This window comes from Papio anubis, chromosome 15, assembly GCF_008728515.1.
Source record: "Papio anubis isolate 15944 chromosome 15, Panubis1.0, whole genome shotgun sequence".
In the NCBI taxonomy this organism is placed as follows: domain Eukaryota; kingdom Metazoa; phylum Chordata; class Mammalia; order Primates; family Cercopithecidae; genus Papio; species Papio anubis.
The window spans coordinates 7,721,684-8,701,055 of record NC_044990.1 but is presented as its reverse complement, the minus strand read 5'-3'; the positions used below and the strand labels follow the sequence as shown (position 1 = coordinate 8,701,055).

The following is a 979,372-nucleotide window of genomic DNA, read 5'->3' as shown; positions in this document are numbered from 1 at the left end:
TAGTTTTCTTCAGACTGTAAAAACCTTGGTGTGTGACAATACTGAACATTGCCTGAGCCCTGTGATCCTGTAAAACAGTGATGGTTAAGACATTCCCCCTCCCCACAACTGCGCCCCCACTTTTACTGCAAGAAGCCCCTTCCCATGTGGCTTAGGCTGACTGGCAGGATGACCATTTACCGAGGACAAGGCCAGACACAGGCCTTCAAACCCCCCTTCTCTGCCTTATAAGTGATTAGCTAAACTGCCTGTTCCCACTGATCAATCACCTCCCACCTTGAAATGGTTCTTCGTGGTGCAGTTGCGCCTAGGGGGGTGGACTTGTCTTTGACTGTCGCCTTCCACAGAGGACAGTTAGGGTGGGCAGGAAAGAATTCTCTGCCACAGGTCTGCATTCCTGGCTGTTTCCAGAAGTGGGAATTCTGGTGCCCTGGAGTGTGGGAATGGATTTCTAGTGTCCCAGCTTCAGGTGGAGTTGAAATTGAGTGAGGCAACCCACCACACCCATCTGGAGCCAGGAACTAGAGCCATTTTTAAAGTGGCAGTTTCTCCATAAGATTACCCAAAAAATGCGCTCAGCACGTTTCTTTCTTTCTCATATGCATTTGGCCATCTAAAATGGGAATGGTGGTTTTTTGAAGCATGGATGTAGTTTTAAATTTTGAGTATTGTAAACCTTAATGTAGCTTCTTAAAATGTTTGCCTGATTATCTGGAGATTTACTAAACCTTTGGAGTAGTAATAATGAGTTGATCTATATGACTTTGCTTTCTATGATGCAATGAAAGTACTCTAATTAAAACCTCTGCAGTTGGGTCAGCAGGCGATTGGCCAAAACAAATTCTGCTTTTTGGGTTTCTTTAACCAAACAAGGGAGTAGAGTGTAGGCTGAAGTGGCAAATTCATTTCAGAGCACGCCAGAGCCCTCAGTGATTGAGCAGCCTTCTCAGGTGAACGTGTAACGTGCCGTGAGTCTTGGCAAGCCTGGCTACTGATGTGTGCACGTGACACCACAGAGCCACACCTAGGAAGATGTGGTTTCTGTAACAAGCTTTGGAAAACCAAAGTTCAACTTAATTATCCAACTTTGTTACAGAAAAAGCTTAGACCAGATGGCCAAAGACCTGATTGTTTCATGGTTGAGACATGGTTATAAAATTGCCCTTACTTGGTGCCAATCAGTGTTGGTCCACAGTGATACTCCTCCAACCTCACTGAATAGTTTGGAGACTGATATGAGACTGTGAAAATCTCCTTAAGGTGAAAAGGGCTCTGGGGCACCCGGGAATATCCGCACACCCGTGGCCATTCCCCTATGAGGTGGAAATGACGGCTGGGTCACGCGGGAGCATCAGCACACCCGTGGCCATCCTCTTTAAGACGGAAAGGGCTGCTGGGGTGCCCCGCAATATCTGCACACCCGCGGCCATTGTGGCTGTCCCCCTTTCTGCTCAGTCACCTCTGTGTTCCCGCATTCAGGCTTTGGGACACTCATGAACAGCTCGTCCCCTGGGCTGGTGAGGAAGGAGTGGGAGGTTGTTCTGAGGCTCTGTCACTGTCTGCCCTGTCATGAGCTGGGCAAGGCAGTGGCAGTGACCCTGGAGGAGTCTGGTCAGTGAGGGCTCCGGCAGGAAGTGCTGAGGCTTGAGGTGGCTCTGCCAGTCGTAACCCAATGTCTTCCCTCTTATTTCCATGATTCCTTCTAGTTCTGCACCTTGCACTGCAGAGTCTCTGTGTATCTATAAATACACATGAGTTACGATACAGGTGTCTCTTTCCCCTCTGTCTGGGGCTGGGCCCAGGGAGTGAAGTGCAAGACCCCCTTACTGCTGGATGCCCACCAGCACGAGGCACTGCCTGCCCTGCTGACGAATGCCTACAGCGAGTCCTGGAAGCCTCCTTCTGAGCACCTGGCCTGTTGACGGTGTATACGGGAGACAACTGAGCTCCCCTTGCCCCACCCTGAGCAGAGACTGGGGAGGCGGCGGCAGCACTGCCCCCATGGTGCATCCTTGGTGCATGGAGGAAAGTCTGTTCATGCTTAAAACACAGCCCATCCTCTCAAAAGCAGGGTGACAACCACATTTACTTCTGGAATCTTAAAAAAGAGCCCGTCTCTTTGAGAGAAGAACATGGCACGTATGTGTGTACCTCCTTTGTTTTTTTTTTTTTTTTTTTTTTTTGAGACAGTTTCCCTCTGTCACCCAGGCTGGAGTGCGGTGGTGCGATCTCAGCTCACTGCAAGCTCTGCCTCCCGGGTTCATGCAATTCTCCAGCCTCAGCCTCCCAAGTAGCTGGGACTACAGGCACCCACCACCATGCCTGGCTAATTGTTTATATTTTTAGTAGAGACGGGGTTTCACCGTGTTAGCCAGGATGGTCTCGGTTTCCTGACCTCGTGATCTGCCCACCTCGGCCTCCCATAGTGCTGGGATTATAGGTGTGAGCCACCGCGTCAGGCTGTATGTGTGTACCTCTTTACAAGTCTTGCCCGACCTTTGCATTTAAAAATTATTGAAAAACTTAAGGATGTAACTGACAAGAACTTTATAGGTTTCTTCAAGTAAAAATTTGGAAAAGTTAAGTGAACCCATAATGTGTTTCATTTCTATGAGTCCCACACTTGGATTTTTAAATGTGGGCAAAACCTCAGCAGGCAGAGCAGGCTGCGTGGGATCTGGGAGATCTGTGAGTGGAGGGCATCATTTCACCACTGTGCAATTGAACGAAGATACGTTGTTTATTTATTTTTGAGCCGGAGTCTCGGTCTGTCACCAGGCTGGGGTGCAGTGGTGCAATCTTGGCTAACTGCAACCTCCGCCTCCTGGGTTCAAGCAATTCTCCTGCCTCAGCCTCCCAAGTAGTTGGGACTACAGGCGTGCACCACCACATCCAGATCATTTTTGTATCTTTAGTAGAGATGGGGTTTCACCATGTTGGCCAGGATGGTGTCAATCTGTTGACCTCATGATCTGTCCGCCTTGCCCTCCCAAAGTCCTGGGATTACAGGTGTGAGCCACCGTGACCAGCCAGATTTGCTGTTTTAAAACAAAGCGTATATGGCGGCTTACTATGTCAAGCACGGTTCAAAGCACATTACAAAGCTGGGCAGGATGGTGCTCGCCTATATTTCCAGCTACTGGGGAGGCTAAAGTGAGGGGATTGTTTGAGCCTAGGAGTTCAAGGCTGCAGTGAGCTATGATGTTGCCACTGCACTCCAACTTGGTGACAGAGTGAGACCCAGTCTCTAAAACAAAAACAAAAACGCATTTTACAACTGCTAAGCCATCTGCATGTGTTCATTACAGTTTTTTCTGGGAACGGGCATGGTGGCTCATCCCTGTAGTCCTAGATGCTAGTGGAGGTTGAGGCAAAATGATCACAAGACAGCTGGTATTTGAGGCCAGCCTATGCAACATATCAAAAACTCTTGTCTATATATAAAAAAAAAATTAACTAGGCGTGATGACACAAGCCTGTAGTTCTATCTACTTGGGAGGCTGAGGCAGGAGGATCACCTGAGCCTGGGAATTTGAAGTTACAGTGAGCTATGATTGTACCACTGCATTCCGGCCTGGGTGACAGAGTGAGACCCCTGTCTCTAAAAAACAAACAAATGACGACAGCAACAACAACAAAACACTTTTTCTGAAGCTAGCACCATGCAATTATGTACTTTATAAATTGCTAGTCTAATTCCAAGGGAATAGTTCAGCAGCTGACATTTGAGAAGCACCTGTAGAAAGGATTCAAAGGCCACGGACACCGTCCACTGTTTTTGTTTTCCTACAAGAAGAAGGATGGCAGTATTAATTTATGCCCTGCTTACCTATCCCAAGTCGTAGATCACTGAATCTTTAAAGATTATGATTCTTGCTTGGTTTTTGGTACCAAAGGAGACAAGGAAGGAGCTTAAGAGGTGAGCACGGTGTGATTCAGGACTGAAGTTTCTGCCACTTCCTGGGAGGTAACTGCAAAAGCGAGCCGTTCTGACTTAGCTGTTTGTGCATTTGCCACCGCCAAGGGGGCACTGGTAGATTCAAGCTTTGGGGCTCTTCTGACAACTGGCAAGGATAAAGTATTAGCAAGGGCAAGGGAATAGCAATAAAATAATCCAATAACAAAGATATGAAGATTTATAGTAATTTTTAGGCCGGTGCAGTGTTTCAGGCCTGTAATCCTAGGGCGCTTTGGGAGGCCCAGGCGGGAGGATCACTTGACCAGGATTTCGAGGTTAAGGTGAACTGCGCTCCAGCCTGGGCAACAGGGCAACACTCTGTCTCTAAAAAGAAAAGACAATTTAAACCCTTTACGTGCATACCAAATCTTATACCAGAAGGAAAACTGGTCTCGAGCTCCGTGTGAGCTCCCTGGGGCCCGCCGGGACGGGGTTGGCACAGCCGGACCTGCGGCACTAGTTCTGGCCGGGCGCTGTGGGATCTGCAGGGGACCATAGGATGCTGTGGCGCGGCGGGCTGAGATTGGCGGAGAAGCGGCCACATGCCTGCCGAGCTACTGAGAAGGCGAGCGGAGGTGCACCCCGCCCGCCCGCCCGCCGCGGGAACCGCAGGTTGAGGCGCCGGGCGCGCGAAGACTCAGCTGCCCCGCCCACCAAGGGCGCGTCGGTACTCGGCCGCCGCCTCTGGGCTGGCAGCCGCCACCGCGCCGCGCTCCCATTGGTGCCCGGCGGTGACGCGGCCGAGCGGGCCGGGGCTGCCTGGTCCGTAGGCGGGCGCGAGGAGCCGGGGCCGGGCGCGCGGCTGATGAAACCTGGCGCCGGATTCCGCCAGTCCTCCGCGCCCATTCAGTCAGCGCGGGCAGGTGTGAGCCCCGGGTCAACCGCGAGCAGCGGGTCCAACCGCCTGGCAGGCGCGCACGCGGCCACCGGCTCCCGCTAACCGCAGCCTCCACTCCTCTCCCCGCGCGCCGCGCCCCCGCCCCGCCCAGTCTCCCCGGCCGAGCGTCCGTTGGTCCTTGAGCGCGTCCGACTGTCTGTCCGTCCACTGTCCTGCCGGAGCCCCGCCGCCGCCGCCGGCTCGGTGAGTGCCCGGCCCCCGCCAACGCAGGGGGCAGCTCCTTGGGCCCGGGTTATCACGAAGGCGGCCCTGGCTCCGCGTGGGGCCGCGGGAGGGCGGCGCGGGAGTGGCGAGGGCCCCCGCGCCGGGAGCGCTGCCATTCTCCGGGAAGGGCCAGGACCTGGACAGGGCGGGCCCTGGGGTGGGCGCGCGGGGCCGGTGCCCATGCGGCTGTCGCCTCCACGGAGTCCATTTTGGCTCCTTGAAGCCGCGGCGTGGTGTATGATGCAACACCGAGTGAGTAAACGTGGGCGACCTGGCGATGCCCGCCCCGCGCGCCTGTCCGGGGACCCGCGCGCCGCTACGCACCGGGTGGTCGGGGTGGGTAGGCGGGCGGCGGGCGCGCTGGCCAGCCCGGGAGGCATCCGGAGCCTGCTGGCAGCGAGGAGACCTTCCCTTACATGGCGCGGTGCAGAGCACCCCGCCCCGCCACGAGGTCCGGGGATGTGTCATCAGCCTTGGGTGGGGACCCTGCCCGGCCGCCCGGAGGGTGGTCCTGCGGCAGGTGGCCCGCCCGGGGACTCTGCCGCCATCCCCGCCTGGTGGTCGCCCTGACCTAGAGCACCTAGCCCTCCGCTGGTCCCTAGAACCCGGGACGCGCCGCCTGCACCTCTCGTCTGGGTCCCCAAGATTGCTTCGAGGAAGTCTCCCCTAGGTGGGCTTCTTTGTGACCCAGTGTGGCCTGAAAAGGCCGGGTTCCTCAGGCCCTCCACATGGTTTGGAGTGAGAGGAAGTTCTTCCGCCTTTGCAGAGACACCGTATTCTCAGGGTGTTCCCTTCTGCGTAGTAGAAAACTTCCCGGGCATGGGCAGGTCACAGTCATTCTAAAACCTGCGTGTACACAGAGCGGCAGCTGCGCGGTAGTACTACAACGGCCTGTTGGTTCAGCTCCTGACCCTTTCCAGGGGATGGGGGACCCAGATAGCAGTTGTGTTTGACTTGTGTGACTGGAAGAGTCAGACATGTGCCTTCAGGAAAAAAAATAAATAACCTGCATTTCCCAATACTCACGTCATCACCGCCATGCCCTCATGTGTTGGGTTTTAGTCCAGACATAGTTACCAGATGGTTGGGATTTCAATCCCAGGTGTATCTCCCTAAAAAATGTGCCTTTTATTTTCCATTCGACTAGTAGAATTGTGTATGTCGGCCTCTGGCTGAATGCCCTAATTGTATTTAATTCGAATTATAATTTATTTGGGATTTTTCTTAATATTTCTTGCCCTTTATGTTTGTTTCAGATAATAGGAAACCATGAAACATTTATTCCTCTGGTATTTTTAGTTGGTGTCAGTGGAAATTATCATGATTTTTATATGAACACACCTTCCTGTTATTAAAACAAAAGGTCTTATTTAAGTCACACGAACAGAATAGAAACTTAGGGGAAAAGTCAACAATAGGTTAAAATGGTTTTAAAAATAAGTTTAGCATATTACGATCACATTTAATTATTATAAAGGTAAAATTCAAAGGATGTCAAAGGAGTTTTGAGTAAAGAGGATAGGGCTTAATAAGTGGATCAGAAATGTACTCCCTTGTCTGGGTCTGGATCCTAGAGCCACGTGCTTCTGTGCATATGATTACTTGCTTTAGGTGAAAAAAAAAAAGGCTTGAAAGACAAGGTTGTTGACTTCAGGGAGTTTCAATTTTCTGTTTGGTAGAAAAACTCATTCTTTGATGGAATTAAATACATGTTGATTGATTACACTGGTCTGTAGTTTATTTTAACCCAAGTCCATACAAATAGGTAATTATGTTGGAGGGCTCAGAATTATGTCCAATTAAATTAATCCTTTCTCATTATCAACCATGTATTTGGAGAGATTGCTGTTATTCCGAGGGACAAATTTGAAATGTGAATAAGTGCATCCTTGTTATGGAGAAAAATATTTTTTTCCCTCTAAACCTTGGAGATACTTGGGTCTCGGAGTTATCTCTTCCAGAGGCATCTTCAGAGATGCCTGTCACTCCACCTGCCTCTTGGTCCTCACTCCAAGCAAGACCTTCCGATGGGTTGTGGTGTTTTTCTGTATAGTTGGGCCCTACAGACCTGGACAGATTTTAAAGCAGATCCAATAAGATTGGCCGGTGGATTCATGGAGGGTGAGAAAGGTCAAATATGACTCCAAGCACATCAGAGTTGCTGTATTAATGAGATGGGAAGGCTGAGCAAAGAACCTGTTGGATGGAAGAGGGACTTTTTGAAAGTCACAACTGCCCTTTTTAGAACTCTCATCCCCAGGGTCAGGGCTAGAAGACGTATCTTCTTGGAGCCCCTCTCAGGTGCCTGCCTGTGTGTTGCAGCCAGCCGTCCAGGGTGCTGGCGTCCTTCCCCTTCACCTAGCCTTACTGGCTCCTCTCGCCAAATCTGGGGGGTCTCTTCAACCTCTGGCTCCTTGCTGCCCATGGCCTCCCTTTGCTCCTCTGCCACCTTCTAGTGGGCCGCCTGGCGGTGGGCTTGTCCTGTGGAATGGGGACCCTCTAAACATGGGGTTCAAAGGTCCTGGGATATTCCTGGATCATCAGGACATCTGCCTCCTCTCGGGTTTCCCAGGCCTTGGGTGGGGAGGCATCAGATCCCTGGCCAACCTGCTGTCCAGCCCAGGGTTTGGACCTCTCTTCCAGTGAGGGAACAGAGTAGTAGCTTCATTTGTGGCAGATTACCTGTCTTGTGATAAACTTTAGTGGCCTCCCTTTCTGTTTTGTCATAATCTGCCTCCTCCCCCACCCCCATACCCAACTGCAAAGCAGCCTGGAAAATAACCACCCCTGTGGTTCAGTGTGGGTCATGATCTGTCAAGCCAGGTTTAGTGCATTTGCCAAATGGAATTACCAGAAGGATGGGCATAAAACTGGGAAAGTGATTTGGTGGCTTGCTAGCCGTGTTCATTTCTCTCCCAAGGCATTCGTTCAGATGTGCAGCATTGGCAGACCCGGGGGATGCCGTTTACCTGGCCCGTTGGTCAGGATTTGGTCATCCCAGGAACATGGACCAGATTCTGGCTGGTCTGCGGTTTGCCCCTCCTGCCACACCCAGTGGTTTTCATTGAGCTTTTTTCATCTAATTATTGTCAGAAACAGTGGGGAATGGCAGGTATTGCATTTGGTGAACGCACTGGATAATGGAGCCAGAGCCGTGTGACTGAGGGAAGAGGCCTTCACAGCTTCAATGCAGAATGGGATGATTATCTGCCTTGAAACGAAGGATGCTGCTTTGAGGAACTGAGGGGAGTCAGGACCAATACTGGGAACAGCACTGCTCCTGGCTTCTGGAATCCTGGCTTTGCTTCTCTCTGAGGTAATTTAGACTTCCTGAACCTTCTACACTGGCTCCGTCTGTGTATTGGGAGAGCCTGTCCCTCTCAGCCTCACAGTGGTGAAGTTAGGAAGCATGGAGTCCATAGTGTTCTTTGAAAGAATAAAGGCACCAAGTCCATGCATTTAAATTTATCTCTTGAGATCAGTCCTTTTGTTAGCAGCCTGCAGTTCTGACCGTGGCAACCGAAAGTCAAGAGCAAGGAAACCTGGGGGTTTATTTGGAGGTGGGAGAGGAGGCCCCTTCTTCTAGTAGGACTGTGTGTGGCTACATTGTCTTTCCAGTTTTTTTCTGATTGTCCCCTTGCCCCTCCCTTTCCTGGGGGCACAGAGGGCATGGCAGTTTTGTTTCCTAGCTTTCCATATTCCTACTGCAGTGCTTTCTTCAGAATATTTGTTCAGATCGGGTTCTTGGCTGTGAGGACAACCAGCTGCTTTCCTGTTTCTTTAGAAGTGGATCCCCGTGTCCTGCACAGTGAGTTCTGTGTTGTAGAGACCACCTAGCAGTGGTGACTCCGGGAGTGGCCTCAGCTCGATGTGGGGCCTCTGCAACATGAGGTTATGGGGCCTCTACGCTGTGGGGTCGAATGAGACGTCATGACCGCTGCTGGCGGAAAGAGCAGAGCCCCAGAGTGGGTTCCACTTCTGCGATAAGTGTTTTTTCTGATAGTCCTTGGAACCACATTTAAATTCTTTTTCATATTGTTTGCATAATAATTGACTTCTAGTGCCTACCTTATAGGACTGAGAGGATTTAAATGAGATAATCCATGCTATGGATTTAACACAGCCTCTGGCACAAGTCTAAATGTTGCATATAAGGGTTAACTATTATACTGGAAAGAAGGCTCAGTTCCTTGATTTTAGGCGTGGGAGAAATATATATATCTATGTGTATATGGATATATATATATTTTTTTGAGAGAGGGTCACGCTCTGTCACTCAGGCTGGAGTGCAGTGGTGCAGTCACAGCTTGTGTAGCCTTTACCTCCTGGGATCAAGTGATCCTCCACCTCAGCCTCTCCGGTACCTGGAACCACAGGTATGTACCACCACACCCGGCTAATTTTTATTTTTTGGTAGAGGAGGGATCTCATTATGTTGCCCAGGCTGGTCTCAAACTCCTGGCCTCAAGTGATCCGCCTGCCTTGCCTCTCTAAAGTGCTAGGTTTACAGTCGTGAGCCACTTAGCCTGGCCCTGAGAAAAATAATTTTTATAACAACTTCATTTCGCTCTCTCATTTTACCAAGGCATTAAAATGTTGTGCTCTTTCCTTGGGTTTGTGTTTGAATTAGAAGGGGCACACATAGTCCCAGGGTGCTGAAGGAGGGATGTGGGCCTCTGAGGCATCTGCTGACAGGTTCACCATCTCATCTGGTCCTAGGTCTGAGGGAAGGAACAATAGTCTCTGGGCTGTTTTGACTCTGACTGCCTGGATGGACTTGAAGCCATCTCTCTTTGGGATCCTGGTGTCCCCCTGGCCATGGGGTGCAGGTTTGCTTAGGTCTCAGACCCACACAGCTTGGGCTTGGTGACTCCTAGGACTCCTGGGAAACAGAGCTCACAGCCCCTTTCTTAGTGTTTGCTGTATGTGTATGTGTGTGTGTTTGGTGGGAGGCAGGACGGGAGTGACTGCCCTAGCTATAGTCATCCTAAACATTTTGTTCAAATTACTCTGAAGACCTTGGGTTTTAGAAAAAGCAAAGCTGAGAAGCTGAAACTCTGGGCCGTGCGTTTCCCACCTCACTCATCCCGTGCTTGTGTCAGTAGGATAGGATGCCTCCACACAGGGCGGGGTGGTGGGGGACACCCACCGGGGGGCAGCAGTGAGAAGGCAGGGGCTCACCTCCCCACAAAGTGGCTGGAGTTGATCTGTTACGGATGTCTTCGGAGTGTCCTTCTCTGCATCTTGTCTGCCTACCAAGTGCCATTAGCTAAAGTCTCTTAGACTAAGTAGGAAGGAAGGGAGGGGCCCCGGGGCTAGGTAAGATCAATCCTTGCAAGCATTTATTTCATGCTCAGCATGTACTCTACGCTTTATCTATGTTTCATTTGAGTCCTCCCAGCCACCCAGTGAGGTCGGCCCTTCTGCTTTGACTGATGGGGGGAGGGAGGCAGGTGGCCCATGGGCACACAGGTAGGCAGTCAGCGGCCGAGTGAAGATTGGAACCTAGATATCTGCCTTTACCTGGACTCCAGCCTGTCTCGGTATAGGCCTGGTCTGGCCTGCCCTGTGTGAGTAGGAGGCAGACAGATCTGAAGCCCATCTGCCTGTGTCCCTCTGTTTCTGGCTGAGTCCAAGTGGTTCTGGCACTGGTCACGCGCCCCAACGCTGGATGGCGCCCTGCCTCCCCTCTCTTTGCCCTGATTTCCCTCTGCTGTCTCTGAACGCAGGTCTTCCCCCTCCCAAGTCCAGGCGTCTGGCACAGCTGGAGCCCTGGGGTCCCTGGGGCAGCTGTGCTGGGACGTGGCCAGTGTCAGGAGCCAGTGTGTATGACAGAGGCTGGGCTGCATTCTTTTTGGGTCAGTAGTTTGGCATTTACATCACCAGCCTTTGGCTGGATGCAATGCCTCCTGCCCAGACCACAAGGTTGCTTTGTCTGATTTATCACCATCCAGCCATGCCCACACTCCACCTCCATCTCCACCTGGGGAGACCCCGTTGCAGGGGGTCTTGTGGGAACCAGAGACTGTTCATAGGGGAAAGTCAGCTTCCTTTTGTGTATTCCATCCTTCTTAAGGCCAGTGGCCTCTGTCGTCCTGCCCTTGGCTTGGCTTTGATGATTTCTACAATATCTTGCAGAGGTGCCGCCTTTCCATAGAGGATGCTTCTTTAACACTCTCAGAGAGCCGGGGGCAGGAGCTGTCCACACCAGGGCCTGCAGCGAGGGCCTGTCTTCCCCAAAGTGACTTGGGAGTGTCTTCCTGGCCCGCAGCTTTTCCACAGTGTCAGGGACACCTCCTGCCCTCCCTTGGGACGAGGCCTGGTCCAGGAGCTGGGGCATTAGGGTGCAGTTTCTGGGACCCCATGGAGGTCCCCTGGGAAAGACTGGCAATTAGAGTTAGGAAAACTCTTCCCTAACCCTTTTTGCCCTTCTCCTTTTCCCCTTTTCTTTTTCAGCAGTTTTTGGATAACATTTCAAAGTTAAAAGTTACAGAGGCCAGGCATGGTGGCTTACACCTGTAATCCCAGCATTTTGGGAGGCTGAGGCAAACAGATCACTTGAGGCCAGGAGTTTGAGACCAGCCCTGGCCAACATGGTGAAACTCATGTCTACTAAAAATACAAGAGTTAGCCAGGTGTTGGTAGCACATGCCTGCAGTCACAGCTACTTGGGAGGCTGAGACACAGGAGTCACTTGAACCTGGGAGGCGGAGGTTTCAGTGAGCTGAGATCACACCACTGCACTCCAGCCTGGGTGACAGAGGAAGATGCTATCTCAAAAAAAAAAAAAAAAAGAAAAGAAAAGTTGCAGGAGTGCAAGGAACCTCCTGAGTACCCTCTTCTCAGATGTGCAAGTGGTTTATGTTTTGCCTCCTCCTATTCTCTCTCCACCCACACACAAACTCACATGCACACAGACATATACATTTTTTCTGAACCATTTGAGAGTAAGCTGAAGATATCATGCCTTTTTATTTGCTCTCTGTACTTCGGTGTATATTTCCTAAGAACAAGGACCTTCTCGCATATAACCATGGTACGATAGCAAAGTCAGATTGCTAGACAGTCCATATTCAACTTGCAGTCGTCCACATAATGTCCTTTATAGCTAGGTATTTTTGGGGAAGGAGTTGTGCAGTGTAGGGGTTCTTTCAAAAAAGCTGTAGTCTAATTTTCTACCTCATGAGCCTTTTTAAGAAAAAATGTTTCTAAAAGTTAGAATGCTTTGTTGTGGAAATTTTGGAAACTGCAGAAAATTAAAAGAAGGAGAAAATAAAAACCATTCATAATTCCAGTTCAGAGGCTGAGTAATCAACCAGAAAGGTGGTGGGAAGACTTTCTCAGCTCCTTCAGCTCTGGTGACCTGGCCACGCAGTCCCGTGGTCCCTCTACCACCCACACACCAGGCAGGAGCCCCGCAGTGGAGTCCTGGGGCTGTGGGAGGAGCCGGCCCTGTCTGGAGCTGACGGGCTTTCATGCTCCTGCCCACCCCTTGGGCAGGTGCCCACCGAGCAGGCGGACTTAACCAGCCTTGGTGGTGCCTTTGTGGTGCATATCCTCCGGGTGGGGAAGGGTGGAGATTGTTAATAAATATCCAGAACTTGTTTGAGACTTGAAAAGAAATGTTGCAGGCCCACTCTTGTCTGGTCTATACCCCTTGCTTCCTGGACTTGGCAGAGGTTAAGGATGGGGCCTGGAGCCCGATTGAGGGAAACAGCACTGGCCCCGTGTCAGTGACCTCTTGGGTGCTTCATGCGGTTGCTAGACTTGCCTTTTAATAAGCCTCTTGGCCCCTACCAGTGGGCTACAGAAGAAATAAAATGTGAAATTTTACCATGTGAAGTTTGCTGTTTGCTGATGACTGTGCGTCTCATAAGTTCCTAGGGAAAGGTTTTAAAACTGGTGCAGAGAGTGAAGTTTGGATCTCACGTCTCTGCTTTGTCTGCTTAGGCGGTCCCTTCGTCATAACAGCTGTAAGAGTGGCTCTCCCATTTCCTCACCCAGGAGGGGTCTTTGCTAAGCGAGTCTGGTGTCTGGAAGGATTTTGTTCTTAGAAGCTACTACGTCATTGTCCTCAGCTCCCCATCGTTTGTATCTCAGTTTCCCTGAGCTGTAGGTCTACATTATGTGTGAAAATGGGCCTCTGAAGGTCATGATCAAAAGCCTTGAGTATTTTTCCATGTGTTTGTTTTTTCTGCTCCGGCCCCAGACCCTCTCCTTGAAGGAGCTGGCCTTGAGAGTGACTTCGGTGGGCAGCCGCCCAGACTCCACACACCCCGCTGAGTCCACGTAACGCCCAACCTGGACAGGCCAGAGCTGAAGGGCTACTCTTCAAAGAAACCCTTTGAAGTGCAAACATTTCCTTTCCTGAAAAGAAGGGAAATTGAAATGAAAACGTATTGTTCTGTGCGGACAATGTTCTCTTCGATCAAAGAGGGAGTGGGGCTTATAAAGGGAGATGCACAAATTAGAGCTTGATGTGGCCAGTGGTGTGGACGTGAATATTCATCCCTGTGGAGGAAAATAGTGGGGTCTCTGACATTCGTAAGACTGTATTTTCCTTTTTTTTCTTCTTTTTCCTTAAGGCTCTGAATCTAGGTCTAACGTTCTATTTCATGATGTCTCTCCTTTGTGTTTTTATCTTGTGGTAAGCATTTGGGAGTGTCTTTCAGTCAATCATGATACCATTTCCATGTTAGAATATTATGTAGCCAGTAAGAATGGTGTTTTCAGAGAACATTTGATTTTATGGGAGAAACTTTAATGTTAAAAGTGAAACCATCTGGGTGCAGTGTTCCATATTCGGTGTTATCTTAATGAGATATTTGTATTTGCACAGAAAGAAAAAATTGGTAAAATTGGACTTTGTTTTTCTCACTCAGTGTTTGTGGCACCTAAAATAGTGCTCAACAAATATTTATTGAATGATTATTTTTATAATGAGTAAAACTGTTTTTAAAGGAGGAATGTCTTTGAGCTAATGTTTTGGCAGGTGGGTGGGACAATACATTATTTTAAGTTTCTGTTGTCATTTTGCCCTGGCAGCTCAGTTCCGGTTGATTTGGTTCTTTGGTACACATATGTACCCCACTTTGCACTTTGGTGCAAATTATACTGTGAATGGGTGACTTTGACATTTATATTTTTGGAAGAATCCGGTTCTACTGAAGTCAGAGTATCAGAAAGTTGCCTTTTTCCTAATGTTCCCAGATGGGGTAAAATTACAGCTTCTTCTTACTTACTCTGTAGTTAAGGAACCTTTGGGCCAGTTTGTCCTGTCCTGTGGTTGAGAATTTTTGCCTGATTTGCCCAAGGTTTCTCATCCTTGAGCATCCAAGGCTACCAACGTGCACTGTTCATATGTTGTCCTGGTTTCTAATGGATAGTTGTCTAAAAATGCAGCTTCCCATTCTTACCTGTACTGTAGGTTAGCTCGGAAGATGTCCATCCGTGGTCTCAGTGATCTTATCCAGGGAGGGTGACTGTCACAGCTGTCCTTTCCTCTCTGGTGAGATTGTTTCATTCCTCCTTCAGGCACTTGGGATTCAGAGCCCTGTTGACTGCCTCTTCTGTACTGTCAGCTTAGCACAGGATTCTGGAAGCCCGGTGCTGGGAAAGCCTTTCTCTGGGCTGTTTGGGATGGGGCTACTGGTTACACGCACACACTGGTACTCACTGGGTGTTCCTGAGGATGGCAGCTTTTAAACTTATTTGACTGCAGTCTACAATAAGACCTAAATTTACATTGTGATCAAGTACACACACAGAGGCACACATATTGATACATAGATTAAAATGACAATTTTTATGAAACAGTACTCAGTTTTGCTATCTGTGATACACTGAGATGATTTTTATTCTTTTCTATTTCATTACAAGAAAAATTCCTGGTGGCAACTTGGAGTTTGCGAAACACACTACGTTTAGACATATGAGCCACACCTCACCTGCAACTTCACCGCACTGTCCTGAATTTCATGTTCACTGCTAGCACCAGGGAATGGGAGTCAATTCTCCATCCAGACCAGTTAGGGCAAAGAAAGTTGAGGAGTCGAGGTTTCTTTCTGTGGTGATTTGAGAGTTTCTGACTGAAGGAGACATTATTCTCTGTGGTGATGCCCAAGAAGGTGAGTAGGTTTTCAGGGCAGATCTGTGTTAATTTCCCTGGTGTGGTTTGCTTATGCAAACTGGGGTATCTGTCCTTAGTTAACCTGACACACTGGTGTCCCAAAGGTGGCCTGGTCAGGCTGTATGTGAGTCTTTAGAAATGGGCCATACGTTTGTTAATTTCGGTGGTCTGATTTTCTTTGAGTTTATTTTATTCGGCGTGATATGACGAAGAACCTATCTGAAAGAGTTAAGGATTTTTGGGAAGAAGAGTGAGAAAACATACTCGTAGAAATGTTATTTTTTGACTAAATCTGATGGATTAAAATCGAATGGTGTTGAAACTATATTAACAATAGCAGCCGTACCATTAAATAGTTCTTCTTGAAAAGGTTGGATGGATTTTTGCTTAAGAAATGCTTGAATGTTTTTTTCTGTTTTTTCTTAGAAATTAAATGTCTTTTAGTCTGTGTGTATAATTCACAAAACAATTGTAAATCAAGGAAATTGACTCTGCCTAACAAGGATATAGTGACATAACAGAACTAGAACAAGATAAATGGCCTCATTTATTGAAACAATGTGCAAAAGTCTGTCCTTGTTCTTTGGAAGTTTCTTTTATTTACTATGCTTCTCAATAAAAATAAATTTGTTGTGAGAATTCAGAGTACTTACTTTACAGTATTCTTAAAAGTTCATATAGAAGTTACAAATATTGGCTGGGTGCGGTGGCTCACGCCTGTAATCCCAGCACTTTGGGAGACTAAGGCAGGCAGATCACCTGAGGTCAGGAGTTAGAGACCAGCCTGGCCAACATGGTGAAACCCCATCTCAACTAAAAATACAAAAAATTAGCTGGGTGTGGTGGTGCAGTACAGCTCCCGAGTAGCTGTAGTCCCAGCTACTCAGGAGGCTGAGGCAGGAGAATCGCTTGAGCCCAGGAGGTGGAGGTTGCAGTGAGACGAGATTGTGCCATTGCACTCCAGCCTGGGCAACAGAGTGAGACTCTGTCTCAAAAAGAAAAAAAAAAAACCGTTACAAATATTACCACCACCATTGTTGGTGTTTGAGAAGAAACCTCATGAACTTGATCTTATGCTGTTATATATGTTAATGTTTGAAATAAGTGATGACTCTGTTATTGCAAGTGTACCACACTTCCCCTGCAAATCTATAACCTCACAGTTTCAGCAGCTGGGTTTGTTTGTTTGTTTGTTTTAGGCATTTCTTTTTCAGATTGCTTTCTTTCCAGAGGGCAATCTTGGGAGAAATTAAGCAAGAGCATTCATTAGTTCTTTGAGTAATTTTATTGAACTGGGAAGAATGTCTGTCTTGCTGGTCTCAGAGTTGGATACAATTAGAGTTTTAGAAAATTATCAGATCTAATTTGTGCTGGGATTCAGGCCTAATTACTGAAAGACTCTGTGGTCTGGTGAGTCAAGGTGAGGGCATTGCTGTCTCATGTTTCTTGGGTGATTTGGTGTAGGGCAGTGCCCAGGGGAGGAGAAAGCTCTCTGCACAAATCCAAATCACTTTCCTGTGGCTCTTGGTTGCCCATGAGTGGTCCGGTGTGGAGCATCTGCAAGGGAGGTCTTGCTGAGTCAGCTTGCTCAGCGTTTGAGTTTCTGGAAGAGTTGCAGTCTACTAAGAGCTGCTGGCCTTGACCCACAGAGGTCCCAGCAAGAGTCTCTTTCCAGCAAAGGGTCCTGCTGTGTGAAGGAAGAAAGCACCATTCCGCCCTGGGGAGGCACTTGGGAGCAGGGACAGAGGGAAAGCATGGGCTTCTCCACACGGATGCTTTGTGGGAGCAAGCAATACTCCCTGTATCCAAACAAGCAGTGCCTCAGACATTTGAATTCTCTTACCTCTTCCTGGAATTGCCCTTGTCGCTAGACTTCCTTGAAGGAACGGAACCGTAGGGCACACTTTACTGTGCATGCGGGCACGGGTATGGGCTCCTTACAGTTCTGGGGTGGGGCCTGAAGGCCACATCGCTGCCAGGTCTAGACCTAACGAAGGGCCTGCACCTGAAGATGCAAGCTGTGTAAAATAAAAAGTCAAATCTGAGGACAAGACTAACTGGAGCGTATTGTTTCTGGAAACGCAGCACACACAGCAGGACACGTTTCCATTGTACTTGTGTACGTTGGGTGCATTTTGTAACGTGCCTGTTCATTATGACTGTTACTCCTTCGTTGCTCTCTGAAGAGCATGTGGGTGGGCCGGGCGCGGTGACTCAAGCCTGTAATCCCAGCACTTTGGGAGGCCGAGGCGGGTGGATCACGAGGTCAGGAGATCGAGACCATCCTGGCTAACATGGTGAAACCCTGCCTCTACTAAAATACAAAACCAGCTGGGCGCGGGTGGCGGGCTCTGTAGTCCCAGCTACCGAGGCTGAGGCGGAGAATGGCATGAACCCTCGGGAGGCGAGCTTGCAGTGAGCCAGATTGCACCTCACTGCACTCCAGCCTGGCGATACAGTGAGAGACTCCGGCTCAAAAAAAAAAAAAAAAAAAAAAAGAGCATGTGGGTGGATAAGATCATATGGGTTGGGCAGAAGTGGCAGTAGGGGCAGGCAGTAAGGATGGGGAAAAGGAACGCATCTCAGCAAGTGTGCAAGTTAAGTACTTGGCATGATGTAATGGTGCCTTTCATATCCTAAAGATCATACTGTGGGTATCTTTGAACTGTCTAGACCAATACATGCATATAGATCCTCCCCCGGGGATCTCCTGAAATGCAAGTTCTGATTTGGTAGCTTAGGGAGTGGGTCTGAGAGATTGCATTTCTAACCAGCTCTCAGGGTCACTTGGAGTAGCAAGCACCTCCAAAGCTGCTGGAACCTGGGACAACTGCAGGGAGACCTGAGCTGCCCATTAGACCACATCTCCCTGAGGGTCTGGGATGCATGTGTCTTTGTGCCTCCTGTACCAAGGGCAGTGCCAGGTATGAAGTAGATGCTCAAACTGATCTCTTCAACTGAACTGAAGAGGCTGCTGTCCCAGAGCCCATTTGCTTTAGTGGCCTTGGGACGGCAGGGGTGTGGTGATCCAGTGATAGCCTGTGCACTCATTTCAGCCCAGCTTGGTTATTGCTTTACAGCCATCTGCAGATAGGTTGTGCGGATTTGGCAGCAGAAGTGGGGCTCCTGGCACCGGCAAGGAGTGATAGCCGAGGGCTTGGCAGTGAGGACAAGGACAGAACACCCACAGAAGAGAGGCAAGAACTCAGTAACCACCACCGTCTGGGATAATTAGCCGAGTGGCAAGCAGCCCTCCTCATTTCAGGAGGTCTGTGTTGTACACCCACATGCAACTCTGTGCCTCAGTTTCCTCATTTGAAAAATGGAGAAACTTACAGTCTCCCGTTGTAGGTTATATTAAGGATTGAAGCTTTTAGCGCCTTGCCAGGCTTAGCATGAGAGTGCAATAAATGTGAGTTGTAATGAGGACTGGTGTGTAAAGGGTTACGCCCCAGCCTTCAGGGAGGTATCTCCCAGAAGAAAAATCCCATTCCTGAGGCTGCACATAAATGTGTTGGTATTTTGCTGCTAAAAGAGTAGGTGTAAATTAACATGCAAAGTGATTCCCCCAGAAGGCTGGGGGTGGCGAAATGGGCGAAGGGGAGGTTGCTACTTGTTCCTCATCCTCAGGAAATTCTTAACAGAAGAGGCGGATGTCAGGAGCTTTCTAATTAACAGGCGGGTGAGAGGGGAGATGAACCTGTCTCTGGGGTGCGCCTCAGGGGCAGGCATGCGCTGCCAGCGCTGGCGCTGGGGCGAAGTTCCAGGGACCCTTGCCCGTAAGACCTTAAACCAGAGTGCCACTTAGAGGGGACAGCGCACACTTGGATGCGTGCTCTGGTGTTTAACCCTCTTTGCAACTTACTTATGTTTGGTTCTTCAAAAGTCTTAGAAGTGGCTGGCTAAAGGTAACGGGGTGCTGAGGCATGGCTCCCACACATGTCTGTCACCCCAAAGGTGCTGGGCACGAGTACTGAGGGAAACCTTGGCTGTGTCTGACTTGTGTTTACTTCAGAGCTTTACGCCTAGCACATGGGTTTGCACAGGGACATTTAAAGTAAGAAAGAAGAGACTAGAGTAGATCGGTCTCTCGGGAGGCTTTGAAGGGGGCCCAAGCTTCTGTGTTTTACCGCAAATGCCTGTGGAAACTCCCAGAACATTCCTTGATCGAAATGGTTTTCTTGTACCTTCTCACAGGGGGAGAAGCAGGGGCGGGGGCGGGATGTCATGGGAATGGAGCGTTCTTAAGCTCAGTTGTATGTGATTTTTATTTCTCTCTGTTGCCTGGTTCATGAATTCATAAACTCCTTTAGAAGGCTGAAGAGTTCATTAGAAATATCCTATTTCTGTTAAACAGCAAGTAGAAACATGGCATTTACATTTTTCTTTAAAACTCAGAACTTGAGATCACTTATGTAAAATGTGAGGCAAGGCTGTCCCTTCTCCGGGAGGCTCTGGTGTTGGTGGGAATGGGGGGTTCAGGGGATCGAGGTTTAACCTGTGACCTTTGGTAGCTTTTGAATTTTTGAGCCATGTGTGTGTTGGCCTTTTGAAAATCCCATCATGGCATGCTTCTTTGGGGAAATCTGATTTTGTTTGTATGGTACGTCTTGCAGGAATGTAGAGGGTAGCTTTTAATCACCTTCTTAACGCTGTTCAGTCTCTAGAAACTGGCATATTATTCATCTGCCTCAGCAGGCGTTAAGATTAACAACATATTCCATGGGTGAAACTTTGCAGTTGGGCCCGGGAATGGTCTCTCTGCTTTATAGCACTCATCGCCTTGCTGGAGAGAGAAAATCAATCAGGTAAGGGGACATGTCTTGATTGTTCAGCACAGCAGCCGTGTGAGGAAATGAAGGCTTGTTTCCAGGTGGGAAAAAGGCCTGTGAAGGAGGAGGCTCTGCCAGCCATTGAAAGTGTGTTCTCCACATGTGTTTTTGTATTTTCTGGGCATGAAGAGGGGTAACATGGAACAGATCTCAAAAAGGGGGAGGCAGTTATGAAGGCACTGAGAAATAAATGTAGAAAAGCAGAGAGGAAACACGGTGTAGGAGTCCTGGACTCTTAACAGAGCTTGAAGTACCTAGGAGCCTGAGAACTCAGACATGTCCCCTCTGCTGTCCCCTCCTGCCTGGCCTCGGAAGTCCTCCTGGGGACTTACCACACTCGCTACATGGCAGTTCCCGGATGCCCTGGCCCCTCAGCAGTCACAGCCTGGAGGTAGAGAGACCTCCACCCCACCGGCTCAGCCATGGACTCATGTGATCCTGGGCCAGAGGCAGGCACTCCAGGCCGCATTTTTTGCCTTGGGGGTCTGAAGAGCTTGCACTAAGATGCTGCCCTCTGTGAGGTTTCCAGCCCTAAACGGGAAGTGAGGGACATTCCATGATTATGGATCCGCCAAAGAGCTCTGAGCGGTTCGGTGGCCATGCTGTGAAAGTGAACGTTGAGTGGGAACCACGCCATCAGATCTAGTAGGAACAAAGGGTCTGGTAGGAGGACGACGACAGAGACCTCTACTGAGAAGTGTCACTTTGCCTGTGTTAGCCCAGAAACATTGAGCAGGGCACCGGTTCGACCAGAAGGAACAGAATGGCTCTTGTAAAAATAAAAAGCACTTGGTACCAGCATCCATGTGGTCCACCAGGCTTGTGCCCCGTCAGAGGAATACTCTGGAGGAAATGGGCCATTCAGAATAGTGTGTTTCCAGTGCAGCTCTGGAAAGAGTGAGCAGTCGTGGACCAAACATTTCATGGTCTGATGAAAAGCTGGTGGATACTGGCCAGGTGCGATGGCACTTTGGAAGGCCAAGGCAGGTGGATCACCTGAGGTCAGGAGTTTGAGACCAGCCTAGCCAACTTGGTGAAACCCTGTCTCTAATAAAAATGTAAAAAAATTAGCCGGGCATGGTGGTATGTGCCTGCAGTTCCAGCTGCTCGGGAGGCTGAGGCAAGAGAATTGCTTGAACCCAGGAGGCGGAGGTTGCAGTGAACCGAGATTGCGCCACTGTGTTCCAGTCTGGGCAACAGAGCGAGACTCCATCTCAAAAAAAAAAAAATGCTAGTGAATGCTTATCCATTCATGACAGGGGCAGCCGTTTCCTGGTGTCAGATCCCTAGCCGCGGTGTCCTGTTGTGCGGGGCGCCTCAGGTGGAGTTTGGAATGTCGGGATAGGCCATGAGAAGTTTTAGTTCCATACTATCTCACCAGGGAGGAAGCCTGAGAGAAGTTATTTTTCAAAAGGATTAGTGAGCCATACACATCAAAATATATACAGGTTTCATCAAAGGAAAGAGACCCAGCTTGAATTGAGGATGAAGCATTTCCACAGCAGAGTCAGGCCGAAGCTCTGCGTCGAGATATCTAGAGAGAGCTGGCTGCTGCCTGAAAGGTTTCTTTCAGAAAACCCTTCGCGGTGGCACCACGTGTACTTGTTTCTCTTCTGCCCTCCTGAGAAACATACTTGTCCCCAGCGGAATGAAGAAAAGGCAAATTAAAAGATGTGTGAGAGAGAGAGTTCTTGCCTGCCGCCAGATCCCGCCTGCGGAGAGACGGGCAGGGCTGTGGAAAGAGGCCTCGGGTCTGAGAACAAGAGGACTCATTCAAGTCTGTGGCTTTTGACAGGCTGTGACAGGGAGCCGGCGTATTGAGGGATCGCTTTTCCAGCATTGGTGGATCCTTAGTGGACTTGGAGCTCTCAGGGTACCCAGTGAAAAGGCACCAGGCCAGAGCTCCCCGGGGTGTCTGGTTGACCCAGTAGCTTGCCGTGTCCTCTCCAGGAAGAAATAGTTGAGAGTGGATTGTGCCAGATTCGCATTCCTCTCCGCAGCCCCTCCAAGGCTTCTCAGCCACGGCTGGACTCTGGGTAGACTCAGCTGGGGACAGACGGTGGACACCTGGCACCTCTCCTGGGCCTCACAACGTTTGTCCAAGGTCCTTTAGGTTTGTCTTAGCAGATGTGATCCTGCCGATGACAGGGTATTCTTATTTACACTTGCAGATGTGTGTGTATTAAAATAACATGCCCTTGGATTGAATAGAGCACATTCAGCTGTGCCACTGAGTTCACGTAAGGTTTGCAGTAGGACAAAGGATGGCAAAGAGTTCGATCTGCAAAAAAAAAACCAAAAAAAAACTTCAGTTGTGCAGCCCAAGTTCAGATGTCTTAAATATATGCTGTCCGGATAGAAATCTGAGAAGGATTGTGCTATAGGAGAGGGGAAATCTCATTTGCCAGCCCCCAAGAAGCCTTGGCTTTTGTTTGGGGACAGCAAGGACTTCCTAAGAGGGTTGACTGAAAGATCCCGAAGATGAGAGTAAGAGATGCCCTCAGCGTCTCCAATGCCACAGGCCACAGCGAGGAGAACCACAGACTTAGTGACCAGCTCTAGAAGTCAGCATGTGTTCCTTGTCAGAACTGGCAAATGTTTTAGAATAAATGAAAAGCAAATAGGGCTTTCCATAGCTGGTGACAAACTGACCCAAGCAGAGGAGTGGAGGAGGAGAGGGTCTTGGGGTCCAGAAGAACGTGGTTCTCTGTGGTTGCCCGGCACGCCAGGGCTAGCAGTGCTTGGGGTGATCACAAATCTTTTGCAAATGCTATCATGGGACGTGCCGGCCCACAAAGCCTGCTTTGTGAGCTCCTCCAAAGACAGGACACTCGGCCAGTGGCGACTAAGGTTGACCAAGATGTTATTTCTTGTGATCTTAGCTCTCCAAATACAGGCTCTGTGGCATTTCAGCGAGGAGCAGGACAACTTGGTGGCCAAGAGGTCCATCAGAGATGCCTGGCATGCATTCTGCACGTCACTGTAAAGCAAGTTGCAGCCCCAGCACGGACACAAACCTCTTGGAGCCAAAGTTCAGATTTCCCTGTTCTCTCCAGTGTGTGTTTCCCACCTGTCCCCCTTTACTTGGGACTTCCCAGAGCCACACGCCCAGGAGACACTGCTACCCTTCAGTTAGTGTCACTTCTCCTGCACTGGGCACCCAGCTTCCTCCACAGCCTCACCAATCCCCGCACCAACGAGGTACTTGGAGCTGACTTGTGCATTTGGCTCCAACTGTGGGAGCCTGCTGAATCTGGCGCCTGGCTCTGGCTCACCCTGACCCAGTTAGGTGGGAGTTCAGAGTCAGAGCTGGATGCCAGCCCGGCCACCAGCATGAGGTGTGGAGAAAAGCCCCAGACACATTCAGCAACAAAGTGGCTGGGAGAGAAGGTGGCTGTCGAGGTGCAGGGAGAGGAAGCCCCTGCCCCATCCAACCATTGAGTTCACTGTACCTTTTGCTCATTCAAGCTACAGTGAAAGACCTTATGCCAAATTTCATTTGAATTTTAGAACCGACCTTGTGTTTCACTGCAGATAAAGCAATTTGTAAACTTCTGTATTGGCATTTAAATTGAGGTGATTAAAAAAAGACAACCAGCGAATGGAGGTGACAGGCTCGGGCCAGGGCCCTTCTCCCGGTCTACCTGAATGGGAAGTGAGAGGAGCAGAGGTGTTGGCACCAGACAGACTTGGGTTCTAGCCTGGTCTCTGGTGCTGACCGGCTGTAGGAACCTGCTCCAGGCCTTCCTCTGCCCACTCGCCAGGTGCCGTGTTCCAGGGTATCTGAGAACTGAGGCAGTGGCTGGCCAGTTCTCAGTACAGAGCTGCACATTTATCAGTTGGGCAGCAGTTACCAGTTTCCTTTTTTTTCCTCCTCATTCTTTCATTTCGTTTTAAATGGCACTAGAGATGGTGCATCTGTTGTCCTGGAAGCCCACAGGGCCCTCGGAACAAAGCTCCTCAGCAAATGAACAGACCAAGTGGACCATTGGGATGGCCCAGACATCCTGTCCTGTCCCCTCCTTCTCTCACTTTCTGCAGCTCCACCAAGTATAGGTTTGATTTGAACTTTGTACTGTTGGTGTCAGCCTTTGGAACGTAGGGAGGGTGTATGACGCTGAGAAACGGTGATATAATGCAAGTAACAGATTCCCAATTTCAACAGCATGTCAGTCGCATTACCTAGTTCTCTGCTGTTAGAAAACTGTTCAGTCTTATCTGAATATAGTTTGTGTGGTTCTTCCTACCTGCGGGAAGCTTTAAATTTCTTTTGTTTTCTTTCCTTTTTTTTTTTTTTTTTTAGAGACAGGACCTCATACTGTTTTTTAATGATTAAGTGAATGACAGGGAACATCACACTTTTACCATCTATCTTCATCCCTTTGTAAACTAAGCTCCTACTCTTCTAAAACCGCTCGCAATTTCAATTTCCTGTCTCTTGAATTAGACAATCTCCTGATCTCTTCTCGGTCCTCCTAGAGGTCTCTCACATGCTGTACGTGAAGAAAGCCTCCTTCAACAGACCCAAAAAATGAGAGGATCTGTAGACAGGAATGGCCAACAGTATTAAATGTTTCACAGACACCGCAGGGGGTGATCGCAGCTGACTGCAGCCTTGACCTCCTGGGCTGAAGCAATCCTCCTGCCTCAGTCTCCTGAATAACTGGGACTACAGGTGCACACCACCACACCTGCTTAATATTTTAGAATAGTTTTTGTAGACACAGAGCCTTGCTATGTTCTCCAAGCTATTCTCAAACTCCTGGCCTCAGGGGATCCTCCCATTTCAGCCTCCTGGAGTGCTGGGATTATAGGCATGAGCTACCACACCTGGCCTAAATTTCTTGGTAACTCCACCAGTGCCGTGAGTTCATGTTCTTGTTCATGTGAGCACTAGGCAACATTAAGCATTGATATTTGGTGAAAATTAATAAAAAATGTACTTTCAGCTCTGAATGGGGAGCTCTGTAGGCCTTTCTGGAAGTCGCAGGGCAGGGGCAGATGACCACAGTGGGCACTCATGTCCCTCAAGCAGGGACAGAAATCTCTTTCTGTGGGCCAACTTTGAAAACGTTTGTACTGTATTGAAAACATAGACTACATTTGGAATCTAAACTTTTTAGACATTGGTATGAAAAACCTTTGGTTTAGTTTGTGCATAAACTTACTTTTAGGCTCACTCTTAACTGCGTCATAAACTACCTAAAAGTAGATATTTTAGGGGATTCAGGGGCACATTTGTTTTATTACAAGTGGTATTTAATAGCATATCCAAGAGCTAAATACACCTTTAGTTTAGACTCTTATTTAAGTTTGTAAATTCTAAAGTTGGGTCCTTTAGCACAATGGAAAGTTTGCAGAAACAAAACAAGTAAAGGTTTCTTTTTAAAAATTCATTGTGTACTGGGGATTTATCATACGTTAGAAGCAGTATACAGTACTTGGCTTTTAAAACTATATGTCTTCTTCTTTTTTTGTTGTTTGTGTTTACTGTTTTAAGAAGATCTCCCTGGGCATTCTTCCAGCACAGATCGAGAGAAATTGGCACTGGGTAGAATCATACTTTTATGTATAAGTAAGAAAATCATGGTGTTCTTAGATATTTGTTTACTTAAACGCTCCTGTAACTAAAGAACAGTTGCAGTGGTTACACAAAGGCCATAGAAAAAGTGCCTTCTGAACAAGATTAGCTTGAGCTTAGGAGGTGGCAGCTTTTCCTCTCTGCTTGATTTGTGTGAATCTTAGCATGTGCCTCATTAGGTGTTTTTGTTCATTTGTTTGACTTGGGCCCAGGACAGATACTTGTGATTTGTGCTGCAAATAATCCTCCACTGACAGACTCTTTAAAAAGTAAAGAATATTAGCTGCTCCAGTGAGTGCTACGAAATGTTAAGGTTTATCCTAGACCTTGGCTTTCCATTTTTGGATAAGATTTCAAATTTCAAAACAGGCTCTTTGAGAAGACAGCCCCCATCCATGTATTCATTTGTTCCACAGGTATCGGGTGAGCTCCTACAGGTGCTGGCACTGACCTTCCCAGGTTCTTGCCCTTGTGGGCCATAACTCCCTGGCATCATACAGGTAGAGTGATAGCACAGGCAGTTGGCCAAGAACCCTGTTTTTTAATGATGAAGTGAATGACAGAGAACGTCACACTTTTACCATCTATCTTCATCCCTTTGTAAACTAAGCTCCTACTCTTCTAAAACCGCTCGCAATTTCAATTTCCTGTCTCTTGAATTAGACGATCTCCTGATCTCTTCTCGGTCCTCACCCCCTGCGGTGTCTGTGAAACGTTTAATACTGTTGGCCATTCCTTTCTACAGATCCTCTCATTTTTTGGGTCTGTTGAACGAGGCTTTCTTCATGTGCAGCATGTGAGAGAGCTTGTCAAAGAACGGAGTCATTGCTTCTTAGCAGCTGGGTATGCAGAAATGCCTGTGGAAGTCAGAGCTCATGGTCTGCAGTTAGAAAGGTGCTGGGCGAAGGCGAGGTGTTCAGGCCTGAGGCCTGAACTGTCAGTACCCAACTAGGGTTACCAGGTTTAGCAATAAAAATACTGGACACCCAGTTAAATTTGAATTATAGACAAACAGTGGATCCTTTTTTTAGTATAACCTTTTTATACTAAAAAATTAGTTGTTGGCAATATTTGGGACATCATTGTGATATATTTGGGGCATACTTACATTAACCAATTATTGGTCATTCACATGAAATTTAGATTTAACTGGGCAGTCCTGTATTTGATCTGACAGCTCTTTGCTGAGCTACCATCGAGTCACATCGTCTTTTGTGGCTCCTGGTGCACTTTGAAAGGGGAGGATGTGGGCCTTAAGGCAGACACTCGGAGTCAGACATTCTGGTTTTAGAGAAGTCCGTCTGCCTTTGGACTCTAGAATTGCACCTCCCTGTCATTTGTGTGCTACTTCCTCCGTCGGCTCCCAGAGTGTGGTGTACCCCGCGATTCTGCTAACAGCTGCCTTCTTTTCTCCCAGGGATTTCACTCCCAGCAACACATGCCTCTGGGTGTGCTCCGCATCCAAGTTCCTCGTTTCAGATTCTCACATCCCCGACTGCTTGCCAGATAGTCCTCTCTGTTCTGCTGGACACAGGACATGTGGCAAGACTGCTTCTTGATCCGAGGATATTTTGACTGTCATTTACGAGTAAAAATATTTTATCAGATACATGTCATCACCGAAGAATTTTTTGATGACAAGATTGTCCTGATTGAACTTCAGTTTAAATCATTGTGTTTTTAGAGCACAGATAAACCATTTAAATTTTTCATGTTTCATGACATTATTCTCTCCAGGATAGATTATTTGCTATCTACATTTTCAAGAAAGGTTTCTTGTATGTACCAGCCACTTGTCTGTGGCAGATCTGATGGCTTTGGCTTCTGTCTCTGTTTCTCCTCGACCACTTATCCCTTCCAAGTTGAGTTTTCCTCCCTCGAATTGTACAGCTTTAGATGTTGGTTACCATGCTGAGTTGACCTTTGCGGTTGTGTGTGTTGGCTGCTTTTGCTTGGTGTGCTGAGAGCAGTCCCATGCAGGTTTCCCAGGGTCACCTTCCCTGCCCAGCGCTGGTCAACTATAGTGCTCGTGCCTGTGTTTTATGAGCTTCTGATCACTTTGTAGATTCCAAACTGGGGCAGAGAGCGACTGGGGGAGCCAGAGGGGTAGGGCTACAGTGTCTTAGTGAGGGCCACCCTTAGCTCACATTCAGTGCTTCCAAGTTTAGGATTTCAGAGTTACCTTGGGCTCATTCCCTTCATATTGATAACTGATGGCATCCGGCCAGTCCTTCCTTCCCTACCCCTCACACGGTCTTCTTCCTTTTCATTCTAGTCCCACGCCCTCATGCCGTGAGTCCTGAGTGTTTCTTCCCACCTCCTCACCCTCTGTCTTTCCAGCATTGTCCTGCGTGGCCTCTGTACTTTTTCTCCCCTGTTAGATTACACTGGCACCTACCCCTTTACACGGTGCCTGCCATTCTTGACAGCGTGTGCGTGGAGTAGAAAACCCAATGAGTGACTCTTGCGTGAAGCATCCTGGCTCTGCCCTGAGGGCTGGGGGAGCCCACACTGGTCCACTGGGCTTCTCTGGTGACAAGTGTGACTTGGTGTGGGACCAGGTGGCCCAGACAGCGTGTCGCACTCGGAGGTGTGCTTGGAACCCACAGGCGGCCTCTGCACCCTCACCACCTGCATTTTGGGGCAGTGTTATGCATGCCACAGGCAGCCTCAGACCTGGGCATTGGTGCCTCCTTGGCCACTGGCCATGAGGCCTCCTTCCCTTGTGACGTTTCACTTTGACCTTTCCTTTGAAGGTTTTTAAAGCAACACTGTACACGCAAAGGTCAACAAAGAAGAGTGGATGATAGGTGGACAGAAATGTAAGTTAAAAGGCAGGAAATGAGGCTGCTTAATACAAGCAGGTTGGAGGGGATGAGCAAAACAAAAAATGCCCTTGAAATGATGCTTTAATCATTTGTCTTTAGAAACGTAAAGCGGGACATGGAAAACAAACATTTCCATTCAATGTATACACAGTTTGCAAAACAAATAACTGGGCTTTGTGAGTGTCCAGACCTCCTGGAAGGAGGAAAGTGGCTCTGGACTGGGCAATCCTTTTCCGCCTGAGTTCAGAGTGGAAGACATTGGGAAAGCTGCCCCTCTGGTGGAATAAGTAAAGCAAAAGCCTTTCATTTCCTTAATGAAATGTAATGCTTCCAAATTTGGCCCAAAAGCCAAACTGAGATGAAAAGGCCTCTGGGTGGAACGGGACCATCCATGAGTGAGGACCCCCCAGCGGATGTCTGGTGGTCACTTCATTGCGATCTAGAAAGGCCACAGCCGTGGCCAACCCTCCACCACCCCGCATTCAGGCACTGCCAAGCGCTTTGGTGGTTGGTGCTATAGAGAACGGGACCTTTACATATGTAAATGTTCTAAAATTAAAATCGACCATAAAGTGTCATTATGTTATGCTTTTACAATTTCCCCATTTTGTTTCTGTTTTAAACAGTTTTAAGTCAATTTTAATATTTCTGGGCAGCAGCCCTCAAGTCTTCCACCATCTGAATCAGGGCAGATGAAAATAAGTCAAACGATAACCTTATTTTATTTTTTAAACTGTATATTTGTATAGTACGTTTTTGATTACAAAATACATTTTTTGCTATTTTAAGGGCAAAAACTGCAATTATTTTTGCATCAAGCTAATACTTTCATATGGTATGGCAAAAACAGGTGTCATTTTGGGTACTTAATGTTCACAGCACTTTATAAGTTGGTTACTAATGAGATGTCTTATACATTAAGAAACTAATAATAGTAATATAGTTGACATATAGCACATACTATGCACCAGGTGCTCTGCAGTGCTTTACATACATAAATTCATTGAAACCTCATCTTGCAAAGGAGAAAAGGGAAACTCATGAAATTAAATAACTTGCCCTTTTTTTTTTTTTGAGACAAAGTCTCTCTTTGTTGCTGAGACCCAAGTACAGTGGCATGACCATGGCTCACTGCTGCCTCTACCTCCCTAGGCTCAAGTGATCCTGCCATGTCAGCCTCCTTGGTTGCTGGGACTATAAGCACAAGCCACCATGCCTGGCTAATTTTTTTTTCCTGTATTTTGTAAAGACATGGTTTTGCTATGTTGCCCAGGCTGGTCCCCAACTCTGAGGCTCAAGCCATCTATCCGCCTGCCTTGGCCTCCCAAAGTGCTGAGATTATAGATGTGAGTCACTATGCCCAGTCCCATCATTTTTTGAATCCAGTTTGGCCTGAGAGTTTAGCTTCTATCTTGTTTCACTGTCTCTTGAGCCTCACAGGAGGAACAAGGTGGAGGTAGGGGGGCGGGTGTGGGTGACACTGTCATTATTCCAGTTTCAGATGGTAACACTGAAACAGCAGCATGGGGTAGCTTGCTCTAGATCACACGGCGAGGGCAGGCCTTCTGATTCCTCATCAGATCAGTGAGCAAATATAAAATGGGACGTGGAAAGAATTTTTCTATTCAATGGCAAGTCAATGACAGTGCTTGATGCAAACCGCTAGGCCTTTGTACCCAGGCACGTGGCAGGCCCTGGCCGCCTCCTCCATGCTGAGCTCGGGGCAGAGGAGGTTCAGCAGAGGGACCACTGCACATAGCATAGCAGCCATTCATTTAACGCCAGAGGAACATGTGAACGAGCTTCCCCAGGATTCCCAGGCGGGTGGGGAGCTGCTAGGTAATTTCACCTGGTGGCCTACCCAGGCAATGTGATTATGTGATTGTGGCATTCAGGGAGCTTCCGCATTATGTTAGAAAACTTTTGTTTCTGGTTCTGTTTTTCTTTTAATTTGTGTAATGTGACCAGGACGTCTGTGGCCCGGCTAGCCGGCAGCCGTGTGCTTTGTTCCCTAGTTGGAGCCTGGCCAGCCGTGGAGGTGGATCCGAGGGGCCTTTGGGGCGACTTCTGCCTCAGCCTCTTCGGGCTCTGATAAGCACCACTGAAACTCTTTGAGGTTCAGTGTTCTCATTTATGAAATGAGGATTGATGGTTGCTTTTCTAGGTGTGTGAAAGACCTAGCACAGTGTCTGCTGCATACCAGCTGCTCAGATGTCATTGCATTACGTTGAAGAATTTTTTTAAAATCTGTCTTGATAGTGCAATGTGTTGTTGTAAGTGATCACTGGACTCACTGTGGGTACTCTTGAGAATGGGGTGGTGGTGATTAGTCTGGTGTCCTTAGGAGCTCGATTTAGAAGGAGGAGGGCTATCATGTGATTATTGCAGCCCCCGCCTCGTGGGGTCAAGCCTTCACACTTGCAGTGGACCTGGTGGCTGCAGACATCCAGAGGTCACTGCCCCTAAGGCTGCTGCCATCAGGGGCCCTGCAGGGAACAGAGTGCTTTCTCAGGTTGGGCAGTTTGAGGTGAGTTTAAATAAAGTGACTTTTTACAAAGGCAGGGCAGGGGGTTCACAGCCTGGAGTAGTGAGGGGGCCCTGACCACCTCTAACACCCTCAACCTGAGGGGAAGGGACGGTTTTGAGGCTGCAGCTGGCTTTGTGAAGGGCCGATCTCCCATGAGACAGCCCGCAGAGAGGGTCCTCCCTCGCCTCACTCCTCCCTGCCAGTGTCCAGAGAGCTCGGGATGCACAGGTGGACCTTGTAGTGGGGAAGGCAGGGAGTGGCTCTGAGGGCAAACAGGATGCAATTTCAGGCATGGGGCACAGAGCCAGGTGCCCTTGGCTGAGCTGAGGACAAAAACAAGTCAGATGAGTTGTGCAGCCCACATTTTTGTTTGCTTTAGATAGGAGTCAGTTCCTAAAATGGAATCAAAGTGACTGGACAGAGACCCGTTTTGATGAATTTAAGCTGGTGGCTTCTTGGGTAATCTTCCTTTACTTGCTTAGAAGCCTGGAGACCTGTCAGGTGCGTCTGAGTCATTCGGTGTATTAGGACTTGAGTTGCCCTGTGGCAAAATAAAGGGATGGAGTTGATCAGGGCTTATCAAGCGGGTGGCCTACAGGGCCAGGTAGTACATATTTTAGGCTTTGCGGCCACACAAGGTCTCAATTGCATGATCATCATCTCCTTTTTCTTCTTTCTCTTTTTTCTCCCTCCAAAATCATTCATAATTCATGGTCAATCCAAAAATGGGTGAAGCGCCATTGTGTGTCAGCTCCTGGACTAGATCGTCAGTCCCCTGTGTGCTTTGTGCACTTCTGTGTGCAAGGTGATTTTAGGGAATGCACGCGCATTTTTATTTTAATGGCATGTGAGTTCTAATGTGTATTAGGAAAAATAGATGACTAGCACCTTAAGAGTTCACTACCCATAGATGTAGCTACGCGGGGCCCTCCAGGAAACAGTTGGCTCTCGCAGGCTGGGTGGTGGATGTGAGTTTTAAGGCCTGATTCCAGGTAGTTTTGGTGGGGTGCTCCATTTATGAGAGTAATACATGGTGGTTTTTAAAAAAATTGCCTACATTATTAAAAGATGGATTCCTTTAAGGAGAAATGATATAAAGGCCAGTGTCCATACCACACAGAGCAGAACCTCACAGAAGAGGTACAGTGTAGACTGTGGGCTGGAGTGGATTAGATCAGCTCACTCCTCCCCAACACCACACTCCTTGATTATCCCATGTTTTAGATGTAGCCTGTTGGACCATTTCACATTGATGAAAATGCTCTCCGCACTTTGAGAAGTTTCGTGTAAGTTTAGAGGAGAAAACAAGAGGGCAGAGCCGTTTTTTCGATGGAGGTGGGCAGCCCGCCCACCCTGCCCCTCTGTGAAGAGCTGTCCCCTGGCTGGGAGCTCTTTAGAGTCAACCCCTCCTCGAAGTTAGAGCCACTTCACCCTCCAGGGCATGCACATTCCAGCAACACAGCTAGTGATTAAGGCCCAGGAGAACAAATTAAGTCCATAAAAAAAGTACAGAAATTCAGAGGCCAAGACTTGCGAGTGCTTGCTTAATTCCCTTTGGTAATTACCGGCTGTCAGTCTCCCTGTCCCTGAGCCTGTGCTCCTCTCACGAGCTCCTGGCCACACCCGAGACTTATTTGTCTCTGTGGGCTTCTTTAGAACTACTGCACTGTCTGGGTTGCATCTGTGGGAGGGATGCCCGCCTGCAGGGAGTTGTACCCAGCAGCTTGTAAACGCCCAGGAGTGTGGCACGAGCTTACCTGTCAGGTGTGCCTTGGCAGAGAAAAAGCTGCGGCCAAGCCCTGTGAGCATTCCGAACATTCAGTGCTGGAAGCATCCCAAAATCTGTGTCCCACTCACTGAGTTGGGCATGTCTTTTCCTATCCTCCCTGATGACTTCTTTGCCCTGGTAGTGAGCCCTGACGGCCTTAGGAAATACTGGCCTGGGCTAAGAGACTGTTGCATTTTGACTGCCTGATGAACTTTTACTCTTCTGATTACCTCTTTAAGCCACCCTTTCTTTTTGAGATCCTGGACCATAGGCACCCACAGTGAGAGGGGTTCCCTCCCCCCACACCCTATTTTGACCTAAAAGCTTAAAAACCATGTGTATGGCACTATGTAAACAAAAAAAATACTGCAACCTTCCCCGTTTTCATTATTCTGTGTCCTGTCAATGTGAAGTATTTAAGCTGTGTATTAAAACAGGAGCTTGTATTTGCAATGTAACAGAACACCAGAAGATGAGGCAGCAGTTGTAGGGAGAGTTTATCAGATAGGAGCTAATTTCACCCTCATGAAACTCTCAAAGCAGAATGACGGTTGCATATAATAAATAGCTTGTGCAAGTAGAGTGGAGAGCCTCTTACCGACGGCAACTGGAGCCATGATGATTGATTTCTGGGGGAGTGGGGTGTAGAGTTTTGACTTGAAGGAGAATCGAAGTATGTGGGAGGAAGTGCTGCCTTAGCAACTGAACTCGAATAGAAGTTCAAGTTCAAATCTGCCTGTTATGGTTAGTGGGAAAACTATACTGGGGTCCCTTTGGATTGGGCTCCTCTCGGCCTTTTTTTTTTTTTTTTTTTTACAAAAAATAGTTTTATAAATCTAATTTACATAGTATAACGCTCACCCATTGAAAGTATAAATTCAGTGGTTTTTAGCAAATTCACAGGGTTATGCAGTCATCGCCCTAATTTTGGAATATTTTTGTCACCCCTAAAAGGAAACTCATACCCATTAACAGTCATTCCGCACCTGTAGCCAAACCCTGCACAACCACCGAACTCCTTTTTATCTCCATCCTGGACATTTCGTATAAACGGAATGACATAGAATGTGACCCTTTGTGCCTGGCTGCTTTCACTCAGCATCGTGTTTTCAAGGTTCATCCGTGTTGCAGCGTGCGTCAGAATGTCATTGCTTTTTATGGCTGGATAATATTCCTTTGTCTGGATGTGCCACATTTTGTGTATCCATTCAGCAGTCGATGGGTGTTTGGGTTGTGTCTGCTTTTTGGCTGTTATGAATAATGCTACTGTGAACATTGGTGTACATTTTCGTGTGGACACTTGCTTTCCTTTGTCTTGAGCATGGACCTTAATGGGATTGCTGTATTGTACCTCCGTGCACTTTCTGAGGAATCTTCCTAGTTGTTTTGTTTTTCCATTTTGAATTGTAAGTATTTTTTAATTGTGGGAGAATACACATAACCAAACTTACCATCTTAGCTGTGTTTAAGTGTGTAGTTCAACCACATTAACTACATTTACGTTGTTACACAACCAGCGCTGCTGCCCTCCTTTACTTGGGTTTTGGTGAAACAGTCCACACCATCTCTTAGGCCCCAAAAAGGATAAATAACTTTGGCTTTGACTCAGCAAAGGGGTGGGTTAACAATGATCGAACGCACCGCCTTTTGAGAGGTGTGAGAGTCTAGACAGGGTGATGGTTCCTTGGCCCAGAACCTCAGGATCCCTTCTCTGTACAGATGCTGCTGTGTTAGGAAGCTTTGGATAAGAGGAGCAGGGTGGGGATAACTTGAAGAGGCTGCCCAAGAACTGGGAGCGGGAAAATGGTAAGGTGGGCTACTGTCTGCATCCTAGAGGAGCCCACCAGGCGTGTTTGAGGGACACTGTCTTTCCCAGGCCTTTCTCCGGGGCATAAGTAGGTGCACAGGGGCTTTTTTTTTTTGTAGTGGTCTGAGATCCACCTGTGCCCTGGCAGATGGCAGAAAGGGATCCTGAGTATAAAGGACTGTGGATTGGATTTACTGAGTCACGGGAGAGTGTACAAGTGTGGGCCAAAGTGTGTAAGCGTGTTTAGGGAAGACCTTCATAGACCTGGAAGAGATCCTGGAGAAGGTGGGCCTAGATCATAGACAGCAGGCCCCCTCTGCCCCACCTCTTGGGAGGCCAATGCCCTGGCGCTCCCTGAACCCTTTGTACTCCTCCAGGCCCTGTTCTGGGAATGCCTGCTGGGTCTGTTGGCTCTGCCCTGAAGTCTCCCCAGGCCTCCTTTCTCTCTCTGCTGGCCACCTTGAGATTACCGCGCTGCGTTTGTACTGTACTCATGCATCTCCATGAGCCGCTGTCTTCCCTTCTCAGTAACATAGTCACCTCCTCACTGGCAAGGTCTGTATTTTGTACTCTTTCGGGTTAAGTCACTGGCAGACAGAAACATCAAATATCCTAATTCAGGATGGATGCCACAGTCTACCCAGGCAGCTCATTAATTAGATAATTCTTTAAAAATATTGACAAACCATTAATTAAGAGCTGATTATTCACACATCAAACAATTCTTCACTTAAACTAGAGAATTTCTTTAAATAGCAGCTCCCCCTGGCTGCGTTTATCTCTTTGTGTAGTTTATTAGCTATTTGGCAGAGAAATTTCAGAATGCCAGCTACAAGCCAGTGCAGTTGAAGAACAGAATGTAATGAAGCGAAAGTATTTCTGGAAGCATGTCATTTATTCAAAGAAATTATCTAAGAATGTATTTATTTTGAAAAGCGCTTAATGTATTTATATACATAATCTCTTTATTTTCTTAAATAATTCTTTGAGCTTAGCAGTCATTTCTGCATTGGAGAAGGCAGGATATTGAGATTCAGAATAATTTGTCCAGGCTTATTCAGCTAGTCCGTGGTTGAGCAGGGATTGATATCAATGTCTTACTCAAGACTTGGGCCTCCTCATCCCATTGCCTCTGACTGCATTTGCTAAGTGGGAGGATCGTCCGTGCTTCTAATTAAACTTGTACTGTAATTTCATTATGGCTGTTGCCCTAGGGGAGCTATTGTAAGTCTGGCATAGAGTTTCAGTAGTACTGAAAATAATGGAGCATCGTGGATTTAGTTAGATGCACACCCTGAGGTTTGAGCTGAGATTCCGCTTCACAGAACCTACTTTATGCAGCTGGTTTTTTCACATGTGAAGCAAGTGTAACAGCTGTATCACCTTCAAAGGCTTGGCTTGAGTATTAAATGAGATGACATACTCATTTAAGAAGACGTGCCTGAGGAGAGGGCACTGGTGCATCGCAGGCACTTAGCAGCAGTGTTAGCCTTTGTTGTTATTCTTGTCGGTGGGCCTGTAACTGACTTCACGAGTGCATTTATTGTTGACTGAGCCAAAGGTGAGCTGTGCAGGATAGTTGGTGAGAGCATGTCAAATGGAAGGCGGGAAATGACCGAGTGGAAAATCAGTGTATTCTTCCAGACCACCCCTTCCTCCAGCCCTTGTCCTCCCTTCCTCTTTCTCCCCACTATTTTCCTGTGTTAGTCATGGTTTTCCTTTTACTGTCTTGAGAGGACTCGTGCATTTGGTGACTGTGTGGTCCTTCCAGCTCTTCCAGCTTAGGACCTGGTGTTTTTAAATTCTCATTGGCCAGCAGAGCATCACTTGTGGAGAAGCTGCCCTCCCCATGGTGAAAACTGCCTCTCACCAGCTAAAGATTGCCTTCCCCCAGGAGCACCAAAACCCTGTCTTTTTCGGGACAGCAGGACTTGTTAATAAATTGGCAGTGGTGCCTTAGTTTCAGAGTTGAGCTGCCTTTCCTGAGCATCAGCATCTCATCCATAAAGCGGGGATGGGTATCCCTGCCCGTGCTGGGAGACCCATGACAGCACAGAGTAGTGCTGGCAGTCCCGTCTCTTCAAGCTGCCTATCTTCTCCATGCTGCCTGCAGGGCGAAGGCATCCCCAGCCATTGTACCAGCTGTCAGATTCACTCTTAGAAACCAGAGCCTGGATTCATTGCAGTGGGAAACTTGTCTTGGTCTCCTGCATCTTCTCATCCTTTACTGCTGTTCTTCCCCTGCTGCTTCTTAGCTATTCACTACCTGGTTCAGGGACATCAAGGGTTTTCCCGGGGTGTGATGACAAAGTTTTGCTTTCCTGTGAATATGTTTGTGCCTATTTTGCAAACAATATTTGTAATTTTTAATATTATAATTTGAATAGTGAAACATTAAAAAACCCACTCAAGTAACTTTGTAGAACACTTTGCCGTCCACCATTGCACACGGTAAGGCGGGCTTTCTCTGCCTTGGCACATTATGGATAATTCTTTGTTGAGGGAACTGCCCTGTGCATGGTAGGATTTAGCTGTATCCTTAGCCTCTGCCTGCTAGTCGACCACCATCCTTCCATTGTGACAATGTAAAATGTCTCCAGACATTGTCAGATGTCCTCCAGGGGACAGAGTCACCCCCGGTTGAGAGCCACTGCACTGCAGCCCCCAAATCTGTCTTCCCGGTCTCTCTCATTGCCCCTTTTGGAGCCATCATTAGATTTACACCAGTAGGTTAGAATGGCTTTCTCTAGCCTTTTGCAGTGCATAGCACAGAAGGCGTTTGTAGCCTTTTCTCAAAGTATTTTGCATTTCATAGGAAGGATGAATCATGCAATTTTGAGCCAAACGGTCTTTTCCTGGGTGCAAAATGAGCTGGAGTAGTTTTAATTATTGAAGGGCTGGAGGTAGGATAAATATCTTGCTGTTTCGTCCTTGACCACATTTCCTTTAGAGCTTGTCATCTCCCATCCCCTAGTAAGTATTGTAGAACCACAAATACTATATAGATTGTGTGGTCTTTCCAACAGCTTTTGCATTTAAATTTTGTTGCTTCCTCAGGGAGTGGACAGAAACTGGTATAGGTTCCAAATAACAGTGGAGCCAGGACAGACATTAGAAATTAGGAGAATGCTACAACAATGATAACTGTGTGAGGTAATGCATATGTTAGTTAGCGAGGTTCAGTCATTTCACAGTGTAAAGGTTGAGGATGCCTTATCTAAAATGCTTGGAACCAGAAGCTTTTCGGATTCGGGATTTTTTTCAGATTGAACTATTTGCATTATACTTACCAACTGGGCGTTCCTAATCCAAAAAAAAAAAAAAAAATCTGAAACTAGAAATGCTCCAGTGAGCATTTCCTTTGACAATCATGTTGGTGCTCAAAGTTTCAGATTTTGGAGCATTTCAGATTTTGGATTTTTGGATTAGAGACACCCAACCTGTGTATACACTTTAAAATATCATGTTGTACATAGTAAATATATACAATTTTGTCTGTCAGTGTGAAATATAAAATGAAATCTTAAAGTAGGGGAAGAACTATTGACATTCTCATGTGGAGACGAATCTATTCTATGAGTTAGCCTGGGGACTGTTGAGTAACAGCTGGAACATTCACTGTCATCAGGTAAAGGACAGGACGTGATCATGGGGAAACTGGCAGGCTGAGACTATGCTATGCTGGGATGGAACTACGGAAGTCAGGAATGCAGGGGAACGTGATACTTGACAGGTTTGGTTGTAGTACCATTCATTTGTGCCCCTTGCCATTACTCTGTATTGCTGCAGTTAACAAGAGTCTGGATAAATCTAAGATTTGGACTTTCAGGACTGGAAGGCTCAAGGACAGAGGGGATGCCCCCGTTTCTGTGTTTCAGAAAACCCTTTGGGAATTGCAGCTCTCAGTGTGTCTGCAGAACAGCTGCTGGGATGGTCACCTGTTGATGCAGTCCAGTGGTGCCATGTGTGGGGCCCATCACAGAAGGGGTGGAAGGGCCTCAGACCACGAGAGCCTCAGAGGGCAGTTCTGGATTCTTCAGTGATGCCTGGGGCCTGCCCTTGTGGTTCCAGGGATGCTGAAGTCTTTACTGTGCACATTAGGTTTTGATTTCTGTCCTCCATCACTCTCTTTGATCAGTAAAGTTATTTCAGTCTCGGCGCAATGCTTTTAACAAAAAACTCATGGAAATTTCAAGACAATATTTATGTCAAAGGAAAAATTGAACTAATTGTAGTTTGCCTTTTCAAACTAGAAACCCCCTCTTTTTCCAAGACTCTGACACCCCCGACCTATCCCCTCGGCAGCTGCCTGGGCTGTTCCACAGGAATCTGGCCATCCAAAGGGCTCGGCTCTCACCAGAGTTATTGGTTGACTTCACAGAGGTCTCCCCACTGCCTTGAACTGTGGTCCCTTGTAGCTTCATTCTTGACACCCCCTCAGCGCGTCACCAATAATGGTGACATCGACCTCCTGCTGGGAATGAGCACCTGCACATATGGTTGGCGCTCATTCTGTTTCTCCTTGTTTCATGCAGTTACTTCAGGAGATGAGAAGTGTGCTGCCTTCATTAGGGTTTGCTCCGTTCTTATTTTTTGAAGAGGCATTCCCATTAATAGAACATTAAGTCCACAAAGATGGGGATTTTGGTCTAGTTAGTTCACTGCTGCATCCCCAGTTTCTGGAACTGTACCTGGCACTCAGTACATAACTGTTGAGTGAAGAATAGAATAAGAACAGGCGAAGCTGCTATGTAAGTTGCCAAAAAGTTGGGCATTATGTTTAATAAATTTAAAGTTTTTTTTAGTGGTTCTTATCGGTGTACTTAGTGGAAAGACCTGACTCCTTTTGATTTATGAATCGTTCAGTGGGATATGTTTTCTGATATTTTGGGGTTATTTTATGCACAGATTTTCTCTTGGCCTGCCGGGTGTCCACTATAAATATACAGCCATGGGCCCTGTAATGATGTTTTGGTTTATTATAGACCTCATCTATGAGAGTAGTTCCATAAGATTATAATAGATCGGAGAAATTCCTGCTGCTTATTGATGTCTTATCCTTTGTGACATTGTCCTGCTACGCGTTACTCACGTGTTTTGGGTGGTGCTGGGGTTAACAGACGTACTGCATTGCCAGCCATCTAAAAGTATAGCACATGCAATTAGGTACAGTAGATAATACTTGATAGTAAATGACTGTGTTACCGGGTTCTGTATTTACTATATTATAATCTTTATCATTATTTTAGAGTGTAGTCCTATTTACAAGAAAAGTTAACTGTAAAGTTGCCTCAGGCAGTTATTTCAGGAAGTATTTCAGAAGAAGGCATTGTTATCACAGGAGATCACGGCTCCCTATGTGTTCCTGCCCCTGAAGACCTTCCAGTGGGACAAGACGCAGAGGTGGAAGATGGTGACGTTGATCATCCTGGCTCTGTGTAGGCCCAGGCTAATGTGTATGTCTGCATCTTGGTTTTTAACAAGACAGTTGAAAAAGTAAAAAAAAAAAAAATTCAAAATAGAAAAAGCTTGTAGAATAAGGACATAAAACTATTTTTGTACTTTTGTGTAATGTTTGTATTTTAAGCTGTGTTATTACGAAAAAGTAAAAGAGTTACAAAAAAGTTCGTGAAGTAAAAATGTTGCAGTAAGCTAAGCTTAATTTATGACTGAAGGAAAAATATTTTTTACACATTTAGTGTAGCTTCATTGTACAGTGTTCCTGAAGTCTCCAGCAGTGTGCAGTCGTGTCCCAGGCCTTCACATTCACTCCCCTGTCACTCACATTCACTCCCCACTGATTCACGTTCACTCCCCCCACTCGCGTTCACTCCCCCCCCACTCATTTTCACCCCCCCACTCGCGTTCACTCCACCCCACTCATTGACACTCAGGACAACCTCCAGTCCTGCAGCCTTTGTTCGTGGTAAGTGCCCTATAAGGAGGTACCGATTTTTATCTTTTGTATCTTATTCTTGCTGTACCTTTTCTATGTTTCCATTCACAGATACTTACCATTGTGTGACTGTTGCCTACAGTATTCAGTACAGAAACATGCTGTACAGGTTTGTAGCCTAGGAGCCAAGGCTATCCCATGCAGCCTAGGTGTGCAGTAGGCTATCTCACCTAGGTTTCTGTCAGTACACTCTAAGTACACTGCAGGATGTTCACACGAGGATGAAATCACCTAAAGACGCATTTCTCAGAACACATCCCTGTCATTAAGTCATGACACATGACTGTATTACAATATAGCCACATGGTGTCACAATCACACTTTTACAGTCCGCATGTACTCCTGGAAGCCCATCAAGGGTAATGTTGGAATGCTGCTTGCTATATTTTTGAAACAAATGGAATTGAACTCTTTACGTCTGAGGCGTAGCATTACATTACTCTGCTTTTAACAAAGGAATTTTCAAATCTCAAAAATTACAATAAATTGGTTGGAACATTTTTGGATTAAAGGGAAGTGATGCTAATGAATTTATTTGCTATGCATTCCAGTCTCATTAATCCTGATGAGTTCATCCTGGCTTAACATATGGCATGCCTTTCTTTAGACTTTTAAGTTTAGCATTAACTGCTTTTATACCACGACAGGAGACTGCGACTGGAGCAAGCGTCACTGCGGCAGGCTGCTGAATTCATGCCTAAGGAGCAGGACAGCAGCATTCCTCCTGTTGAGTGTATATTAAGCTTGGCTGTGTTCATTTCACTGGGCAACCTTTTAAGCACTGGTTCTCAAACTGTAGGGTCTGGAACCCCTCTGACACCCTTAAAGAGTATTGAGGACTCCCAGAAGCTTCGCTTATGTGGGTTGTGTCTATCAACACTTATGAATTGGAAATAAAATGTAGTCTGGGTGCAATGGCGTACCCCTATAATCCCAGCACTTTGGGAGGCTGAGGCAGGTGGATTGCTTGAGCTGAGGAATTTTGAGACCAACCTGGGCAATGTGGCGAAACCCTGTTTCTACAAAAAATACAAAAAATTAGCCAGGCATGGTGGTGCGCACCTGTAGTCCCAGCTACTTGGGAGGCTGACGTGGGAGAATCACTTGAGTCTAGGGAGGTCGAGGCAGCAGTGAGCCAAGATTGTGCCACTGCATTCTGTCACCTGGGTGACAGAGTGAGACCCTGTCTTAAAAACAAACAAACAAAAAAAGAAATTAAAATTTAGAACGACTTGAAATAAATGTCTTAATCTACCTAAAATAACAAGGATTAACCCATTTTGTGTTACTATAAGTAACATTTTTATGAAAAGTAACTATTTGCCAGAACAAAAATAATTCAGTGAGAAGAGTGGCATTGTTTTACATGTTTATAAGCCTCTTTAATGTTTAGCTTATGGCAGCTGGATTCATGTATGTGCTTCTGCATTCAGTCAGTTTGGACGTGTTGTTTTAGTTGAAGTATGTAAGGAAAATATGGCTTCACAGGGATGTACCTAGAAAAGGAGGAACACTTTAGTGGCCTTTTCAGGTAATTGTAGATATTCTTTCTTGATACTACATTAAAACTCCACAGGCAATAGTGGGTTCCACTGTGGAATCTGAAGCCATCTCAGTAAGCTCTTTGTTCTAAAACGATGGGTCTATCTTGCACTTCGAATCAGTCTACACATTTATGATTCTGTTTTACTGAATTAATGTTTTACTGAATCATGTAGATCTTCCAAATGCTGGCACATTTCATCATATATTTTTAAAATATCACATTTGTTAACATCACCCCCAGTGTCATGGAAAAATTCAACTTTTAGGGAGCTGTCCATATCTTGATGACGAATACAAGTTTTCTGAAATTCCCATTTTTTTCTTGAAAGCTCTCAAATTTTATCACTCGAAGCAAATGTTGTCAGTTGTTTCCCTTCTACATTCTGCCCCTTTTCTTCTAGAGTTAACTTTTTAAACTTCGAATCCCAATCATGGCCCCTTGGCACCCACCCTGCAGTGGGGCACCAGTATGCTGTGTCCCTGGTGGGCTGTGAGCCTGACTTTATCAACCTTCATTGTTCTCGGTGCTCTCATGGTACATGATAGAGCATCAAGAAAGAGCAGTAATTGACAATTAGGGACACTTGATTATGGACTGTGTCTTTTTTCTTTTCTTTTTTTTTTTATTATACTTTAAGTTCTAGGCTACACGTGCACAATGTGCAGGTTTGTTACATATGTATACATGAGCCATGTTGGTGTGCTGCACCCGTTAACTCGTCATTTACATTAGGTATATCTCCTAATGCTATCCCTCCCCTCTCCCCCGACCCCACGACAGGCCCCGGTGTGTGATGTTCCCCACCCTGTGTCCAAGTGTTCTCATTGTTCAATTCCCACCTGTGAGTGAGACCATACGGTGTTTGATTTTCTGTCCTTGTGATAGTTTGCTCAAAATGATGGTTTCCAGCTTCATCCATGTCCCTACAAAGGACATGAACTCATCCTTTTTTATGGCTGCATAGTATTCCATGGTGTATATGTACCACATTTTCTTAATCCTGTGGACTGTGTTTTAAATACTATTGAATTAATGTTCAGTTCCACTGGTGTGATCATGGCATTACAGTTTGGTAACACAATGTAATTCTTAGCAATTACTTATTGACATATTTAGAGGTAGTTGTCATGATAGCTATAGCTTGCTTATCATAATGGTCATAAGGAAAGCATATATTTGTCTAAAGAGGGATAAAGCAAATATGGCAAAATGTTAAATATTGGGAAGTGTAGATAAAGAGTAAGCATTCAACTTCTGTAGGTTTGACATTTTCAACATAGAAAGTGAAAAGGAATGAAATATCAATGTAGGATGAAATATCAATGTATGAAAGATGACGCAGGTGGGAATGGAATAAGATTCCAATTGTGGGCAGTCTGGTTTGCTGCTAAGTTATACAACTCTAGCTGTTGATGAGCATGTTTATGTGCATTTTTTGTGTAATGATAATCTTATCTGGGTTCACATTAGGTGCAAATCATATTTCAGACAGCTTAATTAAACCTCTTCAGCTCCCGGGCGAGTGCAAGATTCTGTGCAGAGTGTAAATGGTAAGCTTTAGAAAACAAAGGACTTTATATGCCATGCATCTACGAGGTTCTTCCTAGCGCGTCCTCAGGCTGCGTTCATACCAGGTACTCCCAGTCACTGGCCAGCACGATTCCATTCCAAGGCAACAAGGTTCTGCTTCCCAGATTTAGGATAACCTTCTGCCCATGCTGAGACTCTTGGTGTTATGGGCAGACGTGTGCTCCGTGCTGCCATGGCAGCTGTTAATAGTACCCATAGAACTCCATCACTAAATGCTCGATTGTACGAATTGGAGTCCAAGTGTTTTCAGAAGACACCAGCTAATGTTTTCTGCCCCTGCTGACCTTGCTGGTCAATACCAGTGTCAGGAGCGGACTCGCTCCCCTTCTTGGCCCCTAACCGGGGCCTCAGAGCTTTTGCATGCCTACGACTGTGCCCTAGATTTGTGGAAATTGCCAGTGTGACGCTTTTATATCTTCCTCTTTGAAATATGAGAGTCGATTTCAGAGGTAAAGCAGTGGAATCTCTGGTGTGGAGGGCATCTAGTCTGGCTTCCCATCTTCTCCCTGAATTCTCCTGATGACGCCCCCATGGTGGTCCCCTTTGCCGTCAACCCTGTCTTCAGTTGCTGTTAAGGTGGTATGTGTTTCCCACTGCAGGGCTGAGCTGAATCCGTTTTCACTGTACCAGCCACAGACTTGGAGATTCTGGGGTCGAAACTGAACATATCTGATGGCTCTTCCTTGCCTTTCAGGATTCTGAAACCTTCCTTGTATCCGTCCTGACACTTCTTTGCTGCAAGATCGAGGCTGTCCTCTGGTGAGAAGGTGTTGAGGCTTCACGTCGTATTCCAGGTACAGTCTACCTGTCAGCATGACAGCAGCATGCTAGAATATGTTATTCTGTCTTGTGCTAGAATATGTTATTCATTTAGACTGCTGGTTGTCTGTTGACTTTTTAAGTTAACTGTCAACTAAAACCCCCAGTTGTCTTCTTTTTTAGATTCCCAACTGCTGTAATTTTTCAAACTCATGTGGCTAACTGTCCAGACCCATTAACCCAGCAGAAAACAAGCTTGTCTTTTCACTTGAGTGTGTTCCTTAAATTCCTGCATTTCCTTCCAACAGAACTCTTGATATCCTGTGGCTGGCCAGGCCTTCCGTCCCTGAGGCCTGGTCACCAGGGCAGGCTCTGGGGAAGGATCAGCCTGGAGCTGTCCCACGTCATTCCTGGTGCGGACATTGGGCACTGTGTCTTGTGCTCTGTGCGCCACCCAGCTCCTGGGCACTGGCGTGCAGCACAGCGGCTGTGCTGTGTCCTGCTGTGTTTCTCTGTGTGACTCCTGGAGCCTTTGCAATTCTCAAGGTCAAGGGCTGCTTCCAGTTCTCTTCCTACCCCAGAACTTTTCATGTTGCTCCCATTCTTCTGACTCTTCTCCTTACTTCTCTCCCTTTTACTTAGGAATTCTGCTGTAACTCGTTCCTGGTTCAGGGGCTGTAGCCGTCTGCTCTAGGGCAGTGGTGTTTCAGGCTGTTCCTTGCAGCTTGAGAGTTAATTCCAAGTGGGCATAAGAGCCAAGTGGGGCAGGGGGGCAGTCAAGGCTGGCCACTGAGGCTCTGTGTCCCCTATCTTTCTTTAAATACGAGTAGCTTCATTTTTGTCTGATTTTTCTATTTGGGTTTGGCGTAGGATGTAGTTTGGGTGCTGAGACCAGCTCAGTCGGAGACCCTAACCCAGCAGCGCTAGAGGAATTAAAGAAACACACACGGAAATATAGAGTGTGGAATGGGAAATCGGGGCTGACAGCCTTCAGAGCTGAGAGCCCCAAACAGAGATTTATCCACATATTTATTGACAGCAAGCCAGTGATAAGCATTATTTCTATAGATTATAGATTAACTAAAAGCATTCCTTACGGGAAATACAGGGATGGGTCTGGCTAGTTATCTGCAGCAGGAGCGTGTCCTTAAGGCACAGATCACACATGATAATGTTTGTGGTTTAGGAACACCTTCAAGGGGTTTTCCGTCCTCTGTGGGCCAGGTGTTCCTTGCCGTCATTCCAGTAAACCAACGACCTTCAACGTGGGCATCATGGCCATCACGAACACAACACAGTGCTGCAGAGATTTGGTTTATGGCCAGATTTGGGGGTTCCCAACATTTGGGAAAAGAAGTTCCGCTATAAAATACTTTAAACTAATTGCTCTGGCCATTTCTCCATTAAACTAAAAATGTTTACTGAGTATGGAGGCTTCATCATTATCATTGCTATTTTATTACAAAAAATAGAGCTAAAACTCTTCAGTTGAGGGAAAGAGTGTGTGTGTGTGTGTGTGTGTGTGTGTGTAATGACCCTCACCTGACTTGTCTCCCACTCTCTCACATTCTTACAGTCATTTGAGGCCATTCATATAGTTAATTCTGAGACTATGGCTATATTAGGAATGCAGACATACCCAGGCTCAGCAGCCCACACTGAGATCTTAATCAGAAGGACTTCTGGGGGATATAGCCAGTGACCTTTGCCACATGTAAGCAACTTTGAGCAGGCTGCCTTGAAATAAAAATGAAGGAGGAAGGAGGGGCTGCCCACAAGCTTCAAGCTCCGGGGGAGGATTAGGCTATAAGTAAGCACCTTGTTTATGAGGCTGCTACAGCCTTGTCAATGTGAGAAACAAAGGTGCAGAATTACCAGGTGCACCTTCCCAAAGACAGTGGGTAAAATTAGCTGCCGGCCAGCAGGGAAGTGGGAGGACATTCTGCACAGGCCAGAAGCCACTGTGTGTTGGGGTGTGTGAGCCTTGAGCACCCTTTTCTTTCCTTCCCTGTTTAGCTGCTTAATTAGTAGAATGACTTGAATTAGAGTGAGTTCATTCTGCATTCTTCCCCCCTCCACCGCCCCAGTCAGATGTGTTTCTGCTGTCTTGACAGACTATTTTAGAACACCTTCCGGTGTTACCTGACACTGGGGCTGGGCGTTGACATCTGAGTGAATAGCCTAAGTCAGAGTCTTCCGCTTCTAGGGCTGGGCAGTGCATTATCAAGGTGTGAGGGGAAGCCCTTGGGTGGTGTTGGGGCACAAGTCCTGAACCCTGTCTGAATCGGGGGAATTTATGGCTTACTGGGCACCGCCATGATGTCACCTTTTCCTGTTGAAGAGAATCAGGCCAGGTGGTAACGTAGGTGCCACATCTCCTGGAGGCCTTTCAGTCTTGGCCACGCTTGTTGTTTGGTTTATCACATTCTGTCTTCTCTCCTCTGTTCTGTTCCCTGCGCTTCCTCAGCCTCTGCAAGGAGAGAGGGCACATAGTAGGGGAATAATAGGTAGTTGTTGCATGGGTGGATCATTGTGAACAGTTACTTGCTTGCTTCTTTCTTTCCATAGTGTGCACTCTGAGGGCAGGGACGATGTATGGTCTCATCTTCATAGCTCCCATAACTCCCTACAACCATGGCCCAAGGAAGATCACCCAATTTTTAAAAAACGAAGTAACAGCTATTTAATATATGGCATTTTTCCAGGAGGAGGAAATTACTTTCAAATCATTCAGCCTCCGTTAAATGAAATAGTTTCAGGCAAAGTCATGGTTATCCCCACCGCTGAAGCAATGTATTAAAGAAAGTTGCTGCCCTTGTTCTTAGACCCACAAGGATTCAGTGAGCAAATGAACGCCAGTTCACTCATTATCACATGAGAGTGTTTGGACCATGGTTAGTCATCTATTTCTCTGGCTTAAAACAACACACATCTTATTTTCTCAATGTTTCTGTGGGCCAGGAATCAGAGCAGGAGTCAGGGCTTAGCTGGGGCCTGTGCTTGGGGTCTCACCGGGCTACAGTCTGGATGCTGGCCTGGGCTTGGTGTTCATCTGGAGGCTTGACTAGGGAGGTGTCCTTTTCCACGTTCCCTCAGGTTGTTGGCTGAATTCATGTTCCCTAGTTGTAGGACAGAGTCGTGGCCTCTTTTTGGCTGACGTGGAGGCTGCTGTCAGCTCTGAGAGGCCACTCGCGGTTCCTAGCAGCTGCCTGCATCTCCCAGAAGCCACCTGTAGTTGGTTGTCATGTGAGCTTCCCCAACATGGCTGCTTGCCTCATCAAGCCAGCCCAGCACAGGTCAGCTTTCCTTACTCCTTGGAAGGGGAAGCTGAAAAGTGGTTGTCATCTGCTGTCTATTTTTATAAGAAATTATTTTCTTCCTTGCTTTTTTTCTACATTTGTCCCTGATTTTAAACCTTCTACAGGGTCCCAGCCCAACAGGACCCGTTTACCCTTGCAGCCAGCACGGATGCCCTGAGCCATCACTGGCCCTGCTGGCTGGTGGGTGGCTCCGGAGTGCCCAGTCCTACTTTAGGAGCGAGGTGGGTTAAATGGCTTTTTGTGAGCTGCCTTGGAACTTAACTGCAGCTTTGTCATGTTGTTTGTATAGGAAAATGTGGTCCTGGGTCTCAGATGACTGGCATGTCAGTGAACTTTTAGCAGGCAAGAGGTCCTTATACAGTAGGTTTTCCTGTGGCCATGGGGACTGTAGAGAATATTATTTGGGGCATATGTTAAAATGTCTCTTTTCAGCCTTTAAGAACTCCTTAAAAAACAATAGAAGTGGCTGGGCATGGTCACTCACATCTGTAATCCCAGGACTTTGCGAGGCTGAGGTGGGTGGATCACTTGGGGTCATTCAAGACCAGCTTGACCAACATGGTGAAACCCCATCTCTACTAAAAATACAAAAATTAACTGGATGTGGTGATGCACACCTGTAGTCCCAGCTACTCAGAAGGCTGAGGTGGGAGGATTGCTTGAACCCAGGAGGCGGAGGCTTCAGTGAGCTGAGATGGTGCCCCTGCACACCAGCCTGGGCGACAGAGTGAGACTCTGTCTCAAAAAACAAACAATAGATGTAAGCTGTGCTCTCTTTTTCTCCTGATTCTGTGAAATGTAGAGTCTGACTGTCACAAAGCCATAACCAAAAAAGGAAGAATTTTGAATTATGCATGGTCTGGAACATTTGAGTTGAATGCTGGCATATTGAGGGGCTGGCTCCAGGGTCAAGTTGGGGTGGCACTCCAGAGTGACAGTGTGTGGTCATGGGGTTGGTCTGGCGCCTTTGATGAAAGCAATGCAGGTGGCACTGCCAGTGACGGATGATAAAATACGGACCACGTGGTGTGCTGAAAGGGCCGCTCCACCCTTCACCCCCTCTGGCACTCTCATGCGGTGGGAAGGAATGGAGCTGGCTTCTTCCTGGTCCGTGGGCACTGTTTTCTCCTGGTCTTTGATCGTTCAGGCGAGCATGCGGACAATTGGCCATTTGTTTCCAGATACCTGAAAGGAATTGCAGGTAAATTGAATCACATTCTCCTCTCTGCTAGAGGCTATTCTCTCAGTGCCCACTAGCACGTCCGCTCCACATAAAGAGAAGGCCTCGTCATTAGAAAAGTACGACCAGTACTTGTTGAAGACTGAAGACAGGCAAGGTGGTCAGCCAGGCCAATAGGCTGTGACATTCTTTTGAGATTAGAAGTCAGATTAAAAGTGTGTTCCTTCTGGAGTGTCTGAAATTCTGGTCACCAGTGAAAAAGTGTGGTTGTGAATGCGGCAGGAAGACCTGCCATAAATGTGGCATTTCCTGGTGGGAATTACTGGTGCATGACATGAACTGCATAGATAATCCCCATGGTAACTACGGGCGTGTGTTTTATGTGTGTGTCAGGGCTCTTTGAGAAAAAACAGGGACCGGGGAACAAAGAGATCAATAGGAAAGGTCACAGCATGTGCTTACGCAAAGGTGTTATATGAGATGGATTAAAATATTGGGCTGTAAGGCGAGCATATTGATTTGCTACCGAAAAGGAGAAGGCTGGACCTCGAGAAGTTGGAAGTCCTCGTGCTCTGTTTTCCCCCCTCAATGTTTCTTACACAGACCAGATTAGTCTGCCCAAGATCATGTTTTGTGGATGCTCTTCCTTTGCTTTAAAACTCTGCGTCTAAATAAAGGTGTAAATCCCTTAGCTGACCACTGAAGACCCCTAAAAGGGCCACCCTGCCCTGCCCCAAGTCACAGATCACAGACCAGCGTGCCAGCCTCGCCCAGTGACTGACATGCCACCTGTTGTCCGGCGGGCATGGGTTCCATCTCCCCAGTGAGGTTGTTACCTGTCGAAACGTAAGAAGGAGTGAACCGCAGAATTCACTTGTGGTCCTTCCAGTGTATAGCTTCTAAACGCGTGCGCCTCACGTTTTAGACAGCCACCAGCTTTTGCATAACCTGTGAACCATGCCTAAGTCTGTTCCTTGGTGCTCACATCAGCTTTTCTGGTAGAGGCTATAGTATGAGAGAGGGTTGCTTTTCAATCTGACTTTCTATTGATTCAGACTTAGGCCCAGAGAAGTGTCTCAGGACACCGCCAGGAGAGTTAAGGACAGGTCTGCCTGTTACACATCTTTGACTCTTAGCTGTTTTTCTAGGTCATAATGGTTGAATATTGACAGTTTCATAGGGCTCAACCTAATCCCATATAAAAGACCCTTTAACTAGTTAACATGTGGCTGTCACTTACAGCATTTTGGGGCTGTCCTGGCGCTGGGGTTGGGGAGTGGGGTACTTGGTGCAGGTAGTGGAGTTTCCTCAGTGTTGTTTGGGTCAGCCCCAGACGAAGTCCTTTGTTTTTACATTTAATTTTGGAAATTTCCAAACATGCACAAATATAAAGGGAAAAGCGTAATGAAGCCCCGTGTACCCGCTTATCAGCGTCTCCTAGACAGACTCGAGGTGGGCTTGGCTTGTCCTGGGACCCTCATGCCTTCCTTTGTTCTCCCTCTTTGTTGATTTCATTAAAAGAGATTTTCTTTCCCTTAATTCAGAAGCAGTGCATACTCATTATTTAAAAATCGTTGAAATATGGAAGGAACCATTCATAATCTTCTTCTGTCTAGAGACAAATGCCTCACTTCCTCCTGCACTACCATTCTTTGTATACACTTATTTTTATGTTTTTGTTTTAAGGACTGCTATATGTTATTTTGACACTTTTTCCCTACTTTTATCAGGGACATCATATCTCCAGCGTAATATGTAATCCATCTGCTTTATCTGCCACTTCCTTCCACATCCCCCTTCCAGGCCTCTGCTATCTGTATCCTTTCTACAACTTTCCACCGAAGCCCCAGTTGGGTCCTGCAGCCAAAATTACCCACTTTTCCTCAGTCCCAGATAAAGTTCCTGTTACCTCACAGCCAGCAGGTCTTGGCTAGCAGCTGGCTGGATGGGAAGTGGATGGATTACATTGATTCACTCCACTGCATGAATAATAATGGGCTTCATTTTTACAGGGGTGTCACATTCAAGAAGAAGTTGTCACTTAACTCATGACTCTTTTATGTTTGTAGGATTTCAGACAGGGTAACAAATAAAGTAAGAATTGTCAGGCAGCAGGGAGAATGAGCTTGGTCAAAGTTGAGTCAATTTGGCACCTGGCAGGCCATAGGGTTTCAGGAATTAGGTGACCTGGGTTCAAATCCTGGCTTCACTATTACGAGTTACGTGACGGCAGGCAATATAATCCACCAGCTACCTAGCAATTGTGACTTGATTGCTTCCTTGTGAGGATTTAATGCAGCAGTACATCTATGCATGTGTGTGACGTGGAGCTGGTGTTGTGTGATGTTGGCTGTTTCTAGCCGGCCCCGCTCACTCTGAGGCTGTTCCTGGGCTGTGCCCCATTGTTCATAGCTTTTCTTTGTCTCCTCTTGAACCAGTGAATTTTCTAGGAGTTCCAAGTTTTTTCACAAAAAAAGTTGCTTGTGATGGTGGGGAGACTGGGGGAGAAGTGAACATTTCCAGGAGTTTATGGATTAAGGTGTTCCCAGGCCTGTGTGTGAATTGGTGGACTGCCTGGGTTTATTAAAGGTTTGTTGAGTGAATCAATGAGTGAGGAGGAAAATACCAGTCTGTGAATGTCCAGTGAAAATTCAGTTAAGTTGGCATGGAATCCTCTGCTTTGCTGTCGTTTGCAATGCTGATTCTCCTTGTGCTTTTTGAAACAGGAAATATTTAGAAGGAGGAAAAGAAAACTAATTTAACTCCCAGGATACCTTAGAGGCTCAGAAAATTGAAGTGTCAGTGTTCTAATCTTGGGGGAGCTTTGTTTAAAACATTTCTTTTTAAATAAATGAACAAATTTGTTTAAAGAACAGATTTCTTCTTGAGATGTGAGAGCCGGTTCCATAGCCATTTCCAAGGCCCAAATGCAGTGCACGCAGACGTAAAGCCTGTTGCATGGGAGCTCCTGCTGTGTCGGGCCAGCTCCCTGGTTGGTTCTGGCTCACTGATGCTGCACTTGGGGAGGCAGCGGAGAGTCTCCCTGAGGACCTGCCCACAGGGTGTGCAGACTGATGTTTTCTTTCCATGCTGCCCAAGTGTGATGAAAAGGCACGTGTCAGAGGAGCCCTGGCTCCAGTAGGATAGGCTAGGATACCTGTTTTTGTTGTAACACACTTCTGCATGCAGGGTGTGGGCGTCTCTCCCGATGAAGCACTGCCCTCCCGAGTGATGATGAAAACATGTCGAGAGACACCAACTCTCCACTCATCCTGCTGGCTTCAGGAGGAAACGCTTTTCGGGTGTTCTCTGGATTTTGTGAAGATGTCGTTGATAGCTTTTCTACCGGCTTCTCGTTTTTTTAAGTCAGTCTTTGATTTGGGTAAACAGAATTGGGAGACGTGAGCTGAGTGGAGTGGGTGGTACTCACAGTGCCTGTAGCAAAGCTTCCATGAAGGGAAACCCTGGTGACGGGAACCTTGAGCTGATGGGGATTGTCTGCCCTCTGCTTCTGTGAGGCAGAGACAGTGACCAACAGATTGTAATTGGGATTTAAAAGAAAATATTATTATGAGGCAGTAATAGCTACTAATGGGGTGATGCTGATAGTTCTTTGCATTTGAAGAGCAGCGAGCTCTGTTTTCTGGGTGTTTCCTAGTACGTTGCCTCATGTGAGCCTCACAGCACCTTGCAGTGGGAGGACCATCCCATCCCCATTTTACACAAGTAGAAACAGAGACCCTGACACTGTGCCTTGTTGAACACAATGCATTTGGGCCTATGGAAACCTGGACAGGAAGCGTGGTGGGGACCTGAGCTGGTCCCCACAGTGGCATGGGGGCGATGTCTGATGGGGGTGAAGGGGGTGGGGAGAGGGCACAGACAGAGGTTACCTGTCAGGAGACGGGCTTAGAGAGGGCTTCCTAGACAAGATTATTGCTTTAGATTTTAATCTGTAACTAGCATGTTTTTACATTTATATTCATTTAGAGAAACACATGTATTCCTTGGTGAATGAAACCATTCAGTATTCAGCTAATAAGATCTCCTTTGATAGAAAGACCCTCACAAGTTGTTGATGGTCATAGTCATGATTACCTGAGACAAAAGTGAGTGTCCCGTTAGCTTCCTGAATTTCAGGTCATTGGTAATTACTGAGTGCTGCGCGTGCTGTGGTCCTGTCAATCCTATTTGGTGCCTGCTAGGTGCCAGGGGCATGGAGGGATGATTGGGATGCAGTCCTTGGCCTGGGGGAGCATCATGAGGGGGCTAAGTTGAGTCAGTGGGAAGAGCTTGCCCCCCCTCCGATGAGGCATGTGTGGTGTCGCCTGTGCCCCTTCCGCCAGGCCACGGTGCCATCTGTGCCCTCTTCTGTATTTTATACCCTCTCCCCACGGCCCTCGCCGCCATGCCATTTCCCAGAATTTGTTGATCCAATTCAGAGGGCAGTTCAAGGCTTTGGAAGCAGTGAGGCTTGAGCCCCAGCTGCACCTTTCATTAGTCAAATGCCCTTGGGGACGTTCCTTGGGAGAATGCTATAGAAGTTATTTTATTTGTGGTGGGGCCGGACATCATTACTTAAAAAAAATCTCGCCAGATGATTGTAATGTGCAACCAGCGTTGAGAATTACTGAGTTGTAATCAAGCCTGCAACTTCTTATCTCTAGAATGCAAGGTATTGCCTACCTGATAAGGGGCGAAAAGATGAAGTAAACTATGTAAAGGACTTTCATTTGGCCAGTGCCCCAGGATGTTAGGTGTTTTTAGTCATTACGGTTGTTTTCTCATTGAAAACGTGACATGTCATTCTAGACTACACAGCAAATGATGGAAAAGAAGAAAATAACAACAAAAACATACCTATAATCTGAGTTAATATTTTAGGATTTTACAGCCACATATGTATTCATTGGGATTATATTATGTTCTTTTGGACTTGATGTTTTCTCATGACATTAAAAGTTGAAAACGGTTTACTGACTGCAAACCATTTCAGCAACAGACTCACGCTGTAAAGATCTCACTGGGCTCCTTCCTGGGACAGCATTGTCCACTTTCGGCCTGTGGGCTGTTAGTTTATTTGTTTAGGCCTCTTCACGGTGTGAGTGGTAGGATCCGGCGCTCCTTAGTTGCTTTTACCTGGCTGAAGCCCGATGCTGTGCGTGTGGTCTCTGCCATGCCTGCTTTGGGGCCTCTGTTGGCAGTTGTTCCTTGGCTGGGCAACTTCCCCACTGTGCCTGGAAGCTGTTCTGCAGTTGGTGGCTGCTCAGCCCAGGGAATGGCAATTGCGGTAGAGCCTCGTGTCGTCTCCTCCCCACATGACCCTCACTCACCCACTCCATCCTCCTGTGGAACCTCTGATCCCTGCCTCCTCCCCACCCCTCTCCCTCCTCCTGCGGAACCTCTGATCCCTGCCTCCTCCCCACCTCTCTCCCTCCTCCTGCGGAACCTCTGATCCCTGCCTCCTCCCACACTCCTGTCCGTGTAATATTGCCTTTGCTGTAAGACTTAGAGTGGTGGGCTGTAAACCTTGTCTATGGGACCTCAGAGGTCCCTGGGAACTTCTGCCACCAGCCCTGTTGAGTCAGTAGGCAGAAGCCGTGGCGGGGAGGCGGGGCTCTCAGGCTTTCTGATTGTGAAGTCACCAAGGCCTGAAGGACTGAAACCCCCGGTTCAGCCATCACGCTGGCCCTTGGCCCGCCTTGTGCCAGACTCGAGCAGTCACATTGCCTGCAGCTTGTGGATTTTAGAAGAGTGTAAAGTGTCTACAACCAAGGCCTCCAGCTCGATATACAGAAGTGCCCAAATGGCTCTGTGCCTCTGTACTTCTTGAGGGAAGGCCACCTTTTTTTTTCCCCATGAAATAGTGGCTTTTTGAGACAGACCTTTTCCTTGTCCCACACTCCCCTTCGGGACCCTAGTGCTCCAGGAGTCGCCGTGTATGTTCACAGCCTCCCACCCCACCCCACCACTCTGTGCTTTCCAAGAATAAGGACGAGGTTTGCCCATTTCTCTTAAACCCCAGCTGTCACAGTGCTTTGCACATAACAGGCACGAGATCCGTCACTTTGGGTGGAATTTAGTTATATCCTCAGCATGTCACTAGCTGCCTGGGGTCAGCCAGATGTAGACCCTGGGGCCTTTAAAAGAGTCTCCAAGCTCAGAAGTCATGTTTCATTCTAGGCAGAGCCTCTTCCCAGTGAGACTGGGGCCTTGCACTGTGCCATTTCCTTCTCTGCCGCTCACTGCACAAGTGGACTATTGTTTTTTTTTTTTCTTTTAAGCTGCATAATTTTGAACCACCACTCCCATCCTCATACTTTTGATTCTTTGATTTACTTTCTTCAATTCAGTTTTCTTATGGTCGTGGAGCTCATTTAGTCTTTTTTTTTTTTTCTGAAACAGGGCCTCCCTCTGTCACCGAGGCTGGAGTGCAGTGTGTGATCACAGTTCACTGCAGTCTTGATTTCCTGGGCTCAAGCCATCCTCCTGGCTCAGCCTCCTAAGTAGCTGGGACCACAGATGCATACTACAGTGCCCGGCTAATTTTAAATGTTTTGTAGAGATGATGTCTTGCCACGTGGCCCAGGCTGGTTTCGAATGAGCCCATGTGGTCTTTTTATTGAGACAGATTTCGCTCTTGTCACCCAGGCTGGAGTGCAATGGCGTGATCTCGGCTCCCTGTAACCTCCGCCTTCCAGGTTCAAGCAATTCTCCTGCCTCTGCCTCCTGGGTAGCTGGGATTATAGGCGCCTGCCCCCAGGCCCAGCTAATTTTTGTATTTTTAGTAGAGATGGTGTTTCACAATGTTGACCAGGCTGGTCTAAAACTCCTGACCTCAACTGATCCACCCGCCTCGGCCTCCCGAAGTGCTGGGATTACAGGCATGAGCTACTGCGCTTGGCCGAGCTCATGTAGTCTTTAGTGACACTTTGCACAGTGAAAGGTTTTCTGTGCCTGTACTCCCTGTAGGTGAACATGCCTTCTACAATGCAGAATGACTTTGGAAAGATTGTATGTATTTTTTAATGACAAAAATAAAATAGAATTTTTAAAGAGAATTTTGAAAAGTATTACGATAGTGAATAATAAAATTACTGCTATTAATATTTTCATATACTCTTTATCTGGCATTTAAAGGATACATATGTATTTTGCTTATCCAAAAATATATACTTTTGTAGTATTTTTCTGTGAACCTGTCGTGAACGTTTCTTCATTGTCCATACATAGTCTAGAAAGACATTCTTAATGGCTGCATTATTTTGTCATATGTTATTACAAGTTATTCATAATTTTTCCTACTCTTGGACAGGAAGAGTTTTTCTCATTTTTTCCACTTCTCTTAGTGACATCATGTTAACATCCAGAATGATCTTAAACTATATTCAACATTTGTGAGCATGTCACTCATGATTTTCCCAATTATGCTAGTCTGTATTTGTCAGTCTTCTATACATTGTATGTGAACTGAATTTTTGTGAATAAGGATTTTCCCTTTGATATGTACTAAACTTGTTAAGATCAGTCCTCCTCTCTGCTCCCTGCCCCTCATGCCCAAACTGGCAGTGGCTTCTGATGACAGGAGAAAGACCGTGATATCTACCATTGTAGCAGGCTCAGTTCACCCGGGATTAATGAGTCCATGTTAGGTCAGTTATGACCTGTCCTCTGATGGTCTCAGGCACTGACCACCGTTACTTTCCTTTTCTGTTGTGAGTCTCTTTCTGCCTGTTAAGGGACCTCCATTGCTGCTTCTTAAGACTGTGTTTAGTTCTATCACTTTCGTACCTCTTTTTTTTATAACACCATGCCTACCTCCTTCCGTCTCCATCCTTAGTGTCTGCCAGTCCCATCTGATCTGACTTGTTTTTTAAAATTTGAGTTCTTGCACCTGGGCCTCCTACCATCTGTGGGGAAGTGGATCCTGGTTTGAGATCACTTCCTTCAACACAGGTTTTGCCCTTGTCATTGAGACTCCACATCCTCTCCCACCATGGCCAGTGTCCCCTTCTCCCACCTGTGGCTGCAGCCCACTCAGCTGTGCGAGCCCTGCCCCTCTGTGCACACTCAGTCTAGAGCACTCTGGGACTGCTGGGCAGCTGCCCACATGCCAGCCATGAGGCTGGCCAGCCACTCTTGTTGAGGAAAGCTGAAAAGACGCCATTGACTATGCCCACCCATTCATGGTATCCTATAATAGTGCTACCACCCTAGCAAAGACAGAGATTCCTTAGCCTGGTACAAATGTGGACCACAGTCTTTCTCCTGCAAGGGTGAAAGATTTTCCTCTGGCTGGCTCCTGCCAGGTGCCTGGAGAAAGGGGTCTCCCGGGACCCGGCCATTCTGAAGGCCATTGAAAGGGCAAACTAAAAGTGTTGGCTTCTTAAAGTTCCCAAGATGAAGATTTTCTTGAAAGAAGGGCATTTCCAAGTGTAGTATAACAGCTTGCTTTTGACTCCTCCCGTCCCCCAAGGAGGCCATTAAGCTGGAATGTATCCGTGGTGGAAAGATCCGTTAAAGTCAAGGCTGGAAACATCACACCATCCACCCCTGCTCGCTTGTATCAGAAATCTTTAAAATAGAGCGGAAAAGAGTCTTTACCTCAAATTCTGACCCATTGGGCCAGTAAAACTCCTGGTGTTATGTAGTGGTTACCAGAATAGAATGCAGAGTTAGAATTCCTGTTGTGGGAAACTTGCTTTTCTGAGGATACCCTGCAGGTAAATGTTCTTTGATAATAAATGACAGGGAGCAAGATGGATCCGAGACACTTGGGGTTGCAAGATTTCCATCAAACCCTCAAATAAAAGGAGGCGTTGACTGTTGTATAAATTCCTCCTCACCTAATTTCCACGTAATGCTCTCAAAGTATTCTGGCAACTTTCTGTGTAAACCCCAACAGCAGGCAGTCTCTACCAACCTGACTTTGCTTGCTGGGGTTGGAATGGTTAGGCTAATTCTGTGCAGAGTAGCTTTGTGCAGCCTCACTGTTGGTTGAACACCCAGCTTTGGAGTCCTGGCATGAATGTAAGAACTGGTATAATGTGTACAAAATGCTGACAGATAAAACCACTTGGAGAACAGGTTTTTGCATTACTTCCAAGGAGACAGGATATTTCCTAAAATAAACCCAAGACAGAGTAAGTGTCTCATTTTCTCCTACCCTGGGAAGTAGGAGTGAACACCTAGCCTGAGACATTTATGTTCTCCAGATTATCAGCTCTGGGCTTCTCAGCAGCAGTTGGCAGCATCTTTGTTCCAGTGTCTTCCAAAGGAATTGAGTTTGCCCTCTCCCTAGATAGCAAGCAATACTTCAGAAGCAACCAAGGTAAAAGTAATCTCCTGTAGGGGTCCCAGCTGTCCCCACCCCACCCCGCTGAGACCCAAACACTTCCCTCCAGCACTTCCCTGGGCTTGGTGAGGGGGAAACAGGCCAAGAACTATACCGAAAGCAAACGGGCCACTGCGTACCTATTCAGGGAAAATGAGCTGCATCTGCGCACAGATGTCTCACCAGAAAGGCCCTTTTCACATGATGTTAGAAAACCGTTATCTGTATCTAAGCTTACAGTGATGTAACCACCTGCCCCTTCATTTTGAAGGGTGTACAGAGGTCCCCCCAGCATAAGTTGCTTGGTTCTTTGAGTGGGTTTTCAACTGGTAGCAGTGATCTGTGCTGGTGGTGACACAGGTGCATGTGTAAGGCTTTGCATCTGCGCACCTCCACAGGCGTCATTTGTCCTCTTATGCGAGCAGCTGGCTCACATTAGCCTTCTGTTCTACGGAGGCCCAGAACTATGTAACTGGAGTGTGTCTGGGCTCCGGTGCGCTCCTTGCCAAGAATCCGTTTGGTTACTCTTGTAGCTTTGGTTCTGCCTAGGACAACAGCACATTTTTGAGAAAGTGCAAACAGGGAACAGCCCTCCTGAAAAGCCCAGAACAGAGAAAGGCAGGGCGACCCCTTCTCACCTTCTGGGCATGTAGGTTATGTTATACTATGAGGCCTAGGAAAGAAAATGCTATTGAGTAGCATTGTCTTTCCCTTGCACTTGGCCTTTAGTTTTTTTTTTTTTTTTTTGAGACAGTCTCGCTCTGTCACCCAGGCTGGAGTGCAGTGGCCAGATCTCAGCTCACTGCAAGCTCCGCCTCCCGGGTTTACGCCATTCTCCTGCCTCAGCCTCCTGAGTAGCTGGGACTACAGGCGCCCGCCACCTCGCCTGGCTAGTTTTTTTGTATTTTTTAGTAGAGACGGGGTTTCACCGTGTTAGCCAGGATGGTCTCGATCTCCTGACCTTGTGATCCGCCCGTCTCAGCCTCCCAAAGTGCTGGGATTACAGGCTTGAGCTACCGCGCCCGGCCGGCCTTTAGTATTTTATGGAGAGAATCTGCTTATTCTTGAGCAGAAATGACATCTGGGAGAGGTTAGGAGCAGACAGGCACTGTCTGTGCATCCCCCAGCCACATTTCCCCACCAGATCCCAAACAGTGCAAGTCATAAGGAGTTTTCACACCCTGTTTCTCTTCAAGGCTCATCTACTTAAATTACTCCCCTCCCTGCCAAAAAGGATATTGAGAAGTGACTGCAGTAATGTTTGCACATCTCCCAGCACAGGCTTTTCAGCTGAGGGCTATGTTGCATTTTCCCTTTCAATTTACTATGCAAGCAATTGTTTTGCTTTGTTGTGATTTACAATTTGACTTGAATAAATCTGGCTAATTCCCCAAAAGGAAGAAAAGAAAAAGGCATTTCCAGGAGAAATCACCCCCTGAGCCTGCAGATCCTGGGGTCCCAGCACCACTAGGTCCTTGGTTCCTGCTCCTCCTCCTCCCTGGTGCCACTCAGAGGCTCTCACTTAACTGCCTAGGAAGCCGCAGGCATCCCTGCCTTGCTGAGACAGCTCAGAACTGCTCTGGCTCGAGAGCTTGCAGAAGCAGTCCCGTGTGTTGCTGAAAACAACCTGGGAAGCCATCCGTCTCTTTCGGCTTGCTCTTCTCTTGGCCTCAGGCGCCCTTTCCTGCTCTTCTCAAACTCTGAGGTCTGATTTTCCCTGCTCCATCGCTGTTCCACAAGCAGCGCTCCCTCCTCATTTCCTCCCCACTTTGCCCCACCTGCTACACCATGATATCATTTCCTTCCTACCTGTGATGCCGCCGGAACCCCAGAGGACGGCGCCTGCAGAGCCCGTGACCCTGTTTGACACTTGGCTCTCAGCTGTTTTCCCCATCTATGCAACAAAGGCATAGGATCAGATGATTTTTATTCCCCATTCTAGCTCACATTTTTGAGTCTTGGGATTATTCTCTTCCCTCGGCCTGTCAGATAAAACAGAGCAGGCACCGCTCCCAGTTGCTGCCCGACCTGGAGCTGATCAGTGATGTGACCATTGCCGAGGGGCCCTGAGCTGCAACCTGGGGAGGCCCTGCTGCGCTGTACCTGCCCGGCAGCTGCGGGTGCAAAGGTGTGGGCAGGCAGGGAAGTGTTCAGGTGCTTAGGCACGGACTTTTCTAGACTTACCATCTCAAGTGACTTAATTGCAGCTAAGTTAGGTCAATAAATACCAAGTGATGATCAACATGAATAATTGATGGTTTTTTGTGTGTACCTCAGTAGCCAAAAGTCATGATGATAGCTTCTCTGTGCACATGCTGTTGTTTTGTCTTAGATTTTTAAAATAAACTCTGTTTTAGGATAGTGTTAGATTTACAGAAGAATCGTGAAGCGTACAGAGCTTGCATGTGCCCCTCACCGTTTCATATTAGGAATGTGTATCTTATTTTGGTGGGTACACTGGTTACAATCAATATTGATGTGCTGTCACTAACTGACATCCATATTTGAGTCAGGTTTCCCTCGTTTTTCCCAGGTGTCCTTTTTCTGTCCCAGGATCCCATACAGGATCCCACATTGCATTTAGTCCTCACGTCTCTTTAGCTCCTCTAGGCTCTGCCATTTCTCAGACTTCCTAGTTTTTGATGACCTTGACACACTCAGTCCGGTATTTTGTAGAATGGAATGTGTCTGGTGGTTTTCCCATGGTTAGCCTGGGGCTGTGGGTTTTGGGGGAAAGACCAGGGAGATGAAGTGCCCCTCTCATCACATCACTCTGCCAACGTGACTGTCACTGTCGTTGGCCTCGGTCACCTGCTGCAGGCAGTGGTCCTCGGGTTTCTCCACTGAAGAGTTTATCTGTCTTCCCACCCCCACCTTTCCATCCTGGACTCTGTGGAAGGAAGTCTCTTCCCTTCAGATGTGGGGGGCAAAGCTCCGCCTTTTTGAGGGTGGCTGCTGGCCTGTCCTTGCCAAGGGCTCACCTGTCGCGTCTGGCCAGGCAAGGTGGGCCCGTAGGTTGGAGGAAAGCAATCTCAGAGCCATCCCACAAGGCACAGGGTGTCCTGGGCCCTAATGGGGTATGTCCCATGTGAGGGTGGGATGGATGGATACATGTCCTCTCGTGATAAGTGCCCAAGAGCATATCAGATATGCATATATATCATGTACCACAGAGCACATTGGGCTGACATTTCAGCCCAGAAGAAAAGTGCTTCCTGGAGTAGTAAGTGATGAAAAGCCCTCACTGGTAATAACTCAACATTTTTCTGCTTCCACTTACCTCTGTGTTACCTTAAAAGTGAAAACAACTGGCTTCTTACCCTCAGGGGATCCTAGAAAGATCTAAAAAAACCATTGTTATTGCTATTCAGGGCTTCTGAGTTTTAATAATTTAATAATGTAATTTAATCATGAAATTACGATATGGTTTGGTTTGCCTTCTATTACAGCATACTTAAACTAACACCTTGTTTTTCCTGGTATATTATCTGATGACTGAGTGTAGGAACAATGTCATTAATGTGTGTTTCCTCTACTACATAATTTCCACCCATGGAAGAGTCTCCATTAAGAGGACCTGATACCAATGTGGAAGCTCAGAGACCTCGAAATGAAGTCAGCTGTATCTGTTGGCCTGCTGGGATAATTCTGTATGTGCTGGTGAAACTGGAGAAGGCTGTGTGCTTCTGACAATCAATGGAATTCTACAAATTAAAGCATTTTAGCAGGAAATGATTATGAAGGACCTGATCACTGTTTGTTTCAATAATGTGATAAGATGAGAGTGATGGAATGAAATGAGGAGCAATCAGGAAACATCTTTGTTCTTTTTCAACAGCTCTGAACAGCAACATGGGGTGCAAAGTCCTGCTCAACATTGGCCAGCAGATGCTGCGGCGGAAGGTGGTGGACTGTAGCCGGGAGGAGACGCGGCTGTCTCGCTGCTTGAACACTTTTGACCTGGTGGCCCTCGGGGTGGGCAGCACACTGGGTGCTGGCGTCTATGTCCTGGCTGGAGCTGTGGCCCGTGAGAATGCAGGCCCTGCCATTGTCATCTCCTTCCTGATTGCTGCACTGGCCTCGGTGCTGGCTGGCCTGTGCTACGGCGAGTTTGGTGCTCGGGTCCCCAAGACGGGCTCAGCTTACCTCTACAGCTACGTCACCGTTGGAGAACTCTGGGCCTTCATCACCGGCTGGAACTTAATCCTCTCCTACATCATCGGTAGGTACCAGGGGTCCGGAGCTTGTGCCCTCTACCACTTTTCTGTTTGTTCCCACCTCCAAAGTGTGGGCGGATGCCCCATGGGGAGGTCATTCTTGTTAACACGAGAGGCACAGAATTAATAGGATGTTTCTGATTCATTTAAAAGTATTTAGTTTCTTTTAGTATGTTTTTTAGTTACTAGAGTAAATGCATCACTGATAGAGAAAAACTGGGAAAATAAAGAAAAGCACAAAGAAGAAAGTAGAAATATCCTGCCTGACTATGTGGAGAAACTAATTCTCTTATTCATTCATTCATTCATTCATTCATTCATTCTTTTAATAAATGTTTATTGAGTACCTGCTCTGTGCTGGGCATTGTGCTAGATACTAGGGATCCCACGAAGGCATAAGACACTCTGTTCAGCAGTTTACTGTCTACAGAGAGAACTATTGTTTTAACATTTTTGTGAATTTAAATGTATATTTTTGTACAGTATACCTGTTTATAAAACAACATAGAGTAAACACTTCTCATATCATTAGCTATTTTTCCATGGTAAGGTTTCTAATGCTTGCCTACCCTTGTATAGATTTCTATACACAGCGTGTAACGTATTGGATGTCTTTATGGGTGTTCAGATTGTTTCCATTATGTTGTTGCTGTTATAAACAGTTACTTACTTTATGTTTTTGTGCTTAGCCATGATTCTTTTCCTTAAAACTGTCTAAGGAGCAGAATGGCTCTTGGTGGGTCTGCATGTTTTTAAGGCCTTTGTTGACTGTGATCCTCCACGTAGCCAGGGCCCCCTTACCCTGCAGTGTGGACACTGGACATCGGCCTGTAACACAACCACCCAGCAAATAAAGAAGCAAATGTAGAAAATCTTTCCAGTTTGCCAGGTAAACACGCTTTGCTTCCCTTTATGCTTTTTTGTATTTTGATTACAACTGAAGTTGAACACGTCAACTTAAACAAAAACCTAAGTCTCAGAAGAAGCAAAGGGTGCACACGGCCACTCAACGTGCCATTTATTTTTTTTCTCAAATTTGTTGGTAATAGCGAGAAAACAGTAAGACCTGGTCAGCCGAGCCATGTGGGTCCCGCCTTGCTTCTGTGCCAGCTCCCACTGGACCCTACCACACCCGCCCTGCCACGCATGCTGCCTGCTGGGACCGTCCCAGCCCTGGGCTCCCCGCAGCCCTATCTCTGCATGGGGGGCACCACTCCCCCTTCACCAGGACAGCTGGCAGAGGGCACACACTCACGGTCTCTGAACAGCACCTTCGCTTTCTTTCCAGCAGCTGCAGTATCTGCTGAGAGCCAACCTAGCTTAGTCTTCTGGGCTCTAAAATAAAATTCATAATGTTTTCTTTCAATGCCACATCAAAACTTTACAGCCACACATGGTTCTCACAAGCTGAGGTCTCTCACTGGGAATGTAGCTATTGTAAATGGACCGTTATGTTTCCAGAGGATTTACCTGAGCATAAAATATACATTGAGCATGAACTGCTTGCAGCTTCTAGACCAGCAAATGAAAGGCTCTGCCAGAGTGCCATTTGCTTGTGGGAGAACATTTGCATGCATTATGAAAATATATTTGCAGCCTTAGCTGCTGGGAAGGGCAGTTTTTCCAGCAAACATTTTTTTTTTTTTTAAAAGGCATGATTCAGAAATTGGGAGAGGGTAGGCTGGGAAGAAAGGCTGGGGTAGCCCCTCTCATCGAGCAGGACAGGGTTTGGGAGCCACATTTGCCAAGAGCCAGCCGCTTTGGGGGTGACAGGGAGATGGTGAGACCATGTTTACGGAATTCATAATAGATTGGCTGCTCAGGAGGAAGAAATGTGGTTAAACTTCTGAGTTGTTGGAAAGATACTTACTTATCATAAGACCAAATAGTGAAATTGAATCTCTGCAGATGACTCTGGCAGTATGCGGTGAATAATTGGGACCATGGTCACCGACAAGGCCCCCTTTGAAAACAAAGGAAAATGCTCTATGGAAACACTGGAATTTTAGTGACATTTCCTGAGAAACACCAATGGAAACGCATTCTGACTCTCTCCAGAATTATATGAGAGGAGAGAACGAGAGTGAAAGACAGCAGCCAACTATTGTTGGCATTTTGGGTGCTGCCCTGTTGGTGTTCTTCAGCGCTGGAGGGTGCAGGCTGAGGGGGGAATGAGGAGAGCTGGGGTCTGTCTGCGGTCCTGCACTCTGGGGATGCCATGGCCTCCAAGTCACGTTCAGGCACAAAATGGCAGAGGTGGCTGATGCCTACTCTGAGGTGAGCAAGTGGCTTTGTCCCTGAGCTGGGGTTCAGCCCCTTCAAGGACGTCCTAGGACGCCTCTTCTTGCTGGGAGAAGAATTATGGTGCAGGCGCCATCATCTCTGCTGCCAAGAGTTTCTTAGAAAAGGGCTTCCTGACCGGGGTTCCTGCAGACTGCCAGCTGCACCCCAGGAGTGCTTTATGAAATCAGTTTTTCATGAGTTGTCATCAATGTTTACTTTTTCAATGCAACAAAATAGGTAGCATTGCATACTATCAGAGTGCCTCTCAGGTGGTAAGGGTAACACTTGTTTTGCAAACTTTTTATTCGGATATGTATATTTGATAGAATACACCTGTGCATATTGGGTGGGATGTGAAATGCATTCCTCTGTGGGCCCTAGAAGCCTTCTCGCACTTAGCACTAGTTGACCGTCACTTCTGGCTCAGCATACGCTGTGGTCTGGCTGCTGCCGCCAGATTCCAGTGCACCGTCAGTGACTCCTGCAATGATGTTATGAACATGGAGCTCCACTACAAGTACCTGGCTAACCGTTGTCCTCACATCCCCTCTGTTGTGTGTGCTTTGGGGCAGGTACTTCAAGCGTAGCGAGGGCCTGGAGCGCCACCTTCGACGAGCTGATAGGCAGACCCATCGGGGAGTTCTCACGGACACACATGGCTCTGAACGCCCCCGGCGTGCTGGCCGAAAACCCTGACATATTCGCGGTGATCATAATTCTCATCTTGACAGGTAAAGAAAGCCCACACTGAAAAAGAGATCAGGTCAGAGTGACGGTCAAAGGTTCTGTGAGAGGCTCCTGTTAAGTTCTTTTCTTTACTTATCTCTTAAACCACAACCCCATTTCTTTTTGTTTTGTTTTTGTACTTCATGCAGGCATCTTTATTTGTCCCTGTCTTCATGGCTGCTTGTAGATTCAGATAGGGCTGGCCTGCTTCATAGCTGCTGAGTTGTGTGCCATTTCATTAAAAGAGAATCTTAGGTGTTTAGCCTAGCTGTTTGTGGAATAAGATTTTGTCAGCACTGCAGGCTTTTTGTATGAGTGTCCTGGGAATAAAAATTCTTTTGACTCAGAGGATGACCATTTGGAAAGCAAAGCTGTCATTCATCAGCCAGGAAAATGTGGAGGAATGAGCTCCGTCTGGAACACTAATGTGTGCCTGGGGCGTCTGAAGACGACTTGGATGGTTTTACACCTAACAACCATCAAAACACCCTTTCAATAAATAAGTTTCATGACAGAGTTGTGGTTACAGAATTTGAAAAATCCCAAAGGACTGCCTGAACACAGCTGATGGCAACTTCTTGCTAGTGACATTTGTGCGTGTCTTGGCCAGTGCAATGCGAGTTTTGCTCTGTGGGGCTGTATAAACGTGAAGTTGAAATGCAGATAAATTCTCATTTGGGGTTAGAAAATCTTGGATGAGTTTTAAAAATGACATGCCTTATTTTACACACCACATAATTGAAATAACTTCACTCAGGCTGGTCTCAGCAGTATTTCTGGTCCAGCTGGCAGAAACATGCGTCAGAAAGTAAGTCTGCACTAGTGAGATTAGGAGGAAGAGTAAAGAAGAAATATATTGTTGTGTTGAGGTGTTCTCCCTGTGATTAATCACACAATTCTCTTCTAACATCTGTACTTTATAATTCCATCTCAAAAGTACAGCAGATTTTATTTTATTTTATATTTGAGACAGAGTCTTGTTCTGTCGCCCAGGCTGGAGTGCAGTTGCGTGATCTTGGCTCACTGCAACCGCCGCCTCCTGGGTTCAAGTGATTCTCATACCTCAGCCTCCCAAGTAGCTGGGATTACAGACACGCACCACCACACCCAGATAATCTTTTTATTTTTAGTAGAGATAAGGTTTTGCCATATTGGTCAGGCTGGTCTGGAATGCCTGACCTCAAATTATCTGCCCACCTCCCAGAGTATTGGGATTACAGGTGTGAGCCACTGCACCCAACCAGTTTTTATTTTAAAACTATGAGGAGCGTCCATGGTAGAGCAGTGGTCTCAAATCCTGGCTGTGTTTGAGTGGTACCAGCCCCTTCTGTGCCACTTTTCCTGTGCAGCAAAGACTTCAGCTACGGAAGTACCTGAATGACCTCTTCACCCTAAGGTGGTGCTGGGGCATACGCCTCAAAGGCAACGCTATCAGAGGTTCCTGGGCATCTTTATTACTTAGTTTTCTTAAAAAAAAAAAAAAATGTGAGTTTGCAAGCTAGAGCTAGCCTAGCTCAGATGTTATTTTATATCCACTGAGTCCGATGAGGAACCATGTATGTTAGTGGTTCCAGAACCATAGTTAGTTGTTACTGTTAGTATCACTAACATCCCAAAGTCAACCAGAATAATTTCCTCTTCTGAAAAATGCCCGTTCTCCCAGGAAACTGAGCAAAGTGTTTCTTCCTGGAATCGTTCCTGGAGGCTGTTTCCCAGCAATGCATTCTTTTAGTGAGCGGGAGCGGCTTGGTGTGCGGGTCCAGGCTTTCCCTCCCTATGAGAGGGGCGCATGCTCCCGATCTCTGCAGTCCTCGGGTGCCTCTGCATGGGCTTCTTAGGAGATCTGGAGGTCACCTAGGAGGGCCTGGGAAGCACCCACAACCTTGGTGATTTAGACCCCGATCCCTGCCCCCAGAAAGATCGTTAATCCACCCCAATCCCAGAGGCTCACAGAGGTCTGCAGAAGCTCGATGCACTTGGATTCTTTTTCAGTCGCCTTCTTATCACATCCAGGAAGGACCTTCCCAGTTGGTGGTTAACACTCAGACAAGGTTTTGTGTCTGTGCACTTTTTCAGGACTTTTAACTCTTGGTGTGAAAGAGTCAGCCATGGTCAACAAAATATTCACTTGTGTCAACGTCCTGGTCCTGGGCTTCATTATGGTGTCAGGATTTGTGAAAGGGTCGGTTAAAAACTGGCAGCTCACGGAGGAAGATTTTGGGAACACGTCAGGCCGTCTCTGTTTGAACAAGTGAGTTGCTGCTTCTGACCATTCTTCTTATTTGGTATTTAATGACATAGACTTGTATGGGGGATATAACTGGCTCGGATGGCTTGTGCTTTTAAAAAAACATTATTGGAGTATATGTTGTTAATTGTTTTGTTTTTTTTGCAGTGAAGTAGCTCAGGGTATTTTGTGTGTATCAAGTTTGTGTGAAGGTTTATTCCCCTGAAATGGAAAGACTATGGTATGACAAGAAAGACTGAAGGAAAGAAAATCATCACCCTAATTCCAAATTGTGTATCATTCAAGATTCTTGTCAGACTCATTAAATGATCCCTCTTTCCCCAGATTCTGTTTGATGGCCAACTTTGGAATTTTGTGTTCAGAAAAGATTTTTCTCTGCAGTGCCATGGTGACCTCACTTTACCTTTGAATACCTACCTTCCTGTTACATTAATAATGTAGAGGGAAGATAAATAGATGAAACTGCTTTTGAAGGTTTGCAGAATGACTGAAGTGTCAGAATGTGAGCACAACAGTCTCTTTCGCCGACAATTTGACTTGTGCTGCTCCAGCCCTGGTGACAGTGGCCCCATCACCCTCATGTCTCTGACGCAGACACCCGGAACTGGAGGTGACACCTCCACCCTGTGCCATCTCAGGTCTCTCACCCAGCCCTCACCAACAAGCTCAGATAACCTAGGAAAAAAAGCTCCACAGTGACAGCGTATCTTTTTTATCTTTTCTGTCAGATCTCCACATAATTCTTTAGGTCCCTGGATAGAGAATGGGGGCTTGGATTTTGTGTGTGATTCTTCATTAAGACTAAAGGTTGAAACTGCCTTGATAAAGAGACCGCCCCAGGTGCCACAATGGAGTGCCTTTAAAGAGATGTTTTCAGTCCCGAAATGAGCGTCCAACTTGGCTGGCCAGCTTTACCACAGGCCTCTGTGGACCCAGACATCTTCCGTCTTTCTCCGTCTTGCCCTGGGACATTGTCCTCATCTGCCCGGTCAGAGCTGGCTGTAGGTACAAGCGTGACCCAGCTCTTCCAGAAGGGAGAAGAGAGGGTAGAGGAGAGTGCTCAGGGCTATTCAGGACAGACCAGAAGACACACAGAAATTCCACGGGCAAGAGTCCACTGGGGGCCACATCGAACTGCAAGGGAGGCTGAGAAGCACTATCCCACGTTGGGAATCTTAGCAGTCACGTATGCCCAGTTGGTCACTAGTTCAGGGCCAGGTGCCCAGCCATGTTGTCCAGTGTTGTCACCAGTGGGCAGGCATTGACGTGTGACTACTTGAATGGAAACAGGAAACTATGGCGCTCGTTGCACGAAACTTCACTAACACAAATATTTTGTGGTTAGCCGTTCTAGTAAGAATACCCTTGCTTCCTAAACTCTGTGACAGAGAAGTGAAGACTTTGAATATGTCATCCCAAGCATTTCAGAGTGATGTTTATGCCAAATTTATGGATGCCCATTAGTTTACGGTGGCGTAAAGCCAGTTCCAAATATGCCTTGAAGGAACATAGTAGCCTTTGAAAACTCTGAGAGCGTATTTGAGCGGTTGCTATTTACAGGTCAGGAATGAAATATAAAGGGCACCTCTTGTTAACTGGTTGCCAATCGAGATTTAATTTTATTATTTTTATGAAGAGATTGGTTGTGCCAGCCGATGGTATTTACTTTCACTGGTCAGCCTCACGCTGATGCCCTGGTAATGATGAGCTAGCTGTACCGGCCCCCAGACAAAGCAGCGTTTGTTGCCCCAACCCCCGATCACAGGTGGGGCCCCCTTAGCTACATCTGACGGCCTCACTCCCAGGGCCCAGCGCCCTGACCATGGGGCCAGCAGGGGATCGGCCGTGTGAGGAGGTGGAGTTCTGCAGGACTGGAGTCTCCTTGGCATGCTCTGGCATGTTGTTAAAATCTCTAAGCATCTTTCTGTCTTTTGTTTTTCCAGCCATAGCTTTGTGTTTCTGACAACAGCCATGTAGTCTTGCATGAAATTGCTTGTTCCTCTGAAATAGTAGGGCACGGCCCAACCAATCCATGTAACGTACGGGGGCTTCATCTTGCATGGGAGGCCGTGTGACCGCGTGGGTTTGTGATTTCAGGATGCTGTCTTCTAGCCGTCCGGGAAGGCCCCGGGAACTAGGCCGGTCTGTCTGTTGGTCTGTGAAGAGGAGTGTTACCCTGCAGTCTGGATGGCTCCTCATGCCTTTGACTCAGGCTGCCGCTGGCATTCCCACCCAGTGTTCTGTGGACACAGCAATAGTGAGGCATCAACCCTGCGTGGAAGCCTGTTGAGAAAGTTTTGTTGGATGGTGTCTGCCAGTTAGGATGGAAGCCCCAAAATAACACTGGCTTCAACAAGATAAGGGTTTGGTTGTCTTTGGTCAACCTCTGGGGGTGGTAAGTCCAGCATGTCGCTTCACCCGGCCAGAAATCCAGGCCAGGCGCCCCAGGGCCCAAGGCAGCTCTTCCCGCTCCGGCCAGCAGGATGGAGAAGGGAACAGCAGAGGGCCCCCTGCCTCCCCACTTCATCCCCTGGGGTTTCTCAGCAGACGCAGACACCATGTCTGCTCAAACCTCCTCCATCAGAACTTAGCCAGATGGCTACCCCTTGTAGCTAGCGACTCTGGGAAACATGCAGTCCTGGTTCTTAAGGCTTATATGTCCAGCTGAAACAAGGGTTCTGTTACCACGTAGAAGAACAGGGGAGTGTGGCTTTTGAGCACAGCTAACAGTTGGTGTCAGGGTGGCTGGTGTAAGTGAGGGGGGCGGAGCCCTGCTGCAGGATGTTCACTGCTGATGCGGTGGGAGACCTTCGGGCCTGACCCCTTTCTATGCCAGGCCTTGTCTTTGCTGCTTCTGAGCGGCCAGCTGAGTGGAGCACAGAAGGGCTGGTCAAAGTCTGCAGGGCAGGCAGCGCCGAGCTGAGACCAGGACTCAAGCTCACTTTGTCTTGGGGCAACATTTGCTGGGTGAGGGCTCTTGGCAGCCCTTCTCCTTCACGTGTGAGTTGCTAGATGATGAGTGAACACAATTGCCACACGCATGTAAAAGGTTAGTTATTGATTATATAGAAAGAGACCGTTGAGAAAGACCTCTACATGTTTTGGTTTGCGCCTCTAGAATGGATTCTGTGGTTATTTTGTGTTAATACTCTGCCACTGGCATCAGTAACACCCGATCTTAAAGGTTGAATTTAACTTTTTGAGTAGGTGAAATACTACGTGGTTCATAATGCTTTAAAAAAAAGATTTACAATGCGTTCCTTTCTTCATCCACCTCATCTCCCACCCCCACAGGTAAACTTTCTAATTGTGTGTGTGTGTGTAAGCTTCCAGTTTCTCTCTGTGTAAGCACAAGCAAATGCAGATATGTATATTTTATTCCTTTTTTCTTGAACAAAACGCGGCATTCCGTATATATTGTTCTGCACCTTGCGTTCTTGCTTACTAGCATACCCTGCAAATTTTTTTTTTTTTTAAATCAGGCCCTTGTTCGTTGTTATGGTTGCCCAGGGTCCCGGCACCTGGGTCCTCCTGAGGTCGGGGGTAGGTCCTCCTGAGGTCGGGGGTAGGTCCTCCTGAGGTCAGGGGTAGGTCCTCCTGAGGTCGGGGGTAGATCCTCCTGAGGTCGGGTGTATGTCCTCCTGAGGTCGGGGGTAGGTCCTCCTGAGGTCGGGGGTAGGTCCTCCTGAGGTCGGGGGTAGATCCTCCTGAGGTGAGGTGCAGTACGAGGAGCAGGTGTGGCAGGGTCACAGTCAGCGGGGCCGGTTTTCGGATGCTCACGCGTGCCTTCACCCACGTTCTGTCACCTGGAGGGTTATCCAGTGTCTCCTGCAACTGTCCTGAGGAGCCGGGGAGGATGCCTTTTGTTTTGCCTCCTTCCTTTGCACTCACCCATCCCCCTTGCTTCCTTCTCTCCGCGCTTTTATTGTTGTGCGTGCTTTACCTGTCTGCATGAGGAAGACACATTCCAGCCCTTCTTAGTCCTCTTCTGTGAGTTCACCTGTTTCTGGGATTTAATCCTGTATGCAGTTCCCTACACTTTCCACTTGCCCTGAAATGGGAATTTCAGGACCTTTCTAGGTGCCTCTGCCTCGTGGTGGCCTAAAGCTCATCTATCCATGATAGCATTCATTTATATATATTTTTTAATTTTTAAAATTTATTTTAGAGACAGGATTTTGCTGTGTTGTGCAGGCTGGGGTGCAGTGGCACAGGCTGGGGTGCAGTGGCACAATCATGGATCAAGGCAGCCTCAAACTCCTGGGCTCAAGCAATCCTCCTGCCTCAGTTTCCCAAGTAGCTGGGACTCTAGTCACATACCACCACACCTAGCTAATTAGAAAAAAAAAATTTGCACTAACCCAGTCTCACTATGTTGCCCAGGCTGGTCCCTAACTTATGGCCTCAGGTGATTCTCCCGCCTCGGCCTCCCAAAGTGGGCATGCATTTATTTTAATGCAAGGCCATGTTGCTAGCTCTTGATGTCATAGGAGCTGAGTGGGGATCTGGAGGCTTTTCACTGCCTGTCTGTCACCCTGGCCGCCACAGGGGACCGAAGTGGGGCCCACAGAAGCCATTTTGACTTTTGAGTCCCCTCCTCTTTTGGCCTCCTCCTCCCCCTCTTGAGCCATTTGGTTGTCACCTGTTTTGTCTTCAGCATAGGCCACTGTATAACAGAAGCCGTTAGCCAGGGTGGGAGTGGGCAGCCGGCAGGGCCTGTGGCCTGAGAGGCGAGGGGGTTTGGATGAGGTGGGCACAGCTCCAGCCCTTTGCTGTCCTGTGGCCCTGCTGACTTGTCTGTCCTGGGCTGCTTGGGTTGCTAATTTTAGTCATACTCTAACACAACAAACTAAAATTTTGTTTGGCCACAGTTTTTCCTACATCCATCACTTGTACATTTCTGGGGGTTTCCTCTTGTTACTGTTTATGGAACCACAGTAAACCCCACATGTACATGAGCTTTCTCCTGCATGTACTTGCAGTGTCTTCATGGCAGTTTCTGTAACTGAGAGATGTGAATATCCTCTAGGAATTAGTAAGGCTTAATCCCTATTAGAAAGTTGGGTCCATCCTATCTGTTTGTCTGTTTTATCAGCCAGTCAGTAAATCCCACTGAAAGCAAAGTTCACCAAATGGGCTGCCCAGCCAACCTGAGGAACGTCAGTGTTTATAGGATTGGGAGCATTCTATAGGGTTCCTCTCTTCTTGCTGATGAGGTTTAGGGCAAGTTGTCCTGTGCCGCTGGGCGGCTGTCAGTATGGTTGAGTGGGGGTGACAGGTGGGTGGTGAGCATCCTCTAGGGCTCCAGGCCAGCCAGTGGGACCCTGGCACAGGACAGAAAGCCTGCGGCCCTGCGACTGGCAAAGATGTGGGAGTAGGGGGTGCCCTTCTTGAACCACAAGGAGTGCAGTTGCTTTTTGGGTGGCAGCAGAGGGCCGGATGCAGAAAGCTTAGGGTTACTTGGTGACCAGCAGGGGCTATGTGCCTTCTGACCAGGCGATGGTGGCCAGGGAAGCCACCTGCACTGACGGCGTGGTGCACCCCCAGAATGCGGCATGTGGGGGACTCAGACAGGCCAGGGCTTTGTACATTGCAGAACAGGGGCTTGAAGGACCCTCGACGGGGCCCGGGGAGGGGCCATAGCGCCACACTGAACCTGGGCACCGTGTCTCAGAACGGGTGTCAGATTTATGGGACTGTTTTCTGAATGTTTAAGCAGCCTGCTTCTTCTGGACTCCTGGGTTTGTAAACTGTGCTGATTTTGCCTTTGCATTCATCAGTGTAGCAAAGATGTGCTGAGACCCTCCCGTGGGCCAGAGCCCAGCTGTGCCTGGGACCCACACACCTGGCAAAAGCTGCGCCATCCTGGACTCCACCTTGTGCATACAGGCACTTAAAGAATGCCTTTGCTGACAGAGGCTTTTAGTTTAGCCTTAGCTTCTCTGGAATTATTTGTTTGGAGATTGAGTTCCTGGTAAATATGGGACTGGCTGGCGGCTCTGCATCCTTCCTCTGAGGGTCCTGGGGAGAAGGGTGTGGGGCTGGCCGCGTGGCTGGTTTCTCCCCCATTTCCTGTTGAACTCCTGCCTCATAGTCCCCACGTCTCCCTACCCTAGTCATTGTTTAGAAGGTGCTTCTGGAAAGGGCGATACTCTGCAGCCTTGTGAGCCTGGGCCACGAACATCAGGGAGGCCTGTGCCCACGGAGTCAGCATGCTGTGGCTGGATTCGGCGTCTGAAGCCCAGGGCCTGGCAGCGGTAACAGGGAGGGCTGACTGCCAGGTGCCGCTCGTATCCGGAGATGAGCACAGCTGCTTACGCCAGACTGTGCAGCGAATGACGTGACATTTGTTTGTGGCTCTTTTTTCTAGTGACACAAAAGAAGGGAAGCCCGGTGTTGGTGGATTCATGCCCTTCGGGTTCTCTGGTGTCCTGTCGGGGGCAGCGACTTGCTTCTATGCCTTCGTGGGCTTTGACTGCATCGCCACCACAGGTATGCCCGCCAGCCCACTGCGGTCCCGGGTCCTCCTGCATCCCGGGCAGACAAGCCAGTGCTGCCCATGGCTTGTCATTTTCCTCCTTGCTGGCACGGTCCGGTCGCCACTCTTTCACACATGAGTGACGTGTAGATTTGTACTTTCCTGCCAACCCCTCCCACCCTCAAACCATCATCACATCCCCAAGTGTCAACGCCTGATGGAAGCTGCATCCTGAATGAGGCTGAGGTTCCGCTGTTAGAATGGGATCATAGCTGCGTGGCTGTGGCCTGACTCCTTATCTGAGCATCTTCCGGGAGGAGTGAGGCCATTCACAACATTGTCATCCTGGTGGACTGAATAGGCCAGATTTCCTCTGCCAAAGGAAGCAAGTCTCTTCCTTGGCCGCACTGCCTCATTCAAGCCGAGAGCGCTGCTGCAGGGCCGCGGGCTGTCGGCTGTGTCTTCCTGAGCACCACCCCTCCGCTCCCGGAAGCACAGGAGGCCCCAGTGCCACAGGGCCAAGCGCTGGGGGGAGGTTTCCCGTAGTGTTGCGTGGGTTCCCTGGCACTGAGAGGCCTTGGGTGTCACGTGGGCAGATGCGCTGCCTCTTGCTCTGTGCCCTCCTCTGCTAACCCCTTGGTGCTTCTAGGTGAAGAGGTGAAGAACCCGCAGAAGGCCATCCCTGTGGGGATCGTGGCGTCCCTCCTGATCTGCTTCATCGCCTACTTCGGGGTGTCGGCCGCCCTCACGCTCATGATGCCCTACTTCTGCCTGGACAATAACAGCCCCCTGCCCGATGCCTTTAAGCACGTGGGCTGGGAAGGCGCCAAGTACGCAGTGGCCGTGGGCTCCCTCTGCGCTCTTTCTGCCAGGTGAGAGGCCTTTCTGTGCTGGCTGTTCCTAGGGGTGGAACCACCGCAGGGCTTAGGCTGTAGCAGACCAGGTACAGCCGTGCGAGACACACGTCGGCTGCCAGCATTCTTTACCCTTGAAATAGACCGAGCACCCAACCTCGCCTTGATCATGTGGCTTTCAAACCCTTGTCAATATTCATCATCCCAAGAGTTGTGTTATTGAGATTTTCATCCTGAAGAACCTGAGGCTGGCTTTTCAGCATCATCTGCTTAGCAAGGAACTGGCTCTGTCCCTAAATCTGGTCCCTGGAACAGGCTCCCTGTTTGAACACCATAGTTTGGCCCTCAGTTTGGCTGTCATGCAGAAGCTACTTTGAAGAAGGGAATAAATGCCTTTTAATGAGAAACATTTTCACCAATGTATTTCCTCTTAGCCTGTATAAACAGAGCTATTTGGTAAATATTGATTTACCATGGGGAAATCTTCACGAATGCAGTGATGCTTGTATTTTCTGTTTGATTCAGCTAGAAATAATTGCAGGAATAAATACAGTTTTCCATCTGTAAAGACGGTGCTGGGTCTCATGCTAGTGTATGTTAGATAGATGTTCCCTACTCTTTACCTTAACCCTTACTCACAGTGTGTGCTCTTTCTGGGGTTGATTTATTAAATGCCAAGTCTTTTAGCCACAGGCCTCACCCAGCGTGGAGGGATGGCAGCTCTTGGTGAGCTCAGACTCCCTTTCCTCTGTGGTAAACTGAGCATGGATGGATGTGGTGCCTTTCACTCACGTGGTTTGCCTCTCCCCATCTAGCCTTCTAGGTTCCATGTTTCCCATGCCTCGGGTTATCTATGCCATGGCTGAGGATGGACTGCTATTTAAATTCTTGGCTAAGGTCAATGATAGGACCAAAACACCAATAATCGCCACACTAGCCTCGGGTGCCATTGCTGGTGAGTACTAGAACTCATTTCACATGTCAATATTTTACCAGTGGAGTCATGACTCCCTAGGGAGGCATCTTGCCTTGTTCTGGTCTGTGAGTAGTCTCACCTGGTCTTTTTAACTCCTGGTTTTTATACTTGGAGCCTGGTTCATTGCAAGTTGACTGACCTTTTGACAAAAGGCAGAGGCCAGTTTGACAGAGGATGGGAGAGAATTTTCAAACAGCTTGCACTCTGGTTTTCATCTCATTGGGCAGAGCTTAGAACACACAGTATTCCCCCAAAACCCTTTCCCCCCATTTCTGGACATTTCCCTGAGTAGTCAAGGGCAGGCTGACACCTTCCTGCATGACACAGGCCAAGGGAGACCTCGCCAGCACCTGGAAATTCGGCATCCGTTTCTGAATTCTCTGGAAAATAAGTGTCCCTTATGATCAGTGTTTTATGAAATGTGCTGCCTCTTCCCCAGAGAGTATCAAGGGTGCTGCTGATGAAGCCACTTGCCGCTAAGTTTATATGTAACAGCAGACCCAGTAGAAGCTTCATCTTGTCAGATGAGCATCATTGCTGAGAGGATCATTTTGATGGGTGACTAATCTGAGCCATGTGGGTGTTCCAGGGCCGTAGATGATGGAAAGGAGAACCCAAAAGGAAGCTCACGTGCACACCGTACCTGTGGTTTTATGTCTCCTTCTTTCGCGGTTGCATTTCATAGCCCCGAAAGGCAGACACCAGCCCACTGTACAGATGTAGAAGTGGAGGCCCAGGGAGGTGAAGTGAGGATGTGCACCCAGGACGGTGGAGCGGCCTTGTGATTCCAGGATTGTTTTCATGCCAAAGTAGCCAAGCTCCTTCCAGGGTCTGAGCAGAGCAGTGGGTCTTTTTGGCAAATTGGGGCATGTGATATCAGTCATAGTTTCTAACACAGCAACTTGTCAAGTAGCCATTGGTAAGGCCCTTGACCTTCTTAAATGAATGAATTATTCACTAAGTTTTATTAGCATTCATGCCTTTAGCAAACTGTGCTTAGTTTTGTGGATTAATATTATGTAATAAAACAAACCTATTTTTAAATTATGAAACTTTTTTTTACATGATTCTATGTTCTTGAGAGTGACCACAGTGGTCACATTGAGAGGCACTATACATCAGAATGTGACCAGTATATTTACAGGATTAAGGATTTGGAAATAGTCATTGTTTTCTCAGGCTTTACCCGGAATTTGATCATGTTCAAGACTGGCCTTAATTTCCTTCCCCTGCTGATAGAGGGAGATCAAATCATGCTCTTTGAAGGGACTGTGAAGTACATGCCATTCACAAAATCCAGGATTTACCCTTTTCATTTGGTGGGAGTGGTAAATAAGTATTTGATTTTCTAAAATCACCTCACATGGAAGAAATTAGTCTCAAGTTTCCCATGAGTAGGAACATCGGCATCTGTGGCATGCACAGTTGGGTGCTGTTCTGATTATCCAAAAGGCCCTCCCTCATTGCTCTTTAATTTTATGTTTTATTCTCCATTTAAATTTGTTTTAGTTGCAGTGATCTAGAGGGGCTTGAGAGATATTTGTGGAAAAATAATGGTTTTGTGTTTATATTTTAGCTTGTGTTGATTGCATGTGTTTTGAAAATATCCCAAAGCAGATCTAGCCAAGTTGTTTTTTAATGAGTGCTTGACATACACACCCACATGCATAGACATGCATACTCTCCCAAAACACACAAAAGATGTTCAAATAAGGGTGCAGGTTTTCATTCATTTTAAAGGCCAGGGACACGGTGAAGGGGCTGATACTATATTGTTTGAGAACAGCTCTTCAGATTTCTTCCATGTGAGTGACTTCACATGTGAAGAACTCTGCTCTCCTGGTCACCTGCCTGGGTTAGGACCCCCTGTGAGTCCCCCCAGAGCACCAGACCTGCCCTTCTTTATCACCCAGCACTGTTGCCCACTGATGCCTGTGTCTTGGTGGGGTACACTCAGAAGGCTGGGGACTGTGGTCTGCCCTGTTCAGTAGTGAGTACCTAAAACCCAGTGATGGACACATTCTCACCAGAGCTAGATGGCTGGAAGATGGGTAGATGGATAGATGAATGGATGGACGGTGGATGGGATGGATGGATGAATGGATGGATGGATAGATAGATGGATGAGATGGATGGAAGATGGGTAGATGGATAGATGCTGAATGGATGGACGGTGGATGGGATGGATGAATGGATGGATGGATAGGATGGATGGATGATGGATGGAAGATGGGTAGATGGATAGATGCTGAATGGATGGACGGGTGGATGGGATGGATGAATGGATGGATGGATAGATAGATGGATGAGATGGATGGATGGATAGATGCTGAATGGATGGACGGGGTGGATGGGATGGAATGGATGGATGGATGGATGGATGAGATGGATGGAAGATGGGTAGATGGATAGATGCTGAATGGATGGATGGGTGGATGGGATGGATGAATGGATGGATGGGTGGATGGGATGGATGAATGGATGGATGGATAGATAGATGGATGGAGATGGATGGAAGATGGGTAGATGGATAGATGCCTGAATGGATGGACGGTGGATGGGATGGATGAATGGATGGATGGATAGATGGATGGATGAGATGGATGGAAGATGGGTAGATGGATAGATGCTGAATGGATGGATGGGTGGATGGGATGGATGAATGGATGGATGGATAGATGGATGGATGAGATGGATGGAAGATGGGTAGATGGATGATTGGATGGATGGGTGGATGGATGGATGAATGGATGGATGGATAGATGGATGGATGAGATGGATGGAAGATGGGCAGATGGATGAGATGGATTCATGGATGGTGAGTGGATGAATGAAAGATGGGTGGATGGATTGATGGAGAATGGATGGATCGATGGGATGGATGATGGATGGATGCACGTGAGTCTGTGAATCAGCATGGTCTAGAGGAAGACACACAGGACTCAGAGTCATAAGAACCTAGTTCACATCCTTATACCTATACTTAAGAGCTGTGTGATCTTAGATAAGTCTCCTAACCTGTGTGAATGTTAACATCTGTAATGTAAGGATGGCTTACAAAGTTGCCATTAAAATCACAAGAGCGAAGGTATTCTCTATACAAATGTTAATGATTATTACTGTCTATTGAGGAATGTGTCTGTGATTTAATCACAAGCTTAAAGGGAAGCTTGACTTCCCTTTAAGCTGTGTCTTTCTGTGGGAAGGCCAGGAAGAGGGTGGGAGAAAAAGCAGCCCCCTTTGCTGCCCTGGATGGTAGGTGGTGGTGGTCCTGGTTGTCCGTGCATGCAGACGGCCATCCACAGATCCTGGTGTCTGTCTCTTCCCAGCTGTGATGGCCTTCCTCTTTGATCTGAAGGACTTGGTGGACCTCATGTCCATTGGCACTCTCCTGGCTTACTCGTTGGTGGCTGCCTGTGTGTTGGTCTTACGGTATGTATGGCTTTTTGGGGTTTCATGACAGAAATGCAGATGCACCTGGTAGCCTTTTCACAGTTCCGCTATGGTTTATGTGATGAATGAAACTTTTAGGTTGGTGATGGCTCCAATGGGAGCTGCCAAGGAGAGGGGAGGACCTGGGTTGAGAGCCCAGTTAGGAGGACGTCCTTGGCAAGAGTTGGGTGGCCCCTCACCCCCCTCTATCGTGTGCCCTCATTTTTATGACTAGATGTTGGGTGGATAGAAATAGATTCTCGGCCCAACTATTAGGCCAGGATCCTGGGATCAGAATTTTGAAGACTGATTGCAACTTGGTTCAGATTCTTGGGACAGAGAGGATTGAGGGCTGCCCTGGTAGGAGTTAGGGAAACCCAAGGCCTGTGAAACCCAGGTCAGCGTAATGCTTCTGCAGCTTCGTTGCACTGTGGCTGGAGGAATGAATCCCATTACGTGGCATGGGGTGCCCTAGGTTGATGTTCAGGGACACTGTGGAGTCGGCTTGTTGTGGCCTGGTTGGGGCCAGGCAAGCCTCTCGCAGTCACAGTAAAGCTGCTCTGGGCCTGGGCTTGGTGCCTCGGTGTTCTCACCTGCCCCAGCGCCCACTCCCAAAGCGCATCCCTGGGCAGCTGGCATCCTGAGAACCGGAGCTCATGGAGACACTCAGCACTGGTCTGCCCTCAAGAGCCTGCTCCTTTCTTTTCAGGGATTCCCACCTGCCAGGCCATTGATTGCATCTCCAAGGTGCTCAGCAGCCGATGCACATAAAGCCCAGGCTGAGCCTCAGCAGAAGCTCTGTAGAATCAGCTAAGACTATTGGGGACCCCTTATTCTTCCCAACAGGCCCAACGCTAGAAGATTCTCTGAGGTCCCCCACTTTCTTAATTGACCGAGTGGTGCTGCACAAGCGAATCCGTACAAAAATGGTTAATATCTTTATACTCCCTCTTAGAATTGATCATATGCAAAATAATTCATACAGCACTCTGCTTTTCAAAGCTGGTGGAAAAGATGTGCACTCTGTTCACTTTGGGTGGGAAGATAAGGCACCTCGTTCAGAACGGATGCTCCACTGGCAGGTAACTCATGTCTTGGAAATCATGCTGCAGGCTCGGCCCTCCGACCAGCCGCACCGAATTATTTACTCTGAGGTACTTGGAGTTTTAAAATAAATTGATCCAATTAAGGCACGCAAACAGAATTTCTCAAATCCATCAGCCTGCAGCCGCATTTCTCTGGCTCTCTGTGCCAAACAGGATCCTGGCGTTACTGCTTTCTATTTCTCTCCTTCCTTTTTGCTCCCTACAGCAGTAATTTTGTGGGAAGTGGCCTAATATCTTTAGCATCTGAGGGCCAGTGCCACTTCTCAGAGCAAGAGAGATCCTCTCAGGGTATTCCTCTGGGCTGCTCATGGTGGAGGTCATGTCACCCCGAAGCAGAGACCGTGGGGGATGTTCCCCAGAAGCAACAGTGGGAGGTGGTGTTCCCGGTCTCTCCTCGTCTGTCTACAACGCAGCATCTGACTATATCCTTCCCATTTTATACCTTGTGTCCCGGGCAGCTAACTTTGGAGGCTTATTGAAAACTTGAGTTGGTGCATGTCCTTTTGCTTGAAGTGGATGATGGTGGTCACACAATACCTTTCTTTCCAGGTATCAGCCAGAGCAACCTAACCTGGTATACCAGATGGCCAGTACTTCTGACGAGTTAGATCAAGCAGACCAAAATGAGCTGGCCAGCAGCAATGATTCCCAGCTGGGCTTTTTACCAGAGGCAGAGATGTTCTCTCTGAAAACCATACTCTCGCCCAAAAACATGGAGCCTTCCAAAATCTCCGGGCTCATTGTGAACATTTCAACCAGCCTCATAGGTGAGAGCTAGCCCTTCCCTGGGGCCTTGCTTGTTGGCATTGCATGGTGTCTAGGCAGTGGAGCTGGAGTTGGGGGAAGGTGCCAGAGAAGATGAGCATCTGTCTCGCTCCCGGACTGGGACATAGTTGCTCTATGCTAACTGAAGTTGATGCCTTCGGAAATGGAGCCTCTCTCGCCACAAGTTGAGGGGAGAGCAGCGGATGCCAGTGGGAAATTGAGAAATGGTTGAGTTGCAGCTTGCTCTGTCTTTTCCTTCGCCCTTAGCTGTTCTCATCATCACCTTCTGCATTGTGACGGTGCTTGGAAGGGAGGCTCTCACCAAAGGGGCGCTGTGGGCAGTCTTTATGCTCGCAGGATCTGCCCTCCTCTGTGCCGTGGTCACGGGTGTCATCTGGAGGCAGCCCGAGAGCAAGACCAAGCTCTCATTTAAGGTGAGCAGCTCGGCCTGGGGAAGGAACCCTGGCACACAGACCCTGGCCCTCCTGCTGCCGGGCCAGCCTTGTGTGGGCTCAGCCGGGTCTGGGTGCTCCTGAGGAAGGTTTTTGTCAGCCAGCTTCAGGTAATGTGGGGCAGGGGCACTGAAGGCACACAGAGGACCAGACCCTGGAAGGAGGCAGCAGCCCTCCTCCGCTGGACGTTTCCCTGAGTAGTCAAGGGCAGGCTGACACCTTCCTGCATGACACAGGCCAAGGGAGACCTCGCCAGTACCTGGAGATTCGGCATCCGTTTCTGAATTGTCTGGAAAACAAGCGTTCCTGATGATCAGTGTTTTGTGAAATGTGCCGCCTCTTCCCCAGAGAGGATCAAGGGTGCTGCTGATGAAGCCGCTTGCCCCTAAGTGTATATATAATAGCAGACCCCGTGGAGCAGTCCCTCCGGGGTGGTGCGGCACTTCTCGTAAATGTCTGCTCAGGTTGATCGCATGAGTTTTCCAAGCCTGAGAGATGGGCAAGGCCTCTGCATTTTTAGATTACAGAAATAATAAAAAAGGTTGTTGACCTGAGAGGTAAAGTGGAGGTCTGTCTTCTAGTCCTTTCTTTAGCAGGAGAATCGCAACAGAGGAAAATTAGAATGGAGCTCACTTGGCCATTCAGAGCTTAGAACCAAATCCCCACCTACTAAGATTTACCGTTGGGTGTGTGTGTGTGTGTTTGGGTGCGGGGTGTGTGTTGGGGGGTGGGGGTGGGCACTCCCTCTCTCTTCCCCACGCTCGCCCGACAGTCCCCGTCACTCTCAGGTGTGCTGCCTTTTGCTAGACAGTTTTACTGAACTGTTGGAACCGGCGCCGCTGCTGTGGACTGACACCGCCTCCTGTCTCTGCAGGTTCCCTTCCTGCCAGTGCTCCCCGTCCTGAGCATCTTTGTGAACGTCTATCTCATGATGCAGCTGGACCAGGGCACCTGGGTCCGGTTTGCCGCGTGGATGCTGATAGGTATGTGATGCTGCCGCCAGCATCTCTCGGGAGCCTCCCTTGTTTCAGATTTCATAACAGAATGACACACCTGCAGTCAGCAGCTTTCTCGAAGATGATGCTGAATCTCTGGGAGGCTGTGAGTCCTCTCCTCCCTGTTACATACTTTTTGTTTTCATTGCCTCTTGCCCAAACTATTTATTCCATTGGGCAAGACCTTGGTATTCACAGGAACAAAGTGATGAGTCTGCTGCAGATAAGGTACCAGTTATTTTCACCCCAGACAGGAAAGTCTGGCTTGTGCCTCCCGGCCCCCCACCTGCCCAGCACCAGATTGGCATGGGCACTAGGCCCAGGCAGGGGTGGGTGTCATGGGCTCTCTGTGATGGCATCGTCTCTGTGGAAGGAGAGTGCTTTGGAGCCTATGGGAGATGCCACTGGGCTAAGGGGCTCCCACATGAGATAGATCACTAGGGGTGGGTGCAGCCTGTAGGGCCAGCCGAGTCCCACCCCTCTGGACGTCTCACCCCAGGGGCTGGAGGGGAGGGACCCATTTCCTTCCCTTCAGCATCCGAGTCGTAGTGCTGATAGCCAGGAGAGTGGCCCTGGCCGTTGCCCCTCAGGACCATGTCCGTACAGCCTCGCGGCCCCGAGTTTGCATGCTGCGGGCAGATGGCTGCTGCCTCATCTCCCAGGACCCTCGAGGGGTGCTTTTCCTCCAGGAAGTACTTGGCAGCCTCTTGTCTGCTGGCACCAGGGCGGGTCCTCATTCTCTGCAAATCCAGCCCATATCTAGTTAGACAGACGTCTCCTAGAGCCTTTCTGAGAAAAAACTGCTCACAGCCCACTGGCCAGTTCCTCAAGGCCTGGTGAAGGCAGAGGCTGCCTCTTCCCAGCATCCCTGTCAAAGCCCCTGTGTTTGGGAGCCTGAGCTCCTTTCCTGGGCGCTGGGTGGCTGAGTCCTTGCTTTCAGGCCTCTTTACTGTGTCAGCCACACAAGGTGGCCCCAATTACCTGGGGCCATCTGGCCACGTTCCCTGGGCAGGTGGTTAGAAGCGTAGGTCCTGGACCCACCCCGGAGTCCTGGGCACAGGAACAGACTGTGGACTCCTGTGTGAAGTCCGTTCCCGGGGCTCGGTGGCTCCTGCAGTCTGATGGTCAGTTACGTGGAGGAAATGGGCAGTGGGACCATCCAGGCTGAGAGCCTGGAGACCTCCAGCGCCTGCGGGAAACCCCATCTCCATAGTGCACATTCGCAAAACTCTCGTGGCCTCAGGGGGCATCAGGGGGTTAAGCTGAAGGCTGGACGGCTTCGGGTGGCCCTGGCCCAGCTGCTCTGTCTGCTCAGGAAATGCTGCAGCATGAGGCCGTTCAGAGGAATGTGGGGCTTTGCCAGATGTCACAGTGGCCTTCGTGTGGCAGCTGCTCCAGATGTGGAAAGGTCACAAGGGCTGCTGGCTGCGGGCTCATGCCAGGCAGGGGCAGGCTGCCTGAGCGGGTTTGCTGCGGGGCTGCCCTGGGCTCCCAGCCCTGCCTGCGGTGGTGCAACCAGCGCTCTGTTCACGCCCGTCTCTGCTGTCGGCCCGCAGGCTTCATCATCTACTTCGGCTACGGCCTGTGGCACAGCGAGGAGGCGTCCCTGGATGCTGACCAAGCAAGGACTCCTGATGGCAACTTGGACCAGTGCAAGTGACGCACAGCCCCGCCCCTCGGAAGTGGCAGCAGCTCCGAGGGACGCCCCCAGAGGACCGGGAGGCACCCCCCGCTCCCCACCAGTGCAACAGAAACCACCTGCATCCACACCCTCACTGCAGCTGAAGGTGCAATTACTTGAACTGCAGCCCCAGCCCACCCTCGGCTCTGCAGCCGGCTCTCCAGGTCCTGGTCACCTCCAGACAGCTGCTTGGCTGGGGCCACTAGGCTGCAGCCGGCCACTGTGTCTCCTCACTTCTCTGAACAAACAGTTCCTCCCCTATCAGCTCAGCCCGGATCTGCCACAGCCTCAGGCAGAATGGAGGTCACCTTCTCTCCTTATCTTGGGAACCAGGCCTTCCTCCCCGGGGACTGTTCTGGGATTGAAATTGTGCATACTCCAAACTTTCGCAGCCATCTTCCCGCTCAGCCCCAGACACCCAGCTATCAAGCCAGATGAGTACCACAAAACAGTGTGTCCCCAGCAGCTCCCCACCCTTAGAGCCAAACGACAGTAGTGCGCTTAAAAAGGAAAATCAGGCCTGTTGTCCTTCTCCCGTTGCGTTCAGATGGGTCATTAGGGCTGGACCTCACCTGCCCCTCAGCTTCTCAGGGCTTTGCCCTGACACCATGACTGGCTGGTCAGCGGGGCTGGGGGCAGCTGGTTCCTCTCAAATGAGGAAGAAGGGATCGCTCCCATTAGGGCCTGCTCTGCTTATGCATGTGTGTGCACACGTGTGTAAACCAGGGACCTTCCTCAGCTCGTGGCCTCCAGGCCTGGGCCAGTTCTTGCTGCTCCTGCCGTCTTCTCTGACTGGCTGTGTCCTGAGTAACTGGAACATGAGACTGTATCTGCAGGACTGGCCTCACGGCGGCCGAGTTAGAAGCGTGTTTCCTGTGCGTCGCCGCCGTTCGCTCAGTCTTGCTCTCCCATGCTTTGGAGCCAGTCTGGTGGCTCTTGGAGAGTTCTCAAGGCTGGTGGCAGCTCAGTGCGGGTTTAGGACATGTCGGGGGCATGCGTTTCTGGCCCTGACATGAGCTGTCTGGCCTCTCTGTGACGTGATGAAATTGAAATCAATCCGCAGTCCATGAAATTGTGACTCACTCCCCCAGATTAAGTTAGGGCATAACATGAACGTGGAAATGACCACGTCATCACCCCTGTGGCTGGCGTATTGCTGAGATGTGTGGTTCGTAGGGGAGATGATCTCCAGGCATATTGCTGTCCCTTTTGTGTATCTGTCATCCGGATGCTTCGTACTCCACGCCTCCACAAGTGGGACAGACCCGAGCATCCTCCCCGCCCCCATAGCTACAATGCACTCCACCCCGGCCTGTCTTACCCAGGTCGGGGCCTGCGGCCAACACCATTTCACGCACACTCCTTGTAGATGGAAGCCAGAGGAAACCTGAACGTGGGTGGAGCATTCCATTGAGAGTCGACTTCAGGAGACAGAAGGCCCATGCTGATGGGGCAGGGAAAGGGAGGTAGGCATTTTGGACGCCAGGGGAAATGGAAATGTTGCTTTCAAAACTTAGTTTCCTTTCCATTTCTTCCTAGTCTGGCCTTTGACACAAATCTGGTAGAAGCCTGATAAATTGAGGGCACTTGTGTCCTCCCTGTGCCCCCAGAAGATTCTCGGAGAGAAGTGCAAGAATTTGTGAACACGCCAGTGGAGGGCAGGTGGGCAGCCATGGGCTGGGCCTCCGTATCAGGCCTGCTCACCTTGCTGGGAGCTTTATTCTGATGTCATTTTGAATGGTCCAGAGGGAGCATCAAAAGAGCCCAAAGCTCCGATTTCCAAAGAGAGGTATTGACATTTATATAGATTGGTGCTGTAACATATTTTGATAAATACTAACTTATTTTGTTGGGGTTTTGGTTGTCTCTTGTCTTAGGACCTGGTAGTTATTTGCTTGATTTTTTTTTTTTTTCCGTTATTTTCTACATAAGCAAAGAGAACTCGAGGGATAGACAGTCTCCAAGAAAAGTGAAGTGGTAGGAGAGAATTGCTTTTTTTTGTTTTTTCTTTTTCTCTAGTTTTTCTTTCTGGCTGAAATTTCTGTGAAGACAGCACCCAATAGACTATGTAGAGTTGACATTTGACATTTCAGTGGGCGCCGTGAATCATTCTGTAGATTGAGAAGGTGTGTCTCCCCTGCTCCGAGTGTCATCATGAGGGCTCACTGACAGCTGGGAGTCTGTGGCCTTCCTCACGCGGAGGCCTTAAAGCTCGATGCGGAAGCACGCCTAGGCTCGGCAGGGATGGGACCCCCCCGCGCCCCCTCCTTAGAGGACGGGCTTCCTGGTTAGGAAAGGACACGTGGAGGTGCCTTGCATAATAGTTCACTGGTCACTGTGCTTTTATGAGTAGTTTTTTGTGCAGTTGCCAGGGGGTTCCTCTGCTGTGTGCGAGGGGAGTAATTTGAGCAATGGTGTCTGGAGTAAGCCTCACAATTTTAATAGACTTTTTTCTTATCACATCCCTCAGTTCTTTCCCCGAAATAAAAATACAAGCAAACACATTGATAGTTTCACATCTCTTAGTTCCCTTGCCCAAACAAGAATATTCTTAGTTCCGCTGGCCAGGATTTTCCTACATAGTCAGAACTTACACATTACTAGAGGCACACCCGCCAAGGGAGTATTGTGTCTACTTTTATCTGTGCACCAGCCACAAATAAATACCCTCATTGGAAAGACCCATTTGTGATGGGTAAACATCCCTTCCTGTCTGCCACAACCCCCGTGACTGCCCTGCATGTGTTCATGACCTCTGAAGGCCCAAATTCATGAAGCAGCAAACCTAGCAGATCCCCAGCCCGCCTGCCTCAGGACCTCTGCTGAAGACAGGGATGAAGAGGGTCTCCAGGGAGGCAGCGGGGGCCTTGCTGGCGGCTGGCTCAGGAGCCGGCTTACAGGAGGGCAGTTCTGCAGTGGGGAGGAGCGCCGTCCGGAGGAGACCAGGCCTCTGCATGCCCCCCACTCTGCTTACCATCCCTGCTCACACCCCCTTGGCCAAGGCTTTGTGCAGCAGATTTAATTTTCCAAATGAAGAGGACAGAGTGATAGATGGATTTTCCCCAGGCTGTCTCGGAAAGGTCGCTAAATGTATACTGTTAGAATTGCTGAGGTCTCCCCCCACTTTTGGTTTTTGCAGCAGCAAAAACTCTCCCTCCACTGCAACTTCTTTTATCTCTCTCAGGCAGCCAGCTCCCTGGTCCCTTGTGCTGACTGTAGTACAGTGGCCAAGAGCTGATACGAAGCCAGGGGTGACCGCAGGACGGTGGGCTCAGTGGGCTTCTCCACCTACCCCAGTCGCCAAGGCCCTGACGCACTCCCTCCTGCACCGTCAGCACATCCATGTGCACAGCTGGAAGGGTGCATGGCCCGCCTACCTTTGTCCAGACGGGTGGAAATCTGATGATGCCAGCTCCTCCCTGCCGTGCCCCTGCCGCGAGCAGGCATTGTGAACTGGCTGGTGTTCGCAGTCCCACGTGGTGTGGTCTCCAGCCCAACCCATGGTGGAGACTGGAGACAGAGCAATGAGTCCTGGTGGGGGGCACATGGACATGCCCCACAGGGGCCTCACCCAGGCTTACAGGCAAGGTCCTGGGCACTGCGTGACGCAGCACTCACTGCTAAAGCAAGCCCGCCTGGCTCTGTGCCAGGGCCCCTCTTCTGATTCACACGTCGCATTTTTACGCAGACCCTTCCTTAATAAAAGCTGACAGTTCTGTTGGCACCCAAGAACCCAAACCGTGAAGACAGGGAGTGAGGGGCCTTTGTGCCCAAGCCCAGCATAGCTGTGTTCTGGGGTGCGTGAGAGGCATGTTCGTGTCCGTGCGCTGGTGGTCTCGTGACACAGTTCCGAGGACGGGGAAATTGCTGGGTGGCGGGGCTGTGAGGCTTGTATGTGGAACTGCTGCAGAGTTCGCCGGCAGACGGATCTGGATATATGTTATGTATAATTGTTATGTGTAATTTAAGATATATCTGTTTGCCATCGTCATAAGATTATATGTAAGACTCTTAAGGGAGAGGGAGATGTACATTCTGCCAGGCTCCTGTGGACTTTGTTTGAGTCATGAAATTGATGACTGTTGATCCAGTGGTGCGAGAAGCTACACTCCATGTGTCATCACGCTTATGACTCCTAATGGATTTTTAAGGCAAAAAATGCCAGCCGACTCCATCTTCACCCCTCGATTCCTCGAGTCCAGCTTTTCTGTGCCAGTGCATCCCTGAGCCACAATGCTCTCGCCATCGGGACCCAGCTGGGCCTGGAGTCTCGGGGCACAGTTACCATGGAGCCCTCCTGGGTCATTCTACAAATGTGCTGAGTGCCAGCTGAAAGCCCCACAGGACATGGAGTGCCTTGGCCAAGCTTAAAGAGAAGATTTTCTCAGGGTATTTATTAGTGTCTCCAGCAGGGTCAGGAAGCAGGGATGGAAAGGTGCATTCAGACTGTTAATTTATTAACAAGGCAAATGGTTTTGTGTTTCTTGATGACAAGCTATTAAGTTTGGGACTTATTTTCCCATTTGAGAAGTTATAATATATATTTAAGATAAGTTTCCTGCCTAAGTTGTGCCTTTCAGCTTCAATGAGTTTAAGGAGCACTAAGGGTAATGATACCAGTGAGGGTTGGTTTATTATCAAACCTGAATAGCTGTGGTTTCTCCGGTAAATGTTTTCTTCTACTGAACATGGAGCCATTATTCAGAGTTGTATGTTTTTTATTATGTACATTTGTATATTTTTTTGCTTGTTTGATGTTCTATTTTTCTAATAGTTTTCTTAGAGTTTCTTAAAGTTGTGATACTAGATTTAGATTCCGATGCTAACTGCAAATCAGGTTGGTCTCTGCTGGGTCTCTCCTGCTTTTATTTTCCTTTAAGGACAAGTGTAGTTGTCGTCCACCACCTTTCAAAACGTGAAACTGCCCTGCCTCCCCTTTTTGCTAACAACCCTGTGTACATTGACAACTTCTTTTATGTTGTAAAATCAAACTATTTTGTGGTACATTATCTCGCGCTTCCGCAAATTCTAATAAATTCTGTGGCTTCCATGTGCACGGCGTGATCTCAAGAATCCTGGCTGGTCTCTGCTGGGACCTAGGCGTGGGTCCAGATCCCGCTCTGCTTCCACACAGCCCATGACTTTAGTCCCATCTTCTCTTTCCTGTAGCCATTTGGGGGAAATCCTTATTCCAACAATTTGAGCCTCAACCAGAGAATCCCTTGAGCCCCCATTTTGGATGCTCTGATACTGTCTGCAGATTTATTTGGCTTTGGGGCCACAGATGTCTTCTTTCCAACCAAGCTGTTGGGGTAAAGCAGCTCAGAGGCTGTCAGTTGTCAGGCATTTGCTGAAAGACTTGGTCTCCGGCAACAAACCGCCCTCGCCCATTGCCACCGCAGCCTGTGCTGGCCTGCACACACACACCATCCTGACACACACACCATCCTGACACAAACCATCCTGACACACACCATCCTGACACACACCATCCTGACACACACCCCATCCTGACACACCCCATCCTGTTAGAGGGAGCAGAGTGTATGCAGGGCAGAGGGGCTGTGGGGAGTGTAGCTGTCCTGGTAATTGTTACTCTCTCACTCCCTCAACTCCCTTGAGAAAGGATTCATTTTTTTGCATTGAAGGCAAATGTAGTCAAGTGGGCCTTAATTCCCAGACAGTAAAAGGCAGGGATTCACAGCGGCTCTACCAGAAGATCTGCTGCCCGGAAGATAAGGTTTGACCTTTGAGTTTTGTCAGCTTATGGATGGTGCTGAAAGCAGATACCCAGGGAGCTGTGCAGAGGGGAGGGCAGGCGAGCTGCTCTCCCGGCCCCAGAGTGCCTGTGATCTGGAATGTGTGACGAGCATCTGCACCTGAGAGCATCATGCACATTTCGTGTTCCTTGGCCACACAGAAAGCCAGACCACAGAGCTTGCGCGGTGGGGAAGCAAGACTGCGCAGCGTGCCCCTGGGACACAGGGTGGGTGTGGTCTCTGGCCCAGTGTAATTACTGCGGGAGGTTCTGCTGATGCAGAAGCTGATTCACAAAAGGGGCCAGCTTCGCAAAGCGGCCCAGAGAGCCTGATAGATTCCAGAATTGGGAAATAAGCACGGGACATACCTTGTTCCTGGATTTTTGTATGTGTCCTGTAGGAAGGCAACCTCTGGTCCCTAAGGATGACTTTGAGCCAAGTGCAAGGTGGACCCCAGTTCCTGCAGCGCCACACTGCCACCTAGTGGCTACTGCTTGGTGCCGCACAGGCAGCTTGAAAAGGCCATGCCAAGTCTTTCAGCAGTTTCTTCGAAAACCCTGACCGGTGGCTCCTCAAGGCGCCGTGGGGCGATGCCAGGCTGGAGACTTGAGGGGCACCACCTGGAGAAAGTTTTTCCTTGCACAGTTTGGTTATGAAGCACCTCTGGTCATTCAAAAGCTGCTCCCAAACAGCATTCGCAGCAACATGGAAGCCTGTGGAGCCATGGCCTGGGGTGCTAGCCTGGCTTCCAACCCAGCTTTCAGCCCAGCCCTTACACCACACAGACCTGGGCAGGGTCTGAGGCTGCAGCGGGGAGGGCTGAAACCAACTACAGGTAATCAATCCCATCAAGCCCTGTTCAAAGGGAACACCAATGTTACCAAATGAAGCCTGTCCACTCAGCCATAAATACAGCCATTTAGAAAACACAATGCGAGGAGAAGTCTTCAGGAATGAAACAGGCAATATGTTTGCAGATGAGGAGAACAGCTTTTTGGCTCTTGGTGTGGCCAAGCACTTAATCCCAGTGGATTTGGGACAGTGGGGAAGAAAAAGCTGTGCTGTGTGGGACTTTGCCATGGATGCTTTTAAATTCTACTCCTTAAAACAATGCACCTGAGTGCCAACCGATTCAGAACCGCTGTTCCCACAGTGCAGGAGGAGGGACGAAGCCCAGTGCCTGCTGTGTGAATTTGGTGGTGCAGTCATGTGAGAAGCCGCTATGCAGAGCCAGCAGCTGCGTGGCAGGGACTCTCTTCGTGTCTGTGGTGTGAGTGCCTTAGAGGGAGAAGGCATGGGCACCCAGGAGGTCTGTACACACTCAAGGGGCAGGGCCACCTGAGCTCAGAGCTGCAGGGCATCCCGACCCTGCCTTGCTCTGGCCCTGGAAAAAACTTCCCGATGTAGTGAGCGAGGAAGATTGGCCTGCATCACGCTGCAGTGAGTGACCCACGCCTGGCCGTCAGAAACACCAGACGTCTGTCTTGGTTTTATTTTATGAGGTTTGGGGCAAGAAGTTTGAGAGATGCAGACTGGCTCACAAAAACGTATTTAGCAAATTTAATTTAAGTGAATTAACATGCTCTGTCTTAACCACCAGAATGACTTACCAGCCTTCAGGATTTTGGGGGGGGGGGTGTGTATGTATTTAAGCATTTGACAGACTCACATGGGCAGGATCCTCACTGCTTGGTGGTCATGGATGAGGTGACGATGAAATCCCGGTCATTGCCCGAAGCGTACACACTGGTGCAGCAATGGCTTTGAGACCATCCTTCAACTCCAGTCACAGGTGGAAAGCTGTCCAACCATTTGGTTTCCACCTGTGCTTAACTCCATAACTCTTTTCTTGCTAGGGGGATACAAGTCTCCCACGCAGGGAGAGCCAAGCTCTCAAGGCTCCTTGGCACAGAGGAGGTCAGTGAGTGAGTTGACTTCCAGAGTCTCCTCTGCCTACTGCAAATTGGCCATGGAAGGGGCCACCATTCTCCACGGACAGTGGAAAGCTGGCTCTCATCTCACCTCCTGCTCATGTGGGTGGCTGGCACCCATTTGCTCCTTTGCTATGTGGAGGTACTGCCACCTGCCTTGTTTACCGCATAAGGTGGGTAAAGACAAGGGGAGGGGGTCATTAGGAAAGTGAAGGGTGCTCAAGATGCCCCAGAAGAAACAAACGGGTTAGGACACGTGGCCGGGTAGATTATTAATAACTAGATTGCCATCGATATCCTGGGAGGCCTGGATGACCCAGAGGTGGCCCTGGGATGTTCCCTGTGAGGTCCCGAAGTGAATTGTGTGTCCTCTACAAAGGGTCTGTCATTCAGTACTTGTTCAGGAGGGACTCGCTGATCTCCCTAAAATAGCTGCCACTCCCACACACCCTGCAAAACCACCACAGGGAACCTGCGAGCCCAGCTCTCTCCCTTGTGACCAGTGCCAGGCACCGGTGGGACACTCTGAGGTCCAGCTGGCTAAACCGGCTGCAGCCCAAACTGAAGGCCATCGGGATGGGGGGAGCAAGCACTTTCAGGTCGAAATGAATGAATGACCTTTTGTGTTCTCTTTCCAGCCAACTCCAGCGCACCCCATCCTTGCAGAGCAGAGGCACTGCGCTCCCACGTCCAGGGGAGGGGCTGCTCAAGCCCCCAGGCTGGAAGGGTGGGCGCAGGGACCTGGGACCTGCTGAGTCAGGGGAGAGGGGGTCTCTAGACTTCTCGCATGGACGATCACCCAATCCCGGTACACACAGAAAAGGGGTCCAGCCTGCAAATGCCACCCCCCACCTTGCCTCCCTGCCTGGAATCCCCAGCCTGAGAGGGACAGGACTCCAGTTAAATCAAGTAGGTATCGCAGAAAGTCCCTCAAGTTTATTTTAATAGGCTTTAAACACAAATATGCAACACAAACTGTAGGGGCAGGAAAAGGGATGTTGTGACCCCATTCATTCAACCAATCACTGCCAGGGCTGTCCCCACCCCCATCCGTTCTAACATCCAGCTATGAACCTTGTCCCAGCATGTGACGGGCAGGGGCGGGGGTGGGGGGCAGGCCGCCCATGCATCCCCCAAATGCCACAAAAAGACAGGTGGTATCTGGTGGGTCGGTCTGAGGCAGCTGCAGAGGCTGCAGCATCTGAACATGGAAATGTCGCTCCAGCCTGGAAGGGGACAGAGGCAGACACCACGTGGAGAGAAATCTGAATTCTGATGGTGTGGGGGGTGGAAGAATCGAGGAGGAGGCACAGCAGCTGCTGCCCCATGTGTTTCTGGAGCAGTGATGGCTCAGATGAGGAGCCATACACGATGGGTGTCTGTAACAAAAGAAAAAGCAAAAAAAAAAAAAAAAAAAAAAAAAAAAAACACGAAGCCAGGGCCATGTGGAAATTAGCTCAAGTACCCAAGGTCAGGGTGGGTTAGGGTAAAGCTCTCACCAAAGTCCACCTAATGAGGAATTACTTAGTGCTAACAATGCTACAACTCTGACCACAGCAGCCTAACACACTGTACCACGTTCTAGCATCACACGGAAGTCGGTATTGCTGTGTAACTGCGTTTAGCAGGTGCGGCTATGTAAGCGGTTCCTAATTCGGGCAGCTAAGCTGAACCGAATGTGTGTTTGCAGGTTGTGCCTGCTACAAGAATAAATGATTGTGTACTTAGTCAATGTGGCATGATCTACTCTAATGGAATGCCCAACTCAGTATCACAGTATCATGCAGAGCCACTAAAGCAGAGAAATGGTGGCACTTCCATGTGGATTTACTGTGTATGTCCCCAGAAGGAGCAAGACCCTTGGAGGTTTGCTGGAGATGTACCCGAGGCCCGGAAGCCCAGCTTGGACTCAGGCTAGGGCCAGGGACCATGTCTGCCTTCATGTTGGCCACACGTGTGCCGAGTAGGCGCGCCCTGGGCAAGCCGACTCCGTCCGCTGGCTGTTTCTTCCCTGCTCCATGGCTCCGGCCCCTGCAGGATCCCCTCATGGTTCTTCTCGCCTTGGGCACACTCAAAGACAGGCCTGTGCTCAGGACAATTTTGGGGGGCCTCAGGGAGAAAGTGCAGGGTCTTTGTCGCATACAGGAAACAAGCGCATCATCATCATCGCCATATATGTTAAAACTACTTCTTCCTTTTGTGTATCATGCTCCTAATCTTCCACACCGCTACATGAGTACTGTTCATATCCTAATTCTACCATTTTAGAGACAGATGCCAGTCCAGGAGCTGGTGGCCCCTGGCTGGCTGTTTCACTGGGCTCCTCTGTTCGGGAGAACCTTCTGGGTCTAAGATGGGCGCACGGTCAGCAGCAGCGTTGCCTGATCATCCAGCAGGAGGTGGAAGTGGGTTTCTGGGTGGTCGTGTGATGATCTAGCACAGCTCAGAACTGGTCCCCCGGGGACAGAAACGGTGTATTTTTTCTGGAAGCCCCTGCCAGAACCCCTGAGCCATCTCAGTGTGCAGTGAAGGGGCTGAGTTGTAGAACCAAACTGAAGTGGGGGCTGCTATGAAATGGGGGCCTGAGGGTCCTATTTCAACGAGTTGATCATTTACGGCATCGCGTCAGAGTGAACCACATGGAAAGCTGGAGTGCCGTTCCCCCTCTGTGCCTGGTCAAAATACAGACCCTAGCAGCAAGTTCCTTCATGAGGATGGAGCGCGAACGGGCGCGGTCATCTCCAGGGTCATCCTCACTCTCACTCAAAGGTTTTCCGGAGGGTGCAACCTGTTTTCCGGAGGGTGCAACAATAGCTTAATGACCGAGTCTGAGATGCCATTTAGGAAAAAAGCAAAACTGTGTTTACAAGACTGTTAGAGATGAGTCACTGTCATGAGAAACATCTGCAGAACTGTTAAACCCCCTTCGGGTTTCCCACTGCTCTCCCTCAGCCGCTCATGACACGAGTCTCGATAATGAAAACTTGCAAATGGAATAATAGTGATCTCACATCATGTTGACTAAGAAGCTGATTGTTCCAAAGGCAGTTACCGTTCACAAATAGCTGGTGTTCGTGTTAAAGAGAGTACCACTTGGTGGTGAGTTGAAAGGCGCTTCTTCTCTGTATCTTTTTTATTTTTTTTTCCTTTTTCTATTTTGGGTAGAAATATTCCTGGGAAGCTAGATAGAAATGCATTTTCATTTCCCAATAATTCTTAGGCACAAGTTAGAAAACTGCTGACCTTCACTAAAATATGTCAGCACTTCATACTATAAAAAATGAAATTGAGAACCGCAGCATGTGTATATACGTATATCTAAATATACACACATATCGGTGCAGTACACAATGATTATTCAATGTATATTGAAAACTGAGCTTTTTGTAACTAACCTGAAATTCTGCAGTGAAAGTTCATTGCTCAAGAACAATTGCAAGTGTCTTTCTTTTGGCTCTAACTATGGTAAAACGTTTGCACATCAGACTTTACCATTTACACGTTCCTAAGTGCCGACACCAGGGCAGTCTTACACGGGGATCAGAGGAGGACGCGCCTAGGATGCATTCGCAGCTACTGAGCATGCGCACAGGGCCAGCTCCGGCGGCACCGGCTCGGTGCTCCCTCGGGGTGGAGACTGGAGGACGAGAAGCCGGAGCTCCCGCAGGCCGCGCAGTGGCGTCATCTGGGTGTCGTGCTGACTCTGGCCGGAGAGGACGGCCCCGAGGAGGAGCCGCGGTAAACGGGAGATGTGGGCGAGAGTTTAATCGGGCTGGTTGGGTCCCCAGTTTGGAGCTTCCAAAGCAGCTCTTCGTTGGTTCGGCTCAATCTCTTCTTCTCCTGGGTTTCCTTCTCAACATACTCCTGGAGGTTAGCGTTTTCCTCCGACAGTTGTCTGCACGGGCACAATGACAAAACAAGTAGCAATCATGCTAGTGGACACCGAACCTGAGGTCACGACAATGGGTGCAGGACAAAGGGAGGAGGCCATGATGCCCTCAGGGAGAACAGGGACCAGGGCGACCCAGTGACCAAGAACTTTGGTGGAGTCATGATTTCCATTTAGCCCAATGACACACCTGTTCCCAGAGCCTCTCTGGCCAACAGCCATCATCTCACAGGCCCTCTGCCTGGTCAGCGGGGGCACTGGCTGTCCACTGGACAGAGCAAAGGCCAGCGACTGAAAGGAGGGAAGTGGAGAGCTGGAGTGGGTGTGCTGCCAGGAGGCTCCGAAAGGAGAGACAGCCGCGGAGCTGGCAATTGACAATGACAACAGCACAAGAGCAGCGACGAGCCGCAGGCCTTCCTGAGCCTGCCGGGAAGCTGGGGGTGCCTTCTCCTGGCCTCCCTGCCCTAGGCTTGTGCCTGCACGACAGCAGCGGTCCTCCCCTGATGGACATGCTGCGCTAGGGGTCTGTGTCTGCCTGCTAGACTGGGAGCTCCGGAGGACAGAGGCCAAGGCTCCGTCTGCATGCTGAACCCCCAGCGTCCAGCTGGTGCCAGGCACATAACAGATGCTCAGTTAATATTTGCTGATAAAGACTGGTGGGTGAAAAAATGAATCTAAGTTGCTTGCTTTGTTGCATTTTTGAAGAATGACAGCACCTTTGAGGAACTGACAGGAACAAGTACATATGCATTTTAAAGCTGGACAGACCGAGGTCCAGAAAAATCAGCTCTGTTGGATAAAGTCTGCACTTGCTCTGCTGACAGGGCACCTTTGCAGCTTCGGGAGCAAAGGGAGACTGCTGCCCCCAGCACAGCCTTTCCTATGTGCCTCTGAGCTGAGAACAAAATGCCCGCACTAGGGGCGTAGTTATGGGGGCAATGGCTGTGTGTCCATTCGTGCATGTGTGTAAGAGCATATGTATGTGTGAGAATGTACATGTGAGAATAAGCATGTACATGTGAGGATAAGCGTGCACGAGTGTGCAAATAGGGCATATGAATAGGTGTAAGGATTGTATGAGTGTGTGCGTAAGTGTATGAGAGTGAGTGTGCATGAGTGGGAGTACGCAAGTGTGTGAGCGAGCATGCAGTGCCTGTGTGAGTGCATGTGAGTGTGTGCATATGCACGAGTTATGTGTGCAACGGTAACACACCACAGGTGAATGCTGAGGAGCCTAGTTGAGTGGGCAAGGGTTCGGGCCTGGGTCTTACTGATATGGCTCAGCCCACACCGAAGAGCAGCTGAGGAAGCCAAAACCCTGCTCTATCCACACACTGCGTTGTGTGAGGGAGGAGCCTGAACACCCTTTCTTGAAAGCTGGGGCACCTCAGAGCGGGGCCCCACAGGGACAGGCAAGACCTGGATGGAAATTGTGAATTTCTGGAAGTTGCGGTATCAACCAATGGTGACTCTCTTTTTGGCCTGGGAACACCCAGCTGGCCGCCCTCTCCTAATCTCTTCCATTAATAAACCCCTTCCCCTCCCAGTGCTGCAGGAGGACCCTGCCGCACACTTTTGCTGATTCACTCATGTCTCCCAAGGTGGGGCCCATTGATATGTGGCCAGGAATAGGCAAGATGGCCACAGGGGCACGCTCTTGTTCTTCAGGTCTTGGGGGAAAACAGCAAGAAACGGCGGGGAAAGACTCACAGCCCAGAGTGAAGGAAACTGGGTGCTGCAACAAAAAGAAGCTCAAGAGGAAAGCCACTTTGTAGGTGACACCCAGCCCACCTACCTGGTGACAACCGTGTTTTGGTCAATCCTTGCTCTGAGGTCTTCGTTCTGCTGTTGGAGAACCTGAATCTTTTCTTCTAGGATAATGTTCTTTTCTGCCTATAAAGGAAACAGTGTTTAAGAGGTTCTAGCAAGGCCATCAAATGGGAAGTAAACCGGTGCCGTCAGCTCTGGGCATTGGAGGATTATCAAGAACAGCATTTTGCAAATACCAGTTTGCAATGTATTAGTGGGTTGTAAAATCAGGTCAGAGGAATGTGACTAGCATTTCTTCTTGAAACGAAACAGCATAGAAAACGCCCATGTGCACCGTAGGTAGCAAATTTCAGGTATTTTTATTTTATATATATTATGTGTGAGTGTGTGCGTGTTTCTGATGTAAAATGTATTTCTTATAGTGAGTGTCCCCAGGCCCTGGCCATTGTCAGAGAGAAACCATGAACACCACTAGGACCTCGTTTGACTATTGGGTCTCATGGTTCTACCCAAAGTGTCAACCACACCGTGGCGGCATCCCTGGCCAGCCGTGCGTGCACGACATGACATCCTGAATCAACGGAGGCAGGAAATCTAAATAACGTAAGCACGCTTTTTCCTTTAGAGGCTACGGGCAGCCAGGAATGCAAAGCCGGAGAGCAGCTGGGTACATTCCCCAAATCCCATCATGCCATGGTTGTTACTCCCCAGTAATTGATGCTTTTCCTCTGTTAGCATGTCCTCGAGGGCCTGAGACCTGGCTGAAGTACAGTTCGATTCTAAGACCACTTTAGAAATAAATTCTTTTCCGAAAAGAATGTGACACGTTCACTGTTAATGTAGTTAATCTGTAAAGAAAACGGTCCCTAGTCCATGAACAGGACTTCGGAATCCTGGCCCCACGACTGGCCTCTGGCCCCCTCTTTAGCAAGGCCCCTCACCCAGCCCTCACTTTTGCTCCCAGGAGATGAAGTGATCAAGCAGGTTCCTTTTTGCCTGGAAACGTTTCTGGGATGAGAAGCCATACGGGCAGGCAGAAAGCCTGAAGCAGGGCTAAAATCAGCCAAGTAAACCCAAAGGTTTGCTGGTGACCCAATGCAAGTGGCCAAGCCAGGAGCGGGAGGAAGGGTGGCTGCTCTCAGAGCAGCTGGTCCCCACACTGGCAAGGCTGCAAGGCAGGGTTCGGCTGAGGCAGGCGCTGTCCTGTAGCTCCCTGCCAGCCCTAGGCCTGGCCTGAGCTGGGAAGTCCTGAGCTGCTGGAGGGTGCAGAGTGGTCAGCATCGCCCAGAATCTTGGTGACAATCCAGCATCACCTGGTCTGCCCCCATTAACTGAGAAGCACCCGTGCAGCAAGAGATGTTTGCAAAAAGGGATGCTTCCAGAGAGAGAGGCAACATGGCCACCAAATGTAATGGGTGGCCCTAGATCAGCCCCTGGTTTGGTTGTACAGATGCAAGGGACATTTCACAAATGGGGAGCTTTAAAAATTCGATGTTATGATCAGTTTCTGCCTGACATGGCAAGCTGAGGATATAAAACACATGGTACAGTACGTGTGTGTGCGCACACGTGTGTGTGTGCAGACACTGCCTTACAGAGAAAAAGTTCTGGAAAGTATAAGCATTGGTAGGAATATGATGCTATAATCTGCTTATTTTCTGTTTATCTTATTTCATAATTTTCCACAGTACACATATTTCCTTTTGATAGTATCAGAAGTTTATATTTAAAGTAACAATAATAAAGGGAAAAAATAAGAATCTGAGATCCTGGGGCCAACTTCCAGATCAAGATGGGCTGCCCTTGGAAGGAGGCTTCTCCTCCACTCCCTTTGCACACCTTTCTGGGACTCTAGCCCTGGCCGGGGGCTTGTGTGAAATCCTGGGTGTTCTGTGCTCCCCTTTACTAGCTCTGCAGGAGCCAGGCTGGTGGGCTGAGGTGGACGAGTGTGGGTGAGAGCAAGGACTCTGTTCTGGACTGAATGTTTGTGTCCCCGAAAATTCCTATGCTGAAACCTAACCCCAAAGTGATGGTATTAGGAGGCGGAGCTTTGGGGAGGGGATTAGGTCCTGAGGGTGAGCCCCTGTGAATGGGATTAATACCCTTATAAAAAGGGCCCCAGGGAGATCCCTGGCCCCTTCTGCCTTGTGAGGACCCGAAGCACTGGGCCAGGACTCCTAGCTCCATCTCCGCATCTGTAAAGCGGCTGGGGGCGGCAGCTCCTCCACAGGCAGCTGTAGGAGTTAGGAGCAGGCTCAGGGAAAGTGCTCCGTGCAGTGCCTGGGCACTGGGGATGCTGCATTGTGCTGGGTCACCACACATCCCCAAGAGAGGGCCAGGAGACAGCAGGACTGTGGGAAAACCAGCACAAAGCAGAAAGAGGCCACCCATCAGAAAGGCTCCAGAGTTGGACAAGATAAGGCCACCTCCAAGATTCCTTATGAGAGCTCCTGGCTTCCTGGGAAAGGCCCGCGGTGGGATTTTCTGCATAGGTGTAAGCAATGGGCAGGTAACAGACACACCTGGCTGAACACCTCAGTGTCAACAATGATCTCAGTGATGACAGCAGGAATGTCATGGAGGTTAGTTACTCTCGCGAGCAAACGGACCAACTCACCAGCTTTTCCAGCTCGAGAATCTTCTTTTCCTGCTCATGTATTTGCTGATTCTTCATCTCTAATACCTGCTTCAGACTCTTCATGTCTTCTTCCAAGTGCTGATAAGGAGCCAACGCAATCTACAGGGGCACAGAGCCATGAGCTGTTGACCGGGGCTCCCGACAAAACCCAGTATTAACCAATACCACGAATCCAGCTAAATCCATCCTCCTGGGACAAGTGCCCTGATGGCAACTGCGACACCAAAGAGAGAGGATGCTACAGCCTTCCCTGATAAAGTTTCCCACTGAGAAGCCTCCTAAAATCCAGTTCTGTGGGGGAGCAGGTGAGACACGGCCATCGTCCACTGGAAAGTCTGACTTCAGAACTGCTGGGTGCTGCCAGCCTATGCCCAGCAGGGAGCTCATGGGGTAGAAAGAGTAAACCCAACACTGGCTTTTAACATTCACCTGGAAGACTTGATTCACGAGGTAGCTGGGACTCTTACAGGTCTCACCTATTCCCGTAAAGAGCCCATGCATAGGAAATGAGCCAAGTGGTTTAAGAAGCAGAAAAGCCATTTTAGACAAAAGTCACGTTGGGGTAGTGCTGCTGGATGTAACAAAACACAGTAGGTCCTGTTAAATCCAAATTCAGATAAATGACATTTTAAACAATTCAGTATAAGTATTGCATGGGACAGACTTATACTCAAAAATTTATCTGTAATTCAAATTTAACTGGGTGTCCTGTATTTTATTTGGCAACCCTACATTAGAGGGAAGGAACTTTGCCAGCTTTTCTGGAAAAAATTCCCCTCAACCTGTTAACGCATGCTGCAGCCAAGGCTGCCCCACGTCAGCCTAAAAAGTTGCGGGAGAACGGGCTGGAAGGGGTGGCCGGGCCGGGGGAACGGGCTGGAAGGGGTGGCCGGGCCGGGGGAATGGGCTGGAAGGGGTGGTCGGGCCAGGGTGGGGGTTTCCAGACCATGCTTATCACAGGAGCCCTGGGACTCCAGCTGGGGAATGCTGCGGAATCTGGCAAAAATAACACGTCGCTGGAGAAACCCACAGCTGCTGTCTGTCTCAGGGGAGAGGTGCTGACAGCAATTGTTTAAAAATCCAGGGGAGGCCGTGACCAGCTGTCACTTCAGCAGCGGATTCACAGAGAGGCCTTGTCTTGGGACCGGACTGCTGAGGGAGCCCCGCTGGCCTCGCTGGGGTGGGGTCCCTGCGGGGCTGGAAGCCTGGAATCCAGAAACTACCTCCAGCTGCTCCTCCGTGTTCTTCCTCAAGGCCTCTTCGAAGCGGCGGGCTCTGTCCCGCAGAGATTGGCTCTGGAAGGTCAGCGTGTCCACCTGGTCCTGCAAGTAATGATACAAGGAGTCCAGCTGGGGCCACTACAGACAGCAGCCACCACAGCCTGGGCAGCTGTAATCAGTGGGCCACCACTGTGCCCTGAGCACCCTCAGAGTGTTTCCCTGGGGGCTGGAGAAAGAGGTGCCAAAGGGGAACCCCCACAGCCACACGATGGAGGAGGGTGTCCCCCCGCGTCTGCCCTCGGCTCACTCCTCCTTGGTGCTTTGTCAGGAAGAGACCACAAAAGCACAGTGATCCGGGGGCGTTTCACAACCTCTGATCCCACAGAGGCAGACAATCGTCAGAGAGAATCCTCAGAGGTGCGTCTTGTCCAGGAGGCACCCAGCCCCTGGCTTTGGGAAGGACCACGATGAACGTATTTCAAAGATGTATTCTCATTTAGGAAGCTCAACCCAGAGCCCTTCAAGCCCTCCTTGACTTCCTTCTCTCCCTTGGGACCCCTCCCACATCACCAAACCTTCTCATCACCAAGTCCATAATCAAGTCCTGCCATCCCGAATGTCCCTAGAACCCACAGACTCCCCTGAGCTCCGGCCACTCTGCTGGCTACTTTCTGAGACGATTCCTGTCTTTTTCTGAATGATCACTCCTTTGCCCTCACACCGTAGTGAGGCACTCTTTCTAACGTGCAAACCGGAACCTGTCCTTCCCCTCTCTCCTACCCCACTGCCCTCAAGCTGCAGTGCACACTCCCTAACACAGCGTCCTCCCAGCCTCGCTGCCTCCCTTTCCTCTCGTGCCAGCTCTCCTGCTGCCAGTGCCTTCCTCCAGCCAGCTCCCTCTCACTCCCGCTTCACTCTGGCTCCCACACAGCCTTCCCGGCCTCAGGACTGGGTTGCATGTCCTTGATAGGAGCTGCCACGTAAGCCAACTCCACACAGTCTCCTCCTCCCTGCTCAGACCCGCCCCGTGGCCAGACTGGCGCTCCCAGCCCTCAGCCTTCCCATGCCTGCCAGCTAGGCAGGCCGCTGGCCACTCTCCACCTGCAGGTTGAAGGAATATAAGGGTGTCTATGGAGACACTGCACCCCTTCCCCAGCTCCCAGCGCAGATGCACCTGCACTGACCCTGCCCCACTCAGCTCCGGCCATGACTCTCAGGACCACAGGCTGGCAAAGGACCGCTGATGCCCAAGGAGAGCTTCACCCTTCATGTCTCACTCATGCAGACCAGTCCAAAGCTCTTTGCCCAGCACCATTTCTATAATACCAAAACACAGAAACTAGGGTCTCCCATTAACTCTTCTAAAAAAGTATATAGATACAGATATACAGATACACACACACACACACACACACACACACACACACACACACACAAAGAGAGAGGGAGAGAGAAAGAGAGAGAGACAGACAGAGACAGGGTCTCACTCTGTTGCCCAGGCTGGAGTGCAATGGTACAATCTCGGCTCACTGGAACCTCCACCTCCCAGGCTCAAGGGATCCAAGGGATCCTCCCATCTCAGCCTCCCAAGTAGCTGGGACTACAGGTGCGTACCACCACACCCAGCTAATGTTTGTATTTTTAGTAGAGACAGGGTTTCGCCATGTTGCCCAGGCTGATCTTGAACTCCTGACCTCAAGTGATCCACCCGCCTCGGCCTCCCAGAGTGTTGGGATTACAGGCGTCAGCCACTGTGCCCAGCCTCCCGTGAACTGTTCTGGCAAGAGAAATGGCCTCATCCACCAAATAATGGGAGGTGATATTATGAATGCTAGTAAGTGTACACCGTGACACTAACATGGGAAACACTGGCTTGACTGCTTGCTTTCTTATGGTGGACGACCCTGGTCTGCAAGCTCCCTGAGTAGGTTCCTTTTCCTCTTTTTTTGTTCTCTTTTCCAGTTACTTCTTCTTTTTTTTTTTTTGAGACAGAGACTCACGCTGTCACCCAGGCTGGAGTGCATTAGCTTGATATTGGCTCACTGCAACCTCCGCCTCCCAGATTCAAGGGATTCTCGTACCTCAGCCTCCTGAGTAGCTGGGATTACAGGTGCCCGCCACCATGTCCAACTAATTTTTTTGTATTTTCAGTAGAGACGGGGTTTCACCATGCTGGCCAGGCTGGTCTCAAACTCTGACCTTGTGTGATCCACCCGCCTCGGCCTCCCAAAGTGCTAGGATTACAGGTGTGAGCCACCGCGCCCGGCCCATGTCTGACTAATTTTTTTTGTATTTTTAGTAGAGATGGGGTTTCACCATGTTGGCCAGGCTGGTCGCGAACTCCTGACCTCAGGTGATCTGCCCCCCTCAGCCTCCCAAAGTGCTGGGATTACAGGCATGAGCCACCGCACCCAGCCTACTTCCATTTTATTTTTAATAAATAAAACTTTCCAGGCCGGGCGCGGTGGCTCAAGCCTGTAATCCCAGCAATTTGGGAGGCTGAGACGGGTGGATCACGAGGTCAGGAGATCGAGACCATCCTGGCTAACACGGTGAAACCCCGTCTCTACTAAAAAAATACAAAAAACTAGCCAGGCGAGGTGGCGGGCGCCTGTAGTCCCAGCTACTCAGGAGGCTGAGGCAGGAGAATGGCAGGAACCCGGGAGGCGGAGCTTGCAGTGAGCTGAGATCTGGCCACTGCACTCCAGCCTGGGAGACAGAGTCAGACTCCGTCTCAAAAAAAAAAAAAAAAAGAAATAAAAGTTCCCACAGTGCCATGAAATGCAAATGCCAGTGCACTGGGGCAGTACGCTGCAGGTGGGAGCTTGCAGGCCTATGAGCTGAAATGTTCATCGCAGCCCGGGCAGCCCCTCCAGGCCCGCAGCACAGGTCACCTGCTATACTGACTATAAAAATGGCCATGGCTCCTACACCAAACCTCCTCAGTGTTGCCAGAGAAAGCATTTCTTTTAAGCCTCTTTCCCTCCATTAAAAAATAAAACAACAGCAAACTCTTCAGGCAATTACAACATAGGATGGATCTAAAATACCAAACTGATGTGTCTGCCTTATTCACCATTACTCAAAACAGATCTGCAGGGAGAGCATATGCTGCTGCAGCTAACGTGGGCTAGCTTCTTTATGTCATGCACAAAGACCCGGCTGGTGGCCTGACCCAGTGTGGGTCACTGGGGAGTCAACCGACATCATGACAATAACCACAATAAATGTAACAATGCTTGTTATTATTACAATAGTCACAATAGCTGCCACTTATTAGCACCGACCTAAGCCAACCCAGGGCTAGGCACTTCTGACACGTTATTTTCCATAATCTGTTCACACCTTGAGAAAAGTAGTGTCATCATCCTTATTTTAAAGAGTAAACTAAGGTTTACAGAGGCTACATAACTCTCCAAGATGTGAAAGCTAGTAAGAGCTAGCGCAGCGGGGATTTAAACACAAATTCAAATCTCTAACCACCAAACCTGTTTCTCCAGGTGCCTGTAGACCAAGGAGGTTGGCTTGAGCAATTCCACCCTCCTTGCACCAAATAACCTCCAGCCCAAACGGATTGTGCTGGACGGAGAGTCACAACGAACATATGTCCAGTTCAGGACCATCTGGTGTCAGTGGCAGGGCGCCAATTCCCAGACGAGACAAAAACTCTCATTTCTTTGGGTTTGGGATTGGATGGGGTTTTTGTGACATGGCTGTATGGCTGTCAGTTTCCTGATTTGTGTTCCTTTAAGGATAGCACAACTATTGGTGCAGGATGTGTATACGAGGAAGGCAGTCTGGGTTCACTGGCCAAGGGCAAACCACACGAGCACTGTGCAGGCATAACACATTTTAGTTTTTGCAGAGTACACTGGAGGGTGTGACCCTGGGTCTCTCCACAGTCCTGGACTCTTGGCGGGGCGGGCTCAGTGCCATGTATGTTGCCAGAGGAAAGTGAGCCCTCGAAGAAGCAGAATTCCTGCCTATGTATGAAGCTATGGGGTTCACCTCCCACAATTCCAGATGAGAGTATGCCTAACATTTAAAAAATAATTTTGCTGTGATTGGAATTGCTACACTTGGAAGTGGAAGCAGGGCCCCCAGCGTCCCCCTGGCTTCCCAGGCAGCTCCTCCATGCGGCTGGCGGTTGTCAATGTCTTTTCACACAAGCAGCTGCCTGCGTCTCTGTAAGGCAGGAAGGAAGCAGGAAGGAGACACAGGTGATCCGGGACACCCTGCATTCTCTCCTTAGAGGCCTGCAGGACACAGGCAGCTCCTCTGGCATCTGAGACCAGCATTTCCTAAAGGTGATGGTGAGAGGTGGAGATGGTGTTTTTCATCTCAGCCACCTCCAGGTAACTGCAGCCCCTTTTGTAAGTCTCAGAGCATGTTCTGTAAGTCTCAGAGCATGTTCTGTAAGTCTCACAGCATGTTCTGTAAGTCTCAGAGCATGTGAATTCTGACCTGCAAAACGCTCCTTGCACCATTTCCCCGGCCTAGAACACTCTCTTCCCCAAGTCCTCCTCTGGCTTTGAACATAGCTCAGTTACTCCTCGGATACTCCAGACCACAGCAAGTGCACACTAATCTCTCTGAATGCCGGTGGCATTCACTAACTGTATTATTCATGTGGTGCAAGTATGTGTTACCTGTTGTCTGTTACTATTTGCATCACAGCTCTCCGAGTAGACAGCACATTTCTTCAGGGTAGGCAGTATGACTTATTTACCTTATGTTCCAATGTTTAGTACAGGATTTAGTACACAGTAGGTGCTGAATGAATGTCTGTGGGTGCGAATAACGATGCTGCCATTATCTTGGTATCAGGTAAGAAAATTAAAGAAATACTAACCTGCAATGACAGCCGCAGTTTTTCAAAATTTTCTTCCAATTCTTTCTTTTCAAGCTCATGAGTGGACATCAATTCTGGAAAGAGGGCATGAAACTGTTAAGTTGGTCTTCGTTTTGAAAAGGATGAAACAAGGCTCTTTTGGCAGACTAAGACCCGTGACTTCAGGTAAATCAATGACTCCCGGACAGCAGATCTCAAGCCTATGGGGACTCCTCCACTGGTTTGAAATTGTATGTGATGAACGGGTTAGTATTTAGGAGAGAGAAAGAAAAAAGGGACTGGGGAAAGGGAGGGAAAAAGAGAAGATGGGGGCAGAGAGAGCACATATGAACACAGAGCACACACTACACACACACACACGTCACACACCCATCACATACACACACACCACACACACACCCCTACCACACACACATCACATTACACACCACACGCCACACACACATCTACCACACACATCACATACGCACACACCACAAACTACACACACACACCTATGACACACAATCACATACACGCCACATGCCACACACACACACCTACCACACAACCACATACGCACCACTGCCACACATACACACACACACCTACCACACATATCACATACACACACACCACATGCCACACACACCTACCACACATACATCACATACACACATGCCACACACACATACACACCTACCACACACATCATGCACCACTGCCACACATACACACCTACCACACACACCACACACACACCACATGCCACACACCACATCTACCATACACTTCACATCACACAATCACACACACTACACACACACCTATGACACACAATCACATACACACATGCCACACATACACACCTCCCACACACATCACATATGCACACACCATACACCACACACATATACACACCTACCACACATACCACATACACACCACATACACACCTACCACACATTCACATACACACCACATGGCACACACACACCTACCACACATACCACATACACACCTACCACACACATCCACATACACACCACATGCCACACACACCTACCACACATACCACATAAACACACCACATACACACCCCTACCACATTCACATACAACAACCACACGCCACAATAACAATCCTACCACACACACACATCACATACACACACATCACATACCACACACACACACCCCACCACACATCACATACACAGCACATGCCACACACATACACCTACCACACACACATCACATAAACACACTACCCACAAGAGCACATCCAATACACACCTTCCATGTACATCACATACACATACTACATGCACACACACACCCCACACACACATCACACACATACACCACATGCCACACACACACCACACAATCGCAAACACACACTACATGCCACACACACACACCACCAAGCAATCACATACACTATATGCCACACACATATACACACCTATCACACACACATCCCTGCACACACTCCCCCACATAGACCACACACACATTCCCCCACACATCATGCCCGCCACACCCCCACATACATACACTGCCCACATCCCACATACACATACATACCACATACAAACCTCCAGCACACACCCACTACACACACACCACACATTCCTCCACACCCCCACATACATACACTGCACACATTCCACATACACATACATACTATATACAAACCTCTACCACACACCCACTACACCCACCACACACATTCCTCCACACCCCCACATATATACACTACACATACCACACATATACCACATACACACCTACCACACACACATATACACAACACACACACATAACACCACCTACTACATACCTTCCTTAACTGCTATCTCATAGCCTGCCACGCTCACACGCCTCCAAATCCATACACATTTACACACACACACACGCCCTCCCTCTACATCTCACAGCACTCCACACTTTGTAATGTAACACATACCTACCTCTACACTCATATACACTACATACATATTACCACACTTCTATAAAATATATCACACATACACATACATGCATACTTCATACTGTAATAATACTATAAATACTCTACCTATATACTACATACTACACATCTATCTCTATACCTACTCATACATACATAACTGTGATCCCTCCTGCACTCCACACCACACACACACACACACACCTGCATCCCATATACCTCCCACTCACACACACACATATTACACACTCTATATTCTACCTGCCACACACACACACCTGCATCCCCTGCCTCCTGCACTCATTACCACACACCTGCATCCCCCCCATACCTCCCACTACACACACACACACATCCACATCTTCCCATCTCCTACCACACATATTACACCTTAAAAGATCTCCCTCTATACTTCCTATTACACAACTGTATCCTATACTCCCACTATTACACATATTATTAATTTTAGATCTCTCTTTATATTTTCCTAACTCATACATTCACCCAGATCCCCCCACATACCTCCCACCACACACACACACACACACACCTGCATCCCCCCATACCTCCCACCACACACACACACACATCCACATCTCCCCATACCTCCCACCACACACACACACACACACACACACAAACACTTCTACGTTCAGCTGTACCACCATCCTGCCCAAGTCAGATCCTTTGTTCACGTTATTCATTGATTCTCTAAACTGTCCTCATGGCAAAATAACTAGGTAATTAACATTAAATCCCATCTTCTTCCCCTCCCAGGATCACTCTTCCTTCCCACTGCAAAGCAGCCATCTGCGGCTGAGGAAAGCAGTGGAGCTGCGAGCAGCCATCCTGCCAGCCGGGCTCGCCAGCCAGGCTCAGTGCTGCGTCTACACGGACACCTTGGTAGCCTCTTGGCTGCCCTCTGAGAACCACACATCCCTGGGATTTGCTTCAGCAAAGATTCGGTGTTAAGACAACTCAGATGCAAGGAAGAACTAATTGGACTGATTCCTCTTGGAGGGTCTGAAACAACTCTGTTCCGTGAAAAGTGTCATCCCAGCACTACTTTGTAAGTTAGGCAGAAAGAGTTGTCATGTGAGAGTTATCAAGCAAATGGATTCTATTTTCCTCCAGATGGGAAGAGTCTTATTAGCTGGGTGAAGCCCATCTCATTCTGGCTACACAAGCAATTTGTTTTCATGTTGTAAGGAGAGGGAGGAGGGTCTCATTAATCAGCCGGGATCATATGCTCAGAATGGCAGCATACTGGAGACCGACCATTACCATTCTGTGTGGCGTGAGCTGCAATCAGGAAAGACTTGGTGGTTTTCATTCACTCAAATCTTTTAACTAATGGTGGTAAGGGCCACTAAGAAATCCAGTTGTTACAGCTGACATTTACATTTGGAAAAGAAACGTTTGTGTTGATTCTGAGTGAGACTTCATTGTCAGAAAAATCCACCCGATCTATTTATGTGAAAATCCAGAAAGAAAAGGCAACACCACGGCTCACTGCGCCATTTCCGTTCACGTTCCCTCGCGTGAGACCAGCTTCCTCTAGTGAGAGATTTCAGGGTGTTTTCAAAGGATCGCAATGCCCCAGGGAAAAGAAGAGGCAGTATCCATTCTGAAGATGACATAAACCATTGCTAATATCTGTGTCTTCATCATGTATTTCTTTATTTCAAACTCACGACACTGTCTCATGCTTAATAGGGTGTTTAACACAATGGTTCTCAAGTTTTCCTGCATATTAGAATCACCTAAGGAGTTTGAAAGCCTTCTGATGCCTGGGCTGCACCCCAGAGCAATTAAATGGGAACATCAGAGGTAGGCAGCCACACATCAGTGTATTTTTAAAAACTTCCAGATGGTTCCAATGTGTAGCCAAGGGTAGGGGCCAGTACTCCGAGTGTGAGACACACTACCAGGACCCAGGCAATCCCTTTAACTAGTCCCCAGGAAAATGCCGTCCCTTGCCTCCAGCTTGGTCACCTACTAATAGCTCCCAGAGGCAGCAGGGGTGGTGCTTGAGGGCGACAACAACACAGACCTTGGTGATGGCACACTGGGTCTTGTTCACAGAGAACATTTTTACGATAATACAAACTCTGATGCTAATTCTCAAATTGTAAAATTGTAAAAGTTTATCAATGTATTGTTAACTGTCGTTGCTTTTAATACACACTTTTTTTTTTTGAGGCGGAGTTTCACTCTTGTTGCTGGAGTGCAATGGTGCAATCTCGACTCACTGCAACCTCTGCCTCCCGGGGTTCAAGCGATTCTCCTGCCTCAGCCTCCCGTGTAGCCAGGCCACCGCGCCTGGCTAATTTTTGTATTTTTGGTAGAGACGGGGTTTCGCCATGTTTGCCAGGCTGGTCTTGAACTCCTGACTTCAGGTGATCCACCTGCCTCAGCCTCCCAAAGTGCTGGGATTACAGGTGTGAGCCACTGCTCCCGCCTTTAATACGCACTTTAACAAGCAGCTGACTGGGAGGGAAAAGTAAAGCGAGAGGAGGTTGAAAAATAAATTGTATGTATTAATGTAAATGCATGTGAAAGTATAAAATGCTGCTTCTTTCACAAAGGGAAATCTCACTGGAACTTAGTAATGACGCCGTTACGACCCACATAAAACCCAAAGATAATTCAAAGTTACAAAAATGTAAAAAGAAAGATCTGGAGGCTCAACGCCCACCCACGGTGAATGTGGTCTATGAGTGTCAGCTCTGGATACCCCGATCCAACCAGATGCTGCAGGGGCCCGGAAAGCATCACAAATATGAGGAAAGTGTATCCATGCCGGGGCTTCCATTTGTTTTTATAAGGCCATAAACATCATAAAGCCTAGCCGGGTGTGGTAGCGGGTGCCTGTAACCCCAGCTACTCGGGCTGGAGGCTCCAGCTGAGGAGATTTGCTCAGGACCCAGGAGGCAGAAGTTGCAGTGAGGTGAGATCGCACCACTGCACTCCAGCCTGCAGAGCAAGACTCTTTAAAAAAAAAAAAAAAAAAAAAAAACGGGGAAAAGAAAACATAAAGTGCACTACTTCCATGCCTACTTTAGATAGTGGCCCTCAAGTGTGGCTACACATTAGAATCACCTAAGGAGTCTTAAGAAATCTTGATGCTTACACTGCACTACGGATCAAGGACATCAGAATCCCTGGGGTGGGACTGAGGCTGGCATTGGTCTTTTGTTACAGCTCCCCAGAGGACTGGGAATTCCAGTATTCAGCAAGGCTGAGGATAACTGCACTGGAAGAAAGCAGCAGCTAGCTACCTGCATCCTTAATTCCTATCTCTTCTTTTCCCAGGAGCCAACAGAAAAAAATGCACCAGGAGGGAAAGACAGGAAAGGAGGAACAATAGAGGAAGGGGGGCTCCACACACCTGCAGCAGGAAAGGCTCGGCTTGCACCACCCACCCCTGCCTGCTGCACACGAGGCTGGGAGCTACCTTGGACTTTGTGGTCGTGGTCATCCTGCAGGATTGTGATGGCAACTGTGTGGTTATTCTCCATCTCTAGGAGAGCAGCCTCATGGCTGGCGGTGAGATCTTCCACCTGGAGGAGAGTCGCAGTTACCGGTTAGACAGAGAGCTGCTTGGAGAACAGAAGTGGAATTCCGTGAGTGGAAAAGGTCCATGACCTGAAACATCAATGACAAGTCACAGCCTCGTGCCGAAGCAGGCGAGTTGGACTTTGGTGGTGATGTGGCAGCCCTCAGAGTCAAGAGGAGGTCACTGCCACAACCTGGCTCTTTGCAGGAGGATCCAACTCCAGGCAGGGGATCACTGCCTGAGGTACCTCTTTAGAGTCCTGACTGTGGCTCCTGGACCATCCCCTTCCCACTCCTAGTCCATCCCCTTGCACCGCTATGAGCGATGACGGCAAAGGAAAAGAAATGGGTCCTCCCTACGGGGTGCTCTGTTTCCCAGAGGCAGGGGGAGCTACAGTACACAAGGTCAACGGAGGCGAACGAATACTTATTAGGCTGCCCGAGATACGTTACTCTACTTAACCCTCAGAGCCACCTTCTGAAGTAGATCTTATTATGCCCAATTGACAGATGTGGAAACTGAGGCTCAAAGAAATTTGAAATGTTTTGCCCAAGGGCTAATAAATGGCAGAGCTAGCAGTGAGACCCAGGTCTGTCTGACTTCAAAGGTGAAGCTCTTTCGAATGCACTATTGGTTTGTGTTGACCTCCCCCAAGCAAGACCAGCAACGGACACCTTAGGATTCTCTCGCCAGTACCAGGTGAGGCTGGGAGGTCTGCGTGTCTCTTTTTAAACACAAGGTTGCCCCCTAGATTATAACTTGGACCTTCTGCTCAGGCAACGTGGTGCCCCTGGTAAGGGCTGCTGCTTCCCAGCTGCAGGAACGCTTCTAGCAGTTTAATCACACGTAGTGCAGCCAATCCAGTCCAGGATTCTTCCTTTTCATGTTTCCTGACCCCCTCCCCTACCCCTCACCTTCCTGCCTACCAGGTTTACTGTTTTTGTTATTGTTATTGCGGCTGTTGTTTTAACTTCAAATACATGACTTGCAGGAGTAATGGCCTAAAACGACCTCTCCCTATCATTGCAAATCTCTCCTGGATACACTACAACAGTGTTTATCCAAGTTCTCTGTCAGTGATCCACTGCAAAAATCATCATTGTACACAATACCACAGCGCACACACCCACACACAACCACACCCAAAACCAAAGTTTCACAGACACAAAACTCCGCCTTCCATTTGGAAAAGTCTGGTTTAAAAATGCTTCCTCTGTTTTACTTCGTTTTACAAAAGGCGAGTTAGAAGCCGCTACATTTATTTCACAAGCTACTCATGTGTCAAAACTTGGCATTTGAAAACCACTGAACTAGAAAATGTGCGCTGGTCTTGAAGCCCCTTGGTGGCCCAGTTAAGAAGAAATTGCTTCTAGCTGGTCATATTCGGCCGCGTCTGAGGCTCCCACATTTCTCTGGGGAGGATTCACGGGCTGACCTTTGATCTGAATGGAGAAAGGGTTCTCCCCAAGAAAAGAAGCCTGCCTGTGAAGTTGACACATGGGGATATATCTGATTTAAAAAGGGGTGGATTCCCATTCCGGATACTATTATTTCATCAAAAAATTATCCCGACTTCTCTTTCTTCTGGTAAACGAGAACTTCATCCACTAAAACAAGTATCACTGGGCAAAACCAACAGCGGACCCATGGCATTAGGAAAGCTGCGTCGCAGTGTGAGAACGGACATGGTGCACAATGACTCGCTCGCATTTAAAGGCCATTCTTGATCAAACGGTATTTACTTGAAGCTCAGAGCTATGAACCGACCAGCAGAAAGGCTGATTACAACAGTATTTAATTGTCCAATTCCTGTTTACAGGAGGTTTTCATGGAATCATTGTCCAAAACCTTTCAATCTGTTGGAAAAATAAATCACTAGCTTAAAAAGGAAATATCTCTTCTTTCTGCTCCATTACGGATGCCACTCAGGCCATAGCACACCATAAAAACACAGCACCCCCCCACCCCGCACCCTCCTCCCCCACACACACTGTTTGGAGGGCTGCCACACAGTTCAGGAGAGCAAAAAACCTTTCGTTGGTCCTTGGCGTGATTCTAATTTATTGGGTGCTTACACAAATGATCATGAGTGGTTTCAGAAAAGACAGACAGATGGAAGAACTAAGTTTCAGAAGAGTCCCATGAGTCCCAGGAGGTGGATGTGCCCTGACCAGCAACACTACACTGTGTTTGTGGCATCAACGTATGCCATTCTGGTTTGCTGGAAGGTAAAAAGCCTTTGATTCAGTGGTGATGGAATACCATGCCCATTGTAGTAAGGGTAATGTAATGGCATCATATATTCCTTACAACCTTTCAGAGGTGCTTTTATGAATGAAATCACTGATCTCCTAACTCTAAAAGTTCATATGGAATTAGAGAAATGCCCAGTATGTTAGGAAGGAAACTAAAGGGAGCCCACGAGTCAAAAAATCTGAACACAAGAATCCCTGCTCTTTAGTAATTTAGGTTTCATGCAACTTTATGGTTTTTAAAAAACGCTCTCTCCAAGAGGAAGGCGCTGTCTACTGTTGGCCATCCTCTTTCTTGTCATAGTATTCATCCGTACAACTTCTTCTCCTGTGGTTCTTGGCTTCTTTCTACAGCACAGGTTCACATTTATGAAGCAGCCAGTAAGAACTCCCAGCCTGAGAGGACCTTGAAACCAGAAGGAACTGGAGGAGATTTAAACGAGGTGACCCAAGGAAAGCACAAGATCTTTCTATGCACTGAAGATGACCAAATCAAAGACAAAAGTGCTCGACCATTATGGCCTATGGCAAACTTGGGCTGGCTGAAGCACCCTTCACTTCCATTTAGAACCCTGGTGAGGCCCCTTAGACCACCACTGGGCCGTCCTCCTCCCTCCATAGAGAGAGTTCTGGGCTGTGCCATGGAGGCGTCTGTCAACACAGACATCCGGTAGTCCTCGTTCTATGGAAAAGCAGCTGTTCCCTGTGACATGACTCCATTCCCGCAGCCGCCTGCTATTCAGCTGGGCTGACTGACAGCAGAGCACAGGGTTGGAAGACCACCCTCTCAGACGGGTGAGACTATAGCTGTGGTTTGACTTCATTTAGCCATTTACCAAATGCAACGATCTGGGGCTTTGGCAAGTCACTTGGAGAAGACTTAGATTTCAAATGAAGAAACGTGTGTTTTACATTGTCTCAGCTTCATTCATTAAACCCAAACCAGATTAAACTCCCATTTGTGCCCATCCACATGGGATGAGAGAGAGGGAGCCTGCCCAGGCCCACTCTCTCCCACGCTCTCTTAATGACTTTCCTCTTTAGATAACGAGGGGGCTCTCCTTCACTTGGTCATGGGTTGCAGTATCCTGGACACTGGCTCAGCCATGCCAGAGCTCCCAGTCTGCTGTCATCCCATGCCGGGCTGTGCCTCTGCCCCTCTGCAGCCCTCCACGCAGGCAGGTGTTGACAGAGGCCCCATCTCCACTGCACCGCCTCCTCCAGAGCATGGAACGTCTGGGCTGTGATGGCAGGCTCTGGTGCTGGGAGACAGAGGGCCCTCAGGGATCTCTTTCTATTTGATTAGACAGAATGTGGTTTCCGCTGCCCAGCAGCTGTGAGCCTGCTCTGCAGGAGGGCTAAGGAGGCATAATGCAGATGATGGACAAAGTGGCCTCTGTACGTTTGGATTAATCCTGGGATGCTTTTCCCTGAGTCATTTGGTTTAAAATGATTTCCTTACGAAAGCATAGAAAGTGCATCCTGGATAAGAGACAAAGCAACATTTAAACTCCAAAGGCTGAGCTCTGCCGCTCTCTATGGAGGGGAAATGTGTGCTGAGCCTTGATGGAGCAGAATCGTCATGCATCCAGACAGGCGGTCCCTGAAGCCAGTGGCTTTGGAGCAAGTCGTGGAGTAAGACAAACTTAGGGTCTTGGAGGAATGGGTCAAAGGTCACATGCCAGATACTTGCATGCCAGGCTCTGTGGGGACACTCAAAGGCAGCCCAGAAACCAGAGCTGGAAGCTGGGCTGAACATGTTTGGGGCAAAAAAGGAAAATGCGTGTGTGTTTACAGTGAGTCTGTTTTGCGTGCTTTCATAAAGGGAAGCTGTGGCCATTTGGCATCTGTTGATGTGCAGCTTGCTACAGAAGGAGAGCTGGCTTTCACACACTAAACACCTTTATCCTTGCACTTTGAAAATAAGAGTTACATCTTGTCTTTAATCTCACTTAAGAAAGCCAAGAGGCAAGACCACCTCCACCCCTCCCTCAGGTCCTTCACTCGAGCCAGCAGGGCCCTGCAGCTCCCACGATGCTTGCGGTTCTGGGCCCGGGCTGTACACAGAAACCCCCTGGGACAGTCCAGAAACAACCTGCTGCCAGGTCTCATCAGTGATGCTGATTCAATTGGTGTGAGCGGAGGCTGAGAAGGGGTGTTTGCCAGTTCTCCAAGTGCCCACCTATGTAGCCAGGGCACACACCATGGGCAGAGAGCCAGCCCGTGCCCCGTGAGATGGCGGGGGGACCAAGCAAGAAGCAGCTCTGGCTGGCTTTGTCACGAAGGAGGTGCTGCTGCAAAGCCAGAGGTCAGCCTGCCTCAGCCGGCAAGTCCCAGTTTGAGTAAAGTGATATTTGCAGCCTCAGAAAATCCTCCGTGTCAGAACTGAAGCAGCACCTGCCCCCACTGCCAGCTGTTGGGTGCCACAGGGTCATGAGGAGATGCCAAGTCAGTGAACCTGATTTTTAAGGGTCCAGAAGGACAGAAATGTCGCTATCTGTGGGGTTAGCACTGCCCAGTGCAACCGTCCCTGAGAAGGAGGCCCCCAGAGTGGAGAGTCCACCAAGGACTCTGAAACCATGGATCATCCTCATCTGCATCTCAGTCACACCCTTGAGTCTCCTCTCCCACTAAACAGGAACACTGGTTCTATCTGGTAGTTAGACTATTGGCCTGGGGTGCATTTCATCTTCCTCACTTCCTGCACGTTCTCTGCTAGGGAAACTGAAGCCTGGGGAAACAGCCAAACCATTCTGCAGCAGGAGCAGAATCAGGGGCCTGAATAATTCATAGGCTTGACTCTCTGGTTCCCCCAAACCAATGGGTTTCTGTAGGAAAGATTCAGCTAAATGAAAAGCATTCAGATATGATTTCTGACACTTCCAGCTGTGAGGATAAGATGTGAAACTCTCAATTCCTCCACACGCTGTCTGCATTTCTCACCCACGTGACAGTTCCTTGGGCACTTATCTCGAAGCTTCCTCAATGGATAGATAAGCAAGCCCACATTTTATACATCTTAGTATCTCTTGCAGTATCCTGTCATGGTGCTTTGCGTACATACAATGCACATTCCATAAATATTCTTTGCGCAGGTGAATCAGTAAATAAATAAACGGCTTTTGCTATCATAAAGGATCATGAACAGAGCACAGAGCTCTCATACAACAGGACATGTTTGAATTACGCCCAGGTAGCTTATGTAAGTCATTTTCATGTGGAAACGTCAAGGGTTTCTTTCCTTTCATCACTCCAGCTTGAAATATCTAAAAGGCCGCCATGTCCTGGCTTTAAAAAGACGTGAAGCCCATCTCTAGGCACACACTTCTGCACAGGTGAGGCCTCAGCGAGGCGTCCTGGCCCCCGCGTGGACGTGCCCCCCCTCAGCAGTGCCTCAGCTCCAGGACACCACCACGTGAGCCTTTGTTCAGCGTCTCCTGCCTGCGGACCACCTCTTACCCCTCCTCCTCAACTTCTGGCATCTTCTCAACCAACTCAGACCTTCAGATCAGAGGCCTTTGGTAACTATGGGTATAAACGTGTTCTGTGTAAAACTGGGAATGAATGGCCCATAGACACAGAGGCACAGAACAAGTTGGTATTCATACCAGGCTTGAGATGTATAAAGCGGCCGTAAAATCAGTAAGACTGTAGACGGCAGCCCGTGCAAATGTCTCCTGATAGGAGTTACACGCAGACAGACTGGGAGGCACGACACTGGGGGTTCAGTTTCGCATCTTAACACCAACAGGTAACTTTAGCTGTAACTTATTCTGTTTCCTAGTCTCTATGGTCTAACCCACCTCAAACAGGGAGGTGTGTCTGGTTTTTACAGGCCTCTAGGAAAGGAGAATGACTAACCTGAGATACTGTCTAGAATAAAATGCCATAAAGAGAGGTTTTTTATTACAATGACAGCAATTAGTATTACTCTTAAATTTCTCCCAGGTCCCCTAAGATGCACAAGCCTCTTCTGGGGCAGTGGGAGGGCCGGGTGGGTACTGCCGTCTGGGATGTCCATTTGGAAGCAGCTGAGGAGGGCAGCACAAGGGTTTCTGACAATGAAGAGGCCACTCGACACGAACCTGAATGCCAAGTGAGATTTAAAGGGTGCCCTTCACAAATGTCAACTTACCTTAAGCATATCATAAGCACACTATATAAAGCAACACACCAATTAGAAGGTGGGGGTGAAGGCACCGGAGCTGGAGAACTTAGAAATAAGAGAAAAGAAAGGAGCAGTGCTCGTGGAAGCAGGGTGGGTACATTGAATCGTCCGCCCGTCTCTCATCAGTACTAATGGCAGTCACGGACAGGGTGGCTGCCGTGGGGGTGGCAGCACCTGCCTCCTTCCGGCTTTCATACCGACAAGCGCCCTGGGAATTATCCTCTGGTTAGTCCATGGATGCATTTTCCTCTCCAGTAAGGTTTCTGGGCAAAGGTTAACCATTGGCATTCATTCTTTCATTCAGCAAATGGATATTGTGGGTACTCCGCCAGGCATGGATCCAGGTGCCAGGATCCAGCAGGAGAGCTGGCAGGCAATTCTAACTTAGTGGCTGACAGCAGGGGTGTGGAGCCAGACTGGCTCATCCCTGGCTTCTCCATGACCAGCTCTGTGAATTCTGGCAATTACTGAACCATGGGGGCTTGGCTTTCTCCCGTGTAGAATGGGAATAAGAATGGTACCTTCCTCATTAGGGGAACTGTGAGGACTAAATGAGTCAGTTCATGTAAAGAGCTTAGAGCAGTGTCCGGTGTAGGACGAGTGCTAGATACATGTTTGCTTGTTATTCTTTCTGCCCTCATGGAATAGAAAGATGATAAATAAGTTAGAAAAGCAAAATGTATGTGTTAGTGATAAGTGGTGAAGGAACACTAGTACTGGGAGGGGGACAGAAAGAGTGTGTATGTGGTGGGGGGAGGAATAATACTTTTGGATAAAGATCTCACTGAGAAAGGTGACCCTGGAGAAAAGTCTGGAAGGGAGGGCAAGAGGGAGCCATGCACTGTCTGGAGGGAGAGCATTCCAGGCAGAGGGCACAGCAAGTGTGAAAACCCTGAGGAAGAGTGAAGGAGGCCAGAGTGGCTGGAGGAGAAGAGAGGACGGGGGAGAAAGGAGAAAGCAACTCAGAAAGTGAACTGTTGGAAGAGCTCACCTACTGAAGAGGACTTCTTGCTAATGGGGCACTGGATCCCCTCCGCCTGCCACCTGCATCACCCAACAGCAGAGCTCGAGCGGCACTGCAGACTGACCTGCTCCTGGTGCTGACACCGGATGCTCAGCAGCTGGTCACGGTGCTCCTCCTGCAGGCGCGCCATCTCTGCCTCGAATTGCAGCTGCAGCCGCTCCTCCAGCTCCTGGAGCTCGGCCTGCTGCTGCCAGCCCAGCCTCTTCACCTCGTCCTCGAACCGCCTCTCCAGCTCCTCCTTCTCCTTTTGTAGTTTCTCGCACTTTGCTGTATGGAAGGCTGGGTGCAAAGCACAAGATCTTTCTTTAAAAAATGGCTGTAGCAGGCATGGGAAAGCCTCGGCCTCCACGGTCAGATCATCAAGGCTGGTGTAATAAACAGGGCGAGGTCCTCTGACTTCTGCAGGGCTACACGGTTTGTAAAGTGCTTTCCTTTCTACCCATTAGATCCTCACGACAGACCCTGGATGTTGAGGAGAAGCCGCAGCCTCACGGAGGTCTGGAGACTTGCCCAAGGTCATCCAGTGGCTGCAGAAGGAGCTGGGAACGCAAATTTGGGCTTTCTGATTGCAAGGCCTCTAGGACAAGTTGTCACAAGGTCCGTGGTCCACAGACATAAAAAATATGGGGCATTTGGTAAAAATGTAGGCTCTGAAATACACCCTGGGTGAATCAGAGCCCATGAGGCAGGAATTCAGGATCTCAACTTTTAGCAAAACCCCTGGGTGACTCTTATGTCCCTCAAGACTTGAGAGCTGCACACTATGGAAGCTGGAGATAGGAATAGGGCCTGGCCCCTAAGGCTACTCTATTCTAGCTAAAATGCCAAACAGGATGATCTCAGAGAAGGTGTGGGGGCTTCCTTTCAGGTACCCTGAAGTTTTCTACTCGGTATCTCTTTTGCATAGGCACGTCACCCCTAATCACAGAGTTGTGGTTTGCTTCAAGTGTGCCAGCTGAGAACAGGGCATGAGGCAATGACATCAGCCACCACCGCTCCTGCCTGAGCTCCCCCTCCAAGCCTGCTCTGTCTTAGTGTCTGCGCCTCCCCTGTGCTGTGGGCAAGAGCCGAGTGCTTCCATTCTAAATACCGCTCCCTGAACTGCACACCTGCTTCCAAGACCTTGACAATCTACCACGTCTAGGTCAAATGGAGCTGATTACACACACACCCAAATGCAAATGCCGAGGTACACAGACACATCATTTACGTTCTGCAAAGGTCTACCATGCTCGCCGCGCTGTGCTACGAACTGGGGAGACACTGGCATTTACGCTAAAATCGAATGAGCAGGTATAGGTGCTGATTAACCGTAATCCAGACTCTAGTGGTGGTTACCGATGATGGGAATATACATCCAAGGTTGTTAGATGGCATTTGAAACACCCTAATTAGAAGTCCCATGCTATAGAGGCAGCTAATAAAATAGGGCTTCTTTGCCACATTTGGCTCTGAAAAGTTTAATTAGCATAAGGGATGTTAACGTTTTTTTCTTCTGGTGAAATAAGTGGTGGATTGGCTAGATATTACACAGGCATCTTGCCCTTGTGTGAAGGGTGTGTCCTAACACCCTTCACATAGCCCAGCAGCCTAACACTGTCCCCAGTGGTCTTCCTAGCCTACCTAAGGGCTTCCATTGGGCCAGTGTCCCACATCCCATCATTTAATGGAGAACTCTGATCTCCCAGTGCAATCAGGGTACACTGAGGGCAGGGTAGTGGGAGCTGTTCATTCCATGTGTAGGCAGTAAGGAGATGCACTGTAGGTAGAGAATTTACAAGCGAAAACCAAACTGACTTTAAGAGATCCCTGGCTTTTGATGAGCGCTTTGCACCAATAATTCGAAACAATATGGGTGGAAAAGGACTCCTTCTCAAAAAAGGCTTTTGTTGCTCTAAGTTCTGAACAATTGCTACAGTGACTTACCTTTCAGGTTTTTGAACTCTTGGGGGCTTTTTATTTTTTAAATCACAACCACAGAGAAAACACAGAAGTACAGTACAACGACATTACCGTATAACTGGAACCATCTGAGAGTAAGATGCTGACCTGCGGAACATGAACCCCACATCTCCCCATGTCCATTCCCTACAAATAAGGGCTTTCCCCAATTTAACCACAGCACTGTCATGAAAATCAGGAAAGAAACATTGCTACAATAGTGCCGCCCAGTGCTCAGACCTACTTCAGTTTCACGAGTTGTTACGACGACGTCCTTTCTAGCAAAGGAATCCAGCCCTGAATCCCAAGTTGCTCCAAAGGAGGCTCCTGTCTCCTTAGTCTCCTTCAGGCTGGCACAGTTCCTCAGTCTTTCCTTGACTTTTAGAACCCGGACACTTTTAAAGATAACTGGCCAGGAAACTTGTTGAATGACTCTGAATTTAGTGCGTCTGATGTTTTCTTCTTATTCCATTGAGCTTACTCCTGGTTGGCAGGAAGATGACACAAGTGGCACTGAATTCTTCTCAACTGATAAATTTAAATAATATCGTGAAAATGGAAATTTCTTCCTTTTAAATTATTTATGTAGTGAGTCAGGAAAATGTTGTGTATTACTGATTTTTACATGGTGATGCTGAAAATAATTTTGTGGTATAGAAGACAGGGTGTCAAAAATGGTCCACTTTGGGTATCAAGTTAGGTGTGCCCCTGAATATATTGCCACATCTGTTGCAAGTAGATCTTTTAGGTGAGGTATTTCTAAGGAACAAAGAGCTGGAAGGCACCAAGCTTCGGGGTACAGGAAGGAAGCTGACATTTTGCTTGCCTGCTAATAATTATTAGTATGAAAGGCAGACTTGGTCAGAGACTTTGTGGTTCCTTGTACTGAGGTCGTGGCAGGGGACCCCCAGAGTCCTCCCCTTCCTCTGATCACTGGAGACTACAGTCCCCACACAAGGAACTTAATGAACAACGACTGATAGGCAACGTGGCTCAGGTGTGGTGGCAGGGGTGAGGACACGCCTGTTCCCAGGAGTTCTGAGACCCCAGTTTACTCGAGCTCCAGCTCTCCCTAAAGACCCTCCAATGAAAAAAAATGTAATCAGGATTCCGCCAGGGAGTTGAGCTAGCGAACAAAGCTCTTAGGAATCACAGAAGAGGTAAGAGGTGGATATATAAAGATAGGTTTATCCTGGGATGACTGGGTGTTAAGAAAATAGAACAAAGACCATAGAATGTCAGTTAAAACACAGTGATTGACAGATTGACACAAAGTCAAATTAAGTCAAGTAGAGAAGCAAGAATTTTATCTACATGGAGAGAAAGCATGAAGTCACCCTACAGACAAAAACACAGTCCCCTGCTGCCCACGAGGACAGTCCAGGGAACGAGCTCCCAGTGCACGGGGCCCGTCTGCAAAGTGCTCTTGCCTCTAAAGTTCAGTGTGAAGTAGCTTCATAGTGGCCTTCGCCTCATGTATCATGTACCTGTGGATGGGATAACTAAAGCAGTGACATCGATGTATTTGCTTGTATTTAGGTTTACCAAGAAGCTCACTGAGAGGTAACACAAACAGCCAAGGAACATGAAAAGACGCTCAGTGTCCTTGCAAATGGAAGCAGGAAATCATTTTTCATCTACAAGGCTGATAAAGATGAAATGTTCTGATAATACAGGAAGAGTATGAGGAAACTGTCACTCGATGGACTGCAGGTGAAATATAATTGATACAGCTGCCTTGGAGGGCAAACATATATTTCAAAATTTAAATGACAGGGACAGCAGCATTATGGGTGGGAGATAAAGAATCTGGGTTTCTTTCAGGGGTGATGAAAATGTTCTAAAACGGATTGTGGTGACAGCTTTCCACAACTCGGAATATACTGAAAACCACCAAATTGTATACCTTAAATGGGCGGGTTGTATGGTATGTGAATTATATCTGAATAAAATTTTTACCAAAAGAGAGGAAGAACATTTTTTAAAAACTAACATGACATGGAGTATATCTCAGAGGATAAATTTAGATGTTTTTATAGAAGGAAAGTTCATATTCTGATTTTAAAACTCTATATAATAATGGTGAAGGCAAATGCTGGCAAAATAACAATGAAAACCCTACCACAACACTGTTGAATACACACACACACACACACACGTACATATATACATATATGGATATACAGTCATGCATTGCTTAATGATGGGGATACGTTCTGAGAAATGCTTTATGAGGAAATTTCATCCCTGTGCAAACATCATGGAATGTACTCGCACACACCTAGATGGCACAGCCTACTACCCACCTAGGCCGTATGGTGTAGCCTATTGTTCCTAGGCTGTAAACCTGTACCACATGTTACTGTACTCAATACTGTAGGAAAGTTATAGCACAATACTAAGTATTTGTGAATCTAAACATATCTACACATTAACAAGGTACAGTGAAAATATGGTATAAAAGATAAAAAAAATGGTACAACTGCACGGGGTACTTACCAAGAATGAAGCCTGCAGGACTGGAAGGTGCTCTGGGTGAGTCAGTGAGTGGTGAGTGAAAGTGAGGGCCTGTGACATGATTGTACACTACTGTAGACTTTAGAAACACTGTACACTTAGGCTACACTAAATTTATTTAAAATAATTTTTTCTGTCTTCAAAATAAGTTAACCTCAGCTTACTATAACCTTTTACTTTCCAAACTTCTTAATTTTTTCAAACTTTTTGACTCTTTTGTAATAACACTCAGCCTAAAATGCAAATACTCCGTAAAGCTGTTCAAACATGGTTTTTCTTTATATCATTATTCTAAAAGCTTTTTTCTACTTTTAAATTTTTTATTTTTTATTTTACTTTTTAAGCTTTTTTGTTAAAAACTAACACACAAATGCATATATTAGCGTAAGCCTACGCAGGCTCAGGACCATCAATATCTCCATCTTCCAACTCCACATCTTGTCCCAAGGGAAGGTCCTCAGGGGCAGTAACACCCATGGAGCTGTCATCTCCTAGGAAAACAATGCCTTCTTCCGCAGTACCTCCTGAAGGACCTGCCTGAGGATGTTTTACAGTGAATTTGGTTTTATAATAAATAGAAGAAGTACCCTCTAAAATAATAATACAAATATAGCATAGTAAACACAGAAACCAGTAACAAAGTCATTTATATTATCAAGTATTATACACTGAACATAATTCTATGTGCCAGACTCTTTTAGGATTGGCAGCACATTCAGTGTGTTTATACCAGCATCACCACACAGATGTGAGTAATGCATTGTGCTGTGAGGCTCTGACGTCACTAGGTGATAGACATTTTTCAGCCGCGTTGTAATCTTATGGGACCACCTTTGTACATGAGGTCTGCTGTTGACTGCAGTGTTGTGATGTGGTGCATGGCTGTATGTGGAACCTAGGAATCATTCTTACCACTTCTTAGCTAGAGATACATTGAGCACATAAAACTCAAATGAAAATAATTAAAAAAAAATCTAACCATCTATTTTGTCTTTAGAAAGTACTGTTTTGCATGGGTAAAAATTATTTATCACATGCCAATGTCAGTAGCTTTAACTCCAGAAGATCAAGGCAATATGTTGAACTTGTATAGATGGAATAAAACAGACAAAACGTACATAAAAGAATAAAAACAACTTATTTACACTGGTGAAAAAAATTAAATGACACATATCTTTTAACACAATAATTTCACAAGTGCACAAAAAACTGGGTCAAGGACAACCACTATAGCATAATTCGCCTTAGGGAACTAGTAGGGGGCTAAATTATGATGACAAACCCAGTACACATATAGGTTGAATCCTATGCCAACGGGATTTGGGTAACCAGTAAAAAAATAAGGCAAATCTTTTTGTAGCATCATGGAATGACCTCTGTAATATATTGTTAAACCTAGAAAAGGCAACATGCCAAGCCGTGTAATTGCAAAATTACATTTGTGATAAAACTGTACCTCTATTTTATACTCTTTCTCCTTTGGGAGGTTGGATGCCAAGGTATAGGATTCACTGTATATTGAATTCCTGTAATGATATATATTTCATTAAATCCCTATTTATTGTTTGCATGACTTAGAAGTACAAAGATTTTAAAAATTATTTGTCATAATTAAAGAGAAGTCTGGGTTTTCAAAAGTTCTGGTATCCAGTGGTTGGACTTTTCAGTTTCACTGATGGTTTTACCCAGGTCAGTGGTAGGATGACTCATGGATCAGGCACTCTACCAGGGGCTCAGAAATGATTGGGTTTCATTCGAGGGCTGTCCCTGAACTGCACTGTTGTCTTAAATCCATCACAAACTGGGTAAACCTCAGTTTTGCTGTCTAGAAAGTGGCAAAGTAATCACTTTTTGCACATATAGCTCCAATCCCCAAATTCCCAACTGCTATTACAAAATGAGAGGTGATGCCTACATTCTTCCAGTGGCTCTCTGTTGTAAGCCCTAGGCCTGTAGAAAATATTGGATAATAAGAGCAGCTGGCACCAGGGGAAACAGTTCCAATAATGGAGTCCCTAAAGAAATAAATATCCTGTTGCCTCTAGTAAACCTTCAGAAGTCTATCTATTTGGGCACTTTTCAGCCGGAGATTAATGTAAGCTAATTTAATAGCATTAGACAATACCCGGAGTTTCACTTTCATTATTTCTATTCATGTGAAAACACTTAGTCCTTCAGAGTGAAAGGCAGACACCACTATCATAAACTCCTATAATCTAGGAAGCTGAGAAAATACATTTTCAAATAATCAGATTATGATTGGCCAAGAGCATATAACATTTCTAATTCATAAGCATAAATTTGAAAAGCAAAAGTAGGATTATAATCTGTTGTACAGTTTTAAATAACTGATGTTTATTGACAACGAATAATACACACACATCTGATATAAAAATACCTAAAATAGTATTAAAACTGCATTTGGAATATCCTCAGATATATATAATATAAAGATATCAATCTAACAACTTCTGAGTACAAACCAGTAAGATGTAGTGTGATCCTTGAGACAACAGCAGACTAAAATTGCTGTTGGAACCATTTATAAGACAAGCTTAATTTCAACCACAGTTCATAACTTGAGTAAGAGAATCGAGTAAGATCAATTTGCTCTCAACAACTGTCCCAAGAGTCTTTTGAATAATTGTAACTTCACATTGGTTTTCCAAAGAGGCAGCAAAAATAGGAGTTACAGCACTAGATTGAAACAAAAGAGAACTATTTGGCTCTATAGCTCGTAATAAAATCATAAATAAGAATATTACGTGGCCTTTTATGTCATAGCGAAAGCTTTATATATAATAGCTATAAAAAATGATGAACCAATACTTTGTGTGTATATATAATATATATATGCTACCATTACATATACACACACATATATTTACATGCACATTATATATATTTAGGTCACTATAATAGTCACTATCATCACATACTGATGAAAGACAATACCACAGTTAGATAAAAGATTAAGTTGTTTCTTCAAGAGATTGGGAGTAACTGAAAAGACAAAATAACTGTCAAGGACAAAATTTAATTTAAAAAATTACCCTTAATGTCACTACACAAAGAAAATGAAAATTTAAATTGTGCAATCCCTTCACAGCATTTCAGTGGTGTGAATTCTTAATATCCTGCTAGGAATTTCCCATGTCTTCCTACGTAACATTTTATGGCGACTTTATATTCTCGTGTTCATGTAACACAATTTATATTCTCTCGTTATTGCACAATTAGTTTGTTTCCAAGAGTTGCCATTATAGACAATGCAACAAACATGTTCACCCATATATCATTTTGCTTTTTTTCATTTAGGATACCTTCCTGGGTGTAAAATTACATGGGATTAAATATGATGAGCATCTTTATGCAGTGGAGTTTTTCTTTTTTGGCAGCACAGATCCTTGTAACAAACCTGTGACCACCAGGCGGAGCTATGCTGCCTGAACAATGCCCTCTGGTGGCAACTGTCTTTGTCCAAACCTGTTAGGTCCCAGGAACATCTGCAAGGTGGTCAGGCGGGCTGCATGAAACACAGCTGCCTGGGATCCCGGACGCACTACCCCGTAGAGCCCTACTCTCTCTAATTACTGATTTTTGATGACAATGTTAAGAGGTGAGAAAGGAATGGCTGAAAATGAAGGATGAGAGTTCATGGGCCATGGCTGGGCACGGTGGCTCACGCCTGTAATCCCAGCCCTTTGGGAGGCTGAGGCGGGCGGAACACCTGAGGTCAGGAGTTGGAGACCAGCCTGGCCAATGTGGTGAAACCCCATCTCTACTAAAAATACAAACATTAGCCGGGCTTGGTGGCACGTGCCTGTAATCCCAGCTACTCTGGAGGCTGAGGCAGGAGCATCGCTTGAACTCGGGAGGCGGAGGTTACAGTGAGCCGAGATCACGCCACTGCACCCCAGCATGTGTGACACAGCAAGACTTCATCTCAAAAAAAAAAAAAAAAAAATATATATATATATATATATAAAAACCAACAACAGAAAGTTCACAGACCAAGAGTGAAAGGGCAGGAGTGTCTGGGGCTCTTGTCATCTCTGCAGGTCCCTGCAGCACCTCTAGGGCCTGGTGACCAAAAGGGAGCTGGCGCTGTGAAAATCACAGGTGACAACTGTGAGCGATACCCGGGTGCCAAGCACCTGCCTCATACCGTTCCCCACAGTAAGCCTATGGGGTCCCGTAAGTATCCTAATCCGTTTGCAAAGAGCAGGCAGGGGCTCAAAAGGAGGAACTAAGTGATCTAAGACCAATGTGTGGGAGGGCTAGGCCTGCCTAGCAGAGGCTGTAGCATAAGCTGAGGCCTCTCCTCTTGTCCACCCCTCTGGTGGGGGCTTCCGTGATGCCCCCGTGTGGTAATATTGGGAGGGAGGACAATGCCTCACCATAGCTTCCTGAAAATACCCGCTGTTGTTGTAAACTGCAACACATCTCTTCACCTGTCTGTCTCCCTCAGCAGTGGGCAAGGACAGTGCTATCCTCGTTTTTGCATCTGTGTTCAGATAGGCAGGCCAACAGCCAATAAACTGGCATTGACTTTATGTTACCTCTTGTGTGACAAGCACAGTTCTTGGCATAGCGGAGAACAGACGCTGTCATGGCGGGCAAACAAATGAACAAAAAATGTAGGAAGCAAAATTTCATTTCATTTGATTATTATTGTTATTATTTTTGAGCTGGAGTCTCGCACTGTTGCTGGAGTGCAGTGATGTGATCTCAGCTCACAACCTCTGACTCCCGGGTTTAAGCGATTCTCCTGCCTCAGCCTCCCAAGTAGCTGGGATTACAGGCAATGCACCACCAAGCCCGGCTAATTTTTGTACTTTTAGTAGAGATGGGGTTTCACCATGTTGGCCAGGATGGTCTCGAACTCCTGACCTCAGGTGTTCCGCCCACCTCAGCCTCCTGAAGTGTTGTGATTACAGGTGTGAGACACCGCACCCAGCCAGGAAGCAAAATTTCAGATAGTAAAAACTTTAGATAAGTGCAGTAAAGAGAGTGAAATAGAAGCAAGGCTAGGGAAAGACCGGGGAAAGGGGAAGGCAAGTTCGGCTGGGGTGGATAAAGAAGGCTGTTCGGCGAAGACGCCATTCAAACAGACTTGAATGACAGAGAAGAACATAGAGAGATAGGGAAAGGGAGTCCCAGGTAGAAGGAACTGCAAATGCCAAGGTCTTAAGATGGGAACAATTCTGGCATACTGTGGACAGAAAGACAACCAGCGGGGCCTGAGTGCCCATGGAGGAGAGCAGAAGGAGGTGAAGTCCTAGAGGAAGGTAGGGGCTAATCACACAGGGCCTGTGGGCCCTCAAAAGGGTTAGGGTTATGCTCAGGTAAAAATGGAAAGTCCCCAGAGAGTATCAAACAGGGGATAACAAGAACGAATGAAGCTTTTAAATCCCTCTGGTAGTTGCATGGAGAATAGACCCTAGGATGCAAGGATGGAAGCAAGGCAATCAGTGAGGAGAATGCGTTTGGAGCCCAGGTGGTGAGATTCAATGATGACTTGGACTCAGGTTGTTGCATGGGGAGGAATGGATTGATGGGGGATGCATTTGGGAGGCAAAGACAAATTGGCTTGCTCATGGATGGGATGAGGGAGGTGTGGGACAGACAGGAATCTTACAGCGGAATTCCCCTCTGGGTCACAATGTTCAGGAAAGGCCTTTCTGGATGATGTTGGAGGTTGCCAATTAGTATGAAAAATATAAAATTCAGGACTGCTCAGTTCTGATAAGCCTTTCATGATTAATGATGGTTATCACCTGGTTCACATGCTGTGCTGTATTTTATACAGTACTGAGTTATTAAAAGCACAGAGCCTCAGGATGGACTCTAGCTATTCAACTCCCCCAGGGAGGTGGGGCAGGCTAATAGTTGTGTTTTTCTTCCTGAGGGCCTGCAAACAGTCTGCGAAAGGATATTTGACATTTGGCTGTACTAAGGTGAAGGGCATTTTGGGCATCAGGAGTTGGGGATGGGATGTAACAAATACAGAGAGATTTCTTATCAAGGTGGCGTTTTAAAGGGCACTGATGTTCTCCTTCCCTGTGAGCCAAACTTTGAGAACACAGCCCCCAAACCGGATGACTACAGAGGCCTCCGGATCCCCAAATCCATGTCAGAAGTGCTGCATTGAAGTCTCACCCCATTTTAAAAAAAATTTATTTATTTGTGTTATTATTTTTTAGAGGCAGGGTCTTGCTCTGTCACCCAGGCCGGAGTGCAGTGGTACAATCATGACACTGCAGCCTGGAACTCTCGGGCTCAAATGATCCTCCTGCTTTGGTCTCCCAAGTTTCTGGGATTACAGGTGTGAGCCACTGCACCCAGTCTTCTTTCTTAAATAACTGACTGTACACTGAATCCTGCAGGTCAGAGTTTCCAGAAAAAGAGAGATTAGAAGGGGTGGGTGGAAAAAGTGGAAGTCCAGGAAGGGGAGTGGTCAGAGGAGGGAGAAGGACAAAGCAGAGGCCAGGCACATGAGGCCCAGGCTCTGTCCACACCAGCTGTGGGAGCTTGAGCAAGGCACAGGCCTCTCAGGGTCCGACATTCTCATCGGTCAAATGAGGAGGTTGGGTACCTTCAGTATGCAGCCCCTTTCTGTCCTAGCATCCTAAAATTCTATGGGTATTGTGATGGTGCACGGGTGTATATTACATCCACTCTCTTCTGTTACAGCAAACAGGGAAAGGGGTACCAGTTTTTATTATACTTTCCTTCCAAAATGGGCCCCTAAAGAGATAAGCTTCAATTACAAGAACATGCTTTTGCAGAACCACTTCATGTCCCACTGACGTGAGAAATTCAGAGCAATATCAATGCCTGGCATCTGTATGTTTCATAGTTTATAAAGGTTCTTAACACTCAATATTAATTTGCTCAACCTTCACTGCATATTGCAAAGATGGGTGAAGCAGGCATTTTTCCTCTGATTTAATAGAAGAAATCGTGGCTTGGAGGGGTTCAGTGACTCATCTAAGCTAACACAGCTAGAAAGAGACCAGCTAGGACTCAGTCCAGGTGTTCAAATCTCAGTTTTGTGTGTGTGTGTGTGTGCGTGTGTGTGTGTGTGCGTGTTTGCTTTTTGAGACAGGGTCTCACCCTGCCTCCAGGGCTGGAGTGCAGTGATGCAATCTCAACTCTCTGAAACCTCTGTGCAGCCCAGGTTCAAACAATTCTCCTGCCTCAGCCTCCCGAGTAGCTGGGATGACAGGCGTCCGCCACCATACCTGGCTAATTTTTGTATTCTTAGTAGAGACAACGTTTCACCATGTTGGCCAGGCTGGTCCAGAACTCCTGACCTCAAGTGATCCTTCCACCCTGGCCTCCCAAAGTGCTGGGATTACAGCCATAAGCCACTGTGCCCAGCCGCAGTAATGCTCTTTTGAAGAACAATAATATTGTTATTCTGCCATACGCTTTGGAAGAAGCGAAACAAAGAAACATAAGGAAAAGCAGAACAAAAATCCTGATTAGTTTAAAGCTCTTTTTTAGTAATAAATACTTGGCCATTTTATGTATTCTTTTGGGATGTGTTTGTGTTTTTCTGAGGCAGGGTCTCCCTCTGTCACCCAGGCTGGAGTGCAGTGGTGTGATCACGGCTCACCGTAGCCTCCACCTCCCGGGCTCACACGATCCCTCCACCTCATCCTCCGCCACCGATGCTGGGACTGTGGGTGTGCACCACCACAGCTGGCTAATTTCTGTATTTTCTTGTAGAAACAGGGTTTCTCAATGTTGCCCCAGTTGGTCTTGAATTCCTTGGCTCAAGCTATCCACTTGCCTCAGCCTCCCAAAGTGCTGGGATTACAGGCGTAAGCCACCACGCCCGGCCTCATTTTATATATTCTTAAGCTACAGGATAAGCATTTCAACAAATGGATAATGACTGATCCTGTGTGTGAATATAACTGCAAGGTTATAACCTTCTTGGTCTGAGAAGAGAAAAATACAAGAATGATTTATGGAGGCAAAGGAAGAAAGGGGAAATGGATTTAAGAGGATGGTTATAATTATGAGTTTTTGCAAAGAAAAAAAAAATGCTGTCCAAGTGAGAACTAATAACACTACTGCCCATAAATAGGAAATGGCTTTAATAGGAAATGGTTTTGCAGAGAGCCCATTTCTTCCTCTCCTCCAGGTTAATTTGGGCTTGCAGAGTTTTAAGATCTCCATGGCACCGGTTCATATAATACACTACATGGGGGCCATCCAGAAGGCTCAGGCATTGGAAAGGCAAGATGAGTGGCTCCCTGTGGTTGCAGTGGTCATTTACTAGCTTTATTTATTTATTTTTTCCTGTGCAAAGTGGCATCGAAAAATGATTTTTAATTTGATCTCAAATGAATATTTGTTACATAAATTGTAAGGTACCATCATCTGCATGTTGAATATCCCTTTTAGAAAGAGCTTTTAACAAGTTACTGAAAAATGTTTAAACAGAGGCAAAAGTTTTAAGTTTGTGACCACTCTTCGCTGTGTAGAATTGCCCTGCGGGGTTCTAAAAAATGAACTCCCGTGACCCAATCATTTAATAAGCTTCACTGTTTGGAGGGGCCTCTTTCCACAGCCTGTTGCTGACTTCATTCCTCTATCCCATAGTTTGGGTGACCTTATTTGCTCCTAGGTGAGTAGGAGACTAAATGGCTGCTAGATAAGAAATCTGAATGCATTTGATGGTAATAGGTTCAACATTTTATTCCTTTTTTCAGGTTGTCAAATGCAAAGCATATTTTCCACAGGATGTGGGAGGCACCCTTCTTCCTTTTTTTTTCTTTTTTCTTTGAGATGGGGTCTCACTTTGTCACTGAGGCTGGAGTACAGTGGCGCAATCTCGACTCACTGCAAACTCCGCCTCCCAGGCTCAAGTGATCATCCCACCCCAGCCTCCCTAGTAGCTGGGCCTACAGACATGCACCACCACACCTGGCTAATCTTTTATAGTTTGGTAGACATGGGGTTTCACCATGTTGCCTATGGTGGTCTCGAACTCCTGAGCTCGAGTGACCCACTTGCCTCGGCCTCTCAAAGTGCTGGGATTATAGGTGTGAGCCACCACACCTGGCCATATGATTGTCTTTCTTTATTATTCATCAGTTTACGGCTTTTAATTTTGCACAGGGATGGATTTATGTTTTAAATCTACAGAACCTAACTTTAAACACGGAAAACATGATTTTCCTCATCAACTCATCCCAGCTTCTCCTGATTACAACCAAATACATCAAACAGATTCCTAGGAACAAAAGAGATCGCCTTGAATTGTTTCTGCCCAGGAACTTTTAGGCATAGACACAGAAGCAGCAAGGTTTTCAGGCAGTTATCAATAGCCCAAGAGTGTGTTGATGGCAATGGCTAACAAAAATGCCTGTCCAGTGTCCTGGCTAGACCTCAGCTGGGCTGCCTTCATCTACATATTCCCATCACTTGATGCGATGCCAGGCATATGGCACATTTCCATAAATATGTGCTGACTTGAAACAAAGCAAGGCAATACCTTCCTGCAGAGTCCTCAAAAGGTGGGAGGTGGCCTGTTCCCAAGGGGCAGGCATGTCTGAGACAGCGGCATTGGAGAGCCACACCCTTTCCGGGACAGTGTCCAACCTCCAGATGCCGGATGTCCTGGCCGATGGGTGTGTGTCCCTCTTGCAGGTGTGAATCCCATTTCATTGGTAACTGTCTCCTCCTGGAATGCATCTAGAACAGAACAGCTTTCACGGGAATTGCTGCACCCATGGTTGCGGCTTATCCACGGAGCCCTGGCTTCCTGCCAGCAGGCAGACTGCTCTTAGACAGTCACAAAGACAGAGCTGACATTCAGAGAAGCGACCTTCAACTAGAAAATGAAGGTAAGGCAACCTCATGGAGCAGAGGCCAGGATTAAATGTATTTCTGTTCATGAAGCCCCCAGCACGGCGGCTGGCTGGCTCTGCCCCTCGCCAAGGTCACTGATGCTCAAGTGGAAGGAGCAGGGACTGAGGGGTTTCAGGATGTGAGGCTAGAAAGAATGATGAGTTCGAGGAAAAACAGAAACAAGCTGGGACCAGATGAGGCATCACCCAGACCCCAGGGCAGGAAACAAGGCTGCACACGCAAACCCTCAACGGGGCGGAAATACTGGTGTGCAAAGATTATAATTTTAAGGGTAGCCTACGCGATTACCTGGTGTGAAATGCATTCCCGGGGATGCCTCCAGCTATGGCATTTCTCCCAGTGCTGGGGTAAGTAAAGCACAAGTGTCTAAGAGCATGGGCTTTCGTGTCCAATGCACTGGAGCTTGTGGCCTGCTCACTGCTTACCAGCTGATGCTCCTGTGCAGGGAGTTAAGCCCTCTAAGCCTCACTGTCCTCATCTGTAAAATGGGGATTGCACCAGGACTTCCCTCCTAGGGCTAGCGTGAGGTTTAAATGGGATAATTCATAGTAAGTGCTCAGCACCATGCCTGGTCTCTACTAGTAATTCAATAAATATTAGCTGAGGCATTCACTGTTGATGGCTTCACAGCTAATCGGTACTGAGCCCTGATTCTATGCTGGCTGCTCTACTGCGTCCTCTGTGTAAAGAGGGTTACTGAATGTCACAAAAGTCCTGTGAAGTAGGTGTGATTCCAGCTTAATTTTCTCAAGTTAAAAAACAGGAATCTGGGCAGCAGAACCAAGTCCACCTGAATCTGTGGAATCTCCAATCTATGCTTATCACTGCCACATCATCCTGTCCCAAGCCAGTGCTTCTCAAACTCGAGCATGCATTAGAATTAGCATGGCTGCTTAAAACAGATTTCTAGGCCTCATACCCAGAGTTTCTGATTCAGCAGGGGCTGAGAACCTGCATTTCTAACACGTTCCCAGGTGCTGCTGGTGCTGCTGGTCCAGAGACCACACTTGGAGAACCACTGCTGTAAGCAAAGACGGTGCTTCTTAAACTGCAATACAATTATAGGAGGATCCTGTTAAAATGCAGACGCTAATTCAGGTTGTGAATTAGTTGGGGTGGAATCTGAGAGTCTGCATTTCAAACAAGCCCCCTGGTGACAGTAAAGCTGCTGCTCTAGGGATCGCCCTTGGAATCACAAGGCCCTAGGTCTCCGTACTCAGGACTCAGGACCACAGAGCCCTCCCAGCTCTGGTGTGTGGAAGACCAACAGCCTTTATCACTTGTGCCAGAAGGCTGCTTAGAAACAGAGCAGAGGGCAGATGGTGCCCTATCACTGATTACAGGGACTTGCTCAGGGCTGCCACTCTGATCCTCCTACCTGTCTGAATTCTAGATCTTCCTGTTCTCTCTCCCTGGCTTGAGCCCCCACTCCTGGCCCTAGGACTGTCTGTTCACACTTGGGTCCGAGGCTGTGCCCTCCTGGCTAGTTAAGTCTCAGGTTACTGAATTTCCTTTGAGGCTCCTGCCTTTAGCTTCCCATCCTCTACATCTCTTAGAGTCGCAGAGCAACCCCTTTCTGCTCTCAGGCACCTGCTCACAGCCGTCCTCTCCACGCCTGTTCCCAGCCTCCTTGTAGGCACCTTCCACGTCCGTAAGAATGGCCTGCTCAACACCACAACCTCAAGATCCTGTCCAGAGCCAGCAGCCAAGACATTCAGAGTCTGTAGGAATGCCTCGACCACACCATCTCCACCAGCCAACATCTATCATTTCTTTTCTTTTTATTTTTGAGACACAGTCTCACTCTGTCACCCATGCTGGAGTGCAGGGGTGCGATCTTGGCTTACTGCAACCTCTGCCTCCCAGGTTCAAGTGATTGGCCTTAGCCTCCTGAGTAGCTGGGATTACAGGCACGTGCCACCACACCTGGCTAATTTTTATATTTTTAGTAGAGACAGGGTTTCGCCATGTTGGCCAGGCGAGTCTGGAACTCCTGACCTCAAGTGATCTGCCTGCCTCGGCCTCCCAAAGTGCTGGGATTACAGGCAGGAGCCACAACATCTATCACTTTGAAGGCTCCCTTTTCTTTGCTCAGAAGAGGCTCTGTGGTGAAGTGGTCAAGAGTGTGGGAGCACCTGGGATTGAATCCGCCTCTGGTCTTCAGTGGCTGTGTGACCTAGGGCAAGTCACCTAGCTCTGGCCTCAACTTCCTCAGCTACAAAATGCCCCAATAGGGCATGTGCCCTTGGAGCCTACTTTGCTGGGAAAACTGATGTCAACAGGCACAAAGCTCTCCTGTTCTTCATTCTGAAACTAAAAAAATTCCTCCTTCTAGAAGAAGTGTCTTATTCAAGGTGATATTCCTTGATGACCATTTCTCACACTCTTGGGCCTGTGACCTCTCTAGGAGTCTCCTGTGGCCACTCTAACAAATTCCCGTAAACTTAGGGGCATAAAACAACTCCACTTTATGACTCCACAGTCCTGGAGGTCAGGAGCCTGAACTGGTCTCACTAGGCTCAAATCAAGGTGTCAGCAGGTGTGTGCTCCCTTTGAAGGCTCCCTGGAGAATACATCTCTTCCCCTTTTCCAGCCCCTCGAGGCCATCTGTGTCCCTTGGCTCATGGCCCCTTCCTCCATCAGATGCACCAACAGTGTAGAATCTGCAAATTAGCAAATCTCTCTCTCTGTGACCTCTGCTTCCATCCTCACATCTTTTTCTCCATCTCTGAGCCTATAACTTCCCTCTTACAAGAAACGTTATGATTCCACTGGGCCCCAAAGGATACTCTCCCCATCTCAAGATGCTCAAGTTAATCATACCTGCAAAGTCCATTAACCACAGGAGGTAACACACTCTCAGGCTCTGGGGACTAGAACGAGGACTTCACTGGGGACGTTGTTCAACCTAGTGCATCTTCTGAATTTCTCCTGAGCCTCTCCCTGAGATTCCCTCTGGCTCTAAGGGTTTCACTCGGGCTCCATACACACAGCCTCTACAAATGGTGGTGTCTCTCTCATCTTTCCCAAGCAGAACAAGACCACACAAAAGCACAGCCTTCCCTCCTATGATGTCCTCTAGCTATGTGGTTACCCTCCATTTCTCTCCCTTTTCTCTCCCTCTTTATATAGCCTTCCTTACAAAACAAACACAGGTCTCCTGTCCCTGCCAATTCCCTATCTCCCACTGACTTTCAAATTACTGCGATCACCATGTCAGCTCTGCCTTTTCACTATATCTGGAATTTGGCCACATCTCCCCTTCTCACCACCACCACCCTGGCTGCCACCACTATCTCTCACCTACATAACTGCAATGGCCCCAACTGTTCTCTCTCCACTGTCCCAGTCCTTGTCTCCTGTACCATTTAGTCTCAGCACAGCAGCCAAAGAGACTCTGAAGACTATAGATGGAGCATGTTGATCCTTTGCTTAAAGCTCTCACCTCCCTCAGGGTCACTGCCAAGTCCTGCACCATCTGTACTCCGTAGCCTTCTGACGTCATTTCTCGGTCCTCTCCTCTGTTCACTCTGCTCCAGCCACACTTTGCCACTTCTTGAACACTTTTAAGCCTGTGGTTCTCAAAAGAGGACCCCCAGACCAACAACACTAGTAGCACCTGAAAGCATGTCGAAATGCAAATTCTTGGGTTCCACCCTCTTCCTCTGAATCAGAAACACTGAAGGTGGGACCCAGTAATCTGCATTTTCACAAACCCTCCAAGTGGTTCTGATGCTGAAGAGTCTCAGGGCCTTTGTACTTGTGATTTTCATTGCACGGAAATCCCTTCTCCCAGCTTCCTCAGCAGACACCTGGCTCCTTCTTTTTGGGTCTGGATCTGAGCCCCAGGAATCCCTCCCCCAGGCTCAGAGACATGAGCATCAGCAGACCAGTGGCCCCTTGTCAGTCGGAGATTCACTCCACAGAGCGCCTTAGCCAAGCTTCTACGTTTAATATTAAATAATCCCAACCTCTTTCTGAGTACCCCAGCTGCTTCTTACAGTTGCTACATTCATGATAACCTAAGAGTTCTCTTTTTGATTTTCAAATGCCTAATTAACAATTCTTTATATTAAATTCTTACTGGTAGAATATCTGGTGTGGTTTCTGCCTGCTGATAGTACTCTGCTGATACTCTGGTGAACTCTGGGGTCTACACACAACTCCATGCAAATGTGGCCACAAGCAAATTGTCCTGTTTCCACCAGTGAGAACTGTGAGTGGAATGGAAGAAGATTCCTTGTCGTTCCAACTGTTCTCTGTTGAACGTACTTTGATATGCACTTTGTGTATGTGTGGAGTATCTGTATGTATCTTTGTATACCGTGGGGTTGCTTCCTGGGATGGAGTGATTTGTTATCTCAAATAAAACCCTTTAAATGACCCCCTACTATGGCTTGAATGGATCACCCCAAAAAGCATGTATCAGAAGCTTAATCCCCAATGCAACAGTGTTGAGAGGTGGGACCTTCAAGGGACGACTGAGTCATGAGGGCTCTGCCCTCATGGATAGATTAATATCATTATCATGGGAGTGAGTTTCTGATAAAAGAATGAGTTCACCTCCCCCCTTCCCTTCTCTCTCTCTCTCTCTCTGTCCTGCCCTCACTCTCTCTCTTGCACTTTTCCTTCTGCCACGGTATGATACAGCAAGTTAGCCCTTACCAGAAGCAGCCCCTCAACCTTGGACTTCCCAGCCTCCAAAACTGTAAGAAATAAATCTCTGTACTTTATCAATTACTCAGTCTCAGACATTGTTATAACAGCACAAAATGGACTAAGACACCCCTAAGAAGCTATCTGGTTTAGAAACTCACTAAAGAAAAGAGAAAAATCCCACAGAAAAATACAAAACGCATTTGCCAATTTTTTTTTTTTTTTTTTTTTTTAGATTGTTGACTTTCCTTCAAGGAGTGGAACTATATTGTCTATGAATGTGTCTGTGAATATTTTTTAGTCAGAAAAAAATCAGTCCATCCCCTGATCTCATTAAAAGAAGTTGAGTAAATGTAAAGAAGGACCACACTTGGAGCCTTTCCTGGGCACTCTGTGTCTGCATCTGGCCCCATCTGGTCAAGTCCTCCGTGACTTCACATCATCTCAGAACAGAGGATACATTTCTCAGCATGACAGATGAAGCCCTTCATCAACTCATTGTTGCTGGGAATGATTTAAGAAGGAAAAACAGGGTTTGGGGATAGAAAAGGGAGAGAACATGGATGGCAGAGCAGAAATGGAGGCTTTTGCACTGAAGCTCTGATGGGAAGAAAAAAGTGAAGGAAAGTAAACTTGGACGTAAACATTGAATGCCCAGCCTGTCAGGAGGAGCGAGCTGAAAAGCAGGAGCAAATTGCTGATGCCTGCATTTTAGGACAGTGTCTCTGGGAGTAATGGGTGGGATGGGGGGCGGGGGAAGAACCAACAAATCCAGTAGTAATATTGGGAGCCACTACGATTTGAGTGGAGAAACAGAGTTTAAAACAAAACAAAAACTCTGAGGATGCATGAGAGGCAGAACGCTTATAAGACAAACAGGCATGATTTTGGAGCCTGATAAGCCTCAAGTCAACTCCCTTTCTGTACAACTGCTAGCCTTGGGCAAGTCAATTGATTGTTTCTCTGAGCCTTAATATTCTCATCTGTAAAACAGAGACAACATGACCTAACTTGCAGGGTTATTGTGAAAATTAGAAACCATGCATTTATGCTCCTTGATATTTCACTGGCATTTAGTAAATGGCAGCTTTGATTATGAATGATATACATGTGGTGTGCAAGTATCTGCGGAACGGCCCAGGGAGGGTGTGACAGAGGGGATGGTGGACTTGAGTCTTCTAGGAACCCTGGGGAGGTTGGTGGAGAGAAGGGAGGGACAGAACAGTTTAGGAAGGGGCAGGAGAAGTTGGCAGAACTTCCAAGGGGCATGTGGCTATCTTATGGGAGTAGCAGGAGTTGTGTGTGGGTGGGCAGACAGCAGTCTGAGGACGCTGTGCTAAAAAGCCTGAATTCTAGCTACCCTGTGAATGATAGAAAGTCACGGAAGGATCTCTCTTTATCATAGTGGTTTGATTTTTATTTTTTGCATGCTAAAAAAAATTAAAGCATTATGAAAGTGAATGCAATAAAAAGTAAATTTCTCTCTCACCCAGACCTTCCAGCTAGACAACTGCTGTTCCTGCTGGAGGAAAACATGCTTCTAGTTACTGATCGATTTTAATCAGGGAGGGGAAGTCAGATTTGTTTTTCAAATGTATCCCCAGTGGTAGCAGTCAGGAGGGTAGACTTAGGGGCAAGGGTAGGGGTAAGGACTCGTGAGGAGGCTTTTGCAATAAGAAAGACTAAGTCACTATAATAATGAGGAGGAAGCAGAATTAGAACACACTTCCGAATTATAATCAACAAACTAATGACCTATTGGATGTAAAGTATGAAGGAGAGGAGGGAGAGAGCTGACGATCACTCCCTGATCAGGTATCAGCTTATTCTGTGAATTGTGGCATGTCAATAACGGAGCCACAAATTTGTGGTTGAACTTTTAAATCACCCCGCCATCCCCATCTCCCTTTCCTTATTTTGTGAATAATCAATCGTCTGCAAGTTATAACCGAAATGGCTTTCTCACTAGAGGCTCCATTTTCCAATCTCCTTGGAAGCTGCGTGCAGGCACGTGACTCCGCTTGGGTCTAAGCAATGCGAAGAAGTGACATGTGCAACTTCTAGGTCATACGGGGAAACTTCTGGCCCTTTACTTTCTCTTTCCCTTAGGCTGAAATATGCCCTTTGTGGGCATCACTCTCAGCCATCCACGAAGACAGCAACCTAGGGATGGTGGCGATGAGTCCCTGATGCCCTTCTTGGAGCAGAGAAGCACGGCCACCCCTAGGCCTCTCAGCTTTGGACTATTACATGAGAGTGAAACATCCCTCCGTATCATTTATTTCATTGTGTTTGGGGGTCTCTGTTGTAGAAGCTTAGTTTGCACTTGAACTAACATAGGCATATAGGAGGAAAAGCAGGGATTTGTTTTATTCTGTTTTCCTTTGAGGTGGGGAGCGTGCAGTGGGTGGAAATAAGACTGTTTTGACTATGGAGAGTTGTCCTGCCTGTGGTTCACCAAGAGGTGAGCTCACAAGAGAGAGATTAGGGCTAGAGATTAGGAGACAGCGGTTTATAGGCGGTAGTTAAAGTTGTTAGGGGTAGACGAGATCATCAGAGAGATCATGGAAAGTGAAGGCCCAAGACAGTATCTAGGACAAATATTTTAAGGAAAAAGCACTTACCTCATTTTATGTTTCAAACTTTTGCTGGCATGCATGTTTTCTCACCTGATTATAAATTCTTTGGGTCCCTGAATTAAAACCCCTAGAATACTTTCATGCGGAACAGACATTCAAAATTATCTTAAGAACAGCACTTTTAAAATACTTTATGTCTTGGCAATAGATTTGCTTTCTATTTTTCCATTTCACGACTGTAGACTTAGGCCATTCCGAGTCAGTCTTTAAGTGCTGAGATACAGAAGACAGGTCACAAGCACAAAGGAGTGAGGTGGGCCAGGTGGGACATGTGGCAAGCATGAGACAGCCCAAGGGCTTGGGTGAAGACAGCAGGTGCCATTCAATAAGAAGACACATAGCACTACAGAAAATGGGCCATAGACGCTTCACAAAAGAAGATACACAGATAGCCAGTTGCCACATAAAATGTGCTCAACATCATTAGCGATCCGAGAAATGCAAGTCAAAACCACCATGCGATACTTTTTCACACTTACTAGAATGGCTAAAACAACAACAACAACAACAAAATTACGGACAAATGTTGGCAAGAATGTAGAGGGACTGGAGCCCTCCAAGATTGTTGGGGATGGTGCAAAATGGTGCAACCATTTTTGAAAACTGTTTGGTATTTTCTCCTAATGTTAAACTCACATCTAACCTATGACCAGCAATTCTATACGTAGGGATTTACCTGAGAGAAATGAGAATGTGTATGTCCACAAAAGGCTTGTAATAAGGATATTCATAACAGCCTTATTTATAACAGCAAGACAGTGGCAACAACCCAAATGTCTACCAGCAATGGATAAATGCATTGTGGTAAATAGTTACTCAGGCAAATGGAATGCTAGTCAACAATAAAAAGGAGCAAACCACAGATACACTCAGCACTGTGGATTAATCTCTTATGTGGAGCAAAAGCAGCCAGACACAGAAGAATATACACTATTCATTCTACTCATATGAAATCTAAGAACAGGTAAAACTAATGTATGGCGATAGAAATCAGAAAGGGGTTGCTTTAGAGGAAGGGGGGCTTGGCTGGAAAGAGGCATGAGGGAACTTTCTGGAGCAATGTAAGTATCCTATTTCTTGTTTTGGGTGGTGATTACACAGATGTATTCATAGTCCAAACTTATCAAACTGAACATTTAAAAAATAAACTAAAAACAACAAAAAGAATAGTCTTTTTTTTTTTTTTCTGAGATGGAGTGTTGCTCTGTTGCCCAGGCTGGAGTGTAGTGGCATCATCTTGGCTCACTGCAAGCTCCACCTCTCGGGTTCATGCCATTCTCCTGCCTCAGCCTCCCTAGTAGCTAGGACTACAGGCCCACCACCATGCTTGGCTATTTTTTTTTTTTTTTGTATTTTTAGTAGAGACAGGGTTTCACCGTGTTAGCCAGGATGGTCCCGATCTCCTGACCTCGTGATCTGCCCGCCATGGCCTCCCAAAGTGCTGGGATTACAGGTGTGAGCTACCGCGCCTGGCCTAGTCTTTTATATTTATCCACATGGTTACCATTTTGACCATCTTAATTCTTTCCTATACATCTAAGTTTCCATCAGTTTTAAAGGATATTTTCTCCAGACATAGAATTCTGGCTGACAGTTTTTTTTTCCTTTCAGCACTTAATACAAATGTCATTCCACTGCCTTCTGGGCTCTGTTCATTTCTGACAAGGCTAACTGCCATTTACATCCTTGTTCCCCTAAATGTAATGCATGTCTTCACTAAGCGCTTTTTAATATTTCCTCTTTATGTCTGATTTTCAGCAGTTTGGCTCTGATGTGCTTAGGTGTGGCTTTCTTTGCATTTATCCTGCTTGGTGTTCACTTAGCTTCTCTGGTGTTCAGGTTGCTCTTTTAAAATCAAACTCAGGATATTTCTCCCCATTATTTCTTCCAGTTTTTTCCCTTCAATCTCCTCTCTCTTGTCCTTCTGAAAACTCAATTACACATCTGTTAGACCTTGGTGCTATAGTCCCACAGATCCCTGGGACTGCTCCTTTCTTTTTTTAAAAAATTTTTTCTCTCTTTTCTTCTGATTGGCTAATTATCTGTTGATCTATCTTCAATTCACTGACTCTTTTTTCTGTAGTCTCCAGTCTGCTTAAAAGCCCATCGGTGAATGATTTATTTCAGAGGTTCTGTTTTTGGTTCTAACATTTCCATTTGGTTCTTTTATAATAGTTTTTATTACTCTGTTGTGCTCCTCTACCTGTTTACTTATTACATTCCTCTTTTTGTAGAAGTGCTAGAACGTGTTTATAATAGCTTTTACATTTTCGTATCTGCTAATTCCAACATCTGGGGCATTTCAATATCGATTTCTTTCTTTTTTTTTACACAACTTTATTTTTATTTTTGAGACAGGGTCTTGCTCTGTTGCCCAGACTGGAGTACAGTGGTGTGATCACGGCTCACTGCAACCTCCACTTTCTGGGCTCTGGCAATCCTTCCACCTCAGTCTCCCAAGCAGCTGGGACTACAGGTGTGCAGCACCATGCCCAGTTAATTTTTGTACTTTTAATAGAGATGGGGTTTTGCCGTGTTGCGGAGGTTGGTCTCCAACTCCTGAACTCAAGCGATTCACCTGCCTTGGTCCCTCAAAGTGCTGGGATTTCAGGTGTGAGCTAACATACCTGACCCTCAATACCCATTTCTATTGACTACTTGTTTCCTTGATGATAGGCCTCGCGTCTTTGTATGTCTATTTTTGTTCATGCTCAACACTGTGGATGAGGTAGTGCAGGGACTCTGTACGACACTGTCTTCCTTTAATGGGCATTGAGTGTGTTGTTCTGGCCAGACAGTTCACTTACTGGATCCCTTTGATTCTGTCACACATGGTTTTATTCATCTTTCGTGCTAGAGAGACACTTGTTCTAGATAACGGTCATTCTACAGACCGGCCTTTCTCAGGTCTCAACTGATTGCTCACAGTACTTGGTGAGAATCTTCCCCCCCACTGGGCTGGAATTCCCGTATTTCCCAGCACTGCACAACCGGTGGAACCTCCACTCAGCACTCAGACCTGCCCTCAGCTGCCCTCTGCAGGCCTTCTGAATATGTGCAGCCTACCCTTCACCTAAGATCACATGGGAACCCCCCATGTAATCCCTGGGGCCCTGCTCTGCTCAGCTTACTCCTGTCCAGTGCTCACCCCACTAGTAGCTAGTGGAATTCCTAGTCACTTCAATTGCCCTGTACTCTCGTGTTTACCTCTTCAGCCCAGCAAGATGGCGGCCATAACCTGCACACCTCTGCACCCAGGTTTGGTGAGTGGCCCCAGGCAGTAAGCTGGGGCTAACAGGGGACTGATTCATTTCATGCGCTTCCCTTTTTCCAAGGATTAAGGCTATGGTGTCAACTGTGCAGTGCTTAGAAACAGTTGCCTCATGTTTCGTCTGTTTTATAGCTGCGTACCGGTGGTTATCACAGTCAGTACCAGTTACGCTATTACGGCTAGAAGCAGAAGACAGGGCATGAATAGTTGAGAAAAGCTTCCGGTGATTCTAATAGGATTCTATCTCCTCCTATGGGGATGTCTAAACACTGAGGACCTAGAAAAGAAATCATTATGCAGATAGCTCCTCAGGGATATTGTGGCAAGATGCCATTGGTATTGATACAGCACACGACTGACTTTGATCCACTGAGCAGCCACTGATTACAATTTTGCCTTTCTAAAATTGATCAAGTGTAGGGAAGAATCATTTGTTCACTGACTCCTACGTTTCCTTAAAGCTCAGCAGTTTCCTTGCTACGGCCTTTCCTGGACCCCTGACTGGGTAACAACCCTCCTCTAAACTCCCAGACCACTACCACCTTGCTCCCAGGTAGGTCTGCCTATAAAGAGACGTATTTCTCATTGTAAATTAATACATTGGTAATTTGGTTTTCTAGATCATGCTCCAGTAAACTGAGTTAAAAGTATTTCCCTGAAAGTCAGAACCATTCCTGGTGTACTAACAAGGAAAATTTAAAAAGCTGGACCACAGGGAATCCACTAACATAAGCACCTGCACTTAGCTGCCAGTCTGGGCTCTCCAGATGACACCTCACCTGGAATCATCTTTCTGACTGGCTAAACTCTGACCATGTTCTTCATCAGGACCTTTGTAAATAGAAAACAGCTGTGTTGAAGAGCCCTGGATCTTCATCAGATTCATACTGAAACTTAGGTTTCAGTAGCAGTGACCTAGTTAGGTCTTTACATGATTACTTGCAATGCAGAATTGGTCAAGTTATCATCTTGTTCAACAGAATTAACTTTCTTTGGCTGAAAAAGTGCAATTCTTATCAAAAAGAGACTTGACCACTATATAAACATACACTGCAATTTATATATTTGTTCAAATCATCTGCCAAATTAAGCAAATAGACTGACAGTACATTTAATACCTAACCATGGCCCTGGTGGTATCAGTGGTTCTTTGAGTGAATCAGGCTAATTCATAATGGCTTAGACATGACCAAAAAAACCCCACAAATGTTAAAAAATCTGCCAAGAATCATTTGAGCCTCATATCCCAGACACCAGCCCTGCTTTTTATGCAAGCAATAGTAAGTCTCATAAACACAAACTCATTTGCTCTACTCCTCCTGCTTAGAGATAGCCATATAGAAACAGAACTGTCTTCACTGTTTTTCCTGTTTCCCAGTAGAGAGATTAAGTCAATGTTGTCATTAATGCTGTCTCTGAAACTGATCAAGTGTACAGAATAATCACTTGTTCACCGACTCCTACATTTCCTTGAAGCTGTTTTTCTCCTACCTCCTTTTCTGGACCCCTGACTGGGTTACAAACCCTCCTCTAAACTCCCAGACCACCAGCACCTTGCTCCCTGCACTGGATATGAATGACCTGCTATGTGTCTGTCTCTCCAATACACAGGCATTTCAGGAGTGCAGAGCCCTGGTCACATCTTTCTTTTCCTCCTGGCACAGCAAAGAGTACATCTGTGTTCAATAAAGTTTATAAAATGAAGCAGCTGAATTCCCCACATTCATCGTGCTAATCCCTGGGCCAGAGGCTTAACATACCCTGAAAAATAAGAGGAGGTCCCTGTTCACGAGAAACTCAACTGAGTCGATTATGTTTGCATAATTTGCATGTGATTGTCTGTAATTTACAACATATATTTTGCAAATGCTCTTCAGCCATTTCCAGGTTAAATCTATAACACGTTACGTCTTTTTCTTGCTATTTATTATCTTCTCTCAGACACCAATTTAGATCTTACAAAGCGAAGGCGGCCAGATATGGTTATGGTGGGAAGAGATAAGGATGCAGCTCTGTTCTTCTTAATAGGTATGTGATTTGGGGTTTGCTTCTATTCTGTATAGCCATGATATATTTACTGTGAAATTGATGGTGGTATTATCTCCCTTGCCTATCTCCTGCTGTTGTTGTCAGGATCAAATGCAGTAATGTGTGAAAGAGCTTTGTAAACTATATACCACTATTCAAATATTAGATTTACGGAGGCCTAAACCAGTGGAGGCAGCTGACTCTGTTTCCGGAAGCTGCTTGTCCCCAGGGTGATTTAGGGGTTGCCCTTGGTATTGGAGCTATTCTAGCCAGTCAGTTCAGGTTAGTTAAAGATTAAACTCACAGATTTAAAAATATTAACATTAGCAGGCACAGTGGCTCACATCTGTAATCCCAGCACTTTGGAAGGCCGAGGCAGGAGAATCATTTCAGTCCAGGAGTTCGAGACCAGCCTGGGCAACGCAGTGAGACCCCGTCTCTACAAAATATATATATACACATATATCTACTATATATATACACACACAGTTGGGTGTGGTAGCATACACCTGTAGTCCCAGCTACTCTGGAGGCTGAGGCAGGAGGATCACTTGAGCCCAGGGGTTACAACTGCATGTCTGCACTCCAGCCTAGGTGACAGAGCAAGACTCTGTCTCAAAAACAATAATAACATATATCAGAAAAAAGTTATCTTTATCTTTATTCATAAAAGAGTAAACATTTTAAAGGGTTACAAAACAAACACCTCCACATAAAATAACCAGAAAGTGTTAGGCATATAGATGTAAAATAATTTTATAAATATCAAAAAATATGTTGCTGCCAACTGGAATGAATCATTTTCTCAAAGTGTAGCAGTTTTGTGAAATTGTAGCTGATAATGTATTTTCCATGGCAACCAACCCTAGTCTCTGGTACATTTAAGGGAGTTTGCAGTATTGATATTACTGTGCATGGGTAAGCACCTGTTTGTGATAGAAACTAAAATGACTTTAGAAAATTACATTTACTGGAATAAAATCTAATCATGGCAGTTGACAACACTGGTCTGAAATTTTCCCCGCTTAGAACTGATATTATTTTCCTATAACAGGGGCCTAGTCATGCTGAGTGGTCCATTGTGCAAACAAATCAGTAATTTTATTTGAAGCTATATTGTCACTCGCAAATTTCTGACAGTAGTCCGGGCATGCAGGCTCATGCCTATAATCCCAGCACTTTGTGAGGCTGAGGTGGGCAGATCACCTGAGGTCAGGAGTTTGGGACCAGCTTGGCCAATATGGTGAAACCCCGTCTCTACTAAAAATACAAAAAAAAATAGCTGGGTGTGGTGGCACACACCTCTAATCCCAGCTACTCGGGAGGCTGAGGCAGAAGAATCGCTTGAACCCAGGAGGCAGAGGTTGCAGTGAGCTGAGATTGTGCCACTGCACGCCAGCTTGGGCAACAAGAGCGAAACTCCACTTCAAAAAAAAAACTTTGGACAGTACACTAAACCTACTAAATCTAAACCTTCTTTCAAATAACACTCCTCACCTCACCATCAGCTTACCTAGGAAAGAGCCTGGTATATATTTTGGGTGCCCCCTAAATTTTGCGGGCAAATTGAATGAGAAGATCCAACTCTGCTAATCAGAGAGAATTTTGCATTCCATAGATTTTGATATGTTGTGTTTTTATTTAATTCGAAATATTTCCTAATTTATCTTGTTTCCTCTTTGACCTACGTGTTATTTGGATGTTGTTTAATTTCCAAATGTTTGGAGACTTTTTTCCAGATATTTTTATGTTACTGATTTATAGACTATATTATAGTCCAAAACATTTTGTATACTTTCAGTTCCTTTATATTTGATGAAGTTTGTTTTATGGCTCAGAATATGGTCTGTGTTGCCAAATGTTTCACATGTATTTGAAAAACATGTGTATTCTGTTGTGGAATACACAGAATACACATGTTTGGATGTATAGAATGGATACAGCATTCTAGAATGTCAGTAAGGTCAAGTTGGAAGATAGCGTTGTTCAGGTCTTCTACAGCTGACTGATTTTCTGCCTGCTTGTTCTATTGTTACTCAGAGTGGAGTGCTGGGGTCTCCAATCATAACTGTAGATTTGTCTATTTCTCCTTTCAGTTCTATCCATTTTTGCTTCAGTGTTTTGAAGCTCTATTGTTTGGCATGTAGGTATTTGGTATCATTATGTCTTTTTAGTGAATCAACCTTTTTGTCATTATGTAATGGTCATCTTCATTCCTAGCAATATTCCTGAGTCTGAAGTCTACTTTGTGTGATATGAATACAGACGCTCCAATATTCTTTTGATTGATGTTAGCATAGTATATATATTTTTTTCATCCTTTCACTTTTAACTTATTTGTGTCTTTATGTTTGAAGCGGGTTTCTTTTAGGCAGCATGTAGCCAAGTCTTGCTTTTCTTTTTTTATCTAGTCTGACAAACTCTGTCTTTTAGTCGGTGTGCTTAGAACAGATAGTTTTATGAATCAGAAAACGTACATTCTTTTTGTGATCCCAAGGTTGGTTATTTTTTTCTGCTGGTTTCTTGGTTTCTTAATTTTGAGTCAGCTTCTTTAAAGCTGGGCGAGAGAGGAGACAGCAGAATCTCATCTGAAATGTAAGGGAATTAACACGTACTGAGCACCCACTATTCTTCCAAACATTCTGCTAGATCCTTTGCCCTCACCTACCTCATACCTACTTACGACAGGACTACTATCCCCATCTAACTGTTGAGGCAATTGAGGACCTATGATATAGGGTGCTAGTCACATTCTCCCCTTCTTCCATAGTAATAACATAATATCTGGGCAAGGTCACCAACAGGAAAAAAAGCACATTTCCCCAGCTCCATTGTGGCTAAATTTGACTTGTGACTTAGTTCTGGCCAAAGAGATGTATAGTCAAGGACAGTTCCTGGACACTTTCCCCCAGAGAGAGCAGACCCACTTTCTCTGCTTCTTTGTTTTTTCCTTCTTCCAGCCTGCCACCTGCAATACAGATGTAATGACTGTCACACCAACTGTCACACTGGACCACAGTCGGGGGGGTATCATGGTCCTCCTCCTTGCGGTCATAGGACAGTGGCTGTAAGGAGCCTGGGTCCCCAAGGACGGGGAATAGAACCACAGCTGCTCCTCAGTGCTCACCTTTTGACTCCTATGTAAGAGAGAAATGAACAGCTGCCTTGATTAAGCTACCATTATTTCAGGATTTTGTTACTCATGCCTGAACCCAATCCTAATGGACATAGCCTAGGACCAATTAAATCACACTGTGTTATAATCCATGTTTGGACAGATTTATACTAGCGTCTATCATGGTTTTGCGTAGAAGTCATATGGAGTTAGGAGTAACAACTATTTTATTTTGTTTATCTGATATTTTAATTTACCAAATTAAAAATTGGGAAAAAAAAAAAAAAACCACTTGGTAGTCAGGGTGCAAATGCTGTGGTGAACTTAGATACTGTATGTGGGAAGAATTTAAGACTTCTCTCCGACACCAGCTGTATGCTGTTAGGAAATCACTTACTCTTTCTGACCCTCAGTTTTCTTATGTATAAAATAAGGATACCAACGCCTACTTTACTGTTTGAATAAATAAAACATGTCATATGGAAGGGCTTGGAGGTACCAAGCACTGTGTAACTAAAAGGGATTATAATCATTAAGACCAGAAGATAATTTTTTTTGATAATCATGAATGGTAAATCATCTCACAAATACCTTTCACTGTATGTGTGTGTCTGTGTGGGCTGCTAGTCATAAATGAGAGCATACTGAAAAATGCATGCTAGTCAATAACTTAAGAACATAATAAATAACAATTCAGTGCTCACTGCCACAAACTTAGATTTCTACCACACCTTTATATCAAGCTCTCAAAATTTTTTCTTACATCTTTATTTTATATTATAGAAAACATTCAGGTATTGTTTTGCTATATTTCAATAAACTGACCTTAATCAAAACGTAGATTTAACTATTTGGATTTCTGTACAATACCTGAGAAACTCTGCTAGAAAGAGTGCTTTAGGCCAGGCATGGTGGCTCATGCCTGTAATCCCAACACTTTGGGAGGCCGAGGCAGGCAGATCACTTGAGGGCAGGAGTTCGAGACCAGCCTGACGAACATGGCGAAACCCCGCCTCTACTAAAAATACAAAAACTAGCTGGGCATGGTGGCCCGTGCCTGTAATCCTAGCTACTAGGGAGCCTGAGGCATGAGAATTGCTTGAACTCGGGAGACGGAGGTGGCAGTGAGCTGAGACCACACTGCTGCACTCCAGCTTGGGTGAGAGTGAGACTCTGTGTTAACAAAAAAAAAAAAAAAATAGAGCATTCTGTTTTTCAACTATATTCCATTTTTAGTATTTTTAAAGTGTTCAGAAAAGATAAAAAAGCAAAGTCCATCTTAAATCTGAACCCAGCAGGAAGATGAAAACCTGTGGCCTGGCTTGGGTGCGGACACCGAGAACAGAGGCTGTCACAAGCTCTGAAAAGGGCACAGGAGCAGGAGGCAGCTTTGTCCAGCAGTAATGGGGACTGGGGGTAGCTGCAGGTGAATTGGGCAATATCTGGGCAAGGTCACCAAGGGGAAAAAAACACATGTGTCCATCTCCATTGTGGCTAAATTTGCCTTGTGACTTAGTTCTGGCCAATGAAGACAGCAGCTGGGGTGATTGAGAACTCCAAAGTTAAGAGCCAATTTCACACCACATTCAGATAGTCACAGCTTTGAGCAGCCCCAGGGAAGAGCGTGACGGGAGTTTTGCTGGGGAAGCATCATTGGTTCATGCACATTTCAACAGGCTTTCCAGTCTGGCCGGCAGGGCAGCAGGGTTAGCGAGGGGTGCCAGCCGGAGGGCTCCATTGTATCGCCGCTGCATTGCATGTTTTCTGTCTGGTGGAGTTTGTTTAATTCATGTTGATTTTTAAGACTCAGGTTTTCTAATAAGGCAGTCACAATGTGACTATGATGTCATTTTCTCTCTCAGCTTGGCTAGGGAGAGAACCTTAAACATCCACCTGATGGCAGTAAACAAAACGTGAGGCGTACGATCTCGAAAGGAGATAATCCTTTCTGGGGAACAGCATCTTATAAAACGATTTCAGTGCTTACAAATACATCAGTGCTCTTCAATGATTCAATATTCGACTTTGGAATTTGGAGTGTGGTGTTCCATCAGAAAAATCAAGGGTCATATTTTATTTTCTGGAAAATTTTTAAATGTGATAAAAAATCAAATATTAAATCTATTTCTAGCATCTTTGCTCTTCCTCCCTGGGTGTGGTGCTGGATTCTGGTTTCCTGGGGATCCAAAACGCCCTTTAATCCCCACAACCACCACCACCTGGGGAAGCCTTTTCCAAGGACACACCCAATTCCCCAAAACCCCACAGACAAGAGCCATCACCCATGGAGGGTGAGTTGAGGATGAGATCCTTTATGACCAGCACTTTTAAAAAATAAAAATGGAGGCCACAGTTTGTATACCCCAAGGCCAACTACCTAGAGCCAGGTAACCGAAACTTAAGTCACCCTGATTTCCCCAAACAGGCAATTATCCTATCCCTAAACAAAACACACAAGTAAGCTTTTGGTCTTTATAAGCATGATTGAATGAAATCAAACCAATCAGCTACAGATGAATCAGCTCAAACAGCTCTATTTGCCTGAAAAAAGAATATATGACAGCCAATCATGAAAAAAGTCAAAATCTTTATGCTCTAGAAATTGTGCTGCAACTGCTGTAAAGTTGAGCCTTAGTAGCAGTTTTTGGTTTGAGGTCTCCCAGTTCATGACGTATACTTTCATATGCATCATATATTCCTAAAATTCTAACTTGATCTGATTTCATTTTTGACACCAGAGTGCCCTGTCTCCAGGGAAACATATGTTGAGTATCCCTTATCTGAAATGCTTGGTACCAAAAGCATTTCACATTTCGGATTTTCTTTTTTTTATTTTGGAATATTTGCATTATACTTACTAGTTGAGCATCCCTAATTTAAAAATCTGAAATCCGAAAGCATCCACTCAGCATTTCTTTTGAGCATCAGGTCGGTGCTCAAAAGGTTTTGGATTTTGGAGCATCTCAGATTTTGGATTTTTGAACTATGGATAATAAACATTTACAATGTAACACAAATATGAGCAAATTCAGCCACTCCATAGGGACTGTACTCTTGAACCACAAAAGGCTCCGTTGTAAACTATACCCTGATACATACTTGGATATTATGTGTCTCTTCTCATTTGTGTGTATGTTTGTGTGCATGAGAGGGAGAGAGAGAAGATTTAATTTCCTCTTTATAAGACAACCCTAGCAACACAAGATGAAATCCACCATAATCTTTTATCTTGATTTACAGAATAAATATCCAACACATTTTGCATTATAGATACATTTGGGTCAAACGTAAAATCCTCCCAAAATTATCAGTCAGTGCTTTTGAGAATATATTCCCAAGAAAATAACAAAAGAGGTAAAAAGTAATTTACAAACACTATACTTGTTGCATAACAACAAAAATGGTAAAAATCCAAATGCTCAAAGAAAAGGAATGTATTCTAGTTTATCAGCACTACAGAACATTTTATGGCTATGAAATGACAAGTATGAAGACTCTGATACATAGAAAGAGAAACAGGGAAACACTCGTTCTGTCCTTAGGTGTGCAGAATGGGCAGTGCCTGCAAGTGATCATGGCAACCACTGTTCCAGGGCGGATTTACTGGGGGCAGCAGGTGTTGGTAGGTGCTCCATGGTTGTGCTCTCCTCCCCTGCCCACATGCATCTATTTGCATCTTAGCATATGAGGTCCACAGTAGACAGCACCTCTTTCACAGAATCTCTGGTACTAAGCATCAGGTCAATCCAGCCCACACAGCACCTCTGTGCAATCTGGGGAAAAAGTGTCCCTTCCTCTGAGTGGCAGCAGCCTCATGCCAGGCCACAGGGCTTGGTGGTGGCTGCAGTATGGATGCATTTCAGCCCTGACCCAGAGGGGTGCCCCTTTAAACAGTATAACCTACTGCACCACCCATGGTGACCCTGACCAGCCTGTGTCTGGCAAAAAGTAGGTGCTCAAGAAACAGCTGTTGGATGCATGAATGGACTGAGATTAAGGAGAACGAAGTTTTTCCTTTGGTGCTTTTGGCACATGTCCCAGCTTTAGCCAAGATCTTTGAAACAAGTCTGTAGACTGATCTCTAAAATGCAATGGATAGGGTACTGTCACTCTGGTCTGGACTAGCCCTAAACTCCTATGACTTCCCTGTCTGCTCCACACAAGGTGCTCAGAACCTCGCGAAATGAGTGAATCATTCTCCATGACTGTAGGACCGACCTGGTCTGGATGTGGTATAAAATATATTTGGTCCTTCTTCCCAGTTTCTGGCACAAGTCTCTAAAATGCTTGGAGTTTTTCAAGTGGCAGGATTACCTTTTGTGACTCATAATGATCCCCTTTCAATCACACCTGAGTTTATGCTAATGGTGACTTAGGGTAGGGTCCTTATTTGACTTTAGGATGGGGCTGGTCACCAGAAGGAACAAGTCATTAGAGGATTGGAACTTTCAGTCCCACCCACCAACTTCCAGGGAGAGGAAGGGAGGCTGGGGATAGAATTATATAAACTTTATAATTTTTTTTTTTTTTGAGACAGAGTCTTGCTCTGTCGCCCAGGTTGGAGTACAGTGACACAATCACAGCTTATTGCAACATCCGCCTCCCAGGTTCAAGCAATTCTCCTGCCTTAGCCTCCCGAGTAGCTGGGATTACAGGTGCCTGCCACCACGCCTGGCCAATTTTTTTGTGTGTGTGTTTTTAGTAGAGATGGGGTTTCACCATGGCCAGACTGGCCTCAAACTCCTGGCCTCAAGTGATCCACCTGCCTTGGCCAAAATTATATAAACTCTTGAACGTGATTCAACGGGCTTTGGGGTTGGTGAGTATACCAAGGTACAGGGAAGATGGTGCACCCCGAGGGCATGGAAACTCCCCACCTCTCTCCCTGCCATATACCCTGCTCTATGAATCTTTCTAGTGAATTATCAAATCTAAGGAGGCAGTTGTGGGAACCTCTGAGTTTATAGCAGATTGGACAGAACCTTGGGTGGCCGCTGAGACTTAGGACTGGTTTCTGAGGTGGACATGGTCTTGTGGGACTGAGCTCTCAACCTGGGGGACTATACTAACACTGGGTCCTTGGTGTCAGAACTGAATGGAATCACTGGACACTCAGCTGATGAGGAAGAATTGGCCGTCAGTATGGAAAAACCCTCCATACCCTGGGCATGAGAAAACAGCACTCACTAGGGCATGTTCTCAAGGTTTACTTGTAAATCAATTGCCAGGAAATTCCTACTTAAAGACTACTGGACATTCTCTTCCAGTGTGTGAGGACACACATAAAGTCTCTGGTAGAGGGCACTAGTCCAACTACGGACCTTCTAGAAGATTCAGTCGTGATACCACCAGAGATGTCACAAATGGGAAGGTATAAAAGGGCAGTGTCTGCAAATGTACTGAGGATTGCTTTCCATGCCTTGCTCCCCAAAGTCCATCTAACCAGGAGGGTAGCTGACTTGAGAAGACTGAGTTCCCCAGGCAGACGGGCAAAGGCGAAGGAAGGAGGCGGGAGTGAAGGAAAGGGATATCCTTTGCCATTTCTCAGGAGCCAGGCCAGCCTCGGTATAATCTCCAAACAGGTGCAATTTGTCTTTCGCATCTTCCTTTTCTGCACCTTTGCCCACCCACCTGTGCTGCTCTCCCTTGGCCTGCCTTGCTGCCCAGGGCCCCCCATGATGGGATCCTGCCCTTCCAGGCCTATCCCAATTGATGTACTTCCTGCCTCAACCCTGTCCCTGGCCCAAATCAAACCCCCTGTTCCTTCAGTGTAGTTCATTGAATCTCCAACTTCACTGTACTTAATAAACAGCTGGGGGCTTTAAAAAAAATGGCCTAGGCCTCCTCTTCAAATGTTTTGATTCTGTTGCCTAGGGCATCACTGCAGGTGATTCTAATATGCATCAGGCCTGTGAACACAGACAAAGCTGATTCTGACCAGATGCTAAAGCTTTTTGGTTTTTTTTTTTTTTTTTGAGACAGAATTTTGCTCTTGTCACCCAGGCTGGAGTGCAATGGCACAATCTCGGCTCACTGCCACCTCTGCCTTCTGGGTTCAGGTGATTCTCCTGCCTCAGCCTCCTCAGTAGCAGGGATTACTGGCACCTGCCACCACACCTGGCTAATTTTTTGTATTTATTTTTTTTATTTTTATTTTTATTTTTTAGAGAGATGGGGTTTGACCATGTTGGCCAGGCTGGTCTCAAACTCCTGACCTCAGGTGATCCACCTGCTTTGGCCTCCCAAAGTGCTAGGATTACAGGTGTGAGCCACTGTACTCAGTTCAGATGCTAAAGCTTTTGATTGCATTTATTCACCTCAAAAGTTTGGACAATGGATGGGTACTTATTAACAGATATTGGTGGAATTTAGGGCATCAGTTTAATGGATATGAAACAGTTTAAGCAGCAATTTTTAGATTTGGGAGACAGGGCAGCCCTGTTCTGGAATCTGCAATAAATACACCTAACTATTCTGACTTTCTGCACCTTCTTCCCTTCTTCCTTGTCTGAAATCAGAGCCTTAGAAATTCCATGTCCCCCATGTCCCCCCACATCCCTCCACCTCCAGTTCCCATTAGACTCAGCTGATAAGAGCCTTAACTTAGGACAGGGCTGGTGCTAAGGGGAAGGGACTGACCATACTACTCTCTCTGGGCCACCCGTAAGCCAGGTTTGCATGCTCAATGCTCTTCTCCCAAAAAGAGAATACATTGCACGTCAAGACGCCAGAGCTTATGCACTTTACGGTTGACAGTTGATCCCCACATTCCCCTCTGTCTTTGTTCTCTCAATGCAATCTCAGATGTGAACTGGGTGCTTGCGGCTGAAGTGTGTGCCGGGGATGAAAGCTGGGCCGAAGGAACCAGGCAGTGGTGCTGCCAAGGCCTTCTGCCCTCCCTCCAGTAGCTTTTTCATCTGGCAGATAATTCTGGTTCTATTCTTAGCACTTAGGCAGAAATCAAATAAGACTTAAACCCAAAACCCAATGTAATCCTTGTGCAGTGCCTGCTGCATTTAGAAGCTTCGGGAAAGCACAGAGAGAAGCAGCCTTGCACTTGGCACACCCGGCACCCAACCCAACTGCATCAGAGGACACGGGGCCCTCAGAGCCAAAGCTTGCCCACGGGGAGTGCAGAAGCCTCTCCAGGGAGAAATTCACCCTGGAGTGGAAATTTCCGTCTTTTATCTTTGGGTTCAAGGTGCTACACACCGGAGAGTTAGGAGAGTCACCCTGACGGAGCGCTTCATCAGCACTATCTTCTTTAACTGACTTTCCATGTTATGAAGGGGAACTTGTGGGACACAGAGGTCTACCAGCTCGCCCCACCTGAACCTAAAGCCCATGCTCAGAACTGCTGAGCCTTGGAACCCCCTAGAAACTCATCTATTTCATAGAGAAGCATACTCAGGGATTGGCTTCTAGCATTTCAGGGCTACAAGACTTGAGAGTCCTCATATAATTCAATGCTTTTCTATCACTCCCTTAACTGAGACCAACATATCTTGCTAAAAGAGGAGGAAAGGCGGCAGGAGCTATACATTACAGGGGGTAACACCGCACACTTTTCTAGCTGAACCATAACTTATCAGCATCTTTCTGTTCCTGAGTCTCTGGAGACCCAACCTTCCTCATGCTCAAGTCTCTCGGCCACTGAGGGCAGGGAAGTGTCCCCAAGCCTGTGGTTTGCAAACTGTGTGCTGAGGCACCCTGGGCCACTGTGGCAAATCACAGGGCACTGCAGGGTTTCTTCTATTAATACTCCCAAGGGAAACACACCGATGCTGCCTCCCTGGGGGATACCATGCGAACTCCTGGTTTGGGGGGTTCAGAGTTTTGACATTAGCTCAACATTAGCTCACACTTCATCCCCTTTGATATCATAACTTTGCAAAGCTGAGGTTTTGGCTGCTGCTGTGATAAAAAGTATGCAGTGAAAATCAGTGTGAAACAAGATACAAGGATAGCCTTATCCAATCCGATGCCAAGGTCTGAGAAGTTGTGTGGGGCCCAATCACAAGCAAGGCATTGTGGTTCCTTAAGAATAAAACAAAAATATATTGTTTTCTTTCCATTTATGTTCAGTTTTTCAAATGGCCACAAAGTTGTTAGGACATACACACTTCAGTGGCTTAGACCTAACTCCTTAATAAATAGAGCTGCGAGGTATTTATTTGGCCTTGAGACTGTGAAAAAAAAGTTACTGAGACACTGTGGTCACTGTGAATTGAGAATTTTGGAACCTCTACCCTAGGCCTCTGAGCTGTCCCTGCAGTGTCATCAGGGGCCATCTCCAAGGGTCTCTACCTCTACAAGGTGGAAGGCAGATTCCAGTAGGGGACAAGGCAAGATCTCCCAGCTGTCTCCACCTCCACATTCCCTGGGAACTGACCTGAAGGCCAGCAGAGGTGAAACCTGCTCTTTGGCAGCTTCGCTGAGGAGCAGAGGCCTCAGAGTCACCTCCAACTGAGGGCAGGCCCTAAAGCGGATGGGTGCAGAGGGGGGTCTTTGCAGTTCATCAGGTGAGGAAGGAGGAACTCCTTTTTGATAAAGCAGTTTCCATCAGTGCGGAAGGAGGCGGAAGGTCCTTTTAAAGGAACCACGGGAGTCATCGAGGAGGACAGCTCTCGCGTGTGTGTGTGTGTGTGCATGTGTGTACAATGTGTGCATGCACGGGAGGGCAGCCAATCACATGGGACCCATGGCTCCATGGGTGAACGGTGGTGAGTCCTTCCTTAGAGAAGAACGGAAACAGTCTCTGGACCTGGGCAGGGTCACCAGTGAGTGTACCAGGAGTTTCCCTTCAGGAAAAAGTGGGGGCCACTCTCAACACTGGTCTTTGAGGCCAGATGTGGGCATCTGGATCATGAGGGGTGGCCACACTGGTGAAGAAACTCAGATGGGGGCACAGAGGCTTCACCCACGGCGGCCTTGGCAATGAAGTCATCACTGGAGCTGTCCCTGTGAATGCTGCTTGGGGTGATACCCAACACACAGAAATTAGGCTCAATCTCCATGAAAACAACGACAATGGCAAAAAGGAAGGATGAGACTTTTCCAGCAGGAGTCTGCGGGGCATGGGGCTGCTTTCACCCCTCCCGCTCCTCCTTCCAGCCAGGTCAGACATGGCCCTCATGGACCTCAGCTTCCCAGGGCTCCTCACACCCTGCCTTTCCTAGCTGACTCTGTCGGAAGAAGCTTATATCTGGCGTCAAGCCCTGGGCTTCTCCTGGCCGTGGAGAAGTGGTGTCTGGGTGTAGGTGTCCCTGCAGCAGTAGCAAGGTCCTGCTGCTCCGGATCACACACCAGCGAGGCTGGGAAGGGGCCTGCTATTTGTTGTTTTCCCACAAGCACCTGCTGTCCTTAGAGAGGAGAAGAGACCACTGCAGACCTACTTTAACATTAAAAGAAGTCACAGAACTCACAGAGGAGAAAAAGAAAACATTTTAACGAAAGGAGAGAGGATACAAAGGGTTGGGGAAGGCTATGCTTGGATCTCACTATTCTGTCCACTGCACACCTGAGGGCCTGTGGTCCCTGGGGAAGTCCAGCCTTCTGCCTATCTGCATGGCTGGCTATGTGCCAAGGACACCTGAGATTGCTCCAATCCCCTCACAGAGGAAGCCACACCTGCACACGGTGGCCTGTTCCCAGGACCACACTAGATGGAGGAGAAGTGCTCACTGATAAAGACAATAGTGGGCAATGGGAACAGACCATGTGTATTTCAGCTTTGCTGACTGATTCCTGGGGAAAGAGAATAACAGATGGTCAAGAGGGAAAATGGGATCAAGCAATGAGAACATGGCAAATATCTGGTCCTGTCCTTGACCTACAGTGAAAGCCACATCCCCAGGGTTTGGGGATCATTTTATTTGTAAGGTCTCTATGGTCCAGACTGAACCAAACCATTTCATCAGCCAAAGATTAGAAATTTCAACATGAACTCTCATATTTTTAATCCAACCAGATTTGTGTTTTTGACCTTGTTCTAGATCACAGAGTATTTCACAACGGGGTAGACAGTGGCAGGAAGCCATGGAACCTCTGCGTCTTACAGATAGCACCTCATTTTATCAGAGGGGACCCAGATGGATCAATGCAGACTGGTGTATGAGCTGCCGTCTGCAAACAGCAGAGTCAAGGACTGATGAGTTCCACTGTGAACTGTTAGGAAGCTGTCTTTATAACAGCAGAGACGTGAAAATTATGGTTCCCTGCTAAGGCTGCAGCAGCCCACCACTGCGCTGGGCAAGATACTTCATTCATCTAGGCAGGTTTGCACTGGCTTATTACAGGAGGTGTAATTGCTTTTGTTACACATTCATAGGAATCAGGAAAAGACATTCTTTATGCTCCTCATTTTCAATGCCCTACTTACCAACTTCATCCCTGATGTTTGCAAGTTCGATTGACAGCTCTTTTTCTTTCACAAGGGCACTTTCACTCTGAAAAAACAAAACGGATACCGAGAGTCCCCTAGTTTTATGCTAGATAAGCACTTTCACATGATTAATTAATGAATCGTATTAAGCAAATATTTATAAGTCTAGTCCTTAAGGAGATAATTTTCACATTATACAAGCATATAAAAACTTACAAAGTCAAGTCTGACTCATTCATTTGTATCCCATTCAAATGGCAAAGCTAGCATTATAATATTAATAACACCCGTGGTTGTGCTTTTGTCTGGATTACACTCTTGTATATCATCCTGCAATAATTCTTTGCATATTTATGTCCCATGCATTAATCTATTGCCATATATTATTATACAGTGTTTATTATTATCACTACTATGAGATTTCCAACCATTAAAAAAGTCTGTGCCATATTTCTCTGAGGGCCAAATGCTTGTTTTACCAACTGTTTTTACACTTACCCTTTTGACCATACATGATTAGCTACCTCATCAATAATAAAGATCAGGACAGAAGGCTTAGCATGAAACACTTCTCTTTGTAATATGACCAACAACATTTAAGGTTTCCAAGTTTTTTGTTCCACTGTCAGCATCAATAGATGAAAAAAGAGGAAATCTCAAGCTTGAAATATCATTTAGTGCAAAAAATGCCACGTATAACTAAATGACTGCTAAGTTGTTTTCAAATCAAATACATTCTCTGATATAAAGTAGGGAAGTAGTTGAAGATATGCTGAATTTGTAATCTGCATTATTGAGTCACCATAAACAGTATATTATGATTTTATTACTCACAATTACCAGAAAAGATGTGCTACATAAATTCTCTTCAAGTTTGAGATACCAAAAATACAGGCCTTCAAAGAAAGTATCTGTCATTCTGTAGCATAGACTCTCAAAGCAAACTGATTTCCAGAGAGGGAATTTTGAGTAAAACGTGGACCAAATACCTAGCATGAATATCATCGGGATCCTGAGAATGTTCTTTCTTCCTTAATAACCGTTGCCTTTGGTTTCAGCGCCTCTGAAGGACGTGTGCGGAACGTGACCAGACCGTTCTCACAATATTGTTTCCGGTGTGCTGTTCTGAGACGTGGGTAACAAGTGTGCTGCTTTGGGTTGGTGGGAGGGTCTCAGGTTATCCAGAGGGCATTTGCTAAGCTGTGTCATAATATTCATCATGTCAAAAATAAAACCCTATTTTCTTTTTTTTTTTTTTTTTGAGACGGAGTCTCGCTCTGTCGCCCAGGCTGGAGTGCAGTGGCGCGATCTCGGCTCACTGCAACCTCCGCCTTCCAGCAAAACCCTATTTTCATAATACACTGAGAGCTATTTTCATCACAGGAGTCAAAAATTATTAGCTAATGGTTTCCTTAAGAAAATGTAGCAATAGATTTGTCCCTGAGGGAAATGGGCCCTGCTATAGTCTGAAGGTATGTGTTCCCCTAAATCCCCCTAAAATTCATGTTGAAATCCTCACCTCCAAGCTGATGATATTAGGAGGTGGGGCTTTTGGGAAGTGATCAGGTCATGAGGGTGGAGCCCTCACGAATAAAATTAGAGGGATCCCAGGGAGCTGCCTTGCCCCTTCCTCCATGTAAGGATACAGCCAGAAGGTTCTAATGTTTACGGGAAAGTGGCCAGCACCAGACACTGAATCTTTTGGAGCCTAGATCTTGGGCTTCCCAGCCCCCAGAATTGTAAGAAATAAATTTCTGTTATTTATAAACCACCCGGTTTATGATATTCTGTTATAGCATCCCAAAGAGACTACAACAGACCCAACGGACACCTCCCATCTCATTTCTGAAGTTCTCTCCTTCCATCCCAGTCCACAGCATCCTTGTTTTCCCTGAATTTCAAAGCTAACAGTTACATCTGAGAGCATGTATTTTCTTGCCTAATCCTACCCTGTATCTCAATATTCCTACTCTAACGCCACACCCACTGTGCAGGGTTGTCATGAGGATTACATTAATGTATGTGATGTAGTTAGTGTCCAGCACTTAGCAAGCTCATACAAGTGTAAGTTGTTACTATATTTCTGTTTCCTTGTATTTCATTTGCAACTGGATAACATCCTATATATAACAGGTGCTTTTCCATATTAATTATCTAAATGCATTTAGAATTTCTATATCAGTCTTATCCTCTTTTTTTTTTTTTCCTGAGACAAGATCTCGCTCTGTCACCTAGCCTGAAATGCAGTGGAGTGATCATGGCTCACTGCAACCTCCATCTCCGACGCTCAAGGTATCCTCACACCTCAGCCTCCCAAGTAGCAGGGACTACAGGTGCATGCCACCATGCCTAGCTAATTTTTTGTATTTTTAGTAGAGACGAGGTTTCACCATGTTGCTCAGGCTGGTCGCAAACTCCTGGGCTTAAGCAATCTGCCCAATCTGTAGCTGCCACAGTACTGGGATTACAGGTGTGAGCCACCGTGCCTGGCCTTATGCTCTGTTTTTGTAAGCACCTTCTTGCTCTGCCTTGATTTTGCTTAATTTTTGATGTGATTCAGAGATTGGAGAAGCCAGAACAGGGAACATGTTCTAATCAGACAGATCACAGGGATTATATGCTCATTCTAACAGCAGCATAATATGGCCAGATGACAATCAATGTGTTCCTGTAGGTTAAGCAAATTTGGTATTTTGGAGAGCGCTAATTTTGGTATTGACCCTGAAATAACCTTAACCTAGTGGAAAAACTAACTTGCTTTTACTGTCAAGGATAATTTTGAAAACTCACATTCTCTAATTCCTAAACACAGCCAGATAATTGAAATAGTATGCTTATCAGTCCAGAAATAGCATTACACAGCGTTCACCCTCAGAGCAATGAGAGTTGCAAAGACTTAGACTGGGCCAGGCAGTGAACAATCAGAACATAACAAAAACAACAAATGAACTCTAATTTCTAACTCAAAGCCAACATTTCCCTCAGCTCCCTGTCATGGCCCCTGCTGGACGTTAACAGAGTCATGCCCCAGGGATCTCTCACATCATAACAGATCAGTCCGCACTCCCAGCCGCAGAAGAATCCGGCCTGTGGGGAAGGAGTGGCTGGAAGGCCCTATGAGAGGGACAGGCCTCTTAGGTGTGGTGCTGACTATGAGGGAGCTGCTGATGAAGACCTTCAGACTTGAATCACTTTGCTGAAAAGCTAATGCTGATACTTTGTGGCCAGGCCTTCCCCATCCATCTGTTGCTGTAAGAGGAACACAAATAAGATTGATGGAAACCAAGTGAGAACCGGAAAAAAAAAAAAAAAAAAAAAGCAAGTAAAGAAAGGAAGGGGAGAGATAGGCAAGGAAGTGGAAAGGAAATAGAAGTGAGATTAGAGACCTTGTAGCGTCTCCATTTGGGGAAGCAGAGGCCGTTAAAACAGATCACGAAGACCCAGTGAAAATGACCTCGTCCACCCTTTTGCAAGTTCAGGCTCTAAAACCAGCCAGTTCCAAACTATAGTCATTAGATGGCTTACCAAGGAAGGGTTGGCTGCCAAAGATAAGCAACAAACCTGATGACTAAAATGTCAAGGAAAATAACTTAACTCTGGCAAGTTCTGGCTAAGTATTATTTACTAATTACCACAGGTGATTCATGCTGTTCAGCACTGAATACTCTCTGTAGTCCAGGCACAATGTCAAGTAAGCCCTTTATGTCATTTACTCCTCGAGACACTGTCCAGAGCGTCCCGGGTTTTATTTCCCTTTATGGAGGAGGAAACTGGGGCTCTATGGTGAAGTGGCTGGCCCCTGCACAACCCACTAGGAAATGGCAAAGGCAAGAGTTTCCACCCAATGTCCACACTCTTCATCAAACATGAGCACACCAAGATTTCCCCTCCTAGCCATACTTAGATAGAAGCAACAAGATCCAAATTGCACTGAGCCTTGGCTTGGATCTGAGCACTTATTACCAAGAAGCTTTTCATGTCTGACTGGGAGAGAGGCAGGGTCCGCTCCTGACTACTCTGTCTCAACAGAACAATGCCCTGGCTGAATTCACATCCCACTCCACAGCCTGAACTGCCTGTCTCTGTCCTGGATGTGGATTCGTGAGTTGCACGTTAGTCTGTTTGCAGCGTCTGGACCCATTTCACCATAGCCTACTTGGGTATAACTTCTGAGAGAGTTTAGTTTTCCCCACCAGCTTCTAGAAGGATGCTGTCTCATGACCTCTGAATATGTTGCTGCTGAAGATGCTGGCACAGCTCAGCTCTGGCTCGCTAAGGCCAGCCTGTGCAGTTTGGCGACAGCCCTTCTTCCGTAAGTGCTTGTTTTTGAAAGGATATCAACTCTTCTAATTTATGAATTCTCTGCATAGAGTAAGTTACTTTTTGCTTTCTGCAAGCCAAACCAGAATGACGTAGTGCTACCCTGCAATGAAATGAGTCAATAGCTGTGACTGCAGGAACACTGTTCCTTAGGCAAAAGTGAACTTAAAGGAATCTTCCATTCACTGTTCTTTGCCTCAAAAAGTTATTCCTCCATCTATCATGGTTCAACAGAATCCAGTGTGATCTTGCAAGGCCCATAGGTTCTGTTGAACACCGAGGACTCCCTTGGAAAGGATCTCAAGTCTCTAATCCCCTCTGCTGCCCAAACTATGCCTGGTCTGGGTGATGACACCGTGGGTTGACTGAAATATGAGCAAGGCCTCCTCTGAGGGCCCAGGGTTAGATCAGTGCCTCTCTAAACAGGGGATGAGTGGAAAATTCCCAATGAGTGCCAAGTACATGAGCTCCTGTTTTCACTCAAGAGGGCTAAAAATAGAACTCAGCGTTAATCATCCAAACTGTCCTGGTGATATAGTCCAGAAATTGCAAAGCCTAACAAGGCCATCCCTCTAAAATTTCTGTTTATTCTATGACAGGCTTAACTGGAAGTTGACACTTTAAGAACATTTATCTAAGCCCCAAACCAACAGTTGTGTCTTCTTAGCTACCTCTTTTATTTGGTCATGCAACGCTCTCCTTTGCACGCTGAGTTCTCCATTCATTCTGGCGTCGTCTATCTCTTTATTCATAGATGAAATGCAAGACAAGCTACTCCCATGAAACATCCAACTCACTCCCTCTACATCTTGCCCTAAACATACTCCTGCAAATCTGCTACAGTGAAGCCTCCACTCCTTTTTAGACATGGCTCCCCATCTAAGACTTTTCACAAACTCGTGGGGATACTGCCTTTCACTTTTCCTTGCTAGAGCAGCCTTGCAGAGTAGACAACCCACTCATCATCCCATTAACCTCAAGCAATCAGATGTGTGGCCAAAGCCCAGGCAAGCCTGCCATACTCTGTTATTTTAACATGTGTGCTCAATGGGCATTATCTCTTCCGATGGTTGGTGCTACCCCGTGAAGCTGGTGGTAATGGGAAGTGAAAACGCCTGTCCTTGTTAGCATCATCTGTGTGATTCTATGCTTGCGTATCAGCCACCTGTGCCACTCCTCAAATTAGAAACCAACAGAACAGCTATTTACTGCTAAAACTGAATGCTGGGTAAATCTGAGGTACTTTCACCCCAGTTCATCCAGAAATAGGAAATGTACACCAACTAACACATACTCACTGAGTGCCTACTATGTGCCTGGCAGACATTTCTGCTCTCAGGAAGCTTGACTTCCAGAGAGTCAGTAAATGGATGAACAATTACAGAACACTGTGGTCTAACCCAGCAGGGCAAGGCTGTCTTGGAGATTTAAACTGAGAGCAGCAGGATATGCCGAGAGCACCCCAGGCAAAACAGCATCTGGGACTTTTTGGGAACTTCAGTAAGCCCATCAGACAGGCCCCTTTTCCCTCCAACGTTCTGCCTCTGGTCTATGAAATTCCTGGCAGGAACTCTTGGTTGGCTACAGGCGTACTGAGGACAATTTCATAAAACTCACTGCAGATTTTCATCAGCTCCTTGTTCCCCACCTGATTTTTTTTTTTTTTTTTTTGAGACAGAGTCTCACTTTGTCGCCCAGGCTGGAGTGCAGTGGTGCGATCTCGGCTCACCACAACCTCCGCCTCCCAGGTTCACGCCATTCTCCTGCCTCAGCCTCCCGAGTAGCTGGGACTACAGGCGCCCGCCACCTCACCCGGCTAGTTTTTTTTGTATTTTTTAGTAGAGACGGGGTTTCACCATGTTAGCCAGGATGGTCTCAATCTCCTGACCTCGTGATCCGCCCGTCTCGGCCTCCCAAAGTGCTGGGATTACAGGCTTGAGCCACCGCGCCCGGCCCTTGATTTTTTTTTAAAAAAGAAAATACATATATATGTTAATTTAAAAATATATATGTAAGCCCAAAGACTCCCAGCTAATCTTTCCTATATTTTTAGCCTGCTCTGAAATCCGTGCGGATCAGGAAAATCCAACCCTGTGAGCTGGGCCATTTTTTTTTTCCCAAGCTAAACAATCGAACCACAACAGGAAATTAAATAAGAGATCTATAGAATTCTGGTATTTGAGGAAACATCCAGATCTGTTAAAATTGTGAACTAAAAAAATTCAAATATGACATGCATGCACACTAAATTGCAAAAAGGTTAAAGCTTTTTTCACGCTTCTCAGAAACATCATTGCTTTTTACCCAGGGCTCCATGAGTTTAAATCAGGGTTTAAAATCAACAGGGTAGAACTTCATCTTCAAAGGAAAACACTCTCTTTTGTATTTCAAAATGAACCAGCTGCAAGGTTACAGCAACAAAACACAAGTATCTGACTTGTTTTCATACCACCTTTTGTGGCTATTGCACTCACTTTCAATACTAATATTACGAAGATTGGCCAGATCCATAACATATAATAGCTCTGTGGAAAAATCCCATGGGAGGTGGACTGACCTTTTGTTTTTCATTTCAGTTATTATAGCTTTAAGGCAGCACTGATACTATGCCTTGAGTTAATCAATAAGTATTATTTCTTTCACATATAATTAACACTAGGGCCTCTGTGTTTTTGTATAATGATCTGCTTTTCTGCTGTGAAATGAAATTTCATATAGGCTTGTCAGAAACAAAGTATCCTTCCCATTTAATACTCTTCAATACATTTCAGTGCCTACTCGTATGAAAAACGAGCAGAGTCATACCATATATTAGAAAAAATCAACATGACTACAAATGCATAATTTCAGCCTTTGCCTTTGTGCATGTGGGGAAGAGCCACTGGGTAAAAAGATATCTAGCTTTCCCAAGAGGCTGTAGTTAAAAAGGGAATATCACACCATACCTGGATTACTAATGAACAACGGGAAAGGACAGAGATTAATGGGGCCAAGGAGAAGAAATGCTGATCCAAAGAAGTCATGCTGGGAAATTCTGGTCCCAGAGTAAGTGCAACAGAAAGGAGAATTAGCCAGTTGCCTGCGTTTTAACCCATTTGTGTATCACTTAAGAAGTTTCTTGACCTTTCTGGATTCTATCTTCCTCTAATAACCCTCCCAAATGTATTACTGTCAGAGCACCTGCACATACCTGGGAGGAACAGTGAGGTGCCTCTCCCCACTCCCACCCCTGCCAAGAATTTAGAGACAAGGTAAGTAAGACGAGTCTTTGAGATTAGAATCAACACATAAAAGGCTAGGGTAGAGATATGCAAATGAACCCCTAAAGGGACAGGACCATACCTAAACCAGCAAGTCTTGCTGTTGGACTGAATCTGTAACACGATGTGAGGAATAACAGGTCCATTACAAGAGGAGTCAGACAGTGAAGGGGGCTTAGGAAAGGGAGTCTCCGGGGCCAGGAACATTTCAGGGGAGCAGGAATATGGGAGATGAACCTAGTAGGCTCTGAGGCCACTGGATTCTTATAGAACAACTCGCTGGCTCAGATTCCATTCTCATCAAGGTTTCTTATGAGCTAGACTTTTGACTCTAAAAGGAAATAATATGTTTATCAGGCTTGTTATCGTTTGCTTGCCAGTTATATTTCATATGGTTAAAAAGGACGCTTGTATTTTAGTTTATACGTCTAGTTTATTCCTCTTAATAACTCAACAATTCTAACAACCATCAATTCAGGAAGGCTATGGATAAGGAGTTTCTGTGCACATAGAGCTCCTGGCTTCATCCTGGACCAGGTTGAGTCCGTAGGTGAATGGGCCCTTTGGAATCCATTTGGGTCATACCATTCCTTTCAAATACCTGTATACAAGTCTTTCCACAGACTGCATCTCCGCTCAAAAGCCCAAGATAGATCCCTACTTTTTATTTAGCTCAAGTTTAAAAACCTGAGTCTTTGGCCAGGCATGGTGGCTCACACCTATTATCCCACCATTTTGGGTGACCAAGGTGGGTGGACTGCTTGAGCCCAAAAGTTTGAGACAAGCTTGGGCAATACAGCAAGACCCCAGCTCTGCCAAAAAAAAAAAAAAAAAAATAGCTGAGCGTGGTGGTGCACGCCTGTGGTCCCAGCTACTTGGGAAGCTGAGGTGCGAAGATTGTTTGAGTCTGGGAGTTCAAGTTTATAGTGAACCATGATCACACCACTGTACTCCAGACTGGGTGACAGAGGGAGACCCTGTCTCAAATAAAACAAAAAACAAATCAACCAACAAAAAACCTGGGTCTGGATTTCAGGCTGGAAATTTCCCCACACTCCCTATGCACCGTATCTCCCACTGTGTTCACCATGAGATTGCCCCTCTCAGGTTTCATAAAATGAGGCTAAAAGACCTTTCCTTACGTGCTCCTCGCTTGGAATACATTCTTTCTCTTTAGTTTAATAAAATTCTACCCCATTCTTCAAAGTGTAATTCATGTTCCACTTTTTCCAAGAAACCTCGCCTATGGTTCTAGACTGACTTCTCCTTTCACTAAATTCCAGAAACAGGTATGGTCAGTACCACATAATTTTCACTTAATTATACTCCAGTCTTGTGCTAATGTTTAATTGTTCTGTGTGTGTTATTGTTGCCTACCCACTTGTAAGTTCTCTGCAAAAGGCAGAAATAGAATGAAACCACTTATCGGTAAGCTACATAAGGGCCGGCGATGCCTTTTAAGAATTATTTGATGGTCCTAATAGTAACTAGGCACAGAGTAAACCAGTAATAAATATTTCCAATGGATAGGTCTTTATAAGTTGGCAATACTTAAGCACAAACAGCTTTTAAACGATTTGTTCATTTAACAGTTTTTTCATTATATACTCTAGGCAAGATTCCAGTTTCCCCTAATAAATTCATGCTAAATAAGCATCCTCATATTCACAGTTTTTAGTTGATATTCAGTTTTTAGTCAGATCTCTGAAACTGATTACTTTGAAAGTATCTTTGTCTCGCCATGTTTTTCAGAACAGCTTTAGCTGCACTATGATCAAACTGTTAAATTGTTTTGATTTCTCAAAATGAAGTTTGCTATTTTGATCTATATGAAGTTCTGAGGAAATGGTTATTGTTTTAAGGTTTATGAAGCTAGGTTAAGGTAATCAGAAACAACTCTGTCAACAATTTTACCAGGCCTCTTTTAAATTGTATCAACCTCATTGGGGTTGTTAGAGTTGATTAACAGATTGAAGAACTTTGTTGTGGGATTTGGGAATTCTGATTCCTAGAGTTTGAAGTTGGAATGGAATCCTATCATGCTCCTGGTACACAATACCTGGCCCAATAGGTAACTATCAATTAAATAAATGATTTTGGCCTACTGCCTGTGAAATTATTCTGCAAAATAGGCAACTACATAAAACAATGTGTTTTTTAATTTAAAAAGAAAGTCCTCAATTCATTTAAAGAGCACCTATGAAAATATACGTATAAAACTTCAAATGGGAATACTATTCTGAAATATAGCAAAGAAAAGACAAGAAATGTAGGTGTGAACATAATGAAAAAGCTGGTAAAGGCAGTGTAAGTTTTAAAGTTTTTACCAGTAAAAAATAATTTGTATTGAACTGGAAGTTTCAAAACTAAAACACTGGAAAATTACTCAAACGTCATACTGCTAGAGAGATGAAATAACATTAAATTATCTTCCAAAATCTCTGAATTCAAGAATGACATAGGGATAATCATTTCCAAGAACTTGATTTAAACAAAATAGGGAAACAAGATTCCCTTTGAAACATATTTTCTCAAACCAAAAGGCCTCCATATTACAGCCTCTATTTCTAAAACTTTTGTATTAGGATTTAGAAATATGAAATTTATAATATTGTTTTACATGTAGCAAATCTTTCCCTTTTATTATAACTACTGTTGTAAGGCTTCAATACTCTTTTGTGACCACTTCGCAAAAGGCTTAATCACTTCAATGTTAGATGTGCAGACAATTGAGCGCAAATGCTTTATAGTTCTTTTTGTTAAAAGCACATAAACGTGTATATAAATATTTTAGCTCATACTCACGGTAGCAAAGCCAAATCCACTGAGGTGGTTATTTCTATTGGAGCAAAACTAGTAAGTGACTTTTAAGGTATCAGTTTAATTTTCCTAGGTGGTAAGTAACCCTACTTTAGGTCAAAGTTCATAAGCAGACTGGTAACTAAGATGCTTCCAAGTGACCGCTTTTTGATGAGCGTGTATATTAAGCCACATATTTTCCTTCTCCTGGTCACATACTACATCTCAAGTGATCTAGATAGCTGATGCCCACATGGGTAGGAAGAAGGCAATTTCAACAATTCAATTGTGAAGTCCCATTTCATGCATCTTGGAGAAACCTAAATATGCATGACAATAAAATATCTCACAGAGACGAGAGTTCTTGCCAACAGATTTCTAGTAATGAAATTAAAAGCATATCCTAATCCCTCTGCTAGCTCACAAGAGTAGGCAAATGTCAAAAGCAAAGAAAGACTTTGTGTTGGAATTGCTATATAATTCTCATGCATACTCTATTTTCAGTTCCCTGGCTGTGAATTTTTCTCCAGTGAAGACTTGAACACACCCTCAGCCTCTCTGGCTTTTTAAGTTTTCACCTCTATGTTTATTCATCTCTCTGTGATGCAAAGAAGTACAGAGAGAACAACTATACTGTGCGCTTTCTTCTCTGATGTGAAGAATATAAATTACAAGAATGAGTGCTGTTTTGAAAAAAGAGTGGTAAACTTTCAAAGTTAGCACTTGGCGAAGAAAAACACGCCTAACTAATCTGAATTCCCCAGCGGAACGTCTTAGGTTTCACAGGTACATTAAAATGCATTAAGAATATTCCGAAGATCTCTTGGCAGTTTTGATTTCAAGATGTTGGAGCAGAATCCTAGTATTTCAGGAAAATGCAACAGTTACATTTGAGACTGCAGGAATACAGAATTATGTAAGGCACTGCAGAGTATGTGAGACCAAATGTTTCTGTGAACACCACTCACAATTCAGCATATTGGAACGAGTAAAGAGAGCCTCCTGTTCACCAACAAAGCGCACATGCATGCTAGGGGGACAGGCACAGAGGTGGCTGGCTCACGGCTTTCTCTCTGCCCTTGCAAAGGAGGAGGGGGAAGAAGAGAGAGGGAAGGCAAAGTACCGTCTTGTCCAGGCACTGAAGGCAGTTATAAGGCTTGCAGCAGCAATGGCCCATCCCGGCAGGCTGGCAGGCAAGGGGACCTCCTTCATTCAACGTGTCAGCGGGCAACTCCTAAGCCGAGGTACTGGCACACACGAAAGGGGCGCGCCGCTGGGAGCTGTCACAACTTCCATGTGGTCCCCTCGGCTACCTTATTTCTCCTAAACTTCAGGAATCCAGGAGGCACAGGAATGAGAGGAGGAGGAGGAGAGCAGGGCGGCAGCGATCAGATCTTGCTGCTGCGGGAGGGAGGGCAGGCGGGAGCCAGGAAGGGAGGGGACAGGCAGGAGGGAGGGTCACTTTGCCACTGGAATCCTCAGGGTGAGGCAAATCAATAGTCGCATAACCACAAGGCATTTACCAATGCCGGCTCCCTAAAAGGACAGCCTGGTCTCCGCCGGGTGCGCGGCCGCTCCCAGCCCTCCCCTGGCGGGGATGCGCCTCCGCACCGCGCAGACACGCCTGGAGAGGACGCAGGAAGCACAAAAGGCGAGCCTGGGCTTCAGGGCACTGCCTGGGGACGCCCGAAAGGGCTGCCAGCGCTTGGCTCTGATGTAATCCTAGCTCCTAGTTTTCTGGGAAGTAAAAATATTTATAAACGTGATGTATATGGCCTCTCCTCCCATGAAACTCTTCTCAGAACATTTGTTGCTAATGGGAACCACCAATTTCTCATTTTCTAATTTGCATGCCATGAACAAATTTTTTGCCTTATTTGATGAAATCTTCATATTTAAAATATAACTGTGAAGTCGCTTGCCTAGGCTGACATACACACACCATTCATCTGGCTTGAGTAATTAAAATTGGGGTTTGGGGCAGGTATTTCTCCTAGGCAAATTGGCATAAACGCCTTAAATGACTTGATCTTTCTAGTTTTTCATACAGTTAAAAATCAGAAAGGGAAAGCATCAGGGAGCAAAAGTTTGTTTGTTTTTTTTTTCTCAAAAAAGACTTGGTATTTAAAAATATATTTATGTAATCCTAAAAGTCAAAGAAGCAAATATTTACATGATTGATTTTATATGCCCTGATACCCCTCAGAGGAGAAATCTTGAAATTTCTCATGTTTAGAAATATACAATTACGTTTTTGCCCACTAAACTGCCTAAGGCTGTAAACAGACAATAGTTGTTAAAACTAGATGATTTTACTAACTTAACTGAGATTTTCCAAGCAGATTTTAATTAAGTAGTATAGGCTCGGAAAAAGGCAAGTACTTAGTGATCAAATAGGAACAGACTGGAATGTTTGCCTTAGACTTGAAAGAATAAATGGAAACCTTTCTTTCAAGCTAGCAGGTAAATTAGCATAATCCTTCAGGAAGGCGACTTGGCTGTACCTATCAAAATATTAAATGTACACACGCCTTGACCCAACATTTGCACGTCTATGCTATAATAATACATACATATACAAGCATGTATGCATAAGGATCTTCAATTCGGCATCGCTGGTAACAGCACAAAAATGGGGAATATTCTAGATTTTCAATGCCTTTCTATTATATGGAAAGATGATATACATTGTTGACTGAGAAAGCAAACTTTTATAAAAAACAAAGCAAACATACACATGTGCATATGTTTGGAGTAAAGCTTTGGAAACAGTCACACATTCATGTAACAGCAGCCAACCCTTGAGGAATGGGAACCAGGAGGGAGTGAATGTCCACTTTTTACCCTCTCATGAGCATGTTTTATTTTTACCGTTTTAAAACAGTGTGCCAGGGAAAAGGCAGGGCCCCCCATCTGGGCTCTGTGATGTGAGGTCCAGAGCTGCCTCCCGCTCACTCAGGCTAATGCTCCTTGGCAATGAGCTTGGGCAGACCTCTCAGAGGGAAAGAAGCTCACAGTACCTTGAGCTCGAACCTGTGCTGAAAGCTGTTCCTAGGGCTTTTGAAATCGGTGAGAAAAACTTTATGTTGCAAAAAGTGGTGGCTTAGTATACCCCAACGCTCACAGCAGCATTATTCACAATAGCCAAAAGTTGGAAGCAACCAGAATGTCTACCAACAGATGAATGGCTAAACTTAATGTGATGTATGCATGCAGTGGAACGTTGGCCTTAAAAAGGAAGGAAATTCTGACAGGTGCCACATAACACGCCTACCTAATCTGACAGGTGCTACAAAACATGCCCAACTAATCTAAATTCATCTTAGGATGAATGAAACTTGAGGATATCATGTTAAGTGAAATAAGCCAGTCGCAAAAGTACAAATACTATATGATTCCACTTATATGAAATACCTAGAGTGGTCAAGTTCACAGAGACAGGAAGTGGAATGGTGGTTGCCAGGGGCTGGGGGCAGGGAGAAGTAGGGAATTGCTGAATGAATACAGAGTTTTAGTCTTAGAAGATGAAGAGTTCTGGATTCACACTACAACGCGAATATACAGACTGTTCCCCACTTACGATGGTTCCATTTATGACTTCCACTTTACGATGATGTGACACATTCAGAAGACTCCTTGACTTACGATGGAGCTATAGCAGGATAAATCCCTGGTAAATTGAAAATACCGTTAAGTTGAAAGTGCACTGTCGTAACCCCGTTGTAAGCTGAGGATCATGTGTACTTAACGAGGGAACTGCATAATTCAAAAAATAGTTAAGATGGGGAATTTTGTTATATTTATCACAGTTTTTTGAGATGGGAGTCTCTCACTCTGTCACTCCAGGCTGGAGGCAAGGGCGCTGATTCCCGCTCACTGCAAGCTCCGGTCTTCTCGGTCTACGCTTATTTTCCTGTTTCTGCTAGCTCTCCCGAGTAGCTGGGACTACAGGCACTTCACCACACCTGCCACTTTTTTGTAGTTCTAGGTAGAGACAGGGCTCTCTGACTGGTTAGCCAGGATGGTCTTGATCTCCTGACCTCATGATCTGCCCGCCTCGGCCTCCCAAAGTGCTAGGATTACTGGCGTGAGCCACCGCGCACAGGTTTTCTAAAAGAGAAGTGGTAGCTTGCATTTACCTGGAGGCAACAGCTCCTGAGCTGCAGGTATGGATTAAATCAAGACAGAGCAAAGCCCTATTGTGGACAGAGCCAGGCGGGGTGGGAAGGCCGCAAAGCTAAGCACCCTACATTGATTTAAAGAATGCTTTCTTCCAGCTCAGTTGTCTTCCTGAAGATAGGTCCTCTTAGGAAACAGTTTTATTCTAAATTAGAGGTTAGAGTGCACCATACTAGAAAATTACTTCGTATTCTTAGGAGATGTACGAGAGCTCTTGCTAACCAGTTGCTCCCAGGAGATTAGTGTGAGACTGGAGGATCTACACAGAGGCGGTTTTCAGCTTCTCTTCTAGGGCACAGAGGGCACTGAAGGGCACGGCACTTCCGTAGTCCAGTCCTTCCTACATTGTTGAAATCGTACATGTACTATGACCTCAGTGCATACGACCTAGATTTTGAGAAATGTATTCAAGTTCTCGAATTGTGCCTTGTTTAGTTTACATGTTACAAAAATTTCAAACATATTGAAAAATAGAGCTAAATACCAAAGGTCTTCACATCCCTATTTCCAGGTTCAACAGTCATCAAAGGTGTGAGCACACTTGTTTCATCTATCATTTTTTGTTTTTATTTTTTTACTTTTTCTTCATATACCCATCACCCCAATTCAGCAATTACCAAGACTGTTACCTTATTCTCACTTGTGCCTTGTCTTTCTTTTTTCTTTGTTAAAGTATTTCTTTCCTTTTTTTTTTTTTTTTTCCTGTTTTTTTGTTGAGACAGAGTCTCATTCTGTCACCCAGGCTGGAGTGCAGTGGTGCCATCTCAGCTCAATGCAAACTCCGCCTCCCAGGTTCAAGCAATTCTATGGTTTCAGCCTCCCAAGTAGCTGGGATTACAGGTGCAGGCCATCACACCCAGCTAATTTTTGTACTTTAGTAGAGACGAGGTTTCACTATGTTGGCCAGGCTGGTCTCAAACTCCTGACCTCAAGTGATTTGCCCGCTTTGGCCTCCCAAAGTGCTGGGATTACAGGTGTGAGCCGCTGCTGCACCCGGTCTGTTATAATATTTCTATGGTAAAGTATTTCTAAGCAAAACCCTACATGCTTTAGTATGCATTGCTAAAAATTATGAACATTTTCTTACATAACCACAATGCCATTAAAACAATAAAAGTGACAATAATTCCTTGGTATCCAATACCCAGCTCATAAAAAAAATTTTGCTGGTTTCTAAAAAAAAAAAAATTTTTTTTCTGGTTTCTTTGTTTGAATTGTTTGCTTGAATCAGGATTCAAACTAGGTCCATGTATTACATCATCAGCTTTTAAGTATCTTCGGTCTCCTATGAAGAGCAATCCCCACCCCTCCTCTTCTTTCACTGCCATGCCACTGACTTGCTCAGAAACTGGGTCAGCCACCCTGTCGAATGTCCTACATGCTGGATGTGCCTCTTTGTTTCTTTGTAATGTCACTTCACCTGCTCCTGCATCCCTTTAAGCGAAATTTAGCTCTCAAATCTGGGTTAGATTCAAGTTCAGTTTTGGGGATAACATCTCAGAGGTGATGCTGTGCGCTTCATGTTGCATTCCGTCGGGAAGCACACCACGTCTGGGTGTTCCAATTTTAGTGAGCTACAGTGGATCAGGATGTGATCGCCTCATCTCCATTGTAAAGTTTCCCATCAGCCTTTTATATAATGGATTCATTTGTTAATCATTATTACCTGAATCAATTATTTCACTGGGGACTGCAACATAATGTTCTGGTTATTTTTGTCTTTTTGCATTTATTAGATGGAATTTTTTTTATTTGAGACGGAGTCTCGCTCTGTTGCCCAGGCTGAGTGCAGGTCGGATCTCAGCTCACTGCAAGCTCGGGCCCTGGGTTTACACTCCATTCTCCTGCCCAGCCTCCCGGCAGCTGGGACTACAGGCGCCCGGCCACCTGCTCCAAGCAGTTTTTGTATTTTTAGTAGAGATTGAGTTTTCACTGCAGTTAGTCAGGATGGTCTTGATCTCCTGACTTCATGATCCTCGCCTGCCTCGCCTCCCAAAAGTGCTGGGATTACAGGCCTTGAGCCACCAATGCCCGCCTAGATGGAATTTTTATATAAAAAAAGAATTTTTCTTCAACTGGCGTGACTTTCTTTGATAAATATTTTTTAATTGATACATATTTATATATATTTATGAGGTACATGTTATATTTTCACACATGCATACAATATGGAATAATCAAATCAGGGTACTAGGGACATCCACCACGCCTATTTACTACTTCCCAGGTTAGGAACATTCCAAATCTTATCTTGCAGCTATTTTGAAATATACAATACATTATTGTTAGCCAGGCATGGTGGCTCACACCTATGATCCCAGCACTTATGGGGGCCAAGGCGGGCAGATCACTTTGAGGTCAGGAGTTTGAGACCACCCTAGCCAACATGGTGAAGCCCCATCTCACTGGGTAAAACAAAACAAAAAAAACAAAACAAAAATTCACAAGATGTGGTAGGCACCTGTAATCCCAGCTATTCAGGAGGCTGAGGCAGGAGAAGCCCTTGAACCCGGGAGCCACAGGTTGCAGTGAGCTGAGATTGTATCACTGCATTCTAGCCTGGCGACAAAAGCGAGACTCCATCTCAAAAAAAAATACTGTTAATTATAGTCACCCTACTGTGCTATCGAACACTAGAACTTATTCTAACTAACTATATGTTTGTACAACTAGGGCAATTTTAATTTCCTGCAATACAGTTTGTACAGGAAGGACAGGATAAATGCCTAATCATTACCTTTTAAGTGCCAATTTCCTGAATAAAGACTTGGTGTGGAAATGGTACCCAGTGAGGCTGTTGTTGAGATGTTTCCTCTCACCTTTTAGAAACATCATTATAAATTATAAACACATGTTTTTATTTTGACATACACAATATGTTTTAGTCCATTGCACTAATTACCATTTTTAGATGCTCAGTGTATCCCCCCTTTGGCCTGCAGCCCTTCTTTTTGGCCCCTCTGTCCTTTTTGGAACAACTCACTTGTCTACCTTCCTTGCTTCCTGACACAAGATATCCTAGGCTCATCTTTTGTATTTCCTCCTCCAGTTGTGGAGTCATCTATCCTTGCTAAGAGCCCTAGTTCCATCTAGCTGGGAATGACAATTAGGTACCACAAGCAATGGGTTCTGTTTCTTGTCTTTTGAGAGCCACATGAAGGGAGCGAGATTTCCTTTGAAGGAAGTGAGGCTTCCCACAGACAAAATGTCCTTTGAAGAAGTCACTGAAGAAATTAGCATGGGGCCTTGGGCTGGGATTGAAAAGGAAGCAACTCCTTCTCTTGGAGCTTTCAGAGGCTGAGGCCTAAATTCTAGGTAAAGCAAAAATGCTCAGAGAAATTCATTTTGAGGGAGATAAACTGGTCCTGATAATATGGTGGCCAGCTACAGGCCAGATAGGGAGGTCCCCTCTGAATAAAAATTCTCCAGGGACTCACCCAAATGCTTGGATACCTGAAGAAAGAATAAACTTAAAGGTAAACACAATGAAGGTTTAGACTGTTGTAATTTGCCATAAAAAGAAACCATGGGCCGGGCGCACTGACTCACGCCTGTAATCCCAGCACTTTGGGAGGCTAAGGCAGGTATCACCTGAGGTCAGGAGTTCGAGACCAGCCTGGCCAACGTGGTGAAACCCTGTCTCTACTAAAAATTGTAATCCCAGTTACCCGGGAGGCTGAGGCAGGAGAATCGCTTGAACCCAGGAGTCAGAGATTGCAGTGAGCTGAGATCATGCCACTGCACTCCAGCCCCAGCAACAGAGCGAGACACTGTCTCAAAAAGAAAAGAAAAGAAAAGAAAAGAAACCATGATCTCACAGGCTCATGAAATTTGGGACATTTTGGCTCCCAATATTTAAAAAAGTTTGAGGTGATTTTTACTCCTGGCATATTTTCTTGCATTGAAGTAGCAACAAACATTTAGAAAAGTCATAGGAAAGCCATAGGTGGGTCTCCTTGGAGAAAACTTTATGAACACTGTGTTTTGGAGCAATAACTAATGATAAGCATTACCTGGTCGACAACAGATGCCCGGCCCTGTGCTTACGGCTTGCGCACTGTATCTCACGTAACTCTCACAAAACTGTGAGATAAGCACTATTATCATCTCCATTTTACAGATGAGTAAATGAGGCTCTGAGGTTGCACAACTTGTCAGGTGTACACAAAGCCAGGAAGTGATTATGTGGGATCATGAACTCAGGTCTAACTCTAAAGCTTATGTCTTAAGCCACTGTGCTTTACTAACTGCATTGTAATTTGGAAGCCTTTCATCTACAAGGCCTATAGAACTTCAGGCTTGTCTGATGACCTGGATAAGGAATCCAGGCATAGGAAAATGTAAAAGGAAATTCAAACATATAAATGGAATTGCCCCACATTTCTCTATCTTAGAGCAAGAGCCTCTATTTCAATGCTTTATAAAAAGTACATTTACAAACAAATATACAAACAACTTAAAAACTGACATAGTAGAAACATGCAGGTCAATGTTAAAATGTTCAATTTTATTAGTTCTATTTCTTTGTCTTCCTTAAACTTGGAATTCCTTTCCCTCCCCTGTCCTCCGTCATGCTAGTCAGGCTCAAGTTTCCTTGGCTTAAACTCTGCTCCCCAGTACTCCTTAGCACCACCTCGCCTCCTCCAGGGATCTGCCCAACCCTCCAATTTGGAGTGAATTCCCTCTTTCTCTGGGATTTCATGCATTCCATATGCTCTTGCCCCAGGATTTCCTGCCCGATATCATAATAATTGTTTACCTTTGTCTTCTACAAAGTGTCACAGCCTCCTTGCTATGCCACACTCATGTTTACACCCAGGACACCTGGAATCTGCCTTGAAGATAGGTCTCCATGAACATTTCCTAGGGCAATGCAGGATAGGACCTTGAAGGAGTCAAAGCCAAAGGTAGCTCTGTGGCAGAGGCATTTGGGTGTTCTATGCAGTTTGTGAACCTTGGTACCATTTGCAGGAGGTCAAAGAGTTAAAAACTATATCGCAGTCTCACTATTTATTTCAAGAGAAAACCATGAAAAATGATCATGAAAGAGTCTCTTACAGATTGTCAAGGCAACCATCTGTTTATTTGGGTTCCTCCATCCAGACCCCTCCTTTTTCCATGCATCTAAAGTATGAGCAGGAGCTCTAGGGCTGGATCTTAGCAAAGGGGACTGCCAGGGCCAGGAAAATATGCGTAGCTTTTACCAAACACAATCCATCTAGATTTTAAAGAGGTAAGAATAGGCTGCAGAGGGAAAATAGAAAACAGAAATCTTTAAACTGGGAATGACGGGTGGTTATGATCATCCACACACAGACAATAGATACTCTGAAGCACCTTTGATGTAATAACCAGGATTTAGAAAATTAAGAGAGAAAAAAGAAGAGAGAAATGGCATATGTGTTTTTGTTCTGAGATATGTTCTCAGATACTTGTCAAAAGAGAACTAAAAAAATTTCACTTTTCTATAATACCCAAATAGGAAGGTTGCTACTGATGGAAGATAATCTTTTTTTTTTCTTGTCTGTTAGTCTTTGACAGTACCCTTTTTTTCCCTTTTAAGTCAGTGACTAGGATGATTGCAAGAGAGGCAGCCTCCTTAAGTTTCTGTATATTCAGAGGAGTTGACTACTCTCATAAGAGAAGTGAAATTCAAAATTATCTTTACTAGCTGGATAAATACGTTGGACAATATTGGATAATTGATAGGTAAAATCGGATAGAGGGATGGGAAGCAGCTGGCAGAGCCCCCAAGTGCATCTGTCTATTTGACATATGTTAGCCAGAAAGGATGATCGCAGTGAACCATAAGCTGAAAATCAACAAACAATGTGACTGTTGCTATAAAGAAAGAATGGAGGCTGGGTGCAGTGGCTCACGCTTGTAATCCCAGCACTTTGGGAGGCTGAGGCAGGTGATCACTTGAGGTCAGGAGCTTGAGACCAGCCTGGCCAACATGGTGAAACCCTCTCTCTACTAAAAATACAAAAATTAGCCGGGTGTGGTGGTGGGTGCCTGAAATCCCAGCTACTTGGGAGGCTGAGGCAGGAGAATTGCTTGAACCCAAGAGGCAGAGCTTGCAGTGAGCTGAGATCGCACCATTGCACTCTGGCCTGGGTGACAGAGTGAGACTCTGCCTCAAAAAAAAAAAAAAAAAAAGAAAAGAAAAAAAAAAAAAAGAAAAGAAAAGAAAGAAAGAATGGAAGAAAAAAAGAGCAGTTTCAACATAGATATCAGATAGATTTCAGTTCGATTTTCAGCTGGGTGATTTTGGGTAGGTTACTTAACTCTCTCAGAGCCTCAGTTTTCTTCTCTATAAGATGGAGATAAAACTATCCAGTATATAAGGTTTCTGGAACAGTTCTCTAATTTGATTAAATTTGAAGATGCTAATGATTCTATTTCCAGTAGAAAAGAGAGCATTGATAGTCCACAGCTGAACTGTTTATGGAAAGATGCAAAATATCAGCATTGGATACTCCTTATTAGCCACTTATAAGAAGCAAGGCTGCCTCTGTATATGACAGTTTCAATTTTTTTTTACATTAATGAACATACTGATATTGGCTGGTTGCTCCTAATGTCACTAAACACAGTAGTGCAAGAAAAGGATGAGCTCAGGGATTCAAATTCCCAGCTCAAGTATTGCCTAAAGAACCTAAGCACTTCTACATGTGTCCTGAAGAAGACCCTTATCCTTTTAACTGCAGGGCTGACATTGCTGAAACTCAAACAAAAAATTTCATTCTGCCACTGGCTGAATGACAACACAAGTTGAACCCCAGCTACAGTAGCTATTGTCTACTGTTAAAGTGAAAGCACTGCTTTGGAAAGAATGGGAGCCTGTGAACTGGGATGGAGACATGTGGGAAGGCTCTGATAAAACCGAGGACATGGAGTCCCTACATTCTGTTGAGTGTTCTTTGCCAGTGGAAGAGGTCTCCTCAGCCTTGGCAGAACTGGTCTCCCCATCTCCAATGGAAGTGGCCTCCCTAACCCCAGAGAAAACGACCTTCCCACCGTCAGTGGTATCAACCTCTCCACCTCCAGCCTGTCCACCTCTGTTCTGAGTGAATTAACCCTGCACTACTTGAGGAAACTGTAATGGTCTCTCCTGAGGCAGGTCCTGTGCAAGACAACATCGACTCTCCCCAGGATCCACCCTGCCACTCCTCTTTGCTTCTAGACCTATAATGAGACTCGAGTCCCAGCAGGTGACTAAAGTTGAGGTACAATGTATGACCCATGAGGGGCATGACATTCCAAAGGAACTACTTGATTTTTCTAACTTATACAGGCAGAATTCCAAGGAACATGTATGAAGATGGACACTAAGTGTAAGGAATAATGGTGGAAGAAACATAAAGTTGGGTCAGGCTGAATTTACTGATATGGGCTCACTAAGCAAAGATTCTGCATTTAATGTTGCAGTTTCAGGAGTCCAAAAGGGCTCTAACAGTTTGCCTGGCTGAAACACAGACCAAAAGGTAGCCCATAGTGAGTGAACTGAACGTGCCGGCCATGCCTTGGTTTAATGTAGAGGAAGGGATTCAAAAGCTGAGAGAGACTGGCATGTCAGAATGGATTTGTCACTTGAGACCTACCTACCCACACGGGGAGGGTCTAGAAGGCAGACATTTCACCACGACTGTGAGAAATACATTTGTGAAGGGAGCTCCAACATCTTAGAAGAACTCTGTGATCCTTCTTCTCTGTAAGTCAGACCTCACAGTCACTGGACTGGGAAACCTAAATGCAGCAGGGGTAACTGAACCCCAGGGAAGCAGGGGCCAGGTGGTGGCACTCAACTGCTAAAGGCAAGATAGGTATGGTTACTGTCGTAGACAGCAGAGTCCAAACAGCAATCAGAATAGTCTAACTTATGCAGAACTATGGAAGCTGGCTAGCTGATCATGATATTCCTAGAAGTGAAATAGATAGGAAGCCAATTAAATTCTTAGTTGATCCGTATGAGCAGAAAAGTTCTGAGTCAAGTGAACAAAGTCTAACCTTAACCATAAAAACAGAGTCATGGCCACTCAATTAATTCCCAGACTTGGGCCAGTTTACAGACTCAGAATTCTTTGAATGAAGGGGAAGCTGGATATCCTTGAGGAAATCCCTTCCTCAAGGACCCCAATACACTACTGAAAATTTCAACTGAAAAATGTAATCTTTTTTCCAATCTCTGCCAAAGGGACCTATTCCTTTTTACCGAGGTAATTGTTCACTGGGGGAAAAGAAATAATCATATTTTTCAGGGACTATTGGACACTGGCTCTAAACTGACACTAATTCCAGGAGACCCCAAACATTGCTGTGGCCTACCAGTTAGAGCAGGGGCTTACGGAGGTCAGGTGATCAACAGAGTTTTAGCTCAGGTCAGGAAATGTAGGCAAGACAAAAGAGCACCAAAAAATCGAAAGATACAAATCCCTTGTTCCAGTCACCCCCAACTTCACTAAAAAGTCTGGACTTTGTTCCATGACAAAAGGCACCAAATTAGGAATCTTAAAAAGCAGCCCAATACTACAAAAATAAATGAAAAACACTGAATAAATAGATACAGAGTTATTACAAAGAACTAGAAAATAATATCCAACACATCTCAACTGTTGAAAATTTTTTCCAAGAAAACAGCCATGAAGCAAGAACATTCAAAATGAGTTAAATGTACTAAAACTGGCATTTGGGATATGAAGAAAGATCTTGAATAAAAAATACAAAATGAAGAATAGAAATGGGACAAAGAACAAAAATACACTAAAGAGTTGATTAATTTAGGAAAGCAATGAAAGAAAATAACAAAGTTATCTCAAAAATGAAGATTAAATTACAAGGTGCCCAGAGTAAGATAAACTAACATGAAAATTTACTAAGGGGCATTTTAAAAGGTAGGAAAACCATCAAGAACATAAAAATGAGAAAAATAAAAGAATATCAAAGGTCACAGGGAAAACAGAGAAAATGGAAAAGAGATAAAGAAGGATTAATACATAATTAGACTATCTGAAAAGAAAAAAATAAAACAATGCTGATACAGTTCGGATTTCATCCTCTCTAAATCTCCTGTTGAAATGTGGGCCCCAGTGTTAAAGGTGGGGCCCTGGTAGAAGGCATGTGGGTCATGGGGGCGAATCTCTCATGAATGGCTTGGAGCCCCCCCCACGGTAAGGAGTTCGCATAGAGCTGGTTGTTTAATGAGCCTTCACCTCACCCTTCTCTCTCTTGCCCCCTTTCTCTCCATGTGATGCACTGGCTCCCCCTTCACCTTCTACATGATTGTAAGCTTCCTGAGGTCCTCACCCAAAGCCAAACAGATGCAGGCACCACGTCTGTACAAACTGCAGAACTGTGAGCCATAAACCTCTCAATTAGAAATTATCCAGCCTCAGGCATTCCTTTACAGCAATGCAAAATGGACCAATACAAATGCTTGAGACTATAATATAAGCAAACTTTCCAGATCATTGAAACTTACTATTGAAAGGGTCCACTGGGTACTTGGGAAAGTTAATCCAGAGTTAGCAACTCTAAGACTTATGAAACCTGTTGGAATTCAGAGACTGAAAACAAAACAAAACAAAACCTCTAAGGAAATAGGTCACTTAATTACAAGGGCAAAAGTATTAGATATTCAGAGCAAGACAACAATAGAACAGTATTTTAAAACCAACAGACAAAAACAGCTCAATGAAAGAAAATGTGAATCTTCATTTTATATAAAGTTAAGTTGTCCCAAGTATAGAGGCTATCGAAAAAGTGCGGAACACACAAAACCTTAGGGAATCTTGAAACTGTGAGTTTTTTCTTGAGGAATTGGATAGTGCATGAGTTTTATTCACCTAATAAGTGACTGGAAATTTTTCAGCAAAATGACTGATATAAGCATATGTATATGCTATATATATTATATATATCAGCAAAAGGACTGATATTAGCATATATATATGCTAATATATAGCATATATATGTAAGCTATATATATATAATTATAGATGTAAGACAAAAAGTCAAAATGAAGGTTGAAGACTAATGTACAAATGCTATACGTCTTGACAAATAGAAACAATGCAATTAAAAACTGGCTAAGGGATGGAAGACAGAATAAAGAGAGTAAAATAAGCTTATTGGCTGTTGTAGAGGCAACAGGTGGGAGTTGAAGATATAGTTAAAAACTGATGGCTGGGCATGGTGGCTCACGCCTGTAATTCCAGTACTTTGGGAGGCCAAAGCGAGTGGATCACCTGAGGTCAAGAGTTCAAGACCAGTCTGGACAACATGGTGAAACCCCGTCTCTACTAAAAATACAAAACAAAAAGCAAACAAACAAAAAAATTAGCGGGGTGTGGTGGTGAGTGCCTGTAATCCCGGCTACTTGGGAGGCTGAGGCAGGAGAATTACTTGATGGGAGGCAGAGGTTGCAGTGAGCCGAGATCATGCCACTGCACTCCAGCCTGGGTGACAACAGCAAAACTCTGTCTCACAATAAAATGAAATAAAATCTGGCAAGTAGGTGGTCAAAGGTTAACTAAGAAAATGGGACAATGGACATTAAAAAAAGGTGCAAATATAAAAACCACTAGAACAACAACAATAACAAACTTCTTAAATTTCATTTTTCATAACTGAAGAGTAAAGCATATAAAAGAAACACAAGAAATATGACATTTTTAATATATATATATATATATATATAAAACATTATGATAGACCCAGACCAAACATATCAGCCATATCAATAAATCTAATGAACTAAAATCACCGGAAACACACTTTCAGTTCGGCTCACAATGTAAAAGACTCAGCTATATACAACATCCAACATATATAAAACAAAGTGAATAAGAAGGCAAACTATAAATGGATAGATAAAGAAATTCCAGGAAAATGGAAACAACAAGAAAGCAGAGGTAGCAATCTGATATCCAACAAATAAGGATTCAAGACTAAAAGTGTTAAACACAACAAAAATTAGCACCCTTTAATGCTAATAGCCAAAATCATGATGAAGATATAACACTTACAAATATTCATGCTCCAAAAAACACAGCAGCCAACTTTATGAAGGAGTTTTTCTACTCTTGGTTCAAAATGGATAAAGTGGATTAAGAAACCCTCAACATAATCCATTATGTAAATCTTATAGCTATATATTGAAGTTTATACTTTGATAACAGTGAATATACCTGTTTATCAAGTGCCTTGAAACCATTTATCAAAATTGATCACAAAGAAAATATTAGTAAGTTCCATGAGTTAGAAATATTACAAACAACACACTGAACACAATGCAAAAAGGAAAAAAGAAATTATTAACCAAAACTAAAAACAAAAAGATCTTCCACGTGAAAAATTTAGGAAGCCTCCTATTAAACAACTCTTGAGTGAAAGGGAAAATACAAACTGAAATTAAATAATTTCTTAAAAAACCAAAAAAACCCGAAAAAACTCCCCAAACCAAACATATAGGATGCATTTAAAGCATGTGTCAGAGGAAAATTCATAGAATGAAACACTTTCATAAGTAAAAAATAAAAAAGTAAATAAATGACTTAAAATACCTAGTTGAAAAACTAGAATACAACCAAGTGAACCAAAAGGAAGCAATTAGAAGGAAATAATAAAGATAAAAGCAGAAATTAATAAAGTAGAGAATAGAAAACCAGTGGACTTACTTGAAAAACATTAACAAAATAGCAACTGCTAACCACCCTGAACAGGGAAAAAGAACACAAATAAAAAAATTATAAATGACAAAGGAAAATAGAAAATAATTAACAACCATAAGATATATTTGAAATTCTGTATTAAATAAAGACATAGGTTCCCAAAATTGAGCCCATCAGAGAAAGTTTAAATAAAGCAAATTTCCCATAATATACAAAAACAATTATTAAACAACTATTGCATACAAAAAACATCAGGCCCAAATATTTTCACTACAGTCTTCTACCAAACCTTCAAAGATGAGATAGTTCCAGTGTTCTATAAATTGCCCTTGAGCTTTAAAAATGCAGAAGGCAAAATAATGTTCCCCTTCCCCTAAAAGACACCCACGTCTGAATCTCCAGAACCTATAAGTATGTTATGTTGTACACCAAAGAGGAATTAAAACTGCAGAAAAAATTAAGGTTCTGATTAGCTGATTAGTTGAATTTACCTAGGGAGATTATCCTGGATTATCAAAGTGGGCCCCATGTCATTGTAATAGTCCTTAAATATAGAAGAGGGAAGGAAAAAGTCAGTGTCAGAGACATGTAATATGAGAAAAAGTCAACCGCTGCTGGCTTTGAAGATGGAATTGGATGATTCCAGGAATACGGGTAGCCTGTGAAGCTGGTAAAGATGAGAAAGTGGATTTTCCCTCAGAGCCTTCAGAAATGAATGCAACTTGCCAATACATGACATGATCATAGCTCAGCATAACCTTGAACTCCTGGGCTCAAGCAATCCTCCTGCCTCAGCCTCCAGAGTAGCTAGAACTACAGTCACAAGCCACCATGCCCGGCTATTTTTAAAAAATATTTTGAAGAGACAGGGTCTCGCTGTGTTACCTAGGCTGGTCTCGAACTCCTATGCTCAAGCAATCCTCCTGTCTCAGCCTCCCAAAGCTCTGGGAATTACAGGTATGAGTCACTGTACTTCGCCTTCCTTATTCTTTTAATAATTAAGTATGACCTAATTTTGATACCTAAGCCTGATGAAATTCTACAAAAAGAGTAGAAAAAAGGAAAACTGGAGAAATCTCACTCATGAATACAGATGCAAAGGACTATATCATAGCAAACACAATCTAACACCATAGAATGGAAATCAAACACTGTGACCAGTTGGTACTTATGCCAGTAATTTAAGGTTGGTTCCATATTAGAAAACCAATACCAATAGATCTAAGGGGAAAAATATTATTATCTCCATAGATGCTGACAAAGTCTTCAACAAAAATTTTATATCCATTCCAGTTAACAGCACTCAAGAAAATAGGAATTGAAGTGTTTTCTTAACTTGATAAAACACCTTAACCTGATAAAAATCCTTAGTTCCAAAGCCACTATTTTACTGAATGTGTAAACAATAGAAGAATTTCCATTCAAATCAGGAACAAAGCAAGGATTCCTACTGTCTCCACCACTATTCATGTTATACTAGTAGTATCAGCCAATGAAATTAGAAAAGAGAAATTAATTAGAGGCATAAGACTTGGTAGAAAAGTAAAACAGTCTCTATTTTTACATAATATGATCATGTAACTAGAAAGCCCTACAAATCAACAATGATAAAACTGACTCAAACAGTACAATAATTCCATAAGGTAGCAAAATATAAAAGTAACAAAAATCAATAGTCTTCATATGCACAAACACGAACTATTTAGAGAATGCAATGGAAAAGAAAGTCCAATTTAGAAAAGCAGCAAAGAATATTAAATACACAGGAAGAAGCTCATCAAAAATATGCAAAACCTCTCTCTGAGGAAAACTTTAAATGAGTCTGAAAAGACAAAAAAGTAGACTTAGACAAATGAATGGAAATCATTTCCTGTTCTTGGAAAGATGACTCAGCATCACAAATAAAGATGTCAGTTCTCACCAGGCTAAATAAGTTTCATGTAATCTCTGAGAAAATACCAACAAATCTGTGGTTTATGGAGTCAGACACATTGATACTAAAGTTCATTTGGCAAAAGCAACACACATGCAAGAATATCCAGAAAAATTAAGGAAAATTTGTGCAGGGGGTCTCGACCTAGCAGACATTAAAACATACCACAAGGCCTCTATAATTAAAACACTGTGGTACTGGCTTATGTGTATACCATAGACTGGTGGAACAGAACAGAAAGCTCAGAAATAGACCTAAGGACATATGGAAATTTATTATAAGATAAAGCTGGCACTTTAAATCACTGAGACAAAAATAAACATTTTAATAAGTAGTGCAGGGTAGCCATTTGAATAAAGATAAAATTAGGTCTGCATCACACCCTGTGCCCCGGAACAAACTCCAAATAGATAAGGGATCTAAATTTCAAAATAAAACCATGCAAGTACCAAAAACAAAACAAAACTCCCCAAAACCATGAGTTAATTTCTCTTTTAACAATAGTGTCGGGTTGGGCGCAGTGGCTCATGCCTATGAGCGTGGACCAGCACTTTCGGAAGCCAACGCAGGTGGATCACCTGAGGTCAGGAGTTCCACACCAGCCGGGCCAACATGGAGAAACCCCATCCATACTAAAATTACAAAAATTAGCTGGATGTGGTGGCATGTTCCTGTAGCCCCAGCTACTCTGGAGGCTGAAGCACAAGAATTGCTTGAACCCGGGAGGCAGAGGCTGTAGTAAGCGAGATCGCACCACTGCACTCCAGCCTGGGCAACAGGGTGAGACTCTGTCTCAAAACAAACAAACAAATAAACAAACAAACAAACAAAACCAACAGCGTGGGAACGACTTTCTAACTATGACTAAAAAAACGAATATGCATTATAAAATAAATGTGACTATGTAATTTTTTATAAGTTTGGATGATGAAAATTACCATAGACATAGTCAAAAAATAACTGACTAGGAGAAAATGTTTGCACCATGTATCATAGATAAAGGGGTAATATCTGTAATATATAAAAAACTCTTTCAAAATGACAAAACCAAGGATCAAAAACCCAACAGAAAAATCAACAACTTACAAGAAATATAAAATGGCCCTTAAACATATAAAAATTGTTCTAAGTTTCATATAACTAGAAAAATACAAACTAAAACAACATTGAGATACCATTTCTCACCTATTTGGCTATAATTAAAAACTATAGCCCATGTACAGTAGCTCACACCTGTAATCCCACAACTTTGGGAGGCCGAGGCAGGCGGATCACCTCAGGTCAGGAGTTCAAGACCAGCCTGGCCAACATGGTGAAACTCCATCTCTACTAAAAATACAAAAATATTAGTCAGTCATGGTGGTGGGCACTTGTAATCCCAGCTACTTGGGAGGCTGAGGCATGAGAATCACTGGAACCCGGGAGGCGGAGGTTGCAGTGAGCTGAGACGGTGCCATTGCACTCCAGCTTGGGCAACAAGAATGGAACTCTGTCTCAAAAAATAAAAAAAAAGAAAAGTACAACAGCATATTCAATGGGCAAGGGTTTGAGGAAATAGTCTTATATGTGGTGTGAATGCAAACTGGTTCAAGTTTTTGTAGGTGAATTTGGCAAAATCTAATAAAACTATATATGTACTTTCTTTTTAATCTAGAAATTGCATATCTATGATTTTACCCTGAAGATATATCTTTAACAATGCACAAGGTCATTCATTACAGCATTTATAATTGCAAAATATGAAAAACCAACCTAAATGCCCTTTCCTAGGAGAATGGTTCCACAACTTATGGTATAGTCACTCAATGGAGTACTATGGTTGTTAAAAAAAAAAAAAAAAAAAAAGAAGAATGAAGAAAATGTCCATGAACTTATCTGGCATGATTTCCAGAGTATATTGTAAAGCGAAGAAGGCAGGATGCAAAATAATATTTACACTGTAGTATCCTATCTTTTGTGTAAGAAAGAACATAAGGAAATAAACATGAATCTGCTCCTTTGGATAGCAGGGATAGACCAACTAATCCCACCACAAGGGGGTTGGTGAGAATGAAACAGAAACAATAGGGGAACCAATGTGTCACATACTCATCAAAGTAATCACTAAAAATAAACCCAGATGTGTGGGGAATCCAAAAGGGAATAAAATGCATCTAACTTTTGTTTTTTAAAAACAAATGGAATTACATTAACAACACTGAAGAAAATGGGGAAGAAAAAAATTAACCTAAGTAACTTTGGAAACCAGTATCTTAACTACATAGCATATGAGGCTAAAACAATAAGAACTACACACAAATGGGTGAATAATTTGGTTTTCTGTTTTGTTTTCAGACAGTCTCACGCTGTCCCCCAGGCTGGAGTGCAGTGGCGCGATCTCAGCTCACTGCAACCTCTGCCTCCCGGGTTCAAACGATTCTCTTGCCTCGGCCTCCTGAGTAACCAAGATTATAGGTGCCACCACGCCTGGCTAATTTTTATATTTTTAGTAGAGACAGGGTTTCCCATATTGGCCAGGCTGATCTTGAACTCCTGACCTCAAGTGATCTGCCTGCCTTGGCCTCCCAAAGTTCTGGGATTACAGGCATGAGCCACCATGCCCAGCTACAAGTGGGTGAACAATTGAAACTACTTTGTGCTTAGTTTAGGATAGAGCAAAAAAGTATATTGTGTGTAAAAACAGCCATGTTTTTCATTGTTGGAGAAAGAAATGTTTCTCACTGCTGACAAATTGAGTTAAAAATAAGCAAAGGGGACACTAGAATAAACACTGTGGTGTTGGATTGGAATTCAAGGTCTCAATATGAACTCATGTTTTTAGTATATATACAAGTAGAAAGATACACATGTGTAGAAACTTGCTAAATGACATAGATTGCATTGCACACAAATGAGAAAAGGATGGGCTATTCAATAAATGAGGCGAGGACAATGGTTATCTATATGAAAACAAAAGTAATGATCTACCTCACCCTATAACAAAAACTATTTCCAGTTATATTAAAAACTTAAACATGGGCTGGGTGTGGTGGCTCACACCTGTAATTCCAGCCCTTTGGATGGTCAAGCGGGGAGGATCACCTGAGCTCAGGAGTTCAAGACAAGCCTGGGCAACATAGCAAGACCTCATCTCTACTACAAATAAAAAAAATTTAGCTGAGCATGGTGGCCTGCGCCCATAGTCCCTGCTACTCAGGAGGCTGGGGTGGGAGGATCGCTTGAGCCCAGGAGATGGAGGCCACAGCGAGCTATGATTGCACCATGGCACTCCAGCCTGGGCAACTCAGCAAGACCCTGTGTCAAAAAAATTCTTTTTGGCTGGGTGCAGTGGCTCATGCCTGCAGTCCCAGCACTTTGGGAGGCTGAGGTGGGCAGATCACGAAGTCAGGAGATCGAGACCATCCTGGCTAACACAGTGAAATCCCATCTCTACTAAAAAAAATACAAAAATTTAGCTGGCCGTGGTGGCAGGCACCTGTAGTCCCAGCTACTCGGGAGGCTGAGGCAGGAGAATGGCGTGAACTCAGGAGGCGGAGCTTGCAGTGAGCAGAGACCATGCACCACTGCACTCCAGCCTGGGCGACAGAGCGAGTCTCTGTTTTAAAAAAAAAAAGAAAAGAAAAGAAAAGAAAATTAACATGAAATTAAACACGTTAAAACATTAAAAAATATTATAACAAAATATCATTATGCCCTTTTTAGGGAGGGTGTTTTTTAAATCAAGACACAAAAAAAGCACAAGCAATAAAGAAAAATAATGATACATTTGACACCCCTTAAAATTAGAAGTTTGGTTTAGAAAAGACACTAAAAATGAAGTGATAAGTCACAAACTGGAAGAAAATGATTGTAATATATATAATCCACAAATAAACTAGTATCCAGATTGTAAGAACTATTTCTAATTGGTAAGATAAAGATAACATGATAGAAAAAAGAACAAAGGATATGAAAAAGCAATTCTCAGAAGAAAGGCAAATAATCCATAAACATACAAAAACATAGTCAATTCTTAAATAATAATTAGTTAAATGCAAATAAAAGCCACAATATGACACCAATTCACACCAACAGACTGGCAAAAGTTAGGGTCTGATGATATCTCCATTGGCTAGGATGTGGAGTAAGGGTACATTCATATATAGCTGGTAGAAGTATAAATTAGAACAATCAGGGCTGGGCGTGGTGGCTTATGCCTGTAATCCCAGCACTTTGGGAGGCCGAGGTGGGTGAATCACTTGGGGTCAGGAATTGGAGACCAGCCTGGCCAACATGGTGAAAACTCCAGCTCTACTAAAAAAACAAAAAGTTAGCTGGGTGTGGTGGCAGGTGCCTGTTATCCCAGCTACTTGGGAGGCTGAGGCAGGAGAATCCCTTGAACCTGGGAGGCAGAGGCTGCAGGGAGCCGAGATCGCGTCATTGCACTCCAGCCTGGGCAATAAGAGCGAAACTCCATCTCTAAATAAATAAATAAGTACAATCACTCTGGAGAATAATGTGGTAATGTAAGAAAACTGAAGCTATACGCACACTTTGAATCAGTATTTCCACGTCTAAATACATACTTTAGAAAGAAACTTTTGCATAGGTGCACAATTTGACATGTTTAAAAACGTTCAGGCCAGGCGCGGTGGCTCACCCCTGTAATCCCAGCACTTTGGGAGGCCAAGGCATGCGGATCACGAGGTCAGGAGATCAAGACCATCCTGGCTAACACAGTGAAACCCTGTCTCTACTAAAAAATACAAAAAAATTAGCCAGGCGTTGTGGCGGGCACCTCTAGTCCCAGCTACGCGGGAGGTTGAGGCAGGAGAATGGCGTAAACCCAGGAGGCAGAGCTTGCAGTGAGCTGAGATCGCACCACTGCACTCCAGCACTCCAGTCTGGGTGACAGAGCGAGACTCTGTCTCAAAAACAAAAAACAAAAAACAATTCAGCTCATTTTAAATAGTGAAAACCCAAATAATCTAAATGTCTTTTATTTATTTATTTATTTTTCAGATGGAGTCTCACTCTGTTGCCCAGGCTGGAGTACCATGGCATAATCTCAGCTCACTGCAACCCCTGCCTCCGGTGTTCAAGCAATTCTCCTGCCTCAGCCTCTAGAGTAGCTGGGATTACAGGCGTCCACCATCAGGCCTGGCTAATTTTTGTATTTTTAGTAGACACAAGGTTTCACCATGTTGGCCAGGCTGGTCTCAAACTTCTGACCTCAAGTGATCGCCCGCTTCGGCCTCCCAAAGTGCTGGGATTACAGGCGTCAGCCACTGTGCCTGGCCTAAATGTCTTTCAGTTAAATACTGGACACCTAAATTACGGCATATTGATACAGTGAAACATACAGCAGAGAAAACAGATGAATCAGATCTAAATGTATCAACCTGGAAACATTTCAAAGATATAAGTTTGTATGTAGGATGATGCTTACAGCATGATATTTATATAGAGTAAAAATAGGCAAATACCTATACTTTTCTATGTTACCAATATTTATCTGGTAAAAATACAAAAACATTCTTGGGAATGCAGCAGCTGGCCTTCAAGATGGCCCCAGTGATTCCTACCTTCTGATATTACACCTGGTGTGGTCCTGTCCCACACCATACGAGGTTTGGTCTGTGTCATCAGTAGTATATAGCGGAAGTGATGGTATGTCACTTCCAAGTTAGGTTAGAAGATCTGTGGCTTCCATCCTAAGCATCTCATTCTCATTCTCCCTCTGATCTGTTGCTGGGGGTGCAGTGCGGGTGGGGGAAGCCCTAGGGAAAGTCCATGGGATGAGGAATTGAAGCCTCCAGTCCACAGCCAGCAAGGATCTGACATCTGCCAACAGGTGAGTGAACTTGGAGGAGAATTCTCCAGTCCCAGTCCAGCTTTGACGTGACTGCAGCTTCTGACAATAGCCTGACCTTGTGAGCAATCGTGAGCCAGAACTGCCAGCTTCTCCCGGCTAAGTTTCTCCCAGATACCTGATCCTCAGTAGGGTGATAAATGCTTGTTGTTCTCAGCTGCTCAGCTGGGGGTAATTTGTTATACAACAATAGATAACTAAGACAGGGTAGGTTTCTTCTTGTAAGGGACGGTCACAGGATCACGGAGAGGTGCACAGTGGGCTATACGTCTGTCTGAAATATGTTATTTTAAAAATAAAATATCTAAAGCAAATATGGCAAGATGTTAAGGCTTATTAAACATAGTTAAGGCCAGGCGCGGTGATTCACGCCTGTAATCCCAGCACTGTGGGAGGCTGACGCGGGCGGATCATGTGAGGTCAGGAGTTTGAGACCAGCCTGGCCAACATGGTGCAACCCCCTCTCAACTAAAAATACAAAAATTAGTCAGGCGTGGTGGCGGGCGCCTGTAATCCCAGCTACTCCAGAGGCTGAGGCAGAAGAATCGCTTAAACCCGGGAGGCGGAGGTTGTAGTGAGCTGAGATCGCACCACTGCACTCCAACCAGGACAACACAGCGAGACTCAGTCTCCAAAAAAAAAAAAAAAAAGTAGTTAATTAGCCCATGTTCATCATAATGTAATTCTTTATACTTTTATGCCTGTTTGGAATATGTCAGACACAGAAGATCAGAGCTTCGCAAGTGTTGCATCTCGCTGGTAGCAAGACATTCCCCACTGCCGTGGCAAACGTGCAGTGGGCGACTCCACTCTCTCACTAGCGAACATGCCAAGTCTTTTCTGAAAGGGTTCTTACGTCATTTACACCGAATTAAAATACAGAACTTCAGAAGCTGACTTTTATTGAGTGGGCTGTGCTATGTAATTTGGATTTCCGTTACAATAAATGAGAAACTGTACTTGACTTCATCTTTTTATTTAAAAATTGTGATGCTTATAAACTTTCTAAAAACCATCATATTTGGAGAGTAAAGAAGTCAAAAACAGGCTGTCGACATGATTGAAAGTTGAAAAATGTTGTTTAGTTTCCAGTAAAACGATTTAATTAAGAAGCAAATCAAAATCCTCAAGCCATAGCTATTTAACATGATTATACGTGCTGATTATTCAAATTCGAAATTCGTTACGGGCAAATTCTCCAAGGACATTAAGTTACTCCTCAGTGGCAGAAGAACAGGGGATTCAACTCTTTCATTGAATGCCTGGATTATTTTCTTTTCCAGGGCATAGGAAAGCAGCAGATTAACTGGTCAGTATGTAAAGAAAGATCAGGCATACTTTAGCTCTACAACCAATACAGGAAAGGTGAACAGTAAGAAGGACTTCTTGAGGCTTACTAACTATCCCTAAAATTAAATAAAAAGAACTTGCCATTGCTGCACGTCTCCAGTGTCCCCTCTTTCACAGTGATGTGAGGATCCCAGGAGAATGGTTTTCAAACAGAGCAGAAGGAAACCCAGCTTTCCTGTTTTTCAGTTTAGCTTATTAAGTTTAGCTCAGAACACTACTTGGAGCCTATCTTCTTTTTGGCAACTAAACCACACTTTTGTCTCATTTATTTTATCATGAGGCGAAGCTCTCTAGGGTAAGGGATAAAGCACATCTTTACCCTTTATGCCTCTTCATTCGGTTTATACTTCGTGTTTAAGCTCTAGAGGTAGTTCAGGAAGGCAGGGGCTGACTCAGGTGTGTGTACAAGACTGACCAGTTAGGTGACCTCGGTTTGAGGAAAATAAGCCACAAGTCCACCTGTGGCTCTAAGAGCAATGTTAAAACTGTATCTGTGGAGAGGGATGAGGGTTGGGAGAAGACAGGGGACAAATACTGGTCTTGAATCTCAAGTCAAGGAGCTTGCCCTTTATTTTGTCGACCCTGTGAGGCTGGCAAGCTTCATCCAGCCATTCTCCCGCCTCAGCCCCGCGAGTAGCTGGGATTACAGGCACCCACCACCACGCCCTGTTCACTTTTTGTTTTTGTTTTTTCGAGACAGGGTCTCACTCTATTATTCACACTGGAGTGTGGTGGCACAATCACAGATCACTGCAGCCTCCACCTCTCCAGGCTCAGGTGATCCTCCTACCTCAGCCTCCCGAGTAGCTGGGACTACAGGCATGCACCACCACACTCAGCTAATTTTTGTATAGTTTTTTTTGTAGAGATGGAGTTTTACCAGGCTGGCTAGGCTGGTTGCTGGAAGATCTTTAATAGGGCAGGGACACGGTCAGATTGGTGTTTTAGGCAGTACCTTCTCTGAAGCAACCAAGAATTGAAACCATTGTAGTAGATAGATGCAGTGAATAGAGTATAGATGGAGTGTCCTGGAAGGATAAATGTGTGTGTGTATATATATATACACACACACACACACATATATACACATTTATATATATATATATATACACACACACACACACACAAAGACGGGAATGTATTATATATATACACACAAAGACGGGAAAAATATGAGGAAGAGTAAGGAAGGCAGGAGAAACCAGATAGGTAGGTAGGGAGAGAGAGAGGGGGAGAGAGAGGGAGAGAGAGAGGGAGAGAGAGAGGGGGAGACAGAGAGAGAGAATAAGGAATTGGCTTACATAATTACAGAAGCTGAGAACTTCCAAGATTTGAAGTCAGCAAGCTGAAGACCCAAGAGCACTGATGGTGTAGCTCCAGGCTGCAACTGGTATACTGAAGACTCAGCGAGAACTGACGTTTCATATGAGCCAGCAGGCAGGAAAACCAAAATCAATGTCCCAGCTCACAGGCAGTCAGGTAGCAGCAGTTCTCTCTTCCTCAGCCTTTTTGTTCTCTTAGGGCCTTCGACTAATAGGATGAGGGTCACTCACATTTAGGAGGGAAATCAGCTTTACTCCACCAAATCATATGTTCATCTCATCTGGATACACCCTCATAGACACAACATGAGTAACGTTTGACCAAATGTCTGAGCACCCACAGCCTCATCCAAATGCACAAAATTAGCCATCACAGAGCATTCCTAGTTTCCTAGTTTCAGTGACCATGGTGCCAAATACAAAGATTAACTCAGATGCAGGGTGCACAGGGGCCTGGAGAGGGAAGGGAGACAAGATTGGAGTAGGTTTATAGCGTGGGAAGGAATCAGGAGGGAAAGAGCTGCTAAAGAAACACACAGGAGGAGTGGTAATGGAACAGGGACCCGAAAGTAGTGGCCAGGAATTCTTACCAAGGTACAAGTCTGTGTGCACAGGGCTGGGGGCAGGGGGAAGATATTATACTTAATTTGAATTGGAGGATAGGGCTATCTATCCTTTAAGATGAGTGAGAAGCAAGTGAGATGGGCTGAGGACATGCATCTAACTCCCCTTCTTCCCTCCTGAAGTTCAGTCTTAAGATCGTAAGTATTGGGGCTGGGCACAGTGGCTCACGCCTGTAATCCCAGCACCTTGGGAGGCTGAGGAGGGCAGTTCGTGAGGTCAGGAGATCGAGACCATCCTGGGCAACATGGTGAAAACCCTGTCTCTACTAAAAATACAAAAATTAGCTGGGCGTGGTGGCACGTGCCTGTAATCCCAGCTACTCGGGAGGCTGAGGCAGGAGAATCGCTTGAACCCGGGAGGTGGAGGTTGCAGTGAGCTGAGATCGTGCCACTGCACTCCAGCCTGAGCAACAGAGCAAGACTCTGTCTCAAAAAATAAATACATAAACAAAAAGATCGTAAGTGTGTATTGGAAGAAAATACAGAGAAGTGAAAAAATAGTAGTGCAGACCAACCTCATGGAGAACTGGAATATTATAAGGAGACAAAATAGCTCTGGCAGCTTAATAATATGAATGATTCAAGCAGGGGCCATGGTGAGTTCATCCTCCCCCAGCAACAGGTGTTCCTTGCTTCCCACCCCTGCAACTCTGCCATCGGCATGATTCAGCTTCTTCCTGTATCTTCTATTTGTTTTTCTATGGCTGCTGCCCACTATTATCTCTGTTGTCTTTTATCTCTCATGTTTTATGCTTATCATGAATTTTACTGCCTCTTGGCTTTTGCTTACTGCTTTCTCTTTCTCAGTTTCTGGCTCTACTATCTGCTAACACTCTACATCTGAAAAACAAATTCCCTAAGAGACAGGCTCTGCTTGGTTCAAGCAGGCACTCTCCAGTACAGACCATGTTATCTGGTAGAGTTCCTGTCTCAACTGCGGGTCAAATTTGTAGAGCCTAGGGTGGTGGGGTCTGGGGACTAAGCACAGTGACGTAACCAAAGGGCACTCAAGGATCACAGGTGACTCTCCTATATAGGTAGTTGTGGACAGAGAGTTGAAAAGAGTAACAAATCTGTACACAGACTTCATATCCAGAAATACACAGAATTAATATGAAAAAAGTATGAATATGTATATATACACCCATATATATTATGCATATAAGTGTGTGTACACATACACACACACAATTCAAGTATTGAGTAAATGAGGTAATACCATTTCTTGTTCCTGATTCAATGACCCTATATTTCAAAGCTGCCAATTGTCTCCAAATCAACATACAAATCCAGTGCAATTAAAATTTAAATCTCAATGAGCTTTTCTTTCAAACTTGACAGGTTGTTTTCACACTTCAACTGGAGGAGAAAATGTATGAGAATATTTATGAAAATGTTTCAAAAATAACAATGGCAAGGAGCAAATACTTGACATAGATAACTTTGTTATAAACCATAGTGGATAAAACTATGGGGTTCTAGTACAGATATAAACAAGCTGATCCATGGAACAAAAAAGAGCCAGAAACAGAACCGTTCATATTTTGGAACTTAATGCTATAATAAGAATGGCACTCCAAATCCATGGGGGATGCTGGAGTATTCAATCAGTGGTGTTGAGACAGCAGCCTACTTACGTGGAAAAAAAAGGTAAACCCTCTATCTCAAGTCATGCACCAAAATACATTTCATATGGGGCTAAAATGTAAACATAAAAATGAAAACTTTTGCAATATCAGAGGCAAATATCTAAGAGTATCATAATCTTTGGGAGGACCTAAGTATGAATCAAACCCATAAGACATAAAGGGAACAGTCATAGATTTCACTACATGAAAAGTAAAATCTTATATATGTTAAAAGACAGCATAATCAAAGTAAAAAAATCTATAAAGGAAAGATCTGTGGCTGAGCATGGTGGCTCACAACTGTAATCCCAGCACTTTGAGAGGCTGAGGCGGGTGGATCACCTGAGGCTGGTGGATCACCTGAGGCCAGGAGTTTGAGACCAGCCTGGCCAACATGGTGAGACCCTGTCTCCACTAAAAATGTAAAAATTAGCCAGTCACGCAGTGCGTGCCTGTAGTCCCAGGTATTCAGGAGGCCGAGGCAGGAGAATCGCTAGAACCTGGAAGGTGGACTTTGCAGTGAGCTGAGACTGTGCCACTGCACTCCAGCCTGGGTTGCAGAGCAAGACTCCATCTTAAAAAAAAAAAAAAAAAAAAAAAGGAGCAGGGTGCCCAAGATGGCCGAATAGGAACAGCTCCAGCCTCCAGCTCCCAGCGTGAGTGACACAGAAGACAGGTGATTTCTGCATTTTCAACTGAGGTGCAGACTGACACCTCACACCTCACACGGCTGGGTACACCTCTGAGACAAAGCTTCCAGAGCAAGAATTAGATAGCAACACTTGCTGTTCAGCAATATTCTATCTTCTGCAGCCTCCGCTGCTGATACCCAGGCAAACAGTGTCTGGAGTGGACCTCAAGCAAACTCCAACAGACCTGCAGCTGAGAGTCCTGACTGTAAGAAGGAAAACTAACAAACAGAAAGGACACCCACACCAAAATCCCATCAGTATGTCATGATCATCAAAGACCAAAGGCAGCCAAAACCACAAAGATGGGGAAGAAGCAGTGCAGAAAAGCTGGAAATTCAAAACAGCAGAGTGCATCTCCCCTTCCAAAGGAACGCAGCTCATTGCCAGCAATGGAACAAAGCTGGACGGAGAATGACTTTGACGAACTGAGAGAAGAAGGCTTCAGTTGATCAAACTTCTCAGAGCTAAAGGAGGAACTACATACCCAGCGCAAAGAAACTAAAAACCTTATAAAAAGAATGGAAGAATGGGTAACTAGAATAACCAATGCAGAGAAGTCCATAAACGAACTAATAGAGATGAAACTCATGACATGAGAAATACGTGACAAATGCACAAGCTTCAGTAACCGACTTGATCAAGTGGAAGAAAGAGTATCAGTGATTGAAGATCAAATGAATGAAATGAAGCGAGAAGAGAACATTAGAGAAAAAAGAGTAAAGAAATGAACAAAGCCTACAAGAAATATGGGATTATGTGAAAAGACCAAATCTACATTTGATTGGTGTGCCTGAAAGTGACAGGGAGAATGGAACCAAGTTGGAAAAGACTCTGCAGGATATTATCCAGGAGAACTTCCCCAACCTAGCAAGGCAGGCCAACATTCAAATTCAGGAAATACAAAGAATGCCACAAAGATACTCCTTGAGAAGAGCAACTACAAGACACATAATTGTCAGATTCACCAAAGTTGAAATGAAGGAAAAAATGTTAAGGGCAGCCAGAGAGAAAGGTCGGGTTACCCACAAAGGGAAGCCCATCAGACTAACAGCAGATCTCTCGGCAGAAACTCTACAAGCCAGAAGAGAGTGGGGGCCAATATTCAACATTCTTAAAGAAAAGAATTTTAAACCCAGAATTTCATATCCAGCCAAACTAAGTTTCATAAGTGAAGGAGAAATAAAATTCTTCACAGACAAGCAAATGCTGAGAGATTTTGTCACCACCAGGCCTGCCTTACAAGAGCTCCTGAAGGAAGCACTAAACATGGAAAGGAACAACTGGTACCAGCCACTGCAAAAACATGTCAAAATGTAAAGACCATTGATGCTAGGAAGAAACTGCATCAACTAACGAGCAAAATAACCAGCTAATATCATAATAACAGGATCAAGTTCACACATAATATTAACCTCAAATGTAAAAGGACTAAATGGTCCAATTAAAAGGCACAGACTGGCAAACTGGATAAAGAGTCAAGACCCATCAGTTTGCTGTATTCAGGAGACCCATCTCATATGCAGAGACACACATAGGCTCAAAATAAAGGGATGGAGGAAGATCTACCAAGCAAATGGAAAAACAAAAAAAGCAGGGGTTGCAATCCTAGTCTCTGATAAAACAGACTTTAAACCAACAAAGATCAGAAGAGACAAACAAGGCCATTACATAATGGTAAAGGGATCAATTCAACAAGAAGAGCTAACTATCCTAAATATATATGCACCCAATACAGGAGCACCCAGATTCATAAAGCAAGTCCTTAGAGACTTACAAAGAGACATAAGACTCCCATACAATAATAATGGGAGACTTTAACACTCCACTATCAACATTAGACAGATCAACGAGACAGAAAGCTAACAAGGATATCCAGGAATTGAACTCAACTCTGCACCAAATGGACCTAACAGACATCTACAGAACTCTCCACCCCAAATCAACAGAATATACATTCTTCTCAGCACCACATCACACTTATTCCAAAATTGACCACATAGTTGGAAGTAAAGCACTCCTCAGGAAATGTAAAAGAACAGAAATTATAACAAACTGTCTCTTAGACCACAGTGCAATCAAACTAGAACTCAGGACTAAGAAACTCAATCAAAACCACTCGACTACATGGAAACTGAACAACCTGCTCCTGAATGACTACTGGGTACATAACGAAATGAAGGCAGAAATAAAGATGTTCTTTGAAACCAATGAGAACAAAGATACAACATACCAGAATCTCGGGGACACATTTAAAGCAGTCTATAGAGGGAAATTTATAGCACTAAATGCCCACAAGAGAAAGCAGGAAAGATCTAAAATTGACACCCTAACATCACAATTAAAAGAACTAGAGAAGCAAGAGCAAACACGTTCAAAAGCTAGCAGAAGGCAAGAAATAACTAAGATCAGAGCAGAACTGAAGGAGATAGAGACACAAAAAATCCTCCAAAAAATCAATGAATCCAGGAGCTGGTTTTTTGAAAAGATCAACAAAATTGATAGACTGCTAGTAAGACTAATAAAGAAGAAAAGAGAGAAGAATCAAATAGACACAATAAAAAGTGATAAAGGGGATATCACCACTGACCCCACAGAAATACAAACTACCATCAGAGAATACTATAAACACCTCTATGCAAATAAACTAGAAAACCTAGAAGAAATGGATAAATACCTAGACACATATACTCTCCCAAGACTAAACCAGGAAGAAGCTGATTCCCTGAATAGACCAATAGCAGGTTCTGAAATTGAGGCAATAATTAGTAGCCTACCAACCAAAAAAAGTCCAGGACCAGAGAGATTCACAGCTGAATTCTACCAGAGGTACAAGGAGGAGCTGGTACCATTCCTTCTGAAACTATTCCAATCAACAGAAAAAGAAGGAATCCTCCCTAACTCATTTTATGAGGCCAACATCATCCTGATACCAAAGCCTGGCAGAGACACAACAAAAAAAAAAAGAGAATTTTAAACCAATATCTCTGATGAACGTCGATGCAAAAATCCTCAATGCAATACTGGCAAACCGAATCCAGCAGCACATCAAAAACCGTATCCACCATGATCAAGTGGGCTTCATTCCTGGGATGCAAGGCTGGTTCAACATACGCAAATCAATAAACGTAATCCAGCATATAAACAGAATCAAAGACAAAAACCACATGATTATCTCAATAGATGCAGAAAAGGCCTTTGACAAAATTCAACAGCCCTTCATGCTAAAAACGCTCAATAAATTCGGTATTGATGGAACGAATCTCAAAATAATAAGAGCTATTTGTGACAAACCTACAGCCAATATCATACTGAATGGGCAAAAACTGGAAAAATTCCCTTTGAAAACTGGCACAAGACAGGGATGCCTTCTCTCACCACTCCTATTCAACATAGTGTTGGAAGTTCTGGCTAGGGCAATCAGGCAAGAGAAAGAAATAAAGGGTATTCAATTAGGAAAAGAAGAAGTCAAATTGTCCCTGTTTGCAGACGACATGATTGTATATTTAGAAAACTCCATTGTCTCAGCCCAAAATCTCCTTAAGCTGATAAGCAACTTCAGCAAAGTCTCAGGATACAAAATTAATGTGCAAAAATCACAAGCATTCTTACACACCAGTAACAGACAAACAGAGATCCAAATCATGAATGAACTCCCATCCACAATTGCTTCAAAGAGAATAAAATACCTAGGAATCCAACTTACAAGGGATGTGAAGGACCTCTTCAAGGAGAACTACAAACCACTGCTCAGTGAAATAAAAGAGGACACAAACAAATGGAAGAACATACCATGCTCATGGATAGGAAGAATCAATATCGTGAAAATGGCCATACTGCCCAAGGTAATTTATAGATTCAATGCCATCCCCATCAAGCTACCAATGACTTTCTTCACAGAATTGGAAAAAACTGCTTTAAAGTTCATATGGAACCAAAAAAGACCCCGCATTGCCAAGACAATCCTCAGCCAAAAGAACAAAGCTGGAGGCATCACACTACCTGACTTCAAACTATACTACAAGGCTACAGTAACCAAAACAGCATGATACTTTTACCAAAACAGAGATATAGACCAATAGAACAGAACGGAGTCCTCAGAAATAATACCACACATCTACAGCCATCTGATCTTTGACAAACCTGACAAAAACAAGAAATGGGGAAAGGATTCCCTATTTAATAAATGGTGCTGGGAAAATTGGCTAGCCATAAGTAGAAAGCTGAAACTGGATCCTCTCCTTACTCCTTATACGAAAATTAATTCAAGATGGATTAGAGACTTAAATGTTAGACCTAATACCATAAAAACCCTAGAAGAAAACCTAGGTAATACCATTCAGGACATAGGTATGGGCAAGGACTTCATGTCTAAAACACCAAAAGCTATGGCAACAAAAGCCAAAATTGACAAATGGGATCTAATTAAACTAAAGAGCTTCTGCACAGCAAAAGCAACTACCATCAGAGTGAACAGGTAACCTACAGAATAGGAGAAACTTTTTGCAATCTACTCATCTGACAAAGGAGCTAATATCCAGAACCTACAAAGAACTCAAACAAATTTACAAGAAAAAAACAAACAATACCATCAGAAAGTGGGCAAAGGATATGAACAGATGCTTCTCAAAAGAAGACATTTATACAGCCAACAGACACATGAAAAAATGCTCATCATCACTCGCCATCAGAGAAATGCAAATCAAAACCACAATAAGATACCATCTCACACCAGTTAGAATAGCAATCATTAAAAAGACAGTGTGGCAATTCCTCAAGGATCTCAAACTAGAAATCCCATTTGACCCAGCCATCCCATTACTGGGTACATACCCAAAGGATTATAAATCATGCTGCTATAAAGACACATGCACACATACATTTGTTGCGGCACTATTCACAATAGCAAAGACTTGGAATCAACCCAAATGTCCATCAGTGACAGACTGGATTAAGAAAATGTGGCACATATACACCATGGAATACTATGCAGCCATAAAAAAGGATGAGTTCGTGTCCTTTGTAGGGACATGGATGCAGCTGGAAACCATCATTCTCGGCAAACTATCGCAAGAACAGAAAACCAAACACCGCATGTTCTCAGTCATAGGTGGGAATTGAATAATGAGTTCACTTGGACACAGGAAGGGGAACATCACACACTGGGACCTATTGTGGGGAGGGGGGAGTGGGAGGGATAGCATTAGGAGATATAACTGATGTAAATGACGAGTTAATGGGTGCAGCACACCAACATGACATATGTATACATATGTAACAAATCTGCATGTTGTGCACATGTACCCTAGAACTTAAAGTATAATTAAAAAAAAAAGAAGAAGGAGAAAAGAAAATATTTGTAACACATACGATAGACACAACACTAGGCTCTCTAATATGTGATTTATTACAAATCAATATGGAAAAGACGAACAACTTGAGGAGGAAAGAATAAGCAGGGGATGGGGAAGTGCTTTCTCTCTTTGGAGAATAGCATAGTGCAAAGATTTGACATTCTTAAAAAGTGTAACTTTCACAGGTTCTAATGATTAGGGGAAAAATGTATACCTGTATACACTCTGCCAAATTACCATGTGTATCCTTGAACTCCTAAGCATATTTCCTGGGGAGAGGGTTTGCTAAAAGCACAGGAATGAAGAGCTAATGACACTTTGGTTATTAACCCTGGCTATTGTTGACATAGGGCCATCTGATGACCCTCTATTCAGTACACGAAGGGAACAAAGGCCAGATGTGAGAGATTCCAGAATAGATTATTGTCTTCTTTGATTTGACATTTAGTGTTTTAAATCTGTTGAGCAAATGTCATGGTAAGTGGATACACGATCTCATCTTTTCTAGAACTTCAGGTCTTTATAAATCCACAATTTCTGTGCTGCTTAGAGATGCTCTTAAGATCTCAACTGATTCATAAATTCTGCGAGGGCAAAGTTCCATCTTTATTTCTTCTTTATTGCCTCCCACCATGTCACTGGAGTTCTTCACGCATGCTGTACACACGCTGACCACTTATATAGATACATGTGTAACTAAACATGGAGATACATATTCATTTCCAGATGCAACATTCCTTCTATCTCGGACCTTCTGTCTGAGATTATTTTCCTCATTTTCAAGTTCCTCTAAGGAGAGTGTGTGGGTGGGCAAATCTTTAAATCTTTGTCTAAAAAGTCTCTTGATTTGTGAAAGCTGGTTTCACCGGAAGTCCTGTTACAGACTGGCAGTTACTTTTCCCCACCATCCTCTGCCTTCCATTGTTATTGGTAAGGCATTCATTCACAGCATTCATTCTCAGCCTGTTTCTCCTTTTGTAGATACTCCTTTGCTATGACTGCTATACAAGCCTTCTGTTTGTCTTTCATGTTCTGCAATTTCACCACAGTGGTTAGGTATGAACTTCTCTTTATTCCCCTTGTTTCATTATTCCTTTTTAACTCTGAGGATTCATGCTATTTATGAGTTTCCTATTGATTTGTTTATGGCTTTAATTTTCATTTGTTTGCCATTTGTTCTCCTTTGGGTTTTACTTATTAATTCTGAAAAATTCTTAGTCCCTATTGCTTTTAATAATGCCTCTTCCAATTCTCTCTGTTCTTTTATTTCTGGAAGTTTCATACATTGGCCCACTTCATTCTCTCCTTGGAGTTTCTTAACATCTTCGATATTTTTCCTTTCTTGGTGTTTCTGGGTTACATTTTGGGTAATTTCTTCAAATTTTCGGTTCATGAATTATCTATTCTGTAACTGAGCTCCATTAAGTTTTGATTTCAGTTTTATTTCCAAGTTCTTGAATTTCTGATCCTTTGATAACTTTTGATAATCTTTGAACCATACTTTGGATTCCTTCTGTCAGAGGTGTTTGAACCAGGGCAACCGCATCTTCAACAGGAGATGGATAAATGAGGCTGAGACCTACTGGGCTGCATTCCCAGACGGTTAAAGCATTCTAAGTCACAGGACGAGACAGGAGGTCGGCACAAGATACAGGTAATAAAGACGATGCTGATAAAACAGGTTGCAGTAAAAAAATCTGGCCAAGACCCACCAAAACCAAGATATCGATGAGAGTGTCCTTTGGTCGTCCTTGCTGCTACACGGTCACCAGCACCATGACAGTTTACAAATGCCACAGCAATGTCAGGAAGTTACTCTACACGATCTAAAAAGGGGAAGCATGAATAATCCACCTCTCATTTAGCATAACATCAAGAAATAACCATAAAAATGAGCAACCAGCAGCCCTCGGGGCTGCTCTGTCTATGGAATAGCCATTCTTTCATTCCTCTACTTTCTTAACAAACTTGCTTTCACTTTACTCTATGGACTTGCCTTGAATCCTTTTTTGTGCAAGATCCAAGAATCCTCTCTTGGGTTCTTGGGGATCTGGACCCCTTTCCTATAATACTTCTGTTTGTAAAAACCCATATTATAGATCCTTATTTTGAACACCATTTATGATAATTCCAATCTCAGAAGTCTTCTGCCTGTGGTTCTGTCATTGCCTCTACTGACTCTAATGTTGGGCTGTTTGTGTGTGTTGTGTGTGTGTGTTTTGTGATTTTTTTTTTTTAAAAAGTGTGCTTCTCTTTTCAGCACTTTATGTGTAGGAACCCTTTGAGGTCTGGTTGGAGAATGCATTCCTCTGGGAGCTTTTCCTTTTATTTCTTCTGCAGTAGTACTTCAGGTCCAAGGTCATTTCCAATTTAAATTCTTTGCTTTTCATTTTCAGACCAGGCAAATAGTAGAATGAGAGACATCTGGGCTGGGCAGTGGACACAGATTATCAGGAGAAACTCTTAATTTTTCTTTTTTTTTCGACACAGTCTCACTCTGTTGCCCAGGCTGGAGGGCAGTGGCATGATCTCTGCTCACTGCAACCTCCACCTCCTGGGTTCAAGCAATTCTCCCTGCCTCAGCCTCCCAAGTAGCTGGGATTACAGGTGCCCGCCACCACGCCTGGCTAATTTTTGTATTTTTAGTAGAGATGAGGTTTTGCCATGTTGGCCAGGCTGGTCTCAAACTCCTGACCTCAGGTGGTCCATCCGCCTCAGCTGCCCAAAGTGCTGGGATTACAGGCATAAGCCACCATGCCTGGCCCTTTTTCTTTGCTTCAGCATGATCTTTTAAATTTTATTTTGAAATTATAAGTCATATCAAACACACAGAGAAGTATAGTAAGTAATATAACAGATACGTGTATTTACAATACCAAGATAAAACAGATGGTTTTTGCTCTGTTTGTTTACAATTCTCTTGCTTTCTAATTATTTTATGATTCTCTGTTTTATGGAAAAACATACATGTCAATTCATATTAACAAAATACAACAATCATGTTCAAAGATTGAAATGTAAAAGAATATAATGATTTTACTCTAATATATATTAAACAAATCTGGTTTAATTTATAAAGAGGATTACTGGTTTGAGTCAGGGTGTATAGGAAAAGGTAAGCATTTGGAATACTTGTGGAGAGAAATAGGAAGGAAATGACAAAAATAAATAAAAGGGTTGATAAAGAGCTCTGAGAGCTCAACTGTGATTGGAGGCACAGGTTGGGAATGGCTGACAATGGTGGGTACCCACACTGCAGTGTCCACCTATGAATGGGGTTCTGCTTTGTGGGTCTAGCAGAAGGACAAAAAGTTAGGAAACCTACCAGTACAGTAATTCACAGCAGTGCTTCTCAGATTTAGTGTGGATACAAATCACCTGGGGCTCTTGCTAGAATGCAGATTCTGATTGATTGAGCCTGGGATGGGGCCTGAGACCATGCATTTCCAAAATGTTCCCAGACATCACCAATGCTGCTGGTTTGGAGAGCCCCCCTGGAGTAGCCAAGTGGTACTGGTTATGGGGGGAATGAGATAAGAAGGGTCTTGGCACAGTAGAAGAAAATAGAGGTGCCAAGGAACTGGAAGTAGGTCTGTACACATTGAAGAGGGACTGCAGGAGGAAGGGATGAGAGCTGGGCAAAGAAAAAAGAGTGGTAGAGAGCAAGGCCTGATAGCTTAGAGCGTCTGTTGTAGGGCGGGTCTGGGTTAAGACAGAATCTAGCCCACAACTTCTGGAGTGGCTGGTCAAGTGGAGCTGTAAAGGGATCTGGAGTTAGGAAGGTCCAGGATTGGACGGTCAGTTGTCAGTTGTTGGTTGGGCTGACAATCTAGTAAAACCTACAGTCTTTTTGATATGGTCCAAACAGCCCTGCCATTTCCCTATCCTGCTTCCCTTACTCCCTTATAGGTTTTCCTAGAGCACAACTCCCCAGTAATTCATGTGCTGCAAGATCCTTGTCTCGGCCTCTGCCTCTAAGGAAGTTCATAAGAGGGATGAGGAACCCATAGGCAAGGGAGGAAGGCTGTCTATTATTTGATGGCCAGGGACTGCAGGGATGAAGACCATGTTTCAATGTCACTGGCCTCAAGTATCCTAACTGGATGTTAAAAGCAACAGTAAGGTTGCCCCCATGGTCCTGGCTCACAGTGGGCTGAACAAGGATGAAAACCTTGTTTCGCTCCCTTGTTACTGGCTTATTAGCACCCCCGAAGTATCTGATTTAGGGAACTGCAGACATGCAGTTACATAATCGGAGTAAATATTTTTGACAGGAGGTGCTACAAGTTCCCTAAGCCCCACTACACGCTAAGAATGCAGTGGACTTGGATTCCCTTCTTATATTCCATGCAGGCAGAATAGCAGCTACTCAATAAATCCTAATGGATTTAATTTTATTAAAAATGTAAGTCCCTACCAAGCACTGTGGTAGTCACAATCTTAATTCCTAATATTACATTTTTGGATGTATGTTATAAATCATTCTTTTCAAGGCATGAATTTATTCAACACATATTATTAAATGCTCACTATACGCCAGGCACTAGTCTAGGCTCAGCTGATTGTGACTCTGGGATTTTTTTTCAACACAGCATTTACCTCTATATATTTAAATGCCAGAAAAGTGAAAAAATACATACAAGGAATTATTACATATTAATTATATGTTCAGTATGTTGGTGCTTTTGAATGTTTGCATGTCTTGGGAGGTGGCACTCTTTCCTTCTTTGGATTATAAGATGATTACAAAGATGATGCAGACCATGTGACAATTTTTTGAAAAAGTCTTTTTTTTTTTTTTAATCACATCTGGCCAAATTCTGCCCCCAGTGGGTGTCCAACAAATGTCAGTGACTTAGTGACATCTTAACCACAGTTGAGCACGTGTACATAAAAATACACATTTTTTGGTCCACAAACAACCGTGATTTGTTTCATGAAGCCCAAAATTGTTTCTGTAGAGGAGAACTTGCTGAGTGTTATTTCATTTCAAACCTGACAGCATGAGACTGCAAAAAGGATTCTTTTCCTTCCCTTTCTCAGTGTACTGATAATAAATTTTGCAGAGTACCAGTTTTGTAAAAAGACTAGAAAGACATCATATTCTGAAAGCATAACAGGACAGTGTGCCCCCAGCATAATGAATATATTGATGAATTCTGACAAAAAGAGTTATGTTCTTGTCTTCTCGTAACAGCCATTTAAGCAAAACAAGTCGGATCCCCAGAAGGGTGTGTTGAGTTGCAGTCTAGCAAAGCCTAGTGGACTGATTACAAATATGGATTTCAGGCATTCTGATTCATAATCCTGGCCTCGCCATGCATAACTGCGGCAGATTTGCTTAATACAGCAAACCCTGGCTGTGACTTTGTAGCTACCCTTTGAGCAAGGAGACCCTACCTTCTCAACTGGCATCTCCCTCTTGTTTTCCTCATCTCAATTAACAGCACCACAACTCACTCACTGTGAAGACTGACAATCAAGGAGACATCTCCGATTCCTCTTTCCCTTTACTGCCTCCCTGCAATCTAATCCACCAACACTGAGTGCTCCATCTTCAAAATACATCCCAACTTTATCTTTCACCGCATCCTTCGCCAACACCTTGGTCCAAAGCAGCAGGCCTCTCGCGTGGGTTACACCAACAGCCTCCAGGCTGAACAAGGTAGTCAGACATGACACATTACACCCTCATGCCTTTGGAACTCAGGCACGACTGACCAGCCTTAACATTAAAATAGAGATCTTAAGACTGGAAAAACAGACTCTTTGTAGCAATAACACATCAAATTCCAACCTGACTCTAGTATAGCATCTCATGACAGATAGCAGGCCCTGAAAGAAATCAAAGTATTTTCTCTCAAAATACATTTCTTTGACATATTTTGAAATGGCACTGCAAAGCTGTCTCTTGTGAAACAACCTATATTCCGCAGAGCAGTGGCCCCCAACCTTGTTGGCACCGGGGACTGATTTCGTGGAAGGGGCAATTTTTCCACGGACAGGCGGGTGGGGGGTGTTCCAGGATGAAACTGTTCCACCTTAGATCATCAGGCATTAGATTCTTAAAAAGGAGGGCGCAACCTAGATCCCTCACACGTGCAGTTCGCAACACGGTTTGTTTTCCTATGAGAATCCAGTGCTGCCGCTGACCGGACAGGAGGCGGAGCTCAGGAGGTAATGCTCGCGCTCACCCACTGCTCACCTCCTGCTCACCTCCTGCTCACCTCCTGCTGTACAGCCTGGTTCCTGACAGGCCACAGAACTGGGACGGGTACCAGTTCGTGGACAGGGGATTGGGGACCCCTGCTGGGGAGAATCCTCTTCCCTTTCTAAGTCTTTTCCTGATCCAGGAGAGATTAACTAAGAGTCTGGAACCTTTTTAGGTCTGATAAGAGACATTGACCATCTAGTCTCTCTGAAGCCTGCTTCCTGGAGGTTTCACCTGCATAATAAGAACCTTAGTTGCCACAACCCCTTACCTTAACCCAGACATTACTTTCTATGGATTCCAGGTCTTTAGATAATAACTTAAACTCTTTCAACCAATTGCCAGTCGTCCACCTAAGACCTGGAAGCCTCCCCTCCCCTCCCCTCTGCTTCTAGTTGTCCCACCTTTCTGGACCAAACCAATGATTACCTGTACACCTTACACGTATGAATGGATGTCTGCCTATAACTTTTGTCCCCCTCAAATGTACAAAAATCAAGTTGTAACCCAGTCACCTTGGGCACATGTTCTCAGGACCTTTTGAGAATGTGCCTCGAGCCTTGGTCACACGTATTTGGCTCAGAATACACCTCTTTAAATATTTACACAGTTTGACTTTTTTCTCTGACACTGCGGTATCAACCCTGTGGACAAAATCATATAGGAGCTGTGAAAGGAAAATAAATCTTGGGGCCCCCAAATCACGAAGCTAAAGGGAAAAGTCAAGCTGAAAACCGCTTAGGGCAAACCTGCCTCCCATTCTGTTCAAAGTCACCCCTCTGCTCACTGAGACACATGCATATCTGATTGCCTCCTTTGGAAAAGCTAATCAGAAACTCCAAAGAATGCAACCGCTTGTCTTTTAACTACCTATGACCTGGAAGCCCCCTCCCCACCTCGAGTTGTCCCGCCTTTTCCAGACCGAACCAATGTGCATCGTACATTTATTGATTGATGGCTCGTGTCTCCCTAAAATGTATAAAACCGAGCTGTTCTTGGACTCTCTTGGGCAAATGTCGTCAAGACCTCCTGAGGCTGTGTCACGGGCATGCGTTCTTAACTTTGGCAAAATAAACTTCCTAAATTGACTGAGACCTGTCTCAGATATTCAGGGTTCACAGAACACAGGCTGAGTTTTGTCTTCAGTGTCACTGAGAACTGTGATCTTTTCCCCGTGTGGCTCCTGCGTTGGTGGCTGCCTGACTGCAGGGGAAGGGAAGGACTCAGCATCTTGCTGGGGTTCTGAGCACAGACCCTCCCTGACAAGAGAACAGCCAGCCAGGTGTTATTCATCAGAAAGTTATGGGGTAGCTGCACGTCCATTTCGGGAGAGACGCTAAAGTAAAAGGTTTTAAAGGTAATGGTTCCACTTGGGAGCTGGGAAATGGGGCGACAAGGAGATGGAGTGTCTGGAGACAGTCACTCCAGAAATTACTGTCAGAGGAGGAAAAACAAATGGTATGTGGTGTCTGGACTCACTGTGCTGCTTTTCAGATGAGAGGTTGCCCAGCAGTGCTCTGGCAAACCCTAAGAATCAGTAGAAACTACAACATACAAAAATAATAACAAAGGTCTCTGGAGGCTTTGCTGGACTGCAAGCTGCTTCTTCTGTCTTCGTCATTGCCTTGCTCACAGCTGGCCCTGGCGCGGTACTGAGAGATGCTACCTTCATTCACATGTGCGAGTGCTGAGACAGTCTCATGTATGGATTTCTTTAGTTCAGTTTACTAAATGAAACAGATGTCTTTTCTTCTTTTGGTTAAAATCATTCTGAATACCCAAGTTTCAGATATCATTGCATAGATCCCACTTATCGGTTTTTTAGGTTAATTTTTTATTGTGGTAAAATATATATACGATGATGTTTACCACTGTAACCATTTTTAAGTACGCTTCAGTGGCATTTTTACATCCGCATTGCTGTGTGGTGTCACCACCATCCATCTCCAGAACTTTTTTATTATCCCAGACTGGATCTGGACATTTTTCCCTCCTTGCAGCCCCTGGTAATCACCCTTGTTCTTTCTCTCTCTATAAAGCTGACTACTCTAGGGACCTCCCTATGTCCACTTATCAGTTGTACCAGTTGCCAAGCTAAGAGCATTTAAAAACATCACTGCCTCAAAACTCATATAAATATACACCACAAAGGGTGAATTTTACTGTAGGTAAACAATTCCTCAATATGCCTGACTTTAAACAAATTCATTCTTTGATTGCCCCAGGGCGAGAGCCATCCAGAGAGGGCGTGAGAGGAGACGTCTCCTCTGCTGTGTGTCCCTGTGGCGTCGCGAGTTCAGCTGTTTCGCCTGCACCCTGCACAGATCCCAAAGGCTGAGAGTGCACGTGCTGCAACTGAACAAACCTTAAAGGCATTATGCTGGGTGAAATAAGCCAGTAACAAGCGGACAAACGCTGTGTCATTCCACTTATATGAGGAACCCAGGCACCAGAGAACGTCAAATTCCTAGAGACAGAAAATAGAATGGTGGTGGCCAGGGGCTATGAGAAGAGGGGAATGGGGAGTTATTATTTAATAGGTACAGAGTTTCAGTTTGGAAAGATAACAAGTTTTTTTTGTTTGTTTGTTTCTTTTTTTTTTTTTGAGACGGGGTCTTGCTCTGTCACCCAGGCTGGAGTGCAGTGGCCGGATCTCAGCTCACTGCAAGCTCTGCCTCCCGGGTTCACGCCATTCTCCTGCCTCAGCCTCCCGAGTAGCTGGGACTACAGGCGCCCGCCACCTCGCCCGGCTAGTGTTTTGTATTTTTTAGTAGAGACGGGGTTTCACCGTATTCGCCAGGATGGTCTCGATCTCCTGACCTTGTGATCCGCCCGTCTCAGCCTCCCAAAGTGCTGGGATTACAGGCTTGAGCCACCGCGCCCGGCCTGTTTGTTTCTTTGTTTTTGAGATGGAGTCTTGCTTTGTCGCCCAGGCTGGAGTGCAGTGGCGTGACCTCGGCTCACAGCAACCTCCACCTCCCAGGTTCAAGTGATTCTCCTGCCTCAGCCTCCTGAGTAACTGGGATTACAGGCCATGCCACCCACACCCGGCTAATTTTTTTAGTTTTTGTAGAGACGAGTTTCACCACGTTGGCCAGGCTGCTCTCAAATTCCTGACCTCAGGTGATCTGCCTGCCTCAGCCTCCCAAAGTGCTATTACAGGTGTGAGTTACTGTGCCCGGCCAAAGGTGACAAAGGTCTGAAGACGGATGATGGTGACAACTGTACAATAATATGAATGTCCTAAATGCCACTGAATTGGACACCTAAAATGATTAAAATCGTAACTTTTAATTGCAGTTTTTGTTGTATACTTATGTTTGGTTTTTATTTACTTATTTTATCATTTATTTACTATATTTATATTTTGCCACAATTAAAACTGAAAAAAATACATTTTAAAAAAGCAAACAAAGACCAAAGAAAGACCAAGAGTGTGAGAAAGGAGGATTCCCTAAATCTCTCAAGAGCATCACCATTCTGAGATACTGCCCCTGAAGCCATGTGGAGTAAGGAATCAGACCTACTTGACTTCTCCTTCTGGGCAGCTCCTTACTCCAGTAGAATTCCTGTCATGCGCTGCAATGCCCTGGGGAAGATGGTACCATTTACATGGTGAACATCCACTCCAGTTGTAACCAGAGTCTTCAGGGGTCCACTAAGCCTGAAGCCCACTGTAAATATAAACAGCCCCTCAGATAGTTCTCAAAAGTAATCTGGTGTCCAGTCTGGCCAACATGGTGAAACGCTGTCTCTACTAAAAATACAAAAATTAGCCGAGCGTGGTGGTGTGCACCTGTAATCCCAGCTACTTGGGAGGCTGAGGCATAAGAATCACTTGAACTCGGGACATGGAGGTTGTAGTGAGTCGAGATCACGCCACTGCACTCTGGCCTGGGTGACAGAGCAAGACTCTGTCTCAAAATAATAATAACAATAAAAATAATCTGGGATGGGCACGGTGACTCGTGCCTGTAATCCCAGCACTTTGGGAGGCCAAGGCAGGTGTGCAGGTCAGGAGTTCAAGACCAGCCTGACCAATATGGTGAAACCCCATCTCTACTAAAAATACAAAAATTAGCTGGGCACAGTGGTGTGCACCTGTGGTCCCAACTACTCCAGAGGCTGAGGCAGGAGAATTGCTTGAACCCGGGAGGTGAAGGTTGCAGTGAGCCGAGGTCGTGCCACTGCACTCCAGCCTGGGCGATAGAGCAACACTCCGTCTCAATAATAATAATAATAATCATAATCATCTGGTGGGACTATCTGCAGTTGTTCTGCTCCTAAACCAACACCAATTTCGGCCCAACAGGGACTCTAATACATATTTTTTTTTGAGATGGAGTCTTGCCCTGTCACCCACGCTAGACTGCAGTGGTGCCATCTCGGCTCACTCAGCTTCCGCCTCTTGCGTTCCAGCGATTCTCCTGCCTCAGCCTCCCGGATAGCTGGGATTACAGGTGCGTGCCACCATGCCTGCCTAATTTTTGTATTTTCAGTAGAGACAGGGTTTTACCATGTTGGCCAGGCTGATCTCGAACTCCTGACCTCAAGTGATCCACCTGCCTCAGGCTCCCAAAGTGCTGGGATTACAGGTGTGAGCCACGACGACTCGGCCACATATTTTCAAACTTAATGGAAATGAATCTTACAAATCCACTTTTCTTCCAATATGTAAGTTGATTTGACTCATAAGCCACCCTTGACCTTCTTATACACTCCTGATCCTACAAATAATTTGGGTCTTGTGAATCTTTACTCTTGCTTCCTTCTAGTCCTTTCACTCTGTTAGAAAAAAATATATATTCATACACACACATATACACACACAAGTGTGTCTGTGTGTATATATATATATAGTCAGTATATACATATATAAATGTGTGTGTGTGTGTGTGTGTGTGTGTGTGTATATATATATAGTCAAAACAATCTTTGGTTTCTCCTGTCAGGAAAAAGAAATCCGTGATTAAAACAACGTAGATAATTTCCAATGAGAATAAAGGCACCAAGTATGTAACATTCTCTATGAAATGTTAATTAGCTGAGTTTACAGATTATCACTGCTATGAGGAAAGAAGGGGGTGGATGGATGAGAGTGGTTCCTTATAATGAAAGTTCCATTGGGAAATACTGCTGGGGCCAAGACAACAGCCTGGGGTGAGCTATATACAGTACAATGAGACATAAAATATAAATATGCCTTTTTCAGTTCAAATGGACACAAAAGTTGAGAATGGGCCCATCAAAGATCATGTACCAAGGGAGCCAAACTCAAATTCTACTGAGAGGCGATAATCCAATATAAGTCACTGACAGAACATGAGCCTTGAGACATCTGTCTAAATTTTAGCCCAGCTTACAATGTCTGCTTTGTAAGTTGGCTTAATTATTTTTTATTCTTAAAAGGTGGCTTAATTTTTTTTTAATTTTTAAAATAAAATGATTCCCAGCAGGAAAGTCTAAATTGACTTTGACAATTATAAACAATGTTAACTTTCAGCTGTTTTGATAAGTTGGGAGCCAAAAGAAAACAAGAAATGAATCCAAATTCTTTGTGTGTAAATGGAGCCAGACTTAGGCCCCTAGAGAAGGACGTTTAGCCTCAGTAATCATTCTGCCTGGGTCATTACAAAGGAAGACAACTAGAAGCTATTTTGCTGGATTCCTATGTTTAAAACACTCAAGGTGCTACATTTGATCAAGTGATGACAAAATTAATCAGATAAACGATAAAAAAGTACTTAGAAGAGAACAAAGCCAACCTCCCCGACTCCGTCTTTATTTTCCCACTGGTGATATTAGCAACTTCACGGTACCTGTCACGGTGCTAAACTGAATGTCAACTCTGGTAAAAACATGAGGATTGAGTCAAAGAGACCTGGAATGGTTACAACCTCCCCATCCTGGTCCCAAACACCTGGATTAATTCCATGGAGACTGGAGTTGGGGGACAGTTCTTCTTGGGCTCTGGGGGTAGAGGCCATGCTGGGTCCTCAGAGCCATAGGTGTGCCATCTCACAGGGCAGTGAACAGGCACTTACTGCAGCACAAAGCTCTGTGCTCTGGTAAACGCATGTTCAGAGTGAAGCGGTGGCCCAGTTGTGTATATGTGCTGGATTTCTAGTTGTGAAAAGCGACCAGAGTGTCTAGTCTTCCTCTGAGTAACTCTAAATAGGCCTAACATGATTGTAACATGCTGACTGCCTTTCATGGGACCTCAGATCTCTAGATGGTGGAATGGAGTCTGCCAGTCCCAGTAAGTGGCTTTGCCACGCACGCATTAAGTAATCCAAAGCCAATGTCTCCCTAAACACCTTCCCCAAACACCCCCCCATAACTCATCTTTCACCAAGGCCTACTGGTTTTTACCACACACGTGTCTCCTAATGTCACCTGCCTCGCTCCTGCTCACTTTTGTCCAGGAGGGCATCATCTCTTGTCTCGTTCCTTTAACATCCCCTTGCGGGTCTCCCTCACTTCACTCCAGCCCCTCTCCCCTCCTTTGTTCGTCCTGTACAAGAGGGATCTTCACGGGCTCATGACCTAGACTGTCACATGCTCCTGTCACATGTCCACCCTACAGTTTACTGGCTTTCTTTTGTTCTTAGGGGAAGAGCCTTCATTCATCTGCCCACCTGTCATGCCCCTGCCTAGTCCAGCCTGGTAGTCTCTTCTCTATCCCTCCTTCTTAGGCTCTTAGAGGACTTCTCCCACCACAGGGCTTGGTGCTGAAGCTCCCTCCACTTGCAATCTGCATCATTTTACCTCTGCATCTGCCCAATGGAGTGTTCGGCTCTCGGCTCAATGGTCCCTTTAGAACTGTTTCCTTCATCTCCTCTGCAAGGTCAGCTCTGCCTTCCATGCGCAGTCACTGTGCAGTGGGTCTCTCCCCTGAGCCACTTATGACACATGTCTGTAAAGTTCTGAATGTACGCGTATCTTTCAGGTTATATGTAAACTCGGTCAGGGCAGGGGCTGCTACCCAGTCCCCCAACTCAATCCCCAGTGCCCAGCATCCTGCCTAGCACATAGTAAGCACTCAGTAAATATTTGTGGAATGAACAAATGAAAACTCTGAGATTCTGCGCCTTTATACTTTTAAACCCTTAGTGGTAAATCTACCCAGACACAAACAGCAAGGCTGGAGGAATTGCCTTTTAACCCCTCCCCTCTGTGAGTGGGAAGAGCAGGCCCTATGGGGATCTGTAGTCTGCTTCCAACTCAGCTCTGACTTTTGCAAACCCAGCAGGGGGAGCCATCATGCATTTCCATCTCTAAGATACCTGCTGTTTAGAATGTACGCTTTTTGGAGTTACTCTTACGGGGAGTAACTGGGCAGTTGGACTCACTGCTCTACAACAATGTACATAATGTAAACGGATAAATATAGAAGAAAATTAACTCATTAAAAAAATCTGTTGACAAATAGAAAGTGACAAAGCCTCTCTCCTTGACAAAACTTTGGTTAGACTCCTCTGAGCCTCTTTTCAACCAGGCTTCCTCCTTGAGGCACATCTTCCACCTGTCTAGTCCCGCTGGAGCAAGAATCTGGCTAAGTCATTTTAGCGAGAATCCCCCCTGCCCTTGTTATCTGATCACTCTCCATTGCTGACCAAAGTCCTCAACCCTCACCTAGATCTCTGATCACCCTGTCCTGCCTTCAGCAAGAAACCTGTCAAGTCAGATTAGTGCAAATCCCTTACCCTTGATGTCTCCTCTTAGAAATGTTCCATCCCCTTACCCTTCACCCTGCCCCTGGGCTGTAAGTCACTGGCTGCCTTTGTGGTATTCAGAGTTGAGTCCCATCTCTCTCTCCTATTGCAAAAGTTTTGACGCTGATCACAATAGTTCTGAATAAAGTCTTCCTTAGTCTTAACAAGTGTCAGGATAACTTTTTTTTCTCTAACAAAAGGAAAGACTTTTCCTGATAAGGGTCTTATACCTTGACATTCTGCATGGATTGAGTAATGCATTCTCTCCATGCATTATTCAACATTAAATTTCTTCATTCATTCATTCATTCATTCATTCATTTATTCAGAGCATTCTGTGTAGGTAATTCCTTTATCTTTCCCACATTTACTGAGGGTCCAAGAAGCTGACGGCCCCTGTGCTATTATAGGCTTCATTATAAAATGTGCTGTATGGACTGAAATGGGATTCCCTGTTTGAGACAGAGAGACAGTTCACTGCATCCCATGTGGGACAGCACTAGGAAAGATTTGATCAGAGAAATGAGTCATATCTTTCTTCCAGTGGGTAGGAGTCCTTCCTTTTTGGCAAACAAGAAAATGTCTCACTTTGGCTCGTGCTTGGAAGAGATGACGTTCTGGGTGCAGGTGGTTCTATCCCTGATTGGCTCAGAACACAGCAGCTCTACCCAGACATCCATTCGTCCCTAAGCTGGGGAAAAAGGACAGACAACGACCAGGAAGGGCTCAGCAGCAGCAGCAAGAGGCAAACCTGCATTAGAGACTTCAGCGCTGGGGAATACGAGGCAACTGCCAAGGATGGATGGGATGGGGCGGGGAGGCTAAAGGAATTCCCTGTCCCCATTTCCGCCCTTTCTGAAGGGTAGAGGAAGACACCTAAGAAAAGATTTATGGAGCATTCTGATGGCTTCCTTCCATGGACCTTTTCTTGCGGCCCTGACATCTCTACTTTTTGGCCTCCTCTGTGCCTGGGCATTTGGTCACAAGGAGAGCTTGGGAATCTGCAGGTGTGAAACACCCAGCACCCAGGGCTGCTCTGAGCATCGCTCTGCAGAGAGCAGGGACAGGCCACAGAGCTACCCTAGGGACCACAGGGACAATGAAATCAGACATGATCTTCTGGTTGGACCATAAAAGAACACGTGTTGCGCTAGTATTTTGGTAGCATGGCCTAGTATTTCTCACAAATGTTGGCACATTTTCAGCCAGCCTTATGATGCTTCTGAGACTTTATCTTGTACCAACAACTGGCGCCTGGAAACCCGTGTTGGTCCTGCTCCCTGCTGAACTCTGGAGTCCAGCAGAGTGGCTGGTCCACCGTGGACCCTCAAGACAAATGTAATGAATGGACAAATGTGAACAGGGTTGGGATTAAAACTGCATCCCTACACTAGCATTACCAACTGATATAGCAGTCCTCACAATTGTCCTTTTCAAAGCATAGCTAGGTGTTTTTAGGCCACCAGCATAGCTTGAATAGGAGCTGTGGTCTGTTTTCAGCTAGGAATAACTGTTAAAGGCAAGCAGTTTAAACTAAGACAGGCTAGGGGCATTGTTGGCTGGAGTCCCAAGCTGGGGGCTGCCATGTTTGAATGATATCCAGGCTGGCAGGCAAGCCTATTTCTCGTTGAAGCATTGGATGTCAGCAGTGTGTACCCTGGGGAGATGTCAGCAGCTGTGCAGACAGGTCTCGTGTTCCCAAGCTATTGTCAGAACTGTAGATAAGAGGAACAAACCACACGGATCACAGTCCCTGGTAATCACGAGTAGCAGAGGCCTTTATCTTAATCCTTTAGCTCTTGAGAGACCCAGACTTTGCTAATGGACATGGGAATTCAGAATCCAGCTTGGCCTGAGCTCCTCTCACGGCCTGTTTGGGTTTCCTCTCTATATGCTGAAACAGCATCTAAATCATGAATGCGTGCACCAGGTCAAGTCCCGCTTCCGAGGAGATTTTCTTTGAAACAGAATGTAACATGTCAGACCTTGGACTACAAAAAGCTGGTATTTTTAATTGAGTAAGGGTCATAAATAATTACGATTCTAACAGAAAGTTCAGATGATATCAGAAATCTAAGGGAGACAGGATTTCCCCTGGGCTTGGATAAGTAAATGGAACTCATCATTACTTTGTTGCACTACAGAAAAGTTTCTTCCCATAGAAGACTATTCTTCTGGCTGTAATATTTCCCTTTATTGTCTACCTTTCTTCAGACATAGTCACAGAAAGAGTATTTTATAAATACCTACAGATGTTTTTCTCTCCCTTTGGGGATTTTGCTGGGTGCACTGAAAAAGCATTCATTAGCTTAAAAGTATTTTTCAAAATGCAACCCCACTTCAGGTTTAATTATATACAATATAGGTCAACTTATTTTAAATGGTCCCAAAGTGGCTGTCCCTGAACTACTTTATATGTTTTGCATGAGTAAGTTTTCCTATTACTGAGATAAAGTGGACAGTTAGAAGCTAAAGACACACGTTTCCTCTATGTAAGTGGCCTGTGGATGGTTATCCAGGACAGTAATAAGCAGATGGAACTGGAAGATGCTGCTTCTCCAGGTGCCGCATCTCCTTTTCCAGCAGATTTGAACGGCCTGCCCCTCCGGTGGCACAGTCCGTGCCTTTGGCAGAGAGAGATTCCTTCTCGCCAGGCTTCTGCGTGCACTTTCTGATGGGATCTAACATGTTAGGGGCTGGTTCTGTCCCCCAAAAGGGAGGGAAGGTGGCAAGCCTGGTGTGGCAGGAATGCAAAACTGAAAGCCCCAGGATGAGAAATCTTCCCTACACAGACACACTGTTTCCTCAAATCAGAAGACATTTTCCCATGTGAAACAACATTTGAAAAGAGTCACTTAGTCATCCTCGCCTTAGAAACACGTCCCTGCCTTCGCTAGGCACAGTGACCATTCCCTCTTGCTGCGGGGCCACCAGAGGAGCTCACTGGGTCACCCTGCTACCCCCCATACTTGAGATGACCATGAACTTAAAATAGACCTCACATTTTTCCTTTTCCTTTAGTCTTCACATCTATTTTAAAATATATTTTTTACTAAGATGGCTGGTAGGTATTACACTGCCTAAAGACCTGCATGAGAAAAAAAAGTGTATATATATATAACATACTCAATTTTCATGTCATTTAAACTTGTGTTTGCCATTTGCCATGACTTGTATGTCATTTAACAAGACTAGAAGCAGCCAAGGGAACAGCCAAAAATACAAAGAATATATATCCATCATTAAATACATGTCTGTGTTAAGTGGCTAGACTCTGTGGCCCAATACTATCGAATAGGTGCACCCATCACCTGAGTAGTGTACACTGTACCCAATACGTGGTATTTTATCTCTTGTGCCTTTCCCGCACTCTTCATTTCTGAGTCTCCAACGTCCATTATACCACTCTGCCTGCCTTTGCCATACCCATAGCTTAGCTGTACTTACAAGTGAGAACATATGGTATTTGGTTTCCATTCCTGAGTAACTCCCCTTAGAATAATGGCCTCCAGCTCTGTCCAAGTTGCTGCAAAAGACATTATTTTATTCTTTTTTATAGCCGAGTGGTATTTCAAGGTGTATACATATAGTAGGTTGGTGCAAAAGTAATTGCTGTTTTTGCCATTAAAAGTAAGTAATTGTGGTTTTTGCCATTAAAAGTAAGTAATTGTGGTTTTTGCCATTAAACTGCAAAAGTAATGGCTTTCTTCTCTCTGGAACTCCTATCACAAAAATATTAGACCCTTTTTAAATTGTCGGTTAGGTTCCTGAGGCTCTGTTCTTTAAAAATTATTTTCTTTCTGTTATTCAGATTGGACAGTTTCTACTGCTTTATCTTTAAGTTCACTGACTTTTTTCTCTGTCATTTCCATCCAGTGAGTTTTTTATTTTGGTGGTTGTATTTTTTAGCTCTAAAATTTCCATTTGTTTCTTCTGTGTATCTTCTCTTCCTTTGATACATGTTTCTTTGAAAAATTTCAAGGGTAACTGCTTGTACTTCCTGAAGCACTTTGCAATAGCTAATTTTGACATTTTTTGTCAAATAAATGCAACATCTGTGTCATCCTGGTTTGTTTGTTGATTAGCTTTTCCCATATAAGCTGAGGTTTTCCTGATTCTTTGTATGCTAAATAGTTTTAAATTGCATTCCAAGCATTTTGAATATTACATTATAAGACTCCTCTGGGCCTTGCTTAAATCTAATGAATAATCAGCAGCAGGCAATCAGTGAGGTAGAGTTCAGGTTATCAGTTCCATCCGGCCTTCTATAAGTTGTGCTTCCAAAGTTAGCTCCATTTTCAAAGCTTTTGAAGTGCTAATAGGATCCATACCTCATGTGCCTCCCACAATGGCCAGTCTAGCACTCTGGTGATGGTTTGCCCTGTAGTTCAATTCTCAAAGTCTGTATGTGCTTTTAGGATGAGAGTCACATACAGCTCAGGGGTGAGCCCAGGGGTTCAAAAACAATGTAAGGGGTCACTTGCCCACGTTCCTCCTTTGCCTCAATATCTGCTATCCTTTCCAGTTCCTTGGGTGCCCCCCTTGTTAGTCTTCGAGCCAAAAAGCTGGGCCTTTAGTTACCCTGCTCTGTGCACTTTTCACAACTGTGCTCCTGTTTGTGGACAGATGGTAAGTGTACACAGAGGTAATAAAAACAGGGACCACAGCTCCTGCAAGCAGACGAGAAAGTTCCCTTCCCTTATGGTTTCCCTCTGGCAGGTTCGTGCTACCACCACTGCAAGGCTGCACATAGATTAGGGTATGGGGAAAAGAAGAAAAATGACACAGAGTTCCTTTTCCCACTTCTTGAGTGAGACCTAAAAAGTTTCTCCTGGAGCTCTTTCCATCCAGGTCCCGGTGTCCACTTCTAGGTTTTAAGCTGAACTGACTTCAGGTCAGAGAATATTGGAGAGAAAAACTTGTACGTTCACCACTCATTTTATAATACTTTCAATTCAACTCTTCTTTCTAATCTGCCTGCTCCATATCCTTTTAAGTCCTCAAATAGCTGCTTGATGCACTCGGTCCAGTTGTTTGTAGCTGCATTTAGTGGGAGAAGCAGGGTAGAGTGTGCCTCCTCCATCTTACCCGGAACTGGAACTCAACTGAGATCTTTTGGATCCCTTGCTTGGTTTGTGTGTTGGGTCTTCATAAAAGTTACGGTCATTCTGAGGAGCTGCTATTGCTGATAATATACATATGGATCTGAAGAAGTAAACAAGCCGGTCCATATAAGGAAGAAAAATAATTCTGGTTATCTTAGGTATGAAAACGAGCATTGGCCTTCACTTTTGAGGGAAACATAGCAGCTTGTGGCTCTCACTTAATAGCCACCTGCTATAACACCTGAATCTCTGTCATGGCTTTATCTGGGCATGGTCGGTGGTCTTTTGTGGGTGGTGTTTGTTCCCAGGTGCAGGGTAGAGTGTTGAGCTCCTGGCCAACCTTATAGTGAATCTTAACATATAATAATTGTTACCAAGATCTGGTAATTTAGGGCAGCAAGAAACCAGCAAGGTACTGGTGCTCCCTCACTCATGGTGTCAAACTGTCCGATGGAGCTTGGCTTATCATTGCAGACACTGAATGCTGTTCTTCATTGTCAGAAGTGAGGCATCTCAGCATGAGGTCAAGATGCTATTTTGCATTGATGTTTTGGTCTGTTGGTGCTGCTAGGTGTGATCAATCAATTTCCCATCTTTGTCAATGGAATATCAAAGCTAGAAGAGTGGAAGGTGCACACTAGATTTGGAGGCAGGAGATCCTTGTGAAGTCTTTCGCCTGCCAGCTTTACTGAGGTACAATTGATGAATAAAATTTCTATAAATTTAAGGTGTACAATGTGCTATTTTGATATGCATATAAATTGTGAAATGATTACCACGATCAAGCTAATTAACACATCCATCACCTCACAGTTACCTTTTGTGCTTGTGTGTGTGTGTGTGTGGGGGGGTGCTGAGGACACTTAAGATCTACTCTCTTAGCAAATATCATGTATACAACACAGAATTATTAACTATAATCACCATGCTGAACAGTAGGCCTCCAGCACTTATCTGCACAAAGTCTTGATTCTATGGCTTATTGATCATGAGACCTCTGGCAAGGAACCACTTCTCTTCCTGTGTTTCTTTACCTGGAAAACAGGAATACTAAGAGTTCTCCTGCCTATCTTTTGGCAGTGCTGAGAAGATCAAATGAGGTGTTTTGAAACAATTAGGTGGGATATTTGACTGGAATTTTCTTAAAGGGAAGTCCTATGTCATATCAATTCTATTATTTGGAGAACTGCCAGGTTTTTGAGAAACATTTAATGAATAAAATAATAAACAAAATATTATTTGATCAAGGCAACCTGAGTTATCTATAACATGGGCATCAAAATACCTACATCAAAAGGTTAATGTGAAGAGGCTGGGCACAGTGGCTCACGCCTGTAATCCCAGCACTTTGGGAGGCTGAGGTGGGCAGATCACCTGAGGCCAGGAGTTTGAGACCAGCCTGGCCAACATGGCGAAACCCCATCTCTACTAAAAGTATAAAAATTAGTCAGGCATGGTGGTGGGTGCCTGTAATCCCAGCTACTCGGGAGGCTGAGGCAGGAGAATCACTTGAACCCAGGAGACAGAGGTTGCAGTGAGCTAAGATCACACCACTGCACTCCAGCCTGGGCAACAGAGTGAGACTCCACCTCAGAAAAAAAAAAAAGAGTTAATGTGAAGATATTAAATGAAATAATATGCATTAAAAAATAAGTAACATATCGTGCTCAGAATACATCAGGTGTTTACAATTATTTTTTCTTCTAAATCCTGGAAGCGTTTCAGCTGATTTTTGAGGTTGAAGCAACAGGACTCTCAGAACTGCAATAATTGGACATCACCTGAGCACACAAGTCACTGGAACCCAATAGAATCAGCCTGAAATATCAATAGTTACCTTCATGTTTCTTACGTTTTCTTTAAGAACAGACTCCTTTATCATTATGTGTCCCCCTTTATCTGTGGGAATCTTGTCTGCCTTGTCTGAAATTAGTGGGGCTATTCCAATTTTCCTTTGATTAGTGTTAGCATGGTGTATGTTTCTCCATTCCTGTACTTCTAATTTGAGCTACATATCCAAATTGGGTTTTTTTTTTTTTTGGTGGACAACATATAATTGGGTGTTATCTTAGTCCATTTTCTGATTCTATAACAGAATACCACAGACTGGGTAATCCATAAAGGAAAGAAGTTTATTTCATTCACAGTCTGGAGGCTGGGAAGTCCAAGAGCATGGCACTGACATCTGGTGTAGCTCATTCCATGGCAGAAGGGAGGATGGAAGGCATAAGTGAGTGCATGACACAGAGGGACAAGATAGGAGCCAAATATATCCTTTATCTAGAGTCCACTCCAGGATAATGCCATTAATCCCTTAATGAGGGTGTAGCCTAATCACCTCTTTCTTTTTTTCTAGAGACAGGGTCTCCAGCTATGTTGCCCAGGCTGGAGTGCAGAGGCTATTCACGGGTGCAATCACAAAGCACTATAGCCTTGAACTCCTGGGCTCAAGTGATCTTCCTGCCTCAGCCTCCTGAGTAGCTGTGACTACAGGTGCACACCACCACACCCAGCCTAATCACCTCTTAAAGGCACTACCTCCTAATACTGTTACAATGACGACTAAGATTCCAATACATGAACTTTTCGGGGACACATTCAAACCATATCACATTTAAAAAAAAAAATTTTCTCTCTCCCTTTCAGAGTTAAGCTTTTGCCATGTTGCCCAGGCTGGTCTCAAACTCCTGGGCTCAAGCAGTCCACCCACCTCGGCCTTCCAAAGTGCTGGGATTATAGGCATGAGCCACTATGCCTAGCCAGATCTGTCTTTTAACTGGGGCTGTTTAGACCATTCACATTGAAAGTGATTATGGATATCTCTGAATTACTATTGACCATCTTTGTAATTATTTTCTATTTATTATACTTGTTTCTTTTTTCCTTTCTTTTTCTTCCTCCTTCATGCTTTTAAAATAAATACAGAATTCTGACCCTGAGTTTCAACCTGAAACAAAAATTGGGAAAATATTATTGAAGAAGAATTTGAGAAATAATATCACCTCATATCTATTTTGTCAGCACAATACTTAGGATAAATCTTTGTTCTCAAGAGAATACTGTCATGTAATAGAGTTTCAGTATTTTGGGATTTTAAATGTTTTTCTTTCTTCTCCTGGGAGGGCAGAAGTGATGAGATTTTACTCTCTCCAGGGACTGGATCACAGGTATAGATCACTTTCATTGTTAGGTTTGTGCCATATGTAATTGCTTTTATGAATTATCTCATAGGCAAACTGTCTGCAGTGTACCACATAAATCTCATTCTTGCTGTTTTAGTAATTTGTCAGGAATAAAATGAAAAATGAAAGGAGCTGAGCTGTGTGTTTTTAATTTCAAAACTAGTTTCAGTCAGGTTTGACGAATAGGCAGGACTGTAGCTCACACTTTAGGAAGCAAAAGGGAGGAGAGCAGCATTTGCTTTTTGTAAAACTCTCTGGAATTTAAGGTAATACTTGGCATGAGTTCTTTTCTCTGGGCAGAGATTTTCAGTTCTAGACAATGTCCTGTAGATGGTGCCATTGCCACTCCTCACAGGATAAAAGAATTGGCTTCTCTGTGGGCTGAAACGAGGCAGAACTAAACAAACTAAATAAACCATTTGATAATAGAGGAACCAGGAAAAGCTGGGTGTCCTTGCCTCTTTACAGATACTCTTCCCAAACTGCCCAACTCCAGGGTACTTCCTCATTCTGTAACCTTTTCTCCCGCCGCCTGGTACCTGGTATTGTAAATCACTCTCACCTGTCAGAGATGCCCCTCCATTTGGCTTCTGCGAGATGGGATTCTCCCCTTTCCTGCAACCCCTCCCAGCAGCTCCTCTCTCTCCTTGCCAGGCCTACTGTTCCTCGCCTGGCCCCATGAAGGACGCACAGGCATTTCCCAAGATGCTGTCCCAGGTCAGCTTCCCTCCTCTGCATATGCCCTCCTGTGAATCTCATCCCTTTCATATCACTGTGCGTAAACCACCCCGAGCTTGCTTCTCTAGAGCCTCCCTTTTCTCTCCTGACATCTACACCTCTGCTTAATTCCCTCATGGAGATCTCAGCACTACCAAACAGAAAGAGTCCCGGAAATCAACACAGGGGGCTGTACCAGCTCTGGAGGGATGCAGGATGGTAGGAAGCATAAAGTGCGTTAATTTTTTTGAATTATTTTTTATGGATGCATATGTGTACCTATTTATGGGGTGTATTTGATATTTTGATAAATGTATTGAATGTTTAATGATCAAATCAGGGAATTTAGGATATTCATCACCTCAAACATTTATCATTTCTTGGTGTTGCAAACATTTCAAATCTTCTCTTCTGGCTATTTTGAGATGTAACAATATATTGTTGTTAACTGCAGTCACCCTACTGTGCTATCAAACATTAGAACTTATTCTATCTAACTGTAAGCATTAACTCAATTAATGCAAGAGAAGCAGCAATTCTGAGCCACCTTGCAATTCCTGGAGAGGATGGGTGGGACACAGGATACTCCCAGGAGGTGGGACAGGTGATACATGGGTTAGAAGTAGAATCTGGGAGGAAAAAAAAAGAAAAACTACAGGTTCCTTGGCATTGCTTTATTTTTCCCTGGACTTGAGGACTTGAGGGCTCACTGATGCATAAAATGTACAGTTTCAGAGCAGATTTCTTCAAGGGAACCCATGACCCCTTTAAACATTTCGGAGCTGTATATGCACATAATTCCTAAGTTCTCAGCAGTCTGTGATTTCTGTGTGGGTGTTGTTGGGGCTGGGGTGAAGTGGGTTCATCCTTTATCGTCTGGGTATCTTGAACCCTCTTAGTTGTCAGGTTCACAGCCTGATCCTCAGGCTCTGTATCTGCCCTCTCCTTTCCACTGGGACTCCAGGTCCTCCCGACCCTTCTCACGTCTTGCCTGGATTTTTACTCCACTGGCAGAGGCTCCTACGTGCTTTCCCTACCTGGGGTTTTCTTGCTGCCATCCATCTCAAACCTGGCACAGAGTTAATCTTCCTAAAACACAGCCTAAAACACAGTGCTGCAGCTGTTGTCCAAAACTCAGGGCCTCCTGCCTGCCTCTGTGAGTGCCTCCTCTCTTTTATTTGCAGTTCAAGGCCCTGAACTCCTCAGCCTCATTCCCCACCATCATCAGTCCTGCACCCAAAGCTTTAGGCAAATTAGACTCTTAATCTTCCACAGAGTGGTCCTGCCCTCTCCCCACGCTGCACCGCTCTCTGCCCAAGTTCTTCCTGCTGCCCCGGAAGGCCCGATTCCTCCACCTTTGCCTGCTGAGATCCTATGTGTTCCTTGGCCCACTTCACAAGCCACACTCCTCTCTCAAGGCGCCCCTGCCCCAGGCACCCTGGCTGCTTGACAGGCTTCACAGTCCACTCTGCCCTCCCATGATTTCAGTGAGCATCTCTTCCCTAGAATTGGAACTCAGGGGCTGAGATGTGGTTTTCAAGTCATCCATTTACCAAGTGGATGGACCGTAGACAGAATGACTAGGATGGACCATTCCCTATGTTTGGAATTGGAGATGATTCAGGGTGTGTGTCGATTGAGGAGGAGGCGGAGGGATGCAGACCCAGGGAGGGAGGCTCACGTCATAACCTGCTACAGGCGATGAGGTACCAGTTTTAGTCCCACATAACAGGTACTCCAAAAGCCACCAGGTCTCTCAACTCCTGCTAGAAACCAAATGCCAAAGGAACCAAAGAGAAGGCTCAGCCTCAACAGGCAACTACTAGAGGGCTATCTCTCTCTCCATCTCTCTTTGCACTTGGTGGTGTCTCCAGGGAATAATATGCTAGAAACAGATTCATGATTCAGATGCTCCACAGATGTTTGTTATTTAAATGATTTTTCCCAAAGAGAATAATCTTATATTTTCAAAACTGTGATGGTCCCATACCAGGTATGCTTAGAGCAGGCCACAGGGATCAATAGGCATATCCTACTCCCTGAGGAAGGGCAGAGCACTTTCTGGTGCTTAAGTGTCATGCTCTGCCAACTGAGCAGCAGGCAATGATTTTCTGGTGTTTAAATAGTGCTTGATATGGTTTGGCTGTGTGCCCACCCAAATCTCATCTTCAATTGTAGCTCCCACAATTTCCACGTGTTATGGGAGGGACCTGGTGGGAAGTAACTGAACCATGGGGGCTGGTCTTTCCCATGCCACTCTTGTGACAGTGAGTAAGTCTCACAAGATCTGATGGTTTTATAAAGGGGAGTTTCCCTGCACAAGTTCTCTTCTCTTGTCTGCCACCATGTGAGATGTGCCTTTCACATTCTGCATGATTGTGAGGCCTCCCCAGCCACACGGAACTGTGAGTTCACTAAACCTCCTTCTTTTGTAAATTGCCCAGTCTCAAGTATGTCTTTATCAGCAGTATGAAAACAGACTAATAGAACACCCCACAGAGTCAGAGGCACTGAGTTACATCACAGAGCCTGGGCCTGACAGCCCCTTCATTCTAGTCTTGTCCTTGAAACTGGACCCTTAGTAACTCCATTTTATAGAAACACTGAGGTCTAGGAAAGTTAATAAACTCATCTCTCACGGGAAAGAGGTTCTGGGGCTGAGACAACCATATTTCCTCTCATTAGGGAGTCATTATTTTTGAATATTGTTTTTCCTTTGACTTGTGTTTAGTTGGAGGGGAGTTTACAGCATTTATTTTCAAATAAGTTGCCAGTGACATTTAAGTGAAGACTTTGGTATCTGCCAGAGGCCATGGGGCTAGAAAGGTTGGGTGGGATGGCCAGGTGACACTCCATGCCCCATCTGCTCTGTGGCCTCTCTGGCCTGCAGGATGGCTATGCTGAATTCTGTATCCCAGAATATCTTAAAGGCACACACTTTTACTACAGACCAGGTTTAACCAACTGCCCACCAGGGTCTGGGGAAAGCCTCAGGCCTCTTCTGCAAAGGAGAGGCTGAAATTCACCTTTCTTCTCCCATGGCACCTATCTGCCTTCAAAAGAATGTCATTTCATTACCACCACTACCACCAACAAAACCCAAATAAAAAAGCACATTGATGACAAAGCATAAGTGAGATGAGCTGAATGGGACAATTAGTTTTCACCTTGGTCAGGTATCTATTCTCATCTTATTGCAGCTTATTGTGAAATTTATATTATCATCAATAGACTTGGGTTTTATCAGGCTTCAGTACCAAGGATCTTCCATGAATGTTGAGAAGACTTTGCTATTTTGAATTTCATTTTCCACTGACCATGATGTTTTGCATGACTGACACCACAGGCCAAGGGTTCTTATTACTTCGAAGAGCTGCTTGGCATAGCTGGGGGATTCTATCCCTTGATATCAGGAATATTTTGATGTTTGGTGGTTGTGCTAAAAAATTCCTTTAGCTGAAGTCCTACAAGTGAAACCATACGGACACTCATGGTTCTTTTAGCAAAGCACTGTGGGGGCACTTATTTTTGTGACACATAATATTCTTTCAGAACAGCAACCATAGGAACCATTAATTTACCTTGAATTTACCACTTCACTAGCACTCTCTACTGTGTTATACGCTGAATAACTGTCAGAAATGCCACCCTAAGTGCTCACATCTTCTTTAAGCCTTTGGTTATTCATGATAAAATTAAGGGAAGAGAAGATAATCGCAGAGCATCATTTATAAGTGGGAGAGGCACAAAACACTACGTTTAAATGACCATGTTTTGGATTTAGGAAGCAACAAAGAGCTTACTGTTTTCAATTCTGATCAGGTATAATTACTGCTCCGAGAGCTCCACTCAGTGGGAAAATCTCTGAACTGTGAAGTCCTTTGGCTGGTGGACGTAACAGCTTCTCTACTGCTTTAGGAGCTCAAGAGCAACATTCATTCTGATGAATCCCTGAATTTAAAATCTGAATGCATTTAACAGATAAAGCTAGCGAGCCTTTATTTTCCAAAGGGGTTCTTCTGCTGTCTCTTCTCTCTTCCCCTTTCACATACACCCTGCCCTGACGCACGAACCAACCAGGTGTTATGAAGCACTCAAGGTGAGCTGGGGCCAGCTTCACTATGAGGAGTCTGCAATCCATACTAGAGCAATCACTGCACTTTTAAAAACAGTTCCCCAGTGACTAGATCTCTATTCAGAAGCCGTTAACTAATTTACCAAGGGCTTAAAGATATGCAGGGAGTGGGGGCACTCTGCAGACAGCAGGCGTTGGGTGTTCTCGTCCCAATACGCTTTCCTTCCTCTTTGCTCACCCCACATTCTGCTTCTCTCTCCATCCTGCTCTTCCAAGACTCCTTCCCATCATCAATGATGAGGCTTCCACTTGAGCACATAGCATTTTTTTTTTATGGCAACAGCTTAAACCATTACATCGTTTTCTGTGTGTTTAACTTTTAGTTTATTGTTTCACCTGTTTTGCAGTTGTGCATTTCCCCCCTTAATACATCAAAAGCACCCTGATGATTGTGAGGAGAGGGAGAAATAGCATCATAATATAGTGGAAAAACACGGGTGTTGGGTGTGGCCTGGCCTGGTATTTGTATCTTGGCTCCATCACTTTCTAATTATATTGTCTTCAGAGGACTACACAAACTCCCCGAGCCTCAGTTTCCCCAAGTATCACATGAGGATGATATCTACAACAGCTATGGTTGTTGTGAGGGTTAAAATAATGTCTGTTAAGTGCCCAGGACATAGTAGATGGTTAATAAATAAGAGCTCTATTGTTAAAGTTCTACCTCTTTCTTTTTTGAATCCTCCCTACCTACCCACCCCATAGGGTAGAGGCAGACTTGCTAAAGATTGTCTATTAATATATGTGAACTGAAGGTGAAAGGCTGAAGTTGAAATACACAAAATATATAAAAATTAGACATACCCCTAACTAACAACAAGACACAGAGAAAGCAAATATGGCAGAATATTAAGAAATATTAAATATGAATTATGGGGTATTTGGGTTTTATGCTTTCCACTATTCTTATGAAATTGTTTTTGTGATAAAAGGTCAAATAATAAAAGCCATAAAATATATACACACTTTGAGAAGAAGGAGGTTGGTGCACTATTAATTTTTTGGTAACCTTAGAGAGTCCAAAAATGCTTGACATTCATTTTCAGGTCTTTTATGCCTAAACTATTTAATAACATGTAAAAAAATTCAAAACCGTAATCTACAATCACATGCATAAAGTTAACAAAAGAAGACAAGAATGGATATGAAAAATACTGAGTAAGTATAATAAATCTGATTAAAAGTAACATGAAAATCCATGTACCCTCAAGGTAATGTATATAAAACTCCATGCTGCAGGGTGAGGACCATCCTGTGGATTGTTTCATGGATGAGCCACCAGGGGATGCGAAAGAGTAGCATTCCGGGGAACCACACAGCAAGAGCACCATCACACCATTCAACCTGACCCTGAGAAGCGCGAGTCCCTGGGAGTCACACTCATTACGACACCACTTGGGGGTCTGGGAGCACGGATTTAGCAGATCTGTTTGGCCTTTGGTGAGGAACATGCCTTGCTGCAGGGGCACAGCTGCCTGCAACCAGCGCAAGTGTGAGGCTGCTGTTGGCACCTAAGTGTGGCATCTTAGAATCCCCGGACGCTGGGCTCAGGCTGTGTTAGAGCTGACAGCTTTCACAGCTACTCTGCCAGGAGCTATAAAGCATGGGGTAGAGAAGGGAGATTCTTATCTGGGCTTCTAATTCTTTTTCTCTAGTGGTGAGGCTTACTTCCAACATATATTTAAATTAATGGCATCAGCACATTCAGGTAAAAATATATAGCAGTAACTGAAGAGCTATATTAGAAAATTATTTTCATTTTTATTTTAAAAAAATGTATTTTGAGATGGAGTCTCCCTCTGTCACCAAGGCTGGAGGGCAGTGGTGCAATCTTGGCTCACCTCAACCTCCGCCTCCTGGGTTCCAGTAATACTCCTGCCTCGGTCTCCCAAGTAGTTGGGATCAAAGGCACGTGCCACCACACTCGGCTAATTTTTAAAATTTTTTTTATTTTTGGTAGAGACGGGGTTTCACCATGTTGGCCAGGCTGCTGGGGCCTGGCCACTAAAAATTCTTTTTTAAAATTATTTTTAAAGTACATTCCAGACCAAGCTCTTCAGGGGCTTTGACTGTGTTTTCACCTTCTCCCACTTGAGAGTAAAATCGTTGAGGCAGATCTTGACAGATATCTTTGTACTCAGAAAAGAATGTTTGATTGAATATTTGTTTAAAAAGTGCCTTTGCCAGCTGGGCATGGCGGCTCATGCCTATAATCCCAGGGCTTTAGGAGGCTGAGGCAGGAGGATCCCTTGAGACTAAGAGTTTGAGACCAGCCTAGGAAACATAGTGAAACCCATCTCTATAAAGCATCTTTGCACATTAATTCACTACATTCTCACAATGACTTTGTGAAGAGCTATTATGAATTCTATTTTAAGTGGAGAAAACTGAGATTCAAAGTTAATGAGTCAGCCAGGGGGAAAGAGAGCAAGGACAGGGATGTTATTCCTACAGTGACGACGACGAAGTGCACTGAGGGGCAGGAACTTGCTCAAGGTCTCCCCACTGGATCGGGGCGGAGATGGAACTGACTCTGGGTTAGCACCGTGTTCTCTCTCCACCAGAGCATGCCCTGCAGATGAATATGCTACAGTGTACAAAAGATACACGTGCATTCCTTACAGGACGGAATTCTGGCAGGGCCTTCTAACCAGTAGAGCAAAGAGATCGTGCATTTTCAGGCTGTACAGGTCACGCTTCCTCAAAGCCGGTGTGCTCGACTCAGACCATATCTCATTCACAATAATAGTGCATGGGTTTCCCACAAGTGTGACATGGGGTACCTTGGGTTCTCCTGACCTGGTAACTTCAGAGGGCTCCATTGTTGAAGGTTCCAAGGCTGCTTTGCCTCTATTTTCCCAGATTCTCCACCCCATGTCACACCTCCTGGTCTAATTCGGTATTACTAGCAAATTCTCAAATCCATCGCCTTAAACTACATGGCATGCATGACGGCCTGCATAAAAGATGCTGATTATGTTCAATTAGGACTTTAACTTTTAAAAAAAAAATTTATCTTCCGTTTTATCTTCTGGCATTTATCTGGCGAGAGAGAGAGAGCGTAGAGATCAGAAAGAGAGAGAAAAAAAAATACATTGTGTGGGAGGTGAAATGCCACGGTCATTTTTGAAGCTCATTTGGAGTTACTGGTTGTGATTTACTGAAAAGAAAATGAAATTCATGTCCACCATCCGTCTTGCTGAAATGTCATGCCAAGTGCAGCTGTAGTAGCAGGGAGGTCCAGTGGAGATGCCTGCAAATCACCTGCCAGCCGCTGCTGGTCTCTGGTTTGAGAGCCACGTGCATGCCGCAAAGAAGTAAAACCCATGGTCTGCAGGCCAACAAGCAACTTCCCTGGAACATGGAAATGCTCAACGACAGGGACCCCTAATTTTGGCACAGTTACTCTCTCCCCTGCCATGATCCCAAAAGTGGGGCCTAAAAGCTCCAACTTCTAGAACATGGAACATATTATCAATATGTTATATCAATATCTATTGCTTTGTCCATCCTGACTCTTTGGATGACGTCTGAAAGGTGGAGTCCCACAGCAGGCAGCACGGCGATATAAACGATATCAACAGGATCACGGAACGTCAAGGAACGGCCCTGTTTTCCTCTTTAGGCACAACCTGACAGTTAGTGGGAAATTCGACGAAGCACCTTCCCTAACTGCAAAAATGCTCATCTTGACCATGCCCAGTCAGGCCCCTGGGCTCCTTGAAGACGTGTTTGTAACTTTCTTACAGGGGTGAGTCTTCAGCCACTTTACGCACACTTACCAGATCACGTCACGCATCATGACTAGACCAGAAAGGAAGGCATGAAATTCACATTGGCCATTTTCTGCTGGGGTTAAAATTCTGGTTGGGGAGGAGGCTGAAACTATTGGTAAAATGGAAATTTCAGGGTTGTCTATTCATCTTGTCATTTATTACCACAACAGACTGATAAATGGCTTTTTCTGTTGAAAGCTTTAAAGAAACAAAAATAACAACAAAAAACCAGCAGCTCAGGCTTCCATACTGGAGTAGAGCGGAAGGTGAAGGATGCCATAAAAGGCCAAAAAGGAAGCTGCGGGGGACATGGAGTCACTTCCCATTCTTCTGCTTTTCTTTTGAAATTGGCCGGATATTTCATTAATTCACTCTTATTTGGAGTGCATTTATACAGCACTTTTACATCCCCCCATGTATAGACACCAGGAGGTCCATACATGAATCTCAAAAATGTGCATTTATAATGTTTATGCTTTTTCTCCCCCAAGGACACCTTGGTGACTTCAAGGTGGAGCACGGAGCACAAATGCAGTGGGACACTAGGCTCCCACCTCTGTCCCCCGAGGAAAGGCTGGGAAGTTTAACTGCTCCATGGTTAATAACAGATTCAGTGTACACACACAGATCCAGACATTTGCAGAGGAGAAACCAAACTCCCTACATTTTCAGAAAAATCGAGGGTACAGGGAGAATCCAAACCTCTCCCCATGCCGCTCTGGGAACTGGGGCCATGGCCCTGAGTCCCAGGCCATGCACGTTCCATTGCCCACCAACAGCCGAGGTGGACGGGACTGTGGCCCTGTCTCCCTTTGATGTGATGTGAGCAGAAATGTTGGAAAGTGACCTCTCGCCTTGAAAATGCAAACAACCATATGCTCCATTTGCTGCAAAGATCTCACCTGCAAAAATGTCCCTGTATATCCTTTCCTTTCATTTTTTACATAATTTCCTCTTTCGGAATGAAGATGATTAATGATTCTTCCCAGACATATTTCCTTCACACCTAAGGATAAATGTGGCTCCCCAAAGATGATGGGATGCCTCAGGAGATTCTGCCCGAACTCCCGAAAATCCAAACTCCACTCTGATCCAAACTCAAACCCAAAACAGCAACACACACAAAGAACTGTCACCATCACCACCTTGTCCCCTAACCAAAATGCCCTTGGACCTTCACGAAATGGGGCCTCACCTTTCTAAAGAAATGCTGCGTGGCCACGGCAAGGGCATCAAAGCTGCAGATGGCCCTCCTCAGCTCCCCTTGCACGACGCCCAGCTGTCTGGTCTGCCGCTCACACCGCTCCTTCAGCCGCTGCACCAGCTGCCGCTCAGCCTCACGGGCCTGCGGGTCCGGCTTGGGCGGAAACCCATTTCGAGCTGCCGCAGTCCTCTGCTTTGGGTATCCTGTGAGAAACAAAACCAAACTCCAGTCACCTGTGAAAAAACACGCAGCACACAGGTGACAACGGTTTCTTATTACACAAGGAGTTCTTCAAGTGGTAGAGAAGAAATTGCCCATGGTTTGTCATCTCTAAGGACTGAAAAGAAAAAACAGGGACTAAAATTATTGTTCCATTAATGTGGTTCTAAGTGCAAGGTTTCCTGCTTGGAAAAAGGACAATAGACAAAATTGCCAAATTCCTTCCAGCTTCCGACACTTCTGGGCTTGCTTGGATAGAGAAGCATTTTTTTTTTTTTTTCTTAAAGGAGATTGCTCTTTGAAAATGTCTACTGGGAAATCAATCAGTCAATCCAGATAGAAGTCAGACCTATAATCATCTAGCAACCTTTTAATTGGGCATCAGAGAACAACACCTCGATGCCCCTTTCTTCGCCTTAGAGGCTACTACCCTTTTCTTCAATGTCAAGTCCAAGTCACAGCCCTGGCCACCTCTGCTCTAGCAACTCCCGACTTTAAATTCCTACAGGACCAATGTCCTGTGAGGTCTCCTGCAACACATCCCTCCAATGTGACTTGACGCCACCTCTGTGGCTAAAGGTGCAGTCTGAGCCATCATCCCCTCTCGCTCTCTGATAGGAAGCCCTGCTTCCTCTCTTCCTTCACTACGCCACAGCCAGAATGACCTTTGCACACGTGAGGCAGGTCATGAACTGTGTGGACCCCTCTGTTCACTTTCTCTCGCAGTAAAAAGAAAGTCCATACACCTTACCATGGCCTGCAAAGCCTTCTGTGACTTGGCTCCGGCCAGGTGAGTGTGAGGGGCCGTAGGGCCACAGAAGAAGGGGCAAGGAGCTCTGCCTGGGGTTGAGGACAGGGTTCTGGGGGTAAAGGAGTGGTGATTTTTAGGTTGAAGCTCAAAAAAAGAAAAGGCAAGGTCCCCCAAAATAGCACAGAGGAAAGCACTCCACCATGGCCCAAGACCCGTGTGTGGGCAGGCGCCTTCCTCTGGTCCCTCTGTGGGAGGCGCAGATAGACCCAGGACGCGCAGGCAGTCAGAGAACCCCTGCCATTGACAATGGGCTTACATCTCAAAGGCGCGTTCTTTCCTTCGCTCTAGTAGATCACACTCCTAGAGGACATGACACAGACACTGACCAGCACCATCATAAATTCACTCATATTTCAAATGTTTTCTTCCTCCTCTTTTTTCCTCTCCAAGATACCAGGGAGCAACATATAAAACAAACCAGAAAATGTAGCCCCTTTAGTACCTGGTGTACTGAGACAATGTAGAGTAACGGGTTTGTGAATGTGCAAGTGGCCTCATCTTTTAAGGGGAAAGTGGTTAATTGATCTAAATGCTTCTAGTGGTTAATTTAAGGGTAACCATGCTAGCTGGGTGCGGTGGCTCAAGCCTGTAATCCCAGCACTTTGGGAGGCCGAGACGGGCGGATCACGAGGTCAGGATATCGAGACCATCCTGGCTAACACGGTGAAACCCCGTCTCTACTAAAAAATATTAAAAAACTAGCCGGGCATGGTGGCGGGCGCCTGTAGTCCCAGCTACTCGGGAGGCTGAGGCAGGAGAATGGCGTAAACCCAGGAGGCAGAGCTTGCAGTGAGCTGAGATCCGGCCACTGCACTCCAGCCTGGGCGACAGAGCGAGACTCCGTCTCAAAAAAAAAAAAAAAAAAGGGTAACCATGCTAATTTTAAAATTAATTCCTTCTCCTCTTAAAAAGTCATCAGAGATTGCCATGTAACCTCACATATGGCACATCTTAAATTATTCTGACTTAACAGAATAGCAGAATGTGAAATCACTGCTTCACAGAAACTGTCTTTACGATAGCAGAGTACATAATATTCCAGAAAACTCACTTGCTTGTTGTAGGCAAATCAACCTGAATATGCCCTTTATCTCAACATTCTCAATGCTGAAAACAAAACAAATATGACTACCAACTAAACATCATTAAGAAAAGGTGAGAGATTTTATTGCCTGCATTAAACTCTAAGACACAGCTTAAGACCAAAGATAGATTTTTTTTTTTCCCCACAATTGCTGTTTTCCATTTTATTGCTGTGGCTGGTGATTTTACAAAACACTTCAGTGCTTTAATTAATTTGTTGAGGTACCAGGTGCCTGACACTGTTACAATAGAAGGCACTTCTTTTAGAAATCTAAAGAAAATAATAAAACAATTTCCAGCTCACTGAATTAGAACTAATTGTAACCTATGGTACAGAGAGTCACCTCTGAGCTTGTGGACGTTAGCAGGCGCTCACACTGTCATGTATTTTTGGATGTTAGATTTATTTCTGGGTAGGATAGCTCCTAAGAACGACCACCTTTAATAATATCATCATCATGATGTTAGAAATTATACTCAATGGTAAATGCACAATATAAAAGGATTCAGTGAAATTCTACTCTTGGCACTTACTTTGATATTGGTGTCATTATTATATTGCTTTTACTCACCTATTCAAAACTCCAGTGTTCTACTGAACAACAGTGCAAAAAGCTCACCTCTTCTTCTGGGGCCAGCAAACAACTCGTGTTCTGAGCTAAGACAGAGGCTCCCCTGACAACGTCAACTTTTGGGATCAACACACCAAGCGAAAGTTTGGCGGCTCTGTGACACCAAACTACCTTGTGAAACCAATCCTGGTTCAGGACCGGTGGCACTCAATCACTGTCAGAGCACAGATCAAGGCTCCGGCACCTAAGACTTTAGGAAGGAAAAGCTGAGAAACAAAGTTGATTGTAGAGTTCTCTATTGCTTTAAGGTGAAAAGGGTCCTGCCATTCTCTAAACATATCCAGCGTGACTTTGCCTAGGACTAATAATCATTGTACTGTCACTGGCGTACTGTCACTGGCAGTCTTTTGTCTTTGCTAAAAACAGTATTCTTTCTCATGCTGTCGATCTTTGTTACTACTTCTATAGCTGATTCCCTGACGTACTGTCACCTCCTTTCCTGTCCACCCACATGTCAGACGGTCCCCAGGGTGGTGCATAAAGATCGCAGCTCAGGCTCACTGCCACCTTGGGGATGGACAGCTTATGATGAACGAAGATCACTGACACAGCCAGCTTCAGCTGTTTCAGAACAGGTGTTTGCTTCTCATTTTTCTCTCAAGAGCCAGCACATAGTGAAGCTAGAATGCACATCTGCTTAGGAAGCACCAGGTTTGTGGGATAATTAGATGGCCAACTTCTGGAGGGTGGTGGTCACAGGCAGCTCACAAGGCACATGGTGGGCCTGGGATGAGAAGTGGTGTTGGTGTGGTGGTGACCCACTCCTGACCTCTTCCCCATCATATTTCTCACTAGTGCCACTGTGCAGGCTTTAAAGGAGGGGCATGTCATGTTCCCCCACGACACTTTCAGATGTAGGAGTGTTTTGTTATCGCCTCCTTCCCTGCTCCTTGCAGTACTTCTATTGCTTCTGGGTGGTCTCAGGTTCAAAGCAGAAAAGCAGGCAGGCATGCCACTGACCTCACTGTGCAGGCAGCCAGAACCTACTTAGACACTTTCCAAAGAAGACAGACTCTGGTCTCCTACAATGTCTATCTGATTTCCACCCAGCTGAACTAGGAAATGGATATTAGTGAATAGGGGCCTTCAACACAGGGCTTACCAATGGATTCAGAATCTTTAAATGCAGGGAAAATAGAGTAGCATTGCCAATTTTTTACTCACTGGCCCTAGTACACTACCCAACTGTTAATGAGCCTTATCTCCAATGTACTTCCTTTTCTGTGTGAAATATACAAGCAGAAATACCTAGATTAGTGTTTTGTCCTGACCTACACACAAAGCTGACTTCACACGCATGCTTCATGTCATGTGCTTTTCGGCCGCAAAACCACCTGACACCTTCTCTTCAGCACTGACTCTGTGAATGAGACTGTGCAAGGCACAGCGGGAAATGAAAAGAAGTAAAGCCCAGTCCTTGCCCTCAGGCAATCCGTTGTCCTGTAGGGACCTGGCCAGGCCTGGCTCTTGGTCTTCTGACTGCCTTGCCCAGGGCTCTTACCAATTAAGCACATTGCTGAACCACTCTACAACATCTCTAACAGATCTCCCTGGTTTGGGCGCATACTCTAAATCTAGAACACCCTCCTGCCATCTAAATGTTACCCCAATCATGATTTTTTTGCACCCATCCTACTGGCTACGTAACTCTGGTCAGGAGAAGATAGAATCCATGCTGATCTCAGTGGCAGCTGGTAACTGTGAGGCCTCCAGGGAGAAGCTGGTGACCTTCTACAGCACAAAGGTGGATGCGAACAGTTTGCGTGCAAAGGCTAGGCATTGCGTGCAAACGCTGAGCACGGGAGAGGACACGGCCTTTGAAAATGGAAAGAAAATATTAAAAATTCATCGGCAGTCATCCAGTCCCTATCCAGAGGATTGTAATGGATGAAAAAGCTTGGTTTAATTTTAAAGCTGGAAAGCTTAACTGACACAATAACAAACAGTGCCGCGTGGGAACCTGCATATTTATAACATCAGAGATGGCCCATGACCTTCACACCATAGACAAGAAGGCAAATAATTACAGGACAGAACTTTGATAGCTTCCCACTTGAAGACAAAGCACTTCAGGGGTTTGGTCAGCATCATAACAGACAGCAGGACACCCTAGGGAGTCCATGCACTGATTTCTTTGTGGACTTGGACAGCCTTTATTTTTATTAAACCAATCTAAATTTATTTCAGAAAACGCTGCCCAGTGGCCCACTATTTTCCTACTTAGTACTGGCAATGGCTTGGCTGGGGTGAGCTGGTGGTGGGGAGAGGCTGAGCAGATGGCGTGTGGGTGGGGATTTCCTTCCAGCTGGTCCTAAGTACAGATGGGGGCAGGAATTACAAATTTGGGTAGCACCGGGCCATCCCATAAGTACACCCTGTAGGAGCAAGGTACTCCCAAGGTAGGAGCAGATTCTTTCGTGTTTTGATGTACAGAAGAACCGAAAAAACAGGGAGCTACAATCAGCGTTTCCAGATCCAACAAGAAACACTTTGTTCATATAACCCACTCTCTAGACAAGATAAAACGTGGCATACAGTATTTTCAACTTTAGGAAACTTATTGTTATTTACAAGAAGTACGGGTGCTATTTATCTAGGTAAATCTGAATCCCTTTTTTCTCCAAAGGTAAAAAATAGTGGCTTAATGGTGTTACGACAATTGCCAAATTTTTATATTCAAATATAGCTACTTCTGGCCAAGATGAAGTAAGTGGGATCAGACTTACCCTCTCATTTGAAATCCGAAAAAAAAAAAAAAAAAAAAAAAAAAGCCCCAAATATACAAGACAATAGTTTTCAAGACATTAAACTTTAGGCAATGAAGCACAGTGATCCCTGAGAGTCAGAAAACAAACAAGGTGAACCTACAGTTGCTGAAGCTCATCACCCACATGACTTTTCAAACTCTGGTGCAGGGAATCGGGGGACTCAGGTAGAGCCCGGAGGTCTCTCTGAGTTGAGAAAGTGGATCTGGGGGCTCAGGGAGGTCAGGAGTTAGAGCCTACAAGGTAGAGTACCAGAGAGGACTGAGCTCCACCGAGAGAATTCTGAAGATCTGAGGAGTGACCTCGAATTTTCATCCAGGTTCTGATCAGTGCATGCCTGCCTGTGGAGAGAGGATCTCAGGTTGGGGACAGAACTCTGCCAAGGATTAGTGGGACAATACTTAAGAGTCCACCAAAGGCCACAAATAGTTCCTGTTCCCAGCAGCCAGTTTGGAACACCTCATACTTCATGGGCATCAGGTAAAGCATTCAGACAGCTTTTGCTCAGTAGTGTAGAAAAATTGGCTGGGAAGAACTGCTGATCAGTACCTGCCTAATAAGGCTGAAAAGCAAAACCCAGAATGATCAGACTCCTTCCGAGTGACATAACTTCACTCCAGAAAAAAACTTAAGAATACTATGGGGGCTAGGCATGGTGGCTCATGCCTGTAATCCCAGCACTTTGAGAGGCCAAGGCAGGACAATGGCTTGAGCTCAGGTGTTTAAGACCAGCCTGGGCAACATAGAAAGACCTCATCTCTACAAAAACAAAACAAAACAAAACCAAAATTAGCCAGGTATGGTGGTGCACACCTATAGTCCCAGCTGCTTGGAAGGCTGTGGGGGGATGATTGCTCGAGCCTGGGAGGTCAAGGCTGAAGTGAGCTGACATCATGCACTGCACTCCAGCCTGGGTGACAGAGTGAGACCCTGTCTCAAAAACAAAACAAAACAAAACAAAACACCTTACTAACCAAGAAATCAGTAGTGGCCTTTGTAGTAGAATAGTGGGGTGACTAGATGGTAGCAGGTAGAGTCATTTGTAAGCATGGGGACCGGGATGGGGAACATAAACAATTTTTTCTCAAGACTCGGTGTCCAGATGGGGAGAAAAATGTGTCAGAAATATGAGGGCCAGGGCATGTTTGTTATTCTGGCTTGTTTTGTTTTGGGGAAGGGAGAGATGACAGAAAAGATAGTTCCTGCCATGATTCAATTTACAGTCCAGGAGGGGAGAGGAACTCTCCTTAAATGAGACACCCAGAAAGCTTCTCCTAGGCCAGATGTCATTTGAAGGCCCAAAGGCCTGATGGAGGCACTAACCATTTCAGTTGATTTTCTTTGATATTCAGTAATCTGAAAAAAGAAGCATCATCATCAAAAAGAAATGAAGATCCTGGAAAAAGAAAAACTGTCCCTCCCAGACCTCTCTACTGTGGTTATGTAGCATTTCCAAGTTGCCATTCTTTAGGACTCGAAATCCACCTGTGGTGGCAAGACCCTACACTTGCCCTCAGTGACTGCCCCTTCATGTACATACCCTGCTGCTATGAACTGACTGACTGTGTGCTCTCAAGATTTATATATGGAAGCCCTAATTCCCAATGTGATGACATCTGTAAGTAGGGCCTTTCGGAGGTGATTAGGTCCTGAGAGTGGGGCCCTCATGAATGGGATTAGTGCTCTTATAAGAAGAAATATGAGAGCAATAATCTGTCTCTCCCACATGTAAGGCTATGGCAAAAATGTATTCATCTGCAAACAAAGAAGAGGACCCTCACCAGAAACAAATCAGTCAGCACCTTGCTCTTGGATTTCTCAGCCTCCAGAATCATGAGAAAAAAAATCTGTTGTTTAAGTCACCCAATCTATAGTATTTGTTATAGCAGCCCAAGTGGACTAAAACAACTGCATAACAACCATGAACATGAAGAGACATCACTCTCAAGACTATATTATATTACACATTAAGAGGAAGATTATCTTGGGTGAGCCTGGCCTAATCAAGCAAGTCTACTAAAAGCAGATTTATCTCCAGCTGGTCATAGAGCTGCATGTCAGAGATTTGAAGTCTGAGAAGGATTCAACACACCATTACTGCTTTGAAGATAAAAGGGAGCACATAGCAAGGCATGTGGATGGCCCTATGAGCTGAAGGTGGTCCCTGACTGATAGCCAGCAAAGAAACAAAAACTCTAGTACTACAAGCACATGAGCTAGATTCTACCAACAACCTAAATGACTTTAAAAGCAAATATTTCTCCAGAGCCTCCAGTCAAGAACTCAGCCTGGCTGACATCTTCATATCAGCCTTGTGACCATTTGAGCAGAGAATTCAAGGTAAGCCACATCTGGATGTCTAACATACAGAACTGTGAGTTAATAAATAAATGTTATTTTGCGAAAAAGAAAGGGAAAGGAAAAGTAGTGAGGATATAGCAATCGAAACTATCCAGAATGAAACACAGAGAGAAGAAATACTCAAAGAAATGAACAGAATATCACTTTGAACAGGAGCTGTAGGGCAACTTGAAGAGGACTAATATATGTGTAATTGGAGTCCCTGAAGAGGAAGAATTAGGACTGAAAATATTTGAAGAAACAATGTGCAAAACACCCCAAATTTGATGAAAAGCATATAAAACAGATCAAAAAATCTCAACAAACTTCAAGCACAAAAACACGAAGAAAACAACATCAAGGCATATTGTAATTAAACTGCTCAAAACCCATGAAAAAGAGAACATCTTTAAAGCAGCCAGAAAAAAAGACACATTATGTACAAAGACCCAAAGATAAGAATAACAGCAGATTTTCCACTAGACATCATTCAAGATAGACATAAACAAAACAGCATCTTTAAATATTTAAAGAAAAAAATACCAACTTGGATTCGGAACAAAGCAAAAATATTTATCAAAAGTAAGGGGAACAAAAACCAAAAGAATTCACCACCAGCAAACCTCCACTACAATAAACGTTAAAGGAAGTCCTTCAGACAGAAGAAAAATGATACCAGATAGAAATGTGGATCTACACAAAGAAATAAAAAATACTAAAAATGGCAATTAAATGAGTAACTCAAAAGACTTTTATTATTTAAATTTCTTTAAAAGAAAACTGAGTGTCAATAATCAATAATAACAATGTAGTATAGGTTCATAATATATGTAGAAGTAAAATATCTAATAACAATAGCACAAACGCCAGGAGAGAGATGGAAACATGCTGTTATAACATTCTTACATCATGTACAAAGTGATATAATATCACTTGAAGCTAGAATGTTGAAAGCTAATGACATATATTATGAAACATCCACTGGATAAAACAACCACTGAGAACACAAAAATAAGAGACAGACAGCTAATACATGAACAAAGGAGATAAATGGAATCATAAAAAACTATCCAATGCCAAAAAAAGGCAGTAAAAGAGGGAAAAGAAAAGAAAGAACATATGGGTTAAATAGAAAATATGGCAAGATGGTAGATTTAATCTCAATTACATCAGTAATAACATCAGATGTATATGAAAGGCAGAGATTGCAGATTGGATAAAAACGTAAGATCTAATTACATGAGGCCTATAAGAAACCTACTTAAAAATAAATAGAAAAATAGATGAAAAGGTTAGTACGGAAAGATTATACCACGCTGAAAATAACAGAAAGCTGGAGTGGCTCTATTAACAATGAAAAAAGTAGATTTCAAGGAAAAAATTATTACCAGGGATAAAGAAGTTCATTTCATAATGATAAAGTGGCCAATTCATCAAAGTGATAAACTAAAACTTTATATACCTTATAGAGCTGATTCAGAATATATGGAGGAAAGGCTGATAAAGTTGACAAAGGAAACAGACAAGTCTGCAATTACAGTCTGAGATTTCAAGCCCTCTCTCATCTACTGAAAGAACATGTAGAGAGAAAATCAGTGAGGGTATAGAATACTTGACAATGCTTCAGCCAACCTGACCTATGACATTTGTAGAACACTCCACACAGAAACAGCAGAGTAGAAGCTGTTTTTTTAAGTATGCATGAAATGTTTACCAAGGTAGATCTTGTTGTGGGTCTTAAAACAAGGCTCAATAAATTTAAAAGGATTCGAGTAATCTGTGACATAATAAGAAATATATATTTGGTCTCTGCCCCCAATTTCTGACACAGAGTATCTAAAACCCTTGTACTTTGCTGAGTGATATGAGTGCTAGAAGAATCTTTTGTTCTAATATTTGGTTTTGATCCCAGTTTCTGACACAGAGCTCCTAAATTCCTTGGAATTTCCTGGGTAACAGAAGCATCATTTGCTCTAATGACAGCTTCTCTTGGTGGCTCCTGGATAGTTTCAGGATAGGGACTGGTCACCAGAAAGACCAAGTCATGATTAGAAGCTTGAAACTTCCAGCTCCCTCTCTCCCCTTCCTCCGCGGCTGGAGACTGAGTTAAGAATCAGTCATGTCTGTGTGATGAAGCCTTATCAAAACTCCTGAAGTATAGGATTCAGAGGACTTCTGGGTTGGTGAATGCATCCAGGTATCAACATGGTGGAGCGCCCTCTCCCTGTGGGACACAAGCTCCTGCACTCTGGACCTGACTATGTACCTCCTCATCCAACTCTTCATCTGTATCCTTCATTATATCCTTTATAATAAACTGGTAAATAACTAAGATGTTTCCCTGATTTCTGTGAGTTGTTATAATAAATTATTCAACTTAAGGAGAAGATTGTGAGAACCTCCAATTTGTAGTCAGGTCAGACAGAAGTGTGGGTCACATACACACCTACTATTTGTAGCTGGCACCTAAAGTGAGGGTCAGTCTTGTGAGATTGAGCCCTTAACCTGTGTGGCCTGTGCTAACTCTGGGTAATTAGTGTTATACTTGAATCAAATTGTAGGACACTCGGGTGGTGTCCACAGAGAAGTGGAGAATTGCTTGGTGTGGAAACCTCACATGTGTGGTGTCAGAGGTGCTGTGACGGGAGAAATAGGTTTGTGGTTTTTTTTTTTTTTTTTTTAATCATCCAAAGTATGTTCTCCAACCAAATTAGAATTACAAATTAGAGATCAATAATAGAAAGATCCCTGAGAGGTCTCCAAATATTTGCAAACTAAACAATACACTTCCAAATAATCATAGACCAAAGAGGAAATCCAAAAGGGAAATCTGAAAATATTTTGAACTCAATGAAGATGAAAACCGAATGTGTCAAAATGTGTGGACTATAACTAAAGCAACTTGTACAGAGAGATTTACTGTACTAAACACATACATAATTAACAAAAGACCTCCAACCAATGACATCAGCTAATTAAACCCAGTATAAGCAGAAGAAGAGTAAAAAGAACAGAAATCAGAAAGTGAGGGAAAATGGCAGACGGGAGGCAGGACTAACCTACGGTTCCCACTCAGATGGACAGAGCAGCTTTTGGAGACACACTGGGAACTTCTGCTCCCAGAACTACTGAAGAACACACCAGGAAAGCTGAGAGAATCCACAGACCCTTTGAAAGAGGTGGCTTGTTGCTGCAGGCTGCATGACACAGCTGAAAAACTATAAGTGTCCGAAGTGTGACAGGGGAACGACTGTCCCCAAACACACATCCTCACTGGGGAGCCTGAAGCACCAGATCACAGGAGAAGGATTTGACCTTATCGGGAGCTAAGACAAATTTAGAGAGCTGAGCAAAATATAAGGGTAGGGGAAGCAGTGGAAGAGTCCTGTGGGCAGTCTCGAACCCCAGGGAAGCCATTTCTGCCTTTGTCTCTCAGGGGTTCTTGGGGAAGGGGTACCAGTGGAACTGGGGAAAGATCACAGGGAGAAGGAAACTTCCAGCTGAACTTTGAAACAATTTGCGCAGTTTCCTGGACAGAGTGTGGAGAGGAGGTGATCGGGGAGTACGGCTAGGAGCACAGAAGCCTCTACAGGTTGGGAGGCATGAAACCTGAAAGTCCTGCCTGCTTTCTCAGTAGGGAGGCTTTTAGCCTGGGGCATGTCCCTCTCGTGCTGTTGGGGGGACATGGTGGGAGTAAAACTGGCCTTGTAAGGCCTGTCACTGCCAGCTTTCCCCCTGGTGACCTGCGTGACCCAGCAGAGGCAGCGATAATGCCCCTGGAAACATAATTCCATTGGCCTGAAACCGCACCCCCATCCTGCACAACAGCCCCAGAGAGCCCCCTCTACCAAGGAGAGTCTGAGCCCAGACATGCTTAAATCTGCCCCCACCTGATTGTCTTTCTCTACCCACTCTGGTAGCTGAAGACAAAGAACACAATCTCTTGGGAGCTCTAGGGCCCTGCCCACCACCTAAGAAACCAAATACTTATCATCCAGGTGGCATTAGGGCAAGCTCGTATCCTTCCTACACTACTGCAGCTGAGGCTCTCTTGAAAGTGCCACCTCCTGGCTGGAGGTCAACCAACACTAAGCCAGTGTACTAAACAAAACTACAACCGAGGACCCTCTCAGAGTCCATTTCACTCCCCTGCTACCTCCACTGGAGCAGGGGCTCGTTACTCACAGCTGACAGATCTTAAGACAGATGATATCACAGGACTCTTTGCAGACACTCCCCAGTACCAGCCTGGAGCCTGGTAGCTCAGCTGGGTGGCTAGACCCAGAACAAATATAACAACAGCTACAGTTCGGCTCTCAGGAAGTCCTATCCCTAGAGGAAGGGAGGAGAACACCACATTAAGGGAGCACCCCGTGTGACAAAAGAATCTGAACAATAGCCCTTGAGCCCCAGATCTTCCCTCCAACATAGGCTACCCAAATGATAAGGAACCAGAAAAACAATTCCGGTAATATGACAAAACAAGATTCTTTAACACCCCCAAAAGATCACACTAGCTCACTAGCAATTGAGCCAAACCAAGAAGAAATCTCTGAATTGCCAGAAAAATAATTCAGAAGTTTGAGTATGAAGCTACACATGGAGGCACCAAAGAAAGGTGAATACCAACTTAAAAAAAAAAAAGTTACAGGGCATGGATGAAAAAATCTCCAGAGTAATAGATAGCATAAATAAATAAAAAACAATCACGACTTCTGAAAACGAAGGACACACTTAGATAAATGCAAAATACACTGGAAAGTGTCACCAATAGAATCAAACAAGCAGAAGAAAGGAATTCAGAGCTCAAAAACAAGACTTTTGAATTAACCCAATTCAACAAAGACAAAGAAAAAATAATTTTAAAAAATGAATAAAACCTCCAAGAAGTTTGGGATTATGTTAAATGACCAAATCTAAGAAAAATTGGTGTTTCTGAGAAAGGAAAGAAATCTGAAACTTTGGAAAACAAATTTGAGGGAATAATCAAGGAAAACTTCCCTGGTCTTGCTAGAGATCTATATAGCTGAATACAAGAAGCTCAAAGAACACCCAGGAAATTTATTGCAAAAAGATCATTGCCTAGGCACCTAGTCATCAGGTTATCTAAAGTGAAGACAAAGGAAAGAATCTTAAAAGTTGTCAGGAAAAAGTATCAAGTAATTTATAAAGGAAAATCTATCAGATTAACAGTAAATTTTTCAGCAGAAACACTACAAGCCAGAAGGGATTGGGGTCCTACCTTTAGCCTTCTTAAACAAAACAATTGTTAGCCATGAGTTTTTTATCCAATGAAATTATGCTTCATAAATGAAAGAAAGATACAGTCTTTTTTCAGACAAACATATGTTGAGAGAATTTGCCACTACCAGGCAGCACTACAAGATCTGCTAAAAGGAGTTGTAAATCTTGAAACAAATTCTCAAAATACATCAAAATAGAACCACCTTAAAGCATAAATCTTAAGGGATGTATAAAACAATAACACAATGACAAAAACAACAACAAGGTATTCAGGCAACAACCAGCATGATGAATAGAATAGTACCTCACATCTCAATACTGACATTGAATGTAAATGGCCTAAATGTTCCACTTAAAAGATACAGAATGGAAGAATGGATAAGAATTCACCAACCAAGTACCTGCTGTCTTCAAGAGACTCATCTAACAACACATAAGGACTCACATAAACTTAAGGTAGAGGGGTGGAAAAAGATATTCCACGCAAATGGATACCAAAAGCGAGCAGGAGTAGCTACTGTTATATCAGACAAAACAGACTTTAAAGCAAAATGTTAAAAAAGACAAAGAGGAACATTATATAATGACAAAAGGACTAGTCCAACAGGAAAATATCACAACACTAAATGTATATACACCTAACACTGGAGCTCCCAAATTTATAAACCATTTACTATTAGACCTAAAAAAATGAGATAGACGGCAACACAATAATAGTGGGAGACTTCGGTACCCCACTCACAGCACCAGACAGGTCATCAGGACAGAAACTCAACAAAGTAACAATGGACTTAAACTATATCCTAGATAAAATGTAGTTTGTGGATATTTACAGAACATTCTACCCAACAACTGCAGAATGTACATTCATCAGCACGTGGAACATTCTCCAAGACAGACCACAGGATAGGCCAGAAAAGTAGTCTCAATAAATTTCAGAAAATCGAAATTATATCAAGTACTCTCTCACACTGCAGTGGAATAAAAATGGAAATCAACTGCAAAAGGAACCCTCAAAACCATGCAAATACATGGAAATTAAATAACCTGCTCTTGAATGACCGTTGGGTCAACAATGAAATCAAAATGGAAATGAAAAAATTATTTGAACCGAATGATAACAGTAATACAACTTATTAAAACCTTTGGGATACAACTAAACCAGTTCTAAGAGGAAAGAAAGTTTGGAGCATTAAATGCCTGCATCGAAAAGCTGAAAGAGGACAAACAGACAGTCTAAGGTCACACCTCGAGAAACTAGAGAAACAAAAACTAACCAAACTGAAACCCAGCAGAAGAAAAGAAGTAACAAAGATCAGAGCAGAACTAAAGAAAACTGAAAGACAAAAATAATACAAAAGATAAATGAAATAGAAACCTGGTTCTTTGAAAAGATAAACAAAATTGATAGACCATTAGCAAGATGAATCAAGAAAAGAAGAGGGAAGATCCAAATAAACTTGATTAGAAACAAAACAGGAAATACTATAACTGATACCACAAAAATACAACAGATCATTCCAAGCTACTATGAACACCTTTACATGAAAAACACAGAAAACCTAGAGGAGATAAATAAATTCCTAGAAATATACATCCTTCCTAGATTAAACCAGGAAGAAATTAAAACTCGAAGCAGACCAGTAATAAGAAGATTGAAATGATCATTAAAAAATTGCCAACAAGAAAAAGTCCAGGACCAGACGAGTTCACAGTTCATTTCTATGTGACATTGAAAGAAGAACTGGTACCAATCCTATTGACACGAATTCAAAAGATAGAGAAAGAGGGAATCCTCCCTAAATCATTCTATAAAGCCAGTATCACCCTAATACTAAAACCAGGAAAGAACATCATAAATAAAAAGAAAATTACAGACCAATTTCCCTGACGAACATAGATGCAACAATCCTCAAAAAAATCCTCGGCTTCCCACAGAGCTGGAGCTGCGGTCGGCCAGTCTCCTGCAGGGTGAATTTTCTTTTCCTTCCAAAGTGTTGCCCTTTAGAAATTCCAGATTTATGCAGGGTCCTCAGATCTGATCTCTCACCCAACTACCAGGCTTTGTCTCCTGTCCTTCACATTTACAGCTTTAATCTATTTTCCATAAATGTTTAATTAATCAGCAATTTTAGTAAGTTCTCTATTCTCCATGCTTTTGGGTTAACAGTGTAGCAACTAACAATGCAAGTTTGGAATACAGATTGCTTAGGTTAAAACCAAGGCTCCACTACTTATTACCTGTGACTTTGAGCAAATTAATGAAATGTCTGTGCCTCAGTTTCCTCACATGTAAAGAGAGGGGTGATAACACAACCTGTCTCACAGAGTTATTGTGGACGTTAACATTAACGTCAATTAACATATTTAAAGAGCACAGGACAGTACCTGGCACGCAGTCAGAGCTCAAACATTAGCTGCTATTAAGGCCACCATTTTTGGGCTTAAAGAAAATGTTTTGAGGTTGCATTGCATACTGTTCTACAATGGCAGGAACGTCTTACAATAGGAATATTCTTCTTTTTCTTTTTCTTTTTTTTTTTTGAGATGAAGTCTCGCTCTGTCACTCAGGTTGGAGTGCAGTGGTGTGATCTCGGCTCACTGCAACCTCCACCTCTCGAGTTCAAGTGATTCTCCTGCCTCAGCCTCCCAAGTAGCTGGAACTACAGGCGAAAGCCACCATACCTGGCTAATTTTTGTATTTTTAGTAGAGACAGGGTTTTGCCATATTGGCTAGGCTGGCTGGAACTCCTGACCTCAAGTGATCCGTCCCCCTTGGCCTCCCAAAGCGCTGGGATTACAGGCATGAGCCACCACGCCTGGCCAGGAATATTCATATTAAACAATTTTTGACTTTCAAGTAGCCTTATGTAGTTTGTTCATATCTGAATAAATGCAAATAAATGGTTTCCTCATTGACAGACTAACAAATCATTTGATACCCATTATCTCTGTTCTTCTTCCTTTTAGACAATATTATTTCTTGAGGTTAGATCTTTAAAGTCTATTTTTCAATTGTAAATGATTTCTACATGCTATTGGAATAGCAGATACCCCTACACAGAGAAGATCCTCCCACTTAAACGTAGCATAGCATCTTGTTTTTTTAAGATAAAATGATGTGAACAGTTGATTCATTTCATCTAGCGTCAGAAAACATCAGCATATGTATGTCAAGCTCTGGAACAATCATGTAAATCACATGGGTTGGCATTACTCCATTAATGACATCTGAATAAGATAAATTCCAAGTTCAAGTCATCTCCCCAAGTAACACATCATATTTCCTACATACCTGGTGAATGAAGCTTGGTGGCTGAAGCTGCTACTCTCTTAGGAGATGAAACAGTAGGTTTATTCGTCTCTTGATCTTTCTGAGTGTCTTTCTTTGTTCCTATGTATAGTTGGAGAAGAAAAACAGAAAGAAAGTAACCTAGTTAAAACTGATATGGCAATATAAATTGTGGAAAGGGTGGCTTCACAAAAGTCAAACAGATCAACAAAAGAAATATTTGGGTGATTTGTTGCTATAGTCACCACCCCCTGTGCTTGAGGAATGACACACTTGTTTATAGGAAAAAGAATTTAGTTTTGAGTGGTCAGGGGAGGAGTAAGGACACTGCTGTCTCCGATTTGATGAAAAATATGCCCTTCTCTGAAAGTCACTGCCACCCTAATGACCCTGACCAAACTATCTGGGAATTAAAATTTTACTGTCCTCAGCCACCAACTTAGTCTGCCTGCCTGTCTCTGCCGAAACAAATTTTCAGAAGACGGGGAAGGATGCTGTAGCTGCATATAGCTGCTAATAACTTTGGCATCACCTGGAGCCAAGCCACGGGGGACATGGTCCAACTCTAATTAATTTCCATGCAGCGGGTCCACAGAGGTGACCTAGAGAGCCTTTTGGCTCTCTTGGCTGCAGCTGAGCCTTCGTGGAACTTGCTGCCAGAGCTGGTCCAGCAAAAACATGTGGACGCTCCTCACATTGTGTCCAGCGATACCCGGGGCACAGTGCAGCTTCTCCTTTGTGTTCTAGGCACAGTGCTCACCTTCACATCTCCTTTGTCAGAAAGTCAAAGAGCAGTGGATGGGAGATTAGCGAAATCACACAGACCTAGATTAACCCAAACCTGCCTTGGCTTCAGCGCACTGTTAGGTCATTTCAAAAACAAAGCTTGCTGTGGTTCCTTAGATGCAGACCATGAATGTCACCCCCACGCTCACCCCCAAACCCTGAGACCTCACTCTTCTTTCCAGCGGTAACTGCTGCTAGCAGTTTTGTGTTTATTCTCCCAGATTTTTTTCTAGGTATTTATAAATGTACGCACATATACAAATAGAGCTACTAGTTAAATATATGAACTAAACATTGCAACTTCTTTTAACCTACCCACATTTTTGGAGATCTTTTTCTTATCAGTGTATTTACAGATTTTTAAAAAAGAGCCACATCATACAGATGGGCAAAGACATACTGTAATTCAGTTCCCCGTGGTCTTATGGATGAGCATGTAGATGGTTACGAGTTTAGCTAATGAAATAGCTTCATGTGCTGTAATAAACACCCTTCTACTTGTTTCTTGGTACACACAGACCAGGATCTTCAGAGGACAAATACACAGAATTGCTTTTGCTGGATTGAGTCTGCTCTTTTGCAGTGTTGCTATGCACAGTCCAATCGTCCAACAAAAGGATCCACTAATTCATATTCCCAACAAACAGTGTCTGAGAACAGCTCTTCCAACATGCCCCATGCCCTACTGACACTGAAGTCTCAATCATTTAATCGATTCATTTAATTAAGCAATCATTTAATTATGATATGTGCCACCATATCAGATGGTGCAGCCCCAGATGACCTCACCAGACACTGTCACTGTCCCTGCCCACATCTGCCAGCCACAATGCCAGCCTTGTTGGTCCCCAAACATGCCATTCTTGAGTTCCTCTGCACAGAATATTCTTTCTCTAGCCCTTAAGCATGGCTTATCCATCCATTCAGGAGGTCTCAGCACAGCCACGTCTCCTCACCACGCCTGGTGCTCCAGCTAATGTGGCCCTCTCACCACCTGCCAGTTTCCTCTTCACCCACTTCATTCTTCCTCACAGCATTTGTCACTGCCCAACAATCTATTGTATCCTCACCTGTTTGCTTAGTGTCTGTCTTCCCCACTAGAACACAAACTTTGACCCAGATAGGGTGGCCCCTCAGTGTGTGCCCCTCCAACTTCTGCTCTCCTCTGGGCTTCTTTCCAGGCAGGTTTGCCCAGGCATTTCAGGGCTCACAGAAGGCTGGACCTTCCAAGTCTGGAAAGCCCAGTCACTGCACTCTGCTGAAGTCACAGGGACCCCTCAGGGTACCTACTATATGGCTAAGCTCCCCATTCTCTTCCTTCACTTGGCTTTGGTTTTAGGTATCAACCAATATGGAAAGACACTGAGACTCCTGAAAGCTGAGAAGAGAAATGTTAAAGTGCCCAAATCTGCACTAAACCTAATGTTTTGTGCTGAAAGGGAAACTAAATATGATTATTTATGTAGCCTTTCAGTGTTTTTCATTCAGCTTTCATGGAGTACAAATTGTATTGTATCAAAAATGCAAATATTGATAGTTTGGACCCTGCAATTCCACTTGTATAAATCTCTCTTTGAAACACTTCTAAAAGTATGCAAAAACATAAATTATGATATGTATAACATAAGTTATATGAACTGTGATATATTCAAACCAGGGACTACTATGCAGCCATTAAAAAGGATATCATAGCTCTGTATTGTACTGGCATGGAAAGCTGTCCATGATAAATTAAAAAGTTAGTTGAACAGCATGCATGGAATCATCCCATTTTTATAACACAAAATGTCACCTGTATTATGCTTACAAGTAAGTAAAATATCTGAAAGACAGGCACCAAACTTTTAATAGTGGTTACTTCTAAGCAGTAGGATTTAGGAGTTTTTACTTTTTATTTTAATATGCTTCTACATTAGTTCCATATTTTGTAATCATCACACATTACTTGTATAATAACTAATAAGCAAAAAGAAAAGGAGAGAAACCAAACCAGTAATGAAACGAATTTGTCTGATCCATAAAAGGATGAGGAGAGATAAGTCTTATCCAAGCAATCCTATAGCAATAACTCAAACCGAAAGTTTCACCCTCCCTTTGCTGGCAAACTTCACCACAGGAACACAAGGCCACCTGGAGAACTCTTGTATGGTCCAGGAATTATTGATGGCACAGATAATTACAGCGATGAATCAAGACCTTCTGTTCTTCTTGCCATTTTTTCTTTACAATCTAGACTCAGCATAAATGTCTTCTAAATACACGGTAAGCTTTCATTTCACTCGATGAGATCTCTGAGTGTCTAAAAATGCTAGTGTGGTCTTTGGTCTCATGTTTTCCTACTGCCCCCCGGCCATTGCCTCAGCCTTCTTGGTTACTCTGTCTTCTTTCCTTAGACCTGGAACAAGGTATTCCCAGTGCAGCCTCCGCCTTCTCCTGCCCAATCTTCTGAGTGAGCTTATCCACTCAACAGGCTCACATCACCGACTTACGTACACTGATGACCATATCTGTGATTTCCAATCCAGGTGGGCCCAGGTATCTCTCCTGGGATCCAGACCTGTTTTCAGTTGCCAAATAGACATTACTCCTTATCTATTAGATGACAAAAACCATTGTTCCCCAAATGGAGCTGGTTAGCTTCTTCTTAAACCCATTCTCTGTCCGGTACTTTGTTTCCTAGTCAATTGTCCTCCCAGTCACTGAAACCAGAAACCAGTCAGTCTTCTTCTCCATCCTACCATATCTAGCAGTCACGAGATCTTTCTGACCTTCAGTAGCTCCTAAGTCTGGCCCCTGATTCATTCTCACTTTGTACCTCAGCTCAGTCCTCATCATGTCTTGCTGGTACAACTACAAACTTCTCTTCAGTAATTTCTCTGTCTTGTGCCTTAACCTCTGAATCTTTACCTAACTCACCCTCCTTAGCACTGCCAGAAAAACCTTAAGCCTTTAACAAGATCCCGTGATTTTACTGTTAAAACCTTTCCAAAGCTTACCCTGGGCTTCAGAAGGAAGTCCCAACTCTGTGGTGTGGGGAAAGCACCCACCAGGATCTCCTGTCCTCTGCCAGGTGCCCCTGCTGTTTCCATGTGACCCTGGGTGTCTCAGCCTGTGCTGTTCACGGAGGCCGAGTGCTCAGCCTCTCCCTGGTCTGCCTGGCCCACTCCAGGTCATCTTCAATTTCAGCTCCTTCTGTTTTAGTTTTCCCATTACCACTGTAACAAATTACCACTTAGCAGTTTAAGACAACACAAGTTTATTCTCTTCCAGTTCTGGAGGTCAGAAGTCTGAAATCAGTCTCACTGGGCTGAAGCCAAGGTGTTGGCCAGGCTGGTGGCTTCTAGACTCTCCAGGGGAGAGTCCATTTCCTTGCCTTGTTTGCCTCTCGTGGCTTCCTTCATTCCTTGGCTAGTGGCCCCTTCTTCCATCTTGAAAGCAATCACTCCAATCCCTGCTTCCTGCATCACGTCTTTCTAATTCCTCCTGCCTCTCTCTTACAAGGATGTTTGTGATGACATTGTCTCTATCTGGGTAATCCAGGATAATCTTCCCATCTCAACATTCCGAACTTCATGCAAAGTCCCTTTTGCCCTATAAGGTAACAATGACAAGTTCTGGTGATCCATACATGGACATATTCGGGGGTCAGTACTCAGCATACTACAGCTTCCCTGTCTAACTGAATGGCTCAACGAGGAAACTCATTTTACTCACCAAAAACTCACCAACTGCTTGGTATCTATTAATCCCCAGAGTCCCTGATGCTTATTTATGAAGCTTTTCCTTATTTTTTTTGACCCTTCTTGAATAGCAGTATTTCCTTAGACCCTACTCAGCTTTCCCTGATCTCTTTCCCTGAGTGCAGGCTCTGTGCTGCTAAAGCTAGCGGGCATCTCGTGCTAGGCCTCAGTAGCTCCTTTGAACAGCACCCCTGCTGACCTTTGGGGAATCGACCCTTGCCTCCTCTTGTTTCATGTGGTCAGAGTAGGGGGCTGAGGGACCAGGGCCTGGAGGGGGCGTATGACACAGGCCTGCCAGATAAGAGCTCGCACCGCTCTGGTGTTACACAGTATCCTGGCTTGAGAATGAAACAAGATGTGAGTTGGGACGATGACAGTCCTAACTCGAGAATTTTGCTGGAATTACTAGGAAAAAATTCTCCTTTTGAGAGATGCCCAAGCTGGCAGGATATAGGCCTGGAGCAGCTGCTGACCATCTTTGTTCTCATGTGGGGAGAGCCTTGCTGAGGATGAGGCCACGAGTGGAGAACGAGGGGCCGGGAGATGGACACATGTTCCTGCCGCTGCAGTTGAAGTACCCCCCGGGGACAGTCATGCCTCACGTCAGCATGACCTCCGGAACCTCTCAGTTCTGTGAGCCCCAAATCCCTCTGCCCTTTTGCTTTCTTGTTGCCTAAGGCAATTTGAATTAGGTTTCTCTAACATGACACCAAACAAGACCTGGATAATATAATGCCGGCCAGAGAAAATAGCTCCTTAATCAATAAATGCACATGCTCTTCTCTCATGGGGCCATATGTTGGTCAAAACTGCTCCTCATGTGCCTTCTCTACACTGAGATTCAGAGCTCCATGAAAGAATGTTTGTACACAAACGCCAGAGCACTGGGGCTTCTGCCGGGAAGGAAGAAGGCAGCAGGAGGGAAAGAAATGCCAGCCTCAGTCTGGTCTCAGAAGAGAAGGCTGTAAGTTTAACTTGAAATACTGGCACTGATCATATTCACCCAATGCCAATCACTACAAACCCAGATGGTCCAAGACTGTTTCGTCATAGTGTAGCAAGAAGCACCTCAAAAGCCTACAGGGATGGGTGCTGCCTAGCAATCCACAGAGAGTGTCTCAGAAAAGAGAAGAATAGTGTAAAAGCTCATTTTCTCCCACGGACAAGGACTTTCCACAATGGTATCAGTGGCTTCCACAACAGCTGGCAGAAGCACCATTGTGTAATTTATTCCTGAACCGGACATCATAAAAGTGACTTACAACTTGTTTATTACAAATGCTGAAAACAAAGACAAACTGCACAGGACCCATGAAAACATGACTTGGCCCTAAAGCTGCCCCATCAAGAATGATGGCTTGATGTGTCAATTACAGATTTTTAAAAATGAGGAAACTCTTTTTACTCACCAGAAAGTCACTAACTGCTTGGTCTCTATTAGTCCCCTGAGTCCCTGAACATAAACAAGAATAATGGCTCGCTCTGAGGACGAGGCTGTCATCTCAAAAAGAAAAAAAAAAAAGAAAGAAATAACAAGTGACAACAGCTAATTCAGGATCCTCACTGAGCACATCTAAATGGGAAAAAAAGATTTAAGAGAATAACTATATACTTTTTAAATAAAAAGAAGCACATTTAAAAAAAAAAAAAAAACCTAAAACATTTTTATAGGCTCTTAATCTCACATCCAATAGGCTGCAAATTCCTGAAAGTAAATCTCAATATAAGTAAGAAAAGATAAGAAACAGAAAGGATAAAGAAGTATATACAGCAACAGACTTTATCTCCCAATTATCTAAGGTTCTCCCTCCACATGCCTTTGAAAGCACATGTCACGGGGTTGACCCTGCCCTGGCCCCACAGATCGGCTCCCACGCAGCGAACACGAGGACTGCAGATGCAGATGGAGCAAAGCAAGAAGAGGGAAAAGCAAAGGTGGCCATAATGCAAGTGATGATTATCACTCCAGTGCAACCGGAAGGAGGTGAATAGAAAACATGAATGATGCAATCAGAAAATATAGATTCTGAAGCCATTTGTAAGACGAATTGAATGGCAACATTTCAAGGTAGGATTCATAGGGATTGGATAGAATGAAGAAAGGAAACATATCTAGATAAGAATATACAGAATAAAAGAGAAACCTGGATGAGTTATAAACTAGAGAGAGAGAGAGACACCGAGAGAGAGAGAGCGAGTGAGAGCGAACTCAGGAGAGTTAGATGCAAGGACTAGAGGAAAGGAAATCAGTTTTCAGCTGCTAATAGTAATTTTTTAAATATTAAGAGGAATATCTGATATTGACGCAGGAGAGTTAATAGGAGAAACAATCTGAATATTGGGCTATATTGGGAAGGTGGATTTTAACCTACTTAAGCTTTGTTCCATTTCAACATCCATGCACTGAATGCATGAAGGCAGAAATTGTAGCTGGGAATTTAAGTGAGAATAGGGAGGTTTCTGTACTCAAATAGAGGCCTAGTGAAGCCTAATTATTACCTGGATAAGACTAAGGGATAATACATTCTGAAAATTATTATGAAAAGGTAAGGATAGAAGAGTGAACAAGTGGTTTTTGAAATATATATATATATATGTGTAAAAGCTTTGTAAATTCCCCCCTCCAAGCCCAATACATTCACTGATCGATTCATTATTAAGCACAAAGAATCCATAAGGCACTGTCCTAGTGAAAGACAGAGGTATGAGCTGTAACGGAAGTTACACATTTGGGAGAGATATTTATCATAAGCATTTATAAACACCAGGTACCAGGTTGCAGTTGCTTCTGTGTATGTTACCTCACCTGACACCTGTCCAAACTCTGTGGGTATTATCGTTACTGGTTCACAAATGAAGGAACTGAAAGTATGGAGTTTGTAGCATATCCGCATCTACCAGTACATGGCTGAACCTGCAACTTCCGGCCCTACTTAGACTGTGTTTCACTACACTGCAGTGGCCTCAGTGAGTCCTGAGAGTAATGAGTTCTACTGCCTGCCTGCTCACCTGCCCACAGAAGCACAATGGATCCAGGTAGAGTCTGATTCCATTTGAAGGAAAGAAGCAAGGGGAAGGGGTGAGAAAGCTTACAAGAGAGTAGGGGTGTTGGGGAGACGGCAGGAAGGCTGTGACTAAGAGACCAGGAAATGGCTTAAGCCATTAGTTTTCAAACACTGGGGGCCAGCGAATCCCAACATCCTTTCCATCCCTGGCCCCAACCTTTCTCCCTCCGATGCTTCCTCTGTACTATGTGGAACTCCTTCTTCCTTTGGTAAAAAATCTTCATCCCTTACCTTTGTCCTCAATCTCTCTCAGAGCACTTTTCTCAAATGGTTGCCACTGGTGCTTTTCCTCCACATTCAACTCTATCCTGGTCAGGAGGTCTCCTTTAAACTCTCAAATACCCCACTAGAACATGAGGCCCCACACATGTGTAAAGTGCCTTTCCTTTGAGGTTCCAAGGTTCTTGCTGCCTAATCGAACACTATTCCTACAGCACGGTTACTGCCTCTCACACCCCACAGGTGTGGTCTTCCTCTTTACTCTCAGGTACTGACACCCTAGTAATCCCCAATGCATGCCTCATCTAGCGTCCCAGCTTTCAGTCCTTTGACATCTGCAACCCAAGAGGCACCCTGAATCAAGACCCTGGGCATCACCATGGACCTTGTCATCACCTTAAACTTCGCCTCTGAAATTCACATATCCTTCTTTCTGGTTACAACCCTCTATCCCTCCACCATCTCACTATGCTGTCGCCTATCAATTCATATCTACAACGCAGACAATAATCTCTTTCCCCACACCATCAGTCTCCTTCTGTCTTCAACTCCCTTATTATCCAACCTAAAGTTTACCCCAGAGTTCTTTACTTCTACTACTTTATTAGCCACATGCTTACTCTCATTTCACAGAGACAACAGAAACAACAATGGTCACAACTGTCTGCAGGACCCAACCCTGGCTCAATCCGTTGTCACCCTTTTCTAGCCCAGCTGAGCACACAATGACACAGATGGGGACATCAAATTTATAGTCACCAGGTATCACTGTGGCCACAGCAAAGTCCAGCAATTATTTCTTCCATTTTTTCCTTTTCATCTTTTGCATACCTTTTAAAAAACGATTTTTATTATTCTAATTGGCACACAGTAATTGTACGTATGTATGGGGTACATACTGATATTTTGGAACATGTAAACAATATGCAGTGATCATATTGTGATAACTAGCATACCCATCACCTCACATATAGATCATTTCTTTGTGTTGGGACCATGCCAGATCCTCTCTTCTAGCTACTTGAAAATATGCAATAGCTTATAATTAACTAGAGTCACCCTACAGTTTTATAGAACACTAGAACTGATTCCTTCTAACTGTAATTTTGCATTAATTAACTAATCTCTTACTTTCTCTGCTTCTCCCTACCTTCCCAATTTCTAGTAACCACTATTCTATTCTCTAGTTCTAAGAGATCAACTTTTTTAGATTCCACATATGAGAACATGTGATATCTGGCTTTCCGTGCCTGGCTAATTTCACTTCACATAATCTCCTCCAAGCTCATCCATGTTGCCATAAATGACACAACTCCATTCTTTTTAATGGATGAATGGTATTCTATTATGTATATGTATCACATTTTCTTTATTCATTCATCTGTTGATGGACACAGGTTGATTCTACATCTTGGCTATTGTGAATAGTGCTGCAATAAACACAAGAGTCCAGATACCTCTACAATGTTCCGATCTCCTTTCCTTTGGATATATACCCAGTAGTAGAACTGCTAGATCATATGGTAGAAAATTATTTTTCAAAACAAAGTTCTGTATTGATACCTTTCTGAAAGGTCATTCTGCAAGGCTTTAAACAGCAACAAAAACCACCCAGTAGTATCTTCTCTTATCTCTCCATACACTTTCATATTCATCACTTCCACATTTTGAGTTGTTTTTTCTATGCATCTCCATAGATATAAGTAACATGTTTATAATGCTACTTCTTGATATTTATATTTTACATATATTTTAGTAACTTCTTATTACAGCAAATGACAATTTTTTTTCTCTGCAGGCTCCCTTCCACACTACCTCCCCCATCATTGCAATACAGTTGTACCATTTTTGGTTAGGTCAAAATTCAGTTCACCTTGTTAAAACCATATATGAATATTATTTACAACTGAACCATCTTCTTGTCTGACTTTTGTTTTCCCTGGGTTTAATAGCTGCCTTGGTTTTTGTTTGCTTAGTTTTCTATGTATATATTGCTAATTCTCCCACAAGTTCTCCATCAGCATATAACTTTCCTCTCACAATTATGACATGTAAGGTTATATCTCAGTGTAGTTTTGTTTTCTTGGAGCCATTCTTCCTGGAGCCCTCAATTCTCCATTTCATTCTAGATTGGTCATTTCTAGGGCTGTGGCATGGCTGTCATTTGAGTTGCATCATCATTCTGGGAAATTCCTTTCCTTTTTTCCTACTTCAGGTTCCTATTTTCTGGACCCCCATGCCTTCCTCTTTCTTGATCTACTTCCTTACTTTGGTAGAGCACTTTTTTTTTTTAAGTTTCTGGAGAAAGGTATACATGAGGTAAATTATCTGACAGCTTCCAAAGCTGAAGATTTCTTCATCCAATTGGTTGCTTGGCTCAGTGCAGAATTTTAACATGGCACATGGCAGTCATTTCCCCCAGAAATGCTAAGGTATTTCTCTTTTAGCGTCCAGGGTTGCTACTGATAAGCCTACTGATGTTATTCTAAATCTCAGCCTTTTGTATGTGATCTGTTTGCTCTCTTGGGAGGCTCTTGGTGCCTTCTCCTTTTCCCCAGCGTTGTAAAATTTCATGCTGATGTGTCTTGCTGTGGATCTTTCTACATCCATTATGCTAGACACTTAGTGTACCCTTTTAATTTGTAAACTCTCATTCTGCAGTTCTGGGAAATTTTCTTGATATGTTGCTTCATAATTTCCTCTCCTCTGATTTCTCTGTTGTTTTTATGGAACTCCTAATATTTGTGTTCCATATATGTGTATATACATATACATGTAGATATATATCTTATTACGTATCTTCTCTCTCTGTATAATCTCCAACCTATAGATGAATGTTTCTCTTCGGATATCTCCCATGCACATCACACTCCATATGTCCAAAATTGAACTCATTGTCACCTAACAAAGCCTCTTTTCATTCTTAGCTTCCCTAACTTGGAAAAATGTGATTTTTGCCCAAGCCAGAAATAATGATCTTGTCTTCATCTCCTCCCTCTCTCACTTCTTTATGTTCAAAAAAATGCCAAATCTTTTGAAATATACATCTTGTGTCTCTCTTAAATCTAGTCCACTTTTTTTCATAGTCACTGCAACTTTGTAATTCACACCAGTGCCATGCCTCCTGTAGGGAGAGCTCTGCAGCAGCCCCCTACCTCTTCATCACTCCTGTTAGCTCTGCTCCCTCTACTCCAACACATCCTTCACACCTCAGCCTGCTGCTCTAATCCTCTGGGGCCACAGCTTTACTACACTATGGGTTGAATGCCTTCTCACCTGTCCACATTCCCCATTAGACAACACACTTCATGAGTATCGCCCACTCAGTAAATATCCATAAATAAATGAGTTGGTTATTATTACTAACTAATCACATTCTTCCCCCATGGAAAATAAAGTGAACCTTGAGATTAGGGGAATTCCTGACATTTTAAATAGCTTTTTATTTTATCTTTCTTGTTTCTTTTCTAGTACCTCTCTCTCCCCACATAATAAACAGGCATGTTGTAAATGATTAATGAGAAATCACTGTACATACTGCTTAAAACAAAATGAGTAAAGCTTTGAATACGATGGATTTGTAGGAAGAAAATAATCCACTTCTGGGGAATCAGGACTTTGCATGATCTATTAGGTACTGACAGCATGTGAATAAGTAACTAGTGGTAATAAATACTTTGCATTTTTAAAACTACACAGGTAGATGTTTGAATTTTATCCACAGTGGCACTTTTCATTAAGCCAAAATAAAATAAATGATCTGGATTATTTGTCTCTTTCTACCCAATAATTTACTTTCGCATTAATTCAAAAGCACAATAAAAGTATGCCCTTTTTAAAGCTAACATTCTTCCCATATAAATTTAAAAATCCCTAACATAGTCTATTTAGTATTAAGTGTCCTCATGTTAGATCCTGTAGTTTTACTTGAAAGCCTGCCCCATCCTTTAAAAAAATTTTGGAGCTATCATTTTCTCGTAAGAGCCTAAGCATTCCCTTATTCATTCATTTGTCATATATTTATTGGCTGGCTGCATTGTACTTGATATGGTATTAGCTGTTGGAGGTTTCAAAGTGAAAAGACAGAATCCTCAGCTCTAGGAATTCACCAATTAGTTGGGCGTGTAAATAAGTAATGACAAGATAATGTAGCAAGCACCAGCCCAGAGGTTTGGGCAAAGATTTCTCTCTGGGAGTGTGGAGGAAGAGCCAGGTAAGGCTTCACTGAAGAAGGTTATGTTTGAGATGAGACATGAAGTATGCGAGACTTGTCAGGAGGGCAAGGGCACTGCAGAGCAGTGCGGTTGGAGGGATGGGGGGGCCGTGAGCACGTGCAAAGGAACCAGGGGTGAAGGAATACAGGTCAGGGAGAGTAGGGTGGGGAATGAGGTTGGAGGGTTTGTTTTTGAGCCCAGCCTACGATGTTTCTAGCCCTCTATGATGTCCCATTTCGCTAGACCAAGGCAAATATTCTTACTAAGTTTCCCTCCAGTGAGTCTGAACTCCCCTGAAACTCCAATTGGAGGCTAAATCAGGCTACCTTTGATCGGATAGTAATTGTACAATTTTTTGCCTTCTTTTTTATAAATGGGGAACTTTGTGATTGAAGTTGCCACTGAATGGAAACAATGACTAATAAACAAATAGAAAGTAAACAATAAGTTAAACTGTCTTTGGCTTCTATTGCTTATGGTTTAAACTAAGTTATCTGGTTAAGATGTCAGATCGAGACTCAGCCATCCAAGGTATGTATGTATTAAAATAAGTTATTTCCTTTCTTATAAAAGGACCCATAAGAGAGAGAAGTAAAAAAAAAAAAAAAAAAAAGCTTTTCTTCATTTGCATCATATTCTCAACCAGCCATAACCATTTAAATGCATTATTTCAAACCAAATTATATATATTCATTCATATATTTTTATTAATCAACGACTATGATACAGTTTTAAAACATTTTTATCACAAAATACAATACTTATCTGTGCAGTTTAACACATAATTATAATACAAACATCCATGCAATTGTTACCCAGGTGAGGAGTGGGAATAGTAGAAGATCACTGGCAGCCAGAAGGATGCCAGGTCTCAACCCTGCCTTTCCCATTTGAGGAAATAACCGTCAAGATGTCTGTAGCGATCATGTCTTGCTTTTTCTCATAGTTTCACCACTTCACCTGCGGCCGTAACAATATCCTGAAGTCTATTTACAAACTTGACATCGATGAAACCATACTGTCTGGATTCTGTGGTCTTGCAATTTCTACTACACATTGTACTTGTAATTTGCATCCACACTGCAGCATGTAGCCTCAGTTCACTTGCATTGACAAATAATGATCCATTGTGCGCATACATCACTACAGATTCATTTATTCTACCATCAATGAAAGTTTGAGTTGCCCCCACTTCTAGTTTTTGGCCATTATGAACAATGCTGCTTGAACAGGTTTGTACATGTCTCCAGATACACATGTGTATGAATTTCTCATATACCTATGAGCAGAAACCCTAAATTATGACACACAAGAAAGTTTACTAGATAACACTAAATTATTTCCCAAAGCGGCTCCGTCAATTTCTCCTTTCTGGCCAGCACTGCATGACAGTTCCCCACGTACATCTTCACCAATATTTAAAAAGTCAGATTTTTAAAATGTCGCCATTGTAATGGATACACACCTCACTGTGATTTGAATTGCATTCTTCTGATTACTGATGATGTTCAGCACTATTTAAATATCTTTATTGGCTATTTTATTTTTTTACTTTTGTGGAGTGTTGACCAAATCTTTTTGTTCCTTTTTTGTCTGCCCATTTTTGTGCGCTCACTTGTAAGGGTTGCAATATGTAGCCTTTTTTTAAAGCTTTATCATCTTTCATGATGATATTCGTCTACACTATTTTTTCCAAACGTGAACTAAATACTAACTTAGTTGTCGAAATCATAATTCACAATGGAGACAGTAGCTACTGAAAAGTAGAAGTGGTAATTACAAATATCAATTATTTTCAAGTCGGAGGCGGAATTAGGTAAAAGACACAATGAAGAGGTTGTTGAGCATATGATTAAGGGCCCAGACATTCAGCTTTACTATGTCCTTAGCTGTGTAAACGGCGGCAGGTTACTTGAACTCTCTGCGCGTTTGTTTCCTCCAGTGTAAAATGGGTGATAACAGTAGCTACTCCATAAGGGTACTGTGAGAATAAAATGGGACTGTGGATTAAGAGTGCTTAGCATAAAATTAACACAACTGAACTCATGGAGATAGAGAACAGAATGAAGGTTACTAGAGGCTGGGAAGGGTAATGGGGTTGCAGGAAACTGGGGATGATTAATGGATACAAAAATATAATCAGATAGAATAAATAAGATCTGGTATTTGATAGGACATCAGGGTGACGACTGTCACAATAATTTTTTTGTATATTTAAAAATAATGAAAAGAGGATAACTGAATTGTTTCTAACACAAAGAAAGGATAGATGCTTGAGGTGATGGAGACGTCATTTACCCTGATGTGACTACTGCACATTGTATGCCTGTATCAAAACATGTCATGTAACCCATAAATATATATACCTACTATGTACACACAAAGATTAAAAATAAGTGCTTAGCATAATGCTGGGTCCTGATTAAGCATGCAAAATGGTATTTCTTAGCAATATTATTATAAATATTTATTTAGAACCTACTACGGTCTGAATGTTTGTGTTACTCCAAAATTCACATGTTGAAATCTAAATTTTTTTACATGACAAATGTTCATTTTTATTATTTTATTACTTTGTTCTTTAACTTCAAGTTCAGGAGTACATGCACAGGATGTGCAGGTTTGTTACACAGGTAAACGTGTGCCATGGTGGTTTGCTGCACAGATCATCTTATCACCTAGGTATTAAGCCCAGCATCCATTAGCTATTCTTCCTGATGCTCTCCCTCCCTGCACCCTCCATCCCACAGGCTCCAGTGTGTGTTGTCCCCATCGTGTATCCATGTGTTCTCACCATTCAGCACCTACTTATAAGTGAGAACATGTGGTGTTTGGTTTTCTGTTCTTGCATTAGCTTTCTGAGGATAATGGCTTCCAACTCCATCTGTGTCCCTGTAAAGGACATGATCTTGTTCCTTTTTATGGCTGCATAGTATTCCGTAGTGTACATATATGCACCACATTTTCTTTATCCAGTCTATCATTGATGGGCATTTGGGTTGACTCCATGTCTTTGCTACTGTGAATGGTGCTGCAATAAACATACATGTGCATGTATCTTTATAACAGAATGATTTATATTCCTTTGGGTATATATATATATTAATGGGATTGCTGGGTCAAATGGTATTTCTGCCTCTAGGTCTTTGAGGAATTGCCACACTGTCTTCCACAATGGTTGAACTAATTTACCTTCCCACCCAACCCTCCCATACAACATTTACCTATGTATGTAAAAGTGTTCCTTTGTCTCCACAATCTCACCAGCACCTGTTTTGTTTTAACTTTGTAATAGTAGCCATTTTGACTGGCATGAGATGGTATCTCACTGTGGTTTTGATTTGCATTTCTCTAATGATCAGTGATGTTGAGGTTTTTTTCATGTTTGTTGGCTACATGTATGTCTTCTTTTGAGAAGTGTCTGTTCATGTTCTTTGCTCACTTTTTAATGGGGTTGTTTCTTATAAATGTGTTTAAGTTCCTTGTGGACTCTGGATATTAGACCTTTGTCAGATGGATAGATTGCAAGAATTTTCTCCCTATCTGTAGGTTGTCTGTTCACTCCGATGATGGTTTCTTCTGCTGTGCAGAAGCTCTTTTTAATTAGATCCTATTTGTCAATTTTTGCTTTAGTTGCAATTGCTTTTGGTGTTTTCATCATGAAATCTTTGCCCATGCCTATGTCCTGAATGGTATTGCCTAGATTTTCTTCTAAGGTTTTTATAGTTTTGAGTTTTACATTGAAGTCTTTAATCCATCTTGAGTTAATACTGTATATGGTGAAAGGAAGGGGTCCATTTTCATTTTTCTGCATATGGCTAGCCAGTTTTCCCAGCACCATTTATTAAATAGGGAATCCTTTCCCCATTGCTTATTTTTGTAAAGTTTGTTGAAGATCAGATGGTTGGTGAAGATGCTGGTGGATTCCACAATATACTCAGTGCCAGCATCACCCCATTTGATTTTGGAGGGATCTCGCTCCTGGAAGATGGTGATGAGATTTCCAGTGATGACAAGCTTCCTGTTCTCAGCCTTGATGGTGCCATGGAATTTGCCATGGGTAGAAACATACTGGAACATGTAGACCATGTAGTTGAGGTCAATGAAGGGGTCACTGATGGCCACAATATCCATTTTGCCAGAGTTAAAAGCAGCTCTGGTGACTAGGCTCCCAACACGACCAAATCTGTTGACTCTGGCCTCCACCTTCACCATGGTGTCTCAGGGATGTGGCTCGCAATGCGAGAGAAGATGCAGCTGTCTGTCAAACAGGAGGACCAGAGAGCTGACCATTTTCATGATATTCTTTCTATCCATGAGCCTCGAATGTTTTTCCATTTGTTTGTGCCCTCTGTGATTTCCTTGAGCAGTGGTTTGTAGTTCTCCTTGAAGAGGTCCTTCACTTTCCTTGTTAGCTGTATTTCTAGGCATTTTATTCTTTTTGTAGCAATTGTGAACGGAAGTTCATTCATAATTTGGCTCTCTGCTTTCTTGTTGTTGGTATATAGGAATGCCAGCAATTTTTGTAGATTGATTTTATATCCTGAGACTTTGCTGAAGTTGTTTATCAGCTTAGGAAACTTTTGGGCTGAGATGATGGGGTTTTCTAGATATAGGATCAGGTCACCTGCAAATAAAGATAATTTGACTTCGTTTCTTCCTATTTGAACAACCTTTATTTCTTTCTCTTGCCTGATTGCCCTGGCCAGAACTTCCAATACTATGTTGAATAGGAGTGGTGAGAGAGGGCATCCCTGTCTTGTGCCAGTTTTCAAGGGGAATGCTTCTAGCTTTTGCTCATTCAGCAGGATATTGACTGTGCGTTTGTCATATATGGCTCTTATTATTTTGAGGTACATTCCTTCAATACCTAGTTTATTGAGAGTTTTTTAACATGAAGGAATGTTGAATTTTATTAAAGGTCTTTTCTGAATCTATTAGAGATAATCATGAGGTTTTTGTCTTTAGTTCCATTGACGTGATGAATCACATTTATTGATTTGCATATGTTGAATCAACCTTGCATCCTGGGATGAAGCCAACTCGATCATGGTGGATAAGCTTCTTGATGGGCTGCTGGATTTAGTTTGCCAGTATTTTATTGAGGATTTTTGCATCAATGTTCATTAAGGATACGGGCCTGAAGTTTTCTTTTTTTGTTGTATCTCTGCCAGGTTTTGGTATCAGCATAATGCTGGCCTCATAGAATGAGTTAGGAAGCAGTCCCTCCTCTTCAATTTTTTGAAATAGTTTCAGTAGAAATGGTATCAGTTCTTCTTTGTACCTCTAGTAGAATTTAGCTGTGAATTCATCTGGTCCTGGGCTTTTTTAGGTTGGTAGGCTATTTATTACTGCCTCAATTTCAGAACTTGTTATTGGTCTATTCGGGGATTCAATTTCTTCCTAGTTCAGTCTTGGAAGGGTATATGCGCCCAGGAATTTATTCATTTCTTCTGGATTTTCTAGTTTATGTGCCTAGAAGTATTTATAGTATTCTCTGATAGTTGTTTGTATTTCTGTAGGGTCAGTGGTAATATCCCCCTTATCATTTCTGATTGTGTTTATTTGATTCTTCTCTCTTTTCTTCTTTATTAGTCTAGCCAGTAGTCTATCTTTTTATTACTTTTTTTTTCACAAAACCAACTTCTGGATTTGTTGACTTTTTAATGGGTTTTTCATGTCTGTGTCTCCTTCAGTCTGCTCTGATCTTGGTTAATCCTTGTCTTCTACTAGCTTTGGGGTTTGCTTGCTTTTGGTTCTCTAGTTCTTTTACTTGAGATGTTAGGTTGTTAATTTATGATCTTTCTAGCTTTTTGACATGGACGTTCAGTGCTATAAATTTCCCTCTTAATACTGCTTTAGTTGCAACCCAGAGATTCTGGTACATTGTCTCTTTGTTCTCATTAGTTTCAAAGAATTTCTTGATTTCTGCCTTAATTTCATTTTTACCTAAGAGTCATTAAGAAGCAGATTGTTCTGTTTCCGTGTAGTTTTTTGGTTTTAAGTGAGTTTCTTCATCCTGAATTCTAGTTTGATTGTGCTGTAGTCTGAAAGACTGTTATAATTTTTTTTTTTTTTTACATTTGCCGAGGAGTGTTTTACTTCTGATTATGTGATCAATTTTAGAGTAAGTGCCATGTGATGACAAGAAGAATGTATATTCTGTTGTTTTTCAATGGACAGTTCTGTAGATATTATCAGGTCCATTTGATGCAGAGCGGAGTTCAGAACCTGAATATCTTTGTTAATTTTCTGTTTTGATAATCTGCCTAATATTGTCAGTGGGGTGTTAAAGTCTCCCACTATTATTCTGTGGGAGTTTAAGCCCCTTAGCAGGTCTCTAGGAACTTGCTTTGTGAATCTGTGTGCTCACATATTGGGTGCATATATATTTAGAATAGTTAGCTCTTCTTGTTGAATTAAACCCTTTATCATTATGTAATGCCCTTCACCTTGTTTTCAATATTTGTTGGTTTATAGTCTGCTTTGTCAGAAACTAGGATTACTACCTCTGCTTTTTTTCTGTTTTCCATTAGCGTGGTAAATTTTCCTCCATCCCTTTATTTTGAGCCTATGGGTGTCATTTCATGTGAGATGGGTCTCTCAAAGACAGCATACTGATGTGTTTTGGCTCTTTATCCAGCTTGCCATTATGTGCTTTTTAATCAGGGTAGTTAGCACATATACATTTTAGATTACTATTGTTATGTGTAAATTTGATCCTGTCATCATGATGCTAGTTGGTTATTTTTCAGACTTTTTTTATGTGGTTGCTTCATAGTGTCCCTGCTCTGTGTACTTCAGGGTGTTTTTGTAGTGGCTGGTATTGGTTTTCCCCTTCCATATTTTGTGCTTCCTTCGGGAGCTCTTGCAAGGCAGGTCTGGTGGTGATGAACTCCCTAAGCATTTGCTTGTCTGTAAAGGATCTTAGTTCTTCACTTATGAAACTTAGTTTGGCCAGATCTGAAATTCTGGGTTGGAAATTCTCTTAAGAATGTTTAATATTGGCCTCCAATCTCTTCTGGCTTGTAGATTTTCTTGTAGAAGTCTACTGTTAGTCTGACAGGTTTCCCTTTGTAGGTGACCTGGTCTTTCTCTCTGGTTGCCCTTAACATTTTTCCGTTCATTTCAATCTTGGAGAATCTGACGATTCTGTGTCTTGGGGTTGATCTTCTCATGGAGTATCTTACTGGGATTCTCTGCATTTACTGAATTTGAATGTTGGTCTGTCTTGCTAGGCTGGGGAAGTTCTCCTGGATGACATCCTGCAGTATGTTTGTTCTCCAACTTGGTTCCATTCTCCCCATCTTTTTTCAGGTACCCTAATCAGTCATAGGTTTGGTCTCTTTACATAATCTCATATTTTTCAGAGGCTTTGGTCATTGCTTTTCATTCTTTTTTCTCTATTCTTGTCTGCCTGTCTTATTTCAGAAAGATAGTCTTCAAGCTCTGAGATTCTTTCCTCCTCTTTGTCCATTCTGCTGTGATTGCTCTGTGCCACTCCTAGGTGGGCCGTCAGCACCCCCAGCTTTTCTTCATTCTCTGTGGGTTGTGTTGTTTGCCTCTTCAGTCACATTGTGAGAAACTGGATATTTCAACGGAAGGTGCTGAATTCATTTGCCCCTTTTCATTCCTCTGAGTGCTGGAGACTGCAGCTGCTTCTAATCAGCCATCTTGGATCCATCTCTGAAACCTAATTTCTAATGTGATGGTATGGAAGGTGGGGCCTTTGAGAGGTGATTAAATCATGAGAGTGAAGCTCTCAGGAATGGGATTAGTGCTTTTATAAAATAGGCCCCCAAAAGCTCATTTGCACCTTCTACCAGGTGAGGACACAGCAAGAAGGCACCATCTATGAGGAATGGTCTCTTACCAGATATTAAATCTTCCAGTGCCTTCATCTTGGGATTCCCAGCCATAATTATTGGAAATAAATGTTTATTGTTTATAAGCCACCCAGTTTATGGTATTTCATTAAAGCAGCCTGAACAGACTAAGATAAAAACTACAGATTATAAGCACTGTGCTAGTGTATCCAGTCATTAACAAATGAAGTTGGTGTTATTTTCCTTTTTCCAATGAAGAATTCAAGGATCAGAGAAGTTAAATAATTGAATCAGGGTCACACAGCAATTAGTGGTAATCTCGGTCTAACTTCAGAGTTCATTCCTTGTTTCCCACGCCATACAAATTCTGTGATAGAAACGGACAATTCACACTGTAGATTATTAATAAAGTTGTTCCATTCCTTTGAATGCAAATCGTGTAGAGACAGAAATATGGCCAAGGTGGCTTTTTTTAAACCCAAAAATGTGTAGACAGCTCTTTAAAAAAGTGTCTATAACTTGTCATGTTTTTCCCAGGTTGTAGGCACAAATCAGCACATGCTGGCAGCTGAGGCAGGCTGGGCCTCTGCTGGGTGACTCTGGGCCACAGCAGCTGTGTAAAGAGGGCCACCACCATCAGAATCACACCATTCCAGGCCTACGGAAAAGGTCAATGAGAGCTGCTACAGGGTCCTAGGCAGGAGAATGACAGGCCCAGGCTGGCATCTGAAAGGTGAAAGGCTACCATCAACAGTTGGGGGTGGGGGGCAAGCTGGAGGGCTTTCCCCTCATCCCTCACTTCAGCTAGGCTGGTTGGGTGACTACTGATTAGCCAAGTGTGGGCCCAAAGTGGTTCTCAACACGATTTTGCTGACTGGTGGGTTAAAGATGAAAGATGTGAAGGCTTTGCAATACCAAATAAATATGTCACTCTTCTCCAGTTATCTTCTAGAATGGATGACTGGCATTTGTCTCCTTCCAGTGCCTTGATCTTGGATGTTCCAGCCTCCAGAACTGTGAGAAATAAATGTTTGTTGTTTATAAGCCACTCAGTCTCTATTTTTTTATAGTAGCTTGAATAGACTAAGATAAAACCTATGGATGATAAGCTCTGTGCTAGTGTATCCAGCCATGAATGAATTAGGTTGCATTCATTTCCTTCTTATTGTTTCATCTTTTACTACATCCCATGAAGAACCACTGTCTTCAAACAATACAGCCCATGAAGACTTCACATCAAACACTTCAAATACTACTCTTAGTATCTGGTATTTCTTCAATGTAATATAGCTAGTAGAATATATAAGTCTGAAAAGAAATGGAAAGTTTTAAAACAGTGGCATGTAATTAAAAGTTTCACGCTCCTTATACTAAGAAACTGGGCCATATGATGGTAGCAATTTGCATAAGAATGCATTTATAGTACAGTAGGCAGATTTCTGAAACATACAAATGTTGAAAATCACAATAGAAAATGCAGCTCCAAAAGACCATTTGCATTAATTACTATTGGACAAGCTCCCATAGGCTCCTCAAGGCTGACAAGCAGAGTGGACAAAATACCAGGTATGCAACCTTTTAAATACAATATGTGTAATACTCTTAAATGAAAATTAGAATTTTAGTGTCCTACTTTTGAAGAGCCTCCACAAAAGGTTTCACACCAGCCTACAGGGGGCTTAATATTAAGGTGGGTCACAAGAGTGCTATAAATTCTCTTCTGGCACTATAGGTATGTCCTGTAATGCCTTCCAAATTATCTAAAATTACCTAAAGTACTATTCTTGCTATTGTTTTGATGAAAGCATTTTAAAGGCATAGCAGAGAAAGATAAATGGAACTTTTACTTGGATTCTTCTGTGACATTTCAATGATAATAGCTAAATAGTACCCTGAGCCACTTAATTTGTAAGACAGGATGAGGTTATTAGGGTTTTAAAATCAAGTGCCCCCCCCCAAAATGCAAATTGTTCCACTGAATTTTACTATACTGCCCAGTAAAATTAGAGACTAATTAAACTGCTGTGAATTTTCTGTGCAATTTTTTTTTCATGCTGTCTTTAGACCATTTCACAGCTTGCAAGTTTCTACATAGAGGGGTTGGGAAAAAATGGGGGAGCATATATTTTCAAATTTACAAGGTATCTAATTGTTAGCAGCCCTAGTTCAAGATTTCAAAGGGAGCAAGGTTTGAGAAATCTCTAGCTTTACAAAGAAACAGCTCACATCATTAACCTGAATGGATGCAGTTCCCCATCATCACTGGCCACTTCTATGAAAGCTGTAGGTCTCTGCCAGCATGTTTTCTGTGCACTATGTTATGTCTCTGCACTACATGGCCTTGTTGGACACTCACTTCCCTTTCACAGCGCTTAGCATAAACGTAATTCAATAATTAAGCGTGTAAGTACAAGTTTCATGTTGCTCTTTCCTGTGACCCCCATCAGCTCCACAGAGACAAGGACTGTGTCTTATTCACCATGATTTCCCCAGGTATCTAACAAAGTCTTCAGCTTGAAGAGGGTATGCAATCAATATTTGTTGAACAAACGGAGGCCCATCCAAATGTTCACTGATCCTTAGTCTCTGGAGGTCTGAGAGTTGACTTTGGTGTCGCAGTCTGTGATTCCTAGTGCTTCCTGGCTTTCCTTCTTCTGGCCAGAAAGAACAGCAGACAGACCATCTAAGACATGCACTCATGTGGCTCTCCCAGTGATGAAGTAGACAGCTCCTTTAACCACAAATTGTATACATCATCTCCATTATATTTTCCTGTCTCTGTGATCTCATGCAAAGAAATGGAACTCATATTTATTATATTTAGTATTCTCCCACAAAGATTCTTTTTAAACACTTCTATTCTCCGACAACCTCTTCTATCCCCAAACTAATTGCTGGTTCCCTGTTGGTTTCACAATGCCAAATAAGTTGACACTGTTCAATTAATAAACAAATGAGCTGAATAGACAACCCTCAGAAAAGATATACAAATGGCCACCAGGTATATAAAAAATGTTTATCATCACTAATCATCATGGAAATGCAAATCAAACCACATTGAGATCATCTCACCCCAGTTAAAATGGTCATCATCCAAAAGACAAAAAGTAACAAATGTTGGTGAGAACAGGCTCCGGTGTGTGATGTCCCCCTTGCTGTGTCCAAGTGATCTCACTGTTCAATTCCCACTTATGAGTGAGAACATACGGTGTTTGGTTTTCTGTTCTTGCAACAGTTTGCTGAGAATGATGGTTTCCAATTGCATCCATGTCCCTACAAAGGACATGAACTCATCCCTTTTTATGGCTGCATAGTATTCCATGGTATATATGTGCCACATTTTCTTAATCCAGTCTGTCATTGATAGACATTTGGGTTGGTTCCAAGTCCTTGCTATGTGAATAGTGCCGCAATAAACATACGTGTGCATGTGTCTTTATAGTAGCATGATGTGCTATCCTTTGGGTATATACCCAGTAATGGGATGGCGGGGTCACATGGTATTTCTAGGTCTAGATCCTTGAGGAATCGCCACACTGTTCTCCACAGTGGTTGAACTAGTTTACAGTCCCACCAACAGTGTAAAAGTGTTCCTATTTCTCCACATCCTCTCCAGCACCTGTTGTTTCCTGACTTTTTAATGATTGCCATTCTAACTGGTGTGAGATGGTATCTCATTGTGGTTTTGATTTGCATTTCTCTGATGACCAGTGATGACGAGCATTTTCTCATGTATCTGTTGGCTGTATAAATGAAACTGAATCCCTTCCTTACTCCTCATACAAAAATTAATTCAAGATGGATTAGAGACTTAAATGTTAGACCTAAAACCATAAAAATCCTAGAAGAAAACCTAAGCAATACCATTCAGGACATAGGCAAGGGCAAGGACTTCATGACTAAAACACCAAAAGCAATGGCAACAAAAGCCAAAATTGACAAACGGGATCTAATTAAACTAAAGAGCTTCTGCACAGCAAAAGAAACTACCATCAGAGTGAACAGGCAACCTACAGAATGGGAGAAAATTTTTGCAATCTACTCATCTGACAAAGGGCTAATATCCAGAACCTACAAAGAATTCAAACAAATTTACAAGAAACAAACAAACAACCCCATCAAAAAGTGGGCAAAAGCTGTTCTAATTATCTTTGAATCCAAGTCACCTGTGCCTTAAAGCAAGCACTCAGATGTTTGTTCAATGAGTGAACCAGAAAAGAATCACTCACTAAAAACTCACATCAGAAATCTAGGTTAAAGGAAACAGCCCAAGTACTTCCAGGGTATGTTCTATTGTAGGTACACGTTGAGTGGACAACAGGGGGTGACGCTAATTGAGCAGGTGATGCTGACATGCAAGAGCTCAGCCATCATCAGCTTAGAGCCACCAACGGAAGGAAGCAAAGTATCACAGCTGAGAAATGTTTCCAACAAGGGTTAAAACAACAAGAGTTTGTGTTATCTCAGTAATTAAAATAACTCAAACATCTTGCAGTCCCAAGAAATCCAGTTATTTGGGATTTAACTACAATCTGCATGCCTACCTTCAGCTTTTTAATTAGCTTGATAACAGAACACGGTAATGTGAAAACTGGATCTCATTTTAGAAACTGGACTTTATTTAAAACCAATGGGATACATGCAAAGCTAAAATCTTGGAATAAAATTTACCTTTTAGTAGCAACGATTTTGAAATGCAAGGAGGCCTTAGATGTTAGAGTTGGATGAAACTGAGAAAAAGTCCCGGACACATTTAAAATGAGTTTCTGCTTTGTTTTCCCAACTACGTCCTGCCTTGACAACTCAATTCCATTTTCTCTGGGTTTTTAGGCAATATGTGTGGCCTCCCATCTGAGCTGGGAAACAAAATGAAGGCCTCTTCCTCATGGATCTTAGTCTCCTGATAATGAAAGAAGAAGGACAAGACACATTCTAAACCAGTGAGCCCTACGACCTCAACCATCTCACGAGGTCAGCAGGACTGAGGCTGATGCAGGTGATCACCTGTGAGCTCAGCTCAAAGGCTGGAAAAGGCAGAGCCGCCAGGGGTTGCTGTACACTGTACACCTGCGATGTTCCCAGGGAGCCACAGCGGAGGGTCTGCCCAGTGGTTGGCACGGGGTTCTCTGCTGTGTAAACAAATCTTTGTTCTAAAACACCCTAGTACCTCACCGCTGAGTCAATGATGCAAAAATGTCTACAAAGTTTTACGCCTTTTGAAAATAAAAAACGGAGGCTTAAAACACCATTGAAATTAGTTTCTCGGTAGATTTGGGCCAAGACTCAGGAACTGTCCACGGCGTGTCTCATTGGCTCTCCAGTGGCTGGGGCTGCCCCTCACTGTGGGCCCTGGAGGAGGAGACCACAGGGTAAACAATAGTGGAGAGAGGAAACCAGGAGAGAGGTGCGCTGGGGGCGGCTGTGAGCTGCCTCTACCAGGCGGGCTCTGTGATTTGCTATCAGTGTCTAAGAAGCAACCTTCTCCGAACAGTTCCACAAGAGACTAGGAACCGGTAGGTTCTCGGGGTACCTGCTGGAGCCCATACTAACAGAAGGGCAAAGGGCACGTCTCTCACTTATCTTAAATGTCTGGTTTGTCTTGTTGCTTCATTATGTGACCATGTGCCACAAGACACAGGGACTTTCTGAGTACTCATTGTGGCAAGCGCTCTCAAATCACTAGGGAAATCGCAACTTTCATTCATTCGGCAGGTATTTGTTGAGAGCCTGCTTTGTGCTGGGCAAACCCTAGTACCTCCCCACTGAGTCAATGATGCAAAAATGTATACAAAGTTTTATGCCTTTATATACATTTGTGCTAAGGATTTGGGGATGAGTACAACAGCCACGACTGCACATATGGGGCAGAGAGACGTTAGCCAATCTCAGACATCATTAGACAACTAAACTCGTGAGCAGAGCTACGAGGGGAAGAGCCCTAACAGGCAACATTTAGGTCAAGACCTGAAGGAGAGACAGGTGTCACCAGAGTAAGGAGAGGAAGAGGGAACAGGTTGTGGGGGAGGGAATGGGTGTCAGAGATGTTCCTAGCAGAGGCACTTACAGGAAAGGGAAAGCAAGATGCAGCCTGTTTTCAGGGAACTCCCAACTTAAAGGGAACATGACCTAGGAAAGAGCTACCTTTTAACCGGTAAGTAAATATTACGGGTTTCTGGACAAAGGCAGGAAAAATAATCACTTAGAGAAAGGCGCCGAAAGTATTACAAGGGCTTTTCACTTTGTACTTTTTCTCCCCTAATTTTGGGATTGTACAGGCATCTTTATTGAAGGTATATGGAACCACAGGTAAATTCTTTATTGCAACAGGGTTTGCCTCTGCACTAGTGAATGCAGGTTTCTGAGGGGGAAATTCAGGGGAAAAAGAAATTTTGATCATGGGCAGAGCAGAATGCGGGCTGTGGAGGTGGGGTAAAGCAAAAACATCAATAAATACCAATTCTGGAGAGTACATGGTAGGTTTCATTAAAACACCTCTTCTGCCTATGAGAGACTGGAAGGGGTCTGTACCCTGTAAAATTTCTTCACATTTCAGTTAACCCTCTAAAACTCAAATAGCCTTTATGAAATGCCTACTTTGGGCCAGGCACGATGGCTCACGCCTGTAATCCCAGCACTTTGGGAGGCCAAGGTGGGTGGATCACGAGGTCAGGAGTTCAAGACCAGCCCGGCCAAGATGGTGAAACCCTGTCTCTACTAAAAATAAAAAAAAAATTACGTGGGTGCAGTGGTGAGTGCCTGTAATCCTAGCTACTCAGGAGGCTGAGGCAGGAGAATCACTTGAACTCGGGAGGCAGAGGTTGCAGTGAGCCGAGATCACACCACTGAACTCCAGGCTGGGCGACAGAGCAAGACTCCGTCTCAAAAAGAAAAAAAAAAGAAAAAAGAAATGCCAACTTTGTTCTATGTCCTTTCATTTATGTTAATTCTCAGAACAATCCCATGGAGTAGGAACTATTATCCCCACACGTTTTAACTGACTGAGAAATACGGAAAGACTCCTTAATGTTGATTTGTCTCGAGTCCGGTGGCTGAGACAGGCAGAGCTGGATCCAGCCTCTTTGCAGGAGTGAAGCATCTTTACCATCCCATCCATTAGTCCATACTTGAGCTTTGCTGTTTTTACAGATATAAGGCTGTTTAGTCACATATCTGTAAAAGCTAAAGCAGTTTATACCACATGCTTCAATTACTGCTTAGTCCTGGAGCTCTGATGAGCATCAGCGCTCCTGAACCAAAATCTTCTACAGTTACATGGTAGGAAAAAGGGGTATTTCAATTTGTTACATAAAAATAGGAGAACATGTATTTATTTTTTATAAAGGTTTTTAAAACCCAACTGGATTTGTTTTTGCATAAGCAAAGTCAATCCAGAAAAAGTAGTGGTGTAAAACCACCCCTGGGACAAAGAGTGGATGTGGCTGTTCTGCAGTCTCCGAGTCTGCTTCAAAGGCAGCAGGTGGAATGCTGAGACCAGGTGTAGGTGTTACTCTGTGATAATGGACAGGCATCTGGGGAGTGCCCTGCTGTTCTGACGTTCTCACTAGGGACTCAGTAGTGGAGGGGCAGAATGCGAGTTAACCATTTTGTCAAAACCCCCATAATCCATCTCCCAAGTCAAGTGGAGCCTCCAGCCTCAGACAAAGCCAAGGTGGTGCAGCTCCTTTCCAATGTCAGCCCTCTCATCCCATGCTGCAGGCCGTGGCTTCCTGCCCTAGTGCCACCCCTGCCACCTAATATGTCTGGCTCCAGGACTTCTTTACTTTTCCTACCTCCACTCCCTCCTTTTCTTGACATTTCTATACACAGAGGCAAGTGTCACTCATTCTAAAAAGCAAGAATTTCCTTTGCCCACTTCCCCTTTAAGTTCCCACCCTATTCTCCTTCCTTTCCCTTTCCAGTCCTCAAAGAACAGTCTGAGCTCATGACTTCCATTTCCTCAGCTGCTGCCCCTCTCTGTGCTCTGACAGCTCTTCTTTCTCCAGATGAGCCTTCTTCGTCTGCTGCTTCCATTTTGGTATTAGCAAGGCGGCAATCCCAGTTACCTTTGCCCTTTCCATGTCCTCCCAAGCAAACTCACATCCCCATCGCCTCTATTCCCAGAGCCATGATGATGACCCCATGAATTCCACATGGAAATCTCCAACTCAAAACTTCCCTTAGAGCTCTTGGCTTATTCCAGCTGTCTACTGGACACTGCTAGATGGAGGTTTCCCAGGCACCTCAAACTCATCTCATCTGAAGCTAAATTTACTGTCTTTCCTCTTCACTTGTCCTCCTTTTGCCTTCAGTCTAGTCACTAAGCCATTCAGTTGTATAAGTGAGGGAGCCTGTAGCCTCCTGACCAGGCCTGACACGTGTCAGGGTGTATAACAGCTCATTAAAACATCAGTCAACGTTTTAGTAATTGTTTCTTTGTGCTTCTCCGCCATCAGCCTGTGAACCCTGTGGGGACAGGAATCGTGTCTCACTCATCTGCACATCTCAGAACATCCTATCCCACAGCATAATACCCGGTCACCTCATCACTGAATTGGGAAATGTGGAACAACTATTCAATGTGCTTTGGTCTGAAACAGGAAGAAAAAAGCAATTATTACACTCACAAAAATTTATACCTAGGAAAGCAAGTCTAGCAAATATCAGATGCCCGTAGGGCAGCTTGAAAGAGTGCTTGAGTTTTCAACAAAGAAAGGGAAAGCTCATCATAAGAAGGGACAAGCATGTTTACAGACTTAAAATTTTGCCTCTGGAGAAAATAACACACATGTGTTCAGCGAGGGAGGGCTGGGTGAATGTTTACACGCGCACGCACACACACACACACACAGAGTGATGCCAGCTTTTAAGGAAAGGAGCACACTTCTTAAAAATGCATTATTTTATGGAAAACGCAAATCGTGTGGTGTGTGCTCCGCCACAAGCGAGAGTAGGGAAGGACCATACAGAGGTTAAGGCATCCCCACTGGAACTCCTAACCCGGTAATCTCAAAGAGAGCCGGGCCTGAAGCACAAAGCCCTGGGCATTGCCCTGCTTAACACCATCCCCCGTTCACACACATGCAGTCTGTTGGTAATGGACAAACTGCAGCCCACAGATGGAATTCTGAGAGTCCTTAGCCAGATATTTATGCTATTATTATAAGAAAAGGACAGGGAACATATACCACATCCATTTGTTTCTGGATGCCACTGTGTGACCTTGGACAACTCATTTCACCTGAGTCTCACTTGCTGTTTCTGTAATCATTTCCCTGCCTACCTCTTAGGGTCTTTGTGAGAACCAAATTAGATTCTGTATATTAGTGTTTTATAAAGTAATACAAAGTGGAAGAAAACTGTTATCAAGAGTGCATGGCTTGGTGGCTCATACCTGTCATCCCAGCACTTTGGGAGGCCAAGGTAGGCCGATCACCTGAGATCAGGAGTTCGAGACCAGCCTGGCCAACATGGTGAAACCCCGTCTCTACTAAAAACACAAAAATTAACCAGGCGTGATGGCAGGTGCCTGTAATACCAGCTACTCAGGAGGCTGAGGCAGGAGAATCTCTTGAACCCAGGAGGTGGAGGTTGCAGTGAGCTGAGATCATGCCACTGCACTCCAGCCTGGGTGACAAAGCCAGACTCTGTCTCAAATAAATTAGATAGATGATTGATAGATAGATAGATAGATAGATAGATAGATAGATAGATAGATAGACAGACAGACGGACAGACAGATAGATAGTGCATGGCTTTCAGAAATCCCCTTTGTAGCAGAAATACTTGGAAAAGTAATGAAACTTATGGTCCCACTACCTGCCTTTCCTCTTTTCAACATTTGAAATACCTTATTTCCATTTAACTTCACTTCCATGAAAACAGCCATTCTCTCTACACATTTTACCATGCTATTATATAATTCTTTAAGCAGACACTAAAGTAGAGAGACCAGTCGAGTTAACTTACTGTATTCCATTACCCAGCTTCAACAATGAGCAACGTGTGGCCAGTTTTGTTTCATCTTTTATATCATAGACTCTACTCACCACCATCCTAGGTTATTTTGAAGGAAATATCAGATAGCATTTCACATATGTGAATTTCTAAAACATGACCTTTTTTAAAAACATAGCCACAAATATATCATCAAACTCAAAATATTAACAATAATTCGGGTGCGGTGGCTCACGCCTGTAATCCCAGCACTTTGGGAAGCTGAGGTGGGCAAATCACCTGAGGTCAGAAGTTTGAGACCAGCCTGGCCAACGTGGTGAAACCCTCTCTCTACTAAGAATACAAAAATTAGCCAGGCCTGGTGACACACACCTGTAATTCCAGCTACTTGGGAGACTAAGGCAGGAGAATCGCTTGAATGCAGAAGGTGGAGACTGCAGTGAGCCAAGAGTGTGCCACTGCACTCCAGCCTGGGCAACAGAGAGAGACTTGTCTAAAAACAATTAACAATAATTCCTTAATGTCACCACATAGCCAGTGTTCACATTTTCCCAACATCTTCAGAAGATTCTTTGAATTTCTGTTGGAATTTCAAATTTTTGTTCAAATGTTTGTTTGAATTAGGATCTAAAATTAGTTCCATACTGCAATTGGTTGATATGTTTACAATTTTTTGTAATCTACAGGTTCCCACGCCTTCTTGGTTTTCCCCAAAGATGTTTGGTTTTTATTTGTCACACTTTGTGGTATTGTTGCTCTTGCTGAGTACCTCCGCCTCCTGGGTTCAAGAGCTTCCCAGAGTCTAGGTTTGCTGATTCAGTCCCCCTGGTGTTTTCAACGTGCTTCTCTGCATTCCTTTGTATTCCTAGTAAACCAGTGGTTAACTCCAGAGGCTGCACCAAATCCATTTCTCCCCCTAAGACTAATTCCCAGGTAATTTGTATATATTTCCATCAGGATACTTCGTAATGTCTGGTGATTCCTCATACTGATGAGCATTGCTTTTATCAACTCATTCATCAGAAGCAGCAAATAGGGCTGTGTAATCATGTGTTTTGTATCAGCTGCAATACTTTTATAAAGAGAAATTTCCCCCTCACCAGCTATTTGGTTATCTTGAGATAGACTGAGTAGGAGAAATTACTAAAAGGCTTTTCTTTTCCTTTATTCACCAGATTTTAAAATAATGAGGTCATTTCCTAGCATCTCCAATGTGACTAGTTTTGGAGGGTTTTTTTTGGTTTTGCTTTTTATCATATGCCCCCATGGATGGGTATTAATCCATTGTAAATACTAATCTTATTGATATTCAAAGTCTTTTTCAGTTTTTCTTCTGTTTTTTCTTTTTTACTAGCAGGAGCTTATTCAGGTTGACCCTTAAGTCCTTTCAACAGAATCCTCAGTTTTTATATTCTCCTTAGCCAGCTAGTATGGCAAGATGTTCTAGGATCTGCATTTCCTGTCCTAGACCTGAAACATCTGTTTCTTCAAGGATCCCTGTCTCCCTCTACTGGGAAGTCCATTTAGTCATCACAACCTGGGCTCTAGGGGCGCTCATTATGACTGGTTTAGTCACCACTCACTACTTTCCAGTGGACAGAGCTGAGAATATTGTTTTAAAGATAAATTTCAGATGAGTTCTGACTTTATCCTATAATACCCCATCACATTTATCCCATAATACACACATTCAGAATAACAGCAGATGCAGAATCACGATACTCACACTACCACCAATAATTTCAGATTTTCATTGCAATTATTTCTAAATCTGAGGTATATACCATTGAGAATGTACTTCTCTGTGTGGTTATGCCATCAATGGGCTATGCAATTACTTCCATTTGTTTAATTTCATGTTTGAGTTTTAGATATTACCTTTTAACATTTAGCGTATAATTGTGTAAAATATCTATGTAATTTCAAATCTACAAAACAAGGTGCACTCAAAATGTATCATTAGGCTTTATCTCTATTCTCTCCTTCTATTCCTTCTTTTACCCTGAAGGCCACCTTTTTTTTTTTTTTAATCTTAGCTTATTCTTCTATTGTTTTTTCTTAATATAAGTTCATATATAACATTTTCCTGTTGTTTAGATAAAACATAGTCTACCACATTTTTTTCTCCATCTTTTATTGCTCAATGACCTCCTGGAAATCACTTTCTAGTAATGTTAATACATAGAGCTATTTCCCCACTCATATAACAGCTACTTAGTACTGCATCCTGTGGATATACCACAATCTGTTCAGTAAGCCCCCTATTAACGGACATTTGAGTTGTTTTCAGTCTTTTTCTACTTCAAAGAGTGCTGCAGTGAATCACTCCATGCACTGTATTCTTGTCAGTCTACCTTTGGGAAAGACTGCTCGGGGTGAGACTATTATGTCAAAGAATAAATGCATGTATGATTTTGTTAGATACTGCCAAACTCCTCTTCCTAGTTGTACCATATTATATTCCCACCAAAAAATGTATGAGAATGCCTGTTTGCTTGCAGCCTCACAAATAGAATATGTTGTCAAACTTCTGGATTTTTGCCAGTATAATTGGTAGGGCATTGGAATCTATTGTAGTTTCACTTTGCATTTTTCTTATCAGTGAGGCCGATTATTATCCCTTCATATGGCTAACAGCCCTTTGCCTATCTTTTTCTAAGAAGTGTCTCTTCAAATTCCTAACCCATTTTTCTACAAGTGGCTCACAAAGTGTAATTCCTAGTCTAGGGGCACCGCCTGGGAATTTGTTAGAAATGCAAATTCTCAAGCCCCAAACCAAACCTACTGAACCAATAACCCTGGGGATAGGGCCCAGTAATCTGTGTTTTTACAAGCCCCGCAGGTGACACGGATACACTAAAGCTTGAGAAACACTGGGCTATAGGGTTGATTCAACCACAGTGTTTCAACTTACCATAGGGTTGTCTAATTATTTTATAATTAAACCAAGGCCAAACTGTTAATAAATTGTAGCTGAACAATTCAAATGCCATGTGATATCCATTCATTCATTTGTTGATTCAATAATTAACACATAGATGTTAAACATCTGCTGTAAGTCAGTCACTGTGGCAGGCAATGAGGATGCTGTGTTAAAACAGACACAGTCACCACCCCCAGAAGCTTACCTTCCCCCCAGGAAGAACAAAACTAAATGAGCCAATTTAAGTCTTAACAAAAGGAACTGCAAGGTGCTGCTAGAGCAAGAGGTTCCAGTCAGTCTAGTGGTCAGGGAGATGCAAAGTAAAATAACTTTGCAATAATACTTGACTCCCATCAAGCGGACCAAAATTCTAGAAAGGGATAACACCTCTTCCTAGCAGGGATATGGGTGGAGCCTCTCTGAAAGGCAATCTATCCATATCTATTAATGCATCAAACAAAGCAGTACCACTCCAGGGAACTGATCCCACAGAAACAACGCCACCCACTCAAGGCTGTTTATTGCAGCATTGTTTGTTGTAGCAAATACTGGTTGCAAAATGAACGCCAACTAGTGAAGGAATGATTGAATACACCATGGCATATCCACAGCATGCAGCCATTGAAAAGAATGAGCCCGACCATGGCCAAGGGTATTTCTGTGACCTATACTGAGTAAGGAAAGCAACATGTAGAAAAATTGATATAATGCAGTCTCATTTAAAAATACCTATAAAACTCATATGTTTATATATGTATATACATTGATATGATGATACCTTGATACAAGCATAGGAAAAATACAGAGGAATAAACACTGATATGGATGAGCCATCTATGGTGAATTAGGGCTCAACATTCATTCTACCATCCTGATAAATTTGCCTTCTATAGTGCAGAAAAAGAAAAGCTAGGAACAAGATACACAAACATCCTTGCAGGCAAAGAGATGCACTTGTGGGAGGGATGGGAGGAGAAGCACAGCAGGGGCCACACTGGTGCTGCCTGGGCACTTTCTGCTGACAAGCACCTGTGCTAGTTACACCTTTGAATCAGCTGAATTCTGCAGGTCCAGTCACTAACTTTGTGGGTATGCACAGGTGGGGCACAGGGATCAGTTTTGCTGGACTGAACCCTGCGGTCCAGTCTCGAGCCAACCCTACCATGGGAGCCGTGGATGCATCCCTGGATCCTAGCTTTGGAGATGTAAGCCTAGAGCCAGCAGAGGCATGGAGCTCCCGTACTGTTGCAGAGACAGCGCTTCTCTCGGGGCTGTGGGGCTCGTTCCTGGAGGCGCAGCCTGGAGCTTGCTCCTACAGTCCTTGCAATGATATTGTGAGCACCCGCTTCCCTGAGCCAAATGCCAATTTGCTTAAAATAGTTGGTTCTCGCTTTCTGAAATGGAAACTGTGTGATTCAAAGGGTTACCAGTCATGGGAAGAGTGAGAGGCAGTTAAGAGAATTTAAACATGAATATACGAAAGTGCCTTAAAAGCAGTGATATTATGAACTATCATTTCACCAATCATCCCTTCTAAATAACTGATGTACACAGGGGCTTTCAAAAGACTTTTTATTAATGCAGAAAGGGCACGCCACCAGGGAGCCTCTCCAAGGCACAAAGTCTTACCAGCAGGTGTGGAAGTGGATTTTGGCGCTGGAAGTAAACTCCTGCGGGGTGCTGCCACACTGGAGGATGCTGGAGGGGCCACCCGGCCGGCCCCCTTGGGTGTGTCCTTAGAAGGCAGAGATGCCTTCAGAACCGGCTGTTCTTCATTCCCAAAGGTTGCACCTGTGGGAGGCAGACAGCGTGTTAATTATAACTTCATGAAAAATGGATGGAGCCCTCACCATTTGCACTTGCCAACCAATCCTACTGCCGTCATCTGCTTTAGAACTTGACCTGATTCTTAGTAAGTGACCTTGAAAAGTATTTTTCTGGAACCCTATGTGGAGAAGAACTCCCTTTAGTCACTGCCTAAATATCTGTCACACAAATCCCGTGCACCAAAAGGGGCTCCACAAAAGCGAGGAGCAGCCTGCATGCGCGCACGCACACACACAGACAGACATACACACACACACACACAGAGTTTGCTTATGTGTAAATGTATGTGTATATAATAAACACTTATTTGATAACTCAGAGAATGAAGAGCCTTTCATTTTTGAAATACAGCGTGAGTGACGCAGGAGAAGTGAGTAGGGGAATATACACAGGTACTATGAGCCCAGGAATTTTATTCAGAGCTCCTGAAACCCCGCTCATTTGACCCCCAGAAGAGGAGGCTTGGGATGAAGGTAGACGGGTAGGGAGCGTGAGGACAGAGAATCTCTCTGAAACTCAAGCAAGCTTTCGTTTGAAAAGCGGAGGCCGGCCGGACGCGGTGGCTCAAGCCTGTAATCCCAGCACTTTGGGAGGCCGAGACGGGCGGATCACAAGGTCAGGAGATCAAGACCATCCTGGCTAACACGGTGAAACCCCGTCTCTACTAAAAAAATACAAAAAACTAGCCGGGCGAGGTGGCGGGCGCCTGTGGTCCCAGCTACTCGGGAGGCTGAGGCAGGAGAATGGCGGGAACCCGGGAGGCAGAGCTTGCAGTGAGCGGAGATCCGGCCACTGCACTCCAGCCTGGGCGACAGAGCGACACTCCGTCTCAAAAAAAAAAAGAAAAAAAAAAAAGAAAAGCGGAGGCCTCACCAAACTGGGAGGACCCTGAATTAGAGCCTAGTACTTCCAAGGTAGAAGACATTTATTGATAATTGCAGTTTACTAGTCAATTTAGAAAGAGTCTCTTTATAATCCACTGCTCTGAGACTCCGAGGATATGACATACTGGGACTGTGTTTGTGTCAAATTTAAATATGCAAAGTTGTTTGGCTTAAACTTTTCTTCTATATCTTTCTAAACCTTGTGGTTAATACATTTTCAATCTCTTAAAGACAATGACATCACTATCTATTCTCTGTTAAAGGGTAACTCTTTCTAATAGACTTCTGAGTACAGCTGTGAGGCTAATCTATTAATTTAGAGAGCCTGAATGCACAGAGATTACCGCTTGTTTGGAATAAAACAGTCCAGTGGTAGGAATATGACTATCTACCATGAAAAGTAAGCCATGACAGCTGGAAAAAGTATACGACATTTTAGCAAAGGATTAAATTTTTTGTTTTCATCCTTTTCAAAGGTTAGTCTAAACATTCTATTTAGATAAGGCCTGCATAAAAAAGATAACATTATTAAAATGGCTTTAGTGTTTATAACATCCAGGCATTTTATTCAACCATTTAGAGTAAGAGATTGTTGCTTTTCTCCCTCTTAACACCTGAAATTCTGTTTAAAATTGTGGAGATTTCTGTTGTTTCTAAAGAAAAGCATATTTAGGAAGAAATCAAAGAATGTACTATTTCTTAAAACAAGACCTATGCCCTATAGTTCTTTATGGTGTTGTGCAAGGTTTTTAAAATAGTTCTACATAGGACTAAGAGAATGTATTTAACCTATGCAAAGAAAACAAATGCACTGAAACTCCATTGAAAGGATCTGCACTGTATCCTGGGTGTCAGATAAAAAATAATGCAGATAAAAAGTGTGTTTGATGCAAACCTAGCCAGGAAAAGCAACACCATGAACGTGCAAAAACAGTGAGCCTGAGCTTCTGAATTATCCGGTGGATGCACCAGTCCAGTGCTAGAACTCAGGGAATCTCTCAAGGGTTGAATATTTCACATGGGGCATGGCTCAACCATTAGAAATATTTCACGAGTAATTATCTAATGTCTAGCCTCCTGCTGACATACTGCCAGAATAATCTGTTCACTGAAATGTGTAGCAGAAGCTGAATTGAGCCCAAAACCTCTCACACAGAATCTTTTATTTAACAATTTATGAAAATTTCTTAAGAAGAGAAATATTTTGTATCGTCTGTAGAGTTCAAATGCACTTCTATCAAATCCTCTTGCATCTGGCATCATTCTCTTACATGAAATTTATTATTCTGTGAACACGTCAATTTAGAGATTTGGCTGCTCTCCAGGCTGGGAAGTAATTCATCTGTTTGAAGTACAAGTATCAGGGAACTATGTACTTCCCTCTGAGGGAGGGCTTGAATTACCAAAAAATAAAATAATATAAAACACGATTCTTATCTATTATTGTGGGAGACAGCTGGCAATAAACAGTTCCACTCTTTGAAAACCGGCTTAAGTTGGCTGGTAATTAAAGATGCATTATTCAGTAAAGGAAAAGTACTCTGAATTTGGAAATGGCTGTTGAATTCTATAAATGCTCCAAGTACTTCACAATAATGCTGACAACATTAAACCATTGCCTGGTAAGAGGAAGAAAACAACTGGAAATAAACTGCTTCTGTGAGCCAGAAAAATGTTCTGGAGAATTCAGCCAGTGGAAATGGTTCACGTGGCTAATTCAGTCTTTTCATTCCCAACCAATCTGAACTGACTCCAGCCTGAACAACCCAGGAAATCTACCTACCCTTCCACTTGACCATAGCACAGCAGAAACATCAGCAAGGTGGTTCGTGGTGCAGATCTGGGAGCGAGATGGCTAGGGTTTGAATACCACCTCCTCTACCTATCGGCTCTCTTGCACCACAGTTCCTTCATTCATAAGCAGGGATAATGATAATCTACCTCACAGAGCTGTTGTGAGAATTAAAGAAGCTAATGGCAGGACAGTTTTTTTAAAGTTAATGTAAGAGTAGCTATGAAAAAATACTTAGTATCTGATATATAGTATGCTCTATGTGTTAGTTATTAATGTACACACTAATTTTAAGTTCTAGGGCTAACTCATTACAACAAATCAGTTTTTCATGGGAAAACTATTTGGAAAGTATTCAACGATTAATATGAGATGGGCTGCTCGGCATGAGAAGAAAGAAAAGGATTGAGGTAAATCTGATAATACCTGTAGTATGAAAGACTAAAGAGAAGAGAATATGATTGTCTTAAAAATAGATGATAAACGATTTCAGACGTAGAAAAAGGTGAGGATAATAACACTATTGACCATCAAGCTTAGGAAATATGAAACATCATCAATTCCATTGACAGTGAAAAACTGCTGGGATATAGGGAAGTTTGCTCAAGTTTCCTGGATATTCAAAATTGCTTTCCAAATTGCTTGTTGCAATTCACATTAACCAGAGGTAGTAAATGTAGCATCACTGGATTTTAATTTTGGCAACTGGTTTAATTTTATTAACTGGTTTTAATTTACACGTTTCTGACAGGTGGCGAGATTCGAGATTTTTTTCACATAGTTACTGACTACTCAAGTTTTTCCCTTCCGTAAGATGCCCATTCATAACTTTTGCCCATAATTGAGGTGGTGAGCCTTACTTCTTTAAATAGTCTGGACACAACCTTTATTGGATTCTACATTGGATATCAGTATATTGGATATTGATATATTTCAAATACTCTCCCAGTCTTTGGCTTGTCTTCACACTTATGGTGCCTTTATTCAGAACTTTCTCATTTTAATGCAATTGATTTTCATCAGTCTTTGCCTCCTGATTTGTACTTTGCTTGTCTTAGACTTTCAATCTCTCTCCTGAAATCATAAAGATGTTCTCCTACGTGCTGTTTGAAAAGTTTTAAAGTTCTATTTTCACATTTACAGTATCAATCCACCTAGAATGGTACATGGGGAAGAGACTCAATTTGTTGGTGTTATTTTCTACGTAGCAGCCCGCTGTCCCAGGCCTTTATATTAAATAGTCTAGGCCGGGCGCGGTGGCTCAAGCCTGTAATCCCAGCACTTTGGGAGGCCGAGGCGGGTGGATCACGAGGTCAGGAGATCGAGACTATCCTGGCTAACATGGTGAAACCCCGTCTCTACTGAAAATACAAAAAACTAGCCGGGCGTGGTGGCGGGCGCCTGTAGTCTCAGCTACTTGGGAGGCTGAGGCGGGAGAATGGCGTGAACCCGGGAGGCAGAGCTTGCAGTGAGCCGAGATCAGGCCACTGCACTCCAGCCTGGGAGCACAGCGAGACTCCGTCTCAAAAAAAAAAATAAAATAAAATAAAATAAATAAATAAATAAATAAATAGTCTAACTTCCTTGCATTATCTGCTGAGCCAGCTGTTACATGCCAAGTTTCCATCCAAACATGATTTACTGGGGCAGACCCACAAACAATTCCACAATTTCAGTACTTAACATAGCAAAAGTTTAATTTGTGATCATGAATCATCTTTTGCAGGTGCTCTGGATGGGCTGCCTTGCGTGCTCTCCTTGGGAGAATTCAGGGATCAAAGCTCTCTTCATCTTGAGCTTTTGCCCTACTCTGGATCTCTTGAGAACTTAACATTCAGCTGGTAGACAGAGGAAAATGAACTGTTCACAGGAAGATTTCATGGGCCATGCCTGGAAGTGGCGTGTATCACTTCTGCCTTCAGTCTACTGGCTGGAACTCAGTCACAAGAGCCAGCAAGGGAGGCTGGGGAATGTAGTTTAGTTTATGTCCAGGGGAAAAGAGAGTGGTGTGATGAACAAATATTCACTGTATGCCATGTGAGGCTCTATTTCTGAGTTCTCTGTTCCATTTCATCGGTCTATTTGTCTATTACTGTGCCAATACTATACCGCGTTTATTCACTACAATGTAAGATCAGTCCTGGTATACTAAACCTGTATAAGACAAATATCACAACCTTGAACTTTGACTTTAAAAACTGTCTTAACCATCTTTGGCCCTTTAGCTTTGCATATAGGTTCCAGAATCAGCTTAAGTTTCATGAAAAATGTCAACATTTTCAATGGACACAATTAAGTCTTCTTTTCCCAACTGCAACTTAATTGAAAGAAGAGCAAGCACAGACGTAAAATCAGCAAACATGCTGAGTAATAATTATACCCTAGGACCATGTTACATGATAGAGATACAAAGAAGGCTTAGTATCATGAAAAAATAAACATCAAAACAAGCGGCTCCAAAGAGGGGCAGCACTACTCCACTGGGGATCAATATTTATGAGGATAATTTGGACTGAGGCAATGCTGGCAGTTAGTGGGTGGGGTTGTCAGAAGTTAGTGGTGGGCTCTGTTTAGAAGACATGCAGAAATGTAAGACACCATACAGAACAGAGGTTAATAACTGTCAGTTAAAGGGTATGAAGTAGACAGAAAAGGCATTTCCAGTAAACAATCATATGTCATTGAAAGAATTTCCTTATACTATTCTCTTTTTTTTCTTATTTATTTATTTATTTATTTATTTATTTATTTATTTACTTATTTTGAGATAGAGTCTCCCTCTGTCCACCAGGCTGGAGTGCAGTGGCACAGTCTTGGCTCACTGCAACCTCTACCTCCTGGGTTCCAGTGATTTTCCTGCCTCACCCTCCCGAGTAGCTGGGACTACAGGCACCCACCACCATGGCCTGGCTAATTTTTGTATTTTTAGTAGAGATGAGGTTTCACCATGTTGGCCAGGCTGCTCTTGAACTCCTGACCTCAGGTGATCCACCCGCCTCGGCCCCCCAAAGTGCTGGGATTACAGGCGTGAGCCACCGTGCCCAGCCCCGTATACTATTCTTAAATATTGAGCTGATTGGTGGCCAGCTCATTCTCCTTAATTCCCTTCCTGTGCCCATGTCAGTGGGACCCTCTGCTTCCATCATACCGTTTTCCCCAAAGGATGAAGGTATTCCACTGCTCATGGAAACTAAAGGACTATAGCCTCTTGCTTCACTGCTGAACAGAGATCATCATCTGTAGATATCTGAATCATCACATCATCAACTTACCATTTGGAAAGTAAGATCTCCTTCATTAGAGTAAAATAAAAGGTGTGTGTATATATATATATACACACCTTTATATATATATAAATATATATATATATATAAAACTGAAAAATTGCGAGGTTATATATTCCACATGATTACAGAATCCAGCTGGGTCCAGTTCAATACATAAACCAAATCTCTCTATAATTTTCTCATTAAACTCTTAGGACAAACATGCTCTTTTCAGCATCCAATCCGTGGGGAAGGCGATCTTCTTATTCTCCCTCCAGGGACAGTTCCTACAGTTCATTCCTCACAGTGTGTAGACACCCTGAGCTGATCAATTGCATCTATCAAAATCTCATGGACTTGAACTCCTACCTCACACCATAATTTGTTTTAAATTAGCAAAAACTGATTCAAAATAGATCTTAGATCTAAATGTAAGAGCTAAAAATATAAAACTCTTAGGAGAAAACATAGGTGTAAATGTGAATGATCTTGGATTAGGCAATGGTTTCTTAGAATGTGACATCTAAAGCTCTAACAAGTTGAGAAGAAGACATATATCCCACTCCTAAGTACATACCCAAAAGAAAAGAAATCAGTGTATTGAAGAGATCTCTGCATCCCATGCTTGTTGCAGCACTACTCACAACTGCCAAAATTTGGAAGCAACCTAAGTGTTTATCAGTAGGTGAAGGGATAAAGAAAATGTGGTACATCTATACAATGGAGAACTATTCAGCCATAAAAAAGAATGGGGAGCCCTGTCATTTGCAACAACAGGGATGAAGCTGGAGGTCATTATATTAAGTGAAGTAAACCAGACACAGAAAGACAAATTTCCCATGTTCTCACTTATCTATGGGAGCTAAAAATTAAAACAACTAAACACATACAGATAAGAGTAGAAGAATGGTTATTAGAAGCTGGAAGGGTAGTGGTGGGTGGGAGCAGAGGTAGTAGGGATGGTTAATGGGTACAAAAAATAGAATAAATAAGATCTAGTATATAACAGGGTGACTATACATTTAAAAATAACTAAAAGAGTATAACTGGATTGTTTACAACACAAAGACTAAATGTCCGAGGTAATGGATACCCCATTTACCTGATTTGATTATTATGCATTGCATGCCTGTATCAAAATAGCTCATGTAACCCATAAATACACATACTATGTATCCACAAAAATTAAAAATAAATATATTAAAAAAGAGTTTCTAAATCTATAAAACAAAAAAAAAGAAGTGAATGGACTGCAATCAAATAAAAAATTTGTGCTTCAGAGGACACTATTTAAAAAGTCAAAAGAATTCACAGAATTGGGGAAAATATTTGCAAGTCATATCTGATAAGGGTCTAGTTTACAAAATATATAAAGAATTTTTATCGGCTGAGCATGATGGCTCACACCTGTAATCATAGCACTTTGGGAGTCCAAGGCAGAGGATTGCTTGAGGCCAGAGTTTGAGACTAGCCTGGGCAACATAGTGAGACCCTGTCTCTACAAAAAATAAAAAAAAAAAAAAATTAGCTGGGGCATAGTGGTAAACAACTATAGTCCCAGCTACTTGGCGTTGGAGGATCTCTGGAGCCCAGGAGGTCAAGGGTGCAGTGAGTTGTGATCACGCCACTGCACTCCAGCCTGGGTGGTAAAGTGAGACCCCGTCTCAAAAACAAAAAGAATTTCTATAAATTCAATAAAAAGCCAAATAACCCAATTAAAAATGAGAAAGGGATCTGAATAGACATTTCTCCAAAGAAGATCTATAAAATGTGAAATAAGTACATGAAAAGGTGTGCACTTGTCATTAGGGAAATGCAGATCAAAACTACAATGAGATACCACTTCAAACCCAGTAGAATAGCTATAATTAAAATACAGACAACAAAAAGTATTGATAGGGATGTGAAGAAACTGGAATCTTCATACATTGCTGTGGGAGTATAAAATGGTGCAGCTGCTTTGGAAAAAAGGTTGGTAGTTTCTCAATATGTTAAACATAGAGTTGGCTGGGCACAGTGGCTCACACCTGTAATCTCAGCACTTTGGGAGGCGGAGGCGGGTGGATCACAGGGTCAGGAGATCAAGACCATCTTGACTAACACTGTGAAAACCCATCTCTACTAAAAATACAAAAAATTAGCCGGGCTTGGTGGTAGGCACCTGTAGTCTCAGCTACCCAGGAGGCTGAGGCAGAAGAATGGCATGAACTTGGGAGGTGGAGCTGGCAGTGAGCCGAGACCACGCCACTGCACTCCAACCTGGGTGACAGAGCGAGACTCCACCTCCAAAACAAACAAACAAATAAAAACAAAACAAACAAACAAACAAAACCACAGAGTTACCATGTGATTTAGCAGTTCTGCTCCTAAGTATATGCCCAAGAAAACTGAAAACATATGTTCACATAAGAGCTTGTACATGAATGTTCACAGCAACATTACTCACAAGTCAAAAAGTGAAAATTACCCAAATGGCTCCCCATCAACTGATGAATGAATACCCTAAATATGGCATATCCATACCATGGAACATTATTCAGCCATAAGAAGAAATGAAGTGATGATATATGCCATATAACATGCATGAATCCTGAAAACATTCACAAAAGGACAAATATTATGTAATTACATTTCTACGAAATGTCCAGAATAGACAGAGAGACAGAAAGTTGATCAGTGGCTTTCAGGGGTTGGAGGGAAATGGAGTGACTGCTAATTGATACAGGGTTTCCTTCTGGGGTGATTAATTATGTTCTGGAATTAAATAGGGATGGTATTGCATAACCTTGTGAATATACTGAAAACCACTAACTTATATACTTTAAGGAGGTAAATTTTATGGTACTTGAATTATGTCTCAAAAAAAAGAAAAAAAAAGTCTCGAAGGATTTTTTCTCTAGATCCCCTGCCTGTAACAAGTTCCTTAAATTGTGATTCAGCTCTTCACCTCTCCCCCGAGAGACTCCTAGTGCTCTTTTCTGGTGACGTTTTTATTCCTATTCTCTGTCCCCTATCCCTGAATTGTGACTACAGTGAATTCCAACCAATCTGTCAAAGGGTTCTTCTGTCTTCTGAGAATATATTCTTACATAATACTAAAAAAAAGCATTCCTCAAACCTACTATTGCATCCCATGCATTAAAGCAAAATGTCCAAGCTCCTATGTAAGGAGGGTGATACTCAGCTCCTCCTTAAACCCCTTCACTTTTCTCTTACACTCCTGCAGAATTAGGTGTAAGTCTGAGCTGCTCTGGTCCTACATTACTGTTATGGCTTGAACATGTCTCCTCCAACATTCAGATGTTGCCAGTGTGATGGTATTAAGAGATGGGGGCTTAAAGATGATTGGGCTATGAGGGCTTTTCCCTCATGAACGGGATTAAGGCCCTTATCAAAGAGGCTTCACATCGTATTTGGCACCTGGCCCTTCCTCCCTGCTTCCACATTAATTCTGCCATATGAGGACACGAAGTTCTTCCCCTCGGAGGGTGCAGCCCTCACTAGCCAACCAAACTTGCCAGTCCCTTGATCTTGGACTTCACAGTCTCCAGAACTGTGAGAAAGTAAGCTTCTGTTCTGTATTAATTACCCAGTCTATGGTATTTTGTCATAGCAGCACAAAGAAACTAGGACAGCTGCTGAAAAAGGAAGACACAGGCAAATTCAGGCCAGAGAGGCCTGTGCTAAGGGAAGAAAAGTCTCTTGTAAAATTTTTGGGACTGGGAGGAGGAAGGTAGATTTATAGGTCACTTGACATCCCCCTACAAAGTAATGAGTGATTCCTATTCAACCGCCTCAAAACGATAATTGATCGTGACTGAAGTTTGAGTGAGAATTTAGGATTTCTGACCCATATTCGGTGCACTTTTCACTACTTCATTTATTGAGAATACCAGGAACTCAGCCTAAACTCTCAAAAGAAATAATGGCAACAGGGTATAAACACTAACCAGACCAAAATGAGGTTCTTAAGGAAGAGGAAGGCTGTAGAAGAAAAGCAAAACAGTCATTAAGAAGAAGATGGCATCATAGCCAAACTCTAAGAAACAACTTTCACTGACTTTGAATATCAATATTATAATCAATAAATTACTCTCTTCACTGACTTTTTTTTTTTTTTTAACAATCCCAGGCAATCAAATTGTATAATGCTCTGGCTGCATGATTAGCTAATTGATGCATATTTCACTGACTTAGCAGCATTTATCACTGGGTGATAATATTTAGTTTAATTATTAAAGTATCAACTGAATGTTTTACTTCCCCATTCTGCATATTTTAACCAAAGCGTATATTTTCTTTCTCACATTAAAGGCCTAAAGTAAACCTGAGATCTTGTCATTGCAGCAAAACTATTTATTTCTTTTTCAAAATGAAATATTTGACTAAGAAAAGTTGAGATTCCACAGAGAAAAAGTTAGATATGAAAAGTTTCAAATTCTGGATCTCTTTCAAAGAGGAAGCATTAAGACTAAGAGTGAGGGGGAAGTTTTGAAAGATGGCTTAAGCACAATAAACCCTCACAGCAAGCTTTGGTGCTTATATAAATCCTTATATCATCTATCCATGAAACATTGATTGGTCACCCTTGATGTTTCAGGCACTGTGCTAAACCTCAGGGATAAGGAGATGAGGGATCTGGTCTATAATCCCCAGAAGTTCATATTTCATATGACTGTGTCCATTTGCAGAAATTCAGGCAAGATATAGTCAGCATTGAGCAAATGCTGGCTGATGTTATTGTTATAAACCCACACTTGGCAAATCACTGATGAACACATGAGCTGCTTGGTCCAGCAAACGAATAAGACAGAAACACAAACTCCAATAAACAGGAAGAAAGTGAGCATATCTTAACAGTACCAAGAAAGAACAAGAAGAGCCCAGCCCAAGGGGATATGGGCAGGTACTAGCAGAGACACTCAAGGTGGGTTTTGACAGTCAGGTGGGACTTGGATCTGTAAAGACAGGGGAAATCTGTGAAGGAGAAGGGATGGCATGAGTAAAGACCCAGCATTAGGGAAGTGCATGATTGGCAAGGGGTCTGGTTTGATTGAAAAGTAAAATTCGGGAGGAAAAATGGAAAATTCAGGAAGAAAGACAGATGGAGGAAGATAGTAGCAGACTCCTCTCATAACCTCTCACTTATCAACCTTCACTCAGAAGCTGTTGCAGGGACAGAAAGTACACGTTAGGCTGTTGCAGGGACAGAAAATACAAGTTGCCAACGGTGGATGCTGGCAGAAACCGAGAAAAGAGGAATCTTTTACTAGGAGATCAGGAAGCCAGAATGCATTTCAGAGATTTATTTCCAGTCCTATTTTTAAAGGCACAGACTAGAAGGATGCTTAAGGTTACAGGCCCCAGGAGAATTTGAAATAAAGAAGAGGGTATCTTTAACTTTAAATTTCTTTTTTTTTTTTTTTTTTGAGGCGGGTCACCGCTCTGCCGCCAGGCTGGAGTGCAGTGGCCGGATCTCAGCTCACTGCAAGCTCCGCCCACGGGTTACGCCATTCTCCTGCCTCAGCCTCTCCCGAGTAGCTGGGATTACAGGCGCCCGCCCAGCTCACCCGGCTAGTTTTGTATTTTTTGAAGACGGGGTTTCACCGTGTTAGCCAGGATGGTCTCGATCTCCTGACCTCGTGATCCACCCGTCTCGGCCTCCCAAGTGCTGGGATTACAGGCTTGAGCCACCACGCCCGGCCAACTTTAAATTTCTAACTTTACTTTCAATAGCAGAATGCCTCTGAAACTCTTCAGTTTACAAACTTGGTTGGGTAAAATCAGTAACATTTACAAGGGACAGAGAAGATGCTCTCTGATGGTGACAGGTAACAAGGAAGATTCCTCGGGCTTGCCCTGAGAGTGTGCCACAGCTCCCTGATGCGGCTCGCCTGCCCGCCATCTGCTCAGGTGGCTGTGTGCCTGTCAGAGGGCCGTGCCAGCTTCAACAGCGATCAGATGCCACCAGATGCAGGATAAGGAGCAGCAGATGCTCGACAGAAAGGGCCTTGTGCTGCTGAGAGCTCACAGGGCCAGCCGCATCGGCCTCCGTACACACAGGGAGCGTGTGCTCATGCTCGGGGCATGGTACCAGCCCCACGTGCCTGTCCACACTGTTCCTCTCCATAGGGAGAGATGAAACATCAGAGAACTAGAATCTCAGAGAATGCCAGGGGGAGACCTCAAAGAGGGGGAGTTTCAATTTGTACCTCTCCACCTCCATCCCTTTTCCTAGAGTTTCTCTCTGCTGAACTGCTTAGCCCTTAGGGATTTGCCGTCACTGAACGGTGCTTGGCTCTGACTCGCTTGGCTCTCAGAAGTAGTGCTAGAAGCTTGCTCCACGTTTTGTGACAGGCATGCGGCAGAGGATGCTGTCCACCGCGCCTGAGACCTCCCTTTGGGGCCAGACTCCTCCTGAGAGGGGTGCTTTACCTCAAGGGCACCATGAATCTTTCAACACATGGTTTTTTGCTCTTTGATTAGGCTGTCTCTAGCAGGTCCCTGTGGTATGCAATTTTAAAACAGTGGTAAAAGCACTTAATAACAGATCTGCCCCCTTAAATGGTAAGTATGCAAGCCTGCTTTGTTAACTCTAGGCATACACCTGTACAGCAGCTCTCTAGAATGTATTCATGCTGCATACATGAAACTTTATACCCAATGAATGGCAGCACCCCTACCTCCCCTTCCTGCAGCCCCTTGCAGCCACCATTCCACTCTCTGCTTCTATGAGTTTGGCCTTTTTAGATACCTCATGTAGTTGAGACCACACAGTATCTGTGCTTCTGTGACTGGCTTATTTCACTTACGATAACGTCCTCAAAATTCATCTATGTTGTCAAAAATGGCAGATTTTTCTTCCTTTTCAAAGGCCCTATGGTATTCCATTTTATGTAGATACCACATTTAAAAACAATCCATTCATCCGTTGATATTCATTTCTACATCTTGGCTATTGTGAATAGTGCCACAATGAATGTGAGAGTGTAAATATCTCGAGACCTTGATTTCAATGCTTTTGAGTATATACCCAGAATTGGAATTGCTGGATCATATGGTAGTTCCAGTACTAATTTTTCAAGGAACCAGCGAACTGTTTTCCATAATGGCTGCACTATTTTATGCTCTCACTGACAGTATACAAAGGGTCCTATTTCTCCACATTTTCACCAACATGCGTTATCTTTTGTCCTTTAAATAAGAGTCATTTAACAGGTGTTAAATGTTATCTTTGTGGTGTAGTATTCATTTTGGATGTGCTGATGTTAACTCTGGCTTCATATCATTTTCTTACCTTTGTTATTTCTTTTCATGATTTCCTTATCTATTTTTTTAAGTTTTACTTTATTTTTTTGAAACTTGAGGAATGTAAAACCAATAAAGCTGTCTCTGATTTACATTCTCAATCCCTCCAGTCTCAGTTGTGTTTTAGGAAAGAGCGATGATGGCTTAAGACAAATTAGCAGCCTTGTATCCACTCTCCAGTAGGCAAAGGCAGATTCTTCTCTAGGAAGAGACTAAACTATGAATCTGACCTAAAGACAAAGGGGCACTGGGGAATGAATTTAATTCTGACCTGACTATATTTATTAATTTTATTATATTACACTTGTAACTGAGCATGTTCCTGAGACACTGTTCTGCCCCTGTCCAATTCTGGAGCTCATGTTCTTGTAGTTGGGGATACACAATAAATATAAAACAGCATAAAGAGAGGATGATAAGGCAGGAGGATTGCTTGAAGCCAGGAGTTTGAGACCAGCCTGGGCAACATAGGGAGACCGTGTCTCTACAAAAACAAACAAACAAACAAACAAACAAGTAAAAAGCTGGGCATGGTGATGCACCTGTAGCCCCAGCTATTCAGGAGGCTGAGGTAGGAGGATTGCTGAAGTCTAGGAGTTTAAGGCTGCAGTGAGCTATGGTCGCATAACTGGACTGCTGCCTAGGATCCTGGGCAACAGAAAGAGACCCTGCCTCCAAGAAAGATATAGAATAATTATGGAACAGAATTCCATAGTATGCTACACATTGTGAAATGCCATGAAAAAAAACAGAGCAGAGTGTGGGGTAGAGGTTGTGACCTGGGGAAGGCCTCACCATGGAGCGCTGTGGAAAGATAAGACTGGAAGGAGGTGAACGAGAAGACAAGAGAGGAATGAGGGCAGGGCCAGCAAAGGGATGAGCATGGCTGTCACAGACAGGAGGAGGAGAAAGCAGAGGATTTGATCTGAATGGTGATGAGGAAGACTTGGAGGGACTCAGCAGCACCGTCAAGACTCGACTTTCACACACACAGAGTAAAATGGGAGTCATTGGAGGGACCTGGCTTGACCCTCAGTCACTCCCTGTCCCTTGACTGCTTCCTAAAACTGAGCTGAGCATCCTTTATCTATTTTCTCAAAAGGCCTCTTCCTCAAATATGCTGTCCATGTCAAAAAAAATTCTCTTTTCTATTTCATAAAAACTTTCAAAGAGCTTATTGTCCCTTCCTCATTCTTGCTACTCATTCATTGCTTAAATCTGATGCCTATCACCCACTGGGGCCTGTTGGCGGGTGGGGGGCTGGGGGAGGGAGAACATTAGGAGAAATACCTAATGTAGATGATGAGTTGATGGGTGCAGCAAACCACCATGACATGTGTATACCTATGTAACAAACCTGCATGTTCTGCACATGTACCCCAGAACCTAAAGTGTATTAAAAAAAGCTGATGTCTACCTTCAGATTATTTTCCTTAGGATTCTAAATGATCTCTTAGTTACCAAATACAACAGTCTTTCACCTGTTTTCATTTTCCCAGCTGGTGTGCAGTACCAGAAGCTTCCGAGCACCCCCACTTCCTTTGACTCAGTGTCCCCTTCCTGCCTCCCTCCACTCTTTCTTTCTCATTCACCGGATGTCCTTTCTCCCTGCGATCCTCAGATGTAGGCCTCCCTGCTGGTCCACAGACTTTCTTTTTTTTTTTTTTTCTACGCCCTCTCCTTTGGGGGCTTCATCCCTTGGATCTCATGACATCAACCATGAACCCATGTGATTCCCACAGGGTCGTAGAGAATCCCGGCCCATCTTCAAGGAATCAGTCCTACATTGTAATGTGCCCACTGGAACAACCTGGTGAACTTTCAAACTCCACATGTTTACTTATTCGATTCATGCATTTATTCAATAAACAACTGCTGAGAGCTCTGGGCCAGGCCCTGCCTTAGGCAGGGGACACAGGGAAAATGTGGGCCTGTCTTCACATAACTTACATTGCAGCAGGGGTGACAGGCCACAAACAAGTCCAGACAAAATCACCACACACTGTGATTTGTTATGAAAAAACACAAGGGACAGAACTAGAAAAGGCACTCAAGGGTGGACAAGGGGAAACCCACTTTGGGTGGCATGGCTGGAAGTACCTCTCGGAGGAGTTGGCATTTACAACAAACATTCCTCTCAGCTGCACCCACATCCTTTATTTATTATTGACATCATTGTTATAGAAACCTAGAAATAAAGCATCAGAATCATCCTTGAACGTATCTTTCCCTTGTATATACCAATGCAAGCCAGTATGCTTGTTTCCCTTATGGACTTCACATGTAAATCCCCTCTCTGCTTCTGTGAGGAGCATCAGGTTAGCCCTTGGTGCCTCTTGCTGAGACAATGGCAGCAGCTGTTCTTTTCCTAGCGCTTTCATTCAGTTCATCCTCCTCGCTGTGCCTGTCATTCTGTCTGAAGCATAGATCATTCAATGTAGTCTTCTAAATAAAACCTAAACTGTTCTTTCTGGCATCTGAATCTTTCCCATCCCATTTCCTGCTACCACATAAGGCACAGTGCAAACCCCAGGCAGGTAAGGATTCCATCCCGTGGCTTCCTGTCCTACTTACTTCATACAAGGCTGTGCTTGAGATGTCCGCTGCCCAAGCGAATAAATTACTGGCTGCAAATCTGTCCCATGGGGCCGCTGCTTCCTATCATAGCCACTTCTTTTGCCCAATTCTTGAACCCACAGACTCTCTAAAAGCTTCACACTTTTTGCAACTGCTCTAGGGAGTGCAGTCACAGTGGGCATGACCAAGGTGGGCCATGTATAGTTTAAAAGTTAGGAATCATCTATAATATAGTGTGATCATTTTCTAAAATTTTTGAAAACAATATGCAGAAAGATAAAAATCAGAGCTTATCAAAATTTAGTTGTTTTATTTGGGGAGGAGGGTAATTACTGCCAAAGCACCACTAATCTTTTTCTAAGAGAGGGTGTCATTTACCTAATAATTTTCCTCTGTCATCATTCAGTTTTTACTTTAGTTTCATCATAAGCATTAATCTCTGGGTTTGACAAAGTTTGAAAGGCTAATGGTTAAGTGGTTAGGACTGCTTGGGTTCAGATCTCGGCTCTGTCTCTTACTTGTGTCTGACTTTGGACAAGTTGCTTAATCCCTCTATGCTTCATTTCTTCATCCTTAAAATGGTGGTAAAAGTGGTACCTAATTATTGGAATTGTTGTATGAAAAGAGTTAGTAGAGTAAAGTGCTTAGAATATTGGCTGGAACGTATCACCACTCAGTGGAATTGCCACTGATGTCACCCCCATTAGCACAACATGGAGCCTTAGTCACAGCTCATCCGTCTTTTGACTTCCCTTTTCTTCCTGCCACTTGTCCTCCTATGACTTCATATCTTTCCAAGGCAATAATTACGATCACTCTCGGTGGTCGGGCTCTGAAGAGGCAACCCTAGAGAACGGCCATGCTTTTTCCATCTGTCTTTACTCAGCACCCTAAGTCCGAATGAAAAGGGGAGAAACACATGGGATGCTGATTTGGTTTTGATGTGTGTCCCCACCAAATCTCATGTTGAAATGTAATCCCCAGTGTTGGAGGTGGGCCTGGTGGGAGGTGTCTGAATCATGGCAGTGGATTCCTCATGAATGGCTTAGCCCATCTCCTTGGTGATAAGTTCTGATGAAACCCGGTTTTGTAAAAGTTTGTGGCAGGCCCCCTCCTTGCTCCTGCTTTTGCCATGTAAAGTTCCTCCTCCCGCTTAGCCTTCTGCCATGAGTGAAAGCTCCTTGAAGCCTCTGCAGAAGCTGGGCTGACATCAGTGCCACGCTTCCTGTAAAGCCTGTAGAACCATGAGCCAATTCAGTCTCTTCTTCTAAATGTATAAATTACCCAGTCTCCAGTATTTCTTTATGGTGATACAAGAATAACCTAATATGGAAAACTGGTATTGAGGAGTGGGGTATTGCTATAAAGATACTGAAAATGTGGAAGCAGCTTTGAAACTGGTTGACAGGCAGAGGTCAAAAGAAGGTTCAGAAGAAGACTGGAAGATGAGGGAAAGTTTGCAATTTCTTAAAGACCATTTAAATAGCTGTGCCCAAAATGCTGATGGTGATATGGACAGTGAAATCTAGGCTGACAAGGTCCCAGATGGAAATGAGGAACGTATTGGAATCTGAAGCAAAGGCCATCCAAGTTACAACTTTATAAAGAACTTGGCTGCATTCGTTCATGCCCTAAGGATGTGTGGAAGTTTGAACTAATGAGTGATGATTTATAGTATTTGGTAGAAGAAATTTCTCAACAGCAAAGTGTCTAAGGTGTAGCCTGGCTGCTTCTAACAGCCTATGCCCAGATGTGGGAGCAACTAAATGACTTAAAGTTGAAACTCATATTTAAAAGGGAGGCAGTGCATAAAAGTGGAAAATCTGCAGCCTGGTCCTGTGGCAGAGAAAAAGTAGAGAGGAATTCAATCAGACTATGGAAAACCACTTGCTAGAGATATCTGTATAAATAAAAGGGAGCCGAGTGCTAATAACCAAGGCAATGGGAAAAAGACCTCAAACGCATTTCAGAGACCTTCATGGCAGCCCTCCCATCACAGGCCCAGAGGCCTAGTAGGGAAGAAGGGTTTTGTGGGCCAGGCCTAGGATCCTGCTACCCTATGCAGTCTTGGGATATTGCTCCCTGCATCCCAATCACTGTGGCTCCAACCTTGGTTCAAAGCGTCCCAGGTACAGCTCAGGCTGCTGCTTCAGAGGGTGCAAGCTGTAAGCCTTGGCAGATTCCACATGGTGTTAAGCCTTCAGGTGCACAGAAGAGTGCAAGAGTTGAGGCTTGGGAGCCTCCGTCTAGGTTTCAAAGGATGCATGGAAGAGCCTGGCGGGAGCCTGCTGTAAGGGCAGAGCCCTCACAAAGAACCTCTACTAGGGCAGAGCCAATGGGAAATGTGGGGTTGGAGCTCCCACACAGAGTCCCCAATGGGGCACTGCCTAGGGCAGCTGTGGGAAGGGGGTTGCCATCCTCCAGACTCCAGAATGGTAGATCCACTGGCAGACTGCACGCCTCAGCATGGAAAAGCCACAGGCACTCAACTCCAGCCCATGAGAGCAGCCTTGGGGACTAAATCCTGCAAAGCCACAGTAGGGGAGCTGCCTAAGGTCTTGGGAGCTCACCCCTTGCACTAGTGTGCCCTGGATGTGGGACAAGGAGTCAAAGGATATTATTTTGGAGCTTTAAGATTTAGTGACTGCCCTGCTGGGTTTAGACTCATGTGGGGCCTATTGCCCCTTTCTTTAGGCCAATTTCTCCCTTTTGGAAAGGGAATGTTTACTCAGTGCCTGTAACTACCATTGTATATTGGAAGTCGATAACTTGGGTTTTTTATTTTACAGGCTCATCAGTGGAAGGGACTTGCCTTGTCTGATGAGACTTTGGACTTTTTTAGTGATGTTAAAATGAGACTTTTGGGGGATGACTGGCAGGGGATAATTATATTTTGCAATGTGAGAAGGACATGAGATTTGGAGGCCAGGGGTGGGATGATATGGTTTGGATCTGTGTCCCCACCAAATCTCATGTTGAAACGTAATCCCCAGTGTTGGAGGTAGGGCCTGGTGGGAAGTGTTTACATCATGGGGGCAGATCCCTCGTGAATGGCTTGGGCCATCCCCTTGGTGATGAGTGAGTGAGCTCTCATCAGATCTGGTTTTGCACTCGATTCTCTCTCTTGCTCCTGTTTCTGCCATGTGATGTGCCTGCTATTACTTTGCCTTCTGCCATGAGTAAAAACTCCCTGAGGCCTTCCCAGAAGCTGGGCTGATACCAGTGTCATGCTTTCTGTAAAGCCTGCAGAACTGTGAGTCAATTAAAGCCCCTTTCTTGATTGGTTTTTTAGTCTCAGGTATTTATTTACGGCAATGCAAGAACAGACTAACAGAGATGCATTTCACTACTCCCCATTCATCCAGAGAAAATATTAACTTCTCACTAAGCCAGAAGGTGGCCTTGGGTCTTTCTCAACACAGAACTCCAGGAGCCCAATAAAGAATTCCAGCCCTAGACCAGAGACCACATCCTTGCCTATACCTAATGTCCTGATCAAGAGGAAGACATACTTCTACAGGTCAGGGGCTGGGAAGAAGATGATAACTCTAGGTCCACAGGAACTTACTGGATTCCTGCTACAGGGTCTAGTTTCCTTGAGCTTTTCTGGATAGGCTTTGAAGGCAAAGTATTTAACAGTAATAATAATAAGAGTGCCATATAGTACAGTGAAACACCATAGGCTCTGCCCAAGTCCCATTACAGCTTTGAAACATACTAGTAACATTCTTTTAAGAAAACGAATTAATCTTCTTTTGTTAAATGGCTTTTTGTTTACCTTCTGTCATTAGACTTATCTGAGAATTAAATGACAAAGTGCATATACAGCACTTTATAAAATGCCTGGCACATAATACATGTTAGCTGACACCATCTGTACCAGCACCAGCAGAAGCATCTCTCTTTCATCAGCTGTCATTTCTTCAAGATTCCTATCTGTCTCACAAGACCCCAGATGGCACCACATTTTATGAGATCCTGTCTCATGCAAGCCCCTATAGCAAGCCCTATGGAAATATCTTCAAATCATCCCTAACTTCACCAGATGAATAATTAAAGTGAGTGATTTGTGCAAGTGGCAGGTATTGACACTGACAGTCCTCCCCACCTTCACAAGCTTCTACTGCTCTGGGAGGTAGTTTTCCCGGGGTCTGACTGACTGAGGACCTCAGCATCTCAGTGTCCCAGAGCTAGGCATAATTCCTTCAAACTTACTTTTTTTTTTTTTTTTTTTGACACTAATCACAATTTAATCATTGTAGGGGGGAACAAAAAGTTCTCCTGCTCTTAATCCATCCCCTCAACCACCCAGGCACTCCAGAGAAGATTCTGTATCTCCTCTCGAGTCCATTTTAATATATGACAAAAAGGGTCATCTCTGTTCAGGAAACAGGGGAAATATGGGTGCAGATGAACTGGTTAAATGGGACTCATAGTCCAGGGACACAAGCATAAAAGAGAAAGGAGGCCCAAATCTGAGAGAGCTGTGGCATTCTGCAACCACCGGCAAGTCTAGCAGTTCTTCACAGCACAATTAAATGCCACCTTCTCTACGATTCAGTTTCCCTGTGGATAACAGAACTACTTTAAGAAAGACAGAGCTGGTTAACAAAGAAAGCAAAGGCCAGGAGTGCCAACACTGATGCTCTCAGTTATAGAAGTAATCACAGAAGATCAAAGCCAGCATCACCCAGCCCAGGACTTCTAACTTCTGGCACATACATGGCTTAAAGCTTTCTTTTGATTTGGGAAATTCTCTTTAATATCTGCCCAGTCACATTCACATAGGAGAGAAATCAGTCAAATATTGATGGAGGTTAGTTACTTAAAAGACCAAAGGCTAATATATCAAGAGACCTTTGAGTAATTAAAAGCAACTTTTCACCATTCCTCTTTTATATCAATTAGATCCATTGTAATAAATCCCTTTTCCCTATCTGAAGTACTTAAAAGCTTGAGCCATCATCCATGAACACTCTAACTTTAGTTCATCATTGTCTGAATCTTTTAGTAGTTAATACCTTGGGGAAAATATTTAAACTGGAGCATTTTAATTATATGCTTAGCGTGAAAGTTGTTAAAAGATAAGAGCATCTGATGTGAACCCAATTTAAATTCTGCTGAAGTTATTAATATGGTATAAAATTTTAGAAATGATCAAGGGCTTATATAGTAGCTTTTATTAATAGAGCATTAAGAAAGTTTAGGTGCTCTATTTCTGTAGCTTGGATTTTTTTTTGTTCTAAAATAGTCTACTTTTGTGTCAGAGATCTGATTAGTTATTTTGAGGCATCTGAGGGACTTGTGGATTATTACATGTCAAACACTGCTTTAGTCAGCCACTTTTGAAAGCAAACCACTCTCAAATCCTGAGAAACCAAGTCAAATGTTGAAAAGGGGATCACTGCACCTGAGCCCTAAACCCCTTTCCTGTATACGTATGAACACCTCAGGGACTGCAAGAAGGAGTCAGATTGTACATGTGGTTGAGATTTCTTGCACTCTTAAAAAGAATCCTTTGACTTAGCTTCCGGGGCATATGAAATCTTTAAAGGAGAAGAAATTGAACAGCCTTCTAGGAAATAGACCGCATATTGGGTTAAGGAGGTATGTCAACTTCTAAGTCAAAATAATATTTATTCCTTGAACTTGAAGCTAGTTTCTCTCCCCTCTTGGGAGCTAGAAAACTCCCTCTCTGCTTTCAGGATCCAGGTGGATGATCATCTTCCTTCTTTTCTCTTTCAGCACACTGATTTTATTGCCCGACACAGCTGCAGGACTCTTTCCCTTTAGCCTGGAGTTTTTCAACAACAGCACTACCCACATCTTGGACCAGATAATTCTTTACCAGGGGCAGGAGTGGTGTCCTGTGTATTGTAAGAGGTTGAGCAGCAACCCCGGCCTCTACCCTCTAGATACCAGTAGCAAATTCCCTTTCTTTCCATACCCAAGTTGTAACAACTAAAAAATGTCTCTAGACTTTGTCAAATGTCTTCCAAGGGGAACACTGCCTCGATTAAGAACCACTGCTCTAGCTGAATAAAGGACTGAAAGATTTATCCAAAATACAGTCCTTACTTGTTTCAGTGTAAAATGAGACTGGTAGCATAAAAAATCCTGCTGAGTTAGCTTTCTAGCTAAAAGCATTCACTTATTTTGTAGCTGAGTGGTAATTCTTTAGCTACATGGGGACTATATAGATATGTGTCTTCAATATTCAACCATGTTTTAATCCATTTATGCTAGAGGCTGTAAATTTTTTTGTGTGAAAAATCAGACATTGGCAATGACCTTGAGCGGTAGGATAGAAATAATTCCCACAAGCTTAGTGTTCCAATAATGGAACACTAGGCATAAGTGGGTTCATGACTGTTCAGTGGTAGTGCCTCTTCTGCTTTCCATATTTATTTTCTGCTCAGTCTCAATCAGAAACGGGGGAATGGTACTGAAATTGTCTGATTCTGACAGCCTCAGTCCAAAACCTTAATCTCTAGGAGCTGTACTAAAGTCCAAAGAAAAAATATCTTGAAAACATAAATAGCAACTGATTTCAACTGAAATTGTGTTGTGTTCTATTGGGGAGCCCAGTGGAAAAGAGATGGTGCTGCCTTTTAAGCAACTTAAACCATCATGGTTTAGCGGAGAAGATCGCATTCACTGAAAGCATCCTATGGCTATATAGAGAAATAAACATTTTTAAAAGTGCTAAAATTACTAGACTCATCTATCAAAACAAAGTGAGTTCTCCTTTTCTTTGCTCCGGCTGTTGGCTTTGATGAAAGCAGAGTGTGGTCACTGGGTTCCATGGTCACCGGGCACCATGGTAGGTGCTGCCACAGCACTGGGTGCACAGCAACTCTGGGACCATCACTGACTTGCCTCAACCTGTGTTCTCATTTGTAACATAAGAAAAGCAAGCCCTGTTGGGACTGAAAAATCATGTATAGAGTACGTGATACGTGGTGTGTACTAAAGAAAGGTTAGGCTCCCCTCTCCTGGCCTCTGAAAGTTTATGGTGATCTTTTCCACGAAAGCCTTCTTTAATAGAAAATGTCAAACATCAAAAGACCTATTTTTATTCATTTTTATTGGTAAAGCTTTGATGGGTATCTGCTGTCCCAGCTATCATCCATGCAAAATAAAATCGCAGACATCTTAAAAGCTATCATAAAATCAGGCAGCTGCGTGAAAATGGACTAATAGAAGTAGGGAGAACATTCTTCCAGGGGGAAACCTAGAAAGAGAATTGGATGTTTATACTAAAGGTGTCCCTTTGGGACTTTCCTGTCATTTTACATTTTTGGCCTTTTTTTTTCTTCTCAGGGCTTCATCCTAGGTTCTTTTCTCTTCTCTCTCTATAAATCACATCCCCAGCTGGTCATCGTGGCTCACGCCTGTAATCCTAGCACTTTAGGAAGCCAAGGCAGGCAGATCACTTGAGGTCAGGAGTTCGAAATCAGCCTGGCCAATATGGTGAAAACATGTCTCTACTAGAAATACAAAAATTAGCCAGATGTGGTGGCACGCACCTGTAATCCCAGCTACTTGGGAGGCTGAGACAGGAGAATCGTTTGAACCCAGGAGGCAGAGGTTGCAGTGAGCCAAGATCATGCCATTGCACTCATTCAGGACCCTCCACAACTTGAAGTTCCTCCTCCAAATCAGGGCTCATTAGCATATCTCAACCATTAAAACCTTATCCAAGTAGGTATTCTCAGACCAACAATGACTTGTCAACAGTGGAATCAGGTCCTCTCACCTGCTTCCGGGTACTTCCTCCTGGAGGTTGCCTTCTTCCAACCTGACCTCCATTGTTGCAAAATAAAAGATGGACCTCGGTATTCTTTACTATAAACATATACATATATTTACTGTCGCCATCTCCCTTCCTTTGTCTCATCAACCTACTGGACCAGGTTCTCATTCTCTCCTTGCCCTTGGTCTTACCCTATTCAAATCCTTTTTCCCACTCTACAGCCCTGGTCATCTTTCCAAAATGTACAAGAAAACAACAACCCCATCAAAAAGTGGGCAAAGGACCTGTTCAGACACTTCTCAAAAAAAGACATTTATGCAGCTAACAAACATATTTAAAACATATTTTAAAAAGCTCAACATCACCGATCATTAGAGAAACGCAAATCAAAACCACAATGAGATACCATCTCATGACAGTCAGAATGGCCATTATTAAAATGTCAAGAAACAACAGATGCTGGTGAGGCTCTGGAGAAATAGGAACACTTTTACACTGTTGGTAGGAATGTAAATGAGTTCAACCATTGTGGAAGACAGTATGGCAATTCCCCAAGGATCTAGAACCAAATAACATTTGACCCAGCAATCCTATTACTGAGTATATACCCAAAGAAACAGAAATCATTCTGTTATGGCTGGGCGCGGTGACTCATGCGTGTAATCCCAGCACTCTGGGAGGCTGAGGCGGGTGGATCACGAGGTCGGGAGTTCAAGACCAGCCTGGCCAATATAGTGAAACCCCATCTCTACTAAAAAATGCAAAAATTAGCCAGGCGTGGTGCCACGTGCCTGTAGTCTCAGCTACTTGGAAGGCTGACGCAGGAGAACTGTTGGAACCTGGGAGGTGGAAGTTGCAGTGAGCCGAGATTGCACCACTGCACTCCAGCCTGGGTGACACAGTGAGACTCCATCTCAAAAATAAGAAAAGAAATCATTCTGTTATAAAGGTACATGCACACAATGTTTATTGCAGCACTATTCACAATAACAAAGACATGGAACCAACACAAACGCCCATCAATGCTAGACTGGATAAAGAAAATGTGGTACATATAAACCATGGAATACTATGTAGCCATGAAAAGGAATGAGATCATGTCCTTTACAGGAACATGGATGAAGCTGGAAGTCATCATCCTCAGCAAATGAACACAGGAACAGAAAACCAAACATCACATATTCTCACTCGTAAGTGAAAGATGAATGATGAGAACACATGGAACAACACACACTGGTCATGTGTTGCTGGGGGAGGGGATGGAGAGCATTAGGACAAATAACTAATGCATGTGGGGCTTAAAACCTAGGTGATGAGTTGATAGGTACAGCAAACCACCATGGCACATGTATACCTATATAACAAACCTGTACATTCTGCACATGTATCCTGGAACCTAAAGTAAAATAAAATAAAATAAATTTAAAAATTAAAAAAAAGAAAATTACAGGGTATCGTATACTTTTGATACGATGGATTTTTTTTTTTTTTTTTGTATTTCAATAAGTTTTGGGGGAACAGGTGGTGTTTGGTTACATGGATAAGTTCTTTAGTGTCATTTCCAAGATTTTGGTGCACCCATCAGATAAGGAACGTATACTGTATGCAATGTGTAGTCTTTTATCTATGACCCCCCTCCCACCCTTCCCTGAGTCTCCAAAGTCCATTATATTATTCTTACACCTTTGTATCCTCATAGGTTAGCTCCCACTTATGAGTGAGAACATATGATGTTTGGTTTTGCATTCTTGTGCTACTTCACTTAGGAAAATGGTCTCCAGTTCCATCCAGGTTGTTGCAAATGCCATTATTTCATTCCTTTTTACGGTTAAGTATATTCCATGGCATATATATCACATTTTCTTTATCCACTTGTTGACTGATGGGCATTTGGGCTGGTTCCATATTTTTGCAATTGTGAATTGTGCTGCTATAAAACATACATGTGCAAGTGTCTTTTTCATATAATGACTTCTTTTCCTCTGGGCAGATACCCAGTAATGAGATTGCTAGATGAAATAGTAGATCTGCTTTGAGTTCTTTAAGGAATCTCCACACTGTTTTCCATAAAGGGTGTACTAGTTTACATTCCCACCAGCAGTATACAAGTGTTCCCTTTTCACACATCCATGTTAACATCTATTATTTTTTGATTCTTTGATTATGCATTCTTACAGGAGTACGGGGGTATCACATTGTAGTTTTGATTTGCATTGCCCTGATAATTAGTGATAATAAGCATTTTTTCATATGTTTATTGGCCATTTGTATATCTTTTGAGAACTGTCTATTTATGTCCTTTGCCCACTTCTTGATGGGATTTTTTTTTTCTTGCTAATTTGTTTGAGTCCCTTGTAGATTCTGGTTATTAGTCCTTTGTCAGATGCATAGTTTGTGAAGATTTTCTCCCACTCTGTGGGTTGTTTGTTTACTTTGCTGATTATTTCTTTTGCTGAGCAGAAGCTTTTTAGTTTAATTAAGTCCCAACTATTAATCTTTCTTTTTGTTGCACTTGCTTTTGGGTTCTTGGTCATGAAGTATTTGCCTAAGCCAATATCTAGAAGGGTTTTCTGACGTTATATTCTGGAATTTTTATGGTTTCAGGTCTTAGATTTAAGTATTTGATCCATCTTGAGTTAATTTTTGTATAAGGTGAGAGAAGCCAGTTTCATTCTCCTGCACGCGGCTTGCCAATTATTCCAGCCTCATTTGTTGAATAAGGTGTCCTTTCCCTACTTTATGTTTTTGTTTGCTTTGTTGAAGATCAGCTGGCTGTACGTATTTGGCTTTATTTCTGGGTTTTCTATTCTGTCCAATTGATCTTTTGTGTGTATTTTCACACCAGTACCATGCTGTTTTGGTGACTATATCCTTACAGTATAGTTTGAAATTGGGTATTGTGATGCCTCCAGATTTGTTCTTTTTGCTTAGCCTTGCTTTGGCTATGCAGGCTCTTATTTGGTTCCATATGAATTTTCTAATTGTTTTTTTTAGTTTTGTGAAGAAAGATGGTGCTATTTTGATGAGAATTGCATTGAATTTTGAGACTGCTTTTGGCAGTATGGTCATTTTCAAAATATTGATTCTACCCATACATGAACATGGGATGTGTTTCCATTTCTTTGTGTCGTCTGTGATTTATTTTGACAGTGTCTTGTAGTTTTCCTTGTAGAGGGCAAAAAACCTCTCACTATTGCCTTTGCTTGACTCCATTGCTTTAAAACCCAAGTACCCTCAGCTATATACACTCAGAAACTTGTTCCTAATGAACTACATCTTGGGAGAAAAGAAGCCATAGCAAGGTGCTGTTTGGGTTCAACTTGGTAGGTCTGTGGTTTTCCCTGTGACTCCATTAAGAACTTTCATGAATGAGCACAAAAAAAAGTCCAGGACCAGACAGATTCACAGCTGAATTCTACGAGAGGTACAAGGAGGAGCTGGTACCATTCCTTCTGAAACTATTCCAATCAATAGAAAAAGAGGGAATCATCCCTAACTCATTTTATGAGGCCAGCATCATCCTGATACCAAAGCCTGGCAGAGACACAACAAAAAAAGAGAATTTTAGACCAATATCCCTGATGAACATTGATGCAAAAATCCTCAATAAAATACTGGCAAACCGAATCCAGCAGCACATCAAAAAGCTTATCCACCATGATCAAGTGGGCTTCATCCCTGGGATGCAAGGCTGGTTCAACATTCGCAAATCAATAAACGTAATCCAGCATATAAACAGAACCAAAGACAAAAACCACATGATTATCTCAATAGATGCAGGAAAGGCCTTTGACAAAATTCAACAGCCCTTCATGCTAAAAACTCTCAATAAATTCGGTATTGATGGAACGTATCTCAAAATAATAAGAGCTATTTATGACAAACCCACAGCCAATATCATACTGAATGGGCAAAAACTGGATGCATTCCCTTTGAACACTGGCACAAGACAGGGATGTCCTCTCTTACCACTCCTATTCAACATAGTGTTGGAAGTTCTGGCTAGGGCAATCAGGCAAGAGAAAGAAATAAAGGGTATTCAGTTAGGAAAAGAGGAAGTCAAATTGTCCCTGTTTGCAGATGACATGATTGTATATTTAGAAAACCCCATTGTCTCAGCCCAAAATCTCCTTAAGCTGATAAGCAACTTCAGCAAAGTCTCAGGATACAAAATTAATGTGCAAAAATCACAAGCATTCTTATACACCAGTAATAGACAAACAGACAGCCAAATCAGGAATGAACTTCCATTCACAACTGCTTCAAAGAGAATAAAATACCTAGGAATCCAACTTACAAGGGATGTAAGGAGAACTACAAACCACTGCTCAGTGAAATAAAAGAGCATACAAACAAATGGAGGGACATACCATGCTCATGGATAGGAAGAATCAATATCGTGAAAATGGCCATACTGCCCAAGGTAATTTATAGATTCAATGCCATCCCCATCAAGCTACCAATGACTTTCTTCACAGAATTGGAAAAAACTGCTTTAAAGTTCATATGGAACCAAAAAAGACCCCGCATTGCCAAGACAATCCTAAGTCAAAAGAACAAAGCTGAAGGCATCACGTTACCTGACTTCAAACTATACTACAAGGCTACAGTAACCAAAACAGCATGGTACTGGTACCAAAACAGAGATATAAACTAATGGACCAGAACAGAGTCCTCAGAAATAATACCACACATCTACAGCCATCTGATCTTTGACAAACTTGACAAAAACAAGAAATGGGGAAAGGATTCCCTATTTAATAAACGGTGCTAGGAAAATTGGCTAGCCATAAGTAGAAAGCTGAAACTGGATCCTTTCCTTACTCCTTATGGGAAAATTAATTCAAGACGGATTAGAGACTTAAATGTTAGACCTAATACCATAAAAACCCTAGAAGAAAACCTAGGTAATACCATTCAGGACATAGGCACGGGCAAGGACTTCATGTCTAAAACACCAAAAGCAATGGCAACAAAAGCCAAAATTGACAAATGGGATCTAATTAAACTAAAGAGCTTCTGCACAGCAAAAGAAACTACCATCAGATGAACAGGCAACCTACAGAATGGGAGAAAATTTTTGCAATCTACTCATCTGACAAAGGGCTAATATCCAGAACCTACAAAGAACTCAAACAAATTTAGAAGAAAAAAACAAACAATACCATCAAAAAGTGGGCAAAGGATATGAACAGACGTTTCTCAAAAGAAGACATTCATACAGCCAACAGACACATGAAAAAATGCTCATCATCACTGGCCATCAGAGAAATGCAAATCAAAACCACAATGAGATACCATCTCACACCAGTTAGAATGGCGATCATTAAAAAGTCAGGAAACAACAGGTGCTGGAGAGGATGTGGAGAAATAGGAACACTTTTACACTGTTGGTGGGATTGTAAACTAGTTCAACCATTGTGGAAAACAGTATGGCGATTCCTCAAGGATCTAGAACTAGAAATACCACATGACCCAGCCATCCCATTACTGGGTATATACCCAAAGGATTATAAATCATGCTGCTATAAAGACACATGCACATGTATGTTTACTGCGGCACTATTCACAATAGCAAAGACTTGAAATCAACCCAAATGTCCATCAGTGACAGACTGGATTAAGAAAACGTGGCACATATACACCATGGAATACTATGCAGCCATAAAAATGGATGAGTTTGTGTCCTTTGTAGGGACATGGATGCAGCTGGAAACCATCATTCTCAGCAAACTATCGCAAGAACAGAAAACCAAACACCACATGTTCTCAGTCATAGGTGGGAACTGAATAATGAGATTACTTGGACTCGGGAAGGGGAACATCACACACCGGGGCCTATTATGGGGAGGGGGGAGGGGGGAGGGATGGCACTGGGAGTTATACTTGATGTAAATGACGAGTTGATGGGTGCTGATGAGTTGATGAGTGCAGCACACCAACATGGCACATGTATACATATGTAACAAACCTGCACGCTGTGCACATGTACCCTAGAACTTAAAGTACAATAATAATAATAATAATAAATTCCCACTAACTGCTTGGGAGCACAGCCTTGCAAAGGCTGTCCTGGCTCAGCCGGCTCTCTGGTCTCTGGAGTTCCGTGTTAAGCAGCAGCAAGAGATCTGGGCAGAGGAGCTTCAGGAGCTTCTTCTGTTTCTGGAGACTATCCCAGGGAATCTCAGAAGATCTGAATGGTCTAGGTCTAGTCTCATGGCTGAACATCTACCTCTCCTTATCTCACTAATGCTGATGCCTGCCTATGATTGTCTTCTCTTACTCATCAAAAACATGGGCATCAGGCTCATCTTTTAACAGCTCAAACTGAGCCCTTTATAGGATGTTTTCAATCTCCAGCTGAATGATACATCCAATATCCTAGCCTAATATGTCCTTCACATCTTCCACTCAACTGACTTTTACTTTTAATCTTACCTCATTCAACCTTAACTACAGTCAAGCACCACACCTTGGAGCTGCTACATATTAGCCTAACTTCCAGTAGCGTGCGCCAACCATGAGCTCCCATCCTGCCAGTGTGTTCATGCCACTCACCTTACCAGTCTTTCACCTGGATCTCAGTGGCCCATTCAGTCTCCATGCCCTTCATTTCCTCCTAATCAGCCTCCTCTGCCCTCACTTGCTTCTCTCCTTTTCCTGGGATCCATGGTTGAAAACTCTTGTACTGTTCCATCAGTGGGATCTTCAGAATATACCACCCTGTCCTTACTGAGCCCATTCTTAGCAAAACCCCAGATCTGGATCATGACTATAAGTCTCCCTCTCTGCACCCAGGCTGCTGGAGGAAATGGCCCTTTTAGGTTTTATTTTCACACTGGAACTGCATTAGGACTGTGTGTCCCTAACTACAGGTGGGCCACCTGCACAAGCTGACCACCGTTCGACTCCTCACCCTATTCCCTCCAGCATGTATTCCAAAGTTTTACCTCCTTTCTCAAGCCATGGAGCTCCAACTCCCTTCACCTATTAGCCTCACCCTTCAACTGAGAATGTTGAATAGGCATGTGCTACTTCAAATTCCTACCTTTACATCTGTAAACTTATCTACAAACATACTCACGCTCACCCCTGGTCTCACAAACTCAGACACTTGTTCTCCTGGTCAAGGCCAATGCCTCTGTGTTGCTACTAATCCCATCTACTCCTACCCACCTCTGAAATACCATTCTATCAATTATTCCAGTGCTTTTCAACCCTGGCTATAAATTAGGATCATGTAGGGAGTTGTACAAATTTTATGGATGCCTGAGTTCTTCTACAAGACCAGCTGAATGAGAATTTCTGCTCTTAAACAGCATCCCCCACCCCTGCTGCCTCCCGACTGCTTTCCCCAGCCCAGGTGGTTCTCACATATAGCCAGGGTTGAGAACTACTGAATTGTTGCCTTACTCTCTTATATAAATATTTCCAACACTTCTCCTTTCTGGGCTCCCTGCACCAAGCATATAAGTATTCTCAAGTCTGTCATATTGAAAAGAAAATCTTCCTTTAATGCTCTAAGGCTTCAAGGCTTTAGTTCTTGAATCTCTCAAAAGAGTAGCCCTTACTTGTAATTATGGCCCATTAATTTCTAAATCCACTACCAACTGGCTTCTGACCTTGCCTGTCTTTGAAAGCAAATGTCATCAACAGCCTCCACATTTGCACAGTGAGGAGACACTTTTGGTGTCATCTTCCTGGGTCTTCATGCTGTGTTTGCTGCTTTACCTGCCTCACCTGTCTGCCTGTTGGCTCCTGCGGCCTCGCTGTCTTTGGTGCTCCTCCCATATCCCCGATGTTTCTTCTGGGTGTGGAGTTGCTTTGCTCCAGCTCTCCTGTACACACCAGTGCTCCCCAAGGCTCGGCTTCAGCTTTTGTCATTCTACGCGCTCTCCCTGAGTAGCGTCCTTTCTTGTGACTTTACTCCTCTTATATGCTAATGACAATTTATATTTCTAGCTTTGACTTCATGTCCCAGCTTTAAATGAGTAGATCCAAATACCCATTGAACATTTCTCCTCAAGCATCCCACATTATCTCAGATTCAATCTGTCTCAAACTCTCTTTATATCTTTTCCATTCCTGCCCTTTGAGAACTGTTATTTTTTTCTGAGTTTCCTGTCTCAGTTACCAGCAACACCATCTACCATACATCCAGTCTCCTAAACCAGTGGAAGTTACTTGGGCTAGTTACTTAACCTCTCTGAACCCGTTTAATCTATAAAAGAGGACAATGGTACTATCTTCCTCTTATGCTATTGTGAGGATTTAATGAGATAATACATGTAATGTACTTAGAACCATACCTCGCAATAGTAAGTACTCAAGGATGTTAGCTGTTATTATTAGACTATAAGCTCTTCAAAGGCAGGGATGATGTCTTACTTATTTTTTCATCTTTAGGATCTAGCACAAAGGTGTTCAAGAAATGTTGATATGAACAAAAATCCCAGCCTGGTTTTCTAAGGTTCTCTACACTGGAAATTACCTGTGGACAAGTTATGCTGTAGCCACGGTGCTGATACCATCCAAACAGGTAATTCAGAGGAGACAGGGGACATTAAAATAATGAAAGTATACAGTGTTTTTGAAATATCTGTTACCAAATAATTGGTCTTAAATTATAATATAGTTCTATTAGCTGGATAGATACAAGGCAGTATATCCATAAATTGGAATACTACTCAGCAATAAAGAAGGAATGAACTAATGATACCTGCTACGAGACAGATGAGCCTCAAAAGCATTAGTGAAAGATGCCAGACAAAAGAGACCACATATTGCATGGTTCTATTTAGATGAAATTCCTAGAAAAGGCAAAATGATAGATAGTAGATTACTAGCTGGTGATAGAAACAGGGATTAACCATAAATGGGCATGAGGGTTCTTACTGAGATGATGAAAATATTCTAAAACTAGATATGGTTATGGTTGAACCACTCAGTAAATTGACAAAAAGTCACCGAATTGTACTTCTGAAACTGGTGAATTTTATGATATGTAAAATATATCTAGTTACACATAAAGAAAATGATAATACAGTCCTATGAAATTACTTTTAAAACTCTCTAAACATTTTCTAAATATTAAAGTAACATATGTCTGGGATGAACGCTAAGCTGAATGGGATGCCAGGGTGAGCGCGCAGGAAATGGGAGTGTGGCAGGCAAGGCAGCACACACGGTAACCCCAATTACAGCACACCTCTCAGAACCACAGCTCCCCTGCCCACCCAGAAATGGACAAGGTTCTCAGGTGAACTGGACAGACTGCCAAAGTATAAGTCAATTCACCTAGGGTGCGAGCCCAACCTTCACAACCGTAAAGTTTTTCATTCAGTTAAAATTCAGGCATCTACTATAGACAGCGCCCTATCCTAGATGCTCGGTACACAGAGATAACTAAGACAGGGTTCTTGTCCAAGAAAGGCTTGATGAACTTGCAAGAACAAAAAGACTTAACCAGAAACAAATGCAATCAAATGTAGCATGTGATTTTTGAGAAATTTGTTCTGGGTAGGTGGGGGTTTGAAGAGATACTGAAATGTCAATTCCACCAAGGCGGAGGGCAGCAGCTCTGAAAAAGCTTCCCAGGAGATGTGACTTGAGAAGGATGAGAGAGTCAGTATAGTGTGCTGGCGTTGTGCTAGATGCTGGGAATGTGAGACCCTGTCCCAACAAAGCAAAAAGGTACTGCACAAGTAAATACATGAATACCTCCTTATAAACAATATAATCACTGAGAAAGGGAAAGACCAAGATGTTTGTCGATGGAGGGGTGCTATATTGTGATAGGCATTTTCCCTTAAAGTCTCCATGAAATTGTTCTGTCAATTTTAAAGACAAGAAAAGAGAAATGGACAGAGGTAAGTGGTTTGCTCAAGGCTGCACAGAAAACTAGGCACAAAGCTAGAAATAACCTCTAAGCCCTGCAACCCAGGGCTGGGGCTCTTTCAACTCTGCTGAAGGGTCTTCCCCTTTTCATAATTTCACATTAGGGCAGCCTGCATTTGATACATATTAAATGTAAAATATGTTTTTACTTTTTCCTCTCTTCTTTGTCAATAATAACATAAAAGCAAATATGCAATGTCATTAAAGAAGCTGATGAGGGCAGAGAAAGGAGAAGGGAAGCATCTTTTGTCATTTAAAAGAATTATAATTTTTCTTTTTTATAAGGTTGAATTTTATAAGGTTTTCATAAAACTGTTACACTTACTGACTTTTAACAAAAATAAAAGCAAGTCAAAAGTAAAGGGATAGATTTGAGATAAAAAATCAAATGCAGTTCATTAAAAATACTCTTCATAAATAAAATCGTAAGAAATGTAAAAACTGCATTTGTTTGCTAAGAATATGTATCCCACAATCAGGATTCCACTGTTTGGAAATTTTAATCATATGAGATTACCCAGAACCAAATTACCCACAGATGATAACACACTGAAATTTTTATAGTGCATTGAGAATCCAATTAAAGAAAAAGTAATACTTTATCTTTTATCTTACACTGACAAAAGTAATGTGTTAGTATTGCAACTGTGAATCATACAGGGTGAAGGCAACTAACTGAAATAGCAAAAGTGAGAGTCAACATACTTGACTTTTGTAAACAAGGATCAGATATTCGATTTCACACTGAGTCTTTCCATCATCATTATAACAGCATTAAACTTGCAGATGGCTTCTACAGCATCACATCTGGTAGCTGGGGTTTTATATGCTCGAATTCTTACAGTTGGGAGAGATGGCTGATTAGACCACAGTTGTTGCCATACTCTATTCGTGTGGGGACTGAGTTCATAACATCTCCATAGTTCGTTAGTATTAATGCTGGTAACCATATTTAGACAGTGCTAGGATGGGTAAATCATATCCTGATGAGACAGTGGCCATGTTAACTGATTCTCGTGGCATCTGTGTGTCTGTTTGTTTATTGTGTGGTTGAAATGAAATTATTTCTCCTTCCAGAAGGACTTGCAATCAAAACCTGAACAGGTTTTCTCTCACACTGACTTCAATAGTTCCTCACCCGAGGAGGTCTGCAGAGGGGCTTCAGGAAACCAGACGCCACATACACAAAGAAGTATTTGTCTGAGAATGGGGCATATCAGTGTCTGAGTTGTTGTTGTTGTTGTTGTTTTCAGATTTTCAAAGGATTCTGTGAGGCCCCCAAAACTTGAGAACTTCTTGGACTCATCTGTCCACCCTGGTTTCTACCCCCAGAATCTAACAAGTGGCCTCCCTCCTGGATTACCTCCAGAACAAGAGAAAGTGCATATTCTGTCTGCTCTGCTGGGCCAGGGGAGGAGGGAAAGAACAGGAGACAGTAAGGATAAAATGAGAGCAACATAAATGGGTAGCATAAAATAGAAAAAGCAGCTATTGTATCTCCCTCACTTCAGATTATTTGTCAGATATGCCCTTCCCCACACGTGTGCATATGCATGTTCCTGCATGTCACAGTTCTGTCCATCTGCCCGTCCCACTAGATCAAGAATCCTTGGCAATCAAGACCATAACTCTCATGGCACCCAACACAATAACTGCCCTGTAATACATTCCCAATAAATATTTGCTGAATTTAATTGAAGTGAATTAATAGAAGACATATTGTGCATAGGTCCTATAATTACATACAAACTGAGGCCCAGAACTGAACCATTAGCCATGGTATCGTTATCACTGTCAACCCAGATTCCCAGTCAACAGTGCAAATGGAATTGGAACACAGGGACCCTCTCCTCACCTCTGCCTCTTTGTTTCTCAAATGTACAAATTCTAAATAAAACAGAACAAAATAAATTTCGTTTGGCTTTAGAGAGTATGTATTCTTTTTTCCCCCAGCTTCACTGAGGCATCACTGACAAATAAAAATTGTATATATTTACTGTGTGATGTGAGGTTTTAATATATGTATACATTATGAAATAATGTAATAATCAAGTGAATTAATACATTCACCACCTCATATAGCTACCTTTTTTGTGTGCCTGTGGTGAGAACACTTAGGGATGACTCTCAGCAAGTTTCAAGTGTAGAATATGGCATTGTCAACTATAGTCACCATGCTGTACATTAGATCTCCAGAATTTACTCATCCTGCAAAACTGAAACTTTGTATCCCTGGACCAAGATCTCCCCATTTTCCCCACCCCCCATCCCCTGACAATCACTATTCCACTCTCTGCTTCTATGAGTTTGACTTTTATGGATTTCACATGTAAGTGAGATCATACAGCATTTGTCACGTGTGTCTGGCTTATTTTATCTAGCATAATGTCATCCAGGTTCATCCACTGTGATGGTTAATATTGAGTGTCAACTTGATTGAAGGATGCAAAGTACTGTTCCTGCGTGTGTCTGTGAGGATGTTGCCAAAGGAGATTAACATTTGAGTCAGTGGACCGGGAGAGGCAGACCCACCCTTAATCTGGGTGGGCACTATCCCCTTGGCTGGCAGCAGGGCTAGAAAAAAGCAGGCAAAAGAAGGTGGAATTAGCAGACTTGCTGAGTCTTCCAGCCTTCATCTTTCTCCTATGCTGGATGCTTCCTGCCCTCAAACATCACACTCCAAGTTCTTGAGCTTTTGGACTGTTGGACTGACATCAGTGGTTTGCCAGGGGCTCTTGGGCCTTTGGCCGCAGACTGAAGGCAGCACTGTCAGCTTCCCTACTTTTGAGGTTTTGGGACTCAGACTGGCTTCCTTGCTCCTCAGCTTGCAGACAGCCTACTGTGAGACTTTATCTTGTGATCATGTGAGTCAATATTCTTTAGTAAACTCCCTTTCATATATACATCTATCCTATTAGTTCTATCCCTCTAGAGAACCCTAACACATGTTATCACAAATGATAGGATCTCCTTTTTAAAGGCTGAACAACATTCCATTGTATGCTACATTTTTAAATTCACGTATCTGTCAATGGGCATTAGGCTATCTTCCTGTCTTGGCTGCTGTGAACAATGCTGTGATGAACATGGGAATGCAGATATCCCTTCAACATACGAAGTTCAGTTCCTCTGGATATATATATATACACACCCCATCATGAGATTGCTGGATCATATGGTAATTCTGATTTTTTGAGGAACTTCCATACTGTTTTCCATAATGGCTGAACTAATTCATATCTCAACAAACAGTATACATGTTTCTTTTCTTCCTTTTCTTTTCTTTCTTTCTTTTTTTTTTTTTTTTTTACATTCTTACGAGCACTCATCTTCTGTCCTTTTGATAACAGCCATCCTAATGGGTGTGAGGTGCTATCTAATTCTGGTTTTGATTTGCATTTCCATGATGATTAATGAAGTTGAGCACATTTTCATATAGTTGTTGGCCGTCTGTAAGTCTTCTTTTGATAAATGTCTACTCAGGTCATTTGCCTATTTTTTAGCAAAATAATTTTCAAGCATAAAGTTGTGCTGAAACCAAGAAAGGGAAATCTCCAGGTATACAAAGTCAAGAGAGAATCGATGTCACAGAAGTATTCCCAGAGTAGAAGCTGAAGCCAAAGTGACAACAGACATACCCTTAGTGTCTGGAGTCTTGATAGTCCTGTGGGGCTGGGTCCAGATCACAGATCACAGGGAGCGGGAGAGACTTACCCACCAAAAATCAGGACATGCAGGTCCTGGAGAATTCCACCCTCAGCTTGGAGAAGCAGCAGAGAAGCTTAAAATCTGCTTGGGGGCTGAGTGGTGCAATCAGCTGAAGAAACTAGAGCCCTCTTAGCCTGAGACAAGGAGGATGTTGGGACTCAGGAAATCCGGGCTGAGAAATGACCCAAAAAATCAGACCCAGAACCAGGGAAAGCTCCCTGAGCAGTGGTAGGAAAATAAAATCATCTGTAAAGGATACTCCTCTAGCCTAGGGCACACAGGAGTGTCCTGGAAAGCCACCACAAATGAACATGAGCCCACAGTCAAAAGATTCTAAAATTGTTAAAGAACCCTTTTGAATCACCTCCAGTGATCACATTTCTATAGAACTAGACATAAATACCTAAAATAGAAGTAAGCCAGATCCGCTGGAAATTTTAAAAATGGTCTTCTGAATAACTCTTGGATCAAGGAAGGCATCAAAACCACAACTGTAGAAAATAACAAATATTTAATGGGTACAGATGAAAACAGTTGGCCACTAGGAATAAGTAGACTTTTTTCTCTGTGTTTATTTTCCTATCTTTCTTCTGCTCTTTCCAACAGAGAACAAGAATTGATAGAACTGCTCACATTCCAGGACTCAGATTGGGATACGTCTGTTAGTGATCAATATTAAAAACAGATCCATAGGTCTGAATGTTCTGCATTTCCCTTCCAGAAAGTCGGGATGGTAACAATAGCACCTGTTCCTGCATGGAAGAAGGCAAGAGTATCTCACCTCCTTCCTCTCTCTCTCTTCCCCCACTGGAGACCCTTCCATGGTCTAGACTGGCTGGACACTAGACATTCTGCACTAACGGCTTTTCCTTGCTCAGCAGTACCTTTCTGTTTCCATTTCTCATAGTGTTGGTGGTCATGCACTGTAACTATCCTAACACTGAATTGCATTTGGGCTTGCCCATTAAAATAAGTAAAATAGAAGAGTCTGCATGGTTGCCTTTCATCACAAGCTATTTCAGTCTCTTCTGTCCAGGAAAAATTAGTGTTCTACACAGTTAATTCCAGTTTTCTAGGTTCTTGCCTAGGTTGTACTAGGGCTTGAGTTTTCAGGGAGTTTGTGGGAAAGCTGACTGACTGGGGTCAGAATTATGTGTCCTTATACTCCCCAAAATAATTTGATTAAAAAAAAATCTCACCCTAATTATGTAATAGAACCTATAGAATACAAGATAATATTGGTAAAATAAACCTTCTGTACATAAAATAAATGAAGTAAGTAAAGCAAGTGCTCAACAGAAGAGGCTATAAAGAATCCAAAGAATTGCCCCGGCATTGAATGACCCTGACAAGCCAAAAGATAGATTTAAAGATAAAATATAATAATAAATTAGAGGAAAAAGAGTAGATTAATAGGTTAAAGTTTTCTTTGAGGAAAAAAAGCTTAATATACCATATAAACATTTAGCTAATGAAGAAGAAATGCAAATATATAATATTGGATATAGGAGGGGAAGACAGAGATTCAGATAAAAATTTAAGAACAAATATACTAATAGATTAGAAGACTTGAGTGAAATGGATAATTTTGTAGAAAAATGTTGTATATATTAATTGGAACACCTTAGTAGGCTAAAAAACAAAACAAAAAAAGTCATCAAGAAAGTTGCCAGTTATTGATTTATAATAAGCTCCAGGCCAAAATGGTCATGAGTGAATCATAAAGAATTAATACGCAAATAACTAGTTCAACAGTACAGAGAAAAATAATCCTAGAAAATCTATTCAAATAATTCACTGTGTCAATGAGTCAAGGAGAAAAATCCTAGAAGTCTGTCAATTATTGGTTTAAACAAACCCTTGACAAAATTCAACATTTATTCCTGATTGAAAAAAAGGACTGAATAAAATCTGAATCGGGATAATTCCTTAAAATGAACAAAGCACGCATTTCAGACCACATGTGTAATAGTTTCAAGTGAACCATTAAGATTAACAAATACTAGAAGCATTCCTAATAAAGTCCAAGTGAGATAATCATTTAACATCACTATTTCTGAATATTGTTTAAGAGGTACAGTTAAAACGAGAACTTTTTTAAGGTTTATGTATTAGAAATGATAAAAATTACCATTATTGGCTGGGCGTGGTGACTCAGGCCTATAATCCCAGCACTTTGGGAGGCCGAGGAGGGCAGATCACCTGAGGTCAGGAGACTGAGATTAGCTTGACCAACATGGAGAAACCCCATGTCTACTAAAAATACAAAATCAGGCAGGCATGGTGGCGCATGCCTATAATCCCAGCTACTTGGAAGGCTGAGGCAGAAGAATCACTTGAACCCGGGAGGTGGAGGTTGCAGTGAACCGAGATCGCACTCTAGCCTGGGCAGCAAAAGTGAAACTCCGCCTCAAAAAACTAAATTAATTAATTAATTAACTAAATTAAATTTTTAAAATTACCATTATTTGCAGATGATATTAACATACTAAGTCCAAAAATAATCCACTGAAAATATCATAAACAACATGCATTAAATTAAATGACCAGGTAACAGCTTGATTAGTTTCAGAACATTAAAAATCCCATTTATTTACAAATAAATAAAAACTTCTATATAAACTTAACTGAAAACATAAGGGCCAAAAAAAAAAAAAGTGGTAACTCCTATTTTGTGGGGAAGTGACCTTGAAAAACTGATATCCAAAGGCCATGTTGAAGAATAAATCTGTGAGAATAGCAGCAGGTGTGGGGAATAGAAGGGGAAGCATTAAGGGGTGTGCCACCAGAGGGTAAATGCTCTACTATTACACAGTGGGAAACAGACGAATCCATGAAATGAAGGGTACAGAGGGAGATCTCAGCAGGTGACAGAAACGGCATTATAAATCAGAAAAAAAGGAGTGTTTTTCTAAGTGTTTTTACAATTGGTTAGCCATTTGGCTACAAATCAAGCTTGACCTCATTTTCAGGCTTTCCATCAAAATAATTTTTAAATTAGAAGATAGCCTTACCTAAATAATGGGGGAAACATGCACCTGAATACTATGTAGTCATTTAAGAGTGTGGTGCATGGTTATATTCAACAGTAAAGAATGACCTGTTGGATAGGTCACATTATGCTGCAGAACTGCTTGTGTAAGATAATCTCTTATAAAATTATCCTCAAGTCTATGTGCATTTACCACTATAATGTGTGGAGGAACCTTGGGTGGAATCCTCAGGCATGGTGAGAGAGGGCCCTGAGCATGCCTGTCTGTACACTACTGAAGCCCCAACGCCAGGTCTGCATAGAACACAGTAGGCACTCAATAGATACCTTTGAAGTGAAAAATCGAAACCAATTATTATGTGTAATTATTTACATTTTTTAACTGTTTTATATTATACAACCATATTATCATTATAATGGAAGAGGGACTGGAAGCTATTTTCACTCCAGAAAAGCCAATTTATGTACTGCAGGGCAAAAATCCTGACTGACTCTTGACACTGAAATTCATTGAATGACTGCTGATTTTCCTATTTTTTTCTTACAAATGTAGGTCTAGTCCTACGTAGCTTCTCTTTTGAGAAGCACCTACAAAAATAATTGCCTATTACTTCCCTTTGCCACATGACATATGGCAGTGGCAGTATTTCATTTCAACTTTTCAAATGTCTTTTTCAGATGAGAATAACCTTCTGAAATGGCAATGACTAAAATGGCTCAGGTTTTTTTCTTCCAAAGGCATTCAAAAGAGTTGTTTTCCTCCCTTTCCTGTCAATCTCCAGGTGATATGGTAGATTTACGTCTCCCTTTTCGAAATTATGGCAGAAATATTTCCCTGGAAATAGCAACTTCTTAGACAGAATTAAAAAGCTGAGATTGGATCACCACAAATACAAAATGTCTGTGGGTGAGTGAAAATACAAAATCACGTTTCTCCCAGCACGAGGTTCTGAATTTTAACTTGTCATTGGCATCTCCAGCCGGTTGCTGTTAACTACCAGTGGTAATAAAACTATTCAGCTATGTGCTGCAGATTACCAAACTTATATAAAGAGAAATATAAAACGACATCAATCATGAATGTCGACTATACTTTTACTGTTTTACTTCTGGGTGGATTTCACAGCGGGTACACTTCCCTACTTCGTCCCAAGATGCCTGTGGGGTCAGATCACAAGTCTGTTCTCACAGATTGCCTAAGCAGAGTCCACTTTTTGGTCACCTATCTCCAACTATGCTGGGCTCAGGGTGTTTCTACATTACCCCAAACTTTTTTTTTTTTTTCTTCTTAAAAAAATGTGAAAACCAAAACCCTCAATAAATAACACTAAGCAATCATCCAACTACATCACAGTGGGAAGAATGAAGTGGAAAAAAATGTTAAATCTTATTAACTTAATTTTTAAAAAGGCAACGGCAAGGCCAACACGTGATTGAATAATTTCACATGGTATTTATTAACTCTGCTTTGACATGACCTCAGGTCATTTTGGTGTTCTTTTTGTTAACGTCCAGGCTCAATCCTTTCATTTTCTTTTTGGACAGGAGACTCTGAATGTTTAGGAACATTCACTGTGAAATCCCTCCTAATTCAGTTGAAAAAAAAACAGCCGAATTTTAAATTCAAACACTTTAAATCTTTTGAGGAATGCTTTCACTCCCACTATGTTGAATACAGACATTTCTCCTGTAATAGTTAATGCTACATGTTGTGAAAACAGAATTTTCTACCTACCTGAACTAAAGCAGGAAGCAAACAGTAATTAATTCTGAATCATAGGTAATGTGAGAAAACCCAGACAGTACTGACTCCCCCTTCTCTCCACACAGTCAAATCTATTAAGCTAAAAATGAGCAAAAGGTAGACAGAACTGCCCACTTAATTCAGGTAAAAAAAATAAGCCACTTATAGCAAACTAACCATCATTCTTTTAACTCTTTCTGCTTTGATTTTCAACTGTGAAGATCAAAAATATTTTCTATAAAACAGATTAGAAACCTTTAGTGTCCTGAACTGGGAGTCGGGAGTCCACAGTCTGGTCTTAGTCTTTCCCCTTAGTGGCTATTTATTTTACATATACTCTAAAGTTCCTTCCAGCTCTCACATTCTTGGAGTTTATGATTATATAAAACTGAGGTTTGAAACTGACACAAGCCAATCAGCACAATATATATATGTGTGTATATGTGTGTGTGTGTGTGTGTGTGTGTATGTGTATTCTGTTTGGCCTACACATTGTTTTTGGAAATCATGTTATTAATTAACAACATTCAAACTTGAGGAATTTCCCACAAAAATCTGAATTTCTGGCTTTTATTAATAAAACCAGAAGATCTGGTAATACTAAATGGTAACTAGCTGCAGTGGGGTAGAGACTTTGCACCTTTGGACAGGGCATGTACTCCTTTGCCACAGTCTCCACTACTCCCTAGTGTCTATACAACTCTTAGGCCAAATGTAAATTACCATTAGTTGTCAAACTGTGCTTTTCTTTCTCTTTTATTTGAATATCAGTAAAAAAATTCTTATATCCTCATATTAAAGCAACGAAATCAAGATCCAAAATACTGAATGTGCCATAAAAACGTGAGAAAATAATTTTCTTCACTTCCATGTAAAAATATGTTAGGTGTTTAATACGCAAATAAGCATATCTGTACTGAAGGAATATGACATTTTGAAATAAACCACAATAAACGCTGGCATAGGGCAAGATTTATGATGAAAACTTAATAACATGAGAAAAAAGAACTACAACTTCAATAGGATTTGTTTCTGAATGTGAACAAATAGCTGTTGCAACTGTGAAATAATGAGTTAAGTGAACTGCTGAACATGAAGCCTTTAGGGGTGATAAGTTTATAAAAGTGTTTATTGAATGCAGCTGTAATTATGTATCCTGAACACATGGAAATAATCTTTTGTAAATATAAGTGTAGCCTGAAACACTGCTGTTCAGTGTATTGAAGAATTAGTGCAAAACTTGCAGGACAAGTTGCATGAAAAGATAAATTGTTTGTGACATTTTCTATTGCAGCTAATGAGAGCATTGTAAGCTATATCTACCTGTGATGTGGTAAGAAATGTGATGTGACTGAAGAAATGGTGGACATGGTGCTGACGAAACAGACAGCAGCAGGAAAATATTTAGTTTTGTGTGTTGGAAAAAGTTTTAGAAAACTTTTTTAAAGAAGCTTAATATAATAAGAATATCTAAAATTGTCCTCCTGGGGATGGTAATTTCATACATGCTATAAAATATAACATGTTTATGTGATAACATTCAATAAGAACATTTTATAGAAATTATTTATGTCAGTTCATTGAATCATTCACCAGGAAATTCTTTGTACTAAAACCTTAAAAACAGTCATAATAAAATGATGAGTGAGATGGCCTGAACCACTTGTGGCTTTAATCACAGCAATTCAATGCTTGGCTGGATGGATCAGATGTACAACATGGTATTTGGCTATGCTATACAAAATCAGATTATGATATAAAAGATATTTTCTAAAGTACTGAAAGAAATAATTTTTTTTCTCATAATGCAGGCAAAATCCAATGGTGAAAAAAGGACCAAAGACTCGTCATTCTTGTGTGATGCTGCAACCCACCTAAATACTCTTCTGCATATTCACAAATGGAACACAAATATAGGAACTCACTGGTAAGGTTATCCGGTATGAGTAATGCATCTGACTTTCCTATACTGAAATCAGTCTCCAGAAATGAAAATAAAGGCCTGTACTCTAGTTCCGAAATCATGAAGTTGAAGACTTAATTCTTCCAAAGTTACCTGATTTCAAAGTTTATGAAAATAAATTAAGAATGCTTAATTGGCATTTCTCACTATCACATGTTCAGCCTGCTTCTGACTATGAGGAGGTTGCTCATATCAGACCAACCCTCTCACTGAAAACAGTAAAAATCACAAGGCTACTTGAAAATATTAGAGAGCAAAACAGCAGCCAGGATTTGTACACGTTAATGCCAGCATGAAGCAAAACATATAAAGATTGTAAGCCAGGCCTTCCCTGATGATTTTTCTCCTTGGATCCTGTGCTGACTTGCAGCACAGAACACCAAGACAAAGAAGAAAGCAGCAACCTAGAGCTCCCAGCAGTCTCACAAGGTGATTTTTATCAGTTTCTTCTCTCTTGGTTTTTGGTTATTTCGTCCTTGTTCTTGGAAAGCCTGGTAATTTTTAAAAGTCGAATGCAATACATTGTGTATAAAACTTTTTAGAGGCTCTTGATGATGTCATCTTCATTCAGAAAAAAATATAATTTTTATCTGGCTGCCAGTAAAAGTATGAGCAAATCACTGGCCAGATATAAGTTTAATGTAAATAAGGAAGAAATGTACACAGATGAAAATGGTTCACCTCTGAGGATAGAGAGTTTCCCATAACAACAGGAAAGTGTTCAGAAATTTTGGCCAAGCACTTTGTGGAAGTGTTTCAGAAAAGATTCCTGCATCTGAGGTATAGTTGGATTTTATACTTTTAAGATTTCCTCCTGAAACTGAGATTGTGAGTTTACTTTTAAAGACAAAGAAAGTAAAATGGTAAATTGAGACAGAGTCCAACCCAAACATCCAAATTTAACTACAGGATTCATACTTTTAAAGCAACATGAAACACATTAGAGATCCATGTGAATCTCTGTCGTTAATAATATAACTATTTTGGACTGCTCCATGAAAAAAGTCAATGGGAAAGGAATCTACATTTAATACAGTACATACTAAAAGTGTCCTTGACCCTGAACCATGATAAAGTGGATCAAGAAGACAGGCTGTTCCAAGTAAAGGCCAAGAAAATGAGTGAAAATGTTGAGGACAAAGTACTTCACAATGAAACTAATGGTTCAGATGCAGAAGTTACACGAAAGCTACAGGTCAAGACAAAGTCAGTGACCAAAGGTAGAACACAGAAACAACCAAGAATTACTGCTGAAAACTAGAGGTCAAATCAGGTGATGCATGAAAGACAGGGGAGCCAGCAGAAATCAACCCCAGAATCAAGGTACCAAAGTCTAGAGGACCTTTCAAATGATCACAGTCTGCCTCAGTGAAGAAGCCCCTCTGTGTTAACTTCATGGCAGAATCAACAGGACCTTCGTGGATGCGGGCATTCCAGCAGCCGGAGGCAGTGCGGTGTCTTATCTTCGGTGGATCTTTGTCCTAAGGATGTTGTCTTGCCCACGTTTCTCAAGCCAATGTATAGCTGTTCCCAGAGCTATGGTGTTATGGGACAAGAACGAAAAGCACAAACCTGTGCATTTTTTCAATTTTACAAGAAGAGAGAAAATTTGTTTGTCTAAAATTTGTATTATATCACACATACTTAATTTTACATAATGATATAAAAGGGATGTTTTCTTTCCCCCTTCTCCTTTCTCTTCATTTTTGCTTCCTTCATCCTCTACTCTCCCTGCACCACTTCCAACTCAGATAACCTGGAGAGTTACTTAGTTCCTCAAGCTAATATTAGTTACAAATCATATATGTACAGGTACAGCGCTGGCCTAGTGTCTCATGCCTACAATCCCAATGATTTGGGAGGCTGAGGCAGGAGGATTGCTTGAGCCCAAGAGTTTGGGACCAGCCTGGGCAACACAGTGAGGCTCTACTAAAAATTAAACAAACAAACAAAAATAGCCAGGCGTGGTGGCACACTTCTGACGTTCTAGCCACTTAGGAGGCTGAGATGGGAGGATCGCTTAATCCCAGGAGGTTGAGGCTACAGTGAGCTACGATCACGTCACTGTACTTCAGTCTGGGCAACAGAGCAAGATCTCATATCTAAAAATAGGGGTGAGCTCTTTACACTTTCTTGCATTTTACTTTACTCATGGGAATCCCTTCGAGTCATCTGGCAGATTTCCAATTCATTCTCTTTAATGTCTGTACAATATTCCATGACATGGTGGCTCCACAATTTATCATGTATTTAACCACTCCCCTCCTAAATGCCATTCATTTCATTCCAATTTTTGCCATGACATATAGTCATAAATATTATTATGCATGAATCTTCATGTATTGATGCTTTTATTTCTATGAAACAGATTCTTAGGCATAAGATTGCTGGGTGAAAGCATACATATATAACAGATACTGCCAAACTGCTTTCCAAAAAGGCTGTAATAATTCACAAATGTAAGAAAAAACACTATAATTCTATTAATATAAAACTGGATATACTTTGGAATAGAATACAAAAGTTACATAATTGTTTGGAAGATATATAAGAGTTTAACAAAACATGGGACTTTCAGCCATCCACACCGTAATATTCTCTAGGGCATGTGTTTTCTTTTCACTGCCAAGTTTGAGAGGCCCTAGATTGCATAATAGAAATAGTATGTAACTTCTAGGAGTAGCACATGACTCTCTTGTTTGGTGGAGTGTGCAACAGCAAAGCCTGACGCAGTTTCATTCCAAGGATAAAGTAACTTCCCTCTCAGAGGTTAGAGAGAGAGCATTCTTGTCTGTAATTTTATCTTCCTTTGTTTTCCACAAAAGGAAAGAATGCCAATCCATGTAGAACCCTGAGATTCTCCTCGGTATGATGGTATGGAAGCTTTCTTAGAAGCAACTTCAAGAGATTGTCTTGATTTAATTCTTGGCTTCTTCTCTGGCAGGAAGAGAGGTCAAAGGGCTCAGGTCACTTGGTGCAGCTTCTGACAGTGAGACCCCCTGGGTCACTTGCCCTGGTGCTACAGACACAGTCGTAGCGGCAAGGAGGTATTTAATCAATAGCTGAAACCCCCAACCAGGGGCAAACCTCTCTCAATTTGTCATGACATAATTCCATGGATTTTCCTTTTTAGGATGAAGCTGCTTCTATGCAGTTTCTTTCTTTCTTTCTTTCTTTTTTTTTTTTTTTGAGACGGAGTCTTGCTCTGTTGCCCAGGCTGGAGTGCAGTGGCCCGATCTCAGCTCACTGCAGCCTCTGCCTCCCAGGTTCAAGTGATTCTCCTACCCCAGCCTCCCGAGTAGCTGGGATTACAGGCACACACTACCACACCCAGCTGATTTTTTGTATTTTTAGTAAAGACAGGGTTTCGTCATGTTGGGCAGGCTGGTCTCAGACTCCTGATCTCAAGTGATCTACCTGCCTTGGCCTCCCAAAGTGCTAGGATTAGAGGCGTGACCCACTGAGCCCAGCCCCTATGCAGATTCGAGCCCAGGACACATGTAAGAAAGAAAGAAAAGACTTGAGAATCCTGCTATTGCTCTGAAACCTGTAATTACTCTTCTTGAAACGATTCTGAGATCAAACAACATCTTTACAACGGCTTAATTTTGGCTTTTAAGTAAAGCTTTAAAATTAACAAAGCTTATCTGTATGGTTATTGATTATTTCTATTTATTCAAAATTTTTTCCTTTGGCTATTCAAAGACATAGATTCCTTCTCCTCAGTAAAAATTTTAATATTAAAGAGACTTTAAGTATAAATAAAAGGAATTCAAGTTTTAAAGAATTTACTTCCACATTTTAGAATTCTGATGAACCCTACTGAATTTTATAGTCTTGAAAGCTTTGGAGAAAAAAATTAATATTTATCTAATATTTAAAAATCAAAAATATCAAGACAATAAACATAGGTCCTGTTTTGGGAGTGCACATGAAGTTTCCTTGAAGTATCAAGTGATGGTGGTCTCTGACAGAGGGAAGGTGCCTAGCCCTCTGAATTCTTTATCTGAAAAGCTTTGATATTTCAATATTTTAAGTCAAATGCTGTCGTCCCCTTCTCTTGATAGTATAAATGAGAATATGAAAAGCCACTTAAGTTTAGCAGTTAAATTTCACTATACATGTCAAATATTATTTGGTGAAACCTACAGTGAACTATTTCCAAGTATCTTTATTCCATTTTCATCTTTTAAACATGTATCTTTTAACTTAACCTAAAATTAATGTAAATCTGACAGCCCCATGAAGAATCTATAATGTTATCTTTTTAATCTGGGGGAGGCTGTTTCCCTGGCATGGTTTAAGGTTGGATGGAACAATGATGATGAGATGCAGGCTAATATTAACTCAGCAGAACACTAGAAAGTACGGCCAGCACTAACCAAAATTTAATAGGGCATTTTTGGAGATACCCTAATTCTAAAGGACATATCCATTCCAGGTTGATTATCATTGTTATTTTATAAGCTTGAAGTAATGAACATAGACAGTTTACTAAAGAGAAGCATAATTTCTTATTTACTTAGACTGTTGACAAGTTGTTGAAAAAAATTACACAGAGTATGGTACATCCCAGGACAATACTAATACTGTATTATCATTCTTGTTCCAAAACACACAGTAAATATTCTATTAACAGAAAATGTTCTTTTGGTCAGCACATGAGCACAGCGATAATTTATGATCAGCAAAACCATCAGATTTTCTGACACCACCTTACCTAAACTGGTAAAAACATTTTGATGCTAATTTGTTAAGACAAGGAAACTAAAGAGAATTCATTTGAGCTATTTAAATCCTGTCACTGATGTCCATGCCTTATGGCTCAGATAAACTATTCAGATGTCTCTTTCTAATCATCTTTCTTGAATTAATCTTTCAGCTGGTGGATCATGATATGATTTACTGAAAGAATGTCACCCTCAATTTTATGACTGTGTAAAGAGAGACAGGAGCAGGGGGCTGAAATGTACACAATTGCCCTGTTGTGACAGGAAAATCTTACAATACTGCGTAACTTTGAAAATTATTTTTTTTAAATCAGATTTGATGAGTTGAGATGGCAAAATATGATCACATTATGATGTATATCCTCTGCTCTGACATATGCCAGTAACGGATTAAAATATAAATAGAAGAAACCATGGTCCTCTTGCAAATGAAGAAAGAGTTGTGAATCAGAATTGGAACAGAACACAAAGACAGGGAAGGGCTTGAGCCTTCAACTCACCAGGCTCCCAGGCTGCAGACAGGCTCCTACAGGAGACAGGAACTGGGTGTGCTCTGCTGCCCAGGGCAGGCAGAGAAGGAGCCAGTCTTGTGAAGAAAGCTGAGCAAAGCCTGCTGCTCACTGATGCCTGGGCCCCAGCTTCTGGGAGGCCGCAGCCCTAGGAAAGGTGGACGAGGCAGACACAGCCTGGTGACCAGGAACCACCGCAGCCTCTCAACTCCCATTAAACCCTGGTACAGTGATTGGATCAGTGATAATATCATCATGGGACAGGAGCTCAAGTTGCCTGTGAAGAACTCGTTCTGGATTGGAGGCTCCAGAACTTGCTGGACATAACCACTAAACAGGGAGGGCAAACATTGCGGGAAAAAGAGAAACAGTAGCAACAACAAAATGAGCCTGTGAACAAAAGCTACAAAACTAATTAAGGCACATAGTGCTAAGAAAGACAGCAAAAAGCACTACATGAATTTATTACAAAATAATTTTATGGATCAGGTGGACAAAGATTTTAAAATAAGAATATTTAGGATACTCAGAAAAATAAATTAAGGTACAACTATTTAAAAATATCCCGAAATTATGGAACGAAACAGCTATAAAACAACATATAGATACAGGAGAGATATAATCAGAATTTCTGGAAATAAAAGATTTGGCCATTTAAATAAATAAAAGTCTGGATGAGATTAACTCTAGACTGGACTATGCAATGAAGAACAGTTTAAAAAAAAGATGTTGAAAAAAGAGTAGCTAAGCAACATGGGAAATCAATGAAGAGTAAGAGAAATATTTGAAGGGATAATAGCTGGAAAAATGTAAAGCTCCCAGGACTATATCTTACAGAAGACGTGAAGGGCCTTTTTGAAGTAAATTACAATATATTGCCAAGGTACTACAAGAGCACTTGATTATATGAAAATATCATAGGATCCTTGGGGTGTCACTATTCTGTCCAGAAAACTTTATGGCCAGTGGCACCTTTGCCTGAGTTTTGATTGGGCCCTCTGGGCTCATTCTACCTACTCAACCTGGCAGGCTGTGCTCAGTTTGTGCTACCAGCCTGGATCCCATGCCTGCCAAGGGCAACCAGGTGCGGAGCAGCAAGGAATGTGTGAACGAGCGAGTGTGGGGTCCAGCCACTGCACACAGCCAGGCATGGTGGCTGCAGCTGGGCAGGCAGCTCCAGGTGCCAGTACAGGTACTGGCTCCCTACAAGGCTGTGGCTGGACCAGATGTACCACAAACAGCTTCCATGGCTGGCACAGGGAAAGTGGTGGCTCCTGGAAGCTTGAGGACCACAGGAACTGCAGAACTCCAAAGAGGGTGTCACAGCCCTGGCTCAGGGAGCTCCTAGGTCTGTACTCCCAGGAGGACCACGGATCCTGTCTCCTTCTCATCACCTGCAACATGGTGAGTAAGGGGCATGTTTCAGCCTTGTTTGTGTTACAGACCCACCATTCAGTGGGTCCCAGGTTCTTGTCCCATGTCCAGGAAGAATGAGGTTCATGGAGAAGTGGAGGGTGAGCAAGGCAAAGAGGTGCTTTATTGAGTGACAGAACATCTCAGAGGAGATTTGTGGCGGGTAGCTACTCTCTGCAGACAGGTTGTCCTAAAGTCTATACAGCTCTCAGGAGAGTGGAGACCTGCAGTGAGTAGCTCCTCTCCGCAGGCAGGTTGTCCTCAAGTCTATTCAGCTGTCAGCAGAGGGGAGACCCACAGTGGGTAGCTCTCCACAGGTAGGGCATACATCATCTGTTCAGTTCTCAGCAAAGAGGAGGCCCACAGTGGGTAGCTCCACTCTACAGGCAGGTAATCCTGTCATCTACCCCTGTCTGGTTGAGTCCAGGGATTTTATGGGCTTCAGAGGGGAGAAACTGCATCCTGATCTGTCCATGAGTGGCCGTGGGCAGGCCCAAAGAAAGCACCATAAGTTCTCACTCCAGTCCACAGAACTGGCAGCCTGGGACCCCAGGCCTTGGGCCATCCCTGACCTGAAGGTGGGGTTTCACTTGGGACCCACTCCTTTCTGCCCAGGAGCCTGCCTGCCTCCTGCTGCCATTAACCTGCCATTCATGGTGCTCAGTGTCCAGACTGTTTGTGCCATGGGATGTCTGTAGGCCCACACTGAGCTACCCTCAGTCCTAACTCGGCCTCCGTCCCATGTTTGTTGGTGCCCAAAGTCCAGAGGGGGCCAAGGCAGCTCGGGGCTGGCATGTTGGTGCTGTCCTGAGCATGCACACACCTAGCTGGGTTGTGACAGCACTGGGGATTGGCCACAACTTTGCTCCACAATTGGAGCAGATATCAGGAGAGGGGAGAGGAAAGGCAGTGACAGCAGGCCCTTCTGAGTCTGCAGGAAAGGGGGTCTTCCTGGGCCTGAGAGTACAGAGACGCCTGGGTCCACAGCCACAGCTGGGCAGCTGCAGCTGCACCCAGGAGGGCAGGGCTCCCACCCCTCCAACTTGAGAAGGGGTAGGGTTCTCGCCCGTTCCTGGCTCCTGCTGGCTCTGTGGACCATGCAGCCCCAGCTACGCCTCTCCCACTGCAGCTGGCACCATGGCAGCGACTGCTCCAGATAGGCCACCATCGCCATCACAAAGATAGAGCATATTCCCATGAAAAAGAAAAGATTATAAATATCAGTTCTCCCAAAATTATTCTATTAACTCAAATAATAATTTTAGTATAAATCCTAACAACTGCACAAATTAATCCTAAAATTCATACATAAGAACCAAGGTCTAAAAACAGATAAGATAATAATAAAGAAAAAAGAATGGAAGAAATCTCCCTGCCAGATCTCAAAATTTGTGCTAAAATGATAAAAAGTAAAATGGTACATTACTAGTACAGTGGTAAACAGACAGACTACAATAGAATAGAGAGCTGAGACAAGCCTACACACAAGTAAAATCAATGACGCAGCAGTTAACCACGGACATGTGCAAAGACAAACTTAAATAAATAGTTCCTGGACCGCCAGTTATTTCTGTAAAAAATCAAATAAAATGAAGCTGGGCATGGTGTCATCTGCCAGTAGTCCCACTGCTTGGAAGGCTGAGGCAGGAGGACTGTTGGAGCTAGGAGTTCAAGGCTCTAGTGTGCTATGATGGTGTCTATGAATAGCCACCGCACTCCGGTCCAGGCAACATAGTGAGACTCTATCTCTAAAAAGAAAATAAAATGAGACATCTATCTCATCCTATCCATAAAAATCAGTTGATCAGTTGCAGGAGAAATAAGAACTATAATATGAAAAGTGAAACTTGAAACCTTATAGAAAATACATTGGCAAAAAAAAAAAAAACATAGGTAAGAAAGAATTTCTAAAGAGACAAAAACGGCACAAACAATAATGGAAATGAATAGTAAACTGGACTAAAAATTTAAGAATTTATAAAGAAACAAAGATGATAGATTTAATCTCAATTAAATCAATAATAACATAAAATATATATGAAAGGCAGAGATTTCAGATTGGATAGAAATGTAAGATCTCATTACATGTGGTCTATAAGAAGCCTACTTAAAAATAAACAGACAAATAGATGAAAAGGTTAGTATGGAAATATTATACCATGCTGAAACTAACAGAGAGCTGAAGTGGCTCTATCAACAACGAAGAAAGCAGATTTCAAGGAAAAAAGTATTCCTAGGGATAAAGAAGTTCATTTCATAATCATAAAGTGGCCAATTCATCAAAATGATAAACTAAAATTTTATATACCTTATAGAGCTTCAGAATATATGGAGGAAAGGCTGATAAAGTTGACAAAGGAAACAGACAAATCTGCAATTACAGTCTGAGATTTCAAGCCCTCTCTCATCTACTGAAAGAACATGTAGAGAGAAAATCAGTGAGGGTATAGAATTCTTGACAATGCTTCAGCCAACCTGACCTATGACATTTGTAGAACACTCCACACAGAAACAGCAGAGTAGACGCTGTTTTTTTAAGTATGCATGAAATGTTTACCAAGGTAGACTTTGTTGTGGGTCTTAAAACAAGGCTCAATGAATTTAAAAGGATTCAAGTCATCCGTGACATAACAAGAAATATATATATATATTTGGTCTTTGACCCCAATTTCTGACACAGAGCTCCTAAAACCCTGGTAATTTCCTGAGTGATATGGATGCTAGAAGAATCTTTTGTTCTAACATTTGGTTTTGATCCTAGTTCCTGACACAGAGTTCCTAAATCCCTTGGAATTTCCTGGGTAACAGAAGCATCATTTGCTCTAATGACAGACTCTTTGTGGCTCCCGGATAGTTTCAGGATAGGGGCTGGTTACCAGAAAGACCAAGTCATGATTAGAAGCTTCGAACTTCTGGCTCCCTCTCTCCCCTTCCTCTGGGGCTGGAGACTGAGTTAAGAATCAGTCATGCCTGTGTGATGAAGACTTCTCAAAATCCCTAAAGTATAGGATTCAGAGGGCTTCTGGGTTGGTGAATGCATCCAGGTATCAACACAGTGGAGCGCCCTCTCCCTGTGAGACACAAGCTCCTGCACTCGGGACCCCTCTGCACCTGACTCTATGTACCTCCTCATCCAACTCTTCATCTGTATCCTTCATCATATCCTTTACAATAAACTGGTAAATAAGTAAGATGTTTCCCTGATTTCTGTGAGTTGTTATAATAAATCATTCAACTTAAGGAGAAGATTGTGAGAACCTCCAATTTGTAGTCAGGTCAGACAGAAGTGTGGGTCACATACACACCTACTACTTTTAGTTGGCACCTAAAGTGAGGGCCAGTCTTGTGAGATTGAGCCCTTAACCTGTGTGGCCTGTGCTAACTCTGGGTAATTAGTGTTATACTTGAATCAAATTGTAGGACACTCGGGTAGTGTCCACAGAGAAGTGGAGAATCGCTTGGTGTGGAAACCCCATATGTGTGGTGTCAGAGGGGTTGTGAGGAGAGGAATAGGGTTTGTTTTTTTTTTAAATCATCCAAAATACGTTCTCGAAGCAAATTAGAATTACAAATTAGAGATCAATAACCAGAAAGATCCCCGAGAGGTCCCCAAATATTTGCAAACTAAACAATACACTTCCAAATAATCATGGACTAAAGAAGAAATCCAAAAGGGAAATCTGAAAATATTCTGAACTCAATGAAGATGAAAACCGAATGTGTCAAAATGTGTGGACTATAACTAAAGCAACATATACAGAGAAACTTACCATACTAAACACTTACACAATGAAAGAAAGACCTCCAACCAATGACATCAACTAATTAAACCCAGTATAAGCAGAAGAAGAGTAAAAAGAACAGAAATCAGAAAGTGAGGGAAAATGGCAGACGGGAGGCAGGACTAACTTGTGGCTCCCACTCAGATGGACAGAGCAGCTTGTGGAGACACACTGGGAACTTCTGCTCCCAGAACTACTGAAGAACACACCAGGAAAGCTGAGAGAATCCACAGACCCTTTGAAAGAGGTGGCTTGTTGCTGCGGGCTCCATGACACAGCTGAAACAGTATGAGTGTCCGAAGTGTGAAAGGGGAACGACTGTCCCCAAACACACATCCTCACTGGGGAGCCTGAAGCACCAGATCACGGGAGAAGGATTTGACCTTATCGGGAGCTAAGACAAATTTAGAGAGCTGAGCAAAATATAAGGGTAGGGGAAGCAGTGGGAGTCCTGTAGGCACTCTCGAACCCCAGGGAAGCCATTTCTGCCTTTGTCTCTCAGGGGTTCTTGGGGGAGGGGTGCCAGTGGAATTGGGGAAAGATCACAGGGAGAAGGAAACTTCCAGCTGAACTTTGAAACAATTTGCGCAGTTTCCTGGACAGAGTCTGGAGAGGAGGTGATCTGGGAGTACAGATAAGCCGCTGCAGGTGGGGAGGCAAGAAACCTGAAAGTCCCACTTGCTTTCTCAGCAGGGAGGCTTGTAGCCTGGGGCATGTCCCTCTTGTGCTGTTGGGGGGACATGGTGGGAGTGAGACTGGCCTTGCTGGCTGTATCGGAATTGGGTAAGGCCTCTCACTGCCAGCCTTCGCCTGATCCCCTGGCAACCTGCGTGACCTAGCTAAGGCAGCCATAATGTCCCTGGAATCATAACTCCATTGGCCTGAGAACCACACCCCCATCCTCCATAGCAGGCCCAGGAAGCCCACCCACTAAGGACAGTCTAGCCTCAGACATGCCTAAATCTGCCCCTACCTGATTGTCTTTTTCTATCCACTCTGGTAGCTGAAGACAAATAACACAATCTCTTGGGAGTTCCAGGGCCCTGATCACCACCTAAGAAAAAAGCTGGATGCATCACACTACTGACTTCAAACTATACTACAAGGCTACAGTAACCAAAACAGCATGGTACTGGTACCAAAACAGACATATAGACCAATGGAACAGAACAGAGGCCTCAGAAATAGTGCCACCATCTACAACTATCTGGTCTTTGAAAAACCTGACAAAAACAAGCAATGGGGAAAGGATTCCCTATTTAATAAACAGTGTTGGGAAAACTGGCTAGTCATATGTAGAAAACTGAAACTGGACCCCTTCCTTACACCTTATATAAAAATTAACTCAAGATGGATTACAGACTTAAACCTAAGACCTTAAACCATAAGAGAACCTAGAAGAAAACCTAGGCAATACCATTCAGGACACAGGCATGGGCAAAGACTTCATGACTAAAACACCAAAAGCAAAGGCAACAAAAGCCAAAATTGATGAATGGTATCTAATTAAACTAAAGAGCTTCTGCACAGCAAAAGAACTATCATTCAAATGAACAGGCAACCTACAGAATGGAAGAAAATGTTTGCATGCGACAAAATTTTTGCAATCTATTTATCTGACAAAGAGCTAATATCCAGAACCTACAAGAAACATAAACACATTTACAAGAAAAAACAGCCCCATCAAAAATGGGCAAAGGATATGAAGAAACACTTCTAAAAAGAAGACATTTATGCAGCCAACAAACATATGAAAAAGCACTCACCATCACTGGTCATTAGAGAAATGTAAATCAAAACCACAATGAGATACCATCTCATGCCAGTTAGAATGGCAATCATTAAAATGTCAGGAAACAACAGATGCTGGAGAGGATGTGGAGAAATAGGAACACTTTTACACTGTTGGTGGAAGTGTGAATTAGTTTAACCACTGTGGAAGACAGTGCGGTGATTCCTCAAGGATCTAGAACTAGAAATACCATCTGACCCAGCGATCCCATTACTGGGTATATACCCAAAGGATTATAAATCATTCTACTATAAAGATACATGCACACATAAGTTTATTGCTGCACTATTCACAATAGCAAGGACTTGGAACCAACCCAAATGCCCATCAATGATTGACTGGATAAAGAAAATGTGGCACATATACACCATGGAATACTATGCAGCCATAAAAAGATGAGTTTATGTACTTTGCAGGGACATGGATGAAGCTGGAAACCATGATTCTCAGCAAACTGACACAGGAACAGAAAATTAAACACCACATGTTCTCACTCATAAGTGGGAGTTGAATAATGAGAACACGTGGACACAGGGAGGGGAACATCACACACCAGGGCCTGACCGGGGGATGGGGGACAAGGGGAGGGATATCATTAGGACAAATACCTAATGAATGGGGGGCATAAAACCTAGATGACAGGTTGATGGGTACCGCAAACCATCAGGTACACGTATACCTATGTAACAAACCTGCATATGCTGCACATGTACCCAGAACTTAAAGTATAATAAAAAAAATTGTACACCCACTGTAGAAAATAGTATGGTGATTGCTCAAAAAATTAAAAATAGAACTACCATATAGTCCAGTAATCCCACTTCTTGCTATATACCCCAAAGAACTATTAATACAAGCAGGAACTGAAGCAGATATTTGTAGACTCATGTTAATAGCAGCCTTATTCGAAACAGCCAAGATGTGGAAGCAACTCAAGTGTCCACAGATGAATGGATACGCAAAGTGTGGCATAAACATATGATGGATTATTATTCAATCTTAAAATGGAAAGAAATTCTGGCATATGCTATAGGATGGATAACACTGAAGAGACATGATGCTAAATGAAATAAGCCAGACACACAACAAACAAATACTGTATGTTCCACTCTATGAGTAGTGAAAATCATGAAGACAAAGTAGCACGGCAGTTGCCAGGGAGTGGAGGAGGCGGCAGTGGAGAGTTACCGTTTCATGTGTAAAAGGTTTCAGTTCTGCAAGATGAAAATAGTTCTGGAGATGGATGATGGTGATGGTTGCACAACATTATGAATGTGCTTAATGCTACTGAACTGAACACTTAAAAATGGTTAAGATAGTAAATTGATGTTTGTGCATTTTACCACAGTAAAACAATTGAGGAAAAAATATTAATATTTTTTAAAATCTGAGATTAAAGAAACTAATAAAATATAGGTCTGCACATTTTTATGGACCTGTAGTAGTTGCGGGCGGATCACCTCAGGTCAGGAGTTCGAGATCAGACTGGCCAACGTGGTGAAACCCCGTCTCTACTAAAAATGCAAAAATTAGCTGGGCGTGGTGGCAGGTGACTGTAATCCCAGCTACTCGGGAGGCTGAGGTAGGAGAATTGCTTGAACCTAGCAGACGGAGGTTGCAGTGAGCTGAGATCGTGCCACCGCACTCCAGCCTAGGCGACAGAGTGAGACTCCGTCTCAAAAAAAACATCTGCAGTAATTTAGTCCTGTGTCATTGCGATTTGATTTTTCTGACAGCCTCTGTGATTCTGGGCTTGCACCTCTCAAATCCATCCTCCCCACTGTTGCCAGGGTGATCTCTTTAAAACATAAACTTGATTGCATCAGTCCTCCTTCAAAGCCCCTGCTTCAGGCTCCACAGCCGGCACCCAGGCTTTCTGTGACGAAGCCCAGAAATTCATGAGGCTGAATATAGCCTCATTCTCCAGTTTCCCCCCATCATTTACAGCTCCCAGAAATACCAATTTCTTTTTGTCTCTTACACACATCACATGGGTTTTTACTTCTGTGTTACTGCTGAGATTGTTTCCCTTCATGAAACACTCTTCTAACAACAACCCTGGTCTCAGCTTCACCAGGATGACTTCCTGACTGGCCCAGGTTGCGCGGGGCGCCCTTCCCTTGGTCTCCACGGGGCCTCTGGCTTTCCTTTCTTTTGGTGCTTGACACTCTGTGCATCTTTCAACATGAGCTGGAAGGACTGTGATGTACTGGCTACTGTAGTTCTTAAGAGTCACTGAGCTGAATGGTGTGCTCTGTATTTACTACTATTTTCCCCCTTTCGAGTCCTCCCTCACTGGTTCAGCACTCCAATCTCGCTGTATAAGAAAAAGAGAAGTGTAGTCAGAAAGTGGGAGGTCACTCTCCCACCAGCTCCTGCACTGTGTAGTGACCACAGAGAGAACATCAAGGTATATATTAATAGCATTTCTGCAGTTTGAGGATGGAAATGATCGTCTTTCAACATTTTGCTTATTGACCTAAAATGTAAATGTATGATATTGACTCAGTCTCCCCAGAGTTAATCTTGGATGAAAATACAAAATGCATTCTTTGAGTCTTCCCCTTCAACCCCCCACCCACCCCCCAGGCATCCAACTGTTACTCTCTTACATTATAACTTACCATCCCTGCTTTTCATCCACTCTGGACCTAAATTAAGAAACTTAAACCATAGAGTGCTGTTCCCAGGTACAATGTAGGCAACCTGATCGTGGCCTTGGAAGAGATAATACACAGGTTTGGGTTTAAAAATAAATTACTGAGGCCGGGCGCGGTGGCTCAAGCCTGTAATCCCAGCACTTTGGGAGGCCGAGACGGGCGGATCACAAGGTCAGGAGATCGAGACCATCCTGGCTAACACGGTGAAACCCCGTCTCTATTAAGAAATACAAAAAAAAAACTAGCCGGGCGAGGTGGCGGGCGCCTGTAGTCCCAGCTACTCGGGAGGCTGAGGCCGGAGAATGGCGTGAACCCGGGAGGCGGAGCTTGCAGTGAGCTGAGATCCGGCCACTGCACTCCAGCCTGGGCAACAGAGCGAGACTCCGTCTCAAAAAAAAAAAAAAAATTACTGAAATTTCAAGTGGATTATGAGAAGAGTAGCCTAGATAGCATTTTTAACAAACAGATTTCTTTTTTTAGGCGAATCGTTAAGTTTTTTTTAACTTTAAGAAATATTTTTAATTGATACCTAATGATGACATATTTATGGGGTACATAGTGGTGTTTCATCTTAGGGTAATTAGCATATATATCATCTCAAGCATTTATCGTTTCTTTGTGTTGGGAACATTTACTATCCTCCTCCTAGCTATTTGAAACCGTATGTTATTAACTATATTAATCGTTCAGTGCTATAGAACACTAGAACTTATTCCTCCTCTCTAGTTATAATTTGTGTCCTTTAATAAATCTCTCCCTATCCTCTTTCACCGACTCTTCTCAGCCTCTAGTATCTCCTGTTCTACTTTTCACTTCTAGGAGATCAACTTTTCTTTAGCTTCCACATACGATTGAGAACATTTGGTGAACAAAGACGTTTCATGCTTTGAACAGAGTCACATACCTAGTATTCTGTATACTTAGTAACCCAGACCTTTTCCAAAACATGTCCTCACTAAATTCTAATCAAGAAAAGTCTCAGAAAATCTAACCAAAATATTTAAGACCTGGATGAAGTTTAACAGTATACACACAAATTGGAATTACTTAATTTGAATGATTTACCACTCAATAAATTTTGCCCATGTACCATCAATGCTGTAATAAAATATTTCAGCACAAAGTAAATTTTGAGATTTATGACATCCTTACGGACTTCAATACTGTTCATCTTTTCCAAGGTTCATTTCCCACTTGGGAAATAACTCACTGCCTTGTAGTCACCACATCTCTGACAAATGTCTTTTTACAGGTGCTGTACAAAGTCTGATTTTACACAGTAAATGGAGACTTCACTGTGGTAAAGAAGAAGGTAGAGAAATTGACGATTGTGTAATTTCACAGTTATTACCAACTACTATATAATCTTAGCCATCCAAAATAGTGGGAGAGACACTCAGGGAAATGCCTTGAGTTATTTATTTTTCTTCTTGGGTGGATGACGAAGGCTGTCACGAGCCAGGGAATGGTGGGCTGACAGTCTGTTTCACACCCAAGATCTCCAGGAGTCAGCATCTGGCAGGAGGCCGGGGGGATTCAGTGCTGGCTTGATCTGGCCCCAGATGGTCTCCTGGACACAGAAGCCCAGTCCCCCACGTTCCCCAGCCCATCTTTGCACTTTGGTGGCTCTCCTTCATAAACATGGCAAAAGAGCTCCAAGAACACAGAGCACACAAGGCACACATCCAGTTGCCAGGATGTCAGAATCTCAGTTATGTGGAGCCCAGGGAGACAAGCTCTGGCATCTGCTTTCATTATTGCCTGTCTGACTGCACAACTGCTTCTCATCGTTGTTTTTATAGCAATTGTAATTCTCCTCCTGTATCAGTTTTCCTGCAAACCAATTATGTTAAAAAAAAAAAAAGGTATCTCAGAAATTCTAGTGCCAGTGATCAAATGTTGAAGTCACTAAGAGACTGAAATTCTGCCATTTTCCCATTTCCATTCCTTTCAATGAAGACAGCCTCAAACTCAGACTTGATTTCTGAATCTCCAAGGGCGGCATGGCTAAAACTCAATATAATCTGGGCAAACTGAAGCGTTATGAGGCTCTGGAGAATGAGACTGAGAGGTATATCTGACAATGCCATGGCCAAACCTCCTGGGCTTCCCCCATACAGCTGTGCGGCAGCTGTAAGGGAACGCCACTCGCTTCTCTACACAGGATTCCCAAAAAAGGCTCTCTTATAATGAGCATGCCAATGTGGGCAAGCCATTACATCTTCTCAGGGTAAATCACGTGCTTGGGTTGAAAGGGAAAAACACACAGTTGTCCAAGTTCACTATTATGGTAATGTAGGTCCCAGTGAATGTGAGGCCAACTGGTGGCCGAGGTTCACCGTCTAGTAGACCTGGAAGCAGCCCTCTGTTGACAGAGGACCAGAATACCATCATCCCGCCTGGAAAGTACTGAAAGAGACTAAGTTATATACATGCAATGCTCTAGCTTGAGAATTACAATCCTATAATTAGGAAAAATGCTGAGTACGTCTAGTCTCTATGCAGTTCAGTCAGTACACCACACCTAACTAACACAGTGTTGCTCCCTGCATTCACCTGTGCCTACCACCACAGGCTCCTGAGCTTCCCTGGGCACCACTGCCAAGGCCACACAAGGCCAAACCAATCTGGAGGCGTGCGAGGTTCCCAATCACCTCCATAGCATGGGACTTAGCAGAGGTGACTGAGCATGTGGGCCATCAGTTCCAGAACCAGGCGACCTGGGTGTGCACCCCAGCTCCACCACTTGTCAGCTTTATAAATATGGGCAGGTGTCCTAAGTTTTCTTTGCCTCAGTTTCCCGTCTCAATCATGGGATTAAAACAGTGCTTAACTCAAGGACTGAGTTAATATATGAAAAGCTGTTAGTATTCCAAGTGCCATGTAAGTGTTAGGTATTAGCTATGTTATTTTTATTTTTACTAGAGTACATGGGTATCTTATACATGGGTACAAAATACTACAGACTGGGTAGTTTAAACAATAGACATTTATTTCTCACAGTTCTGGAGGCTGGGAAGTCCAAGATCAAGGTGCTGGCAGATTTGAATTCTAGAGAGGGTCTTCTTGCTGGCAGACAGCCTAGCCACCTTTTCACTATGTCCTCATATGACTGAAGGGAAAAGCACTCACTCTATTATCACTTCTTCTCCTAAGGACACTAATCTCACTGTGGGAGCTCTATCCTCATGACCTCCTAATTTAAACCTAATTATTTCCCAAACACCCCACCTCCGAATATTATCCTATTGGGGGCTAATGCTTCAATGTATACATTTGGGGGTGGAGGGACACATATTCGTCCATAACAATGGAGAAAAACAAAACAGGTGGACCTTCCAAAGGTTTATCATGGAAGAAACTTTGAGGCCATAAGAGTAACTTCTTAAAGTCCACCTTGGCTGTGAGATGGAGTTTCCTAGTTTAATTCAATGGGCAATAAATTGTATTTCAAGTAAATGAAGTAGAAAAAACAAAAAAAATGGCAGAACAGTATAAAAGAGCAAGAGATTAGTCAAGTACATTGGCAAATTGCATAATTAGAGGTGAAAGTGTCTTTTTTTCTGGTTCATTTCTTTTTTTTAAAGTCCCTTTGCCTGAGCTAGAGAACATTATTTTTATATTAGGTGGATATTACCAGTTTTAACAGCTTAACTAAAGCAAAGGTAGCTTTACAGTCCTAATACTGTGAGGATAACACAAAGAGCTGTTATGAGAACGCACGGAAGCACATCACTCCGTGATGTAAGATAAATATTAAACATTATAACTGCCTCTTCCTTAGGAACAAAAAAGATGTCCATAACAAAAGAAATTAATTTTTGTTTTCTACCCCCTGAAGGTACTTTCTAAAAGTTCACAAGTATGAATTCCTGAACCTAATATTTGCGAAAGTCCTGAATATTCTCTTCCCTCTCTTCCTGTGTGCCACACCTTCTAGAGATGAGATCAATACATACTTTACAGAATAGACAAGTAACTCAGGCTTCTGTGAGGGACTCTGGCGATTCGAGGAACCCCAATTCCTGTGCTCTGCCCTGCTGGACACAGAGGTGCTTCCCCAGGGTCACTGCTGATCTACTTCTTATCCCAGCCACTGGTGCTCCCCATTCTCATCGTTTCTGACTTTCAGACTCCACATGTTGTTCATCTACCCTATGGTACCTGTGTAGGAAGTCTGAAGAATTTAGGGATTGATGAAGGAAAAAAGTTACGACCACAAAATGGCAGCAACACACACAAGGCTGTACTGGATAAGGCTCTGACAGGTTTGCGTGTAGGTGGAGTCCCTCACTGCACGTGACTGACCAGAGGCTACTGCAGAGGGGTGGCTACTCAGAAGGGGAGGTAGGCAAGGGAACAGCCGGGAAAGAAAGGACTGGGAGGGGAAGCTTATATACGTATGTTTCTATGTGACGTCAGTGTTACTCAGCAGCAGAGCAAGGAGTCTCTGGTCAGAGATCCCTGAAGCACAGCAGTGGCCCGAGGGTCTTTTAGGCCTGGGGCTTACCTTATGTATGATTATAGATGTTGGATAGAGTTTTGGGTGTATGCAAATCGGTAGGCTCAAAATGGCTAAAACCCTGCTTAAACTATGTTTAAAACGATTTGGATGTGAAAACATTTCAGTATGGTGCTTGCAGGCTTTTGAGCTAATGGATCTCAGTCAGCTACGTAAGAAATAAACAATTCAGGGATTGATATGTGGAGGCCATTTCGGACTCATTCATATAACATGCCTACCAGGCCAAATGAGCTCCAAGATGTGTATCTTCCCGAGTAGTATAATTTATATTTAAATCATTTCACCCAGGGACCGATTTATAATTTCCCACTCATTTGCCACAGAATCACTTCATTTCTATGAACCTCGGTTCCCATGTCTGAAGAGCTGACCACCTTCTTAGTGTTTATTCCACTTCTCCTTGTTGCCGCAACATTAAGTTCATTCCTACAGAAGATACACCTAGGTTATCAAGATGTTTGATAAAATTACAGATTCCTGATCCCTAACAGCCCTACCAGATCTGTATTCCTGGGAGGTAAAAATCAATAATTCATAATTTTTGAAAATTCCCCAGGTGATAGGCAGTCAGGCTAGGAGCCAAGGTCCCGGTAGCTTCCATGGGGAAATGTGGAAGTGAGCTCTGCCGTCAAGACCTTTCCATGTTGTTTCACTGTTGAAACAAGACAGACGTACTTTGGGAACAGATGGGAGAGGTCTGGGTAAGGAACACATTATGAATGAAGACAGGGGACCAGAAATCAACACAGAGTGTTTATGGGACAGTAAGGAAGCTGTCTGGACCTCTGTATTGGGTGTGTGCTCTGAGGCAATGAGGACATCAGGTTGGATAAGAAGGCGTGGCTGAAATTATCCTGGGGAGCGTCTGTTAATGAGAAATAATTTTGACCTCATGTGGTAGGAGATAAGAAAAAATCAAGTGATAAGAGAATGACAAATAAGGAGTCATTCTGGAATGCAAAGTATTTTGCCATGTGCCATACATGTACAGAAATGAAATAAAAGACAAACTATGGGGCAGAACCTAAAATGACAGCTTTATAAACATCTCATTTAATGCTGAAAGCAGTTTTCTTTCTAGTAATTTATCCACTTTACTCACCTAATTTCTTTGTATACAATTGATCAAATTATTCCTTTATAACCCTTCCTATATCTCTAAGGTCAGTAGTAATGTCCCTCTTCACACCTGATTTTAGTCATTTGAGTCTTTAATTTCTCTTGGTCTGCCAAGCTAATAGTTTGTCTATTTTGATTTTTGCTAAGAACCAACTTTTGGTTTTATTTTCTATAATGTTTTTCTATTCTCTATTTCATTTATTTTCTCTCTAATCTTGTTTCCCTCCTTCTACTTGCCTTGGATTTTGTTTGCACTTTTTTTTTCTGATTTCTAAGTGTGAAAAGTTACTGATTTGATTTTTTTTTTTATATTTTAATATTTGCATTCACAGGTATATTTGCATTCACAGGTATATCCCTCTAAGCATGGATTTAGCTGTATCACATAAGCTTTAGTATGTTGTGTTTTCATTTTTAATTCATCTCAAAATATTTTCTAATTTTTCCCTTGTGATTTTTTCTTTGACCCCATGGTTATTTAGAAATGTGTTAAATTTCCATATATTTGTAAATTTCCCAAATTTCTTTCACTTATTGATTCCTAATTTTATTCCAGTCATTGACTAGTACATTTTGCAAAATTTTAATCCCTTTAAATTCATTGAGGCTGACTTTATAATCTAACATTTTCGTCTGCCCTGGAGAATATTCCATGTGCACTTGAGAATAATGTGTGTTCTGTTGCTGTTTAGTGGAATGTTCCATAGACGTCTATGAAGTCTAGTTGATTTATAGTGTTGTTAAAGTTTTCCACATCCTTGTTTGTCTTTGTTCTAGGTGCTTTATTATTGAAAGTGGAGTAAAATCTTCAACTCTTATTGTTGGATTGTATTTCCTCCTTCAATTACGTCAATTTTTGCTTTATGTATTTTGGAGCTTAGTTGGTAAGTGGATTAATGTTCATAATTGTTATATATTCTTGAAAGAATGGTCTTTTATTATTTTATCCTTCTTCATCTCTAATGATAATTGTTGCCTTAAACTCTATTTTGCCTGACATTAATATGACCACATTAATTATCTTTTGGATACTGTTTGCATTTTTCCCAAGTTTTTTGAATTACTTTTTCCATTCTTTACTTTCACCTATTTATGTATACATTAGATCTAAAGTGTATCTTATAGATAGTATATAGTTGGGTCATTTTCAATTCAGTGTTTACTTCCTTTTTAATTGGACTGTTTAATTCATTTACATTTAATGATTATTGATAGGATTATTTATGTTTGCCATTTTGTTATTCTATCTTTAACAATTAAAAAAAATTCTTTGGGAAACAGGGTCTCACTCAGTTGCCCAGGCTGGAGTGCAGTGGTGAGATAATAGCTCACATGCAGCCTTTATCTCCCTGGCTCAGGCAATCTTCCCATCTCAGCCTCCTAAGTAGCTAGGACTACATGCATGTGCCACCATGCCTGAGCTAATTTTTTTTTAACTTTTAGCAGAGATGAGGTCTTTTTATGTTTCCCTGGCTGGTCTCAAACTCCTATGCTCAAGTAATCCTCTCACCTCAGCCTCCCAAAGTACTGGGATTACAGATATGAGCTACCATGCCTAGCCTTAGCCTTCTATGACATCCTTTTTATTCAACTTCTATAATGTCCTTTTTATTCAACACAAACTGCTTTGTGTTAGACATCTTCTACTTAGACATATTAATTCCTTGTCATTTTTTAAAGGATTCTTTTTAATATTTCTTGTAGGAAATATCTGATAGTGACCGATTTACTTTTTGTTAATGTGAAAATACTTAATTTCTCCTTCATTATTAAAGGATGGCTTTGCTGGATATAGAATTCTTGATTGATACGTTTTTATTTGAGCACTCTGAATATGAATATGTCATCCCACTGCCTTCTGGCCTTCATGATTTTTTGCGGGAGAAATCAGCTGTTAACATTGCTGAGGACCCCTTGCACTTGTGATGAATTGCTTCTCTTTTCAACATTCTGTCCTTGTATTCAGATCTCCATGGTTTAATTATGATGTGTCTAAGATGGTTCTCTTTGAGTTTATCCTATGTGGAGTTCGCTGAGCTTCTTCAACAATGTATAGATTAACGCTTTTTAGCAAAATTGGGAAGTTTTCACCCTTATTTCTTCAAGTATTCTTTCTTTCTTTTTCTCCTTTCCTTGTGGGATGCCCATTATGCATACATTGGTATGCTTGATGGTGTCCCATAGACCTCTGAGGCTCTGTTCATCTTTTTTCATTCTTCTTTGTGTTTCTTCAAGTGGATAATCTCAATTGATCTATCTTCAATTTAGGTGATTCTTCTGCTTGCTCAAATCTGCTGCTGAGCTCCTCTAGTAAACTTCTTATTTCAGTCATTGTACTTCTCAACTCTAGAATTTCCATTCTATTCCTTTTTTTAAAAAATAACTTTTATATCTTTTTTGATATTTTACATTTAGTGAGGCATTGTTCTGATACTTTATTTCTCATACAGGGTTTCTTTTAGTTATTTGAACATATTTAAAACATCCGCTTTAAAGTCATTGTTTTGTATGTCCAACTAGTATGGACTTGCTCAAGGAGGTTTCTATTGACTGTCTCCCTACAGCCACCATGATTTTTTTGGCCACACTTTCTTTATTTTTTGCATGCCTCATCAATTTTTTGTTAAAATACTAGACATTTTAAATATATATTTAGATATAATTTGGCATTTTGAAAATCAGATTTTTCTCATTCCCCAAGGTTTGCTGTTGCTGTTTGTTCAGTGACTTTTCTAAACTAACTTTGTAAAATATATATTTTTTGTCATGTGTGCCACTAACGTCTGTGCCCAATTAGCTTACAGGACGGCTAATGATTGGACAGACATTGCCTTAAATATCTGGAACTAATACATCTCCCAATCTGCCAAGTGGCTCTGTGTGTAGTTAGTGCATGTCTTCAACACTCAGCCAAGAAGTCTACAACTTCACGTCCTGCTTTCCAATGCTTCAAGTTTGGCCAGAAGTGAGAACTTGGGGCTTTCTCAGGTCTTCCATGAACATGAATATAGCACTGGGAATGCACACAGCTCTAGTATAAGCATGGCCTTTTAGATTTCTAGGAGCATGATGTTCAAGAACAAGCTATACTAATTTCTGGTGAAACAAATCAGAACAGTGGAACAGTGACTGCCTTTGGAAGGTGAGGAAATAAGGGAGGCATCTGGGCGGTGGGGGGAACAGTAATTTTTATGTATTAATGGAGTTGGGTTATACACTACATGCATTTGTCAAAGGTAGCTGAATGGCATACTTGAAATTTTTACATTTAGCCACCAGTAAATTTTACCTAAAAAAACCAGTAAACAAATATTGAATTGTAGATAATGATATGCATAACACATGTTGAAGTATTTAGAGGTAAAGCCTGCAATTTACTTTAAAATGTGCAAAACATAACATGGCTTGATGGCTTATAAAGCAAATAAGGAACAATGTTCATTGTTGAATCTAGATGGTAAGTAAATAGGCAAAAACTGTACAGTTATTTTAACTTTTTATGTTTACATATTTTTATAACAAACCATTGGGGAAGAAAGAGTAGTAAAAGACACTATCTTCCTCTATACAGACCTGGAAAATTCTTTTTGTAGTAAAATTAGGAGTAAGATAATAAGAATAAAGTAAGGATGCATAACATTATTTTTAAGGCCAATCTAGCAACCTGATTTGATCCAACTGATCACTTTTTAAACAATTTTTTTTTCATTTAGCTTCCAGGACACTATACTCTTCTAGTTTCCCTCCAACTTCAGTGTTTATTCCTTCTTGTAGTCCTTTGCTTTTTCTTCCTCTTTCTCCTCACCTCTTAACACTAGAGTGTCCCCAAGATTCATCTCTTGAACATCCTCTTTTCCTATACACATTCTCTTGTTGATCTTTCCAGTCTTACGGTGTTAAATTCCATCTATTTGCTCACAGCTCTCAATTTTATATCTCTAGCTCCAACTTTCTCCTCTGAACTCCAGATTCCTTATTTGATATTTCCATTTGGAAGTCTAATAATTCCAATTAGCCAAGTCTGAAACAGAACTTCTGATTTCTGACCCTACCTGCAAACGCATCTCCTAACCTGTTCCCCCTGCTGTTTTCCTCATCTCCATTGATGACAACTCCATCCTTTCAGCTGTTCAGATCAAGACTCTGGTCATCATCCTTGACTTCCTTGACTCTCTCTCTCTCACACCCCAACATCCAATCATCAGGACATCCTGTTGGCACTGACTCCAAACTGTAGCCAGAACTTGGCTGCTCCTTACTACCTCCTCTGCACCTTCCCTGGTACAATTCATCCTCACATCTTGCCTGTATTATTGCAATAAACCTACAGAACACAGCAGCGAGATGGATACGATTAAGACATAATGCTGCTTCTGTCATACTCTGCTCAAAACTTTTCCACTGGCTTCCCATTTCACACAGAGTAAGGCCAAAGTGCCTTCTGTGGCTCCCAGATCCTAGATTATTCCTCCTCGTCATCTGCCAAGTCAACTCCTGCTGCTCTCCCCCTGCTCCCTCCCCTTCAGCTGCACTGGCCTCGATGCTACTCTTGGAACTCACTAGGCCTGTTCCTACCTTAGGGCCCTCCACAGTGGTTGTTCCCAGGTATCTGTTATTTAATTCCTTCACCTTTTCCAGTCTTCACTTAATTCAACCTTCTCACCCAATTTAAGTTTCCAACTTATTCTGGTATTCCTGAACTCATACTCTCAGAGTTTTTCCTTCATACTTATCACCACCCACTAGCATGTACTTATTTATTATATTTATTACTATTTGTCATCTTCTGCTAGAAAGTAAACTTGACAAAGGCAAACCTTTTTTTCCTCTTTTCTCTCTGATGTCTCCTAAGAATCTAGCTAAGAACCTAGTACATAGTAGTTTCTCAGGGAATGTTTGCTGAATGAGTAACAGGGATGTATTGTACAAGGTATAAAGGTGACGCAGAGGAGGAAATGATTGATTCTGCCAGGGATGGTCTGAAGGACTTAAGGATGAGTAATGCAACACAGTTTTACTAAACTACGTACATGTTACACATGCAGTTATGAATGCCTTAGATAGACATTAAGCATATTTTACAGACAGTCCCTTGCAAGCACCAGTCATCAGTGGAGACTGTATAGATGAAAATAAAGAAGCCTAAGCAGAGCTGGGGCTGAACAGCCAAGTTTTTGCTATATTTTGAATATAGTTAGTGTCAACATGTCCTCATGGATTGGATACTGGGTGTGAGAAAAAGAGAGAATCAAGGATGACTCCAAGGTTTTTGTCTTAGAACTTAGCCTCAGGCTCAGTCTACTCCAAGCTGTAGACATCTCAACCTTCTTCAGAGATATTGGACTAGGAAGAATATATCTAACAGTAGCCACCAGGGAGGGGCATCCAAGTGAGAAAGAGGTACACATATTTAACTAACTTAAGCAGGGTCTAAAGGAGGCTGAGAAAAATGGAGCAAATCCTATAATCCTTCTCAACTAATTACAGTATAATAAAAACATGTACAATGTGAGAGCACTTTCTTAGGAATATTTAACCATACCAGAAGAATATCTGCTAGTTATTTTCTATTATCAGCAAGAAAAAAATGTTTATCAAAAATGTCCTGATCAAACACTCCAGTAAACACACACAGAGTAGTGTGCAAATTATAATGATTTCTGAAAAAGCTCCACATATAATAGAAATTTCAAAATGCCTTTTCAAATCCTTTATTAGAAAACCTATTAAAATCACTCATATGAATTTATTATTACAGTAAAAAGCCCTGGTAACCGAGTAAGCATTTGTTTTGATCCATTAATCATACATATTAAACAAATCTCTTCAAAACCACTAAATCCTAACCCTGAGGCAAGCAAAGTGAGGAGCTCCTGCCCCAGAACCATTTCTCTGGTGATTAAAAATGGCAATGCTTCGCCTACTACAGCTTCACAGCACTGACATCAGGAAACCAGCTTTCTGCAGTTGCAATCTATTTGCACCCAGGCTGGTGTCCGGTGTGACAATGGGCAGGCTCGGGGTCCCCAGGAACCTTGGTGGGTGGTGACGCAAGCAGCACCTGCCCCCACGTCGGCCCTCATGTCACTGTGGCCAGGCTGTCAGTTCTGTGGGTCCCTGAGGAAGATCATTTGCTCTTGTCACCTATGGAGATGACAGGCACATTGGCAGGACACCTGCTGCCACCAGTGGCTGACAGGGGTACACAGTAGGTACTAAGGAACAGATGTTCCAGCGTAGCACTGTGATCCCCGGGCCCATCAAGAGAATATGGCTGTGGTTTCACAGCATCACCCATTATCAGCTCTCTCCCTGACACTCGGTCGCGAAGGCTTTTGAAATGGCGAAAAGGGAAAGAATTGCCATATTGTTTCTTCTGGAAGATTTTAACACCTTCCAACTCTATGCTATAGAAAGAGTTCAACCACAGGCAAGAGAAATTTTTTTTCAGGATATTCTGCAATAACTTAGAATCAAATGGACATACAGTTGTTTTTCAGTTAGGCTTTAAAATCCTGTTATGAATATTTCTATGTTGAAGAGAATACAATTTGTGGAAAATGATACTTGCTTCAGAAGACGGGGCATGAGTGTACTGATGAGGCCAGAGGCTACCCTGGACAACCCTCTCACAGGCGCTGTCCCACTTGCAAGAGCCAAATCCCATAAGCATGCAACCAACTCTGACTCCCTGTTCATAAATGACTGAACCAGAGGTGGCCACTGGACTCAAGAGAAGCCAGTTCATAGGCTAGCCAGTGACCTGTGACCTGGAGCAAAACAATAAGTTTGGATAAACCTTAACTTGAAGAAAATAGAAAATTAATGAAGCACTGTGTCACATGCTATAGATTTATCTGAGGGTACAGACAGACGTCGACCTATGCCCATAAATGTCCAATTCTACCAAGAAAAAGTGCATGTACTTTTCCAAATTGAGTGACCTTAACATATTAAGATTTGCCTAGGTAAGATTTGCAACTTATTAATTTGCTTTTAATTTGCTTCTATCTTTGCCCTACATTCTACTTTTCTTTATCTTAGGGTTGCTTATATCTTTATGATACTTGTGTTTGGCAATTAAAATTAATATTGTGTATATGTCTGTGTTCATGACCCATTTATGTGCTTTGGAGGTATTAGGGTTAAGTGACCCACTGAATTGCATGTTTCATGCAGGCTTGTTGTTCTGACTAGAGAGGTCAATCAACCATGACAAAGTGCTTATGAACAGCTGGCCTTCAAGGAATAACTTCCCTCTCTAATATTAAAGATGCATAAATTATTCAACCCCTTAGAAGAGGGTTTTGCAGGGAAATATTCAAAGTCATTAAAAATCACTTTTCTTTTCTTAAAGAACATCTTCATTTGAAAACCAGCCAAAGACAAAGTAGTTAACCAAATTTAGCAATGACAAAGCTTTTCCTTCACTTAACACAGTTTATGTTCTGACTTCCGGATAAGTTTTGTCCACCTCAAATGCGTACACAGAATTGGTGCCTAAGAACACAACAACTGTTACTAGTTCTTAAAGAGTTTATTTATAACCTATCCTTAAAATTTCTCCTCTGAGGAAAAAATTCCTTCAGATATTTTAAAATGAAAGAGCTCAACTGTTTTCACAGACCAAGTGAGATAAACCAGAAAATCTGAAAACATATATGAGCTAGTACAAAGTATAAGTATAATTTTAGGCAACAGTGTACCTAATAGAATAATGTTGCACACCAAATGTATTTTCAGATTTTCCGAATAAGAATAAAAATCACCAAATTTTCAAAGTTTGTTTTTAATTTACTTAAAAAATATATTTACTTTCTGTGCTTTTTCCCTAGAAAATTCTATTTGTTAAGGACACATGGCATCATTGTCTAACATTTAGTTGGCTGAGAATAGGAGGTATAAACACCTCCTCAGTCATCCATCCCTTTCTTTCCTTTAGGGAGGAATCTCTTCATATTACCACTGTTGCTGGTATATATTTCCAATGGCATTGCCCCTGAAACCTCTTTTGAAAAAATGTAGGCAAGAAATTGATCTACTAAAATCTTAACTCCCTTTGTATTTGAGTGTGTTCATTTCTTTCCATTTCCATACATTTACTTTGGCTCATACCATATTAACTCAGGTTAAACTGTCCTCTGCATATGGTTAATGCAGAGATATTTTTTGGATGATAATCAGAGATGTGTTTTCTTTTCTTCCCAAACTCTTGGGTGTTAACTTTTCCTTCCAGTGGAATAAAACTGATTCGACTGTCTCTTCATGAATCGGTCATCAATATCCATCTATTATTTTATGTTTTGAGCTTTGGCCTATGTTACATTAAAGCAACGGACACAAATAAGTGCTCTACAGAAACTTCTGAATGTCTGGGTAAAGATTCTCAATCAACAGCACAGTCTTCTGTAACTAAACAGTGGTAGGTAGGAAGCCAAGGCCAGCTTCTACTTGGAGAGTTCACATGTGGCTGTACCACATCTCTCTTAAAACCCACTACTGTGGCTGAGCCCTACTTTATTTAAATTCTGGTGCTCCACTTTAATTTACACAGTCTTACTAAATCTTCTTCTAAAACGCCACCAGATTTTCCCATGTTTCATGTCGAACGTGATTTGGTCAATTAAACCCTCAAGTCCACAATACTCCCACAAAAGACAGGAAAAATGATAAGGTTTTGGAGAGACTTAAAATCTACACATATAAATTAGAATGTCTTAAATATGCTTCTATCGAGAAAAAAAAAGCTTTTTTTTTTACAAAAATTCTGTCCTTTTGGCCATGATTCTTAACTGGGAGTGATTTTGCTCCTCCAAGGGACATCTGGCAGTATCTGGAGATATTTTTGACTGTCACAACTGGGCTGAAGTGCTACTGAGGGTATTGGCCAGGGATGTTGCTAATCATCCTACAGTTAACAGGACAGTCCCCGACAGCGAAGAATTATCTTGCCCAAAGCTCTAGTAGGGCTAAGGTTTAAAAACTCTGCTTTAGAACATAATTCCTAACTCTGCTTTTACAATTCGTAGAATATCTCCTAGAATTTTCAAAGGTTATTCCAAAATGTTTTTAAAAATTCATTACAATTCACTTTAAATCTGGGGAGAAAAAAAAAAAGCAATGTGGTCATTTGGGAAAGTAGGGTATTGCCAAACAAAAATTGACAAAGTAACAAAATTCAACAAATTTGAGTTTTATTAATACAAATGCTTTAGTCAAATTAAACAATTTTAAGCTTTAAATTTTATAGCATTTATGTTGTTTGCATTCAATGTGATCAGACCTATATGCCAAATGCCCAGTAGTTCACTGTAAATTCTACAAATATGAGCCCATCTAAGCAAACCAAGGGGAGTAAAAAGAGCTCTCATGAAGGACCGCAGTCAACCACCGGGGCGCTGCAGACAACAACGCAGCTCTAGGACTTGACATTTTATGTGTTGCCAAGACCCTTGGATCCTAAAAAAGCCATGGTCATCACATTCAAAATTTTCTAACTTCTTTCTTCCTGGAAAAGAAAGCATGCAAGAGTGCACAGGGGAATCTGAGGGATCCTGGGAGATAACAGTGGTGGGTTTCCTTGACTCTAGATTCCTTCATAGAAGGTGTAGCTCAGGGTCCTCATCTGAGCACACACTGGAGCTTCTCCACGATGCTATGGGCAGTCCTGTACCAAGGGATAAACTTATCCAGTCCTTGACTGGAGAAGACCTATTCCAGTCTGTGGGTCATGGCTGAGTGTTTTAAAGAAGTTTCCAGGAAGGAAGGAAGTAGGATTATCTGTTTTTTTGAACCAATTGCTACTTTGCTCACCTTAAAATTTATATCTGTTTGGAAAATAAGTTTCATTACATGTTCCAGTTTGAATCTACTGAGAAAGCATTGTGTAGACTAGTGAAGGATTCCAGGCCTTGGTGAAAAGGGTTCTGAGATCAATTAGGGAAGTCTCGGGATAAGGAGAAATGCCTGCCCATTTGGATCTATTCCCTACAACTTTCACAAGTGAGTAAAACTTGAGTATCCCATCGAGCCTTATGGCCTATGATAATTTTCTTTTTTTTTTTTTTTTTTTGAGACGGAGTCTCGCTCTGTAGCCCAGGCTGGAGTGCAGTGGCCGGATCTCAGCTCACTACAAGCTCGGCCTCCCGGGTTCACGCCATTCTCCGGCCTCAGCCTCCCGAGTAGCTGGGACTACAGGCGCCCGCCACCTCGCCCGGCTAGTTTTTTGTATTTCTTAGTAGAGACAGGGTTTCACCGTGTTAGCCAGGATGGTCTCGATCTCCTGACCTCGTGATCCACCCGTCTCGGCCTCCCAAAGTGCTGGGATTACAGGCTTGAGCCACCGCGCCCGGCCGATAATTTTCTTTAAATTATTATTATTACGTCTAGTAGTTTCTTTTCAGTTTTCTCCAATGAACCCATTTTATCTCCTTAGTTTTCATCTATATTCTCTTCCTTTGTGATCTTATCTAGTCTCATAGCTTTAGGTATGACTTAAAAGGTTACTGACTTCCAAATTATTATCTCCAACCCAGAACTCTCCCCTAAATTCTAGAACGAGGTCTGCAACTGCCTAGTCCACTGCATGCTTATTAGATATCCCAAATGTAAGATCTTAGACTAAAAGTGAACTTCTCATGTTCTCCTGCAACCTGTTTTCTGCCCCAACATGGGTGGCCATCAAGAGAGTGAAAATGATGGCTGAGCAAGTCTAGAAAGAGATGACCCATCTCTCCCCGTCCAGGTATACTGGCATGGAAGAAACCTCAAAATCTCCCTGCAATCTCTCCATGGCAATAGAGATAGTTGAGAGTAAAGAGCCACCATGCCTGCCGGGGACTCCATAGCAGAAGCTCAGGGATGACTGTCCACAGAGAGGAGGGAGGAAGGTTGCAGGGAGGCTACTGTGCCAATGATGGTAGACATGTGGAGATGGCCAAGCCTCATGAAGAGCTGCTATCATGGTCTGAATTTTGGTGTGCCCCCGAATTGATATGTTGAAACCTAATCCCCAATGTGATAGTATTAAGAGCAGTGGTCTGTACGGAAGTGATTTTCATGAGGGTGGAGCCCTCATGAAAGGGATTAGTGAGCTTATAAAAGAGGCCTGAGGGAGCTTGTTTGCCCCTTCCACTATCTGAAGACATGGCTAGAGGTGTTATGAAGCAGACAGTGAGCCTTTGATCTTGGACTTTCCAGCCTTTAGAACTGTGAGAAATAAATGTTTGTTTACAAATTACCCAGTCTAAGGTTAGAGGAGCCCAAGTGGACTAAGACCCTGGACAGGCTCTGTGAGCAGTACCAGCTACCTCCTGCTCCAAGAGAACAGACGATGGACACCACAGTAGGGAGTGCTGGGACAATAAAGACTGATAACCAAACACTAAGCTGGATGAGATCTCTCAGTGCAGTGAGGTCTCGAGGACAGAACATGAACCAGGTCCTCTTGCCCTCCACCATGCTGCTCCATAAGTCCCTCTCCTAACCAAGAGCCAATGGGGAACAAGGAAGAGGAAACCTGAGAAAAAAGAGCAGTACAGTCAGGGAGTTTGAAATCTGCATAGAAATAAAACGAAACAAAAAAAAGAACTCATTGAATATTTACTCAAAAGACAACATTTTTAACCCTGCAGAAATTGAGCTACCTTGAAGTAGCAAAATCATGTTCTCTCTTATCCACAGAAACGGTGACTTAATGACCAAGTTGAATTTATCTATAGAAAAAACGAAAAACAAAATCCTCCTTATGACCAAGTTGGGACTATAAATTTCAAACCCACTAAATACATAAAGAGAACGCATAAATACATATGGCTGTTGAGCTCACTCCAAGGCCAACCTGTCTCTATTACAGTTGTACTTTAATGTTTAAATAAATTATAAATTTAAAATATGTGTGATATTTAAATAAATGCTCAACAGCCACAACAGGATTAAGCAAACCTCTGCTGAGAGTTTCCAGGAAAAAAAAAAAAAAAAAAAAGAAAATCTATTGTTGAGATCCTAAATAACAAAGCCTACATTTCCAGGCAGCATTTGTTGGCCACGTCCACATAAGGCCAAAGGTCTGTTTCTGTTAGCAACACCCTATTGTCTTGCTCAAAAGCAATCATTAGTGAGATCAATATGTCCAGCAATCTAACAAAAAACTGGAAATACTATAGCCCTCAAATGCCACAATGCTTCCCAAAGTCACTGATGGTCAGCACAAAGCAGTAATGACAGATATATACACAGGCTGCTTTCTTTGTTACCACCCTAAAGCAGTTTTTTTAGCCCACATGTAAGTGGAGAACACATGTTGTCTAATGGCTACTGCAATGGAGCACTGTTATTTTTTCCTGTGTTACTGCCTATGAATGCTTCAGATGGAAATGACTGTGACTATGAAGGGACGGACAGCAAATCTCCTTCCCCTGGGAGTAATGAAATCCCATTCCTTTATAATCACCCATAAATATTTATGTTTTATTGTCCATTAGTCTTTGCATTACAAGAGAGGCATATTCTTTTATCTTTCATTATTTAAAGAATAAATTTAGACTTTATATTTATGATGTACAAATAATACTGGATTTTAGGGTGAATTTTTCTGTTTTAAATTACTTTCAGCTTGTAATAAAAAATGCAAATTTTCTAAAAGCAGAATTAAACAATATGTTAAGAGCCTCGAAAATAAGAGTCTCAGATCCTGATTATGTATAAGACTTAAATATCCGCCTTAGATTCAAACTATCCATTTGATTTCTGAACATCTTATTGGCTGAAAATATAATTGAGGTACGAAGAGGCTGAATGGTTGTCAGCGAAGGAAGAGTGAACCACTTCAATTTCTAGACTGGAAAGATGCTGGCCAGGCACAGGTATTTTACATTTACTCTGCCAATAGTTCATCTTTATAAAATGTAAATCTCAAGGAATTTAATTTTTCATGAAATACTGGCCTTAAATAATCACCATTTGCCCTGCTGGGATAAAGGAACAAACCCTTCCATTTATTCCACCCAAGTGTTACAATACTACGCAGAGGGGAAATTCTTGTCCACATGATATGGCCTATGTTGGTGTTGTAAGAAAACCGCAATTGCTACTGTAAGCAGAATTAAACATAAAGCCCCTAATCAATGGAGAAAAACATATTTATTAGGCAAATTGGGGGTAATTTTAGAATGCAAAACAGAACGTAGTTTGGCTAATCTTTTATTTGTATATCACTTGTTCTCACAGTCCAAACCCGACACTGTTTCTGTGGCATAATATACTTTCAAATTCCATGATTCAATATGGACAACCATGACAAACACTAATGAATAGAGCATGCAAGCTACTGTTCTGGTTCTGAGGGCTCACTGGTTTTTTAAATGTTGAGGCTTAAACAGCGTGAAGGATTTCTCAAGGGTAAAACAGTAAATAGAAATGCTCAAACGGCCAGGGGACCCTCCTTCTTTTGTGGTCAGGAAATTGGTTTCTTGATCATCTCAGAGAATACATGAAGAGTGCACCCAAACATGCAAAATGCCACATTACGCAAAATAAATGGTGTAGGCATATCATTGTGTTTCTAGGTAGCAGGGAACCATCTGGGATAAATGAAGCACATTTTCCATGAAAGAAAGGCTGATTTAAGGAGGAAACAGGATGGAACAACTGTTAACTTATAGGTGTGATTTTTTATAATTAATATAAAATCAAATGAAATCAGACTGCCTTTGCAAGTACAATGTCACAATCTACCTTCTGCAGGGTGTAGGAGTCCATATTTCCTGAATAGAATAGAACAGGAAAATGCCACCTAAACATCTAAATATTCATATAGGGAGGAGAGATTTTAAAATATCCATTATAATTTGAATGTAAGTCTACATTAAGTCTAAGTTTAAGCCTAGAAGGTTATTTCATATCAAAGATGTGTTTTTGCAATTTTAATTTCAGGAAACAGATAAGGGGAGGTTTTTTAAAATGCAGGTTTATTTAAGGTACAAAATAAAAGTGAGAAGAGCAATATAATTTCTTTGACTGTAGTACCGACCCACTGATAATCTTCTCAGAAGGGTTCAAAGAATTCATCATCTTAGCCTCCTCCAGGAGAGAATCAATATGCTATTTCCATTCTAATCATTCATCCTGAACTATAATTTTTTCCTAAGGAAATGAAAGACGTTTAACACTGTACTAAAGGTCCTAATATCTTGGATTAGTAAACCCTTCCACTGACATATGACAATTACAGATGGGCAACACACCAAACAACTTGAACTTTATAAGGAAACGCATACATTAAAATGTGAAGATAAACCAATGCTAAAATATTTAGTGTCATATAAACTTCTGAATTGTAGTTTATTTCCTTAAATTCATTAACATTTAGACCTACAGAGAAAACAAAGGACTTCAAAATCAAAACAAGTGATTGGAGAATTCAGGCAGACAAGTACTTTTGGCTTCATGACTTACATATCCTGGGACTTGAAATTGCCAAATAACAGCATCCTTTCTCAATTTCTCATTGCAAACATAAACAAATCATTAGAGTAGAACAGATGACTCAGAAAAGGAAATATTGAGTCCACAGACATACTGATTTTAACATACCAAATATCAATAAGAAAAATAAGTTATTAAATAAAAATTTACAATAAAAAATAAACAGATGCAACTGTTTTACACCCAGCACAAACAAGTCCCAGATAGAAGAATTAGGTGCCTATATAAAGGTGCCTGGCACATACTAGGTACACGAGATATACATTGGATGGAAGAATGAATGAAATAAGAGGAAAAATATATTTTTAGAAAGTAATTTGATGATTAATTTGCTCTTACCTAGGACTACTACATAATTTGCAGGGCCAATATAAAGTAAAAATGCAGGACTCCTTGTTTCAAAGTTTTTAAATTTTCCTTCTCTACTTTGTACACATTTTAGTGACTGCATGATCACACCTTCACGTGGTTTTATGTACTTGTGTGTGATTCCACAGTAGCCTGGTAATGTCTCTTTGTCCCTGATCTAGTTACTGGCCTTTGGTAGATACTCAATTTTTAATTGAGATAAACAATCCCCATTTCTGGGTCTCTCTTTGTAACTTTATCTTCTTGAAGGGTTTCAAGCTTGAGTGTGCAACTGAATTTTATTATAATAAATTATAATGCTAATTTCAGCCAGAGTCAAGAGTCCTAAATTGAAGAAGACATTGAACTGGATATTGCCAACATTTAATTCTCCATGAAATATTAGGTCTGACTAATTCTTTAATTCATTACACCATTTTATTCAGTTTATTAAATGCTTCAATTTGCTGCGTAAGTTTTGTCCTCAGAGGTCAAACTGTACTCACTTGAACAAGAGTCAGTCCTTGATGTACCTAAATCCCAAATAACTAAAATCATGAATCACTTTAGTCTTGTTTTGACAACACACTTTCAGGAGGATAGAAGCCAGCATGTTTGAGGGGAGAGTTATCTTGGACATTGTCAAGTTCTGCATCCATGCTTTAAAAATGATGGGACTGAGGCCCAGTAAACTGGAGAGACCTGTCCAATGTCACATGGGAAGTCAGTAGCAAAGCCATCATGAGATTCCAGACATAGACTCCTACAAATAGTTATTGCTTCCATGATACCACAATCACCGTTTCTCTCCAAGCTTCACGGCAGAGACTGCTGGATGTTTCCCTGTGTGCACTCTCTCCTTTCATCTTAATACAACCCAATTACTTTAGTGGGACACGTGGCCACCTGGTAGAAACAGGACCTTTCCCAGTTTTCCTTGCAGCTAGGTGGGACTACATGGCTAAGTCCTGACTCAGGAGATGTAAGTAGAACTATGGTGTGCATCCTTTGGCAACTGCTATTTGAAAAACGAACTAGCTCTTCTTTGGCTACTTTTCCTTCCTATGAACTGGAATGCTGACTTAATGACTGGATTTCAAGCAGCCATTTTGGACCATGAGGTAGAAGCATTGAACTACAGTTGGTAGAGAAATACAATAGAAGGAGCTTGGGTCCTTAACACCATGCCATATAAGCCCTGGACTACCTATCTCCAGATTTATTTTACACAAGAGAAAAAGAAATTCTACCTCGTGCAAACCATAATTGTTTTGAATTTTGTGTCACATGCAGACAAACCTGACCCTAACTGATGTAACTTACATGCCTTATATTTTCCTCCATTTGACTTCATCTACTTGGAGATCTCACCTCCACCACTACTAATATTAGGTCTACTTTATCTTTCTCATAAATCAGAACAAGTCCCTGTCTGACCTATCTCATCTGCGAGGTTTTATTACTGCTGGCTCAGGAAAGTAAGTTCCCGGACAGATCCTATTTTGGCCTGATCACCTGTGCTTTCTGTGTAACAGCCTACAAAGTCCACTGGTATTCAGGTCCTGCTAGATTCTTATTCACTAATTGGGATTCAATTGTACTCAACATTCTATATTTATCAGGCAATGGAGGACCATGAAACACTGAAGAATGGAATTTCACTAGAACCAGAAAATTGAATTCACCTCCCACCCCCAACACACACACACACACACACACTCACTCACCAAGCCTTCCTGCTAAATGAGATCCTGTGTTTCCAAGTTATCTTTGTAAGAATATGCACAATGATCTGCCGTTAACACAGATAAAAGAAAATTGGAAAAGGTCCAGCAAATTTCTAAAAGTGAGGCCACCAGTCAGTAAACACCTTATTCCCTGATGCAAGGACTCATGGCATAGTAAGCCATACTCCCTCGTCATTCTAGCCCGGGCTGGCTGCCACATTTTTGAAAGATGTTTTATCAATGGTGTCTAAATACAGAAAGCTGTTTCGAAGAACAACATTACTGAATAACAACCACAACAAGAGACACACACTTAATGGGAAATAGAGTATCTGTCACTGTCCAGGGCTGGAGGAAAATTTGGGGTTGGTAGCCTTTCTCCAAGCTGGCTGTTGGCCCTAACACCAGGTGTGAGCCTCATTCAGGCACATGTGCACTTGACAGCAAATGCCCCGCCCCATTTGGGAGAACTTTGGATGGAGGGCAGCAAGGAAACCCAGATGGTCTGGCTCAGTTGGAAACCGGCTTAAATTACTAACATCTGTATTCAGTTTTACAGTTCACTCAGCATTTTTATATAAATCATGTCATCTGATTAAAATATTCATCCCTAGGGTTTCCTTCACCCCACAGCTCTCTTAGAAGCAGACGTGGCCTTTTTATCAGAAGTGCTAATAAAAAGTGAACTGTTACTAGGAGCATAATGTTGATGAACCTCTGAATAGGAGTTAAGCTCTAATTTGTAACTGCTCACACAATTTCATTTCAGGTTGCTAGTTCTCATGAGGGTAAAGTTAATATTCATGGGGGTAATAGAACAATAACAATAAGAACAAAAATAGTAACAGTAATAGCGGCCACTTCCTCTCACTAAGCGAAGCTCCCTTTGCCCTTATCCTAAGTTCTTCCTTTATCAGATGCATTGCATTCTTGTATGTTTTCCTCCACCTTTTCTAAATCAGTTTATCCTCTCACACGTGAGTATCTTCCTTCCCAAGGCTCTCTGTCCCTCCACCATGGTTCTTATGTCTGCAGGCAATTCTTCTCAGGCCTTCACTTCTTTCTCCATGCTCTCATCAACCACTACTGTGATTCTTCTTTGAATCTTTGCTAATATATCAACATTAGCAAGTGACCATTTGCTGACTGTCAGGCAATGACAGGTCCTGGGGTCCCTCAACAGAGAAACAGAGTTGACAGGTTTGGGGGACTTAGCTAGGTGAGGCAATAGGAAAGGCAGATGCAAAATGTCAATTATTGTCCTAGGCCTGTCTGCAACTCGCTTGCCATCACCTTTACCTCCTGTAGGTGTGGCTGCACGGCCCTTGTGCAGTAGGAGAGGACCCTGAAGCTTCACACATGAGAACCGGCTGGAAAAATCCTTAAGGGCTCATCAAAGTTCAGCAGGTAAGAAAAAACTAAATACTTGCACGGCAAAGTGACAGATAAGAGAAGGAGTACCTCTAAATTGAGAATGAAGTATGGCATTATGTTTGTATGTATAAAACATATACACATGTATCATATCTATATCTATCTGTCTGAAATGTTTACCCAGCCCCAGAAGAGTCTCCTGTATATTATGCAAATACTGGATTAATGTCTCTGACACACACATAAATTAAAAGCCAGACTTATTCTTCTGGTAAAAGCTACTGTTGCAAGCACCACCTCTTAAATTCCAATACAAAAAAGAATGAATCACACACTCAGAACCATTTTCTCTTCCAAACAACTATTTTTATTTTACTTTTAAATTCTAAGAAGCTGTCTTACCTACACATAAATCATACTACCAATGTGCTTTTTTTAATTCTATAAAATAGAAGCATTTTTCACTAGAGAACCTATAGAGAGCTCCATTTTTCAGCTAATATTTTGCTTTATTATTAAATCTCACTTTTATAAAATGACAAGCATTACATTTCAGTCTCTTCAACATTTATGCAGTTTATGAAAATTAGTAAGGCCTGATTTTGATTTCATTTGCTTTTATACCCCAGCAAGCCTGGGACACAGAAATCAAGAGTGAAGCAGCCATCCTATCGGAAGATTTTGGGCAGATCATAACCTAAAACGGAAAGTCATCTCATTGGTGGTCACTCCAAACATCTGATCCAGCTGTGACTATCAGGGCAGGGTTGACTTGTACATGACCTAGAAATGATACTGGCATTATAACATATTCTTCTCACACACACACACACGGATTCATAAAGTGAAAGGAGACAAATATGTGTAGTGGTGTCTGCAAAACAGTCGCATTCTCCCCCCGAGGTCAGGCTTAAATTCCTCCTCCTTTGAACGTATATAGTGATCCTGGAATATTGGTACTAAGGGCTTCGGATGGAATAAAGAAGGGGAAAATTGGTTCACAAGGCTAGAAATAAAATATTCCAGTTGTCAGTAGTGTCACGTTTGAACACCTATCCCGTCTTTCTGCCCAAAAATGAGGGCCTCCTTGTTTGTTCTGGAAATTAGGAGACACTTGGTAAAATTAAGCCAGCAAAGCCATGGAGAGAGATTTCTGAATTGTGAATGCTGACCTTTGCTCTGACACAGTAGTTGTTGGTTATTTATCTCTTCAACTCTAAGATGAAGCCAAGGGCAGTTCTCCTCCTTGTGCCAATATGAAGAGATAATTCACAAAAGAACACTGACTGCTAGGTTGTAAAATCCAAAGCATTTTGTAAGTAGAGAGTCATCATCTAACATTATTTATTAAGGGGCTATGGAACAAGGTGCTTTTCTAAGCAGGTGGAGCTCAGCTGAAATCTGAAACATCATCAACATCCATAACAAGCACAAATCATACTCAAAGGCTAATGTGTTTGAAAAGTCAGCAGTTTCTTGTTTAATAACCTAACGTCAAGGGAAGGCATCTGAGTAACATAGAAAACATTCAGCTAATGTTCAGAATATATCCTCCTCTATATTTTCTGAGATTTAGTTAGTTATTGTGGCTCGTTTCAAAATTAATATAAACATTAAATAAATGTGTCAAAAAAGATACATGAAATGTCAGCTGATATAATTTAAAATGATGTCAGTTCAACAAAATTATACATTGTTCCTTTTGTACTTTAGCTAAAAGCACACAAAAACACTGGTTTTGCTTTCCTCTTGTCTGTCATGTACTCCTTCTATGTATTTCAGTATTATGCATACATGAATAATACATACAATATCTGTGTATCCTTTATCTGAAATGTTTGGGAACAGAAGTGTTTCAGATTTTGGAGGATTTGGGAATATTTGCATTATACTTACTGACTGAGCATCCCAAATCTGAAAAACCCCAAATGCTTCACTGAGCATTTTGCTTTGAGCATCATGTTGATGCTCAAAGAGTTTTGAATTTTGGAGCATTTTGGGTTTCAGATTTTCAAATGTGGGATGCTCAACTTGTATTACTTTATGAAGTCGCTTGCTGTGACTTTTTCATGAAATATATTTTGATTTTAACTTTTTTGGTTAAATATTTTTAAAACTGTAAAAATATGATTTTAAAATTTTAAAAATATGATTGTCTTCTAATGGTCACATTTAGAAGCCATCAAGATGTTCTTAGTTTTCAACACTGGAAGTGATTACATTTATTGCAATCTAACTTTACATAAAACCACTATGTGAATGACTTGTGGAAAGTAATTTACCAAGAAAGAAAGAAAGAAAGAGAGAGAGAGAGAGAGAGAGAGAGAGAGACAGAAAGAAAGAAAGAAAGAAAGAAAGAAAAGAAAGAAAGAAAGAAAGAAAAGAAAAAGAAAGAAAGAAAAGAAAAAGTAAGCCGCAATTATTAGAAATCTTTTTTTGAGATCGGAGTTCGGCTTCCATCACCCAGGCTGGAGTGCAGTGCAGATCCCAGCTCACTGCAAGTCTCGGGACCCTGGGTTCACGCCACTCTCCTGCCTCAGCCTCCTGAGTAGCTGGACTACAGGTGCCCGCCACCTCGCCCGGCTAGTTTTTTGTATTTTTTAGTAGAGACGGGGTTTCACTGTGTTAACAAGGATGGTCTCGATCTCCCGACCTCGTGATCCGCCCGTCTTGGCCTCCCAAAGTGCTAGGATTACAGGCCTGAGCCACCGTGCCCCGCCAGAAAGCCTTCATTTTTTAAAAGCCTAATAATCAGTTCTAGAGAATACTCAAGAATTATATTTTAAGAACACAAGAACTCATTTGTGACACTAAGTAAAACACATAGCTTGGTAGATACTTCTGTTCTTCCTATCATACAGCCACAGATACTACATTATTGGAAAAACTGAACTAGGAGGAACATACTGAAAAGCAACTGAAATCCATTTACTTTAAAAAATGATCAGTTGAGCTGGATTTTATTTTAAAACTAATTTTTTTTCAAGACAATAAATCTTTATTTCAAGAACAGATTAAATTTTATGATTAACAATGGTAGGCTACTGACCTGGCAAATATCTAAATGCAAAATTCTCAAACAACTTTTTAAGGAAGCTAAAGTCTAAAAAGATGTCTATATACAATTGTGTTAACTTTGAAAGTCTAAATGTAAATACATATAAAAACTACCAACGCAAACAGCTACTAGTCTGACTTCCCAGGGCAAATAAAAATCTATCCATTTAAATATGTTCTAAACCTAGAAACAAAACTGTATGCAGTTAAAGCCTGAACATCTATTGCTGAGAATTACTGGAGGATTCAGAAAGGCAGAGACAGATAATGGGTCTGGGGTTGACGCCCATCCACAGAAGCAAGAAGCCTCATGGCTCATTCTGTCTAGAGCTGCTGGAACAAGAGCACCCATGTTCTAGTGACTAAGAGCTGGCCCGTTCAAGAAGGTGTGTTGAAGGGTTCTTTTTGTCAGAGGGTTCATATCTGGAATTCTACTCCAGCCTTCTGTCAGTTCCCCACGTTGCCCTGTTTTTCCTCCTCAAGTCTATGGATCAGTAAAACTGTGTTTCAAAGCTCCCACAACTTGTGTTCCCAATCCAGAAGTAAATATTATACATGTGAAATAGTCCTAGAGAAATAGATATTGCAAGGAACTTAATGTCCTGTGTCCTCATTCTACTTAGAATGAGTGGTCAGGCCAGCCTTTCCAAAGTGGAAGCAATAGTTCTGTTTTCACCAGTAGCTGCACCCTGACATGAGTCACCACTACAATCAAGTTACAAAACAATTCCCTTACCACAAGGATCTCTCATACTTCCCTTCTAAAACCACACTCACTCACCTTCCTCCAGCCATCCCACCCAGCCTCATCCATAACCTCTTGAACTACTCATCTATCCTCCATTTCTATAATTTTGTCATTTGGAGTGTTCTGGTGAAAGAGAAGCTTCCTCACTGCATCAATTTTATGGAAATTCAATTTTCATGGCATTTAATTATTCCCCACCATCCACAATAGGGAAAAAAAAACTTCAGAGCAACAAGAGCTGCATCCTGAACATTTCCCTTCCACTCAGAACACAGTGGATGTGTTAATGTTGCATTAACAGCAAAAACTGTAATGATACCCAAATACATACAGAAGATTTCTCTACCACATCGTCTACTGCATCAAAACATAAAACCCTTATTTGAAAACACAGCAAGTGTTTTAAAAGCAATTTCTTTACCTCATATTTAAATTAGCCATTAGAGAAGGACTGGCCTCACAAATTGTTTTCGCTTCCTCCCAAAATTTATATTAAGGTGTCAGGAAAGACAACATACATCATGATAAGCAAAACGGGGCTTAATTAAGTCCCAGCTCTTAAGCAACGATGGGCCACATAGAGGTCAAGAGTTACTGTCGAATGATCTTAAATGCCACTACAAAAATGCAGCTCTGGTAAGAGCTAATGGACAGAGACATGATGAGGGTGTTACGTGTGGTGAGATGGAGGCGTAGGTTAATCTAGTTCAGAAGGTCAGGACAAGCTTCCCTGAAGATGGGTTGCTTTAACCACGATCTGTGAAGAATGGAGGGAAGGACGGCCCTGGGGTGAGAACAGAATATGCAAAGGCCCAGGGGCAGGACAGAACGTTCAGACACAAGAACCTGAAAACTGGTCAAGGCCATTTCAGTGGAGAGAGTGAGGGATTGCTGGTGAGTGACGACACCAGAGAGCAGGGAGGAGGGAGTGCCTACAGTTCCATAGCTCGTGCTATGAGCATGAGCTATGGAACTGTTTCCATTTTAAGGGCCACAGCAAGCCACTGAGATTCCAGCTTTTCCACATTTTCCTGGGTCTACAGAAATACCTATTCTTAGAGTTGAATTTCTAAGAAATTTTTAAAATATTTCAGAATAATACATTTCTACCTTAAATAAGCCCTTTCCCATAATTTCAGTGCTTAAGCAGAAAAAAACTATACAATTATTTCATTTTTTTCATTTATTACTAATAGTAGAGCATCTGATTTTAAAATAGTTTTACTTAGCATGGACAGAAATTATTTCCCACTGGAAATGACTTTATATGGTTAATATATAATTATTCATGGTGTCAGAATTTACCCACCATTTTTTTCCTTGAAAGCACACTCTTTTTAATATTCTATAAGAAGGATCTTATCTTCAGTCATTTTCTCTTTGTGGGCTCCCACCCTAGTGCAAAAGTGCTGTGAATTTAATTCACATATACGTCATCTCTAGATGAAGGATCGGAATACCTCAAATCATATCACATGATAGACTGAAACTAGAAAGGCTTTTCCCCAAGAACCCCGTCAATAACCAATCTTTAAAAAGAAGTAATCTCTGAGGGCCACAGACATTTATAATCATTGAAATCACTAAGATTTAGGTAAGGTACCTACATGTCTTCCCACTGTAGTGCACATTTGCCAAAATCGCTGTCAAAAATCTAAGCCCAATGCACACTGCTGCTGACTTCAGGACAGAAATGATGACACAAACAACATGAGCCGACCGCAGAAGTTGCGCCAGGAGCAAATGGTACTGACTGGAGCCTGGAAAGGCAAAGGGAGAAGGGAGCCCTCCAGCCTGTTGCGGGCCCAGGGCCGCTCCTGGTGTGGGGTTACAGAGCACTGACTGCACACGGTTTGTTTTCTTTTCTAGTCATCTAGCCTAACTGCCCATAAGCAGGTTTGGGTAGGTTTATGGTGTGGAAAAGGGGAAACACTGCACAACAATTCTTTCTGGATCTTCTATTCTCTCGGGAACAATAGGAACAGTACGGACTTGTTCCTACTCTTCTGAGCCACTTTCAAGCCAGTTAATAAAAGGTGTGTACCAAAGTTTTCAGCAACCTTTAGTGAAAGGGCGCTTGAGCTGTGGGCAAGCAAGGTCAAGCAAAGGGGTCTGCACCCTGTTAGGGCATCGGGGCTCCAGATTTCTGGAGTGTAGGAAGACATTGTGGAGGTTAGTTTGAAAGGCTTTTTCTAACATGTATGACTGCATGCACTGTGAACTCCAAAAAGTGTCTCACACATAGGTTGCAATGCCACTTAGGATGAATGAGAGCACTTCGGCTGCACATCCCTACATGGGCTCGCTCAGGAGTGCCCTGGACCACCTGGGAGTCAGCCAGAATAGCCCTGCCCTGCTAGTGGGACTGAAATGAAGTCAAACTGTAGGGTTCATCTTCACGGAATCTGACCAACAACCACCTAACCATTCATAGATGTTCCAGAGCCAACTCCTAGAATGGACAAGTGAACACTCAACACATACATGCACACACGTGAACACATGTGCACTGCTGTGCTGACCCATGACAGAATATAAGGCAAAAGGAAAAAAATGTGTGTTCCTACAGACATTTGTCAGAATATCCTCCCATATTTTGAACCAAGTGGAAAAAGTAAATAAAAGCTGTACAATAAAAACATATGACTACATATAATACCCACATGGCTCATTCTGCTCACACACCACTGTCGGCCCTCAGAAACCCCCTGCTGAGGGGGCGGGAGCCCAGCCACACGGACCAGGACCCACTGGCTGTTCCTGATGACTATAATACAGTGTCATAAAATAAACAGCAGCCCTTTTTCATTTAAACATTTGATAATTTGTTATGAATTTTAATGTAATTTTTAACTTTTAAAAATAGGACATTAAAATATATTTATCTTGATTACTGAGACTTTTGGTGCCCCAGTTGTGAAAGTCTCACTCACCCCACCCTATTCTCCACCCTGTGATATACACTCCCTACAGCACACACATACAATCGAACGCATCACACACATACATGTGTGCATGCCACACGCATGTTAAAACTGAACAAGATCTAACTTTTAGAGACAAGACACAGAGTTAATTTTTTCCTGATCTTCAGAGTGCATTTGAGGCCATTGCCCATTTGCAGCCCACAGCAGATAATGATCAAACTCAGCTGCACCAACGAGCAGCAGCAAGCCTTGGGCACAGCGAGTCTTAGATTCTCAGAGGATGATCTGGCTCCAGTGACTCAGCAGTCCACCAGAAAGCAAGGAATGAAGCAGCAGTCACTGAAAGTGCTTTGTTAGCAAGTGCATGAATGCTCTGAATTAGACTCATGCAGTTCTTTATATCTAGAAACGATCAAACAGCAGCAAAATTTTCATTTAAATATAGCAAGAATATAGCACGATGTTTATTCCAAATGGCTAAAGAAGGTCTCTGTTTTAACTGATCACTTGGTATTTTGTATTTGTCTATCTGTTCAAAAACATGGTCAAAGAAGTTGACATGTCCACATGTACTACCCCCAAAAGGGCGTCATGCATTATATAAGTAAACACACTCTTTAATTTATTGAGATTCTGCTCTTTGCTAGACAAAGCACCAGGAACTTGGGATATGACCAGGACCAAAAAAAAAAAAAGAGTCCTGCCTCTAAGAAAATTACATTCTAGAACCAGGAGTCAAACAATAACAAAACAAATCACTTATATAATTAATAGAGTATGTCTACTGAGTTAACAGTGTCCCCTAAAATTCATGTTCACCCAGACCCTGTGAATATGACCATATTTGAATATAGGGTCTCTGCAGATGTTATCAAGATGAGGCCATATGGGATTAGTATGGGTCCTAAAGCCAGTATGACGGGTGTTCTTATAATAAGGGGACAATTTGTACACAGAGACACACACAGAGAGAAGGGACCTGTGTGAATACAGTGGCAGCGATTGGAGGGATGCTAAATTTTGAAGTGTCCAGCGGATATCTAAATGGAGATGTAGATGTCAAGTGTGCAGCTAGATAAATGAATCCACAGTTGGGGAGAAAGGAGTGAGCTGGAAATATAAGAGTGGGAGTAGCAGACACACAGATGGTGTTAAAGCCACAAGAGCATGTGCAGGCAGACTGGGGCAGAGGAGCAGCCACTGAGCAGGAATTCTGCTGTTAGAGGCAAGGCAGAGAGTGGGAACCAGGAGGCCACACACAGAAAACACGACAAGAAGGACGCTGCCAGCCATGACAGAGGATGCTGCTAGGTGAGGGAGCAGGCGCTGAGAACTGGCGCTGCAGTTAATACTGGTGATGTTGATACCTTTTGGTAAGACTGTGGAGATGAATCCTAATTAAAGTGAATTGAAGAGAGAATGGAAGAAGAGGAATTGGGTGCAATGAATATAAACAATGCTTTCATGGAGTTTCACCGAAAAGGGGAGAAAGTTATTAATAAGAGTCCGAAATTTCAAACTGGTTAAGTCCTTCAGTGATTGTATTACTAATTAATTTATTTCTTATAGATACCAAGCTATAACATATACTATGTATTATATATGTTATAATTATGCATTATATAATTTATACAAATCTAAAAATTATAACTTTAATTTTTTACTTCAATTATATCACTCACATGAAATTCTGAGAAATAATACAGTTCAATCTTCTACACCCTACATTCAGTTCCCCCCAGTAGCAACATCTTGGAAAATTATAATACAATATCACAATCAGGATACAGACATTGATAAAATCTAATGATTTTGTTTAATTTCCGTTTTTACCTAAACTCATTTGTGTGTGTGTGTGTGTGCGCGCACGCATGTTTAGTTCCATGCAATTTTATTACATGTAGTTTCAGGTATCTGCCACCACAATCAAGTTACAAAACAATTCCCTTACCACAAGGGTCCGTCACACTTCCCTTCTAAAACCACACTCACCTTCCTACCAGCTATCCCACCCTACTCTCATCCATAACCCCCACTATTCTCTGTTTCTACAATTTTGTCATTTTGAGAAGGACTTGTAAATGGAGTCATGCAGTATGTAACCTTTGGGATTAGCTTTTTGCACTCAACAAAAATCACTGAAGATTCATCAAGGTTGTTGTGTTTATCATACAGTTGACCCTTGAACCATGCAGGGGTGAGGGATGCCAACCCCAACATGGTTGAAAATCCAGATATAATTTTTGACTCCCTAAAACCTTAACCTCTACTAGCCTACTGTTGACCAGAAGCCTTATTGATAACATAAATCATTATCATGTAATATAAATATAATGTATTTAATGTATAAAATGTAATATATAAAATATAATATATTTTGTATGTTGTGTGTATTATATACTGTATTCTTACAATAAAGTAAACTAGAGAAAAGAAAATATGAAGGAAGTCAAGGAAGTCACAAGTTACGAAAAAGAGATTTACCATTTACTAGAAGAGGGTTGGTATTGTAGTCTCAGGGATGGCAGAGGTGGAAGAAAATCCACATATAAGTGGACCTGTGCAGGTCAAAGCTGTGTTGCTGAAGGGTCAACTGTGGTTTGTTCCTGATGACTGCTGAGTAGCCATCTGCGGTGTGGATGTGCCACAGTTGTTTAATCATGTGCCCACGGAAGGCCTTCTGGATTATTTCCAGTTTGGGATTATTACAAATGAAGCCTCCGTGAGCATTGGTGCATAGGATTTTTTGTGTAAACATAAGTCTTCATTGCTCTGGGATGAATGCCTGGGAATATGATCACTGGATTGCATGGTAATGGAATGTTTAGTTTTATATGAAACTGCTAAACTGCTTTCCAGCGTGGCTGTACCATTTCACATTCTCACCGGGAACAGAGTTGGGGCTTAGTTTCTCCACATTCTCACCTGCATTTGGTGATGTCGCTATTTTCTATTTTAGTCATTCTGATAGGTGTCTACAGTGACATCACATTGTTGTTGTAATCTGCATTTCCCAAATGGCTGATGATGTTGAACATCTGTGTATCTTATTTTCCATCTGTACATCTTCTCCAGTGAGATGGCTGCTCATATCTCTTACCTACATTCTAACTGGATTTTTTGTTTGTTTGTTTTTACTGCTGAGTTTTAAGAGTTCTTTATGTATATTAGTCCTTTGTCAGATACATGCTTTGCGAATATCTTCTATCAGTCCGTGGCTCATATTTTCATCCTCTTAGGGTATTTTGCAAAGCAAAAGTTTTTAATTTTGATGAGATCTAATTTATTACATTTTTTTCTTCTGGATCATGCTTTTGACACCCATCCTAAGAATTCTTTGCTTTGTCCTAGATCCTGAAGATTTTTCTCCTATTCTTTTTCCTAAAAGTTTTATGTTTCACATTGAAGTCCAGAGTATGTATGTGTATGTTTATGTGTATATATAGTATACACACACTTAGACATGCATGCACATAGAGAGAGGATATTAAAGTAAGTCCAAAATTTGTATAAAATTACCTGTTAATTTTAGTATGTGTCTTTCAAGTCCTGGATTTGTGTTGTAAAGTTTGCATTTATAGATGTGTATTTTAAAAGCTTATATGCACACATACATACACGTAAGACATGTATATAAAAACTTTTTTAAAACACAAAATTAGTATTATATCACCTGAATTTTTCAGCATGAATCATGAACATTCTCTACAGTAACTTTGTCAAATCATTTTTAAAGCAGCACAGTATTCCACTGTACAACTAACTCCAATCTGTTCAGGAAATCTGCTCTTAATGGTCATCTAAGCTGTTTCCGAGTCCCAGCTCCATCAAGCTGAGCCCTCATGTTCCTGGGCTCTGCTGGTTTATGCCAGTCTCCCACTGGTGGGCCTTCTCCGGAGGCGGCTGGACATTCCGAAGACTAGACCCTGGTCCCATCCCCACTCCTTCTCATTGCTGCTATCCTTGAACAGTGGGTTCCCTGAGCATCTTAAAAGAATTCAAAACTCCTTCGCTAAAAGCCAGAGGGAAAAATGAAGCAGGTTAGCATGAAGACACGGGCAGATTTCAGAGGCATCCAGCTACAAGGACTTGTTTTTCTCTCATCCCACCTGTCTCCTTTTCTTGAGGGGTGAGCACAGAGGTAGAACAACTGCTGCACTCCCTATTCCTTTCAGTCTCTCTTCTTGGGTGACAGAAGCCAAGAAGGTATTTTTTCTTCCATGCCTTCCTTGCTCTATGAAAAACAGCTCTCTTGAATTGCTGTGGTCTGTTCTTTCTGGTCCAGTTCTCACTCTGGTCCTGATACTGCCAGGCTTTGGGGAGACAGGGTGAGCTCAAGTTTCCCTGATTGGCCTGGGCTAAGCCCTGGCTTTGACATTTCCTGCTAATTAGTAAAAATAATAAATAAAAATAAATAAAAATAAAAATGGGGGAATGACCTATCTCGTGGAATTGTTGCGAGATGTAAATACGAAAGTACATGAAAGTCGCTCAGGGCCTGGACGTGGTAGGTCCTCCAGAACTGGCAATCTTTTCATCTACTCTTAGGGCATTCTTTCCAGAAATCAAAGTGCTCAAAATCCCAGAAGCAAAGACATTTGAGGGAGTCCGGGAGGGGCAGTCCCCTTGGAGTGAAGGGCTTTGATTGTGCCTGCGTGAAGATTATTTGCAGCAGCCAGTAAGGAGATGATACAAAACATACCCCAAGAAGGCACTCAGGCCAGAAGTCGACGTTACGTTTTTAAAAGTCAGAGATATTTCACCTGATTTGCCGTATTTCTTTAGAATTCCTTTCTCCATTTCTATTTTGTCACGTAGACCCACTTAACCAACTTTTTGCATTACTCTTGACTGACAATATGCCCAGCGCTGAGCTTTTCTACCTTGTTTGATGAATCATGATCGAGATATATATATCCCAATCTAGATACAAAGATTTGCCACAGAGTGTGTTGGAAATGCAGATTCTTGGCGCTAGCTTTGGTGATTCTGACTTAGTGGCCACATACCGCGTTTCACTTATTCCTCCTGAGACTTCTGAAAATTCAGTCTCTCCAGGACAGAAACAGATGTTGGAAGCCCATAGCAGCCACAGCCAGGAAAGACAGTGCTGGGGTTTCACCCAGCCTCAGAACTCAAGGTGCTGGGTACTTTCCATTGCTCTATGCTAGGTATTTACTTTGGTTACCACGGGTCAATGTTGACACAAACAGAATTACTGCCACTTGCTAAACTGAATCAAATTCTAATATTTATTCATAGACCCATGAATATTTAGTCATGTTCATTTAGATACTATTAAAATTAAAAAGTCAAAAACACCAAGGGCTGGTGAGTCTGTGGAGAACTGGGAACTCTTATACACTGATGGAGAGAGCAGTGCGAATTGTTAGCACTAATTCGAGGGCATTCTGCTATCTCTGATAGTGGTAGAGATGTGTACATGACCCAGCAATTCCACTTCTAGCCCTAGAGAAACATTTAGACATGTGCACAAAATATATTCCGATATATGTGCAGATATGCTCCTCACAGCTTAGTCTGCAATAGTTCCACATTGGAAACAAAGCGAGATGCCCATGAGCATAGAAGAGGATGCACACGATGGAGTCTCAGCAATAAAAATGAATGAGTAAGAGCTGTGTATATGACCATGGATGAGTCTTATAAATGTTGAATGAGTTACAGGAGAATACAGAGAGTTTTGATATGTTAATCTAATATTTAAAGACTCTAAAGACAAGACTATATATTATTCACAGATGCACATTATCTCTGTGGTAAAAGTTTCACAGCAGGCACAGAAAGAGCATGTATATGACTTGCACATGGCTCTGAGTGGGAGCCGGGAGTGGACTGGGAGGGTAACAAAGCGGGAAAAATTCAGATTTATTCATTTTGAGTGCGGAATATCAGAATATTTGGAAAACTTCAGAATAATTTTAAAAGATATCAATATAGGTATCTTTTCATATACACGAATAACTCTTCCCATTCCAAAAGTGCTTTGGAGTTTATGAGACTCTCCAACTACACCATATCCTCCAAGTAACTCCAAAGTAGGCAGGAGATACGTTGCCACAATTTGACGAAAGAAGCTCAGAGAGTCTAGTGACTTGCTGAAGATCACACAGCAAGTTAAGTGGCAAAGCCAGGATTCAGACCCAGACTCCAGATTTGGCACTGTTTCCTCCCATCATCCAACATCTTTCCAGACATCTTTGCTTGTAATGAACATTTCAGGGCTTTTTACTGCATAACCTTGGGAGCCTTTTGTCAACTATGGGCACGATTTTCCCTTGGCAGACTGGAAAACCAATATAGATGAAGCTATTTTCATAGAAGATACATTCAAGATCACACAGCAAAGCAGTGTTTGAATCTATACTGACACCCATGAACTTTTGACTCATTTGTGACTTATTCTTTTGAAATGCTGTCAACTTTCCAGTTTTTGGAACTAAGAATCAGATTTATAATCACTTATAATTCAGTTCTTACAAACATCTTAACATGACATAATTTGTTCACTGCATGATTATTTATAACACTAGAAAATGGGAGCACCCTAAAGAATTAACAGTAGGGCAAGAGATAGGTAATTGTGTTTAATGTTAAGTCATTAATGCTTTACTCATAGACTCTGCAACAATAGGTAAGAATACTTTCAATCAAGGTCAATATTTAGCCAGTGTGCATGGGCATGGGCACACAGCTGTTTATGGTTAGTGTCCATTCAGACCAGCTACTTACTGCCCATGCCTCCTATGCCAATTTCTGTGCTATACTAGTTGTTAAATATTTTTAAGATTACCCTGGTAATGACAGAACATTAAGCGGGAACAAGCAGAAGTTAATTATATTATAATTAACAATCACAGAGATATGTGTGTATGCACACATGTATAATCTAGATGAGTATATATGTATATATACTTACCTCTATGACTGTAATCATAGTGTAATATAATACATTCTGCTTTTATATATGTATAATGAAAATATACGTAAACACATATAATTTAGTTTGAAATACAGAATTTCTGGTGTTTTCCTCTCTAGATCACACATTTTCCACAATCTTATATGGATGTTGTAATTTACAGACTGAATACTGGGGTATTAGAGCACATCTTAGAGCATATCCATCCTGAGCCTGCCTCTTCATGATTCTGTCCTGCACTTTCTCTCCACTCCGCTCTCCCCATGAGGGCATGGCTTTTGTGCTGAGGCAGTGAAGTGTGATGCATTGTTGAATGAGGAGACACAACAGCTCCACTTTGTCTTCAGTGATAAGATCAAATGCACTGGACTTATTTTATACATTTCTATTTTGCTAAGGGTACAGCAAATTATACAGTGATATGGAAAGATGAAATGCTATCAGCCTCTTTAAATGAAATTCTGATCCTCTGAAATCTCCCAGTTCACTCAAGTCTTATTTCCCCCACTGGGGTGTTACAAACACCCACACATCTCTTCAAGGCTGAGAAAGCATGCTTAGTGCTATCAGAGCAAGTCCAGTTTCATCAAATACAGGTAAACCTTTCAAATCGTATAAACCCTTGTGACAGTACTCTATGTTATCTCTATCAACCATCCTAATCATGAGAATTCATCCTTACAATTCAGAGGAATGAAATTTGAACACTAAAAACTAGTTCTGGATTTCAGGGTATAGATGCCTATGCGCTCAGGATGCTCTCATGGCATTACGCTCTAGCAGCGGAGGCAGCTTCAGTTAAACTTACCTTCTTTTCTACTACCCTGTTAAAAGGGACAATGTTACTGTGACTTATGTCTGTGTGCCAATAGCTACTTTACTCTTTTTAAGTAATTGGTTTCTTAAAAAATTATAGGCTCAAAATATAAGTAAAACTAATGAGGTTATAAACTGTGAAGCAAAACCACCAGGACAACTGAATGTTTCCCTGTGTCATAGCTAACACATGAAATCCAATCTAGCTTAGCCATATGAAATAATTTCAAGAGGTACAAATATGTCAAACAATTATGTAAGCAAAAGATGTAGCACACTGTATGATGACAGGTAATTTGGGTTCTTTTCCTGCATTGCTTCTCCTGGCAAAAGGATCAAGTAATGTCCCAACACTTTGGCTTTTGTCTGGCATTCCAATGTTAGCTGTGCCAAAATCCCATTTTGCACTATCATTGCAGAAGTCTATTATTTATGAAATTGATTCCTGACACATTGTGCTGTGAGAAGGTTAATGGTTCATTGATTTAGCCAGTAGTAGGATTTGTTATGTTTAATAATGTATGAGATGATGGCCTTTTAATTCCTTTATATTTCCAGTAAGACAATAAACTTCTGCAGCAATACAGGAAAGGTATGTAGCATGATTCTTTCATGTGCTTTCAACACTTGAAACGCATTTTCAAACTGAAGAGTGACCAAATACATGAATTCAGATATTTCACAATGACATAGTTCATGATGAAAATCCAAAGTTTAAAAGCTGGTTTTCCTATAAATCTTACATGTTCTCAACTAAGAATTTATCTTCTATTAAGTTAATCTATGAAATGTAGTAACATTTTGCTTTCTCTAATTTTGCTAGTTGGCAACCAGTAAGTAATGAGACAGCAAGGCCAGGGCTGGAACAACACAGTAACAATGAACCGAACTCCAACAGCCAAGTGTGCCTCCATGCACCACCCTCCAACACCTGCTGAACAGGGACAAGTAGATTCTTTTGGGTGCCCCTGACTGTTTTTTCTCTGAACCACCTCGATACTCTTTTGACTCTCAAAACTTCCTGACTGAGCAACAGGGAGTACAGAGGTAGATGTAACAATTACATACTTCTATTACCCTTCCCACCAAATAAAACTTAAAGACTTTAAAATGTTAAAAAATACAGTGTCACCTCATGCTTTTTCAGCTTAAGTGAAACACTGTCAAATGAAACCAAATAGGAAGAATAAAAGAGGAAAATAAAGAGAATCAAAGGAAAAGAAGAAAGCAGGAGGAAGAGAATTGAAGAGGACTGGGGATACTGAAGGTCACTTAGTAAGAGCCAAGGGGAGAACTGGAGGTGGGCAATGTGTAATTGAGCCCACGGCATAGAGGGTACAGACAAGCCCAGTAGGGTTGTCTTACAGCTGGAGGCAGTGCCAGCCATCCTTCTCCTCCTGGAGATGGAAGCACACAATGGGAAAGAATCACAGACTAGGAGGTTCCTGCGTCCTCCTCGCCTAAAGCATTTGCAGCTCTAATATTGTATGAGAAGAGGTTCAGGTAGTGATGCTGAGAAACAGGCAGAGGAGGGGTTGTGCCAGGCAGCCAGGAGAAGGAGAGAGTGGAATTTGCTAATGCATTTATAAGTGGAATATATTACTGTGGATTTGTGGGTGGTTAGTTAAAAATTCTGTTATGTCTGTCACTAGGAATGTGAGGTTCTTTTTTAACTTCTGAGGTCTCTCTAGGCCTGATGGTAGATTAACAGGACCTGCACTGTCGTCTTGCCAGGAAGCTGGGCTTCACTTTGCACTGAAGTGTCAAGAGCCATCAGAAACCACTGTTTTATCAAAACCAGGAGGCTTGCAGACAGAATTCAAGACAATTTAGCTTGAAGGCATCATGGAGTTCATCTGGCACAACTCACGTTTTGTTCATGTAAACCTGAAGTTCAGAGGGGTTAGGGTATTTCTCCAGGGTCACAGGATCTCCTAAGTCCATCAAGTACTTTCCTTTCACACATTAAGCCTCCCAGAAAAGAAAATAGAAAAAACCTTTATCCCACTTTTAGGGAACTCCTTCCTATCTGTGGTAGGCAGTCTCTTGAGATTGCCCCCAAGTATCCCGATCTCCTGATAGACATGTCCTTGTGTAATCCACTCTCCTTGAGTGTGGGCTGGACTCATTGCGGTTTCTGACAAATATGGCAGAATACAACAGAACATATGGGATGTCACTTCTGAGATGAGGGTGTAAAAGCTTATGGTTTCCATCTTTGGGGCCCTCTCTTTCTGATTTCCCTCTCTTGGGGAAGCCATGTCTTGAGGCATCTCTACAGAAGGGTCCATGCAGCTAGAAACTAAGGGAGGTCTCTGTCCAGCAACTGTCAATGAACCAAATCTTGCCAGCAGCCATGTGAGTGAGTTTGAAAGTGGGTCCTCCTTCAGAGGAACCTTCAGATGAGACCACTGCCCTGTCTGACAGCTTACAATCTCACAGAGATCCTGAGCCAGAGGATGCCAGCAAAGCTGCACCAGAATTCAAGACTCTGGAAACTGTGTGAAGCAACAAGTATTTGCTGTTTTATTCCTCCAAGTTTTGGGATAACTTGTTATTCAGCAGTAGATACTAAAACATTTTTCTAAGCCACACACCGATTAGTCTCTTAAATCTAACAGGTATTTTTCCTCCACATATTAAATATTCCAGATTATTTTTAAATAAAAGAACTTTTTAGCATATGTTTAGGGAACTCCTCTCTATCTTAATTCCTCAGAAGACATTTATTATGGTGATTATTTAGTACTATTTTAAAAGGAAAATTGATTGGAAACAAATCATTGCTATTAATTTGGATATATTGTGAATTCTACCAGACACACAAAGAAGAGCTGATACCAATCCTAAAGAAACTATTCCCCCCACTCAAAAAAAAAAATCAAACAGGAAGGACTCCTCCCTACTTCATTCTATGAAGCTGGCATCGTCCTGATGCCAAAATCTATCGAAGACACAATAATAAAAGAAAACCACAGGCCAATTTCCAATTAACGTAGATGCAAAAATCTTCAACAAACTACTAGCAAACCTAATCCAGCAGCACATCAAAAAGGTAATTAACCACCATCAAAAGTCTTTACTCCTGGGATGCAAGGTTCATTCCACATATGCAAATCAATAAATGTGATTCATCACATAAACAGAATTAAAATCAAAAACCATATGATCATCTCAATACATGCATTAAAGCTTTCAATAAAATCCAAAATTCCTTGATGATAAAAACCCTTAACAAACTAGGCATTGAAGGAACATACCTCAAAATAAGAGCTATCTATGGCAAAACCACAGCCAACATCACACTGAATGGACAAAAGCTGGAAGTATTATTCACCTTGAGAACTGGAACAAGATAAGGATGCCTAATCTCATCACTCTTATTCAACATGTACTAGAAGTTCTAGCCAGAGTAGTAAGGCAAGAGAAAGAAATAAAGGCATCCAAACAGGAACAGAGGAAGTCAAATTATCCCTCTTCACTGATACGATCGTATACCTTGAAAACCCTATACAATACCTCCAGAAGGCTCCCAGAACTGATAAACATCTTCAGTAAAGTTTCAGAATGCAAAATTAATAGACAAAAACCAGTAGCATTTTTATACATGAATAACATTTGAGCTGAGAGGCAAATCAATAATACAATCCCACTTACAATTGTCATAAAAAATTAAAACATCTACAAATATATTTAACCAAGGAGATAAAAGATCTCTAAAAGGAGACTACAAAACACTGCTGAAAGAAATCATACATCATAATAACAAATGGAAAAACATTTCATGTTCATGAACTGGAAGAAATAATATCATTAAAATTGTCATACTGCCCAAAGCAATCTGTAGATCCAGTGCTATTCTTATCAAACTGCCAGCATAATTTTTCACAGAATTAGAAAAAACTTCTGAAATTCATATGAAACCAAAAAAGAGCCCAAATAACCAAAGCAATCTTAGGCAAAAAGAACAAAGCCACAGATATCACACTAGCTGACTTCAAACTATACAAGGCTACAGTAACCAAAACAGCATGATTCTGGTACTAAAACAGACACATAAACCAATAGAACACCATAGAGAACTTAGAAATAAAGCTGCACACCTATTAATACAACCAACTGGTGTTTGACAAAGTCAACAAAAATAAACCATGGGGAACAGACTCCCTATAAGTGGTGTTGGAATAGCTGGCCAGCCATACGCACATGAATGAAATTGGACCCCTACCTATCAGTATATATAAACATTAACTTAAGATGGATTAAAGACTCAAATGTAAGATGTACACTATAAAAATCCTAGAATAAAACCTAGGAAATATCCTTCTGGACACCAGCACTGGCAAATAATTTATGACTAAGTCTTCAAAAGCAATGGCAACCAAAACAAAAATTGCTAAGTGGGACCTAATTAAACTAAAGAGCTTCTGCACAGCAAGAAACTATCAACAGTGTGAACAGAAACCTACAGAATGAGAGAAAATATTTGCAAGCTATGCATCTGACAAAGATCGAACGTCCAGAATCCATAAGGAACTTAAGCGAAAGACAAATAACTTTTACATTAAAAGGTAAGCAAAATACATGAACACACACTTCTTAAAAGAAGACATACAAGGAGCCAATAAACATATGAAAAAATGCTCAACCAAATCATGAATGAACTTCCACTCACAATTGCTACAAAAAGAATAAAATAAATAGGAACACAGCTAACAAGGGAAGTGAAGGATCTCTTCAAGGAGAACTACAAACCACTGCTCAAATAAATCAGAAAGGATGCAAACAAATGGAAAAACATCCCATGCTCATGAATAGGAAGAATCAGTATCATGAAAATGGCTACACTGTCCAAAGCAATTTATAGATTCAATGCTGTTTTCATTAAACTACTATTGACATTCTTCACAGAACTAGAAAAAACTATTTTAAAATTAATATGAAATCAAAACAGAGTCCAAATAGCCAAGACAATCCTAATCAAAAAGAACAAAACTGGAGGCATTACACTACCCAGCTTCAAAGTATATACTACAAGGCTACAGCAACCAAAACAGCATGGTACTGCTACAAGAACAGACACACACATCAATGGAACAGAAGAGAGAACCCAGAAATAAGACCCCACACCTACAACCATCTGATCTTTGAAAAAGCTGACAAAAACAAGCAATGGGGAAAGGAGTCCCTTTTTAATGAATGGTGCTGGGAGAACTAGCTAGCCAGAGACTTGAAACTGGGCCTCTTCTTTACACCATATACAAAAATAAATTAAAGATGGATTAAAGACTTAAATGTAAAACCCAAAACTATAAAAACCCTAGAAGAAAATCTAGGGAATACCATTCAGGACATAGGCACGGGCAAAGATTTCATGACGAAGATGCCAAAAGCAATAGCAAGAAAAACTAAAATTGACAAATGGGAACTAATTAAACTAAAGAGCTTCTACACAGCAAAAGAAACTATCATCAGAGTGAACAGGCAACCTATAGAATGGGAGAAAAAATGTGTAATCTATCCATCTGACAAAGGACTAATATCCAGTATCTACAAGGAACTTAAACAAATTTACAAGAAACAAACAACACTTTGGGAGGCCAAGGCAGGTGAATCACAAGGTCAGGAGATGGAGACCATCCTGGCTAACGCGGTGAAACCCCGTCTCTACTAAAAATACAAAAAAATTAGCTGGGCGTGGTGGCAGGCGCCTGTAGTCCCAGCTACTCGGGAGGCTGAGGCAGGAGAATGGCGTGAACCCGGGGGGCAGAGCTTGCAGTGAGTAGAGATCGCGCCACTGCACTCCAGCCTGGGCGACAGAGCGAGACTCCGTCTCAAAAAAAAAAAAAAAAAAAGAAACAACATCCCCATTAAAAAGTGGGTAAAGGACATGAACAGACACATCTCAAAAGAAGACATACATGCGGCCAACAAACATAAGAAGAAAGCTCAATATCAATGATCATTAGAGAAATGCAAATCAAAACCACAATGATATACCATTTCACGCCAGTCAGAATGGCGATTATTAAAAAGTCAAGAAACAACAGATGCTGGCGAGGTTGTGAAGAAATAGGAATGCCTTTATACTGTGGGTGTGAATGTAAGTTAGTTCAACCACTGTGGAAGATGGTGTGGCAATTAAGACCTAGAATTAGAAATACCATTCGATTCAGCAATCTCATTACTGGGTATATGCCCAAAGGAATAGAAATCATTCTATTATAAAGATACAAGCACACATATGTTTACTACAGCATTATTCAAAACAGCAAAGACATGGAATCAACCTAAATGCTTATCAATGATAGACTAGATAAAGAAAATGTGGTACATATACACCATGGAATACTATGCAGCCATAAAAAGGAATGAAATCACGTCCTTTGCAGGGACATGGGTGGAGCTAGAAGCCATTCTCCTCAGCAAACTAAGGCAGGAACAGAAAACCAAACACAGTATGTTCTCACTTACTGGTGGGAGCCGAATGATGAGAACACATGGACACATGGTGGGCAACAACACACGCTGGGGTCTGTCATAGGGTGGAGGTGGGAGGAGGGAGAGCATCAGGAAGAACAGCTAATGGATGCTGGGTTTAATACCTAGGTGCACCAAACCAGCATCACACACATTTACTTATTTAAGAAACCTGCATATCCTACACATGTACCCCTGCACTTAAAATAAACGCTGGAAATGAAAAAAAAGCTCAACATCACTAATCATCAGGAAAAAAAATATCAAAACCACAATAAGATACCATCTCACAACATTCAGAATGGCTATTAAAAAGTAACAAAACAACAGATGCTGGCAAAGCTGTGGAGAAAAGGGAACAGCTTATACACTGTTGGTGGGAATGTAAATTAGTTGAGCTACTGTGAAAAGCAGTTTCAAAATTTCTCAAAGAACTGAAAACAGAACTACCATTTGACTCAGCAATCCCATTACTGGAATATACCCAAAGGAAAATAAATCATTCGGCCAAAAAGATACATGCATGCATATGTTCATAGCAGCAATATTCACAATAGCAAAGACATGGAATCAACCTAGGTGTCCATCAGTGGTGGACTGGACAAAGAAAATGTGGTACATATTCTCCACAGAGTACTATACAGCCATAACAAAGAACAGAATCATGTCCTTTGCAGCAACATAGAGGTAGCAGAAGGCCATTATCCTAAATGGATTAATGCAAGAACAGAAAACCAAATACTGCATGTTCCCACTTGTAAGTGGGAGCTAAACACTGGGTACACATGGACATAAATATGAGAACGATAGACTACTAGGGACTAGTACGGGGGGGAGAGAGAAAAAGAAGGGAAATGGTTGAAAAATTACCTGTTGGGTACTACACTTAGTACCTAGGAGACAGGATCAATCAAACCTCAATCCTCAGCATCACATAATATACCCATGTAACAAACCTGTACATGTACCCCCCTTGATCTAAAAGGAAAGCTAAATTTTTTTAAAATGGGCACAGTGAATTTCAGCATTGCACATACAAAATCCTTTTAAATAATCTATGATCATGAATACAGGAAGTTTCTGATTTCAAATCCTGGGTCTAACAGATACTTATGGCTGCTAAAATCATGTACAACGCACTAGCTGGTGGCTTCCATTGTATCAACCGTTGAAGTTTTCCAAGAAAAGGAGTTGATGTGCGGGTGTTGGGAGCTTCCAACAATGAATGTAACCTCATTTATATCATAGCCTTGGCAACTTATCTCCTTCCCTCAATGATGGTTTAAAAAAAATGTGGCTTAGAATGAACTGAGTAATTGAATTGGCTTTGACATGACTTATAGGCTTTATTTGAATTTCTTTTACGTACAATGGGTATCACAGCCACCTTGCTAAAGTTCACAAGAATATTTGCAACAACTGTTGTTACCCACTAGTCCTTAGTGTGATATCTCATTTTTTTTTCAATCCTGATTGAAAATTGACACTACAACAACAATCATCATCCTTTATTCATTCATGCAACAAACGTGCTGCATACTTAATAAATCCTGTACCATCCTAGGCACTCTAAATAAATTATCTTTCATCCTTAAAACAATCATGCAACATATTCTACTGCCCACGTCACAGGTAGAAGATCGGGTAACTCAGGTCTATGTAGGATTAATATACTCTACTCAACTTTACCAAGAAAATGTGAAGATTACAAGCCAAATATCACAAGTCTTTATATTGGCATTTAGTTGTATTTGCATAGGTAGTAGGTAGCCTTTCTTGTTGGATAATTTATTTATCTTAAGTGCCAAGTAAATAGTTTTCTCCTGACATGTTTACCAAATATTAATAAGGAGGTCTGATGTGGGGTTTAAAAATGACAAATTATTAACTACAAAATTATGATGGCAGCTGCTGAAATTGGATGCCTAACAATCTGTAGTATGAATTGTTCAGACATTGTTGCTCTAAACATCTGCATCAAGAGCTGAAATCTTTGGATTAAGAAACGGGAGTGTAACTCTGTTTTAAATCATAGTTACTGCCTCTCAAATATTTAATTCTCAAATTTGTTCTTAAAGTTACATCATTTTAAATCAAACAACAAGCTGGCCATGTATAGATATCAGTATTAGAAATTAGACACCTAAATTCTCAATTTCTAAAATACGGATAGGTCCAGAATATTTGTATCGTATGTTGTGCCTGCACACTACTCCAGCCAGGGTGAAGGAGAGACTCCCAGAGGTTATGACGTGTTCTTTATGACAAAGGTGTTGGCATTCTTTGGGAAAGGGTAAAGCTTTATTTGACACTTTATTTTAAACATAAATTTTGACAAAGAGCTTTATGTAATGAACCAAGATATATAAAGAATCACCATCATCAATAGCAAAAAAGGTTTACAACAAATACAGAAGCAAAAAGTCATATCACAATAGTAGGCTCACAAGTAAGAGTGTTGGCAGAGTCAGGTGCACCCATGTTGTCCCTTGAAGAAATAACTTTTGTCCAGCTTTCTTTACCATTTGAAGGTATGTTTTATGTGCTTCCATAAATTAGTTGTGCTTGCTTCCAAAACTATTTACATTCATCATACTTGCTATTGTAATTATGCAGTTCTACTAAAATACGCCATAAGCTGAAATACAAGCGTGCAAAGAGAAATATTTCTATGAAGAAGTTGAATGCTTTGAAAAGATAACGGAAACCTGCAGAAAAAAATTTCTGGGAATCTTAGAAGATTTTGGGATGGCAGGGGTGGGTGGGGTAACATTCTAAGAGTATTTTTCAATTGGGCTACCTCACACATGTCTTCAAGAGCTTGACCAGCTAAAAAGAAACCTAAACACTGGAAATGACCTTGGTCTTATAATGTTGACACAGTCATATTTATGAATTTTTTTTGAGGTGGAGTCTTGCTCTGTCACCCAGGCTGGAGTGCAATGGCACGATCTCGGCTCACTGCAACTTCTGCCTCCCGGGTTCAAGCAACTTGCCGAGTAGCTGAGATTACAGGTGCCCGCCACCATGCCTGGCTCATTTTTGTATTTTTAGTAGAGACGGGGTTTCAACCATCCTGGCCAGGCTGGTCTTGAACTTCTGACCTCGTGATCCACCCACCTCAGCCTCCCAAAGTGCTGGGATTACAGGTGTGAGCCACCGTGCCCTTACTCATACTTATGAATTTTAGGTTAAACTGAAATATTTAAGATACATGTAAATTGTGTCCTTTTGTCTTACTTTTTTGACCAATAATTAAACAATAGTAATTTGTTATTGCTATTATATGTGAACTTTGATAAAAGTCAATAGCACAACACTAAAGGGCAATTTAATAAAGGCAGTCCTGGCAGATCCAATTATAAAGTCATCCAGCAACCTTAAATGATTCAAGAATGTAGCCAAAAGTACCAAGAGAAATGGATGAATAACATGTCTGATAATTTCCTAAATTTGTCTCAGATGTGTTCTTCAAGAGGCAGTCTGTAGTATGTGACTGTGACAGACATACTGTAAGGTACGACCCCACACCCATATTACCTACCTCTTATTGTTTATGACCTGTGTAACCCCTTTGTCTGTGACTTACTTATAATCAATAGAATATGGTAAAGATGATGGGCTATCACTCCCAAGATATTTGATATAAATCTCCATTTTAGACTGCTATGAGAGATTCTTCTTGCTACCTTGAGGAACACTAAGGGGTTATGTTGAGCAAGCCCATGTAGCAAGGCATTGTGGGTAGCCTCTAGGAACTGAGGGTGACCTCTAGATGACAGCAAGCAAAAAACTGGGATCTTCAGTTATATAGCACAAGGAAATCACTTCTGCCAACAACTTAAGTGAGCCTAAAAAATGGATTCTTGAGCTGGCCACAGTGGCTCATTCCTGTAATCCAAGTAAACTGGAAGGCTGAGGTGGGAGAATCGCTTGAGCTGAGGACCTCGAGGATGCAGTGAGCCATGACGGCACCACTGCACACTAGCCTAAGAAACACAGCAACACCCTCGACTAAAAAAAAAAAAAATTATTCCCCAGTCAGGCCTCCAGATGAGCATGCAGCCAGCCAACACCCTGACTCCAGTTTTCTGAGACCTGAACAGAGAACCTATGGAAGTCACGCTCAGATTCCTGACCCACAGACACAGAAAATGTGGGTTGTTTTAAGTTACTGAGTTTCAGTGATTTGCTACACCGCAATGGAAAACTAATAGTTATTTATTTGGCAGTTTCACAGCCACATCTGTTTACCTTTATGTCCCTCTTTCTGGATTGTTAGCTTGTTCAAAGGGAGGGATTGCATCTTCATTTACTTTTGTTCCCTACTCACTCTGCTGTTTAGCACAACTGTCTGACATACAGATGGTCAGTGTGTCCTGAATAAAGAGTCCAGCAAATGAATGAATGAATGAATGAATGAATGAATGAATGAATGAATGAATGAATACAGCACTATGGTACTTCTGCATTCCCATAAATGTGTTAAGCGCCATGACATACTGCTTTTCCCTCTAATATCTCTTGGTTAATCAACATGCTGAGAAAATGAAAACTATTTCCTTTTCTAAGAAAGTCATTTATCTTCATTAAAATGGAACTGCTGTCCTATTTTCTGGTCATACTGTTTGATTAGCTCCTTCTGGAATATTTCATACAATTCTCTATGGTTTTTCCTAGCCTACATAATTTTGTGTCATCAGTTACTTCAATGAGCTGGCTACTTTTCTCCGACTAATTATTTCATATACTAGGCACCAATTCCTGAGCCACCCCATCAACTCCATTCTATGAGGAAACTTGCACAAATATCCTTTCTCTGAACCAATTTTTAAATACATATGAGAACCTGATTTCTCATTCTGTCATTAGCGATAATAATCATATTCCTACTTTTGGATGATCAAAGTACTTTACACCAGTTATTTTGTTTACCTGTAGAGGCAGACATGCTATATAACCCCCATGTTCTGGATAAGAAAACTGAGGCAGAAAAATGCTTTTGGAGCAAGGTATTTGTTCTGTGAACAATGTATTAAGCACTGAAAATACGTGGAGCACCATATTTAGAAAAAAAGAAAGGAAAACAGATCTGTCTTGTCTGCCTTATCAAACTGAATGTTTCCTACAGTTTTATCTGTGTTTTTTCCATTTTTATTTTTTTTCTACTGGTATTTCCACATACAAAAGCCAGGCTTAAGCCTTCCCTACGTGACACCTAGGAAAATACAATAGGCTTGTGTGTGCTTTGGGCTCATCCTGGCCCTGTTTATCCAGCACGGGACTTAAGAGAATGCCTTGCTAAGCTTGATTTTATTGCAGCTGAGCATCCTACAGTGAATTCCTGGCGCCCATTGTTCAATATGCAAACATGTTGGCTTTGTTCAAGATCCTGGTAGATACTTCATTCACCTTCCTTCCCAATCCAATATTCTCTGGTTTTTGTTTGTTATTTCATAACCAGAAATTCCCTATGCAAAACCTCTATGCAAAATAACTAGCTTATTGCCCACTGAAGCAAAACTTCACATTTGTGCATGCTGCCTTGCTTTATGCACATGTTGCCCCTTCAAGTCAATATGCCCTCTTGGCTTATGTTTAACAATTCAACTGCTCTACTTGTTTTTCAAAACAAGAACAATATTCACCTCGTGATTAACTCTATCCAGCTCTACCTGGGCCTTCATGCTTTGGCTCCCATAAGCCTGAACTTTTTCTTCTCTTTTTTTGAGACAGAGTCTCACTCTGCCGCCCAGGCTGGAATACAGTGGCATGGTCTTGGCTCACTGAGACCTCTGCATCCCAGGTTCAAGCGATTCTCCTGCCTCAGCCTCCTGAGTAGCTGGGATTACAGGGACCCGCTACCACACCCAGTATTTTTTTAGTAGACACGGGGGCTCACCACGTTGGCTAGGTTGGTCTCAAACTCCTGACCTCAGGTGATCCGCCCACCTCAGTCTCCCAAAGTGCTGGGATTACAGGCATGAGCTACCGCGCCCAGTCTCATGAACTTCTTTAATTTGCTTGCATTCCTATCAATGGTTCTGGACCAGCAGCATCAGCATCACCCAGGAATTTATTAGAAACACAAATTCTTGGGCTTCAACTTCAAATATACTGAATCAGACATATTAAAGGTAGGCCCCTCCAATTGTTTTAACAAACCCATCATGTAATTCTAATGCACTTTAACGAGTAACAACCCCTGATTTATCGGTGTACGTAAATATATAAGTTAAAATATATATACACATATAACTACCTAAATAATACATCACTAAAAAATTACATCCCCATAGCACTTTGGGAGGCCGAGGCGGTGGATCATTAGGTCAGGAGATCAAGACCATCCTGGCTAATACGGTGAAACCCTGTCTCTACTAAAAATACCAAAAAATTAGCCAGGTATGGTGGTGCCTGTAGTCCCAGCTACTCGAGAGGCTGAGGTAGGAGAATGGCGTGAACCTGGGAGGCAGAGCTTGCAGTGAGCCAAGATCACACCACTGCACTCCAACCTGGGTGACAGAGCGAGACTCTGTCTCAAAAAAAATAAAAATAAAAAATAAATAAATTAGACCCCCATTCAGATTGCAAGCTGTTTTGGATAACAGGAAACGTGATAAAATTTAACTAGTATTATTATTGTTTTTCTAAATCCCCTTAGCACATAGAACAGTGTTTTTCACAAATTTTATGCTCATTACACATATTTGGCTGAATGCCACACATTTCTTTATCCCATCTTGACTCATTAATATTTATTTAAGCACCTTTGACCAAAGGGACACAAAGAAAATAAAGTAAGCATAGCACATTATCCTCATTAAGTATGTATTTGCAGCTCTGATTAAGGCTAGGAAGACTAAATTACTTCCGCACACAAAGCTTGTTGTCATGGGGCTCCTCCAGGTTAGACTTCTATGACCCATCTCCTGGGGCTCCTATGTGCTTCTGTAACCACAAGGCTGCAATCAGACTGAATTATCTGCACCTCTCCAACAGCATCTCTAGGCTGTAACTTCTGCCCAAAAATGTCCTCTACTCACTATCTGCCTGGATATTTCCAATGTATCCTACAAGGCTTATCTTCAGGAAGCTTCTTGACCTCCAACATAGTAAGACACTCCTCTCTCGTGCTCCTGGGCTACCCTCTATTTACCCTGATTCTGGCACTTGCCACACTGCATTCTGAAATAATTTCCACCTGTCTGTCTGCTCCACTGCATTGTAAGGTCAGGGTTTTCACTGCTGTATTCCAGTGCTTATCACACGATTGGTGCTCAACATTTGTGGACTGGAAAAATATAAGTGGGTAAAGTTTGGTATCAATGTAATTCAGTTTTCTATGTTTTAATTTCCTCAAATAATCACACATTAATATATTTTATGCTAATGACAAATTTAGTTCAGAATAAGAATGTAAATTTGTCTCTGCTGGTGGAAGGGGTCAGGGACTCCTGAGGCTACTTCTGTACCCCTCCTAATATCTAGTGCACACTGACACCAATTTTTGTAAGCAGGTATACCAGTGATCTAGAAATAGAATGCCAGGCATGGGATGAGCATAAGCATATACTTTGCTGTGTTTTCAAGTATCACCTGCAGACATAGGATCATTTGCATATGCCTGCTTCCCATCAGGGAAGCCTTCTTGAATGTCCACCAGATGAGCTCCCTTGAAAATACAGTTAATGACTAGTCACCATGCTCACCAGAGGAAGAGGTGATTTTCTAGTGATCGGTGTTTTCCTAATCACCTACCAGAGAACTGGGGCAGGCAGAGGTGAAAATGAATGAACAAATACCTTTCGGTGATGATCTTCAGGCCAGTAAGCCCTCTTATCATCACTCAGGATGAGGAACAATTTGTTCAGAACACCACCAAACACTAGCAACTTGGTTTCCTACAAAAGGAAGACGTTCCAGAAATAACTTCAGCATTTAGCACGGATTTCTGTTCTCCTTCACTACTCTGGCATGCTGTCTGACAGGACGTGGGACTGCAGAGAAGCCAACCTCACAGCAAAGTCATGCTTGCATTGGCCACAACTGTTTGTAAGCAGTGCCAGAAAATACGGTGTTGCTTAGCCCCGAGATTCTTCAGGAGCAGGTCACCCCTGTGAGAAGATCACCTTCCCATCCTGTGGGCATCCACCTCTTCATGGCTTATTCCTGAAAGTCTGAAGACTCAAAATTTAATGTTTTTCTTCATTTATTCCTAAATAAAGATGTTCTCCTCATGTAAGAAACTGCTTATTTTGACGAAATCAGGCGATTTTATGCATATATTCATAAATAAATTAAATCTCTCTATGTTGATGAAGAAAAGTTAAAAATTTAAAGTGACATCTGTAGCAGCCCTCAGCACAGTTTCCCATCCGTGAAAACGCAGAGAAAGAAGAAAACTGTCAACGCTGACAACCATGACGTGAAGACAACCTTGTGTTTCGATCAAAGGTTTGCAAAAACGTTGCTGACTACAGGGCAGGTGACGATTAATGGAGGAAAACCAATCCTGGAAACACTGGCTGATGGAGAGCGCACCAAAGGAAGGGGAGGATAGTTATTCCTCTCTGCCCATGCGCCTGCTGTCTCAGAGACCCAGGATCAGTACCAACCAGAAGTCTAAGAGCACAAGAATGAGGAATCATGGCACAAAAGGATGAGTGGTAAGTGTTTAAACCAGTTAAAACAAATATGTCTCTAAATAATCATTGCATATTTTTGCAAAACAGTGCCATTTCTTTATGATGTAAGAAAATGCAATAATTACCTAGATCTGAAATCACGAAGACCAAACAGTAGAGTGAAGATAATGACATAGTAAAAGGGTACAAAATTCTTTGTCTCAAATTGGACTAACTCAATAACGTGAACAAAGTCCATAAACAGATATTAAATTTAGTATTATATTAGATATTAGAATATAGCATCATAATAAACATCTCAAATGGGGGGAAATGAATAGTTTTGCATACTGTTTTAGAACCACTACCGAACCATTTATTATAAGTTAAAATGAAAGTCTTGCCTAACTGTGGCCCTAAGTTAATTTTAGATAGCTTAAAGATTTAAATATGAAGATGTTACTAGAGGAAAACAGAAATGTATGGTGTAAAGAAGAGCTTTCTGAGCATTATCCCAATGCAAAATCCAAGAAAGAAAAAATACAAATATGTAATCATGAGCTTGAGTTAACCGTTTTGTGCTTGCGCTTTCTCACTGTAAGATGGGGTATGATAAAAGAACCTCTCATTAGGGTTGTCTGTGTGTCAGCGCATATGTGAATGCAGCTTATATGCATGAGTGCATGAGATATTACATGCAAAGTACCTAGCATAAGGCTGGGAACGTGGAAAACACTCAATGCATGTTAGTAAAGGAAAAAAAAAGGAGGAAACTGAATTTAACGTATTACCATAAACAGGTACTTACTCCATATCACTGGGGGCAAAGGGGAGAAACCAGCTTCCAAAGCAGTTGGGAGATCCGTTTTCTCTTAAAAAACTAAAATGACTCAGAAATTTACTATAATAATACCTTATTAAATAACTGATAATTTTTCACTCAACTTATTTAAAATATTATTCATATGGTGGTGGCTCATTTTCAGCATAGCTGCCTATGCAGTGGCATTTTAAAATGGCTTTATGTTGGCTCTGGATGAGTTATTTGAAAAAAAAACAGCTTTATTAAGAAATAATTTATCATAAATTTTACCCATATAAAGAATACAATGCAAATGTTTTTAGTACGTTTACAGAGTTGTGCAACCATCGCCATAAATAGTTTAGAACATTTTTGTCATTTCCAAAAGAAACCCTGCACTCATTAGTCTCCCCACTCTCGTCATCCATCTATTAATTTTTAATATAGTCCTCAGTAATATACTTGAGTTACAAAGTTTATATTTATATGACTAAAATATAAATATTAAAATATATAAATATAATTTATATACATCTTTTATTTATATAAATAATATCTAATATTTATATTATAGATTTCGTATTATAAAAGCATATGAGGATTCTGAGCAGATGGCAAAGTAGGAAGTACAGGAAATCTGCCTCCCCACCCAGACAACAATTACACTGGCAGAATCTGTCTGATGCAACTATTTTGGAACTCTGGAATCTACTGAAGGCTTGCAACTTCCAGGGGAAGGTGAGGATAGTAAATTGTAGTTAATTTTGGTCAATTTCACCTCTAAGCACAGTAGCAGGTACCCGTCCCCCACTCCCCAGCCCCACAGCGGGCAGTTGTGCGCATTCCTAGAGTAATCTGAACACAACTTGCAGGAGATGGAGTGAAAGGACCCTGTCTTCCAAATGTCAAGGATCTGTGCTCCACTCCTATTACTTCTTCTTATCACAGAGGCACAGAAAAAGAGGCACTGATGTTCCACCTCCTCCCTATGTTGTTCCCCCTCCAGCTTATGCTAAAGTAAATTCCAAAGGATTGAAAGGCCAATGCCTTTTTCTTTTAACCTCTTTCATTATTTTCTCTTTTGGGAGGTAAACATTGAAGATTAGGACATTCAACTACAACCATATATATGCGTACATTAGAAATTCAGAGCACATGTTCCAGAGAAGGTGCAGGCTCAGAAAAGACCTGAGACGACCTTAAGTTTATACCTCAGGCTGACCCCTGGCACCAAGACAGCCAACAACAGTCAAAAAATCCAAAACCAAAACCAACCAAACCAAAAATAGCAAAACCTAAGGAAGGGAGAGAATCCAACTTACAGAATTACCATATTATTAAATGAAAATGTCCAATTTTCTACAAAAATCACAAGGCATACAAGAAAACAGAAAAGTAGGGCCCATTCAAAGGACAAATTAAAACAAACTGTCCCTGAAAAAGACCTGATGGCAAATCTTCTAGACAAAGACCTTAATTTAAAACAACTGTCTTAAAGATGCTGAGAAAAACTAAACGATGACATGGAAAAGTTAAGAAACAATTTATGAACAAAATGAAAACATCAGAAATAGAAACCGAAAAAGAAATTTAAAAAAAAAAGATATTCTGGAGCTGAAAAGTACAAGAACTGAAATTTTAAAATTTAAAAATTCACTAGAGGGATTCAAAGGCAGATTTGAGCAGGCAAAAAAAAAGAACCAATGAACTCGAAGCCAGGATAATGGAAATTATTAAGTCTGAGGAATAGAAAGAAAAAGACTGGCTGGGCATGGTGGCTCGCACCTGTAATCCCAGCACTTTGGGAAGCTGAGGGGGGTGGAACACAAGGTCAGGAATTTGAGACCAACCTGGCCAACATGGTAAAATCCCATCTCCACTAAAGATACAAAAAAAAAAAAATTAACCAGGCATGGTGGCATGCACCTGTAATCTCAGCTACTTGGGAGGCTGAGGCAGGAGAATCACTTGAACCTGGGAGGTAGAGGTTGTGAGCCAAGATTGTGCCATTGCACTCCAGCCTGGGCAACAGGGCGTCTCAAAAAAAAAAAAAAAAAAAAAGAAGAAGAAGAAGAAGAGAAAAGACTGAAGAAAACTAAAGAGCTCTAAGGAACTTGTGGGATACCATCAAGTCAACCAACAATACATTGTGGTAGTCTTAGGAAAAAAGGGAAAAAGATAGAATATATGAAGAAATAATGGCCAAAAATCCCCCAAATTTGGTGAAAAACATGAATATGAACATCCAAGAAGCATGGAGATAGGATGAGCATGGAAGCAGGATGCACTCAAAGAGGCCCACACCAAGAAACAGTATAATCAAACTGTTAAAAGACAGAGATAATTTTGAAAGCAGTAAGACATAAATAGTTACATACTAGAGATCCTCAATAAGATTATCACCAGATTTCACATCAGGAACTCTGGAGGCCAGAAGGCAGTGGGCTGATACAGTCAATGTGATAAAAGAAAAAAACCCGTCAACCAAAAGTTCTTATAAGGATACAGGAGAAAAAAACAAAATGTTTTTCCTCTGTTTAACCACTCACAATCAACACAACACAGAATACTTCATCTCTGACTACTAAATTGTGTGGAGATTTCTCTCTACCAGCAACCAATCAATTCTTCAGCAGACACTAAATGGGTATCCTTCAATTCCATTCCGATACTATCTACCCAGCAATAACGTCACATCCCACAGGTTGAGGCTTACTTAGTCCCACAAGACTGGCTCCCATATCAGATGCCAGTCGCCAGGTACTAGGTTGCCACATATACTTCTGACCGAGGGTTCATGATATGCTCCTTGGGTTTTGATTAATTTGCTAGAGTGGCCCACAAAACTCGGTACAAAAGATACGTACGAATAGCCAGATGGAAGAGATGTATAGGGTGAGGTAAGGGAGAAGGGGTACAGAACTTCCATGTCCTCTTTGGGCCAGCCAACCTCTAGGCATCTCCATGTGTTCAGCTATCCAGAAACTCCCTGAAACCATTCCTTTTGGACTTTTATGGAGATTTCATTATATAAGCATGACTGATTTAATCACTAGTCACTGGCGATCAACTCAACCTTTGGCCCTTCTCCCCTCCCCAGAGGCTGCAGGGTGGGACTGAAAGTCCCAACCTCCTGATGAAGACTTGGTCATTCAGGTGACCAGCCACCACCTGAAGCTATCTCAGACACCACCAGCAACTTGTCATCTCATTAACAAGCAAAAGACCCTCTTATTGCTCAGGAGATTCCAAGGATTTTAGGAGTTATATGCCAGGAAACAGGGACAATGACCAAATACATATTTCACAATATCACAATTCTATATCTGGCAAAACTGTCCTTTAAAAGTGAGGGAGAAAGTAAGATATTCCCAAATAAACAAAAGCTGAGGGAGTTTGTTCTGAATCAACAGACATGCCCTGCAAGAAATGCTAAAAGGAAAGCAGGTTGAAATGAAAGGACACTAGAGAGTAACTTAAAGCCATATGAAGAAATAAATATCTCATTAAAGGTAGTAACATGGGCAATCATAAAAGCTAGTATTACTGTAACAATGATGCATAACTCAACTTTTTGTTTTCTATGGGACTTAAGAGTCTAATACAATTTTTTAAAAGCAATTATTAGTCTAAAAGCTAGTTTTATCATAACTTTGGTTGGTAACTCATTTTTCCTACATATTTAAGAGACCTCAGGTCAGGAGCCTGGCCAAAATGGTGAAATCCTTTTAGTCTCTACTAAAAATATAAAAATTAGCCAGGCATGGTGGCAGATGCCTGTAATCCCAGCTAGTCGGGAGGCTAAGGCAGGAGAATTGCTTGAACTCTGGAGGCGGAGGCTGCAGTGAGCCAAGACCGTGCCATCGCACTCGAGCCTGGGTGACAACAGTGCAACTCTCAAAAAACAACAAAAAAAAAGTGTAATACAGAAGGAAGATATATATAACAATTATAAACATTTAAGCATCTAGTAACAGACCATCAAATATATGAAGCAAAAATTGATGGAACTGAAGAAAGAAATTGTTCTACAGTAATAGTGGGAGACTTCAATACCCCATTCTCAATAACCTACAGGAAACCCAGAGGGAAGATAAGTAAAGAAATAGAGAACTTGAACAAAACAATAAACCAACTAGACTTATACAGACTACTCTACCCAACAACAGAATTCACATTCTTTTCAAGCGCACATGGGAAAATTTACAACCTAGACATATACTAGACGTCAAAGTAAGCTTCAATAGATTTTAAAAGATAGATTACAAATTTTCTTCTCTTACTACAACCAGATGACACTAGAAATCAATAACAGAAGGAAATTGAAAATTCAAACATTTGTGGAAATTAAACAGCACACTCTTAAACAACCAATGAATCAAAAGAGAAATGACAAGGGCAATTAGAAAATAAATAGAGACAAATAAAAATAAAAATACAACATAACAAAACTTAGGGAATAAGCAAAAGCAGTGCTAAAGGGCAAATCTGTAGCCATATGTGCTTACAATAAACAACATGAAAGACCTTAAATCAACAACCTAATGTTACAATTTAAGGAACTTGAATGAGAAGAAAAATTAAACCCAAAGCTAATACAGGAAGGAAATAATATAGAGTAGAGGTAAATGAAATAAAGAATAAGAAAATAGTAGAGAAAATCAATAAAACCAAAAGCTGTTTCTTTGTAAAGATCAACAAATTGACAAACATTTAGCTGGAGGACATACACTTCCTAATTTCAAGACTTACTACAAATCCCCAGTAATCAAATCAGTGTGGTATTGCAAAATTATAGACATACAGACCCATGAAGTAGAATAAAGAATCCAAAAATAAACCCTCACATTTATGGTCAAATGATTTTAACAAGGTGCCATGACTATTCATTGAGGGGGGAGGGGGGGCAGGGCAGGGGTGGGAAATCATTTCAACAAATGATACTTGGAAAACTGGATATCTCCATGCAAAACAACAAAGTTGGGCCTTTATCTAACATATACAAAAATTAATTCAAAATGGATCAACCATCTAAACATAAAACCTAAAACTATAAAGCTCTTAGAAGAAAACAGGACAAAAGCTTCACCACACTGGATTTGGCAATGATTTCTTGGATATGACACTGAAAGCACAGACAATAAAAGAAAACAATCTGAGCACTTCTGAAAATTTTAAAAATTTGTATATCAAAAACCATTACCAACAGAGTAAAAAGGCAACCCACAGAATAAGAGAAAATATTTGCAAACTGCGTATCTGATAAGGGATTAATATCCAGAATACCCACAAAACTCCTGAAACTCAATAACAAAAAACAAACAATCCAATTCAAAAACAGGCAAAGGACTGGAGGAGACAGTTCTCCAAAGAAGATATACAAATGGCCAATAATCATACGAAAAGGTGCTCAACCTCACTAATCATTACGGAAATTAAATCAAAACTATAATGAGATAGCACCTCACAACCATTAGTATGGCTACTATTAAGAAAAAAACAAAACATAAAATAACAAGTGTTGGCAAGAATGTGGAGAAACTGGAACCCTCGTGCACTTGTGAAGATGTAAAATGGTACAGCTGCTATGGAAAACAGTATGGCAGCTCCTCAAAAAATTAAAAATAGAATTACCACATGATCCAGCAATTCTACTTCTGGATATATACTCAAAAGAACTGAAAGCAGGGTCCTAAAAAGATATTTGTAACCCCATGTTCACAGTGGTATTAATCTCAGTAGCTAAAATGTGGAAGCAACCAAAATGTCCATTCACAAATGAATGGATAAACAAAATATGCTCTATGCATACAATAGAATATTATTCAGACTTAAAAAGAATGGAAATTCTAACAGATGCTACAACATTAATGAACCCTGAGGACATTATATAAGTGAAATAAGTCAATCACAAAAAAACTAATACCGTATGATTCCAATTATATGAGGTATCTAGAGTGGTCAAATTCATTAAGACAGAAAGCAGAATTGTGGTTTCCAGGGGCTGGAGGGTTGGGGGAAATGGGGAGTTATCGTTTAATGGATACAGAGTTTCAGTTCTGTGAGATGAAAAGAGTTCTGTGGATGGGTGGTGGTAATGGTTGCACAACAATGTGAATGTACTTACTGCCACTGAACTGTACACTTAATCGTTAAGATGGCAAATTTTGTCATGTGCATTTTACCACAATAAAAAACATGGGGAAAAAGCTATAGAAAGCTTAATTAGGATTTTGAATGCAATGACAGTAATTTATAGAAGAATTTGAAGAGAACGGGAATCTTCATAACGTTGAGTCACCCAGGATCAGGCTGTATCTCTCCGGGTTAAGTTCTATTCCTTCAATAAAGTTTTTACTTTACCCCATGAAAAAGAAAAGTATATGTATGTGTGTATACACCATGCACATGCACCCACACAGACACACACATATACAAGTATATGAAACGTACTCATTCCTGAGTTCTGGAGTCATGTCAATATTTGGGCTGAAACCTGGATGCACTACTTACCAGCAGTGTCATCTTGGGAGGTCATTTAACTGCTCTGCTTCTCATCAGTAAAATAGAGCAAATAATACCTGCCTCACAGACTTGTGGTCAAGATTTTTAAAATGGGAAATCAGCACTAAATGCTAGTGCAGCTCCACAACACGTAACGATTCAATCAAAATCATGTCATCATCAATGTCTCTGGATGGTAGAATTAGGGATGACTTTTATTCGATACTGGGCACAAACTGGTGCTTTCCAAACTCTCCACAGTGAACATGTGTGCTTTCGTGATGAAATAAGACAACTAAACATTGTTTAAAGCCATCTAGAGGGATGGCTAAGTCAAGTGGAGGTGAGCAGGAAGCCAGGCTTCTTTAGCTAAAGAGTGCAGCCTCTCATCTTTCAGAGCGTTAATCCCTGTAGCTGCCAGCAGGCTTGGACCAGCCCTTGATGCTGACCTACAGATGTCTCAAGCTGTCCTGTTTCCTTGTGGAAAAAGACAATGCCTCGGCCCCACCATTGCCACACCACGTGAAGGCAGCTGTCTGCCCATGTCAAGTCCTCCTGAGCTAGGCCTCAATGGCCCCCGCCTGCTGTCTGGGATCTGGTTGGCAGCACTGGCTGCTGTCTTAGGGGTAACATCATGCCAGCCAGGAGGTAAGCAGGGCATTTCTAAGTCAGCTGTCTCACATCCAGTATGGTCAAGACCATCAGCTTTTGAGTCAGTAAGACCAGGGTTCAAAACCAGGTTCTGTTAATCTCCAAAACCTCTAGGGCTCTGCTTCTCTTAACTATAAACTAAGGATGACAGCTACCTCTATGACTATAAAGAGATTAGCTCAAGGCCTGGCATGTCATAAGAAGGTAAGAGGACTTTAAAACATCATTATGCTTCTTGTTCAAGACATCTCCATGATAGACACAAGGAATATCATTTTAGACCAGTGAAAAACACTGACCCATTGAATCTTCCGTCAATTCCATTCAACACCTATGTGAGGACCTCCTGAGTGCCAGGCACAGCTGAAGGCACTTGGGATACATCAGTGAATAAAAGGGATGAGGACCTCTCCCTTCCTGGAACACAGGGAGATGAATAATACTCAATACACATAGAAATAAATAGGCTGGGTGCAGTGGCTCACGCCTATAATCCCAGCACTTTGGGAAGCTGAGGCAGGTGGATCACGAGGTCAAGAGATCGAGACCATCCTGGCCAACATGGTGAAACCCCGTCTCTACTAAAAATACAAAAATTAGCTGGGTGTGGTGGTGCGTGCCTACAGTCCCAGCTACTCGGGAGGCTGAGGCAGGAGAATCGCTTGAACCCGGGAGGTGGAGGTTGCAGTGAGCCGAGATGGCGCCACTGCACTCCGGCCTGGCGACAGAGCAAGGCTCCGTCTCAAAAATATAAAATAAATAAATGAAGTATGTATAGAAATTGAATACACATAATGAATAAGTGTGCTAGAGGTGAAAAGTGCAAGAAAAAAAAGAAGAAGGCTGAGTGTGCAGAGGCAGAAGGCAAAGGCTGTCATGCCATTAATGTGAGTAGTCGAGCAGGCCTCACTGGGAAGGTGAGATTGGGCAAAGGCCAGAAGGAAGAATTATCTGGGACAAGCATCAGAGGCCTCAAGCAAGGGTGAGCCACTGTGTGGGCTGAAGGAAGAGCAAGGACGCTGGAATGGCTTGAGCAGAGTGAGGAGGGGAAGCAGAGGAAGCGTCAGGGAAGAATGGGACCTTTATTCTGAGTCAAAGAAAGAGCTGGAGATTTCCGAGTGGAGAGAAACTTGATCTGAGTTAAATGTGATAATTAACAACATACTCAAAATCTATACATAGTCTTGCTCCCTTCAGTAAGGGCGTCCAAGGCATGACCAAATCCTCTCTCTTCTTGGACTCACTCCATTCTCTCCTCCATATGACCAAGACAAAACCCTAACCTGGCTCGTTCAACCTGTGGCTAAGCAAAGTTCTTGGCTAGAAAGCACTCTGAAAACACAAAGGGTGAAGGCTCCATGACAGCAATGATTGACAAACAGCAGTAAGGCCTCCCCAGTATCGAGAAAGGTCTTGGGGTTTCTCCTAAGTGTAAAAATAAAACTAATCCTCAATGTTCTGACCTTAATGGACCGAGAACCCTCACCTCACCCCACCTCCACCATTCTTTTCTGAAGAGAGACTATGTTCTGCTTCACAAAGATAGCCCAAGCCCAACACTGCACACCATACTCAAGCACTGAGGCTGCCCCTGAGAACCAGCATTCTGGGCACAGGCAGTTCCTTACCAGCCATGACTCATTTTGTTGTCCTTTCACTCACAATCACATCTCATCACTAAAGTAAAAAGTAATCTTTAGAATTGATTCCTCCTATCATTACGCATTCCATGCATGCAATAAAATATCACACATACCCCATAAATATGAACAAATATGATGTATCAACAAAAAAAACTACAAAGTAAAAATGAGTTTGAAAATGGAAAGGAAACAGTCATCTTTACTAACGAGGCTGAATCTCTTTGTTTAAACAACAATGATACGAAGAAGACGAGGTAGATCTGCGTGGGAAATGTATTTGAAGTGGAAAGGCCGCCATCCAGTCTTTTGCACAGGGAATCCGGCCTTCAGGAAACGTTGCCATCATGAACCCAAATGTTCTGTTTTGTAACTCCAATTATGAAAAACAGACCAGCTTACAGAATCTGGACCCTGGCCCAACGACAGAAATACAGAATTATAGTTCTCTAAAATAACAGAGCTAAATGACAGCCAGTCCTTTCTGAATCTGGAATGTCATTCCGGATGGAAAAGAGAAAAAAAAAAAAAAAAAAAGACTGCCAGGGGAAAGCAGTTCCATTCCAATACCTGAATATATGAGTAATCATGGTACTAAATATTTCTAAACTAGAGAAAGTGCACGGAGTGTCCGCAATTCCACAGAAACGCACTTGCCACCACATTTAGAGAAATCTAAAGAAATGTTCTACAAGGCCCGATATTTAGGGCAATGGTTTGAACTAAACCTCTGTTTTATCATTTACAATTTCCTTTTAAACTAGGGTCATCCTTTGATGCACAATATAAAGGCATCAAAGATGAAGGGTTTCCTTGTTATTTCTGATTTAATCACCAAATACATTTAGACTTCGTTCCGTTGTATATTTATGAGCAAAACACCCAAGCATGGATCAACACTGAAAGTAGGCACAGAGTGAGGAATACAGTTGAAGGCAACCTGGCATTTTTTTTTTAAATGTTTGAATTAACAACATCAGTGACACATGGCCAGCATCAAAAATTTTAAATAATGATTAGAAGATAAAGGAAAAAACTAAAATTACCCCACATGCCACCATTCAGAAATATTTACTGTTGACTTTGGGAAATTATATTTTCCATCTTTGCTCATGTAAAGATTGCCAGTTCTTTTTTTTGTTTTTCCTTGATAGAGAGTCTTGCTCTGACACCCAGGCTGGAGCACAGTGGCGTGATCTCGGCTCCTGCAAGCTCTGCCTCCTGGGTTGAGGCCCTTCTCCTGCCTCAGCCTCCCAAGCAGCTGGGACTACAGGCGCCGACCATCACGTCCGGCTTTTTTTTTTTTTTTTTTTTTTTTGTACTTTTAGTAGAGACGAGGTTTCACAGTGTTAGGCAGGATGGTCTTGATCTCCTGACCTCATGATCCGCCCGCCTCAGCCTCCCAAAGGGCTGGGATTACAGGCGTGAGCCACCGCGCCTGGCAAGATTGCCAGTTCTTTATTTTCTTTTTCATTGAGGTGTATAATTCACCTTCTGTAAGACTTTCAAAATCATGTTATTGACATTTAATATATATGCACTCACATCTGTTTGTATCCTTACATTTTCTGGTATTTATAATGTGAGATAATCCTCAAGACCTCTTTTGTCCATCCTTTCCTCTCCTTCCTGTCACCATCTGAGTCCCGCTGTATCGTCTGTCTCTGGGCAATTCCTAACCAGTCTCCTCTCTTCGAGTTTCACCTTCTCTAACCCGCTCCCTATGCCGCCCATTATGTGGTCTTTCATTCATAAATCTAACTCACTCCTCATTGAACATTATTTCCTGGTCCCGCTGCATGTCTTCAGGCCTGAGGAAGGCCTGCCTGCCCGGCAGTGGCCCAGCAGGTCTAACCCCATCCTGCTGCTGCAATGCGCCATGGCTCTACAAATTCACACGGCTATTCTGTCTATCTGTCCCACCTGCAAACTCAACTGTTCCTTCAAGTTTGTCTCTTCTTCTACTGCCTTCTTTGATGTCCCAAACTCAGACACTTTTGCAATACATTCACTTACTCTGTACGCACCCCCATGACAGCATCACATCAACATTCGCTTCAACACCGATCTCACCAGCCTGCAGCCCTTGAAAAGTAGGGATAGGTTCTTTTCAGGTTTGTATGTATAGCACTTTGCTAGGTATGTGGCATACCCCCAAAATTCAATAAACATCTGTTGAACACATTAATCTTTAAAACCACACTGCTTAGCAGAAAAAATGGAAGTGTTCAATATTAACTAAGCTATGGGACAAGCACACGGAGAAATGTGGCTCCTGTCAGCGAGCAGCTATCGAGCCAGAGGAGAATCGGGGCAAGCGGGGCCCAGTGCAGCCACGTGTGAGCTGGGAGAGGCTGCATCAGTCAGCCCTTTCCAGAGACAGAACCAGGAGAATATGAAATACACACATGCACAGAGATTTCAAAGAATGAGCCTACCCAATTATGGGGGCTGGCAAGGCCAAAATCCACAGCGCGAGCCTGCAGGGTGGAAACCTGGGGGCAGGAGCTGAGGTTGCAGTCTTGAGGCACAATTTCCTTCTTTTCAGGGAAGCCTCAATTTTGCTCTTTAAGGCCTTTGAAATGATTGGATGAGGTTCACCCAAGCTAAAGAGGATAACTTCTTTTTCTTAAAGTCAGCAAATTATAGATGTTAATGACATCTACAACATACCTCCATGGTAACATTTAGATTCACATTCAAGTGAGTAAGTGGGTACTCTGGCCTAAATGAGTGTCCAGTGAATAACTGGGTACTCAGGCCTAGCCACGTTGACACAGAAAACTGACCATCCCGGAGGGGAAATCCAGGGATAGTGGAAGGACAGGACAGAGACCTCTCACTCACACTTGGACAGGCGGAAGAGGTATGATATCAGGTAAGGATCTCTGGAGGAAGTGCTACTAAAGCGAAGGTTTTAAGGCTGAAGAACAAGTTAAGTGGTATGGGAGCAGCTCGATGGCTGGGGCCAGAAGCAGGGGAGCAAGAAGCATGTGGGTACAGAAGAGAAGTCCAGGAGCCCAGACGGAGGGGGCACCCAAGAGAGCAGCTGGGGCAGAGGCTGGTGATCAGAGCACTGAACACTGACTGAGCACTGACCACATGCCCGCCACTGTCCAGTGTGCTTCACGTGTATTTTCTCGTTAATCCTCACAATTGCCCCGTGATATGGATATCATTAACCACATGTGCTGATGAGAAACTGGTGTACAAAGTGGCCAATGAACTTTCCAAGGTCTCCCAGCTCCTAAGCAGAGAGGCAGGACCCCAACATAGGTATTCTAAGGTCTTCAGGCTGTAGGACAAAGTAGAGCAGGGGTGTCCAATATTTTGGCTTCCCTCGGCCACACTGAAAGAAGAATTATCTTGGGCCACACATAAAATACACTAACAACAGCTGATGAGCTAAAATTTTTTTAAAATCACAAAAAAATCTCATCAGGTTTTAAAAAGTTTACAAATTTATGTTGGGTCACATTCAAACCCATCCTGGGCTGCATGGAGCCAGCAGGTTGCAGGCTGGACAAGCTCGAAGTAAAGGGCACAGATGAAGAAATTACTTTAGCTTTGGATACAAACAGGAAAGCAGAGCTAAAGACAGGTAGAGAGAGAGGGGTGGGTGGCAGCAAAATGGGAATTCTACAGTCTGGTGGAGGTTTGGAGTAGCCACTGTGGAAAATGAGGCGAGAAAGGAAAGCATGGGAAATAGGGCCATAGGTTAGCACGGAGAACAAAGATTTCAGAGGCTGACAAGGCACAGGATGTGACTACAGGTATCAGCTCTTCGCGTGGGATTGAAGGTTACTGCAGTCACAGAGGGAAGGAACTGAGAAGACCTCCTCCCCGTGAGTTCTCAGTAGAGGGCAGGAGTTAAGGGAAAGATGAAGTCCAGGTATGAGGATAGCCCACCAACCTCAGTTGTGGTATCTGGAGAAGTTAAATGAGTGTCAAAGTAATTCACATACTTAGCTATACTCCTCTCCTCGCTGGTCTACTCCAGATAGAGTCTGTTAAAGACAGTGAAAGCAGGAGTCTGAGTAGAATATACAGCTCTGGCTTCAGAAGAAAAGAGAAGCCCCAATTATGGCTATCCTTTGGCCAATCCAGTGGAATCGTTTCAATTTTGTACATTTGCTACTGGCTTTATTTCTGCGGATCACAGAATGCAGTGAGGGGATGCCTCCAACAGAAAGCCGTCTCGTTTCTGTCTGTTCTGTGGCTCTGTGCAGCACGTGAACTGAGTCATCTAACTATTGTCTTTGCTGGCTAAGCTTAACCAAAAAGAAGTCCTCTGGATTTCAAAAATCATCATGAAATAAAGAGTTTGCCATTTAACAACTTCATTTTACTGAGTGATTTTTACAACTTCCCAGGTAAAGCTATTAGTCTTCAGAGTATAAATCCTGTGGCAGGTATCGACATGTTGCCTCTCGGCTCTTGAAAGACCTAAGGTGCTTTGGCTAAGAAAACAAAACACCCAGAGTGGCTGCATGAAACACTGTTCTTGTAGAAACAGCATGGCACGTTCTTGACAAAGTGTTTATATTATTCAATAAAATAGCTAGAAATGAAAACATTTAGATTCAATGTTTCTTCTATCATTTTAGGAGATATGAAATTAATGTTAGATTTGCTTCTGTTGACAGCAGTCATGTTGCTTGGCAACCTTAAGTGTTTCTTGGGCTGAATTGCAAACGACTCAAGCAGCTACTCATTTTTTTTTATTATTATACTTTATGTTCTAGGGTAAATGTGCACAACGTGCAGGTTTGTTACATATGTATACATGTGCCATGTTGGTGTGCTGCACCCATTAACTCGTCATTTACATTAGGTATATCTCCTAATGCTATCCCTCTCCCCTCCCCCCATCCCATAACAGGCCCAAAAGCCACAATTGACAAATGGGATCAAATTAAACCAAAGAGCAGCTACTCATTTTAAACCAATGAAGCTGCTCAAGAAGTTCAATGTGATGCCTATCACATACCCCATCACTCACACTGACGCAAGAGATTTATTTGTAAGATGCTACCACTATTGGAGGTAAACACCTACACCCCATTGGCCCTACAAGCTGTCCTATAGTTATCAAAGTGATATTTTGGCCCACTTGATTTAGTTTTCTATTTCTTTATTAACTATGAAATAATTGGCTGACATTGGACTTTTAAAATTTATTTTCTAACTGTGGTAAAATTCACGTAATGTTACTATTTTTAAGCGTAAACTTCAGTGGTATTAAGTACACTTACATTGTTGTGCAACAATTACAACCATCCACCTCCAGAATCTTTCCATCTTCCCAAAGTGACACTCTATACCTGTTAAACAGTAACTTCCCATTCCTCCTTCTCTTTAGCCCCTGACAACCACCATTTTACTTTCTGTCTCTATGAATCTGACTACTCCAGGTACCTCCTATTAGTGGAATCATGCAGTATTTGTCCTTTGTGTTTGGCTTATTTCACTCAGCACAATGTACTCAAGGTTCATCCATGTTGTAGCATGTGTCAGAATTTCTTTTCCTTTGAAGGCTGAATTGTCTTCTGCTGTATGGATAAATGACATTTTGTCTAACCATTCATCCATCAATGGATGCTTGGTCTGTTTCCACCTCTTGACTGTTGCGAATAATACAACTAGGAACATGTATACATAAATATCTCTTCACAAGCCTGCTTTTACATTTCTGGGGTATATATCCAGTAGTGGAATTGCTGGGTGACACAGTTATTCTAGTTTTAATTTTTTGAGGAATTGCCATCTTGTTTTCTATAGCGGGTACACCATTCTAGTCCAATCAGCAATGTATGAGGGTTCCAATGTCTCCACATCCTCACCAACACTTGTTATTTTCTGGGCTTTTAAAAAAAAATAGTAGCCAACTTAATGGCAACCAGATTTTATGTGCTTTATTTTTTCATATCTCTACTTCTTTAGGTATTATACTATATTGTAATAATTTACATTAAATTAAATTACGCTATGTTGTAATGATTTACATTAAATTAGAATATCAGTATCCTCCTCCGCTAATCTATGACCTGCAATGGAAAGAACCAAGTCTTCTTCATCTTAAATAGCCTCTAATTCAAACAGGCAACAACATGCCTAGTCCTAAAATAGAAGTTTCCTGAATATCTGTCCCATTCCTCACTACCAATGGAATAATGAGGCTTTGGGTAAGAGGTTCAGGGTAGACTGAGAAAAATCCTGAATGCCAAGCTAAGGTGTTTACCTTATTGACAAGGGAGAGAATTATTTGTCATTTTTGTAAAAGGATGACACAGTCAAATATTTGGCAGTGGTGTATTGATCTAAGCACCTAGAGTCACAGAGTCCACTTACCCACACAGTACCCCCTGGAATGAGGGCAGTGGGTATCTGCAGGGGGATGGCAGCCTAGGGAATGAGGCGGGAGGCCTGGACACACTACCACCATGTTCTGAGAACACTTGGGTTTTACCCTCTAAGGAGACTCCCAGTTTATCCAGGGCTCTCAATATATCATTCAGAAAAATATGTTTTTCAAGAGTGTGTGTGTGTGTGTGTGCGTGCGTGCATGCATGCATGTGTGTGTTTTGAGACGAGTCTCTCTCTGTTGCCCAGACTGGAGTACAATGGCATGATCTTGGCTCCTCCACTCCCAGGTATAAGCAATTCTCCTGCCTCAGCCTCCTGAGTAGCTGGGATTACAGGCATGCGCCACCACACCCAGCTAATTTTTGTATTTTTAGTAGAGACAAGGTTTCACCATGTTGGCCAGGGTGGTCTCAAACTCCTGACCTCAAGTGATCTGCTCATCTTGCCCTCCCAAAATGCTGGGATTACTGGAGTGAGCGACCGCACCCAGCCAAATGTTTGTGTTTTAAGTATTAAAACAGAAATACCAATGTGGTAAGTTAACAAATGAAGATGAAATATAAATGAAAATTACATTCTCAGAGTGAGAAGAAAAAATTTAAATGAAAATTATAAACACAATGAATCACAGAGTATTTAAACTACCCATGAAAAATGAAAAAAAAAATAAGTAGCTACTATAAACAGAAAACAATAATTTTGAAAAAAGAACAGTGAAAGGAAGCAAAAGGGATAATATTTAGAGCAACTAAAATAAGTGCTGATTGTAAATGAATAAAACTTTCAAGTATTGACAGAATATTAATGCAAAACAGGAAGTTTTAAAAAAATCTGAAGCATAGAAACGTCAGGGATAAAGAAAAAGAAATATGCTAGAAATTTAAATTTTGCTCTTTACCATAGTTTTTACATTATTTCCAATTTTTAAACACTTTCTAGCACCTGGTATAGAACAGGTATGGAATTAGGTACTGGGGACAATATAGATAGTGGCTGATCATTAGAAATTGTCCACAAAAGCTGCATTTTAAAAATTTCCTCCTCGAATGATATATTTTTCTGACAGAGTTTAAAAAGACTGAAGGAGAGAGCCACTGACACGGACAGGGATGTGAATTTATTTAAATAAAGTAGCATCATTTAGTCTTTTTTCTGTTTCTGATCAAGAAGGTAGAAATTTCAATTCCTATAAGAACCTCTAAAAGGTAATCAAATAGTCATAGGTGGTGACAGAACCCAGAGTGAGGGCTGATTTAGACAGACAGTGACTTGGTCCCAGTGGAATGCTCTCCCCATCTGATATGCTTTGGCTGTATTCCCACCCAAATCTCATCTTGAATTGTAGTTCCCCTAATTCCCACATCATGGGAGGGACCCGGAGGGAGGTAACTGAATCATGGGGATGGTTATCCTCATGCTGTTCTCATGATAGTGGGTGAGTTCTCATGAGATCTGATGGTCGTATAAGGGATTTTTCCCCCTTTACTCGGCACTTCTTGCTGCCGCCATGTGAAGGAGGCGATGCTTGCTTTCCCTTCCGCCATAATTGTAAGTCTCCTGAGGCCTCCCCAGCCATGTGGAACTGTGAGTCAATTAAACCTCTTTCCTTTATAAACTACCCAGTCTTGGGTATTTCTTCATAGCAGCATGAGAACAGACTGATACGGCGTCATTTCCACCAACCCAAAGCCTCCTGTCTTTTAGGGCCCAAGTGCAACCTAGCCCCTTCTCCCTCCTCAAAGCCTCAACTGCTTACCTGGGATATCAGACCCCTACTCAGGGGACTCAATCCAGGGGCTGTTTTTGCATCAGTAAAGAGTACAACTTTCTGCTCAAGATTTAGTTATACAACAAGTATACCTACTTGTACTACACTTGATATCCTTTAGCCTACAAGGAACCTCAATTACATGTTTTTATCCTGACAATACAGCAAGAAGTGAGGCTTTTAGAAGTGAAAAAGTGGGCCGGGTGTGGTGGCTCACACCTGTAATCCCAGCACATTGGGAGGCTGAGGCGGGCGGATTACCTGAGGTTGGAAGGTCAAGACCAACCTGACCAACATGGAGAAACCCTGTCTCTACTAAAAAAAAAAAAAAAAAATACAAAATTAGCCAGGTGTGGTGGTGCATGCCTGTAACCCCAGCTACTCGGGAGGCTAAGGCAGGAGAATCGCTTAAAGCCGGGAGGCGGAGGTTGCAGTGAGCCAAGATCGCGCCATTGCACTCCAACAAGGGCAACAAGAGCAAAACTCCATCTCAAAAAAAAAAAGAAGTGAAAAAGTTAGAGTGTGAGTGAACAGCAGAGCAGGGACTTGAACTCAGGCCTTCTCTCTGGAAGTTCTGTAATCTTTCCACAGCCTGGCATTAGCCAGAGAAAGCCTTGCATGGAACTCAATTTCATTATTATTATATCTTTTTTAAATTCCCCATATCTATCTACATGACATTGCCTGTGCTCGCTCACTCTACCTCTTGCGTGTGTGTGTGTTTGTGTGTATTTCGTTATATAAAATGAATTTGATATAGGGAAATAGGGAAGTCTTTTTTCTTAAGCAACATAAAGATAAGCTCTTTAACGCCCACATCTTCAACATCCATATTGGTTTCTGCCTTGTTACTCAAGTATCCAGCACAGAATAAAAGCAATAAAGCAATGGGCTCTTAATCAATATTTCTGTAATTATTTTTAGGATGAGAGCAATCAAAGACATTTTCAGGGATCCATGCCTAATGACATCTGTCGAGCTCATCCTAAGATAGTTTCCTTAGGGATAAATGAGATTTATTTCTTATAGCTGTCCCATAAAATGACTATATTGTTACCTCTTAAAAAGTAATAAGGACTTACAGGGAATTTTATGACCACTGAAATAACACTCCCCTGAGAAATTCAGGAAGATGGCAAAATTTTAAATGCTCTGACACTTTGTTAGGGGAGTGCTGTGGCATTTTGTTCCATGTATTGTCAATTTCAAAACATGACATGACTTATAAAAGTGGCTTTTATCATAATCTTTCCTGAACATAAGCAGGTTCTGCTTTTTCTTGCTGTATCGATGATTTTATACAGCCTTCTTTCATCTTTTAATTTTTGTCAGAATGCTGTAGAGATTGTTTCAGCCCGACTTTGATCTCCACTGCAAGAATGAACTGAATTCAATAATAGAGGGAATTGCAATGCACATCAGACCCCAGGGGGATCAGCCCGTCCTTCAGTGGAGGGTTCCTGCCTCACTTCACACTGAAATTTAACTCCTTCTCCGGCCCCTGGTAACTACAGGTCAATTAGCCTTCAGTCCCTTTCTTTTTATTCTTCTCTTATTTTTAAGTGGTGATACATTTCCAAAAAAATTCTTTTTTCTTTTCTTACTTCATGCTCCATGTTTAGAAAATATAAGCGAATAAACATTTTTTAAAGTCTCCAATAATCCCAACTATTAACATGAAAATAGAAAGTAATCTAGGAATTTATCTTTTATTATATATTTTAATATATAAGTATAAAAATAGTCTCATGCATAATACTGTCTTGATTTTTTCCAATGAAATAATCATGGATATTTGTGAAAATATATTTTACTATTACAACAAGAATGAAGGTGCATTGTTTTAAATACATCTGTTTATTTTCTCAAGGTAATTCCTTATGTGGAATTATTTGAAAGAAAGGTATTCATGATATGAATACCTTTAAGGTTTCTTTTTTAAATATTAGTAAAGTATCTTCCTTAAATATAATATCAATTTGTGATTCTGACCTCAGTGTATGAGACTGCCCAGTTTGCCACAGACTCACCAATACTCTATGTATTACTATCCTTTTGAATCTTCGTCAGTCTAATAATATTGTAGTTAATTTGTTTTATGATATCAATTGTAATGGCAAAAAATGTATCATAAGTTTGTTGGATATTGGTTTCGCTTTTCTTATGAATGTGCATTTATGGCCTATGCCCATTTTGCTAATTGAACATGACGTATTTTTATGTATTCTTTTTACTGATTTGTAAAGGTTCTTTACATATTCTTGTGATTGTTAATTTTGTGTCAAACTCACCGATCCACAGAATGCCCAGCTAGCTGATTAAACATGATTTCTAGGTGTGTCTGTGAGGGTGTTTCTGGAAGATATTAGCATTTAAATTGGTGGACCAAATAAAGCAGATGGCCTCTCCCAATGTGGATGGGCACCATCCAATCCTTTAAGGGCCTGAATGGGATAAAAAGGCTACAGGAGGTTGAATTTGCTCTCTTCCCTGACTACTTGAACTAGAACAGGGATCTTCTCCTGCCCTCAGTACTCCTGGTGCTCAGGTCTTCAGAATCAGACTGGAATCTTTCCCTGCAAATTTTAGTTGACTTTTTACCTGAAGAACATAATCAGATAATTTATATATATATCAAACTTATAATGCTTAACGAACTAAAGTTTTTACGTTACTAAATTTCACAAAAGAGATATTTTCAAAATATCACATAAAATAATATATGAAAACTTTTTGTCATATATGCTTTCAAACTTAAAATTTCTAATAGTAGATCTCTAATTGCTTTCCACTGTTTACTAGGCCATTTATCATTTTTTTTTATGCAGTGCCCACAAGGTCCAGCACCAAAAGAAACTATATGAAAGCAATATAATCTTACCACTATTTAGATTGTTAAAATTAGTTTTGGGGAATTTATTCCTCAGTTAATCTGGCCCGATGTATATCTATGTACTGAGATTCAGGATTTTATCCTATCAGCACTACCATAAGAGTTTAGATTTCCTTAAATGAGAAAAATATATGTGTATGTTTTAGATATATAGCTCTGGAATTATGAATTTCTATTGACAATACTATATACATAGGTAACATATCTTGTATGTCCTCCAACTGTGATCAGAGAAAAATGTACAAGAAATATTAAGAGCCTTTTCTTTAGAGTTTCTGAATAAAAACGTGAGAAGCAGCAAACTTGTGTTCTGGGGTGCTAAAGCATCCTGCAAATCTTCAGCTCTGGAGTCACAGGACCAGACAACTGGGATCCCTGAAAGCATCCCAGGACTCACCGTCCACTCCCTCACTTCACAGGGAGGACACTGTCACCCACAGGGATCAGGTGATTTGCCCAAGGTGACAGCGCAAGTCAGTGTCTAGAAGCCCAGTCTCCTACAGTCCTAGTCACTGTCCTGCCCAGCATGCTGCCTCTCTTGAGTCTTTGGGAAGGAGTGTAAGGCCGTGCCAATTTCTGTGCTCAACACACAAACACTCACACTCTACCCGCACTGCTCTCCAGGGATCGCTCACGCAGAACCTCAGCCAGTACCTACATACTGCTAACAGACTCCCACGAATGTGGGGCAGCTGAACTCAGCTTCCCATGAGCACTCAGCAGAGGGAAGATCATAGGACACTGAGAGTCTAGTTGGCTGCCAATTTATTAATATGTTGCAGGACTTCGACAATGGAATATCATCCTCAGACTCAAGCTACACATGGATGCCTCCTCCAATAAGCCATGGTGCCACATTCAGTGCCTCTCACCCTGGTGTGCATCACGGGATGAGGACATCGGAGCCAGGTTCCAGCCCAGTGTCCATCACTAACCTCACCCTGGGAGGGTGATAAGAGTCATCTCACCTCTCCTGGCATCCGTCTCCTCCTCTGTGGAATGTCTGTGGTCACCTGGATAATATCTAGGGTGCCAGTATCACTATTCTAGGCTTCTGTGATGGTAAACAAGGGCTTGGGAAGAAGGAAGCTAGTGATGACCATGAAGAGAGCCTGAGAGATACACAGGACTCTCTCAAGGCAACGTATATTTCCTGGATGAGTAACCAGGCTCCAGGCAGAGAACACGTCTTTTCCTTAATTGTAATAAAAACCAGGGAGACATGGGCTATTTTTCACGCACCTTCGGAGCCACTGTTGCACACAAAACTAATAGCACCTGCTTGAAACAGTAGCAGCTCTTTGACCTCCAGCCTAATTAGCACGTTTCTCCAGTGAAACCATCGTGACAGGGTCTGCCCTGGCTCATTTCCTTCATTAACAAACCTTCCAAGAGGCAACAGAAGTCTCCTGTGTCAGCACCAACCTTAGAGGCACACCTTGCGGCTGACAGGGCCCGAGGTGTGGTGGCATTTTTCATTTTCTAATCAAAGGGGTCGGAGTAAATGGGTGTTGGCAGTTGACAGCTGCAGCTGTCTGATGTGTCAACTCCTTGCCATACACATTTTCTAATAAATCGTGCTGGAAAAAGAATTCACCCCTCAGCTTTCTGTCACAACAGCTGTGGTGGGAGATCCTTGGGTGGCCACTTTCCTGTCACACTTATCTGTGCAAGAGGTGGGGAGTATGTGCATGTAGACACACTTACATCCATACATTAACACTCATGCACAGGAATGGCATGGAGGAGCCCTGCATTACTGTGGTCGTGTTTTTAATACTCAACCCTGAAAACCGAGGAGAGTGAGTGGGGAGGGGCACCAGCATCTGCTAATAATTAACATGAGCATGGAAGCCACTAAAAGATGTGCAGGAGGGCAGCTCTTGGAGCTGCCGGTGGCCCTCTGTCCTCATGCACAGGTGATAAGAATGACAGGGGTCCAGGGCCTGGTCAGGCCAGGGCAGGGCGTGCTAACTGGAAGTCTGCATGGGTCACAGCAGGCAGGGAGACACAAAATGCTGTGGCTGCAGCATCCAGAGAAACCCATCCATCTTAACCTCACACCCAAGCTGAGGGGGCTATCAAGAGAGGAAAGGATTGTAAAATAGCTCATTCTTTGCTCACAGAACCTCAGTACACAAAAAGAGAACCAAGTACTCAAACTAGAGAAAGTATCATGGACACAGTAAAGAAATACTCCCAGAAAAGGCGAAGGACGTCAGTTAATCTTTCAGAACTTCTTGGAAGAAGTAACTCTACCTAGCAATGCTGGGAAGAAACACTATACTTGCAGTCAACTTGAAATTAGTACAGCAGTCTCCCTTTATCCATGGTTTTAGTTACCCAGAGCCAACTGTAGTCCAAAAATATTCAGTGAAAAATTTAAATAACAATTTATAAGTTTTCAATTGCACGCCATTCTGAGTAGCAAGATGAAATCTCATGCTGCACTGCTCAGTCCCATCCAGGACGGGAATCATCCCTCGGTCTGGGAGATTCACTCTGTAAACCCTGCCTACCCTGAGTCACTTAGTAGCCATCTCAGTGATCAGATGGACTGTGGTGGTGTCTCAGTGCCTGTGTTCAAGGAACACTTATTTTACTTAAGAATGGCCCCAAAGTGCAAGAAAAGTGATGGACTGGCATATTATTACAATTATCTATTATTGTTGTTCTTAATCTCTTACTGTGTCTAATTTACAAATCAAACCTGATCCTAGGTATGTATGTATAGGAAAAAACATGGTATATGTATCCTTTGGTACCATTGAAGGTTTCAGACATCCACTGGGGGTCTTAGAACTCATCCTTAGGAACGGATAAGGAAGAACTGATGTACATAATAGAACTATAGACTAAGGCCCCTGATATAAAAGAGCGAAATTTCAAGGTCTTGGCTACATTGAGAGAAAGTTCTCACCAGTTCCTTAGGAAGGAAGAACTAGACAAAACCCACCACACATAATCTAAACTTATTGCATATATTTAGGGTAAAAATAATACATAGTAAATACATCTAATTCTATCTTATGGATTTAGTTATTCTCAATATATCCCTGTTGTCTTCATAAAGTTCTGACTTGCTTGACAGATATCTGAATGGAACCCCACACAGCCCCTAGCACAACAGAGAAGATGGGGCCTAGGGGCCAGGCATGGAAGTAGATTTATGGAAGCTGGCTCATATTTTATTTACGTCTCAGTGTGCTCCAAGTTAAAACAGCACATTATTCACAGATATCTACATACCAACACAGTAAAGACTCAGCAACAATCCTATAATGCCTGGTTGGTCTGGTTGATATCATGCCTGTTATGGCCCCACCACCATTAAGTAGAATAAACACACGCATTGTATAATTCAGCTTAACATGTATAAGACTTCTTTATAAAGAATCAGTTGGAGTAAACACTGAGTATCACTGAGTTCAAATGCCTCCTTTTACTGATGAAGGACCTGAGGCCCAAACGAGTAAATTAGCCTGCCTAAGGCCACCAGCCAGTTAGTTTTAAGAGCTGAAGGTAGGGCCCAGTGGTCCTGGCTACCAGTCCACCTCTCCTTCCCTAGGTTTCATTACCTTGTGAAGCTAAAGGAAATCAATAAATTACATTTTCATACGTAATTATGAACAATTTATTAGATACAAAGATATGTTATCTTTAATGCTTACAATCTTTACAATATTTAAATCAATTATCTTTTCTTATGAATTTTTGACAAGATGAACTAAGTCTAAAGGAAACAGAGAAAGAACAATGCCTAGTCTTTAGTGACTCTGGTTACTGGTTACTGCGGAATATGTGGCTGGCTGACATGCAGCCTGGTCAAAATCACCCTTACAACTAGCCAGAAAGGAGCCTTCAGATGCCAATGCCAAATTCACACATTCACAGAGGACTCCTTGATATTCAAACTCCAGTTGGGGAAGCTATTTTATTGACATCACCAAAGGAGGTAAAACTGTCTCACAAACGTACGACCTGCACATATTCAACCGTGTAAGAACATTCAACAGAATGCATCAGCTTAGCATCGAAAAGTTACCACATTCACCTAGTCTAGTCTGTTAGCTGACTAGACATATTCATGGCAGTTATTGTATTAATAGGATCTAGACATTCTTAATCACAATGTCTGCAATATTTCATTTTAGTGGTACCTGCTAGCAGATAAAAAAAATCTACATTTCACTTCATTTATCGTGTACATTTCTCTCACATCTTGTAATACTTTCTATTCAGATGGCTCTGGCTCAAGAATGTGCAATGCAGGTGCCTGCAGTAATTTAATAGCTCTGTCATCTGCATGGCAAATTCATGGGGGTAAGATGTGTATGCCACAGAAACAAAGTTACCTTTTTATCTAAGCACCCATTTAAACAAGTTTTCTGTTTAAACAGTATTTCAGAAGTAATCTGGCATTGCCTTTAATTGAAAATACAAATTTCCACAATTTCTACACCTTAAGAGAACCCAAGAACCACCTCAAGCTGAGGTGTTAGCTCTGACTCTCATTGCATCCCTGCCTGGGGAGGGCAGGGCAAGCGAGCAGCTGGACAGGAGGACTTCAAGAAAACCAGGAAGAGGACAATAGAGTACCAATGGCTCCTTGTTCCCTTCTCAGTTATTCCCCACCACGACCATCTTACTATCTGCACCTCAAGCCCCTCACTTCCCTTCCTTACTTCCTCCTGCATCTTTCCTTTCACTTAATGTATTTCTCTCCCCCTCCTACTCTTCTGTCTGTCCAACTTTACCTACCTAGAGTGAAACTATTATATTTATACACTATGAAGGTATCTTGAACAAAATGTCAAATTACGTCTGCTCTGCTGTTCTTATACATAAGGATATGGCTCTGATCACAATAGATGATTTATTCCATCTTCTATGAACTAGTCTTCTGATCAATGGTATGAACTTGTAAAATAAGCAATCAGGGATAAAGACAGCATCTATGGTCTTAGAAAAGTATCCCCAGTCCCAACTCCTATACAAAGCTTTAAAGTGAAAATGTGAGATCTTCATTAGCTCTATGTCACCAACTGTTTATTAGTCTGTTCTCACATTGCTATAAAGAAGTACCTGGGACTGGGTAACTTTTTTTTTTTTTTAAAGTTTAATTAGCTCATGTTTCTGCAAGCTGTATAGGAAGCATAGCAGCTTCTGCTTCTAGGGAGGGCCTCAGGAAGCTTGCAAACATGGCAGAAGTGAAGGGGGAGCAGGTGTCTCACACAGTGCCAACAAGAGCATGAGAGAGATGGGGGGAGGTGTCACACACTTTGAAATGACCAGACTTGGGGGGAACTCACTTGCTATCACAAGGACATAGCAAAGGGGATGGTGCTAAGCCATTCATGAGAAAACCACCCCTGTTATCTAATCACCTCACACCAGGCCCCCACCTCCAACACTGGGGAATACATTTCAATATGAGATTTGGGTAGGGACACAAATCCAACCCATATCACCAACCCAGGACCCTAAAGCTCCAGTCTTTAGGAATTCATGTGGTGTAGCTCCACATGAAGGAAGAAATAACTGCCATTATGAATCTTGAAGATGCTACTGTCAGAAGTCTTGTTATATCCAAACCGACAATCCAATCTAGAACTGTACTATCCAATAAGGGAACTACTAGCCACATATGGCAATATAAAGTCATTAACATTAAATAAGATTTAGAATTCAGCTCCTCAGTTATACCAGCCCCAATTCAATGGCTCATTAGCCCCATGTGACCAGTGGCTACTGTATCAAGAGCAAAGGTGAACACTGCAGAAATTTCGATTGGGCAGAGTTGATCTAAAGACACATGAAGGCCCCACTACAAACCAGCAAGTAAGAAAATGCCTTTCTTGGCAATTTGACTATAGTAGTGAATTCTGTCTCTAGTTCTTGAGGTAAGTGGGCATACTTGCCCTAAAGCCAGCAATTTTCAACTGTGCTGCATGGAGTCCCTTAGTAACTGGTAGAGGTAGAAAGGACAGGGAAGGGAAAGAGGCAGACAGAGCAGGCTCAGGGCTCCATACACCCCTCTTCAACCGGCACCTCTGCCTCCATGGAGTTGTATGTACCACTTGACTCCAAGCTCCAAACATTATATATTCACTTTGGAGGTTTAATTGCTATAAATTATCATGAATGGGGAAAAAATTAGAGACGTGGGATCTACCACCACATCACTGGAGACAGCATTGTTTCCAGTATAAAATCATGTTTTCTAACCTCACATGGGCCTTCTGTGCAACTCTGCAATTTCCCCATGCACCTCTTACTGACTCAGTGTATTACTCAAAGAACCATTACCTGCCTCTTTATGCAATCGCATATCCGATTCCATCATGGCTACTCTCTGCAAAAACTCTATTTCTTAATTACTAGGGACAAAGGAGGTGACCTGATATGACCTCCTTGAAGCCTTTTCTTCTCTGTCCAAAATTTCTCAGCACTCATCCTTTATGCCTTTGTTTCTGTCTTCATGGCTGTACTGGCACTTGTATATTTAATAGCATTCCCTCCTATTTGCCCCAGGAATTGCTCTATCTCCCATCCTCACTTGCTTTCATCTTCAGTTGCTCCCTGGTTACTGGATCTTTCTCCTCAGAGCATAAGCATTCTTATGTGCTTTAAAAAAAAAAAAAGCAAACACAAAACAAACAAACTTCTCCTGCTACGGTTCTTTCCCTTTTCCTCACCACACTTCTCAACAGTAGTAGACACTCTCCACCTTTACCTTCCTTACCCCCTTGTAACCTGATTTCTGCCTTCATACATTTTGTTAAAAACTTACTTCAAAGCTACCAGTAACATCTTTTCTTTTTTCCTTTTTTAGACAGAGTCTCGCTCTGTTGCCAGGCTGGAGTGCAGTGGCATGATCTCAGCTCACTGCAACTTCCGCCTCCCGGGTTCAAGCCATTTTCCTGCCTCAGCCTCCCGAGTAGCTGAGACTACAGGTGAGCGCCACCACGCCCGGCTAATTTTTGTACTTTTAGTAGAGACGGGGTTTCACTGTGTTGGCCAAAATGGTCTCGATCTCTTGACCTTATGATCCGCCCACCTCAGCCTCCCAAAGTGCTGGAATTACAGGTGTGAGCCACCGTGCCCGGCCACCAGTGACATCTTAGTCACAGTCTGCAGATCCATTCTCCTCAATATCGAAACATCTCAGCACCACAGCACAGATGGTTTGACCAGCCATCTCTTTCCAGGAACCTCTCTCCCTCAGCTTTGGTGATGCTGACACGCCTCCTCCTCACTGACCAAGCCTTCTCCAGCTGTCTCCCATCTCCCACCCCCGCAACCTAGATAGATACTCCTGCACAATGTGTCAGCTTCCCTCTTCCCGTTTCATTCTGCATGCACTCCCTCAATGATGTCAGTCACGATTCCAAACATCACTTATTTTCCATGGCTACTCTCCTTATTTTCAGCCCCAATCTGCTGGAGGTAGTTATAGGAATGGATGTATGCTGCTGCGGATGTAGTTACAGGATGGATGTCTGCTGAATGCAGTTACAGGAATGCTTCTCAACATGACCAAACCCAAACTCATCAAAGCCCCATCAATAAAACTCATCAAAGCCCCTGTACAATCCTGTACACAGTGTGAAATTGCACCTTCTGACTCGATCATTCCTATTGTAACCCCCTAGTTCAGGTTTCCATTAACTCTCTCCTGCTAACTGCTGCCTGTTACAGGAGCCCAAATAACCTTCTGATATAACCATATAAATTATTTTCTTTTTCCTTGCAAAAAAAAAAAAAGGAGAAAATTATCAATCTCTTCACTCTGTCTACTGCCTTCAGAAAAATACCACAAGGGTTTTTACGAACCTTCCCAGAAGACGGCCTACACATGTTACAACAATGCAAGAAAGCACGTACTGTTGGCAAAGTTCCCATGAGAAGCAAAATTCATCTAGAAGCTATGTTTGTTTGCTTGTCGATATTCTCACTCTGCCACAGTCTCAAGTGAAATTAGAGTTGTGACAAAATGTGACCTCTGACCTAGAGTTTCTGCTAAGATAAAAGCAGTAAAATGTATGAAAATGTTTCCTCCTCTTCCTTTCCGCCTCCTTGCATCTCCTCATCTTTGTTCTGGTACCGGACTAATAATCCAAGATGCTTGGCATTAGAGAGAGGGCTAGAGCAAGAAAATAACTTCCAAGCATCTCATAGCTCTGCATTTTACAGAAAAAAGCAAGGCAGTAAAACCTTTGCACTGTTCTCTGTTATTGTTCTAAAATTTGTATCTTATTAAGACAATGAAAAAAATAACAAAAGTAAACTCTGGCCCAGAGGGAAAGTATCATTAATTTTGGCAGAACCAAGATGTCTCATGCCCAGTTTCCCTTCTCCAAACTACTTTATTCACCATTATCATATTAATTTTCCTTGAATACAATTCTATTATTCCTTACTTAAGACCATAAATGGTTTCATTTTTTTTTAACAGAATAAAGTCACAGAATGCCAGCTCTTGAGAGCCCAGATTGGTCAATTCATTTAATCCAATCCCTCTGAACTTCATGATAAAAATCTTAGTCCAGTAAGGTTAACTGACTTTCCCAAAGACGATTCCATTATTGAAAATGCTGGGGTTTATGCATATTACACATGCTAATATGTCATATTTCTTATCTAAAATATGATTTCCATAGCTCCCGGTATCTTTTCTTCGTTAAACATATTGAATGGGCTAGAACATCCTAGAATATGGCACTTACAAACTTTATAAACCTCTAGAGAAACAATATGATTTCTAAGTAGATCCAGATATCTGAGTTAAGGTGGACAAACTAGGAGTTACTGAAGCAATAAGAAAATATTTTCACTTATTAAAGGCAATGCTCAAAAATACTCAGAAAAAAGTGTTCTCCTTTGTAAATGTGTGGGAAGGAAGCAAAGAAAACAGGAAAGAGAAAGAACTGAATGTGTGGGAATAATTGGGAAAATTAACAGCAAGATTCAGTAAAAATGATTCTATTTTTTTCTTATAAAGAATACTTTAAATTTCATAATTACAGATTCCAGGGAACTAGATACTGAAATCCATCAGTGACATTTGTTTGACTTCCGCATTTCCAGAGGAAATCAGAAGCTTATTTTAGTTTTTGTTCTCACTCTTCTCTTTTTCACCCACCCAAATTGGGTTGAGATGTTTGACAAAGTAAGCCCTAATACAATGGAGATTAGGCTCTAGCAAAATGAGAAGCTGTGCAAAGCCCTCTAAGTACTGTGAATCAAATGTTCCCATTCTTCCAACAGACACTGAAAAGGCACAGAAATAAAATCAGATCCAACTCTCACTTTCTATTTTGAGCAGAGGTTTTAAATGCCATCAGCTTAGATTAATGTATTAGTCACCTTGCATAAGTATGTTTCATTTACAGGGAAGCCAAGTGAATATATTCACTCAAATGGTAATGTGCTAAAGGCATGGCATAGCCTTTTTAAATAAAGAAATCAAAACATGATTTTCATTGTCTATATTTTGTCAATGTCCAAACCACCACAAGTGTACAACTCAGAAGAAAGAGATTGCCATGAAAATCAAATGATCAACCTCCACTTTCATGTCTCAGAAATGATGCTTTTTAGCTTAACACTCACTCAGAAGGCTATTCACCATACATATGCGAGGTGATTATAAAAATTCAGAACCAGAATATATGTCATGTGCCTGACTCAGATGTCAGCAGAAGCATTTTCTTTCCTCCATGAGAGATACATTAATCTATCATGGTCATCTTCCAACTGAGCTTCTGAATCCTCACGCACATGGCCAATGGATGGAAATGCCCATAGAAACATTATTATTATTGGGCAAAGCCCTTTTCTAAGTACTTTGCAGATATTGATTCCATCTGATGCTCCCATCGACCCTATTGATGGTTTAACTTATTTTAATCATTATTAATATTATTATTTTGCAATGAGGAAACAGAGGCACAGAAAAATTAAGTAACTTGCGCAAAGTCACGAAGCTAGCAAACAGCAGAGGTGAGATGTGAGCCCAGGCAGTGTATCTCCGGAGTCTGCACTCTTCACCACTACTGTATCATCTCTTCAGTATGGGGAGGTATTGGCTAAAGGGTTCAAAGTTTCAGGTATTCAGGAGGAGTAAGTTCTGGAGCTCTAATAAACAGCATAAGGTTGATCATTAATAACACTTTATTATGTACTTGAAATTTGCAAAGAAAGTAGGTCTTAAATGTTCTCACCACACATACACACACATATACACAGAAGAGGTAACTATGTGAGGTGATGGATATGCTAATTAACTTAACTGTAGTAATCATTTCACAATGCATATGTATATCAAAACATCATAATGTCAATATACACAATCTCTGTTATAATTCAAAAAGGTTAGAAGAAAAAAAAAGGTTATCTAAGAGCCTTCTAGGGACTACTAAATGTAAAAATAAAATAAAACAAAAAAGAAATAAAAACGAATACAGAGAGAAGGTGGAGTTTAACCTTCTACGGAAATGTTCAAACATACACAGCAAGTCAAGGAGTACAATGAATCTTCATGGTTCCATCACCCAGCTTCAAATATTTTCAAATATTTGTCAATCTTTTTTCACCTATCTTCTCCCACCTCTAGTTTTTTTTCCCCCCCTTTGGTGGAATATTTATAGCAAATTCAGAAGGTTGTCAATTACCTAAAACCAATGTGGAAGAATTCCATCTGAAGACATAATGGCGCAGTAGTGCTGAGCCAGCCTGGAGAGGACCTGCAGGGCCTGAGATCTTTCTTCACCTCACTCAGGGTGCACAGATACTTCCCCCTTCCTGTGCCTCCCCTGCCCACCACATGCTGTGTGGTCTTCAATCACAGCATTGCTAACATTTCCCTGCATCATGGCTTTATGTGCAAAACCCTGTCTCCCCACTCCCGGCAAGGGTTAGTGAGGACTCACCCTTGTCCAGGTCATGGCAGCCCCGGTGCTGAGCTTATGCTTACCACATAGAATACGCTAAAAGAATGTAGGATCAGGAAAGGGAAAGCAGATAATCTAATCTTCAGAAAACAAGCCAGGCAAGAAAACTGAAGCAGTTCAACTAGACATTATGTGTACTACAAATAAAAATGTTCCCCAAACCTTCAGTTTATCTTACAAACAGAAATGGCCAACAACCTTAAAAATAAAACAAAACATGCTTGCAATCTAATCCTATCTCTGGGTGGAAACCATCATTGTCTGAGTGTTTCTGAAGAGAATGAACAAAGACATCATTAACAGTAATATCAAACAGGCAATGGCTTCTCTGAAGTCTGACCTCACAAGCCACCTTCGGCTGCTTTTTCCATGAATAAAAAATGACTCTCTCTTTGCTGATGAACATGAGATGGGTTAATGGCTGTTTCTGTAAGAGTTATTAATAACATTTCTTGTCAACCCTGATCTTATTTAAAATGCATGTCAGACGTAGAAAATAAAATGTGTGTTATGTATGTAAATATATTTTACAGTATTCATCAGTGTACACCCTAAAGTTAACATTGCAAAAAGCTTTCATATTAACCCTCATTTTCATTGATTAGACTTCCAAAAGGCTAGCAATTTTCCACTTCAGATTATTATCGCCAGAACCCAAATCCTATTCAATAATTAAAAGAACACGTACTTATTTTAAATATTAAAACAAGAAATAAAACTCTAGAATTTAATGAGAATATCTATACTTGATCTTAGCCAAAAGGCCGAGAATTGATTAATGAGAATATCTAACCTCGTCAAATCAAGACATCTAAGTTTGGAAATTTTGAAATTCTCTCAGGAATAGCCTCAAAAGTAGGGTTTTAGCCCAATTATTTAAAAACAATTAAATATATGCAAGGAGATATAAAGGTTACTGGACACTTGTGAGACTACTAATCAGTCTTTATGATGTTTATCTTTGAATATAATTAGAGTTCAAAGAGTTTTCTACTCTTTGACTTAGGTAAATTATCTCTATGTATACCACAGTCAATAAAAATGACATTTTAGAGGTCCTCGAGAACTGTGAGAGCCATAATTATGAGCTTCATCAACTATCAAAATCCAAAAATAAAGTAAAAATATGTTTCCAATACAAAATACTCTCAAAGATACCTAAGTCAAAAATCTCTTTTTCCATGCCCTTACATAAGAGAAAAAGTTTCTATTGGGAGAGAACTTCCCTTAAAATTCTACTATTGTAAAGGACAGTGCCCTTTAGTGTGTGAGATACTAAAATTATTAAGAGGCATAGCCCCTACCCCCTAAGAGCTTATAGTCTGTAGGGGAGAGAGGACATAAAAACAAATAACTACAAGAGCTAGTAGGTAATAAAAGTGATACAAGTCAAGAGCCCTAGGGGTTTCCAGGAACAAAAAAATCACATTGAGGGATTTTTAGAGGAAGTAAAAATTGAAATGTACCTAAAAGTGACAGAATCTGCAGAGAGAGATGGCAGATGGTGGGGTTAGGGATAGAAAGCTGGGGGAGGTGTATTCCAGAGATGAATGGTTTAAATCAAAACCAAAAGGCAGGAAAGCACAAGCCCTCATAAAAAAACGTGAGCAACACATTTTTGTTACTCACATTTGGCTAGTTGGGAGTATATGTCAGGATGGTACGCAGGAAAGGTAGGAGGGCCAGGTCATGGAGGACCTGAAGTCTGACAGGTGAAGCAGGCATAGGGGCACCATGCAGCAATCGAAACGGGGTCAAAGGGAAAATTACCAAGGACCATGTACTTCGTGGATTAGAAAGCCAAGGTATGCCAGGAATAGCTCAGGTGAGCACTACCACAGTTTTAACAGAGATGAGGAGAGAGAAGAATGAGGATGGGGTAAGTGCCAGAGAAAAAGAATTTACCAGAAATGATGAGTGAACAGAAAATAAGGCAAAAAGCAGGCATGACATGGCCAAGTGCAGTGGCTCACACCTGCAATCCCAGCACTTTGGGAGCCCGAGGTGGGTGGATCACGAGGTCAGGAGTTCAAGACCAGCCTGGCCAAGATGGTGAAACCTGTCTCTACTAAAAATACAAAAATTAGCTGGGTGTGGTGGCACACGCCTGTAATCCCAACTACTCGGGAGACTGAGGCAAAGAACTGCTTAAACCCGGGAGGCAGAGGCTGCAGTGAGACAAGATCGTGCCACTGCACTACAGGCAACAGAGCAAGACTCTGTCTCCTCTCCCCCTGCCCCCCCAAAAAAGCAGGCATTACATAATGCTGATTTTGAAATTCCCAGTCTGGGTTGCCAGGAGATCACAGATACCATTAAAAGACAGAGCAACTTCCAGAGAAGGTTTTGGTTTGTACTAAAAAATGAAGAATTTGTTTTCTGAAAAAGTGTTTAGTTTGCGGTGAGTTGGGCCACCCGGTAAGAGATACTTGATGGCTCATTTGAAATGCAGGTGAGTAGTTCTAGAGGGACGTCAGAGCTAGAGATATAGACATGAGCATTGTGTCCAAACTGCTAAGGGCTGAAACTGTGGATCAGATGACAAGGTGAAGACTAGAGAGACCTGAACAGACACATTGTGAGAACAAATCTTGGGGAGCTCAAACATGTGGGCTCAGCACCCAGGAGACAAACAGTGCCACGATGAAGTGGCAGGCTACACCGGGAATGGCAGCTTCTCAGATTCAGGAAGTTTTCTGAATGCTCCAACAGCACCGCTCCCCTACCAAAGATCTCCTAGAGTTCATTCCACCTTCCAAAAGGCGGTGTGGCTTACGATCCCTTCTGAGAAACGACCTGACATCCTCATCAGAAATTAACCCTCCACTTCATGCCACTTTGCAGGCTCTGAAAACATACATCCTTTGCCAGGATTATTTATGCGAACGTCAGCCTCTCTGCCCACCTCCCCAGCTGTATCTCTACTTCCCCATCATCTGAATACTTCTGTACGGCAGAAGAAAAAAAAAAAAAAGGAGAGAAACTTCTAATTTTTATTTTTTACTTGTTTTTTCAAATTCTTTGCCCCATGATTTCTGTTCTTAGGTTATGCCATGGAGAACACACGGCAGTATGGCAGTATTTGAAAAGGGAGGAAGAGAAATGGTAAAGGAAAGCCGCAAATACCACATTCTCCATGTACTTCTCTGATAGATATTTTCTGTTTCTTGGGCACCCAATAAATGAAGTGCTATTCAGAATACATAATGACATAGGATTTTCCACATAAATTATTCTATCCTTGGGTGATATGATCTATTTTCATTAATGATTAATTTATGAAACCTATGCCACCCTATTTTCCCTCCGCACATGTTCCTAAAGGTTTTGACTTTAAATCACATCTGCCTACCCACTGGGAAAATCACGTCTATCCCTAATTACTGATTAATGTGATAACCAAGTACAGGTTGAGTATCCCTTATCCAAAATTCCTGGAACCAGAATTGTTTTGAATTTTGGAATTTTTCAGATCTTGGAATATTTTTATTATACCAGTTGAGCATCTCAAACCCCAAAATCCAAAATCCAAAATGTTCCAATGACTATTTCCCTTGGGCATTGTGTCAACGTTCAAAATAATTTTGGATTTTGAAGCATTTCGAATTTCAGATTTTCTGATTTGGGATGCACAACCTGTATACATTAGGCAATAGTATGTTTCCGACTCTAAATTCTACAGCACAGTCATTATTTTTATCAGTAAGTTTCTATCACCTAAACTATATTTGGGATCTTTTTTTCATCTCTGGACATTATAAAAGAACTAAGGAGCCACATGGATCAGACCTATGATGTTAAGCTTATGCTTAAGTTCTAAGTTAGAAAATTACATTCCCTCCTTCAATGTAAATACTTTTTTGAAAAGCTATGGGTCACTAATTTAATATGTAGTTTTATTCGAGGCTCAAAATGGGCCAACCTCATAATCTTCACATGACGAACTGGTAAGGGAATGAAGGGCATGCTATCCTGGGGCTCTCCTGGGGGCACGATACACATGCAGGTGCTGTGTGAGTCCACAGGAACTGTGGCTACTCGCTGAAGATTACAAGGAGACAACCTGAACTCGTAGCGAGCGCTTCCTAATGAGAGCCTCAGAGGTGGCTTCTGCGTAGAGTGGAACCCTCTCTAGCACTTTAGAGTGTCCCGCAGGGGCTGGCTGACAACCTGGGGAGCCTGAGGGGCCTCTCAAGTCAGCTCTGACTCTATGATTTGCTTTACTAAAAGAAAGAAGGCCGGGCGCGGTGGCTCAAGCCTGTAATCCCAGCACTTTGGGAGGCCGAGACGGGTGGATCACGAGGTCAGGAGATCGGGACCTGATCCTGGCTAACACGAAACCTCTACTAAGAAATACAAAACTAGCCGGGCTGGTGGCGGGCGCTTGTAGTCCCAGCTACTCGGGAGGCTGAGGCCGGAGAATGGCGCGGAACCCGAGGCGGAGCTTGCAGTGAGCTGAGATCCGCCATACTGCACTCCAGCCCAAGGGCAGAGCGAGACTGCCCCCAAAAAAGAAAGAAAATATATTCAAAGCATGCACATATCTTCCCTGTATATGGCAGCTTTCAGAAGGAGACAGAGTAGGAAGAACACCAACCCAGGACCCAGGGCAGGTCAACCTGATCTCAGTTTGCTCAGCTATAAAATGGGTGGTAAACTGGATGGCAAGACACCTTCAAGTTCTGAGGACCTATGCACATAATTCATTTCCCTGTGCCTGTCTCATGTGCCAGAACCTTGTGGAAAAGGTAAAAAGACATAGAAGGGCACCGGTCTTAGAAAGCCTCTGCTCAGTGGGGTTGGGTTAATGGCCTGAAGCCTGAGCCCAGGGTAGATGGGGACTCCATATGGAACAGCTGAGACCCCCAAATGGTCCTGCCATCTCATGTCCAGGGGGATGCATGGGGCTCCGATTTCCACATTCATCATCACTTGCCCCTCAGGACCCAGGGAAACAGCAAGGAAGAGGCCCAGGACAGCCAGGCTAGCCTAGGAAACACTCATGAATTCACAATGAGTCACTTAAAAGTGTCCCAATATAGCATGCCACAGTCAGTGTGGACATTGTTTAGACTGTTAATATGCACAAGCACCTACAAATATGAATTACACATTTGCAAATACCATATGCACCACATAACGATGCTTCAGTCAACAACAGAACACATACACGACAGTAGTCCTGTAAGATTATAAATAAGCTGAAAAGTTCCTATTGCCTAGTGGTGTCTTAGCCATCGTAATGTCACAGCACAGCACATTACTCATGTTTGTGGTGTTGCTGGTATAAACCAGGCCTCCAGGATAGCCCTGGTTTATCATATAAAGGTGTATGATGATGTCCTAGACCTTCATATTCACTCACCACTCCTTCTCTGACTCACCCAGAGCACCTTCCACTCCTGCAAGCTTCATTCATGCTTAAGTGCCCTATACAGGAACACCACGATTTTTAGTTTTTAAACCATAGTTTTACTGTCCTTTTTCTATGTTTAGATGTTGTTACATACACCAATACTCGCTAATGTGTTATAATTGCCTACAGTATTTAGTACAGTAAATGCTCTACAGGTTTGTAGCCTAGGGGCCAAGGCTATACCATATCACCTAGGTGTATAGTAGGCTATCTCATCTAGGTTTGTGGAAGTACATTCTATGATGTTTGCACCATTAGGACACTGCCTAACAACATATTTCTCAGAACATATCCCCATCATTAAGCAATGTGTGACTATAGATCCTCACCATGCTCATGTTTCAGATTTTGAAACATCTACTCTGCATGACATAATCCCTAATTACAGCAGTATTCTTTTAATGAATCCTATGTGAAAATAGTGTCTGCAAAAAGACCAGCTTTCCAAGAAGAAAAAAAGGGACCAATTCTGATACCACATTGGCTGTTTCCATGAGCTGAACCAGCAAAGCTTTGCTCCAGCAAAGCTTTCCACACATCATCTCTGCAAGCATAAGAAAGAACAGAGAATGAACAAGCCTGGAGAAGAAAGCTTTGCTGGAAAGATATATACCATATGAGAAGTTGATCTAAGGACTTTTAGCCCTCTCAAGAGCTTCTTATTTTGTTTATTCCCTGTCATCAAAGCACCATCTCTTCACTAAAGCATAGAAACAAAATGTTTCTTGACATTACACCTAATAACAAGTATAGGTATAATGATTTAGTAGTACTTAAGACAATTCAAATTCATGGGAGGTTTTTCTGTGATTTATTGGTGAAGTAAAAATTACACACATAGTAGGTAGCAGATAATTAAAAATCGATTCTAACATACGTCTCTTAAAATAGAAAACAATTCTGGATAGACATTCATATAAAAATGTCACTTTTAATATGAAGTCTTTAAACTGGGAGTTATTTTCTCTAGCACATACAGCTCTTATCCCCTGGGTGCTCAGGGGTCCCTCTCTAGTATCCTTTGAAGCAGAGGTGAGAAGAAATGCCCTAAGCACACCTGCAATTATTCTGTCCACACCTGTCAGCTCTCGGTCAGCAAAAGCTGCTGTTATGTGGACATGGCTCATCTCCCCCTTGAGGTGAATTTTTTTTAAGACATCAAAATCTAACTCCTTTGTTTGAAAGATATATATCATAGGATAAGTTTTTCCTTCATACTACTTTCTCTAAAAGAGAAACATGTCATCGGGTATTTTATTAATAAAAATCATGATAAATAGTTGCTCCTGTATTTTAAAATCATCAGACTGCTAATATGCACATGCATTTCTAAAAACATGAATTACGCATTTGCAAACAGTTCTTTATTACATTCATGTTTCAGATTTTGAGACCACTTACTATGTAATGATGTAATCACTAATCACAGTGATATTCCTTAAATGTATCCTGTGTGAAAGCAGGCCTGAGCTACAGCACCTTCAGAAAACACCCTTAGAAACTGCTTACAAACACATCAAGACAAAGGGAAATGTAATGTATTACTTTTAGAAATAACTAGGTAGTAGACCAAAATTTAGAACTAAGCAAATGTTCCACACATCATCTCTGTAAACTCAAGAAAGCACAGAGAATAAACAAGCTTGGACAAGAAACTGACAAAATAATAAATCAATTGATCGCTCTCTTTCTCTTTCATACTATTCCAGTTTGATTCAACTTCTACAACTCCTTCAAAACAACTCTCTACGTGGAAACCTCTAAGACTTTCCTGGGCCTCTGGCAAGGTCTTGAAAACAACATCTTAGATGTCATGGTTTCCCATCCAATAACATTGACTTTGAAGTGGAGACTGAGATGGGGTTTGGTCATCAAAGGCACAGTTGAATGGGAAACCTCCAGATCCTCCTCAGGGACAGCGGCTGTTGTAACGTGCTCTGCAGGTTATTAATTCAAACTTTAAAATGCAGTCTACAGTACCAGTCTCAGGAAACGGGCCTCCAACAGCATCATCTCGGCTAATGGGGACCTTCCCGGGCATGGACTTAAAGAAGCTTGGCAGTGCTTTGCTACTTTTAACATTATTTATTTCACTTTCAGAAATCCAGTCAAGTGCTCTGGCAGTGTGAAGGCATTACTGGTAATCACAGGTGACTAAATGATTCTTTCAGCTAATATTAAATATCTAGTATGTTTCATGACAGCACAATGTAGTAACACCTTTCTTGGATCTTTCTGTGATTTCTTACCTAGAATCTGCAAAGCAAAGGGCTGCTGGAATCTGTCTCTGGATAAGTCATTTTCTACATCGTAAGAGGAGGTTACCATCTTTTTTTCCCGGCACACTAATTCCCCATAACTGATGGTGTAAATGGGCTATTTTTCTTCAGTAGATGAATAACACAACAATGGGAAGCTAAGGGAGGTGATCTGAATTCTTAAACAATCATGCAAAGAAAATGACACACAGTTACACAGGCGCACTGGTTTTAATTCAGTGCAGGTACCCCACCCTGCCCCATCCCACTTACGGGTGGCTGGCCGGCCCTGCTCTGGCTGTGCACTGTCCCCGGACTGGGTGCTGGAGACTGAGGAGACGCTGGAGCTCCGGACAAAGCCAAACGCCGCCAGCTTGGCTGCTGGGAGACGTGAGTATCCAGGAGGACGAAGACCAGATTTCAGGAGACTGGATTTTGCAGCATTTGAACTGGAAGCTTTCTTTAAATCTGCTAAAATGAACCCAAATAAAATAAAAAATTTATTTTCAGTTCATAATGAGTTAAAGAATTCCACAGATTGTGAATTCAAACCCAGCTCTATCATAAACAGACTAAAATTAATCTTGCAAGGTTTGATTCAACACATCTAAAATGGACCTTGGAAGAGAAAGACCCCTTATATTGTGGGTCAGGTGCCTCAGAGAACTCAGAGAGGAGGTGGTGCAGCCCGGGCCTGGACAAGTTTACCATCTACTTAGGCAGATGAATTGAGGAAGACAAATAACTCTATCTTAAGGCCATAAGAAAAGGTATCAAGTGCTTAAGACAACGAGTGAAAGTGAATAGTTATTGTTGCAAGTTACCCCAGATTTGTGAAATTGAGATACACCTTAAATTTTGACATACAGTGGGCAAAGAACCACTGTGGTGAATGTTCACTAGTAATTTTAAGCAGTTTGTAATAAGTCTTATGAAAAACATGTACAAAGAATCATCTAACCATCTGTTGGCTGCAGGAATGAGGAGGAGACAGTGTAGACTGTGGAACAAGCCAGGCTGGAATATCAGCTCTCCCAATGATGAGCTATGTAATCTCAAGCCCTTGTCCTAACACTTAGAGCCACAGTTTCCTTTCATGTAAAGATTGGGAATGATAACACTAACTTTGCAAATCTAGTATAAATATGACTGCTTATACCACAAGAACTTGATATGTGCTCAAACTGATGTTAGATTTTTCTCCTTTTCCCACTATCTGTTATGTCAGTCCAAACTTCAGAATTAGTTCCCAGATATGTGCAAAGTCAGCCTGTTTTGAAATAATAAGGCATCAAGTTATAAATCTAGCATCTCAGCATCCCCATACTCTAAGTCTGAGCCAGGCTCCCGCAATAGCAACTCCGATGATTACAACAACACTACGAGAAGGCTCTCAGCACCAGAGAGAATCAGAATATTGTCAATATACACATGCTCCTTAATAGGAAATCTAAAAGGCCCAAGCTTCCTCATGTGCTGTAGTGCTGTATAACTGTCCTCACTGATTCCTTTAACAACTGTCACCAGCAGGGCTATTTACCATGAGTGCCTATATACTGATCATTCAGTAGCATTCTTATGCCAGTCAATTCTTCATTATCCAGTGAAATATTTACCAGGTTTCAGAGTAAACGAGGATTTAGATTAAATGACCCATTTGAAAAAAAAATTCCATGTCTATAAATCCATGAAGAAACCACATATTAGAAAGCATCTATGTGTGGAAATACGGAGAAAGGCAATAGATGATACACTGGGTCGAAATGGCACATAGAAAAGGACCTCTTCCTCTGCCAGCAGCTCCCCCAAAAGTGAGGCTATGGAGAGCCGTGTGTCCAGATAAAGGCAGAAGCTGCACAGCTGTGGGTTCCTGATGCCTGAATCAGGACTAGGATGGGGAGGAACCGAGTGAGCGCAAAAGGAAAAAAAAGCAAGGAGCTGGGGCTGCAAATCTTCCCGACTCAGGCCTGTCCTAGTGCTTGGGACAAGCACAAAAACAAAAAACAAAACCTCAACTATGAAAAAGAAGAAACAACACACTAGCAAGTGGTAACGGCCCAATTGTATCAGCAATTTATGCCGCGTTTAATGACTCCACATTGTTGTTCTCACGTTATTTTGAATACTTTTAGTTCAGGTCCCCAGAACAGTGAAAATATCCCTATATATCAGATATCATGTTCACAGTGAATTTATCGCCAAATTGATTTTGGATGATGTCTGTAGAACAGGAAAAGAGTTGCTAAACAGCAGATGTAATTTCAACAATAAGTGTACTCTAAATCCATTACATTTTGATACTATTTTAAGTCATCTATAACCTCCTTTCTAACCTAGTTAATAATTATGCAAAATCAAATGAAGAGAATATGAACAAAATAATTTTTCTGAAAAACAAACTATATTTTGGAAGAAAAGTTAAACTCAGAATTTTTAAGAGTACCTAGGCATGCAGTAAACATTTAATACTTAGTCAAGAATGAAAACTAAGTTTGTTAAATCATTACATAAGACAAGTCACTGAATATGTTCAAAAAGAAATTTATCTTATTCGACACTTACTTATACTCCATTATTATTGATTTCATCAATAGAAAAGCAGCAGTGGAACACATAGTGAGGGGGAGGACAAGCAGCACAGGATCCCAAGTACACAGGAAGCCAGTCTCTAAATTGTTTTCCAGGTTTCCCTTTCCCATAGTCCAGATCTTTATTTTAATAAAGACCCATATGGGCTGTGTATTTGTGTCTGTGTGTGTGTGTGTGCATGCGCACGCATGCGTGCACGTGCTTGTGTGTGTGTGTGTGTGTGTGTGTGTTTAGATGACTTGCAAAGTATACTCTGCCCCCAACTCTCTGTGAATACAATTTTTGTAAATTTAATGGTACCTGTATCATACACTGAGTTACTCTATAATGGTCTTTCCTTCCAGCAGATTAATCTCATGAATATCATACATGCCTTCAGGCTTTGCAGAAGCAAGTCTTATTCTTTTTATATCACCAGCTCCTAGCACAATGGTTTCCACAATGTATTTGATAAATATTTATTTGAAGTTTACGTTAGCCAAGATTGTACCACATAAATTTAGCCCACAGTTTAAGTCAAATATCTCTACTAGTCTCTGCATGAGAGTTAGTCTGGAGTAGAGCTCAAAAGTCTGCTTTTTAAACAATCACCTCAGTGATTCTGATTCAGGCGGTCCCTGGATCTTTGAAAACTTCAACAGAATATGCCAACTCATCCTGTGAAATAACTGCATTCAGCTGTTCTGACTGAATGTATCTTAATTTAATCTTAGTTTCTCATAAGAGGAACATATTTATAAAAATATATAGTCCTTACTATTTCTCAAACTAGTCCAGTGTTATGGACTGAATGTCTGTCTCCCGCCATCCCCAAAATCACAGGTTTAAATCCTAACTTCCAATGTGATGGTATTTAGAGGTGAGGCCTTTAGGAGATAATTAGGTTATAAGAATGGAGCCCTTGTGGATGGGATTAGTGCCCAAGTGCCCATATGAAAGAAGCTGGAGAGCTAGCTCCTTCTGTTTCCACCATGTGAAGATATAATGAGAAGATGGTGGTCTGCAACCCTGATCTCAGACTTTCAGCCATAAGAACTGTGAGATATACATTCCTGTTTGTATACACTACCCTGTCTATGGTACTTTGTTATAGCAGTGGGAACAGACAAGGACATTTAGCATGTCAGAGGAATATATGTTTCCAAGTATTTAGTGTTCTTGGACTATTCAAGAATATAGACTTTGACAGAAATACAAATGTTACAAGTGCATAATAAGCCTTCAATACACAAATGATAGCTATAAATATTACAGGAAAGCTGAGGCGGCACATAAAAAAGACAACTTCCAGAATGGTGACATGAGGTTTTCCATGGACATGCTTCCCAGTGAAACAAACATAACGGGTAAAATAACATTTAAAATAACAACTACCATTTACAGTTTCCAGAAATTGTTCTATGAACATGTAGCACATAAACAAACATTTGTATAAGAAACTCTACTAAATCCAGTAAGAACAGTGACAGTCAGTGGCACTTGAACCACAATCCACCCTCTTCCTCCCCTACTATCATCACAATATAATGAAAGCTCTACTCTGGATGGGTGTGGCCAAAAGGATGGGTTTCCTCTCCTAGAGTCAAGGACTATAGTATCTCCCTGGGATGGGCAGGCCACCACCATTTCTCACTCCAACCCCACCCCCAGCTCCATGTTGTAGAGGCTGAATTACATCAGAGAGTGGTCAAAATGTCAGGGAACCTTCCTTCACTTGGCCCAAACATTTAAGACAGAGGTACTACCCCAGGCACAGCAGGCCAAACAATACTGGGGCCCCAATCACCATTTCCCTAGAAGTTCAACACTAGAGAGAAAAAGGGAGAAGACTAGAGGCTACTGCCCCTACCTTGCACCTCACTTATAAACCAGGAGTGTCAATCCAAGAGAAGCAGTCCACTGTCCCCAACCCCAGCTTCAGAATGGTGACTGAGAGATTCTGCCCAAGCATAGAGGTAGACCATAGGAACAGAAATCTCCAGAGTCCTCTGCAAAAGAATTAACTTTATTTGGAACAAACTGTGGGGGAAGTTCAGGCCTAACAGCAATCTCAAAAACAATAAAGAATTTTTATGGTAAGCAATTAGGAGGAGGCTGGTAGCTCCATGAAGCAAAATAATAAACTGTAGACAAGGTAGTTTATTAGAGAGAGCCAAGGAAATAACTGAAAAGAGCTATCCAGGGGTCAGAACTAACCTCAAAGAGTGGCTTTAAAAACTACCCTTGAAAAGGAGCTTGAATTTAACTGGATCAGACTATGGAATAATGTATGCCCCAGGACACTGTAGAAAATTATGGAGCAATCAGTCAGTAATTAGTGGAACCTGACAGCTGAATGTGATACCGAAGGGAGGAAGACAATGTAACACAGATCAGGGAAAGACAGCCCTGGTAAAACACTGTCAGTGTGATTGTGTACATGCCCAAGGCTATGCCTTCTGTGGAGTGACATTAGTGAATTCATAATGCAAGGGAAATAAGCTTCACTATAGTAGGTCAACCAAGTTGTTAAACAAATAAATAAGCAAACAACAAGCCCCAGAGAGGAAGAGAGGTAATTAGTAGTCAAGGATGCTACAATAATTATCTAAAAGTTCCATTACAACAAAAATAAAATGAGACACACAAAAGAAAAAAATACAGGAAAGGTTGATTCAGGTACGAGAAAAAAACAGGCAACAGAAACTGCCTATGAAAAGACCCAGCAGTCAAAAACTTCAAAAGAGCTATTATAAATATAACAAAATAACTAAGGAAATTATGCTTAAAGAAGTAAAGGAGCTATGATGACAATATTTCATCAAATAGAAAATAACAATAAAGAGAAATTATAAAAACCAAATGGCAAGTTTGGTGTTAAAAAGCAAAATAAATAAAATGAAAGATTAACTGAAGGGCCTCTACAACAGATTTGAAGTGGCAGAAAAAAAAATCAGCGAACTTGAAGATAGATCAATACATATTACACAATCCAAGGAACACAGCAGAAAGACATGAAGAAAAATAAGCAGAGCCTCAGAGAGATGTGGAACATCATTAAGTGCAACAACATACAGAGAATGGATGTTTCAGAAGGAAAAAAGAGAGATAGGAGCAGAAAAAAGATTTAAATAGTCCAAATCTTTCAAAATTTATTTAAATGATTAATGTTTACATCCAAAGCTCAAGGAAACCCAAATAAGGTAAATGTAAAGAGATCCACACCTAGATACACCATAGTAAGAAGTGTAGAAAGATAAAGAGAAAATCTTGAAAGCAGGAAGAAAAGAATGACTCATCATGTACAAGTAAACCAATCGCTTAACAGTTGATGTCTTATCAGAAACAACAGAGGCTCTAAGGCAGTGAGACAACTAATTGCTGGAGGAGAAAAACAACTGTCAACCCAGAATCTTATTCCCAGCAAAACTATTTTTCAAAACATTAAGTTAAAATAAAGACACTGTCAGATAAACAAAAACTTGGAGATTTGTTGCTTATAGACCCACCTGATGAGAAATACTAAAGGAAGTCCTTCAGGCTGAAAGCGAGTGATATCAGATGATAAATCCACACAAAAAAAGCAAAGGGTACTGGTAAAAATAATTATGTATATTTCTTCTCATAATTGACTTAAAATGCAATTGTATAAAACAATAGGCATATAACTGTATTATTAGGCCTATAATACATTGAAACACACTATTCAACATTAACAGCATAAAGGAGGTGGTGGGGGCAAAGCTGTATTATGGAAATGACACCATATGGAAACTCAAATTCACAGAAAGAAATGAAGAACATCCAAAATGGTAAATAAAAAGGTTAACATAACAAATTACAAAAATATATTTTGCTCTCCTTTATCCTCTGCTTCTTTAAAAGATATAAAATTATATAAAGTAATAACCAAAAAATATCTTTCATTGGGTTTGTAACATACATAGATGTAATACATATAAGAATAACAGCACAAAAAAGGGAGAAGAGGGAATAGAGGTTTACAGGAGTAACATTTCTGTATCTTACTGAAGTTAGTATAAAACTTAAGTAGGACTCCAGTAAGTTGAGATGTATATGGTGAGTCCTACAGCAAACAATAAGAAAATAACACAAAAAATATAGTGGAAAAAAATACCAAAGGAATTAACATGCTATGCTAGAAAATATCCACTTAATGCAAAATAAACACCAATGAGGAGCAGATAATCAAAAAAAAAAAAGACATGAGACATACAGAAAACAAAAAGTCAAATGGCACATGAATATATAACCATATTAATAACAGCATTCAATGAGGACTTATTAAACAATCCAATCATAAAGCAGAGATTGTCAGACTGAATTTTTTTAATGATTCATGCTGTCTATAGGAGACACCTTAGGTTCAAATACACAAATAGGTTAAACATTAAAGGAAGTAAAAACACAGGCCATGCAGAGAGCAACCATCAGAAAGCTTGGGTGATTGTCCTCCTATCAGATAAAGTAGGTCTTAAAAGAAGAGATGAAGAGGGATAGTTCATAATGCTAAAAAGGTCAATGCATTAGGAAGATACAATTATTATAAATGTATATGCACCTAACAACAGATACCCAAATTACCTCAAGCAAAAATGAATAGAATTGGGAGGAGAAATAAACAATTCAAAATAATAGTTGGAGACTTCAATATCTCACTTTTAATAATAGAACAACGAGGCAGAAGATAAGGAAATAGAAGATCTGAACACTATAAAGCAACTAAACCTAACAGACTTCTATAAAACATTCCACCCAAGAGAAGCATAATACATATTTTTCTCAAGTGCACATAGAATATTCTCCAGGATAAACTATATCTTAGGCCATAAAACAAGCATTAATAAATTAAAAAGGATTGAAATGATACAAAGTATGTTCTGTGGTCATAACAGAATGAAATTAAAAATCAATAACAAGGAAATCTGGGGAATTCTCAAATATCTGGGGAATTCACACATAAATAACCACTGGGTCAACGATAAAATTGAAAGGGGAATTAGAAAATACTAAGATGAATAAAAATGAATGACATACCAAGGCTTATGGGAAGCTGCTAAAGCAATGCTTAAAAGGAAAATTATAATTGTAAATGCCTACATTAAAAAACAAAAAAGAGGCTGGGCGCAGTGGCTCATGCCTGTAATCCCAGCACTTTGGGAGGCCGAGGCAAGAGGATCACGAGGTCAGGAGATTGAGACCAGCCTGGCCAACATGGTGAAACCCCATCTCTACTAAAAATACAAAAATTAGCTGGGCATGGTGGCGTGTGCCTGTAATCCCTGCTACTCGGGACGCTGAGGCAAGAGAATCGCTTGAACTAGAGAGCTGGAGGTTGCAGTGAGCTGAGATCCTGCCACTGCACTCCAGCCTGGCAACAGAGTAAGACTCCATCTCAAAAAAAAAAGAAAAGAAAAAGAAAAAAGATGTCAATTCAATATTTTTGACTTTAAAACGCTGAAGAAAGAAGAGCAAACTGAACTTAAACCAAAAAGAAGAAAGGAAATAGTAAAGATTACAAGTGAAAACAAATAAAACAAGAGAAATAAAGCGAGAAAAGCCAATGAAAACAAAATCTTAGTTTTTTGAATTATCAAGAGATTTGACAAACCTTTAGCTGAGCCAGCCAATAAAAACAGAAGGCTCAAATTACTAAAACTATGAATGAAAGAGGGAACATCACCACTTACTTTGCAGGATCCTATGGGAATATTGTACTATGAACAACTGCATCTCAACAAATTAGACAACCTGGTGAAACGGACAAATTCCACAGAAACACAAACTATAAAAGCTGAATCAAGAAGAAACTGAAAATCTGAATGTACTTAAAACAGAGATTGAATTAGAAATTTAAAATAATTCCCACAAAGAAAAACCCAGGCACAGATGTCATTAGCGAATTATATCAAACATTTAAAGAAGAATTAATACCAATTCTTCACAAATTACAACCCCCACCCAAAAAGAGAAGAGAAGAGGAGGGAATATTTCTAAATTTATTCCATGAGTCCAGTATAACCTTGATACTAAAACCAGATAAAGATATCTCAAGAAAACTATACATCAGTAACTCTTATAGATCCAAAATCCTCACCAAAATACTGCACACTGAAGCTGGCAACGTATAAAAAATATTATATACCATGATCAAGTGATATTTATGCTAGGAACGCAAGACTGGTTTTACATATGTAATTAATCCATGTACTATACCATATTAACAGAAGAAAAACCATATGATCGTAATTGATTCAGATAAACCACATGATAAAAACATTTAAACTAGTAATTAAAGAAAATATATTCAATCTTATAAGGGCTTATTGGAAAAACCCACAGCTAATACAGTAAAAGACTGAATTCTTCCCCTCTAAGATCAAAAACAAGAAAAGGATGTCTGCTCTCACAACTTCTATTCAACATTGTATGGAAGGTGCTAGCTAGAGAAATTAGGCAAGAAAATAAAATCAGAGACATGCAGTTTGGAAATAAAAAGGAAAACTTTCTCTTTGCAGATGACATGATCTTGTATATAGAAAATTCCAAGAAATCCACTAAAAAGCTATTATAACTAATAAATGAGTTTAGCAAGTTTACAGAATACAATTCAACATATAAAAATCAACTGTATTTCTATACACTCACAATAAATAATCAAAAAATAAAATTAAGAAAGCAATTTTATTTACAGTAGACCAAAAGGAATAAAATACTTAGAAATTATCATAAACGTTCAGACTCCATAGTTTTCTGTTTTTTGGGTTTTTTTTTGAGATGGAGTCTTGCTCTGTTGCCAGGCTGGAGTGCAGTGGCAAGATCTTGGCTCACTGCAACTTCCACCTCCTAGGTTCAAGTGATTCTCCTACCTCAGCCTCCTGAATAGCTGGGACTGTAGGCACACACCACCACATGCAGCCAATTTTTGTATTATTAGTAGAGATGGGTTTTCACCATGTTGGCCAGGATGGTCTCAATCTCTTGACCTCATGATCTGCTCGCCTCAGCCTTCCAAAGTGCTGGGATTACAGGTGTGGGCCACTGCACCCAGCCCAGACTCCACAGGTTTTTTTGTTTGTTTGTGTTTTATGTTTGACTGCTAACAGCTTTTGGCCTCAAGCCCCACTCCTTTGGCCCCATATCTGGGAAAGCTGATAAGCAAGCCCAATGCTCCCTCTTTTGATGCCGCGAAGTGGGGCAGGAGTGAGGGTGGTAATTTAGATTAAAACTACACAAGCTCCTTCCCACTTGCATGGGAACCCTTACGCTTGCCCCACTCCATAATGATAATAAAAACCCTGAGCCAGTATTCTTTCCTTGCTCTCTCAAGCCATTTCAGACGTATGAGAGGCCAGTCCTCTTTCCCCAGAGACTTCAATTGTGTAAGTCATAAAATTTGTTATACCCTCTTGCTTTGTGTGTGGCATAATTGATACATGATTCTTCTGTCACTCTGCCAGCCAGAGACCTCCACGGCCAATGACGTCTCCGCCCAGGGCCTCACTTGGCCCTGGGCCTGCCGCAGAAGATGCCCCATCCACTCGTCCTGAGGGACCATGCCTGACTTGTGCACCAGCCTGGATCCCATGCTCAGCCTATGACTGGGCCATCTGTGCCCCAGCCCACCTGTGTTACAGCTTGTACCCACATTCAGAGGTTCCCAGGTTCTTGTCCCACATCCAAGAAGAATAAGGTTACTCTGATAATTGAAGGGTGAGGTGGGTGGAGAAGAATTTCATTGAGTGAAGGAATAGCTCTCAGCAGAGAGGGTATGCGGGGGTGGTCTCCCACCCAGTGTGGCTGGGTTTGGGGCTTTTATGGGCTTAGAATGGGTGAGTACATGCTGATTGGTTTGTTAGCATGCAAAAAAGGCTAAAACAAAGGCACCATTCAAAGGTGGGCATGACATAGTAAAAAATCAATTAGGGAAGAGTAGGTATATGTAAAATGGGTGAAGGGTGAAAATCAATCAGAGGAAAGCACACCAAACAGAAAGAGAGGTTCTCAATCTGTTCCATGGATTTGACTTGTAGCTTGGCTTTCAGGCTTTAAACTGTCTTTGGCTTGAAGGCAGGGTTTCACTGGGAACCCAACCCTATCTGCCTAGGCATTTGACTACTTCCTGCTGCTATCATAATCACTCTTGACATCTAAACCAAATTCTGAACGGGGGTTCATCTTACCTCTTCAGGGTGGCTACAAAAACAGGTGCTGGATCAGGATGCTGAGATAACGACCACCTCCACAGGGGCTCTTCCCTAGGGTTCTGGCTTGTTAACAGGCTCTGCTGCCTCCTAGCAAGAATATACTCTGCAGTGTTCCTTCTTGGCTTCTTGTGCTTTGAGCTGTGCTGCTCTGTGCTGCACTGCTGAGTCCTACAGAGCTTTTGTTACAGATAATGCTGAACTAAATTGGAATATTCAATGATTAATTGATTTTTGGAATAAGAATATGAGACTGGGGTAGGACAGAGAAAAATGTATTGAACAAATAGAAAACAAAAAGAACAGGGTTGCTCTTTTTATTTTAGAAAAAAAAAACAGACTATGATTTAATAAACCAACTATTATTAGAAAGGATAAAGAAGGGTATTACATAATCATAAAGGGTTCAATTCAACAAGATGACTTAACTACCCTGAATATATATGCACCCAATACTGGAGCACCCAGATTCATTAAAGACCTCTAAAGAGACTTAGATAACCACACAATAATAGGGTGAGACTTCCACACCTAACTGACAACATTAGACATCAAAGCAGAACACTAACAAAGGTATTTGGGACCTAAACCCAACACTTGAACAAATGGACCTAACAGGCATCTACAGAGTACTCCACACAACAGAAGAATATACCTTATTCTCATCTGCACATGGCCCATACTCTAAGATCAACCACACATTCAGGCAGAAAGCAATTCTCCACAAATTCAAAAATACCAAAATCCTACCAACCAACCACACTCTGAGATCACACAGCACAATAAAATTAGAAATAAACACCAAGATGATCACTCTAAACCATAAAATTACCTGAAAATTAAACAACTTGCTCTTGAATGACTTCGGTAAAAAATAAAAATTAAGGTACAAATAAAAAAGTCTTTGAAACTAATGAAAACAAACATACAATATACCAGAATATCTGGGACACAGCTAAAGCAGCATTAAGGGGAAAGTTTAAAGGACTAAACACCTACACCAAAACGTCAGAAAATCCTTTTTTTTTTTTTTTTTTTTTGAGATGGAGTCTTGCTCTGTCACCCAGGCTGCAGTGCAGTGGCATGATCTTGGCTCACTGCAACTTCCACTTCCCTGGTTCAAGAGATTCTCCTGCCTCAACCTCTCAAGTACCTGGGACTACAGGCACCCACCACCACACCTGGCTAATTTTTTTGTATTTTTAGTAGAGACGAGGTTTCACCATGTTAGCCAGGATGGTCTAGATCTCCGGACCTTGTGATCTGCCCACCTCGGCCTCCCCAAGTGCTGGGATTATAGGTGTGAGCCACCATATCCAGTCAGAAAATTTTTAAACTAACCACCTAACATTATACCCAGAGGAACTGGAGAAACGAGACCAAACCAACCTGGAAGGACTCCTTCCTAACTCATTTGATGAGGCCAGCATTGTTGTGATACCAAAACCTGACAGAGACAGATGAAAAAAAGAAAACTTCAGACAAATACCCCTGATAAACATAGATGCAAAAATCTTCAACAAAATACTAGGAAACTGAATTTAGCAGCACATCAAAAAGCTAATCCATCACAATCAAGTAGGCTTTATTCTTGGGATGTAAGGTTGGTTCAACATATGCAAAACAGTAATTGTGATTGACCACATAAACAAACTAACACTAAAAACCACATAATCATCTCATAGACACAGAAAAGGCTGTCAATAGAAATCAACATTCTTTCATGTTAAAAACCTCTAACAAACTAGGCATTTAAGGAACCTACCTCAAAATAACAAGAGCCATCTATGACAAACCCACAGGCAACATCATATTGAATGGGCAAAAGCTGAAAGCATTCTCATTAAGAACTGCAACAAGATAAGGATGTCCACTCTCACCATTCTTATTCAACATAGTGCTGGAAGTCCTAGCCAGAGTAGTCAGGCAAGAGAAAGAAATAAAGGCATCCAAATAGGAAGAGAGGAAGTCAAATTATCCCACTTCACTGAGGATATGATTCTAGACCTAGAAAATCCTACACACTCCTCCAGCAGGCTCCCAGAAATGATAAATGTCCTCAGTAAAGTTTCAGAATACAAAATTAATATATAAAACCAGTACCATATACACCAATAACATTTGAGCTAAGAACCAAATCAAGAACATGACAGCCACAAAAATAATAAAATACCTAGAACACAGCTAACAAGGGAGGTGAAAGATCTCTACAAGAATTGCTAAACATTGCTGAAAGAAATAATAGAAGACACAAAGAAATGGAAAAAAATCCATGCTCTTGGATAGAAAGAATCAGTATTGTTAAAATGGCCATAGTGCCCAAAGCAATTACAGATTCAATGCTATTCCAATCAAACTATCAATGCCATTTTTCACAGAATTAGGAAAAAAAAAATATTCTAAAATTCATATGGAACCGAAAAAGAGACCCAATAGCCAAAGCAATCCTAAGCAAAAAGAACAAAGCTGGAGGCATTACACTAATCAACTTCAAACTATACTACAAGAATACAGCAACCAAAACAGCATGGTACTGACACAAAAACAAACACATAGACCAGTGGAACAGGCTAAAGAAGCCAGAAATAAAAACCACACACCTATAATCTTAAAGACTTAAATGTAATACCTATAAAAACCCTAGAAGAAATCTTAGGAAATACCATTCTGGACATAGGCCTTAGCAAAGATTTCATGATAGTCTCCAAAAGCAATTGTAACAACAACAACATAAAGAAATATATAAGTAAGATCTAATTAAAGATCTTCTGCACAGCAAAAGAAACTATCAATAGCATAAACAGAAAACCTACAGAATGGGAGAAAATGTTAGCAAATTATGTATGCAACAAATACCTATCTATAAGGTACTTAAATCAACAAGCAAGAAACAAACCTCATTCAAAAATGGGCAAAGAACATGAATAGACACTTCTCAAAAGAAGACATACATGTGGCCAACAAGCATATGAAAAAATGCTCAACATCACTAATCATCAGAGAAATGCAAATCAAAACCTCAATAACATACCATCTCACACCAGTCAAAATGGCTATTTTTTACAAATCAGTAAATAACAGACGGTGGCAAGGCTGAAGAAGAAAGGGAATGCTTATACTCTGCAGGTGGGAATGTAAATTAGTCCGGCTACTATAGAAAGTAGTTTAGAGAATTCTCAAAGAACTTAAAACAGAACAACCATTTGACCTAGCAATCCCATTACTGGGTATATAACCAAAGGAAAAAAAAGTCATTCTACCAAAAAGACATAGGAATGCCTATGTTCATCATAGCACTATTCACAATAGCAAAGACATGAAATCAACCTAGGTGGCCAAACAATGGTGGACTGGATAAAGAAAATGTGGTACATATATATCATGGAATACTACACAGCCACAAAAAAGGACAAGATCACGTCCTTTGCAGGAACATGGATGGAGCTGGAGGCCATTACCCTAAGCAAATTAACACAGGGACAGAAAGTCAAATTTCACATGTTTTCACCTGTAAATAGGAACTAAACTTTGGGTACACATGGACACAAAGGTGGGAACGATAGACAGTGGGATATACTTAAGGAGGGAGGGTGACAGAAGAATGAGTGTCCAAAAACTACCTATTGGGTACTATGCTCACTACCTGGGTGACAAAATTATTTGTACACCAAACTTCAGTGACATACAATTTACTCATGTAACAAACCTGCACATGTACCCCCTGAACCTAAAATAAAAGTTGAAAAATAAAATAAAAATTACTAAATAAAAGAAAAACAAAAGAGGTTTATTTTTGCTCATGGTTCTGTTAGCTGTGTGAGAAACATGGTATCATCCTCTGCTTCTAGCGAGATGTCAGGAAGCTTCCACTCATGGTGGAAAGTAAAGGGAAGCCTGCATGTCACATGGCAAGAAAGGGAGAAAGAGAGAAAGAAGGGAGAGGTCTCAGATTCTTTTAAACAACTGGATCTCCTTGCATGAACGAACTGAGCAAGAACTCACTCATCACCAAGGGGATGGCACTAAGCCATACATGAGGGATCCACCCACACGATCCAACACCATTAGCCCCACCTCCAACACTGGGGATCACATTAACATGAGATCTGGAAGGACACATCCAAACCATATCACTACTTAAACTCAGTGTTCTTAAACCCTATAAAGTAACCATTGAGGCCAGGCACAGTAGCTCATGCCTGTAATCCCAGCACTTTGGGAGGCCAAGGCAGGCAGATCACCTGAGGTCAAGAGTTCAAGACCAGCCTGGCCAACATGGTGAAACCCCATCTCCACTAAAAATACAAAAATTACCTGGGTGTGGTGGCATGTGCCTATAATCCCAGCTACTAGGGGGGCTGAGACAGCAGAATCGCTTGAACCCAGGAGGCGGAGGTTGCAGTGAGCCAAGATTGTGCCACTGCACTCCAGCCTGGGTGACAGAGCAAGGTTCCATTAAAAAGGGAAAGGAGGACAGAAGGAAAGAAGGAAGGGAGGGAGGGGAGGGGGAGGGGAAGGGTAAGGAGAAGGGGAAGGGGAAAGGGAAAGGGAAGCGGAAGTGGAAGGGGAAGGGGAAACGGAAGCGGAAGCGAAGGAAAGGAGAAAGAAAGTAACCATTGCATGGGGAGGCCCCTAACCCCGACAATACTGATTTGAACCTCTCTGGAGGAAGGAACTTATAAATCTATGCAAAGTAGAGAATGCTCAGTAACAATAACAGTTGTTTATTTTTTTAAAAAAGGAGGGTGGAGGGAAGAAGAAAGAGATGGAGAAAGTAACCAGATATGAGACAGGAAACAAAAAAGTGAATCAGACCCATAGTTGGACCCAATTTGAAATCCAAAATTTACTAAAAGAACTTATACAACATAAGATTTAAAAGGGCACTAATTGGCTTTTATACTTCTGCAACATAGGTTCCGAATTAACTTTAACACAATTTGAATGCACCAACTGGCAAACCTTCATGGCCTTAACACTGAGGCTCAAACTACATTTATTCCTGGGATCTCATTAAATTTAAACAAACTACCCCCTATAATTATAATCCATAATATAGATTTAATTTATAAGTATTTCATCTACAGATTAACATGTTATAATCTTAGGGGAGTTACTGGACAAAGAATAGAGGGCACATAAGTATGTTTCACCTTAACTGCAGGAATTACTGTCTCCATTTTCCAGCATCATAGCATTCATTGTCCTAAAATATTCCATAGTGAGCACAGACACTCTGGCCTAATGACCAATACATTTAAATATAATTAAGATTTTGACATATACAAAATTGGCTTGGCAAAATGAGACCCCATAGACCATACCCCTAGTAAAACTAGTTAGTATGGCTCAATGTAAATTTAAACAGAACTTGCAAGTACTGAAATCCATCACATGCCTCCATTGTTCCTTCATATAACAACCCAATTTGGTCTGTTCTTAAAGTTGAAATGAATGACACTACACAGTGGATTATATAACCTTAATGCCATGGTACTACCCAGTAAGGCCCCCAGACACTATATTATTGAATTACTGACTCCATCTAATCAGCAACTGCAACATATTTTGCTATTAAACATTTGGCTAATATGTTCCATTTAGCTCCTATTTCAACCACTTCTTAGTCACAAGTTTCCTTTACCTCTAAAGGAACACAACATATCTTCACCTGGTGGCCATCCACAGGGTACCCCAACAGCCTCGCCATCATACACAAGCCTTTGCAGGGAAGGTCTTAACTGTACCCATCTTTCTCCAAGACTACAGGTATGACATTAGATTGATGACATTATCTTCTGAAGGCATTCATTTGACACACTCATTCAGGACATAGAAATAAAAACTCACCAAGGAGTTCACAGAAAAGAAATGGGCCATTGCCTTGTGCATAGTGCAACGTCTTGCCACTACGCTAAATTCCTGAAAATTACTTAGCAAACTGCAGGGCATTCCATCTCCTGACTCTCTTAAGAAACAGCTAATGATTTCATCAGCACCAAAAATATTAAGGGAAGTTCAGAGTCTTTCAGGCTTTTTTGGGTTCAGGAAGCCAAACATTATTCATTTGTAAATTTTATTGAAGCCCATCTTCAATGGGCTTCCTTCCAACAAACGGCTCTAGAATCTGTTCAGATTGCAATCAACATGCATTTCCTTTAGTTCCCTCAGAGACCCCTCACTATAAAAGCTTTAGTAACCTCCTCTCATGCTTTCTGGAGTCTCTAGACTACCTATAACGGCTATAAGTTTCCCCTGGACTTCTGATACAAGAAACTAAACCCCCTGGGCCCTGCAATATACAATATAATAATACCAAATTCTGGCCACATGCTGATTTCTCCTGAGAAGAGAAACTTCGGTTCCCTGAACCTATGACTCTCCATACCCAGGTCTCCATTATGCCTTGAGTCATGCAAGTGGCACCCTGCAAGCTTGGCATAGCTATTGAGGCCTCGTTGCTACAGAACAGGGCCAAACCTGGGCCCTCTGGCATATTCTATCTGCCAAGTTGTGGGGGGACGGAAGGAGGACCTCCCCTTAGCTCAGACCTCTGCCTATTGCCACAGTGCTGGAGGAGGCCACCCCTTTAAGACTTGGCTACCTATGGAGCCACTTGCGATCAACTAATCAACAGCAATGGGAGTTTACACACTTTACAGATGAAAATGTCACCATCAGACATGATGGAGCTCACTGGAGAGCTGCTACTTTTCATCCCCTAATCAATATGTTGCTGATAAAAGATGGGACCTATCTCAGCTCAGGCTGTCATAACAAAATGCCCCAGACTGGGTGGCTTAAACAACAGACAGGTATTTCTCATAGTGCTGGTGGCTGGAAGTCCAATATCAGGGTGCCAGCATGGTCAGGTTTCAGTAAGGGCCCTCTTTCTAGTTTGCAGATGGCTTTCTTGCTGTGTCCTCACATAGCAGAGAGGAAACTCAAGTGTTTTTTCTTGTACTCCCACCATGGGGGCTTCACTCTCATAACCTCATCTAAAACTAACTACCTCCTGAAGGCTCAACTCCTAATACTACCGCATTGGGGATTAGAACTTCAACATATGAATTTTAGGGAGACACAGTCAGTCCATAACTGAACCCAAGGGTCACCACAGTCGGACAAACTTCAGGCAGTCATGTAACACTGGATACTCCGGCCAAAAGTTGATTCCATCTGCATATTTTTCTATTCTTGGGTCACTGCCAGTGGTCTGACTGTTTGATCTAGACAAAGGTCACAACAATTTCTTGTTCAAGGTTGGCACCCTTGGAGTAAAAACAAAAACAAAACAAAACAAAAACAACCAAACCTCTGGTAATCTCTTGCCCTACAGATACCCAAAATATAAATTAAAGTCACACATGTCTCTACACATGCCCAAGCCACAGTAAAAGGTCTCACCAAGACACTCCTTATCTATTAGGTTGGTGCAAAAGTAATTGCAGTTTTTGCCATTACTTTGAATGGTAAAAACTGCAATTACTTTTGCACCAACCTAATACTTTGGAGTTCCAGACACTACTGATAATACAAGAAACTTTTTGCTTCCCAGAACACACAATGCTGGGCTCTTGAACAAGGAATTCAATGGAATGTTTGCCTTCCTTATTGGCCTCAGGCTGTAAGCCTTGTAGAATACCATAAGGGCTTACTAAACAAGCTCAAATTCAATTAAATAATACATAGTATGTTTTAGTCATCAGTTAGACATCAGGGTGAATTGTAATAGTCAGACTCCCATGTTTGATGTTTGAAGCTGTCATCTTTTTCAGCCTCACTGCTCTCGCTTCCCCTATGGCCCACATCTGGACTCATCACAAAGCCTAGATGCTCCCTCCTCTGGTGCTTGTGGGAAAGTCAAACCAGGCAAGTTTCTGTCTATGTATAGAAACCCTTGCCCCACTCAATACCCTAACCCCAATAAAAATTCCAAGCCAATCTCCTTTCACTGTTCTCTCAAGCCATTTTCAATCTGCTTGAGAGGTCTGCCCTGCTTTATGTATGTCAGTAATAAAGCATTGCCAAAGGAGATTAACATTTGGAGCTGGCACAGTGGCTCATGCCTGCAATCCAGCACTTTGGGAGGCTGAGATGGGTGGATTACATGAGGTCAGGAGTTCGAGACCAGCCTGACCAACATGGTGAAACCCCATCTCTACTAAAAATACAAAAATTAGCTGGGCATAGTGGTGGGCACCTGTAATCTCAGCTACTTGGGAGCCTGAAGCAGGGGAATCACTCAAACCCAGGAGGCAGAGGTTGCAGTGAGCTGAGATTGTGACATTGTACTCCAGCCTGGGTGACAAGAGTGAAACTCTGTCTCCAAAAAAAAAAGAGAGATTAACATTTGGGTCAGTGGACTGAGAAAGGCAGACTCACCCTCAATCATGGTGGGCACAATCTAATCAGCTGCCAGTGCAGCCAGACTAAGAGCAGGCAGAAGAAAAGACCAGACTGGCTTAGCCTCTAAGCCTACATCTTTCTCCCATGCTGTATGCTTCCTGCCCTTGAACATCAGACTCCAAGTTCTTCAGCTTTGAGACATAAACTGGTTTCCTTGCTCCTCAGCTTGCAGACAGCCTATTGTGGGACCTCACCTTCTCACAGCGTGAGTCAATACTCCTTAATAAACTCCCTTTTATATATACATCTATCCTATTAGTTCTGTCCCTCTGGATAACCCTGACTAATACACCGTGCAATCACCTCATTGCTAAAGTTCCAGTTAATGTAAGAACCAAAGTAGACTAGTTTGGGTTTTTTTTCCTTTGTATTCATTTTACTTATACCAAACTACTACTTCACAAAAAGTCCACTCTGTAATATTTCACTTTGCTTTACTATAAATTCAAACTACCTAAATATTTTCCTAATACTAAATGAGAATCCAAACAAAATTGAGGTACAAATCCATCTATGTCTTCAGAGTGGCTACAACAAGTATAAAATTTAACAAAAGAAGTATAAATCTTTTACTCTGAAAACTATACAATATTGTTGAAAAAATTAAAGAATACATAAATAACTAGAAAGCATCCCATGTTCATGGATTGGAAGTCTTAATATTGTTAAGATGGCAATATGGCAATACTCCCCAAATTGATACACAGATTCAACGCAATTCCTATGTAAAATGCCCCGTGGCTTACCTGCAGAAATTAACAAGCTAATCCTAAAATTCATATAGAAATTCAAAAGACAAAGAATAGCCAAAATAATCATGAAAAAAAAGAACAAAGTTGGAGGGCTCATACTCCCCAATTTCAAAGCTTAGTATAAAGCTACAATAATCAGGACAGTGTGGTATTAGCATAAAGATAGACATACAGCCAGGTAGAACAGAACTGACATTCCACAAATAAACCCAATATTTGTGGTGAACTAAATTTCATCAAGGTTGTCAAGATCATTCATTGGATAAAGAAGAGGTTTTTCAACAAATGGTGCTAAATATACTTATGCCAAAGAAAGCTAGACCCCTATTCATACCATATTTTAAGAATTGAAAATGAATTAAAAGCTTCAAGGTATGAGAAAAAAACTACAAAACTCTTGGGGAAATATAAATCCTCATGACATGAGATTAGCCAATGGTTTCTTAGCTATGACATGAAAAACATAAACAACAAAAGAAAAAATTAGATAAGTTGAATCTCATCAAAACTGAAAGTTTTTGTGCTTCAAAGGACACTATCAAAAAACAGAAAAAAACCCTAAGAATGTGATAAAATATTTGCAAATCATGTAAGTGTCTAATATCTGACACACATAAAGAACTATTCCAACACAACAACGAAAAGAAAAATAACCAAATTTTAAAATTAGCAAAGAAACTGAATAGATATCTCTCCAAAGAACATGTACAACTGGCCAGCAACACATGACAAGATGCACAGCATTTTTAGCCATCAGAAAAAATGCAAATCAGTGCCACAATCAGATACCATGATACACTCACTAGGACAGCTATAATTAAAAAGACAGACAATAACAAGTGTTGGTGAGGATATGGAGAAATTGGAGCCCTCACACATTGCTGGTGGGAATGTAAAACGGTGCAGCCACTTTGGAAAACAGCCTGGCTTAGAAGTTTCTCAGAAGGTTAAATACAGAGGTGCCATGTGACCAAGCAATCCTCCTTCTAGGTATATTCCAATGAAAATATATGTCTACATAAAACTTGGACATAAATGTGACATTATTCATAAGAGACAAAAAATGGAAAGAATGCGAACATACTTCAACTGACGAATGGATAAACAAAGTGGATTACCCATATACTGGAATATTTTTCAGCTATAAAAAGGAGTGAAGTACTGATAATGCTGCAATGTGGACGAAGTTTGAAAGGTCACGTGTTATACGATTCCATTATATGAAATGCCCAGAATAGAGACAAAATGGCTTAATAGTTTCCCGGAACTGGGGCTTGAGGGAGTGGCTGCTAATGGCTACAAGATTTCTTTATTTTGGGGATTGTGAAAATGTTATAAAATTGCAGTGATATTTGCATAATTCTGTGAATATACTAAAAACCACTAAATTGTATCCTTTAAATTGTGAATTGCATATAGTACATGAATTATATCTCAACAAAGCTGTTATGATAAATAAAAGTTCTTCAGTCCAGGAACAGGTTTACATTAAGACAGAGCTATGGCTATTTTCCCAACCTATATAAATATCTTCACTTTCAAAGGGCCCGTGTCAGATAGAAAACGTGGTCTGTTATTGTATGTCCTCTACAAAAACACTCGCTTCATGCAGGTGGAATAAATGTTTTGTATGGCCAATCAAAGACTCTTCTAAATGAATAAAATCATAATAGGAAAATTAACTTAATCCAGAAGCTAATGAACATTTTTTTTAAAAAAACCTAAGATTAAATATTCAAATCTCATGCAAAGAAGCTGAAGTGGACTCATTTCTTTCATTTTTATCAAGGCATTATATTCTGACAAGATTTTGCCCAAAAAGAAAAGACAAAAATTTCTATTTGAACAACAAAAAAGATTGTGCTGCTGTTGAACTTTTAATTGCTGCTGTTGAACTTTTAAAAGACGTGTTGCTCTTTCAAAATAGTATTTTTTTTAATATAAATCCTTTGAAAAAAGCAGATCTTCTCGTTTTGATGAAACTTGAAGAATTGTTTGTTTTGCCATTTCCCTTTTTGTATTGATTCTCCTTTTAGTGACTCCGTAATGCTAGAAAAATATCTCGATCAACTAAAATCATAGTGTTTTAAGTTTTAATATTACATTGATAAAGATCCATCCATCATTGTCAAACGTTCTTGACATTCCGGGCAATCCAATGAAGAAGTTAAGAAAGTAAATATATATTAATCCAATTCAATATGCATTCACAGATGCCTACCATTGTCAAGACACTTCACAAGGTGTTCTAGAAAATTCAGAAACAAAGAAGGAGTAGTCCGTACTGGGGCTGACAAGCTGCTGGAGCACTGTGGTTCACTGATAACCACAGCCTAAGATAAAGTGGGTAACGGCCAGAACAGAGGCGAGAGTAAATGCTATGGGAAGACAAACCTAAATGAAAGCAAAACATATCAGGCAGAATGATTCAGTGTTTTTATTCAAGGGCCATGTTTTTCTTATAATTTTATATTTGAAGTTTTTTTCTGGTATATTTATACATGCAGGGCAATATATTGTATGGGCTAATATTTTTTTAATTTTACCATAGTTCTTCCTAGTTGTTTTTACAGTTTCCCCTTTCACAGATATTTTGTTACAGAGGTGGTTTGCTTCGTTCACATGGCTGAGAAGCAATTCTTCCTCTCTCACCTTGCTTGAAAATGTGAACAAACAGCAGCTGTTTTATACCAAGCTTTCTTCACACTGGGACAAACCTCTTTAAACAAAACTCTTTAGTATTAGGGCTACAGCTCTCCCAAAGGGGGAAAAACAGACACAATTAAACAAAGCAAGAGAAGTGGCACATTTCAGAATTGTATTACAGATCTGCCTTTTATATAATTACTACCAAGTGTACAATCTCAAGAAAGACTCAAACTCTGAATTTAAGTTTTCTCACATGAAAAATGAGGAGAAAACCATCTATTCATTATAATGAAAGAGAAATTGCATCTAAAATGTTTATTGTATTGCCTAACATATAATAAACACCCAACAAATGATAGGCATTGCTATTTTTGCTATCACTAATGCCACTCTTATTGTAATTGCAAAGGTACCTTTCCACCAAAAGGAAAAATAGAACATAGATCAAGGTGTACAGTAGCTAACTTCCAAGATGGCGGCTCTCCAGTGACCCTCACACCAGTGAATTCAGGGCTGACCAGTAAAATACTGAGGAAGTAAAGTATGTGACTTCCGAGTCTAGGTCATAAAAGATACTGCAGATTCTTCCTTAGGCTCTTGGATTGCTCATTGAGACGGAAGCCAGCTATGCCAGGAGGACATTTAGGCAGCCCCATCCAGAGGTCTACATGGGGGGCATGCCAACAGCCAGCATCAACTCGTCAGTCATGTGAGTAATCACTTCATCTCAGAAAAGGGTTCTCCATCCTCCATCAAGCCTTCAGATGTGTAGAACTAACCAAATCTGACTACAAACTCATGGAGAGGCTCCAAGCCAGGATCACTCAGCCAAGCTGTTCTCAAATTTCTGACCCACAGAAACCATGAGATCATAAATGATTGTTGTAGTTTTAAGCATCTAAGCTTTAGAGTGATTTGATATTCAGCAACATACAACTAATGCAGATTTCAGTACTTGGAAGAGGGGTGCTATTAATACCATAATAAAAACCTTATCCTGTAAGAGTGGCTTTGAAGCCAGGCAGTGAGTGGAAGCTGTAAGGAACTTGAGGAAAGCATTACTGAAAGCCTAAGGACCTTCAAAGAGACTTCCAGAAGAAGCTTTATGCCTTTTGAAGAAGTTGTCAGTGAAGGCTTAAAGGAAGTTGAGGAAACTATTGGGAAGTGAATTCTTGTTAATGAATAGCAGAAAATTGAGCAACAGTGTTACCTACTATAATACAAAACATATAGACTGTAACTCATGAACTTAAAAATCTAGCTAAGGAGGTTTCCAGGTAGAGTTTAGAAGATGCTACCTATCTTCTTCTCACTCTTCTGGTAAAGCGTAAGAGTAAAAGGATAAGCTAAAAACCAATATAAAGGAATTGTTACCTGGAAAGAAGGTAGGACTTGTTAGAGGTTTGAAAAGTCCAAGCCTCTCCAGATGGTAAATAATACCAAAATTAAGAAATGACTTCTAGGCAATGATCCTATTCAGACACTAACAGGAAAATATGGTCTAATGGTGAAGCTAAAGGTGTGACTAAAATCCTTTGGTAAGACCAGAAAAATCTGAAGCAGTGTCTTAAATGACTGGTAATCAACAGGATTCTAGGAAACATAAAGTTGTTGTCCCTCAGTAACCTCAGCCGAAGCCCGAGGTAGAGAAAGGCTTTATTTTGAAGTGATTTTTTGATGTGGCTTTTGTCTAAAGGAGTGAATACAGTAATATTCATAGCAGACTCACAAACTTTTTAAGAGAATTATATTAGCAGAAACAGTCAGCTTAGACTAAAACAGTCAGAGTAATACTAATTGAAAGGAGGTCTTTAGACAACCAAACTTCTACAGGCAGAAAATAGGCTGAGAGATGGTAGAGGTCAGAGCCATGAAAAATCACTTAGACAGTGGAACAACTTAGCCGTACCAACACGTGTCCTGATGCATTCCAGAACTGTCTGGGATAATGAACCCTGTGTGCCTCCCATTATGCCTCTTTTACAAATGGGAGAGGGCAGTTTGAGTAGATTAACACAGGAATGAAATACTGATATGTGCTGTAAACTGGATGAACCTTGAAAAAATTAAGGCAAGTGAAAGAAGCCAGACACAAAAGGTCACATAGATTGTGTAACTCCATCACATAAGATGTCTAGAATAGGCAAAAGTGTAGAGACAGAAAGTAGATTAGTAGTTGCCAGGGGCTAGGGCTTGAGAAATCTGGAGTGACAGTATATTGATAAGTTTCTTTTTAAGGTGATGAAATGTTCTCAAATTACTGTAGTGATGGTTGCACAACTCTGTGGATAGGATTAAAATATTTGAATTTATGCTTTAAATGGTGGAAATATATGGTGAAATACGTGAATTATGTCTCAATAAAACTGTGGCTTAAGAGAGATAGAAAGTCAGAGACAGACACTAAGAGAGCCCTAGTGCTAGCTAGCTAGTTAACTAGCTCCGGGAAAGGAAAATAAAGCAGTAAGATAGAAGATACAGAAAATTGGGAAGAAGATCAGCCCCTCTCAACCCAGGAGACAGGTGACTAAAATAGAAGCACTCAGAGTGTCAGCATCACAGTCACTTGAGAGGAGCACAGAAGGCTAGAAAATGAAAATTACCTCAGGGAGAGTAAAGCTGAAGAAGTAGAAAGAAGAGAACAGCAAGACATATCCTCTGCCTTCACTCAGTTCAGCTGAGTTTGAGAAATAATCATTGAACGTACACCGTCTGCCATGACAGCTCTTATGAAGTAATTTTTAAAAATGAGGCAAAGTTCCTGCTATCAGACACACATGTGCAGAAAATGACACTAAAGGGTGCTAAGTGGCATGATGGAGGCATGGACCCAGAGCTGTGGGAACACACAGGACAGGGGATCCCTAGTACCACCCGGCACCACCCGGACTAAGCAGGGAATGGGTTACTGGAGGAGGTAAACTTGGCCTGAGTCATAAAGGATGAAAAGGAGCTAGTCAAGTTAGGACTATAGAAGAAAATGCAGAGGTCAGCTGGAAGAGTCTTGCTTGACATTAAGGTGTCTGGTCTTTCTTCTGACAGCAATGTGGAGCCAACAAAGAATTTTAAAGGAGGGAGAGCTGGGTATGATTTGCTCTGTGGAAGATGGGTTGGAGAGAGGCAAGGCTGAAGGCAGGGAAAGCAGTTGGGAGGCAGCCAGTAAAGAGAGAAGTCCTCATGTTCTGAGAGCAGGAATGGGGCTGAGCGGATGGATTAAGTTACAGAATTCGCAGGTCTTGCTGAATGATGAGTTGAGAGGCTTGGGGGTGAGGAAACAGTAATCCTCTTTGTTATACGAATGAGAAAAGGTCTACATACCTGAAAGATCTCCAAGAGAACCACTGTAGTTAAACCATGTCCCACTGAGAGCATGCACACCTGAAAACACAATCATTTGTAGGGACTTTAGGAAACCTGGTCTGAAAAGCTCTATGGGAGGCTCTCCTAAGAGTGGTCAGACAGCCTGCAGGGTTACTCCCTGTGATCAGCAAAGCGACCCCCAGAAAGGTGAATAATGAAGAAGGGCAGGATGTACACATGGTGCCTGCACAGGCAAGGCTGTAAACAGATGGAGGAAGGCTTAGACTCTTAGGCTTTTGATTTTAAAAATCTATCTAGCAAAAGGTAAAGGGTAACCACTCCCTGCACACACAGACAGACATGACTTTCACTAACCTCATTACACATGCGTACATAACCTGGGAATGATGAGCAACAGCAAGACTTACCAGATAGTTGTGGCTCCCTGGCATTATTTAATATCCAGACCAGAAAGAGAAACTAGGCAAAGTTGTTTGTTTTGTTCTATTTTGTTAATGTTTCTGGAGTTGTGAAGAGATTGGTTGAAGGTAAATGCAAAACACTAGGCTAACTGAGCAAGAAACTACAAAACAAAATAAACCTATTCATGCAGTGTGTTTTTAACTGACGTCCAAATCTTGAGTTGACTTTCTTTCAACAACCTAAGACGCTGAGGTTAAGCATTTCGGGGTTACTAGAATAACCCAAAGATCTGAGTGTCTGCATTTGCACTTCTGTTTGGGTCGTGTTATATCATTGAAAATGACTGCATTTAACCCAGATTCACAAATATCTAGTGACATGTTTTCCACCAGATTAGAATAAAATGACCACCAGAGAGAGTTAACCCAATGCCATAGAAGGGAACTGGAAAGTGGAGGATTGCAGAATGAACATGACAAAGTGCTACCAACAAGAGGAAATTAGCAGAAGGTAAAGGTACAAGTCGTATGAATGCTGCAAAAGTCAGGCTTTGTTGCTGGACAGATCTGCTTATAAATAGACACTGTTTGAAAAGATATGTCAAATACTGAGAGACCTTGTACTAATATCTTTCAGAATGAGAAGAGTTGGTCAATGACTTTTACCTGATTCTAAATCTACTAATGCTACTAAACTGTTATGTTATAAATATGGATTGCTAAAGCCCCTGGATCCTTCATAACAGTGATTTTCAGGAGAAACATCAGAGGCCCAAAAGAAAATTAAAATAAACAATATTTTCGTGAGCAAATTTGGTTTAACCATGTTTGCTGATCAATGGCTTTAGCATTTCAAAATGGAAGTAAAATTAAAGCAGGGATTCTATTTGCTAAGGAAACAACTCAGAAAACTATAATATGATGACACAGGAAGTCTTTTCCATGGAGTGCCCTTAAAATGCATTTTCATAATGCTTTTACAATACAGATGAAATGGACTCATTTTACAATACTGCAAAACACCCTCAGAGATGCTGGTCATCAACACTGACTAGATTTAAGAGACCAGGAGACCGCCAGCACAAGGTGAGACAGAACACAGGTATTTTTACCCTCTCTAATCAAAGAGGCTTGAAAATGAGAGTAATTCAATTGTAAGAGGTAGAATTAAAAATAACAACCAACATTTACTGAGTGCTTTCTATTAAGCACTCTGCATATTTAAACCTAGATCAAAAAAGAGAAAAGAGACAAGTACTTACTGAGCTAGATATGTCACAATTTCTGGCAACAGGACACAGATGGAGGCCCTAGACTGATGAACAGAGGAAGAGACGCACAGCCTGCAGCAGACGAGACAGCAATGCTGCAGTAGAGGAAGAACCTGCTGACATACCAGCCTGGAGGCCCAGAAACTCCAAGATGCAGATCCAAGGGAAGATGGAGGAAGAAATGGGCTGAGAAATGAGGCAGGAACTATATACCCCCACCCACCATCTCCTCTGCTGGGCATAGGGTAAGCACCCAGTACCCATACATTTTCCTCTTACCCCCACCCCCTGCCACATCTCGGAGTTGGAGGAAACAGACTTCTAAAGAATTTGAACAAATTAACTCAAGTTCATCCAACTCAATAAGAGTAAAAGATCACAAAGAATTTGAGAAAATCTTCCAGCATAAAACAAATAAAATCAAAGAAAAACTGCCCTGAATAATATAAAGAGAATTCAAGCTGTAATCCCAGCACTTTAGGAGGCCGAGGTGGACGGATCACGAAGTCAGGCGTTCGAGACATGGTGAAACCCCATCTCTACTAAAAATACCAAAAATTAGTCAGGCATGTTGGCGCGTGCCTGTAATCCCAGCTACTCACAAGGCTGAAGCAACAGAATTACTTGAATCCAGCAGCAATTATATTCCAGCCTGGGTGACAGAGGGAGACTCTGTCTCAAAAAAAAAAAAAAAAGAATTCAAGCAACAATAGAGATCTTCTTAAAAATCTAATTAGTATCCTCAGAGAAATTTGGGAAGATATTGCAACAATAAAATAAAGAACAATGTGCTATAAAAACAAGCAAGATGCCGGTCACAGTGGCTCACCCCTGTAATCCCAGCACTTTGGGAGGCCAAGGCGGGCAGATCACGAGCTCAGGAGTTCGAGACCAGCCTGACCAACATGGTGAAACCCTGTCTCTACTGAAAAAAAATTAGCCAGGCGTAGTGGCACATGCCTGTAGTCCCAGCTACTCAGGAGACTGAGACAGGAGAATTGCTTGAACCCAGGAGGCAGAGATTGCAGTGAACCGAGATAGCACCACTGCACTCCAGCCCGGGCAACAGAATGAGACTCCATCTCAAAAAAATAAATCAATAAATAAACAAAAACCAAAAAATAAGCAATCAGAAACCAAGAAAGCATTCTTAGAAATTAAAAATACCAAAACAAAAATTCAACTGAAGGGTTAGAAAATTAAGTCAAGTAAGATTGTCTAAAATGCAGAAGGAAAACACAAGGTAAGAGAAATCAAGCCAGAAAAAGGTAATGATACAGGTAATCACTTTAAGACGTCCAAAAGCAAACAACAGAAATTCCAGAAAGAAAGAGAAAACAGAGAGGTCGAAACTAACAAGAAAGAACACAAGACGACTGTCCAGAGATAAAGGGAGAGCTCAGTTTCAAACAATTCTCTGACATTCACGAGCATATATACACATCCACACACAAATGCCCCTAGAAAGTTTTAAAACACCAGGGATGAGAGAAGATTCTAAAACTTTCAAGGAGAAAAAAAAAATATATCAGATCACCTACAAAAGAATATTTACCCAACTGGTGTTATAGTTTCTCTTGAACAACACTGGAAGTCTCTATATTTGAAAACTCTTTCAACCTAGAAAATGATTTTTAATTTAGTAAATGCAGACTACAGACGATTTCAAAAATATAAACATTCTGTAAGTTTGCTTTCTTAGAACTCTCTCTTAGGAAACTGCCAACGATGTACTCCAGCAAAATAAATAAGTAAACCAGAGAGGAGAAACACATGGATCAACCCCCAAGAGAAAAGTGAGTAGGGGTTCCAGAGGAACATTTGAGAAGGCAAACAAATTGCAGAATTGAAAATTTCAGAGGCAGGCACCAGGAGAAACAGAAAAAGCCATCCAGAGATAGAAAGTCCAGCGCAGCTGGTGTCCAGTAAATATTTATCACACGATTCCACCCCCTCTCTCCAGTGTGAGACTCCACCTACCCAAATCGCTCAGTACCGTCCACCTTCTCAGCCTATGCTTTGAAGTCATGATTCTTATATGGTTTTGGAATAACGAAGGGAAGAGTGTAGAAGATAGGATACATCCCCTTTTTGTTACAAAATCCAGGAGAAAGCTTTGTGCTAGGAGCTCATATATAATGATAAACAGGACAGAAACCTTGACATTTTTATATCAACCAAAGGTCAAAAGTAACAGAACAAAAAAAAATCCAAATTATTCATCCTTACCTTTACTATCCATTTGAAAAAACAAACACAATTACAGACGAATCACGTCATTACAAGGCCCATACGCTTCAGCTAAATGCCTTCGAATTAGTCATGGATTTTTGCCAGTAGAGTTGAGCTAGAGCTGCTTTCCTGGCTTTTTCTTCTTTAATTATTTTCCCTTTCAAACTATTACTATGTGAATGTGGCTCATAGTGTCAGGAGGTGTCACGGTTAATTTTATGTATCACCTTGAGTAGGACATGGGTGACTCAGATATCTGGTTAAACATTATTTCTGGGTGTGTCTGTGAGGGTGTTTTTAGAAGATACTAGCATTTGAACTGGTTGACTGAGGAAAGCAGATGGCCTTCCCCAATGTGGGTGGGTACCATTCAATTTGTTGCCAATCTGAAAAGAGCAAATAGAGGAAGGTTACATTCACACTCTGCCTGATCTGACAGATTGAACTAGGACATCCATCTTTTCCTGCCTTTGATGCTCCCAGTTCTCAGGCTGCAGACTCAGACTGGAATCTATACCATTGGCTCTCAGGCTCCCAGGCCTTCAAACTGAACGACTAGTTTTCCTGGATCTCCACCTTGCAAACAGCAGATCATGAGGACTTCTCAGCCTCCATAACCACATGGGCCAATATTGTACATTAAATCTCTTATTTCATATTGATTCTGCTTCTCTGAAAAACCCTGACTAATAAAGGAATTTAATTAAATCCACCTCCTTAAACCCATCTACTTCTCTCCATGCCCTACTCTCCCACTACCTAGGTTGGGCTGTCCTTTCTGGTATACTGCGACAGCTTCCTAAGGGGTCTCTTTATGTCCAATCCTTCCTACCCCACCCTGCTCCACTCCTGTCCTCCAAACGTCAGTCCAACTAAAATTTCTAAAAAAGAAAGAGGATCATATCAATCCCTTGCTTAAACCCTTCAATGGCACCATCTTGCTCTTAGGATAAAAGGCAAACTCCTCAGCAGCACACAGTGGTGTCAAAATCTTCTCCAGTCCCTTTTCTCATCTTTGCCCCGACACTCTACAATCTACCTGTGCCAATCTTTACACATACCATTCCCTGTCTGAAGCACCCTTTGGCTTTCTTCCTTTCCTGCCATTTCCTCACCCTCACACTTCAAATCCTTTGCCCTTCATACCACACTATACCTAATAAACTTTCTGGACTTCAACTTGGGGTTGGATTCATCTCCGACATTCTGATCTCAGACACTCTGCCATCACAGCAGTCAATTACATGGTATCATAATTGACTGTGGAACCTCTTCTATCTGGTTTATGGTACTATCTTCAGTGCCTCAGGAAATCTGATGCATAGCAGGTGCTCAATACTGATTAAAGATAGAGTGTTTCTCCAAATACATTGAGAAATATTTATTATGCCTGTGCTTCACACTCCAGAGCCACTGAAGCTGACTCTCTGGGTGTAGACGGAGGAAACCTGGATTTTTAATGTCTCTTCAGGACATTACTAGGTATGCTGAGTTGCAATGAAAGTAAGCCAAAGATCGGACAATTTTGTTTGCTGAATGCACAATGAAAATACAGGCATTGCCAATGTCCATTTCAATAATACGTAGAAATGGGTAACATTGTGATATATACTAAACACCGGAACAAATTGAATGGTTCTTTTGCAGCCTCCAAGATAAGTTCCAAGGTCAGTGGTATCATTAAGACCCAAAGGAACTATAATAAGACCATCTTCTCTTTTATACCATCTCAGTAGTTCACTAGTTTGTCTTATGGCGATATTTTCCCATTTGATTTAAACTTCCTTGGTAGATAGTATAGCTATAAAATTAAGTAAAACAGTGGTGAAAAATAGTGAAGTGGCAATGAGGTGATGTCAATCAGTTGTTTTTATTCTTCTCACAGGAATCTTTGCCTACTCTATTTTTCACCTATTCTTTCCCTATTTGGTCTTAGAAGAATCAATGTTCCACTTATATTCCAGGATCCACCCTTCCGCATGTGACCTCAATCCCTCACTTCCTGTTCTTCGGAGGGCCTCGTCTAACAGTTATCACCTCCACACCCTTCACCAACTTCTCTCCACAGGCCGCTGTAGCATTTCTATTTCACATTCCTTCCAAACTCTCCCACCATGCTCTGAAACATAAAACTAAACTCAACCCTTCTTCCCCCTCCAGCCAGCACCCGTGGCTCTTGTCTCCATCAGCACATTTTTAGAAACAGCCGTCTATTCTCATTGCTCCCACTTCCCCACTTTCCATTCACTTCTCAACCTACTAATTAATATGTGACTTCCGCCCCCATGTTTTACTAAAATTGCTCATTCAAAACTAGGTCACCAACTGCTTCCTAATTTCCAATCCTAACAGCCTCTTTGCATTTTTTTTTTTTTTTTTTTTTTTTGAGACAGAGTGTCGCTCTGTCACCCAGGCTGGAGTGCAGTGGCCAGATCTCTGCTCACTGCAAGCTCCGCCTCCCGGGTTCACGCCATTCTCCTGCCTCAGCCTCCCGAGTAGCTGGGACTACAGGCGCCTGCCACCTCGCCCGGCTAGTTTTTTGTATTCTTTAGTAGAGACGGGGTTTCACCGTGTTAGCCAGGATGGTCTCGATCTCCTGACCTCGTGATCCGCCCGCCTCGGCCTCCCAAAGTGCTGGGATTACAGGCTTGAGCCACCGCGCCCGGCCGCCTCTTTGCATTTTTATTGGTCCTCTTATCTATGAGACAATCTGACCACTTTCTACTTTGGAAACTCCCTCTTCCTGAGATTCATACACTACATTTTCCTGATGTCTCCCCACTCCCACCCTACAGTGTTGTGTCTCTTGCTGGCTTCTCTCCTCAGGTACCCCTTCAATATGGATGGAAAGTTCCCTTCTTGATCATCTCCTTACTCTGTCCTCCCCGTTCTCTGAATCTGCTCATCTATTCCCATGGCTTCAACTCACATCCATGGGGTAATGACACCACATTGTATCTTTGGTTCAGACTTCTCCTTAGCTCCGATTTCAGCATTTTGGAAATTTCTACCTAAATGTCCCTTAGGAACCTCAAACTCTGCATGTATCAAACAACTAACTATCTTCCACCATCCCAATCCTACAAGACATCCCCCAGTGTTCCCCTATTGAGTAACTGGCCCCTTTAAGGGATCTTAATAACCCAAATTGACATCCTCTCTCCTTGATAGATCTATATTCTAACTTTGCCCATGCTCAGCCTGGCAAACTTCTATTTATCCTTCAAAATCCAGCACAACTTGCCTTAGAAAACTTTCCAGAGCCCATCTCTGCCCAAGCCTAGTGGGTTCCTCTCCTCCTGTGAATTCTGCGCATGTCTCTATCAAGTGTTCATCTCTTCCTAAGGTAATTGCTGATTTATCTCTTTATATACCCATTATGTTATGGACTACGCATTTAATCTGTGCACTCTAAATACATAGACCAGCATCTGGCCCATAATAGGTCCTCAGAAAATCTCTGAATGAATAAAGGAATGAATCTGATCATCTCGAAGGTTGGTGATTCTCTAAAACAGCGATCATTCAGCAAACTACAGCCCGTGGACTAGCCACCTGTTTTTGTAAAAAGAGTTGTAGTGAAACACAGCCATGTCATTCATTTACACATTGTCTGTAGCTGCCTTTGCACTACAACACTGGAGGTGAGTAGCTACAACAAAGACAACAAAACCCACCCCTGCTTCAAAACATCTCAGGAGCTAATCACTTCTTGATAATGATGGGAAAAACAACACTACTACTACTACTACATTGCTATTATTAACATTTATTCAAGAGATCTTGATGTTTTAAATCCCCCTGTTATCACAGACTATATGCTGCAGCCGGGTGAGAGACAATAAATGTGTAAAAGCAAAATAAGAAAATTATAGATCACAATAAAAAAGTGAAGAAAACACAGGGTGTGTTAGACAGCATCTGGCTGAGAAGAGGTCATTGGAGAGAGGGTGACCAGGGAAGCCTGTCCCTCGGACGCAGAGACATTTACGTTGAGACCCAAAGGAGGAGACAGAGCCAGCCTTGGAGAGTGATGAAGTACATTCTAGAAGGCACGGCAAATGAAAGGCCCTTAGGACAGAAAGAGAGTGGCGTGCCTGAAGAAGTGAATTGAGGCCACTGTGGTTTAGGCGTAGTGAGAAGACAGAAAGAGACACAAACAGGTTCAAGGGAGGAAGCAGGAGGAAACCTGGGGGCTTTGCAGGTCAAGTGGCGGGGGGTGGAGGGAGTTTGAATTTGTTGATTACATTCTGAATACCAGGCACTACTCTAAGAGCTTTCATTCAGTATTTTTAACAATCACGTGCTTTATGTTCTGCTATTTATTATTTTCATTTTTAGAGATAAAGAAAGTAAGGTTAAGAGAGGTATAGATTAAGTAATAAATAGAGAATCTGGGGTGAGACTCAGAGCACCAGGACTGACTAGGAGACCGCCCAGCCTCTCCAATTGCTCCTCCTGGCTTCTACAGTGTCAACTTAAAAATTACTGCAATCCGGCCAGGCGTGGTGGCTCATGCCTGTAATCCCAGCACTTTGGGAGGCCAAGACGGTGGATCACAAGGTCAAGAGATCAAGACCATCCTGACTAACATAGTGAAACCCCGTCTCTACTAAAAATACAAAAAATTAGCCAGGTGTGGTGGTGGGCGCCTGTAGTTCCAGTTACTCAGGAGGCTGAGGCAGGAGAATGGCATGAACCCAGGAGGCAGAGTTTGCAGTGAGCCAAGATTGCACCACTGCACTCCATCCAGCCTGGGTGACAGAGCGAGACTGCGTCTCAAAAAAAAAAAAAAAATTACTGCAATCCCACAAAAGAAACTATCAACAGAATAAACAGACAATGTCTGTTTATTTTCTCCCAGGTAAACAGACAAATTTACAGGAGAAAATATTTGAAAACTATGCCTCTGACAAAGGTCTAATATCCAGCATCTATAAGGAACTGAAACAAATTTATAAGAAAACAACAAACAACCCCATTAAAAAGCATGCAAAGGATATGAACAGACACTTCTCAAAAGAAGGCATACATGAGGTCAACAAGCATATGAAAATAAAGCTTAATATCACTCACAATTAGAGAAATGCAAATCAAAACCACAATGAGATACCATCTTACACCAGTCAGAATGGCGATTACTAACAAGTCAAAAAATAACAGACACTGGCAAGGTTGTGGAGAAAAAGGAACACTTATACACACTGTTGGTGGGAATGTAAATTAGCTCAATCACTGTGGAAAGCGGTGTGGCGATTCCTCAAAGAGCTAAATTCAGAACTACCATTCAACCCAGCAATCTCATTACTGGGTATGTACTCAAAGGAATATACATTGTTCTATCATAAAGACACATGCGTGCATACGTTCACTGTAGCACTATTCACAACAGCAGAGACATGGAATCAATGTAAATGCCCATCAGTGGTAGACAGGATAAAGAAAATGTGGTACATATAAACCATGGAATACCACGCAGCCATAAAAAAAAAATGAGATCATGTCCTTTGCAGGAACATGGATGGAGCCAGAGGTCACTCTCCTTAGCAAACTAACACAGCAACAGAAACCAAATACTACGTGTTCTCACTTACAAGTGACAGCTAAGTGATTAGAACTCATAAACATAAAGAGAGAAGCAGACACTGGAGCCTACCTGTGGGTGAGGGATCGGTGGGGAGGAACAGAAAAAATATCTATTGGGTAGGGTATTAGGCTTAGTACCTGGTTACAAAATAATCTGTACAAGACACCCCTGTGACATGATAAACTATATAACAAACCTGCACATGTACCCTTGAATCTAAAATAAAAGTTTAAAAAATTTATTGTGATCACAAAAGCAAAATATAGTAGTATAAAAATCTGGAAAACATGAAAATGTGTAAAAACATTATTATCTTGTGTTTATACTACAATAGTAGATTCCTCACTGGCCTCCCTACATTACTTATCCACAATGCTGCTCATAACTGTCTCTTCGAAATATAAAATTATGTCAATTCTCTATTTTAAAACCTAAAGACACCCAATTCTGTCAAAAAAAAAAAAAAAAAAAACCTCCAAACTTAGACTGGCGCTGAAATCCCTTCACAATCTGGCCCCAACCCACCCATCTGGCTTTATTTTCAGTGACAACCAACCCACACACTCTGTATCTATCCATAAAACTGGTCCCTGTTTCCTAAAGAGGCTGCAAACTCCATGCCTCCGCCATGTTCCTTCCACGTGGACCTCGCTGTTTCACTTAGTCCATCTAACAAATTATTCCAGGCCCAGTTCCCATGCTACCGCTCTATGAAGCCCTCGTTAATACAGGATAAGCTGCCCCCTAACATAACATTCTGCTCCCTTTAATAACACCTTTCCACAACACATCCCAGTGCTCTGTGCAGAGCCAGCGCTAGGAGCAGGTTAACAGAATGAATCAGTGTGTCTCCAGGCCTCAAGCTTTCTATCACTGAGCTCTGCCAGAATGTGGAGAGGTGGAGAAGCCCCTCCTGCTGTCTGAAGGGCACCCATAGGATCTGATGTTAACATCCATTGCGCCCACTTAAATTTGTTAAAAATTAAAACTAGTCATCTAATACAAATCAGAAGACTAAGAACTATCATATGCTTTGCTACCAAAAAGACAACAGTCATGGAGAAAAAAAAACTGTCATATTTTCAGAATTCTTATACCAGAAATACTGAGCAGATGTGTACATTCTAATAAATTTCTAATATTATCATGGCTGCTCGGACTTGTGCTTGTTTAGATTGTTCCAATCAAGTTGACCCGCTCTTTAAGATTTGTTTATAATTTCACGGTCTATATGCTGTAACTTGGTATGATTCATCATATTTTAAAAAATGACCAAAGAGGAAACTTTATACAGTATGTCAAACTCTAAAATAAAATTTATTTTAATAAGCAGAATTCATAACCAAACTGGATGTATGTTGAGAAAAATTGTCTCAACTTTTCTTATATGATTGAATTTCTCCGGTTATTTATAGAATGCAGTACTCTCATTCATTCCTTTAAAAACTTCTATTCTGACACTTCAACTGCTCCTATCAAAAAATATTACAGTTCTTTCAGGTTGCATTGTCTGACACCAAAATATTATGCTTTCGGCTACAACTGGATATTTTCATTTTAGCTGTATTTACCTTATGCACAAATTACATCCTGACATTCTGTACACTGTACAGGTTAACATTTTCTATATAATGTGTTAGGCCATTGGGGGGGTTTCTGAAGAAAGAACATGAAACACATAAAAACCTACTAAAAAGGCAGTGTAGAAAAGTACTGCCTTTTTATTTCTTAGAAATGAGGGTTCTAACAACAAATGTTTAAAATACACGCTCTTACGTTTCCCTAATAAATATTTTATGCTCACCTAAAGGGAGGTAATAGCTCTGCTGTATTTTAAGCACTCAGATAAGATCTTGTGTTTCATACCCAGGCCTGATGACAGTCCAAACTCAAAGTCTGAAGCATGATTACAAAGTCAAAGAGCATTGGATTCAAAAACATGAAAATGATGTAAGATGTAATGAAGTGCTTAGATTCTTTTATTCTCCAGAAGACACAGTCACATCAAGATATGTAAGACTCAAGGGTCTTTAGAAATATCATTCATTTATGACACAGAAACACTGGGAGGATCGTCATTGTAGACTAGCATGTATTTCTTGCATGTCCAGTTCTTTTAGGTCACTTTAAGACCACAATAAACCTAGTGATACTTGTAGAATCAACATAGGAGGGAAACACCAGAAATTATTCTTGACATCTGAGTCACAGCATACCGGCCTGTTAGTAACCTAAGAGGCTTCCTATCTGAAAACTGAAAAAAAAAAAAAAAAAAAAAACGGAGTGTAATTTAAATATTAAGCCAGGTCTTAGATTTCAGAATAAAGAAAATCACTTGTGGTTGTAAATATGTAAACGCTAAATTTCAGGGCACAGCATTACGGGCTATTTCTGTCTCCAGCTCTTATTTGCCAGTGTGATGGTACTTAGAGCCTTGAGTGACCATGTAAAATAAAGATATGAAAATAGCCAAAGTTATTCTCACTGAAGTGATTCACACCAAAGACCTACACAGAATTCCAGCCTGGTGAGTATGTGACACCTGTTAAACATACAAATACAACCACATACTAACATGTTTTTAAAGCATTCTTAAGGCTGGACATGGTGGCTCATGCCTGTAATCCCAGCACTTTGGGAGGCTGAGGCAGGTGGGTCTCTTGAGTTCAGGAATTCAAGACCAGCCTGCCCAACATGGTGAAACCCTGTCTCTACCAAAAAATACAAAAACTAGCCAGGCATGATGACACGCACCAGAGGTCCCAGCTACATGGGAGGCTGAGGCACGAGAATTGCTTGAACCCTGGAGGCAGAGGTTGCAGTGAGCCAAGATCGTACCATTGCACTCCAATCTCAGCAACAGAGGGAGACCCTATCTCAAAAAAATAAAGCATTCTTAAAACAGTAACAACAAAGTAAAACAATCATAAAAAATAGCCTGCAACTAAAAGTATAAACACAAAAGTTAAAGTTTCTTTCAGCTACAACAAAAATTATCTGATGCTAATAACCTTTGATAAATATGTAAGAGAAAGTTCACACATGAAGAATTAACATATGGAAATAGCCATAAACAGTTAAAAAACAAACAAAAAATATGAAGCTAATGTTTTCAGAAAGTATACAATAGCCAGCAAAGGACTATGATCCTCAGGGAAGGAAAACAAACAAGGTGTATCAAGTCATTGCCCTATCTCTCTGCCTAGAGAAAGTTTCCTGGCCACAGCACAGGATGGAGAAACTCAAACAGAAGCTGTCCATCATGATAAGTTGAAGATACAGATATCAAAGTTTGGAGAAGTCAAGGCAGCTAGAATGTATGGGACAGAGAGAAGAGAGACATGCACACAAAATATCCAAAAACCTACATTAGAGTCCCATTAACCCTTTGGATGAACATCAATCTACATTCATAATTTAACAAAACCCCATAAGACCGAGTAAGAACAACTTTTGAGGAAAGAACAGCTATGAGGCAGCTGTAAGATAAACAATTCCCACAACTCACACAAGCTGATAACTGTTCCACTTCACTATAGCCAAAATGGAGACATCTTGTTGAATACACAGGTAGTCAACGGAGACTTCAGAAACCAGCTCTAGAAGAAAGGTTACTTTATAGATATTCTAAAAGAACTTTAAGCCTTGAAAGAAACAAACTAATTGAAAAGTAACTAAACTACCTGCCAGAATGAGTTCAATAATCTTTAAGGAAACAGAACAATATACAGTATCAAACAAGGTAAAATTCACAATGTCCAGCATCCAATCAAAATTACTAGAAATAAGAAGAAACATGGCTGGGCGCAGTGGCTCATGCCTGTAATCTCAGTACTTTGGGAGGCTGATCGCTTGAGGTCAGGAGTTTGCGACCAGTCTGGCCAACACAGTGAAACTCTGTCCCTACTAAAAATACAAAAATTAGCTGGGTGTGGTGATGGGCACCTGTAGACCCAGCTATTCAGGAGGCTAAGGCAGGAGATTCACTTGAACTCAGGAGGCGGAGCTTGCAGTGAGCCGAGATCACGCCACTGCACTCCAGCCTGGGCAACAGAGCAAGACTTTGTCTCAAAAAAAAAAAAAAAAAAAAAAGTCAACTAATCCAAATGAAACGAGTGAAAGGGGATAAAAAGAATGCAGAAATGGGTCAAATAGAAAATGAATAACAAGATGGCATATCTAAGGCATACGGATAATTTCATTAAATGTAAATAGTCTAATTAAAATTAAAAGGCAGAAATTACAAGATTAGATTTTTAAAGCCCATTTTAAACAGAAAAATACAAACAGATTAAAAGTAAAATAGGCTGGGCACAGTGGCTCACACCTATAATCCCAGCATTTTGGGAGGCCGAGGCAGGTGGATCATGAGGTTAGGAGATCGAGACCATCCTGGCTAACATGGTGAAACCCTGTCTCTACTAAAAATACAAAAAATTAGCCAGGTGTGGTGGCGGGTGCCTGTAGTCCCAGCTACTCGGGAGGCTGAGGCAGGAGAATGGTGTGAACCTGGGAGGCGGAGGTTGCAGTGAGCTGAGATTGCGCCACTGCACTCCAGCCTGGGCGACAGAGCAAGACTCCGACTCAAAAAAAAAAGTAAAAGAATGGAAAGTGATTTACCAGGTAAATAGTAAAAAACAAACAAAAAAGACTAGGAGAAACCACACTGGGATCCATCCATCAAGGCAGCAGGTGGACACAGAGAGCAGAGAGGGGTGAAGCTGGGTACCAGCTTGTCTAGGCTCAACATGGAGCCAAGAGAGCCTCTCCGACTTGCTAAAAACCAGCAACTTGGGAAAGAGTGAGTAAGTGAGAGTCCCCTAGGGATTCACACTCTGCACAGGGAACTGGAGAAAACTGGGAACAGAAGAATCTCCTTGACACCCCGCCCCACCCCCATGCTTCTGAACTGAGGCAGAGAGCCACCTGGACATTTTGTGGGGGCAGTTCCCAAGTCCAAGGGGACCTCTCCACAAGCCTTGGTCCCCAGAGCACACTAGCACCAGCACCATAGCCCCAATAGAGGCCACAGTCATGGTGCTTGGGAGCAGTAAGACTGCTTCACCCCCTTGCCAGACAAAGCTTGGCACCACCTTCCAGCCCAGCAGTCCTGCTTTGGCCGGAACTTGGCTGGCAGTTGCAGCTTTCCTGCCCTGCCACCCAGGAAGCACCCGAATGGCAGGGTAGGTGACCCAACCCACCCCTGCCACTGGGAGCCAGGCAGGCAATGCCTGCTAGAGCTTCTGGCCCAGGAGTGCCACTTCTGTGGAAACGCAGCTGGCAGGCACAGCCCTCCTGTTGTTCCAGGAAGCACCCAGATGGCAAAGCAAGCAACCCCATCCACCCTTGCCAGCGGTAGCTAGGTGGGCAACACATGCTAGAGCTTACAGACCAACGGTCCCACCTCTGTCTGGACTTAGCCAGCAGGCATGGCCTCCTCTTTTCCCAGGAAATGCTAGGAAAGCAGAGTTGGTGACTCCACCCAACCCCAACTCTCATAGCCAGGCAAGTCATGACTGCTAGAGCTTTCAGCCCAACAGTCCTACTTCTACCTGAATTTGCCAAGTGGCACAGCCTCCTATTGCCTTGGAAACACCTGGATGGCATGGCAGGCAACATCACCCACCCTCGTCTCTCATAGCTAGATGGGCCACACCTGCTAGAGCTTCCAGCCAAGCAGTCCCACCTCTGCCTGAACTCTGTGGGCAGATACAACCTTACATTCTACCAGGAAGCACTCAGAGAGTAGATTAGGGCTGATTCGGTAAGGATACGACCTGTCTGCCAACTGCGACTCCTGCATCAGGGAGTCTTGTGGACCAGAAATGTGGTCATGGGGACAGTAATTGGAAGGGGCTCCTGCAAGACCTAGGAGCAAACTAGAATTGAAGCCAGTTGACTAAATCCACCTTATGCCATAATCAAAAACCCAAAGGCATCAAAGAAGATAAAAGGAAAAAAAAATCCAAAGAACAGTAACTTCAAAGACTAAAGGAAAATCAGCCCACACAGATGAGAAAGAACCAGTGCAAGAACTCTGGCAACTCGAAAAGCTAGAGTGTCTTCGTACCTTTAAACAACAGCACTAGTTTCTCTCTAATGATTCTTAACCAGGCTGAAAAGGCTGAAATGACAGGAATAGAATTCAGAATATGGACAGGAACGAAGATTGTCAAGATTTGGGAAAAAGCTGAAACCAATTCCAGGACTCTAAATAATACAATAAATCTACATAGGAGATAAAAGATGAAATAGCCATTTTAAGAAAGAACCAAAGTGAACTGATAAAGCTGAAAAATTCACTTTGAGAATTTCATAATATAACCAGAAGTATTAACAGCAGAATCAATCTGGTTGAGAAAAGAATCTCAGAGTTCGAAGACTGGTTCTCCAAAATAACTGAGTCAGACACAAATAAAAAGAAAACAATAAAGAAGAATGAACAAAACCTCCAAGAAATGTGAAATTGTGTAAAGAGAGCAAACCTATAACTCATTGGTGTCCATGAAAGAAAGGGAAAGTAAATAAGCAATTTGGAAAACATATTTGAGGATATCACCCATGAACATTTCCCCAGACTCAGTAGAGGCCAATATTCAAATTCAGGAAATTCAGAGAACCCTTGTTAAGACACTATACAAGATGACTATCCCTAAGACACACAGTCATCAAATTCTCCAAGGTCAAAATGAAAAGAAAAATGTTAAAGACAGCTAGAGAAAAAAAGGTGGTCACCCCATTAGGCTAACAGCAGAACTTTCAACAGAAACCCTAGAAGCCAGAAGAGACTGGGGGCCTATACTCAAAATGCTGGGTGCGGTGGCTCAAGCCTGTAATCCCAGCACTTCGGGAGGCCGAGACGGGTGGATCACGAGGTCAGGAGATTGAGACCATCCTGGCTAACATGGTGAAACTCCATCTCTACTAAAAAATACAAAAAACTAACCAGGCAAGGTGGTGGGTGCCTGTAGTCTCAGCTACTCGGGAGGCTGAGGCAGGAGAATGGCGTGAACCCGGGAGGCAGAGCTTGCAGTGAGCTGAGATCCAGCCGCTGCACTCCAGCCCAGGTGACAGAGCGAGACACCGTCTCAAAAAAAAAAAAAAAAAAAAAAAAAAAAAAAAAATTCTTAAAGAAAATGAATTCCAACCAAGAATTTTATATCCAGTCAAACTAAGTTTCATAAGCAAAGAAGAAATAAAATCCTTTCCAGGCAAGCAAATGGAAAGAGAATTTGTTATCATTAGGTAAGTGGTCCTTAAGGGAGTGCTACACATGGAAACACCATTGCTGGCCTCCACAAAAACACACTGAAGTACATAGACCATTGACAATATAAAACAACCACACAATCAATTTTGCATAATAATAGTCAACAAACAACACAAATACGGGATCAAACCTGCACATAACAATATTAATCTGGAAGGTAAATGGGCTTAGCCCCAATTAAAATACACAGACTGGCAAGCAAGATAAAGGACCAAAACCTGACTGTATGCTGTCTACAAGAGACCCATTTCAAATGTAATGAAATCCACAGGCTCAAAGTAAAGACAGGAAGAAAAATCTACCAAGCAAACAAAACACAGGAAAAAGCAGATAAAACAGGCAAAACAGACTTTAAGCCAGCAATGATCAAAAACAGAAAAAGAAGGGCATTACATAATGGTAGAGGATTCAATTCAATGAGAAGACCTAACTATCCTAAATACATACACACCAAACACAGGAACACCCAGATTCATAAAGCAAGTTTTTAGAGACCTGTGAAGAGACTTAGGTAACCACAGGATAATAGTGGGAGACTTAAATACCCCACCAATAGCATTAGACAGATCATCAAGGCAGAAAACTAACAAAGATTTTCAGAACCTGAACTCAATTATTCGACCAAATGGGCCTAACATATATCTACCAAACTCTCTAACTAAAAACACAATATATAATCTTCTCTTCCGTACTTGGCACATACTCTAAAATCAACCACACAATCGCCATATAACAATCTTCAGCAAATTTTTAAAAACCAAAATCATAAAAAACACACTCTCAGGCTGCAGCACAATAAAAATAGAAATCAATACTAAGTTCAAAACCATACAATTACATGGAAATTAAACCACCTATCCCTGAATGATTTTTAGGTAAACAATGAAATTAAGGCAGAAATCAAGAAGTTCTTTGAAACTAATGAGAACAAAATACAATATACCAGAATCTCTGGGACATAACTACAGCAGTGTTAGGGAAGTGTACAGTGCTAAAGACCCACATAAAAGTTGGAAAGATCTCAAATTACAACCTAACATCACACCTAGAGGAACTAGAGAAACAAGAGCAAATCAACCCCAAAGCTAGCAGAAGACAAGCAATAACCAAAATCCGAGGTGAACTGAAGGAAAATGAGATGTGTAAAACATTAATACAAAATAGTAATGAATCCAAGAGCTTATTTTTTGAAAGAATAAATGACATGGATAGACCACTAGCTAGACTAATAAAAAAAAAAAAGAGAGAGAGACGATGCAAATAAACACAACAAGAAATGATGAAGGGGACATTTGCACTGGCCCCACAGAAATACAAAAAACCCTTACAAACTAGAAAACCTAAATGAAATGGATAAATCCCTAGAAACACACAACCTCCTGAGACTGAACCAGGAAGAAATTCAATTCCTGAACATATGAATAATAGGTTCTGAAAACGAATCAGTAATAAATAGCTTACCAACCAGAAAAGACCCAGGACCAAATGGATTCATAGCTAAATTCTAACCAATGCATAAAGAATTGGTACCATTTCTACTGAAACTATTCCAAAAAATTGAGGAGGAAAAACAAAGTCGACAAAAGCAAGCAACAGGGAAAAGAGTCCCTATTCAATAAACGGCGCTGGGGTAACTGACTAATCATATGCAGAAGATGGAAACTGAATCCCTTCTTTACACCATATACAAAAATCAACTCAAGATGGATTAAAGACTTAAATATAATACTTAAAACTATAAAAACCCTTGAAGATAGCTGAGAAAATGCCATTCTGGACATAGGAGGAAATGCCATTCTGGACATAGGACCTGGCAAAGATTTCATTCTGAAAACACCAAAAGCAATTGCAACAAAAAGAAAAATTGATAAATGGGACTTAATTAAACTAAAGAACTTCTGCACAGCAAAAGAAACTATCAACAGAGTAAATAGATAATACCAAATAAGAGAAAATATTTGCAAGCTATGCATCTGACAAAGGTCTAATACCCAGCATCAAGGTTAAACAAATTAAAAAGAAAAAAAACAAGCAATCCCATTTAAAAGTAGGCAATGGTCATTAACAGATACTTTTCAAAAGAAGACATACACACAGCCAACACATCTATGAAAAAATGCTCAACATTACTAATCATTAAAGAAATGAAAATGAAAACCACAATGAGATACCATCTCACAGCAGTTAGAATGGCTATTACTAAAAAGTCAAGAAGTAAGAGATGCTGGCGAGGTTGCAGAGAAAAGGGAACACATATGGAATACTACACATCCATAAAAAAAGAACGAGATCATTTCCTTTGCAGGAACAGAAAACCAAATACTGCATGTTCTCATTTATAAGGGAAAGCTAGATATTGAGTACATATTGAAACAAAGAAGAGAACAACAGACACCAGAGCCTACTTGAGGGTAGAAGGTGGGAGGAGGGTGATGATCAAAAAACTACCTATAGGCTACTATGTTTATCACCTGATGAAGTAATCTGTACACCAAACCCCACAACACACAATTTACCTATATAACAAAGCTGCTCATGTACCCCTGAATCTAAAAGTTAGAAAATTAAAATTAAAGGCAAAAAGCTACAGTACTATATTAATATCACAGGAAATTGGGCTTCTGAATAAGGAATATTACCATGAATAAAGATGCATATTTCGTAATGAAAGGGGGTACATTCAGTAAGAAGACATCAAAATCCCAAATGAGTTTATGCACCTAATACCAGAGCTTTAAAGGTGAAGCAAAAATTGGTATTACTGAAATAGCGTTTTAAATGCAAATTTCCATTTAGAAATTTTACCATTCTTCTGTAAGCAACTGATAGAACAAGTTTTTTAAAAAATAGTAAAAACATAAAGGACTGCAATAACACTATCAATCAACTGGACCTAATTGACATTTATCAATCAGTATACCAAACATAAACACAGACCATATCTGGGACTATAAAACAGAAGCCACAATAAGCTTATAAAGATTCATATTAAAGCATGTTCCCTGAACACATGGAATGAAACCAAAAATCAATGGAAGGGTATCTAAAAAAATCCCCAAATTTGGAGGAATTAAGCAACACAATACTAAATAGACTCTGGGCCAAATAAGTCATGAGATAAATTAGAAAATCTTCTCAATTCAAAGATAACAGAAATACATATCCCAGATCCATAAGGTGTAGCTAGAAATTAAAATATTTTAAATATTGGCATTAGCATAGGAAAACATAAAATACCTTGGAATTTTTTTTTTGACTGTGGCAAAATTCAGGTGTCATAAAATTTACCAGCTTAATAGTTTCTAATTATATAGTTCAATGGTGTTAAGTATATTTACACTGTCGTGAAATTAATCTCTAGGAATTTTCCATCTTGCAAAACTGACATTCTGTACTCATAACACAACTCCCCCCGTCTCTCCAGCCATGGCAACTGCTATTCTAATTTCTATCTCTAAATTTGAATTTGACTAGTCAAGGTACCTTATTTAAGTAAGGTACATGAAAACTGGAATTTACCAAAATTAGAAGTCTACTCTTTGAAAGACACTGTTAAAGTAATGAAAAATCAAGACAAACCCCAGATGGAAACATTTTCAAAAGATGGATCTAAACAAAAACTTGTATTTAGAATATATAAATATCCCTTAGAGCTAAATAATACTTGGAAAAAAACACCAGATTTCTTAAGTGATCAAAGGATTTGAACACACACTTCACCAAAGAAGATATATGAATACAAATTAACACATAAAAAGCTGTTCAACATCATTCATTATCAGAGAAATGCAAATTAAAACAAAATGAGATATTGCCACATGCGTACTAGAATGGCTAATATTAAAAAGACTAACAATTTCAGATACTGGCGAGCCTGTAATTCTCATAGATTGCTCGTGGGAATGGAAGATAGGAAAACTGCTTTGAAAAATACTTCGGCAGTTTCACATAAAATTAAACATGCACTTACTGTATAGCCCAGCATTTCCATTCCTGGGTATTTGTCCAAGAGAAGTGAAACCACATGCCCACAGAAAGACTTGTACATGAGCATTTATAGCACCTTCATTTGTTAGAGCCAAAAACTGAAAATAACCCAAATGTCTATCAACAGGTGAATGGATGATTGAATTGTAGTATATGCATCCACACAATACTCGGCAATAAAAGGAATGAACTACAAACGCATGTAATAACATGAGTGGATCTCAAAAACATTATGAGTGACAGGCACCAGATACAAAAACAGTACATACTGTATGATCCCATTTATACGAAAGTCTAAAAAATATGATATAATTTATAGCATCAAAAAGCAGATGAGTATTCACCTGGGGTAAGGTAGTAGGATTGGGGATTGTCTAGTAAGGGGCAAAAGGGAAATTTAGGGGATTATGAAAAGGTCTTAATTAATTCAGCTAGGTTTGACCTTAACTTGCAAACCTCCCCAAACTGAAACCTTCCTATATGCCCAAGGGGACACTGTGAACTGGGCCTTCCAGTTGCACCTACATGGCAATGCTCTGTCATCTTCCTGATAAACAACATGAATTAGTGCCCCCATGGATCTCCACGTGGGTACTACTATTCTGAATTACTAGACTTGTGATCTTGTCAGTGTTACTTAATCACCCTGAGCCTCATCTATAGAGCAACATCCTTATCTGTGAAGAAAACAAAAGAACAATCTCACAGGCTTGTTGGCAGATTATATAAAATACATATAATAATAACTCTGAATAGTCACATTAGTTACCATCTTCATTGTATTTGCAATGATACATTAATATCATTGTCATTGTATCAATTCATTCTCATGCTGCTATGAAGAATAAATTATCCAAGACTGGGTAATTTATATAGAAAAAGGTTTAATTGACTCACAGTTCTGCATGGCTCGGGAGGCCAGGAAACTTACAATCATGACGTAAGGTACCTCTTCACAGAGCAGCAGGACAGAGAATAAGTGCCCAGTGATGGGGGAAGCCCCTTGTAAAACCATCAGATCTCGTGAGAACTGACTATCACAAAAACAGGAAGGGAAAACCATCCCCATAATTCAATTATCTCCACCTGGTCCCTCCCCACAACACATGGGGATTATGGGAACTACAATCAAGGTGAGATTTGGGTGGGGATACAGCACCATATCAATCATCATTATTATACTAAGGTTGTCAAAATAATTCCATATACAAGTTCAGCCTTTTAAAAAGTCATTACTTTCCCTGAGGCGTGTCAGAGTAACTCTTCTCCCCACAGCCTTACAATGGGCATCTTTCATTGTTTGGGACAATAGCTTACTTAACTTCTATTCATCCTCTGAAATTTCTTGCAGTGAGCCATTCAGAGGCTTTGTCCATTTGCTTGGACCATTTTCATTGTCCTTGCTTCTTTAAGATATCCTCCAGCTGCTAGCTGTTTTCATTTTCTTTTCCTTTTTTTTTTTTGAGACAGACTCTCTATCTGTTGCTCGGGCTAGCATGCAGTGTGTGATCTCAGCTCACTGCAACCTCCGCCTCCCAGGTTCAAGTGATTCCTGTGTCTCAGCCTTGTGAGTAGCTGGGATTACAGGTGCCTGCCACTGTGTCTGGCTAATTTTTGTATTTTCAGAGAGATTGGGTTTTGCCATGTTGGCCAGGCTGGTCTCAAACTCCTGACCTCAGGTGATTCACCTGCCTCACCCTCCCAAAGTGCTGAGATTACAGGCGTGAGCCACTATGCCAGGTCTGTTTTGATTTTCTAAGAAAAAAACTGAGCAAGTAGACCTGGGAAAATGACTGCAGATAATATTTTGTAAAATGACAGCAATAAAATTAAAGTATCAATTACCTGTGAAGTTAACAGACTTTTTTGTGACCCAAAACACATTTGGGGATGGCTGACAGTGCTGTGTCTATTTGGGCCGAGGTCAGTAGAGAGGCGACTTTCAAGGAAGTTCTGCATGTAAGTGTCGTCAAATTATTGTTGAGTGGTTTTCAGAAACTCTGACCATAACAGAATCATTCTCGTTTCCCAAATCATGAAAGAGCTGCAAGTCTTGTCTGACCATTTTTGCTATTTGCCCCTTATATTTCATAAGCTTGAATTGGCTACACTTGGGTGTCAACTTCTCTCTCTCTCTGGCTAATGAGGATTGGTCTCCATGACTCCACTTAAAGTGTTCTTGTAAAGAGAATCAACGTATTTATTCCATGTTGCCAAATTCACTGATCCTTTCTCTCCCTTCAACTGCCCAGTGGCATTCAAAATTATTGACCATTTTTTGCTTTTTTGAGGCACTTCCTTCTTGTGGCTTCTGGGACACCACATTCTTCTGGTTTTCCACCCTCTACACTAGCTGTTGCTGCTGAGCCTTCTTTGCCAGATCTTTAAATGTCAGAATGTTGTAGGGGCCCATCTTGGGGCACCTTTTCCCTAGCTGCAGTCCTCTGACTTGGCATCTAGTGAGCCACAGATTTCAATCTCCAGCCCTGACCTCTTCAAGAACCCCTGACTCATAATTACCTCTGAAAACTCCACAAGAATTCCCCAGAGGGAGTTCATATTTCTGCACAGGCCTCGTCCCTCCCCAGTCGAACTGGTTAGTCAACCTACATGAATAAATAACATCACCATCCTCCCAGTGGCTCAAGCCAAAATTCTAGCAGTCATGATTGGTTCCTCTCTTTCCCCATCACCCATGCTCAGAGTCCAGTCCTACTGGCTCTGTCTCCAAAATGTATCCCAACAATTCCATCCCTTTCTCCTTCCATCCTCCCAGCTGTCCTGACAGTAACTCTCATCTGCAAACAGTAACAGCTCACAACTGACCTCTCTGCTTCTGCTATTATCTCTCCTATTCCACAGAGACTACCCAGGATAATCTTTGTAAACACATAAATCAGATGATGTTTAAAACTTTTGTGGGGTTTCCCATCACACTGGAATTAATATCCAAACTTCTAACCCGGGCCTTGAGGACCCATGTGATCTGTACATCAACCACCTCCCTACTTCCTCTCCCACTCTCCTCTCACTTACTCTACCCACACTGGCTTTCTCTCTGTTCTCTGACCACATCAAGCTCATTTCCATCTCAAGGCATTTGTGTGTATTGTTTCTTCTGCCTGGAACATACTACTTGTGCAAACAGCTAGACAGGAAGACCTCGTCCTATGAGAAGATGAGCCGAGAGTCCAGTGGAAAACAACATGGCATATTCTCAAAGTTTTTCAAGACCTGAGGCAGAAAGTCCAGAGTTTCCCTGTCCTCTGCAGGAACACAGGACACGGGTAGAACCAGAGTGAAAGATTAGGCAGTTACCCTATGTTCAGCAGTGGTGAAGCTGGGTGTGAAGAGGGGCTAAGATGATGCTGATGGTCGTGACCGAGGTGGATGCCAAGGGAGAGTGAGAGCTCCCCTGGGGCATATTTGAGAGTCACAGAGAAAGAGAGGGGCTCCAGTAAAGATACAGGATAGGAGACATGAGGAGAGAAAAGGAAAGTGAGAGTTTGGAGCGGTGAGGATGGGGTCACTTGCTTTCTAAGAACCAGGTGTGGATTGGAATATCTTATTTTCTCTTGGTGGCTGGAATAAGCTTCTTAAATGTCTCTGTTGAGATGAGTCCATGTGGGCCCCAGGATTTGCATATGGGGGTGTTCTAGTCTCTGCACTTCATTTTGACCGTAACAGGTAAAACTGATTGGGTATCTAGTTCCATAACATTTTATGGTAATAAAAGTATGTAAGAGAAAGGGAGAGAAACAGAAAAAGAACACACTTTTTGGGTTTCCTAGGGACCCAGGCTCTTGAATCCGGGCCTAGCAGTTGTGTGTAGGTAAGGAGAGAAAGGGGCATGGGAAGATGGAGACTCTGACCCTTCCTCATCTTCTCAGAGGGCAGTTCTTCCTGTCCAGCCGTTTGCATGAGGTTCATGCAGGAAGGGCTAGAGTCAGGTTTCACGTTGGCGGGAAATCTCGCTACTCACGGAGAAGCTCCTTAGGACCTGAGGTATGTGTGAGGGGCAGGCTGTTTTTCAACCTGGGCTTCTCTCCAGACAAATGAAACTGGCAGCTGCAGAGCTGCTTGTATTTTTGAGTCTCCTGACACCACACTCACTGGTTGACTATTGTAAAGATGTGGGTTGTCTCATTCTGCTGCCTCCCTGCTGCTCTGTGGTAGAAAACAAGGGCTGTGGACGCTCCTGCCTCCTATGCATCTACTCGGCCCCATTGCTCTAACATGGGATTCCCAGCCCTGCCCTGCAGGGCGAGTCTCCTGCTCTGTGGGCTCCACTGACCTGTACCGAGACCCACAGCTGAAAGCATCCTTTTTAGGTGTTTTCTGCATTTGACAGACTTCTTAGTTCCACTTTTTTAAAATCACCTCAAGGAGAAAACCTTAAGGGGTTTTGGAACGAGAGAGGAGAACAGTCCTGGAGATTCCTTTAATGGTCAGTCTCCAGCTTCATTGCTAAACCTCTCAGCCAAAGGGCTGAGTTTGTCCAGATGATGTCTGGCATATGACTGACAGCTCCACAGCTGTGATCCTGCCAGCCTTTCAGAGATGGGTAAACTTCAGCCTGCCTAAGCCCCCCGCCATCCTAAGGGCCTCATCAGAGCCTCCCTGGCACTAGTACTCCAGCACGGTCCCCAATGCCTTATGTTGGGACAGCTCTCCAGAAAAATAACAAACAAAAGGATGTCCTTGTGAATAGATTTCAGTAAAATCCATTAATAAACTTTAAATTCACCTTGTCTTCCATCTTAGACTCTCACTGGCCAAAGAGTTGCAAAATTTGCCATTTGCTTTTTCAGTTAAATGGCACTATTCTGAATAGTAACCTGACAATATGCAAAGACAGGGTCAACACTCTTTTTCTTAACGGGCCACACTGTACATATTTTTGGAAGAACTGCTGATCACTACATGCCTAATAAGTCTGAAAAGCAAAACCCAGAATGATCAGACTCTTTCTCAGTGATATGACTTTACTCCAGAAAAAAAGGCAAGAATACTATGGGGGCTAAACATGGTGGCTCATGTCTGTATTCCCAGCACTTTGGGAGGCTGAGGCACGTGGACTGCTTGAGCCCAGGAGTTACAGCAACACAGCAAGACAGTCCGAGCAGCATAGCAAGACCCCACCTCTATAAAAAATACAAAATTTAGCTGTGTGCAGGGGTGTGTGCCTGTAATTCCAGCACTTTGGAAGGCTGAGGCAGAAGGATTGCCTGAGTCCAGGGGTTTGAAATCAGCCTGAGAATATAGTAAGACCTTGTCTCTACAAAAACCTTAAAAAATTAGCCAAGTGTGGTGGTGCCTATAGTCCTAGTTACATGGGAGGCTGATGTGGGAGGATTGTTTGAGTCGGGGAAGTTGAGGCTTCAGTGAGCCATTATCTTGCCACTGCAGTGATGGGCAAGAGAGTGAGACCCTATCTCAAAAAAGTCTATGGCAATAAAAATATATCCAATACTCATAAAGGAAAAATTCACAACGTGCGTCATCTAAAAAAAATCCCCTGGCATGCAAACAAGCAGGGTTATACCACCCATAATGAGAAGATGCAATCAATTGAAACTGACCAAGAAATGACACAGATAATAGAATTACTAGACAGGGACAGTTAAAGAGTTATTGTAAATATATTTCATATGTTTAAGAAGCTAGAGGAATAACTTAACATGTCAAGTAAGACAAGGAAGACAAAAAAGACCTAAATAAGAATCGTAGAGAAAAAAATTCCAATGTATGAGATGAAAAATACACTGAAAGGAATGAAGAGTAGATTAGATACTACAAAAGAAAAGATTAGTGACACAAATTTTCATAGCAGCATTAATGATAGTAGGCAAAAAGTGGAAACGACCAAAATGTCCACCAACTAACACATGGATAAACAAATTGTTTTATATCCATACAACAGAATATTATTCAGCCATCAAAAGAAATAAAACATTGAATCATGGATGAACGTTAAAAACATTATACTGAGTGAAAGAAACAGACACAAACAGGCCCAAAGCCTATGATTCCATTTACATGAAACTTCCAGAGGAGACAAAATCCATAAAACAAACAAAAAAAAGACTAGTGGTTGCCAGGGATCACTGAAATGTACACTTTGAAACGGTAAATTTTGGCCGGGCGCGGTGGCTCATGTCTGTAATCCCAGCACTTTGGGAGGCTGAGGGGGGCTGATCACAAGGTCAGGAGATCGAGACCATCCTGGCGAACACAGTGAAAACCCGTCTCTACTAAAAATACAAAAAACTAGCCGGGCGTGGTGACGGGCGCCTGTAGTCCCAGCTACTTGGGAGGCTGAGGCAGGAGAATGGCGTGAACCCGGGAGGCGGAGCTTGCAGTGAGTTGAGATTGCACCACTGCACTCTAGCCTGGTCGACAGAGCAAGACTCCATCTCAAAAAAAAAAAAGAAAAAAAAGAAAAAAGAAAAAAGAAAGGTTAAATTTTATGGTATGTGAATTATAGCTTAACTAATAAAAAAAACACTCAATAAGGCTTTGAACATGAGCTGTAGGGCAACTTCAAGAGGCCTAATATATGTGTAATTGGAGTCCCTGAAGAGGAAGAACTAGGACTGAAAATATTTGAAGAAACAATGTGCAAAACACCCCAAATTTGATGAAAAGCATATAAAACAGATCCAAAAATCTCAACAAACTTCAAGCATAAAAACATGAAGAAAACAACATCAAGGCATATTGTAATTAAACTGCTCAAAACCCACGAAAAAGAGAGCATCTTTAAAGCAGCCAGAAAAAAACACACATTATGTACAAAGACCCAAAGATAAGAATAACAGCAGATTTTCCACTAGACATCATTCAAGATAGACACAAACAAAACAGCATCTTTAAATATTTAAAGAAAAAAATACCAACCTGGATTCTGAACAAAGCAAAAATATTTATCAGAAGTAAGGGGAACAAAAACCAAAAGAATTCACCACCAGCAAACCTCCACTACAATAAATGTTAAAAGAAGTCCTTAAGGCAGAAGAAAATGGATACCAGATAAAAATGCGGATCTACACAAAGAAACAAAGAATACTAAAAATTGCAATTAAATGAGTAACTCAAAAGACTTTTTCTTATTTAAATTTCTTTAAAAGAAAACTGAATGTTGACCATCAATAAGAACAATGTAGTATAGGTTCATAACATATGTAGAAGTAAAATATCTAATAACAATACCACGAATGCCAGGAGACAGATGGAAATATGCTATTATAACATTCTTACACCATGTACAAAGTGATATAATATAACTTGAAGCTGGAATGTTAAAAGCTAAATACATATATTAATATTATGAACTCTAAAACAACCACTGAGAACACAAAAATAAAAGACAGATATCTAATACATGAACAAAGGGGATAAATGGAATCATAGAAAACTATTCAATGCCAAAAGAAGGAAGTAAAAGAGGGAAAAGAAAGAACATATGTGTTGAATAGAAAATATGGTGAGATGGTAGATTTAATCTCAAACCAGTAATAACATCAAATGTATATGAAATGCAGAGATTTCAGATTGGATAAAAAGGTAAGATCTAATTATATGTGGCCTATAAGAAGCCTACTTAAAAATAAACAGACAAATAGATGAAAAGGTTAGTATGGAAATATTACACCATGCTGAAACTAAGAGAAAGCTGAAGTGGTTCTATTAATAATGAAAAAAGGAGATTTCAAGGAAAAAAATATGACTGGGGAAAAAGAAGTTCATTTCATAATGATAAAGTGGCCAATTCATTAAAATGATAAACTAAAACTTTATATACCTTATGGAGCTTCAGAATATATGGAAGAAAGGCTGATAAAATTGGAAAGGAAACAAACAAGTCTGCAATTACAGTCTGAGATTTCAAGCCCTCTCGCAGCCACTGATAGAACATGTAGAGAGAAAATCAGTGAGGGTATAGAATACCTGACAATGCTTCAGCCAACTTGACCTGTGATATCTGTAGAACACTCCACACAGAAACAGCAGAGTAGACACTGTTTTTAAGTATGCATGAAATGTTTACCAGGGTAGATCTTGTAATGGGTCATAAACAAGGCTCGATAAATTTAAAAGGATTCAAGTCATCTGCGACATAATAAGAAATATATATATTTGGTCTTTGCCCCCAATTTCTGAAACAGAGTTCCTAAAACCCTGGTAATTTCCTGAGTGATATGAGTGCTGGAAGAATCTTTTGTTCTAACATTTGGTTTTGATCCCAGTTCCTGACACAGAGCTCCTAAATCCCTTGGAATTTCCTGGGTAACAGAAGCATCATTTGCTCTAATGACAGACTCTCTTGGTGGCTCCTGGATAGTTTCAGGATAGGACTGGTCACCAGAAAGACCAAGCCATGATTAGAAGCTTGGAACTTTCAGCTCCCTCTCTCCCCATCCTCTGGGGCTGGAGATTGAGTTAATAATCAGTCATGTCTGTGTGATGAAGCCTTATAAAAATCCCTAAAGTATAGGACTCAGAAGTCTTCCGGGTTGGAGAATGCATGCAGGTATCAATAGGTTGGAGCACCCTCTCTCTGTGGGAACACAAGCTTGTTCACTCGGGACCCCCCGGACCTGACTCTACAAAATACACTGGAAAGCATCAACAACAGAATCAAACAAGCAGAAAAAAGAACTTCAGAGCTTGAAGACAAGGCTTTTGAATTAACTCAATCCATCAAAGACAAAGAAAAAAGAATTTATAAAATGAACAAAGCCTCCAAGAAATTTGGGATTATGTCAAATGATCAAACGTAAGAATAATTGGTGTTCCTGAGAAAGAAAAGAAATCTGAAAGTCTGGAAAACATATTAGAGGGAATAATCAAGGAAAACTTCCCTGGCTGTGCTAGAGATCCAGATAGCCACATACAAGAAGCTCAAATAAACCCAGAAAATTTATCACAAAAAGATTATTGCCTAGGCACCCAGTCATCAGGTTTTGTAAAGTGATAACAAGGAAAGAAACTTAAAGCTGTGAGGAAAAAGTATTGAGTGACTTATAAAGGAATACCTATCAGATTAACAGCGGATTTCTTAGCAGAAACCCTACAAGCCAGAAGGGACTGGGGTCCTACCTTTAGCCTCCTTAAACAAAACAATTGTCAGCCAAGAGTCTTGTATCCAATGAAACTAAGCTTCATAAATGAAAGACAGATAGTCTTTTGCAGACAACAAATGTTGAGAGAATTTGCCACTACCAAGCCAGTACTACAAGATCTGCAAAAAAGAGTTGTAAATATTGAAACAAATCTTCAAAATACATCAAAATAGAATGCCCTTAAAAGCATAAATCTCACAGGACCTATAAAACAGTAACATAATGAAAAAAAGGAAAAAAAGGTATTCAGGCAACAACCAGCATGATGAATAGAATAGCACCTCACATCTCAATGCTGACATTGAATGTAAATGGCCTAAATGTTCCACTTAAAAGATACAGAATGGCAGAAAGGAAAAGAATTCATGAACCAAGTATCTGCTCTCTTCAAGAGACTCACCTAACAATATATAAGGACTCACATAAACTTAAGGTAGAGGGGTGGAAAAAGATATTCTATGCAAATGGACACCAAAAGTGAGTAGGAGTAGCTATTGTTATATCAGAGAAAACAGACTTTAAAGCAAAAGCAGTTGAAAAAGACAAAGAGGAAGATTATATAATGATAAAAGGACTAGTCCAACAGGAAAATATCACAATCCTAAATATACATACACCTAAAAATGCAGCTCCCAAATTTATAAAACAATTAGTATCAAACCTAAAAAAATGACATAGACTGCAATACAATAATAGTGGGAGACTTCAGTACCCCACTGACAGCACTAGACAGGTCATCAAGATAGAAAGTCAACAAAATAACAATGGACTTCAACTATACCCTAGAACAAATGGACTTAACAGATATTTACAGAACATTCTACCCAACAACTGCAGAATGTACATTCATCAGCACATGGAACATTCTCCAAGATACAGCATATGATAGGCCACAAAAGAAGTCTCAATAAATTTCAGAAAATTGAAATTATATCAAGTACTCTCTCAAACTACAGTGGAATAAAACTGTAAATCAATTCAAAAAGGAACCTTCAAAAGCATGCAAATACATGGAAATTAAATAACCCACTCTTGAATGATTGTTGCATCAATAATGAAATCAAGATGGAAATTTAAAAATTATTTGAACTGAATGATAATAGTGACACAACATACGAAAACTTTGGGATACAGCAAAAGCAGTGCCTGCATCAAAAAGTTAGAAAGAGGACAAACAGTCAATCTAAGGTCACAGCTCAAGAAACTAGAGAAACAAGAACAAACCAAACCCCAAACCCAGCAGAAGAAAAGAAATAACAAAGATCAGAGCAGAACTAAATACAATTGTAAGACAAAAATAATACAAAAGATAAATGAAAAAAAGCTAGGTCTTTGAAAAGACAGACAAAATTGATAGACCATTAGCAAGATTAACCAAGAAAAGAAGAGGAAAGATCCAAATAAACTCGATTAGAAAAAAAACAGGGGATATTATAACTGCTACTACAGAAATACAAAAGATCATTCCAGGCTACTATGAACACCTTTACATGCACATAGTAGAAAACCTAGAGGAGATAAATAAATTCCTTGAAATACACAAGATTCCTAGATTAAGCCAAGAAGAAATTAAATTCCAAACAGACCGGTAATAAGCAGCAAGACTGAAATGTTAATTTAAAAAATGCCAACAAGAAAAAGTGCAGGATCAGACAAGTTCACAGTTGAATTCTATGAGACACTCAAAAAAGAATTGGTACCAATCCTATTGATGCTATTTCAAGAAATACAGAAAGAAGGAATTGTCCCTAAATCACTCTACGAAGCCAGTATCACCCTAATACTAAAACCAGGAAAGAACATCACAAAAAAGGAACATTACAGATCAATCTCCCTGATAGACATAAATGCAAAAATCCTCAACAAAATATTAGCTAATGGAATCCAACAGCATATAAAAAAGGTAATCCAACATGATCAAGTGGGTTTCATAGTAGCGATGCAGGGGTGGTTTAACATAAGCAAGTTAATAAATGTGATATACGACATAAGCAGAATTAAAAACAAAAATAGCATGATCATCTCAATAGAGACCGAAAAAGAATTTTACAAAATCCACCATCCCTTTATGATTAAAACCCTCAGCAAAATCAGCATAGAAAGGACATACTTTAAGGTAATAAAAGCCATCTATGACAATCCCACAGCCAACATTATACTGAATGGGGAAAAGGTGAAAGCACTCCCGTTAAGAAGTGGAGCAAGTCAAGGATGCCCACTTTCACCACTTCTATTCAACATAGTACTGGAAGTCCAAACCAGAGCAATGAGACAAGTGAAAGAAATAAAGGGCATACAAATCAGTAAAGAGGAAGTCAAACTGTCGCTGTTCACTGATGATATAATGGCGTACCTAGAAAACCCTAAAACCTCATCGTAAAAGTTCCTAGAACTGATAAATGAATTCAGCAATGTTTCAGGATACAAAATCAATGTACACAAATCAGTAGCACTGCTATACACCAACAGCAACCAAGCTGAGAATCAAATCAAGAACTCAACCCCTTTTACAATAGCTGCAAAACAAACAAATAAACACAAAAACCACTTAGGAGTATATTACACCTAAACAAAGAGGTGAAAGACCTCTACCAGGAAAACCACAAAACACTGCTGAAAAAAATCAAAGATGACACAAACAAATGGAAACACATGCCATGCTCATGGATGGATAGAATCAATATTGTGAAAATGACCACACTGCCAAAAGCAATCTACAAATTCAAGGCAATTTCCATCAAAATACCAAACTAGAACAATTCTAAAATTCATACAGAACCAAGAAAGAATCCACATAGCCAAAGTAAGGCTAAACAAAAAGAACAAATCTGGAGGCATCGCATTACCTGACTTCAAACTATACTATAAGACTAAAGTCACCAAAACAGGTGACTATGGAAGCAGGCTCACAGACCAATGGAACAGAATAAAGAACCCAGAAATAAAGCCAAATACCTACAACGAATTGATCTTCAATAACGCAGACAAAAACATAAACTGGAGAAAGCACACCCTATTCAACAAATGGTGCTCGGATAATTGGCAAGAAGAATGAAACTGGATCCTCATCTCTCACCTTATGCAAAAATTAACTCAAGATGGATAAAATACTTAAATCTAAGACCTGAAACCATAAAAATTCTAGAAGATAACATCAGAAAAACCCCTTAGACATTATCTTAGGCAAGGATTTTATGACCACGAACCCAAAAGCAAATGCAATAAAAACAGGGATAAATAGCTGGGACTTAATTCAACTAAAAAGCTTCTGCACAGTAAAAGCAATAATCAGCAGAGTAAACAGACAACCCACAGAATGGGAGAAAATCTTCACAAACAATGCATCTGACAAGGGACTAATATCCAGAATCTATAAGGAACTCAAACAAGTCAGCAATAAAAAAACAAATAATTCCATCAAAAAGTGGACTAAAGACAAAAATAAACAATTCTCAATTCTCAAATATACAAATAGTCAACAAACATGAAAAAATAACCATCATCACTAATTATTAGGGAGATGCAAATCAAAACCGCAATGTGATGCCACCCTACTCCTGAAAGAATGACCATAATAAAAAAATCAAAAACCAATAGATGTTGGTGGGCACGTGGTGAAAAGGGAACACTTGTATACTGCTGGTGGGAATGTAAACTAGTACAAACCACTACAGAACACAGTGTGGAGACTCCTTAAAGAACTAAAAGCAGAACTGCCATTTGATCCAGCAATCCCAGGTGTCTACTCAGAGGAAGAGAAGTCATGCTACAAAAAAGATACTGGCACACATGTTTGTAATAGCAGAATTCACAATTGCAAAAACATGGAATCAGCCCAAATGCCCATCAATTAACGAGTGGATAAAGAAAACGTGGTACAAATGTGCTATGGAATACTAATGAGCCTTACAAAGGAATGAAATGGCGGCATTCGCAGGAACCTGGAAGAATCTGGAGACCACTATTCCAAGTGAAGTAAGAATTGAAATGCAAAAGTAAACATCGTATGTTCTCACTCATAAGTGGGAGCTAAGCTATGAGAATGCAAAGGCTTAAGAATGACACAATGCACTTTGGGGACTTTGGGGAAATGGGTGGGAGGTGAGTGAAGGATGAAAGACTACACATGGGGTGCAGTTTACACTGTTTGGGTAAAGGGTGCACCAAAACCTCAGAAATCACAACTAAATAACTTATACGCATAACCAAACATCACCTTTCCCCAAAAAACTACTGAAATAATATTTTAAAAATAAATAAAAGTTAAATGAGAGAAATGACATTAGTGTTCAGAGACAATCTATTCATGGATGTATGAAGGCTGGAAATTATAGGAAATCCACATAAAATCAACATTGCCTGTGCTAAAACAAAACCTGATGGCTCCATTTTCTTAAGAGCAAAATTGCAAAAAGTGACATTAACATCCATCCTAGAAGAATGAAACACACATCACCTTTACTGATATGAGTAAATGATTTGTTTTTCTTTGAAGGAGTATCCAAGTGTATTGTGTTCATTTTCAGGCTGATCAAAGAGAGCACACTTCTGTCAACAGCCATCTGTAGTTTTCAGGACCAGGCAGAAATTCTATCTTCCTTTAAAGGTCAGGCACAAAAGTAGAGGCAGATGCTAGGCCCCTCTGCCCAGAGCCAAGTGGTTGGGACCATCAGGGGGAAGGATGGAGGCTTGAGCTTCCCTGGTCCCCCAGATCCTCTGGGTGCTGCCCTCCCCCACTGCAGCTGCCCCCTGTGACGTCTCCGATTCCGCGAGGTGCTGCCCTGGCCCGTGCGGGACCCCATGGCCAGAGGGAGCCCAGCGCTCGATGTCTTGTGTGCTTTCCAGAGTCCTGATTCCAAAGGTCACCAAGCTCTGCACACTTGGCCCCAGCCAGAAACTTCTGGAAGCCCAATTTCTAAGGGAAGGTCTCGACCACTGCACTGTTGTCATGGGCAGGTACCTGAGCTGATTCCTGGGCTGGCCCCGGGCCAGGGTGCTGCCCCAAGCCCAGAAGCACCAGGATATGTGGTCCAGGCCCATCCTCTGCTCCCAGGTCAAGGACCACTGCAAAGTCGTCTGTGTCAATGGGAAGCGCTGGGTCTGCACCAGGCCCCTCCCCACAGCCCCTCCCGACTGGGACTACGCCCGCATCTGAGAGAGATGGTCCCCGAGGCCCCGGGAAACCCCGGAGGCACTTTCCCAACAGGCCACCACTCCTGAGTATCACCGGGCTGGACTTTTCCAAGGCTCACCTGGCCTACGTGAAGCGCTGGCTTTGGAAGGCATCTCTGAAAGAAACACAGCAGCCCCAGTAAGGGGCTTATATATCAAACTCTCATCTCCCTGGGACAGAGCACCTGGAGGAAGGGGTGGCTGTGGGCACAGCTTCCACAGACTTAAACATTCCTGCCTGTTGGCTCTGAAGAGAGCAGTGGATCTCCCAGCACAGTGCTGGAGCTCTGCTAAGGGTCAGACTGCCTCCTCAAGTGGGTCCCTGAACCCCATGCCTCCTGACTGGGAGACACCTCCCAGCAGAGGCCGACAGACACCTCATACAGGAGAGCTCCAGCTGGCTCTGGTGGGTGCCCTTCTGGGATGAAGCTTCCAGAGGAAGGAGCAGGCAGTAATCTTTGCTGTTCTGCAGCCTCCACTGGTGATATCCAGGCAAACACGGTCTGGAGTAGACCTCCAGCAAACTCCAGCAGACCTGCAGCAGAGGTGCCTAACTGTTAGAAGGAAAACTAACAAACAGAAAGCAGTAACATCAACATCAACAAAAAGGATGCCCATGCAAAAACAGTAACATCAACATCAACAAAAAAGATGCCCCATCTGAAGATCACCAACATCAAATAACAAAGGTAGATAAAACCATCAAGATGAGGGAAAACCAGCACAAAAAGGCTGAAAATTCCAAACACCAGAGCACCTCTTGTCCTCCAAAGGATCATAACTCCTTGCCAGCAAGGGAGCAAAACTGGATGGAGAATGAGTTTGATGAATTGACAGAAGTAGGCTTCAAAAGGTGGGTAATAACAAACTCCTCTGAGCTAAAGGAGCATGTTCTGACCCAATGCAAGGAAGCTAAGAACCTTGAAAAAAGGTTAGATGAATTGCTAACTAGAATAACCAGTTTAGAGAAGAACATAAATGACCTGATGGAGCTGAAAAATACAGCATGAAAACTTCGTGAAGCATACACAAGTATCAATAGCTGAACTGATCAAGTGGAAGAAGGGATATCAGAGATTAAAGATCAACTCAATGAAATAAAGCATGAAGACAAGATTAGAGAAAAAAGAATGAAAAGGAATGAATAAAGCCACCAAGAAATATGGGACCATGTGAAAAGACCAAACCTACATTTGATTGGTGTACCTGAAAGTGACAAGGAGAATGGAATCAATTTGGAAAACACTCTTCAGGATATTATCCAGGAGAACTTCCCCAACCTAGCAAGACAGGCCAACATTCAATTTCAGGAAATACAGAGAATGCCACAAAGATACTCCTTGAGAAGAGCAACCCCAAGACACAAAATCATCTGATTCACCAAGGTTGAAATGAAGGAAAAAATGTTAAGGGCAGCCACAGAGAAAGGTCGGGTCACCCACAAAGGGAAGTCCATCAGCCTAACAGCAGATCTCTCTGCAGAAACCCTACAAGCCAGAAGAGACTGGGAGGCCAATATTCAACATTCTTAAAGAAAAGAATTTTCAACACAGAATTTCATATCCAGCCAAACTAAGCTTTGTAAGCGAAGGAGAAGTAAAATCCTTGACAGACAAGCAAATGCTGAGAGATTTGGTCACCACCAGGCCTGCCTTACAAGAGCTCCTGAAGGAAGCACTAAATATGGAAAGGAAATATCGGTACCAGCCACTGCAAAAACATACCAAATTGTAATTACCATCGATACCATGAAGAAACTGCATCAACTAACAGGCAAAATAACCAGCTAGCATCATAATGACAGGATCAAATTCATACATAACAATCTTTTTTTTTTTTTTTTTGAGACGGAGTCTCGCTCTGTCACCCAGGCTGGAGTGCAGTGGCGCGATCTCGGCTCACTGCAAGCTCCACCTCCCGGGTTCACGCCATTCTCCTGCCTCAGCCTCCCGAGTAGCTGGGACTACAGGCGCCCGCCGCCACGCCCCAGTTAAAAGACACAGACTGGCAAATTGGATAAAGAATCAAGACCCATCATTGTGCTGTATTCAGGAAACCCGTCTCACGTGTAAAGACACACATAGGCTCAAAACAAAGGGATGGAGGAATATTTACCATGCAAATGGAAAGCAAAAAAAACGAGGGTTGCAATCCTAGTTTCTGATAAAACAGACTTTAAACCAACAAAGATCAAAAAAAATAAAAAAGGGCATTACATAATAGTAAAGGGATCAGTGCAACAAGAAGAGCCAACTATCCTAAATATATATGCACCCAATACAGGAGCACCTAGATTCATAACGCAAGTTCTTGGAGACCTACAAAGAGGTTTAGACTCCCACACAGTAATAGTGGGAGACTTTAACACCCCACTGTCAATATTAGACAGATCAACAAGACAAAATTAACAAGGATATTCAGGACTTGACCTTAGCTCTGGACCAAACTGACTTAATAGACATCTACAGAACTCTCCACCCCAAACTGACAGAATATACATTCTTCTCAGCACCACGTCACACTTATTCTAAAATCGATCACATAATTGTAAGGAGGTTAGTTTTAATGTAAACAAATCTGTCCTTGTTTACCTTGGAGATCTGGGCTAAATCATGGTAAATGTACAATACATAATTATCAAAAAGTACAAGTGTTTCTTCTTCACCACAGCGTTCTGAATTTGAGTCTTAAGTGAACCTCACTCCCTTCTGTCAGAGGACTTTTTGTCATGGAGGAACAAATTGAGAGTGGCCTTGGGAAGGTACTCACAGTGCCTCCACGTGGAATCTTAGCTGTTGGGTCCCCTCCCCTCCCCTCCCCATCTTTCCTTTTTTTTTTTTTTTTTTTTTTGGAGACAGTCTCACCCTGTGGCCCAGGCTGGAGTGCAGTGGTGCGATCTCGGCTCACTGTAGCCTCTGCCTCTTGGGTTCAAGTGATTCTCGTGCCTCAGCCTCCAGAGTAGCTGGGATTACAGACACGCACCACAAAGTCCAGCTAATTTTTGTATTTTAAGTAGAGATGGGGTTTCCCCATGTTGGCCAGGCTGGTCTCAAACTCCTGGCCTCCAGCGATTCATCCACCTCAGCCTCCCAAAGTGCCGGGATTACAGTTGTGAGCCATCATGCCAAGCCTGGTTTTTCTTTGTCTTTGTTATTCCAGAAGTTATTTTTTATTCCAGGTATTTCTCTTCATTTCCTAGGACAGTCTGAAAGTTAAGCCTCCTAGATCTCAAGGGAAACTATCAATAGTGTTTTGTGGATAATGGCTTTGGCTCTGTGTTCAGTGAACCATCTAAGTCTCTTGTGAAATAAAAACAAAACAGGGATTGAGGAGCAAGGGAATATCTCTGAGAACAACATGAAAATGGAAAGCTTTCGGCAGAAAGAAGAGCATTAGTGAGGCATATTGCCAAAACTGAAGATGGAGGCACTAGGGATTCCAGCAAAGCTGTCTGACAAGGGAAAGGGCCTGCTGCCTGCAACTGGCCAAGTGACCAGAGGCCAAGCCAAGAGCTACTGGCCTGGCTCAAGGGCTCAGGGGCCAAGGGAGCTGAGTCCTTGCCCTCTAAAGCTCCCCAGTCTCCAAATTAAGAACCTCTCATTGTCCCAGAGCCTCTGGCAGGTGATCCCCCCAACAGTGCTAAGAAGGGATGTGACATCTTCCATGCCCTGTAGGAGTGATACTCATCTGCATTACTAGTTTTGCTGGGTCTCCAATGATCAACCATGGGAACATACACTGTTCTCTAAATTAAGACACCCACAGACCCAAGGAAAAGGGTTTGAGTCCTGAAGGAGTAGGGATGGAGGCAGCCCCTCATATGTGTACTTTCAGGACCGAATTGAACTTTGAAGAAGTGACACCCTTATTACAAAAATGTGAAAATATGAATCAGCCAGCCTCAGAAGAATTTGATCTGCCTGTCTCTATCACAGCGGTATTTTTATACAGTAGTATAGTCTTAAAACCTTGACTGTTGCAAGAAAAACTCAACTAAGATTATTTTTATAACTTTGAAGTTTTTCCACATTTTGTGCATAAAGTAAAAGTGTGAACATTTGTCACACCATACTATTTCAAAGGTGCATAATTCAAGTTCACATCAAATTTATAACATCCTGATGAAGGTGTAGTCGTGGGGGACAGCAAAGGCAGCTTGGTGAAGGACAGCATCACAGCTCCGAATATCATCTGTCTGCCTACAGATAACGCTTTTATATCTCTAGCCAGGTCCTGTCCTCGAAACTCCAGTCCCATAAATTCCATGCTGTATCCTGCAGGATGACCAAAGACATTTCAACCTTCTCATGTCCTTGCTTGACTCTTACCTGCCTTTCTAAATGCACTTCTCTATGTGCCAACTCCATTCTTCCAGTTGCTCAGGCCAGAAACCCTGGAGTTCTCCATGGCTTTCTCTCTTGCAGCCCATGCCCAGTGAGTCAGGAACTTCTTTGGCTCTACCTTCTCTCTGTCTCATCACCAAATGGACCAAGGCCCTAAACAGTTATGACACTGACTCCTTAGAACCCATATACTCCAAAATATTTACTCTTTGGCCCTTGACAGAAAACAACTTCTGAGCCTTGTTTTATAGGGAGGATTAGAGAAGGAAGAAACTCTGAAAAGCTGGATGGTAGTAACAAGGGCCATCAGTTTAAAGGTGACATGAAGGATGACAGTTGCACGCAGATGAGTTTCACAAATGTCTGCATCTACAGACAGATGGAAGAATAGAAAAAGGCTCTCCTTAAAGGATGAAAGGCATTCATATTTTAGACAATTATCACCATCTTACATGATGACCACCTAAACATACAGCAGGAAAAGGCAGAAATTGTTGGATCGGTTACCTGAAGGATCGGAACTGTAGAGACTGGCGGCTGTTGTTATGGGTCCTGGTGGGTGGATGGCGCTCGCTGAAGACCTCTGACTTGCAATCAGAATCCTGCTCTTTGCAGATGGTAAACGGGACATTGCGCCCAATCCTAGCTGGGGCTTAAGGAGCATGGCTGACCGATAGAAAGTTGGAGGGACTTCGTAATGAGCATAGGGAGGAGAACAGAACTCTTCTTTTCCAGGGTGGTCTGTAACCTATGATAGACAAACAAAAACTCAATCAGAGACCTTCACATCATAGTGTGAGTTCTAAATAGGACCACGAGACCGAGGCTGAACCAATGACCACTCTGGTACCACTGAGCTGCTTGATCGTAAGTCCGCTACCTTCCCTGGGCCACAGTGTCTTCGTCTCCTGATTGACAACACACCTGGATGACCTCTCAGGTCTCTTCCAGTTCTACTACTCTACGAATCTATAGTTTACTGGGGTTAAAAAGAACTCACTGGATAAGATTTTTTTAATTCCATTGTTACAAAATCACTGGAATCTGAGTAAGCAGCCAAACTATAAATGTCAATAAAGCAAAAAAAGCATTTAGCAAATGTTCATAAAATTATGGAAGTTTTATTATACCTGTGGGAAAAAAAGCCATAATCTGTATGATAACCTAGTCTTAGACTGACTAGATAAACTGTATCCATTTATATTAGATCTTTACTGGGCTACTTAGGAAGCAAAAAATTGCATTGTTAACAAGGGAGGAAACATTAGCCAGAAAAATAGGGAAGTTAATGGAAAATGTGTTTTCAGACCTGTACTGTGTGTTTACCTAAAGACCTGAGCCTCAGTTATGTCCTCTGGTCGTCTGCCCTAGTGAGGTGATGCTCCCAGGAAGGTTTGAGCAAGTTTCACCAGAATGCAAGTTCTAGGGCACAATCTCATCAACTGCTGACTTCAAAGCACCAAAAACAATGTCTAGCACATAGCTAAAGTCAATAAATATTTATTAAAGAATCATGTTTCCATTTTTCCCTAAGTTTAATAATAATATAACGTTACTGTTACTTTCTCCTGTAGCTAGCAGTTTGGCCTAGAATACAACCTGTGGGCAGTACCTTTTATATATGCAATTCTGTACTCATTAAGTCTGTTCATATTATCAATGTTTTTTTCATATTAAACATTAAAAAAAGAGAGAACTAAATAATCTATTTCCTTTAAGTTACAACAAAAAATAGTGCTAAGGGCTATAAATGAAAAGATACATCTGTTAATTAACTCTGTTCTAAATCACAGCACATTTTATGTGTCAAACTTGTATCTCAGGAATCATAAGCATTTAATAATATTCTTTAATAAGGGCTATAAAAGCTTTGATCCAAGCTGTTGAAGAGATAAACCCTTAAACTGATACTCATTTAATGTTGAAATAGATACAAAGTCCTCCTTCAAATTGACATTGTAGAAACAAAAGATTAGGCCTTTAAAGTTTTATCATAATCACACTGTAAAATATGCATGATTGTTACAGCAGATAGATTGTACTTGGCTACAGCAAATTATATTCCTATGAAAGAACATTCTACATCTGCACTCTGATAAATTTTTTAACATACTCTACTTACTCTCACTATCAATCTCTGGTTTTTCTCACATACACCCTTTTTTAATTTTAGTTTCTAAATTTTGGGTTCCATTGCACATTGCTTTGAGCAGGTGCTCTTATTAAGAAATTAGTATTATTTCCAAACTACGTCTGTCAGGTTTTAGGACTGCAATATGCTGATCTTAGTAGTTACTCGGTGCCTTGAAACTGAGTAGTATTTAGGGATTAAAATTCACCACAATCTCACTCAACAATGATCTTAACGATTTCAGTAACTTCAATGCCTATCATTTTGTTGGGTAATTTGTTTCTGGTGAGATCGCAAATTCTTTAAAAGTGGGAAAACTACGCCTTTGATGTCTAGTCTGTGCATTTTTAATTAAACAAGGGAATCTACAAAAAGCTTCATACTCTTTTCCTTAATCTTTACTGACAGAATACAGCAGGTGACACGGCCCAGTCATAAACACATACAGAACAATCCCAAACACTGCCATTTCCCTCCTTCCATCCCAATGGAGAGTTTTTAGAGAACTCACTTTGAAAGCAAACAAAAGAATCCTATGATTTCAAACGAACTCGTAAAGTCAAGGCATGCAAACAAATACATTCTTACCAGGCTGTCCCTCTTCCTATTTGCCCTGCACTGTTCTCACTGGGATAGTGTGCCGTGCAGACAGAGGGTACAGGTGGAGGCGTCGTTAACAAGCCACTGGGATGGGGTGAGGGAAGGGTGTCTGGGATGTTTAATTTTATGTGTCAACTTGGCTGGGTCGCAATACCCAGATATTTGGTCAAGCATTCTAGATGCTGCCATGAAAGTATTTCTTATATTAGGTAAACGTTTAAATCGGTAGACCTTGAATAAAGCAGCAGACCCTTCAGCATGTAGGTGAGTCTCAGCTAATCAGTTGCAGGCTTTATTAAAAACAGACTGACTCCCCCTAAAGAAAAGGGGATTCTGCCAGGAGATCACCTTCAGACCCAAGCTGCAGCACCAACTCTACCCTAAGTCTCCAGGCTGCTATCCTGCCCTGCACACTTTTGACTTGCCAGCCTCTACAATGATGAGCCAATTTCTTAAAATCAATCAATCAATTTCTCTCTATATATATATAGATAATGTGATGTAACCTCTCTCTATATACATCTATATCCATGTCTCTCTATATATGATATATATATAGAAATATATATATATAATATATATTGAAAGAGAGAAAGAGACAAAGATGTATACACACCACACACACACACACACACACCTATTAGTTCTATTTGTCTGGGGAACCCCAATTGATGCAGTGCCCCTCAGAGACGAGTGGCAGCAGTGAGGAGGGAGAGCAGCCCTGGATCATACCTCTGTACACTGCACGCACATCGCCCTCCCTCCATTCTCTCAGCCCTGCCCCTTTCTTCCCACCTCCCTTTACCAAAAATAAAAAGGGCTTCCAAGTTGTTGGAGGGAGGGAGTGTCCCTGAGACCTCAGGAGAGCCAGCGGCAGAGGGCACCTGTTTAGGAAAACATATCTAATACCCGGACATGACTAGATCCCAGATGATCTTGGAAGCCACTTGTGGAAGTTTTAAACGCCTGTGCTGCTCCTGCCAACTGGAAAAAGAGTTCCTCTCTCAGAAGAGTGCTTACTCTTGATTTTCCCACTTCTACCCATGCTACGTAACCAGCGGGGATCTGTCGATAATGATGGAAGTGTACGAAGCTGGTTTGGGTTTTTATTTTTAAGAGGTTCTCATTTTATTTTAAAAAATCTGGTTTCTATAACTGAAAAATACTTCTATTGCAACACATTATCACAAATGTGTTCTTGTCCTAGAGACCAGACTGCGGCCGCCCCATGGTGAGCTTGGGGCGCACTGGCAGAAGAAGTCGGCTTTTTTATCTCCCTGCACTGAGCTCAAACACAAGAGGGGGACTCGCTGGGTTAGAGCATGTCAGAGCAGTAGCAGGTGGCCAAGGACCAGCCTGTTCCCCACTTTTTACGAGTAAAGAAGGTTATCATAGAAACGAGCTCAGCACAACACCTGGGTATCCTCCTGCAGCCTGAAAACGGGCCTGGGTCTCTCAGATGCTCTGATGATGGCAGAAAATGGTCCCCAGGTACAGGGAGGGAAGCTGACATTTCAAATGAACTTGTAAAGTCGAGGCACAAAAACAAATAAATCCTTTGGAGACGACTTTGAGATTCTCGAAGTGTGAGGCCATGATGCTCTCTCCACACCAGTGGGGTCTCTCGGAACCCCTCAGAACCGCCAAAGCCACACAAAGTCCATACAATCCCATTTCCTTGAGTCTTGAGGTGGTGTCTAGATAATGAAGTAGAGAAAATAGCTTGGGGACAATATGCATATAATATATAAACTATTCTTGGAGGAAGCAGAAACAACACAGAAAAGAAATATACAGAAAAATACAGAAGGGCACAAAGAAAGAATTACAGACAATGCGGGGTTTGGGCCTACATATCCAAATCAATTTCCCTCATGAGTTTGTTTTTATAGAGAAAAATCTAGGCTCTGGCTATGGTTTGGATATGGTTTGTCTCTGCCAACTCTTATGTTGAAATGTGATCTCCAATGCTGGAGGTGGGGTCTAGGGGGAGGTGTGTGGGCCTTGGGGGCAGATGCCTCATGAATGGCTTGGTGCCCTCCTTTTGGTAATGAGCAAGTTCTTGCTCTATTAGTTCTTGCTCTATTAGTTCCTTGATCCTTAAAGAGCGGCCTGGTACCTCCCCTACTCCCCTCTTGCTCGTCTCTCACCACGTGATCAACGCACACATGGTTCCCCTTCCCCTTCCCCCATGATTGAAGCAGCCTGAAGCCTCACCATAGGCAGATGCTGGTGCCATGCCTCCTGTCCAGCCTGCAGAACCATGAGCCAAATAAACCTCTTTTCCTTATAAATTACCCAGCCTCAGGTAATCTTTCATAGCAACACAAATGGACTAAGACAGGTCTCTTCATGGAAACTCTGCAGTGATTCCCTGCCTTATAGAAGAGCACAGCTTCAGAGCCTGACCCTGAGCCTCAGAGGCCCAGGTGGATGAATGTTTAGAAATTTGAGAATGACTCACTATAACCAAACTCAGAGACTGATGTATAAAACCAGAAGGGCAATTTGTTCACTTTTAATGGGAGACCACTGCCTAAAGCCAGACTCAAGTGTCCTCTAGCCAGAACATGCTCTCATTGCAGGGCACAGAGTAAGAAGTCACTTATAAACAAGATGTCATGCAGCCCTGTACAGCAAGACAAACCCTGCCAAGCTGACTGGACCCCTGAATTGTCCAGTCAGAATCCTCTCCAGAGATGCGAGGTAGGAAGTCAGTTACAACCAGAGGCCTGGTGGCAGGCCCAGAATCAGAACACAGGGGGCAAGCTGTGTGATACGGTTGCTAAGGACTTGCCACAAGGCAGCACAGCTGGTCGGCTTGTTGGACCACCTAGTCAGTGATTGCCTATGTCAGTGTTTGCTGCCAAGAATGGATTCAACTTTGTCTTTGTGCTAGATATGACAACTTCTGCTGTGATTGATACATGCTTTAAATATGCCAATACATCTAACCAAGCTAGAGTCCAAATTTGGACTCAATCATCCTATCTCTAGAAACCCTTGGTACACTTTTTTTTTGGTTCCAACACATACGGAGTTCATGATTCAGTTATCATTCAACATTTTTTGAGCACATAATTATAATAAGCACCATTCTAATTTCTGGGAACACAATGGGGAAGAAAATATTGAAAATAATCCCTTCCCTCATGGAGTTTACATTATAGGCAATGCAGGAAAACTAAAGAAGTGTTTATGGCAGGTGGAGGCAGGTGCTAGGAAGAAATAAATCAGAGAAAGGGGATTCAGAGGCAAGATGGGTGGCCTTCCCAAGGAGATAACGTTGGAGCACAGACCTAAAGGAAGTGAGGGAGAGAGCCACCTGGATAACTGGGAGAACATTCCAAGCAGAGGGAGGTACAAAGGTCCTGAAGCAGCAGAGTGAGAAAGGGAAAGTGGAAGGAGAGGAGCGGGGGTAGCTGACAGAGCCCCAGTAAGCACATCCTAAAGGCTTAGCCATCCTACAGGCCCCAGCTTGTGTTCCAAGCAACCTGGGCAGCTCTGGAGGGGGTTAGAGACAGGATGATCTCATCCTGCCTTTTTTTTTTGTCTGTTTTTTGTTTTGAGACGGAGTCTCATTCTGTCACCAGGCTGAAGTGCAATGGCGCGATCTCAACTCACTGCAACCTCCACATCATGGGTGCAAGCAATTCTCCTGCCCCAGCCTCCCAAGCTGCTGGGACTATAGGCGCCTGCCACCACGCCCAGCTAATTTTTGTATTTTTAGTAGAGACATGGTTTCACCATGTTGGCCAGCACGGTCTCGATCTCCTGACCTCATGATCTGCCCACCTCGGCCTCTCAAAGTGCTGGGATTACAGGTGTGAGCCACCGTCCTCAGCTCCTGCCTTACTTTTAACTGATCACCCGGCTGTCATGAAAAGACTCCTTCAGGAGACAAATCTTTGTTCTGAGGTCTCGAAGGATGACCCACCATAGCTCCCAGGTACTTAACTAGATATACAAAATATACTTCTCCGGGGTGGTTTCTGGGTGTGCTTCCCCACACAGATCCTTTCCCTCCAAGGACAGCACAGTGCAGTCCGAAACTGCACAGGCCTGAGTGAGACACTCAGAGCTCTCCTTCCTTCGTGGTGGGTGACTTAAAGCTCTCTGTCTGTTTCTGTATCTATACGGTGATAAAAACTGCAATACCAACCCTCACGGAATTACTGCAAGGATTAGCAAAGATCAACAAAGATCAAATGCTGTGTTATACAGGCCCAATGCAGAGCTGGCCCTCAATTAAATGTTAGTTGTAATTATTATTTTTATTTTAAAGAAAGAGTCCATGCCTAACACACTGTTTTCTACTCATTTGCTATTCTTCACACGTACGAATAGGAGACACTGCCAGGTAGAAAATACTCCCCATTGAGGAATGAGTCTGATCTATTTGAAGAATACAGTAATTTTGCATTCTTTCTTCCTTTGACCTAGCTTATATTATATTATATTCACTTATTTAAACATGGAAGCCTATTTAATGCATACTCATCTAATTTCATACGAATTATAGCAAGTGAAATTTCAATGGGTCTCCTTAGATACTGGGTGCATCTTATTAAGAGAATCAGACTCTTCTAGTTAAAAATGGTCATTTCTCTAGACAATCTCCTCTAGTCAAAGACTCCATTTCTTCACAAGTGTATCCATGAAAATCTGCAATTCACTTAAAGAGGACATTTTACTGTCATAACTCACTGAAAATATGTCACAGATTTTGGGACAGTCAACTTACAGACCATATCATGATGACATTCTCTTACCTCCTGCAAAAACTTTTCACTCATTTGACTGAAAGGATGTCCTGGGGGCTTGATTCCAGACACCATCAATCCGGAACTGAAGACCCTTGGCTTCTGCAGGTCTGGCTTGAATTTCTCATAGAGGTTGGCAGACGGCTTCAGGTCACCACTCGCAGCCTTCTCTTCATGGGGAAGAGGCATGGTACATGTGGGCGGGGCGTATGGAAGCCCCACTGGAAGCAGCGAGGCGTCCACCTGGCCCAGGGCCTGGGGACTCCTCCTGATGTAGGTGATGATCTTGGGCCTCACATGCTTGGGCTTGGGCATAATGACGGGCTTGGTTTCTGTCCTCTCCTCTGTTTTTTCAACCTGATGGTTCTCCGTTCCCTCCTGCGAGGAAGGTGCATCCTTGGAATGTGTGAAGACAGGCTTGGGGATCCCACTGGGGCAGGTGTTCTTGTCAGGCACTTTGGGGGATGAGTTCGACAAGCGTGCACTATCAGCAGGGGGTGGTACCGCCAAGGGGGACACTGCATCCATACCGAACACGCTAACATCCTGAAAACGGCTACTGGGTGTTGTAGGCTGGTGGGTCATGTTCACAGTTGTCTCTGGGTGGAGGGGTGCTGGAATATTGAGAACTGAATCTACTCTTGCGGAGGTGCGTTCAATCTTATCTGCATTCTCTAGAAGGTTCCTGTTTTCAGCAACAGATGTGGTGATCTCTCTGCTTTCCCGTGCTTCTGAGCTGCCACTTTGAGGTTCCAGGGGCTCAGGCACCTCTGTCTGGCTCTCTCCAACAGAAGGATTGAACACCAGAACTGTAACACTGTCCTTGTCCACTGTGGGTTGCCCACTGCCCAACTGCCTTTCCTCCTCAATGACATCCAAGGGTTTGCTGTCAGTCAGATTAGTAGGAATAAAAGCCACATGACCATCACCTGGTGAAAAGCTGCCGGATGTCCTTTCACCCAACTTCCCACCTGCACATGGTGAAATGTTGCCAGTGGGCTGACTATCAGCCCCTCCTAAGGAAGCAGAGGCCTGTTTGGGGGTGGCGTGGAGAGAATCCGGCTTCCCTGGGTTGACTCCTCTCTTCTCTTCACTGTTGCCTCTTCCCACCCCAAGGTGGTGGAGGTCACTGTTTGGCAGAGAGCCAAGTGCATCGGTGGTTTCTGGGTGCGCCTCCCCACACAGATCCTTTCCCTCCAAGGCTGACAGATTCTCTTCCCTGTGGCATCCCAGATACCCTTCCTGGGCTGCCTTTCCCTCCTGTTCAACCCTCCTGGGTGAAACATATTTCAGCTCCAGCTTGGCCTCTGCCTTTCCCTGACCTAATTGTGCTTCTGGCTTACTCGGGATTTCCTTCGATGCCAAAGTCAGATTCAGAGCAGGCTCTGGATGGGTGGAACGTGGTATGTGCTCACTGCACGCCTGCAGTACATGTGCTCCCACTGTCTGGGTCTCTGAGGGGGTGCTCTGCTTGGTCTCTGAGGTAGATGGTTTAGGATGACGCACACTCTTTCCCTCTGAGGTACTGTCAGTTGGAGGGAACGCTGCCGGGAGAGCGTGGTCTGGCAATGTCTTCTGTGGCCCCTCCCCACCCCCAGGCACCTGACCCCGTGCTTCCTGGGAGTCAAGGGGTGCAGGCTGTGGATGCTGCGGAGTCAGGCTCCCGACTACAGCTACAGAGCTGCTTGCTCTTTCCAAAGAATGCCTCCTCAGTTCCTCATTGTTGAGGGTCTTTGCCAATTTATCCTTGGGAACGTGCCGGGGAATTTCAGCATCCCTTTTAGCCAAAACGTCTAGACTGGCCTCACCCATCACATTTCTCCAACTCGACAGACTTGGTCCCTGGATACTCCGCGGGGTCTGCAGGCTCTCTGTGCCTCTCTCCATTGTGTGCTCCTCATTGAGTTCCCTCTGAATGGTTGAAGAAAGTCTAAAATCTTTCAGGCTGGTGGAGCCAGGCTGAGATCCCTTCTCAAAGCCCTGAAGTTGCTGAAATTCCTTATGGAAATGGGTACGGTTTTCTGGCTCACTTGAATTTGTATTTCCAATTTCATCTTCCAGGTCACATGTCTTGGACTCATCATGAGAGGAGCTGACCTCCAACATGATTTGATTGGCATTTGTATCTCCCAGACTTAGGATGCTCTCATTATTATTTCTTGCTGCATTTCTGTTGTCCCGCAGCTGAGTGTAACATGATTTCTTAGGAGCCACCGGGACACTCATTGTCAACCCTTTGGTGGGGCTGCTTGCCATGCAGTCCTACTTAATGGAAATGGGCTGCCTTCAAGCTGCAATCAGATTAATAGGAAATTCTCAGGCTGCTTGTCCTCCCCTGACAATGTCACCTTGTGACACTGCTTTAATCATTCTCAGAACAGCTTGAAAAGCAAGCATTCTCTTGATATACAGTAGGAAGACTTATCTGTTAGGTTCCTGCTGAATGAGAGCCAATTAGTCCGTGAGACCTAGAGAGAAATAAAAATACATTCACATTAGATGGACAAATAGAACTTCTCAGGAGGAAAAAAGTGGTAAACACAGATGTATTGGTCATTTCTATACTATTATTTCATTCACTCGATAGTTTTCTCAAAAACCTTTCTGATCAGGGCTCCTGCTGACCAAATATGGACAGAAATTAAACATCAGAATGTTTAATGTTAGAAATGGATTATAAATGCATGTGAAATCTTAAATCTAAATTTTAAATATCCACAAGTCTATACTGATACTGATTTAAAAGGGTGGAGGAGAAGTAAAGGCTCTTCTTTACCGAAGAGTATCAATGAATATAGAAAAAAATTACAGAATTTGAAAAATCACTATTTCGCAATCTCTGCATTAATAATTATCTTGCACAAGGGATGCCAAAGGTACAAACATTGGGTAAAAGATTGTTGGGGAACAACATATTTATAGATGCTTAAAGTATCTTCCCCCCAGCTACTTTATTTCTTACAAAAAGAAAATTTGATCTTTACAATGGAGAGATCTGGTAGACGCCACATTAACCACGTGATCAAATTTAACATCACTGGTATCGAAACTGACATGACGGACTCCTGATATTAGTTAGTTCTCAGGGCCACACATCACTTATGCAGTAATGTTCAACCAGAATTTAACCATGAAAAAATAACCTGGCGAATTTAAATTGAGGTATGTATTACAAAATAACTGGCCTAACTGGTCCCCAAAAAAAAGTCAGCAGAGGCTGGATTTTCAAAATATGTTAGCAAAGGATATTATTAGGACAATGAGAGATGTAAATATGGACTGTATATAAGGTACAGGTATGTCATAATTAATTTCCTTGGGTGTATAATCGTGCTATAATTATGCCAGAGATTATCTTTGTTCTTGAAATATCCATGCTTTAGAATTCGGGGGTAATATGTCATGATTTCTCTAACTTATTCTCAAATGATTCAACCAAGAAAAACATGTGTATGTATGTGTGTGTGCATATGAGAAGGAGAAAGAGTAAAAGAGAGAAAGAAACTGGCAAAAGTCAACCATTTGAATATCTAGTTAAGAATTCTACTACATCTGCAGCTTTTCTGTAAGTTTGAAATTTTCCAAAATAAAAACTTGGGGGAAACGCTTCATTCTGGCCTTTGAGGCCTGCATGATCAGGCCCTGAACACCTTTCTGGCCTCGTCCCCACCTCACCATCTGCTCTGCAGGCTGCTGCCACATTGGCCTCATTCCTCACAGTACCATGTTCATTACTCCCTGCCTCAGGGGCCTTTCCACATACTTTTCCATCTGCATGGAATGTGGAACCATCCCCCAGCCTCATCTAACAAGTCCTTTGCATCCTTCAATATGCAACGTAACTACCACTTCCTCCAGGAAGCCTTCCTGACTGACTAGGTCATCCTATAATGATGAATTTGTAATATCCTGTATTTTCACTTTGAAGAATTAAAAAAAAAAGACTTTCTGATTTGCTAGACACTGAAAATAAATATTGTCTAATACCTGGCATACATATTAGGCACTTAGTATGTATTTGTAGCATGGACGAATGAATACATGACCAGATGAATGATGAGGAAGATCAGTGTTACTTCTGCCCCCAAAGAGTTTAAAATCCACACAGGATATGCTTTTCTGTGAAAGTAGACTCACAGATCACCACTAAACCATTCCACTCAAGGCTGACGTTGTTTCATCCACTACTATGAATGTATTTTATTAGGCACTGGGGATAGGGGATTTTAACAGTAACAAGGTTCGGCCCTATCACGAATTCCCCCAATGGAGACTCGAAGCCTTCCACACTCTCCTCCTCATTCATCAAGAATACGCAAGCACACGTGCACACCACATAGGAGGCTACTGTTATGTTTCTCCTGAAATAGGTTACATGGCAACGTGGCCACCCACTTGTTTTCCCTTCATCATTGTTACTATGTTGTTTCATATATTAAAAAGAATATGAGGGCTGGGCACAGTAGCTCCCACCTGTAATCCCAATGCTTTGGGAGCCTGAGGTGGGAGGATCACTTGAGGCCAGGCGTCCAAGGCCAGCCTTGGCAACATAGGAAGACCCTGTCTCTATTTAATAAAATGTTTATGTTATAAATCAAAATCATATAATACGCGACAGTCCATCACCCAACCCAAGGACACCTTGCAGCCATCCTCATGCTCCTCCTCACTGAAGCCCTCTGTGTTTCCAAATTAGAGCTCTCTTTTCTTTCACATCTATATATAAGCAGGTAAACTTTTTTACATACATAAGATCATTTCTTATAAGCTGGTTTTTGTTCCGTTTTTTAAAATTTGCCTCTTCTACCCCATACCCCAAGATACATTAACATCTAGATCTTTCCATTTCTTTCCCCATGTTTGTATGACCATGGGAAAATACACAGTCATACATGTGCATGTGCGCTTGCATTTCCCTACCACACTGCTCTTCTGTGCTTTCCACGACTCCCTCACTGTCTTCATCCTCTGCACTCTCATGCTTTTTCTCCTTCTCCATCTTCTCCTCCCAGCCTTATCTCCAGTAAGCCAGTAGCACCCCCTGGTGCAGCCTGACCCCAATATAGCGCTCAGCCAAGTTGCTGATACCCTGATCCCAGTCTTCGTTTCCTGACACAGAGGGGATTCTCAACAAATCCTCGTTTGTTTATTCAATTTTAAAAGTGTTTCCCTTGAAGATACACATGTTCTCTAAGCACAAATACAAAAAGCATGTAGGCAAATCAGTAAGACTACAGTTTAAAAGAATGCTGTGCTCTCTGGGTGGAGAGACAGGTATCCTGGAAAGTCGAGAAGGGCAAGAACGTTCATAAATATAGACCATCCACAGAAGGGAACTGCCTCTAATTTTCTGCGGGCAGAAGTGTAAATATGCAGCCAAGAGCGCTCTTCGGTTTGAACTGCTGAAGCTGGGAGAAAGTAAGCAACTTTGCTTAGCAGAGACAAACAAAAACAAAGCATCAAAGTCCACGACACGTAACATGACTGCAAGAAAGTCACAGAAAAGTATAAAACCAACGTCATGCTAGAAAGAGTTGTGTTTTAATTTTTAAGGAATTACATCAGAAATGTTCTTTTAAGTTTGTCAGTAAACAATAACCAGTGGTACTCGCTGGTAAGGGGACAGAAAAAAAGCTGGAACCTGCAAGGGGCCCAGTATTTTCTCAGCAGTTACACAAATTTGTTCAAAACATTGCGACAGGATCTCATTCTGTTGCCCAGGCTGGAGTGCAGTAGCATGTTCATAGCTCACTGTAACCATGAACTCCTGGGCTCGAGAGAGCCTCCTGGGTCAGCCTCCCAAGTAGCTGGGACTACACGTGCGCATCATCACACCTGGCTAATTTTTTTATTTTTGTAGAAATAGGGTCTTGATATACTGACTAGACTGGTCTCAAACTCCTGGCCTCCAGTGATCCTCCCACCTTGGCCTCCCAAAGTGCCAAGATTACAGGCATGAGCCACAGCACGTGGCCTAAAATGTAACTTTAAATTAAAATTACACAATTATAAGTCTTTAATATTAAATTTTAATTTAAGTTAGGACACTTAATATTTATAGCAGGCCTCCAGAGACAGGTCTTCACATCCCCTTGCTTTTTTTTTTTTTTTTTTTCCCCACTTCCCGGTATGGAAATGAAAGCACAGAGGGGGTAACATTCCCAAGGTCACACAGCTCATGAGTGGCAGAACTGGGACACAGATAGAAAGCAGAAGCTGTAAAGAAGAAAAGCTGCCCATGCATGGAATCATACACCACACAGGAAGAACAAAAGGAAAACACACTATTGTAAGAACAAGAACAGAAAAAACCGAAAACAACACGTGGAAGTTCACATAAGACAGGAAAAGCAAATTTTAAAACTTTCTTCAATTTTATGAGGCATTGAAAGGAAGGTAAAGATGCAGGCTTATAACCTGCCTGATGCTTAATAGTCTTCTAAGTGGTTTCCCCTGGTTCTAGGGCCAGAAAATTCACCACACATCTGCACAGGGTCTCTGTTGGCAAGCTCTGCCCCCCTAGAGCAGAATGAGGCAATTCTTCCACCAGATGACCTTTCAGGTATTTACAAAGAGCTATATGCTCTCTTCCTCCCAAAACCTATTCTACTCCTTGTCAAAGAACTCAGATTCTCCCAACTGTAGGATTAGCTTTTGAAAACTCCCACCATCCAAACAGCTTTCCTCTAAGTACACGCACCAGGGAACCTGAATTCCCTCCTAAACAAGGTGCCCAGAGCTATGCCAATACTTCAGTTCTAACTGCATCATCTAGAGTCACAAGAAAGCATGTCTTCCATTCTCTTAGTTATACTTCTAACCACTCATTCTAAGAATGACCTCCTCATGGACATATAAATCACCCTCTAGTTCCACATCAATTAAAACATCAAAGTACCATATAAGTTGTCCTAAACTCCACTCACTCAATCCGAGACATTTGTAACTGGCTTTAGCAACCATGCGTGGGATCATAAAAACATACTACTCAAACATCATCTTGCTGATCTCAATGCATCATTCTATCCTTTTAAAACTTGTGGAGCCCATCCTTAACTTTTCATCGAAAATATCTGCATTCCATTCTTGTTTCCATACTATCGTTGAAAAGCTAAGAGTTCCTTCTACACTATCGTTCATTGATAATTCACTGCTAAATCACTCATTGGTGTCATTCATTGACACCAATGTTAGCAGAACACAGCAGGGAACAAAACAGCAGCCCCTGGTGCCAAAAGGATGTGACCCCACAATGCTTCCACAATGCTCATCTAATCACTCCTCAGGCACCCCTCTGCCCACCAGTCCCTGCAGCCACTGTATGTGCCCCCATCTTGTCCACAAGAGCATCATAAGAAACTGTCAATCATGATGCTGAAACGTTAGTAATTATAATGTTGTCTCTCATGAAAAATAAAGAAAATGAAAGTGAAGACAGACAAGAAAATGAGGCTGAAGTACCATGACCAGTCCTACACAGTAACCTGCAATTGCATAAGGGCCACTGTTTATTTTTCATAGTACTCATAACTCACCAACTATCAAGGCTTTAAAAAACCTAACATGGGCTCAGCATCAGGGCTGCTAGCATGAAGCCAGAGCATCACATGCTCTCCTAGCTCAAAAACAAAATTGTCTCTGCCCATCTTTCATAATCAGGAACATGTTCAGCTCTCCTGAGCTCACAATCTCTGGTAATGGTTTGTGAATACACATATATTTCTTTCTTTCTTTCTTTCTTTTTTTTTTTTTTTTTTTTTGGTGCAGGGGCATGGGGCCAGATGTGGTGGGGGGAGGTGGAGACAGAATCTCACTCTATCACCCAGGCTGGAGTGCAGTGGTACGATCTCAGCTCCCTGTAACCTCCGCCTCCCAGGCTCAAGCCTCAGCCTCCTGAGTAGCTGGGATTACAAGCACACGCCACCACGCCCAGCTAATGTTTGCATTTTAGTAGAGACGGGGTTTCACCATGGTGGCCAGGCTGACCTCAGGTCATCCATCCACCTTGGCCTCCCAAAGTGCTGGGATTACAGGCATGAGCCACTGGGCCTGGCCAAATGCACATACATTTCTAAATCATGAAATCGTGAAGTGAAATGATAGCATCTACACACTCATGTAGAATTTCTTCATCCATTTTAGGCTTTGATTTCCAGTGACCCATGTTTTTTTTGTCCAATACAGCATGAAAGGCATTCCTGAATGAAGGGAAACTCACTGGATCCACCACGGTGCCATCCAAGAATATCACCCTGAGTGATCCAGCCAAATGACAGGCTAAAGTGACACTTCTCAGCTTGACATTCAAGGTCCAATGAGCACAGGGCCTATATGTTTCCAGATGTAATCCCCTTTACTCTTCTACTTAAAGTACATTTGCCCTGTAAAATCGTCCTCCTGCCCAACAGCTCCATGCTCTAAGCATCAAAGTCCAGCTCAAAGGCCACTTCCTTCATGAAACCTTTCCTAAATTCTCTCCTCTCCTCCCTTCCCCACCAAAAAGGTAGAGGTGGAACTAGATATTTTCTCTCTGTGTCCTGAATTCACAGATCTTTCCTTTTGGAACGGTCATACCATGCTTTTTCATCACAGCCATGTCCATCTAAAATAGTTAAGTGTGTCTTTTTATTACAGTTATATGTGACTCATTATTGTCATTACATGTGTCTTATTCCCTTTATGAAATTATAAGCTCACTAGGCTGAAGGTTAATAGCATAGGCACTTCTGTTTCCTATGTAATTTCTGGGACAGCACTTTGCACATGGTGGGCACTCCAGATGAGGTAATCTCATCCTAACTTCAGCTCAGAAAGGTGAGATGTTCACTACAATGTGAGTCCCTTTTTTTTTTTTTCAGTCTTTCAAGATGAAAATTGTAAAGCCACCCTTCCCAACTGAGCAACATCCTCCTAAGAGGGCTATATCAGAATATCCAAGTAAGAGTAGACAGAAAAGTATATTCTGATCATCAGTTTGATTTATATTTGTCATAATACTTTACTTTGAAAATAAACTGAAGAAAATTTGAGGGATTTTTGAGTTATTAAAAGGGCGCATGGGTTTTGAAAGATTGAGAAGTATTGTTGTACAGCTCTCCTTGGCTGCCAGGACTGCTGTGTAACGCTTTATCAGTTGTGAATTTTCATATATACATTCAACCACCATGCCTCCGAATGTAAATGCAATTTCATCTGACTTCATAAAACTTTGCCAAAGGAGCTCCAACTACAGATCATGCCATGCAATCAATTATCCTGTAGAACTTTAGGATACAGAAAAATGAAGAGTATGAACCCAAAATTCAAGAGTAAATGTAACAATGCAAAAAAATTCAAAATCCTAGTTTTCAAATTTTAGTTGGCATCTCTACTGGCTATGTATTTGGTGCCTATAGTGTTTTGCCACAGTTAATAGGACAATTGTATATGTCGTTACATATTTATGTACAAGTCAACGTATTCATCTGAAAGTCTCCTGGTAATAAAACCTCCACGTTTTCTGTAGTTGTAATTACTTAGGAATATGCAGGTTCTTGGTCTTATTTCATAATGTTGGTTATGTTTATTCTCAACAGGCACAATTATAATCTAACACTTGATGCTCTGCAGACTAAATGAACCTTACAAGTACAGTGTCCTTACGATATGGTTAAAAATTGAATTATTCTTTGGGAGATGTTAAAATATATATTCAGGGACTCTGCAGCTATCTATGGTGTCACATAACACAAAGTGTAATAGCTCTCTGGAGCCTGCTTTGCTGTCCTTATCTTATGTACATAATATGGGCAGCATATCACATTTTATTCTAATATATAAACAGGATGGTGTTCAGAATATCTTTTTTTATTGAGGTAGCAGAGGCTATTTTATTTTTATTTTACCATGAGTAGAAAGAGTAAAAAGAATATATACATAAATGAAATGCTGCTATTTCCCTCTACAGAGGACCAGGAGAGGGGGTAACGGTTTTTCCTAGTTTAGACCAAGGTGATATTTAAACAAAATATTATGTTCATTGGTATTTAAAATCTCCCCCAATCAAAATGCTGCAAGTTTCTCCAAAACAAGTTTCACTCACATTTGCCAACAAAAAGCATTTCAAGCATACCCTTAAAAAAAAAAAAAAAAAAGTCCTTTCCAGGGGAGAATTTCACCCAGAAAATAAAGGACATTCATTCCTTGCCGATTGTGCTTAATGTTTATTTTGTTTTGTTTTTGTCTTGGATGACTTTTTTCCCAAAGTGGAACTACTCACATTGCCAATTATAAAAGAAATAAATCGGCCGGGCGCAGTGGCTCATACCTGTAATCTCAGCACTTTGGGAGGCTGAGGCGGGTGAATCACGAGGTCAGGAGTTCGAGACCAGCCTGACAAACATGGTGAAACCCCATCTCTACTAAAAATACAAAAATTAGCTGGGCGTGATGGCACTCACCTGTAATCCCAGCTACTCAGGAGGCTGAGGAAGGAGAATTGCTTGAACCCAGGAGGTGGAGGTTGCAGTGAGCTGAGATTGCGCCATTGCACTCCAGCCTGGGTGACAGAGCGAGACTCCATCTAAAATAAATAAATAAATAAATAATAAAAAAATTAAAGAAAAAGAAGAAATGAATCTTCATTAGATATATATAAAAAAAGGTAAAAATGTAGTATTTTCGATTTTTTGTTTTTACACACATGGAATGAGTTCTCTAACCCCAATTTTTCACTGTGCATGTCATATTCTTCCTCCCATATAAATACATGTAGTAAAAACTTTATCATCGAATATTCCCAAGTAATAATCAATTACACTATAATCTATTCACCAGTTCCCCTTATTGTCAAGAGTTTAGGTTGTCTTCAATTTTTATCTTGTTAAATAACTTTTCACAGAAAATCAGTGAATGCACAACTTTATGGCACCCTTTACTTCCTTCAGATAAATTCCTAAAGGCAGAATCCCTGTGTTAACGGGTATGCACATTTGCATCTTCATCCAGAACTCTGAAGCTCCAACAAGGCTTTTTGTTTCATTTGCAAGTACTTCTCCAGTGCCTAGCAGAGCCTGGCACAGAATGAGTACTCTGGAATCATTTGTTGAATAAATACCTACTACCCTCATGAGAAAAACATGCCACTCTTCGTTCTATCCCTCCATTTCCCCCACTTCCTGCTCCATCCCTTTCCTTGAAAAACTCTTCCTAATTGGAATGACCAGAGCACCTAATTTGAATGACCATCATTCAAACTGGAACATCTTTTGCTTGCTCAGGATGTTATTCTGCTTTTTACTAAAGTATAATTGACATGCAGTTACCACCATTTTTACTGTACAGTTTTGTGAGTTTTAGCCTACAGTCTTGCAACTCCCACTGAGAGGTGACAATGTGCTAGCAGCCCTCACTCTCAGTGCCTCCTCGGCCTGTGGCCTCAGTTTCCACTCTGGCGGTGCTTGAGGCGCCCTTCAGCCCGCCACCGCACCGTGGGAGGCCCTCTCTGAGCTGGCTGAGGCCAGAGCCTCCTCCCTCTGCTTGCGAGGAGGTGTGGAGGGAGAGGCGCGGGTGGGAACCGGGGCTGCGCTCGCAGGCCGGTCGAGTTCCGGAGGGCACGGGCACCGGAGCGGGCTGGGCGCGCCCCACACACAGAGCCGCCAGCCGGCACCGCTGGCCCAGGGCAGTGAGGGGCTTAGCACCTAGGTCAACAGCTGATGAGGTTGTGCTGGGTCCCCCAGCAGTGCCGGCCCACTGGCGCCACACTCAAGTTCTCGCAGGGCCTTACCTGCCTTCCCCAGGGGCAGAGCTCTGGACCTGCAGCCCGCCATGTCTGAGCGCCTGCCCTGCAGTGGGCTCCCAGGCAGCCTGAGCCTCCTCAATGGGCGCTGCCCCCGGCTCCCTGGCGCCTGGTCCCCTCCACAGTCCAAGGACTGAGGAGTGCAGGCGCCCACCACTCAGGACTGGCAGGCAGCTCCACCTGCAGCCCTGGTGTAGGATCCACTGGGTGAAGCCAACTGGGCTCCTGAACTGGATGGGGACTTGGAGAACTTTTATATCTAGCGGAGGATCGTATGTGCACCAATCAGCACTCTGTGTCTAGCTCAGGGTTTGTGAATCCACCAATTGGTACGCTGTATCTAGCTAACCTAGTGGAGACTTAGAGGACTAGCACTCTGTGACTCTGTGTCTAGCTCAAGGATTGTAAACGCACCAATCAGCAATCTGTCAAACAGACCAATCAGCTCTCTGTAAAATGGACCAATCAGTAGGATGTGGGTGGGGCCAGATAAGAGAATAAAAGCAGGCTGCCCAAGCCAGCCAGCAGCAACCCACTTGGGTCCCCTTCCACAGTGTGGAAGCTTTGTTCTTTCGCTCTTTGCAATAAATCTTGCTGCTGCTCACTCTTTGGGTCCACGCTATTATTATGAGCTATGACACTCGCCGCGAAGGTCTGTAGCTTCACTCTTGAAGCCAGCGAGACCACGAACCCACCGAGAAGAACGAACAACTCCAGACGCGCTGCCTTTAAGAGCGGTAACACTCACCACGAAGGTCTGCAGCTTCACTCCTGACAGCGAGACCACGAACCCACCAGAAGGAAGAAGCTCCAGACACATCTGAACATCTGAAGGAACAAACTCCGGACACACCATCTTTAAGAACCGTAACACTCACCGCAAGGTCTGCAGCTTCATTCTTGAAGTCAGTGAGACCAAGAACCCACCAATTCCAGACACACCACCACCTCAATTACAGTTCTATCATCTCCAAACATTCCTCCAACCTATGGCAACCAATGATCTGATTTCTGTTCCTCCACAGTTGCTTTTCCAGAATGTCACTTAAATGTAACCACACACAAGTGGGTGGCCACTGGGTCCAGCTTCTTTCCCCCGGCACAGTGCACCTGGGAGTCACCCCAGGCACTGTGTCCATCAGTGGTTTATTCCCTTCTATGGAGGAACAGGAGTCCATGCAGAATGCATCTCCCATGGAAGCCACACGTATCCTACCATGCTCCCGGACTTCACTCTTGCTTCTCTAAAGAGCCATTCTCCCTGTACATGGTAGCCAGGCGAATATCTTGGCAGGTTAATCAGATCAGGTCATTTTTGGCTACAAAATCCCCACTGGCAGCCTTGCCCTGGCCTGCATGGCCCTGTGAAACTTCCCTCACTCTTGGCTCTAGCCACCTCTGCCTTGCTGTTGACACAGCTGTGCATGCTCCATGCCTGACTCTCCCGCTTCTAACATTTCAGGTCTCGGCCTAAAGGGTCTCTCCTCAGAAGGGCTTTCCTGGATGGTCCTCCTCTACCCTCAGTCACAGCCCTTTGTCATTTCTTTCCCAGTCTTTAACAGCTATTTTATGTTTGTTTATTGGTTCATTGTCTTCCTCTCCCAATAGAATGAAAGCTCCATGAAAGTAAGGATGGGTAAGCCCTGCTCACCACAGATCCCAGTGACTAGGCTAGTACTCCATACATTGTAGGCACCCAATAAATTATCTGTTGAATTAATTAGTATGGTGTCATCATAACATCTTTCCTAATTTATTTAGCTTTCTGGGTCATGTCTTGCTAAGAGTATATTAATCACTGAATGTTAGAAGTGAGAAGAAACAGATATTAATTAGTTCAGCCCTCTCATTTTATAAATGAGGAAACGGCAGTCTTGAGTAACTGTGTGAATTACTCAAAGTCGCACAGGTAGGCGCTGTCACAGCAGGGTGGGGCCTGGCTCCTCAGCCTCAGTCTGCTGCTTATTCCCCGTGACAGACTGCAGCCTCCATGGAACAAGGCCTCCTGGGTTAGGGAGGTGAGAAAAGCAAAGCAACGGCTCTAAGATGGACCTGATTTACTGAGCATCTACTGGCTTAAAACACATAGTGCAAGGAGCAATAGGAAACGAAAGATAAAGAAAAGAAGGGTCTTAATCCTTGAAGAAATTGCTCTCTCCTGAGGGAAAAGGATAGAACATACATATAGCTAATCACTAATAAAAGCAAGACAGGGTATAATAAAATATGCTGTTAAACAGAAATACAAAGTACCATGTAATGGCAAGAAAAAGACAGAAATCTCAACTGAAGGGATGGGGAAATGAGATCTTTGAGTCTCTCCACAATGGCAATGTAGGTATGTGTGTGTCTGTGGGCGTATATGCATGTGTGTGTGTGGCTAGTTTAACAAAGTATCAGGCTGACCTCCCTCCACTGGCACACAAGGAAGGGCTGTATCATTCAAGGTCTGAGTACAGGATTTGTAGGTGATGCCAGAGGCATATGTCCCCTCTAACTCCAGCTACCCGTTTCCTTTTTAGTTCCTTGTTATTGCCCCAGTGGTGAAGTTCTAAAGAAAAGAAGCCACTGGGAAACTCAAATCTGTCAAACACTGTTCGCTCTAAAAAATGATTTCATAAGGAAAGAGGGTAAAATAATACCTAAAATAAAGCATGGGACTGATCTATGGATTTCAATTATCTGCAACCCTATCTGCTTACCAGAAAAATTGAGCGTTCTCTCTTCTGGTGAAGGAAGGAAATTTTTTTAAATTTAGTTTAAAACACTGGCAGCTTCAAATGGCAACAAGAACACTGGCTTTGACCATCAAGAGTTGGTGATAAATTCTCTGCCATTACTTCATGAGACAGGTTTGAAAAGCCAACATATTGAAGATTAACATGCCATCTAAAAAATAACAGGTAAGATCCAAACTGCTCCAATCCCAATGTTACGTGCTTGTGTTCATTAACAGAAGACTGAAAAAAGGAGACACGGACTCCAAACGGAGAGAAAAGGAAACACCCTGAATTACAGAAAAGACGATGTACTTTTCCTATAGGCATTTCAACTGGCACCCCAAGAGCTGAATCAGACAAGGTTTTTGTTGTCTTGTCACAGGAGTAGGCAACGGTGCTTTTTAAAATGGAATTCAAGTGTATGTTTGCAGGGCACGCACTTTCCCCTTCTGCAGTGGCTACTTGACCTAGTAACGCACACCTGGTTGCTTCATAGCCTCTGCTACCTGCTGCCTGGCACCTGAATGCAACTGAGGCTGGACATGCACTCTTTTTTTTTTTTTTTTTTTTGAGACGGGGGTCTCGCTCTGTCACCGGGCTGGAGTGCAGTGGTCGCGATCTCCCTCGCGGCTCACCTCCACAGGTTGATCACCTCACGCGCCAGCCTCCCGAGTAGCTGGGACTACAGGCGCCCCTGCCCTTCATTTTTGTGCCCAGGTGGAGACGGGGGTTTCACTGTGTTAGCCAGGATGGTCTCAATCTCCTGACCTTGGCGGAGTCGCCGCTCGGCTCCCAAATGTTGGGATTTCACAGGCGTAGGCACGTGCCTGTAGCCTGGACCCATTCTTGCCCAGCATATATCACTTTCTAAGTAGTCACCTGCCTGAGTATTAATATAGCACTGTAATATTTCACTAATTTATTCCCTTCCTAATTCCTAACCACAAACACCTTATATGAATATTCCCAACAAACCCTCTCCACTTCTTCCTTCGTACCACAAATCCTATGTCCTTATTCTCCTCTGCAATGTGGACAGGCTGGACTGAATAGCTGCCGGAGAATCCCAAAATCCACCTGAGCAGGTGGGGAGCAAAGCTAATTCCAGGGAGGGCAGCTGATTTCCGGGAGTGGGGGTGAGTCGGGTTGGTGAAAACTGAAAGGGCAGCATGGACAGTTACTCAAGCTCTTCTGCTAGGCCACTCGCCACGGAGCTTCTAACCCACTAAACATGGGTTTACTTCAGAGCAGGAGGCACACTTGAGCTGCACACCCTTGACTCTTACATACACCTTAGACTCACGGAATGGATGGAGGTGGCACATGACCCGCCCTTATCTACAGGACTGCAGGCTATAAACCTCAGGGATGGTTTGCTATCTGAAAGGAAGAAATAAATCATTCTAACATCATCAGGAGTGAAGTGAGGTTTACTTACAGCTCAAAAGCCTGTACCAGGTCGCTTTACACAGGGCTCCTTCAAATTCCTTTTTATCCTGAAGGTGAATTTCTTTTATCTTTCATCAGAAGCTCATATCCTTTTTTCTGTCAAATGAACTAGATCTCTAGAAGGATGAAGCTGAATATGTGACACCATGATGCAGCCCAAGCAAAAAAAAAAAAGTTGTAACAACCAGAAAGCAATTATATAACTGCACAGGTGAGTGCAAAACCCTCCAACTAAATGGAAAGGTATACGCTTTCATGTCCCAGGGCCCATCATAAGACTCTATATTTTCATTAGTTAGACTTTGTAATGAACAAAGCATTTTGGATCAGCAAGCTTGGAATATCTTTAAGGAAAAGATAAGGAAATGAAAATAAATTAAAAAGGAAAAACTGTGTTATTCAGTTAGGATTAGGAACCAACTCAGCCCAGAAACATGAAGGAAAAATAAATGATCATATGCTGGGGAGAATGACTGGTTTTTCTGTTCAACTGAGATAAATGAATAAGATTGCTTTGGGTAACTTGTAGTAATCCTCCAACATTTCACCAAAGATCGAAGAAAAATAGTGAAAGATATTTATATTCCCAACAAAATTTAAGAGTGCTTTTTAAAAGAGCAGCATGTTGATGTGTGTTTGAATAGCACCCAATCTATAGTGCAAGGGGGGAAAATTGTCTTGCTGGAATTTGCAGGATGGGGTTGAGGCCTCATATATCTTCATTATCAGAATAGACAATTTCTCGATGCAATAAAAATCAAACATTCTCAAAAGCACAAACCTGAGTAAGTATGAATTTTCATGGGCATGTTTTAAATATTTAAAAATCAGTTTAGAAATTCACTGTTAAACACCCAAACACATCCATTTTAATCAAAGACTCTCAAAGAAATTCCATAGGTCTCAGGCTTCTTATCTCTTAAATAAAATAGTTAAAAAGCTAATTAGTCAATTCGGTTTAGTGATTCAGTCACATCCTTTTACATGTACAACATGTATGCATAAGTGTTAGGCATGGGAAGGGGAGCAACGATGCTAATGCGTCCTCTCTGGCAGGTGGTCCTGACAGCTTCCTGGGAGGCTCCTGACCCCAGGGGCACTTCTCCCAGGGGCAGCTCTCCAGGACTGCAGCAGCAGCCCAGACAGTCCTCCACCATCTGACTGCTAGGACTAGCATAGCTATACACTGACTCCCCTTATCCTGACCAGAGAAATCTGTTTCAAGTCTACTGTTAGGCGGTCTTTCTAACTAAAGTGTGAGGACAGCTCTGATGGGGGAGGAGAAACCAGGAATTCTGATCAATACAGTTTTCAGCTCTCAATGGGAGCACTCTCTGATGTCAAAAGGGATTGTGACAGAGCAAGTAAATAGGAAGAAAACCTCCCCACAGCAGTGGGACAGAACTTCCCAAGCATACAGACAGGCTGAGAGTGCAGTCGGCATGTGGTGGCCTTCTCAACCCCAAAGGAAAGAAGGAAGGGGGTCCTAGCCTAGAAAAGGCCAAAGCTCTGTAGGCCAAGGACGTGTGAGGAAAGTGGCAAGGAAGGGGGACCCTTGAGATGGCAAGTCCTCTGATTAATGTGGAAAGAATAAAGTAATGCTGGACAAATCATCCCTAGACTCCATTCCCCACCAAAAGCCAGATTTTGGTTCCAAGGAGGCTGGAGGAAAAGGAGGAAGAAAAAGAAGAGGAAAACCCAAGAAGCATTCTGTGTGTGACTGTAAGTGTGCAAGTGTGAGTGTGTGTGTCTGTAAGCATTTTATTGCAGTCCCTTCTATTTGAGTGTTGAGATAGAGTCTTGCTCTGTCGCCCAGGCTGGAGTACAATGGTGCGATCTCAGCTCACTGCAGCCTCCAGCTCCTGGGTTCCAGCGATTCTCCTGCCTCAGCCTCTCAAGTAGCCGGGACTACAGGCACGTGCCACCATGCTCAGCTAATTTTTGTATATTTTAGTAGAGATGGGGTTTCACCATATTGGCCAGGCTGGTCTCAAACTCCTGACTTTGTGATCTGTCCGTCTCGGCCTCCCAAAGCGCTGGGGTTACAGGCATGAGCCACCGCGCCTGGCCTTTATAGCTTTTTATCCGCCACACTCTCAACATCTACTAGAGCAAATGCATACAACACATGATATGTGACCCTAGATTTCAATCAGCTTTTTAATGCCTGATTCTTAAATATGAATGAATAGCAAAAAATGACCAAATATGTAAAAAAGACTTGAAATGAAAAAAGGCATTAAAAAATACAGAAAACATAAGAAAATCTTTTTAAAAGATTTTCATTCACAACAATATATTCATTCTTTTCAGTTTATAGTTCTCTAAGGTTTGACATATACACAGAGAAACCATAAACTCAGTTAAGATACAGAACAGTTGATAACCCCAAAAACTTCTCTCATGTTATCGCTTTGTAATCAGCTATTCTCCCTGAGCCACTAGCAAATACAACCTATTCTCCGTCCGTATAGTTTTGTCTTTTCCAGAATGTCATATCAATATAACCAAACAACACGTAGCCTTTCAACTCTGGCTTCTTTCATTTTTAATATGGATAAACCTAGATTATATTATTATACTATTTTATTAATATTATTGATATATCATTAATAAAAGTAGTTGGGTGTTATTTATTATAGTTAATAGTAGTAGTATACAATACATATTGCATTCAAGGTTCATCCATATTGTCACATGTATCAATAGTTTGTTCCCCTTTATTGCTGAGTAGTATTCCATTATATTGCTGTACCACAGATTGTGTATTCCCCACTTGAAAGACAGGAAAAAATATTTTAAAATTCTAATTAATTTTTTCAGAGGGAAGAGTCTCCATAAAACAACTATAGGGTGCTACAGAAAGAGACAGAGAATAAAGAGGTGCTTAGAGAAACAAAAAATATGACAATTAGAATGTAAAAATCAAAGAAGGCATTAAAGTCAAGGAAATGTCTCAGAAATTAGAAACCCCCTCCCCAAAAAAAAAGAAACTAAGAGAGAAAAGATAAAATAATTAGAGAATCAACCTAGGAGCTCTAAATTCTAACAGATATGCAGAAGAAAAAAAAAGAAGAATGGAGAAAACAAAAGGAGCAAATTACCAGGGAAACAAAACAAGAAAATTCTCAACACTGAAAAACACAAGTCTCCCAATTAAAACAGCCCACCAAAAGTCTAGGAAAAAAAAAAAATTGCAATATGCAAAGCACAGCATCAAGTAATTTCAGTGTCCTAGGAATAAATGGAAAGCCCTAAATCCTCAAAAGACTGAAAATAAATCACATATAAAAGGAATCACAATGGCAACAGATTTCTGAACAGCAAAAGCAAGTATGTGGTAACACCACAAGAAAAAATGATTTCCACCTAGAACTCTGTATCTTGCTAAACTATCAAATCAAGGGTGAATACAGAATAAATACATTTGCAAACATGCAAAAATTCAAATATATGTATATTCCCCAAACCTCTAAAGAATATGCTTCTGTGAAATGATTATGTAAATGAAGAAGCCAGGGAAGCCAGGACAGACAAACTGAAAGGAAATGGGTGGCCAGGCCCAGAGATGAACCAGTTCAGACTGGAACAGAAAGGCAGAAGGCGGTGGAAAGCAGATCCAGCGAGAAAAACTGATGGTCCTGACGTGCTTGGATGTTTGCATGTAGTAAGTGATCACAGGGTTTGTAGGGAGGATGTTTCTTCCTTGTCTGTCTCTCTAAGATCAAGAAACCTTCCAGAGGCAAGCCCGGCAAGTTCTTCCCCCCAGGGCAGGAGATGGGGCTCCGGTGACTGGCTTGGCACTATCCGGAGTTACTGAATCAAGGGGCAAAGGGGTGAACATCACAACTAAATCAGCGTTCAGCCAGCAATGAGGAAGATGAAATGGCTATTGGGCAGCAATTGGCAATACCAGCCTCATAAGGCATTTACTAACTGCAGTGGCGGGGAGGTTTCACGACAAAAGAAACCAATCATCATAGTACACTAATAAGAATATCAACAAATTACAAATAACAATCACATATGGTTGACCCTTGAACAATGTGGGAGTTACGGGCATCAACCCCTGTGCCGTTGAAAATCCACAAATAACTTTTGATTCCCCCAAAACTTAACTATTAATAGCCTGCTGCTGACCAGAAGCCTTATGGATAACATAAACGGTTGATTACCATATATTTTGTATGTGTGTTATTACAATAAAGTAAAGCTAGAGGAAAAGAAAATGTTATTAAGAAAACCCCAAGGGAAAAAAATATGTTTACTATTCTTAAATGGAAGTGGTCATCACAAAGGTCTTCATCTTCATTATCTTCATGTTGAGTAGGCTGAGGAGGAGGAGGAGGAGAAAGAAGAGGGGTTGGTCTTGCTGTCTCAGGAGTGGTGGAGGCAGAAGAAAATGCAGATGTTTAAGTGGACCCACACAGTTAAATAGTTACTGCTAATGTCCCAAATTTTGGAAGTCTGAAGAAAGGGATATGTTTAGTAAGAATATGCAGTAAGATAGCTGAATTTTCTACTGCTGTAATGATAAATATCCAAAATTGATGAAAAGAAAAGATAGAAACACAGCATCTTCTTAGAATGGTAGACCTGGTATCATTGATACCATCATAGAATGGTATCAGAAGAATCAGTGAAGTCATTTGAAATCTGTTGTCTCTGGGGAGTAGGAGTTGAAATGGGAGGGGTGGGCAGACCGAGGACTGCAATTTCTTGTAATAAGCCTTTTATCACTATAATAGAAATTTAAAAATTTAAAACCACTGTTTTCTTATGACATAATTAAACTACGGCAAACTGTGAAGGTTTAGATGATTTTAATGAAGGACTAAAGCTACAAACTCATTAAAAAAATTTACCTTGTGATTTTCCCAGTTTAAATGGAAATTTTAAATTTAAGGAATCTAAGAGGATCACTGTACTGGATGCCTAGGAACACAACAGATTGGATGTTCTTGCTGAAATAACAGGACATCTGAACTTGAAGCTGAATCAGTGGGAGGAAAGACGCATATTTCTTGTGTGTTCAGAGACCAGCAGACCCCAGATTCACCAAGGGTTGAGCAGGCAGATGAGACTGCATCCCCTCCTGTCCCTGAGTTCAAAGGACGAAGGATTCCCAAGAAAAGCTGAGTTACTCTAGTGAAAAGGAAGTCACAGCATCAGAAGAGAGTCACAGATTTCGACAGACAAACACACAACAGATTTAAAGATTGTCCAGTTGCCTGTGGAATGGCAACTCAGGATGTTTCTGAATTATCCAGCATGTTCTATCAGGTAGCGTGCTCCCTAGAAGGCATAGCCCTCCTGTCATAAAGAGATTAAAAAAAAGAAATTTTGCATCGATGTTCATCAGGCATATTGGTCTAAAATTCTCTTTTTTTGTTGTGTCTCTGCCAGGCTTTGGTATCAGGATGATGTTGGCCTCATAGAATGAGTTAGGGAGGATTCCCTCTTTTTCTATTGATTGGAATAGTTTCAGAAGGAATGGTACCAGCTCCTCCTTGTACCTCTAGTAGAATTCGGCTGTGAATCCGTCTGGTCGTGGACTTTTTTTGGTTGGTAGGCTATTAATTATTGCCTCAATTTCAGAGCCTGCTATTGGTCTATTCAGGGATTCAACTTCTTCCTGGTTTAGTCAAGGATCTAGAACTAGAAATACCATTTGACCCAGGCATCCCATTACTGGGTATATACCCAAAGGACTATAAATCATGCTTCTATAAAGACACATGCACACATATGTTTATTGTGGCACTATTCACAACAGCAAAGACTTGGAACCAACCCAAACATCCATCAGTGACAGACTGGATTAAGGAAATGTGGCATATATACACCATGGAATACTATGCAGCCATAAAAAAGGATGAGTTCGTGTCCTTTGTAGGGACATGGATGCAGCTGGAAACCATCATTCTCAGCAAACTATCACAAGAACAGAAAACCAAACACCGCATGTTCTCACTCATAGGTGGGAACTGAACAATGAGAACACTTGGACACAGGAAGGGGAACATCACACACTGGGGCCTACTGTGGGGAGAGGTGAGGGGGGAGGGATAGCATTAGGAGATATACCTAATGTAAATGACAAGTTAATGGGTGCAGCACCCCAACATGGCACATGTATACATACGTAACAAACCTGCATATTGTGCACATGTACCCTAGAACTTAAAAGTATAATAAAAATTTTTCAAAACCTGCCTATTGTCAGGCCTCTCAGAATGCCTTTACAATGACCACTATCCATACAAAGCAGAGGCAAAGAAGGTGCTGGAATGTGCCACCTTCTGCTTTGGATCATTGTTCTGTCATCTTATGGCTACATGGTAACTCACTAATCTCATCTGTGTCCTTATCAGCATTCTAATGGACCTAAAAATAGAGGCTTGTAGCTTTGTTGGGAGGACCAAAGATATATATATAAAACATACTTATTCCATGGGGGGTTATTAAATAAATGGAGTATATATTATGTCACTGCATTAAAAAAATATATGTTCAGATTCATTGCTATATACCTGGTTCATTGGGCCACAGAAAGGAGTAATGCCCAGAGACGTAAGAAAGAGTTTTGCTGCTGTTTGCTTTTATGTGTTCCTAACAGCATCTGGTGCAGAGTGCTCTGTGCCTGCAACTTAACTTTTGCAACTGGGAAGATCCTCCACTGGTACCTCACCATTCACCTGCCCACTCTCAACCCCAGCTTACAGCTGCCCCACGTCCACCTACCCTCTGGTTTTGCCCTACTCCCCTCTCCAGGAACTTGCACAGCCCCTCCATACAAGAGAAATATTTAGTCTCTGTTCTAGAAACCAAATCCCTACATAGTAAGGGACTGGTGAAAGTGTCTGAGTCAGAATTGCATCTTTAAAAGAGCTAGCTACAATCAGATAAGAAAAGAATTGTTACAATGGGCCATCTACCAGAACATGGAAATAGTTTCATCTTCAAAACTCGAATGGCAATACTATTGCTTTTCAACATTACCTCCATGGAGCAAATTCCTACAGAGCAGATTCTGTGTTCAACGGAGCCTCACAAGACACAGAAGTACTTTGGTGCAGACTACGTCCTAGGTTAACAATACTAGCTCAATTTTTGTGAGGAAGAAGCATGTTTGCAAGATATCGGTATCATTACTAGAGAAAAACAACAGACGAAAATGTGCCTGGTTCACATGTGCTAAAGTCAGTATGGAGTTCCCTACTTCCTTGTGTCCAAGATCACGGCTGCACTTTCTCTGCCTGTGCCTCGCTTACAGCACTTACCCCTTTCCATCCTTACTGCCCACGGTTATTTCTGTATATGCTTCCTCCTGACTCCTCTCCACCCTACTTTGTTCCCAGGACTTGGCTGCTCTAGAGGGCAGGGTCCTTGTCATTTAGCATCCGCAGATCCCTTTCTGTACCAGAACTTTCATACAACAGACACTCAACAGAACTTTCCCAAGTTCATAGATAAATTCATCATTTCCGATTTGGAGATGGGCAAGCACTGGGATCAAAGCCCTTTTTGTTCTTGCCCCTCTCCAGTTGCTGGGCCAGCACCACTTCCCCAAAGGACTTCCAAGCCCCTCTCTAGCCCACAGAAACCTGTGTGGGGCCCTCGACCATAATGCTGGTGGCTGAGCACTCATCACTGTCCACAGGAGCTCTGCTGCCAAAACTAGGTCCATTCACTCACCCTGTGTACGTTAAGCATTGATATGGTGGCAGACGTGGCTGGGGTTGTAGGAACAAAGAAATGCCAAGACAAGAATCCTACTGCAGCAAAGGGTCTGTGAGCCCACGCTGATCTCCATGGCCTCACTGGCTGCACCATGGCAGGTACGAGGTGTTGGAGAAGTCCCTCTAGAGAGCAGCCTGAGGTCCTCCTTTGCTCTGCAGCACCTGCTCATCAAGAACTGGACACCTGCGCTCCTCTGAATTCCTATACATTTTATTTATTCCCTTCCCATGATCCTGATCACTTTCTACCTTGTACAACTATTCACTACAGGCTTGTCTTTTCTTCTGTACTGGGCTTCCAGCTCCTTCAGACGAGGATCCCAGCCCAGTTCACCTCCATATCCTTCACAACACCCAGCAAAGGACCTCACCCACAGCAGGTTCTCAGTTTGTATTTGCTGAAAGAAACATGCTTGTTTAGTTGGCATCAGAAATTAAAACCCATCACATTCTAGAAAACTATTATTGATTTAAATTTTTCTGGAAAGTTAAACTAACATGCTAAAATATTGTATTGGGCAATTTCTGACGATACAGATAGTCTAGAAACTACAAAGTGTTGCTTTTCAGTACACAAAAGATCCACGTTTTCTTCTCACTTTTGCCTGCTTTGTTATGAAGGTAAGAAATCCCATACTCCAAGGATCTATGTTACAAACATTCATTTGAAGACCAGAATTGTAAAATGGTTTGTCCATTATATAAATAAGCATTTCATGCAAATCAAAACCACAATGAGATACCATCTCACACCAGTTAGAATGGCAAGCATTAAAAAGTCAGGAAACAACAGGTGCTGGAAAGGATGTGGAGAAATAGGAACACTTTTACACTGTTGGTGGGATTGTAAACTAGTTCAACCATTATGGAAAACAGTATGGCGATTCCTCAAGGATCTAGAACTAGATGTACCATATGACCCAGCCATCCCATTACTGGGTATATACCCAAAGGATTATAAATTATGCTGCTATAAAGACACATGCACACGTATGTTTATTGCAGCACTATTCACAATAGCAAAGACTTGGAATCAACCCAAATGTCCATCAGTGACAGATTGGATTAAGAAAATGTGGCACATATACACCATGGAATACTATGCAGCCATAAAAAAGGATGAGTTCGTGTCCTTTGTAGGGACATGGATGCAGCTGGAATCCATCATTCTTAGCAAACTATCACAAGAACAGAAAACCAAACACTGCATGTTCTCACTCATAGGTGGGAACTGAACAATGAGATCACTTGGACTCAGGAAGGGGAACATCACACACCGGGGCCTATCATGGGGAGGAGGGAGGGGGGAGGGATTGCATTGGGAGTTATACCTGATGTAAATGACGAGTTGATGGGTGCAGCACACCAACAAGGCACAAGTATACATATGTAACAAACCTGCACGTTATGCACATGTACCCTACAACTTACAGTATAATAATAATAAATAAATTAAAAATAAAATAAAATAAAATAAATAAATAAGCATTTCATGAATACAACTACTCATTGGGAGTATTTTGAATATATAATACTATACAGAGGATGCTGCAGGACAAGATTTTCAAACCCAAATCAATTTAATAAGTCACGGCTGGCATTTTCTTTTTAATGAGAATATATAAAAACTATCAGTGTATTACACTTTCATGGATGAGAATTATTTTCTGAAATCTTTTTCAGTTAATGCATGTACATGCATGTACGTGTGCACACATACATGTGCGTGCCCATATATCCTTTCTGAGTTGCAGACAGAAAATGTCAAAGCCACATTGTAGAATTATTTGTCATTATTTTGGGCTGGCAGGAACCAAACCAACTTCCTACTTTTGGGTAATTCTGTGTGGTCAGTCCTGGTGGAGGCAAGAAACTATACTCCACAAAAGTAGCAAAATGTGGGAGCTCCTCACCCTTTCTTTCCCCCAGGAAGGTGAGCCAGTGTTGGCTAAATGGGTGCTCTTACTTGGGCCTTTAAATCTGAAACAGATGATACGAAGACCATGATGATGGTGAGACTAGATGAGAGACAGCACCTGTGGGCAGCAGCTGCAACCAAGAATGGCAGCAGAGCCATTCATGGAGGCTGTGCCAGGGCCACAGGAGCACCCTGCCTAGTTTGTTCCCACTGCCCATGCCCAGCGCTCCCTTGCTCTTGTCCATCACCCAGGTATCCCATGGCCTTCCTTTTCTGCACAAAGTAACCACAGAAGACTGCTGCTCACAACCAAAAATATCCTAAGGAGTCTGGCCCCTATTCTGTAGGAAATGGGAAAACACTGCATATTTTTAAACAAGAAGAATGACATCTGGTGAGACAATACTAGGTATGTTGAATTAGAGACCAGAAACAGTTGGGGCAGAATAAATAGCTGGCCCAGACCAGGACTTGAATTAGGACACAAAGTGTTCAACAGGAATCCCACTTATATGCCTGAACTACATTTAAAAGGGGCAGACGTGTATAGGAGACGGAATTCAAGACTGTAAGCTGAAAAGATCCAGTGAGGCTAGCACAGAGCACGGCTAAGCGCATGGACTCCCTGGACTTGAATCCAGACTTACCAGCTGGATGCACTTGAGCTGGTTACTTGATCTATCTGTGCCTCAGTTCTGCCATCTGTAAAATGGGAACAATGATAGTACTTTACTCACAGAGTTGCTTCATGAAAACTAAATCAATTAATTTATGCAAAAGGCTTAGAAGTGTTAGGCACACAGTAAGCAGCATATAACTGTTTCTTAAATTAAAACATAAAAAAAAAAAAAAGTCCCATCCATTCCAATCTCTGTAGCAAAGCTGTTGCTTCTGGTGTAACTTGGGGACTGAACTCCCAGTGTGTTGCTCTTCTTGACCTATTTTAACTGTACTTTTAGTTGTTTATAGTTCTGTAGGGAAAGGCTTTCACAATAGGGTTGGTGCGCAATTGGAGTCTAATATTTGAGTATCTTACATTGGTATTCACGAATATATTCACTGCTAAAGTTCAAAGGTGCTCTATTACCTAGCATCGCTGGGGAACTAAGTGCACCAGATAAACTGATTTTCTAGCAACTGAAGCATATTTAAGAGCCAATTCACTTTAACGTTTGAATTATGTTGAGAGAGAGCTTGTAAAATGTACTGTAGAATTCTCTAGTTTCTGAAAGAGTGCATCAAAAGTAATCTAATATTTTCATGGTGACTTAAGGCGATCATTTTGAACATTGGTCACTGAACTTAGGCTGTAATAGCATGATGATCTAATGGAGGGGTTAACCACTATGATTTAAGGATCTGTTAGCTCCTAAACTATTTGCTCAAATATGACTGTATGAAAGCCCTTGCATCTCACTTTTTACTTTAATTTTCTCTGCATCTGCCCCTGCTATTAACTGTTACATCCTGCAACTATCACTACTTCAGCTTCAAAACAGAACTTTTCCTATTTTCTTATCATCTGGAGCCACTTTGTAATAGATAATCAAATTCTGTAGAAAGCATGTAGTACATAGTATATATGCATATATAGTGTATCAATTGTGGTATAAGCAGGAAACACCAGCCAAGAGCAGAAAACATATACTGTACATTTTGGGAAATCCACTTAGCCTACTGTCTAAAAACTGTTCCCAGATGTTTACTGTTAAGACAGCTGAGGCTGCCAAAAGAACAGGGTCATTTTGCTGAGTGATGAGTGACAGCTGAAGTGAAGGAAGGTAGGCTCTCCCTAAGCCCCAGACATATGTGTAATACAGCCCACTCAATATCTTCATTCATTTCCTATAACTGCTGTAACAAATTACCACAACTTACTGGATCAAGACAACACAAATTTATTATCTTGCAGTTCTGGAAGTCAGAAGTTCAAGATGGGTCTTAAAAAACAAAAGTCACGGCATTGGCAGAGCCACATTCTTTCTGGACACTACAGGAAGAATCCATTTCCACGCCTCTTCCAGCTAGAAGCTGGGGAAACGTATGTCACAAAATGTGAGATACAGAGGCTACCTGCATGCTTAGCTGTGGCCCCTTCCTTCAACTTCAAAGCACGTCATTCCAGCTTCTGTTTTGATCATCACATCTCCTCCTCTGACTGTGACATTCCTGCCTCCCTCTTACAAGGATCCTTATGATTTCATTGGACCTACTCAGATAATCCAGGATAATCTCTCCAACTCAATATCCTTACCTTAATCACATGTGCAAAGTCCCTCTTGCCACATGAGAGAACCTACTCACAGGTTTCAGGGACTGGGATATGGACATTTTGTGGGGGGCCACTGTTCTGCCTGCCACAATGGCATAGATGTTGAACAGATTTCAAGCTTAACTTGCACAAAGCTAAGCTGCTGATATTTCTGCTCACTCCCACCACCTCTGTCCAAACCTGCTCTACCAATATCTGCCTGCATTTCAGTTGATGGCAAGCTCATCCTTCCATTCGCTCAGGGTAAAGAGCCTGGAGTCACCCTTGACTCCTCCTTTTCTCTCACATTCCACATGCAACCTGTCATCACGTTCTGTCAGGTATCTTTTTAAAAACAGATCCAGCATCTGACTACTTCTCCCAACCTCCATAGCCACCACCATCAAAGCTACCATCTTTCCTCAGTGAGATCCCTAGAACGATGTCCCAGATTCCATCCTGTGGTTTATAATGAACCCTATAGCTAGAAGGACCTTTTTAAAAATGGAAATTAGATCATATCACTGCTCTCTTCAAGCCCCTCCAGTGGCTCTTCATCTCACTAAGAATAAAAGCCAAAGTTCTTACGAGAAGGATCCCAGCAAAAAAGGCAAGAAAGAGTGGTTTTCCAGGAACTGAATGCTGCTCAGTGTGGCCTGAATAATCACTGTGAGAGGCAATGACAGATAAGCATGTGCATATGGGCAAGGGCTGGCACCCTCCCTATATTAAATAGCCTGATCCTACCCTAAGGACTGGAGAAAGCTGCTGACAAGTGTTCAGCAGAACCGGGAAACAACCATCTCTGTACTTTGGGAACAAAGCTCTGGCTGCAGCCTGAGGACAGGTTAGAGCGGGCCCAGCAGAAGGAGACTGGGAGGCTATTGGAGGTATGCAGTAGTAAAGAGAAGACAATGGCAGCAGAGGGAAAGGAGAGTGAAAATATTTGTGGCTATTTAGGAGGCAGAAGTGGCAAAACTTGGTGGTGGCTCAGATGTGAGGTCAAGGATGACATCCAGGTCCTGACTTCAGTGAATGGACTTGATATGTTTAAAGTGCTAAAAGAAAAACACTGTCGGCCGGGCACAGTGGCTCATGCTTGTAATCCTAACACTTTGGGAGGCCGAGGCAGGTGGATCACCTGAGATCAGGAGTTCGAGACCAGCCCGGCCAACATGGCAAAGCCCTGCTCTACCAAAAATATAAAAAATTACCCGGGTGTGGTGGCATGCACCTATAATCCCAGCTACTTGGGAGGCCGAGGCAGGAGAATCGCTTGAACCCAAGGGGTAGAGGTTGCAGTGAGCTAAGATCGCACCACTGCACTCCGGCCTGGGCAACAAGAATGAAACTCCATCTCAATAAAAAAGAAAAAAAATAAAAACACGGTCAACCAAGAATCCTATGGCCAGCAAAACTGTCCTTCAAAAGTGAAAAGAAAATTAAGACATTCCCAGATAAACAAAAGTCAAAGATATTCAGAGTAACCAAGGCATGAAATCCACCTAAGTATCCATCAACAGATAAATGGATACAGAAAATGTGGTAGATATGCACAACAGAATACTATTCAGCTATTAAAAAGAATGAAATACTGTCATTCGTAACAACACGAATGAACCTGGAGGACATTATGTTAAGTGAAGTAAGCCACACACATAAAGACAAATACCACATCATGTCATTCATATATGGAATCTAAAAAAGTTGGTCTCATAGCAATAGAGAGTAAAATAGTGGTTACCAGAGGCTTGGGGGGATGGGGCAGAAGAGGATGAGGAGAAGCTAGTCAATGGGTACAAAGTTACAGTTAGGAGGAATAAGTTCTGGTGTCCTATTGTACAGTAGGATGACTATAGTTAACAATAATATAATGTATATTACCAAATAGCTAGAAGAGAGAATTTTGAATCTTCTCACTACAAAGAAATGATGAATGTTTATGACTGATTTGCTAATTGTCCTGATTTGATCATCACACAATTATGCACATACTGAAATATCACATGGTCCCCTAAATATGTATATTTGTCAATTAAAAGTAAAACTTTCAAGAATTAAATAAATAAATGTAAGCCCTGTGGAAACCACAAAAAAATCAACTATAGAATATACATAAATGAAAATGAGAAGGAACGAAACTAAAATATTTCACGACAAAGAAAATCAACCACGCAAAAAGAAGATAGTAACACATGGTACAAAAATAGACACATAAACCAATGGAATAGAATACAGAATCCAGAAATAAAGCCACACATGTACAGCCATCTGATCTTCAACGAAGTCAATGCGATAAGCAAGGGGGAAAGGAATCTTTATTCAATAAATGATGCTGGGATAGCTGGCTAACCATATGCAAAAGAATGAAACTGGACCCCTACCTTTCTCCAGATAAAATTAACTCAAGATGGATTAAAGATTTAAACATAAGACCTCAAACTATAAGAATCATAAAGAAAATCTAGGAAACACCCTTCCCTCAAGAGGGACCTAATTAAACGAAAGAGCTTCTGCACAGTAAAAGAAACTATCAACAGACAATGCACAGGAGAATAACGAAGTAACGGGCATGGGCAAAGATGTAAAGAAACTGAAACACCTGTGCATTGTTGGTAGGATTATAAAATGGTACAGCTGCTAGGGAAAACGGTATGGCAATTCCTCAAAAAATAAAATAAAATTAGAATCACCATATGATCCAGCAATCCTACTTCTAGGTATACACAGAAAGAATTGAAATCAGAATCTCAAAGAGATATTGGTATACTTGTGTTTACAGCAGCATTGGTCACAATAGCTAAAATGTGAAATCAACCAAAATATCTTCCTATGGATAAATGGATAAACAAATATGATATATACATGCAACGTAACATTATTCAGCCCTTAAAAAGAAGAAAATTCTGGCACATCCTGCAACATGGAACTTTGAGGACATGACACTGAGAGAAAAAAAAATCAACAAAAAAGCAAATACTGGTGGTGACAACAAATACTGTATGATTCCACTTACATAAGGTACCTAGAGTCATCAAATTCACTGAAAGTAAAACGGTCATTGCCAGGGGCTGTGGGGAGAGAAGAAAAGTTGTTTAACAGGGACAGTTTCGGTCTTGCAAGATGAAAGAGTTCTGAAGATGGATGTGCTGATGGTTGCTCAACAATGTGAATGGAGTTAATGCCATTAAACTGTACGCTTAAAAATGGGGAAGACAGAAAATTTTATGTTATGTGTATTTTGCCACAATAAAAAGAAAATTTCAAATATGAGCAACTAGGACTGGATTGTCCAAAGGCCCAGGGGAGCTTGCGAGGGATGGCCAAACTGAGTCTTAGAAATGGTCAGGCAAAACCCAAGCTGTTGGAAGTGGCCGTGAACCACTGAAAATACAATTATTAGGGAAACAGTCATTAGTGCCTTCCCGGAAGTATGCAAGTGTGGGATACGTTCACAGTACGCAATACTGTGAAATCTCCCTACTTCTAGTCCGTGTGCAGCCATCAAAAACATCTCTCCTCATCCCCCACCAGCTGGAAAAGGCTGCTCAGACTAGGCCAGTCCTAGTTCCCTCCTTCACCTCCTCCTCCCTCCGGCAGTCCTCATATCTGCTGTCTTTTGGCTCTGAAACCAAACAGTAACATCAACTTGCCACCATGGACAAAATATTTGTTGAAATAGCAATGTCTTTCTTTCTTCTATTTTCCCTTTCTCCACCAACCTCCCCCAAGCAGGCTCCGTGATTCCCAGTCCCTAGGGAGCTTTGTGACTGTAGAGGAGGAACTGCTGGTAAGACACTTCCCTTCCTGGTTTTGGTTTCCAAATGCTTAAGCCCATGGAGGGGAAAAAAAGTTTCAGGCAAGAAGAGGTATCACTGTGGGAACTATAGAGAAGAGAAGGGAGACTGAGAGAGTCCCCCAGAGTAAATTTCCCAGGCCCACAAAGGAGCGGACTGTAGTTCCTAGAGGTAGGCAGGATTTGTGCTGGCTGCTCTCAAAGCCAGCTGAGCCTAGAAAGGGAGGAGTAGCTGCAGCCAAGCCTAGGCTGGGCTCCAGGACTGCACAAGTTCCCAGGTATAGAGACAGAATCACACTGGCTGATCCTAAGAAACCCTTGACATCTCAGAGGTAACTGCTGTAGACCTGAGACACAGGACCAGAGGGATGTCCCTACTGCCTGGGTGCTGCCTCCAACCCAGGACCTTTACACAAAGGGGAAGGAGGGAAAAAGTGATAAAAAGTAGCCAGGTTTAAAGCTCCTGCCAGCCCAGAGCAGGAAAAAAGGCTCACAGTCGAAATTAAATCAATTTTTTTTAAAAACTGAAGAGACAAACCGAAGTTTCATAACTGGTATACAACCTCGATGGAAAGAAAATAAAGAAAACAGCTGGGACAGGGAGGACAAGTCTAACCTACACACATGTGACCCTGTGATGTTTATTCACATTCTATCCCACATGGTCAAGAGCAGCACAGACCCTAACTGCATACCTTAACATAGCAGCAGTCTTAAATGAGCAAAAATTTTTAAAAGTCTAGCCCTCAAGCATGCACTGGGTCACCTGCCTCATCTTGTTCCTCTGCCCAGCAGCAGCAGCTTGTAAATATGTGAATGTGATCATGACAGTTCTCCACTAAGCAGTTCCCTCTTGCTCTTAGAGCAAAACGCACACTCTTGAGCAACCGTAAAAGTCCTTCACTCTCCAACCAGGACTGAACTTGCCAATACCATCCCCCCATCCTCTCACATGGACTCAGTCTCTAATCACATAGAAAAGAGTCACTCCAGGCCGGGTGCAGTGGCTCAGGCCAATAATCCCAGCACTTTGGGAGGCCGAGGCGGGCAGATCACGAGGCCAGGAGATCGAGACCATCCTGGCTAACATGGTGAAACCCCATCTCTACTAAAAATACAAAAAATTAGCCGGGCGTGGTGACGGGCGCCTGTAGTCCCAGCTACTAGGGAGGCTGAGGCAGGAGAATGGCGTGAACCCGGGAGGCGGAGCTTGCAGTGAGCCTAGATCGCGCCACTGCACTCCAGCCTGGGAGACAGAGCAAGACTCGGTCTCAAAAAAAAAAAGAAAAGAGTCAGTTCATAAACATACCAGCTCCTTCCAGAGTCCCAGGCCTCCAACATCTCCCTGGCTTGTCATTCCCCACACCTCCAACCCACCTTGTGCCTGGCACACAGTAGTTCGTAGACACATGTTAAACGAGTGACTCACTCAGTGAAGCCCCAATCCACAAGACATCTTCCTGCCAGTTCACAACACCTCCCAGGCAGCAGAAGATTCCAGTACCTCCTCCCATATAAGCCCTGGTTAGGAAAGTAGAGTAGGGAGCCGAGGGGCCAGGCACACAGGCCAAATCTGACCCCGATAGGCATTTTATTTGACCCTCACAATGTCATGATTTAAACTCATTATCAATATGCACAAATCAGGGAATTCTGCAAAAAAACAGCCCGAGGCCTGACTTAAGTTAGAGAATGAGACAACCTGGCATACGTGGCCCTGCAATCCCACACAGCAGCTGGCTCTCTAGAGGGCTGCATGGGCTTCCCTGTTCACCCCATCCTCACCCCTCATACTGTCTCCCCAGCAGAAGACATGAGGCGGCTGCCATCCACCCTCGTCCTCCCAGCCAGCCTCCTGTGGGCCCTGTGGACACCTGTAGAGAGGACTGCTGGAGCAGAATACCCAACCCTCATCAAACTGTGACCCAGCTTCACAGACTCCTCCATTCCCATCCTCAACAAGTCAAATCTAAGCATCTTCACACCTGTGACCTCCTCCTTCTTAGAGTTTGCTGAGGGACAATTTTCTGGGCTTGGGAAGCTGGCAAGGGACTTTGTTAATGCAGCCAATTTTGTATTCAGTGTCTTAGCTGTATGTCTGAACTATATATGCTCCCCTAAAATTTCCTCATACATGTATCCCTTATCTAAAAAGGGGTCACTATCTTGGCCTCATTTTCACAGCTCCTTTCACTGGGTGAGTCTTGGGCAAGATGAGAATTCATCTGCAAATGCCCAAATTACTAAGCAACCATTTTCCCCAGCCTGCCTGGACTCTGTGGCTCTTTCATATATCAACAGCTGACCCAGTGTGTAGATTCTCAGCTCCCAGCACTCCACCAGCTTCACAAATTTTATAAAGCATGCCCAACAGAGCATCTTAAGTTACCAGGAATCAATAAAAATCTCCCTCGGCAGACAGGTCTAAGCCAATGAAACCGTTAACAAGAAAGCATTTGCATCTCTTGATTAGGAGCTAGTCCAAAACCAATTGACTCAAAGTACAGCCAAGTTGGTTTACAAACAATTGCTTTTGATTACAAGGAAAGCTAAATGAGCAACATCTTCCTGCTGGAAAGAGGCTTATTCTCATATTAAACTAATATTTTAGACATGAGCTTCCATCACTTCAAGCTACATTAAATTCAGGGGGGAAATAGAAATATTTCCCCCCTGAATTATGCAAAACCTTCTGTAATTTTTAGTAGACATAAATATACTCCCCTTTAATAAAAATGCTCCCTCTGAAGAATGCCTCAGGTCTTTGTCTACTCCAAAGGCAACTCTTTGAATATCTGATAATTAATGGACTTCTAACATTTTTGTGTTAAAAGGGATAATGACATTTTTGAAATAACTGTCTATATTCAGTGAACACTTTGTACACTCGGTTTACTAAAAGCTTCGTTAGTGGTGCTATACATTTAGATTTCATTGTTCTTCCTGATCTGTTGGCTCACAAATCCATTTCTCTAGTTTTCTGTTTTCTCCAAAATGAATTAATAACTTCTCTAGTAGTACAGTAGGGGTAGAAATGGAAAGGTAAAGTGATTCCTAAAAGATTATCACTAATGAGTATGACACTTTTGCTTTACAACACATCTGTACAAAATGAATTCCCCGGGAACAAACAGATTTTCAGAAGCACAAAGACGTGATGACATGGCCAGGTAGGTGCATATGTCATTGACACTTTGCAACTAGAAAAGTTAAAAACTAGCTGAGCTCAAGTCTTGGACATCATAAAATTCTCCACTATTCCTGCTGCGGTATCCTCACACCCCTAATGTAACACAATCCATACACATCCTCGCTTTTGTCCCTCCAGTCCCAGAAACAGAAGTTCCCTACACATGGATTCTTAGGCTATTTCTTCCTGTCTCTATCCTAATTGCTAATCATTTCACTTCTCAACACTGGCTGTAAAATGAGATCACTTTTTCATTTTAAACCATTCTGCTACCTGGGTCCCTCCTCCAGACATTCTGACTTCATTGTTCCAAGGTATGGCCTGGGGTTTAGGATTCTCTGTGCACAGCCAAGGTAGAGAGTAATGCAGGATCTATCCCCCTAGCCCAGAAGTCACAAACTCACAGCTTGTGTGCCCAAATGGCCTGGTGATATGTGCTTTTTGTTTTTTGGTAAAAAACACAAAAACTTTACCGTTTTAACCATTCTTAAGTGTACAGTTCTGCAGTATTAAAGACATTCACATTGGTCTGCAATGGGATGTGTGCTTTTTATGGAAGCACATGTTATTTTAAACGTGTTTATAATTTGGCACATTTCACATAAAAATCCAGATGTGTGGACTCTGGCAACAGAAAGCTAATATGGTCTCCCAGCAGCAGTCAGCTGGGACAGGATGGTGGTGGCCCCCTCTAGGCAGGGCATGTGTCTCAGGGTTGGCCCCCACCCCAAAGTTGCTTCCAGCCTGGTTCCCACAATCTTTACCTTGGTCTGTCAGCAGGGCCAAGCTTCCTCAAGCCTCAAAGTGTCCTGTCTTTTCATCTCATGTCTCTTTCTAGCTGCCCAACCCCATCTCCTTCCTCTCCCTCATCTCCTATTTATTCCTCAAAGCCCTGATATCCAGCTTTCTCCCCCTCTACTAGGCTGAAACAGCCCTCGCGAAGATCAAAGACTTCATGCTGCCACTGTGCAATGCGACTCGAACTCTCTGTGCTGCACTGGATGTGCTGCATCCTTCTGGAGCCTCTGTCCACACCCTCTGTGTGTCTCCACTCTTCTCCATCTTTTCACCCAGGGTTGCCTCCTGCCATAGACACGGAAGATTTCCTGCATGCTCAAGGTTCACTACCACCTGCAGGCTGACAAGTCCAGATCCAGTGGACGAGACCAGAGCTCCAGGAGAGTCTGAGGGGTCCAGCTTTGAGTTCCCAGCTCTGTCACTGAAAACTGTGATTTTGGGGCCAATTATTCAGCCTAAGCTCCAATATCTCCATCTACAAACTGAGGATAATAATTCCCACTCCAAAACACCATGGGAGTATGTAACAATGTACACAAAGCTCTAGACTAGAGCATGGCTGTCCAGCCAGCTTTCTGTGAGGATGGATATGTCCCACATCTGTGCTGTCCAATACAGAAGCCACCAGGTATATGCAGCTACTGAGCACCTGCAATGTGGCAAGTGTGACCAAAGAATTAAATTCTTAATTTACATGGGACCAGTGGCTCCCCAGCGGACAGCGCAGCTCTGGAGTGATAAACACTGAACACACATCAGCAGACACAGCTATCAATACTGTCACTATTCACAAAGGGAATAGTAATATCAAGCTGTTGCAGCTCAAGCCTCCATCTAAGACTTGGACTCTGCAGGAACAGATCTCAGCCAAACTTGATGCCTGGTCCTGTTAGAGGAGTCTGTGCTCGGGAGAGTAACCCAAAATGCATCAGGGGACACGGTGAACTTTAAGGAATTGTTTTGTCTTAGTTCATTGCATCTGGTGAGAAAGCAGGCATGCAGCCACAGTCTCCAGGACGCTGGGGGTAGCATCTTTAACACAACCAAGTGGAGGCCCAGCTGCTGGGTTTCCCTGTGGGCTCTGAAGCCAGGAAGCCAGTGCCCACCTAGTGTATGCATCAGGGACTCTGCTCTACACAGCAGGCAAGTTCTTATATCCTGTGTCTGTTAACACCTCTCCATGAATCGCCATCACCCTTAAGACCAACTCTCATCTAGGGGTGTACCGGACACCTCCATATGGATCCCCACAGGCCCCAACAGCTCCCAACTTAGCCTGCCGTCTATGCCCACTCCCAAGGCCCACTCTCCTTCCTGCCCCCATCATCCCAACCCACCAACGCTGGGCCATCCTAGATGCTGCTTTAGACCCAGATAACTTCTTACAATCTTAAGGGAAACTTCGGAAGCCATCATCTCCTATGTTCTGTTTCTATAAATGAAGAAACCAAGTAAGGTCAAGAGAGGTCCATTCATCAGAGTTCTAGAGAGACAGAGATTGAGATTTATTTTAAAGAATTAGCTCACACAATTATGAAAGCTGGCAAGTCCAAAAGCTGCAGGGTGGGCCATCAGGCTGGAAAACAGGGAAGAGCTATGCTGCAGTTGGAGTCCGAAGGCTGTCTGCAGGCAGAATTCCCTCTTGCTCAGGAGAGGGCTATCCAGGCCTTCAACTGATTGGATGAGGCCCACCTACATTATGGAGGATCAATCTGCTTTACTCAAAATCCTTCCATTTAAATGTTAACCTCATCCAAAAATATCCTCACAGAAATATCCACAATAATCTTTGCCCACATATCTGGGCCCAGCCGAGTTGACACAAAAAATTAACCATCACAGAGTTGAAGTGACTTAAACAAGGGCACTGAATTAAAGCCAGGGAAAAACCAAAGATAAAGCTTTAAAAAAAAAAAAAAAAGTATCATTTCTTCCTTCTTCCTTTGCTAAAATATTTTAAAATATAAGGAACAAATTTTGATAAAATGCATTTATATCTGGAATGAGAATAGACAATGGCTACTTATTAACATCCCCAGTTATAATAATATACCAAATTATCATTTATTGAGTTTCTAAAGACCACACTCTGTGCCAACTGCTTTCAGTACAGTATCCCATTTAGTCATGACAATGAACCTATGACATTGTGGTGGATTTTTGCAACTACTTTGTGTTCTGCTTTCAAAGAAATAAAACTTTGTGTAGCATGCATATACAGCCAGTTTCAAAGATGTGTCTGAATTGGGATATTTTTCCGTCTAAAAATCAAAATCAAAACATTAAGCTCCGATATCTGGGAACGTCCATACATATTTCTGGACACTAACATATAGTTCTCTCAGGTGGCTGGCAACAATATCAGCTCCAAAAGGTTGACACATGAATCAGCTCTTAGGAATCTTCTCCTAATCTGGGGCATTCTTCAGCCATTCCAAAACAAACAAAAGCCACACATTTGCTAATCTGGGTTTATTCTGTTATTTTAGACAACACAGGCACTACCAAAGTCCACAATCCCTTATCCATTATCCTGAATGCCAAAAGATCTAAAAGCTGAGAGGTTGTTTTTGTAACTCATTTGACAGAAAAACATAAGCCAAATGTATGAAGCTATTTATAGTCTTTTTGAGAAATCCCATTTAGCGTGAATGCCCATGTTTCACTTCAGAAATAACATACTTGATAGAGGGCACTGCCCTAGCCCTTCTTTAGGAATGTAATGTTATATACAACACAGGCACAATCTAAAAACCTGAAGTGCAAATTCATGCACAGATTTGGCCCAGAGGGTTTTACAGAAAGTATTGAGGACCTCCTTTATCCTCATTTGACAAATCGGGTCATAGGCGTTCAAAAAGAGCCCAAATACAGCTCCATCAGATGTCAGTCCCAGAACGGGTCATAGGCACACTGATCTTCTTCACGCAGTGACGGAGAGTGCGCTGCAAGCTGTGATGCGGCACTGGAAGCCATTAATTCTGTCTTGAGGACCAGGAGTCAGAAGCACTGAGAAGGTGAATGATTTGCTCAAACACACCTGGTCTCATCAAAACCAGATGCAGAAGTCTCATAAAGACCCCTTTTATTGATTCTAGGAAGCAACCAAAACTTCCCCCAGAAGGAAGAAAGGGAAGGAGGGGTAGAGGGAGAGAGGAACAAATTTAGAGTCTCATTTTTCCCAAGAGATTCTCAACTGCATGAGATTTCCAAAACCAATGATAATTTAGCACCCTTCCCCTAATTCTTCACATCCTCCCCTCCCCGCCTGCCTGAGCAGAATGCAGACACCACGCAGAATTCAGCAAAGTTCACATGAGTGCTCGGCAATCGTCCTTAACTCAAGTGCATCAGGTAGCAGAAACTGGCAAGGAGAACTCCCCTTGTCCCAGGGAGCAAAGAGAAGGGAAAGCGGAATCTGTGGTCAAGTCCACTGAACATGGAGCTGGAGGCCGGTAAAGAAACAAAGTGGGTGAGAAGCCACATAAGCAGAGAGTGGAGAGACAGAATCCAGAGCAAAGCAAGAGAGCACCCAAACAACTGCGAGTGCCGTGCTAATTTGCACCTGCAGTCAGTCCTTCCTGCCGTAAGCTGCGATTAAAGGTTAAGGTGCTTGGCAGCAGTGATAAAGCAGCCTTTTAGTCTTAGTAGTTGTTAAACTGATTGAGACAGAGTGCTCTAGAGCCCTGGCTCTCAAATTTGAGCAGATGTTAAAACACAGATTGCTGGCTCCATCCCCAGAGTTTCTGGTTCCAAGGGCCTGGGGTGGGAACCAAGAGTCTGCATTTCTAACACATTTTCAGATGGTGCTGCTGCTCCAGAAAAATGCTAGTCAACAGAAATACAACGAAAGCCATACATGAAATTTTAGATTTTCTAGTAGCCACAATAACAAAATTCCAGTCAAACAAGTGAGATTAATTTTAATAATACATTTCATTGACCCCCAATAAATGTTATTTCAACATACTATCAATATAAAATTATTAATGAGGTATTTTACATTGTTTTTCTCAGATGAAGGCTTCAGAATCCAGCATGCATCTTACAGTTACAGCACATCACCATCTGGATGAGCCACACTGGGAGTGCACAACAGCCGCACATGGCTTCTGGCCACTGTCCTGGACAGAAGTTACAGAAGATCGTCACTGTACGTGAATGACAATGCATGTAGCAGGAAGATTAGCTTGATGGTCACGCAAGTGATGGCATATGAGAGAAGTCGGGCCACTCTGGAGCGATGGAGAGGAGAACCTGCCAGGGACCTCTGTGTGAGGAACCACCCACTACAAGGGTGCCTTCTTCACACCCACCCAAAGGAGATGACAGCCAGCCTGCCTTGGCTTTGCAGGTAAAAATCTGCTGGCTTTAGCTCACTCCCCTTGAATTTTCCTTAAGATTATGTTTTTATGGTAAGATATCCATAACATAAAACTTGCCATTTTAGCCATTTTAAAATGTATTCACTAGTTCAGTGGCAGTAAGTATATTGTTCTGCAGCCATCACCACCATCCATCTCCAGAATTCTTTCCACCTTGCAAAACTAAAACTCTATACCTATTAAACAATTCCCCCACGCCGCTCTCCCGGACCCCTGGCAACCACCCTTCTACTTTCTGTCTATGAATTTCACCACCCTACGTGCTTCATCTGAACGGAATCACATAGTATTTGTCTTTTTATGACTGGCTTATTTCCTTTACCATCATATGCTAATATGCTCAAGGTTCATCCATGTTGTAGCATGTGCAGAATTTCCTTCCCAAGGCTGAGTAATATTCCATTGTATGTACAGACCCCATTTTGTTTATCCATTCATCCAAGTGTCACAGGGCAGTTACGTTGCTTCTATCTCTTGGTTATTGTGAATAATGCTGCTGTGAACAGAGGTCTACAAATATCTGTTTCGGTCCCTGCTTTCAATTCTTTGGGATATAAAGCCAGACGTGAGATTGCAGGATCAGATGGTAATTCTATGTTTAATTTTTTGAGGAACCTCCATACTGTTTTCCATAGCAGCAGCAGCAGCATTTTACATTCCTACCAATGGTGCACAACTGTTTCAATTTCTCCACATCTTGCTATTTTCTTTTTTTTTTTTTTAATAATAACCACCCTCATGGATGTGAAGTAGTAGCTCACTGTGCTTTGATGAGCATTTCCCTAATGACTAGTGATGTTGAGCATTCTTCTGATTTTGACTCTTGACCTCTGCTGACTTTTGCATCCACCTCCCATCCTGGACCCAGAGAATGTGCCGTTTTCCATCTGTCTTCACTGTCTTCCCGACCCTGCACCCTACTTACCTGTGGAACCTTCTGTTCTTGCCCAACTAAACATTCTTTTTACTTGGTCCAGATGCAGCAGACATTTACGCTGGCCATTAACTGGCATCCTCTGTCACAGCCAAGACTGATTCACCATGTAAGAATCCTTTCCCTATGCCACAAAGAAACAAGGGAGAATCCCTCGGGCATGCAAGAAAGGCTGGGGCACTGGGAAGCAATTATCTGGGCTCCCCATTCCCTCCAGGTAAAATGGAACCAGATCAGCTCACACCCACTTGAGCCTTGGGGTGACACAATGGTGGGCCACACTCACCCTGAGCCCCTGACCTTGGCATCTGCAAGATCTCTAAAACAAGCCAGATGAAGCCGTACAGGACCACAGTTTCCTGAAGCGGCACGGCCACCAGTGACAGCTAGAAAAGCGCAAGTGACGCAGGGGTCACTGGGCAGGAGGCCCATCGGCAAGTGCCACTCAGATCACGCTGCCCTTGCCCAGAAGAGAAGCCAGACCAGGCAAGACATCTTTCCCAGAGCTCAAGGGAAACAACACTGGGAACTCTACTTTTTTTCCATCACTTTTTTCATTTCTCTTTTATTGAGCTATAATTTACATATGGTGAAATGTACTCCTTTAAGTGTATAGTTCTACGAGTTCTGAAAAACACATAAAATCCTGTAACCACCACCATAATCAAGATATAGAACAGTCCCATCACCCTCCAAAATTTCCTCCAGCTCCTTTGTAGTTAACCCTCCCTATGCCCTCAGCCCCTGGAAACTACCTACACATTTGTTGTTTCCATAGTTTTACCTTTTCCAGAATATCTTTATGAATAGAATCATACAACATGTAGCATCTGAGACTGTCTTTTTTCTTTCCTCATTTTATCTAAATTTTTTTAGATTAATCCCTGTGGGTTCATATATTAGTAGTATGTTTATTTAACTGTTATGCTTTTTATTGTGGTAAAATATACATAACGAAATTTATCATTTTAATCACACTGAAGTGTACAGTTCCATGACACTACATACATTCATACTGCTGTGCAATCATCAGTGGCTTCACTTTTAAAGACTGGCCTCATTAAAGGATTAATTTTGAATTTTAATTCCATTCAAGGTCTCCTGAGAAAAACTGGAAAGTCTTATACGGCATATTCTGTCAGCAAAGTTAACATTAAGTCAAGACATGTCCCAGATTACCTGGCAAAGTCCCAGCTTACGCCTGTTGCCCTAGTGTGGCTATTAATAGAACCGCTTTCCACTCTCAGAAGTGCCCCGATTAAGACAATACATTACACGGCCGTGCTTGCCACAGGAAAATAGTTTGCTTTGAACATTCCTGGTGAGAAAGCAAAATTCTATTCTAAAAAACAAACAAACGACAACAACAGAAACACTCTGAGGAATAATCTGACATCTATCAAAATTATAAATATCGATCCAACCATCTCATTTCTGAGATTTTATCCTACACATATACCTACACATGCATATAAAATATCACAGCAGTGTCTGTACAAGAAAAACATTAAACATTGGAAACAATCCAAGTAGCCATCCCCATGAGCTAAGAAGCAGCTACCTATTTTCTGATAAGGGCAACTGCTCTAGGATATACCCTTAAGTGAGGAAAATAAACAAAAGCAACATATATACTACACTATTTTTATATAAAAAGGGGAGTAGGGAGAAGCACAATACATATTTTCATAAAGAACCGCCTCCAAAGATCCTGGGAAAATACACAGAAACTAGCATGTTGGCCTATGGGGTGGAAGGGTAGGATGGGGCAAACGAAAATGGGGTTGGCAGTAAAACTTCTTGAAGCATACCTTCTAATGTCTCTCTTAACTTTTTCAACAATGGAAACAAATATATTATCCATTCAAAAACAATTAATTAAAAAGAAAAACTAGGGTGAAACGTTCTTGGGAAAAGAACTGCCAACGTTAATGGCATGGACTCTATTGTAATCAATTTATTTTCAATATTCGCAAAATCAATACATTTACCTTATAAACAATGAATATATTCAAAAGCTCTCAAATATCAGGAAAGTGACTTCCTTTTCAAAATTCATCATCTAATTATTCCTTTTCAAAATGCATCATGTAGTTGGCCTAAGCATGAGAAAGTTCCTTTTGATGATTTGCTTTAAATTTAAACATATCATCTCCAAAGCAAGAGAGTACCTCCTTAATTCTCTTCTGGGTGCTATGCTTACTTTTTTAAGGGAGCACTGGTTCTTGATAAATTGAATCATTGTAAAGTCCCCCTCCCCAAAAAAAGGTTGCTCCAAATTTTAAAACATTATTGTAATATCATTTCAATGTGTACATTAAATGTTAGCATTTAACATTTAATGCTAACATTAAGATACGCTGCAGTATATTTTGGGAAACTGGGCATCTTCTGAGGCACTAAACTCAGAATCTCATCAGAGCCTCTGACTCTCCCAGATTCTCTTTCCATTTTGAACCTGGGAATCACTTCAGACCTCATGGAATTGACTCCAAGATAGCAACAAAAACCGAAACTAATGATGACTACATGTTTTACCATTAAACTCTTCTATTAATCTCAAACTTGTTATTTCTAAATCTTTTCCTCAAGATAATAGAACTAAATATTTTTAGAAAAAAAACAAAGGGTTGTTTTTGGATGAGAAAAGCAAGAGAAAATTATATACTGGATTTCTATACCTTAAAGAAATCTAGTATATTCTTTAATTTTCATATAATTTTATTCTTAAAAATGGAAAGGGCCTGAAAATGGTTTTCAGGATGAAAAGGCACTATTAATTTTAAATGATTTTTGTTTATAACAATGATTTTTGAAAAATGATAGAGCAGCTCTAATTAGGCAGCATTGTGGTAGAATTTACAAGCATAAATAGAATCAGTAACAACTTGGCCATGGAAGTCAGACCTCTCAATGCAGAGTACCTAACAAAGAGTTTTGTTTAATTCTTCAACTGTGGCTGGTCACAATACCTACTTCAAACAAGTCTCTCTCACTTAAGCTTTCTTCCAAACTTCAGCTCCTGAAGGAAACCACTTGGAATCTGGTAGTTATCCTAAAATGTTCACTGGAACTCTTTGCAATGTCTGACTGCAGAGGTTACAGATGCCTCTGGGGAGTATAGACAGGGATTTGCATCTCTTCTGAATGATCCAGGAGACTGATTCCACAACCCTATGCCAAGGCAGTCATTTTGGGAAGGTCATATTGAGTGAAATGGGGTGGTAGATCCCAGGCAAGAGCCTCTCTGGCTGGTTGTCCTCCACCAATCTCAGCTGTCAGAGCCTAACAGCCTTTGATAGCACCACTGGCAAGACCTGGGGCAGATAGTGTAGAGTCTACTGACCCGTCGTCACAAGGCCAGAGCCATGAATGCAGCCTGTTAGATCACTGGGGTCCAGAGATGTTCTGTTGTCTTACAACAAAAGGATATTATCATGAGGAATTACACTCTATAAGACATACATACCTGCAATACATCTAAATCTGTATTTTAAAACAAACTATAATCACAACCATCACATCACAGTAATTTCCAATGAATTAGAGATCACTATCTTGAGTTCTAATATAAGAAAGATGGCCTGCTAAGCAGATAAGAACACTGTAAGAATTTACATAAGGAAAGGTATATTATTTCTACATCTTAAAAATGGAAACCAGTGTATAAATGATATCCCCCTTCTCATTCTTCTTACTGCAAATGATGATGTTTATGCCCTTTGTTTTGTGTTACTTAATCCAATAGTCAAAGTTTACATTCCTGACTGCTTCTCTGGAAATTCTATCCTATCTGCTAATCAAAACTCTACAAAGTGAGGGGTCAAAGCTTAGTCTACTGCATTGAACTGTTTTGTAGAACTAGAAAAATCCTTTTGATGTAAGAAGATCTTAAATCTAGGGGGAAATTTTTCGCCACTAGGTAGCTGAGACACTTGCCTATTTCACCTAACTTTCTATATTCTTAATATATGCTAATGAATGTCAAGTGCGATAAAAGTGATTAAAGGAAGAAAGAACACATGTGGCAAGGTAAATGTAACAGAAAAAAATACAGTTCTTTAATTTGGCAGATACATTCTATCGCAAAAAGCAATGTCATGTACCTTCTGGAGTATTGTAATTTAGAAGTCATTTTTCTGTCTTTGTGACCATGGCATGGCTACAAATCCCTTGGTGGTAGTCTGGGAAAGAGACAGTAAATGTATCACAGCTGGCAAAAAGTGTGATGCTGAGAGAGGTCAGGTTTGTAAACTAGTATTTCAAAACTGAAAACATTAAACAGGCAAAGATGATGATTTTCTAAGTGAGTAAGACTTGAATTTCCCATTACAAATAAATGAATAAACCCTGGACTCCACCAGCTCAAAACCAAATTAGCAGAGTGCTGGCTTTTTAATAATATTTTTTTCTGTCTTCACCTCAGTGAAGGGAAAGTTTTTAAATTTATTATTTTGATTATCACAAAGGCTTTCATCTCCACCTGATAATATAGCAAAGTAACATTATGATGATTGATGTACATGTGAAGCTACTAACAGCCTATAAATGTGTGTTACAAAACTCTATTCTGTTGGATAATTACTTAATAAGAAGCACATAAGAAAACCAATTACCTCGTAGGTTATATTACAGAAAGTTTAGGAGGAAGTTGTTGGGAATTGAGAAAATATTCTCCCATAAAAATATAAAAGGTAGTAAGTTTTCCAGTTTATTTCCCAAAGTCATTTGAACCTGTTAGCAGCTGATTATAACTGCTGAGTTCTGGTCATTGAAAAGATTTCCTATTCCTTCTCCTAAGCTAAAATTCCTGCACTCTTAAAATTGGTCTAAATATAGGCCAATTGGGTTGAAATACCTTAAAATAATGCTTTTAATAATTTTAAATGAAAAAGAAACACCAGGATGTGATTAATCAATCATACTTAAATCCACTGTGAAAAACATACCTACAACAACTGACTCATCATCCCCTCTCCCCCGCAACAACCCCACCACATAAACCTACTCCCTCACCTGCATTTGTGAACCCAGGGCTATGTACACCCAATTCCTCTCCCTCAGTCCCCATATCCAGTTCACACGCAGAGATCTGATAAAAATAGGTCATATATTCCCATGGCATCAAACTCAAAGGGAAGAAGGGTACATCATAAAACCTAAGCCCCTTCTCTCTATCCCTTCCCCCAACCACCTAATTGTCCTCTGCAGAGATAACTCACACATCCTTCCAGAGATAGTCTATGCAAATTTGTTTTGTACAGTCATGATTAGCATAGCATGCAGATTATTTTGTATCTTATTCCTCCCACTCATTTCCAATGTTTCAAATTCATCCATGCCATGTACATAAAGCTGCCTGATGCTTCTTAACAACTGACCATGCACCCTAGTATACATATAATATAATCATTCCCTCACCAATAGCCCAATTAGATATTGCCAATCACGGTTACAAAAAATGTCCTGCTTATTTTAGCTTCTAAATGTTTCTCATATCTACTCTCTCATCTCCTCCTGCTGTACTTCCAACTGGCTTTATTTTGTAGCTCCTCATCCCTCCCTGGACTATCACAACAGCCATGAGGTGTCTCATAATTCATCCATTATCCAGTCCACCTATTCCATCGGCTCTTCCCTGCCACAAACAAAAGCCAGCTCATTACTTTTATTATACATGCCTCCTACAATGTTCCACCCATTGCCGTCACATTAATTTAATAATATCAAACTGTTTGCAGTTCTTGTACAACATTAGGCTGCTTCATACCTCTCTGCCTCAGCTCATGCTGTGCCTTCTTCCTGGAACACCCTCCCATCTTAGTTCATCTAATTCTTTTTTTCTTTTCTTTTCTTTTTTTTTTTTTTTTTTTTTTTTTTGGAACAAGGTCTCATTCTGTCACCTAAACTGGAGTGCAGTGGTGCAATCATGGCTCACTGCTGCCTCGACCTCCCAAGTTCAATCAATCCTCCCACCTCAGCCTCCTGAGTAGCTAGGACTACAAATGCACCACAACACCTGCCTATTTTATATTTTTGCCTCAAAGGCAGTTCTGCCACCACCTCCCGCAGGAAGTGGTCTCCATCCCTCAGAATGGACAACGAGCTTTCATTGCTGCCTGTGCCCACCTCAGTCCTCCCTTGCTTGTGACAGTGGAATTTCTCATCTCCTCCACCGTAAGCTCCACGATGGAAGGAATCCTGCACTGCTCATCTTTGTAACGGAAATACAGGAGGTCATAAATGTTCACTGAAATGAACTGCTATGGAAAGCAAAAAATAAGCTGAATTTCAAAAAGGCAAAGATAATCAACATGTTACTGTGCCTCAGTTTCCTCATCGCAAAAATCAGGGATAATAATATTGTCCTCATGGTTTGTGGCAAAGATTAAATGAGATAGAATGCATCAAATTCTTGCAACAGTGTCTGGCAAATGGAATGCACTCAACAGATGTTATTATAACGTCCAGAAGGAGAGGAAGGATTTAGAAAAGACATTTGGTTGACTGACCGCACTGTCAAGGTGGTCTTCTGATGGGTTTCCCTACAGTGCTGAAGGCTGGGGGCTGCAGAGGAGGGCAATGCTGCCGCAGGCAAGGCTGGAAACTCCCAGTGAGTAAACTGCCTGAAGAAGCCACTATGGAATGTCAGAGCGGGGACCAGGAAAACTCTAACAGGACTTCAGGGCTGGGCAGAGACCCCACTGACCATGCCGCGCTTCTGTGGCCCAGGCCATGCAGAAGCAAGTCAGGAAGCAGGAAGAACTAAGGACAGCTCTGAAGTCATTTTTAGAATCAAGAGACTTAAAATAAGACTCTGATGGCTCTGGCCGCTAGGGATGGAAAGGATCATGATCAAATTCCTAGCCACTCCACATTAATGTTTTCAATAGTATCCTGCTGCCATGGATCCAATCGGGCTGCCTACTGGGTTAAGTGCGGAAGAGTGTTAATTGTTCTAGAATTTCCTCAGCACTGCAATTTCCTGGGCTTGATCAAATGCCCATATGGAACTTCGTTTTCTTCTTTTATAACTGAAGGATTATCACTCGATCCTCACATTTCCCCTAGGGAAGAAAAGGCTCCAGATGGACCAACCCTCATTATATGATTTTCCAAGAGCTAGGCATATTTTCTTTGTATACATAGCTTTGCCATTTATTATTCATTCTACTGACTATGTAATCTATTAATGTGCTGAGCTTTCTTTATAAATCATGAATTAGCTATGTGGCATTTTGGTGCACAGTAAAACTGTCAGGGTTTGACATGTGGAAGAGCCTTGTGCAGCAGAAATTTCCTCTTACTATTAACCCCGAGAAAATAACAATACTGGTAAACAGCAAGCATGTTTTTTAACTCTAAGATTTTCAATTCTAAAGGAACAGGAGCTGTATATTTTCATCATTCATTTATGCATTGATTGGACAACCATTTATTATGAACCTGTTATATAACAAGCCTTGTGTTAGGTGCTGAGGAGCAAAGACAAATGAGTATTATTCAGAATTTCACAGCTCCTTCAGCACTCATTTACACACCCAGGAGGAAACAAGCAAAATGACAAATTAGGTCACAAGGAATCAACATTGGTGTTCACGATTTCTAAAAACTTAGCCATTTCACAGTTCTGTTCCCTTAACAGAGAAATTTCAAATCAGTGGCTCACAGTCTAAATTCAGATATAGTTTGTTTGGCCCAAACTATGTTTTTAAAAACGTGGCTCAGTATTTTAAAAACTAAATCAAGAGACTTCACAGATTAAATTAATTTTTAAAAATATTTCCACTTTCTCTTGGAAAACGCATAAAAATATCTAGCAACATTGGATTCTAATTCCCACAAAACAAAACTCCCCTAGAGCAGAGTTGCAGCTGCCCCTGCAGAGCCCACCACGGAAACTTACCATAAGAAACTACTCACCGTCCAGTTAGCTCTCTGCACCCACACAAGCATCAAAGACAGAAAATAAAAGACAGACTAAGAGGGCAGTAGAACAAGAAAATTGGGAGAGAGAATATATCTCTGAAGGAGTGAAGAACTGTTCCATGCATTAAATGTGCAAACATGTTACACCCAGCACGCTTCACTCACTTACATAAAAACACAGGCTGCTGAAGGCACCTACATTTTCACCCTCTGCTCTAAGTGCAACACATCTCATACCCGACAGCAGAGAACACCATCAATGCTAGTCGTTTTCTAAGGCTGAAGTCTGTAACATCAGGTATCAAAACATTAGCTATTTCTCGCCTGCCTTCTTCCTATCAACCTAGAAAGATCCCAGCCTCTCCTTTCCACGTGCTTTATTTTTCTTGTGACTATCCAATACTGTGCTAAAATTACAAAATGTAAACTTTCAAATAAATGGATTTCTAACATTTAGAACTGACTTGTTCTCAGTCTCATCAGCAATAGGGAAAAGCAAACTAGGATTACAGTTAGAAACCCTTGTCACAAAAGCCTAGTGCTAAAATGTGGTAAAATAGGAAGGAGCCCTGCACGTAAGTTGCAATCACTTTCAAAAACAGTTGGGCAACATTCAGGACAGCTGAAGATGCATATATCCTGTGATCCAGCAGTAGGTCTAAGGTACATGCCCTAGTGTGGCAGCTTCCAGCTTTTCACTGTGACCCTCAGTAAGAAATACGTTTTATGTCACAGCCCAGTGCACCTGCATATATACACGTCTAATGGAAAAAAGTTTAACTAAACAAAACTTACCCTTATAATGTGCAATAATGACAGTTTTCAAAACAGCCTAGAGGATAACTCTCATGTGTCCATGGAGTTACCTGTCGAAGTGTTGTTGCATTCCTCTTGCTAAGAGTGAAAAATTTTAAATAATTTCAGTGTCCACCACAGCAGACAGGAAAAATTAAATTTTACATCCACTTCCTATTCATATCATAGAGCAGGTTAATAAATTTAGAGCAGTTAATAAAAAAAATCCATTTTAATCTCAAAAAATAATGCTAGGGATTTTTTTCTAAAAAAGCAAGCTACATACAGAGTGCATGTACACTTTAAACATACAAAATAGAACTATATTTATATATATATATATATATATACACACACACACACACATATATAGTAAGAAGACAACATCATGCAAGGAAATGTTCATATCTACTCAGACTAGCAGTTTTATTGGGGGAAGGGGCATAGGGAAAGAATTAAGATGGGGCTTAACTATCTGTGTCTGAAACATTTCTCGACTGCAGCAAATGCAAAAAAAAATCAGCATCTCTTAAATGGGGATGTAGATAAAGGTGAATTATTTTCTGTGTTTTTATGTTTAAATAATCCACAAAACAAAAATTCTAAGTGATTTTTAAAGAATTACCTTTTCAAGGTACACCTTCTCCCATAAGACAGGAACTGAGCTTTGAAGAATAGGAAAGTCATTCTCTAACACCCTGCAGCTCTCAGAACTTGGGGCTGTGACGTTAGTATTTAGGTTTTACTGTACCTTTGGCCAAAGGGTAGAACTAACTTAAGTGGCTGTGCTTTCAGTATTATTTACAATTTGACCCTTTGAGAAACTAAGATTGCTTTGGGTTTCTGAACATTAAAAGATCCTAGACCCAAATGCGTACTGTTTATTGTGAAGCTTTGGTGATTGAGAATGCTGCCTGGTGCTGAGCAGGCATGATTTTAGCTGACTCCTCACAGGGCCACCTGCTAACACAGTGCAGAAGGACATCAAGGGGACCAATTATTTCATAGATTAATAATGCCGACTATTTTCTGCAGTCAAGTATCCTGGAAGAACTGGAGGGTCACTTATCAGAGAAGCCATTCATTATTGTACCTGTGACTGCTGGGATCCCAGGGGCTGCATCTTCCCCTACCCAGGGTGTGGACCCTGCCACCTTCCTTACCTTCCAAATGCAGCTTTATTTGTGCAGATCTAAGATGCTGAGAAATATTCAAAATTGCTTTGATCTAGGCAAATATTTCTTTCTCCTCAATAGTTACGCTGCGTGTAGTTTTAACATCCCCAGACTCAATGCCATCTATGTCTTGTGAAATTTGAAAGTTCTCATTAATATTAAAGCCATAAATCATATGTTTGTTTTCACCCTTGGCTATTAGCACTTGAAATCAGTGTTACCATGAATTGTCCAGCATGGCTGTTTGCATGCAGCACATGAATTTCATCCATTACTTTATTTACAAGGCAAGCTTTGGCATGGCAGAAAGAACATGAAAAATGGGACAAGAACATCTCAATTTGTGTCCTGTTTTGGCCACATGGAAGCTTTCTGACCTTGGGTAAGTGCTGTCACCATTTTGAAACTCAGTTTCTTTGTCTACACTTTCTCACATGTTTACATGAGAAGTAAACGAGCTCAAGTGTGTGGGACGCCCTGCATAAAATAGAAAGCATTTTGAAAACACAAAATGGTGCTGTTATTAGTGGTAATAGCAATGAATGTAATGTCTGCACCCCATTATATAATGCAAATAAAATCCATAAATGAGACTGCTATTTCCATACTTGTTCACTGTGGCCCATTCCATTTTTATATAGCTCTTACTGTTAAAGTCCTAATGGGTCTAATATTTCTCTCACCTATTAACTTGAATTCTTCATTATAATTTCTTTTTCAGCTTGAGAGAACAGGTACTTAGATTATATCTCAAAATGAGAGCCCGAGGATTCCTTTGGACATATCCTAAGTACTTGGCTCATCAGACCATGGAGCTCCATATCAAAATCATGCCATTTGTTTTCCTTGTGAAACAGCTCGTTTTGCTGTGTTTCAGTGGCCCTCAACCATATAGCTGGCTTCAAGTCACCAATATCAAGGGAACACTACTACCGGTAATGATTCAGGATATTATGATTATTTTTTAAAATACTCTAAATCCGGAAATTTTTTAAATGTTTTCAAGTGACTGCCGGGCGCGGTGGCTCACGCCTGTAATCCCAGCACTCTGGGAGGTCAAGGTGGGCGGATCACAAGGTCAGGAGATCGAGACCATCCTGGCTAACACGGTGAAACCCCATCTCTACTAAAAATACAAAAGAATTAGCCAGGTGTGGTGGCGGGCGATGTAGTCCCAGCTACTCTGGAGGCTGAGGCAGGAGAATGGTGTGAACCCGGGAGGCGGAGCTTGCAGTGAGCCGAGATCGCGCTACTGCACTCCAACCTGGGGGACAGAGTGAGACTGTCTCAAAAAATAAATAAATAAATAAATAAATAAATAAATAAATAAATAAATAAATAAAATAGAGTAAAACTTCATCTCAAAAATAATAATCATCATCATAATATATTTCATGATTTCAAATAACTAGAAGATACTGAATGTTTCCAACACAAAAATGATAAATGTTTGAGATGGATTTGCCAATTGTCTGATCAGTATATACTGTATATGTTGAGACACTACTGTATATCCCATGAATATATACAATTATTCTTTGTCAATTAAAAAAAATAGTTTGCAACCAGCTTGGACAACACAGTTCCACCATGTCTCTACAAAAAATACAAAAATTAGCCAGGCATGCTCACTTGCACCTGTGGTTCCAGCTATTTGGGAGGCTAACGTGGAAGTTCAAGGATGCAGTGTGCCATGATCATGCCACTGCACTCTAGCCTGGCCAACAGAGCAAGATCCCATCTCTAAAAAAAAAAATTAATAAACTTACACAAAAAAATTGCAGCTTTATAAAAACTTTATTTAAAATTTTGATATCATTAGTTGTAATCTCTATTTTGCCTTTAGGTTTTACTTTATAATTTTTGAATATTTTTGAAGAGAAAATTTTTAATTATTTTAAATTTCACATTTACTTTTATTTACCTTTTTGGTGAAAATATATTTATATTTGGTATACTTTGAATAAAATTTCACTACTTTTTAATCCTTTACATGATGTGTACAAGTGAAGAATGTTTTAGAAATAGAAATCATGAAAATAGAATTCAGAAAAGACAAAGTTTAAAAAGTTAAAAATCTTCAAAAAAGCAATCTCCTTAAAATTTTCAATATTAAAACTTAAAAGTGAGCAGGCTCTGTAAGGCACGAGTCATATAAAATTCATAAATAGGACATGAAAAATATTTTATTTAAGGAAGATTGAATTACTGAGCAAAACACTAAAAACGAACAAGAAAAGTATCTCATCCAGTACAAGTTCTGAACTGGTAAGATGAAATTCCAGGAATTTTAGATTCCTTTTTAAATCAAGATTTAATTACAAAATTGGCCCATTTTTCTGCATGTAATCGTGCTAAATAATAAACTGAATCATTTGACATTTTTCTAACATTCACTGATATAAAAATCATGATTTTTAAAAACTTTGCCATTGCAATGACATATTTGCCAAGGTAGGGAAATAGAACACATTTAACACTTTGCTAACTCAATTAAATACCTAAAAATACAATATGTGGGGCTTTATTTTGTACTCTGCCCAGCCTCATAGTATAAAATATATTTTGGTTCATCCAAATAATTTTTAAAATGCAAACATTAAAAATTAATTTTTTAAAACTAACTTTTATGGAAAAAATGAGATACAATGATACCTCAAAAAAATCAGAATCATTACTGCAGATACTTTCTATACAGTTACGCAGCAAAAGGCAAATTGGAGAGACTTGAAGATATTGCAGTCTAATGTTAGCAGGTATATCTCTGAATGGTGACATCATATTGCATGCTTCAACTGTGTAAACAATATGTCATTAAAGAACTATAAAAATAAATGCTATTGAAATAATAACAGGGTGTAGTTCTGTCCACATCTCCAACATTTTCACATTCATACATGTTTTTATATGATATTTATAACACACAGGAACTATAGCCATATACTCCCTATGAAACAAAATCCTCTCTCTATATACACAGACTCATGGCTCCTGGAACATATGCTGGGCTACTTCTTCCAGGGATGATGAATTTTTGCACAGATCATCATCTGGGTGGCAAGGGCACGTGTGTGTGAGGTGGCTGACTTGAGAAGGGGGAAATGAGAAGGGCCACAGAGCTCTAAATCAACATCCTGCCTCCACTGATACCAGTATCTAATGCTGTGAGCCAACCAGACAGTACTTTTGGTGAATAACATTCAGAATGGCCTCCAATAACTTGATAGAGGCTTTTTCATAACAATGACGATGACAATAATGGCAGAGATGCTTTAGTTCCTCCAGCACGTCCTCTGTTGGGTAAATCAAGAGTCTCTTAAATAGACCAGAGCTTTTTTATTTCTTCTTACTGGCAAGACTACAGGGATATAGGTGGGGTAGAAGACACGCTGTAAGTCTAATATGCAGTAAATTGTAATTACACTTGGTTAATTTTAACCTTCCTGGAAAGTTCCTGATGAGTAGATCATTTCAGAAATGCCTCTCCTCTCCGCAATATGAATAGTAAAATGGTGCACAAGGGATATTAATACAGTAGCCAGGCCCCCAGGGTGTGCTGTATGTTCAAACCAAAAGAAGTTAAATTTAGTTTGTATAATACTCATCTTCAACGATGCTACTGACCATTCCATCATGACTCCTCCCCCTGCTGGAAATGAGGTGTTAAGAACTTATTTGAACTTATTCACACACTGCAAATACAGTGCCTGGTAAGTCTTGTAGGCAGTTTCATGAGGTAGTTAATGATGTCCAGTGTATGAAACTGCTATTGCAGTCCTACTACTGCCAGATCGTGGTAACAGTGGTCAGGATATACTCACATTTACCATACTTAATCAAGGGAAATTGTGATACTATTCTCAATAAATTCAGCTTGTACAAATTTCCTCTGAGGAAGATTATCCCTCAAATCAAGAAACACCGTACAATTGTAAACTTCCTTAATATTTCAAAATGGGTATTATTTTCACGGGGTATAAGCCCAGGTTTGCAATGCTAAACCTTCCAAGTTTGAGAAATGTTCAAAAAATAATAATCAATTCTTTTTTTTTTTTTTTTTTTTGAGACAGGGTCTTACTTGTCTCCCAGGCTCAAGCACAGTAACACCATCACAGCTCACTGCAGCATGGACCTCCTAGGCTCCAGCCATCCTCCTGCCTCAGTCTCCTAAGCAGCTGGGACTACAGGCATGTACCACTATGCTCAGCTAATTGCTTTTTAATTTTCTGTAGAGATGGTTCTCACTATGTTGCCCAGACGGGTCTTGTACTGCTGAGCTCAAGCCATCCTCCCACTTCAGTCCCCACAACGTGCTTGGATTAGAGGTGTCAGCCACTGCACCCAGCCAATAGCCAATTCTTGAATTAGGCATAAACATGAATAGAAAATTATCTAAGAACTTGCACAAAATCTAAGTTATTTCCAAAGCAAAGAATGTGCAAATAAACTGAATATCTTTAAACAAGTCTCTCAAATAAAAGGCTGTGATAATTAGAATCTATTCTTGCAAGCCGCTATAGAATTGCCTAGGAATTAATCATTTTTTTGCAATGTTGGTGCTAATGCAAAAGAGGGGGAGGTCATATCTTTAATTCGCTAAGTATTATTTGGAGGGGATCATAAAATATCCCCATGATTAAAGGCTCTAGCTTTTCATTATTACTTTACTTCACTATTATCATTTGGTTAACAATGGTAGGGAAAATATAAACGTTTCATTTTTACCAGATATTCCAGAAATCTCTTTATGCAATTGCTGCGCTGCTCATCACTTTGAGCACTGTTTAGTCAGCCAGTGTGATGGTTAATTTTTATACGTAAACTTGGCTAGGCCATGGTACCCAGTTGTTTAAGCATATCCATCTAGATGTTGCTGTAAAGGTCATTTTTCAGAAGTTATTAACATTCAAATCAGCATAGTTTGAGAAAAGCTGATTATGCTCCATAATGTGGGTGAGTCACACCTCATCAGTTGACTGTGTTCAGAGAAAAAGACTGAGGTCCTCCGAGGAAGAAGGAACTCTGCTTCCAGACTGACTTGGGACTTGAACTGCAATATCAGCCCTTCCTGGGTCGCTGACCTGCTCGCCTACCCTGCAGGTTTTGAACTTGCTAGTTCCTACAGTTGATGAGCCAATTCCTTAAAATAAACCTCTCTTTATCTCATATATACACACACATATATATACACACACACATATGTATACCTTTATGCATATATACATATATAACATATACATTCTATTTGCTCCATGATTCTTTCTCTGAGGAGCTCTAATACAACCAGTCGCTCAGGCACACACTTCTGAATTGTTAACATGCAATACAAAGAGGCTTCCAGGTAGTTCTCTCTCATAACCAGTGTTACAACCTATTAAAGGAATCACTGCACACCTAAGACTGTGTAGACAGGAATGAGAAATGCCAGAAAGCCCCCTTTAGATTCCAAACGCTGAGATTCAAGATCTAGGCCCACCGATTACAAATGATGGAATCTGAACAAGTGACTTAGAGGCCACTTGTTTCCACGCAGTATCCCCATGCGGTGAATGGGGTACCCGCTACCACTCCTGCCTACCTCGGGAGGCTCGAAATCCCATGGGGCTATTGAAGGAACTTTGTAAACTATGAAGAAATGTGCCATCGGCAGGAAGAGCTAGAAGAGAGATCATAAATCACAACCATCCGTGTGAACTTCATTACGACGACACGGGTTAAAACAAGAGACTCTCCCCACTATGTTACCAAAATGGAAAGTGACACACATATGCCACGGGGTGATTGCAATTACTGTGCTGCTCATCAGCTAAAGGGAGCAATCGCACACAAACCACATGTTTCTAAAATGGGAGCCCTATCAAAACAGGGAGCATATGGGACTATCAGCTATACATGCACAGGAGGAGACCCTGCCAAGATGAGCAGAGTCGAGCTCGGGAACACAGAGATGCTATTCAGAAATGTGCAATCGAGAAAGGCCAACCATCACTACAAGGTATGGGACTTTGGGCATCAGGGTTCTTCTAACCCAAGACGCAGGCATTAAAAACACAGAAAAGCTTCTTGTACAAGACTAAAGCTCAGACAGACTGAAACACTGACCCAGTTCACTTGAGGTCCCCAAAGCAATGCCCAAAAGCAGCAACGGATTTGTTTATCCCCAGTGTCACTTGCAACTCTGCAGACACACCTGCGATCACCATCCTTCATAATTCAGAGTACCTATCAAGTGTCAGGCAGTGTTTAGCTACAGTGGCTATGCCAGTGAACAAGACAAGCCTGGCCGGTTTGACAAACAGAGACGCGCTGCTGCTGGTAGTGTTAAGCAGTCAGGATTTTATTCTAAGCTGTACAAAGAATGACACAATCCAGTTTACACTTTCAAATTTCTCTTAATCACAGAATAAAGACCAGATGAGAGGAACAGGTAGAAGGAACAGTGGCTTGGACTAGAGTAAGAGCAGTGAGGAAAGACAGCAAGGATATTTTGAAAAAAGAGGTCATAGGACTTGCCAAGATTGTTGACTTAGCAGCAGAGTCAGCAGTATTGCCATTTACTAGAATGCGGATGACCAGGTAGGAACAGGTTGGGTAGGAAAGAATTAGGAAAACTACTTTGGCAATGTTAATTTGGAGACCTCTATTAGACATCCAAGTACAGGTATCAATTAAACAATTAGCCAAATAAGTTTGGAGCTCAGTGGAATGGTTAGGGCTAGAGGTTAGAATTTTGGAAATATCACTTTGATAGCAAGGGCCTGGGGAAGACTTATGGGGAAAGTAGAACCGAAGGATGAAGAGTTCACAGCTGAGCTGAGCTGCAGGACACTCCAACATTCAAAGGTCAGGCTAGGGGGAGACTGGGAAGCAGTGAAGCCAGAGGAGTAGCAAGAGATGGGAAACAGCATTTCAAGAAAGAGGGAGCATGCCATTGTGCCAAGGTCTGAAAGGATAAGATGACACCCGACGTGACCACTGCAGCTGCCAAGTGCAAGTTCTGGTAAAGCTGACAAGAGCAGTCCCCATGGAGCGATGGGATGGAAGCCTGACTGGAGTGGAATGAGGAGAAGGTAAGAAAGTGTCCAGACAACTCTTTCAAAAAGTGCTTCTGCAAAGGGGACTGTGAAATGGATGGAAGAAGTGGTGAAGCCAAGGAAGGGGTTTTGGTTTTGTTTTTAAAGAAAGGATATATTCACACACACTCTCATACATATACATAGAGATACACTATATATAGGCATGCATGTGCATATATACATGTTTATGCTGTGTTTAAACAGACCACTTTTTTGTCTTCACAGAAAGAAACTGGGTATCTGGTGTGAAAGGGACATTTACTTTTGACTATAAAATTTTTGCATTATTTACATATATGCAGATACTCTATTTCTTTTTTTGTTTGCTTTGTTTTGTTTTGTTTTGCTTTGTTTGAGATGGAGTTTCACTCTGTCACCCAGGATGGAGTGCAGTGGCGCGATCTCAGCTCACTGCAACCTCCACCTCCCGGATTCAAGCCATTCTCCTGCCTCAGCCTCCTGAGTAGCTGGGACTACAGGCGCCCGCCACAACATCTGGCTAATTTTTTATATTTTTAGTAGAGACGGGGTTTCACCATGTTAGCCAGAATGGTTTCGATCTCCTGAGCTCATGATCCGCCTGCCTTGGCCTCCCAAAATGCTGGGACTACAGGGGTGAGCCACCGCGCCCGGCCGCAGATACTCTATTTCAATTAAAAGAATGAGTTTTGAAATACAAACTTTTACAAAAAAGGAAAGGAAGGCTCAATTATAGTATGTTTATGAGTTGTTTGCAAATGATAGAGTAGAAAGAGGGGACACTGATGGTGCAGGACAGAAGACTCATCAGAATTCTTGGGGCATTCAACCTGCAAGCTTGGCCCACCAGTCCCAAAAGTGACACTGATCAGGGCTGGTCTGATTGCACCACACAGAGACCCGGCGTCCACAAGGCTCTGGAAGTTCTCACACTGCTCTAAATCCAGCGCCTCTGAGACACCCAGAGCAAGTCCTGGGTAGACAGGGCTCTGTAACCTTCCCAAATCTTCATTTACTAAGCCCACAAAATCATCACGAATCTAAGACTGAGGCAAAGGAGACCAAAAAAAGGCCACAAAAATATCTTGAGAGTTTCAGGAGCAAAGATCGCCAATGGCATACACCAGCTGCCAACAGGAAACTGGTTTTTCTGTTTTCTTTTAAAGAAACTTCATTTCCACTAATTCCTCAGAGTGACCTGCCATCTACAAAGCTATGCTAAAGATATACCTAGAGGATATATAAAACAAAAAATGGTTGCAAAAGATTGAAGGCTGCAATTTAAGAGAGAATACAGATAATACATCAGTAAACTTATATCTGTCTAGGTAATTTTATTATTAAAAAAAGTAAGAACTTTCTAAAACCAATATTCCAGAAAATTATAATATGGGAAATATCAAGGAGTTGGGGCCAGGAACAGTGTGGGAGAGGGAAGAGAAGAGAGATGAAAACACATCAAGACTCTTGACTTGACTGGTGGAAGAGTACCTTTGATGTTTTTATAAGAATCATACATGTGCACATACACACTTTTCCCATCATGTAAGCTAGTATAATTTTTCAGGACAACAATTTGTTAAAAATATATGAAAAATGTATATTCTTCATATATTTTTTAAATCTCTTTATTTTATATGTATATATAGAGAGAATATTTTAAAATCTCTTTATATATGTATAAATATATATATAAATATGTATAGAAATAATTTTTCAATATTTATTCTCTGTAATCCAAGAATTCTACTCCCAAAACCCTATCCTAAGAAATAATCAAGAGATATAGCCAAAGACTGATAACCAATGATGGACATGGGAGTGTTATTTAAAATAACAAGAATTTGCAAACCACCAAAATAACCAAACATAAATCATTTTACCCTCAGAGTATTGAATGTTATGCAACCATGAAAAATCATGTCCTTGAAGACTATTTAACGAAGTGGAAAAACTCACATGATCCAAAGTTGAATGAAAAGGTACAAGGCAAAACTACGTATCTTAGATGATCCCAGTTTTGTAAAGCGTACAATAAAAAGACTGGATATAAAACACATGAAAAAGTTGACAAGATTTCCAGGTGGTAGGATTATGAGTGATTTGTAGTTTCTCTATGTTAATCCCAATTTATCAATAATTAAATTTTATTTTCATAATCAGAGGTTTTGTCATTTAAAATTTTAAGTTGTAACCCAATGGTGGGAAGGAAGAGTTGATGGAAATGATTATAATGGAGTAAAATAGAATGTGTCTAGCTTTCACTTTGCTCTGATCTCCACACTTTCTGATGAGATATCCAATATCATTGTAATTGTTTTTCCTCTATAGATAAGGTGTCATTTCTCTAATGCTACTTTCGATATTTTTTCTTTGTCTTTTGTTTTCACAGGTTTGATTAGAATATGTTCTGGGGTGGATTTCTTTGGATTTACCCTGTTCCAGATTCTCTCGGTTTCCTGAATCTTAAAGTTGTTGAAAGTTCCTATCTTGAACAAATTTAGGAAGTTTTCAGCCACTAGTTTAGTACTTTTTTAGTCCATCCTCTTTCTCCTTTTTCCAGGATTCTGACGACATGAATGTCAACAAAAATCTTTTGTTAGAGTTCCCTGGTGGTAATTTATTTTCTCTCTGTTGTTTAGATAATTTCTATTACTCTCTGTTCCAACTCACTGATTTTTTCCTCTGTCTCCGCCATTCTTCTGTTGAGCCCATCCACTGAGTTATTTATTATATTTTTCAGTTCCACAATGTCCATTTGGTTTTTCTTTATATCATCCATTTCTTTGTGAAGACTTTCTTTTATTTGTTTCAAGTGTGCCTGTAGTTTCCTTTTGAAACATTGTATTTACTGAGATATTTCACACACCATAAAATTCATCCTTTTGAAGTATATGATTCAGTGGTTTTCAGTATATTCACAAAGTTGTGCAACCACTACCACTACCTAATGCCAAAACATTTGTATCAAAATACAAAACCCCATACCCATCACTAGTCACTCCTCATCTCCCTTTCTCCCCAGGTCCTAGAAACCATTAATCTATGTTCTGTCTTTATAGATTTGCCTATTCTAGACATTTCATGTTTGAGTGGAATCATACAACACATGACCTTCTGTGTCTGGCTTCTTTTACTCAGCATAATGTTTTCAAAGTTCATCTATGTCATAGTATGAATGAGTACCTCATTTTTTATAGCTGAATAACATTCCACTGTATGAGGATATGACATATTGTGTATGCATTTGTATTGTTTCTACTTTTGAATGTTATGAACAACACTATGAACATCTGTGTACAAGTTTTTGTGTGGATGTATGTTTTCATACTCTTGGATATATACCTAGGAGTAAAATTACTGAGTCATATGGTAACTCTGTATCTAACTTTTTGAAGAACCACCAAATTGCTTTCCAAATTCTTTGTACCATTTTATAATCCCACAAGCAATTTATGGGGGTTCTAACTTTTCCATATCCTTGCCAACATTCTTATTACATGTCTTTTTAATTATAGCCATCCTAGTGGGTGTGATGTGGTATTTAATTGTGGTTTTGATTTACATTTTCCTAATGGCATTGAGCATTTTATTCAAGTGTTATTGAAGCAATTTTATAATGGCTGTTTTAAGATCTTTGTCAGATAGTTCTAACACTTGTCACCTCAATATCAGCATCTATTGATTGTATTTTCTCATTAGCTTTGAGATTTTCCTGGTTCTTGGTATGACAAATGCTTCTTTATTGAAAGCGAACATTTTGCATATTATGTTATTTGTTGTGAGAGGCTGACTCCTTTCAACCTGAAAATGCTCTGGCAGAAGAAAAGGGGAAGGGGGCTGCACCATCACATTACTGACAGGTGGTGTGATATAGTTTGGACGTTTTGTGCCCTCCAAATCCCATGTTGAAATGTACCCTCCAGTGTTGGAGGTGGGCCCAGTGGCAGGTGTTTGAGTCATGGGCACAGATCCCTCATGAATGGCTTGGTCCTGACCTAGTAATAATGAGTGGGTTCTCACTCTACGAGTTCTCTTGGAATCTGGTTGTTAAAAATTGCCTGGCACCTCCTCTTTCTCCCTCGTGCTCCCTCTGTCACCGTGTGACTCACCAGCTCCCCTTCACTTTCTGCCATGAGTGGAAGCTTCCTGAGGCCCCCACCAGAAGCAGATGCTGACACTATACTTTGTGTACGGCCTGCAGACCATGAGCCATACAAACCTCTTTCTTTATAAATTACCCAGTTTATAGCCATGCAAACAGACTAACACAGGGCTAGAAGTCCGGGCTCCCTATGTGGCCCCCACTGAACCATGGAAGGGGTGTGCGACCTTATTGCTATGGGTGATGAAGTCCTGCCTCTCCACTGGGCCTCCTCTGACACCACTGCAGCGGGGACGCTGAGGTGCCCTTGGTGCTGCCAGGCGGGGGTAGAAGTCCAAGCTCCTCACTCAGCCTTCCCTACCACCATCCTGGTGGGGGCAGTTGAAACCACTCATTACAATCTCAGAAGATGGGGAGCCTAGGCTCTCCATGTGACATTCACTGGCACAGGTGGAAGTGGGGGCACACCGTTTCCACGGTGTTCAGCTGGAGTCGAGACGTGATCAGAGAAGTGTCCTGTCTTGCTGAACTGCTCCTTTCCCGGTCTTCTGGCTAGAGAAAGCCGGCTGTTGCTGGGGCTTTGTCCTCTGTGTCCACGGCTGTTCTGGATTACCAGTTGCTTCTGCTCCCACTCTGAGACAGGTAAGGCAAGAAGCAAGCCTAGGGACCCCCACCACTGTGTTCCTCCCCAAGTCCTGAGGTCTCCAGCTGGTCTGCCTAGAAGGAGTATTTACTTGTATTCTCAGAAGCCTAACCTCTTCCCAGAAGCAAAAGTCCAGCTTGTTTTTCTAAACAAAATTTTTTTTAAAATTTGTTGTTAAATATTAAATACAGACATAGCTTTAAAGTGAATTATGCATTGCCTTATCCATCTGAAACACAGGCCACTGAAATGAATTTAACCTTGCTGACAAGCTCAACAATGCAAACACCCACAGCTATAGCTTTGCTGATTCCAAAAGATTCACTTGGAGTCTGCTATGTGATGCGCACGCTTCCATTTGCTGTCATGTTAAATGGGACCTGTTGACCCAATTTTGGAAGTTCCTGTAATTGCCTGTTCCATTTTCTACTTCTCGCTCTTGTCAATGTGGCCGCCTCCAGAGAATTTCCACACCTTTTAATCTGCTTTTACCATCGTGCAGCCTGAGAAACCAGACAGTCAAATCTTTTAGAGATATTTTTAAACAATAGTAAACAGACTAAGAATAACAGACTCTTCGCTTCATATACAAATTTTCCAACATCGATTTAGGCTGCTCCAACATCCTTTAAGCTTACTTAGTTTCCTCACCATCTTCAGTTAGCTGAAGTTGGATATAAATGATCTTAAATAGCATGCAGTGCCACCGTACTTATAGGTTTATTTTACGTTAATAAAGATAAATCAAGCAAGCAGTAGGCTTGTGGGAAAACAGGCAGCCCATGCCAAGTATAGACAGCTGGGAAAACGCCCTCCGCCTGGTGGCTCTAGAAACCCACTATCCAGGGGCAGCCTGAGATCACAGATAGGCTGGGAGCTGAGGATTCCAAACTACTGTGCTAATTAAGCAGGAAGCGCAAGTTAAATTCAGATGCCTAATAAGCACTTGGACATTTTTTCTTACTTTATTACTGTTAGAGCACAGCCAACGCTGACAATTCCGGCACAAAGGGTTGCAGCACCTCTTCATCTCAGAAAAAAAAAAAATGGGCTGTGCTCAGAGACCATGCCCCAGGCGCATGGTTTTTCAAGGTGCCTAGGCTAGTAATTCATTAAAGGTCCACCTTACAGTTTTGTCACGTGTCTCCTATCCCATGCCTATCACAAAATATGGAATGCTACATTCCTGAATTCCATAGCAAATAGAACCAACTCCTGGCATCATATTGCAGGGTTCACGCACATCTATGCTTCTGAGAGAAAAGACGCGGTTCCCAAGAAAAAGTGTGAGTTTAGAATCAGAGAGTTCTAAATTCACCTCTGTGGCCTTGGCTAGTTACCTGAATACAGCCATCCCCCAGTATCCACAGGGCATTGGTTCCAGGACTCCCCACAGATACAAAAATCTGTGGGTGCTCAAGTGCCTGACATAAAATGGCATAGTATTTGCATCTAACCTGAGCACATCTTCCTGTATACTTTAAGTCCTCTCTAGATTACTAGTAATACGCAATACAATGTAAATGCTATGTAAACAGTTGTTATTCTGTATTATTTAAGAGTGACAAGAAAAAAAGTCTGTGCATGTTCAGTAAAGATGCAACCCTCCTTTTTTCTGAATATTTTCAATCCACAGCTGGATGAATCCATTAATGTGGAACCAAGGGATATAGAGGACCAAAATCTAATAGAATAAGGAAAGTATCCCCCACTTTACTGAGTTATGATAAACTCTGGAGAGAACCATGGTGCAAAGGAAGCATGAGTACGCAATGAATGGAAAATGTCATCACTAATTTTTTTATGTGTAAGGAAAAGACCACCTCTTCACAAAGGGAACGGATACCAGACACTACCACCTAGTGATTAGCATCTAGGTTAATGCGTCAAAGTACCAAGTTGTTTTCTATTCTAGTGACAATCCACCCATTATCTCCACGTCCAGAGTTCTTTGTGCACTGTGATACATGTTTGGGCACATGTGGAAAGGCAGGTGCAAGCCCCAGACCATGAAAGCATTGTTGTTTCTCTAGGGCAGCCTTCTTCCCTCTGTCTCCACCGCATTTCCTTCCCACCAGCTCACCCATCTCTAGGGCAGCCTTCTTCCCTCTGTCCCTGCCACATTTCCTTCCCACCAGCTCACCTATCTCTAGGGCAGCCTTCTTCCCTCTGTCCCCACCACACTTCCTTCCCACCAGCCCATCCATCCAGCCTCCCTAGGAATGCCTCCCACGCTCCCTCACTCCCTCTGTCTCCCTTTAATCCTCCAAGTTACAGTGTTTGTTTCGTTGGTATTTTGGTCTCTTCCAGCCATACACACGGCCCTGAAGTCTGGGTCTTTATTCTATATGGTTTTTACCCAGTAACTCCCTCTGCTTTCAATGCAACCCTCCTGACCTCTCGTATCTCCAATTCTACAGGATACTATTCTTTTTGAAAAAGGAGGCTTTGCTGGGGAAACCCACCAAGTTTTGATGGGATGCTTCACACAAAGGTGGGAAGCTAACCTACAGTGGGGGTGGAGCAGGGATACCAGAAGGAGCCCTGGGTTGCTGCCGCCATATGGAACCGATGTGGCACCATCTACAGCCTGTGGCAGGTGAGAACCTTAAGGGAGATTCCTACCCGGTGCTGGGGATGGGAGTGAGGCTGAGGGTGGGGACTGACAAAGGCTAGTGACAACCATGGCGGAAATGATCCTGTGACTGAATCAAGAAAATTTGTTCATGTCTATGAGACTGGAGACTATTATTCTAAGTGAAGTAACTCAGGAATGGAAAACCAAACATCGTATGTTCTCACTGATACGTGGGAGCTACGCTATGAGGACGCAAAGGCATAAGAATGACACAATGGACTTCAGGGACTTGTGGGGAAGAGTGGGAGGGGGGCGAGGGATAAAAGACTACAAATATGGTGCAGTGTATGCTGCTCGGGTGATGGGTGCACCAAGATCTCACAAATCACCATTGAAGAACTTACTCATGTAACCAAATACCACCTGTGTCTCCATAACTTCTGGAAAAATTTACAAAATGAAAATTCATCCATGTCTGGAGCAAAGCAAAGTGTCTAAAGTTCCCATGATGGTCCAAGCAGAAAGGGGCATGCCATGAAGGCCTGCAGTGGCCCCTCTTAGATCAGGACAGGCTCAGGCAGGCACTTCTCCCTGGTACCACATCAAGTGGGTGCTGGAACTCTATCTGGCACGTGAGAGCGATAAAGCGTCAACCTCGACCTCCCCACAGATGACGGCAGAAAGGAACGAGGGAGACAATGGCATCTGAAGGGAGCGGGAGTAAGAAAGGATTGGCTTAGAAATGAAGCTTTCATTTGAGCAGTGAAAATCATCTCAGCTATGGCCATCCATTTTCCCAGACACAGACACCTAGAAAAACATCACATATATGGGTCACACTGAACCCCTCACTTACATCAGAGACTTTTTATAGCAGCATCATTAAGCTATTTATAGTGAGCAATTAAAGGGTACCTAAGTGGGCCACCGCATTCCCATCTGGCTGGCTCTGGCTACTGTGGCAATATGCTGACAACAAGATAAAGGCTTTCCTTAAATGCTGTGCCACACAAAAGCTGCCTCTAGATACCTTAGAAATCTGCTTTTAGTTTGTATTTATATTTTATTTTTTAAAGTCAGTTCAATTATGCTTGGGGTACATTAACCACAATGCAAGCTGCATTATGCAAAACTTTACAGAAATCGTGCAATGCCAGGCTGGTGTTACTGTGGGCAGGTGGCAGGAGTACAGATGTAACGTGGGTAAAAGACAGTGTCATAGGACAGAATGGGCAAAGTCTGTGGATCCTAGCAGACCGGACTCTGAATAGCAGCTCTGCCAATAGACATAACCCTGGGAAAACTGGTCTTGTAACTCAGTTTTCTTACCTGTAAGACCAGGATCTACTGCTGACTCCACAGTGTTCTTGCATGGGAAGTGCCTAATGAACCTTGGCACCTGGAATTGCTCAGTAAATGGTAACTGTCTGGGGGCAGTCAACAGAGCACAGGCCAAATGAGGTCATGGTTATGAAGAGAATTCTGAATGGACTCTACTCCAACCATCCCTCGAAGTGACCTTTCCAAAGCAAACTCAGCCCTATACGTAAGTCTCCCATCTGGCGGCCCCACGCCTGATCATGCAGGGCTGGCCACTCCCAATCTGACCACTCCCCTCTCTCCTCACACATCCGCTTCACCAAACTGTTGCACATGTGTGTGTGCTTATGTCACACACGTTCTTGGAAGGCCACCTTTTCCATCCCACCTGTTAAAATCCTACCTCTGCTTCACAGTTCCACTTCAATGATGTTCGCGCACCACCACCTTCCTCCTCAGAATCTCTTAGCCCTGCCCACACCCACTCCCCATACAGGCCACTGTGAATACATTCCTGAATAAAGGAACACACCCTCCCTCCTAATTCTGCCCAGCTGCATTCAGTCAGGAACTGCCCCAGGTGCATGGACTCATGAGAGAAGAAAGTAATGGAAGGTCACAATTTTGTTTTGTTTTTAGGTAATTAATCTTGCACCATCTGTGTCATCTGTAGTGCCTTGAAATTAAGAAGTGACCCACTGGGATATTCCCTCAGACTTGTCAGCACTTATGGCGTGAGGCCAGGAAATGACTTGACTGTCATTGTTACAGTCACTGAAATACACCCAACGTGAGCCACTGAGAAATCCTTCAGCAAAGACTCTGCATTTTTCTGTGGAATTTATTTGCAAATGCCATGAATATTTGTCTGCCTTGCTGGTAAAAATGAACACACTCTGCAAATTCTTTTTTCCCCCAGAATTTTAAAAATGTAGATACATTTTAAATATACCACTCTTTTTAACAACAGAATTTAAATACCACATTGTCATCTTTTAAAATTTTACTTATACTAAGATCTATTTCTGGAGTCTCCATTCTGTTCCATTGACATATTTGTCTATCATATTGATTTTATTATAGTAGCCCTTATAGTATGTTTTAACATCTGACAAGGGAAGCCTTAACTCCCCCTTCAATATTTTTTTGGACTCAAATAAATGGTGCTGACACCTTTGGCTGTCTATTTGGAACAAAATTAATTTGGTCCTCTTACTTGCCCCATATGTAAAAATTATGCAAAGTAATTTTACTAACATACATAAAAGGAAAGGCTAGATGTCAAAAACAAACCAATAGCTCTTAAAAAGAAAATCTAGGGAGGGGACTACATATACAACCTAGGAATGCATGGAGATCTTACCCCACAAAACATATAAACATAATACTAAAGATACATATTTGTCTATACGGAAATTTAAAAATTTTGCCAAGAGCAAAAGATATCACAAGCAAAGTTTAAAGACAAATAACAGGCTGAAAAATATTTGCAATAAACATTTTTAAATAAAATGTTGATATCAACAGAGCTTTTGAGAAAGAGTTTCACTCTTGTTGCCCAGGCTGGTGTGCAATGGCCTGGTCTCGGCTCACTGCAACCTCCGCCTCCAGAGTTCAAGAAATTATCCTGTCTCAGTCTCCCAAGTAGCTGGGATTACAGGTGCACACCACCATGCCCGGCTAATTTTTGTATTTTTAGTAGATATGGGGTTTCACCATGTTGGCCAGGCTGGTCTTGAACTCCTGACCTCAGGCCGTCCACCCATCTCAGCCTCCCAAAGTGCAGGGATTATAGGCGTGAGCCACTGCACCCAGCCTAGAGCTCTTAGTTGATAGAAAAGCAACTCAGTAGAAAAATGTGCAAAAAAAAAGAAAGAATAGGAAATTCCCAGCAAAGTCAAGAACAAAAAGACCAAGTGTATAGAAAGCTTCTCAAACACAACATTTCCCTCCAGATGCAAAAATCATAAAGATTAGCACTTATTGCTAACAGAGATGTCAAGAAAGGGGCATTCTCACAAACTGCTAATGGCAACTGTTACAAAAATTTTAGAAGCAATCTGGCAATAGCTATTGCTAAAGGTACATTTTAATGAGATCCCAAACACTGTCACACTTTTTAAAGTAAAAATACCAGTACAAAAAGAATGTACAAATATGTTATTAATGTACACTATTCCTAATGGCAAAAAGAAAACAAAGGGTGACAGCTGAATAAATAATAACAGGTCCATACTATGGAACAGTATGTAGCCATAAAAGAACGAATGCGAGCTATGGCCAGTTGAGTTGGAGATGCTTCTATGAAATTCTGTTAAATGAGAAAACTAAGATACAGAAAAGTGTGTTTAATATACCAGTTAATAAAAGTTAATAAATATTCTCAAACCCTTATATGTTTATATGTTCACATATGGTTATCTGGGCGTAGAGGAAAACAGAAAAGGATACACACCAAGTAATTCACATGGGTTACCAAGCATGATGAGAGATAAGATGACAAGAGAGAAAGTAAGGGAAAATAGAAAAAAATCTCAAAGAATACCCAATATGTTTATGATTCCCATGTATAGGATATTAGAAAAAAAGAGATGCAGTTGGATCTGTATCTACTAATTTGCAGGAATGTACTTGATCCATTGTTAAACTGAAAAGGCAAATTGCAGAATAATGAGTAAAAGTATTATTCTGTTCAAATAAAAATAGAATATCAGTGTACATACAAATGAGCTCATATATTTGTCAGAGCAAGAATTTTTTGGAAAGATATGTACCAGGTTGTTAACACTGACTGTCTCAGGGAGTTGTGCTGGATTGGAAAGGGCTTTAGATCACTAATTTTACCTACGTATGATCTTTGTACCAAGCTGCTTCACTTAGTAAAGCAAATATATATGACTTCCATAACTAAAAGTATCAAATAAAGAAATTTTCTTTTTTAGAAAAGGAAAAACAGTAATAACGGTGACAGGAAATAAGATATGCATCACGAATTTTTTTTTCAAAGGTCATCCAGGCATTTGCCACTGATGTACTTCCACACTGCAGATGGGTTATGAGGGCACGCTGCACACAGGCACTCTATCACCAGCCCTACACTTCAACAAACACCACCCTGCCCTGGCCAGTACCAGAAGCTCTGTCACCTGGCATCACCTACTAACAGATACTGTATCAAGTCAGATGCTTCATCTTGGTTTCCTAATCATGGTGCTTGGGAAAATGCAAGACTTTAATTTTTTTTTTTTTTTTTTTTTTTTTTGAGACAGAGTCTCACTCTGTCATCCAGGTTGGAGTTCAGTAGTACAATCTTGGCTCACTGCAACCTCCAACTCCTGGGTTCTGGAAATTCTCATGCCTCAGCCTCCCAGGAAGCTGGGACTACAGGCGTGAACCACCACACCTGGCTAAATTTTATATTTTTAGTAAAGATGGGGTCTCACCATGTTGCCCAGGCTGGTCTCAAATTCCTGGCCTCAAGCGATCCACCCAGTGTGGCCTCCCAAAGTGCTGGGATTACAGGTGTGAGCCACTGTGCCCAGCCTCAAGACTTTATTGTTTTTAATTAAGAGAATGCACTCACAAAACTAGGAGGAGAAGGAAGCTGCCTCAATATGATAAAGATCATATACGAAAAGCCCACAGCAAACACCTTACTCAGTGGTGAAAGACTAGAAAATGCTGCTGAAAGAAACTGTAAAAGACAAATAAATGAAGACATCCCGTGTTCACGGATTGGAAAACTTAATATTATTAAGATGTCAATACTATCCAAAGTAACCTACAGCTTTAATGCAATCTCTATCAAAATGGCTTTCAGTGTGTAAGTCTTCTGCCTCTTTGGTTAATTTCTAAGTTTTTTTTTTTTTTGGTGTTTTGCAAATGGAATTTTCTTACTTTGAAATGTTCATTATTAGTGTAGATAAATGCAGCTGATTTTTTGTGATTATTTTGATCCTAGTACTTTGCTGAAGTTATTAGTTCTAACAATTTTTAGGTGGAGCTTTTAGGGTTTCCTAGATATAAGATCATCGCATCAACAAACAGATCATTTTACTTCCTTCTCAATTTAGATGTCTTTTAGAGGTACACCTTGTTTTACTGAGTTTCACTTTATTGCATCTCACAGATTTTGTGTTTTTTACAAATTGAAGGTTTGTGGCAACCCTGCATCAAGCAAGTCTATTGGTGCCATTTTTCTAATGGCACATGCTCACTTCATGTCTCCATGTCACATTTTGATAATTCTCATAATATTTCAAACTTTTTAATTATTAACATATCTGTTATGGTGATCTGTGACCAGAGATCTTTGATGTTACTATTATAATTGTTTTGGGAGCACCATGAACCATGCCCATATAAGATGACAAACTTAACTGATAAATACATATATTCTGACTGCTGCACTGACTGGTCTTTTTCCATATTTCTCCCTCTCTTTGGGCCTCCCTATTCCCTGAGACATAACAACATTGCAATGAGACCTAAATGTAAGAGCTAAAGTCTTCAAAGAAAACATAACAGAAAAGTTTCATGACACTGGATTTGGAATAATTTATTAGATGCCAAAATTACAAGCAACAAAAGTAAAAATAGGTAAATTGAACTACACTAAAAGACTTCTATGTATCAAAAATCATCATTAACATAGTGAAAGGGAAACTTATCGAATGGGAAAAAAAACATTTGCCAATCACGTATCTGACAAACGGTTAACACCCAAATGCTCTTTAGGGCTCCTACAGCTCAACAACAAATAAAAACAAATAACCTGATTAAAAGTGAGCAAAGGACTTGAATACAAATTTCTCCAAAGAAGATATACAAATGGCCAACAAGAATATGAAAAGATGCTGAACAGCACTAATCATTAGGAAACTGCAAATCAAAACCATAAAATGTCACCTGATACCCATAAGGATGGCTAGTATCAAAAAACAGACAATAACAAGTGTGGGCAAGGATATGGAAAAACTGGAACCCTTGTGAACTCTTGTGAATGTAAAATAGAGCAACCATTGTGGAAAACAGTATAGCAGTTCTTCAAGAAATTTAAAATAGAATTACTGCATGATCCAGAAATCCTACTTCTGGGTTGCATACATATTCAAAAGAATTGAAAGCAAAGTCCTAAAGAAATATTTATACATGCATGTTCACAGCAGCATTAGTCACAATAGCCAAAATGTAGAGGCAGTACAAGTGTCCACCAACAGATAAACAAAAGGTGGCATATCTATACAGTGGAATATCATTCAGCCTTAAAAAGGAAGGAAATCCTGGCACATTCTATAACATGGATGAACCTTTGAGGCATTATGCTAAGTGAAATAAGCCAGACACAAAAAGATCAATATTGTATGATTCTACTTACATAAGGTAATTACCTACAGCGGTCATATTCATAGAGACAGAGAGCAGAATGGTGGTGGCCAGGGGCTGGGGGAAAAACAGGGAGTTGCTGTTTATGGATATAAAGTTTCAGTTTTTCAAGACGAAAACAAGAGTTCTAGATATTGGTTACACAATACTGTGAATTTAATTAACACTATTGAACGATACAGTCAAAAATGATTAAGATGGTAAATGTTATGTTAGGTATATTTTACCACAATTAAAACATTTTCAAAACATTAAGAGAATTGGATATTGTAACTACAAGATAGCAAGATAGGTGAAGTAACGGTAAGAAATTGTGCTGGAAACAAAGAGAAGCTGGAAACAAGTAAGCAAACCCAAAAGCATTCTAAAAGCCAGAGCCCCAAGGCAGGCCACTGGCTACCATTCGGGGTAAACTAGCTGCCCATTAAACTGGTGCCCAAACCATACACAACAGAAAAACCAATTCTTGTTGCTCAAAGTCAAAGCCTGGCTCAATGAACGGGAGAAGAGATGTATATTTTCCATCCTAAGGAGGGTCAGCCTCCCATAAAATGAGCAAAAGAATCCCTTTCTATGCAACAAAAATTGAAAAACAAGTTTCTTCTTAATTTGGAAAAAAATTTAAACATTTATGTTCTCCTACATACACGTTCCCTTTTATACCTTACATATGAAATATACTGGATATGGTAAAAGAAAAAATGAGGCTCAGAGATGTTAAGCAACTTCCAAGATCTACAAATTGGTAGCCCTCCCAGGACAACCTTAAGTTTAAAGGCGGACCCACTGGACACCCAACAGGGGAGTAGGGAGGACCACCAACCTGTACTTGAGATCTGAACTGAGCTTGTAAGACCAGGGAGAGTGGACGCCTGTTACAGTGTATACAGCCATATGCGGGCCCAAGACATGCTGTTTCCTTTCCCCACCCCTGGTCCCCCGCAGCTACATACATACCTGTGAAACAAGCAATACAAACATTACCATACATTATAACTCCACCACGGCGCTCTGGAATATGTTACCAACACGGTTATTAAGCCTCCTGTAATATTTCAAGATTGCAAGCAGCTATTTTATGACAGGGTAGAAATAACCTATATTGGAATAAGGGGGGAAAACCTTAGAAATCAACAAGACTAATTTTCTAAGTAATAGAGGAATCTCACCCACAGAACTTCAGACAGGTAGACGCCTGCCATCTGCTTGAATATTTCTAATTGCAAAGAATGTCGCTGCCTAGCAAGATAGTCCAGTCTATTTTGGAGCAGCCGTAAAGAGTTATAAAGCTCCTTCTTATACAGAACCAATAAATGCCTCCCTGTAACTTCCACCTGTGGGCCTGAGCCTTATTTTCTCAAAATTGAGAGATTATTTAAAATTATGTAGGTGATGTAGGATCATTTGAAAACACTTCTATGGACCACCTGAGGTAACATTATTTGCTTGGAGGAATACAGAAGTCACACAAGTGAGTAAATAGCTGGTTAGTGAGCACGTGGGCACAAAGTTCCTATCCTGAATGAGTTCAGATTTAGGAGGTCAGATTAACAGCAAAATTATTTTGCTAGTGAAACACAGCTAAATCGTGTTCAGTAATTTTTGATTGCATAAATATGCTAGCTCTGAAAACAATCTGTCATCTTTGAATAAGAAAAAGATGACCCGTGAATTTTGGTTTGAATTTCTAAAGAAAATTTCCTTCAAAGCATAAACAACATACTTAAAACCAATTACAGTCTCAACCAAGCTACTGAAATTGACAACTACAAAAAAATAACCATGTGACCAACATCCTATATATTAAAAAGTTTTAATGGGCTCTATTTCTAAAAGCATCCTCAAATCTTTATCAAAGAAGGAGTAGTATACACACAATTATTTATTTTCACTTCGAGGAAAGGCATGAAAATTAAAATAAGACCAAAAAATGACTTATATTTTCCTTAAGTGTAACATTTCAAATGTGAATTCACTAGCACTCGGTAAGACCTGAGAAGTGTTGGAGATACAAGTGCTACAGTTAGATTCTTTACATACTGAGTGGGCTGAAGTCAATACCTATAATTAGGAAGCTGCTTTGGGTCCAAAAGAGGAGCTCACTTATAATTTGTTCCCATTAACAGCAGTAAGCTTTTTTTTTTTTTTTTTTTTTTTTGCAAAAACCAAAAGATCTCATGTGGCTTTGGTAGACACTTTGAGGACCCCTTGTCTAAATGAATATGTCATTCACAAACATATTGAGGTATTAATACAAAGAAGTTAATCTCTCAAAAGTATAAAATTCAATTTAAATGTTTTCTCAAGCATTATTCTTTTCTAAAATAAACACTCACTCATGCATTCCAAAGCAATGGTCCAGCCCCTAATCTTTAATTCAGTTCCAGGTTGCACAGCCATCACAAAGCACCTACTAAGCACCAGACCTTTGAAAGCATCCCCTGCTTTCAAGAAGCAGACACTCTTTTTAGCTGCAGTTCTTAACAGCCAAAACATAAAAGCCCAGGAAAACTGTAATTAGCAAATTCAAGGCTCAAATTGAGGCAGTCAGATAAAGTAATATAAAATCTTATGTAAGCCACAGTAAAGAGTGAACTCAATCACAATAAAGAGTACAGTTAAATAAACATATTCCTTCGTTATTATTTATTTAGAGATGTATATAGGCAGCATCAAAGGCAATTCAATATCCCCATAAGCTGAGAATTCACTGCAAAGACCCCAAGTATACTTCTTACCATCCTAGAGCCTTCAGTTAATTTTGTTTCCCCAAATAGTTGCTCACAATCTAGTCACATAGACTTTTTTTCTATCTCAAAAGAAGCCTGTTCCTTTGGCTGTATGAACATCTCACACACACAAAATCAAGCTAGCCATACTTACCCAAGTCCATGCCAGTCGGACATTTGATCCACAGCTTCACCCCGGAGTCTGTTAAACATGCAGACTTCAGACTCCGCCCAGACTTGATTAATCAGAATCTGCATTTTAATCTCAAGCTCTCCACTTGAGTTCCAAGCATCTTCAAGTCTGAGCAGCAGTGCTTTCGACCAGTAGGTCTCAAAGGGCGGTCCTAGAACCAGCAGCATCAGCAGCACCTGGGAACCTGTTAGAAATGCACATTCTTGAACCCTCCACTACTGAATTTAAAACTCCTGAGGTGGAGCCCAGCGATCCGCACTTTAACAAGACCTCCAGGTGATTCTGATGTACTCTAAAGCTTTGGAGAACCAGTGCTTCAGACAGGGGTTAACAAATTTTTTCTGTGAAGGACCAGATAGTAAATTTAGGCTTTTGGGACCCTGAGTCTCTGTGGCAACTTGCCACCGTATTATGAAAGTAGCATGGACAATATGCAAACAAAGGAGCTTGACTGTGTTCCCATAAAACTTTACTATGGACACTGAAATTTGAATTGTATATTATTTTCATATGTTCTGAAATATTATGCTTTTGTTTTTTTTCAACCATTTAAAAATGTAAAACCATTCTCAGCTAACGGCCCACATATAAACAAGTGAGGAGCCGAACTGGTCCGCTGGCTATAGTTTGCCAACCGCTGCTTTGGCCCAGGATACTTTTTTCCCAGTTCCTACTGATCTCCTTTTTTGGCAAGCCAGAGTCCTTAACATCACTGTATATGATCCATGTAAGTCAGAGAGCTAGGCAACCTTGTGTCTCAGCAAGACAGTAATGTTTAAAACACTTTCTACAATGTTGTGAAAACAATCCTATAGAAGAAGGCATGCCAATCCCGCATACTAATAATACCTATGAAATAAAGTGAGATTCGGTTGAGAACACATAATAATATCTGCCAGTTTTCCAGAAACTTAATTCTAAGTGTCTGGAGGCATTGGGAGCAAATGGAAGAATTCAAAGGATTCTGTGATCTGGGTCCAGCCCATCTTTCCAATCTTACTGTCTCTACCTACTACGTCTTCCTGTGCTCCAACTGAATGCAGCCTCTCTCTCTCTGCCCAGATCACAGTCTGGGCATTCCTACAGACACCCCCTCATCCCTTTCTCCATGAAGAACACCTGTTCCTTCAGCCCCTAAGTCCAAATCCTACTCATTCCTTAATGTACAAATCCAGTTCCTCCATGAAGCATTCCCAATCTCCCAGCTAAAATTAATCCTGGTATTTCAACTTCAGTAGATCAGAAGGAAGAAGGAATGGCACGGGTGTTTGCGGGAGATGGCTTGATCAGCATCATATGTATACATTAGATATAGCCAATAGCAGCAACGACTGTGTAGCATCCTCCTAGAGGTTCCTACGATCTTCCTTTAGGCAGATCATCATTGACAGAACCAAAAATTATTTCAGTTTTTCAGAGGATGCCTTAAAAAATAATTAGTAATTTTCTCAAACAATGTGAAATTCAGATATTATCACTTAGATGGGCTGGCATTTACAAAAATTCAGCAACAGTTTTTTTTTTTTCTTTTTGTGGAGACAGAGTCTCACTGTGTTGCCCAGGCTGGTCTTGAACTCTTGGCCTCGAGCAATCCTCCCACCTTAGCCTTTCAAAGTGCCAAGACAGATAGATGTGATTATCATATTCGATGCTTTATTTGCACAGTTTTTTGTATCCCTTACTAGACTATAAGCTCCTTGAGGGCAGGAATAACTTCCTCATATACTTGAGTATATTTATTCCCCTACCAGAGGGACATCAGAGTTACATATTTTCTGAAATAATTTAAATTTAGTTTAAAATAATGTAAAAATAATTACAGAAATAGCAGCAGCAGCTACCCAAGATTGGGTCCTTAGTGCCTCATACAGTATATACAGTAATCTCCTACCTCACAGTAAAACTTCCTTTAAGGTAGGAATTCTTTGCCTATTTCCAGAGGATGACATTGAGTGTATGAGGTGGCCCAGGCCAGTGGTTCTCACGGTTCAGTCCCCAGATGAGTGAGATCAGCATCACCTGGAAACTTGTTGGAAATGTGCATTCACAGGCTCCCATTCATTCAGGTACTTCTTTTTACTCAGGAAGGGATACTAAACTTGGTAGGCCACAATATTTATGTAAAAATGCAGATAGGCAATTCTTTGTTGCAGTTTCTTTCTAGAGACTATCTTGTTCCACAAAAACTTTCTGAAAGTTTCTGCATTAATGAAATGCTTACTTATCAGCCACTCAACCCAACCACTGGGAGCATGATGAATAGACGCTGACAGTGTTTGGGAAATCCAGCTACTTTCATCAGTCCAAATGAGCACGGACTTTACAAAGACTTTTTTATTATCTCAGATTACAGTGATGAGACGAAATATCAATAATATATAGAAACCAAAAAGTTAAGACATCAAGATCCCAGCAGTTGAAGTATTTATTCCAACTTGTGTCAACTGAGAAGCTATTATTTGGTAGAGCAGAAGTATTTTCTAGGTCCTACTTAGAAAAAAAGAAAGCGCATAAGGCTATCTTAGCGTCATGGAACTATACACACACACAAACACACACACACACAAAGTGTAAAGTTAAGGGTAAAATTATAGGATTGAATATCAAGAAGTATTTCCCCAAAAAAGAGGTCTATCAAACCCAAATACAACTGCCTTCATATAGTCACACATGTATTCACCAGATCTATTTTGCAACTTTACTACAAAGTATTTCGTGCGTTTTCACCAGATCTATTTTGTTTACCATTGCCACAATGAGACTCAACTATCTTATGCAGACCAAAAGAGGCTGAGAGAAAAAAAACAAGAACTTATTTCTAAAAGAGATTTTACTGTGTTTTATTATTCTCTTCCTCCTTGCCATGCATTTTCCTTCATAGTTGTTGCATGTATGTTTTAAGTTAACATTAAGCATTACCTTAAAGCCAACGTTCACCAGAAATGTGAAAAATAAAACATGTCCATCTGCATGGGCTCTCAAACATCTTAATTCATCTTGAGACCCACTTTGCTAAGTCCATAAGCAAATTCTATAATTTCTCAACAAAGTCATGTCAGTGAATATTTAGGCTGCATGAGAAACAGTCATTCGTGAGAGGGATATGCAGAATCCAGGCCCACTGAGAAGCAGAAATTCAGTAAGAGGAGGTAAATGTTACAGAAGTTAGAGTAGCCTGAAATGTTCTAAACACAAGAGGGAACTTGAGCAGCCTGATCTATGAAATCATGTGTGTCGTGTGGTAGGGCTGATTCAAACGGGCATGGGACTCTTTTCGGTTGCTTTATATAATTAAATCACCTAACCCATGGGCAGACAGCAATAGGAAAACTATATAATGTTTAAACTCATGAGCTGGTTGCCTGGAGAGAACTTAAGGGGAAAAAAATTCTCTATATGAACAGAATGGTTCAAGCAGTCTTCATTACGTTGTACATGTAAAATGCATGTGTAATAACTGATAATTAATTAAAATAAAAACATTCCTCAGTGCAGTATATTTCAAACTTGGTCATATTGCCAATCTTTATAAGCATGAATAATCATGGGCAGATGGAATGCCATTATAATTACAGTGATTCTGTTTGCTTTCATTTTACAGAAAGCCCCGAGGAATACATCTGGAAGAACTCTGACAAATCTGATTGAAAAGGGAACTTATTCTATCCTGGGGGCGCTTCTTACTTGCTACAACTGGACTGTAATGTTTGTAAACTGTGGCTAATGTGAACACCCGCCGCACAGGTATGTTGTAAGCATCATACACAAGATGTGAATGGTGCTCTGAGAATGCTAAAGCTCTCCACAAACGAGAGTGATTTCTACATGGGAATAGTTCACATCAAATGAATGAAGGGCAAGAGTTAAAAACTGGTGATTGGTCAGGTGTGGTAGCTCCACCTGGAATCCAAGCAGTTTGGGAGGCCAAGGCAGGAGGATCACTTGAGGCCAGGAATTGAAGACCAGCCTAAGCAGCACAGTGAGACCCCCATCTCCACAATAAGAAAAAAAAACCCTATTGCCTAATTTTTGTGAATGCCAGTTCATCTAAGCTAAGTGACAACAGCTGAATTTCAAATTGTTTGAGAAAATTACTAATTACTCTTCAAAGCAACCTCTGAAAAACAACTTTTGTTCTATCAATGTTGATCTGCCTAAAGGAAGATCATAGGAACCCTAGATGATGTTACACAATAGTAGTTGTTATTGGGCATATCTGATGAGCATGTATGATGCTGATCAAGCCAACTCCCTCCAACACCTAGGCCATGACTTTTTCCTTATGATCTACCGAAAAGTTACATTTGTGAATTACCTCAGCTTCCAAAAGTCCTATTCCCGTGCACCCCTCAATCCTACTTCTTAGCAGGAACTCACATGTGTGTGTACATGCATGCACACACACACACACACACAGACAGCGAGAAAAGAGACACCAGGAAAAGTAAAAGCACCATTGGAAATTCTTGCTAGACTGGCGAATTTAAAGTACCTTCTACATGCTAGTTACTTCTAGCTTTGAGTCTTCCAATTAACAAAATGTCAGTAACAGAACTTTTTCCTACAGTGTATACTTATAGATTACCATTGTTATATTAAACTACATAACCGTGAAGTTTAAAAGATGACAACACTGCTACACAAGTTCCCTTTTACATATCTATAACTGTGTGCTAAATGCACTACTGAATACATCATCAGCCATGGGGTAAAGCTGTCTTTCAGAGTCCTAAAAGACCAGTACATATATTTGTAAAAGAGTACCTATCAGAAAACTCTTCTGGACATTGCCTTAGGCAAAGAAATCACAATTAAAACCTCAAATGCAAATACAACAAAAACAAAATAGAAAAATGGGACTTAAATTATAAAGTTTCTGAATAGCAAAAGGAAATAATCAACAGAATGAAGAGACAACCTATGAAGTAAAAATATTTACAAACTCTGCATTCAAATCCAGAATCAGTAAGGAACTCAAACAACTCAACAACAACAACAAAACACAAATAACTCCTTTAAAAAGTGGGCAAAGGATATGAGCAGACATTTTTCAAAAGAATACACACAAATGGCCAACAAATATCTGAAAAAATGTTGGACATCACTAATCATCAGAAATGCAAATTAAAACCACACTGAGGTATCTTACACCAGTCAGATGTTATTAAAATGTCAAAAAAAAAATAACAGATGTTGGCAAGGATGTGGAGAAAGGGGAATACTTACACACTGCCAGTGGGAATGTAAATCAGTACAACCTCTGTGGAAAACAGTATGGAGATTTCTCGAAGAACTAAAAATAGAACTACCTACTGGTATCTACCCAAATACTCTACACTACTGGGTAGAAACCCAAAGGGAAAAAGAAATCATTATATCGAAAAGATACCTTCCCTCGTATGTTTATTATAGCACTATTCACAATAGCAAAGATATGGAATCAACCTAAGTATTCATCAGGAGACGACTGGATAAAGAAAATGTGGTATATATACGCAATGGAATACTACTCATCCATAAAAAACAACGAATCATGTCTTTTACAACACGGATGGAACTCGAAGCCATTTTCTTAAGTGAAATAATTCAGAAACATAAAAGTCAAATACTGCATTTCTCACTCACAAGTCAGAGCTAAATAATGTGTATGCATGGACACAGAGTGTGGAATGATAGACACTGGAGACTCAGAAGGGTTTTAAGGGTGGGAGGGGGTGAGGAATAAGAAGTTACTTAATGGGTTCAATGTACATCACTCAGGTGATAGCTGCACTAAAAGCTCAGGCTTCACCACTACGCAGTATGTCCATGCAACAAAACTGCACTTGTGCCCCTGAATACAAATTTTTTAAAAGACAGGAAAAGAGAAAAAGGATGTACCTATCATGAATGGTGTTTATAGTAAATACAGGGCTAGTCTGGACTTCAATGACAAGCTGTGTGATTTAGTCTGTTCAGACCACTCCCACAGCCCAAGGATGAGTTCGTTTTCAAACACAAAAAGAGAAACTAAGTAATCACAAGTTTTAATTTACAAAACACAGATACTTAGTAAATGTTGTGGCATAAATAAGCAATGTTACATTAACATAAGAAAGAGCAATAGAGCTAACAACTCAGAAGTAAATGTCATTATATACAGGACGACAAAGGATTCATCACAAAGAATGGGAAACATTTAACAAATGGTTGGGACTTGCTAGCTAGCCATTTTTAATATCTATATCTAAAATTTAGACAACCCATTTGAAGCACATAGAAGTTAGCCTAACACCATTTTATATTTAAATATATAAAATAAAAGCATAGAAAAAAATAAAACAGAATTGAAAATTTATACACTTAGAAGAAATCAGACCTGATATTCAATACATCAGTCAGGGGACTATAGTTTACATTGATCTGTCATACTTTCAGAATAGCTAGAAGGCGATAATTCAAATGTTCCCAGCATAAAGAAAAGATAAATATTTAAGGTGATAGATATCCCAATTACCCTGATTTGATTATAATGTATCAAATTGTATCAAAGTATCCCATGTACCCCCAAAATATGTATATTATGTGTTAAAAAAAGAAAATTTCTGTCTCTAGAGTAACATTTTCTATGCTTTGAAATTCTAAAAGAACAGAACCATAGATCTGCCTGCATAAAAATCTAACACCAACACACTAAAAAAAAAAAAAAAAAAAGCAAACAAAAGACTAGGAAAAAATATTTTTAACAAATATGATTGTTTTATTTTTGTTAAGTAAATTGATTTTTTAAAAAGAAGCATTAAGTCTTAAGAGGTAAGCAAGTAATGGATAAAAGCACTCCTGAGCATCCCCTAGAATAGCTCCTCAATGTGGCCTTCCCCGCCCTCCAGAGCCCAGGCCCGCTGTGCCTTCCAGCCACCCCTCCAGCTTCCTCCCTATACATCCAGTGCTCTTGCCATATTGAACTGCTTACAATCTCCAGGTGAGTCAAAGCTCGAAGCCCTGGCTCATTGTGTTTTCACTCAACGGGAATGGACAACTCTTCATTCTTCCACCTGAAAATTCATCTTTCAGAGCAGCTCAAGTCTCACCTCTCTACCAGGACCCTGCGATGACCACCTCTGTCACCCCATCGCCTGCCCTGTCCAACACTGTCCAGAAACACTTGCTGCAGTGATGAAAATGTTCTGTAAAAGTGCTGTCTAACATGTCACCCCTAGTCACATGTGGCTATTTAGCACTTGAAATGTAGCTACTGTGACTAAGAAACGGAGCTGTTTATTTAATTTTCATTTAATTACCATCTGTGGCTAAGGACTACCAGGTTAGACAGCACAGTAATCCCGATGGAGTTCACTAACTTTGTCTTATTTTTCCTGGTATCACCATCACTAGCCCAATGCCAGATACATGAGCAGAAACTCAGTAAATGTTTATCCAATGAATAATTTAAGGTGCTAATTATGAACCAAAGACTATGCTGGACACATTACATATATTACCTAACTAGCTCTAAAAATAGCAATATGAAATAAGCACTATTATAATCCTTAGCTTTCTGATGAGGAACTTAAGGAACTAAGCAACTGCCCCAGATCACATTCTTAAGAATGTGTGAGAAGGGATACTAAGCACAATGCCAGAGCAATGTCAGCTTGAGGGACTGTATTCTTTTAACTACGTTTTCAAGCTTTTTGTGTTAAGGATATGGTAACCTTCTAACTCACATTGTTTCTTAGTATTAATATATTGTTTCATAAATTTTTATTATAATATACATACAGAAAAGTGATTAAATAATTAAACGAATCAACACAAAGTACACATCTTAATGAAACTACCACTGGAATCAGGAAATAGCACATTACCAGCACCCCGGCAGCCTCCTGTGTGCTCTTACACCTTCCCTCCTCCCTGCTGCCCTCCCTACAGATAACCACCATCCTCACCTTTAACACACCAGAGTTGTTCTGCCTGTTTCTGACCTTGATAAAAACTGAAATCATATACTAAATTACTCTTCTGTGTCTAGCTTCATTCACTCAACACTGAGATGTATCTATGTCACCGTGTAACAACAGCTCTACTGATTGCTGTACAGGATTCCATTGTAAGAATACACCACAGGTCTATGTCACTGTGTAACAACAGCTCTACTGATTGCTGTATAGGATTCCATTGTAAGAATACACCACAGGCTGCCGATCTGTTCTCTTACTGAAGGACATCTGGATTGTTTCCAGTTTGGAGCTGTTAGGAATACTGGTGCCATGAACATTCTTGCACATGTCTTTTGATGCGAATATGTGCCATATTTGTTAGTTATATTCCTAAAAATGTAATACTAGTCTATAAGGCATGCAAATAATCAGCATTTAACCAACAGTTTTACAAACTGGTGTACAAATACACATTCCATCCACAGAGTATGAGTTACAATATTCTCCAATATTGTCAATATTGCTATTTTCATCTTTTTAATTCTGGTAATTCTTGGGGGAGCGGCAGGGTGCTGGTATCTCATTGTGGTGTCGCTGCATTTCCCTGATGACTAATGAGGTTGAGCATCTTTATATTTATTTATTGGCCACTTGGATATCCTCTTTTGTGAAGTGCATGTCAAGTATTTTGCTGATATTTCTATTGAGTTGCTTGTTATTGTTTTAAGTGAGTTACTTAAACATTACGGATGTAAGATCTTTGTTACTTTCATGTCTTACCAATACCTTCTCTCAATATTTTGCCATTTCATACTCAGTGATGTTTTCCTGATAAATAGAATTCCTCACTTCAATGGAGTCCAATATTTTCCGATGAGATTGATGTTCATGAGTTTTTATACTATACAATGAAATGCGTCAACATTTGAAAGATGAAAGATCTGCATAACTCAGTGAATGAGTATTTTCCAAATGACCAAAGCATAGTGTTAGAAAACCATGCGCTAGTAAAAAATAATTTAAAGGGCAAGATAGCCCAAAGAATTTTAATGTAATATAGCACTAAAAGCTCATCAATATGATTCCAGATTCTACTTTGCAAGTAAGTTTAAGAAACTACCACCTGCCAAGTTTGATGTACCAAAGAATATTCACAATGATTGAAGAAGCTATTAAAACAGTCCTCTTCTAACTACACACCTTTGTGAAGCTAATTTTCTTCACAGACGTCAACCAAAATAACATATCAAAACAGAAATGTTGTCTTCTATTGCTATATCTTCTGTTAAGCTAAACATTCACAAAATTTTCAAAAATATTTAAAAGTATAAAATATTAAAATTTTAAGACAAATTTTGTAAAATTTGCAAAAATATAAAAAGATATTTTTAAGTTTTTGCTTAGAAAATAGATATTAATATGAGCATGTCTGGATTTGTTATTGTTTTAAATATTTATGTACTATATTCATAAATGTTTTTAAATTCCTAACAAATTTCTGTAGTGTATCATCCATATATATTAGTGTATATATAAACACATATAAATATATACAGTAAGTGTATGCAGAATATATGCAAATACAGTAAATATATACAGAATATACCCACATTAATGAATACAGTAAATATAAATATAACCCACATAAACAAAAGATCTTTGCAGTCCTCAAAAATGTTTAAGAGTGTATAGAGGACCTAAGACCAAAAAGTTGGAGAATTATTGGTATAGCTGTTCTAACAATGACTGAAAGGGAGGTGTTAAGATCTACAACTATGATTATGAATTTTTTTAGTTCTTTTATTTTTTTTTTGCTTTGTAGTAATCTATTAGTTACCTATATATTTAGTATAGCTATCATTTCCTCTTTATGTCCAGTCATGATCCTTGCCTCAAAGTCTAACTTAGATGATAACGGTATAGTGACCCTAGCTTTCCTTGGCTTCATGTTTTTATGGTACATGTTTTCATACATTATCTGTTCAAACATTACTTCTCTCTCTCCTTCCAGCCTCCATTCCCCCCTCATTTTCTGGAATTCTAAATACACTTACCCCAGATATTTTTACCATATCCCATGTGTCTATCATGCTTTGTTTGACACAGTTTTCTAATTCCTTTTTATGCCCATGCTTTAGCTGGACATTAATCTATTTTCTAGTTCACTATTTCCTTCTTATCTAATCTGTACTTAAACGCACTATTGAGCTCTCAATTTGTTAATTTTTTATATACAGATATTTATACTCTTACAGTTTCCAGTTCTACTCTCTTATAGCTCTATTTCTAGTCCAATTCTCCACCTTATTTAATTGCCTGAATATAGCCGTCAAAGTTATCTTAAAGTCTGGGTTTGGTAACTCCAATAACAGGGTAACCTCCGACCCACTAAATAGTTACTTCCCATGCCCCTTCTCCCCACAACCCCTGGTAACCACCAATTCGCTGTCTGTATGGATTTACCTATTTTGTATATTTCATATAAATGGAATTATACAATATGTGACCTTTTATGTCTGGCTTCTTTCACTTAGCATCTTTTTCAGGTTAAGCCACACTGTAGCATGTATCAGTACCTGATTCCTTTTTATGGCTAATAATATTCCATCACATGTACACACCACAGTTCACTTATCCCTTTTTCTGTTGATGAACATTTGGGTTGTTTCCCCCTTTTGGCTGTGGTTAAACACTGCTGTGAACATGAGTGCGCAAACATAGGTTTTTGGGTTATTTTGGCTTATTAATATGGTTTGGCTGTGTCCTCACCCAAATCTCATCTTGAATTGTAGCTCCCATAATTCCCCACGTGTCATGGGAGGGAACCAGTGGGAAGCAACTGAATCATGGCGGCAGGTCTTTCAATTGTGTTCTCCTGATAGTGAATCAGTCTCATGAGATCTGATGGTTTTATAAAGGAGAGTTCCCCTGCACAAGCTCTCTCTTGCCTGCCGCCACGTAAGACATGACTTAGCTCCTCCTTCACCTTCCACCATAATTGTGAAGCCTCCCCAGCCATGGAAACTGTGAATCCATTAAACCTCTTTCCTTTATATATTACCCAGTGGTGGGCATGTCTTTGTTAGCAGCATGAAAATGGACTAAGACACTTACATTCTCTTTGTTGTTGTTGTTGTTGTTGTTTTTCACCTTTCCTAGTATTTCTCAGCAGGTGAATTGGTTTGCAACAAACCAGTCCACCATCTCCAGAAGTAAAACTAAAATTTAAATTTCATTTGGAAAAACTGCAATATCAAAAAATGGATCCTGAACTAATAACTAATGAAAGATAATCTGGGGGCATAAAGCAAACACTCAATTTTAAGTAGTATGGCAAACATTTGGAAACCGTTTTGTTGATGCTTCTTAACTATTACTCAAACTTTCCTTAGGCCTAAATACAGAAACAATTAGTATTGTAAAAAGCAATTCAGCCCCAGAGACATATGCTACACAAATTAAAACATGAAAATTCCCTTTTACACACAAAATATAAACAAACAGTCTTGAGTATTTAGTCTTTTATTTCTCCAGTTAAAAATGCCTAGTTTTTAGCTATCTGTTGCTCCCACACTAAAAAAGTTCTGCAGTGGCCATAAAGATACTGGCTTTTAAAAGTTAGCATCTGACAGGAAAGACATAATGTTTCAATACAAGGAAGAGCAGTTGGGCAAAAGCAACCCAAATGTCCCGCCCGAAAGAGAAAACTGAGCTTAAGAACTATGAAAGCTCCATGTAAAAAGCGAAACACTGTAAGTCTGAGAGGAAACTGAAATGGAAACACAAAAATAGACTTGCCGGACAAAGAAGAGAAAGGTGGTTACAGCGCTGTATCAGATTCCTTTGGTTAATTCCTGAAAAGTCTAGAAATGTGAAGCAGAATGAAGAAATTACAAGTGTAGAAACCTGATTGCACAGTCCACCTACTATCACATACCTATGCTACTGAAATAAGGGCAGAGAGTTCATTTGAAAAGCACAGTATTAAACGATGTTCACTTTTATGGATGCTCCTTTTAAAGTAAATACAACTATCTCATATGCCTTTCAATGTCTTAAATTCAAAGTCTTAGTACATCCGAAGCACTTAACTCGCTGGCTTAGTCTTTAGTAAGGAAGGTGACTGGTAGAGTTAAAGTAAAACATTTGTCCTTTTTGTGCCTGTGTGAATCTCAATTTCTCCAATAATAAGTTCCTTTCTATTTCTGAAACTAAAAGATCCCATACAGAGAATTTGGGGGAATCCCATAGTTGGGTACCACCATATGTTAGTAAGCAAGAAAACTTAGGCAAAATTATTTTTAATATAAAATGTTTCCTCTAGACTATAACCTCCAAAAAATCTAACCTACTTTGCAATATATATCCACTACTGATTTTAAAGAGGGCAAGAAAACATTCTTTTCATTCTGATTAACACAACAATAATCAGAAGGCTACATATATTTTTTTAGCAAATTCTTTAGGAAATCAAAAAGATATTTATTTATTTATTTATTTATGTATTTTTTGAGACAGAGTCTCACTCTGTCACCAGGCTAGAGTGCAGTGGCACAATCTCAGCTCACTGCAACCTCCACCTCCGGATTCAAGCGATTCTCCTGCCTCAGCCTCCTGAGTAGCTGGGACTACGGGCACGTGCCACCACGCCCAGCTAATGTTTGTACTTTTAGTAAAGACAGGTTTCACCATGTTGGCCAGAATGGTCTCGATCTCCTGACCTCATGATCTGCTCGCCTCAGCCTCCTAAAGTGCTGGGATGCAGGCGTGAGCCAACACGCCCGGCGAAGACATTTTTAATAAAGTCAGCGATGTTTAACAATAAATTACACTTTATTATATTCTCAGGGACCTACATGCACCAAGGGATTGGATTAGGGAAGCATCCTCATTCCGGCGCACGCAGGACCTCTGGATGAATAGGAAAGTGTGAGTCAGTGGTTAGGAATCTCCGTAAGTTGTTCTTCTTTTAAAGGAGTGAGGGGACCAAACCCCTGGCCTATTAGGCTCAGTGTCTTCCTTCTCCAAGTCTCTGTCTTCAGACCTAGAGGTCAGCTGACCCAAATACTGGCTCCACCAGCCATAGGAGCCAGTCACTGTCCCCTTATCAGAAACCATGACACCAAGAAGGCCACTGCACCCCACTCAGGGACACTCTAGGCTGTGCCCTGAGGACACACAGGACCCACCTACACTGTCCCAAAGTGGCCAGAAACCTGGGCTTTGTGCCAGGATGACAGCCATAACAGAGAGCTAGGAAGTCCATGAGGCAGTGTGAAATTGTGTCCAGAGTTGGTTCCTTCCGTTGGGTTCTTGGTCTCACTGGCTTCAAGAATGAAGCCACAGACCTTCACAGCGAGTGTTACAGCTCTTAAAGGTGGCACGGACCCAAAGAGTGAGCAGCAGCAAGGTCTACTGTGAAGAGTAAAAAAATAAAGTTTCCACACTGTGGAAGGAGCCCCCAGTGGGTTGCCACGGCTGGCTAGGGTGGCCAGCTTTTATTCCCTTATTTGTCCCCCGCACATGTCCTGCTGATTGGTCCATTTTACAGAGCACTAATTGGTCCATTTTACAGTGTGCTGATTGGTCCATTTTACAGAGCGCTTTCTGGTCCATTTTACAAACCTCTAGCTAGCTACAGAGCGTTGATTGGTGCATTTTACAATCTTAGCTACGGAGTGCTGACTGGTGCATTTTACAATCCTCTTGTAAGACAGAAAAGTTCTCCAAGTCCCCACTTAACCCAGAAGTCCAGCTGGCTTCTCAAAATCACCCTCCTCCTGGGCACCACTGTTATTTCAGTCTATAGCCACAAGCACTGACTCCCCTAATACTCATTCAATTCAGACTCTGCCCCTGTTTCCTCCACTTCCCCAGCAGTTCTCTTGAAGGAGTGAAAAGTACATCCCATATAGAAGGTCACATCATGTTGTTAGAGAACAAAGGAACAAACCAGAACTCCCAAGCGCAGAAGCCACACACCGTTTTGAATATTAACAGACAGGCTTCCCCGCCTGCTGCACACTTTCCTCCAGCACAAGGTCCTCATTCAGGCAACTGAGCATTCGCCACCATCTCTTCAGGATCAACATCTCAGAAGAAAGCAGGAGACAACCCAATCAATTCTCGGCCTTTGGGTTTCAAAGCCTCAGGGCACACCGCAGATGCCCGATGAGGAAAAGACTCACTTGTCACACCCCACACGACTTCCTTCAATGCTGCCAGACAGGACAGATTCTCGGTACTGAGGTGGAAGGGGAAGCCAGGAGGGAGGAGCTGGACATTCCAGAGGAAGGCGCTCCATGCTCTTCCCCCAAGCCACGCCAGACACTCGGTCCCATCCGACAAGCTCACCAAAAGGCACAGGCACAGGAGGAATGCAAACAAGCCGGCACCACCACTGCCTTAGCTGTGAGTCACAGGCATCCCTAGAGACTCCTAGAGCTAACAAGCAACTGAAGGCCCTGTAAAACTAGGTCAGGATTAAAGTCAGATAAAGCATTTTTATCTCCAAGTAGAACACGCAGCCAAAAGAAATCCATATTACAATTGTAAAAGGAAGAAAACTTATAAACCAAATTGACTTTCAAAGACTTAGGGTACAGGGGGAGGGGGTGCTAGTTCGAGGTGACAAAGGTACCAGCATGCTGGCATGACACCTGCTTTCCCGCTAGCATCACGTAACCATGCAAACATCATGGCAACTAACAAAGTCCCTCCCGCTCAGGGCTGTAAAGGAACATGGTGAGGCGTGATTCCAATTCAGGGTACCTCTTTATCTCCCTAATACAAAATCTTGCCTCAAAAAATGAGTCTGGGCCAGGCATGGTGGCTCACACATATAATTCCAGCACTTTGAGAGGCCAAGATGGAAGGAACACTTGAGGCCAGGAGTCCAAGGCCAGTCTGGGCAACATAGCAAGATCCCATCTCTACAAAAAGCTTAAAAATTAACCAGAGATGGTGGTACAAGCCTGTGGTCCCAGCTACTCAGGAGGCTGAGGTGAAAGGATCATCAGCCCAGGAGGTCCAGGCTGCAGTGAGCTATGATCACACCACTGCACTCTATGTAGGACAACCCAAAGAGACCCTGTCTCTTAAAAAAAAAATAAAAAAGAAAAATTAGCCTGGTCTTTGGAATGTTTGCACCCTGAGGCTCAGTTAAAATGCTTACAATTGTATTTGCCTTCCTTCTTGGTAGTGCCCTAAGACCAGGCTCATCAGAGAATAATCCATGGGGACTCAAGGATGGGGCTTGCCAGGAGCAGCATACAATCCAAGAACGTAACCACAAGAGGACAGCATGTAATGACTATTGGTGTCAGTAAGTCACTTACACAACCCCACAAATGTGTTCCAGAGGACTTGTGTACAATATTTCAAAACCAAAGGGGAAAAAAAAGGCTTTGGTGAGGATATAGAACAACCAGGATTACAAACACTGCTCACAGTAGTATAAATTGGTACAACCACTTTCAAAAGCTGTTTGGCAATCTTTCCAAAACTCAACATACGTTTGGCAATCTCTCCCAAAACTCAACATACGTTTGGCAATCTCTCCCAAAACTCAACATACGTTTGGCAATCTCTCCTAAAACTCAACATATGTACACCCTACGACTCAGCAATTTTACTCCTGTTCATAACAAAAGAAATGGACAAAAATGTTCCTAACAATATTATGCAGAATAACTGAAAAACCTGGAACACAACCCGAATGTCCCTAAACAGTAGAATGGATGAAGTGTAGGCTATTCATACAATAGGACACTTCACAGCAATCAAGAAAAGAACTGCAAAATGTCATGTGCTGAAGACACAGTGTACAGCAAAAGAAGCCAGACACGCAAGTGCACCTGATCAATGACTGCATCTGCGCAAACTTCAAGCACAGGCAAAAAAAAAAAAAAAAAAAAAATGCTATGGAGATGAAACAGTGGTTACCTACGGGTGGAGAGGGGCTAGCAGGGATACCAGGGAGCTGCTGGGGTGCAAAAATATTTTAGATCTTGATGGGGATGGTGGTTACACAGGATTATATGTGTGTAAATTTCAATGGGTTATACACGTAAGATGTGTATGCTTGTTGTATGTAAGTTATAACTCAATACAAAAGTAAATGCCTTTAATCTCAGTTTTTTGGGAATCCGAGACAGCTGGATCACCTGAGGTTAGGAGTTCAAGACCAGCCTGACCAACATGGAGAAACCCCGTCTCTACTAAAAATACAAAATTAGCCAGGCGTGGTGGTGCACACCTGTAATCCCAGCTACTAGGGAGGCTGAGGCAGGAGAATTGCTTGAACCCAGGAGGCGGAGGTTGTGGTGAGCTGAGATTGCGCCATTGGACTCCAGTCTGGGCAACAAGAGTGAAAGTCTGCCTCAAAAAAACAAAAAACGAAAACAAAAAACAACAACAACAAAAAAGTGAACTTTAAAAAAAGCAAATCATTCTGTAAGCCCCTCAGAGGTAAAAAATTAAAAAAGCAAAATCATACAGCATATTTACCACAAAGCCTGCAGTAAGCAGTGCCTAAGTCCTTAAACACTTACTTATGTAACAGTGAGTGAATCTAGAAAAGTGAACTTTTCTTTTGAAGTATGAACTGGAAAACAGACACAGGAATAATAAACACACAAGAAGAAGAAGAAGGAAACATATAAAAATACAATGCAATAGTAGGGATACATGAAATAAACTTTAACAATCAGTATCTCCACTATACACAAACATTAGGCTGACTTTTGTGTTACACTATGCATTTAGTCTATTGTTTACAAGCACGTACAACAGATTTACTTTATTTTCTGGCAGGAGCCTTCACTTAATTGTGGTAGTTGGTAGCAGAGTGAGAACTAATTCTGTTAACTCCACTCCTGGGAAGTGTAATCTGATAATATAAAGTGTGCACACATAAAATCCTTCAGAATTTGTTGCAATTAAAATTTATATCCATACATTCCCATTAGTCCAAATTGGCTAACAGCCATCTAAGCATGAAGTCAAGGGATCATAAGTCATTTTCCGACAGAGAATGCCGTATAAGCTGCAGCTCACTGACCACTGGCCACTCTCATCTAGGAAATGGTCTCCCTTGAGAGGCAGCACAGAGAATGGAAATGGTAAGGTCTCTGGAATGGACAACTGTGTGACCTTGGTTAAATAACTTATGCCCCTGAGCCTTTGTTTCCTTGTTTGCTGAACGGTGGGAAATAAGGCACATCTTTATAGGGCTTCTGTAAAGATAAAACAACAGCCACTGGACGCTAAGCCCCACGAGGGCAAAGTCTATATCATTTCATCACTGTGGGTCTGCCCAATCATACAGCAGGCAACCCCATTAATGTATGTTGTGATGGTTAATTTTAAGTGTCAACTTGGTTAGGCTATGATGCCCAAACACCAGACAAGAGGTTGCTGTGAAGATATTGTTTTAATGGAATTAACATATATGATCAATTGACTTTAAGCTAATGATCCTTCACAGTGTGGGTTGGCCTTGTCCAATCAGTGGAAGGCCTCAAGAGCAAAGACTGAAGTTTCCCAATTTAGAAGGGATTCTGCCCCAATATTGCAACAGAGAAACCCTGCCTGAGTTTCCAGCCTTCCTGGCCTGTAGATTGTGGACTGAAGATTACAACATCCACTCTACCTGAGTTTCTAAGCCTGCCAGCCTGCCCTACAAATCTCAGACTTGCCAGTCCTCACAATCATGTGAGCCAATGCTGATAAATAGGTAAGTTAACAGATAAATCAATCTATGTGTGTATGTGCATTGATTCTGCAGAGAACCTAGACTAATATATACATTGAATGAGTAAGCAGAAAGCACTCAGAACAGTAACAAATTTCCAGTAGACACAAAACACAATGTGAGAGCCTTACCTTTTTTCCTCTTTACTTGGCTAATTCCCTTCTGTGCAGAAACTATGCCCTTTATTTTGGATGTATATCCCATATTTTAATTATTTAAAATAGCTGCAGTTTATTTAGTTCATATCATCTTCTACGAGTCAAGCACTGCACTAACAGGATAGTTTTATTTTAAGCCTTAGAACAGAACCCCCTGTGAAAGGAAGATCAGATTCCTGTTTTACAGAAGGGAGGACAAGCACAGTGTTAGTTCTCTATTGACACAATGCTACATAACACATGCAACATCTCAGTGGCTTATAACTACATTTATTTTTCTCACATATGAGTCTGCACATGGGTTGAAGTTCAGCTGGTCCAGGCTGCATTCACCTGCAGAGCTCCAGTTTGAGGTGGGTTCAGGTCTGTCCCCTGTTCTTCACCCCGTGGAGCCCTGGATAAAGGGACAACAACTTCAGGGCACATTTTTATTCAGCCTGAATCACCTGAGCCCAAGCCCAGGCACACAAGGAGAATCAAGCCTCCTCTTACATCACATTTGCCAATATAGTTGTCCATCAGTACCGCGGCGTATTGGTTCCAGGACCCCCTCGGATACCAAAATCTACAGATGCTCAAGTCCCTGACATGAAATGGTATAGCATTTGCATGTAACCTACACACATCCTCCCATATATTTTAAATCATCTCTGCATTGCTTATAATACCTAATACAATGTAAACAGTCATTACTATGCTGTATTAGTCCATTTTCACACTGCTAGAAGAACTTCCAGAGACTGAGGAATTTATAAAGAAAAGAGGTGTAATTGAATCACAGTTCCACACAGCTAGAGAGGCCTCAGGAAACTTACAATCACGGTGGAAGGGGAAGCAGGCACATCTTACAGGGTGGCAGGCAAGAGAGCGAGCGAGAGAGGGAACAACTTGCCAAACATTTTTAAACCATCAGATCTCGTGATAACTCACTCACTAACACAAGAACAACATGGGCGAAACTGCCCCCTGATCCAATCACCTCCCACCAGGTTCCTCCCTCAATACTTAGGGAAGTTGAGATTTGGGTAGAGACACAAAGCCTAACCATATCATCTGTGTTGTGTTGTTGTGTTTTATTGGTATTATATCACTGTATTGTTATTTTTGATTGTTTTTCCCCAAACTATTTTCAATTGGTGGTTGATTGAATCCAGGGATGCAGAACCCAAGGATACAGAGAGCCAGCTATAATTCATCAGCCAAAGCAAGTCACGCGGCCATGCCCAAAGTCAAGGAAGTGTGCTCCAATGAGCGTGAGGCCAGGGCCAGGGAACAGAATTCCATAACAGAGAGTGAAAAACTAGGCTCAATGATTCAATCTACGACAAGGAACCTGTCCAAAGACATGGAATGGTTAGTTAAAACCATGACCCAGGTCCACCTGACTCCAGGTCTGCCCACCTGACTATTCTAATTCTTCTAAAACATACAGCTATAAAAGGCCAATTATTCTCAGCTCCACTAGTAGGAGTTATTGCAATTACCTGTACTTTTTTCAACCCATCCCAACCCCCCACAAATCCTATACGTAACAGCTCTAGGGTTACTAACAGGAATGTCCTCCCTCTGGTGTGCTGGGGACTAACACTAACCACCATTAAGTGTAACCACCATTAAGTGTATCAGACCAAGAAAAAATGTTCCAGATTCTACTCTGCTATAGAAGATGGTCCAGGTGGGATTCTACCGGGGGAACAAGGAAAGTACTCAGAAATCACCAATTAAACTAAAAATCATGGATCTTATTAAAACCTCCTATCAGTGCCTGAAGAGCTAAACGAATCTTAGATATGTGAGATGTTCTTGTTGAAATGCCAACCATTTCCCTATGCACTGAGTTCTACACACTTTTACTCTACCTTCTATTCACACCAAAAGAGAGGGACTCACAAATTTAAATCTACCCAGTAAGGAAACCAAAGTGCTATGGAGGACCAATGCCTGGCTCCCATTCCCAGTCCCGTGGAACAGAGGAAGAGAGGCAGGGTTCCACCCCAGCACACACAAGCCGACCCAGAGATAAGCACCCGGCGGTCCCACCATGCAGCTTCCGGGGTAGGTGCTCAGTTTACCTTTGGAAAAAATGGTAGGAGAGCTGCCTCGAGGCTGCCGATGATCAATTATGCCTGAACAATCACATTATAGTGGCAAAAACATAACATAATTTTTCTGATAGAGATTATTTATTTATTTGAGACGGAGTCTCGCTCTGTCACCCAGGCTGCAGTAAAGTAGCACAATCTCGGCTCACTGCAAGCTCTGCCTCCCGGGTTCACGCCATTCTCCTGACTCAGCCTCCTGAGCAGCTAGGACCGCAGGCATCTGCCACCACACCCGGCTTTTTTTGTATTTTTAGTAGAGATGCAGTTTCACCATGTTAACCAGGATGGTCTTGATCTCCTGACCTTGTGATCCGCCTGCCTCAGCCTCCCAAAGTGCTGGGATTACAGGCATGAGCCACTGCTCCCGGCTGAGAATGTTCTATTTAAAAGATAATTTCGATTACAAGCATACCTAATTTTACTATGTGAGGCTAAAGAGTTATTCTGAAGAAGGGAAAATGAGAGACTGTGGCCTACATTTTTTTCTTGAAAAAGTTACCACATAAAAAAGAGATGTCTCATGACTGAGCCAGACGTTTGGAATAAATCTCAGTGCCATCTGGGACTCTGCCCTCTCCTCCTCACCTGCACACGCCCATCTCCTCAGGCCCCCCTTTCCCTCCTTACAGCCTCGGCCCTACCTCCTCTATCCAGTCCTCCCCTCCACAGCTCACCAGAGTTTTCTTCTTAAAACACTTGCCAGATCCTGTAACTCTCACCCTCAAAAATGCTCACATACTACACAGTAGGGTCCCCTCCAGACACTCAGCTCTTGCTGAGAGCAGGGGCTGTGACTGCCTGGACCACCAAGGTAGATCAAGCAGGCAGCACACACCTGACACTTAGCAGGTGCTAAGACGTGTTTGCTGTTGGGTAAATAAACCTAGGTTTCCAGACTCATTCCCTACTAAATAAAGTCCTCCTTCATTTACCCTGGATTTTGCCAAAGTTCTCCATCATTCCCTGAATGCAGTGTAGACTCTCTCCTTCATACCTATCAAGCTGGCTCTCTGCTTGAAAGAATGGTTCCAGCCACTTCCTACCCATCAAATTTCATATTTCGGGCCAAACTCAAATGTCAAGTTCTAGGCCTTCTCAGATTTTTCAACTGAAATATTTTTATGTTTTTATTGACACATAATAGATGTACATATTTTCAGGGTACATGTGGTAATTTAATACATATAATTTACAAAGATCAAATCAGTGTCATTGGGATCTCTACCACCTTAAATATTTGTTTTTTCTTTATGCTAGAAACATTCAAATTATTCTCTTCTAGCTATCTTGAAATATACAAGAGATTATAGTAAACTATAGTCACCCTACTGGCCTATCAAACACTAGGTCTTATTTCTTTCATCTAACTGTACATTTCTACCTATTAATGAACCTCTCCTTCAATCCACCCCTCCCCTACCCCTTCTCAGCTCCTGTTAACCACCAATCTTATCTACCTCCATGAGATCCACATATTTAGTTCTGACGTATGAGTGAGAACATGCGATATTTGTCTTTCTGTGCTTGGCTTATTTCACTTAGCAGAACGACCTCCGGTTCCAACCATGTTGCTACAAATAACAGGATATCATTTGTTTTTGTAACTGAATAATACTCCATTGTGTGTGTATATGTATGTGTGCATGTGTACATGTGTGTTTCAGAGAGAGACACACACACATACACCTGTGGGGCACCAGGTGATATACATATATATCACATTTTCTTTATCCATTCATCCTTTAGTAGGCACAAGTTGATTCCATACTTTCGTTATTGTGAATGGTGCTGCAATAAACATGGGAATGCAGATACCTCTTCGATACACTGATTTCCTTTCTTTTGGATATATACCCAGGAGTGGAACTGCTGGATCATATGGTAGTTCTATTTTCAGTTTTTTGAGGAACTGCCACACTGTTTTCTATAGTAGCTGTACTAACATACATTCCCACCAATAGCATATAAGGGTTCCCCTTTCTCCACAGCAGTCATTATTTTTCTTTTTCATAAAAGCCATTTTAACTGAAGTGAGACACCTCATTGGGGTTTTGATTTGCATTTCTCAGATGACTAGTAATGTTGAGCATTTTTTCATATATCTGCTGGCCATTTGTATGTCTTCTTTTGAGAAATGTCTATTTAGATATTTTGCCCAGGTTTTAACTGGATTTTGTTATTTGCTATTAAGTTGTCTGAGTTTCTTATGTATTCTGGTTATTAATCCCTTGTCAAGTGGGTAATTTGCAAATATTTTCTCCCATTCTGTGGGTTGTGTATTCACTATGTTGCTCGTTTTCCTTGCTATGCAGTAGCTTTTTGGCTTGGTGTAACCCCATTTGTCTATTTTTGCCTTGGTTATCTCTGCTTTGGATGTCTTACACAAAAATTTTTTTATCCACATCAATGTCTTGATATATTTACCCAACATTTTCATCTAGCAGTTGCACAGTTTCAGGTCTTAGATTTAAGTCTTTATTCCATTTTTATTTGATTTTTGCATATGGTGAGAAATAGGAATCCTAGTTTCATTCTTCTGCATATGGATGCCCAGTTTTCCCAGCACCATTTATTTCCCTATTGTATGCTCTTGGCACCTTTATCAAAAATGATTTGGCTGTAAAGGTGTGATTTTATTTCTGGGTTCTCTTCTGTGTCTGTTTTTATGCCAGTACCATGCTGATTTGGTTGCTGTAGCTTTGCAGTATATTTTCAAGTCAGGTAATGTGATGCCTCTGGCTTTTTCTTTTTGCTTAGGATTGCTTTGGCTATTGAGAGTCTTTGTGGTTCCGTATAAATTTTTAATTGTATTTTCTATTTCTGTGAAGAATGCCACTGGTATTTTAATAGAGATTTCATTGAATCTGTAAATTATTGTGTATAACATCAACTGAAATGATTTTATCTCTATTTAGAACTGATTTCTTAGGATTATTGCTTATCTTTCTATCTCTTCCGTTGTACAGCACTGAAAAGCAGGCATTTTGTTTGTAATTCATTTTCTAAAAAATAAAATTTTTAAGAGACAAGGTCTCATTTTGTCACCCATGCTGGAGTGCAGTGGTGCAATTATAGCTCACTGCATCCTCCAACTCCTGGACTCAAGACATCCTCTCATCTCAGCCTCCTGAGTAGCTAGGACTACAGGTGCATACCACTATGCCTGGCTAATTTTTTCTTTTCTTTCTTTTTAGAGACAAGGTCCTGCTATGTTGCCCAGGGTGGTCTCAAACTCCTGACCTCAAATGATCCTTCAACCTCAAATGATCCTTCCACCTCAAACCCCCAAAGCGCTGGAAACACAAGCTATTTTTGTATCTTTCTTGTGCTGAGCACAGCATTTTGCAAACAGCAATGAATAAAAACTGTTTATTGAATCAAATCTCATAGGCTGCTGTAAAATTCATAAATTTTGTTTCTATTTACATCAACCAAAAAATAATTTTAGGCTATACACACTGTACACTTAAGTAGAAGAAAATCTGATTACTATAAATGCTATAGCACCTGGTTATATCCCACAAGTGTAACAAAATCTTGATGCTGTGCTACCCTTCTGCACCTGACTCCCTAGGGAAGCAAGAATCGAACAAACTAACAAAGATTAGAATCCCATTTATGCCCACACTGACCAAGAAAAATCCAAGAACAAACACACATCAAAATAAAAAGGTTTTAATGGTCTTCAAAATTCATATTTTTAAACTATTATTATTTCAGCAACTAAACAACTTCACTGACATAAGTCCCTTGCATGAAATTACATTTTACATAGCAAATTGTATTATATAATTTTAAATATATTTTTATAAAAATGATTTGTTGGGATTTGTGGGAAATTTTTTCTAATAATGAAAAGATGATTGACAAACTACTCTCAATAAAGAGATGAATTCAGAATGCACAATCAACTACCAAAATTAAGCCTGTACGTTTATTTTTAATAAATAAGTTTGAAAAAGCAATCAGAGTTAGACAATAAAATGGCTGGCCTCTTGCTCCTGCAGTACCCATGACTGAGTTTATGTGATTAAAATGTGACGGGGAATTTACTTAATTAAAATTAAGTACAAGTTGTCTTATTTGATTAGCTCTCTCCTTCACACTCGGGTCCTGGAACTAAATGCCCTGGTGCAGGCTCTTAGACACAGCTGTCATTTTACTGGGAATATACTTCAGTAAATTCAGCACATTTCTGTCCACCACCAATTGTTAATCCATGTCAATCTGATTTAACAACCAGAAAAGCTATTATGAATTTGTCAGCACTTTAATTTCCCTAAAGGATTTTAATTGATTTTTTATTACTCATTTGGTATTAACATCATCTTCTCTGAATAACAAAGTACAACAAAATTAACCAACACAAATGCACACTATTTTTAAGTCCATACCTTTTGGAAACAGATTAGCTGGGGATTTGTGTCTTCTATAGCTTGTCTCCAATTTGACTGCCATGAAGAAGGTAATAATGAGAAGCTGAGGAAAATTCCCACCCTTGGGATTAAATAAGGAAGAGGGGGTGATCAGAAGTGGTAGAAGCAAAGCACTGTTCACTAAACACGGTAACGTTGCCTCACGCTAAATATGAGCATACAGCATTTTTATTACTAGGACAGGGTATTCAAGACCCTGGTGATAGATACCAATGCCAAGGTAGTTCTATTTTTAAGTGTGTATTCTAATTCCGATAGTCGTATCTACTTTCTTTTGGTTTCATAATAACAGTAACCATCCACCACAAGAAAAGCTAACAGCTATTACGTGTTTGCCATAAGCAACACATTGTTCTAATTGCTTTGCATATATTGTTCCACTGAGTACTCATGATACCTCATACAGTAGTACTGTACTTCCCCAGTAAGTATATAAGGAATTTGAGACACCAGAGGTAAGTTAACTTGCCCAAGGCCCAAGGGTTGTAAATGGTACAGCCAGGATACAAACACACGTAGTGCACTCAAACCCGGATCCGTAACCACGAGGTAGTTTCTCTCGCCAATGTGACCACCCCCAGAGAGAAGTGTGAGCCCCAGTGAGTCAATCAAATGGCACTTAAGATTTTCAAAAGACAGTACTAGAAATTTAGTAAATGTTTAAATAGCTTAAAAGTAGCTAATGATTAGCATTTCTTCATAAAGGACAATCCAGTATTAGTTTAAAATACTTAAATTGATTACATGTTCCCACATCTATCAGCATCAAATTCATTTTCATGTACTCAATGAAAATATGAGCCCTACATAAAACAGAAAAAACCTGGGAACTTAACCAGGAATTCATTAATTCTTCAATCATTAAATGAAGAGAACCAGAATCAATATTTCAAGTTCCTTCTTTAAGTAAACTTCAATTCCACTGACTCCTGCAAAGTAGAAACGATCAACAGCTTCTTGTGTCAGATAATTAAGTACAACATTCCAATTCTAGGTAAAACGCAAAACTGAAATGATCCAACACTGCCTTGCTTAACCCAAACCATTCTACGGCCTAAAGGCAAACAAGGCCTCTGTCGTCTCACTGTCCTCTTCGCATTAGAGAAAGGATCTAAGACAGGGAGCAGGAATTAAATTATTTCTTTTGCCATTTAGTATATAATGGAATCAGTCTTACCAATGGAACACATCTTGCCTGACAAGACGAATTTGATTCCGGTTTATCTTTCCAAGCAGAAGGCGATGTGTGTACCCTTTTTCAAAGGAAAAACAGCCATCCAGTAGAGATCTCATCTGCTTCTCTACGAAAACTCACTAACCTTCAAGTGATTTCCACACTTTTTCTATTCCTTTTCAGTGCCTAAAGTACAGGAATTACCTCTAGACAATCCAAAGATAGTTCCTTGACTGAGGGTCCTGGGCGCTGCTTCAAGGGAACGCAACTGGGAGGCCAGATGGCCAGAGCCCTCCCCATCAGCCAGGACAAGCACTGACCACAGACACACAGCCAGAGAGAAAAGGGCAGTGCCAGCCCGGTGCATCACACACAGAGGGGCAGCAGCAGCTCCCTGTCTTTATTCCCTGTGCACATGGAATTAAACTTTTGTTTTATATTAATTGGAATAACATGACTCCACACCAGCAAAATTAATTCAGCCTACTGGCACTTTGACCTTGGCCAGACACAGCAGAGCACTGTACATCCGTACTCAAGAGCACGAGGATATTGCTTGATGGCAGGATCACTCTCAAAGCTTTACAAGACAAGGGAAATGAAAACAAATTCAGAAAGGTAATGAAAGCTAAGCAACAAATACATAATTCTCAATAAAATGGCAGAGACTCAGTTTTCCCTGCTCCTCCGTGCTAAGTACAACTATAAACCCTGGAAATAACACAAAAGTCAGCCAAACCAGGATTCTGAAAGGTGTAAAGAGAATGGTGGAATGGTCAGGGATCTAGCTAGGACTGTATGAGCAGCAAGGTGCCTTAGGACCCCCCTCCCAAAAGCAGAAAGTAACCCAGGCCTGGCATTTCCTGACGCTCGACCAAGCAAGAGAAGGTGGCTCATTCCTCCCCTGAATCAAACTGGAATCCTACTGACAATATATACGAGCCACATAAGAGGGACTGATGGGGATTCCTGCAGACAGTAAGTGGCTAGGGGAAGCACTCTGCTCCCAGCTGGGAAAAAGTATTAACCTCCACTGAGAATCACACTGGGGAGGGTGGAGAAAGGCAGCTCTAACAAGGGGAATTCTACCACAGAAAGTATCCAGGGTTTGACCCTAAGGGCCTAGAGGCACCAGAGAGACCTGCAGCACAGGCAAGAGGATCCTCCCACAATAAGTAACCAGCCTGGAAGGTGTTCTAGGACCCCATAGGCAAGGTGAGCTCATCACAAGTGACCTAGCTTGGGAAGTTGCTGTGTTCCTGGGTGCCAGAGACACCCCATCCCATCAAGAAGCACTGGAGAGCACCATTAAGGGAGATTGCAACACAACAAGCAGCTGGACATAGAAAGCCTCACTGACTCTTCTACGGTCAGGAGACAGTCTTCCCCATCGAGAGGGGAAAGGTGTCCTGGCCTGTGTGAAGCTACTTCCACCCCCTCGCCAGCACCAGCAGGGACCAGTGGGAGCATCAATGGCATGAGATACAGCAAACAGTCTTAAAGATTAAATTATCTTTGGAATCACAACCCACAAATGTAGGCCAGGACCTGCATACTAAAACAGGGTGACTGCCTTCTAAAATGGAAGATCTAAACAGGACTCAGAAGTTCCCAACAGAATAGCCAAAATGTCCAGAACACAATCAGAACTCACTCATCATACCAAGAAACAGGGAAATCACATCTTGAATGAGAAAAGACAACTGACAGCAACACTGAGATGAATCAGATGTTAGAATTCTCTGACAAGGATTTTAAAGCAGCCATGATAAAAATGCTTCAACAAATAATTATAAATTCTAATAAAACAAAGAAAAAGGAAAAACACAACAGCAGAATTTGTTTTAATTCGGGGCTCGATAATGAGGCAGAAATGACAAAGGAGAGAATCCATAAACTTTAGAACACATCAATAAAATTTACCCAATTTTAACAAGAGAGAAAAGATAAACCGGAAAAAATGAACAGAGCACCTGTGCGACAATGGAAAAAGGTCCAACATTTTTATCTCTGGAGTTTCAGAAGGAAAGGAAAAGGAAAGTGGGCTAAAAGAGTATTTTAAGAAATGTTGGTGGGACACAGCAAGATGGTCAAATAGAAGCCTACACAATTTGTTACCCCCACAGAAACACCGTATTTTAACTAATTACACACAAAAAGCACTGTCACAACAACCAAAAACCAACACTCACAGTACCTGGTTTTAACTTCGTATCACTGAAAGAGGCACTGAAAGGGGGTAGGAAAGATTGTCTTGAAGTGCCAACGCCACCCCTCCCCCATCTCTTGACAGTGGCCACCTGGTATGAAGAATCTATGCACCTGGGACAGGGGGAGTGCAATGACTGGGGGACATTAAACTGAACTCAATGCTTCCCTGTCACAGCAGAAAGCATTAACAGGATGGCACCCAGCGGACACCCACCCAGGGAAGGAGCATTTGGATCAGGCCTAGCCAGACGAGAATCACCCATCCCAGCAGATGGAGCCAGAGTTCCAGCAAGCCTCGCCAGTGCAGGCTAAAGTGGGACCCTAAGTAAACTTAAAGAGAAATCTAGGTGACAAGGACTGCAATCCCTAGGCGAGTCCCAGTGCTGAGCTGGGTTCAGAGCCAGTGGACTTGGCAGGGGCACACGATGTATTAGTCTGTTCTTACACTGCTTTAAAGAAATACCTGAGACTGGGTAACTTATAAAGAAAAAAAAAGCTTAATTGACTCACAGTTCCACAAGCTGTACAGGAGGCATAGGTAGGAAGGCCTCAGGAAACTTACAATCATGGTGGAAGGGTTCAGGGAAGCAAGCACATCTTCACATGGCAGCAGCAGAGAGAGCAAAGGGGAAGTGCTACACACTTTTAAACAACAAGATCTCATGAGAACTCACTCACTATCACGAAAACAGCAAGGGGGAAATCTGCTCCCGTGATCCAATCCCCTCCTACCAGGTCCCTACCCAACACGTGGAAATTACGATCTGACGTGAGACGTGGGTGGGGACACAAAGCTAAACCATATCACATGACCTACTGAGACACAAACCAGCCAGGGAAACTAATGAAGTGCTTGTGCCACCTCTCCCCCATCCCCTGGCAGTGGCTGCATGGCGTGGAGAAATCTGTGCACTTGGGAGAGGGAGAGTACAGCAATCATGAGACTTTACTTTGATCTCAGTGCTGTCCTGTTATATTGGACAGCAAAGCCATGCTGGGCTCAGCTAGCACCCACACACAAAGGGAGCATTTGGATCAGACTTAGCCAGAGGGGAATCACCCATTCCAGCAGGTGGAACTTGAGTGTCTCAACAAGCCTCACTAGCACAGGCCAAAATGCTCTAAGGTCCAAGGTAAACTTGAAAGATAGTCTAGGACACAAGGACTGCAATTCATAGGCAACGCCTAGTGCTGGGCTGGGCTTAGAGACAGTAGACTAGGGTGGCACATAACCTAAGAGACACTAGACAGAGTGGCTAAGGGAGTGCTTGCACCACCCTTCCCTCAACCCCAGGCAGTGCAGCTCAAAGCAATAGAAGAGGCCCCTTCCTTCTGTTTGAAAAGAGGACAGTGAAGAGCAAAGAGGACTTTGCCTTACATCTTGGATACCAGCTCAGCCACACTAGGATAGGGCACAAGGCAATCATGAGGCTGTAGCTCATAGGAGACATTTCTAGAGACAGAATAGGCCAAAAGGGAACCATTGACTTGAAGGCAAGGACCCAGTCCTGGCAGGTTCATCACTTACTGATTAAAGAACCCTTGGGAGTAGGCCATGGGCCTTGGGCTCTGAGATGTGCTGGCTTCAGGTATAACTAAGCAAATTCTCAGCTGTGGGGGCTATGGTGAAAGACTCCTTCTAAAAAAAAACAAGGGGAAATGTAAAGGGCACTCTGTCTTGTACCTCAGGCACCAGCTCAGCCACAGTGGGGTAGGGAATGAAGCAGACTCTTAGGGTCCCTGAGTCCAGGCCTAGGCCCTTGGTCAGCATTTCTGGACCTGCCTTAGGCCAGAGGGGAGCCCGCTGCCCTGAAGGGTGAGTCCCAAGCCTGGCAGCATTCACCACAAGCTGACTGGAGAGTCCTTGGGCCTTAAGAGAACACCGGTGGTGGCCTGGCAGAAACTCCCTTGTGGTGGTGGTGGTGGTGGCCATAAGAAGAAGCTCCTCTGCCTATGGAAAGGGAAGGGAAGAGCGGGAAGGACTTTGTCTTGTGGTCTGAGTGCTAGTTTAGCCGCAGTAAAATAGAACTAAATATCTAGGATTTTTTACTCTAATCCCTGGCTCCCAGATAGCATCTCTAGACTCACTCAAGGCATTAGGAAACTCACCACCCTGAAGAAAGGGACACGAACTCAGCTGGGTTTATCATCTGCTGATCACAGAGCCATAGGGCCTTGAATGAACATAGGTGGTAGCCAGGTAGTGTTACAGTGGGCCTTGGGAAAGACCCAGTGCTGTGCCAGCTTCGGATCTATATTAACACAATTCCAGTTGTGGTAGCCAAAGGGGCACAGTGTCCCCTCACCCCTAGTTCCAGATGACTCACCACAGAGACTCCGATTGTGTGGGAGAAAGTAAGGGAAAAGAACAAGACTCTGCCTGGTAATCCAGAGAATTCTTCCGATCTTATCCAAGACCACCAAGGCAGCACCTCTATGAGTCTGCAAGAAGCACAGTGTTATTGGGTTTGAGGCCCAAGTCCTTTTGAATACCTAGAAAGCTTTCCCAAGAAAAACTGGCAAAAACAAGCCCAGACTGTGAGAACTACAATAAATGCCTAACTCTTCAGTGCCCAGACATGTTAACTCAATAAATGCCTAACTCATCAATGTTATTGATGAACATCTATAAGCATCAAGACCATCCAAGGAAACATGACCTCACCAAACAAACTGAATAAGGCACCAGGGACCAATCCTGGAGAAACAGAGATATGTGACCTTTCAGACAGATAATTCAAATTAGTTGTGTTGAGGAAACTCAAAGAAATCAAGGCAATACAGAGAAGAATTCTATCAGATAAATTTGACCAAGAGATTGAAATTATTAAAAAGAACCAAGGTGAAATTCTAGAGCTGAAAATGCAACTGACATATTAAAGAGTACATCAGAGTCTATTAAGAGCAGAATTGATCATGCAGAAGAAAGAGTTAGTGAGCTTGAGGATGGGCTATTTGAAAATACAGTCAGAGGAAATGAAAGAATAAAAAACAGTGAAGCATGCCTACAAGATCTAGAAAATAGCCTTAAAAAGGCAAATCTAAGAGTGTTTTGGCCTTAAAGAGGAAGTAGAGACAGAGATAGGGGTAGAAAGTTTATTCAAAGGGATAATATAACAGAAATTCCCAAACCTAGAGAAATATATCAATATTCAAGTACAAGAAGGTTATAGAACACCAAGCAGATTTAATCCAAAGAGGACTACCTCAAGGCATTTAATAATCAAATTATCAAAGGTAAAAAATAAAGAAAAAAATCCTAAAAGCAGCAGGAAAAATAAATAATATACAATGGCATTCCAAAATGTCTACCAGCAGACTTTTCAGTGGAAACCCTGCAGGCCAGGAGAGAGTGGCATAACAAATGTAAAGTACTGAAGGAAAAAAATCTGGCAAAAAATATCCATCAAAAAAGCAGAAGAAATAAAGACCTTCCCAGACAAACAAAAGCTATGCAATTTCAGCAATACTGCACTTGTCCTATAAGAAATGTTAAGGGGGTTATTCAATCTGAAAGAAAAAGACATTACTGAGCAATAATGAACCATCTGAAGGTACGAAATTCACTGGTAACAGCACACAGAAAAACATACAATATTTTAACACCCTAAGTGTGCTGTGTAAACTACTCTTACCTTAAGTAGAAATACTAAATAATGGACCAATCAAAAATAATAACTACAAAAACTTTTCAAGACACAGAATAAGACATAAAGAGAAACAACAGAAAGTTTAAAAAGTGGGAGGGATTCAGTTAAAACATAAAGTTTTTTTATTAGTTTTCTTTTTGCTTGTTTATTTGTTTATGCAATCAGTGTTGTCATCAGTTTAAAATGATAGTCTATAAGATATTTGCAAGCCTTATGGTAGCTTCAAACCAGAAAACAAATAACAAATACACACAAATTAAAAAGCAAGAAATTAAATCATACTACCTGAGAACATCACCTTCACTGAAAGATAGGAAGGAAGGAAAGAAGGAAGACCACAAAACAAAAAACCAAATACCAAAATAGCAAGAGTAAGCTCTTACTTTACAAATAATAACATTAAATGCCAATAAATGAAACCCTCCAATTAAAAGACAGAGTGGCTGAGTGGATGTAAAAAAACAAATAAGACCCAATGATCTGTTGCCCACACACACAAAAAAAACACACTTCACCTATGAAGATGCACACAGAGTGAAAATAAAATGATGGAAAAAGATATTCCATGTCACGGAAACCAAAAAAGAACAGGAGTCACTATACCAGATAAAAGAGATGGCAAGACAAAAACTGTAAGAAGGTCATTATATAATGGTAAGATTATATAATGGTAAGATGGTCAATTCAGCAAAAGTATATAACATTTACAAATATCCCAATGACAGAGCACCCAGATATATAAAGCTAATATTATTGGAGCTAAAGATTGAGACAGACCTCAATACAATAATAGTTGGGGACTTCAACACCCCATTTTCAGTACTGGACAGATCTTCCAGACAGAAAATCAACAAGGAAACATCAGACTTAATCTGCACTGTAGATCAAATGAAGCTAACAGATATGTACAAAACATTTAATCCAAAGGCTTTAGAATACACATTCTTTTCCTAAACATATGGCTCATTCTCAAGAATACACCATATGTTATGTCACAAAACAAGTCTTAAAACATTCGAAAAAACTGATAATTTCAAGCATCTTCTCTGACACAATGGAATAGAACTTGAAATCAATGACAGAGGAAATTTGGAAACTATAAAAATACATGCAAATTATACAACATGCTCCTTAATTACCAGTGAAGAAATTAAGAAGGAAACTGAAAATGTTCTTGACACAAATGATAATAGAAACACAACATACCAAAACCTATGGGATACAGCAAAAGCAGGACTAAAAGAGAAGTTTACAGCTTTAAGTAACTACCTCAAAAAAGAAGAAAAACATCAAACAAACAACCTAACAATGTGGCTTAAAGAACGAGAAAAGCAAGAGCAAACCAAACCCAAAATTACTAGACTAAAATAAAGAACAAAGATTAAAGCAAAAATAAATGAATTTGAAATGCAGAACACAATACAAAAGATGAATGAAATAAAATCTTGGTTTTTTGAAAGAATAAATAAAATTGACAAACTTTTAGGCAGACTAATGAAGAAAAACAGAGAGGATACCCAAACAAATAAAATCAGAAATGGAAAAAAAAGACATTACAACTGATACCACAGAAATTCAAAGAATCACTAGCGGCTACTATGAGATAAATTCCTAGACATACGCAATCAACCAAGATTTAACCATGAAGAAATCCAAACCCCGAGCAGATCAGTAACAAATAATGAGACAGAAACCGTAATAAAATCCCCCAGTAAAGAAAAGTTCAGGACCCAGTGGCTTCACTGCTGACTTCTATCAAACATTTAAAGAAGAACCAAAGCCAATCCTACTCAAACTATTCCAAAACAGAGTGGATAAGGGGACACTTCCAAATTCATTCAACAAGGACAGTATTACCCTCATACCAAAACCAAACAAGGATACATCAAAAAAAGAAAACCACAGGCATCTCTGATGAAAATTGATGTAAAAATACTCAGCAAAATACTAGCAAACCAAATTCAACAATACATTAAAAAGATCATCATCATGACCATGTCAGATTAATCCCTGGGATGCAAGGATGATTCGACCTATGCAAATCAATCAATGTGATACATCATTCCAACAGAATGAAGGACAAAAATCATACAATCATTTCAACTGATACTGAAAATATATTTGATTAAATCCAACATCTCTTCATGACAAAAACCCTCAAAAGACTAACAATAAAAGGAGCATACCTCGATATAATAAAGGCTGTATGTCATACACCCCAGCTAGTATCATACCGAAAGGGTAAAAACTGAAAGCCTTTCTCTAAGATCTGGAACACAAATAACATGGATACCCACTTTCACCACTGTGACTCAAGATAGTACTGGTAGTCCTAGCTAGAGCAATCAGACATAAAAAAGAAATAAAGAACATGCAAATTAGAAAGAAAGAAATCAAATTATTTTTGTTTGTAGATGACGTATTTATATTTGAAAAAACCTAAAGACTACACAAAAACCTGATTAGAACACATAAACAAATTCAGTAAAGTTGCAGAATACAAAATCAACCTACAAAAGAGAGTAGTTGAACAATCTGAAAAAGAAATTTTAAAAGCAATCTGATTTACAATAGCCAAAAATAAAATTAAATATCTAAAAATTCATCAAACAAGTAAATGATCTCTACAATAAAAACTATAAAACACTGATGAAAGAAATTAAAAAGGACACGAAAAAATGGAAAGATATTCCATGTTCATGGATTAGAAGAATCAATGTTGTTAAAATGTCCATACAACCCAAAGCAATCTACAGATTCAAAGCAATCCCTATCAAAATATCAATGACATTTTTCACAGAAATGGAAAAAACAACCCTAAAATGTACATGGAATCACAAAAGACCCAGAATAGCCAAAGTTATCCTGAGCAAAAAGAATGAATCTAAAAGAGTTACTTTGCCTGACCTAAAATTATACTACAGAGCTATCATAACAAAACCAGTATGGTACTGGCACAAAAACAAGACACATAGACCAATGGAACAGAATAGAGAACCCAGAAACAACCCAAACACCTACAGCGAACTCATTTTCACAAAGGTGTCAGGAACATATAATGGAGAAAAAAACAGTTGTTTTTCAATAAATGGTGCTAGGAAAACTGGATATCCATATGCAGGAGAATGAAACTAAATCCCTATCTCCTGTCATATACAAAAAATCATATGAAAATGGATTAAAGACTTAAAAATCTAAGACCTCAAACTATAATGCCACTACAAGAAAACATTTGGGAAACACTCGAGGACATTGGCCTGGGCAAAATTTCTTGAGTAATAACCCACAAAGACAGGCATCCAAAGCAAAATGGACAAATGAGATCATATCAAGTTAAAAAGCTTCTGTACGGCAAACAAAACACAATGAAATGAAGAGACAACCCACAAAATCGGAGAAAAATATGTGTAAACCACCCATCTGTCAAGGAATTAATAATCAGAATATATAAGGAGCTCAAACAACTCTATAGGAAAAAATCTAATAATCTGATTTAAAAATGGGCAAAAGACTTGAATCAACATTTTTCAAAAGAAGACATACAAACAACAAACAGGCTTGTGAAAAGGTGCTCAACATCATTGATCATCAGAGAAATGCAAATCAAAATTACAATGAGATATTACCTCACCTCAAGTAAAATGGCTTTTATCCAAAAGACAGGCAATAAGAAATCCTGGTGAGGATGTGTAACAAAGGGAACCCTCATACATTGTTGGCTGAAATGTAAATGAGTACAATCACTATGGAGAAGAGTTTGGAGTTTCCTCAAAGAGGCTAAAAATAGAGCTACCATACAATCCACCAATTCCACTGCTTAGTATATACACAAAAGAAAGGAAATCAGTATATTGAAGAGATACCTGCATTCCCATGTTTCTTGCAGCACTGCTCAAAATAGCCAAGATTGCAAGTAACCTAAGTGTCCATCAACACATGAATAAATACAGAAAATATGGTACATATACAAAATCAAGTACTGTTCCACCATTAAAAAAAGAATGAGATCCTCAATTCACACATAACAATATTAACCTTAAATGCAAATGGACTAAATGCCCCATTTAAAGGACAAAGAATGGCAAGCTGGATAAAGTCAAGCCCCATTGGCATACTGTCTTCAAGAGACCCATCTCATATGAAAAGACACACATAGGCTCAAAATAAAGGGATGGAGGAAATTTACCTAGCAAATGGAAAGCGCAAAAAAAAAAAAAAAGCAGGGGTCACGATACTAGTGTCTGACAAAGCAGGCTTTAAACAAATATTTTTTTAAAAAAAGACCAAGAAGAGGATTACATAATAGTAAAGGGTTCAATTCAACAAGAAGAACTAACTATCCAAAATATGCTTGCACCTAATATAGGAGCACACAGATTCATAAAGCAAGTTCTTAAAGACCTGCCAAGAGACTTAGACTCCCAAGCAATAATAGTGGGAGACTTTAACACCCAACTGAAAATATAAGACAGATCATCAAGACAGAAAATTAACAAAGATATTCAGGACCTGAACTCAGCTCTGGATCAAGAGCTGATTTATCAGCTCTGGCCCGGATAAATATCTACAGAACTCTCCACCCAAAAATAACAGAATATGTATCTTTCTCATTGCCACATTTGCTCTAAAATTGATCACATAATCGGAAGTAAAACACTCCTCAGAAAATGGAAAAGAACTGAAATCATAACAGTTTCTCAGACCACAGCACAATCAAACTAGAACTCAAGATTAAGAAACTCACTCAAAACCACAAAACTACATGGAAATTAACCTGCCTCTGAATGACTCCTGGATAAATAATGAAATTAAGGCAGAAATCAGGAAGTTCTTCAAAATAATGAGAACAAAGAGACAACATACCAGAATCTCTGACACGTAGCTAAAGCAGTGTTAAGAGGGAAATTTATAGCACTGAATGACCACATCGAAAAGCTGAAACATCTCAAATTAAAAACCTAACATCACAACTAAAATAACTAGAGAACCACAAGCTAGGAGAAGACAAGAAATAACCAAGATCAGAGTGGAACTGAAGGAGATACAGACACACACAAAAAAAACCCTTAAAAAAAAAAACCAACAAATCCAGGAGCTGGTTATTTGAACAAATTAATAAAATAGACTGCTAGCTAGACTAATAAAGAAGAAAACAGAGAAGAATCAAATAGATACAATCAGAAATGATAAGGGGGATATCACCACTGACTCCACAGAAAGACAACCATCAGAGAATACTATAAACACCTCTATGCACATATACTAGAAAATCCAGAAGAAATGGATACATTTCTAGACACATACACCCTCCCAAGACTGAACCAAGAAGAAACTGAATCCCTGAATAGACCAACAATGAGTTCTGAAGTTGAGGCAGTAATAAATAGCCTACCAACCAAAAAAAAAAAAAAAGGACCAGGACCAGATTGATTTGATTTACAGCTGAATTCCACCAGAGGCACAAAGAAGAGCTGGTACCACTTCTTCTGACACTATTCTGAACAATTGAAAAGGAGGGACTCCTCCCTAGCTCATTATATGAGGCCAGCATCATCCTGATACCAAACTAGATACAGAGATACAACAGAAAAAGAAAACTTCAGGCCAATATCCCTGATGAATATTGATGCAAAAATCCTCAAGCCAAATCCAGCAGCACATCAAAAAACTTATTCACCACAACTAAGTTAGCTTCATCCCCATGATGCAAGATTGGTTCAACATATCCAAATCAATAAATGTAATTAATCACATAAACAGAACTAAAGACAAAAACCACATGATTATCTCAATAGACACAGAAAAGGCCTTCAATAAAATTCAACATTCCCTCATATTAAAAACTCTCAATAAACTAGGTATTGAAGGAACATACTTCAAAGTAGTAAGAGCCATATATGACAAACCCACAGCCAATATCATCTTAAATGGGCAAAGCTGGAAACATTCCCCTTGAAAACTGGCACAAGACAAGGATGCCTTCTCTCACCACTGCTATTCAACATAGTATTGGAAGTTCTGGCCAGGGCAATCAGGCAAGATAAAGAAATAAAGCGTATTCAAATAGGAAGAGAGGAAGTCAAATTATCTTTGTTTGCAGATGACATCATATTATATCTACAAAACCCCACTGTCTCAGCCCAAAAGCTTCTTAAGCTGATAAGCAACTTCAGCAAAGTCTCAGGTTACAAAAATCAATGTGCAAATATCACTAACATTCTAATACACCAACAACAGTCAAGCAGAGAACCAAATCATGAATGAAATCCTATTCACAATTGCTACAAAAAGAATAAAAATACCTAGGAATACAGCTAACAAGGGAAGTAAAGGACCTCTTCAAGGAGAACAACAAACCACTGCTCAAGGAAATCAGAGAGGACACAAACAAATGGAAAAACATTCCATGCTCATGGATAGGAAGAATCAACATCCTGAAAATGGCCATACTGCCCAAAGTAATTTAAAGATTCAATGCGATTCCCATTAAACTACCACTGACATTCTTCACAGAATTAGAAAAAAAAAAAAACCTCTTTTAAAACTCATATGGAACCAAAAAACAGCCCTTATAGTCAAGAAAATCCTAAGCAAAAAGAACAAAGCTGGAGGCATCACGCTACAAGACTTCAAACTATACTACAAGACTACAGTGACCAAAACAGCATGATAATGGTACAAGAATAGACATATAGATCAATGGAACAGAATGGAGAACTCAGAAATAAGACCGCACACCTACAGCCATCTGATCTTTGACAACCCTGGCAAAAACAAGTAAAGGGGAAAGGATTCCCTGTTTAATAAATAGTGCTGGGAGAACTAGCTAGCCATATGCAAAAAATTGAAACTGGAACCCTTCCTTACACCATATACAAAAATTAACTCAAGATGGATTAAAGATTGAAATGTAAAACCCAAAACTATATTTAAAAAAAAAGGAAAGAAAAAAAAAGCCTGGAAGAAAATCTAGGCAATACCATTCAGGACATAGGTATGGGCAAAGATTTCATGACGAAAACTCCAAAGTCTATTGCAACAAAAGCAAAACTTGAAAAATGGAATCTAATTAAACTAAAGGGCTTCTGCAGAGCAAAAGAAACTATCATCAGAGTGAAGAGACAACCTACAGAATGCAAGACAATTTTTGCAATGTATCTATCTGGCAAAAGTGTACTAGCCAGAGTCTACAAAAAACGTTAACAAACTTACAAAAAACAAAAAAACATTAAAAAATGGGCAAAGAATATGAACAGATGTTTCTCAAAAGAAGACATTCATGTGGCCAACAAACATATGAAAAAAGTTCAATATCACTGGTCATCAAGAAATGCAAATCAAAACCACAATGAGATACCATCCCACACCAGTCAGAACGACAATTATTAAAAAGTCAAGAAACAATAGATACTGGTTAGGTTGTGGAGAAAAAGGAAAGCTTTTACTCTGTTGATGGGAGTGTAGATTAGTTCAACCATTGTGGAAGACAGTGTGGCAATTCCTCAAAAATCTAGAGGCAGAAATACCATTTTACCGAGCAATCCCATTACTGGGTATATACCCAAAGGAAAATAAATTATTCTATTGTAAAAATGTGGCCAGACACAGTGGCTCACACTTCTAATCCCAGCACTTTGGGAGGCTGAGGCGGGTGGATCACAAGGTCAGGAGATCGAGACCATCCTGGCCAACATGGTGAAACCTTGTCTCTACTAAAATACAAAAAATTAGCTGGGCGTGGTGGTACACGCCTGCAGTCCCAGCTACTCGGGAGGCTGAGGCAGGGGAATTGCTTGAACCTAGGAGGCGGAGGTTGCAGTGAGCCAAGATCGTGCCATTGCACTCCAGCCTGCTGACAGCCCAGGACTCCATCAAAAAAAAAAAAAAAAAAAAGAAAGGCCTGGTGTGGTAGCTCATGCCTGTAATCCCAGCACTTTGGGAGGCCGAGGTAGGCAGAGCATGGGGTCAGGAGATCGAGACCATCCTGGCTAACACGGTGAAACCCGTCTCTATTAAAAATACAAAAAATTAACCGGGTGTGGTGGTGGGCACCTGTAGTCCCAGCTACTCGGGAGGCTGAGGCAGGAGAATGGCATGAACCTGGGAGGCAGAGCCTGCAGTGAGCTGAGGTCATGCCACTGCACTCCAGTCTGGGCGACAGAGCGAGACTCTGTCTCAAAAACAAAAGAAGCCATGTATGTGTGTGTTCATTGCAACCACTATTCACAATAGCAAAGACATGGAATCAACCTAAATGTCCATCAATGATCGACTGGATAAAGAAAATGCGATACACACACTTTATGGAATACCATGCAGCATAAAAAGAAATGAGATCATGTCCTTTGCAGGGACATGGATGGAGCTGGAAGCTGTTATCCTCAGCAAACTAACACAGGAACAGAAAACCAAACACTGCATGTTTTCACTTATAAGTGAGAGCTTAATGATGAGAACACATGGAGGGGAACAACTCACACTGGGGCCTGCTGGGGGGCTTGGGGGAGGAAAAGCATCAGGAAGGGAAAGAATAAGTAATGAATGCTGGGCTTAATACCTAGGTGATAGGTTGATATATGCAGCAAACCACCATGGCATACATTTACCTATGTAACAAACTTGCACATCCTGCACATCTACCCTGGAACTTAAAAGCTGGGGGAAAAAAATGAAGAACAAAAAAAGAATGAGATCCTGTTATTTGCAACAACATGGATGGAAGGATGGAACTGGAGGTCATTATGTTAAGTGAAATTAGTTAGGCACAGAAAGAGAAACTTCACATGTTCTCATTTATTTGTGGGAGCTAAAAATCAAAACAATTAAACCTGTGGAAATAGAGAGTAGAAAGATGGTTACCAAAGGCTGGGAAGGGTAATGGGTGGGATGGAGGGAAGTGGGAGTGGTTAATAGGTACAAAATAAATATAGAAAGAATAAGACCTAGTATTTGATAGCACAACAGACGGACTACAGTCAATAATAGTTTAATTGCTCATTTAAAGATAAAAGAGTAGAATTGGATGGTAACATAGAGGATAAATGCTTGAAGGAATGGGTACCCCATTTTCTGTTATGTGATCATTATGCATTGCATGCTTGTATCAAGATATCTAATGTAACCCATAAATATATACACCTACTATGTACCCACAAAAATTAAAAAATAAAAAGAAATAGTTGCTGAAAATATCCCAAATTTGGTGAAAGACATAAATCTAGAGAATCAAGAAACTGAGTTAATTCCAAATAGGATAAACACCCCAAAATTCACACCAAGACACAACACGATTACATCTCGAAACTAAACACAAAGAAAAATCTTGAAAGCAGCCAAAGATAAATAACAGATGGCCCATAGGGAAACATCAATTCAGATTACTCATCTGAAAGCATGGAGACCAGAAGGATGGTTTTTTTAAGTGCTGAAAGAAAAGAACTGTCAACTGCAAATTATTTATCCAGCAAAACTATCATTCAGGAATAAAGACGGAAATAAAGACAATCTCACATGAAGAAAAACTAAAATAATGTATTTCTAAAAGACCTATCCTTACAGAGTGGCTAAAGGAAGTTCTCCAAATAGAAGGAATTTTAGATGAAATGGTCCAATTTCTCAAAAACCAAAAATTACCACAACTCAATCCATATGAAAGAAATGATTTGAATAGCCCTATAAATTATTGAAGAGTTTAATTCATCATGTACAAAAGCTCTCAAAAAGGAATCTCCAAGTCCAGCTGGTTTCACTGGAGAATTCCACCAATGTTTAAAGTAGAATTAGCATTAATTTTACACAGTATCTTCCAGAAAACAGAAAATAAGAAAACACTTCCCAAACCATTCTATTTAATAAGAAGCCACTATTACCCTGACCAAACCAGACAAAGACAATACAAAAGACAGTCCACAGATCAATATTTCTCATAAAGTTAGTTACAAAAAATCATAAACGTAATATTAGCAAATTGAGTCAGACACTGTATAAAAAGAATTATACACACTAGGATTATTCCAGGTATGCAAGGCTGGTTCCACATTTGAAAATCAATGTAATCCACTATATATGTGAGCTAAAGAAGCAAGATTGTATCAATTAATGTTAAAATTTTTTTTTTTTTTTTACAAAATCCAACACCTATTCATGACAAATACTCTCAGCAAGTTAGGAGTAAAGGGGAACTTCCTTAACTTGTTCAAGAGTGAGTACCTACAAAAAAACCTACAGGAGACACTATATTTAAGTGAAATGCATTTCTTAATGCTTCCCCCTAAGATCAGGAACAAGTTAAGGTGATCTACTCTCATCACTCTTATTCAAGATGGTACTAGAAATTCTAGCCAGCAAAATATGGCAAGAAAAAGAAATACATTTGGATTAGAAAGTAAAAAAATTAAACTATCCTGGTTTGCATATAATATAATTTTCTACATAGAATTTCCCAAGAAAACTATTTTTTTAAATCTCCTGGAAATAATAAGTTCAGCAAATTCACAGGACACAAGATCAACATGTAAATATCAATCATGTCTCTACATGCTTACAAGAACAAGTATTAACCAAAATTAAAAATACACTATTTATAATCTCTCCAGAAAAAATAAAATACTTAGGTGTGCACTTAACAAAACACATACAGAAACTTTAAGCTGAAAATTCTAAAATTCTGACAAAAGAAATCAAAGATCTACATAGAAAGACATATTGTTTTCATATACTAGAAGATTCAAGATAGTAAAGAAGTCAATTATTCTCAAACTAATCTAATGTAATTGCCATCAAAATCCCAGCAAGGTTTTTGTTTGTTTGCAGATAAACAAGCTTATTTTAAAATTTATATGAAGAGGCACAAACCCTACCATAATAATCTTGGGAAAAAAACACAATAGGAAGAACTACTCTACCTATTAAGACTTACTTTAGTGCTACAGTAATCAAAGTAGTATGGTATTGGTAGAGGTATAGACACACAGATCAATGGAACAAAGCAGAGAATCCAGAGACAGATTCACAAAAATATGCCTAATATTTGATAACAGAGCAAAAGCAATTCAATGGAAGACAGAGAGCCTTCCCAACACACAGTGCTGAAGCTGCTGGATATCTATAGGCATAAGAAAGAACCTCAACCTAAGCTTATATCCTATTGCAAAAATTAACTCAAAAAGGATCATGGACTACTTACATGTAATACCTAAACATTTTATTTAAAAACTAATAGGAGAAAATCTTTGGGATCTAAGGATAGACTAAGAGTTCCTAGGCTTAATGCCAAAAGCACAATCCATAGAAGAAAACATTAAATTGCACTTTTTCAAAATTGAAAAGTTTTGCTCGGTGAAAGACCCTATCAAGTGGATAAAAAGAGAAGCTATACATTGAAGGAAAATATTCACAAAATGAATTAGTATCCAGAATATATAAAGAACTCTCAAAAGTCAAGAGTTAAAAAAATTTTGTAGTGAGCAAAAGACATGAATAGACTCTTCTCCAAAGAGGATATTCAGATGCAATAAGCCGAGAAAAGATGCTCAACATCATTCTTCATTTGGGAAATGCAAATCAAAATCACAATAAGATACCATTTATCAAAATGGCAAAAATAGGAAGTAGCGACACCACCAAATGCTGCCGAGGATGTGGGGAAACAGGTTCACTTGTACACTGTGGGAATGTAAACTGGTACAGCCTCTCTAACACGGCTTGGCACTTTTTTAAAAGCCTAGACATGCAATCACAATACTACTGAGAAATTGCAGTTTGAGGCATTTACTCCAGAGAAATGACAAGTGATATTCACAGGAAAACCTGCACATGAATGTTAAGTGCTGAATTGAGTCTCACACTCCAGATTCATATGCTGAACTCCTAAATGTCTGTTGTCTAACCCAGTTTGTGGTGCCTTGTTACGCCAGCCTAGTCAACTAATACAATGTATGATTGCAGCAGCTTTATTTGCGACAGCCTAGAACTAGAAACCACCTAGATGTCCTCTAGACGGACTGTGGTACCTCCATATCATTACTACTACTCAGCAATGAGAGGGAACAAACTATTGATACAACCTGGATTAATGTTCAGAAATTATTCTGAGTGGAAAAAGTCAATCTTAATGGTTACATACTGTATTATTACATTTATTTTGTCTTGAAATGACAAGATTATAAAAATGGAGAACCAATCAGCAGTTTTCAGGGATTAAGGATGATGGCAGAGAGCAGGTTGGGGGAACAATGTCTGTGGTTATAAAAGGGCAACCTGAGGGATCCTGGTGGTGAAGGAATTCAGAATCTCGCCTGTGATAGTGATACATGAACCCACACTGATTAGACTGCATGGAACACACACACATACACAACTATAGGTTAAAACTGGTGGGAGAATCCGAACAAGGTAAGTGGATTGTATCAATGCCAATATTCTAATTGTTGTTAAAAGAAAAACTTTAGCCAAAAGAGTTTAACTGGGGTTGCACGCAATGGCTCACGCCTGTAATCCTAGCATTTTGGGAGGCCAAGGAGAGCAAATCACTTGAGGTTAAGAGTTCAAGGCCAACCTGGCCAACATGGTGAAACCCCATCTCTACTAAAAATATAAAAATTAGCCAGGCATGGTGGTGCCTGCCTGTAATTCCAGCTACTTGGGAGGCTGAGGCAGGAGAATGGTTTGTACCCTACAGGCAGAGGTTGCAGTGAGTTGAGATCCCGCCATTGCACTCCAGCCTGGGTGATGGAGTACTTTTTTACTCCATCTCAAAAAATGTAAAATAAAATAAAATTTAAAAGAGTTTAATTGAGCAAAGAACAGTTCATCAATCAGGCAGCCTCCAAAACGTTAGCAGGTTCAGAGACTCCAGTGCAGCCACGTGGTAGAAGACGACTTATGGACAGAAAAAAGAAAGTGACACACAGAAAATGGAAGTGAGGTATAGAAACAGCTGGATTGCTTACATCTTGGCGTCTGCCTTATTTAAACACGGTTTGAACAGTTGGCCACCTTTGGCGAAAATTTGGTGATTGTGCGGCACAAGGATTGGCTACACTCTGTTTACGAGTCCATATAGGTTGTAGTTCACGATACACAGAGAAATCTTTCAGCTGAACTTAAAATATGTAAGGAGGCAGCTTCAGGCTAAACTTGATTTAACATTGTGATATTTTACTATCGTTTTGTGAGATACTATTATTGAGGAACACTGGAGAAAGGGTACATGAGATCTCTATTATTTCTTGCAACTGCATGTGAATCTACAATTATCTTAAAACAGAAAACTAAATAATGTCAAGGGTAAAGGTGTTTATTGCCTGAAGAAGAAAAACTGAGACATCATCCTTGCCAAGCCGGCGTGGTTTGTGGTAGGGACTGAAAAAAGGTGGGAGGAAAGGGAATTTGAATTATTTGCCAAATAAAAGGTATGCATCTTCATTAAGTCTGTGTTATTTTATTCCCCTTAAGCACCCATATGGCAGGCAAATACTCTACACATAGATCAATCACATATTTAACTAAAGATGATCCACACACCATAGCTCGTGTGAAATCAGGATTTAAGTGCCAAGAATTTCCAGCCTATTACATAACATTATTTGTAAAGTATGTCTAAAATAAAAATTTAATGTCTCCACAATGATTTCTATTTTGTTTTTTTTTATTTGCAGTAGCGATTCCCATTGAGACATTCAAAATGAAAAAGAAAGTTCTGGTGTAATTGTCAGCTAACAAACTAATGAATGCCAAGCCCCCAGCTAGTGTGGCACTCAGATGGTACTTTCTAAACCACATCATTTTTTTTCTTTGAAGAGATAATGTTTGCAATCAGCAGGGATGGGGTAGTTCATCATGTACTCTTGCTTTACAATGGATTCAGAAAAATAATGCTATCTTCGGTGTGATGTTCAGGATGGAAAGACAAACCACTGTGGTAAGAGCAGGGCTCTGGTCCCAAACAACAACCCTTGAGGAACATACCATGCTCTGATACGGTGAAGCTGAGACAAGAAAGGATTTTAGGTTGTGATAGTGTTTTTGGCCACGTATCTCTCACTACTCACCTTTAGAACTCATTAGAACCTAGCCAATTTGGCTCACTCACCAGCCTTTAAACCATCCCATGCAACCCATGATTTAGAAGGCTTCTGTGCTTGGTTTAAAGCTCTTCTGTCATGGACTAGAAATACCTAAGAATTTTTCTAACAGGAAACCCCATATTTTTATTTTGTGCTGGATCCTCCAAATTACACAGCTGTTCCTACATCAATATTGTATAAAACATCTTATACTGCCCACTCCCCAGCCCCCCAACAAAACTTCAACCTCTTCCTATAGAATGCCTCCCACTTCATCACTGCTGTTGGAATCCCACTGGTTAATCGAAAATCCAGTAAAAATTACAGCTCTTCCCTAATCATCTCAGTCTAACATCTTGTATTATTTATTATCTATACAATTACTCCAATAATCAATCACATGCTGCCCAGAGACACTGCTGATAAAAATGTTGATTATGTTTTATCTTATCCTTCTACACATCTTTCTATCCCAGATTTAAAACAGATTTAAAATTAATCAGGGGCAGAAAAAAATGTTCCCACCCCACATTATCCAATAGAACTTCCTGAGCTGGAGGAAATATCCTACATGTGCACAATCTCACAGAATTACCACTAGCTGTTTTGGCTAATGAGTATGTGAAATGTGGCTGTGCAACTAAGAAATGGAATTTTGCTTTGTATTTAATGTTAATTCATTTACATTTAAATTCCCACTTGTGCTAGTGGCTACCATATCCAACAGCGGAGGTCCACCGCTTCTCTGCAGTTTCCATGGCACTGGTGCAGATGTGTGCACAATGAACAACTCAGTTGTTTTGATTTCCCAAGAACTTAATATTCACCTTCGTGGACCTATAGACAGTCAACCATATTTCAAGGGCACAAGTTTTCCAAAGATTACATACTAATTCTCCCTACTGCTTGAACTATGCCTGGTAGATACACACTATCTAATACTACTACTTAATCTAAAAGAATAAATGTAACTCTCTAATTGTCTGAATTAATATTGGGGAGTTACGTGGTTCCAAATTCATAATACTCAACTATTAATTATGTTTGAATTACAGAATTCCTCAAAATAGCTTTCTATATCCTAAAAGTCCATCACAAGCACAGTTCATTCTTACACAAATTAGCATGAAAAACAAGTCAAGTAAAACCCATGAACTATTGTCACTGTATCAGCCTAGTACAATAAAAGGCTTAGAGGACATGCTCTCTTCCAAGAGAGATGCTGCCTCAGAGGCCCATGAAACTGCATTCTAAGGGAGTCCCACTGCATTTCGGATCTGGGAGGTATAAAAACATAGCTGGGACTACTTCCACAAATAGATATGAGCATCCCCTTCCCCCTTTGTTTTTCTAAATATAACTTGGCATATATGAGGCTGGCCTTCAGCCACTGTGAACAAATGATTTTTAGGAGGGCTAAAATTGACAGATGGATTTCGAGATATTTGAAATACATTCTTTAATCATTTTTCTGTTTTAAACTGTTTCATCTTAGGTACTTCTTTTATTGCTACTGTGGTCCCCAAAATTGATATTAATCATAAATTAGTCAATTCATTAATCTGACTATACATCCAAGAACTTCTATATTTCTACATGAAGCTAGTAAAATACACAAAAGGCTCCAAGAGTCCATACTTAGAGCCTACAGTGTCCCTGGCTGCAAAGATTTTACTGATTCTTAAGCAAAGTATGTCCTACCCTTTACTAAAATTTGTCGCACAAACCCACCCCAGTTTTTCACCTTGGCCTGTCTCTATCAGACATTTATATGTCAAAATGGATTCCACAATACAGTCTAAGGAATGTAATAAACACATGACCTTGAATCCTTGGTTGTCCCAGGATTTGCACATGGTAGCACCATATTAGTCAGCTTTAGCTGCCACAGCAAAACACCATAGATTGGCCAGACTGGCTGGCTCAAACAAAAGAAATTTATTTTCTCAGTTCTTGAGGCTGAAGTCCAAGATCAAGGTGCCAGTAGATTTTGGTTCTGGTGAGGGTATCCTCTTCCTGGCTTGCAGATGGCCACCCTCTTGCTGTGTCCCCACACAGCAGAGACAGTAAGCTCTGTTCTCTCTCTCATTCTCTCTCTCTCTCTCTCTCTCTCTCTCTCTCGCTCCCCCCGCTCCCTCTCCCTCTCCTTCTCATAAGGACATTAATCCCATCCCAGGGACCCCACCCTCATGTGACCTCATCTAAACCTAATTACTTCCCAAAGGCCTCATCTCCAATGCCATCATGTTAAGAGCTGGAACTTCAACATATGAATTGTGGGGCAACGGTGGAGTGGGTATACAATTCAGTCCATAGCAGAAAAAGAGATGAAGAGGGAAGTTAAACAGTGAGGAACAGCCTGGCCGACCCTGAAGAGCCAAATGATACAACTCTGTAAGTTCTCAACAACAAACTCACTCTATGTGCCTTTTGTGCATCACTATAAAACAAAGTGTGACTTACTTGCTGTACATGCAAAATCTCAACTCTTTAGCAAAACCAAAACAATGTCGATCTGGTGCCTAGCTTTACAACATATTTCTTTGAGTCATAAAAATTTGCAAATCTGCACATGACAGAAACTAAGCCTCACAACTCAAGGATAAGAATAATTATAATCATGTTCTATTCATATGGAATGTCTGTTTAACCTGTCTTCACATTTAGTCAGCTGTAGTTTTAAAAACCACTTGGAAGGATGGTATCTCATTGTGGTTTTCATTTGCATTTCTCTGATGGCCAGTGATGATGAGCATTTTTTCATGTGTCTGTTGGCTGCATAAATGTCTTCTTTTGAGAAATGTCTATTCATATCCTTTGCCCACTTTTTGATGGGGTTGGTTTTTTCTTGTAAACTTGTTTGAGTTCTTTGTAGATTCTGGATATTAGCCCTTTGTCAGATGAGTAGATTGCAAAAATTTTCTCCCATTCTGTAGGTTGCCTGTTCACTCTGATGGTAGTTTCTTTTGCTGTGCAGAAGCTCTTTAGTTTAATTAGATCCCATTTGTCAATTTTGGCTTTTGTTGCCGTTGCTTTTGGTGTTTTAGACATGAAGTCCTTGCCCATGCCTATGTCCTGAATGGTACTACCTAGGTTTTCTTCTAGGTGCTAGAAAGGATGTGGAGAAACAGGAACATTTTACACTGTTGGTGGGACTGTAAACTAGTTCAACTATTGTGGAAGACAGTGTGGCGATTCCTCAAGGATCTAGAACTAGAAATACCATTTGGCCCAGCCATCCTATTACTGGGTATATACCCAAAGGATTATAAATCATGCTGCTATAAAGACACATGCACACGTATGTTTCTTGTGGCACTATTCACAATAGCAGACTTGGGACCAACCTGAATGTCCATCAATGACAGACTGAAGAAAATGTGGCACATATACACCATGGGATACTATGCAGCCATAAAAAATGATGAGTTCATGTCTTTTGTAGCGACACAGATGAAGCTGGAAACCATCATTCTCAGCAAACTATCACAAGGACAAAAAACCAAACACCACATGTTCTCACATGTTCTCACTGGGATTGGACATTCCCAATTGGGACATTCCAATCCCAATAGAAATGTACACAATGAACCAATAATATAGCCCATACCTGGCAGTTCCAAGATTCTTCTAACAACAAATCACATCAGTTGACCAATGGTTTTACCTTCGGCACTTAGGAAAAGATCCTATTATTCTTACTGTTTCCTTGCCCACTTCCAGTCTATGTGTGCCCTGTGCCACTTTCTGTATTAAACTGGAGACAGAATGAATCCTTAATGATCTCAAAGCACCATGTGCCAGAACTACTTTCCTTCCTGATTTTGTTGGTTCTCTTTCCCTATATGAAAACCTCTTCCCAGCTGGCTTAATAGTTTTTCAACCTGGTTTTTCTTTCTGGCTAGGACACCTGACTCTGACTACAGCTCTGATACATCAACTGCATGTTCAAAAATCTCACCAGCTCCCGATTAACGAAGAAAATCCAAACTTCTCGCCTTGCAGTAAAAACCTCCATATACACCTGAAAATGAACCCTCCAAGGTTATTTCTTGCTGTTCCTCCTCTCCAGCCATGTGGAAGGCCATCCCGTCTGCAGACATTTGCTTCTGCTGTTTTCTCCCTGACGAATGCCGACCACCCCAAGACTCCTCACACCTAAATTCCACATGCTAAAAAAAAAAATCATTCCCACCATGAAGCCTTCTTTGGTCTTCTCTAGATGGAAAGAAGTCCTCCTTCCTGTGAACTCTCGTAGACACTAACAGGTTTTCTCCTGTGACTTGCGTCACTTTCTGCCTTGTTTTAGAGTCTCGTACCTGAGGTTCATTGCAAGGCCATAAGCTCCTCACCAAGGTCCCCCACATGCTGGGCAATGTGTTTTACATAGTAGATTCTTACAGAAATCAGGAGATAAGGGAAAAAGAAGAATGAGAAGGAGAGAAGGGTCAAGAAGGAAAAAATGCCCAATACAGATAACCTCTCATCCTACCCCATCAGGTGATTCAAAATGCACTCAATGAACCCACAGTCATCTTCAATCTGAAGTAAAAATTAAAAAGCAAAATAGCACAATTTTTGTAACAATGTGGGTAAATATTAGGTATGTCTTGCTATAAAATGTGAGGTGTGTTTTGGGTTAAAGCATTTTTTTTTAGAATGGGATAAAAGGATAGCCTCAGTCTTGCCTCTGTGCCTTTGAACTTGCTATTCGCCTTGCCCAGAGGGTTGTCTCTATCTTCCCAGGATGGCAAATGCTTACCAAGAGACCCCAGGATGGCCCCAGCATCAGCTGCCCCCCAGGAAGCCTTCCTATACCTCACCCATAGCCCCAAGTGCCACTTGCACACGTGTGCTCATTCAGTATAGATGCATCCCACGCATTCACTATGCCGGGCATCTCACTGACACGACACAGGGTATATAAATACTAAGGAGACAGTCCATCCCTCAAGGAGTCCAGGAATATGGAATGGAAAAGGCTGAGAAGTAAATGGATAACAATATCTGTATTAAGTAGACTCTTCCAAGCCTAGAAGGCTGCATGAGATGCTGAGAAAACAGAAAGGGAAGCCCTGGAGCCAGGCTGGTGAAGGGGTCAGAGGGTTCAGGAGAGCTTCCCAGGGGAAAACAGCAGCTGAGCTGGACCTTAGGGGAGAAGTAGGAATTAGCTGGACCAAACGGAGTATATCAAGGGAGGGAAAAGCCTGCAGACAAGGTTTTGTCATCTGTTGTTTTTTTTTTGAGACAGGGTCTCGCTCTGTCACCAGGCTGGAGTGCAGTGGCGCAATGTCCACTACAACCTCCAACTCCCTGATCCAAGAGATTCTCCTGCCTCAGCCTCCTGAGTAGCTGGGATAACAGGGACGCACCACCACGACCAGCTAATTTTTGTATTTTTAGTACAGACAGGGTTTCACCATGTTGGTCAGGATGGTCTCCATCTCCCGACCTCGTGATCTGCCCGCCTCGGCCTCCCAAAGTGCTGGGATTACAGGCATGAGCCACCGCGCCCAGCCTGTTGTTGTTCTTATTTATGTCATCTTCTCCTTTCAACACATTGCCCCTAGTATCTTATTGTTCCCTTAGTCAGGAACTTAACATTCACAAAGCTCCTCCCTCATACTATTTTTTAATGCCTTTCAGTTCAACAGCCTACGATTCTGCCTTTTTTTAATGTGTGTGTGTGAATTTTTGAATAGGCAATACACTGTATGGTGTAAAATGTGAAAGATAAAAGAGTAGATGATGAAAAGTAAGTTCACCTGCCACTGAGTTCCCTTTCAAGAGGCGACCAACAAGCACCAGTTTTCCAAGCGTTCTTTAAATTACCGTTTCTGGCTCTACAGGGATACTGGCTGGATCTACTCTCCACCTACAACTTTTGCATCTGAGAAGACATTGGCTGCTTCCAGCTTCCAGGTGCTCATAGCATTTACGAGCACTAATTAGTACAAGCAAAATGTATCCCACACGTCCTCAGACAGATCTCCTCTCCCACAGCTTCACTGCCCTGCAAAGGAATGGCTTTGGACAAGCAAGGCAGGCAGGGGCTCGCCCAGAGGGGAAGCTGACACTTTGTAGGGCTGACGAAGAGGAGACGCTGGGAGACAGGACAGCTTTCTTCAATTATGCAAAGGGCTGTAATGGAGAAGAGAGATTAGAGCTGGTCCCTCTGATGTCAAAGGGTAAAACGCAACGGATGGAAGGAAGCCACGGAACTCGCCCTGTGAAAAGCTGTTCTAACAGACACAGCTGGCTCAAATGAAGCGGAATCCCTGCAGGCTTCAGTCTAGGGCAACGTAGGAAACAATTAAACACCAAAAAGCCATGAGACTAGATGACAGGATCAATGCTTCTCACAGAAAAAGACATACTCCATTAATCACATGTAATCTAATTTTAGGTAGCATAAAAATAGCCCACTAATAAAATCTAATTGTAAGTAGCATAAAAGTAACTTTTTATTTCAATGGTTAGTTTTATGCATATTTCTCCATATAAAAATATATAACTAATAAGAATAGCTAGCATTCTGTGAGCACTTACTATGTGCTAGGCACTATTGTAAATATTTTACTTTTTTTTCATTTAATTCTCATAAAAACGCTATGAGACAGATTACTATTGTCTCCATTTTGCACCCAGGGAAACAGAGACACAAAAAAATGTAGTGACTTGCTCCCAGTCACCACACCAGGAAGATGCAGAGCCAGGATGTGAACCCAGGTAGTCTGGCTCCAGAGTCCTAGCTGCAACATTATGAAATCCAAACAGTATGCTTCGGATGAGGCTAAGCACAGGATAGAATCCAGAGAGATATAACTAATAATGGTAGTTCTTGTATATAGCAAAAAGCATGGCTACAGCACTCAAATCACTGGTGTTTGAAACATACTTGTCTAGATGTTTCAATAAGGTCCCTTCTGAGCCATCTTAGAGAATTATGATGTAACTACTGAGAGCTCCTATAATTTATGCCATTCTGCGATCACAGAGTACCAATCATCAGAAGTGAAGTTACACTGCCAAAATAAGGATGTTCCAGGGACAATACTGTGCTTTACAGTCTAATAAAAAGTTGCTATGTTGCATAGAAACTTTCTTGCTATGCCCTCCAAAACAAACACTGGAATGCAGGTGTGGACAAATGCAGCCAAGACCTTAACTGAATATCACTGGGGCACCCCACTTCCTGCATCCCTCACCTCAGCCTCACACACCTGCACTATAGTGGAATAGATCTGCCCTCTCATGCCCAAACTCCACTTAAGGGCAGAAAACACACACATACTCTAAGTGGGAGATTATGGGGGTCATGCCTGGGTCTCTAATTGCTACTCTTAGGGGCTCTTACCCTTATTGCTATTGATTGTTTATTACAGAATCATGTAGAATCACAAAATTAGAACATCTCAGAGTTTAGTGTGTTGTCCATGTTTCCCCAGGCATGGCTACCCTCTATCTAAGAGGAAAAAAAAAATCCCTCATCTTTTCTTTCGAAATGCAAATTTCAGCATGCATCATAAGGCACCACTCTATAAGTGTTTGCAAGAGATACAGAAACCAAGGGAACACGTGGAATCCTTGAAAAAAGGACACACCCACGCTCAGTGCACACTTCCCCTTCATCACAACTTCAGATGCAAGCCCAACAACAGAGAGTTATTACCTGATAACAAGGTAGCTCACCAAAATCTGTGATGACTGCTACAATTAGAAAGTCTGAAATAATGAACATGTACCTGCAAGCATGACACGAGCACAGAAGAGAAAATGCTACTGTGGAAATGAGTTTAATTACTATGAGGTAGGCAATGCTTTTCTTCATTCAATCATCTTTGCGAGTAAGTGAACCCTAAATGCCTCCGACTTTTTTTTCCCCTTCAATGGAACCAACATGAGATCCTTTCTTTTTTTTCTGAAGCCTGCCACACAGAACCAGGAGCAGGTGAAGAGCTACACCTCCAGGGAACAGCTGAGAACAAATGAACAATGAGCCTGTCACCACCATCACCACAAGGAATTAAAAAGAAATTAAAACAAATGGATTCTATGAAGCACCCTCAGTAAATGCTAATTACTTCCAAGTAGATACTTGGTTGTCGGAACTTCACTATCAATTACAGTTTTCCTGGGAGTGGGTGGAGGGGATGGTTCAAGCTAGCATACAATTTTATTTCTTATCCTTTAATCTTTCCACATGATTTGCGTTGTCCCTTACCCTTTGCCCTGGACATTGACAATGCAATTCTAAATGCAAAGGATGCAACCCAAAGATTGCTGGCAATATCTCAAGGGATCAATTCTCTCTCTTGAAATATCTCTTGTTTTTCAGATTTTACAAGATCAATATGGGGTCTGCAGGCAGAATAATAATCAACAGCATCCCTTGATTAAGTTGCCAAGAGGAGCCAAGCGCGGTGTCTCACGCCTGTAATCCCAGCACTTTGGGAGGCTGAGGTGGGTGGATCACCTGAGGTCAGGAGTTCAAGATCAGCCTGACCAACATGGAGAAACCCCATCTCTACTAAAAATACAAAAATTAGCTGGGTATGGCAGCCCATGCCTGTAATCCCGGCCACTCAGGAGGCTGAGGCCAAAGAATCGCTTGAAACCGGGAGGCAGGGTTTGCGGTGAGCCGAGATCATGCCATTGCACTCCAGCCTGGGCAACAAGAGCGAAACTCCGTCTCAAAACAAACAAACAAACAAATAAAGATGCCAAGAGGAAAACCAGATAGATGGGTCTTCTCCATCTGATATATTCACATTGTGTATTAGGCATGACTCTCTCTGTTCTCTCTACTTTCACTGTCCTATTTAAAACATTTTTTACCAGTGTTTCAACAGCTATTTTTATTGTGTTCATAAAATGCTATTTAGTAGAACTCTGAGACCCAAATATCATGCAAGTCCCCAGCAACATAAGGTTCAGAAGGATTCAATCCATTAAGAACTCAAACAAATATACAATAGTCAATAGTTCAAACAAATAATGGACAGAGAGGAATGAACAGTATTTTATAGGGGCCCAGGATTAAACTGTTCTGCCAGGGAGACAGGTAGGAATAAACAGGTAGGAAAGGTTTCACAGAAGAGTGGCACTAGAGCTATGTGACTGGACGGGCAACAGCAGGTAGAAAAGGTGTCCAGGACAAGGAGAAAAGCTTGAAGGAAAGTAGAAATGGCAAAGTGGGAAGATACTTCTTGGAGTTTAGAGTTTAGGACGCAGGAAGTTAACCATGCCTTTGGGACTCCCAGGTAGAGAAAACAGTGAGGCAGTCTAGACGTCATCAGGGAGGTAAGAAGAGAAACTAACTGCCCAGAGGATAGCTGAGATCAAGAGAACAGATGATAGCCCCAGGGAGTGGCATGGGAGAAGAAAGGTCCTACAGCAGACCTCAGGGGACACTCCTCACACCTGCAGCCGCATGGACCTTTGCTCTTGCCCAAGGGCATGATGCTCATCCCACCCTGGCACATGCCTGCAAGGTCCAGAATGCTCCTCCCCCCTCCCTTTGGCCCACTGAAGTCCAGACCTCAGTTTAAAAACCTCTTCCTCAGCTTTGAAGCTGAGTAAGTGCTCTGTAGTTTCCCCTCCCAGGGCTTAGGAAACCTGAAACCATGCAGCGGTGTGTGTGACCATTTATGAAATATCTGCTCCCCACTAGACCCTGCCTGCCTCACCCCGTGTGTCCAGCACGAGGGCTGCCACAGAGCAGACTCTCAATAAGTATCTCCTGAGTTAATGACGGGGCAGCTGTGGTCAGAGAGATGGGAGGTGCGTCAGAAATGAGCGGCGTCCAGGGAGCCGAAGGAGGTGAGTGTATCTGGAAGACGGTAGTCAGCTATGTCAAAGCTGCTCAGAGAATAAGCAAGATTACACACCAAAGAGGCCTACTTCTAGAAGAAACCTGAGGGAATGATCAAACTTCCCAAGGCAGTAGTTCAATCAGGTCTACTACCCGAATCAACCCCTTTCAGTCACGGCCAATTATCCACAAAATGAAGGCCAACTTCCTTAGCCATCACCCAGAGCCTTCCTCAAGCAGGATGTACTTCCAACCTCTACCTCCACTGATCTCCAACTTGAACCTCATGTTGGTCAACACAATTTATCCCCCATTGCTGAACACACTCTGCACCTTGCACTACTCCATAGACAATGGCCTCCCAGCTCTCCAACCTGCCAAGCCCTACAAGTGCTTCAAAGCCAAGGAAAAGCACCAGCTGCTCATCACCGTCCACCTAATCCTAAACTGCTGTGCCTGTGGCCATCATTCTGCATCTGAAGTGCTGAAGCAGCTTTGGTCTCAATGGTGAGAATGAATGGTTTATCATTCATACACTTCGTGTACTTTGTAAGGCTGTGCGTACTTTATCTCCCCTTATTTATCAGTGAGTTTCTGGAGAGCATTTCACACTTCTGTCTGCTCAAAAGTGCTACCATGATGATTTGCACACAGGCAACACACATTTCCCCTTAGCACTCTCCTACTTAATCCATAACTGAGCCCCTGATCTGCCCTGCCACACTCTTCCCCATCTCAGCACACTGCATTCACAACTTCATCTCTTTCCTTACTTAGACCAAAGAACTTGCAGTCCTTCTCAATGCCTCTCTTCCTCTCATACCTCATAGTTAATCCATCAGCACGTCCTGTGGGCTCAGCCTGAAAAGTAAAATCAGATTTCGACCACTTCTCCCCACCTCCACCACTAACCCTGGACCCAGGTCTCTATAATCTCCTGCCTGCATTACTGCGATGGCTTTGAACCTGCCTCCCTGCTCCCCTGCTGGCCCCCTGCTTCCATCTCCTCCCAGCAAAGCCCTTGAGTGAACCTTTCAAAATTAAGTCAGATGACAGCACTCCTGCTCAAAACCCTCCAGCCACTTCCCATCTCACAAAGGAAAAGCAAAAGTCCTAACAATGGCCTACAAGGCCGTTCCTGGTATGGCCCCTACCTCCCTCTGACCTCACTCCTGACCACTCCTCTCCCCACCAGCAACTTTGCCCAGACACACTGGCCTCTCTGTTCCATGCCACACCAAGCACACTCCCGTCTGGGGCTTGGAGACTCACTATTCCCTCTGTTGGGAATGTCCTTCCCCAACTGCTCCACAAGCCTCACTTCCTGACTGCCTCCAGGTGGCCCAGTGCCACCTGGTGAGGCTCTCCCTGATGACTTACCAAAATATCAACCCACTGCACTCCATCCTACAGCCTTCCCTTCTAAAGTGTTCCCATAGTCCTTATCACTATCTTACATATATTTTATTTGTTTTCCTTGATTTTGATCTGTTTTGTCCACTACTATATCCTCAGTCCCTAAAACATTGCCTGGGATCATTAAAAACGCAATAAATACTTGTTGGCTATGTATCAAATCAACAGCTATTTGCTCTCGGAAATACAGTGTTGAATATCCATCTTTAAGACTGATCCATACAAGAATGTGTTGTAAGCACTTCCTGCTTATAAACCATGGCCATCCAGAGCTAAAGATCAACAAAGCTAGCAAAATTGGTGTCTTCCTAAACTTGACTCCAGGAACTCATGGTGCCATACTTTGATGCCTCTCCTAAATAAGTCTGGATCCCAGCTTGGGCACTCATCAGCTATCTAACCTTGGGAAAGGTACTCAGTGTCTCTAGGCTTCAATTTTCCCTTGTAAAGAACACTTAATTCCCTTAAACAAGGCACGTATAAAAGTATAACAGCAGTTGCAGAACAGGCTTCCATACATGTTGACAATCAATGTCAGCTTCTTTCCCTTCCCTTTATCCACAGAGGTAACCCCTACCCAGCCACTCCTCCCTGCGGACCTCTTGGTATCATTCAGTTGTCAAGAACATTTTTCTTTTTTTTTTTTTTTTTGAGATGGAGTCTTGCTCTGTCACCCAGGCTGGAGTGCAGTGGCCGGATCTCAGCTCACTGCAAGCTCCGCCTTTCGGGTTTACGCCATTCTCCTGCCTCAGCCTCCCGAGTAGCTGGGACTACAGACGCCCACCACCTCGCCCAGCTAATTTTTTGTATTTTTTAGTAGAGACGGGATTTCACCGTGTTAGCCAGGATGGTCTCGATCTCCTGACCTCGTGATCTGCCCGTCTCGGCCTCCCGAAGTGCTGGGATTACAGGCTTGAGCCACCGCGCCCGGCCAGGAACATTTTTCAATCTAGTTGAACACATATGTCTGTATTCTCGCCAAACTTTCTCACTAACGTTTATCAGATGATGTATAAAACAAATCGAATCACCGCAGAGCAAGAAAAAAAGCAAAATATGAGTGATGCTTTTCCTAGAACACCCAAACCAAACCTGTTAAGATAAAGCTACCATTTGGAAATGTATTTATTTACTTGAGGGGATTAATGACCAGAAGTCAAAATAAATGATGATAAATTTCAAAAAGTGGACCCTTACCTTAAAAAACACTTAAAAGGTGCAATTTTTACACACACACACGCGCACACACACACACACACAGACTGACAAAATGATAAACTCTTCCAACAATTGGTAAACTTTCCCAATAAATGCAGTTAGTTTTCTCTATTTCCTGTATGCCAGGAAAATTTGTGGCTTGTCTCAAAAAATTTAAAAAATGTCTTATTTTGAAATAAAACACGTTACTTCATTCACAGGAAGTAACCAAAAATGCAGCAAGGTCCTGTGTACATTTTGCCCAGCTTCTCCCAGTGAGAACACCCTGCTTAACTAGAGTAAAATATCAAACCAGAAAACTGCACTGGTACATCTACAAACTTTATTCAGTTTTCACTAGCTTCAAACGCACTCATTCCCATTCCCCGCTCCCAAGTGTGTATGCGTGTGTGCCATGTGTGTGCTCGTCTGTGTAGAACTATGCCATTTTTTTATTGTGGTAAAATACTCCTAAAATTAAGCTGTTAAACTATTTTAAATGTACAGTTCAGTGGCATTAAGTACATTTATACTGTTGTACAGACATCACCACCATCCATCCTCAGAATTCTGTTCATCTTGCCAAAGTCTACACCCATTCCTCTCTCCTCCCAGCCCCTAGCAACCACCATTCTACTTTCTGTCTTTATGAATTTGCCTAATGTAGGTACTTCATGTAAGCAGAATCATACAATAGTTGTGCATTTGTGACTGGTTAATTTCACTTTGCATCATGTCCTCAAGGTTCATTCATACCTCAGCATGGGTCAGAATTTCCTTCCTTTTTAAGGCTAAATAATATTCCATCATATATATATACCACATTTTGTTCATCCATCCATCAATGGACATTTGGGTTGTTTTCACCTTTGCCTACAGTGAATAATGCTGCTATGAATATGAGTGTACAAATATCTATTTGAATCCCTGCTTTCCATTCAGATTATATATCCAGAAGTGGGGTATATATCCAGAAGTGGAATTGCTAAATCATATAACAGCTATTTCTAATTTTTGAGGAAACATCATACTATTTTCCATAGCAGTTACACCATTTCACATTCCCACCAGCAATGCACAAGAGTTCCAACTTCCCCACATCCTCACCAACACTTGTAATTTCCCTGACTTTTTAAATAATTGCCATTACAATGGGTGTGAAGAAGTATCTGACTACAATTTTGATTTGCATTTTCCTAATGATTAGTGATATTAAGCATTTCTTCAGCGCAATCTGATAACATGTTTAGAATCATGTAATCATGGCCACAATCAGGATGCTGAACTGCTCCATCACCACAAATACCCTGCCTCCTCCTGCTACCCTTTTATAGCCAGACCCTCCCCTATTCCATACCCTGGCAACCACTATCTGTTCTCCATCTCTATAATTTTGTTACTTCCAAAATGTTACATTAATAGAATCATATAGTATTTAACCTTTTTATATAGGCTTTTTTTTCAATCCACATAATTCCCTGGAGATCCATCCAAGTTGCTGCATGTATCAACAGCTCATTCCTTTTCATTGTTACATAGTATTCCATGGTATGGATGTATCACGGTTGTTAATCCACTCATTAAAGGATATTTTGGTGGCTTCCATTATTTTTCTATTCTGCATAAAGCTGCTATGAACACTTTCGTGCAGGTTCACATGTGAAAATAAGTTTTCATTTCTCTGGAATAAATACCCAATAGTGCAATTGCTGAGTTGTGTAGTCAGTACATTTTTAGTTTTACAGGGAAGTGCCAAACTGGATTCCAAAGTGGCTGTACTATTTTACATTACTCCAGAAATATATCAGTGATCCAGGATTTCTGATTTCTCAGCAGTATGTGGTATTCTCGCTATTTTTATTTTAGCCATTCTGATAGGTGTGCAGTGGTATTTCACTGTGGTTTAATGCGCATTTCCCTAATGGGTAAGGATATGAACATCTTTTCGTGTCTTATTTGCCATCTGTATATCCTATTCGCTGAAATGTCTGTAAAGTCTGCTCATGTCTTTGCCCATTTTCAAATTGGATTGTTTTATTACTGAGTTTTGAGAGTTCTTTATATATTCTAGATACTGTCTATTTTTGGATATGTGGATTACAAACATTTTCTTCCAGTCTGTAGCTCATCTTTTCATCCTCTTTTTGCTTTTCAGAGCAGAAGTTTCTAACTGTGGCTTGCCTTCTCATTTTTTTATGATGCCTTTTGAAAAGCAGTTTTTAGTTTTGATTAAGTCTATTTTTAAACAATTTTTCAGAGACAGGATCTCGCCCTGTCACCCAGGCTCGTGCGTAATAGCACAAGCATGGCTCACTGCAGCCTTAAACTCCTGGGCTCAAGTGAGCTTCCTGCCTCAGCCTCCTGAGTAGCTGGGACCACAGGAATGTGTCACCACACCCAGGTAATGTTTTGTTTTGTTTGTAGAGACAGAGTCTCACTATGTTACCCAGGCTGTTCTCAAACTCCTGTACTCAAGCAATCCTCCCACCTCAGCCTCCTGAGTTGCTGGGATTACAGGTGTGAGCCATTGCACCCAGTTCCGAAAGTCTATTCTATTAATGTTTTCTTTTATGGGCCATGCTTTTGATTCTATATTTAAGATATTATCTTACATTTAGGTCCATGATCAATTTTGAAATAATTTTTGGCCAGGTGTGGTGACTCACACCTTTAATCCCAGCACTTCGGGAGGCCAAGACAGGCAGATCACTTGATGTCAGGAGTTTGAGACCAGTCTGGCCAACATGGTGAAACCCTGCCTCTACTAAAAATATAAAAATTAGCCAGGTGGGTAACATGCATCTGTAATCCCAGCTATTCTGGAGACTGAGGAACAAGAATTGCTTGAACCTGGGGGGCGGAGGTTGCATTGAGCTGTGATCATGCCGCTGCACTCTAGCCTGGGAGACAGAGCAAGACTCCATCTCAAAAAAAAGAGAAAACAAAATTGAAATAATTTTTGTGCACATGGTGTGAGGGAAGGATCTAAGAGTCTGTGTTTTGCACATGGATATCCAGTTGTTCCAGCACCACTTGTTGAAAAAATTATGCTTTCTCCATTGCAGTATCTTCGTACCTTTGTCAAAAACCAATTGGCCATAAATATGTAGGCTCATTTCTAGACTTTTTATTGTGCTCCATTGATCTTTGGCTATGGCCAAATTCAGTAACGTAAGTCCTCAAAACTATTATCTTTTCTCAAAACTGTCTTGGCCATTTCTTAAAAGATACACAAGTGGTAATCAAACATATGAAAAACTGCTCAACATTACTAATCACCAGAGAGATGCAAATTAAAACCACAATGAGATATATTTGTTAGTCAGAATGGCTATTAAAAAGTCAAAAACCAGCAGATGTTGAAGCACGCAGAGAAAAGGGAATGCTCATACACTGTTGGAAGGAATGTAAATTAGCACAACCTCTTTGGAAAACAGTATAGACATTTCTCAAACAGCTAAAAATAGAACTGCCATATGATCCAGGAATCCCACTTCTGGGCATCTGCCCAAAGGAAAAGAAACCATTTTATCAAAAAGATACCTGCATTCATAGTTTATCACAGAATTATTCACAACAGCAAAATCATGGAATCAACCTAAGTGTACATCAATGAACGACTGGATAGAAAACAAAGATGTGGTACATACATTACGGAATACTATGCAGCCATCAAAAAAGAATGGACTAATGTCCTTTGCAGCAATATGAATACAACTGGAGGCCATTATCCTAAGTGAAGTAACTCGGAAACAGAAAATCAAATACCACATGTTCTCACTGACAAGTGGGAACTAAATAATAGGTACACGCGGACATAAAAACGGCAATGATAGATACTGGGGTCTCCAAGTTGGGGAGTGGTGGTGAGGGCTTAAAAAATTATCTACTGGGTACAATGCTCACTATGTGGGTGCTCGGTACACTAGAAGTCCAAACCTCACCACTACACAGTATATCCAGGTAACAAACTCCCTAAGTCTAAAAACCAAAAATAAAGAAATAAAAACAAAAGTATCTCGGTGATTCTAGGTCCTCTGTGTTTCCGTAAGCACCTCATATTTACATACATAGTTCTATCAAAAATACTCACAAAAGCAAATGATTAACTATAATCTATTCTAGAACTCCACCTTTTATAAGATTTCTCTCAAAAAGAGACCACGCTGTACTGTTAACCATGGGTAAAATCGTATCTGCCTCATCTTTTCAAGTAACAGGAATGGCTAAAACCTACTAAAAATAATCCCTAACACTTAATAAAAGGAAAATAATCTGTACATGGAAAAACAAAATCTGGTACACTCAAAATATTATCTGTGGTTACAGCTGAGTAGTGTGACTAGTGATAACTACGTTTTCCTTTTAACAGTTTCCCAAATTTTCCAAAGTATGCATATGTTACATTATGACTTATTTTTTCTTATTACAAGTACATAGATCTTCAATGTTTAATTTTCCTTTTATTATAACCTTTGCTTTTTGACGGATAAGCACTGTGTTACCATCTAAGTTGTTAGCATGAATACACCAGTGTTTACCATGAGTCCTGGACTTTCCTTTTCCAATTCACAAAATCCAAGATAGAACAACAAACTTGATTCATGCTTTGCTTTATTCATTTGCTGCTGTGTGTCATAAATATTCAGGAATCAACCTTGCTTGATTTATTCTGATCTTAATAAAATGTATTTTTTTTTCCTCATTATCCTGGAGTGATATGCAAATAGGAAACAATAACCAGTAGACAGGAAGGAAATGAGATTTCAACTTCACCAACAGTAAATGCTTTTGTCATGATTTTCAGAGAGTTGGTGTGAGTTGAGCACAATGAATACAGATTTCCTCCTTAAATCACATTATTAACCAAAATGCGTTGAATAGAACAGTGAGACTACATGTTGGTGAAATGAAGTATCGACAAAAATTGGCAAGATATGTAATGAAATGGTGAATGGAGTCTTTCAGTAGCTGAATCTCTTGTCTTCTTTCAATATATTAGGTCCTTTCAAGCTTTATTTCTTTGCCTCAACCTCACAACTTCAGATATTATTAGCACAAACACCCTCAACTTCTTTCTTCCTTATCTCCCTGACCTGGATCAATTCAACCACCTCTACCTGGGTTGTTGAATATTGACCCTGAAAGCCATGTAACTGTGCCAATCACACTTAGATACATTTCTAAAATCAGTATCAGCTGGACACTCAACCCTAAAAGGAAATCCTTTGACCTCACTTTAGAGAGTTTTCCCTCCCATCAATTTACAACCTCTGCTAGATCATAAAGGGGCTTTATTATTGGATGAAAATCATTTAAAACTCTTAAAGCAGATAGAGCAAAATATCCTATTCAGGAGAAATTCACTCTCTCAGATTTACAGCAATGATGTTTCAAGAATGTTTTCAAACAAGGAGAGGCTCCAGGTCAAGATTTCAACATCAGCAGTTCACATAACGAGCTCACAAAATAATGGGTCAGAAGTCTCGGCGACCATGAAATACACCTTCTAAAAAGTAAAATGGAGCCCCCCCAGGCCCTGCCCTACCACCTATACTATGACCTTACATTCAGATTCTAAAATGTGAACATGCTTGTTGGGATTAACAACACAAAGGAACATGAACGTAAGAAAAAAATTAAAAAGAGGGTAGTAATTAAATTGCTTCCCATTGGTTTCATAAATGATTGAGGAAAACATCATTCCCACTTGAGTTTTCCTATCCACCAGCAGGCACTTAAGGAAAATATATTCTTTTCTGAAAATCAACAGAGTGAACAGACAACCTACAGAATGGAAGAAAATTTTTGCAATCTGTCCATCTGACAAACAGTTAATATCCAGAGTCCTCGCAGACTCTGTTTATTAGACCTCTGTCAGATGGACAGATTGCAAAAATTTGTTTCCTTTTAAACAAATTTAAAAGAAAAAAACTCCATTAAAAGTGAGCAAAGGACACAAACAGACACTTCTCAAAAGAAGACATTCATGCAGCCGACAAACATATGACAAAAAAGCTCAACATCATTGATCACTCCAGAAATGCAATCAAAACCACAATGAGATACTATCTCATGCCAGTTAGAATGGCAATTATTAAAAAGTCAAGAAACAACAGATGCTGGTGAGGTTGCAAATAAAAAGAAATGCTTTTGCACTGTTAGAGAGAGTGCAAGTCGTTCAACCATTGCAGAAGACAGTGTGGCGATTCCTCAAAGATCTAGAACCAGAAATACCATTTGACTCAGCAATCTCATCGCTGGGTATATACCCAAAGGAACAGCAATCATTCTATTATAACAATACGTTCACATGTATGTTTACTGCAGCATTATCCACAATAGCAAAGACCTGGAATCAACCCAAATGCCCATCAATGATAGACTGAATAAAGAAAATGTGGTACATATACACCATGGAATACTATGCAGCCATAAAAAGGAATGAGATCATGTCTTTTGCAGGGACATGGAGAGAGCTGGAAGCTGTTATCAGCAAACTAATGCAGGAACAGAAAACCAAACACCACATGTTCTCACTTATAAGTGAGAGCTGAACAATGAGAACACATGGACACAGGGAGGAGAACATCACACACTAGGGCCTGTAAGTACAGTGGTGGGAGGGAGAGCCTCAGGAAGAATAGTTAATGCATGCTGGGGTTAATACCTAGGTGATGGGTTGATCTATGCAGCAAACCACCATGGCACATGTTTACCTATGTAACAAACCTGCACATACTGTACATGTACCCCAGGACTTAGAGTTGAAGAAAATAAAACAAAAAAAGTGTTTGTGTATATATATGTACATATACATATACACACATATATACATATATACACACACACATATATATACTCTTTTTTAAGCCACAAAGTTCAATGTTTGAAAGTATTTGGGGCCATTAGACTAAACGTCACCAAATTAGACTAAATGTCACCAAAGTTTGATCTTCATACACATCAATTAAAGCTATATACAGCTACAAAGCATGCACCCTAATCCACCAGCCACTACTCAAATGATCAACATGGCATCATAATGAAAGAAAATACCTCAGCCCATGCCCTGTACTCAGGAGGTCAGTAGCTTCATTTCCAAATGCAAGAGAACACATTTTTCGGATATGATAAAACAGACAAGCCAGCACCTCTGAGGTCTGAACTACCCGCAGAACAATAAGCACCAGCATAGACAATCCGCTAAGGAATCCAGATGCTAAATTTATTTTAAGTAAACCAACAATAGCACCAGCAATAGAAGAATTTAATTACAGATTATGGCATCAAGAGATAAAATATACATATCCCATATTACTATGGCTCAGCAGGAAAGCTTCTGAGTATCTTCTTATGGATTCATTTAACAAAGCATCATCATCACTACATTTGTCATAGGGTTTATAGTAATCTCACACCAAATTCACTTCTTTTAACTGAACAAGTTTCGATGAGTAATGTGAGATTTTATGGCTCCTACCATATGCCATGACTATAATATGACATTCTCGGTTATACTTCTACTGTCTTACAAGCTATAAATAATGAATCAGATTTCCTTTCTTAGTTTTCCTAAGGATAAACCCTTAGACTGTAATATGCAAGCAAAGCTATCTGAATATATACCTACCAAGTTGTTTTAATTATAAATTATTTTTAATAATTCCATTAATAGTGAAATAACAACAGGCTACTTAAATAAGTTTTGTTTTTTTGTTTTGTTTTGTTTTGTTTTTTTGAGACGTTAGTCTTGGTCTGTCGCCCAGGCTAGAGTGCAGTGGCACGATCTCACCTCACTGCAAGCTCCACCTCCTGGGTTCACGCCATTCTCCTGCCTCAGAGTCCTGAGTAGCTGGGACTACAGGTGCCCACCACCACGCCCGGCTAATTTTTTTCTTTGTATTTTTAGTAAAGACGGGGTTTCACTGTAGCCAGGATGGTCTCGATCTCCTGACCTCATGATCTGCCCGCCTCGGCCTCCCAAAGTGCTGGGATTACACGCGTGAGCCACTGCGCCCAGCCTTAAATAAGTATTTTTTAAAGTTCTCTTAAAAGTAGACAATAAGCAATGTATAAATGTTTATCTCTCAGGAAACAAAAGCAATCATAGAACTTGAGAAATCAAACCAGAAGATAAAAGAGTGAATTAATTTAATAAATGTTGACAACTTATTATGTGACAGGGATTGTTCTAGGTACGGGGGACATAACAAAGAGGATAAGGAGCATTGTTTGCTCATTTACCCAGCATGTGTTCCCTCCTTCCTAATGAAACCCTGATTCTGTTCAGGAATTCACCTCTCCTCCAATGCTTCCCCTCACTCCATGGGTGCATCTGACCGATCCAAGGGTAATTCCATTCCCATCACTAGTAATGGGTTCAGGAACGTGGCCCAACCTAGGCCAAAGACCCACAAAGAGGGTGGTAACCTTCATGGACACTTTTGGTAAAGATCTTCTTCGATCTTCTGCAGCTTTCAAGAAACAATTCTCTCTTCTTCTAGGCAGTGTGTTGAGAAGCGAGCTCTGGAACTGCTGCAGCCATCTTTAGGATGACTTGGGGATGTGGAGAAGAGAGCCAGGACAGTCACATGGAAGTGAATCTGGACCCACCAGATGATGTCATGTGGGAACTCCGCCCTAACTTCTCAGCGTCCATATTATGTGTGCCAATTGGTCATTCTTTAACCAATCTTAACTGGATATGCTGTGTAAACATCTGAAAGCAACCTCTGAAGGTCACACATTGTCTCTTTGCTTCAGAATCTCTAATCTAGGGAAGAACACAGACCCCAGCCCAGTATTCAGTATTAGGCTCTCCGTGATGCTGTGTCCACAGCTCACCAGGGTATTCCCTCATCTCTGATTGGGAATACATAAGGAACTTGTACACTGACTAACACTCAGAAAACAACTTCCAAGAAGAGGAAAAGAAGAAAAGCAGAGGCCAAGGCAGAAAATTAGTGGGGCTACTACCCTCGTCAGAGTAATGTTTCAGCTATTAGCTAAGTCATTTAAATAGCAGCATTTCAGAAAAATGGTGTGCAGGCAGCTGCAGGAATGTGGTCCTTTCTGGCATTCTGCTACCCAGCCAAGTCTCATCAATGTTTAAATTAAAAGAAAATTTTAAACGGGTTTTAGTAGACAAAACAAATCATGAATAAAACAAATTCTAGAACATTACAAATAGCTAACCTACAAAATGATCACTTCAATAATTGTTGTCTTTTTAATAAGAATAATTCTTACCCATATATCCTTAACATCAATAAATAGAAACCATTTTTTATTTAAAGATATAACTTTATCTTCCTTACTCACCCCAAGGTGTTGAAAATGGTCACCAAAAATCTTTTTTTTTTTTTATACTTTAAGTTCTAGGGTACATGTGCACAACGTGCAGGTTTGTTACATATGTATACATGTGCCATGCTGGTGTGCTGCACCCATTAACTCGTCATTTACATTAGGTATATCTCCTAATGCTATCCCTCTCCCCTCCCCACAATAGGACCCGGTTTGTGATGTTCCCCTTCCTGTGTCCAAGTGATCTCATTGCTCAATTCCCACCTATGAGTGACAACATGCGGTATTTGGTTTTCTGTTCTTGCGATAGTTTGCTGAGAATGATGGTTTCCAGCTGCATCCATGTCCCTACAAAGGACATGAACTCATCCTTTTTTACGGCTGCATAGTATTCCATGGTGTATATGTGCCACATTTTCTTAATCCAGTCTGTCACTGATGGACATTTGGGTTGATTCCAAGTCTTTGCTATTGTGAATAGTGCCACAATAAACATACGTGTCCGTGTGTCTTTATAGCAGCATGACTTATAATCCTTTGGGGTATATGCCCAGTAATGGGATGGCTGGGTCAAATGGGATTTCTAGTTCTAGATCCTTGAGGAATCGCCACACTGTCTTCCACAATGGTTGGACTAGTTTACAGTCCCACCAACAGTGTAAAAGTGTTCCTATTTCTCCACATCCTCTCCAGCAACTGTTGTTTCCTGACTTTTTAATGATCGCCATTCTAACTGGTGTGAGATGGTATCTCATTGTGGTTTTGATTTGCATTTCTCTGATGGCCAGTGATGACGAGCATTTTTTCATGTGTCTGTTGGCTGTATGAATGTCTTCTTTTGAGAAGTGTCTGTTCATATCCTTTGCCCACTTTTTGATGGGGTTGTTTGTTTTTTTCTTGTAAATTTGATTGAGTTCTTTATAGGTTCTGGATATTAGCCCTTTGTCAGATGAGTAGATTGCAAAAATTTTCTCCCATTCTATAGGTTGCCTGTTCACTCTGATGGTAGTTTCTTTTGCTGTGCAGAAGCTCTTTAGTTTAATTAGATCCCATTTGTCAATTTTGGCTTTTGTTGCCGTTGCTTTTGGTGTTTTAGACATGAAGTCCTTGCCCATGCCTATGTCCTGAATGGTATTACCTAGGTTTTCTTCTAGGGTTTTTATGGTTTTAGGTCTAACATTTAAGTTTCTAATAGCAAATGATCAATTACAGAAATCAGCTGAATAATTTTCTCCCTGGCAAGAGGCTAAATCCATACAATTCAATAGTGCAAATTTACTTATGTGGGCTGTTTTTTCCCCCTTCCACAACAGCACACATACTAACAGTTCTTCTAAAAATAAACACTAACATGAATACAGAACACTGAAGACACAGGTTAACTACAACAGCAATGTAAGGGCATAGCCAGGATAATAAACAAAATGAAACAAAAAACAAATCCACTTTATCTAAGTTTGGAGCTTCTCTAATCAAGAACCAATAGCATCTACTAGATTCATTTATTCTTTCATTTAACGCATTTTTACTGAGCATCTGTTATGTACCAAGTACTGTGCTATCTGGTGCTGCCATGGACCCAGTCTTCACAAAACATTGTTCTAAAGGGGAGACAACAAAATACCTCCATCAATATACGTGAACTACAACTGTGGTAAGAATATAAACAAAAGACTGGTATAGGAGATCCTACTTCTCTCATGATAATTGACATCAAATCAAGACCTCTTAGAGGGAATCTATTTCAAACAAAACAAAATTTTCATAACACATTATGAAAAAGAAAGGATAATGTGTGTGGTAGCCAACCCTCAAGACTACCCACAATGATCCATGACTCCTGGTATTCCTGCCCTTACATAGCTTCATGGCTTCATCCCACAGTGAACTAGGGTTGCTCCTTGTGCGAACTGAAGTTGGTGAAAGTGACAGTGTGACTTCTGATGCTAGATCATAAAAGGCATTGCAGCTTCTACCTTGGCCTCTCGGATGGCTGGGGAGCCAGCAACCATGCCTTGAGGACCTTCAAGCAGCCCCACAGAAAGACCCACATGGGAAGCAACCGAGGCCCCAAGACAACAGCCAGCCATATGAGTGAGCCATTCCAGCCCAGTCACACTTACAGATGACTGCTATTTACAACTGTCTGAGAGATCCTAAAAGTGAGCCACCTAGCCAAATCCTTCCTGAATTCCTGGCTAACAGAAACCATGACAGATAACAAATGATTCCCATAGTTTTAAGCCACTAAGATTTTGTAGGATTATACAATATTAAATAAATTGAATCGTTTATCTTGAAAGATGGCTAAAAATGAAATTAAGTGGCCGGGCACAGTGGCTCACGCCTGTAATCCCAGCACTTTGGGAGGCTGGGCAGACAGATCCTTGAGGTCAGGAGTTCAAGATAGCCACAGCCAAGATGTACTAAAAATACAAAAATTAGCCAGATGTGGTGGCAGGCGTCTGTAATCCCAGCTACTTGGGAGGCTGAGGCAGAGAACTGCTTCAACCCAGAAGGCGGAGGTTGCAGTGAGCTGAGATTGCACCACTGCACTCTAGCCTGGGCGACAGAATGAGACTCCATCTCAAAAAAAAAAAAAAAAAAAAAAAAAATTAAGTTCATCTCATCCAACACTTCAGAATATTTAAGAAAATCATTCTTAAAATGAAAATATTAATCAAGTGTTGATTAGAGGGCAGGATAACACTCCCAAATGATAGTATAACACAAAATGCTTATTGTCACTTGGAACTTTTACAGGACTATAAAAGAGTAATTTTTGTAAAAATAATCAATTTTCCCAAAAACCTCTTTGTAATTCTTTAATTTCCAAATTATTGTCTATTAAATGTCCATTCTGTCTTCTTCAATTATGAATAACTCTGCTAGATCTTTACCAGTCATTACCAATGCATGTGATTCCAGGAGTTCAATATCACTGTCATCAAAATTCAAGAAATTCTGCATAGCTGGCAACATGTGTGATTTTACTTTGAAACCCATTTGTATTGCATTGTTGTAAACATCCAACTATCCACTAGAGATTAATGGATATGAGATACTGACAGGATAAACAAAGGCAAAAAATCTGAGTGGGAACTAACTTTATATGTTGTCAGTTCACAAATATTCATGTTATGATAAATGTCATATTCAATGTTGTAACACTATACTAATTAATATTTGGATATTTATGACACCCTTTACAAGAGGACTTGATTTAGTTCTAAATTAGACAGGGTTCAGAGAAGGCTTCAGGAAAGTGGCATTTGTGCTTCTATCTAAATGATGAGAGTGGGTTAACTTCTCAAAGAGATGTGAAGAAAACATCAGACAGAGTAAATAGAATGTGCCTCAAACACTCTTGGCAGGAAGAAAGTTTTCCCCCATGGTATGTTCAAGGAACTCAAACATGTGTCACTGAAATATATTAATCAATCCCACATCTCCATACTTCCATTTGGGTCTGTGGGAAATACAGCTTTTCAGTGTTCATTTGTCTAAAAATGTATTTATTTTGCCTTTATCCTTGAATGATACTTTCATTGGCTATAGGATTTTAGTTTGGCAGTTACTTTCCTTGAGTTTTAAAGACATCATTTCATTGTCTTCTAACTTTCATTGTTTCCCCTAAGAAGTCAGCTGTCAGATGTACTGTTAGTCTGTTGAAGGAATCGTGTATTTGAGGTTTGTAATTTTCCTGTATCTTTCATCAGATTTGGGAAATTCTCAGCCATCCAACATTGCTTATGCCCCAGAGCTCTCTCCTTGGGTGGCTATAGTTTGAATATTTATCCCCTTCAAACCTCAGGTCGAAATGTGATCCCTAATGCTGGAGGTATGGCCTAAAGGGAGATGTTAGGCAAATCCTTCATGGATAGATTCATGCCTTCCCCAGGGAGAGGGGGCAATGTGTGAGTGAGTCCTCACTCTACTCATTCCCACAAGAGCTCATTGTTAAATCAGCTCCCTCCCACCCACTCCGTTACTTCCTCTCTTGCCATGCAATCTCTGCACATGCCAGCTCCGCTTCACCTTCCAGTATGAGTAGAAGCTATCTGAGACCCTCACCAGATGCCCAATCTTCCATCCAGCAGAATAATGAGCCAAATAATGTTTTTTCCTTTATAAGTTACCTAGCTTTAGGTATTCCTTTATAGCAACTCAAAACAAACCAAGACACCTAATATGGATCTCGATCTATCCAAAACAAAACTTTTGGTTTCTTCCCAAAACCTATTATTCTCCAAGTATTCCCCCAATGAAGTAAAAGCCATCATATCTACTCAAATGCTCAGGACAAAAACCTAGGAGTGCTGTTCAATTCCTCTCTTTTTCTCACACCCCCCATGAATTCATCAACATATCTTTCAAAACATCCTCTAAGTTCATCCACTCCTCCTCCACTGAGCCACCAGCACCAAGGTCCATACCACTGTCTCTTACCTAGATACCTTCTCCAGGAGCCTCCCAGCTGGGCTCCTTACAGTCTAATACCCACTTATAACCATAGTCAACATTTTAAAACATGAGTCAGCTCACATGCTTCCCTCTCTTCCTACAAAGCCCCAATGTCCTGTCACATGTAGAATAAACTCCATTCTTTAGCATAAGGTCCCAAGCTGTTGTGATCTGCCTCCTGCCTCCCTCTCAGCCTCCTCCCTCCTGGTCTGGCCAGACTCACCAGTCAGTAGATCTTTGATCCCTCTACCGGGCCTTTGCACTCTCTTTCCTGTCTACCTGGGCCACTCCTCCCCTGAGATATTGGAATGCTGGGCTCTCTTGCATGACACAGGTCTCTGATCAAATGTCAACTCTCTAGAGAGGCTTTCCTTAACCACTCTAAAGTAATCGCCCCACTTCAGCACTATCGCCTTATCCTGCTGTACTTTCTTAACCGTAGTTATTACTACATAAAGTATTTTCATATGACTATTTGTAAAATAGTCCTACCACTAAAATAAAATAAAAGCTCCCACCACTAAAATAAAAGCTCCACAAGTACAGGGATTTTGTCCTTTTTGCCCACTACGATATCCTGAGTGATTAATAGAGTAGCTGGCATACAGTAAGCACTCAACATTTATGGGGTAAATAAATGAATGTAAATCTCACTGAAACAGATACCCACTGTAACTTCTCTTTCTTCTATTTCTCTCCTATCCATTATCATCTTATAAAATAAGTGCTCATTACTATAAGCCCCTATTCAAAAACTTCACTGAGCCACTATAATCCCAGAATAAAGTCCAGATGCCCACACCTGACACGAAAAGCTCCTCATAACTAGGACACAGTCAAAACCTTCCAGCTTTTTCTTTCCAATCCAACTTACATAAAAATTTCACTCCAGCTGAAACAACATAAGGAGATAGAAGGGCTTGTGGGTCAGTGCTACCAACACTGTGTCCTTTCTTCCAGAAGTTAAGAAATATTTTAAAATTATAAGAATTTAAAATAAATAAATAAATACTGTGTCCTATTAATTTTATTTAACTTATCTGGCATGAAGCTATAAGGATTACACAAGCTAAAGCAAATGACACTAGTTGTAGCATTGAGGGTGCTTAATAAACGTGTTACATCGTTAATGTAGCTGGGGCCGTGTCTCTCATACCTTTGTATTCCCAACACTTAGCCCAGTGCCTTGGACTTATTAAAAGCTCTGTAGATATTTGATAATGGTGCACCAAAATGCCCTCCTTTGCTATCAAAAACAACTAGAACATGATAGAAATTATGACATAAATTTATAAACAGGGGCAGAATTCTTTCCATGTGCAAGCTGTGCCAAGATCTAAAACTGAATGACTGGGTGTCGTTCATGGGGAAGAGGAAGAGAGGGGGATTTCAAAGCAATCCACTTTCTCCTCTCAGAAAATCAACAAGTCCAGTGACTTTACTGGTCTCCCATGCTTAAACAAATTATAGCTCTGCAGTTCTTCCACTGCCAGCCAGACTATCCAAGTTAGTCTTCAGCTTCAAACTACCCTCCTATCTCTCTCAGGACCTGCTCCTACAAACTCCTTTCTAACTACCACACCTGACCAACTGCAAATTTAATCAAACAAGATAATTGTCAACTAATCAACAAGCTTAACCAGCAGAAGCACAGATATCCATAACCTGGGCAGTCAATGTGAGGAGATGGGTAATGGGCCAACCAGAGAACTTCACTGAGAAAATGATGGGAGAGGCTGTGACGTGGAGTCCCACTCCAATGGGTCTCCTTCCCCCTCCCATACTCTGTCATCTGTCTGCCTTACCAAGCAAGGCCATCTGTCCAGCCAGGTGGATAATGGATAAAATATCAAGATTGTTGTTGTTGTACTACTGAAACAGTAAGAGACATTTCATTCGGATTCCTTCTTAAGATCTAAGACATTTTAAAGTAAACATTTCATTAATGTTCAATCTAATAATATTTCACACACCCTGTTACTAATATATATGAGGAAATCATAGTCTGATAGTTACCAACAATGTGTTATACATTTTCAAATACCTAGGAGGATATTGAGGGTTCCCAATATAAGGAACAATAAATATTTGAGGCAATGGATATGCTAATTACCACGATCTGATCACTATACATGATATGTATTGAAATATCACTGTGTGACCCATACTCATGAATATGTACAATTATTATTGTCAATTTTAAAAATACAGAAAATGCATATAAAAGAATTTTATACATAACATTCAAAAAAGAAAGAAACTGGAGTCTGCATCCACTTAAAAGTTAACATCTTAATAATTTAAATATCTGACGGTAACAAAAATTTATGTATTGCACAGAAGAGAGACATATAAAACATAGGGGTGTGCTCACTTCGTTTTTTGTTTTACTACTTTTGTTTGTTTGTTTCGTTTTATTTTGGAGACAGAGTCTTGCTCTGTCACCAGGTTGGAGTGCAATGGTGCGATCTCAGTTCAGTGTAACCTCCACTTTCCAGGTTGAAGTGATTCTCCAGCCTCAGCCTCCTGAGTAGCTGGAACTATAGGAACACGCCACCACGCCCAGCTAATTTTTTCTATTTTTAGTAGTGATGGGTTTTCACCATGTTGGCCAGGATGGTCTCTATTTCTTGACCCTGCCCACCTCAGCCTCCCAAAGTGCTGGGATTACAGGCATGAGCCACTGTGCCTGGCCTTTACTACTTATTTTTAACAAAGCCTTATGAATATTCCTGAAAGGAAAAAGAGTCTTTCTTCACAATTTCTTGTAAATTTCTTCCATGATTTACAAATGGACCCAAATCTATCCCTTGCAGAATTACTTTAAACGCCAGTAAAAACAACTTCGCATTTAACTGCTTTGAAAAGGCCCTATGATCAAGGCCAATGTGAAGTCATTTGAACAATGAGCTATCTAGTTAAATTCAGTGGAACCTGAGAGAGCCAACTTTAATCACTTAACTTTGAGAACTCAGAAACCCACAGCAAATTAAGAGAGCTAGGGCCAACGCGTGTAGGAGTGGAAGCCAGGGTCAAGATCCCAAAGAGCTCTTCATAGCTCCAAATGGTTCTTCTTTGTGAAGAATCTGCAGCTGGTGTGCAGATTATCAAATCAACCTTGTGCAAACCTTACAGGTGAGTGGTTTCAAAAGAAATCCCAGAGAAGTTTCTGGCAATGCTCTGGACACAAGTTAAATGTCCACCAGCCTCCTCCTTCGTGCTTGCACCTAAGAGTAAAGGGAGACTGAGAACCTCCCGCACACACACAGGCCATGGAATGGGACGCTGAGAGGAGCACGAGGGATCACTCAGCCCAGTGCTTCCCAAAGTCTGGTCTGAAATGAAGTTTTTATCAATCAGCCTACGGTGAAATGTTTAAAAGATGGCAGACGGGGACCTTTATATAAAACGGAATTTATTCCATTTCTAAAGGACTGATAGTCTAAAGTTATAGTTCTCTTGCTTTTCTGGAGTTAAATGTCTTTTCTTTTATGAACTCTCTATGAGCAACAAAATGTGGAGAGAATGACACTGATAGTGGCAGGTAATACTGAGGATATTTTAAAACCACTGGATTGTCAAAATAAATTTGGGGTACTTTTCCCAGGAATATCTGGTTCCTGAAATCCACAAATCTAAAGATATATTCATGTATTCCCATCCTTCCCTTTGTAAGGCCTGAATTCTCCTGCTGACGGAAGTCCGTCGAGAGGAGCACCATAACCAGACACAAAGTGAACAAAAGGAACACCCTGGGCAGATGTGACCAGAATCTGCATATAACATGGAGCCTGTGGCGCCAACCCAGCAGGTTGAAAAAGAGCTTAGTAACGAAGAAAAAACACCAGTGCTGCCACTGATTATGGTACTTCCGATAACTCAGGGTGAGAGCTAAACCACTGCAGAAATAAAGGTTCCAAGGCAAGAAACAGATGGGCAAATCTATCACGAAGAATAACACTATTATAAGGTAATAAATTATGAATTATTATATCACAATGTGAATTTTCACCGGAATAGGATAAAATGCACATCCAAAATCCTCTAGGCTTTGAATTTGTGAGAAAATGCTGCTGACATCTTTTTCCTTCCATTTTTTTTTTCTTTAAAGCAACCCTGTAATACCTTCATCTTTGTTACAAGCAGATAAAGATGAATGATTTGACCAGAAAGTGTCCTGAGTTCCTTAGAAGTAGACAAGAAATAATGCAACTGTCTATTTGTGATGGTCTCTTCAGGATTCCCAAAGAATCACAGCTATCTCAGGACATCAAACCATCAGGGCCCTAGAGTCTGAGCAAGCAACACACATCTTGGGGATGATGGCTGTGCAGAAAAGGCTCAGCAATGCCATTGCTGCCCTGGATCCTTGTACAGTATTTCAGGAAAAAGAACAGGAGCTGCAACAGTCAGTCACTTGGCAAACAGTAAGCACAGGATGCAGGTGTGAAAGCTGCCAACATCCTCATGACAGCTGAGCCAAGTCACACTGCCTAGACTCAGGACCTACAATAAAATGCTGCACTCTCTACTAGATAAAGTAGCTTCCAGTATTCTTCCTCTTACTACAGAAGAAAACCCATACCCACAGATTAAGAGTTGTAATAGATTTTAAATATGTGAGTCTTCTAATATGAAAAGCTTTAATCTTTCCCTCCCTTGGATATGTTTTAAGCAATACAAAGTGATATTTGGCAGAAAAGAAAACCAGCAGTGAAACTTCGCTCAAGAGATTTACTGAGGTTCCAAATTACGTTCTCCTTCTCCAGAAGCCCCTAGTACATTCAGTGGGTCTAGAAATTTCACTTTGTATTGCTGGTCAATACGATGCCTTCTCCTCCATATTTTTTCTTATAATTCGTTTTCTTACATTTAAAAATCTATATTAAATTAAGTCTGAGGGGAAACAGGGAAGAAAAAAGAGCTTTGGTTACATATGCCTAAGGGCTAGAGCCATGAGCAAGTTTTGCTTAGTAGTAAGAGTGACAGAAGTATCTGCTTAATATCAAAGAGCAAGGGTCCTTCAGAAGCTAACAATGTTGCCATTCTTGGCAACTTCCTTGCACAAGATTAGACCAGTTTACATTCTCTCACCATGATTCCACCCTTCCATGTCTATCAACTGCCAGTGAAATAGGGTAAGTATGATTTAAAACTTCCCTAATGTTTTTATGGTTCAGCAGGGATTTAGGAATTATTTATGTAACTTAAACATTTACTTGAGGTAACAAGTGTAAGATGTTGCATTGTGATTTATTCATGATCCTACTACTGTCCTTAAAAACTTTATCTGAATTTTTAAATTCATTTTATACTTTTAGTCAATCCTGATAATACATTATTAAATATATATATTTCAAGGAGGATGTAGTGACTTTAAAATGCAGGCATGGTAGACATATACAGAAGGGTATCCTTTAATCAAATAATACAAGACAGAGGAATCTGTCTAGCACTCAAGCAAAAGTAAAGGCTGCATTCAAACTACTCCAAGTTAACATGAAAATTACATATACTTTATCTAAAACCTATTCTTGGCATCCGTGCTCTAAATCTTATACAAAGGCATCTGTAAAATAAGATAACTACATGAAAACAGTTTATAATAAATGTAAGTATTTATCTCAAACCATTTCAGAATAACTTCTGAAACCCGGCTTAAAACCAAGAATCAGTCATTTTAGTATTTAGATACAGAATATTCCTAACCCAAGAAGCACAGATGCCATAAGCACCAATAACAAAAACCACAAAGGCCACACGCCAAGAAGTTCGAGGCCGCACACAGCTCTTTGTTACTATCATGCTCTTCGTGCACACTTGTATAAGCATTTGTCCTTACCAACTACTTGAAACTCAGGAAAAGGATGCTCTGATCTGAATTTCACAAGAGAGAAGAAAAAGTCACACAGCTTATGGTGAGCCATGGTTCAACTGACATTTAAGCTCACAGGGCCAAAACAATGAGACAGTGCAGTAATCAGCACCAGAAACGTGGCACCGTGTCGTACCAGACACAAGCTCCGTGCTCACATGTGCTCCCATGCAAGAGAACAAACATCTTCTCTCTAATTAGCATCAGAACCACCTACCTGGGGAGGCACTAAAATTCTGTGCTGATGAAAATTTAAATACAGCGTCAGTGAACAGCCCTCTCCCTTGTTTATACTTGGCCTTTTACGGACAGGTAAGAAACTTAAAAGACATTCTATTCGCTTTTGAAATGAAGAAAAGTAGAAATCCAAACTCTAGGCAGATTTCTCCAACGGCCTCAGATGGTTTGATTCTAGTATTGTTTTCCAGAGAACAGTCTGTCTCACTCATCGAGGAAATCATAAGAGAAAAGCAATTACAAAGACCTGCAACAGCTGAGCCTGGAAAAGACCATCACTCTAGTGTGGCCAGTCAACCCAGAATGCCATCATAGGGGAAACTTGATAGTTGGCTCCCAAAAATACTGCTCCTTCTCTGCCAGCTCAATCCATGGGCTAATTTCAAGAGAAACACCCCCAGAGAAGCCATAATCCATCCATGGTGCAGGAGATTCCACCGTCAGCCAAAGCCCTGACTGTTTTACACAGGACACGTTGTATTTCCTCCCTGATTAAAATGTGCAGCCCATGATGGATACTTGATGCTAAAACAATTTGCATAACTAAGCTCAGCCTCTCATTATCAAGCACTTACAGAGGAATCATAAAGTCACGCTTGGAAGCACAAATGGCTGAGAAAAGCATGACAATTTGCCAACTTAATATGACGATTTCCTATTTTCTGGGTGTTTCATCACTTTAATTTGACTCTGACACATGAGTGAAGGCCTGACCCAAAGAACTGGGGAAAGACATAGAACCACCATGAAAATAAAAAGGACTCCATTAGCACCATGCTCATTCCTCCGAAGCAATGTTTCTTTAAATCATGGACCTCTGCACCACCTGCAGCCCAATCTTCAATAGTGCTTGTTAGAGACAGAGAGTCCTCAACCCCAGCCCAGAGCTACTCAACCAGAATCTCAAGGGTCATAGGAGCCATCGAGGTCATCTTCTTCCCAGACAGGTAGATCAGCTGAATAGACACACCCCCATATACACACACACACATATCGACACACAGACATAGACACACACACATACACACAGACACATACGCGTTCGCAGTCATTTGAAAGAATTTTAGATGTTATTTTAAACTTTAAGTCAAAAGTACAAATATGGTTTCATATTCTTCAAGAGCGAGTTGCTATGTCTACACTAAACAAAAACATCAACTATTGAAAGCTGTCAATTATGTACATGGGAGCAAAATCAAATATTAAAAAAACAAAAAAGGACAATGCCCAGGAAAATAAGCTAGTGATCACAGACTTGGAACCAAGGTTCACATTTACCAGCCACCAATGTATGGGTCTCCCTCACTGGGAAAACACCCAATTTTTCCCGAAGGGAGGACTGAGGTGAAAATGCCCAAGAGAACTAAGTAACTCCCTAGCATTTTAGGCGTGAAGAATCTGAGCAGGGTATTTTTGTTTAGTAAACTTAAAACCCTACAACTTCTTGATCAAGCATAGTCTCAGGCCCACACGTTTTTAATCTTCTTAATTTAGCCTGGTCACTGTTAAGATATCATCACAGGGTTTTTAAACCCATGGTCTTCAGCTATTAATGTGTTTTAACTTATGTTAATTCAAACAATTAGGACTTGTTTGAAATGTGTTAAATAATTTTTTAAAAACAGAAAAAGCCTTTAAAAAGTTTTTTTGTCCCACGCTTACTAATATTCTCTTCAAATAAGACTGAGAACTAAAGTCTTCTAATTCTCTGCAGGTAACCAAAACCTGGATTGTAAATAATAGAACAATCTAAGCTTTACCCTAAGAAACTGGATTCAGGATCCCTCACTGTAGATCCTGAAACATCAGTTGAGCTACCACAAAACATTCTCACCACCTGCTCTGATCTATGATTCCATAAAACATGGTACATCAATTTTGACATATTTACATCCTGGAATTGTTAATGGTAAATAATTGTTGTTATTGCAAAAAAGAAGCTAAGGCATCTTACCCCAGGTCATTCTAAATATTCTGTCACCTCAAATAGACCATAAGCTCAGGTAATGTCTAGAACTCTCAGATTTGTTTTAGCTCAAAATATTGTACTGAACCCCAAGAATATTCTGTTTCCTCCAATGCCTGTCCTCCTACACAGGGCACTGCAGGAAATCAGGGTTTTTTTTAAGAAGCTCTTTTAAAGACATGAACAGTTTTCCATGTCCTTTCCCATACTGAAGACCTCTGCTGGGCTGATGATTGGTGCTCTCAGGTGGCCTTGTTTAGCTCTGAGGACACAACAAAGGACTTCTTATTCCTTTCAGTGTTTGCATGGAACACTTCATCAAGCAATTGGCTTTTAATCACTGAGAGGATACATTCTCATAGAAATGAACCCAACAGAACATTATGCCCTTATTTCATCATATTCTGAAATAGAATATTAAATTATGTGACTGCCCTTCGTTGACAAAAAAGCAACAGAAACTTCAAATGTGCATTCCAGAGATGGTGATTAACCGAACCAAGTCACCCACAATCCAACTTGGGTCTCTTGGTGACCAACATAGGCACTGGCACGACAGTGTGCTGGAGCTAAAGTCTTGCTTGTGAGCAGAGAGCAGCATCTTTAAACTGGCCTGCATGAGGATTGAATATAGTTCAAAAGTTAACCAGTGCCCTCTCTAACTGATCAGGCTGACAGCTGGGTTCAACATACTGGGAAAGAAATACAATGTCAACAATGATAAATAATAGGAACTCAACAAATACATGCTGAATAACTGAATGAAGTCAGGGTCTCAGACACCTGAGTATCCTTCAAGCACCTCCTACATCTCCACCAGTGAGACGTGCCCACATCCACCCCTGCTCAGTCTTTCAGTTCCACCAAACCACCCAGGTACCCAGTAGGACCCAGGTAGCAACTACGAGGGCAGCAGAAATCTAGTAAATTTCAGCAGCTGCTCCTCCCTCATCGACCTGATGAGTCAGGAGGTCTGAGAATCAGTCTCTGGACACAACACATTCCCACACTGTGGTCTAACATGATATCCTGAAATCAGGTCAACCCTGCCTACCCCATAAAATAGTGTAGAGAACAATCCCATTTTCCTTTTATTTTTCATGGACTTGCTATGATTAGCATGTAGTTTACAACTATTATAGTATGAACTCATAATTGGCATGTTTCTTAGTGAGCATCCTGTGTTTGCTAATGTGTAGCGGAGGAGGTACAGATGGTTAGATTTTCACCTGAATGAATCTTCATAGACTTACAAGTAGGCAAAGTGGCAGAAGAGGAGAACCCAAGCTGCGGGGATGTAATTAGTGATTCCTAGCCCATAGCTTCTGAATCCCAGAAAACGAACAGCACGGAGGCTGGGGGCTGAAAATCAACTTATATTAAAACAGATCCAGGGCTGAGCGCAGTGACCCACGTCTGTACTCCCAGCATTTCTGAAGGCTGAGGCAGGAGGACTGCTTGAGCCCAGGAGCTCAAGACTAACCTGGGTGACATAGCAAGAAGCTATCTCTATAAAAAGTAAAAATTAGCCAAGTGTGGTGGTGCATGCCTGTAGCCTCAGCTACTCAGGAGACTAAGGCAGGAAGATCACTTGGGCTCAGGGGTTTGAAGCTGCAGGAAGAAAAGGTGACACCATTTCAATCCAGCCTAGGTGACAGAGTAAGACCCTATCTCTAAAAGCATTTTTAAATATAAAAATATAAATTAGTCCGGGCATGGTGGCTCAAGCCTGTAATCCCAGCACTTTGGGAGGCTGAGACGGGCGGATCATGAGGTCAGGAGATCGAGACCATCCTGGCTAACACTGGGAAACCCCGTCTCTACCAAAAAATACAAAAAACTAGCCCGGCAAGGTGGCGGGCGCCTGTAGTCCCAGCTACTCGGGAGGCTGAGGCAGGAGAACGGCGTGAACCCGGGAGGCGGAGCTTGCAGTGAGCTGAAATTGGGCCACTGCACTCCAGCCTGGGCGACAGAGCGAGACTCCATCTCAAAAAATATATATATATATGTATATTTATAAATATGTATACATTTGTATGTTTATAAATATGTATACATTTGTATGTTTATAAATATGTATACATTTGTATGTTTATAAATATGTATACATTTGTATGTTTATAAATATGTATATATTTGTATGCTTATAAATATGTATATATTTGTATGCTTATAAATATAAATTTTTTTAAGTAAATTTTAAAAACCTCTATTTTCAGAAGAATGTAGAAGCACTTTGCAGCACCTGTGAGACATTCTTCTGCTAAGATGTGTTTTTTCCTCACTGGTAAGCCTACTCCAGGCAAACCTAGGAAGATAGGCGTACAAAGCTCACGATACACTCGCAGCCAAGGAGCAGAAAGAAACAGTGTCTGCTAATACCCTCTTATGTCTAAGGCCAGAATTCCTCAGCCTCGGGCTATATGAGAACATTTACAAGGCTTGACACAACACCTTTAATGACACTGTGGGTTTCTATATAAAGGCTCAAGGTGGGAACCAACAAATTGTAACCGAGTGGGAGGCTTGTAGAGGACCTGAAAGGTTTGAAACAGAAAAGGGACTGGATTTTAATAAGGAACAATCTGTTTTCCTGGGGACAAAGCCTGTAGACCAGCTTCTGAGAGCCCTGGATGCCAACTGCTTAAGAAACACAAGGAAAGTTGGAAGTAGGAAAGAATGCAGAAAAAAGTTCCTGAATTTGATAAGCTTGCAGCTCTGTTATAACCTTCTCTGGATAAAGATGAAGCTTAATCACCAAAGCTCTCCTGCACATTAGTGGAATGTTTAGAAACAAAAAATGAGACAGCATGTGAGTTACTTTTACATGTTTGCATTTTCTATAATTTCTTCATTTTGATCTCCCTCAGCAGACTAAAGGTAATCACTCAAATATATAATGTCTGAAAATATAAAACAACAAAAATTCTGCACATTTGGGAAATAGAAAAAAGGAAGAATCACTCACAAAACCATGACTCTACTGGGAAATATCTATTTATGATGTATTTCCTCTTTTTCATACATGTTTAATTGAAGTCATTTTGTATATAAAATTTTTATTCTTATTTTTCCATTACTATCATGTTCAATTTTTTATGTTATAATAATCTTCAAAATCATCACTTTTAATGACTGGAGAATTCACCAAGGGAATATATCCCAATCTCTGAGCACGTAAGATGTTTCCAATTTTCCACTATTATAAATAAAGCTACAATCAACAACTTGTATGTAGAGGGTTTGGTTTGGTTTTGTTTTTGAGAGGGAGTCTTGCTCTGCCGTGCCCAGGCTGGAGTGCAGTGGCGTGATCTCCGCTCGCTGCAACCTCCACTTCCCAGGTTCAAGCGATTCTCCCGCCTCAGTCTCCCAAGTAGCTGGGATTACAGGTGAGCGCCACCATGCCCGGCTAATTTTTTTGTACTTTTAGTAGAGACAGGGTTTCACCATATTGGCCAGGCTGGTCTCGAACTCACGACCTCAGGTGATCTGCCTGCCTCAGCCTCCCAAAGTGCTGCGATTACAGGCGTGAGCTACCACGCCGGCTGAAGGTTTTCTTTCTTGCACTAGTTCATTAGGATGCATTCCAAACGGGACACTGAATCATTAGATATCCCACGTTGACTGATCTTTGGATTACCTGTCAAATTGCTCTCCAAAGTTTTAAACTAACTTTCTATACAACCAAAAACAAATACAATACAACCCAAAACATAGAACAGTATGTCTTTGCCAACCCACATATTGTTCTCACTGATTTCTTTTCAAACTGTAGCTTCTTTCCATTTTTTTTAATTCGATTGAGGCTGGCCTATTTCTATATGTTGATTAGGTACATTTCTTCCACATTGTCTATTCATGTTCTTCGTCCATTTATCTACCATTTCTCAATTTGAATAAGCTCTTTGTATAACAAATATATTTATACTTGATAATATTTCAGGCAAATATATTTCTCACTCTGGCTACATTTTGTTGACATACATTTATTTTTATGAGCCAAATTCCTTGATCACTTCTAGTGCTTGAAAGTCATCTGTCATCCAGGAGCTTCATAAACATTATATTTATTTTCTTTTATTCCTTTTTTTGAGACAGAGTTTTGTTCTTGTTGCCCAGGCTGGAGTGTAATGGCGCGATCTTGGCTCACCGCAACCTCTGCCTCCCGGGTTCAAGCGATTCTCCCGCCTCAGCCTCCAGAGTAGCTGGGATTACAGGCATGCGCCCCCACACCCGGCTGATTCTGTATTTTTAGTAGAGACAGGGTTTCTCCATGTTGGTCAGGCTGGTCTCAAACTCCCAACCTCAGGCAATCCACCCGCCTCAGCCTCCCAAAGTGCTGGGATTACAGGCGTGAGCCACCATGCCCAGCCATTTAAATTCTATTTTCTTCTGGCTTTTCTAATGTTTGACTGCGTTCCTGCTATTAATTTACTATGTAATCATGCAGAATTTGGGTACATCCTAGCAGGTATCAGCCTACATAAATGTTTCCCAAATTTCAAACCAGCCATGCGACAACATTGCCGAATAAGCCATTCAGATTGATCTGTGCTATTTCCTTTGTCATACACATACTTTCCATTCAAGTGTGAGGTCAAGGGGATATCTACAGACAAGCGGTATACACATATGCATGTGTTAGGGTCAGCTTCCAAGTTCCTTTATAAATTTAGCCCCTCTCTGTCCTACGTTAAGGATGAAAACTAAAAAGCACTTTCTTTCCCACACATTTTTGGAAATTGGGTATATATGGGGTAGAAGATTGCGGAAAAAATTGAAGGGAAGAAGTGTATGGGGGTTCCCTGGGAATCTTTAGGGACGGGTCAGGGAAACCAGCACAGGAGGGCACTTCCCACTCAAACACTCCACAGGGTCGCCACCTCCACTCACGCCTCCAGAGCAGTTCCCTTTCACACAGGCACTCCTCAGGCTGCTGGACATGGGCAGTATCTGCCTCCTCACTTTCCCGATTCCTCCACACAGCCAGTAAGTGCCAACTGAGTGCCCACCATGTGCCAGGCACTGTTGTAGGCTCGGCAAAAACACCACTGAACAAAGACCCTAGACTCCCGACTGGTGACAGATATTCCCAAAGATTACATTGTGGCCTTCATGTAATTGCAGCTGTTGCCTACTGATTACTAAGCGCCAGGTATTTGGCTTCTTTATTCACATCCATGCAAAATCATCTCATTTAATCTTCCAGACAACCCTTGGGCTGTGTTAACACCATTAAGAGTTTAAAAAAAAAAAAAAAAAAAAAAAAAAACACAGAGGCTCAGAAGGGCTACACCTACACAAAGGCGTTAAGTGACAGAATTGTACCCACACCAGGCCTGTCGGGTCCCACAGCCTTCAACTACAGGTAGAGCAATAATTCTGCAGAGATTAACATGGATGTGCTGACTACCTGCGATTCATTCTCTAACTCCAGCAATCATTGTTAAATGGACAATTAATCTACATACTCTCACACGAACATTTTAGAAGTACTACATTCTATCACATAGGACTTCCAATTGTATGTACCACCCTAACTCCAGAGGGTTACCTTCTCTACTTAACGCCACAGCACTGGGAAACTGCCCCCCTAAGGGCCCCAAACAGAGACACTGTCCAGCAAGGAGGCCTGCCCTCCGCCAGCCTGGTCCCTGCCCTGCAGATGTTTAACCATATCTACGTGCTGGCTCTCCCCAGCAGGCTGATAAGATTCCCTAACAGACTGGTTACCATCATGATAAGAACAGCATTTGTTACTGATGGAATGAGCAAGGAACTGTCTGCCTGACACTGGCGAGGTTCCGTTCTCAGGCCAAGTCATGGCTGTCGAGCACAGCCCTCCAATAGGTACCATGCAAAACGAGGGATGCACACTGTCACACTGTACCCCACATGTAACCTCAAGTGTTTGCAAAAACTGAGTGTGACAGGAGGAGAGTTGACATATATATGAATTTTCTCTGAAAGCAGTGTAAGAATGACTTGTCCTAGTTCTTCCAATATCCAGCACGCACAGGGAAACATCTCAGGGGGATGGGTGTGAGGAGGGTGCGGTCAGTCAGACTCCAAACATCCAGGGACAAGTCTCGTGCACGTCCGCCACTAGGCTGACACGCAGCACGCGCCGATGTTTTGCTAAGGTGCACTCTACCGCCGCCACTGCCTTGACTGAAGGCCCGATAGCCCCCTCCCCAGCCACATTTTCCACATGACACTAGGTTTCAGAGGAGTTTGAAAAAGCCAAGACCTAGGTCTCCTTTCCAAATCCCACATTCCAGCCTGGTGATGGTACCTGACGTGTCAGGGGTTCTCTGCTCACATCATTTCAGACACTATCCTCTTAGGAGCAAGAAAGTCACACAACCTGATTCCTACAAAAAGCTGGCAAAGGAGTGACTATTAGAAATGCTGCCTCATTTCTCCTCTAGCAATTGAGTCATTTGCATGTTTTCACAGAAAATGAAAATAGTTATCAGGAAAAAAGAAACAACAGTATTTGTTTAAGGGAGGAGGACCCTCAATAAAATCTAGAAATTGTATTTTGATTTTATCTCCAAATGGAAGCTCTCCCTACAGATGGCAGAACATCATAGCACATGGCAATTAAGCAAATTCTAAATCCATCCTGCCAAAGATTATCTACCACTTTGTCTAACTGATCACAACTAAATGTAATAGAAATCAATCCCTCCCTCCAACACTGCCTCAACCCAAGCACAAGGTTCTGCAATAAAAGTAGGCAGGATGGAGTGTATTGATCAGCAAGATTAATCCTGAAATAAAACCCAACAATCTGCCTCTCTCTCTCTCATTGCGCTTCAGGGGAACATGCTACAGGAAGGGCTTCCACCCACCCCCGTCTGTGGATCCTGGTCATCCCTCACAAACTTTGTCCCTGAACAACATACGCATCTCCCATATTCTACCCTTTCTCCTGTATGTGTCTCTGTGCAGCTCCTTAAAGAAACACAGCCTTTCTTAACTCAGTCCCAGGATGATCTACCCCATCACCCTGCACAAGTTCAATATGTTTTGCAAAAATACAACTTTACCTCTGTCGTTAAGTCTAATAATGGATACTTCTACTCTGCATGACACCGAGTTCTGCAAACTCATGAGAGCCTTCATTACCGTAGCTTAGAAAGCTGGCAGATGTCCACACACATAGGGCCTAAGCAGCCAGCACACGCCTAATTCTCCAGTCCTAGAAAGTAAAGGAGCATTCAGATAGCGCCAGCTTACGAATGGGGCTGTAAACACATTTCTCCACATAAGTGACTGGACTGTAAGGATGTGCTTCCTGAGTTAGTACCCAAAGTTCTTTCGTTCATACGTCTCTGAAGAACGCAGCCATGCCTGCCCACTGTGGGGACTGTCTTCAGACATCCAACCAGGGACAATGCCACCAGCAGCCCACAGTTCCCACTGGGCCCCAGCCACCCCTGTAGTACCAACCACTGAACAGGGCAACACAGGGTCAAGTCCAACCTGGTTCTAGCCCCACTGGGCCTCAACTTCTCCTTCTGTAAAATGCAGCCAGCAGCACCTAATTCAGGATGTTGTGGAGACAGCAAATGTGATGACTGCACAGGGCCTCCCATGTAATTATCTACTTCCCCCTTTCCCCAAAAGCAGCCTGTCTTGAGTACTTGCCGTCTCCTGCTACCAAAGTACTCCTGCTTCCCTTCCTGGAGGGTTTCCCCACTTGTTGGCTGTCTTTACCGTCTCCCACTCCTCTCTCCACCTGAGTGGCAGCTCAGTTCAGGGAGTGTGCCCTGGAGGAGGAGCTGACAGATCTGACCTCAACTCTAGCTGTCCCGTTTCCTCACCCGGTAAAACTCACCCTTTATCTGAACTTCATCCCCACCCACCCGGTCACTCATCCAGCTAAATCTTCCCTGTTCCTCCAGATTTTGCAGGAAGCTCCCCGACAAACATGCACCCTACTCCCTGTCCCCTCTGCACACAACAGTCTGAATTAGGGGTTCCTCCTTCATATTCCGATAAGCCTTGTACACGTGCTTCTGGAGAAATTAACGCATTCTATTTTAAAGTGTATGTCCCCTCTCTAAGTGCTAAGTTTGAGGGTGGGGGATAGATGGTGGGCACATGCTATAATTTTATTGTCAACTTCCAATGCAGCAAATCTTCAACACACATTTGATGTTGCCGTAGATAATGACAATGATGTTCTCCCTGTCCTGCCTGCCTGGGAGGTAGTGGATGAAGAATGGGAGGAAGGAGAGCCAGGGACAGATTAGAGATACAAGTTTAAATAACTATATGAAAGAACTCAGTCAACTAGTAATTGCTATGCAATTAATATAGCTTTGTCCAGCAGGTCAGTGAAAAAGACAAATTTGCAATTCCAAGCTTTTTTCTTTAGACGTGGGTTTAATTCCTGAGCCATAACCCCAGTATAATATATTTATATAAACTAAAAATCTGATGCAAGGTAGAAAAGTCTTTCAATCCTACATACCTTCATTCAAGAATCCTTCCTGTAAAATAATTTCAACTTAAGGGAAGAGCTACACATCCTCAAACTCCCAAGCTTATGAAGACCCAGCCTCTCAGGGAAAGGCACATTCCCACTCATGGGCTTTCTCCTCCTCATTTTTCAATTAGGTCAAACCCCTCTACTTTATATCCAGAGCATGACACAGCTCTCCTGCATGGTACCTACTGCTGTTGCAATCGTACACTTGTGCTTTTAATGAGATTTAAAATAGCAGGGGCCAAGCGTGGCTTTATACACCACAGTGTTCTTAGTGCCCAGTCCAGGGCTCAGGGTATGTAGCAGAGACTCAAAAGGATTTCTGGAAAGAATGGAAAGGTAGATGGATGGATAGATGATGATGGGTAATGCTGGAAATACCGAAGTGAACCTGTAAGGTAAGATTCTGTGCAGAACACTGGAGCTAACTTGAACATAAGTAGGCATCTCTCCTGACCTTGATTTGTTTATATTCTCATTCCCTAAGTACTTTCTTACATAGTGATCATCAAAGCTCCATTAACATGTCCTTCAGTGCTTCCATATTACTATGTCAAATGTATTTCCATTCCCTTCTGTATTTATTAAACACTTGAAAAGGGCAGTTCTGTAGTTTGACTTTCAAAACCATTATCTATTTCTGCCTTTTCCCCAAAGACAGCCTGTTCTCTGGTACCGGCTGCCTCTTGATAGGAAAACCTTCTTTCTTCTCAGATACCTCTCTCCACATGTGTAGTATCTTTACCTTTTCTTTCAAGAACCAACTTTGTTCTTATCCGAGTCTCTACTCCATTTCCCACATGATTATCTTCCTAAAACCTGATCTCTGATCTTCCATCCCTCCAGGAAGTTCATGAACCCTTTGACTTTAGCCTTTCAGATTTTTAAAAAGAAGAATCACTAGTTGGATGGGCATGTTTCTATATTTAAGAAGACTTGCCTTTGTCTTCCAGAACTATCATCTTCACAAATTTTCTCAGTTGGTACAACATTCCCTGTAGGAAGCCACCAATTCTATACCCGAGATGGTTCTTTGAAACAGCATTAATAGCTACTGTAAATTAAATTTAACCTGTCTTAATACACTCAATGCCAAGGATTAAATTTAACCTGTCTTAATACACTCAATGCCAAGGTCTTCCCCTGCCAGGTAAAGCAGGCAAATGGGCAATCAGCCCCTTCAGGAAACACCAGCTCCCCACTTCCTTAGAGAGTCTAGGGTGAATCTGCTCCACCACTCAGATGTTTTGATTTAGTGGCTACGAAGTTGTGTTAGCACGCTATAAATGACAGGAGTCTCTCTCCGCACAAGTGCCTTGCTTTTTTGGTTTGGAGTTTTAGTGGAGTTTCTTTGGGAGAGGTTGTTTGGACATATTGCAGCTTAACAAAATCATAGCAAAAAGCAAACAAAGATATGAAATAGTACTCTTTATTTTGGGAGGGGGCGGGAGGGGGCTTCTGTTCTATGGCCAATGAAAAATAGTCATTTTTTAAATCCTCCTTAGGCCATTTTCAGTTTGTTGGCTAGCCATAAATGTACAACTTGATATTCCATAAACAAATTTGTCAGAGAGATTTCCCCAGATAAGCGGCAGAGTTCTGCAAATCTGCAGATGCACACAACTGCAAACATCAGCACCACTGCTGGTGTTGCTGGCAAAGTGACAACAGAAGCCCTGCTTCCAGCTGATGGCCCGTTATTGCCTGGGCTTCCAAGATCCTGCCAGGTTCCCCCGTGGGTCTATCTGTTCAGCCAAGTGTCAGGCCCTTGGAGACACCCAGTCTGACCAGCTATGAACTGCAACCTCAGGACGTGTCAGACTGAGCATGCATCCCACATTGTTGGCTGCATTTGGGCCTCGCCACTGCTAAAAAAAGATTTTATGGACAATCTGGGACTTCCCTACATATGCAGCCATCCGTTTACTCAAACAATACTTAGTGTGCCTAAATGTGCACTGTGTCCAGCTTTGCAAGTCAGCAATCTTCAAACTGGAGCTCACAGACACATTTCAAGGGTACTCATTTTAAGGGAATCAGCTTACAGAACCTTACATTCTATTTGTACTTTTTCCTAAAATTGTTCTGCCTGGGAACACCTTTTCTCTCACAACTACCCTTCACATCCTGAATCTTTCCAGGGTACATATGTGGGGTATAAAACCTTCCAGTGACAATCATCAGAGAAACGCAAATCAAAACCACAATGAGATACCATCTCACGCCAGTCAGAATGGCGATTATCAAAGACAAGAAACAACAGATGCTGGCAGGGTTGTGGAGAAATAGGAACGCTTTTATACTGTTGGTGGGAATGTAAATTAGTTCAATCATGTGGAAGACAGGATGGTGATCTCTCAAAGACCTAGAACCAAAAATACCATTTGACCCAGCAATCCCATTACTGGTATATACCCAAAGGAATATAAATCATTCTATTATAAAGATACATGCACGTGTATGCTCGTTGCAGCACTATTCACAATAGCAAAGACATGGAATCAACCCAAATGCCCACCAATGATAGACTGGATAAAGAAAATGTGGTACATATACACCATGGAATACTATGCAGCCATAAAAAGGAATGAGATCATGTCCTTTGCAGGGACATGGGTGCAGCTGGAAGCCGTTATCCTCAGAAAACTAACACAGGAACAGAAAACCAAACACCACATGTTCTCACTTATAAGTGGGAGCTGAACAATGAGAACACATGGACACAGGGAGGGGAATGACACACACTGGGGCCTGTCGGTAGTGGGGCAGTCTAGGGGGAGGGAGAGTGTCAGGATAAATAGCTAATGCATGCTGGGCTTAATACCCAGGTGATGGGTTGACAGGTGCAGCAAGCCGCCATGGCACACGTTTACTTATGTAACAAACCTGCACATCCTGCACATGTATCCTGGAACTTTAAATTTAATTTTAAAAAATGACTAGTGCCTGTGGGATGATAGAATTCTGATACTAAAGAATAATCCATTAAAATAAAATAAAATAAAATAAAATTCCAGTGACAAAACCACAATTCCTACTGGCATATCAATAAAGATTGGTATATTTATCTGTTGGGATCTAACCAAAAAAGAAAGAATCTACTTTATTTGGCATAGAGGGAATTACTGCAAGGCACTGATTAAACCAATGAAGGAAGAGTTGGTAAACCAGCTGGGAACCTCAGAGAAACCCCAAGATGAGTAAGGGATGGAAGCTAGCACCACTCCCGAGCTAAAGGGACAAAAGGAGGAGATGTGTCACCAGAGCATCCCCAGGAGGGAGGTGGAACCACCATGAGCCCATCCAGTGGGAGCTAGAACTGCCAGGAGACTAAGCTGCTACTGGACGCCTCACGAAAGTCAGGGAGAGGCAGGGAAGACAATCTCTGGGTCCTCCCACTGAGAGTCTCTCAAATTACCCGGGGATCAGATTCTACTGGCTAGACTGAAAAGAGGGATGTAGTTGGTTTCATTTCTTAAATGTCAATGTTTACAATAACCTAGGCATTACTTCGCAACTTTTAAAATGTATGAGGAACCAATGGAACTTTTAAAAATGGGCAGGTATATATGATTTTTCAAGGCTTTTTAGGAGGTACATGAGCAAAAGTTTAAAGATCTCTGTGCTGGGAAATAGAAAGATAGAGAAGAGCTAACCCTCCCTAAATGTGTTCATGGACTAACAAGGCAGAGGGGAAAAGGCAAGACCGAGCTGCGGCTCCTGAGAGGGCTTCACACTCAGACAACTCTTACAAACCTTCTGGGAGGCAAGGATTGTTGTCTCTGTTTTACAGATGTGGGAACAGAACCTCAGCAGGTCATTAAGCTGCCAAAGGCCAAGGTTGCCAGTGACATAACTAGAAGTAAAAATCAGACATCTGCAGTTCCACGATTTCTTGTGGAGAGAAATGACTCCCTGCTTTCAGATGCGCAGAAGCAGCATGTTATAAAATACTCCACAGGAGTGTCTCCCTGACTGTAATGTGCATACAAATGACCTCGGATTCTTGTTCAGATGCAGATTATGATTCCAGAGGTCTCGGGTGAGTCTTGAGATTCTGCATCTCCGAAAGCTTCCCAGTTGATGCCTCATTTCAGACCACGCTTTGAAGAGCAAGTCCCTCAAGCAGTGGACACTAAGCCTTCTCGAGTGGACAGCCCTAACTGTAAGAAGCTTTGAGCACACATCCCCCAGTACAAGTGTACTTGCTTATTCATGCATTGTAGATTACATGTATTCTGACCAGTAACTACTGCAACAAGCCATCCTGTACAGATAGCACAAGATACACTGTTAAAATAATAGCTATGAATCCATATTTCAAATAATCTTCTTCATGATCTTGAATTCTTTGGCCAACTTCTTATCCAGTAGGATTAGGTTATCATTTGTTTTTATTTGGCTAAGGCAATTCTCACACACACAGTAGTAGAAGGAATATAAATTCTGCCATCTCTTTGATGCTCATTTGCACTTTTACTTTCTAACATGATGGTCAATCTCTGGTTTTTAAGCCACTTCTCTATTTCGTGAAGGTCAATTTGGTTATAAAAAGATAACATATGCCGGGCGTGGTGGCTCAGGCCTGTAATCCCAGCACTTTGCGAGGCCGAGACGAGCGGAACATGAGGTCAGGAGATCAAGACCACCCTGTCTAACACAGTGAAACTCCATCTCTACTAAAAATACAAAAAACAGTAGCCAGGCTTGGTGGTGGGCGTCTGTAGTCTCAGCTACTCGGGAGGCTGAGGCAGGAGAAGGGTGTAAACTCGGGAGGCGGAGCTTCCAGTGAGCCAAGATTGCGCCACTGCACTCCAGCCTAGGAGACAGAGAGATTCCGTCTCAAAGAAAAAAGATAATGTAATTTGTAAATCTACTCAATCCCGTACACATATGCGACAAAAAGGACAAGGGTATGAAGGTGTCACTGTTTCCCCTCCACGCAATGGACCTTCCACCAGCTGCCTCAAGACACCTCGGTTCAGAGACTTACAGGTTGCCCAAGTGAGGCCAACTGTGTCGGTCCTTATAGCAAAATATAATAAAAGCTTAGTTTCTGTCTCATCGGCCACCCCCAGCAGAATTTTAGGAGCCTCCAAGGCATCTACTCCGGCCACTGCCATTCTAGAGAAGAGGAATATGTAACTAGTAGGAACATGGAAAACAAGAGATCATTTTTCACAATTCAACATGCTGCTGCTTTCAGGATCAAATACATTTTCAAAAAGTTAACAAAAGCATAATCAGTGGAGAAAACATTTCAGATAGGACTTTTTACCTCTTGAAAATTAAACTCCTCTCCTACCACACACTCATACACTGAACTGTCCCCTCCCTTTCCCACTTTTCAAGATTTAAATCTCTTCCAACCAGATCCAACACGAAGGCATCTGAGACAACAGAACATTCAAGTAACTGGTAATTAGAATACAATCTCAGACCTTTTTCAGATCATCAGATGCCATCCATCCACAGGAATCCAGCACGGAAGTTTTTCCCAAGGAATGTATGTATGTATGTATTTAAGACAAAGTCTCGCTCTGTCACCCAGGATGGAGTGCAGTGGCGTGATTCGCCTCCCAGGTTCAAGCAATTCTCTCTCCTCGGCCTCCAGAGTAGCTGGAACTACAGAGGTGTGTAGCACATCTGGCTAATTTTTGTATATTTAGTGAAAATGGGGTTTCACTATGTTGCCCAGGCTAGTCTCGAACTCCTGACTTTGGGTGATCCACCCACCTCGGCCTCCCAAAGTGCTGGGATTACAGGCATGAGCCATTGCATCCAGTCTTTTTCCGAGGAATTTAAAAATTCCGTAAATTAGTGTTGCTCAGAAATAAATACATTTTTAGCCTCTCAAAATAGAGACCTGGAAGACCATTAGCCTCCCTTTTCACAAACTGTTGCAGACAGACCTCCCAGCTACTGTGCCCACACCATGTCTGTATTACTTTCACTCACTTTTTCTTCTAACAGATATTTAATGAGTGCCTCCTGTGTACCAGACCCCACCCAAGGTGTGGGGAAACAGCAGAGTAAGAGCCATACTGTCATCCTCCCAGAGCTTCCATTCCAACTGGAAAGACGGATGAACAAAGGAGTATGTAATGTAGGGAGAATGCTCTGAAGAAAATAAGTCAGAATAAAGAGGGCAGGGAAGGCAGAGGGGCACCAGATAGTGTGATTAGGTGAGGCCCCTCTGAGGACGGACATTTGAGCAGGTGGAGAGGAGCCAGCCCTGTGCTAAATAGGAGGGAGGAATCCTGCAAGCAGAGGGCACAGCAAGTGCAACCCCTGAGACAGGAAGATGACTGAAGGCTCTAAGAACAGCAAGGAGGGCATCAGGAGCGAGGGGGAGTGGGAGAGATGTGGGGTTCAAGTTCCGGTGTGATGGAAAGCAAATGTGAACAGGAGAGTGCTATCATCTCACTTAGGTTTTAAAGACTCACGCTGGCTCCTGTGTGGAGAGTCGACTTCAGGAGGGAAGAGTGGAAACAGCACACCCCCTACGGTGCCACCTCCTCCAAGAAGCAGTGCCCCAGGCCAAGCTGGGCGCTAAGTCCTGCTCAAATGCTCCTACCCACTCTGATACATCCCACAGGGCCAGGGGTGGAAAGTGACACTTCGGGGGTCCTCACTTGCACAAGCCCCTTCAACATACACATTCATCTCTCTACCTCCTTTAGTAATTTTGCGTATTTTTTAAGGAGGGCCTCTGGAACTGTGCGTGCTTCAGGACCCTGGTCAGAGTCCTTTTCAGCAGGTACCAGAAGTACCGGATCTATACTCATCTATACTTCCTCTTAGACTCTGAGTGCCTGGAGGGCAAGCATCATATCACATATACTTTCATATCTCTGACACTTGCATAGTGCCCAATTTGTTGTAGTCACTTAGTACATATTTTCTTAATTATTTGCATGTGATGATTTGTTTTTGAAACAGGTTCTCTGATTCCTTTTCTTTGTGGATCAGCAATACCATGGCTTTGGGAACCACTGGTCACTTACAATGAATTCCATCAAGGTCAATGGACAGATGTATGTGCTTACATAATGGCGTTTAAAAACACAATTCTGAATGTTTCAGAATCACCAGGCCTGCATTTGAATTATGGAAATGTTACAGATTTCTTATTCCTCTTAGGTTCACTCCAGACATTTTTATCACTTTTCTCTACTTCCTATACCAACATAAGTAAAGGCCTTACTGCTAAGAAACAAGACAAAATAGAGTATAAAAACAGCCCTCAGAGATACCTCAAAGCCTTACAGAACAAACAAGCTTCAGGCAAGAACAAGCTTCCATCCTTTTCAGAATATGTTTTAACTTGCAAATAAATGATCATCCTCATTTAACAGGGATATTCCCCTCCTTTCTGGCAACCGAGAGATACATTCAGCTGCACACAAAAAGGGGAAATTTTCATCTAAAAATAAATGAAACCATGGTAAACAGGCAACTGAATTCTGAATGCAAAAATCAAGGTAAATTTTCTCTACCCAATGATCTCATATGAATAGAAAACAAGTGATTGTAATAGGAACAGGTATAATAATGAAATTTTATACCCAGCATGAGATTTAAATTTTAATATATCTGTCTGAGTTTTGCCATCAAATGAATCAACTGCCTAAAGACCAGTCTCCAGGATGGTTTCGAGACATCCTTAAGACATCCTGCACAAAGAATGAAAGTTCTCTGTAACAAAATTAAGCTTCACTTTTACAAGTCCCTTCTCCCTCTACTGTTTAACACTTCAGTGTTAAGCATACCCTCTGGGCAATTTATGTTTTTAATATTGCTCTTGTAAACAGTGTTGATCAGAACCCACTGCTGCTGGGAATTCTACACAATATTGCAAAGTTCTGAGTTGCATCTAGAGAGAAGGTGCCTGGTGAGACTGACAGAACACTTCGCCCAGCAGGGTTGTTGCTGGCCAATTAGCCAAGCTTGGCCCTTCTCCCTGAATTTGCCACGAGCCAAGATCAGAGCATAAGAAGAGACACACACACCTTCCAGGTTGTACCTGAACCCTGAGAAAACAGGGCTGGCTTTATTCCACCTGTGTCCAAAAACTGGGATGGGGCCCTACACACAGGAGAATGTATCTCTGTCGAATGTCAGGATGGCATTGACATTTTTGTCTATTTCTAGAGCTTGCGGACGATATAAAAGTACTCCTTCAGGTCCCTTTCTTTGTCCAGGTAGGTACTATCAGAACATTCAAAGGCACCTTACACCAATGAGCAGACTGCTGCGTACAGTCTCTGGCAGGCGTCCATCCAATGGGCCCTGATGAACCAAAGGGAGATGCTCTCCCATCCTTATGGCCTGTTCCAACAACCACGAAAAGATGAATTTGTCCCATTCACTGTTTTGAAGCACCTGAGGTTTCTATAGAATGGAATCTGATAAACCATGACAGTACCTTGTTTCCTGGATTTGGAGGGGGTAAGAGAGGGGGAGATCAGGTTGTTAAAGACTTTTCATGCAGGAAAAACGGGAAGGGCTTCATACGGGCTGCTGAACTTGAGCTGAGTCTTGGAAAACTCAGGTAGAGAGGAGCGGGAAAACAGCATTCTAGACAGAAGAATGTCATGGTCAATGAGAGACAGGCAGCACAAGGCATGTTTAGAGGTGAAGAAGGAAAGTCTGGCTGGGGCGAAGGGTTCAAGCAGGAAAACGGTGAGAGAGAAATTGGGAAGTCAAGCACTTGGCTTTCTCAGCACAGCCAGCACAGATGGCGTCCACGGGGCAGTGCAAGGCAATTTCTGAGCTGGCTGTAGTTATATCTGTCTGTGCCCCTAGCCGCACGTAGTGCTGCTGTGAAGCTCAGTTTCTAGTTCTCTAAGGACTCTGTATGATGCCCACTTATTTTCCTATTACAGGTTTGTGTTGAGTTTGCTTTTTGGTGCAGCTGTTTGCTTAGAGCATATTCCTCTGTGGCTCCAGACCAACTGGGCTTTCATGAACTTCTGCCATGTTTTTGCCTGTTCAGCTTTGCAAACAAGCTGATATTAGAGTTGATGACTTTCTATCTTCTCCCTCTTAGAGATCCAGGTGTCTTATTTTTACCGACCTAAAACCTGCTTTGAATCTCTGAAATGACTCTCATAACCTCCGGCACATATTTTCCAATTATCTAACTCTGAAAGTACAAAAGGAGTGTTTGGAAAACAAATAAAACGCTATTATCTCCAGGAATATATGCACTTAATCATTCAACCAACAAATACATACGAATTGTGGACTAGGTTACAGGGTCTGTACTAGACACTGGGGATACATTAGTAAAGTTCTCCAAAACATGCTGAGCGATCATCAAAACTATTCACCTGTTGGATTAAATCATAACAAGGCTGTTATAAGAAGACCATGCAGCAATATGGGCTATTCATCCAGGCTAGGGTTTCTCCACTCTGGCACTACTGGCATTTGGGGTCATAAGATCCTTCACGGGGAGCTATCCTATGCATTACAGGATGACGAGCAGCATCTTTGGCCTTTTCCGGTTGGACGCTAGTTGCACAGTCAAAAACGTCTCCAGATACTGTCAAATGTCCACCGGGAGAGTGGGCAAATCCTTGTAGGCTGACATCTAGACCATTCGGGCCAAAAATATCTCTTCGTCAACAGCAGAGGGGTTGGCAGGGAATAGGGTGGGGTTAGAAATACCAATTATTATTATAAAGTGATAACAGGAACATTTACTGAAAGACTCTTCTAAGTTAATTTTCTTTGAAACTCAATAATCACACCCCTTGTTATTGAAAATACTTTTGATTTATATTCATCTCTTTTCCTACCACATTAGATACCACTCACACACCAGGTACCACTAACATTACAACAAGCTTGTTTTTATTATTTAATCCATAAGATAAGTAGTATAATTTAATCCTTTTGACTATTATCGTTCTTATGGTATCTAATTCTATTTTTCAGAAGAGCAATTACTGTCATACAATATTACGGATATAAAACATCACAATCAAACCAATATTGGCTGACCCCCATACATACGAACCATGAGTGGCTTAGGAAGGATGGAGAAAAGGGGCTTGTGAGTCCCACTTCTGTGTTTCCCCATTAACATTCCTTTAAACTATTTTTTTGAAGTTGTTTGTATATTGGGCTATCCCAATAGATAGCAAAGTCTTGGAAAGCCGAAACCAAAGTTCAATCCTTTTGACGTTCTCAGCATCTGGCACAGTGACTATCACAAAGCAGGCATTCTATATATATACACACACACACAAAATTATATATAACATATAATGTATATACAATGTATAACATATATAATGTGTATACAATGTATATATAACATATATTTTATATATATACACACACACATATCCCTGAACTAGAAAAGGAGTGTGTGACAGGAAATGTGGATAAAACATGTAGTGTGGGAAGGGTCTTACATTCCTGCTAAGAAATCGGGGCATCAACCTGCAGATAAATGTATGCGGAGGTCAGATGACAGGAGGGCTGAGCCTGGCCAAGGCAGAAAGCCCTGGTGAAAGCCCACCTTTGACAGTGTACAGGCCTAGCTACTCACCTCCTTCCCACTCTCCTCCCAAGCCTGAGCTTTGCGTAAGATGGGCGCCCAGAGGCTGCATCTATGGGAGGTCCATCCAGCATCAGAAATCATAACTCTGAGACAGCACCAGTCTTCAGGGCTGCTGCATGGTTTCCTTGGACAGTGCCCTAGCAGGACTTGAGACCAGCCAGGAGATGGGCCTGGGAGGTATTGAAAAAGCCAAGAATGAAACAAAGTCTGGGAAGATGCAATCAAGAGAGACACAGATGGAAGAACTAGGTCACACAGGAAAGGAAATGAGGCCTTCCCTGCAAAACCACCCTGCCGACTCCTCATCAATTTGCCAGAGCCACAACAAGACACAGGACGCAGTGGAAATTGACAGGCATGGGGGAGAGGTACAAAATCACAGTAAGTCTCGAAAGTCTCAAAAGTTATCCTTGGTGTCCTCTAGAGGAATCCAGGCCTGACACTCCACTGAGCCCCATTTCTAGAGATCCTCTTACCCTTTCCTTTGGACCACTCGCCTCCCTCTTCCTTCACACTGAGGAACCCAAAATCAGAGCTCCTATGCCCTGTGTCCCTCTATCTGGGAGGCAAAAACTTAGACTCCACACTCATCCCCACCTTCTCATTTGCACTAGAGCCAACCAGAAGAATCAAAGGGGCCAAAAAAAAACCTCAAGTGATATTGACTTTATTGTCAGAAACTCTATATTGTTCATGCCTATTTGAATATCTTCCCACTTTGTCAAAAAAAAAATTACCTTAGATGATTTTCTGGCAGGCTTCTCTTATCATCCTAAACACAGTACAGCACACTGGCTCAGCCGGAACCTAACGAGGAAATGAACTCTTCCACTTCACCCCCAATTAAAACTACGAGAACCACAATGAATCTGGCCCTCCGCACTTTGCTCAGAAAATCCTCATTGATTCACTAAATGTTTATGGATCCCCATTATGTGTAAGACACTTTGCCAAATAACATTGGGAACGAGTAAGACATGGATACACCACTGAGGAAGCATAGGGCCCAGTAAGGAAATAATGTCTGTTCACAAATAACAAGGTGCAAGGTACAGGGATGCATGAGGTATGAAAAATTGCCATGGAGCTAGGAGACACTAGGGAGTTTCATAGACTATCAATTTTGTTATGTTTGCCTTTGAGAGGGAAGATGAGTCCTGATACCCTCTTCCTATTAAGATTCATTGTTTTGTTAAGAGTGCATTTCCTTACTAAATGAAAGACTACTTTATTTTCTGAATGCATATACAAGAACTGCTTCTACATGAAGCGGAAGAAAACATGAGTTCTTCTGACAAGCAGTCTATTAAAAATGCACTGTACGTGGCATATTATTTGCACATCTATAATCGTCTGTGGAGATTAACCTGCCCTGATAATTTAATTTCTCCTCAAGAGGAAAGAAGAAAACTACAACTAAAACATTTAAAAGCCACACACAGCTTTTGACTTGATGGACCGAGAAGTATATCTGTATGTCCTGGTGGATGTTAAAATGTTGGAGTGAACTGAAATGCCTTTTAGAACTTATAATTAGCCAAATGTTTTCAATATAATTCTTTCATGTTCTTCAGTTATTACAGAGACCTGACGACTCCTTTAAACTCCAAAGAAAGAGCTGCCCTGGATTGGGAGACCTCAAAAACTTGGTTTAGATTTCCCCCGTGGCCTCTCACGTGGGTTCCATATTTAAGAAGTGTTCGTTCATTAACAAACTAGTTCAGATCAGTGCAGTTATGTAAATGCCTAAACATGATCCACAGTGCCAGGCTGTAACTCGAGCAGCTCTACTTCCTTACAGGACTCTGTTTAATATGCCCCATTCTGAAGGAGGAATAAATATTTTTTAAGAAAAAAAACTGCATATATGTTTTTAAGCAAAGCAGTTAAATTAGCAAGTCTAGTAATGTCAGGTTCTTAAAGGAGACTTAAATGAGGCTTCATTTGGAAGTGAGAAGCAACATTCACTCTGTAGCAGGCACTGGCACTATTACTGAGTGCTCTCCCTTCTCATTTCATGTAATCCTTACAGAGCTGCAAGCCAGGTACCATCCCCTTTTAAGGTAAGGAAACTGGAACATAAGCAAAGTCACACACTAAAAAATGCCAGAGCTGAGATATGACCCAGAGTGTCATCAAAGTCTACATCGTCCTTCTTTGTGGCTATCTGATGACTTATGTACCCTCTTATTCTGAGCAACATGTATAGCAAGTTGTCTAGGTTAAAAAACAAAACAAAACAGAGAGGGAACACAACAGGGACCTCTATCACAAAGCTGGTCCTTCCATTAGTTTTTACACCATAAAGGATTTTTTTTCCTTCCAATTTCTTTTTTTTTTTTTAGTAATTAAATATATTTTATTTCTAAAATAGTATGCATACATAAAATAGAATTAAAAAGTTAAAGAGATAGTAATATAGTGAAGTAATTTTAAAATACCTAAACATAGGTAAGCAGTTTGGAATGTAAATAACTTAAAGTATTGGCTTTCATGGGTATATAGGGCATGTTATTTTAATCCTATGAGAAAAACATCCTATTTGCTTTCGTTTTAATGCCCTCTTACGGACTTCTAATATTATTTATCCTGATTCAGGCCTATATAGTTCTTTATATTTCAAAGCGATTTGAAATAGTAAACATTTCTCAAATGTCAAAGATAGAACATATTTTTATACTTCAATACTCATACCTAGCTTTATGTGTTATAATGGTTGACTAATTTGGATTTTTTTCAAGTACTGTGAAATTAGCTATTGTATTATAACTTAGAAATAAGTCAATTTAAGATTTATTACATAAACTAAATTATAGCAAATGTAAGTTACAATACCAATATAATGATAATGCAATATAACATCATTTCCAGCATATTTTTTAAGGAATGTGGAATTCCTCACATAATGTCATGGTTGATGGCTGTCTAAAGAATATGAAGCTCTCTATGGTACTGAAATATTCCATTTTCTTTCAGGCATTGGTGTAAATGTGCATGATAACTGCTTCCATGCAGGTGAACGATAGAATAACATTTTAATCCTCACTCTAAAAGGAGGATTGGTCACAGAGAAAAGTGACTTCTATTATTTTCTAAAAAATAAAAGGTGAAGGAAATTGTACTACTTATAAAGTGGTCATTGCTTACCTAGTGACATTTCATTCAACATACATCATTCTAAAAACATAAAATAAAATAATTGACCGTCACCCTGATCTCTCGATATGTCTCTGTGCTGCTGAAAGAATAAGCAAAAGACTAAGTAAATCTTGTTTTCCTTCGAGATGAAAAAAAAAAAAGAATTCTACTTCCCAGAGATACAAGATTCAAAGCTGCTTCATTCATTCTAGAAACATTTCCTGAGTGCTCAATGCACGTTAGGCGTTTATTCGTCAAAGTGTCAGGAAAATGGTAGTGAATAAACAGACAAAATCCCTACCCTTGCGAAGTTTACATTCTAGTGACAAGTGGAATCTACGGCAGAAAGATGAGAAAATGTTGCTGGCCAGGAGCGGTGGCTCACGCCTGTTACCCCAGTGCTTGGGGAGGTGGAGGCAGAAGGATGGTTGTTTGAGATCAGCTTGAGCAACACAGCGAGACCCCATCTCTACAAAAATTTAATTTAAAAAAAAAAAAAATTGGCCAGGCCCGGTGACCCTTGCCTACAGTCTTAGTTTCAAAAGCCTGAGATGGGAGGATTGCTTGAGCTCAGGAATTCAAGATTACAGTAAGCTATGATCACACCATCATACTCCAGCCTGGGTGATAAGGTGAAATCCTGTCTCTAAAAAATAAATTAATAACTAAATTAAACTAAAATTTTAAAAAAGAAAATGCTGGCCAGGCACGGTGGCTCACGCCTGTAATCCCAACACTTTGGGAAGCCAAGGTGGGTGGATCTCCTGAGCTCAGGAGTCCGAGACCACCCTGGGCAACATGGGTGAAACCCTATCTCTACTAAAATACAAAAAAAATTAGCTGGGTGTGGTGGCGTGCGCCTGTAGTCCCTGCTCCTCAGGAGGCTGAGGCATGAGAATTGCTTGAGCCCAGGGGGTGGAGGTTGCAGTGAGCCTAGATTGTGCCACTGCACTCCAGTTTGGGCTACAGAGTGAGACTCCAACTCTCTCTCTCTCTCTCTCTCTCTCTCTCTCTCTCTCTCACACAGACACACACACACACACACACACACGCACACAAATGCTGCAGACCCCTTCCTCCCTCACCATGTGCCAAAGCTGCTTCCCAAGCCATGTGGGGTGGACAAGGACTTCTGAAAAGGCCTTTCTCCTATCCTGGCATCTCAGAGAAATATCCCTATATTAGCAACTGAACATTAAATACACACACACACACACACACACACAAGCAGCATTTTAAAAATCAGGACGCTAAGTACAATGAGTAACAACTACATAAATATGACAGAGAATTAAATACAAAATCCCTTTCAGGCAAAAGCAGATGTTAAAAAGCCATTTTTTAAATGTCATTTAATTCATTCTCCTATCTCCTAGACAGAACCAAGCTCAACCTTCAAAAGAAGAACATAAATGATCTCCCTATGCAAACTCCCCAGCTTCTGCCCCATGAAATCGCGACCAAATGGCTGATGTCAGCTCAGGTCCTCAGTGCTTCTACAAGGAGAGGGCAGAAATCACTGTATTAAGAATGTGCAAGCTGAAGCAATAACTCATATAACACTTGAATAATTACCCATTCATTTTGAATTATTCTGTAATTCCTGTGATAATTTCAAATATGATGAACTCCTTTGACATAATATGAGTATTGCAGGAAGTTTTCCAGGATTCCCATTGTAATTCATCATTAACTGGATGCATGTTCAAATATTACACAGCTCCCTGCTATCTGCTTCTAATAGCAAGAGCAAAGCCACTTCGTTTGCCTACTGGCATGCTTACCCAGTTAATTTCCGAAGATGACACAGTGCCAGCATGACCCAGCCCCCTGTGTGTGCCCTGATGACCTAGTTTAATAAAATCTGGACTCATATCAAACAGATCACAGGTTTAATTCCTGGCTATAGCAGCTACATAACAGTACATACAAGAGAGTAGTGCAGGGAAAATTGCACAGTCTTATGCACCATTTAAAAATGGACAACAAAGAAGCTTATATGGTTTCTATCATCTTAAGAGAACTGCCCATGTGACATTTACTGAATCCACCACTCCCTTTATCCCAATAACCAACATACTAAAATTCTGGGCTCTGGATCTATGAATTTAAATATTAAAATGTGTTTGGTCTTTTTTTTTTTTCCTCCTGTGTTTTCTGCCTAATGAAAAAGATGAATTAGGGAAAGGATTAACCTTACCCTACTTCAGAAAACAGACTCTGTGACCCCGGTGCTTCTAATCTATTCTTGAGGATAATTTTAAAGCAGAAAATAAGATGCACACACTGCTGAGTTTCTTCACATTCTCCAAATCTGAGGTATTTCAATGATTTAGATACTTCTGAATCACAGGACCTTCTTTGATAGAAAAATTAAAAAAAAAAATAACCTTCAGAAATCTCTAAGGTCTCTAGGAAACCAACTGCAACCAACGATCCCCTCACATCTCATTATGTGGCACAAATTTAGTTCTAGGATTCCCCTGGCCTTGTTCAGCTGGTGTCCTCTAATGATAGAATTATCTGCTCAATTTTAAAGCAGCTCTGGGGGATGAGATGGGCTGGTCTGAAATGCATAATATTTGAGAAATGAGAAAGACATTAAAAAGTGGAGCCAGTCAGGTTCCAAAGAGGCCAGAAAGCCTAGTGGCAATGGGCATGGCTGGCTACAACAGTAGCTCCACGCTTCACCTCTCAGAGCTGTAAAATGAGAGCCATGGCAGCACCTCCCCAGATGGGGTTCCGGGCTCAGCACAGTACTGAACTAGGAGCACCCACTGTACATGGCTGTTACTAGCATCTGCACAGGGTAAAGTCATTCTGTTCCATTAAGCACGCATCAAGCACGTGGTGCTCTATACCTAATCTAACATCCACTGCAGGATAACCCACTAACTCCCCTCTTTCAAAAGCTGTGCTATCCTAAATCTCTCTTGCTGCAGAGTATATACATCTTTACAGAATCATCATAAACGATCTCTTCTTTAAAAGAATGAGGACAACTATTTGGACCACGCAGTCACAAATTATTTCAATCCAAAAATCATGAAGATTCAGGACAGTGAGAATACCAGATCATCATCAAACCTATCGTTCTGTTTCATTTTAATATTCATTAAGCCAGTGTTTTCACAAATATTCCCTCTGTGTTTTCTAATAAGGAATATCATTCTCTCTACTGAAAGATAAGGAAACATGAAACACAAAATTATTAGCTCAGTATCACAGGTGCCAAACATCAGATCTAAAGTGCCTTCATAGTCTCACTCCCCTTGGTGTTCCACAGGCAAGGATAATATCCACAAAGTAGGACAGACAGCTAAACAACTGTAGGGATGGGAGGAATTAATTGATCTAAGCCTTCTTTATCTGGTTTCCCTTTTTCCTTCTGCCTCCTCCACTCATTAAAAAAAAAATCTACATTTCTTTCTTCAAAACATAGATCATTTGTGTGTTGAGGGAGCAGAGGGGAGGTCGTTTTAGATGTAAATAACATCGGGGCAAAAATGGTTTTTGAATGAATGATTTTTGTAATCAATCATGTTTCTGTGCTTCTGTATTCAGAGTATCAAATCCTCCACTATATACATAGAGGGGAATGGGGGAGAAGGGGATAAATGATACAGTAAGAAAACAAACTTTGGCCGGGCACGGTGGCTCACGCCTGTAATCCCAGCAGTTTGGGAGGCTGAGGCAGGCAGATCATGAGGTCAGGGATCAAGGCCATCCTGGCCAACATAGTGAAACCTCATCTCTACTAAAAATACAAAAATTAGCTGGGCGTGGTGGCACGCATCTGTAATCCCAGCTATTTGGGAGGCTAAGGCAGGAGAATCACTTGAACCTGGAAGGTGGAGGTTGCAGTGAGCCGAGATTGTGCCACTGCACTCCAACCTGGGTGACAGAGTGAGATTCCACATCAAAAAAGGAAAAAAAAAAAAAGAACGAACTTTTCATCCCACAAAGAGAGGGCCCCTTGAATATCCCTCTGGTCAATTTGTCTCCAGCACCCAAGAAACCAAAAGCTATTACTTAGGCCACATAATTTGTGTCCACAGCCTGGCATCTTTTCCATCTGTCATCTCTTCCTTCTTATGTGTCTTCAGTGCCACAGGGGCAGCTGCCAGCCCTCCACTACCAACCATCCAGCCACTCCAGCGGCCACCACCATCCTCACCACCCCACAACCTCCACCACTTTCACCATGCCTCCAACTACCATGACTGCCACATCCACCTACCTGCACTGCATATGACTTTTCCCCATATCTATTCCAATTTCCTCATTAACTTTTCAATCACCAGTCACATACTCCACCTGCAGCCCCTAAATCTGGCCCCAAAGTATTGCCACATCCCACTTAGCCTATATTTGTCAACCAACATCTATCAAATACACCTAACAGCAACATCATAGCTTTTTGTTTCATCAGAAGATTATTTACAAAAATTTGTAAGTAATGAAGAACCATCCATTATGAATATACTCAACATTCTGAAAGCAAATCTCTTTTACGGAGAAAAACAGTCCAAGTTTAAATCATCTTTGAGAACAAGGACACCACACAGGTGGTGATCTATAGAATGAAGCTTTCGTGATTAAAGTAGGGTGAATCTGAAAGCACATACTATAAATCACCACATGGTAGCAACTCAGTCATAAATTTAGTTTAAAGCACAGTGTAGGTGTTTCTTTCCTAGTTTTAGCCCTAGAAAGTTCAGGCTACCCCTTTGGGACCCCAAACCTATAGCTACTGTGCTTCCGATAAGTTTCTTTCAAGCTACCCAAGTTTCTAGTCAAAGCCAAACCTCAAACTCTTGTTTCTATCCTCTGTCCCCTATGACTAGACCTTAATAAAAAGTGTTCCTTCCTTAGAGTCTATCATGAGTTGAATCCCAACAAGGCAGAGCCAACCTGCCAGTTGCTCAGGTTGCGCACTGTGGAAGAGCACCATGTTTAAGGAGGCATCAGTCTCATCGCAAGCATCTCTCTACTCGTTTAAAAGCTGTTCGTATTTTTATTAACACTTTGATGATTTAAAGATGGGTAATTTGATTATTTATATTACAATTTTCTAGCACATGGCAATAAAATGTCTTGTACTAAAAATCAGTATAGCTGAATAATTTCCCATCAGATGGAAGTGAAATGTCTTACAGAGGGGTGCTTTGGTCTGATTTGCACAAAGTGCCATATGGGCTAGCAGCAGCCTTCAGAAAAGCTTCCCTCAAACGTTTTAAGCTTTCTGTGGTCTTGGCTGTTCACTAAAGCTTCTGCTCTTAGTTTAATGGACTGTTTGCACTGCATTCACCTTTTTCCTCCCAATCTGGTCTTCTTCCCTCAGTAACTTCAGTTATCAAGCACATCCCCTACTTAAAGCTCATGTCCTATGGCTGCCCGTTAATATTACTAAACACATGCTAACATGACCCTTTGTTACAGAAGATCAATTGCTATTAAGCGGTGTCAACTCTAAACACACCCTACCAATTTAAAATCACTAACACGTTACTTGAACTCAGTCAATATCTAACTAGATTCCTCACAGCTTTAAAAAAAAAAAATTAAGCTTTCATATAATTTATTTTCATTGACTTGTTTCATTAATAATATCACTTATTTAAAAAAAAAAAAAAAAAAAAAAACTACCACCAGCTATTTACCTTGAGTTTCAGGAAGTAAACAACATTTGAGAGACAATCACAGGCCCAAATCGAATGGAATAATAAATCAGGTAGAAATCCACATGAACTCACCCTGCTCGCCAGAAAATGAGTTTTACTGCCATTGGTGACAATGGGCCCTAGTAAACAATCCAGCTGTGGAAACCTTAAAAAGAAAAAGATATAGGAAAATTTAGAAGGAGAAAGATTCAGGAAGGCATAAACAGTAATTTCATTATAATAGGTCTTCTCACCAAAACATAAACTTAGTTCAGAAGTCCCTGAATCTATGCAATAATTATACCACAGACTCTTCATAATTGGAGTTGCTTCATCAACTCACCATTTTTTCCATTAGCTGAGTGTAGGATTTTAGAGATACTCAGTCTTATTTCCAGATTAATCCTCAGTGGATTACATGACTTCAATTTTCTTTCTATATTAATCCCTCAAGTAGTTAATGATCTGCAAACTGATTCTTAAATACACCATATAAATGAAGTATCTTAAGGACTTAAGACAGAGCTTTTGTCAAGGGAAGAATACCTCTGATATATGAACAATCATGTCCGTTTTATAGATCTTAATTTTCATATTATGCACCAAATTTATACTGTCATGCTTATCTTCTTCTAATTCAGAAGCAATAAAAAAACAGAGGAACTATGAATCCTACACACAATATTAACATTAATATTAATTAAATCATTAAGAAAACTTTAATTCAAAAAATCAGCAAATAACTCTCTTCTCTAAATTGTCCAACAGGAAGACTAGTTACTAGTGGTAGAAAAGAGACAAATTTTCCTCCCAAATGTTACTGGCATATATACCACAGAATGGCTGCTATTAGTAGGTTGACTTATACAAAATTGCTGATTATTCAACCATTTTTTACCTACACACATGGCAATTTCATAATTTTACAAACAAAAAAAAATAAACAGGATTGAAAACCCCGGTGATTATGAAACAACTACATTTTCTAAACTACCTGTTGCTCAACATACATCATTTTTCTGAGTAACATCAATGGTCTGGGTATGAGTAACTGATTCCATTCTAACTTACCATCAATGGTATCTAAAACATAAGAAAGGAAAGGAATGACCTCCAGCATTTGGAAGGGCTTATGTGTATCTTTTCCATTATTTCTTCCCACCCAGTCCCCCGTTTACTTCCAACCCCCTCGACTTCCCCCTTGCAACATAAGACTCTTTTCCAAGAGCATAGATGTGACAGAAAGAAAAGCTGAGGGCTGGAAGACAAAAAGGTGAGAGGGAGCATGCTGATCTCCAACAGGGGCAGGTGAAAGGGAAAGCAGGCAAGAGCAAGCGAGGGACAAGATGCAGGGGGCAGATGGATGCAGGAATAAGATGCAGAGGGAAGCGTGCAGAAGAGCTGCCCACTAGCTCAGGACAGGCGTGGCCAGGGAGCAGCACCCCACACAGGTCCAAACCCAAGTCCATGGGGCAATGAAGTGAACATTTACTTCTGTCTTGTAATAAATGTAGTAACCCATCTATTTTAGGACCTACCCACAACTACCACCACCAGCACAACAGCATCACAACCACCCCACAATAACGTTAACTCAAAGCATGCACAACGCTAATGGGAGTAAAAACTAGTGCAATCAAGGCCATTTGGGTACCCCAGGTACAGAAAATTCACAAGTTCCCAAAGGACGTTTTCTTCTGAGAAGGAATAGAAAAGGGTTTAAATAATTTTCCCTCCCATCAGGAGACCCATTAAACCAGCAGCCTACTATAAATTGTTTTGTTTTTGCATGAAAGAGCAGCCAGCTGCCAAATGAACTTTTTAATCTCTTTTTAGTACCACCCATTTCTCATTCCCTATTTTTCAGATTAATTATGTGAGGATAAGATGGAGGATTAAAATCAGCATTCTGTGACATGGTCACAGAACGGTGGTGACAAAGTCAAAGTTGATATGCTAGATGAAACCTGTCATTTTGTTCACATCCAATCAGAATCTTAAAAACACGTAAGACCATGAAATTAAATGCAAGCAAAGTAAATCTGACATTCAGAGGCACTCTGTGTTGTTCCAATAGCGACTTTCCCCTTTAAACAGAGATATTTGGATCTGCTGTGGACCACTACAGGGTTGAAGGTAAATGTATCAATGATGGCAATGATAGTACTGATTGTAACAGAAAAAAAAAATTGTCATTATTATTATTATGGGTACGGTCATAGATAAAGAGCTGCAAATAGAACAGCTCTGAATTAATAGACCAGTTGGAATTATACTTTACATTGTGGAATGGAGTTAGAAAGTGACTTTATGTTAACATGGAAATTAAATAAGAGTGTGAACAAAATTAAGGAGTACTGGCTAAGGTCTGTGAAGTCGATATATACATGTGTAGAAGATGTCAGGTATCATTTCAATGAGGCCAATCTATGAAGAGCAACCTAAGAACCAACTGGGCAACATGAAACAGAGTAGCCTGAGGCCACTGGTAATTACCATTGTGATCAGACTAGGGTCTACAAGACCATCGGCCAGGAAACAGTACATGGAAGCTGATGTAAGAGGCAGGAAGAGCTGATGTTACCGAATGGCCCAGAGTCCTAGACAAGAGTTGAGGACGTGAACTCTACACATTGGTATGCAAACCCAAAACAGGTGGCTGCATAATACCCACGGAGAGAATTTGTTAAACATAGATTTGTTAAACATAGATTCCTGGACAACACCCTGAGGCTGATTGTTGTGCTCCAACAATTTATATTCTTGAAAGCTTTCCCTGGGTACTGCTGCAGCACAACTACATTGAAGAACAGGAGCTAGGGCAACAGATGGACACTACCAGAGAAGCACTCTCTCGATTCAGCAGGAGTCTGAGCTGGACCATCAGGTATGCTTCATATACTAGTTCACTTAATCTTCATAGCAACAGCCTGAGTAGATTTCAATCACCCAATGTTGCAGAACAGGAGACTAAGGGAGCAGATCTGAAAGGTCAATAACTTGCCCAAGGTAACAACGCAAGAAAGATCAAATCCCAACTCATCACTTACTTCTTGAAGCTCTTCTATGGGTGTTCACTGTCTAATATGAAATGCATTGTATATAAATTGACTGTATATGTATGGATCTAATTCCAGTTCATAGTCAATTCCATTAATCTATTTGTATAACTTAATAACTTAGCATAAATACCACACTGTCCTGATTAATGTAGCTTGATAATAAATCTTGAACTCAGATAAAAAAAAAAAAAAGAAAAAAGGAATGCATTCTAAAGCCCCTTGCAGGTGCCCTGGAATAACATGGCCCTCAACTCCAGCTCAGCCACACCACCCTTCCAACCAACCATTCCTCCTCCATGTGAACCAAGCTATAAGCAATCGCCTGGGCAGTGCTGTTGCAAGCCTCCTCACTGCCCTTGCTCCTGCCTCCTCCTAGAACGCCTCTGCCCTCATCTACCTCCTCTTCCAAGACGGAGCTCAGACCCCTCCTCTTTGCAAAGCTCTTCCTGACCACCAGCAACTCTTTCCTAGCTAGAAATGACCACTCCCTTCCCTGGGTCTTGCAATAATTAGCACAATAAAACATGATACTTCTCTCCAGTATTCATATGCCTGACCCTATGTAGAAATAGACTATGATTTTTGAGAACAGATGTCAGTAAATATTTTAAGAATAAATAAATGCAGTGCTAGAGCCAAAGCCAGAATCTGAATCTGGATCCAACTCAAAACCAGTGTACCATGCTGCGTCTCTGAAAGCTTTGCATCTACTTTCATGAAAATCACTCTTAACATTGTCAAGACAGTAGCCACTCAGCAAGGGGTGGCCAATGAGCACTTGAAATGTGGCTAGTCTAAACTGAGATGTGCTCTAAGTATGAAATACATTACTTTGAGGATTCAACATGAAAAAATGTAGAATATTTCCACATGAAAAATGATATTTTAAATATTTCAGGTTAGATAAGATATACTAAAATTAATTCCATGTTTCTTTTTGATTTTTAAATGCAGGTACTAGAAAACAGAAAATTACATATACAGCTCATGTTATATTTCTATTGAACAGAAATATACCCTATAAAGTATGCCTTAACTCTTCCTTATTAATAAATCCATTGACATGATGCTCAGCATAACTTAACCTTTCTGAATGACACAGAGCCAGAGCATCAAAGACTGAACTGCAGTGCTGAACAACATGGCCCTGCTAAGCACACAGAGTTTGTCCCGACACCTAAAGCTCACAGAATATTGCTTTCAGAGTTTCACTGAGCCACTAAGCTTCTACTCTACTATAGCTGCTGGCACTTCACATGTAACTCCTCAGGTTTCTTATCTTCCAATCTAGATATTTTACTGAAATCTGAGCAGGACAGGCAGAGCACCTGCCTTGGGGGGAACTAAAACTCTCAGAAATGAAGATAAACAATTTCTTAAGTAACGACTTAACTGATATGTAGCCCAGATAACATAAAATTCATCATCTTAAAAGGTGCAATTCAATGGTTTTTATCATATTCACAAGGTCATGCAAGCATCGCCACTATCAAATTCCAGAACATTTTCATCACCCCCCAAAGAAACCCATACCATTAGCAGATACTCCACGGCCCTCCTTAGCCCAGCCCCTGACAATCAATAATCAATTCTGTCACTTGAATTTGCCTATTCTGAATACTTCATATAAACAGAATCATATAACATGTGGTATTTTGTGTGTGGCTTCTTTCAATTAACAAAATGCTTTCAAAGTTCGGCCATATTGTACCGGAAATCGGTACTTCATTGCTTTTTATGGCTGAATAATATTCTATTGTATGAATACACCATATCTTATTTATCTATTAATCAGTTAATGGACATTTGGATTGCTTCCAGTTTAAGGCTACTATGTACACATTCATGTGCCAGTTTTTATACGGATGTAAGTTTTCAATTCTCTTGAGTATACACTTAGGAATAGAGTTTCTGGGTCATGTTGTTACTCTATGCCTATAATCTGAGTAACTATCAACTGTTTCCCAAAACGGCTGTACCATTTCACAGTCCCACCAGCAGGTATCAGGGCTCCAACATTTCCACATCTTCACCAACACTTAATTTTGTCTTTTTAATTTTAGCCATCTTAGTAGATGTGTAGTGATATATTATCGTGGTTTTAATTTGCATTTCCCTAATGACTAATGTGGACTGCCTTTCCATATGCTTATTGGCCACCTGTGTATCTTCTTTGGAGAAATGTCAATTCAAATCCTTTGTCGAATTTTTAATTGGGTTATTTGTCTTTATCATCCCCCAAAAGTTATACTGTTGAGTGAAATCATTTGTGTATATTCTGGATAGAAGATCCTTATTAGAAGTGTAATTTGCAAAAATTTAATCTCATTCTTTGGGTTGTCTTTTCCCTTTCTTGATGATATCCTCTGAAGGAAACAATTTTATAATTTTTATGAAGACTAACGTATATATTCATCACTCCTGCTTTTGGTGTTACATATAAGAAACTATTGCCTAATCCAAGATCATGAAGGTTCACTCTTACTTTTATTCCTGAGACTTACTGTTTTATATTTTACATTTAAGTCAATAATCCATTTTGAGTTAATTTTGTATATGGTATGAAGCAGGATCCAACTTCATTCTTTTACACATAGGCAACTAGTTATTCCAGCACTATTTATTAAAAAGATCATCCTTTCTTGAATTGAATTATCTTGTCACCTTTTTGAAAACCAATTCATAAAAAATGCAAGGGTTTGCTTCTCGGCCTTATGGATCAGTTTTATACCACTGATCTATAAGGACATAATTTGCCTGCACCACGTTGTCTTTATTACCTTAGTTTTATATTAAAATAGTTTTGAAATTGGGACATGTGACTCCTTCAACTTTGTTCTGCTTTTTCAGGATTACATTGACTATTCTGGGTCCTTTGCATTTCCATATCAATTTGAGGATTAGCTTTTCAATTTATTGGAAGGAAAAGACCTCTGTTTTTGATAGAGATTACATTAAATCTGCAGATCAATTTGGGAAGCATTGTCACCTTAGTAAGTCTTCCAGTCCATGAACACAGGATGTCTTTTCATTTATGTACATTACCTTTAATTTCTTTTAACAATGTTTTGCAGTTTTTAATATACAAGTCCTGAATGTCTTTTGTTAAATTTGTTCCTAAATATCTTATTGTTTTTGATACTACTACAAACGGAAATTTTCATCTTCATATTGTCAATTGTAAGTGCATAGAAATACAACTGATTTTTATTAATCCTGTATATGGCCACCTTACTGAACTTGTTTTTTAGTTCTCACAGTCTGTGTATAGAGTCCTCAGGATTTTCTACATACAAGATCACATCATCTGCAAAGAGATAATTTTACTTCTTCCTTTCCAATCCGGATGATTCTTCTTTCTTTTCCTTGCCTCACTGCCTTCGCTAGAACGTTCAGTATTATGCTGAATAAATGTGAAAACAGTAAACATCCTTGCCTGTTCCTTATTTTAAAAGGAAAACAGTCTTTCATAAGTACGATGTTAGCTGTGGGTTTTTCACAGATTCCCTTCATTAGGTTGAGGAATTTCCCTTCCATTCCTAGTTTTGTATTTTTATCATGAAGTGCTGTTTGAATTTGTCAAGTGGCTTTTTTTTTTTTTCTGTTTCTATTCAAATGATTATGAGGATTTTGTACTTTATTATATTAATATGGTATATTAAATTGATTGATTCTCAGATGTTAAACCAGCATTGCCCTCCTCAGATAAATCCCACTTAGTCATGGTATACAATCCTTTTTATAAACTGCTGATTTGTTTGGTAGTATTTCCTCGCAGATTTTTGTATCTATATTCATACAGAATAACAGCTGATATTTTTCTCGTGATGTCTTTGGCTTTTGTATCAAAGTACTATTGGCCCCAAAGAATGAGCCAAGAATGTTCCCTCCTTGTCTATCTTCTCGAAAAACATTATGCAAAACTGTTGTTAATTCTTTAACCATTTGGTAGAATTTACCAGTGAAGCCATCCCAGTCTGGGCTTTTCTTCGTGGAAAAATGTTTGATTACTAATTCAATCTCCTTTCTCGTTATAGGTCACTTCAGATCTGCCCCTTCTTCTTGAGTCAGTTTGGTAGTATATGTCTTCCTGGGAATTTACCCATTTCATTCAGTTTATATAATTTGTTGAAATAAATGTATTCACAATGTTCTTAATTTCTCTAAAATGGTAGTGATTCTCCTTCTTTTATTTTGGTTTTAATAACTGAGTCTTCTCTCTTTTTCTATTAGTTAAAGATTTGTCAATTTTTTGATCTTTTCAAAAGACAACTTTTTGTTTTTATTGATTTTTTCTATTGTTTTTCTATTCTCTATTTCATTTACTTCTGTTCTAGTCCTTACTATATTTAGTTTATATTCACTTTATTATTTATCTATAAATATATAATTTTAAATATATACAATTTTAATATATTATGTCACATTACATATAAATATATATTTAGTTTACTTAGTTTGCTCTTTCTTTACATTATTAAGGTGAAAATTTAGGTTGTTGGTTTGAGATCTTTCTTCTTTTGTTAATATAGTTATTAATAGATAAAATCCCTCTAACTATTGATTTAGTTGCATTTTAGAAGTTTCATTGTGTTATGTTTTTGTTTTCATTCTTCCCAAACTATTTTCTAACTTGCCTTCCGATTTATTCTGTAACCCACTAGTAGTGTGTTAATTTCCACATTTTCTGTATTTCTGAAATTTCCTTCTATTCTTGATTTCTAATATCATTCCATTGTGGTCAGGAACATATTCTGTATTATTTCGGCCGTTTTAAATTCATTAAAACTTGTTCTGTGACATAGTCTATTTTAAAGAATTTTCTAGAGACATTTAAGACAACGTGTATTCCGCTACCATTGGGTGAAGTGTTCTTTAGGTGTCTGTTAATTCCAGTTGGCTTATAAAGTTGCTCAAGCCTTTTATTTCCTTGCTGATCTTCAGCAAAAAATAAGATCTTCTCAGTTTCAACCCATTATTGAAAATGAGGTATTGAGGCCGGGCACAGTGGCTCACACCTGTAATCCTAGCACTTGGGGAGGTGGAGGCAGGCAGATCACCTGAGTTCAGGAGTTTGAGACAAGCCTGGCCAACAGAGTGAAAGCCTGTCTCTACTAAAAAATATATTTAAAAAAATAGCCAGGCATGGTGGCATGAACCTGTAGTCTCAGCTACTTGGGAGGCTGAGGCAGGAAAATCACTTGAACTCAGGAGGCAGAGGTTGCAGTGAGCCAAGATGGCACCACTGCACTCCAGCCTGGGCAACAGAGCAAGACTCTGTCTCAAAAAAAAAAAAAAAAAGAAAGAAAGAAAATGTGTACTGAAATCTCCAAATATTATTGTTGAATTTTCTATTTCTTCTTCCAATTCTGTTTCTGCTTCACATATTTAGGGGATCTATTGTTAAATACATGTATGTTCAAATTGACTTCCTAAGAAACTGATCCCTTCAACAACAGGTAATGACCTTGTCTTCTGTAATAATTTTCAACTTACAATTTATTTCACTTCATATCCGTATAGCCATTCCAGCTCTCCTTTTATTACTATGTTCATGTTATATCTTATTCTATTCTTTTACTTTCACAGTATTTGTGTCTTCATGTATAAAGTGAGTCTGGTGAATGGCATATAGTTGAGTCATGTTTATTTCATGTTTATTAATTCTGCCAATCCATGCCTTTTGACTAGACTGTTTAGTCCACTTACATTTAAAGTAAAAACTAAAAATGGCAGAATTTTACGTCTGCCATTTTGCTATTTGTTGTCTGTTATGTCTGACGTCTTTTTGTTCCTCCATTACTGCCCTCTTTAATGTTAAATAGACATTTTTCAGTGTCTCATTTTCATTCTGTTTCTTTTACTATACATTTTTTAGTTATTTTCTTAGTGGTTTGTACTCTCTTATATTTACCTATACAATTACCTTTACTGCTACTCTTTATTTCTTTCTGTGGATTTGTGTTACTGACTTGTGTCCTTTAGTTACAAACTGAATGATTACCTTTAATATTTCTTGTAGGGGCAGTCTGCTAGTGACAAATTCTCTGCTTTTGTTTTTCTGAGACATCTTAATCTTTCATTCTTTTTTGAATAATAGTTTTGCTGGGCATAGAATTCTTGATTGACAATTTTTTGTCTTTCAGCATTTTGAATACATCATTCCACTATCTTCTAGCCTCCAGTTTCTGATGAGAAGTCAGCTGCTAATCTTATTGAAGATCCTCTGTACATGATTACTCACTTCTCTCTTGCTGCTTGAGTTTTTGTCCATTATTTCATCAAGTAGTCTTTCTGTCCCCTTTCTCTCATTCTTCTCCTTTTGAGATTTCAATTACATATATGTTAGTATTCATAATGGTATCCCACAAATCTGATGTTCTGTTCATTTCTCTGCATTCTTTTGACTTTCTGTTCCTCATAGTATATAATTTCAATTGATTTATTTTCAAGTTTGCTGATTCTTTCTTCTAATTCAAAACTGCCGATGAGCATCTCTAATAAATTTTTTTTCATTTCAATCACTGTACTTTTCAATTTCATTTCTATTTTACTCCTTTTTTAATAATTTCCCCCTCTTTACTGATATTCTCTATTTGATGAGACACCATTTTCCTACTTTAATTCTTCAGACAAGGTTTCCTTTAGCTCTTTGAACACATTTATAATAGCAAATTTAAAATGTTTGTCTAATAAGTCCAGTATCTGGACTTTCTCAGGGATACTTTTGTTTTTCCTGTTATGGCCCATATGCTACTGCTTGTGTGTGTGTGGAAATTTTATGTTGAAAACTGGATTTAAAAAAATATGGCAACTCTAGAAATAAGATTCCACACTGCATAAAGATTTGTTGTTATATTTGTTGCTATTATTGTTTCTATTGCTATTTCCCAAATTACGTAAAGTCTACTTTCTTTACCATGTTCAGCTGCTGAAGTCTAGCTTCAGTGGTCAGCTAATGATGGGAGAGAGATTTCTGTCTTGAACCAATACATATCACAGCCCTTGCTGAGGGATTGTGTGTGTTGGGGGGTGGGGTACATGCTTTCACCACTCCAGGAGGTAGTTTACAACTCTTAGTCTTCTCTTCCTACTTTACTTATGCAAAGCCTCATTGATAGTCTGAGATGACAGATTAAGGCCTTCTTAAGTATTTCTTGGACATACAGACATGGGCCTTCTGGATTCCAAAGACTACATCAAAGGTTTTTAAAGCCCCCATACATATCTCCTTTTTTTTTTTTTTAAAGCCCCCATAGATATCTCCTTTCCCAATTTTTCCTTTTAAGTTTTTTTGGTTAACCCCAACTGGTGTCACTGCCTCAGGCAGCTGAGAGATTAAACAATTACTGCTGATTGTTTTCCACAAATGCCCTAGGGCTCTGCAAAACAAGCTCTGAGAATGGAGATTTTAGGAAGCTTCTAGAGCAATCACATAGTGACAATTTTCTGAGACTGGGATCTTGGAGGGCTTTAAACCTGTTTTGTCCCTTTCAGTGGCTTCTAGGCTATTAGTTGTTGTTTTTGGTTTGTTTGGTTTTTTTTTAGATGGAGTCCTGCTCTGTCACCCAGGCTGGAGTGCAGTAGTGCCATCTCAGCTCACTGCAACCTCCACCTCCCAGGTTCAAGTGATTCTCCTGCCTCAGCCTCCCAAGTAGCTTGGATTACATGCACACATCACCATGCCCAGCTAATTTTTTTTTTTTTTTTACTTTTAGTAGAGATGGGGTTTCACCACATTGGCCAGGCTGGTCTCAAACTCCTGACCTCAGGTGATCTGCCCGCCTCGGCCTCCCAAAGTGCTAGGATGACAGGTGTGAGCCACTGTGCCTAGCTTAGGCTATTAGTTTTGAGGGCTACAATGGAGCTGCAGAGGAAAGAATGGGAATAAGGTAAGTTTAAAAATCACAAAGTTCACTGTTCTTACTGAGATTCAGACCTTTTTCTTGAATAAATATTCCTCAGATTGTTATAAACCCTTGATTAATTTCCACCATTCTAAAACAGTTTATTTTGGTATTTTTGCCAGTGCTTTCATTGTTGTTGTGCAGAAGAGACTTTTCAGAATGTCTTTACTCCAATAATTCAGATGTGCTTCTGAGATAAGTAATATATTAATGAAATATTTTTAAGAAATCAAAATTAATGGAAAAAAATCCATGATGAACGAAATACTAAAACTTTAATTACAGATAGAATCAGTAACAGTGCTGTTACCAACCAAACTGGAGCCTGACACAAAAGGAAAAATCCGTAATACTGATCCTGTCTTCCTTTAAAATTTTGATATTTTGTTCATTATAGATTTTTTGCATTAATCTTGATTTTCTAAACTGCATAAAATTTTTATTTGTATTACTGACTATCTTGGTGTCCCTTAAATTTTGTGCCTGAGGCAAGGGCTCAACTAGCCTCTCTCTAGTGCTGACCCTGGAGAAATGTGGTTGCAGGCCACATTCCTGCTTTGTTATTCCCTAAACTGAGATATTAATGCTAACTCACATTTATATTTTATTCCAATATCTTGCGCCATTATCAAAATTAAAATCCTAAAATTTGGCAGAAAATTTTCAGTATAAAGTTTGGGGGTAGAGGACAATGTATTTATATTAAAATAACTTCAAAATCTGCTAGTAGTGGCAAATTAGCTCACTCAATATAAAACTAATTACTACCTGCCAGTTAAACTAATATAATGTGGATTTAAAAAAAAAAAAAACTTGCTAGAGTTTTCAGAAAACTAAACGTAATGTTTGGCATGTTCACTGTACAAACTTCCAATGATAACACTAATAGAAAATGCATCAGGCTTAGAAACATCAATTTCAACCAAAATCATTCTGCTACATGATTTCAATTCTCAAATTAACTTCCCCTGAAATAAACTGATAGTAATACAAGAATTAGAAGCAAAAAATGTGTCTGGTTTAATATGTGGCAACATTTCCAACCTGAGAACACAATTATTTGTGTGTAGAAAAATACTGCCTGTCTTGAGAAGCTATTTTCAATGAGTAATGTTAAACAGCTTAGTACAAAGATAATTAATTCTGGATGATTTAAGATTACTTCTCCCATATTTACAGAGACGGTGTTCATATTAAGTTTTTAGACTAGTACTTTGCAGTAGCAATCTGATGAAGTGTGGAAAATAAACTTCCCTATTAAGTGTGCATTATTTGCTTCTGCTGTTTTATTATCATTTATTGTAATCCACGGCTCTATATTTCTTGCTTTCTCTATGGTACTTTTGGGGAAAGCACTTAAAATCACTGTATCAATATCAGTCTGTTTCTGGACAAATGTATTTGCCTCATTACAGTCTTCATAGATGCTAATGCACGATGTTGGCTTTTCATTTCTGCAAGGTGAGTCAAACTTTCTAAAGTCAGTATCAGGCAGTCACCAACACTGGTTTGGCCCTAATCACATACACTGCTGACTTACCTATAATGACTGTGTGTACACACTGTTTTGTTTTTCTATGGGAACTGAACATACTGGTACAATGGGTCTACAGTAAACACAGTAAAAAGACTAACAAGGAGAGGACCTCAGAGATCATACAGCCTATCCTCTCTGGGACAAGGGAAGTACATTTGGCTGAAATACACTAATCTTGTTTTTAAAATCTCTCAACAGATAAACAGTCTCTTCTCCTTCTATCTAGTCTAACTGATAAAAAAAATAGAAATAACGAGACCAAAGTAATCATTTTTTATTTTAACTATTCATTCATCTAACCATTTATTTTAAATTAAATTAAAATCATTTATTTTAAATTTATTGATTTATGTACTTATTTAGCAGATGATATGACCATCTATCTAGAAGATCCAAGGAAAATAACCACAAAACAAGGTTATAATTAACAAGAGTTTGAAAAATGCTTGGTTACATTACATTTTAGAATAGCTTTCTATATATCAATTATTGGTTATATGTAATTCAACCAACATATAGAATATATACAACCAATTAGAAGGCGGCCCATTTACAAAAGCTAAAGAAGAATATCAAATACCCAGGAATGACCTTAAGTCCCCTATTTTCCAACTACAATAGGGCACATGAGAGACGCTTGCAAAGTAAGAGACCGCAAGAAGTCATGACAGGCACAGAGAAGAGAGTCAGGAACACCAGACTCCTATAAATGCCACATCCCCAATGCCAGCTGCATACGTTCACTCAAGCTGCTGTGATGCTCCCTAACCACCAGCAAACAATCCAAGGAAACTCTATATGAGAGATTTCTGTTTTGGTTGTTGAGTTTAAAATTGTTACAAGCTAACAGCTTAAAAAATGAAACAGCTATCCCACCCCAGTTCCATACCCCTGTCTCCATGAGTACAGGAAGGCTGTAACTAAAAACCAGCAGACAGGCCCTGGCTGCAGCTCCCCAATGGCTTCTTCACCTTCTCCACTAAGAAATTCATGATAGCCTGTTGCCAGGTCCACGTGTGTGTGTGTGTGCGTGTGTGTGTCTGTGGTGTTCTGATTAGCAGATGTAGGGCAGCCATCTGGGCATGCAGGAACCTCAGTCAACGTCTGAATAATTTCCCCTCCTCAAACCCTAACCAACCCCAGTTGCCTTTAAGCTGGGGATTCTCTCCGGCTCAGCTCCACTCAGCAAGTTGTTCTAGGTTCTTGGTATTAAGACATTCCTCAAGCAAAAGCAGTGTGGTTCCCACTGTCCACATCTTTTATACATCATAGTTCCATTTGTTCCCAGGGTGACTGCAGGGAGTCCAGGCTGGAGTGAGCTTGCCCCAGTCCCTTTCCTATGACAAGCCAGTGGGAGCCATCACTGAAAACATACACTCTCCCTCCCTACTCGTATTCACGTATGGTCTAGGCTGGATCCCGATGCCCTCGGAGGCCCTCAGTTCCAAGCCACCACACTACTAAAGCCCCAAGAACACCACCAGTGTTCATGGGCAGACTCGGGCGGCTGGAGCGGGGGATAGGGCTGCTGTCATGAGGAAAAGCTGGCCATGAGCATGAGATCCCCCACTGCGGCCTGCAGCTGCCTCCCTGTGCTCCCCACCAATGCCAGCTGCACTCTGGTCAGGCGGCTCACTCTTCCATCTTCTTCAGGGCTCTGCTCACCATCTCCTCTCAGTGAGGCGTCCCCTGACCACACTACTTGAAAGAGCAATTCCCCATCTCCCACGCCTGCTCCCCCGTCTCTGATTTACTTTCTCCATAGCACTATCCATACCTGATATATTAAGTACTTAACCTCATCTGATTCATTCCATTGTACTGTAAGTTCCTCAAGGGTACAGTTTTTGTCTGTTTTGTTTGCTGCTCTATACCTAACACGTAGAACAGTGCCTGGCCTATGGTGACACTCAAACTTTTTTGTTGGCTGGTGTGGGGGAAAAAAAAAAATCTGGACACTGGTTAAAGGCAGTCAAGACAGATTTTACTCCATACTACCACAGTGAAAGAGACTTCAGTATAGAGCTGAGCTCAACTCCGATTCAGGTAGAGGTGACTGGGTGTTTTAAAGAGAGAATGAGGAACTAGCGAAGAAAAATGAGAATGTGTGTGGGCTCAAGCAGGGTCAAGGACATAGAACATTACAGCAAGCAGACCAGGGGGTTTGCCAATGAGACTAGGCCATCTGTGACTGCTAAATGTCACTTGTCAAAGTTAGGCTCCTACCCACCTACAGAGACTAGAGGACAGAGCCCTATCCTCCCTGATGATTACATGTCAAAGGAATGGCTCACAGACACTGATGAAGACACTTCAGGTGGTAGGAGATACACATATACCTCAAAGGCACAGAGAAAGAATTACAATTGTAAGTTTTTCATAAACGATCTAACAAAATGAAAGTCAGGGGCCTATTATCATTTGTGTAGGCTAGAACAAAAGACAAATACTTTGGGGCAGCCTTGAGCTTTTGTAGGCAGGAATGCAAGTGAGGCTGGGTCATCCCAGGAACATGGCCTTAGGCTGCTAGATGCCATGTTATAAGGCTTGGCTGTGCCCCCACACAAATGTCATCATGAATTATAATTCCCACAATCCCCATATGTCATAAGAGGGACTAGGTGGGAAGTAATTGAATCATGGGGGCGATTACCCTCGTGCTGTTCTCGTGATAGTAAGTTCTCATGAGATCTGATGGTTTTATAAGGTGTTTTCCCCCTTTTGCTCATTATTCTCTCCTGCTGCCATGTGAAGAAGGATGTGTTTGCTTCCCCTTCCACGATGATTGTAAGTTTCCTGAGGCCTCCCCAGCCATGCTGAACTATGAGTCAATTAAACCTCTTTCCTTTATAAATTACCCAGTTTCGGGTATGTCTTTATCAGCAGGGTGAGAACAGGCTAATACACCATGTGACAGTGTTTTCAGATCCCTCGGAGGGTGGGAGCACAGACAAAATTGTTTGTGTTGAAAGCTGCAGTTCTTACAGGCCAAGGTTGAGGCCCAGTTGAGAAGAGGGCTCAGGGGAGCCTGGCTAAAGTTTGGTCAAAAGGAGAGTCTCTGTGGATGGGTGGGTGGATGGTAGATAGATGACTGATGGATGGATAATTGATAGACAAGGTATATGGGTTGGTGAGAAGGGTCAAGATGATAAGATCTAAAGGCATCCACATTCACACAGGAAGTAGAAATCATTTCAGAGAAAAGGGGAAACTCCTTGACTCTTTTCAACAACTCGTTTCAAACGTGTGTGGTGGATATTATAAGCCTCCCACTTGCTCATAAAAACTGCTAATGGGAACAAGCTGATATTCATCTAGTCCTTCCAAACATGCATTTGTTTCCTGTAGGATATTTTCCAGGAATGAATTTGTTTGCTCACTGTTGAAAATTCATATTAGAGACCAATCCTAACAAGCTTACAGAAGGATCTCCTATGGAGCTGATGCTATCTGTTCCTATTAACATTTTATTAATGAAGCATCTTTCAGTAGGGTTTTTTCCTTCCTTTCCGCCTGGCATCCTGCCTCTGAGAGGAGGAAGAGCTTTTTGAACCCACTTTCCTCCCTTCCCCACCCCATTTCCACTCTTCTCCACCTCCAGCTCACACACTGATCCAAAACAGTCCCACGTGCATGAGATTACGAGGCAAGGAGCTGGTTCTCCAGGTAAGTGCCTGATTTCAGAGGCTCCACACAGCCCTAGGTTACAGCAGTTTGCATTTTCTCAGCAAGGCAACTATGATATTGTACAGATTCTTTTTTTATCTTTCCAGATGACAAAAATTAAACTAAGAATAGGCAATTTTGTAAGTTAATACTCAAAGATAAGCTGGAGCCTGGGATAGATGCAGGGTCTGTGGAACCTTGGGTTTATATAATTGGTGGTGGGAAGGTAGAAAGAGTACTCTCCCTATTAAAAAAAAAAAAAAAAAAAAATCCAAAAGTGCAAATAGAAACTCAGGGATGACCACATGAACACACTGCCAGTGCCCCTCCCAGAGGGCTCCGAAGAAGCCTATGTGAGGGAGGGACCTGAGGCTTAGGTTCCTTAGCTCCCCAGTCGATCTGCCGCTGCTGGAGATAGAAAGGACTAGAGAGGTTTCTGCCACAGCATTCAAATCTCCAGAAAATCGCTAAGCATAACAGTCTTCTATTACATCAATCCCCCAGACGCTATTCTTACCTCTCGTTCACAAACCACCATCCCTGCTGTTCCCTCTAATTTGCCAACAGCAATTCATTATAAAAGTGTGTATGCCGGGGTGGGTTTGGGCATCCTCCCGGATTTTGGCTTTAACAGTCTAGTTCCGTGTCAATTATGTAATAGCCAAAACAGGGAGTTTAACGGAGTACCAAAAGCACAGTCAGAGTTCTTACATAAGCCTTCATAAACCATCCATAAGATCTGCTTCTAGATTTGGATATTTGGGATTACATAAGGTAGACAGAAAACACTGCCTCAGAGGCCAGGTTTCTTTCTGACCTTAAAAACAATAAAAGCTTTTTGCACTTAATTTACTAGTTTACAGTAATACAGTAAGTTTTTAATTTGATACGGAAAATAATCTTTCCTATGACTTACTTTACCGTGTAAACATAAAGGAACCCTGACACTACTACTCAACTTTCATTGGTACTTCCGCAAATGAAATATATATCACTTAAGATTCCCAAAAGTATTCTACACGGAATTATGGGTCCCTGATAAACACCAACTACTCTTTGCAGGAAAAACAATAAAGAAAGAGCATTTAGACAAAACACGAAAGTCTACATGCTGTAATTCTTTGATGTGTCCCCTTTCCAATACCATTTTTTTCTTCCCATGTTTCTAATAACGTATTTTTGACTTACCTTAAACCACTGTAGCAACACCATAGGCTACAAAGTGACAAAACAATGCTCCACAATGGGTCTCACCCCTTGCTACACGTTAGAATCACCAGGAAAGCTTTTTAACATTATAGGTATCAAAGCATCACCCCAAACCAATTAAAACAGAATACTAGGTGGAGGGGGGACAAGGGGTCTTCCCAGCCATCAGTATATCTGATGTTTTCTACTTTTGTATTTTTACCTGAAAAAAATAGCCAGAAATGTGAGTACTGGTTTTGGGGCCTGTGGAAAGGCAAGGGAAAGAGAGACACATCTTGAATAACTGGCAACTCATTATTACCACATTTCCATCAGAGATAAAAATAAAATCATTCAATAGTTTGAAAACTAGAAAGGATACACGTAGGATCTTTTTACCAATAAGTAGTCAAACAATTCTCACCAATTCATAATAGACTTTACAAAACCAATTTTTCAATGCTTTACAATTTTACCTAACGACTTTTTTAAATATAGGGTCCTATATTATCTTAAAAGGGTACCTCAAGCTAAAACCACTGCTTATCTCCAAGTAAACTTAAAGCATGACACTCTCTTCTTAGGTGCTCTGGTAATCACACATAACTTTACCAATGAGCAAATATTTTTTTAAGCACTTATATAACAGAGTACAGGCGCCTTTGGTATCCTGCCAAGAGTACTTCTTTCCGTGTTTGTATTTAAAATAGAATGGTAGTAACATCACTTGTGTGCCTGTAATTCCTTCTGTGCACAGGCTCAGAATGAAAAAAAAAAAAAATGGATGTAGCAAGCCGCTTCACTGCTTTGCCATTATAAAGCTTGAAGGAAATAACACACTCATACTAAATTAAGACGAAGACTCAGACCAAATTATCCAAAGCTGGGGGTGGGTAGGGAAGAACTCGCTTTAACTAACCTACCAACGCCTCTAAAGCAGGGGGTGTTGAACCTGGCAGCACGCGAAGGTGCCAAAAGAGCTGCAGTCCCTCAACCAGAGCAGGTGATGTGGGCAGGAAGCATCAGCGCTCCGGAGACGAGAGGCCGACCCAGCCCGGCGCTGCCCCGAGCCCGGCTGCGCGCTCCCCAACTCCGCGCACCTGTCTCCGGCGGGTCCAGAGGGCGGGCAACAGAGCCAGCCGACCCCGCCGGACAGCGCAGCAGAGGATTCGCTCACCTGGGTCGAAAAGAGCCAAGAAAGATGTAATGTCCAAGAGGCCACCACTGCCCTCACCGAGACGCTCATCCCGGGCCAGGTTCCGCCACGCTGCTTCCTCCTCCTCTCCAGCTCGAGTTTTCTATTTACCGACAGGTCTGTACTCCGCTAAGCGGTCAAGGGTTTCCGCAGAAGGGAGAAGATAAACTTACCCTGAGAGCCGGCGGCGGCGGCGGCGCAGGTGGAGCGCGAGGGGCGCCCCCGCACCTGGAGCAGCCGGTGCTCGCTATCACCTCTGCCCGCCCACGCCCGCGCCGCGGCTGCGCCCCACTCCGCGCCCCCGCACTCACCTCGGCGCAGGCACCGCCCAGGCCGCCGCCCCCGCTCGAGCGCCGGGGCGCAGCCGGGGACTGGAACCGCCCGCGCGACGCCCAGGCGCTCCCGGCTCAACCGCGGCCGCGGCTGGTCCTCTGGCCGCCTCGCCTGGACAAAGAGAAGCCGCGGGGCCGGCGGCCGCCCAGCCCAACCTTCGCAGCGCGCCGCGCGCGCCTCGCCCGCGAGGTGCCGTCCGCGGTGACAGCGGCCAGACGGCGAGCGGGCCCGAGCGGCAGGCGGCGCGGGGCAGCTGATACGCGCACCCCCTCCTGGCCGCCTGGAGACGCACTCGCCGAGACCCGGGCGCCTCCTCCCGGCCCGCACTCTGCGCCCCGCGTCGCAGCCCCTCAGCCGGGAGTCGCAGCGCCCTCTGCCGACCGCCCCTGCGCCGGCTCCTACGCGCGCGCCTGCCCGCCCCAGCTCCAGCTCCAGCCCCAGCCCCAGCCCCAGCCCCAGCCCCATCCTCACCCTCGGCCTCCACAGGAGCCGGGCGCGGCGCAGGCGGTTGCTCCGCTGGTCACCGCGGTGCCCGAGCGTCGGGAGACCCCAGGAGAAAGAAGGAGTAAGACTGGGTTGGCGGCTCCAGGGCAGGCCTCCGGGAATGGGTTCCGCTGTTTTCCGCTTAGAACAGAAGAGGGAGCCGCTTCGAATTAGGCGCAGCAAGAGGCATTGGGGTTCAGCATCGGGAAGAACTTTGGAGGACGCTAGGGTGCCTGATTCACAGGAGCCCAAAGCCAGTCTCTGAAAAGATTTGAGCAAAAGGCAGGCATTTCTTTCTAGAAGAAAGCTTATTTCTGTGTTTAATGAGCACCAAATGTGCCTCCCCACTGTCCGAGGGGTTCCAGCGAGACTTGACTGCTCTTATGGTAAATAGATGAATTAATGATTTCTCAAAGACCTTTTTCCAGTCCTACCTGAAATGCTCAGGCTCCCCTAAGCGGTGCACCTGAAAGGTTTGAAAAGGCAAGCGAAACGAGAGGACTTTTGCAGACTCTGATTCAACCAGCAATGGAATAAAGATTTACCATTATAAAGATGAAACGATGTTGCTGGTCTTTGCACTATTTAGGTTGGATTTTTTGTTTGTTTGTTTTTAGGGGATGTCTTTCCAAACCACTGTGTTAAGCAATACTTTATGCCAGTTAATTTTTTTTTTTTTTAACCAACTGGACTACTTGGTGAAGAGAAATCACGAAATGGCACTTTTTTTTTCAGACCACTGTCTTTTAAAATTATTCCATCAGCTCTTCCTTTTCCCCTGGAAGAATCTAGGACAAATTTCATAGCTTTTCCTGTCACTTTCAGGTGTTCATAAACAGTCAGATTTGCTGTTATTAAAAAGTCCAGGCCAGGCGCCGTGGCTCACGCCTGTAATCCCAGCACTTTGGGAGGTCGAGGCAGGCGGATCACGAGGTCAGGAGATCGAGATCATCCTGGCTAACACGGTGAAACCCCGTCTCTACTAAAAATACAAAAAATTAGCCGGGGGAGTTGGCGGGCGCCTGTAGTCCCAGCTACTTGGGAGGCTGAGGCAGGAGAATGGCGTGAACCCAGGAGGCGGAGCTTGCAGTGAGCTGAGATGGCGCCACTGCACTCCAGCCTGGAAGACAGAGTGAGTCTCCATCTTAAATAAATAAGTAAATAAATAAATAAATAAAATTTTAAAAAAGTCTAGTCCAATCCAAATCAAAACTTTAATCACAATCCATTCAAGCCTTCCCCACTCGCCTCCCACCACCCACCAGACCCCAACCTGACCCAAGCTCAGAAGCCTGCAAGGAGGAGGAAAACGACCTTTGATTCCTGCTTCTGTGTCCTCCCCAGCTAGCTCTGTGAAGACTGGTTCCACCACCAGGCACGGAGGCTCATGCCTGTAATCCCAGCACTTTGCGGGGCTGAGTCGGGTGGATTACTTGAGGTCAGGAGTTCGAGACCAGCGTGGCCAACATGGTGAAACCCTGTCTCTACTAAAAATACAAAAAATTAGCTGGGTGTGGTGTAATTCCAGCTACTGAGGAGAATCACTTGAACCCAGGAGGCCTAAGTTGCAATGAGCCGAGATCATGCCACTGTACTCCAACTGGGCGACAGAGCAAGCCTAGCCTGGGTGACAGAGCAAGCCTCTGTCAAAGAAAGAAGCAGGGTGTGGTGGCTCATGCCTGTAATCCCAGCACTTTGGGAGGCCAAGGCGGATGAATCACGAGGTCAAGAGATTGAGACCATCCTGGCCAAAGTGGTGAAACCCTATCTCTATGAAAAATACAAAAAATTTAGCTGGGCATGGTGCCACATGCCTGTAGGCCCAGCTACTCGGGAGGCTGAGGCAGGAGAATCGCTTGAACCCAAGAGGCGGAGGCTGCAGTACACCGAATCGCTCCACTGCACTCCAGCCTGGCAACAGAGCGAGACCCGGTTTCAAAAAAAAAAAAAAAAACTGGTTTCTCAAGTTGAGCAGGGTGGAGTTCTGACCCTGCAGCTGTTTCAGCCTCAGCTTCGCTGGTGGTCTGCCTCACGCAGGCCCTCTGCGGGGCAACATGCCCTGGCAGTCAGTCCCAGCTACCTTCCACCATGTGCATGCTGACCCACGGACACCAACTGGCACTTGGCCCATCACGCTATAGAAGTGCAGGCCGCTGTCACTGCAGTACTGTCTTATTCTCTGGTCACAGGGAGCTCTGACCAGCCTCTTTCCTTGAAGCTTCTCAGGCAGCTATCTCTGGGTTCCTGCATGTCCCCACACTCCAGGTGACACATGCCAGGTTCTGGAAGCATGCCTTTCTTTGCATGAAGTGGGTGGGTCCTCCTTCTTCTCCCTGTCAGCACCATGTCATTCTCATCACCAACCTTCTCCCTTGATTGCTCCCTCCTTTCCTTCAATTTGGTCTGAAGGTGGCAGAACCCTAACTTTTAGCAAAGCCTACAAAGATGGTCCAGTACCTCCATTTATGTGGATTTATGTGTAGGGATACCTGTCTGTGTGGTGGCATGGAGGTGATCCCCTGAGATCTTACAAGCTTGAGCAACTGACAGCCTGCAGCTGTCACACATTTGGATCCACCACAGAGCTCACACCAAGGTCACACATTCGCCAGCTGTTTCCGGCTCACAACTGAGCATGGTGAGAGCACTGCAGCTACGCCCTTTCTGCTTCTAGCTGGCGGCCTTTGCTCTGGAATTCCTCCCACCCTACCAGGCCTTTCTCAGAACGTGCTGCAGTCTGGAGCTCTTCCAACCCAATCTTCTTCCTTTCCCTCTCTCCATTCACAAGTGTCAGACCCGTATTGCACTGAGACCTGTCAGAAGGCTCTCCTCACCTGCATGCCAGGCTCCTCCTCCCTCCTGCACTATCCTGAACAGGCGTTGTCTTTAAAATATTTTGGCACATCTAATCTTATCTTGACATCCGCTTTTCAGAGGTCCCAAACTGGCATAGTCATCTGTTGGCCCACCTAGCAGCATTCCGAGATAAGTCTTATTTTAACATTTGATTATGCTGTATTTAGAAACTGTGAAAAGAACAATGGCAAAATCATGGAGCCAACCTGAGTGTCAATCAACAGTTGACTGGATAAAGAAGATGTGGTCCATATATTAATACATCATGGAATACTATGCAGCCATAAAAAGATGAAATCGTGTCCTTTGCAGTGACATGGGATGGAGCTGGAGGCCATTATCCTAAGTGAAGTAGTTCAGAAACAGAAAACCAAGTACCACACATTCTCACTTATAAGTGGGAGCTACACAATGAGTAAACATGGACACAAGGATGGAAATAATAGACACTGGGGACACCAAAAGAGGGGAGGATGGGCAGAAGGCAAGAGCTGAAAAATTACCTATGGGGTAGTGTTCACTGTTTGGGTAATGGGTCCACTAGAAGCCCAATCTCCAGTATGATCATGTAACAAACAAGCACATGTACCCCCTGAATCTAAAATAAAATTAATTTTTTTTTGAGACGGAGTTTCACTGTCGCCCAGGCTGGAGCACAGTGGCACAATCTCAGCTCGCCACAACCTCCACCTTCCAGGTTCAAGTTATTCTCCTGCCTCCGCCTCCTGAGTAGCTGGGATTACAGGTGCCTGCCACCACGTCCGGCTAATTTTTGTATTTTTAGTCGAGGTGGGTTTTCACCATGTTGGCAAGGCTGGTCTCGAACTCCTGACCTCAAGTGATCCACCCACCTCAGTCTCAAAAAGTACTGGGATTACAGGCATGAACCACCGCGCCCAGCCAAATTAAATTAAATTTAAAAAAAAAAAAAAAGCTGTGAAAGGAAGAGTAGAATGTTCTTTTGAATTAAAAATATATATATATATGATCAGCAAGTATCGTAGTGTAGATTCCCTACCAAAGCAGAGACTGATAGAATGACTTGGATACAGGTAGTTAGTTTTTATTGTTTTTTTGTTTGTTCATTTGTTTTTTGAGGCAGAGTCTTGCTCTGTCGCCCAGACTGGAGTGCAGTGGCGCAATCTCAGCTCACTGCAACCTCCACCTCCTGGGTTCAAGCGATTCTCCTTCCTCAGCCCCCTGAGTAGCTAGGATTACACGTGCACACCACCATGCCCAGCTAATTTTTGTATTTTCAGTAGAGACACGGTTTCACCATGTTGGTCAGGCTGATCTCGAACTCCTGACCTCGCGATCCACTTGCCTCTGCCTCCTGAAGTGCTGGGATTACAGCCATGAGTCACCGTGCCCGGCCTATGTCATTTTTTAAGAAGTCTTCCAAATGTAATACATATGAAAGTCCTAAAATTAATCCTGTTTCTAATTGGAAAATGTTTAAATTGAAAACTCACTAAGATTATACAAGTAGTTGCCCTTTTACCTGACATGTTTGTTTTCACTTTTTTTTTTTTTTTTAGACAGGGTCTTGCTCTGTCACCCAGGCTGGAGAGCAGTGGAATAATCACAGCTCACTGTAACCTTGAACTTCTGAGCTCAAGTGATCCTCCCACTTCAGCCTCCAGTGTAACCAGCAGACTTCATGCCCAGCTAATTTATTATTATTATTATTTATTTGTAGAGGCAGGGTCTCACTTTGTTACCCAGGCTGGTCTTGAACTCCTGGGGTCAAGTGATCCTCCTGCCTCAGCTTGCCAAAGTGCTGGGATTACGGGCATGAGCCACCGCTGCACCTGGCTCAAGTTTTTAATTAAATTTGCATGCTTTTTTTTTTTTTTTTTCTCCTGAGATGGAGTCTTGCTCTGTCGCCCAGGCTGGAGTGCAGCGGCGCCATCTCAGCTCACTGCAACCTCCGCCTCCTGGGTTCACACCATTCTCCTGCCTCAGCCTCCTGGGTGGCTGGGACTACAGGCGCCTACCACCATGCCTGGCTAATTTTTTTGTATTATTAGTAGAGATGGGGTTTCACCATGTTAGCCAGGATGGTCTCGATCTCCTGACCTTGTGATCCTCCGCCTCAGCCTCCCAAAGTGCAACTATTCCAATTACATTGTGTTTAACCAAGTTGAAATTAAGCTTTCATTTGTTGCCCAATTTTTCTAGAGAATCTAAATTTACTAGAACCTCATAGTAATTCATATATCTGTTACTTATTAGCCAAAATAATGACATTGCTTTCAAAACAATGTACTATTTCCAGTTTCTGGATTATCTTATGAAATTTCTTGTCTGTACAATCTGGAATGGAAGAATGTACACTTCGTTGTTAAAAGAACTAGAAACATGTCATGCAAATGGCTTCTCCGTATTGAAGGTCTGCTGGCAGGGGTTAGTGTTCTTCAGGGGAGCCTTCCCCCATTCTTCCAGGTGGAATTTGTTGCTCTTCCTTCTGTAATCCCGTAGCTCTGTGTGTGTAGAACTTGCATCGCAATGTACTTTTGTTTATGTGTTTGTTCATCCCCTTTGACTGACCTCATGCCTTTTTCATTTCTACTTGTCTACTACCTATCTTGGTCCTTATCACATAGGAGATGCTCAATAAATATTGGCTGATTGATCAACTCATTGGATAGTTACACTGGTTAATGTTAAAGTGGGCGGCCTATTTGCTTAGCTTCTGTTCTCCAGAACAGTTAGACCAAGATCAATGTATAATGCACTTCAACTGTTGTTGAAATGGTCATTCCTTTTTTTTTTTTTTTTTTTTGAGACAGAGTCTTGCTCTTTCACCCAGGCTGGAGTGCAGTGGCACGATCTCGGCTCACTGCCACCTCCGCCTCCCAGGTTCACGCCATTCTCTTGCCTCAGCCTCCTGAGTAGCTGGGACTTCTGGCGCTGCCACAATGCCCAGCTAATTTTTTGTATGTTTAGTTGAGATGGGGTTTCACCGTGTTAGCCAGGATAGTCTTTATCTCCTGACCTTGTGATCGCCCGCCTCGGCCTCCCAAAGTGCTGGGATTACAGGTGTGAGCCACCGTGCCCGGCCTTTTTTTTTTTTTTTTTTTTTTTTTTCCTGAAACAGAGTCTCACTCTGTAGCCCAGGCTGAAGTGCAGTGAATTTGGCTCACTGCAACCTCAGCCTCCCAGGTTCAAGTGATTCTCCTTCCTTTGCCTCCCGAGTAGCTGGGATTACAGGCACCCACCACCATGCTCGGCTGACTTTTGTATTTTCAGTAGAGACAGGGTTTCGCCCTGTTGTCCAGGCTGGTCTTGAACTCCTGGGCTCAAGCAATCCATCTGCCTTGGCAAAGTGCTGGGATTACAGGCATGAGCCACCACTCACGGCCAAAATGGTCATTCTTTTATATCTCTCAATCTAGATAATTTTTGGAGGACCCCAACACCACATAGGAGATAAGAAAGGGAGAATTTGAAAGAATCATCCCCGGTTCCTAAAGCTAAGTTATTCTAGCAATATAATAAATTGGATTAGGGTAGGAAACATGGAGTCCAAGTCCAGCTCTTCCCCTGAACACCTGCTTAGGGCTTTAGTTCTCTACAAAACTAACCAGGGTTAGAATCATTCATTAGGCAACCACACTGCACAGTGGAAAAAGGGGGGTTTTTGGAGTCAGGTGGATCTGGCATTGAGGGTAAAATATCAGTTTCTAGCTTAACAACCTAGGGCACATTATTTAAATTCACTGATCGTCAGTTTTCTATGGGAAATACAATGACTGCCTTGCAATGTTGCTAAGTGAGACAAAATGTATGAAGTGCATGCCACTGTGCTTAGCACACAGTAGAGTCTAGACAGGGACTTTTGTTGTGTAAATCACACTCCTGTGCTTATATACAGAGGAAGCTCATCTTTCATCAGTTTTTTTTAGGCAAGGTCTCCCTCTGTTGCCCAGGCTGCAGTGCAGTGGCACAGTCATGGCTCACAGCAGCCTTAATCTCACTGGGCTCAGGTGATCCTCCCCCACTCATCTTCCTGAGTAGCTGGGACTACAGGCACTCACTACCACGCCCAGCTGATTTTTGTATTTTTTTGTAGAGACAGAGTTTCACCATGTTGCCCAGGCTGGTCTCAAACTCCAGTGGTTCAAGTGATCCACCTGCCTCAGCCTCCCAAAATGCAGTGGTATGAGCCACTGCATGGCCATCTTTCAGTTTTTACTTATGCTTTACAATCTCTCTCTCTCTCTCTCTCTCACACACACAGACACACACACACACGCACACACACACACACATACACACACACAGTGAAATAGGGATAGACAGCAAAAGTCCACCAGGTTTAACAGAGTATTTTCCATCATTGCCAAAAAGAAAGGTTATCATAGAGGCAGTGATTTAATGGTTAAATATAAAATTCTTTATGCCTTAAAATCATTAAAGTACTATTTCTCAGGTAATTCTCCCTATGTCCAATAAAATAAAAAGTCACCAGATGTTGAGCACTTGGAAATGGGAGTGATTACATTATTTAAGGCCTGAAAGAAAGTACCATTAAGGTGTAGGCCCATTCCAATCACTTTTAAAGATTACAAAGAATACTTCATACACAATAAGCAAGGTTATATGATGGCACAATTAAACAGGAGAACCAACTGCTCAACATGTGTTTCCGCTGTACTTTGCATGGTAGATCTGGATACTACAGTTTGTGACTGCTTGGTTTTAAGCAAAAGTCACCTTCCTACAAGGCAATTCACTTTAGAATAGGCTACTCAAATCTGCAGCAGCCTTCAAAAGTGCAGATGGAGAAAATTGATGATCAAACCGTTGTCTCAAATTGGGTTTTGAAACTCGAATTGGGAGCATTTTCTTCACAGGTTTTGAAGTAGAGCTAATGCCTGCTTTGCCCAGCAGAGGGCAACAGCCCCCACGGGAACGTGCCAGAGTATTCACCCGCTTTAAAAGCCGACTTCACCGGAGGTCCACGGAGAGAAAGCGGCGGCCAAGGGGTGGGTGACACCGTTCCTGGTCAAGATCACCCAGGGGCAACCGTAAAATGGAAATGCGGGTCCCTTGTTAAAAAAGAGGAAAAAAGTGTTTCTTCTCCAGTCTCTCTCACTTGACCTGTCCAGGTGTTTTGTTTGCTATTTAATGTCACACTCCCTCAAGCACAGAGAAGCTGGCAGGCTGGGTGCAGACCCTTAGGGCACCAGAGGCCCGCCCAGTGGTTATGAGGCACAGAGGGTCATGCCTGACCCTGCCCCCACCCTGCCCTGCCCGTCTGGTGGAGGGCGGGAGGGGCACCGTGTCGGGCCTCTCAGGATGAAGGCCAGCAGCAGTTCTGAGCGGGAGCAGGAACAGGTGACCCAGACCCAAGTCCAGGAGGTGGGGAGGAGGCAGGACCGCACACCCTTAGAGAGTGGCTTAATCATGCCCTTTACAGATAAAATATAGAAAGCCCAGAGAAGTAAAGATCTTACAGAACGTCACACAGCTCATAGCGGCAGAGCCAAAACTCAAAGACCCAAGACTCTTTTGAATTTTATCTTGTGCTGTTTTCAGAGATCACTCTTTTCTGAACATGTGGTCTGCAACCTGAGCTTGTAGTTTTATATTCAAGGTCAGGAGGCAGCAGAGGAGAGCTACTGTCCTTAGCAACTCTACTTAGTGGCCCAGGACCTTGGGAGTTTACTCAGCTTGTTTCCAGAGATCAGTGAGCTTTGCTTTGGTTTCAGTTCAGGGTTAGCATATCCATAATTCTGTATTAATAAGGCCAAGCCTATAATGTTTCTTAGCAGTTGCATATCGAATATGAGAAAACATAGGGAGTGTACTATGTATTGTGAAACATTGCAACAGACAAGCATATTCTAAGCCATGTGGTTCTAAGCATTTGCTTCCTAAATGATCGTTGATCTCTGGCCCCTGAGGAGTTTATTGTCTATCCCTGAACAAGTCACTTGTTCCAGCCCATTGCTGCAGCTAATTAGCCACAACCACATTGCATGTAAGGGTTTCCTTTGTGTTGAACTTTAATATTCAGCAGGAGAATAGACACTGCATCCCTTTAATTGTGTTTTCCTAATTAAATTGAAAATTCTAATTGTTTCTTCCTCTTGAAATGAAGATCTTAAATTTTATCGTCAAGTTCCTATGCTCAAGTTTTATTTTAACTATTTTTAAAATAACCTAAGTAACCAAGTAGACTTTACACCACAGATAACTTTTGGATACATGATTATCTAATAGTAGATGTATAATGATTACAAAAGGGACAAGAATAATACACTTCAGGGTCACTAGACAAAATGAAACGTATCCTCTCCTTGTCACGAACCACTATGTTTCTCATTTCCTAATCTCCAAAATGGAAGAAATTCCATCTGACTTTTATTGACTTAAAAGGAGATTAAAAAGATTCACTTAACACTCTTAGAAAAAACGAAAATATTATAGTATACATTTTCACAAGCAAAAGTACCATGTTAATAATATTATTATTTACAACACAGTTGCTTTATAACAGATTGGTAAAAATGATCGGATTTGTAGAACACCGAATTTTGAAACTAGAAGAGACTCCAAAGGCGATCTCGTTCAAATTCATTTTACAGAAGAATAAACAAAAATGTAGAAATAACAAGTTTTCAGAGTTTGAAATACCTATTTTAAAGTTATTTCTACAATGAAGTCTTTGACATAATAAAAATTCTATAATAAATTAAATTTAAAGAAGGAATGAAACTTACTATTTAACTTATTTAGAATATATGACAATAGTGAGACAGCTAATATTTCTTTCAGAAGCTCCAAAGTATTTAAAGCAGTTTCTTTACTCTTCGTAGATGAAGTTTTCCAGATTCTCCTGATTACCTGATTACCCTTGATATATTTTAATTTCCCAATGTCCTTCTCAAAATTACTAAACTTAAATTCTCAATCCTATTCTCACCACTATAGGGAACTATGGGTTATCACCTTTTATTTGCTTGAAACCCAGGTGAATTTAATTAATGCAAACCAAATCACACCCATTTTTGGAACACCTGCAAAAACTAAAACGCCTAAGCCTATTCTATGTACACTGCCTTAAAATTAGGGGACATCTGTCCTTTTTGACTGCTTAGTATCCATTTCTTCTTCTGCAACTGTGAAACAATTTGGCTTTGGAGAATTACCACTCTCTCCACTGGAGATGGAGATGGAGAAACTGTTCATGCACATGGTATGTCTTACCCTGGCCAAGAGTAGGTCAAGTGAGTGAAGCCAGACCAACCAGCTGCTCACTCTTTCTCTTTCTGGCATCCTGACCCAGAAGGAAGTACTAGTAGGAGCTCATTGATTCCAGTGTGGTCCTAAAAAGAAAGTCAGTCACTTCTAGTTTCCTAGATGTTCAAAGTTGTTCTGGTTTTGGAACTTCCAAATCTTGGTTCTTCAAGCCTTTTCTTTGATTCTGTGAATAACTCTGTATCTTCCCAGTAAAATCCTTCTTTTGCCTTTTGTTAAAGTCAGTTTCTGTTGTTATTAAGCAAAATCTATACCTGGTACACCTGGCCTGATATTTTCTGGTTTATTTGTTTTCTTGTCTGTTTTCTGCCTCTCACCCTCTTCTATCAGGAAAGGGATCTTGTCTGCCCTGTTTGTTGCTGGAACTCCAAAATCAAGAATTGTGTCCATAACGTGGCAGTTCTCAAGAAATATATGTTGAATGAATGACTGATACCCAATTCCCTAAATAATACAGTTGTCATCTGGGCCCAGTGGCTCATGCCTACAATCCCAGCACTTTCAGAGGCTGAGGAGGGGGACTGCCTGAGCCTAGGAGTTCAAGACCAGCCTGGGCAATACATCAAGACTCTGACTCTATGAAAAAAAAATTTTAATAATAGTAATAATAATCCAGTTGTCAAAGCCAAGTACCTAGGGATGATAAATTAAATAAATAAGATTTCTTAATCTATTCATTTAAAAACACAAACTCAGAAAAGGGGGGAAAGTCTTACAGAGGTATGTAAAATCTGATCCTCATTAACTAAGTGCAAGCCTTATTTTCTGCCAAATTAGCCTCAAAATTGAGCAGCTGGGCCATGGGTGGAGCGGCCCTTGTGACAGAGTTGATGGTTCAGCTCATTCTTCCTCAGAGCAAGTAAATCTCTGGGGAGAGGATATGGCTGCTGTGGTCACAGTAATGCCTCCCACACCACTCATCTCCCAGACCAGCAAGCCAGGGACAAAAGTAACTGGGTGGAAAAGATCCATATAGACATGACTTTGCATTTCTGTACCTGCTATCAAATCCAGGGTGGATTTAATGTGGACCTAAACTAATCTCCATTAAAAGGAGTGAAGATAGGCCGGGTGCAGTGGCTCACGCCTGTAATCCCAGCACTTTGGGAGGCCCAGGCGGGCGGATCATGAGGTCAGGAGATCAAGACCATCCTGGCTAACATGGTGAAACCCCGTCTCTACTAAAAAAATACAAAAAATTAGCTGGGCATGGTGGCGGGCACCTGTAGTCCCAGCTACTTGGGAGGCTGAGGCAGGAGAATGGCGTGAACCCGGGAGGCGGAGCTCGCAGTGAGCTGAGATTGTGCCACTGCACTCCAGCCTGGGTGACAGAGCGAGACTCTGTCTCAAAAAAAAAAAAAAAGGAGTGAAGGTAAACAGTAAAGAGGAGAAGAGCTGTGCTGACAGGATGCTCACGAGCAGTGTTTGCTGACAGAAGATAACTGGGTGCATATTGAAGACATAAGGACAATAAGATGCTCACAGACTCTTCCCCCGCTCCCTCATACAATAATGTTACTTATTGGGGCCATGGAGGCCTCAGTCAACTGTAGAGATGATCTTGAGTAAAGACTTGTATTACAGAAGAAGTGCCAGTTGTCTCTTACATCACAAAGGCCCCAACAGAGATGCTCGTTAATAATAGCTGATGGGAAGTGATCATCTACTGTGTATCAGGCATGGGCTCTGCTAAGTGATTTGCACACATTTTCTTATGTGACTGCACAGTGCCCTGGGATAGGTACTACTTTGGTCTTCCATTGAACCAATTAGGAAGGTGAGGCTTAGAGGGTTAAGGAACTTGCTGAAGGCCATACAGCTGGCAAGATTTCCACTGGTTAAGAAGAGATCCTCACCTGCAGAGAGGGAAATAGGATAAGATACACGATAAGGCTGGGCATGGTGTTTCATGCCTGTAATCCCAGCACTTCGGGAGACCAAGGCAGGAGGATCACTTGAGCCCATAAGTTCAAGACCAGCCTGGCAACATGGCAAAACGTCACCTCTACTAAAAATGCTGACAGCTATGGGTGACAGGATTAGGCATGTACAAGATTATGGGTCATGGGGAGCTTTTTTCTCCCCAAAAGGGGAAACTTGAGAGCTGATGGGACTGCTGGAAAAGATCCCTTCACGACTGACAAGCGGCCACCTGAACTTTTCAGTGTCGCTGCAATGGGTGGGTCTTTCTCTGGCCTCCCTGAGCTGCTCGCCTTCCCCACCTCACCACAGGTAATGCTTTTCTCTCTCTTTCCCTATGCTTTTTTTTTTTTTGAGAGCTGGGTCTAAACTCTATCACCAGGCTGGGTGCAGTGGCGAGATCTCAGCTCACTGCAAGCTCCTTCTCGGGTTCACGCCATTCTCCTGCTCCCAGCCTCCCGAAAGTGGCTGGGACCACAGAAACCCGCCACCTCGCTTGAGCTAAGTTTTTTTAGTAGAGGCAGAGGTTTCACTGTGTTAGCCAGGATAGTGTCTGGTCCTGACACCATTGATCCGGCGTCCTCCCAAGAATGCTGGGATTCCTGAAGCAGGCACACCCGACCTCCCCTTCCCTGTACTGCCATTTCCACTCAGGCCGACTGTCTTGCCCAGAGACCACATGGTAAAACTCCTGGTAGGAAGTCCCTGAAACAAACAAAAAAAACTAGATGAAATTTCCCTCTCTTCTTGTTTTATGCCCTGGGAGCTTGACCTGGTGCACTCGTGGTGAAGTCATAACCTTCGTTCAGGTTTATTGGTTTCACCTGGAAGTTAACCTTTGGTAAAGTTTAAAAATCAGAATTATTGGCAGTTTGGCATGGTTAAAATAATTGGGTAATAAGAGATCTAAAAATTTTTTTTTTCTTTAAAGAGCACAATGGTTAAAAGTCAACTTAATTAAAAGTGGAGAGAGCCCTCTCAAAATCTAAGGCTCTGTTCTGTTCTACACTGAATTAACTGATGGTTTTGACTTTTGGGGGTATCAGAAATCACTTCGCATTATCAGAGAGCTTTGGTGTCTAATAACTATGTAGGAAATACAGTTTTGGGGATAGCTAATGGCAGTTTTGGGGGGATACTTGGTTCTTTGCATGTTTGGATCAGAGAAGCATGCTCTTGGTCACCTGGAAGATATGGAGATGTCTCCATCCCCCCACCCCCTACTGAGAGATAAGACTCCCATGGAGGATGGGCTAATCACAGAATGGGCTGATTGGCTTTGGGTTGCTTTGCAATGAAATGCACGGTACAATCATGGCATTGTTGTTCTGTAGCATTTCTCTTTGGGGGATCCAGGATTCAGTACAGAAATGGAACCCTTAATTTTGGGGATCTGTTTTCGCATCCCAGTTGTGCCTGCTAATTAGACCATAGAAACTGCATGCTTTCCTGGTCCTGTTCCTCCAAGGATTCCACCCTGAAGCCAGTAATCCAATTAAGAAACTGGCAAATGAAAAATCATACAAGCACTGGATCTTCTGTCTGTGTATTTATGTGTGTTCTGTGTGTAATATGAAAGAGCTTTGATTAATTGGTTTAAAAATAATAAGTGCTTAAATCAAATATTTTGTCAGAAAAGTAAAAAGCATAATGCCTTTAGTTCATGTGACTTAAGTAATTTTTGGGAACCAAGAACACTTTTACATGCAAAATGTATAAGGGAAGTGAAATATGTTTTTGGTAAAAGATTTATAACACGGCATGGGAATGTGGAATTTTTTTTTTTTTTTTTTTTTTGCCTAGATTAAAGGGTTGAAGAATTGTTTTAAGTTGGATAAGATAAAGCTGAAGGTTTGAGTACATTGTGGAAGGATTGTGAAAATTAATCTTGTAAAAGAAATTCTGTGTGTGAACATAATGGCTAAAGTTAAAGGGGTATTATTCAGTTTTTCCGTAAATTGAACATTGGAATAAAAGCACAACAGGTTTTTCATAGAGCACTGATCTGCTCTTTCACAAAAATTTATAAAGGGGTACAAAAGGTTTATGGTGTCTTACCTTATGGTCAAACGGATTAAGATTGGATAGATTTGTCTATAAGGTTTTATTAAGAACTGGTTTTGAAATCAATAGCACACCAATGCAAGGATGAGGTTTGGCTTTCTCTCTTGAACAAGATTTTCATGTAATATCAAAAAAAGAAAGATTTTTGTTTGCTTTTTGAATAAACTGTAGAAAAAAGAAGGGAAAGAAAAGAGACATAAAACTTGGAAAGCTAAATCTTCCCTCTATTAATGATTAAAATTTTTTGTCTTTAAAAAATTTTAAGTTAATGAATAACTTATGGTAACCTGAAATTCTACTTTAAAATATAAAGCATTTAAACATTTGAAATTTGACAAACTTTCCAAAATCAAATTATAAATTATGTCCTTGGGGGATCTGGCAAGACGGCCGAATAGGAACAGCTCTGGTCTGCAGCTCCCAGCAAGACCAACACAGAAGGCAGGAGATTTCTGCATTTCCAACTGAGGTACCTGGTTCATCTCATTGAGACTGGTTAGGTAGTGGGTACAGCCCACAGAGAGCAAGCAGAAGCAGGGTGGGGCATCACTTCACCTGGGAAGTGCAAGGACAGGGGGTCTCCCTTTCCCAGCCAAGGGAAGCTGTGAAGGACTGTGCTATCCAGCCAGATACTACGCTTCTCCCTTGGTTTTTGCAATCTGCAGACCAGGAGATTCCCTAACCAAGGAAGTGAAAGACCCCTACAAAGAAAACTGCAAAACACTGCCAAAAAAAAATCACAGATGACACAAACAAATGGAAACACATGCCATGCTCAAGGATGGGTAGAATCAATATTGTGAATATGACCACACTGCCAAAAGCAATCTACAAATTCAATGCAATTCTCATCAAAATACCACCATCATTCTTCACAGAACTAGAAAAAGCAGTTATAAAATTCGTGTAGAACTGAAAAAGAGTTCGCCTAAGCAAGGCTAAGCAAAAAGAACACATCTGAGGCATCACATTACCTGACTTCAAACTATATTACAAGGCTATAGTCACCAAAACAGCATGGTACTGGTATGAAAATAGGCTACTAGACCAATGAAACAGAATAGAGAACCCAGAAATAAAGCCATATACCTACAGCAAACTGATCTTCAACAATGCAAGCAAAAACATGAAGTGGAGAAAGGACACCCTATTCAACAAATGGTGCTGGGATAATTGGCAAGCCACATGCAGAAGAATGAAACTGGATCCTCATCTCTGACCTTATATAAAAATCAACTCAAGATGGATCAAAGACTTAAATCTAAGACCTGAAACCAGAAAATTTCTAGAAGATAACATCGGAAAAACCCTTCTAGACATTGACTTAGGCAAGGATTTTATGACCATGAACCCAAAAGCAAATGCAATAAAAACAGAGATAAATAGTTGACACTTAATTAAACTAAAAGCTTCTGCACAGCAAAAGCAATAATCAGCGGATAAACAGCCCATAGAGTGGGAGAAAATCTTCACAAACTATGAATCTGACAAAGGAATAATATCCAGAATCTATGAGGAACTCAAACAAATCAGCAAGAAAAAAACAAATAATCCCATTCAAAAAGTGGGCTAAAGACATAAATAGACAACTCTTAATTCTAAAATATACAAATAGCCAACAAACATAAGAAAAAATGCTCATCATCACTAATCATCAGGGAGACGCAAATAAAAACCATAATGTGATACCACCTTACTCCTGCAAGAATGGCCATAATAAAAAAATAATAGATGTTGGTGTGGATGTGGTGAAAAGGAAACACTGGTATACTGCTGGTGGGAATGTAAACTGTATAAACCACTATGGAAAACAGTGTGGAGACTCCTTAAAGAACTAAAAGTAGAACTACCGTTTGATCCAGCAATACCACTACTTGGTACCTACCCAGAAGAAAAGAAGTCATTATACAAAAAAGATACTTGCACACATACGTTTATAGCAGCAGAAATAGTAATTGCAAAAACATGAAATCAGCCCAAATGCCCATCAATTTACGAGTGAATAAAGAAAATTTGGTACAAACGTACTATGGAATACTAATCGGCCTTAAAAATGAATGAAATAATGTCATTCGCAGCAACCTGAATGAAGTTGGAGACCATTATTCTAAGTGAAGTAACTCAGGAATGGAAAACTAAACATCATATGTTCTCACTCATAAGTGGGAGCTAAGCTATGAGGATGCAAAGGCATAAGAATGATACAAGGCACTTTGGGGACTTTGGGGAGAGGGTGGGAGGAGAGTGAGGGATGAAAGACTACACATTGGGGGCAGTTTACACTGCTTGGATAAAGTGTGCACCAAAATCTCAGAAATCACAGCTAAATAACTTATATGTGTAACCAAACATCACCTTTTCCCCAAAAAACTACTGAAATAATTCTTAAAAATAAATAAAGTGAAAGGAGAGAAATGACAGTGTTCAGAGATAGACAATCTATTCATGGATGTAGGAAGGCTGGAAATTATAGGAAATCCACATAAAATCAACATTGCCTGTGCTAAAACAAAACCTGATGACTCTCCATCTTCTTAAACGCAAAATTCCAAAAAGTGACATTAACATCCATCCTGGAAGAATGAAGCACACATCATCTTTACTGATATAAGTAAACGATTTGTTTTTCCTGGAAGGAGTATCCAAGTGTATCGTGTTCATTTTCACACTGATCAGAGAGAGCACCCTTCTGTCAACAGGCATCTGCAGTTTTCAGGACCTGGCAGAAATTCTATCTTCCACCTTTAAAAGTCAGGCACAAAAGTAGAGGCAGCTGCTAGGCCCCTCTTCCCAGAGCCAAGTGACTGGGACCATCAGTGGGAAGGACGGAGGCTTGAGCTTCCCTGGTCCCCCAGGTTGTCTGGGTGCTGCCCTCCCCCGCTGCAGCTGCGCCCTGTGACGTCCGATTCCGCGAGGCGCCTTCCTGGCCGGTGCGGGACCCTATGGCCAGAGGGTGTCCAGCGCGCGATGCTTTGCACGCTTTCTGGAGTCCTGAGGCCAACGGTCACCAAGCTCAGCACACTTGGCTCCGGCCGCAGACTTCGGAAACTTCTGGAAGCCGAATTTCTAACGGAAGGTCCCGACGATTGCACTGCTGTCATGGGCAACTACCTGAGCTGGTTCCTGGGCTGGCCCCGGGCCAGGGTGCTGCCCCGAGCCCAGAAGCACCGATCCCTGCCGTCCAGGCCTGTCCTCCGCTCCCAGGTCCAGGACCGCTGCAAAGTCGTCTACGTCCATGGGAAGCGCTGGGTCCGCACCCGGCCCCTCCCCACCGCTCCTCCTGACTGGGACTACGCCCGCATCCGGAGAGAGCTGATCCCGGAGGCCTGGAGGCGCTTTCCCAACAGGCCACCACTCCTAAGCCTCACTGGGCCAGACTTTTCCGAGGCTCACCTGGCCTATATGAAGCGGTGGCTTTGGAAGGCCCGGCACCCCCGGCCCGTCCGCAGCCTGGTGACCGTGAAAATCGCCCCGCCGGAGCACAGAGGGAATCCTGTACAAGCGTCACCTCCCCTCGAGGTCCCAGATCCCTGTGCCAGGGAGACCGTGCTGAAGGCCCTCAGCCAGTGCAGCAAGGGAAAAAGGAAATTCGACGAGCCACTCTGGTTTGAGGTCTCAGACACCAAGCGTAGCAAGCAGAGCCCGTCACCCAGGCTGTCTGCCTTCAAGCCCATCAGGAGACATGGAGAGGTTCCCGCCTTTGTGCCCAGGCCTGGGCCGCTCAGAAGAAGCCGCCACTCTCCAGCCGCAGTGTCTTCGAGGAGAAGCAGCCTTCCCTCAGCCCGCCGCCTGCCCTACTGCAAGAAGTACGCCGGCCACAGCCCAGTCGCCGAGCCGCCGCGGGAGCTCTAGGAGCAGGTGCAGCAATGTCTCGGTGTCTTGGGTCTTCCTACCCAACAAGGAGCCGCCCCGGGGAGACCATGCACCTCTGAGTACACCCAGCCTGCAGCCCGGCTCAGAGTCAGGGCCCTGCCACCTTCTCCTGAGCCTCCAGACTGCTTCATCCTATTGACCCTTGTTTTACCCCCACAGGAGCCACTGACCCCACCAGGGCACTTCCCACTGCCTCAGCTGACCGCTGTGCCAGCCCTCCAGCCGCGCCTCTCCTTAGCCTGCGGAGCCCACACTGAAGAGACCGTCTTGCCCTCAAAACCCTTACCTTTCCCCTGCCCACCCACTTCTGCCTTCTCCCCGGAAACAGGAGGCAGGCATATCCTCCATTTTCACAGTTTGCTTAAATATTTGTTCTTCTTTTAAATAATAGTAAATGTCTTTATTATTTTAAAAAAATGGAAATGAGTTGCATATCCTTAAGCAAGAAAAGAAAAATTCAAGGCACACCTCATACTATATACAAAAACTAACGCAAGTAGATCATAGACTTAAATGTAAAACCAATGAATTTATATCTTTTAGAATAAAAGAAAGGAAAAATTTTTTTGACCTTGTGTTATGCAAATATTTTTTAGATAATACCAAAAACAGAGTCTATAAAAGAAAAAATATATGAATTGGACATGGTTAAAATTAAGAACATAACCTCTTCAAAATGTACTGTTAGGAGAATGTGAAACAAGCCCTAGACTGTGGGGAAAATTGCATATCATTTAGCTCATAAAAGAATTGTAGAAAGAAAAGGTAGAGTGGCTGGCAAGATGGCTGAATAGGAACAGCTCTGGTCTGCGGCTCCCAGTGAGATCAACACAGAAGGCAGGTGATTTCTGCATTTCCAACATAGGTACCCAGCTCATCTCATTGGGACTGGTTAGGTAGTGGGTGCAGCCCATGGAAAGTGAGATGAAGCAGGGTGGGGCGTCACCTCACCTGGGAAGTGCAGGGGTCAGGGAACTCCCTCCCATAGCCAAGGGAAGCCCTGAGGGACTGTGCCATGGGGGACAATGCGTTCTGGCCCAGATACTATACTTTTCCCAACCCACAGACCAGGAGATTACCTCAGGAGCCTACACCACCAAGGCCCTGGGTTTCAAGGACAAAACTGTGCGGCTGTTTGGGCAGACACCAAGCTAGCTGGAGAAGTTTTTTTTTCATACCCCAGTGGCACCAAGAACACCAGTGAGACAGAACTGTTCACTCCCCTGGAAAGGGGGCTGAAGCCAGGGAGCCAAGTGGTCTAGCTCAGCAGATCCCACCCCCATAGAGCCCAGCAAGCTAAGATCCACTGGCTGGAAATTCTCACTGCCAGCACAGCACTCTGAAGTTGGCCTGGGTTGCTCCAGCTTGGTCCAGAGAGAGGCATCGGCCATTATTGAGGCTTGAGTAGGCGGTTTTCCCCTCACAGTGTAAACAAAGCAGACAGGAAGTACCAACTGGATGGAGCACACCACAGCTCAGCAAAGCTGCTGTAGCCAGACTGCCTCTCTAGATCCCTCCTCTTTGGCCAGGGCATCTCTGAAAGAAAGGCAGCAGCCCCAGTCAAGGGCCTATAGACAAAACTTCCATCTTCCTGGGACAGAGCACCTCAGGGAAGGGGCGGCTGTGGGTGCAGTTTCTGCAGAATTAAACATTACTGTCTGGCAGTTCTGAAGAGAGCAGCGGATCTCCCAGCACAGCACTCGAGCTCTGCTAAGGGACAGACTGCTCCGCAAGTGGGTCCCTGACCCCCGTGCCTCCTGACTGGGAGACACCTCCCAGCAGGGGCCGACAGACACCTCATACAGGAGAGCATCTAGCAGGTGCCCTGTGAGACGAAGCTTTCAGAGGAAGGAACAGGCAGCAATCTTTGCTGTTCTGCAGCCTCTGCTGGTGATACCCAGGCAAATGGGGTCTGGAGTAGAGCTCCAGCAAACTCCAGCAGACCTGCAGCAGAGGGCTCTGACTGTTAGAAGGAAAACTAACAAGCAGAAAGGAATAGCATCAACATCAATAAAAAGGACGTCCACACAAAACCCCATCCGAAGGTCACCAACATCAAAGACCAAAGGTAGATAAATCCATGAAGATGAGGAAAAACCAGTGCAAAAAGGCTGAAAATTTCAAAAACCAGAATGGCTCTTCTCCTCCAAAGGATCAAAACTCCTTGCCAGCAAGGGAACACAATTGATGGAGAATGATTTTGATGAATTGACAGAAGTAAGCTTCAGAAGGTGGGTAATAACAAACTCCTCTGAGCTCAAGAAGCATGTTCTGACCCAATGCAAGGAAGCTAAGAACCTTGAATAAAGGTTAGACTAATTGCTAGCTAGTATAACCACTTTAAAAAAAACATAAATGACCTGATGGACCTGAAAAACACAGCAGGAGAACAACATACACATGTATTAATAGCCAAATTGATCAAGCGTAAAAAGGATATCACAGATTGAAGATCAACTTAATGAAATAAAGCATGAAGACAGGATTAGAGAACAAAATGGAAAAGGAATGAACAAAGCCTCCAGAAAATATGAGACTATGTGAAAAGAGCAAACCTACGTTTGATTGGTGTCCCTGAAAGTAACAGGGAGAATGGAACCAAGTTGGAAAACACTCTTCAGGATATTATCCAGAACTTCTCCAACCTAGCAAGACAGACAAACATTCAACTTCAGGAAATACAGAGAACACCACTAAGATACTCCTCAAGAAGAGCAATCCCAAGACGCATAATCATCAGATTCATCAAGGTTGAAATGAAGGGGAAAATGTTAAGGGCAGCCAGAAAGAAAGGTCAGGTTATGCACAGAGGGAAGAGCATCAGACCAACAGCAGATCTCTCTTCAGAAACCCTACAAGCCAGAAGAGAGTGGGGGCCAATATTCAAAACTCCCCTTTTTTTTTTGGAAATGGAGTCTTGCTCTGTTGCCCAGGCTGGAGTGCAGTGGTGTAGTCTCGGCTCACTGCAACCTCCATCTCCCGGGTTCAAGCAATTTTCCTGCCTCAGCCTCCCACATAGCTGGGACTACAGGTGCATGCCACCATGCCCAGCTAATTTTTGTATTTTTAGTAGAGATAGAGTTTCACCATGCTGGCCAGGATAGTCTCAATCTCTTGACCTCGGGATCCGCCCACCTCAACCTCACAGAGTGCTAGGATTACAGGTGTGAGCTATTGCACCCAGCCTCAACATTCTTAAAGAAAAGAATTTTCAACCCAGAATGTCATATGCAGCCAAACTAAGCTTCATAAGCGAAGAAGAAATAAAATCCTTTACAGATAAGCAAATGCAGAGAGATTTTGTCACCACCAGGCCTGCCTTACAAGAGCTCCTGAAGGAAGCACTAAATATGGAAAGGAAAAACTGGCACCAGCCACTGCAAAAATATACCAAATTGTAAAGACCATCAACACCATGAAGAAACTGCATCAACTAACAGGCAAAATAACCAGCTAGTGTCATAATGACAAGATCAAATTCACACATAACAATATTAACATTAAATGCAAATGGGCTAAATGCCCCAATTAAAAGACACATACTGCCAAATTGGATAAAAAGTCAAGACCCATGGGTGTGCTGTATTCAGGAGACCCATCTCATGTGCAAAGACACACATAGGCTCAAAACAAAGGGATGGAGGAATATTTACCAAGCAAATGGAAAGCAAAAAACACAACAACAACAAACAAAAAAACAGGGGTTTGGCTGGGCATGGTGGCTTCCACCTGTAATCCCAGCACTTTGGAAGGCCAACGTGGGCAGATCACGAGGTCAGGAGATCAAGACCATTCTGGCTAACACAGTGAAACCCTGTCTCTACTAAAAATACAAAAAATTAGCCAGGCATGGTGGCACACACCTGTAGTCCCAGCTACTCAGCAGGCTGAGGCAGGAGAATCGCTTGAACTGGGAGGCAGAGGTTGCAGTCAGCCAAGATCGCAACACTGCACTCCAGGCTAGGTGACAGAGCAAGACTCCATCTCAAAAAAAAAACAAAAAAAACAAAAAAAACAAAAAACAAAGAGGAATTGCAATCTTAGTCTCTGATAAAACAGACTTTAAACCAACAAAGATCAAAAAGACAAAGAAGTACTTTATATTATATAATGGTAAAGGGATCAATGCAACAAGAAGAGCTAACTATCCTAAATATATATGCACCCAACACAGGAGCACACAGATTCATAAAACAAGTTCTTAGAGACCTACAAAGAGATTTAGACTCCCACACAATAATAGTGAGGAACTTCAACACCCCACTGTCAATATTCAACAGATCAATGAGACAGAAAAGTAACAAGGATAATCAGAACTTGAACTCAGCTCTGGATGAAGTGAACCTAATAGACATCTACAGAACTCTCCACCCCAAATCTACAGAATATACATTCCTCTCAGCACCACATCACTCTTATTCTAAAATCAACCACATAATTGGAACTAAAATACTCGTCAGCAAATGCAAAAGAATGGAAATCATAAAAAACAGCCTCAGACCACAGTGCAATCAAATTAGAACTCACCATTAAGAAACTCACTCAAAACCACACAACTACATGGAAACTGAACAACCTGCTCCTGAATGACTACTTGGTAAATAATGAAATTAAGGCAGAAATAAATAAGTTCTTTGAAACCAATGAGAACAAAGAACATATCCCCAACAAGCTACCACTAGTTTTCTTCACAGAACTATAAAAAACTACTTTAAATTTCATATGGAACCAAAAAGGAGCCCATATAGCCAAGACAGTCCTAAGCAAAAAGAACAAAGCTGAAGGCATCACACTACCTGACTTCAAATTCTACTACAAGGCTACAGTAACCAAAACAACAATGGTACTGGTACCAAAGCAGATATACAGACCAGTTGAACAGAACAGAGGCCTCAGAAATAACACCACACATCTACAACCATCTGATCTTCAACAAGTCTGACAAAAACAAGAAGTGGGCATTTAACAAATGGTGCTGGGAAAACTGGCTAGCCATATGCAGAAAACAGAAACTGGACCCCTTCCTTACACCTTATACAAAAATTAACTTAAAATGGAGTAAAGACTGAAATGTAAAACCTAAAACCATAAAAACCCTAGAAGAAAACCTAGGCAGTACTATTCAGGACATAGGCATGGGTAAAGACTTCATGACTAAAACACCAGAAGCAACTGCAACAAAAGCCAAAATTGACAAATGGAATCTAATTAAACTGAAGAACTTCTGCTCAGCAAAAGGAACTATGATCAGAGTGAACAGCCAACCTACAGATTGGGAGAAAACTTTGTAATCTATCCATCTGACAAAGGGCTAATATCCAGAATCTACAAGAAACTTAAATTTACAAGAAAAAACCAACCCCATCAAAAAGAGAGTGAAGGATATGAACAGATGCTTCTCAAAAAAAAAAAAAAAAAAAAGACATTTGTGCAGCCAACAAACATACGAAAAAAAAATGCTCATCATAACTGATCGTTAAAGAAATGCAAATCAAAACCACAATGAGATACCATCTCACACCAGTTAGAATGGTGATCATTAAAAAGTCAGGAAACAACAGATGCTGGAGAGGATGTGGAGAAATCGGAATGATTTTACACTGTTGGTGGGAGTGTAAATTAGTTCAACCATTGTGGAAGACAGTGTGGCCATTCCGCAAGGATCTAGAATCAGAAATACCATTTGACCCAGCAATCCCATTACTGGGTATATACCCAAAGGATTATACATCATTCTACTATAGACACATGCACATGTATGTTTATTGCAGCACTATTTACAATAGCAGACTTGGAACCAACCCAAATGCCCATCAATGATAGACTGGATAAAGAAAATGTGGCACATATACACCATGAAACACTATGCAGTCATAAAAAAGGATGAGTTCATGTCCTTTGCAGGGACATAGATGAAGCTGGAAACCATCATCCTCAGCAAACTAACACAGGAACAGAAAACCAAACACTGCATATTCTCACTCGTAAGTGGGAGCTGAACAATGAGAACACGTGGACACAAGGAGGGAAATATCACACACTGGAGCCTGTCAGGGTCTGGGGGGCAAGGGGAGGGACAACATTAGGACAAATACCTACTGCATGCCAGTCTTAAAACCTAGATGATGGGTTGATAGGTGCAGCAAACCACCATGGCACATGCATACCTATGTAACAAACCTGCACGTTCTGAACATGTATCCCAGAACTTAAAATAAAATAAAATAAAAAGTTAGAAAAAATAAATTTTGTGTTTTCTAACCTAATTAATCTTTTAGGTATTAGGTCCCCTAAAGTACAAAAATGACATATTTGGCTTATTTGGCATAAAATCATACAGGAAACATTATCAAATATGAAATGGTGTTAGACTTTCTTTGGGCTTTATTTGTATACATATGTTATTGGTATGTGCTCCAAAATTATGAGAAACTCCTATAATTCTGTGATGACTTAGTGTATGTTATTAATAGTTATGATTGTTATGTAAAATTGTTGTATGCCACAGAAGTAACCAAAATTTCCTTGTCATTTATGGCTTTAATATTGGCTGTCATAACTAAGATGTTGTGTCATTCACAATTGTTGTCTTGTTTTAATCCTCTTTAAAAAGTGGTTTAAAGACAGCTACAGGACTTTAACAGGTGTTCTTCAATGCAGGTTTCTGATAACTTTGGAGATTGTGACATTAGAATGGAGAAAAAACTTTGAGGACTCTCATGGAGAGCTGGAATACTCATGAATGTCAAGCAGAACAGGAGTTAATGTATGGACTGAACTAATGGAAGACTGAAGTAATCTTTTTGACTTTTTGCTTTAAACATTGATAATCCTTCATATTATTTTTCAGAGTCAAGGAAACTTTTCTTTTGAGCTACTGACAGCTTTTAACAATTGAGTGAACAAAATTTGGAGCATATTTGTTTCTCTCTACCTGATTTCTTCAGAATTTAAAAACTATTTGTAAGTATTCTTAACTTATGGCAATATAGTTAATTACATAAATGCATTAAGAATCTGTTTTCTTTTGCAATAGGACACAATTGAGAAACTGGTTATTTTAGCAAGGCTTTGCCTGTAATGGTATGCTTTCCTTTAAGGAATCATATTTGACTTATAGAGCCAATAAAAGCCCCTTGGGAAACCTTGCCTCATACTTATCTACACAGTCTCTACACAGGCTTTCTGACCTGTGATAATTAAAGAATGTCACCTTCTAAAAGTCCCAGTTATCTTGGGACTTCAAGGGCAGAGGAATTTATGGTACAAACCCTTGGTGGGCTTGGCTTTTAAAAAAAAGTCTTTGGCCAGGTGCAGTGGCTCATTTTGGGAGGCTGTAATCCCAGCATTTTGGGAGGCTGAGATGGGCAGATCACCTGAGGTAAGGAGCTCGAGACAAGCCTACCCAACATGGGCAAACTACATCTCTACTGAAAATACAAAAAAGTAGCCAGGCATGGTGGTGGGTGGCTGTCATCCCAGCTACAGGAGGCTGAGGCAGGAGAATCGCTTGAACTTAGAAGGCGGAGGTTGCAGTGAGCCAAGATTGCACCTCTCAAAAAAAAAAGTCTTTATTTGTGATTCTCCTATGGAACAAAGTTTCATCAAAGCCCATTTTTAAAGCCTATGTGAAAAATAATTATTTTTGCTGCACTTTATGCAAATAATCAGGCCAAGAATAATAAAGCATACTGATCTTACCATGATTTGTCTTTAGTAAAAGTGGAAGACTGAAGAGAGGAAAAATACATTTCAAGAACTATGGTACACTCTGTTATTAGGGTATAGTCCAATTAGTTGTTTTTCAGTTTTTTCCTGCAATTTAGACTGACCCTGCTTATTCCTGTGAACCAATCAGTGATCTCTGACTGCAGCTCAGAATAAGTCTGAGGGATTGGTAATGTAACAATTTGGATTAGTGTTCTAATTCTGGGCACATATTGGAATCAGCTAGCAAACCCATATCAGCTTGGTTCCAGCAGTTGCCCAGTTCATGGAAAGCCTTCTTATTTAGTTTATTTGGGATAGTTTTACTTATTTTGCTTTACTCTTGTAAAATATATTGCTGCTGTACTCTGTGTGTAGGAATGCATGATAAGCTTACTCAATGTTCTCTTAAATTGAACACTTATTAATCTTCCAGATATCATCTTTTGTCAGAACTCAAGAGTTATGAGTGGTCCTTGACATACCCATGCTTTCTGACTGAACTCCTCTCTACCCTGAATACAAGAGACCCTAATAGTTAGGCAGGAATATCATCACCCCTATTCAGCCTGAAGAAGTTACAGAAGATGGATCTTCATCTCTCTACAACCCTTAGGATTAAGGGTTCCCTTGTAAAAGGGAAGGGGGAAATATGTCAGAGTGATGCCATCTTGAATAGGGTAAAATGAGGCTGAGACCTACTGGGCTGCATTCCCAGGAGGTCAGGCATTCTAAGTCACAGGATGAGATAGGCTGGCACAAGATAAGCTCAGAAAGGCCATGCTGATAAAACATATTGTGATAAAGAAGCTGGCCAAAACCCATCAAAACCAAGATGGTGATGAAAGACCTCTGGTTGGCCGGGCACGGTGGCTCACACCTGTAATCCCAGCACTTTGGGAGGCTGCGACAGGTGGATAACGAGGTCAGGAGATTGAGACCATCCTGGCTAACACAGTGAAACCCCGTCTCTACTAAAAAAAATACCAAAAAAACTAGCCAGGCGAGGTGGCAGGCGCCTGTAGTCCCAGCTACTTGGGAGGCTGAGGCAGGACAATGGCGTGAACCCAGGAGGCGGAGCTTGCAGTGAGCTGAGATTTCACCACTGCACTCCAGCCTAGGCGACAGAGCGAGACTCCATCTCCAAAAAAAAAAAAAAAAAAAAAAAAAACCTCTGGTCATCCTCACTGCTCATTATATGCTAATTATAATACATTAGCATGCTAAAAGACACTCCCACCAGTGCCATAACAGCTTACAAATGCCATGGCAACATCAGAAAGTTACCCAATATGGTGTAAAAGGTTGGCACGAACCCTTAGTTCCAGAAATTGCCCACTCCTTTCTGAGAACACACATGAATAATCCACTCCTTGTTTAGCATATAATCAAGAAATAACCATAAAAATAGCCAACCAGCAGCCCCCAAGGCTGCTCTGCCTGTGGAGTAGCCTTTCTTTTATTCCTTTAATTTCTTAATATACTTGTTTTCACTTTAAAACAATAATAGTAATAATAATAATAAATGTAATAATAATTAATAATAATAATAAGTGTAAGCTTCATGAGGACAGCATCTTCAGCACCTTGGACAGGGTCTGCTACATAGACTATTCCCAAAACTATTTGTTAGAGGAATTTACCACTCATCCTCTTAAAATCCTCTCTTCCTTGGTTTCCATGATATTACACTGTCCTGATTTCCATCGGCATTAGTTTCCTAGGGGTCCTGTAACAAATTTCCACAAACTAAGTGGCTTAGAACAACAGATATTTATTCTCTTACAGTTCTGGAGGACAAAAGTTTGAAATTGAGGTGTCAACAGGACCATCTTCCCTCTGAAGGCTCTAGGGACAACCTGTTCTTTGATTCTTCCCACTTCTGATAGCTCCAGGCATTTTTTGACTTGTGGCTACATCACTCTATCTGTCCCTATCTTCACATCACCTTCTCCTCTGTGCATATCTAATCTTCCTCTTGCCTCTCTTTTATAAGGATATTTGTCATGGCATTTAGGGTCTATCCATAAATTCAGGATAGTTTCCTCATCTTAAAATCCTTACCTTAATCACATCTACAAACACCCATTTTCAAATAAGGTAACATGCTAGGAATTTGAACCTATCTTTGGAAGCTATTATCAACCTACCACATTCTTCTACCTCACTGACCTCTCATCAGCCTCCTTTATAGACTCCTTTCCCTGGACTTTAAATGTTGGTGCTCCCCAGAGTTCTGTTTATCCTCATTTCTTTTCTCATTCTACACTCTATCAATGGTAAATCTCATTTTCTCCCAACATCTCAGTTACCAACTCTAAATTAATGATTTTAAAATCAATATCTCTAGATCAGAAATTTTTTCTGAACACTAAACCCATATAACCAACGATTAGAAAACTATTCTTGGATGTCTCACAGAAACTCAAACGTCAAATGTTCACAACTGAGCCCGCTGTCTTCTCCCAGATCTGCCCTACTCCTGCGTGCCTGTGTTGGTTAAAGGCACCAGTTACCAGCTGCTTAATCCTGAACCTTGACTCCTCCTCTCCCTCAAACCTCTCATTTACTTAGTCCTAAGTCCTGGTGATTCCACCTGCAAAATATCTCTTCAGGCTGTCCAGATGCAACACCTACCATCTTTACTGAGGCCAACCTCCTACCACATCTCCCCACCTGCAGTCTTTGACCATTCCCACTAGTTCTCAAACTACAGCCATTATTATTTTTCTAAAAGCACAGTCTAAACTTATTCCCCTTGCCTAAAACCTTTCAGTCACCCCCGAAGGCATATGGGATTTTCAAAAGATGGCTGCCACATCTCCCATCCACATACTCCTCTACAATGTCATCTTGCCTCTCCCCCTTCAAGAGGTGGAGGCCAATTCACCTTCTCTTGGATCTGGGCTGCCTCTGAGTGGCTTCCATATAACCAAGAGGATGCGTCAGAACCAAAATGGTGCTCTGTGGCTTCCAAGGCTAGGGTGGAAGGAGCCTTGCAGCTTCAGCCTGGGTCTCTTGATATGACCAGTCTCCAGGCACTTGCTCTCAGAACCCAGCAGCACACTGTAAGGAGGCCAAGTCAACCTCATGGAGAGGCTACATGGTGGTCTCCAGTCCACAGCCCAGTTGATCCCAACCTTCAGGCCATCCCAGTCCAGGTGCCAGACAGGTGAGTAAAGAAGTCTTCAATGACCCTGTCCCCAGCCACTTGGGCCATGTCCAGGCATTCAGTCTTTGAGCTAAGGCTCCACATACCATATAGCAGGGACAAGCCATCCCTGCGGTGCCTGTCAGAATTCCTGACTCACAGAATCTGCACATAACAAAATGGTCATTGTTTGGTGCCACTACATTTGGGGTAGTTTGTTACATGGCAGTAGATAACTGGGACATCCTCTGGTGTCTTCAAGGTAAAAATCCAAACTTGTTAATCTCTCCTTCATGACCCCATCCCTGCACTTGCCACTTCCCCCACTCGAGTCCATCCTCTGACTCTACTAACCACTGTCAGTTAGCTAAACAAGGCTTTTTCCTTCACAGTCAGCCCTTTCGATGCTTATGGCCACCCTGATGGACTGATACATTCACTCTCAGCTTCTGTCTCCCTTCCACTTCCACAACAATGGTTGAGATGGCAAAACACTCCCACTCTCAGTCTTCTTTGAAGCTAAGGGAGCCATTTGTGACACTGTTTAACCTATGGAAGTTAAGCCATGGTCTCCTGGAAGCTTCTAGGACAGGTTTTGCTTTCCTGATTAAAAGGATAGACTTTGCTAATAACTTTTCCTCATTTTTTGTGCCTTGAACTCAGAAATGATAATCAGGCAGGAATAGTTATCTTGTGACTGTAAGGGACATGCCAAGAGAATCACTACCACCTGACATCAGTCTGCTGAACCAAGGCCAGCAGTTTCCTATGCCACCTCCTTAGGATGTGATGAAAATAGACTCCAACTACTTCAAGTCACTTTTAATCAATGCAATACACTTCTGCTTGAATCTAAAATCATTCCTAACTGACAGGATGTTATTCCTTTTGCCTGGACACTTGGTCCCTTCCCTCTTCATCCTGTTAGCTGTTTCTGATGCTTCATGTCCAACCTTAGATTTCAGCTCCTCCAGGAAGGCTAAAGTCTGGATCTGACCCTGACCTGAGTCTGGATCTGACCACCCTCCCAGGAACTTGCCCAAGGCATCTTGTATTTTCCTGACTATTGCATTTACCACACGTTTTCTTTTCTCATATATCCCACATCACACTGTGTTATGGGATGAATTAGGTTCCCCCAACATTCATGTGTTGAAGTCCTAACCCTCAGTACCTCAGAATGTGGCTGTATTTGGAAATAGGACCTCTGGAGAGGAGATTTAGTTTAAATGAAGTCATATGGGTTTGCCCTAACCCAATGTGACTGGTGTCCTTATAAGAAAAAGGGATTCAGGCTGTGCACAGTGGCTCATGCCTATAATTCCAGCACTTCGGGAAGCCAAGGACGGTGGATCACTTGAGGTCAGGAGTTTGAGACCAGCCTAGCCAACATGGTAAAACCCCATCTCTACTAAAAACACAAAAAGTAGCTGGACTTAGTGGTGGGCACCTGTAATCCCAGCTACTTGAGAGGCTGAGGCAGACTTGCTTGAACCTAGGGGTCAGAGGTTGCAGTGAGCTGATACCATGCCACTGCACTCTAGTATAGGCGACAGAGCAAGACTGCATCTCAAAAAAAAAAGGAAAAAGAAAAAGGGATTCAGACACAGACACACAGAGGGTGACCACGTGACGACACAGGAAAACGGTGGCCCACTGCAAGTCACGGAGAGAACCTCAGGAGAAACTAACTTTGCCAACACGTTGATCTTAGTCTTCCAGCCTCTAGAAGTGTGAGAAAGTACATGTCCCTTGTGTAAGCCCCCCAGTCTGTGTTACTTTATCATGGCAGCCCTGGCCAACTAATACACAGCCAATATGGCCAAGCTGATGTGCCATCACTCCCTTGATTAGGTTATGTTACATAAGACCCTGTCTTAGCTGCCTGTATAGTGAGAAATTCTCCTGCTCGTCTCAGATGCAAACAGCCATGGTGTGGACTGTTTATGGAGAGGACCATGTGGCTGGTAACTACAGGCACCTCTAGAATCTGATGGTGGCTTCCAGCCAAAACCGAGTAAGAAGCTGAGACCCTCCATTCTATAACCACAAGGAAATGAGATCTGCCCACAATCATGAAAGCTTGGAAGAGATTTCTGAGCTCCAGATGAGAACACAGCCTGGCTAATGCTTTGATTGCAGCCTGTGGTAGAGAACCCCAGCTAAGCCGTGCCTGGACTCCTGAGCCATGAAAATGGTGAGATGATAAATGGGTGGGAGCTTTAAGCTGCTAAGCTTGTGGTAATCTGCTACACAGTGTAGAAAACTAATACATGCTTGATGATGAAGTTTCTGTTTCCTGGTGGGAAGTCTCCAGGAGGTCTCCCACCAGGAAAGGGAGGTGGGGCGGGTGATATTCATGACTCCAAGCTAGGAATTCTCACTGGAAATTCAGGAATTGCACTGAATCTGAGAAGGAAAAAGGAAATGAGAAACATTATGCAACTCTCTACATCCTCAAACATATTTTCTCTCAAGGTTTGATGGAGTAAACAACTAATACAGTGTAACTTGAGGAACATTGAAAAGCTTGGTCAAAAAATATCCGCCCCACCTTCCTGTCTTGCCATCTAAGATATCTGTCTGCAGGGGGAGTCTTTATGCAAAAAGAAGCATTTGGCGTCCATGTTTAAAGTGCGCATGCTTGAGCCCCACCCTACACTCTCAAAATCAAAGTAGACATTTTAATCGGGGTTATCTGGGTGCTTCTGATGCTTGCATCTGGGGGCTGTCCATTGAAGAACACCACCTTAAGGACCTTCTGGGGGCATGTACATTGCAACTGGAATGATGCAGTCAAGAATTTGGAAACTTATAAATTATCTTGAATAGAAAGAAGCCCTCTCTCCCGTCTCCCCTGTCAGCCCGGCCCAGGTCTCAGGGCCTGTCCTGGAGCCGCATCTGGACTTGTTCCCCGTCAGGACTTGTTGCCAGGCTCTCAGGCTGCTGCCCAGCCTGTTGCAAACCTCTGCCCACCTTGGGCAGAGTGGGCATGCTGGCCTCACTCTGGAGCTCGTCTCAGCCAATGTCTAGTCTCCTAACTGGATTCCTTGTACCTGTGAGTACCAGGCCCCTACACACACATGCACGCACACACACACACACACACACACACCAGTAGAAGGTTTGCGCTCAAAGCTGCCATACTCCCGGTTCTAGAACCTTTGCCCCATGGAAGGCTGTGGGTGTCTAGGCCAGCATGGACAGAGGAGTGGGCACGGGGGCAAGCTCCTGACTTCTCAGTTTGCTTCTACAGCCCTTACCCTCCCCTCCCAGCTCCTCCTCAGAGACCTGCGGCATTATTTACAGCACTGAGGGGCTGGGAGACCCCAGGCAGCTATTGCTGCCCTCACAGGGATGTCCCAGGTTGCTAAGGATGTCAGAGTGAGTCACTAGCATGACCCGTCCCTCTAACACCACCTCATCCCGCCGTCATCTTTCCTGTTGCATCTGCACTCCAGGTGTCAGCCTCTGTTCCCTGGGCAGGAGTTCCTAATGACAACCGTCTTCATTGCATCAAACACACCAGAAATACCATCAGCGCCCTCTAGCGAACCATAGCAGACAGGGCTGAGGACCATATCTGGCACTTGCTAATGACTTTGTTCCAGAAAACTTGGAACACTCCCTCTAAGTGCCAAGACTCAGGATTAATTAGAATTTACAGTAGAGTTCAAAATGCTTACTGAAAGCTTTGTGCTTCGTTTGAGCTATTTTATGTAATAGCATGCATGGAGTCTTAGGAAAAAACAGCATTGGAAAGATGACCATTGCTTTTATCATCACTACAGAACACTTTATAGGATCTGCTACTGCAATGGCCATTCTACACTTTTGCTCTTTTTCTTTTCTTTTTTCTTTTTTTTTTTGAGACGGAGTCTCGCTCTGTTGCCCAGGCTGGAGTGTGGTGGCGCGATCGGGCTCACCGCAAGCTCTGCCTCCCGGGTTCACGCCATTCTCCTCCCTCAGCCTCCAGAGAAGCTGGGACTACAGGCTCCCGCCACCATGCCCGACTAATTTTTTGAATTTTTAGTAGAGACGGGGTTTCACCGTGTTAGCCAGGATGGTCTCCATCTCCTGACCTCATGATCCGCCCGCTTCGGCCTCCCAAAGTGCTGGGATTACAGGCGAGAGCCACCGCGCCCGGCACTTTTGTTCTATTTTACAGTTCACAATCCCATATTATGTGTTCTCACAATTCTCCCGTGAGGAAGCTAATATTTGACAACAACGAATTGAGCAAGTGGCTCCCCCAGGCCACACAGCTAGTTAGTAGAGAAAAGCTTAAAACCCAGACCTCTCTCCTTGTTCTGTGTGCTGCCATGCTTGTGCATCGATTTTTTAGGCTCCCAAAGATGACCTTGAGATAGTTTCATTGGCACTACCTTCACTTTGTTGTTGTTGCAGGAAGGAACAACAATTTTGAGACAAATCATCACATTTCCCTTCAGAAACAGAATTATTTTCATTCATCTTCCTCCAAAAGGTCATACAATTCGTGACGAAGCTGCCCTGTGTATGTTGTTGCTGTTTTGGTTTGCACTAGTCTCTTTTCCCCCTTCTGAGCCTCCTCAAAGGCTTCATCAGAGATGCTCTGGAATGGAGTGAGTCACTGAGACACAGATGCAGGGCCACCTGTGGGCACCTTGAGTCAATTATTCTAAAACTTATGAAACTTACTCATCAGTGGGGGTTTTCAGTATGTCTTGTCTTCAAGTATCTAAAAATATCAGTGCTTGCCCATTTCAGTCACTCATGGCTCATACAGATTGCCTGATACCTGGCTATGTTCATCCAGATTGAGAGCAGCTTATGGGCAGGGCCCATGTCTTAGTCAACCTTTGATTCCAAGGCCTAGTACAGTGCCTGGTACACAGTAAGCACTCAATAAATGTGTGATTAATCTGGTTGGGTTGGATTGCAAACCCCTGCGCCCTGCCAATCCAAGAAGAAGCAGGGAAACCAGATGAGGTCTGATGTACTGCCAAGTCAACCAAGCATCCCTGGCTGGTGCCCCAGCTTCTGCTGCTCCTCTTCATGGACCCCAGTCAGTGCCTTTGCCTGTCGACCCCCACAACTGCGCTGCCCTCCTACTCCCCCTGACCAGACTGTGAGGAAATGGGAGGCCAAAGTGGAGATAGAGAGGCCTCCACCAAACTGAAATGGTTCACCTGACCTGTTTGTGTTCCCTTCTGGTATCCAGAATTTAATATTCTTGCACTGGTTGTCTGTCATTTATAAATGTTCATGTGCACATAACTACTTTACAGAAAAAAAATCTACTTAACTAAAATATTTCTCATCCTGGTCTATATTCAAACATGAATTTTTATAGCATTAGAATCAATGATTATACTATAAATGATTGTGTGTGCTTATTTTTTAAATATCATCTGTAGACTTCCATATTCATGGTTACCTAATGTTTTATTATACTGATGTACTATTGTCTACATGACATTTGCTATTCATTGCTTACTTGGGTTGCTTCAATTTTTCACTATTGTGAATTGTGCTGTGATAAACATATTTGTTTGAATTTCCTTTTGGTCTTTTAGTATTCCTTAGAATCTGTTTCTTAGACTATATGCCTAATAATAAGATAACCAGGGCAAAAGAATGAATGGACACACACACACGCACACACATACACGAGCCATGTGGCATTAGAGAAAGATGAGAACAAATTGCTAGTTTCTATTTGACAACACTTTTTAGGCAAGGGTTTTTAAAATCTTACTTTTATTTATTTATGGGGTTTTTTGGTTTGTTTGTTTTTGTTTTTATTTTGAGATGGAGTTTCACTCTTGTTGCCCAGGCTGGAGTGTAATGGCATGATCTCGACTCACTGCAACCTCCACCTCCCGGTTCAAGTGAACCTCCTGAGTAGCTGGGATTACAGGCATGAGCCACCATGCCTGGCTAATTTTATATTTTTAGTAGAGATGGGGTTTCATCATGTTGGCCAGGGTGGTCTTGAACTCCTGACTTCAGATGATCCACCCACCTCAGCCTTCCAAAGTGCTGGGATTACAGGCATGAGCCACTGCTCCTGGCCTTAAATCTTACTTTTAAAAAGTTAAGGTCTTGGAATTCAGGATTGAAATGGAGTTTTTTTAGAGTCAATTTGCACCAATACCATAAACAGTGCAAAAATGCCTTCTTCAACATTACAATACCTTGTTTTCACAATCAGTTATAATCTGTTGTTCAGGTTAAAGTACATGAAGAAAATCCAGCCTCACACAGATAGGTGATTGTGAAAGAATAAGTTTGTAATAGTCTTTTCAGATAAATCTGGGTATTCTTTTTTGATACTACTTTTTTTATACTACACTATATATTAAAGCAAGTAAGATAGAAGCTAAAAAAGAAGAAAAAGAAACTATATGAGTGAACTTTTTATACCCTGTTACATTATATATTAAAGCAAGCAAGGTAGAAGCTAAAAAAGAAAAAGAAACTATATGAGTGAACTTTTTATACCCTGTTACATTATATATTAAAGCAAGCAAGGTAGAAGCTAAAAAAGAAGAAAAAGAAACTATATGAGTGAACTTTTTACACCCTGTTACATTAAAATTCACTGGTCTATCTTGTACTTTGAATGACTCTTTTGCCCATGCGTGATTTTATAACATCACTTGTTGGTCAGTTGGAAAATTTAGTTCAATAGTATAGAGAGACCTTATAAATGCAGACACATTGCATTATACAGTATCAAATAATTACATTGGCCCAGGACTAGATGGCTTCACTGGAGAATTCTACAAAATATTTCAGAAAGAATTAACACCAATTTTTCTTAAACTTTTCTTTAAAAAAATGAAGAGGAAGGAACATTTCCAAAATCATTTTTTCAGGACCCCACTACTCTGATAACAAAATCAGACAAAGATACTATAAGAAAATAAAACTGGCTGGGCATAGTGGCTCACACCTGTTATCCCAGCACTTTGGGAGGCTGAGGTGGGTGGATCACCTGAGCTCAGGAGTTTATGACTAGCCTGGCCAACGTGATGAAACCCCATCTTTCCTAAAAATACAAAATTAGCAGGGCATGGTGTTGCATGCCTGTAATCCCAGCTACTTGGGAGGCTGAGGCAGGAGAATTGCTTGAACCCAGGAGGTGGAGGTTGCAGTGAGCTGAGATCATGCCATTGTACTCCAGCCTGGGCTAAAGAGCAAACTCAAACAAAAAAAAAAAATTAAAAGAAAGAAAGAAAAGAAAAAAAAAAATTACAGACCAATATCCCTGATGAATATTGATGCAAAAATTCTCAACAAAAAACTATCAAACCAAATTCAACAACATATTAAAAAAAAAAGATTGTGCATCATAACCAAGTGAGATTTATTTGTGGAATGCAAGGATGGTTCAATATATGATAATCAATCAGTATAACACAACATATTAAAAGAATGAAGAAAAAAAAAAACACATGCTCATCTCAATTGATACAGAAAAAAGCATTTTACAAAATTAAATACCCTTCATGATAAAACGTCCAACAAACTAGAAAGAGAAGGAAATTATCTCAACATAATAAAGGCCATATGTAAACAGCCCACAACTAACACCATAGAAATTGTGAAAAACTGCCTCTAAGATCAGGAACAAGGCAAGGATTTCCACTCTCATCACTTCTATTCAACATAGTACTGGAATTCCTAGCCAAAGCAATTTGGCAAGAAAAATAAATAAAATGTATCCAAATTGGAAAGAAGGAAGTAAAAATCTCTCTGTTTGCAGATGATATAATTTAATATGTATAAAATCCTAAAGATTCCACCAAAAACTATTAGAAGTAATTTTAAAATACAGCAAAGTTGCAGGATACAAAAATCAATTGTGTTTCTACATACTAAACAATAATCAATTCAAAAAGGAAAGTGAGAAAACAATCCCATTTACAATAGCATCAAAAAGAAAAAAATACAAATAAACTTAAAAATACAAAAGATTTGTACACTGAAAACTACAAAAGATTGCTGAAAGAAATTAAAGAAGACACAAATAAATGGAAAGATATCCTGTGTCCATGGATTGGAAAAATTAATATTATTAAAATGCTCATACTACCCAAACTGATCCACAGATTTAATACAATCCCTATCAAAATCCCAATGGCTTCTTTTGCAAAAATGGGGAAAAAAAAGTCCTCAAATTCATGTGGAATATCAAAGCATCCTGAACAGCCAAAACAATCTTGAAGAAGAAAAACAAAGCTGGAGGCCTCACACTTCCTGATTTCAAAACAGAATACAAAGCTATAGTAATCAAAAGAGTGTGGTTTTGGCATAAAGACAGACATACAGACCAAAGGAATAGAAAAATGCAGAAATAAGCCTTCACATATCTGCTCAAATGATCTTTGACAAGGGTGCTGAAATCACTCAATGAAGAAGAGACTGTCTTTTCAACAAATGGTCCTGGAAAAACTGGATATCCATATGTAAAAGAATGAAGTCAGACCCTTACTTTAAAACATAAACAAAAATTAACCTAAAATGTATTAGAGACCTAAATATTACACCCGAAACTATAAAACTTCTACAACAAAAAATAGAGGAAAAGTTTTATGACATTAGATTTTATAAGGATCTTAGACATGATGCCAAAGCACAGGTAACAAAAGCAAAAATAGACAAATGGGACTACATCAAACTTAAATATTTCTGCACCGCAAGGGAAATAATTGACAGCAGGAAAAAGGCAACTTACAGAATGGAAAAAACAACATTTTCAAACCATGTGTCTGATGAAGGACTAATATCCAGAATATATAAAGAATCCCTACAGTTCAATAATAACAACAAAAAGCAAATAACCTGATGTAAAATGAGCAAGAGACTTGAATAGACATTTCTCCAAATAAGAACTACAAATGGCCCACAAGCACATGAAAATATACTTAACATCCTAATTGTTAGGGAAATGCAAATCAAAATTACATTAAGTTATTACCTTATGCCTATTAGAATGGCCACTATCAGGAAAACAGAAAGTAACAGATGTTGGTGAGGACTTGGAGAAATTGGAGCCCTTGTGGACTGTTAGTAGGCATGTAAAATGGTGTAGTCAGTATGGAAAACAGTATCAAGGTTTCCTAAAAAATTAAAAATAGAATTACCATATGATCTAACAATTCCACTACCAGATATATCTCCAAAAGAATTGAAAACAGGATCTCAAATAGTTTCACACTCATATTCATTGCAGTGTTATTCACAATAGCCAAGATACAGAAGTAACCTAAATGTCTATAAATGAACAGACAGAGAAGGAAAATGTTGTACATACGTACAAGGAGTATTATTGAGCCTCAAAAAGGAAATTATATTATATGCTACAACATGAATGAAACTTGTTGGGATGTTATGGTAAGAGAAATAAACCAGTTATGAAAAGACAAATGCTGCATGATTCTCCTTATATATGTATCTAAAGTAGTCAAACTCTTAGAAATTAAAAATAGAATGGTGGTTGCCAGATGCTGGTGTGAGGGGGAGAAGCATTGTTGTTTAGTGGGTGTAGAGTTTTAGAGTTGCAAGATAAAAACATTTCAGAAGTCTGTTGCACAACAGGGTGCATGTAGTTAGCACTGCTGTACTGTACACTTAAATGGCTGGGATGGTATCTTTCATGTTCTGTGTTTTTTAAAACAGTAACCAAAAAATTAGTGAGAGTAGAGGAGAGAAGGAAGGGAGGAATGAATAGGTGGAACACAGGCGTAGGGGAAGAAAAATACCTTTCTCTACCCATCCTACGTTCATGGCTGAGTCCCCTGTAACAAAAGACAGATTAACAAGAGAAAAGCATATAAATGTATTTAAGTTTTATATGACATAGGAGGCTTCATAAGGAAATGAAGACCCCACAGAAATTGTTAAACTTGGTTATTCTTTTGTTTTCTTTTGGTTTTTGTTTTGTTTTGTTTTGTTTTGAGGCAAGTTCTCACTCTATTGCCCAGGCTGGAGTGCAGTGACATGATAATGGTTCACTATAGCTTCAGTCTCATGGGCTCAAGCAATTCTCCCACCTCAGCCTCCCAAGTAGCTGGGACCACAAGTGTGTGCCACCATGCCCAGCTAATTTTTTGATTTTTTGTAGAGACAAGGTCTCTATGTTATGTTTCTCAGGCTAGTCTGGAACTCCCAGGCTCATTCCCCTCCAGCCTCCTCTTTCCTCTGCTGCTGTTAAAACCATAATAGCTTTGACCTTTGGTCAGTGCATACAAGTTTGATGAAGCACTTTCCCATTCATCATCTCCTTTGGATTTTGATCTTCAACCTCTGTGAGACAGACATCTTCCCACTTTTCCACAGGAAAATGAGGCAGGAATCTGCCCAGGTGTATAAAGGTCACCGTTCTCATGTCTCTTTTCAAGATCTTTCCAATCTCCAAAAGACTAATTTATAATGAGGTTTACCTGATGGCTAGTTCCTTCACATATTCCCTCCAAGAAAGATTCACTTCATAAAATGGAATTTAAAAAAACAAAACAAAACAAAACATTTGTATCTAAGAAGTGATTCCCTAATTTTGAGACTCCTTTTTTTTTTTTTTTTTTTTTGAGAGTCTCACTCCGTTGCCCAAGCTGGTGTGCAATGGTGCAATCCAAGCTCACTGCAACCTCTGCCTCCCGGGTTCAAGCAATTCTTCTGCCTCGGCCTACCAAGTAGCTGGGAATACAGGCACACGCCTCCACACCAGCTGATTTTCTTTTGTATTTTTAGCAGAGTCGGGGTTTTGCCATGTTGGCCAACCTGGTCATATTGAGACTCTGATGTGCCATTATGGTTTGTGCCTCTCAAGGAGAATAACTACAAGGAGAAATAAAAAATAGCGTAATTTTACAAGTAAAGTGTAATGGGTATGCATTTTGCAAATTTTAATAAATAAATATAAATATTTACATTGACAAGTGACCCCAGCATCCACTGTGTGCCTTTTGCCCCAGTGACATCTGGACATAGCATGCGTTCCTCTCTGCATGACATAATATATGTATCAAGATTGGATACGTACAACAGTTTTGGCAGAATTGACAAGGATGTCATAACCTTGCTCCTTTAATAGCCACAAACCATTTAGTAGGACAACTAAAAGCCCAATTAAAGTAAACCACAAAGAGTTAAAAGGAAAAAGCCTAGAGTCCAAACCTAGCCAGCTGAGGCTTTGAAGTACTTTTACAAGGCTCTGGCTAGATGGGGGAGTGCTTTAAATGGAGGAAACAGGAAGTACCTAGATTTAAAGTTTGTTTTGTTTCTTAGGAGGGGGTGGTCGTTCTAGAAGTGCTCTTCCAGGAAACCTGCCCTTTCCCACCTGGATGTTGAGGTTTCCTGAGAAAAAAATAAATAGCCTCTCCTTAGCACAGTGTAGAGGCTCAGTTAGGCAGTAAAAAGCCCAGAAATGGAGCCGGCTCTGCTCGATGTTATCAGCGCAAAGGAAGGGGAGGAGGACTTTGAAGCAAGGGCCTGGGGAGAGGAGGCGGCAGGAAGAAGAGGCGGAGTGAAGGCGGCCATCCGAAGACCTCAGGCCACCGCAGCAGCAGCAGCGGGCAGAAATGGCACGCAGGAGCCAGGGCGTTTGTTCCTGCGGCTGTGCTTCAGCGCCGGGCTCTGTTCCCCCGGGGAACAGCATCACTGCAGAAGATGGCCGGCTGGCTCTGGGATGCGGGGGCATCCAGTTAAGGCACCGAACACCGCAGCAAAGAGACCCAGAAATGAAACCCTTCTCAAACCGTCCCGTGTTGCTCAGGGCTCCACCGGAAGAACCTCCCTGTGGCTAGAATGGCCGATCCTCATGGACCACACTGCCCACTGGTGGAGGCGTACTCGAAGCACCACCCACGGGGGCAGTTCGGGGCTGTGGGCCCGAGCAACGAGGTAGTATACCTCGACCGGACGTGCAGAGTTGTGGCTTCCTGGACACGTACACTCTATCTTCCCAAATATCAGACTGCTTCTCAAAATATGCTAGCTGCAGCTGTATCTCAACGCATCCTTCCTAAAGTTACTGTCTCCCACGCCATCACGTCCAACTTCCCATGGCCTTTGGCCGGCTCCGCCCTTTCCCTGGCATGTCTGTCTTCTTTCATATTTTACCCAGAGACTCCTTAGTTAGATAACCAGCTTCATCTTTGCTCTTAGATGCCCAGCACGCTGCTTCTATTCCTAATCCCAGTGAACCCAGCTGCCCTGGTACTTCCCCTTTCTCCTGAGCTCCCTTCCAAGGAGGCTGGCCAGCGTCAGAGACCATGTGATGTAGTCACTGTTACAGAAAAAAATGACCCAGTGATACTTGTTAAAGCATGATGTGGCCGACTGTCTTCAGGACCATCGCAATAGGTATAGGGACCACCAAGCAATGAGATTTTGCAGTGGGAGACAGAGATTGGGCTCAACTCTGAATACAGCATGAGCAATTAGGAATGTATAGCCAAGGAGCAGGGTGGGGGTTGGTAGAGGGAAAATCACTAAGAGGGAACTTCAGGCCTGAGGGAGATTTTAGCTAAAGGGACAACAGGATTCTTGCTGAAGACAGGCCAGGAAACCAGCCATCGCCTGGGGGCTGGTGGAGGGAGAAGAAACCAATCAGACATGAAGGTGATCAGACAGTGTAGGTGGATTCTTGCTTAACTGACTTAGCAGGTTTCTTTGCTAAAACTGGATTTTACAAGGAAGTGCACAAGGCCTTAGGAGAAGATTTCAGAACCTGACTAAAGTTTGCCCAAGCAAATAATTTTTGCCGCAACTTGCCAAGCTTTCTTAGTAATTTTTATATTATTTGTCAAAAGCTTCAAAAAATTATTTCAACCAAGTGAGCCATTGCTAGTAACTGCTAAGGAGCTCTGCCCTATCACAAGCAAGGCTGGTGGCGGGCAAGAGGTCCACATGGCCCACTGGTTCTACACTGACTCTGCCACCATGTGGCTGGTTTATAAACTACAGGCAATGAGTACGCCAGGCAGTGACTCAGCACTTCCCTAACTGTAAAAGCCCAGAGAGAATATGCATTCCAATGTAGGAGTGTCTGTGTCAATATCTGTAACATTCAGCATTTCTTTCTGTTTTCCCCTTCCCTTCCCTCCCCTCCCCTTCCCTTCCCTTCCCTCCCCTTCCCTTCCCTTCCCTTCCCTCCCCTCCCCTTCCCTTCCTTCCCCTCCCCTCTCCTTCCCTCCCCTTCCCTCCCCTCCCCTCCCCTCCCCTCCCCTTCCCTTCCCTCCCCTCTCTTTCTTTCTTTCTTTTTCTCTCTTTCTTCCTTTTTCTTTCTTCTTTCTTTTTTTAGATAGGGTCTCTCTGTGGCCGTCAATATCTGTAACATTCAGCTTTTCTTTCTTTCTTTCTTTCTTTCTTTTTCTTTCTCTTTCCTTCTTTTTTCCTTCCTTCCTTCCTTCCTTCCCCCCTTCCTTCCTTCCTTCCTTCCTTCCTTCCTTCCTTCCTTCCTTCCTTCTTTCCTCTTTTTCTTTTTCCTTTTCTTTTTTTAGACAGGGTCTTTCTCTGTGTGGCCCAGGGGCTGGAGTGCAGTGGCACCATTGTAGCTCACTGCAGCCTCAAACTCCTGGACTCAAGCAGTCCTCTGGCCTGAGCCTCCCAAGTAGCTGGAAACCACAGGTGTGCACCAACACACCCAGCTAACTTTAAAAAAAAAAAAAGTTTTTGGCTGGGTGTGGTGGCTCATGCCTGTAATCCTAGAACTTTGGGAGGCCAAGGTGGGTGGATCACCTGAGGTCAGGAGTTCAAGACCAGCCTGACCAACATGGTGAAACCCCATCTCTACTAAAAATACAAAAAATTAGCTGGGCGTGGTGGTGGGCACCTGTAAGGCCAGCTACTCAGGAAACTGGGGCAGGAGAATTGCTTGAACCGGGGAGACAGAGGTTGCAGTGAGCTGAGATCGCACTATTGCACTCCAGCCTGGGCGACAGAGTGAGACTCTGTCTCAAAAAGAAAAAAACAAATTTTAAAGATGTTTAAAAATTTTAAACAAGTCTTGCCTTGTTGTCTCGACTTAGCATTATTTCTGAAGAAATATAGTGCTCATATTTTGAGAGAAGTACAATTAGTACTTGCCTTGAACCAAGAAATATGATTAAATGTTATAATAGTTAAGAGATAAATAGAAATGCTGATTTCCTCGTAATAAGTAAATGTCCATATACTTTTATTCAGACACTTTTTCAATACAGGGAACTGAGATGAATGTGGAGTTTCTTGGAGGGTGAAAGAACAGTTAATAATGTGTGCTGAATTCTGAAACATTTGGCGATTTCACAAAAGAGACTTTGTAGTGCCCTTGTGATAATTGTAAAATAAAGTAGGAAACAAACCTGAATAAATATATAGAAGAGAAAAACAAGTTACGGTAGTCTAAATATAAGATACAAGGTAATTCTTTCAAACTTTCAGTACAAAATATACCTCAGAACAAATAGAATGTACTGAGTACACCCAAACAATTCTCATTTTAGATGTCAGAGCCATATGATTTCTGGCACCAGGTCAGAATGTGCAGGAAAATTTTGGCATCTGAGAGGTGGGTTATAAAGTGTTTGCAAGAACTAATGGAAGTCTCAAATTTATTTTGTCCCCGAAGAAGTTTGTTTTTTAGAGAATTTCTGGAAAATGACGTTAGATCATTAGAAAAATAATAATTCCTGGGCGTTGCCCTGTTGACAGCCAATGTAAATGCTGCATCTCCCTGGATCAAAGAAACTAGCCCTTCAAAGAAAAACTGGACAACATCATGAATTAAATATTTCAAACTATGAGAGAAATACTTCCAAAAGAAGAAGAAAGTATAGGGTGTTTGGAAAGGAGGTGGCAGATTTCTTTAAATGCAGAGAATTTTTAAAATCATAATAATAAAATAACTGGCATCAGTGGAGCATTTTGTATGTGCCAACACCATTTGCTAAGAGCTTTACACATGCAATTTCATTTTAGCCTCACAAAACTCCTCTGAAGGAAGTACCCGCATTGTCCCCATTGCCAGATGAGGACACAGAAGCATAGAGAGGACATTGCCTTGCCTGAGGCCACAGATGTAGTCAGACACCATGGCCTGTACTGTCGGCTCTGCTCTAGTGCCTTCCTTCTGGCCTATGTAGGGTACAATGCTTTTAACACTTGCAATGACCCAAGCACCTTTCCAAGGACTTTATAGGTACTAACTCTAATGCACACAGCAATAGCCAGTGAAAGACACACGATCAGGACCCCATTTTACAGATGAAGAAACCAAGACCTAGAGAGGCTGAGAGAGCTGTCCAAGATCACCCAGCTATGTGCCGGAGTGGGATTTGGACCTAGGCAACCTGAGCTCAGAGGCCAAAATCTGAATCATTTCACAATACCATATCTCATGCAGCAAAAAACTTTTCAGTCTTACATATATTATTATGTCGTTTCCTTTCTTCCTTTTTTCCATTTTTTCCCTGTCTTTTTCTTTTTGGAGGTGGGGTCTCACTGTGTCACCCAGACTGGAATGCAGTGGCACAATCGATCTTGGCTCACTGCAGCTTCATCCTCCCTGGCTCAATAGATCCTCCCACCTCAGCCTCCTGAGTAGCTAAGACCACAGTTGCACACCACCGTGCCCAATTTTTGTATTGATTGTAGAAACAGGGTTTGTCCATGTTGCCCAGGCTGGTCCCAAACTGCACCCAGCCCTGTGTCATTTCTGAATTGTACTCTATGCAAATAAGTCAACAATTTTAAACAGTAGGGGATATTAGTAAATGAGTATTTTCTTTATTCACATTAATTTCAAATTCAGGAAGGACTGAAGAAAGACATGGGAGAAAATGCCCATGTGGCCCAGATGTGTCATTACCAGCTCCTGGCAATGGCAGTAGAAGTGCGATGTGATGAGTAGAAAATGTGGGGGAGGATTCTGGTGAGAAAGTCAAGAACTGGAAGAACTGGCAGGGCCATGACAAGAAAAAAGCCAAACAATGCCTGAGCTTCTGCACCAGCCTGGGATCCAGATTAATGACCGAGTGGAACAGAAACAATAAAACACCACAGTGTCGAGTACCTGATTCTTCCCACAAAATAAACCAACAAACAAAACACCGCCCCGTGCACTTGAGTTTATCCTCCTTTTACAGAAGGGTGTTATCTGACTCTGTGCTTAACTGTACTTGTCAGTCTTTTACCAGCTCTCCTTGAAGATTGGCTAGGTCTCTATCCAGTAGCTACCTTACCTTGAGGGAGGTGTCGGAAGAATGAGCAGTAATGCATTGTGGACAGGACAGTTAACGTTAATTTTTTTAATAAACAAATATTTATGGAGTCTTTACCATGCACAAGAATTCATTCCAGCTCTTGACTGAACTGCCAGCCGTTTGAGAAGATGAGGAAATGATGCCTCATGGTGGTTATGATCAGTTTCCTTAACCTGAAAGAGCTCACCCCCTCCTAAACACTGCCCACACTACAATGGAAAAGAAAGCCTATGCCAGTGGATAGTTTCCTGGCAGTTCTGTACTCGCAGATGGTTGATCACACCTCCAGCTGGATGCCAGTGGATTTGCTGGAGTAAAATAGTTTAGGCTGCTGTAACACCACCACATACACACACGCACACACCTCAATGAACACAACAAGGCCTTCTTCGAGGCTCACGGACCACATGCAGTGTGAATTACAGGTTTCACGGGTGATGGGAGTGCTCTGCTCATTGCAACCATCCAAGGACTCTGATGGGCTGACAGAGGATCCCTTTAGGTAAATGCTTCCACGATGCTGGAAGAATGAGAACAGAATTGTTCACAGGCTCTTCATGTTGCCTCCTGGAAGTCTCATGTAATTTCCACCCACATTTAATTGGCCAAAGCAAGTGGCATGATATGCTTATTTTTTAAAAAGACAACAAAATGCAAACTTAGTTTATGTCTAAGCCCATGAGGCTGGGTAATTTATTTTAAAAAGAGGTTTATTCGACTCACAGTTCTGGTGACTGTGCAGCTGCATGTGGTGAGGCCCACAGGCTGCTTCTGCTCATGGCAGAAAGTAGAAGGGGGCAGGTGTGTGCAAAAACATCACATGGCAAGAGAGGAAGCAAGAGAGAGAAACCGAGGGAGCCAGACTTTTTTTAACAACCCACTCTCACAGGGTTTACACCTGTAGTCCCAGCTACTCAGAAGGCTGAGGTGGGAGGATCACTTGTGCCCAGGAATTAAAGACCAGGTTGGGCATCACAGTGAGACTGTCTCATTAAAAAACAACCAAGCAAACAAACAAACACCACTCTGGTGGGAACTAATTCATTCCCTGGAGAGAGAAAACTCATTAATCTATTCAAGGGAGAACCTATTAGGCCCCACTTCCAACACGACCATGTTGGGGATCAAATTTCAACGTGAGTTTTGGTGGGGATAAACCACATCCAAGCCAGAGCAGTATGTGCCCAGGAAGAAGGAAGACTGCACTATTCACTTACGTGTGGCCCTAGTGACTATGACATTGAGAAAATGGCATTGAGTAAAGGAAATTGGATGTTAGAATATGGAAGCATGGGGTCACCAAAAACGGCCCCTTTTAATCTTGTGCATCTCAGACTAAACACCTGCATAAAGTGGACTCAAGAATGATGACAGGTGTTAAAAATAATTAATTAGGGCCGAGCACAGTGGCTCTTTGGGAGGCCTAGCACATTGGGAGGCCGAGGCAGGTGGATCACTTGAGGTCAGGAGTTCGAGACCATCCTGGCCAACATGGTGAAACCCCGTTTCTACTATAAATACAAAAATCAGCTGGGTGTGGTGGTGCACCCCTGTAATCCCAGCTACTCTGGTGGCTGAGGCAGGAGAATCACTTGAACCTGGGAGGCGGAGGTTGCAGTGAGCTGAGATCGCGCCATTGCACACCAGCCTGAGCAACAAGAGTGAAACTCCATCTCAAAAATAATAACAATAATAATAATAATAATAATTAATTAGGAAGCCTTTAAGTTGGGGTTGCTCCCATGCCCTGGGTTCCTAGGTGAGCAATCCAGAACCCAACTCAATGTCAATGGTTGGGTTAACCAATCAGAAACCACCAACCAACCTCTAACCAGGGACTTTTCACTGGAATAATCGAAATGAGGCTATTACTGTACTTTAACAAATCAAGTATTTTTTTTTTGTCTTGCTTCTGAGTGAACTGGTCTTGTAAAAGATTTCTCCCCCACCTCTGACCTCCACCCCTTTGCCAGAGCCCCAAATTGCCTGAGGTCTGGAGCTCCCTGTTTATGAATAAGATGAATAAACCCTTTAAGATTTTAAAGCACCTCAATATATCTTTTCACATTGGTAATGTTTTAGTAGGTATATGTGTACTTGGGGAAAGGGTCAGATGAAGCTGGCAGTGAGTGGCCAATGACTACAGAGACAAGGACAACAGAAACCTACCGTGCTGTTACCAGTTTAAGAACTTGCAACTGGATCCTGAAGTTGCCAGATGTCTGTGGGTCCCGAGGTCACAGAGATGGTGGTATGTTTGAATTTCAGGAAGAGAAAATATTTGAGACTATTTTGCCCACAGCCCTGTGACTGTTTATGAACATCCAGTAATAAAGAAAATGATCTTATGCAAAGATGAAAGCTCAGTGCTGGCAGATTTTGAGATTTGGTTGCAACCTCTCTACATAGGACTTCATGGCTTTGGCCTTGATCTTTGACTCACTGAATGCCCACAGTCCCTGGTGTTCTCCATGCCAAGCCACTGGCACAAAATGACTTTTCATTCCTGACAAAATTTAACTAATGCTTCTTGTGAAATAAAGCAGCAGGCAGGACCAGAAATATGGGAAGGAAAATGAGAGGGAAATGTTTATGGCATTGTCCCCCAGGGCTTTTCCCAAAAACGGGATGCTGTCTGGAGGGACTGGGTTTCTCTATAAAATGGAAGCACTGTCCAGGTGTGGTGGCTCATGCCTATAATCCCAACAGTTTGGGAGGCCGAGGCAGGTGGATGACCCGAGGTCAGGAGTTCGAGACCAGCCTGACCAATATGGTGAAACCCCGTCTCTTCTAAAAATACAAAAATTAGCCAGGCGTGGTGGTGTCACCTGTAATCCCAGCTACTTGGGAGGCTGAGACGGGAGAATTTCTTGAACCTGGGATGTAGAGGTTGCAGTGAGCCGAGATTGTGCCACTGCACTCCAGCTTGGGTGACAGAGTGAGAATCTGTCTCAAAAAAAAAAAAAAATTGGGAACACAAATGTGTCTGAGAAGCTGTTGAATCATCAACCATCCACACCAAGCCTCGTTTGCACTCTGCAACCTCACTGGAAAGTATAAAGTACACTTTTAAGTCTCAAACCAAACAAGGACTCCAATTGATTGATAAGAGAGCCAAGCAGGTTAACAGCCCAGAAGGCCTGGTCTTCCTGTCGTTCAGGGCTTTCTGCTCTGTAGCTCTAAGAGGATGCAAAGCACCTGTTTGCTTCTTAGCACAAGCGTCATTTTAATGAGGTGAAAATTCAATTTGTTCAGCAATGCTACACTAAGACAGCACAGCGCAAAGTGTGGTCCGTCCACCAAGCAATAGCAGCGATGCCCGATGCTTGCTTGAAGTGCAGAATCTCAGGCCCCATCCTGAGCTGCTAGATGAGAACCTGCATTTGACAATGTCCCCAGGCGATATGCAGCCACATTAAAATCTGAGGGACCCTGTTCTCCAGAGTTTTAGATCCTCTGTGAAAGAAGTCATTGCGTCTGCCCTCTATTGAACAGAACAAAGGCGAATCCAGGCTCCTCCCAGCCTGCCTTCTCTCTCTTGTTAAACAGTAAAATTAGCACCAAACACCCAAGTATTAATTCATCTGCCTCCAAGCCTTTATAAAACAATGTGTTTACATGAATGAAACTGTACTTAAAAAGAATAAGCCTATTTCAGTATATCCCCATAGCTCCTAAAAGTACAATTTAAAAAAAAAAATCTGTTTTAAATGCTTACTTCCATAAACAGCATACTTATTTCTCCCAGACTATCAATTTGGCCTTGATCTTTGACTCACTGAATGTCCGCAGTCCCTGATATTCTCCATGCCAGGCCACCAGTACAAAATGACCTTTCATTCCTGACAAAATGTAATTAATGCTTTTTGTGAAATAAAGCAGCAGACAGGACTGGAAATATGGGAAGAAAAATGAGAGGGAAATGTTTATGACATTGTCCCCCAGGGCTTTTCCCAAAAACAGGATGCTGTTTGTAGGGACTGGGTTTCTCTATAAAATGATCATTTTGTTTCTAACTCTCTTTTCTTTCTCCATCACCATTGTGTCAGAGGCATGTGAACCAGAGCCACTCCATCTTGAATAGGAGTCGGGTAAAAAGGCTGAAACCTACTGGGCTGCATTCCCAGATGGTGAAGGCATTCAAAGTCACAGGATAAGATAGGAGGTCAGCACAAAATACAGGTCATAAAGACCTTGCTGATAAAACAGGTTGCAGCAAAGAAAGCAGCTAAAACCCACCAAAACCAAGATGGCCATGAGAATGACCTCTGGTCGTCCTCACTGCTACGCTCCCACCAGCGCCATGACAGTTTACAGATGCCATGGCAATGTCAGGAAGTCACCCTATATGGTCTAAAAAGGGGAGGCATGAATCATCCACCCCTTGATTAGCATATACTCAAGAAATAACCATAAACATGGGCAACCAGCAGCCCTCGGGGCTGCTCTGTCTATGGAGTAGCCATTCTTTTATTCCTTTACTTTCCTAATACACTTGCTTTACTTTACTTTATGGACTCACCCTGAATTCTTTCTTGCATGAGATACAAGAACCCTCTCTTGGGGAGCGGATCAGGACCCCTTTCCTGTAACAACTGGCCAAGTACCAAATAGGTTAGATGGCCATTTGCATAACATTATGTCTGTTTACAGGAATTCCACGGGATGTTGTGGCTTTTATTCTGCTGTTTTGTTTGAGACTAGCTGGGAAGTCTGGACTGTGTCCTGCTTGAGTACGTTCATCTGGGCTAGTCTAGTGGCTGTGTCTGAGGAATTCAGTAGAATGCTGAGAGATGCCACCGGGGAAGAAAGCTGATGTGACCCATTCTCTATTTTTTTAAAAGGTATGAACCATCATGCTTTACCTTAAAAATGCTAATGTTCAGTAGCAGAGTGGCTTAATTTGAAAGTTAAGTTTTATTGTGCTATGGGAAATGTCATCATGATGTATGTATTAATTACATCTCATCTGCTTTGAGAATTTAAACGAAGTGAGTAAATAGATGTTGTACTGAAACTCAAAGAGGCTGCGTTTAAAAAGATACTTTGGGGCCAGGCATGGTGGCTCAGTCTATAATCCCAGCACTTTGGAAGGCTGAGGCAGGGGGACTGCTTGAGCCCAGGAGTTGGGAGACCAGTCTGGGCAACATAGCAAGACCTCATCTCTACAAAAAAATAAAAAAATTAGCTGGGCATAGCACCACATGCCTGTATTCCCAGACACTTGGGAGGCTGAGACGGTAGGATCACCTGAGCCTGGGAGATAGAGGCTGTAGTGAGCTGTGATCATGCCACTGCACTCCAGCCTGGGCCACAGAGCGAGAACCTGCCAAAAAAAAAAAAAGATACTTTGCTTTTCATTAGCACTTACTTGTTAACCTCAAGAATCTCCTCTCAGCACTCAAAAGATAAAACTGGTAACGATGGGGTTCATGACACACGACCCCAAAACATGGGTAGTCCTTTTCACCTTCCTCTCACTCTTCTACCCTGAAGCAAGCTGTAGCACCAGGGAAAGCGTCTCCTACCTTCCCCTGAAGACAGACCTAAGACTGTTTTTCAAGAGGTGCCCTCCCTCTACCCAGGCAAAGGAACATCCTGATCTCTGAAGACACAGGACCACAGAGGGGAATCTGAATAGGACTTGCTGAGTTCCCCTCGCACTGCGCTACCACCCGACCATACTTGTTTTTTATTCAATTGTACCTCTCCACGACTATCTACTTCTTCATCAAAATGAACATAAAAACCACACAGGTCTACCCGTTTCTTTGGGTCTTCGTTTCCTTATAAAGTGTCTTGTATCGTGTAAAACTTATATCAAATACACTTGGATGCTTTTCTCTTATTAATCTGTCTTTTTTTCTTATAAGGGCCTCGGCCATAATGGGAAGGGAAAATATTCCTTTTCCTCTACAGTGCAGTTGACGCGAATGTGCGTTTCAATATGACTGAAGGCATCCCAGAAACTGTATTCTCTGGAGAGTTCCCAACAGCCTTTAAATAATCCCTAGTAAAACAGTAGAAAGAACATTTCCAGGTGGCAATGGAGCTGGAAGTGATATGACGTTTGTACGTGATGAAATACTCATTTTCTGAAATAAAGAATCTGTGAAGAGAGGAATTATGACTAGTATTTACATCAACTTTTCATAAACATCCCCAAATTCCAGGCACAAGACAAAAGGCATGACTCATCTCACAGCAGGCGCTGTGGCCAGGGAAGTGGCCCTCATGGAGATTGCTTCCCTAATGCCTGAGAATGGCTCTGGTGAGATCTGTAGGAAGCTGATAATCGGGTATTTCACTTGAGTATCGCCTGTCAAAATCTGGTTTTTGATCAAGAGCATTTCCTCAGCTAAAAATGTCATGCTTCCAGACCTCGATTTGACTTTTTTGGTAGATCATGACTGAAAAGACTGAGAACTTGAAAAAACAATATGGATGATTGCAATTTTTAATTTCTGTGGTCTTTTGAATACACATGAGATTATCCTGATGACCGTGACTTGAGTTCTCCTATGTGCTGTAGCTTTAGGGGGCCAGGAAGTTCCTCTCCCCTTCCTATCCCTCTTCCCCTCCTCTAATAATGTCCAGAACCCCACCTGCAGGAGGCCTTCCTGTGGGTGAAGGAGGTAGTGCCTATAGGAACTTGTTTAAAAGCCACACTTCAGGCCGTGCACAGTGGCTCATGCTTGTAATCCTAGCACTTTGGGAAGCCAAGGTGGGAGGATCACTTGAAGCCGGGATTTGAGACCAGCCTGGGCAACAAAGTGAGACCCAATCTCTACAAAAAATTTTAAAATTGGCTGGGCGTGGTGGCACACACCAGTAGTCCCAGCTACTCAGGAGGCTGAGGCAGGAGGATTGTTTGTACCTGGGAGCTGGAGGCTACAGTGAGAAGTCATGGCACCACTGCACTCCAGCCTGGGCAACAGAGTGAGACCCTGTATCACACACACACACACATACACAAAGTCACACTTTGTGACCCCAGTCTCAGGGGTCCTACTTGGTCTGAGGTGGGGTTAGGAGTCTGCATTTTTATAAGCACCCCCTCCAGATAATTCTGAGAAGTGATCTTCCGAATAAGTTTAGAGAAACACTGACTAAACCTAGTTAATTCCTCATATTTAAAAAAATTTATATTAAAAACAGAAAATAAGTGTAAGACGAGGAGAAAGGGGAACCCTTGTACATTGCAGGTGTGAATGTAAAATAGTGCAGCCCCTATGGAAATCAGTATGGCAGTTCCTCAAAAAGTTAAATATACAATTACCATATGATCCAGAAATTCCACTTCTGGGTGTACATCCAAAAGACTTGAAAACAGGGACTTGGCCGGGCGCGGTGGCTCAAGCCTGTAATCCCAGCACTTTGGGAGGCCGAGACGGGTGGATCACGAGGTCAGGAGATCGAGACCATCCTGGCTAACACGGTGAAACCCCGTCTCTACTAAGATATACAAAAAACTAGCCAGGCGAGGTGGCGGGCGCCTGTAGTCCCAGCTACTCGGGAGGCTGAGGCAGAAGAATGGCGTGAACCAGGGAGGCGGAGCTTGCAGTGAGCTGAGATCCGGCCACTGCACTCCAGCCTGGGCTACAGAGCGAGACTCCGTCTCAAAAAAAAAAAAAGAAAAAAGAAAACAGGGACTCGAAGAGACAGGTGCACACTCATGTTCCTATTCATTATTCACAATAGCCAAGAGGAGAAACCAACTCAGTGCTGACTGACAGGATGAGTGGAGAAACAAAATGTGGTCCATCCGTACAATGGAACATGATTCAACCTTCGAAAGGAAGGAAAGCTCGGGCGGGTGTGGTGACTCATGGCTGTAATCCCAGCACTCTGGGAAGCCAAGGCGGGTCGACCTCCTCACCTGAGGTCAGGAGTTCGAGACCAGCCTGATTCAGACACGTGGTGACACTCTGTGTCTACCAAAAATACAAAAATTAGCCAGGTGTGGTGGCGGGCGCCTATAATCCCAGCTACTCGGGAGGCTGAGCCAGGAGAATTGCTTGAACCCAGGAGGCAGAGGTTGCAGTGAGCCAAGATCGTGCCACTGCCCTCCAACCCAGACGATAAGAGCGAAACTCCATCTCAACAAAAAAAAAAAAGAAAGAAAGAAAAAAAGAAAGGAAATAATTCTGGCACATGCTACAACATGCATGACCCTTGAGGACATTATGCTAAGTGTAATAAGCCAGTCACAAAAGGACAAATACTGTATGATTCCACTTATATGAGGTACCTAGAATGGTGAACTTCACACATAGAGAAAGTAGAATGGTGGTTGCCAGGGGCTTTGGGGAGGAGAGAATAGGGAGCTGTTCAATGGGTACAGAGTTTCAGTGTGAGGAAATATAAAGAGTTCTGGAGATGGCTGGTGATGGTTGCACAAGAATGTGAATGTGTTCAAGGCCACTGAACTGTCCACTTAAAAAACGTTTAAGACGATAAACTGTGTTATGTGTGTTTCACCATGATTCAAAAAAAGTAATTTAAAAAACTATTCAATACCCTTTAAAGGGAAAGGACATTACACAAAAAATAAATTATTATCTCTGTGACTATTTTCCAGGTAGGAGATGGAAAAATACTAGTTAAAACTCACTTTTAAGGCTGGGTGCAGTGGTTCAAGCCTATAATTTCAGCACTTTGGGAGGCTAAGGCAGGCAGATTGCTTGAGCACAAGAGTTCAAGACCATCCTGGACAACATGGTGAAATTCCATCTCTACAAAAAAATACAAAAATTAGCTGGGCATGGTAGGTGCGCCTGTAGTCCCAGTTACTCAGGAGGCTGAGGCGGGAGGATCACTTGAGCCTGGGAGGCCAAGGCTGCAGTGAGCCAAGATCGCATCACTGCACTCCAGCCTGGGCCTGGGCAACAGAGTGAGACCCTGCCTATTTAAAACAAACAAACAAACAAACAAAAACTCTAGGATTCATAGACGTTAAAAAGACTTTCTCAAGGTCAGACATGGTATAGCCAGGATCTGACTCCAGTCAGCTGACTCCGCGGCTCCTCCACAACTGTGTCCTCCGCCCACTGTGGTTCATTTCTGTTTGGGTGTAAGGACTAATAAAAAGAAAGTGTGATGCAGAATCTGATGTTTCAGGTTTGGGTTCCTGGAAGACAGGGTTTCTGTTTACAAAAGTGAGACATTCGTGGGAGGATGCTGCTGTGAAGTGGGAGGGGAAGAGAGAGAAAGTTCCATTTTTGAATTTGTTCCTCTGACTGACAGAAGACAGCAGTCTGTTGGAAATGCTGGCCTGGCATTCATGGGAGGGGTGGATGTGGGAGCTGTTGCTGGGCTAATTAGTAAGAGCAATAAGTGGGTAAGCTCAGCAGGGAGAGAAAGGAGGAAAAGAGGCAGAGAAGGGGGAAGTGAGAGGAGCCCAGAGCCAATGCCAGAAGCTGGGGAAATGCCCACACTGTGATCAGTAAGCAGACAGAAAGAGCAGCCAACCTGGAAGACAGAAGCAACAGGTGCACCCTGAATGCCCAAGACGAGACTGAGAGGCTCTTACTGTGGCAAATTGCAATGTCATGGGCTGAGTACAGATTAGCATATGTAGATCATGTTTCAGGCCCATAGTTCTGGAATCTCCGTGACAGCTATGTGAGGTCAACAGAGATGTGCCATCGTTTCCATTTTACTAATAAATCAGCAACCACAATACTAGTCCATTTCTCAAGGTCATACACCAGCACTACGTCCATATCTTCCAAGTCCAGATTCCCACTCCCTGAGGAAGAGAGTAAGGAGTGGGAGAGGGAGCCATGTGTAGGCAACAGGAGACGCATCACAAGTAGAGACAAAAAAAAAAAAATCATAAAACCAATGGTACTAGTGATTCTACACAAAATGCATCTTCCTGAGAAATCTTTTTGTGGTGAAGTTCTCAACAATTGCTGCAGTTACTGGTGAGTTTTACTAGTACATATGTAAGTTTCCAATTAACACACTTGAATTACTTATTCTCTCATAAGTATCATCTTATACTTACCGAAGTTACTCTGGAGAATCCTGTGATTCTGGCTTACCAGGACTCATCCACAGAAAGGTGTTTTGAGAATAAATTGGTAACACTTTAGAATCACTCAAGTTTGCTTCCGGCCCATTACCTGGCTCCAACCCTGTGGTACCATCTGCTATTGTGTTTAAAAGGCTGGGTGTGGTGGCTCGCAGCTGTAATCCCAGCACTTTGGGAAGCCGAGGCAGGTGGATCACTTGAGGTCAGGAGTTCGAGACCTGCCTGGCCAACATGGTGAAACCTCGTCTCTACTAAAAATACAAAAATTAGCCAGACATGGTGGCAAGTGCCTGTAATCCCAGCTACTCAGGAGGCTGAGACACGAGAATCGCTTGAACCCGGGAGGTGGAGGTTGCAGTGAGCCGACGTGGTGCCCCTGCACTCCAGCCTGGGCCATAGAGTGAGATTAAGGCAGACTTGAAATAAATGAGGAGAGCACAGTGATTGCGAAGATGAAGAAGCAGAACTTGTAATACTTCGATTTTGTCATTTTATGTGATGGCTTATGTGATGGTTAATACTGAGTGTCAACTTGATCGGATTGAAGGATGCAAAGTATTGATCCTGGGTGTGTCTGTGGGGGTGCTGTCAAAGGAGATTCACATTTGAGTCAGTCGGCTGGGAAAGGCAGACCCCAGTCTGGATGGGTACAGAGTAATCAGCTGCCAGTGCAGCCAGAATAAAAGCAGGCCAAAGAACGTGGAAGGACTAGACCGGCTTAGCTTCCTAGCCTACATCTTTTTCCTGTGCTGGATGCTTCCTCCCCTCAAACGTCGGACTCCAAGTTCTTCAGCTTTGGGACTTGGACCAGCTTCCGTGCTCCTTAGCTTGCAGACAGCCTATTGTGGGACCTTAACTTGTGATCATGTGAGTCAATGTTCCTTAATAAACTCCCATATATATGTATCTTCTCATATATATATATATCTTCATATATATGTATCTTCATATATATGTATCTTCATATATATATCTTCCCATATATATATGGGAGTTTTATATACACACACACACACATATATATATGTATTTTATTAGTTCTGTCCCTCTAGAGAACCCTAACACAGTTGGATTTTTTTTTTGGAAACAGAGTTTCACTCTGTCACCCCAGCTGGAGTGCAATGACATGATCATAACTCACTGCAGCCTTAACCTCCTGAGCTGAAGTGATTCTCCCACCTCAGCCTCCTGAGTATCCGGGACTACAAGTATGTACCATTATGCTTGGCTTTAGGGATTAAAAAATTGTAGAGATAGAATCTCACTACACTGTCAAGTCTGGCCTTGAATTCCTGGCCTCAAGCAATCCTCCCACCTCAGCCTCCCAAAGTGCTGGCATTACAGGTGTGAGCCACTAAGACTGGTGTGGGAAACCTCACTCCAAAGCAGCTGGAGATGCAGTCTTCTCCTACCTTTCGCTCAAGGCTAAGTCTTGCAGAGTCAGAACAAATGATCACAAGTCCTTATGTGATGTCAGTGATGAGAGATTCCCATGGTTCAGGTTATCCCAGGTCACAAGACCTGGACTCCACTTTGATTTCCAGAAGCAAGGCTGCCATCATCAGGTCCTCTCTAAAATGGCCAATGGCTTCCCTCTGTGCACGTCTCCAGTGACAGTGACAGGTTTCTGCCTAATACCATTCACCTCTCTATCTGTTTTGCAATCACTTTACTGCAAGGATTTTTCTTCTACCTTTTTTTATATTCCATGGTAGGGTATCCTGCAGAGAAAAGATGCTCAATAAAGAGTAAATTCTCAATGAAATTCACTCCATTGGCTCATGCCTGTAATCCCAACACTTCTGAAAGGCAAGGCAGGAGGATCACTCAAGTCCAGGAGTTTGAGACCAGCCTGGGCAACATTGCAAGACCTTGTCTCTAAGGAAAAAGAAAAATAAAGAAATTCAGCCCATTGCCAATTTCATTTCTGCAATGAAATGAAAATTGTGATGACCCCAAATCTTTTCTTATTTTGTACAAGAAAGGAAAGCAGGTTGAAAGTGAAACTGTTTGGGGCTTCTGGAAGCTTGGGAAAGAAGCTAAATTTGGCCTGAGAACAACAGAATTGGGCACATGACATGTAATTTTTGCTTTTATTTGAGCCTCTAAGCCCTCTGACTAAGGAAGAACTATCAGGTGACAGTGAGTTAGAACAGGCAAGTCCTATAAAAAGGGCCTATGAAAACGTCTATTCAGACCCCTTTATCTCCACCCAAATACCCTCCAGTATGGGTCACTCTTTAACTAAGTTTTGCGCTTTGAAGAAGCTGTGATAGTAAGAGGCACCTTCTTGATACGCTGCCAAAATGTTCTTCCCTGGAAGAGAAATATGGAAAGGTAGAGGGCATGTCATAGATCTGGTTCCCAGGAAGCCCACTCCAAGGTGGAGATAGGGGCACAGGAAGTGCACTGAGGGGGTCCTGGGGCGGACGCCTGAGAGGAGTGAAGGCCACAGGAGAAGCAGCAACAACCAAGGCCTCAGTGGGCCTCCAGGGAGCTCTGGGGTTGTTATTTTCTCATACTTTTGGAGGCTGGAAGTTCAAGATCAAGGTGTCAGTAGGTTTGATTTCTGCTGAGGCTTGCAAAAGTCTACTTTGACTTGCAGGGATGTCTGTGTTTTCGCTGTGCTCTTCCCTCTGTGCACATGAGCCCCTGGTGTTTCTTCCCTTTTTGTGTGTGTGTGTGTTTGTTTTTTTGTTTTGTTTTTGAGACAGTCTTGCTCTGTCACCCAGGCTGGAGTGCAGTGGCACAATCTTGGCTCACTGAAACTTCCGCCTCCTGGGTTCAAGGGATTCTTGTGCCTTAGCCTCCCAAGTAGCTGGGACTACAGGCACATGCTACTACACCTAGCTAATTTTTGTATTTTTAGTAGAGATGGGACTTCCTATATGTTGGCCAGGCTGGTCTCCAAGTCCTGACCTCAAGTGATCTGCCTGCCTTGGCTTCCCAAGTGCTGGGATTACAGGTGTGAGCCACCGTGCCGTGCCAGCCTACCTTCCTCTTCTTATGACGACATCCAATCCTCTTGAATTAGGACCCACTCTAAAGACCTCATTTAATCTTAGTTACCGCTTTAAAGACTCTTCTCCAAGTATTTCTGCCACATTTGAGGTAAGTTCTCAAACCAGTGCATTGTGGGGAACAATTCAGTCCATAACTGTATGTTACATTATCTAGTGTCATTTTCAGGACTTAATACCATAACGTTTTGGAGTTGGATGAGTTATTAGAAGTGTTCAAATTTACTTTTTCCTCAAACCTAGAATCCCTGGCAAACAGTGGTTAATTCACTGGACAACCGTACTTTCCCAGTTGGCAAGTCTGGTATATGGGATTGATAATTCATAGCAGGCAAAAGTAGGAGAGGTGGGTGGAGGCAGGGTTAAGCAAGAATACTGAATTCCAAAGCAGAATTGATCTGTAGTAATAAAAGGAGGTTACAGGCCAGGCGCGGTGGCTTATATCTATAATCCTAGCACCTTTGGAGGCCAAAGTGGGGAATTGCTTGAGTCCAAGAGTTTAAGGCCAGACTGGGCAAGATGGTGAGACCCCTGTCTTTACAAAAAACACACAAATTGGCTGGGCATGGTGGTGGCATGCGCCTATAGTCCCAGCTACTGGGGAGGCTGAGGTGGGAGAATTGTTTGAGCCTGGGAGGTCAAGGCTGCAGAGAGCCATGTTTGCACCACTGCGCTTCAGCCTGGGTGACAGCATGAGAACTTGTCTCAAAAAAAAAATTTTTTTTTTTTTTTGAGACAAAGTCTCACTCTGTCGCCCAGGCTAGAGTGCAGTGGCCCGATCTCGGCTCACTGCAAGCTCCGCCTCCTGGGTTCACGCCATTCTCCTGCCTCAGCCTCCCGAGTAGCTGGGGCTACCGGCGCCCGCCACCTCGCCGGGCTAATTTTTTTGTATTTTCAGTAGAGACGGGGTTTCACCGTGTTAGCCAGGATGGTCTCGATATCCTGACCTCGCGATCCGCCCACCTCGGCCTCCCAAAGTGCTGGGATTGCAGGCGTGAGGCACCACGCCAGGCTTTTTTTTTTTTTTTTTTTAATCAAAGGAGGCTACAGAAAAGGCAATGAAGATGAGAGCAGAAACTGATGGCACATTCAATGCAGAGCCCAGAATGGTCAGCATAGCCCTGAGCTAGGGGCAGGGACCCCAAGGGCGTCTTAAGTCCACACCCAACAACGGCTTTCCTGGGGGTGTATCCTCCACTCCCAGGGAATGTGTGGAATAATTAAATAGTTTAGTTAAGGATAACAAATAGGCTGTGCAAGAAATTATAGGATATAGATGAGGAGGAGGGTGACCTCTCTCTTTTTTTTGAGACAGGATTTCACTCTGACACCCAGGCTGAAGTGCAGTGGTGCCATCTCGGCTCACTGCAGCCTTGACCTCCCTGGCCTCAGATGGTCCTCCCATCTCAGCCCTGCTAGTAACTGGAACCACAAGCACGTGCACCATGCCTGGCTAATTTTTTATTTTTTTTATTTTTATTTTTTTTTTTTTATTTTTATTTTTTTTAGAGATTGGGTTTCACCATGTTACTCCAGGGCTCAAATAATCTGCCCGCCTCGGCCTCCCAAAGTGCTGAGATTACAGACATGAGCCACCGCGCCTGCTCCCCTCTTAAATATAATTTCTCATCCAAACCTGGGCACTCTTTTAACTCCCTATCCAAATGGAATGACTCCTTTAAGTCCAGCTCTGTAGGGGATGCTGGGAGTGGTGCCCTGAGCCTTTTTTCAGGGCTAAAGTTTCATTTCACAGCTGCTGGGGGTGGGGGCCTTAGGGCTGTCAGCCGAGCTGGCCTACAGGCAATCCCCATGGAAGAGAGCTGCCTCATCCAAGCTTATGCCCTCTTCCTGGGCAGTTTCTCCCCTCTCCTTCTTGCTCCTTCCTGCATTGGTTTCCTTGCCTTTCCTCCAGCATGCTAGGTACACATCCACACGGGCCATGCCTTCACTGGTCTGTTTCCCGGATGCTCTCCCAGCTATCTGAACGGCAAACTGCCTGGCTTCCGGCAAGTCTCCGTTCAAGCCTGTCTCCTCAGCGACAGCTGCCCTCGTCAGATGCATAATCCTACAGCCTGCCCGCTCCACCCCACCCCAGCAGGCCCATCCCTCAGTCCTTTTCTTGACTTTTTTTTTTATTCTTAAGAGATGGGGTGTCACTGTGTTGCCTAGGCTGGTGACAAACTCCTGGCCTCAGGCAATCCTCCAACTTCAGCCTCCCAAGTCTCTGGCATTACAGGTATGAGCCACCTGCCCAGCTACTTTTAACCTTTTGGTTTGCTGTCTCCGTTCCCTAAGTCTGTTTTGTCCACAGATGTGTTCGAAGCACATAGTTGATACTCAAGAAATCTTTCATGCAGAAAACCAAAGACCGCATGTTCTCACTCATAGATGGGAACTGAACAATGAGATCACTTGGACCCGGGAAGGGGAACGTCACACACCGGGGCCTATCATGGGGAGGGGGGATGGGGGAGGGATGGCATTGGGAGTTATACCGGATGTAAAGGACGAGTTGATGGGTGCTGACAAGTTAATGGGTGCAGCACACCAACATGGCACAAGTATACATATGTAACAAACCTGCACGTTAGGCACATGTACCCTAGAACTTAAAGTATAATAAAAAAAAAAAAAGTAATCTTTCATGGATTTATCATCAGCTAAAGGAGGGATATCATTTCAGTCTTCAGATGATCGAACTCTCTGACATCAGAAAGAGTCATGATGAAGAAAATGCGGTGGTCTTCTTTAGATACTAGACATTTTATACTGTCTCAGATAATTCTTTCCAAGTCTCAAGGTTCAATGCTGTAAAAGCAGTGGCATAGTGCCTAGCATGTTTGACAACCATATCAAATCATTCTTCCACACCCCCTTGGCTGTAAACAACAAAACTATTTTCAGTAATCACTAAAAATAATTTCATTGTTATACTTAATTTTATGCTTGTTTGCTTGATTCCTTCTTCAGTTTAAAGCAATTAATAAAAATAAATTTTCACTTAAAGATTCTGTAATATATTATGTATGAACTAACATCTTTGCTTACCAAAGAAAGTCCAGCCCACATTCAAGTGAGTGGAATTGGAAGGGAAGGGTATGGAAAAATTTGTAGATATATTTTTAAACTACCACACACACAATTATTTAGAATTAACAAACAAATTTGGCGAGGGTGCTTATTTTACTCATAGATGTTGTTTAGAACTGCTGGCACAAGTAGATAACAAAAAGCAGAGGATGCTTTAGTCATTTTTATTACATTTATACATCCTTTACAGACAATTGTTCCTTGTTGTCTGTGCCTGGGCAGAACACTCCGGCTTCCCTGCCCTTGGTGAACCATCGAATAAGAAAGAAAGCAGATATAGACGATGTCGGGTATTACAGTTGAATCGTGGTCCTCAAAAAAGTATGATGAAGTCTTAACTCCCAGTATCTTAGAATATGACCTCATTTGAAAAATTTGCAAAATAGGGTCATTACAGGATATAATGAGTGAAGACGAGGTCATACTGGATTAGAGTGGGCCCCAATCCAATATGACAGGTGTCTTTATAAGAGGGGCACAGAGACCCAGACACACAGAGAGAATGCCCTGTGATGATGGAGGCAGAGATTGGAGTGATGCTACAAGTCAGAGAATGTCAAGGATCGCCAGCAGCCACCAGAAGCTAAGAGATGCCCATGGAATAGATTCTCCCTCAGACTCTCCAGAAGGAACTAACCCTGGTGACACTCCATTCCTGTCTTCTGGCCTCTGGAACTGGAGGGAATACATTTCTGCTTTGTAGGTCACCCAGCTTGTGGTGCTTTGTTACTGCAGCCCTAGGAAACGGACTCTCGAGTCTTCAGGAAAATCCGACATAGCCACGGCTTGTGGAACACTAGATGGGGAATACTGTGGGATAGCAGATTATTTGGGGAAGGACTTTTTTTTTTAAAAGAAAAAGCCAGCCAGGCATGGTGGTTCACGCCTGTAATCCTAGCACTTGGGGAGGCCCAGGCAGGAGAATCACTTGAGCTCAGGAGTTTGAAACCAGCCTGGGCAACATAGTGAGATCTTGTCTCTATTTACTTTAAAACTAATGAAATAAATAAATAAAATTATATATATATGTGTGTGTATATATGTGTGTGTGTGTGTGTGTATATATATAGTTTTTGTTTGTTTGTTTGTTTGAGACGGAGTCTTGCTCTGTCACCCAGGCTGGAGTGCAGTGGCGCCATCTCAGCTCACTGCAAGCTCTGCCCCCGGGGTTCATGCCATTCTCCTGCCTCAGCCTCCCGAGTGGCTGGGACTACAGATGTCCACCACCACACCCGGCTAATTTTTTGTATTTTTAGTGGAGACGGGGTTTCGCCATGTTAGCCAGGATGGTCTTGATCTCCTGACCTCGTGATCTGCCCGCCTCAGCCTCCCAAAGTGCTGGGATTACAGGCGTGAGCCACCGCACCCAACCAAATAAAATAATTTTTAAAAAGAAAAGAAAAATTGGAGAGTTTTGCCTAGTTGTGTTCTGAATACTTGCAGATCCTTTTTTTTTTTCTTTTCTTTTCTTACAAGTTCCATGGCAGGAAATACTTGTAGATTCCACTCTGATTACATACAGCTTTCCTGCATATTGCAAACCTGTCTATCATCAGGGCTGCGTGGAGATAGAAACAAAGTGAACCATAATTGATCAGGATTAGAATGAACGCTGACCAGACAAATTCCATCTCCCTTCATTTAAAGATAACCAAGGATGCAGCTCTCCCTCCCTGAGCTGGTGACTGTCCTGTTTTCATAACCCTGGGCAGTGCAGTGACCTCGAGGACACCAGTGGTAAAAACTGAGTAACATGGGAGCAGCTGCAGGAGTGGAAAGATAAGAAGGCATTTTACCCTCCTGTGGCATGAGCAGCAATCTGAGCTCCTCTTTCTCAAAACTTAAGTTTCTTAACTGCCTCCTTAAACTGCTCCTTAAAAACTCCACTTTCTGGCTGGGCGCGATGGGTCACGCCTGTAATCCCAGCACTTTGGGAGGCCTAGCTGGGCAGATCACCTGAGGCTGGGAGTTCAAGACCAGCCTGACCAACATAGAGAAACCCCATCTCTACTAAAAATACAAAATTAGCCAGCTGTGGTGGCACATGCCTGTAATCCCAGCTATTCGGGAGGCTGAGGCAGGAGAATCGCTTGAACCCGGGGGCGGAGGTTGCAGTGAGCCGAGATTGCTCCATTGCACTCCAGCCTGGACAACAAGAGTGAAACTCCGTCTCAAAAAAAAAAAAAGAAGGTGGAAAATGAAAGTGGACAGATGGGTGGTAGCAGGGACTGGGTTACAGGGAGGACCCCATCCACAGTCTCTGGGCACAGGCCTAGGGCAGGGCAATGTGTTCTGTGGAAGATAACACAGTCATTTCACCTGTGGCTTTTGTTTTCTTATGGGTAGGGTGAGGGGGCTGGACTAGCACATTTCCACATGCCGTAAGTCTCACTGATTCTGAGTCTGGTTTTAAATAGGTTGATCCAGGCAGTACAAAAGATTCCCCCAGTTCCTCCCTTCACTTCAGAACAGTTATTTCTCCATTCTTGACTTTACTTTTCTAGATCAAGGACTCTTGACTGCTAGCGAGTAGTTAACATCCACCATCCTCTTATCTTGGGCTACCTATGACAGTCCCAGAAGGTCGCTTTGCCATGTGGTTGCTGATTCAGCCTTAAAGCTTGTAGAACCACTTGGAAAATACCAACCTTTGAGAAGGTCTAGGTTTTAGGAGACTAAAGCATTTTAACAAGTAGGAATGACTTTGCATGTAATTGTTCTATTGTTTTCCTCTCTCATTTCTTTTTAGTTAAACTTTTTCTGGTTATAAATTAATACATATTCATTGCTAAAAATGTGGACAATATAGAAAGTCATACTGTCTATGGTAGTTAATATGCAAACAAAAATTGTTAATAATCCTACCCCTCAGAGACAATTGTTAGTAACATTTGATATATTACTTAATAGGCTTTTTTTCTATGCATTTATACATATATATTTTTTTTAAATTGCGATGTGCTATGCCAAATATGTTTTGTTGCCTTTTTTTCACTCAATATCATGGCCTGAAAATTTTTCATTGTAACTAAATATTCTATGAAAATAATCTAACAGCCTTTCTCAACATATGTATGCACTGTTCCCCTATTATTATATATTATTATATATCTACATATTTCTTTTTTTTCGTGTCATAGAACATGTGGTTTTTATATATATATAGTTATAGTTATATCTGGGTATATATTTAGATCTTTTCAAATTGCAAACAGCCTGATAAAAATCTAAATAGCTAAATTGCTATGAAAATTTCCATTATTTCGTCAGTAAGACTTGCTGAGTAGACAATGTATAATGATTTTAGTGCATATTGTTAAATTATAATTCTGAAAAATGTTTTACTAATTCACTTTTTACTAGCAATATATGACACTTGGTTCATTTTACCTCAGGCTGGCCAAATGAATATATATGTTCACATATATATGGGTGTACATATACGAACATATAGTTTTGTTTCATTTTGTTTGAGAGATGCGGTCACATTATGTTCCCCAGACGAGTCTGGAACTCCTGTCTCAAGCGATCCTCTTGCCTCAGCCTCCCAAATAGTTGAGATTATAGGCACGAGCTACTGTTCCCAGCTAATTTTATCTTAAAAACAAACTACTTGCTCATTTTGAATGTGAAAGATTATATCTTAATTGTTATCCTGGTGTGTGTTTATTTGATTACTAGCGAGGCTGGACATTTTTGTCCCTCTTTCTGGTTGAGAATGAAATTTCAGATAGAATTACAATTAGTCTGGAAGTGACACATTTTAGATCGGTTTTATAAATAAAAGCTTTTCCATTTCTGTTATTACATATCATATTTCAATATTGCTTGTCATGACAGTTTGCTGAATGTTCTGATACACATGTATTTTAAGTGATTCAGCCAGACAGAGCTTATTGTCATAAACTCAGCTTCTTAAAAAAATAAATACATCCAACAATTATTCTCTGTGGTTCCCACGGGCAGATCAGGTGTATAATTCCATAATTTAGGAGTACTGAACAAAACCACCTCATTTCATCCATTTCACTAAGATTTCCTGCATGCCAGCCCCAATTCTAGATATGAAACAGTCATACAAGAGTCAGCCATGGTCCCTGCATGCATGGAGCTTCATTGTAGTACAGGGCACAGATGACCAAAAAAGGCAAACATACAAATATATAAAATGATATAGAATGTGAAGTGTTCAAAAAAAATCAAACAAGAAGCTATTGAGCTAGAGAACAGCACTTTCCTGCTTTGGGTGTGACAGGGAATACTTTAAGGTGACATTTCAGCTGACACCTAAAGGAAGGGAAGGAGCAGTGTGACAATCCTGATGTGGGAGGGAGTTTGGCCAGCTGAGGGTGCAGAATAGATGTGGCCAGATCCTTTGGGGTCTTTCAGGTCATGGTGAGGAGGTTGCATGTTATTCTGAATTCAAGTGGGGAGGCCATTGATGGTTTCAGAAGAAGATGTTGTATTGCCCAGGTAGAAAACAGTGCAGCAACGCAAGTGAGAAACAGTGGTGGCCTGGGGTAAGGGTAAGGAGCTGGAGGTGGAAACAGGTGGGCTAACCTTCTAAGCAAGGGCTGTATTGTGAAGTCACATGCCTGGGACTTTAAGTTACTCGCTGGCTTTAAACCCTTTCTTCCTGCTATTCCCAAGCCTGTTAAGGTTGAACTGACTCTTCTGCAGGGGAAATGTCAGTTTGGAGTGGTGGCCAGGTTGTGCTTTATAGTTTCTCAAAGATAGTACGAGGTGCGTCTGATTAAGCATGAGTGAGATTCAAATCCACGCATTAGTGAATACCCACCAATTACCATCCCCTGTTCTAGGAGCTTTTACCTGCTGCTATAGGAAATAAGCCAAATTTTTTTTTTTTTTTTTTTTTTTTTCTGAGACAAAGTCTGGCTCTGTCTCCCAGGCTGGAGTGCAGTGGCACCATCTCGGCTCACTGCAACCTCCACCTCCTGGGTTCACACCATTCTCCTGCCTCAGTCTCCCGAGTAGCTGGGACTACAGGCGCCCGCCACCACGCCCGGCTAATTTTTTGTATTTTTAGTAGAGATGGGGTTTCACTGTATTAGCCAGGGTGGTCTCGATCTCCTGACCTTGTGATCAGCCCGCCTCGGCCTCCCAAAGTGCTGGGATTACAGGCATGAGCCACCGCACCAGGCCGGAAATAAGCCAAATTTAAGTCACTACACAGACAAATCAAATGTGAGCTTCCATCCTATTGCTTGTAAGAAGTGCGTTCTTCATTCTCTGAGCTCTTCCTTCCTTGGAAAGTAAAATCCTCCAGGAGCTTACTTAGTGCAAATGAGGTAGTCCTGTTTACTATTCTTGTGCAGAAAAGAAACTGAGAGGTCTAGTCACTCTGCCTAAGGTTCCAACCACTGCTCTGGTGAGGCTGGTACCAGAAACAAGATGTTCAGCTCCCAGGCATAAAGGTTGTAGCAATGGGTTCTCCACACCATGGGACACTGGATTCCTGGTTACAACTCTAGTGACAGATAGTTGCATTTACAGTTAATCAGCCATTTCTCTCAACGAACCCCAGGGTCCAAGGTGGTAGATCAGGTTGTGGTGCAATCACATGATTCTGGTCCTCACTGACCCTCCCTCAACTCCGCTGCCAACTCCACCACCACCGTCACCACCAACATGGTGGATTTCTCCTCGAGGGCTGTTATTGTACATTTCTGACAACTGAGCCTTCTTAGGACCATCGCAGGCCATCAGAAGTGTTGTAATAACTTGAGACCTTAGAGGGAAAGGGTCAGGAGTTCTGATTTACAAGAGAACTCCTTGATCGCTTTGCATTTTGTTCACCTCTCCAGCAACTTTCAAATGCCACTCAGCAATAGACCAATAGCAAGACAGAGCCCATCACCTCAGCCAAGCCAAAAAAGAGATGTTCAGTCTGAATGCTACTAAACCAGGGACCTGCTTTCCTTACAGCCACACACCTGAAAAAGGTATAGATAATATTAATTCTATTTATGATGTAAAATATTTGCAATGCATTTAATGATCAAAAAGTCAGGGATGAGTCCTAAGTCTCCATATCTGTTAACTGGACAGGTGATGTTACTCACTGAAACAAAGATTATAAGAGGGTATCAGATGTATGAGGAAGATGATATCTGCTTTATACATTTAAAGTATACAGTTTTGTGGGGTTTGGGTTTTTTTGTTTTTGTTTTTTGCTTTTGTTTTTAATACAAATAAAAGGAAGTTCTGGGTGTTAAGTTCAAGAGAAGAGGGTAGGCTTGAAATAAGAGATTTGGAAATAAGAGATTTGGAAATGGTCATATTTGTGGTAGCTGATCTTAAGTGCATAAGAAATTGACTGGGAAGAGGTCAGAGCTGAGATAGGGCCTGAGGCACAGCACCATCTGAGAAGCAAGCTCACAGAGGAAACCGAGGTGGAGCTCTCAGGGAAGCAGGAAGACAGCCAGGTTACGGAACCCAAAGAGGGAAATATTTCCAGAGGGAGGAATCTATTTCACAGTGTCCAAAGCAACAGAGGTCAAGAAAGACAAGGCTGACATCAGGTTATGAAATTCTCAAGTAGATAAGACCTACTGAGGCCTATTTTGGAAACTTATTGACTAAGGTCATATGATTAGATCACATTTCCCTTCAACAATTTGTGCTTGGAGTTGTATCACATTACTCTTATCAGAGCCATTTTGACAATCATCTACTAAGCAGTCATTGGTATAACTGAAGTCTTTTCATCACATCTTACTTTGCTGATTTGATTAGAAGTAAACAAGTCACTTTCTTCTTGAGACCAACAAAATCTCATAGCTACTCTATTCCATTTTGGCTTTTGCCACTTGACCATGGCACTGCCCAGCACCGTATGTGTTCTTCTGAGTTCAGTATGTCTATTTGTGTGTAAGGCGATGACTTAAGTCTCCCATCCATACCTCTTATTGGAATACTATGGAAACTTCTCTTGAAGAGCATGATATGACATTGTTTGGACTTCACTTAGTTTGGGCATATCATTTACATATTTAGTCCACTTATTTTCTCATTAGTCAGACATCATTTAGGTACGGCTGCTTGGAGCCAATGTGACCATAAGCAGAAATACAAATATAGACACTGAAATAAAATGTCAGTACTTGATTACAAGACAATTCATAATATGCTAACATTAAAATTTCTAGGTCATTTAAATGAAAACATAAGATTTCAAAATCCTGGAGACCCCTTTCCCGAAGAATACACCTCTTGGTCTACATTTCAGAAACACGGCCAGGGAGATTATGCCTGGTGAATGGCCACTGCTCCTTGCACACTTGCTTTTATTTTTTATTTCTTCTCTCAGAGTCTTTGAAGGAAGAAGGCTGGAGTGGGAATCTGTGAGGAGCAACAATAGCTGTGGAGAAACGGGAGTGACAGGTCTTGATAGTTTCCATATACTTGGTTTTAGAATTGTTTTTACTCCACTGTGCCCAATAGAGTGACAATTAAGAGTCAAGCTTCTTTAATACATACTGAAGCACTTAATATTACTTGGAAAAAAAAAGGCTTCCATAATGACTGTTGTCACCATAGAGATCAGCAGCAGAACTCATTAAGAAGACCTGGCTTTCTTCTTCATGTGGAAGAGTAGGAATGCAAAGCATGGAAGTATATTGGACACTAATTATTTTTGCCCCATAAGAAAGGACATCTTCAGCCAGGCGCAGTGGCACATGCCTGTAATCCCAGCACTTTGGGAGGCTGAGGCGGGCAGGTCACCTGTGGTCAGGAGTTCAAGATCATCCTGGTCAACATGGTGAAACCCTGCCTCTACTAAAAATACAAAAATTAGCCGGGCATGGTGGCGCACGCCTGTAACCCCAGCTACTCAGGAGGCCGAGGCAGGATAATTGCTTGAATCTGGAAGGCGGAGGTTGAAGTGAGCCAAGATCCTGTCACTGCACTCCGGCCTGGGAGACAGAGCGAAACTCCACCTCAAAAAAAAAAAAAAAAAAAAAAAAAGGACATCTTCTAAGTGCCATTTAAAATAATCTAGTTCTTAGCACAAAGTACTGCAATTTAAAATATTATGTCTTCCTTGCAAACTATATCTTACTCGTGTTTGTATATCTTCTTTCCAATATTCATGCTCCATTGTTTGAAACTCATAACAAGTGCTTCATAAATGCTGATTTGAAGAAGCTGAGAAGTAAGATTAAGTGGCAAGTCCAAGGCTACCAGCTACTAAGTAGCAATTAGGACTCAAACCAAAGGCGTTTAACCCTACATTCAGTGACATAACTGTCATTTAAGGAGTGCTGAGGAAGAGAAAGCAGCTCTGACATCCAGGTGCTGGAACTATCAGCTGGGCCTTGGTGTTGCTAAGAACTTTTCTGGACCATGGTGTTCTGTCTAATGAAAACAATTTCACAGAACACCAAAGTCAGACAAGAGCATTCTGTAACCATGATCAAAACAAAAACAAGACCACGTCGTAATTTTGTCTGAACACGGACAAAATTTAGGCATTGTCTAAACCACAAAAATGACAAATATGTGTGACTGCTGCTTCTTTATCATTCATGGCTTTAGCCTCTGTCTAGTCTTGACTCCTTTTAAATAAGACTTATTAAGATACCCAATCATAGAATTACTGCCACTTCCTGACAGCAACCAATCCAGAGTAAGGCCTTGCTTTCTTGAACTCTTCCCAAAATCACATAACACAAGTCCATAGTAAAATCTAACACCTTCTTACTGAGATGCCCCCACGGTTCCTCACGCATGCATTCCTCCTGGCTTCAAGAAGTAATAGCTCAATTCTTTCACTACAAGCGTGTTCTTGGTGGGTGTATTGGAGAGCACTGACAGCTCCTCCTACGTCCAGGGGTTAGGTTGTGTATACATGCTGAGTGTTTAATTAGACAACCCTGTAAGACTGTTATTATCCTCACATGGCAGATAAAGACATGGAGGTTCATGAAAATTTAACGATTTGCCCAAGTCCCCCTCCCCAGGAAGAGCCAGCGACCACATTCCAACCCTCCACTAACTCTGCATTGAACACTCTCTTTCCTATGCCCTCCACCGGCGCCCCTTCCCCTCTTCTGCGGGCACCTGCCCGGCCCACCGGGATCCTGCTGGGGGCTACAGCCCAAACATGTTACTTTTGCAACAGTTATTTTATGTGTTTATATGAGAAACGCTATTCGGATTCAGAAACGCTTTGCAACTCCAGAGCCGCTGAGCCTGCGGCGCGGCCCAGCACCCAACAGCGGTGATGAGAGGCTGCTCCGCCGCGCGGGATCCACTCCGGACCTCCGAGGGTGGGTGCACGATCCACTAGCCACTCTCCGGGGGAGAGTGACGTCGGGGTGGACCAATCGCCGCTGGGGCACCGGCTGCTGGGCCCAATCGCAGGAGACCCGGGTAGAACAGTGACAGCGCCGCGGCAGCCGACCCCGCCTCCTGGGCGGACAGCGATGCTCAGCGGGCTGCGGCCGAGTCACCGCCGAGCGCTGGCCGTGCCGCGGACCGACCCACAGAGGCACCGATCGGCCAACTGTCCACTGCGCAGAAGGAGCAGCCGCCGCGTGCCCCACCGCGCCGCGCTGAGGCCAAGTCCGCAGAGCCGCGAGGAAGCCGAGGGCTGCGCGGGGAACCGTGCAGGTGTCACTCGGGACGCGGAAGTGCGCTTGCCGTGGTTTGCTTTACGATACGCTTGAGACTCCCCGACAAGGGTAATTTGGTCGAGTTCAACGGGAAAGTCCCCTCCCCACCCCAGCGCCGGCCGCGCAGCCCGAGGTTACTGTCCCCGGCGCGTCCTCCGTTGCCCCAGTCCAGAGGCTGCCCTTGAACCCGGGCGCGCGCGAGCGCAGGGCATCCGAGGCGACAGCCCCGGGCACGGCCCGACCTGAGCCCAGCCTGGCAGGAAGACGGTAATCGTGGGGTGAGTTAAAAATAAGGCCCTTCTGATTGGGAGCTGCTTTTTAAAACGCCCCCTCCCTGTCCGTTGTTAACACGCAGCAAAATAACAATAACAGTTGTGCAACTGTGGCTTCCCAAAAGGAACCTCATTGTTGAACTTATGAAAAAACAGTTGGCAGTATACAGTGTGGGAACTGTACTGTGATCACTGGCTAACCAAGATGGTGACAATTTATTATTTCAAAGACTCAAAGGCGGCTGGAGTCCTACAATGTCGTAATCATAAAAATGGAAAGCACGGCAGCGTCAGGTTGCTACAGAGTACTCTACTCCAGAGTAAAAGTTATTCTCTGAGAAAGTGCTTACTGCCTTTTCTGTTCTCTAGTTTGCTTGTTTAAACATTTACTCCACGAAATTGCTCAAACTTCCCCATCTTTGAATATCTAGCCTCTGGGATGAGACAGATGATCTTTCTCCGTTTTCACTTTTTATAGAATACAGCTACCTACCCAGGCAATATGAAGATTTTATTTGTAGAACCTGCCATTTTCCTTAGTGCATTTGCTATGACTTTGACCAGTCCGCTGACAACGCAATATGTTTATCGGAGAATATGGGAAGAAACTGGCAACTACACGTTTTCATCTGATAGCAATATTTCTGAGTGTGAAAAAAACAAAAGCAGTCCAATTTTTGCATTCCAGGAGGTAAGAAATTACAATATCCATAGTATTTAATAAAAAGGGAATGTGTACGGGGCTTTTGAGTCAGAGGACCCTGAACTCATCATCCCATCATCCATTGCTCTCTCTAGGGCAGCCATCGACGTCCTAATTCCCAAACCTAATGGCCTTTACTGGGACCTCACCCCATTTGAAGTTTCCTGACACCTTTCAAATCTGCCTCTTCTTAAAACACCCTCCTCCTCTGCGACACTAGCTCTTCTCCTTTCTCTCGGAAAATGTCACCACAGTGTCATCTCCTCTGTGGCTGTCTCCTTCCTTTGTCCAAAAAAAAAAAAAAAAGTCTAAAAATTGGGGCAGGGCAGGTTGGAATGGGCTATTTGGTGGACAGGGGTGGCTCTCTTCTTCCCCAATCCTTTTACTGTTTCTGCATGTCCCAGTTTTCAGGGACTCTAGAAAGTGGCGCATCACTGAAGATTGTGGGCCAGTGTCTGTCATAGTGTGAGGTGAAGGAGCGTTTATTGTTTGGTGGTGGTGTCGTGTCAAATCAGCCTTGGCTGTCACGTGTTAAGGAGCAGCTGTGTGAGGACATCTGGAGTGCAGAGTACCCCCCCCCCCGTTGACACCAAAAATGTTTAGCCAGATATTAAGGAGGCTTTCTTCTTCCCTCTCCAGCCACCTCCCCAATTTTTTGTGTGTAAAACAGGATGCACTTCACTATTCTCCTGGTCCCTTGGGCAGTTTTTGACAAAAGTCTATGATTTCAAAATGCAAAGAGATAGTATCCAGGTTTGGAAATGGTTTTTTTTTTTCTACAATGCCTCAGAAACAAATCACACCTGTAAACTCTAAACTCTTCTTCTTGGGGCTATTTTGTGATTGTAAAGGAGTGGTGCTGCCTTCCCAGTGAAAGATAATCAGTTAAAAGGAATTGAGTCACCTCCTGCTGGCTCTGAGAGTCCCTGTGACCGGGAGAAGAGCCTGAGAAGGAGGAAATGGCAAATCACCCGAGAGGCAAGGTTCTAGCACTTCCCGAGGTGTCAGGTGGAACCTTGCTGGGGTGAGGCTAGACAGTTTGGCACAACCCCTAATCTTACTCATTTCCGCATTCCCATGGGAAATGTTTTCTTGGAAGTGATTGTTTCTGAACAGCCTGGAAGACATCAAGGTTCTGTCATAGAACGCATTATCCTGTGGTGACAAGGATAGGCAAAATGGCTCTGAACCTGAGAAGCCCAGAGTCTCTCTAGGTTGAGAAAAACACACATAAACAGAATAGAGTTTAACAAATCCTCTTAGTTTCAAAGTTAGGGTCCTACGGTAGGGATGCTCTTCAGATTTCGGCTTTGGAGACGTTTGTTACTTGAATCCCATCCTGGAACCTCTCACACAGTGTTTTTTAACCTTGACATTGGAATCACCTGAAGTGTTTTTTGTTTATTGTGTATTTATGCATGTATGGTACTTTTTGAGACAGGGTCTCATTCTGCTGCCCACGCTGGAGTGGAGTGGTGTGGTGATAGCTCGCTGCAACTTTGAACTCTAGGCTCAAGGGATCCTCTCACCTCAGCCTCCTGAGCAGCTGGGACTACAGGCCCTTGCCACTACACTCAGCTAATTTTTAATTTTTTGTAGAGACAGGGTCTTGCTCTGTTTCCCAGGCTGGCTTTGAACTCCTGGCCTCAAGTGAGCCTCCTGCCTGGGCCTCTCAAAGTGTTGGGATTACAGGTGTGAGCCACCGTGCCCGGCATTATTTTATTCTTTTAACTGACAAATAATCATTGTACATATTCATGGCACATACAGTGATGTTTTGATACATACAATGTATAGTGATCAGATCAGGCTAATTAGCGTATCCATCAGCTCAAACATGTCTCATTTCTTTGTGTTGGGAACATTCAATATCCTCCGTCTTGCTCTTTGAAACTATATAATGTATTACTGTTAACTGCAGTCATCCTGTGGTGCTACAGAACACTGTAACTTACTCCTCCTGTCTAGCTTAATTTTGTATCCTTTAACAAATCTCTCCTTATAGGCTCATCAATTTCTGTATTTGATTCTGTGCTTTCTTTCAGCTGACCGCTAGGAGCAGGCCCCCTGGTTGCAGTGGGAGGGACCTGGGAGGAGAGGACTAGAATGTCTGGGGAAGTTCGCGGCTCTTGCCCTCTTGGAATGAGGGAAGACAGGCCTTGGTCCAGTCAGCTTGGTGGCTTCTGCAACCGTACAGGTGGCAAGTGTTGGCCACCTCCAGCCTGGCCCAGCTGCTGAGCGCCCTCTATTGCCCAGAGCAGTGGTCTCATGTCAACGATTTTTGCCAAATTTTCAAATTGACTTTTTCATTTGTTGTTTCTTGATTGGATTAATATTCAAGAGAACCTACTACTCTGGATCCCTTCCCTTAAAGTTGGTGCTCTTAGACCTCCGGGAACCAGAAACCACCCCAGCCTCACCCTGCCACCCACGCTGGAGTGCCACCCACGCTGGAGTGGCGGCCTACGCTCCGTTTGCTCCTTAGGACAAAGGAACATGTTTGTTTCCCAGGAGGCACCACCATTGCCTTCAGTGATTCATTCAATGACTAAAAAAGGTTTAAATCTGTTTTTTAAATCAGCTTAGCATTTCCCAGTATACAAATGGCACACACTTTTTATATTGACTTTGGAAAATACAGAGAAATGGCAAGCAAAAAATGTTTTAAGATCATGCAAAATTCCTTCCATCAAATAACTAGTGTAATGATTGACACATCTTCCAATCTGTGTGTGTATGTCATCTGTCATTGTCATTTTGGTCCTTGGAAGTTGAGTTTATCTTACTCCTCAGGTCATGACATACTACCACCTTTATTTACTTTTTATTTTTATTTATTTGAGATGGAGTCTCACTCTGTCACCCAGGCTGGAGTGCAATGGCACAATCTCAGCTCACTGCAACCTCTGCCTCCCGGGTTCAAGCAATTCTTCTGCCTCAGCCTCCCGAATAGCTGAGACTACAGGCACAAGCCACCATGCCTGGCTAATTTTTGTATTTTCAATAGAGACAGGGGTTTTGCCATGTTGGCCAGGCTGGTCTCAAACTCCTGACCTCAAGTGATCCGCCCAGCTCAGCCTCCCAAAGTGCTGGGATTACAGGCATGAACCACCGTGCCTGGCCTTTTTTTTTTTTTTTTTAATTTATTTTTAGAGACAGGGTCTCACTATGTTGCCCAGGCTGGTCTCAAATTCCTGGGCACAAGCGAAACTCCCACCTCGGCCTCCCACAGTGCTGGGATTATAAGCGTAAGCTGCTACACTCAGCCATGGCATGCTACCATCTGTAGACAATGTAAGGCTCCTCTTTCAATTTTATCTTATTCTAAATGTTCTTTTATTTAGTAAATAAAGGAATATGTTTCTCATTAATCTATCTGTGAAGACATAGGTTTAAAAAAAAAAGAGAAACAGCCAAGCTCTCCCTAAATAAAGGCTAATTATTTTATTTTATTTTTATTTTTTGGTAGAGATAAGAGTTTTACCATGTTGGCCAAGCTGGTCTCAAACTCCTGACCTCAAGTGATCCTCCTGCCTCGGCCTCCCAAAATATGAAGATTACAGGCATGAGCCACCATGCCCGGCCAAAATCTGAAGCTTTTTGATCACCACATTTTACCAGAAGTGTAAAATTCCACACACAAGTACTCAATGGCAACTGTTTTATGCACAAATTGTTTAAAATATTGTATAAAATTACCTTCAGGCTATATGTATGAGGTACATATGAAACATAAATGAATGTTGTGTTTAAATGTGAGTCCCATCCACAAGGTATCTCATTATATCCCAAAGTCTGAAAAAATCCAAAATCCGAAACACTTCTGGTGTCAAGCATTTCAGATAAGGGATACTCAGTCTGTATTGCTTTGTAAACTGGATGAAAATGTAAGCTGTATTAGTCCTGCCCATGCACTAGAGATTCCTCATCCATAACCTATTGGCCACGGGGCAAAAAGCATGCACCATGATACTTGTATGCACATTGTTTAAACTATTGTAAACACATTTCTTTTTATTTCTTTGCAGGAAGTTCAGAAAAAAGTGTCACGTTTTAATCTGCAGATGGACATAAGTGGATTAATTCCTGGTCTGGTGTCTACATTCATACTTCTGTCTATTAGTGATCACTACGGGCGAAAATTCCCTATGATTTTGTCTTCCGTTGGTGCTCTTGCAACCAGCGTTTGGCTCTGTTTGCTTTGCTATTTTGCCTTTCCATTCCAGCTTTTGATTGCATCTACCTTCGTTGGTGCATTTTGTGGCAATTATACCACATTTTGGGGAGCCTGCTTTGCTTATATAGTTGATCAGTGTAAAGAACACAAACAAAAAACAATTCGAATAGCTATCATTGACTTTCTAGTTGGACTTGTTACTGGACTAACAGGACTGTTATCTGGCTATTTTATTAGAGGGCTAGGTTTTGGGTGGTCGTTTCTAATTATTGCTGTTTCTCTTGCTGTTAATTTGATCTATATTTTATTTTTTCTTGGTGATCCAGTGAAAGAGTTTTCATCTCAGAATGTTACTATGTCATGTAGTGAAGGCTTCAAAAACCTATTTTACCGAACTTACATGCTTTTTAAAAATGCTTCCAGTAAGAGACGATTTTTACTCTGTTTGTTACTTTTTACAATGATCACTTATTTTTTTGTGGTAATTGGCATTGGCCCAATTTTTATCCTTTATGAATTGGATTCCCCACTCTGCTGGAATGAAGTTTTCATAGGTTATGGATCAGCTTTGAATAGTGCCTCTTTTTTGACTAGTTTCCTAGGAATATGGCTTTTTTCTTATTGTATGGAAGATATTCATATGGCCTTCATTGGGATTTTTACCACGATGACAGGAATGGCTATGACCGCGTTCGCCAAGACAACACTGATGATGTTTTTAGGTGAGTTCCAAGTGTAGCTTTAGAACTATGTATTTGATATTCATATAAAATGATTATTGTCTACTGGGGGAAAAACTTTAATATAAAGCCCTCTATTTAAGCCATTCTAGTTCAATTAAAGGGCAATAGCTAGTTTGCCAGGAGTCAATAAGCTGAAAGCCAAATTTGCTTTTAAAAATTTAATTCACTGAATAACCGCATTTCCCAAATTTGTATATTTGCCACAAAATTGTTTTCAGGAATGTTCTTGTTATGAGTCAGTTCTTCAACATAGCTTTCATTAAAGTGAACATTTCTTAAAATGCTACTAAGAAGACTACTTTCCATAAAAATATTTAGGACAATGATATAAAGTATACTAAAAATACAAGACAAAAAACTATGTCAATTTAATATATTCAAGAAGAAATTTTTTAAAGACAGGTTTTGCAAATTGATCTTTCAGCAAATTGGCCATTTCATAAATTGATTTTTGATGAATTGCTGGTTGGCAAATTAGCCTGCTTCCTTAACTACCTACCTCATAACGGTTTTTGCAGGATTCGAATGAGATACTGCATTGGAAAAGGCTATGGAACTATAAAATGAGACTCTGGGAAAGGTCCAGTTTACTCTTTTCTCTAATAAAGGTGTTAACCCCTTATTATCTTGCAGGGAAGCAGTGTGACCAAACAGAATTGGGCCCAACTTCCATCTATAGTCCTAGATGGTCTTAGAAAAGTTACTGAACTACTCTCAGCCCTAATTTTCTCATCTGTAAAATGGGCATGGTACTACCTAATTTAGAGGATTACAGTGAATATTAGGTAGCTGTCAAGCACTCGCTTAGCACAATCCCTACCATTCAATAATGGCCAGTTTTTCTCCCTGTCTCCCTAAGAGCTGCCAAGGCCAAGTAAGTTAACCTATGTGAAAACGCTTTGAGAACTGTAAAGTGATCTGCTAATGTCATATTTTACTATTTTATGATGTAATTAAAACTACTGACTATTAAGGGTCATAACTGAAGACCAGAGGTAATTTGTGTTTATGAAGTTATTCTGCCACAAAGATGAACAGGCAAGATGATAAAGAACCAGTTTACCAATAAATGAATCAATATAATAAAGGCATGCTAACACTAAGAGTGCCAAGTCTGAAAAAAGCACAGACAAAAACGAATTTGCAGTCACAATTTGCTAAATAAGAGGTTAATACATAATTAGGAAAATAAGCAGACCAGTCTTTTTTTTTTTTTTTTTTTTAAGACGGAGTCTCACTCTGTCGCTAGGCTAGAGTGCAGTGGTGCGATCTGGGCTCACTGCAACCTCTGTCTCCCAGGTTCAAGCGATCCTCCTGCCTCAGCCTCCCAAGTAGCTGGGATTACAGACATGTGCCACCACGCCTGTCTAATTTGGTATTTTTAGTAGAGACAGGGTTTCTCCATGTTAGTGAGGCTGGTCTCGAATTCCTGAACTCAGGTGATCCAACTGCCGCGGCCTCCCAAAGTGCTGGGATTACAGGCATGAGCCACTGAGCCCGGCCAGCAGATCAGTCTTAATCGGCAGATTATATAAATAGATCTAGACCTAAAAACTACATGATCTCTTGTTCTTTGTACTGGAATAGGAATTCTCGAGTAAATTAACCTTAAACTGACCTGTCCATAGTCTACTTTAGTTCATCAAACAGAGTTCTACAATTAATTCATTCCATTTTTAGATACAATGAGTTAGGATGCTTGTAGAAAAGGAAACATTTAGGCAGCGTGAAAGTGTTTCCTGTTTTAAATTGGCCGTCAGCTTTCAGAATACGCCAGTGATGTGGAACCCTTTCTCTCACAGCCAGGGCGCCGTTCCTTTTCGCTGTTGTGCCATTCTCTGTTCTCCGGTCCATGTTGTCAAAAGTGGTTCATTCGACTGAACAAGGTAAGTTTAATTTGCTTAAGAAATATGAATCTACCGTCTTTACAAACTCAAATCTGTGTACAACAATGTTTAATGCTTCAGAATATTCTACAGCCCTTTTTATGCACGGATCTCCTTTTGAATAAAGTGGTAAGCTCTGTGAGGAAAAGGCTTACATTCTTGTAAGGGAGCCCCTGCCTAGGGCCTTGTACTTCAGAGAGCTCGCCGGGCTCTGGGCCGTGCCCCGCCCTAAGAAGAAAGGAGACCTCAGCGCCAGGTGGGAGATGCCCACTGGGAGCTCACCACATCTCCTTCCTTCTAGACTGAACTCTGCCCACCTGGATCCCTGCAATTCCCAGCCCAGACAGTTCTGGGCCCATGTCCAGTGAGGACCTAGATGATCCTCTTCCTCAGCCACCTTCTCCCGAGGGTGGACGGTGCCCAGTGTGCTCACCTGTAGACCAAGGAAGGAGCCAAGGGGCGACTCCTTATAGAGGGTCTGGCTGGACCTTGGAATCGCAGGATGGGGGTGCTCTACACCCACATGTAAATGACCCTTTCTGAGTAGGGTGGTGCAAAGGGTAGAGCAGAATGGGGGTGGGCTCCAGCTGGGCACCAAAGGCTGAGGGCCAGTTCACCCTGGGCCACCCTGTTCCTACATGGAACTCTGAAAACGTCTGAGAAGCCTCAGTGTGTGCTGGTCTTCTAGATCATTCATTACAAAGGGATATTTTTCACAGTACGAAGGCATAATATATTTTAGTTAACAGTTTGTTAGCCAGATTTCAAATAACTTTAAAATCCTTAGAATATAATATAGAGGCCTCTAATCATGTTCTTACAGTGGCCCCTACAAATGTCACAGCTGGGCCTGACTCAGAGTCCTGGCAGAAAACGTGGTCCCACTCAGCTGGTTCAATCGAGCGACTTTCATGAAGGCCATTATAGAGAGTGGGCATTGTCAGGGCAGCCAGAGAGATGCCCCAGATAGGAAGCAGAGAAGAAACACCGTACCCTTTCCCCCGTTTCACCCTTTTAACCAAGTGCAGCAGGAACTCAGGCCAGCACGAAAGTCCAAGCCATACATCTGTGGGGTCAGCCTCCCAAGCACAGAGCAGGGCACACAAAGTCACACAGTTGAAGGGGTGGGCAGAGAATAACCAGGATGCAGCAAAGACAAAAATTAAATGTTCAGTGAGAACTAGTTACTAGTTAGATATCAGGCATATGGGGTTGTCCTCCTTCCCTTTTGTATCATATGAATCTTACTAGACATTGGCACTTTCTTTAATGTCATATCTTAGCCCAGTGCTATGAATGTACTTATTTGATTTATGAATAATTCATAATTATGCTACTGTATTTTTACCCGTTTAGTCAACACTGGAGAAGACTACATAATTCAATAAATTAAAAATATGCTTTCTTTCTTTCTTTTTTTTTTTTTTTGAGACAGTTTTGCTCTTGTTGTCCAGGCTGAGATGCAATGGTGCAATCTCAGCTCACTGCAACCTCCACCTCCTGGGTTCAAGCAATTCTCCTGCCTCAGCCTCCTGAGTAGCTGGGATTACAGGTTCCTGCCACCAGGCTTGGCTAATTTTTGTGTTTTTAGTAGAGACGGCGTTTCACCATGTTGGCCAGGCTGGTCTTGAACTCCTGACCTCAGGTTATCGGCCCGCCTTAGCCTCCCAAAGTGCTGGGATTACAGGCATGAGCCACCGTGCCCGGCCTCTTATTTTACACTCATAAGATGAAGCTTTATATTCACGCATTTGTTTATAGATGATGTGATGATGATTACTTTGAAAACCACTAAAGAATGGAAAAATTTATATAAACTATGTAAAAATCTATCTGCTTCTTTGGATTATGCAATAGTTTCTTACATATGACACCAAAAGCACAACAACAAAGGAAAACATTGATAGATTAGACTTCATCCAAAAATTTCATTCAAAGTTTGTCCTTTGAAAAGTTTTTATGTTTCAAAGGACAACATCAAGAAAGTGAGGCCAGGAGCAGTGGCTCACACCTGTAATCCCAGCAGTTTGGAAGGGCAAAGTGGGCGCATCACCCGAGGTCAGGAGTTCGAGACCAGTCTTACCAACATGGTGAAACCCCTTCTCTACTAAAAATACAGAAAGGAAAGGAAAGGAGAGGGGAGGGGAGGGGAGGAAGGAGAGAAAGGGCAACCGACAACCCACAGAATGGGAGAAGATATTTGCAAATTATATTTGTCTGATCAGGAACTCGTATGCAGCATATTTAAGAACTCTTAAAATTCAACAACAAAAAGACAGCTCAATTTAAAAATGGGCAAAGGATTTGAACAGAAGATATACAAATGACCTATAAGCACATGAAAATGCTGGATATCTTTAGCCATCAGGGAAATGCAAAGCAAAACCACAGAGTGAGACCCACTGGGGTGGCCAAAATAAAATAGGCCATAGCAAGTGTTGATGAGGATGTGGAGAAATTGGAGCCCTCATACACGGCGAGTGGGAACATAAAATGGTGCAGCAGCTGTGCAAAGCAGTTTGGCAGTTCCTCAGAAAGTTAGTTGCCTTATGATTCAGCAATCCCTCCCCTACTTACATACCACGAGAAGTGAAAGCATATGTCCACACAAAATCTTGTTCATGGCAGCATTATTCATAATAGCCAAAAAGTGAAACCTATGCAAATGTTCATGAACTGACAAATGGATAAACAAAATGTGGTTCATCCATCCAGCAAACTGCTCTTCTGCAATAAAAAGAAATATTATTCTGTCACATGCCGTAACGTGGATGAACTATGAAATGATTATGCAAAATTTAAGAAGCCAGTCCCAAAAGGCCACATATTGTCATTTAAATATGATTCTGTTTACGTGAAATGTGCAGAATAGGCAAATCCATAGAGACAGAAATTCGATTAGGGCTTGACTGGGGCTGGGGAAGGGGAATGACTACTTATGGGTACACAGTTTCTTTTGGGGCTGATGAAAATGTTCCACAGATAGTAGTGATGGTTGCACAACTCTGTAACATACTAAGAACCACTGAATTGCAGACTTTAAAAGGGTGAGTTTTGTGGGATGTTAATTATATCTCAATAAAGCTGTTGGGGAAAAAAATTTACCTGCTTTGATTTAGAGCTAAAATAGAGCTGTCAAGATGTATAGTTTATTTTTGTTTATATTTGGTTTAGTTTATGAAGGCTTTTAAAAAGTCATCTGCGCCAGGTGCAGTGGCTCACACCTATAATCCCAGCACTTTGGGAGGCCGAGGTGGGAGGATCACTTGAGGCCAGGAGTTCAAGAGCAGCGTGGGCAACAGAGGGAGACTCTATCTCTATGAAAAATAAAAATAAAAAAGTCATATCATACTGTTAAATACAGTAATATTTTAAAATGTTTACATTTTGGCGTTTCTTATTCTGAATTCCAGTAACTGTGAATTGTGACTTCATTATTCTGGGATACTTATTTTGTTCTTAACTGCAAACTAAACAATCTTTTGGATGATGCCAACATTTCTATAATTAAATATATTCCCATCCTTCATTATTATTTAAATTGTGCATTTTTGTGAAAAATATTAGGCACTTTAAACAACGAGAGGAGTGGGGAAATACTGCCAAAGTTTTCAGGAGCCTCTCGTTATTTCTATTATCTTAAATAAGAAAGGTACAAAAATGGAATTCCGGTAATTATTTTGAAATCTCTACGCTCTGCACCACTGTGAACTCATAGCTGAAGCTGCCTTGGACTATTTTACCTGGGCATCACCCATATACTCCTTGTGATTATAAATTGGGATACAGTAAAACAGACTTGATTTTTGAGGTCTATTCCATTAAAAAAAAAAATTTAGAAGATGAACTCAGTTGGACTTATCCTTTAATCCTGTTTTATCTCTGGCAACTATTAAACAAGTTGAACTGCTCAGAGAAGTTGGGCAATAAGCTAAAGCTACTTCATAATAGTAGGGTTCCATCAGAACAGATGGTGCAGTGTCTGACCTATTTCCCATCAAGAATAGATTAAAACCCTTATATAATAGAACTAGTACTGTGCAGTCTGTTTTCCATAGCACTATTCCTGGCTGCAGCAGGAGATCAGAAATAAAAGAAAATAATGTAGTTAGACAAGTAGAAGAGCATCCTTCCAATTAAACGGACTTAATGTATTATCATAAATCATGGAGGCAGTAAGTCTGCATGCTACTTGATGACTGGTAAATGGGATCCTGAATTAAGCTTTTATTCATTCATTTGACAAATATTTATTAAATGCCTGCCATGCACCAGGACAGCTGAGCCCTAGGGATACAGCTGTGAGCAAGGCAGATCGACAAAGCTTTCATTTTAGTTAAAAGAAGACACATAAGTGATCACATGATATTTCACAGAGATAGATGTATGTTTTATGAAGGTATGTCCTATCACTCAGTGAATAATTTGAAGCAATATATGAGAATATGTACAATAAAATGAAAAAGTTTAAATAGATAAAAATCAATACACGGTCTAAAAGATCAAGACCATGGGGAAAATTAGAATATAGACAAACCATATCTAATTTTGAAAGATAACCCTTAAGCTTGGCCTTTTCCTTCCTATCAGTCCAAGCAAACACAGTTATTTACATGATGTGTATTGTCAATAAGAAAAATGCATTACAGTTTATCATGGAAAAGTAAACTTGGCAGAGTGGGGAATAAGCATAGTGGCTTGTTGACAAAATCTGCAGAAAGCAGAAGATACATATATAGGAACTGAGACCAAGAAAGCCAGATCAAGCTGACTGAAAGTGGTCATGAAATTTTATATCTGATGATGAGCAATTTGACAAAGAGGAAGAAAAGCACATGAAGATGGTCAGGCTGTCTTTTGGAGGTTTAACTCTTCAGTTGACATGGTCTTGGATTCCAGACGAAACTGAACCTAGGTAGAATACTGTGTTTCTGATTGTGAGCTTGTACTGACCATGCAGACCTCATGAACAATGCTGAGTGGCCTACCCTTGACCAGCTTTGGTGTATAGCAAGTGTGACCGTGGCAGAATCCCCATTCTTCATCTTGTAAGGCACCTTAGGGCAGAGGCAGTTGCAAGCAATAAGGTGGAAACATATGTTTTCAAGAATCACTTAACATTAAACTGTGGCATAAACCTTCACTAGAGCACAGGATGGTTAATATGATGAGTCAAACATGCAGAATCTAGTGGTGATGGAATTTTTTGGTCACATTGAAGAGAGGGATAAAATTCCAATTGCAGAATGTATGATAAGAATCTCCTGTCTTTGCCTGCAGCTGTCACTTTTGCCAGACTGAGGAGCAGATAAGTTTTCTTTACCTTTCAAAAGGCTCTTGCAGGAAGCATTGCTTGTTAGGAGCCATCCTGCACTTTCAGGCATCACAGATTAGCATGGGGAGGGAGGGTGGGAGACAGCATCCTGAAGAGCAGGGGTAGGTGTGGCTTTGCCTGGGGCTGTGGCAGAGAGGCGAGACCTGCAGTTTTCAAAAGAGTCAGCTGCATTGTCTTTTTAGCTTTGCCCTGTGGACACTGGAACTCAGCTATCTGGAGTTTTCAACATCTCTCCCATCAGGTCCAAGGAGAACCTTTCCCTTAGTTTCCTCAGCTGCAGAATGGGCTGCTGACTTCCTAGGGACTTTGAGGGAATAACGTGCATTTCATTCACCAAGCAGTGCCCTCCTGTTTACTGTTTTCAATGAATAACAGTTGTCTTCGTTAGTTTGTGTTTGTTGTTTTGTAATTCTGCCTTTTCTTTTTCTCCCTCTATACCCCTACCCCAAACAGGTACCCTGTTTGCTTGTATTGCTTTCTTAGAAACACTTGGAGGAGTCACTGCAGTTTCTACTTTTAATGGAATTTACTCAGTCACTGTTGCTTGGTACCCTGGCTTCACTTTCCTGCTGTCTGCTGGTCTGTTACTACTTCCAGCCATCAGTCTATGGTATGTCATTATTTTTAATCATTTTATCAAAGGGTATATGGATTAAGTGAATCCCCTAACCTCACCAGTAAAATTACATAGATCTGTTGAAATTTTGCCTCAGAATGTGCTTTTCTCAAGAACTTTTAGACATGAAGTGCTCGCTTCAGCAGCATGTATACAAAATTGGAATGATACAGTGAAGATTAGCATGCTCCCCGTGCAAGGATGACATGAAAATTCATGAAGTGTTTAATATTTTAATAAAATAAATTTTTTTAATTAAAAAAAAGAGAGCCGGTCATGGTGGTGTATGCCTGAAGTCCCAGCTACTCAGGAGACTGAGGCGGGAAGATCATTTTGAGCCCAGGTGTTTGAGACCAGCCTGGACAACATAGCAAGACCCCCATGTCATTAAAATAAATAAAAATATGTGAAAGCATCTGTCAACAATTTTGGGAGACTTAGGAAGAAAAAGAGAGTGACATGCGTAAAGAACTCAAAGAAAGACTGTGTTCGTTATAACTCCCTGCCTTTAAACCATTGATTAAATTAGCATCTAAGATTAGAGATGTATACCTTAAACTATGATTTCCCAGAGTACAATATCCCCTGATGGTCAAATATTGCTGTAATTAGATTGACTTTCACGTGGATTCTTGTATAAATGACAAAAGCAGATAGGATGTGCTGACTATTGAGTTCTCTTTCCAGAGTTGGCTTGTTTAATGACTTTGTCTGGTTTTAATGACTTGTTTAAACTTCTGTTTAAATGTTTTTAAATTTAAATATTCAAATTAAAGAAGCACAAAATTCCATTTATGAATAGTACATATAATGGATAGATCAGAAGCATAAATATAAGAGCAATATTTATGCCTTCTTTTTGCTCTCTATTTAACAAAAAATGTGAGCTGGCGAGATGAATGATGGCTGAAATGTCCAAGCAAATTTATTTGACACATTAATGAAGAGCTCATTAATCTGTTTCTGCTGAGCTCTGTGCATTTCATGTGGCTGATAGCATAGCACAGTGATGGGAATCAAGGCAGTGGGGGCACAAGAAGCCAGGCCTTCTCTGCTTTCTCCTGAGCACTTTGGGGTAAGGCTCTGAGTTAGGGAGGAAAGTACCTATAAGCACAGGTGTTAAGCATCCTGCCAAGATGGCAGACTCCGGAACGGGCCGGCTCATGTCTTACTCATAGTAGGAGCTCAGTACTTACTGTTTCTACTGAATTCTGATATCTAGATCTGTGTCAGACAGAGAACAACAGTATTTGCAGTTCCTCTAATTTTGATGAAGAGTTATTTATACTAGTTATCTTTTTTAAAAAGAGACTATTCATCTATTGAATTAACAAAATTACCAGTACATACTGCGCTGGTGAGCACATAAGACAACTGATTTTACACACTGTTGATAATAGTGCTATTCAGCTGTATCATAAAGCAATTCATGAACGTATCAAAAGCTCTTTTTTCAAAGTTAATAGTGATTGATCCGGCAATTCCTTTTAGAAACATATTCTAAAGAAATCTTCAGTAATGTTGTCAAAAATTGATATATAAAAACGTTAATTACAGCAAAAAAATTTTAAATGACCAAACTGTCAAACAGTGGGAAAATGTTTAAGTAAATGATGGTACAGCCATTTCATGAAAAACAATAAGAATTGTAGCAGGCACCGTGGCTCATGCCTGTAACCCCAGCACTTTGGGAGGTTGAGGCAGGAGGACTGCTTGAGGCCAGGAGTTCAAGACCAATCTGGGCAACATAATGAGACTCCCATCTTTACCAAAAAAATAAAAGATTTTTTAAAAAGTAGGAAAATAAAATTTAAATTAAAAGAATTGCATACATGGTGAGTAGAATAATAGGTAATTGTAATTTTAGTCTTCATATATTTATAAATTCTGTTGTAACAAATAGATAAAAGGCAGTTGTCCTTTTAATAATAAGGTAAATGTAGATGGGCTTCTGAGATTTTTTTTTAACCCTACATTGCTCAATATTTTAAAAATCAAAATTACATGCTGTCTTACCTCCAAAGTTTCTGGGCTTCAGTTACAGCTACCAAACAGGAACTTCTTTAATAGCTTTAGTTATAACTAGTTATGTGGACTACACAGAGTTAACAATGGGACAGATGGGATATCTTAGGGGTCTAGAAGATTTAAAAAAATCATGTAGTTTTAAAATTATTTTAAGAACACCATGCATGAATCAGCTGGATTCAAAATGCCAGGATACTCCTCCTAATAATCTGCATAATTTATTAAAAGCTATAAAACTGGGGAAAAAAGTTGGAAAACAGATTACTTATTTATTTATTGTCTTAATCTCATCTCTAAAATGTCTTGTTTCCTTTTGTAGTGTTGTCAAGTGTATCAGCTGGAATGAGGGAAGCTATGAACTTCTTATACAGGAAGAATCCAGTGAAGACAATAGAAGTTAATTCAATAGAAGTTAATTCAATCCAGTTAATTCAATAGAAGAATCCAGTGAAGAATGCTTCAGATAGATGACTGTGATTTAAACAGAAAAAAAATCTATGAATGCACATATCACATACTGTGACTTCTGAAGACTGTAAATGAATTCCACAATCAGTGCTTCACTGAGAACCCATTTGATGTATCTTTTCTCCCAAACTGGACAGTCAGAGAGACAGCTCCTGGCTTTAGCTTCTTGCGGTACCACACACTTTGAGCACTTTGTGCGTATCATGCAATATACTTGCAATACACAGAACAAATCTCAAATACGCCTCACTTTTGGACACAGAAGAGAAACATTAAAACTTAAGGGTGTAAGGCGGGATCAAGAAACTTGATAAGGTCAAAAGCAATAATCTCCCTGACATATTCCAGGCTCTTACACTGAGACCAAAGAGAAATCTTTACCTTAGTTTCTTCATCAGCAGAATGGGTTTCTGGCCTCTCTCAGGGATTTTTGAAGGCATAATGAAAATTATGATGAATCACTCATTGGTAGGAAAATAATGATATAAGTTTCAAATATGTGTAATTTTACCTATACTTGATAATGCTTGGTTTGATAGAGCCTGTTAAGCTGCTATTGATAGTCAGAGCTTATATACTGTGACTTCTGAAGACTGTACATGAATTCCACAATCAGTGCTTCACTGATCCAAAATCCTTAAAAGGGAGGCACTTTAAAGAATATGTATTTTTCACTTTTCTTAGTATGTTTCGTCAGTGACAGGCATGATAATGTTTCTAATGTAATGGGTAATTGGGAAAAATAGATTATAAATAAGATTGCTCTAAAGAAGTTAAAAAACTGAATGAACAGCTAATAGTGGTATAAAGTAAACAACATTTGGAGCCAACATTTTGTCCCTTATGTTAGTAAAAGGATATTCACATTCCATGATCCCTGGCTGAGTTCTACCTCTAGTCTTTCTTACCCAGCTGTTGTCTATCCTTGTTCAATTAGAAATACTGATAAGAGAATTTTTAGAATACAGATCTTGTACTCCTTAAATTTGAATCCGTCAGCATTGTCACTCATAGGAAAATGATCAAACAAGCAAGCCAGTCATGATTTGACCCCTTTCCATCTCATTTCTGACTGCCTTACACTCATCCTGAGGTCCACCTTGGTCTCTCAAAACACCATGTGTTCTCATGCCTCCATGTCTTTTCACACACTGTTCCATTTGCTCTTCCTCCCACATTACACTGAAACTTTCACGCCTCAGCCAAAACATTGCTTCTTCTGCATAGCAGCCTTCTTGACATCCCTTCTTACTCCCCAGTCCCTACAGGGCTTCCATACCTCTTTGTGCGTACTTCAATCCCAGCATTTTCCATCAACTTGTAATTGTTTCTGCTACCTGACAATCATCGCCTTGAGTACTGGGACAACCTTTGATTACTCATATCTTCAATAAATGTTTGTTGAACTAAACTAAATGACTACAAAATTTTATTTTTACTTGTAAAAATCATTTAAATCTATATATTTAATGCCTTATGAGAGTAACCACTGTTATCATGCCAATCGTTAAGCCAGCCTTGCAGACAAATTGAAAAATATGCCAGCTTATACACTTTTAAAATTGATTTACGGTATTTTCATAGGTCCTTTAATACCTCCCATTTTCTAAGTTACCATAAATAATAACACAAATGCCCTAAAGTGCAACTAAATGATTAACTTCACTGTAATCTCTTGAAAGCAGATACGATCTTCTGTTTTATAGTATTGCTTAGGACTTTAGGGAAATCAGTGATTGCTTGACTAGTGAATAGCACATTTAATATACTAGAAATTCTTATTTCCAAGATCGTTCCTTGTAGGTTAAGCTAGTATCTTCTGGGCTTGAGGGCCCATGTAATAACTAAGTGATTCTCAGATTGACTGATACATTTTTGTTTTCCTTCCTGTCCAAGGTTCTTCCCAAACCAAAAGAAAAAGCATCTTACAGTTTATAAAGTAGATATTCATTCTCCTCATTTTACGGAAGAGGAAGGTAAGTCTCACAGAGATTTGGCTTGACCGTGGTTATTCACTGCCTATCAGCATTACACATGAATGGACTTGACCCTACTGACGTTCTTCATAGCTAGGGTTTGCAGTAACAGATTATAAACCCCGAAGCAAGAATTGCATATGTGTAGCATGATGTACCCATCAAAAACACATTAACAAAAAACTGTACCCAACTAACTGCCTATAATTATCTTCTTCGAGTTTAGACAAGATGGTCTATAAAGTCTCTTCCAGCTCAACACCCCATGGTTTTACACATCTCATCTGAACTGAAGAGGTACTGTGTAATACAGTTGAAGGGTTAACAGATGGTTTCTCAGTTGAGCAAAAAGTCGATTTGAGAGGTAGGAAGTATATCAGGAGATTAGATTGAGGTAGCCAAGGGCAAAAATGTAGCACAAATGAACCTAGCTATCTCCAAAGTGTCTAGCCTAAGAGACAATTAGTAAATGTGGTGCTGAAGAGATGAGAGAAGCATGCAAGCTGATGGGATGGGGAACTATAGACTCAAAACAGAAATTAAAAAAAAAAAAAAAAGATCTAATTTCCCATCATGTAACCCAATTATCTGAAGAAAGAATGTTAATGGAAGGACTTGTCTTTATGGAGCCCATTTAAAGATAAACCAAAGAGGAAAAAAACATGTTCCATGTTATCCAGCAGTGTACAAAGGAGGTTAGATTACTGTATCTACTAGAAATGAAGTTTCTCATCATTACAGAGGACTAGTCAATGAGATTGTCCACAGCCTGCATTGCACGGTCTCAAACATCTAAATCCCTTTTCTTCACTTCCATACTCACTAAATAATTGGTCTGGAGTTGGTTCCTTCTGGTGGATTCACAGTCTCACTGACTTCAAGAACAGAGCCACAGACCTTCACGGTGAGTGTTATAGCTCTTAAAGATGGCATGGACCCAAGGAGTGAGCAGCAGCAGGATTTACTGTGAAGACCAAAAGAACAAAGCTTCCACAGCACGTAAGGGGACCCGAGTGGGTTGTGGCTCCTGGCTTGGGGGTGGCCAGCTTTTATGTTCTTATTTGTTCCCACCCATATCCTGCTGATTGGTCCATTTTACAGCGTGCTGGTTGATCCATTTTACAGAGTGCTGATTGGTCCGTTTTGCAAACCTCTAGCTAGCTACAGAGCACTGATTGGTGCGTTTTCATAGAGCACTGATTGGTGCATTTTACAATCCTCTTGTAAGACAGAAAAGTTCTGTAAGTCCCCACCTGACCCAGAAAGTCCAGCTGGCTTCACCTGTCATAATACTCTAATTACTCATTCAATGCCCAAGAATCTTGACAATAGAATAGTGTGCCCTGGGTTCAGTACTCTTTTAAAGAAATCCCTGCATATATGAGAACTATCTGAAGAATTAAAAAATAAAAATAAAATAAATAAATTAGTAAAAATAAAAATCTCTGGCCTCATGTACTGGACATTCTGCTTCAGGAGCTCTGCAGTGAGTTCTTGGAATGTATTTCTAAAAGCTCCCCGGGTGACTGATACACATCCAGACATGGAAACTACTGCCCTAGATGAGTGATTTTCAACCCTAAATGCACACTAGAATAAACAGCGTTGGGGTGGGAACTAAAATGAATACAAACACAAAGTCTTCTTCTCATCCAGCAGTTCTCAACCTGCCGAGTCAAATCACCTGGGGAGCTTTCGAAACTTCCAATGGCCTAGTCTCAGCTCAAACACATTAAATTGGAATTTCTAGGTATGAGATCCAGACAGTATTTTTTTTCAGACGTTCTCCAGGTGACTCCAGTATGTGGCTAGAGTTGAGAATCACTACTCTAGGTCAGGGGCTAGAAAACATTTTCTGTAAAGGGCCTGATAGTAAACAGTTTAGGCTTTGTGGATTATACAGTCTGTCGCACTACTTAACTTTGCCAATGTAGCACAAAGTAACCAAAGACCATACAAAAATAAATGGGCACAGCTGTGTATGATCAAGATGGGGCCTGGCCCAAATGGTTTCACTGCTAAACATTTAAGGAATAAACATATTAGTATTACCTACAGCTTTTCTAGAAAATAGAAGCAAGGAACACTTCCCAACTCATTTTATGAAGTCAGCATTACCTTCATGTAAAACCAAAGAAGTTACAAGAAAAGTAAATTATGAATTTGTATCCCTCATAAACACAAATAAAAAATTCACAACAAAATATTAACAAATCAAGCAATATATAAAAAAGATTATATATACTGACCAAGCGAGGTTTATCCTGTGAATGCAAGGCTGGCTCAACATTTAAAAATTACTTAATCACAATATTAACAGAATAAAGGGGGAAAAAAACCACACGATCATATCAATAGATGCAGAAAAGATATTTATCAAAGTTCAACATCCATTTATGATAAAAATTCTCAAGAAACTAGGGATCAAACTGATAAAGGGCATCTATTTTATTTTTTTAAAACCTTACAGCTAATGAAACTTTATGGTAAAAGGCCTGGCTGCTTTCCTTCTAAGATTGGGAATAAGGCAAGTGTATCCAGTCTAACAACTCCTATTCAACACCATGCTGGAAACCCTAGACATAAGGCAAGAGAAGGTGATAAAAGGGATGTAGATTGGGAAGGAAAAAGTAAAACTGTTTTCTGCATAACATGACATAGAAAATTCTAAAGAACCTTCATTAAGATAAAGAAACTACTAGAACTAATAAATGAATTTAGCAAGGCTGTGAAATATAAAGTCGATATGTATGAATCATTGTATTTCTGTATGCTAGCAACAAACAACTGAAAAAATTAAGGTTAAAACAAACCATTTAATAAAAGCATCCAAAAACATAAAATACCTAGGAATAAATTTAACAAAATATGTGCAAGACCTGTATGCTGAAAACTACAAAACACTGCTGAAATTAAAGAAGACCTAAATAAATGGAAAGAAATTCAAGTTGATGGATTAGAAGACTCAACATTAAGATATGAAAGTTAATACAAAATTTCTAGAAGAAAATAACAAGAAAATCTTCATAATTTTGGGTTAGGTAAAGATTTTAGATAGGACCTCAAAGATGTAAAACACATACACATAGTTTAATTGGATTTCATCTAAATTAAAATGTTCTGCTTTGAAATACACAGTTAAGAAAATAAAAAGAAGTGGGTGCAATGACTCACACCTGTAATCCCAGCATCCTGGGAGGCTAATGCAGACAGATCATTTGAGCCCAGGAGTTCAAGACCAGCCTGGGCAACATGATGAAACCCCATCTCTACAAAAAACACAAAAATTAGCAGAGCATGGTGGTGTGCACCTGTAGTCCGAGCTATACGAGAGGCTGAGGTGAGAGGATCACTTGAACCCAGGAGATCAAGGCTGCAGTGAGCCGGGAATGTGCCAGCCTGGGCAACAGAGTGAGAACCTGTCTCAAAAACAAACAAACAAACAAACAAAAAGATAAGAAAAGAAAAAAGAGGAAAAAGCAAGCTAAGACTCCGGAAGATATTTGCAATACATATACCTGACAAATGCTTAATAACCAGAATATGTTAAAAACTTTTACAACTCAATGAGACAAATGAATTTAAAAAGAGTGTGGGGAACTGGACAAAAGATTTGAAAGGACAAGTCACACAAAAAATACAGTAATGTTCAACACCATTAGTCATCAAAGAAATGCAAATTAAAACCACAATGAGATACTATCACATATTCGCTACAGTGGCTAAAGTTTAAAAAGTGTGACAATACCAAGAGCTGACACTGTTAAGCAAGTGGAATGCACATACACTTATCATATGATGCAGCAGCTCTCTCCTATGTCATTTGCCCCAAGACAAATGAAAACACATGTCCATACAAAGACTTGTCTATAAATGTTTATAGATGCTTCATCTATAATAGCCCCAAACTGGAAATGACCCAAATAAACTTCAATAGATGAATAAACAAAATATAAATATCCGTACAATGGAATACTACTGAGCAATAAAAAAGACAAATTACTCATATATTCAACAACATGAATAAGTTTTAAAAACATTATACAAAGCAAAAGAAACCAAATACAAAACAATTACATACTGTATGATTCTATGTACATGAAATTGAAATTCTTGGGGAAAAAAAAAAAACCCACAAACTAATCTACAGTGTCAGAAATGAGATGAGGGTTTGCCTGGGGCTGGGGCAGGAGATACAGGGATTAAAAAGTGATAGGAGAGAACTTTCTGGGACGATGGACATATTTTTCATTTTGATTATGTTGGTTATACAGTTATATACATTTGTCAAAATATATGAATACACCGTGTTATGTAAATTATATCTCAGTAAAGTTCAAAAGATTATATTGACCCTTTTGGGAAAGACAGGTAGCAAATGAAGAGGGGATTTACATAGGCAAAGCACTCCAACATTCCTGTCCTTCAAAGTTATTTGATTTCTTTCTTCTATACTAGTGACTTTCAAAGTATGGTCCTTAGTTTAGTGGAATTACCATAACCTACAAACTTGTCAGAAATGCAGATTCTCAGGCTTCAACTCAGCCCTTCTGAATCACAAACTTCAGGAGTGGGGTTCAGCAATCAGTGTTTTTAAAAGCCGTCCCATGATTCTGGTGCACACAAAAGCTTGAGAATCGATGGGCTTCCGGCATCTCCATTTCACTTAGTGTGTGTCTGTGCTGAATCCAGTTCTACAGAGTATTAAGCCACATCCAGCTCCTTGAAATATTTGAGTCTAGAATTATTTTACATAAGGACATTATACAATATTCTAAAAGCACATTCAAAATCTATTCCTTCAGTGAGTGGTGTTGAGTCAAAAAAAAAAAAAAATCGATTCCATCACACATACCTGAATTTCTTTTTCTTTAAATTTCTGTATCCAGCAAAACGAAACTTCATAAATGAAGGAGAAATCGTCTTTTGCTGACAAGCAAATGCTGAGGGAATTTGCCACTACCAAACCAGCACTACAAGGAATGCTAAAGGAGTTCTACATCTTGAAGCAAAAGCTTGATATGCACCAAAATGGAACCTGCTGAAAGCATCAGACTCACAGGGTTTATAAAGCAGTAACACAATGAAAACACAAAGTATCTAGGTAACAACTAATATGATAAATATAATAGTACCTCACATCTCAATATTAACGTTGAATGTAAATGGCCTAAATGCTCTACTTAAAAGATACAAAAGGGGATTTCCAGCAAGATGGCTGAATAGGAACAGCTCCAGTCTGCAGCTAACAGTGAGATCAACGCATAAGATGGGTGATTTCTGCACTTCCAACTGAGGTACCTGGTTCATCTCACTGGGACTGGTTGGACAGTGGGAACAGCCCACGGAAGGCTAGCCGAAGCAAGGCGGGGCATCGCCTCACCCAGGAAGCCCAAGGAGTTGGGGGATTTCCCTTTCCTAGCCAAGGGAAGCTGTGAGACACTGTATGGGGAGAAATGGTACACTTCTGCCCAGATACTGTGCTTTTCCCACTTTCTTTGCAACTGGCAGACCAGGAGATTCCCTCCAGTGCCTGGCTCGGTGGGTCCCACACCCACAGAGCCCAGCGAGCTAAGATCCATTGGTGTGAAATTCTCGCTGCTAGCACAGAAGTCTGAGATCGACCTGAGATGCTGGAGCTTGGCGGTGGGGAGGGGTGTCCACCATTACTGAGGCTTGAGTAGGTGGCATTATGCTCATAGTGTAAACAAAGCTGCCAGGAAGTTCAAACTGGGCGGAGCCCACAGCAGCTCAGCAAGGCCAACTGCCTCTCTGGATTCCACCTCTGTGGGTAGGGCATCTCTGAACAAAAGACAGCAGCCCCAGTCAGGGACTTGTAGATAAAACCCCTATCTCCCTGGGCCAGAGCACCTGGGGGAAGGGGCAGCTGTGGGCATAGCTTCAGCAGACTTAAACATCCCTGCCTGACAGCTCTGAAGAGAGCAGTGGTTCTCCCAGCAGTATTTGAGCTGTGATAACGGACAGACTGCCACCTCAAGTGGGTCCATGACTCCCATGTAGCCTGACTGGGAGACACCTCCCAATAGGGGCCAACAGACACCTCATACAGGAGAGCTCTGGTTGGCATCTGGCAGGTGCCCCTCTGGGACGAAGCTTCCAGAGGAAGCATGAGGCAGCAATATTTGCTATTCTGCAGCCTCTGCTGGTGACACCCAGGCAAACAGGGTTTGGAGTTGACCTCCAGCAACCTCCAACAGACCTGCAGTGAGGGACCTGTTAGAAGGAAACTAACAAACAGAAAGGAATAGCATCAACATAAAGAAAGGACATCCACACCCAAACCCCATCTGCAGGTCACCAACATCAAAGACCAAAGGTAGATAAAACCACAAAGATGGGGAGAAAACAGTGCAGAAAGACTGAACATTGCAAAAACCGGAACACCTCTTCTCCTCCAAAGGATCACAACTTCTCGCCAGCAAGAGAAAAAAACTGGACAGAGAATAAGTTTGACGAATTGGCAGAAGTAGGTCTCAGAAGATGGGTAATAACAAACTCCTCCAAGCTAAAGGAGCATGTTCTAACCTAATTCAAGGAAGCTAAGAACCTTGAAAAAAGGTTAGATGAGTTGCTAACTAGAATAACTAGTGTAGGGAACATAAATTACCTGATGGAGCTCAAAAACACAGCATGAGAACTTTGTAAAGCATACACAATCTTCAATAGCCGAATCAATCATGCAGAAGAAAGGATACCTGTGATTGAAGATCAACTTAATGAAATAAAGTGAGAAGACAAGATTAGAGAAAAAAGAGTGAAAAGAAACGAACAAAGCCTCCGAGAAATATGGGACTATGTGAAAAGACCTGATCTACATTTGATTGCTGTACCTGAAAGTGACAGGGAGAATGGAACCAAGTTAGAAAACACTCCTCAGGGTATTATCCACGAGAACTTTCCCGACCTAGCAAGGCAGGCCAGCATTCAAATTCAGGAAATACAGAGAACACCACAAAGATATTCCTTGAGAAGAGCAACCCCAATACACAAAATTGTCAGATTCACCAAGATTGAAATGAAGGAAAAAATGTTAAGGGCAGCCAGAGAGAAAGGCCAAGTTACCCACAAAGGGAAGCCCATCAGACTAACAGTGGCCCTCTTGGCAGAAACCCTCCAAGCCAGAAGAGAGTGGGGGCCGATATTCAACATTCTTAGGGAAAGGAATTTTCAATCCAGAATTTCATATCCAGCCAAACTAAGCTTCATAAGTGAAGGCAAAATAAAAGCCTTTACAGAAAAGCAAATGCTGAGAGATTTTGTCATTAACCAGGCTTGCCCAGAGCTCCTAAAGGAAGCACTAAACATGAAAAGGAACAACTGGTACCAGCCACAACAAAAACATGCCAAATTGTAGAGATCATCGATGCTATGAAGAAACTGCATCAACTAACAGGCAAAATAAATAGCTAGCATCATAATGATAGGATCAAATTCACACATACAAACATTAACCTTAAATGTAAATAGGCTAAATGCCCCAATTAAAAGACACAGACTGGCAAATTGGATAAAGAGTCAAGACCCATCGGTGTGCTGTATTCAGGAGACCCATCTCTCGTGCAAAGACACACATAGGCTCAAAATAAAGGGATGGAGGAAGAAAGAAATCACAGATGACACAAATGAATGGAAATATGAACCATGCTCATGGATGGGAAGAATCGGTATTGTGAAAATGACCATACTGTCCGAAGCAATCTACAGATTCAATAAAATTCTCATCAAAATACCATCATCATTTTTCACAGAACTAGAAAAAAAAGTCCTAAAATTCATATAGAACCAAAAAAGAGCCCACATAGCCAAAGTAATATCAAGCAAAAAGAACAAATCTGGAGGCATAAAGTTACCGGACTTCAAATTATACTGTCACAGGATCCTTAGGGTGTCCAGCTGGAAGCCTCAGTGGCTGTGGCGCCTTTGCGGGAGTTTTGTTTGGGCCCACCGGGCTCATTCCGCCCACGTGGCCTGGCAGGCTGTGCTTGGCTTGTGCCATCAGCCCAGATCCCATTCCTGCCAAGGGCGAGCCAGGCACAGTGTGGCAAGGGGAGCGTGAGTAAGCGAGCATGGGGTCTGACCACTTTGCACAGGCAGGCACACTGGCTGCTGTGGCAGGGTGGACAGCTCCAGGCACCCACACGGGCACTGGCTCTGTGTGAGGCTGTGGCTGGACCAGGCGTACCGCAAGCAGCTTCCACTGCAGGATTCAAGAAATGTGGTGGCATCTGGAAGCTCGGAGATGCCAGGAACCACAGGGTCCCAAAGAGGGTGTCACAGCCCTGGCTTGGGTCTGGGCTCCTCAAAGGGTCACAGCTCTTCTCTCCTTCTCCTTCTCAACATGGCCAGTGGGTTGGGGGGTGTGTTTCAGCCCTATGTGTGTTACAGATCTTTCAGTTCTGCCATTTGGCAGGTCCCAAGTTCTCGTCCCATGTCCAGAAAGTATGAGGTACGTGGACAACTGGTGGGTGAGCAAGGCAAAGAGATGCTTTTTGGAGTGACAGTACAGCTCTCAGGAAACCTGAAATGGGTAGCTCCTTTCCACAGGCGGGTCATCTGAATGAGTGCAGCGCTCAGTGGAGAGGAGACCTGGAGTGGGTAGCTACTATCTGCAGGCAGATTATCCCGATGTCTGTGCAGCCCTCAGCAGAGAGGAGATACAGAGTTGGTAGCTCCTATCTGCAGGCAGGTGGTCCCTACATCTCTGCAAGTCTGGCTGAACCCAGTGCTTTTCTGGGCATCAGAAGGGAGAAAGTGTGTGCTGACTGGTCCATGGGCAGCCACGGGCCGGCCCAGAAAAAGCACCGTTAAGTTCTTACTCCATCCAGGCTGCAGACTCCTCACAGAACTGACAACCCAGCCCCCACACTTCAGGCCATCCCTGGCTTGAAGGTGGGGCTTCACTGGGGACATGCCCCTTTCTGCCCAGGAGCCTGTCTGCCTCCTGCTGCCGTAAATCATGTCATCCATGGTTCCCAGGCTGTTTGTGCGGAGGGTCACCTGCAGGCCCATACCAAGCCACCCTCAGCACCACCTTGGCCTCCCTGCCATGTTTGTTGGCACCTAAAGTTTGGAGAGGGCCTAGGTGGCAGGGAGGTGGGATGTCAGCGCTACTCTGAGCATGCACACCCGGCCGAGTTGTGACAGTGCCCCAGCTCAGCCTCAACTTTGCTCAGAAATTGGAGCAGGTGCTGGGAGCAGCAAGAGGCCAGGGAGCAGGAGAAGGCACTTCCAAGCCGGGGGGGCGGGGGCTTCCTGAGTCTCCGAGAGCTCAGGGATGCTCGGGTCCACAGCCTGGCTGGGCAGCTGCTCCAGATGGGCCGCCACTGCTATAAATACTACAAGGCAATAGTTATCTAAACATCATTGTACTGGTATAAAAATAGGCACTTTGAACAATGGGATAGAATAGAGAACCAAGAAATAAAGCTGAATGCCTACGGTCAACTGATCTTCAACAAAGCATACAAAAACATAAATTGGGGAAGGTACTCCTTATTCAATAGATGGTGCTGGGATAACTAGCAAGCCACACGTAGAAGAATGGAACTAGATCCCTGTCTCTCGCCTTATACAAAAATCAACTCAAGATGGATCAAAGGCTTAAACCTAAGACCTGAAACCATAAAAATTCTAAATGATAACCTTGGAAAATCTCTTCTGGACATTGCCTGAGGCAAAGAATTCATGACTAAGACCTCAAAAGCAAAAGCAACAAAAACAAACATAAATAAGTGGGACCTAATTAAACTAAAAAGCTTCTACACAGCAAAAGAAATAATCAGCAGAATAAACAGACAACCCACAGAGTGGGAGAAAATAATCACAAACTGTGCATCCAACAAAGGAGAGAATCTACAAGGAATTCAAACAAATCAGCAAGAAAAAAACAAATAATCCCATCAAAAGTGGGCAAAGGACGTGAATAGACATTTCTCAAAAGAAGATATACAAACAGAAAACAAACATATGAAAAAATGCTCAACATTATTAATCATCAGGGAAATGCAAATTAAAACCACAATGAGATAACACCTTACTCCTGCAAGAATGGTCATAAACAAAAAGTCAAAAAACAATAGATGTTGGCATAAATGAGGTGAAAAGGAAACATTTTACACTTCTAGTGGGAATGTAAATTAGTATAACCCCTATGGAAAACAGTATAGAGATTCCTTAAAGAACTCAAAGAAGTACCATTCGATTCAGCAATCCCACTACTGGGTATCTACCCAAAGGAAAATAAGTCATTATATGAAAAAGACACTTGCATACACAGGTTTATAGCCACCCAATTCACAATTGCAGGGATATGTAGTCAACCTAAGTAGCCATCAACCATTGAGTGGATAAAGAAAATACGGTATCTATGCACCATGGAATGCTACTCAGCGATAGAAAGGAACAAAATAATGTCTTTTGCAGCAATTTAGATGGAACCAGAAGCCCATTCTAAGTGAAGTAACTGAGGAATGAAAAGCAAATACTGCATGTTCTCACTTATAAATGGGAGCTAAGCTATGAGGTTGCAAAATCATACAGTGATATAATGGACTGTGGGGACTTTGGGGGAGATGGGAGGGTGATGAGGGATAAAAGACAACATATTGAGTACAATGTATACTGCTTGGGTGCTGGGTACAGTAAAATCTCAGAATTCACCACTGAAGAACTCATCCATGCATCCAAAAACCATCTGTACCCCCCAAATTGTTAAAATTTAAAAAAACAAAAATAAAATTTTTTATATAGATAGGGTCTCAATATGTTGCCCAGCCTAGTCTCAAACTCCTGGCCTCAAGCGATCCTCCAGCCTCGGCCTCTCAAAGTGCTAAGATTACCGTGCCCTGAATTTCTTATAGATAGAAATTGGCAAAGTCCACAGATTCTATCATGTTAGCTTTCTTTGGATTTGGCCTCCAGGGGGCATGCTGGACTCTTAACACTAGCTATGGGTTTGGAAACAGAGGGAGTTAGCAAGAGGGGAACTGGTTTTCTCTGATAAACTGACCCTGAGATGAGGAAACTGTTTCCTCAGTCATATTCCCACTTAATTCCATTCTCAGGATACTACTGGTTCTAATGACTGCTCCAACTTTCATACAATAGATCTGGTGGGGTAGCGGCTTCGACAGCTGTGCTGATTGTGGAGACTGAAATCTTGATTTTCGCTGAGTATTATAGCTGCAAGAAAAGAGATCCTTTAGGCTGCTGTAGGTTGGTTTGGGGGTTGGAGCTTGTTACTCACTTGCTTTAAACTTTTCAGTGTTGTTAGAAGCTGCCATCCCAGAATCCTGACTTTTTGATATTCTGATTGTTCAGAACCTTGCTATAAAATGGGTCTGTGGGCCGGGCGCGGTGGCTCAAGCCTGTAATCCCAGCACTTTGGGAGGCCGAGGCGGGTGGATCACGAGGTCAGGAGATCGAGACCATCCGGGCTAACATGGTGAAACCCCGTCTCTACTAAAAATACAAAAAAAAACTAGCCGGGCGTGGTGGCGGGCGCCTGTAGTCCCAGCTACTCGGAGGCTGAGGCAGGAGAATGGCGTGAACCTGGGAGGCGGAGCTTGCAGTGAGCCGAGATCGCGCCACTGCACTCCAGCCTGGGTGACACAGCGCGAGACTCCGTCTCAAAAATAAAATAAAATAAAATAAAATAAAATAAAATAAAATAAATAAAAAAATAAAATAAAATAAAATAAAATAAAAAAAAAATAAAAAAAAATAAAAAAAAATAAAATAAAATAAAATAATAAAATAAAATAAAATAAAATAAAATAAAATAAAATAAAATAGGTCTGTGATTTTATGTGACCAGATAGGATAGCTATTTTACAATTGCCTGCCAGAGGCAGCTAGATTTCCTACCTAGATTCACTGCCTAACCTCTCAGTCAGGTAACTAGTTTCCAATTCCCACATTTCTCTGGAGACTTGTTCCCTGTAACGGGGGTCCCCAACCCCTAGGCTGTGGACCGCTACTGTTTTGTGGCCTGTTAGGAACTGCGTGGCACAGCAGGAGGTGAGCAGCTGGTGAGCATTACGGCAGAGCTCCGCCTCCTGTCAGACCAATGGCAGCATTAGATTCTCATAGGAGCGTGAACCCTACTGTGAACTGCACTTGCAAGGGATCTAGCTTGCACGCTCCTTATGAGGATCTAATGCCTGATGATCTGAGGAGGAACAGTTTCATCACGGAACCTCACCCTTAGGTCAACGGAAAAATTGTCTTCCATGGAACTGGTCCCTAGTGGCAAAATGCTGGGGGCTGCTGCCCTATAACACAAACTACGTGAGGTCAATTACTCATTCAGAGACTGTGATTGCTAGCAACAAAATGTACTTTTATCTTAAGCACAAGAGGCTTGACTTAATGATAACAGAGACTCACCCATTCAGTAGAAAGCTGAGGAGCAGGCTAAGAAAGCAACCAGGAAGCAAAACAGCACTCACAAAGAAGCAGCAACTACAGCAATGATGACGCAGCATGAGAGCAGCTGTTGCTGGTGATGTAGCACCTCACTGTCCTCCCCATGTCCTTGCTCAGGAGCCCCAGTCCCAGGAGAGAAGTTTAACTGACTGACGTGGGTCCCATGCCTGCCCTCTGGAGGCCCCTGAAGCAGACAAGGAAGAGAGAGCGCCCCCTTAGAATTCGAGAAGGGGGCATGCGCTCTCTCCTCAAGACCACGCACAAGGAAGACAGGTGATTCCCCTAAAGAATTAGGTGTTAATCTTGCTGGGAAGTAAGGGTGAATGCCAGACAGCCAAAAGAAGACAAATGAGTTCTCCAAAGGAGAAGGTGAAATAGAGGGTAATGGAATCTGGATGCTGACCTTACTTATCTTTTCCCCAGAACTAAACCCTGGGAGTGTGCAGTTTTTGCTGTATTAAGGCAAGAGAGGGCTTCTTAAGCCAGTCCCCAAAATGATAAGTTGGTTCGTGCCCTTTTTATCTTTGTGAAAAACAAGCATACAAAACAAAAACATTGATTAAACAATATGCACCTTCATGACACAACAAAAAAAACCAATTGGTTACAGAATAACCCATGTTTTATTACTGCATAATGCAATTTTTATTATATAAGTATTACTGTATAATTATAATTTTTGCTATTTTGAAAATTGCTAGAAATAACAGAATAAAGTTTATTCTCTCTGCCTTTCCTATATTAACTCTACCCCTGGGTAACCAAATTGTACGTAACAGGAAGATTCTCTTTAAGACAGTATTCTGGCTAAAAAAAAATAAAGAAAGAAACAAAAAATGACATGTAGAATCATCATTTTGCAAGCCTTAATAAATAAATCTATGTATTGTGTGTCAATGGCCACCACTGTCACAAAATGGGCAATGGTTACGCCTTAGGTGTCTTTTTATGGAAGAATACACCACTGGTGAAGTGACTATTTCAAAAATAATGAACCTGAACCTTATCAAGCTTATAGATTCAACTAGCAGTTTATAGGCAATACTAAGGAAAGAAAACAACATGTTAAACTATATCACAAACAGGCAGACAGTGAAATCTAGACTGTGGGAAACTATAGAGCAACTAGCTTAGTTTTTTCAACAACTAGCAAAAAAAGAAAAATGAGATGGCGGTGGAACCCATATATTTGGACAATTGGCACAATTTATATATGACACTTATTGGACCATTAGAAATTTGAACGATGGGTATTTGTCAGGAATTACTGTTAATAGTTTTATGGTTATGCTCGTGTTATAAACTGAAATATTTACACATGAGATGTCTGGAATTTCTTTTAAGGCAATATTGAGGGGAACAATGGGTGCAAATATAGATGAAACATTATTATTATTGAAGACAGATGATGGGGACATGGGATTATGTTGTATTTTTCTATCTACTTCTGGATATTGAAAATTTTCCACAGTAAAAAGTTTAAGAAGAACAAATGTGCACCACTCCTTGTGCCTTATCAGTTTCCTCCATCTTCTCTTAAATTTTCTTTTTTTTTTTTTTGAGACGGAGTTTCACTCTTGTTGCCCAGGCTGAAGTGCAGTGGCGTAATCTAGGCTCACTGTAACCTCTGCCTCCTTCTGCTGTTTTGCTTCCTGGTTGCTTTCTTAGCCTGCTCCAGGTTCAAACAATTCTCTAGCCTCGGCCTCACAAGTAGCTGGGACTACAGTGTGCCACCACGCCCAGCTAATTTTGTGTTTTAGTAGAGACAGAGTTTCACCATGTTGGTCAGGCTGGTCTTGAACTCCCGATCTGCCTGCCTCAACCTCCCAAAGTGCTGGGATTACAGGTGTGAGCCACTATGCCCAGCTCTCTTAAATTTTCATACCCTAATGCCTACTTCAAGGCTATCACACAGAATGGGGCAAGAACCACCACCCCGTGATCTCACTCTGGACTTGCTTATGCTGTGATCTGGCAGAACACTGGTAGTGTGAGGGTTAGCAGTTGCTCCCTTTATGGCCAACATGGTATTTCTTTGGCCATAATGTCTATGATTATGATAACAAAAATATCTCAAATTATATTCAATACTCTGAAATAACATTAATGAAAAATTCTAAAATTAAACATTTTGGCACCATTTTCAAATTGAAGGCCTGTTCAATAAAATGGTTAGGTTTAGGCCATCAAAAGGGTACTGTGTAGAAATAGGCTCTAAAGCATTTCAGAAGAATCCATGAGTGCATAAGGACACTTGAGGAGAGAAAGAGAAATGTGGGGAAACTCTGCTTTACAACTGGTCAGCCAAAACAAGTAGAAAAGGAATGTCACGATTTTGTAGCCCTCTTTTGACCCCCAGGACCGTGTTATAAATGATTTGGGCAAAGATTTTCCATGAATACTAAAACCTCAGTGAAAAGTTCTTAGGGAACAGGATATACACAAGGTCTCAAATTATTGCTTCACAGACTACTTATTGATTACAAAAAGAATACTGTACTTTTACAACAAAGATCTCTGAAAGCCATCACGCATTAACCAGGTGATCAGACGTGGCATCACCAGCAAGTGGAACACCCTGACATTGTATGACTCCTGATGAGCTGCAGTTAAGAAGCAGACATCGCCACCGCCGTGGATGTCCTGCCAAAAATGTTTCTCCTGAATTTACTCATGAGGAAATAAGACAATATATTAGAGACGTGAAGGTTATATGGGTGCTTTTGGTATTATTCTTCCAGATTTTCTCTGACTTTGAAATTTTAAAAATACGAAAGTCTTGAGTTAAAATCAATTCATCTCTCCAAAAGTGTGGCAAAAGTCAAAGCAGAGTTCTACCTGATCCTCCACTGACCCAAAGCCACATCCTCCGTGACCTCCATTTTGTCACAGTGCTGAACAATATAGCTTTTTCCTGTCTCCATTAAGCCAAGACACTGAAAAGCAGCAAAAAGCAAAGTATAGCTGACAAAGCAGGTCTACTGGCTCCAGAAGTAACTTCAAATCTGGAAGCAAACCCTAAGCTTTCAAAACTTAATTTTTCATCTTTAAAAGTTTTTAAAGTTGGCTGGGCACAGTGGTTCACACCTGTAATCCCAGCACTTTGGAAGGCAGAGGCGGGCAGATCACAAGGTCAGGAGTTTGAGACTAGCCTAACCAACATGGTGAAACCCCATCTGTACTAAAAATACAAAAACTAGCCGGGCGTGGTGGCGTGTGCCTGTAATCCCAGCTACTCAGGAGGCTGAGGCAGGAGAATCGCTTGAACCTGGGAGGCAGAGGTTGCAGTGAGCTGAGATTGTGCCACTGCACTCCAACTTGGGCTACAGAGTGAGACTCTATCTCAAAAAACAACAACAAACAAAAACAAAAACAAACTAATAGTATATTTTCATTCTTTAGGAATATTTAAAGATCTGTAACATATTAAGTATAGGTTCTTTTTTTTTGAGACAGAGTCTTGCTCTGTGGCCCAGGCTGGAGTGCAGTGGGGCGATCTGGGCTCACTGCAAGCTCCGCCCCCCGGGTTCACGCCATTCTCCTGCCTCAGCCTCCGGAGTAGCTGGGACTACAGGCGCCGCCACCACGCCCCGCTAGTTTTCTTGTATTTTTAGTAGAGACGGGGTTTCACTGTGTTAGCCAGGATGGTCTCGATCTCCTGACCTCGTGATCCGCCCGCCTCGGCCTCCCAAAGTGCTGGGATTACAGGCTTTAGCCACCGCTCTCGGCCTAAGTGTAGGTTCTTAATGAAGCATTTCTTATATATGAAGAAACTTGAATTTCAATTTTGAAGTCATGAGGAAAGTATGTCCAACAAAGTGTAACAGCATTTTTTATTTTGTTTTATTGGAATAGCAGGTCAAAATTTGGTTAAATTTGACTTTGACCACACTTTTTAAGAGATGAATTGATTTTAACTTATATTTCATGTGTTTGAATAAACACATTTATCCAACTGTAGAATCCAATGAAAGATTATATTTCACACAGTTCTTCCATTTTTCAAAAGCACTTGTTCAGATCGTTTTTCTCATTCTTGAACGTCTGCATTTAAAGGAAAAACAAGCTGGGGGCATGGTGGCGTACACCTGTAGTCCCAGCTACTCAGGAAGGTAAGGCAGGAGGAGCATTTGAGCCCAGGAGTTCGAGGCTTCGGTGAGCTATAATCATGCCTGTGAATACCCAATGCACTCCAGCCTTGGAAACATAGCAAGACCTCATCTCTAAAAAATAAAATAAACAAAGGAATAACAAAATGTAGAAGAGCACTGAGCTGCATTCCCTGTCCTCCAGAAAAAGGGATAACACCCACAGTAAAGGGCAAAATTTAAAAAAAGTAATAAGCCTATTATTTACATTTTGTATAGTGAAAAGTTGTGTCTAGTGAAGGAGCCATCCTGTGGTGTGCCAGTGTTCAATGATACACCAAACCCCCAACACTTCCAGATGGTCATACCCGCCAACTCCCTTGTTCTCATATATATTAAAGGCTTAATAGAAAACTAGATTGTACTCCCATTAGTATGCTTCTGTTATCTTAGTATCAATACATTTTAACCAAGGACTGTGATACCATGACTAGGAGCTTGGAATCTGCAGCCTCACTTGGAACTGCAACCTCATCGTCTAGGAAGGCAAGAGGGATTGGAGAATAAGTTCATAACTGATCATACCTACAAGATGAGGCTTCCATCAAAACCCCTGAATTTTCAGGTTGGTAAACACATGGAGGTGTCTGGAGGGTGGTGTGCCGGGAGAGGGCATAGAAGCTCCTAGCACCTTCCCCCTTACCTTGCCCTATGCATCACTTCCATCTGCTTGTTCATCTGTAGCCCTTGCAATATCTTTTATAATAAAAGGATAAATGTAAGTAAAGTGTTCCCCTGAGTTCTATGAGCTGCCCTAGCAAATTATGGAACCCAAGAAGAGGGACAGTGGGAACCCCAATTTACAACCAGTCCGTCAGAAGCACAGGTCACAACCTGGGAATTGCAATTCGCAATTGTCACTAACACAAAGGCAGAGCAAGCAGAGAAAGGGAATAAAGCATATAAAAGGTTCTCAACGTGGAGCACTTTCAAAAAATATACTTCCTGGGATCCACCTCAGACTAGTCCTACTGGAACTTATGAGATTAAAATCCTGACACTAAAATTTCTTCAAAAGATTCCCAGCTGATTCCTATAAGCATCCAGGGGTGAGGGCCACTGATATAAACACTAAGGTTAAAAGAGGAGAGAGGAGGCAAAAAGATAAGTGTTATTCATGATTACCAAGTTCTATATTAAAGCCTCACATTTTCCATTTAAACTACACTCTTAAACATAGTACCCTCTACTGGTCAGGAAGGGTATCTATCATTCCTAGGTTTAAGGTACAGAAGAAACCTCCAACTTCCTTATTATTAAAGAGAATACACGTAGAAGCAATTAGTGAACCTTTATTATTTCTACATTTGCTTATTAAGTGTAGTGGGCTGGAGAACACTGTGTTAGCAAAGACAATTCTAAACCTAATCTCAATAGTCAAGAGCAAGGTATCTATTTTAAAAATGTGTAATTGGCCAGGTGCAATGGCTCATGCCTGTAATCCCAGCACTTTGCGGAGGCTGAGGCAGGAGGATCACTAGAGGCCAGGAGTTCAAAACCTGTCTGGGCAATACATAGCGAGACTCCGTCTCTATAAAAAAATAAAAAATTAGCCAGGCGTGGAGGTACACCCCTGTAGTGGAGGTACACCCCTGTACTCCCAGCTACTTGGGAGGCTGAAGTGGGAGAATTGCTTGAGCCTGGTCAGTCTCAGCTGCAGTGAACCATGATCTCGCCACTGTACTCCAGCCTGGGCAACAGTGAGACCTTCTCTCAAAAAAAATTTTTTTAAGTGTACTTGACTTTTCTCAAGGTTTGTCAACTTTAGCAACTACTGACATTTTGAACCAAATGATCTTGGTTGCAGAGTGCAAACTCTGTATGTAGATGGTTTTAGAGTGTTCATAAGTAAGTTTTTTTAAAGACATAGAATGCTACTGTACAAATATAAACTGGGAGTTTTAAATTCATTTCCCTTTAGTGTCTTCAACTAGTTACAAGACCATAAATTGATGCTGATGTTCCATGCATTATAGGATCTTTAGCTGTATTCCTGGCTTCTACCCACTAGATGCCAGTAGCAGCCCACCCCCAAAGTTGTGACTCCAAAAATGTCTCTAGACATTGCCAAATGTTTCAAATCAGTAATTTATCTAATCAAAGATGCTCCCAAGAAATTGATAATCAAAATATACTTTTAATTGTAAAAGACGACCCATTCACTAATGTTCTAAAAATGTAAATTTGTACATACCAACTTCATACAGAACATCTTATGGTGTCTTGTAATATATAAATTAACAAGAAAAAATGAGTTTCACTTTTCTTTAACAGTGTTGCTTGGTAATTACATAATAAGTCTATGAAGTAAAAGTTTGACCTACATCTACCGGTTGCTTTAATTTTTCACTTAAAGACCAGACCAAAATCAAAACTTTGGAACTTCTACTTTTCAACCCTGAATCAAAGAATAGCTATAACCCTAAAATAGCACTGAGACAGTAAATGTTATTCTTATGAGTGTTAATGGACGATACTGATATATCTCATATTGTACTCAATTTGAAGAGTTGCCACTGAAATCAATTAAAAATGTTTATTCTGAAAGATGCTACTACAAAGTTTACAGACTCAAATGCTTATGCTTATTCAAAACTAAGTTTACAGAAAACTTAGAAAACAGGTTGAATTGAAAACTGTAGATCATTTTATAGTATTCATGAGCAACATTTTTTTTAAAGACAAAGGCTATTGTTTTAATATAATTTAAGAGCTTTAACATGATCCCCCTTTAGTGCTTTTAATTGTCACATGGCTGTAAACCAAAGATGCCCCCAAATTTTAAATGATCACTGATGCTACTTGAGCAGAAATTCTCAGGTGTCAGTACTTTTAATGTTGTGTACATCAAATTACAGTACAAAGACGACTATAAACAAGATGCAGCCCTCAGTTTCCGTGAACAGCACACTACTACAGTAAACCGAGTTTATATTCCACCATCAAGTGTGGCTCTCCCATGACTTCACTTTGTGATGGATCTGAAAGCAAACAAAAACAAACATTTTAAAAGACTCTCAAAAAAGAGATAAATTCAATGATTCCGCTTACATGAGAATCCAGAACAGTCAAAACTAACCTAAAGTTATAGAAAACAAACCAGTGATTGCCTGGGGCTGGAGTGGGGTGACTGACTGCAAAGGGACCAAGAGAACTTTGTGAGGCAATGAAAACATTTTACTCCTTTATTTAGGAGACCCGGCTCTATGTTGATTAAAACTCACAGAACTGTTCACTTAAAAACAGGTGTACTCTACTGTATGCCAATAATATCTCAAAATAGCAGATTTAAAAAGAAAAAAGATTGACAAAGTTTTCTTTTTTCAAAGTTCTTAAGTTTTCTAGTGGCTTCCCACATGACTGGAAACAATCTCTTAATTCACAAAAACGTTTTATCTGTATCATCTTCTGATCTGTTGTATACACACAAATGTAAGTAAGAATTCTTAAAAAAGAAAACCTTTAAAAATCGTCACTTTTATGTTTACAGATGAGTCAGACAAAAGTCTTATTTTAACTGTGTTTATAAACCTAAAAGAACTTTTAAAATTATTACCAAGAGTAAGCTTCCTAAAGACAGAGCCTTTTTCTTTGTCCTCTACTCCTCAACATAGGACTAGAAACAGAATAAAAACCTAATGAACTAAATCATAAAATCACTTTGTAAGAATGAATAACCCTGCACATAATAATGACGGCTACCAAGAGGAACAAACAGTTCAGTGAAACCAATGTGGATGTTTCCTCACTGGATCTCCTAAGAGACTGGAGATTAATAAATTGCTGTGTATATAAAAGGCACTCAAAACCTCAACTTAAAAAAAAAGGCAATGCCAACTATTTTTTGACTATATATGTTAGTATTTGTAGAAAGACACGTAGAACAGTCTGGAAGGACAGACTAAACCAAACTAAAACAGTAGGTAATTAGGGAACAAGAAAAATGGGATTGAGGGTCATTACAGAAAATCTAAGTTTCAATGGTAATATTTCAAATTTTTGCACAAAGAATATACTCATTTATGTAACTAAACTTTCTTCCACACCATGCTTTTTAAAGCTTCTTTAATAAAATGCATTTATTAAATAAATCACTTGCACCAAAAGACAGCACATCATGTAAGCAAGGCACTGGCAGGAGACGGGTTTTGCACCTGTTGTACCAAGAGCTCGCCATGAGACTCTGAGTGAGGACTGAGCCTCTGTGAGCTTCCATTTACTCATATTCCAGTTAGGGGATTAGAGTACATGAAAGTCCCCTTCCAGCATTAAGAAAAAGTACATTTTTTATTTTACTAGTGTCCTTATATGTCCTTCCTAATCTTGTAAAATGTACAGGATTAACTTGCCTAAGTACTTCACTGATAAGCAGGCAAAAACGCCATCATCTCCAATACTGTTACAGTCTTTACAAAGTATTTAGATTAACAAGCTACCCTCTGATTACAGACTTAACACTGTGTTTTGTGTCAAAGGTGGTACGAATGTGGTCAACAAGACCTTTAACTATGGATCAAGCACCCTATCAGGTACTGGGAACACAACAGTTAACAAGAAAAAATCTCCAGCTCTCCTGACATGTATATTTAAGTTGGACATATAATAAATAAGAAAAATATCAGATAAGTGTTATGCAAAGAATTAATATAAGGTAGGGTGACAGAGCAGGGACTACTTTAGATTAGGTAGTTGATATGGTTTGGATATTTGTCCCCTCCAAATCTCACGTTGAAATGTGATTCCCAGTGTTGAAGGCGGGCCCTGGAGAGAGGTAACTGGATCATGGCGTTGAATACCTCATGAATGGTTTAGCTCCACCCCCCTGGATAAGTGAGTTCTTGTTCTGAGTTCACACAAGTTCTGGTTGTTTAAAGCTGTGTGGCAGCCCCCTCTCACTCTCTTGCTCCTTCTTGCCATATAATTCACTGGCTCCCCCTTTGTCTTCTGCCACGGTTGTAAGATTCCTGAGGCCCTTACCAGAAGCAGATAGCAGCACTATGCTTCCTGTACAGCCTGAGGAACCATAAGCCAAATTAAATTTTCTTTATAAATTACCCAGCTTCAGGTATTTCTTTACAGCAATGCAAGAATAGACTAACAGTAGTTAACAGAGGACTCTCTGAAAAACTAATACTTAGGTTGGGATCTGAAAAATGAGCGTAAACTATTTGAAGCGGAAAGGAGCAGCTAATTCAGGTCCCTAAGGTGAAGCCCTAAGTTATCCATATATTATGCAGTCACAGTTCCCACAAGAAAAAAACTAGCCCAAATACAGTGGTCTCACTGTGATAAAAATCATCTACCTGGCCGGGCGTGGTGGCTCACACCTGGAATCCCAGCACTTTGGGAGGCTGAGGTGGGTGGACTACCAGAGGTCAGGAGTTTGAGACCAGCCTGACCAAGATGGTGAAACCCTGCCTCTACTAAAATACAAAATTAGGCAGGCGTGGTGGTGGGCACCTGTAATCCCAGCTACTTGGGAGGCTGAGGCAGGAGAATCGCTTGAACCCGGGAGGTTGGAGGTTGCAGTGAGTCGAGATCATGCCACTGCACTCCAGCCTGGGTGACAGAGCAAGACTCTGTCTCAAAAAAAAAAAAAAAAAATCATCTACCTTGCAAACAGGTGATTTTTCCTAATAGCTACCTTAAAGAGACACAAAGAATGAATTTTAAAAGATGCCCACAAGGTAGCAAGTGGCTTATTTTTTATTTTTTTGAGACAGGGTCTCACTCTGTCGCCCAGGCTAGAGAGTACACTGGTATGATCGCTGCTCACTGCGGCCTCAAATTCCTGGGCTCAAGTGATACTCCTGCCTCAGCCTCCCGAGTACCTGGGACTACAGCCACACACCACTATGCCCAATTAATTTTTAAAAACATTTTTGTAGAGACAGGGTCTCATCTTACCCAGGCTGGTCTCAAACTCCTCGGCTAAACTGATCCTCCCACCTCTGCCTCCCAAAGTGCTGGGATTATGGATATGAGCCACCACACCTGGCCAGCTAGTGACCTTTTTTTTTTTTTTTTTTTGAGATGGAGTCTTACTCTGTCGCCCAGGCTGGAGAACAGTGGCGCGATCTCTGCTCACTGGAAGCTCCACCGCCTCCTGGGTTCACGCCATTCTCCTGCCTCAGCCTCCCAAGTAGCTGGGACTACAGGCACCCGCCACCATGCCCGGCTAATTTTTTTGTATTTTTAGTAGAGACAGGGTTTCACTGTGTTCGCCAGGATGGTCTAGATCTCCTGACCTCATGATCCGCCCACCTCAGCCTCCCAAAGTGTTGGGATTACAGGCATGAGCCACCATGCCCGGTCGCTAGTGACCTTTTTAAACATGTAATTCCATCACATTACATCCTTACTTAAAACTGCTCAATGGCCTTCTGCTGCATTCTGAAGAAATTCTAAAACTTCTTTTCGTGGTCTGTAGGCCCTGGTTCATCTGTTCCTTGCTTAGCTTTCTGATCTCAACCTTATTCTATTCTCTACTTTACTCAAAACATGTCAGCTATACGGGCCTTCTTAAAGTGCTGGGAGACAGTTCTCAATTGGTCTCTCCATTCTGCAAGCTGGGAGCAGACGCACTAAACTGCCTTTGTTCTAGGCTATCTTTCCAAAGTCGTTTCGCCTCAGAAGACAAAGCAGCACAGGACAGGCAGGTTGACTGCCAGTTGTAAGGCTGAGGTGGCCTGAACTTGGAGTTCCTTTCCTCTAACATAACACACTCAATGTACAAGGCATCACCTTACCCTCTTCTTAGGTGCCCCGTAGGAAGCGGGGCTAAGGGAACCAAAAGAAATGCTGATACTCTGGCTACGCTACTGCTATGAGTAAGAACTGTCCTTTAGGAATCTCTTGTCTTCTGCTAGCATTCGTGAATTCATGGCAGGTGAACAAGTTAGCTTGAAAGCAGAGTAAGATCTCAAACTGTTCAGAGTTCTTCAGCTGTTCTCAGGTTACAGACCCTGCACATACTGATCTCTTCCGTCTGAAATATTCTCCCTCTACTTCTAGGTCAATGATTTCATGTTTCTTTCAGGAATCAACTTACGTGTTATATTCCCAGAGGTATGTGCCCTCCCAACCCAAAAACATCCTTTTTATTCCTAGAACTATCCAATTGTGTATTTGTGTTAACGTGTTTATCTCCATTTGAAAGCACAGATATTTGTTTTGTTCACAGTTGTATATTCAGAGCCTAGCCCAGTGCCTGACACATAATATTTGACTGACTAGATAAATGTTCCTAAGTCCCTCTCCCTTCCTTTATACAGAATTACAGAAGCAGATTTTTAAATGAATGCTTTTATAACTAAAGACCTGAACTATGTCACCTTAGTAGTTTTAAATAAGGTCTAAGTTCAATGTGAAAGCTGAAGAATCCCAGCTTTTCCTGCATCGAAAGTGCTCCCTCAGGGAAGATTCTGAAAGGAGGCTCGCCAGACTTCTGTTCTGTCCACAGCATTTCCTCCCCGGACATCAGCAGCCAAAGCAAAACTAGTAACACTTAATCCTGTTGGACATTTTTGTTCCTCCTGCACTGCTGGGGCATAGTGAGCAGAGGCAGCATTGGACAGGATTGTATTTATTTATCTTCCTCAGGACCAGAAAAAATAGAGGATGCTGCATGTATTGTTCTTACTCAAATTCATTTACAATTATTCAGGGAATTTTATTTAAAATAACAGATTTGGCCAGGTGCAGTGGCTCACACCTGTAATCCCAGCACTTTGAGAGGCCAAGGCGGGCAGATCACAAGGTAAGGAGTTCGAGACCAGCCTGGCCAACATGGTGAAACCCCGTATCTACTAAAAACAAAAAAATCAGCTGAGTGTGGTGGTGGGCACCTGTAATCCCAGCTACTCGGGAGGCTGAGGCAGGAGAACTGCTTGAACCCGGGAGGCAGAGGTTGCAGTGAGCTGAGACCGCGCCACTGCACTCCAGCCAGGTGACAGCGCAAGACTCCATCTCGGGAAAAAAAAAAAAAAAGACAGATTCCTCTTTCCTATTTATCACCTGTAAAAGTACAAAAATTACGTTTTTTGGGGGCTACTTTTTAAAGAAAGATTTATCTTCCAGTTGTTTACAATGCTAGTCATAATAACCCTAAAATCAAACTAAACAAAAACACCACCAGTCGCATCCCAACAATGTGAATTCTGTTAATAATTATCACTGTTTAAGTTATCCTAGGAATATTAGACTGACGTATTACGCTTGAAGCTCAGGACATGAAGTGAATAACCACCATTACTAGACTGAAATGACTATATACCCTTAGAATTTCATAAATAATTTTCCCTTTTTTTCTTTTTAAGACGGAGTCTTGCTCTGTCACCCAGGCTGGAGTGCATGACACGACCTCGGTTCACTGCAACCTCAGCCTCCCAAGTATCTGGGATTACAGGTGCCTGCCACCATGCCCAGCTAATTTTTATATTTTTAGTAGAGAAGGGTTTCACCATGTTGGCCAGGCTGGTCTCAAACACCTGACCTTAGGTGATCTGCCCACCCCGGCCTCCCAAAGTGCTGGAGTGCTGGGATTACGCGTGAGCCACCGCACCCAGCAAATCTTCACTTTCAAAAACAGTTGAAGAATAGTTACTACCATTAGATTTTATCTTAATGCAATGAAAAAACAAAGTTAACCCAATCAGCTGTAAGTTCCATGAGGACAAGAATTTTGCCTATTCTTTTTGCAGTTGTTTGCCTTTTAAATTACAACGGCTCCATAAAAAGGTGCTGAATGACACTTACCATTAAGAATGTCCTCAAATCCAATAGTCTCATCATTGCCCCTCAAAATATCCAATGAAAGATTTGAGCTTGAAAGAAATGGAAGACGCTGAACCTTTGGGGAAAAGTATGAAGGGACAAGATTAGAAAAAATTAGGGGAAAATGACAGAATACATAGTCTAATTTCATGTTCTTTATTCTGTGTTTGAAATTTCACAAAACCAAATAAAAGATCAATTTAACAAGGGGAAAAAAACACTAGTTCATATTTTAGACACAAACTAAGTTGTAAAGACACTGAAATTATACTTTTCATTAACACTTAATAATCCTACCTGGTATGCATGTATTTTGAGGCTTTGCTTCCACTCAGGAAAACTACGGCACATACCATGTGATGAAACGCAAAATCCCAGAGCTTAACATCACGCCTCATTCCTGATATATGTGGGATGATCAAATTCCTGAAGAAAAGTCCAACTCAATAGGTTGCCTAGGCTGGTCTCAAACTCCTGGGCTCTAGTGATCCTCCCACTAAAACTGGGATTACAGGTCCATGTCACCAAACCAGCTAATACAGATAATTTTAGATATTGCCAAAGACTACCAAAACAGGTGGTCTTTGACTAAATGATATTAGCATTTAAAAATAATCACACCTTTAGAATCTAAGAGGGCAGTTTCTCACATTTCTCCCCCCTCCACAAAATGTATCCAGACTAAATATATTATTTTCAATTACTAATGTCCTATAGAGATATTTAAAATCTTTATAGTGTGGAAAAATTTCTCTAGATTGTCAAACCAAAAAAAAAAAAAAAAGGAAGTGGGAGGAAAGAGGAGGAAGAGGAAGAAACAAAAATAGGAACCTGTAAATTAAACCAGACAGCAAGGGGTCTTGTAGTTAGATCAGAGGTACAGTCCTAAGAATGCATCAAAAGCAGGGAGGAGCAGGCAGCTGTCATACATCTTGACAACCCAAAACTGCGAAAGTATAGAGATAAGAAAAAAAAAGAATTCTGGGCAAAGATATTTAGATCAAATCGTATTAAAAACTTAAGTCCAAAATTTGAGCAATCTGTAGTTGAAATCTGAGTAAGAGGAAAATAAAAAGGGAAGCTAACAATTTTGTGCCAAATGTAATTTCATTTAACCTTCAGAATAATCCTATGCTACTCTTACTGTTCTCATTTCGCATTAAATTAAAAAATCTGAGGTTCAGAAAGTTCTCCAACTTACTCAAGTTCTTAAGACTAGTAGATGGATAAGCCAAGATTCAGCCTTAGATTGCTCTGACTTAAAACCATGCTTTTTAAGAGCTTTATCTTTGGAAAACAAGCAGCTTCCAGAATGACTTAGCCAAATACAATTGATGGCATTAGCAGAATTTATCTTATTATTATTTTTTTTGGAGATGGAGTTTTGCTCTTGTCGCCCAGGCTGGAGTGCAATGGTGTGATTCTGGCTCACTGCAACCTCTGCCTCCTGGGTTCAAGCAATTCTCCTGCTTCAGCCTCCCGAGTAGCTGGGATTACGGGTGTGTACCACCACGCCCAGCTGATTTTTGTACTTTTAGTAGAGATGGGGTTTCAACATGTTGGTCAGGCTGGTCTCAAACTCTTGACCTCAGGTGATCCACCCTGCCTTGGCCTCCCAAAGTGCTGGGATTACAGGCATGAGCCAGCCACCCCCGATGGCCAACAGAATTTATTGAAAAAGACAATTTAGCTCGGTCAGAGAAAGGAATCCACACCAGTAGGAGAAATGTGTGCAAATGCCTAACAGTGAAAGAACCTAATGAATTAGGAAACTGCAAGTCGTTTAAGAGGATATGAAGTGTGGTGGGAAGCAAGAAGCCAATTCATGGACAGGGCCACACTAAGGCGCTGGGTTTTATTTTTACTTTGAGGGTAAAGTGAGGAGAGTGACATAATCAAATCTGTGTTTTACAAAGATTATTCTGACTAGAGTGTTAACAAGGATTGGAAGGGCAGCAGGGATGAGTGCTGCAGTAATCCAGATGAAGTCTGGCAGGGGCAAGAACTAACGTAGTAGCAATGGTGGGGAGAACAAGTAATAAACTGAATAAATGATTTTGGGGAACAGGGGAGGAGGTTAGGATGGGTGCTAGGTGACATAACCAAGGCTAATTATCTAATTTCTGCCTTAGGCAGAACCTATTCATATGGGATAAGGAGTATGTGGGGGATTATGAGTTATTCTGTACTTGTCCATGTAAAACTGGAGATGCCTGTGGGACTTCCAATTGGAAAAGTTTATAGGTTTATAGCTAATGAAAATTGTAACTTGGGGGTCATCAACATATTTTATGTTTTGAGATGGAGTCTCACCCTGTCACCCAGGCTGTAGTGCAGTGGCATGATCTCAGCTCACTGCAACCTCCAACTCTTGGGCTCAAATGATCCTCCCACCTCAGCTGCCTGAGCAGCTGGGACTATAGGTGTGCACCACCAAGGCTGGCACATTTGTTCTATTTTTTTTGTAGAGATGGGGTTTCGCCATGTTGCCCAGGCTGGTCTCGAAGGCCTGAGCTCGAGCGGTCCACCCACCTTGGCCTCCCAAAGTGCTGGGATCACAGGCTTGAGGCACCAGGCCCAGTTGGAATCATCAACATATAATTGATAACTAAAGTCACAAGTAGGAAACAGGGTGAGGAAAGAACTAGAGATGGGGCACTAACAAAACTGGCATTTTAGGAAACAGACAAAACAAATGGAACCTACACAGAGACACCTGAGAATAAGGATTCAGAAAGAAGGACATCAGGAAAGTGTGGTGTTCTAAAAGCCAAGGAGGTGGGAGGATAGCTTGAGGCCAGGACTTTAAGACCAGCCTAGGCAACGTAGCAAGAGCCCGGTTCTACAAATAATAATAATAATGTTAAAAACTAGCCAGGCAAGGTAGCGTGTGACTGTAGTCCCTGCTACTCAGGAGACTGAAGCAAAAGGATTGCTTGAGCCCAGGAGTTCGAGGCTGCAGTGAGCTATGATCATACCACTGCACTCCAGCCTGGATGACAGAATGAGACCGTCTCAAAAAAATAAATACAAAGTAAAAAAGTAAAAGCCAAGGGAAAGAGGAAGAAGCCATTATTAGTGTCAAATACTACAGGGAGATCAAGTAAAGTGAAGGTAAACATGTCCACATTGATCAGGAGCAGCTTCATTGGTGTCATGGGAGACAGAAATAGTGGGTTAAATAAATAGGAAGGAAAGGAGTACAGAAAGCAAATGTCGACAACTTTTCAAGAAGCAAAAGCACACACAATGAGAGACAAGTTACTATAAAGGAATTTGAAATTGATACAATTTTTTTTTGTTTTAAAAGACAACAGAGGTTACAATGCTACTGCTGAGACAGGGCAAGCAGAGAGGTTGAAGATACCAGCTTTAGAAAGGATCACTGATAAAGGGATTTTCCTGAATATAACAGGATATTATCCAAAGCACAGGTAGGAGGGCAGTTCTTAAAAAACTGGAAGGCTATTTTCCAAGTACTTGTTCCTTAGCAACAGTTATAACCAACTATATACAAATTGTATACTTGACACCTCCACTTGGATATTCTTACAGGGATCTCAAATTCAATGTAATCCCTTAAAAAAAAAAACAAAAAAAACAGAAAAACATGAAAGCAGATGCAGTTAGTTTTCAGACACCAAGCCTGTAATTTGAAGTTTTCCATTTAGTGACTTCTTTTTTCCCTCTATGAAGTAGAAATCAAGGTTATATCCTAAAAAGGGAGAGGGAAGTAGAATAGGTTGTAAGGTAGATAAGGTATAAATAGCTGTTATGAAAACAGAAGAGTCCTCATGAATGATATCTACACATATGTAACAGAGATCCATCAACTCACCTGCTGCACTGCCTTGAATTCCATCTGTAATTTTAGTGGAGCAAACAGACCCTGAATGTTTCTCAGTGTGGAAAAATTCATTTTATCTTGGTTGAGCTGGAACTACAAAAGACAATGTAATTTTAAACATTACACTCAATACTCTGCTTTCAAAATAATTAGCAAGTGGCATATATATAACACAATAGTTAGATGAAGAATTTTAATATCCATACCTGTAATAAAAACTAAGTATTTCTAGTAATTTTTTCTGATAAAGTTTAGACCACGTATGTCTATATTTTATTTAGCATGCAGGTGTAGTTTTACAAGTGTAAAATTACTACCAAAATTCCAAATGTATAAACGTAATAAATTAAGGAATGTGTCTCCTATTTCAAGAGTACATTTACAATACATAATCATATTTTTAGTGCTTTTGATTAGAAGTACTGCAAAACTAGCAAAGGCATAATTTGAGATCCAGAAAATGTCACATGCACTGACAAAAACAGTTAACTTCTAAGTGTGAAGGTATATATTTAAAAGAATTCAGCAAAAGAAATAATCCAACCACTAAATCATCCAGTTAATTAAACTATAAACTTCACTTATTTTTGGCATTTGCCTCGGGGAAAAACAAACATCTCTCAAAAGTGTATTCAATTTGTACTGGGTAATAGTAATTTTTTTTCCTGGAATCATACTTTTACTAAGTACTGACATTACACTTAGGGAACTTTGACGATAACTTAATGTATTTCAGGCAAAATGAATCAACTTGACTCATGGATTCTAAAACAGTTTCCAAAAATGGCTCCTAAGGATAGTGAATGTGATATGCAAACACTGTAACAAAGATTTGTCTGAGCTAAGGTGACTATAATGAGGTAAAGTCACTTCTTGTCATTATTTTTTATTATATGCTACTCTCTTGATAACACTGTCTTCTGATAGTAATAAAAGAGGTAATTTTAGTCAAAAATATATTGAGAGATTAGCACCTACTTGGGATATGACGATGAAGTTTGAAAGTAAGGTGACTATCAAAATGCTTTTTAATTACTTTAGCTTGACAGAGCAAATTTTGACAGATGGTCCTTAGGGAAAACCTGCAGTATTTTATTATGGGTATATGATCTGAAGTTCTAAGTGAAGGGTTTGCTTTAAATATTGGTCTATCCTCATAATACAATTTTATTTTAAGAGACAGGTCTTGCTATGTGGCTGGAGCGCAGTGGCTATTCACAGGCACGATCATAGAGCACTACAGCCTGGAATTACCAGGCCCAAGCAATCCTCTGCCTCAGCCTCCCACGCAGCTGGGACTACAGGCACACCCCACCACACCCAGCAGTAAATGTAATTTTATGTATAAAAATTCAAAATTCAATGTATGTAAATTTTGATGAATACAGCCATCTTATAATGTGATATTAATACTATAATTATCAATCAACATGTTAAGTTAGCAACCATGTGCAAAATCAGGCTCTGTGGCAACACACAACACAACAAAACTGAACAGTCTACCTTGGAGAAGATTATAATCCAGTTTGGAAGACATGATGTATAGATCTGGGCTTCTCAACCCTCCACACTACTGATTTCTTGGGCCAGATAATTCTTCACTGTGGCGGGCTGTCCTGGGCACTGTAGGATGTTTGGCAGCATCCCTGGCCCCTACCCAATAGATGCCAGTATTACATCTCCCCACCCCCACCACACCACTGGTGACAACCTAAAATGTCCTCAGACTTTGCCAACTGTTTCCTCTTGGGGGCAGGAGGACGATCCTCCCCTAGTTGAGAACCACTGGTACAAAGGATGATGGTCATCTTCCCTTACTATCACCACTCAAGCTCCCAATCATGCAGAGCTACTAGAGGCCAGCAATATGCCAAGGATGGGCTATTACTAACTCCAGATGAGAAGACTAAGGCTTAAAGAAAATCAAGCAATATGCCCCAAGTTTACTTAGCAAAGTGGAATGCCCAAATAGTTCCACTACACAATCCATGCTAAAGGATTTATAATAGTAAGTGTCACATAAACAGTGAGACTGCCATTAGCTTGCTAAATGATTAAAGAAGAGACACAGTAGATATAAGTCAAGTCTCAAAAAGATCTCTGAAGTTTCTAGATTCTTCACAGTTCCGGCCAGTCTCACTCAGATTTGTCAGTTTCTCTTAACATGTACTGCTTAGAACTAAAGCAATATTCCAAATCTAATAGTCAGACTAATATACAGGAAAACAAAATAATCTCTCTTGATTTGAGCCCCATCTTATTAACAAAGCCCAAGACTGCATTAACCTTTCTTTTTAGTAACTAATGTAATCTACTGGCTTATACTGAGTATACAGCCAATTAAAATAGTCAAGTTTTACACAGCAAGTCACTTTACCCTGCCCAAAGGTGTAGAATTCATTTTTCGAATCCAAATGCAGAACTTCACACTCACCTCTATAAATGTTTTTCTTAAATTTTGGTCTAGACTTTGGTCTATTTTATCATCATGATATAGTTCAATTATTCACCAGAATGAACTATCCTTCTCAATCTTTTTTCCAAAAACCTGATATACATTCTTTCTTTGGTTGCCCACAAGTCCTTGAAAAATACTTATCCCTCCTCTGTGTCCATCTGAGTACCTAAGATGTAGACAGAGGCCAAAAAGCCCTATCGAAATATTCCCTCCAAACTGACTATTCTTTAATCACTGTTCTCTGGGTAGTCATCAGCCTCATATATTTTACCCCACACTACTTTCACTTGGTTCATAATCCACCATATAATCCTCAATCTTATCCCTTGTCAGGTAATTTGATCCCTTGACTGACCTATATGGCAATTTAGTAAAAGAACGAACTAAAATTAATTTGCGGAGTTCATTCAGATGCTGACGATCACCGCTTAAACTTTATTAAATGCTCACAGCTCACTCAACAGTCCACGTAAGAAATGGTTTCAGGGATCAGTGTTATCACAGACAATCTTGTTTTTCAGTAAGATCCTTTATACAAAAGTGGAATATGTATCCATCTACAAGCAATGATCATTTCTCCCATTAGTTCTCAAAGATGATCAACTGTGCTTTTATAATCATACTTACATACTTTTAAGTATACTCTGGGTTGTCAACTTCTGCACCTGAAACCTGAATTCACTTAAATCGACTAGGAACTTTTTAATTTTTCTCATCTAATTTGAACTTCAATTTCACAATTACATTTTGTTCTACTCTTTCTTATAGGAAGATCTATCCTCTTATTAGAAAGTAAAAGAAACAAACAAACAAAAAATACAGACCAGTTTTCTGTTACCTAATGACTGCATCACCTTCCCCAAATAGTCAGAAACTTTTCTTCTTCCTCTAAATGTTTATTTAAGAATCCATTAAGTTGTGTTTTGGACATGTATACATGCTATCCTCTCTTTAGGAGTAAACTTTCTCATCTAAAACTCTTCAAAAGTCCCTCCTCTTCTATAACGCCTTCCAAAAAAGCCCTAAGCACAGGTGACTGTCCCATCCTTGGTCTTCTCTAGCATTTTACGAAGTCTTCTCCTACCCACTGCTTGTCTTCCTCATTAAATTTTAAGTTATTTAAGGATGGGGATTACGTCATATTCATCGAAGTACCTACTGTGCCTAGTGGCTGTGTCCTACAGTAACTCGGAAATGCAGGACTTGAGAAAGAGGTCAAAACTAGAGATATGAACTTGGAAGTCAAGAGCAAAAATGGTAGGAAAAAATATAAAAGAAACAGCATTATTAAAAGAGAAAATTCCTGTGAGAGGAATGGAGAAGTGGATCACCCTTTGGAGATATACATTAAAAACGCAGGGAAGGATGCATAGAAAGGGAGCTTCAGAAGAGCAGTATAATTTTTAAGTCTATCCTACAAGGGGTTTGAAAATAAGGCCCCATATTCTTCATGGGCAAATCCTCAGTACCAAAATTGCTTTAACAAAATGAAACCAATATTACTAAAAGTATTTATCTATTGGAAGATAAAAATAAGGACACAATAATATACTTACATTTTTTTCTGATAATTCAAGAGGATGACTAGGCAAAAGTTCATTTTTCACACAAGAAAAACTGAAAGGAAATTAAAAAAAAAAAAAACATTTAAAGGAGATTAAATATCACTCAATACCCACAGCTCAAAATCGTATCTATAAAGGGATGGCATGAGAGAGTTTTTTGGGGTAACAAAGCTGTTCTGTATCTTGACTGTGGTGACAGTCATACAAATTGATAAATGTGCTAAAAATTCATAGACCCATAAACCAAAAGGAAAAAAAAAAAGTACTATATGATAATTTAAGAATGTATCCATTATAGACATTGGTGGTCAAGACTTCAATCACTAGGGAAAACCTGCCAAAATCTGGTGCTACATCTAGAAGAAATTTAATGAATGTATGTTTATTCCTCAAAATAAGATAATAGACTATTATTAGGCCTATTTTATCTATAAGGACACCGAGGCATTCACTATGTGATTTGTCCAAAGGCACACATCTAGTAAATAGCAGAGTCAGGATCCAAACCCAGGCCGACTGAATCCAGAGTTTAATCTCTCAACTGCTATGTTCTAGCGCCTCCCAAAGAAAAGCAAATTACTCTAATAGTTAAGACAAGAAGGCAAATGGCTAAGTTGTCAGTAGTAAAAAAATAAATAAAAAGAATCCTACCAAATCATGCTAATGGGCACCACTGTCTAGGAGGATGCCCTACGTTGAGAACCTACTACTTTGATGAGATACTTCTTCCACCACAGAAAATATCTAAGCCTCTTCCCCTCTGCACCCCACGTAAGGTATATTACTTGCCATCTGCCAACTAAATACACACGTATAGCCTATCGAAATACTTAAAGAATATTGTGAAAAATAATTCACAGAAACATAACAAAATCAAAGTCATAATTCCCCCATATACCCTTTCCGAAGAAGATCATGACTTTCAAAAGGTCCACTCGCTGAAAGTTCAGTAACTGGAATACTGTCCTTCAGCTCAGATCCAAGTCCCCTGGCATTCTACAACACAAATAAAAAACATTATTAAATAGAAAAAAATTTAAACACACACCTAAGCAGCTATGTCAAAAATATTGTTTAAGTAGGAGACAGAAAAGTAAGAGTCCCTCAAAGAGTCCACAGACTAGACAATTACGGCAAGCCTTAAACATTATGATATGATAGAGACACACATGGTACAATGCAATAACAAATGTAAGAGTGGGAAGGATTCCCGAGGTGATCTCTGAATGCTGTCAGTTTGAAAGGCATTCCAGGAAAAAATAACATGAATAAAGCTATGAAAATATAAATGAACACACTTCAGGCAGTTTGAGATGACTGGCTAAATGTATGTTTCCAGTGAGGCAGAAGTAAAGGCTGATGAAATACAAAAGTGCAATGTCTTACATGCAAAGAAATGTGGGTTTTATTCCGAAACCGACAGCCTCTGAAAGGTTATGGCATGACTGAATTTGTTTCCACTGGAAAAACCTCTCCCTTAGGTTAGAGTGTTTAACACAGAATAAAAAAGTTGAGGACAGCATCCTCAGGAACACTATTCCTTGAAGACAAGAAAGAACAACAAAGAAATGGGATTAACAGACAGGATGGCTAAACAAAAGTAGTCAGAGAAGCTGGGGAAAAAAGGGAATTTCAGAAAATGTTTGGTTTCTATATGAAGATGGCACTACCTATAAAAACTATGTGTATCTAATCAGGATAGTATAAAACGAAACAAAAAAGACAGTGCATTTGGTATGGCGTATTATTACCCTACACTCCTGTGAAATGCACAATCACCAGATATTTATTAGCCGTCTATTATGTGTCAGGTACTCCGCTAGATACTGAAGATACATGTCTACCTCCCAGGGCTTCATCTTATGAAGATACATTAAACAAGCAAAGAAAACATGGTGTTACAACCGGCAAAGCATGAGATGCTAACTTTATTTATTTATTTACTTTTTCAGATAGGGTCTTGCTCTATCATCCAGGCTGGAATACAGTCGAGCAATCACGGTTAACTGCAGCCTAGACTTCCCGGGTTCAAGCAATCCTCCTGCCTCAGCCTCTCAAGTAGCTGGGACTACAAGCATGCAACACCACGCCTGGCTAATTTTTTTATTTTTTGTGGCGATAAGGTCTCAACGATGCTGGCCAGGCTAGTCTTGAACTCCTGTGCTCAAGCGATCTTCCTGCCTCAGCACCCCACAAAGTGCCGGAATTACAGGTGTCAGCTGCCATGCATGGCCCAAGATGCTAACTTTAAATCACTTGTTGCTCAAGTCCAATATCCCTGCGATTCTGTAGAAAAATGTAAAACAGCTACAGGTAGTTTAGTATCAAATTTTATATTATTCTAGGAGAAAATATTGTGAGAAGTCAGCTTTGAACTATTTCTGAATTCGTTTGTGTATCTGGTTTGGTCAGGTATTTTATCCTTTTCAGGGTTTCCTCATTACACCACTCTTGCCTAGCCTATCACGCAAGGATAACTTCAACAGCATTCTACTGGGTCTTGTTGCCTTTAGACTCACCCATTTTCCAGTTCTGCATATCAAGGTTTTCCTCAAGCACAAAACCTCCTCCAACAAAACTGCTATAAAATCTTTGCTGGCTCATCAATGTGTGAAGCACAAAGTTCAGACTCCTTAGCCTGGACCTAAAGAACCTGCATAATTGGTTCCAACTCCCCTACATACAAGAAGCCATGGTGGACAAGGAAAAGAATCTGGACTCCAGTGTGGACTGTCACTAACCTACTTTGTGACTGCCAGCAAAGCACCAACCTCTCTGGCCTTGTTTACTCATCTGCACCAAGGAGCTGAACTCCTACCAGGACTACACATGCTCCTTGATTTATGATGGGGTTAATTCCCAATAAACCCATCTTAAATGGAAAATATCAAAAGTCAAAAACACATTTAACACACCCAACCTACTAAATATCACGCTTTAGCCTAGCCTACCTTAAACGTGCTCAGAACACTTACACTAGCCTACAGTCGGCCAAAATCATCTAACACAAAGCCTACTTTATTAAAAAGTATTGGGTTATTTCATGTAATTTATTGAATACTGTACTGAAAGTGAAAAACAGAATGGCTGCATGGGTACTCAAATATGGCCTCTACTGACTGTGTATGGATTTCACACCACCATAAAGTCAGAAGATTGTTGAACCACCACAGGTTGGGGACCTGCAGCAGAGCCGTGTGATTGTTGCTTTTCAAATGTATCTTCTATTACTTCCCTATATGAACATTCTCCTCCTTCTGGACTGCTTTATTGTAAAGTGACAGAAGGTTTCAATGCACAAAGGAAAGGTGAATTCTGACTTCTGGATTATCGTCATTTTTTCCAATTTCCTTCTGTAAAATATCAGGATTAGTACTCACTGTTTCTAATAAAGGAAGGAGCCGAGAAAGGCAAATCTACAAAAACCTAACTATTAGTTACATTTGAGAGTGCCTATAAAACTTTTTAAACAATGATTAGCAGTATTTACCAACAGAAACTTTCTAGATTTGGATGGATGGCCTACCAGCACTACCGATATCAGAGTCTGTGGCAATGGTGACTCAGTATTCTTCTCAAATATTACAATTTCTAAGTTAAAAAGAAAGAGAAAGTGGTGGGGAGGAGAGGGAGGGAGGAGATGTACTAACAATAATGACAAACGGAGAATAGCAACTGTCTGGTTTTTTCCCCCTCTAACACCTAGCACACTACAAGCTCTCAAAAAAGTTTGTAGAGCAAAGCTGCATTACACAAATGCGACCTACAGTTGTGGGTTGGTTACCAGGCAGTTACAAGGGCGGGAACTGGGGGAGATGAGGAGTCTGAGGACTCTGGGCTCTCAGAGGTTACCCCTCAAGGAAAGGGTCGGCGGCGCCACCCCACAGAACGTTGCACTTTCGCGGCTGCCTTTTCCACTTCTGCGCCAAGTAAGGGGAGGAGGTCTGGGCCTGCTGGGGTCTAAGGGATGGAAGGGCGCAAACCGAGCTAAGAGGAGCAGGATGAAGCCGAACCGCTGCTAGTGGGACCAGTGCCGCAGCCGGGTCCCGGCGACAGTCACGACCCACCCAAACCCCGTGACTCGACAGATTATGGCGCCCCAGGGCCGGCCTCAGCCCCACGCTGCCGCCGCCGCCGCCACCCGGGGACGGGTTGAGAGGCTACTGCGTGTTTCTGCCGAGCCACGGTCCCGAGCCCGCGTGGAACTCCGGCCGCCCGGGTACCCACTCACCATCTTCAGCAGCTCTGCGAACAGCCTCTCTGCCCAGTTACCGTCAGTCGACCCCGCTGCTCACTTCCGTTTCCGAGGGCTGCCCCCCCACATCCGCCGGAAGTGCGTCCGTCCGGGCGAGGAAGGAAGGAGGGCGCGGGACGCTGGAGGGAGCTGCGAGGGGCCGAGGCTCCCACGCTTGCAATCCCCAGGGACCGAGGGCCAAGGGCGCAGTAAGGGTGTGGGCTGGGAGGAGGGAGGGGTCGGGACGAGACGTGCCTGAGGGGAGGGAAGACACGGACTCTCGTTTATTAATAAACATCTACCGTCTGTACGGCATTTTAAGATGTGCAGTGTGCTTTTTGTAGGTACATCGCCTTATTTAACACAAAACCTCTCTGAGGTAGCTATTACATTTCACAGAAGGGTAAACGAGGCATAGGTGATTTGAATGATTTGCTTGAGATCGTTTGGCTAATGAAGCAAAATTGGGACACAAGGCTTTTGTCATTTTTAAAATACGTATTATTCTGGTATGTTCCGAACCCTGTGCTGAGGCTAGGAATACAAAAAAGGACCAGGCTGGTGTGGCCTCTGGGCTAGAGGAGCATGGGTACTCCGGGGGCTGGAGGGGAGGGAAGGGATGATAGAGACTACAAATTAAGTAAATGTGATCATGACCGACTTGTGTTGGGCTCTTTGAACTGCATATCAACACAATTCTAAGTGCTTACATCCTTTATCGCCTTTAATCTTTTCAATAACCTTACAAGTACAATTGACAGGTGAAGAAACCGAGACATGAAGAGGTTAAATAAATAGGCCTAAAGACGTATTTATGAGTCTAGAATCCATGGTCATAACCCTACACTGTATTGTTCATACTGTATTGTTCAAATATAATGTAATAAAACAGACTTATAGTCTGCTACCACAGGATGGAGACACCTTAAGGAATCTTTGGACTGATAGCCAAAGGATAAGAGCGAACTAGTTTGGGGTAGTAGGGTATTTAAAACAACATTACGTGCAGATCTGCTTGTACAAAAACGGTACTGGAAAAAAGGCCTAAGTCTGGCTAAAGTTCAGAAAGTAAAGTGGAGAGTACTGTGAGATGAGGTTGTAAGTAGATGGAGGCAAGTGGTTTTTTTTGTTGTTTTTGTTTGTTTGTTTGTTTTAAATAATGGTAGAGTTTAGCTGTGTTGCCCAGGCCTGCGTTGAACTCCTGGGCTCAAGCGATTATCCTGCTGCAGCCTCCCGAGTAGTTGGAACTACAGGCATGCATCATGGGACCTAGCTACAAGTTTTTTACGCAGCCTTTGTAGGCAAGATTAAGGGTGAGGCTTTGTCTTTAAAAAGCCGTGGAAGGATTTGAGAGAGAGAGGGAAATTATAAGGCCATGTATGTTATGTATATCCACGGCCGTGATCATACGACTTTGGAGTTCCAGATGTTAAGTGTTCTGCCCTGCCGTCCTTTAGGTGTCTTCTGGTCCTTCAAAATAACCATGTTATTAATCCTGAGATTTGAGTTGGAGTGTTTCGTTTGCATCTTTTTTCTTTCAGTTCCACCTAATGAGAAATTGTAAAACTGCGAATCGTTTTTTAAAAATCATTTTAACGTTTGCTGATTGCTCACAGTTCAATGAATATGTATTGAACATTTGCTTGATATACTAGATTCTGGAGCTATAAAGAAGAAAAGGACATTTTCCTGTACCTGAGATGCTTCTATTTTCCTGGGGAAATAGACATGTAAACAGATACTTAAAATGCAGCATGGGCCTGGTGCAGTGGCTCATGCCTGTAATCCTAGCACTTTGGGAGCCCAAGGCAGGCAGATCACTTGAAGTCAGGAGTTCAACACCAGCCTGGCCAACATGGCAAAAGCCCATCTCTACTAAAGATACAAAAAAAAAAAAAAAAAAATTAGCCAGACATTGTGGTGCATGCCAGTAGTTCCAGCTATTCAGGAGACTGAGGCAGGAGAGTCGCTTGAACCCGAGAGGTAGAGGTTGCAGTGAGCAGAGATTGTGCCACTGCACTCCAGCCTGGGTGACACGGCAAGATTCCATCTCAAATAATAATAAAATAAAATAATAAAATACAGTATGATAAATGCTTAATAGAGAAAGAGGCTAACCCAGAACATTGTTGGGAACAGGAGAAAATGGCATTCACGGAAGAAGAATGTGGAAAGGCAAGAGATTTGTGAAAAGTCATGCTGTTATCTGAGTAATGGCAAACATTTCCCTGTGGCTGGAGCTGTGGGTGAGCAGGTGGAGCAAAATGAGATGAGGTTGGAGGGACAGGTTGGGGCCAAAATGAAGGGCCTTGTGTGGCATGCTGACGTTTAGGGCTTTTTCTTACAGACAACAGGAGATAATGGAGGTCTTTTCACAAACATTTGGCATTAAAAAAAAAAAATTCTGGTGGCAGCATGAAGGACAGACTAAGATTAGGAGAAAGTAGGAACCAGGATACCATTTAAGCCACTAATGGTACACTAAGGTAGTGTCACATATTGGAAAGGTTTTGAAAAGGAGGAAAAAGCAGGAGTGAACCTGAGAAATACTAGACTTCAAAAGACAGCCGGAAGAAGGGGAGCCTGCTTTAAAGGCTATGCCATCTTAGAATCAAAAGGGCAAGAAAGTATTGAGAGGTTGGAAAGTAGTTAAAAAGAAGCTAAAAAGGGATCCTAAAGTCCTGAAAATAGGCTTTTGGTGATCAGTGTGAAGAGTTGTTTTAGTGGCTCAGCAAGGAGAAAATTCCCCTTGAGTCTTACACCCAAGTTTATATCCTATTTTAAATGGTCTGTTACAGTATTAACTAATACGGGGTACTTTTGAGTATGCTAAATACTTAAGAAGTAAATTAGATTTGATTCTGGAATGATTTAATTATATTAAGCTTTATGTTAAATAGCTTAGAGGATAGAATATTAATAATGAGAGCTAACATTTGTTACCTGTCAGGCCAGGATTTAGTTCTTTGCATATATTGTTTCAGTAAATCCTGTGAGGTAGATACTATCATTATGCACATTTCACAGAAAACGCTGAGGCATGATATGAGAACAAGCACCCTATTTTATTTTACTTTTTGTAGTCTTCTTTGACTTTACTCTTAAGTCAGTCTGGTGACATAGATAGGCCCACTGAGGACAAGTTCAGCTTCGTTCACATCTGGCAAGAGCCCTCCTCCCTCCTAGCTCTTTCCCCATTTGTTACCTCACCTGTCCCCTGTTTGGGTGCTATTCCTGTACTTCATTTTGTCAACTGAATTTGGGTCTTCTGACCTAAATTTTAGTGCTGTCGAATGATCTGAAATTACACTTACCCTTTGCCCTTTTCTGTTATTTGCCTAAGCTTGGCCCTGGGCAGCCAAACCCTATTACCCAGCCTGCTTGGTTAGACCCCTCTTAAAAGCTGCTTTGTCTCCACAGCATAGCGCCTTGCATACTTAAGGCAAGTACTCAGAAAGGTTTTAAAATCTAGTATGTAGTGGGTGTCTCTTTAGAACTTTGGAAAAGCTGGAAGAGGCATGAAAGAGGCATAGAGAAGAGAGGTCTGAAAATGTCTCAGAGCTAAGGAAGATACAATGTTGAGATAAGGAAATGACCAGTGATGTCAGATATGATTATAGGAAGATCAATGGAGTTTGGCAAATGGGATGTCATATGCATAATCTTCTGGTGAGCAGTTTAACTATAAACCAGATTGTTAGGAATGAAGAATTTATAAGAAGAAAATGGAGGCAGCTAAATTTTATAGATCATTCTTTTCATAAAGTTGTCCGTTTCAAAAAATAGAAACAGGATTTTGGTTTGAATGAAAGTTGGGTTTTGTTTTTGTTTCATGTACATGATTGGACAGACCAAAGTTTGTTAGGCAGATGTTAGAAGGAGTTAGTGAAGGGGCAAGAGTGAAGACAGCAGGGAAGAGAAGCAGCAAGAAGGACTGATTGAGGTAATGATGTCTCAGATGCCCAGAACAGGTGTGAGGGGGAATCAAGGACAAAGATACAACTGTTAGAAACAGGAGACAGACCAGACTCATGCCTGGAATCCCAGCACTTTGGGAGGCTGAGGCAGGAGGATCACCTGAGGTCAGGAGTTCGAGACCAGCCTGGCAAACATGGTGAAACCCCGTGTCTACTAAAAATATAAAATTAGCTGGGCATGGTGGCGCATGCCTGTAATCCCAGCTACTAGGGAGGCTGAGGCAGGAGAATCGCTTGAACCCAGGAGGCGGAGGTTGCAGTGAGCCGAGATCGTGCCATTGCACTGCAGCCTGGGCGACAGAGTGAGACTCAATCTCAAAAAAAAAAAAAAAAATTATGCTTCCCTACAAGGCTGGGGGTGGAGGAGTAGTTCATGTGAGGGTAGTGGTATTACACAAATCTTAACCGATAAGAAAATTACTAGGTTTTCAAGGGCCTGAAAAGAATCTATAAGTTATAAAAAATATATTCATATCTTGGGGGGGAGGGATAGCATTAGGAGATATACCTAATGTAAATGACGAGTTAATGGGTGCAGCACATCAACATGGCACATGTATACATATGTAACAAACCCGCACGTTGTACACATGTACCCTAAAACTTAAAGTATAATAAAACATTTCCCCCCCCAAAAAAAAAATATATGTATATACACGAATCTTTAAATTATGTAAATTCTTACAGTGTTGGGAAAGGTTCACTATGCATAATTTAGGGTAAGTCATATTTACAAATCTTCTTTGCAATCCCCTTCCTACGTGTTAAGAGATGAAGAAATATCATTTGACCCTTTTTCTTTAACCCTAAGAGATGAGTGTTTCATATTTCTTCTGAAATATTTTACTGGCTATGATTTCAGATGCAGCTGCTTTTAAAAGAGTGTCTTCTGATTATGAAAAGCTGGATTTTGAGAATAAGTACTAGAGTAGACTATTTGGAATCCAGGAGTTTTATTTTACTACTTTACATCTGCATTGCATCAGACAAGGCACAAGTTAGCATTCCATTTTTCATGCTTTTGTAGCCCTGTTTTAGGTCTGTCTGTGCTCAAAATTGGTTTATATTTTCACCATAGTCTCTATTCATTTGCCTGCACAGCATACAGCTCATAGATTATATGCAATGAATTTTAAATTCTACACCGCTTTCCTTTATCATAGCCATCTCCCATCATTTGCCAGCCCACATGTGGGAGCATGGAGTAATTTTAATATTAGCCAAATAAAAATGTAATTCAGAAAGCATATCTGCCAAAAGTATCATGTGCAGGGCCTCACAAAGCCTAATACAATATACGTGTATACATGATGGTTTCAATTCCCTTATGTTTTTGGATACTAGTGTCAGTATTCCCCTCCACTGGCATGAATAATTAGTGGAAATATCTGTATTTTGAAAATTCAAAAATATATTCCCTGAAGATACAGACTTGAGGAAAGAAATTTAGCCTATATTCAAAACACACCAGATTACCTCAAAAGCAGTTTACATTGATCTTACTCAGAATTAGAAAGTCGATGCAGAATCAGAGAGCTGAAGAAGATGGCCTACGACATTCTGATTGTATGGTTGGTATATTTGACTGTTCTGTTTTTTCTTCCAGAAGCAATGCGTGTTCACTATAGAAAATCAGACAACACCAAAAGGCAACAAGAAGAAAATAGAGAACACTTGAACGCATCACCCAGAGATAACCAATGTAAATGTATTGGTGGATATCCTCTTAGACATTCTTCTATGTGACAGACTATATCTACTTATCTTTAAGAAGAAAATAGATTGATTCCATTTTCTAAGTGAGCTGGGAAATTTTCTTTTGGCTTTCTTATGACCATGTTATTATTTAATAAAACCCGTCATTGTGGAGACTTAGAAAACATCCTTCCTTCTTCAGGAATGAGAAATTACACGTAGGCAATTTATTCAACATTTTTCATTATGTCAGCATGATTAGATGCCAAGTGGCTATTTGGAATAATTTTTGAAGGTATGTTTTTTTGACACTTTGCCAGGGAAATCATAACTCTTAAAATTCTCCAATAACCCTAACCATACAATTGGAGTTATGGATGGATATTATGTTCCATGTTTTGTTGTTTTCTCACTGTTACAGTATCTGGGATTAATGCCAAAAGCTATTCAGCCTCACCCATTTATTAAATGAGGGTGTCCAACTAAGTTTATACAATAGAGTTTAGAAAAAAAAGACCTTGTTTGTTTATCATTCTAGTTAGGTGTTTTTACATGAGCAAGAAAGAAAAGTATTGTTTCTAAAATTCCTTGATGAACTTGCCTGGTTGAGAAGTAGAGTATCATGGATAACAGAATTAATTACCTGACACCTGAGCCACAAGCAGAGATCCTTGCTTATTCCAAACCATCCTCCACACCGCTGCCAAAGTTGTTTGTTTTCTAAAATTCAAATCGATTACTTTCCTTAAAGCCCTGAATAGCTCCTCTTTGCCTGCCCTACAGAATTAATTTATAACTCTTTAGAATGTGAAACAGGCTTTCTGTGATCTGTTAACCCCACTCTTAAATTCTTTACTCCAATCATATTAAAGTACTTGGAATTCTCTGTTAATGTTCATTTCATACCCCTATACATTTCTTCCTGCTCTCCCCTCTTTTTGGAATGCACTATCAACCCATGTCAGGTCAAGCATCACTTCCTCTACAGAACCTTTCCTGAGCTTCTCCGCTGCCCTACTTTCCCTACTTGGGGAAAATAGACCCTGTATGCCTCATTGCTTATGCATACATATGAGTAATTGTATCTCACCAGCAGTAACACACTTTGTACGTCTTGTTTTCACATGTGCTTGTCCTTGTTAGACTGTAAGCTCCATTCACCATCTTTCTGGAGCCGTCATCTTTCATTAGGAACATCGTAATCGCCTTTCAGCTAGTGCCCCGCCCTCCTCCACTCTTACCTGCTTTTGAAGTGATTCTCCCCATCTCCAGAGTAAGTGGGCTCATCGAACTATGCTTCTCTGTGTGAAAGGCGTGGTGGTGGGAACTGGGTGAAATTAGCTCCAGGACACAATTAGCACTTGGTCTAATTTATTTACTGCAGTAAGTAACCAGTGCTGAGAGATTCCCGAGAAGGATGGGGAGTGGGGAAGGAGTAGGAGTAAGTGGGGAAAGGAGGGCCTGAGAAACTAGGTGAAGAATCAGAATCAGGTGTAGACAGCCATACAAGTCACAGATCTGAAAAGGTCGAGTTAGCCAGAGTTCAACCAGGGCTGCCAAAACTTGTGTGGTTAGGGTGTGCCAGGCAGTGCCATTAGGAACTACCATGTGGTCAAGAGTTGGAGTGGTCATGAAATAAAAAAACACTGTCCAGTGACGAAACGTAGTTGCAAAATTCTGAGTTTGGAGCCAAGAGAAATGCAGCATTAGGTGATTTTTGTTGTCGTGAAAAATGTCGTAGTGTTCTTACACAAACCTAGGTGGGATAGCCTACTAACACCTTGGCTGTATGGTCTAGCCTGTTGCTCCTAGGTTACAAACCTGCAAGAATGTTACTGTATGGAATCCTGTAGGCCCCTGTAATACAGTGGTGTTTGCTTACTTAAATGTATCTAAACATGGAAAAGGAACAGTGAAAATAAGGTGTTTCATTATAATCTTCAGGGATCACCATTGTATGTGCAGTCCATTGTTGGCTGAAACGTCATCATGCGGCACGTGACTGTGTTTTTCCATTCTCACTCGTTTTTGGTTATTACTGTAACCATTCCTACAGATGCGGTAAGGATGGTATGTGTATTAGTCCGTTTTGTCTCAATTACACTCCAGTAACAAACAACCTGAAAATCTCAGCAGCTTATAACAATAGAAAATTTCCTGCTCATACTACGTGCCCATCCCAAGCTGGCTGCAGCTCTGCTTCACATCACCCTCACTCTGGGGCCCAGGCTAATGAAGCCACTGCTGTCGGGCACATTGCAGTCTTGTAGTAGAGAGGAGTCAAAGTATAGCATCTACTAATTCTTAAAGCTCCTGCCAGGAAGTGTCACACATCACTTCCCCCACACTTTATAAGCCAAAGCAAGAAGTGCCCATATCTGACATTGAAGCATCTGGGATGCATATGTTCTCCACAAGGAAGGGCCCTTCAAGTCACAATGCCAAGCCTGACACCTAAGAAATAGCCAGTGTGATAGGATCAATACTCTTTCAACTTGAAGGGCAGCAAATATTTTGATCACTAATACCATGTATCACAATATTTCGTTGTTAAGTTGGCAAGATTGAGAAATCCTAGAAAATGATACCTATGCAATAGACATTTATCTCCATTCAGCAATATTTGGTTTCTCTCTTACTTTCAAGTATGCAAGAAGATGACGCTTTTTCTTGTCTCTTAAAATTAAATATAGCCAGCCAGGCACGGTGGGTCATGCCTGTAATCCCAGTACTTTGGGAGGCCAAGGCAGGTGGATCACGTGAAGTCAGGAGTTCGAGACCATCCTGGCCAACATGGTGAAACCCTGTCTCTACTGAAAAATACAAAAAAAAAAGAAAAATAGCCTGGTGTGGTGGCAGATGCCTGTAATCCCAGCTACTAGGGAGGTTGAGACATGATCATCGCTTGAACCCGGGAGGTGGAGGTTGCAGTGAGCCCGGATCTCACCACTGCACTTCAGCCTAGAGGATACAGTGAGACTCTCTCTCCAAAAAAAAAAAAAAAAAAAATTAGATATAGCCATGCGACTAATCCCGGCCAATGAAAATGTAAGTAGGAGTGATGTGTGTACTTCATTCCTGCACAGAAGCATTGAGAAGTTGGAGCATGATTCTCCATATCTTCCCTGCCATAGTGATAAATAGAAGTATATGCTGATGTAGAAGTACCGAAAGGGTTAAGTAGCTAGAATGTCTTCATATAGAAGACAGTGGCCGTGGATGTCACCCAGATAAAGAGTCTGTGGTTTTAAGTCACTGAGACTTAAGGGTTTTTTTGGTTTTACTTTTTTATTACTGTAATGTAACGTAGCCTAGCTTTCATCAGGATAGCGTAGGTTATGCTGTGGTAATAATACATATTTAAAATATTTTAACATAAAATGTGTGTGTGTGCATGTATATATTCATTTATCTATAATGCGATGTAGGGCGAAGTCCTTCTCTTAAGTATGGGTCTACTGATTTGGAGTTCCATGGTATCTTTCTTGCATAAACATCAAAAATGCATCATATACAGTTTTCAGTTTGGATTCCTCTAATGTGGTTCAAGAACTTAATAAGACTTGTAGAAAAATGTAAATACAAAATCTTAAAATTTTCTCCTCGTGCTTTACAACTGTTATGCCCAAACCAACAGCATTTTTTGCAACCTGTCTTTGTTGACTCTTTCTAAAGCAGACAGCAGTGTCTATGAAAACAAAAATTCATTCCTATCACATTATTATGTATTGGCTTCAGTAATATTTGTTCAAGTTACTTGGTTTATGATAACAGTACAACTGTCATAAAAATGTTTAGGAGCAAGCACAACTAGAAATTGGTAAACAACTCATCTGGTCAAAGTGGAGTACATGGTTATGTAAGAGCGTAGCTCACAAGGTGAGTGCGTTTTTCTGCCATAAGCAATAGTCTGTAGGTTTCACAGCTGACATTGAGAGCTTGTGTAAACTCCAAGAGTTATTTAGATAGAAGCAAACTAAGAGAACATATGGCGAACAACGTACACGTGTATGTATATTCACATATTTACATATCTTTGTGTATTTATCTTGTGTCCAGCCATGTTAACTAAACATATGTTCTTTTTAAAAGCATATCTTAGAGCTTCTAAATATGTTGGCATATTATCAGCAAAAAGATAATTTAATGTCTTATTTCCCAAATTTATTTCCTTATCTTACTGTACCTGCTACAACCTCCAAAATAATGTTGAATAAGTAATGGTGATAGTGAATGTCCCAGTCTTTTTCCTGATTTCAGTGTAAGTATGTTTAGTGTTTCACTCTTTGGGATGATAATATGTTATTAGTTTTTTGTTAAGCTCTTTAATATTTTAGGTGGTAACTTTCTGTGGCAGAGACTGGCTAGATGCTCACCCATACATTTTCCTTTTCTCCTGAGAACACAGATGAACCACATTTTCCAGTGTTGCTTGTGGTTATGTAGACCTAACCTAACTGAATTTTGATCAGAAGAATGTGGGTGGAAAAGAGAGATTACATTTCCAGTACTAACCCTGAGCTTCCCACATTCTCCACACTGCCTTCCTTTCTCTACCAGTCAGATGCAGAGGTCTTGGGACATCTTTCTAGATGGAAGAGCTACTGATGGAAAGAGCTCAGGTCTTTGAATGACTGTGGGTAGGAGAGCTCCATTGTTGTCCCACACTGGATTATGACATGAGGAAAAATAACTTACTGGTTCAAGCCAATAAGGTTTGGGGCTGTTTGTAAGATGAGATAGCTTCTGCTGACTAAAACATCTTCTAGTCAGATGTTATGGAAAGTTTTTAATTGGGATAACTGCTCAACTTTTTCAAATGCCTTTTAATCATCTATTTATATAATCACTATTTTTCCCCCACTAATTTTCTGGCATGCCCATAAGCAGTTATGTTGACGGGCTTCTTAATATGGAAACCATCCCTGTATTCCTAGACTAACCCTACTAGTTTATATTTTTTTATTCTGAAATATTGTTTCTTAAAATTGTATCCAGAATTTTTGCAGTTATAGTCTCAAGTGAGGTCATTCTATATTTTCCTTCGTTGTACTATTTTTTAATCAGATATTCAGATTAATATTTTGCTGGCTTTCTACAATTAAATGTGGAACTTTCTGTCTTTTTCTATGGTCTAGAATGATTCGATTTTAAAAACATTGAACCAGGTGTAGTGGCTTAGTCTGTAATCCCAGCTATTTGGAAAGCTGAGGCAGAAGGATCACTTGAGTCCAAAAGTTCAAGACCAGACTGAGCTACATAGCATGGCCCCATCTGTAAGAAATAATATTAAAAAATAATAAATGACATTGAAACATCTGGCCCAGATGTATGAAAAGAGATTTGTATTTATTTATTTACTATTTATAGTTCTTAATTTCTTTGTAACATAACGTATCTTAGTTCTGTCTGGTTTTAAGCTTTATAAAAACAAAAAGGTATATTTGTCTGTGACATTTTACTCAAAATGTTTTTCAGTTCATTCATTTTTCCTGTTGTATAGTATTCCCTTGTATAAACATACCCTCTTTTAAAAAATCCATTCTACTGATTCCTTGGATTGTTTCCAGGGTTTGCTAATATAAACAGTGGTAATACAAATATTTTTGTACGTATATTGTGGTGCAAAAGTTCCTCTAGTTGGCCGGGCATGGTGGCTCATGCCTGTAATCCCAGCACTTTGGGAGGCCGAGGTGGGCGGATCATGAGGTAAGGAGTTTGAGACCAGCCTGACCAACATAGTGAAACCCCGTCTCTACTAAAAATACCAAAAAAAAAAAAAAAATTAGCCAGGCTTGGTAGTGTGTGCCTGTAATCCCAGGCAGGCAGGGGAGTCGCTTGAACCTGGGAGGCAGAGGTTGCAGTGAGCCGAGATCTTGCCACTGCACTCCAGCCTGGGGGACAGAGCAGCCTGTGCCTCCCATGCTCAAAGGATTCTGGTGCCTCTGGCTGTTATTGTTGCCATTGATAAATGTGCCAAAAGTCTATTGTTCCCTTATAGGTGATGTGTATTTTTTTCCCTCTGGCTACTTTAAGATTGTCTCTTTGTCTGCATTTTACTACAGTGTGTCTTGATGTGAATGCCTTTTATTTATCCTGCCTTGAATTTTGGGAACATTACAAAAACTTCCGTGATAAAATAAGGGAGCCTCTGTAAACTAAATTCACATTTTACCCTTGCCTCTTCCTCCCCTTCCATCACCACCACTATCTTTTATTGCAGTTATGAGGTCTGGAGCTGTGAGAACCATCTTGAAATCATAAGGTAACAAACACAAACATTGAGAAATGAGAGAGGAAGAACCTATGTCCTTGATAACTTCACTGAGCAGTCTAGAGTTAGGCACCTGGATTGCTGTAGAAGAAACATAAATGCCTTTTTTGTTTAACTTATACTCTTTGGTCAGGTATTCTTTGCATCCAAAAATGATGTTTATCAAAACACAGTATTTCCCCTGTGAAATGTGCCAGAACAGTGTAACAGAGTAAGTGTTCAGTCATGTTTTTCAAATGACTACTGATCATTTTGCATCAGGTACATGGAGAAATCTGTTTTTTGTCTTTAAGCATAGATTTAAATTAATGACCAGTAAGAAGAGATTAATCACCGATTAAAGACAACTTTAAAAGATTTCCCCTTCAACTGGAAATTCATTTGGAAAACCATACTTCTTGGAATTCCTTTTTAAACTTAATGTTGTTACTCATATTGTTATTTAAACCAAAGTCTTGGATTCTAAAAGTAAAATTTAAAAAGCGTCGTCCTTTTGTTATTTTCATTGTTGGTACTCCCAGTGCCATGCCATTAATTCTCTGGAAGATTTGTTTTTGGAGGGAGACACTGTGAAAAATGTATTTATTTTGTTAGGACAAAAGTCATGCAAATGCAGGAAACGAATTCTAGTAGTTAACAGATACGGAGAGTTTATGTGCATGGATACAAACACCACTTTTGTTTGAATGTCTGGGTATAGCAGCCATTAGAAGGTCAGCAGTTCTGTTAAAGAGTCTGGAGGGCTTGACTTCAAATGCTCATTTGCATTTTGTCTTCATAAATCTGCACACTGTATTCAAGTGATCTACACTTGATATTTGAAAAATAGGATCCCAATTAGTCACTTCAAACAGAACCTAATACTTGAATAGCATTTTGTTTGTTTATTTTGAGACAGTCTTGCCCTGTCACCCAGGCTACAGTACAGTGGCACAATCATAGCTCACTGTAACCTCGAATTCCTGGCTCAAGCCATCCTCCCGCCTCAGCCTCCTGAGTAGCTAGGACTATAGCTGTGTGCCACCACATTGGGCTTTTTTTTTTTTTTTTTTTTTTTGAGGCAGAGTCTTACTCTGTCACCCCGACTGGAGTGCAGTTGCTCGATTGTAGCTCACTGTATCCTCGACCTCCCAAGCTCAAGTGATCCCCCCACCTCAGCCTCCTGAGTAGCTAGGTCTATAGGCATGTGCCACCACATTGGCTTTTTTTTTTTTTTTTGAGACAGAGTCTCACTCTGTCACCCAGATTGCAATGCAGTTGCTCGATTGTAGCTCACTGTAGCCTTGACCTCCCAAGCTCAAGTGATTCTTCCACTTCAGCCTCTTGAGTAGGTGGGACTATAGGCGCATGCCACCACAGCTGGCTAATTTTTTATTTTTTGTAGAGCCAGGTTTCGCTGTGTTGCCCAGGCTGGTCTTGAACTCCTGTCCTCAAGTGATCCTCCCACCTCGGCCTCCGAAAGTGCTGGGATTACAGGCATGAGCCATTGTGTCTAGCTTTGAACAGCAGTTTAGATTCACAAAATGCTTTCATGTGTATTAACTCATTTTTGTTGCATTTGTCAATAGTTCCCTTTTTTTGGGAGGCGGGTAGTGAAGAACTATTCATTGGTTTAGCAAATATTTACAAACTAAAGTGTTTACTGTGTTAGCTTCTTGGAGCACAATGCTTGCCAGACATGGTTCCCGTCCTCCTGGAGTTTCAGCCTTGGAGGAGCACACCTTAATCAAATGATCAAATAAACCGAAATAAAACTGCAGCTTTGCAGGTGCCACAGAAGAGAAATAAATGGTCCTCATAAAGGAGTCAGTGAGGTCAGAAAAGTCTTCTCTGGTCTGATGAGTAGAAGTTAACTGAGTGAAGAAGGGAGTGAGAATAGATACAGGCAAAGGTCCTGTGATATGATGGTGCCTGGTGACTCTGCGGGGCTAGAAGAAAGGCAGTGTGGCTACAGCAGAAAAGCAAGGCCATCTGAGGTTGGCAACAGCCCTGAACATGCAGGCTCTTGCAGGTAGAGGGGCCAGAAGAACAGTGAGAAGGCTACAACAGAGGAGAGTAGCTTGAGGATGGGGATTTGAGAGCAACTCAGAAGTCAATGACAAGATTTGGTGATGAATTGGCCATAGGGAATGTGAGAATGATGTCAAGGATGACTTTTTTTTTTTTTTTTTTTTTTTTTTGAGACAGAGTCTCACTGTCTCCCAGGCTGGAGTACAGTGGCACGATCTCGGCTCACTGCAAGCTCCACCTACCGGGTTCATGCCATTCTCCTGCCTCAGCCTCCTGAGTAGCTGGGACTACAGGCACCTGCCACCATGCCTGACTAATTTTTTGTATTTTTAGTAGAGATGGGGTTTCATCGTGTTAGCCAGGATGGTCTCGATCTCCTGACCTCATGATCTGCCCGCCTCGGCCTCCCAAAGTGCTGGGATTACGGGCATGAGCCACAGCGCCAGGCCTTGTTTTTTTTTTTTTTTGTTTTTTTTTTTAGAAACAGGGTCTTGTTCTGTTGCCTAGGCTGGAATGCAGTGGTGCAATCATGGCTCACTTTAACCTCGAACTTCTGGCCTCAAGTGGTCCTACTTCCTCAGCTTCCCAAGTAGCTGGTATCATGTCCAGCTAATTTTTAATTTTTTTTTTTTTTTTTGATAGAGATGAGGTCTTGCTATGTTGCTCAGGCTGGTTTTGAGTTCCTGGCCTCACGCAGTCCTCTTGCCTTGTCCTCTCAAAGTGCTAGGATTACAGGTGTGAGCCACCACACATGGCCAAGGATGACTAAAGTTTCTAATTTGTGCATTAATGGGTGTAGTGGCATTTACTCAGCTATGGAACACTGGAAAGGTACCAGATTTGGGGGAGACAATATGAGTTCTTACTTTCGACATGCTGAGTTTGCACCTTTGAGATATTCAAAAGGAAATCTCAAGTAGACTGCTGAAAGACAGGCTTGGTGCCTGGAGGAGATACATAAATGAGACATGTGCATAGAGGCCTTAACCAAAGCCTTGGGCATGGGGAAGTTCCCGTAAAGAAAAAAGTACTTTAGGAAAGAAACAGGAGCTAAAAGGAAAGTAGCTGTCATGGAACAGCACTTCAGAGTTCTCCACTGAAAAAAAATCCCTAAAAACAGAAGAAGGTGGATATTGACAGAGGGCGAGGAAGGAGGGGCAGTAGTTGGGCATGATTCAAAACTGTTGATGGCTAGCACAAAATTTACACGTATTTTACATTTCAAGAATGCCTAATAGATCCTTGTTTGGTTTCATCAACAACAGAAGACAAAACTTTAAGGTTATTTACCCTCAAATGAAATTGATACTCTAAGAAGATATTTATCAAGAGACTGACAAAAATTGCCATCAAATCAGCAGTAAGATCTTGACAGAGCCTGACTTTCATGATTCCTAACCAGTGTTCCACTTTCATCAACAAACATCAAATATCAAACACAAGTTGATAAGTAAATATCAAATACCTGCTAAGGTACCAGGTAACGTTCCTTCTACCATGCCACAGCCATGTCAGACTTAACTGGAGTTTCATGACCCACTGATACAGTCTAAGACATGTAAGACATGTGAAATACAAGATTCTTGTATTGTTAAGGTTTGTATGCACTCACTGAGACAAATCATTCATTCTTAGAGAGGAAGAGCCAAGACATGAAAATCAAGATGAACTGGGAGATCTGGCTTGAGGGAGTTGCAGATGTAAGTGCAGAGAGGGAGGAAGGCGAGGAGAGAGACAGAATGGCTATAAAAATAGCCAGTTCCCTTTACTTTCCTCCTTCTCTCTCTCAAACAGCTCAGTTGTCTTTTAAAAGTCAGTGTATCTTTTGAAAAGAAGTCATCTGCAAGTGAGCTTGGGGGTAGGTGTACCATTGATTGCCTGTGGAAAGCTCTTGTGTCTGCCTACGGCTAACTGCAGCTGGGAATACAGGATCACTATAAAGGTGCTGAGACAGAACATGATCATGTCCCTCACTAAGACACTGCAGTGCCAGGGTGCTCGGGAAGCTCTGAAAGCATGTGCCAACTCTCCTGTTTCCCCATCTCATGGATGCACTTTCCACAGAACTCAGAGAGCTGGGCTACTATAGAGGCTTTCAAAAACCCAGAGAGGCCAGGCAGAGTGGCTGACACCTGTCATTCCAGTACTTTGGGAGGCCGAGGTGGGAGGATTGCTTGAGTCCAGGAGTTTGAGACCAGACTGGGCAACATAGATCTTGTCTCTACAAAAAATTTAAAAATTAGCTGAGCATAGTGGTGCATACCTGTAGTCCCAGCTACTTGGGAGGCTGAGGCGGTAGGATTGCTTGAGCCCAGGAGACTGAGGTTGCAATGAGCTAGGATTGCACCACTGCATTCCAGCCTGGACAACAGAGCAAGGCCCTGTCTCAAAAAACAAACAGAAATCCAAAGAGACTTGAAAGGTTTGTTAATCGTGTTGACCACTGCTGGGTTTTCCCCTCCAGCGTAGGGAATACCCTTCAAGTTTCGCAGAGAAAGAGGCGTTCTCATGGCCAGGGCAGTCACTGCAGGCTTAACAGTGTTTCTACAGTAAAGATAGGGTGATGTAGAAACTTGAAGTCTGGCTTGGGGTTTGAGGGCTGGTTCTGCCATTGGCCAGGTTCCCGGCAGTGCCCCGAACTGAAGCTGGCGTGAGAGGACGGCCCTCTTCCCCCTGGTCCAGCTCCCTCACAATACCTGACTGCTGTCGCTCAGTGTTCTTCACAGGTCAAAATGTCACACACATTTGAGGACAATTCATGTAGTCGTGTGTTCAGACAGGCGAAAGAGAGCTGAGCGGAGCATTACCTCCGTAGGCATTTCTGTCGTGAGGAGGGCTGCAGCCTATCCTGCTGTTGAGGAGGAGGCTGCCTGTGGGGAATTTGGATTTCCTTCTCCTTCCACTACGTCCCTGGTCATTAAAATGGGGGATCTCCACAGAGTTAAAGGTTATTTTACACAGGAAGCACATTCAGTATTAGTACAACAAATGTTTTCCTTTCTCCAACCGTGGAAGAACTCCACTCACAGGGAGTCGTGATAAATCAGAGCTTCAGGCCTTTCCGCTCGGATACCAATAAGTCCTGCACTTAAGAATTGCTGACCTAAAAAGGATACTCAGCAACGAGCATGCCTTTTTTTTTTTCTTTTAAAGAAAGCAACACCAGAAGCAGTCTGATTTCCTTGTACACTTAGATGCGTACAAAAAAGAAAAATGAGTCACTCTGAGTTTCTAACTTTAGTTCATAGAAACAAAGCACTAAATCATATAACTTGTCAGGAAAGACCTAGATATAGTCCTATCTAGATAACGTTCGTAATAAAAGAGGCTAGAATTCTATTTTTGTGGTCGAGTTATGGGATTGGAGCTATGACTGTCTACTTAGTAATAATTCGGCAGGTCAGGATGTAACTATAAAGAACATCCCAACAGAGATATCATAAAACCGTCTCCGTAGCACAATCTGCCCTCATACTGAATCAGCCGCATTTCAGATCAAAGCTTGTCCTTTATGTCCAGAACTGACAAGGAGCTATGAAATCAATGCTGGGAAAACACTCATCAACTCAGTCTAAATATTAACGTTAACATGCTTTGGAGGAAATGAAGGATTTTCTAAAATTATCTTTTCAGTTCATTGGAAATCAAATAAAAATCTATATATAAAACATATTGAATAGATAATAAATTAGAGCTTTCATACATTCTCTTTCTCATCGAAACCCAAATCTTTCTTCAAACAATTCTTTTAGAAGCCTGACATAACAGAATTAGTCTATATAAATACTATTTCTATTTTCTGACTCCTCCCTTAGAAAGTTGTGGTCTCCTACTGTGATTTTTTTTTTTTTTTTTTTTTTTTTTGTGAGATGGAGTCTCGCTCTGTTACCCAGGCTGGAGTGCAATGGTGTGATCTCGGCTCATTGCAAACTCCACCTCCCAGGCTCAAGCCATTCTTCTGCTTCAGCCTCCCGAGTAGCTGGGACTACAGGCACACGCCACCACACCAGCTAATTTTTGTATTTTTAGTAGAGACAGGGTTTTGCCGTATTGGCCAGTCTGGTTTCAAACTCCTGACCTCAAGTGATTCGCCCATCTCAGCCTCCTAAAGTGATGGGATTACAGGCATGAGCCACCACCTCCAGCCCTCTGATACATTAAAATCTTTTATTATCTCAAATACACATGCACTGCCTTTCCCACCGTCCTTATGAGCATGTAATTACGGAATGCTACTCAACAATCACAAGCAATTATTGATAGCAAAATTATGAAACAGTTTTTAAAACCACAATAACAATTGAGCCACCTCATGTCACCACTCTGCCATACTGCCTCCCATTAAAGTAAATTAAGCAAAACAAAATAATTTGCTGATTCAGTACAATCCAAAGCCATGATCGGGGGATCTGGGAAGTATCTGGCATTTAGAATCTTTGCATTACCCAACCTTGAGAGCTTTTTGGGTTTTTCTGGTAAGATTTCCTGAAATCATGGAATATCATTTATCACACACTGTAATTTCCTTCAGCCGAATTTCATTAGAGTCTTAAAGAGTGATAGGTTCTGCATGAATATTTTGTCATTTCTATATGGATTAGGGTCACTCTGTTTCATGACCTTCTTCCATCTTTTGCCCTCACAACATGAGCTGTAGACTGCTTACAAACATGCACGCTGGTGAGAACAGCCATGTAATTCCATGTGCTGATAACAGAAAGGAAGTGAGCTAAAAAGAGAAGTGGTGTTAGAATTCCCTCAACCGCCGCAGAAAGTCTTTTAGGTTCCTTGTAACTGATTTAAGTACTTGATACATGTCCTTGTTTATTATAACAACAGTTACTATTTGATGGATTCTATCTGAATCCCAGGCCCAGTGCTGAGCTCCTTACACGTGTTAAATCCTCACAACCACCTTTCAAGTGAAGGACTACTAATATTGGCCATTTTGCAAATGAGCAAATGAGGCTTACAAAGCTTCATTAATCTGCTCAGATCACATAAGTAAGTGAGAGTCAGTTTATCTGATTCTAGAGCTCAAGCTCTTGAAAACTTTACTGCCTGGGTAGAGAACCCACCAACAATGAGGTGAAAACAAAACCAAAACCAGAAATCATGATCTAGCCGTGTGCACAATAGACATTTGTTGAAGTTTTTATAAAAAACAGCAAACATTTTGAAGCTATTTCGAGGTAACACAAGACAAGAACTGTTATTTCTCTTTGCAGGACTATGCAGGGCCCATGTGAGAGCTGCAGATGGAAATGACCGGATATTACATCATCCAAAGTGGCTTTGCCTTATTACAAACAGCCCCATAAAGAAAGGGACCACCATTATACAAACCCCTCTCATATAGGCCACTGCAGATTGGACTGAGGGTACATTTTCATCTTGTCCTATTCTGACATAGCAGTCCGTTGCTGACTTAATATCACCGACTTTAAGAAAACTCAAATCTGGAAATATTTAGAGGGAAAGAGGGCTTTTATTCTTGAAAAGCCTATTTCTTCTCTTCTGTATTAAAGGTAGCATTAAAATCAGCTTAAACCTGGGTGTGGTGGCTCATGCCTGTAATCCCAGCACTTTGGGAGGCCAAGGCAGGGGGATTCCTTGAGGCCAGGGGTTTGAGACCAGCCTGTTCAACATAGTGAGACCCTGTCTCTACAAAAAATTAAAACAAACAAACAAACAAATCCCATTCAACATGAGTAGGGGTGGAACTTGGTAGCACTGGCGTTCAGTACAATTCATTTCCGTTCAGTGCTGCACTAATTACTTACTACCCATACACAGAATAAGGCAAAGCCCAAGGTAGTGTCTATTTCCCCTCTAATTTTAAGTAAGCTTGAAAGATATGCTCAGAAATGCCATTGGCTTGAATCCTATGCTATGTTTAATCAAATGTCAGCATTCCATTTTTCTAAATGCACAGTCAATGTTTTTAGTATCAACAAGCAAGTTTCCCATTCTATGAATGAGGTAGAGGAAGCCTTTATCTATGTGGGGGTGGGGCAATAAAAATGCCTAGCTCCTTCAATAGCAATCTGAATCCCCTAAAGTGAAAGTACTTGCTATTTGTCTTTAGCAAATAAAACAAACAACAATCTTTTGATCTTTAGGAAGCCCTTTCTTGTTAAGGTAACATTCTGTCTGACTTTTATGTTTCAGCATTCATTGTATATTTAATTATTTTAAAAAGTTTTGTTTTAAACTATTAAACTTTTTCAGCATTTTTAAGATAAACATGGGCATGCTTTGTTAAAGACCAAAAATAAGTTTCACACGAAACTGCAAAATGTAGCAAAGATAATACTACATGAGGTCGGTATGTTCCAAAACATGATTCTCAGGGGACCCCCTCTGAACACACTGCTTCATTAGAATTCTTGTTCTGAAAAGCTTCAGGAAGCCCCTGACTCTAACCCACCCTTTCCTGAAGCTGGTGAAAGTAAAAAAAAAAAAAAAAAAAAAAAAAGAATTAGCAGTAAAATGAAAAAAAGAAGCAGAATCTCAACACATCAAGGAGGCATGTTTTGTCTGTTTTAAGACTGCTGCTATTTTCAAAAATATATTGATGCTAACCTTGTCATAGCTTAATTAATTAATTTTGAGACAAGGTCTCACTCTGTTGTCCAAGCTGTAGTGCGGTGGTACAATCATGGCTTACTGCAACTTCAAATTCCTAGGCTCAAGTGATCCTCCTGCCTCAGCCTCCCAAGTAGCTGGGAATACAGGCAGGTGCCACCACACCCGGCTTTTTTTTTTTTTTTTGTATTTTTTGTAAAGACAGGGTTTTGCCATGTTGCCCAGGCTGGTTTTGAACCCCTGGGCTCAAGCGATCCTCCTGCTTCAGCCTCCCAAAGTGTTGGGATTACAGGCGTGAGCCACCATCCTGGCCTAATTTTATAATAGCTTTCACACAGGAACACACTGGGGTAACAATTAGAAAAAGTAAATAAGTTTACATGTCTCCATAGGAATGCTATCAAACTACTGTTTTTCATTCTATTTGAGAGCAATGAGTAGATCCTGTTTTTATTTTTTTTTATTTTATTTTTTATTTTTTTGAGACGGAGTCTCGCGCTGTGTCACCCAGGCTGGAGTGCAGTGGCGCGATCTCGGCTCACTGCAAGCTCCGCCTCCCAGGTTCAGGCCATTCTCCCGCCTCAGCCTCCGAGTAGCTGGGACTACAGGCGCCCGCCACCACGCCCGGCTAGTTTTTTGTATTTTTAGTAGAGACGGGGTTTCACCATCCTAGCTAACATGGTCTCGATCTCCTGACCTCGTGATCCGCCCGCCTCGGCCTCCCAAAGTGCTGGGATTACAGGCTTGAGCCACCGCGCCCGGCCCAGATCCTGTTTTTATATTGAAAACATCTCATTTCAGACTATTGGACATTGGTTGTGATATTTTATAAATAAGGGTTTCCTTTGGAAACATCAAAATAAAGATAGAAACCGGTTTCCCTTGGTGACTCATTTTTCAGGTGTATTTCTCAGATGCTCATTTGTTCTTCCATTTTATTCTTTCTTTCTATTCTAATACGTTTCCTCTTTCTGCGGTTGGGAGAGTCACCTGCCCTGGTGGGTTTGAAATGCTCATGCAGTTCTCGGAGCAGACAGTGGGTGGTGATAAGAAGCCATGCCTCTGAGCCAGCCGTTCTTTCTGGAAGTTCCAGGTCAGAAGTGTGAGTGGTCTGATGTAATGGGATAGGGCGAGAATGCTGCCTAGCAGAGAAAGACAGGCTGGAAATCAGAAAACATGGACTGCACTCCTCCCTCAGCTACCCACATTTATGACGAGGACCCAGCTTCTTTACTTGCTAATGGAAAACATTTCTACTGCAGTTCAGCAATACTAGCCCAATTGGAGGAATCAAATCTTTGGACCCAACACCAAAAGATTTGACCTACTCAATGCCTATGATGTTATAACTTCTACCATGACAGTGTTGTCTGCTAAAACTAAACAAAGATGTACACATATGAATTCAATAAAATTCCAACAGTGGTTTTAAAAAGTATAGAATTACAAGAGTCCTTTTACAGATCAATCCTAGCCTTAGATTCCTGCAAGGAAATATTTTCTAAAGGGAATAAAGAAATAGAAACGTTTTCTAGGTTTTCTTTAAGAGAACAGTTAGAAAATGGATTACCCAAAGATGTAAATGGAGCTGTAACTATAGTGTTTAACCCAGAGTGCAATGTGATAAGCCATCAGAAAGGAATGCAATCTGGGTTCACTGGAATGATGTGAGGTTTATTAGTTATTCTTTCCCAGGACCCAAAATTAACAATTGGTCGGCCTAAATGAAATTGTTGCTATTTGAACAGGATTATGGGAATAAGAAAAACCTTAGAAAGCTACAAATTTCATCATGTCATGGTTCTGACATTGGGCCATTGCACAGTCTGTGAAAAGTTGCAGTAAAAACAAATGATTTCAAACTAAATCTTCAAAAAAAGAAAAAAAACACCAAGTGGAATTATATAATCTTGGAATTAGAGATCATGTGCTCTGACCTCTCTCCAAAAGCAAAAATCCCCAGAAGAACTTCTCTAAAAGATGACCTTCTAGGCATTTTCTGGAACACTTCGAGTCAAGAAGTTCTAACAACTTTTTAGAATACCTCGTTCCATTCTTGAACTCCCAATTTCAGCATTTTAAAAACTACGGTACAGACCCTGAGATACATTCTTGGAGGTCCAAGAGTTGCATACAAGATCTAGAAGTAGTTGTCTTTTCATGTGGACAATAATCTAGAAAGAACTAATACATAAGCACTTTATGGTGACCACTTTCTTAAAAATTAGTAGGCTTTTTCTTTTCCTGAGCGATTTTAGGTTTACAGAGAAATTGAACAAAAAGCACAGAGAATTCTCATATACCCCCTGGCCCTCCATACCTAATTTCCTCTCTCCCCCCTTTTTTTTTTCTTTTTACAGATGAGGTCTTAATACGTTGCCTAGGCTGGAGTACAGTGGCAGTTCACACTCCAGCCTCAAATTCCTGGGCTGAAGCCATCCTCTTGCCTCAGCCTCCTGAGTAGCTAGGACTACGGGTGCACACTACTATGCCTGGCTTCCAATTTCTTCTGTTTTTAACATCTTACGTTAGTGTTGTACATTCATCACAATTGGTAAGCCCAAATCGATACATCATTGTTAACTAAAGTCCAGCCTTCCCATTAGGGTTCCCTCTGATTATATTTTCTACGAGTTTTGGCGAATGTAGTAACCACTTTTTATCTGAGGGCTACCGGAAGGTATCTTTCAGTGTTCATTTTTGTTTATGTGTTAGGATAGTAGATCCACTTTAATTGGGGTGAATTTAAAAAGAACAGAATTGGTCCTAATAGGTAACCATGATGTCAATTTTAGTGAAGGCAAGTAACGTCGTAGCATGCCTCATAAATGAAGATTTCTCTATGGTTCAGAAAAAGAAATGGGTTTGGTTTGGGTTATCACAATTCACACAGCAGCCTACACCTGCCCAAGGCAAAAGCCATCGATACCATATTCATGCTCTGAATGATGATTTTGCTTCAGCAAAACATCATCTGTCCCATTAAAAGAGGGTTGTTTATTTAAATACTGTTGACATTATAGCTTTGCTTGTCTTTAATGTTTGCATTTATAAATTCAGTTTATAAACTTAATTTGTAAATGTGTATAACTGTAAGCATAAGAACTTTATACCTAGTTGTATGTTTGTCCATAATTAAGAACTGTTATACAAAAACAATTTGTAAACTGTGGAAATTTGCAAGAATTTTTTCTATAAGGGAGTCTGTACATGACTCAGGTTTAAGAAACACTGTTCTAAGTGTTAGACAGTTTTCCCCCTATTTGGGGTACAAAACTGCCTCCCTGTAATTCGCGCACACTTATCCTGGCTCTGCCCTCTGAAATCTAATCCTTCTTCTATACAAAGCCCTCTAAGGAGTATTTGAATGTAACAATTGCTCAATTTGGAGCTTTCTGTTTTACATTTTGAAGGGCCGAAACAGATTAATATAGGTTGAAGATATGTATAATTTCTGGAGACTGGTTATAACCCTTCCCTCCCCCTTTTCCACTAATTGTTACACACCAGGGTATTGAGAGCTGAGGGTAAGGTTTGCTTCTCTAACTTACCAACCCTCCCAAAAATGGAAACAAGGTCAGCCTGGCCTGACTTGCACTTAGTGAATTGACGTTGACTCTTCAGCCTTCTTGGATTTCTTTTCTGAACGTCCACAGTCATGTCCAGGAGGGGTTGGACTGAAGAGTTTATAGTTTCTGTAATATAGCCCTCTCCCATTTGAAACCTGGGACAACGTTTACCTATAAGCATTGTTCTGGAAACGGTAATCTTGTATGATTTCTCAAAGAGATCTGAGGGTGCTTTCTCGAGTAAATCCTCAGGGATTTTGTTCCAAGTACTATAGCTGGGGTTACCAGGGCCTCAGGTGAAACAATACATATGAAATATGTATTTATGTATAAATGTGTATATATAAAAATATATTTATATATAAACATATATGAAATATATATATAGTTTATTTATTTGCTTGTTTGTTTACAAGCTACTTACTCTACAGTAGTGGTGCTGACTGGTACTGTATGAGTGGTGCTGGCTAGAGAGGACTGTGTCCCTAATAACGAAAAGGGCATGGTGGCTCGTGCCTGTAATCCCAGCTACTCAGGAGGCTGAGGCAGGAGGATCCCCTGAGGCCAGGAGGTCAAGGCCAAGGGTGAGGAACCTGATGACCCTGTCTCTAATAAATATATAAATAAAAATAGCAGAGTTAAGGAGCCATTGCCTGGAATCTCTGATACTAGAGTTGAGGATGCTGCTTTGAGAGTTGAGGCCAAAGTATGCGACAGCTAAAGGTCCCGTGGAATTGGGAGAGGGGTGAGCTGATCGCTTAAACAGAAAATAAAAATGCTCTGTCAAGAGAACCCATATTTCTAGCCTGGAAGTTTACAGTGTATGTTAGGCCTCAAAATGAGGATCAAAGGTAAAGACTAAAGAAATGAAAGTCAGTGACTTGAAGAGTTGAGAGCAGGTTGGGGTGAGGTTTGAGGAAATGTTTCTTCAAGAAAGAAGCTGAGGACAGAGTATGTGGAAGGATAACCTGTCCTGGAGCACCATTTAATATGGGGCACTCAGTGGAGGGTGCAGGGTGTTTGGGGGCATATGCACGTGTGCATGCGCAACACAGAGGGGAACTGGAGGGAAAGCAATTTGCATGCGGGCTACCACGATACAAACTAGCCTTAAAAGAGGAGGAAAGGCCGGGCATGATGGCTCATGCCTATAATCCCAGCACTTGGGAGGCCAAGGCAGGTGGATCACCTGAGGTCAGGAGTTCGAGACCAGCCTGGTCCACATGGTGAAACCCCCGTCTTCGCTAAAAATACAAAAAATTAGCCAGGTGTGGTGGCAGGCACCTGTAGTTCCAGCTGCTCACAAGGGGCAGGAGAATTGCTTGAATCCGGGCGGCCGAGGTTGCAGTGAGCTGAGATCGTGCCATTGCACTCAGCCTGGGCAACAGAAGATGCTCCTCTCAAAGAAAGAAGGAAAAAGAAAAAGGAAGGAGGAAAGGGAAGGAGGAGGGAGAGAGGGAGGGAGAGGGAAGGGAAAAAGGAAGGAAGGAGGAAGGGGAGAAGAAGGAAGGAAGGAAGGAAGGAAGGAAGGAAGGAAGGAAGGAAGGAAAAGGGAAGGGAGGAGGAGGAGGAGGGAGGAGGGAGGCAAGGAAGGAAGGAAGGAAAGAAAGAAGGAAAAAGCCATTCCAGTAGTGGTTGATAATGTTTAGAATAAGAAGAATGAGCTTACAAGAGAGATCTATTATTGATGATCAAAACCGGGAGGTCATTCTGCTCATGGAGTAAAGACTATGTGAAAGTCAATATCTCAAAGGCCAAGGATGCCGATGTCTTCTGGATTTATGAAGACAAACCATAGTCTTTCAGATCTGGTCGAGTCATATTCTTTATGACCTTGAGGCCTCTGTTCCAGGACTTCCTTCTCAGTCAAACAGGATGATAATAATACACTTAGCTCTTGGGGTGGTTGTGAGAATGATATGAGTTAATACATAAAGTACTTAAAGAATAGCCCATGGAAACTGTTAGGTTGTGTAAGAATTATTATTTTTTAATTTGGCAGTGCCTAACTACAAAGGAGGCTGGGAACATGAGTATGTGGCACAGAAGAATAGAATGACGGCAAGTGACTCAAGCCCAGCATCCCCTGGGGTTTCTCAGACCTGATTCCCTGGGAACAGGGACTCTCCACCTGGCATCTGCATCAGATTTGTGTCAGCAAGGAAGAAGGGGAAGGGTGGAAATGGTTGTAGGAGAAGCTGCAGACTGGTCTGCTACATACCTTGATTTATAGGTGGGGCACAGAGACACACGAAAGCCTCCTCCAGATGACACAGTTGCTTAGTGGTTAACCATAGCAAAATCCCAGGCTCTTGCTTCATTATTACTTCTTGGCACAAAATGATTGGATAGCTATCTATGTGCTTCTCAACTATCATGGCCCTGATGCAAAGTGTTGATACACAAAATTTATAGACCTTAAAAATTCTGAAGAGTAAAGTACAGCTACTGCATGATCACAGACCAGCAATTAAAGTGTCATCCTAAATAACAGAGCACATGTTGCATAGGTCACTTGCTCAGAATTCTCAGGGTGCATGATTCTCATTCACCTGTGCTGTGCTGCTTCGTTCGTAGGACTGGACTGGAAGACTTCCAGTATCTTTAAAAACACAAGACATTGCCAGTCCCTGGTGCACAGCTCCTGCTTTTAGTATTTGGAATGAAAAGAGTTATTTCTTGCCAACTCACCCATTCCATTTTGAAACGACCTAAATATCCAATATTAGAATTAATTAAATTATGATTCTATTATGAAATATTGTGCAGAAATTAATCTCCTAAGTATAAAGACTGTGTAGCAACACGGAAGTGTTTGTGTTGTAATTAACGTTAAGTGAATAAAGCAGGAGAGCTGACACTCTGGGACCGCCCATGTCTCTCGGGGCTCTCAGGGTGTTCCAGCCAAGTTCCAGCTAACCACCCCCAGCTGTGGACACCTACACAGCTCAGGCACTGGCTCCCCCTTTCCTCCTCATGAACAGTCCTCAAACAATCACCGTGGGCAGTTAATGCATAGATGCCCCAGCTTCACCACTCCTAGAGTAGGATATTTGGAGGGGCAGGTTTAGCACCACATCCTCCAATTTCCTTGGGGAGTAAGCTTCCATCATTTAAGTGCCTTTTTTTTTTTTTGAGACGGAGTCTCACTCTGTCACCCAGGCTGGAGTGCAGTGGCACCGTATCGGCTCACTGCAACCTCTGTCTCCTAGGTTCAAGCAATTCTCCTGCCTCAGCCGCCCGAGTAGCTGGGATTACAGATGCCTGCCACCACGCCCAGCTAATTTTTGTACTTTTAGTAGAGATGGGGTTTCACCATGTTGACCAGGCTGGTCTCAAACTCCTGACCTCACGATCCGTCTCTACTAAAAATACAAAAATTAGCTGGGCATGGTGGCATGCGCCTGTAATCCCAGCTACTTGGGAGGCTGAGACAGGAGAATCGTTTGAACCCAGGAGGCAGAGGCTGCAGTGAGCCGAGATCATGCCACTGCATTTCAGCCTGGGCAACAAGAACGAAACTCCGTCTCAAAAAAAAAAATAATAATAATAAAAAAATTAGGCTAGTCAGGTGAAGCAGTAGGAGTGGAAAAGGAACATAGAAATCTGAACTGGTAAACACCACTGCACTTGGACCAGCCTGACCGATATTTTTAAGAAAACAATAAAAGCATCTACACTCCAAATCCACATGCACAGGAGGCTGAAAAGAGAAATGAGAAATAGCTGTGGAAGAAATGGGCTATTCCAGAATAGTCTGTTATAAGGAAGCAAGCGGGGAGAAGAGGGACAGTGAAGTTTCTGGAGCCAGGCAGGAGTAGGGGACATAACCTTGTAGAAACCAGATCTCAATCTTGTCTACATCTAAAATCCACATAAATCCAAAGTTTACATTGTTTAGTGCCCTGAAGTACAGAAATACCTGTTTTTTTCAGCACAAACTGTATAAATGCAAAGATATGATGCATTCCTTCCAATTTTTTCCTAAACTCCAAATACCTAAGCATTTCCTCTGGAAAATTCCTTTGCACATAAGTGAAATCATTTCTGTTGTAAAATTATGATCTGTGGTTTTATATGATCAGAGCTTCTTTTATTTTACTGATCTATTTTCCACATAAAGCCTATTTATAATCTGAAGAGGACAGTTTAGTTCTCCTGCCTCTTGGAACATTATAACAGGCTGTAGAAGCTAACATATTGCTTTATTGTTCCATCATTTTCCTCTTTAGAACTTTTGACTAAAAAGAAAATACATGCACGCACAGCTAGTTCTATTGCAAGCACAAAACCAAAGCCTAAACATAATCTAGGTGTAAAGCCAAACCAGACATACGGTTTTGGAGATAAAGTACTGTACTCAGCAATGCTACTTTTTAAAATGGGGAGGAGTGGAAAGTAAATGCATTCAAGAGGATAAACTGTTTTCTTTGAAAGGCTAATTAACTCAACAAGTTTTTCTTCTCTAGTAGGCAAAGAGTGGGTGGAGTAACTTTCAGTAAAATGAACCAGTAAAGCGAAGAAGGAAAATGTGCTCTTTACTTTCCACGCTCTTTTCATCACAGCAGGACTGATATGGGTTGTATGGTAGTGAGAGTCATGTTTTTAGAGCTAGAGAAATCGAGGTTGAAACCCTGATCCAGCCACTCATGGGCTGTAAGATCTTACATGACTTACTTAACTTCTCCGTGCCTGTGTTTCTTCCTCTGTAAAATAGACAAAGAGTTTTTCACAATATCAAAGGATGCAAAGCAACTAAAACACCCGTCAACAGACGGTATGGAAATTCGATTTCACAGCAGAGGAAATCAATGAACTTCAGCTACATGTGATAAATAGATGGGTGTAAGGAATACAACGCTGAGTCAACAGATAAATAAGTAAGTCCAAAATAACTGAAACAATAAAGTATTTAGGCATACAGTAGAAAAAAATGAGGAACTACAAGATGCTGTAAGGTGGTTGCACTTGGGAAGAGGAAGGGAGCAGAGTGGGAGGATCCTCTGTGCGGATGTAGGTTACCGTTCATGTTCTAGTTTTGGGGTTGGGCAGTCGGTTCATTTTATTATTTAAAATATGAAGAAATGAATAAAAGATGAATGAGAGAGGACCATGCTTGGAACAATGATAGTGTGGCCTGAACCCAGGATTATGATGAACCCAAAGCTGTTGCATCTGAAGTTGGGGGAAAAAAGGTGAAATTGGCAAGATTATGCCTACTTCATAGAGCTGTCACAATAATTAAATGAGAAAAACACAGGGCATTGAATATAGATGTTATCTCAATTGCTCTCAGTTGACTAGATGTCATCTCAATTGCTATTTCACAAAATTATAGTTTTAGATTATTTCAGATCTTTGCAATATCTCATACTTAGCATGTATTAATTTAAAACTACTAAAATTAGTTATAAAACTGTCCATTTAGTCAGCTCAGTTCTACACATATTACAGATGACTAAAGCAGATCCTTGAATTCAACATTTACTTTGTTTGTTTTTCAATAGAGACAGGGTCTCATTCTGTAGCCCAGACTGGACTGCAGTGGCACCATCATGCCTCACTGCAGCCTTGAACTCCTGGACTCAAGCTATCCTCCCACCTCAGCCTCCTGAGTAGCTGGGACTACAGGTTCATGCTACCACGCCGGGCTAATATTTCTATTTTTGGTAGAGATAGGATCTCATTTTGTTGCTCAGGTTAGTTTCGAACTCCTGGCTTCAAGCAATCCTCCCGCCTCGGCCTCCCAAAGTGCAGTCTTTCATTTTTGAGGGCCTGCCATCTGTCAGGTGTTGTGTTGAGTCCTGGAGACTGTAGTAAGTAGCAGGTCTGGTCTTTGCTGTTGTGGAGTACATGGCTGGAGAAGGAGTGGACCAGTAATTACCTACTTTTCAGGTGGTTATGGCTATGAAGGAGAGGGACATGCTGCTGCATGTGACCTGGCATGGCTAACCCACAGAGAAGCAGCGTAGCATGGTGGGGGTAGAATGAGGGTTTGGCACAGACAGACACCGGTCACTAAAGGGCCACAGTCCTGGGCAAGTAACTGGTCTCAGGGCCATGATGAAGAGTAAACAAATTAGCATGCATCAAGCATTGAAGAGTTCCTGGCATATAACAGGCATGACGTTCATGTTATAAAGAAAGCAAACATGCATATATATAAGGGGCAAGTCTCCACTTGCATTTTTATACACTGCCCAGAGAGACTTCTAATCTGTAGAAGGGGGCTTTTCATACCTCCTCCTATGGTGTGCAGAAGCACTGAATGAGAAAGTGTGTGTGAAGTGCAGGGCATAACATGACATTCACAAGGACATTATTATTGCTGTTACCTTCAAAACGATCTTAGGGAACGAATAGCTATTCTTTAATATTCAATGCAAGGAAATGGTGTTGAATGCCCTCAGCTGCATGGATGTCACGTGGCCTGCAGGACTGTGAGCAGAAAGCTATGAGCCTTCACCTTCACTCCCTCATCCCCAGCCCCGTGCACACATAAAACCACTGAGCACATACCCCTTCCTGGCTCCAGGCCTGACCTGTGGCAGGACACATTTTTGACTGTTTAGGATGGACATAAGCACAAGGGCATGATCACCCCACAGCCAGAGGCCCCAGGTCTCCACAACCTTCCCTTCTCTCCCACTTCCAATCCCACCCCTAAAAGGCCATCAAGGAACAATTTGACTTGGTGCATGCACAAACTGGAAAAGTATCATCTCGTAATGTAAGAGCAGCAATACTCCAAGTATTATGGTAGAAGTGATTAGCGTAATGGTCCCCAAATTATTATATGCAATGGAATTGACAGAGACATTTGGCTATAATCACTGAGATGCTTTTTATTCAATAAGCGCTCCTTAAACATCATGGGTACCTATGCAGACACTGTATAAAGAGGTATTGGCTTTCGCTTATCGCTTGGCATAAACACACTTATAATAAGCTTATGAGATTATTCATCATAAGCATTTAAACACGCTTCTCTGCTTCTGCACCACACATAGTTGATTCTCTGAGGGAAATGAAGCATTAACATATGGAAGGTGAATTCTTAACCATGGCAGAATGATGATCCTTGACTCCTAAATTCAACGCGAAAATATTTTATTCTTGGCTCGGGAGCTGAGAAGGAGTTTGGCTAGGGCTGTACTCTCAGACAAGTTAAGAACAAGTTGGGATTGCTTCTTCTCCATTACTGTGAGAAGGTGTTAGATAAGGGTGCAAACGGGTGTAAACTTTTTGCAATCACCCTTTGTATAAAAGGCAAAGCAAATGTTTTTAGAGTAAAGAATGACTGAAGTTTTTTGTTTGTTTGTTTGTTTGTTTTGAAAGGGAGTCTCGCTCAGTCACGCAGGCTGGAGTGTGGTGGCGTGATCTCAGATCACTGCAACCTCCGCCTCCCGGGCTCAAGCGATTCTCCTGCCTCAGCCTCCCAAGTAGCTGGGACTACAGGTGCCCGCCACCACACCTGGCTAATTTTTGTATTTTTAGTAGAGACGGGGTTTCACCACGTTAGTCAGGATGGTCTCAAACTCCTGACCTCAGGTGATCCACCTGCCTCGGCCTCCCAAAGTGCTGGGATTACAGGCATGAGTCACTGTGCCCAGCTAATGATTGAAGTTTTTAACCCTCTAGCTCTAGAAGTGCTCAGCAAGGACCCCACTATTTCATGGCTCTCAGGGCAGGGGCCCCAGGGTGTCCCACCTTCACCTCCAAGTCACCTGGATCTAAGCCTAGCAAGGACACTAAGCTTTCTACATCTCTGCTCCACTTGGTCCCACCTTGATTTTGACGTAAAAATAAACAATGGATTATCTTCCTTCTCTCATCCCATATCACCTTAGCCCTCTTAACATACACAGAGACTACAATATTTGGAATTACTGAGTCCCTTCATTGAAACCTGTGCTGTCATATTAGACCATGTTAATCTTTCCTCTTTCTCCTTCCGGTGGCCTCAGAAGAGAACAGAGCCTGGCAGCTGTGAAGGTGATGGGAGGCACTGGCTGCGGGGCAGGGGAGTGGGCTCTGTGGCCGCTTCCCCGCTCCTCCTTAGGGCCTGGGGCCTTGCCACTAAAGGTGATGGGCTCCACCTAGGTCACCTCTAAAGCCCCTGCCAAAGGGCCAAATTCACAAGCCACCCAGGCCTGTGGCTGTCTGCAGGGTGCATATTTTGTAGGAGGGGAGGAATTCCACAGACTTGGTATCTAAGTCAGCCCAGCTCCCAGGCTCCATTGCCCTCCAAGGTAGAAACCTGAACCCTGCCAATACAAGCAACTTAGTCCCTTTCAGTTTGAACTCTGTCGTTTTGGAGCAGGCCCCCGTCAATTCAGGCCCCTCCCTTTCTCCTTCTTTCAGGTGGGATCAGGGCTGACAATGTGGGGGCAAGTCTGTTTCTGTTCTGTGGTTGCTGTTGTCTTCAAAGAGCTGGACCTCACCTCCCAGGCCCAGTGTGCTGCCCTCAATCCCTGCTGATGGCCAGGCTTCCCCCTGGTTGTAGTGTCCTGCATGTGGCATCCCCGTGGCTGGCCTCTCAGCCACTTATATGCGTCCTAGGTAGGGGCAGGTGGCGCCGGCACACTGCAGAAGAGAAGCCTCCTTTGGAATCACACTGACTGCAGGCCCAATCACGGTGCCCTGAGGCCTACTGCTGTGGGTCCTCCCTCCTACTCAGGTGCCGAACCTGAAGGTAGATGTCAGACGTTGAAATCAGCAGAGTTCCCTTGCCCCCTCACAAGGTGTGCAATGGGGGAGTGGCTCGCTTCTCCAGTGCCCCGCTGCTCAAACCTCTAGGCGAGCATACAGACGGGCAGGCTGTGGAGGCTCCAACCCCACAGCAGTGTGTAGGGATCAATGTTTACAGACCCAGTGGGCGTGTATTACCGGGTGCTCTTTTCGTTTAGCTGTCCGTAGGCGGCTTGTGTTAGTCAGCTCAGTTAGACCCCTGCCTTATCGCAACAACAGAGGGCTTTCTGTATCCTGCTGTTCCCGCCTTGGTGCTGGAGAATGCGTGCAAGGTTTTATGGAGTGGAAGGAGCTCTCAACAGATGGGGGAGCCAGAAGGGAGATGGTTTTCCCCTGGAGTGGGGCCACTCAGCAGCCTGGGCTCTCCTCCAACTGCCCCAGCCAAACTCGCTGTCGTTCTGCCGGTTGGTGGCCTGCTGGTGCCTGTCCATGCGTTCCTCTCCGTGTCCAGCCACCTGTGTGTGCCTCCACTGACGTGTTCCTCTCCACTTCCGAAGGCACCTGTGTCTGCCTGCTAGGGTCTCCAGGGTGTTTTTATAGGCACAAGATGGGGGTGTGGCAGGGCAGGGTGGTCTTGGGAAATGCAACATTTTGGCAGGAAATGCCTGTCCTCACCTAGGTCCGTGGGGGTGGAGCCCTAGCCAGGGACCATGCCCTACTCTACCCAGCACTTCCCTTCCCCGCTTCCATATCATTTAAAGGGACCACGCTCTTCCCTTCCCAGCACTTCCGTTCGGTATCAACGTGACGTCCTCCAAACTCATCTGGGATCTGTATTAAGGCCTTTTCTTCAAAGACACTGCACTTTTCTCAGGGGCTTACGGCATCTGAACACTATCCCCATATCCTTCAATTCTCCTCTTCCCCATTACTGGCCCCATTCAACTCAGTTTGGCTAGAAAGCAGCTCTTATGATATCCTGAATCCCCCCTGGCCAGGCAAGATGGCTCACACTTGTAATCCCAGCATTTTGGGAGGCTGAGGCTGAAGGAATGCTTGAGGCCAGAAGTTCAAGACCAGCCTGAGCAACATAGTGAGAGCTTCTCTCTATTTTTTAAAAAATTATGAAAAAGAAAAAGTAATCCTCTCCCTCCTGATTTGCTTACAGAATAATTTGTTTATGGAATACTAGAAGCAATGAGGGTGAGGGACCCATTTGGGAATAGGTAGGCCTAGTTCATTCTCCAAAGAATTTGCATAAAAAGAAAGATGAATATATACACAATTTATGGAGATATTTACAAAGAAACATTAGTTATATTGAACTCCAAGTGCTCAGAGATACAAATGAGACAATGGGTGGAATTAATCTGGGTTGCAAATTGCAATCCAGAGGGAGGGAGGAGAGGAAAGGAGAGATTCACAGCAGCAGTGGAAGAGAAAGGAGTCCCAGGTCTAGAAGTGGGTTTAGGTGAATGTCCAGGGGTTGCTGGAAGTTCAAAGCAAAGCATGTGGATTTGAGACTGTAGAGCGGGGTGGGAGGCACTGAAAAATCTTTTTTTTTTTTTTTTTTGATACAGAGTCACACTCTGTCAGCCAGGCTGGAGTGCAGTGACCTCCCAGATTTAAGCGATCCTTCCACCTCAGCCTCCTGAGTAGCTGGGACCACAGGTACATGCCACCACGCTTGGCTAATTTCTTTTTTCTTTTTTTTTTTTTTTTTTGTAGAATTTGCGGTGGGGGAGGTGGTCCCTGTATGTTGCCCAGGCTGGTCTTGAACTCCTGAACACAAGTGATGCTCCCACCTCCGTCTTCCAAAGTATTAGGATTATGGGTGTGAGCCACTGCACCTGGCCTAGTGAGCACTCTTGATCAGAACCAAGCTGCCCAAGGAGGGTGTAGGTAAAGAGGGAGACAGTTGGTTAGCAGCCAGAAGAAAAATCCAAGCAGGACAGCACTGACTTTGATTTGATAAGATGATTCCGAAGGTACCCAGCGGAGTGGAGTAACATAGTCAAGCAGGAGAAATGGCTGCAGCTCATTCAACACCAGCCTCTAGTGGAGATTGGGGGTAGATATAAAGAACAATGTTGCAAACTGCAAAGCCTAGAGGCCTGGTCATGAGATGTGGATGGGATTCTGGGGAAGGGAGGGATATGCTCAGCTGTCAGGCAGGCTGCAGAGAAGGAAGCTGCTGTGTTTGGCAGCTGACGGGGTGTGATGAAAACTGGAGAGGCGGCATGGATTACCGAGGCTGCAGGCTTGCGGAAGCGGTGGGGACTGGAAAAGCTCACCAGGACAGAGAAGTTGGGCAACAGGCAAGGCTGGTTGAGGGAAGGGTGGGGAGTTTGAGGTCTCAGACCTATTTGTATTTGGTTGGCAATGTCCTGCAGCCCTTGGTACGTGACTTACAGAAGAGGGAAGGCCGGGATGTGTCTTGGGCTAGGAGGGTGGTGGGAGGCAGTTCTAGGCCATGCAAGGTACATGGAGGAGCCCAGAGCTGTTCTCTATCCAACAAGAAAGACAAGCACTCCCCTTAGCAATGTGTAAGTCAGCAAAGGACCTTCTCAGTTCTCTGTCTCTCCATCTCTGAGCTTGGAAAGTTAAGAACACAGAGCTGGGACACCACTGTCTCAGCTCACATTCGTTTTATGTATAATGTGACATTTGCCTTTAAATTATCTTTAAAGCACTGACAAAGTAGCATAGTTTACTCACCTGAAAAGAGTTTGGGATTTGGAGAATCACAAACTTGGATTAAAATCCTAGGTCTAGAAAGAAAATGTGGTCTATCCATACAATGGAGTATAATTCAGCCTTAAAAAAACAGGAAACTCTGACATGTGCTATAACATGGATGGATCTTGTGGATGTTATGCTGAGTGAAATAAGTGGGTCACAGAAAGACAAATGCTGCATGATTCCACTTAGGCAAGGTACCTAGGGCAATCCAATTCATGGAAACATAAAGTAGAATGGTGGTTGCCAGGAACTGGGGAAAAAAAGGAAGGAGGAGTTGTGGTTTAATGGTACAGTTTCAGTTTCGCAAGACGAAAAAGTTCTGGCAATTGTTGCACAATGTGCATATAGTTAACACCGTTGTATTGTACCCTTGAAAACAGTTAAGATGGTACATTTTATGTTAGATGATTCTACCTCAGTTAAAAAAAAAATCCAACATCTAGTCCTAGTGACTGTGTGGCTTTGACTTTGCACAAGTCACCTCATTTCTTGGGGTCTCAGTTTCTTCATCTGTAAGATGGGTATAAAATACCCACTCATAAAGATATTCTGAGGATGAAATGAAAGCATGTATGTGACGCTTCCAACGTACCATCGCACATAAAAAGTGTTTGCATTTTAGTCCAATTAAACGTGCTACATTTAATTCCACTATCATCAAAACCTAAATGGTTCCTTTTTAAGAACCCAGACGCTTTTAAGATACAGCAATGTGTCTCAGTGCAGCCCACACAATACTGAGGATAAAATGGTTAACAGCAACGCCCTGAGCTGCTACACCCAGAGGATTTGTAATAGGGCTACACAAGAAGTGGCCCAGCATTTCTTTTGTTGTCATTGTTTCCAAGACAGGGTCTCGCCATGTTGCAGCTGGCCTCAAGCTCCTTGGCTCAAGCCCCAGGCTCCCAGGTGTCCGGGACTACAGGTACCTGCCACCATGCCTGGTTCTGCATTCCTGTTTTTGATGGGAGAGGGGTCCCATATAAAAAGGTCACTCTTCTTGTCGAAAGAAGCTGAACATATTCCCTCCGACCACACGAATTAGGAAGAAATCAAATACAAGTAGCCAGAACTTTGGGTTCTCAGATAGGATAGGCCTCAAAAATATGGAGAAGCTTTTTGCAAAAAGTAGACGCCACAAACAACAAGCATTTTGGTTAACCCCAAGGGAAGGAGAAACAAATCTCCTCAGGAATATGATTGCTAAATATTTGATGGTCAAAGTGAAATCTGAATAAGTTCCGGTGTAGAGACAGAGGCCTTACCAGAGAGGTAGAACCAGATAATTGTGGAATATGCTTAGTAGAATCACTAGAACTTGGAGACCCAAGATGAAGAGGAATTCAACCAAGACTGGAACAGAGAACATTTCCTTAGCCATTCCAGGCTGAGTTTTTCGTATTCTTTAGTGAGAAGAATTTGGGAGTTTATGCCAAAATGCCTTTCTATACCATGTGTGGTTTGTTGCATAAAATTAGAAGTTAACAGGAAATGAACTGGATTGGTCTTATTTCATAGCATGGGTTCAAACCCTCTCGATACCTCCTTTTGTTATCTTCATAAAGTCCTGGGTTAAGGACAGCCTCCAGCTATTATTGTAGCAAGATACCTGTGCAGGGTGGACCCCTTCATGATTGCAGTTCAAATCCTGGTGCCCGGAGTTTCCAGGTAAGCAGCAACCCTCATACAATGTTGTCTGGGTGTGCGGCATGTGTAACAATAGTGCACCACACCCAGAAAGACAATATGCCAAAATATTAAAATATCCTACCCAGCCACTGTGTCACGTAGAACACGCATGGCCCAACACAAGCCAGTCCCTCTTAAAATATCAGGGTCGTTGACAGGGTCACTCACAGGCTGACTTAATACTTGCACATTGCTCTCAACTTTCTTAGGCTGTTTACTTAAGCTGTCTCAGGCTTCCTCTCCGCCTTGGTTAACAACATGGCGGTGGGGTTTGGCATCAGGCAGAACTGAGTTGGAATTCCATCTCTATCCCCTCTAATGACTGTGCAAGCTGATCACGTTACTCAACCTTGCTGAGTTCTTCAGAATTCTGCATCCATGCAGCCATAACAAAAGAACAAGATCACATCCTTTGCAGCAACATGGATGGAGCTGGAGGCCGTTATCCTAAGTGAACTAATGCAGAAACAGTAAGCCAAAAATCACATCTTCTCACTTGTAAGTGGGAGGTAAACATTGAGTACACACGGACACAAAAATGAGATCAATAGACACTGGGGATTCCAAAATGGGAGATGGAGAGAGGGGATTAAGGGTTGAAAAATTACCTGTTGGGTACTATGCTCATTACTTGGGTAGTGGGATCGTTAGAAGCCTAAACCTCAGCGTCATGTAATATCCTCACGTAAGAAATCTGCACATGTACCCCCTGGCTCTAAAGTAAAATTAAAAGAGAAAAGAAACGAAAAAAAAGAATTCCGGATCCTTAGAGAGAATTTAAGAAGCTACCCCAGGTTCAGGGGGAGAAGATACAGGACACAGCCGAAGGTCACCTGGTCCACATGAGCTCCACCCTAAATGCCAACTGCCGCCTCTCACCTCTTCCCTGTGTCACCCTCTCTCTCATTGCCCCCGTTTCTGATTCTTGCTTCATTCTCTTATCCCAGGAACCTGCTCCTAGGCCTTGACCTCTTTCCTTGATGAGCTCTTTCATTCCCAGAGACTCCTATGTTCACAGAATCTCTGATAACGTCCTTCATGCTCACAAAGATTTCATCTTCCTTTACACACACTCTCCCTTAACTATGTTTCTCCCTTTATTAAAATAAAAAACGGACTGGCCCTTCAATTTCACGCTTGTCCAAGATGTCCTAAATGGATGTAAGAGGGCTGCTAACTTTTCAATGTTCTCTGATCTCACTCTTATAAGGACGTGTATCTTTTTCTTATCATTAAGGTATCTGGTCTATAGGGCAGGGTCTTGTGTTTTGTGTTCCCATCCCCTGTGTGTGTGAGAGAGAAGGCACGTGTTTTCTCGAACGTGTCTGTTTTTCTGTCTGGGATGCCAGCACCACGTTGTAATCTAGATCCCATATCTCACTTGCCTTCGAGGCCCAGCAGGACAGCCGAGTCCCTACGTGCACTCGGCCAGCTGCGCCTTCCACTTCGGCATCCTGCTTGGGAACTTTCTCCTACGTAGATGCTGCTAATTAACTCGACCTAAACCCCGGTTTCCACAGCTACGTGTTCAAATGAAAGGGCCGTGGAGACATCGAGGATCTCCCTGCTTCCTGCAGAGGAAGATCAATTTCTCCTTCCTCCTTTAATTTGCAACCGACTTCCTCCAGGAAGCGGGCGTTCCTCAGGAGATGTCAGAAGTAGTGGTTACATATTGGGTCTCTTACATGAGAAGTTGCAGGGTTTTAAGGAGTGTTGAAAACCAGGCACTTTCCCCTGGGTCTTGCCCATACAATCACATCTGGCTCACATCAACTCCTGCTAACTTAACACAGGTCTCCGTGGTTTCCCCATCCTTACCGTCCAGGGCCAAGCCGTCTGCAAAGCTTGTTTGTTCTCTTTCATGCTCAAAACAAAAGCACGTCCCTGCTTTTGTCCCGGGCCTGCCCTCATGTTTAGAAATCACAAGGTGGGTTGTTGGTCTCCGGGGGTCACTTCTGGTGAAATGATGAGGGTGGCTGAGGAGGGTTTTATAAATGAGATTTGATCAAAACCAGGGTTGAGCCCCCCTGCAGCAAACCCCTGAGGCCAGGAGTTCAAAACGAGCCTGACCAACATGGCAAAAGCCCATCTCCACCAAAAATACAAAAACTAGCCGGTGTGTGGTTGCAGGGGCCTGTAATCCCAGCTACTCGGGAGGCTGAGGCAGGAGAATCGCTTGAACCCAGGAGGCAGAGGTTGCAGTGAGCCAAGATGGTGCCTCTGCACTCCAGCCTGGGTGACAGAGTGAGACTCTGTCTAAAAAAAAAAAAAAAATGACATAGTCATTGTCCAAATCAGGAACCTCCTGAGAACCCAGAGAGTTGGAGCAGGACTGTCTGGCACAAGGAAAGGTTTGAAATTAAGAATCTTCTGAGCTGTGTTTAATAGCCATTCATGTATTGGATGATTTAAACCTTGGTTTCCCATCGGCAAAAATGGGAGTTATCATAGGATGGCTGCCAGGTTTAAATAAGAAATTTAAAGATGTCAGTGAAAAGAACTACATGGATTATTGCTACAATGATGATAAGTAATATAATACAGGTAATATCCCTTTTGTGAGGATATCTATTCCTCACAAAATTTCTGAGGTGGGTACTATGATTCTCCCTGGTTGACAGAAAAGGGCTCAAAGGTTTAGGGAAGTGGCAGTAAAGGGAGACAGGAATGCTGCCCGCTTGGCCTGGTTCTAGACATTTGCCCTTAACCAACACACTAGTAGTGATAGTTACCTCCGTATTGGTAATGGAGGTAACTAGTATTGGTAACTAGTAGTGATGGTTATCTCCAATTGGTAATAATTGGATTAATATTTGGATTAATTAATAATTGGATTAATAATTGGTAATTATTATTACTAATAATTGGTTTCTTACCAGTATTCCAATTTAGTAATAATTGGCAATTAGTGCAATGTATACTTTTTATAAATGATAAGTTACAAATGAAATTCATGTTCATTGCAAAACAAAAAAACTCAGACTACAGAAATATTTTAAGTATTTAAAGTAAAAAGTGGTAGGCCCGCCCCCAAGAAGGGTGTCGGCTGTTTGATGAACATCCATTCAGACTTTTTTTGATGCCTGCACACTGAGGGCTGTTTGTTTTCACAAAAGTTAAGTCATACTCTATGCATTGTTCTGCACGACAGTTACATCTTTTTTTTAGATGAAAGCAATGTGGGGTAGTGGCTAAGCGCAGGCTTTGCATCTGAGCTGTGTTTAAGTCTCCAACTCCTTCTAGTAGAGCTGCATATCCTTGGGCAAATTACTTAACTTCTCTAAGTCTCATCTTTAAAGTGGGTCTCATGTAAGAAGACATAATCATGGGCAACAAGCATATGAAAAACTGCTCCACATCACTGATCATTAGAGAAATGCAAATCAAAACCATGGTGAGATACCATCTCACACCAGTCAGAAAGGCTACTATTAAAAACTCCAAAAATAGTAGAGATTACAGTGAAAAGAAAGCACTTATACAGCTGGTGGGAATGTAAATTAGTTCAGCCACTGTGGAGAGCAGTTTGGAGATTTCTCAAAGAATTAAAACGGAACTACAATTTGACCTGGCAATCCCATTACTGGGTATATATATATACTCAAAGGCATATAAATCACTCATCACTCATGAGGTCAGGAGTTCAAGACCAGCCTGACCAACATGTTGAAACCACGGCTCTACTAAAAATACAAAAATTAGCTGGGCGTGGTGGCTCATGCCTGTAATCCCAGCACTTTGGGAGGCCAAGGGAGGCAGATCACCTGAGGTCAGGAGTTCGAGACCGACCTGGCCAATCCCACCTCTACTAAAAATACAAAAATTAGCTGGGTATGGTGGTACGCACCTGTAGTCCAGCTACTGGGAACTGAGGTGGGAGGAATAAAGCGAACCCGGGAGGTGGAGGTTGCAGTGAGCTGAGATTGCACCACTGCACTCCAGCCTGGGCAACAGAGCGAGACTGCATCCCCGCCCCAAAAATCATAGTCCTACTACCTTAAAATATACATATACTTTATATATAAGTATACATATATTCCTATATCTTTTATATATATATATATATATATATATTTACTGGTATCTAGTGTAGATGCGTTTTTTCCTACAATAGACTTTATTTATTTATTTATTTATTTACTTTATTTTTGAGACAGGGTCTCTCATTCTGTCGCCCAGGCTGGAATGCAGTGGTGCGATCTCGGCTCACTGCAACCTCCGCCTCTTGAGTTCAAGTGATTCTCCTGCCTCAGCCTCTTGAGTAAGTGGGATTACAGGTGCCCATCATGCCCAGTTAATTTTTGTATTTTTTGGTAGAGATGGCCTTTTGCCATGTTGACCTGGCTGGTCTCGAACTCCTGACCTTGGGTGATCCACCCACCTCGGCCTCCCAAAGTGCTGAGATTACAGATGCGAGCCACTATGCCCAGCCTATAATAGACTTTAAAATACATAATTATATCCAATATTATAATTCCATATACCTTTTCATTAGTGAAGAAATTATATATATGCACTGAAAGAGTGCACATATATAACCTGGCATGGTCATAAGAAGTCATTTCCAGGGCCCTCTTCCGTATGCAGCTTTGATCACCGGAGCATCAAGCAGTACCCGTCAGGTGTATTCTCAACCCCCCAAGTGTTTGCTATTCTTGTTTTATACATCCAGTTCCTCTGTTGCCCAAACCTACCCTCGTCCAGAGGCTCCCTGTCCACCCCATTCAGAATCTGATGGCTGAAACTACGTCACTGGGGAAGCTATTCTAAGATGTGAATTAATTCAGTTAGAGCATGTGCGGGCCCCAGTGTGAGACATTAGGGGCACAACCTTGAGCCAGGCAGACATGGTCTCATAGAGGGATTGGCTTCAGGCTAACATCTCAGCAGCTACGAGGACCCTGCTGCTCTCAGCTAAGTGCAGTTCCTTATAAAGTTGTCCACAGTGGGGAGGGTACATTCGTTTAAACTCTTTTTGTTACATTGATTTATTTTCTCCTTTGGATTGAAATAACTCAACGGGAAAATGAAGAAAGGCATTGACTGGGATGAGGAAAGAAGGAAAGAGAGTCATTTCCACATGTGACTATGAAGCAGATTGTAGTAATTTGTCTTCCATAGTGAAACCCCTACTTAAGCTCATTATAAAACCCCTGGGGAAAAAAAAAAGAGCACATGCAACAGGCAACAGTGGCCACCTGCAAATGGGGATACAAGTGGCTGGGGAGAGGATTCACCTTGAATACCACATTCACACACTACTTCTCAAAGAAAAACTGCATCGCTGAAAACAATCTGTCCTTTAATACCAGTAACTACTCTCCATTGTCACTTCTCTGGGATAGGCGCTAAGTTTATCTGTGTTTTCTCGTTTGGCTTATTTATGCATTTACCTGGTAATGACACTTGTATAAATAAACAGATAGTTCTTGACCTCTGGAAGCATACTGATAAATCGGCCCACAGACATGCGGAGGAACCAAGGGCAAACAGCAGACAATTCACTTGGTGCCAGCCACAAGGAAGGTGTATTTGAGGGAACGCATCGTGGGTGGAACATACTTAGTCAGGGTGGGGTCACAGGGAAATCACCTTTCTTACCGAAGAGATTCCAGGGAAGACAGGAAGATTGTGGAGGTGGTTTCAATGGCCAAGGAGACATTTCTGAAGTATGCGGGAGGAATGCTGGTGCAGACACAGGTGTAGCCTCAGAGGTGACTTAGTCAGAACACTGCCACAGCTGACCAGGGGCTCATCACATGGAGATCCCACAATGACAACAAGAGAACGTTTGATTCGAGGTTTGAAGGAATGGAGGGAACACGTCTTGAAGGTGTCTGGGAGCGTAATGTTCAAGTGTGGAAGCAGGCATTGCAAAGGCTCTGGGGCAGAAATGTGCTTGACATATTCAGGAGACGGTAAAGAAGCTGCTGTGGCTGAAGCAGAGGGAACTATACTACTCTCTAATCCAAACCGTAAGCTCCTTGAGGTCAGAGACCATGTCTGTCTGGCTCAAGGTTGTGCCCCTAATGTCTCACACTGGGGCCCGCACATGCTCTAACTGAATTAATTCACATCTTAGACCCACTGATGTCGTTTCAGCCATCAGATTCTGAATGGGGTGGACAGGGAGCCTCTGGACAAGGGTAGGTTTGGGCAACAGAGGAACTGGATGTGTAAAACAAGAATAGCAAACACTTGGGGGGCTGAGAATACACCTGACGGGTACTGCTTGATGCTCCGGTGATCAAAGCTGCATACGGAAGAGGGCTCTGGAAATGACTTCTTATAACCATGCCAGGTTATATACACGCACTCTTTCAGGTGACTAATGACTTCATATGAGATAAAAACATCCTCTACTTACTCTGTGCCTAATATTTCACTAAATGTTTTAGCTGAATTAGCTTTACATGATTGTTACGGAGATTAAATGGGCTATCTCCACTTTACAGATGAACAAGCTGACTTTTAGACTTGCCTGAGGTCACACAAGCAATGGCAGAGACAAGTAAGAAGCCTGGGCAGTGTGATTCTAAAGCCTTTACCCTTAAACCCTGTTCCGTAATTGCCTCTCTCCTATTCCTGTCCCACGGGGGTGGGATGGTCTTACTGTAGTGGTATGGACACGCCAGTGAATGAAGGTACAGAGAGTAAACCTTAACTCTCAGATTGGACTCCCACTTCAGTGTATTTTTTGAATCAAATGATGGCAACCGCCCCCCATGTTTGTCTTCTGGCTTGGGGTCTAGTCCTCAGAAATGAGGGCAAGAAGCAGCTACAAGGAGAGGCAAGTGTTTATCAAGGAATCTATGACCTTGAGGCTTGAAATTGACTGAGAAAAGTACCCCTGACTAGGAGGGAGCCTGGTGATCAACGGAAGTAATGCCTAACAAGGGAACGCCTGGATGTTTTCCATGGAAAATGGCAGCACAGTCCTGGAAAATCCCTGTCATGCCCTATCTCTCCAAGACACAGATGAGATGAGATGTGTGGTATTCCCACTGGGACAAGCACTGACAGGAAATTAGGGTGGCAGGGAGGGCAGGAGCACCCACCTAAAGGATCAAGATATGCCTCCAGAATCAACAGCCATTGATTCATTAACTTACAAGTAAGAACACAATGGAGATGTTTTGGCTGTTGACACATGGCCCTGCCACTGAGGCCCAGCAATGTCAATTAGGAAGGAAACGGTTGAATGCAAGTTCTTTAGGTTGTCCGTGTGACCTCTAACACAGTCACAGGCCTATTCAAAGGGTGTGTGGAACTAACAGTAAGATGACTAACTCAAACCCGGACAGTGGCTAAGAGTGGTGAGTTCCCTGAGAAGTCCTTTAAAAGGAAGAATGTGGGCTTTTCCACCTCTATCTACTTCCCTCTGGAGAGTCTTTAAAGAAATCAAAGAGACTGAAGACAGGAAGTAACCTTTATCCTGTGATCTCACCACATCCCACTTGGTGCTTTAGTGCCAAACAGGGGCCTCTTCCCTGATGTGATAAGAAGAGCTGCTTTCTTCAAGATCTGAGTGGTCCTTGGCGCTTATGGCAGTCTTGTCAGCAGGATGTTGGCCGCGGGATCAGGGGCTGAATCCTAATCTCTGGGAAAGCCCTGTGGATAAAACCATGAAGAGCTGACATGAATGCAAAACAATGAATGAACCCATTCCCCAGATTAAAGGAAAATGGGAGATGAATGGAAGATGCTTGGGCCAGTTCCTTACAGTATCGCAAAAGACTTTAACACCAGGCTAGATCGACTTCCTGCCCTTTAATTTCGCTTCTGAATTTTCTGTGAGAACACAGACATCTTTATCAGGATAGACAATACATGCGCTTCATTCCTCAAAGGAGGGGAAGCGCACTGAAACACATCGGGATGAAAACAAAACACACCAGGGCAAGCGACATTGAGGAAAACCACAAAACATCTGCCACCATCTGGTCTAAAGGCAGGGCCATTAGTGCAGGATGTGGCACCAATTTAGAGCTGATTGCCAGAAAGCCCGTTACTCTGATCTTGGTGGACCACAGCATGAACTTTGTGGGCTTGAAAGCACAATGTTGGTGTTTGTGTGTGTGTGTGAATACGTTAGGAAGAAATTGAAAGTGATTAATCAACATCAGGAAGTCACATCTCTTTTTCAAACATGACACATGTTTATTTTTAATGTGGTTCTAATGTCCCTCACCAGCAGAAAGAGCACTGAACTGAGAGTGAGGCCCAAAACCTGGGTCTGGTTTGGGTTTTCCACTAAGTGGACGGCCTTCAGTATTTCAAGTCAGTTGGGATTTCAGAGCCTACACTGTGTACTGCCTTGGGCTAAATACACACTGGGAGATACAAAGATGAACAATCCAAGACATCTGTCCTCAAACTTGCATCCAAATTGAGCAGACAGGCAAATGAAAAAAAAAAACAAAACAAAACAGTGACAGCATAAGGGAGGGGGTGTAGGTGTTAGAATAAAAGCATAATGTGTTAAAATAATAGGAAGCTGGAGGAGATTGATTTCAACTGGCAAGATATTTAATAGGCACATAGGAATGGCATCCTAGGTGGAGGAAATAGCATTGTAACCTGGCAGATTTATAAAAACGGAACCATGGTGAGATACCATTTCACACTCATTAGGATGGCTACTATAAAAAATAATTAACATGTGTTGGTGAGGATGTGGAGCAATTGGAACTCGTGTGCACTGTTGGTGGGAACGTAAAATGATGCATCCACTATCAGTAAACAGTATGACGGTTCCTCGAAAAATTGAAAATAGAGCTACCATATGATCTAGCAATTCCACTTCTAGATGTATACCCCAAATAACTGAAAGCAGAATCTCAGGGAGATATTTGTGCACACATGTTTGCAGTAGCATTATTCATAATAGCTAAAACGTGAAGCGACCAACCCAAGTACCCATCAACAGTGAATAAACAAAATGGGATACATGCATGCAATGAAACATTATTCACCCTTACAAGGAAATTCTGACACTTGCTACACCATGCATGAACCTTGAGAATATGATGCAAAGTTAAATTAGCCAGTTACCAAAAGACAAATACAGTAGATTCCACTCATATCGAGGTACTTAGTCATCAAGTACATAGAGACAGAAAGTAGAATGGTGGTTCCCAGGGCCTGGGATTAGGGAGGGGAAGTGAGGTGTTGTTGAATGGATACAGAGTTTCAGTTTTACGAGAGGAAAAGAGTTCTGTGGGTGGATGGTGGTGGATGATAACACAACAGTGTGAATGTACTTAATGCTACTGAACTGTACACTTGAACAGAATCAAGATGGTAAAATATAGAGTATGTGTATTTTATCACAATACGAAAACAAACAAGAAGAAGCAGGGTGGATTTAAGAGAAAAGAGTTTGTGAGCCAAGGGTTTAGGGGATAAAGACGGATCAGGGCTCTTGGAGAGGGTCTTGAGCCAGGGTAAGCCAAGTTATTTGCCACATGGTACCTGCCAATGAGAGGGGAGAGGAAGAAAAAAATAAACTCAACATAGGCCATCTATGGGGAGAAACACATTTTGTCTTGGGAATGACACAATAAATGTCATGGTCATATTTGTTATCAATACGTTTTATGAGTTTTTGCTATAAATATGGCATTTAGGAATATCCCAGGGCCATATGGGATAAGACAGATTCTTATCCCATCTGAGAGAAGTCTTGTGGGGCCACGCCAGGCTCCATTCCCATGACCCAGACAAGCAGCTTTCTATCTGGATGTGAACCAGGTGAATATCCCAGATGGCACATCTAAATTAGAATTAGAGGAGGGCCAAATACAGGGACACTTTACCAAGATGAGAGTGGAGTGTAGGGGAACCATGAGGAAGAGAGCAGTGTTCTGGAGCAAGTAACTGGGACTGTTACCATCGCCAGACCTACAGGGTGAGGAGAGGGAGTGGGTCCTGGCTCTGGAAGGAAGGGGCCACATTGTTCAGTGGCTGCCTTGGGAAGTACAGTGACATTGGTGCCCTGCTGCAGCCAGTCCTAGACAATTCCACAGGGAACGAACCTGGGGAAAAAAACAATCCTGAACTCACTCCTATCTGGGATCTCCTGCCAGTGTTCCTCACCTGCCAAGGCTGAGAGGGAAGCCCGTGGCTAATCGGCCTGACTGACGTCGTCCAGGGCTCTCTAACATCAGCACACATCAGCACTCCCTGGAAGGCGCGGTACAACACAGGTTGCTGGACCCCACCCCAACGTTTCTGACTCAGTAGGTTCTGGTGAGGCCTGAGAATCTGCATTTTTAACAAGTTCCGAGGTGGTCTGGGGACCACACTTTGAGAACCACTGACGTAGCCCATGCAGATCGGCCTCCTAGAACAAACAGCAGAAGAAAAATGGAGAGTAGATTTGCAAAGGCAAACACCTATAATTTAATTAAGGATCCTGATGGACCCCATATGAGTGTCAAAATCTTTGCAGGCCTCAGTTTCCTTGCCTATACAATACTCAGTCTCCTTGCTTACTTTGTGAAGTGTCCCCTATATTCAACTCTCCTCTAATTCTAAGCCCTCCTGTCTCTAAAAGAGACCTGTAAGATGCCTTCTAACTCATTCTGTGATCCCATGGACGCAAAGCTGCAGTACCTAAAGCTCCATCTCTTGAATGACCATGAAGATAGTACTTCCTTGTACAAGTGAAGCAGTTACTATTGCTATAGTCATCTAGTGGTTTGTAGAGTCATGTGATGCATTATGTGGATAGATTCTTGTTTTCTAATTGTTTTTCCTATTTGATTTAAAGCAACTTTGGACAGGACATATACAACGACCTTTCCAGAATATTTCTCTATAGACAAAAGGAGGCATTCACTACATCAGATAACCTATGCTCCAAAATAGGCAGGTCTCATTTGATTTGTGCAAAATCAGACATCAAGGAGATGATTTTAAATGTTACAAGAGAATGCACCTAATTAATAAAAGTCCAGTGGGTTTATACTAACTAGGCCTGTAAAATTGCTATTCAGTGTTGCCTATGAAATACTTTTCTCTTTTCCAAAGCTCATTTGTTAGAATCCAAAGAGCCCCGTTGTTCTCCAGGTCATCGGTGACTGCACATGTGCGAGTGCGTACATGGGCTCTGAGCGTTTATGCCTCTCTTCACAGGCGTTTGACTTTGTGTCCCATATATTTACAGTGATGCAGATGATATATGGGCATGGCTGAAAGGGTTTGGAAAATACCCATCTGTTCTTTGGTTCCCCTTTTTTCTTTCAATTAACAACAACAACAACAACAACAGAAAACCCTCTTCTTAAGTTCTTAGGCAATGGCTGGTTGAAAATAGACCCCCTCCCAGAAGCCTCCTTCTTCCTGCAGCCTCCAGGAATCTTAATATGTCTTTTAAACAATCACTTTGCTCTCTCTTCAGGGTGTCTCTGACCCAGAAATTTAAGCTGCTCTTAAGTTACTGATTCACGTATTCATTCACGGATCTGTGGCTATGAAGTCAATCTGTGGCTTAAGGATACGTGAGTAAGTCATGGGGAAGATTTCAGTTGGGATATTTGTGTCTGGATTCTGGGAGATTAAAGACTTTCAGGTGCCTTTAGGGTAGATCTTTCATGAAGAGCTTTCAGAGACCTGGGCCCAAGGAATAGCCTCCTCTATAGATCGATTTCATTCATACAACGAACTTTTCTGAGTACCCACGATAGTGCTCTGGAAACCCGTCACGGTGTGTGGTACGGACTCCTCATGTAGCTGACTTCAACCTGTATGTGAGGGACATGAGGAGCCAGGCTTCAAAGTGATGAACTCTTCCAATAGACTTCCAGGGCCCCTGAGGACGGACACTTGTTCATGTCATGACAGTATATCCAGCTACGCAGCACATACTGGGTTCTCAGTAAGTATTTATTGACTGAGTGCAGTAATGGAAAAGTAAACAAAGAGCTCTGGGGGCATCGAGGTAGGACTGCTTCATCCTCCCCGGGGGTCCGGGATGGGCACCAGCTCACTAGGAGAAGAAGGGAGAGGCCCCTGTACCCCTGTCTTCCTAGGAGGCCATGAGCAGCCCTCGCTCTGTACTTAAAGGTTCAATTTGTTTTGACAAACCAAAGAGACAAACAAAACAAATCTGAATTCTGTTCTAAACATATTACCTCAAGCTTTTAGAGCCAACAGCCTGAAAATGTCTGCAGACCTTTTGCACGGAATTGCCACTCTCTTGGTTCGTTTGACTCTGGGTGGGGAGGTGATAGATTCAAGCCAAATTACTTGTAACTTCAAAATTCATTGATTGTGAAGCGAAGGGACCTGAGCATCATCCTTCTGAAGAATATACAGAAGGTATTAAATGAGCTGGAGCCCCTGCCTGCCCTCTTCTTGTTCCCTTGTTATTTTTATTTGGGCATGGACCTGGGATGGGGCAGAATATTAGGGGATGAAGGTGAATATGCTGAGTAGAACCATAAAGCCAGAAATTTCATTTAAATAAGAAGAAAAAGGAAACTCCCAATCAATTTACAGTCTTCCGGGAATTGCCTGATTCTGGATTAGGGAGGCAGCGGAGTTCTGTTGATTCAAGGGAAAGGCATGTTTGACATGGGAGTGTAAGAAGAGACAGAAACTTTGCTCATTTGTTCCTTCGCTTCCTGTAACCAGCCACAGACTGAAATAAACTTAGAGACCCAGTGGTCGCTGGAGACCAGCTCATAGAGCCAATTGTTAAGTTTTCAGGAAATTTACCAAGTGGCTGATAAACACATCCATTACTAAAAATTATACAACCTTCCAATTAAATAAATCATATTAAAAATAAAAGTGTTAAATGCTCAAAACTCCTAATTATTACTTGTTTTATTATTTGTTATGCTTTTGAGGTTACTTATATCTGTTAAATCTGTATGGTGGCAATATTATAGATGGAATCTTACCAGCCATCTCTTCCTCAACCCTATGCTCCGTGGCCTCACATTGGTAGCTTGAAATTGGCCAGGGTGGGAGTGCTTGCATTAGGGAAATCGGTAAATGCTGCAGTTCGGGGCTTTGGCTTCTTTCCTTTTTTTTCCCCCCACCCCCACCAGAGTCAGCAATTAAACATTTACCAGCACATCACTGCAAAAGACCCTCAGAAGTTTCTTAGGAATAGATTTGCTTAAGTTTCCATGGGCCTTGGGGTGCTGTGGGCAGTCCAGCTTGGTGGCCTCTGAGGACAGCTATCCTGAGCAATGTGTGCTGGACCATAATATCGGTCCTTCATTTGCAGCGCAATTGTTGTGTACTGGGGCATTATGACATTCTGTAGTTGGAAATATTTCATTATATAATGAAATAGAAAATAATTCAGAAAAGATTAATGGCTTTATTAAGATACAATTCACAGACCATATAATTCACTTATTTAAAGTGTACAATGAATTTTAGTATATTCACAATATTGTGCAGCTCACACCACAATCAATTTTAGAATATGCTCAACACCCTAAAAAGAAACCCTGGGACTGGGTGCAGTGGTTCACGCCTGTAATCCCAGCACTTTGGGAGGCTGAGGCAGTCGGATCACCTGAGGTCAGGAGTTGGAGACCAGCCTGGCCAACATGGTGAAACCGTGTTTCTACTAAAAATACAAAAATTAGCCAGGCATGGTGGCTCATGCCTATAATCCCAGCTACTCGGGAGGCTGAGGCAGGAGAATCGCTTGAACCTGGGTGGCAGAGGTTGCAGTGAGCTGAGATCGCGCCATTGCACTGAAGCCTGGGTAGCACAGCGAGACTCCGTCGCAAAAAAAAAAAAAAAAAAAGGAAAAGGAAAAAAGAAACCCTGTGCCCATTAGCAGTCACTCCCCATTTCCCCCTAGTCTTCCCTCTCCTCTCCTCTCCCCTCCAAGAATGAGACAACCACTAGTCTTCTTTTAGTCTCCAGAGATTTGTCTATCTGGACATTTCATGTAAATGGCACCATACAATAGATGGCCTTTTCTGACCCACTTCTTACACGTAACATAATGTGTTCAAGGTTCATCCATGTTGCTGCATTTGTCAGTACATACTTCATTCTTTTTTATTTCTGCATAATATTCCTGTGGTTGGATATACTACCTTTTTTGGTCCTTTTATCAGTTGATGGATATTTGGATTGTTTCCACTTTTTGACTATTATGAATAAATGCTGCTATGAATATTCGTGTACAAGATTTTTTGTGGGCGTAAGTTTTCATTTATGTTGAGTATTCACCTACCTAGGAGTGAAATTGCGGGGGTAATATGCTAACTCTGTGTTTAACTATTTGAAGAACTGTAAAATATTTTCCAAAGAGGCTGCACCATTTTACATTTCCACCAGCAATGTACAAAGGTTCCAATCTCTCTACACCCTCACCAATACTTGTTATCTGATTTCTTTATTTTAGGCATCCTAGTGGGTGTGAGATGGTATCTCATTATAGTTTTGATTTGTATTTTCTTAATGACTAGTAATGTAGAGCATCTTTTCCTGGGCTTGTTGGCCATCTGTATATCTTCTTCGGAGAAATTTTCATTCCAATTATTTGCTCATTTGTAAATCGAGTTGTCTTTTTTATTGTTGAGCTGTAACACTTCTGGATTCAAGTTGCTTATGAAATATATGATTTGTAATTATTTTCTCCCATTGTGTGGCTTGTCTTCACTTTCTTGATTGTGTCCTTTGAATCACAAAGGTTTTTCATTTTGATGGAAGTCCAGTTTATTTTTGTTGTTGTTGTGCTTTCGGCATTATATATCTAAGAAGGTTTTGCCTAACCCAAGTCCACAAAGACTTACTCCTGTTTTCTTCTAGGAGTTTTGTAGTTTTAGCTTTTATATTTAGATCTATGATATATTTGGAGGAATTTTCATGTACAGTATAAGGGAAAGATCCAACTTTATTCTTTTGCATGTAGATATTCAGTTGTCCTAGCACCATTTGTTGAAAATAATATTATTTCCATAGTGAATTCTCTTGGCGTGGAATAGATTTTAAAGTGTTACCTTACTTTTTCACCTGATGCTACCCCTAATTTCTTTAAACATCTATTCATTTCCATTGATCATTTCTGTCCTCATAGCTCAGGCCGCTTGGCTAAGCCCTCTCCTAAGGCACCCATTTTAACACACACTGGTGTATGGAGCCCAGACAGGAGGCGGTCTCTATCTCCACGTGGATTAGCCAGGGTAGACCAAGTACTATAACAAACAGCCTCCTCCACCTCAGTGGCCCCACACAATCAAAGTTTATTTTTCTCTTATGGTAGCCCTGTGTTGAGTTGGTGGGGGCAGGGGTGTTCCATGCACGTACTCAGGGCTCAGTCTCCTTCCAGCTAGAGCTCTTCTGTCGCCTTGGGCTTTATAGTCCTCTTTTCTCCCTTAGCTGCTGACCAGACCCAGATGGTCAGGTCTGCTGTCCCCAAGGGCTTATTGTCCTTCACTAGATCTTCTGGCTCTGGCCAGTAGTCAAAGGAAGAAAGAGAGAGAACATGGAGGATCTTGCAGGAGTTTTTTTAAGAGCCAGGCTTGGAAGCACCACACATCATTCCTACTTCCCCAAGATTCACCATACAGCTCCAACTGGCTGCAAGATAAACTGAAAGACGTTGACTCACTGTATGCTGGGAGGAAAGAGAGACAGAATTTGGTGAACATACAGCAATCTCTGTCGTAACGTCTATATAATCTATTTTAAGAATTGACTCCCCAAAATTGTGAGTGTGAATATGTTTGCTCCTAGCTGCTGCAGAACCCGTCCACCTCCAATCTCCCTCCTCCACATTCTGTGATAGGGGCATGTCTCTCCAGCAGCTCAGTTGCAGTTTGTGTGAGCCCCCTTGAAAGGCAGTTTCTGGTTTGAAGAAATGCAAAGATCTGTCTGAGCGGAAGAGAGAGCAGAACTGCAGCAGTCTATGGGAAATCCAGTAGAAAATTCCAGGGGGAGGGAGCCGGTTTCCTGAAAGTTTAAGCTCAAGGGGACCTGAACAATGTATCATGGCAAATCCTTGGGTGTTGAGTATGCTAAGGTTATAGTCTGTATTATGAATTTGGATCTTGTAAATGTCCACTTATTGAATGTCATAAACTGAGGGATTATAAACAAATGAGGCATGAAGACAGAGCGGATTTCTCCTGTCTGGAAAGAACTCCTAGGATTGAAATGTCGTGGGCCTCTGATTAAACTGTGCTTTTGTTGCATGTCCTATGAGACACTGATTTTTCCTTGTCTCTTCTATATTCTTCTGCTGATGCTGAAGTCCTTTCTTCCACTCTGCCATTCACAGGAGCAGAAGAAGCAACTACATGTTTTCCAGAGCCCTCATCGAGAATATAAGAAGGCACCTGGTCTCTCCTACACCATGTGCTGTCCCCAGTAAACTAGCCCCGTCCTTTTGTCTTTTCCTCATGCAGGCCTCAACTGCTGGTCCCCTTTGTAAGGGCTCCAAGCCCCCTGCACCTCACTCTAAATCTGGGCCCTCAACTGAACTGATACCCATGTTAGAGGAAACATATTTGTGCGTTTCTGAAAGACTCAATTTGCCAACTTTTCAGAAAATCGCAGACCCCGTCTGCGATTTGCTCCTTCACTACTGCTTTTGAATAATATCGTGTGTGGCTTGGCGTTTGCTTCCTTCTACTCTGACTGTCCCTTGAAATATGTCTCAGGCCACACCCTCTACCTGGATCGCCCACTTCACTCCAAAAGCCCCCTTCTACCAATATTCAAATAATTCTAAAATCACACTTCGCTCACAGAACCTTTCCCAGTAAACTGGGACCAGGATGATGGTTCTCTCCTTCCCCCACCCCCAAAACCCATCCTGTCTGGACCTGCCATGCACGGGTCATTCGTCACACAACCACACCAAAAACTTGCACCATTTCTTTATTCATTACATTTCACTAATTAACACATTTGTTATTTGTCTCGGGCTGGTTTGCCCAGTTGTAGCTGTCAGTCTGAATCAGTGAGCTCCATCTGACACTGCAAACTTCTAGAATAAGGGATCCTTTCATTCTTGATTATAGCCACCAATAATCATGTTCTGTTTTTTCTTGGGTTCTGGCCTGTGGTCACACAAAACATCAGAACTGAAGTGATGCCTTTAGCTCCCACAATGCATATGGTGACTAAAGGGAAAGTGGAGTGAGTCCAACAGATACTAAGACCATTTATCATGGGCCCTGATTTAAACACAGCACCTTAGGGATTCTTGCCTGAACCCAGTGAGGAGCATAGCTTCGGCCTCATTTTCTAGATGAGACTCAGAGAGGTTCAGTAGCTTGCCCAAAATCAAACCCTAAATTCTGGAACCATTATGCAAATCACGTCTGTCTGATTTTCTGTTTCTTGATGCCTCCCTAAGCCCAAGTGGCAGGTGTTACTGTTCAGCACACTTGCTTAGAATAAAGTGCCTCAGAGCTTTCTCTACATACATGTGTTGATCACAAAGGAGAGAGGATAGCAGCAAAAATCCATCTCTTCTATTAAACCACTAGCTCAATACATATGCCCTGTTGATAATAGGTGAGTACTTTCATTTAGGTACTCATCGATCAAGAACGATAGCAAGTGCAATGAAATGGATAGAGACATCCCATTCCCCTCCCCCAACCCCATGAAGGAGCTGAGTAATATTTTCATAGGGAAAAATTATATGGTCATAAGAATGAGTTTGGGACTCAGTTCTTTCCTATATGTTGGTGAGAATGGATTGCTTTGAGGAAAGATAACAGGCTAGCATGTATGGACTAAAAAGTATTTAAAGGGTCTCTTTCTCTGCACATAGCTGGGCTCGTAAAGTTCTTTTATAGCCTACAGCAGTGACCCAGGTAGTGTTCAGGTACGTGGAAAGGGTTTTAGAGAAGATTCCATTAAGTTCACAGTGAAAGGCTTTTGGCTTTTGATTATTAGCAACTGATAGGACCATCGGGATGTGCAGATGGAGTGCAGTTTATTCCCAATGAGGCTATTTCTGTCATCAGCCAGGTCTTCTCCCAGATCTTCTCCCAGATCCTCCTCCCTCACAACCACTACCTGGCCTGGCAGGCAGCAGTGAGGGTGAGAGTCACGGAGAGGGAAACAAAAGCAACAGTAATGCCATTTACCTACCCCTGATCTCAAAATATAGTGGCTTGAAGCAGCTATTCCTTTGCTCACTAATTTATGGGTTAGTAATTTGGACTGTGCTAAGCTAGGACAGCTGATCTGTGCTCTGAGCGGTGTTGGTAGTGCTCAATCATGTGGCCAGGTCTTGGCTAGGATGGCTGGGCTGGCTGAGTCTCCCTCCATGTGTTCTTTCGCCCTCTAGGAGGCTAACTTGGGCTGTCTACATATTGAAGGAAGAATCCCTACCAGCTGGAGAGAGTAGGTCCCATTGTAAATTGCTTTTCAAGCCTCTGCTTGCATCAGTCTTGCCAATATCTCATGGATTGAAGCAAGTCACACCGCCAAACCTAGCATCAATGTGAGAGGGAACTATGCAAGGAGATGAGTTCAGGGAGATGTGATGTATTGAGGACCATCAGTGTAACAATCTACCATACCATATTTTATAGAATATATGCTACAGTGTGTTTTATGCTCTCCATATGAGCAACTTTTTCTTTTGGAATAATTTGTCCTTTTTTTTGCCTCAAAAAGTGACATTTATTCAAAGAAAAAAAAATGACAAGATGTCCATCCCTTGGCTTCCTTCCCTTCCCCACCCCTGCTGCTCCTCAGCCCCCCAAGATTGAACTCTGGCTGGGGCTAGGAAGCAGGACAGCCCCTCAGAAGAGGTCAGCAACACTGAGGCGCATTTCCTCATGGAGGTGTTGTAGAAGGTCTCGATGTCTCGAAGAGTCCTCTTGTCTTCTTCTGTCACCATGTGAATAGCCACACCTTTACGGCCAAACTGTCCACCTCGGCTCGTTCTGTGGAAATGTTTTCCCTGTTGGTGGGAAGGTCGTAGTTGATGACTAAAGGAACCTGCTGCACATCAATGGCTCTGACCAGCAGGTCAGTGGTAATCAAAACTCTGCTAGAGCCAGAAGCAAACTCCCTCATGATCGCGTCTCGTTCTTTTTGGTCTGTATCTCCACGCATGGCCGAGACAGTGCAATCCCCAGCATGCATGTTCTCGGTGAGCCAGTCCACCTTCCTTCGGGTGTTGAGGAAGACGACTGCCTGGGTGATGGTCAGGGTTTCATACAAGTCACGCAGTGTGTCCAGCTTCCCCTCTTCTCGTTCTACGTTGATGTAGAATTGGCGGATACCCTCCAGGGTCAACTCTTCTTTCTTGACAAGAATCCGAATGGGGTCCCTCATGAACTTCTTGGTCACCTCAAGCACATCAGAAGGCATCGTAGCTGACGGCAAAACTACCTGGGTGTTGCTGTGGAGCTTTTGGAATATGTCATAGATCTGGTCCTTGAATCCACAGCTTAACATTTCATCAGCTTTGTCCAGTACAAACATCTTGATGTATTTGGGAGACAGGTATCTCCGGTTAAGCATATCAAACACACGGCCAGGGGTACCCATGATGATATGGGGAGCTAGATCATCTAGAAAACCCAGAGATTGGTCCAGGAGAGACCCAGCATGTGACCCCTGTCTCACAAATAGTCAGACTGTTTGTGTCTGTAGCCCACAAGGCTACAGCGATCCAGGGAGAGGAGACTGCCTCCCCGCTCTGGGCAGCCCAGCAAGGAGCTGTCCCCACTACTCTGTTCCACCTTCTGCTGCGACCCAGGAGGGTAGGTCCAGGGGAGCTGGAGGGGCAAAGTGTGTACCCTCCATGCCTTTGTCTCCTATGTCAAGGTGCTGTCAAGATACACAGCAAGGAGTATGAGATACATACTCCTTGAAGAGGAGACTGACTTCAAGTAGGATCAAAGGTTACTATTTTAAAAACAAAACTTTTTATTATAGATTATTTCAAACACAGTGCACAGCTTTGAAAAATATCATTCATTCATTCATTCATTCATTCAATAAATGAAAGGACAGACTCCCAGATAAGCAACTGCAGAGTGGGTGTGCCCAACCAGACCTCAACCCCGTCCCCGGTTGTGATTGTCTTCTGTCTAAAAGTTGTGCAGACATTGGCTGATGCTGCCCAGATGTGGAGAAAGATGTAAGACAGACAGCCAAAAGAGGGGTTCTATTTCACAAAACAGAAAGAATAGTGTGGTGACTCCTGCCACCAACCTTCAATAATGACCAACTCAGCCAGTTTTGCTGGTCCATACTTACCCTTCAACTTCCCCATCCCAATTATTTTTAAGCAAGTCTCAGATGTCAGACTATTTTACCATAAATATTTTCGTATATACCACCAAAAGATAAGGACTTAAAATAGCCATTATATTCCTGAATATTATCAGATGTTCCCAGATTGTACCATAATTTTGTATAGTTTGATTAGGAATCCAAATAAGTTCTATACATTGCACTTCATGTTTATATCTTTTCAGAGTCCTTGGCTGGGCGTGGTAGCTCACGCCTGTAATCCCAGCACTTTGGGAGGCCAAGGCAGGTGGATCACCTGAGGTCGGGAGTTCAAGACCAGCCTGACCAACATGGAGAAACCCCGTCTCTACTAAAAATACAAAATTAGCCAGGTAGGTGTGGTGATGCATGCCTGTAATCCCAGCTACTAGGAAGGCTGAAGTGGGAGAATCGCTTGAACCCGGGAGGCAGAGGTTGCAGTGAGCTGAGATGGTGCCATTGCACTCCAGCCTAGGCAACAAGAGTGAAACCGTGGGCCAGGCACCGTGACTCACGCCTATAATTCCAGCACTTTGGGAGGCCGAGGTGGGCGGATCACAAGGTCAGGAGATGGAGACCATCCTGGCTAACATGGTGAAACCCCGTCTCTACTAAAAATACAAAAAATGAGCCAGGCATGGTGGCGGGCACCTGTAGTCCCAGCGACTCAGGAGGCTGAGGCAGGAGAATGGCGTGAACCCGGGAGGCGAAGCTTGCAGTGAGCCACGATCGCGCCACTGCACTCCAGCCTGGGCAACAGTGCGAGACTCCATCTCAAAAAAAAAAAAAAAAAAGAATCCTTTAATCTGTGGTTTCTTCTGCCTTCTACTTTATTTTCTTGCAATTTATTAAAGAAATTTGGTTGTTTTGCCTGTAGAGTTTCCTACAGTCTGGGTTTTGCTGATTGCTTCCAAGTGACCTTGGTAACATGTTCCTCTGTCCCACATTTTCTATAAATTGGGTAGTTAGATCAAGAGGCTTGATCAGATTTAATTTTTTTTTTTTTTTGGCAAGATTATGTTACAGGTTATTTCTCTCTTTCTTTTTATTGTGGCAAAAAAATAAAATAAAATAAAACCACATACCTAAAATGTATAATCTTAAGTATTTTCAAGTGTACGGTTCAGTAGCTTTAGTATCTTCACACTGTTGTGCAACCATCACCACCATCCCTCTCCAGAACCTTTCCATCTTGCAAAACTAAAGCTCTGCACCCATTAAACAAAAGCTCCTCATTGCCCCCATTCCAGCACCTGGCAATCACCATTCTACTTTCTGTCTCTATGAATTGGACTACTCTAGGTACTTCATGTAAGTGGAATCACACAATATTTGTCTTTTGGTGACTGGTTTGTTCCACTATCATAGTGTTCTCAGGGTTCATATTGTAGCATGCGTCAGAAGTCCCTTCACCTTCAGGGCCACCATTGTATGCGTGTACCAGGTTTGTTTATCCACTCATCCATCAATCTGCCCAGTCTTTGGCCATTTACACCTTTTGACTATAATGCTGCTATAAACATGGGTGTGCAAATATCGCTTCAAGATCGTTCATTTAATTTTTGTGGGTATATACCTAGAAATCAAATGACTGGATCCTAAGGTAATTCTATTTCTCATATTTTGAGGAAACTTCAAACTGTGTTCCACAGCAGCTGCACCATTTTACAATTCCACCAACAACGTGCAAGCATTCCAATTTCTCTGCCTCTGCTCCAACACTTGTTTTATTTTTGTTTAATTGCTACACATTTTTTGTTTTTTGATTAGCCATCCTCCCAGGTGTGAGGTTATATTTTATTGTGGTTTTGATTTGCATTTTCCTAATGATCAGTGACGGTGACACTGAGCATCTTTCATATGCTTGTTGGCCATTTGTATATCATATTTAGAGAAATGTCTGAGTCTTTTGCCCATTTTTTTAATTGAATTTTTTGTTTTTGTTTTTGTTGAGTTGTAGGAATTCTTTATGTATTCTGGATCCTAACCCCTTATAACCTTGTATGAATTGCAAATATGTTCTACCATTCTGTGGGTTATTTTTTCATTCTGTTGATTGTCTTTTGATACACAGAAGCTTTTAATTTTGATGTAGTCCCATTTGTCTATTTTTACTTTTGTTGACTGTTCTTTTGGTATCATACTGAGGAAATCCTTGATAAATCCAATATTGTGAAGCTCTCCCCTTATGCTTTTTTCTACAGTTGTCTTTTTAGCCATTATTGGTGATTATTGCCAAGAACAATGATTTCACCAGAGGTTCCAAAAAATGTGATATTCCAATTTAATCCTTCTTCCTTTATTAGCTGAAATACTTCTGTAAAGATAAATTTCCCTCTTTACTGGGTTGTCCTGGGGCTCATTTTATGCTGGAAACATTTATTTTTTCCTTTTATTTACAAGTTTTCAAAATAATGTATTGGTTGCCTAGTTATCCTTAAAAGAGGACAAATGAGAGAGTTTTTTAAAGTTTCATTGTGAACTTAAACATTTAAGGAGTTTAATGTGTTTAATCCACAGCAGTTGTTATTTTTATTGTTCAAACATTTCCATCTTTAGACAAAGGGAGACTTCATGTTGGCTCCTGGATTCTTTTGGCATGGCCCTAAGATTTTTTGATCGATTCCTTGCTTTCTGATATATCAAGGTGTTTTAGGCCTATTTGACAATTTCCTGTCCTAGACAAAGAATTGACCATTGAGATAATATTTAAGTATAAATAGTACTGAGATTTTAAAATATAGAATGAGACTACTGTAATAATCTCAACATTGGCTGGGTGCAGTGGCTCACACCTATAATCCTAGCACTTTGGGAGGCCAAGGTGGGTGGATTACCTGAGGTCAGGAGTTCAAGACCAGCCTGGCCAACATGGTGAAACCCCATCTCTACTAAAATACAACAATTAGCTAGGCATGATGAGGGGTGCCTATAATCCCCGCTACTTGGGAGGCTGAGATAGGAGAATTGCTTGAACCTGGGAGACGGTGGTTGCAGTGAGTTGAGATCACACCACTGCACTCCAGCCTGGACAGCTAAGCAAGACTCCATCTCAATAATAATAACAATAATAATAATAATAATCTCAATAATAATAATAATAATCCTCAGTAACATTGTGGAATTGGACTGAACTAGCCCAAGATTCTTGAGTATTGAGACTAGCATAATCAGGGCATTTATGGAAAAACATGAACCAATTTCATGTTTATACCCCCAATGAATTGAAAATTCTTAATGGGTTGATACAGACATCCAAGTGGAGAGGTCAAGAAGGCAGTTGGAGGCATAATTTAGAACTCAGTGGGAAGATCCAGGCTGAAAGCACAGATCTGGGAAATATCTTGTTGACTTATCTGTAAGTCTCAGGGATAGATGAGATGCTCTAGAGAGAAAATGCTGAGGGAAAAGAGAAGCAGGCTAAGGATAGAGCCTTGGGCTACACCAACAGTTAGTCATTTGAGAAGAGGTGGAACCAGCAGAGGGATCCAAACGTTTATTAAGTTAGGCGGAAACCAGGACATTGAGGTGGTCCTGAAACGAAAACAAGAGTATATTTCAAGAAGGAAGTCAACTGTGTCCAAGAGAGAAGTTGAGAGAAAGACCAGAAAACAACCATTGTATTTGGCAAAGTGGAAGTCATCTGTGACTTTGACAGGAAGGGTTTCCAAGGTCAGTGGGGTTGGAGGCATCAGTGGAGTGTGTTGAGGAGATGGACTGTGTCTTCATGGAGACTTCAAGGTAGTGGACTCTCAGTTATCTGATGACATTAAGTGACAGGTAAGGCGTCTCATTACCAAAGAACAATCTTACACACAGGGAAGGAGAGCTCCAAGTGTTCAAGCGGGCAGGTGGGCAGAGAGGAGGGCAGCAAACTATGGGCAGATCAGGCCTACTCTTTATCTGCTTTTTTTCAAAACCATAGTTTAAAAAAACATGTAACAGAAAATTGGTCATCTTAACCTCTTATTTTTTTCTTTTTTTTTTTTGAGACAGGGTCTTACCCTGTCACCCAGGCTGGAGTGCAGTAGTGTAATCTCGGCTCACTGCAACCTCTGCCTCCTGGGTTCAAGCGATTCTCCCACCTCAGCCTCCTGAGTAGCTGGGATTACAGGTGTGAGCCACTGTGCCCGGCTAAATTTTTTTGTATTTTTAGTAAAGATGGGGTTTCGCCACACCGGCCAGGTTGGTTTAACTATTTTTTAAGTGTCCAGTTCAGTAGTGTTCACTAAGTATATTCACCTTATTGTTCCATGGATCTCCAGAACTTTTTTTCACTTTGCAAAACTGAAATTCTATACCCATTAAACAACAACTCCCCATTCCCCCTTCCCCTGAGCCCCTAACAACCACCATTCTACCTTCTGTCTGGATATGTTTGACTACTCCAGGTACCTCACATAACTTACCTCCTTATTTAAGGAGTCTGGAAGCTGGCTGCAGTGGCTCACACCTGTAATCCCAGTACTTTGGGAGGCTGAGGCTGGAGTTCGCTTGAGGCCAGGAGTTTGAGACCAGTCTGGGCAACAAAGCAAGACCTCATTCTACAAAAAAAAAAAAAAAGTTTTAAAATTAGCTGGGTGAGATGGCACCTGCTTATAGTCCCAGCTACTCAGGAGGTTGAAATGGGAGGATTGCTTGAACCCATGAGTTGGAGGCTGCAGCGAGCTATGACCGTGCCACTGCACTCCAGCCTGGGTGACAGATTGAAACCCCATCTTTAGGAAAAAAAAAGAATCAAACTCAAATCTCAAAGAGCCATGTGTATGAAGGACCCTGTGGAAGAACAGTTGGACTGTCCAGAGAAAATATAAGTCCATGCTGCAAAGCCCAGTCTGGGAAAGGTCCAGCTAACCAAGAGCAGCATTTTGGGAACTGAGAGATAAAACTGACCACTGAGGGTATGCGATGCTGCCCCAGCCCATGGCTGCCTAAGCCGAGGAGAGCCAGGTGGACTGCGAGAGGAGTAAGAGGCAACATCCCACACAGAGAGGAAGAAGCACCAGCCAGTGGCTGTTGTGAGGTGGCTTCTGCAGCCACTGGAAAAAGCTCTGCTGAGATGGCTCAGCTTGACTGGCTTTGCCCTGGAAACAAAGAGCAACAGGTGAAAGAGAAGATTAAAGTCGAAAACAAACACTTGCACCCATCCTGATGAGGAGCTGGGTATTGCTGGGGCCTGATGGGACAGCTCAAGGCCACCCTTCTTTTTTGGGATAATGCTCAATCCTCCTCCATGAAGGTGTCTGGGGAGGCAGGACCGTGTGGCTCTTTCAAAAGGCAGCCTGCCGCCACACACCCAGGCTCATCTCTCAAAAGGCTTACAGACGTCTGGAGCAGACGCCAAATGTTGCAACCAGCGTCTCAGAGTCTCCTGTCCTGGTGCAATAACACGGGGCAACCCAGTCTGAGTTTCCTCGTTACCATCTTCAAAGCCAATGCTAAGGGGAGGTGGTGATAGGAGAACTCACTGGCTCCATTGGCTCACTCATTCGGTAATGCTAATGTGTGCATTTGAGCTGCCATGTCGGCTTACATTCAGCGTGGCAGTGCGGTTTTTCTAGTCATTTCTAGCAACTGACCTAGGGTGCAGGAGCTCCAGGCTCTAGTCCCAATCCTGCTACCTGTCAGCTGTGTGACTGTGGTCAGGCCACTCAACTTCTCTGAGCCTCGGTAGCAGCTCTGTCCCACAGAATTGTTTTGTAAAAGAAGATTATATACCTAAAGTTAACTTTTAGCCATAAATTATTACTGAAAGTTTGGATTTTGTGTTGTATCCTTAAGAATACATTTTATCGAATTTTAGTAAAGTCCTCCAGTGGCTTCCCATTGCCTTCCCTTGACTTAAGAGTGTAGGTGATGTGGGGCCTGCCGGACTCTGACTCCATTTCTTCCCCTCTTGCTGTCTTCACACACAGACTCTCACCACACTGAACTTATTTCTGCTCCATAAGTATTCCAATGCTCTTCCCACCCCAGGGCTTTGGCCCCTGTTCTCCCGTCTGCCTGGAATCCTTCTCACTCTGGCCCAACTCAAATATCATTTCATCAGATCCATCATTGTACCTGATGTTGTCCCCGACCTCCTTACAATCTCTATCCCGGTAAACTTACTGTATTTTCTTCATGAAACTGTCGCCCTGTTATTTCTGTTGGTTTTACTTATTCTTGTGTTCCCTACGAAAAGGGACATAAAAGCTAGATGTTTGCCTTATTCACTTCTGTCTCTTTCACCTGGAGTGGCGCCTGGCTTGTAGGAGGAGTTTAATAAGTATTCATGGGGCCTGGCGCGGTGACTCACGCCTGTAACCCCAGCACTTTGGGAGGCTGACGTGGGCGGAGCACGAGGTCAAGAGACAGAGACCAGCCTGGCCAACGTGGTGAAACCCTGTCTCTACTAAAAATATACAAAAATTAGCTGGGCGTGGTTGTGCGCACCTGTGTTCCCAGCTACTTGGGAGGCTGAGGCAAGAGAATCGCTTGAACCTGGGAGGCGGAGGTTGCAGTGAGCCAAGGTCATGCCACTGCACTCCAGCCTGGCGACAGAGTGAGATTCCATTGAAAGAAAAAAAAAAAAAAAGAAAATTCATAGAACAAAGTAATTACCACTAGGGAAATTCTTCCTATTAAATTTTTAAGCCGGCACAGTGGCTCACTCCTGTAATCCTAGCACTTTGGGAGGCCGAGGCAGGCGAATCATCTGAGGTCGGGAGTTCGAGACCAGCCTGACAAACATGGAGAAACCCCGTCTCTACTAAAAATACAAAATTAGCCAGGTGTGGTGGCTCATACCTGTAATCCCAGCTACTCTGGAGGCTGAGGCAGAAGAATCACTTGAACCTGGGAGATGGAGGTTGCAGTGAACCAAGATCGCGCCATTGCACTCTATCCTGGGCAACAAGAGTGAAACTCCATCTCAATAAATAAATAAATAATTTTTTAAGTAGGTTCATTCATGGAAGCAAAGTAAATTTCAAATAGTAATTTTATTTGACTAAGAATCTGGTTCTTCACGTCCTTCTATACATTAAAAAAACAAAAACAAAAACTATACTCATATTGAATATATGATCTTATAATCTACTTTTCTCAACATCACTGAATCTTTCTTCTGCAACGTTTTAATGGTGCCATGTGGATGTATCATAGCTTACCTGACCAATTCTCTGTGGTATATGTAATGAGAAATATTGTTTTGAAGAGCCACTAATAAATATTCCAAATGTCCCTCCAGAAAGGCTTTGCCAGTTTACACTCCTACCAATGTATAAAAGAGATTCATTTTCTGAACTCCTGCCAATACTGAATTTCACCACTAAAAAAAAGGAAACAAAATGTTTGCTAATTTGATAAGTGAAAAAGGATCTCATGATTGCTTTATTTTGCTTTTCTTTAATTACTTGTGAATGTGAAGTGTTTTTTTCGTTTGCAATTTTATCATGTTGTATTTCCTCGCTTACAAATTATCTCTTTATGTTTCTGTTGGCTTTATTTTTAAATTGTTATTGTTGGTTTTCTCTGTGGTATTCATCTTTTATTGATTTGTCAAAGCTATTTTTATATTAAGGTGATTTGCCTTTGTCACAGATTGCAAATATTTTCCCGATATGTTTGTTGTCCTTTAATTTTGTTTTTGGATCTAGGGCAGTATAAATCCCTAGCCAGGCTCATGTTCTGGAAGCTAAGCCAGCCAGAAGGGAAAGTTCCTCTCAGTGAAATCTAAGCCCCAGCCTAGCCAGTGTGGGGCCTTGAACAACATAAGGCCAGGCTAGAGCATCTGAAGTGTTCAGATGATTTCAACTAAATATTTCTATGGCAACCAACTGCCATTTATTCTTACTAATGGACACTGCCTCTGATCTATGGGTATTTAAACTTCAGGAACTTTTAAAGGTGGGAATAAATGAAGCTATAATGGTAAAACAATAGGCATTAAAAACTTTAAAAATTTTTTAAAAGTGTTTTATTCACTTTTTTTTCTCAGAGGGCAGTCTTCTTCTGCCTTCTCTCTCATAGAACCAGTAATGCAGCTAGACACGGTGGCTCATGCCTATAATCCCAGCACTTTGGGAGGCTGAGGAGGCAGGATTGCTTGAGGCCAGGAGTTTTAGATCAGCCTGGCCAACATAGTGAGACTCCATCTCTACTAAAAATTTAAAAATTAGCCAGGTGTGGTAGCAAGCACTCCCAGCTACTCAGGAGGCTGAGATGGGAAGATCACTTGAACCCGGGAATTTGAGGCTGCAGTGAGCTGTGATCGTGACACTGCACTCTAGCCTGGGTGACACAGCAAAGACCTTGTCTCAAAAAAAAAAAAAAAAAAAAAAAAAAAAAAAGAATCAAGGGCCAGAAATGCAATAGGAGGTGAGCCCTGTGGAGAGAGATTGGCAGTAAGGAACATTCAGTGTAGGGAGGGAGAAGGTACATCAAATGCCTTCCATCTCCAAATGAGTATTTGGATGTCCTTTCCTCCCAATCTCTACTAATTTCAATCTCAATACCTACTATTGATTCCCTTCCTTCCAATCTCTAGTAATGATTGGCACAGAGTAGTTGCTCAATAAAATACTTTCAAACTGATTAAAGTTATATAAGATTACTTATAACTTCTGTGCTAATTCTTGTCACATATATTTGTGTTTTATACATTTCAAAGTGAGATTAGTTTCACTTTCAAGATTGTCCTCAGACAGCTGAGGCTGCCTCTCAGTGTAGCATGACTACCAGACCCTCTCACTCATCTTTTGTCAAAAATTTCCAGAAGACTGGAAGCCATTCCTTGATCCAGTCCTCTTGGAATGTAAACCTGTTCCTCTCATTTCCTTCCCTGTGGACACCACCTCCCCTGCCCCATTTGGAGCTCTTAGGACTGTCATTAAATCCCTTCTCAGCCATCCCACCTTTCAGCCTTGCCCAGGGCCCATTCCCAAACCCCTCCAGCCTGTGTCATTTGCATCCTTCCATTCAGTTCTGCTGGTTCTGCTCTGTGTCAAGAGTGTCAGAGACTTGGGGGGAAGGTGAGCTATGAGGTGGCCGGCAGGAGAAATGTGAGAAAATAAACAGCAAAGGCCCCAAGAGGGATTATTACGCTGAGTTCGGCTTTAATTGTCTCCTGCTCCCTGGGGCTCTCACTGTCCCAGGGAATCCCCAGGTGCTCAGCAGGGATTCCCCTGTGGCAAAAACCCTGGTGGCTTCAAAAGCCTCAGCAATATGAAGCCTAGTACATTGAAGAAACACGGTTTCCAGCTGTGTGAAAACACCTTGGGGCAGAGTCTTGTGCCAGATGTAGTGCCCTTCGTGAAGTATTGAATAAGAATCCTTGACGTTTTATGAATGTGGTGCAGCGTAAGTACGCAATATGAAAATTTGAACATGTTTAAACAGAAGCTGCAGTTAATTTGTGCAAATATTCCTACCTAAATCTTTACCCTAACTATTCTATTAACATACCTAGGGCACACCGCCGTTTTAGGAGTGTCATAGGATTTGTGTATGTGTGCCTACAAAAGCTTTAACTGAGCTTCAGAAAGCAAGTCTTTGTAGTGGATCTACTTTTATTTAGTTAGTTTTTTTAGAGACACGGTCTCAGTCTATCCCCCAGGCTGGAGCGCTGTGCTGCGATCTTTGCTCACTGCAGCCTCCAACTCCTGGGTTCACGCGATCCTCCTACCTCAGCCTCCCAAGTACTGGGACTACAAGCACACATCATGGTGCCTGGCTAACCTAATTTTTTTTTTTTTTTTTTGGTAGAGACAGGGTCTCTCTATGCTACCCAGGCTGGAAATCTACATTTTCTTAATCACAACAGTGATTAACTGTCGATGGTCCTTTCATCTTCTTTTCTGTAGAATTACCTGTAGAATACAGACCATAGGCCTCTGTTTATTGGGTGTGACCACGTTCCCATCTGCATCCCAGCAAAAACCCAATCCCCATAATTAACTGGCCTTTGCTATTTTATTGTCTGTCACCTGTGCCCTGGTGTATGGTGGCCTCTTTCCTTTTCTTGTTTAAGTAAAGTGAGGAATGTTTTGTCAGCTCATATTTCTTTTTCAGCAGCTGTGTGGCAGGGTGTCTGAAAGAGATTCACAATGATCTGTTGGAAATCCATCATAAAGCTGGTTGTCTGATCCCCTGACATGATCACGTCAGACAGAGCTGCCCTTTGCCTTGTGTCACAATCTTGAAAGTGAAACTAATCTCACTTTGAAATGTGTAAAACACAAATACATGTGGCAAGAATTAGCACTGAAGTTATAAGTAATCTTATATAACTGTAATCAGTTTGAAAGTATTTTATTGAGCAACTACTCTGTGCTAATCATTACTAGAGATTGGAAGGAAGGGAATCAATTGTAGGTATTGAGATTGAGATTAGTAGAGATTGGGAGGAAAGGAAAACTCTTTTGTGATGTTAACCCATATTTAGTATTTTTTCAAGAAAATAGGAATAACCTTAGAAGAAGGCAGTCCACAAATATTTCCCCCAGTAACCTGCCTTGCTTCCTACATTTCGCAGATCTCCCTGTTATCTTGGGGGTTGTCAATGTTCTGCAGCACACCAAGAGGAAGAAGATCTCAGGCACAGGACCGAGCACCATTCCACCAAAACCTCACTGAATTCCCCATCTTGCCTATCCTTTCCTCATTTCCTTTGTACATTTTTTCTTAAGCTCTAGTTAATGTTTTCCACCCTACGGCTTTCCCAACAATTCCATCCATCTCCCCTGCCAAAGTACACTTGGGATTTACAAAGTTTGCTAGTAATGCCACAAGTGAAATCAAATTATAACAAAGTGTCTATTTGACAGACCAAGAGATTTTAAAGCCTTAGCCAGCCAGACTCTCTTATTGGAAGTAATCTTTGTTATGATGTATTTTATGATCTTTTAGAGTTTGTAGCGTTGGAATTTGACTTGTAATAGCCCTGGAATGTGGCATCGGGTTTCTTTTTATATTATAAATCCCAGAAAACTAGAGATCACAAAATATGGTTTTGGTGTCCTGCTCAGAGGGTGACATGGACACTTACCAATAGATACGTGCTATTTGAGGATATGCCCCATAGGAAATGGGCTTAGGTAGCCTTTATTCACCCACCTCTTGGTGGCTTAATAGGAGGAACTATGTAGGATAAAAATTTTTCATTCATTTGTTAACCCATTCAGTACATGCTGTTTTTGTCATTACATTTGTAGGAGAGGGAGAACTTTCCCCTTACCCTGGACAGTCGGAGATCTGAGTCTGTGAAATAAATAGACAGCAGACAGATTAACAGGAGAAAAGAGAGACAAATGTATTATGTGCACACGGGCATCACAGGAAGGAAAAGTGAGCACCCCCAAGCCCAGCGAGATCTAGGTGTTTAGATACCTGCTTCACAGGAGAGAGTGGAGGGGGAATGTAGGAAACTTGGGGGACAGTAAATGATTCTGGGGAAGATGAACAGGGCCTCGGAAGAAGAGGGCACAGCCTGTGACGAGTCTATGTCTGGGCATAGTGTGGCCTCCAGACACCACTCCTGTGATTTATGTTCAATCTTCCCTGGTTGGTGAGAAACCCCAGTGAGGCTCTTTCGGAGGCTCTGTCTTTAGACAGATAAAGGGACCGGAGAGAGCTCCCTGCTGCCTTTGCTGTTCTCCAAATGCCCTAAGTGCAAAGAAAGCAGCATACCAAAGCAGCATATGTTGGGCTGCCCTTTCCTGAAGTCCACATTCAGGCTGGAACGAGCACTTCCCAATGCAGGGCAACCTGCCAGGTGCCAGTGGGAACCCAAGTCCACGGGGCCTGGTCTTGCTCTCACAGTGCCTGATTCAGCACAGATGCAACGACAGGTGCTCAGACACCGCAATGCCAGGCTGACTGTGGCAGGTGTCACAGGAATGTGGAAGCGATGTGTGCTTGGAGCACAGGGGTGGGAGAGGCCCCTGCCAGCTGGTGTGAGGAGAGCCAGCTTGCTGATGAGGGGGCACCTTCTTGGGCAGACAGGAGACTCACAGCTGCTATTGCTGTGTTGCCTGTGAGGATGGTGAGAAAGGCCTAATAGGAAATAGGGAAGGGAGGGAGAGGAACAAAGAGAGTGGAGGTTAAGAAGGACTTGGCTATTGATTCCACACAGAGGGAGAGGACAAGGGAGAGGGCAAAACGCGCTTTTTGCCCAATGACAACAACCACCACCTATTGAACATTTAACAGGTACCAGGGACTTCACTTTTTATACATTTATTATTATTTTGAGATGGATTCTCACTCTGTCACCCAGGCTGGAGTGCAGTGGCACGATCTTGGCTCACTGCAACCTTGGCCTCCCGGGTTCAAACAATTCTCCTGCCTCAGCCTCCCAAGTAACTGGGACTACAGGCGCGTGCCACCACACCTGGCTAATTTTTTGTATTTTTAGTACAGATGGGTTTTCGCCATGTTAGCCAGGATGGTCTTGATCTCCTGACCTCCTGATCTGCCCGCCTTGGCCTCCCAAAGTGCTGGGATTACAGGTGTGAGCCACTGTACCTGGCCTCATACATTAATTCACATGGTCTCCACCCCATCCCTTTCCTCCCTCAGCCCCTACATTTTGCGGATTAGGATTGAAGCCCAGGAAGGATAGATGACTTGCCCCATCACCCAGCTGCCACGAGCCGGGACTGGGATTGAACCCAGGCATGGCTGTCCCGAGGCCGAGTCTTCTTTTCTGCAGCATGTTGCCGAGTGACCATGAGAATAGAGGTTTCTGAGAAGACTCAGAAAAGGGATTAGTTTTCAAGAGCTGCCAGAGTATTAAACCCGTTTATTTACATGTCCAATCTGTGCATTCTTTCACTCATTCTCGTCAGTAGTTGGGTTTCCGCAGTATTGCTGGGGCACCCTATCCTCTGGGCTGCTTCCTGGGCGTCTACGTGGACAGCTTCTCCCAATGCTGAGTAGTCTCACGGTGTTTGCTTCAAAGTACTGAGTATCAACCACCATGCTCAAGTGCACACAGCATTTCTGGGGAGTGTCAGCCCACAAAACCTCCCCCTCACTCACGTTTTATCTGTTCCCCAGCAAGTGAGCAGGGCGATGAGCTGCCCCGGATTCTGCACCATGCTCCCCACATTTCCCTTGATCCTGGAGGAGGAAGCCAGAGCCCCGGCCGGCTCTGTTCTGATGCCACGCTCCCTCCTCTCAGCCTCTGCCTTCCTGGCTGCATCAGCCTGCGGTCGCTTCACTTTCTGCCTGCAGAGCAGATGGCCTCGGTCAGGAATTCCTGGGAGAAAATTCCGTTCAGGAATAGAACTTTGCAAACACAAATATAGAGAGAATATCTGAACCACTGATGGGAAAGTGGATGAGAAAAAAAGAAAAGAATCAGGACATTACAGAGAGAGGCGCACATGCAGACGTTTCTGAATTTCTAGACTTAGATGCTGTGAAGTAGATTACCTAGATAGCCTCAACGCAAGAGATGCTTTATTTTCTAGGAAAATTTAATAGAACAGTTCTAAATACATTTGCTGCAGATCTAGAAACACAAAATAAATTTTAATCCATGTTGCTCTACACTTGGGAAAAAGAAGCGACGAATCTAGCCAAGGGAACTAATATTTATGGAGTATCCACTATACTACAGCTTTTTCCTCTGTGGTTTTCTGTCATCCTCTTAACAATTCTGTTAGTCCTCATGTATAAAGACAAGGAAAGAGAGTCTCAAAAAATTAAATAATTGACCACCCTTACTCGAATGTATATTCTGATGTCGAACTTCAGAGAGCTGGGCCTCTCCGGGGTGGTTTTAACCTGTCAGTGAGCTGCCGCCCCCCCTACCCCCGCCACCGCCAACACTCCCTCCGCCCCTTGCATCAAAACCACTTCCCTTTTCCCCACACCACGGCGAAGCCGCAGGAGAAATTCCTGCTAATTTCAGCTCGCTTGAGAGATGGAACCTCCAAGTCTCTTGGGAATGTTCCCTTCTCGGCTTTTAGGTCAAATCCATGACTTCCTTCTCCTTGTTACGGCAAGATCTACCTGCCCAGTGTCTCTTTCCAGCCCTACTTGGCAGCTCTCTTCCTATCTGCAGAGATAGCCAGGCTAGCTGGGGAGACCAAGGAAGATGTAGGACTGTGATTATGATGTCACACATCCCCTGGGCTCTGTGGGGGCTCTCCCCGCCATATCTCACTTTGCACATCCTGTTGCTTGTCTCGTGCTGTTTGACAAATGGGCTCTTGACCTTTGCCCAATCCTCTTGCTTCTTGCAGTTGAAACTCAAAAAAAATAAAGAAAAAGAAAAGAAAAGAAAAAAATATAAGACTTACTGTTTGAAGCCATATGAAAACCTACTAGAGTAAACCAAATGCCTTTGATGATCATATATACCCATACATAAAAACGAAAATTCCTTTTAGGGGGCAGTAAAGGGTAAGAGATGTTAGTCAAGCACGCAGGTTGGACCAAGCTGCATGCACCCACATGGTGGAGAGAGACCTGATCCTGCTTAGGGCAGAGCGGGGGAAGGAGCCAGGGCTTCCTCCTGCTCTGATCCCCACCAGCTCATGACTTTAGACCAGCCCGTGACCTCGCAGAACTGTAAAACTCTAGTAGCTGCATGACGATGAAGTGGGAGCTCTTTGGAAATGTTAGTAAGTTTTCCTTTCTAGACTTACTCATGGTTGTGTTTTTGTTTCTGTAAACTTTCTCCCTCACCAGCATTATTGAGGTCTAATCCACAAATAAAAATGGAATCTATTTACCAGGTACAATGTGTTACTTTGGGCCACTTTTAATCAATCCAGGCCTCCCTGTCTTTTGACTGGTGCTCTTAGTATGTTCACAAGTATTTTGAATACTGATTATTTTGACTTATTGCTACTGCCTTATTTTTGTTTTCTATTTGCTATGCTTTGTCTTTTCTTTTCTCTCTCTCTCTGCCTTTTATTTTTTATCCACACTTCTTAATTCTACATTTGGAAACATAACAGCCTATTTCTAAGTCTTTAGTGGTCCTTAAACTTGGAAGTACAACAGAAGACTGGAGACTTCACATAGATCGTTGGGCTGTTCGCCCAGAGTTTCTGATTTAGCAGGTCTGAGGTAGGACCTGAAAATTTGCATTTCTGATAAAGTCTCCAAATGACACTGATGCTATTCCTCTGGGAGAACACTTTAAAAACTACTGTTTCAGAACGAAGATTTGTTGTTTTAAAGGATATGAACAGACAGCTTTTCCAAAGAAGACACACATGCAGCCAACAAGCATATGAAAAAATGCTCGACATCACTAATCATGAGAGAAATGCAAATCAAAACCACAATGCGATGCCATCTCATACCAGTCAGAATGGCCACTATCAAAAAATGTTAAACTAAAAAAATAACATGCTGGCAAGGTTGTGGAGTAAAGAGAACCCTTATCCACTGCCGGTGGGAATGTAAATTAGTTCAGCTATTGTGGAAAGCAGTCTAGTGATTTCTCAAAGAACTTAGAACTACCATCCAACCCTACAGTCTCATTACTGGGTATATGCCTTAAGGAATAGAGATTGTTCTACTGTAAAGACACAGGCATGCATATGTTCATCACAGCCCTGTTCACAAAAGCAAAGACACGGAATCAACCTAGAGGCCCATCAGTGGTGGACTGGATAAAGAAAAGGTAGTACGTATACACCATAGAATACTACACAGCCATAAAACAGAATGAGAGAATGTTCTTTGCAGCAACATGAATGCAGCTGGAGGCCATTATCCTAAGCAAACCAATGCAAGAACAGAAAACCAAATACTGAATGTTCTTATTTGTAAGTGGGAGCTAAACACTGAGTACGCATCGACCCAAAGAAGGAAATGATAAACACTGGGCTACTTGAGGACAGAGGGTGGGAGAAGGGTGAGGATTGAAAAACTACCTATTGGGTACTACATTTATCACTTGGGTGATGAAATAATCTGTACATCAAACCCCAGTGACACACAATCTACAAATATAACAAACCTGCGCATGTACCCCTTGACCTGTAATAAAAGTTAAAAAAAAAAAAAAGAAAAAGAAAAGGATTTGTTGATTGGGTGTGGTGGTCTGTATTCTCAGCACTGTGGGAGGCCGAGGCAGGCAGATCACTTGAAGTCAAGAGTTCAAGACCAGCCTGGCCAACATGGAAAACCCCATGTCTACTAAAATTATAGAAGTCAGCCAGACATGGTGGCAGGTGCCTATAATTCTAGCTACTCCGGAGGCTGAGGCAGGAGAATCGCTCGAACCCAGTAAGTGGAGATTATGCCACTGCACTCTAGCCTGGGTGTCAGGGTAAGACTCTGTCTAAAAAACAAACAAACAAACAAACAAACAAACAAAATTTATTACCTTTGGCCAGTTAAAATACATTCAAAAATACTGAAAACTTTAATCATCTCCCTCCCCAAACTACATGTACCCACGAAATTTAGTATTCAGTCTTTGGGATTTGTAGTCCTTCCACCCCAAACCAATTCACGGATTCCCTAGGAGTCCCTGGGGAACTCCAGTAAAGATCCTCTGTTTTACAGAATAATTCTATTTCTTGAGGAAACCCTGATATTAGAATGGATAATTGACATTCTTAGGGTGCTACAATAACCTGAGCATATAACTATTAAATATAATTATTTTATTCATTGATTCAGCAGCAAATATGAACTGAGTATTTAGCATGTGCCATGGTAATGAAGATAAAATCCCAGGATAATTAGAGGGCTCACGTGGCAAGTAAACAGAAGTGTGGACCATTGGCAATTATACCTCTGTATGTGTTAATAACAGCATAATCACAAAAGCTTCCATCCTATATCCTACCAAGTCCCCAGGGTCACTCCAGCCATTCTTGAAGAAAGGCCTGTAGTCCGGCTTTCAAGTTGTGTGCTGACTTCAGTCCTCTTTTTGTGATGTGTGTGGCTGGCCTTTCCATGTGCAGTTCCTTCTGCATTTGATCTTTGTGCTGTGGGACCAAATAAGTGAGGCATTTAAACAAAAGAGTCGCAGAATGTTTCCTGGAGAAAGTGGTGTTGAAATCGAGATCTCAACGATGAATAAGACTTAGGCCAAGGGACATTTGAGGAGGGAGTAAACATGTTCAGGCAGTGAGAACAGTATGTTAGGAGGCCTAAAAGTGAAAGCCAGGTTAGAGCAGTTGGATTTCTTTTTTGGAAAAAAAAAAAAAGGAAAAGAAAAAGAATATGAGCCACTGCAGGATGTTAAGGAGGGGAAGGAGGGAAGAGGCAGGGCCTGTACCATGGGCATGCAGGGCCAGTGCAGTTGCACAGGACAAGCACTCAGAAGGTTAGGGTTTAACACTCTACAATTACTCTCTTGAAATTCTTCAGAATTTTACCTTTGAACTTGTGCTCTGTAAGTGAAGTGTAAGGAGACAATGGAGCCTGCCAGGAATGTGGAGCCTCACGCATGTGTGCTCCTGCCTCCTGCTGATTCCCAGGATGTTTTCTCAGACATCTGTTCTTCTCCCCTGGTGCCTTGGTCCTGCCCAGTTTGCCCTCCCTGCCCCCACCCTACTACAGATGCTGCCCTTCACCCAGGGAGGTAGCTGGGTCACACCAAGTGAGGTGGGGCCCAGGTGGACACATGTGGAGGGCTGGTGTCTTGGTCTGTTGGGTGCTGCCATAGCAGAATACCTGAGACAGGGTCATTTATACAGAACAGAAATTGATTCTCTCACAGTCCTGGAGACTGGGAAGTCCATGATCCAAGGTGCTGGCATCTGGTGCGGACTTCTTACTTCATCCACATGCGCCAGAGGAGGAAGACGGAAGGGCAAGAGAGAGTGAACCCATTCCCACAAGCCCTTTTTGCAATGGCAAGATTTCATTCATGAGGGCAGAGCCCTAGTGATCCAAGCACCTCCCAAAAGGCATCACCTCCCACACTGTTGCACTGGGGATTAAGTTTTCAACACAAGAATTTTGAAGGGGACAAAAACATTCAAGCCACAGCAGTTGGGCATACGGCTTGCAGCATCTCAGGGCAGAGCGAGGCAGTAGGTGTCAACCCCCCGATACACTCAGTGGGAAGCTAAAACAGGGCCTTATGCCCACCCCAATCTGGGTACCAAGTGCATTCCAGTGTGGAGATGGCAGCCCCTCAGAGGCCAGCCATCGGCTATGGGTGGGTGCAGCAGAACATGTGGGAAGGGAGATTGGCATCCCAGCCGCAAGGTGGGGCACTGCATTTTCCCAAAAATGATGAAGCCAGCCTGGGCCCTTGAGAAATTCTAAGAAGCAGGTCACCGATGTCGAACTGCACTGGACTTCTAAGTAGAGTGAGAATGAGTGTGGGTCTTGTGTCATGTCACTGAGATTTGGCGCTGACTGTCATCACAGCATGACCTAGCTCATCCCGCCTAGTGGTTCTTCCAAACTTTCACTTCTCTGCTAACCCTCTGCCCTCGCCCAATCCCATTCACTCTCACACTTTGCCTCCTCATCGCTGAGCAGGTAGAGGCCGTCGGGGGAAAAAACCCTCAACTTTGTTTTCAAGCACCTGGGAACATTTCTGCTTCTAAGCCCACCTTTGCCCCCATGGAAGCGGCACATCCCCACCCCCAGGTCCCTGCTTCCTGTGCCTTCCAGCTCCCACCCCCTTCTCATCCTACCCCGCTTGCTCAGGGGCATGGCTCCATGTAATCCTCCTCTCTCCTGTATTTCAACCTCTCTCTGTCTCTACTGGCTCACTCCTCTCAGCCTCTAAACCTCAGTTTCTCCCATCATAAAAAAAAAAAAAAAAGACATCACTTTGAATCATAAACCCCCTCATAATCAAGTTTCTTGGAGAATTGACAACTTGTTGATTTCTTTATTCAGCATACATGTATTGAGTTTGTACATCCATGCTGGCTACTGTACTGGCTGCTGTGGATACAAAAGATGAACACAGTGTGGTCCCCATCTTCAAGGAGCTGGCAGGGGGCTGGGGGGAGCGAGGACAAACAGGTGGCAGTGCTGACCATGAGGTACCATGCTAGCAATGAGCACAGGGAGCTGAGAGCTGAAGGGAGGGGGGAACCCTGGGGTCTCAGTCCAGGCAGACCAGACAGCTTCAGAGAGCAGAGCTAGAATGGGAGGCACTGGGGGGTGGAGAGGAATCTTGGAGACTTGGTCATGAAGGGCTTTATATGTCACATCAGGGAGTCCAATCTTCATCCTGATTTGTGTTTTTAGAAAAGATTCCTCAGTTTTGTTTAAAGTTGAGGCAGCAAATCTTGAAAGACTGGATTAAGGCGGGAGGCAATGTGGAGAACAGGGAATGGCATCAAGAGATCCTAAGGGAATGGGATCAGCAGGACTCAACAACTGGCCAAATACATCATGTGAAAAGAGGGAGGAGTCCGTGATGTCCTCTGGTTTCCAAGGGGGCCCTTCAGTAAGACAGGGGCCCCGCAGGAAGAATAAGCCGTCAGGAGAAGAGTAACTTCACTTTCTCATTCACTGCAAATTGGCTTTTATCCCTGTCACCCTGCTGAATCGGCTCTCATGAAGGTTTCCAATAACAGCCCAAGTGACAAGTTCAAGGAGAAGTCCAAGTTTTCGTTTTACTTTTTGGAGACATTCTGAATTCCTGGCTGTCAGGTGCCACATCGTCAATCACACCCCAAGCCCAATCCATCCTCTTTGCCCTTGAACGCTGTGGCCCTGGTATTCCCCTTGGAGCAAGGCACCTACCCTGGCACTACCATCCAGCCAGAACTCTAGAAACCCCTCTGCCCCTCTCATTCACCTCCCATGTCTAAGTAGTTATCAGATCCTGTAGATTCTGTCTCGCAGCTATGACTTCAACCCAAATCCTGCTTCTTTCTTGCAACACCACCATCTGGGTTCAGACGTTCACCGTTTCTTATCATTTCTACGATCGTTGCCTCACTGGTCCCCCTTTCCTTGCCCTCCTTCACTCATCCTCCACTCTCCCACCTGAACTACCTTTTTCCAATGAGAATCTGCTTCTGTGCTACCCCTAGTTAGAATCTTTGATCTTTTTTTTTTTTTTTTGAGACAGAGTCTCCCTCTGTCGCCCAGGCTGGAGTGCAGTGGTGCAATCTTGGCTTACTGTAACCTCCACCTCCTGGGCTTAAGTGATTCTTCTGCCTCAGCCTCCTGATTAGTTGGGATTACCGGCGCCCACTACTTTAAATAATTCTTCAAAATTTCAAAACAAAATTCAAACATCTTACTTAGCTCACCTCCCAAGTCTCTTCCTGGTTGACCCTTGCTTGTTCCTCTGGCCTCATCTCTTGGTTCTTCCTCACACCCAGGTGTTTAGGCTCCTCTCCCTCCCCTGATCTCATCACAGGCTTCTTACCTCTGTGCCTCCCCACTGCTGTTCTGGCCTTGGAAGTGCTTCCTTTGTTTATTCATTTAGAATCTAAGTTCTAGGTAACACCTGCTTGTCCTTCCAAATTCAGCTCAGGTCCCAACTCCCAGGAAGCCTTCTCTGAGCCTGTATTCTGAATTAAATATCCCTCCTCTGGGTCCCTGGGCTTCTGAGGCATTCCCCCAACACAGAACTGAGCAAGAGTGCTATAGTAATTGTTTCCCAGCTGCCTCTGTCTTCAACTGGAATTTGTCCCCCACTTCTGGGATAGGATCTGATGTATAACAAGTGTTACGTAACCGACCATGCAGCAGGGTTGCCAATTCATGCAGGTACCGTTTGCTGTATAGATTAACACACCATGATTTAATTCAGTCTATAAATAACTGGATCATTTTTATTTTTCTCTGTCCCCATCCATTGGCTACTGGGAACATTTTCATGAAGTGGCTGATCCGGGTTAAAACTTAGTCCACTTGATGATTTAAATTCTTTCTCTTTTATTTTATTTTATTTATTTTTTTTGAGATGGAGTTTTGCTCTCATTGCCCAGGTTGGAGTGCAATGGAGCAATCTTAGCTCACTGCAACCTCTGCCTCCTGGGTTCAAGTGACTCTCCTGCCTCAGCCTTTCGAGTAGCTGGGATTACAGGCATGCACCACTGCACCAGGCTAATTTTGTATTTTTAGTAGAGATGAGGTTTCCCCATGTTGGTCAGGCTGATCTCGAACTCCTGACCTCAGGTGATCTGCCCACCTCTGCTTCCCAAAGTGCTGGGATTACAGGCGTGAGCCACCATGCGCAGCCTCAATTATTTCTCTTTTATAATCACTTGTGTAAATCACTTGATGATTCTAATTGCTTCTCTTGTATAATCGCTCAGTCTCTCAGATGGCCTTGCCTCCCTCTGACTTCTTTCCCTAAGATGGCATCTGATGTTGGGGGATGGGGTGTGTGGCTGCTTTGTTCTGTGGCCTTCGAGGAAGAGAGGGGCCCTGGGCTCCCGCAGGCATGAAGACATCCGCTCTGTGGCATCTGCTGGCGCCGGTGTCAAGTCCCTCATCTGCCCGGCTGTTGCTTGTCACGCCTGTCTGGGACTCCAGAGTCTATGACTGTTGGGTTCATAGTCTGCTCAGTTCCCGTGAGCAAGTAATCATCCTCGGGGTGCTGGGGTTGACCGGGCCTCCCCTCGTTTCCCGTTGACTGCTGATACCTTCACGTTCCCAATAGGAAAAAAATCAGTGACTGCCATCACAAGACACAGTTGTTGAACCTTTCATCAATGCTTTCTAAAATACTTTCTTATTCTCAGACTCTCTTCTAAATATTCACAACAGGAAACATTTCGTCCAGCCTTACCTTCTGTGGATGATTCTGAAAACAGGTGTGAAAACTGATATGCCCGCCTCCAGAAATGCTGCTCTGTTGACCCCAGCTGAGCCTCCCTGATAGAGAAAGTCCGCCTATCAACAACGTGTGTGTTGCTATCAGGTCCCCACGTCCTCTTCTAAGAAACACTGAAAACTTCCTGTTCCCAGGGGAAAGGATTTCACCTCACATTCCCAATAAAACCTAGTAAATAGAGGTGTGAGTCATTTCATGGAGTCCTCTGAAGAACACGTCAATGAATAAAGGCTCTTTTGTGAGTCATCGAGTTACGCTGCTAGACGTGAACCATCGAAAGCAGTTTCCACCAAGGCAATCCGAGCGATGCGTCAAGCATTTCCTCTTCCTCCGGAGCATGTGTGAGCGGAAGTTCATGGCCTGGTATGCATGGCCCTGTGCTTGAACATTTGTTCCAGGGCCCTTTGCTGCCCCTTTATCCTTGGCTTCCCACTCTAGCTGTGGGTCCAAGATGGCCTTGACAAGGGCTCCACAGAGAAGGCAGAGGAACAAGACCGAGAGAAATGGCAGGAGGTGGAAAATTGTGGAATTAAAAAAAAAAAAAAAATCAATGATACAGAGGTGAAGTGAAGGAAATGGCTGGAAATATCATCTCCTTTTGAGTCTTTCTTGGCCCTCTAAGTAGGCCCAGATTAACCCCTGGCATTCCCCCTCCCATGTGCCCACTGTGTCACACCTGTGTGACACTTGAGGACTTGGTAGTTGAGATCCATCTGGACACCCCAAAGAGGAGACCGTGGAGATAACAGGGAAGTATTGAAAGACCCACATGTACGTGGGATTAGAACTGATCTTGCAATAGGCCTTGCATTTGAATCCAGAGATCCAATAGGTCATATCTAAACGTGTCAGAATGCTTGGAGGTAGGAAGAAAGGGAACCTAAGAGAGAGGGGGTGGGGTGGGGTGGGGCCAAGACAGGGACATTGCTCAAGATAGGCAGAGAATTGCACTTGAAGAAGTGCCCTAGAGCTCTGGATGTGGGTTAGGAGGGCAGCATGGCCAGCGTCTCAAAGCTGTTTGCCCATCCAGAGGAGCGCAAGGCCGGCGTCATGAACTACGTTTGCCCAGAGCCCCATGCTCAGAGCAGCCCATGCTTGGTTCAATGCTCTCTTGTCATCGTTTTGAAATTCTTAATTTTTGAACAGGGGCTTGCCATTTTCATTTTGCACAGGGTCCCGCAAATAATCTAGTCAGTCCTGGATGGGAGTATTTAGGACTTTGTCTGCACAGGCGAGATGAACAGCCTGGAACTGGTGACAGACTGACCTCCCGGCTGCCCGTGAGCAAGGAAAGATAAATTTTTGGCTACTACCATTTGAGGAATTTCAACTCGTACATATTCAATGAGAAGGATGCTTGAGAGGGATGCTTGAGAGGGATGCCTCTTCAGTTTCATATCATGTCGAGGGCTTCTGGCAGTGGAGGTGGCTGTGCTGACAGTGGAAGCCATCTTTAGCCTAGATTTGGATGGACTCATTTTAAAGAATTCCAGAACGTACATCCTTTGCAGAAAAGCCCCCCAGAGCAACATTAGCAAGATTGCTTTAAAGTGTTCAGCTTTATGTACTTAATATTAATAAATAAAGATAAAAGCATATTACTTGTGCTCTACTTTTTTCTCCTTTTGTTATTAATTTTTAGTGGCTTGATGGTATGAAATGACTTTCCAGGAATTTGTTCTTTATTTATAACCTTATGACCACAAGAAACAAGGAGATAATGGCTTGAATTGCAACATGAAAAATTAAGACATTCACATAATAGGAATTTTCGAAATAGTTATAAATAAATGTAGCAAAACTCCCCAAAACTCACCAATTTCCTTGTACCTTCAATGTCTCACGCAGGCGTGTGCACACACACACATGCGCGCTCTCTCTCTTCCACTAAGCGAAACAGGTATATATTTTTTCTTACAAAGCACAGTCTAATTAGACACGGGCATAACTCTTTTCCCTATAGAAGTGAAACCAACTTATCTGTCATATCTTCAATGCCTAGCACAGTGTTAAATCAACATTTGCGGCATAAATGAATGAAAAGTACTTAACTGAAAATGTAGAAGATTCTCCATGGTTTCAATGCCAAATGTTGAAGTGATTTCAAAGGATCAGTTAGTACCATGCACTGGTGGAATGGTGTTGGTGTGCCTAAGGGGACACATAGGAATGGCCTACAGGTATACACAGGGACAGATGGGCAGGGCAGATATTGGGGAAAATGATAAAGAAGAAAAGTTTATCCCAGCACTTTGGGAGGCCGAGGCGGGCGGATCACAAGGTCAGGAGATCGAGACCATGGTGAAACCCTGTCTCTACTAAAAATAGAAAAAATTAGCCGGGCACAGTGGCGGGCGCCTGTAGTCCCAGCTACTCGGGAGGCTGAGGCAGGAGAATGGCGTGAACTCGGGAGGCGGAGCTTGCAGTGAGCCGAGATTGTGCCACTGCACTCCAGCCTGGGCGACAGAGCGAGACTCCGTCTCAAAAAAAAAAAAAAAAAAAAGAAGAAAAGTTTTTCTTTGGGATCTTCAGCTTCACCATTTGGCTTCATTTCCCCCCCAACTCTTCTTCTCCTAAAGCCACATTTTTTTCTAGCCTCCCTTTCCCAGGACCCATGCTTTTTATATGCTTCTTTTCTAGTGAAATAAGAAAAGCCCAGTACCTGATAAAGTATGCATGACTGCTACAATGTTTTGAATGAGCTCTCTGAAGAGTGTTAATATTTTAAGAGAGGAAAATGGAATGGATTACAGACTGTGGCATTCCCAGAATTAAGAAGCACTATAGGAATTGGGGGTGTGGGAGAAGAGACATTTCTGGTCCTCACAGGTAGAAATCACTTTTCTTTAAAAACCAGAATCACTCCTCTTTGAAATAGAATAACTGCTCACAGGGGAGGTGAGGGGTATTGTTATAGGAACTGCCATACCTTTTTCTCCTTTTTGTTTGGAAACAGGGCCTCGCTTTGTCAGCCAGGCTGAGGTGCATTGGCACAAACGCAGCTCACTGCAGGCTCAACTTCCCAGGCTCAAGTGATCCTTTTGCCTCAGCCCCCCAAATAGCTGGGACTGCAGGTACATGCCACCACCCAGCTAATTTTTGTATTTTTAGTAATGACAGGGTTTCACCATGTTGCCCAGGCTGTTCTTGAACCCCTGACCACAAATGGGAGGCCTGCCTCAGCCTCCCAGAGTGCTGGGATTACAGGCATGAACCACCACACCCGATCTATCTCCTCTTTTTTACATGCCACAGATAAACTCAACCTGCACAGGGAGAGACAGAGACGCAGAGAGAAGCAAGTGACACAGGACCCAGAGGTGACTGATCCAGCTGAAAAATCACGTCTAAATTCCAAGCCATGACAAGGCTCTGCTCTTCCTTTCCAGGGGATGGAGGCCAGGCCTTGGTGAGCCGAGGTGAAACAAGTACTTGTGGCTGTCTGACCGCTCTGCTGGTCTCTCTCAGGCCAGGCCCAGCATATCCGGTCCCACTCTGGTCTGCTCAAACAGCCAGACCAAGACCACATTTAAAATTTGTCTTTGGCTTGTCTTTTACGCTCAAGGTATAAGCTCCCAAGCCAAGCCATCCTCTTGGTTTTGAAGGATGACAATTAATCAACCGAGAAGCACTGACTGAGACCTGCACCCAAGGCCCAGAGCAGGGTCTGTGAAGTACACAAAGACAAAGAAAAGGAGCTAGCACCCTACTGGGAATGTAGACACAGGCACATAGAAAGGTAACACCCAAGCATGGTGGCTCACACCTGTATTCCCAGCACTTTGAGAGGTCAAGGTAGGAGGATTGTTGGGGCCGGGAGTTCAAGACCAGCCTGGGCAACACAGTGAGACCCCATCTCTACAAAATGTTGAAAAATTAGCCTGGCGTGGCACATACCTGTAGTCCCAGTGACTCAGAGGAGGCTGGGGTGAGAGGATCATTGGAGTCCAAGAGGTTGAGGCTACAGTGAGCTGTGATTATGTCACTGCAGTCTGGGCGTCAGTGCAAGAGTTTGTCTCTAAAAAATAAATAAATTTTTTAAAAGAAAGGTAACTGACAAAAAGGAGCAGAATCTCACGACTCTGGCTTCTGCGGAGAAAGAGATCTCATTATTATTGTCTTTAAAAAGCAATCAAATTTAATTGTTCCAAAGGTTGCACTAAATAGATAAAGAGAAATGGCTCCAGATTTCCGCTCATGCCCCACTCAGGTTTTGCATATTTCCTCAGGAAGTGCCACAAACTCACTCTCCAATTGTCCAAACAAGTCCTTCACTTTAGTACACAAAACAATATATACACATTGTGTGCGTGTGTGTGTGCGTGCGCCTATGAGAAAATACGTCTTTACCCCACCAAGAATTTTTTGTCGTTGTTGACATTGTCTCTTAAAACATGAAGAATCTGGCTGGGCACGGTGGCTCATGCCTGTAATCCCAGAACTTTGGGAGGTCGAGGCAGGCGGATTGCTTGAGCTCAGGAGTTCCAGACCAACCCCGGCAATATGGTCTCTACCAAAAATACAAAAAATTATCCAGGCTTGGTGGTGCATGTCTGTAGTTCCAGATATTTGGGGGCCTGAGATGGGAGGATCACTTGAGCCTGGGAGGCAGAGGTTTCTGTGAGCTGAGATTGTGCCACTAAACTCCAGCCTGGGCAACAGAGTGAGACTCTGTCTCAACAACAACAACAACAAAAAGAAAGAAAGAGAGAGAGAGAGAGAGAGAAAGAAAGAAAACATGAAGAATCTTTACTACATAATTTTGAACTTTATAAACCATATATTTATCCACATTCCTCTTAGCCATAGTGCTGAACACAGAGTTATTACTCAATCCAGGCAGCTGTCATTTTTTTTCTTTTTTTTTTTTTTTGAGACGGAGTCTCCCTCTGTCACCAGGCTGGAGTGCAATGGTGTGATCTCAGCTCACAGCAACCTCTGCCTCCCGGGTTCAAGCAATTTCCCCTGCCTCAGCCTCCTGAGTAGCTGGGATTACAGGCGCTGGCCATGTATCAGTCATGCCTGACTGATTTTGTTTTGTTTTGTTTTGTTTTTAATTTTAGTAGAGCTGAGGTTTCACCATGTTGGCCAGGACGGTCTCAATCTCCTGACCTCATGACCTGCCTGCCTCATCCTCCCAAAGTGCTGGGATCATTTTTATTATTTTATATGTTCATCTTTTTTCATGAAAGGGGGAAAGACTTCTCCATAGTTAAAGGTAATAGCTGTGACGTAGTCATTGCAGCAGTACCTACGTAGAATGTAAATGTATCCCTCTGGTTTATTTCTCTTCATGTTTCCCATTTCTGTTCCTTCATCCTCTCTCTTCCTGTCTTCTATACTTTTCCGCCATCTCATCCAAATCTCTTTATTTCTGTATTTACTTCTGTATTTATTTATTTATTTACTTAGAGACAGAGTCTCACTGTGTCACCCAAGCTGGAGTGCAGTGGCATGATCATGGCTCACTGCAATCTCTGCCTCCCGGGTTCAAGCGATTCTCCTACCTCAACCTCCCAAGTAGCTGGGATTACAGGCATGTGCCACCACACTCAGCTAATTTTTATACTTTCAGTAGAGATGGGGTTTCACCATTTTGGCCAGGCTAGTCTTGAACTCCTGACCTCAAGTGATCCACTCGCCTCGGAATCCCAAAGTTCTGGGATTACAGGTGTGAGCCATCATGCCTAGCCTTTTCTTTTCTTTTTTCTTTTCTTTTCTTTTTTTTCTTTTCTTTTTTTTTTTTTTTTTTTGAGATGGGATCTCACTGTCTTACCCAGGCTGGAGTGCAGTGGTGTGATCAAGGCTCACTGCAGCCTCCACCACCCACGCTTGCTCAAGTGGTCGTCCTGCCTCAGCCTCCCAAACAGCTGGGATCATGGGCACACACCACCACATCTGGCTAAATTTTTTATTATTTGTGGAGTCAAGGTCTCACCATGTTGCCCTGGCTGGTTTTGAACTCCTGGGGCCAAGTGATCCCCCTGCCTCGGCCTCCCAAAGTGCTAGGATTACAGGCATGAGCCACCACGCCCAGATTTATTTCTGTTTAGATCCTTTACCTGGGACAGAATGAGGAGGTTGAAAATGTGTGTATTTGAGAGTAGGGCTGAGGAAGCTTTGGAAAACTGAATCCAAATCCTGGCTTTGTGACTCCGCAATGGGCCCTGTGGCTCAGTCCTCTCCAGGATGGCCTCAAGGTCAACCTGGGGCTCATTTGAGCTTTTATCTTCTTAGGGTAATTAGTAGTTCCAAGGACATCAAGCAGCCATTGAATGAGCGTTTCAATTGGAGCAAAGAAGCTATGTACAGACGTGGCAGAAACACGTTAATCAGATGTGTTCAGCAACCGACCAGGGTTTTGTCACTTCCACTGTTCATATTACTCTTTCAACTTAATCTCAAATACTCAAAGCTTCCAACTCTGTCTTTTTTCCCAAATCTAAATTAGTCACGGCATTCCCAGTTACCCTATGCAGGACGGCCAAGTCAACCAATGGGAGTAGGGGGTGGGGACTGGTTACTGTTTCACTAACAAGCACCATGGGTTTCAGTATTTTGTTACAGTCAGACAACAAGAGTAGCTGGGTGATCTTTCCCCGTCATCTTTTTGGACAATTAATCAATTGTTAAGTAACCACCTGTGTAATTAAGGACAAACCACAACCTACCTGGTCTCCAATTTTCTTACGTATAAAGTGAGAGGGCAGAATACGCTCTGTCTACGATCACTTCCGGTTCCGAGAACACTTCTCCTAATTTTCAGCAGTGTGTATAGTGTGTTCTGCTGTAAACCAAAAGGCAAGGGCTGTACATGGAAATGTGAGTTAGAAAGCCCTGATTCTGAAGACAATGAGAATACTTAGGAGAGACATGAAAGAGGTGAGAGAGACCCATGGCCTGATAGGTAAATGAAGATCAAGAGATCAAGACCAGCCTGGCCAACATGGTGAAACCCTCTCTACTAAAAATACAAAAATTAGCCAGGCGTGATGGTGGGCACCTATAGTTCCAGCTACTCGGGAGGCTGAGGCACGAGAATCACTTGAACCCAGGAGGCAAAGTTTGCAGTGAGCCGAAATTGCACCACTGCACTCCAGCCTGGGTGACAGAGCGAGACTCTGCCTCCAAAGAAAAGAGAAGATAGAACTCCTAATGTGGAGGAGCTTAAGGTGATGACAGGTGAGGAGGAAAAGCTGACATGGAGGAAGGCCACTGCAGGGCAGGGAGGGAAGACATCTGTCTTGGTAGCCAGACAGGAACTGTCCCCAAGAAGACAAAGAATGTCATGAAATGCAGGTTATGGCTTGAGAAAGTGAGAAGGAGAGCAGTGCTGATGGATCCTGAAGTTTCCTAACCCTGGGTTCCTGTAGAATGAGTCCAGCTGAGGAGAGCTGAGAAAGAACTCTTGGGTGGCACAACCTAGGGATTTTTTATGTTGGAAACCCCTTTATGTTGGAAAAACAGGAAATGGCCAGTCAAGGGCACAAGAGAACCAGGCAGAAATGACTTTGCCTCCTTGGTGTTCAGAGGATTTGAGGGAAAGCTCTAGTTTTGTCAGAGTAAAAGCAAGGTTCAGCCCGTCTGGGGGGATGGTGAGGGCGGCATCAGTGAGGACCCAGATGCTGGATGGAGCAGCGCCGTGGCTCTGGTGAAAGGATGCCCATCGCATTAGCAAAGCCTGAGTGCCGGGCGTGTCTTACAGGCCTCTTTGGGTCACCAGTAAGAGAAGCCAGCTCCAATTAGCTAGAGCAGTGCCAAGCAGCCAGCTCCTGAAAGCTCCAAGAGATACTATCAGGCCTTGTCTTCTCTCTCTCTCTCTCTTTCTCTCAGCTCTAGTTCCTCATACACTGGCTTCAGTGTCAGGCCAATTCTCTCTGCAGAGTGGCCTGTGACAGTCTCAGGACCATTCCTCAGCACGGCAACCCCAGAGGAACAACAGAGCAGCCCTGTCACTCCAGAAGAAGCTCTAGGAATGAGACTTGGGATGAGGTTGATCCTCGGGCTAGTCATGATAGGATGGAGTATGTTCATTAGCCTTAGTGGAATATGCTCTGCCTTGGAGCTGGGGAAGGAGGGAGTAGGGGTGGGGTGGAGTTGGCCAGCCATTCTCAGATAGAACTAGAGTTGCAATGATGTGATTCTCGAAAGGACCATCACGGAGCTGTTGCCAGGAGAAGGGGGAATTGAATGTGGGGCAGGCAGTGGCAAGAGATGTCCATCGACCCAGCTTGTACCCACAACTAACCTGACTTGTATGTAGGGGACATTCAGGGATTGCCACAGAGAGAAACAGCTTGCACATTCCCTCACTAAATCCAAGCTGTCTGGGCGACCTGTTATGAAGCCACAACTTTCCAGGAGAAGCAAAAGGAAAAGGTGGCCATCCCTGATGGCGAGGGGGTGGTGCTGAAATGAATCAGAAACAGGATTCTGAGGGGATTTTTTTTGAGTCTATTGTATTACAATACCATAATCCCTTCTGGTATGATTTGTATGCCCGTACTAAAAATTAACTCCAGAAGGGTTACAATCCCTTATAGCTCACGCTCTCGCTTAAACCACCCACCCCTCTGCCCCCAGAGGACAAAGATCTAAATCATCGTGGCCTACCAGGTCCTGTTACACTCCAGCCTCATCCTGGACCACACTCCCTGTTACACTCAGCATGTCAGTGACTTGGGCCTCCTTTCAGTCCTTCAGGCAGCAGTACCATGCTGCCTCTGACCACAGGACCTTTGCACAAGACCTCTTTCCCACCTACCATCTTTCCTCCATCTTCACCTGCTTAACTCCTCATCTTTCTTCATATTCAGCCCAGTCGTCACCTCCTCAAGTGACCTCCCCAGCTACAGTCATAGCCTCTCACAGACCGGGTACCAGGCACCATCATTGTAATTTCCCATGATTCTTCAATTCTGTCTACCTCTACCACTAGACCGTAAGGCCCACAGCAGTGGAAACTGTGATTTTCCTTTTCTTTTCACCATTAAGTTGCTTGCATGGTTCCTGGAATTTAAATATTTATTGAATGAATAAATGAATGAAGATGTTTACAATCTAAGTGAGACACAGTGACCCAAACATAATGGCTGTGCACAGCACAAGCATTCAATTTCAGGGGTGATTTCAAAATATTTAATAACCTATGTGGTGCAATCATCAGCCAATCGGAACAGGTACTGGTATGGCTGTCCTCATATGGGTCAGCAGATCAGCCCTGAAATAAATGACGTGTGAACGTGCTTTGAAGCCTCAACAGGTGATAAAACGTAACATACTTTGATGGTTACAAAACAACTCAGAAATGCAAAAACTGTACAACTTCATTTTTAAAAGAACTGAATTTAATTTTGTTTCTTGAGCCCCCATTCTGTTGCTTAGTCACTTCAGGGTAAATCCAGGCAGGATTTTATCTGTTGATTCAGACATGTCCCTCCCCACTCATGTCCCTGGGGTTGTGTCTGAGTTCTAGGGTGCTAATAGAGTACCACCTGTTCAAAGGATCAGGTCCCTGATTGTCTTCATGTACCCAGGCTGACATCTGCCAGCATGCTCCCTCTTCCACTGGGTCTCTGCCCCGCCTGCACATTGGCTGAGATGGCCACATTTATTCTGGTCTCTGGGAGTGGGCCAGGCAGTCGCAGCTGGCCCTTCTTTACAGGTTGCCTGACCCTCTCTGTTATCTACTTGTCTTTTTCAGAGAAGGAGAGATGGTAAATTTTTCGATGCCCCACACTAAGGACACAGGAGACTTGGCGGGGCTGTCTCAGACCTTCCCTGTGTGGACCGGCCAAGTTGCATGCTCACCTGCCTGTTGCTGTGCCCTGCAAGCATGACACAGCTTTGCCAACAAGCCAGGCTCCTGGAGACAGAAGCACAGCTCTCCTCTACAGTCCATTAACCCGCCTAGGGGCTCTGCTATACCCTGCGTCCCTGCAAGTTCTTCTCTGTCTGCCCTATGGTCTGGATTACTTCATTGGAGAGCAAAACCTCATTCTCATCTGATCATTCCTTCTTCTAACTATGTCATTTATGTTAATGACAACTCTATGTCCTAAGTTCTTCAAGGCCCTGTTTTTTGAGACAAACTTTTTCATTTAAATTCTTATCTCTGCTGTGAGACTCAAAATGTATTTTGAAATCCAAACCTGAGTGTGGCTTTATTTCATTCTCTCTGCATTTCTGCTCTAAGCTCTAAGCTCTAAGCTCTCAACCTTGAGGACAGTCAAAATAGAGCCAATGCTGCTGTCTGACTGCATTGGGGGTGGCAGAAAATACCAGAGAAAACAAAGACAAAACCATTTAATAAGATTATACCTCTACATGATTATTATGTTATTATTATTATGTTGATAACAAACTTACTGAATAAATATATAGAAAGTGTTAGTTTAAAAGAAGGCATTTAGGCCAGGTACAGTGGCTCATGCCTGTAACTCCAACATTTTGGGAGGCCAAGGTGGGAGGATTGCACAAGCCATGAGTCTGAGACTAGCCCGGGCAATACAATTGGACCCCATCTCCATAAAAAAGAAGAAAAATTTAAAAATTAACTAGGTGTGGTGGTGCATGCCTGTAGTCCCAGCTACTTAAGAGGGTGAGGTGGGAAGAGGAGTTGAGACCAGGAGATCAAGGTTATAGTGAGCCGTGATCATACCACCACACTCCAGCCTGGGCAACAGAGCGAGACCCTGTCTCAAAAAAAAAAAAAAGAAAAGAAAAGAAAAGAAAAGAAAAGAAAAAGGAGACATTTAAATTAATAGATGAAATATCAGGTATGCTTTATAAAAAATTCTAATTTTACTGTTTCTGTATTGAATGTAAGTTTCCACATATGGTTTCTCACTTGATGTCCTTCAATTGCTTTTTAAATCTGATGATTTTAGATGAGAAAAGTGAAACCCAAAGAAGTTTGATGACCAGCTTGTGGAATCCTGTTGGTAAGGGACAGGATAATAACAGGGACCCAGACACTCTGGCCTCCAGTCCAGAGATCTTCCCATGGCAGTCCGAAACCGGAAGCGGCAGGAGAAAAGATGAGTTGAGGCTGAAATGTATGACACCGGGGCTATTCTGTTGGCTTAGCTGGCCTGCTTCATCAGAGAAGCAGTGTCAACAGTGTAATATTTTTGTATTTTGGCTGTCGGGCAGCTTGCATTTGTCTGGATTCTTTGTGACAGCTTTCATTTAGCAATGCCTTCTCATTAGCAGAGCTTGGTCTACAACCGAGCCGTGTTTGCACTCCAATTTACATCAGAATGAAGCCTCCTGGATGGGAAAGCATGGACATTGTAGATGAACGAGCTGGGCGGCCGAACTCCCAGAAGACAGCCTAGAGCTGCCAACCTCCTCCGTGCCGGCCAACACCAATCAACCATGTTTGGAAGGCAAAGCCGCCCAGCTGCGGGATCCAGAAGGAAATTCAAGATCTACCTCAGTTTTAAATTTAGCATCCCTGATTGTCTACTAAAATTAACTGTTTTTGTGATCTTCAGATTTGCCCAGAATTCAGGCATCTTCTGACAAGCCAGGTCCAGTCTCTGTGGGCAGAGTGGAGATGGAGTGCAGGGAGGACACGGAAGTCTTTCTTGCTCAAACTTGGATCTGTGGTGGGGCAGTGGAAGGTGCATAGAGCTGTTTCGGCCCCACACTGGTGTAGCCCCAAGCCCTTCTGCCAACCCTGGGACAACCCTAATCACCTTCCATTCCTGTTCAAAGACCCGAGTGTGCCTTCTGTAAGGCCAGATCTCAGAAGAGGGGACCTAGTGGGAGGTTTAATCGAAATCTGCCAACCCTAGGCAGAACTGACCACAAATAGGCCCACATGAGATGGGTAACCCAGCTGGGAGTGTGACTGAAGATAGTGGGATGGTGTCTCCTTGGCTGGGATGGGGTGCCCTGCCTGAGGAAAGGGAAGAACGTGTTCGCCCGGAGGATAGGCGATTTGATCAAGAAAACTTTAAACTGGCTGTGGAGGAGGGAGAAAAATGCTCAGAAAAAAACTTGTGAAACCGGTTAGTGTGGAGGATGCAGGAGCCACTTGAGAGGGAGAATGAGCACAGGAGGGGCCACGAGTTTCCCTGGAAAAGAGCCCAGAACCACGCCTTAGAGCCTCAGTGGATGCCCTGCTGGCACCCAGAGCAAGGGGAAGGAACAAAATGGATTCAAGGCCATGAATCCATGGCCTTGGGATGGGACGGCCACTCCACTGTCATGGGCGTCACTGCAATTGTAGTAGCACCTCACGGCCTGCTGGAAGAATTGGAGTCCAGCTCAGTGGACCATGGGAGGGGTGGACCATGGGAGGGGCTGACCAGAGCTCAAGGCAAGAGCTCCATCGTGAGCACCTCAAGTGTACCTGGCTGCAGCTGAACCATCCTCTTCTCCCTGTTCTCCTTACACTCTGTCTTGGGAATAGCACCAACACACACTCAGTCACTAAGCCAGAAATCAGACCTTTCCTTACCTCTTTGTCCCTAGAGCTGGTCAGTCACTGTGACCCACTGGTGTCTCTTTAATCTCTCTCCTCTACATCTCCATGGCCACTTCCATATTTCAAGGCCTCATCATCTTTTGCCTGGCCACTGTCCTGGCCTCCCAGCAGGTTGTCCTGTCCCCAGTTTTCTATACTATCACCAGGGAAGCAAAATTGATAATGTCATTCCTTGTTTATAAAATCCTTCAAGAGCTCCTCATTGCCATCAGGGTGAAATCTGAATGCCCTTGGCACGGCATTCAAGGCTTTTCACAACTCCATCCATGCCCATCCTCCTAGCCTCATTTCTTCTCCCTTGGCTGCAGACCCTCTGTGCTTCAGCCATTCTGAACAGCATGCAGGTCGCCCAGACATCCGAGCACACCGCACCTTCTCCCACCTCTGCATTGGCTACAACCCCTGCCCAACAAGTCTTCCTACCCACAGCCCCGGCACAATCCCAAATGCCTATTGGTCCTCCAGGACTCAGTTCGTACGCTACTTTCTCAGACAGAAGTCCCTGTCCCATTTCCGGCTCCTCACCCAGGGTGGAAACCCTTACTCTGGGCTGCCTAGCCTCCTGGTTTGCCTCTATGGGCCCTTACACATTCTCCACAGAGCCCTGGCCCTGGGTAGCCTTTGTGGGTATAAGAATGCTGGCACAGAGATCCAGCTTTCCCCGAGTCATGTTTTCAGTGCAGATCCCCGTGGTAGAAACTCAGTTCCACCTGCTGACCACAACACATGGGAATTATGGGAGCTACAATTCAAGATGAGATTTGGGTGGGGACACAGCCAAACCGTTTCAGTTTGGTTTGGGTTTTTTTATTTTTGAAATGTATATTTTTTAAATTGGCAAATAATAATTGTGTATATTGACAGGGTGCCATGTCATGTTTTGATCTCCATGTACATTGTAACAAGGGGATATATTTTAATAAGGGGGAGAAATTAGAGTATCTTGCTAGGGAACAACTCACCCTGAAGAGAGGGAGCTCCTTTGTACACATCTGGCCAGAGATCGACATGCTCACATCAGTGATGGGGTGGGGATGGCTCATGCCACGGATCAGACAGCCTTTAGTCTCCCTGCACATGGGGATCCAGCCTGATTCATGGTAAGGGCGCTGCCATCAATGAGAAAATGTAAGTTAGAAGAATCAGACAAGTTTGGTGCAAGCCGCCTACAACCTTGACACCCACATCCCAGGCAACAATCAGACATAGTGTGTTTACAGCCAGTTCCAGCAGCCTTGATGCAGGCACCAGGGTGTATTGGCTGCCGTGGAGGGACCCTTGGCAGGCACTGCTCAGAAGACATGGTGCTCCAGAAATCACGAGTGGCACAAGACCAGAGCTGAAGCCACACAACTCCAAGAGGATAAGTTCCTAGAGGACACAAGAGGCCCTTCCAGGGATTCTCAGAACTGTTTGGAAGAACTGGAGGCATGCCTGAGGAAGCTGGAATTCCCTCCAGGGAAAGCAGAGCTGCTATACTTTTATATTCCAAAAAGTTTTATGCAGGGAACCATGCTATTTTTCCTCAAGATAGTATGGGGAGCAGAAGTGTCAATAATGTCAGCCAAATGGAGATTTGACCATCAGTGGACAGGAGACCTTAGAACATGGAAATTCTGGGTTAGGCTCCGCCATCTGAGGCCTTCCATCCAAATCAACATTAGAGACTACAACTAACACCAGTTGCCAGATTTCCAACTCTTTCTCCTCTCAGGAGTCCCTATTTCTAAGCAGATGCCTCACTTTTTGCCTGAATGTCTTTGGACAGAAACATTCAGTAATCATCAAGGTGATGAAATGAGATTGGAACATTCCAGACACAAATCAATGCACATAATACTTGAAAATCCTTGGATTTGCAATGAGGGAAGGGCAGGCAGGCCTGTTTGCTGGCACTGAATACCTTATTACCTGGTCCATTATCCAAGAATCTGAGCTTTATACAACTCAAAAACGAAAATCCCAGTTAGAAAATGGGCAAAGGACGTCAATAGACATCTCTCTGAAGAAGATACACAAATGGCCAAAAAGCCCATGAAAAGATGCTCCGTATCACCAATCAGGGAAACATAAATTAAACCACAATGAGGTGCCACTTCACAACAGATGGGTGGACGAACACAATGTGGGCTGGGCTATCCCTACAATGCAACGTCATTCCGCTGTAAGAGGAAGACAGCCCCGACACTGACACACACAGATGGATCTCGAAGATATTATGTGAAGTGGAACAAGCCAGACGCCAAAGGACAAATATTGTACCATTCCACTTATGTGAGGAAGCTAGAGTAGTCAAGTTCGTAGAGACAGAAGGTAGAGTGGTGGTGGCCAGGGGCTGGGGGAGGCGAGAATGGGAATGACTGCTCAATGAATGCAAAGATTAAAAATTTCTGGAGATGGATAGTGGTGATGATTGCATGAGAGTATAAAGGTGCGTAATGCCACTGAACTGCACGCTTGAAAATCATTAAAACAGCCGGGCACTGTGACTCACACCTGTAGTCCCAGCACTTTGGGAGGCTAAGGCGGGTGGATCACTTGAGGTCAGGAGTTCGAGACCAGCCTGGCCAACATGGTGAAATCCCATCACTATTAAAAATACAAAAATTAGCCAGGTGTGGTGGTGGGTACCTATAATCCCACCTACTTGGGAGGCTGAGGCAGGAGAATCGCTTGAACCCAGGAGGTGGAGGTTGCAGTGAGCTGAGATCACACCATTGCGCTCCAGCCTGGGCAACAAGAGTGAAACTCTTGTTTCCCAGAAAAAAAAGAATAAAATAATTAAAATGGCAAAGTTTGTGTTACATTTCTTTTATCACAATTTTGTAAAAAGATAAATATATATGTATAGACACATACTTATAGGCATGTATATACATATATACATAAAACATATAAAACATACATAGGTGTGTGTACACATGTAAACATATATACACACATACATAAGTGTGTATATATGCATATACTATATAAAATAAGATTTTTAATATTCTAAGATTGTGCCCTCTCTGCTATTTTGATATTGAAATGTCCTTTATTTCATGAATAATCATGATAGTAGATGGTAATTGTTGTTTCTAATGTCTTGATAAACCAAAATATATATTGGCCTCCCAAGCGCTTTTTGAAAGGTTGCTGGTCTGTGATACCAAAGGCCTGGAAAGCACTTGGTTGCTGGCCTGGAGTCTCCGGGAGTCTCCCAGCCGTGACGCTGTTAGTTGAGGACAGCGGTTCTCAACCTTGGCTGCACACAGGCATCACTCGTGGAGTTTTTAAAAGACTGACACCTTGGCCCAACTCCAGGGATTCTAATGTCATGGGTTCTGGGTGTCAGGACTTTAAAAGCTGGCCAAGGAGAAGTAGGTGAGTGAGCTGGGGCAAGGAGCCAGACAGTGGCCATGTTTTTTGACTTTTTTGGGTTCTCCTAATCAAGTGCAAACTCCTCTTTCTTTATTATTCCCAGAGTGGAATATGGACCAAAGAAAAACAAACAGGAGTGGGAAAGGTCAGAGAATGGAAAGAGAGAGCAGCAAAACATTTGTTTTAGAATGAATTCGCTTTTGGAAACGTATCTTATCAACCACCTTTTGTCTTTATACCACTTAGGCTTTGGAACCCCTTGATTCCTAATTAATTCTGTTTGAGAAAATCTTTTCCTTATTTCATTTGTAAGTAACTTTTCACAGGAAAATAAAACAACACGAGGAGAAAATCTCTCAAAATATGCCAAAGAGTCTTTGGTATTTCTTTTCATGCCATGATTATGACATCACCCAAAATGTTTGCTCACCCAGAAATGTACTTCCTCTTGGCTTTTAGAATTCCTTGCATATTAAGATACGTTTCTAATTATATTCAAATACAAACCAGATGTTTTCAACACTTTACTTTAAAATCTCTTCCTGAGTCTTACTTACAATATTTTAGAAGGGGGTGGCATTCAGCTCACTCTGTCTCTGCTTTTTCTGTGTATTCTCAAAGATTTCATGTTCTCAAATAGTTTTCCTGGGAATTTAGAAATCTGACTCCAAGAGAAAATTGTGTATACCTACTGACCTTTCACAAGGCTCGACTCTGAGTATTAAGAAAAGGAAAGGGTTAATTTCGTGCGTAGTGGTATTTCTGGAGTTTTCTGTAAGATCCTTAGAATTAGAAAATAGCTTTCTAGTTGATTACCCTCTTGTCTCTGTCAAATCTTGGCTTTCACCTTTCTTATAAATGGAACAAGCCTTCTTTGTTGTAACACTCACCTTAACTCCTGCTGTATCTTGCCTCAAGCATGCTTGCTACTCATATAATAGGGAACTGCAAAATAATATGGGAACAATTAGCCTTTTTAAATTTTTCTTTTCTTTTTTTTTTTTGAGACAGAGTCTCTCTCTCTGTCAACCAGACTGGAGTGCAGTGGTGGGAGTGGAGCTCACTGCAACCTCGAACTCCTGGGCTCAAGCAATCCTCCTGCCTCAGCCTCAAATAGCTAGGACTACAGGCATATATCACCTCAACTGCCTAAGTTTTTAAAATTTTTGTAGAGCCAGGGGTCTCCCTATGTTTCCCAGTGTGGTTTTGAACTCCTGGCCTCAAGCAATTCTCTCATCTTGACTTCCCAAAGTGCTAGGATTACAGGCGAGAGCCACCATACCTGGACCAATTACCTTTAACGTGGAATATAAATTTTCATTTCCTCCTGGGATCTTGCCAGTAGGAAGGAAACACTACTAGTTCAAGATTACATATTAGCCTAGATTTGTTAAAGTCTTTACTGTGTCATGAACTATATTGAGCGTGAGCTTTTCGCTCTCCACAGGGACAATTGCTAGGGTCTGGGTGTGAAGGGATGTCCACCTAAGGTAGGACCAATAGAAACCAAGGTTTCCCATGTTTTCAAAGGTCAAGACCAGTGTCCTCTTTCTTACCCCCAACTAAGGTTGCTGAAAATAAGTGGTCTGGGCCTGGGGAGGGGCGGGAGACTGACGTCTGCCAGCCCTGTTCACCTGTCCAGAGATGGCTTCACAGGAGGCAGGTCTGGAGAAGACACCTTTAGTTTGGTCTTTTTCGTTTACTTATGCGAGCCTTGTGCGTAGAAAGGTACAGGAGACTTGAGACCATCGGCCTCTCTGGCTGGTGCACAGGGTGGAATGAAATGTTTAAGTCTCACACTTCTTTTCTCATAAAATATGTCAGTTCAAAGCAAAAGGTCAGTCCCCAGTGGCATCTTCCGGTCACCTCATTTTTCCCTTCCCCTTTTGCTATAACTGGGATATCCGCTCCCTCTATGGCTTTTCTGCCTCTTCTAGGCCCAGCAAACTCACACTCCACCCTTGAGACCTGGGTCAAACAGCACCTCTTCCTTGCAGCCTTCCCAGCTCTCACACTCAGCTGGCTGTTGCCACCTCCACGTCCCCACACCATTTGGACACACCTTTCTTTATATTTCATTTTCTTGTAATGTTATTTTAAAATTTATTTTATTTGAGACTGAGTTTTGCTCTATCGCCCAGGCTGGAGTGCAGTGGTGAGATCTCAGCTCACTGCAACCTCCATCTCCTGGGTTCAAGCGATTCTCCTGCTTCAGCCTCCCAAGTAGCTGGGATAACAGGCGTGCACCACCATGCCTGGCTAAATTTTGTCTTTTTAGTAGAGATGGGTTTTCACCATGTTGGCCAGGCTGGTCTCAAACTCCTGACCTCAAGTGATCTGCCTGCTTCGGCCTCCCAAAATGCTGGGATTACAGGCATGAGCCACTGCACCCTGCCTTTGTAGTGTAATTTTTGGTTCGTGGCTGTGAACTTTGCTAGGCTGTGGACCCTCAAGGATGAGGAGAGAGCCTTTTCTTTGTGTCTCCTGGGCCAAGTGCAGCGGATTGACTCCTGGGAAAGGCTTGATGTAGTGGAGTCACACATACATTTGCTCAGGGAGGTGAGAGAGAGAGAGAGGGATGGTGGGGAGAGACACAGTCCTGTGATTCTGCCTCTCCCTGTGTGACCTCCTGAGGTGAGAAAGAGAGGAGAAACCCAAGGCTGCTGGCTGGCGCCTGCTGTGGCCCTCCAACGGTGTGAGCCACTGTACCTCACAGATCCCAATCACAAGTTAGCTCCCACATCTGGTGTCAAGACCAGCCTGGGCAACATAGTAAGACCCCCCTCCCCCAATCTCTAAAATTTTTTTTGTTTTTAATTAGCCAGGTATGGTGTCGCATACCTGTATTCCCAGCTACTCGGAAGGCTGAGGTGGGAGGATCACTTGAGCCCAGAAGTTCAAGGCTGTAGTGAGCTATGATCATGCCACTGCACTCCAGTCTGGGTGACAGAGCATGATCCTGCCCCTTAAAAAATTAGTGTAAATATTTGTAATAATATAAAAATGTGTAACATTTGTACAAACTTTCTTTTTCTCCTCTGCTTTTTTAGGATACAGTCAACACCTCCAATCCCAGAGGTAAATTGGCTCTTAGACTAAGAGAAAACAGAGTACTATAATTTATAGGCAACTGAAAAGATTTTCTAGTATAATTTTGACTGTATATCAGGTTGGTCATATATGCTCATTTGGGAACCCAAGCCCCCTGCAAGCACTTAGGAGTGAAAGCCTCATTCCCTTTTTAGTTTCCACGAGCTGGCGGAAGGTAGGAGCAGGGGGACAGACTACGGAAACATTGCTGCCCTCTTTCTCTAGAGGGAAAACAGCAGAAAATACAACGATGTTCTAGAGACGTGGTTTATTTAAAACACAGAACACCGGACCATAAGGTATTTTATCAGATGTGGGACAGTGTGACACTCATCAAAGTCATCAGAACACCCGGGGCCACTTCCTAGCAGGAGGTCTTCAATCTTAAAGCAACTTCTGTTCTATGGACCGACCGATGAGTTAGAAAAACCAGCTGCTCTTAGCAGGTTTATGATACGCCTCTGAGATCAACCGCTTCCAGCTTCCAAAACCCGCTAATGTAAGAATGTTAGGGATGGTGCCGGGCCATTTCCTCTCAAATAAGGACTTTACCAAAATATCTCTATACAAACAAACGTGTTTCCCTGGACACAGTTTTCTTTTCTTCATTTGTTCTTCCATTCAACCAAAGTTTGCTGAACACCTAATATATATTCCTTGCTTAACCTTGCGTATACAGGTGTAAACAAGTCTATTGTAGTTCCTGGTCTCAGAGCTCATAGCCTGGAGGGGAGACCTGCCTTAAACAGGTGATTAAATACTGCTTGGAGAAGGACTGCGTGTTATACAAGAATCACACTGAGCCTACTTTCTCTTGCTGAGCCTCAGCTTCTTTTGTTATTTATATTTTATACTATTTATATATTTACCTTGAGGAGTGTTTTTGTAAAGCTTAGGAAATGTAAGATGTCTAACAGCTGCCAATCAATTGTACTATTGTTTGAGTCAACTGAAAACTCCTGTGAGCTAGTCACAGATGGAAAGACTAAGCAAATAGTGTAACTACTTGGGAAGATGAGGCTGGGAGATCACTTCAGGCCAGGAGTTTGAGACCAGCCCAGGTAACATAGTGAGAGCCCCCCCTCCTCAATCTCTAAAAAAAAATTTTTTTAATTAGCCAGGCATGATGTCCCATACCTATATTCCCAGCTACTTGGGAGGCTAAGGTCAGAGAATCACTTGAGCCCAGAAATTCAAGTCTGTAGTGAGCTATGATCATGCCACTACACTCCAGTCTGGGTGACAGAGCGTGATCCTGTCCCCTAAAAAAAATAGTATAAATATTTGTAGTAATATAAAAATTCATAACATTTGCACAAACTTTCTTTTCTCCTCCGCTTTCTTAGGTAATTGGAACCAGCCAGTGGAAAATTATCTGTAAAGACTTCATTTTCTGTTCCCATGCTGCAGGTGTAATGACATTCTGCCACTAACGAATGTGTGAGGCATTCATCCTGTGACAAGAATGAAGGCTGCTGACTCCATCTGGCCACCTTTCACGGTGCTGCATGGGCACACTGCCTTCTGGGTAATCACACTGAGAAGGAAGGAGCTGCCTCCAGGTCAAGATGGTGCCGGTTGTTTTAGAGGACGATATTAGTTACTGCCAAATACGTCCATTTAAGACAGCAAAGCAGCCCGGCTGCAGGCTTCGCTTTCTGGCAAATGCAACCATGAAAATACCAAGTGTTAACCTCCCAACTACCTAATTCCATGACTGCTGTGAACTTCAGTGGGAGGAGAGAGGGATGCAGTATCCTTTGCTCTCCTCTTCGTGCCAAGGAAGATGTATTTTCCACTGAATTTCTCCTGTCTATCCACAGAGCACCCTGAATAACTGAAACTTTGGTAGTTCATTTCCAATCATCTCAGCCACCTTCAAGGTCCAGGAGAACTTTCTAGAAAATGTTAATTGTGTATTTGAACAGGGCCTAACTCCTTCAGAGCTTTAGCAGAGATGATATTGCAAAGTATGGGGATGGAGGTTTTCTTCTGGTGAGCCTAACGCTGACAGGACAGCCCTTTTCACTTCTAACTGGATGTGATGAGCATGTCATATTTCCAGCTCCCCAATTTAAGGAGGTGCCAGGGGGGCACCTAAAATTTTCCTTCCTACTCCTCTAGGCCACCAAATCCCAACTTCAGGTTCTCCTCGGTTAGGTTTGTCCTCAGGGCAAAAGCAGCTTTAGGACTTTCGCAACTCTCTGGGTTCCTCATCCCTCTCTCTCTCTTTTTTTTTTTGAGATGGAGTCCTGCTCTGTCCCCCAGGCTAGAGTGCAGTGACATGATCTCGGCTCACTGCAACCTCCGCCTCCCAGGTTCAAGTGATTCTCCTGCCTCAGCCTCCTGAGTAACTGGGATTACCGGCACCTGCCACCACATCTGGGTTCCTCTTCTCTAGCATATTTCTTACTATTGTATCTGAGGTTTCAAGGTTTTTTAAAAATGTATTTTACGTAGCATTTTCAGTTGTTTTCAGCGGGAGGACTGTTCAAATAACCTCCCCTATTTAATTCCTGGAAAGGAAAGTGTTCTCTGTTTTATTTTCTTGATAACACGTAGCAAACCTGGAACGTCCCCCTTACCCCTGGTTCTCCTCTTGCCCTTCCAATGAGAAAATGCACTCCATTACAGTCTGTCTTGATCATTTGCATGTCCCCAAGGCCTAGAATAGTGCCTGGCATGTGGTAGGCATGTAACAAATATTGTGAAAGATAATAATGATGACAATAATAGTGAAATAATAACAGCGGTAACCAATCTTGACCATGAGACACAGAGAGTTTTAGCTGAAGCCCTGCACCAGTCTCTTCCTTTCTCCAAACCCATCCTACTTGTGCTGGGCGATTAACCCTCCCAGAGCAGAGCTCTCAACTTTAATGGGTCCCCATTGCCTTTCCCAGAAAGACCACATTTCTTTACCTGTTAGCCACACGAGTCTGGACATGATTTTCTATTATTTTTGTGTCCTGTGTTCCCCTCAAACCAGGCTACTTGGCATTTCCCAAGCATGCAACACAACTTTGCTCTCGCCAATTTCCCTGCCTTAATTGTTCTTCCCATTATGTCCCCCTTCTGTTTCAAACTCACTAATCATTTGACACACTATTCAAATTCCACTTCTTCTAAGATTCCATCTCTTGTTCCCTGACAAGAAATAATGTTCCTTTCTTTAAACCCCCAGAGCGTTTGGGTTTCCTTTTATTTCTTATCACATGTGCTTTGCATTACTGCTAGTTATTTACATGGATTAATGCCTCCCCACAAGACTTAATGGTGCTTGGCTTATATCAGACACTCAGTAAATATGAGTAGAATAAATGGATCACGAAAACAGGCTTAGATTGTGGATTACAATCAATATCAGGAATCCTTGTTTATTACAGCCAGAAAAAAAACTTATTTTGCAGGCTCTTATGGGCTTCTGAATACAGTTAGTTGAGCTGGGCAGTAGCCATGCTGATGGACACATGTTATTTTAAATTATTATTATTAGGCCTATGTTGGACACAATGGCTCATGCCTGCACTCCCGGCACTTTGGGGGGCCAAAGTGGGAGGATTGCTTGAGCCCAGGAGTTTCCAGACCAGTCTGGGCAACACAGCGAGACTCCACCTCTACAAAAAGTGAAAAAATTAGCTACTCAGAAGGCTGAGGTGGGAGGACAGCTTGAGCCCAGAAGGTTGGAGGCCTCAGTGAGCCAAGATTGGGCAACTACATTCCAGCCTGGGTAACAGAGCAAGACCCTGTCTCAAAAAAAAAAAAAAAAATTATTATTATTTTTATGCTCCAGTTGTTTGACATCTTTTACAAAATGGTGGGGGCCTGATGTTCTATTCCTTTTTTGTTTTGTTTTTCTCACCTTGTTTATAGAATACAGAACTAAAAGCTAACACTAATAACACCCACACCAAATGAACGCTGACTCATATTTCGGATCGGCAGTTCCTACACCCTTGTTGAATTCCTCCTTTGTACTATTACTGCACTGAAAGCCGCCACTCTGAAAACAGAAACCCAAGATAGCATTTCTCTTGTTTCCAGAGGCTGGGTTCTAAAGACGAAGACTTCGAAGTTACAAAACTGAGCATCTGAAATCCTATGTCTTCAACATAATGTGATGTTTTTCCTTTGAAATAAGAGTTGCTGACTATCTGTCAGTTGAGTTCAAGCAACAGAACAGACTGCATTCTCATATCTGGTTGGCAACTAAGAATCTTCTAAGTTCTACAGAAAAATATTTGTGGCCAATGTATTACCTCTGGGATTTTTTCAAATGACTTATAGAAGGGGGGAGAAATACTACTATTAATAAATCAATTACTACTAATACTCCTACATCAATCAAGGAGATAAACTGGACTAGGGAGAATTTTGGGGGGCCTCTCTCAGGTTCAGGAGAAAAGTTTGAGTCATTAAGGAAAACACCCTTGTAAATAATATGTTTTGAGTTGACAACCTGACAACTAAGGGAAAACAAATCCTATAAAAGGAACTGTTTGACACATCACAAATACCCAGCCAGGAGAAGAAAACCGAAGGGAACACACAAAAGAAATGTGAAGTTAAATTTCGGAGAGACAACCTCTCTGGGGCAGGAGTATCCTAGGCCAAGAAACCAAAATTTGTTGCCAGAAATCTGAACTGGAACTCAGGAGATTCTAAATGAAGGAACTAGTGAGTGGGGGATGCCAGACGCTGCTTGTAGACTTTCAGTTCGCTGAGGTTAAATCAGGTAATGTCTCATAGTTCCTCAAGCCTGGCATCTTGTTGATAATGTTGGAGGCATACTGGTGTGGAATGTGTTGTCTCCAAACAAGGTTGCATGCCTCAAATCCATTCTTACCATAATCACTGCCAGAAATCCAGGCCTCTCTGATCACCCAGGATCACACACCATACTGCTGTGTTCGTCCCAATAGGACCCAATCCCCACCAACCCTCCATTGATCCCCGGGGAGTCACCCCTCTGCAATCAGGAAATCCCTCTAGCTCTACCTCATTCCTTCGGGAGAGCCTAGCTGGCCCTGAGAATGTTCCACACTGCAGTCTGAGCCATGAGAGGCTGCTTGTTTCTGTCACACCCCCGCTTGGATCTCAGGACCAGAAACAAAAGTTGTGTGTTCCTGAGTCACATTACCACTTGCAGACCATGTCTCTGCCTCCCTCACACCACTCACATGCCACCTCTTCCTCCTCCTAATAAATGTCACACATAGACTTCCAGGATTTTCCCTGCTAAACACACACACACACACACACACACACACACACACACACACACTCTCTCATGTACCAAGGGTTTTCACTCCTGGCTCCCTGTCTTCCCTTTCACCCCAACTCTTGCAGTATTTGTGGTCACTTCAATGTGCAGGGAGATGATACATCCGCTACACTGGCCCCTCCGGCTCTTGACTACTCAATAGTCTTGACGGCAACCACCCACATGCAGGTCACACCCTGCACTGTGTCATTATATTCTCCCCAGTCTCTCAATCTGTCTTAGTCCGTTTCATGTTGCTATAAAGGAATACCTGAGGCTGGGTAATTTATTTAAAAAGAGGTTTCTTTGGCTCACAGCTCTGCAGGCTGTACAAGAAGCATGGCACCAGGATTTGCTCCTGGTGAGGCCTCAGGAAGCTTCCGGTCATGACAGAAAGGGAAGGAGAACCAGCATGTCACACAGCGTGAGAGGGAGAAAGAAAGAGAAGGAGGTGCCAGACTCTTGATGTTATTTTATTTATTTATTTTTAAATTTTATTTATTTTGAGACAGGGCCTTGCTCTGTCACCCAGGCTGGAGTGCAGTGGTACAATCAGAGCTCACTGCAGCCTTGAGCTCCTGGGCTCACGTGATTCTCCTACCTCAGCCTCTCGAGTAGCTGGGACTACAGGCACACACCACCACACCAAACTAATTAAAAAAATTTTTTTGTAGAGATGAGATCTTGCTATGTTGTCCAGGCTGGTCTCAAACTTTTGGCCTCAAGCAATCCTGCTTTGATCTCCCAAAGGGTTGGGATTACAAGGCATGAGCCACTGTGCCTCGTCCATGCCAGGCTCTTTATAGCAACCAGCTCTCACTTGAACTAATAGAGCAAGAACTCACTCATCACCTTGGGAACGGCACCAAGCCATTCATGAGAGATCTGCCCTGCCCCCATGACCCAAACTTCCCCCACCAGGCCCCACTTCCAACACTGGAGATCAAATTCCAATGTGAAATTTGGCGGGGACAAACATCCAAACTATATCAGATTCCACCCCGCCCTTACCCTCCACACTTTCCTGTTCATCTCCTACTCCTACTCACACACTTCCACCATGACCATCCTTCCACTCCATCCAGACCACCTCCACTCACTCTCAGCTGAAGACCTTTATTTCTTTTTTTCACCCGGAAAAGAGCCGACACGAAAGGGGCCTCTCCTCTCTTCCCACCCTCAAATCAACAAACCTATTAGCACCTGGCACCTGGTTCCCTCCTGTCTCACCTTCCCTGCCTATGCATTTGCTGTCCTGAAACAATGCTCTCTCTTTCTACCCAAGAGGGCTTTCCAAGGGCTTGCCGGTGTGTTTTAGTGCCCACCTCTCTGAGAAGAGCTCTTCCCCGATGCTGCGGTGTGCTAGAGCTGGGTCATACTGCCTCCCAGGAGCCAATGCTAGATTTTCAGGAATTTTACGAGCAGTTTGACAAAATGTTGGTGGCTTGCTATTGGCCATGGTGAGAGTATTTATATTACTACAAATGGAGGTTTTGACTTTCCAGAGGGTGCATCGCTAAACATTTCCCAGCATACCCGTTTTATTCCCCAGCCTCCTACTGCTGCCTACGCCTTTCTCTGCCACCCTGTCACCTCAAAACTAACTGTTGTAAGAGCTGTCAACAGTGTTGACTTCCCATCACCCGCGTGCTCATCAAACCCACTCTAACCCAGCTTCTGTCCTCAGACTTCTCCAAACGACTTCTGTCCAAGCCCCTTAACACCTCCATATTGAAAATCCAAATAACAGGCTTTCTGGTTTTGTCTTACCTGACCTTTGTACTGGATTTACCTAACTAATTCCTCACTCTCCTCCTGGCTTCTGAAGCTCCACTGCTCTGTCTCCTTCCTCTCTTGTTCTTTTTCAGAACATGTCGCAGGCTTCTCGCTGCCTCCCCTGCAAGGATGCACAACTCTAAAGGTGGCTTCCCAGGGCCGGCTCTAGCCTCTCTTCTCCCCTCTATACTCTCTTCTTGGTGACAGCATCCTTTCTAATGAGGATGTCATTTCTATGCTAAGGATCCCCAAAAGGACACCCAATCCTTTCCAATCTCCCAACTTCTCCATCCGGCTTCCTATATGACAAATCCACTTGGAGGCATGCTTTGCTTTATTTTTTAAAAATTAATATATCATAGTTGTACAAATTTGGCAGGTATATGTGATATTTTGATACATGTACACAATGTGTGTGATCGAAACAGGTCAACGCGATATCCACCACCTCAAACATTTATTTTTTCTTTGTGTTGGGAACATTACAAATCTCCTCTTACAGCTATTTTGAAATATACAATAAATGGTTGTTACCTCTAATTTTGCTACTGTACTATCAAATGCTAGGACTTATTCCTTTAACTTAACTATATTTTGGTGCCTGCTAGTCAACTTCTCTCCATCCGCCCCTTCCCATCCCCTCCTCTGGTACCTACCATTCTGCTCTCTACCTCCCTGAGGTCCACTTTCTTGCATGCTTTGTTTTAAATGTAAAATGTCCAAAGTGGAGCCCTTGATTCCCTCACCACCTGGCAAACCAGTTCCTTTCCATCCCCAGCAATCCCATCCTACTCACTGGTGGCACCATTCAGCCATCTACTGGAACCAGAATTGGGGGTGCACTCTGTGATTCCTCCCTCGTTCTCACCTCTACATCCAACGTAGGGCCTGCCACTTCCACCCCCTGGGTATGCTTGCATCTCAGCTCCTTCCATTTCCACCAGGGCTGCACAACATCTGAGCCACCCTCAGCTCGCCTGTCTCTCACAACAGCCTCCTTACTGGTCTAGATTCCACTGCTGCCTCCACTTCATATATTTACCACCAAACAGCCAGAGTCAACTCTTGCAAAGGAAAATGCCAGACATTAAAATCACTTTTAACAACGTTAAGGATACACCAAAAAGTAATTATTTCACTATTGAAATTGCCAGTTGTAAGGCTATAGATAAACTATATGTAAAACCTTTTTTAAAATTACATAGAAATGAACAAATTGATTTCAGGTAAGAAAGTATAACAGAAAAATATTTCCCATTTGATGGAAATTAATCTTTTAAATGTATAGAATTTATGTAGGCACCATTTAATCCCTTTTCACTGAAAGAAATGATTGCCATTACCTTCGCTTAAGCCTTGAAATTGTAGCTGCCATTTTTAAAACAGCAATAGACACCAGCAAAATTTTGCAATTCAAGTCTTAACAAAATTTTTGCAAATGATCACCAAGGCCTTCCCCAGAGTAGCCATGGCAATAAAACTTCTGAAGGTAAGATCTGCCTGAAATGATCTAATCAAAAAATTACCAACAAATATTCATCCTTTGCTGTGGCATAAAAAGAAAATTAAAACGTTACACTTATATGCCTGTGGACTTGTAAACCTACTTTTAAAAATAAATCAGCTGGGCACGGTGGCTCACACCTGTAATCCCTGCACCTTGGGAGGCCAAGGCAGGTGAATCACCTGAGGTCAGGTGTCCAAGACCAGCCTGGTCAACGTGGTGAAACCCCATCTCTACTAAAAGTACAAAAATTAACAAGGTGTGGTGGCACATACCTGTAATCCCAGCTCTTCTGGAGGCTGAGACAGGAGAATCGCTTGAACCCGGGAGGCAGAGGTTGCAGTGAGCCGAGATTGTGCCACTGCACTCCTGCCTGAGCGACAGAGTGAGACTCTGTCTCAAAAAAAAAAAAAAGAAAGAAAAAGAAAAATCAGCTATTCCCCTTAACCCTTCCTATACATTCTGGAAATTAAAATGGCTTTTAACAATTTCAAAGATACATGGGAAAGTCATTGTTTAATCCTTGAAATCATCAATTACTTTTCTTTTGAATTTACAGTTTACCTATTAACACAAAAGACTCCTGAGCCAGACAATCTGTTTTAAAAAAGAGAAAACAGGTCGTCTTATTACACTGCCTGAATCCCGCCCGTCACACCGCGGATGAGACCCACATGCTTCCCTACAAGGTTCTGCATGATCTCATTTTTCTCTCTCAACTTCATCTCATCCTTCTTTTCTTCTAACTTTATTATTTATTATTATTATTTAGCATCAGGTCCATCGACACATCCCTGTAACTTTTTAAGCATCGGATACAACGGCTTCCTCTTGGTCCCTGGAACACCCTCTGTTTTCCTGGTTAATGGTGGGGTTAGTCGGAGCTTAGGAGAGGGGGAGGGAGTGAGGGGTTTTGCCTGATTTTTGTTTTTGCCTTGGGGCCTTTGCATAAGCTCTTCCCTCTGTCCAAAGACACGCTCCCTTCCACTTTCTGCTGACTTTATCTCATCTTTCAGGGCCTATCTCAAATACCATCTTCCCAGAATAGCCCAGCAGGAAAAGGGTCTGATAGAGCAATGATGGGTAGATTAGGTAAACAGCACGTCACCTCTCTCTAAAGCAAGTAAATATGTCTCTTTTATTTACTCTCTGGTAGAGCAGCACTTCTTTGTATCTGTTGTTTGTTCATCAATAGTTTGAGGTTAGGGATTAGCAGTCAGGTTAGCACTATTGTGAACATCTGTGACAATTAATATTGATTGCATGCTTACTATGTTCCAGAAATTGTGCCTTATGATGCAGCCCTTAACCACCTGCTCAGGCACAATGCCTTCACCTGGATAATCTTCACAATAACTTGAGAAGTCAACATCGTTATCTCCATTTTACAGATAATAACACAGAATGCTAAGTACCTTGTCCAAAGTCCCAGGATAGCAAGTGACAGAGCTGGGAATGCAGGTAATCCAAGCTCAGAATCTACTTCCTGAAGCACTAAATATACTCCAGTGCACCCAAAGTCCTTATTAGGTCCTAAGATACAAAATAAAAATGCACAGTTGCTAAGCTCAAGAAATTTTAGGTTACAGGAAGGACAATGCAGATGAACAATTATAGTAGAATGATTACTGCTCAGGTGGTGGAGTGAACAAGGTGCAGTTAGAACTCAGAGAAAGGGCCGGGCGCGGTGGCTCACATCTGTAATCCCAGCACTTTGGGAGGCCAAGGCGGATGGATCACCTGAGGTCAGGAGTTTGGGACCAGCCTGGGGAACACGGTGAAACCCTGTCTACATTAAAAATACAAAGTTAACTGGGCATGGTGGCAGGAGCCTGTAATTCCAGCTACTTGGGATGCTGAGGCAGGAAAATCACTTGAACCCAGGAGGCAGAGGTTGCAATGAGCCAAGATCATGTCACTGCATTCCAGCCTGGACAACAGAGTGAGACTCTGTCTCAACAACAACAACAAAAAAAGAACTCAGAGAAAGGATTCCTGAAGTCAGCCCTCAGGTGAAATGACCCTGTAAATCTCAGACTTAGAGGGTGAGTGAGAGATTGCCAGGTGTCAATGGGGAGAGAACAGTGGGGAAAGAGAAGGGGACCAGCTTATTCAGAAGGTAGAAAGTTTAGGGAACTGAAGTAGGTCCATGTTTTCAAGAGCTTAAAATATATTACAGAAGAGCAGTAAGAGATGCACCAAAAGGCAAGTAAGGGCTAGATCATAAGGACCTCTGTCATGCAATGGATGGTTGGGTTTCAACTACGGATGATGGGGAGCCAAAGAATCACGTGCAGGGCAAGGCTCTGATCTGACTTGCACTTGATAGAAAAACAAATGAGTGTAATGGAAATCTGGAAGACAAGAGGAAGGTGATATGGTTTGGCTGTGTCCCCACCCAAATCTCATCTTGAATTCCCATGTGTTGTGGGAGGGACCTGGTGAGAAGTAATTGAATCATGGGGGCAGATATTTCCTGTGCTGTTCTCATGATAGCAAATAAGTCTCACAAGATCTGATGGTATTATAAGGGGGAGCTTCCCTGTCCAATCTCTCTTTGTGTGCTGCCATCCATGTGACTTGCTCCTCCTTGTCTTCCATCATGATTGTGAGGCCTCTCCAGCCGTGTGGAACTATAGGTCATTAAATCTCTTTCTTTTATAAATTGCCCAGTCTCAGGTATGTCTTTATTGGCAGCGTTAAAACGGACTAATACAGAAGGATTGTCTCCAGGGGCTTATTTTCATTGAGTGTCGAAAACAAAGCTATAACCCATCCTCTACCAACTCTAATATTTACTGACAGAATTTCATACTTTTCCCCTGGTTTAACTGATCACATGATATTGTTAACTCAGCTTCCCCAGGGAGCTGCCCATTAGTGTTGGGTAGGTCATCGCTTGGCTGAGCACCTAGGGGCCAGCGATTATTGCCAGAGAAGCTTTCAGGAGTTGGCCTGGCTCCTGTCAGCTTCCAGGGGCTTGGCAGTGTTTGACTGACCTTTCCATCCTCTGCTCTCCCACACTGGTGAATGTTGGTCATGGCCTGTGCCTTAGGTCAGGGTTCCTAGAAGCTGAGCTGAGCGGGAGATTCTTGTACAAGTGGTATTTGGGGGGCACACTCTCATAAGGGACCTGAAGGGAGAGGAGAGAAGTAGGAAATAGAAGCAGAGCAGCTAAGAAAAGATGCCATGTCTTAGTCAACTTGAGCTGCTACAACAAATTACCGTAGACTGAGGACTTACACAACACATGTTTATTTCTCACAGTGCTGGAGGCTGGAATTTCAAGATCAGAGTGCCAGCATAGGCAGGCTCTGGTGAGGGCTCTCTTCCTGGCTTGCAGACTGCCACTTTCTTGCTGTCTCCTTACATGGAGAAAAGGGAGCAAGCTAGCTCTCTGGCCTCTTCCTATAAGGGCACTAATCCCATTAACAGGGGATCCATCTATATGACCCAATTACGTCCCTAATACCATCATCACATTGGGATTAGGGTTTCAACATATGAATTTTGGGGGGACACAAGCATTCAGCCTGTGCCATGTGGTTTCAGCTGGAGTCCAGCCTCAGCTTGATCCCACAGTTGCTCTGCAACATAAATGGCACCACAGAGTTTTTTCCTCTTGGAAGATAGGGGTCTGGGCTTTTGTATCCCTGTATCCATCAGTCACCGGCTGAGGGTGCCTTGATGGGATTGAAAAGGAGGGACAGGGAATCTTGCAGACACTGAGGTGGCTCCCGTCTGTGTGGGATGTAGTTGTGAGCTGGAAGCTATTGACACTGAACAGCTGGGCTTTGGTGCGTCCCCCAGTAAGAGAGATCTTGGTGTGGAACAAAAGGTTAAAGATCAACTTAGGGGAGAATTTCTCAACCTCAGCAGTTTGAGGGCTGGACATTATTTTTGTTGTTGGTGGGGGGAGCTGTCCCGTGCATTGGAGGATATTTAGCAGCATCCCTGGTCTCTCCTGCTGGTGCCAGTAGCACCTTACCGCCATCACCACCCCAATCTCTAGACACCACCAAATGTCCCCTGGGGCACAAAATTGCCCTCCCCTCCCAAACCACCATACCATTCTATGATGTCATTGGCCAACCCATGAAGAAAGCTCTCAGCAATTTCATGGCCTGTTCACCAGGGGTGTAGCAGCTTACACACGTTGTGAATGAGTGTGTCCACGTCTGTGTAGAGAGAAGCCTCAAGCTTCTCTGAATATGACTTGCCAAACTAAGACTGTGTCAAGCCAGAATGAAGAGGAGGATCAGTGAATCTGATGGCTATCTAGCAAATAGCATTAGCAGAACTAAATGACTGAGTGAACATGGGGGTTAAGGGAAAGATAGACTGTGAGGTTTCTGGCTTTGGCAAATGCAAAGGAGTTCAAGTTTGGAGGGGGAAAGAACAAGTAAGATTCGGATTCATTTAGTTCAAAGTGCTGTTAGCTCCCCTACAGATATGTCTGGAAGGCACATGTCTGGGCTAGGCTGGGGTGCTCAATCTGGGAGTCATCACTGTCAAAGTCAAGGGCACAATACAATTGTTTAGGGAAGGTACCTGTTGAGAAAGAATAGGGCTGAGAAAAGAGCTGTGGGAAACTTCACATTTAGGGAATAGAAGGAGTATGAGACAGTCCCAAAAGGGACTAACATGGTACATCCAGAGAGGTAGAAGGAGAACCAGGGGAGAGTGAAGCCATGGATCATGGAAACAGGTAGGAGAAACTTTTGATCTAAAAAAGAAGGTATAGTTTCTTAGCCTGTCACCACACTTCACTTTCCAAGGATGCTAGGGTTTCACAAATTATCACTAATATTGTTACATAAATATGTTAATGAAAGTTCAACCCCATCGTATGTGCATCAGAACAGTGATGCAAAGCCCTATGGTGTGTCAGTATCACCCGGGGAGCTTGCTAAAGCACAAGCTCCTGCACTAGAAGAAATTGTTGCTTAAAAGAATCCCGTGATTCAACTCATGGAATAGGAGGAAATATTTGCAAGTTATATATCTGATAAGAGCATAATTCCTGGAATATATGAAGAACTCCCACAACTCAACAACAAAAAAACAAACAACCCAATTAAAAATTGGGCAAAAGCCTTGAATAGTCATTTTGTCACAAAAGATATATAAATGGCCAAAAAGCACATGGAAAGATGTTCAACCTGACTAGTCAATGGGGAAATGCAAATCAAAACCACAATGAGATACCACTTCATACCTGTTAGGAGAGCTGCTATCAAAAATATAAGTCAGTAAAAGAAAGAAAATAACAAACATTGACAAGGATGTGTAGAAATTAAAACGCTTGTGCACTGCTGATGGGAATGTTAAATGGTACAGCCACTGTGGAAAACAGTATGAAGATTCCTCAAATAATTAGAAACAGAATTACCATAGGATCCAGCAATTGCACTTCTGGCTATATACCCAAAAGAATAAAAGCAGGATCTTGAAGAGGTATTGGTACACCCATGTTCATAGCAGCATTATTCACACTAGCCAAAAGGCTGAAGTGACCCAAGTATTGATAGACAATTGAATAGATAAAACGTGGCAGAAACACACAATGGGATATTATTCAGCCTTAAAGGTGAAGGAAATTCTGACACATACTACAATATGAATGAACCTCGAGGTTATTATGCTAAGTGAAATAAGTTAGTCACAAAAGAACAAATGCTATATGAGTTCACTCATATGAGGTCCTTAGAGAAGTCAAAAATCATCCACAGAAAGTGGATTGGTACCAACCACGGGCTGGCAGGGAGGGAACAATGGGGAGTTCATGTTTAATGGGTATGGAGTTTCAGTTCCATGAGACAAATAGGTTCTGAAGATTGGTTGTACAACAATGTGAATAAACTGAATAAACAACACTATGGAACTGTACGCTTAAAAATGGTTATGATGGCAAAAAAAAAAAAAAAAGAATCCAATGGAAAATTATTTGTAGAGAAAACTCGTTTGACAAAAAAGTAAAATAACTGCTCTATGAATATAAATTGGTATGTTTTCATACTTGCCTAAAGCCAGCTACAGTATTCTAGCAATTACTGGCAGTAAATTACTGAAATTTTGGAGGGGGGTGTTTTATGATCTATTTTTTTCTATAATCGACTTAAAAAGACAATTCCTAGATTAGAAAATTAGAAGGAAATATGGATCCTTGGGAATGGCACTTTCATTTTTAGAATCCTCTGCTGCCCCGAGATGAGGGATTTTCCTTCAGGCAGTGTTCCCAGCCAGGCCTTGCCTATGCAGACCCTCCAACAATGTTTGCGTTTTTCAATACTGAGCCGTCTGCAGGGAGTTCCCTGAATGAAGATGCAGTTCCAGGATGAATAAGACTCATCAGAAATCTGACTTGATATAGTGGCACTGCTTCCCCCAGGCATGGCCACACCCTCCCACACCACCTCTAAGTCACAAGGGATCATGGAGGGGAGAGTTCCTCACACAGACAGCAGAGCACCTTCGAGAGGAACAGAGGGCTTACTCACGTCCCATTCATCTCTGTACAATTTGACTTGGCTAAAAAACAAAACTTCCACCCAGATTCATTCAGTATTTATTGGATATCAACTGTATGTGAGTCACCAGATGATAACTATTGAAAATGAGGACAGAACATTTTTCAAGTAGCTTTATTGAGATGTAATTTACATACAGCCAGGCCCAGCGGTAGCTGTAATTTCAGCTACTCTGGAGGCTGAGGTGGGAGGATGGCTTCAGCCCAGTTTGAGACCAGCTTGGGCAATACACTGAAATCCCCATCTCTAAAAATGTAAAATAAAATAAAATACATAGAGTAAAATTTCCCCTCTTAGTGTGCAGTTCTATGAGTCTGACAGATGTATATCATTGTATAACCAGTACCATGGTCAAGACATAGAAGATTTCCATCACCCCAAATTGTTCTCTTGTGCTCCTTTGCAGTCAAGCCCGGCCCACACCACCAGTTCCTGGCAACCACGAATCTGATTTTTGTACCTGTAGTTCTGTCTTTTCCAAATTTCAAATAAACAAAATCATAAAGTATGAAAGGTACATAGATTTTGTGTCTGGCTTCTTCCACTTAGCATCATGCTTGTGAGACTCACTCATATCCTTGCATGTATCACCAATTCACTCCCTCTTCAGTTCTGAGGAGTAGTCCATTCTGTGGATGTGCTACAATTTAATTATCCATTCACTAGTTGACAAACATTCAAATTCTTTCTGATTTTCAGCATTATAAATAAAGCTGCTAAAAACACTTGCATATAGGTCTTTGTGTGGACATAAGTTTCCATTTCTTGTTGAAAAATACCTAGGAGTGGGGTAGCTTAGTCATTTGGAAAGCGCATATTTACAAGAAACTGTCAAATTGTTTTCTCAGATGGTTGTGCTCTTTGACATTCCTACCAGCAGTGTCTTAATTATTCAAACCCACAGTATTCATTAACATTATACAATTAGCAATGAGTGGTTAAGTGTTGAAACTTTCCAATCTGTAAACCCAGAATTGTGCCTTTCTCAGTTGTTTCCATGATGCATACTTTTCTTTATAAAACAGTAATATAAAAGTATCTTAATGAGGCCGGGCGGAGTGGCTCATGCTTGTAATCCCAGCACTTTGGGAGGCCGAGGCGTGCAGATCACGAGGTCAGAAGATTGAGACCATCCTGGCTAACACGGTGAAACCCCATCTCTACTAAAAATGCAAAAAATTAGCCAGGGGTGGTGGCGGGCGCCTGTAGTCCCAGCTACTCAGGAGGCTGAGGCAGGAGAATTGCCTGAACCCGGGAGGCGGAGCTTGCAGTGAGAGGAGATTGCGCCACTGCAGTCCAGCCTGGGCAACAGAGCGAGACTCCGTCTCAAAAAAAAAAAAAAAAGTATCTCAATGATCTTATTAGGTTTAAGAAACTACAGCAAGACAGAGTTTTGCTTGTTTGGCCCACAGCAAAACAGAAGAATGAGATAACGGAATAGTAAATGCGTGGTGATAGAAGAGGTCTTAAACACTGTCCCCCAAGGGATGCTTGCCTCCTATCTTACTGTGTAAAGAGTCATCCAGGTTCCACTGTAATCTGACTTCTTTTGGGGGATCTTACTTCCTCCTGAGGCAGCTGTATCGATCAGAAGTCTGTCTGTTACCAAAAGATACAGTCACCAGGAACGGTGTAAACTGTAGATAATCACTCTCATTTCAGCCTTCTCTGGCAGCCCTGTCGTCTTGGGACCACTTTGACCATGTGATAGGTTTATTGTTGTTGGTGGGACACGGGTGTGTGTTTGAGTCCAGTCGGTTTCTCTGAAGTTCTTGCCCATGGGTCTTTGCCTGGGACGGGGAGGCTACTTCATTTCAATTCTTATTTTATCTGACATCTTTTCACACATTTCAAACATGAAAGCAGCTCTCATGTTTCCTAAGGTATCTCTTCTTTTCCAGACTAAACATCACTTATGCCTTTTTTTTTTCCAGGTTTTAAAAATAACCCTTTTTTAAAAAAAAAAAGTTAATATGTGCATTATAGAAAACTGAAAAACACAAGAAGCAAAGAACAAAGTCATCCACAATCACAAGCAGTTTACAGTTTGACGAGTCTTTCCAGGTCTTGTGTGTGTGTAGACACGACATCCAATTTTATGGGACTGAGATTGTACAGTATATATCATGCTTTTTCACACAACCTGAATATTTATCAACTCAAAATCCCACAGCTATAGGAGAATTTTGATAACCAAGAATAGACTACACCAACTCACTCTGTTAGAAAAAAACGTAATCCTGCCTTTCTTGAGACAAAAACTTCAAAAACTTCACAGAAGACCAAAATGGCAACACACCTCTGTCACTGGCAGAGTTCTGATTAAAATACCGCAATGCTTGATTTAAAATGAAACACATGGCCAGACGCAGTGGCTCACACCTGTAATCCCAGCACTTTGGGAGGCCGAGGCGGGTGGATCACGAGTAAGGAGATCAAGACCATCCTGGCTAACACGGTGAAACCCCGTCTCTACTGAAAAATACAAAAAACTAGCAGGGCAAGGTGGTGGGTGCCTGTAGTCCCAGCTCCTCGGGAGGCTGAGGCTGGAGAATGGCGTGAACCCGGGAGGTGGGGCTTGCAGTGAACCGAGATCGAGCCACTGCACTCCAGCCTGGGGGACAGAGCAAGACTCTGTCTCAAAAAAAAAAAAAAAAGAAAGAAACACAGAGCAACAGAATACACTAAATATAATGTTTCTGAGAGAAATCTTTAGCAGATCCATACCATTAAAATATTAGCAGGAAGATATGTGTCCACTGAATTACTTAATGTATTCCCATAGTACAGCCAAAAGAGACGCACACACATCAATGGCTATCGTCAAAATGTAAATATGTACATATCTGCATACATCTCTCTTTATATACTTCTTTCTGTCCCTCTGCTGCCAACCCAATGAACAAGTCCTGACATACACTGCTCAGAGGTGGTTTAACAATTCCATATCCAAGATGCATCTTTTCTATAAGCTATAACAAAAAGATATTTACAAATTGATTAATTCACTAGCTCTACTTTTAATCATACATTATCTCTCCAGGACATTCATAAAGCTTAGATGTTGCAAAATAATGAATTTTGTCCACAATATACACAGACACTTTACCAAAAATGCTCATATAGACCTATGGTTATCATCTAAAACCATCTTCTAGATATGCAGATACTAGCGAAAGCCCTTCCGTTCACCCTTCCTCTTTCTCTCTTCCACCATCCCAGTGACTAAGTATAGGATGTCTAGCTCCAAAAGGTGGATTAACAGAGGTCACTCCCAGACAGGCCTTCCTAAAAGCTAACAAAAAAAGCATTTATAAAGGGATGGCTTTGCTACCTCTGCTTTTCACATTCTTTGAGCATTAGGACTTGTTTATCCTTTAACACATAACAATGTTAACTAAAATGCACATGTAGAACAACGGTGAGACCACCTGAACTAATCCAATTCAAGGGCACAGAACCCTTCTCCCTATATACCTCCTCCCCCCCGACCCGCAGCCACCCAGTGAATAGTCAGCATACTCTCCAAAACATCAAGTTTAACAATTCCATTCCCAAATGCAACCACTCCTAGAAAAGAATGAAAAAAATGTTTAAAGAGTGTTATTTTAGCCCTCTTCTTTTAACCTATGATGTGCACTTTTAAACATCTAGAAACACTACATGTTTCAAATGGGACTTCAGTTTTCCACTATCTTATCTACACAGTAGCATTGAATAAATAAATGGTGCATACACACAACACAGGCTATAATTTGAAAGTGTCTTTTAAATAGGAATATTCTGACCTAGCACGCTTTCCCTTCTGACCTCTGTCAACCCAGTGGACAAGTATAATCATCTGTAATGCTTAGAAGGGATTTTTAACAACTTCACTTCTGTGTTTTTAAAAACAGTCTTCCCTATGAATCTTAACACAAAGTCACTCCATGTTTTAGTTTACTAACTCTACTTTTGTCATACACTAGCAACCTCTTTAACATCAAGAAAGACTAGACATTGTAAATTAGGACTCCTTTGTCCACTTATATACACTATATACACAGCACAATAAGAGAAAATGCAGACATAGGGACAATGGTCAGTGTGCCTCACCATAAACACACTGGTAGGAAGCCCTTTGCACTTTCTGCTCCTCCTTCCTTTCTGAACCAGCACAAATATAATAATGTGTACTGCTCGAGGAAGTGGTTAGATCCATTTCCAAAAGACAATATTTCACATGAATCAAAAAGATATCTACAAAATGTGTTATTTACTACCTCGACTTTTAACATACTTTGTGTCCTTCCAAACATCTAGAGAGACCAGATGTTTCAAATACGGACTGTATACTGTGTATATACTGTGTATATAGATACACAGTAGTGTTGAACAAACTACACACAGGTAACAATGGTTATATAAAGCGTCTTCTAAATAGGAACATTCTGGTTTAGAATCCTTCATTCCTTCCAACTCCTCTCCACCACCAACCTGGTAGATATAGGCACATGTGTCATTAGAGCTGATGTTACCATTTCAATTCCAAAACTCCTTTTCAGAAGACAGCCTTTTTATGAATTTTAACAAAGTGTACAAAATGTGTTAGTTTACTAACTCTACTTTTGTCATAAAAGGCAACCTCTTTAACATCTAGAGACTAGATATTATAAAATTAGGACTCATTTGTCCAGTAACAGCTCAGAGGAGACCCACAGTGGGTAGCTCCTCTCTGTAGGCAAGTCAGTCCAGTCCAGTGTTAAGCTCTTAGCAGAGAGGAGGCCCTGGAAAGGGTAGCTCCTCTCTGCTGCTGGTCCTCCAGACATCTGCTGCTCTAAGCAGAGAGGAGGCCCCGGAGAGGGATTGCTTCTTTCTGCAGCTGGTTATCCTTCATCTCCAGCTATCAGCAGAGACATAGCTCCTCTCTGTAGCTGGTCATCCCGTCCATGTCTCTCCATCCTCTCTGTCCTCTGCCCTGCTCTGGCTGACTCTGGGGCTTTTATGGGCCTCAGAGGGGGGAAGTGCTTGCTGATTGGTCCATGGACAGCCATGGACAGGCCCAGGAAGAAATATCACCAGTTTTCCCTCCAGTCCACAGGACTGGCAACCCTGACCCCAGGCTTCAGGCCTGCCCTGGCCTGAAGCTGGGGCTTTGCTGGGGAGTTGCCCCCTTCTGCCCAGGAGCCTGTCTGCCTCCCACGGCCATCCATGGTACCCAGGCTGCTGGTACTAAAGGGCACCTGCAGTCCGGCACCCAGCTGCCCTCACTCCCTCTCAGCTTCTCCTCCTGAGCTCCTCCATTCCCAAAATCCAGAGGGGGACAAAGAAGCAGGGGGCTGGCACATCAGCATTGCCCCCAGCGTCCGCATACCCTGTCGGGCTGTGACAGTGTCAGGGCTTGGCCCCAACTCTGAGATCAGAGTGGGGAGAGACCTGGCAATGGGAGTGGGCTCCTCTGAGCCTGCAAGGGCAACAGGGCAGGGCTTCCCAGGGCCCCCAAGAGTGCAGGAATGCCTGGGTCTGTAGCCCTGGTTTAGGAAGCTGCAGCTATTGGGGGTGGCTAGTGGGGTGGGGGGGGGGTTTAGGTGGGGTGGGGGATGTGGCAGGGGCTCCTACCTGCTCTGTGGAGCCGGAGGCCCAGATCCAAAGCCACAACTTGGGCGGCTGCAGCCCAACCCAGGAGAGCAGGGCTCCTGCCTACTCCAGGTTCCGAGAGCACAGGTGTGCCTGGGTTGCAGCAGCAGCTTGGGAAACCACAGTTGCACCTGCAGAGCTCCTGCCCTGCCAACTTGAAAGGAGCAAGGCTCCCGCTTGTCCCTGGCTTCGGCCGGCTCTGTGGAGCACAGCACCCAACCGCACCCCTCGCAGCCTGGGGCAGGGGCTCCAGGTCCTTGCTGGGTATTACCTGGCATCTGGGGCAAGGTCAATGTATCCGTTGCTACAAGCTCCCCCTGTGGCCCCGGCACTCAGAGGCAACTGGAGCTTCCCTTTGCCGGGCATACAACCTGGCAAAGCACCATCGTGCAGCCCCCAGGGCAGCGGGCTATGGGGGAAGCGTTGGGGGGGGCTGCTTGGCTCCTCCCTGTGCCCACCCTGCAGTGGCCTGTGTGATGGCAGTGGCCACACCAGACAGCCAGCTACTGCCATCACAACCAGCCACCAGCTTGTTCCAGCATCCAAGCCAGATGTCTCATGCCACGTGGCTGGCATGAGAAAGCTTGAGGAACATCTAGAAATCTAGACCTCCATAAATCACTACTGAGCTAGGTGTCAGAGCGTCCAAGAGAAAGGAGAATATTAGTAAGAAGTTCCCCCACACTCTCACCAAAACCCCCCCTTTCTGAACCCCTGCTTTCACTAATCAAAGAACATTACATAAACTCATTCACATAGAGCTAAAGATGATTGAAAAGACAGACTAGTATGAGCTCCTGGAGTGGCCCAGCTCACATGAACAGATTAATAATGCACGTAAGTAAAGCGTATACCCTATGCAGGGGAAATTGATGTGGGGGGCGCCTAAGCCTTAATGTAAGTAATAAATCTCATGTAGTGCAGTTTGGGCAGTGCTCAAGAGAAAGACAGGTGTGAAGCTGAACTTCTTAAGTGATCCTGTTTGGGCAATGGAGACTAGCAGCCTGAAAACTAGCTGAGTCTACAAAGTAAGAGAGGGGTGAATCACAAAGGCCAGTCCTGCTGGGCCCAACCAGTTCACAGAAGGCAAAGGACTACTTTGGGCACTCCAAATCCAGGTGGGAGAAATCAAGGACTACCAGGTAAAAACCCTGTAGGTTTTTGGTTCTTTTCTAAGAGACAGGATCTCACTCTGTTGCCCAGGCTGGAGTGCAGAGGCATGACCATAGCTCACTGCAGCCTCGAATTCCTGGGCTCCAGCAATCCTCCCACCTCAGCCTCCAGACTAGCTGGAACTGCAGGCACGTGCCACCATGCCCCGCTAATTTTTAATTTTTATTTGTGGAGATGGGGTCTTGGTATGTTGCCCAGGCTGGTCTCAAACTCCTGGCCTCAAGCGATCCTGTTTCCTCTACCTTCTAAAGCCTGGGATTACAGGCGTGAACCACCACAGCCCGTGTGTGTTGTTAACAGACATTTTATTGAGCCCATGGAGTATCTGCAGTTCTCTGGTTTGGATTTTGGTGCTCCTCCACTTCTGTTTAAACAGGGGATAGAGATTTCCTTTATATTAGACATGGACCTGAAACCACGGGTGTAAGGGAGGTTGAGGTCGCCGCCTGCTCTAATCCCAAGGAGCAAACCTTTGGGAAAAAGTAGTATCCAGGGAAAATTCTGCAGCCTCCTCCTCCAGAAAAGCCACTTGGTCTCCAAAAGGTTTCCTGCAGTGCTGGGGAAACGCGCCTCCTACCCAGAGAGGCAGCTGCCTATCGCTTTCAAGGACAAAGTTTGAACCGAGTGTGTAGTGTGGTGTGTGTGTCGCTCATTTCCACCGGGAGAAACCCCCACGGATGGCACCGAAGGGAAGGAGACTGCATCTGATTTTCTCCGCCCGCCCAGGCTCCGTGCGGCAACTCTTCGGTTCTGTTGTTTACTTCACCCCACCGCCCCCCACCTCCTAGTTTTTGTTCAGCCGGGGGAAGCCGCGCTGCGGCTCCTCAGATGTTATTTATCTTTTCCTGCGAGGGGCTTGTGACAGTCCAGGGTGTTGTGTATCCTGTGCGATTGTTTATCGCCCGGTCCATGCGGTGGCCTGAGCAGCCTCGCGCCGGCACTTCACGTACCGAACCCCGGGACTACGTGAGCCGGCGGAGGGCGGGGAGGTGGCGCTCGGGCGCCGGCGTGAACCCGCGTCCCCTGGAGCCCAGCGGCGTGTCCTCAGGCCCCGGCCCTGACCTCAGGGCGCTCAGGTGGAATGACCCCGCAGCTGCGCGCTGCTCCCGCGCCCCTGCCTTGCCCCGCGGAAGTCGCCCCCGACCGTCACCCCGACCCAGCGCAGCGCCCCCGGCCGGTCCCCGCCCGAGTCCCCGCCAGGCACAGATCGGGGCGCGCGCGTTTCTCGTATCCGGTCCCAGCGGGTCAGGCCGGCCGAGCGGCTGGGCTCGGGGGCCACTCCTACGTGCGCAGCCGCCACCCGGCCTGGCCGCCCAGACGCCCCTAGGGCTCGCGCCGGCCAGCCCAGCCCGAGTCTGGCGCCGCGCTGCGGCCGCTGCTCTCCACTCGGATTCGCGGGCGCTCGGGGCTGGGCGGGTGCACAGGGGGCGCGGGGTGGACTGCGGGCTGGTGGACATGCGGCGCGAGGTGACCAGTGAGCGGGTGGACAGGGGGCGCACGGACATGGGGCGCAGGGTGGACAGCGGGCGGGTGGACATGGGGCGCGGGATGAAGCGGGTGGACTGGACGGGGCGAAGGGTGGACGAGAGGCGTGGCCCTTTCGAGTATGCATTTGCCCTTGGCTAGCTGCGGGTTCGAAAGGAGCCTCTGGGGAGACTTTGGGGAGATTTTATTTTCTTTTCCCTTTCCCTTCTCCTTTCTTTTTAAAAATTTCTTTTTCTGTTCTATCCTTTTCTTTTCTCCCGTTTCCCCCTTTTTCTTTCTCTTTTTTCTTTTGAACGTTTTAGACAGCTAGGTCTCTTTTGCCACTTTGGAAGCCTGCCAGGGGAGCAGAGGCAGGGCAGGAAGAGACAGTGCCCGGCCTTTACCAGCCAATTCAGCCTCACACCCACACACATATTCACACTCACGCACTCACACGCGCTCTCACACACACCACACACACATCACGCATGCACAAACACACCTACTCAGACACACAAACACACTGCAGAGACACACACGCAGACACACACACCACAGAGATACACACACACTCTCCACACAGACACACACCACACATGCACAAACATACCTACCCACACAGATACACATACTACGGAGACACACAGACACACACACACACCACACACAGACACACCCCCCTACACACACAGTCTCACATACAGACATACACCACACATGCACAAATACACCTACCCACACAGACACACACCTCACACAACCCTATGGGGAGGGATCAAACAAACGCGCTCACGGGGCCGGGGTCTGTTTTCTCAGGCGTCCTTCCCCATCGCCACATTGTTCGCGGGACAATGGGCTCCTGTGTCAGTCTTGTTGGCACCAGCGTTGTACGATGCAGGAAACAGCATTTCCTGTCGGCGCTGGAAAATTAACTTGGATCGTGCTTTTCCCTTTTTATTGAGAATCCGCACACACCCCGGGAAACCCAAGCTCCCGGCGAGGGGAGGGAGCGGCAGCAATAGACATCCCGAAGGCTCCCGCGGCGTCCGTCCCCTTCCCGCTCAGCTCTCGCTCCCGCTCCGCCAAAAGAGGAAGCCCCGGCCTTAAACAATGAGATGGGGCTGCTGTCTCAACCATGACCCTCCCGCTGGGGCCATCGGGACCGACCGTGCCAAGCCTCCAGGCTCTCGATCTATTGGGAAGGAGAACTTGGCAGAAGGGGCTCCCGACGGCCCAGAAACCCCTACCTCTGCAGCTACTAGCCCTCTGCTCAGAGCAGGCCAAGCTTGGGCAATGGGCTGACTTGTCTAGGTGTTCCTCACATTTACAAGTCTGAACAACATTTGGCCCCACAAAACTGCTAGTTAATATTCTCCTATTCCACTGAGTACTTGTGTTTTGGTATTGGTATCATTCTGGCCTGAGTTGCTGCATGCAGTGTCCCGGGTGCTCTAGTGGAAGAGCGCTAGATTGCAAACTCAGAGACAGACAGGGAAAGGTCTATTTTGTTTCTGCATTTTCTGGGCTTAGAGGCCTGGGCATTTCACATAGTAGGTGCTGTATCGCTATAAATGTATATGAAGTATGTAGACAGTCTTGCTTCTCCTGGACACCCCTACCACCATGTCTTGTTTCCATTTGTACACTGGGAACACTATCATTTGGCGAGCATACACACAAAATTTGCATGTACATATAACATGTACACTATTTTGTGTGTACCACATGTGTGTACACACAGACATGCTACACACGTACAACAATATGTATTTAGTAACTGCAATACCACCACCGTTCCATGCTCCCCACCCTACCCTCGATGAGAAAGAAAATGGAAACTATATGTGAAATCTGTCATAGATACGCTCTCCTTCTTGTTAATCTCTTTTTGCCACAAACTCTTCAAACATGTCGTGTGATTTCAATTTTGGAAGATGTTACTTCCCATCGCATTTTAAACCTTCAAAGTTTAGAGTTTATCATCATGACTACCAAAGGAGAGAAGGCTGAAGAAGTGCTTTGAGGACTTTCTAAGCTGTATATTGTTAGGGCATAGCCAGTATTGGAATTAGTGATCAATTCTTAGCAGTGGCCTCTGACCCTTCAGTTTTAAATCTTTGCTTTTTACCTGACCACCCTCAGCTATCCTTCACATCTTCCCCATCTGCAGGACTTAATGGTCTGTATAACAATATTTCAATATTTAAATCCCCTAGGGACGCACACTAAAAGGAACCCTCTGGGACTCTTTATAATGTGAAAATCATCCTCTAATTGCTTTGTTCTCAGTTGCTTAGTCCTCTATCCTTTGCCCAACAGAGCTGAGTCAAGCTAGTGGTAAAAAGCCAAGGCCACTTAGTGCTTCTTGAATGGATGAATGAATGATTAAATGATCATATTCTATTTTTTTGTTTACTTGTAATTCATGTTTTTATTTATTTATTTATTTATTATTATTATTTTTTTGAGACGGAGTTTAACTCTTGCTGCCCAGGCTGGAGTGCAATGGCACTATCTCTGCTCATCACAACCTCCGCCTCCCGGGTTCAAGCGACTATCCTGCCTCAGTCTCCCCAGTAGCTGGGATTACAGGCATGCACCACCACACCCAGCTAATTTTGTATTTTTAGTAGAGACGGGGTTTCTTCATGTTGGTCAGGCTGGTCTCGAACTCCCGACCTCAGGTGATCCACCCGCCTCAGCCTCCCAAAGTGCTGGGATTACAGGCGTGAGTCACTGCACCCAGCGTGACTTTATTTATAAGCTTAGGGGGAAAAAATTATAGCTCCTGGTCTGTAGAAATAGATGTGGGTAAAACGAGGTGGAACAATCCCTAAGTAGTATAAATTGGGCATATCCTAATTGTTTAATACATATTTTTAATAATGAAAAAGGTGGTTCACTCCTATGCTTAGCCAAGATGAAGTGAGAGTTAGGGCAGCAGAGTGTGTAAGACCCTGTGATATTGTGGGTTCACCTTCTTGGGAGAGTTCTCTCTGCTTTTGCAAAATGCTTGCTGCCCCTGAGAGCTGTGTTGCTTTGGCTTTTACATATAATGTGCTACTTTGATTGGAACCTATTGTAGTTGTTATCTTTTTATATATGTGTCCCAACTAGATTGTGAGCCCCTTAAAGGATCACCTTATATCTGCAAACCTTGCACTGTTTTCTGTCCCTAGAAATAGACCACTGAATGTCTGAGGGTGACCATGGGACTAGCCTGGTCACCCATGAGAAGTGAAATCAGAGGTCAAAAGTCATCATGGAGCAAATTAAATGATGTCTAATGCCCTCCAGTGGCAGTTTTCCAATGGCATTCCATGGATGTGTTTCCAGGGATCAGTGGAGGAGAGTCTTCTACTACAGCAGTTTTAGATTTGAGGTCCAGCTGCTCTGGACATTTTTGCAAACATCTGCCTCTGAAGAATGACAGCAATGGGCAAAGGCAGGTTGCAATCCCAAACCAATGAATAGTGGAGGAAGATATTCAGGAGCGAACTTCCCCTATCATCAACCCTTATTTTTTTTCTGAACATGCTTTGCATTCTATGAATGAAAAAGAAAAGAAGACTTTTCAGGGAAGAAATGCTCAGAGCTGGAGGGGGGTGGGGAAAAGGGACGTTTTGAATCTTTTGTTCTCTTCAACAGAAATAGCTGTCTGTCCCCAGCAGCTCCAGATGCCTGTCTCCATCTGTCCACACGCCCTATTGGCATTTCCACTTCACTTTATTGCTGCCAGCAGAGAGGCAGGTTAGTCCCACAGTCTTCTCACAAAAAGATTGGCAGAATTTAACCTTAACAAGGCAGAGGCTTATTGAGTTGTGTTTCTTTGATAACCTTCAGCTAGGAGGTCTCCAAAGCTCCTCAGCATCTAGCACCTGAAGAATGGTTTCAGCTTGCCTTCACCATGCCTTCTGGTGGGCTATTCATGCTGGCTTACCTTGTGTAGGTTACTATGGACCTTTTATTTTCTCCACGCATTGCTGAAACTATCAGGAAAGCTGTTCCTTGTCAATAGAGGTCTATATGAAATAAATCAGTTCAAGGACTTAACGACAAACCATCCCTTGCTACTTGAGGTATCCTCCTCACTCCATATTTCCCCACTCTATTCCTAGACCTCAGATCTGGTCCTGGTTTCCTGCCCAGTGATCTTCTCCTAGGGCTGTTGCCAGGTCCCTTTTTCTAGATCTTTCGTCCTGAGGCTGGGGCCTGGTTGCTAGCCCCACAGCTGCCTCCTGCCTACTATTACACTTTTCCTATGAAATATGCCCACCCAGATTTCTTAGCATGCTGTTCTGCCCACATTGTCGGACATCCTTTTATTCATCTTAGACTCCTTTTCCCATTGCTGATTAATTTCCTGGACTTGAAAAGATTATGATCAACTGTGGACGCCCCTCTGACATGAGCATCGTCGGCAGGGGCTCCTCTCCTGGCCTCTGTTCCGCTCCTTTGCTGGGGCCTTCCTCTTTTTCACTCGCTGCCACTTCTGCAACGGTCTGACCACTTCCCTGCTGGGACCCAGTGGCAAGCTCAAAAATCTCTCTGAACAAAGATAGGTCTACATTTTTAAAAAATCAATAGAGAGGCATAGTTACGGCACCTTAAAAAAAAAAAAGAAACATATGAATCCTAACGAATTATCCTTACAGAGATGTCTTCATTTCATAAAAACCTTTCTAAATTTACCTTTATGTTTTTGTCTACAAAATTAGAAGAATGTAAAAGAATTTTTAGTTCCTGAGACCAACGTAGGCTTCAGATTCTCCATAAGAGCTCTGAGGAGTCTTTGATGCCAAGTGGAGACCAAAATAACCAGGTAAACGAGGTGGCAGAGGAAGTGGAGCTGGCTGGAATTTAGAGCTCATGGGATCTAAGAAACATGGGAATCCTAGGTTTGAAATACTTAGGGATGTTTGCAATGGCCTTGCAGATTTGTTTGCGATCACCTTGTAGGTTTGGGTCTGCAAGGCTAGATTCCAGTCGGTTTGTTTCCTCCTGGAATCCTGCTCACGGTTGAAGCAAGCTGCCACATTGGAAGCAGGTGAGCAGTAGCACCTTAGATTTTTCAATGCCTAGATTTTCCCATAAGTAAAACTCACTGAGTCCAAGAGTATAGCATGGCTTTAATAAATTACACTTACAAAAGATGAAGTTCTTCTCTTTTATTTATTTATTTATTTATTTATTTTTGAGGCGGGTCTGACTCTCGTTCTCTTGTTTCCCAGGCTGGAGTGCAGTATTGCGATCTGGGCTCACTGCAGCCTCAACTTCCCGAGCTCAAGAGATTGGCCCACTTCAGCTTCCTGAGTAGCTGTGACTACAGGCACGTGCCACCCCTCCCGGCTAATTTTTTGTATTTTTAGTAGAGATGGGGTTTCGCCAGGCTGGTCTCGAACTCCTAGGTTCAAGAGCTCCACCCACCTCCACCTCCCAAAGTGTGGCATGAGCCACCACGCTGGGCCAATGATGTTCTTAATATAGAAACTCAATGAGGTAAACAACATTCTTTAAAAATCTTAAACATGAATTTTTTTTTTTTTTTTTTTTTTTAGGCAAGATCTCGCTCTGGAATGCAGTGCGTGATCTTGGCTCACTGCAACCTCTGCCTCCCGGGATCAAGTGATCCTCCCACCACAGCCTGTTGAATAGCTGAGATTATAGGCACATGCCACTACACCCAACTAGTTTTTGTATTTTTAGTAGACGTGGGGTTTCACCATGTTGGCTAGGCTGGTCTTGAACTGCTGACCTCAAGTGATCCCCCTGCCTTGGCCTCGAGAAATTCTGGGATTATAGATGTGAGCCACTGTGCCCAGCCAATGAAGTTCCTAATATAGAAACTCAATGTAGTAAACATTTTTAAAAATCTTCAACATGAATTTTTAAAATTTTTATTATTTTATTTTATTTTATTTTTTTAGCCAAGGTGTCACTCTGTTGCCCAGGCTGGAATGCAGTGGCATGATCTTGGCTTACTGCAGTCTCTGCCTCCTGGGTTCAAGTGATCCTCCCATCACAGCCTCTTGAATAACTGGGATTACAGGCACACGCCACCACACCTGGCTAATTTTTGTATTTTGTATTGTGTGTGTGTGTGTGTGTGTGTGTGTATATATATATATATATATATATTTTTTTTTTTTTTTTGAGATGGGAGTCTCACTCTGTCACGCAGGCTGGAGCACACTGACGCGATCTTGGCTCACTGCAACGTCCGCCTCCCAAGTTCAAGTGATTCTCCTGCCTCAGCAACCCAAGTAGCTGGGATTACAGGCGCCTGCTACTGCACCTGGCTAATTTTTGTATCTTTAATAGACATGGGGTTTTACCATGTCAGCTAGGCTGGTCTCAAACTCCTGACCTCAAGTGATCCACCTGCCTCGGCCTCCCAAAGTGCTGGGAGTACAGGCCTGTGCCACCATGCCCAGCTTAAACTTGAATATTAAAGAGCAATATGTTGACTTCCTATTGGCAATGGCTTATAATAGTTTGCTTAAATTTCTAAATAGCTCTACCCTGTCCTAATTAGTTTAGGGTCTGTAAATTAGTTTATACTGATTTAATTACTTAAAACATGATTTAATTAAATAAAACATCTGGATAAAATATAATAATAAATACAATTCAGCGACCTTATCACCAATCTGCAGCTGTTTTCAGTCTCTGGTTCCGATAATATATTTGATTTGAAAACACCTTTCTCACTCATCTCAAATCCCTCTTGGCTTTGATTTTCAGTCCTGCATCGTTCTCCACCAGACTCTCCTCTGTATAGACTCTGGGTCATTATAACAGAAAGCCTGTCCTCCACCAGTGTAGCTGGAGCTATATATATATATCTCATATATATATAGAGAGAGAGCTCATATATATATATGGCCTCCCTGTCTCTCTTTTCCCCTCTTTGTTTCCGTCCTGTCTTAGTTCGCTTGGGCTTCTATAAAGAAACACCATAGGCTGGGAAGATTAAACAACAAACATTTATTTCTCACAGTTGCAGAGGCGGATGCCCCAGATCAGGGGCCAGCACAGTCAGATTCTGGTGAGGGCTCTCTTCCTGGCTTGCAGACGACCAGGAGAAAAGACAGCAGGGGAGCTCTCTGGCCACTTCTTACAAAGGCACAGTCCTGTATATGAGAGCTCCATCCTCATGCCCTAATTATCTCCCAGAGCCCCTCCTCTTACTACCATCACATTGAGATTAGAGTTTGAACATGTGAATTTTGGGGGAGACATAGACATTCAGTGCTTTATGCCTCCCAATAGCCCTGAACAAAGACGGAGAAACAGCACATACAGGCAGCAACATGCGCACCACAGTTGTCTTCTTGCCAATCAGAAGATTTGATATTTTGGCCATGTTTTTTAACGATTTGCTATTTGATACTAGAGCTCATGTTCAGATATCTGATATTCTGGTATACTCCTCTGAGTGTGTGCACACGCACACACACACACTCACACACACCTCATCCCACCTAGGGCAAACCAATTCACAGACTTGACTGAACCAGCAAGATTCAGTCTTTTGAAAATTTAAAACCATGAAGAGATACAAGCAGTGAGTTGACAGATGCAGCATTTTAACGGGAACCTCCTAATGACTGTAAGTACCATCCATTTACGACTTGCTCATCGCATTGAGCACCTGTATGCCTTTTTCTTCCTGTCACCCTGTGAGAGATGCACTGTTTTTATCCCTGTGTTTTAAATGAGGAGACTGAAGCTCATGCAGTTGTGTCTCTTGCCGAGATAACCCAGCTGGCCAGTGATGGAGATGGAGATAGGATCCTAAGCTTCCTCGCTTCATGGCTCTAGGTGCCAAGGTCATCCAGGCTCCCCTTTGGGAAGCCACATGTGCAGGTTTTCTGGAATCCCATAAGATCTAAATCCCAGCCAGCCCCACTTCCTCTGCCACCTCGTTTACCTGGTTATTTTGGTCTCCACTTGGCATCAAAGACTCCTCAGAGGTCTTAGGGAGAATCTGAAGCCTACGTTGGTCTCAGGAATTAAAAATTCTTTTACATTCTTCTAATTTTATAAACAAAAACATAAAGGTAAATTTAGAAAGGGTTTTTATGAAATGAAGACATCTCCGTAAGGATAATTTTCAAGAAGTTAGACAGAGGACCACATGCAAGAGCTCTAATGTACAACACGGTGTCTATACTTAATAACAATGCAGGGTATGCTTCACACTTGCTGAGAGAGTAGATTTTAAATGTTCTCACCACAAACAAATGGTAAGTACGTGAGAGAATATATATGTTAATTAGCGTAATCTAACCATTTTACAATGGGTATGTATTTGAAAAGCTCATGTTGTACTTCATAAATGCATACAATTTTTATTTGTCAATAAAAATGTAAAGAAAGAAAAAAAAAGAAAATTCCCAAGATGAGTGAGAAGGTGAGTAACTGTTGCTCATGCAATCGAATTCAAAAAAGTTGGTGGAAAAAGGTTATGAATGACAATTGAGTGTTACGGTATGTGCATTCTATAGTGAGACTATGGTGCAGTTTTTATGTTGCTAGATTACTCACCACTTTTAGGTTTCTGTCTTCCTCTTTTCATTTGTGTCACTTCCCACATATGCTCTCTAATTTTCTTTTAACACATAATGATATTTTGTAACATTTTAACTTATGGTAGTAATATTTTGTAATTCTTTGACAGACCCTGGGAAATACTGAACAAATTCTGCCTCAAATTTCTGTGAATTCTAAAAATAGTGGAGAGTCAAGTTTGTAATACCCTTAAAATAGTGAATTGAGAAACTGTAGGTTAACTTAAAAAAATAGGCTAAAAAAACTTTTTTACTAGACTTTTTTTTTTTTTTTTTGAGACAGAGTCTTGCTCTGTCGCTAGGCTGGAGTGCAGTGGCGCCATCTCAGCTCACTGCAACCTCTGCCTCCCAGGTTCGAGTGATTTCCCTGCCTCAGACTCCTGATTAGCTGGGATTACAGGCACGCCACCACGCCCAGATAATTTTTGTATTTTTAGTAGAAACAGGGTTTCACCATAGTGGCCGGGATGGTCTCGATCTCTTGACCTCATGATCTGCCCGCCTTGGCCTTCCAAAGTGCTGGGATTACAGGGGTACTGTGCCTGGCCGACTTTATTTTTTAGGAGCAGTTTTGGGTTCACAACAAAATTGAGTGGAAAGCACAGAGATTTCTTATATACCCTCTGTCCCAACACATGACTACAATTTTAAAATAGTGGAAAAGTTTCCATTAATTTAGTATTTTCGGTAAATTTCTGCTAAAAATCTTGGCGTAATTCCTAGGCACAAGAATTTCACAGAAATATAGTTGATAAACTTTTGATCTAAACTATTCAAGAGAAAAAACCACCTACTGGGTTTTAAGGATCTTGGAGGACAAATGACTCACAACAGGCGCTCCTATAATTTTTGAATGGATAATCAGCCTAATCAGGAAGTCATTTTTATTTCCTAACTTAATGCCATGATCACCTTTTAATCTCATCTCTTTGGGATGGAGAATGCATCTGTGTCTTCTGGCAATAATTTTCCAGATGCGAATGCTTAGATCACATGAGGATAAAAATGCCAAAATGTGCCTGATTCTCAACCTGCCCAGCTTGAAGAGCTCACACCAGTTACCATTTATGGTGTTGGCTTCATGAGATGGGAAGCATGCCCGGGCTGTGGGCCCACCAACAGTGTGGCACAGGACAAAGAACTTGCATTTGAGTTCCTGCTCTGCCATTTACTTGTGCGCAATCCTGTACAAATCGCTTCACTCCTCTGAGACTCAGTTTTCATCGTCTGCTAAGTTGTACTTATAGAATTCCTGGTTTGGTGGTAAGGCCATGAATCGTTGTTCACATTGTTATCCAGAATATTCTTCAACATCAAATTACGTTTGAAAACATGCCTATACAACCTTTCAGACCAAGGCTCTGATGTTCTGGTCAATACAGAGCATTGGTGAGTTAATTGACAGAGCTATCCGTGGGCTGAACTGCACTGAGCTGGCTCCCTCTGCCTCACCTCCCATCATTGAGGACCAGGCTGAGAAGGGTTTGGGGGTGAGGGGTGTTGGTGTTGTAGGAATATATACTATTGGTTTGGCATGCCTGGTACCCTCCTCCTACAGTCATGTAATCAATTTTTATAATTTATATTCCCCTTCAAGATAAGCTTCATACTTTTCGTAGCTTAATTTGGGATTAAAATGTTGAGAATGGGAATAGTTTGGGTTGGTCAGTGGCCTATACTTTGAGAGAAATAGCCTTCCAGTCTCTATCATGCCAGAGTAGCCTTGGTCATAATATTCCCACCTTCAAGTTTTATGGTGAAGACATGATGAGAAAAAAATCTATGATCACACACTCTTCACGGCCTTGTGGGTTTGAATCATGTCCGTATTTTCTTATTTCCAGAGGAATCCCTGTTGTCTCTGCCATCTTCATGGACCAATAGAGCTAGCCGGTTGACCATTTTAGCTACCCATCTGTGCAGCTCCAGCTACGTGATTTGCCAGGCCCAGTGAACATGTGGAGCCCACCCCCGCACCTTTAAAATTTAAAAAAAAAAAAAAAAAGCATTAAGAATATCAAGATGGCAACAGCAGAGCATGAAACCAAGTATGGAGCCCTTCTGAGCATGGGACTCTGTGCAACTGAACGGTTGCATGCCCCCGAAGCTGGCTATGCACCTCTGGATTTTCCCTTAATGTCTGTCCCTTTCTTGGGGGCTTATCAAGGGCATTGTTGATGATAATAGTTCTAGTAAAAATGTTACTTTTTAAAAATAATGGTAAACTTTCTTTTTTCTTATTTATTTATTTATTTAGAGACAGAGTCTTGCTCTGTTGCCCTGGCTGGAGTGCAATGGTGCAGTCTCGGCTCACTGCAACCTCCACCTCCCGGGTTCAAGCAGTTCTCCTGCCTCAGCCTCCTGAGTAGCTGGGATTACAGGCACCCACCACTATGTCCAGCTAATTTTTGTACTTTTGGTAGTGTGAGTCAGGCTGGTCTGGAACTCCTGACCTCAGGTGATTTGCCTGCCTCGGCCTGCCAAAGTGCTGGGAATGCAGGCATGAGCCATCATGCCTAGCTGCTTTTTTAAAAATTCACATATGTTTTCTGGTATTTTGTTTTTCTGAGCCAATCAATGGCAACTTCTTTTTTTAAAAATTCAGATTACATATTTTTCTATTTTCTTAGTTATTACACAGTGAAATATTCTCCAAATTATCTTTATTACTCTGTATTCTTTTAAAAAATATGGATACCAAACAATATGTAGATATGCCAAGAAGCCTAACAAGGGTTCGAGACAGTAGAATCATCAATCTGATTGAAACATCAAATGGATTATTTTTCCACAAGAAAGAAACAATTAACAGAGTAAAGAGACCATCTGTGAATTGGGAGAAAATATTTGAAAGCCATAAATTTGAAAAGGGATTACTATCCAAAATATATAAGGAACTCAACTCTATAGAAAGAAAATAAATAATCTGATTTTAAAATGGGCAAGAAACCCAAACAAATATTTCTCAAAAGAAGACATACAAATGGCCAACATATACGTGAAACAATGCTCATCATCTCTAATCATTTGGGAAATACAAATGAAAACCACAATGGGATAGCACCTGCACACCTCTTAAAATGGCTATTGTAAACGATAGGTGTTGGCGAGGATGTGAAGAAATGGAGACCCTTGCATACTGTTGGTGGGAATGTAAATAAGCACAGATGCGAATCTTTATTCGCATCTTTATTCGTATTATGGAAAACAATATAGAGGCTCCTCAAAGAACTACATATGAGCCAGCAGAGAACTACCATGTGATCCAGCAATCGTACTGCTGGATATTTTTCTCAAAAATTGTGAAATCAGCATGTGGGAAAGATGTCTCCTCTCCCATGTACATTGCAGCACTATTCTCAATAGTCAAGTTATGAAATCAGCCTACGTATCCATCAATAATGAATGGATAAAGAAAACATGGTATTATATATACAGTAGAATATTACTCAACCTTAAAAAAGGAAGAAATGTCTTTGTGACAACATGGGTGGACTAAATTGGAGAACATTGTGCTACATGAAATAAGCCAGGCGCAGAAAGACAAATACCACATGTTCTTGCTTATATGTGAGATCTAAAAACAGTTGAACTCACGGAGACAGAGAGTAGGATGGTGGTTACTGAACGCTGTGGGGAGGCAGGATGGAAAGATCAAGGTCAAAGGGTAGAGGGTCACAGTAGACAAAAAGAGTAAGTTGTTTTCTTTGAGATATATTGCACATAATTTTGAATGTGGTAAATAATGTAGTGTACATTTCAAAATCACTGAGAAAATTTCAAATGTTCTTACCACAAAAAGTGTTTGAAGTGATGGGTATGTTAATTAACTTGATTTAATAATTCCACATGGTATTCATACTATATTCATAAATTCATAACATGACTTTGGACTCATAAATATATACAACTATGATCTGTCAATTTACAATTAAAAAATAAAAATTTTAAAAATTGTGATTTTTGGCCAGACAGGGTGGCTCACGCCTGTAATCCCTGCACTTTGGGAGGTTGAGGTGGGCACATCACCTGAGATCAGGAGTTCCAGGACAGCCTGGCCAACATTGAGAAACCCTGTCTCTACTAAAAATACAAAAATAAGGATGGGGTAATGGTGGGTGCCTGTAATCCCAGATACTTGAGAGGATGAGGCAGGAAGAATTGCTTGAACCTGGGAGGCAGAGGTTGCAGTGAGCCAAGATTGCGCCACTCCACTCCAGCCTGGGTGACAGAGCAAGACTCCGTCTCAAAAAAAAAAAAAAAAAAAAAGTGATTTTTGTCTTTTTGACTTACTAATATTTTACTTACAATTTCTGCTTATGATGTTCATAAATGGAATAACAAGATTTGATTTGCTAAAATTTCATGTAGCATGTACCTATTTCTAATATTCATAAGTGAAATTGGTTTATATCTTTAATTCTTTCTTTTTTCTTATTTGGTTTTGGGATCAATGTTATATAACCTTATGAAACAAATTGGGTAGCTTTCACTCTCCTTATCTGGAACATTTTTATGAGAAAGAGATGATGTCGTTCTTTTTTCGTCCTTAGGTAATTTAGGATTAGGATGATTCTGGATATTAGGCCTTTTTCAGATGCATTGCTTACAAATATTTTCTCATGTTCTGGAGATTTTCTATTTACCCTGTTGATTATTTCTTTTGCTGTTTTTAAGCTTTTTGGTTTAGTTAAGTCTCATTTGCCTATTTTTTGTTTTTTTGTGTGCGTGTTTCCTTTTGAGGGCTTAGTCATAAATTCTTTGTCTAGGCTAACATCTAAAGAGTTTTTCCTAGGTTTTTATCCTAAGATTTTCAGACTTTCAGGTCTTACATTTAAGTATCTAATCCATCTTGCATTAATGTTTGTATATGGTGAGATATGGGTCCAAATTCATTCTTCTGCAAATGGCCCTCCAATTTTCCCAGGACCAGTTTTTGAATAGAGTGTCCTTTCCCCATTGTATATTTTTGTTGATTTTGTCAAAGACCAATTCGTTGTAGATATGTGTCTTTATTTTTGAGTTTTTTATTCTTTCCCATTGATCTATGTGTCTGTTTTTATACCAGTACCATGCTATTTTGGTTACTATATCCTTATACTATAATTTGAAGCCAGGTAATGTGATGCTTCTTGCTGTATTCTTTTTGCTTGGGATTGCTTTGGCTATTTGGGCTCTATTTTTTTTTTGGTTTCATAGAAATTTTAGAATTATTTTTTCTAATTCTGTGAAGAATGATGTTGGTTTTGGAGGAGGGGTGATGGGTAGGAAAGAGATTTTTTTATCTTAGTTTGGTCTCATTAATGGCTATTGATCCATTCGCGCTTCTAACTTTTTTTGGTCAAAACGTTGTAATTGTTTAATTAAAGCTTTATTTCTTAAAAAGAAAAACAAATATCTAAATTTCTATTATCATTTTAAATATTTTGATATATATGTTCAGCCTTTTCTCAAGGAAAAAACTTAATTTTGTATGAAGGTGGAAGTTTTTTGTTTTTGTTTTAGAGACAGGGTCTCGCTCTGTTGTCCAGGCTGGAATGCAATTGCATTATCACAGCTCCCTGCAACCTCCACTTCCCAGGCTCAATCGATCCTCCTCCCTCAGCCTCCTGAGTAGCTGGGACTACAAGCATGAACCACCATGCCCAGCTAATTTTTCCTTTTTTCTTTTTTTTCTTTCTTTCTTTCTTTTTTTTTCTTTTTTTTTGTAGAGACAGGGTCTCAGTATGTTGCCTAGGCTGGTCTCAAACTCCTGGGTTCAAACAATCCTCCCATCTCAGCCTCCCAAAGTGCTGGGATTACAGGTGTGAGCCAACATGCCTAGCCAAAACTTTTTTTTAAAGTTACTTCAAACTCCACTATTAGGAAGTAATCATCTGTAACTAGATCAACATTTATCCACACAATTTTTAATGTATTTGTACAGATAGGATAGATGAATAGATGAATATTTTTAAATATTATTGTTAGATAGATAGAAAAATATAAATGTTAATTTTTCTCAAATTTATCCAAAGAAAAGAGAAATTAAAGTTAAATTGAGTTGCAAAAAAAAGATTAATTTCTCTAAGTTTTCTCTAAGGTTAAAACAAGAATTTTTTAAAATTAAGGTATTAGAGCCATTTTTATTTACCTTTAAAAAAAAATCTGGACATTATCAGTTGACTCCCTGTCATTAAAAGAAGAGAAAAACAATGATCTCTTACTTCCTTCCACTTCTCTTCACCTCCTGAACTTTGCCCGTTTTATAACATTTACATTCTAAGCAACAGAATTCCTTACACATCCCATACATGTTTAGCATGTATGTAGGTGTATGTCTCTACGTCTTCAAATAGATTTGATGTTCACCTTCGGTCCTTTCCCCGTGGCTCCTCATTCCTGAGTTCTTATATTTGACTGATTTTTTTAATTGACTGGATTTTATTGTCATGAGTGATGGGCATGAATAGTGATGGGCATTGCATTCCCTGAATTATTTCATGTTTGAGAAATTCCTGCCTCTACTTTTCTACTTGAATGACGTCTTGGCCTGTTTTCATGTCCTTCATTCCCTTAGAGTTTTGCAGATTGTGCTCTTGTCTTCCACCCCTGGGGGTTGCGATGGAGAAGTCTGTGGCCAGTCTAATTTCTCTTTGCTTTTCTGCCTGATTAGCTAACAAATTCGTTCTTTATCCTGGAATTTTAATAGTTTCACTAACATACATATATCTTTGGTATTTTACTGTATTAAATTTTCCTGGAATACCATTGGTTCTCTTGATTTACAGAGTCTGTTTCTGTTTTAATTTGATGAGTCTTTTCTTATTTATTTTAAATAAGCATTGTCTTTCATTTTTAGATTCTTTGCTTTAGGGGCATCAATTATCTTTAAATTGGAATATATAAATATTTTTTCCCATTTCTATTAATGTCTCATTAATTGCTTTAATGTCTTTGTCTGTCTGTCTTTTTTATTGTGTGATGATTTTTTTAAATTTATTTTTTATTTCAATAGGTTTTTGGGAAACAGGTAGCGTTTGGTTACATGAATAAGTTCTTCAGTGGTGATTTCTGAGATTTTGGTGCACCCATCACCCAAGCAGTGTAGTCTTTCATCCCTCACCCTCCTCCCACCCTTTCCCCCAGATACCCAAATCCCCAAAGTGCATTGTATTATTTATTTATTTATTTATTTTTTTGAGACTGAATCTCTCTTGCTGTGTCTCCAGGCCAGGGTGCAGTGGCACAGTCTTGGCTCGCTGCAACCTCTGCTTCCAGGTTCAAGTGATTCTCATGCCTCGGCCTCCCAAGTAGCTGGTACTACCGGCACGCACCACCATGCCTGGCTAATTTTTGTATTTTTAGTAGAAACAGGGTTTCACCGTGTTGGGCAGGCTGGTCTCAAACTCCCAACCTCAGGTGATCTGCCTGCCTTGGCCTCCCAAAGTGCTGGGATTACACATGTGAGCCACTGCACCCGGCCCATTGTATCATTCTTAGGCCTTTGCATCCTCATAGCTTAACTCCCACTTATGAGTGAGAACATATAATGTTTAGTTTTCCATTCCTGAGTTACTTCACTTAGAATAATGGTCTCCAATTACATCTAGGTTGCTATGAAAGCCATTATTTGGTTCCATTTTATGGCTGAGTAATAGTTCATGGTATATATATACAACATTTTCTTTATCCACTCATTGATGGATGGGTATTTGGGCTGGTTTCATATTTTTGCAATTGTAAATTGTGCTGCTGTAAACATGTGTACACAAGTATCTTCTTCATATAATGACTTATTTTCCCTCTGGGTAAATACCCAGTAGTGGGATTGCTGGATCAAATGGTAGTTCTACTTTAGTTCTTTAAGGAATCTCCATACTGTTTTCTACAGTGTTTGTACTAGTTTACATTCCCACCAGCAGTGTAAAAGTGTTCCTTTTCACCACATCCGTGCTGGAGTGCAATGGCACAGTCATGGCTCACTGCAGTCTCAACCTGCTGGGCTCAAGCAATCCTCCCACCTCAGCCTCCCAGAGTGCTGGGACTACAGATGTAAGCCACCATGCCTGGTCCCTTTGTCTTTTTCATATGAATTACTTCAAATATGTCAGGACTTACCTTTATGTCAATAATTGGATTTTTAGCACTGTTTCTTATGTTCCTAATTTGTATTTCTATAATGGCTAGTTCAACAGGTAAGGAGCTTAGAAGTTGCCACTCCCTCTTAACAGCAAGAAAAAAGCTGAGCAAACTGAAAAATCAACAATTCTTTTTAGATCCATAAGAGAAAAACCACAGGGAAAACTGCTGCCCCCAACTTTGGACAGATGGAGAGGTAGATACAGAGAATCACAATATACTGGAGGAGCAGAAATTTCCACAGGAACAAATGCTGGGGTAGGAAGACCTGAAATGTATTTACAAATTGCTGGACACTGAGTGTGGACAAGTCAAAGACTCCAGAGGACCCAGTTCTAGTGGGGGCCTCCACACTCTTGTGAGTTTTACCTCCAGGAACTCCACCAGGTTCTCATAGTAAATATTAGAGAAAAGTTCTGCGCTTCCAGCAGGGAGAGGGGACCTGTATTTTGAAATACCGAGCACTCCATTCTTCTTAAAAAGGTTTGCCTTAAGGAGAAACTGGTCAACCAGAGCCTAACTTGCTAGGGTTTAATTACAGCCTAGGTGACCTGGGAGAAAGGAAATATCCAGCTCCAGCTCACCCTAGCCATCCTTTCCCACCTAAAAGGGGAGGAAAAAACTAAGAAGCACTTGTGAAAGGCACAGTCCAGAGACACAGGCTCACTAGAAGACTGAGGCCTGGAAGGGCGCGGTGACTCATGCCTGTAATCCCAGTACTTTGGGAGGCTGAGGTGGGTAGATCGCAAGGTCAGGAGATTGAGACCATGCTGGCCAACATGGTGAAACCCCGTCTCTACTAAAAATACAAAAATTAGCTGGATGTGGTGGTGCACGCCTGTAGTCCCAGCTACTCAGGAGGCTGAGGCAGGGGAATTGCTTGAACCCGGGAGGCGGAGGTTGCAGTGAGCCAAGATCGCACCACTGTACTCCAGTCTGGAG

General features: G+C 42.4%; 6 protein-coding genes, 1 long non-coding RNA gene, 1 other non-coding gene and 2 pseudogenes across 21 annotated transcripts; 5 read left to right on the top strand and 5 right to left on the bottom strand.

The window, feature by feature from the left end:
* The first annotated feature begins 4,728 nt into the window (after window positions 1-4,728).
* SLC7A1 (solute carrier family 7 member 1) lies at window positions 4,729-89,480 on the top strand. Of its 5 annotated transcripts, none has more exons than XM_009191714.4 (13): window positions 4,729-5,039; window positions 44,319-44,418; window positions 62,056-62,439; window positions 65,290-65,448; window positions 67,520-67,694; window positions 74,062-74,183; window positions 74,819-75,041; window positions 75,839-75,978; window positions 79,329-79,431; window positions 81,087-81,304; window positions 81,570-81,736; window positions 82,629-82,737; window positions 84,306-89,117. In XM_009191714.4, exons 3-13 carry the CDS (start codon window positions 62,070-62,072, stop codon window positions 84,407-84,409), a joined length of 1,890 nt encoding a protein of 629 aa, XP_009189978.1. In that variant the 5' UTR covers window positions 4,729-5,039; window positions 44,319-44,418; window positions 62,056-62,069; the 3' UTR covers window positions 84,410-89,117. The 5 variants fall into 5 exon arrangements, with proteins under 5 accessions (XP_009189978.1, XP_009189979.1, XP_031511562.1 ...); XM_009191715.3 differs by lacking the exon at window positions 4,729-5,039 and adding an exon at window positions 5,240-5,312 and having other exon boundaries at window positions 84,306-86,929; XM_031655702.1 differs by lacking the exon at window positions 4,729-5,039 and adding an exon at window positions 5,467-5,511 and having other exon boundaries at window positions 84,306-86,929.
* Window positions 63,174-64,392, bottom strand: LOC103879130. The gene is made up of 3 exons (XR_639576.4): window positions 64,305-64,392; window positions 63,690-63,769; window positions 63,174-63,262 (listed from the first exon to the last, which is right to left on the bottom strand). It is a non-coding gene; the product is annotated as an uncharacterized LOC103879130 (long non-coding RNA).
* LOC103879132 lies at window positions 87,202-89,480 on the top strand (annotated as a pseudogene). Its single transcript, XR_639578.2, has one exon. The product of XR_639578.2 is annotated as an uncharacterized LOC103879132 (transcript).
* A 3,554-nt stretch (window positions 89,481-93,034) lies between these two features.
* Window positions 93,035-713,439, bottom strand: MTUS2 (microtubule associated scaffold protein 2). 5 transcript variants are annotated; one of them, XM_021929366.2, is made up of 16 exons: window positions 713,217-713,439; window positions 694,444-694,516; window positions 511,869-514,327; window positions 504,873-505,113; window positions 439,327-439,524; window positions 287,655-287,816; window positions 253,302-253,400; window positions 236,904-237,115; window positions 159,885-159,951; window positions 119,510-119,724; window positions 111,900-112,005; window positions 106,490-106,563; window positions 101,641-101,739; window positions 100,397-100,516; window positions 97,805-97,902; window positions 93,035-96,015 (listed from the first exon to the last, which is right to left on the bottom strand). In XM_021929366.2, exons 3-16 carry the CDS (start codon window positions 514,113-514,115, stop codon window positions 95,802-95,804), a joined length of 4,152 nt encoding a protein of 1,383 aa, XP_021785058.1. In that variant the 5' UTR covers window positions 514,116-514,327; window positions 694,444-694,516; window positions 713,217-713,439; the 3' UTR covers window positions 93,035-95,801. The 5 variants fall into 5 exon arrangements, with proteins under 5 accessions (XP_021785058.1, XP_017806650.1, XP_021785059.1 ...); XM_017951161.3 differs by lacking the exon at window positions 713,217-713,439 and adding an exon at window positions 712,888-712,972; XM_021929367.2 differs by lacking the exon at window positions 713,217-713,439 and adding an exon at window positions 712,888-712,972 and having other exon boundaries at window positions 439,327-439,521.
* A 16,590-nt stretch (window positions 713,440-730,029) lies between these two features.
* Window positions 730,030-732,138, top strand: LOC103879128 (POM121-like protein 2). The gene is made up of 2 exons (XM_009191700.4): window positions 730,030-731,688; window positions 731,863-732,138. Exon 1 carries the CDS (start codon window positions 730,798-730,800, stop codon window positions 731,680-731,682), a length of 885 nt encoding a protein of 294 aa, XP_009189964.2. The 5' UTR covers window positions 730,030-730,797; the 3' UTR covers window positions 731,683-731,688; window positions 731,863-732,138.
* A 52,402-nt stretch (window positions 732,139-784,540) lies between these two features.
* On the top strand, window positions 784,541-802,222 carry SLC46A3 (solute carrier family 46 member 3). Of its 2 annotated transcripts, none has more exons than XM_009191699.3 (6): window positions 784,541-784,652; window positions 785,334-785,546; window positions 789,587-790,457; window positions 792,281-792,364; window positions 798,153-798,309; window positions 800,663-802,222. In XM_009191699.3, exons 2-6 carry the CDS (start codon window positions 785,358-785,360, stop codon window positions 800,742-800,744), a joined length of 1,383 nt encoding a protein of 460 aa, XP_009189963.1. In that variant the 5' UTR covers window positions 784,541-784,652; window positions 785,334-785,357; the 3' UTR covers window positions 800,745-802,222. The 2 variants fall into 2 exon arrangements, with proteins under 2 accessions (XP_009189963.1, XP_009189962.1); XM_009191698.2 differs by lacking the exon at window positions 784,541-784,652 and adding an exon at window positions 784,710-784,861.
* On the top strand, window positions 798,446-798,551 carry LOC116270657. Its single transcript, XR_004178805.1, has one exon. It is a non-coding gene; the product is annotated as a U6 spliceosomal RNA (small nuclear RNA).
* A 19,277-nt stretch (window positions 802,223-821,499) lies between the features above and the next one.
* On the bottom strand, window positions 821,500-840,438 carry POMP (proteasome maturation protein). The gene is made up of 6 exons (XM_009191696.3): window positions 840,259-840,438; window positions 836,926-837,023; window positions 836,019-836,079; window positions 831,996-832,097; window positions 828,140-828,233; window positions 821,500-822,363 (listed from the first exon to the last, which is right to left on the bottom strand). Exons 1-6 carry the CDS (start codon window positions 840,259-840,261, stop codon window positions 822,296-822,298), a joined length of 426 nt encoding a protein of 141 aa, XP_009189960.2. The 5' UTR covers window positions 840,262-840,438; the 3' UTR covers window positions 821,500-822,295.
* A 55,795-nt stretch (window positions 840,439-896,233) lies between these two features.
* On the bottom strand, window positions 896,234-898,026 carry LOC101007526 (annotated as a pseudogene). Its single transcript, XR_639574.4, has one exon. The product of XR_639574.4 is annotated as a eukaryotic initiation factor 4A-I-like (transcript).
* Window positions 898,027-907,475: 9,449 nt separating this feature from the next.
* On the bottom strand, window positions 907,476-911,527 carry LOC108582839. Of its 3 annotated transcripts, none has more exons than XM_017951160.3 (2): window positions 910,755-911,527; window positions 907,476-909,767 (listed from the first exon to the last, which is right to left on the bottom strand). In XM_017951160.3, the coding sequence occupies exons 1-2, from the start codon at window positions 910,915-910,917 to the stop codon at window positions 909,319-909,321; spliced, it is 612 nt and encodes a 203-aa protein (XP_017806649.2). In that variant the 5' UTR covers window positions 910,918-911,527; the 3' UTR covers window positions 907,476-909,318. The 3 variants fall into 3 exon arrangements, 1 of the variants encoding a protein (XP_017806649.2); XR_002518259.2 differs by lacking the exon at window positions 907,476-909,767 and adding an exon at window positions 910,485-910,676; XR_001896688.3 differs by lacking the exon at window positions 907,476-909,767 and adding an exon at window positions 910,485-910,666.
* Between the last annotated feature and the right edge of the window lie 67,845 nt (window positions 911,528-979,372).

Bases quoted from the DNA above. Each gene is read 5' to 3' on its own strand.
- SLC7A1 (XM_009191713.4), top strand. From the start codon at position 62,070: ATGGGGTGCAAAGTCCTGCTCAACATTGGCCAGCAGATGCTGCGGCGG. The intron at 67,695-74,061 runs GTGAGTTGCTGC...TCTTTTTTCTAG, and splicing joins GGCCGTCTCTGTTTGAACAA to TGACACAAAAGAAGGGAAGC. The intron at 81,305-81,569 runs GTGAGAGCTAGC...CTTCGCCCTTAG, and splicing joins CATTTCAACCAGCCTCATAG to CTGTTCTCATCATCACCTTC.
- MTUS2 (XM_021929366.2), bottom strand. From the start codon at position 514,115: ATGGCAAGCAGCCCCACCAAAGGGTTGACAATGAGTGTCCCGGTGGCT. The intron at 439,525-504,872 runs GTAACCGATCCA...GGTTCATTTTAG, and splicing joins CTACAGTTCCGATCCTTCAG to CAGATTTAAAGAAAGCTTCC. The intron at 287,817-439,326 runs GTAAGTGGGATG...TGCCTCCCACAG, and splicing joins GCAGGGCCGGCCAGCCACCC to GTGCAACCTTTGGGAATGAA.
- LOC103879128 (XM_009191700.4), top strand. From the start codon at position 730,798: ATGCTTTGCACGCTTTCTGGAGTCCTGAGGCCAACGGTCACCAAGCTC.
- SLC46A3 (XM_009191699.3), top strand. From the start codon at position 785,358: ATGAAGATTTTATTTGTAGAACCTGCCATTTTCCTTAGTGCATTTGCT. The intron at 790,458-792,280 runs GTGAGTTCCAAG...TTTCTCTCACAG, and splicing joins AACACTGATGATGTTTTTAG to CCAGGGCGCCGTTCCTTTTC. The intron at 798,310-800,662 runs GTATGTCATTAT...TTCCTTTTGTAG, and splicing joins CTTCCAGCCATCAGTCTATG to TGTTGTCAAGTGTATCAGCT.
- POMP (XM_009191696.3), bottom strand. The intron at 836,080-836,925 runs GTATATGGGGGA...ATTTCCTTTCAG, and splicing joins CATGATCTTCTTCGGAAAGG to TTTTTCTTGTGTGAAAAATG. The intron at 832,098-836,018 runs GTAAGTATATTA...TGTCTTTTGTAG, and splicing joins TTGAATTATCAGAAAAAAAT to TTCCAGCTCAACCAAGATAA.
- LOC108582839 (XM_017951160.3), bottom strand. From the start codon at position 910,917: ATGCAGCCAGGAAGGCAGAGGCTGAGAGGAGGGAGCGTGGCATCAGAA. The intron at 909,768-910,754 runs GTGAGTGAGGGG...ATTTCCTATTAG, and splicing joins TGCTGGGGAACAGATAAAAC to GCCTTTCTCACCATCCTCAC.